Here is a 1082183-nt window from a genome sequence, read left to right as displayed (position 1 = left end):
TTTCCAAAAGCAGAACTCAATTCACCTGATTCATATTAGCCCGATTTAATGAATTGGAAGAAAGCATACGTCTTCATATGCACCTCAATTTGGCCCATTCACTTTTCACACTTCCTCCTTTTGTTTTTTATCTTTCACACTTTTGACTTTCTTTATTCATCCAAATAGCAAACTCATCACCACTCAACCTGACCAACTCGGCTATGTCCCCGTGCTGCAGTTCTCTGTCTTATCTAGATCATTTGCAATTGAATGGAATAGATCCCTTTTGGACAAAGTGGATTCACCTGCTGCTGCAGTGACCACAGGTGTGATAACATCTAGAATTGGCATCTGGTGCGATCTCTCCGCTTCCACTCCAAAGAAAGTTACCTGTTTATTCCTATCATGCATTGGTTTTTGGGGTTTTCTTTGAGTAATGATGATCTCTTTAGTAGTCTGTTGGCGCCCTCTCCTGGAGGAATAGTTTGCTTGCTCTTGGACATTCTAAAAGAGAGGTCATGATAGACATTGAGCTTCTGAGCTCAATTGGGGACAGTCATGGGTGATGAATGTTTGCAACCTACTGCGAAGCCTCATACCGCAATATAAGGAACGTCAAATACTAAGAAAGGGCGGCCTATGAAAGAATTACTACTTTCAATAAGTACACTTAAACGGCTAATTGGGAATAGAAAAACTGTAAAAAGCCCTCTGAGAAAGCCCCCCTCTAACCTTTGATAGTAAGCTTTTCTGTAGTCTGCCTGTTGATGTATTTTCCGTTTGAACAGTGCACAACATGAAGAGACGGAACACTGGCGGCTTGTCACAATGCCCCCCGCTGACATCACAATAGCGCTGCTGCCTAGAAAGCTAGCTGCACAGCAGAAGTTTCTCTTTGGGTGGGAGGTGGGCTAGTGGAAGGAGGGGGCAAGCTTTTTTTTTTTTTTTTTTTTTCCCGGGTGGTAGGGGGATGATAGGAGAAGGGATGCGGGTGGTGAGAAGGGTACAGAGGGCAGGGTTTGGGGGCTGGGAAGGAAAGGGAAAAGATTAGGGTTTGGGGATGATGAAAGGGCTTTCTACGGGTAAGGATGGCAAAGGGTGGCAGTGACGGGAAGTCAGGCGACCTGTCCTGTCCGTCTTTATGTATCATGAATTGGAAAGACTGCAAGGGGGAGGGGAGTTGCTTGCGCCCAAAAGGAGGAGTTATTCAGATTCATTGCAGTGGGCGGCGGCTGCAAAGCGCACCATTCTTCGTGTTTTTGCTGTGCAAAGCAGCCTTTTCAAGGGTTGGCTTGGGTGACAAAATGTCTTCTGTAGGCGTGGGTTTGTCTCCCTCTCACTCTCTCTCCCTAAGATGTGTCCGGCTGAGGCCAGGGTGCCACTCGAGGCCCAAACCAATTCTGGTTATCGCTTCTCGGCCTTTTGGCTAAGATCAAGTGTAGTATCTGTGAGGCTCGGCAGATGCAATGCACACTGGAAGGTTGCGCTTGCTAGTACTCTTAATGTATAGTATATTCATCTAGAGGAAAACATGGCCCTACCAGGATCGAGGCTATTAGACTGAGTAAGTGTGGGGGCTATGGTGCAATGTGCCCCAGGACTGACGACCCTGGAGTGAGTCTGAGCTTGCTGGCTTGGGACCCCGGCGAGCCTTGGGCTCTGTAGCACACCGTACCTTGCCCTTTCATACTTTCTGAGCATACTGCTCTATCCCGGCCTTCTGGCTAGGAAAGAAAATTTTTATAATCATGGTCGGAGGTCCGTTCAGCTTTGGGCTGAGAAACCAACACCCGGTTGGAGGTCCGGGTCAGCTTCGGCTGAGAAACCAACACCCGGTTGGAGGTCCGGGTCAGCTTCGGCTGAGAAACCAACACCCGGTTGGAGGTCCGGGTCAGGTTCGGCTTAATGAATTGGAAGAAAGCATACGTCTTCATATGCACCTCAATTTGGCCCATTCACTTTTCACACTTCCTCCTTTTGTTTTTTATCTTTCACACTTTTTACTTTCTTTATTCATCCAAATAGCAAACTCATCACCACTCAACCTGACCAACTCGGCTATGTCCCGTGCTGCAGTATCTTGTCCTCTGTCTTATCTAGATCATTTGCAATTGAATGGAATAGATCCCTTTTGGACAAAGTGGATTCACCTGCTGCTGCAGTGACCACAGGTGTGATAAGATCTAGAATTGGCATCTGGTGCGATCTCTCCGCTTCCACTCCAAATAAAGTTACCTGTTTATTCCTATCATGCATTGGTTTTTGGTGTTTTCTTTGAGCAATGATGATGGCTTCAGTGATCTGTTGGCTCCCCCTCCTGGAGGAAGAGCTCCGGGAACTCAAGCAGGAACCAGCCATGGCAAGCAAGCCAGAGAAGGCAGCCAGGAAGGCTCAGGACCCAGGGACCTCCAGGAAGGCTCATCCAGAGGCTTCTTCGGCCCAAGAGGCCCCTACCTCCGACGCCAGCCAGCCGGAGGGAGCCCGGACGCCGCCTGAAAAGGCTCCAACCCTGGAGCCTTGGATGCGGCAGACGGTCGCCCTGAAGCTAAAGGCGGTGGATGGTAGGTTGCCGGACATGTCCAGCGACGTGTTCTGCAAGAAGATGATTCTGGATCAGGGCTTCTCCAGGGCGGAAACCCTGAGTGTCCAGACCTTCATGACTGGCATTTTTCTGGTAACCTTTGCCACGGTGAATGCCTGCAGGAGATACTGGGAGGCGATGAACGCAGCGATGCCGGACTCCCCTTTTCATTCTTTTTTAGGATCCTGTCCTATACAGAGGGATGAGAAGAGGATCACGGTCTCCATGCGGAACCCGCACACCCCAGGAAGAGACATCTCCACGTTCCTGGGACGTCTCTGCACAGTGGTGAGGGAGCCATCCCACATCCTTAACGGCAACGGATTCTGGACGGGTAAGTGGTCAGTAACTGTTCGACTCTACAGGGAACCAGCATCCGAGGATGGTCTCCAGCACCTGCCCCCGACATTCTCTCTGGGAAACTCCTTTGGTCTCATCTACTACCCGGACATGCCACACAACTGCAGGAAATGTGGCGGGAAAGGGCATTCGATGAAGACCTGCAAGGAGGACGCCTGCAGGGTTTGCCGGGTGACGGGACACAGCTCCAAGGACTGCCCAAAGAAGAAGACTTGCAACCTATGTGGACAGGCGGACCACCTTTACAAGGACTGCCCACAGCGGGAGAAATCCTGGGCAAGGGTTGCCGCGGTGACCCAGTATCGGGTAGTCACAGCTTCGTCGACCAAGGCAGCTACGACCAAGGCCACAGAGGCCAAGGACAAGGCGGCCAAGAACCCGGCGACCGTGGCTCCAGCCGATGCCCCAGCAGCCACGGAGTCCAGGAAAAAGGGTAAGAAAACTGTTGCCCCCTCCCTGGTCCCCCCCCCTGTCACCCCTGTCCAAACCCCTCCCCCCCCCGGCCAACCCTACTGAGGATTCCACTACCTCCACCTCATTTCCCTACTCCTCAGTTGGTCTCCTCACCCCCCCCCCAAAGCCCACTCTCCCTCCCCAGACCATGAGAGCAGAGGACCTCAGCACTCTTGCACTTTTCACCGAGGAGGATTTTCCAGCTCTTGTCTCCTCAGGTACAGGCCAAAGGAAAAGGAAGGTGGAAGATAGTCCTGTCGCAGAACCTTCCAAGCTGTTCATTGTGGATCCCAATCCACCCCAGGAAGAGGAGGATGGCCTCCTCCCAGAACCGGACGTGTTGGAGCAGATGGTGGAGTCCCTTGTGGCCGAAGAAGAAATGGAGGAGTCGGAAGCCACGGAGGCACCATCCCTGCTCGATCAGCTAGAAGAAGAGGGTCTGCTGGAGATACCCTTACCAGCAGGTGCCAAAGAGGAAGAACCGCCCGACCGGAGTGGTAACTAAGGCACACCGCCTGCGCTAACTTTCTCTTTCCTCCAATGACTGCTAACATTAACACCTTTTCCATTAATGTTAGGAGCATCAGAGACAAGTTCCGACGCCAGACAATTTTTGCGTTCCTTAACACTCAGTCTAGTGATGTATTTTTCCTGCAGGAATGCTCCCTTCCCTCCTCTAGGTCCTTCAACCATCTGGCCAGGGAGTGGACCCATGGCCCATCCTACTGGTCCGGCGGAGGCGACTGTAGGTCCGCGGGGGTCGCCGTGCTGATCAGGGGAAGCGCCTTCACATTGGACTCTGTTCAGGAAATCGTCTGCGGCAGGTTACTGCTCGTGGATGGCACCTGGGCGGGAGAACCTGTCAGGTTCATCAATGTGTACGCTTCTCCTGTGAAGAGCGATCGACTGGAGCTCCTCCAAGCCCTGCGCCCTCAGCTCGCTACCGCCAGGACGGTAGTGATGGCCGGGGATTTCAACTGCCCGATTGAGGAGGATGGACGCAGTTCTGGAACGGCTGCCAAGTTGGACGTCACATCCAAACTGCTCATTGAGATGGTGACCGAAGCCTCTCTTGTGGACGTTGTTGGCTCCATCGGACACGGATCCGTGAACTATTCATGGTGCCGATCCGATGGCTCGCTGCGTTCCAGGATTGACTTTGTGTTTACCTCTCGGGCGGTTGGGCGGAGTGGGCACTCGATGGTCCCCTGCTTCTTCTCTGACCACAGAGCCATTCACTTTCAAGGTGTGCTGGGCCATGGCTTCCCCATTGGCCCGGGCTCCTGGAAGCTGAACTGCTCTCTGCTGGAAAAGGGTGAGATTCTGGAGGAGCTTAGAGCTGCCTACTCCACGTGGCGGGCCTACAAGGCGGGCTTCCAGTCTGTTTCTGACTGGTGGGAATACGTTAAACTCGAGTTCCGTTTCTTCTTTCAGGCAAAGAGTCAACAACAGGCGGGTCTGAAGAGGAGGGACTTCAGGAGACTCCAGCGTGAGCTGCGTTCCCTGCAGGACCTTCTTCGATGCGGCTGGGACGTGAGAGAGGAGCTGGAGGAGACTAAGAGGAGCCTGAAAAGGCACTTCGAGGAGGAGTCCGAGCGAATTGTCTTCCGTTCCAAAGTGGAGAACCTGGAGAAGGGTGAGAAATGTAACTCGTTCTTTTTCAGGAAACTCCACGCCGGTCACACGCCCATGAATGAACTACGAGACGAGAGTGGCAGCATGCGACGCGGGAAAGAGAACGTGATGAAGGTCGTCAGCGACTTCTACAGCGAACTCTACGCCCGCAAGACTACTGACCCCGAGGCCGCCGATAAGTTCCTGTCAGGTATCACTAACCATCTTGACCCTGCAGACGCGGCGGCCATGGATGTTCCTCTGACGGTGGACGAGCTGCTCTCGGCCGCCAAATCCTTTAGTTCTGGCAGGACACCGGGCAGTGACGGCCTCCCAGCAGAGCTCTATGTAGCGCTGGGAGACCTAATCTGTCCGGACCTGTTAGGGCTGTATGAGGAGATGGTGGTGGAGGGCAGAATGCCTCCATCTCTGAGGGAAGGAATGGTCACGATCCTGTACAAGCGTAAAGGAGAGAGGTGCGACCTGAAGAATTGGCGTCCCATCACCCTTCTGAACGTCGACTACAAGATCCTGGCCAAGACGATGGCAACGAGATTGAAGACTGTTATCGGACGGATCATCCACCCGGATCAGACCTGCGGCATCCCCGGACGTCGCATCGCAGACAGCCTGGCTCTCATGCGGGACACGGTCGAGTACATCAAAGCCCGCCGGGTGCACGCAGCCCTGATCTCGTTGGATCAGGAAAAGGCCTTCGACCGTGTTTCCCATGAGTTCCTGGGCAAAGCTCTGCACAGGTTAGGTTTGGGTAACATGTTTTGCTTGTATGTCCAACTAATGTATTTTGATATTCACAGCTCGGTGTTGGTAAACGGCTGGAAGACTGACCCCTTCCCGGTCCTCTCAGGGGTCAGACAAGGCTGTCCTCTGTCACCTCTTCTTTTTGTTTGTGTTATAGAACTCTTTGCAGAGGCTATCCGGCGGAATGGAGAGATCAGAGGGATCACCGCACCAGGACCAGAACGCTTCGAGGTCAAGTGCTCGCTCTACATGGACGACGTGACCGTCTTCTGCGCGGACCGGCGCTCAGTCGACACCCTCGTCCAGACCTGTGAGACCTTCGGACGGGCTTCGGGAGCCAAAGTCAACTGCGGGAAGTCGGAAGCCATGCTCTTCGGGGACTGGCAGCCGGCCTCTTCCGCCCCCTTCCCTTTCAGCATCCAGCCGGATTTCATCAAGGTTCTTGGAGTCTGGTTCGGGAAGGAAGGAGCAGCCCTCAAGTCCTGGGAGGAACGCTTGACCAAGATCACCCAACGGATCAGTCTGTGGAGCCTCAGACGCCTCACCTGTGAGGGCAAAGCACTGGTCCTGCGTAACGAGGTACTGCCCGTGCTGCAGTACACGGCCCAGGCCTGGCCCCCCCTTGCCACCGTGTGCAGGGCCATTACCAGGACGGTGTTTCGTTTTGTCTGGGGATCCAAGATGGACAGAGTAAAGCGGAGCATCATGTACAAGGATCCTCGCAAGGGTGGGAAGGGCGTACCCGATATCCCCACCCTCCTGCGATCCTCCTTCGTATGTGACTGCGTTCGCCGAACTCTGCGAGTCAAGAGAGGTTCCGCGGGTGGGTCCATGTCTCGCTTCTTCCTGCTCCCCCTTTGGAGACGGTTAGGCTGGGACAAGTGGGACAGCTCCTTCCCCTACAACTGGACGGCGCCATGGTTCTACGGAGACGTGGTTCGGTTTGTGAGGGAACACCAACTGGAGGGACTCAAGCCTGATTTGTGGAAGCCAAAGACTATCCACAAACTCATCAGAGCCAAGGACGAAATGGAGAACATTCCAGGACTTCATCACGACACACTGGAGACTGTTTGGACAAACGTGTCATCGGCTGGATTGACCAACGGGCACAAGGACTTGTCATGGATGGCGATACAGGGCGGACTGCCCGTCCGGTCATTCATGCACGCCCGGAACCTGTGCAAAACCCGGTACTGCCCAAGGTGCCCCTTCGTGGAGGAAACATCGCTGCACGCCTTTTGGGACTGCCGTTTCGCACAGCGCCTGTTGGTTGCCCTGGAGGATGACCTGAGGAACTCCGTCCCCAGAGGGAGCCTATCGTACCATTCCGTACTTTATGGACTCTTCCCTGGGACTCACACCGTTGGAGCCATCCAGGAGGCTTGGCGCCTTATGAACTGCTTTAAGGACGCTATTTGGGTCGCCAGGAACCGGCTCATCTTGAAGAGGGAGAGGATGTCTATCCAGGATTGCCGCAGGCTGATCCACAGCCTGCTCAGAGACTATTCCATCATGGACAGTCCGGATGACAGCGCCGAGGAGGAGGTTTAGACCTCTTCCATGCCCCCTCCCTCCTTTTCCCGTTATGTGCGTCTTTCAATAAAGCTTCGGGCCTGTGATTTCCCCACCCTATCCCCCTTTTCCCCTACCCCCATCCCCCAATCGCCGGTTCGTCGTTATTTATTGTCTAACTTTTTCTTTCAGCTTGAGTGTTATGGATAAGCATAGAAGCGTGATGTATAGTTTAGTGCGTCGTACTCTATGGCTATGTAAGAAGGATTGTATATTTCTGTGTGTACGGGGCTGCGGCACTGTACACGGTTTGTTACCTTTTTGTGAGTAGTGCATGATAATAAAGATGCTGTTAAATCAAAAAATCTGTTCTTATCAGTACCCGGTTGGAGGTCCGGTTAGCCTTGGGCTGAGAAACCAACACCGGTTGACGGTCCGGGCAGTTTCGGCTGCGAAACCAACAACTAGTAGCTCTCTACTCCACTTGGGTAAGATGCCTGGGTGGACGCTGGGAGCAACGACAAGGCTCAACCAGGCTTCGTCTTGGGGGAGCACCGAAGATCCCTGACCCTTGCTGTGGCCTTCTGGCTCGGAGGGACGGGGTTGATTTTTGGGGACCCTCTCCTCACGGAGGGGTCCACACGAATCCTAGCCTTTGCACTGTTTTTGGTGTGACTTCGGTCATGCATTTTTTGCGGTGCTTTGGAAAGCTTCATTAAATCAAAAATCTGTTCTTATCAGTTTAATATCTGATACGTCCCCTATCTGGGGACCATATATTAAATGGATTTTTAGAACAGGGAGATGGAAAAAGAGCTTGCTCTGTCCACTCCACGCATTGACCTGGTATTGCAGTACCTCCAGGAACGGTGCACCCCTTCTTAACCCAGTTTCCAAAAGCAGAACTCAATTCACCTGATTCATATTAGCACGATTAACGAATTGAAAGAAAGCAAGCAACTTCATATGCACCTCAATTTGGCCCATTCACTTTTCACTTTTTACTTGCTTTATTCATCCAAATAGCAAACTCATCACCACTCAACTTCACCAACTCTGCTATGTCCCGTGCAGTATCTTGTTCTCAGTCTAATCTAGATCATGTGCAATTGAATGGAATAGATCCCTTTTGGACAAAGTGGAGTCAGCTGCTGCAGTGACCACAGGTGTGTTGCAACCTGCTGCATAGCCTGATACCGCAATATAAGGAACGTCAAATACTAAGAATGGGCGACCTATGAAAGAATTAGTACTTTCATTAAGTATACTAAACCGGCTAATTGGGAATAGACAAACTGTAAAAAGCCCTCTGAGAAAGCCCCCCCTCTAACCTTTGTTAGTACGCTTTTCTGTGGTCTGCCTGTTGATGTATTTTCCGTTTGAACAGTGCACAACATGAAGAGACGGAACACTGGCGGCTTGTCACAATGCCCCCCGATGACATCACAATAGCGCTGCTGCCTAGAAAGACAGCTGCACAGCAGAAATTGCTCTTTGGGTAGGAGGGTGGGCTAGTGGAAGGAGGGGTCAAGCCGTTTTTTTCCCGGGTGGTAGGGGGATCACAGGACAAGGGATGCGGGGGGTGAGAAGGGTTCAGAGGGCAGGAATTAGGGGCTGGGAAGTGAAGGGAAAAGATTAGGGTTTGGGGATGATGAAAGGGCTTTCTACAGGTAAGGATGGCAAAGGGTGGCAGTGACGGAAAGTCAGGCGACCTGTCCTGTCCGTCTTTTTGTATCATGAATTGGAAAGACTGCAAGGGGCAGGGGAGGTGCTTGTGCCCAAAAGGAGGAGTTATTCAGATTCATTGCAGTGGGCGGCGGCTGCAAAGCGCACCATTCTTCGTGTTTTTGCTGTGCAAAGCAGCCTTTTCAAGGGTTGGCTTGGGTGACAAAATGTCTTCTGTAGGCGTGGGTTTGTCTCCCTCTCACTCTCTCTCCCTAAGATGTGTCCGGCTGAGGCCAGGGTGCCACTCGAGGCCCAAACCAATTCTGGTTATCGCTTCTCGGCCTTTTGGCTAAGATCAAGTGTAGTATCGTTCGAAAAGGTGGTTTAAGGCTCCGGCCACCTTAGTACAATGATGCAATGCACACTGGAAGGTTGCGCTTGTTAGTACTTTGGGAGGATAGTATATCCATCTAGAGGAAACCATGGCCCTACCAGGATCGAGGCTATTAGACTGAGTAAGTGTGGGGGCTATGGTGCAATGTGCCCCAGGATTGACGACCCTGGAGTGAGTCTGAGCTTGCTGGCTTGGGACCCCGGCGAGCCTTGGGCTCTGTAGCACACCGTACCTTGCCCTTTCATACTTTCTGAGCATATTGCTCTATCCCGGCCTTCTGGCTAGGAAGGGAAATTTTTATAATCATGGTCGGAGGTCCGTTCAGCTTTGGGCTGAGAAACCAACACCCGGTTGGAGGTCCGGGTCAGCTTTGGCTGAGAAACCAACACCCGGTTGGAGGTCCGGGTCAGCTTCGGCTGAGAAACCAACACCCGGTTGGAGGTCCGGGTCAGCTTCGGCTGAGAAACCAACACCCGGTTGGAGGTCCGGGTCAGGTTCGGCTGAGAAACCAACACCCGGTTGGAGGTCCGGTTAGCCTTGGGCTGAGAAACCAACACCGGTTGACGGTCCGGGCAGTTTCGGCTGCGAAACCAACAACTAGTAGCTCTCTACTCCACTTGGGTAAGATGCCTGGGTGGACGCTGGGAGCAACGACAAGGCTCAACCAGGCTTCGGCTTGGGGGAGCACCGAAGATCCCTGACCCTTGCTGTGGCCTTCTGGCTCGGAGGGACGGGGTTGATTTTTGGGGACCCTCTCCTCACGGAGGGGTCCACACGAATCCTAGCCTTTGCACTGTTTTTGGTGTGACTTCGGTCATGCATTTTTTGCGGTGCTTTGGAAAGCTTCATTAAATCAAAAATCTGTTCTTATCAGTTTAATATCTGATACGTCCCCTATCTGGGGACCATATATTAAATGGATTTTTAGAACAGGGAGATGGAAAAAGAGCTTGCTCTGTCCACTCCACGCATTGACCTGGTATTGCAGTACCTCCAGGAACGGTGCACCCCTTCTTAACCCAGTTTCCAAAAGCAGAACTCAATTCACCTGATTCATATTAGCACGATTAACGAATTGAAAGAAAGCAAGCAACTTCATATGCACCTCAATTTGGCCCATTCACTTTTCACTTTTTACTTGCTTTATTCATCCAAATAGCAAACTCATCACCACTCAACTTCACCAACTCTGCTATGTCCCGTGCAGTATCTTGTTCTCAGTCTAATCTAGATCATGTGCAATTGAATGGAATAGATCCCTTTTGGACAAAGTGGAGTCAGCTGCTGCAGTGACCACAGGTGTGTTGCAACCTGCTGCATAGCCTGATACCGCAATATAAGGAACGTCAAATACTAAGAATGGGCGACCTATGAAAGAATTAGTACTTTCATTAAGTATACTAAACCGGCTAATTGGGAATAGACAAACTGTAAAAAGCCCTCTGAGAAAGCCCCCCCTCTAACCTTTGTTAGTACGCTTTTCTGTGGTCTGCCTGTTGATGTATTTTCCGTTTGAACAGTGCACAACATGAAGAGACGGAACACTGGCGGCTTGTCACAATGCCCCCCGATGACATCACAATAGCGCTGCTGCCTAGAAAGACAGCTGCACAGCAGAAATTGCTCTTTGGGTAGGAGGGTGGGCTAGTGGAAGGAGGGGTCAAGCCGTTTTTTTCCCGGGTGGTAGGGGGATCACAGGACAAGGGATGCGGGGGGTGAGAAGGGTTCAGAGGGCAGGGTTTGGGGGCTGGGAAGTGAAGGGAAAAGATTAGGGTTTGGGGATGATGAAAGGGCTTTCTACAGGTAAGGATGGCAAAGGGTGGCAGTGACGGAAAGTCAGGCGACCTGTCCTGTCCGTCTTTTTGTATCATGAATTGGAAAGACTGCAAGGGGCAGGGGAGGTGCTTGTGCCCAAAAGGAGGAGTTATTCAGATTCATTGCAGTGGGCGGCGGCTGCAAAGCGCACCATTCTTCGTGTTTTTGCTGTGCAAAGCAGCCTTTTCAAGGGTTGGCTTGGGTGACAAAATGTCTTCTGTAGGCGTGGGTTTGTCTCCCTCTCACTCTCTCTCCCTAAGATGTGTCCGGCTGAGGCCAGGGTGCCACTCGAGGCCCAAACCAATTCTGGTTATCGCTTCTCGGCCTTTTGGCTAAGATCAAGTGTAGTATCTGTGAGGCTCGGCAGATGCAATGCACACTGGAAGGTTGCGCTTGCTAGTACTCTTAATGTATAGTATATTCATCTAGAGGAAAACATGGCCCTACCAGGATCGAGGCTATTAGACTGAGTAAGTGTGGGGGCTATGGTGCAATGTGCCCCAGGACTGACGACCCTGGAGTGAGTCTGAGCTTGCTGGCTTGGGACCCCGGCGAGCCTTGGGCTCTGTAGCACACCGTACCTTGCCCTTTCATACTTTCTGAGCATACTGCTCTATCCCGGCCTTCTGGCTAGGAAAGAAAATTTTTATAATCATGGTCGGAGGTCCGTTCAGCTTTGGGCTGAGAAACCAACACCCGGTTGGAGGTCCGGGTCAGCTTCGGCTGAGAAACCAACACCCGGTTGGAGGTCTGGGTCAGCTTCGGCTGAGAAACCAACACCCGGTTGGAGGTCCGGGTCAGCTTCGGCTGAGAAACCAACACCCGGTTGGAGGTCCGGTTAGCCTTGGGCTGAGAAACCAACACCGGTTGACGGTCCGGGCAGTTTCGGCTGCGAAACCAACAACTAGTAGCTCTCTACTCCACTTGGGTAAGATGCCTGGGTGGACGCTGGGAGCAACGACAAGGCTCAACCAGGCTTCGGCTTGGGGGAGCACCGAAGATCCCTGACCCTTGCTGTGGCCTTCTGGCTCGGAGGGATGGGGTTGATTTTTGGGGACCCTCTCCTCACGGAGGGGTCCACACGAATCCTAGCCTTTGCACTGTTTTTGGTGTGACTTCGGTCATGCATTTTTTGCGGTGCTTTGGAAAGCTTCATTAAATCAAAATCTGTGAGGCTCGGCAGATGCAATGCACACTGGAAGGTTGCGCTTGCTAGTACTCTTAATGTATAGTATATTCATCTAGAGGAAAACATGGCCCTACCAGGATCGAGGCTATTAGACTGAGTAAGTGTGGGGGCTATGGTGCAATGTGCCCCAGGACTGACGACCCTGGAGTGAGTCTGAGCTTGCTGGCTTGGGACCCCGGCGAGCCTTGGGCTCTGTAGCACACCGTACCTTGCCCTTTCATACTTTCTGAGCATATTGCTCTATCCCGGCCTTCTGGCTAGGAAGGAAAATTTTTATAATCATGGTCGGAGGTCCGTTCAGCTTTGGGCTGAGAAACCAACACCCGGTTGGAGGTCCGGGTCAGCTTCGGCTGAGAAACCAACACCCGGTTGGAGGTCTGGGTCAGCTTCGGCTGAGAAACCAACACCCGGTTGGAGGTCCGGGTCAGCTTCGGCTGAGAAACCAACACCCGGTTGGAGGTCCGGTTAGCCTTGGGCTGAGAAACCAACACCGGTTGACGGTCCGGGCAGTTTCGGCTGCGAAACCAACAACTAGTAGCTCTCTACTCCACTTGGGTAAGATGCCTGGGTGGACGCTGGGAGCAACGACAAGGCTCAACCAGGCTTCGGCTTGGGGGAGCACCGAAGATCCCTGACCCTTGCTGTGGCCTTCTGGCTCGGAGGGACGGGGTTGATTTTTGGGGACCCTCTCCTCACGGAGGGGTCCACACGAATCCTAGCCTTTGCACTGTTTTTGGTGTGACTTCGGTCATGCATTTTTTGCGGTGCTTTGGAAAGCTTCATTAAATCAAAAATCTGTTCTTATCAGTTTAATATCTGATACGTCCCCTATCTGGGGACCATATATTAAATGGATTTTTAGAACAGGGAGATGGAAAAAGAGCTTGCTCTGTCCACTCCACGCATTGACCTGGTATTGCAGTACCTCCAGGAACGGTGCACCCCTTCTTAACCCAGTTTCCAAAAGCAGAACTCAATTCACCTGATTCATATTAGCACGATTAACGAATTGAAAGAAAGCAAGCAACTTCATATGCACCTCAATTTGGCCCATTCACTTTTCACTTTTTACTTGCTTTATTCATCCAAATAGCAAACTCATCACCACTCAACTTCACCAACTCTGCTATGTCCCGTGCAGTATCTTGTTCTCAGTCTAATCTAGATCATGTGCAATTGAATGGAATAGATCCCTTTTGGACAAAGTGGAGTCAGCTGCTGCAGTGACCACAGGTGTGTTGCAACCTGCTGCATAGCCTGATACCGCAATATAAGGAACGTCAAATACTAAGAATGGGCGACCTATGAAAGAATTAGTACTTTCATTAAGTATACTAAACCGGCTAATTGGGAATAGACAAACTGTAAAAAGCCCTCTGAGAAAGCCCCCCCTCTAACCTTTGTTAGTACGCTTTTCTGTGGTCTGCCTGTTGATGTATTTTCCGTTTGAACAGTGCACAACATGAAGAGACGGAACACTGGCGGCTTGTCACAATGCCCCCCGATGACATCACAATAGCGCTGCTGCCTAGAAAGACAGCTGCACAGCAGAAATTGCTCTTTGGGTAGGAGGGTGGGCTAGTGGAAGGAGGGGTCAAGCCGTTTTTTTCCCGGGTGGTAGGGGGATCACAGGACAAGGGATGCGGGGGGTGAGAAGGGTTCAGAGGGCAGGGTTTGGGGGCTGGGAAGTGAAGGGAAAAGATTAGGGTTTGGGGATGATGAAAGGGCTTTCTACAGGTAAGGATGGCAAAGGGTGGCAGTGACGGAAAGTCAGGCGACCTGTCCTGTCCGTCTTTTTGTATCATGAATTGGAAAGACTGCAAGGGGCAGGGGAGGTGCTTGTGCCCAAAAGGAGGAGTTATTCAGATTCATTGCAGTGGGCGGCGGCTGCAAAGCGCACCATTCTTCGTGTTTTTGCTGTGCAAAGCAGCCTTTTCAAGGGTTGGCTTGGGTGACAAAATGTCTTCTGTAGGCGTGGGTTTGTCTCCCTCTCACTCTCTCTCCCTAAGATGTGTCCGGCTGAGGCCAGGGTGCCACTCGAGGCCCAAACCAATTCTGGTTATCGCTTCTCGGCCTTTTGGCTAAGATCAAGTGTAGTCCCTTCATTGGGTTTTCCTTGGTCTTGGCTGGGAGGGGCCCAGGCTTGCACAACCGCCGGCCTCGGGGATTGTTGCGCCTTCTGGTGCTTACGTCCCCTTGTGCTGGTTGGTTCCCGGGCTCGGGGGGCGATCACTCGCGGCACTGTCGCTTTTGTGCGGTGACCGGCGTGCCTTCGGGCAATTATGTAAATATTGGGTGACTTGTCATCCAAACTCGATGGACCGCTGTTGGTATGATCGGATTGTCCCTGATGGGATAGCCAACTTAAAAAAAAATCTGTTCTTATCAGTTTAATATCTGATACGTCCCCTATCTGGGGACCATATATTAAATGGATTTTTAGAACAGGGAGATGGAAAAAGAGCTTGCTCTGTCCACTCCACGCATTGACCTGGTATTGCAGTACCTCCAGGAACGGTGCACCCCTTCTTAACCCAGTTTCCAAAAGCAGAACTCAATTCACCTGATTCATATTAGCACGATTAACGAATTGAAAGAAAGCAAGCAACTTCATATGCACCTCAATTTGGCCCATTCACTTTTCACTTTTTACTTGCTTTATTCATCCAAATAGCAAACTCATCACCACTCAACTTCACCAACTCTGCTATGTCCCGTGCAGTATCTTGTTCTCAGTCTAATCTAGATCATGTGCAATTGAATGGAATAGATCCCTTTTGGACAAAGTGGAGTCAGCTGCTGCAGTGACCACAGGTGTGTTGCAACCTGCTGCATAGCCTGATACCGCAATATAAGGAACGTCAAATACTAAGAATGGGCGACCTATGAAAGAATTAGTACTTTCATTAAGTATACTAAACCGGCTAATTGGGAATAGACAAACTGTAAAAAGCCCTCTGAGAAAGCCCCCCCTCTAACCTTTGTTAGTACGCTTTTCTGTGGTCTGCCTGTTGATGTATTTTCCGTTTGAACAGTGCACAACATGAAGAGACGGAACACTGGCGGCTTGTCACAATGCCCCCCGATGACATCACAATAGCGCTGCTGCCTAGAAAGACAGCTGCACAGCAGAAATTGCTCTTTGGGTAGGAGGGTGGGCTAGTGGAAGGAGGGGTCAAGCCGTTTTTTTCCCGGGTGGTAGGGGGATCACAGGACAAGGGATGCGGGGGGTGAGAAGGGTTCAGAGGGCAGGGTTTGGGGGCTGGGAAGTGAAGGGAAAAGATTAGGGTTTGGGGATGATGAAAGGGCTTTCTACAGGTAAGGATGGCAAAGGGTGGCAGTGACGGAAAGTCAGGCGACCTGTCCTGTCCGTCTTTTTGTATCATGAATTGGAAAGACTGCAAGGGGCAGGGGAGGTGCTTGTGCCCAAAAGGAGGAGTTATTCAGATTCATTGCAGTGGGCGGCGGCTGCAAAGCGCACCATTCTTCGTGTTTTTGCTGTGCAAAACAGCCTTTTCAAGGGTTGGCTTGGGTGACAAAATGTCTTCTGTAGGCGTGGGTTTGTCTCCCTCTCACTCTCTCTCCCTAAGATGTGTCCGGCTGAGGCCAGGGTGCCACTCGAGGCCCAAACCAATTCTGGTTATCGCTTCTCGGCCTTTTGGCTAAGATCAAGTGTAGTATCTGTTCTTATCAGTTTAATATCTGATACGTCCCCTATCTGGGGACCATATATTAAATGGATTTTTAGAACAGGGAGATGGAAAAAGAGCTTGCTCTGTCCACTCCACGCATTGACCTGGTATTGCAGTACCTCCAGGAACGGTGCACCCCTTCTTAACCCAGTTTCCAAAAGCAGAACTCAATTCACCTGATTCATATTAGCACGATTAACGAATTGAAAGAAAGCAAGCAACTTCATATGCACCTCAATTTGGCCCATTCACTTTTCACTTTTTACTTGCTTTATTCATCCAAATAGCAAACTCATCACCACTCAACTTCACCAACTCTGCTATGTCCCGTGCAGTATCTTGTTCTCAGTCTAATCTAGATCATGTGCAATTGAATGGAATAGATCCCTTTTGGACAAAGTGGAGTCAGCTGCTGCAGTGACCACAGGTGTGTTGCAACCTGCTGCATAGCCTGATACCGCAATATAAGGAACGTCAAATACTAAGAATGGGCGACCTATGAAAGAATTAGTACTTTCATTAAGTATACTAAACCGGCTAATTGGGAATAGACAAACTGTAAAAAGCCCTCTGAGAAAGCCCCCCCTCTAACCTTTGTTAGTACGCTTTTCTGTGGTCTGCCTGTTGATGTATTTTCCGTTTGAACAGTGCACAACATGAAGAGACGGAACACTGGCGGCTTGTCACAATGCCCCCCGATGACATCACAATAGCGCTGCTGCCTAGAAAGACAGCTGCACAGCAGAAATTGCTCTTTGGGTAGGAGGGTGGGCTAGTGGAAGGAGGGGTCAAGCCGTTTTTTTCCCGGGTGGTAGGGGGATCACAGGACAAGGGATGCGGGGGGTGAGAAGGGTTCAGAGGGCAGGGTTTGGGGGCTGGGAAGTGAAGGGAAAAGATTAGGGTTTGGGGATGATGAAAGGGCTTTCTACAGGTAAGGATGGCAAAGGGTGGCAGTGACGGAAAGTCAGGCGACCTGTCCTGTCCGTCTTTTTGTATCATGAATTGGAAAGACTGCAAGGGGCAGGGGAGGTGCTTGTGCCCAAAAGGAGGAGTTATTCAGATTCATTGCAGTGGGCGGCGGCTGCAAAGCGCACCATTCTTCGTGTTTTTGCTGTGCAAAGCAGCCTTTTCAAGGGTTGGCTTGGGTGACAAAATGTCTTCTGTAGGCGTGGGTTTGTCTCCCTCTCACTCTCTCTCCCTAAGATGTGTCCGGCTGAGGCCAGGGTGCCACTCGAGGCCCAAACCAATTCTGGTTATCGCTTCTCGGCCTTTTGGCTAAGATCAAGTGTAGTATCTGTTCTTATCAGTTTAATATCTGATACGTCCCCTATCTGGGGACCATATATTAAATGGATTTTTAGAACAGGGAGATGGAAAAAGAGCTTGCTCTGTCCACTCCACGCATTGACCTGGTATTGCAGTACCTCCAGGAACGGTGCACCCCTTCTTAACCCAGTTTCCAAAAGCAGAACTCAATTCACCTGATTCATATTAGCACGATTAACGAATTGAAAGAAAGCAAGCAACTTCATATGCACCTCAATTTGGCCCATTCACTTTTCACTTTTTACTTGCTTTATTCATCCAAATAGCAAACTCATCACCACTCAACTTCACCAACTCTGCTATGTCCCGTGCAGTATCTTGTTCTCAGTCTAATCTAGATCATGTGCAATTGAATGGAATAGATCCCTTTTGGACAAAGTGGAGTCAGCTGCTGCAGTGACCACAGGTGTGTTGCAACCTGCTGCATAGCCTGATACCGCAATATAAGGAACGTCAAATACTAAGAATGGGCGACCTATGAAAGAATTAGTACTTTCATTAAGTATACTAAACCGGCTAATTGGGAATAGACAAACTGTAAAAAGCCCTCTGAGAAAGCCCCCCCTCTAACCTTTGTTAGTACGCTTTTCTGTGGTCTGCCTGTTGATGTATTTTCCGTTTGAACAGTGCACAACATGAAGAGACGGAACACTGGCGGCTTGTCACAATGCCCCCCGATGACATCACAATAGCGCTGCTGCCTAGAAAGACAGCTGCACAGCAGAAATTGCTCTTTGGGTAGGAGGGTGGGCTAGTGGAAGGAGGGGTCAAGCCGTTTTTTTCCCGGGTGGTAGGGGGATCACAGGACAAGGGATGCGGGGGGTGAGAAGGGTTCAGAGGGCAGGGTTTGGGGGCTGGGAAGTGAAGGGAAAAGATTAGGGTTTGGGGATGATGAAAGGGCTTTCTACAGGTAAGGATGGCAAAGGGTGGCAGTGACGGAAAGTCAGGCGACCTGTCCTGTCCGTCTTTTTGTATCATGAATTGGAAAGACTGCAAGGGGCAGGGGAGGTGCTTGTGCCCAAAAGGAGGAGTTATTCAGATTCATTGCAGTGGGCGGCGGCTGCAAAGCGCACCATTCTTCGTGTTTTTGCTGTGCAAAGCAGCCTTTTCAAGGGTTGGCTTGGGTGACAAAATGTCTTCTGTAGGCGTGGGTTTGTCTCCCTCTCACTCTCTCTCCCTAAGATGTGTCCGGCTGAGGCCAGGGTGCCACTCGAGGCCCAAACCAATTCTGGTTATCGCTTCTCGGCCTTTTGGCTAAGATCAAGTGTAGTCCCTTCATTGGGTTTTCCTTGGTCTTGGCTGGGAGGGGCCCAGGCTTGCACAACCGCCGGCCTCGGGGATTGTTGCGCCTTCTGGTGCTTACGTCCCCTTGTGCTGGTTGGTTCCCGGGCTCGGGGGGCGATCACTCGCGGCACTGTCGCTTTTGTGCGGTGACCGGCGTGCCTTCGGGCAATTATGTAAATATTGGGTGACTTGTCATCCAAACTCGATGGACCGATTTTGGTATGATCGGATTGTCCCTGATGGGATAGCCAACTTAAAAAAAATCTGTTCTTATCAGTTTAATATCTGATACGTCCCCTATCTGGGGACCATATATTAAATGGATTTTTAGAACAGGGAGATGGAAAAAGAGCTTGCTCTGTCCACTCCACGCATTGACCTGGTATTGCAGTACCTCCAGGAACGGTGCACCCCTTCTTAACCCAGTTTCCAAAAGCAGAACTCAATTCACCTGATTCATATTAGCACGATTAACGAATTGAAAGAAAGCAAGCAACTTCATATGCACCTCAATTTGGCCCATTCACTTTTCACTTTTTACTTGCTTTATTCATCCAAATAGCAAACTCATCACCACTCAACTTCACCAACTCTGCTATGTCCCGTGCAGTATCTTGTTCTCAGTCTAATCTAGTTCATGTGCAATTGAATGGAATAGATCCCTTTTGGACAAAGTGGAGTCAGCTGCTGCAGTGACCACAGGTGTGTTGCAACCTGCTGCATAGCCTGATACCGCAATATAAGGAACGTCAAATACTAAGAATGGGTGACCTATGAAAGAATTAGTACTTTCATTAAGTATACTAAACCGGCTAATTGGGAATAGACAAACTGTAAAAAGCCCTCTGAGAAAGCCCCCCCTCTAACCTTTGTTAGTACGCTTTTCTGTGGTCTGCCTGTTGATGTATTTTCCGTTTGAACAGTGCACAACATGAAGAGACGGAACACTGGCGGCTTGTCACAATGCCCCCCGATGACATCACAATAGCGCTGCTGCCTAGAAAGACAGCTGCACAGCAGAAATTGCTCTTTGGGTAGGAGGGTGGGCTAGTGGAAGGAGGGGTCAAGCCGTTTTTTTCCCGGGTGGTAGGGGGATCACAGGACAAGGGATGCGGGGGGTGAGAAGGGTTCAGAGGGCAGGGTTTGGGGGCTGGGAAGTGAAGGGAAAAGATTAGGGTTTGGGGATGATGAAAGGGCTTTCTACAGGTAAGGATGGCAAAGGGTGGCAGTGACGGAAAGTCAGGCGACCTGTCCTGTCCGTCTTTTTGTATCATGAATTGGAAAGACTGCAAGGGGCAGGGGAGGTGCTTGTGCCCAAAAGGAGGAGTTATTCAGATTCATTGCAGTGGGCGGCGGCTGCAAAGCGCACCATTCTTCGTGTTTTTGCTGTGCAAAGCAGCCTTTTCAAGGGTTGGCTTGGGTGACAAAATGTCTTCTGTAGGCGTGGGTTTGTCTCCCTCTCACTCTCTCTCCCTAAGATGTGTCCGGCTGAGGCCAGGGTGCCACTCGAGGCCCAAACCAATTCTGGTTATCGCTTCTCGGCCTTTTGGCTAAGATCAAGTGCTTTTCAGGCAGGAGATCCTAGTTGACGGGCACTCGGGTACCCCTCTCCTTGGCCTGGCAGGATCGTCCACTTCGGTGGGCTTCACCTGCCTGCTGCTTTTGGGGAGAGGGATTAGTCCCAGGGTAACGGGTTGCGATCCCCACCAGCGCTCAGGTGTTCTCTGTACAGAACTCTGGGTGCGCAGGTTGCAAGTGGCGGCAATTTGCATTTGTTGCGTTTTTCCATGGAGGTTGACCCCAACCTCGTGCCTCCCTTTGCGAGGCTGAAAAATACCGTCCGGGTCCACTTTACGGATGGTGGTTCCGATTCTAGGAATTTGGGGTATGTAGTCCAGGACGTGCTCGAGAAACTTCTCCATGTGAGGAAGGAAGAAATTTTGTCCATCCAGGACTACCCCAGACGTGGAGACTATGATGTTACGTTCACAGGAGAAGGGATTTTCAGAGATGTATTGAACAGGGTAAGACAGGTTGAAGATGATCCAGTGTTAAATGGGATCCAGGTTATCGAGCACGTCCTGGATGAGGTAAAAATGGTTGTTGTAAAAATATTCTCACCTTTTGTTACTGCTCCTGAAATCATGTCCTTTTTAGCTATTTATTTCAAGAGTGTTAAGTGTATTGGTAAGATTTTAAATGAATTTAATATATGGACATCTAAATGGAAATTTTTAGTCAAATGCGTAAGGAATCCTTACGTACCGGGTGGGGTGCAGCTCCCACCCGCCCGGTTCAAGATAGGACAAACAAATGGGGATTTTTATTTTTCTGGTATGCCCGCTTATTGTAGGATCTGTGGAAAATATGGCCATGCTAAAGACCATTGTAAGTCAACATGTAGGAATTGTGCTGCTCAGGATCATGAAACAAAAGATTGTAAAAAGGAAAAGAAATGCAGTTTTTGTCAGACCCCTGGTCATTTTTATTTTTCATGTCCTCACAGGTTCCGGGAGGAGGAGCAGAGGGGAAAGCCCAACACATCCGGACAGGAGCCATCAGATCGGACCACCCATCAGGAGGAGGAACAACAACCCGGAGCCTCAGGAGGTGGCGAGAGTGTGCCACCTGACGGTGGCTCCTCCGAGGCTGTGACGGGTAAAAAATCTGACCACAAGAGCTGGCTACATGACCACAGGGAAGGCAAAAGGAGGGCTGAGAAAGATCAAAAAGGTACCGTCGGTAAGACCAAGAGGGAGCGACAAAAGGTCGACACCGAGTCCCACACGCAGTCTGGGTCTCCTAATACCGAGGGTGGTGACTGGTCAGTGGTTTCCCGAAAAAAGAAGAAAGATAGTTCTGTGGGGGCAGTTTGTGGGGAACAGATGGACACGTCTCCGGAAGGGGTTGTGGACGCTGGGCCCCCTCCTGGGGTCCTGGACCCTGTCCCTTCGGGTGGGGTTCGGGACCTTGCTGCCTCCGGGGACTCAGAGGCTCTGCCATGTGCACAACCCCCCACTGTAAGACGACCTTCCTTAGGTCAGGGGGGTGTGGCGGAGCCTCAAGGGGACCCACCTGATACAGACCTAAACGATCAGCCAATGGAGACCCAGCGCGTGGTGCCTGTCAGCCCTCCGAGCTACGCCGATGTAGTGTCGGGTTCTTTTCCAAGTGGTAGTCTTTCCTCCTCCACGGAGTCGCTCATTACGGTCGGATCGATTGAGAGCGAGAGCGCAAATTCGGTGGTCTGATCGGGCTCCTCGGATAGGTAAACTTCTTGCTCTTACTAACCCACTAACCTTTTTTTATGATGGCAGAGCTGAAAGGTATTTCTCTTAATGTAAGAGGCATAAAAACTAAAATAAGAAGAACCGCCCTTTTAAATTTTTTAACATGCCTTACTGCATCAGTGTTCTTTTTACAGGAGTGTAACATCCCAAATAAGATGTCTTATCAAAAATATAAGGAAGAGTGGAAACATGGGCCATCCGTCTGGTCAGGGTCTAATGCCATAGGATCAGCAGGGGTCGCTATACTTTTTAAAGGGGATGTTTTAATTGATTTTATCCAGGAAATTTTACCAGGTCGCATTTTATTGGTTAAAGCTTTTATACATGGTAAAAGATGGCAGTTTTTAAATTTTTATGGGTCACCTGATAAAAATGAGAGAACTGAAATGTTAGAGCTTTTACCTTTATTTATTAATAATTCTGAACCTTTTATTTTGGCAGGCGATTTTAATTGTGTTTTAAAAGGTGAAAACCGGCGTTCCAGTTCTGTAAGTAGAAATTATGACAAAACCTCGGGAATACTAAGTAACATCATAAAAGACGCCAGATTAATTGATGTATATAAAGAGTGTAATAGAGGTAGCCCGGAGGACGCCGGTTTCACCTGGAGCAATGCTATTTGTAGCTCAAGGATAGATTTTATCTTTGGTTCAGACAAAATAATACCTACGAAATGTGAAGTTTTAACCAATATTTTTTCAGATCACAAACTTTTATCTTTTAGTGTCAAAACAAATGAAAACAAGAAGTGTGGTAAGAAAACTTGGAAAATGAATGTGTCCCTTTTAAATGACCCACAGATTTTATCAGATTTTATTACATTTTATCAAAAATGTAGGAGGGATAAAAGCCCTAATCTTTCTATAAGTGCATGGTGGGAGAGGATGAAGGTAAAAATAAGAGATTTTTTTATTAAAAAAAGTATACATAAAGCCAAAGAAAGATATGAGGTGTATAAAGCCCTAAATACCCGGTTACAGACATTGATTAAATTTAAAGATAATGGTTTGGAGGTGGATAATGATATTTTAAAATTAAAAGAGGAAATAGCAAAATGGATAGAGCAAAAAGGTAAAGAAATTATTTTCCGCTCCAGAGTCAAAAATATAGAAAAAGATGAAAAATGCTCCCGTTATTTCTTCATGAAAAATAAAAAGGAAAAGGTAATATTTGATAATATTGATGGGGAAAAGAATATAACAACTATGTTGGGAAAAGTGGAGGAATATTTTACTAATCTTTTTAATGAGAAAACAGTTGATCAAAATTTACTGAATGATTCATTAGAAGAACTAAACTGTGTTTTAGACCCGACCTCCCAAGAGTTTTTATCCCAAGTTTTAACCCATCAAGAGATTTTAGAAACTATTAAGAGTTTTAAAAGCGGTAAAGTTCCTGGTCCTGATGGCATCCCCATAGAGTTTTATGTGAGTTTTTATGACATTTTAAAAGATGATTTGTTTTCTCTTTTTACTGAGGTTTTTAACAATAAGATTTTACTTAATTCATGGAAGAAAGGAGAAGTCTCATTGTTATTCAAAAAAGGTGACAAATCAAAGCTGGAGAATTGGAGGCCCATTACCCTTCTAAACTGTGATTATAAAATAATGGCCAAAATCTGTGCAAATCGACTTAAAACGGTAATTAGCAAAATTGTGCATTCAAACCAAGTATGCAGAGTGCCAGGAAGGAGTATATGGGATAACCTGAATCTAGTAAAAGATTGTATGGAGGATGTCAAGAGCAGAAAAGGGAAAATGGCGATTTTATCAATTGATTTTGAAAAAGCATTTGATCGTGTCTCACATTTTTACCTTTTTAAAGTTTTAGAAAAGATGGGCATACCAGACGGGTTTTTATTATCTCTTAAGGCGTTTTATACTGATTGCACAAGTAAGATTTTAGTAAATGGTTTTAAGTCACAGGATGTGCTTTTAAAATCAGGGGTGAAGCAGGGGTGCCCCTTGTCCCCACTACTTTTTATCTGTGCACTTGAACCCTTACTGTGTGCTATACGGCGAGATGAGAGGATCCGTGGTGTACCTCTACCTGGGGGCAAAGGAGTGGAGGCCAAGGTAGTAGGTTACATGGATGACGTGGCATTCCTCTGTCGTGACGCCCCTTCGCTGACAAGAGCTATTGATCGTATTCAACCCTTTTGTTTGTCCTCAGGTTTTAAGATAAATTTTAATAAATGTAATATTTTAAATGTGGGGGGAATGCTTTTAACTGATGTTTCCATTGCTGTAACTGAGTCCCTTACTATTTTAGGTGTAACATTCAGTGAGCAAAATGATGGTGGTAGTAGTTGGGACTCAGTTGCTCAGAAAGTTAATATGAAAATATGCATGTGGAACATGAGAAAACTGACAATGGAGGGTAAAGTATTGATTTTAAAAATGGTGATTTTACCCCTTTTATTGTATCTCAGTCTTGTTTTCCCCCCACCTGTGAATGTTTTAAAGAAAATTACTAAAAATTGTTTTACCTTTTTCTGGGGCTCTAAAATGGAGAAGCTGAAAAGAGAGATTGTCATAAAACAAAAGACAAATGGTGGTAAAGATTTTCCTGATTTTAATAGGTTTCTTTTAATCCATTTTTTCTGTTACTGTTTTAATGCCATTTTTAAAGATCACTATTGGTCCTATTTTATGCGTTTTAACACAGGTTTTTTTATGAGAAAGTTTGGATGGTTTGAAATTGTTTTATCTCTCCCCCATGCTTTTAACCTGCCAGCGCATTATGAGATTTTAAGGAAAATAGTGTCTGATTTTAGCCTAAGTAAGAAAAAAGTAGAGGAATTAACTAATAGTAAGAAACTAATAAAGGAACTACGTAATGATGAGGCAATATGCAGTATTAACAGATTTGATGATGATAAAAGTAAATGTATTTGGAAATTAATTAGTGTCTTTTATCTTTTTAATGAACAGAGAGATCTGGCTTGGAGCTGTGCGCACCAGTGTCTTCCTTGCCGGGCATTCCAGTATAGAAGAGGATTTGTGAGGTCTGCCATCTGCCCAAGATCCGGATGCCAAGAACAAGAGACTGTAAAGCATATATTATGGACTTGTTGGTTTGCAAAACGGTTCTGGAGAAGACTTTGCCCCCTGTTGGAAAAGATGGCAGGCCTCAAGGACTTGGACTATCATGCCATATTGTACGGACTTGTGGAATGCCCAACACCGGACCAAAAAATAATGGCTTGGAAGACACTGAACTGTGCCAAGTCAGCTCTCTGGAAAGCACGGAACATTGCTATTTTTAAACAAGATATTTTATCAGTGAATGATGTTTTAAAATTATGTATTAGCGAAATGTATATTTATTTTTTAATTGACAAGAAAAAGGACGTAACTGTGTCCAAAAAATGGCTTGCCAGCCAATGGAATTCTTTCATTTAAATGTTTGTACATGTTTTATTGCTTTTACATATATGTTATTATAAATTTCATTCGCTGTAAATCTTGTTAAATTTTAAAATAAACTGGTTTTACCCCTAAGAGGGGGTAGCCAAATTAAAAAAAAAATCTGTTCTTATCAGTTTAATATCTGATACGTCCCCTATCTGGGGACCATATATTAAATGGATTTTTAGAACAGGGAGATGGAAAAAGAGCTTGCTCTGTCCACTCCACGCATTGACCTGGTATTGCAGTACCTCCAGGAACGGTGCACCCCTTCTTAACCCAGTTTCCAAAAGCAGAACTCAATTCACCTGATTCATATTAGCACGATTAACGAATTGAAAGAAAGCAAGCAACTTCATATGCACCTCAATTTGGCCCATTCACTTTTCACTTTTTACTTGCTTTATTCATCCAAATAGCAAACTCATCACCACTCAACTTCACCAACTCTGCTATGTCCCGTGCAGTATCTTGTTCTCAGTCTAATCTAGATCATGTGCAATTGAATGGAATAGATCCCTTTTGGACAAAGTGGAGTCAGCTGCTGCAGTGACCACAGGTGTGTTGCAACCTGCTGCATAGCCTGATACCGCAATATAAGGAACGTCAAATACTAAGAATGGGCGACCTATGAAAGAATTAGTACTTTCATTAAGTATACTAAACCGGCTAATTGGGAATAGACAAACTGTAAAAAGCCCTCTGAGAAAGCCCCCCCTCTAACCTTTGTTAGTACGCTTTTCTGTGGTCTGCCTGTTGATGTATTTTCCGTTTGAACAGTGCACAACATGAAGAGACGGAACACTGGCGGCTTGTCACAATGCCCCCCGATGACATCACAATAGCGCTGCTGCCTAGAAAGACAGCTGCACAGCAGAAATTGCTCTTTGGGTAGGAGGGTGGGCTAGTGGAAGGAGGGGTCAAGCCGTTTTTTTCCCGGGTGGTAGGGGGATCACAGGACAAGGGATGCGGGGGGTGAGAAGGGTTCAGAGGGCAGGGTTTGGGGGCTGGGAAGTGAAGGGAAAAGATTAGGGTTTGGGGATGATGAAAGGGCTTTCTACAGGTAAGGATGGCAAAGGGTGGCAGTGACGGAAAGTCAGGCGACCTGTCCTGTCCGTCTTTTTGTATCATGAATTGGAAAGACTGCAAGGGGCAGGGGAGGTGCTTGTGCCCAAAAGGAGGAGTTATTCAGATTCATTGCAGTGGGCGGCGGCTGCAAAGCGCACCATTCTTCGTGTTTTTGCTGTGCAAAGCAGCCTTTTCAAGGGTTGGCTTGGGTGACAAAATGTCTTCTGTAGGCGTGGGTTTGTCTCCCTCTCACTCTCTCTCCCTAAGATGTGTCCGGCTGAGGCCAGGGTGCCACTCGAGGCCCAAACCAATTCTGGTTATCGCTTCTCGGCCTTTTGGCTAAGATCAAGTGTAGTATCTGTTCTTATCAGTTTAATATCTGATACGTCCCCTATCTGGGGACCATATATTAAATGGATTTTTAGAACAGGGAGATGGAAAAAGAGCTTGCTCTGTCCACTCCACGCATTGACCTGGTATTGCAGTACCTCCAGGAACGGTGCACCCCTTCTTAACCCAGTTTCCAAAAGCAGAACTCAATTCACCTGATTCATATTAGCACGATTAACGAATTGAAAGAAAGCAAGCAACTTCATATGCACCTCAATTTGGCCCATTCACTTTTCACTTTTTACTTGCTTTATTCATCCAAATAGCAAACTCATCACCACTCAACTTCACCAACTCTGCTATGTCCCGTGCAGTATCTTGTTCTCAGTCTAATCTAGATCATGTGCAATTGAATGGAATAGATCCCTTTTGGACAAAGTGGAGTCAGCTGCTGCAGTGACCACAGGTGTGTTGCAACCTGCTGCATAGCCTGATACCGCAATATAAGGAACGTCAAATACTAAGAATGGGCGACCTATGAAAGAATTAGTACTTTCATTAAGTATACTAAACCGGCTAATTGGGAATAGACAAACTGTAAAAAGCCCTCTGAGAAAGCCCCCCCTCTAACCTTTGTTAGTACGCTTTTCTGTGGTCTGCCTGTTGATGTATTTTCCGTTTGAACAGTGCACAACATGAAGAGACGGAACACTGGCGGCTTGTCACAATGCCCCCCGATGACATCACAATAGCGCTGCTGCCTAGAAAGACAGCTGCACAGCAGAAATTGCTCTTTAGGTAGGAGGGTGGGCTAGTGGAAGGAGGGGTCAAGCCGTTTTTTTCCCGGGTGGTAGGGGGATCACAGGACAAGGGATGCGGGGGGTGAGAAGGGTTCAGAGGGCAGGGTTTGGGGGCTGGGAAGTGAAGGGAAAAGATTAGGGTTTGGGGATGATGAAAGGGCTTTCTACAGGTAAGGATGGCAAAGGGTGGCAGTGACGGAAAGTCAGGCGACCTGTCCTGTCCGTCTTTTTGTATCATGAATTGGAAAGACTGCAAGGGGCAGGGGAGGTGCTTGTGCCCAAAAGGAGGAGTTATTCAGATTCATTGCAGTGGGCGGCGGCTGCAAAGCGCACCATTCTTCGTGTTTTTGCTGTGCAAAGCAGCCTTTTCAAGGGTTGGCTTGGGTGACAAAATGTCTTCTGTAGGCGTGGGTTTGTCTCCCTCTCACTCTCTCTCCCTAAGATGTGTCCGGCTGAGGCCAGGGTGCCACTCGAGGCCCAAACCAATTCTGGTTATCGCTTCTCGGCCTTTTGGCTAAGATCAAGTGTAGTCCCTTCATTGGGTTTGCCTTGGTCTTGGCTGGGAGGGGCCCGGGCTTGCACAACCGCCGGCCTCGGGGATTGTTGCGCCTTTTGGTGCTTACGTCCCCTTATGGCTGGTGGTTCCTGGGCTCGGGAGGCGATCACCTGCGGCACTGCGCTTTTGTGTGGTGGCCGATGACCGTTTTCTGAAATTTGCGGATGAAATCTCATCTGTTCTTATCAGTTTAATATCTGATACGTCCCCTATCTGGGGACCATATATTAAATGGATTTTTAGAACAGGGAGATGGAAAAAGAGCTTGCTCTGTCCACTCCACGCATTGACCTGGTATTGCAGTACCTCCAGGAACGGTGCACCCCTTCTTAACCCAGTTTCCAAAAGCAGAACTCAATTCACCTGATTCATATTAGCACGATTAACGAATTGAAAGAAAGCAAGCAACTTCATATGCACCTCAATTTGGCCCATTCACTTTTCACTTTTTACTTGCTTTATTCATCCAAATAGCAAACTCATCACCACTCAACTTCACCAACTCTGCTATGTCCCGTGCAGTATCTTGTTCTCAGTCTAATCTAGATCATGTGCAATTGAATGGAATAGATCCCTTTTGGACAAAGTGGAGTCAGCTGCTGCAGTGACCACAGGTGTGTTGCAACCTGCTGCATAGCCTGATACCGCAATATAAGGAACGTCAAATACTAAGAATGGGCGACCTATGAAAGAATTAGTACTTTCATTAAGTATACTAAACCGGCTAATTGGGAATAGACAAACTGTAAAAAGCCCTCTGAGAAAGCCCCCCCTCTAACCTTTGTTAGTACGCTTTTCTGTGGTCTGCCTGTTGATGTATTTTCCGTTTGAACAGTGCACAACATGAAGAGACGGAACACTGGCGGCTTGTCACAATGCCCCCCGATGACATCACAATAGCGCTGCTGCCTAGAAAGACAGCTGCACAGCAGAAATTGCTCTTTGGGTAGGAGGGTGGGCTAGTGGAAGGAGGGGTCAAGCCGTTTTTTTCCCGGGTGGTAGGGGGATCACAGGACAAGGGATGCGGGGGGTGAGAAGGGTTCAGAGGGCAGGGTTTGGGGGCTGGGAAGTGAAGGGAAAAGATTAGGGTTTGGGGATGATGAAAGGGCTTTCTACAGGTAAGGATGGCAAAGGGTGGCAGTGACGGAAAGTCAGGCGACCTGTCCTGTCCGTCTTTTTGTATCATGAATTGGAAAGACTGCAAGGGGCAGGGGAGGTGCTTGTGCCCAAAAGGAGGAGTTATTCAGATTCATTGCAGTGGGCGGCGGCTGCAAAGCGCACCATTCTTCGTGTTTTTGCTGTGCAAAGCAGCCTTTTCAAGGGTTGGCTTGGGTGACAAAATGTCTTCTGTAGGCGTGGGTTTGTCTCCCTCTCACTCTCTCTCCCTAAGATGTGTCCGGCTGAGGCCAGGGTGCCACTCGAGGCCCAAACCAATTCTGGTTATCGCTTCTCGGCCTTTTGGCTAAGATCAAGTGTAGTATCTGTTCTTATCAGTTTAATATCTGATACGTCCCCTATCTGGGGACCATATATTAAATGGATTTTTAGAACAGGGAGATGGAAAAAGAGCTTGCTCTGTCCACTCCACGCATTGACCTGGTATTGCAGTACCTCCAGGAACGGTGCACCCCTTCTTAACCCAGTTTCCAAAAGCAGAACTCAATTCACCTGATTCATATTAGCACGATTAACGAATTGAAAGAAAGCAAGCAACTTCATATGCACCTCAATTTGGCCCATTCACTTTTCACTTTTTACTTGCTTTATTCATCCAAATAGCAAACTCATCACCACTCAACTTCACCAACTCTGCTATGTCCCGTGCAGTATCTTGTTCTCAGTCTAATCTAGATCATGTGCAATTGAATGGAATAGATCCCTTTTGGACAAAGTGGAGTCAGCTGCTGCAGTGACCACAGGTGTGTTGCAACCTGCTGCATAGCCTGATACCGCAATATAAGGAACGTCAAATACTAAGAATGGGCGACCTATGAAAGAATTAGTACTTTCATTAAGTATACTAAACCGGCTAATTGGGAATAGACAAACTGTAAAAAGCCCTCTGAGAAAGCCCCCCCTCTAACCTTTGTTAGTACGCTTTTCTGTGGTCTGCCTGTTGATGTATTTTCCGTTTGAACAGTGCACAACATGAAGAGACGGAACACTGGCGGCTTGTCACAATGCCCCCCGATGACATCACAATAGCGCTGCTGCCTAGAAAGACAGCTGCACAGCAGAAATTGCTCTTTGGGTAGGAGGGTGGGCTAGTGGAAGGAGGGGTCAAGCCGTTTTTTTCCCGGGTGGTAGGGGGATCACAGGACAAGGGATGCGGGGGGTGAGAAGGGTTCAGAGGGCAGGGTTTGGGGGCTGGGAAGTGAAGGGAAAAGATTAGGGTTTGGGGATGATGAAAGGGCTTTCTACAGGTAAGGATGGCAAAGGGTGGCAGTGACGGAAAGTCAGGCGACCTGTCCTGTCCGTCTTTTTGTATCATGAATTGGAAAGACTGCAAGGGGCAGGGGAGGTGCTTGTGCCCAAAAGGAGGAGTTATTCAGATTCATTGCAGTGGGCGGCGGCTGCAAAGCGCACCATTCTTCGTGTTTTTGCTGTGCAAAGCAGCCTTTTCAAGGGTTGGCTTGGGTGACAAAATGTCTTCTGTAGGCGTGGGTTTGTCTCCCTCTCACTCTCTCTCCCTAAGATGTGTCCGGCTGAGGCCAGGGTGCCACTCGAGGCCCAAACCAATTCTGGTTATCGCTTCTCGGCCTTTTGGCTAAGATCAAGTGTAGTATCTGTTCTTATCAGAACAAACTGAGCTAGCTACACTTGACGAGATACGATCAGGGAGACGAGCTCCGAAGCCCAGCCGAGACCGGAAGAGGGAGATCGGACGGAAGAAGAGCTTGGCAGAAAGAAGCAAGAAGACGAAGCCTCGGAGAAGACTTGGGGAGACCAGAGGAACTTCGAGGAGGAACACAGCGGGAGAAGACACCCGGAGAAGAATCCAAGATCCAGCTCCGGGAACTCAAGCAGGAACCAGCCATGGCAAGCAAGCCAGAGAAGGCAGCCAAGAAGGCTCAGGACCCAGGGACCTCCAGGAAGGCTCATCCAGAGGCTTCTTCGGCCCAAGAGGCCCCTACCTCCGACGCCAGCCAGCCGGAGGGAGCCCGGACGCTGCCTGAAAAGGCTCCAACCCTGGAGCCTTGGATGCGGCAGACGGTCGCCCTGAAGCTAAAGGCGGTGGATGGTAGGTTGCCGGACATGTCCAGCGACGTGTTCTGCAAGAAGATGATTCTGGATCAGGGCTTCTCCAGGGCGGAAACCCTGAGTGTCCAGACCTTCATGACTGGCATTTTTCTGGTAACCTTTGCCACGGTGAATGCCTGCAGGAGATACTGGGAGGCGATGAACGCAGCGATGCCGGACTCCCCTTTTCATTCTTTTTTAGGATCCTGTCCTATACAGAGGGATGAAAAGAGGATCACGGTCTCCATGCGGAACCCGCACACCCCAGGAAGAGACATCTCCACGTTCCTGGGACGTCTCTGCACAGTGGTGAGGGAGCCATCCCACATCCTTAACGGCAACGGATTCTGGACGGGTAAGTGGTCAGTAACCGTTCGACTCTACAGGGAACCAGCATCCGAGGATGGTCTCCAGCACCTGCCCCCGACATTCTCTCTGGGAAACTCCTTTGGTCTCATCTACTACCCGGACATGCCACACAACTGCAGGAAATGTGGCGGGAAAGGGCATTCGATGAAGACCTGCAAGGAGGACGCCTGCAGGGTTTGCCGGGTGACGGGACACAGCTCCAAGGACTGCCCAAAGAAGAAGACTTGCAACCTATGTGGACAGGTGGACCACCTTTACAAGGACTGCCCACAGCGGGAGAAATCCTGGGCAAGGGTTGCCGCGGCGACCCAGTATCGGGTAGTCACAGCTTCGTCGACCAAGGCAGCTACGACCAAGGCCACAGAGGCCAAGGACAAGGCGGCCAAGAACCCGGCGACCGTGGCTCCAGCCGATGCCCCAGCAGCCACGGAGTCCAGGAAAAAGAAGGGTAAGAAAACTGTTGCCCCCTCCCTGGTCCCCCCCCCTGTCACCCCTGTCCAAACCCCTCCCCCCCCGGCCAACCCTACTGAGGATTCCACTACCTCCACCTCATTCCCCTACTCCTCAGTTGGTCTCCTCACCCCCCCCCCAAAGCCCACTCTCCCTCCCCAGACCATGAGAGCAGAGGGCCTCAGCACTCTTGCACTTTTCACCGAGGAGGATTTTCCAGCTCTTGTCTCCTCAGGTACAGGCCAAAGGAAAAGGAAGGTGGAAGATAGTCCTGTCGCAGAACCTTCCAAGCTGTTCATTGTGGACCTCAATCCACCCCAGGAAGAGGAGGATGGCCTCCTCCCAGAACCGGACGTGTTGGAGCAGATGGTGGAGTCCCTTGTGGCCGAAGAAGAAATGGAGGAGTCGGAAGCCACTGAGGCACCATCCCTGCTCGATCAGCTAGAAGAAGAGGGTCTGCTGGAGATACCCTTACCAGCAGGTGCCAAAGAGGAAGAACCGCCCGACCGGAGTGGTAACTAAGGCACACCGCCTGCTCTAACTTTCTCTTTCCTCCAATGACTGCTAACATTAACATCTTTTCCATTAATGTTAGGAGCATCAGAGACAAGTTCCGACGTCAGACAATTTTTGCGTTCCTTAACACTCAGTCTAGTGATGTATTTTTCCTGCAGGAATGCTCCCTTCCCTCCTCTAGGTCCTTCAACCATCTGGCCAGGGAGTGGACCCATGGCCCATCCTACTGGTCTGGCGGGGGCGACTGTAGGTCCGCGGGGGTCGCCGTGCTGATCAGGGGAAGCGCCTTCACATTGGACTCTGTTCAGGAAATCGTCTGCGGCAGGTTACTGCTCGTGGATGGCACCTGGGCGGGAGAACCTGTCAGGTTCATCAATGTGTATGCTTCTCCTGTGAAGAGCGATCGACTGGAGCTCCTCCAAGCCCTGCGCCCTCAGCTCGCTACCGCCAGGACGGTAGTGATGGCCGGGGATTTCAACTGCCCGATTGAGGAGGATGGACGCAGTTCTGGAACGGCTGCCAAGTTGGACGTCACATCCAAACTGCTCATTGAGATGGTGACCGAAGCCTCTCTTGTGGACGTTGTTGGCTCCATCGGACACGGATCTGTGAACTATTCATGGTGCCGATCCGATGGCTCGCTGCGTTCCAGGATTGACTTTGTGTTTACCTCTCGGGCGGTTGGGCGGAGTGGGCACTCGATGGTCCCCTGCTTCTTCTCTGACCACAGAGCCATTCACTTTCAAGGTGTGCTGGGCCATGGCTTCCCCATTGGCCCGGGCTCCTGGAAGCTGAACTGCTCTCTGCTGGAAAAGGGTGAGATTCTGGAGGAGCTTAGAGCTGCCTACTCCACGTGGCGGGCCTACAAGGCGGGCTTCCAGTCTGTTTCTGACTGGTGGGAATACGTTAAACTCGAGTTCCGTTTCTTCTTTCAGGCAAAGAGTCAACAACAGGCGTGTCTGAAGAGGAGGGACTTCAGGAGACTCCAGCGTGAGCTGCGTTCCCTGCAGGACCTTCTTCGATGCGGCTGGGACGTGAGAGAGGAGCTGGAGGAGACTAAGAGGAGCCTGAAAAGGCACTTCGAGGAGGAGTCCGAGCGAATTGTCTTCCGTTCCAAAGTGGAGAACCTGGAGAAGGGTGAGAAATGTAACTCGTTCTTTTTCAGGAAACTCCACGCCGGTCACACGCCCATGAATGAACTACGAGACGAGAGTGGAAGCATGCGACGCGGGAAAGAGAATGTGATGAAGGTCGTCAGCGACTTCTACAGCGAACTCTACGCCCGCAAGACTACTGACCCCGAGGCCGCCGATAAGTTCCTGTCAGGTATCACTAACCATCTTGACCCTGCAGACGCGGCGGCCATGGACGTTCCTCTGACGGTGGACGAGCTGCTCTCGGCCGCCAAATCCTTTAGTTCTGGCAGGACACCGGGCAGTGACGGCCTCCCAGCAGAGCTCTATGTAGCGCTGGGAGACCTAATCTGTCCGGACCTGTTAGGGCTGTATGAGGAGATGGTGGTGGAGGGCAGAATGCCTCCATCTCTGAGGGAAGGAATGGTCACGATCCTGTACAAGCGTAAAGGAGAGAGGTGCGACCTGAAGAATTGGCGTCCCATCACCCTTCTGAATGTCGACTACAAGATCCTGGCCAAGACGATGGCAACGAGACTGAAGACGGTTATCGGACGGATCATCCACCCGGATCAGACCTGCGGCATCCCCGGACGTCGCATCGCAGACAGCCTGGCTCTCATGCGGGACACGGTCGAGTACATCAAAGCCTGCCGGGTGCACGCAGCCCTGATCTCGTTGGATCAGGAAAAGGCCTTCGACCGTGTTTCCCATGAGTTCCTGGGCAAAGCTCTGCACAGGTTAGGTTTGGGTAACATGTTTTGTTTGTATGTCCAACTAATGTATTTTGATATTCACAGCTCGGTGTTGGTAAACGGCTGGAAGACTGACCCCTTCCCGGTCCTCTCAGGGGTCAGACAAGGCTGTCCTCTGTCACCTCTTCTTTTTGTTTGTGTTATAGAACTCTTTGCAGAGGCTATCCGGCGGAATGGAGAGATCAGAGGGATCACCGCACCAGGACCAGAACGCTTCGAGGTCAAGTGCTCGCTCTACATGGACGACGTGACCGTCTTCTGCGCGGACCGGCGCTCAGTCGACACCCTCGTCCAGACCTGTGAGACCTTCGGACGGGCTTCGGGAGCCAAAGTCAACTGCGGGAAGTCGGAAGCCATGCTCTTCGGGGACTGGCAGCCGGCCTCTTCCGCCCCCTTCCCTTTCAGCATCCAGCCGGATTTCATCAAGGTTCTTGGAGTCTGGTTCGGGAAGGAAGGAGCAGCCCTCAAGTCCTGGGAGGAACGCTTGACCAAGATCACCCAACGGATCGGTCTGTGGAGCCTCAGACGCCTCACCTGCGAGGGCAAAGCACTGGTCCTGCGTAACGAGGTACTGCCCGTGCTGCAGTACACGGCCCAGGCCTGGCCCCCCCTTGCCACCGTGTGCAGGGCCATTACCAGGACGGTGTTTCGTTTTGTCTGGGGATCCAAGATGGACAGAGTAAAGCGGAGCATCATGTACAAGGATCCTCGCAAGGGTGGGAAGGGCGTACCCGATATCCCCACCCTCCTGCGATCCTCCTTCGTATGTGACTGCGTTCGCCGAACTCTGCGAGTCAAGAGAGGTTCCGCGGGTGGGTCCATGTCTCGCTTCTTCCTGCTCCCCCTTTGGAGACGGTTAGGCTGGGACAAGTGGGACAGCTCCTTCCCCTACAACTGGACGGCGCCATGGTTCTACGGAGACGTGGTTCGGTTTGTGAGGGAACACCAACTGGAGGGACTCAAGCCTGATTTGTGGAAGCCAAAGACTATCCACAAACTCATCAGAGCCAAGGACGAAATGGAGAACATTCCAGGACTTCATCACGACACACTGGAGACTGTTTGGACAAACGTGTCATCGGCTGGATTGACCAACGGGCACAAGGACTTGTCATGGATGGCGATACAGGGCGGACTGCCCGTCCGGTCATTCATGCATGCCCGGAACCTGTGCAAAACCCGGTACTGCCCAAGGTGCCCCTTCGTGGAGGAAACATCGCTGCATGCCTTTTGGGACTGCCGTTTCGCACAGCGCCTGTTGGTTGCCCTGGAGGATGACCTGAGGAACTCCGTCCCCAGAGGGAGCCTATCGTACCATTCCGTACTTTATGGACTCTTCCCTGGGACTCACACCGTTGGAGCCATCCAGGAGGCTTGGCGCCTTATGAACTGCTTTAAGGACGCTATTTGGGTCGCCAGGAACCGGCTCATCTTGAAGAGGGAGAGGATGTCTATCCAGGATTGCCGCAGGCTGATCCACAGCCTGCTCAGAGACTATTCCATCATGGACAGTCCGGACGACAGCGCCGAGGAGGAGGTTTAGACCTCTTCCATGCCCCCTCCCTCCTTTTCCCGTTATGTGCGTCTTTCAATAAAGCTTCGGGCCTGTGATTTCCCCACCCTATCCCCCTTTTCCCCTACCCCCATCCCCCAATCGCCGGTTCGTCGTTATTTATTGTCTAACTTTTTCTTTCAGCTTGAGTGTTATGGATAAGCATAGGAGCGTGATGTATAGTTTAGTGCGTCGTACTCTATGGCTATGTAAGAAGGATTGTATATTTCTGTGTGTACGGGGCTGCGGCACTGTACACGGTTTGTTACCTATTTGTGAGTAGTGCAGGATAATAAAGATGCTGTTAAATCAAAAAATCTGTTCTTATCAGAACAAACTGAGCTAGCTACACTTGACGAGATACGATCAGGGAGACAAGCTCCGAAGCCCAGCCGAGACCGAAAGAGGGAGATCGGACGGAAGAAGAGCTTGGCAGAAAGAAGCAAGAAGACGAAGGCTCGGAGAAGACTTGGGGAGACCAGAGGAACTTCGAGGAGGAACACAGCGGGAGAAGACACCCGGAGAAGAATCCAAGATCCAGCTCCGGGAACTCAAGCAGGAACCAGCCATGGCAAGCAAGCCAGAGAAGGCAGCCAAGAAGGCTCAGGACCCAGGGACCTCCAGGAAGGCTCATCCAGAGGCTTCTTCGGCCCAAGAGGCCCCTACCTCCGACGCCAGCCAGCCGGAGGGAGCCCGGACGCCGCCTGAAAAGGCTCCAACCCTGGAGCCTTGGATGCGGCAGACGGTCGCCCTGAAGCTGAAGGCGGTGGATGGTAGGTTGCCGGACATGTCCAGCGACGTGTTCTGCAAGAAGATGATTCTGGATCAGGGCTTCTCCAGGGCGGAAACCCTGAGTGTCCAGACCTTCATGACTGGCATTTTTCTGGTAACCTTTGCCACGGTGAATGCCTGCAGGAGATACTGGGAGGCGATGAACGCAGCGATGCCGGACTCCCCTTTTCATTCTTTTTTAGGATCCTGTCCTATTCAGAGGGATGAGAAGAGGATCACGGTCTCCATGCGGAACCCGCACACCCCAGGAAGAGACATCTCCACGTTCCTGGGACGTCTCTGCACAGTGGTGAGGGAGCCATCCCACATCCTTAACGGCAACGGATTCTGGACGGGTAAGTGGTCAGTAACCATTCGACTCCACAGGGAACCAGCATCCGAGGATGGTCTCCAGCACCTGCCCCCGACATTCTCTCTGGGAAACTCCTTTGGTCTCATCTACTACCCGGACATGCCACACAACTGCAGGAAGTGTGGCGGGAAAGGGCATTCGATGAAGACCTGCAAGGAGGACGCCTGCAGGGTTTGCCGGGTGACAGGACACAGCTCCAAGGACTGCCCAAAGAAGAAGACTTGCAACCTATGTGGACAGGCGGACCACCTTTACAAGGACTGCCCACAGCGGGAGAAATCCTGGGCAAGGGTTGCCGCGGCGACCCAGTATCGGGTAGTCACAGCTTCGTCGACCAAGGCAGCTACGACCAAGGCCACAGAGGCCAAGGACAAGGCGGCCAAGAACCCAGCGACCGTGGCTCCAGCCGATGCCCCAGCAGCCACGGAGTCCAGGGAAAAGAAGGGTAAGAAAACTGTTGCCCCCTCCCTGGCCCCCCCCCCTGTCACCCCTGTCCAAACCCCTCCCCCCCCGGCCAACCCTACTGAGGATTCCACTACCTCCACCTCATTTCCCTACTCCTCAGTTGGTCTCCTCACCCCCCCCCCAAAGCCCACTCTCCCTCCCCAGACCATGAGAGCAGAGGGCCTCAGCACTCTTGCACTTTTCACCGAGGAGGATTTTCCAGCTCTTGTCTCCTCAGGTACAGGCCAAAGGAAAAGGAAGGTGGAAGATAGTCCTGTCGCAGAACCTTCCAAGCTGTTCATTGTGGACCCCAATCCACCCCAGGAAGAGGAGGATGGCCTCCTCCCAGAACCGGACGTGTTGGAGCAGATGGTGGAGTCCCTTGTGGCCGAAGAAGAAATGGAGGAGTCGGAAGCCACTGAGGCACCATCCCTGCTCGATCAGCTAGAAGAAGAGGGTCTGCTGGAGATACCCTTACCAGCAGGTGCCAAAGAGGAAGAACCGCCCGACCGGAGTGGTAACTAAGGCACACCGCCTGCTCTAACTTTCTCTTTCCTCCAATGACTGCTAACATTAACATCTTTTCCATTAATGTTAGGAGCATCAGAGACAAGTTCCGACGTCAGACAATTTTTGCGTTCCTTAACACTCAGTCTAGTGATGTATTTTTCCTGCAGGAATGCTCCCTTCCCTCCTCTAGGTCCTTCAACCATCTGGCCAGGGAGTGGACCCATGGCCCATCCTACTGGTCTGGCGGGGGCGACTGTAGGTCCGCGGGGGTCGCCGTGCTGATCAGGGGAAGCGCCTTCACATTGGACTCTGTTCAGGAAATCGTCTGCGGCAGGTTACTGCTCGTGGATGGCACCTGGGCGGGAGAACCTGTCAGGTTCATCAATGTGTATGCTTCTCCTGTGAAGAGCGATCGACTGGAGCTCCTCCAAGCCCTGCGCCCTCAGCTCGCTACCGCCAGGACGGTAGTGATGGCCGGGGATTTCAACTGCCCGATTGAGGAGGATGGACGCAGTTCTGGAACGGCTGCCAAGTTGGACGTCACATCCAAACTGCTCATTGAGATGGTGACCGAAGCCTCTCTTGTGGACGTTGTTGGCTCCATCGGACACGGATCCGTGAACTATTCATGGTGCCGATCCGATGGCTCGCTGCGTTCCAGGATTGACTTTGTGTTTACCTCTCGGGCGGTTGGGCGGAGTGGGCACTCGATGGTCCCCTGCTTCTTCTCTGACCACAGAGCCATTCACTTTCAAGGTGTGCTGGGCCATGGCTTCCCCATTGGCCCGGGCTCCTGGAAGCTGAACTGCTCTCTGCTGGAAAAGGGTGAGATTCTGGAGGAGCTTAGAGCTGCCTACTCCACGTGGCGGGCCTACAAGGCGGGCTTCCAGTCTGTTTCTGACTGGTGGGAATACGTTAAACTCGAGTTCCGTTTCTTCTTTCAGGCAAAGAGTCAACAACAGGCGTGTCTGAAGAGGAGGGACTTCAGGAGACTCCAGCGTGAGCTGCGTTCCCTGCAGGACCTTCTTCGATGCGGCTGGGACGTGAGAGAGGAGCTGGAGGAGACTAAGAGGAGCCTGAAAAGGCACTTCGAGGAGGAGTCCGAGCGAATTGTCTTCCGTTCCAAAGTGGAGAACCTGGAGAAGGGTGAGAAATGTAACTCGTTCTTTTTCAGGAAACTCCACGCCGGTCACACGCCCATGAATGAACTACGAGACGAGAGTGGAAGCATACGACGCGGGAAAGAGAATGTGATGAAGGTCGTCAGCGACTTCTACAGCGAACTCTACGCCCGCAAGACTACTGACCCCGAGGCCGCCGATAAGTTCCTGTCAGGTATCACTAACCATCTTGACCCTGCAGACGCGGCGGCCATGGACGTTCCTCTGACGGTGGACGAGCTGCTCTCGGCCGCCAAATCCTTTAGTTCTGGCAGGACACCGGGCAGTGACGGCCTCCCAGCAGAGCTCTATGTAGCGCTGGGAGACCTAATCTGTCCGGACCTGTTGGGGCTGTATGAGGAGATGGTGGTGGAGGGCAGAATGCCTCCATCTCTGAGGGAAGGAATGGTCACGATCCTGTACAAGCGTAAAGGAGAGAGGTGCGACCTGAAGAATTGGCGTCCCATCACCCTTCTGAATGTCGACTACAAGATCCTGGCCAAGACGATGGCAACGAGACTGAAGACGGTTATCGGACGGATCATCCACCCGGATCAGACCTGCGGCATCCCCGGACGTCGCATCGCAGACAGCCTGGCTCTCATGCGGGACACGGTCGAGTACATCAAAGCCCGCCGGGTGCACGCAGCCCTGATCTCGTTGGATCAGGAAAAGGCCTTCGACCGTGTTTCCCATGAGTTCCTGGGCAAAGCTCTGCACAGGTTAGGTTTGGGTAACATGTTTTGTTTGTATGTCCAACTAATGTATTTTGATATTCACAGCTCGGTGTTGGTAAACGGCTGGAAGACTGACCCCTTCCCGGTCCTCTCAGGGGTCAGACAAGGCTGTCCTCTGTCACCTCTTCTTTTTGTTTGTGTTATAGAACTCTTTGCAGAGGCTATCCGGCGGAATGGAGAGATCAGAGGGATCACCGCACCAGGACCAGAACGCTTCGAGGTCAAGTGCTCGCTCTACATGGACGACGTGACCGTCTTCTGCGCGGACCGGCGCTCAGTCGACACCCTCGTCCAGACCTGTGAGACCTTCGGACGGGCTTCGGGAGCCAAAGTCAACTGCGGGAAGTCGGAAGCCATGCTCTTCGGGGACTGGCAGCCGGCCTCTTCCGCCCCCTTCCCTTTCAGCACCCAGCCGGATTTCATCAAGGTTCTTGGAGTCTGGTTCGGGAAGGAAGGAGCAGCCCTCAAGTCCTGGGAGGAACGCTTGACCAAGATCACCCAACGGATCGGTCTGTGGAGCCTCAGACGCCTCACCTGTGAGGGCAAAGCACTGGTCCTGCGTAACGAGGTACTGCCCGTGCTGCAGTACACGGCCCAGGCCTGGCCCCCCCTTGCCACCGTGTGCAGGGCCATTACCAGGACGGTGTTTCGTTTTGTCTGGGGATCCAAGATGGACAGAGTAAAGCGGAGCATCATGTACAAGGATCCTCGCAAGGGTGGGAAGGGCGTACCCGATATCCCCACCCTCCTGCGATCCTCCTTCGTATGTGACTGCGTTCGCCGAACTCTGCGAGTCAAGAGAGGTTCCGCGGGTGGGTCCATGTCTCGCTTCTTCCTGCTCCCCCTTTGGAGACGGTTAGGCTGGGACAAGTGGGACAGCTCCTTCCCCTACAACTGGACGGCGCCATGGTTCTACGGAGACGTGGTTCGGTTTGTGAGGGAACACCAACTGGAGGGACTCAAGCCTGATTTGTGGAAGCCAAAGACTATCCACAAACTCATCAGAGCCAAGGACGAAATGGAGAACATTCCAGGACTTCATCACGACACACTGGAGACTGTTTGGACAAACGTGTCATCGGCTGGATTGACCAACGGGCACAAGGACTTGTCATGGATGGCGATACAGGGCGGACTGCCCGTCCGGTCATTCATGCACGCCCGGAACCTGTGCAAAACCCGGTACTGCCCAAGGTGCCCCTTCGTGGAGGAAACATCGCTGCACGCCTTTTGGGACTGCCGTTTCGCACAGCGCCTGTTGGTTGCCCTGGAGGATGACCTGAGGAACTCCGTCCCCAGAGGGAGCCTATCGTACCATTCCGTACTTTATGGACTCTTCCCTGGGACTCACACCGTTGGAGCCATCCAGGAGGCTTGGCGCCTTATGAACTGCTTTAAGGACGCTATTTGGGTCGCCAGGAACCGGCTCATCTTGAAGAGGGAGAGGATGTCTATCCAGGATTGCCGCAGGCTGATCCACAGCCTGCTCAGAGACTATTCCATCATGGACAGTCCGGACGACAGCGCCGAGGAGGAGGTTTAGACCTCTTCCATGCCCCCTCCCTCCTTTTCCCGTTATGTGCGTCTTTCAATAAAGCTTCGGGCCTGTGACTTCCCCACCCTATCCCCCTTTTCCCCTACCCCCATCCCCCAATCGCCGGTTCGTCGTTATTTATTGTCTAACTTTTTCTTTCAGCTTGAGTGTTATGGATAAGCATAGGAGCGTGATGTATAGTTTAGTGCGTCGTACTCTATGGCTATGTAAGAAGGATTGTATATTTCTGTGTGTACGGGGCTGCGGCACTGTACACGGTTTGTTACCTTTTTGTGAGTAGTGCATGATAATAAAGATGCTGTTAAATCAAAAAAATCTGTTCTTATCAGTTTAATATCTGATACGTCCCCTATCTGGGGACCATATATTAAATGGATTTTTAGAACAGGGAGATGGAAAAAGAGCTTGCTCTGTCCACTCCACGCATTGACCTGGTATTGCAGTACCTCCAGGAACGGTGCACCCCTTCTTAACCCAGTTTCCAAAAGCAGAACTCAATTCACCTGATTCATATTAGCACGATTAACGAATTGAAAGAAAGCAAGCAACTTCATATGCACCTCAATTTGGCCCATTCACTTTTCACTTTTTACTTGCTTTATTCATCCAAATAGCAAACTCATCACCACTCAACTTCACCAACTCTGCTATGTCCCGTGCAGTATCTTGTTCTCAGTCTAATCTAGATCATGTGCAATTGAATGGAATAGATCCCTTTTGGACAAAGTGGAGTCAGCTGCTGCAGTGACCACAGGTGTGTTGCAACCTGCTGCATAGCCTGATACCGCAATATAAGGAACGTCAAATACTAAGAATGGGCGACCTATGAAAGAATTAGTACTTTCATTAAGTATACTAAACCGGCTAATTGGGAATAGACAAACTGTAAAAAGCCCTCTGAGAAAGCCCCCCCTCTAACCTTTGTTAGTACGCTTTTCTGTGGTCTGCCTGTTGATGTATTTTCCGTTTGAACAGTGCACAACATGAAGAGACGGAACACTGGCGGCTTGTCACAATGCCCCCCGATGACATCACAATAGCGCTGCTGCCTAGAAAGACAGCTGCACAGCAGAAATTGCTCTTTGGGTAGGAGGGTGGGCTAGTGGAAGGAGGGGTCAAGCCGTTTTTTTCCCGGGTGGTAGGGGGATCACAGGACAAGGGATGCGGGGGGTGAGAAGGGTTCAGAGGGCAGGGTTTGGGGGCTGGGAAGTGAAGGGAAAAGATTAGGGTTTGGGGATGATGAAAGGGCTTTCTACAGGTAAGGATGGCAAAGGGTGGCAGTGACGGAAAGTCAGGCGACCTGTCCTGTCCGTCTTTTTGTATCATGAATTGGAAAGACTGCAAGGGGCAGGGGAGGTGCTTGTGCCCAAAAGGAGGAGTTATTCAGATTCATTGCAGTGGGCGGCGGCTGCAAAGCGCACCATTCTTCGTGTTTTTGCTGTGCAAAGCAGCCTTTTCAAGGGTTGGCTTGGGTGACAAAATGTCTTCTGTAGGCGTGGGTTTGTCTCCCTCTCACTCTCTCTCCCTAAGATGTGTCCGGCTGAGGCCAGGGTGCCACTCGAGGCCCAAACCAATTCTGGTTATCGCTTCTCGGCCTTTTGGCTGAGATCAGGTGCAGAGCTTCACTGTTTTGTGCTTGGTTTTGGCTGGAAGGTGCTCGAGGTACCCGGCTCCTTGGCCTGGGGGGATCGTCTCACCTCAAGGTGGGACTTCACCCCCCTGCTGCTATTAGGGAGCCGGATTAGTCCTCGGGCAACGAGCGGTGATCCCCCGGCGAAAGGCCGAGCCCGTGAGAAACGGTAGGCTTTTTGTCAAGTTATTGCTGGTACAATGCCCTGCATTCAGCAATTTACTTCAGGCTCCGGCCAGCTTCAAAACTCGGTGAAAATCGAGGTTCCGAAAGACCACTTTGGTTGTGGAAATGGAGAGGCGTTCTACAACCGTCTGTTGCGAGACCTCTTGGGCGTAAGGAAAGAGGATGTGTACTGTCTGCAGGAGAGGGGGCAGTGCACGTACATCCTGACATTGAGGACCAAGACTGCCTGTAGCACTTTCCAAGGGCGAGTGAAGGGTGCGACCCATAACCAGCTATTGGAGGGGGTGGTTTTCACTTACCTGTATAGTGAAGGCGAGACCCCTGTGGTGGTGTACATGTACAACCCGTATGTCAGTGAGCACGACATTGAGTTGTATCTCAGGCGTTTCTGCACCTCCGTCCGTTTTGTGGGGAATGTGCACACCATTAATGAGATTTGGAATGGCAAACGCCGGTTTTTGGTGCGATTTAACCCAGACCCAGAGAGTTCAGAGGGCCATGTACACCCCCCCTCCACGGTAGTGCTGGGAAAAAACATTGGCTACCTATTCTACAATGGGCAACCTCGCAGATGTCGGAAGTGTGGCGGTCTTGGTCACTTGCAGCATGAGTGCAAGAACGAAAAAGTTAGTGAGTGCCATAACTGTGGTCAATGGGGTCATACCTCTAAAGATTGCACAAGTGATAAGATCTGCAGCGGATGCGGTCTGTGTACCCATCTATTTAACAGCTGTCCGTTACGGCCTAGGCGGTCCGGGGGTCCCCAGACACCTGCGGCAAGTTCCGCAGGAGTGCCTTCCCATGCGGGTATGGCCAAGACGGGGTCCCTAGTCGCCAGCTTTGCAGATGTGCTTATTGGACGAAGGAGACCCGACCCGGTTGTGGTAAGCGCTACTGACTCAGTTCCCCCCTGTAATGCTGAGTCATCACCCACTCCTGCAGGTTGCCAGGTTACACCTGGCGGGGAGTTGGGATCCCCCCGGAGCGGTTCTGGGGGAAGGCCGAGTCAGCCTGGCTGCTCGGTAGTTCCTGATTCCATGATGGAGGCCCAGTCCGGGACCGTGACGGAGAGGGATGACAGCGTTATTGCAGACCAACCAGGTGCCCAGACGGATGTCCCCCCTGATGACCACTCTGTTGACCACCATGAGGATAAGCCAGATGCTCCCTGTGATGTTATCCAAGACGTCCAGCCAGATGTCCACCCTGATGTGCAGGGACCACCTCCGGATGACCAGGACACTTTGGACATAGTACCCCCTGGGCAGGGGGACCAGATGGACCTGAGCACCTGCGCAAAAAGAGGCCGAAATGAGCGGGACCAGGAAATAAAAAAGAGGCGGATGGGTCCTCATGTCTCCATTCCAGCCAACAGCCCGATAGGGTCAAATGTGGACCCAGAATGTGTGGACTCTGATTCCGATGATACCGGTAGTATGAACACTGTTCCATCTATATTTGATTGTTCCCATCTCTCGGACTCTGAAAGTTCTGGTCTTAACATAAACATTTAATGGCGGACATCAAAATAGCCTCACTGAATGTGAGGAGCTTAAAAAGCCCGATCAGAAGAGTGGCCCTGTTTGCATGGCTAATGACCTTGAACTTTGACATTTTTTTCTTACAGGAATGCGCCATTGGCCATGACCTTACATACTCTGACATTAAAAAAGACTGGACCTTAGGGCCCTCTGTCTGGTCGGGGTCTAACATGAATAAGGCTGCTGGAGTGGGGATTTTATTTAAAAACAAGGATGTTAAGATTTTATCTGTCACAGAAATTTCTCCAGGCCGTGCTTTGTTAACACATGCAGTTTTTAATGGTTTTACTTGTCGTTTTATTAATATTTATGCTCCCCCTGAAAAAAATGAACGCTCCTCCCTTTTTAATGACATGCAGTTGTTTTTAACAGGTCCATCCCCTGTGGTGGTGGGAGGGGATTTTAACTGTGTGATGTTGGGAGAGGGGAGAGGAGGTGGTGACAATACCAGAAAACCAGACAAAACCTCATGTCAAGTCAAGCATATTTTATCTGATTTTAAATTGCAGGATGCCTGGAAAAAAATTCACCCGTCTGACCCAGGGTACACATGGAGTAATGGTACTGTCTCTTCCCGTATTGATTTTATTCTTCCCTCCTCAGATTCTTTTACCCCTAAATCAGCCGGACTCATGACAAATATTTTTTCTGACCACGCCCTCATATATGCAGATTTAGAATATGCAGATGAGGAGAAAGTGGGCAAACGCTCCTGGAAACTAAATACATTGTTATTACAGGATGAGGAAACCCGGGCTGCATTTATTGCTAAATATAAAATATGGAGGAGTAAGAAATGTCCAGAGCAATCCATGTCTAATTGGTGGGATGGTGTTAAGTGTCGCATACGGAATTTCTTTGTCACTGTGGGTAGGAGGCGGGCCCGGGAAAAGAGAAGGTGTTTCAGGGATCTCAATGTTAGATTGGAGACTCTCCATAAGTTAAAAGGGTGGGGAGTCCCTGGGGCGGAGGAGGACATTGCCGAGTTAAAAATTGAGATCCAGAACTTTCTTGACCAAAAAGGAAAAGAGATAATATTTAATTCCCGGGTAAAACATTTGGAAGAAGATGAGACATGCTCTAGATATTTTTTTAAAAAAGTGGGGGAGAGGAAGAATTTTATACGGGAATTGGGAGGTCAGACATCATCAAAGGGAATGCTAGAGGAGGCTTTTAATTTTTTTAGCAACCTTTTTAACCTCAAACACATTGATCAGTCTTGTTTTAATGATAATTTGAATTTTTTATCCCTCTTTTTATCCACCGAGGACCAGGACCTCCTGTCTGAGGAAATAAACATGGCGGAGGTGGAGGGAGCCCTAAAAGATTTTCAAAAAGGTAAAGCTCCAGGGTCAGACGGTCTCCCCATAGAGTTTTATCATGTTTTCTGGGATGTTATTAAAGATGATCTTATGGGAGTTTTTAATGAGGTTTTTAAAGACAATTTTATACCCTATTCTTGGAAGAAATGTGTGATTACCCTGATCTTTAAAAAAGGATGATAAGGCAAACTTAGAAAACTGGAGGCCTATCTCTCTTTTAAATACTGATTATAAGATATTGGCTAAAATTTTAAGCAGCCGTATTAAAAGTGTTATTAAAAGTGTGATTCATCCAGATCAGGTCTGCGGTATCCCCGGACGGTCCATCTGGGAGCATCTTAACCTTATATGGGACCTGATCTGGTACCAGAAGGATCGCAAGCAGCCTATAGCCATTTTATCCCTTGATTTTAAAAAAGCTTTTGACAGGGTATCACACTTTTATCTTTTTAGTGTTTTAAAAAAGATGGGGTTTCCTGTTGGTTTTATTGATAAAATTAAGCTTTTATACAATGACACGTATGCGCAGATTTTAATAAATGGTTTTGTAACAAAAGAGGTTGCCCTCCGATCCGGGGTAAAACAGGGTTGCCCCATGTCCCCCTTACTGTTTGTTTGTGCTATAGAACCACTCTTGTGCCGTTTACGTGAGGACAAGGTGGTTAGGGGGATCCCTGTTCCTGGAGGTGGGGGAGCCCAGGTAAAAGCGTTAGCATACATGGATGATGTGTCTATATATTGTACCAGCTCCGCTGCCATAAACAGAGCAGTGCTGGATACGGAGATTTTTAGTGCTGGATCCGGTTTTAAATTAAATAAAGAAAAATGTGATTGTTTTATTGTAGGTCAATGGGAGCCCGAGCCACCAAAGATACCGGTCCAAAATGATGGGATTAAAATTTTGGGGATCCACTTTGATGAGCAAAATGATGGGTGTAAGAACTGGGACCTGGTTCTCACAAGATTGAGTCAAAAAATATCATTATGGCAGCTAAGGAAACTTACTATGGAGGGGAAGATTCTAATCATAAAAATGATCCTGCTCCCCATCATTTTGTACGCAGCAATGGTGTTTCCTCCAAATTCCCTATACTTTAAAAGACTAATGAAACCCATCTTTTATTTTCTGTGGAACTCCAAAATGGAAAAATTAAAGAGAATAACTGTATGTAAGAGTAAAAGGAATGGTGGCAAGGGACTCCCTGACCTAAAGTTGTTTTTATTAATAAAGTTTTTTGTGTTTTGTTACAAAAGTTTGAATAATGCTGGGGCTTTTACTTGTTTTTTAAGGTACAGCACGGGGTATGTTTTTAAAAAACTGCATGTTGATATTTTACCTAATCGTCCTGTTCTTTTATCTCCTCCGAAACAATATAAGATTTTAGAGACTATTATATCTGAATATGATTTGATAAATGTGGACAAGGGAGTCTTGTCCAATCAGCGAAAGTTGACAGCCGCCTGTAAGGGTCATGAGATTATGGAGGATGTGGCTAATTTTTCCCCGTCTAGGTGCCGATTAATCTGGAACAACGTCTCATGCCCAGCTCTTAGTAATATGCAAAAGGATCTGGCCTGGCAAATAGTCCACCAATGTCTCCCCACCAGGGCCTTCCAACATCGTAGGGGACTTGTGGCCAGTGCCAGATGCCCAAGAGACAGGTGTGCCCAGGAGGAGACGGTGTTCCACCTGTTCTGGTATTGTGCTTACGCACAAGAGGTATGGCAGGCAGTGGGCACGCTCCTGAAATGGGTGTGTGGGTTGCACACCCTAAATTGTGATGTGGTGTTATACGGTATAATTGATTGTCCTACCATGTACCAGGCAAAAATCGCATGGCTCTTAATTAACAGTTTTAAAGAGGCCCTATGGAAAACCAGAAATATTTTACTGTTCAAGCATGATTGCATCCCTGTGAAAGACTGTATAGGTCTTGCATTATGTACCATGTACACGTATTATTTGAGAGACTGCAAAAAACAGGGAACATTGGAAGCAAAAAAGGCATGGTGTCTCCAGATATGGAACACTTTTATGTATTTATAATCATATTTTATTTGTGATTCTATGTCTTTTACTGTATTGCTTTTAATGTATTTTATCTCATGTTTTAAGTAAAATGCTGGTTTTATGTATGTTTATGTGATTTTATGTGATATTTTACTGTTCCTGTAAATACCTGATTTGGGTTTTATGATGCGTTTCATGTGCTCAAGTAACTATGTTTTGTATCTAAAGTGTGACTTTTTGTTTGTAATGACTGAGTTTAATAAAGCTTGTTTGAAACGTGATCTGTTCTTATCAGTTTAATATCTGATACGTCCCCTATCTGGGGACCATATATTAAATGGATTTTTAGAACAGGGAGATGGAAAAAGAGCTTGCTCTGTCCACTCCACGCATTGACCTGGTATTGCAGTACCTCCAGGAACGGTGCACCCCTTCTTAACCCAGTTTCCAAAAGCAGAACTCAATTCACCTGATTCATATTAGCACGATTAACGAATTGAAAGAAAGCAAGCAACTTCATATGCACCTCAATTTGGCCCATTCACTTTTCACTTTTTACTTGCTTTATTCATCCAAATAGCAAACTCATCACCACTCAACTTCACCAACTCTGCTATGTCCCGTGCAGTATCTTGTTCTCAGTCTAATCTAGATCATGTGCAATTGAATGGAATAGATCCCTTTTGGACAAAGTGGAGTCAGCTGCTGCAGTGACCACAGGTGTGTTGCAACCTGCTGCATAGCCTGATACCGCAATATAAGGAACGTCAAATACTAAGAATGGGCGACCTATGAAAGAATTAGTACTTTCATTAAGTATACTAAACCGGCTAATTGGGAATAGACAAACTGTAAAAAGCCCTCTGAGAAAGCCCCCCCTCTAACCTTTGTTAGTACGCTTTTCTGTGGTCTGCCTGTTGATGTATTTTCCGTTTGAACAGTGCACAACATGAAGAGACGGAACACTGGCGGCTTGTCACAATGCCCCCCGATGACATCACAATAGCGCTGCTGCCTAGAAAGACAGCTGCACAGCAGAAATTGCTCTTTGGGTAGGAGGGTGGGCTAGTGGAAGGAGGGGTCAAGCCGTTTTTTTCCCGGGTGGTAGGGGGATCACAGGACAAGGGATGCGGGGGGTGAGAAGGGTTCAGAGGGCAGGGTTTGGGGGCTGGGAAGTGAAGGGAAAAGATTAGGGTTTGGGGATGATGAAAGGGCTTTCTACAGGTAAGGATGGCAAAGGGTGGCAGTGACGGAAAGTCAGGCGACCTGTCCTGTCCGTCTTTTTGTATCATGAATTGGAAAGACTGCAAGGGGCAGGGGAGGTGCTTGTGCCCAAAAGGAGGAGTTATTCAGATTCATTGCAGTGGGCGGCGGCTGCAAAGCGCACCATTCTTCGTGTTTTTGCTGTGCAAAGCAGCCTTTTCAAGGGTTGGCTTGGGTGACAAAATGTCTTCTGTAGGCGTGGGTTTGTCTCCCTCTCACTCTCTCTCCCTAAGATGTGTCCGGCTGAGGCCAGGGTGCCACTCGAGGCCCAAACCAATTCTGGTTATCGCTTCTCGGCCTTTTGGCTAAGATCAAGTGTAGTATCTGTTCTTATCAGTTTAATATCTGATACGTCCCCTATCTGGGGACCATATATTAAATGGATTTTTAGAACAGGGAGATGGAAAAAGAGCTTGCTCTGTCCACTCCACGCATTGACCTGGTATTGCAGTACCTCCAGGAACGGTGCACCCCTTCTTAACCCAGTTTCCAAAAGCAGAACTCAATTCACCTGATTCATATTAGCACGATTAACGAATTGAAAGAAAGCAAGCAACTTCATATGCACCTCAATTTGGCCCATTCACTTTTCACTTTTTACTTGCTTTATTCATCCAAATAGCAAACTCATCACCACTCAACTTCACCAACTCTGCTATGTCCCGTGCAGTATCTTGTTCTCAGTCTAATCTAGATCATGTGCAATTGAATGGAATAGATCCCTTTTGGACAAAGTGGAGTCAGCTGCTGCAGTGACCACAGGTGTGTTGCAACCTGCTGCATAGCCTGATACCGCAATATAAGGAACGTCAAATACTAAGAATGGGCGACCTATGAAAGAATTAGTACTTTCATTAAGTATACTAAACCGGCTAATTGGGAATAGACAAACTATAAAAAGCCCTCTGAGAAAGCCCCCCCTCTAACCTTTGTTAGTACGCTTTTCTGTGGTCTGCCTGTTGATGTATTTTCCGTTTGAACAGTGCACAACATGAAGAGACGGAACACTGGCGGCTTGTCACAATGCCCCCCGATGACATCACAATAGCGCTGCTGCCTAGAAAGACAGCTGCACAGCAGAAATTGCTCTTTGGGTAGGAGGGTGGGCTAGTGGAAGGAGGGGTCAAGCCGTTTTTTTCCCGGGTGGTAGGGGGATCACAGGACAAGGGATGCGGGGGGTGAGAAGGGTTCAGAGGGCAGGGTTTGGGGGCTGGGAAGTGAAGGGAAAAGATTAGGGTTTGGGGATGATGAAAGGGCTTTCTACAGGTAAGGATGGCAAAGGGTGGCAGTGACGGAAAGTCAGGCGACCTGTCCTGTCCGTCTTTTTGTATCATGAATTGGAAAGACTGCAAGGGGCAGGGGAGGTGCTTGTGCCCAAAAGGAGGAGTTATTCAGATTCATTGCAGTGGGCGGCGGCTGCAAAGCGCACCATTCTTCGTGTTTTTGCTGTGCAAAGCAGCCTTTTCAAGGGTTGGCTTGGGTGACAAAATGTCTTCTGTAGGCGTGGGTTTGTCTCCCTCTCACTCTCTCTCCCTAAGATGTGTCCGGCTGAGGCCAGGGTGCCACTCGAGGCCCAAACCAATTCTGGTTATCGCTTCTCGGCCTTTTGGCTAAGATCAAGTGTAGTATCTGTTCTTATCAGTTTAATATCTGATACGTCCCCTATCTGGGGACCATATATTAAATGGATTTTTAGAACAGGGAGATGGAAAAAGAGCTTGCTCTGTCCACTCCACGCATTGACCTGGTATTGCAGTACCTCCAGGAACGGTGCACCCCTTCTTAACCCAGTTTCCAAAAGCAGAACTCAATTCACCTGATTCATATTAGCACGATTAACGAATTGAAAGAAAGCAAGCAACTTCATATGCACCTCAATTTGGCCCATTCACTTTTCACTTTTTACTTGCTTTATTCATCCAAATAGCAAACTCATCACCACTCAACTTCACCAACTCTGCTATGTCCCGTGCAGTATCTTGTTCTCAGTCTAATCTAGATCATGTGCAATTGAATGGAATAGATCCCTTTTGGACAAAGTGGAGTCAGCTGCTGCAGTGACCACAGGTGTGTTGCAACCTGCTGCATAGCCTGATACCGCAATATAAGGAACGTCAAATACTAAGAATGGGCGACCTATGAAAGAATTAGTACTTTCATTAAGTATACTAAACCGGCTAATTGGGAATAGACAAACTGTAAAAAGCCCTCTGAGAAAGCCCCCCCTCTAACCTTTGTTAGTACGCTTTTCTGTGGTCTGCCTGTTGATGTATTTTCCGTTTGAACAGTGCACAACATGAAGAGACGGAACACTGGCGGCTTGTCACAATGCCCCCCGATGACATCACAATAGCGCTGCTGCCTAGAAAGACAGCTGCACAGCAGAAATTGCTCTTTGGGTAGGAGGGTGGGCTAGTGGAAGGAGGGGTCAAGCCGTTTTTTTCCCGGGTGGTAAGGGGATCACAGGACAAGGGATGCGGGGGGTGAGAAGGGTTCAGAGGGCAGGGTTTGGGGGCTGGGAAGTGAAGGGAAAAGATTAGGGTTTGGGGATGATGAAAGGGCTTTCTACAGGTAAGGATGGCAAAGGGTGGCAGTGACGGAAAGTCAGGCGACCTGTCCTGTCCGTCTTTTTGTATCATGAATTGGAAAGACTGCAAGGGGCAGGGGAGGTGCTTGTGCCCAAAAGGAGGAGTTATTCAGATTCATTGCAGTGGGCGGCGGCTGCAAAGCGCACCATTCTTCGTGTTTTTGCTGTGCAAAGCAGCCTTTTCAAGGGTTGGCTTGGGTGACAAAATGTCTTCTGTAGGCGTGGGTTTGTCTCCCTCTCACTCTCTCTCCCTAAGATGTGTCCGGCTGAGGCCAGGGTGCCACTCGAGGCCCAAACCAATTCTGGTTATCGCTTCTCGGCCTTTTGGCTAAGATCAAGTGTAGTATCTGTTCTTATCAGTTTAATATCTGATACGTCCCCTATCTGGGGACCATATATTAAATGGATCATGTGCTTCGGCAGCACATATGCTCAGTGGCAGAGCCTACACACAAGATGATTAGCATATGATTGATTAGCCCCTGCACAGCAGCTGCAGCAGGCCATGGATGATGACATGAAAAATACAAAAAATCTGTTCTTATCAGAACAAACTGAGCTAGCTACACTTGACGAGATACGATCAGGGAGACGAGCTCCGAAGCCCAGCCGAGACCGGAAGAGGGAGATCGGACGGAAGAAGAGCTTGGCAGAAAGAAGCAAGAAGACGAAGCCTCGGAGAAGACTTGGGGAGACCAGAGGAACTTCGAGGAGGAACACAGCGGGAGAAGACACCCGGAGAAGAATCCAAGATCCAGCTCCGGGAACTCAAGCAGGAACCAGCCATGGCAAGCAAGCCAGAGAAGGCAGCCAAGAAGGCTCAGGACCCAGGGACCTCCAGGAAGGCTCATCCAGAGGCTTCTTCGGCCCAAGAGGCCCCTACCTCCGACGCCAGCCAGCCGGAGGGAGCCCGGACGCTGCCTGAAAAGGCTCCAACCCTGGAGCCTTGGATGCGGCAGACGGTCGCCCTGAAGCTAAAGGCGGTGGATGGTAGGTTGCCGGACATGTCCAGCGACGTGTTCTGCAAGAAGATGATTCTGGATCAGGGCTTCTCCAGGGCGGAAACCCTGAGTGTCCAGACCTTCATGACTGGCATTTTTCTGGTAACCTTTGCCACGGTGAATGCCTGCAGGAGATACTGGGAGGCGATGAACGCAGCGATGCCGGACTCCCCTTTTCATTCTTTTTTAGGATCCTGTCCTATACAGAGGGATGAGAAGAGGATCACGGTCTCCATGCGGAACCCGCACACCCCAGGAAGAGACATCTCCACGTTCCTGGGACGTCTCTGCACAGTGGTGAGGGAGCCATCCCACATCCTTAACGGCAACGGATTCTGGACGGGTAAGTGGTCAGTAACCGTTCGACTCTACAGGGAACCAGCATCCGAGGATGGTCTCCAGCACCTGCCCCCGACATTCTCTCTGGGAAACTCCTTTGGTCTCATCTACTACCCGGACATGCCACACAACTGCAGGAAATGTGGCGGGAAAGGGCATTCGATGAAGACCTGCAAGGAGGACGCCTGCAGGGTTTGCCGGGTGACAGGACACAGCTCCAAGGACTGCCCAAAGAAGAAGACTTGCAACCTATGTGGACAGGCGGACCACCTTTACAAGGACTGCCCACAGCGGGAGAAATCCTGGGCAAGGGTTGCCGCGGCGACCCAGTATCGGGTAGTCACAGCTTCGTCGACCAAGGCAGCTACGACCAAGGGCACAGAGGCCAAGGACAAGGCGGCCAAGAACCCGGCGACCGTGGCTCCAGCCGATGCCCCAGCAGCCACGGAGTCCAGGGAAAAGAAGGGTAAGAAAACTGTTGCCCCCTCCCTGGTCCCCCCCCCTGTCACCCCTGTCCAAACCCCTCCCCCCCCGGCCAACCCTACTGAGGATTCCACTACCTCCACCTCATTTCCCTACTCCTCAGTTGGTCTCCTCACCCCCCCCCCAAAGCCCACTCTCCCTCCCCAGACCATGAGAGCAGAGGGCCTCAGCACTCTTGCACTTTTCACCGAGGAGGATTTTCCAGCTCTTGTCTCCTCAGGTACAGGCCAAAGGAAAAGGAAGGTGGAAGATAGTCCTGTCGCAGAACCTTCCAAGCTGTTCATTGTGGACCCCAATCCACCCCAGGAAGAGGAGGATGGCCTCCTCCCAGAACCGGACGTGTTGGAGCAGATGGTGGAGTCCCTTGTGGCCGAAGAAGAAATGGAGGAGTCGGAAGCCACTGAGGCACCATCCCTGCTCGATCAGCTAGAAGAAGAGGGTCTGCTGGAGATACCCTTACCAGCAGGTGCCAAAGAGGAAGAACCGCCCGACCGGAGTGGTAACTAAGGCACACCGCCTGCTCTAACTTTCTCTTTCCTCCAATGACTGCTAACATTAACATCTTTTCCATTAATGTTAGGAGCATCAGAGACAAGTTCCGACGTCAGACAATTTTTGCGTTCCTTAACACTCAGTCTAGTGATGTATTTTTCCTGCAGGAATGCTCCCTTCCCTCCTCTAGGTCCTTCAACCATCTGGCCAGGGAGTGGACCCATGGCCCATCCTACTGGTCTGGCGGGGGCGACTGTAGGTCCGCGGGGGTCGCCGTGCTGATCAGGGGAAGCGCCTTCACATTGGACTCTGTTCAGGAAATCGTCTGCGGCAGGTTACTGCTCGTGGATGGCACCTGGGCGGGAGAACCTGTCAGGTTCATCAATGTGTATGCTTCTCCTGTGAAGAGCGATCGACTGGAGCTCCTCCAAGCCCTGCGCCCTCAGCTCGCTACCGCCAGGACGGTAGTGATGGCCGGGGATTTCAACTGCCCGATTGAGGAGGATGGACGCAGTTCTGGAACGGCTGCCAAGTTGGACGTCACATCCAAACTGCTCATTGAGATGGTGACCGAAGCCTCTCTTGTGGACGTTGTTGGCTCCATCGGACACGGATCCGTGAACTATTCATGGTGCCGATCCGATGGCTCGCTGCGTTCCAGGATTGACTTTGTGTTTACCTCTCGGGCGGTTGGGCGGAGTGGACACTCGATGGTCCCCTGCTTCTTCTCTGACCACAGAGCCATTCACTTTCAAGGTGTGCTGGGCCATGGCTTCCCCATTGGCCCGGGCTCCTGGAAGCTGAACTGCTCTCTGCTGGAAAAGGGTGAGATTCTGGAGGAGCTTAGAGCTGCCTACTCCACGTGGCGGGCCTACAAGGCGGGCTTCCAGTCTGTTTCTGACTGGTGGGAATACGTTAAACTCGAGTTCCGTTTCTTCTTTCAGGCAAAGAGTCAACAACAGGCGTGTCTGAAGAGGAGGGACTTCAGGAGACTCCAGCGTGAGCTGCGTTCCCTGCAGGACCTTCTTCGATGCGGCTGGGACGTGAGAGAGGAGCTGGAGGAGACTAAGAGGAGCCTGAAAAGGCACTTCGAGGAGGAGTCCGAGCGAATTGTCTTCCGTTCCAAAGTGGAGAACCTGGAGAAGGGTGAGAAATGTAACTCGTTCTTTTTCAGGAAACTCCACGCCGGTCACACGCCCATGAATGAACTACGAGACGAGAGTGGAAGCATACGACGCGGGAAAGAGAATGTGATGAAGGTCGTCAGCGACTTCTACAGCGAACTCTACGCCCGCAAGACTACTGACCCCGAGGCCGCCGATAAGTTCCTTTCAGGTATCACTAACCATCTTGACCCTGCAGACGCGGCGGCCATGGACGTTCCTCTGACGGTGGACGAGCTGCTCTCGGCCGCCAAATCCTTTAGTTCTGGCAGGACACCGGGCAGTGACGGCCTCCCAGCAGAGCTCTATGTAGCGCTGGGAGACCTAATCTGTCCGGACCTGTTAGGGCTGTATGAGGAGATGGTGGTGGAGGGCAGAATGCCTCCATCTCTGAGGGAAGGAATGGTCACGATCCTGTACAAGCGTAAAGGAGAGAGGTGCGACCTGAAGAATTGGCGTCCCATCACCCTTCTGAATGTCGACTACAAGATCCTGGCCAAGACGATGGCAACGAGACTGAAGACGGTTATCGGACGGATCATCCACCCGGATCAGACCCGCGGCATCCCCGGACGTCGCATCGCAGACAGCCTGGCTCTCATGCGGGACACGGTCGAGTACATCAAAGCCCGCCGGGTGCACGCAGCCCTGATCTCGTTGGATCAGGAAAAGGCCTTCGACCGTGTTTCCCATGAGTTCCTGGGCAAAGCTCTGCACAGGTTAGGTTTGGGTAACATGTTTTGTTTGTATGTCCAACTAATGTATTTTGATATTCACAGCTCGGTGTTGGTAAACGGCTGGAAGACTGACCCCTTCCCGGTCCTCTCAGGGGTCAGACAAGGCTGCCCTCTGTCACCTCTTCTTTTTGTTTGTGTTATAGAACTCTTTGCAGAGGCTATCCGGCGGAATGGAGAGATCAGAGGGATCACCGCACCAGGACCAGAACGCTTCGAGGTCAAGTGCTCGCTCTACATGGACGACGTGACCGTCTTCTGCGCGGACCGGCGCTCAGTCGACACCCTCGTCCAGACCTGTGAGACCTTCGGACGGGCTTCGGGAGCCAAAGTCAACTGCGGGAAGTCGGAAGCCATGCTCTTCGGGGACTGGCAGCCGGCCTCTTCCGCCCCCTTCCCTTTCAGCATCCAGCCGGATTTCATCAAGGTTCTTGGAGTCTGGTTCGGGAAGGAAGGAGCAGCCCTCAAGTCCTGGGAGGAACGCTTGACCAAGATCACCCAACGGATCGGTCTGTGGAGCCTCAGACGCCTCACCTGTGAGGGCAAAGCACTGGTCCTGCGTAACGAGGTACTGCCCGTGCTGCAGTACACGGCCCAGGCCTGGCCCCCCCTTGCCACCGTGTGCAGGGCCATTACCAGGACGGTGTTTCGTTTTGTCTGGGGATCCAAGATGGACAGAGTAAAGCGGAGCATCATGTACAAGGATCCTCGCAAGGGTGGGAAGGGCGTACCCGATATCCCCACCCTCCTGCGATCCTCCTTCGTATGTGACTGCGTTCGCCGAACTCTGCGAGTCAAGAGAGGTTCCGCGGGTGGGTCCATGTCTCGCTTCTTCCTGCTCCCCCTTTGGAGATGGTTAGGCTGGGACAAGTGGGACAGCTCCTTCCCCTACAACTGGACGGCGCCATGGTTCTACGGAGACGTGGTTCGGTTTGTGAGGGAACACCAACTGGAGGGACTCAAGCCTGATTTGTGGAAGCCAAAGACTATCCACAAACTCATCAGAGCCAAGGACGAAATGGAGAACATTCCAGGACTTCATCACGACACACTGGAGACTGTTTGGACAAACGTGTCATCGGCTGGATTGACCAACGGGCACAAGGACTTGTCATGGATGGCGATACAGGGCGGACTGCCCGTCCGGTCATTCATGCACGCCCGGAACCTGTGCAAAACCCGGTACTGCCCAAGGTGCCCCTTCGTGGAGGAAACATCGCTGCACGCCTTTTGGGACTGCCGTTTCGCACAGCGCCTGTTGGTTGCCCTGGAGGATGACCTGAGGAACTCCGTCCCCAGAGGGAGCCTATCGTACCATTCCGTACTTTATGGACTCTTCCCTGGGACTCACACCGTTGGAGCCATCCAGGAGGCTTGGCGCCTTATGAACTGCTTTAAGGACGCTATTTGGGTCGCCAGGAACCGGCTCATCTTGAAGAGGGAGAGGATGTCTATCCAGGATTGCCGCAGGCTGATCCACAGCCTGCTCAGAGACTATTCCATCATGGACAGTCCGGACGACAGCGCCGAGGAGGAGGTTTAGACCTCTTCCATGCCCCCTCCCTCCTTTTCCCGTTATGTGCGTCTTTCAATAAAGCTTCGGGCCTGTGATTTCCCCACCCTATCCCCCTTTTCCCCTACCCCCATCCCCCAATCGCCGGTTCGTCGTTATTTATTGTCTAACTTTTTCTTTCAGCTTGAGTGTTATGGATAAGCATAGGAGCGTGATGTATAGTTTAGTGCGTCGTACTCTATGGCTATGTAAGAAGGATTGTATATTTCTGTGTGTACGGGGCTGCGGCACTGTACACGGTTTGTTACCTTTTTGTGAGTAGTGCATGATAATAAAGATGCTGTTAAATCAAAAAAAATCTGTTCTTATCAGTTTAATATCTGATACGTCCCCTATCTGGGGACCATATATTAAATGGATTTTTAGAACAGGGAGATGGAAAAAGAGCTTGCTCTGTCCACTCCACGCATTGACCTGGTATTGCAGTACCTCCAGGAACGGTGCACCCCTTCTTAACCCAGTTTCCAAAAGCAGAACTCAATTCACCTGATTCATATTAGCACGATTAACGAATTGAAAGAAAGCAAGCAACTTCATATGCACCTCAATTTGGCCCATTCACTTTTCACTTTTTACTTGCTTTATTCATCCAAATAGCAAACTCATCACCACTCAACTTCACCAACTCTGCTATGTCCCGTGCAGTATCTTGTTCTCAGTCTAATCTAGATCATGTGCAATTGAATGGAATAGATCCCTTTTGGACAAAGTGGAGTCAGCTGCTGCAGTGACCACAGGTGTGTTGCAACCTGCTGCATAGCCTGATACCGCAATATAAGGAACGTCAAATACTAAGAATGGGCGACCTATGAAAGAATTAGTACTTTCATTAAGTATACTAAACCGGCTAATTGGGAATAGACAAACTGTAAAAAGCCCTCTGAGAAAGCCCCCCCTCTAACCTTTGTTAGTACGCTTTTCTGTGGTCTGCCTGTTGATGTATTTTCCGTTTGAACAGTGCACAACATGAAGAGACGGAACACTGGCGGCTTGTCACAATGCCCCCCGATGACATCACAATAGCGCTGCTGCCTAGAAAGACAGCTGCACAGCAGAAATTGCTCTTTGGGTAGGAGGGTGGGCTAGTGGAAGGAGGGGTCAAGCCGTTTTTTTCCCGGGTGGTAGGGGGATCACAGGACAAGGGATGCGGGGGGTGAGAAGGGTTCAGAGGGCAGGGTTTGGGGGCTGGGAAGTGAAGGGAAAAGATTAGGGTTTGGGGATGATGAAAGGGCTTTCTACAGGTAAGGATGGCAAAGGGTGGCAGTGACGGAAAGTCAGGCGACCTGTCCTGTCCGTCTTTTTGTATCATGAATTGGAAAGACTGCAAGGGGCAGGGGAGGTGCTTGTGCCCAAAAGGAGGAGTTATTCAGATTCATTGCAGTGGGCGGCGGCTGCAAAGCGCACCATTCTTCGTGTTTTTGCTGTGCAAAGCAGCCTTTTCAAGGGTTGGCTTGGGTGACAAAATGTCTTCTGTAGGCGTGGGTTTGTCTCCCTCTCACTCTCTCTCCCTAAGATGTGTCCGGCTGAGGCCAGGGTGCCACTCGAGGCCCAAACCAATTCTGGTTATCGCTTCTCGGCCTTTTGGCTAAGATCAAGTGTAGTGTTGTTCGAAGAGATGGTTTAAGCTCCAGGCCACCTTAGTACAATGATACAATGCACACTGGAAGGTTGCGCTTGCTAGTACTCTGGGTGGATAGTATATTCATCTAGAGGAAAACATGGCCCTACCAGGATCGAGGCTATTAGACTGAGTAAGGGTGGGGGGCTATGGTACAACGTGCCCCAGGACTGACGACCCTGGAGTGAGTCTGAGCTTGCTGGCTTGGGACCCCGGCAAGCCTTGGGCTCTGTAGCACACCGTACCTTGCCTTTTCATACTTTTTGAGCATATTACCCTATCCCGGCCTTCTGGCTAGGAAGGGAAATTTTTATAATCCCGGTCGGAGGTCTGGTCAGCTTTGGGCTGAGAAACTAACACCCGGTTGGAGGTCTGGGTCAGCTTCGGCTGAGAAACCAACACCCGGTTGGAGGTCTGGGTCAGCTTCGGCTGAGAAACCAACACCCGGTTGGAGGTCCGGTTAGCCTTGGGCTGAGAAACCAACACCGGTTGACGGTCCGGGCAGTTTCGGCTGCCAAACCAACAACTAGTAGCTCTCTACTCCACTTGGGTAAGATGCCTGGGTGGACGCTGGGAGCAACGACAAGGCTCAACCAGGCTTCGGCTTGGGGGAGCACCGAAGATCCCTGACCCTTGCTGTGGCCTTCTGGCTCGGAGGGACGGGGTTGATTTTTGGGGACCCTCTCCTCACAGTGGGGTCCACACGAATCCTAGCCTTTGCACTGTTTTTGGTGTGACTTCGGTCATGCATTTTTTGTGGTGGTTTGGAAAGCTTCATTAAATCAAAAATCTGTTCTTATCAGTTTAATATCTGATACGTCCCCTATCTGGGGACCATATATTAAATGGATTTTTAGAACAGGGAGATGGAAAAAGAGCTTGCTCTGTCCACTCCACGCATTGACCTGGTATTGCAGTACCTCCAGGAACGGTGCACCCCTTCTTAACCCAGTTTCCAAAAGCAGAACTCAATTCACCTGATTCATATTAGCACGATTAACGAATTGAAAGAAAGCAAGCAACTTCATATGCACCTCAATTTGGCCCATTCACTTTTCACTTTTTACTTGCTTTATTCATCCAAATAGCAAACTCATCACCACTCAACTTCACCAACTCTGCTATGTCCCGTGCAGTATCTTGTTCTCAGTCTAATCTAGATCATGTGCAATTGAATGGAATAGATCCCTTTTGGACAAAGTGGAGTCAGCTGCTGCAGTGACCACAGGTGTGTTGCAACCTGCTGCATAGCCTGATACCGCAATATAAGGAACGTCAAATACTAAGAATGGGCGACCTATGAAAGAATTAGTACTTTCATTAAGTATACTAAACCGGCTAATTGGGAATAGACAAACTGTAAAAAGCCCTCTGAGAAAGCCCCCCCTCTAACCTTTGTTAGTACGCTTTTCTGTGGTCTGCCTGTTGATGTATTTTCCGTTTGAACAGTGCACAACATGAAGAGACGGAACACTGGCGGCTTGTCACAATGCCCCCCGATGACATCACAATAGCGCTGCTGCCTAGAAAGACAGCTGCACAGCAGAAATTGCTCTTTGGGTAGGAGTGTGGGCTAGTGGAAGGAGGGGTCAAGCCGTTTTTTTCCCGGGTGGTAGGGGGATCACAGGACAAGGGATGCGGGGGGTGAGAAGGGTTCAGAGGGCAGGGTTTGGGGGCTGGGAAGTGAAGGGAAAAGATTAGGGTTTGGGGATGATGAAAGGGCTTTCTACAGGTAAGGATGGCAAAGGGTGGCAGTGACGGAAAGTCAGGCGACCTGTCCTGTCCGTCTTTTTGTATCATGAATTGGAAAGACTGCAAGGGGCAGGGGAGGTGCTTGTGCCCAAAAGGAGGAGTTATTCAGATTCATTGCAGTGGGCGGCGGCTGCAAAGCGCACCATTCTTCGTGTTTTTGCTGTGCAAAGCAGCCTTTTCAAGGGTTGGCTTGGGTGACAAAATGTCTTCTGTAGGCGTGGGTTTGTCTCCCTCTCACTCTCTCTCCCTAAGATGTGTCCGGCTGAGGCCAGGGTGCCACTCGAGGCCCAAACCAATTCTGGTTATCGCTTCTCGGCCTTTTGGCTAAGATCAAGTGTAGTATCGTTCGAAAAGGTGGTTTAAGGCTCCGGCCACCTTAGTACAATGATGCAATGCACACTGGAAGGTTGCGCTTGTTAGTACTTTGGGAGGATAGTATATCCATCTAGAGGAAACCATGGCCCTACCAGGATCGAGGCTATTAGACTGAGTAAGTGTGGGGGTTATGGTGCAATGTGCCCCAGGAATGGACACCCTGGAGGGAGTCTGAACTTGCTAGGTTGGGACCCTGGTAAGCCTCAGACTCTGTCGCACGCCGCGCCTTGCCTATTCATACTTTCCAAGCATATTGCCCTATCCCGGCCTTCTGGCTAAGAAGGGAAATTTTTATAATCCCGGTCGGAGGTCTGGTCAGCTTTGGGCTGAGAAACCAACACCCGGTTGGAGGTCCGGGTCAGCTTTGGCTGAGAAACCAACACCCGGTTGGAGGTCCGGTTAGCCTTGGGCTGAGAAACCAACACCCGGTTGGAGGTCCGGTCAGCCTTGGGCTGAGAAACCAACACCCGGTTGGAGGTCCGGTCAGCTTTGGGCTGAGAAACCAACACCGGTTGACGGTCCGGGCAGTCTCGGCTGCGAAACCAACGACTAGTAGCTCCCTACTCCACTTGGGTAAGATGCCTCGGTGGATGCTGGGAGCAACAACAAGGCTCAACCAGGCTTCGGCTTGGGGGAGCACCGAAGATCCCTGACCCTCGCTGTGGCCTTCTGGCTCGGAGGGACGGGGTTGATTTTTGGGGATCCTCTTCTCACGGAGGGGTCCACACGAATCCTAGCCTTTGCACTGTTTTTGGTGTGACTTCGGTCATGCATTTTTGCGGTGCTTTGGAAAGCTTCATTAAATCAAAATCTGTTCTTATCAGTTTAATATCTGATACGTCCCCTATCTGGGGACCATATATTAAATGGATTTTTAGAACAGGGAGATGGAAAAAGAGCTTGCTCTGTCCACTCCACGCATTGACCTGGTATTGCAGTACCTCCAGGAACGGTGCACCCCTTCTTAACCCAGTTTCCAAAAGCAGAACTCAATTCACCTGATTCATATTAGCACGATTAACGAATTGAAAGAAATCAAGCAACTTCATATGCACCTCAATTTGGCCCATTCACTTTTCACTTTTTACTTGCTTTATTCATCCAAATAGCAAACTCATCACCACTCAACTTCACCAACTCTGCTATGTCCCGTGCAGTATCTTGTTCTCAGTCTAATCTAGATCATGTGCAATTGAATGGAATAGATCCCTTTTGGACAAAGTGGAGTCAGCTGCTGCAGTGACCACAGGTGTGTTGCAACCTGCTGCATAGCCTGATACCGCAATATAAGGAACGTCAAATACTAAGAATGGGCGACCTATGAAAGAATTAGTACTTTCATTAAGTATACTAAACCGGCTAATTGGGAATAGACAAACTGTAAAAAGCCCTCTGAGAAAGCCCCCCCTCTAACCTTTGTTAGTACGCTTTTCTGTGGTCTGCCTGTTGATGTATTTTCCGTTTGAACAGTGCACAACATGAAGAGACGGAACACTGGCGGCTTGTCACAATGCCCCCCGATGACATCACAATAGCGCTGCTGCCTAGAAAGACAGCTGCACAGCAGAAATTGCTCTTTGGGTAGGAGGGTGGGCTAGTGGAAGGAGGGGTCAAGCCGTTTTTTTCCCGGGTGGTAGGGGGATCACAGGACAAGGGATGCGGGGGGTGAGAAGGGTTCAGAGGGCAGGGTTTGGGGGCTGGGAAGTGAAGGGAAAAGATTAGGGTTTGGGGATGATGAAAGGGCTTTCTACAGGTAAGGATGGCAAAGGGTGGCAGTGACGGAAAGTCAGGCGACCTGTCCTGTCCGTCTTTTTGTATCATGAATTGGAAAGACTGCAAGGGGCAGGGGAGGTGCTTGTGCCCAAAAGGAGGAGTTATTCAGATTCATTGCAGTGGGCGGCGGCTGCAAAGCGCACCATTCTTCGTGTTTTTGCTGTGCAAAGCAGCCTTTTCAAGGGTTGGCTTGGGTGAGAAAATGTCTTCTGTAGGCGTGGGTTTGTCTCCCTCTCACTCTCTCTCCCTAAGATGTGTCCGGCTGAGGCCAGGGTGCCACTCGAGGCCCAAACCAATTCTGGTTATCGCTTCTCGGCCTTTTGGCTAAGATCAAGTGTAGTATCTGTTCTTATCAGTTTAATATCTGATACGTCCCCTATCTGGGGACCATATATTAAATGGATTTTTAGAACAGGGAGATGGAAAAAGAGCTTGCTCTGTCCACTCCACGCATTGACCTGGTATTGCAGTACCTCCAGGAACGGTGCACCCCTTCTTAACCCAGTTTCCAAAAGCAGAACTCAATTCACCTGATTCATATTAGCACGATTAACGAATTGAAAGAAAGCAAGCAACTTCATATGCACCTCAATTTGGCCCATTCACTTTTCACTTTTTACTTGCTTTATTCATCCAAATAGCAAACTCATCACCACTCAACTTCACCAACTCTGCTATGTCCCGTGCAGTATCTTGTTCTCAGTCTAATCTAGATCATGTGCAATTGAATGGAATAGATCCCTTTTGGACAAAGTGGAGTCAGCTGCTGCAGTGACCACAGGTGTGTTGCAACCTGCTGCATAGCCTGATACCGCAATATAAGGAACGTCAAATACTAAGAATGGGCGACCTATGAAAGAATTAGTACTTTCATTAAGTATACTAAACCGGCTAATTGGGAATAGACAAACTGTAAAAAGCCCTCTGAGAAAGCCCCCCCTCTAACCTTTGTTAGTACGCTTTTCTGTGGTCTGCCTGTTGATGTATTTTCCGTTTGAACAGTGCACAACATGAAGAGACGGAACACTGGCGGCTTGTCACAATGCCCCCCGATGACATCACAATAGCGCTGCTGCCTAGAAAGACAGCTGCACAGCAGAAATTGCTCTTTGGGTAGGAGGGTGGGCTAGTGGAAGGAGGGGTCAAGCCGTTTTTTTCCCGGGTGGTAGGGGGATCACAGGACAAGGGATGCGGGGGGTGAGAAGGGTTCAGAGGGCAGGGTTTGGGGGCTGGGAAGTGAAGGGAAAAGATTAGGGTTTGGGGATGATGAAAGGGCTTTCTACAGGTAAGGATGGCAAAGGGTGGCAGTGACGGAAAGTCAGGCGACCTGTCCTGTCCGTCTTTTTGTATCATGAATTGGAAAGACTGCAAGGGGCAGGGGAGGTGCTTGTGCCCAAAAGGAGGAGTTATTCAGATTCATTGCAGTGGGCGGCGGCTGCAAAGCGCACCATTCTTCGTGTTTTTGCTGTGCAAAGCAGCCTTTTCAAGGGTTGGCTTGGGTGACAAAATGTCTTCTGTAGGCGTGGGTTTGTCTCCCTCTCACTCTCTCTCCCTAAGATGTGTCCGGCTGAGGCCAGGGTGCCACTCGAGGCCCAAACCAATTCTGGTTATCGCTTCTCGGCCTTTTGGCTAAGATCAAGTGTAGTCCCTTCATTGGGTTTGCCTTGGTCTTGGCTGGGAGGGGCCCGGGCTTGCACAACCGCCGGCCTTGGGGATTGTTGCGCCTTTTGGTGCTTACGTCCCCTTCTGGCTGGTGGTTCCTGGGCTCGGGAGGCGATCACCTGCGGCACTGCGCTATTGTGTGGTGGCCGATGACCGTTTTCTGAAATTTGCGGATGAAATCTCATCTGTTCTTATCAGTTTAATATCTGATACGTCCCCTATCTGGGGACCACATATTAAATGGATTTTTAGAACAGGGAGATGGAAAAAGAGCTTGCTCTGTCCACTCCACGCATTGACCTGGTATTGCAGTACCTCCAGGAACGGTGCACCCCTTCTTAACCCAGTTTCCAAAAGCAGAACTCAATTCACCTGATTCATATTAGCACGATTAACGAATTGAAAGAAAGCAAGCAACTTCATATGCACCTCAATTTGGCCCATTCACTTTTCACTTTTTACTTGCTTTATTCATCCAAATAGCAAACTCATCACCACTCAACTTCACCAACTCTGCTATGTCCCGTGCAGTATCTTGTTCTCAGTCTAATCTAGATCATGTGCAATTGAATGGAATAGATCCCTTTTGGACAAAGTGGAGTCAGCTGCTGCAGTGACCACAGGTGTGTTGCAACCTGCTGCATAGCCTGATACCGCAATATAAGGAACGTCAAATACTAAGAATGGGCGACCTATGAAAGAATTAGTACTTTCATTAAGTATACTAAACCGGCTAATTGGGAATAGACAAACTGTAAAAAGCCCTCTGAGAAAGCCCCCCCTCTAACCTTTGTTAGTACGCTTTTCTGTGGTCTGCCTGTTGATGTATTTTCCGTTTGAACAGTGCACAACATGAAGAGACGGAACACTGGCGGCTTGTCACAATGCCCCCCGATGACATCACAATAGCGCTGCTGCCTAGAAAGACAGCTGCACAGCAGAAATTGCTCTTTGGGTAGGAGGGTGGGCTAGTGGAAGGAGGGGTCAAGCCGTTTTTTTCCCGGGTGGTAGGGGGATCACAGGACAAGGGATGCGGGGGGTGAGAAGGGTTCAGAGGGCAGGGTTTGGGGGCTGGGAAGTGAAGGGAAAAGATTAGGGTTTGGGGATGATGAAAGGGCTTTCTACAGGTAAGGATGGCAAAGGGTGGCAGTGACGGAAAGTCAGGCGACCTGTCCTGTCCGTCTTTTTGTATCATGAATTGGAAAGACTGCAAGGGGCAGGGGAGGTGCTTGTGCCCAAAAGGAGGAGTTATTCAGATTCATTGCAGTGGGCGGCGGCTGCAAAGCGCACCATTCTTCGTGTTTTTGCTGTGCAAAGCAGCCTTTTCAAGGGTTGGCTTGGGTGACAAAATGTCTTCTGTAGGCGTGGGTTTGTCTCCCTCTCACTCTCTCTCCCTAAGATGTGTCCGGCTGAGGCCAGGGTGCCACTCGAGGCCCAAACCAATTCTGGTTATCGCTTCTCGGCCTTTTGGCTAAGATCAAGTGTAGTCCCTTCATTGGGTTTTCCTTGGTCTTGGCTGGGAGGGGCCCGGGCTTGCACAACCGCCGGCCTCGGGGATTGTTGCGCCTTTTGGTGCTTACGTCCCCTTATGGCTGGTGGTTCCTGGGCTCGGGAGGCGATCACCTGCGGCACTGCGCTTTTGTGTGGTGGCCGATGACCGTTTTCTGAAATTTGCGGATGAAATTTAAAAAAAAAAAAAAAAAAAAAATCTGTTCTTATCAGTTTAATATCTGATACGTCCCCTATCTGTGGACCATATATTAAATGGATTTTTAGAACAGGGAGATGGAAAAAGAGCTTGCTCTGTCCACTCCACGCATTGACCTGGTATTGCAGTACCTCCAGGAACGGTGCACCCTTTCTTAACCCAGTTTCCAAAAGCAGAACTCAATTCACCTGATTCATATTAGCACGATTAACGAATTGAAAGAAAGCAAGCAACTTCATATGCACCTCAATTTGGCCCATTCACTTTTCACTTTTTACTTGCTTTATTCATCCAAATATCAAACTCATCACCACTCAACTTCACCAACTCTGCTATGTCCCGTGCAGTATCTTGTTCTCAGTCTAATCTAGATCATGTGCAATTGAATGGAATAGATCCCTTTTGGACAAAGTGGAGTCAGCTGCTGCAGTGACCACAGGTGTGTTGCAACCTGCTGCATAGCCTGATACCGCAATATAAGGAACGTCAAATACTAAGAATGGGCAACCTATGAAAGAATTAGTACTTTCATTAAGTATACTAAACCGGCTAATTGGGAATAGACAAACTGTAAAAAGCCCTCTGAGAAAGCCCCCCCTCTAACCTTTGTTAGTACGCTTTTCTGTGGTCTGCCTGTTGATGTATTTTCCGTTTGAACAGTGCACAACATGAAGAGACGGAACACTGGCGGCTTGTCACAATGCCCCCCGATGACATCACAATAGCGCTGCTGCCTAGAAAGACAGCTGCACAGCAGAAATTGCTCTTTGGGTAGGAGGGTGGGCTAGTGGAAGGAGGGGTCAAGCCGTTTTTTTCCCGGGTGGTAAGGGGATCACAGGACAAGGGATGCGGGGGGTGAGAAGGGTTCAGAGGGCAGGGTTTGGGGGCTGGGAAGTGAAGGGAAAAGATTAGGGTTTGGGGATGATGAAAGGGCTTTCTACAGGTAAGGATGGCAAAGGGTGGCAGTGACGGAAAGTCAGGCGACCTGTCCTGTCCGTCTTTTTGTATCATGAATTGGAAAGACTGCAAGGGGCAGGGGAGGTGCTTGTGCCCAAAAGGAGGAGTTATTCAGATTCATTGCAGTGGGCGGCGGCTGCAAAGCGCACCATTCTTCGTGTTTTTGCTGTGCAAAGCAGCCTTTTCAAGGGTTGGCTTGGGTGACAAAATGTCTTCTGTAGGCGTGGGTTTGTCTCCCTCTCACTCTCTCTCCCTAAGATGTGTCCGGCTGAGGCCAGGGTGCCACTCGAGGCCCAAACCAATTCTGGTTATCGCTTCTCGGCCTTTTGGCTAAGATCAAGTGTAGTGTTGTTCGAAGAGGTGGTTTAAGCTCCAGGCCACCTTAGTACAATGATACAATGCACACTGGAAGGTTGCGCTTGCTAGTACTCTGGGTGGATAGTATATTCATCTAGAGGAAAACATGGCCCTACCAGGATCGAGGCTATTAGACTGAGTAAGGGTGGGGGGCTATGGTACAACGTGCCCCAGGACTGACGACCCTGGAGTGAGTCTGAGCTTGCTGGCTTGGGACCCCGGCAAGCCTTGGGCTCTGTAGCACACCGTACCTTGCCTTTTCATACTTTTTGAGCATATTACCCTATCCCGGCCTTCTGGCTAGGAAGGGAAATTTTTATAATCCCGGTCGGAGGTCTGGTCAGCTTTGGGCTGAGAAACTAACACCCGGTTGGAGGTCTGGGTCAGCTTCGGCTGAGAAACCAACACCCGGTTGGAGGTCTGGGTCAGCTTCGGCTGAGAAACCAACACCCGGTTGGAGGTCCGGTTAGCCTTGGGCTGAGAAACCAACACCGGTTGACGGTCCGGGCAGTTTCGGCTGCGAAACCAACAACTAGTAGCTCTCTACTCCACTTGGGTAAGATGCCTGGGTGGACGCTGGGAGCAACGACAAGGCTCAACCAGGCTTCGGCTTGGGGGAGCACCGAAGATCCCTGACCCTTGCTGTGGCCTTCTGGCTCGGAGGGACGGGGTTGATTTTTGGGGACCCTCTCCTCACGGTGGGGTCCACACGAATCCTAGCCTTTGCACTGTTTTTGGTGTGACTTCGGTCATGCATTTTTTGTGGTGCTTTGGAAAGCTTCATTAAATCAAAATCTGTTCTTATCAGTTTAATATCTGATACGTCCCCTATCTGGGGACCATATATTAAATGGATTTTTAGAACAGGGAGATGGAAAAAGAGCTTGCTCTGTCCACTCCACGCATTGACCTGGTATTGCAGTACCTCCAGGAACGGTGCACCCCTTCTTAACCCAGTTTCCAAAAGCAGAACTCAATTCACCTGATTCATATTAGCACGATTAACGAATTGAAAGAAAGCAAGCAACTTCATATGCACCTCAATTTGGCCCATTCACTTTTCACTTTTTACTTGCTTTATTCATCCAAATAGCAAACTCATCACCACTCAACTTCACCAACTCTGCTATGTCCCGTGCAGTATCTTGTTCTCAGTCTAATCTAGATCATGTGCAATTGAATGGAATAGATCCCTTTTGGACAAAGTGGAGTCAGCTGCTGCAGTGACCACAGGTGTGTTGCAACCTGCTGCATAGCCTGATACCGCAATATAAGGAACGTCAAATACTAAGAATGGGCGACCTATGAAAGAATTAGTACTTTCATTAAGTATACTAAACCGGCTAATTGGGAATAGACAAACTGTAAAAAGCCCTCTGAGAAAGCCCCCCCTCTAACCTTTGTTAGTACGCTTTTCTGTGGTCTGCCTGTTGATGTATTTTCCGTTTGAACAGTGCACAACATGAAGAGACGGAACACTGGCGGCTTGTCACAATGCCCCCCGATGACATCACAATAGCGCTGCTGCCTAGAAAGACAGCTGCACAGCAGAAATTGCTCTTTGGGTAGGAGGGTGGGCTAGTGGAAGGAGGGGTCAAGCCGTTTTTTTCCCGGGTGGTAGGGGGATCACAGGACAAGGGATGCGGGGGGTGAGAAGGGTTCAGAGGGCAGGGTTTGGGGGCTGGGAAGTGAAGGGAAAAGATTAGGGTTTGGGGATGATGAAAGGGCTTTCTACAGGTAAGGATGGCAAAGGGTGGCAGTGACGGAAAGTCAGGCGACCTGTCCTGTCCGTCTTTTTGTATCATGAATTGGAAAGACTGCAAGGGGCAGGGGAGGTGCTTGTGCCCAAAAGGAGGAGTTATTCAGATTCATTGCAGTGGGCGGCGGCTGCAAAGCGCACCATTCTTCGTGTTTTTGCTGTGCAAAGCAGCCTTTTCAAGGGTTGGCTTGGGTGACAAAATGTCTTCTGTAGGCGTGGGTTTGTCTCCCTCTCACTCTCTCTCCCTAAGATGTGTCCGGCTGAGGCCAGGGTGCCACTCGAGGCCCAAACCAATTCTGGTTATCGCTTCTCGGCCTTTTGGCTGCGATCTGGTGTTGGTAATCCTGCTAGCATCTGGTTGTAGCACATTAGGTGTCTGGGGTACCCCGCCTTTTGGCCTTAGGTGCGGGTCCCACTCTTGTAGTGGGATCCAATCCTCTGCTGCTTTTGGGAGTTGGGCTTAGTCCCCAGACAACGAGTTGCGATCGCTCAGCTGGATTATCTTTGGATTTTCCAGTGAGTATTTTGTTGCGGAAAATCCCCCGTTGCCATGGATGCGGATCCTGGCGATATTCCCACCTATGCTCGCCTAAAGCATACGGTACGGGTATACTTCGATAAAGGAGGGAGTGATGGTCGTGGCCTAAGATATGTCGTGGGAGAGGTGCTTGAACGCACCTTCTCAGTGCGTAAACAGGAAATCTTGGCCATCCAGGACTACCCTCGACGAGGTGTGTTCGATATTACCTTTACAGGAGAGGGTATCCACCGAGATTTCTGTACTAAAACTAAGGATCCGGATGTGATTTTCCAAAAGAAACCATCCCTTAAAGGTATAACTATTGTAGAACACAAAATTGACGATGTAAAGATTCTTATTGTTAAAATTTACTCTCCTTATGTGACTGAGACTGAGATTACTTCATTCCTTAATAATTTTTTTTCCAAGGTGGTGTGTCAAGGGAAGGTAATGAATGAATGTGGCATATGGAGTAGTAAATGGAGGTATGTTGTCACTTGTATTAAGGACCCTACGGTAGCAGGAGGTATACGTTTACCTCCAGCCCGTTTTAAAATAGGTAATACGAATGGCGACCTTTTTTTTAATGGTATGCCTCCCTTTTGTCGTAAATGTAAAAAATATGGACATTCTGATTGTGATGTGACTTGTGTTTCTTGTGGAGGTAAAGATCATAAGACTGATAAATGTCCAAAAGGAAGCATATGTACTAATTGTATGTCAAACACTCACTCTTTTTTCAAATGTCCCTACAGGAATGTCTGGGGAAAATCACGAGTGGAGAAGCCCTCGGCCCCTGACCAACCCTCGGCTGGTTCGGACAGGCCTGTGGGAAGGGAGGATGGAGAGAGAGACGGAGATGAGCCAAGCAAACAAACTCAGGCTGCAGAAGGCGTCCCCGTGTCGGATGAAATGGCGAAGGAAAGGAGGGAACGGCAGGGCAGAAGGCCGGAGGCGGCCTCCGTAGAGAGGCCAGAAGTATCTGCCAAAGGCCAATCCTCGTCTTCGTGTACTCCCGGGATGACTCCCAGATGCCAGACTTCTGGACCAAAGAGACGTAAGTTGCAGGGGTCTCAGAGGGAACCTGAGGTAGTACCCCCTCCGGACCCTCCGGATGATGGTGGGAACCCAATGGCGTGTCAGCAGGAGGGAGTTACCCTACCCTCTTCAGAAATGGAGATGGGGACTGGGGTGGCTGCCTCCGTGATCCCGGAGACCCCGGTCAATGTGCTGATTACACCCGAGGCGCGTGTGCTCGATGAGACTCTCCCTGACTATTCCCTTAAAGGAGATGGGATGGAGTGTCTGGAGCAGGGAGACGGGTCAGCTGACCAGATGCAAATTACTAGTATGAGAACTCAGTCTGTCCCGGGAGGTGTGCAGCCTGAGACGTTAACCAATGGGGAGTCCTCAGATACGGACTCCTTGCAAACGGTCATCTCCGACGATCTATCCTACTCTGAAGGAGACGTCTGAACCAGCTGAGGTAAGAGTTTAGAAATATTTAATTATCCTTCTTCTTTTCTCTTATGGCAGGGGTTAAGGGTGTGTCTCTAAATGTGAGAGGGCTTAAAACACAGGCAAAAAGAGTGGCGTTGTTTGATTTTCTTACTACTCTGACTGCAACTGTATTCTTTTTACAAGAGTGTTCTATATCACACAGTTTAAATTACCATGAGTATCAGAAAGATTGGACGTATGGACCCTCAGTGTGGTCGGGGTCAAATGGGTCCAAGTCAGCAGGGGTCGCCATTCTTTTTAGGGGGAATGCGTTTATTGATTCTGTTCAAGAGATTTTACCTGGCAGAATTTTATTAGTTCAAGCTATTATTGATGGTTACAAATGGCAATTTTTAAATTTTTATGGATCCGCAGACAAGCAAGAAAGAGCTGAAATGTTAGATATGTTACCCTTATTTCTTAATGACTCTACCCCGATGGTTTTAGCAGGTGATTTTAATTGCATTCTTGGTGGTGAGAAAAGAATTTCCAGCGCAACAAGCAGAAATTATGATAAAACTTCTTTTATGCTTAGAAACATTGTGCTGGATTTTAGATTAAACGATGTTTTTAAGGAATGTAATAGAGATTTACCATTGCAGGACTGGGTAACATGGAGTAATGTTAACTGTAGCTCCAGGATTGATTTTATTTTCTGCTCAAAGTCCGTGCTGCCTTTTAAATGTGAGCTTCTAACTAATGCATTTTCTGACCATAAATTATTATCCTTTCATGTAAAACATGATGATCTTTTTAAAAAAGGGAAAGGTTCTTGGAAGTTAAATATCTCCCTTTTAGAAGACCCTCAAATTTTAACTGATTTTACTAATTTCTATTTATATTTTAAGAGAATAAGAGACCCTCGTATTCCCATCAGCAGGTGGTGGGAAAAAATGAAAAAAAATATAAAAGATTTTTTTATTAAGGCAGGAGCACAGAAGGTAAAGGAAAAGAGAGAATTTTATACCCAACTTACTACCAGGTTACAAACCTTATATAAATTAAGAAATAATGATATGGATGTGGAGAAAGATATTAGTGACCTAAAAAATGAAATCCACCACACACTAGAACAAAAAGGGAAAGAGCTTATTTTTCATGCTAAGGTTAAACATATTGAAAATAATGAAACTTGTTCGAGGTATTTTTTTAAATGTATGGTGGAAAAGCGGGTTTTTATCAACTCTATGGAAGGTGAACAAAATATAGAGGGGATTTTAGCCAAAGTGTATGAGTATTATTCTGAGCTTTTTAACACAAAAAGTATTGATAATTGTTTTACAGAAAGTATTTTAGATGATATTTCCATCAGTCTTGACCCTGTTTCACAAGAATTTTTAATACAGGACCTGAGTGAGGAAGAGGTATCAGACGCGGTGGGGAGTTTTAAGGCTGGTAAAGTACCGGGACCCGATGGCATACCTATAGAGTTTTATTCCACCTTTTATGACATTTTACAAGAGGATTTGTTTTCTGTTTTTAGTGAGGTTTTTAGAACAAAAATTCTCCCCACCTCATGGAGGAGGGGTGAGGTTTCCCTCATACATAAAATAGGAGACAAATCTAGTCTAAAAAATTGGAGACCTATCACTCTTTTAAATTGTGATTACAAAATACTGGCAAAAATATGTGCAACTAGATTGAAAAAAGTGATAGAGAATATAATTCATATAAATCAAGTGTGCGGTATACCGGGAAGGAGTGTGTGGGAAAACTTAAATTTAATCAAAGATGTGATTGATGACACAAAGTCAAGGGGGAGTCAGTTGGCGGTCCTGTCCTTAGACTTCGAGAAAGCCTTTGACAGAGTGTCACATCAGTTCCTATTTAAGGTTTTATCACGCATGGGAATACCTGAAGGATTTTTATTGTCTCTTAAAGCATTTTATCACAATTGTACAAGTAAAATTTTAGTTAATGGTTTTAAAACGAAGGAGGTGGTTTTAAACTCTGGGGTTAAACAAGGTTGCCCATTGTCCCCTTTATTATTTGTGTGTGCCCTTGAACCGTTACTTTGTGCTTTAAGGAGAGATAAACAGATCCGTGGTATCCCGTTGCCGGGGGGAGGTGGTTTGGAAGCTAAGGTAACGGGTTACATGGATGATGTGGTGGTAATTTGTAAAGATGCTCTGTCTATTAGGAAAGCGTTGAAACAGGTAGAATATTTTTGTTGTGGGTCTGGTTTTAAGGTTAATTTAAACAAAAGTGGTATTCTAAATGTGGGGAATATGACACTAAATGATATTCCAGTACCTGAATGTGAGTCTGTGAAGATTTTAGGGGTGATTTTTAATGAGACAAATAAAGGGAAAGAAAGTTGGGAGGTCATTGCACAAAAGGTGAATCAAAAGCTGTGTATGTGGAGGCTACGAAAGCTGACGATGGAGGGGAAGGTTCTGATTATAAAAATGGTCATTCTTCCTCTGTTGTTGTATTTGAGCCTTGTCTTCCCTCCTCCCACACGAATTTTTAACCAGATCATCAAAGCGTGTTTTACTTTTTTTTGGAATTCTAAGATGGAGAAATTAAAAAGAGAAGTGGTAATTAAACCTAAAGAAAAAGGTGGCAAAGATTTTCCAGATTTTAGAGCTTTTGTTTATATAAGGTTTTTTGTTTTGTGTTTTAATGCCCTTTCAAAATCTAACTACTGGTCATATTTTATTCGTTTTAATACGGGTTATTTTATGAGACGTCTTGGTTGGTTTCAAACGGTTTTAAGTTCCCCGTACGCTTTTAATATGCCAGATAGTTATGTTATTTTGGAAACTATTGTTAATTCTTATGATTTGAAAGGGAAAATTGTAGAGGATATAAAAGACAGCAAGAAGATTTTAAAGTGTTTTAAGGATAAACAGCCAATAACACAGATTGGGAATTTTAATGAAATTAAGTGTGTTGAAATATTTCAAAATATTAATGCATCGTACCTTTTTAATTCCCAGAAGGACCTGGCCTGGAGCTGTGTGCATGATTGTCTTCCATGCAGAGCATTCCAACACAGAAGAGGACTTGTGACTACTGCCAGATGTCCAAGGGAAAGATGCTTCGGAGATGAGACGGTACTACATATTTTATGGACTTGTTCTTTTGCACGACAAATATGGACACGAATTTTTCCTTTATTGCAAAAAATGACGGACATCAGAGATCTGACTTTTGAGTCTGTTTTATTTGGGTATGTGGAATGTCCCACCGTCAATAAGAAGATCATCGCATGGAAGACAATCAGCACAGTCAAGGAAGCTCTGTGGAAGGCCAGGAACATCCTTCTTTTTAAGCATGATGTTATATCTGTGCAGGATGTTATAGATTTGGCTTTTAGTGATATGTATCTGTATTATATTCTGGACAAGAAGAAGAATGTCATTTTATCGAAACAGTGGTTTGTAAAGGAGTGGAACTCCGCAATTTAAAGGAACAATTTTTGTATATAATTTATAGGTTGAGTGTAAAGGAATTGTGGATAGTGTTCTTTATAGGAGTGAAGCCCTGTAGTGTAAAGGACTTGTAATATGTAGACTGCTTACTATATGCAATACAAATGTAAATGATGTTTTGATATTCTGTAATTGAGATACAGATGTAATCACAGAAAATGTTGTAAAATGGAATGTTTTTAATGTAATGTACTTTTATATCCAATAATAAACGGGTGTACCTTGTTTTAGGTACTTCCAAGTTAAAAAAAAAATCTGTTCTTATCAGTTTAATATCTGATACGTCCCCTATCTGGGGACCATATATTAAATGGATTTTTAGAACAGGGAGATGGAAAAAGAGCTTGCTCTGTCCACTCCACGCATTGACCTGGTATTGCAGTACCTCCAGGAACGGTGCACCCCTTCTTAACCCAGTTTCCAAAAGCAGAACTCAATTCACCTGATTCATATTAGCACGATTAACGAATTGAAAGAAAGCAAGCAACTTCATATGCACCTCAATTTGGCCCATTCACTTTTCACTTTTTACTTGCTTTATTCATCCAAATAGCAAACTCATCACCACTCAACTTCACCAACTCTGCTATGTCCCGTGCAGTATCTTGTTCTCAGTCTAATCTAGATCATGTGCAATTGAATGGAATAGATCCCTTTTGGACAAAGTGGAGTCAGCTGCTGCAGTGACCACAGGTGTGTTGCAACCTGCTGCATAGCCTGATACCGCAATATAAGGAACGTCAAATACTAAGAATGGGCGACCTATGAAAGAATTAGTACTTTCATTAAGTATACTAAACCGGCTAATTGGGAATAGACAAACTGTAAAAAGCCCTCTGAGAAAGCCCCCCCTCTAACCTTTGTTAGTACGCTTTTCTGTGGTCTGCCTGTTGATGTATTTTCCGTTTGAACAGTGCACAACATGAAGAGACGGAACACTGGCGGCTTGTCACAATGCCCCCCGATGACATCACAATAGCGCTGCTGCCTAGAAAGACAGCTGCACAGCAGAAATTGCTCTTTGGGTAGGAGGGTGGGCTAGTGGAAGGAGGGGTCAAGCCGTTTTTTTCCCGGGTGGTAGGGGGATCACAGGACAAGGGATGCGGGGGGTGAGAAGGGTTCAGAGGGCAGGGTTTGGGGGCTGGGAAGTGAAGGGAAAAGATTAGGGTTTGGGGATGATGAAAGGGCTTTCTACAGGTAAGGATGGCAAAGGGTGGCAGTGACGGAAAGTCAGGCGACCTGTCCTGTCCGTCTTTTTGTATCATGAATTGGAAAGACTGCAAGGGGCAGGGGAGGTGCTTGTGCCCAAAAGGAGGAGTTATTCAGATTCATTGCAGTGGGCGGCGGCTGCAAAGCGCACCATTCTTCGTGTTTTTGCTGTGCAAAGCAGCCTTTTCAAGGGTTGGCTTGGGTGACAAAATGTCTTCTGTAGGCGTGGGTTTGTCTCCCTCTCACTCTCTCTCCCTAAGATGTGTCCGGCTGAGGCCAGGGTGCCACTCGAGGCCCAAACCAATTCTGGTTATCGCTTCTCGGCCTTTTGGCTAAGATCAAGTGTAGTATCTGTTCTTATCAGTTTAATATCTGATACGTCCCCTATCTGGGGACCATATATTAAATGGATTTTTAGAACAGGGAGATGGAAAAAGAGCTTGCTCTGTCCACTCCACGCATTGACCTGGTATTGCAGTACCTCCAGGAACGGTGCACCCCTTCTTAACCCAGTTTCCAAAAGCAGAACTCAATTCACCTGATTCATATTAGCACGATTAACGAATTGAAAGAAAGCAAGCAACTTCATATGCACCTCAATTTGGCCCATTCACTTTTCACTTTTTACTTGCTTTATTCATCCAAATAGCAAACTCATCACCACTCAACTTCACCAACTCTGCTATGTCCCGTGCAGTATCTTGTTCTCAGTCTAATCTAGATCATGTGCAATTGAATGGAATAGATCCCTTTTGGACAAAGTGGAGTCAGCTGCTGCAGTGACCACAGGTGTGTTGCAACCTGCTGCATAGCCTGATACCGCAATATAAGGAACGTCAAATACTAAGAATGGGCGACCTATGAAAGAATTAGTACTTTCATTAAGTATACTAAACCGGCTAATTGGGAATAGACAAACTGTAAAAAGCCCTCTGAGAAAGCCCCCCCTCTAACCTTTGTTAGTACGCTTTTCTGTGGTCTGCCTGTTGATGTATTTTCCGTTTGAACAGTGCACAACATGAAGAGACGGAACACTGGCGGCTTGTCACAATGCCCCCCGATGACATCACAATAGCGCTGCTGCCTAGAAAGACAGCTGCACAGCAGAAATTGCTCTTTGGGTAGGAGGGTGGGCTAGTGGAAGGAGGGGTCAAGCCGTTTTTTTCCCGGGTGGTAGGGGGATCACAGGACAAGGGATGCGGGGGGTGAGAAGGGTTCAGAGGGCAGGGTTTGGGGGCTGGGAAGTGAAGGGAAAAGATTAGGGTTTGGGGATGATGAAAGGGCTTTCTACAGGTAAGGATGGCAAAGGGTGGCAGTGACGGAAAGTCAGGCGACCTGTCCTGTCCGTCTTTTTGTATCATGAATTGGAAAGACTGCAAGGGGCAGGGGAGGTGCTTGTGCCCAAAAGGAGGAGTTATTCAGATTCATTGCAGTGGGCGGCGGCTGCAAAGCGCACCATTCTTCGTGTTTTTGCTGTGCAAAGCAGCCTTTTCAAGGGTTGGCTTGGGTGACAAAATGTCTTCTGTAGGCGTGGGTTTGTCTCCCTCTCACTCTCTCTCCCTAAGATGTGTCCGGCTGAGGCCAGGGTGCCACTCGAGGCCCAAACCAATTCTGGTTATCGCTTCTCGGCCTTTTGGCTAAGATCAAGTGTAGTTTGGGAGGGTACTACCTTGGTTGGTGCTGAAAGGTGCCAGGGTATTGCACAACTGCTGGCCTTGAGGGAGTGTGCATCGTAGGATGTCATAGCCCTCTTGTGACGGACGGTTACCTGGGCAACGAGAGGCGGTCACTTTATTATTTTCAAACTCATCCTTCAAAAAAAAAAAAAAAAAAAAAATCTGTTCTTATCAGTTTAATATCTGATACGTCCCCTATCTGGGGACCATATATTAAATGGATTTTTAGAACAGGGAGATGGAAAAAGAGCTTGCTCTGTCCACTCCACGCATTGACCTGGTATTGCAGTACCTCCAGGAACGGTGCACCCCTTCTTAACCCAGTTTCCAAAAGCAGAACTCAATTCACCTGATTCATATTAGCACGATTAACGAATTGAAAGAAAGCAAGCAACTTCATATGCACCTCAATTTGGCCCATTCACTTTTCACTTTTTACTTGCTTTATTCATCCAAATAGCAAACTCATCACCACTCAACTTCACCAACTCTGCTATGTCCCGTGCAGTATCTTGTTCTCAGTCTAATCTAGATCATGTGCAATTGAATGGAATAGATCCCTTTTGGACAAAGTGGAGTCAGCTGCTGCAGTGACCACAGGTGTGTTGCAACCTGCTGCATAGCCTGATACCGCAATATAAGGAACGTCAAATACTAAGAATGGGCGACCTATGAAAGAATTAGTACTTTCATTAAGTATACTAAACCGGCTAATTGGGAATAGACAAACTGTAAAAAGCCCTCTGAGAAAGCCCCCCCTCTAACCTTTGTTAGTACGCTTTTCTGTGGTCTGCCTGTTGATGTATTTTCCGTTTGAACAGTGCACAACATGAAGAGACGGAACACTGGCGGCTTGTCACAATGCCCCCCGATGACATCACAATAGCGCTGCTGCCTAGAAAGACAGCTGCACAGCAGAAATTGCTCTTTGGGTAGGAGGGTGGGCTAGTGGAAGGAGGGGTCAAGCCGTTTTTTTCCCGGGTGGTAGGGGGATCACAGGACAAGGGATGCGGGGGGTGAGAAGGGTTCAGAGGGCAGGGTTTGGGGGCTGGGAAGTGAAGGGAAAAGATTAGGGTTTGGGGATGATGAAAGGGCTTTCTACAGGTAAGGATGGCAAAGGGTGGCAGTGACGGAAAGTCAGGCGACCTGTCCTGTCCGTCTTTTTGTATCATGAATTGGAAAGACTGCAAGGGGCAGGGGAGGTGCTTGTGCCCAAAAGGAGGAGTTATTCAGATTCATTGCAGTGGGCGGCGGCTGCAAAGCGCACCATTCTTCGTGTTTTTGCTGTGCAAAGCAGCCTTTTCAAGGGTTGGCTTGGGTGACAAAATGTCTTCTGTAGGCGTGGGTTTGTCTCCCTCTCACTCTCTCTCCCTAAGATGTGTCCGGCTGAGGCCAGGGTGCCACTCGAGGCCCAAACCAATTCTGGTTATCGCTTCTCGGCCTTTTGGCTAAGATCAAGTGTAGTATCGTTCGAAAAGGTGGTTTAAGGCTCCGGCCACCTTAGTACAATGATGCAATGCACACTGGAAGGTTGCGCTTGTTAGTACTTTGGGAGGATAGTATATCCATCTAGAGGAAACCATGGCCCTACCAGGATCGAGGCTATTAGACTGAGTAAGTGTGGGGGCTATGGTGCAATGTGCCCCAGGATTGACGACCCTGGAGTGAGTCTGAGCTTGCTGGCTTGGGACCCCGGCAAGCCTTGGGCTCTGTAGCACACCGTACCTTGCCCTTTCATACTTTCTGAGCATATTGCTCTATCCCGGCCTTCTGGCTAGGAAGGGAAATTTTTATAATCATGGTCGGAGGTCCGTTCAGCTTTGGGCTGAGAAACCAACACCCGGTTGGAGGTCCGGGTCAGCTTTGGCTGAGAAACCAACACCCGGTTGGAGGTCCGGGTCAGCTTCGGCTGAGAAACCAACACCCGGTAGGAGGTCCGGGTCAGCTTCGGCTGAGAAACCAACACCCGGTTGGAGGTCCGGGTCAGCTTCGGCTGAGAAACCAACACCCGGTTGGAGGTCCGGTTAGCCTTGGGCTGAGAAACCAACACCGGTTGACGGTCCGGGCAGTTTCGGCTGCGAAACCAACAACTAGTAGCTCTCTACTCCACTTGGGTAAGATGCCTGGGTGGACGCTGGGAGCAACGACAAGGCTCAACCAGGATTCGGCTTGGGGGAGCACCGAAGATCCCTGACCCTTGCTGTGGCCTTCTGGCTCGGAGGGACGGGGTTGATTTTTGGGGACTCTCTCCTCACGGTGGGGTCCACACGAATCCTAGCCTTTGCACTGTTTTTGATGTGACTTCGGTCATGCATTTTTTGTGGTGCTTTGGAAAGCTTCATTAAATCAAAAATCTGTTCTTATCAGTTTAATATCTGATACGTCCCCTATCTGGGGACCATATATTAAATGGATTTTTAGAACAGGGAGATGGAAAAAGAGCTTGCTCTGTCCACTCCACGCATTGACCTGGTATTGCAGTACCTCCAGGAACGGTGCACCCCTTCTTAACCCAGTTTCCAAAAGCAGAACTCAATTCACCTGATTCATATTAGCACGATTAACGAATTGAAAGAAAGCAAGCAACTTCATATGCACCTCAATTTGGCCCATTCACTTTTCACTTTTTACTTGCTTTATTCATCCAAATAGCAAACTCATCACCACTCAACTTCACCAACTCTGCTATGTCCCGTGCAGTATCTTGTTCTCAGTCTAATCTAGATCATGTGCAATTGAATGGAATAGATCCCTTTTGGACAAAGTGGAGTCAGCTGCTGCAGTGACCACAGGTGTGTTGCAACCTGCTGCATAGCCTGATACCGCAATATAAGGAACGTCAAATACTAAGAATGGGCGACCTATGAAAGAATTAGTACTTTCATTAAGTATACTAAACCGGCTAATTGGGAATAGACAAACTGTAAAAAGCCCTCTGAGAAAGCCCCCCCTCTAACCTTTGTTAGTACGCTTTTCTGTGGTCTGCCTGTTGATGTATTTTCCGTTTGAACAGTGCACAACATGAAGAGACGGAACACTGGCGGCTTGTCACAATGCCCCCCGATGACATCACAATAGCGCTGCTGCCTAGAAAGACAGCTGCACAGCAGAAATTGCTCTTTGGGTAGGAGGGTGGGCTAGTGGAAGGAGGGGTCAAGCCGTTTTTTTCCCGGGTGGTAGGGGGATCACAGGACAAGGGATGCGGGGGGTGAGAAGGGTTCAGAGGGCAGGGTTTGGGGGCTGGGAAGTGAAGGGAAAAGATTAGGGTTTGGGGATGATGAAAGGGCTTTCTACAGGTAAGGATGGCAAAGGGTGGCAGTGACGGAAAGTCAGGCGACCTGTCCTGTCCGTCTTTTTGTATCATGAATTGGAAAGACTGCAAGGGGCAGGGGAGGTGCTTGTGCCCAAAAGGAGGAGTTATTCAGATTCATTGCAGTGGGCGGCGGCTGCAAAGCGCACCATTCTTCGTGTTTTTGCTGTGCAAAGCAGCCTTTTCAAGGGTTGGCTTGGGTGACAAAATGTCTTCTGTAGGCGTGGGTTTGTCTCCCTCTCACTCTCTCTCCCTAAGATGTGTCCGGCTGAGGCCAGGGTGCCACTCGAGGCCCAAACCAATTCTGGTTATCGCTTCTCGGCCTTTTGGCTAAGATCAAGTGTAGTGTTGTTCGAAGAGGTGGTTTAAGCTCCAGGCCACCTTAGTACAATGATACAATGCACAATGGAAGGTTGCGCTTGCTAGTACTCTGGGTGGATAGTATATTCATCTAGAGGAAAACATGGCCCTACCAGGATCGAGGCTATTAGACTGAGTAAGGGTGGGGGGCTATGGTACAACGTGCCCCAGGACTGACGACCCTGGAGTGAGTCTGAGCTTGCTGGCTTGGGACCCTGGCAAGCCTTGGGCTCTGTAGCACACCGTACCTTGCCTTTTCATACTTTTTGAGCATATTACCCTATCCCGGCCTTCTGGCTAGGAAGGGAAATTTTTATAATCCCGGTCGGAGGTCTGGTCAGCTTTGGGCTGAGAAACTAACACCCGGTTGGAGGTCCGGGTCAGCTTCGGCTGAGAAACCAACACCCGGTTGGAGGTCTGGGTCAGCTTCGGCTGAGAAACCAACACCCGGTTGGAGGTCCGGTTAGCCTTGGGCTGAGAAACCAACACCGGTTGACGGTCCGGGCAGTTTCGGCTGCGAAACCAACAACTAGTAGCTCTCTACTCCACTTGGGTAAGATGCCTGGGTGGACGCTGGGAGCAACGACAAGGCTCAACCAGGCTTCGGCTTGGGGGAGCACCGAAGATCCCTGACCCTTGCTGTGGCCTTCTGGCTCGGAGGGACGGGGTTGATTTTTTGGGACCCTCTCCTCACAGTGGGGTCCACACGAATCCTAGCCTTTGCACTGTTTTTGGTGTGACTTCGGTCATGCATTTTTTGTGGTGCTTTGGAAAGCTTCATTAAATCAAAATCTGTGAGGCTCGGCAGATGCAATGCACACTGGAAGGTTGCGCTTGCTAGTACTCTTGATGTATAGTATATTCATCTAGAGGAAAACATGGCCCTACCAGGATCGAGGCTATTAGACTGAGTAAGTGTGGGGGCTATGGTGCAATGTGCCCCAGGACTGACGACCCTGGAGTGAGTCTGAGCTTGCTGGCTTGGGACCCCGGCGAGCCTTGGGCTCTGTAGCACACCGTACCTTGCCCTTTCATACTTTCTGAGCATATTGCTCTATCCCGGCCTTCTGGCTAGGAAGGGAAATTTTTATAATCATGGTCGGAGGTCCGTTCAGCTTTGGGCTGAGAAACCAACACCCGGTTGGAGGTCCGGGTCAGCTTCGGCTGAGAAACCAACACCCGGTTGGAGGTCTGGGTCAGCTTCGGCTGAGAAACCAACACCCGGTTGGAGGTCCGGGTCAGCTTCGGCTGAGAAACCAACACCCGGTTGGAGGTCCGGTTAGCCTTGGGCTGAGAAACCAACACCGGTTGACGGTCCGGGCAGTTTCGGCTGCGAAACCAACAACTAGTAGCTCTCTACTCCACTTGGGTAAGATGCCTGGGTGGACGCTGGGAGCAACGACAAGGCTCAACCAGGCTTCGGCTTGGGGGAGCACCGAAGATCCCTGACCCTTGCTGTGGCCTTCTGGCTCGGAGGGACGGGGTTGATTTTTGGGGACCCTCTCCTCACGGAGGGGTCCACACGAATCCTAGCCTTTGCACTGTTTTTGGTGTGACTTCGGTCATGCATTTTTTGCGGTGCTTTGGAAAGCTTCATTAAATCAAAAAATCTGTTCTTATCAGTTTAATATCTGATACGTCCCCTATCTGGGGACCATATATTAAATGGATTTTTAGAACAGGGAGATGGAAAAAGAGCTTGCTCTGTCCACTCCACGCATTGACCTGGTATTGCAGTACCTCCAGGAACGGTGCACCCCTTCTTAACCCAGTTTCCAAAAGCAGAACTCAATTCACCTGATTCATATTAGCACGATTAACAAATTGAAAGAAAGCAAGCAACTTCATATGCACCTCAATTTGGCCCATTCACTTTTCACTTTTTACTTGCTTTATTCATCCAAATAGCAAACTCATCACCACTCAACTTCACCAACTCTGCTATGTCCCGTGCAGTATCTTGTTCTCAGTCTAATCTAGATCATGTGCAATTGAATGGAATAGATCCCTTTTGGACAAAGTGGAGTCAGCTGCTGCAGTGACCACAGGTGTGTTGCAACCTGCTGCATAGCCTGATACCGCAATATAAGGAACGTCAAATACTAAGAATGGGCGACCTATGAAAGAATTAGTACTTTCATTAAGTATACTAAACCGGCTAATTGGGAATAGACAAACTGTAAAAAGCCCTCTGAGAAAGCCCCCCCTCTAACCTTTGTTAGTACGCTTTTCTGTGGTCTGCCTGTTGATGTATTTTCCGTTTGAACAGTGCACAACATGAAGAGACGGAACACTGGCGGCTTGTCACAATGCCCCCCGATGACATCACAATAGCGCTGCTGCCTAGAAAGACAGCTGCACAGCAGAAATTGCTCTTTGGGTAGGAGGGTGGGCTAGTGGAAGGAGGGGTCAAGCCGTTTTTTTCCCGGGTGGTAGGGGGATCACAGGACAAGGGATGCGGGGGGTGAGAAGGGTTCAGAGGGCAGGGTTTGGGGGCTGGGAAGTGAAGGGAAAAGATTAGGGTTTGGGGATGATGAAAGGGCTTTCTACAGGTAAGGATGGCAAAGGGTGGCAGTGACGGAAAGTCAGGCGACCTGTCCTGTCCGTCTTTTTGTATCATGAATTGGAAAGACTGCAAGGGGCAGGGGAGGTGCTTGTGCCCAAAAGGAGGAGTTATTCAGATTCATTGCAGTGGGCGGCGGCTGCAAAGCGCACCATTCTTCGTGTTTTTGCTGTGCAAAGCAGCCTTTTCAAGGGTTGGCTTGGGTGACAAAATGTCTTCTGTAGGCGTGGGTTTGTCTCCCTCTCACTCTCTCTCCCTAAGATGTGTCCGGCTGAGGCCAGGGTGCCACTCGAGGCCCAAACCAATTCTGGTTATCGCTTCTCGGCCTTTTGGCTAAGATCAAGTGTAGTATCTGTTCTCGCTTCTCGGCCTTTTGGCTAAGATCAAGTGTAGTGTTGTTCGAAGAGGTGGTTTAAGCTCCAGGCCACCTTAGTACAATGATACAATGCACACTGGAAGGTTGCGCTTGCTAGTACTCTGGGTGGATAGTATATTCATCTAGAGGAAAACATGGCCCTACCAGGATCGAGGCTATTAGACTGAGTAAGGGTGGGGGGCTATGGTACAACGTGCCCCAGGACTGACGACCCTGGAGTGAGTCTGAGCTTGCTGGCTTGGGACCCCGGCAAGCCTTGGGCTCTGTAGCACACCGTACCTTGCCTTTTCATACTTTTTGAGCATATTACCCTATCCCGGCCTTCTGGCTAGGAAGGGAAATTTTTATAATCCCGGTCGGAGGTCTGGTCAGCTTTGGGCTGAGAAACTAACACCCGGTTGGAGGTCCGGGTCAGCTTCGGCTGAGAAACCAACACCCGGTTGGAGGTCCGGTTAGCCTTGGGCTGAGAAACCAACACCGGTTGACGGTCCGGGCAGTTTCGGCTGCGAAACCAACAACTAGTAGCTCTCTACTCCACTTGGGTAAGATGCCTGGGTGGACGCTGGGAGCAACGACAAGGCTCAACCAGGCTTCGGCTTGGGGGAGCACCGAAGATCCCTGACCCTTGCTGTGGCCTTCTGGCTCGGAGGGACGGGGTTGATTTTTGGGGACCCTCTCCTCACGGTGGGGTCCACACGAATCCTAGCCTTTGCACTGTTTTTGGTGTGACTTCGGTCATGCATTTTTTGTGGTGCTTTGGAAAGCTTCATTAAATCAAAATCTGTTCTTATCAGTTTAATATCTGATACGTCCCCTATCTGGGGACCATATATTAAATGGATTTTTAGTAGTGATGAGCGAGTACTAAAAAGCTCGGGTGCTCGAAGCTCGGGCCGAGCCTCCCAAGATACTCGTGTACTCGGCCCGAGCAACGAGCCCAATGTTATCCTATGGGAGACCCGAGTATTTTTGTGAAATGACCCCCCGGCAGCATGGAGAAACCCTAAAAATGGCACAAAAGTCTCAGAAGAGTGCTCAAATGACATGGCAACAGCATGGGGAAGAACCCTTGAAGCATTTATCACTCAAAAGTCACAGCTGTGAACAATTTTGTCCGCGTTTTACGCCATTTTTACGGACTCACCAGAAAACCTTCCAAAATGACCCCAAAATGATTTTTCATGGCGGAAATGTTAAGGGCACATACCCAATAGTGAGATAGAGCTGGTGTATGTTACTTTTTGAGATTAATACATGAAAGATTTTACGTGAAAACATTGTGTGGCACTCCGATGTCCCTGAGAAGAGACGTACATGAAGGCCTCTTGAGTCTAATGTGCCCATTTAGAGGAAGTGAGTCTTTGTAGTATTTTCCTTTGCCAGGGCAGTCCAAAATTGTGAGGTTCACCAATGCCCCTGCATACAGACGTGCATGATGGCCTGTAAACCTGAAGTGCCCATTGTGAGGAAGTGGGTCTATTTCAGTATAGCCCTTTGCCAGGGCAGCCAAAAATTGGGAGGCTCCACATTGTCCCTGGGTAGAGACGTGCATGAGGGCCTCAAAACATTAAGTGTCCATTTTAAGGAAGTGGGTGTATTTCAGTATAGCCCTTTGCCAGGGCAGCCAAAAATTGGGAGGCTCCACATTGTCCCTGGATAGAGACGTGCATGATGGCCTGTAAACCTGAAGTGCCCATTGTAAGGAAGTGGGTGTATTTCAGTATAGCCCTTTGCCAGGGCAGCCAAAAATTGGGAGGCTCCACATTGTCCCTGGATAGAGACGTGCATGATGGCCTGTAAACCTGAAGTGCCCATTGTAAGGAAGTGGGTGTATTTCAGTATAGCCCTTTGCCAGGGCAGCCAAAAATTGGGAGGCTCCACATTGTCCCTGGATAGAGACGTGCATGATGGCCTGTAAACCTGAAGTGCCCATTGTAAGGAAGTGGGTCTATTTCAGTATAGCCCTTTGCCAGGGCAGCCAAAAATTGGGAGGCTCCACATTGTCCCTGGATAGAGACGTGCATGATGGCCTGTAAACCTGAAGTGCCCATTGTAAGGAAGTGGGTCTATTTCAGTATAGCCCTTTGCCAGGGCAGCCAAAAATTGGGAGGCTCCACATTGTCCCTGGATAGAGACGTGCATGATGGCCTGTAAACCTGAAGTGCCCATTGTAAGGAAGTGGGTCTATTTCAGTATAGCCCTTTGCCAGGGCAGCCAAAAATTGGGAGGCTCCACATTGTCCCTGGGTAGAGACGTGCATGAGGGCCTCAAAACATTAAGTGTCCATTGTCAGGAAGTGGGTGTATTATAGTATAGCCCTTAGGCAGGGCAGCCAAAAATTGGGAGGCTCCACGTTGTCCCTGGGTAGAGACGTGCATGAGGGCCTCAAAACATTAAGTGTCCATTTTAAGGAAGTGGGTGTATTTCAGTATAGCCCTTTGCCAGGGCAGCCAAAAATTGGGAGGCTCCACATTGTCCCTGGGTAGAGACGTGCATGAGGGCCTCAAAACATTAAGTGTCCATTTTAAGGAAGTGGGTGTATTTCAGTATAGCCCTTAGGCAGGGCAGCCAAAAATTGGGAGGCTCCACGTTGTCCCTGGGTAGAGACGTGCATGAGGGCCTCAAAACATTGTTCCCATTGCAAAGGAGCGGGTCTCCTGTCGTTGTAATGTCCATTCTGCAAAGAATGGGCGAAAAAATTTACCACTGGGGGTATACCTGAAACAAAGACCTAACTATTGTAACGGTCATCATGATGGCGCATGAGGAGAAGGAGGAGCAGTCCAGCGATTATCCAAAGTCAAGAAGTGTACCCATGGGTGAGTGGAGGTACATGGCAAACTTTAAATTCCGCTCTCATTTGCTGGTGGTGTGGTGAAGTCTGGCCCAATCCAACCCTTGTTCATCTTTATCAGAGTCAGCCTGTCAGCATTTTCAGTTGACAGGCGGGTGCGTTTATCTGTAATGATTCCACCTGCGGCACTAAAAACACGCTCTGACAAAACGCTAGCAGCAGGGCAGGCCAGGACTTCCAAGGCGTAGAGAGCCAATTCATGCCACGTGTCCAGCTTGGATACCCAATAATTGTAAGGCACAGAGGAATGTCGGAGTACAGTTGTTCGATCTGCAAGGTACTCCTTCAGCATCTGGGCAAACTTAGGATTTCTTGTGGCACTACCCCGCACCTCAGGGGCTGTGGTACGTGAGGGGCTGAGAAAACTGTCCCACATCTTAAAGACTGTTCCCCTACCTCTGGCGGATTGGACTTGTGCCTCTCTCGGCTGTACGCCTCGGTTGTCCACTGATTCCTGACCTATGCCGCTAGCGTTTTGTGAGGGGAATGCTTTGCCTACTTCCGTGAGTATGGCCTTCCGAAACTGCTGCATTTTGGTTGACCTCTCCTCCACGGGAATAAGAGACAAAAAGTTCTCCTTGTAGCGTGGGTCTAACAGTGTTACCAACCAGTAATGATTGTCGGCCAAGATGTTCTTAACGCGAGGGTCACGAGACAGGCAGCTTACCATAAAGTCAGCCATGTGCGCCAGACTCTTAACAGCCAGGACTTCAGTAGCCTGACCAACAAGATGACTGAACATGCTGTCCTCCTCCTCCTCCTCCTCCTCCTCCTCCTCATCTACCCTGTCCTCTGGCCAGCCACGCTGAACCGAGGATATGACTGGTGTGCATGTCATATCCTCAATTTGGCCGGAGAGTTGCTCCATGTCTTCATCCTCCTCCTCGTCATAGTCCTCCACTGCACGTTGTGATGAGACGAGGCTGGGCTGTGTGTTATCACCCACACCCACTACTGTTTCTTGCTGCAACTCATCGCGCTCCGCCTGCAATGCATCATGTTTGTTTTTCAGCAGAGACCGTTTTAGAAGGCAGAGTAGCGGTATGGTGACGCTAATAATGGCGTCATCACCACTCACCATCTTGGTGGAGTCCTCAAAGTTTTGGAGGATGGTACATAGGTCTGACATCCATCTCCACTCCTCAGGTGTTATGTGTGGAGTTTGACCCATTTCCCGACGGCTTAGGTGATGCAGGTACTCAACAACTGCCCTCTTCTGCTCACATATCCTGACCAACATGTGCAGAGTTGAATTCCAATGCGTGGGGACATCACACACCAGTCTGTGAGCCGGAAGATGCAAACGGCGCTGAAAGCCGGCAAGGCCGGCTGAAGCAGTAGGTGACTTTCGAAAATGTGCAGACAGGCGGCGAACTTTTACCAGCAGATCAGACAGCTCTGGGTATGACTTTATAAACCGCTGAACCACGAGGTTGAGCACATGGGCCACGCATGGAACATGTGTCAGCTGGCCTCGCCTCAAAGCCGCCACCAGGTTCCGGCCATTGTCACAAACGACCTTTCCTGGCTTTAGGTTCAGAGGTGTGAGCCAGTGATCTGCCTGCTGTTTCAGAGCTGTCCACAGCTCTTCTGCATTGTGGGGTTTGTCACCTATGCAGATTAGCTTCAGCACAGCCTGTTGCCGCTTCGCCGAGGCAGTGCTGCAGTGCTTCCAGCTTGTGACTGGTGTGGAGGGCACAGTGGATGAGGATGCGCAGGAGGAGGAGGAGGCTGAAGAGCATGACATTCCGGAGCTGTAGAGTGTGGGTGAAACACTGACTGAGGTAGGGCCTGCAAACCTTGGTGTGGGAAGGACGTGTTCCGTCCCTCGCTCAGACTGGGTCCCAGCTTCCACAATATTAACCCAGTGTGCCGTCAACGAGATGTAGCGGCCTTGCCCACAAGCACTTGTCCACGTGTCTGTGGTTAGGTGGACCTTGGGTGAAACAGCGTTGTTCAGGGCACGTGTGATGTTTTGTGACACGTGGTTATGCAACGCGGGGACGGCACACCGGGAGAAATAGTGGCGGCTGGGGACCGAGTAACGTGGGACAGCTGCCGCCATCAGGTCGCGGAATGCTTCTGTCTCCACCAGCCTAAAAGGCAACATTTCCAGCGCAAGCAGTCGCGAAATGTTAGCATTTAGAACTGTGGCATGTGGGGTGTTGGCAGTGTATTTGCGCCTGCGTTCAAAGGTTTGCTGAATGGATAACTGAACGCTGCGCTGGGACAAGGACGTGCTTGATGATGGTGTTCTTTCTGCGTAGGCAACTGCAGGTGCAGGAGTGGAGGAGGCTTGTTCGCAGGCAGCATGGACAGGGGATTGGCTCGCATGCACAACCAGCGAAGACGTAGCAGTGACATCAGCAAGCACTGCTCCTCGACTCTGTTGTACTTCCCACAAAGTCGGGTGCTTGGCTGACATGTGCCTGATCATGCTGGTGGTGGTCAGGCTGCTAGTTTTGGTACCCCTGCTGATGCTGGCACGGCAGGTGTTGCAAATGGCCTTTTTTGAATCATCTGGATCCAACTTAAAAAACTGCCAGACTCGGGAAGACCTAACATTTGTACAGGCACCTTGTGTCGTCGTGTTGTTCCGGGGAACGGTTGCCTGACTTCTGCCTGGGGCCACCACCCTGCTTCTTACTGCCTGTTGTGATGCTACGCCTCCCTCCCCCTGTGCACTGCTGTCCTCGCTCTGCATATCCTCCTGCCAGGTTGGGTCAGTTACTGGATCATCCACCACGTCGTCTTCCTCTTCCGCACCCTGCTCCTCCTCCTGACTTCCTGATAATTGTGTCTCATCATCGTCCACCACTTGTTGAGACACGTTGCCAACTTCGTGAGAACGTGGCTGCTCAAATATTTGGCCATCTGTACAGACGATCTCCTCATGACCCACTTCAATATGAGCTGGCGAGAGGCCAGAATGTGTGAATGGAAACGTGAACAGCTCTTCCGAGTGTCCAAGTGTGGGATCATTAATGTCCGAGGAGGACGTGTACTCAGCCTGGTGGTAGGAAGGAGGATCAGGTTCAGAAATGTGCGGTGCAGTATCACGGCTACTGACACTTGACCGTGTGGAAGACAGAGTGTTTGTGGTGGTGCCAATCTGACTGGAAGCATTATCCGCTATCCAACTAACAACCTGTTGACACTGGTCTTGGTTCAAGAGCGGTGTACTGCTGCGGTCCCCAAGAATTTGGGACAGGACGTGCGAGCGACTAGATGTGGCCCTTTGTTGTGGCGAAATTAGAGCTTGCCCACGACCTCGGCCTCTGCCTGCACCACCATCACGTCCACTTCCTTGTTCCTTGCCAATGCCCTTGCGCATTTTGCAATGCTGTGCACTGCTGACGTGTATATTCACTACTTGTGCGTTATATCAAAGTGTGTGGAAATTGCACACAAGTGCACCTGTACGCTGCCACCAACAGGCACACACGTGCGGTTTTAAAAACCAAGCACGGACGCAATAATAACCTAACAGGTTTTTTTGGGGAGCGACAATTACAGTACAGACAAGTCAGACACTATCTGGACTGTTTTACACTGTGTACACCAGCCCCAGATATGAAGGCTGGTATACGGTCACCACTACCCTGCCTGCCTGCCTGCCTGTATACTGGTACAATAGTCCTGACAAGGACTCTTTTGGTCACTAGCCTGTATTCAGACCTGGCTATACCCTGCCTGTATATAGCAACAATAGTCCTGAGAAGGACTCTGCTACTGTACGCCGACCTGGCTATACCCTGCCTGCCTGTATACAACTAGAATAGTCCTGAGAAGGACTTTTGGTCACACTGTTTGCAGCCCTGCAACTGAAAAAGCTATAAAGGGCCGCAAAGCTTTCCCTGAATCAGCGACACTCTCCCTACACTGACTGTCAGAATAGCTGTGAGCAGAGCACAGCGCGCCGGCCGATATAAAGGCTCGGTGACGCTGTGCAGGCCGGCCAATCACTGCAATTCCACAACTAACAGGGCTGTGGCATTGCAGTGGTCTGCCAGCCAATCCCTGCATGAGGGCTGGCTCTCAAAAGAGCGCCAACATGCAGAAATGAAGACCACGAGTAAAGCACGAGTATCGCGAGATTACTCGGTCCCCGCCGAGCAGCCCGAGTACCGCGATACTCGTGCGAGTACCGAGTAGTGACAAGCATGCTCGCTCATCACTAATTTTTAGAACAGGGAGATGGAAAAAGAGCTTGCTCTGTCCACTCCACGCATTGACCTGGTATTGCAGTACCTCCAGGAACGGTGCACCCCTTCTTAACCCAGTTTCCAAAAGCAGAACTCAATTCACCTGATTCATATTAGCACGATTAACGAATTGAAAGAAAGCAAGCAACTTCATATGCACCTCAATTTGGCCCATTCACTTTTCACTTTTTACTTGCTTTATTCATCCAAATAGCAAACTCATCACCACTCAACTTCACCAACTCTGCTATGTCCCGTGCAGTATCTTGTTCTCAGTCTAATCTAGATCATGTGCAATTGAATGGAATAGATCCCTTTTGGACAAAGTGGAGTCAGCTGCTGCAGTGACCACAGGTGTGTTGCAACCTGCTGCATAGCCTGATACCGCAATATAAGGAACGTCAAATACTAAGAATGGGCGACCTATGAAAGAATTAGTACTTTCATTAAGTATACTAAACCGGCTAATTGGGAATAGACAAACTGTAAAAAGCCCTCTGAGAAAGCCCCCCCTCTAACCTTTGTTAGTACGCTTTTCTGTGGTCTGCCTGTTGATGTATTTTCCGTTTGAACAGTGCACAACATGAAGAGACGGAACACTGGCGGCTTGTCACAATGCCCCCCGATGACATCACAATAGCGCTGCTGCCTAGAAAGACAGCTGCACAGCAGAAATTGCTCTTTGGGTAGGAGGGTGGGCTAGTGGAAGGAGGGGTCAAGCCGTTTTTTTCCCGGGTGGTAGGGGGATCACAGGACAAGGGATGCGGGGGGTGAGAAGGGTTCAGAGGGCAGGGTTTGGGGGCTGGGAAGTGAAGGGAAAAGATTAGGGTTTGGGGATGATGAAAGGGCTTTCTACAGGTAAGGATGGCAAAGGGTGGCAGTGACGGAAAGTCAGGCGACCTGTCCTGTCCGTCTTTTTGTATCATGAATTGGAAAGACTGCAAGGGGCAGGGGAGGTGCTTGTGCCCAAAAGGAGGAGTTATTCAGATTCATTGCAGTGGGCGGCGGCTGCAAAGCGCACCATTCTTCGTGTTTTTGCTGTGCAAAGCAGCCTTTTCAAGGGTTGGCTTGGGTGACAAAATGTCTTCTGTAGGCGTGGGTTTGTCTCCCTCTCACTCTCTCTCCCTAAGATGTGTCCGGCTGAGGCCAGGGTGCCACTCGAGGCCCAAACCAATTCTGGTTATCGCTTCTCGGCCTTTTGGCTAAGATCAAGTGTAGTGTTGTTCGAAGAGGTGGTTTAAGCTCCAGGCCACCTTAGTACAATGATACAATGCACACTGGAAGGTTGCGCTTGCTAGTACTCTGGGTGGATAGTATATTCATCTAGAGGAAAACATGGCCCTACCAGGATCGAGGCTATTAGACTGAGTAAGGGTGGGGGGCTATGGTACAACGTGCCCCAGGACTGACGACCCTGGAGTGAGTCTGAGCTTGCTGGCTTGGGACCCCGGCAAGCCTTGGGCTCTGTAGCACACCGTACCTTGCCTTTTCATACTTTTTGAGCATATTACCCTATCCCGGCCTTCTGGCTAGGAAGGGAAATTTTTACAATCCCGGTCGGAGGTCTGGTCAGCTTTGGGCTGAGAAACTAACACCCGGTTGGAGGTCTGGGTCAGCTTCGGCTGAGAAACCAACACCCGGTTGGAGGTCTGGGTCAGCTTCGGCGGAGAAACCAACACCCGGTTGGAGGTCCGGTTAGCCTTGGGCTGAGAAACCAACACCGGTTGACGGTCCGGGCAGTTTCGGCTGCGAAACCAACAACTAGTAGCTCTCTACTCCACTTGGGTAAGATGCCTGGGTGGACGCTGGGAGCAACGACAAGGCTCAACCAGGCTTCGGCTTGGGGGAGCACCGAAGATCCCTGACCCTTGCTGTGGCCTTCTGGCTCGGAGGGACGGGGTTGATTTTTGGGGACCCTCTCCTCACGGTGGGGTCCACACGAATCCTAGCCTTTGCACTGTTTTTGGTGTGACTTCGGTCATGCATTTTTTGTGGTGCTTTGGAAAGCTTCATTAAATCAAAAATCTGTTCTTATCAGTTTAATATCTGATACGTCCCCTATCTGGGGACCATATATTAAATGGATTTTTAGAACAGGGAGATGGAAAAAGAGCTTGCTCTGTCCACTCCACGCATTGACCTGGTATTGCAGTACCTCCAGGAACGGTGCACCCCTTCTTAACCCAGTTTCCAAAAGCAGAACTCAATTCACCTGATTCATATTAGCACGATTAACGAATTGAAAGAAAGCAAGCAACTTCATATGCACCTCAATTTGGCCCATTCACTTTTCACTTTTTACTTGCTTTATTCATCCAAATAGCAAACTCATCACCACTCAACTTCACCAACTCTGCTATGTCCCGTGCAGTATCTTGTTCTCAGTCTAATCTAGATCATGTGCAATTGAATGGAATAGATCCCTTTTGGACAAAGTGGAGTCAGCTGCTGCAGTGACCACAGGTGTGTTGCAACCTGCTGCATAGCCTGATACCGCAATATAAGGAACGTCAAATACTAAGAATGGGCGACCTATGAAAGAATTAGTACTTTCATTAAGTATACTAAACCGGCTAATTGGGAATAGACAAACTGTAAAAAGCCCTCTGAGAAAGCCCCCCCTCTAACCTTTGTTAGTACGCTTTTCTGTGGTCTGCCTGTTGATGTATTTTCCGTTTGAACAGTGCACAACATGAAGAGACGGAACACTGGCGGCTTGTCACAATGCCCCCCGATGACATCACAATAGCGCTGCTGCCTAGAAAGACAGCTGCACAGCAGAAATTGCTCTTTGGGTAGGAGGGTGGGCTAGTGGAAGGAGGGGTCAAGCCGTTTTTTTCCCGGGTGGTAGGGGGATCACAGGACAAGGGATGCGGGGGGTGAGAAGGGTTCAGAGGGCAGGGTTTGGGGGCTGGGAAGTGAAGGGAAAAGATTAGGGTTTGGGGATGATGAAAGGGCTTTCTACAGGTAAGGATGGCAAAGGGTGGCAGTGACGGAAAGTCAGGCGACCTGTCCTGTCCGTCTTTTTGTATCATGAATTGGAAAGACTGCAAGGGGCAGGGGAGGTGCTTGTGCCCAAAAGGAGGAGTTATTCAGATTCATTGCAGTGGGCGGCGGCTGCAAAGCGCACCATTCTTCGTGTTTTTGCTGTGCAAAGCAGCCTTTTCAAGGGTTGGCTTGGGTGACAAAATGTCTTCTGTAGGCGTGGGTTTGTCTCCCTCTCACTCTCTCTCCCTAAGATGTGTCCGGCTGAGGCCAGGGTGCCACTCGAGGCCCAAACCAATTCTGGTTATCGCTTCTCGGCCTTTTGGCTAAGATCAAGTGTAGTGTTGTTCGAAGAGGTGGTTTAAGCTCCAGGCCACCTTAGTACAATGATACAATGCACACTGGAAGGTTGCGCTTGCTAGTACTCTGGGTGGATAGTATATTCATCTAGAGGAAAACATGGCCCTACCAGGATCGAGGCTATTAGACTGAGTAAGGGTGGGGGGCTATGGTACAACGTGCCCCAGGACTGACGACCCTGGAGTGAGTCTGAGCTTGCTGGCTTGGGACCCCGGCAAGCCTTGGGCTCTGTAGCACACCGTACCTTGCCTTTTCATACTTTTTGAGCATATTACCCTATCCCGGCCTTCTGGCTAGGAAGGGAAATTTTTACAATCCCGGTCGGAGGTCTGGTCAGCTTTGGGCTGAGAAACTAACACCCGGTTGGAGGTCTGGGTCAGCTTCGGCTGAGAAACCAACACCCGGTTGGAGGTCTGGGTCAGCTTCGGCGGAGAAACCAACACCCGGTTGGAGGTCCGGTTAGCCTTGGGCTGAGAAACCAACACCGGTTGACGGTCCGGGCAGTTTCGGCTGCGAAACCAACAACTAGTAGCTCTCTACTCCACTTGGGTAAGATGCCTGGGTGGACGCTGGGAGCAACGACAAGGCTCAACCAGGCTTCGGCTTGGGGGAGCACCGAAGATCCCTGACCCTTGCTGTGGCCTTCTGGCTCGGAGGGACGGGGTTGATTTTTGGGGACCCTCTCCTCACGGTGGGGTCCACACGAATCCTAGCCTTTGCACTGTTTTTGGTGTGACTTCGGTCATGCATTTTTTGTGGTGCTTTGGAAAGCTTCATTAAATCAAAAATCTGTTCTTATCAGTTTAATATCTGATACGTCCCCTATCTGGGGACCATATATTAAATGGATTTTTAGAACAGGGAGATGGAAAAAGAGCTTGCTCTGTCCACTCCACGCATTGACCTGGTATTGCAGTACCTCCAGGAACGGTGCACCCCTTCTTAACCCAGTTTCCAAAAGCAGAACTCAATTCACCTGATTCATATTAGCACGATTAACGAATTGAAAGAAAGCAAGCAACTTCATATGCACCTCAATTTGGCCCATTCACTTTTCACTTTTTACTTGCTTTATTCATCCAAATAGCAAACTCATCACCACTCAACTTCACCAACTCTGCTATGTCCCGTGCAGTATCTTGTTCTCAGTCTAATCTAGATCATGTGCAATTGAATGGAATAGATCCCTTTTGGACAAAGTGGAGTCAGCTGCTGCAGTGACCACAGGTGTGTTGCAACCTGCTGCATAGCCTGATACCGCAATATAAGGAACGTCAAATACTAAGAATGGGCGACCTATGAAAGAATTAGTACTTTCATTAAGTATACTAAACCGGCTAATTGGGAATAGACAAACTGTAAAAAGCCCTCTGAGAAAGCCCCCCCTCTAACCTTTGTTAGTACGCTTTTCTGTGGTCTGCCTGTTGATGTATTTTCCGTTTGAACAGTGCACAACATGAAGAGACGGAACACTGGCGGCTTGTCACAATGCCCCCCGATGACATCACAATAGCGCTGCTGCCTAGAAAGACAGCTGCACAGCAGAAATTGCTCTTTGGGTAGGAGGGTGGGCTAGTGGAAGGAGGGGTCAAGCCGTTTTTTTCCCGGGTGGTAGGGGGATCACAGGACAAGGGATGCGGGGGGTGAGAAGGGTTCAGAGGGCAGGGTTTGGGGGCTGGGAAGTGAAGGGAAAAGATTAGGGTTTGGGGATGATGAAAGGGCTTTCTACAGGTAAGGATGGCAAAGGGTGGCAGTGACGGAAAGTCAGGCGACCTGTCCTGTCCGTCTTTTTGTATCATGAATTGGAAAGACTGCAAGGGGCAGGGGAGGTGCTTGTGCCCAAAAGGAGGAGTTATTCAGATTCATTGCAGTGGGCGGCGGCTGCAAAGCGCACCATTCTTCGTGTTTTTGCTGTGCAAAGCAGCCTTTTCAAGGGTTGGCTTGGGTGACAAAATGTCTTCTGTAGGCGTGGGTTTGTCTCCCTCTCACTCTCTCTCCCTAAGATGTGTCCGGCTGAGGCCAGGGTGCCACTCGAGGCCCAAACCAATTCTGGTTATCGCTTCTCGGCCTTTTGGCTAAGATCAAGTGTAGTACGGCCTTTTGGCTAAGATCAAGTGTAGTGTTGTTCGAAGAGGTGGTTTAAGCTCCAGGCCACCTTAGTACAATGATACAATGCACACTGGAAGATTGCGCTTGCTAGTACTCTGGGTGGATAGTATATTCATCTAGAGGAAAACATGGCCCTACCAGGATCGAGGCTATTAGACTGAGTAAGGGTGGGGGGCTATGGTACAACGTGCCCCAGGACTGACGACCCTGGAGTGAGTCTGAGCTTGCTGGCTTGGGACCCCGGCAAGCCTTGGGCTCTGTAGCACACCGTACCTTGCCTTTTCATACTTTTTGAGCATATTATCCTATCCCGGCCTTCTGGCTAGGAAGGGAAATTTTTATAATCCCGGTCGGAGGTCTGGTCAGCTTTGGGCTGAGAAACTAACACCCGGTTGGAGGTCTGGGTCAGCTTCGGCTGAGAAACCAACACCCGGTTGGAGGTCTGGGTCAGCTTCGGCTGAGAAACCAACACCCGGTTGGAGGTCCGGTTAGCCTTGGGCTGCGAAACCAACAACTAGTAGCTCTCTACTCCACTTGGGTAAGATGCCTGGGTGGACGCTGGGAGCAACGACAAGGCTCAACCAGGCTTCGGCTTGGGGGAGCACCGAAGATCCCTGACCCTTGCTGTGGCCTTCTGGCTCGGAGGGACGGGGTTGATTTTTGGGGACCCTCTCCTCACGGTGGGGTCCACACGAATCCTAGCCTTTGCACTGTTTTTGGTGTGACTTCGGTCATGCATTTTTTGTGGTGCTTTGGAAAGCTTCATTAAATCAAAAAATCTGTTCTTATCAGTTTAATATCTGATACGTCCCCTATCTGGGGACCATATATTAAATGGATTTTTAGAACAGGGAGATGGAAAAAGAGCTTGCTCTGTCCACTCCACGCATTGACCTGGTATTGCAGTACCTCCAGGACCGGTGCACCCCTTCTTAACCCAGTTTCCAAAAGCAGAACTCAATTCACCTGATTCATATTAGCCCGATTTAATGAATTGGAAGAAAGCATACGTCTTCATATGCACCTCAATTTGGCCCATTCACTTTTCACACTTCCTCCTTTTGTTTTTTATCTTTCACACTTTTTACTTTCTTTATTCATCCAAATAGCAAACTCATCACCACTCAACCTGACCAACTCGGCTATGTCCCGTGCTGCAGTATCTTGTCCTCTGTCTTATCTAGATCATTTGCAATTGAATGGAATAGATCCCTTTTGGACAAAGTGGATTCACCTGCTGCTGCAGTGACCACAGGTGTGATAAGATCTAGAATTGGCATCTGGTGCGATCTCTCCGCTTCCACTCCAAATAAAGTTACCTGTTTATTCCTATCATGCATTGGTTTTTGGTGTTTTCTTTGAGCAATGATGATGGCTTCAGTGATCTGTTGGCTCCCCCTCCTGGAGGAAGAGTTTGCTTGCTCTTGGACATTCTAAAAGAGAGGTCATGAGAGACATTTAGCTTCTGAGCACAATTGGGGACAGTCATGGGTGATGAATGATTTGCAACCTGCTGTGAAGCCTGATACCGCAATATAAGGAACGTCAAATACTAAGAATGGGCGGCCTATGAAAGAATTAGTACTTTCATTAAGTATACTTAAACGGCTAATTGGGAATAGACAAACTGTAAAAAGCCCTCTGAGAAAGCCCCTCTCTAACCTTTGTTAGTAAGCTTTTCTGTAGTCTGCCTGTTGATGTATTTTCCGTTTGAACAGTGCACAACATGAAGAGACGGAACACTGGCGGCTTGTCACAATGCCCCCCGCTGACATCACAATAGCGCTGCTGCCTAGAAAGCTAGCTGCGCAGCAGAAGTTTCTCTTTGGGTGGGAGGTGGGCTAGTGGAAGGAGGGGGCAAGCTTTTTTTTTTTTTTTTTTTTCCCGGGTGGTAGGGGGATGATAGGAGAAGGGATGCGGGTGGTGAGAAGGGTACAGAGGGCAGGGTTTGGGGGCTGGGAAGGAAAGGGAAAAGATTAGGGTTTGGGGATGATGAAAGGGCTTTCTACGGGTAAGGATGGCAAAGGGTGGCAGTGACGGGAAGTCAGGCGACCTGTCCTGTCCGTCTTTATGTATCATGAATTGGAAAGACTGCAAGGGGGAGGGGAGTTGCTTGCGCCCAAAAGGAGGAGTTATTCAGATTCATTGCAGTGGGCGGCGGCTGCAAAACGCACCATTCTTCTTGTTTTTGCTCTGCAAAGCAGCCTTTTCAAGGGTTGGCTTGGGTGACAAAATGTCTTCTGTAGGTGTGGGTTTGTCTCCCCTCACTCTCTCTCCCTAAGATGTGTCCGGCATAGGCCAGGGTGCCACTCGAGGCCCAAACCAATTCTGGTTATCGCTTCTCGGCCTTTTGGCTAAGATCAAGTGTAGTATCTGTTCTTATCAGTTTAATATCTGATACGTCCCCTATCTGGGGACCATATATTAAATGGATTTTTAGAACAGGGAGATGGAAAAAGAGCTTGCTCTGTCCACTCCACGCATTGACCTGGTATTGCAGTACCTCCAGGACCGGTGCACCCCTTCTTAACCCAGTTTCCAAAAGCAGAACTCAATTCACCTGATTCATATTAGCCCGATTTAATGAATTGGAAGAAAGCATACGTCTTCATATGCACCTCAATTTGGCCCATTCACTTTTCACACTTCCTCCTTTTGTTTTTTATCTTTCACACTTTTTACTTTCTTTATTCATCCAAATAGCAAACTCATCACCACTCAACCTGACCAACTCGGCTATGTCCCGTGCTGCAGTATCTTGTCCTCTGTCTTATCTAGATCATTTGCAATTGAATGGAATAGATCCCTTTTGGACAAAGTGGATTCACCTGCTGCTGCAGTGACCACAGGTGTGATAAGATCTAGAATTGGCATCTGGTGCGATCTCTCCGCTTCCACTCCAAATAAAGTTACCTGTTTATTCCTATCATGCATTGGTTTTTGGTGTTTTCTTTGAGCAATGATGATGGCTTCAGTGATCTGTTGGCTCCCCCTCCTGGAGGAAGAGTTTGCTTGCTCTTGGACATTCTAAAAGAGAGGTCATGAGAGACATTTAGCTTCTGAGCACAATTGGGGACAGTCATGGGTGATGAATGATTTGCAACCTGCTGTGAAGCCTGATACCGCAATATAAGGAACGTCAAATACTAAGAATGGGCGGCCTATGAAAGAATTAGTACTTTCATTAAGTATACTTAAACGGCTAATTGGGAATAGACAAACTGTAAAAAGCCCTCTGAGAAAGCCCCTCTCTAACCTTTGTTAGTAAGCTTTTCTGTAGTCTGCCTGTTGATGTATTTTCCGTTTGAACAGTGCACAACATGAAGAGACGGAACACTGGCGGCTTGTCACAATGCCCCCCGCTGACATCACAATAGCGCTGCTGCCTAGAAAGCTAGCTGCGCAGCAGAAGTTTCTCTTTGGGTGGGAGGTGGGCTAGTGGAAGGAGGGGGCAAGCTTTTTTTTTTTTTTTTTTTTCCCGGGTGGTAGGGGGATGATAGGAGAAGGGATGCGGGTGGTGAGAAGGGTACAGAGGGCAGGGTTTGGGGGCTGGGAAGGAAAGGGAAAAGATTAGGGTTTGGGGATGATGAAAGGGCTTTCTACGGGTAAGGATGGCAAAGGGTGGCAGTGACGGGAAGTCAGGCGACCTGTCCTGTCCGTCTTTATGTATCATGAATTGGAAAGACTGCAAGGGGGAGGGGAGTTGCTTGCGCCCAAAAGGAGGAGTTATTCAGATTCATTGCAGTGGGCGGCGGCTGCAAAACGCACCATTCTTCTTGTTTTTGCTCTGCAAAGCAGCCTTTTCAAGGGTTGGCTTGGGTGACAAAATGTCTTCTGTAGGTGTGGGTTTGTCTCCCCTCACTCTCTCTCCCTAAGATGTGTCCGGCATAGGCCAGGGTGCCACTCGAGGCCCAAACCAATTCTGGTTATCGCTTCTCGGCCTTTTGGCTAAGATCAAGTGTAGTATCTGTTCTTATCAGTTTAATATCTGATACGTCCCCTATCTGGGGACCATATATTAAATGGATTTTTAGAACAGGGAGATGGAAAAAGAGCTTGCTCTGTCCACTCCACGCATTGACCTGGTATTGCAGTACCTCCAGGACCGGTGCACCCCTTCTTAACCCAGTTTCCAAAAGCAGAACTCAATTCACCTGATTCATATTAGCCCGATTTAATGAATTGGAAGAAAGCATACGTCTTCATATGCACCTCAATTTGGCCCATTCACTTTTCACACTTCCTCCTTTTGTTTTTTATCTTTCACACTTTTTACTTTCTTTATTCATCCAAATAGCAAACTCATCACCACTCAACCTGACCAACTCGGCTATGTCCCGTGCTGCAGTATCTTGTCCTCTGTCTTATCTAGATCATTTGCAATTGAATGGAATAGATCCCTTTTGGACAAAGTGGATTCACCTGCTGCTGCAGTGACCACAGGTGTGATAAGATCTAGAATTGGCATCTGGTGCGATCTCTCCGCTTCCACTCCAAATAAAGTTACCTGTTTATTCCTATCATGCATTGGTTTTTGGTGTTTTCTTTGAGCAATGATGATGGCTTCAGTGATCTGTTGGCTCCCCCTCCTGGAGGAAGAGTTTGCTTGCTCTTGGACATTCTAAAAGAGAGGTCATGAGAGACATTTAGCTTCTGAGCACAATTGGGGACAGTCATGGGTGATGAATGATTTGCAACCTGCTGTGAAGCCTGATACCGCAATATAAGGAACGTCAAATACTAAGAATGGGCGGCCTATGAAAGAATTAGTACTTTCATTAAGTATACTTAAACGGCTAATTGGGAATAGACAAACTGTAAAAAGCCCTCTGAGAAAGCCCCTCTCTAACCTTTGTTAGTAAGCTTTTCTGTAGTCTGCCTGTTGATGTATTTTCCGTTTGAACAGTGCACAACATGAAGAGACGGAACACTGGCGGCTTGTCACAATGCCCCCCGCTGACATCACAATAGCGCTGCTGCCTAGAAAGCTAGCTGCGCAGCAGAGGTTTCTCTTTGGGTGGGAGGTGGGCTAGTGGAAGGAGGGGCAAGCTTTTTTTTTTTTTTTTTTTTCCCGGGTGGTAGGGGGATGATAGGAGAAGGGATGCGGGTGGTGAGAAGGGTACAGAGGGCAGGGTTTGGGGGCTGGGAAGGAAAGGGAAAAGATTAGGGTTTGGGGATGATGAAAGGGCTTTCTACGGGTAAGGATGGCAAAGGGTGGCAGTGACGGGAAGTCAGGCGACCTGTCCTGTCCGTCTTTATGTATCATGAATTGGAAAGACTGCAAGGGGGAGGGGAGTTGCTTGCGCCCAAAAGGAGGAGTTATTCAGATTCATTGCAGTGGGCGGCGGCTGCAAAACGCACCATTCTTCTTGTTTTTGCTCTGCAAAGCAGCCTTTTCAAGGGTTGGCTTGGGTGACAAAATGTCTTCTGTAGGTGTGGGTTTGTCTCCCCTCACTCTCTCTCCCTAAGATGTGTCCGGCATAGGCCAGGGTGCCACTCGAGGCCCAAACCAATTCTGGTTATCGCTTCTCGGCCTTTTGGCTAAGATCAAGTGTAGTATCTGTTCTTATGGACAGAGTAAAGCGGACGATCATGTACAAGGATCCTCGCAAGGGTGGGAAGGGCGTACCCGATATCCCCACCCTCCTGCGATCCTCCTTCGTATGTGACTGCGTTCGCCGATCTCTGCGAGTCAAGAGAGGTTCTGCGGGCAGGTCCATGTCTCGCTTCTTCCTGCTCCCCCTTTGGAGAAGGTTCGGCTGGGACAAGTGGGACAGCTCCTTCCCCTACAACTGGACGACGCCATGGTTCTACGGAGACGTTGTTCGGTTTGTGAGGGAACACCAACTGGAGGGACTCAAGCCTAATTTGTGGAAGCCAAAGACTATCCACAAACTCATCAGAGCCAAGGACGAAATGGAGAACATTCCAGGACTTCATCACGACACACTGGAGACTGTTTGGACCAACGTGTCATCGGCTGGATTGACCAACGGGCACAAGGACTTGTCATGGATGGCGATACAGGGCGGACTGCCCGTCCGGTCATTCATGCACGCCCGGAACCTGTGCAAAACCAGGTACTGCCCAAGGTGCCCCTTCGTGGAAGAAACATCGCTGCACGCCTTTTGGGACTGCCGTTTTGCACAGCGCCTGTTGGTTACCCTGGAGGATGACCTGAGGAACTCCGTCCCCAGAGGGAGCCTATCGTACCATTCCGTACTTTATGGACTCTTCCCTGGGACTCACACTGTCGGAGCCATCCAGGAGGCTTGGCGCCTTATGAACTGCTTTAAGGACGCTATTTGGGTCGCCAGGAACCGGCTCATCTTGAAGAGGGAGAGGATATCTATCCAGGACTGCCGCAGGCTGATCCACAGCCTGCTCAGAGACTATTCCATCATGGACAGTCCGGACGACAGCGCCGAGGAGGAGGTTTAACCCTCTTCCACGCCCCCTCCCTCCTTTTCCCGTTTATGTGCGTCCTTCAATAAAGCTTCGGGCCTGTGATTTCCCCACCCTATCCCCTTTTTCCCTACCCCCATCCCCCAATCGCCGGTTCGTCGTTATTTATTGTCTAACTTTTTCTTTCAGCTTGAGTGCTACGGATAGCATAGGAGCGTGATGTATAGTTTAGTGCGTCGTACTCTATTGCTATGTAAGAAAGATTGTATATTTCTGTGTGTACGGGGCTGCGGCACTGTACATGGTTTGTTACTTTTTTTGAGAAGTGCATGATAATAAAGATGCTGTTAAATCAAAAAATCTGTTCTTATCAGTTTAATATCTGATACGTCCCCTATCTGGGGACCATATATTAAATGGATTTTTAGAACAGGGAGATGGAAAAAGAGCTTGCTCTGTCCACTCCACGCATTGACCTGGTATTGCAGTACCTCCAGGACCGGTGCACCCCTTCTTAACCCAGTTTCCAAAAGCAGAACTCAATTCACCTGATTCATATTAGCCCGATTTAATGAATTGGAAGAAAGCATACGTCTTCATATGCACCTCAATTTGGCCCATTCACTTTTCACACTTCCTCCTTTTGTTTTTTATCTTTCACACTTTTTACTTTCTTTATTCATCCAAATAGCAAACTCATCACCACTCAACCTGACCAACTCGGCTATGTCCCGTGCTGCAGTATCTTGTCCTCTGTCTTATCTAGATCATTTGCAATTGAATGGAATAGATCCCTTTTGGACAAAGTGGATTCACCTGCTGCTGCAGTGACCACAGGTGTGATAAGATCTAGAATTGGCATCTGGTGCGATCTCTCCGCTTCCACTCCAAATAAAGTTACCTGTTTATTCCTATCATGCATTGGTTTTTGGTGTTTTCTTTGAGCAATGATGATGGCTTCAGTGATCTGTTGGCTCCCCCTCCTGGAGGAAGAGTTTGCTTGCTCTTGGACATTCTAAAAGAGAGGTCATGAGAGACATTTAGCTTCTGAGCACAATTGGGGACAGTCATGGGTGATGAATGATTTGCAACCTGCTGTGAAGCCTGATACCGCAATATAAGGAACGTCAAATACTAAGAATGGGCGGCCTATGAAAGAATTAGTACTTTCATTAAGTATACTTAAACGGCTAATTGGGAATAGACAAACTGTAAAAAGCCCTCTGAGAAAGCCCCTCTCTAACCTTTGTTAGTAAGCTTTTCTGTAGTCTGCCTGTTGATGTATTTTCGGTTTGAACAGTGCACAACATGAAGAGACGGAACACTGGCGGCTTGTCACAATGCCCCCCGCTGACATCACAATAGCGCTGCTGCCTAGAAAGCTAGCTGCGCAGCAGAAGTTTCTCTTTGGGTGGGAGGTGGGCTAGTGGAAGGAGGGGGCAAGCTTTTTTTTTTTTTTTTTTTTCCCGGGTGGTAGGGGGATGATAGGAGAAGGGATGCGGGTGGTGAGAAGGGTACAGAGGGCAGGGTTTGGGGGCTGGGAAGGAAAGGGAAAAGATTAGGGTTTGGGGATGATGAAAGGGCTTTCTACGGGTAAGGATGGCAAAGGGTGGCAGTGACGGGAAGTCAGGCGACCTGTCCTGTCCGTCTTTATGTATCATGAATTGGAAAGACTGCAAGGGGGAGGGGAGTTGCTTGCGCCCAAAAGGAGGAGTTATTCAGATTCATTGCAGTGGGCGGCGGCTGCAAAACGCACCAATCTTCTTGTTTTTGCTCTGCAAAGCAGCCTTTTCAAGGGTTGGCTTGGGTGACAAAATGTCTTCTGTAGGTGTGGGTTTGTCTCCCCTCACTCTCTCTCCCTAAGATGTGTCCGGCATAGGCCAGGGTGCCACTCGAGGCCCAAACCAATTCTGGTTATCGCTTCTCGGCCTTTTGGCTAAGATCAAGTGTAGTATCTGTTCTTATCAGTTTAATATCTGATACGTCCCCTATCTGGGGACCATATATTAAATGGATTTTTAGAACAGGGAGATGGAAAAAGAGCTTGCTCTGTCCACTCCACGCATTGACCTGGTATTGCAGTACCTCCAGGACCGGTGCACCCCTTCTTAACCCAGTTTCCAAAAGCAGAACTCAATTCACCTGATTCATATTAGCCCGATTTAATGAATTGGAAGAAAGCATACGTCTTCATATGCACCTCAATTTGGCCCATTCACTTTTCACACTTCCTCCTTTTGTTTTTTATCTTTCACACTTTTTACTTTCTTTATTCATCCAAATAGCAAACTCATCACCACTCAACCTGACCAACTCGGCTATGTCCCGTGCTGCAGTATCTTGTCCTCTGTCTTATCTAGATCATTTGCAATTGAATGGAATAGATCCCTTTTGGACAAAGTGGATTCACCTGCTGCTGCAGTGACCACAGGTGTGATAAGATCTAGAATTGGCATCTGGTGCGATCTCTCCGCTTCCACTCCAAATAAAGTTACCTGTTTATTCCTATCATGCATTGGTTTTTGGTGTTTTCTTTGAGCAATGATGATGGCTTCAGTGATCTGTTGGCTCCCCCTCCTGGAGGAAGAGTTTGCTTGCTCTTGGACATTCTAAAAGAGAGGTCATGAGAGACATTTAGCTTCTGAGCACAATTGGGGACAGTCATGGGTGATGAATGATTTGCAACCTGCTGTGAAGCCTGATACCGCAATATAAGGAACGTCAAATACTAAGAATGGGCGGCCTATGAAAGAATTAGTACTTTCATTAAGTATACTTAAACGGCTAATTGGGAATAGACAAACTGTAAAAAGCCCTCTGAGAAAGCCCCTCTCTAACCTTTGTTAGTAAGCTTTTCTGTAGTCTGCCTGTTGATGTATTTTCCGTTTGAACAGTGCACAACATGAAGAGACGGAACACTGGCGGCTTGTCACAATGCCCCCCGCTGACATCACAATAGCGCTGCTGCCTAGAAAGCTAGCTGCGCAGCAGAAGTTTCTCTTTGGGTGGGAGGTGGGCTAGTGGAAGGAGGGGGCAAGCTTTTTTTTTTTTTTTTTTTTCCCGGGTGGTAGGGGGATGATAGGAGAAGGGATGCGGGTGGTGAGAAGGGTACAGAGGGCAGGGTTTGGGGGCTGGGAAGGAAAGGGAAAAGATTAGGGTTTGGGGATGATGAAAGGGCTTTCTACGGGTAAGGATGGCAAAGGGTGGCAGTGACGGGAAGTCAGGCGACCTGTCCTGTCCGTCTTTATGTATCATGAATTGGAAAGACTGCAAGGGGGAGGGGAGTTGCTTGCGCCCAAAAGGAGGAGTTATTCAGATTCATTGCAGTGGGCGGCGGCTGCAAAACGCACCAATCTTCTTGTTTTTGCTCTGCAAAGCAGCCTTTTCAAGGGTTGGCTTGGGTGACAAAATGTCTTCTGTAGGTGTGGGTTTGTCTCCCCTCACTCTCTCTCCCTAAGATGTGTCCGGCATAGGCCAGGGTGCCACTCGAGGCCCAAACCAATTCTGGTTATCGCTTCTCGGCCTTTTGGCTAAGATCAAGTGTAGTATCTGTTCTTATCAGTTTAATATCTGATACGTCCCTTATCTGGGGACCATATATTAAATGGATTTTTAGAACAGGGAGATGGAAAAAGAGCTTGCTCTGTCCACTCCACGCATTGACCTGGTATTGCAGTACCTCCAGGACCGGTGCACCCCTTCTTAACCCAGTTTCCAAAAGCAGAACTCAATTCACCTGATTCATATTAGCCCGATTTAATGAATTGGAAGAAAGCATACGTCTTCATATGCACCTCAATTTGGCCCATTCACTTTTCACACTTCCTCCTTTTGTTTTTTATCTTTCACACTTTTTACTTTCTTTATTCATCCAAATAGCAAACTCATCACCACTCAACCTGACCAACTCGGCTATGTCCCGTGCTGCAGTATCTTGTCCTCTGTCTTATCTAGATCATTTGCAATTGAATGGAATAGATCCCTTTTGGACAAAGTGGATTCACCTGCTGCTGCAGTGACCACAGGTGTGATAAGATCTAGAATTGGCATCTGGTGCGATCTCTCCGCTTCCACTCCAAAGAAAGTTACCTGTTTATTCCTATCATGCATTGGTTTTTGGTGTTTTCTTTGAGCAATGATGATGGCTTCAGTGATCTGTTGGCTCCCCCTCCTGGAGGAAGAGTTTGCTTGCTCTTGGACATTCTAAAAGAGAGGTCATGAGAGACATTTAGCTTCTGAGCACAATTGGGGACAGTCATGGGTGATGAATGATTTGCAACCTGCTGTGAAGCCTGATACCGCAATATAAGGAACGTCAAATACTAAGAATGGGCGGCCTATGAAAGAATTAGTACTTTCATTAAGTATACTTAAACGGCTAATTGGGAATAGACAAACTGTAAAAAGCCCTCTGAGAAAGCCCCTCTCTAACCTTTGTTAGTAAGCTTTTCTGTAGTCTGCCTGTTGATGTATTTTCCGTTTGAACAGTGCACAACATGAAGAGACGGAACACTGGCGGCTTGTCACAATGCCCCCCGCTGACATCACAATAGCGCTGCTGCCTAGAAAGCTAGCTGCGCAGCAGAAGTTTCTCTTTGGGTGGGAGGTGGGCTAGTGGAAGGAGGGGGCAAGCTTTTTTTTTTTTTTTTTTTTCCCGGGTGGTAGGGGAATGATAGGAGAAGGGATGCGGGTGGTGAGAAGGGTACAGAGGGCAGGGTTTGGGGGCTGGGAAGGAAAGGGAAAAGATTAGGGTTTGGGGATGATGAAAGGGCTTTCTACGGGTAAGGATGGCAAAGGGTGGCAGTGACGGGAAGTCAGGTGACCTGTCCTGTCCGTCTTTATGTATCATGAATTGGAAAGACTGCAAGGGGGAGGGGAGTTGCTTGCGCCCAAAAGGAGGAGTTATTCAGATTCATTGCAGTGGGCGGCGGCTGCAAAACGCACCATTCTTCTTGTTTTTGCTCTGCAAAGCAGCCTTTTCAAGGGTTGGCTTGGGTGACAAAATGTCTTCTGTAGGTGTGGGTTTGTCTCCCCTCACTCTCTCTCCCTAAGATGTGTCCGGCATAGGCCAGGGTGCCACTCGAGGCCCAAACCAATTCTGGTTATCGCTTCTCGGCCTTTTGGCTAAGATCAAGTGTAGTATCTGTTCTTATCAGTTTAATATCTGATACGTCCCCTATCTGGGGACCATATATTAAATGGATTTTTAGAACAGGGAGATGGAAAAAGAGCTTGCTCTGTCCACTCCACGCATTGACCTGGTATTGCAGTACTCCAGGACCGGTGCACCCCTTCTTAACCCAGTTTCCAAAAGCAGAACTCAATTCACCTGATTCATATTAGCCCGATTTAATGAATTGGAAGAAAGCATACGTCTTCATATGCACCTCAATTTGGCCCATTCACTTTTCACACTTCCTCCTTTTGTTTTTTATCTTTCACACTTTTTACTTTCTTTATTCATCCAAATAGCAAACTCATCACCACTCAACCTGACCAACTCGGCTATGTCCCGTGCTGCAGTATCTTGTCCTCTGTCTTATCTAGATCATTTGCAATTGAATGGAATAGATCCCTTTTGGACAAAGTGGATTCACCTGCTGCTGCAGTGACCACAGGTGTGATAAGATCTAGAATTGGCATCTGGTGCGATCTCTCCGCTTCCACTCCAAAGAAAGTTACCTGTTTATTCCTATCATGCATTGGTTTTTGGTGTTTTCTTTGAGCAATGATGATGGCTTCAGTGATCTGTTGGCTCCCCCTCCTGGAGGAAGAGTTTGCTTGCTCTTGGACATTCTAAAAGAGAGGTCATGAGAGACATTTAGCTTCTGAGCACAATTGGGGACAGTCATGGGTGATGAATGATTTGCAACCTGCTGTGAAGCCTGATACCGCAATATAAGGAACGTCAAATACTAAGAATGGGCGGCCTATGAAAGAATTAGTACTTTCATTAAGTATACTTAAACGGCTAATTGGGAATAGACAAACTGTAAAAAGCCCTCTGAGAAAGCCCCCCTCTAACCTTTGATAGTAAGCTTTTCTGTAGTCTGCCTGTTGATGTATTTTCCGTTTGAACAGTGCACAACATGAAGAGACGGAACACTGGCGGCTTGTCACAATGCCCCCCGCTGACATCACAATAGCGCTGCTGCCTAGAAAGCTAGCTGCGCAGCAGAAGTTTCTCTTTGGGTGGGAGGTGGGCTAGTGGAAGGAGGGGGCAAGCTTTTTTTTTTTTTTTTTTCCCGGGTGGTAGGGGGATGATAGGAGAAGGGATGCGGGTGGTGAGAAGGGTACAGAGGGCAGGGTTTGGGGGCTGGGAAGGAAAGGGAAAAGATTAGGGTTTGGGGATGATGAAAGGGCTTTCTACGGGTAAGGATGGCAAAGGGTGGCAGTGACGGGAAGTCAGGCGACCTGTCCTGTCCGTCTTTATGTATCATGAATTGGAAAGACTGCAAGGGGGAGGGGAGTTGCTTGCGCCCAAAAGGAGGAGTTATTCAGATTCATTGCAGTGGGCGGCGGCTGCAAAACGCACCATTCTTCTTGTTTTTGCTCTGCAAAGCAGCCTTTTCAAGGGTTGGCTTGGGTGACAAAATGTCTTCTGTAGGTGTGGGTTTGTCTCCCCTCACTCTCTCTCCCTAAGATGTGTCCGGCATAGGCCAGGGTGCCACTCGAGGCCCAAACCAATTCTGGTTATCGCTTCTCGGCCTTTTGGCTAAGATCAAGTGTAGTATCTGTTCTTATCAGTTTAATATCTGATACGTCCCCTATCTGGGGACCATATATTAAATGGATTTTTAGAACAGGGAGATGGAAAAAGAGCTTGCTCTGTCCACTCCACGCATTGACCTGGTATTGCAGTACCTCCAGGACCGGTGCACCCCTTCTTAACCCAGTTTCCAAAAGCAGAACTCAATTCACCTGATTCATATTAGCCCGATTTAATGAATTGGAAGAAAGCATACGTCTTCATATGCACCTCAATTTGGCCCATTCACTTTTCACACTTCCTCCTTTTGTTTTTTATCTTTCACACTTTTTACTTTCTTTATTCATCCAAATAGCAAACTCATCACCACTCAACCTGACCAACTCGGCTATGTCCCGTGCTGCAGTATCTTGTCCTCTGTCTTATCTAGATCATTTGCAATTGAATGGAATAGATCCCTTTTGGACAAAGTGGATTCACCTGCTGCTGCAGTGACCACAGGTGTGATAAGATCTAGAATTGGCATCTGGTGCGATCTCTCCGCTTCCACTCCAAATAAAGTTACCTGTTTATTCCTATCATGCATTGGTTTTTGGTGTTTTCTTTGAGCAATGATGATGGCTTCAGTGATCTGTTGGCTCCCCCTCCTGGAGGAAGAGTTTGCTTGCTCTTGGACATTCTAAAAGAGAGGTCATGAGAGACATTTAGCTTCTGAGCACAATTGGGGACAGTCATGGGTGATGAATGATTTGCAACCTGCTGTGAAGCCTGATACCGCAATATAAGGAACGTCAAATACTAAGAATGGGCGGCCTATGAAAGAATTAGTACTTTCATTAAGTATACTTAAACGGCTAATTGGGAATAGACAAACTGTAAAAAGCCCTCTGAGAAAGCCCCTCTCTAACCTTTGTTAGTAAGCTTTTCTGTAGTCTGCCTGTTGATGTATTTTCCGTTTGAACAGTGCACAACATGAAGAGACGGAACACTGGCGGCTTGTCACAATGCCCCCCGCTGACATCACAATAGCGCTGCTGCCTAGAAAGCTAGCTGCGCAGCAGAAGTTTCTCTTTGGGTGGGAGGTGGGCTAGTGGAAGGAGGGGGCAAGCTTTTTTTTTTTTTTTTTTTTCCCGGGTGGTAGGGGGATGATAGGAGAAGGGATGCGGGTGGTGAGAAGGGTACAGAGGGCAGGGTTTGGGGGCTGGGAAGGAAAGGGAAAAGATTAGGGTTTGGGGATGATGAAAGGGCTTTCTACGGGTAAGGATGGCAAAGGGTGGCAGTGACGGGAAGGCAGGCGACCTGTCCTGTCCGTCTTTATGTATCATGAATTGGAAAGACTGCAAGGGGGAGGGGAGTTGCTTGCGCCCAAAAGGAGGAGTTATTCAGATTCATTGCAGTGGGCGGCGGCTGCAAAACGCACCATTCTTCTTGTTTTTGCTCTGCAAAGCAGCCTTTTCAAGGGTTGGCTTGGGTGACAAAATGTCTTCTGTAGGTGTGGGTTTGTCTCCCCTCACTCTCTCTCCCTAAGATGTGTCCGGCATAGGCCAGGGTGCCACTCGAGGCCCAAACCAATTCTGGTTATTGCTTCTCGGCCTTTTGGCTAAGATCAAGTGTAGTATCTGTTCTTATCAGTTTAATATCTGATACGTCCCCTATCTGGGGACCATATATTAAATGGATTTTTAGAACAGGGAGATGGAAAAAGAGCTTGCTCTGTCCACTCCACGCATTGACCTGGTATTGCAGTACCTCCAGGACCGGTGCACCCCTTCTTAACCCAGTTTCCAAAAGCAGAACTCAATTCACCTGATTCATATTAGCCCGATTTAATGAATTGGAAGAAAGCATACGTCTTCATATGCACCTCAATTTGGCCCATTCACTTTTCACACTTCCTCCTTTTGTTTTTTATCTTTCACACTTTTTACTTTCTTTATTCATCCAAATAGCAAACTCATCACCACTCAACCTGACCAACTCGGCTATGTCCCGTGCTGCAGTATCTTGTCCTCTGTCTTATCTAGATCATTTGCAATTGAATGGAATAGATCCCTTTTGGACAAAGTGGATTCACCTGCTGCTGCAGTGACCAGAGGTGTGATAAGATCTAGAATTGGCATCTGGTGCGATCTCTCCGCTTCCACTCCAAATAAAGTTACCTGTTTATTCCTATCATGCATTGGTTTTTGGTGTTTTCTTTGAGCAATGATGATGGCTTCAGTGATCTGTTGGCTCCCCCTCCTGGAGGAAGAGTTTGCTTGCTCTTGGACATTCTAAAAGAGAGGTCATGAGAGACATTTAGCTTCTGAGCACAATTGGGGACAGTCATGGGTGATGAATGATTTGCAACCTGCTGTGAAGCCTGATACCGCAATATAAGGAACGTCAAATACTAAGAATGGGCGGCCTATGAAAGAATTAGTACTTTCATTAAGTATACTTAAACGGCTAATTGGGAATAGACAAACTGTAAAAAGCCCTCTGAGAAAGCCCCTCTCTAACCTTTGTTAGTAAGCTTTTCTGTAGTCTGCCTGTTGATGTATTTTCCGTTTGAACAGTGCACAACATGAAGAGACGGAACACTGGCGGCTTGTCACAATGCCCCCCGCTGACATCACAATAGCGCTGCTGCCTAGAAAGCTAGCTGCGCAGCAGAAGTTTCTCTTTGGGGGGGAGGTGGGCTAGTGGAAGGAGGGGGCAAGCTTTTTTTTTTTTTTTTTTTTCCCGGGTGGTAGGGGGATGATAGGAGAAGGGATGCGGGTGGTGAGAAGGGTACAGAGGGCAGGGTTTGGGGGCTGGGAAGGAAAGGGAAAAGATTAGGGTTTGGGGATGATGAAAGGGCTTTCTACGGGTAAGGATGGCAAAGGGTGGCAGTGACGGGAAGTCAGGCGACCTGTCCTGTCCGTCTTTATGTATCATGAATTGGAAAGACTGCAAGGGGGAGGGGAGTTGCTTGCGCCCAAAAGGAGGAGTTATTCAGATTCATTGCAGTGGGCGGCGGCTGCAAAACGCACCATTCTTCTTGTTTTTGCTCTGCAAAGCAGCCTTTTCAAGGGTTGGCTTGGGTGACAAAATGTCTTCTGTAGGTGTGGGTTTGTCTCCCCTCACTCTCTCTCCCTAAGATGTGTCCGGCATAGGCCAGGGTGCCACTCGAGGCCCAAACCAATTCTGGTTATCGCTTCTCGGCCTTTTGGCTAAGATCAAGTGTAGTATCTGTGAGGCTCGGCAGATGCAATGCACACTGGAAGGTTGCGCTTGCTAGTACTCTTGATGTATAGTATATTCATCTAGAGGAAAACATGGCCCTACCAGGATCGAGGCTATTAGACTGAGTAAGTGTGGGGGCTATGGTGCAATGTGCCCCAGGACTGACGACCCTGGAGTGAGTCTGAGCTTGCTGGCTTGGGACCCCGGCGAGCCTTGGGCTCTGTAGCACACCGTACCTTGCCCTTTCATACTTTCTGAGCATATTGCTCTATCCCGGCCTTCTGGCTAGGAAGGGAAATTTTTATAATCATGGTCGGAGGTCCGTTCAGCTTTGGGCTGAGAAACCAACACCCGGTTGGAGGTCCGGGTCAGCTTCGGCTGAGAAACCAACACCCGGTTGGAGGTCTGGGTCAGCTTCGGCTGAGAAACCAACACCCGGTTGGAGGTCCGGGTCAGCTTCGGCTGAGAAACCAACACCCGGTTGGAGGTCCGGTTAGCCTTGGGCTGAGAAACCAACACCGGTTGACGGTCCGGGCAGTTTCGGCTGCGAAACCAACAACTAGTAGCTCTCTACTCCACTTGGGTAAGATGCCTGGGTGGACGCTGGGAGCAACGACAAGGCTCAACCAGGCTTCGGCTTGGGGGAGCACCGAAGATCCCTGACCCTTGCTGTGGCCTTCTGGCTCGGAGGGACGGGGTTGATTTTTGGGGACCCTCTCCTCACGGAGGGGTCCACACGAATCCTAGCCTTTGCACTGTTTTTGGTGTGACTTCGGTCATGCATTTTTTGCGGTGCTTTGGAAAGCTTCATTAAATCAAAAAATCTGTTCTTATCAGTTTAATATCTGATACGTCCCCTATCTGGGGACCATATATTAAATGGATTTTTAGAACAGGGAGATGGAAAAAGAGCTTGCTCTGTCCACTCCACGCATTGACCTGGTATTGCAGTACCTCCAGGACCGGTGCACCCCTTCTTAACCCAGTTTCCAAAAGCAGAACTCAATTCACCTGATTCATATTAGCCCGATTTAATGAATTGGAAGAAAGCATACGTCTTCATATGCACCTCAATTTGGCCCATTCACTTTTCACACTTCCTCCTTTTGTTTTTTATCTTTCACACTTTTTACTTTCTTTATTCATCCAAATAGCAAACTCATCACCACTCAACCTGACCAACTCGGCTATGTCCCGTGCTGCAGTATCTTGTCCTCTGTCTTATCTAGATCATTTGCAATTGAATGGAATAGATCCCTTTTGGACAAAGTGGATTCACCTGCTGCTGCAGTGACCAGAGGTGTGATAAGATCTAGAATTGGCATCTGGTGCGATCTCTCCGCTTCCACTCCAAATAAAGTTACCTGTTTATTCCTATCATGCATTGGTTTTTGGTGTTTTCTTTGAGCAATGATGATGGCTTCAGTGATCTGTTAGCTCCCCCTCCTGGAGGAAGAGTTTGCTTGCTCTTGGACATTCTAAAAGAGAGGTCATGAGAGACATTTAGCTTCTGAGCACAATTGGGGACAGTCATGGGTGATGAATGATTTGCAACCTGCTGTGAAGCCTGATACCGCAATATAAGGAACGTCAAATACTAAGAATGGGCGGCCTATGAAAGAATTAGTACTTTCATTAAGTATACTTAAACGGCTAATTGGGAATAGACAAACTGTAAAAAGCCCTCTGAGAAAGCCCCTCTCTAACCTTTGTTAGTAAGCTTTTCTGTAGTCTGCCTGTTGATGTATTTTCCGTTTGAACAGTGCACAACATGAAGAGACGGAACACTGGCGGCTTGTCACAATGCCCCCCGCTGACATCACAATAGCGCTGCTGCCTAGAAAGCTAGCTGCGCAGCAGAAGTTTCTCTTTGGGTGGGAGGTGGGCTAGTGGAAGGAGGGGGCAAGCTTTTTTTTTTTTTTTTCCCGGGTGGTAGGGGGATGATAGGAGAAGGGATGCGGGTGGTGAGAAGGGTACAGAGGGCAGGGTTTGGGGGCTGGGAAGGAAAGGGAAAAGATTAGGGTTTGGGGATGATGAAAGGGCTTTCTACGGGTAAGGATGGCAAAGGGTGGCAGTGACGGGAAGTCAGGCGACCTGTCCTGTCCGTCTTTATGTATCATGAATTGGAAAGACTGCAAGGGGGAGGGGAGTTGCTTGCGCCCAAAAGGAGGAGTTATTCAGATTCATTGCAGTGGGCGGCGGCTGCAAAACGCACCATTCTTCTTGTTTTTGCTCTGCAAAGCAGCCTTTTCAAGGGTTGGCTTGGGTGACAAAATGTCTTCTGTAGGTGTGGGTTTGTCTCCCCTCACTCTCTCTCCCTAAGATGTGTCCGGCATAGGCCAGGGTGCCACTCGAGGCCCAAACCAATTCTGGTTATCGCTTCTCGGCCTTTTGGCTAAGATCAAGTGTAGTATCTGTTCTTATCAGTTTAATATCTGATACGTCCCCTATCTGGGGACCATATATTAAATGGATTTTTAGAACAGGGAGATGGAAAAAGAGCTTGCTCTGTCCACTCCACGCATTGACCTGGTATTGCAGTATCTCCAGGACCGGTGCACCCCTTCTTAACCCAGTTTCCAAAAGCAGAACTCAATTCACCTGATTCATATTAGCCCGATTTAATGAATTGGAAGAAAGCATACGTCTTCATATGCACCTCAATTTGGCCCATTCACTTTTCACACTTCCTCCTTTTGTTTTTTATCTTTCACACTTTTTACTTTCTTTATTCATCCAAATAGCAAACTCATCACCACTCAACCTGACCAACTCGGCTATGTCCCGTACTGCAGTATCTTGTCCTCTGTCTTATCTAGATCATTTGCAATTGAATGGAATAGATCCCTTTTGGACAAAGTGGATTCACCTGCTGCTGCAGTGACCACAGGTGTGATAAGATCTAGAATTGGCATCTGGTGCGATCTCTCCGCTTCCACTCCAAATAAAGTTACCTGTTTATTCCTATCATGCATTGGTTTTTGGTGTTTTCTTTGAGCAATGATGATGGCTTCAGTGATCTGTTGGCTCCCCCTCCTGGAGGAAGAGTTTGCTTGCTCTTGGACATTCTAAAAGAGAGGTCATGAGAGACATTTAGCTTCTGAGCACAATTGGGGACAGTCATGGGTGATGAATGATTTGCAACCTGCTGTGAAGCCTGATACCGCAATATAAGGAACGTCAAATACTAAGAATGGGCGGCCTATGAAAGAATTAGTACTTTCATTAAGTATACTTAAACGGCTAATTGGGAATAGACAAACTGTAAAAAGCCCTCTGAGAAAGCCCCTCTCTAACCTTTGTTAGTAAGCTTTTCTGTAGTCTGCCTGTTGATGTATTTTCCGTTTGAACAGTGCACAACATGAAGAGACGGAACACTGGCGGCTTGTCACAATGCCCCCCGCTGACATCACAATAGCGCTGCTGCCTAGAAAGCTAGCTGCGCAGCAGAAGTTTCTCTTTGGGTGGGAGGTGGGCTAGTGGAAGGAGGGGGCAAGCTTTTTTTTTTTTTTTTTTTTCCCGGGTGGTAGGGGGATGATAGGAGAAGGGATGCGGGTGGTGAGAAGGGTACAGAGGGCAGGGTTTGGGGGCTGGGAAGGAAAGGGAAAAGATTAGGGTTTGGGGATGATGAAAGGGCTTTCTACGGGTAAGGATGGCAAAGGGTGGCAGTGACGGGAAGTCAGGCGACCTGTCCTGTCCGTCTTTATGTATCATGAATTGGAAAGACTGCAAGGGGGAGGGGAGTTGCTTGCGCCCAAAAGGAGGAGTTATTCAGATTCATTGCAGTGGGCGGCGGCTGCAAAACGCACCATTCTTCTTGTTTTTGCTCTGCAAAGCAGCCTTTTCAAGGGTTGGCTTGGGTGACAAAATGTCTTCTGTAGGTGTGGGTTTGTCTCCCCTCACTCTCTCTCCCTAAGATGTGTCCGGCATAGGCCAGGGTGCCACTCGAGGCCCAAACCAATTCTGGTTATCGCTTCTCGGCCTTTTGGCTAAGATCAAGTGTAGTATCTGTTCTTATCAGACGTCTCTGCACAGTGGTGAGGGAGCCATCCCACATCCTTAACGGCAACGGATTCTGGACGGGTAAGTGGTCAGTAACCGTTCGACTCTACAGGGAACCAGCATCCGAGGATGGTCTCCAGCACCTGCCCCCGACATTCTCTCTGGGAAACTCCTTTGGTCTCATCTACTACCCGGACATGCCACACAACTGCAGGAAATGTGGCGGGAAAGGGCATTCGATGAAGACCTGCAAGGAGGACGCCTGCAGGGTTTGCCGGGTGACAGGACACAGCTCCAAGGACTGCCCAAAGAAGAAGACTTGCAACCTATGTGGACAGGCGGACCACCTTTACAAGGACTGCCCACAGCGGGAGAAATCCTGGGCAAGGGTTGCCGCGGCGACCCAGTATCGGGTAGTCACAGCTTCGTCGACCAAGGCAGCTACGACCAAGGCCACAGAGGCCAAGGACAAGGCGGCCAAGAACCCAGCGACCGTGGCTCCAGCCGATGCCCCAGCAGCCACGGAGTCCAGGGAAAAGAAGGGTAAGAAAACTGTTGCCCCCTCCCTGGTCCCCCCCCCCTGTCACCCCTGTCCAAACCCCTCCCCCCCCGGCCAACCCTACTGAGGATTCCACCACCTCCACCTCATTTCCCTACTCCTCAGTTGGTCTCCTCACCCCCCCCCCAAAGCCCACTCTCCCTCCCCAGACCATGAGAGCAGAGGGCCTCAGCACTCTTGCACTTTTCACCGAGGAGGATTTTCCAGCTCTTGTCTCCTCAGGTACAGGCCAAAGGAAAAGGAAGGTGGAAGATAGTCCTGTCGCAGAACCTTCCAAGCTGTTCATTGTGGACCCCAATCCACCCCAGGAAGAGGAGGATGGCCTCCTCCCAGAACCGGACGTGTTGGAGCAGATGGTGGAGTCCCTTGTGGCCGAAGAAGAAATGGAGGAGTCGGAAGCCACTGAGGCACCATCCCTGCTTGATCAGCTAGCAGAAGAGGGTCTGCTGGAGATACCCTTACCAGCAGGTGCCAAAGAGGAAGAACCGCCCGACCGGAGTGGTAACTAAGGCACACCGCCTGCTCTAACTTTCTCTTTCCTCCAATGACTGCTAACATTAACATCTTTTCCATTAATGTTAGGAGCATCAGAGACAAGTTCCGACGACAGACAATTTTTGCGTTCCTTAACACTCAGTCTAGTGATGTATTTTTCCTGCAGGAATGCTCCCTTCCCTCCTCTAGGTCCTTCAACCATCTGGCCAGGGAGTGGACCCATGGCCCATCCTACTGGTCTGGCGGGGGCGACTGTAGGTCCGCGGGGGTCGCCGTGCTGATCAGGGGAAGCGCCTTCACATTGGACTCTGTTCAGGAAATCGTCTGCGGCAGGTTACTGCTCGTGGATGGCACCTGGGCGGGAGAACCTGTCAGGTTCATCAATGTGTATGCTTCTCCTGTGAAGAGCGATCGACTGGAGCTCCTCCAAGCCCTGCGCCCTCAGCTCGCTACCGCCAGGACGGTAGTGATGGCCGGGGATTTCAACTGCCCGATTGAGGAGGATGGACGCAGTTCTGGAACGGCTGCCAAGTTGGACGTCACATCCAAACTGCTCATTGAGATGGTGACCGAAGCCTCTCTTGTGGACGTGGTTGGCTCCATCGGACACGGATCCGTGAACTATTCATGGTGCCGATCCGATGGCTCGCTGCGTTCCAGGATTGACTTTGTGTTTACCTCTCGGGCGGTTGGGCGGAGTGGGCACTCGATGGTCCCCTGCTTCTTCTCTGACCACAGAGCCATTCACTTTCAAGGTGTGCTGGGCCATGGCTTCCCCATTGGCCCGGGCTCCTGGAAGCTGAACTGCTCTCTGCTGGAAAAGGGTGAGATTCTGGAGGAGCTTAGAGCTGCCTACTCCACGTGGCGGGCCTACAAGGCGGGCTTCCAGTCTGTTTCTGACTGGTGGGAATACGTTAAACTCGAGTTCCGTTTCTTCTTTCAGGCAAAGAGTCAACAACAGGCGTGTCTGAAGAGGAGGGACTTCAGGAGACTCCAGCGTGAGCTGCGTTCCCTGCAGGACCTTCTTCGATGCGGCTGGGACGTGAGAGAGGAGCTGGAGGAGACTAAGAGGAGCCTGAAAAGGCACTTCGAGGAGGAGTCCGAGCGAATTGTCTTCCGTTCCAAAGTGGAGAACCTGGAGAAGGGTGAGAAATGTAACTCATTCTTTTTCAGGAAACTCCACGCCGGTCACACGCCCATGAATGAACTACGAGACGAGAGTGGAAACATGCGACGCGGGAAAGAGAACGTGATGAAGGTCGTCAGCGACTTCTACAGCGAACTCTACGCCCGCAAGACTACTGACCCCGAGGCCGCCGATAAGTTCCTGTCAGGTATCACTAACCATCTTGACCCTGCAGACGCGGCGGCCATGGATGTTCCTCTGACGGTGGACGAGCTGCTCTCGGCCGCCAAATCCTTTAGTTCTGGCAGGACACCGGGCAGTGACGGCCTCCCAGCAGAGCTCTATGTAGCGCTGGGAGACCTAATCTGTCCGGACCTGTTAGGGCTGTATGAGGAGATGGTGGTGGAGGGCAGAATGCCTCCATCTCTGAGGGAAGGAATGGTCACGATCCTGTACAAGCGTAAAGGAGAGAGGTGCGACCTGAAGAATTGGCGTCCCATCACCCTTCTGAACGTCGACTACAAGATCCTGGCCAAGACGATGGCAACGAGATTGAAGACTGTTATCGGACGGATCATCCACCCGGATCAGACCTGCGGCATCCCCGGACGTCGCATCGCAGACAGCCTGGCTCTCATGCGGGACACGGTCGAGTACATCAAAGCCCGCCGGGTGCACGCAGCCCTGATCTCGTTGGATCAGGAAAAGGCCTTCGACCGTGTTTCCCATGAGTTCCTGGGCAAAGCTCTGCACAGGATAGGTTTGGGTAACATGTTTTGCTTGTATGTCCAACTAATGTATTTTGATATTCACAGCTCGGTGTTGGTGAACGGCTGGAAGACTGACCCCTTCCCGGTCCTCTCAGGGGTCAGACAAGGCTGTCCTCTGTCACCTCTTCTTTTTGTTTGTGTTATAGAACTCTTTGCAGAGGCTATCCGGCGGAATGGAGAGATCAGAGGGATCACCGCACCAGGACCAGAACGCTTCGAGGTCAAGTGCTCGCTCTACATGGACGACGTGACCGTCTTCTGCGCGGACCGGCGCTCAGTCGACACCCTCGTCCAGACCTGTGAGACCTTCGGACGGGCTTCGGGAGCCAAAGTCAACTGCGGGAAGTCGGAAGCCATGCTCTTCGGGGACTGGCAGCCGGCCTCTTCCGCCCCCTTCCCTTTCAGCATCCAGCCGGATTTCATCAAGGTTCTTGGAGTCTGGTTCGGGAAGGAAGGAGCAGCCCTCAAGTCCTGGGAGGAACGCTTGACCAAGATCACCCAACGGATCGGTCTGTGGAGCCTCAGACGCCTCACCTGTGAGGGCAAAGCACTGGTCCTGCGTAACGAGGTACTGCCCGTGCTGCAGTACACGGCCCAGGCCTGGCCCCCCCTTGCCACCGTGTGCAGGGCCATTACCAGGACGGTGTTTCGTTTTGTCTGGGGATCCAAGATGGACAGAGTAAAGCGGAGCATCATGTACAAGGATCCTCGCAAGGGTGGGAAGGGCGTACCCGATATCCCCACCCTCCTGCGATCCTCCTTCGTATGTGACTGCGTTCGCCGAACTCTGCGAGTCAAGAGAGGTTCCGCGGGTGGGTCCATGTCTCGCTTCTTCCTGCTGCCTCTTTGGAGACGGTTAGGCTGGGACAAGTGGGACAGCTCCTTCCCCTACAACTGGACGGCGCCATGGTTCTACGGAGACGTGGTTCGGTTTGTGAGGGAACACCAACTGGAGGGACTCAAGCTTGATTTGTGGAAGCCAAAGACTATCCACAAACTCATCAGAGCCAAGGACGAAATGGAGAACATTCCAGGACTTCATCACGACACACTGGAGACTGTTTGGACAAACGTGTCATCGGCTGGATTGACCAACGGGCACAAGGACTTGTCATGGATGGCGATACAGGGCGGACTACCCGTCCGGTCATTCATGCATGCCCGGAACCTGTGCAAAACCCGGTACTGCCCAAGGTGCCCCTTCGTGGAGGAAACATCGCTGCACGCCTTTTGGGACTGCCGTTTCGCACAGCGCCTGTTGGTTGCCCTGGAGGATGACCTGAGGAACTCCGTCCCCAGAGGGAGCCTATCGTACCATTCCGTACTTTATGGACTCTTCCCTGGGACTCACACCGTTGGAGCCATCCAGGAGGCTTGGCGCCTTATGAACTGCTTTAAGGACGCTATTTGGGTCGCCAGGAACCGGCTCATCTTGAAGAGGGAGAGGATGTCTATCCAGGATTGCCGCAGGCTGATCCACAGCCTGCTCAGAGACTATTCCATCATGGACAGTCCGGACGACAGCGCCGAGGAGGAGGTTTAGACCTCTTCCATGCCCCCTCCCTCCTTTTCCCGTTATGTGCGTCTTTCAATAAAGCTTCGGGCCTGTGATTTCCCCACCCTATCCCCCTTTTCCCCTACCCCCATCCCCCAATCACCGGTTCGTCGTTATTTATTGTCTAACTTTTTCTTTCAGCTTGAGTGTTATGGATAAGCATAGGAGTGTGATGTATAGTTTAGTGCGTCGTACTCTATGGCTATGTAAGAAGGATTGTATAGTTCTGTGTGTACGGGGCTGCGGCACTGTACACGGTTTGTTACCTTTTTGTGAGTAGTGCATGATAATAAAGATGCTGTTAAATCAAAAATCTGTTCTTATCAGTTTAATATCTGATACGTCCCCTATCTGGGGACCATATATTAAATGGATTTTTAGAACAGGGAGATGGAAAAAGAGCTTGCTCTGTCCACTCCACGCATTGACCTGGTATTGCAGTACCTCCAGGACCGGTGCACCCCTTCTTAACCCAGTTTCCAAAAGCAGAACTCAATTCACCTGATTCATATTAGCCCGATTTAATGAATTGGAAGAAAGCATACGTCTTCATATGCACCTCAATTTGGCCCATTCACTTTTCACACTTCCTCCTTTTGTTTTTTATCTTTCACACTTTTTACTTTCTTTATTCATCCAAATAGCAAACTCATCACCACTCAACCTGACCAACTCGGCTATGTCCCGTGCTGCAGTATCTTGTCCTCTGTCTTATCTAGATCATTTGCAATTGAATGGAATAGATCCCTTTTGGACAAAGTGGATTCACCTGCTGCTGCAGTGACCACAGGTGTGATAAGATCTAGAATTGGCATCTGGTGCGATCTCTCCGCTTCCACTCCAAATAAAGTTACCTGTTTATTCCTATCATGCATTGGTTTTTGGTGTTTTCTTTGAGCAATGATGATGGCTTCAGTGATCTGTTGGCTCCCCCTCCTGGAGGAAGAGTTTGCTTGCTCTTGGACATTCTAAAAGAGAGGTCATGAGAGACATTTAGCTTCTGAGCACAATTGGGGACAGTCATGGGTGATGAATGATTTGCAACCTGCTGTGAAGCCTGATACCGCAATATAAGGAACGTCAAATACTAAGAATGGGCGGCCTATGAAAGAATTAGTACTTTCATTAAGTATACTTAAACGGCTAATTGGGAATAGACAAACTGTAAAAAGCCCTCTGAGAAAGCCCCTCTCTAACCTTTGTTAGTAAGCTTTTCTGTAGTCTGCCTGTTGATGTATTTTCCGTTTGAACAGTGCACAACATGAAGAGACGGAACACTGGCGGCTTGTCACAATGCCCCCCGCTGACATCACAATAGCGCTGCTGCCTAGAAAGCTAGCTGCGCAGCAGAAGTTTCTCTTTGGGTGGGAGGTGGGCTAGTGGAAGGAGGGGGCAAGCTTTTTTTTTTTTTTTTTTTTTCCCGGGTGGTAGGGGGATGATAGGAGAAGGGATGCGGGTGGTGAGAAGGGTACAGAGGGCAGGGTTTGGGGGCTGGGAAGGAAAGGGAAAAGATTAGGGTTTGGGGATGATGAAAGGGCTTTCTACGGGTAAGGATGGCAAAGGGTGGCAGTGACGGGAAGTCAGGCGACCTGTCCTGTCCGTCTTTATGTATCATGAATTGGAAAGACTGCAAGGGGGAGGGGAGTTGCTTGCGCCCAAAAGGAGGAGTTATTCAGATTCATTGCAGTGGGCGGCGGCTGCAAAACGCACCATTCTTCTTGTTTTTGCTCTGCAAAGCAGCCTTTTCAAGGGTTGGCTTGGGTGACAAAATGTCTTCTGTAGGTGTGGGTTTGTCTCCCCTCACTCTCTCTCCCTAAGATGTGTCCGGCATAGGCCAGGGTGCCACTCGAGGCCCAAACCAATTCTGGTTATCGCTTCTCGGCCTTTTGGCTAAGATCAAGTGTAGTATCGTTCGAAAAGGTGGTTTAAGGCTCCGGCCACCTTAGTACAATGATGCAATGCACACTGGAAGGTTGCACTTGTTAGTACTTTGGGAGGATAGTATATCCATCTAGAGGAAACCATGGCCCTACCAGGATTGAGGCTATTAGACTGAGTAAGTGTGGGGGTTATGGTGCAATGTGCCCCAGGAATGGACACCCTGGAGGGAGTCTGAACTTGCTAGGTTGGGACCCTGGTAAGCCTCAGACTCTGTCGCACGCCGCGCCTTGCCTATTCATACTTTCCAAGCATATTGCCCTATCCTGGCCTTCTGGCTAAGAAGGGAAATTTTTATAATCCCGGTCGGAGGTCCGGTCAGCTTTGGGCTGAGAAACCAACACCCGGTTGGAGGTCCGGGTCAGCTTTGGCTGAGAAACCAACACCCGGTTGGAGGTCCGGTTAGCCTTGGGCTGAGAAACCAACACCCGGTTGGAGGTCCGGTCAGCCTTGGGCTGAGAAACCAACACCCGGTTGGAGGTCCGGTCAGCCTTGGGCTGAGAAACTAACACCGGTTGACGGTCCGGGCAGTCTCGGCTGCGAAACCAACGACTAGTAGCTCCCTACTCCACTTGGGTAAGATGCCTCGGTGGACGCTGGGAGCAACAACAAGGCTCAACCAGGCTTCGGCTTGGGGGAGCACCGAAGATCCCTGACCCTTGCTGTGGCCTTCTGGCTCGGAGGGACGGGGTTGATTTTTGGGGATCCTCTTCTCACGGAGGGGTCCACACGAATCCTAGCCTTTGCACTGTTTTTGGTGTGACTTCGGTCATGCATTTTTGCGGTGCTTTGGAAAGCTTCATTAAATCAAATCTGTTCTTATCAGTTTAATATCTGATACGTCCCCTATCTGGGGACCATATATTAAATGGATTTTTAGAACAGGGAGATGGAAAAAGAGCTTGCTCTGTCCACTCCACGCATTGACCTGGTATTGCAGTACCTCCAGGACCGGTGCACCCCTTCTTAACCCAGTTTCCAAAAGCAGAACTCAATTCACCTGATTCATATTAGCCCGATTTAATGAATTGGAAGAAAGCATACGTCTTCATATGCACCTCAATTTGGCCCATTCACTTTTCACACTTCCTCCTTTTGTTTTTTATCTTTCACACTTTTTACTTTCTTTATTCATCCAAATAGCAAACTCATCACCACTCAACCTGACCAACTCGGCTATGTCCCGTGCTGCAGTATCTTGTCCTCTGTCTTATCTAGATCATTTGCAATTGAATGGAATAGATCCCTTTTGGACAAAGTGGATTCACCTGCTGCTGCAGTGACCACAGGTGTGATAAGATCTAGAATTGGCATCTGGTGCGATCTCTCCGCTTCCACTCCAAATAAAGTTACCTGTTTATTCCTATCATGCATTGGTTTTTGGTGTTTTCTTTGAGCAATGATGATGGCTTCAGTGATCTGTTGGCTCCCCCTCCTGGAGGAAGAGTTTGCTTGCTCTTGGACATTCTAAAAGAGAGGTCATGAGAGACATTTAGCTTCTGAGCACAATTGGGGACAGTCATGGGTGATGAATGATTTGCAACCTGCTGTGAAGCCTGATACCGCAATATAAGGAACGTCAAATACTAAGAATGGGCGGCCTATGAAAGAATTAGTACTTTCATTAAGTATACTTAAACGGCTAATTGGGAATAGACAAACTGTAAAAAGCCCTCTGAGAAAGCCCCTCTCTAACCTTTGTTAGTAAGCTTTTCTGTAGTCTGCCTGTTGATGTATTTTCCGTTTGAACAGTGCACAACATGAAGAGACGGAACACTGGCGGCTTGTCACAATGCCCCCCGCTGACATCACAATAGCGCTGCTGCCTAGAAAGGCTAGCTGCGCAGCAGAAGTTTCTCTTTGGGTGGGAGGTGGGCTAGTGGAAGGAGGGGGCAAGCTTTTTTTTTTTTTTTTTTTTTTCCCGGGTGGTAGGGGGATGATAGGAGAAGGGATGCGGGTGGTGAGAAGGGTACAGAGGGCAGGGTTTGGGGGCTGGGAAGGAAAGGGAAAAGATTTGGGTTTGGGGATGATGAAAGGGCTTTCTACGGGTAAGGATGGCAAAGGGTGGCAGTGACGGGAAGTCAGGCGACCTGTCCTGTCCGTCTTTATGTATCATGAATTGGAAAGACTGCAAGGGGGAGGGGAGTTGCTTGCGCCCAAAAGGAGGAGTTATTCAGATTCATTGCAGTGGGCGGCGGCTGCAAAACGCACCATTCTTCTTGTTTTTGCTCTGCAAAGCAGCCTTTTCAAGGGTTGGCTTGGGTGACAAAATGTCTTCTGTAGGTGTGGGTTTGTCTCCCCTCACTCTCTCTCCCTAAGATGTGTCCGGCATAGGCCAGGGTGCCACTCGAGGCCCAAACCAATTCTGGTTATCGCTTCTCGGCCTTTTGGCTAAGATCAAGTATAGTATCGTTCGAAGAGGTGCTTTAAGGCTCCGGCCACCTTAGTACAATGCTGCAATGCACACTGGAAGGTTGCACTTGTTAGTACTTTGGGAGGATAGTATATCCATCTAGAGGAAACCATGGCCCTACCAGGATTGAGGCTATTAGACTGAGTAAGTGTGGGGGTTATGGTGCAATGTGCCCCAGGAATGGACACCCTGGAGGGAGTCTGAACTTGCTAGGTTGGGACCCTGGTAAGCCTCAGACTCTGTCGCACGCCGCGCCTTGCCTATTCATACTTTCCAAGCATATTGCCCTATCCTGGCCTTCTGGCTAAGAAGGGAAATTTTTATAATCCCGGTCGGAGGTCCGGTCAGCTTTGGGCTGAGAAACCAACACCCGGTTGGAGGTCCGGGGTCAGCTTTGGCTGAGAAACCAACACCCGGTTGGAGGTCCGGTTAGCCTTGGGCTGAGAAACCAACACCCGGTTGGAGGTCCGGTCAGCCTTGGGCTGAGAAACCAACACCCGGTTGGAGGTCCGGTCAGCCTTGGGCTGAGAAACCAACACCGGTTGACGGTCCGGGCAGTCTCGGCTGCGAAACCAATGACTAGTAGCTCCCTACTCCACTTGGGTAAGATGCCTCGGTGGACGCTGGGAGCAACAACAAGGCTCAACCAGGCTTCAGCTTGGGGGAGCACCGAAGATCCCTGACCCTCGCTGTGGCCTTCTGGCTCGGAGGGACGGGGTTGATTTTTGGGGATCCTCTTCTCACGGAGGGGTCCACACGAATCCTAGCCTTTGCACTGTTTTTGGTGTGACTTCGGTCATGCATTTTTGCGGTGCTTTGGAAAGCTTCATTAAATCAAAAATCTGTTCTTATCAGTTTAATATCTGATACGTCCCCTATCTGGGGACCATATATTAAATGGATTTTTAGAACAGGGAGATGGAAAAAGAGCTTGCTCTGTCCACTCCACGCATTGACCTGGTATTGCAGTACCTCCAGGACCGGTGCACCCCTTCTTAACCCAGTTTCCAAAAGCAGAACTCAATTCACCTGATTCATATTAGCCCGATTTAATGAATTGGAAGAAAGCATACGTCTTCATATGCACCTCAATTTGGCCCATTCACTTTTCACACTTCCTCCTTTTGTTTTTTATCTTTCACACTTTTTACTTTCTTTATTCATCCAAATAGCAAACTCATCACCACTCAACCTGACCAACTCGGCTATGTCCCGTGCTGCAGTATCTTGTCCTCTGTCTTATCTAGATCATTTGCAATTGAATGGAATAGATCCCTTTTGGACAAAGTGGATTCACCTGCTGCTGCAGTGACCACAGGTGTGATAAGATCTAGAATTGGCATCTGGTGCGATCTCTCCGCTTCCACTCCAAATAAAGTTACCTGTTTATTCCTATCATGCATTGGTTTTTGGTGTTTTCTTTGAGCAATGATGATGGCTTCAGTGATCTGTTGGCTCCCCCTCCTGGAGGAAGAGTTTGCTTGCTCTTGGACATTCTAAAAGAGAGGTCATGAGAGACATTTAGCTTCTGAGCACAATTGGGGACAGTCATGGGTGATGAATGATTTGCAACCTGCTGTGAAGCCTGATACCGCAATATAAGGAACGTCAAATACTAAGAATGGGCGGCCTATGAAAGAATTAGTACTTTCATTAAGTATACTTAAACGGCTAATTGGGAATAGACAAACTGTAAAAAGCCCTCTGAGAAAGCCCCTCTCTAACCTTTGTTAGTAAGCTTTTCTGTAGTCTGCCTGTTGATGAATTTTCCGTTTGAACAGTGCACAACATGAAGAGACGGAACACTGGCGGCTTGTCACAATGCCCCCCGCTGACATCACAATAGCGCTGCTGCCTAGAAAGCTAGCTGCGCAGCAGAAGTTTCTCTTTGGGTGGGAGGTGGGCTAGTGGAAGGAGGGGGCAAGCTTTTTTTTTTTTTTTTTTTTCCCGGGTGGTAGGGGGATGATAGGAGAAGGGATGCGGGTGGTGAGAAGGGTACAGAGGGCAGGGTTTGGGGGCTGGGAAGGAAAGGGAAAAGATTAGGGTTTGGGGATGATGAAAGGGCTTTCTACGGGTAAGGATGGCAAAGGGTGGCAGTGACGGGAAGTCAGGCGACCTGTCCTGTCCGTCTTTATGTATCATGAATTGGAAAGACTGCAAGGGGGAGGGGAGTTGCTTGCGCCCAAAAGGAGGAGTTATTCAGATTCATTGCAGTGGGCGGCGGCTGCAAAACGCACCATTCTTCTTGTTTTTGCTCTGCAAAGCAGCCTTTTCAAGGGTTGGCTTGGGTGACAAAATGTCTTCTGTAGGTGTGGGTTTGTCTCCCCTCACTCTCTCTCCCTAAGATGTGTCCGGCATAGGCCAGGGTGCCACTCGAGGCCCAAACCAATTCTGGTTATCGCTTCTCGGCCTTTTGGCTAGGATCAAGTGCTTTTCAGGCAGGAGATCCTAGTTGACGGGCACTCGGGTACCCCTCTCCTTGGCCTGGCAGGATCGTCCACTTCGGTGGGCTTCACCTGCCTGCTGCTTTTGGGGAGAGGGATTAGTCCCAGGGTAACGGGTTGCGATCCCCCCCAGCGCTCAGGTGTTCTCTGTACAGAACTCTGGGTGCGCAGGTTGCAAGTGGCGGCAATTTGCATTTGTTGCGTTTTTCCATGGAGGTTGACCCCAACCTCGTGCCTCCCTTTGCGAGGCTGAAAAATACCGTCCGGGTCCACTTTACGGATGGTGGTTCCGATTCTAGGAATTTGGGGTATGTAGTCCAGGACGTGCTCGAGAAACTTCTCCATGTGAGGAAGGAAGAAATTTTGTCCATCCAGGACTACCCCAGACGTGGAGACTATGATGTTACGTTCACAGGAGAAGGGATTTTCAGAGATGTATTGAACAGGGTAAGACAGGTTGAAGATGATCCAGTGTTAAATGGGATCCAGGTTATCGAGCACGTCCTGGATGAGGTAAAAATGGTTGTTGTAAAAATATTCTCACCTTTTGTTACTGCTCCTGAAATCATGTCTTTTTTAGCTATTTATTTCAAGAGTGTTAAGTGTATTGGTAAGATTTTAAATGAATTTAATATATGGACATCTAAATGGAAATTTTTAGTCAAATGTGTAAGGAATCCTTATGTACCGGGTGGGGTGCAGCTCCCACCCGCCCGGTTCAAGATAGGACAAACAAATGGGGATTTTTATTTTTCTGGTATGCCCGCTTATTGTAGGATCTGTGGAAAATATGGCCATGCTAAAGAGCATTGTAAGTCAACATGTAGGAATTGTGCTGCTCAGGATCATGAAACAAAAGATTGTAAAAAGGAAAAGAAATGCAGTTTTTGTCAGACCCCTGGTCATTTTTATTTTTCATGTCCTCACAGGTTCCGGGAGGAGGAGCAGAGGGGAAAGCCCAACACATCCGGACAGGAGCCATCAGATCGGACCACCCATCAGGAGGAGGAACAACAACCCGGAGCCTCAGGAGGTGGCGAGAGTGTGCCACCTGACGGTGGCTCCTCCGAGGCTGTGACGGGTAAAAAATCTGACCACAAGAGCTGGCTACATGACCACAGGGAAGGCAAAAGGAGGGCTGAGAAAGATCAAAAAGGTACCGTCGGTAAGACCAAGAGGGAGCGACAAAAGGTCGACACCGAGTCCCACACGCAGTCTGGGTCTCCTAATACCGAGGGTGGTGACTGGTCAGTGGTTTCCCGAAAAAAGAAGAAAGATAGTTCTGTGGGGGCAGTTTGTGGGGAACAGATGGACACGTCTCCGGAAGGGGTTGTGGACGCTGGGCCCCCTCCTGGGGTCCTGGACCCTGTCCCTTCGGGTGGGGTTCGGGACCTTGCTGCCTCCGGGGACTCAGAGGCTCTGCCATGTGCACAACCCCCCACTGTAAGACGACCTTCCTTAGGTCAGGGGGGTGTGGCGGAGCCTCAAGGGGACCCACCTGATACAGACCTAAACGATCAGCCAATGGAGACCCAGCGCGTGGTGCCTGTCAGCCCTCCGAGCTACGCCGATGTAGTGTCGGGTTCTTTTCCAAGTGGTAGTCTTTCCTCCTCCACGGAGTCGCTCATTACGGTCGGATCGATTGAGAGCGAGAGCGCAAATTCGGTGGTCTGATCGGGCTCCTCGGATAGGTAAACTTCTTGCTCTTACTAACCCACTAACCTTTTTTTTATGATGGCAGAGCTGAAAGGTATTTCTCTTAATGTAAGAGGCATAAAAACTAAAATAAGAAGAACCGCCCTTTTAAATTTTTTAACATGCCTTACTGCATCAGTGTTCTTTTTACAGGAGTGTAACATCCCAAATAAGATGTCTTATCAAAAATATAAGGAAGAGTGGAAACATGGGCCATCCGTCTGGTCAGGGTCTAATGCCATAGGATCAGCAGGGGTCGCTATACTTTTTAAAGGGGATGTTTTAATTGATTTTATCCAGGAAATTTTACCAGGTCGCATTTTATTGGTTAAAGCTTTTATACATGGTAAAAGATGGCAGTTTTTAAATTTTTATGGGTCACCTGATAAAAATGAGAGAACTGAAATGTTAGAGCTTTTACCTTTATTTATTAATAATTCTGAACCTTTTATTTTGGCAGGCGATTTTAATTGTGTTTTAAAAGGTGAAAACCGGCGTTCCAGTTCTGTAAGTAGAAATTATGACAAAACCTCGGGAATACTAAGTAACATCATAAAAGACGCCAGATTAATTGATGTATATAAAGAGTGTAATAGAGGTAGCCCGGAGGACGCCGGTTTCACCTGGAGCAATGCTATTTGTAGCTCAAGGATAGATTTTATCTTTGGTTCAGACAAAATAATACCTACGAAATGTGAAGTTTTAACCAATATTTTTTCAGATCACAAACTTTTATCTTTTAGTGTCAAAACAAATGAAAACAAGAAGTGTGGTAAGAAAACTTGGAAAATGAATGTGTCCCTTTTAAATGACCCACAGATTTTATCAGATTTTATTACATTTTATCAAAAATGTAGGAGGGATAAAAGCCCTAATCTTTCTATAAGTGCATGGTGGGAGAGGATGAAGGTAAAAATAAGAGATTTTTTTATTAAAAAAAGTATACATAAAGCCAAAGAAAGATATGAGGTGTATAAAGCCCTAAATACCCGGTTACAGACATTGATTAAATTTAAAGATAATGGTTTGGAGGTGGATAATGATATTTTAAAATTAAAAGAGGAAATAGCAAAATGGATAGAGCAAAAAGGTAAAGAAATTATTTTCCGCTCCAGAGTCAAAAATATAGAAAAAGATGAAAAATGCTCCCGTTATTTCTTCATGAAAAATAAAAAGGAAAAGGTAATATTTGATAATATTGATGGGGAAAAGAATATAACAACTATGTTGGGAAAAGTGGAGGAATATTTTACTAATCTTTTTAATGAGAAAACAGTTGATCAAAATTTACTGAATGATTCATTAGAAGAACTAAACTGTGTTTTAGACCCGACCTCCCAAGAGTTTTTATCCCAAGTTTTAACCCATCAAGAGATTTTAGAAACTATTAAGAGTTTTAAAAGCGGTAAAGTTCCTGGTCCTGATGGCATCCCCATAGAGTTTTATGTGAGTTTTTATGACATTTTAAAAGATGATTTGTTTTCTCTTTTTACTGAGGTTTTTAACAATAAGATTTTACTTAATTCATGGAAGAAAGGAGAAGTCTCATTGTTATTCAAAAAAGGTGACAAATCAAAGCTGGAGAATTGGAGGCCCATTACCCTTCTAAACTGTGATTATAAAATAATGGCCAAAATCTGTGCAAATCGACTTAAAACGGTAATTAGCAAAATTGTGCATTCAAACCAAGTATGCGGAGTGCCAGGAAGGAGTATATGGGATAACCTGAATCTAGTAAAAGATTGTATGGAGGATGTCAAGAGCAGAAAAGGGAAAATGGCGATTTTATCAATTGATTTTGAAAAAGCATTTGATCGTGTCTCACATTTTTACCTTTTTAAAGTTTTAGAAAAGATGGGCATACCAGACGGGTTTTTATTATCTCTTAAGGCGTTTTATACTGATTGCACAAGTAAGATTTTAGTAAATGGTTTTAAGTCACAGGATGTGCTTTTAAAATCAGGGGTGAAGCAGGGGTGCCCCTTGTCCCCACTACTTTTTATCTGTGCACTTGAACCCTTACTGTGTGCTATACGGCGAGATGAGAGGATCCGTGGTGTACCTCTACCTGGGGGCAAAGGAGTGGAGGCCAAGGTAGTAGGTTACATGGATGACGTGGCATTCCTCTGTCGTGACGCCCCTTCGCTGACAAGAGCTATTGATCGTATTCAACCCTTTTGTTTGTCCTCAGGTTTTAAGATAAATTTTAATAAATGTAATATTTTAAATGTGGGGGGAATGCTTTTAACTGATGTTTCCATTGCTGTAACTGAGTCCCTTACTATTTTAGGTGTAACATTCAGTGAGCAAAATGATGGTGGTAGTAGTTGGGACTCAGTTGCTCAGAAAGTTAATATGAAAATATGCATGTGGAACATGAGAAAACTGACAATGGAGGGTAAAGTATTGATTTTAAAAATGGTGATTTTACCCCTTTTATTGTATCTCAGTCTTGTTTTCCCCCCACCTGTGAATGTTTTAAAGAAAATTACTAAAAATTGTTTTACCTTTTTCTGGGGCTCTAAAATGGAGAAGCTGAAAAGAGAGATTGTCATAAAACAAAAGACAAATGGTGGTAAAGATTTTCCTGATTTTAATAGGTTTCTTTTAATCCATTTTTTCTGTTACTGTTTTAATGCCATTTTTAAAGATCACTATTGGTCCTATTTTATGCGTTTTAACACAGGTTTTTTTATGAGAAAGTTTGGATGGTTTGAAATTGTTTTATCTCTCCCCCATGCTTTTAACCTGCCAGCGCATTATGAGATTTTAAGGAAAATAGTGTCTGATTTTAGCCTAAGTAAGAAAAAAGTAGAGGAATTAACTAATAGTAAGAAACTAATAAAGGAACTACGTAATGATGAGGCAATATGCAGTATTAACAGATTTGATGATGATAAAAGTAAATGTATTTGGAAATTAATTAGTGTCTTTTATCTTTTTAATGAACAGAGAGATCTGGCTTGGAGCTGTGCGCACCAGTGTCTTCCTTGCCGGGCATTCCAGTATAGAAGAGGATTTGTGAGGTCTGCCATCTGCCCAAGATCCGGATGCCAAGAACAAGAGACTGTAAAGCATATATTATGGACTTGTTGGTTTGCAAAACGGTTCTGGAGAAGACTTTGCCCCCTGTTGGAAAAGATGGCAGGCCTCAAGGACTTGGACTATCATGCCATATTGTACGGACTTGTGGAATGCCCAACACCGGACCAAAAAATAATGGCTTGGAAGACACTGAACTGTGCCAAGTCAGCTCTCTGGAAAGCACGGAACATTGCTATTTTTAAACAAGATATTTTATCAGTGAATGATGTTTTAAAATTATGTATTAGCGAAATGTATATTTATTTTTTAATTGACAAGAAAAAGGACGTAACTGTGTCCAAAAAATGGCTTGCCAGCCAATGGAATTCTTTCATTTAAATGTTTGTACATGTTTTATTGCTTTTACATATATGTTATTATAAATTTCATTCGCTGTAAATCTTGTTAAATTTTAAAATAAACTGGTTTTACCCCTATGAGGGGGTAGCCAAATTAAAAAAAATCTGTTCTTATCAGTTTAATATCTGATACGTCCCCTATCTGGGGACCATATATTAAATGGATTTTTAGAACAGGGAGATGGAAAAAGAGCTTGCTCTGTCCACTCCACGCATTGACCTGGTATTGCAGTACCTCCAGGACCGGTGCACCCCTTCTTAACCCAGTTTCCAAAAGCAGAACTCAATTCACCTGATTCATATTAGCCCGATTTAATGAATTGGAAGAAAGCATACGTCTTCATATGCACCTCAATTTGGCCCATTCACTTTTCACACTTCCTCCTTTTGTTTTTTATCTTTCACACTTTTTACTTTCTTTATTCATCCAAATAGCAAACTCATCACCACTCAACCTGACCAACTCGGCTATGTCCCGTGCTGCAGTATCTTGTCCTCTGTCTTATCTAGATCATTTGCAATTGAATGGAATAGATCCCTTTTGGACAAAGTGGATTCACCTGCTGCTGCAGTGACCACAGGTGTGATAAGATCTAGAATTGGCATCTGGTGCGATCTCTCCGCTTCCACTCCAAATAAAGTTACCTGTTTATTCCTATCATGCATTGGTTTTTGGTGTTTTCTTTGAGCAATGATGATGGCTTCAGTGATCTGTTGGCTCCCCCTCCTGGAGGAAGAGTTTGCTTGCTCTTGGACATTCTAAAAGAGAGGTCATGAGAGACATTTAGCTTCTGAGCACAATTGGGGACAGTCATGGGTGATGAATGATTTGCAACCTGCTGTGAAGCCTGATACCGCAATATAAGGAACGTCAAATACTAAGAATGGGCGGCCTATGAAAGAATTAGTACTTTCATTAAGTATACTTAAACGGCTAATTGGGAATAGACAAACTGTAAAAAGCCCTCTGAGAAAGCCCCTCTCTAACCTTTGTTAGTAAGCTTTTCTGTAGTCTGCCTGTTGATGTATTTTCCGTTTGAACAGTGCACAACATGAAGAGACGGAACACTGGCGGCTTGTCACAATGCCCCCCGCTGACATCACAATAGCGCTGCTGCCTAGAAAGCTAGCTGCGCAGCAGAAGTTTCTCTTTGGGTGGGAGGTGGGCTAGTGGAAGGAGGGGGCAAGCTTTTTTTTTTTTTTTTTTTTCCCGGGTGGTAGGGGGATGATAGGAGAAGGGATGCGGGTGGTGAGAAGGGTACAGAGGGCAGGGTTTGGGGGCTGGGAAGGAAAGGGAAAAGATTAGGGTTTGGGGATGATGAAAGGGCTTTCTACGGGTAAGGATGGCAAAGGGTGGCAGTGACGGGAAGTCAGGCGACCTGTCCTGTCCGTCTTTATGTATCATGAATTGGAAAGACTGCAAGGGGGAGGGGAGTTGCTTGCGCCCAAAAGGAGGAGTTATTCAGATTCATTGCAGTGGGCGGCGGCTGCAAAACGCACCATTCTTCTTGTTTTTGCTCTGCAAAGCAGCCTTTTCAAGGGTTGGCTTGGGTGACAAAATGTCTTCTGTAGGTGTGGGTTTGTCTCCCCTCACTCTCTCTCCCTAAGATGTGTCCGGCATAGGCCAGGGTGCCACTCGAGGCCCAAACCAATTCTGGTTATCGCTTCTCGGCCTTTTGGCTAAGATCAAGTGTAGTATCTGTTCTTATCAGTTTAATATCTGATACGTCCCCTATCTGGGGACCATATATTAAATGGATTTTTAGAACAGGGAGATGGAAAAAGAGCTTGCTCTGTCCACTCCACGCATTGACCTGGTATTGCAGTACCTCCAGGACCGGTGCACCCCTTCTTAACCCAGTTTCCAAAAGCAGAACTCAATTCACCTGATTCATATTAGCCCGATTTAATGAATTGGAAGAAAGCATACGTCTTCATATGCACCTCAATTTGGCCCATTCACTTTTCACACTTCCTCCTTTTGTTTTTTATCTTTCACACTTTTTACTTTCTTTATTCATCCAAATAGCAAACTCATCACCACTCAACCTGACCAACTCGGCTATGTCCCGTGCTGCAGTATCTTGTCCTCTGTCTTATCTAGATCATTTGCAATTGAATGGAATAGATCCCTTTTGGACAAAGTGGATTCACCTGCTGCTGCAGTGACCACAGGTGTGATAAGATCTAGAATTGGCATCTGGTGCGATCTCTCCGCTTCCACTCCAAATAAAGTTACCTGTTTATTCCTATCATGCATTGGTTTTTGGTGTTTTCTTTGAGCAATGATGATGGCTTCAGTGATCTGTTGGCTCCCCCTCCTGGAGGAAGAGTTTGCTTGCTCTTGGACATTCTAAAAGAGAGGTCATGAGAGACATTTAGCTTCTGAGCACAATTGGGGACAGTCATGGGTGATGAATGATTTGCAACCTGCTGTGAAGCCTGATACCGCAATATAAGGAACGTCAAATACTAAGAATGGGCGGCCTATGAAAGAATTAGTACTTTCATTAAGTATACTTAAACGGCTAATTGGGAATAGACAAACTGTAAAAAGCCCTCTGAGAAAGCCCCTCTCTAACCTTTGTTAGTAAGCTTTTCTGTAGTCTGCCTGTTGATGTATTTTCCGTTTGAACAGTGCACAACATGAAGAGACGGAACACTGGCGGCTTGTCACAATGCCCCCCGCTGACATCACAATAGCGCTGCTGCCTAGAAAGCTAGCTGCGCAGCAGAAGTTTCTCTTTGGGTGGGAGGTGGGCTAGTGGAAGGAGGGGGCAAGCTTTTTTTTTTTTTTTTTTTTCCCGGGTGGTAGGGGGATGATAGGAGAAGGGATGCGGGTGGTGAGAAGGGTACAGAGGGCAGGGTTTGGGGGCTGGGAAGGAAAGGGAAAAGATTAGGGTTTGGGGATGATGAAAGGGCTTTCTACGGGTAAGGATGGCAAAGGGTGGCAGTGACGGGAAGTCAGGCGACCTGTCCTGTCCGTCTTTATGTATCATGAATTGGAAAGACTGCAAGGGGGAGGGGAGTTGCTTGCGCCCAAAAGGAGGAGTTATTCAGATTCATTGCAGTGGGCGGCGGCTGCAAAACGCACCATTCTTCTTGTTTTTGCTCTGCAAAGCAGCCTTTTCAAGGGTTGGCTTGGGTGACAAAATGTCTTCTGTAGGTGTGGGTTTGTCTCCCCTCACTCTCTCTCCCTAAGATGTGTCCGGCATAGGCCAGGGTGCCACTCAAGGCCCAAACCAATTCTGGTTATCGCTTCTCGGCCTTTTGGCTAAGATCAAGTGTAGTATCTGTTCTTATCAGTTTAATATCTGATACGTCCCCTATCTGGGGACCATATATTAAATGGATTTTTAGAACAGGGAGATGGAAAAAGAGCTTGCTCTGTCCACTCCACGCATTGACCTGGTATTGCAGTACCTCCAGGACCGGTGCACCCCTTCTTAACCCAGTTTCCAAAAGCAGAACTCAATTCACCTGATTCATATTAGCCCGATTTAATGAATTGGAAGAAAGCATACGTCTTCATATGCACCTCAATTTGGCCCATTCACTTTTCACACTTCCTCCTTTTGTTTTTTATCTTTCACACTTTTTACTTTCTTTATTCATCCAAATAGCAAACTCATCACCACTCAACCTGACCAACTCGGCTATGTCCCGTGCTGCAGTATCTTGTCCTCTGTCTTATCTAGATCATTTGCAATTGAATGGAATAGATCCCTTTTGGACAAAGTGGATTCACCTGCTGCTGCAGTGACCACAGGTGTGATAAGATCTAGAATTGGCATCTGGTGCGATCTCTCCGCTTCCACTCCAAATAAAGTTACCTGTTTATTCCTATCATGCATTGGTTTTTGGTGTTTTCTTTGAGCAATGATGATGGCTTCAGTGATCTGTTGGCTCCCCCTCCTGGAGGAAGAGTTTGCTTGCTCTTGGACATTCTAAAAGAGAGGTCATGAGAGACATTTAGCTTCTGAGCACAATTGGGGACAGTCATGGGTGATGAATGATTTGCAACCTGCTGTGAAGCCTGATACCGCAATATAAGGAACGTCAAATACTTAGAATGGGCGGCCTATGAAAGAATTAGTACTTTCATTAAGTATACTTAAACGGCTAATTGGGAATAGACAAACTGTAAAAAGCCCTCTGAGAAAGCCCCTCTCTAACCTTTGTTAGTAAGCTTTTCTGTAGTCTGCCTGTTGATGTATTTTCCGTTTGAACAGTGCACAACATGAAGAGACGGAACACTGGCGGCTTGTCACAATGCCCCCGCTGACATCACAATAGCGCTGCTGCCTAGAAAGCTAGCTGCGCAGCAGAAGTTTCTCTTTGGGTGGGAGGTGGGCTAGTGGAAGGAGGGGGCAAGCTTTTTTTTTTTTTTTTTTTTCCCGGGTGGTAGGGGGATGATAGGAGAAGGGATGCGGGTGGTGAGAAGGGTACAGAGGGCAGGGTTTGGGGGCTGGGAAGGAAAGGGAAAAGATTAGGGTTTGGGGATGATGAAAGGGCTTTCTACGGGTAAGGATGGCAAAGGGTGGCAGTGACGGGAAGTCAGGCGACCTGTCCTGTCCGTCTTTATGTATCATGAATTGGAAAGACTGCAAGGGGGAGGGGAGTTGCTTGCGCCCAAAAGGAGGAGTTATTCAGATTCATTGCAGTGGGCGGCGGCTGCAAAACGCACCATTCTTCTTGTTTTTGCTCTGCAAAGCAGCCTTTTCAAGGGTTGGCTTGGGTGACAAAATGTCTTCTGTAGGTGTGGGTTTGTCTCCCCTCACTCTCTCTCCCTAAGATGTGTCCGGCATAGGCCAGGGTGCCACTCGAGGCCCAAACCAATTCTGGTTATCGCTTCTCGGCCTTTTGGCTAAGATCAAGTGTAGTATCTGTTCTTATCAGTTTAATATCTGATACGTCCCCTATCTGGGGACCATATATTAAATGGATTTTTAGAACAGGGAGATGGAAAAAGAGCTTGCTCTGTCCACTCCACGCATTGACCTGGTATTGCAGTACCTCCAGGACCGGTGCACCCCTTCTTAACCCAGTTTCCAAAAGCAGAACTCAATTCACCTGATTCATATTAGCCCGATTTAATGAATTGGAAGAAAGCATACGTCTTCATATGCACCTCAATTTGGCCCATTCACTTTTCACACTTCCTCCTTTTGTTTTTTATCTTTCACACTTTTTACTTTCTTTATTCATCCAAATAGCAAACTCATCACCACTCAACCTGACCAACTCGGCTATGTCCCGTGCTGCAGTATCTTGTCCTCTGTCTTATCTAGATCATTTGCAATTGAATGGAATAGATCCCTTTTGGACAAAGTGGATTCACCTGCTGCTGCAGTGACCACAGGTGTGATAAGATCTAGAATTGGCATCTGGTGCGATCTCTCCGCTTCCACTCCAAATAAAGTTACCTGTTTATTCCTATCATGCATTGGTTTTTGGTGTTTTCTTTGAGCAATGATGATGGCTTCAGTGATCTGTTGGCTCCCCCTCCTGGAGGAAGAGTTTGCTTGCTTTTGGACATTCTAAAAGAGAGGTCATGAGAGACATTTAGCTTCTGAGCACAATTGGGGACAGTCATGGGTGATGAATGATTTGCAACCTGCTGTGAAGCCTGATACCGCAATATAAGGAACGTCAAATACTAAGAATGGGCGGCCTATGAAAGAATTAGTACTTTCATTAAGTATACTTAAACGGCTAATTGGGAATAGACAAACTGTAAAAAGCCCTCTGAGAAAGCCCCTCTCTAACCTTTGTTAGTAAGCTTTTCTGTAGTCTGCCTGTTGATGTATTTTCCGTTTGAACAGTGCACAACATGAAGAGACGGAACACTGGCGGCTTGTCACAATGCCCCCCGCTGACATCACAATAGCGCTGCTGCCTAGAAAGCTAGCTGCGCAGCAGAAGTTTCTCTTTGGGTGGGAGGTGGGCTAGTGGAAGGAGGGGGCAAGCTTTTTTTTTTTTTTTTTTTTCCCGGGTGGTAGGGGGATGATAGGAGAAGGGATGCGGGTGGTGAGAAGGGTACAGAGGGCAGGGTTTGGGGGCTGGGAAGGAAAGGGAAAAGATTAGGGTTTGGGGATGATGAAAGGGCTTTCTACGGGTAAGGATGGCAAAGGGTGGCAGTGACGGGAAGTCAGGCGACCTGTCCTGTCCGTCTTTATGTATCATGAATTGGAAAGACTGCAAGGGGGAGGGGAGTTGCTTGCGCCCAAAAGGAGGAGTTATTCAGATTCATTGCAGTGGGCGGCGGCTGCAAAACGCACCATTCTTCTTGTTTTTGCTCTGCAAAGCAGCCTTTTCAAGGGTTGGCTTGGGTGACAAAATGTCTTCTGTAGGTGTGGGTTTGTCTCCCCTCACTCTCTCTCCCTAAGATGTGTCCGGCATAGGCCAGGGTGCCACTCGAGGCCCAAACCAATTCTGGTTATCGCTTCTCGGCCTTTTGGCTAAGATCAAGTGTAGTATCTGTTCTTATCAGTTTAATATCTGATACGTCCCCTATCTGGGGACCATATATTAAATGGATTTTTAGAACAGGGAGATGGAAAAAGAGCTTGCTCTGTCCACTCCACGCATTGACCTGGTATTGCAGTACCTCCAGGACCGGTGCACCCCTTCTTAACCCAGTTTCCAAAAGCAGAACTCAATTCACCTGATTCATATTAGCCCGATTTAATGAATTGGAAGAAAGCATACGTCTTCATATGCACCTCAATTTGGCCCATTCACTTTTCACACTTCCTCCTTTTGTTTTTTATCTTTCACACTTTTTACTTTCTTTATTCATCCAAATAGCAAACTCATCACCACTCAACCTGACCAACTCGGCTATGTCCCGTGCTGCAGTATCTTGTCCTCTGTCTTATCTAGATCATTTGCAATTGAATGGAATAGATCCCTTTTGGACAAAGTGGATTCACCTGCTGCTGCAGTGACCACAGGTGTGATAAGATCTAGAATTGGCATCTGGTGCGATCTCTCCGCTTCCACTCCAAATAAAGTTACCTGTTTATTCCTATCATGCATTGGTTTTTGGTGTTTTCTTTGAGCAATGATGATGGCTTCAGTGATCTGTTGGCTCCCCCTCCTGGAGGAAGAGTTTGCTTGCTCTTGGACATTCTAAAAGAGAGGTCATGAGAGACATTTAGCTTCTGAGCACAATTGGGGACAGTCATGGGTGATGAATGATTTGCAACCTGCTGTGAAGCCTGATACCGCAATATAAGGAACGTCAAATACTAAGAATGGGCGGCCTATGAAAGAATTAGTACTTTCATTAAGTATACTTAAACGGCTAATTGGGAATAGACAAACTGTAAAAAGCCCTCTGAGAAAGCCCCTCTCTAACCTTTGTTAGTAAGCTTTTCTGTAGTCTGCCTGTTGATGTATTTTCCGTTTGAACAGTGCACAACATGAAGAGACGGAACACTGGCGGCTTGTCACAATGCCCCCCGCTGACATCACAATAGCGCTGCTGCCTAGAAAGCTAGCTGCGCAGCAGAAGTTTCTCTTTGGGTGGGAGGTGGGCTAGTGGAAGGAGGGGGCAAGCTTTTTTTTTTTTTTTTTTTTCCCGGGTGGTAGGGGGATGATAGGAGAAGGGATGCGGGTGGTGAGAAGGGTACAGAGGGCAGGGTTTGGGGGCTGGGAAGGAAAGGGAAAAGATTAGGGTTTGGGGATGATGAAAGGGCTTTCTACGGGTAAGGATGGCAAAGGGTGGCAGTGACGGGAAGTCAGGCGACCTGTCCTGTCCGTCTTTATGTATCATGAATTGGAAAGACTGCAAGGGGGAGGGGAGTTGCTTGCGCCCAAAAGGAGGAGTTATTCAGATTCATTGCAGTGGGCGGCGGCTGCAAAACGCACCATTCTTCTTGTTTTTGCTCTGCAAAGCAGCCTTTTCAAGGGTTGGCTTGGGTGACAAAATGTCTTCTGTAGGTGTGGGTTTGTCTCCCCTCACTCTCTCTCCCTAAGATGTGTCCGGCATAGGCCAGGGTGCCACTCGAGGCCCAAACCAATTCTGGTTATCGCTTCTCGGCCTTTTGGCTAAGATCAAGTGTAGTATCTGTTCTTATCAGTTTAATATCTGATACGTCCCCTATCTGGGGACCATATATTAAATGGATTTTTAGAACAGGGAGATGGAAAAAGAGCTTGCTCTGTCCACTCCACGCATTGACCTGGTATTGCAGTACCTCCAGGACCGGTGCACCCCTTCTTAACCCAGTTTCCAAAAGCAGAACTCAATTCACCTGATTCATATTAGCCCGATTTAATGAATTGGAAGAAAGCATACGTCTTCATATGCACCTCAATTTGGCCCATTCACTTTTCACACTTCCTCCTTTTGTTTTTTATCTTTCACACTTTTTACTTTCTTTATTCATCCAAATAGCAAACTCATCACCACTCAACCTGACCAACTCGGCTATGTCCCGTGCTGCAGTATCTTGTCCTCTGTCTTATCTAGATCATTTGCAATTGAATGGAATAGATCCCTTTTGGACAAAGTGGATTCACCTGCTGCTGCAGTGACCACAGGTGTGATAAGATCTAGAATTGGCATCTGGTGAGATCTCTCCGCTTCCACTCCAAATAAAGTTACCTGTTTATTCCTATCATGCATTGGTTTTTGGTGTTTTCTTTGAGCAATGATGATGGCTTCAGTGATCTGTTGGCTCCCCCTCCTGGAGGAAGAGTTTGCTTGCTCTTGGACATTCTAAAAGAGAGGTCATGAGAGACATTTAGCTTCTGAGCACAATTGGGGACAGTCATGGGTGATGAATGATTTGCAACCTGCTGTGAAGCCTGATACCGCAATATAAGGAACGTCAAATACTAAGAATGGGCGGCCTATGAAAGAATTAGTACTTTCATTAAGTATACTTAAACGGCTAATTGGGAATAGACAAACTGTAAAAAGCCCTCTGAGAAAGCCCCTCTCTAACCTTTGTTAGTAAGCTTTTCTGTAGTCTGCCTGTTGATGTATTTTCCGTTTGAACAGTGCACAACATGAAGAGACGGAACACTGGCGGCTTGTCACAATGCCCCCCGCTGACATCACAATAGCGCTGCTGCCTAGAAAGCTAGCTGCGCAGCAGAAGTTTCTCTTTGGGTGGGAGGTGGGCTAGTGGAAGGAGGGGGCAAGCTTTTTTTTTTTTTTTTTTTTCCCGGGTGGTAGGGGGATGATAGGAGAAGGGATGCGGGTGGTGAGAAGGGTACAGAGGGCAGGGTTTGGGGGCTGGGAAGGAAAGGGAAAAGATTAGGGTTTGGGGATGATGAAAGGGCTTTCTACGGGTAAGGATGGCAAAGGGTGGCAGTGACGGGAAGTCAGGCGACCTGTCCTGTCCGTCTTTATGTATCATGAATTGGAAAGACTGCAAGGGGGAGGGGAGTTGCTTGCGCCCAAAAGGAGGAGTTATTCAGATTCATTGCAGTGGGCGGCGGCTGCAAAACGCACCATTCTTCTTGTTTTTGCTCTGCAAAGCAGCCTTTTCAAGGGTTGGCTTGGGTGACAAAATGTCTTCTGTAGGTGTGGGTTTGTCTCCCCTCACTCTCTCTCCCTAAGATGTGTCCGGCATAGGCCAGGGTGCCACTCGAGGCCCAAACCAATTCTGGTTATCGCTTCTCGGCCTTTTGGCTAAGATCAAGTGTAGTATCTGTTCTTATCAGTTTAATATCTGATACGTCCCCTATCTGGGGACCATATATTAAATGGATTTTTAGAACAGGGAGATGGAAAAAGAGCTTGCTCTGTCCACTCCACGCATTGACCTGGTATTGCAGTACCTCCAGGACCGGTGCACCCCTTCTTAACCCAGTTTCCAAAAGCAGAACTCAATTCACCTGATTCATATTAGCCCGATTTAATGAATTGGAAGAAAGCATACGTCTTCATATGCACCTCAATTTGGCCCATTCACTTTTCACACTTCCTCCTTTTGTTTTTTATCTTTCACACTTTTTACTTTCTTTATTCATCCAAATAGCAAACTCATCACCACTCAACCTGACCAACTCGGCTATGTCCCGTGCTGCAGTATCTTGTCCTCTGTCTTATCTAGATCATTTGCAATTGAATGGAATAGATCCCTTTTGGACAAAGTGGATTCACCTGCTGCTGCAGTGACCACAGGTGTGATAAGATCTAGAATTGGCATCTGGTGCGATCTCTCCGCTTCCACTCCAAATAAAGTTACCTGTTTATTCCTATCATGCATTGGTTTTTGGTGTTTTCTTTGAGCAATGATGATGGCTTCAGTGATCTGTTGGCTCCCCCTCCTGGAGGAAGAGTTTGCTTGCTCTTGGACATTCTAAAAGAGAGGTCATGAGAGACATTTAGCTTCTGAGCACAATTGGGGACAGTCATGGGTGATGAATGATTTGCAACCTGCTGTGAAGCCTGATACCGCAATATAAGGAACGTCAAATACTAAGAATGGGCGGCCTATGAAAGAATTAGTACTTTCATTAAGTATACTTAAACGGCTAATTGGGAATAGACAAACTGTAAAAAGCCCTCTGAGAAAGCCCCTCTCTAACCTTTGTTAGTAAGCTTTTCTGTAGTCTGCCTGTTGATGTATTTTCCGTTTGAACAGTGCACAACATGAAGAGACGGAACACTGGCGGCTTGTCACAATGCCCCCCGCTGACATCACAATAGCGCTGCTGCCTAGAAAGCTAGCTGCGCAGCAGAAGTTTCTCTTTGGGTGGGAGGTGGGCTAGTGGAAGGAGGGGGCAAGCTTTTTTTTTTTTTTTTTTTCCCGGGTGGTAGGGGGATGATAGGAGAAGGGATGCGGGTGGTGAGAAGGGTACAGAGGGCAGGGTTTGGGGGCTGGGAAGGAAAGGGAAAAGATTAGGGTTTGGGGATGATGAAAGGGCTTTCTACGGGTAAGGATGGCAAAGGGTGGCAGTGACGGGAAGTCAGGCGACCTGTCCTGTCCGTCTTTATGTATCATGAATTGGAAAGACTGCAAGGGGGAGGGGAGTTGCTTGCGCCCAAAAGGAGGAGTTATTCAGATTCATTGCAGTGGGCGGAGGCTGCAAAACGCACCATTCTTCTTGTTTTTGCTCTGCAAAGCAGCCTTTTCAAGGGTTGGCTTGGGTGACAAAATGTCTTCTGTAGGTGTGGGTTTGTCTCCCCTCACTCTCTCTCCCTAAGATGTGTCCGGCATAGGCCAGGGTGCCACTCGAGGCCCAAACCAATTCTGGTTATCGCTTCTCGGCCTTTTGGCTTAGATCAAGTGTAGTATCTGTTCTTATCAGTTTAATATCTGATACGTCCCCTATCTGGGGACCATATATTAAATGGATTTTTAGAACAGGGAGATGGAAAAAGAGCTTGCTCTGTCCACTCCACGCATTGACCTGGTATTGCAGTACCTCCAGGACCGGTGCACCCCTTCTTAACCCAGTTTCCAAAAGCAGAACTCAATTCACCTGATTCATATTAGCCCGATTTAATGAATTGGAAGAAAGCATACGTCTTCATATGCACCTCAATTTGGCCCATTCACTTTTCACACTTCCTCCTTTTGTTTTTTATCTTTCACACTTTTTACTTTCTTTATTCATCCAAATAGCAAACTCATCACCACTCAACCTGACCAACTCGGCTATGTCCCGTGCTGCAGTATCTTGTCCTCTGTCTTATCTAGATCATTTGCAATTGAATGGAATAGATCCCTTTTGGACAAAGTGGATTCTCCTGCTGCTGCAGTGACCACAGGTGTGATAAGATCTAGAATTGGCATCTGGTGCGATCTCTCCGCTTCCACTCCAAATAAAGTTACCTGTTTATTCCTATCATGCATTGGTTTTTGGTGTTTTCTTTGAGCAATGATGATGGCTTCAGTGATCTGTTGGCTCCCCCTCCTGGAGGAAGAGTTTGCTTGCTCTTGGACATTCTAAAAGAGAGGTCATGAGAGACATTTAGCTTCTGAGCACAATTGGGGACAGTCATGGGTGATGAATGATTTGCAACCTGCTGTGAAGCCTGATACCGCAATATAAGGAACGTCAAATACTAAGAATGGGCGGCCTATGAAAGAATTAGTACTTTCATTAAGTATACTTAAACGGCTAATTGGGAATAGACAAACTGTAAAAAGCCCTCTGAGAAAGCCCCTCTCTAACCTTTGTTAGTAAGCTTTTCTGTAGTCTGCCTGTTGATGTATTTTCCGTTTGAACAGTGCACAACATGAAGAGACGGAACACTGGCGGCTTGTCACAATGCCCCCCGCTGACATCACAATAGCGCTGCTGCCTAGAAAGCTAGCTGCGCAGCAGAAGTTTCTCTTTGGGTGGGAGGTGGGCTAGTGGAAGGAGGGGGCAAGCTTTTTTTTTTTTTTTTTTTTCCCGGGTGGTAGGGGGATGATAGGAGAAGGGATGCGGGTGGTGAGAAGGGTACAGAGGGCAGGGTTTGGGGGCTGGGAAGGAAAGGGAAAAGATTAGGGTTTGGGGATGATGAAAGGGCTTTCTACGGGTAAGGATGGCAAAGGGTGGCAGTGACGGGAAGTCAGGCGACCTGTCCTGTCCGTCTTTATGTATCATGAATTGGAAAGACTGCAAGGGGGAGGGGAGTTGCTTGCGCCCAAAAGGAGGAGTTATTCAGATTCATTGCAGTGGGCGGCGGCTGCAAAACGCACCATTCTTCTTGTTTTTGCTCTGCAAAGCAGCCTTTTCAAGGGTTGGCTTGGGTGACAAAATGTCTTCTGTAGGTGTGGGTTTGTCTCCCCTCACTCTCTCTCCCTAAGATGTGTCCGGCATAGGCCAGGGTGCCACTCGAGGCCCAAACCAATTCTGGTTATCGCTTCTCGGCCTTTTGGCTAAGATCAAGTGTAGTATCTGTGAGGCTCGGCAGATGCAATGCACACTGGAAGGTTGCGCTTGCTAGTACTCTTGATGTATAGTATATTCATCTAGAGGAAAACATGGCCCTACCAGGATCGAGGCTATTAGACTGAGTAAGTGTGGGGGCTATGGTGCAATGTGCCCCAGGACTGACGACCCTGGAGTGAGTCTGAGCTTGCTGGCTTGGGACCCCGGCGAGCCTTGGGCTCTGTAGCACACCGTACCTTGCCCTTTCATACTTTCTGAGCATATTGCTCTATCCCGGCCTTCTGGCTAGGAAGGGAAATTTTTATAATCATGGTCGGAGGTCCGTTCAGCTTTGGGCTGAGAAACCAACACCCGGTTGGAGGTCCGGGTCAGCTTCGGCTGAGAAACCAACACCCGGTTGGAGGTCTGGGTCAGCTTCGGCTGAGAAACCAACACCCGGTTGGAGGTCCGGGTCAGCTTCGGCTGAGAAACCAACACCCGGTTGGAGGTCCGGTTAGCCTTGGGCTGAGAAACCAACACCGGTTGACGGTCCGGGCAGTTTCGGCTGCGAAACCAACAACTAGTAGCTCTCTACTCCACTTGGGTAAGATGCCTGGGTGGACGCTGGGAGCAACGACAAGGCTCAACCAGGCTTCGGCTTGGGGGAGCACCGAAGATCCCTGACCCTTGCTGTGGCCTTCTGGCTCGGAGGGACGGGGTTGATTTTTGGGGACCCTCTCCTCACGGAGGGGTCCACACGAATCCTAGCCTTTGCACTGTTTTTGGTGTGACTTCGGTCATGCATTTTTTGCGGTGCTTTGGAAAGCTTCATTAAATCAAAAATCTGTTCTTATCAGTTTAATATCTGATACGTCCCCTATCTGGGGACCATATATTAAATGGATTTTTAGAACAGGGAGATGGAAAAAGAGCTTGCTCTGTCCACTCCACGCATTGACCTGGTATTGCAGTACCTCCAGGACCGGTGCACCCCTTCTTAACCCAGTTTCCAAAAGCAGAACTCAATTCACCTGATTCATATTAGCCCGATTTAATGAATTGGAAGAAAGCATACGTCTTCATATGCACCTCAATTTGGCCCATTCACTTTTCACACTTCCTCCTTTTGTTTTTTATCTTTCACACTTTTTACTTTCTTTATTCATCCAAATAGCAAACTCATCACCACTCAACCTGACCAACTCGGCTATGTCCCGTGCTGCAGTATCTTGTCCTCTGTCTTATCTAGATCATTTGCAATTGAATGGAATAGATCCCTTTTGGACAAAGTGGATTCACCTGCTGCTGCAGTGACCACAGGTGTGATAAGATCTAGAATTGGCATCTGGTGCGATCTCTCCGCTTCCACTCCAAATAAAGTTACCTGTTTATTCCTATCATGCATTGGTTTTTGGTGTTTTCTTTGAGCAATGATGATGGCTTCAGTGATCTGTTGGCTCCCCCTCCTGGAGGAAGAGTTTGCTTGCTCTTGGACATTCTAAAAGAGAGGTCATGAGAGACATTTAGCTTCTGAGCACAATTGGGGACAGTCATGGGTGATGAATGATTTGCAACCTGCTGTGAAGCCTGATACCGCAATATAAGGAACGTCAAATACTAAGAATGGGCGGCCTATGAAAGAATTAGTACTTTCATTAAGTATACTTAAATGGCTAATTGGGAATAGACAAACTGTAAAAAGCCCTCTGAGAAAGCCCCTCTCTAACCTTTGTTAGTAAGCTTTTCTGTAGTCTGCCTGTTGATGTATTTTCCGTTTGAACAGTGCACAACATGAAGAGACGGAACACTGGCGGCTTGTCACAATGCCCCCCGCTGACATCACAATAGCGCTGCTGCCTAGAAAGCTAGCTGCGCAGCAGAAGTTTCTCTTTGGGTGGGAGGTGGGCTAGTGGAAGGAGGGGGCAAGCTTTTTTTTTTTTTTTTTTTTCCCGGGTGGTAGGGGGATGATAGGAGAAGGGATGCGGGTGGTGAGAAGGGTACAGAGGGCAGGGTTTGGGGGCTGGGAAGGAAAGGGAAAAGATTAGGGTTTGGGGATGATGAAAGGGCTTTCTACGGGTAAGGATGGCAAAGGGTGGCAGTGACGGGAAGTCAGGCGACCTGTCCTGTCCGTCTTTATGTATCATGAATTGGAAAGACTGCAAGGGGGAGGGGAGTTGCTTGCGCCCAAAAGGAGGAGTTATTCAGATTCATTGCAGTGGGCGGCGGCTGCAAAACGCACCATTCTTCTTGTTTTTGCTCTGCAAAGCAGCCTTTTCAAGGGTTGGCTTGGGTGACAAAATGTCTTCTGTAGGTGTGGGTTTGTCTCCCCTCACTCTCTCTCCCTAAGATGTGTCCGGCATAGGCCAGGGTGCCACTCGAGGCCCAAACCAATTCTGGTTATCGCTTCTCGGCCTTTTGGCTAAGATCAAGTGTAGTATCGTTCGAAAAGGTGGTTTAAGGCTCCGGCCACCTTAGTACAATGATGCAATGCACACTGGAAGGTTGCACTTGTTAGTACTTTGGGAGGATAGTATATCCATCTAGAGGAAACCATGGCCCTACCAGGATTGAGGCTATTAGACTGAGTAAGTGTGGGGGTTATGGTGCAATGTGCCCCAGGAATGGACACCCTGGAGGGAGTCTGAACTTGCTAGGTTGGGACCCTGGTAAGCCTCAGACTCTGTCGCACGCCGCGCCTTGCCTATTCATACTTTCCAAGCATATTGCCCTATCCTGGCCTTCTGGCTAAGAAGGGAAATTTTTATAATCCCAGTCGGAGGTCCGGTCAGCTTTGGGCTGAGAAACCATCACCCGGTTGGAGGTCCGGGTCAGCTTTGGCTGAGAAACCAACACCCGGTTGGAGGTCCGGTTAGCCTTGGGCTGAGAAACCAACACCCGGTTGGAGGTCCGGTCAGCCTTGGGCTGAGAAACCAACACCCGGTTGGAGGTCCGGTCAGCCTTGGGCTGAGAAACCAACACCGGTTGACGGTCCGGGCAGTCTCGGCTGCGAAACCAACGACTAGTAGCTCCCTACTCCACTTGGGTAAGATGCCTCGGTGGACGCTGGGAGCAACAACAAGGCTCAACCAGGCTTCGGCTTGGGGGAGCACCGAAGATCCCTGACCCTCGCTGTGGCCTTCTGGCTCGGAGGGACGGGGTTGATTTTTGGGGATCCTCTTCTCACGGAGGGGTCCACACGAATCCTAGCCTTTGCACTGTTTTTGGTGTGACTTCGGTCATGCATTTTTGTGGTGCTTTGGAAAGCTTCATTAAATCAAAAAATCTGTTCTTATCAGTTTAATATCTGATACGTCCCCTATCTGGGGACCATATATTAAATGGATTTTTAGAACAGGGAGATGGAAAAAGAGCTTGCTCTGTCCACTCCACGCATTGACCTGGTATTGCAGTACCTCCAGGACCGGTGCACCCCTTCTTAACCCAGTTTCCAAAAGCAGAACTCAATTCACCTGATTCATATTAGCCCGATTTAATGAATTGGAAGAAAGCATACGTCTTCATATGCACCTCAATTTGGCCCATTCACTTTTCACACTTCCTCCTTTTGTTTTTTATCTTTCACACTTTTTACTTTCTTTATTCATCCAAATAGCAAACTCATCACCACTCAACCTGACCAACTCGGCTATGTCCCGTGCTGCAGTATCTTGTCCTCTGTCTTATCTAGATCATTTGCAATTGAATGGAATAGATCCCTTTTGGACAAAGTGGATTCACCTGCTGCTGCAGTGACCACAGGTGTGATAAGATCTAGAATTGGCATCTGGTGCGATCTCTCCGCTTCCACTCCAAATAAAGTTACCTGTTTATTCCTATCATGCATTGGTTTTTGGTGTTTTCTTTGAGCAATGATGATGGCTTCAGTGATCTGTTGGCTCCCCCTCCTGGAGGAAGAGTTTGCTTGCTCTTGGACATTCTAAAAGAGAGGTCATGAGAGACATTTAGCTTCTGAGCACAATTGGGGACAGTCATGGGTGATGAATGATTTGCAACCTGCTGTGAAGCCTGATACCGCAATATAAGGAACGTCAAATACTAAGAATGGGCGGCCTATGAAAGAATTAGTACTTTTATTAAGTATACTTAAACGGCTAATTGGGAATAGACAAACTGTAAAAAGCCCTCTGAGAAAGCCCCTCTCTAACCTTTGTTAGTAAGCTTTTCTGTAGTCTGCCTGTTGATGTATTTTCCGTTTGAACAGTGCACAACATGAAGAGACGGAACACTGGCGGCTTGTCACAATGCCCCCCGCTGACATCACAATAGCGCTGCTGCCTAGAAAGCTAGCTGCACAGCAGAAGTTTCTCTTTGGGTGGGAGGTGGGCTAGTGGAAGGAGGGGGCAAGCTTTTTTTTTTTTTTTTTTTTTCCCGGGTGGTAGGGGGATGATAGGAGAAGGGATGCGGGTGGTGAGAAGGGTACAGAGGGCAGGGTTTGGGGGCTGGGAAGGAAAGGGAAAAGATTAGGGTTTGGGGATGATGAAAGGGCTTTCTACGGGTAAGGATGGCAAAGGGTGGCAGTGACGGGAAGTCAGGCGACCTGTCCTGTCCGTCTTTATGTATCATGAATTGGAAAGACTGCAAGGGGGAGGGGAGTTGCTTGCGCCCAAAAGGAGGAGTTATTCAGATTCATTGCAGTGGGCGGCGGCTGCAAAACGCACCATTCTTCTTGTTTTTGCTCTGCAAAGCAGCCTTTTCAAGGGTTGGCTTGGGTGACAAAATGTCTTCTGTAGGTGTGGGTTTGTCTCCCCTCACTCTCTCTCCCTAAGATGTGTCCGGCATAGGCCAGGGTGCCACTCGAGGCCCAAACCAATTCTGGTTATCGCTTCTCGGCCTTTTGGCTAAGATCAAGTGTAGTATCTGTTCTTATCAGTTTAATATCTGATACGTCCCCTATCTGGGGACCATATATTAAATGGATTTTTAGAACAGGGAGATGGAAAAAGAGCTTGCTCTGTCCACTCCACGCATTGACCTGGTATTGCAGTACCTCCAGGACCGGTGCACCCCTTCTTAACCCAGTTTCCAAAAGCAGAACTCAATTCACCTGATTCATATTAGCCCGATTTAATGAATTGGAAGAAAGCATACGTCTTCATATGCACCTCAATTTGGCCCATTCACTTTTCACACTTCCTCCTTTTGTTTTTTATCTTTCACACTTTTTACTTTCTTTATTCATCCAAATAGCAAACTCATCACCACTCAACCTGACCAACTCGGCTATGTCCCGTGCTGCAGTATCTTGTCCTCTGTCTTATCTAGATCATTTGCAATTGAATGGAATAGATCCCTTTTGGACAAAGTGGATTCACCTGCTGCTGCAGTGACCACAGGTGTGATAAGATCTAGAATTGGCATCTGGTGCGATCTCTCCGCTTCCACTCCAAATAAAGTTACCTGTTTATTCCTATCATGCATTGGTTTTTGGTGTTTTCTTTGAGCAATGATGATGGCTTCAGTGATCTGTTGGCTCCCCCTCCTGGAGGAAGAGTTTGCTTGCTCTTGGACATTCTAAAAGAGAGGTCATGAGAGACATTTAGCTTCTGAGCACAATTGGGGACAGTCATGGGTGATGAATGATTTGCAACCTGCTGTGAAGCCTGATACCGCAATATAAGGAACGTCAAATACTAAGAATGGGCGGCCTATGAAAGAATTAGTACTTTCATTAAGTATACTTAAACGGCTAATTGGGAATAGACAAACTGTAAAAAGCCCTCTGAGAAAGCCCCTCTCTAACCTTTGTTAGTAAGCTTTTCTGTAGTCTGCCTGTTGATGTATTTTCCGTTTGAACAGTGCACAACATGAAGAGACGGAACACTGGCGGCTTGTCACAATGCCCCCCGCTGACATCACAATAGCGCTGCTGCCTAGAAAGCTAGCTGCGCAGCAGAAGTTTCTCTTTGGGTGGGAGGTGGGCTAGTGGAAGGAGGGGGCAAGCTTTTTTTTTTTTTTTTTTTTCCCGGGTGGTAGGGGGATGATAGGAGAAGGGATGCGGGTGGTGAGAAGGGTACAGAGGGCAGGGTTTGGGGGCTGGGAAGGAAAGGGAAAAGATTAGGGTTTGGGGATGATGAAAGGGCTTTCTACGGGTAAGGATGGCAAAGGGTGGCAGTGACGGGAAGTCAGGCGACCTGTCCTGTCCGTCTTTATGTATTATGAATTGGAAAGACTGCAAGGGGGAGGGGAGTTGCTTGCGCCCAAAAGGAGGAGTTATTCAGATTCATTGCAGTGGGCGGCGGCTGCAAAACGCACCATTCTTCTTGTTTTTGCTCTGCAAAGCAGCCTTTTCAAGGGTTGGCTTGGGTGACAAAATGTCTTCTGTAGGTGTGGGTTTGTCTCCCCTCACTCTCTCTCCCTAAGATGTGTCCGGCATAGGCCAGGGTGCCACTCGAGGCCCAAACCAATTCTGGTTATCGCTTCTCGGCCTTTTGGCTAAGATCAAGTGTAGTATCTGTTCTTATCAGTTTAATATCTGATGCGTCCCCTATCTGGGGACCATATATTAAATGGATTTTTAGAACAGGGAGATGGAAAAAGAGCTTGCTCTGTCCACTCCACGCATTGACCTGGTATTGCAGTACCTCCAGGACCGGTGCACCCCTTCTTAACCCAGTTTCCAAAAGCAGAACTCAATTCACCTGATTCATATTAGCCCGATTTAATGAATTGGAAGAAAGCATACGTCTTCATATGCACCTCAATTTGGCCCATTCACTTTTCACACTTCCTCCTTTTGTTTTTTATCTTTCACACTTTTTACTTTCTTTATTCATCCAAATAGCAAACTCATCACCACTCAACCTGACCAACTCGGCTATGTCCCGTGCTGCAGTATCTTGTCCTCTGTCTTATCTAGATCATTTGCAATTGAATGGAATAGATCCCTTTTGGACAAAGTGGATTCACCTGCTGCTGCAGTGACCACAGGTGTGATAAGATCTAGAATTGGCATCTGGTGCGATCTCTCCGCTTCCACTCCAAATAAAGTTACCTGTTTATTCCTATCATGCATTGGTTTTTGGTGTTTTCTTTGAGCAATGATGATGGCTTCAGTGATCTGTTGGCTCCCCCTCCTGGAGGAAGAGTTTGCTTGCTCTTGGACATTCTAAAAGAGAGGTCATGAGAGACATTTAGCTTCTGAGCACAATTGGGGACAGTCATGGGTGATGAATGATTTGCAACCTGCTGTGAAGCCTGATACCGCAATATAAGGAACGTCAAATACTAAGAATGGGCGGCCTATGAAAGAATTAGTACTTTCATTAAGTATACTTAAACGGCTAATTGGGAATAGACAAACTGTAAAAAGCCCTCTGAGAAAGCCCCTCTCTAACCTTTGTTAGTAAGCTTTTCTGTAGTCTGCCTGTTGATGTATTTTCCGTTTGAACAGTGCACAACATGAAGAGACGGAACACTGGCGGCTTGTCACAATGCCCCCCGCTGACATCACAATAGCGCTGCTGCCTAGAAAGCTAGCTGCGCAGCAGAAGTTTCTCTTTGGGTGGGAGGTGGGCTAGTGGAAGGAGGGGGCAAGCTTTTTTTTTTTTTTTTTTTCCCGGGTGGTAGGGGGATGATAGGAGAAGGGATGCGGGTGGTGAGAAGGGTACAGAGGGCAGGGTTTGGGGGCTGGGAAGGAAAGGGAAAAGATTAGGGTTTGGGGATGATGAAAGGGCTTTCTACGGGTAAGGATGGCAAAGGGTGGCAGTGACGGGAAGTCAGGCGACCTGTCCTGTCCGTCTTTATGTATCATGAATTGGAAAGACTGCAAGGGGGAGGGGAGTTGCTTGCGCCCAAAAGGAGGAGTTATTCAGATTCATTGCAGTGGGCGGCGGCTGCAAAACGCACCATTCTTCTTGTTTTTGCTCTGCAAAGCAGCCTTTTCAAGGGTTGGCTTGGGTGACAAAATGTCTTCTGTAGGTGTGGGTTTGTCTCCCCTCACTCTCTCTCCCTAAGATGTGTCCGGCATAGGCCAGGGTGCCACTCGAGGCCCAAACCAATTCTGGTTATCGCTTCTCGGCCTTTTGGCTAAGATCAAGTGTAGTATCTGTTCTTATCAGTTTAATATCTGATACGTCCCCTATCTGGGGACCATATATTAAATGGATTTTTAGAACAGGGAGATGGAAAAAGAGCTTGCTCTGTCCACTCCACGCATTGACCTGGTATTGCAGTACCTCCAGGACCGGTGCACCCCTTCTTAACCCAGTTTCCAAAAGCAGAACTCAATTCACCTGATTCATATTAGCCCGATTTAATGAATTGGAAGAAAGCATACGTCTTCATATGCACCTCAATTTGGCCCATTCACTTTTCACACTTCCTCCTTTTGTTTTTTATCTTTCACACTTTTTACTTTCTTTATTCATCCAAATAGCAAACTCATCACCACTCAACCTGACCAACTCGGCTATGTCCCGTGCTGCAGTATCTTGTCCTCTGTCTTATCTAGATCATTTGCAATTGAATGGAATAGATCCCTTTTGGACAAAGTGGATTCACCTGCTGCTGCAGTGACCACAGGTGTGATAAGATCTAGAATTGGCATCTGGTGCGATCTCTCCGCTTCCACTCCAAATAAAGTTACCTGTTTATTCCTATCATGCATTGGTTTTTGGTGTTTTCTTTGAGCAATGATGATGGCTTCAGTGATCTGTTGGCTCCCCCTCCTGGAGGAAGAGTTTTCTTGCTCTTGGACATTCTAAAAGAGAGGTCATGAGAGACATTTAGCTTCTGAGCACAATTGGGGACAGTCATGGGTGATGAATGATTTGCAACCTGCTGTGAAGCCTGATACCGCAATATAAGGAACGTCAAATACTAAGAATGGGCGGCCTATGAAAGAATTAGTACTTTCATTAAGTATACTTAAACGGCTAATTGGGAATAGACAAACTGTAAAAAGCCCTCTGAGAAAGCCCCTCTCTAACCTTTGTTAGTAAGCTTTTCTGTAGTCTGCCTGTTGATGTATTTTCCGTTTGAACAGTGCACAACATGAAGAGACGGAACACTGGCGGCTTGTCACAATGCCCCCCGCTGACATCACAATAGCGCTGCTGCCTAGAAAGCTAGCTGCGCAGCAGAAGTTTCTCTTTGGGTGGGAGGTGGGCTAGTGGAAGGAGGGGGCAAGCTTTTTTTTTTTCCCGGGTGGTAGGGGGATGATAGGAGAAGGGATGCGGGTGGTGAGAAGGGTACAGAGGGCAGGGTTTGGGGGCTGGGAAGGAAAGGGAAAAGATTAGGGTTTGGGGATGATGAAAGGGCTTTCTACGGGTAAGGATGGCAAAGGGTGGCAGTGACGGGAAGTCAGGCGACCTGTCCTGTCCGTCTTTATGTATCATGAATTGGAAAGACTGCAAGGGGAAGGGGAGTTGCTTGCGCCCAAAAGGAGGAGTTATTCAGATTCATTGCAGTGGGCGGCGGCTGCAAAACGCACCATTCTTCTTGTTTTTGCTCTGCAAAGCAGCCTTTTCAAGGGTTGGCTTGGGTGACAAAATGTCTTCTGTAGGTGTGGGTTTGTCTCCCCTCACTCTCTCTCCCTAAGATGTGTCCGGCATAGGCCAGGGTGCCACTCGAGGCCCAAACCAATTCTGGTTATCGCTTCTCGGCCTTTTGGCTAAGATCAAGTGTAGTATCTGTTCTTATCAGTTTAATATCTGATACGTCCCCTATCTGGGGACCATATATTAAATGGATTTTTAGAACAGGGAGATGGAAAAAGAGCTTGCTCTGTCCACTCCACGCATTGACCTGGTATTGCAGTACCTCCAGGACCGGTGCACCCCTTCTTAACCCAGTTTCCAAAAGCAGAACTCAATTCACCTGATTCATATTAGCCCGATTTAATGAATTGGAAGAAAGCATACGTCTTCATATGCACCTCAATTTGGCCCATTCACTTTTCACACTTCCTCCTTTTGTTTTTTATCTTTCACACTTTTTACTTTCTTTATTCATCCAAATAGCAAACTCATCACCACTCAACCTGACCAACTCGGCTATGTCCCGTGCTGCAGTATCTTGTCCTCTGTCTTATCTAGATCATTTGCAATTGAATGGAATAGATCCCTTTTGGACAAAGTGGATTCACCTGCTGCTGCAGTGACCACAGGTGTGATAAGATCTAGAATTGGCATCTGGTGCGATCTCTCCGCTTCCACTCCAAATAAAGTTACCTGTTTATTCCTATCATGCATTGGTTTTTGGTGTTTTCTTTGAGCAATGATGATGGCTTCAGTGATCTGTTGGCTCCCCCTCCTGGAGGAAGAGTTTGCTTGCTCTTGGACATTCTAAAAGAGAGGTCATGAGAGACATTTAGCTTCTGAGCACAATTGGGGACAGTCATGGGTGATGAATGATTTACAACCTGCTGTGAAGCCTGATACCGCAATATAAGGAACGTCAAATACTAAGAATGGGCGGCCTATGAAAGAATTAGTACTTTCATTAAGTATACTTAAACGGCTAATTGGGAATAGACAAACTGTAAAAAGCCCTCTGAGAAAGCCCCTCTCTAACCTTTGTTAGTAAGCTTTTCTGTAGTCTGCCTGTTGATGTATTTTCCGTTTGAACAGTGCACAACATGAAGAGACGGAACACTGGCGGCTTGTCACAATGCCCCCCGCTGACATCACAATAGCGCTGCTGCCTAGAAAGCTAGCTGCGCAGCAGAAGTTTCTCTTTGGGTGGGAGGTGGGCTAGTGGAAGGAGGGGGCAAGCTTTTTTTTTTTTTTTTTTTTCCCGGGTGGTAGGGGGATGATAGGAGAAGGGATGCGGGTGGTGAGAAGGGTACAGAGGGCAGGGTTTGGGGGCTGGGAAGGAAAGGGAAAAGATTAGGGTTTGGGGATGATGAAAGGGCTTTCTACGGGTAAGGATGGCAAAGGGTGGCAGTGACGGGAAGTCAGGCGACCTGTCCTGTCCGTCTTTATGTATCATGAATTGGAAAGACTGCAAGGGGGAGGGGAGTTGCTTGCGCCCAAAAGGAGGAGTTATTCAGATTCATTGCAGTGGGCGGCGGCTGCAAAACGCACCATTCTTCTTGTTTTTGCTCTGCAAAGCAGCATTTTCAAGGGTTGGCTTGGGTGACAAAATGTCTTCTGTAGGTGTGGGTTTGTCTCCCCTCACTCTCTCTCCCTAAGATGTGTCCGGCATAGGCCAGGGTGCCACTCGAGGCCCAAACCAATTCTGGTTATCGCTTCTCGGCCTTTTGGCTAAGATCAAGTGTAGTATCTGTTCTTATCAGTTTAATATCTGATACGTCCCCTATCTGGGGACCATATATTAAATGGATTTTTAGAACAGGGAGATGGAAAAAGAGCTTGCTCTGTCCACTCCACGCATTGACCTGGTATTGCAGTACCTCCAGGACCGGTGCACCCCTTCTTAACCCAGTTTCCAAAAGCAGAACTCAATTCACCTGATTCATATTAGCCCGATTTAATGAATTGGAAGAAAGCATACGTCTTCATATGCACCTCAATTTGGCCCATTCACTTTTCACACTTCCTCCTTTTGTTTTTTATCTTTCACACTTTTTACTTTCTTTATTCATCCAAATAGCAAACTCATCACCACTCAACCTGACCAACTCGGCTATGTCCCGTGCTGCAGTATCTTGTCCTCTGTCTTATCTAGATCATTTGCAATTGAATGGAATAGATCCCTTTTGGACAAAGTGGATTCACCTGCTGCTGCAGTGACCACAGGTGTGATAAGATCTAGAATTGGCATCTGGTGCGATCTCTCCGCTTCCACTCCAAATAAAGTTACCTGTTTATTCCTATCATGCATTGGTTTTTGGTGTTTTCTTTGAGCAATGATGATGGCTTCAGTGATCTGTTGGCTCCCCCTCCTGGAGGAAGAGTTTGCTTGCTCTTGGACATTCTAAAAGAGAGGTCATGAGAGACATTTAGCTTCTGAGCACAATTGGGGACAGTCATGGGTGATGAATGATTTGCAACCTGCTGTGAAGCCTGATACCGCAATATAAGGAACGTCAAATACTAAGAATGGGCGGCCTATGAAAGAATTAGTACTTTCATTAAGTATACTTAAACGGCTAATTGGGAATAGACAAACTGTAAAAAGCCCTCTGAGAAAGCCCCTCTCTAACCTTTGTTAGTAAGCTTTTCTGTAGTCTGCCTGTTGATGTATTTTCCGTTTGAACAGTGCACAACATGAAGAGACGGAACACTGGCGGCTTGTCACAATGCCCCCCGCTGACATCACAATAGCGCTGCTGCCTAGAAAGCTAGCTGCGCAGCAGAAGTTTCTCTTTGGGTGGGAGGTGGGCTAGTGGAAGGAGGGGGCAAGCTTTTTTTTTTTTTTTTTTTCCCGGGTGGTAGGGGGATGATAGGAGAAGGGATGCGGGTGGTGAGAAGGGTACAGAGGGCAGGGTTTGGGGGCTGGGAAGGAAAGGGAAAAGATTAGGGTTTGGGGATGATGAAAGGGCTTTCTACGGGTAAGGATGGCAAAGGGTGGCAGTGACGGGAAGTCAGGCGACCTGTCCTGTCCGTCTTTATGTATCATGAATTGGAAAGACTGCAAGGGGGGGGGGAGTTGCTTGCGCCCAAAAGGAGGAGTTATTCAGATTCATTGCAGTGGGCGGCGGCTGCAAAACGCACCATTCTTCTTGTTTTTGCTCTGCAAAGCAGCCTTTTCAAGGGTTGGCTTGGGTGACAAAATGTCTTCTGTAGGTGTGGGTTTGTCTCCCCTCACTCTCTCTCCCTAAGATGTGTCCGGCATAGGCCAGGGTGCCACTCGAGGCCCAAACCAATTCTGGTTATCGCTTCTCGGCCTTTTGGCTAAGATCAAGTGTAGTATCTGTTCTTATCAGTTTAATATCTGATACGTCCCCTATCTGGGGACCATATATTAAATGGATTTTTAGAACAGGGAGATGGAAAAAGAGCTTGCTCTGTCCACTCCACGCATTGACCTGGTATTGCAGTACCTCCAGGACCGGTGCACCCCTTCTTAACCCAGTTTCCAAAAGCAGAACTCAATTCACCTGATTCATATTAGCCCGATTTAATGAATTGGAAGAAAGCATACGTCTTCATATGCACCTCAATTTGGCCCATTCACTTTTCACACTTCCTCCTTTTGTTTTTTATCTTTCACACTTTTTACTTTCTTTATTCATCCAAATAGCAAACTCATCACCACTCAACCTGACCAACTCGGCTATGTCCCGTGCTGCAGTATCTTGTCCTCTGTCTTATCTAGATCATTTGCAATTGAATGGAATAGATCCCTTTTGGACAAAGTGGATTCACCTGCTGCTGCAGTGACCACAGGTGTGATAAGATCTAGAATTGGCATCTGGTGCGATCTCTCCGCTTCCACTCCCAATAAAGTTACCTGTTTATTCCTATCATGCATTGGTTTTTGGTGTTTTCTTTGAGCAATGATGATGGCTTCAGTGATCTGTTGGCTCCCCCTCCTGGAGGAAGAGTTTGCTTGCTCTTGGACATTCTAAAAGAGAGGTCATGAGAGACATTTAGCTTCTGAGCACAATTGGGGACAGTCATGGGTGATGAATGATTTGCAACCTGCTGTGAAGCCTGATACCGCAATATAAGGAACGTCAAATACTAAGAATGGGCGGCCTATGAAAGAATTAGTACTTTCATTAAGTATACTTAAACGGCTAATTGGGAATAGACAAACTGTAAAAAGCCCTCTGAGAAAGCCCCTCTCTAACCTTTGTTAGTAAGCTTTTCTGTAGTCTGCCTGTTGATGTATTTTCCGTTTGAACAGTGCACAACATGAAGAGACGGAACACTGGCGGCTTGTCACAATGCCCCCCGCTGACATCACAATAGCGCTGCTGCCTAGAAAGCTAGCTGCGCAGCAGAAGTTTCTCTTTGGGTGGGAGGTGGGCTAGTGGAAGGAGGGGGCAAGCTTTTTTTTTTTTTTTTTTTTCCCGGGTGGTAGGGGGATGATAGGAGAAGGGATGCGGGTGGTGAGAAGGGTACAGAGGGCAGGGTTTGGGGGCTGGGAAGGAAAGGGAAAAGATTAGGGTTTGGGGATGAAGAAAGGGCTTTCTACGGGTAAGGATGGCAAAGGGTGGCAGTGACGGGAAGTCAGGCGACCTGTCCTGTCCGTCTTTATGTATCATGAATTGGAAAGACTGCAAGGGGGAGGGGAGTTGCTTGCGCCCAAAAGGAGGAGTTATTCAGATTCATTGCAGTGGGCGGCGGCTGCAAAACGCACCATTCTTCTTGTTTTTGCTCTGCAAAGCAGCCTTTTCAAGGGTTGGCTTCGGTGACAAAATGTCTTCTGTAGGTGTGGGTTTGTCTCCCCTCACTCTCTCTCCCTAAGATGTGTCCGGCATAGGCCAGGGTGCCACTCGAGGCCCAAACCAATTCTGGTTATCGCTTCTCGGCCTTTTGGCTAAGATCAAGTGTAGTATCTGTTCTTATCAGTTTAATATCTGATACGTCCCCTATCTGGGGACCATATATTAAATGGATTTTTAGAACAGGGAGATGGAAAAAGAGCTTGCTCTGTCCACTCCACGCATTGACCTGGTATTGCAGTACCTCCAGGACCGGTGCACCCCTTCTTAACCCAGTTTCCAAAAGCAGAACTCAATTCACCTGATTCATATTAGCCCGATTTAATGAATTGGAAGAAAGCATACGTCTTCATATGCACCTCAATTTGGCCCATTCACTTTTCACACTTCCTCCTTTTGTTTTTTATCTTTCACACTTTTTACTTTCTTTATTCATCCAAATAGCAAACTCATCACCACTCAACCTGACCAACTCGGCTATGTCCCGTGCTGCAGTATCTTGTCCTCTGTCTTATCTAGATCATTTGCAATTGAATGGAATAGATCCCTTTTGGACAAAGTGGATTCACCTGCTGCTGCAGTGACCACAGGTGTGATAAGATCTAGAATTGGCATCTGGTGCGATCTCTCCGCTTCCACTCCAAATAAAGTTACCTGTTTATTCCTATCATGCATTGGTTTTTGGTGTTTTCTTTGAGCAATGATGATGGCTTCAGTGATCTGTTGGCTCCCCCTCCTGGAGGAAGAGTTTGCTTGCTCTTGGACATTCTAAAAGAGAGGTCATGAGAGACATTTAGCTTCTGAGCACAATTGGGGACAGTCATGGGTGATGAATGATTTGCAACCTGCTGTGAAGCCTGATACCGCAATATAAGGAACGTCAAATACTAAGAATGGGCGGCCTATGAAAGAATTAGTACTGTCATTAAGTATACTTAAACGGCTAATTGGGAATAGACAAACTGTAAAAAGCCCTCTGAGAAAGCCCCTCTCTAACCTTTGTTAGTAAGCTTTTCTGTAGTCTGCCTGTTGATGTATTTTCCGTTTGAACAGTGCACAACATGAAGAGACGGAACACTGGCGGCTTGTCACAATGCCCCCCGCTGACATCACAATAGCGCTGCTGCCTAGAAAGCTAGCTGCGCAGCAGAAGTTTCTCTTTGGGTGGGAGGTGGGCTAGTGGAAGGAGGGGGCAAGCTTTTTTTTTTTTTTTTTTTTTCCCGGGTGGTAGGGGGATGATAGGAGAAGGGATGCGGGTGGTGAGAAGGGTACAGAGGGCAGGGTTTGGGGGCTGGGAAGGAAAGGGAAAAGATTAGGGTTTGGGGATGATGAAAGGGCTTTCTACGGGTAAGGATGGCAAAGGGTGGCAGTGACGGGAAGTCAGGCGACCTGTCCTGTCCGTCTTTATGTATCATGAATTGGAAAGACTGCAAGGGGGAGGGGAGTTGCTTGCGCCCAAAAGGAGGAGTTATTCAGATTCATTGCAGTGGGCGGCGGCTGCAAAACGCACCATTCTTCTTGTTTTTGCTCTGCAAAGCAGCCTTTTCAAGGGTTGGCTTGGGTGACAAAATGTCTTCTGTAGGTGTGGGTTTGTCTCCCCTCACTCTCTCTCCCTAAGATGTGTCCGGCATAGGCCAGGGTGCCACTCGAGGCCCAAACCAATTCTGGTTATCGCTTCTCGGCCTTTTGGCTAAGATCAAGTGTAGTATCTGTTCTTATCAGTTTAATATCTGATACGTCCCCTATCTGGGGACCATATATTAAATGGACTTTTAGAACAGGGAGATGGAAAAAGAGCTTGCTCTGTCCACTCCACGCATTGACCTGGTATTGCAGTACCTCCAGGACCGGTGCACCCCTTCTTAACCCAGTTTCCAAAAGCAGAACTCAATTCACCTGATTCATATTAGCCCAATTTAATGAATTGGAAGAAAGCATACGTCTTCATATGCACCTCAATTTGGCCCATTCACTTTTCACACTTCCTCCTTTTGTTTTTTATCTTTCACACTTTTTACTTTCTTTATTCATCCAAATAGCAAACTCATCACCACTCAACCTGACCAACTCGGCTATGTCCCGTGCTGCAGTATCTTGTCCTCTGTCTTATCTAGATCATTTGCAATTGAATGGAATAGATCCCTTTTGGACAAAGTGGATTCACCTGCTGCTGCAGTGACCACAGGTGTGATAAGATCTAGAATTGGCATCTGGTGCGATCTCTCCGCTTCCACTCCAAATAAAGTTACCTGTTTATTCCTATCATGCATTGGTTTTTGGTGTTTTCTTTGAGCAATGATGATGGCTTCAGTGATCTGTTGGCTCCCCCTCCTGGAGGAAGAGTTTGCTTGCTCTTGGACATTCTAAAAGAGAGGTCATGAGAGACATTTAGCTTCTGAGCACAATTGGGGACAGTCATGGGTGATGAATGATTTGCAACCTGCTGTGAAGCCTGATACCGCAATATAAGGAACGTCAAATACTAAGAATGGGCGGCCTATGAAAGAATTAGTACTTTCATTAAGTATACTTAAACGGCTAATTGGGAATAGACAAACTGTAAAAAGCCCTCTGAGAAAGCCCCTCTCTAACCTTTGTTAGTAAGCTTTTCTGTAGTCTGCCTGTTGATGTATTTTCCGTTTGAACAGTGCACAACATGAAGAGACGGAACACTGGCGGCTTGTCACAATGCCCCCCGCTGACATCACAATAGCGCTGCTGCCTAGAAAGCTAGCTGCGCAGCAGAAGTTTCTCTTTGGGTGGGAGGTGGGCTAGTGGAAGGAGGGGGCAAGCTTTTTTTTTTTTTTTTTTTCCCGGGTGGTAGGGGGATGATAGGAGAAGGGATGCGGGTGGTGAGAAGGGTACAGAGGGCAGGGTTTGGGGGCTGGGAAGGAAAGGGAAAAGATTAGGGTTTGGGGATGATGAAAGGGCTTTCTACGGGTAAGGATGGCAAAGGGTGGCAGTGACGGGAAGTCAGGCGACCTGTCCTGTCCGTCTTTATGTATCATGAATTGGAAAGACTGCAAGGGGGAGGGGAGTTGCTTGCGCCCAAAAGGAGGAGTTATTCAGATTCATTGCAGTGGGCGGCGGCTGCAAAACGCACCATTCTTCTTGTTTTTGCTCTGCAAAGCAGCCTTTTCAAGGGTTGGCTTGGGTGACAAAATGTCTTCTGTAGGTGTGGGTTTGTCTCCCCTCACTCTCTCTCCCTAAGATGTGTCTGGCATAGGCCAGGGTGCCACTCGAGGCCCAAACCAATTCTGGTTATCGCTTCTCGGCCTTTTGGCTAAGATCAAGTGTAGTATCTGTTCTTATCAGTTTAATATCTGATACGTCCCCTATCTGGGGACCATATATTAAATGGATTTTTAGAACAGGGAGATGGAAAAAGAGCTTGCTCTGTCCACTCCACGCATTGACCTGGTATTGCAGTACCTCCAGGACCGGTGCACCCCTTCTTAACCCAGTTTCCAAAAGCAGAACTCAATTCACCTGATTCATATTAGCCCGATTTAATGAATTGGAAGAAAGCATACGTCTTCATATGCACCTCAATTTGGCCCATTCACTTTTCACACTTCCTCCTTTTGTTTTTTATCTTTCACACTTTTTACTTTCTTTATTCATCCAAATAGCAAACTCATCACCACTCAACCTGACCAACTCGGCTATGTCCCGTGCTGCAGTATCTTGTCCTCTGTCTTATCTAGATCATTTGCAATTGAATGGAATAGATCCCTTTTGGACAAAGTGGATTCACCTGCTGCTGCAGTGACCACAGGTGTGATAAGATCTAGAATTGGCATCTGGTGCGATCTCTCCGCTTCCACTCCAAATAAAGTTACCTGTTTATTCCTATCATGCATTGGTTTTTGGTGTTTTCTTTGAGCAATGATGATGGCTTCAGTGATCTGTTGGCTCCCCCTCCTGGAGGAAGAGTTTGCTTGCTCTTGGACATTCTAAAAGAGAGGTCATGAGAGACATTTAGCTTCTGAGCACAATTGGGGACAGTCATGGGTGATGAATGATTTGCAACCTGCTGTGAAGCCTGATACCGCAATATAAGGAACGTCAAATACTAAGAATGGGCGGCCTATGAAAGAATTAGTACTTTCATTAAGTATACTTAAACGGCTAATTGGGAATAGACAAACTGTAAAAAGCCCTCTGAGAAAGCCCCTCTCTAACCTTTGTTAGTAAGCTTTTCTGTAGTCTGCCTGTTGATGTATTTTCCGTTTGAACAGTGCACAACATGAAGAGACGGAACACTGGCGGCTTGTCACAATGCCCCCCGCTGACATCACAATAGCGCTGCTGCCTAGAAAGCTAGCTGCGCAGCAGAAGTTTCTCTTTGGGTGGGAGGTGGGCTAGTGGAAGGAGGGGGCAAGCTTTTTTTTTTTTTTTTTTTTCCCGGGTGGTAGGGGGATGATAGGAGAAGGGATGCGGGTGGTGAGAAGGGTACAGAGGGCAGGGTTTGGGGGCTGGGAAGGAAAGGGAAAAGATTAGGGTTTGGGGATGATGAAAGGGCTTTCTACGGGTAAGGATGGCAAAGGGTGGCAGTGACGGGAAGTCAGGCGACCTGTCCTGTCCGTCTTTATGTATCATGAATTGGAAAGACTGTAAGGGGGAGGGGAGTTGCTTTCGCCCAAAAGGAGGAGTTATTCAGATTCATTGCAGTGGGCGGCGGCTGCAAAACGCACCATTCTTCTTGTTTTTGCTCTGCAAAGCAGCCTTTTCAAGGGTTGGCTTGGGTGACAAAATGTCTTCTGTAGGTGTGGGTTTGTCTCCCCTCACTCTCTCTCCCTAAGATGTGTCCGGCATAGGCCAGGGTGCCACTCGAGGCCCAAACCAATTCTGGTTATCGCTTCTCGGCCTTTTGGCTAAGATCAAGTGTAGTATCTGTTCTTATCAGAACAAACTGAGCTAGCTACACTTGACGAGATACGATCAGGGAGACAAGCTCCGAAGCCCAGCCGAGACCGAAAGAGGGAGATCGGACGGAAGAAGAGCTTGGCAGAAAGAAGCAAGAAGACGAAGGCTCGGAGAAGACTTGGGGAGACCAGAGGAACTTCGAGGAGGAACACAGCGGGAGAAGACACCCGGAGAAGAATCCAAGATCCAGCTCCGGGAACTCAAGCAGGAACCAGCCATGGCAAGCAAGCCAGAGAAGGCAGCCAGGAAGGCTCAGGACCCAGGGACCTCCAGGAAGGCTCATCCAGAGGCTTCTTCGGCCCAAGAGGCCCCTACCTCCGACGCCAGCCAGCCGGAGGGAGCCCGGACGCCGCCTGAAAAGGCTCCAACCCTGGAGCCTTGGATGCGGCAGACGGTCGCCCTGAAGCTAAAGGCGGTGGATGGTAGGTTGCCGGACATGTCCAGCGACGTGTTCTGCAAGAAGATGATTCTGGATCAGGGCTTCTCCAGGGCGGAAACCCTGAGTGTCCAGACCTTCATGACTGGCATTTTTCTGGTAACCTTTGCCACGGTGAATGCCTGCAGGAGATACTGGGAGGCGATGAACGCAGCGATGCCGGACTCCCCTTTTCATTCTTTTTTAGGATCCTGTCCTATACAGAGGGATGAGAAGAGGATCACGGTCTCCATGCGGAACCCGCACACCCCAGGAAGAGACATCTCCACGTTCCTGGGACGTCTCTGCACAGTGGTGAGGGAGCCATCCCACATCCTTAACGGCAACGGATTCTGGACGGGTAAGTGGTCAGTAACCGTTCGACTCTACAGGGAACCAGCATCCGAGGATGGTCTCCAGCACCTGCCCCCGACATTCTCTCTGGGAAACTCCTATGGTCTCATCTACTGCCCGGACATGCCACACAACTGCAGGAAATGTGGCGGGAAAGGGCATTCGATGAAGACCTGCAAGGAGGACGCCTGCAGGGTTTGCCGGGTGACAGGACACAGCTCCAAGGACTGCCCAAAGAAGAAGACTTGCAACCTATGTGGACAGGCGGACCACCTTTACAAGGACTGCCCACAGCGGGAGAAATCCTGGGCAAGGGTTGCCGCGGCGACCCAGTATCGGGTAGTCACAGCTTCGTCGACCAAGGCAGCTACGACCAAGGCCACAGAGGCCAAGGACAAGGCGGCCAAGAACCCGGCGACCGTGGCTCCAGCCGATGCCCCAGCAGCCACGGAGTCCAGGGAAAAGAAGGGTAAGAAAACTGCTGCCCCCTCCCTGGTCCCCCCCCCTGTCACCCCTGTCCAAACCCCTCCCCCCCCGGCCAACCCTACTGAGGATTCCACTACCTCCACCTCATTTCCCTACTCCTCAGCTGGTCTCCTCACCCCCCCCCCAAAGCCCACTCTCCGTCCCCAGACCATGAGAGCAGAGGGCCTCAGCACTCTTGCACTTTTCACCGAGGAGGATTTTCCAGCTCTTGTCTCCTCAGGTACAGGCCAAAGGAAAAGGAAGGTGGAAGATAGTCCTGTCGCAGAACCTTCCAAGCTGTTCATTGTGGACCTTAACCCACCCCAGGAAGAGGAGGATGGCCTCCTCCCAGAACCGGACGTGTTGGAGCAGATGGTGGAGTCCCTTGTGGCCGAAGAAGAAATGGAGGAGTCGGAAGCCACTGAGGCACCATCCCTGCTTGATCAGCTAGCAGAAGAGGGTCTGCTGGAGATACCCTTACCAGCAGGTGCCAAAGAGGAAGAACCGCCCGACCGGAGTGGTAACTAAGGCACACCGCCTGCTCTAACTTTCTCTTTCCTCCAATGACTGCTAACATTAACATCTTTTCCATTAATGTTAGGAGCATCAGAGACAAGTTCCGACGTCAGACAATTTTTGCGTTCCTTAACACTCAGTCTAGTGATGTATTTTTCCTGCAGGAATGCTCCCTTCCCTCCTCTAGGTCCTTCAACCATCTGGCCAGGGAGTGGACCCATGGCCCATCCTACTGGTCTGGCGGGGGCGACTGTAGGTCCGCGGGGGTCGCCGTGCTGATCAGGGGAAGCGCCTTCACATTGGACTCTGTTCAGGAAATCGTCTGCGGCAGGTTACTGCTCGTGGATGGCACCTGGGCGGGAGAACCTGTCAGGTTCATCAATGTGTATGCTTCTCCTGTGAAGAGCGATCGACTGGAGCTCCTCCAAGCCCTGCGCCCTCAGCTCGCTACCGCCAGGACGGTAGTGATGGCCGGGGATTTCAACTGCCCGATTGAGGAGGATGGACGCAGTTCTGGAACGGCTGCCAAGTTGGACGTCACATCCAAACTGCTCATTGAGATGGTGACCGAAGCCTCTCTTGTGGACGTTGTTGGCTCCATCGGACACGGATCCGTGAACTATTCATGGTGCCGATCCGATGGCTCGCTGCGTTCCAGGATTGACTTTGTGTTTACCTCTCGGGCGGTTGGGCGGAGTGGGCACTCGATGGTCCCCTGCTTCTTCTCTGACCACAGAGCCATTCACTTTCAAGGTGTGCTGGGCCATGGCTTCCCCATTGGCCCGGGCTCCTGGAAGCTGAACTGCTCTCTGCTGGAAAAGGGTGAGATTCTGGAGGAGCTTAGAGCTGCCTACTCCACGTGGCGGGCCTACAAGGCGGGCTTCCAGTCTGTTTCTGACTGGTGGGAATACGTTAAACTCGAGTTCCGTTTCTTCTTTCAGGCAAAGAGTCAACAACAGGCGTGTCTGAAGAGGAGGGACTTCAGGAGACTCCAGCGTGAGCTGCGTTCCCTGCAGGACCTTCTTCGATGCGGCTGGGACGTGAGAGAGGAGCTGGAGGAGACTAAGAGGAGCCTGAAAAGGCACTTCGAGGAGGAGTCCGAGCGAATTGTCTTCCGTTCCAAAGTGGAGAACCTGGAGAAGGGTGAGAAATGTAACTCGTTCTTTTTCAGGAAACTCCACGCCGGTCACACGCCCATGAATGAACTACGAGACGAGAGTGGAAACATGCGACGCGGGAAAGAGAACGTGATGAAGGTCGTCAGCGACTTCTACAGCGAACTCTACGCCCGCAAGACTACTGACCCCGAGGCCGCCGATAAGTTCCTGTCAGGTATCACTAACCATCTTGACCCTGCAGACGCGGCGGCCATGGATGTTCCTCTGACGGTGGACGAGCTGCTCTCGGCCGCCAAATCCTTTAGTTCTGGCAGGACACCGGGCAGTGACGGCCTCCCAGCAGAGCTCTATGTAGCGCTGGGAGACCTAATCTGTCCGGACCTGTTAGGGCTGTATGAGGAGATGGTGGTGGAGGGCAGAATCCCTCCATCTCTGAGGGAAGGAATGGTCACGATCCTGTACAAGCGTAAAGGAGAGAGGTGCGACCTGAAGAATTGGCGTCCCATCACCCTTCTGAACGTCGACTACAAGATCCTGGCCAAGACGATGGCAACGAGATTGAAGACTGTTATCGGACGGATCATCCACCCGGATCAGACCTGCGGCATCCCCGGACGTCGCATCGCAGACAGCCTGGCTCTCATGCGGGACACGGTCGAGTACATCAAAGCCCGCCGGGTGCACGCAGCCCTGATCTCGTTGGATCAGGAAAAGGCCTTCGACCGTGTTTCCCATGAGTTCCTGGGCAAAGCTCTGCACAGGTTAGGTTTGGGTAACATGTTTTGCTTGTATGTCCAACTAATGTATTTTGATATTCACAGCTCGGTGTTGGTGAACGGCTGGAAGACTGACCCCTTCCCGGTCCTCTCAGGGGTCAGACAAGGCTGTCCTCTGTCACCTCTTCTTTTTGTTTGTGTTATAGAACTCTTTGCAGAGGCTATCCGGCGGAATGGAGAGATCAGAGGGATCACCGCACCAGGACCAGAACGCTTCGAGGTCAAGTGCTCGCTCTACATGGACGACGTGACCGTCTTCTGCGCGGACCGGCGCTCAGTCGACACCCTCGTCCAGACCTGTGAGACCTTCGGACGGGCTTCGGGAGCCAAAGTCAACTGCGGGAAGTCGGAAGCCATGCTCTTCGGGGACTGGCAGCCGGCCTCTTCCGCCCCCTTCCCTTTCAGCATCCAGCCGGATTTCATCAAGGTTCTTGGAGTCTGGTTCGGGAAGGAAGGAGCAGCCCTCAAGTCCTGGGAGGAACGCTTGACCAAGATCACCCAACGGATCGGTCTGTGGAGCCTCAGACGCCTCACCTGTGAGGGCAAAGCACTGGTCCTGCGTAACGAGGTACTGCCCGTGCTGCAGTACACGGCCCAGGCCTGGCCCCCCCTTGCCACCGTGTGCAGGGCCATTACCAGGACGGTGTTTCGTTTTGTCTGGGGATCCAAGATGGACAGAGTAAAGCGGAGCATCATGTACAAGGATCCTCGCAAGGGTGGGAAGGGCGTACCCGATATCCCCACCCTCCTGCGATCCTCCTTCGTATGTGACTGCGTTCGCCGAACTCTGCGAGTCAAGAGAGGTTCCGCGGGTGGGTCCATGTCTCGCTTCTTCCTGCTCCCCCTTTGGAGACGGTTAGGCTGGGACAAGTGGGACAGCTCCTTCCCCTACAACTGGACGGCGCCATGGTTCTACGGAGACGTGGTTCGGTTTGTGAGGGAACACCAACTGGAGGGACTCAAGCCTGATTTGTGGAAGCCAAAGACTATCCACAAACTCATCAGAGCCAAGGACGAAATGGAGAACATTCCAGGACTTCATCACGACACACTGGAGACTGTTTGGACAAACGTGTCATCGGCTGGATTGACCAACGGGCACAAGGACTTGTCATGGATGGCGATACAGGGCGGACTGCCCGTCCGGTCATTCATGCACGCCCGGAACCTGTGCAAAACCCGGTACTGCCCAAGGTGCCCCTTCGTGGAGGAAACATCGCTGCACGCCTTTTGGGACTGCCGTTTCGCACAGCGCCTGTTGGTTGCCCTGGAGGATGACCTGAGGAACTCCGTCCCCAGAGGGAGCCTATCGTACCATTCCGTACTTTATGGACTCTTCCCTGGGACTCACACCGTTGGAGCCATCCAGGAGGCTTGGCGCCTTATGAACTGCTTTAAGGACGCTATATGGGTCGCCAGGAACCGGCTCATCTTGAAGAGGGAGAGGATGTCTATCCAGGATTGCCGCAGGCTGATCCACAGCCTGCTCAGAGACTATTCCATCATGGACAGTCCGGACGACAGCGCCGAGGAGGAGGTTTAGACCTCTTCCATGCCCCCTCCCTCCTTTTCCCGTTATGTGCGTCTTTCAATAAAGCTTCGGGCCTGTGATTTCCCCACCCTATCCCCCTTTTCCCCTACCCCCATCCCCCAATCGCCGGTTCGTCGTTATTTATTGTCTAACTTTTTCTTTCAGCTTGAGTGTTATCGATAAGCATAGGAGTGTGATGTATAGTTTAGTGCGTCGTACTCTATGGCTATGTAAGAAGGATTGTATAGTTCTGTGTGTACGGGGCTGCGGCACTGTGCACGGTTTGTTACCTTTTTGTGAGTAGTGCATGATAATAAAGATGCTGTTAAATCAAAAATCTGTTCTTATCAGTTTAATATCTGATACGTCCCCTATCTGGGGACCATATATTAAATGGATTTTTAGAACAGGGAGATGGAAAAAGAGCTTGCTCTGTCCACTCCACGCATTGACCTGGTATTGCAGTACCTCCAGGACCGGTGCACCCCTTCTTAACCCAGTTTCCAAAAGCAGAACTCAATTCACCTGATTCATATTAGCCCGATTTAATGAATTGGAAGAAAGCATACGTCTTCATATGCACCTCAATTTGGCCCATTCACTTTTCACACTTCCTCCTTTTGTTTTTTATCTTTCACACTTTTTACTTTCTTTATTCATCCAAATAGCAAACTCATCACCACTCAACCTGACCAACTCGGCTATGTCCCGTGCTGCAGTATCTTGTCCTCTGTCTTATCTAGATCATTTGCAATTGAATGGAATAGATCCCTTTTGGACAAAGTGGATTCACCTGCTGCTGCAGTGACCACAGGTGTGATAAGATCTAGAATTGGCATCTGGTGCGATCTCTCCGCTTCCACTCCAAATAAAGTTACCTGTTTATTCCTATCATGCATTGGTTTTTGGTGTTTTCTTTGAGCAATGATGATGGCTTCAGTGATCTGTTGGCTCCCCCTCCTGGAGGAAGAGTTTGCTTGCTCTTGGACATTCTAAAAGAGAGGTCATGAGAGACATTTAGCTTCTGAGCACAATTGGGGACAGTCATGGGTGATGAATGATTTGCAACCTGCTGTGAAGCCTGATACCGCAATATAAGGAACGTCAAATACTAAGAATGGGCGGCCTATGAAAGAATTAGTACTTTCATTAAGTATACTTAAACGGCTAATTGGGAATAGACAAACTGTAAAAAGCCCTCTGAGAAAGCCCCTCTCTAACCTTTGTTAGTAAGCTTTTCTGTAGTCTGCCTGTTGATGTATTTTCCGTTTGAACAGTGCACAACATGAAGAGACGGAACACTGGCGGCTTGTCACAATGCCCCCCGCTGACATCACAATAGCGCTGCTGCCTAGAAAGCTAGCTGCGCAGCAGAAGTTTCTCTTTGGGTGGGAGGTGGGCTAGTGGAAGGAGGGGGCAAGCTTTTTTTTTTTTTTTTTTTTCCCGGGTGGTAGGGGGATGATAGGAGAAGGGATGCGGGTGGTGAGAAGGGTACAGAGGGCAGGGTTTGGGGGCTGGGAAGGAAAGGGAAAAGATTAGGGTTTGGGGATGATGAAAGGGCTTTCTACGGGTAAGGATGGCAAAGGGTGGCAGTGACGGGAAGTCAGGCGACCTGTCCTGTCCGTCTTTATGTATCATGAATTGGAAAGACTGCAAGGGGGAGGGGAGTTGCTTGCGCCCAAAAGGAGGAGTTATTCAGATTCATTGCAGTGGGCGGCGGCTGCAAAACGCACCATTCTTCTTGTTTTTGCTCTGCAAAGCAGCCTTTTCAAGGGTTGGCTTGGGTGACAAAATGTCTTCTGTTGGTGTGGGTTTGTCTCCCCTCACTCTCTCTCCCTAAGATGTGTCCGGCATAGGCCAGGGTGCCACTCGAGGCCCAAACCAATTCTGGTTATCGCTTCTCGGCCTTTTGGCTAAGATCAAGTGTAGTATCTGTTCTTATCAGTTTAATATCTGATACGTCCCCTATCTGGGGACCATATATTAAATGGATTTTTAGAACAGGGAGATGGAAAAAGAGCTTGCTCTGTCCATTCCACGCATTGACCTGGTATTGCAGTACCTCCAGGACCGGTGCACCCCTTCTTAACCCAGTTTCCAAAAGCAGAACTCAATTCACCTGATTCATATTAGCCCGATTTAATGAATTGGAAGAAAGCATACGTCTTCATATGCACCTCAATTTGGCCCATTCACTTTTCACACTTCCTCCTTTTGTTTTTTATCTTTCACACTTTTTACTTTCTTTATTCATCCAAATAGCAAACTCATCACCACTCAACCTGACCAACTCGGCTATGTCCCGTGCTGCAGTATCTTGTCCTCTGTCTTATCTAGATCATTTGCAATTGAATGGAATAGATCCCTTTTGGACAAAGTGGATTCACCTGCTGCTGCAGTGACCACAGGTGTGATAAGATCTAGAATTGGCATCTGGTGCGATCTCTCCGCTTCCACTCCAAATAAAGTTACCTGTTTATTCCTATCATGCATTGGTTTTTGGTGTTTTCTTTGAGCAATGATGATGGCTTCAGTGATCTGTTGGCTCCCCCTCCTGGAGGAAGAGTTTGCTTGCTCTTGGACATTCTAAAAGAGAGGTCATGAGAGACATTTAGCTTCTGAGCACAATTGGGGACAGTCATGGGTGATGAATGATTTGCAACCTGCTGTGAAGCCTGATACCGCAATATAAGGAACGTCAAATACTAAGAATGGGCGGCCTATGAAAGAATTAGTACTTTCATTAAGTATACTTAAACGGCTAATTGGGAATAGACAAACTGTAAAAAGCCCTCTGAGAAAGCCCCTCTCTAACCTTTGTTAGTAAGCTTTTCTGTAGTCTGCCTGTTGATGTATTTTCCGTTTGAACAGTGCACAACATGAAGAGACGGAACACTGGCGGCTTGTCACAATGCCCCCCGCTGACATCACAATAGCGCTGCTGCCTAGAAAGCTAGCTGCGCAGCAGAAGTTTCTCTTTGGGTGGGAGGTGGGCTAGTGGAAGGAGGGGGCAAGCTTTTTTTTTTTTTTTTTTTTCCCGGGTGGTAGGGGGATGATAGGAGAAGGGATGCGGGTGGTGAGAAGGGTACAGAGGGCAGGGTTTGGGGGCTGGGAAGGAAAGGGAAAAGATTAGGGTTTGGGGATGATGAAAGGGCTTTCTACGGGTAAGGATGGCAAAGGGTGGCAGTGACGGGAAGTCAGGCGACCTGTCCTGTCCGTCTTTATGTATCATGAATTGGAAAGACTGCAAGGGGGAGGGGAGTTGCTTGCGCCCAAAAGGAGGAGTTATTCAGATTCATTGCAGTGGGCGGCGGCTACAAAACGCACCATTCTTCTTGTTTTTGCTCTGCAAAGCAGCCTTTTCAAGGGTTGGCTTGGGTGACAAAATGTCTTCTGTAGGTGTGGGTTTGTCTCCCCTCACTCTCTCTCCCTAAGATGTGTCCGGCATAGGCCAGGGTGCCACTCGAGGCCCAAACCAATTCTGGTTATCGCTTCTCGGCCTTTTGGCTAAGATCAAGTGTAGTATCTGTTCTTATCAGTTTAATATCTGATACGTCCCCTATCTGGGGACCATATATTAAATGGATTTTTAGAACAGGGAGATGGAAAAAGAGCTTGCTCTGTCCACTCCACGCATTGACCTGGTATTGCAGTACCTCCAGGACCGGTGCACCCCTTCTTAACCCAGTTTCCAAAAGCAGAACTCAATTCACCTGATTCATATTAGCCCGATTTAATGAATTGGAAGAAAGCATACGTCTTCATATGCACCTCAATTTGGCCCATTCACTTTTCACACTTCCTCCTTTTGTTTTTTATCTTTCACACTTTTTACTTTCTTTATTCATTCAAATAGCAAACTCATCACCACTCAACCTGACCAACTCGGCTATGTCCCGTGCTGCAGTATCTTGTCCTCTGTCTTATCTAGATCATTTGCAATTGAATGGAATAGATCCCTTTTGGACAAAGTGGATTCACCTGCTGCTGCAGTGACCACAGGTGTGATAAGATCTAGAATTGGCATCTGGTGCGATCTCTCCGCTTCCACTCCAAATAAAGTTACCTGTTTATTCCTATCATGCATTGGTTTTTGGTGTTTTCTTTGAGCAATGATGATGGCTTCAGTGATCTGTTGGCTCCCCCTCCTGGAGGAAGAGTTTGCTTGCTCTTGGACATTCTAAAAGAGAGGTCATGAGAGACATTTAGCTTCTGAGCACAATTGGGGACAGTCATGGGTGATGAATGATTTGCAACCTGCTGTGAAGCCTGATACCGCAATATAAGGAACGTCAAATACTAAGAATGGGCGGCCTATGAAAGAATTAGTACTTTCATTAAGTATACTTAAACGGCTAATTGGGAATAGACAAACTGTAAAAAGCCCTCTGAGAAAGCCCCTCTCTAACCTTTGTTAGTAAGCTTTTCTGTAGTCTGCCTGTTGATGTATTTTCCGTTTGAACAGTGCACAACATGAACAGACGGAACACTGGCGGCTTGTCACAATGCCCCCCGCTGACATCACAATAGCGCTGCTGCCTAGAAAGCTAGCTGCGCAGCAGAAGTTTCTCTTTGGGTGGGAGGTGGGCTAGTGGAAGGAGGGGGCAAGCTTTTTTTTTTTTTTTTTTTTCCCGGGTGGTAGGGGGATGATAGGAGAAGGGATGCGGGTGGTGAGAAGGGTACAGAGGGCAGGGTTTGGGGGCTGGGAAGGAAAGGGAAAAGATTAGGGTTTGGGGATGATGAAAGGGCTTTCTACGGGTAAGGATGGCAAAGGGTGGCAGTGACGGGAAGTCAGGCGACCTGTCCTGTCCGTCTTTATGTATCATGAATTGGAAAGACTGCAAGGGGGAGGGGAGTTGCTTGCGCCCAAAAGGAGGAGTTATTCAGATTCATTGCAGTGGGCGGCGGCTGCAAAACGCACCATTCTTCTTGTTTTTGCTCTGCAAAGCAGCCTTTTCAAGGGTTGGCTTGGGTGACAAAATGTCTTCTGTAGGTGTGGGTTTGTCTCCCCTCACTCTCTCTCCCTAAGATGTGTCCGGCATAGGCCAGGGTGCCACTCGAGGCCCAAACCAATTCTGGTTATCGCTTCTCGGCCTTTTGGCTAAGATCAAGTGTAGTATCTGTTCTTATCAGTTTAATATCTGATACGTCCCCTATCTGGGGACCATATATTAAATGGATTTTTAGAACAGGGAGATGGAAAAAGAGCTTGCTCTGTCCACTCCACGCATTGACCTGGTATTGCAGTACCTCCAGGACCGGTGCACCCCTTCTTAACCCAGTTTCCAAAAGCAGAACTCAATTCACCTGATTCATATTAGCCCGATTTAATGAATTGGAAGAAAGCATACGTCTTCATATGCACCTCAATTTGGCCCATTCACTTTTCACACTTCCTCCTTTTGTTTTTTATCTTTCACACTTTTTACTTTCTTTATTCATCCAAATAGCAAACTCATCACCACTCAACCTGACCAACTCGGCTATGTCCCGTGCTGCAGTATCTTGTCCTCTGTCTTATCTAGATCATTTGCAATTGAATGGAATAGATCCCTTTTGGACAAAGTGGATTCACCTGCTGCTGCAGTGACCACAGGTGTGATAAGATCTAGAATTGGCATCTGGTGCGATCTCTCCGCTTCCACTCCAAATAAAGTTACCTGTTTATTCCTATCATGCATTGGTTTTTGGTGTTTTCTTTGAGCAATGATGATGGCTTCAGTGATCTGTTGGCTCCCCCTCCTGGAGGAAGAGTTTGCTTGCTCTTGGACATTCTAAAAGAGAGGTCATGAGAGACATTTAGCTTCTGAGCACAATTGGGGACAGTCATGGGTGATGAATGATTTGCAACCTGCTGTGAAGCCTGATACCGCAATATAAGGAACGTCAAATACTAAGAATGGGCGGCCTATGAAAGAATTAGTACTTTCATTAAGTATACTTAAACGGCTAATTGGGAATAGACAAACTGTAAAAAGCCCTCTGAGAAAGCCCCTCTCTAACCTTTGTTAGTAAGCTTTTCTGTAGTCTGCCTGTTGATGTATTTTCCGTTTGAACAGTGCACAACATGAAGAGACGGAACACTGGCGGCTTGTCACAATGCCCCCCGCTGACATCACAATAGCGCTGCTGCCTAGAAAGCTAGCTGCGCAGCAGAAGTTTCTCTTTGGGTGGGAGGTGGGCTAGTGGAAGGAGGGGGCAAGCTTTTTTTTTTTTTTTTTTTTCCCGGGTGGTAGGGGGATGATAGGAGAAGGGATGCGGGTGGTGAGAAGGGTACAGAGGGCAGGGTTTGGGGGCTGGGAAGGAAAGGGAAAAGATTAGGGTTTGGGGATGATGAAAGGGCTTTCTACGGGTAAGGATGGCAAAGGGTGGCAGTGACGGGAAGTCAGGCGACCTGTCCTGTCCGTCTTTATGTATCATGAATTGGAAAGACTGCAAGGGGGAGGGGAGTTGCTTGCGCCCAAAAGGAGGAGTTATTCAGATTCATTGCAGTGGGCGGCGGCTGCAAAACGCACCATTCTTCTTGTTTTTGCTCTGCAAAGCAGCCTTTTCAAGGGTTGGCTTGGGTGACAAAATGTCTTCTGTAGGTGTGGGTTTGTCTCCCCTCACTCTCTCTCCCTAAGATGTGTCCGGCATAGGCCAGGGTGCCACTCGAGGCCCAAACCAATTCTGGTTATCGCTTCTCGGCCTTTTGGCTAAGATCAAGTGTAGTATCTGTTCTTATCAGTTTAATATCTGATACGTCCCCTATCTGGGGACCATATATTAAATGGATTTTTAGAACAGGGAGATGGAAAAAGAGCTTGCTCTGTCCACTCCACGCATTGACCTGGTATTGCAGTACCTCCAGGACCGGTGCACCCCTTCTTAACCCAGTTTCCAAAAGCAGAACTCAATTCACCTGATTCATATTAGCCCGATTTAATGAATTGGAAGAAAGCATACGTCTTCATATGCACCTCACTTTGGCCCATTCACTTTTCACACTTCCTCCTTTTGTTTTTTATCTTTCACACTTTTTACTTTCTTTATTCATCCAAATAGCAAACTCATCACCACTCAACCTGACCAACTCGGCTATGTCCCGTGCTGCAGTATCTTGTCCTCTGTCTTATCTAGATCATTTGCAATTGAATGGAATAGATCCCTTTTGGACAAAGTGGATTCACCTGCTGCTGCAGTGACCACAGGTGTGATAAGATCTAGAATTGGCATCTGGTGCGATCTCTCCGCTTCCACTCCAAATAAAGTTACCTGTTTATTCCTATCATGCATTGGTTTTTGGTGTTTTCTTTGAGCAATGATGATGGCTTCAGTGATCTGTTGGCTCCCCCTCCTGGAGGAAGAGTTTGCTTGCTCTTGGACATTCTAAAAGAGAGGTCATGAGAGACATTTAGCTTCTGAGCACAATTGGGGACAGTCATGGGTGATGAATGATTTGCAACCTGCTGTGAAGCCTGATACCGCAATATAAGGAACGTCAAATACTAAGAATGGGCGGCCTATGAAAGAATTAGTACTTTCATTAAGTATACTTAAACGGCTAATTGGGAATAGACAAACTGTAAAAAGCCCTCTGAGAAAGCCCCTCTCTAACCTTTGTTAGTAAGCTTTTCTGTAGTCTGCCTGTTGATGTATTTTCCGTTTGAACAGTGCACAACATGAAGAGACGGAACACTGGCGGCTTGTCACAATGCCCCCCGCTGACATCACAATAGCGCTGCTGCCTAGAAAGCTAGCTGCGCAGCAGAAGTTTCTCTTTGGGTGGGAGGTGGGCTAGTGGAAGGAGGGGGCAAGCTTTTTTTTTTTTTTTTTTTTTCCCGGGTGGTAGGGGGATGATAGGAGAAGGGATGCGGGTGGTGAGAAGGGTACAGAGGGCAGGGTTTGGGGGCTGGGAAGGAAAGGGAAAAGATTAGGGTTTGGGGATGATGAAAGGGCTTTCTACGGGTAAGGATGGCAAAGGGTGGCAGTGACGGGAAGTCAGGCGACCTGTCCTGTCCGTCTTTATGTATCATGAATTGGAAAGACTGCAAGGGGGAGGGGAGTTGCTTGCGCCCAAAAGGAGGAGTTATTCAGATTCATTGCAGTGGGCGGCGGCTGCAAAACGCACCATTCTTCTTGTTTTTGCTCTGCAAAGCAGCCTTTTCAAGGGTTGGCTTGGGTGACAAAATGTCTTCTGTAGGTGTGGGTTTGTCTCCCCTCACTCTCTCTCCCTAAGATGTGTCCGGCATAGGCCAGGGTGCCACTCGAGGCCCAAACCAATTCTGGTTATCGCTTCTCGGCCTTTTGGCTAAGATCAAGTGTAGTATCTGTTCTTATCAGTTTAATATCTGATACGTCCCCTATCTGGGGACCATATATTAAATGGATTTTTAGAACAGGGAGATGGAAAAAGAGCTTGCTCTGTCCACTCCACGCATTGACCTGGTATTGCAGTACCTCCAGGACCGGTGCACCCCTTCTTAACCCAGTTTCCAAAAGCAGAACTCAATTCACCTGATTCATATTAGCCCGATTTAATGAATTGGAAGAAAGCATACGTCTTCATATGCACCTCAATTTGGCCCATTCACTTTTCACACTTCCTCCTTTTGTTTTTTATCTTTCACACTTTTTACTTTCTTTATTCATCCAAATAGCAAACTCATCACCACTCAACCTGACCAACTCGGCTATGTCCCGTGCTGCAGTATCTTGTCCTCTGTCTTATCTAGATCATTTGCAATTGAATGGAATAGATCCCTTTTGGACAAAGTGGATTCACCTGCTGCTGCAGTGACCACAGGTGTGATAAGATCTAGAATTGGCATCTGGTGCGATCTCTCCGCTTCCACTCCAAATAAAGTTACCTGTTTATTCCTATCATGCATTGGTTTTTGGTGTTTTCTTTGAGCAATGATGATGGCTTCAGTGATCTGTTGGCTCCCCCTCCTGGAGGAAGAGTTTGCTTGCTCTTGGACATTCTAAAAGAGAGGTCATGAGAGACATTTAGCTTCTGAGCACAATTGGGGACAGTCATGGGTGATGAATGATTTGCAACCTGCTGTGAAGCCTGATACCGCAATATAAGGAACGTCAAATACTAAGAATGGGCGGCCTATGAAAGAATTAGTACTTTCATTAAGTATACTTAAACGGCTAATTGGGAATAGACAAACTGTAAAAAGCCCTCTGAGAAAGCCCCTCTCTAACCTTTGTTAGTAAGCTTTTCTGTAGTCTGCCTGTTGATGTATTTTCCGTTTGAACAGTGCACAACATGAAGAGACGGAACACTGGCGGCTTGTCACAATGCCCCCCGCTGACATCACAATAGCGCTGCTGCCTAGAAAGCTAGCTGCGCAGCAGAAGTTTCTCTTTGGGTGGGAGGTGGGCTAGTGGAAGGAGGGGGCAAGCTTTTTTTTTTTTTTTTTTTTCCCGGGTGGTAGGGGGATGATAGGAGAAGGGATGCGGGTGGTGAGAAGGGTACAGAGGGCAGGGTTTGGGGGCTGGGAAGGAAAGGGAAAAGATTAGGGTTTGGGGATGATGAAAGGGCTTTCTACGGGTAAGGATGGCAAAGGGTGGCAGTGACGGGAAGTCAGGCGACCTGTCCTGTCCGTCTTTATGTATCATGAATTGGAAAGACTGCAAGGGGGAGGGGAGTTGCTTGCGCCCAAAAGGAGGAGTTATTCAGATTCATTGCAGTGGGCGGCGGCTGCAAAACGCACCATTCTTCTTGTTTTTGCTCTGCAAAGCAGCCTTTTCAAGGGTTGGCTTGGGTGACAAAATGTCTTCTGTAGGTGTGGGTTTGTCTCCCCTCACTCTCTCTCCCTAAGATGTGTCCGGCATAGGCCAGGGTGCCACTCGAGGCCCAAACCAATTCTGGTTATCGCTTCTCGGCCTTTTGGCTAAGATCAAGTGTAGTATCTGTTCTTATCAGTTTAATATCTGATACGTCCCCTATCTGGGGACCATATATTAAATGGATTTTTAGAACAGGGAGATGGAAAAAGAGCTTGCTCTGTCCACTCCACGCATTGACCTGGTATTGCAGTACCTCCAGGACCGGTGCACCCCTTCTTAACCCAGTTTCCAAAAGCAGAACTCAATTCACCTGATTCATATTAGCCCGATTTAATGAATTGGAAGAAAGCATACGTCTTCATATGCACCTCAATTTGGCCCATTCACTTTTCACACTTCCTCCTTTTGTTTTTTATCTTTCACACTTTTTACTTTCTTTATTCATCCAAATAGCAAACTCATCACCACTCAACCTGACCAACTCGGCTATGTCCCGTGCTGCAGTATCTTGTCCTCTGTCTTATCTAGATCATTTGCAATTGAATGGAATAGATCCCTTTTGGACAAAGTGGATTCACCTGCTGCTGCAGTGACCACAGGTGTGATAAGATCTAGAATTGGCATCTGGTGCGATCTCTCCGCTTCCACTCCAAATAAAGTTACCTGTTTATTCCTATCATGCATTGGTTTTTGGTGTTTTCTTTGAGCAATGATGATGGCTTCAGTGATCTGTTGGCTCCCCCTCCTGGAGGAAGAGTTTGCTTGCTCTTGGACATTCTAAAAGAGAGGTCATGAGAGACATTTAGCTTCTGAGCACAATTGGGGACAGTCATGGGTGATGAATGATTTGCAACCTGCTGTGAAGCCTGATACCGCAATATAAGGAACGTCAAATACTAAGAATGGGCAGCCTATGAAAGAATTAGTACTTTCATTAAGTATACTTAAACGGCTAATTGGGAATAGACAAACTGTAAAAAGCCCTCTGAGAAAGCCCCTCTCTAACCTTTGTTAGTAAGCTTTTCTGTAGTCTGCCTGTTGATGTATTTTCCGTTTGAACAGTGCACAACATGAAGAGACGGAACACTGGCGGCTTGTCACAATGCCCCCCGCTGACATCACAATAGCGCTGCTGCCTAGAAAGCTAGCTGCGCAGCAGAAGTTTCTCTTTGGGTGGGAGGTGGGCTAGTGGAAGGAGGGGGCAAGCTTTTTTTTTTTTTTTTTTTTCCCGGGTGGTAGGGGGATGATAGGAGAAGGGATGCGGGTGGTGAGAAGGGTACAGAGGGCAGGGTTTGGGGGCTGGGAAGGAAAGGGAAAAGATTAGGGTTTGGGGATGATGAAAGGGCTTTCTACGGGTAAGGATGGCAAAGGGTGGCAGTGACGGGAAGTCAGGCGACCTGTCCTGTCCGTCTTTATGTATCATGAATTGGAAAGACTGCAAGGGGGAGGGGAGTTGCTTGCGCCCAAAAGGAGGAGTTATTCAGATTCATTGCAGTGGGCGGCGGCTGCAAAACGCACCATTCTTCTTGTTTTTGCTCTGCAAAGCAGCCTTTTCAAGGGTTGGCTTGGGTGACAAAATGTCTTCTGTAGGTGTGGGTTTGTCTCCCCTCACTCTCTCTCCCTAAGATGTGTCCGGCATAGGCCAGGGTGCCACTCGAGGCCCAAACCAATTCTGGTTATCGCTTCTCGGCCTTTTGGCTAAGATCAAGTGTAGTATCGTTCGAAAAGGTGGTTTAAGGCTCCGGCCACCTTAGTACAATGATGCAATGCACACTGGAAGGTTGCACTTGTTAGTACTTTGGGAGGATAGTATATCCATCTAGAGGAAACCATGGCCCTACCAGGATTGAGGCTATTAGACTGAGTAAGTGTGGGGGTTATGGTGCAATGTGCCCCAGGAATGGACACCCTGGAGGGAGTCTGAACTTGCTAGGTTGGGACCCTGGTAAGCCTCAGACTCTGTCGCACGCCGCGCCTTGCCTATTCATACTTTCCAAGCATATTGCCCTATCCTGGCCTTCTGGCTAAGAAGGGAAATTTTTATAATCCCGGTCGGAAGTCCGGTCAGCTTTGGGCTGAGAAACCAACACCCGGTTGGAGGTCCGGGTCAGCTTTGGCTGAGAAACCAACACCCGGTTGGAGGTCCGGTTAGCCTTGGGCTGAGAAACCAACACCCGGTTGGAGGTCCGGTCAGCCTTGGGCTGAGAAACCAACACCCGGTTGGAGGTCCGGTCAGCCTTGGGCTGAGAAACCAACACCGGTTGACGGTCCGGGCAGTCTCGGCTGCGAAACCAACGACTAGTAGCTCCCTACTCCACTTGGGTAAGATGCCTCGGTGGACGCTGGGAGCAACAACAAGGCTCAACCAGGCTTCGGCTTGGGGGAGCACCGAAGATCCCTGACCCTCGCTGTGGCCTTCTGGCTCGGAGGGACGGGGTTGATTTTTGGGGATCCTCTTCTCACAGAGGGGTCCACACGAATCCTAGCCTTTGCACTGTTTTTGGTGTGACTTCGGTCATGCATTTTTGCGGTGCTTTGGAAAGCTTCATTAAATCAAAAATCTGTTCTTATCAGTTTAATATCTGATACGTCCCCTATCTGGGGACCATATATTAAATGGATTTTTAGAACAGGGAGATGGAAAAAGAGCTTGCTCTGTCCACTCCACGCATTGACCTGGTATTGCAGTACCTCCAGGACCGGTGCACCCCTTCTTAACCCAGTTTCCAAAAGCAGAACTCAATTCACCTGATTCATATTAGCCCGATTTAATGAATTGGAAGAAAGCATACGTCTTCATATGCACCTCAATTTGGCCCATTCACTTTTCACACTTCCTCCTTTTGTTTTTTATCTTTCACACTTTTTACTTTCTTTATTCATCCAAATAGCAAACTCATCACCACTCAACCTGACCAACTCGGCTATGTCCCGTGCTGCAGTATCTTGTCCTCTGTCTTATCTAGATCATTTGCAATTGAATGGAATAGATCCCTTTTGGACAAAGTGGATTCACCTGCTGCTGCAGTGACCACAGGTGTGATAAGATCTAGAATTGGCATCTGGTGCGATCTCTCCGCTTCCACTCCAAATAAAGTTACCTGTTTATTCCTATCATGCATTGGTTTTTGGTGTTTTCTTTGAGCAATGATGATGGCTTCAGTGATCTGTTGGCTCCCCCTCCTGGAGGAAGAGTTTGCTTGCTCTTGGACATTCTAAAAGAGAGGTCATGAGAGACATTTAGCTTCTGAGCACAATTGGGGACAGTCATGGGTGATGAATGATTTGCAACCTGCTGTGAAGCCTGATACCGCAATATAAGGAACGTCAAATACTAAGAATGGGCAGCCTATGAAAGAATTAGTACTTTCATTAAGTATACTTAAACGGCTAATTGGGAATAGACAAACTGTAAAAAGCCCTCTGAGAAAGCCCCTCTCTAACCTTTGTTAGTAAGCTTTTCTGTAGTCTGCCTGTTGATGTATTTTCCGTTTGAACAGTGCACAACATGAAGAGACGGAACACTGGCGGCTTGTCACAATGCCCCCCGCTGACATCACAATAGCGCTGCTGCCTAGAAAGCTAGCTGCGCAGCAGAAGTTTCTCTTTGGGTGGGAGGTGGGCTAGTGGAAGGAGGGGGCAAGCTTTTTTTTTTTTTTTTTTTTCCCGGGTGGTAGGGGGATGATAGGAGAAGGGATGCGGGTGGTGAGAAGGGTACAGAGGGCAGGGTTTGGGGGCTGGGAAGGAAAGGGAAAAGATTAGGGTTTGGGGATGATGAAAGGGCTTTCTACGGGTAAGGATGGCAAAGGGTGGCAGTGACGGGAAGTCAGGCGACCTGTCCTGTCCGTCTTTATGTATCATGAATTGGAAAGACTGCAAGGGGGAGGGGAGTTGCTTGCGCCCAAAAGGAGGAGTTATTCAGATTCATTGCAGTGGGCGGCGGCTGCAAAACGCACCATTCTTCTTGTTTTTGCTCTGCAAAGCAGCCTTTTCAAGGGTTGGCTTGGGTGACAAAATGTCTTCTGTAGGTGTGGGTTTGTCTCCCCTCACTCTCTCTCCCTAAGATGTGTCCGGCATAGGCCAGGGTGCCACTCGAGGCCCAAACCAATTCTGGTTATCGCTTCTCGGCCTTTTGGCTAAGATCAAGTGTAGTATCTGTTCTTATCAGTTTAATATCTGATACGTCCCCTATCTGGGGACCATATATTAAATGGATTTTTAGAACAGGGAGATGGAAAAAGAGCTTGCTCTGTCCACTCCACGCATTGACCTGGTATTGCAGTACCTCCAGGACCGGTGCACCCCTTCTTAACCCAGTTTCCAAAAGCAGAACTCAATTCACCTGATTCATATTAGCCCGATTTAATGAATTGGAAGAAAGCATACGTCTTCATATGCACCTCAATTTGGCCCATTCACTTTTCACACTTCCTCCTTTTGTTTTTTATCTTTCACACTTTTTACTTTCTTTATTCATCCAAATAGCAAACTCATCACCACTCAACCTGACCAACTCGGCTATGTCCCGTGCTGCAGTATCTTGTCCTCTGTCTTATCTAGATCATTTGCAATTGAATGGAATAGATCCCTTTTGGACAAAGTGGATTCACCTGCTGCTGCAGTGACCACAGGTGTGATAAGATCTAGAATTGGCATCTGGTGCGATCTCTCCGCTTCCACTCCAAATAAAGTTACCTGTTTATTCCTATCATGCATTGGTTTTTGGTGTTTTCTTTGAGCAATGATGATGGCTTCAGTGATCTGTTGGCTCCCCCTCCTGGAGGAAGAGTTTGCTTGCTCTTGGACATTCTAAAAGAGAGGTCATGAGAGACATTTAGCTTCTGAGCACAATTGGGGACAGTCATGGGTGATGAATGATTTGCAACCTGCTGTGAAGCCTGATACCGCAATATAAGGAACGTCAAATACTAAGAATGGGCGGCCTATGAAAGAATTAGTACTTTCATTAAGTATACTTAAACGGCTAATTGGGAATAGACAAACTGTAAAAAGCCCTCTGAGAAAGCCCCTCTCTAACCTTTGTTAGTAAGCTTTTCTGTAGTCTGCCTGTTGATGTATTTTCCGTTTGAACAGTGCACAACATGAAGAGACGGAACACTGGCGGCTTGTCACAATGCCCCCCGCTGACATCACAATAGCGCTGCTGCCTAGAAAGCTAGCTGCGCAGCAGAAGTTTCTCTTTGGGTGGGAGGTGGGCTAGTGGAAGGAGGGGGCAAGCTTTTTTTTTTTTTTTTTTTTCCCGGGTGGTAGGGGGATGATAGGAGAAGGGATGCGGGTGGTGAGAAGGGTACAGAGGGCAGGGTTTGGGGGCTGGGAAGGAAAGGGAAAAGATTAGGGTTTGGGGATGATGAAAGGGCTTTCTACGGGTAAGGATGGCAAAGGGTGGCAGTGACGGGAAGTCAGGCGACCTGTCCTGTCCGTCTTTATGTATCATGAATTGGAAAGACTGCAAGGGGGAGGGGAGTTGCTTGCGCCCAAAAGGAGGAGTTATTCAGATTCATTGCAGTGGGCGGCGGCTGCAAAACGCACCATTCTTCTTGTTTTTGCTCTGCAAAGCAGCCTTTTCAAGGGTTGGCTTGGGTGACAAAATGTCTTCTGTAGGTGTGGGTTTGTCTCCCCTCACTCTCTCTCCCTAAGATGTGTCCGGCATAGGCCAGGGTGCCACTCGAGGCCCAAACCAATTCTGGTTATCGCTTCTCGGCCTTTTGGCTAAGATCAAGTGTAGTGTTGTTCGAAGAGGTGGTTTAAGCTCCAGGCCACCTTAGTACAATGATACAATGCACACTGGAAGGTTGCGCTTGCTAGTACTCTGGGTGGATAGTATATTCATCTAGTGGAAAACATGGCCCTACCAGGATCGAGGCTATTAGACTGAGTAAGGATGGGGGGCTATGGTACAACGTGCCCCAGGACTGACGACCCTGGAGTGAGTCTGAGCTTGCTGGCTTGGGACCCCGGCAAGCCTTGGGCCCTGTAGCACACCGTACCTTGCCTTTTCATACTTTTTGAGCATATTACCCTATCCCGGCCTTCTGGCTAGGAAGGGAAATTTTTATAATCCCGGTCGGAGGTCAGGTCAGCTTTGGGCTGAGAAACTAACACCCGGTTGGAGGTCCGGGTCAGCTTCGGCTGAGAAACCAACACCCGGTTGGAGGTCTGGGTCAGCTTCGGCTGAGAAACCAACACCCGGTTGGAGGTCCGGTTAGCCTTGGGCTGAGAAACCAACACCGGTTGACGGTCCGGGCAGTTTCGGCTGCGAAACCAACAACTAGTAGCTCTCTACTCCACTTGGGTAAGATGCCTGGGTGGACGCTGGGAGCAACGACAAGGCTCAACCAGGCTTCGGCTTGGGGGAGCACCGAAGATCCCTGACCCTTGCTGTGGCCTTCTGGCTCGGAGGGACGGGGTTGATTTTTGGGGACCCTCTCCTCACGGTGGGGTCCACACGAATCCTAGCCTTTGCACTGTTTTTGGTGTGACTTCGGTCATGCATTTTTTGTGGTGCTTTGGAAAGCTTCATTAAATCATTAAATCAAAAAATCTGTTCTTATCAGTTTAATATCTGATACGTCCCCTATCTGGGGACCATATATTAAATGGATTTTTAGAACAGGGAGATGGAAAAAGAGCTTGCTCTGTCCACTCCACGCATTGACCTGGTATTGCAGTACCTCCAGGACCGGTGCACCCCTTCTTAACCCAGTTTCCAAAAGCAGAACTCAATTCACCTGATTCATATTAGCCCGATTTAATGAATTGGAAGAAAGCATACGTCTTCATATGCACCTCAATTTGGCCCATTCACTTTTCACACTTCCTCCTTTTGTTTTTTATCTTTCACACTTTTTACTTTCTTTATTCATCCAAATAGCAAACTCATCACCACTCAACCTGACCAACTCGGCTATGTCCCGTGCTGCAGTATCTTGTCCTCTGTCTTATCTAGATCATTTGCAATTGAATGGAATAGATCCCTTTTGGACAAAGTGGATTCACCTGCTGCTGCAGTGACCACAGGTGTGATAAGATCTAGAATTGGCATCTGGTGCGATCTCTCCGCTTCCACTCCAAATAAAGTTACCTGTTTATTCCTATCATGCATTGGTTTTTGGTGTTTTCTTTGAGCAATGATGATGGCTTCAGTGATCTGTTGGCTCCCCCTCCTGGAGAAAGAGTTTGCTTGCTCTTGGACATTCTAAAAGAGAGGTCATGAGAGACATTTAGCTTCTGAGCACAATTGGGGACAGTCATGGGTGATGAATGATTTGCAACCTGCTGTGAAGCCTGATACCGCAATATAAGGAACGTCAAATACTAAGAATGGGCGGCCTATGAAAGAATTAGTACTTTCATTAAGTATACTTAAACGGCTAATTGGGAATAGACAAACTGTAAAAAGCCCTCTGAGAAAGCCCCTCTCTAACCTTTGTTAGTAAGCTTTTCTGTAGTCTGCCTGTTGATGTATTTTCCGTTTGAACAGTGCACAACATGAAGAGACGGAACACTGGCGGCTTGTCACAATGCCCCCCGCTGACATCACAATAGCGCTGCTGCCTAGAAAGCTAGCTGCGCAGCAGAAGTTTCTCATTGGGTGGGAGGTGGGCTAGTGGAAGGAGGGGGCAAGCTTTTTTTTTTTTTTTTCCCGGGTGGTAGGGGGATGATAGGAGAAGGGATGCGGGTGGTGAGAAGGGTACAGAGGGCAGGGTTTGGGGGCTGGGAAGGAAAGGGAAAAGATTAGGGTTTGGGGATGATGAAAGGGCTTTCTACGGGTAAGGATGGCAAAGGGTGGCAGTGACGGGAAGTCAGGCGACCTGTCCTGTCCGTCTTTATGTATCATGAATTGGAAAGACTGCAAGGGGGAGGGGAGTTGCTTGCGCCCAAAAGGAGGAGTTATTCAGATTCATTGCAGTGGGCGGCGGCTGCAAAACGCACCATTCTTCTTGTTTTTGCTCTGCAAAGCAGCCTTTTCAAGGGTTGGCTTGGGTGACAAAATGTCTTCTGTAGGTGTGGGTTTGTCTCCCCTCACTCTCTCTCCCTAAGATGTGTCCGGCATAGGCCAGGGTGCCACTCGAGGCCCAAACCAATTCTGGTTATCGCTTCTCGGCCTTTTGGCTAAGATCAAGTGTAGTATCTGTTCTTATCAGTTTAATATCTGATACGTCCCCTATCTGGGGACCATAAATTAAATGGATTTTTAGAACAGGGAGATGGAAAAAGAGCTTGCTCTGTCCACTCCACGCATTGACCTGGTATTGCAGTACCTCCAGGACCGGTGCACCCCTTCTTAACCCAGTTTCCAAAAGCAGAACTCAATTCACCTGATTCATATTAGCCCGATTTAATGAATTGGAAGAAAGCATACGTCTTCATATGCACCTCAATTTGGCCCATTCACTTTTCACACTTCCTCCTTTTGTTTTTTATCTTTCACACTTTTTACTTTCTTTATTCATCCAAATAGCAAACTCATCACCACTCAACCTGACCAACTCGCCTATGTCCCGTGCTGCAGTATCTTGTCCTCTGTCTTATCTAGATCATTTGCAATTGAATGGAATAGATCCCTTTTGGACAAAGTGGATTCACCTGCTGCTGCAGTGACCACAGGTGTGATAAGATCTAGAATTGGCATCTGGTGCGATCTCTCCGCTTCCACTCCAAATAAAGTTACCTGTTTATTCCTATCATGCATTGGTTTTTGGTGTTTTCTTTGAGCAATGATGATGGCTTCAGTGATCTGTTGGCTCCCCCTCCTGGAGGAAGAGTTTGCTTGCTCTTGGACATTCTAAAAGAGAGGTCATGAGAGACATTTAGCTTCTGAGCACAATTGGGGACAGTCATGGGTGATGAATGATTTGCAACCTGCTGTGAAGCCTGATACCGCAATATAAGGAACGTCAAATACTAAGAATGGGCGGCCTATGAAAGAATTAGTACTTTCATTAAGTATACTTAAACGGCTAATTGGGAATAGACAAACTGTAAAAAGCCCTCTGAGAAAGCCCCTCTCTAACCTTTGTTAGTAAGCTTTTCTGTAGTCTGCCTGTTGATGTATTTTCCGATTGAACAGTGCACAACATGAAGAGACGGAACACTGGCGGCTTGTCACAATGCCCCCCGCTGACATCACAATAGCGCTGCTGCCTAGAAAGCTAGCTGCGCAGCAGAAGTTTCTCTTTGGGTGGGAGGTGGGCTAGTGGAAGGAGGGGGCAAGCTTTTTTTTTTTTTTTTTTTTCCCGGGTGGTAGGGGGATGATAGGAGAAGGGATGCGGGTGGTGAGAAGGGTACAGAGGGCAGGGTTTGGGGGCTGGGAAGGAAAGGGAAAAGATTAGGGTTTGGGGATGATGAAAGGGCTTTCTACGGGTAAGGATGGCAAAGGGTGGCAGTGACGGGAAGTCAGGCGACCTGTCCTGTCCGTCTTTATGTATCATGAATTGGAAAGACTGCAAGGGGGAGGGGAGTTGCTTGCGCCCAAAAGGAGGAGTTATTCAGATTCATTGCAGTGGGCGGCGGCTGCAAAACGCACCATTCTTCTTGTTTTTGCTCTGCAAAGCAGCCTTTTCAAGGGTTGGCTTGGGTGACAAAATGTCTTCTGTAGGTGTGGGTTTGTCTCCCCTCACTCTCTCTCCCTAAGATGTGTCCGGCATAGGCCAGGGTGCCACTCGAGGCCCAAACCAATTCTGGTTATCGCTTCTCGGCCTTTTGGCTAAGATCAAGTGTAGTATCTGTTCTTATCAGTTTAATATCTGATACGTCCCCTATCTGGGGACCATATATTAAATGGATTTTTAGAACAGGGAGATGGAAAAAGAGCTTGCTCTGTCCACTCCACGCATTGACCTGGTATTGCAGTACCTCCAGGACCGGTGCACCCCTTCTTAACCCAGTTTCCAAAAGCAGAACTCAATTCACCTGATTCATATTAGCCCGATTTAATGAATTGGAAGAAAGCATACGTCTTCATATGCACCTCAATTTGGCCCATTCACTTTTCACACTTCCTCCTTTTGTTTTTTATCTTTCACACTTTTTACTTTCTTTATTCATCCAAATAGCAAACTCATCACCACTCAACCTGACCAACTCGGCTATGTCCCGTGCTGCAGTATCTTGTCCTCTGTCTTATCTAGATCATTTGCAATTGAATGGAATAGATCCCTTTTGGACAAAGTGGATTCACCTGCTGCTGCAGTGACCACAGGTGTGATAAGATCTAGAATTGGCATCTGGTGCGATCTCTCCGCTTCCACTCCAAATAAAGTTACCTGTTTATTCCTATCATGCATTGGTTTTTGGTGTTTTCTTTGAGCAATGATGATGGCTTCAGTGATCTGTTGGCTCCCCCTCCTGGAGGAAGAGTTTGCTTGCTCTTGGACATTCTAAAAGAGAGGTCATGAGAGACATTTAGCTTCTGAGCACAATTGGGGACAGTCATGGGTGATGAATGATTTGCAACCTGCTGTGAAGCCTGATACCGCAATATAAGGAACGTCAAATACTAAGAATGGGCGGCCTATGAAAGAATTAGTACTTTCATTAAGTATACTTAAACGGCTAATTGGGAATAGACAAACTGTAAAAAGCCCTCTGAGAAAGCCCCTCTCTAACCTTTGTTAGTAAGCTTTTCTGTAGTCTGCCTGTTGATGTATTTTCCGTTTGAACAGTGCACAACATGAAGAGACGGAACACTGGCGGCTTGTCACAATGCCCCCCGCTGACATCACAATAGCGCTGCTGCCTAGAAAGCTAGCTGCGCAGCAGAAGTTTCTCTTTGGGTGGGAGGTGGGCTAGTGGAAGGAGGGGGCAAGCTTTTTTTTTTTTTTTTTTTTCCCGGGTGGTAGGGGGATGATAGGAGAAGGGATGCGGGTGGTGAGAAAGGTACAGAGGGCAGGGTTTGGGGGCTGGGAAGGAAAAGGAAAAGATTAGGGTTTGGGGATGATGAAAGGGCTTTCTACGGGTAAGGATGGCAAAGGGTGGCAGTGACGGGAAGTCAGGCGACCTGTCCTGTCCGTCTTTATGTATCATGAATTGGAAAGACTGCAAGGGGGAGGGGAGTTGCTTGCGCCCAAAAGGAGGAGTTATTCAGATTCATTGCAGTGGGCGGCGGCTGCAAAACGCACCATTCTTCTTGTTTTTGCTCTGCAAAGCAGCCTTTTCAAGGGTTGGCTTGGGTGACAAAATGTCTTCTGTAGGTGTGGGTTTGTCTCCCCTCACTCTCTCTCCCTAAGATGTGTCCGGCATAGGCCAGGGTTCCACTCGAGGCCCAAACCAATTCTGGTTATCGCTTTTCGGCCTTTTGGCTAAGATCAAGTGTAGTATCTGTTCTTATCAGTTTAATATCTGATACGTCCCCTATCTGGGGACCATATATTAAATGGATTTTTAGAACAGGGAGATGGAAAAAGAGCTTGCTCTGTCCACTCCACGCATTGACCTGGTATTGCAGTACCTCCAGGACCGGTGCACCCCTTCTTAACCCAGTTTCCAAAAGCAGAACTCAATTCACCTGATTCATATTAGCCCGATTTAATGAATTGGAAGAAAGCATACGTCTTCCTATGCACCTCAATTTGGCCCATTCACTTTTCACACTTCCTCCTTTTGTTTTTTATCTTTCACACTTTTTACTTTCTTTATTCATCCAAATAGCAAACTCATCACCACTCAACCTGACCAACTCGGCTATGTCCCGTGCTGCAGTATCTTGTCCTCTGTCTTATCTAGATCATTTGCAATTGAATGGAATAGATCCCTTTTGGACAAAGTGGATTCACCTGCTGCTGCAGTGACCACAGGTGTGATAAGATCTAGAATTGGCATCTGGTGCGATCTCTCCGCTTCCACTCCAAATAAAGTTACCTGTTTATTCCTATCATGCATTGGTTTTTGGTGTTTTCTTTGAGCAATGATGATGGCTTCAGTGATCTGTTAGCTCCCCCTCCTGGAGGAAGAGTTTGCTTGCTCTTGGACATTCTAAAAGAGAGGTCATGAGAGACATTTAGCTTCTGAGCACAATTGGGGACAGTCATGGGTGATGAATGATTTGCAACCTGCTGTGAAGCCTGATACCGCAATATAAGGAACGTCAAATACTAAGAATGGGCGGCCTATGAAAGAATTAGTACTTTCATTAAGTATACTTAAACGGCTAATTGGGAATAGACAAACTGTAAAAAGCCCTCTGAGAAAGCCCCTCTCTAACCTTTGTTAGTAAGCTTTTCTGTAGTCTGCCTGTTGATGTATTTTCCGTTTGAACAGTGCACAACATGAAGAGACGGAACACTGGCGGCTTGTCACAATGCCCCCCGCTGACATCACAATAGCGCTGCTGCCTAGAAAGCTAGCTGCGCAGCAGAAGTTTCTCTTTGGGTGGGAGGTGGGCTAGTGGAAGGAGGGGGCAAGCTTTTTTTTTTTTTTTTTTTTCCCGGGTGGTAGGGGGATGATAGGAGAAGGGATGCGGGTGGTGAGAAGGGTACAGAGGGCAGGGTTTGGGGGCTGGGAAGGAAAGGGAAAAGATTAGGGTTTGGGGATGATGAAAGGGCTTTCTACGGGTAAGGATGGCAAAGGGTGGCAGTGACGGGAAGTCAGGCGACCTGTCCTGTCCGTCTTTATGTATCATGAATTGGAAAGACTGCAAGGGGGAGGGGAGTTGCTTGCGCCCAAAAGGAGGAGTTATTCAGATTCATTGCAGTGGGCGGCGGCTGCAAAACGCACCATTCTTCTTGTTTTTGCTCTGCAAAGCAGCCTTTTCAAGGGTTGGCTTGGGTGACAAAATGTCTTCTGTAGGTGTGGGTTTGTCTCCCCTCACTCTCTCTCCCTAAGATGTGTCCGGCATAGGCCAGGGTGCCACTCGAGGCCCAAACCAATTCTGGTTATCGCTTCTCGGCCTTTTGGCTAAGATCAAGTGTAGTATCTGTTCTTATCAGTTTAATATCTGATACGTCCCCTATCTGGGGACCATATATTAAATGGATTTTTAGAACAGGGAGATGGAAAAAGAGCTTGCTCTGTCCACTCCACGCATTGACCTGGTATTGCAGTACCTCCAGGACCGGTGCACCCCTTCTTAACCCAGTTTCCAAAAGCAGAACTCAATTCACCTGATTCATATTAGCCCGATTTAATGAATTGGAAGAAAGCATACGTCTTCATATGCACCTCAATTTGGCCCATTCACTTTTCACACTTCCTCCTTTTGTTTTTTATCTTTCACACTTTTTACTTTCTTTATTCATCCAAATAGCAAACTCATCACCACTCAACCTGACCAACTCGGCTATGTCCCGTGCTGCAGTATCTTGTCCTCTGTCTTATCTAGATCATTTGCAATTGAATGGAATAGATCCCTTTTGGACAAAGTGGATTCACCTGCTGCTGCAGTGACCACAGGTGTGATAAGATCTAGAATTGGCATCTGGTGCGATCTCTCCGCTTCCACTCCAAATAAAGTTACCTGTTTATTCCTATCATGCATTGGTTTTTGGTGTTTTCTTTGAGCAATGATGATGGCTTCAGTGATCTGTTGGCTCCCCCTCCTGGAGGAAGAGTTTGCTTGCTCTTGGACATTCTAAAAGAGAGGTCATGAGAGACATTTAGCTTCTGAGCACAATTGGGGACAGTCATGGGTGATGAATGATTTGCAACCTGCTGTGAAGCCTGATACCGCAATATAAGGAACGTCAAATACTAAGAATGGGCGGCCTATGAAAGAATTAGTACTTTCATTAAGTATACTTAAACGGCTAATTGGGAATAGACAAACTGTAAAAAGCCCTCTGAGAAAGCCCCTCTCTAACCTTTGTTAGTAAGCTTTTCTGTAGTCTGCCTGTTGATGTATTTTCCGTTTGAACAGTGCACAACATGAAGAGACGGAACACTGGCGGCTTGTCACAATGCCCCCCGCTGACATCACAATAGCGCTGCTGCCTAGAAAGCTAGCTGCGCAGCAGAAGTTTCTCTTTGGGTGGGAGGTGGGCTAGTGGAAGGAGGGGGCAAGCTTTTTTTTTTTTCCCGGGTGGTAGGGGGATGATAGGAGAAGGGATGCGGGTGGTGAGAAGGGTACAGAGGGCAGGGTTTGGGGGCTGGGAAGGAAAGGGAAAAGATTAGGGTTTGGGGATGATGAAAGGGCTTTCTACGGGTAAGGATGGCAAAGGGTGGCAGTGACGGGAAGTCAGGCGACCTGTCCTGTCCGTCTTTATGTATCATGAATTGGAAAGACTGCAAGGGGGAGGGGAGTTGCTTGCGCCCAAAAGGAGGAGTTATTCAGATTCATTGCAGTGGGCGGCGGCTGCAAAACGCACCATTCTTCTTGTTTTTGCTCTGCAAAGCAGCCTTTTCAAGGGTTGGCTTGGGTGACAAAATGTCTTCTGTAGGTGTGGGTTTGTCTCCCCTCACTCTCTCTCCCTAAGATGTGTCCGGCATAGGCCAGGGTGCCACTCGAGGCCCAAACCAATTCTGGTTATCGCTTCTCGGCCTTTTGGCTAAGATCAAGTGTAGTATCTGTTCTTATCAGTTTAATATCTGATACGTCCCCTATCTGGGGACCATATATTAAATGGATTTTTAGAACAGGGAGATGGAAAAAGAGCTTGCTCTGTCCACTCCACGCATTGACCTGGTATTGCAGTACCTCCAGGACCGGTGCACCCCTTCTTAACCCAGTTTCCAAAAGCAGAACTCAATTCACCTGATTCATATTAGCCCGATTTAATGAATTGGAAGAAAGCATACGTCTTCCTATGCACCTCAATTTGGCCCATTCACTTTTCACACTTCCTCCTTTTGTTTTTTATCTTTCACACTTTTTACTTTCTTTATTCATCCAAATAGCAAACTCATCACCACTCAACCTGACCAACTCGGCTATGTCCCGTGCTGCAGTATCTTGTCCTCTGTCTTATCTAGATCATTTGCAATTGAATGGAATAGATCCCTTTTGGACAAAGTGGATTCACCTGCTGCTGCAGTGACCACAGGTGTGATAAGATCTAGAATTGGCATCTGGTGCGATCTCTCCGCTTCCACTCCAAATAAAGTTACCTGTTTATTCCTATCATGCATTGGTTTTTGGTGTTTTCTTTGAGCAATGATGATGGCTTCAGTGATCTGTTAGCTCCCCCTCCTGGAGGAAGAGTTTGCTTGCTCTTGGACATTCTAAAAGAGAGGTCATGAGAGACATTTAGCTTCTGAGCACAATTGGGGACAGTCATGGGTGATGAATGATTTGCAACCTGCTGTGAAGCCTGATACCGCAATATAAGGAACGTCAAATACTAAGAATGGGCGGCCTATGAAAGAATTAGTACTTTCATTAAGTATACTTAAACGGCTAATTGGGAATAGACAAACTGTAAAAAGCCCTCTGAGAAAGCCCCTCTCTAACCTTTGTTAGTAAGCTTTTCTGTAGTCTGCCTGTTGATGTATTTTCCGTTTGAACAGTGCACAACATGAAGAGACGGAACACTGGCGGCTTGTCACAATGCCCCCCGCTGACATCACAATAGCGCTGCTGCCTAGAAAGCTAGCTGCGCAGCAGAAGTTTCTCTTTGGGTGGGAGGTGGGCTAGTGGAAGGAGGGGGCAAGCTTTTTTTTTTTTTTTTTTTTTCCCGGGTGGTAGGGGGATGATAGGAGAAGGGATGCGGGTGGTGAGAAGGGTACAGAGGGCAGGGTTTGGGGGCTGGGAAGGAAAGGGAAAAGATTAGGGTTTGGGGATGATGAAAGGGCTTTCTACGGGTAAGGATGGCAAAGGGTGGCAGTGACGGGAAGTCAGGCGACCTGTCCTGTCCGTCTTTATGTATCATGAATTGGAAAGACTGCAAGGGGGAGGGGAGTTGCTTGCGCCCAAAAGGAGGAGTTATTCAGATTCATTGCAGTGGGCGGCGGCTGCAAAACGCACCATTCTTCTTGTTTTTGCTCTGCAAAGCAGCCTTTTCAAGGGTTGGCTTGGGTGACAAAATGTCTTCTGTAGGTGTGGGTTTGTCTCCCCTCACTCTCTCTCCCTAAGATGTGTCCGGCATAGGCCAGGGTGCCACTCGAGGCCCAAACCAATTCTGGTTATCGCTTCTCGGCCTTTTGGCTAAGATCAAGTGTAGTATCTGTTCTTATCAGTTTAATATCTGATACGTCCCCTATCTGGGGACCATATATTAAATGGATTTTTAGAACAGGGAGATGGAAAAATAGCTTGCTCTGTCCACTCCACGCATTGACCTGGTATTGCAGTACCTCCAGGACCGGTGCACCCCTTCTTAACCCAGTTTCCAAAAGCAGAACTCAATTCACCTGATTCATATTAGCCCGATTTAATGAATTGGAAGAAAGCATACGTCTTCATATGCACCTCAATTTGGCCCATTCACTTTTCACACTTCCTCCTTTTGTTTTTTATCTTTCACACTTTTTACTTTCTTTATTCATCCAAATAGCAAACTCATCACCACTCAACCTGACCAACTCGGCTATGTCCCGTGCTGCAGTATCTTGTCCTCTGTCTTATCTAGATCATTTGCAATTGAATGGAATAGATCCCTTTTGGACAAAGTGGATTCACCTGCTGCTGCAGTGACCACAGGTGTGATAAGATCTAGAATTGGCATCTGGTGCGATCTCTCCGCTTCCACTCCAAATAAAGTTACCTGTTTATTCCTATCATGCATTGGTTTTTGGTGTTTTCTTTGAGCAATGATGATGGCTTCAGTGATCTGTTGGCTCCCCCTCCTGGAGGAAGAGTTTGCTTGCTCTTGGACATTCTAAAAGAGAGGTCATGAGAGACATTTAGCTTCTGAGCACAATTGGGGACAGTCATGGGTGATGAATGATTTGCAACCTGCTGTGAAGCCTGATACCGCCATATAAGGAACGTCAAATACTAAGAATGGGCGGCCTATGAAAGAATTAGTACTTTCATTAAGTATACTTAAACGGCTAATTGGGAATAGACAAACTGTAAAAAGCCCTCTGAGAAAGCCCCTCTCTAACCTTTGTTAGTAAGCTTTTCTGTAGTCTGCCTGTTGATGTATTTTCCGTTTGAACAGTGCACAACATGAAGAGACGGAACACTGGCGGCTTGTCACAATGCCCCCCGCTGACATCACAATAGCGCTGCTGCCTAGAAAGCTAGCTGCGCAGCAGAAGTTTCTCTTTGGGTGGGAGGTGGGCTTTTTTTTTTTTTTTTTCCCGGGTGGTAGGGGGATGATAGGAGAAGGGATGCGGGTGGTGAGAAGGGTACAGAGGGCAGGGTTTGGGGGCTGGGAAGGAAAGGGAAAAGATTAGGGTTTGGGGATGATGAAAGGGCTTTCTACGGGTAAGGATGGCAAAGGGTGGCAGTGACGGGAAGTCAGGCGACCTGTCCTGTCCGTCTTTATGTATCATGAATTGGAAAGACTGCAAGGGGGAGGGGAGTTGCTTGCGCCCAAAAGGAGGAGTTATTCAGATTCATTGCAGTGGGCGGCGGCTGCAAAACGCACCATTCTTCTTGTTTTTGCTCTGCAAAGCAGCCTTTTCAAGGGTTGGCTTGGGTGACAAAATGTCTTCTGTAGGTGTGGGTTTGTCTCCCCTCACTCTCTCTCCCTAAGATGTGTCCGGCATAGGCCAGGGTGCCACTCGAGGCCCAAACCAATTCTGGTTATCGCTTCTCGGCCTTTTGGCTAAGATCAAGTGTAGTATCTGTTCTTATCAGTTTAATATCTGATACGTCCCCTATCTGGGGACCATATATTAAATGGATTTTTAGAACAGGGAGATGGAAAAAGAGCTTGCTCTGTCCACTCCACGCATTGACCTGGTATTGCAGTACCTCCAGGACCGGTGCACCCCTTCTTAACCCAGTTTCCAAAAGCAGAACTCAATTCACCTGATTCATATTAGCCCGATTTAATGAATTGGAAGAAAGCATACGTCTTCATATGCACCTCAATTTGGCCCATTCACTTTTCACACTTCCTCCTTTTGTTTTTTATCTTTCACACTTTTTACTTTCTTTATTCATCCAAATAGCAAACTCATCACCACTCAACCTGACCAACTCGGCTATGTCCCGTGCTGCAGTATCTTGTCCTCTGTCTTATCTAGATCATTTGCAATTGAATGGAATAGATCCCTTTTGGACAAAGTGGATTCACCTGCTGCTGCAGTGACCACAGGTGTGATAAGATCTAGAATTGGCATCTGGTGCGATCTCTCCGCTTCCACTCCAAATAAAGTTACCTGTTTATTCCTATCATGCATTGGTTTTTGGTGTTTTCTTTGAGCAATGATGATGGCTTCAGTGATCTGTTGGCTCCCCCTCCTGGAGGAAGAGTTTGCTTGCTCTTGGACATTCTAAAAGAGAGGTCATGAGAGACATTTAGCTTCTGAGCACAATTGGGGACAGTCATGGGTGATGAATGATTTGCAACCTGCTGTGAAGCCTGATACCGCAATATAAGGAACGTCAAATACTAAGAATGGGCGGCCTATGAAAGAATTAGTACTTTCATTAAGTATACTTAAACGGCTAATTGGGAATAGACAAACTGTAAAAAGCCCTCTGAGAAAGCCCCTCTCTAACCTTTGTTAGTAAGCTTTTCTGTAGTCTGCCTGTTGATGTATTTTCCGTTTGAACAGTGCACAACATGAAGAGACGGAACACTGGCGGCTTGTCACAATGCCCCCCGCTGACATCACAATAGCGCTGCTGCCTAGAAAGCTAGCTGCGCAGCAGAAGTTTCTCTTTGGGTGGGAGGTGGGCTAGTGGAAGGAGGGGGCAAGCTTTTTTTTTTTTTTTTTTTCCCGGGTGGTAGGGGGATGATAGGAGAAGGGATGCGGGTGGTGAGAAGGGTACAGAGGGCAGGGTTTGGGGGCTGGGAAGGAAAGGGAAAAGATTAGGGTTTGGGGATGATGAAAGGGCTTTCTACGGGTAAGGATGGCAAAGGGTGGCAGTGGCGGGAAGTCAGGCGACCTGTCCTGTCCGTCTTTATGTATCATGAATTGGAAAGACTGCAAGGGGGAGGGGAGTTGCTTGCGCCCAAAAGGAGGAGTTATTCAGATTCATTGCAGTGGGCGGCGGCTGCAAAACGCACCATTCTTCTTGTTTTTGCTCTGCAAAGCAGCCTTTTCAAGGGTTGGCTTGGGTGACAAAATGTCTTCTGTAGGTGTGGGTTTGTCTCCCCTCACTCTCTCTCCCTAAGATGTGTCCGGCATAGGCCAGGGTGCCACTCGAGGCCCAAACCAATTCTGGTTATCGCTTCTCGGCCTTTTGGCTAAGATCAAGTGTAGTATCTGTTCTTATCAGTTTAATATCTGATACGTCCCCTATCTGGGGACCATATATTAAATGGATTTTTAGAACAGGGAGATGGAAAAAGAGCTTGCTCTGTCCACTCCACGCATTGACCTGGTATTGCAGTACCTCCAGGACCGGTGCACCCCTTCTTAACCCAGTTTCCAAAAGCAGAACTCAATTCACCTGATTCATATTAGCCCGATTTAATGAATTGGAAGAAAGCATACGTCTTCATATGCACCTCAATTTGGCCCATTCACTTTTCACACTTCCTCCTTTTGTTTTTTATCTTTCACACTTTTTACTTTCTTTATTCATCCAAATAGCAAACTCATCACCACTCAACCTGACCAACTCGGCTATGTCCCGTGCTGCAGTATCTTGTCCTCTGTCTTATCTAGATCATTTGCAATTGAATGGAATAGATCCCTTTTGGACAAAGTGGATTCACCTGCTGCTGCAGTGACCACAGGTGTGATAAGATCTAGAATTGGCATCTGGTGCGATCTCTCCGCTTCCACTCCAAATAAAGTTACCTGTTTATTCCTATCATGCATTGGTTTTTGGTGTTTTCTTTGAGCAATGATGATGGCTTCAGTGATCTGTTGGCTCCCCCTCCTGGAGGAAGAGTTTGCTTGCTCTTGGACATTCTAAAAGAGAGGTCATGAGAGACATTTAGCTTCTGAGCACAATTGGGGACAGTCATGGGTGATGAATGATTTGCAACCTGCTGTGAAGCCTGATACCGCAATATAAGGAACGTCAAATACTAAGAATGGGCGGCCTATGAAAGAATTAGTACTTTCATTAAGTATACTTAAACGGCTAATTGGGAATAGACAAACTGTAAAAAGCCCTCTGAGAAAGCCCCTCTCTAACCTTTGTTAGTAAGCTTTTCTGTAGTCTGCCTGTTGATGTATTTTCCGTTTGAACAGTGCACAACATGAAGAGACGGAACACTGGCGGCTTGTCACAATGCCCCCCGCTGACATCACAATAGCGCTGCTGCCTAGAAAGCTAGCTGCGCAGCAGAAGTTTCTCTTTGGGTGGGAGGTGGGCTAGTGGAAGGAGGGGGCAAGCTTTTTTTTTTTTTTTTTTTCCCGGGTGGTAGGGGGATGATAGGAGAAGGGATGCGGGTGGTGAGAAGGGTACAGAGGGCAGGGTTTGGGGGCTGGGAAGGAAAGGGAAAAGATTAGGGTTTGGGGATGATGAAAGGGCTTTCTACGGGTAAGGATGGCAAAGGGTGGCAGTGACGGGAAGTCAGGCGACCTGTCCTGTCCGTCTTTATGTATCATGAATTGGAAAGACTGCAAGGGGGAGGGGAGTTGCTTGCGCCCAAAAGGAGGAGTTATTCAGATTCATTGCAGTGGGCGGCGGCTGCAAAACGCACCATTCTTCTTGTTTTTGCTCTGCAAAGCAGCCTTTTCAAGGGTTGGCTTGGGTGACAAAATGTCTTCTGTAGGTGTGGGTTTGTCTCCCCTCACTCTCTCTCCCTAAGATGTGTCCGGCATAGGCCAGGGTGCCACTCGAGGCCCAAACCAATTCTGGTTATCGCTTCTCGGCCTTTTGGCTAAGATCAAGTGTAGTATCTGTTCTTATCAGTTTAATATCTGATACGTCCCCTATCTGGGGACCATATATTAAATGGATTTTTAGAACAGGGAGATGGAAAAAGAGCTTGCTCTGTCCACTCCACGCATTGACCTGGTATTGCAGTACCTCCAGGACCGGTGCACCCCTTCTTAACCCAGTTTCCAAAAGCAGAACTCAATTCACCTGATTCATATTAGCCCGATTTAATGAATTGGAAGAAAGCATACGTCTTCATATGCACCTCAATTTGGCCCATTCACTTTTCACACTTCCTCCTTTTGTTTTTTATCTTTCACACTTTTTACTTTCTTTATTCATCCAAATAGCAAACTCATCACCACTCAACCTGACCAACTCGGCTATGTCCCGTGCTGCAGTATCTTGTCCTCTGTCTTATCTAGATCATTTGCAATTGAATGGAATAGATCCCTTTTGGACAAAGTGGATTCACCTGCTGCTGCAGTGACCACAGGTGTGATAAGATCTAGAATTGGCATCTGGTGCGATCTCTCCGCTTCCACTCCAAATAAAGTTACCTGTTTATTCCTATCATGCATTGGTTTTTGGTGTTTTCTTTGAGCAATGATGATGGCTTCAGTGATCTGTTGGCTCCCCCTCCTGGAGGAAGAGTTTGCTTGCTCTTGGACATTCTAAAAGAGAGGTCATGAGAGACATTTAGCTTCTGAGCACAATTGGGGACAGTCATGGGTGATGAATGATTTGCAACCTGCTGTGAAGCCTGATACCGCAATATAAGGAACGTCAAATACTAAGAATGGGCGGCCTATGAAAGAATTAGTACTTTCATTAAGTATACTTAAACGGCTAATTGGGAATAGACAAACTGTAAAAAGCCCTCTGAGAAAGCCCCTCTCTAACCTTTGTTAGTAAGCTTTTCTGTAGTCTGCCTGTTGATGTATTTTCCGTTTGAACAGTGCACAACATGAAGAGACGGAACACTGGCGGCTTGTCACAATGCCCCCCGCTGACATCACAATAGCGCTGCTGCCTAGAAAGCTAGCTGCGCAGCAGAAGTTTCTCTTTGGGTGGGAGGTGGGCTAGTGGAAGGAGGGGGCAAGCTTTTTTTTTTTTTTTTTTTCCCGGGTGGTAGGGGGATGATAGGAGAAGGGATGCGGGTGGTGAGAAGGGTACAGAGGGCAGGGTTTGGGGGCTGGGAAGGAAAGGGAAAAGATTAGGGTTTGGGGATGATGAAAGGGCTTTCTACGGGTAAGGATGGCAAAGGGTGGCAGTGACGGGAAGTCAGGCGACCTGTCCTGTCCGTCTTTATGTATCATGAATTGGAAAGACTGCAAGGGGGAGGGGAGTTGCTTGCGCCCAAAAGGAGGAGTTATTCAGATTCATTGCAGTGGGCGGCGGCTGCAAAACGCACCATTCTTCTTGTTTTTGCTCTGCAAAGCAGCCTTTTCAAGGGTTGGCTTGGGTGACAAAATGTCTTCTGTAGGTGTGGGTTTGTCTCCCCTCACTCTCTCTCCCTAAGATGTGTCCGGCATAGGCCAGGGTGCCACTCGAGGCCCAAACCAATTCTGGTTATCGCTTCTCGGCCTTTTGGCTAAGATCAAGTGTAGTATCTGTTCTTATCAGTTTAATATCTGATACGTCCCCTATCTGGGGACCATATATTAAATGGATTTTTAGAACAGGGAGATGGAAAAAGAGCTTGCTCTGTCCACTCCACGCATTGACCTGGTATTGCAGTACCTCCAGGACCGGTGCACCCCTTCTTAACCCAGTTTCCAAAAGCAGAACTCAATTCACCTGATTCATATTAGCCCGATTTAATGAATTGGAAGAAAGCATACGTCTTCATATGCACCTCAATTTGGCCCATTCACTTTTCACACTTCCTCCTTTTGTTTTTTATCTTTCACACTTTTTACTTTCTTTATTCATCCAAATAGCAAACTCATCACCACTCAACCTGACCAACTCGGCTATGTCCCGTGCTGCAGTATCTTGTCCTCTGTCTTATCTAGATCATTTGCAATTGAATGGAATAGATCCCTTTTGGACAAAGTGGATTCACCTGCTGCTGCAGTGACCACAGGTGTGATAAGATCTAGAATTGGCATCTGGTGCGATCTCTCCGCTTCCACTCCAAATAAAGTTACCTGTTTATTCCTATCATGCATTGGTTTTTGGTGTTTTCTTTGAGCAATGATGATGGCTTCAGTGATCTGTTGGCTCCCCCTCCTGGAGGAAGAGTTTGCTTGCTCTTGGACATTCTAAAAGAGAGGTCATGAGAGACATTTAGCTTCTGAGCACAATTGGGGACAGTCATGGGTGATGAATGATTTGCAACCTGCTGTGAAGCCTGATACCGCAATATAAGGAACGTCAAATACTAAGAATGGGCGGCCTATGAAAGAATTAGTACTTTCATTAAGTATACTTAAACGGCTAATTGGGAATAGACAAACTGTAAAAAGCCCTCTGAGAAAGCCCCTCTCTAACCTTTGTTAGTAAGCTTTTCTGTAGTCTGCCTGTTGATGTATTTTCCGTTTGAACAGTGCACAACATGAAGAGACGGAACACTGGCGGCTTGTCACAATGCCCCCCGCTGACATCACAATAGCGCTGCTGCCTAGAAAGCTAGCTGCGCAGCAGAAGTTTCTCTTTGGGTGGGAGGTGGGCTAGTGGAAGGAGGGGGCAAGCTTTTTTTTTTTTTTTTTTCCCGGGTGGTAGGGGGATGATAGGAGAAGGGATGCGGGTGGTGAGAAGGGTACAGAGGGCAGGGTTTGGGGGCTGGGAAGGAAAGGGAAAAGATTAGGGTTTGGGGATGATGAAAGGGCTTTCTACGGGTAAGGATGGCAAAGGGTGGCAGTGACGGGAAGTCAGGCGACCTGTCCTGTCCGTCTTTATGTATCATGAATTGGAAAGACTGCAAGGGGGAGGGGAGTTGCTTGCGCCCAAAAGGAGGAGTTATTCAGATTCATTGCAGTGGGCGGCGGCTGCAAAACGCACCATTCTTCTTGTTTTTGCTCTGCAAAGCAGCCTTTTCAAGGGTTGGCTTGGGTGACAAAATGTCTTCTGTAGGTGTGGGTTTGTCTCCCCTCACTCTCTCTCCCTAAGATGTGTCCGGCATAGGCCAGGGTGCCACTCGAGGCCCAAACCAATTCTGGTTATCGCTTCTCGGCCTTTTGGCTAAGATCAAGTGTAGTATCTGTTCTTATCAGTTTAATATCTGATACGTCCCCTATCTGGGGACCATATATTAAATGGATTTTTAGAACAGGGAGATGGAAAAAGAGCTTGCTCTGTCCACTCCACGCATTGACCTGGTATTGCAGTACCTCCAGGACCGGTGCACCCCTTCTTAACCCAGTTTCCAAAAGCAGAACTCAATTCACCTGATTCATATGAGCCCGATTTAATGAATTGGAAGAAAGCATACGTCTTCATATGCACCTCAATTTGGCCCATTCACTTTTCACACTTCCTCCTTTTGTTTTTTATCTTTCACACTTTTTACTTTCTTTATTCATCCAAATAGCAAACTCATCACCACTCAACCTGACCAACTCGGCTATGTCCCGTGCTGCAGTATCTTGTCCTCTGTCTTATCTAGATCATTTGCAATTGAATGGAATAGATCCCTTTTGGACAAAGTGGATTCACCTGCTGCTGCAGTGACCACAGGTGTGATAAGATCTAGAATTGGCATCTGGTGCGATCTCTCCGCTTCCACTCCAAATAAAGTTACCTGTTTATTCCTATCATGCATTGGTTTTTGGTGTTTTCTTTGAGCAATGATGATGGCTTCAGTGATCTGTTGGCTCCCCCTCCTGGAGGAAGAGTTTGCTTGCTCTTGGACATTCTAAAAGAGAGGTCATGAGAGACATTTAGCTTCTGAGCACAATTGGGGACAGTCATGGGTGATGAATGATTTGCAACCTGCTGTGAAGCCTGATACCGCAATATAAGGAACGTCAAATACTAAGAATGGGCGGCCTATGAAAGAATTACTACTTTCATTAAGTATACTTAAACGGCTAATTGGGAATAGACAAACTGTAAAAAGCCCTCTGAGAAAGCCCCTCTCTAACCTTTGTTAGTAAGCTTTTCTGTAGTCTGCCTGTTGATGTATTTTCCGTTTGAACAGTGCACAACATGAAGAGACGGAACACTGGCGGCTTGTCACAATGCCCCCCGCTGACATCACAATAGCGCTGCTGCCTAGAAAGCTAGCTGCGCAGCAGAAGTTTCTCTTTGGGTGGGAGGTGGGCTAGTGGAAGGAGGGGGCAAGCTTTTTTTTTTTTTTTTTTTTCCCGGGTGGTAGGGGGATGATAGGAGAAGGGATGCGGGTGGTGAGAAGGGTACAGAGGGCAGGGTTTGGGGGCTGGGAAGGAAAGGGAAAAGATTAGGGTTTGGGGATGATGAAAGGGCTTTCTACGGGTAAGGATGGCAAAGGGTGGCAGTGACGGGAAGTCAGGCGACCTGTCCTGTCCGTCTTTATGTATCATGAATTGGAAAGACTGCAAGGGGGAGGGGAGTTGCTTGCGCCCAAAAGGAGGAGTTATTCAGATTCATTGCAGTGGGCGGCGGCTGCAAAACGCACCATTCTTCTTGTTTTTGCTCTGCAAAGCAGCCTTTTCAAGGGTTGGCTTGGGTGACAAAATGTCTTCTGTAGGTGTGGGTTTGTCTCCCCTCACTCTCTCTCCCTAAGATGTGTCCGGCATAGGCCAGGGTGCCACTCGAGGCCCAAACCAATTCTGGTTATCGCTTCTCGGCCTTTTGGCTAAGATCAAGTGTAGTATCTGTTCTTATCAGTTTAATATCTGATACGTCCCCTATCTGGGGACCATATATTAAATGGATTTTTAGAACAGGGAGATGGAAAAAGAGCTTGCTCTGTCCACTCCACGCATTGACCTGGTATTGCAGTACCTCCAGGACCGGTGCACCCCTTCTTAACCCAGTTTCCAAAAGCAGAACTCAATTCACCTGATTCATATTAGCCCGATTTAATGAATTGGAAGAAAGCATACGTCTTCATATGCACCTCAATTTGGCCCATTCACTTTTCACACTTCCTCCTTTTGCTTTTTATCTTTCACACTTTTTACTTTCTTTATTCATCCAAATAGCAAACTCATCACCACTCAACCTGACCAACTCGGCTATGTCCCGTGCTGCAGTATCTTGTCCTCTGTCTTATCTAGATCATTTGCAATTGAATGGAATAGATCCCTTTTGGACAAAGTGGATTCACCTGCTGCTGCAGTGACCACAGGTGTGATAAGATCTAGAATTGGCATCTGGTGCGATCTCTCCGCTTCCACTCCAAATAAAGTTACCTGTTTATTCCTATCATGCATTGGTTTTTGGTGTTTTCTTTGAGCAATGATGATGGCTTCAGTGATCTGTTGGCTCCCCCTCCTGGAGGAAGAGTTTGCTTGCTCTTGGACATTCTAAATGAGAGGTCATGAGAGACATTTAGCTTCTGAGCACAATTGGGGACAGTCATGGGTGATGAATGATTTGCAACCTGCTGTGAAGCCTGATACCGCAATATAAGGAACGTCAAATACTAAGAATGGGCGGCCTATGAAAGAATTAGTACTTTCATTAAGTATACTTAAACGGCTAATTGGGAATAGACAAACTGTAAAAAGCCCTCTGAGAAAGCCCCTCTCTAACCTTTGTTAGTAAGCTTTTCTGTAGTCTGCCTGTTGATGTATTTTCCGTTTGAACAGTGCACAACATGAAGAGACGGAACACTGGCGGCTTGTCACAATGCCCCCCGCTGACATCACAATAGCGCTGCTGCCTAGAAAGCTAGCTGCGCAGCAGAAGTTTCTCTTTGGGTGGGAGGTGGGCTAGTGGAAGGAGGGGGCAAGCTTTTTTTTTTTTTTTTTTTTCCCGGGTGGTAGGGGGATGATAGGAGAAGGGATGCGGGTGGTGAGAAGGGTACAGAGGGCAGGGTTTGGGGGCTGGGAAGGAAAGGGAAAAGATTAGGGTTTGGGGATGATGAAAGGGCTTTCTACGGGTAAGGATGGCAAAGGGTGGCAGTGACGGGAAGTCAGGCGACCTGTCCTGTCCGTCTTTATGTATCATGAATTGGAAAGACTGCAAGGGGGAGGGGAGTTGCTTGCGCCCAAAAGGAGGAGTTATTCAGATTCATTGCAGTGGGCGGCGGCTGCAAAACGCACCATTCTTCTTGTTTTTGCTCTGCAAAGCAGCCTTTTCAAGGGTTGGCTTGGGTGACAAAATGTCTTCTGTAGGTGTGGGTTTGTCTCCCCTCACTCTCTCTCCCTAAGATGTGTCCGGCATAGGCCAGGGTGCCACTCGAGGCCCAAACCAATTCTGGTTATCGCTTCTCGGCCTTTTGGCTAAGATCAAGTGTAGTATCTGTTCTTATCAGTTTAATATCTGATACGTCCCCTATCTGGGGACCATATATTAAATGGATTTTTAGAACAGGGAGATGGAAAAAGAGCTTGCTCTGTCCACTCCACGCATTGACCTGGTATTGCAGTACCTCCAGGACCGGTGCACCCCTTCTTAACCCAGTTTCCAAAAGCAGAACTCAATTCACCTGATTCATATTAGCCCGATTTAATGAATTGGAAGAAAGCATACGTCTTCATATGCACCTCAATTTGGCCCATTCACTTTTCACACTTCCTCCTTTTGTTTTTTATCTTTCACACTTTTTACTTTCTTTATTCATCCAAATAGCAAACTCATCACCACTCAACCTGACCAACTCGGCTATGTCCCGTGCTGCAGTATCTTGTCCTCTGTCTTATCTAGATCATTTGCAATTGAATGGAATAGATCCCTTTTGGACAAAGTGGATTCACCTGCTGCTGCAGTGACCACAGGTGTGATAAGATCTAGAATTGGCATCTGGTGCGATCTCTCCGCTTCCACTCCAAATAAAGTTACCTGTTTATTCCTATCATGCATTGGTTTTTGGTGTTTTCTTTGAGCAATGATGATGGCTTCAGTGATCTGTTGGCTCCCCCTCCTGGAGGAAGAGTTTGCTTGCTCTTGGACATTCTAAAAGAGAGGTCATGAGAGACATTTAGCTTCTGAGCACAATTGGGGACAGTCATGGGTGATGAATGATTTGCAACCTGCTGTGAAGCCTGATACCGCAATATAAGGAACGTCAAATACTAAGAATGGGCGGCCTATGAAAGAATTAGTACTTTCATTAAGTATACTTAAACGGCTAATTGGGAATAGACAAACTGTAAAAAGCCCTCTGAGAAAGCCCCTCTCTAACCTTTGTTAGTAAGCTTTTCTGTAGTCTGCCTGTTGATGTATTTTCCGTTTGAACAGTGCACAACATGAAGAGACGGAACACTGGCGGCTTGTCACAATGCCCCCCGCTGACATCACAATAGCGCTGCTGCCTAGAAAGCTAGCTGCGCAGCAGAAGTTTCTCTTTGGGTGGGAGGTGGGCTAGTGGAAGGAGGGGGCAAGCTTTTTTTTTTTTTTTTCCCGGGTGGTAGGGGGATGATAGGAGAAGGGATGCGGGTGGTGAGAAGGGTACAGAGGGCAGGGTTTGGGGGCTGGGAAGGAAAGGGAAAAGATTAGGGTTTGGGGATGATGAAAGGGCTTTCTACGGGTAAGGATGGCAAAGGGTGGCAGTGACGGGAAGTCAGGCGACCTGTCCTGTCCGTCTTTATGTATCATGAATTGGAAAGACTGCAAGGGGGAGGGGAGTTGCTTGCGCCCAAAAGGAGGAGTTATTCAGATTCATTGCAGTGGGCGGCGGCTGCAAAACGCACCATTCTTCTTGTTTTTGCTCTGCAAAGCAGCCTTTTCAAGGGTTGGCTTGGGTGACAAAATGTCTTCTGTAGGTGTGGGTTTGTCTCCCCTCACTCTCTCTCCCTAAGATGTGTCCGGCATAGGCCAGGGTGCCACTCGAGGCCCAAACCAATTCTGGTTATCGCTTCTCGGACTTTTGGCTAAGATCAAGTGTAGTATCTGTTCTTATCAGTTTAATATCTGATACGTCCCCTATCTGGGGACCATATATTAAATGGATTTTTAGAACAGGGAGATGGAAAAAGAGCTTGCTCTGTCCACTCCACGCATTGACCTGGTATTGCAGTACCTCCAGGACCGGTGCACCCCTTCTTAACCCAGTTTCCAAAAGCAGAACTCAATTCACCTGATTCATATTAGCCCGATTTAATGAATTGGAAGAAAGCATTCGTCTTCATATGCACCTCAATTTGGCCCATTCACTTTTCACACTTCCTCCTTTTGTTTTTTATCTTTCACACTTTTTACTTTCTTTATTCATCCAAATAGCAAACTCATCACCACTCAACCTGACCAACTCGGCTATGTCCCGTGCTGCAGTATCTTGTCCTCTGTCTTATCTAGATCATTTGCAATTGAATGGAATAGATCCCTTTTGGACAAAGTGGATTCACCTGCTGCTGCAGTGACCACAGGTGTGATAAGATCTAGAATTGGCATCTGGTGCGATCTCTCCGCTTCCACTCCAAATAAAGTTACCTGTTTATTCCTATCATGCATTGGTTTTTGGTGTTTTCTTTGAGCAATGATGATGGCTTCAGTGATCTGTTGGCTCCCCCTCCTGGAGGAAGAGTTTGCTTGCTCTTGGACATTCTAAAAGAGAGGTCATGAGAGACATTTAGCTTCTGAGCACAATTGGGGACAGTCATGGGTGATGAATGATTTGCAACCTGCTGTGAAGCCTGATACCGCAATATAAGGAACGTCAAATACTAAGAATGGGCGGCCTATGAAAGAATTAGTACTTTCATTAAGTATACTTAAACGGCTAATTGGGAATAGACAAACTGTAAAAAGCCCTCTGAGAAAGCCCCTCTCTAACCTTTGTTAGTAAGCTTTTCTGTAGTCTGCCTGTTGATGTATTTTCCGTTTGAACAGTGCACAACATGAAGAGACGGAACACTGGCGGCTTGTCACAATGCCCCCCGCTGACATCACAATAGCGCTGCTGCCTAGAAAGCTAGCTGCGCAGCAGAAGTTTCTCTTTGGGTGGGAGGTGGGCTAGTGGAAGGAGGGGGCAAGCTTTTTTTTTTTTTTTTTTTTCCCGGGTGGTAGGGGGATGATAGGAGAAGGGATGCGGGTGGTGAGAAGGGTACAGAGGGCAGGGTTTGGGGGCTGGGAAGGAAAGGGAAAAGATTAGGGTTTGGGGATGATGAAAGGGCTTTCTACGGGTAAGGATGGCAAAGGGTGGCAGTGACGGGAAGTCAGGCGACCTGTCCTGTCCGTCTTTATGTATCATGAATTGGAAAGACTGCAAGGGGGAGGGGAGTTGCTTGCGCCCAAAAGGAGGAGTTATTCAGATTCATTGCAGTGGGCGGCGGCTGCAAAACGCACCATTCTTCTTGTTTTTGCTCTGCAAAGCAGCCTTTTCAAGGGTTGGCTTGGGTGACAAAATGTCTTCTGTAGGTGTGGGTTTGTCTCCCCTCACTCTCTCTCCCTAAGATGTGTCCGGCATAGGCCAGGGTGCCACTCGAGGCCCAAACCAATTCTGGTTATCGCTTCTCTGCCTTTTGGCTAAGATCAAGTGTAGTCCCTTCATTGGGTTTGCCTTGGTCTTGGCTGGGAGGGGCCCGGGCTTGCACAACCGCCGGCCTTGGGGATTGTTGCGCCTTTTGGTGCTTACGTCCCCTTTTGGCTGGTGGTTCCTGGGCTCGGGAGGCGATCACCTGCGGCACTGCGCTTTTGTGTGGTGGCCGATGACCGTTTCTGAAATTTGCGGATGAAATCTCATCTGTTCTTATCAGTTTAATATCTGATACGTCCCCTATCTGGGGACCATATATTAAATGGATTTTTAGAACAGGGAGATGGAAAAAGAGCTTGCTCTGTCCACTCCACGCATTGACCTGGTATTGCAGTACCTCCAGGACCGGTGCACCCCTTCTTAACCCAGTTTCCAAAAGCAGAACTCAATTCACCTGATTCATATTAGCCCGATTTAATGAATTGGAAGAAAGCATACGTCTTCATATGCACCTCAATTTGGCCCATTCACTTTTCACACTTCCTCCTTTTGTTTTTTATCTTTCACACTTTTTACTTTCTTTATTCATCCAAATAGCAAACTCATCACCATTCAACCTGACCAACTCGGCTATGTCCCGTGCTGCAGTATCTTGTCCTCTGTCTTATCTAGATCATTTGCAATTGAATGGAATAGATCCCTTTTGGACAAAGTGGATTCACCTGCTGCTGCAGTGACCACAGGTGTGATAAGATCTAGAATTGGCATCTGGTGCGATCTCTCCGCTTCCACTCCAAATAAAGTTACCTGTTTATTCCTATCATGCATTGGTTTTTGGTGTTTTCTTTGAGCAATGATGATGGCTTCAGTGATCTGTTGGCTCCCCCTCCTGGAGGAAGAGTTTGCTTGCTCTTGGACATTCTAAAAGAGAGGTCATGAGAGACATTTAGCTTCTGAGCACAATTGGGGACAGTCATGGGTGATGAATGATTTGCAACCTGCTGTGAAGCCTGATACCGCAATATAAGGAACGTCAAATACTAAGAATGGGCGGCCTATGAAAGAATTAGTACTTTCATTAAGTATACTTAAACGGCTAATTGGGAATAGACAAACTGTAAAAAGCCCTCTGAGAAAGCCCCTCTCTAACCTTTGTTAGTAAGCTTTACTGTAGTCTGCCTGTTGATGTATTTTCCGTTTGAACAGTGCACAACATGAAGAGACGGAACACTGGCGGCTTGTCACAATGCCCCCCGCTGACATCACAATAGCGCTGCTGCCTAGAAAGCTAGCTGCGCAGCAGAAGTTTCTCTTTGGGTGGGAGGTGGGCTAGTGGAAGGAGGGGGCAAGCTTTTTTTTTTTTTTTTTTTCCCGGGTGGTAGGGGGATGATAGGAGAAGGGATGCGGGTGGTGAGAAGGGTACAGAGGGCAGGGTTTGGGGGCTGGGAAGGAAAGGGAAAAGATTAGGGTTTGGGGATGATGAAAGGGCTTTCTACGGGTAAGGATGGCAAAGGGTGGCAGTGACGGGAAGTCAGGCGACCTGTCCTGTCCGTCTTTATGTATCATGAATTGGAAAAACTGCAAGGGGGAGGGGAGTTGCTTGCGCCCAAAAGGAGGAGTTATTCAGATTCATTGCAGTGGGCGGCGGCTGCAAAACGCACCATTCTTCTTGTTTTTGCTCTGCAAAGCAGCCTTTTCAAGGGTTGGCTTGGGTGACAAAATGTCTTCTGTAGGTGTGGGTTTGTCTCCCCTCACTCTCTCTCCCTAAGATGTGTCCGGCATAGGCCAGGGTGCCACTCGAGGCCCAAACCAATTCTGGTTATCGCTTCTCGGCCTTTTGGCTAAGATCAAGTGTAGTATCTGTTCTTATCAGTTTAATATCTGATACGTCCCCTATCTGGGGACCATATATTAAATGGATTTTTAGAACAGGGAGATGGAAAAAGAGCTTGCTCTGTCCACTCCACGCATTGACCTGGTATTGCAGTACCTCCAGGACCGGTGCACCCCTTCTTAACCCAGTTTCCAAAAGCAGAACTCAATTCACCTGATTCATATTAGCCCGATTTAATGAATTGGAAGAAAGCATACGTCTTCATATGCACCTCAATTTGGCCCATTCACTTTTCACACTTCCTCCTTTTGTTTTTTATCTTTCACACTTTTGACTTTCTTTATTCATCCAAATAGCAAACTCATCACCACTCAACCTGACCAACTCGGCTATGTCCCGTGCTGCAGTATCTTGTCCTCTGTCTTATCTAGATCATTTGCAATTGAATGGAATAGATCCCTTTTGGACAAAGTGGATTCACCTGCTGCTGCAGTGACCACAGGTGTGATAAGATCTAGAATTGGCATCTGGTGCGATCTCTCCGCTTCCACTCCAAATAAAGTTACCTGTTTATTCCTATCATGCATTGGTTTTTGGTGTTTTCTTTGAGCAATGATGATGGCTTCAGTGATCTGTTGGCTCCCCCTCCTGGAGGAAGAGTTTGCTTGCTCTTGGACATTCTAAAAGAGAGGTCATGAGAGACATTTAGCTTCTGAGCACAATTGGGGACAGTCATGGGTGATGAATGATTTGCAACCTGCTGTGAAGCCTGATACCGCAATATAAGGAACGTCAAATACTAAGAATGGGCGGCCTATGAAAGAATTAGTACTTTCATTAAGTATACTTAAACGGCTAATTGGGAATAGACAAACTGTAAAAAGCCCTCTGAGAAAGCCCCTCTCTAACCTTTGTTAGTAAGCTTTACTGTAGTCTGCCTGTTGATGTATTTTCCGTTTGAACAGTGCACAACATGAAGAGACGGAACACTGGCGGCTTGTCACAATGCCCCCCGCTGACATCACAATAGCGCTGCTGCCTAGAAAGCTAGCTGCGCAGCAGAAGTTTCTCTTTGGGTGGGAGGTGGGCTAGTGGAAGGAGGGGGCAAGCTTTTTTTTTTTTTTTTTTTTTCCCGGGTGGTAGGGGGATGATAGGAGAAGGGATGCGGGTGGTGAGAAGGGTACAGAGGGCAGGGTTTGGGGGCTGGGAAGGAAAGGGAAAAGATTAGGGTTTGGGGATGATGAAAGGGCTTTCTACGGGTAAGGATGGCAAAGGGTGGCAGTGACGGGAAGTCAGGCGACCTGTCCTGTCCGTCTTTATGTATCATGAATTGGAAAGACTGCAAGGGGGAGGGGAGTTGCTTGCGCCCAAAAGGAGGAGTTATTCAGATTCATTGCAGTGGGCGGCGGCTGCAAAACGCACCATTCTTCTTGTTTTTGCTCTGCAAAGCAGCCTTTTCAAGGGTTGGCTTGGGTGACAAAATGTCTTCTGTAGGTGTGGGTTTGTCTCCCCTCACTCTCTCTCCCTAAGATGTGTCCGGCATAGGCCAGGGTGCCACTCGAGGCCCAAACCAATTCTGGTTATCGCTTCTCGGCCTTTTGGCTAAGATCAAGTGTAGTATCTGTTCTTATCAGTTTAATATCTGATACGTCCCCTATCTGGGGACCATATATTAAATGGATTTTTAGAACAGGGAGATGGAAAAAGAGCTTGCTCTGTCCACTCCACGCATTGACCTGGTATTGCAGTACCTCCAGGACCGGTGCACCCCTTCTTAACCCAGTTTCCAAAAGCAGAACTCAATTCACCTGATTCATATTAGCCCGATTTAATGAATTGGAAGAAAGCATACGTCTTCATATGCACCTCAATTTGGCCCATTCACTTTTCACACTTCCTCCTTTTGTTTTTTATCTTTCACACTTTTTACTTTCTTTATTCATCCAAATAGCAAACTCATCACCACTCAACCTGACCAACTCGGCTATGTCCCGTGCTGCAGTATCTTGTCCTCTGTCTTATCTAGATCATTTGCAATTGAATGGAATAGATCCCTTTTGGACAAAGTGGATTCACCTGCTGCTGCAGTGACCACAGGTGTGATAAGATCTAGAATTGGCATCTGGTGCGATCTCTCCGCTTCCACTCCAAATAAAGTTACCTGTTTATTCCTATCATGCATTGGTTTTTGGTGTTTTCTTTGAGCAATGATGATGGCTTCAGTGATCTGTTGGCTCCCCCTCCTGGAGGAAGAGTTTGCTTGCTCTTGGACATTCTAAAAGAGAGGTCATGAGAGACATTTAGCTTCTGAGCACAATTGGGGACAGTCATGGGTGATGAATGATTTGCAACCTGCTGTGAAGCCTGATACCGCAATATAAGGAACGTCAAATACTAAGAATGGGCGGCCTATGAAAGAATTAGTACTTTCATTAAGTATACTTAAACGGCTAATTGGGAATAGACAAACTGTAAAAAGCCCTCTGAGAAAGCCCCTCTCTAACCTTTGTTAGTAAGCTTTTCTGTAGTCTGCCTGTTGATGTATTTTCCGTTTGAACAGTGCACAACATGAAGAGACGGAACACTGGCGGCTTGTCACAATGCCCCCCGCTGACATCACAATAGCGCTGCTGCCTAGAAAGCTAGCTGCGCAGCAGAAGTTTCTCTTTGGGTGGGAGGTGGGCTAGTGGAAGGAGGGGGCAAGCTTTTTTTTTTTTTTTTTTTCCCGGGTGGTAGGGGGATGATAGGAGAAGGGATGCGGGTGGTGAGAAGGGTACAGAGGGCAGGGTTTGGGGGCTGGGAAGGAAAGGGAAAAGATTAGGGTTTGGGGATGATGAAAGGGCTTTCTACGGGTAAGGATGGCAAAGGGTGGCAGTGACGGGAAGTCAGGCGACCTGTCCTGTCCGTCTTTATGTATCATGAATTGGAAAGACTGCAAGGGGGAGGGGAGTTGCTTGCGCCCAAAAGGAGGAGTTATTCAGATTCATTGCAGTGGGCGGCGGCTGCAAAACGCACCATTCTTCTTGTTTTTGCTCTGCAAAGCAGCCTTTTCAAGGGTTGGCTTGGGTGACAAAATGTCTTCTGTAGGTGTGGGTTTGTCTCCCCTCACTCTCTCTCCCTAAGATGTGTCCGGCATAGGCCAGGGTGCCACTCGAGGCCCAAACCAATTCTGGTTATCGCTTCTCGGCCTTTTGGCTAAGATTAAGTGTAGTATCTGTTCTTATCAGTTTAATATCTGATACGTCCCCTATCTGGGGACCATATATTAAATGGATTTTTAGAACAGGGAGATGGAAAAAGAGCTTGCTCTGTCCACTCCACGCATTGACCTGGTATTGCAGTACCTCCAGGACCGGTGCACCCCTTCTTAACCCAGTTTCCAAAAGCAGAACTCAATTCACCTGATTCATATTAGCCCGATTTAATGAATTGGAAGAAAGCATACGTCTTCATATGCACCTCAATTTGGCCCATTCACTTTTCACACTTCCTCCTTTTGTTTTTTATCTTTCACACTTTTTACTTTCTTTATTCATCCAAATAGCAAACTCATCACCATCAACCTCACCAACTCGGCTATGTCCCGTGCTGCAGTATCTTGTCCTCTGTCTTATCTAGATCATTTGCAATTGAATGGAATAGATCCCTTTTGGACAAAGTGGATTCACCTGCTGCTGCAGTGACCACAGGTGTGATAAGATCTAGAATTGGCATCTGGTGCGATCTCTCCGCTTCCACTCCAAATAAAGTTACCTGATTATTCCTATCATGCATTGGTTTTTGGTGTTTTCTTTGAGCAATGATGATGGCTTCAGTGATCTGTTGGCTCCCCCTCCTGGAGGAAGAGTTTGCTTGCTCTTGGACATTCTAAAAGAGAGGTCAGGAGAGACATTTAGCTTCTGAGCACAATTGGGGACAGTCATGGGTGATGAATGATTTGCAACCTGCTGTGAAGCCTGATACCGCAATATAAGGAACGTCAAATACTAAGAATGGGCGGCCTATGAAAGAATTAGTACTTTCATTAAGTATACTTAAACGGCTAATTGGGAATAGACAAACTGTAAAAAGCCCTCTGAGAAAGCCCCTCTCTAACCTTTGTTAGTAAGCTTTTCTGTAGTCTGCCTGTTGATGTATTTTCCGTTTGAACAGTGCACAACATGAAGAGACGGAACACTGGCGGCTTGTCACAATGCCCCCCGCTGACATCACAATAGCGCTGCTGCCTAGAAAGCTAGCTGCGCAGCAGAAGTTTCTCTTTGGGTGGGAGGTGGGCTAGTGGAAGGAGGGGGCAAGCTTTTTTTTTTTTTTTTTTTTCCCGGGTGGTAGGGGGATGATAGGAGAAGGGATGCGGGTGGTGAGAAGGGTACAGAGGGCAGGGTTTGGGGGCTGGGAAGGAAAGGGAAAAGATTAGGGTTTGGGGATGATGAAAGGGCTTTCTACGGGTAAGGATGGCAAAGGGTGGCAGTGACGGGAAGTCAGGCGACCTGTCCTGTACGTCTTTATGTATCATGAATTGGAAAGACTGCAAGGGGGAGGGGAGTTGCTTGCGCCCAAAAGGAGGAGTTATTCAGATTCATTGCAGTGGGCGGCGGCTGCAAAACGCACCATTCTTCTTGTTTTTGCTCTGCAAAGCAGCCTTTTCAAGGGTTGGCTTGGGTGACAAAATGTCTTCTGTAGGTGTGGGTTTGTCTCCCCTCACTCTCTCTCCCTAAGATGTGTCCGGCATAGGCCAGGGTGCCACTCGAGGCCCAAACCAATTCTGGTTATCGCTTCTCGGCCTTTTGGCTAAGATCAAGTGTAGTATCTGTTCTTATCAGTTTAATATCTGATACGTCCCCTATCTGGGGACCATATATTAAATGGATTTTTAGAACAGGGAGATGGAAAAAGAGCTTGCTCTGTCCACTCCACGCATTGACCTGGTATTGCAGTACCTCCAGGACCGGTGCACCCCTTCTTAACCCAGTTTCCAAAAGCAGAACTCAATTCACCTGATTCATATTAGCCCGATTTAATGAATTGGAAGAAAGCATACGTCTTCATATGCACCTCAATTTGGCCCATTCACTTTTCACACTTCCTCCTTTTGTTTTTTATCTTTCACACTTTTTACTTTCTTTATTCATCCAAATAGCAAACTCATCACCACTCAACCTGACCAACTCGGCTATGTCCCGTGCTGCAGTATCTTGTCCTCTGTCTTATCTAGATCATTTGCAATTGAATGGAATAGATCCCTTTTGGACAAAGTGGATTCACCTGCTGCTGCAGTGACCACAGGTGTGATAAGATCTAGAATTGGCATCTGGTGCGATCTCTCCGCTTCCACTCCAAATAAAGTTACCTGTTTATTCCTATCATGCATTGGTTTTTGGTGTTTTCTTTGAGCAATGATGATGGCTTCAGTGATCTGTTGGCTCCCCCTCCTGGAGGAAGAGTTTGCTTGCTCTTGGACATTCTAAAAGAGAGGTCATGAGAGACATTTAGCTTCTGAGCACAATTGGGGACAGTCATGGGTGATGAATGATTTGCAACCTGCTGTGAAGCCTGATACCGCAATATAAGGAACGTCAAATACTAAGAATGGGCGGCCTATGAAAGAATTAGTACTTTCATTAAGTATACTTAAACGGCTAATTGGGAATAGACAAACTGTAAAAAGCCCTCTGAGAAAGCCCCTCTCTAACCTTTGTTAGTAAGCTTTTCTGTAGTCTGCCTGTTGATGTATTTTCCGTTTGAACAGTGCACAACATGAAGAGACGGAACACTGGCGGCTTGTCACAATGCCCCCCGCTGACATCACAATAGCGCTGCTGCCTAGAAAGCTAGCTGCGCAGCAGAAGTTTCTCTTTGGGTGGGAGGTGGGCTAGTGGAAGGAGGGGGCAAGCTTTTTTTTTTTTCCCGGGTGGTAGGGGGATGATAGGAGAAGGGATGCGGGTGGTGAGAAGGGTACAGAGGGCAGGGTTTGGGGGCTGGGAAGGAAAGGGAAAAGATTAGGGTTTGGGGATGATGAAAGGGCTTTCTACGGGTAAGGATGGCAAAGGGTGGCAGTGACGGGAAGTCAGGCGACCTGTCCTGTCCGTCTTTATGTATCATGAATTGGAAAGACTGCAAGGGGGAGGGGAGTTGCTTGCGCCCAAAAGGAGGAGTTATTCAGATTCATTGCAGTGGGCGGCGGCTGCAAAACGCACCATTCTTCTTGTTTTTGCTCTGCAAAGCAGCCTTTTCAAGGGTTGGCTTGGGTGACAAAATGTCTTCTGTAGGTGTGGGTTTGTCTCCCCTCACTCTCTCTCCCTAAGATGTGTCCGGCATAGGCCAGGGTGCCACTCGAGGCCCAAACCAATTCTGGTTATCGCTTCTCGGCCTTTTGGCTAAGATCAAGTGTAGTATCTGTTCTTATCAGTTTAATATCTGATACGTCCCCTATCTGGGGACCATATATTAAATGGATTTTTAGAACAGGGAGATGGAAAAAGAGCTTGCTCTGTCCACTCCACGCATTGACCTGGTATTGCAGTACCTCCAGGACCGGTGCACCCCTTCTTAACCCAGTTTCCAAAAGCAGAACTCAATTCACCTGATTCATATTAGCCCGATTTAATGAATTGGAAGAAAGCATACGTCTTCATATGCACCTCAATTTGGCCCATTCACTTTTCACACTTCCTCCTTTTGTTTTTTATCTTTCACACTTTTTACTTTCTTTATTCATCCAAATAGCAAACTCATCACCACTCAACCTGACCAACTCGGCTATGTCCCGTGCTGCAGTATCTTGTCCTCTGTCTTATCTAGATCATTTGCAATTGAATGGAATAGATCCCTTTTGGACAAAGTGGATTCACCTGCTGCTGCAGTGACCACAGGTGTGATAAGATCTAGAATTGGCATCTGGTGCGATCTCTCCGCTTCCACTCCAAATAAAGTTACCTGTTTATTCCTATCATGCATTGGTTTTTGGTGTTTTCTTTGAGCAATGATGATGGCTTCAGTGATCTGTTGGCTCCCCCTCCTGGAGGAAGAGTTTGCTTGCTCTTGGACATTCTAAAAGAGAGGTCATGAGAGACATTTAGCTTCTGAGCACAATTGGGGACAGTCATGGGTGATGAATGATTTGCAACCTGCTGTGAAGCCTGATACCGCAATATAAGGAACGTCAAATACTAAGAATGGGCGGCCTATGAAAGAATTAGTACTTTCATTAAGTATACTTAAACGGCTAATTGGGAATAGACAAACTGTAAAAAGCCCTCTGAGAAAGCCCCTCTCTAACCTTTGTTAGTAAGCTTTTCTGTAGTCTGCCTGTTGATGTATTTTCCGTTTGAACAGTGCACAACATGAAGAGACGGAACACTGGCGGCTTGTCACAATGCCCCCCGCTGACATCACAATAGCGCTGCTGCCTAGAAAGCTAGCTGCGCAGCAGAAGTTTCTCTTTGGGTGGGAGGTGGGCTAGTGGAAGGAGGGGGCAAGCTTTTTTTTTTTTCCCGGGTGGTAGGGGGATGATAGGAGAAGGGATGCGGGTGGTGAGAAGGGTACAGAGGGCAGGGTTTGGGGGCTGGGAAGGAAAGGGAAAAGATTAGGGTTTGGGGATGATGAAAGGGCTTTCTACGGGTAAGGATGGCAAAGGGTGGCAGTGACGGGAAGTCAGGCGACCTGTCCTGTCCGTCTTTATGTATCATGAATTGGAAAGACTGCAAGGGGGAGGGGAGTTGCTTGCGCCCAAAAGGAGGAGTTATTCAGATTCATTGCAGTGGGCGGCGGCTGCAAAACGCACCATTCTTCTTGTTTTTGCTCTGCAAAGCAGCCTTTTCAAGGGTTGGCTTGGGTGACAAAATGTCTTCTGTAGGTGTGGGTTTGTCTCCCCTCACTCTCTCTCCCTAAGATGTGTCCGGCATAGGCCAGGGTGCCACTCGAGGCCCAAACCAATTCTGGTTATCGCTTCTCGGCCTTTTGGCTAAGATCAAGTGTAGTATCTGTTCTTATCAGTTTAATATCTGATACGTCCCCTATCTGGGGACCATATATTAAATGGATTTTTAGAACAGGGAGATGGAAAAAGAGCTTGCTCTGTCCACTCCACGCATTGACCTGGTATTGCAGTACCTCCAGGACCGGTGCACCCCTTCTTAACCCAGTTTCCAAAAGCAGAACTCAATTCACCTGATTCATATTAGCCCGATTTAATGAATTGGAAGAAAGCATACGTCTTCATATGCACCTCAATTTGGCCCATTCACTTTTCACACTTCCTCCTTTTGTTTTTTATCTTTCACACTTTTTACTTTCTTTATTCATCCAAATAGCAAACTCATCACCACTCAACCTGACCAACTCGGCTATGTCCCGTGCTGCAGTATCTTGTCCTCTGTCTTATCTAGATCATTTGCAATTGAATGGAATAGATCCCTTTTGGACAAAGTGGATTCACCTGCTGCTGCAGTGACCACAGGTGTGATAAGATCTAGAATTGGCATCTGGTGCGATCTCTCCGCTTCCACTCCAAATAAAGTTACCTGTTTATTCCTATCATGCATTGGTTTTTGGTGTTTTCTTTGAGCAATGATGATGGCTTCAGTGATCTGTTGGCTCCCCCTCCTGGAGGAAGAGTTTGCTTGCTCTTGGACATTCTAAAAGAGAGGTCATGAGAGACATTTAGCTTCTGAGCACAATTGGGGACAGTCATGGGTGATGAATGATTTGCAACCTGCTGTGAAGCCTGATACCGCAATATAAGGAACGTCAAATACTAAGAATGGGCGGCCTATGAAAGAATTAGTACTTTCATTAAGTATACTTAAACGGCTAATTGGGAATAGACAAACTGTAAAAAGCCCTCTGAGAAAGCCCCTCTCTAACCTTTGTTAGTAAGCTTTTCTGTAGTCTGCCTGTTGATGTATTTTCCGTTTGAACAGTGCACAACATGAAGAGACGGAACACTGGCGGCTTGTCACAATGCCCCCCGCTGACATCACAATAGCGCTGCTGCCTAGAAAGCTAGCTGCGCAGCAGAAGTTTCTCTTTGGGTGGGAGGTGGGCTAGTGGAAGGAGGGGGCAAGCTTTTTTTTTTTTCCCGGGTGGTAGGGGGATGATAGGAGAAGGGATGCGGGTGGTGAGAAGGGTACAGAGGGCAGGGTTTGGGGGCTGGGAAGGAAAGGGAAAAGATTAGGGTTTGGGGATGATGAAAGGGCTTTCTACGGGTAAGGATGGCAAAGGGTGGCAGTGACGGGAAGTCAGGCGACCTGTCCTGTACGTCTTTATGTATCATGAATTGGAAAGACTGCAAGGGGGAGGGGAGTTGCTTGCGCCCAAAAGGAGGAGTTATTCAGATTCATTGCAGTGGGCGGCGGCTGCAAAACGCACCATTCTTCTTGTTTTTGCTCTGCAAAGCAGCCTTTTCAAGGGTTGGCTTGGGTGACAAAATGTCTTCTGTAGGTGTGGGTTTGTCTCCCCTCACTCTCTCTCCCTAAGATGTGTCCGGCATAGGCCAGGGTGCCACTCGAGGCCCAAACCAATTCTGGTTATCGCTTCTCGGCCTTTTGGCTAAGATCAAGTGTAGTATCTGTTCTTATCAGTTTAATATCTGATACGTCCCCTATCTGGGGACCATATATTAAATGGATTTTTAGAACAGGGAGATGGAAAAAGAGCTTGCTCTGTCCACTCCACGCATTGACCTGGTATTGCAGTACCTCCAGGACCGGTGCACCCCTTCTTAACCCAGTTTCCAAAAGCAGAACTCAATTCACCTGATTCATATTAGCCCGATTTAATGAATTAGAAGAAAGCATACGTCTTCATATGCACCTCAATTTGGCCCATTCACTTTTCACACTTCCTCCTTTTGTTTTTTATCTTTCACACTTTTTACTTTCTTTATTCATCCAAATAGCAAACTCATCACCACTCAACCTGACCAACTCGGCTATGTCCCGTGCTGCAGTATCTTGTCCTCTGTCTTATCTAGATCATTTGCAATTGAATGGAATAGATCCCTTTTGGACAAAGTGGATTCACCTGCTGCTGCAGTGACCACAGGTGTGATAAGATCTAGAATTGGCATCTGGTGCGATCTCTCCGCTTCCACTCCAAATAAAGTTACCTGTTTATTCCTATCATGCATTGGTTTTTGGTGTTTTCTTTGAGCAATGATGATGGCTTCAGTGATCTGTTGGCTCCCCCTCCTGGAGGAAAAGTTTGCTTGCTCTTGGACATTCTAAAAGAGAGGTCATGAGAGACATTTAGCTTCTGAGCACAATTGGGGACAGTCATGGGTGATGAATGATTTGCAACCTGCTGTGAAGCCTGATACCGCAATATAAGGAACGTCAAATACTAAGAATGGGCGGCCTATGAAAGAATTAGTACTTTCATAAAGTATACTTAAACGGCTAATTGGGAATAGACAAACTGTAAAAAGCCCTCTGAGAAAGCCCCTCTCTAACCTTTGTTAGTAAGCTTTTCTGTAGTCTGCCTGTTGATGTATTTTCCGTTTGAACAGTGCACAACATGAAGAGACGGAACACTGGCGGCTTGTCACAATGCCCCCCGCTGACATCACAATAGCGCTGCTGCCTAGAAAGCTAGCTGCGCAGCAGAAGTTTCTCTTTGGGTGGGAGGTGGGCTAGTGGAAGGAGGGGGCAAGCTTTTTTTTTTTTTTTTTTTTTCCCGGGTGGTAGGGGGATGATAGGAGAAGGGATGCGGGTGGTGAGAAGGGTACAGAGGGCAGGGTTTGGGGGCTGGGAAGGAAAGGGAAAAGATTAGGGTTTGGGGATGATGAAAGGGCTTTCTACGGGTAAGGATGGCAAAGGGTGGCAGTGACGGGAAGTCAGGCGACCTGTCCTGTCTGTCTTTATGTATCATGAATTGGAAAGACTGCAAGGGGGAGGGGAGTTGCTTGCGCCCAAAAGGAGGAGTTATTCAGATTCATTGCAGTGGGCGGCGGCTGCAAAACGCACCATTCTTCTTGTTTTTGCTCTGCAAAGCAGCCTTTTCAAGGGTTGGCTTGGGTGACAAAATGTCTTCTGTAGGTGTGGGTTTGTCTCCCCTCACTCTCTCTCCCTAAGATGTGTCCGGCATAGGCCAGGGTGCCACTCGAGGCCCAAACCAATTCTGGTTATCGCTTCTCGGCCTTTTGGCTAAGATCAAGTGTAGTATCTGTTCTTATCAGTTTAATATCTGATACGTCCCCTATCTGGGGACCATATATTAAATGGATTTTTAGAACAGGGAGATGGAAAAAGAGCTTGCTCTGTCCACTCCACGCATTGACCTGGTATTGCAGTACCTCCAGGACCGGTGCACCCCTTCTTAACCCAGTTTCCAAAAGCAGAACTCAATTCACCTGATTCATATTAGCCCGATTTAATGAATTGGAAGAAAGCATACGTCTTCATATGCACCTCAATTTGGCCCATTCACTTTTCACACTTCCTCCTTTTGTTTTTTATCTTTCACACTTTTTACTTTCTTTATTCATCCAAATAGCAAACTCATCACCACTCAACCTGACCAACTCGGCTATGTCCCGTGCTGCAGTATCTTGTCCTCTGTCTTATCTAGATCATTTGCAATTGAATGGAATAGATCCCTTTTGGACAAAGTGGATTCACCTGCTGCTGCAGTGACCACAGGTGTGATAAGATCTAGAATTGGCATCTGGTGCGATCTCTCCGCTTCCACTCCAAATAAAGTTACCTGTTTATTCCTATCATGCATTGGTTTTTGGTGTTTTCTTTGAGCAATGATGATGGCTTCAGTGATCTGTTGGCTCCCCCTCCTGGAGGAAGAGTTTGCTTGCTCTTGGACATTCTAAAAGAGAGGTCATGAGAGACATTTAGCTTCTGAGCACAATTGGGGACAGTCATGGGTGATGAATGATTTGCAACCTGCTGTGAAGCCTGATACCGCAATATAAGGAACGTCAAATACTAAGAATGGGCGGCCTATGAAAGAATTAGTACTTTCATTAAGTATACTTAAACGGCTAATTGGGAATAGACAAACTGTAAAAAGCCCTCTGAGAAAGCCCCTCTCTAACCTTTGTTAGTAAGCTTTTCTGTAGTCTGCCTGTTGATGTATTTTCCGTTTGAACAGTGCACAACATGAAGAGACGGAACACTGGCGGCTTGTCACAATGCCCCCCGCTGACATCACAATAGCGCTGCTGCCTAGAAAGCTAGCTGCGCAGCAGAAGTTTCTCTTTGGGTGGGAGGTGGGCTAGTGGAAGGAGGGGGCAAGCTTTTTTTTTTTTTTTTTTTTTTCCCGGGTGGTAGGGGGATGATAGGAGAAGGGATGCGGGTGGTGAGAAGGGTACAGAGGGCAGGGTTTGGGGGCTGGGAAGGAAAGGGAAAAGATTAGGGTTTGGGGATGATGAAAGGGCTTTCTACGGGTAAGGATGGCAAAGGGTGGCAGTGACGGGAAGTCAGGCGACCTGTCCTGTCCGTCTTTATGTATCATGAATTGGAAAGACTGCAAGGGGGAGGGGAGTTGCTTGCGCCCAAAAGGAGGAGTTATTCAGATTCATTGCAGTGGGCGGCGGCTGCAAAACGCACCATTCTTCTTGTTTTTGCTCTGCAAAGCAGCCTTTTCAAGGGTTGGCTTGGGTGACAAAATGTCTTCTGTAGGTGTGGGTTTGTCTCCCCTCACTCTCTCTCCCTAAGATGTGTCCGGCATAGGCCAGGGTGCCACTCGAGGCCCAAACCAATTCTGGTTATCGCTTCTCGGCCTTTTGGCTAAGATCAAGTGTAGTATCTGTTCTTATCAGTTTAATATCTGATACGTCCCCTATCTGGGGACCATATATTAAATGGATTTTTAGAACAGGGAGATGGAAAAAGAGCTTGCTCTGTCCACTCCACGCATTGACCTGGTATTGCAGTACCTCCAGGACCGGTGCACCCCTTCTTAACCCAGTTTCCAAAAGCAGAACTCAATTCACCTGATTCATATTAGCCCGATTTAATGAATTAGAAGAAAGCATACGTCTTAATATGCACCTCAATTTGGCCCATTCACTTTTCACACTTCCTCCTTTTGTTTTTTATCTTTCACACTTTTTACTTTCTTTATTCATCCAAATAGCAAACTCATCACCACTCAACCTGACCAACTCGGCTATGTCCCGTGCTGCAGTATCTTGTCCTCTGTCTTATCTAGATCATTTGCAATTGAATGGAATAGATCCCTTTTGGACAAAGTGGATTCACCTGCTGCTGCAGTGACCACAGGTGTGATAAGATCTAGAATTGGCATCTGGTGCGATCTCTCCGCTTCCACTCCAAATAAAGTTACCTGTTTATTCCTATCATGCATTGGTTTTTGGTGTTTTCTTTGAGCAATGATGATGGCTTCAGTGATCTGTTGGCTCCCCCTCCTGGAGGAAGAGTTTGCTTGCTCTTGGACATTCTAAAAGAGAGGTCATGAGAGACATTTAGCTTCTGAGCACAATTGGGGACAGTCATGGGTGATGAATGATTTGCAACCTGCTGTGAAGCCTGATACCGCAATATAAGGAACGTCAAATACTAAGAATGGGCGGCCTATGAAAGAATTAGTACTTTCATTAAGTATACTTAAACGGCTAATTGGGAATAGACAAACTGTAAAAAGCCCTCTGAGAAAGCCCCTCTCTAACCTTTGTTAGTAAGCTTTTCTGTAGTCTGCCTGTTGATGTATTTTCCGTTTGAACAGTGCACAACATGAAGAGACGGAACACTGGCGGCTTGTCACAATGCCCCCCGCTGACATCACAATAGCGCTGCTGCCTAGAAAGCTAGCTGCGCAGCAGAAGTTTCTCTTTGGGTGGGAGGTGGGCTAGTGGAAGGAGGGGGCAAGCTTTTTTTTTTTTTTTTTTTTCCCGGGTGGTAGGGGGATGATAGGAGAAGGGATGCGGGTGGTGAGAAGGGTACAGAGGGCAGGGTTTGGGGGCTGGGAAGGAAAGGGAAAAGATTAGGGTTTGGGGATGATGAAAGGGCTTTCTACGGGTAAGGATGGCAAAGGGTGGCAGTGACGGGAAGTCAGGCGACCTGTCCTGTCCGTCTTTATGTATCATGAATTGGAAAGACTGCAAGGGGGAGGGGAGTTGCTTGCGCCCAAAAGGAGGAGTTATTCAGATTCATTGCAGTGGGCAGCGGCTGCAAAACGCACCATTCTTCTTGTTTTTGCTCTGCAAAGCAGCCTTTTCAAGGGTTGGCTTGGGTGACAAAATGTCTTCTGTAGGTGTGGGTTTGTCTCCCCTCACTCTCTCTCCCTAAGATGTGTCCGGCATAGGCCAGGGTGCCACTCGAGGCCCAAACCAATTCTGGTTATCGCTTCTCGGCCTTTTGGCTAAGATCAAGTGTAGTATCTGTTCTTATCAGTTTAATATCTGATACGTCCCCTATCTGGGGACCATATATTAAATGGATTTTTAGAACAGGGAGATGGAAAAAGAGCTTGCTCTGTCCACTCCACGCATTGACCTGGTATTGCAGTACCTCCAGGACCGGTGCACCCCTTCTTAACCCAGTTTCCAAAAGCAGAACTCAATTCACCTGATTCATATTAGCCCGATTTAATGAATTGGAAGAAAGCATACGTCTTCATATGCACCTCAATTTGGCCCATTCACTTTTCACACTTCCTCCTTTTGTTTTTTATCTTTCACACTTTTTACTTTCTTTATTCATCCAAATAGCAAACTCATCACCACTCAACCTGACCAACTCGGCTATGTCCCGTGCTGCAGTATCTTGTCCTCTGTCTTATCTAGATCATTTGCAATTGAATGGAATAGATCCCTTTTGGACAAAGTGGATTCACCTGCTGCTGCAGTGACCACAGGTGTGATAAGATCTAGAATTGGCATCTGGTGCGATCTCTCCGCTTCCACTCCAAATAAAGTTACCTGTTTATTCCTATCATGCATTGGTTTTTGGTGTTTTCTTTGAGCAATGATGATGGCTTCAGTGATCTGTTGGCTCCCCCTCCTGGAGGAAGAGTTTGCTTGCTCTTGGACATTCTAAAAGAGAGGTCATGAGAGACATTTAGCTTCTGAGCACAATTGGGGACAGTCATGGGTGATGAATGATTTGCAACCTGCTGTGAAGCCTGATACCGCAATATAAGGAACGTCAAATACTAAGAATGGGCGGCCTATGAAAGAATTACTACTTTCATTAAGTATACTTAAACGGCTAATTGGGAATAGACAAACTGTAAAAAGCCCTCTGAGAAAGCCCCTCTCTAACCTTTGTTAGTAAGCTTTTCTGTAGTCTGCCTGTTGATGTATTTTCCGTTTGAACAGTGCACAACATGAAGAGACGGAACACTGGCGGCTTGTCACAATGCCCCCCGCTGACATCACAATAGCGCTGCTGCCTAGAAAGCTAGCTGCGCAGCAGAAGTTTCTCTTTGGGTGGGAGGTGGGCTAGTGGAAGGAGGGGGCAAGCTTTTTTTTTTTTTTTTTTTTTTCCCGGGTGGTAGGGGGATGATAGGAGAAGGGATGCGGGTGGTGAGAAGGGTACAGAGGGCAGGGTTTGGGGGCTGGGAAGGAAAGGGAAAAGATTAGGGTTTGGGGATGATGAAAGGGCTTTCTACGGGTAAGGATGGCAAAGGGTGGCAGTGACGGGAAGTCAGGCGACCTGTCCTGTCCGTCTTTATGTATCATGAATTGGAAAGACTGCAAGGGGGAGGGGAGTTGCTTGCGCCCAAAAGGAGGAGTTATTCAGATTCATTGCAGTGGGCGGCGGCTGCAAAACGCACCATTCTTCTTGTTTTTGCTCTGCAAAGCAGCCTTTTCAAGGGTTGGCTTGGGTGACAAAATGTCTTCTGTAGGTGTGGGTTTGTCTCCCCTCACTCTCTCTCCCTAAGATGTGTCCGGCATAGGCCAGGGTGCCACTCGAGGCCCAAACCAATTCTGGTTATCGCTTCTCGGCCTTTTGGCTAAGATCAAGTGTAGTATCTGTTCTTATCAGTTTAATATCTGATACGTCCCCTATCTGGGGACCATATATTAAATGGATTTTTAGAACAGGGAGATGGAAAAAGAGCTTGCTCTGTCCACTCCACGCATTGACCTGGTATTGCAGTACCTCCAGGACCGGTGCACCCCTTCTTAACCCAGTTTCCAAAAGCAGAACTCAATTCACCTGATTCATATTAGCCCGATTTAATGAATTGGAAGAAAGCATACGTCTTCATATGCACCTCAATTTGGCCCATTCACTTTTCACACTTCCTCCTTTTGTTTTTTATCTTTCACACTTTTTACTTTCTTTATTCATCCAAATAGCAAACTCATCACCACTCAACCTGACCAACTCGGCTATGTCCCGTGCTGCAGTATCTTGTCCTCTGTCTTATCTAGATCATTTGCAATTGAATGGAATAGATCCCTTTTGGACAAAGTGGATTCACCTGCTGCTGCAGTGACCACAGGTGTGATAAGATCTAGAATTGGCATCTGGTGCGATCTCTCCGCTTCCACTCCAAATAAAGTTACCTGTTTATTCCTATCATGCATTGGTTTTTGGTGTTTTCTTTGAGCAATGATGATGGCTTCAGTGATCTGTTGGCTCCCCCTCCTGGAGGAAGAGTTTGCTTGCTCTTGGACATTCTAAAAGAGAGGTCATGAGAGACATTTAGCTTCTGAGCACAATTGGGGACAGTCATGGGTGATGAATGATTTGCAACCTGCTGTGAAGCCTGATACCGCAATATAAGGAACATCAAATACTAAGAATGGGCGGCCTATGAAAGAATTAGTACTTTCATTAAGTATACTTAAACGGCTAATTGGGAATAGACAAACTGTAAAAAGCCCTCTGAGAAAGCCCCTCTCTAACCTTTGTTAGTAAGCTTTTCTGTAGTCTGCCTGTTGATGTATTTTCCGTTTGAACAGTGCACAACATGAAGAGACGGAACACTGGCGGCTTGTCACAATGCCCCCCGCTGACATCACAATAGCGCTGCTGCCTAGAAAGCTAGCTGCGCAGCAGAAGTTTCTCTTTGGGTGGGAGGTGGGCTAGTGGAAGGAGGGGGCAAGCTTTTTTTTTTTTTTTTTTTCCCGGGTGGTAGGGGGATGATAGGAGAAGGGATGCGGGTGGTGAGAAGGGTACAGAGGGCAGGGTTTGGGGGCTGGGAAGGAAAGGGAAAAGATTAGGGTTTGGGGATGATGAAAGGGCTTTCTACGGGTAAGGATGGCAAAGGGTGGCAGTGACGGGAAGTCAGGCGACCTGTCCTGTCCGTCTTTATGTATCATGAATTGGAAAGACTGCAAGGGGGAGGGGAGTTGCTTGCGCCCAAAAGGAGGAGTTATTCAGATTCATTGCAGTGGGCGGCGGCTGCAAAACGCACCATTCTTGTTTTTGCTCTGCAAAGCAGCCTTTTCAAGGGTTGGCTTGGGTGACAAAATGTCTTCTGTAGGTGTGGGTTTGTCTCCCCTCACTCTCTCTCCCTAAGATGTGTCCGGCATAGGCCAGGGTGCCACTCGAGGCCCAAACCAATTCTGGTTATCGCTTCTCGGCCTTTTGGCTAAGATCAAGTGTAGTATCTGTTCTTATCAGTTTAATATCTGATACGTCCCCTATCTGGGGACCATATATTAAATGGATTTTTAGAACAGGGAGATGGAAAAAGAGCTTGCTCTGTCCACTCCACGCATTGACCTGGTATTGCAGTACCTCCAGGACCGGTGCACCCCTTCTTAACCCAGTTTCCAAAAGCAGAACTCAATTCACCTGATTCATATTAGCCCGATTTAATGAATTGGAAGAAAGCATACGTCTTCATATGCACCTCAATTTGGCCCATTCACTTTTCACACTTCCTCCTTTTGTTTTTTATCTTTCACACTTTTTACTTTCTTTATTCATCCAAATAGCAAACTCATCACCACTCAACCTGACCAACTCGGCTATGTCCCGTGCTGCAGTATCTTGTCCTCTGTCTTATCTAGATCATTTGCAATTGAATGGAATAGATCCCTTTTGGACAAAGTGGATTCACCTGCTGCTGCAGTGACCACAGGTGTGATAAGATCTAGAATTGGCATCTGGTGCGATCTCTCCGCTTCCACTCCAAATAAAGTTACCTGTTTATTCCTATCATGCATTGGTTTTTGGTGTTTTCTTTGAGCAATGATGATGGCTTCAGTGATCTGTTGGCTCCCCCTCCTGGAGGAAGAGTTTGCTTGCTCTTGGACATTCTAAAAGAGAGGTCATGAGAGACATTTAGCTTCTGAGCACAATTGGGGACAGTCATGGGTGATGAATGATTTGCAACCTGCTGTGAAGCCTGATACCGCAATATAAGGAACGTCAAATACTAAGAATGGGCGGCCTATGAAAGAATTACTACTTTCATTAAGTATACTTAAACGGCTAATTGGGAATAGACAAACTGTAAAAAGCCCTCTGAGAAAGCCCCTCTCTAACCTTTGTTAGTAAGCTTTTCTGTAGTCTGCCTGTTGATGTATTTTCCGTTTGAACAGTGCACAACATGAAGAGACGGAACACTGGCGGCTTGTCACAATGCCCCCCGCTGACATCACAATAGCGCTGCTGCCTAGAAAGCTAGCTGCGCAGCAGAAGTTTCTCTTTGGGTGGGAGGTGGGCTAGTGGAAGGAGGGGGCAAGCTTTTTTTTTTTTTTTTTTTCCCCGGGTGGTAGGGGGATGATAGGAGAAGGGATGCGGGTGGTGAGAAGGGTACAGAGGGCAGGGTTTGGGGGCTGGGAAGGAAAGGGAAAAGATTAGGGTTTGGGGATGATGAAAGGGCTTTCTACGGGTAAGGATGGCAAAGGGTGGCAGTGACGGGAAGTCAGGCGACCTGTCCTGTCCGTCTTTATGTATCATGAATTGGAAAGACTGCAAGGGGGAGGGGAGTTGCTTGCGCCCAAAAGGAGGAGTTATTCAGATTCATTGCAGTGGGCGGCGGCTGCAAAACGCACCATTCTTCTTGTTTTTGCTCTGCAAAGCAGCCTTTTCAAGGGTTGGCTTGGGTGACAAAATGTCTTCTGTAGGTGTGGGTTTGTCTCCCCTCACTCTCTCTCCCTAAGATGTGTCCGGCATAGGCCAGGGTGCCACTCGAGGCCCAAACCAATTCTGGTTATCGCTTCTCGGCCTTTTGGCTAAGATCAAGTGTAGTATCTGTTCTTATCAGTTTAATATCTGATACGTCCCCTATCTGGGGACCATATATTAAATGGATTTTTAGAACAGGGAGATGGAAAAAGAGCTTGCTCTGTCCACTCCACGCATTGACCTGGTATTGCAGTACCTCCAGGACCGGTGCACCCCTTCTTAACCCAGTTTCCAAAAGCAGAACTCAATTCACCTGATTCATATTAGCCCGATTTAATGAATTGGAAGAAAGCATACGTCTTCATATGCACCTCAATTTGGCCCATTCACTTTTCACACTTCCTCCTTTTGTTTTTTATCTTTCACACTTTTTACTTTCTTTATTCATCCAAATAGCAAACTCATCACCACTCAACCTGACCAACTCGGCTATGTCCCGTGCTGCAGTATCTTGTCCTCTGTCTTATCTAGATCATTTGCAATTGAATGGAATAGATCCCTTTTGGACAAAGTGGATTCACCTGCTGCTGCAGTGACCACAGGTGTGATAAGATCTAGAATTGGCATCTGGTGCGATCTCTCCGCTTCCACTCCAAATAAAGTTACCTGTTTATTCCTATCATGCATTGGTTTTTGGTGTTTTCTTTGAGCAATGATGATGGCTTCAGTGATCTGTTGGCTCCCCCTCCTGGAGGAAGAGTTTGCTTGCTCTTGGACATTCTAAAAGAGAGGTCATGAAAGACATTTAGCTTCTGAGCACAATTGGGGACAGTCATGGGTGATGAATGATTTGCAACCTGCTGTGAAGCCTGATACCGCAATATAAGGAACGTCAAATACTAAGAATGGGCGGCCTATGAAAGAATTAGTACTTTCATTAAGTATACTTAAACGGCTAATTGGGAATAGACAAACTGTAAAAAGCCCTCTGAGAAAGCCCCTCTCTAACCTTTGTTAGTAAGCTTTTCTGTAGTCTGCCTGTTGATGTATTTTCCGTTTGAACAGTGCACAACATGAAGAGACGGAACACTGGCGGCTTGTCACAATGCCCCCCGCTGACCTCACAATAGCGCTGCTGCCTAGAAAGCTAGCTGCGCAGCAGAAGTTTCTCTTTGGGTGGGAGGTGGGCTAGTGGAAGGAGGGGGCAAGCTTTTTTTTTTTTTTTTTTTCCCCGGTGGTAGGGGGATGATAGGAGAAGGGATGCGGGTGGTGAGAAGGGTACAGAGGGCAGGGTTTGGGGGCTGGGAAGGAAAGGGAAAAGATTAGGGTTTGGGGATGATGAAAGGGCTTTCTACGGGTAAGGATGGCAAAGGGTGGCAGTGACGGGAAGTCAGGCGACCTGTCCTGTCCGTCTTTATGTATCATGAATTGGAAAGACTGCAAGGGGGAGGGGAGTTGCTTGCGCCCAAAAGGAGGAGTTATTCAGATTCATTGCAGTGGGCGGCGGCTGCAAAACGCACCATTCTTCTTGTTTTTGCTCTGCAAAGCAGCCTTTTCAAGGGTTGGCTTGGGTGACAAAATGTCTTCTGTAGGTGTGGGTTTGTCTCCCCTCACTCTCTCTCCCTAAGATGTGTCCGGCATAGGCCAGGGTGCCACTCGAGGCCCAAACCAATTCTGGTTATCGCTTCTCGGCCTTTTGGCTAAGATCAAGTGTAGTATCTGTTCTTATCAGTTTAATATCTGATACGTCCCCTATCTGGGGACCATATATTAAATGGATTTTTAGAACAGGGAGATGGAAAAAGAGCTTGCTCTGTCCACTCCACGCATTGACCTGGTATTGCAGTACCTCCAGGACCGGTGCACCCCTTCTTAACCCAGTTTCCAAAAGCAGAACTCAATTCACCTGATTCATATTAGCCCGATTTAATGAATTGGAAGAAAGCATACGTCTTCATATGCACCTCAATTTGGCCCATTCACTTTTCACACTTCCTCCTTTTGTTTTTTATCTTTCACACTTTTTACTTTCTTTATTCATCCAAATAGCAAACTCATCACCACTCAACCTGACCAACTCGGCTATGTCCCGTGCTGCAGTATCTTGTCCTCTGTCTTATCTAGATCATTTGCAATTGAATGGAATAGATCCCTTTTGGACAAAGTGGATTCACCTGCTGCTGCAGTGACCACAGGTGTGATAAGATCTAGAATTGGCATCTGGTGCGATCTCTCCGCTTCCACTCCAAATAAAGTTACCTGTTTATTCCTATCATGCATTGGTTTTTGGTGTTTTCTTTGAGCAATGATGATGGCTTCAGTGATCTGTTGGCTCCCCCTCCTGGAGGAAGAGTTTGCTTGCTCTTGGACATTCTAAAAGAGAGGTCATGAGAGACATTTAGCTTCTGAGCACAATTGGGGACAGTCATGGGTGATGAATGATTTGCAACCTGCTGTGAAGCCTGATACCGCAATATAAGGAACGTCAAATACTAAGAATGGGCGGCCTATGAAAGAATTAGTACTTTCATTAGGTATACTTAAACGGCTAATTGGGAATAGACAAACTGTAAAAAGCCCTCTGAGAAAGCCCCTCTCTAACCTTTGTTAGTAAGCTTTTCTGTAGTCGGCCTGTTGATGTATTTTCCGTTTGAACAGTGCACAACATGAAGAGACGGAACACTGGCGGCTTGTCACAATGCCCCCCGCTGACATCACAATAGCGCTGCTGCCTAGAAAGCTAGCTGCGCAGCAGAAGTTTCTCTTTGGGTGGGAGGTGGGCTAGTGGAAGGAGGGGGCAAGCTTTTTTTTTTTTTTTTTTTTCCCGGGTGGTAGGGGGATGATAGGAGAAGGGATGCGGGTGGTGAGAAGGGTACAGAGGGCAGGGTTTGGGGGCTGGGAAGGAAAGGGAAAAGATTAGGGTTTGGGGATGATGAAAGGGCTTTCTACGGGTAAGGATGGCAAAGGGTGGCAGTGACGGGAAGTCAGGCGACCTGTCCTGTCCGTCTTTATGTATCATGAATTGGAAAGACTGCAAGGGGGAGGGGAGTTGCTTGCGCCCAAAAGGAGGAGTTATTCAGATTCATTGCAGTGGGCGGCGGCTGCAAAACGCACCATTCTTCTTGTTTTTGCTCTGCAAAGCAGCCTTTTCAAGGGTTGGCTTGGGTGACAAAATGTCTTCTGTAGGTGTGGGTTTGTCTCCCCTCACTCTCTCTCCCTAAGATGTGTCCGGCATAGGCCAGGGTGCCACTCGAGGCCCAAACCAATTCTGGTTATCGCTTCTCGGCCTTTTGGCTAAGATCAAGTGTAGTATCTGTTCTTATCAGTTTAATATCTGATACGTCCCCTATCTGGGGACCATATATTAAATGGATTTTTAGAACAGGGAGATGGAAAAAGAGCTTGCTCTGTCCACTCCACGCATTGACCTGGTATTGCAGTACCTCCAGGACCGGTGCACCCCTTCTTAACCCAGTTTCCAAAAGCAGAACTCAATTCACCTGATTCATATTAGCCCGATTTAATGAATTGGAAGAAAGCATACGTCTTCATATGCACCTCAATTTGGCCCATTCACTTTTCACACTTCCTCCTTTTGTTTTTTATCTTTCACACTTTTTACTTTCTTTATTCATCCAAATAGCAAACTCATCACCACTCAACCTGACCAACTCGGCTATGTCCCGTGCTGCAGTATCTTGTCCTCTGTCTTATCTAGATCATTTGCAATTGAATGGAATAGATCCCTTTTGGACAAAGTGGATTCACCTGCTGCTGCAGTGACCACAGGTGTGATAAGATCTAGAATTGGCATCTGGTGCGATCTCTCCGCTTCCACTCCAAATAAAGTTACCTGTTTATTCCTATCATGCATTGGTTTTTGGTGTTTTCTTTGAGCAATGATGATGGCTTCAGTGATCTGTTGGCTCCCCCTCCTGGAGGAAGAGTTTGCTTGCTCTTGGACATTCTAAAAGAGAGGTCATGAGAGACATTTAGCTTCTGAGCACAATTGGGGACAGTCATGGGTGATGAATGATTTGCAACCTGCTGTGAAGCCTGATACCGCAATATAAGGAACGTCAAATACTAAGAATGGGCGGCCTATGAAAGAATTAGTACTTTCATTAAGTATACTTAAACGGCTAATTGGGAATAGACAAACTGTAAAAAGCCCTCTGAGAAAGCCCCTCTCTAACCTTTGTTAGTAAGCTTTTCTGTAGTCTGCCTGTTGATGTATTTTCCGTTTGAACAGTGCACAACATGAAGAGACGGAACACTGGCGGCTTGTCACAATGCCCCCCGCTGACCTCACAATAGCGCTGCTGCCTAGAAAGCTAGCTGCGCAGCAGAAGTTTCTCTTTGGGTGGGAGGTGGGCTAGTGGAAGGAGGGGGCAAGCTTTTTTTTTTTTTTTTTTTTCCCGGGTGGTAGGGGGATGATAGGAGAAGGGATGCGGGTGGTGAGAAGGGTACAGAGGGCAGGGTTTGGGGGCTGGGAAGGAAAGGGAAAAGATTAGGGTTTGGGGATGATGAAAGGGCTTTCTACGGGTAAGGATGGCAAAGGGTGGCAGTGACGGGAAGTCAGGCGACCTGTCCTGTCCGTCTTTATGTATCATGAATTGGAAAGACTGCAAGGGGGAGGGGAGTTGCTTGCGCCCAAAAGGAGGAGTTATTCAGATTCATTGCAGTGGGCGGCGGCTGCAAAACGCACCATTCTTCTTGTTTTTGCTCTGCAAAGCAGCCTTTTCAAGGGTTGGCTTGGGTGACAAAATGTCTTCTGTAGGTGTGGGTTTGTCTCCCCTCACTCTCTCTCCCTAAGATGTGTCCGGCATAGGCCAGGGTGCCACTCGAGGCCCAAACCAATTCTGGTTATCGCTTCTCGGCCTTTTGGCTAAGATCAAGTGTAGTATCTGTTCTTATCAGTTTAATATCTGATACGTCCCCTATCTGGGGACCATATATTAAATGGATTTTTAGAACAGGGAGATGGAAAAAGAGCTTGCTCTGTCCACTCCACGCATTGACCTGGTATTGCAGTACCTCCAGGACCGGTGCACCCCTTCTTAACCCAGTTTCCAAAAGCAGAACTCAATTCACCTGATTCATATTAGCCCGATTTAATGAATTGGAAGAAAGCATACGTCTTCATATGCACCTCAATTTGGCCCATTCACTTTTCACACTTCCTCCTTTTGTTTTTTATCTTTCACACTTTTTACTTTCTTTATTCATCCAAATAGCAAACTCATCACCACTCAACCTGACCAACTCGGCTATGTCCCGTGCTGCAGTATCTTGTCCTCTGTCTTATCTAGATCATTTGCAATTGAATGGAATAGATCCCTTTTGGACAAAGTGGATTCACCTGCTGCTGCAGTGACCACAGGTGTGATAAGATCTAGAATTGGCATCTGGTGCGATCTCTCCGCTTCCACTCCAAATAAAGTTACCTGTTTATTCCTATCATGCATTGGTTTTTGGTGTTTTCTTTGAGCAATGATGATGGCTTCAGTGATCTGTTGGCTCCCCCTCCTGGAGGAAGAGTTTGCTTGCTCTTGGACATTCTAAAAGAGAGGTCATGAGAGACATTTAGCTTCTGAGCACAATTGGGGACAGTCATGGGTGATGAATGATTTGCAACCTGCTGTGAAGCCTGATACCGCAATATAAGGAACGTCAAATACTAAGAATGGGCGGCCTATGAAAGAATTAGTACTTTCATTAGGTATACTTAAACGGCTAATTGGGAATAGACAAACTGTAAAAAGCCCTCTGAGAAAGCCCCTCTCTAACCTTTGTTAGTAAGCTTTTCTGTAGTCTGCCTGTTGATGTATTTTCCGTTTGAACAGTGCACAACATGAAGAGACGGAACACTGGCGGCTTGTCACAATGCCCCCCGCTGACATCACAATAGCGCTGCTGCCTAGAAAGCTAACTGCGCAGCAGAAGTTTCTCTTTGGGTGGGAGGTGGGCTAGTGGAAGGAGGGGGCAAGCTTTTTTTTTTTTTTTTTTTTCCCGGGTGGTAGGGGGATGATAGGAGAAGGGATGCGGGTGGTGAGAAGGGTACAGAGGGCAGGGTTTGGGGGCTGGGAAGGAAAGGGAAAAGATTAGGGTTTGGGGATGATGAAAGGGCTTTCTACGGGTAAGGATGGCAAAGGGTGGCAGTGACGGGAAGTCAGGCAACCTGTCCTGTCCGTCTTTATGTATCATGAATTGGAAAGACTGCAAGGGGGAGGGGAGTTGCTTGCGCCCAAAAGGAGGAGTTATTCAGATTCATTGCAGTGGGCGGCGGCTGCAAAATGCACCATTCTTCTTGTTTTTGCTCTGCAAAGCAGCCTTTTCAAGGGTTGGCTTGGGTGACAAAATGTCTTCTGTAGGTGTGGGTTTGTCTCCCCTCACTCTCTCTCCCTAAGATGTGTCCGGCATAGGCCAGGGTGCCACTCGAGGCCCAAACCAATTCTGGTTATCGCTTCTCGGCCTTTTGGCTAAGATCAAGTGTAGTATCTGTTCTTATCAGTTTAATATCTGATACGTCCCCTATCTGGGGACCATATATTAAATGGATTTTTAGAACAGGGAGATGGAAAAAGAGCTTGCTCTGTCCACTCCACGCATTGACCTGGTATTGCAGTACCTCCAGGACCGGTGCACCCCTTCTTAACCCAGTTTCCAAAAGCAGAACTCAATTCACCTGATTCATATTAGCCCGATTTAATGAATTGGAAGAAAGCATACGTCTTCATATGCACCTCAATTTGGCCCATTCACTTTTCACACTTCCTCCTTTTGTTTTTTATCTTTCACACTTTTTACTTTCTTTATTCATCCAAATAGCAAACTCATCACCACTCAACCTGACCAACTCGGCTATGTCCCGTGCTGCAGTATCTTGTCCTCTGTCTTATCTAGATCATTTGCAATTGAATGGAATAGATCCCTTTTGGACAAAGTGGATTCACCTGCTGCTGCAGTGACCACAGGTGTGATAAGATCTAGAATTGGCATCTGGTGCGATCTCTCCGCTTCCACTCCAAATAAAGTTACCTGTTTATTCCTATCATGCATTGGTTTTTGGTGTTTTCTTTGAGCAATGATGATGGCTTCAGTGATCTGTTGGCTCCCCCTCCTGGAGGAAGAGTTTGCTTGCTCTTGGACATTCTAAAAGAGAGGTCATGAGAGACATTTAGCTTCTGAGCACAATTGGGGACAGTCATGGGTGATGAATGATTTGCAACCTGCTGTGAAGCCTGATACCGCAATATAAGGAACGTCAAATACTAAGAATGGGCGGCCTATGAAAGAATTAGTACTTTCATTAAGTATACTTAAACGGCTAATTGGGAATAGACAAACTGTAAAAAGCCCTCTGAGAAAGCCCCTCTCTAACCTTTGTTAGTAAGCTTTTCTGTAGTCTGCCTGTTGATGTATTTTCCGTTTGAACAGTGCACAACATGAAGAGACGGAACACTGGCGGCTTGTCACAATGCCCCCCGCTGACATCACAATAGCGCTGCTGCCTAGAAAGCTAGCTGCGCAGCAGAAGTTTCTCTTTGGGTGGGAGGTGGGCTAGTGGAAGGAGGGGGCAAGCTTTTTTTTTTTTTTTTTTTTCCCGGGTGGTAGGGGGATGATAGGAGAAGGGATGCGGGTGGTGAGAAGGGTACAGAGGGCAGGGTTTGGGGGCTGGGAAGGAAAGGGAAAAGATTAGGGTTTGGGGATGATGAAAGGGCTTTCTACGGGTAAGGATGGCAAAGGGTGGCAGTGACGGGAAGTCAGGCGACCTGTCCTGTCCGTCTTTATGTATCATGAATTGGAAAGACTGCAAGGGGGAGGGGAGTTGCTTGCGCCCAAAAGGAGGAGTTATTCAGATTCATTGCAGTGGGCGGCGGCTGCAAAACGCACCATTCTTCTTGTTTTTGCTCTGCAAAGCAGCCTTTTCAAGGGTTGGCTTGGGTGACAAAATGTCTTCTGTAGGTGTGGGTTTGTCTCCCCTCACTCTCTCTCCCTAAGATGTGTCCGGCATAGGCCAGGGTGCCACTCGAGGCCCAAACCAATTCTGGTTATCGCTTCTCGGCCTTTTGGCTAAGATCAAGTGTAGTATCTGTTCTTATCAGTTTAATATCTGATACGTCCCCTATCTGGGGACCATATATTAAATGGATTTTTAGAACAGGGAGATGGAAAAAGAGCTTGCTCTGTCCACTCCACGCATTGACCTGGTATTGCAGTACCTCCAGGACCGGTGCACCCCTTCTTAACCCAGTTTCCAAAAGCAGAACTCAATTCACCTGATTCATATTAGCCCGATTTAATGAATTGGAAGAAAGCATACGTCTTCATATGCACCTCAATTTGGCCCATTCACTTTTCACACTTCCTCCTTTTGTTTTTTATCTTTCACACTTTTTACTTTCTTTATTCATCCAAATAGCAAACTCATCACCACTCAACCTGACCAACTCGGCTATGTCCCGTGCTGCAGTATCTTGTCCTCTGTCTTATCTAGATCATTTGCAATTGAATGGAATAGATCCCTTTTGGACAAAGTGGATTCACCTGCTGCTGCAGTGACCACAGGTGTGATAAGATCTAGAATTGGCATCTGGTGCGATCTCTCCGCTTCCACTCCAAATAAAGTTACCTGTTTATTCCTATCATGCATTGGTTTTTGGTGTTTTCTTTGAGCAATGATGATGGCTTCAGTGATCTGTTGGCTCCCCCTCCTGGAGGAAGAGTTTGCTTGCTCTTGGACATTCTAAAAGAGAGGTCATGAGAGACATTTAGCTTCTGAGCACAATTGGGGACAGTCATGGGTGATGAATGATTTGCAACCTGCTGTGAAGCCTGATACCGCAATATAAGGAACGTCAAATACTAAGAATGGGCGGCCTATGAAAGAATTAGTACTTTCATTAAGTATACTTAAACGGCTAATTGGGAATAGACAAACTGTAAAAAGCCCTCTGAGAAAGCCCCTCTCTAACCTTTGTTAGTAAGCTTTTCTGTAGTCTGCCTGTTGATGTATTTTCCGTTTGAACAGTGCACAACATGAAGAGACGGAACACTGGCGGCTTGTCACAATGCCCCCCGCTGACATCACAATAGCGCTGCTGCCTAGAAAGCTAGCTGCGCAGCAGAAGTTTCTCTTTGGGTGGGAGGTGGGCTAGTGGAAGGAGGGGGCAAGCTTTTTTTTTCCCGGGTGGTAGGGGGATGATAGGAGAAGGGATGCGGGTGGTGAGAAGGGTACAGAGGGCAGGGTTTGGGGGCTGGGAAGGAAAGGGAAAAGATTAGGGTTTGGGGATGATGAAAGGGCTTTCTACGGGTAAGGATGGCAAAGGGTGGCAGTGACGGGAAGTCAGGCGACCTGTCCTGTCCGTCTTTATGTATCATGAATTGGAAAGACTGCAAGGGGGAGGGGAGTTGCTTGCGCCCAAAAGGAGGAGTTATTCAGATTCATTGCAGTGGGCGGCGGCTGCAAAACGCACCATTCTTCTTGTTTTTGCTCTGCAAAGCAGCCTTTTCAAGGGTTGGCTTGGGTGACAAAATGTCTTCTGTAGGTGTGGGTTTGTCTCCCCTCACTCTCTCTCCCTAAGATGTGTCCGGCATAGGCCAGGGTGCCACTCGAGGCCCAAACCAATTCTGGTTATCGCTTCTCGGCCTTTTGGCTAAGATCAAGTGTAGTATCTGTTCTTATCAGTTTAATATCTGATACGTCCCCTATCTGGGGACCATATATTAAATGGATTTTTAGAACAGGGAGATGGAAAAAGAGCTTGCTCTGTCCACTCCACGCATTGACCTGGTATTGCAGTACCTCCAGGACCGGTGCACCCCTTCTTAACCCAGTTTCCAAAAGCAGAACTCAATTCACCTGATTCATATTAGCCCGATTTAATGAATTGGAAGAAAGCATACGTCTTCATATGCACCTCAATTTGGCCCATTCACTTTTCACACTTCCTCCTTTTGTTTTTTATCTTTCACACTTTTTACTTTCTTTATTCATCCAAATAGCAAACTCATCACCACTCAACCTGACCAACTCGGCTATGTCCCGTGCTGCAGTATCTTGTCCTCTGTCTTATCTAGATCATTTGCAATTGAATGGAATAGATCCCTTTTGGACAAAGTGGATTCACCTGCTGCTGCAGTGACCACAGGTGTGATAAGATCTAGAATTGGCATCTGGTGCGATCTCTCCGCTTCCACTCCAAATAAAGTTACCTGTTTATTCCTATCATGCATTGGTTTTTGGTGTTTTCTTTGAGCAATGATGATGGCTTCAGTGATCTGTTGGCTCCCCCTCCTGGAGGAAGAGTTTGCTTGCTCTTGGACATTCTAAAAGAGAGGTCATGAGAGACATTTAGCTTCTGAGCACAATTGGGGACAGTCATGGGTGATGAATGATTTGCAACCTGCTGTGAAGCCTGATACCGCAATATAAGGAACGTCAAATACTAAGAATGGGCGGCCTATGAAAGAATTAGTACTTTCATTAAGTATACTTAAACGGCTAATTGGGAATAGACAAACTGTAAAAAGCCCTCTGAGAAAGCCCCTCTCTAACCTTTGTTAGTAAGCTTTTCTGTAGTCTGCCTGTTGATGTATTTTCCGTTTGAACAGTGCACAACATGAAGAGACGGAACACTGGCGGCTTGTCACAATGCCCCCCGCTGACATCACAATAGCGCTGCTGCCTAGAAAGCTAGCTGCGCAGCAGAAGTTTCTCTTTGGGTGGGAGGTGGGCTAGTGGAAGGAGGGGGCAAGCTTTTTTTTTTTTTTTTTTTTCCCGGGTGGTAGGGGGATGATAGGAGAAGGGATGCGGGTGGTGAGAAGGGTACAGAGGGCAGGGTTTGGGGGCTGGGAAGGAAAGGGAAAAGATTAGGGTTTGGGGATGATGAAAGGGCTTTCTACGGGTAAGGATGGCAAAGGGTGGCAGTGACGGGAAGTCAGGCGACCTGTCCTGTCCGTCTTTATGTATCATGAATTGGAAAGACTGCAAGGGGGAGGGGAGTTGCTTGCGCCCAAAAGGAGGAGTTATTCAGATTCATTGCAGTGGGCGGCGGCTGCAAAACGCACCATTCTTCTTGTTTTTGCTCTGCAAAGCAGCCTTTTCAAGGGTTGGCTTGGGTGACAAAATGTCTTCTGTAGGTGTGGGTTTGTCTCCCCTCACTCTCTCTCCCTAAGATGTGTCCGGCATAGGCCAGGGTGCCACTCGAGGCCCAAACCAATTCTGGTTATCGCTTCTCGGCCTTTTGGCTAAGATCAAGTGTAGTATCTGTTCTTATCAGTTTAATATCTGATACGTCCCCTATCTGGGGACCATATATTAAATGGATTTTTAGAACAGGGAGATGGAAAAAGAGCTTGCTCTGTCCACTCCACGCATTGACCTGGTATTGCAGTACCTCCAGGACCGGTGCACCCCTTCTTAACCCAGTTTCCAAAAGCAGAACTCAATTCACCTGATTCATATTAGCCCGATTTAATGAATTGGAAGAAAGCATACGTCTTCATATGCACCTCAATTTGGCCCATTCACTTTTCACACTTCCTCCTTTTGTTTTTTATCTTTCACACTTTTTACTTTCTTTATTCATCCAAATAGCAAACTCATCACCACTCAACCTGACCAACTCGGCTATGTCCCGTGCTGCAGTATCTTGTCCTCTGTCTTATCTAGATCATTTGCAATTGAATGGAATAGATCCCTTTTGGACAAAGTGGATTCACCTGCTGCTGCAGTGACCACAGGTGTGATAAGATCTAGAATTGGCATCTGGTGCGATCTCTCCGCTTCCACTCCAAATAAAGTTACCTGTTTATTCCTATCATGCATTGGTTTTTGGTGTTTTCTTTGAGCAATGATGATGGCTTCAGTGATCTGTTGGCTCCCCCTCCTGGAGGAAGAGTTTGCTTGCTCTTGGACATTCTAAAAGAGAGGTCATGAGAGACATTTAGCTTCTGAGCACAATTGGGGACAGTCATGGGTGATGAATGATTTGCAACCTGCTGTGAAGCCTGATACCGCAATATAAGGAACGTCAAATACTAAGAATGGGCGGCCTATGAAAGAATTAGTACTTTCATTAAGTATACTTAAACGGCTAATTGGGAATAGACAAACTGTAAAAAGCCCTCTGAGAAAGCCCCTCTCTAACCTTTGTTAGTAAGCTTTTCTGTAGTCTGCCTGTTGATGTATTTTCCGTTTGAACAGTGCACAACATGAAGAGACGGAACACTGGCGGCTTGTCACAATGCCCCCCGCTGACATCACAATAGCGCTGCTGCCTAGAAAGCTAGCTGCGCAGCAGAAGTTTCTCTTTGGGTGGGAGGTGGGCTAGTGGAAGGAGGGGGCAAGCTTTTTTTTTTTTTTTTTTTTCCCGGGTGGTAGGGGGATGATAGGAGAAGGGATGCGGGTGGTGAGAAGGGTACAGAGGGCAGGGTTTGGGGGCTGGGAAGGAAAGGGAAAAGATTAGGGTTTGGGGATGATAAAAGGGCTTTCTACGGGTAAGGATGGCAAAGGGTGGCAGTGACGGGAAGTCAGGCGACCTGTCCTGTCCGTCTTTATGTATCATGAATTGGAAAGACTGCAAGGGGGAGGGGAGTTGCTTGCGCCCAAAAGGAGGAGTTATTCAGATTCATTGCAGTGGGCGGCGGCTGCAAAACGCACCATTCTTCTTGTTTTTGCTCTGCAAAGCAGCCTTTTCAAGGGTTGGCTTGGGTGACAAAATGTCTTCTGTAGGTGTGGGTTTGTCTCCCCTCACTCTCTCTCCCTAAGATGTGTCCGGCATAGGCCAGGGTGCCACTCGAGGCCCAAACCAATTCTGGTTATCGCTTCTCGGCCTTTTGGCTAAGATCAAGTGTAGTATCTGTTCTTATCAGTTTAATATCTGATACGTCCCCTATCTGGGGACCATATATTAAATGGATTTTTAGAACAGGGAGATGGAAAAAGAGCTTGCTCTGTCCACTCCACGCATTGACCTGGTATTGCAGTACCTCCAGGACCGGTGCACCCCTTCTTAACCCAGTTTCCAAAAGCAGAACTCAATTCACCTGATTCATATTAGCCCGATTTAATGAATTGGAAGAAAGCATACGTCTTCATATGCACCTCAATTTGGCCCATTCACTTTTCACACTTCCTCCTTTTGTTTTTTATCTTTCACACTTTTTACTTTCTTTATTCATCCAAATAGCAAACTCATCACCACTCAACCTGACCAACTCGGCTATGTCCCGTGCTGCAGTATCTTGTCCTCTGTCTTATCTAGATCATTTGCAATTGAATGGAATAGATCCCTTTTGGACAAAGTGGATTCACCTGCTGCTGCAGTGACCACAGGTGTGATAAGATCTAGAATTGGCATCTGGTGCGATCTCTCCGCTTCCACTCCAAATAAAGTTACCTGTTTATTCCTATCATGCATTGGTTTTTGGTGTTTTCTTTGAGCAATGATGATGGCTTCAGTGATCTGTTGGCTCCCCCTCCTGGAGGAAGAGTTTGCTTGCTCTTGGACATTCTAAAAGAGAGGTCATGAGAGACATTTAGCTTCTGAGCACAATTGGGGACAGTCATGGGTGATGAATGATTTGCAACCTGCTGTGAAGCCTGATACCGCAATATAAGGAACGTCAAATACTAAGAATGGGCGGCCTATGAAAGAATTAGTACTTTCATTAAGTATACTTAAACGGCTAATTGGGAATAGACAAACTGTAAAAAGCCCTCTGAGAAAGCCCCTCTCTAACCTTTGTTAGTAAGCTTTTCTGTAGTCTGCCTGTTGATGTATTTTCCGTTTGAACAGTGCACAACATGAAGAGACGGAACACTGGCGGCTTGTCACAATGCCCCCCGCTGACATCACAATAGCGCTGCTGCCTAGAAAGCTAGCTGCGCAGCAGAAGTTTCTCTTTGGGTGGGAGGTGGGCTAGTGGAAGGAGGGGGCAAGCTTTTTTTTTTTTTTTTTTTTCCCGGGTGGTAGGGGGATGATAGGAGAAGGGATGCGGGTGGTGAGAAGGGTACAGAGGGCAGGGTTTGGGGGCTGGGAAGGAAAGGGAAAAGATTAGGGTTTGGGGATGATGAAAGGGCTTTCTACGGGTAAGGATGGCAAAGGGTGGCAGTGACGGGAAGTCAGGCGACCTGTCCTGTCCGTCTTTATGTATCATGAATTGGAAAGACTGCAAGGGGGAGGGGAGTTGCTTGCGCCCAAAAGGAGGAGTTATTCAGATTCATTGCAGTGGGCGGCGGCTGCAAAACGCACCATTCTTCTTGTTTTTGCTCTGCAAAGCAGCCTTTTCAAGGGTTGGCTTGGGTGACAAAATGTCTTCTGTAGGTGTGGGTTTGTCTCCCCTCACTCTCTCTCCCTAAGATGTGTCCGGCATAGGCCAGGGTGCCACTCGAGGCCCAAACCAATTCTGGTTATCGCTTCTCGGCCTTTTGGCTAAGATCAAGTGTAGTATCTGTTCTTATCAGTTTAATATCTGATACGTCCCCTATCTGGGGACCATATATTAAATGGATTTTTAGAACAGGGAGATGGAAAAAGAGCTTGCTCTGTCCACTCCACGCATTGACCTGGTATTGCAGTACTTCCAGGACCGGTGCACCCCTTCTTAACCCAGTTTCCAAAAGCAGAACTCAATTCACCTGATTCATATTAGCCCGATTTAATGAATTGGAAGAAAGCATACGTCTTCATATGCACCTCAATTTGGCCCATTCACTTTTCACACTTCCTCCTTTTGTTTTTTATCTTTCACACTTTTTACTTTCTTTATTCATCCAAATAGCAAACTCATCACCACTCAACCTGACCAACTCGGCTATGTCCCGTGCTGCAGTATCTTGTCCTCTGTCTTATCTAGATCATTTGCAATTGAATGGAATAGATCCCTTTTGGACAAAGTGGATTCACCTGCTGCTGCAGTGACCACAGGTGTGATAAGATCTAGAATTGGCATCTGGTGCGATCTCTCCGCTTCCACTCCAAATAAAGTTACCTGTTTATTCCTATCATGCATTGGTTTTTGGTGTTTTCTTTGAGCAATGATGATGGCTTCAGTGATCTGTTGGCTCCCCCTCCTGGAGGAAGAGTTTGCTTGCTCTTGGACATTCTAAAAGAGAGGTCATGAGAGACATTTAGCTTCTGAGCACAATTGGGGACAGTCATGGGTGATGAATGATTTGCAACCTGCTGTGAAGCCTGATACCGCAATATAAGGAACGTCAAATACTAAGAATGGGCGGCCTATGAAAGAATTAGTACTTTCATTAAGTATACTTAAACGGCTAATTGGGAATAGACAAACTGTAAAAAGCCCTCTGAGAAAGCCCCTCTCTAACCTTTGTTAGTAAGCTTTTCTGTAGTCTGCCTGTTGATGTATTTTCCGTTTGAACAGTGCACAACATGAAGAGACGGAACACTGGCGGCTTGTCACAATGCCCCCCGCTGACATCACAATAGCGCTGCTGCCTAGAAAGCTAGCTGCGCAGCAGAAGTTTCTCTTTGGGTGGGAGGTGGGCTAGTGGAAGGAGGGGGCAAGCTTTTTTTTTTTTTTTTTTTTCCCGGGTGGTAGGGGGATGATAGGAGAAGGGATGCGGGTGGTGAGAAGGGTACAGAGGGCAGGGTTTGGGGGCTGGGAAGGAAAGGGAAAAGATTAGGGTTTGGGGATGATGAAAGGGCTTTCTACGGGTAAGGATGGCAAAGGGTGGCAGTGACGGGAAGTCAGGCGACCTGTCCTGTCCGTCTTTATGTATCATGAATTGGAAAGACTGCAAGGGGGAGGGGAGTTGCTTGCGCCCAAAAGGAGGAGTTATTCAGATTCATTGCAGTGGGCGGCGGCTGCAAAACGCACCATTCTTCTTGTTTTTGCTCTGCAAAGCAGCCTTTTCAAGGGTTGGCTTGGGTGACAAAATGTCTTCTGTAGGTGTGGGTTTGTCTCCCCTCACTCTCTCTCCCAAAGATGTGTCCGGCATAGGCCAGGGTGCCACTCGAGGCCCAAACCAATTCTGGTTATCGCTTCTCGGCCTTTTGGCTAAGATCAAGTGTAGTATCTGTTCTTATCAGTTTAATATCTGATACGTCCCCTATCTGGGGACCATATATTAAATGGATTTTTAGAACAGGGAGATGGAAAAAGAGCTTGCTCTGTCCACTCCACGCATTGACCTGGTATTGCAGTACCTCCAGGACCGGTGCACCCCTTCTTAACCCAGTTTCCAAAAGCAGAACTCAATTCACCTGATTCATATTAGCCCGATTTAATGAATTGGAAGAAAGCATACGTCTTCATATGCACCTCAATTTGGCCCATTCACTTTTCACACTTCCTCCTTTTGTTTTTTATCTTTCACACTTTTTACTTTCTTTATTCATCCAAATAGCAAACTCATCACCACTCAACCTGACCAACTCGGCTATGTCCCGTGCTGCAGTATCTTGTCCTCTGTCTTATCTAGATCATTTGCAATTGAATGGAATAGATCCCTTTTGGACAAAGTGGATTCACCTGCTGCTGCAGTGACCACAGGTGTGATAAGATCTAGAATTGGCATCTGGTGCGATCTCTCCGCTTCCACTCCAAATAAAGTTACCTGTTTATTCCTATCATGCATTGGTTTTTGGTGTTTTCTTTGAGCAATGATGATGGCTTCAGTGATCTGTTGGCTCCCCCTCCTGGAGGAAGAGTTTGCTTGCTCTTGGACATTCTAAAAGAGAGGTCATGAGAGACATTTAGCTTCTGAGCACAATTGGGGACAGTCATGGGTGATGAATGATTTGCAACCTGCTGTGAAGCCTGATACCGCAATATAAGGAACGTCAAATACTAAGAATGGGCGGCCTATGAAAGAATTAGTACTTTCATTAAGTATACTTAAACGGCTAATTGGGAATAGACAAACTGTAAAAAGCCCTCTGAGAAAGCCCCTCTCTAACCTTTGTTAGTAAGCTTTTCTGTAGTCTGCCTGTTGATGTATTTTCCGTTTGAACAGTGCACAACATGAAGAGACGGAACACTGGCGGCTTGTCACAATGCCCCCCGCTGACATCACAATAGCGCTGCTGCCTAGAAAGCTAGCTGCGCAGCAGAAGTTTCTCTTTGGGTGGGAGGTGGGCTAGTGGAAGGAGGGGGCAAGCTTTTTTTTTTTTTTTTTTTTCCCGGGTGGTAGGGGGATGATAGGAGAAGGGATGCGGGTGGTGAGAAGGGTACAGAGGGCAGGGTTTGGGGGCTGGGAAGGAAAGGGAAAAGATTAGGGTTTGGGGATGATGAAAGGGCTTTCTACGGGTAAGGATGGCAAAGGGTGGCAGTGACGGGAAGTCAGGCGACCTGTCCTGTCCGTCTTTATGTATCATGAATTGGAAAGACTGCAAGGGGGAGGGGAGTTGCTTGCGCCCAAAAGGAGGAGTTATTCAGATTCATTGCAGTGGGCGGCGGCTGCAAAACGCACCATTCTTCTTGTTTTTGCTCTGCAAAGCAGCCTTTTCAAGGGTTGGCTTGGGTGACAAAATGTCTTCTGTAGGTGTGGGTTTGTCTCCCCTCACTCTCTCTCCCTAAGATGTGTCCGGCATAGGCCAGGGTGCCACTCGAGGCCCAAACCAATTCTGGTTATCGCTTCTCGGCCTTTTGGCTAAGATCAAGTGTAGTTTGGGAGGGTACTACCTTGGTTGGTGCTGAAAGGTGCCAGGGTATTGCACAACTGCTGGCCTTGGGGGAGTGTGCATCGTAGGATGTCATAGCCCTCTTGTGACGGACGGTTACCTGGGCAACGAGAGGCGGTCACTTTATTATTTTCAAACTCATCCTTCAAAAAAAAAAAAAAAAAAAAAAAAAAAAAAAAAAAAAAAAAATCTGTTCTTATCAGTTTAATATCTGATACGTCCCCTATCTGGGGACCATATATTAAATGGATTTTTAGAACAGGGAGATGGAAAAAGAGCTTGCTCTGTCCACTCCACGCATTGACCTGGTATTGCAGTACCTCCAGGACCGGTGCACCCCTTCTTAACCCAGTTTCCAAAAGCAGAACTCAATTCACCTGATTCATATTAGCCCGATTTAATGAATTGGAAGAAAGCATACGTCTTCATATGCACCTCAATTTGGCCCATTCACTTTTCACACTTCCTCCTTTTGTTTTTTATCTTTCACACTTTTTACTTTCTTTATTCATCCAAATAGCAAACTCATCACCACTCAACCTGACCAACTCGGCTATGTCCCGTGCTGCAGTATCTTGTCCTCTGTCTTATCTAGATCATTTGCAATTGAATGGAATAGATCCCTTTTGGACAAAGTGGATTCACCTGCTGCTGCAGTGACCACAGGTGTGATAAGATCTAGAATTGGCATCTGGTGCGATCTCTCCGCTTCCACTCCAAATAAAGTTACCTGTTTATTCCTATCATGCATTGGTTTTTGGTGTTTTCTTTGAGCAATGATGATGGCTTCAGTGATCTGTTGGCTCCCCCTCCTGGAGGAAGAGTTTGCTTGCTCTTGGACATTCTAAAAGAGAGGTCATGAGAGACATTTAGCTTCTGAGCACAATTGGGGACAGTCATGGGTGATGAATGATTTGCAACCTGCTGTGAAGCCTGATACCGCAATATAAGGAACGTCAAATACTAAGAATGGGCGGCCTATGAAAGAATTAGTACTTTCATTAAGTATACTTAAACGGCTAATTGGGAATAGACAAACTGTAAAAAGCCCTCTGAGAAAGCCCCTCTCTAACCTTTGTTAGTAAGCTTTTCTGTAGTCTGCCTGTTGATGTATTTTCCGTTTGAACAGTGCACAACATGAAGAGACGGAACACTGGCGGCTTGTCACAATGCCCCCCGCTGACATCACAATAGCGCTGCTGCCTAGAAAGCTAGCTGCGCAGCAGAAGTTTCTCTTTGGGTGGGAGGTGGGCTAGTGGAAGGAGGGGGCAAGCTTTTTTTTTTTTTTTTTTTTTCCCGGGTGGTAGGGGGATGATAGGAGAAGGGATGCGGGTGGTGAGAAGGGTACAGAGGGCAGGGTTTGGGGGCTGGGAAGGAAAGGGAAAAGATTAGGGTTTGGGGATGATGAAAGGGCTTTCTACGGGTAAGGATGGCAAAGGGTGGCAGTGACGGGAAGTCAGGCGACCTGTCCTGTCCGTCTTTATGTATCATGAATTGGAAAGACTGCAAGGGGGAGGGGAGTTGCTTGCGCCCAAAAGGAGGAGTTATTCAGATTCATTGCAGTGGGCGGCGGCTGCAAAACGCACCATTCTTCTTGTTTTTGCTCTGCAAAGCAGCCTTTTCAAGGGTTGGCTTGGGTGACAAAATGTCTTCTGTAGGTGTGGGTTTGTCTCCCCTCACTCTCTCTCCCTAAGATGTGTCCGGCATAAGCCAGGGTGCCACTCGAGGCCCAAACCAATTCTGGTTATCGCTTCTCGGCCTTTTGGCTAAGATCAAGTGTAGTCCCTTCATTGGGTTTGCCTTGGTCTTGGCTGGGAGGGGCCCGGGCTTGCACAACCGCCGGCCTCGGGGATTGTTGCGCCTTTTGGTGCTTACGTCCCCTTATGGCTGGTGGTTCCTGGGCTCGGGAGGCGATCACCTGCGGCACTGCGCTTTTGTGTGGTGGCCGATGACCGTTTTCTGAAATTTGCGGATGAAATCTAAAAAAAAAAAATCTGTTCTTATCAGTTTAATATCTGATACGTCCCCTATCTGGGGACCATATATTAAATGGATTTTTAGAACAGGGAGATGGAAAAAGAGCTTGCTCTGTCCACTCCACGCATTGACCTGGTATTGCAGTACCTCCAGGACCGGTGCACCCCTTCTTAACCCAGTTTCCAAAAGCAGAACTCAATTCACCTGATTCATATTAGCCCGATTTAATGAATTGGAAGAAAGCATACGTCTTCATATGCACCTCAATTTGGCCCATTCACTTTTCACACTTCCTCCTTTTGTTTTTTATCTTTCACACTTTTTACTTTCTTTATTCATCCAAATAGCAAACTCATCACCACTCAACCTGACCAACTCGGCTATGTCCCGTGCTGCAGTATCTTGTCCTCTGTCTTATCTAGATCATTTGCAATTGAATGGAATAGATCCCTTTTGGACAAAGTGGATTCACCTGCTGCTGCAGTGACCACAGGTGTGATAAGATCTAGAATTGGCATCTGGTGCGATCTCTCCGCTTCCACTCCAAATAAAGTTACCTGTTTATTCCTATCATGCATTGGTTTTTGGTGTTTTCTTTGAGCAATGATGATGGCTTCAGTGATCTGTTGGCTCCCCCTCCTGGAGGAAGAGTTTGCTTGCTCTTGGACATTCTAAAAGAGAGGTCATGAGAGACATTTAGCTTCTGAGCACAATTGGGGACAGTCATGGGTGATGAATGATTTGCAACCTGCTGTGAAGCCTGATACCGCAATATAAGGAACGTCAAATACTAAGAATGGGCGGCCTATGAAAGAATTAGTACTTTCATTAAGTATACTTAAACGGCTAATTGGGAATAGACAAACTGTAAAAAGCCCTCTGAGAAAGCCCCTCTCTAACCTTTGTTAGTAAGCTTTTCTGTAGTCTGCCTGTTGATGTATTTTCCGTTTGAACAGTGCACAACATGAAGAGACGGAACACTGGCGGCTTGTCACAATGCCCCCCGCTGACATCACAATAGCGCTGCTGCCTAGAAAGCTAGCTGCGCAGCAGAAGTTTCTCTTTGGGTGGGAGGTGGGCTAGTGGAAGGAGGGGGCAAGCTTTTTTTTTTTTTTTTTTTTTCCCGGGTGGTAGGGGGATGATAGGAGAAGGGATGCGGGTGGTGAGAAGGGTACAGACGGCAGGGTTTGGGGGCTGGGAAGGAAAGGGAAAAGATTAGGGTTTGGGGATGATGAAAGGGCTTTCTACGGGTAAGGATGGCAAAGGGTGGCAGTGACGGGAAGTCAGGCGACCTGTCCTGTCCGTCTTTATGTATCATGAATTGGAAAGACTGCAAGGGGGAGGGGAGTTGCTTGCGCCCAAAAGGAGGAGTTATTCAGATTCATTGCAGTGGGCGGCGGCTGCAAAACGCACCATTCTTCTTGTTTTTGCTCTGCAAAGCAGCCTTTTCAAGGGTTGGCTTGGGTGACAAAATGTCTTCTGTAGGTGTGGGTTTGTCTCCCCTCACTCTCTCTCCCTAAGATGTGTCCGGCATAGGCCAGGGTGCCACTCGAGGCCCAAACCAATTCTGGTTATCGCTTCTCGGCCTTTTGGCTAAGATCAAGTGTAGTATCTGTTCTTATCAGTTTAATATCTGATACGTCCCCTATCTGGGGACCATATATTAAATGGATTTTTAGAACAGGGAGATGGAAAAAGAGCTTGCTCTGTCCACTCCACGCATTGACCTGGTATTGCAGTACCTCCAGGACCGGTGCACCCCTTCTTAACCCAGTTTCCAAAAGCAGAACTCAATTCACCTGATTCATATTAGCCCGATTTAATGAATTGGAAGAAAGCATACGTCTTCATATGCACCTCAATTTGGCCCATTCACTTTTCACACTTCCTCCTTTTGTTTTTTATCTTTCACACTTTTTACTTTCTTTATTCATCCAAATAGCAAACTCATCACCACTCAACCTGACCAACTCGGCTATGTCCCGTGCTGCAGTATCTTGTCCTCTGTCTTATCTAGATCATTTGCAATTGAATGGAATAGATCCCTTTTGGACAAAGTGGATTCACCTGCTGCTGCAGTGACCACAGGTGTGATAAGATCTAGAATTGGCATCTGGTGCGATCTCTCCGCTTCCACTCCAAATAAAGTTACCTGTTTATTCCTATCATGCATTGGTTTTTGGTGTTTTCTTTGAGCAATGATGATGGCTTCAGTGATCTGTTGGCTCCCCCTCCTGGAGGAAGAGTTTGCTTGCTCTTGGACATTCTAAAAGAGAGGTCATGAGAGACATTTAGCTTCTGAGCACAATTGGGGACAGTCATGGGTGATGAATGATTTGCAACCTGCTGTGAAGCCTGATACCGCAATATAAGGAACGTCAAATACTAAGAATGGGCGGCCTATGAAAGAATTAGTACTTTCATTAAGTATACTTAAACGGCTAATTGGGAATAGACAAACTGTAAAAAGCCCTCTGAGAAAGCCCCTCTCTAACCTTTGTTAGTAAGCTTTTCTGTAGTCTGCCTGTTGATGTATTTTCCATTTGAACAGTGCACAACATGAAGAGACGGAACACTGGCGGCTTGTCACAATGCCCCCCGCTGACATCACAATAGCGCTGCTGCCTAGAAAGCTAGCTGCGCAGCAGAAGTTTCTCTTTGGGTGGGAGGTGGGCTAGTGGAAGGAGGGGGCAAGCTTTTTTTTTTTTTTTTTTTTTCCCGGGTGGTAGGGGGATGATAGGAGAAGGGATGCGGGTGGTGAGAAGGGTACAGAGGGCAGGGTTTGGGGGCTGGGAAGGAAAGGGAAAAGATTAGGGTTTGGGGATGATGAAAGGGCTTTCTACGGGTAAGGATGGCAAAGGGTGGCAGTGACGGGAAGTCAGGCGACCTGTCCTGTCCGTCTTTATGTATCATGAATTGGAAAGACTGCAAGGGGGAGGGGAGTTGCTTGCGCCCAAAAGGAGGAGTTATTCAGATTCATTGCAGTGGGCGGCGGCTGCAAAACGCACCATTCTTCTTGTTTTTGCTCTGCAAAGCAGCCTTTTCAAGGGTTGGCTTGGGTGACAAAATGTCTTCTGTAGGTGTGGGTTTGTCTCCCCTCACTCTCTCTCCCTAAGATGTGTCCGGCATAGGCCAGGGTGCCACTCGAGGCCCAAACCAATTCTGGTTATCGCTTCTCGGCCTTTTGGCTAAGATCAAGTGTAGTCCCTTCATTGGGTTTGCCTTGGTCTTGGCTGGGAGGGGCCCGGGCTTGCACAACCGCCGGCCTCGGGGATTGTTGCGCCTTTTGGTGCTTACGTCCCCTTATGGCTGGTGGTTCCTGGGCTCGAGAGGCGATCACCTGCGGCACTGCGCTTTTGTGTGGTGGCCGATGACCGTTTTCTGAAATTTGCGGATGAAATCTAAAAAAAAAAAATCTGTTCTTATCAGTTTAATATCTGATACGTCCCCTATCTGGGGACCATATATTAAATGGATTTTTAGAACAGGGAGATGGAAAAAGAGCTTGCTCTGTCCACTCCACGCATTGACCTGGTATTGCAGTACCTCCAGGACCGGTGCACCCCTTCTTAACCCAGTTTCCAAAAGCAGAACTCAATTCACCTGATTCATATTAGCCCGATTTAATGAATTGGAAGAAAGCATACGTCTTCATATGCACCTCAATTTGGCCCATTCACTTTTCACACTTCCTCCTTTTGTTTTTTATCTTTCACACTTTTTACTTTCTTTATTCATCCAAATAGCAAACTCATCACCACTCAACCTGACCAACTCGGCTATGTCCCATGCTGCAGTATCTTGTCCTCTGTCTTATCTAGATCATTTGCAATTGAATGGAATAGATCCCTTTTGGACAAAGTGGATTCACCTGCTGCTGCAGTGACCACAGGTGTGATAAGATCTAGAATTGGCATCTGGTGCGATCTCTCCGCTTCCACTCCAAATAAAGTTACCTGTTTATTCCTATCATGCATTGGTTTTTGGTGTTTTCTTTGAGCAATGATGATGGCTTCAGTGATCTGTTGGCTCCCCCTCCTGGAGGAAGAGTTTGCTTGCTCTTGGACATTCTAAAAGAGAGGTCATGAGAGACATTTAGCTTCTGAGCACAATTGGGGACAGTCATGGGTGATGAATGATTTGCAACCTGCTGTGAAGCCTGATACCACAATATAAGGAACGTCAAATACTAAGAATGGGCGGCCTATGAAAGAATTAGTACTTTCATTAAGTATACTTAAACGGCTAATTGGGAATAGACAAACTGTAAAAAGCCCTCTGAGAAAGCCCCTCTCTAACCTTTGTTAGTAAGCTTTTCTGTAGTCTGCCTGTTGATGTATTTTCCGTTTGAACAGTGCACAACATGAAGAGACGGAACACTGGCGGCTTGTCACAATGCCCCCCGCTGACATCACAATAGCGCTGCTGCCTAGAAAGCTAGCTGCGCAGCAGAAGTTTCTCTTTGGGTGGGAGGTGGGCTAGTGGAAGGAGGGGGCAAGCTTTTTTTTTTTTTTTTTTTTCCCGGGTGGTAGGGGGATGATAGGAGAAGGGATGCGGGTGGTGAGAAGGGTACAGAGGGCAGGGTTTGGGGGCTGGGAAGGAAAGGGAAAAGATTAGGGTTTGGGGATGATGAAAGGGCTTTCTACGGGTAAGGATGGCAAAGGGTGGCAGTGACGGGAAGTCAGGCGACCTGTCCTGTCCGTCTTTATGTATCATGAATTGGAAAGACTGCAAGGGGGAGGGGAGTTGCTTGCGCCCAAAAGGAGGAGTTATTCAGATTCATTGCAGTGGGCGGCGGCTGCAAAACGCACCATTCTTCTTGTTTTTGCTCTGCAAAGCAGCCTTTTCAAGGGTTGGCTTGGGTGACAAAATGTCTTCTGTAGGTGTGGGTTTGTCTCCCCTCACTCTCTCTCCCTAAGATGTGTCCGGCATAGGCCAGGGTGCCACTCGAGGCCCAAACCAATTCTGGTTATCGCTTCTCGGCCTTTTGGCTAAGATCAAGTGTAGTATCTGTTCTTATCAGAACAAACTGAGCTAGCTACACTTGACGAGATACGATCAGGGAGACAAGCTCCGAAGCCCAGCCGAGACCGAAAGAGGGAGATCGGACGGAAGAAGAGCTTGGCAGAAAGAAGCAAGAAGACGAAGGCTCGGAGAAGACTTGGGGAGACCAGAGGAACTTCGAGGAGGAACACAGCGGGAGAAGACACCCGGAGAAGAATCCAAGATCCAGCTCCGGGAACTCAAGCAGGAACCAGCCATGGCAAGCAAGCCAGAGAAGGCAGCCAAGAAGGCTCAGGACCCAGGGACCTCCAGGAAGGCTCATCCAGAGGCTTCTTCGGCCCAAGAGGCCCCTACCTCCGACGCCAGCCAGCCGGAGGGAGCCCGGACGCCGCCTGAAAAGGCTCCAACCCTGGAGCCTTGGATGCGGCAGACGGTCGCCCTGAAGCTAAAGGCGGTGGATGGTAGGTTGCCGGACATGTCCAGCGACGTGTTCTGCAAGAAGATGATTCTGGATCAGGGCTTCTCCAGGGCGGAAACCCTGAGTGTCCAGACCTTCATGACTGGCATTTTTCTGGTAACCTTTGCCACGGTGAATGCCTGCAGGAGATACTGGGAGGCGATGAACGCAGCGATGCCGGACTCCCCTTTTCATTCTTTTTTAGGATCCTGTCCTATACAGAGGGATGAGAAGAGGATCACGGTCTCCATGCGGAACCCGCACACCCCAGGAAGAGACATCTCCACGTTCCTGGGACGTCTCTGCACAGTGGTGAGGGAGCCATCCCACATCCTTAACGGCAACGGATTCTGGACGGGTAAGTGGTCAGCAACCGTTCGACTCTACAGGGAACCAGCATCCGAGGATGGTCTCCAGCACCTGCCCCCGACATTCTCTCTGGGAAACTCCTTTGGTCTCATCTACTACCCGGACATGCCACACAACTGCAGGAAATGTGGCGGGAAAGGGCATTCGATGAAGACCTGCAAGGAGGACGCCTGCAGGGTTTGCCGGGTGACGGGACACAGCTCCAAGGACTGCCCAAAGAAGAAGACTTGCAACCTATGTGGACAGGCGGACCACCTTTACAAGGACTGCCCACAGCGGGAGAAATCCTGGGCAAGGGTTGCCGCGGTGACCCAGTATCGGGTAGTCACAGCTTCGTCGACCAAGGCAGCTACGACCAAGGCCACAGAGGCCAAGGACAAGGCGGCCAAGAACCCGGCGACCGTGGCTCCAGCCGATGCCCCAGCAGCCACGGAGTCCAGGAAAAAGGGTAAGAAAACTGTTGCCCCCTCCCTGGTCCCCCCCCCTGTCACCCCTGTCCAAACCCCTCCCCCCCCGGCCAACCCTACTGAGGATTCCACTACCTCCACCTCATTTCCCTACTCCTCAGTTGGTCTCCTCACCCCCCCCCCAAAGCCCACTCTCCCTCCCCAGACCATGAGAGCAGAGGACCTCAGCACTCTTGCACTTTTCACCGAGGAGGATTTTCCAGCTCTTGTCTCCTCAGGTACAGGCCAAAGGAAAAGGAAGGTGGAAGATAGTCCTGTCGCAGAACCTTCCAAGCTGTTCATTGTGGATCCCAATCCACCCCAGGAAGAGGAGGATGGCCTCCTCCCAGAACCGGACGTGTTGGAGCAGATAGTGGAGTCCCTTGTGGCCGAAGAAGAAATGGAGGAGTCGGAAGCCACTGAGGCACCATCCCTGCTCGATCAGCTAGAAGAAGAGGGTCTGCTGGAGATACCCTTACCAGCAGGTGCCAAAGAGGAAGAACCGCCCGACCGGAGTGGTAACTAAGGCACACCGCCTGCGCTAACTTTCTCTTTCCTCCAATGACTGCTAACATTAACATCTTTTCCATTAATGTTAGGAGCATCAGAGACAAGTTCCGACGTCAGACAATTTTTGCGTTCCTTAACACTCAGTCTAGTGATGTATTTTTCCTGCAGGAATGCTCCCTTCCCTCCTCTAGGTCCTTCAACCATCTGGCCAGGGAGTGGACCCATGGCCCATCCTACTGGTCCGGCGGAGGCGACTGTAGGTCCGCGGGGGTCGCCGTGCTGATCAGGGGAAGCGCCTTCACATTGGACTCTGTTCAGGAAATCGTCTGCGGCAGGTTACTGCTCGTGGATGGCACCTGGGCGGGAGAACCTGTCAGGTTCATCAATGTGTATGCTTCTCCTGTGAAGAGCGATCGACTGGAGCTCCTCCAAGCCCTGCGCCCTCAGCTCGCTACCGCCAGGACGGTAGTGATGGCCGGGGATTTCAACTGCCCGATTGAGGAGGATGGACGCAGTTCTGGAACGGCTGCCAAGTTGGACGTCACATCCAAACTGCTCATTGAGATGGTGACCGAAGCCTCTCTTGTGGACGTTGTTGGCTCCATCGGACACGGATCCGTGAACTATTCATGGTGCCGATCCGATGGCTCGCTGCGTTCCAGGATTGACTTTGTGTTTACCTCTCGGGCGGTTGGGCGGAGTGGGCACTCGATGGTCCCCTGCTTCTTCTCTGACCACAGAGCCATTCACTTTCAAGGTGTGCTGGGCCATGGCTTCCCCATTGGCCCGGGCTCCTGGAAGCTGAACTGCTCTCTGCTGGAAAAGGGTGAGATTCTGGAGGAGCTTAGAGCTGCCTACTCCACGTGGCGGGCCTACAAGGCGGGCTTCCAGTCTGTTTCTGACTGGTGGGAATACGTTAAACTCGAGTTCCGTTTCTTCTTTCAGGCAAAGAGTCAACAACAGGCGGGTCTGAAGAGGAGGAACTTCAGGAGACTCCAGCGTGAGCTGCGTTCCCTGCAGGACCTTCTTCGATGTGGCTGGGACGTGAGAGAGGAGCTGGAGGAGACTAAGAGGAGCCTGAAAAGGCACTTCGAGGAGGAGTCCGAGCGAATTGTCTTCCGTTCCAAAGTGGAGAACCTGGAGAAGGGTGAGAAATGTAACTCGTTCTTTTTCAGGAAACTCCACGCCGGTCACACGCCCATGAATGAACTACGAGACGAGAGTGGAAGCATGCGACGCGGGAAAGAGAACGTGATGAAGGTCGTCAGCGACTTCTACAGCGAACTCTACGCCCGCAAGGCTACTGACCCCGAGGCCGCCGATAAGTTCCTGTCAGGTATCACTAACCATCTTGACCCTGCAGACGCGGCGGCCATGGATGTTCCTCTGATGGTGGACGAGCTGCTCTCGGCCGCCAAATCCTTTAGTTCTGGCAGGACACCGGGCAGTGACGGCCTCCCAGCAGAGCTCTATGTAGCGCTGGGAGACCTAATCTGTCCGGACCTGTTAGGGCTGTATGAGGAGATGGTGGTGGAGGGCAGAATGCCTCCATCTCTGAGGGAAGGAATGGTCACGATCCTGTACAAGCGTAAAGGAGAGAGGTGCGACCTGAAGAATTGGCGTCCCATCACCCTTCTGAACGTCGACTACAAGATCCTGGCCAAGACGATGGCAACGAGATTGAAGACTGTTATCGGACGGATCATCCACCCGGATCAGACCTGCGGCATCCCCGGACGTCGCATCGCAGACAGCCTGGCTCTCATGCGGGACACGGTCGAGTACATCAAAGCCCGCCGGGTGCACGCAGCCCTGATCTCGTTGGATCAGGAAAAGGCCTTCGACCGTGTTTCCCATGAGTTCCTGGGCAAAGCTCTGCACAGGTTAGGTTTGGGTAACATGTTTTGCTTGTATGTCCAACTAATGTATTTTGATATTCACAGCTCGGTGTTGGTAAACGGCTGGAAGACTGACCCCTTCCCGGTCCTCTCAGGGGTCAGACAAGGCTGTCCTCTGTCACCTCTTCTTTTTGTTTGTGTTATAGAACTCTTTGCAGAGGCTATCCGGCGGAATGGAGAGATCAGAGGGATCACCGCACCAGGACCAGAACGCTTCGAGGTCAAGTGCTCGCTCTACATGGACGACGTGACCGTCTTCTGCGCGGACCGGCGCTCAGTCGACACCCTCGTCCAGACCTGTGAGACCTTCGGACGGGCTTCGGGAGCCAAAGTCAACTGCGGGAAGTCGGAAGCCATGCTCTTCGGGGACTGGCAGCCGGCCTCTTCCGCCCCCTTCCCTTTCAGCATCCAGCCGGATTTCATCAAGGTTCTTGGAGTCTGGTTCGGGAAGGAAGGAGCAGCCCTCAAGTCCTGGGAGGAACGCTTGACCAAGATCACCCAACGGATCGGTCTGTGGAGCCTCAGACGCCTCACCTGTGAGGGCAAAGCACTGGTCCTGCGTAACGAGGTACTGCCCGTGCTGCAGTACACGGCCCAGGCCTGGCCCCCCCTTGCCACCGTGTGCAGGGCCATTACCAGGACGGTGTTTCGTTTTGTCTGGGGATCCAAGATGGACAGAGTAAAGCGGAGCATCATGTACAAGGATCCTCGCAAGGGTGGGAAGGGCGTACCCGATATCCCCACCCTCCTGCGATCCTCCTTCGTATGTGACTGCGTTCGCCGAACTCTGCGAGTCAAGAGAGGTTCCGCGGGTGGGTCCATGTCTCGCTTCTTCCTGCTCCCCCTTTGGAGACGGTTAGGCTGGGACAAGTGGGACAGCTCCTTCCCCTACAACTGGACGGCGCCATGGTTCTACGGAGACGTGGTTCGGTTTGTGAGGGAACACCAACTGGAGGGACTCAAGCCTGATTTGTGGAAGCCAAAGACTATCCACAAACTCATCAGAGCCAAGGACGAAATGGAGAACATTCCAGGACTTCATCACGACACACTGGAGACTGTTTGGACAAACGTGTCATCGGCTGGATTGACCAACGGGCACAAGGACTTGTCATGGATGGCGATACAGGGCGGACTGCCCGTCCGGTCATTCATGCACGCCCGGAACCTGTGCAAAACCCGGTACTGCCCAAGGTGCCCCTTCGTGGAGGAAACATCGCTGCACGCCTTTTGGGACTGCCGTTTCGCACAGCGCCTGTTGGTTGCCCTGGAGGATGACCTGAGGAACTCCGTCCCCAGAGGGAGCCTATCGTACCATTCCGTACTTTATGGACTCTTCCCTGGGACTCACACCGTTGGAGCCATCCAGGAGGCTTGGCGCCTTATGAACTGCTTTAAGGACGCTATTTGGGTCGCCAGGAACCGGCTCATCTTGAAGAGGGAGAGGATGTCTATCCAGGATTGCCGCAGGCTGATCCACAGCCTGCTCAGAGACTATTCCATCATGGACAGTCCGGACGACAGCGCCGAGGAGGAGGTTTAGACCTCTTCCATGCCCCCTCCCTCCTTTTCCCGTTATGTGCGTCTTTCAATAAAGCTTCGGGCCTGTGATTTCCCCACCCTATCCCCATTTTCCCCTACCCCCATCCCCCAATCGCCGGTTCGTCGTTATTTATTGTCTAACTTTTTCTTTCAGCTTGAGTGTTATGGATAAGCATAGGAGCGTGATGTATAGTTTAGTGCGTCGTACTCTATGGCTATGTAAGAAGGATTGTATATTTCTGTGTGTACGGGGCTGCGGCACTGTACACGGTTTGTTACCTTTTTGTGAGTAGTGCATGATAATAAAGATGCTGTTAAATCAAAAAAATCTGTTCTTATCAGTTTAATATCTGATACGTCCCCTATCTGGGGACCATATATTAAATGGATTTTTAGAACAGGGAGATGGAAAAAGAGCTTGCTCTGTCCACTCCACGCATTGACCTGGTATTGCAGTACCTCCAGGACCGGTGCACCCCTTCTTAACCCAGTTTCCAAAAGCAGAACTCAATTCACCTGATTCATATTAGCCCGATTTAATGAATTGGAAGAAAGCATACGTCTTCATATGCACCTCAATTTGGCCCATTCACTTTTCACACTTCCTCCTTTTGTTTTTTATCTTTCACACTTTTTACTTTCTTTATTCATCCAAATAGCAAACTCATCACCACTCAACCTGACCAACTCGGCTATGTCCCGTGCTGCAGTATCTTGTCCTCTGTCTTATCTAGATCATTTGCAATTGAATGGAATAGATCCCTTTTGGACAAAGTGGATTCACCTGCTGCTGCAGTGACCACAGGTGTGATAAGATCTAGAATTGGCATCTGGTGCGATCTCTCCGCTTCCACTCCAAATAAAGTTACCTGTTTATTCCTATCATGCATTGGTTTTTGGTGTTTTCTTTGAGCAATGATGATGGCTTCAGTGATCTGTTGGCTCCCCCTCCTGGAGGAAGAGTTTGCTTGCTCTTGGACATTCTAAAAGAGAGGTCATGAGAGACATTTAGCTTCTGAGCACAATTGGGGACAGTCATGGGTGATGAATGATTTGCAACCTGCTGTGAAGCCTGATACCGCAATATAAGGAACGTCAAATACTAAGAATGGGCGGCCTATGAAAGAATTAGTACTTTCATTAAGTACACTTAAACGGCTAATTGGGAATAGACAAACTGTAAAAAGCCCTCTGAGAAAGCCCCTCTCTAACCTTTGTTAGTAAGCTTTTCTGTAGTCTGCCTGTTGATGTATTTTCCGTTTGAACAGTGCACAACATGAAGAGACGGAACACTGGCGGCTTGTCACAATGCCCCCCGCTGACATCACAATAGCGCTGCTGCCTAGAAAGCTAGCTGCGCAGCAGAAGTTTCTCTTTGGGTGGGAGGTGGGCTAGTGGAAGGAGGGGGCAAGCTTTTTTTTTTTTCCCGGGTGGTAGGGGGATGATAGGAGAAGGGATGCGGGTGGTGAGAAGGGTACAGAGGGCAGGGTTTGGGGGCTGGGAAGGAAAGGGAAAAGATTAGGGTTTGGGGATGATGAAAGGGCTTTCTACGGGTAAGGATGGCAAAGGGTGGCAGTGACGGGAAGTCAGGCGACCTGTCCTGTCCGTCTTTATGTATCATGAATTGGAAAGACTGCAAGGGGGAGGGGAGTTGCTTGCGCCCAAAAGGAGGAGTTATTCAGATTCATTGCAGTGGGCGGCGGCTGCAAAACGCACCATTCTTCTTGTTTTTGCTCTGCAAAGCAGCCTTTTCAAGGGTTGGCTTGGGTGACAAAATGTCTTCTGTAGGTGTGGGTTTGTCTCCCCTCACTCTCTCTCCCTAAGATGTGTCCGGCATAGGCCAGGGTGCCACTCGAGGCCCAAACCAATTCTGGTTATCGCTTCTCGGCCTTTTGGCTAAGATCAAGTGTAGTATCTGTTCTTATCAGTTTAATATCTGATACGTCCCCTATCTGGGGACCATATATTAAATGGATTTTTAGAACAGGGAGATGGAAAAAGAGCTTGCTCTGTCCACTCCACGCATTGACCTGGTATTGCAGTACCTCCAGGACCGGTGCACCCCTTCTTAACCCAGTTTCCAAAAGCAGAACTCAATTCACCTGATTCATATTAGCCCGATTTAATGAATTGGAAGAAAGCATACGTCTTCATATGCACCTCAATTTGGCCCATTCACTTTTCACACTTCCTCCTTTTGTTTTTTATCTTTCACACTTTTTACTTTCTTTATTCATCCAAATAGCAAACTCATCACCACTCAACCTGACCAACTCGGCTATGTCCCGTGCTGCAGTATCTTGTCCTCTGTCTTATCTAGATCATTTGCAATTGAATGGAATAGATCCCTTTTGGACAAAGTGGATTCACCTGCTGCTGCAGTGACCACAGGTGTGATAAGATCTAGAATTGGCATCTGGTGCGATCTCTCCGCTTCCACTCCAAATAAAGTTACCTGTTTATTCCTATCATGCATTGGTTTTTGGTGTTTTCTTTGAGCAATGATGATGGCTTCAGTGATCTGTTGGCTCCCCCTCCTGGAGGAAGAGTTTGCTTGCTCTTGGACATTCTAAAAGAGAGGTCATGAGAGACATTTAGCTTCTGAGCACAATTGGGGACAGTCATGGGTGATGAATGATTTGCAACCTGCTGTGAAGCCTGATACCGCAATATAAGGAACGTCAAATACTAAGAATGGGCGGCCTATGAAAGAATTAGTACTTTCATTAAGTATACTTAAACGGCTAATTGGGAATAGACAAACTGTAAAAAGCCCTCTGAGAAAGCCCCTCTCTAACCTTTGTTAGTAAGCTTTTCTGTAGTCTGCCTGTTGATGTATTTTCCGTTTGAACAGTGCACAACATGAAGAGACGGAACACTGGCGGCTTGTCACAATGCCCCCCGCTGACATCACAATAGCGCTGCTGCCTAGAAAGCTAGCTGCGCAGCAGAAGTTTCTCTTTGGGTGGGAGGTGGGCTAGTGGAAGGAGGGGGCAAGCTTTTTTTTTTTTTTTTTTTCCCGGGTGGTAGGGGGATGATAGGAGAAGGGATGCGGGTGGTGAGAAGGGTACAGAGGGCAGGGTTTGGGGGCTGGGAAGGAAAGGGAAAAGATTAGGGTTTGGGGATGATGAAAGGGCTTTCTACGGGTAAGGATGGCAAAGGGTGGCAGTGACGGGAAGTCAGGCGACCTGTCCTGTCCGTCTTTATGTATCATGAATTGGAAAGACTGCAAGGGGGAGGGGAGTTGCTTGCGCCCAAAAGGAGGAGTTATTCAGATTCATTGCAGTGGGCGGCGGCTGCAAAACGCACCATTCTTCTTGTTTTTGCTCTGCAAAGCAGCCTTTTCAAGGGTTGGCTTGGGTGACAAAATGTCTTCTGTAGGTGTGGGTTTGTCTCCCCTCACTCTCTCTCCCTAAGATGTGTCCGGCATAGGCCAGGGTGCCACTCGAGGCCCAAACCAATTCTGGTTATCGCTTCTCGGCCTTTTGGCTAAGATCAAGTGTAGTATCTGTTCTTATCAGTTTAATATCTGATACGTCCCCTATCTGGGGACCATATATTAAATGGATTTTTAGAACAGGGAGATGGAAAAAGAGCTTGCTCTGTCCACTCCACGCATTGACCTGGTATTGCAGTACCTCCAGGACCGGTGCACCCCTTCTTAACCCAGTTTCCAAAAGCAGAACTCAATTCACCTGATTCATATTAGCCCGATTTAATGAATTGGAAGAAAGCATACGTCTTCATATGCACCTCAATTTGGCCCATTCACTTTTCACACTTCCTCCTTTTGTTTTTTATCTTTCACACTTTTTACTTTCTTTATTCATCCAAATAGCAAACTCATCACCACTCAACCTGACCAACTCGGCTATGTCCCGTGCTGCAGTATCTTGTCCTCTGTCTTATCTAGATCATTTGCAATTGAATGGAATAGATCCCTTTTGGACAAAGTGGATTCACCTGCTGCTGCAGTGACCACAGGTGTGATAAGATCTAGAATTGGCATCTGGTGCGATCTCTCCGCTTCCACTCCAAATAAAGTTACCTGTTTATTCCTATCATGCATTGGTTTTTGGTGTTTTCTTTGAGCAATGATGATGGCTTCAGTGATCTGTTGGCTCCCCCTCCTGGAGGAAGAGTTTGCTTGCTCTTGGACATTCTAAAAGAGAGGTCATGAGAGACATTTAGCTTCTGAGCACAATTGGGGACAGTCATGGGTGATGAATGATTTGCAACCTGCTGTGAAGCCTGATACCGCAATATAAGGAACGTCAAATACTAAGAATGGGCGGCCTATGAAAGAATTAGTACTTTCATTAAGTATACTTAAACGGCTAATTGGGAATAGACAAACTGTAAAAAGCCCTCTGAGAAAGCCCCTCTCTAACCTTTGTTAGTAAGCTTTTCTGTAGTCTGCCTGTTGATGTATTTTCCGTTTGAACAGTGCACAACATGAAGAGACGGAACACTGGCGGCTTGTCACAATGCCCCCCGCTGACATCACAATAGCGCTGCTGCCTAGAAAGCTAGCTGCGCAGCAGAAGTTTCTCTTTGGGTGGGAGGTGGGCTAGTGGAAGGAGGGGGCAAGCTTTTTTTTTTTTTTTTTTTTCCCGGGTGGTAGGGGGATGATAGGAGAAGGGATGCGGGTGGTGAGAAGGGTACAGAGGGCAGGGTTTGGGGGCTGGGAAGGAAAGGGAAAAGATTAGGGTTTGGGGATGATGAAAGGGCTTTCTACGGGTAAGGATGGCAAAGGGTGGCAGTGACGGGAAGTCAGGCGACCTGTCCTGTCCGTCTTTATGTATCATGAATTGGAAAGACTGCAAGGGGGAGGGGAGTTGCTTGCGCCCAAAAGGAGGAGTTATTCAGATTCATTGCAGTGGGCGGCGGCTGCAAAACGCACCATTCTTCTTGTTTTTGCTCTGCAAAGCAGCCTTTTCAAGGGTTGGCTTGGGTGACAAAATGTCTTCTGTAGGTGTGGGTTTGTCTCCCCTCACTCTCTCTCCCTAAGATGTGTCCGGCATAGGCCAGGGTGCCACTCGAGGCCCAAACCAATTCTGGTTATCGCTTCTCGGCCTTTTGGCTAAGATCAAGTGTAGTATCTGTTCTTATCAGTTTAATATCTGATACGTCCCCTATCTGGGGACCATATATTAAATGGATTTTTAGAACAGGGAGATGGAAAAAGAGCTTGCTCTGTCCACTCCACGCATTGACCTGGTATTGCAGTACCTCCAGGACCGGTGCACCCCTTCTTAACCCAGTTTCCAAAAGCAGAACTCAATTCACCTGATTCATATTAGCCCGATTTAATGAATTGGAAGAAAGCATACGTCTTCATATGCACCTCAATTTGGCCCATTCACTTTTCACACTTCCTCCTTTTGTTTTTTATCTTTCACACTTTTTACTTTCTTTATTCATCCAAATAGCAAACTCATCACCACTCAACCTGACCAACTCGGCTATGTCCCGTGCTGCAGTATCTTGTCCTCTGTCTTATCTAGATCATTTGCAATTGAATGGAATAGATCCCTTTTGGACAAAGTGGATTCACCTGCTGCTGCAGTGACCACAGGTGTGATAAGATCTAGAATTGGCATCTGGTGCGATCTCTCCGCTTCCACTCCAAATAAAGTTACCTGTTTATTCCTATCATGCATTGGTTTTTGGTGTTTTCTTTGAGCAATGATGATGGCTTCAGTGATCTGTTGGCTCCCCCTCCTGGAGGAAGAGTTTGCTTGCTCTTGGACATTCTAAAAGAGAGGTCATGAGAGACATTTAGCTTCTGAGCACAATTGGGGACAGTCATGGGTGATGAATGATTTGCAACCTGCTGTGAAGCCTGATACCGCAATATAAGGAACGTCAAATACTAAGAATGGGCGGCCTATGAAAGAATTAGTACTTTCATTAAGTATACTTAAACGGCTAATTGGGAATAGACAAACTGTAAAAAGCCCTCTGAGAAAGCCCCTCTCTAACCTTTGTTAGTAAGCTTTTCTGTAGTCTGCCTGTTGATGTATTTTCCGTTTGAACAGTGCACAACATGAAGAGACGGAACACTGGCGGCTTGTCACAATGCCCCCTGCTGACATCACAATAGCGCTGCTGCCTAGAAAGCTAGCTGCGCAGCAGAAGTTTCTCTTTGGGTGGGAGGTGGGCTAGTGGAAGGAGGGGGCAAGCTTTTTTTTTTTTTTTTTTTTTCCCGGGTGGTAGGGGGATGATAGGAGAAGGGATGCGGGTGGTGAGAAGGGTACAGAGGGCAGGGTTTGGGGGCTGGGAAGGAAAGGGAAAAGATTAGGGTTTGGGGATGATGAAAGGGCTTTCTACGGGTAAGGATGGCAAAGGGTGGCAGTGACGGGAAGTCAGGCGACCTGTCCTGTCCGTCTTTATGTATCATGAATTGGAAAGACTGCAAGGGGGAGGGGAGTTGCTTGCGCCCAAAAGGAGGAGTTATTCAGATTCATTGCAGTGGGCGGCGGCTGCAAAACGCACCATTCTTCTTGTTTTTGCTCTGCAAAGCAGCCTTTTCAAGGGTTGGCTTGGGTGACAAAATGTCTTCTGTAGGTGTGGGTTTGTCTCCCCTCACTCTCTCTCCCTAAGATGTGTCCGGCATAGGCCAGGGTGCTACTCGAGGCCCAAACCAATTCTGGTTATCGCTTCTCGGCCTTTTGGCTAAGATCAAGTGTAGTATCTGTTCTTATCAGTTTAATATCTGATACGTCCCCTATCTGGGGACCATATATTAAATGGATTTTTAGAACAGGGAGATGGAAAAAGAGCTTGCTCTGTCCACTCCACGCATTGACCTGGTATTGCAGTACCTCCAGGACCGGTGCACCCCTTCTTAACCCAGTTTCCAAAAGCAGAACTCAATTCACCTGATTCATATTAGCCCGATTTAATGAATTGGAAGAAAGCATACGTCTTCATATGCACCTCAATTTGGCCCATTCACTTTTCACACTTCCTCCTTTTGTTTTTTATCTTTCACACTTTTTACTTTCTTTATTCATCCAAATAGCAAACTCATCACCACTCAACCTGACCAACTCGGCTATGTCCCGTGCTGCAGTATCTTGTCCTCTGTCTTATCTAGATCATTTGCAATTGAATGGAATAGATCCCTTTTGGACAAAGTGGATTCACCTGCTGCTGCAGTGACCACAGGTGTGATAAGATCTAGAATTGGCATCTGGTGCGATCTCTCCGCTTCCACTCCAAATAAAGTTACCTGTTTATTCCTATCATGCATTGGTTTTTGGTGTTTTCTTTGAGCAATGATGATGGCTTCAGTGATCTGTTGGCTCCCCCTCCTGGAGGAAGAGTTTGCTTGCTCTTGGACATTCTAAAAGAGAGGTCATGAGAGACATTTAGCTTCTGAGCACAATTGGGGACAGTCATGGGTGATGAATGATTTGCAACCTGCTGTGAAGCCTGATACCGCAATATAAGGAACGTCAAATACTAAGAATGGGCGGCCTATGAAAGAATTAGTACTTTCATTAAGTATACTTAAACGGCTAATTGGGAATAGACAAACTGTAAAAAGCCCTCTGAGAAAGCCCCTCTCTAACCTTTGTTAGTAAGCTTTTCTGTAGTCTGCCTGTTGATGTATTTTCCGTTTGAACAGTGCACAACATGAAGAGACGGAACACTGGCGGCTTGTCACAATGCCCCCCGCTGACATCACAATAGCGCTGCTGCCTAGAAAGCTAGCTGCGCAGCAGAAGTTTCTCTTTGGGTGGGAGGTGGGCTAGTGGAAGGAGGGGGCAAGCTTTTTTTTTTTTTTTTTTCCCGGGTGGTAGGGGGATGATAGGAGAAGGGATGCGGGTGGTGAGAAGGGTACAGAGGGCAGGGTTTGGGGGCTGGGAAGGAAAGGGAAAAGATTAGGGTTTGGGGATGATGAAAGGGCTTTCTACGGGTAAGGATGGCAAAGGGTGGCAGTGACGGGAAGTCAGGCGACCTGTCCTGTCCGTCTTTATGTATCATGAATTGGAAAGACTGCAAGGGGGAGGGGAGTTGCTTGCGCCCAAAAGGAGGAGTTATTCAGATTCATTGCAGTGGGCGGCGGCTGCAAAACGCACCATTCTTCTTGTTTTTGCTCTGCAAAGCAGCCTTTTCAAGGGTTGGCTTGGGTGACAAAATGTCTTCTGTAGGTGTGGGTTTGTCTCCCCTCACTCTCTCTCCCTAAGATGTGTCCGGCATAGGCCAGGGTGCCACTCGAGGCCCAAACCAATTCTGGTTATCGCTTCTCGGCCTTTTGGCTAAGATCAAGTGTAGTATCTGTTCTTATCAGTTTAATATCTGATACGTCCCCTATCTGGGGACCATATATTAAATGGATTTTTAGAACAGGGAGATGGAAAAAGAGCTTGCTCTGTCCACTCCACGCATTGACCTGGTATTGCAGTACCTCCAGGACCGGTGCACCCCTTCTTAACCCAGTTTCCAAAAGCAGAACTCAATTCACCTGATTCATATTAGCCCGATTTAATGAATTGGAAGAAAGCATACGTCTTCATATGCACCTCAATTTGGCCCATTCACTTTTCACACTTCCTCCTTTTGTTTTTTATCTTTCACACTTTTTACTTTCTTTATTCATCCAAATAGCAAACTCATCACCACTCAACCTGACCAACTCGGCTATGTCCCGTGCTGCAGTATCTTGTCCTCTGTCTTATCTAGATCATTTGCAATTGAATGGAATAGATCCCTTTTGGACAAAGTGGATTCACCTGCTGCTGCAGTGACCACAGGTGTGATAAGATCTAGAATTGGCATCTGGTGCGATCTCTCCGCTTCCACTCCAAATAAAGTTACCTGTTTATTCCTATCATGCATTGGTTTTTGGTGTTTTCTTTGAGCAATGATGATGGCTTCAGTGATCTGTTGGCTCCCCCTCCTGGAGGAAGAGTTTGCTTGCTCTTGGACATTCTAAAAGAGAGGTCATGAGAGACATTTAGCTTCTGAGCACAATTGGGGACAGTCATGGGTGATGAATGATTTGCAACCTGCTGTGAAGCCTGATACCGCAATATAAGGAACGTCAAATACTAAGAATGGGCGGCCTATGAAAGAATTAGTACTTTCATTAAGTATACTTAAACGGCTAATTGGGAATAGACAAACTGTAAAAAGCCCTCTGAGAAAGCCCCTCTCTAACCTTTGTTAGTAAGCTTTTCTGTAGTCTGCCTGTTGATGTATTTTCCGTTTGAACAGTGCACAACATGAAGAGACGGAACACTGGCGGCTTGTCACAATGCCCCCCGCTGACATCACAATAGCGCTGCTGCCTAGAAAGCTAGCTGCGCAGCAGAAGTTTCTCTTTGGGTGGGAGGTGGGCTAGTGGAAGGAGGGGGCAAGCTTTTTTTTTTTTTTTTTTTTCCCGGGTGGTAGGGGGATGATAGGAGAAGGGATGCGGGTGGTGAGAAGGGTACAGAGGGCAGGGTTTGGGGGCTGGGAAGGAAAGGGAAAAGATTAGGGTTTGGGGATGATGAAAGGGCTTTCTACGGGTAAGGATGGCAAAGGGTGGCAGTGACGGGAAGTCAGGCGACCTGTCCTGTCCGTCTTTATGTATCATGAATTGGAAAGACTGCAAGGGGGAGGGGAGTTGCTTGCGCCCAAAAGGAGGAGTTATTCAGATTCATTGCAGTGGGCGGCGGCTGCAAAACGCACCATTCTTCTTGTTTTTGCTCTGCAAAGCAGCCTTTTCAAGGGTTGGCTTGGGTGACAAAATGTCTTCTGTAGGTGTGGGTTTGTCTCCCCTCACTCTCTCTCCCTAAGATGTGTCCGGCATAGGCCAGGGTGCCACTCGAGGCCCAAACCAATTCTGGTTATCGCTTCTCGGCCTTTTGGCTAAGATCAAGTGTAGTATCTGTTCTTATCAGTTTAATATCTGATACGTCCCCTATCTGGGGACCATATATTAAATGGATTTTTAGAACAGGGAGATGGAAAAAGAGCTTGCTCTGTCCACTCCACGCATTGACCTGGTATTGCAGTACCTCCAGGACCGGTGCACCCCTTCTTAACCCAGTTTCCAAAAGCAGAACTCAATTCACCTGATTCATATTAGCCCGATTTAATGAATTGGAAGAAAGCATACGTCTTCATATGCACCTCAATTTGGCCCATTCACTTTTCACACTTCCTCCTTTTGTTTTTTATCTTTCACACTTTTTACTTTCTTTATTCATCCAAATAGCAAACTCATCACCACTCAACCTGACCAACTCGGCTATGTCCCGTGCTGCAGTATCTTGTCCTCTGTCTTATCTAGATCATTTGCAATTGAATGGAATAGATCCCTTTTGGACAAAGTGGATTCACCTGCTGCTGCAGTGACCACAGGTGTGATAAGATCTAGAATTGGCATCTGGTGCGATCTCTCCGCTTCCACTCCAAATAAAGTTACCTGTTTATTCCTATCATGCATTGGTTTTTGGTGTTTTCTTTGAGCAATGATGATGGCTTCAGTGATCTGTTGGCTCCCCCTCCTGGAGGAAGAGTTTGCTTGCTCTTGGACATTCTAAAAGAGAGGTCATGAGAGACATTTAGCTTCTGAGCACAATTGGGGACAGTCATGGGTGATGAATGATTTGCAACCTGCTGTGAAGCCTGATACCGCAATATAAGGAACGTCAAATACTAAGAATGGGCGGCCTATGAAAGAATTAGTACTTTCATTAAGTATACTTAAACGGCTAATTGGGAATAGACAAACTGTAAAAAGCCCTCTGAGAAAGCCCCTCTCTAACCTTTGTTAGTAAGCTTTTCTGTAGTCTGCCTGTTGATGTATTTTCCGTTTGAACAGTGCACAACATGAAGAGACGGAACACTGGCGGCTTGTCACAATGCCCCCCGCTGACATCACAATAGCGCTGCTGCCTAGAAAGCTAGCTGCGCAGCAGAAGTTTCTCTTTGGGTGGGAGGTGGGCTAGTGGAAGGAGGGGGCAAGCTTTTTTTTTTTTTTTTTTTTCCCGGGTGGTAGGGGGATGATAGGAGAAGGGATGCGGGTGGTGAGAAGGGTACAGAGGGCAGGGTTTGGGGGCTGGGAAGGAAAGGGAAAAGATTAGGGTTTGGGGATGATGAAAGGGCTTTCTACGGGTAAGGATGGCAAAGGGTGGCAGTGACGGGAAGTCAGGCGACCTGTCCTGTCCGTCTTTATGTATCATGAATTGGAAAGACTGCAAGGGGGAGGGGAGTTGCTTGCGCCCAAAAGGAGGAGTTATTCAGATTCATTGCAGTGGGCGGCGGCTGCAAAACGCACCATTCTTCTTGTTTTTGCTCTGCAAAGCAGCCTTTTCAAGGGTTGGCTTGGGTGACAAAATGTCTTCTGTAGGTGTGGGTTTGTCTCCCCTCACTCTCTCTCCCTAAGATGTGTCCGGCATAGGCCAGGGTGCCACTCGAGGCCCAAACCAATTCTGGTTATCGCTTCTCGGCCTTTTGGCTAAGATCAAGTGTAGTCCCTTCATTGGGTTTGCCTTGGTCATGGCTGGGAGGGGCCCGGGCTTGCACAACTGCCGGCCTCGGGGATTGTTGCGCCTTTTGGTGCTTACGTCCCCTTATGGCTGGTGGTTCCTGGGCTCGGGAGGCGATCACCTGCGGCACTGCGCTTTTGTGTGGTGGCCGATGACCGTTTTCTGAAATTGCGGATGAAATCTCATCTGTTCTTATCAGTTTAATATCTGATACGTCCCCTATCTGGGGACCATATATTAAATGGATTTTTAGAACAGGGAGATGGAAAAAGAGCTTGCTCTGTCCACTCCACGCATTGACCTGGTATTGCAGTACCTCCAGGACCGGTGCACCCCTTCTTAACCCAGTTTCCAAAAGCAGAACTCAATTCACCTGATTCATATTAGCCCGATTTAATGAATTGGAAGAAAGCATACGTTTTCATATGCACCTCAATTTGGCCCATTCACTTTTCACACTTCCTCCTTTTGTTTTTTATCTTTCACACTTTTTACTTTCTTTATTCATCCAAATAGCAAACTCATCACCACTCAACCTGACCAACTCGGCTATGTCCCGTGCTGCAGTATCTTGTCCTCTGTCTTATCTAGATCATTTGCAATTGAATGGAATAGATCCCTTTTGGACAAAGTGGATTCACCTGCTGCTGCAGTGACCACAGGTGTGATAAGATCTAGAATTGGCATCTGGTGCGATCTCTCCGCTTCCACTCCAAATAAAGTTACCTGTTTATTCCTATCATGCATTGGTTTTTGGTGTTTTCTTTGAGCAATGATGATGGCTTCAGTGATCTGTTGGCTCCCCCTCCTGGAGGAAGAGTTTGCTTGCTCTTGGACATTCTAAAAGAGAGGTCATGAGAGACATTTAGCTTCTGAGCACAATTGGGGACAGTCATGGGTGATGAATGATTTGCAACCTGCTGTGAAGCCTGATACCGCAATATAAGGAACGTCAAATACTAAGAATGGGCGGCCTATGAAAGAATTAGTACTTTCATTAAGTATACTTAAACGGCTAATTGGGAATAGACAAACTGTAAAAAGCCCTCTGAGAAAGCCCCTCTCTAACCTTTGTTAGTAAGCTTTTCTGTAGTCTGCCTGTTGATGTATTTTCCGTTTGAACAGTGCACAACATGAAGAGACGGAACACTGGCGGCTTGTCACAATGCCCCCCGCTGACATCACAATAGCGCTGCTGCCTAGAAAGCTAGCTGCGCAGCAGAAGTTTCTCTTTGGGTGGGAGGTGGGCTAGTGGAAGGAGGGGGCAAGCTTTTTTTTTTTTTTTTTTTTCCCGGGTGGTAGGGGGATGATAGGAGAAGGGATGCGGGTGGTGAGAAGGGTACAGAGGGCAGGGTTTGGGGGCTGGGAAGGAAAGGGAAAAGATTAGGGTTTGGGGATGATGAAAGGGCTTTCTACGGGTAAGGATGGCAAAGGGTGGCAGTGACGGGAAGTCAGGCGACCTGTCCTGTCCGTCTTTATGTATCATGAATTGGAAAGACTGCAAGGGGGAGGGGAGTTGCTTGCGCCCAAAAGGAGGAGTTATTCAGATTCATTGCAGTGGGCGGCGGCTGCAAAACGCACCATTCTTCTTGTTTTTGCTCTGCAAAGCAGCCTTTTCAAGGGTTGGCTTGGGTGACAAAATGTCTTCTGTAGGTGTGGGTTTGTCTCCCCTCACTCTCTCTCCCTAAGATGTGTCCGGCATAGGCCAGGGTGCCACTCGAGGCCCAAACCAATTCTGGTTATCGCTTCTCGGCCTTTTGGCTAAGATCAAGTGTAGTATCTGTTCTTATCAGTTTAATATCTGATACGTCCCCTATCTGGGGACCATATATTAAATGGATTTTTAGAACAGGGAGATGGAAAAAGAGCTTGCTCTGTCCACTCCACGCATTGACCTGGTATTGCAGTACCTCCAGGACCGGTGCACCCCTTCTTAACCCAGTTTCCAAAAGCAGAACTCAATTCACCTGATTCATATTAGCCCGATTTAATGAATTGGAAGAAAGCATACGTCTTCATATGCACCTCAATTTGGCCCATTCACTTTTCACACTTCCTCCTTTTGTTTTTTATCTTTCACACTTTTTACTTTCTTTATTCATCCAAATAGCAAACTCATCACCACTCAACCTGACCAACTCGGCTATGTCCCGTGCTGCAGTATCTTGTCCTCTGTCTTATCTAGATCATTTGCAATTGAATGGAATAGATCCCTTTTGGACAAAGTGGATTCACCTGCTGCTGCAGTGACCACAGGTGTGATAAGATCTAGAATTGGCATCTGGTGCGATCTCTCCGCTTCCACTCCAAATAAAGTTACCTGTTTATTCCTATCATGCATTGGTTTTTGGTGTTTTCTTTGAGCAATGATGATGGCTTCAGTGATCTGTTGGCTCCCCCTCCTGGAGGAAGAGTTTGCTTGCTCTTGGACATTCTAAAAGAGAGGTCATGAGAGACATTTAGCTTCTGAGCACAATTGGGGACAGTCATGGGTGATGAATGATTTGCAACCTGCTGTGAAGCCTGATACCGCAATATAAGGAACGTCAAATACTAAGAATGGGCGGCCTATGAAAGAATTAGTACTTTCATTAAGTAGACTTAAACGGCTAATTGGGAATAGACAAACTGTAAAAAGCCCTCTGAGAAAGCCCCTCTCTAACCTTTGTTAGTAAGCTTTTCTGTAGTCTGCCTGTTGATGTATTTTCCGTTTGAACAGTGCACAACATGAAGAGACGGAACACTGGCGGCTTGTCACAATGCCCCCCGCTGACATCACAATAGCGCTGCTGCCTAGAAAGCTAGCTGCGCAGCAGAAGTTTCTCTTTGGGTGGGAGGTGGGCTAGTGGAAGGAGGGGGCAAGCTTTTTTTTTTTTTTTTTTTCCCGGGTGGTAGGGGGATGATAGGAGAAGGGATGCGGGTGGTGAGAAGGGTACAGAGGGCAGGGTTTGGGGGCTGGGAAGGAAAGGGAAAAGATTAGGGTTTGGGGATGATGAAAGGGCTTTCTACGGGTAAGGATGGCAAAGGGTGGCAGTGACGGGAAGTCAGGCGACCTGTCCTGTCCGTCTTTATGTATCATGAATTGGAAAGACTGCAAGGGGGAGGGGAGTTGCTTGCGCCCAAAAGGAGGAGTTATTCAGATTCATTGCAGTGGGCGGTGGCTGCAAAACGCACCATTCTTCTTGTTTTTGCTCTGCAAAGCAGCCTTTTCAAGGGTTGGCTTGGGTGACAAAATGTCTTCTGTAGGTGTGGGTTTGTCTCCCCTCACTCTCTCTCCCTAAGATGTGTCCGGCATAGGCCAGGGTGCCACTCGAGGCCCAAACCAATTCTGGTTATCGCTTCTCGGCCTTTTGGCTAAGATCAAGTGTAGTATCTGTTCTTATCAGTTTAATATCTGATACGTCCCCTATCTGGGGACCATATATTAAATGGATTTTTAGAACAGGGAGATGGAAAAAGAGCTTGCTCTGTCCACTCCACGCATTGACCTGGTATTGCAGTACCTCCAGGACCGGTGCACCCCTTCTTAACCCAGTTTCCAAAAGCAGAACTCAATTCACCTGATTCATATTAGCCCGATTTAATGAATTGGAAGAAAGCATACGTCTTCATATGCACCTCAATTTGGCCCATTCACTTTTCACACTTCCTCCTTTTGTTTTTTATCTTTCACACTTTTTACTTTCTTTATTCATCCAAATAGCAAACTCATCACCACTCAACCTGACCAACTCGGCTATGTCCCGTGCTGCAGTATCTTGTCCTCTGTCTTATCTAGATCATTTGCAATTGAATGGAATAGATCCCTTTTGGACAAAGTGGATTCACCTGCTGCTGCAGTGACCACAGGTGTGATAAGATCTAGAATTGGCATCTGGTGCGATCTCTCCGCTTCCACTCCAAATAAAGTTACCTGTTTATTCCTATCATGCATTGGTTTTTGGTGTTTTCTTTGAGCAATGATGATGGCTTCAGTGATCTGTTGGCTCCCCCTCCTGGAGGAAGAGTTTGCTTGCTCTTGGACATTCTAAAAGAGAGGTCATGAGAGACATTTAGCTTCTGAGCACAATTGGGGACAGTCATGGGTGATGAATGATTTGCAACCTGCTGTGAAGCCTGATACCACAATATAAGGAACGTCAAATACTAAGAATGGGCGGCCTATGAAAGAATTAGTACTTTCATTAAGTATACTTAAACGGCTAATTGGGAATAGACAAACTGTAAAAAGCCCTCTGAGAAAGCCCCTCTCTAACCTTTGTTAGTAAGCTTTTCTGTAGTCTGCCTGTTGATGTATTTTCCGTTTGAACAGTGCACAACATGAAGAGACGGAACACTGGCGGCTTGTCACAATGCCCCCCGCTGACATCACAATAGCGCTGCTGCCTAGAAAGCTAGCTGCGCAGCAGAAGTTTCTCTTTGGGTGGGAGGTGGGCTAGTGGAAGGAGGGGGCAAGCTTTTTTTTTTTTTTTTTTTTTCCCGGGTGGTAGGGGGATGATAGGAGAAGGGATGCGGGTGGTGAGAAGGGTACAGAGGGCAGGGTTTGGGGGGTTTGGGGGCTGGGAAGGAAAGGGAAAAGATTAGGGTTTGGGGATGATGAAAGGGCTTTCTACGGGTAAGGATGGCAAAGGGTGGCAGTGACGGGAAGTCAGGCGACCTGTCCTGTCCGTCTTTATGTATCATGAATTGGAAAGACTGCAAGGGGGAGGGGAGTTGCTTGCGCCCAAAAGGAGGAGTTATTCAGATTCATTGCAGTGGGCGGCAGCTGCAAAACGCACCATTCTTCTTGTTTTTGCTCTGCAAAGCAGCCTTTTCAAGGGTTGGCTTGGGTGACAAAATGTCTTCTGTAGGTGTGGGTTTGTCTCCCCTCACTCTCTCTCCCTAAGATGGGTCCGGCATAGGCCAGGGTGCCACTCGAGGCCCAAACCAATTCTGGTTATCGCTTCTCGGCCTTTTGGCTAAGATCAAGTGTAGTATCTGTTCTTATCAGTTTAATATCTGATACGTCCCCTATCTGGGGACCATATATTAAATGGATTTTTAGAACAGGGAGATGGAAAAAGAGCTTGCTCTGTCCACTCCACGCATTGACCTGGTATTGCAGTACCTCCAGGACCGGTGCACCCCTTCTTAACCCAGTTTCCAAAAGCAGAACTCAATTCACCTGATTCATATTAGCCCGATTTAATGAATTGGAAGAAAGCATACGTCTTCATATGCACCTCAATTTGGCCCATTCACTTTTCACACTTCCTCCTTTTGTTTTTTATCTTTCACACTTTTTACTTTCTTTATTCATCCAAATAGCAAACTCATCACCACTCAACCTGACCAACTCGGCTATGTCCCGTGCTGCAGTATCTTGTCCTCTGTCTTATCTAGATCATTTGCAATTGAATGGAATAGATCCCTTTTGGACAAAGTGGATTCACCTGCTGCTGCAGTGACCACAGGTGTGATAAGATCTAGAATTGGCATCTGGTGCGATCTCTCCGCTTCCACTCCAAATAAAGTTACCTGTTTATTCCTATCATGCATTGGTTTTTGGTGTTTTCTTTGAGCAATGATGATGGCTTCAGTGATCTGTTGGCTCCCCCTCCTGGAGGAAGAGTTTGCTTGCTCTTGGACATTCTAAAAGAGAGGTCATGAGAGACATTTAGCTTCTGAGCACAATTGGGGACAGTCATGGGTGATGAATGATTTGCAACCTGCTGTGAAGCCTGATACCGCAATATAAGGAACGTCAAATACTAAGAATGGGCGGCCTATGAAAGAATTAGTACTTTCATTAAGTATACTTAAACGGCTAATTGGGAATAGACAAACTGTAAAAAGCCCTCTGAGAAAGCCCCTCTCTAACCTTTGTTAGTAAGCTTTTCTGTAGTCTGCCTGTTGATGTATTTTCCGTTTGAACAGTGCACAACATGAAGAGACGGAACACTGGCGGCTTGTCACAATGCCCCCCGCTGACATCACAATAGCGCTGCTGCCTAGAAAGCTAGCTGCGCAGCAGAAGTTTCTCTTTGGGTGGGAGGTGGGCTAGTGGAAGGAGGGGGCAAGCTTTTTTTTTTTTTTTTTTTTCCCGGGTGGTAGGGGGATGATAGGAGAAGGGATGCGGGTGGTGAGAAGGGTACAGAGGGCAGGGTTTGGGGGCTGGGAAGGAAAGGGAAAAGATTAGGGTTTGGGATGATGAAAGGGCTTTCTACGGGTAAGGATGGCAAAGGGTGGCAGTGACGGGAAGTCAGGCGACCTGTCCTGTCCGTCTTTATGTATCATGAATTGGAAAGACTGCAAGGGGGAGGGGAGTTGCTTGCGCCCAAAAGGAGGAGTTATTCAGATTCATTGCAGTGGGCGGCGGCTGCAAAACGCACCATTCTTCTTGTTTTTGCTCTGCAAAGCAGCCTTTTCAAGGGTTGGCTTGGGTGACAAAATGTCTTCTGTAGGTGTGGGTTTGTCTCCCCTCACTCTCTCTCCCTAAGATGTGTCCGGCATAGGCCAGGGTGCCACTCGAGGCCCAAACCAATTCTGGTTATCGCTTCTCGGCCTTTTGGCTAAGATCAAGTGTAGTATCTGTTCTTATCAGTTTAATATCTGATACGTCCCCTATCTGGGGACCATATATTAAATGGATTTTTAGAACAGGGAGATGGAAAAAGAGCTTGCTCTGTCCACTCCACGCATTGACCTGGTATTGCAGTACCTCCAGGACCGGTGCACCCCTTCTTAACCCAGTTTCCAAAAGCAGAACTCAATTCACCTGATTCATATTAGCCCGATTTAATGAATTGGAAGAAAGCATACGTCTTCATATGCACCTCAATTTGGCCCATTCACTTTTCACACTTCCTCCTTTTGTTTTTTATCTTTCACACTTTTTACTTTCTTTATTCATCCAAATAGCAAACTCATCACCACTCAACCTGACCAACTCGGCTATGTCCCGTGCTGCAGTATCTTGTCCTCTGTCTTATCTAGATCATTTGCAATTGAATGGAATAGATCCCTTTTGGACAAAGTGGATTCACCTGCTGCTGCAGTGACCACAGGTGTGATAAGATCTAGAATTGGCATCTGGTGCGATCTCTCCGCTTCCACTCCAAATAAAGTTACCTGTTTATTCCTATCATGCATTGGTTTTTGGTGTTTTCTTTGAGCAATGATGATGGCTTCAGTGATCTGTTGGCTCCCCCTCCTGGAGGAAGAGTTTGCTTGCTCTTGGACATTCTAAAAGAGAGGTCATGAGAGACATTTAGCTTCTGAGCACAATTGGGGACAGTCATGGGTGATGAATGATTTGCAACCTGCTGTGAAGCCTGATACCGCAATATAAGGAACGTCAAATACTAAGAATGGGCGGCCTATGAAAGAATTAGTACTTTCATTAAGTATACTTAAACGGCTAATTGGGAATAGACAAACTGTAAAAAGCCCTCTGAGAAAGCCCCTCTCTAACCTTTGTTAGTAAGCTTTTCTGTAGTCTGCCTGTTGATGTATTTTCCGTTTGAACAGTGCACAACATGAAGAGACGGAACACTGGCGGCTTGTCACAATGCCCCCCGCTGACATCACAATAGCGCTGCTGCCTAGAAAGCTAGCTGCGCAGCAGAAGTTTCTCTTTGGGTGGGAGGTGGGCTAGTGGAAGGAGGGGGCAAGCTTTTTTTTTTTTTTTTTTTTCCCGGGTGGTAGGGGGATGATAGGAGAAGGGATGCGGGTGGTGAGAAGGGTACAGAGGGCAGGGTTTGGGGGCTGGGAAGGAAAGGGAAAAGATTAGGGTTTGGGGATGATGAAAGGGCTTTCTACGGGTAAGGATGGCAAAGGGTGGCAGTGACGGGAAGTCAGGCGACCTGTCCTGTCCGTCTTTATGTATCATGAATTGGAAAGACTGCAAGGGGGAGGGGAGTTGCTTGCGCCCAAAAGGAGGAGTTATTCAGATTCATTGCAGTGGGCGGCGGCTGCAAAACGCACCATTCTTCTTGTTTTTGCTCTGCAAAGCAGCCTTTTCAAGGGTTGGCTTGGGTGACAAAATGTCTTCTGTAGGTGTGGGTTTGTCTCCCCTCACTCTCTCTCCCTAAGATGTGTCCGGCATAGGCCAGGGTGCCACTCGAGGCCCAAACCAATTCTGGTTATCGCTTCTCGGCCTTTTGGCTAAGATCAAGTGTAGTATCTGTTCTTATCAGTTTAATATCTGATACGTCCCCTATCTGGGGACCATATATTAAATGGATTTTTAGAACAGGGAGATGGAAAAAGAGCTTGCTCTGTCCACTCCACGCATTGACCTGGTATTGCAGTACCTCCAGGACCGGTGCACCCCTTCTTAACCCAGTTTCCAAAAGCAGAACTCAATTCACCTGATTCATATTAGCCCGATTTAATGAATTGGAAGAAAGCATACGTCTTCATATGCACCTCAATTTGGCCCATTCACTTTTCACACTTCCTCCTTTTGTTTTTTATCTTTCACACTTTTTACTTTCTTTATTCATCCAAATAGCAAACTCATCACCACTCAACCTGACCAACTCGGCTATGTCCCGTGCTGCAGTATCTTGTCCTCTGTCTTATCTAGATCATTTGCAATTGAATGGAATAGATCCCTTTTGGACAAAGTGGATTCACCTGCTGCTGCAGTGACCACAGGTGTGATAAGATCTAGAATTGGCATCTGGTGCGATCTCTCCGCTTCCACTCCAAATAAAGTTACCTGTTTATTCCTATCATGCATTGGTTTTTGGTGTTTTCTTTGAGCAATGATGATGGCTTCAGTGATCTGTTGGCTCCCCCTCCTGGAGGAAGAGTTTGCTTGCTCTTGGACATTCTAAAAGAGAGGTCATGAGAGACATTTAGCTTCTGAGCACAATTGGGGACAGTCATGGGTGATGAATGATTTGCAACCTGCTGTGAAGCCTGATACTGCAATATAAGGAACGTCAAATACTAAGAATGGGCGGCCTATGAAAGAATTAGTACTTTCATTAAGTATACTTAAACGGCTAATTGGGAATAGACAAACTGTAAAAAGCCCTCTGAGAAAGCCCCTCTCTAACCTTTGTTAGTAAGCTTTTCTGTAGTCTGCCTGTTGATGTATTTTCCGTTTGAACAGTGCACAACATGAAGAGACGGAACACTGGCGGCTTGTCACAATGCCCCCCGCTGACATCACAATAGCGCTGCTGCCTAGAAAGCTAGCTGCGCAGCAGAAGTTTCTCTTTGGGTGGGAGGTGGGCTAGTGGAAGGAGGGGGCAAGCTTTTTTTTTTTTTTTTTTTTCCCGGGTGGTAGGGGGATGATAGGAGAAGGGATGCGGGTGGTGAGAAGGGTACAGAGGGCAGGGTTTGGGGGCTGGGAAGGAAAGGGAAAAGATTAGGGTTTGGGGATGATGAAAGGGCTTTCTACGGGTAAGGATGGCAAAGGGTGGCAGTGACGGGAAGTCAGGCGACCTGTCCTGTCCGTCTTTATGTATCATGAATTGGAAAGACTGCAAGGGGGAGGGGAGTTGCTTGCGCCCAAAAGGAGGAGTTATTCAGATTCATTGCAGTGGGCGGCGGCTGCAAAACGCACCATTCTTCTTGTTTTTGCTCTGCAAAGCAGCCTTTTCAAGGGTTGGCTTGGGTGACAAAATGTCTTCTGTAGGTGTGGGTTTGTCTCCCCTCACTCTCTCTCCCTAAGATGTGTCCGGCATAGGCCAGGGTGCCACTCGAGGCCCAAACCAATTCTGGTTATCGCTTCTCGGCCTTTTGGCTAAGATCAAGTGTAGTATCTGTTCTTATCAGTTTAATATCTGATACGTCCCCTATCTGGGGACCATATATTAAATGGATTTTTAGAACAGGGAGATGGAAAAAGAGCTTGCTCTGTCCACTCCACGCATTGACCTGGTATTGCAGTACCTCCAGGACCGGTGCACCCCTTCTTAACCCAGTTTCCAAAAGCAGAACTCAATTCACCTGATTCATATTAGCCCGATTTAATGAATTGGAAGAAAGCATACGTCTTCATATGCACCTCAATTTGGCCCATTCACTTTTCACACTTCCTCCTTTTGTTTTTTATCTTTCACACTTTTTACTTTCTTTATTCATCCAAATAGCAAACTCATCACCACTCAACCTGACCAACTCGGCTATGTCCCGTGCTGCAGTATCTTGTCCTCTGTCTTATCTAGATCATTTGCAATTGAATGGAATAGATCCCTTTTGGACAAAGTGGATTCACCTGCTGCTGCAGTGACCACAGGTGTGATAAGATCTAGAATTGGCATCTGGTGCGATCTCTCCGCTTCCACTCCAAATAAAGTTACCTGTTTATTCCTATCATGCATTGGTTTTTGGTGTTTTCTTTGAGCAATGATGATGGCTTCAGTGATCTGTTGGCTCCCCCTCCTGGAGGAAGAGTTTGCTTGCTCTTGGACATTCTAAAAGAGAGGTCATGAGAGACATTTAGCTTCTGAGCACAATTGGGGACAGTCATGGGTGATGAATGATTTGCAACCTGCTGTGAAGCCTGATACCGCAATATAAGGAACGTCAAATACTAAGAATGGGCGGCCTATGAAAGAATTAGTACTTTCATTAAGTATACTTAAACGGCTAATTGGGAATAGACAAACTGTAAAAAGCCCTCTGAGAAAGCCCCTCTCTAACCTTTGTTAGTAAGCTTTTCTGTAGTCTGCCTGTTGATGTATTTTCCGTTTGAACAGTGCACAACATGAAGAGACGGAACACTGGCGGCTTGTCACAATGCCCCCCGCTGACATCACAATAGCGCTGCTGCCTAGAAAGCTAGCTGCGCAGCAGAAGTTTCTCTTTGGGTGGGAGGTGGGCTAGTGGAAGGAGGGGGCAAGCTTTTTTTTTTTTTTTTTTTTCCCGGGTGGTAGGGGGATGATAGGAGAAGGGATGCGGGTGGTGAGAAGGGTACAGAGGGCAGGGTTTGGGGGCTGGGAAGGAAAGGGAAAAGATTAGGGTTTGGGGATGATGAAAGGGCTTTCTACGGGTAAGGATGGCAAAGGGTGGCAGTGACGGGAAGTCAGGCGACCTGTCCTGTCCGTCTTTATGTATCATGAATTGGAAAGACTGCAAGGGGGAGGGGAGTTGCTTGCGCCCAAAAGGAGGAGTTATTCAGATTCATTGCAGTGGGCGGCGGCTGCAAAACGCACCATTCTTCTTGTTTTTGCTCTGCAAAGCAGCCTTTTCAAGGGTTGGCTTGGGTGACAAAATGTCTTCTGTAGGTGTGGGTTTGTCTCCCCTCACTCTCTCTCCCTAAGATGTGTCCGGCATAGGCCAGGGTGCCACTCGAGGCCCAAACCAATTCTGGTTATCGCTTCTCGGCCTTTTGGCTAAGATCAAGTGTAGTATCTGTTCTTATCAGTTTAATATCTGATACGTCCCCTATCTGGGGACCATATATTAAATGGATTTTTAGAACAGGGAGATGGAAAAAGAGCTTGCTCTGTCCACTCCACGCATTGACCTGGTATTGCAGTACCTCCAGGACCGGTGCACCCCTTCTTAACCCAGTTTCCAAAAGCAGAACTCAATTCACCTGATTCATATTAGCCCGATTTAATGAATTGGAAGAAAGCATACGTCTTCATATGCACCTCAATTTGGCCCATTCACTTTTCACACTTCCTCCTTTTGTTTTTTATCTTTCACACTTTTTACTTTCTTTATTCATCCAAATAGCAAACTCATCACCACTCAACCTGACCAACTCGGCTATGTCCCGTGCTGCAGTATCTTGTCCTCTGTCTTATCTAGATCATTTGCAATTGAATGGAATAGATCCCTTTTGGACAAAGTGGATTCACCTGCTGCTGCAGTGACCACAGGTGTGATAAGATCTAGAATTGGCATCTGGTGCGATCTCTCCGCTTCCACTCCAAATAAAGTTACCTGTTTATTCCTATCATGCATTGGTTTTTGGTGTTTTCTTTGAGCAATGATGATGGCTTCAGTGATCTGTTGGCTCCCCCTCCTGGAGGAAGAGTTTGCTTGCTCTTGGACATTCTAAAAGAGAGGTCATGAGAGACATTTAGCTTCTGAGCACAATTGGGGACAGTCATGGGTGATGAATGATTTGCAACCTGCTGTGAAGCCTGATACCGCAATATAAGGAACGTCAAATACTAAGAATGGGCGGCCTATGAAAGAATTAGTACTTTCATTAAGTATACTTAAACGGCTAATTGGGAATAGACAAACTGTAAAAAGCCCTCTGAGAAAGCCCCTCTCTAACCTTTGTTAGTAAGCTTTTCTGTAGTCTGCCTGTTGATGTATTTTCCGTTTGAACAGTGCACAACATGAAGAGACGGAACACTGGCGGCTTGTCACAATGCCCCCCGCTGACATCACAATAGCGCTGCTGCCTAGAAAGCTAGCTGCGCAGCAGAAGTTTCTCTTTGGGTGGGAGGTGGGCTAGTGGAAGGAGGGGGCAAGCTTTTTTTTTTTTTTTTTTTTCCCGGGTGGTAGGGGGATGATAGGAGAAGGGATGCGGGTGGTGAGAAGGGTACAGAGGGCAGGGTTTGGGGGCTGGGAAGGAAAGGGAAAAGATTAGGGTTTGGGGATGATGAAAGGGCTTTCTACGGGTAAGGATGGCAAAGGGTGGCAGTGACGGGAAGTCAGGCGACCTGTCCTGTCCGTCTTTATGTATCATGAATTGGAAAGACTGCAAGGGGGAGGGGAGTTGCTTGCGCCCAAAAGGAGGAGTTATTCAGATTCATTGCAGTGGGCGGCGGCTGCAAAACGCACCATTCTTCTTGTTTTTGCTCTGCAAAGCAGCCTTTTCAAGGGTTGGCTTGGGTGACAAAATGTCTTCTGTAGGTGTGGGTTTGTCTCCCCTCACTCTCTCTCCCTAAGATGTGTCCGGCATAGGCCAGGGTGCCACTCGAGGCCCAAACCAATTCTGGTTATCGCTTCTCGGCCTTTTGGCTAAGATCAAGTGTAGTATCTGTTCTTATCAGTTTAATATCTGATACGTCCCCTATCTGGGGACCATATATTAAATGGATTTTTAGAACAGGGAGATGGAAAAAGAGCTTGCTCTGTCCACTCCACGCATTGACCTGGTATTGCAGTACCTCCAGGACCGGTGCACCCCTTCTTAACCCAGTTTCCAAAAGCAGAACTCAATTCACCTGATTCATATTAGCCCGATTTAATGAATTGGAAGAAAGCATACGTCTTCATATGCACCTCAATTTGGCCCATTCACTTTTCACACTTCCTCCTTTTGTTTTTTATCTTTCACACTTTTTACTTTCTTTATTCATCCAAATAGCAAACTCATCACCACTCAACCTGACCAACTCGGCTATGTCCCGTGCTGCAGTATCTTGTCCTCTGTCTTATCTAGATCATTTGCAATTGAATGGAATAGATCCCTTTTGGACAAAGTGGATTCACCTGCTGCTGCAGTGACCACAGGTGTGATAAGATCTAGAATTGGCATCTGGTGCGATCTCTCCGCTTCCACTCCAAATAAAGTTACCTGTTTATTCCTATCATGCATTGGTTTTTGGTGTTTTCTTTGAGCAATGATGATGGCTTCAGTGATCTGTTGGCTCCCCCTCCTGGAGGAAGAGTTTGCTTGCTCTTGGACATTCTAAAAGAGAGGTCATGAGAGACATTTAGCTTCTGAGCACAATTGGGGACAGTCATGGGTGATGAATGATTTGCAACCTGCTGTGAAGCCTGATACCGCTATATAAGGAACGTCAAATACTAAGAATGGGCGGCCTATGAAAGAATTAGTACTTTCATTAAGTATACTTAAACGGCTAATTGGGAATAGACAAACTGTAAAAAGCCCTCTGAGAAAGCCCCTCTCTAACCTTTGTTAGTAAGCTTTTCTGTAGTCTGCCTGTTGATGTATTTTCCGTTTGAACAGTGCACAACATGAAGAGACGGAACACTGGCGGCTTGTCACAATGCCCCCCGCTGACATCACAATAGCGCTGCTGCCTAGAAAGCTAGCTGCGCAGCAGAAGTTTCTCTTTGGGTGGGAGGTGGGCTAGTGGAAGGAGGGGGCAAGCTTTTTTTTTTTTTTTTTTTTCCCGGGTGGTAGGGGGATGATAGGAGAAGGGATGCAGGTGGTGAGAAGGGTACAGAGGGCAGGGTTTGGGGGCTGGGAAGGAAAGGGAAAAGATTAGGGTTTGGGGATGATGAAAGGGCTTTCTACGGGTAAGGATGGCAAAGGGTGGCAGTGACGGGAAGTCAGGCGACCTGTCCTGTCCGTCTTTATGTATCATGAATTGGAAAGACTGCAAGGGGGAGGGGAGTTGCTTGCGCCCAAAAGGAGGAGTTATTCAGATTCATTGCAGTGGGCGGCGGCTGCAAAACGCACCATTCTTCTTGTTTTTGCTCTGCAAAGCAGCCTTTTCAAGGGTTGGCTTGGGTGACAAAATGTCTTCTGTAGGTGTGGGTTTGTCTCCCCTCACTCTCTCTCCCTAAGATGTGTCCGGCATAGGCCAGGGTGCCACTCGAGGCCCAAACCAATTCTGGTTATCGCTTCTCGGCCTTTTGGCTAAGATCAAGTGTAGTATCTGTTCTTATCAGTTTAATATCTGATACGTCCCCTATCTGGGGACCATATATTAAATGGATTTTTAGAACAGGGAGATGGAAAAAGAGCTTGCTCTGTCCACTCCACGCATTGACCTGGTATTGCAGTACCTCCAGGACCGGTGCACCCCTTCTTAACCCAGTTTCCAAAAGCAGAACTCAATTCACCTGATTCATATTAGCCCGATTTAATGAATTGGAAGAAAGCATACGTCTTCATATGCACCTCAATTTGGCCCATTCACTTTTCACACTTCCTCCTTTTGTTTTTTATCTTTCACACTTTTTACTTTCTTTATTCATCCAAATAGCAAACTCATCACCACTCAACCTGACCAACTCGGCTATGTCCCGTGCTGCAGTATCTTGTCCTCTGTCTTATCTAGATCATTTGCAATTGAATGGAATAGATCCCTTTTGGACAAAGTGGATTCACCTGCTGCTGCAGTGACCACAGGTGTGATAAGATCTAGAATTGGCATCTGGTGCGATCTCTCCGCTTCCACTCCAAATAAAGTTACCTGTTTATTCCTATCATGCATTGGTTTTTGGTGTTTTCTTTGAGCAATGATGATGGCTTCAGTGATCTGTTGGCTCCCCCTCCTGGAGGAAGAGTTTGCTTGCTCTTGGACATTCTAAAAGAGAGGTCATGAGAGACATTTAGCTTCTGAGCACAATTGGGGACAGTCATGGGTGATGAATGATTTGCAACCTGCTGTGAAGCCTGATACCGCAATATAAGGAACGTCAAATACTAAGAATGGGCGGCCTATGAAAGAATTAGTACTTTCATTAAGTATACTTAAACGGCTAATTGGGAATAGACAAACTGTAAAAAGCCCTCTGAGAAAGCCCCTCTCTAACCTTTGTTAGTAAGCTTTTCTGTAGTCTGCCTGTTGATGTATTTTCCGTTTGAACAGTGCACAACATGAAGAGACGGAACACTGGCGGCTTGTCACAATGCGTCCCGCTGACATCACAATAGCGCTGCTGCCTAGACAGCTAGCTGCGCAGCAGAAGTTTCTCTTTGGGTGGGAGGTGGGCTAGTGGAAGGAGGGGGCAAGCTTTTTTTTTTTTTTTTTTTTCCCGGGTGGTAGGGGGATGATAGGAGAAGGGATGCGGGTGGTGAGAAGGGTACAGAGGGCAGGGTTTGGGGGCTGGGAAGGAAAGGGAAAAGATTAGGGTTTGGGGATGATGAAAGGGCTTTCTACGGGTAAGGATGGCAAAGGGTGGCAGTGACGGGAAGTCAGGCGACCTGTCCTGTCCGTCTTTATGTATCATGAATAGGAAAGACTGCAAGGGGGAGGGGAGTTGCTTGCGCCCAAAAGGAGGAGTTATTCAGATTCATTGCAGTGGGCGGCGGCTGCAAAACGCACCATTCTTCTTGTTTTTGCTCTGCAAAGCAGCCTTTTCAAGGGTTGGCTTGGGTGACAAAATGTCTTCTGTAGGTGTGGGTTTGTCTCCCCTCACTCTCTCTCCCTAAGATGTGTCCGGCATAGGCCAGGGTGCCACTCGAGGCCCAAACCAATTCTGGTTATCGCTTCTCGGCCTTTTGGCTAAGATCAAGTGTAGTATCTGTTCTTATCAGTTTAATATCTGATACGTCCCCTATCTGGGGACCATATATTAAATGGATTTTTAGAACAGGGAGATGGAAAAAGAGCTTGCTCTGTCCACTCCACGCATTGACCTGGTATTGCAGTACCTCCAGGACCGGTGCACCCCTTCTTAACCCAGTTTCCAAAAGCAGAACTCAATTCACCTGATTCATATTAGCCCGATTTAATGAATTGGAAGAAAGCATACGTCTTCATATGCACCTCAATTTGGCCCATTCACTTTTCACACTTCCTCCTTTTGTTTTTTATCTTTCACACTTTTTACTTTCTTTATTCATCCAAATAGCAAACTCATCACCACTCAACCTGACCAACTCGGCTATGTCCCGTGCTGCAGTATCTTGTCCTCTGTCTTATCTAGATCATTTGCAATTGAATGGAATAGATCCCTTTTGGACAAAGTGGATTCACCTGCTGCTGCAGTGACCACAGGTGTGATAAGATCTAGAATTGGCATCTGGTGCGATCTCTCCGCTTCCACTCCAAATAAAGTTACCTGTTTATTCCTATCATGCATTGGTTTTTGGTGTTTTCTTTGAGCAATGATGATGGCTTCAGTGATCTGTTGGCTCCCCCTCCTGGAGGAAGAGTTTGCTTGCTCTTGGACATTCTAAAAGAGAGGTCATGAGAGACATTTAGCTTCTGAGCACAATTGGGGACAGTCATGGGTGATGAATGATTTGCAACCTGCTGTGAAGCCTGATACCGCAATATAAGGAACGTCAAATACTAAGAATGGGCGGCCTATGAAAGAATTAGTACTTTCATTAAGTATACTTAAACGGCTAATTGGGAATAGACAAACTGTAAAAAGCCCTCTGAGAAAGCCCCTCTCTAACCTTTGTTAGTAAGCTTTTCTGTAGTCTGCCTGTTGATGTATTTTCCGTTTGAACAGTGCACAACATGAAGAGACGGAACACTGGCGGCTTGTCACAATGCCCCCCGCTGACATCACAATAGCGCTGCTGCCTAGAAAGCTAGCTGCGCAGCAGAAGTTTCTCTTTGGGTGGGAGGTGGGCTAGTGGAAGGAGGGGGCAAGCTTTTTTTTTTTTTTTTTTTTCCCGGGTGGTAGGGGGATGATAGGAGAAGGGATGCGGGTGGTGAGAAGGGTACAGAGGGCAGGGTTTGGGGGCTGGGAAGGAAAGGGAAAAGATTAGGGTTTGGGGATGATGAAAGGGCTTTCTACGGGTAAGGATGGCAAAGGGTGGCAGTGACGGGAAGTCAGGCGACCTGTCCTGTCCGTCTTTATGTATCATGAATTGGAAAGACTGCAAGGGGGAGGGGAGTTGCTTGCGCCCAAAAGGAGGAGTTATTCAGATTCATTGCAGTGGGCGGCGGCTGCAAAACGCACCATTCTTCTTGTTTTTGCTCTGCAAAGCAGCCTTTTCAAGGGTTGGCTTGGGTGACAAAATGTCTTCTGTAGGTGTGGGTTTGTCTCCCCTCACTCTCTCTCCCTAAGATGTGTCCGGCATAGGCCAGGGTGCCACTCGAGGCCCAAACCAATTCTGGTTATCGCTTCTCGGCCTTTTGGCTAAGATCAAGTGTAGTATCTGTTCTTATCAGTTTAATATCTGATACGTCCCCTATCTGGGGACCATATATTAAATGGATTTTTAGAACAGGGAGATGGAAAAAGAGCTTGCTCTGTCCACTCCACGCATTGACCTGGTATTGCAGTACCTCCAGGACCGGTGCACCCCTTCTTAACCCAGTTTCCAAAAGCAGAACTCAATTCACCTGATTCATATTAGCCCGATTTAATGAATTGGAAGAAAGCATACGTCTTCATATGCACCTCAATTTGGCCCATTCACTTTTCACACTTCCTCCTTTTGTTTTTTATCTTTCACACTTTTTACTTTCTTTATTCATCCAAATAGCAAACTCATCACCACTCAACCTGACCAACTCGGCTATGTCCCGTGCTGCAGTATCTTGTCCTCTGTCTTATCTAGATCATTTGCAATTGAATGGAATAGATCCCTTTTGGACAAAGTGGATTCACCTGCTGCTGCAGTGACCACAGGTGTGATAAGATCTAGAATTGGCATCTGGTGCGATCTCTCCGCTTCCACTCCAAATAAAGTTACCTGTTTATTCCTATCATGCATTGGTTTTTGGTGTTTTCTTTGAGCAATGATGATGGCTTCAGTGATCTGTTGGCTCCCCCTCCTGGAGGAAGAGTTTGCTTGCTCTTGGACATTCTAAAAGAGAGGTCATGAGAGACATTTAGCTTCTGAGCACAATTGGGGACAGTCATGGGTGATGAATGATTTGCAACCTGCTGTGAAGCCTGATACCGCAATATAAGGAACGTCAAATACTAAGAATGGGCGGCCTATGAAAGAATTAGTACTTTCATTAAGTATACTTAAACGGCTAATTGGGAATAGACAAACTGTAAAAAGCCCTCTGAGAAAGCCCCTCTCTAACCTTTGTTAGTAAGCTTTTCTGTAGTCTGCCTGTTGATGTATTTTCCGTTTGAACAGTGCACAACATGAAGAGACGGAACACTGGCGGCTTGTCACAATGCCCCCCGCTGACATCACAATAGCGCTGCTGCCTAGAAAGCTAGCTGCGCAGCAGAAGTTTCTCTTTGGGTGGGAGGTGGGCTAGTGGAAGGAGGGGGCAAGCTTTTTTTTTTTTTTTTTTTTCCCGGGTGGTAGGGGGATGATAGGAGAAGGGATGCGGGTGGTGAGAAGGGTACAGAGGGCAGGGTTTGGGGGCTGGGAAGGAAAGGGAAAAGATTAGGGTTTGGGGATGATGAAAGGGCTTTCTACGGGTAAGGATGGCAAAGGGTGGCAGTGACGGGAAGTCAGGCGACCTGTCCTGTCCGTCTTTATGTATCATGAATTGGAAAGACTGCAAGGGGGAGGGGAGTTGCTTGCGCCCAAAAGGAGGAGTTATTCAGATTCATTGCAGTGGGCGGCGGCTGCAAAACGCACCATTCTTCTTGTTTTTGCTCTGCAAAGCAGCCTTTTCAAGGGTTGGCTTGGGTGACAAAATGTCTTCTGTAGGTGTGGGTTTGTCTCCCCTCACTCTCTCTCCCTAAGATGTGTCCGGCATAGGCCAGGGTGCCACTCGAGGCCCAAACCAATTCTGGTTATCGCTTCTCGGCCTTTTGGCTAAGATCAAGTGTAGTATCTGTTCTTATCAGTTTAATATCTGATACGTCCCCTATCTGGGGACCATATATTAAATGGATTTTTAGAACAGGGAGATGGAAAAAGAGCTTGCTCTGTCCACTCCACGCATTGACCTGGTATTGCAGTACCTCCAGGACCGGTGCACCCCTTCTTAACCCAGTTTCCAAAAGCAGAACTCAATTCACCTGATTCATATTAGCCCGATTTAATGAATTGGAAGAAAGCATACGTCTTCATATGCACCTCAATTTGGCCCATTCACTTTTCACACTTCCTCCTTTTGTTTTTTATCTTTCACACTTTTTACTTTCTTTATTCATCCAAATAGCAAACTCATCACCACTCAACCTGACCAACTCGGCTATGTCCCGTGCTGCAGTATCTTGTCCTCTGTCTTATCTAGATCATTTGCAATTGAATGGAATAGATCCCTTTTGGACAAAGTGGATTCACCTGCTGCTGCAGTGACCACAGGTGTGATAAGATCTAGAATTGGCATCTGGTGCGATCTCTCCGCTTCCACTCCAAATAAAGTTACCTGTTTATTCCTATCATGCATTGGTTTTTGGTGTTTTCTTTGAGCAATGATGATGGCTTCAGTGATCTGTTGGTTCCCCCTCCTGGAGGAAGAGTTTGCTTGCTCTTGGATATTCTAAAAGAGAGGTCATGAGAGACATTTAGCTTCTGAGCACAATTGGGGACAGTCATGGGTGATGAATGATTTGCAACCTGCTGTGAAGCCTGATACCGCAATATAAGGAACGTCAAATACTAAGAATGGGCGGCCTATGAAAGAATTAGTACTTTCATTAAGTATACTTAAACGGCTAATTGGGAATAGACAAACTGTAAAAAGCCCTCTGAGAAAGCCCCTCTCTAACCTTTGTTAGTAAGCTTTTCTGTAGTCTGCCTGTTGATGTATTTTCCGTTTGAACAGTGCACAACATGAAGAGACGGAACACTGGCGGCTTGTCACAATGCCCCCCGCTGACATCACAATAGCGCTGCTGCCTAGAAAGCTAGCTGCGCAGCAGAAGTTTCTCTTTGGGTGGGAGGTGGGCTAGTGGAAGGAGGGGGCAAGCTTTTTTTTTTTTTTTTTTTTCCCGGGTGGTAGGGGGATGATAGGAGAAGGGATGCGGGTGGTGAGAAGGGTACAGAGGGCAGGGTTTGGGGGCTGGGAAGGAAAGGGAAAAGATTAGGGTTTGGGGATGATGAAAGGGCTTTCTACGGGTAAGGATGGCAAAGGGTGGCAGTGACGGGAAGTCAGGCGACCTGTCCTGTCCGTCTTTATGTATCATGAATTGGAAAGACTGCAAGGGGGAGGGGAGTTGCTTGCGCCCAAAAGGAGGAGTTATTCAGATTCATTGCAGTGGGCGGCGGCTGCAAAACGCACCATTCTTCTTGTTTTTCCTCTGCAAAGCAGCCTTTTCAAGGGTTGGCTTGGGTGACAAAATGTCTTCTGTAGGTGTGGGTTTGTCTCCCCTCACTCTCTCTCCCTAAGATGTGTCCGGCATAGGCCAGGGTGCCACTCGAGGCCCAAACCAATTCTGGTTATCGCTTCTCGGCCTTTTGGCTAAGATCAAGTGTAGTATCTGTTCTTATCAGTTTAATATCTGATACGTCCCCTATCTGGGGACCATATATTAAATGGATTTTTAGAACAGGGAGATGGAAAAAGAGCTTGCTCTGTCCACTCCACGCATTGACCTGGTATTGCAGTACCTCCAGGACCGGTGCACCCCTTCTTAACCCAGTTTCCAAAAGCAGAACTCAATTCACCTGATTCATATTAGCCCGATTTAATGAATTGGAAGAAAGCATACGTCTTCATATGCACCTCAATTTGGCCCATTCACTTTTCACACTTCCTCCTTTTGTTTTTTATCTTTCACACTTTTTACTTTCTTTATTCATCCAAATAGCAAACTCATCACCACTCAACCTGACCAACTCGGCTATGTCCCGTGCTGCAGTATCTTGTCCTCTGTCTTATCTAGATCATTTGCAATTGAATGGAATAGATCCCTTTTGGACAAAGTGGATTCACCTGCTGCTGCAGTGACCACAGGTGTGATAAGATCTAGAATTGGCATCTGGTGCGATCTCTCCGCTTCCACTCCAAATAAAGTTACCTGTTTATTCCTATCATGCATTGGTTTTTGGTGTTTTCTTTGAGCAATGATGATGGCTTCAGTGATCTGTTGGCTCCCCCTCCTGGAGGAAGAGTTTGCTTGCTCTTGGACATTCTAAAAGAGAGGTCATGAGAGACATTTAGCTTCTGAGCACAATTGGGGACAGTCATGGGTGATGAATGATTTGCAACCTGCTGTGAAGCCTGATACCGCAATATAAGGAACGTCAAATACTAAGAATGGGCGGCCTATGAAAGAATTAGTACTTTCATTAAGTATACTTAAACGGCTAATTGGGAATAGACAAACTGTAAAAAGCCCTCTGAGAAAGCCCCTCTCTAACCTTTGTTAGTAAGCTTTTCTGTAGTCTGCCTGTTGATGTATTTTCCGTTTGAACAGTGCACAACATGAAGAGACGGAACACTGGCGGCTTGTCACAATGCCCCCCGCTGACATCACAATAGCGCTGCTGCCTAGAAAGCTAGCTGCGCAGCAGAAGTTTCTCTTTGGGTGGGAGGTGGGCTAGTGGAAGGAGGGGGCAAGCTTTTTTTTTTTTTTTTTTTCCCGGGTGGTAGGGGGATGATAGGAGAAGGGATGCGGGTGGTGAGAAGGGTACAGAGGGCAGGGTTTGGGGGCTGGGAAGGAAAGGGAAAAGATTAGGGTTTGGGGATGATGAAAGGGCTTTCTACGGGTAAGGATGGCAAAGGGTGGCAGTGACGGGAAGTCAGGCGACCTGTCCTGTCCGTCTTTATGTATCATGAATTGGAAAGACTGCAAGGGGGAGGGGAGTTGCTTGCGCCCAAAAGGAGGAGTTATTCAGATTCATTGCAGTGGGCGGCGGCTGCAAAACGCACCATTCTTCTTGTTTTTGCTCTGCAAAGCAGCCTTTTCAAGGGTTGGCTTGGGTGACAAAATGTCTTCTGTAGGTGTGGGTTTGTCTCCCCTCACTCTCTCTCCCTAAGATGTGTCCGGCATAGGCCAGGGTGCCACTCGAGGCCCAAACCAATTCTGGTTATCGCTTCTCGGCCTTTTGGCTAAGATCAAGTGTAGTATCTGTTCTTATCAGTTTAATATCTGATACGTCCCCTATCTGGGGACCATATATTAAATGGATTTTTAGAACAGGGAGATGGAAAAAGAGCTTGCTCTGTCCACTCCACGCATTGACCTGGTATTGCAGTACCTCCAGGACCGGTGCACCCCTTCTTAACCCAGTTTCCAAAAGCAGAACTCAATTCACCTGATTCATATTAGCCCGATTTAATGAATTGGAAGAAAGCATACGTCTTCATATGCACCTCAATTTGGCCCATTCACTTTTCACACTTCCTCCTTTTGTTTTTTATCTTTCACACTTTTTACTTTCTTTATTCATCCAAATAGCAAACTCATCACCACTCAACCTGACCAACTCGGCTATGTCCCGTGCTGCAGTATCTTGTCCTCTGTCTTATCTAGATCATTTGCAATTGAATGGAATAGATCCCTTTTGGACAAAGTGGATTCACCTGCTGCTGCAGTGACCACAGGTGTGATAAGATCTAGAATTGGCATCTGGTGCGATCTCTCCGCTTCCACTCCAAATAAAGTTACCTGTTTATTCCTATCATGCATTGGTTTTTGGTGTTTTCTTTGAGCAATGATGATGGCTTCAGTGATCTGTTGGCTCCCCCTCCTGGAGGAAGAGTTTGCTTGCTCTTGGACATTCTAAAAGAGAGGTCATGAGAGACATTTAGCTTCTGAGCACAATTGGGGACAGTCATGGGTGATGAATGATTTGCAACCTGCTGTGAAGCCTGATACCGCAATATAAGGAACGTCAAATACTAAGAATGGGCGGCCTATGAAAGAATTAGTACTTTCATTAAGTATACTTAAACGGCTAATTGGGAATAGACAAACTGTAAAAAGCCCTCTGAGAAAGCCCCTCTCTAACCTTTGTTAGTAAGCTTTTCTGTAGTCTGCCTGTTGATGTATTTTCCGTTTGAACAGTGCACAACATGAAGAGACGGAACACTGGCGGCTTGTCACAATGCCCCCCGCTGACATCACAATAGCGCTGCTGCCTAGAAAGCTAGCTGCGCAGCAGAAGTTTCTCTTTGGGTGGGAGGTGGGCTAGTGGAAGGAGGGGGCAAGCTTTTTTTTTTTTTTTTTTTTCCCGGGTGGTAGGGGGATGATAGGAGAAGGGATGCAGGTGGTGAGAAGGGTACAGAGGGCAGGGTTTGGGGGCTGGGAAGGAAAGGGAAAAGATTAGGGTTTGGGGATGATGAAAGGGCTTTCTACGGGTAAGGATGGCAAAGGGTGGCAGTGACGGGAAGTCAGGCGACCTGTCCTGTCCGTCTTTATGTATCATGAATTGGAAAGACTGCAAGGGGGAGGGGAGTTGCTTGCGCCCAAAAGGAGGAGTTATTCAGATTCATTGCAGTGGGCGGCGGCTGCAAAACGCACCATTCTTCTTGTTTTTGCTCTGCAAAGCAGCCTTTTCAAGGGTTGGCTTGGGTGACAAAATGTCTTCTGTAGGTGTGGGTTTGTCTCCCCTCACTCTCTCTCCCTAAGATGTGTCCGGCATAGGCCAGGGTGCCACTCGAGGCCCAAACCAATTCTGGTTATCGCTTCTCGGCCTTTTGGCTAAGATCAAGTGTAGTCCCTTCATTGGGTTTGCCTTGGTCTTGGCTGGGAGGGGCCCGGGCTTGCACAACCGCCGGCCTCGGGGATTGTTGCGCCTTTTGGTGCTTACGTCCCCTTGTGGCTGGTGGTTCCTGGGCTCGGGTGGCGATCACCCGGGCACTGCGCTTTTGTGTGGTGGCCTGCTGGCCTTCGGGGCTACCTTGATTCTGAAAATTGCGGATGAAATCTCATCTGTTCTTATCAGTTTAATATCTGATACGTCCCCTATCTGGGGACCATATATTAAATGGATTTTTAGAACAGGGAGATGGAAAAAGAGCTTGCTCTGTCCACTCCACGCATTGACCTGGTATTGCAGTACCTCCAGGACCGGTGCACCCCTTCTTAACCCAGTTTCCAAAAGCAGAACTCAATTCACCTGATTCATATTAGCCCGATTTAATGAATTGGAAGAAAGCATACGTCTTCATATGCACCTCAATTTGGCCCATTCACTTTTCACACTTCCTCCTTTTGTTTTTTATCTTTCACACTTTTTACTTTCTTTATTCATCCAAATAGCAAACTCATCACCACTCAACCTGACCAACTCGGCTATGTCCCGTGCTGCAGTATCTTGTCCTCTGTCTTATCTAGATCATTTGCAATTGAATGGAATAGATCCCTTTTGGACAAAGTGGATTCACCTGCTGCTGCAGTGACCACAGGTGTGATAAGATCTAGAATTGGCATCTGGTGCGATCTCTCCGCTTCCACTCCAAATAAAGTTACCTGTTTATTCCTATCATGCATTGGTTTTTGGTGTTTTCTTTGAGCAATGATGATGGCTTCAGTGATCTGTTGGCTCCCCCTCCTGGAGGAAGAGTTTGCTTGCTCTTGGACATTCTAAAAGAGAGGTCATGAGAGACATTTAGCTTCTGAGCACAATTGGGGACAGTCATGGGTGATGAATGATTTGCAACCTGCTGTGAAGCCTGATACCGCAATATAAGGAACGTCAAATACTAAGAATGGGCGGCCTATGAAAGAATTAGTACTTTCATTAAGTATACTTAAACGGCTAATTGGGAATAGACAAACTGTAAAAAGCCCTCTGAGAAAGCCCCTCTCTAACCTTTGTTAGTAAGCTTTTCTGTAGTCTGCCTGTTGATGTATTTTCCGTTTGAACAGTGCACAACATGAAGAGACGGAACACTGGCGGCTTGTCACAATGCCCCCCGCTGACATCACAATAGCGCTGCTGCCTAGAAAGCTAGCTGCGCAGCAGAAGTTTCTCTTTGGGTGGGAGGTGGGCTAGTGGAAGGAGGGGGCAAGCTTTTTTTTTTTTTTTTTTTTCCCGGGTGGTAGGGGGATGATAGGAGAAGGGATGCGGGTGGTGAGAAGGGTACAGAGGGCAGGGTTTGGGGGCTGGGAAGGAAAGGGAAAAGATTAGGGTTTGGGGATGATGAAAGGGCTTTCTACGGGTAAGGATGGCAAAGGGTGGCAGTGACGGGAAGTCAGGCGACCTGTCCTGTCCGTCTTTATGTATCATGAATTGGAAAGACTGCAAGGGGGAGGGGAGTTGCTTGCGCCCAAAAGGAGGAGTTATTCAGATTCATTGCAGTGGGCGGCGGCTGCAAAACGCACCATTCTTCTTGTTTTTGCTCTGCAAAGCAGCCTTTTCAAGGGTTGGCTTGGGTGACAAAATGTCTTCTGTAGGTGTGGGTTTGTCTCCCCTCACTCTCTCTCCCTAAGATGTGTCCGGCATAGGCCAGGGTGCCACTCGAGGCCCAAACCAATTCTGGTTATCGCTTCTCGGCCTTTTGGCTAAGATCAAGTGTAGTATCTGTTCTTATCAGTTTAATATCTGATACGTCCCCTATCTGGGGACCATATATTAAATGGATTTTTAGAACAGGGAGATGGAAAAAGAGCTTGCTCTGTCCACTCCACGCATTGACCTGGTATTGCAGTACCTCCAGGACCGGTGCACCCCTTCTTAACCCAGTTTCCAAAAGCAGAACTCAATTCACCTGATTCATATTAGCCCGATTTAATGAATTGGAAGAAAGCATACGTCTTCATATGCACCTCAATTTGGCCCATTCACTTTTCACACTTCCTCCTTTTGTTTTTTATCTTTCACACTTTTTACTTTCTTTATTCATCCAAATAGCAAACTCATCACCACTCAACCTGACCAACTCGGCTATGTCCCGTGCTGCAGTATCTTGTCCTCTGTCTTATCTAGATCATTTGCAATTGAATGGAATAGATCCCTTTTGGACAAAGTGGATTCACCTGCTGCTGCAGTGACCACAGGTGTGATAAGATCTAGAATTGGCATCTGGTGCGATCTCTCCGCTTCCACTCCAAATAAAGTTACCTGTTTATTCCTATCATGCATTGGTTTTTGGTGTTTTCTTTGAGCAATGATGATGGCTTCAGTGATCTGTTGACTCCCCCTCCTGGAGGAAGAGTTTGCTTGCTCTTGGACATTCTAAAAGAGAGGTCATGAGAGACATTTAGCTTCTGAGCACAATTGGGGACAGTCATGGGTGATGAATGATTTGCAACCTGCTGTGAAGCCTGATACCGCAATATAAGGAACGTCAAATACTAAGAATGGGCGGCCTATGAAAGAATTAGTACTTTCATTAAGTATACTTAAACGGCTAATTGGGAATAGACAAACTGTAAAAAGCCCTCTGAGAAAGCCCCTCTCTAACCTTTGTTAGTAAGCTTTTCTGTAGTCTGCCTGTTGATGTATTTTCCGTTTGAACAGTGCACAACATGAAGAGACGGAACACTGGCGGCTTGTCACAATGCCCCCCGCTGACATCACAATAGCGCTGCTGCCTAGAAAGCTAGCTGCGCAGCAGAAGTTTCTCTTTGGGTGGGAGGTGGGCTAGTGGAAGGAGGGGGCAAGCTTTTTTTTTTTTTTTTTTTTCCCGGGTGGTAGGGGGATGATAGGAGAAGGGATGCGGGTGGTGAGAAGGGTACAGAGGGCAGGGTTTGGGGGCTGGGAAGGAAAGGGAAAAGATTAGGGTTTGGGGATGATGAAAGGGCTTTCTACGGGTAAGGATGGCAAAGGGTGGCAGTGATGGGAAGTCAGGCGACCTGTCCTGTCCGTCTTTATGTATCATGAATTGGAAAGACTGCAAGGGGGAGGGGAGTTGCTTGCGCCCAAAAGGAGGAGTTATTCAGATTCATTGCAGTGGGCGGCGGCTGCAAAATGCACCATTCTTCTTGTTTTTGCTCTGCAAAGCAGCCTTTTCAAGGGTTGGCTTGGGTGACAAAATGTCTTCTGTAGGTGTGGGTTTGTCTCCCCTCACTCTCTCTCCCTAAGATGTGTCCGGCATAGGCCAGGGTGCCACTCGAGGCCCAAACCAATTCTGGTTATCGCTTCTCGGCCTTTTGGCTAAGATCAAGTGTAGTATCTGTTCTTATCAGTTTAATATCTGATACGTCCCCTATCTGGGGACCATATATTAAATGGATTTTTAGAACAGGGAGATGGAAAAAGAGCTTGCTCTGTCCACTCCACGCATTGACCTGGTATTGCAGTACCTCCAGGACCGGTGCACCCCTTCTTAACCCAGTTTCCAAAAGCAGAACTCAATTCACCTGATTCATATTAGCCCGATTTAATGAATTGGAAGAAAGCATACGTCTTCATATGCACCTCAATTTGGCCCATTCACTTTTCACACTTCCTCCTTTTGTTTTTTATCTTTCACACTTTTTACTTTCTTTATTCATCCAAATAGCAAACTCATCACCACTCAACCTGACCAACTCGGCTATGTCCCGTGCTGCAGTATCTTGTCCTCTGTCTTATCTAGATCATTTGCAATTGAATGGAATAGATCCCTTTTGGACAAAGTGGATTCACCTGCTGCTGCAGTGACCACAGGTGTGATAAGATCTAGAATTGGCATCTGGTGCGATCTCTCCGCTTCCACTCCAAATAAAGTTACCTGTTTATTCCTATCATGCATTGGTTTTTGGTGTTTTCTTTGAGCAATGATGATGGCTTCAGTGATCTGTTGGCTCCCCCTCCTGGAGGAAGAGTTTGCTTGCTCTTGGACATTCTAAAAGAGAGGTCATGAGAGACATTTAGCTTCTGAGCACAATTGGGGACAGTCATGGGTGATGAATGATTTGCAACCTGCTGTGAAGCCTGATACCGCAATATAAGGAACGTCAAATACTAAGAATGGGCGGCCTATGAAAGAATTAGTACTTTCATTAAGTATACTTAAACGGCTAATTGGGAATAGACAAACTGTAAAAAGCCCTCTGAGAAAGCCCCTCTCTAACCTTTGTTAGTAAGCTTTTCTGTAGTCTGCCTGTTGATGTATTTTCCGTTTGAACAGTGCACAACATGAAGAGACGGAACACTGGCGGCTTGTCACAATGCCCCCCGCTGACATCACAATAGCGCTGCTGCCTAGAAAGCTAGCTGCGCAGCAGAAGTTTCTCTTTGGGTGGGAGGTGGGCTAGTGGAAGGAGGGGGCAAGCTTTTTTTTTTTTTTTTTTTTCCCGGGTGGTAGGGGGATGATAGGAGAAGGGATGCGGGTGGTGAGAAGGGTACAGAGGGCAGGGTTTGGGGGCTGGGAAGGAAAGGGAAAAGATTAGGGTTTGGGGATGATGAAAGGGCTTTCTACGGGTAAGGATGGCAAAGGGTGGCAGTGACGGGAAGTCAGGCGACCTGTCCTGTCCGTCTTTATGTATCATGAATTGGAAAGACTGCAAGGGGGAGGGGAGTTGCTTGCGCCCAAAAGGAGGAGTTATTCAGATTCATTGCAGTGGGCGGCGGCTGCAAAACGCACCATTCTTCTTGTTTTTGCTCTGCAAAGCAGCCTTTTCAAGGGTTGGCTTGGGTGACAAAATGTCTTCTGTAGGTGTGGGTTTGTCTCCCCTCACTCTCTCTCCCTAAGATGTGTCCGGCATAGGCCAGGGTGCCACTCGAGGCCCAAACCAATTCTGGTTATCGCTTCTCGGCCTTTTGGCTAAGATCAAGTGTAGTATCTGTTCTTATCAGTTTAATATCTGATACGTCCCCTATCTGGGGACCATATATTAAATGGATTTTTAGAACAGGGAGATGGAAAAAGAGCTTGCTCTGTCCACTCCACGCATTGACCTGGTATTGCAGTACCTCCAGGACCGGTGCACCCCTTCTTAACCCAGTTTCCAAAAGCAGAACTCAATTCACCTGATTCATATTAGCCCGATTTAATGAATTGGAAGAAAGCATACGTCTTCATATGCACCTCAATTTGGCCCATTCACTTTTCACACTTCCTCCTTTTGTTTTTTATCTTTCACACTTTTTACTTTCTTTATTCATCCAAATAGCAAACTCATCACCACTCAACCTGACCAACTCGGCTATGTCCCGTGCTGCAGTATCTTGTCCTCTGTCTTATCTAGATCATTTGCAATTGAATGGAATAGATCCCTTTTGGACAAAGTGGATTCACCTGCTGCTGCAGTGACCACAGGTGTGATAAGATCTAGAATTGGCATCTGGTGCGATCTCTCCGCTTCCACTCCAAATAAAGTTACCTGTTTATTCCTATCATGCATTGGTTTTTGGTGTTTTCTTTGAGCAATGATGATGGCTTCAGTGATCTGTTGGCTCCCCCTCCTGGAGGAAGAGTTTGCTTGCTCTTGGACATTCTAAAAGAGAGGTCATGAGAGACATTTAGCTTCTGAGCACAATTGGGGACAGTCATGGGTGATGAATGATTTGCAACCTGCTGTGAAGCCTGATACCGCAATATAAGGAACGTCAAATACTAAGAATGGGCGGCCTATGAAAGAATTAGTACTTTCATTAAGTATACTTAAACGGCTAATTGGGAATAGACAAACTGTAAAAAGCCCTCTGAGAAAGCCCCTCTCTAACCTTTGTTAGTAAGCTTTTCTGTAGTCTGCCTGTTGATGTATTTTCCGTTTGAACAGTGCACAACATGAAGAGACGGAACACTGGCGGCTTGTCACAATGCCCCCCGCTGACATCACAATAGCGCTGCTGCCTAGAAAGCTAGCTGCGCAGCAGAAGTTTCTCTTTGGGTGGGAGGTGGGCTAGTGGAAGGAGGGGGCAAGCTTTTTTTTTTTTTTTTTTTTCCCGGGTGGTAGGGGGATGATAGGAGAAGGGATGCGGGTGGTGAGAAGGGTACAGAGGGCAGGGTTTGGGGGCTGGGAAGGAAAGGGAAAAGATTAGGGTTTGGGGATGATGAAAGGGCTTTCTACGGGTAAGGATGGCAAAGGGTGGCAGTGACGGGAAGTCAGGCGACCTGTCCTGTCCGTCTTTATGTATCATGAATTGGAAAGACTGCAAGGGGGAGGGGAGTTGCTTGCGCCCAAAAGGAGGAGTTATTCAGATTCATTGCAGTGGGCGGCGGCTGCAAAACGCACCATTCTTCTTGTTTTTGCTCTGCAAAGCAGCCTTTTCAAGGGTTGGCTTGGGTGACAAAATGTCTTCTGTAGGTGTGGGTTTGTCTCCCCTCACTCTCTCTCCCTAAGATGTGTCCGGCATAGGCCAGGGTGCCACTCGAGGCCCAAACCAATTCTGGTTATCGCTTCTCGGCCTTTTGGCTAAGATCAAGTGTAGTCCTTTCATTGGGTTTGCCTTGGTCTTGGCTGGGAGGGGCCCGGGCTTGCACAACCGCCGGCCTTGGGGATTGTTGCGCCTTTTGGTGCTTACGTCCCCTTTTGGCTGGTGGTTCCTGGGCTCGGGAGGCGATCACCTGCGGCACTGCGCTTTTGTGTGGTGGCCGATGACCGTTTTCTGAAATTTGCGGATGGAATCTCATCTGTTCTTATCAGTTTAATATCTGATACGTCCCCTATCTGGGGACCATATATTAAATGGATTTTTAGAACAGGGAGATGGAAAAAGAGCTTGCTCTGTCCACTCCACGCATTGACCTGGTATTGCAGTACCTCCAGGACCGGTGCACCCCTTCTTAACCCAGTTTCCAAAAGCAGAACTCAATTCACCTGATTCATATTAGCCCGATTTAATGAATTGGAAGAAAGCATACGTCTTCATATGCACCTCAATTTGGCCCATTCACTTTTCACACTTCCTCCTTTTGTTTTTTATCTTTCACACTTTTTACTTTCTTTATTCATCCAAATAGCAAACTCATCACCACTCAACCTGACCAACTCGGCTATGTCCCGTGCTGCAGTATCTTGTCCTCTGTCTTATCTAGATCATTTGCAATTGAATGGAATAGATCCCTTTTGGACAAAGTGGATTCACCTGCTGCTGCAGTGACCACAGGTGTGATAAGATCTAGAATTGGCATCTGGTGCGATCTCTCCGCTTCCACTCCAAATAAAGTTACCTGTTTATTCCTATCATGCATTGGTTTTTGGTGTTTTCTTTGAGCAATGATGATGGCTTCAGTGATCTGTTGGCTCCCCCTCCTGGAGGAAGAGTTTGCTTGCTCTTGGACATTCTAAAAGAGAGGTCATGAGAGACATTTAGCTTCTGAGCACAATTGGGGACAGTCATGGGTGATGAATGATTTGCAACCTGCTGTGAAGCCTGATACCGCAATATAAGGAACGTCAAATACTAAGAATAGGCGGCCTATGAAAGAATTAGTACTTTCATTAAGTATACTTAAACGGCTAATTGGGAATAGACAAACTGTAAAAAGCCCTCTGAGAAAGCCCCTCTCTAACCTTTGTTAGTAAGCTTTTCTGTAGTCTGCCTGTTGATGTATTTTCCGTTTGAACAGTGCACAACATGAAGAGACGGAACACTGGCGGCTTGTCACAATGCCCCCCGCTGACATCACAATAGCGCTGCTGCCTAGAAAGCTAGCTGCGCAGCAGAAGTTTCTCTTTGGGTGGGAGGTGGGCTGGTGGAAGGAGGGGGCAAGCTTTTTTTTTTTTTTTTTTTTCCCGGGTGGTAGGGGGATGATAGGAGAAGGGATGCGGGTGGTGAGAAGGGTACAGAGGGCAGGGTTTGGGGGCTGGGAAGGAAAGGGAAAAGATTAGGGTTTGGGGATGATGAAAGGGCTTTCTACGGGTAAGGATGGCAAAGGGTGGCAGTGACGGGAAGTCAGGCGACCTGTCCTGTCCGTCTTTATGTATCATGAATTGGAAAGACTGCAAGGGGGAGGGGAGTTGCTTGCGCCCAAAAGGAGGAGTTATTCAGATTCATTGCAGTGGGCGGCGGCTGCAAAACGCACCATTCTTCTTGTTTTTGCTCTGCAAAGCAGCCTTTTCAAGGGTTGGCTTGGGTGACAAAATGTCTTCTGTAGGTGTGGGTTTGTCTCCCCTCACTCTCTCTCCCTAAGATGTGTCCGGCATAGGCCAGGGTGCCACTCGAGGCCCAAACCAATTCTGGTTATCGCTTCTCGGCCTTTTGGCTAAGATCAAGTGTAGTATCTGTTCTTATCAGTTTAATATCTGATACGTCCCCTATCTGGGGACCATATATTAAATGGATTTTTAGAACAGGGAGATGGAAAAAGAGCTTGCTCTGTCCACTCCACGCATTGACCTGGTATTGCAGTACCTCCAGGACCGGTGCACCCCTTCTTAACCCAGTTTCCAAAAGCAGAACTCAATTCACCTGATTCATATTAGCCCGATTTAATGAATTGGAAGAAAGCATACGTCTTCATATGCACCTCAATTTGGCCCATTCACTTTTCACACTTCCTCCTTTTGTTTTTTATCTTTCACACTTTTTACTTTCTTTATTCATCCAAATAGCAAACTCATCACCACTCAACCTGACCAACTCGGCTATGTCCCGTGCTGCAGTATCTTGTCCTCTGTCTTATCTAGATCATTTGCAATTGAATGGAATAGATCCCTTTTGGACAAAGTGGATTCACCTGCTGCTGCAGTGACCACAGGTGTGATAAGATCTAGAATTGGCATCTGGTGCGATCTCTCCGCTTCCACTCCAAATAAAGTTACCTGTTTATTCCTATCATGCATTGGTTTTTGGTGTTTTCTTTGAGCAATGATGATGGCTTCAGTGATCTGTTGGCTCCCCCTCCTGGAGGAAGAGTTTGCTTGCTCTTGGACATTCTAAAAGAGAGGTCATGAGAGACATTTAGCTTCTGAGCACAATTGGGGACAGTCATGGGTGATGAATGATTTGCAACCTGCTGTGAAGCCTGATACCGCAATATAAGGAACGTCAAATACTAAGAATGGGCGGCCTACGAAAGAATTAGTACTTTCATTAAGTATACTTAAACGGCTAATTGGGAATAGACAAACTGTAAAAAGCCCTCTGAGAAAGCCCCTCTCTAACCTTTGTTAGTAAGCTTTTCTGTAGTCTGCCTGTTGATGTATTTTCCGTTTGAACAGTGCACAACATGAAGAGACGGAACATTGGCGGCTTGTCACAATGCCCCCCGCTGACATCACAATAGCGATGCTGCCTAGAAAGCTAGCTGCGCAGCAGAAGTTTCTCTTTGGGTGGGAGGTGGGCTAGTGGAAGGAGGGGGCAAGCTTTTTTTTTTTTTTTTTTTTCCCGGGTGGTAGGGGGATGATAGGAGAAGGGATGCGGGTGGTGAGAAGGGTACAGAGGGCAGGGTTTGGGGGCTGGGAAGGAAAGGGAAAAGATTAGGGTTTGGGGATGATGAAAGGGCTTTCTACGGGTAAGGATGGCAAAGGGTGGCAGTGACGGGAAGTCAGGCGACCTGTCCTGTCCGTCTTTATGTATCATGAATTGGAAAGACTGCAAGGGGGAGTGGAGTTGCTTGCGCCCAAAAGGAGGAGTTATTCAGATTCATTGCAGTGGGCGGCGGCTGCAAAACGCACCATTCTTCTTGTTTTTGCTCTGCAAAGCAGCCTTTTCAAGGGTTGGCTTGGGTGACAAAATGTCTTCTGTAGGTGTGGGTTTGTCTCCCCTCACTCTCTCTCCCTAAGATGTGTCCGGCATAGGCCAGGGTGCCACTCGAGGCCCAAACCAATTCTGGTTATCGCTTCTCGGCCTTTTGGCTAAGATCAAGTGTAGTATCTGTTCTTATCAGTTTAATATCTGATACGTCCCCTATCTGGGGACCATATATTAAATGGATTTTTAGAACAGGGAGATGGAAAAAGAGCTTGCTCTGTCCACTCCACGCATTGACCTGGTATTGCAGTACCTCCAGGACCGGTGCACCCCTTCTTAACCCAGTTTCCAAAAGCAGAACTCAATTCACCTGATTCATATTAGCCCGATTTAATGAATTGGAAGAAAGCATACGTCTTCATATGCACCTCAATTTGGCCCATTCACTTTTCACACTTCCTCCTTTTGTTTTTTATCTTTCACACTTTTTACTTTCTTTATTCATCCAAATAGCAAACTCATCACCACTCAACCTGACCAACTCGGCTATGTCCCGTGCTGCAGTATCTTGTCCTCTGTCTTATCTAGATCATTTGCAATTGAATGGAATAGATCCCTTTTGGACAAAGTGGATTCACCTGCTGCTGCAGTGACCACAGGTGTGATAAGATCTAGAATTGGCATCTGGTGCGATCTCTCCGCTTCCACTCCAAATAAAGTTACCTGTTTATTCCTATCATGCATTGGTTTTTGGTGTTTTCTTTGAGCAATGATGATGGCTTCAGTGATCTGTTGGCTCCCCCTCCTGGAGGAAGAGTTTGCTTGCTCTTGGACATTCTAAAAGAGAGGTCATGAGAGACATTTAGCTTCTGAGCACAATTGGGGACAGTCATGGGTGATGAATGATTTGCAACCTGCTGTGAAGCCTGATACCGCAATATAAGGAACGTCAAATACTAAGAATGGGCGGCCTATGAAAGAATTAGTACTTTCATTAAGTATACTTAAACGGCTAATTGGGAATAGACAAACTGTAAAAAGCCCTCTGAGAAAGCCCCTCTCTAACCTTTGTTAGTAAGCTTTTCTGTAGTCTGCCTGTTGATGTATTTTCCGTTTGAACAGTGCACAACATGAAGAGACGGAACACTGGCGGCTTGTAAGCTAGCTGCGCAGCAGAAGTTTCTCTTTGGGTGGGAGGTGGGCTAGTGGAAGGAGGGGGCAAGCTTTTTTTTTTTTTTTTTTTTCCCGGGTGGTAGGGGGATGATAGGAGAAGGGATGCGGGTGGTGAGAAGGGTACAGAGGGCAGGGTTTGGGGGCTGGGAAGGAAAGGGAAAAGATTAGGGTTTGGGGATGATGAAAGGGCTTTCTACGGGTAAGGATGGCAAAGGGTGGCAGTGACGGGAAGTCAGGCGACCTGTCCTGTCCGTCTTTATGTATCATGAATTGGAAAGACTGCAAGGGGGAGGGGAGTTGCTTGCGCCCAAAAGGAGGAGTTATTCAGATTCATTGCAGTGGGCGGCGGCTGCAAAACGCACCATTCTTCTTGTTTTTGCTCTGCAAAGCAGCCTTTTCAAGGGTTGGCTTGGGTGACAAAATGTCTTCTGTAGGTGTGGGTTTGTCTCCCCTCACTCTCTCTCCCTAAGATGTGTCCGGCATAGGCCAGGGTGCCACTCGAGGCCCAAACCAATTCTGGTTATCGCTTCTCGGCCTTTTGGCTAAGATCAAGTGTAGTATCTGTTCTTATCAGTTTAATATCTGATACGTCCCCTATCTGGGGACCATATATTAAATGGATTTTTAGAACAGGGAGATGGAAAAAGAGCTTGCTCTGTCCACTCCACGCATTGACCTGGTATTGCAGTACCTCCAGGACCGGTGCACCCCTTCTTAACCCAGTTTCCAAAAGCAGAACTCAATTCACCTGATTCATATTAGCCCGATTTAATGAATTGGAAGAAAGCATACGTCTTCATATGCACCTCAATTTGGCCCATTCACTTTTCACACTTCCTCCTTTTGTTTTTTATCTTTCACACTTTTTACTTTCTTTATTCATCCAAATAGCAAACTCATCACCACTCAACCTGACCAACTCGGCTATGTCCCGTGCTGCAGTATCTTGTCCTCTGTCTTATCTAGATCATTTGCAATTGAATGGAATAGATCCCTTTTGGACAAAGTGGATTCACCTGCTGCTGCAGTGACCACAGGTGTGATAAGATCTAGAATTGGCATCTGGTGCGATCTCTCCGCTTCCACTCCAAATAAAGTTACCTGTTTATTCCTATCATGCATTGGTTTTTGGTGTTTTCTTTGAGCAATGATGATGGCTTCAGTGATCTGTTGGCTCCCCCTCCTGGAGGAAGAGTTTGCTTGCTCTTGGACATTCTAAAAGAGAGGTCATGAGAGACATTTAGCTTCTGAGCACAATTGGGGACAGTCATGGGTGATGAATGATTTGCAACCTGCTGTGAAGCCTGATACCGCAATATAAGGAACGTCAAATACTAAGAATGGGCGGCCTATGAAAGAATTAGTACTTTCATTAAGTATACTTAAACGGCTAATTGGGAATAGACAAACTGTAAAAAGCCCTCTGAGAAAGCCCCTCTCTAACCTTTGTTAGTAAGCTTTTCTGTAGTCTGCCTGTTGATGTATTTTCCGTTTGAACAGTGCACAACATGAAGAGACGGAACACTGGCGGCTTGTCACAATGCCCCCCGCTGACATCACAATAGCGCTGCTGCCTAGAAAGCTAGCTGCGCAGCAGAAGTTTCTCTTTGGGTGGGAGGTGGGCTAGTGGAAGGAGGGGGCAAGCTTTTTTTTTTTCTTTTTTTTCCCGGGTGGTAGGGGGATGATAGGAGAAGGGATGCGGGTGGTGAGAAGGGTACAGAGGGCAGGGTTTGGGGGCTGGGAAGGAAAGGGAAAAGATTAGGGTTTGGGGATGATGAAAGGGCTTTCTACGGGTAAGGATGGCAAAGGGTGGCAGTGACGGGAAGTCAGGCGACCTGTCCTGTCCGTCTTTATGTATCATGAATTGGAAAGACTGCAAGGGGGAGGGGAGTTGCTTGCGCCCAAAAGGAGGAGTTATTCAGATTCATTGCAGTGGGCGGCGGCTGCAAAACGCACCATTCTTCTTGTTTTTGCTCTGCAAAGCAGCCTTTTCAAGGGTTGGCTTGGGTGACAAAATGTCTTCTGTAGGTGTGGGTTTGTCTCCCCTCACTCTCTCTCCCTAAGATGTGTCCGGCATAGGCCAGGGTGCCACTCGAGGCCCAAACCAATTCTGGTTATCGCTTCTCGGCCTTTTGGCTAAGATCAAGTGTAGTATCTGTTCTTATCAGTTTAATATCTGATACGTCCCCTATCTGGGGACCATATATTAAATGGATTTTTAGAACAGGGAGATGGAAAAAGAGCTTGCTCTGTCCACTCCACGCATTGACCTGGTATTGCAGTACCTCCAGGACCGGTGCACCCCTTCTTAACCCAGTTTCCAAAAGCAGAACTCAATTCACCTGATTCATATTAGCCCGATTTAATGAATTGGAAGAAAGCATACGTCTTCATATGCACCTCAATTTGGCCCATTCACTTTTCACACTTCCTCCTTTTGTTTTTTATCTTTCACACTTTTTACTTTCTTTATTCATCCAAATAGCAAACTCATCACCACTCAACCTGACCAACTCGACTATGTCCCGTGCTACTGTATCTTGTCCTCTGTCTTATCTAGATCATTTGTAATTGAATGGAATAGATCCCTTTTGGACAAAGTGGATTCACCTGCTGCTGCAGTGACCACAGGTGTGATAAGATCTAGAGTTGGCATCTGGTGCGATCTCTCCGCTTCCACTCCAAATAAAGTTACCTGTTTATTCCTATCATGCATTGGTTTTTGGTGTTTTCTTTGAGCAATGATGATGGCTTCAGTGATCTGTTGGCTCCCCCTCCTGGAGGAAGAGTTTGCTTGCTCTTGGACATTCTAAAAGAGAGGTCATGAGAGACATTTAGCTTCTGAGCACAATTGGGGACAGTCATGGGTGATGAATGATTTGCAACCTGCTGTGAAGCCTGATACCGCAATATAAGGAACGTCAAATACTAAGAATGGGCGGCCTATGAAAGAATTAGTACTTTCATTAAGTATACTTAAACGGCTAATTGGGAATAGACAAACTGTAAAAAGCCCTCTGAGAAAGCCCCTCTCTAACCTTTGTTAGTAAGCTTTTCTGTAGTCTGCCTGTTGATGTATTTTCCGTTTGAACAGTGCACAACATGAAGAGACGGAACACTGGCGGCTTGTCACAATGCCCCCCGCTGACATCACAATAGCGCTGCTGCCTAGAAAGCTAGCTGCGCAGCAGAAGTTTCTCTTTGGGTGGGAGGTGGGCTAGTGGAAGGAGGGGGCAAGCTTTTTTTTTTTTTTTTTTTTCCCGGGTGGTAGGGGGATGATAGGAGAAGGGATGCGGGTGGTGAGAAGGGTACAGAGGGCAGGGTTTGGGGGCTGGGAAGGAAAGGGAAAAGATTAGGGTTTGGGGATGATGAAAGGGCTTTCTACGGGTAAGGATGGCAAAGGGTGGCAGTGACGGGAAGTCAGGCGACCTGTCCTGTCCGTCTTTATGTATCATGAATTGGAAAGACTGCAAGGGGGAGGGGAGTTGCTTGCGCCCAAAAGGAGGAGTTATTCAGATTCATTGCAGTGGGCGGCGGCTGCAAAACGCACCATTCTTCTTGTTTTTGCTCTGCAAAGCAGCCTTTTCAAGGGTTGGCTTGGGTGACAAAATGTCTTCTGTAGGTGTGGGTTTGTCTCCCCTCACTCTCTCTCCCTAAGATGTGTCCGGCATAGGCCAGGGTGCCACTCGAGGCCCAAACCAATTCTGGTTATCGCTTCTCGGCCTTTTGGCTAAGATCAAGTGTAGTATCTGTTCTTATCAGTTTAATATCTGATACGTCCCCTATCTGGGGACCATATATTAAATGGATTTTTAGAACAGGGAGATGGAAAAAGAGCTTGCTCTGTCCACTCCACGCATTGACCTGGTATTGCAGTACCTCCAGGACCGGTGCACCCCTTCTTAACCCAGTTTCCAAAAGCAGAACTCAATTCACCTGATTCATATTAGCCCGATTTAATGAATTGGAAGAAAGCATACGTCTTCATATGCACCTCAATTTGGCCCATTCACTTTTCACACTTCCTCCTTTTGTTTTTTATCTTTCACACTTTTTACTTTCTTTATTCATCCAAATAGCAAACTCATCACCACTCAACCTGACCAACTCGGCTATGTCCCGTGCTGCAGTATCTTGTCCTCTGTCTTATCTAGATCATTTGCAATTGAATGGAATAGATCCCTTTTGGACAAAGTGGATTCACCTGCTGCTGCAGTGACCACAGGTGTGATAAGATCTAGAATTGGCATCTGGTGCGATCTCTCCGCTTCCACTCCAAATAAAGTTACCTGTTTATTCCTATCATGCATTGGTTTTTGGTGTTTTCTTTGAGCAATGATGATGGCTTCAGTGATCTGTTGGCTCCCCCTCCTGGAGGAAGAGTTTGCTTGCTCTTGGACATTCTAAAAGAGAGGTCATGAGAGACATTTAGCTTCTGAGCACAATTGGGGACAGTCATGGGTGATGAATGATTTGCAACCTGCTGTGAAGCCTGATACCGCAATATAAGGAACGTCAAATACTAAGAATGGGCGGCATACGAAAGAATTAGTACTTTCATTAAGTATACTTAAACGGCTAATTGGGAATAGACAAACTGTAAAAAGCCCTCTGAGAAAGCCCCTCTCTAACCTTTGTTAGTAAGCTTTTCTGTAGTCTGCCTGTTGATGTATTTTCCGTTTGAACAGTGCACAACATGAAGAGACGGAACACTGGCGGCTTGTCACAATGCCCCCCGCTGACATCACAATAGCGCTGCTGCCTAGAAAGCTAGCTGCGCAGCAGAAGTTTCTCTTTGGGTGGGAGGTGGGCTAGTGGAAGGAGGGGGCAAGCTTTTTTTTTTTTTTTTTTTTCCCGGGTGGTAGGGGGATGATAGGAGAAGGGATGCGGGTGGTGAGAAAGGTACGGAGGGCAGGGTTTGGGGGCTGGGAAGGAAAGGGAAAAGATTAGGGTTTGGGGATGATGAAAGGGCTTTCTACGGGTAAGGATGGCAAAGGGTGGCAGTGACGGGAAGTCAGGCGACCTGTCCTGTCCGTCTTTATGTATCATGAATTGGAAAGACTGCAAGGGGGAGGGGAGTTGCTTGCGCCCAAAAGGAGGAGTTATTCAGATTCATTGCAGTGGGCGGCGGCTGCAAAACGCACCATTCTTCTTGTTTTTGCTCTGCAAAGCAGCCTTTTCAAGGGTTGGCTTGGGTGACAAAATGTCTTCTGTAGGTGTGGGTTTGTCTCCCCTCACTCTCTCTCCCTAAGATGTGTCCGGCATAGGCCAGGGTGCCACTCGAGGCCCAAACCAATTCTGGTTATCGCTTCTCGGCCTTTTGGCTAAGATCAAGTGTAGTATCTGTTCTTATCAGTTTAATATCTGATACGTCCCCTATCTGGGGACCATATATTAAATGGATTTTTAGAACAGGGAGATGGAAAAAGAGCTTGCTCTGTCCACTCCACGCATTGACCTGGTATTGCAGTACCTCCAGGACCGGTGCACCCCTTCTTAACCCAGTTTCCAAAAGCAGAACTCAATTCACCTGATTCATATTAGCCCGATTTAATGAATTGGAAGAAAGCATACGTCTTCATATGCACCTCAATTTGGCCCATTCACTTTTCACACTTCCTCCTTTTGTTTTTTATCTTTCACACTTTTTACTTTCTTTATTCATCCAAATAGCAAACTCATCACCACTCAACCTGACCAACTCAGCTATGTCCCGTGCTGCAGTATCTTGTCCTCTGTCTTATCTAGATCATTTGCAATTGAATGGAATAGATCCCTTTTGGACAAAGTGGATTCACCTGCTGCTGCAGTGACCACAGGTGTGATAAGATCTAGAATTGGCATCTGGTGCGATCTCTCCGCTTCCACTCCAAATAAAGTTACCTGTTTATTCCTATCATGCATTGGTTTTTGGTGTTTTCTTTGAGCAATGATGATGGCTTCAGTGATCTGTTGGCTCCCCCTCCTGGAGGAAGAGTTTGCTTGCTCTTGGACATTCTAAAAGAGAGGTCATGAGAGACATTTAGCTTCTGAGCACAATTGGGGACAGTCATGGGTGATGAATGATTTGCAACCTGCTGTGAAGCCTGATACCGCAATATAAGGAACGTCAAATACTAAGAATGGGCGGCCTATGAAAGAATTAGTACTTTCATTAAGTATACTTAAACGGCTAATTGGGAATAGACAAACTGTAAAAAGCCCTCTGAGAAAGCCCCTCTCTAACCTTTGTTAGTAAGCTTTTCTGTAGTCTGCCTGTTGATGTATTTTCCGTTTGAACAGTGCACAACATGAAGAGACGGAACACTGGCGGCTTGTCACAATGCCCCCCGCTGACATCACAATAGCGCTGCTGCCTAGAAAGCTAGCTGCGCAGCAGAAGTTTCTCTTTGGGTGGGAGGTGGGCTAGTGGAAGGAGGGGGCAAGCTTTTTTTTTTTTTTTTTTTTCCCGGGTGGTAGGGGGATGATAGGAGAAGGGATGCGGGTGGTGAGAAGGGTACAGAGGGCAGGGTTTGGGGGCTGGGAAGGAAAGGGAAAAGATTAGGGTTTGGGGATGATGAAAGGGCTTTCTACGGGTAAGGATGGCAAAGGGTGGCAGTGACGGGAAGTCAGGCGACCTGTCCTGTCCGTCTTTATGTATCATGAATTGGAAAGACTGCAAGGGGGAGGGGAGTTGCTTGCGCCCAAAAGGAGGAGTTATTCAGATTCATTGCAGTGGGCGGCGGCTGCAAAACGCACCATTCTTCTTGTTTTTGCTCTGCAAAGCAGCCTTTTCAAGGGTTGGCTTGGGTGACAAAATGTCTTCTGTAGGTGTGGGTTTGTCTCCCCTCACTCTCTCTCCCTAAGATGTGTCCGGCATAGGCCAGGGTGCCACTCGAGGCCCAAACCAATTCTGGTTATCGCTTCTCGGCCTTTTGGCTAAGATCAAGTGTAGTCCCTTCATTGGGTTTGCCTTGGTCTTGGCTGGGAGGGGCCCGGGCTTGCACAACCGCCGGCCTCGGGGATTGTTGCGCCTTTTGGTGCTTACGTCCCCTTATGGCTGGTGGTTCCTGGGCTCGGGAGGCGATCACCTGCGGCACTGCGCTTTTGTGTGGTGGCCGATGACCGTTTTCTGAAATTTGCGGATGAAATCTCATCTGTTCTTATCAGTTTAATATCTGATACGTCCCCTATCTGGGGACCATATATTAAATGGATTTTTAGAACAGGGAGATGGAAAAAGAGCTTGCTCTGTCCACTCCACGCATTGACCTGGTATTGCAGTACCTCCAGGACCGGTGCACCCCTTCTTAACCCAGTTTCCAAAAGCAGAACTCAATTCACCTGATTCATATTAGCCCGATTTAATGAATTGGAAGAAAGCATACGTCTTAATATGCACCTCAATTTGGCCCATTCACTTTTCACACTTCCTCCTTTTGTTTTTTATCTTTCACACTTTTTACTTTCTTTATTCATCCAAATAGCAAACTCATCACCACTCAACCTGACCAACTCGGCTATGTCCCGTGCTGCAGTATCTTGTCCTCTGTCTTATCTAGATCATTTGCAATTGAATGGAATAGATCCCTTTTGGACAAAGTGGATTCACCTGCTGCTGCAGTGACCACAGGTGTGATAAGATCTAGAATTGGCATCTGGTGCGATCTCTCCGCTTCCACTCCAAATAAAGTTACCTGTTTATTCCTATCATGCATTGGTTTTTGGTGTTTTCTTTGAGCAATGATGATGGCTTCAGTGATCTGTTGGCTCCCCCTCCTGGAGGAAGAGTTTGCTTGCTCTTGGACATTCTAAAAGAGAGGTCATGAGAGACATTTAGCTTCTGAGCACAATTGGGGACAGTCATGGGTGATGAATGATTTGCAACCTGCTGTGAAGCCTGATACCGCAATATAAGGAACGTCAAATACTAAGAATGGGCGGCCTACGAAAGAATTAGTACTTTCATTAAGTATACTTAAACGGCTAATTGGGAATAGACAAACTGTAAAAAGCCCTCTGAGAAAGCCCCTCTCTAACCTTTGTTAGTAAGCTTTTCTGTAGTCTGCCTGTTGATGTATTTTCCGTTTGAACAGTGCACAACATGAAGAGACGGAACACTGGCGGCTTGTCACAATGCCCCCCGCTGACATCACAATAGCGCTGCTGCCTAGAAAGCTAGCTGCGCAGCAGAAGTTTCTCTTTGGGTGGGAGGTGGGCTAGTGGAAGGAGGGGGCAAGCTTTTTTTTTTTTTTTTTTTCCCGGGTGGTAGGGGGATGATAGGAGAAGGGATGCGGGTGGTGAGAAGGGTACAGAGGGCAGGGTTTGGGGGCTGGGAAGGAAAGGGAAAAGATTAGGGTTTGGGGATGATGAAAGGGCTTTCTACGGGTAAGGATGGCAAAGGGTGGCAGTGACGGGAAGTCAGGCGACCTGTCCTGTCCGTCTTTATGTATCATGAATTGGAAAGACTGCAAGGGGGAGGGGAGTTGCTTGTGTGTCGCCAGGGGTTAAGGGGATACCCAGAACCGGGCCAAGGGGTCGCTTCTGGAAAGGGGATCACGGTGTCGTGACCCGGTCTGTGCTCCCTGGTTCCACAATAAAAAGGGGGGTTATGTTCGTGACGCCACCCGTGGAATGTGATCAGAGATGACCACCGCTGCTGCAGAACCTCCGGGGTGATGGAAGGCAGCTTGAGATGGGACGGCTCCCCACGGGTAGAGCCTTTTCCCCGGGGCAGTGTGTTAGTTTATGGGGGGGAGTGCAGGACACGAGCACAATAAACAGGCAGACTCACGGTTTTGCAGTTTCTTTGTCTTTTACTGATGATGGTATTCAGCAGAGTACTGTCCACGGAGTCTGTGAGGGGTTCAGGGATTCTCCCACCCAGCCGGGCCGTTTTGGCTTCCTTGCCTGCACTGTGTCTGTGGCCCTGCTTCTGTGTGAACTATGCAGCCGGCTCTGCTTTGCTCTGCTCCTAGGTACCGACCTGACAGGCAACTCGAGTCCTTCCTTGTATGTTCCTGAACTCTGCGTTTGTTGCTTGTGTCTGTGGTACAGGTGAAAGATCTGGAATCTTCACTTATCTGGTGGTAACTGTGCAGTATGTAACCTGCAGTCTCGGATCCAGCATCCGTTCTGTGTGCTCCACTGGGGATGAGCTCTGCAATGCTCTGTCTCCCAGGAATGTTCCTTTGTGTAGTCTGTCTCCTTTCCTCAGACCCTCAGCTAGGCCTGGAATTGGTCAGTGGATCCTGAGGTGAGCTAAAGCCAGCTTCCAACCTGCAGATCCTGTCTCCTCAGTGCTCTGCACTGAACTTCCAAACCGAAACTACTCCTGACCATTTCCTCCCTCCACCAGAATATACAGGGAAGCAGCTTGGTCTCCCCCTTCTGGCCAGGAGGTCTTGGTGTTGTGTGTGGGGAGTTAACCCTTTCTGTTGTTACTGTGGCAACCCTGGGGTGCCACATTCCCCCTTAGTGAAGAACAGTACTCCGGGACTGTGAAACAAACAAGTTATCACAACAATTATATATATACAGAGTCTCAAAAGGAAAAAAATACAAAAACCTTAAAGCTCAAAAAGAGTCCAAAATGCTCAAAAATATATAAGTGTTCATACAGTATAGTCTCTGTAGGTACTGAGCTTTTGGTCTTAACGTTGCAATTAAATAAACATTTCAATCAACCAAACACTTCTTAAAGGTGTCTCTACTCTGGTCATAAGTGCAGTAGGCCTCACGGCCCTCGGGCCACCAACATGTGATCAAGTTGTAACTCTCCGTGCTGCCACCTTACACCACTCTTCTCTCACCTTTTCTGTACACTAAACTGTTACGGTTTTTCATATAAACATTATAACATATGTACATTTTATATGCAATTCCACATTAGTCTTTATATCTTGCTGGTATCTGACCCTGAGTACTACGCTGTGACCTGCCTGCTGCTGGTGTACTGGGTGTACTTAGCATAATGGTGTGAGTGGAAGTGTACCTATTTGGTGTTTCTAGTACTTGTGAGGATGGGGGGCTGACTGTAGGACTGGCAAGCTCACTGGGACCAGGAATCGGTTCTTCCTCTACGGTTTCAACTTCCAGTTCTTCATGTATTGGGACTTCTTGTGGTATGGATTCTGATGTTGGTTCTGCCACTTGAGGGAAGGCGATCATTGGGACTACTACTGCTCCATGGTAATTTGGCCATGTTTTTGGGAAATCTCCTAAGACTGTATGGAATACATCTTCTTCCTTCTTGACAGGTTGTACCTGTATGGGTAAGGTGACTTCTGGTGTCTTCAGGGTTTCAGGACACGGTTTGAGTTGATCTCTTGACACGACAGCTGATGTCCTTCCTTCATCCTTACTGATGAGACACACTTTGGGATTATCCATACTGGATGGTAAGACTGTATATGGGGTGGTTTCCCACTGATTATCCAATTTGTTTGTGCGCCGTTTCCTCTTGAGAACTTGGTCACCAGGTTGCAATGGGGTTGCTAGAGCATGCTGGTTGAAGGTTCTCTCCTGTCTTCCCCTAGCTTGTTGGAGACTTTTCTCTACGCACTCTTGTACTTGGCGATACTGCTGCTGACGTAGGGTATCCCAATTGGATTCTTGAATTTCTGCATCTGGCTTCAGAATTCCCATATCTAAATCAATTGGCAGTTTACCGGGCCTTGCACGCATGAGGTAAGCGGGGGTGCAGTTTGTAGAACTCACCGGGACATGATTGTACAAGTCCACCAAGTCTGGCAATTTCTCTGGCCATTGATTTCTTTCTGACTCTGGTAAGGTCTTCAACAGGTCAATCACAATATGGTTCATCTTCTCACATAAGCCATTTGTTTGGGGATGGTATGCTGTTGTGCGGATCTTTTTACAGCCATACATGTTGCAGAATTCTTGGAAGATCTGTGATTCGAAAGCTGGACCTTGATCTGCAAGGACTTGTTCTGGGTAACCATGGGGTCTGCAAAAGTACGTCTGGAATGCTTTAGCTGCTGTTCTAGCTGTAAGGTCTTTCACGGGTACCACCACTAAGAAGCGTGAGTAATGGTCCACGATGGTTAAGGCATAGACATAGCCGGACCGGCTTGGTGACAACTTGACGTGGTCTAATGCGACTAGCTCGAGTGGTTGCTTGGTTACTATGGGCTGGAGTGGGGCTCTCTGGTTCTGTTGATCCTTTCTTCTGAGGTTGCACGGTCCGCATTTTCTACACCAATCTTCAATTGATTTTCTCATGCCAACCCAGTAGAATCTTTCTCTTAAGAGCACTTCCAACTTTTTCCAACCAAAATGACCAGCACCGTCGTGGTAAGCTTCCAGAACCATCTTGACGTCTCTCTTGGGCACGATGATCTGCCAGACCAACTCATGTGTTTTTGGATTGGTGTGCCTTCTACAGAGCTTCCCTTGGTACAGGAACAATTTACCTCTCTCCTTCCAGAGATGTTGCGTCTCAGCTGGGGCATTCTGATTAGGGTAAGCACCTTGTTGTGTAAGCAGTTCTTTCACTAGCTTCACAGCTGGATCACTGTCTTGTGTGTCAGCCCATCCGTGGTGTGCTAATGGGTTGAGAGTTGCCTGCTGTTGTTTTTGGTAGACACTTGGTTGATACTGTCCCACCTTAGGACGGTGAAAGGCCGGCAGCTCAATTTCTTCCAGTCCCTCCGGTTCCTCTTCCACGTTCCCCGAGTGTGGCATCCGGGATAAGGCATCTGCATTCCCGTTCTTGTGGCCTGCCCTGTACTTGATGACAAAGTTGTAGTTTGACAGTCGGGCTATCCATCGCTGTTCCAGTGCACCTAGTTTTGCAGAGTCCAGGTGGGTCAACGGATTGTTGTCAGTAAAGATGGTAAATTCTGCAGCTGCCAGGTAGTGTTTGAAACGCTCTGTTACAGCCCAAACTACTGCCAGTAGTTCTAACTTGAAGGAGCTGTAATTCTCTGGGTTTCTTTCTGTAGGCCGGAGCTTCCTGCTTGCAAAGGCAATAACTTTCTCTTTGCCTTCCTGCTTTTGAGACAATACTGCTCCCAGTCCTACGTTGCTGGCATCCGTGTACAAAATGAAGGGTTGATGGTAATCTGGATATGCCAGGATCTCTTCTCCTGTCAGTGCCCACTTCAACTTCTTAAAGGACTCTTCTCTCTCATCACTCCACTGGAAAGGAGGATTTCGGGCTGCAGACTTCTTTGACTGTCCTACCAGGATGTCTTGTAGGGGAGCTGCTAGCTTCGTGAACCCTTTTATAAATCTTCTATAGTAGCCCACCAGTCCCAGGAATTGCCTCACCTCTTTCACGCTGGTGGGTCTTGGCCAATCTCTTATCACAGTAACTTTTTCAGGATCTGGTGCTACCCCTTCTGAGCTCACGACATGTCCCAGGTACTGTACCCTTGGCTTTAGAAGGTGACACTTGGATGGCTTGATTTTCATGCCGTATCCGGATAAGGCTTCAAACACTTCTGCCAGGTCTTGTAGATGCTGTTCATAGGTCTTGGAGTAGACTATGACGTCATCCAGGTACAGGAGGACAGTTTCAAAGTTCTTATGTCCTAGGCAGCACTCCATCATTCGCTGGAAGGTACCAGGTGCGTTGCAGAGTCCAAACGGCATACAATTGAACTCACAGAGGCCCATCGGCGTGGTGAATGCTGTCTTCTCCTTGTCAGCCTCTGCCACAGGAACTTGCCAATACCCACTAGTCAGATCTAGGGTGGAAAAGTAAGTAGCGGATTTTAATGCAGCCAATGACTCTTCTATCCTAGGTAATGGGTATGCATCCTTGTGTGTAATGCGGTTGATCCGTCTGTAGTCTACACACATCCTCATGGTCCCATCTTTTTTCTTAACTAGCACTAGTGGGGCTGCCCAGGGGCTACAACTGTCTCTTATTACCCCTGCTTCTTTCATTTCTTTGAGCATGTCTTTGGCGCATTGGTAGTGAGCTGGTGGTACTGGTCTATACCTCTCCTTTATTGGTGGATGGTTACCTGTGGGTATAGTGTGCTCTACCCCTTTGATCTGCCCAAAGTCTAATGGGTGTTTGCTGAATATTTGTTCATATTCTTTCACTACCCTGTATACTCCATGCTTTTGATGGGAGGGTGTAGAATCGGTGCCTACATGTAGCTTTTGGCACCAATCCTCCAGCTCTCCCTCTGAGCCATTGTCTTCTGCCTGACTTGACGGCTTCAAGGGCTCAACGGTGGTGATGGCGTTGTTATCAACCGTATATAGCTTAGCCATGGTAGCATACTTTGGTAGGGTGACCTCATCTTCCCCACAATTTAGAAGGCGTATTGGCACTCTCCCCCTGTGTACCTCAACTATTCCTCTGGCCGTCAATACAGTGGGCCTACTGTCTGAGTACACAGGTTCTACCAGGGCCTGATAGTCTCGCCCTCTGATGCCTATTGCGGCTCTACACCAGACCAGCATTTCAGTTTTGGGAGGAATTACAATAGGTATTGGGTCACTTACCCTTGCACTGCCAATTTCACCTCCTGACATTTCTACCTGCTGCTTCAGCATCAAGGCTTTAATTTCCTTCTGCAGGAGTCTCTGTTGCCCAGGTTTGGCAGTCTCGACGATCTGCTGCAAGACAGTAATTACCTCTGCAAAACAATTTTCAATTACATTCATTCCTAGCAGCATAGTTGGTTCACGTTCTCGTCGGTCAACATCAACAATGATAATACCCTGATTCTGCAATTCTACTCTCCCAATCTTAATGGTCATTTCTCTGAAACCAACCTGTGGTACTAATTCACCATTGCTAGCCCATATATTCAATGCAACATTAGATGGACCACTGCTAACGTCTGAATCAGCCCAGTACCTCTTATAAAGGACATGCGGAATTGATGATATTTGGGAACCAGTGTCCAGCAAGGCGTTGAGCGGAATGCCATCCAGCACGATGGGGATGACTGGACGTCCCCCCACATACTTGTCGTGCCAGGGTGAGGGACCTTGAGAGTTCATTCCTGAGGAGCGGCCCGCCTCCCCAGGGGATCCCCATTTAAAGCACATTCACGGGCAAAGTGACCTGGCTCATTGCAACGGCGGCAAATGGGCTGTCCATCCGGCTGGTAGCGGTCGCTGGGTCGTCCTCTCGTCGCTTGGTATCTCCTAGGCCTCATCCACGGGACATCCTCCTTGCTGGTCGCCAGCTCAATCTTGGGTGCAGACTTGGATCCACGCAGCTCCTGGACGATTCTAGCCATGGAAGCAACAGTGTCTGTAAGGGCTTCAAGCTTTTGATGTAGAGCCTCATTAGTGATCGGCTCCAGGTGGTTAGCAGCAGCCGCTGACATGGCCGATGTCACCGGCACTACTGGCTGCTGGGGTGCCACTGTAAGGTGTTGAACAGAGTCTATATCCTGCGGCTCCTCCACCTGCTGGAGGCGGATGGCTCTATCCTTTAGCTGGGCAAATGTTAGTCCTGGATCCTGGATCACCATCATGCTCAGTTGTCCCCGGTGGGAAGGGGATGAGAGTCCATCCAGGAATTGGTCTATCAGCAGCTTATCTGCTCCAGGGGCTAAGGCAGGTTCTGCTAATTTAAGTGCTCTGAGCGCCTCCTGCAAGTTTAAGGCAAAGTCTCTTGCGCTCTCTCTAGGTTTTTGCTTGCATCCAAAGAACCTCATTTTAGCCCGGCTGCCAGCAGTGGATTCAAAAGCTGCTTTTAGTCCAGCTATTATATGCTCTACAGTGTCCTTTGCATCGTCCGGCCAGGATGTAGCCTCCCGCTGGGCATTGCCAGTTAACTGTCCCATAAGCATACCAACACGCTGGGCTTCTGTCAGGGGGTACATGCTGTAGTAGATTTTTAGCTTTCCGATAAAGTCATTAAGTGTGTTGGGCTCACCTGAGTACTGCGGCAGCCACACTGCACCCGGGGTGTACGGCATCAGGAACGGCATGATAGGTGCCGCTGCACCGCCGGGTACAACAGCGTCTCCCTGCTGCGACATCTTTGCGCCCCCTTAGTTAATTTCACCAGTCTTCTTGACAGCAAGCCTGGGACACTTTTCTGCGTTTTCGTTCGGGTCGCAGCACCGAGCGCACCTCCTCTGCAAGCGGTGGGCGGAGTCTTAGTTTAAGCGCGATGTTTTCCCGCGCGTAGCAGGTAATGGCGTGATTAAAGATGGCGCCTGGAAAATTTTACCAATGATGTTTTTGGATTTTTCCAGGTATCTTTGCAAAGTTTAAAGTCCGTTCTTTGTTGCAACAATTCACAGTGCAAGTCTTTTATGCGATGCAATAAGTCTTTACAGGCGCACGTCACCCGGGTTGCAGCCGGGTCCAGTCCGCATCCTGTTCGTGACGCCAAAGTTGTGTCGCCAGGGGTTAAGGGGATACCCAGAACCGGGCCAAGGGGTCGCTTCTGGAAAGGGGATCACGGTGTCGTGACCCGGTCTGTGCTCCCTGGTTCCACAATAAAAAGGGGGGTTATGTTCGTGACGCCACCCGTGGAATGTGATCAGAGATGACCACCGCTGCTGCAGAACCTCCGGGGTGATGGAAGGCAGCTTGAGATGGGACGGCTCCCCACGGGTAGAGCCTTTTCCCCGGGGCAGTGTGTTAGTTTATGGGGGGGAGTGCAGGACACGAGCACAATAAACAGGCAGACTCACGGTTTTGCAGTTTCTTTGTCTTTTACTGATGATGGTATTCAGCAGAGTACTGTCCACGGAGTCTGTGAGGGGTTCAGGGATTCTCCCACCCAGCCGGGCCGTTTTGGCTTCCTTGCCTGCACTGTGTCTGTGGCCCTGCTTCTGTGTGAACTATGCAGCCGGCTCTGCTTTGCTCTGCTCCTAGGTACCGACCTGACAGGCAACTCGAGTCCTTCCTTGTATGTTCCTGAACTCTGCGTTTGTTGCTTGTGTCTGTGGTACAGGTGAAAGATCTGGAATCTTCACTTATCTGGTGGTAACTGTGCAGTATGTAACCTGCAGTCTCGGATCCAGCATCCGTTCTGTGTGCTCCACTGGGGATGAGCTCTGCAATGCTCTGTCTCCCAGGAATGTTCCTTTGTGTAGTCTGTCTCCTTTCCTCAGACCCTCAGCTAGGCCTGGAATTGGTCAGTGGATCCTGAGGTGAGCTAAAGCCAGCTTCCAACCTGCAGATCCTGTCTCCTCAGTGCTCTGCACTGAACTTCCAAACCGAAACTACTCCTGACCATTTCCTCCCTCCACCAGAATATACAGGGAAGCAGCTTGGTCTCCCCCTTCTGGCCAGGAGGTCTTGGTGTTGTGTGTGGGGAGTTAACCCTTTCTGTTGTTACTGTGGCAACCCTGGGGTGCCACACTTGCGCCCAAAAGGAGGAGTTATTCAGATTCATTGCAGTGGGCGGCGGCTGCAAAACGCACCATTCTTCTTGTTTTTGCTCTGCAAAGCAGCCTTTTCAAGGGTTGGCTTGGGTGACAAAATGTCTTCTGTAGGTGTGGGTTTGTCTCCCCTCACTCTCTCTCCCTAAGATGTGTCCGGCATAGGCCAGGGTGCCACTCGAGGCCCAAACCAATTCTGGTTATCGCTTCTCGGCCTTTTGGCTAAGATCAAGTGTAGTATCTGTTCTTATCAGTTTAATATCTGATACGTCCCCTATCTAGGGACCATATATTAAATGGATTTTTAGAACAGGGAGATGGAAAAAGAGCTTGCTCTGTCCACTCCACGCATTGACCTGGTATTGCAGTACCTCCAGGACCGGTGCACCCCTTCTTAACCCAGTTTCCAAAAGCAGAACTCAATTCACCTGATTCATATTAGCCCGATTTAATGAATTGGAAGAAAGCATACGTCTTCATATGCACCTCAATTTGGCCCATTCACTTTTCACACTTCCTCCTTTTGTTTTTTATCTTTCACACTTTTTACTTTCTTTATTCATCCAAATAGCAAACTCATCACCACTCAACCTGACCAACTCGGCTATGTCCCGTGCTGCAGTATCTTGTCCTCTGTCTTATCTAGATCATTTGCAATTGAATGGAATAGATCCCTTTTGGACAAAGTGGATTCACCTGCTGCTGCAGTGACCACAGGTGTGATAAGATCTAGAATTGGCATCTGGTGCGATCTCTCCGCTTCCACTCCAAATAAAGTTACCTGTTTATTCCTATCATGCATTGGTTTTTGGTGTTTTCTTTGAGCAATGATGATGGCTTCAGTGATCTGTTGGCTCCCCCTCCTGGAGGAAGAGTTTGCTTGCTCTTGGACATTCTAAAAGAGAGGTCATGAGAGACATTTAGCTTCTGAGCACAATTGGGGACAGTCATGGGTGATGAATGATTTGCAACCTGCTGTGAAGCCTGATACCGCAATATAAGGAACGTCAAATACTAAGAATGGGCGGCCTATGAAAGAATTAGTACTTTCATTAAGTATACTTAAACGGCTAATTGGGAATAGACAAACTGTAAAAAGCCCTCTGAGAAAGCCCCTCTCTAACCTTTGTTAGTAAGCTTTTCTGTAGTCTGCCTGTTGATGTATTTTCCGTTTGAACAGTGCACAACATGAAGAGACGGAACACTGGCGGCTTGTCACAATGCCCCCCGCTGACATCACAATAGCGCTGCTGCCTAGAAAGCTAGCTGCGCAGCAGAAGTTTCTCTTTGGGTGGGAGGTGGGCTAGTGGAAGGAGGGGGCAAGCTTTTTTTTTTTTTTTTTTTTCCCGGGTGGTAGGGGGATGATAGGAGAAGGGATGCGGGTGGTGAGAAGGGTACAGAGGGCAGGGTTTGGGGGCTGGGAAGGAAAGGGAAAAGATTAGGGTTTGGGGATGATGAAAGGGCTTTCTACGGGTAAGGATGGCAAAGGGTGGCAGTGACGGGAAGTCAGGCGACCTGTCCTGTCCGTCTTTATGTATCATGAATTGGAAAGACTGCAAGGGGGAGGGGAGTTGCTTGCGCCCAAAAGGAGGAGTTATTCAGATTCATTGCAGTGGGCGGCGGCTGCAAAACGCACCATTCTTCTTGTTTTTGCTCTGCAAAGCAGCCTTTTCAAGGGTTGGCTTGGGTGACAAAATGTCTTCTGTAGGTGTGGGTTTGTCTCCCCTCACTCTCTCTCCCTAAGATGTGTCCGGCATAGGCCAGGGTGCCACTCGAGGCCCAAACCAATTCTGGTTATCGCTTCTCAGCCTTTTGGCTAAGATCAAGTGTAGTATCTGTTCTTATCAGTTTAATATCTGATACGTCCCCTATCTGGGGACCATATATTAAATGGATTTTTAGAACAGGGAGATGGAAAAAGAGCTTGCTCTGTCCACTCCACGCATTGACCTGGTATTGCAGTACCTCCAGGACCGGTGCACCCCTTCTTAACCCAGTTTCCAAAAGCAGAACTCAATTCACCTGATTCATATTAGCCCGATTTAATGAATTGGAAGAAAGCATACGTCTTCATATGCACCTCAATTTGGCCCATTCACTTTTCACACTTCCTCCTTTTGTTTTTTATCTTTCACACTTTTTACTTTCTTTATTCATCCAAATAGCAAACTCATCACCACTCAACCTGACCAACTCGGCTATGTCCCGTGCTGCAGTATCTTGTCCTCTGTCTTATCTAGATCATTTGCAATTGAATGGAATAGATCCCTTTTGGACAAAGTGGATTCACCTGCTGCTGCAGTGACCACAGGTGTGATAAGATCTAGAATTGGCATCTGGTGCGATCTCTCCGCTTCCACTCCAAATAAAGTTACCTGTTTATTCCTATCATGCATTGGTTTTTGGTGTTTTCTTTGAGCAATGATGATGGCTTCAGTGATCTGTTGGCTCCCCCTCCTGGAGGAAGAGTTTGCTTGCTCTTGGACATTCTAAAAGAGAGGTCATGAGAGACATTTAGCTTCTGAGCACAATTGGGGACAGTCATGGGTGATGAATGATTTGCAACCTGCTGTGAAGCCTGATACCGCAATATAAGGAACGTCAAATACTAAGAATGGGCGGCCTATGAAAGAATTAGTACTTTCATTAAGTATACTTAAACGGCTAATTGGGAATAGACAAACTGTAAAAAGCCCTCTGAGAAAGCCCCTCTCTAACCTTTGTTAGTAAGCTTTTCTGTAGTCTGCCTGTTGATGTATTTTCCGTTTGAACAGTGCACAACATGAAGAGACGGAACACTGGCGGCTTGTCACAATGCCCCCCGCTGACATCACAATAGCGCTGCTGCCTAGAAAGCTAGCTGCGCAGCAGAAGTTTCTCTTTGGGTGGGAGGTGGGCTAGTGGAAGGAGGGGGCAAGCTTTTTTTTTTTTTTTTTTTTCCCGGGTGGTAGGGGGATGATAGCAGAAGGGATGCGGGTGGTGAGAAGGGTACAGAGGGCAGGGTTTGGGGGCTGGGAAGGAAAGGGAAAAGATTAGGGTTTGGGGATGATGAAAGGGCTTTCTACGGGTAAGGATGGCAAAGGGTGGCAGTGACGGGAAGTCAGGCGACCTGTCCTGTCCGTCTTTATGTATCATGAATTGGAAAGACTGCAAGGGGGAGGGGAGTTGCTTGCGCCCAAAAGGAGGAGTTATTCAGATTCATTGCAGTGGGCGGCGGCTGCAAAACGCACCATTCTTCTTGTTTTTGCTCTGCAAAGCAGCCTTTTCAAGGGTTGGCTTGGGTGACAAAATGTCTTCTGTAGGTGTGGGTTTGTCTCCCCTCACTCTCTCTCCCTAAGATGTGTCCGGCATAGGCCAGGGTGCCACTCGAGGCCCAAACCAATTCTGGTTATCGCTTCTCGGCCTTTTGGCTAAGATCAAGTGTAGTATCTGTTCTTATCAGTTTAATATCTGATACGTCCCCTATCTGGGGACCATATATTAAATGGATTTTTAGAACAGGGAGATGGAAAAAGAGCTTGCTCTGTCCACTCCACGCATTGACCTGGTATTGCAGTACCTCCAGGACCGGTGCACCCCTTCTTAACCCAGTTTCCAAAAGCAGAACTCAATTCACCTGATTCATATTAGCCCGATTTAATGAATTGGAAGAAAGCATACGTCTTCATATGCACCTCAATTTGGCCCATTCACTTTTCACACTTCCTCCTTTTGTTTTTTATCTTTCACACTTTTTACTTTCTTTATTCATCCAAATAGCAAACTCATCACCACTCAACCTGACCAACTCGGCTATGTCCCGTGCTGCAGTATCTTGTCCTCTGTCTTATCTAGATCATTTGCAATTGAATGGAATAGATCCCTTTTGGACAAAGTGGATTCACCTGCTGCTGCAGTGACCACAGGTGTGATAAGATCTAGAATTGGCATCTGGTGCGATCTCTCCGCTTCCACTCCAAATAAAGTTACCTGTTTATTCCTATCATGCATTGGTTTTTGGTGTTTTCTTTGAGCAATGATGATGGCTTCAGTGATCTGTTGGCTCCCCCTCCTGGAGGAAGAGTTTGCTTGCTCTTGGACATTCTAAAAGAGAGGTCATGAGAGACATTTAGCTTCTGAGCACAATTGGGGACAGTCATGGGTGATGAATGATTTGCAACCTGCTGTGAAGCCTGATACCGCAATATAAGGAACGTCAAATACTAAGAATGGGCGGCCTATGAAAGAATTAGTACTTTCATTAAGTATACTTAAACGGCTAATTGGGAATAGACAAACTGTAAAAAGCCCTCTGAGAAAGCCCCTCTCTAACCTTTGTTAGTAAGCTTTTCTGTAGTCTGCCTGTTGATGTATTTTCCGTTTGAACAGTGCACAACATGAAGAGACGGAACACTGGCGGCTTGTCACAATGCCCCCCGCTGACATCACAATAGCGCTGCTGCCTAGAAAGCTAGCTGCGCAGCAGAAGTTTCTCTTTGGGTGGGAGGTGGGCTAGTGGAAGGAGGGGGCAAGCTTTTTTTTTTTTTTTTTTTTCCCGGGTGGTAGGGGGATGATAGGAGAAGGGATGCGGGTGGTGAGAAGGGTACAGAGGGCAGGGTTTGGGGGCTGGGAAGGAAAGGGAAAAGATTAGGGTTTGGGGATGATGAAAGGGCTTTCTACGGGTAAGGATGGCAAAGGGTGGCAGTGACGGGAAGTCAGGCGACCTGTCCTGTCCGTCTTTATGTATCATGAATTGGAAAGACTGCAAGGGGGAGGGGAGTTGCTTGCGCCCAAAAGGAGGAGTTATTCAGATTCATTGCAGTGGGCGGCGGCTGCAAAACGCACCATTCTTCTTGTTTTTGCTCTGCAAAGCAGCCTTTTCAAGGGTTGGCTTGGGTGACAAAATGTCTTCTGTAGGTGTGGGTTTGTCTCCCCTCACTCTCTCTCCCTAAGATGTGTCCGGCATAGGCCAGGGTGCCACTCGAGGCCCAAACCAATTCTGGTTATCGCTTCTCGGCCTTTTGGCTAAGATCAAGTGTAGTATCTGTTCTTATCAGTTTAATATCTGATACGTCCCCTATCTGGGGACCATATATTAAATGGATTTTTAGAACAGGGAGATGGAAAAAGAGCTTGCTCTGTCCACTCCACGCATTGACCTGGTATTGCAGTACCTCCAGGACCGGTGCACCCCTTCTTAACCCAGTTTCCAAAAGCAGAACTCAATTCACCTGATTCATATTAGCCCGATTTAATGAATTGGAAGAAAGCATACGTCTTCATATGCACCTCAATTTGGCCCATTCACTTTTCACACTTCCTCCTTTTGTTTTTTATCTTTCACACTTTTTACTTTCTTTATTCATCCAAATAGCAAACTCATCACCACTCAACCTGACCAACTCGGCTATGTCCCGTGCTGCAGTATCTTGTCCTCTGTCTTATCTAGATCATTTGCAATTGAATGGAATAGATCCCTTTTGGACAAAGTGGATTCACCTGCTGCTGCAGTGACCACAGGTGTGATAAGATCTAGAATTGGCATCTGGTGCGATCTCTCCGCTTCCACTCCAAATAAAGTTACCTGTTTATTCCTATCATGCATTGGTTTTTGGTGTTTTCTTTGAGCAATGATGATGGCTTCAGTGATCTGTTGGCTCCCCCTCCTGGAGGAAGAGTTTGCTTGCTCTTGGACATTCTAAAAGAGAGGTCATGAGAGACATTTAGCTTCTGAGCACAATTGGGGACAGTCATGGGTGATGAATGATTTGCAACCTGCTGTGAAGCCTGATACCGCAATATAAGGAACGTCAAATACTAAGAATGGGCGGCCTATGAAAGAATTAGTACTTTCATTAAGTATACTTAAACGGCTAATTGGGAATAGACAAACTGTAAAAAGCCCTCTGAGAAAGCCCCTCTCTAACCTTTGTTAGTAAGCTTTTCTGTAGTCTGCCTGTTGATGTATTTTCCGTTTGAACAGTGCACAACATGAAGAGACGGAACACTGGCGGCTTGTCACAATGCCCCCCGCTGACATCACAATAGCGCTGCTGCCTAGAAAGCTAGCTGCGCAGCAGAAGTTTCTCTTTGGGTGGGAGGTGGGCTAGTGGAAGGAGGGGGCAAGCTTTTTTTTTTTTTTTTTTTTCCCGGGTGGTAGGGGGATGATAGGAGAAGGGATGCGGGTGGTGAGAAGGGTACAGAGGGCAGGGTTTGGGGGCTGGGAAGGAAAGGGAAAAGATTAGGGTTTGGGGATGATGAAAGGGCTTTCTACAGGTAAGGATGGCAAAGGGTGGCAGTGACGGGAAGTCAGGCGACCTGTCCTGTCCGTCTTTATGTATCATGAATTGGAAAGACTGCAAGGGGGAGGGGAGTTGCTTGCGCCCAAAAGGAGGAGTTATTCAGATTCATTGCAGTGGGCGGCGGCTGCAAAACGCACCATTCTTCTTGTTTTTGCTCTGCAAAGCAGCCTTTTCAAGGGTTGGCTTGGGTGACAAAATGTCTTCTGTAGGTGTGGGTTTGTCTCCCCTCACTCTCTCTCCCTAAGATGTGTCCGGCATAGGCCAGGGTGCCACTCGAGGCCCAAACCAATTCTGGTCATCGCTTCTCGGCCTTTTGGCTAAGATCAAGTGTAGTGTTGTTCGAAGAGGTGGTTTAAGCTCCAGGCCACCTTAGTACAATGATACAATGCACACTGGAAGGTTGCGCTTGCTAGTACTCTGGGTGGATAGTATATTCATCAAGAGGAAAACATGGCCCTACCAGGATCGAGGCTATTAGACTGAGTAAGGGTGGGGGGCTATGGTACAACGTGCCCCAGGACTGACGACCCTGGAGTGAGTCTGAGCTTGCTGGCTTGGGACCCCGGCAAGCCTTGGGCTCTGTAGCACACCGTACCTTGCCTTTTCATACTTTTTGAGCATATTACCCTATCCTGGCCTTCTGGCTAGGAAGGGAAATTTTTATAATCCCGGTCGGAGGTCTGGTCAGCTTTGGGCTGAGAAACTAACACCCGGTTGGAGGTCCGGGTCAGCTTTGGCTGAGAAACCAACACCTGGTTGGAGGTCTGGGTCAGCTTCGGCTGAGAAACCAACACCCGGTTGGAGGTCCGGTTAGCCTTGGGCTGAGAAACCAACACCGGTTGACGGTCCGGGCAGTTTCGGCTGCGAAACCAACAACTAGTAGCTCTCTACTCCACTTGGGTAAGATGCCTGGGTGGACGCTGGGAGCAACAACAAGGCTCAACCAGGCTTCGGCTTGGGGGAGCACCGAAGATCCCTGACCCTTGCTGTGGCCTTCTGGCTCGGAGGGACGGGGTTGATTTTTGGGGACCCTCTCCTCACGGTGGGGTCCACACGAATCCTAGCCTTTGCACTGTTTTTGGTGTGACTTCGGTCATGCATTTTTTGTGGTGCTTTGGAAAGCTTCATTAAATCAAAAATCTGTTCTTATCAGTTTAATATCTGATACGTCCCCTATCTGGGGACCATATATTAAATGGATTTTTAGAACAGGGAGATGGAAAAAGAGCTTGCTCTGTCCACTCCACGCATTGACCTGGTATTGCAGTACCTCCAGGACCGGTGCACCCCTTCTTAACCCAGTTTCCAAAAGCAGAACTCAATTCACCTGATTCATATTAGCCCGATTTAATGAATTGGAAGAAAGCATACGTCTTCATATGCACCTCAATTTGGCCCATTCACTTTTCACACTTCCTCCTTTTGTTTTTTATCTTTCACACTTTTTACTTTCTTTATTCATCCAAATAGCAAACTCATCACCACTCAACCTGACCAACTCGGCTATGTCCCGTGCTGCAGTATCTTGTCCTCTGTCTTATCTAGATCATTTGCAATTGAATGGAATAGATCCCTTTTGGACAAAGTGGATTCACCTGCTGCTGCAGTGACCACAGGTGTGATAAGATCTAGAATTGGCATCTGGTGCGATCTCTCCGCTTCCACTCCAAATAAAGTTACCTGTTTATTCCTATCATGCATTGGTTTTTGGTGTTTTCTTTGAGCAATGATGATGGCTTCAGTGATCTGTTGGCTCCCCCTCCTGGAGGAAGAGTTTGCTTGCTCTTGGACATTCTAAAAGAGAGGTCATGAGAGACATTTAGCTTCTGAGCACAATTGGGGACAGTCATGGGTGATGAATGATTTGCAACCTGCTGTGAAGCCTGATACCGCAATATAAGGAACGTCAAATACTAAGAATGGGCGGCCTATGAAAGAATTAGTACTTTCATTAAGTATACTTAAACGGCTAATTGGGAATAGACAAACTGTAAAAAGCCCTCTGAGAAAGCCCCTCTCTAACCTTTGTTAGTAAGCTTTTCTGTAGTCTGCCTGTTGATGTATTTTCCGTTTGAACAGTGCACAACATGAAGAGACGGAACACTGGCGGCTTGTCACAATGCCCCCCGCTGACATCACAATAGCGCTGCTGCCTAGAAAGCTAGCTGCGCAGCAGAAGTTTCTCTTTGGGTGGGAGGTGGGCTAGTGGAAGGAGGGGGCAAGCTTTTTTTTTTTTTTTTTTTTCCCGGGTGGTAGGGGGATGATAGGAGAAGGGATGCGGGTGGTGAGAAGGGTACAGAGGGCAGGGTTTGGGGGCTGGGAAGGAAAGGGAAAAGATTAGGGTTTGGGGATGATGAAAGGGCTTTCTACGGGTAAGGATGGCAAAGGGTGGCAGTGACGGGAAGTCAGGCGACCTGTCCTGTCCGTCTTTATGTATCATGAATTGGAAAGACTGCAAGGGGGAGGGGAGTTGCTTGCGCCCAAAAGGAGGAGTTATTCAGATTCATTGCAGTGGGCGGCGGCTGCAAAACGCACCATTCTTCTTGTTTTTGCTCTGCAAAGCAGCCTTTTCAAGGGTTGGCTTGGGTGACAAAATGTCTTCTGTAGGTGTGGGTTTGTCTCCCCTCACTCTCTCTCCCTAAGATGTGTCCGGCATAGGCCAGGGTGCCACTCGAGGCCCAAACCAATTCTGGTTATCGCTTCTCGGCCTTTTGGCTAAGATCAAGTGTAGTATCTGTTCTTATCAGTTTAATATCTGATACGTCCCCTATCTGGGGACCATATATTAAATGGATTTTTAGAACAGGGAGATGGAAAAAGAGCTTGCTCTGTCCACTCCACGCATTGACCTGGTATTGCAGTACCTCCAGGACCGGTGCACCCCTTCTTAACCCAGTTTCCAAAAGCAGAACTCAATTCACCTGATTCATATTAGCCCGATTTAATGAATTGGAAGAAAGCATACGTCTTCATATGCACCTCAATTTGGCCCATTCACTTTTCACACTTCCTCCTTTTGTTTTTTATCTTTCACACTTTTTACTTTCTTTATTCATCCAAATAGCAAACTCATCACCACTCAACCTGACCAACTCGGCTATGTCCCGTGCTGCAGTATCTTGTCCTCTGTCTTATCTAGATCATTTGCAATTGAATGGAATAGATCCCTTTTGGACAAAGTGGATTCACCTGCTGCTGCAGTGACCACAGGTGTGATAAGATCTAGAATTGGCATCTGGTGCGATCTCTCCGCTTCCACTCCAAATAAAGTTACCTGTTTATTCCTATCATGCATTGGTTTTTGGTGTTTTCTTTGAGCAATGATGATGGCTTCAGTGATCTGTTGGCTCCCCCTCCTGGAGGAAGAGTTTGCTTGCTCTTGGACATTCTAAAAGAGAGGTCATGAGAGACATTTAGCTTCTGAGCACAATTGGGGACAGTCATGGGTGATGAATGATTTGCAACCTGCTGTGAAGCCTGATACCGCAATATAAGGAACGTCAAATACTAAGAATGGGCGGCCTATGAAAGAATTAGTACTTTCATTAAGTATACTTAAACGGCTAATTGGGAATAGACAAACTGTAAAAAGCCCTCTGAGAAAGCCCCTCTCTAACCTTTGTTAGTAAGCTTTTCTGTAGTCTGCCTGTTGATGTATTTTCCGTTTGAACAGTGCACAACATGAAGAGACGGAACACTGGCGGCTTGTCACAATGCCCCCCGCTGACATCACAATAGCGCTGCTGCCTAGAAAGCTAGCTGCGCAGCAGAAGTTTCTCTTTGGGTGGGAGGTGGGCTAGTGGAAGGAGGGGGCAAGCTTTTTTTTTTTTTTTTTTTTCCCGGGTGGTAGGGGGATGATAGGAGAAGGGATGCGGGTGGTGAGAAGGGTACAGAGGGCAGGGTTTGGGGGCTGGGAAGGAAAGGGAAAAGATTAGGGTTTGGGGATGATGAAAGGGCTTTCTACGGGTAAGGATGGCAAAGGGTGGCAGTGACGGGAAGTCAGGCGACCTGTCCTGTCCGTCTTTATGTATCATGAATTGGAAAGACTGCAAGGGGGAGGGGAGTTGCTTGCGCCCAAAAGGAGGAGTTATTCAGATTCATTGCAGTGGGCGGCGGCTGCAAAACGCACCATTCTTCTTGTTTTTGCTCTGCAAAGCAGCCTTTTCAAGGGTTGGCTTGGGTGACAAAATGTCTTCTGTAGGTGTGGGTTTGTCTCCCCTCACTCTCTCTCCCTAAGATGTGTCCGGCATAGGCCAGGGTGCCACTCGAGGCCCAAACCAATTCTGGTTATCGCTTCTCGGCCTTTTGGCTAAGATCAAGTGTAGTATCTGTTCTTATCAGTTTAATATCTGATACGTCCCCTATCTGGGGACCATATATTAAATGGATTTTTAGAACAGGGAGATGGAAAAAGAGCTTGCTCTGTCCACTCCACGCATTGACCTGGTATTGCAGTACCTCCAGGACCGGTGCACCCCTTCTTAACCCAGTTTCCAAAAGCAGAACTCAATTCACCTGATTCATATTAGCCCGATTTAATGAATTGGAAGAAAGCATACGTCTTCATATGCACCTCAATTTGGCCCATTCACTTTTCACACTTCCTCCTTTTGTTTTTTATCTTTCACACTTTTTACTTTCTTTATTCATCCAAATAGCAAACTCATCACCACTCAACCTGACCAACTCGGCTATGTCCCGTGCTGCAGTATCTTGTCCTCTGTCTTATCTAGATCATTTGCAATTGAATGGAATAGATCCCTTTTGGACAAAGTGGATTCACCTGCTGCTGCAGTGACCACAGGTGTGATAAGATCTAGAATTGGCATCTGGTGCGATCTCTCCGCTTCCACTCCAAATAAAGTTACCTGTTTATTCCTATCATGCATTGGTTTTTGGTGTTTTCTTTGAGCAATGATGATGGCTTCAGTGATCTGTTGGCTCCCCCTCCTGGAGGAAGAGTTTGCTTGCTCTTGGACATTCTAAAAGAGAGGTCATGAGAGACATTTAGCTTCTGAGCACAATTGGGGACAGTCATGGGTGATGAATGATTTGCAACCTGCTGTGAAGCCTGATACCGCAATATAAGGAACGTCAAATACTAAGAATGGGCGGCCTATGAAAGAATTAGTACTTTCATTAAGTATACTTAAACGGCTAATTGGGAATAGACAAACTGTAAAAAGCCCTCTGAGAAAGCCCCTCTCTAACCTTTGTTAGTAAGCTTTTCTGTAGTCTGCCTGTTGATGTATTTTCCGTTTGAACAGTGCACAACATGAAGAGACGGAACACTGGCGGCTTGTCACAATGCCCCCCGCTGACATCACAATAGCGCTGCTGCCTAGAAAGCTAGCTGCGCAGCAGAAGTTTCTCTTTGGGTGGGAGGTGGGCTAGTGGAAGGAGGGGGCAAGCTTTTTTTTTTTTTTTTTTTTTCCCGGGTAATAGGGGGATGATAGGAGAAGGGATGCGGGTGGTGAGAAGGGTACAGAGGGCAGGGTTTGGGGGCTGGGAAGGAAAGGGAAAAGATTAGGGTTTGGGGATGATGAAAGGGCTTTCTACGGGTAAGGATGGCAAAGGGTGGCAGTGACGGGAAGTCAGGCGACCTGTCCTGTCCGTCTTTATGTATCATGAATTGGAAAGACTGCAAGGGGGAGGGGAGTTGCTTGCGCCCAAAAGGAGGAGTTATTCAGATTCATTGCAGTGGGCGGCGGCTGCAAAACGCACCATTCTTCTTGTTTTTGCTCTGCAAAGCAGCCTTTTCAAGGGTTGGCTTGGGTGACAAAATGTCTTCTGTAGGTGTGGGTTTGTCTCCCCTCACTCTCTCTCCCTAAGATGTGTCCGGCATAGGCCAGGGTGCCACTCGAGGCCCAAACCAATTCTGGTTATCGCTTCTCGGCCTTTTGGCTAAGATCAAGTGTAGTATCTGTTCTTATCAGTTTAATATCTGATACGTCCCCTATCTGGGGACCATATATTAAATGGATTTTTAGAACAGGGAGATGGAAAAAGAGCTTGCTCTGTCCACTCCACGCATTGACCTGGTATTGCAGTACCTCCAGGACCGGTGCACCCCTTCTTAACCCAGTTTCCAAAAGCAGAACTCAATTCACCTGATTCATATTAGCCCGATTTAATGAATTGGAAGAAAGCATACGTCTTCATATGCACCTCAATTTGGCCCATTCACTTTTCACACTTCCTCCTTTTGTTTTTTATCTTTCACACTTTTTACTTTCTTTATTCATCCAAATAGCAAACTCATCACCACTCAACCTGACCAACTCGGCTATGTCCCGTGCTGCAGTATCTTGTCCTCTGTCTTATCTAGATCATTTGCAATTGAATGGAATAGATCCCTTTTGGACAAAGTGGATTCACCTGCTGCTGCAGTGACCACAGGTGTGATAAGATCTAGAATTGGCATCTGGTGCGATCTCTCCGCTTCCACTCCAAATAAAGTTACCTGTTTATTCCTATCATGCATTGGTTTTTGGTGTTTTCTTTGAGCAATGATGATGGCTTCAGTGATCTGTTGGCTCCCCCTCCTGGAGGAAGAGTTTGCTTGCTCTTGGACATTCTAAAAGAGAGGTCATGAGAGACATTTAGCTTCTGAGCACAATTGGGGACAGTCATGGGTGATGAATGATTTGCAACCTGCTGTGAAGCCTGATACCGCAATATAAGGAACGTCAAATACTAAGAATGGGCGGCCTATGAAAGAATTAGTACTTTCATTAAGTATACTTAAACGGCTAATTGGGAATAGACAAACTGTAAAAAGCCCTCTGAGAAAGCCCCTCTCTAACCTTTGTTAGTAAGCTTTTCTGTAGTCTGCCTGTTGATGTATTTTCCGTTTGAACAGTGCACAACATGAAGAGACGGAACACTGGCGGCTTGTCACAATGCCCCCCCTGACATCACAATAGCGCTGCTGCCTAGAAAGCTAGCTGCGCAGCAGAAGTTTCTCTTTGGGTGGGAGGTGGGCTAGTGGAAGGAGGGGGCAAGCTTTTTTTTTTTTTTTTTTTTCCCGGGTGGTAGGGGGATGATAGGAGAAGGGATGCGGGTGGTGAGAAGGGTACAGAGGGCAGGGTTTGGGGGCTGGGAAGGAAAGGGAAAAGATTAGGGTTTGGGGATGATGAAAGGGCTTTCTACGGGTAAGGATGGCAAAGGGTGGCAGTGACGGGAAGTCAGGCGACCTGTCCTGTCCGTCTTTATGTATCATGAATTGGAAAGACTGCATGGGGGAGGGGAGTTGCTTGCGCCCAAAAGGAGGAGTTATTCAGATTCATTGCAGTGGGCGGCGGCTGCAAAACGCACCATTCTTCTTGTTTTTGCTCTGCAAAGCAGCCTTTTCAAGGGTTGGCTTGGGTGACAAAATGTCTTCTGTAGGTGTGGGTTTGTCTCCCCTCACTCTCTCTCCCTAAGATGTGTCCGGCATAGGCCAGGGTGCCACTCGAGGCCCAAACCAATTCTGGTTATCGCTTCTCGGCCTTTTGGCTAAGATCAAGTGTAGTATCTGTTCTTATCAGTTTAATATCTGATACGTCCCCTATCTGGGGACCATATATTAAATGGATTTTTAGAACAGGGAGATGGAAAAAGAGCTTGCTCTGTCCACTCCACGCATTGACCTGGTATTGCAGTACCTCCAGGACCGGTGCACCCCTTCTTAACCCAGTTTCCAAAAGCAGAACTCAATTCACCTGATTCATATTAGCCCGATTTAATGAATTGGAAGAAAGCATACGTCTTCATATGCACCTCAATTTGGCCCATTCACTTTTCACACTTCCTCCTTTTGTTTTTTATCTTTCACACTTTTTACTTTCTTTATTCATCCAAATAGCAAACTCATCACCACTCAACCTGACCAACTCGGCTATGTCCCGTGCTGCAGTATCTTGTCCTCTGTCTTATCTAGATCATTTGCAATTGAATGGAATAGATCCCTTTTGGACAAAGTGGATTCACCTGCTGCTGCAGTGACCACAGGTGTGATAAGATCTAGAATTGGCATCTGGTGTGATCTCTCCGCTTCCACTCCAAATAAAGTTACCTGTTTATTCCTATCATGCATTGGTTTTTGGTGTTTTCTTTGAGCAATGATGATGGCTTCAGTGATCTGTTGGCTCCCCCTCCTGGAGGAAGAGTTTGCTTGCTCTTGGACATTCTAAAAGAGAGGTCATGAGAGACATTTAGCTTCTGAGCACAATTGGGGACAGTCATGGGTGATGAATGATTTGCAACCTGCTGTGAAGCCTGATACCGCAATATAAGGAACGTCAAATACTAAGAATGGGCGGCCTATGAAAGAATTAGTACTTTCATTAAGTATACTTAAACGGCTAATTGGGAATAGACAAACTGTAAAAAGCCCTCTGAGAAAGCCCCTCTCTAACCTTTGTTAGTAAGCTTTTCTGTAGTCTGCCTGTTGATGTATTTTCCGTTTGAACAGTGCACAACATGAAGAGACGGAACACTGGCGCCTTGTCACAATGCCCCCCGCTGACATCACAATAGCGCTGCTGCCTAGAAAGCTAGCTGCGCAGCAGAAGTTTCTCTTTGGGTGGGAGGTGGGCTAGTGGAAGGAGGGGGCAAGCTTTTTTTTTTTTTTTTTTTTTCCCGGGTGGTAGGGGGATGATAGGAGAAGGGATGCGGGTGGTGAGAAGGGTACAGAGGGCAGGGTTTGGGGGCTGGGAAGGAAAGGGAAAAGATTAGGGTTTGGGGATGATGAAAGGGCTTTCTACGGGTAAGGATGGCAAAGGGTGGCAGTGACGGGAAGTCAGGCGACCTGTCCTGTCCGTCTTTATGTATCATGAATTGGAAAGACTGCAAGGGGGAGGGGAGTTGCTTGCGCCCAAAAGGAGGAGTTATTCAGATTCATTGCAGTGGGCGGCTGCTGCAAAACGCACCATTCTTCTTGTTTTTGCTCTGCAAAGCAGCCTTTTCAAGGGTTGGCTTGGGTGACAAAATGTCTTCTGTAGGTGTGGGTTTGTCTCCCCTCACTCTCTCTCCCTAAGATGTGTCCGGCATAGGCCAGGGTGCCACTCGAGGCCCAAACCAATTCTGGTTATCGCTTCTCGGCCTTTTGGCTAAGATCAAGTGTAGTATCTGTTCTTATCAGTTTAATATCTGATACGTCCCCTATCTGGGGACCATATATTAAATGGATTTTTAGAACAGGGAGATGGAAAAAGAGCTTGCTCTGTCCACTCCACGCATTGACCTGGTATTGCAGTACCTCCAGGACCGGTGCACCCCTTCTTAACCCAGTTTCCAAAAGCAGAACTCAATTCACCTGATTCATATTAGCCCGATTTAATGAATTGGAAGAAAGCATACGTCTTCATATGCACCTCAATTTGGCCCATTCACTTTTCACACTTCCTCCTTTTGTTTTTTATCTTTCACACTTTTTACTTTCTTTATTCATCCAAATAGCAAACTCATCACCACTCAACCTGACCAACTCGGCTATGTCCCGTGCTGCAGTATCTTGTCCTCTGTCTTATCTAGATCATTTGCAATTGAATGGAATAGATCCCTTTTGGACAAAGTGGATTCACCTGCTGCTGCAGTGACCACAGGTGTGATAAGATCTAGAATTGGCATCTGGTGCGATCTCTCCGCTTCCACTCCAAATAAAGTTACCTGTTTATTCCTATCATGCATTGGTTTTTGGTGTTTTCTTTGAGCAATGATGATGGCTTCAGTGATCTGTTGGCTCCCCCTCCTGGAGGAAGAGTTTGCTTGCTCTTGGACATTCTAAAAGAGAGGTCATGAGAGACATTTAGCTTCTGAGCACAATTGGGGACAGTCATGGGTGATGAATGATTTGCAACCTGCTGTGAAGCCTGATACCGCAATATAAGGAACATCAAATACTAAGAATGGGCGGCCTATGAAAGAATTAGTACTTTCATTAAGTATACTTAAACGGCTAATTGGGAATAGACAAACTGTAAAAAGCCCTCTGAGAAAGCCCCTCTCTAACCTTTGTTAGTAAGCTTTTCTGTAGTCTGCCTGTTGATGTATTTTCCGTTTGAACAGTGCACAACATGAAGAGACGGAACACTGGCGGCTTGTCACAATGCCCCCCGCTGACATCACAATAGCGCTGCTGCCTAGAAAGCTAGCTGCGCAGCAGAAGTTTCTCTTTGGGTGGGAGGTGGGCTAGTGGAAGGAGGGGGCAAGCTTTTTTTTTTTTTTTTCCCGGGTGGTAGGGGGATGATAGGAGAAGGGATGCGGGTGGTGAAAAGGGTACAGAGGGCAGGGTTTGGGGGCTGGGAAGGAAAGGGAAAAGATTAGGGTTTGGGGATGATGAAAGGGCTTTCTACGGGTAAGGATGGCAAAGGGTGGCAGTGACGGGAAGTCAGGCGACCTGTCCTGTCCGTCTTTATGTATCATGAATTGGAAAGACTGCAAGGGGGAGGGGAGTTGCTTGCGCCCAAAAGGAGGAGTTATTCAGATTCATTGCAGTGGGCGGCGGCTGCAAAACGCACCATTCTTCTTGTTTTTGCTCTGCAAAGCAGCCTTTTCAAGGGTTGGCTTGGGTGACAAAATGTCTTCTGTAGGTGTGGGTTTGTCTCCCCTCACTCTCTCTCCCTAAGATGTGTCCGGCATAGGCCAGGGTGCCACTCGAGGCCCAAACCAATTCTGGTTATCGCTTCTCGGCCTTTTGGCTAAGATCAAGTGTAGTATCTGTTCTTATCAGTTTAATATCTGATACGTCCCCTATCTGGGGACCATATATTAAATGGATTTTTAGAACAGGGAGATGGAAAAAGAGCTTGCTCTGTCCACTCCACGCATTGACCTGGTATTGCAGTACCTCCAGGACCGGTGCACCCCTTCTTAACCCAGTTTCCAAAAGCAGAACTCAATTCACCTGATTCATATTAGCCCGATTTAATGAATTGGAAGAAAGCATACGTCTTCATATGCACCTCAATTTGGCCCATTCACTTTTCACACTTCCTCCTTTTGTTTTTTATCTTTCACACTTTTTACTTTCTTTATTCATCCAAATAGCAAACTCATCACCACTCAACCTGACCAACTCGGCTATGTCCCGTGCTGCAGTATCTTGTCCTCTGTCTTATCTAGATCATTTGAAATTGAATGGAATAGATCCCTTTTGGACAAAGTGGATTCACCTGCTGCTGCAGTGACCACAGGTGTGATAAGATCTAGAATTGGCATCTGGTGCGATCTCTCCGCTTCCACTCCAAATAAAGTTACCTGTTTATTCCTATCATGCATTGGTTTTTGGTGTTTTCTTTGAGCAATGATGATGGCTTCAGTGATCTGTTGGCTCCCCCTCCTGGAGGAAGAGTTTGCTTGCTCTTGGACATTCTAAAAGAGAGGTCATGAGAGACATTTAGCTTCTGAGCACAATTGGGGACAGTCATGGGTGATGAATGATTTGCAACCTGCTGTGAAGCCTGATACCGCAATATAAGGAACGTCAAATACTAAGAATGGGCGGCCTATGAAAGAATTAGTACTTTCATTAAGTATACTTAAACGGCTAATTGGGAATAGACAAACTGTAAAAAGCCCTCTGAGAAAGCCCCTCTCTAACCTTTGTTAGTAAGCTTTTCTGTAGTCTGCCTGTTGATGTATTTTCCGTTTGAACAGTGCACAACATGAAGAGACGGAACACTGGCGGCTTGTCACAATGCCCCCCGCTGACATCACAATAGCGCTGCTGCCTAGAAAGCTAGCTGCGCAGCAGAAGTTTCTCTTTGGGTGGGAGGTGGGCTAGTGGAAGGAGGGGGCAAGCTTTTTTTTTTTCCCGGGTGGTAGGGGGATGATAGGAGAAGGGATGCGGGTGGTGAGAAGGGTACAGAGGGCAGGGTTTGGGGGCTGGGAAGGAAAGGGAAAAGATTAGGGTTTGGGGATGATGAAAGGGCTTTCTACGGGTAAGGATGGCAAAGGGTGGCAGTGACGAGAAGTCAGGCGACCTGTCCTGTCCGTCTTTATGTATCATGAATTGGAAAGACTGCAAGGGGGAGGGGAGTTGCTTGCGCCCAAAAGGAGGAGTTATTCAGATTCATTGCAGTGGGCGGCGGCTGCAAAACGCACCATTCTTCTTGTTTTTGCTCTGCAAAGCAGCCTTTTCAAGGGTTGGCTTGGGTGACAAAATGTCTTCTGTAGGTGTGGGTTTGTCTCCCCTCACTCTCTCTCCCTAAGATGTGTCCGGCATAGGCCAGGGTGCCACTCGAGGCCCAAACCAATTCTGGTTATCGCTTCTCGGCCTTTTGGCTAAGATCAAGTGTAGTATCTGTTCTTATCAGTTTAATATCTGATACGTCCCCTATCTGGGGACCATATATTAAATGGATTTTTAGAACAGGGAGATGGAAAAAGAGCTTGCTCTGTCCACTCCACGCATTGACCTGGTATTACAGTACCTCCAGGACCGGTGCACCCCTTCTTAACCCAGTTTCCAAAAGCAGAACTCAATTCACCTGATTCATATTAGCCCGATTTAATGAATTGGAAGAAAGCATACGTCTTCATATGCACCTCAATTTGGCCCATTCACTTTTCACACTTCCTCCTTTTGTTTTTTATCTTTCACACTTTTTACTTTCTTTATTCATCCAAATAGCAAACTCATCACCACTCAACCTGACCAACTCGGCTATGTCCCGTGCTGCAGTATCTTGTCCTCTGTCTTATCTAGATCATTTGCAATTGAATGGAATAGATCCCTTTTGGACAAAGTGGATTCACCTGCTGCTGCAGTGACCACAGGTGTGATAAGATCTAGAATTGGCATCTGGTGCGATCTCTCCGCTTCCACTCCAAATAAAGTTACCTGTTTATTCCTATCATGCATTGGTTTTTGGTGTTTTCTTTGAGCAATGATGATGGCTTCAGTGATCTGTTGGCTCCCCCTCCTGGAGGAAGAGTTTGCTTGCTCTTGGACATTCTAAAAGAGAGGTCATGAGAGACATTTAGCTTCTGAGCACAATTGGGGACAGTCATGGGTGATGAATGATTTGCAACCTGCTGTGAAGCCTGATACCGCAATATAAGGAACGTCAAATACTAAGAATGGGCGGCCTATGAAAGAATTAGTACTTTCATTAAGTATACTTAAACGGCTAATTGGGAATAGACAAACTGTAAAAAGCCCTCTGAGAAAGCCCCTCTCTAACCTTTGTTAGTAAGCTTTTCTGTAGTCTGCCTGTTGATGTATTTTCCGTTTGAACAGTGCACAACATGAAGAGACGGAACACTGGCGGCTTGTCACAATGCCCCCCGCTGACATCACAATAGCGCTGCTGCCTAGAAAGCTAGCTGTGCAGCAGAAGTTTCTCTTTGGGTGGGAGGTGGGCTAGTGGAAGGAGGGGGCAAGCTTTTTTTTTTTTTTTTTTTTTCCCGGGTGGTAGGGGGATGATAGGAGAAGGGATGCGGGTGGTGAGAAGGGTACAGAGGGCAGGGTTTGGGGGCTGGGAAGGAAAGGGAAAAGATTAGGGTTTGGGGATGATGAAAGGGCTTTCTACGGGTAAGGATGGCAAAGGGTGGCAGTGACGGGAAGTCAGGCGACCTGTCCTGTCCGTCTTTATGTATCATGAATTGGAAAGACTGCAAGGGGGAGGGGAGTTGCTTGCGCCCAAAAGGAGGAGTTATTCAGATTCATTGCAGTGGGCGGCGGCTGCAAAACGCACCATTCTTCTTGTTTTTGCTCTGCAAAGCAGCCTTTTCAAGGGTTGGCTTGGGTGACAAAATGTCTTCTGTAGGTGTGGGTTTGTCTCCCCTCACTCTCTCTCCCTAAGATGTGTCCGGCATAGGCCAGGGTGCCACTCGAGGCCCAAACCAATTCTGGTTATCGCTTCTCGGCCTTTTGGCTAAGATCAAGTGTAGTATCTGTTCTTATCAGTTTAATATCTGATACGTCCCCTATCTGGGGACCATATATTAAATGGATTTTTAGAACAGGGAGATGGAAAAAGAGCTTGCTCTGTCCACTCCACGCATTGACCTGGTATTGCAGTACCTCCAGGACCGGTGCACCCCTTCTTAACCCAGTTTCCAAAAGCAGAACTCAATTCACCTGATTCATATTAGCCCGATTTAATGAATTGGAAGAAAGCATACGTCTTCATATGCACCTCAATTTGGCCCATTCACTTTTCACACTTCCTCCTTTTGTTTTTTATCTTTCACACTTTTTACTTTCTTTATTCATCCAAATAGCAAACTCATCACCACTCAACCTGACCAACTCGGCTATGTCCCGTGCTGCAGTATCTTGTCCTCTGTCTTATCTAGATCATTTGCAATTGAATGGAATAGATCCCTTTTGGACAAAGTGGATTCACCTGCTGCTGCAGTGACCACAGGTGTGATAAGATCTAGAATTGGCATCTGGTGCGATCTCTCCGCTTCCACTCCAAATAAAGTTACCTGTTTATTCCTATCATGCATTGGTTTTTGGTGTTTTCTTTGAGCAATGATGATGGCTTCAGTGATCTGTTGGCTCCCCCTCCTGGAGGAAGAGTTTGCTTGCTCTTGGACATTCTAAAAGAGAGGTCATGAGAGACATTTAGCTTCTGAGCACAATTGGGGACAGTCATGGGTGATGAATGATTTGCAACCTGCTGTGAAGCCTGATACCGCAATATAAGGAACGTCAAATACTAAGAATGGGCGGCCTATGAAAGAATTAGTACTTTCATTAAGTATACTTAAACGGCTAATTGGGAATAGACAAACTGTAAAAAGCCCTCTGAGAAAGCCCCTCTCTAACCTTTGTTAGTAAGCTTTTCTGTAGTCTGCCTGTTGATGTATTTTCCGTTTGAACAGTGCACAACATGAAGAGACGGAACACTGGCGGCTTGTCACAATGCCCCCCGCTGACATCACAATAGCGCTGCTGCCTAGAAAGCTAGCTGCGCAGCAGAAGTTTCTCTTTGGGTGGGAGGTGGGCTAGTGGAAGGAGGGGGCAAGCTTTTTTTTTTTTTTTTTTTTCCCGGGTGGTAGGGGGATGATAGGAGAAGGGATGCGGGTGGTGAGAAGGGTACAGAGGGCAGGGTTTGGGGGCTGGGAAGGAAAGGGAAAAGATTAGGGTTTGGGGATGATGAAAGGGCTTTCTACGGGTAAGGATGGCAAAGGGTGGCAGTGACGGGAAGTCAGGCGACCTGTCCTGTCCGTCTTTATGTATCATGAATTGGAAAGACTGCAAGGGGGAGGGGAGTTGCTTGCGCCCAAAAGGAGGAGTTATTCAGATTCATTGCAGTGGGCGGCGGATGCAAAACGCACCATTCTTCTTGTTTTTGCTCTGCAAAGCAGCCTTTTCAAGGGTTGGCTTGGGTGACAAAATGTCTTCTGTAGGTGTGGGTTTGTCTCCCCTCACTCTCTCTCCCTAAGATGTGTCCGGCATAGGCCAGGGTGCCACTCGAGGCCCAAACCAATTCTGGTTATCGCTTCTCGGCCTTTTGGCTAAGATCAAGTGTAGTATCTGTTCTTATCAGTTTAATATCTGATACGTCCCCTATCTGGGGACCATATATTAAATGGATTTTTAGAACAGGGAGATGGAAAAAGAGCTTGCTCTGTCCACTCCACGCATTGACCTGGTATTGCAGTACCTCCAGGACCGGTGCACCCCTTCTTAACCCAGTTTCCAAAAGCAGAACTCAATTCACCTGATTCATATTAGCCCGATTTAATGAATTGGAAGAAAGCATACGTCTTCATATGCACCTCAATTTGGCCCATTCACTTTTCACACTTCCTCCTTTTGTTTTTTATCTTTCACACTTTTTACTTTCTTTATTCATCCAAATAGCAAACTCATCACCACTCAACCTGACCAACTCGGCTATGTCCCGTGCTGCAGTATCTTGTCCTCTGTCTTATCTAGATCATTTGCAATTGAATGGAATAGATCCCTTTTGGACAAAGTGGATTCACCTGCTGCTGCAGTGACCACAGGTGTGATAAGATCTAGAATTGGCATCTGGTGCGATCTCTCCGCTTCCACTCCAAATAAAGTTACCTGTTTATTCCTATCATGCATTGGTTTTTGGTGTTTTCTTTGAGCAATGATGATGGCTTCAGTGATCTGTTGGCTCCCCCTCCTGGAGGAAGAGTTTGCTTGCTCTTGGACATTCTAAAAGAGAGGTCATGAGAGACATTTAGCTTCTGAGCACAATTGGGGACAGTCATGGGTGATGAATGATTTGCAACCTGCTGTGAAGCCTGATACCGCAATATAAGGAACGTCAAATACTAAGAATGGGCGGCCTATGAAAGAATTAGTACTTTCATTAAGTATACTTAAACGGCTAATTGGGAATAGACAAACTGTAAAAAGCCCTCTGAGAAAGCCCCTCTCTAACCTTTGTTAGTAAGCTTTTCTGTAGTCTGCCTGTTGATGTATTTTCCGTTTGAACAGTGCACAACATGAAGAGACGGAACACTGGCGGCTTGTCACAATGCCCCCCGCTGACATCACAATAGCGCTGCTGCCTAGAAAGCTAGCTGCACAGCAGAAGTTTCTCTTTGGGTGGGAGGTGGGCTAGTGGAAGGAGGGGGCAAGCTTTTTTTTTTTTTTTTTTTTCCCGGGTGGTAGGGGGATGATAGGAGAAGGGATGCGGGTGGTGAGAAGGGTACAGAGGGCAGGGTTTGGGGGCTGGGAAGGAAAGGGAAAAGATTAGGGTTTGGGGATGATGAAAGGGCTTTCTACGGGTAAGGATGGCAAAGGGTGGCAGTGACGGGAAGTCAGGCGACCTGTCCTGTCCGTCTTTATGTATCATGAATTGGAAAGACTGCAAGGGGGAGGGGAGTTGCTTGCGCCCAAAAGGAGGAGTTATTCAGATTCATTGCAGTGGGCGGCGGCTGCAAAACGCACCATTCTTCTTGTTTTTGCTCTGCAAAGCAGCCTTTTCAAGGGTTGGCTTGGGTGACAAAATGTCTTCTGTAGGTGTGGGTTTGTCTCCCCTCACTCTCTCTCCCTAAGATGTGTCCGGCATAGGCCAGGGTGCCACTCGAGGCCCAAACCAATTCTGGTTATCGCTTCTCGGCCTTTTGGCTAAGATCAAGTGTAGTCCCTTCATTGGGTTTGCCTTGGTCTTGGCTGGGAGGGGCCCGGGCTTGCACATCCGCTGGCCTCGGGGATTGTTGCGCCTTTTGGTGCTTACGTCCCCTTATGGCTGGTGGTTCCTGGGCTCGGGAGGCGATCACCTGCGGCACTGCGCTTTTGTGTGGTGGCCGATGACCGTTTTCTGAAATTTGCGGATGAAATCTCATCTGTTCTTATCAGTTTAATATCTGATACGTCCCCTATCTGGGGACCATATATTAAATGGATTTTTAGAACAGGGAGATGGAAAAAGAGCTTGCTCTGTCCACTCCACGCATTGACCTGGTATTGCAGTACCTCCAGGACCGGTGCACCCCTTCTTAACCCAGTTTCCAAAAGCAGAACTCAATTCACCTGATTCATATTAGCCCGATTTAATGAATTGGAAGAAAGCATACGTCTTCATATGCACCTCAATTTGGCCCATTCACTTTTCACACTTCCTCCTTTTGTTTTTTATCTTTCACACTTTTTACTTTCTTTATTCATCCAAATAGCAAACTCATCACCACTCAACCTGACCAACTCGGCTATGTCCCGTGCTGCAGTATCTTGTCCTCTGTCTTATCTAGATCATTTGCAATTGAATGGAATAGATCCCTTTTGGACAAAGTGGATTCACCTGCTGCTGCAGTGACCACAGGTGTGATAAGATCTAGAATTGGCATCTGGTGCGATCTCTCCGCTTCCACTCCAAATAAAGTTACCTGTTTATTCCTATCATGCATTGGTTTTTGGTGTTTTCTTTGAGCAATGATGATGGCTTCAGTGATCTGTTGGCTCCCCCTCCTGGAGGAAGAGTTTGCTTGCTCTTGGACATTCTAAAAGAGAGGTCATGAGAGACATTTAGCTTCTGAGCACAATTGGGGACAGTCATGGGTGATGAATGATTTGCAACCTGCTGTGAAGCCTGATACCGCAATATAAGGAACGTCAAATACTAAGAATGGGCGGCCTATGAAAGAATTAGTACTTTCATTAAGTATACTTAAACGGCTAATTGGGAATAGACAAACTGTAAAAAGCCCTCTGAGAAAGCCCCTCTCTAACCTTTGTTAGTAAGCTTTTCTGTAGTCTGCCTGTTGATGTATTTTCCGTTTGAACAGTGCACAACATGAAGAGACGGAACACTGGCGGCTTGTCACAATGCCCCCCGCTGACATCACAATAGCGCTGCTGCCTAGAAAGCTAGCTGCGCAGCAGAAGTTTCTCTTTGGGTGGGAGGTGGGCTAGTGGAAGGAGGGGGCAAGCTTTTTTTTTTTTTTTTTTTTCCCGGGTGGTAGGGGGATGATAGGAGAAGGGATGCGGGTGGTGAGAAGGGTACAGAGGGCAGGGTTTGGGGGCTGGGAAGGAAAGGGAAAAGATTAGGGTTTGGGGATGATGAAAGGGCTTTCTACGGGTAAGGATGGCAAAGGGTGGCAGTGACGGGAAGTCAGGCGACCTGTCCTGTCCGTCTTTATGTATCATGAATTGGAAAGACTGCAAGGGGGAGGGGAGTTGCTTGCGCCCAAAAGGAGGAGTTATTCAGATTCATTGCAGTGGGCGGCGGCTGCAAAACGCACCATTCTTCTTGTTTTTGCTCTGCAAAGCAGCCTTTTCAAGGGTTGGCTTGGGTGACAAAATGTCTTCTGTAGGTGTGGGTTTGTCTCCCCTCACTCTCTCTCCCTAAGATGTGTCCGGCATAGGCCAGGGTGCCACTCGAGGCCCAAACCAATTCTGGTTATCGCTTCTCGGCCTTTTGGCTAAGATCAAGTGTAGTATCTGTTCTTATCAGAACAAACTGAGCTAGCTACACTTGACGAGATACGATCAGGGAGACAAGCTCCGAAGCCCAGCCGAGACCGAAAGAGGGAGATCGGACGGAAGAAGAGCTTGGCAGAAAGAAGCAAGAAGACGAAGGCTCGGAGAAGACTTGGGGAGACCAGAGGAACTTCGAGGAGGAACACAGCGGGAGAAGACACCCGGAGAAGAATCCAAGATCCAGCTCCGGGAACTCAAGCAGGAACCAGCCATGGCAAGCAAGCCAGAGAAGGCAGCCAGGAAGGCTCAGGACCCAGGGACCTCCAGGAAGGCTCATCCAGAGGCTTCTTCGGCCCAAGAGGCCCCCACCTCCGACGCCAGCCAGCCGGAGGGAGCCCGGACGCCGCCTGAAAAGGCTCCAACCCTGGAGCCTTGGATGCGGCAGACGGTCGCCCTGAAGCTAAAGGCGGTGGATGGTAGGTTGCCGGACATGTCCAGCGACGTGTTCTGCAAGAAGATGATTCTGGATCAGGGCTTCTCCAGGGCGGAAACCCTGAGTGTCCAGACCTTCATGACTGGCATTTTTCTGGTAACCTTTGCCACGGTGAATGCCTGCAGGAGATACTGGGAGGCGATGAACGCAGCGATGCCGGACTCCCCTTTTCATTCTTTTTTAGGATCCTGTCCTATACAGAGGGATGAGAAGAGGATCACGGTCTCCATGCGGAACCCGCACACCCCAGGAAGAGACATCTCCACGTTCCTGGGACGTCTCTGCACAGTGGTGAGGGAGCCATCCCACATCCTTAACGGCAACGGATTCTGAACGGGTAAGTGGTCAGTAACCGTTCGACTCCACAGGGAACCAGCATCCGAGGATGGTCTCCAGCACCTGCCCCCGACATTCTCTCTGGGAAACTCCTATGGTCTCATCTACTACCCGGACATGCCACACAACTGCAGGAAATGTGGCGGGAAAGGGCATTCGATGAAGACCTGCAAGGAGGACGCCTGCAGGGTTTGCCGGGTGACAGGACACAGCTCCAAGGACTGCCCAAAGAAGAAGACTTGCAACCTATGTGGACAGGCGGACCACCTTTACAAGGACTGCCCACAGCGGGAGAAATCCTGGGCAAGGGTTGCCGCGGCGACCCAGTATCGGGTAGTCACAGCTTCGTCGACCAAGGCAGCTACGACCAAGGCCACAGAGGCCAAGGACAAGGCGGCCAAGAACCCGGCGACCGTGGCTCCAGCCGATGCCCCAGCAGCCACGGAGTCCAGGGAAAAGAAGGGTAAGAAAACTGCTGCCCCCTCCCTGGTCCCCCCCCCTGTCACCCCTGTCCAAACCCCTCCCCCCCCGGCCAACCCTACTGAGGATTCCACTACCTCCACCTCATTTCCCTACTCCTCAGCTGGTCTCCTCACCCCCCCCCCAAAGCCCACTCTCCCTCCCCAGACCATGAGAGCAGAGGGCCTCAGCACTCTTGCACTTTTCACCGAGGAGGATTTTCCAGCTCTTGTCTCCTCAGGTACAGGCCAAAGGAAAAGGAAGGTGGAAGATAGTCCTGTCGCAGAACCTTCCAAGCTGTTCATTGTGGACCTTAACCCACCCCAGGAAGAGGAGGATGGCCTCCTCCCAGAACCGGACGTGTTGGAGCAGATGGTGGAGTCCCTTGTGGCCGAAGAAGAAATGGAGGAGTCGGAAGCCACTGAGGCACCATCCCTGCTTGATCAGCTAGCAGAAGAGGGTCTGCTGGAGATACCCTTACCAGCAGGTGCCAAAGAGGAAGAACCGCCCGACCGGAGTGGTAACTAAGGCACACCGCCTGCTCTAACTTTCTCTTTCCTCCAATGACTGCTAACATTAACATCTTTTCCATTAATGTTAGGAGCATCAGAGACAAGTTCCGACGTCAGACAATTTTTGCGTTCCTTAACACTCAGTCTAGTGATGTATTTTTCCTGCAGGAATGCTCCCTTCCCTCCTCTAGGTCCTTCAACCATCTGGCCAGGGAGTGGACCCATGGCCCATCCTACTGGTCTGGCGGGGGCGACTGTAGGTCCGCGGGGGTCGCCGTGCTGATCAGGGGAAGCGCCTTCACATTGGACTCTGTTCAGGAAATCGTCTGCGGCAGGTTACTGCTCGTGGATGGCACCTGGGCGGGAGAACCTGTCAGGTTCATCAATGTGTATGCTTCTCCTGTGAAGAGCGATCGACTGGAGCTCCTCCAAGCCCTGCGCCCTCAGCTCGCTACCGCCAGGACGGTAGTGATGGCCGGGGATTTCAACTGCCCGATTGAGGAGGATGGACGCAGTTCTGGAACGGCTGCCAAGTTGGACGTCACATCCAAACTGCTCATTGAGATGGTGACCGAAGCCTCTCTTGTGGACGTTGTTGGCTCCATCGGACACGGATCCGTGAACTATTCATGGTGCCGATCCGATGGCTCGCTGCGTTCCAGGATTGACTTTGTGTTTACCTCTCGGGCGGTTGGGCGGAGTGGGCACTCGATGGTCCCCTGCTTCTTCTCTGACCACAGAGCCATTCACTTTCAAGGTGTGCTGGGCCATGGCTTCCCCATTGGCCCGGGCTCCTGGAAGCTGAACTGCTCTCTGCTGGAAAAGGGTGAGATTCTGGAGGAGCTTAGAGCTGCCTACTCCACGTGGCGGGCCTACAAGGCGGGCTTCCAGTCTGTTTCTGACTGGTGGGAATACGTTAAACTCGAGTTCCGTTTCTTCTTTCAGGCAAAGAGTCAACAACAGGCGTGTCTGAAGAGGAGGGACTTCAGGAGACTCCAGCGTGAGCTGCGTTCCCTGCAGGACCTTCTTCGATGCGGCTGGGACGTGAGAGAGGAGCTGGAGGAGACTAAGAGGAGCCTGAAAAGGCACTTCGAGGAGGAGTCCGAGCGAATTGTCTTCCGTTCCAAAGTGGAGAACCTGGAGAAGGGTGAGAAATGTAACTCGTTCTTTTTCAGGAAACTCCACGCCGGTCACACGCCCATGAATGAACTACGAGACGAGAGTGGAAACATGCGACGCGGGAAAGAGAACGTGATGAAGGTCGTCAGCGACTTCTACAGCGAACTCTACGCCCGCAAGACTACTGACCCCGAGGCCGCCGATAAGTTCCTGTCAGGTATCACTAACCATCTTGACCCTGCAGACGCGGCGGCCATGGATGTTCCTCTGACGGTGGACGAGCTGCTCTCGGCCGCCAAATCCTTTAGTTCTGGCAGGACACCGGGCAGTGACGGCCTCCCAGCAGAGCTCTATGTAGCGCTGGGAGACCTAATCTGTCCGGACCTGTTAGGGCTGTATGAGGAGATGGTGGTGGAGGGCAGAATGCCTCCATCTCTGAGGGAAGGAATGGTCACGATCCTGTACAAGCGTAAAGGAGAGAGGTGCGACCTGAAGAATTGGCGTCCCATCACCCTTCTGAACGTCGACTACAAGATCCTGGCCAAGACGATGGCAACGAGATTGAAGACTGTTATCGGACGGATCATCCACCCGGACCAGACCTGCGGCATCCCCGGACGTCGCATCGCAGACAGCCTGGCTCTCATGCGGGACACGGTCGAGTACATCAAAGCCCGCCGGGTGCACGCAGCCCTGATCTCGTTGGATCAGGAAAAGGCCTTCGACCGTGTTTCCCATGAGTTCCTGGGCAAAGCTCTGCACAGGTTAGGTTTGGGTAACATGTTTTGCTTGTATGTCCAACTAATGTATTTTGATATTCACAGCTCGGTGTTGGTGAACGGCTGGAAGACTGACCCCTTCCCGGTCCTCTCAGGGGTCAGACAAGGCTGTCCTCTGTCACCTCTTCTTTTTGTTTGTGTTATAGAACTCTTTGCAGAGGCTATCCGGCGGAATGGAGAGATCAGAGGGATCACCGCACCAGGACCAGAACGCTTCGAGGTCAAGTGCTCGCTCTACATGGACGACGTGACCGTCTTCTGCGCGGACCGGCGCTCAGTCAACACCCTCGTCCAGACCTGTGAGACCTTCGGACGGGCTTCGGGAGCCAAAGTCAACTGCGGGAAGTCGGAAGCCATGCTCTTCGGGGACTGGCAGCCGGCCTCTTCCGCCCCCTTCCCTTTCAGCATCCAGCCGGATTTCATCAAGGTTCTTGGAGTCTGGTTCGGGAAGGAAGGAGCAGCCCTCAAGTCCTGGGAGGAACGCTTGACCAAGATCACCCAACGGATCGGTCTGTGGAGCCTCAGACGCCTCACCTGTGAGGGCAAAGCACTGGTCCTGCGTAACGAGGTACTGCCCGTGCTGCAGTACACGGCCCAGGCCTGGCCCCCCCTTGCCACCGTGTGCAGGGCCATTACCAGGACGGTGTTTCGTTTTGTCTGGGGATCCAAGATGGACAGAGTAAAGCGGAGCATCATGTACAAGGATCCTCGCAAGGGTGGGAAGGGCGTACCCGATATCCCCACCCTCCTGCGATCCTCCTTCGTATGTGACTGCGTTCGCCGAACTCTGCGAGTCAAGAGAGGTTCCGCGGGTGGGTCCATGTCTCGCTTCTTCCTGCTCCCCCTTTGGAGACGGTTAGGCTGGGACAAGTGGGACAGCTCCTTCCCCTACAACTGGACGGCGCCATGGTTCTACGGAGACGTGGTTCGGTTTGTGAGGGAACACCAACTGGAGGGACTCAAGCCCGATTTGTGGAAGCCAAAGACTATCCACAAACTCATCAGAGCCAAGGACGAAATGGAGAACATTCCAGGACTTCATCACGACACACTGGAGACTGTTTGGACAAACGTGTCATCGGCTGGATTGACCAACGGGCACAAGGACTTGTCATGGATGGCGATACAGGGCGGACTGCCCGTCCGGTCATTCATGCACGCCCGGAACCTGTGCAAAACCCGGTACTGCCCAAGGTGCCCCTTCGTGGAGGAAACATCGCTGCACGCCTTTTGGGACTGCCGTTTCGCACAGCGCCTGTTGGTTGCCCTGGAGGATGACCTGAGGAACTCCGTACCCAGAGGGAGCCTATCGTACCATTCCGTACTTTATGGACTCTTCCCTGGGACTCACACCGTTGGAGCCATCCAGGAGGCTTGGCGCCTTATGAACTGCTTTAAGGACGCTATTTGGGTCGCCAGGAACCGGCTCATCTTGAAGAGGGAGAGGATGTCTATCCAGGATTGCCGCAGGCTGATCCACAGCCTGCTCAGAGACTATTCCATCATGGACAGTCCGGACGACAGCGCCGAGGAGGAGGTTTAGACCTCTTCCATGCCCCCTCCCTCCTTTTCCCGTTATGTGCGTCTTTCAATAAAGCTTCGGGCCTGTGATTTCCCCACCCTATCCCCCTTTTCCCCTACCCCCACCCCCCAATCGCCGGTTCGTCGTTATTTATTGTCTAACTTTTTCTTTCAGCTTGAGTGTTATGGATAAGCATAGGAGTGTGATGTATAGTTTAGTGCGTCGTACTCTATGGCTATGTAAGAAGGATTGTATAGTTCTGTGTGTACGGGGCTGCGGCACTGTACACGGTTTGTTACCTTTTTGTGAGTAGTGCATGATAATAAAGATGCTGTTAAATCAAATCTGTTCTTATCAGTTTAATATCTGATACGTCCCCTATCTGGGGACCATATATTAAATGGATTTTTAGAACAGGGAGATGGAAAAAGAGCTTGCTCTGTCCACTCCACGCATTGACCTGGTATTGCAGTACCTCCAGGACCGGTGCACCCCTTCTTAACCCAGTTTCCAAAAGCAGAACTCAATTCACCTGATTCATATTAGCCCGATTTAATGAATTGGAAGAAAGCATACGTCTTCATATGCACCTCAATTTGGCCCATTCACTTTTCACACTTCCTCCTTTTGTTTTTTATCTTTCACACTTTTTACTTTCTTTATTCATCCAAATAGCAAACTCATCACCACTCAACCTGACCAACTCGGCTATGTCCCGTGCTGCAGTATCTTGTCCTCTGTCTTATCTAGATCATTTGCAATTGAATGGAATAGATCCCTTTTGGACAAAGTGGATTCACCTGTTGCTGCAGTGACCACAGGTGTGATAAGATCTAGAATTGGCATCTGGTGCGATCTCTCCGCTTCCACTCCAAATAAAGTTACCTGTTTATTCCTATCATGCATTGGTTTTTGGTGTTTTCTTTGAGCAATGATGATGGCTTCAGTGATCTGTTGGCTCCCCCTCCTGGAGGAAGAGTTTGCTTGCTCTTGGACATTCTAAAAGAGAGGTCATGAGAGACATTTAGCTTCTGAGCACAATTGGGGACAGTCATGGGTGATGAATGATTTGCAACCTGCTGTGAAGCCTGATACCGCAATATAAGGAACGTCAAATACTAAGAATGGGCGGCCTATGAAAGAATTAGTACTTTCATTAAGTATACTTAAACGGCTAATTGGGAATAGACAAACTGTAAAAAGCCCTCTGAGAAAGCCCCTCTCTAACCTTTGTTAGTAAGCTTTTCTGTAGTCTGCCTGTTGATGTATTTTCCGTTTGAACAGTGCACAACATGAAGAGACGGAACACTGGCGGCTTGTCACAATGCCCCCCGCTGACATCACAATAGCGCTGCTGCCTAGAAAGCTAGCTGCGCAGCAGAAGTTTCTCTTTGGGTGGGAGGTGGGCTAGTGGAAGGAGGGGGCAAGCTTTTTTTTTTTTTTTTTTTCCCGGGTGGTAGGGGGATGATAGGAGAAGGGATGCGGGTGGTGAGAAGGGTACAGAGGGCAGGGTTTGGGGGCTGGGAAGGAAAGGGAAAAGATTAGGGTTTGGGGATGATGAAAGGGCTTTCTACGGGTAAGGATGGCAAAGGGTGGCAGTGACGGGAAGTCAGGCGACCTGTCCTGTCCGTCTTTATGTATCATGAATTGGAAAGACTGCAAGGGGGAGGGGAGTTGCTTGCGCCCAAAAGGAGGAGTTATTCAGATTCATTGCAGTGGGCGGCGGCTGCAAAACGCACCATTCTTCTTGTTTTTGCTCTGCAAAGCAGCCTTTTCAAGGGTTGGCTTGGGTGACAAAATGTCTTCTGTAGGTGTGGGTTTGTCTCCCCTCACTCTCTCTCCCTAAGATGTGTCCGGCATAGGCCAGGGTGCCACTCGAGGCCCAAACCAATTCTGGTTATCGCTTCTCGGCCTTTTGGCTAAGATCAAGTGTAGTATCTGTTCTTATCAGTTTAATATCTGATACGTCCCCTATCTGGGGACCATATATTAAATAGATTTTTAGAACAGGGAGATGGAAAAAGAGCTTGCTCTGTCCACTCCACGCATTGACCTGGTATTGCAGTACCTCCAGGACCGGTGCACCCCTTCTTAACCCAGTTTCCAAAAGCAGAACTCAATTCACCTGATTCATATTAGCCCGATTTAATGAATTGGAAGAAAGCATTCGTCTTCATATGCACCTCAATTTGGCCCATTCACTTTTCACACTTCCTCCTTTTGTTTTTTATCTTTCACACTTTTTACTTTCTTTATTCATCCAAATAGCAAACTCATCACCACTCAACCTGACCAACTCGGCTATGTCCCGTGCTGCAGTATCTTGTCCTCTGTCTTATCTAGATCATTTGCAATTGAATGGAATAGATCCCTTTTGGACAAAGTGGATTCACCTGCTGCTGCAGTGACCACAGGTGTGATAAGATCTAGAATTGGCATCTGGTGCGATCTCTCCGCTTCCACTCCAAATAAAGTTACCTGTTTATTCCTATCATGCATTGGTTTTTGGTGTTTTCTTTGAGCAATGATGATGGCTTCAGTGATCTGTTGGCTCCCCCTCCTGGAGGAAGAGTTTGCTTGCTCTTGGACATTCTAAAAGAGAGGTCATGAGAGACATTTAGCTTCTGAGCACAATTGGGGACAGTCATGGGTGATGAATGATTTGCAACCTGCTGTGAAGCCTGATACCGCAATATAAGGAACGTCAAATACTAAGAATGGGCGGCCTATGAAAGAATTAGTACTTTCATTAAGTATACTTAAACGGCTAATTGGGAATAGACAAACTGTAAAAAGCCCTCTGAGAAAGCCCCTCTCTAACCTTTGTTAGTAAGCTTTTCTGTAGTCTGCCTGTTGATGTATTTTCCGTTTGAACAGTGCACAACATGAAGAGACGGAACACTGGCGGCTTGTCACAATGCCCCCCGCTGACATCACAATAGCGCTGCTGCCTAGAAAGCTAGCTGCGCAGCAGAAGTTTCTCTTTGGGTGGGAGGTGGGCTAGTGGAAGGAGGGGGCAAGCTTTTTTTTTTTTTTTTTTTCCCGGGTGGTAGGGGGATGATAGGAGAAGGGATGCGGGTGGTGAGAAGGGTACAGAGGGCAGGGTTTGGGGGCTGGGAAGGAAAGGGAAAAGATTAGGGTTTGGGGATGATGAAAGGGCTTTCTACGGGTAAGGATGGCAAAGGGTGGCAGTGACGGGAAGTCAGGCGACCTGTCCTGTCCGTCTTTATGTATCATGAATTGGAAAGACTGCAAGGGGGAGGGGAGTTGCTTGCGCCCAAAAGGAGGAGTTATTCAGATTCATTGCAGTGGGCGGAGGCTGCAAAACGCACCATTCTTCTTGTTTTTGCTCTGCAAAGCAGCCTTTTCAAGGGTTGGCTTGGGTGACAAAATGTCTTCTGTAGGTGTGGGTTTGTCTCCCCTCACTCTCTCTCCCTAAGATGTGTCCGGCATAGGCCAGGGTGCCACTCGAGGCCCAAACCAATTCTGGTTATCGCTTCTCGGCCTTTTGGCTAAGATCAAGTGTAGTATCTGTTCTTATCAGTTTAATATCTGATACGTCCCCTATCTGGGGACCATATATTAAATGGATTTTTAGAACAGGGAGATGGAAAAAGAGCTTGCTCTGTCCACTCCACGCATTGACCTGGTATTGCAGTACCTCCAGGACCGGTGCACCCCTTCTTAACCCAGTTTCCAAAAGCAGAACTCAATTCACCTGATTCATATTAGCCCGATTTAATGAATTGGAAGAAAGCATACGTCTTCATATGCACCTCAATTTGGCCCATTCACTTTTCACACTTCCTCCTTTTGTTTTTTATCTTTCACACTTTTTACTTTCTTTATTCATCCAAATAGCAAACTCATCACCACTCAACCTGACCAACTCGGCTATGTCCCGTGCTGCAGTATCTTGTCCTCTGTCTTATCTAGATCATTTGCAATTGAATGGAATAGATCCCTTTTGGACAAAGTGGATTCACCTGCTGCTGCAGTGACCACAGGTGTGATAAGATCTAGAATTGGCATCTGGTGCGATCTCTCCGCTTCCACTCCAAATAAAGTTACCTGTTTATTCCTATCATGCATTGGTTTTTGGTGTTTTCTTTGAGCAATGATGATGGCTTCAGTGATCTGTTGGCTCCCCCTCCTGGAGGAAGAGTTTGCTTGCTCTTGGACATTCTAAAAGAGAGGTCATGAGAGACATTTAGCGTCTGAGCACAATTGGGGACAGTCATGGGTGATGAATGATTTGCAACCTGCTGTGAAGCCTGATACCGCAATATAAGGAACGTCAAATACTAAGAATGGGCGGCCTATGAAAGAATTAGTACTTTCATTAAGTATACTTAAACGGCTAATTGGGAATAGACAAACTGTAAAAAGCCCTCTGAGAAAGCCCCTCTCTAACCTTTGTTAGTAAGCTTTTCTGTAGTCTGCCTGTTGATGTATTTTCCGTTTGAACAGTGCACAACATGAAGAGACGGAACACTGGCGGCTTGTCACAATGCCCCCCGCTGACATCACAATAGCGCTGCTGCCTAGAAAGCTAGCTGCGCAGCAGAAGTTTCTCTTTGGGTGGGAGGTGGGCTAGTGGAAGGAGGGGGCAAGCTTTTTTTTTTTTTTTTTTTTCCCGGGTGGTAGGGGGATGATAGGAGAAGGGATGCGGGTGGTGAGAAGGGTACAGAGGGCAGGGTTTGGGGGCTGGGAAGGAAAGGGAAAAGATTAGGGTTTGGGGATGATGAAAGGGCTTTCTACGGGTAAGGATGGCAAAGGGTGGCAGTGACGGGAAGTCAGGCGACCTGTCCTGTCCGTCTTTATGTATCATGAATTGGAAAGACTGCAAGGGGGAGGGGAGTTGCTTGCGCCCAAAAGGAGGAGTTATTCAGATTCATTGCAGTGGGCGGCGGCTGCAAAACGCACCATTCTTCTTGTTTTTGCTCTGCAAAGCAGCCTTTTCAAGGGTTGGCTTGGGTGACAAAATGTCTTCTGTAGGTGTGGGTTTGTCTCCCCTCACTCTCTCTCCCTAAGATGTGTCCGGCATAGGCCAGGGTGCCACTCGAGGCCCAAACCAATTCTGGTTATCGCTTCTCGGCCTTTTGGCTAAGATCAAGTGTAGTATCTGTTCTTATCAGTTTAATATCTGATACGTCCCCTATCTGGGGACCATATATTAAATGGATTTTTAGAACAGGGAGATGGAAAAAGAGCTTGCTCTGTCCACTCCACGCATTGACCTGGTATTGCAGTACCTCCAGGACCGGTGCACCCCTTCTTAACCCAGTTTCCAAAAGCAGAACTCAATTCACCTGATTCATATTAGCCCGATTTAATGAATTGGAAGAAAGCATACGTCTTCATATGCACCTCAATTTGGCCCATTCACTTTTCACACTTCCTCCTTTTGTTTTTTATCTTTCACACTTTTTACTTTCTTTATTCATCCAAATAGCAAACTCATCACCAATCAACCTGACCAACTCGGCTATGTCCCATGCTGCAGTATCTTGTCCTCTGTCTTATCTAGATCATTTGCAATTGAATGGAATAGATCCCTTTTGGACAAAGTGGATTCACCTGCTGCTGCAGTGACCACAGGTGTGATAAGATCTAGAATTGGCATCTGGTGCGATCTCTCCGCTTCCACTCCAAATAAAGTTACCTGTTTATTCCTATCATGCATTGGTTTTTGGTGTTTTCTTTGAGCAATGATGATGGCTTCAGTGATCTGTTGGCTCCCCCTCCTGGAGGAAGAGTTTGCTTGCTCTTGGACATTCTAAAAGAGAGGTCATGAGAGACATTTAGCTTCTGAGCACAATTGGGGACAGTCATGGGTGATGAATGATTTGCAACCTGCTGTGAAGCCTGATACCGCAATATAAGGAACGTCAAATACTAAGAATGGGCGGCCTATGAAAGAATTAGTACTTTCATTAAGTATACTTAAACGGCTAATTGGGAATAGACAAACTGTAAAAAGCCCTCTGAGAAAGCCCCTCTCTAACCTTTGTTAGTAAGCTTTTCTGTAGTCTGCCTGTTGATGTATTTTCCGTTTGAACAGTGCACAACATGAAGAGACGGAACACTGGCGGCTTGTCACAATGCCCCCCGCTGACATCACAATAGCGCTGCTGCCTAGAAAGCTAGCTGCGCAGCAGAAGTTTCTCTTTGGGTGGGAGGTGGGCTAGTGGAAGGAGGGGGCAAGCTTTTTTTTTTTTTTTTTTTTTCCCGGGTGGTAGGGGGATGATAGGAGAAGGGATGCGGGTGGTGAGAAGGGTACAGAGGGCAGGGTTTGGGGGCTGGGAAGGAAAGGGAAAAGATTAGGGTTTGGGGATGATGAAAGGGCTTTCTACGGGTAAGGATGGCAAAGGGTGGCAGTGACGGGAAGTCAGGCGACCTGTCCTGTCCGTCTTTATGTATCATGAATTGGAAAGACTGCAAGGGGGAGGGGAGTTGCTTGCGCCCAAAAGGAGGAGTTATTCAGATTCATTGCAGTGGGCGGCGGCTGCAAAACGCACCATTCTTCTTGTTTTTGCTCTGCAAAGCAGCCTTTTCAAGGGTTGGCTTGGGTGACAAAATGTCTTCTGTAGGTGTGGGTTTGTCTCCCCTCACTCTCTCTCCCTAAGATGTGTCCGGCATAGGCCAGGGTGCCACTCGAGGCCCAAACCAATTCTGGTTATCGCTTCTCGGCCTTTTGGCTAAGATCAAGTGTAGTATCTGTTCTTATCAGTTTAATATCTGATACGTCCCCTATCTGGGGACCATATATTAAATGGATTTTTAGAACAGGGAGATGGAAAAAGAGCTTGCTCTGTCCACTCCACGCATTGACCTGGTATTGCAGTACCTCCAGGACCGGTGCACCCCTTCTTAACCCAGTTTCCAAAAGCAGAACTCAATTCACCTGATTCATATTAGCCCGATTTAATGAATTGGAAGAAAGCATACGTCTTCATATGCACCTCAATTTGGCCCATTCACTTTTCACACTTCCTCCTTTTGTTTTTTATCTTTCACACTTTTTACTTTCTTTATTCATCCAAATAGCAAACTCATCACCACTCAACCTGACCAACTCGGCTATGTCCCGTGCTGCAGTATCTTGTCCTCTGTCTTATCTAGATCATTTGCAATTGAATGGAATAGATCCCTTTTGGACAAAGTGGATTCACCTGCTGCTGCAGTGACCACAGGTGTGATAAGATCTAGAATTGGCATCTGGTGCGATCTCTCCGCTTCCACTCCAAATAAAGTTACCTGTTTATTCCTATCATGCATTGGTTTTTGGTGTTTTCTTTGAGCAATGATGATGGCTTCAGTGATCTGTTGGCTCCCCCTCCTGGAGGAAGAGTTTGCTTGCTCTTGGACATTCTAAAAGAGAGGTCATGAGAGACATTTAGCTTCTGAGCACAATTGGGGACAGTCATGGGTGATGAATGATTTGCAACCTGCTGTGAAGCCTGATACCGCAATATAAGGAACGTCAAATACTAAGAATGGGCGGCCTATGAAAGAATTAGTACTTTCATTAAGTATACTTAAACGGCTAATTGGGAATAGACAAACTGTAAAAAGCCCTCTGAGAAAGCCCCTCTCTAACCTTTGTTAGTAAGCTTTTCTGTAGTCTGCCTGTTGATGTATTTTCCGTTTGAACAGTGCACAACATGAAGAGACGGAACACTGGCGGCTTGTCACAATGCCCCCCGCTGACATCACAATAGCGCTGCTGCCTAGAAAGCTAGCTGCGCAGCAGAAGTTTCTCTTTGGGTGGGAGGTGGGCTAGTGGAAGGAGGGGGCAAGCTTTTTTTTTTTTTTTTTTTTCCCGGGTGGTAGGGGGATGATAGGAGAAGGGATGCGGGTGGTGAGAAGGGTACAGAGGGCAGGGTTTGGGGGCTGGGAAGGAAAGGGAAAAGATTAGGGTTTGGGGATGATGAAAGGGCTTTCTACGGGTAAGGATGGCAAAGGGTGGCAGTGACGGGAAGTCAGGCAACCTGTCCTGTCCGTCTTTATGTATCATGAATTGGAAAGACTGCAAGGGGGAGGGGAGTTGCTTGCGCCCAAAAGGAGGAGTTATTCAGATTCATTGCAGTGGGCGGCGGCTGCAAAACGCACCATTCTTCTTGTTTTTGCTCTGCAAAGCAGCCTTTTCAAGGGTTGGCTTGGGTGACAAAATGTCTTCTGTAGGTGTGGGTTTGTCTCCCCTCACTCTCTCTCCCTAAGATGTGTCCGGCATAGGCCAGGGTGCCACTCGAGGCCCAAACCAATTCTGGTTATCGCTTCTCGGCCTTTTGGCTAAGATCAAGTGTAGTATCTGTTCTTATCAGTTTAATATCTGATACGTCCCCTATCTGGGGACCATATATTAAATGGATTTTTAGAACAGGGAGATGGAAAAAGAGCTTGCTCTGTCCACTCCACGCATTGACCTGGTATTGCAGTACCTCCAGGACCGGTGCACCCCTTCTTAACCCAGTTTCCAAAAGCAGAACTCAATTCACCTGATTCATATTAGCCCGATTTAATGAATTGGAAGAAAGCATACGTCTTCATATGCACCTCAATTTGGCCCATTCACTTTTCACACTTCCTCCTTTTGTTTTTTATCTTTCACACTTTTTACTTTCTTTATTCATCCAAATAGCAAACTCATCACCACTCAACCTGACCAACTCGGCTATGTCCCGTGCTGCAGTATCTTGTCCTCTGTCTTATCTAGATCATTTGCAATTGAATGGAATAGATCCCTTTTGGACAAAGTGGATTCACCTGCTGCTGCAGTGACCAGAGGTGTGATAAGATCTAGAATTGGCATCTGGTGCGATCTCTCCGCTTCCACTCCAAATAAAGTTACCTGTTTATTCCTATCATGCATTGGTTTTTGGTGTTTTCTTTGAGCAATGATGATGGCTTCAGTGATCTGTTGGCTCCCCCTCCTGGAGGAAGAGTTTGCTTGCTCTTGGACATTCTAAAAGAGAGGTCATGAGAGACATTTAGCTTCTGAGCACAATTGGGGACAGTCATGGGTGATGAATGATTTGCAACCTGCTGTGAAGCCTGATACCGCAATATAAGGAACGTCAAATACTAAGAATGGGCGGCCTATGAAAGAATTAGTACTTTCATTAAGTATACTTAAACGGCTAATTGGGAATAGACAAACTGTAAAAAGCCCTCTGAGAAAGCCCCTCTCTAACCTTTGTTAGTAAGCTTTTCTGTAGTCTGCCTGTTGATGTATTTTCCGTTTGAACAGTGCACAACATGAAGAGACGGAACACTGGCGGCTTGTCACAATGCCCCCCGCTGACATCACAATAGCGCTGCTGCCTAGAAAGCTAGCTGCGCAGCAGAAGTTTCTCTTTGGGTGGGAGGTGGGCTAGTGGAAGGAGGGGGCAAGCTTTTTTTTTTTTTTTTTTTTCCCGGGTGGTAGGGGGATGATAGGAGAAGGGATGCGGGTGGTGAGAAGGGTACAGAGGGCAGGGTTTGGGGGCTGGGAAGGAAAGGGAAAAGATTAGGGTTTGGGGATGATGAAAGGGCTTTCTACGGGTAAGGATGGCAAAGGGTGGCAGTGACGGGAAGTCAGGCGACCTGTCCTGTCCGTCTTTATGTATCATGAATTGGAAAGACTGCAAGGGGGAGGGGAGTTGCTTGCGCCCAAAAGGAGGAGTTATTCAGATTCATTGCAGTGGGCGGCGGCTGCAAAACGCACCATTCTTCTTGTTTTTGCTCTGCAAAGCAGCCTTTTCAAGGGTTGGCTTGGGTGACAAAATGTCTTCTGTAGGTGTGGGTTTGTCTCCCCTCACTCTCTCTCCCTAAGATGTGTCCGGCATAGGCCAGGGTGCCACTCGAGGCCCAAACCAATTCTGGTTATCGCTTCTCGGCCTTTTGGCTAAGATCAAGTGTAGTATCGTTCGAAAAGGTGGTTTAAGGCTCCGGCCACCTTAGTACAATGATGCAATGCACACTGGAAGGTTGCGCTTGTTAGTACTTTGGGAGGATAGTATATCCATCTAGAGGAAACCATGGCCCTACCAGGATCGAGGCTATTAGACTGAGTAAGTGTGGGGGCTATGGTGCAATGTGCCCCAGGATTGACGACCCTGGAGTGAGTCTGAGCTTGCTGGCTTGGGACCCCGGCGAGCCTTGGGCTCTGTAGCACACCGTACCTTGCCCTTTCATACTTTCTGAGCATATTGCTCTATCCCGGCCTTCTGGCTAGGAAGGGAAATTTTTATAATCATGGTCGGAGGTCCGTTCAGCTTTGGGCTGAGAAACCAACACCCGGTTGGAGGTCCGGGTCAGCTTTGGCTGAGAAACCAACACCCGGTTGGAGGTCCGGGTCAGCTTCGGCTGAGAAACCAACACCCGGTAGGAGGTCCGGGTCAGCTTCGGCTGAGAAACCAACACCCGGTTGGAGGTCCGGGTCAGCTTCGGCTGAGAAACCAACACCCGGTTGGAGGTCCGGTTAGCCTTGGGCTGAGAAACCAACACCGGTTGACGGTCCGGGCAGTTTCGGCTGCGAAACCAACAACTAGTAGCTCTCTACTCCACTTGGGTAAGATGCCTGGGTGGACGCTGGGAGCAACGACAAGGCTCAACCAGGCTTCGGCTTGGGGGAGCACCGAAGATCCCTGACCCTTGCTGTGGCCTTCTGGCTCGGAGGGACGGGGTTGATTTTTGGGGACTCTCTCCTCACGGTGGGGTCCACACGAATCCTAGCCTTTGCACTGTTTTTGGTGTGACTTCGGTCATGCATTTTTTGTGGTGCTTTGGAAAGCTTCATTAAATCAAAAATCTGTTCTTATCAGTTTAATATCTGATACGTCCCCTATCTGGGGACCATATATTAAATGGATTTTTAGAACAGGGAGATGGAAAAAGAGCTTGCTCTGTCCACTCCACGCATTGACCTGGTATTGCAGTACCTCCAGGACCGGTGCACCCCTTCTTAACCCAGTTTCCAAAAGCAGAACTCAATTCACCTGATTCATATTAGCCCGATTTAATGAATTGGAAGAAAGCATACGTCTTCATATGCACCTCAATTTGGCCCATTCACTTTTCACACTTCCTCCTTTTGTTTTTTATCTTTCACACTTTTTACTTTCTTTATTCATCCAAATAGCAAACTCATCACCACTCAACCTGACCAACTCGGCTATGTCCCGTGCTGCAGTATCTTGTCCTCTGTCTTATCTAGATCATTTGCAATTGAATGGAATAGATCCCTTTTGGACAAAGTGGATTCACCTGCTGCTGCAGTGACCACAGGTGTGATAAGATCTAGAATTGGCATCTGGTGCGATCTCTCCGCTTCCACTCCAAATAAAGTTACCTGTTTATTCCTATCATGCATTGGTTTTTGGTGTTTTCTTTGAGCAATGATGATGGCTTCAGTGATCTGTTGGCTCCCCCTCCTGGAGGAAGAGTTTGCTTGCTCTTGGACATTCTAAAAGAGAGGTCATGAGAGACATTTAGCTTCTGAGCACAATTGGGGACAGTCATGGGTGATGAATGATTTGCAACCTGCTGTGAAGCCTGATACCGCAATATAAGGAACGTCAAATACTAAGAATGGGCGGCCTATGAAAGAATTAGTACTTTCATTAAGTATACTTAAACGGCTAATTGGGAATAGACAAACTGTAAAAAGCCCTCTGAGAAAGCCCCTCTCTAACCTTTGTTAGTAAGCTTTTCTGTAGTCTGCCTGTTGATGTATTTTCCGTTTGAACAGTGCACAACATGAAGAGACGGAACACTGGCGGCTTGTCACAATGCCCCCCGCTGACATCACAATAGCGCTGCTGCCTAGAAAGCTAGCTGCGCAGCAGAAGTTTCTCTTTGGGTGGGAGGTGGGCTAGTGGAAGGAGGGGGCAAGCTTTTTTTTTTTTTTTTTTTTCCCGGGTGGTAGGGGGATGATAGGAGAAGGGATGCGGGTGGTGAGAAGGGTACAGAGGGCAGGGTTTGGGGGCTGGGAAGGAAAGGGAAAAGATTAGGGTTTGGGGATGATGAAAGGGCTTTCTACGGGTAAGGATGGCAAAGGGTGGCAGTGACGGGAAGTCAGGCGACCTGTCCTGTCCGTCTTTATGTATCATGAATTGGAAAGACTGCAAGGGGGAGGGGAGTTGCTTGCGCCCAAAAGGAGGAGTTATTCAGATTCATTGCAGTGGGCGGCGGCTGCAAAACGCACCATTCTTCTTGTTTTTGCTCTGCAAAGCAGCCTTTTCAAGGGTTGGCTTGGGTGACAAAATGTCTTCTGTAGGTGTGGGTTTGTCTCCCCTCACTCTCTCTCCCTAAGATGTGTCCGGCATAGGCCAGGGTGCCACTCGAGGCCCAAACCAATTCTGGTTATCGCTTCTCGGCCTTTTGGCTAAGATCAAGTGTAGTATCTGTTCTTATCAGTTTAATATCTGATACGTCCCCTATCTGGGGACCATATATTAAATGGATTTTTAGAACAGGGAGATGGAAAAAGAGCTTGCTCTGTCCACTCCACGCATTGACCTGGTATTGCAGTACCTCCAGGACCGGTGCACCCCTTCTTAACCCAGTTTCCAAAAGCAGAACTCAATTCACCTGATTCATATTAGCCCGATTTAATGAATTGGAAGAAAGCATACGTCTTCATATGCACCTCAATTTGGCCCATTCACTTTTCACACTTCCTCCTTTTGTTTTTTATCTTTCACACTTTTTACTTTCTTTATTCATCCAAATAGCAAACTCATCACCACTCAACCTGACCAACTCGGCTATGTCCCGTGCTGCAGTATCTTGTCCTCTGTCTTATCTAGATCATTTGCAATTGAATGGAATAGATCCCTTTTGGACAAAGTGGATTCACCTGCTGCTGCAGTGACCACAGGTGTGATAAGATCTAGAATTGGCATCTGGTGCGATCTCTCCGCTTCCACTCCAAATAAAGTTACCTGTTTATTCCTATCATGCATTGGTTTTTGGTGTTTTCTTTGAGCAATGATGATGGCTTCAGTGATCTGTTGGCTCCCCCTCCTGGAGGAAGAGTTTGCTTGCTCTTGGACATTCTAAAAGAGAGGTCATGAGAGACATTTAGCTTCTGAGCACAATTGGGGACAGTCATGGGTGATGAATGATTTGCAACCTGCTGTGAAGCCTGATACCGCAATATAAGGAACGTCAAATACTAAGAATGGGCGGCCTATGAAAGAATTAGTACTTTCATTAAGTATACTTAAACGGCTAATTGGGAATAGACAAACTGTAAAAAGCCCTCTGAGAAAGCCCCTCTCTAACCTTTGTTAGTAAGCTTTTCTGTAGTCTGCCTGTTGATGTATTTTCCGTTTGAACAGTGCACAACATGAAGAGACGGAACACTGGCGGCTTGTCACAATGCCCCCCGCTGACATCACAATAGCGCTGCTGCCTAGAAAGCTAGCTGCGCAGCAGAAGTTTCTCTTTGGGTGGGAGGTGGGCTAGTGGAAGGAGGGGGCAAGCTTTTTTTTTTTTTTTTTTTTTCCCGGGTGGTAGGGGCATGATAGGAGAAGGGATGCGGGTGGTGAGAAGGGTACAGAGGGCAGGGTTTGGGGGCTGGGAAGGAAAGGGAAAAGATTAGGGTTTGGGGATGATGAAAGGGCTTTCTACGGGTAAGGATGGCAAAGGGTGGCAGTGACGGGAAGTCAGGCGACCTGTCCTGTCCGTCTTTATGTATCATGAATTGGAAAGACTGCAAGGGGGAGGGGAGTTGCTTGCGCCCAAAAGGAGGAGTTATTCAGATTCATTGCAGTGGGCGGCGGCTGCAAAACGCACCATTCTTCTTGTTTTTGCTCTGCAAAGCAGCCTTTTCAAGGGTTGGCTTGGGTGACAAAATGTCTTCTGTAGGTGTGGGTTTGTCTCCCCTCACTCTCTCTCCCTAAGATGTGTCCGGCATAGGCCAGGGTGCCACTCGAGGCCCAAACCAATTCTGGTTATCGCTTCTCGGCCTTTTGGCTAAGATCAAGTGTAGTATCTGTTCTTATCAGAACAAACTGAGCTAGCTACACTTGACGAGATACGATCAGCGAGACAAGCTCCGAAGCCCAGCCGAGACCGAAAGAGGGAGATCGGACGGAAGAAGAGCTTGGCAGAAAGAAGCAAGAAGCCGAAGGCTCGGAGAAGACTTGGGGAGACCAGAGGAACTTCGAGGAGGAACACAGCGGGAGAAGACACCCGGAGAAGAATCCAAGATCCAGCTCCGGGAACTCAAGCAGGAACCAGCCATGGCAAGCAAGCCAGAGAAGGCAGCCAAGAAGGCTCAGGACCCAGGGACCTCCAGGAAGGCTCATCCAGAGGCTTCTTCGGCCCAAGAGGCCCCTACCTCCGACGCCGGCCAGCCGGAGGGAGCCCGGACGCCGCCTGAAAAGGCTCCAACCCTGGAGCCTTGGATGCGGCAGACGGTCGCCCTGAAGCTAAAGGCGGTGGATGGTAGGTTGCCGGACATGTCCAGCGACGTGTTCTGCAAGAAGATGATTCTGGATCAGGGCTTCTCCAGGGCGGAAACCCTGAGTGTCCAGACCTTCATGACTGGCATCTTTCTGGTAACCTTTGCCACGGTGAATGCCTGCAGGAGATACTGGGAGGCGATGAACGCGGCGATGCCGGACTCCCCTTTTCATTCTTTTTTAGGATCCTGTCCTATACAGAGGGATGAGAAGAGGATCACGGTCTCCATGCGGAACCCGCACACCCCAGGAAGAGACATATCCACGTTCCTGGGACGCTTCTGCACAGTGGTGAGGGAACCATCCCACATCCTTAACGGCAGCGGATTCTGGACGGGTAAGTGGTCAGTAACCGTTCGGCTCCACAGGGAACTAGCATCCGAGGACGGCCTTCAGCACCTGCCCCCGACATTCTCTCTGGGAAACTCCTTTGGTCTCATCTACTACCCGGACATGCCACACAACTGCAGGAAATGTGGTGGGAAAGGGCATTCGATGATTTCCTGCCAGGAGGACGCCTGCAGGGTTTGCCGGGTGACGGGACACAGCTCCAAGGATTGTCCGAAGAAGATGACCTGCAACTTATGTGGACTGGCGGCCCACCTTTACAAGGACTGCCCACAACGAGAGAAATCCTGGGCAAGGGTGGCTGCGGCGACCCAGGCTCGGGTAGTCGCAGCCTCGTCGACTAAGGCAGCTACGACCAAAGCCACAGAGGCCAAGGCGGCCAAGAACCCGGTGACCGCGGCTCCAGCCAAAGCCCCAGCGGCCACGGAGTCCAGGAAGAAGGGTAAGAAAACTGCTGCCCCCTCCCTGGTCCCCCCCCCCTGTCACCCCTGTCCAAACCCCTTTACCCCCGGCCAACCCCACTGAGGATTCCACCACCTCCACCTCTTTTCCCTACTCCTCAGTCGGTGCCCTTACCCCCCCTCCAAAGCCCACTCTCCCTCCCCAGACCATGAGAGCAGAGGGCCTCAGCACCCCTGCACCTTTCACCGAGAAGGATTTTCCAGCTCTTGTCTCCTCAGGTACAAGCCAAAGGAAGAGGCAGTTGGAAGATAGTCCTGTCGCAGAACATTCCAAGTTGTTCATTGTGGATCTCAATCCAACCCAGGAAGAGGAGGACGACCTCCTCCCGGAACCAGATGTGTTGGAGCAGATGGTGGAGTCCCTGGTGTCCGAAGAAGAAATGGAGGAGTCGGAAGCCACTGAGGCAACATCTCTACTCGACCGGCTAGAAGAAGAAGGTCTGCTGGTGATACCATCACCGACAGACACCAAAGAAGAAGAACCGCCCGACCGGAGTGGTAACTAAGGCACATCGCCTGCACTAACTCTCTCTTCCCTCCAATGACTGCTAACATTGACATCTTTTCCATTAATGTTAGGAGCATCAGAGACAAGTTCAGACGTCGGACGATTTTTGCTTTCCTTAACACTCAGTCTAGTAATGTATTTTTCCTGCAGGAATGCTCCCTTCCCTCCTCTAGGTCCTTCAACCATCTGGCCAGGGAATGGACCCATGGACCGTCCTACTGGTCCGGCGGGGGCGACTGTAGGTCCGCAGGGGTCGCCGTGCTAATCAGGGGAAGCGCCTTCACGTTGGACTCAGTTCAGGAACTCGTCTGCGGCAGGTTACTGCTCGTGGACGGTACCTGGGCTGGAGAACCTGTCAGGTTCATCAATGTGTACGCTTCTCCTGTGAAGAACGATCGACTGGAGCTCCTCCGAGCCCTGCGCCCTCAGCTCGCCACCACCAGGATGGTAGTGATGGCTGGGGACTTCAACTGCCCGATTGAGGCGGATGGACGCAGTTCTGGAACGGCTGCCAAGTTAGACGTCACATCCAAACTGCTCATTGAGATGGTGACCGAAGCCTCTCTCGTGGACGTTGTGGGCTCCATCGGACACGGATCTGTGAATTATTCATGGTGCCGACCTGATGGTTCGCTGCGTTCCAGGATTGACTTCGTGTTTACCTCTCGGACGGTTGGGCGGAGTGGGCACTCGATGGTCCCCTGCTTCTTCTCTGACCACAGAGCCATTCACTTTCAAGGTGCGCTGGGCCACGGCTTTCCTGTTGGCCCTGGCTCCTGGAAGCTGAACTGCTCTCTGCTGGAAAAGGGGGAAGTTCTGGAGGAGCTTAGAGCGGCCTACTCCACGTGGCGGGCCTACAAGGCAGGCTTCCAGTCTGTTTCTGACTGGTGGGAATACGTTAAACTCGAGTTCCGTTTCTTCTTTCAGGCAAAGAGTCAACAACAGGCGTGTGTGAAGAAGAGGGACTTCAGGAGACTCCAGCGTGAGCTGCGTTCCCTGCATGACCTTCTTCGATGTGGCTGGGACGTGAGAGAGGAGCTGGAGGAGACTAAGAAGAGCCTGAAAAGGCACTTTGAGGAGGAGTCCAAGCGAATTGTCTTCCGTTCCAAAGTGGAGAACCTGGAGAAGGGTGAGAAATGTAACTCGTTCTTTTTCAGGAAGCTCCACACCGGTCATACACCCCTGAATGAACTACGAGATGAGAGTGGAATCATGCGACGCGGGAAAGAGGACATGATGAAAGTCGTCAGCGACTTCTACAGCGAACTCTACGCCCGCAAGACTACCGACCCCGAGGCCGCCGATAAGTTCCTGTCAGGTATCACTAACCATCTTGACCCTGCAGATGCGGCGGCCATGGACGTCCCTCTGACGGTGGACGAGCTGCTCTTGGCCGCCAGATCCTTTAGGTCCGGCAGGACTCCGGGCAGTGATGGCCTCCCAGCAGAGCTCTATGTAGCACTGGGGGACCTCATCTGTCCGGACTTGTTAGATCTGTATGAGGAGATGGTGGTGGAGGGCAGAATGCCTCCGTCCCTGAGGGAAGGAATGGTCACGATCCTGTACAAGCGCAAAGGAGAGAGGTGCGACCTGAAGAATTGGCGTCCCATCACCCTTCTGAACGTCGACTACAAGATCCTGGCCAAGACGATGGCAACGAGACTGAAGACGGTTATTGGACGGATCATCCACCCGGATCAGACCTGCGGCATCCCCGGACGTCGCATCGCAGACAGCCTGGCTCTCATGCGGGACACGGTCGAGTACATCAAGGCCCGCCGGGTGCACGCTTCCCTGATCTCGTTGGATCAGGAAAAGGCCTTCGACCGTGTTTCCCATGAGTTCCTGGGCAAAGCTCTGCACAGGTTAGGTTTGGGTAACATGTTTTGTTTGTATGTCCAACTAATGTATTTTGATATTCACAGCTCGGTGTTGGTAAACGGCTGGAAGACTGACCCCTTCCCGGTCCTCTCAGGGGTCAGACAAGGCTGCCCTCTGTCACCTCTTCTTTTTGTTTGTGTTATAGAACTCTTTGCAGAGGCTATCCGGCGGAATGGAGAGATCAGAGGGATCACCGCACCAGGACCAGATCGCTTCGAGGTCAAGTGCTCGCTCTACATGGACGACGTGACCGTCTTCTGCGCGGACCGGCGCTCAGTTGACACCCTCGTCCAGACCTGTGAGACCTTCGGACGGGCTTCGGGAGCCAAAGTCAACTGCGGGAAGTCGGAAGCCATGCTCTTCGGGGACTGGCAGCCGGCCTCTTCCGCCCCCTTCCCTTTCAGCATCCAGCCGGATTTCATCAAGGTTCTTGGAGTCTGGTTCGGGAAGGAAGGAGCAGCCCTCAAGTCCTGGGAGGAACGCTTGATCAAGATCACCCAACGGATCGGTCTGTGGAGCCTCAGACGCCTCACCTGTGAGGGCAAAGCACTGGTCCTGCGTAACGAGGTACTGCCCGTGCTGCAGTACACGGCCCAGGCCTGGCCCCCCCTTGCCACCGTGTGCAGGGCCATTACCAGGACGGTGTTTCGTTTTGTCTGGGGATCCAAGATGGACAGAGTAAAGCGGACCATCATGTACAAGGATCCTCGCAAGGGTGGGAAGGGCGTACCCGATATCCCCACCCTCCTGCGATCCTCCTTCGTATGTGACTGCGTTCGCCGATCTCTGCGAGTCAAGAGAGGTTCTGCGGGTAGGTCCATGTCTCGCTTCTTCCTGCTCCCCCTTTGGAGAAGGTTCGGCTGGGACAAGTGGGACAGCTCCTTCCCCTACAACTGGACGACGCCATGGTTCTACGGAGACGTTGTCCGGTTTGTGAGGGAATACCAACTGGAGGGACTCAAGCCTGATTTGTGGAAGCCAAAGACTATCCACAAACTCATCAGAGCCAAGGACGAAATGGAGAACATTCCAGGACTTCACCACGACACACTGGAGACTGTTTGGACCAACGTGTCATCGGCTGGATTGACCAACGGGCACAAGGACTTGTCATGGATGGCGATACAGGGCGGACTGCCCGTCCGGTCATTCATGCACGCCCGGAACCTGTGCAAAACCCGGTACTGCCCAAGGTGCCCCTTCGTGGAGGAAACATCGCTGCACGCCTTTTGGGACTGCCGTTTTGCACAGCGCCTGTTGGTTGCCCTGGAGGATGACCTGAGGAACTCCGTCCCCAGAGGGAGCCTATCGTACCATTCCGTACTTTATGGACTCTTCCCTGGGACTCACACCGTTGGAGCCATCCAGGAGGCTTGGCGCCTTATGAACTGCTTTAAGGACGCTATATGGGTCGCCAGGAACCGGCTCATCTTGAAGAGGGAGAGGATGTCTATCCAGGACTGCCGCAGGCTGATCCACAGCCTGCTCAGAGACTATTCCATCATGGACAGTCCGGACGACAGCGCCGAGGAGGAGGTCTAAACCTCTTCCACGCCCCCTCCCTCCTTTTCCCGTTTATGTGCGTCCTTCAATAAAGCTTCGGGCCTGTGATTTCCCCACCCTATCCCCTTTTCCCCTACCCCCATCCCCCAATCGCCGGTTCGTCGTTATTTATTGTCTAACTTTTTCTTTCAGCTTGAGTGCTACGGATAGCATAGGAGCGTGATGTATAGTTTAGTGCGTCGTACTCTATTGCTATGTAAGAATGATTGTATATTTCTGTGTGTACGGGGCTGCGGCACCGTACATGGTTTGTTACTTTTTTTTGAGAAGTGCATGATAATAAAGATGCTGTTAAATCAAAAAATCTGTTCTTATCAGTTTAATATCTGATACGTCCCCTATCTGGGGACCATATATTAAATGGATTTTTAGAACAGGGAGATGGAAAAAGAGCTTGCTCTGTCCACTCCACGCATTGACCTGGTATTGCAGTACCTCCAGGACCGGTGCACCCCTTCTTAACCCAGTTTCCAAAAGCAGAACTCAATTCACCTGATTCATATTAGCCCGATTTAATGAATTGGAAGAAAGCATACGTCTTCATATGCACCTCAATTTGGCCCATTCACTTTTCACACTTCCTCCTTTTGTTTTTTATCTTTCACACTTTTTACTTTCTTTATTCATCCAAATAGCAAACTCATCACCACTCAACCTGACCAACTCGGCTATGTCCCGTGCTGCAGTATCTTGTCCTCTGTCTTATCTAGATCATTTGCAATTGAATGGAATAGATCCCTTTTGGACAAAGTGGATTCACCTGCTGCTGCAGTGACCACAGGTGTGATAAGATCTAGAATTGGCATCTGGTGCGATCTCTCCGCTTCCACTCCAAATAAAGTTACCTGTTTATTCCTATCATGCATTGGTTTTTGGTGTTTTCTTTGAGCAATGATGATGGCTTCAGTGATCTGTTGGCTCCCCCTCCTGGAGGAAGAGTTTGCTTGCTCTTGGACATTCTAAAAGAGAGGTCATGAGAGACATTTAGCTTCTGAGCACAATTGGGGACAGTCATGGGTGATGAATGATTTGCAACCTGCTGTGAAGCCTGATACCGCAATATAAGGAACGTCAAATACTAAGAATGGGCGGCCTATGAAAGAATTAGTACTTTCATTAAGTATACTTAAACGGCTAATTGGGAATAGACAAACTGTAAAAAGCCCTCTGAGAAAGCCCCTCTCTAACCTTTGTTAGTAAGCTTTTCTGTAGTCTGCCTGTTGATGTATTTTCCGTTTGAACAGTGCACAACATGAAGAGACGGAACACTGGCGGCTTGTCACAATGCCCCCCGCTGACATCACAATAGCGCTGCTGCCTAGAAAGCTAGCTGCGCAGCAGAAGTTTCTCTTTGGGTGGGAGGTGGGCTAGTGGAAGGAGGGGGCAAGCTTTTTTTTTTCCCGGGTGGTAGGGGGATGATAGGAGAAGGGATGCGGGTGGTGAGAAGGGTACAGAGGGCAGGGTTTGGGGGCTGGGAAGGAAAGGGAAAAGATTAGGGTTTGGGGATGATGAAAGGGCTTTCTACGGGTAAGGATGGCAAAGGGTGGCAGTGACGGGAAGTCAGGCGACCTGTCCTGTCCGTCTTTATGTATCATGAATTGGAAAGACTGCAAGGGGGAGGGGAGTTGCTTGCGCCCAAAAGGAGGAGTTATTCAGATTCATTGCAGTGGGCGGCGGCTGCAAAACGCACCATTCTTCTTGTTTTTGCTCTGCAAAGCAGCCTTTTCAAGGGTTGGCTTGGGTGACAAAATGTCTTCTGTAGGTGTGGGTTTGTCTCCCCTCACTCTCTCTCCCTAAGATGTGTCCGGCATAGGCCAGGGTGCCACTCGAGGCCCAAACCAATTCTGGTTATCGCTTCTCGGCCTTTTGGCTAAGATCAAGTGTAGTATCTGTTCTTATCAGTTTAATATCTGATACGTCCCCTATCTGGGGACCATATATTAAATGGATTTTTAGAACAGGGAGATGGAAAAAGAGCTTGCTCTGTCCACTCCACGCATTGACCTGGTATTGCAGTACCTCCAGGACCGGTGCACCCCTTCTTAACCCAGTTTCCAAAAGCAGAACTCAATTCACCTGATTCATATTAGCCCGATTTAATGAATTGGAAGAAAGCATACGTCTTCATATGCACCTCAATTTGGCCCATTCACTTTTCACACTTCCTCCTTTTGTTTTTTATCTTTCACACTTTTTACTTTCTTTATTCATCCAAATAGCAAACTCATCACCACTCAACCTGACCAACTCGGCTATGTCCCGTGCTGCAGTATCTTGTCCTCTGTCTTATCTAGATCATTTGCAATTGAATGGAATAGATCCCTTTTGGACAAAGTGGATTCACCTGCTGCTGCAGTGACCACAGGTGTGATAAGATCTAGAATTGGCATCTGGTGCGATCTCTCCGCTTCCACTCCAAATAAAGTTACCTGTTTATTCCTATCATGCATTGGTTTTTGGTGTTTTCTTTGAGCAATGATGATGGCTTCAGTGATCTGTTGGCTCCCCCTCCTGGAGGAAGAGTTTGCTTGCTCTTGGACATTCTAAAAGAGAGGTCATGAGAGACATTTAGCTTCTGAGCACAATTGGGGACAGTCATGGGTGATGAATGATTTGCAACCTGCTGTGAAGCCTGATACCGCAATATAAGGAACGTCAAATACTAAGAATGGGCGGCCTATGAAAGAATTAGTACTTTCATTAAGTATACTTAAACGGCTAATTGGGAATAGACAAACTGTAAAAAGCCCTCTGAGAAAGCCCCTCTCTAACCTTTGTTAGTAAGCTTTTCTGTAGTCTGCCTGTTGATGTATTTTCCGTTTGAACAGTGCACAACATGAAGAGACGGAACACTGGCGGCTTGTCACAATGCCCCCCGCTGACATCACAATAGCGCTGCTGCCTAGAAAGCTAGCTGCGCAGCAGAAGTTTCTCTTTGGGTGGGAGGTGGGCTAGTGGAAGGAGGGGGCAAGCTTTTTTTTTTTTTTTTTTTTCCCGGGTGGTAGGGGGATGATAGGAGAAGGGATGCGGGTGGTGAGAAGGGTACAGAGGGCAGGGTTTGGGGGCTGGGAAGGAAAGGGAAAAGATTAGGGTTTGGGGATGATGAAAGGGCTTTCTACGGGTAAGGATGGCAAAGGGTGGCAGTGACGGGAAGTCAGGCGACCTGTCCTGTCCGTCTTTATGTATCATGAATTGGAAAGACTGCAAGGGGGAGGGGAGTTGCTTGCGCCCAAAAGGAGGAGTTATTCAGATTCATTGCAGTGGGCGGCGGCTGCAAAACGCACCATTCTTCTTGTTTTTGCTCTGCAAAGCAGCCTTTTCAAGGGTTGGCTTGGGTGACAAAATGTCTTCTGTAGGTGTGGGTTTGTCTCCCCTCACTCTCTCTCCCTAAGATGTGTCCGGCATAGGCCAGGGTGCCACTCGAGGCCCAAACCAATTCTGGTTATCGCTTCTCGGCCTTTTGGCTGAGATCAAGTGTAGTATCTGTTCTTATCAGTTTAATATCTGATACGTCCCCTATCTGGGGACCATATATTAAATGGATTTTTAGAACAGGGAGATGGAAAAAGAGCTTGCTCTGTCCACTCCACGCATTGACCTGGTATTGCAGTACCTCCAGGACCGGTGCACCCCTTCTTAACCCAGTTTCCAAAAGCAGAACTCAATTCACCTGATTCATATTAGCCCGATTTAATGAATTGGAAGAAAGCATACGTCTTCATATGCACCTCAATTTGGCCCATTCACTTTTCACACTTCCTCCTTTTGTTTTTTATCTTTCACACTTTTTACTTTCTTTATTCATCCAAATAGCAAACTCATCACCACTCAACCTGACCAACTCGGCTATGTCCCGTGCTGCAGTATCTTGTCCTCTGTCTTATCTAGATCATTTGCAATTGAATGGAATAGATCCCTTTTGGACAAAGTGGATTCACCTGCTGCTGCAGTGACCACAGGTGTGATAAGATCTAGAATTGGCATCTGGTGCGATCTCTCCGCTTCCACTCCAAATAAAGTTACCTGTTTATTCCTATCATGCATTGGTTTTTGGTGTTTTCTTTGAGCAATGATGATGGCTTCAGTGATCTGTTGGCTCCCCCTCCTGGAGGAAGAGTTTGCTTGCTCTTGGACATTCTAAAAGAGAGGTCATGAGAGACATTTAGCTTCTGAGCACAATTGGGGACAGTCATGGGTGATGAATGATTTGCAACCTGCTGTGAAGCCTGATACCGCAATATAAGGAACGTCAAATACTAAGAATGGGCGGCCTATGAAAGAATTAGTACTTTCATTAAGTATACTTAAACGGCTAATTGGGAATAGACAAACTGTAAAAAGCCCTCTGAGAAAGCCCCTCTCTAACCTTTGTTAGTAAGCTTTTCTGTAGTCTGCCTGTTGATGTATTTTCCGTTTGAACAGTGCACAACATGAAGAGACGGAACACTGGCGGCTTGTCACAATGCCCCCCGCTGACATCACAATAGCGCTGCTGCCTAGAAAGCTAGCTGCGCAGCAGAAGTTTCTCTTTGGGTGGGAGGTGGGCTAGTGGAAGGAGGGGGCAAGCTTTTTTTTTTTTTTTTTTTCCCGGGTGGTAGGGGGATGATAGGAGAAGGGATGCGGGTGGTGAGAAGGGTACAGAGGGCAGGGTTTGGGGGCTGGGAAGGAAAGGGAAAAGATTAGGGTTTGGGGATGATGAAAGGGCTTTCTACGGGTAAGGATGGCAAAGGGTGGCAGTGACGGGAAGTCAGGCGACCTGTCCTGTCCGTCTTTATGTATCATGAATTGGAAAGACTGCAAGGGGGAGGGGAGTTGCTTGCGCCCAAAAGGAGGAGTTATTCAGATTCATTGCAGTGGGCGGCGGCTGCAAAACGCACCATTCTTCTTGTTTTTGCTCTGCAAAGCAGCCTTTTCAAGGGTTGGCTTGGGTGACAAAATGTCTTCTGTAGGTGTGGGTTTGTCTCCCCTCACTCTCTCTCCCTAAGATGTGTCCGGCATAGGCCAGGGTGCCACTCGAGGCCCAAACCAATTCTGGTTATCGCTTCTCGGCCTTTTGGCTAAGATCAAGTGTAGTATCTGTTCTTATCAGTTTAATATCTGATACGTCCCCTATCTGGGGACCATATATTAAATGGATTTTTAGAACAGGGAGATGGAAAAAGAGCTTGCTCTGTCCACTCCACGCATTGACCTGGTATTGCAGTACCTCCAGGACCGGTGCACCCCTTCTTAACCCAGTTTCCAAAAGCAGAACTCAATTCACCTGATTCATATTAGCCCGATTTAATGAATTGGAAGAAAGCATACGTCTTCATATGCACCTCAATTTGGCCCATTCACTTTTCACACTTCCTCCTTTTGTTTTTTATCTTTCACACTTTTTACTTTCTTTATTCATCCAAATAGCAAACTCATCACCACTCAACCTGACCAACTCGGCTATGTCCCGTGCTGCAGTATCTTGTCCTCTGTCTTATCTAGATCATTTGCAATTGAATGGAATAGATCCCTTTTGGACAAAGTGGATTCACCTGCTGCTGCAGTGACCACAGGTGTGATAAGATCTAGAATTGGCATCTGGTGCGATCTCTCCGCTTCCACTCCAAATAAAGTTACCTGTTTATTCCTATCATGCATTGGTTTTTGGTGTTTTCTTTGAGCAATGATGATGGCTTCAGTGATCTGTTGGCTCCCCCTCCTGGAGGAAGAGTTTGCTTGCTCTTGGACATTCTAAAAGAGAGGTCATGAGAGACATTTAGCTTCTGAGCACAATTGGGGACAGTCATGGGTGATGAATGATTTGCAACCTGCTGTGAAGCCTGATACCGCAATATAAGGAACGTCAAATACTAAGAATGGGCGGCCTATGAAAGAATTAGTACTTTCATTAAGTATACTTAAATGGCTAATTGGGAATAGACAAACTGTAAAAAGCCCTCTGAGAAAGCCCCTCTCTAACCTTTGTTAGTAAGCTTTTCTGTAGTCTGCCTGTTGATGTATTTTCCGTTTGAACAGTGCACAACATGAAGAGACGGAACACTGGCGGCTTGTCACAATGCCCCCCGCTGACATCACAATAGCGCTGCTGCCTAGAAAGCTAGCTGCGCAGCAGAAGTTTCTCTTTGGGTGGGAGGTGGGCTAGTGGAAGGAGGGGGCAAGCTTTTTTTTTTTTTTTTTTTTCCCGGGTGGTAGGGGGATGATAGGAGAAGGGATGCGGGTGGTGAGAAGGGTACAGAGGGCAGGGTTTGGGGGCTGGGAAGGAAAGGGAAAAGATTAGGGTTTGGGGATGATGAAAGGGCTTTCTACGGGTAAGGATGGCAAAGGGTGGCAGTGACGGGAAGTCAGGCGACCTGTCCTGTCCGTCTTTATGTATCATGAATTGGAAAGACTGCAAGGGGGAGGGGAGTTGCTTGCGCCCAAAAGGAGGAGTTATTCAGATTCATTGCAGTGGGCGGCGGCTGCAAAACGCACCATTCTTCTTGTTTTTGCTCTGCAAAGCAGCCTTTTCAAGGGTTGGCTTGGGTGACAAAATGTCTTCTGTAGGTGTGGGTTTGTCTCCCCTCACTCTCTCTCCCTAAGATGTGTCCGGCATAGGCCAGGGTGCCACTCGAGGCCCAAACCAATTCTGGTTATCGCTTCTCGGCCTTTTGGCTAAGATCAAGTGTAGTATCTGTTCTTATCAGTTTAATATCTGATACGTCCCCTATCTGGGGACCATATATTAAATGGATTTTTAGAACAGGGAGATGGAAAAAGAGCTTGCTCTGTCCACTCCACGCATTGACCTGGTATTGCAGTACCTCCAGGACCGGTGCACCCCTTCTTAACCCAGTTTCCAAAAGCAGAACTCAATTCACCTGATTCATATTAGCCCGATTTAATGAATTGGAAGAAAGCATACGTCTTCATATGCACCTCAATTTGGCCCATTCACTTTTCACACTTCCTCCTTTTGTTTTTTATCTTTCACACTTTTTACTTTCTTTATTCATCCAAATAGCAAACTCATCACCACTCAACCTGACCAACTCGGCTATGTCCCGTGCTGCAGTATCTTGTCCTCTGTCTTATCTAGATCATTTGCAATTGAATGGAATAGATCCCTTTTGGACAAAGTGGATTCACCTGCTGCTGCAGTGACCACAGGTGTGATAAGATCTAGAATTGGCATCTGGTGCGATCTCTCCGCTTCCACTCCAAATAAAGTTACCTGTTTATTCCTATCATGCATTGGTTTTTGGTGTTTTCTTTGAGCAATGATGATGGCTTCAGTGATCTGTTGGCTCCCCCTCCTGGAGGAAGAGTTTGCTTGCTCTTGGACATTCTAAAAGAGAGGTCATGAGAGACATTTAGCTTCTGAGCACAATTGGGGACAGTCATGGGTGATGAATGATTTGCAACCTGCTGTGAAGCCTGATACCGCAATATAAGGAACGTCAAATACTAAGAATGGGCGGCCTATGAAAGAATTAGTACTTTCATTAAGTATACTTAAACGGCTAATTGGGAATAGACAAACTGTAAAAAGCCCTCTGAGAAAGCCCCTCTCTAACCTTTGTTAGTAAGCTTTTCTGTAGTCTGCCTGTTGATGTATTTTCCGTTTGAACAGTGCACAACATGAAGAGACGGAACACTGGCGGCTTGTCACAATGCCCCCCGCTGACATCACAATAGCGCTGCTGCCTAGAAAGCTAGCTGCGCAGCAGAAGTTTCTCTTTGGGTGGGAGGTGGGCTAGTGGAAGGAGGGGGCAAGCTTTTTTTTTTTTTTTTTTTTCCCGGGTGGTAGGGGGATGATAGGAGAAGGGATGCGGGTGGTGAGAAGGGTACAGAGGGCAGGGTTTGGGGGCTGGGAAGGAAAGGGAAAAGATTAGGGTTTGGGGATGATGAAAGGGCTTTCTACGGGTAAGGATGGCAAAGGGTGGCAGTGACGGGAAGTCAGGCGACCTGTCCTGTCCGTCTTTATGTATCATGAATTGGAAAGACTGCAAGGGGGAGGGGAGTTGCTTGCGCCCAAAAGGAGGAGTTATTCAGATTCATTGCAGTGGGCGGCGGCTGCAAAACGCACCATTCTTCTTGTTTTTGCTCTGCAAAGCAGCCTTTTCAAGGGTTGGCTTGGGTGACAAAATGTCTTCTGTAGGTGTGGGTTTGTCTCCCCTCACTCTCTCTCCCTAAGATGTGTCCGGCATAGGCCAGGGTGCCACTCGAGGCCCAAACCAATTCTGGTTATCGCTTCTCGGCCTTTTGGCTAAGATCAAGTGTAGTATCTGTTCTTATCAGTTTAATATCTGATACGTCCCCTATCTGGGGACCATATATTAAATGGATTTTTAGAACAGGGAGATGGAAAAAGAGCTTGCTCTGTCCACTCCACGCATTGACCTGGTATTGCAGTACCTCCAGGACCGGTGCACCCCTTCTTAACCCAGTTTCCAAAAGCAGAACTCAATTCACCTGATTCATATTAGCCCGATTTAATGAATTGGAAGAAAGCATACGTCTTCATATGCACCTCAATTTGGCCCATTCACTTTTCACACTTCCTCCTTTTGTTTTTTATCTTTCACACTTTTTACTTTCTTTATTCATCCAAATAGCAAACTCATCACCACTCAACCTGACCAACTCGGCTATGTCCCGTGCTGCAGTATCTTGTCCTCTGTCTTATCTAGATCATTTGCAATTGAATGGAATAGATCCCTTTTGGACAAAGTGGATTCACCTGCTGCTGCAGTGACCACAGGTGTGATAAGATCTAGAATTGGCATCTGGTGCGATCTCTCCGCTTCCACTCCAAATAAAGTTACCTGTTTATTCCTATCATGCATTGGTTTTTGGTGTTTTCTTTGAGCAATGATGATGGCTTCAGTGATCTGTTGGCTCCCCCTCCTGGAGGAAGAGTTTGCTTGCTCTTGGACATTCTAAAAGAGAGGTCATGAGAGACATTTAGCTTCTGAGCACAATTGGGGACAGTCATGGGTGATGAATGATTTGCAACCTGCTGTGAAGCCTGATACCGCAATATAAGGAACGTCAAATACTAAGAATGGGCGGCCTATGAAAGAATTAGTACTTTCATTAAGTATACTTAAACGGCTAATTGGGAATAGACAAACTGTAAAAAGCCCTCTGAGAAAGCCCCTCTCTAACCTTTGTTAGTAAGCTTTTCTGTAGTCTGCCTGTTGATGTATTTTCCGTTTGAACAGTGCACAACATGAAGAGACGGAACACTGGCGGCTTGTCACAATGCCCCCCGCTGACATCACAATAGCGCTGCTGCCTAGAAAGCTAGCTGCGCAGCAGAAGTTTCTCTTTGGGTGGGAGGTGGGCTAGTGGAAGGAGGGGGCAAGCTTTTTTTTTTTTTTTTTTTTCCCGGGTGGTAGGGGGATGATAGGAGAAGGGATGCGGGTGGTGAGAAGGGTACAGAGGGCAGGGTTTGGGGGCTGGGAAGGAAAGGGAAAAGATTAGGGTTTGGGGATGATGAAAGGGCTTTCTACGGGTAAGGATGGCAAAGGGTGGCAGTGACGGGAAGTCAGGCGACCTGTCCTGTCCGTCTTTATGTATCATGAATTGGAAAGACTGCAAGGGGGAGGGGAGTTGCTTGCGCCCAAAAGGAGGAGTTATTCAGATTCATTGCAGTGGGCGGCGGCTGCAAAACGCACCATTCTTCTTGTTTTTGCTCTGCAAAGCAGCCTTTTCAAGGGTTGGCTTGGGTGACAAAATGTCTTCTGTAGGTGTGGGTTTGTCTCCCCTCACTCTCTCTCCCTAAGATGTGTCCGGCATAGGCCAGGGTGCCACTCGAGGCCCAAACCAATTCTGGTTATCGCTTCTCGGCCTTTTGGCTAAGATCAAGTGTAGTATCTGTTCTTATCAGTTTAATATCTGATACGTCCCCTATCTGGGGACCATATATTAAATGGATTTTTAGAACAGGGAGATGGAAAAAGAGCTTGCTCTGTCCACTCCACGCATTGACCTGGTATTGCAGTACCTCCAGGACCGGTGCACCCCTTCTTAACCCAGTTTCCAAAAGCAGAACTCAATTCACCTGATTCATATTAGCCCGATTTAATGAATTGGAAGAAAGCATACGTCTTCATATGCACCTCAATTTGGCCCATTCACTTTTCACACTTCCTCCTTTTGTTTTTTATCTTTCACACTTTTTACTTTCTTTATTCATCCAAATAGCAAACTCATCACCACTCAACCTGACCAACTCGGCTATGTCCCGTGCTGCAGTATCTTGTCCTCTGTCTTATCTAGATCATTTGCAATTGAATGGAATAGATCCCTTTTGGACAAAGTGGATTCACCTGCTGCTGCAGTGACCACAGGTGTGATAAGATCTAGAATTGGCATCTGGTGCGATCTCTCCGCTTCCACTCCAAATAAAGTTACCTGTTTATTCCTATCATGCATTGGTTTTTGGTGTTTTCTTTGAGCAATGATGATGGCTTCAGTGATCTGTTGGCTCCCCCTCCTGGAGGAAGAGTTTGCTTGCTCTTGGACATTCTAAAAGAGAGGTCATGAGAGACATTTAGCTTCTGAGCACAATTGGGGACAGTCATGGGTGATGAATGATTTGCAACCTGCTGTGAAGCCTGATACCGCAATATAAGGAACGTCAAATACTAAGAATGGGCGGCCTATGAAAGAATTAGTACTTTCATTAAGTATACTTAAACGGCTAATTGGGAATAGACAAACTGTAAAAAGCCCTCTGAGAAAGCCCCTCTCTAACCTTTGTTAGTAAGCTTTTCTGTAGTCTGCCTGTTGATGTATTTTCCGTTTGAACAGTGCACAACATGAAGAGACGGAACACTGGCGGCTTGTCACAATGCCCCCCGCTGACATCACAATAGCGCTGCTGCCTAGAAAGCTAGCTGCGCAGCAGAAGTTTCTCTTTGGGTGGGAGGTGGGCTAGTGGAAGGAGGGGGCAAGCTTTTTTTTTTTTTTTTTTTTCCCGGGTGGTAGGGGGATGATAGGAGAAGGGATGCGGGTGGTGAGAAGGGTACAGAGGGCAGGGTTTGGGGGCTGGGAAGGAAAGGGAAAAGATTAGGGTTTGGGGATGATGAAAGGGCTTTCTACGGGTAAGGATGGCAAAGGGTGGCAGTGACGGGAAGTCAGGCGACCTGTCCTGTCCGTCTTTATGTATCATGAATTGGAAAGACTGCAAGGGGGAGGGGAGTTGCTTGCGCCCAAAAGGAGGAGTTATTCAGATTCATTGCAGTGGGCGGCGGCTGCAAAACGCACCATTCTTCTTGTTTTTGCTCTGCAAAGCAGCCTTTTCAAGGGTTGGCTTGGGTGACAAAATGTCTTCTGTAGGTGTGGGTTTGTCTCCCCTCACTCTCTCTCCCTAAGATGTGTCCGGCATAGGCCAGGGTGCCACTCGAGGCCCAAACCAATTCTGGTTATCGCTTCTCGGCCTTTTGGCTAAGATCAAGTGTAGTATCTGTTCTTATCAGTTTAATATCTGATACGTCCCCTATCTGGGGACCATATATTAAATGGATTTTTAGAACAGGGAGATGGAAAAAGAGCTTGCTCTGTCCACTCCACGCATTGACCTGGTATTGCAGTACCTCCAGGACCGGTGCACCCCTTCTTAACCCAGTTTCCAAAAGCAGAACTCAATTCACCTGATTCATATTAGCCCGATTTAATGAATTGGAAGAAAGCATACGTCTTCATATGCACCTCAATTTGGCCCATTCACTTTTCACACTTCCTCCTTTTGTTTTTTATCTTTCACACTTTTTACTTTCTTTATTCATCCAAATAGCAAACTCATCACCACTCAACCTGACCAACTCGGCTATGTCCCGTGCTGCAGTATCTTGTCCTCTGTCTTATCTAGATCATTTGCAATTGAATGGAATAGATCCCTTTTGGACAAAGTGGATTCACCTGCTGCTGCAGTGACCACAGGTGTGATAAGATCTAGAATTGGCATCTGGTGCGATCTCTCCGCTTCCACTCCAAATAAAGTTACCTGTTTATTCCTATCATGCATTGGTTTTTGGTGTTTTCTTTGAGCAATGATGATGGCTTCAGTGATCTGTTGGCTCCCCCTCCTGGAGGAAGAGTTTGCTTGCTCTTGGACATTCTAAAAGAGAGGTCATGAGAGACATTTAGCTTCTGAGCACAATTGGGGACAGTCATGGGTGATGAATGATTTGCAACCTGCTGTGAAGCCTGATACCGCAATATAAGGAACGTCAAATACTAAGAATGGGCGGCCTATGAAAGAATTAGTACTTTCATTAAGTATACTTAAACGGCTAATTGGGAATAGACAAACTGTAAAAAGCCCTCTGAGAAAGCCCCTCTCTAACCTTTGTTAGTAAGCTTTTCTGTAGTCTGCCTGTTGATGTATTTTCCGTTTGAACAGTGCACAACATGAAGAGACGGAACACTGGCGGCTTGTCACAATGCCCCCCGCTGACATCACAATAGCGCTGCTGCCTAGAAAGCTAGCTGCGCAGCAGAAGTTTCTCTTTGGGTGGGAGGTGGGCTAGTGGAAGGAGGGGGCAAGCTTTTTTTTTTTTTTTTTTTTCCCGGGTGGTAGGGGGATGATAGGAGAAGGGATGCGGGTGGTGAGAAGGGTACAGAGGGCAGGGTTTGGGGGCTGGGAAGGAAAGGGAAAAGATTAGGGTTTGGGGATGATGAAAGGGCTTTCTACGGGTAAGGATGGCAAAGGGTGGCAGTGACGGGAAGTCAGGCGACCTGTCCTGTCCGTCTTTATGTATCATGAATTGGAAAGACTGCAAGGGGGAGGGGAGTTGCTTGCGCCCAAAAGGAGGAGTTATTCAGATTCATTGCAGTGGGCGGCGGCTGCAAAACGCACCATTCTTCTTGTTTTTGCTCTGCAAAGCAGCCTTTTCAAGGGTTGGCTTGGGTGACAAAATGTCTTCTGTAGGTGTGGGTTTGTCTCCCCTCACTCTCTCTCCCTAAGATGTGTCCGGCATAGGCCAGGGTGCCACTCGAGGCCCAAACCAATTCTGGTTATCGCTTCTCGGCCTTTTGGCTAAGATCAAGTGTAGTATCTGTTCTTATCAGTTTAATATCTGATACGTCCCCTATCTGGGGACCATATATTAAATGGATTTTTAGAACAGGGAGATGGAAAAAGAGCTTGCTCTGTCCACTCCACGCATTGACCTGGTATTGCAGTACCTCCAGGACCGGTGCACCCCTTCTTAACCCAGTTTCCAAAAGCAGAACTCAATTCACCTGATTCATGTTAGCCCGATTTAATGAATTGGAAGAAAGCATACGTCTTCATATGCACCTCAATTTGGCCCATTCACTTTTCACACTTCCTCCTTTTGTTTTTTATCTTTCACACTTTTTACTTTCTTTATTCATCCAAATAGCAAACTCATCACCACTCAACCTGACCAACTCGGCTATGTCCCGTGCTGCAGTATCTTGTCCTCTGTCTTATCTAGATCATTTGCAATTGAATGGAATAGATCCCTTTTGGACAAAGTGGATTCACCTGCTGCTGCAGTGACCACAGGTGTGATAAGATCTAGAATTGGCATCTGGTGCGATCTCTCCGCTTCCACTCCAAATAAAGTTACCTGTTTATTCCTATCATGCATTGGTTTTTGGTGTTTTCTTTGAGCAATGATGATGGCTTCAGTGATCTGTTGGCTCCCCCTCCTGGAGGAAGAGTTTGCTTGCTCTTGGACATTCTAAAAGAGAGGTCATGAGAGACATTTAGCTTCTGAGCACAATTGGGGACAGTCATGGGTGATGAATGATTTGCAACCTGCTGTGAAGCCTGATACCGCAATATAAGGAACGTCAAATACTAAGAATGGGCGGCCTATGAAAGAATTAGTACTTTCATTAAGTATACTTAAACGGCTAATTGGGAATAGACAAACTGTAAAAAGCCCTCTGAGAAAGCCCCTCTCTAACCTTTGTTAGTAAGCTTTTCTGTAGTCTGCCTGTTGATGTATTTTCCGTTTGAACAGTGCACAACATGAAGAGACGGAACACTGGCGGCTTGTCACAATGCCCCCCGCTGACATCACAATAGCGCTGCTGCCTAGAAAGCTAGCTGCGCAGCAGAAGTTTCTCTTTGGGTGGGAGGTGGGCTAGTGGAAGGAGGGGGCAAGCTTTTTTTTTTTTTTTTTTTTCCCGGGTGGTAGGGGGATGATAGGAGAAGGGATGCGGGTGGTGAGAAGGGTACAGAGGGCAGGGTTTGGGGGCTGGGAAGGAAAGGGAAAAGATTAGGGTTTGGGGATGATGAAAGGGCTTTCTACGGGTAAGGATGGCAAAGGGTGGCAGTGACGGGAAGTCAGGCAACCTGTCCTGTCCGTCTTTATGTATCATGAATTGGAAAGACTGCAAGGGGGAGGGGAGTTGCTTGCGCCCAAAAGGAGGAGTTATTCAGATTCATTGCAGTGGGCGGCGGCTGCAAAACGCACCATTCTTCTTGTTTTTGCTCTGCAAAGCAGCCTTTTCAAGGGTTGGCTTGGGTGACAAAATGTCTTCTGTAGGTGTGGGTTTGTCTCCCCTCACTCTCTCTCCCTAAGATGTGTCCGGCATAGGCCAGGGTGCCACTCGAGGCCCAAACCAATTCTGGTTATCGCTTCTCGGCCTTTTGGCTAAGATCAAGTGTAGTATCTGTTCTTATCAGTTTAATATCTGATACGTCCCCTATCTGGGGACCATATATTAAATGGATTTTTAGAACAGGGAGATGGAAAAAGAGCTTGCTCTGTCCACTCCACGCATTGACCTGGTATTGCAGTACCTCCAGGACCGGTGCACCCCTTCTTAACCCAGTTTCCAAAAGCAGAACTCAATTCACCTGATTCATATTAGCCCGATTTAATGAATTGGAAGAAAGCATACGTCTTCATATGCACCTCAATTTGGCCCATTCACTTTTCACACTTCCTCCTTTTGTTTTTTATCTTTCACACTTTTTACTTTCTTTATTCATCCAAATAGCAAACTCATCACCACTCAACCTGACCAACTCGGCTATGTCCCGTGCTGCAGTATCTTGTCCTCTGTCTTATCTAGATCATTTGCAATTGAATGGAATAGATCCCTTTTGGACAAAGTGGATTCACCTGCTGCTGCAGTGACCACAGGTGTGATAAGATCTAGAATTGGCATCTGGTGCGATCTCTCCGCTTCCACTCCAAATAAAGTTACCTGTTTATTCCTATCATGCATTGGTTTTTGGTGTTTTCTTTGAGCAATGATGATGGCTTCAGTGATCTGTTGGCTCCCCCTCCTGGAGGAAGAGTTTGCTTGCTCTTGGACATTCTAAAAGAGAGGTCATGAGAGACATTTAGCTTCTGAGCACAATTGGGGACAGTCATGGGTGATGAATGATTTGCAACCTGCTGTGAAGCCTGATACCGCAATATAAGGAACGTCAAATACTAAGAATGGGCGGCCTATGAAAGAATTAGTACTTTCATTAAGTATACTTAAACGGCTAATTGGGAATAGACAAACTGTAAAAAGCCCTCTGAGAAAGCCCCTCTCTAACCTTTGTTAGTAAGCTTTTCTGTAGTCTGCCTGTTGATGTATTTTCCGTTTGAACAGTGCACAACATGAAGAGACGGAACACTGGCGGCTTGTCACAATGCCCCCCGCTGACATCACAATAGCGCTGCTGCCTAGAAAGCTAGCTGCGCAGCAGAAGTTTCTCTTTGGGTGGGAGGTGGGCTAGTGGAAGGAGGGGGCAAGCTTTTTTTTTTTTTTTTTTTTCCCGGGTGGTAGGGGGATGATAGGAGAAGGGATGCGGGTGGTGAGAAGGGTACAGAGGGCAGGGTTTGGGGGCTGGGAAGGAAAGGGAAAAGATTAGGGTTTGGGGATGATGAAAGGGCTTTCTACGGGTAAGGATGGCAAAGGGTGGCAGTGACGGGAAGTCAGGCGACCTGTCCTGTCCGTCTTTATGTATCATGAATTGGAAAGACTGCAAGGGGGAGGGGAGTTGCTTGCGCCCAAAAGGAGGAGTTATTCAGATTCATTGCAGTGGGCGGCGGCTGCAAAACGCACCATTCTTCTTGTTTTTGCTCTGCAAAGCAGCCTTTTCAAGGGTTGGCTTGGGTGACAAAATGTCTTCTGTAGGTGTGGGTTTGTCTCCCCTCACTCTCTCTCCCTAAGATGTGTCCGGCATAGGCCAGGGTGCCACTCGAGGCCCAAACCAATTCTGGTTATCGCTTCTCGGCCTTTTGGCTAAGATCAAGTGTAGTATCTGTTCTTATCAGTTTAATATCTGATACGTCCCCTATCTGGGGACCATATATTAAATGGATTTTTAGAACAGGGAGATGGAAAAAGAGCTTGCTCTGTCCACTCCACGCATTGACCTGGTATTGCAGTACCTCCAGGACCGGTGCACCCCTTCTTAACCCAGTTTCCAAAAGCAGAACTCAATTCACCTGATTCATATTAGCCCGATTTAATGAATTGGAAGAAAGCATACGTCTTCATATGCACCTCAATTTGGCCCATTCACTTTTCACACTTCCTCCTTTTGTTTTTTATCTTTCACACTTTTTACTTTCTTTATTCATCCAAATAGCAAACTCATCACCACTCAACCTGACCAACTCGGCTATGTCCCGTGCTGCAGTATCTTGTCCTCTGTCTTATCTAGATCATTTGCAATTGAATGGAATAGATCCCTTTTGGACAAAGTGGATTCACCTGCTGCTGCAGTGACCACAGGTGTGATAAGATCTAGAATTGGCATCTGGTGCGATCTCTCCGCTTCCACTCCAAATAAAGTTACCTGTTTATTCCTATCATGCATTGGTTTTTGGTGTTTTCTTTGAGCAATGATGATGGCTTCAGTGATCTGTTGGCTCCCCCTCCTGGAGGAAGAGTTTGCTTGCTCTTGGACATTCTAAAAGAGAGGTCATGAGAGACATTTAGCTTCTGAGCACAATTGGGGACAGTCATGGGTGATGAATGATTTGCAACCTGCTGTGAAGCCTGATACCGCAATATAAGGAACGTCAAATACTAAGAATGGGCGGCCTATGAAAGAATTAGTACTTTCATTAAGTATACTTAAACGGCTAATTGGGAATAGACAAACTGTAAAAAGCCCTCTGAGAAAGCCCCTCTCTAACCTTTGTTAGTAAGCTTTTCTGTAGTCTGCCTGTTGATGTATTTTCCGTTTGAACAGTGCACAACATGAAGAGACGGAACACTGGCGGCTTGTCACAATGCCCCCCGCTGACATCACAATAGCGCTGCTGCCTAGAAAGCTAGCTGCGCAGCAGAAGTTTCTCTTTGGGTGGGAGGTGGGCTAGTGGAAGGAGGGGGCAAGCTTTTTTTTTTTTTTTTTTTTCCCGGGTGGTAGGGGGATGATAGGAGAAGGGATGCGGGTGGTGAGAAGGGTACAGAGGGCAGGGTTTGGGGGCTGGGAAGGAAAGGGAAAAGATTAGGGTTTGGGGATGATGAAAGGGCTTTCTACGGGTAAGGATGGCAAAGGGTGGCAGTGACGGGAAGTCAGGCGACCTGTCCTGTCCGTCTTTATGTATCATGAATTGGAAAGACTGCAAGGGGGAGGGGAGTTGCTTGCGCCCAAAAGGAGGAGTTATTCAGATTCATTGCAGTGGGCGGCGGCTGCAAAACGCACCATTCTTCTTGTTTTTGCTCTGCAAAGCAGCCTTTTCAAGGGTTGGCTTGGGTGACAAAATGTCTTCTGTAGGTGTGGGTTTGTCTCCCCTCACTCTCTCTCCCTAAGATGTGTCCGGCATAGGCCAGGGTGCCACTCGAGGCCCAAACCAATTCTGGTTATCGCTTCTCGGCCTTTTGGCTAAGATCAAGTGTAGTATCTGTTCTTATCAGTTTAATATCTGATACGTCCCCTATCTGGGGACCATATATTAAATGGATTTTTAGAACAGGGAGATGGAAAAAGAGCTTGCTCTGTCCACTCCACGCATTGACCTGGTATTGCAGTACCTCCAGGACCGGTGCACCCCTTCTTAACCCAGTTTCCAAAAGCAGAACGCAATTCACCTGATTCATATTAGCCCGATTTAATGAATTGGAAGAAAGCATACGTCTTCATATGCACCTCAATTTGGCCCATTCACTTTTCACACTTCCTCCTTTTGTTTTTTATCTTTCACACTTTTTACTTTCTTTATTCATCCAAATAGCAAACTCATCACCACTCAACCTGACCAACTCGGCTATGTCCCGTGCTGCAGTATCTTGTCCTCTGTCTTATCTAGATCATTTGCAATTGAATGGAATAGATCCCTTTTGGACAAAGTGGATTCACCTGCTGCTGCAGTGACCACAGGTGTGATAAGATCTAGAATTGGCATCTGGTGCGATCTCTCCGCTTCCACTCCAAATAAAGTTACCTGTTTATTCCTATCATGCATTGGTTTTTGGTGTTTTCTTTGAGCAATGATGATGGCTTCAGTGATCTGTTGGCTCCCCCTCCTGGAGGAAGAGTTTGCTTGCTCTTGGACATTCTAAAAGAGAGGTCATGAGAGACATTTAGCTTCTGAGCACAATTGGGGACAGTCATGGGTGATGAATGATTTGCAACCTGCTGTGAAGCCTGATACCGCAATATAAGGAACGTCAAATACTAAGAATGGGCGGCCTATGAAAGAATTAGTACTTTCATTAAGTATACTTAAACGGCTAATTGGGAATAGACAAACTGTAAAAAGCCCTCTGAGAAAGCCCCTCTCTAACCTTTGTTAGTAAGCTTTTCTGTAGTCTGCCTGTTGATGTATTTTCCGTTTGAACAGTGCACAACATGAAGAGACGGAACACTGGCGGCTTGTCACAATGCCCCCCGCTGACATCACAATAGCGCTGCTGCCTAGAAAGCTAGCTGCGCAGCAGAAGTTTCTCTTTGGGTGGGAGGTGGGCTAGTGGAAGGAGGGGGCAAGCTTTTTTTTTTTTTTTTTTTTCCCGGGTGGTAGGGGGATGATAGGAGAAGGGATGCGGGTGGTGAGAAGGGTACAGAGGGCAGGGTTTGGGGGCTGGGAAGGAAAGGGAAAAGATTAGGGTTTGGGGATGATGAAAGGGCTTTCTACGGGTAAGGATGGCAAAGGGTGGCAGTGACGGGAAGTCAGGCGACCTGTCCTGTCCGTCTTTATGTATCATGAATTGGAAAGACTGCAAGGGGGAGGGGAGTTGCTTGCGCCCAAAAGGAGGAGTTATTCAGATTCATTGCAGTGGGCGGCGGCTGCAAAACGCACCATTCTTCTTGTTTTTGCTCTGCAAAGCAGCCTTTTCAAGGGTTGGCTTGGGTGACAAAATGTCTTCTGTAGGTGTGGGTTTGTCTCCCCTCACTCTCTCTCCCTAAGATGTGTCCGGCATAGGCCAGGGTGCCACTCGAGGCCCAAACCAATTCTGGTTATCGCTTCTCGGCCTTTTGGCTAAGATCAAGTGTAGTATCTGTTCTTATCAGTTTAATATCTGATACGTCCCCTATCTGGGGACCATATATTAAATGGATTTTTAGAACAGGGAGATGGAAAAAGAGCTTGCTCTGTCCACTCCACGCATTGACCTGGTATTGCAGTACCTCCAGGACCGGTGCACCCCTTCTTAACCCAGTTTCCAAAAGCAGAACTCAATTCACCTGATTCATATTAGCCCGATTTAATGAATTGGAAGAAAGCATACGTCTTCATATGCACCTCAATTTGGCCCATTCACTTTTCACACTTCCTCCTTTTGTTTTTTATCTTTCACACTTTTTACTTTCTTTATTCATCCAAATAGCAAACTCATCACCACTCAACCTGACCAACTCGGCTATGTCCCGTGCTGCAGTATCTTGTCCTCTGTCTTATCTAGATCATTTGCAATTGAATGGAATAGATCCCTTTTGGACAAAGTGGATTCACCTGCTGCTGCAGTGACCACAGGTGTGATAAGATCTAGAATTGGCATCTGGTGCGATCTCTCCGCTTCCACTCCAAATAAAGTTACCTGTTTATTCCTATCATGCATTGGTTTTTGGTGTTTTCTTTGAGCAATGATGATGGCTTCAGTGATCTGTTGGCTCCCCCTCCTGGAGGAAGAGTTTGCTTGCTCTTGGACATTCTAAAAGAGAGGTCATGAGAGACATTTAGCTTCTGAGCACAATTGGGGACAGTCATGGGTGATGAATGATTTGCAACCTGCTGTGAAGCCTGATACCGCAATATAAGGAACGTCAAATACTAAGAATGGGCGGCCTATGAAAGAATTAGTACTTTCATTAAGTATACTTAAACGGCTAATTGGGAATAGACAAACTGTAAAAAGCCCTCTGAGAAAGCCCCTCTCTAACCTTTGTTAGTAAGCTTTTCTGTAGTCTGCCTGTTGATGTATTTTCCGTTTGAACAGTGCACAACATGAAGAGACGGAACACTGGCGGCTTGTCACAATGCCCCCCGCTGACATCACAATAGCGCTGCTGCCTAGAAAGCTAGCTGCGCAGCAGAAGTTTCTCTTTGGGTGGGAGGTGGGCTAGTGGAAGGAGGGGGCAAGCTTTTTTTTTTTTCCCGGGTGGTAGGGGGATGATAGGAGAAGGGATGCGGGTGGTGAGAAGGGTACAGAGGGCAGGGTTTGGGGGCTGGGAAGGAAAGGGAAAAGATTAGGGTTTGGGGATGATGAAAGGGCTTTCTACGGGTAAGGATGGCAAAGGGTGGCAGTGACGGGAAGTCAGGCGACCTGTCCTGTCCGTCTTTATGTATCATGAATTGGAAAGACTGCAAGGGGGAGGGGAGTTGCTTGCGCCCAAAAGGAGGAGTTATTCAGATTCATTGCAGTGGGCGGCGGCTGCAAAACGCACCATTCTTCTTGTTTTTGCTCTGCAAAGCAGCCTTTTCAAGGGTTGGCTTGGGTGACAAAATGTCTTCTGTAGGTGTGGGTTTGTCTCCCCTCACTCTCTCTCCCTAAGATGTGTCCGGCATAGGCCAGGGTGCCACTCGAGGCCCAAACCAATTCTGGTTATCGCTTCTCGGCCTTTTGGCTAAGATCAAGTGTAGTATCTGTTCTTATCAGTTTAATATCTGATACGTCCCCTATCTGGGGACCATATATTAAATGGATTTTTAGAACAGGGAGATGGAAAAAGAGCTTGCTCTGTCCACTCCACGCATTGACCTGGTATTGCAGTACCTCCAGGACCGGTGCACCCCTTCTTAACCCAGTTTCCAAAAGCAGAACTCAATTCACCTGATTCATATTAGCCCGATTTAATGAATTGGAAGAAAGCATACGTCTTCATATGCACCTCAATTTGGCCCATTCACTTTTCACACTTCCTCCTTTTGTTTTTTATCTTTCACACTTTTTACTTTCTTTATTCATCCAAATAGCAAACTCATCACCACTCAACCTGACCAACTCGGCTATGTCCCGTGCTGCAGTATCTTGTCCTCTGTCTTATCTAGATCATTTGCAATTGAATGGAATAGATCCCTTTTGGACAAAGTGGATTCACCTGCTGCTGCAGTGACCACAGGTGTGATAAGATCTAGAATTGGCATCTGGTGCGATCTCTCCGCTTCCACTCCAAATAAAGTTACCTGTTTATTCCTATCATGCATTGGTTTTTGGTGTTTTCTTTGAGCAATGATGATGGCTTCAGTGATCTGTTGGCTCCCCCTCCTGGAGGAAGAGTTTGCTTGCTCTTGGACATTCTAAAAGAGAGGTCATGAGAGACATTTAGCTTCTGAGCACAATTGGGGACAGTCATGGGTGATGAATGATTTGCAACCTGCTGTGAAGCCTGATACCGCAATATAAGGAACGTCAAATACTAAGAATGGGCGGCCTATGAAAGAATTAGTACTTTCATTAAGTATACTTAAACGGCTAATTGGGAATAGACAAACTGTAAAAAGCCCTCTGAGAAAGCCCCTCTCTAACCTTTGTTAGTAAGCTTTTCTGTAGTCTGCCTGTTGATGTATTTTCCGTTTGAACAGTGCACAACATGAAGAGACGGAACACTGGCGGCTTGTCACAATGCCCCCCGCTGACATCACAATAGCGCTGCTGCCTAGAAAGCTAGCTGCGCAGCAGAAGTTTCTCTTTGGGTGGGAGGTGGGCTAGTGGAAGGAGGGGGCAAGCTTTTTTTTTTTTTTTTTTTTTCCCGGGTGGTAGGGGGATGATAGGAGAAGGGATGCGGGTGGTGAGAAGGGTACAGAGGGCAGGGTTTGGGGGCTGGGAAGGAAAGGGAAAAGATTAGGGTTTGGGGATGATGAAAGGGCTTTCTACGGGTAAGGATGGCAAAGGGTGGCAGTGACGGGAAGTCAGGCGACCTGTCCTGTCCGTCTTTATGTATCATGAATTGGAAAGACTGCAAGGGGGAGGGGAGTTGCTTGCGCCCAAAAGGAGGAGTTATTCAGATTCATTGCAGTGGGCGGCGGCTGCAAAACGCACCATTCTTCTTGTTTTTGCTCTGCAAAGCAGCCTTTTCAAGGGTTGGCTTGGGTGACAAAATGTCTTCTGTAGGTGTGGGTTTGTCTCCCCTCACTCTCTCTCCCTAAGATGTGTCCGGCATAGGCCAGGGTGCCACTCGAGGCCCAAACCAATTCTGGTTATCGCTTCTCGGCCTTTTGGCTAAGATCAAGTGTAGTATCTGTTCTTATCAGTTTAATATCTGATACGTCCCCTATCTGGGGACCATATATTAAATGGATTTTTAGAACAGGGAGATGGAAAAAGAGCTTGCTCTGTCCACTCCACGCATTGACCTGGTATTGCAGTACCTCCAGGACCGGTGCACCCCTTCTTAACCCAGTTTCCAAAAGCAGAACTCAATTCACCTGATTCATATTAGCCCGATTTAATGAATTGGAAGAAAGCATACGTCTTCATATGCACCTCAATTTGGCCCATTCACTTTTCACACTTCCTCCTTTTGTTTTTTATCTTTCACACTTTTTACTTTCTTTATTCATCCAAATAGCAAACTCATCACCACTCAACCTGACCAACTCGGCTATGTCCCGTGCTGCAGTATCTTGTCCTCTGTCTTATCTAGATCATTTGCAATTGAATGGAATAGATCCCTTTTGGACAAAGTGGATTCACCTGCTGCTGCAGTGACCACAGGTGTGATAAGATCTAGAATTGGCATCTGGTGCGATCTCTCCGCTTCCACTCCAAATAAAGTTACCTGTTTATTCCTATCATGCATTGGTTTTTGGTGTTTTCTTTGAGCAATGATGATGGCTTCAGTGATCTGTTGGCTCCCCCTCCTGGAGGAAGAGTTTGCTTGCTCTTGGACATTCTAAAAGAGAGGTCATGAGAGACATTTAGCTTCTGAGCACAATTGGGGACAGTCATGGGTGATGAATGATTTGCAACCTGCTGTGAAGCCTGATACCGCAATATAAGGAACGTCAAATACTAAGAATGGGCGGCCTATGAAAGAATTAGTACTTTCATTAAGTATACTTAAACGGCTAATTGGGAATAGACAAACTGTAAAAAGCCCTCTGAGAAAGCCCCTCTCTAACCTTTGTTAGTAAGCTTTTCTGTAGTCTGCCTGTTGATGTATTTTCCGTTTGAACAGTGCACAACATGAAGAGACGGAACACTGGCGGCTTGTCACAATGCCCCCCGCTGACATCACAATAGCGCTGCTGCCTAGAAAGCTAGCTGCGCAGCAGAAGTTTCTCTTTGGGTGGGAGGTGGGCTAGTGGAAGGAGGGGGCAAGCTTTTTTTTTTTTTTTTTTTTCCCGGGTGGTAGGGGGATGATAGGAGAAGGGATGTGGGTGGTGAGAAGGGTACAGAGGGCAGGGTTTGGGGGCTGGGAAGGAAAGGGAAAAGATTAGGGTTTGGGGATGATGAAAGGGCTTTCTACGGGTAAGGATGGCAAAGGGTGGCAGTGACGGGAAGTCAGGCGACCTGTCCTGTCCGTCTTTATGTATCATGAATTGGAAAGACTGCAAGGGGGAGGGGAGTTGCTTGCGCCCAAAAGGAGGAGTTATTCAGATTCATTGCAGTGGGCGGCGGCTGCAAAACGCACCATTCTTCTTGTTTTTGCTCTGCAAAGCAGCCTTTTCAAGGGTTGGCTTGGGTGACAAAATGTCTTCTGTAGGTGTGGGTTTGTCTCCCCTCACTCTCTCTCCCTAAGATGTGTCCGGCATAGGCCAGGGTGCCACTCGAGGCCCAAACCAATTCTGGTTATCGCTTCTCGGCCTTTTGGCTAAGATCAAGTGTAGTATTTGTTCTTATCAGTTTAATATCTGATACGTCCCCTATCTGGGGACCATATATTAAATGGATTTTTAGAACAGGGAGATGGAAAAAGAGCTTGCTCTGTCCACTCCACGCATTGACCTGGTATTGCAGTACCTCCAGGACCGGTGCACCCCTTCTTAACCCAGTTTCCAAAAGCAGAACTCAATTCACCTGATTCATATTAGCCCGATTTAATGAATTGGAAGAAAGCATACGTCTTCATATGCACCTCAATTTGGCCCATTCACTTTTCACACTTCCTCCTTTTGTTTTTTATCTTTCACACTTTTTACTTTCTTTATTCATCCAAATAGCAAACTCATCACCACTCAACCTGACCAACTCGGCTATGTCCCGTGCTGCAGTATCTTGTCCTCTGTCTTATCTAGATCATTTGCAATTGAATGGAATAGATCCCTTTTGGACAAAGTGGATTCACCTGCTGCTGCAGTGACCACAGGTGTGATAAGATCTAGAATTGGCATCTGGTGCGATCTCTCCGCTTCCACTCCAAATAAAGTTACCTGTTTATTCCTATCATGCATTGGTTTTTGGTGTTTTCTTTGAGCAATGATGATGGCTTCAGTGATCTGTTGGCTCCCCCTCCTGGAGGAAGAGTTTGCTTTCTCTTGGACATTCTAAAAGAGAGGTCATGAGAGACATTTAGCTTCTGAGCACAATTGGGGACAGTCATGGGTGATGAATGATTTGCAACCTGCTGTGAAGCCTGATACCGCAATATAAGGAACGTCAAATACTAAGAATGGGCGGCCTATGAAAGAATTAGTACTTTCATTAAGTATACTTAAACGGCTAATTGGGAATAGACAAACTGTAAAAAGCCCTCTGAGAAAGCCCCTCTCTAACCTTTGTTAGTAAGCTTTTCTGTAGTCTGCCTGTTGATGTATTTTCCGTTTGAACAGTGCACAACATGAAGAGACGGAACACTGGCGGCTTGTCACAATGCCCCCCGCTGACATCACAATAGCGCTGCTGCCTAGAAAGCTAGCTGCGCAGCAGAAGTTTCTCTTTGGGTGGGAGGTGGGCTAGTGGAAGGAGGGGGCAAGCTTTTTTTTTTTTTTTTTTTTCCCGGGTGGTAGGGGGATGATAGGAGAAGGGATGCGGGTGGTGAGAAGGGTACAGAGGGCAGGGTTTGGGGGCTGGGAAGGAAAGGGAAAAGATTAGGGTTTGGGGATGATGAAAGGGCTTTCTACGGGTAAGGATGGCAAAGGGTGGCAGTGACGGGAAGTCAGGCGACCTGTCCTGTCCGTCTTTATGTATCATGAATTGGAAAGACTGCAAGGGGGAGGGGAGTTGCTTGCGCCCAAAAGGAGGAGTTATTCAGATTCATTGCAGTGGGCGGCGGCTGCAAAACGCACCATTCTTCTTGTTTTTGCTCTGCAAAGCAGCCTTTTCAAGGGTTGGCTTGGGTGACAAAATGTCTTCTGTAGGTGTGGGTTTGTCTCCCCTCACTCTCTCTCCCTAAGATGTGTCCGGCATAGGCCAGGGTGCCACTCGAGGCCCAAACCAATTCTGGTTATCGCTTCTCGGCCTTTTGGCTAAGATCAAGTGTAGTATCTGTTCTTATCAGTTTAATATCTGATACGTCCCCTATCTGGGGACCATATATTAAATGGATTTTTAGAACAGGGAGATGGAAAAAGAGCTTGCTCTGTCCACTCCACGCATTGACCTGGTATTGCAGTACCTCCAGGACCGGTGCACCCCTTCTTAACCCAGTTTCCAAAAGCAGAACTCAATTCACCTGATTCATATTAGCCCGATTTAATGAATTGGAAGAAAGCATACGTCTTCATATGCACCTCAATTTGGCCCATTCACTTTTCACACTTCCTCCTTTTGTTTTTTATCTTTCACACACAGGGGGCAAGCTTTTTTTTTTTTTTTTCCCGGGTGGTAGGGGGATGATAGGAGAAGGGATGCGGGTGGTGAGAAGGGTACAGAGGGCAGGGTTTGGGGGCTGGGAAGGAAAGGGAAAAGATTAGGGTTTGGGGATGATGACCTCCTTTCGATAAAGCCATAGGCGAAACAGCTGTCAAGGAGGCTCTCTGCCCCCACAGCCTGCCCCGCTACACCTCAGGTATTGTTCACGCTCCCTGTGTTATTTTGACAGCCGGGTCACTCATGCTGGGACATATCCATCAGTGCATACCTATACTGGGATAGCATTTCCCTTTTGTCCTTGCCTGAGTGCCCCTGTGACGCGGTGTTATTGTTTTTATGATGTGCCTATATGGAGACAATATAATTTAATATTAGTCTTGTATACTTAAGACTCTAAATATTTTGCACGCCACTTTATGCCTGCTATTGTTTTTCTCCATTAGGCTGTCACTCTATTGCTATATCACCACGCCATATAATTGTGGAATGTGACGCCTTTTTACTCCTGTACAGTATATGGGCAGGCTGTGTGGCATTGATTTGCCCACCTAATTTTTACCACTTTTTTCTATTGTTCCTCATCCTGGTACGACTTGTCTTACTATATGTCTTTTGTACTAGTTGTTTTTCACATGATTTTATCTAATAAAATTGAATTTTTTATGTGCACGTTGTTGCCCAATCTCCTTTGTCCTCCTATTATGCATGCTATTTGGAGTAGGCTCTTGCCATAGGGGGTCTCCATTTATGGCCTCCATGGTGTTATAAGTATGATGGCGAAATTGTTATACCTAATTGACCTGGTATTGCAGTACCTCCAGGACCGGTGCACCCCTTCTTAACCCAGTTTCCAAAAGCAGAACTCAATTCACCTGATTTATATTAGCCCGATTTAATGAATTGGAAGAAAGCATACGTCTTCATATGCACCTCAATTTGGCCCATTCACTTTTCACACTTCCTCCTTTTGTTTTTTATCTTTCACACTTTTTACTTTCTTTATTCATCCAAATAGCAAACTCATCACCACTCAACCTGACCAACTCGGCTATGTCCCGTGCTGCAGTATCTTGTCCTCTGTCTTATCTAGATCATTTGCAATTGAATGGAATAGATCCCTTTTGGACAAAGTGGATTCACCTGCTGCTGCAGTGACCACAGGTGTGATAAGATCTAGAATTGGCATCTGGTGCGATCTCTCCGCTTCCACTCCAAATAAAGTTACCTGTTTATTCCTATCATGCATTGGTTTTTGGTGTTTTCTTTGAGCAATGATGATGGCTTCAGTGATCTGTTGGCTCCCCCTCCTGGAGGAAGAGTTTGCTTGCTCTTGGACATTCTAAAAGAGAGGTCATGAGAGACATTTAGCTTCTGAGCACAATTGGGGACAGTCATGGGTGATGAATGATTTGCAACCTGCTGTGAAGCCTGATACCGCAATATAAGGAACGTCAAATACTAAGAATGGGCGGCCTATGAAAGAATTAGTACTTTCATTAAGTATACTTAAACGGCTAATTGGGAATAGACAAACTGTAAAAAGCCCTCTGAGAAAGCCCCTCTCTAACCTTTGTTAGTAAGCTTTTCTGTAGTCTGCCTGTTGATGTATTTTCCGTTTGAACAGTGCACAACATGAAGAGACGGAACACTGGCGGCTTGTCACAATGCCCCCCGCTGACATCACAATAGCGCTGCTGCCTAGAAAGCTAGCTGCGCAGCAGAAGTTTCTCTTTGGGTGGGAGGTGGGCTAGTGGAAGGAGGGGGCAAGCTTTTTTTTCCCGGGTGGTAGGGGGATGATAGGAGAAGGGATGCGGGTGGTGAGAAGGGTACAGAGGGCAGGGTTTGGGGGCTGGGAAGGAAAGGGAAAAGATTAGGGTTTGGGGATGATGAAAGGGCTTTCTACGGGTAAGGATGGCAAAGGGTGGCAGTGACGGGAAGTCAGGCGACCTGTCCTGTCCGTCTTTATGTATCATGAATTGGAAAGACTGCAAGGGGGAGGGGAGTTGCTTGCGCCCAAAAGGAGGAGTTATTCAGATTCATTGCAGTGGGCGGCGGCTGCAAAACGCACCATTCTTCTTGTTTTTGCTCTGCAAAGCAGCCTTTTCAAGGGTTGGCTTGGGTGACAAAATGTCTTCTGTAGGTGTGGGTTTGTCTCCCCTCACTCTCTCTCCCTAAGATGTGTCCGGCATAGGCCAGGGTGCCACTCGAGGCCCAAACCAATTCTGGTTATCGCTTCTCGGCCTTTTGGCTAAGATCAAGTGTAGTATCTGTTCTTATCAGTTTAATATCTGATACGTCCCCTATCTGGGGACCATATATTAAATGGATTTTTAGAACAGGGAGATGGAAAAAGAGCTTGCTCTGTCCACTCCACGCATTGACCTGGTATTGCAGTACCTCCAGGACCGGTGCACCCCTTCTTAACCCAGTTTCCAAAAGCAGAACTCAATTCACCTGATTCATATTAGCCCGATTTAATGAATTGGAAGAAAGCATACGTCTTCATATGCACCTCAATTTGGCCCATTCACTTTTCACACTTCCTCCTTTTGTTTTTTATCTTTCACACTTTTTACTTTCTTTATTCATCCAAATAGCAAACTCATCACCACTCAACCTGACCAACTCGGCTATGTCCCGTGCTGCAGTATCTTGTCCTCTGTCTTATCTAGATCATTTGCAATTGAATGGAATAGATCCCTTTTGGACAAAGTGGATTCACCTGCTGCTGCAGTGACCACAGGTGTGATAAGATCTAGAATTGGCATCTGGTGCGATCTCTCCGCTTCCACTCCAAATAAAGTTACCTGTTTATTCCTATCATGCATTGGTTTTTGGTGTTTTCTTTGAGCAATGATGATGGCTTCAGTGATCTGTTGGCTCCCCCTCCTGGAGGAAGAGTTTGCTTGCTCTTGGACATTCTAAAAGAGAGGTCATGAGAGACATTTAGCTTCTGAGCACAATTGGGGACAGTCATGGGTGATGAATGATTTGCAACCTGCTGTGAAGCCTGATACCGCAATATAAGGAACGTCAAATACTAAGAATGGGCGGCCTATGAAAGAATTAGTACTTTCATTAAGTATACTTAAACGGCTAATTGGGAATAGACAAACTGTAAAAAGCCCTCTGAGAAAGCCCCTCTCTAACCTTTGTTAGTAAGCTTTTCTGTAGTCTGCCTGTTGATGTATTTTCCGTTTGAACAGTGCACAACATGAAGAGACGGAACACTGGCGGCTTGTCACAATGCCCCCCGCTGACATCACAATAGCGCTGCTGCCTAGAAAGCTAGCTGCGCAGCAGAAGTTTCTCTTTGGGTGGGAGGTGGGCTAGTGGAAGGAGGGGGCAAGCTTTTTTTTTTTTTTTTTTTCCCGGGTGGTAGGGGGATGATAGGAGAAGGGATGCGGGTGGTGAGAAGGGTACAGAGGGCAGGGTTTGGGGGCTGGGAAGGAAAGGGAAAAGATTAGGGTTTGGGGATGATGAAAGGGCTTTCTACGGGTAAGGATGGCAAAGGGTGGCAGTGACGGGAAGTCAGGCGACCTGTCCTGTCCGTCTTTATGTATCATGAATTGGAAAGACTGCAAGGGGGAGGGGAGTTGCTTGCGCCCAAAAGGAGGAGTTATTCAGATTCATTGCAGTGGGCGGCGGCTGCAAAACGCACCATTCTTCTTGTTTTTGCTCTGCAAAGCAGCCTTTTCAAGGGTTGGCTTGGGTGACAAAATGTCTTCTGTAGGTGTGGGTTTGTCTCCCCTCACTCTCTCTCCCTAAGATGTGTCCGGCATAGGCCAGGGTGCCACTCGAGGCCCAAACCAATTCTGGTTATCGCTTCTCGGCCTTTTGGCTAAGATCAAGTGTAGTATCTGTTCTTATCAGTTTAATATCTGATACGTCCCCTATCTGGGGACCATATATTAAATGGATTTTTAGAACAGGGAGATGGAAAAAGAGCTTGCTCTGTCCACTCCACGCATTGACCTGGTATTGCAGTACCTCCAGGACCGGTGCACCCCTTCTTAACCCAGTTTCCAAAAGCAGAACTCAATTCACCTGATTCATATTAGCCCGATTTAATGAATTGGAAGAAAGCATACGTCTTCATATGCACCTCAATTTGGCCCATTCACTTTTCACACTTCCTCCTTTTGTTTTTTATCTTTCACACTTTTTACTTTCTTTATTCATCCAAATAGCAAACTCATCACCACTCAACCTGACCAACTCGGCTATGTCTTGTGCTGCAGTATCTTGTCCTCTGTCTTATCTAGATCATTTGCAATTGAATGGAATAGATCCCTTTTGGACAAAGTGGATTCACCTGCTGCTGCAGTGACCACAGGTGTGATAAGATCTAGAATTGGCATCTGGTGCGATCTCTCCGCTTCCACTCCAAATAAAGTTACCTGTTTATTCCTATCATGCATTGGTTTTTGGTGTTTTCTTTGAGCAATGATGATGGCTTCAGTGATCTGTTGGCTCCCCCTCCTGGAGGAAGAGTTTGCTTGCTCTTGGACATTCTAAAAGAGAGGTCATGAGAGACATTTAGCTTCTGAGCACAATTGGGGACAGTCATGGGTGATGAATGATTTGCAACCTGCTGTGAAGCCTGATACCGCAATATAAGGAACGTCAAATACTAAGAATGGGCGGCCTATGAAAGAATTAGTACTTTCATTAAGTATACTTAAACGGCTAATTGGGAATAGACAAACTGTAAAAAGCCCTCTGAGAAAGCCCCTCTCTAACCTTTGTTAGTAAGCTTTTCTGTAGTCTGCCTGTTGATGTATTTTCCGTTTGAACAGTGCACAACATGAAGAGACGGAACACTGGCGGCTTGTCACAATGCCCCCCGCTGACATCACAATAGCGCTGCTGCCTAGAAAGCTAGCTGCGCAGCAGAAGTTTCTCTTTGGGTGGGAGGTGGGCTAGTGGAAGGAGGGGGCAAGCTTTTTTTTTTTTTTTTTTTCCCGGGTGGTAGGGGGATGATAGGAGAAGGGATGCGGGTGGTGAGAAGGGTACAGAGGGCAGGGTTTGGGGGCTGGGAAGGAAAGGGAAAAGATTAGGGTTTGGGGATGATGAAAGGGCTTTCTACGGGTAAGGATGGCAAAGGGTGGCAGTGACGGGAAGTCAGGCGACCTGTCCTGTCCGTCTTTATGTATCATGAATTGGAAAGACTGCAAGGGGGAGGGGAGTTGCTTGCGCCCAAAAGGAGGAGTTATTCAGATTCATTGCAGTGGGCGGCGGCTGCAAAACGCACCATTCTTCTTGTTTTTGCTCTGCAAAGCAGCCTTTTCAAGGGTTGGCTTGGGTGACAAAATGTCTTCTGTAGGTGTGGGTTTGTCTCCCCTCACTCTCTCTCCCTAAGATGTGTCCGGCATAGGCCAGGGTGCCACTCGAGGCCCAAACCAATTCTGGTTATCGCTTCTCGGCCTTTTGGCTAAGATCAAGTGTAGTATCTGTTCTTATCAGTTTAATATCTGATACGTCCCCTATCTGGGGACCATATATTAAATGGATTTTTAGAACAGGGAGATGGAAAAAGAGCTTGCTCTGTCCACTCCACGCATTGACCTGGTATTGCAGTACCTCCAGGACCGGTGCACCCCTTCTTAACCCAGTTTCCAAAAGCAGAACTCAATTCACCTGATTCATATTAGCCCGATTTAATGAATTGGAAGAAAGCATACGTCTTCATATGCACCTCAATTTGGCCCATTCACTTTTCACACTTCCTCCTTTTGTTTTTTATCTTTCACACTTTTTACTTTCTTTATTCATCCAAATAGCAAACTCATCACCACTCAACCTGACCAACTCGGCTATGTCCCGTGCTGCAGTATCTTGTCCTCTGTCTTATCTAGATCATTTGCAATTGAATGGAATAGATCCCTTTTGGACAAAGTGGATTCACCTGCTGCTGCACTGACCACAGGTGTGATAAGATCTAGAATTGGCATCTGGTGCGATCTCTCCGCTTCCACTCCAAATAAAGTTACCTGTTTATTCCTATCATGCATTGGTTTTTGGTGTTTTCTTTGAGCAATGATGATGGCTTCAGTGATCTGTTGGCTCCCCCTCCTGGAGGAAGAGTTTGCTTGCTCTTGGACATTCTAAAAGAGAGGTCATGAGAGACATTTAGGTTCTGAGCACAATTGGGGACAGTCATGGGTGATGAATGATTTGCAACCTGCTGTGAAGCCTGATACCGCAATATAAGGAACGTCAAATACTAAGAATGGGCGGCCTATGAAAGAATTAGTACTTTCATTAAATATACTTAAACGGCTAATTGGGAATAGACAAACTGTAAAAAGCCCTCTGAGAAAGCCCCTCTCTAACCTTTGTTAGTAAGCTTTTCTGTAGTCTGCCTGTTGATGTATTTTCCGTTTGAACAGTGCACAACATGAAGAGACGGAACACTGGCGGCTTGTCACAATGCCCCCCGCTGACATCACAATAGCGCTGCTGCCTAGAAAGCTAGCTGCGCAGCAGAAGTTTCTCTTTGGGTGGGAGGTGGGCTAGTGGAAGGAGGGGGCAAGCTTTTTTTTTTTTTTTTTTTCCCGGGTGGTAGGGGGATGATAGGAGAAGGGATGCGGGTGGTGAGAAGGGTACAGAGGGCAGGGTTTGGGGGCTGGGAAGGAAAGGGAAAAGATTAGGGTTTGGGGATGATGAAAGGGCTTTCTACGGGTAAGGATGGCAAAGGGTGGCAGTGACGGGAAGTCAGGCGACCTGTCCTGTCCGTCTTTATGTATCATGAATTGGAAAGACTGCAAGGGGGAGGGGAGTTGCTTGCGCCCAAAAGGAGGAGTTATTCAGATTCATTGCAGTGGGCGGCGGCTGCAAAACGCACCATTCTTCTTGTTTTTGCTCTGCAAAGCAGCCTTTTCAAGGGTTGGCTTGGGTGACAAAATGTCTTCTGTAGGTGTGGGTTTGTCTCCCCTCACTCTCTCTCCCTAAGATGTGTCCGGCATAGGCCAGGGTGCCACTCGAGGCCCAAACCAATTCTGGTTATCGCTTCTCGGCCTTTTGGCTAAGATCAAGTGTAGTATCTGTTCTTATCAGTTTAATATCTGATACGTCCCCTATCTGGGGACCATATATTAAATGGATTTTTAGAACAGGGAGATGGAAAAAGAGCTTGCTCTGTCCACTCCACGCATTGACCTGGTATTGCAGTACCTCCAGGACCGGTGCACCCCTTCTTAACCCAGTTTCCAAAAGCAGAACTCAATTCACCTGATTCATATTAGCCCGATTTAATGAATTGGAAGAAAGCATACGTCTTCATATGCACCTCAATTTGGCCCATTCACTTTTCACACTTCCTCCTTTTGTTTTTTATCTTTCACACTTTTTACTTTCTTTATTCATCCAAATAGCAAACTCATCACCACTCAACCTGACCAACTCGGCTATGTCCCGTGCTGCAGTATCTTGTCCTCTGTCTTATCTAGATCATTTGCAATTGAATGGAATAGATCCCTTTTGGACAAAGTGGATTCACCTGCTGCTGCAGTGACCACAGGTGTGATAAGATCTAGAATTGGCATCTGGTGCGATCTCTCCGCTTCCACTCCAAATAAAGTTACCTGTTTATTCCTATCATGCATTGGTTTTTGGTGTTTTCTTTGAGCAATGATGATGGCTTCAGTGATCTGTTGGCTCCCCCTCCTGGAGGAAGAGTTTTGCTTGCTCTTGGACATTCTAAAAGAGAGGTCATGAGAGACATTTAGCTTCTGAGCACAATTGGGGACAGTCATGGGTGATGAATGATTTGCAACCTGCTGTGAAGCCTGATACCGCAATATAAGGAACGTCAAATACTAAGAATGGGCGGCCTATGAAAGAATTAGTACTTTCATTAAGTATACTTAAACGGCTAATTGGGAATAGACAAACTGTAAAAAGCCCTCTGAGAAAGCCCCTCTCTAACCTTTGTTAGTAAGCTTTTCTGTAGTCTGCCTGTTGATGTATTTTCCGTTTGAACAGTGCACAACATGAAGAGACGGAACACTGGCGGCTTGTCACAATGCCCCCCGCTGACATCACAATAGCGCTGCTGCCTAGAAAGCTAGCTGCGCAGCAGAAGTTTCTCTTTGGGTGGGAGGTGGGCTAGTGGAAGGAGGGGGCAAGCTTTTTTTTTTTTTTTTTTTTCCCGGGTGGTAGGGGGATGATAGGAGAAGGGATGCGGGTGGTGAGAAGGGTACAGAGGGCAGGGTTTGGGGGCTGGGAAGGAAAGGGAAAAGATTAGGGTTTGGGGATGATGAAAGGGCTTTCTACGGGTAAGGATGGCAAAGGGTGGCAGTGACGGGAAGTCAGGCGACCTGTCCTGTCCGTCTTTATGTATCATGAATTGGAAAGACTGCAAGGGGGAGGGGAGTTGCTTGCGCCCAAAAGGAGGAGTTATTCAGATTCATTGCAGTGGGCGGCGGCTGCAAAACGCACCATTCTTCTTGTTTTTGCTCTGCAAAGCAGCCTTTTCAAAGGTTGGCTTGGGTGACAAAATGTCTTCTGTAGGTGTGGGTTTGTCTCCCCTCACTCTCTCTCCCTAAGATGTGTCCGGCATAGGCCAGGGTGCCACTCGAGGCCCAAACCAATTCTGGTTATCGCTTCTCGGCCTTTTGGCTAAGATCAAGTGTAGTATCTGTTCTTATCAGTTTAATATCTGATACGTCCCCTATCTGGGGACCATATATTAAATGGATTTTTAGAACAGGGAGATGGAAAAAGAGCTTGCTCTGTCCACTCCACGCATTGACCTGGTATTGCAGTACCTCCAGGACCGGTGCACCCCTTCTTAACCCAGTTTCCAAAAGCAGAACTCAATTCACCTGATTCATATTAGCCCGATTTAATGAATTGGAAGAAAGCATACGTCTTCATATGCACCTCAATTTGGCCCATTCACTTTTCACACTTCCTCCTTTTGTTTTTTATCTTTCACACTTTTTACTTTCTTTATTCATCCAAATAGCAAACTCATCACCACTCAACCTGACCAACTCGGCTATGTCCCGTGCTGCAGTATCTTGTCCTCTGTCTTATCTAGATCATTTGCAATTGAATGGAATAGATCCCTTTTGGACAAAGTGGATTCACCTGCTGCTGCAGTGACCACAGGTGTGATAAGATCTAGAATTGGCATCTGGTGCGATCTCTCCGCTTCCACTCCAAATAAAGTTACCTGTTTATTCCTATCATGCATTGGTTTTTGGTGTTTTCTTTGAGCAATGATGATGGCTTCAGTGATCTGTTGGCTCCCCCTCCTGGAGGAAGAGTTTGCTTGCTCTTGGACATTCTAAAAGAGAGGTCATGAGAGACATTTAGCTTCTGAGCACAATTGGGGACAGTCATGGGTGATGAATGATTTGCAACCTGCTGTGAAGCCTGATACCGCAATATAAGGAACGTCAAATACTAAGAATGGGCGGCCTATGAAAGAATTAGTACTTTCATTAAGTATACTTAAACGGCTAATTGGGAATAGACAAACTGTAAAAAGCCCTCTGAGAAAGCCCCTCTCTAACCTTTGTTAGTAAGCTTTTCTGTAGTCTGCCTGTTGATGTATTTTCCGTTTGAACAGTGCACAACATGAAGAGACGGAACACTGGCGGCTTGTCACAATGCCCCCCGCTGACATCACAATAGCGCTGCTGCCTAGAAAGCTAGCTGCGCAGCAGAAGTTTCTCTTTGGGTGGGAGGTGGGCTAGTGGAAGGAGGGGGCAAGCTTTTTTTTTTTTTTTTTTTTCCCGGGTGGTAGGGGGATGATAGGAGAAGGGATGCGGGTGGTGAGAAGGGTACAGAGGGCAGGGTTTGGGGGCTGGGAAGGAAAGGGAAAAGATTAGGGTTTGGGGATGATGAAAGGGCTTTCTACGGGTAAGGATGGCAAAGGGTGGCAGTGACGGGAAGTCAGGCGACCTGTCCTGTCCGTCTTTATGTATCATGAATTGGAAAGACTGCAAGGGGGAGGGGAGTTGCTTGCGCCCAAAAGGAGGAGTTATTCAGATTCATTGCAGTGGGCGGCGGCTGCAAAACGCACCATTCTTCTTGTTTTTGCTCTGCAAAGCAGCCTTTTCAAGGGTTGGCTTGGGTGACAAAATGTCTTCTGTAGGTGTGGGTTTGTCTCACCTCACTCTCTCTCCCTAAGATGTGTCCGGCATAGGCCAGGGTGCCACTCGAGGCCCAAACCAATTCTGGTTATCGCTTCTCGGCCTTTTGGCTAAGATCAAGTGTAGTATCTGTTCTTATCAGTTTAATATCTGATACGTCCCCTATCTGGGGACCATATATTAAATGGATTTTTAGAACAGGGAGATGGAAAAAGAGCTTGCTCTGTCCACTCCACGCATTGACCTGGTATTGCAGTACCTCCAGGACCGGTGCACCCCTTCTTAACCCAGTTTCCAAAAGCAGAACTCAATTCACCTGATTCATATTAGCCCGATTTAATGAATTGGAAGAAAGCATACGTCTTCATATGCACCTCAATTTGGCCCATTCACTTTTCACACTTCCTCCTTTTGTTTTTTATCTTTCACACTTTTTACTTTCTTTATTCATCCAAATAGCAAACTCATCACCACTCAACCTGACCAACTCGGCTATGTCCCGTGCTGCAGTATCTTGTCCTCTGTCTTATCTAGATCATTTGCAATTGAATGGAATAGATCCCTTTTGGACAAAGTGGATTCACCTGCTGCTGCAGTGACCACAGGTGTGATAAGATCTAGAATTGGCATCTGGTGCGATTTCTCCGCTTCCACTCCAAATAAAGTTACCTGTTTATTCCTATCATGCATTGGTTTTTGGTGTTTTCTTTGAGCAATGATGATGGCTTCAGTGATCTGTTGGCTCCCCCTCCTGGAGGAAGAGTTTGCTTGCTCTTGGACATTCTAAAAGAGAGGTCATGAGAGACATTTAGCTTCTGAGCACAATTGGGGACAGTCATGGGTGATGAATGATTTGCAACCTGCTGTGAAGCCTGATACCGCAATATAAGGAACGTCAAATACTAAGAATGGGCGGCCTATGAAAGAATTAGTACTTTCATTAAGTATACTTAAACGGCTAATTGGGAATAGACAAACTGTAAAAAGCCCTCTGAGAAAGCCCCTCTCTAACCTTTGTTAGTAAGCTTTTCTGTAGTCTGCCTGTTGATGTATTTTCCGTTTGAACAGTGCACAACATGAAGAGACGGAACACTGGCGGCTTGTCACAATGCCCCCCGCTGACATCACAATAGCGCTGCTGCCTAGAAAGCTAGCTGCGCAGCAGAAGTTTCTCTTTGGGTGGGAGGTGGGCTAGTGGAAGGAGGGGGCAAGCTTTTTTTTTTTTTTTTTTTTCCCGGGTGGTAGGGGGATGATAGGAGAAGGGATGCGGGTGGTGAGAAGGGTACAGAGGGCAGGGTTTGGGGGCTGGGAAGGAAAGGGAAAAGATTAGGGTTTGGGGATGATGAAAGGGCTTTCTACGGGTAAGGATGGCAAAGGGTGGCAGTGACGGGAAGTCAGGCGACCTGTCCTGTCCGTCTTTATGTATCATGAATTGGAAAGACTGCAAGGGGGAGGGGAGTTGCTTGCGCCCAAAAGGAGGAGTTATTCAGATTCATTGCAGTGGGCGGCGGCTGCAAAACGCACCATTCTTCTTGTTTTTGCTCTGCAAAGCAGCCTTTTCAAGGGTTGGCTTGGGTGACAAAATGTCTTCTGTAGGTGTGGGTTTGTCTCCCCTCACTCTCTCTCCCTAAGATGTGTCCGGCATAGGCCAGGGTGCCACTCGAGGCCCAAACCAATTCTGGTTATCGCTTCTCGGCCTTTTGGCTAAGATCAAGTGTAGTATCTGTTCTTATCAGTTTAATATCTGATACGTCCCCTATCTGGGGACCATATATTAAATGGATTTTTAGAACAGGGAGATGGAAAAAGAGCTTGCTCTGTCCACTCCACGCATTGACCTGGTATTGCAGTACCTCCAGGACCGGTGCACCCCTTCTTAACCCAGTTTCCAAAAGCAGAACTCAATTCACCTGATTCATATTAGCCCGATTTAATGAATTGGAAGAAAGCATACGTCTTCATATGCACCTCAATTTGGCCCATTCACTTTTCACACTTCCTCCTTTTGTTTTTTATCTTTCACACTTTTTACTTTCTTTATTCATCCAAATAGCAAACTCATCACCACTCAACCTGACCAACTCGGCTATGTCCCGTGCTGCAGTATCTTGTCCTCTGTCTTATCTAGATCATTTGCAATTGAATGGAATAGATCCCTTTTGGACAAAGTGGATTCACCTGCTGCTGCAGTGACCACAGGTGTGATAAGATCTAGAATTGGCATCTGGTGCGATCTCTCCGCTTCCACTCCAAATAAAGTTACCTGTTTATTCCTATCATGCATTGGTTTTTGGTGTTTTCTTTGAGCAATGATGATGGCTTCAGTGATCTGTTGGCTCCCCCTCCTGGAGGAAGAGTTTGCTTGCTCTTGGACATTCTAAAAGAGAGGTCATGAGAGACATTTAGCTTCTGAGCACAATTGGGGACAGTCATGGGTGATGAATGATTTGCAACCTGCTGTGAAGCCTGATACCGCAATATAAGGAACGTCAAATACTAAGAATGGGCGGCCTATGAAAGAATTAGTACTTTCATTAAGTATACTTAAACGGCTAATTGGGAATAGACAAACTGTAAAAAGCCCTCTGAGAAAGCCCCTCTCTAACCTTTGTTAGTAAGCTTTTCTGTAGTCTGCCTGTTGATGTATTTTCCGTTTGAACAGTGCACAACATGAAGAGACGGAACACTGGCGGCTTGTCACAATGCCCCCCGCTGACATCACAATAGCGCTGCTGCCTAGAAAGCTAGCTGCGCAGCAGAAGTTTCTCTTTGGGTGGGAGGTGGGCTAGTGGAAGGAGGGGGCAAGCTTTTTTTTTTTTTTTTTTTCCCGGGTGGTAGGGGGATGATAGGAGAAGGGATGCGGGTGGTGAGAAGGGTACAGAGGGCAGGGTTTGGGGGCTGGGAAGGAAAGGGAAAAGATTAGGGTTTGGGGATGATGAAAGGGCTTTCTACGGGTAAGGATGGCAAAGGGTGGCAGTGACGGGAAGTCAGGCGACCTGTCCTGTCCGTCTTTATGTATCATGAATTGGAAAGACTGCAAGGGGGAGGGGAGTTGCTTGCGCCCAAAAGGAGGAGTTATTCAGATTCATTGCAGTGGGCGGCGGCTGCAAAACGCACCATTCTTCTTGTTTTTGCTCTGCAAAGCAGCCTTTTCAAGGGTTGGCTTGGGTGACAAAATGTCTTCTGTAGGTGTGGGTTTGTCTCCCCTCACTCTCTCTCCCTAAGATGTGTCCGGCATAGGCCAGGGTGCCACTCGAGGCCCAAACCAATTCTGGTTATCGCTTCTCGGCCTTTTGGCTAAGATCAAGTGTAGTATCTGTTCTTATCAGTTTAATATCTGATACGTCCCCTATCTGGGGACCATATATTAAATGGATTTTTAGAACAGGGAGATGGAAAAAGAGCTTGCTCTGTCCACTCCACGCATTGACCTGGTATTGCAGTACCTCCAGGACCGGTGCACCCCTTCTTAACCCAGTTTCCAAAAGCAGAACTCAATTCACCTGATTCATATTAGCCCGATTTAATGAATTGGAAGAAAGCATACGTCTTCATATGCACCTCAATTTGGCCCATTCACTTTTCACACTTCCTCCTTTTGTTTTTTATCTTTCACACTTTTTACTTTCTTTATTCATCCAAATAGCAAACTCATCACCACTCAACCTGACCAACTCGGCTATGTCCCGTGCTGCAGTATCTTGTCCTCTGTCTTATCTAGATCATTTGCAATTGAATGGAATAGATCCCTTTTGGACAAAGTGGATTCACCTGCTGCTGCAGTGACCACAGGTGTGATAAGATCTAGAATTGGCATCTGGTGCGATCTCTCCGCTTCCACTCCAAATAAAGTTACCTGTTTATTCCTATCATGCATTGGTTTTTGGTGTTTTCTTTGAGCAATGATGATGGCTTCAGTGATCTGTTGGCTCCCCCTCCTGGAGGAAGAGTTTGCTTGCTCTTGGACATTCTAAAAGAGAGGTCATGAGAGACATTTAGCTTCTGAGCACAATTGGGGACAGTCATGGGTGATGAATGATTTGCAACCTGCTGTGAAACCTGATACCGCAATATAAGGAACGTCAAATACTAAGAATGGGCGGCCTATGAAAGAATTAGTACTTTCATTAAGTATACTTAAACGGCTAATTGGGAATAGACAAACTGTAAAAAGCCCTCTGAGAAAGCCCCTCTCTAACCTTTGTTAGTAAGCTTTTCTGTAGTCTGCCTGTTGATGTATTTTCCGTTTGAACAGTGCACAACATGAAGAGACGGAACACTGGCGGCTTGTCACAATGCCCCCCGCTGACATCACAATAGCGCTGCTGCCTAGAAAGCTAGCTGCGCAGCAGAAGTTTCTCTTTGGGTGGGAGGTGGGCTAGTGGAAGGAGGGGGCAAGCTTTTTTTTTTTTTTTTTTTTCCCGGGTGGTAGGGGGATGATAGGAGAAGGGATGCGGGTGGTGAGAAGGGTACAGAGGGCAGGGTTTGGGGGCTGGGAAGGAAAGGGAAAAGATTAGGGTTTGGGGATGATGAAAGGGCTTTCTACGGGTAAGGATGGCAAAGGGTGGCAGTGACGGGAAGTCAGGCGACCTGTCCTGTCCGTCTTTATGTATCATGAATTGGAAAGACTGCAAGGGGGAGGGGAGTTGCTTGCGCCCAAAAGGAGGAGTTATTCAGATTCATTGCAGTGGGCGGCGGCTGCAAAACGCACCATTCTTCTTGTTTTTGCTCTGCAAAGCAGCCTTTTCAAGGGTTGGCTTGGGTGACAAAATGTCTTCTGTAGGTGTGGGTTTGTCTCCCCTCACTCTCTCTCCCTAAGATGTGTCCGGCATAGGCCAGGGTGCCACTCGAGGCCCAAACCAATTCTGGTTATCGCTTCTCGGCCTTTTGGCTAAGATCAAGTGTAGTATCTGTTCTTATCAGTTTAATATCTGATACGTCCCCTATCTGGGGACCATATATTAAATGGATTTTTAGAACAGGGAGATGGAAAAAGAGCTTGCTCTGTCCACTCCACGCATTGACCTGGTATTGCAGTACCTCCAGGACCGGTGCACCCCTTCTTAACCCAGTTTCCAAAAGCAGAACTCAATTCACCTGATTCATATTAGCCCGATTTAATGAATTGGAAGAAAGCATACGTCTTCATATGCACCTCAATTTGGCCCATTCACTTTTCACACTTCCTCCTTTTGTTTTTTATCTTTCACACTTTTTACTTTCTTTATTCATCCAAATAGCAAACTCATCACCACTCAACCTGACCAACTCGGCTATGTCTTGTGCTGCAGTATCTTGTCCTCTGTCTTATCTAGATCATTTGCAATTGAATGGAATAGATCCCTTTTGGACAAAGTGGATTCACCTGCTGCTGCAGTGACCACAGGTGTGATAAGATCTAGAATTGGCATCTGGTGCGATCTCTCCGCTTCCACTCCAAATAAAGTTACCTGTTTATTCCTATCATGCATTGGTTTTTGGTGTTTTCTTTGAGCAATGATGATGGCTTCAGTGATCTGTTGGCTCCCCCTCCTGGAGGAAGAGTTTGCTTGCTCTTGGACATTCTAAAAGAGAGGTCATGAGAGACATTTAGCTTCTGAGCACAATTGGGGACAGTCATGGGTGATGAATGATTTGCAACCTGCTGTGAAGCCTGATACCGCAATATAAGGAACGTCAAATACTAAGAATGGGCGGCCTATGAAAGAATTAGTACTTTCATTAAGTATACTTAAACGGCTAATTGGGAATAGACAAACTGTAAAAAGCCCTCTGAGAAAGCCCCTCTCTAACCTTTGTTAGTAAGCTTTTCTGTAGTCTGCCTGTTGATGTATTTTCCGTTTGAACAGTGCACAACATGAAGAGACGGAACACTGGCGGCTTGTCACAATGCCCCCCGCTGACATCACAATAGCGCTGCTGCCTAGAAAGCTAGCTGCGCAGCAGAAGTTTCTCTTTGGGTGGGAGGTGGGCTAGTGGAAGGAGGGGGCAAGCTTTTTTTTTTTTTTTTTTCCCGGGTGGTAGGGGGATGATAGGAGAAGGGATGCGGGTGGTGAGAAGGGTACAGAGGGCAGGGTTTGGGGGCTGGGAAGGAAAGGGAAAAGATTAGGGTTTGGGGATGATGAAAGGGCTTTCTACGGGTAAGGATGGCAAAGGGTGGCAGTGACGGGAAGTCAGGCGACCTGTCCTGTCCGTCTTTATGTATCATGAATTGGAAAGACTGCAAGGGGGAGGGGAGTTGCTTGCGCCCAAAAGGAGGAGTTATTCAGATTCATTGCAGTGGGCGGCGGCTGCAAAACGCACCATTCTTCTTGTTTTTGCTCTGCAAAGCAGCCTTTTCAAGGGTTGGCTTGGGTGACAAAATGTCTTCTGTAGGTGTGGGTTTGTCTCCCCTCACTCTCTCTCCCTAAGATGTGTCCGGCATAGGCCAGGGTGCCACTCGAGGCCCAAACCAATTCTGGTTATCGCTTCTCGGCCTTTTGGCTAAGATCAAGTGTAGTATCTGTTCTTATCAGTTTAATATCTGATACGTCCCCTATCTGGGGACCATATATTAAATGGATTTTTAGAACAGGGAGATGGAAAAAGAGCTTGCTCTGTCCACTCCACGCATTGACCTGGTATTGCAGTACCTCCAGGACCGGTGCACCCCTTCTTAACCCAGTTTCCAAAAGCAGAACTCAATTCACCTGATTCATATTAGCCCGATTTAATGAATTGGAAGAAAGCATACGTCTTCATATGCACCTCAATTTGGCCCATTCACTTTTCACACTTCCTCCTTTTGTTTTTTATCTTTCACACTTTTTACTTTCTTTATTCATCCAAATAGCAAACTCATCACCACTCAACCTGACCAACTCGGCTATGTCCCGTGCTGCAGTATCTTGTCCTCTGTCTTATCTAGATCATTTGCAATTGAATGGAATAGATCCCTTTTGGACAAAGTGGATTCACCTGCTGCTGCAGTGACCACAGGTGTGATAAGATCTAGAATTGGCATCTGGTGCGATCTCTCCGCTTCCACTCCAAATAAAGTTACCTGTTTATTCCTATCATGCATTGGTTTTTGGTGTTTTCTTTGAGCAATGATGATGGCTTCAGTGATCTGTTGGCTCCCCCTCCTGGAGGAAGAGTTTGCTTGCTCTTGGACATTCTAAAAGAGAGGTCATGAGAGACATTTAGCTTCTGAGCACAATTGGGGACAGTCATGGGTGATGAATGATTTGCAACCTGCTGTGAAGCCTGATACCGCAATATAAGGAACGTCAAATACTAAGAATGGGCGGCCTATGAAAGAATTAGTACTTTCATTAAGTATACTTAAACGGCTAATTGGGAATAGACAAACTGTAAAAAGCCCTCTGAGAAAGCCCCTCTCTAACCTTTGTTAGTAAGCTTTTCTGTAGTCTGCCTGTTGATGTATTTTCCGTTTGAACAGTGCACAACATGAAGAGACGGAACACTGGCGGCTTGTCACAATGCCCCCCGCTGACATCACAATAGCGCTGCTGCCTAGAAAGCTAGCTGCGCAGCAGAAGTTTCTCTTTGGGTGGGAGGTGGGCTAGTGGAAGGAGGGGGCAAGCTTTTTTTTTTTTTTTTTTTTTCCCGGGTGGTAGGGGGATGATAGGAGAAGGGATGCGGGTGGTGAGAAGGGTACAGAGGGCAGGGTTTGGGGGCTGGGAAGGAAAGGGAAAAGATTAGGGTTTGGGGATGATGAAAGGGCTTTCTACGGGTAAGGATGGCAAAGGGTGGCAGTGACGGGAAGTCAGGCGACCTGTCCTGTCCGTCTTTATGTATCATGAATTGGAAAGACTGCAAGGGGGAGGGGAGTTGCTTGCGCCCAAAAGGAGGAGTTATTCAGATTCATTGCAGTGGGCGGCGGCTGCAAAACGCACCATTCTTCTTGTTTTTGCTCTGCAAAGCAGCCTTTTCAAGGGTTGGCTTGGGTGACAAAATGTCTTCTGTAGGTGTGGGTTTGTCTCCCCTCACTCTCTCTCCCTAAGATGTGTCCGGCATAGGCCAGGGTGCCACTCGAGGCCCAAACCAATTCTGGTTATCGCTTCTCGGCCTTTTGGCTAAGATCAAGTGTAGTATCTGTTCTTATCAGTTTAATATCTGATACGTCCCCTATCTGGGGACCATATATTAAATGGATTTTTAGAACAGGGAGATGGAAAAAGAGCTTGCTCTGTCCACTCCACGCATTGACCTGGTATTGCAGTACCTCCAGGACCGGTGCACCCCTTCTTAACCCAGTTTCCAAAAGCAGAACTCAATTCACCTGATTCATATTAGCCCGATTTAATGAATTGGAAGAAAGCATACGTCTTCATATGCACCTCAATTTGGCCCATTCACTTTTCACACTTCCTCCTTTTGTTTTTTATCTTTCACACTTTTTACTTTCTTTATTCATCCAAATAGCAAACTCATCACCACTCAACCTGACCAACTCGGCTATGTCCCGTGCTGCAGTATCTTGTCCTCTGTCTTATCTAGATCATTTGCAATTGAATGGAATAGATCCCTTTTGGACAAAGTGGATTCACCTGCTGCTGCAGTGACCACAGGTGTGATAAGATCTAGAATTGGCATCTGGTGCGATCTCTCCGCTTCCACTCCAAATAAAGTTACCTGTTTATTCCTATCATGCATTGGTTTTTGGTGTTTTCTTTGAGCAATGATGATGGCTTCAGTGATCTGTTGGCTCCCCCTCCTGGAGGAAGAGTTTGCTTGCTCTTGGACATTCTAAAAGAGAGGTCATGAGAGACATTTAGTTTCTGAGCACAATTGGGGACAGTCATGGGTGATGAATGATTTGCAACCTGCTGTGAAGCCTGATACCGCAATATAAGGAACGTCAAATACTAAGAATGGGCGGCCTATGAAAGAATTAGTACTTTCATTAAGTATACTTAAACGGCTAATTGGGAATAGACAAACTGTAAAAAGCCCTCTGAGAAAGCCCCTCTCTAACCTTTGTTAGTAAGCTTTTCTGTAGTCTGCCTGTTGATGTATTTTCCGTTTGAACAGTGCACAACATGAAGAGACGGAACACTGGCGGCTTGTCACAATGCCCCCCGCTGACATCACAATAGCGCTGCTGCCTAGAAAGCTAGCTGCGCAGCAGAAGTTTCTCTTTGGGTGGGAGGTGGGCTAGTGGAAGGAGGGGGCAAGCTTTTTTTTTTTTTTTTTTTTCCCGGGTGGTAGGGGGATGATAGGAGAAGGGATGCGGGTGGTGAGAAGGGTACAGAGGGCAGGGTTTGGGGGCTGGGAAGGAAAGGGAAAAGATTAGGGTTTGGGGATGATGAAAGGGCTTTCTACGGGTAAGGATGGCAAAGGGTGGCAGTGACGGGAAGTCAGGCGACCTGTCCTGTCCGTCTTTATGTATCATGAATTGGAAAGACTGCAAGGGGGAGGGGAGTTGCTTGCGCCCAAAAGGAGGAGTTATTCAGATTCATTGCAGTGGGCGGCGGCTGCAAAACGCACCATTCTTCTTGTTTTTGCTCTGCAAAGCAGCCTTTTCAAGGGTTGGCTTGGGTGACAAAATGTCTTCTGTAGGTGTGGGTTTGTCTCCCCTCACTCTCTCTCCCTAAGATGTGTCCGGCATAGGCCAGGGTGCCACTCGAGGCCCAAACCAATTCTGGTTATCGCTTCTCGGCCTTTTGGCTAAGATCAAGTGTAGTATCTGTTCTTATCAGTTCTCGGCCTTTTGGCTAAGATCAAGTGTAGTATCGTTCGAAAAGGTGGTTTAAGGCTCCGGCCACCTTAGTACAATGATGCAATGCACACTGGAAGGTTGCGCTTGTTAGTACTTTGGGAGGATAGTATATCCATCTAGAGGAAACCATGGCCCTACCAGGATCGAGGCTATTAGACTGAGTAAGTGTGGGGGTTATGGTGCAATGTGCCCCAGGAATGGACACCCTGGAGGGAGTCTGAACTTGCTAGGTTGGGACCCTGGTAAGCCTCAGACTCTGTCGCACGCCGCGCCTTGCCTATTCATACTTTCCAAGCATATTGCCCTATCCCGGCCTTCTGGCTAAGAAGGGAAATTTTTATAATCCCGGTCGGAGGTCCGGTCAGCTTTGGGCTGAGAAACCAACACCCGGTTGGAGGTCCGGGTCAGCTTTGGCTGAGAAACCAACACCCGGTTGGAGGTCCGGTTAGCCTTGGGCTGAGAAACCAACACCCGGTTGGAGGTCCGGTCAGCCTTGGGCTGAGAAACCAACACCGGTTCACGGTCCGGGCAGTCTCGGCTGCGAAACCAACGACTAGTAGCTCCCTACTCCACTTGGGTAAGATGCCTCGGTGGACGCTGGGAGCAACAACAAGGCTCAACCAGGCTTCGGCTTGGGGGAGCACCGAAGATCCCTGACCCTCGCTGTGGCCTTCTGGCTCGGAGGGACGGGGTTGATTTTTGGGGATCCTCTTCTCACGGAGGGGTCCACACGAATCCTAGCCTTTGCACTGTTTTTGGTGTGACTTCGGTCATGCATTTTTGCGGTGCTTTGGAAAGCTTCATTAAATCAAAATCTGTTCTTATCAGTTTAATATCTGATACGTCCCCTATCTGGGGACCATATATTAAATGGATTTTTAGAACAGGGAGATGGAAAAAGAGCTTGCTCTGTCCACTCCACGCATTGACCTGGTATTGCAGTACCTCCAGGACCGGTGCACCCCTTCTTAACCCAGTTTCCAAAAGCAGAACTCAATTCACCTGATTCATATTAGCCCGATTTAATGAATTGGAAGAAAGCATACGTCTTCATATGCACCTCAATTTGGCCCATTCACTTTTCACACTTCCTCCTTTTGTTTTTTATCTTTCACACTTTTTACTTTCTTTATTCATCCAAATAGCAAACTCATCACCACTCAACCTGACCAACTCGGCTATGTCCCGTGCTGCAGTATCTTGTCCTCTGTCTTATCTAGATCATTTGCAATTGAATGGAATAGATCCCTTTTGGACAAAGTGGATTCACCTGCTGCTGCAGTGACCACAGGTGTGATAAGATCTAGAATTGGCATCTGGTGCGATCTCTCCGCTTCCACTCCAAATAAAGTTACCTGTTTATTCCTATCATGCATTGGTTTTTGGTGTTTTCTTTGAGCAATGATGATGGCTTCAGTGATCTGTTGGCTCCCCCTCCTGGAGGAAGAGTTTGCTTGCTCTTGGACATTCTAAAAGAGAGGTCATGAGAGACATTTAGCTTCTGAGCACAATTGGGGACAGTCATGGGTGATGAATGATTTGCAACCTGCTGTGAAGCCTGATACCGCAATATAAGGAACGTCAAATACTAAGAATGGGCGGCCTATGAAAGAATTAGTACTTTCATTAAGTATACTTAAACGGCTAATTGGGAATAGACAAACTGTAAAAAGCCCTCTGAGAAAGCCCCTCTCTAACCTTTGTTAGTAAGCTTTTCTGTAGTCTGCCTGTTGATGTATTTTCCGTTTGAACAGTGCACAACATGAAGAGACGGAACACTGGCGGCTTGTCACAATGCCCCCCGCTGACATCACAATAGCGCTGCTGCCTAGAAAGCTAGCTGCGCAGCAGAAGTTTCTCTTTGGGTGGGAGGTGGGCTAGTGGAAGGAGGGGGCAAGCTTTTTTTTTTTTTTTTTTTCCCGGGTGGTAGGGGGATGATAGGAGAAGGGATGCGGGTGGTGAGAAGGGTACAGAGGGCAGGGTTTGGGGGCTGGGAAGGAAAGGGAAAAGATTAGGGTTTGGGGATGATGAAAGGGCTTTCTACGGGTAAGGATGGCAAAGGGTGGCAGTGACGGGAAGTCAGGCGACCTGTCCTGTCCGTCTTTATGTATCATGAATTGGAAAGACTGCAAGGGGGAGGGGAGTTGCTTGCGCCCAAAAGGAGGAGTTATTCAGATTCATTGCAGTGGGCGGCGGCTGCAAAACGCACCATTCTTCTTGTTTTTGCTCTGCAAAGCAGCCTTTTCAAGGGTTGGCTTGGGTGACAAAATGTCTTCTGTAGGTGTGGGTTTGTCTCCCCTCACTCTCTCTCCCTAAGATGTGTCCGGCATAGGCCAGGGTGCCACTCGAGGCCCAAACCAATTCTGGTTATCGCTTCTCGGCCTTTTGGCTAAGATCAAGTGTAGTATCTGTTCTTAGTTTAATATCTGATATGTCCCCTATCTGGGGACCATATATTAAATGGATTTTAAGAACAGGGAGATGGAAAAAGAGCTTGCTCTGTCCACTCCACGCATTGACCTGGTATTGCAGTACCTCCAGGACCGGTGCACCCCTTCTTAACCCAGTTTCCAAAAGCAGAACTCAATTCACCTGATTCATATTAGCCCGATTTAATGAATTGGAAGAAAGCATACGTCTTCATATGCACCTCAATTTGGCCCATTCACTTTTCACACTTCCTCCTTTTGTTTTTTATCTTTCACACTTTTTACTTTCTTTATTCATCCAAATAGCAAACTCATCACCACTCAACCTGACCAACTCGGCTATGTCCCGTGCTGCAGTATCTTGTCCTCTGTCTTATCTAGATCATTTGCAATTGAATGGAATAGATCCCTTTTGGACAAAGTGGATTCACCTGCTGCTGCAGTGACCACAGGTGTGATAAGATCTAGAATTGGCATCTGGTGCGATCTCTCCGCTTCCACTCCAAATAAAGTTACCTGTTTATTCCTATCATGCATTGGTTTTTGGTGTTTTCTTTGAGCAATGATGATGGCTTCAGTGATCTGTTGGCTCCCCCTCCTGGAGGAAGAGTTTGCTTGCTCTTGGACATTCTAAAAGAGAGGTCATGAGAGACATTTAGCTTCTGAGCACAATTGGGGACAGTCATGGGTGATGAATGATTTGCAACCTGCTGTGAAGCCTGATACCGCAATATAAGGAACGTCAAATACTAAGAATGGGCGGCCTATGAAAGAATTAGTACTTTCATTAAGTATACTTAAACGGCTAATTGGGAATAGACAAACTGTAAAAAGCCCTCTGAGAAAGCCCCTCTCTAACCTTTGTTAGTAAGCTTTTCTGTAGTCTGCCTGTTGATGTATTTTCCGTTTGAACAGTGCACAACATGAAGAGACGGAACACTGGCGGCTTGTCACAATGCCCCCCGCTGACATCACAATAGCGCTGCTGCCTAGAAAGCTAGCTGCGCAGCAGAAGTTTCTCTTTGGGTGGGAGGTGGGCTAGTGGAAGGAGGGGGCAAGCTTTTTTTTTTTTTTTTTTTTCCCGGGTGGTAGGGGGATGATAGGAGAAGGGATGCAGGTGGTGAGAAGGGTACAGAGGGCAGGGTTTGGGGGCTGGGAAGGAAAGGGAAAAGATTAGGGTTTGGGGATGATGAAAGGGCTTTCTACGGGTAAGGATGGCAAAGGGTGGCAGTGACGGGAAGTCAGGCGACCTGTCCTGTCCGTCTTTATGTATCATGAATTGGAAAGACTGCAAGGGGGAGGGGAGTTGCTTGCGCCCAAAAGGAGGAGTTATTCAGATTCATTGCAGTGGGCGGCGGCTGCAAAACGCACCATTCTTCTTGTTTTTGCTCTGCAAAGCAGCCTTTTCAAGGGTTGGCTTGGGTGACAAAATGTCTTCTGTAGGTGTGGGTTTGTCTCCCCTCACTCTCTCTCCCTAAGATGTGTCCGGCATAGGCCAGGGTGCCACTCGAGGCCCAAACCAATTCTGGTTATCGCTTCTCGGCCTTTTGGCTAAGATCAAGTGTAGTATCGTTCGAAAAGGTGGTTTAAGGCTCCGGCCACCTTAGTACAATGATGCAATGCACACTGGAAGGTTGCGCTTGTTAGTACTTTGGGAGGATAGTATATCCATCTAGAGGAAACCATGGCCCTACCAGGATCAAGGCTATTAGACTGAGTAAGTGTGGGGGCTATGGTGCAATGTGCCCCAGGATTGACGACCCTGGAGTGAGTCTGAGCTTGCTGGCTTTGGACCCCGGCAAGCCTTGGGCCCTGTAGCACACCGTACCTTGCCCTTTCATACTTTCTGAGCATATTGCTCTATCCCGGCCTTCTGGCTAGGAAGGGAAATTTTTATAATTATGGTCGGAGGTCCGTTCAGCTTTGGGCTGAGAAACCAACACCCGGTTGGAGGTCCGGGTCAGCTTCGGCTGAGAAACCAACACCCGGTTGGAGGTCCGGGTCAGCTTCGGCTGAGAAACCAACACCCGGTTGGAGGTCCGGGTCAGCTTCGGCTGAGAAACCAACACCCGGTTGGAGGTCCGGTTAGCCTTGGGCTGAGAAACCAACACCGGTTGACGGTCCGGGCAGTTTCGGCTGCGAAACCAACAACTAGTAGCTCTCTACTCCACTTGGGTAAGATGCCTGGGTGGACGCTGGGAGCAACGACAAGGCTCAACCAGGCTTCGGCTTGGGGGAGCACCGAAGATCCCTGACCCTTGCTGTGGCCTTCTGGCTCGGAGGGACGGGGTTGATTTTTGGGGACCCTCTCCTCACGGAGGGGTCCACACGAATCCTAGCCTTTGCACTGTTTTTGGTGTGACTTCGGTCATGCATTTTTTGCGGTGCTTTGGAAAGCTTCATTAAATCAAAAATCTGTTCTTATCAGTTTAATATCTGATACGTCCCCTATCTGGGGACCATATATTAAATGGATTTTTAGAACAGGGAGATGGAAAAAGAGCTTGCTCTGTCCACTCCACGCATTGACCTGGTATTGCAGTACCTCCAGGACCGGTGCACCCCTTCTTAACCCAGTTTCCAAAAGCAGAACTCAATTCACCTGATTCATATTAGCCCGATTTAATGAATTGGAAGAAAGCATACGTCTTCATATGCACCTCAATTTGGCCCATTCACTTTTCACACTTCCTCCTTTTGTTTTTTATCTTTCACACTTTTTACTTTCTTTATTCATCCAAATAGCAAACTCATCACCACTCAACCTGACCAACTCGGCTATGTCCCGTGCTGCAGTATCTTGTCCTCTGTCTTATCTAGATCATTTGCAATTGAATGGAATAGATCCCTTTTGGACAAAGTGGATTCACCTGCTGCTGCAGTGACCACAGGTGTGATAAGATCTAGAATTGGCATCTGGTGCGATCTCTCCGCTTCCACTCCAAATAAAGTTACCTGTTTATTCCTATCATGCATTGGTTTTTGGTGTTTTCTTTGAGCAATGATGATGGCTTCAGTGATCTGTTGGCTCCCCCTCCTGGAGGAAGAGTTTGCTTGCTCTTGGACATTCTAAAAGAGAGGTCATGAGAGACATTTAGCTTCTGAGCACAATTGGGGACAGTCATGGGTGATGAATGATTTGCAACCTGCTGTGAAGCCTGATACCGCAATATAAGGAACGTCAAATACTAAGAATGGGCGGCCTATGAAAGAATTAGTACTTTCATTAAGTATACTTAAACGGCTAATTGGGAATAGACAAACTGTAAAAAGCCCTCTGAGAAAGCCCCTCTCTAACCTTTGTTAGTAAGCTTTTCTGTAGTCTGCCTGTTGATGTATTTTCCGTTTGAACAGTGCACAACATGAAGAGACGGAACACTGGCGGCTTGTCACAATGCCCCCCGCTGACATCACAATAGCGCTGCTGCCTAGAAAGCTAGCTGCGCAGCAGAAGTTTCTCTTTGGGTGGGAGGTGGGCTAGTGGAAGGAGGGGGCAAGCTTTTTTTTTTTTCCCGGGTGGTAGGGGGATGATAGGAGAAGGGATGCGGGTGGTGAGAAGGGTACAGAGGGCAGGGTTTGGGGGCTGGGAAGGAAAGGGAAAAGATTAGGGTTTGGGGATGATGAAAGGGCTTTCTACGGGTAAGGATGGCAAAGGGTGGCAGTGACGGGAAGTCAGGCGACCTGTCCTGTCCGTCTTTATGTATCATGAATTGGAAAGACTGCAAGGGGGAGGGGAGTTGCTTGCGCCCAAAAGGAGGAGTTATTCAGATTCATTGCAGTGGGCGGCGGCTGCAAAACGCACCATTCTTCTTGTTTTTGCTCTGCAAAGCAGCCTTTTCAAGGGTTGGCTTGGGTGACAAAATGTCTTCTGTAGGTGTGGGTTTGTCTCCCCTCACTCTCTCTCCCTAAGATGTGTCCGGCATAGGCCAGGGTGCCACTCGAGGCCCAAACCAATTCTGGTTATCGCTTCTCGGCCTTTTGGCTAAGATCAAGTGTAGTGTTGTTCGAAGAGGTGGTTTAAGCTCCAGGCCACCTTAGTACAATGATACAATGCACACTGGAAGGTTGCGCTTGCTAGTACTCTGGGTGGATAGTGTATTCATCTAGAGGAAAACATGGCCCTACCAGGATCGAGGCTATTAGACTGAGTAAGGGTGGGGGGCTATGGTACAACGTGCCCCAGGACTGACGACCCTGGAGTGAGTCTGAGCTTGCTGGCTTGGGACCCCGGCAAGCCTTGGGCTCTGTAGCACACCGTACCTTGTCTTTTCATACTTTTTGAGCATATTACCCTATCCCGGCCTTCTGGCTAGGAAGGGAAATTTTTACAATCCCGGTCGGAGGTCTGGTCAGCTTTGGGCTGAGAAACTAACACCCGGTTGGAGGTCTGGGTCAGCTTCGGCTGAGAAACCAACACCCGGTTGGAGGTCTGGGTCAGCTTCGGCTGAGAAACCAACACCCGGTTGGAGGTCCGGTTAGCCTTGGGCTGAGAAACCAACACCGGTTGACGGTCCGGGCAGTTTCGGCTGCGAAACCAACAACTAGTAGCTCTCTACTCCACTTGGGTAAGATGCCTGGGTGGACGCTGGGAGCAACGACAAGGCTCAACCAGGCTTCGGCTTGGGGGAGCACCGAAGATCCCTGACCCTTGCTGTGGCCTTCTGGCTCGGAGGGACGGGGTTGATTTTTGGGGACCCTCTCCTCACGGTGGGGTCCACACGAATCCTAGCCTTTGCACTGTTTTTGGTGTGACTTCGGTTATGCATTTTTTGTGGTGCTTTGGAAAGCTTCATTAAATCAAAAAATCTGTTCTTATCAGTTTAATATCTGATACGTCCCCTATCTGGGGACCATATATTAAATGGATTTTTAGAACAGGGAGATGGAAAAAGAGCTTGCTCTGTCCACTCCACGCATTGACCTGGTATTGCAGTACCTCCAGGACCGGTGCACCCCTTCTTAACCCAGTTTCCAAAAGCAGAACTCAATTCACCTGATTCATATTAGCCCGATTTAATGAATTGGAAGAAAGCATACGTCTTCATATGCACCTCAATTTGGCCCATTCACTTTTCACACTTCCTCCTTTTGTTTTTTATCTTTCACACTTTTTACTTTCTTTATTCATCCAAATAGCAAACTCATCACCACTCAACCTGACCAACTCGGCTATGTCCCGTGCTGCAGTATCTTGTCCTCTGTCTTATCTAGATCATTTGCAATTGAATGGAATAGATCCCTTTTGGACAAAGTGGATTCACCTGCTGCTGCAGTGACCACAGGTGTGATAAGATCTAGAATTGGCATCTGGTGCGATCTCTCCGCTTCCACTCCAAATAAAGTTACCTGTTTATTCCTATCATGCATTGGTTTTTGGTGTTTTCTTTGAGCAATGATGATGGCTTCAGTGATCTGTTGGCTCCCCCTCCTGGAGGAAGAGTTTGCTTGCTCTTGGACATTCTAAAAGAGAGGTCATGAGAGACATTTAGCTTCTGAGCACAATTGGGGACAGTCATGGGTGATGAATGATTTGCAACCTGCTGTGAAGCCTGATACCGCAATATAAGGAACGTCAAATACTAAGAATGGGCGGCCTATGAAAGAATTAGTACTTTCATTAAGTATACTTAAACGGCTAATTGGGAATAGACAAACTGTAAAAAGCCCTCTGAGAAAGCCCCTCTCTAACCTTTGTTAGTAAGCTTTTCTGTAGTCTGCCTGTTGATGTATTTTCCGTTTGAACAGTGCACAACATGAAGAGACGGAACACTGGCGGCTTGTCACAATGCCCCCCGCTGACATCACAATAGCGCTGCTGCCTAGAAAGCTAGCTGCGCAGCAGAAGTTTCTCTTTGGGTGGGAGGTGGGCTAGTGGAAGGAGGGGGCAAGCTTTTTTTTTTTTTTTTTTTTCCCGGGTGGTAGGGGGATGATAGGAGAAGGGATGCGGGTGGTGAGAAGGGTACAGAGGGCAGGGTTTGGGGGCTGGGAAGGAAAGGGAAAAGATTAGGGTTTGGGGATGATGAAAGGGCTTTCTACGGGTAAGGATGGCAAAGGGTGGCAGTGACGGGAAGTCAGGCGACCTGTCCTGTCCGTCTTTATGTATCATGAATTGGAAAGACTGCAAGGGGGAGGGGAGTTGCTTGCGCCCAAAAGGAGGAGTTATTCAGATTCATTGCAGTGGGCGGCGGCTGCAAAACGCACCATTCTTCTTGTTTTTGCTCTGCAAAGCAGCCTTTTCAAGGGTTGGCTTGGGTGACAAAATGTCTTCTGTAGGTGTGGGTTTGTCTCCCCTCACTCTCTCTCCCTAAGATGTGTCCGGCATAGGCCAGGGTGCCACTCGAGGCCCAAACCAATTCTGGTTATCGCTTCTCGGCCTTTTGGCTAAGATCAAGTGTAGTATCTGTTCTTAGTTTAATATCTGATATGTCCCCTATCTGGGGACCATATATTAAATGGATTTTAAGAACAGGGAGATGGAAAAAGAGCTTGCTCTGTCCACTCCACGCATTGACCTGGTATTGCAGTACCTCCAGGACCGGTGCACCCCTTCTTAACCCAGTTTCCAAAAGCAGAACTCAATTCACCTGATTCATATTAGCCCGATTTAATGAATTGGAAGAAAGCATACGTCTTCATATGCACCTCAATTTGGCCCATTCACTTTTCACACTTCCTCCTTTTGTTTTTTATCTTTCACACTTTTTACTTTCTTTATTCATCCAAATAGCAAACTCATCACCACTCAACCTGACCAACTCGGCTATGTCCCGTGCTGCAGTATCTTGTCCTCTGTCTTATCTAGATCATTTGCAATTGAATGGAATAGATCCCTTTTGGACAAAGTGGATTCACCTGCTGCTGCAGTGACCACAGGTGTGATAAGATCTAGAATTGGCATCTGGTGCGATCTCTCCGCTTCCACTCCAAATAAAGTTACCTGTTTATTCCTATCATGCATTGGTTTTTGGTGTTTTCTTTGAGCAATGATGATGGCTTCAGTGATCTGTTGGCTCCCCCTCCTGGAGGAAGAGTTTGCTTGCTCTTGGACATTCTAAAAGAGAGGTCATGAGAGACATTTAGCTTCTGAGCACAATTGGGGACAGTCATGGGTGATGAATGATTTGCAACCTGCTGTGAAGCCTGATACCGCAATATAAGGAACGTCAAATACTAAGAATGGGCGGCCTATGAAAGAATTAGTACTTTCATTAAGTATACTTAAACGGCTAATTGGGAATAGACAAACTGTAAAAAGCCCTCTGAGAAAGCCCCTCTCTAACCTTTGTTAGTAAGCTTTTCTGTAGTCTGCCTGTTGATGTATTTTCCGTTTGAACAGTGCACAACATGAAGAGACGGAACACTGGCGGCTTGTCACAATGCCCCCCGCTGACATCACAATAGCGCTGCTGCCTAGAAAGCTAGCTGCGCAGCAGAAGTTTCTCTTTGGGTGGGAGGTGGGCTAGTGGAAGGAGGGGGCAAGCTTTTTTTTTTTTTTTTTTTTCCCGGGTGGTAGGGGGATGATAGGAGAAGGGATGCAGGTGGTGAGAAGGGTACAGAGGGCAGGGTTTGGGGGCTGGGAAGGAAAGGGAAAAGATTAGGGTTTGGGGATGATGAAAGGGCTTTCTACGGGTAAGGATGGCAAAGGGTGGCAGTGACGGGAAGTCAGGCGACCTGTCCTGTCCGTCTTTATGTATCATGAATTGGAAAGACTGCAAGGGGGAGGGGAGTTGCTTGCGCCCAAAAGGAGGAGTTATTCAGATTCATTGCAGTGGGCGGCGGCTGCAAAACGCACCATTCTTCTTGTTTTTGCTCTGCAAAGCAGCCTTTTCAAGGGTTGGCTTGGGTGACAAAATGTCTTCTGTAGGTGTGGGTTTGTCTCCCCTCACTCTCTCTCCCTAAGATGTGTCCGGCATAGGCCAGGGTGCCACTCGAGGCCCAAACCAATTCTGGTTATCGCTTCTCGGCCTTTTGGCTAAGATCAAGTGTAGTATCGTTCGAAAAGGTGGTTTAAGGCTCCGGCCACCTTAGTACAATGATGCAATGCACACTGGAAGGTTGCGCTTGTTAGTACTTTGGGAGGATAGTATATCCATCTAGAGGAAACCATGGCCCTACCAGGATCAAGGCTATTAGACTGAGTAAGTGTGGGGGCTATGGTGCAATGTGCCCCAGGATTGACGACCCTGGAGTGAGTCTGAGCTTGCTGGCTTTGGACCCCGGCAAGCCTTGGGCCCTGTAGCACACCGTACCTTGCCCTTTCATACTTTCTGAGCATATTGCTCTATCCCGGCCTTCTGGCTAGGAAGGGAAATTTTTATAATTATGGTCGGAGGTCCGTTCAGCTTTGGGCTGAGAAACCAACACCCGGTTGGAGGTCCGGGTCAGCTTCGGCTGAGAAACCAACACCCGGTTGGAGGTCCGGGTCAGCTTCGGCTGAGAAACCAACACCCGGTTGGAGGTCCGGGTCAGCTTCGGCTGAGAAACCAACACCCGGTTGGAGGTCCGGTTAGCCTTGGGCTGAGAAACCAACACCGGTTGACGGTCCGGGCAGTTTCGGCTGCGAAACCAACAACTAGTAGCTCTCTACTCCACTTGGGTAAGATGCCTGGGTGGACGCTGGGAGCAACGACAAGGCTCAACCAGGCTTCGGCTTGGGGGAGCACCGAAGATCCCTGACCCTTGCTGTGGCCTTCTGGCTCGGAGGGACGGGGTTGATTTTTGGGGACCCTCTCCTCACGGAGGGGTCCACACGAATCCTAGCCTTTGCACTGTTTTTGGTGTGACTTCGGTCATGCATTTTTTGCGGTGCTTTGGAAAGCTTCATTAAATCAAAAATCTGTTCTTATCAGTTTAATATCTGATACGTCCCCTATCTGGGGACCATATATTAAATGGATTTTTAGAACAGGGAGATGGAAAAAGAGCTTGCTCTGTCCACTCCACGCATTGACCTGGTATTGCAGTACCTCCAGGACCGGTGCACCCCTTCTTAACCCAGTTTCCAAAAGCAGAACTCAATTCACCTGATTCATATTAGCCCGATTTAATGAATTGGAAGAAAGCATACGTCTTCATATGCACCTCAATTTGGCCCATTCACTTTTCACACTTCCTCCTTTTGTTTTTTATCTTTCACACTTTTTACTTTCTTTATTCATCCAAATAGCAAACTCATCACCACTCAACCTGACCAACTCGGCTATGTCCCGTGCTGCAGTATCTTGTCCTCTGTCTTATCTAGATCATTTGCAATTGAATGGAATAGATCCCTTTTGGACAAAGTGGATTCACCTGCTGCTGCAGTGACCACAGGTGTGATAAGATCTAGAATTGGCATCTGGTGCGATCTCTCCGCTTCCACTCCAAATAAAGTTACCTGTTTATTCCTATCATGCATTGGTTTTTGGTGTTTTCTTTGAGCAATGATGATGGCTTCAGTGATCTGTTGGCTCCCCCTCCTGGAGGAAGAGTTTGCTTGCTCTTGGACATTCTAAAAGAGAGGTCATGAGAGACATTTAGCTTCTGAGCACAATTGGGGACAGTCATGGGTGATGAATGATTTGCAACCTGCTGTGAAGCCTGATACCGCAATATAAGGAACGTCAAATACTAAGAATGGGCGGCCTATGAAAGAATTAGTACTTTCATTAAGTATACTTAAACGGCTAATTGGGAATAGACAAACTGTAAAAAGCCCTCTGAGAAAGCCCCTCTCTAACCTTTGTTAGTAAGCTTTTCTGTAGTCTGCCTGTTGATGTATTTTCCGTTTGAACAGTGCACAACATGAAGAGACGGAACACTGGCGGCTTGTCACAATGCCCCCCGCTGACATCACAATAGCGCTGCTGCCTAGAAAGCTAGCTGCGCAGCAGAAGTTTCTCTTTGGGTGGGAGGTGGGCTAGTGGAAGGAGGGGGCAAGCTTTTTTTTTTTTCCCGAGTGGTAGGGGGATGATAGGAGAAGGGATGCGGGTGGTGAGAAGGGTACAGAGGGCAGGGTTTGGGGGCTGGGAAGGAAAGGGAAAAGATTAGGGTTTGGGGATGATGAAAGGGCTTTCTACGGGTAAGGATGGCAAAGGGTGGCAGTGACGGGAAGTCAGGCGACCTGTCCTGTCCGTCTTTATGTATCATGAATTGGAAAGACTGCAAGGGGGAGGGGAGTTGCTTGCGCCCAAAAGGAGGAGTTATTCAGATTCATTGCAGTGGGCGGCGGCTGCAAAACGCACCATTCTTCTTGTTTTTGCTCTGCAAAGCAGCCTTTTCAAGGGTTGGCTTGGGTGACAAAATGTCTTCTGTAGGTGTGGGTTTGTCTCCCCTCACTCTCTCTCCCTAAGATGTGTCCGGCATAGGCCAGGGTGCCACTCGAGGCCCAAACCAATTCTGGTTATCGCTTCTCGGCCTTTTGGCTAAGATCAAGTGTAGTGTTGTTCGAAGAGGTGGTTTAAGCTCCAGGCCACCTTAGTACAATGATACAATGCACACTGGAAGGTTGCGCTTGCTAGTACTCTGGGTGGATAGTGTATTCATCTAGAGGAAAACATGGCCCTACCAGGATCGAGGCTATTAGACTGAGTAAGGGTGGGGGGCTATGGTACAACGTGCCCCAGGACTGACGACCCTGGAGTGAGTCTGAGCTTGCTGGCTTGGGACCCCGGCAAGCCTTGGGCTCTGTAGCACACCGTACCTTGTCTTTTCATACTTTTTGAGCATATTACCCTATCCCGGCCTTCTGGCTAGGAAGGGAAATTTTTACAATCCCGGTCGGAGGTCTGGTCAGCTTTGGGCTGAGAAACCAACACCCGGTTGGAGGTCTGGGTCAGCTTCGGCTGAGAAACCAACACCCGGTTGGAGGTCTGGGTCAGCTTCGGCTGAGAAACCAACACCCGGTTGGAGGTCCGGTTAGCCTTGGGCTGAGAAACCAACACCGGTTGACGGTCCGGGCAGTTTCGGCTGCGAAACCAACAACTAGTAGCTCTCTACTCCACTTGGGTAAGATGCCTGGGTGGACGCTGGGAGCAACGACAAGGCTCAACCAGGCTTCGGCTTGGGGGAGCACCGAAGATCCCTGACCCTTGCTGTGGCCTTCTGGCTCGGAGGGACGGGGTTGATTTTTGGGGACCCTCTCCTCACGGTGGGGTCCACACGAATCCTAGCCTTTGCACTGTTTTTGGTGTGACTTCGGTTATGCATTTTTTGTGGTGCTTTGGAAAGCTTCATTAAATCAAAAAATCTGTTCTTATCAGTTTAATATCTGATACGTCCCCTATCTGGGGACCATATATTAAATGGATTTTTAGAACAGGGAGATGGAAAAAGAGCTTGCTCTGTCCACTCCACGCATTGACCTGGTATTGCAGTACCTCCAGGACCGGTGCACCCCTTCTTAACCCAGTTTCCAAAAGCAGAACTCAATTCACCTGATTCATATTAGCCCGATTTAATGAATTGGAAGAAAGCATACGTCTTCATATGCACCTCAATTTGGCCCATTCACTTTTCACACTTCCTCCTTTTGTTTTTTATCTTTCACACTTTTTACTTTCTTTATTCATCCAAATAGCAAACTCATCACCACTCAACCTGACCAACTCGGCTATGTCCCGTGCTGCAGTATCTTGTCCTCTGTCTTATCTAGATCATTTGCAATTGAATGGAATAGATCCCTTTTGGACAAAGTGGATTCACCTGCTGCTGCAGTGACCACAGGTGTGATAAGATCTAGAATTGGCATCTGGTGCGATCTCTCCGCTTCCACTCCAAATAAAGTTACCTGTTTATTCCTATCATGCATTGGTTTTTGGTGTTTTCTTTGAGCAATGATGATGGCTTCAGTGATCTGTTGGCTCCCCCTCCTGGAGGAAGAGTTTGCTTGCTCTTGGACATTCTAAAAGAGAGGTCATGAGAGACATTTAGCTTCTGAGCACAATTGGGGACAGTCATGGGTGATGAATGATTTGCAACCTGCTGTGAAGCCTGATACCGCAATATAAGGAACGTCAAATACTAAGAATGGGCGGCCTATGAAAGAATTAGTACTTTCATTAAGTATACTTAAACGGCTAATTGGGAATAGACAAACTGTAAAAAGCCCTCTGAGAAAGCCCCTCTCTAACCTTTGTTAGTAAGCTTTTCTGTAGTCTGCCTGTTGATGTATTTTCCGTTTGAACAGTGCACAACATGAAGAGACGGAACACTGGCGGCTTGTCACAATGCCCCCCGCTGACATCACAATAGCGCTGCTGCCTAGAAAGCTAGCTGCGCAGCAGAAGTTTCTCTTTGGGTGGGAGGTGGGCTAGTGGAAGGAGGGGGCAAGCTTTTTTTTTTTTTTTTTTTTCCCGGGTGGTAGGGGGATGATAGGAGAAGGGATGCGGGTGGTGAGAAGGGTACAGAGGGCAGGGTTTGGGGGCTGGGAAGGAAAGGGAAAAGATTAGGGTTTGGGGATGATGAAAGGGCTTTCTACGGGTAAGGATGGCAAAGGGTGGCAGTGACGGGAAGTCAGGCGACCTGTCCTGTCCGTCTTTATGTATCATGAATTGGAAAGACTGCAAGGGGGAGGGGAGTTGCTTGCGCCCAAAAGGAGGAGTTATTCAGATTCATTGCAGTGGGCGGCGGCTGCAAAACGCACCATTCTTCTTGTTTTTGCTCTGCAAAGCAGCCTTTTCAAGGGTTGGCTTGGGTGACAAAATGTCTTCTGTAGGTGTGGGTTTGTCTCCCCTCACTCTCTCTCCCTAAGATGTGTCCGGCATAGGCCAGGGTGCCACTCGAGGCCCAAACCAATTCTGGTTATCGCTTCTCGGCCTTTTGGCTAAGATCAAGTGTAGTCCCTTCATTGGGTTTGCCTTGGTCTTGGCTGGGAGGGGCCCGGGCTTGCACAACCGCCGGCCTCGGGGATTGTTGCGCCTTTTGGTGCTTACGTCCCCTTATGGCTGGTGGTTCCTGGGCTCGGGAGGCGATCACCTGCGGCACTGCGCTTTTGTGTGGTGGCCGATGACTGTTTTCTGAAATTTGCGGATGAAATCTCATCTGTTCTTATCAGTTTAATATCTGATACGTCCCCTATCTGGGGACCATATATTAAATGGATTTTTAGAACAGGGAGATGGAAAAAGAGCTTGCTCTGTCCACTCCACGCATTGACCTGGTATTGCAGTACCTCCAGGACCGGTGTACCCCTTCTTAACCCAGTTTCCAAAAGCAGAACTCAATTCACCTGATTCATATTAGCCCGATTTAATGAATTGGAAGAAAGCATACGTCTTCATATGCACCTCAATTTGGCCCATTCACTTTTCACACTTCCTCCTTTTGTTTTTTATCTTTCACACTTTTTACTTTCTTTATTCATCCAAATAGCAAACTCATCACCACTCAACCTGACCAACTCGGCTATGTCCCGTGCTGCAGTATCTTGTCCTCTGTCTTATCTAGATCATTTGCAATTGAATGGAATAGATCCCTTTTGGACAAAGTGGATTCACCTGCTGCTGCAGTGACCACAGGTGTGATAAGATCTAGAATTGGCATCTGGTGCGATCTCTCCGCTTCCACTCCAAATAAAGTTACCTGTTTATTCCTATCATGCATTGGTTTTTGGTGTTTTCTTTGAGCAATGATGATGGCTTCAGTGATCTGTTGGCTCCCCCTCCTGGAGGAAGAGTTTGCTTGCTCTTGGACATTCTAAAAGAGAGGTCATGAGAGACATTTAGCTTCTGAGCACAATTGGGGACAGTCATGGGTGATGAATGATTTGCAACCTGCTGTGAAGCCTGATACCGCAATATAAGGAACGTCAAATACTAAGAATGGGCGGCCTATGAAAGAATTAGTACTTTCATTAAGTATACTTAAACGGCTAATTGGGAATAGACAAACTGTAAAAAGCCCTCTGAGAAAGCCCCTCTCTAACCTTTGTTAGTAAGCTTTTCTGTAGTCTGCCTGTTGATGTATTTTCCGTTTGAACAGTGCACAACATGAAGAGACGGAACACTGGCGGCTTGTCACAATGCCCCCCGCTGACATCACAATAGCGCTGCTGCCTAGAAAGCTAGCTGCGCAGCAGAAGTTTCTCTTTGGGTGGGAGGTGGGCTAGTGGAAGGAGGGGGCAAGCTTTTTTTTTTTTTTTTTTTTCCCGGGTGGTAGGGGGATGATAGGAGAAGGGATGCGGGTGGTGAGAAGGGTACAGAGGGCAGGGTTTGGGGGCTGGGAAGGAAAGGGAAAAGATTAGGGTTTGGGGATGATGAAAGGGCTTTCTACGGGTAAGGATGGCAAAGGGTGGCAGTGACGGGAAGTCAGGCGACCTGTCCTGTCCGTCTTTATGTATCATGAATTGGAAAGACTGCAAGGGGGAGGGGAGTTGCTTGCGCCCAAAAGGAGGAGTTATTCAGATTCATTGCAGTGGGCGGCGGCTGCAAAACGCACCATTCTTCTTGTTTTTGCTCTGCAAAGCAGCCTTTTCAAGGGTTGGCTTGGGTGACAAAATGTCTTCTGTAGGTGTGGGTTTGTCTCCCCTCACTCTCTCTCCCTAAGATGTGTCCGGCATAGGCCAGGGTGCCACTCGAGGCCCAAACCAATTCTGGTTATCGCTTCTCGGCCTTTTGGCTAAGATCAAGTGTAGTATCTGTTCTTATCAGTTTAATATCTGATACGTCCCCTATCTGGGGACCATATATTAAATGGATTTTTAGAACAGGGAGATGGAAAAAGAGCTTGCTCTGTCCACTCCACGCATTGACCTGGTATTGCAGTACCTCCAGGACCGGTGCACCCCTTCTTAACCCAGTTTCCAAAAGCAGAACTCAATTCACCTGATTCATATTAGCCCGATTTAATGAATTGGAAGAAAGCATACGTCTTCATATGCACCTCAATTTGGCCCATTCACTTTTCACACTTCCTCCTTTTGTTTTTTATCTTTCACACTTTTTACTTTCTTTATTCATCCAAATAGCAAACTCATCACCACTCAACCTGACCAACTCGGCTATGTCCCGTGCTGCAGTATCTTGTCCTCTGTCTTATCTAGATCATTTGCAATTGAATGGAATAGATCCCTTTTGGACAAAGTGGATTCACCTGCTGCTGCAGTGACCACAGGTGTGATAAGATCTAGAATTGGCATCTGGTGCGATCTCTCCGCTTCCACTCCAAATAAAGTTACCTGTTTATTCCTATCATGCATTGGTTTTTGGTGTTTTCTTTGAGCAATGATGATGGCTTCAGTGATCTGTTGGCTCCCCCTCCTGGAGGAAGAGTTTGCTTGCTCTTGGACATTCTAAAAGAGAGGTCATGAGAGACATTTAGCTTCTGAGCACAATTGGGGACAGTCATGGGTGATGAATGATTTGCAACCTGCTGTGAAGCCTGATACCGCAATATAAGGAACGTCAAATACTAAGAATGGGCGGCCTATGAAAGAATTAGTACTTTCATTAAGTATACTTAAACGGCTAATTGGGAATAGACAAACTGTAAAAAGCCCTCTGAGAAAGCCCCTCTCTAACCTTTGTTAGTAAGCTTTTCTGTAGTCTGCCTGTTGATGTATTTTCCGTTTGAACAGTGCACAACATGAAGAGACGGAACACTGGCGGCTTGTCACAATGCCCCCCGCTGACATCACAATAGCGCTGCTGCCTAGAAAGCTAGCTGCGCAGCAGAAGTTTCTCTTTGGGTGGGAGGTGGGCTAGTGGAAGGAGGGGGCAAGCTTTTTTTTTTTTTTTTTTTCCCGGGTGGTAGGGGGATGATAGGAGAAGGGATGCGGGTGGTGAGAAGGGTACAGAGGGCAGGGTTTGGGGGCTGGGAAGGAAAGGGAAAAGATTAGGGTTTGGGGATGATGAAAGGGCTTTCTACGGGTAAGGATGGCAAAGGGTGGCAGTGACGGGAAGTCAGGCGACCTGTCCTGTCCGTCTTTATGTATCATGAATTGGAAAGACTGCAAGGGGGAGGGGAGTTGCTTGCGCCCAAAAGGAGGAGTTATTCAGATTCATTGCAGTGGGCGGCGGCTGCAAAACGCACCATTCTTCTTGTTTTTGCTCTGCAAAGCAGCCTTTTCAAGGGTTGGCTTGGGTGACAAAATGTCTTCTGTAGGTGTGGGTTTGTCTCCCCTCACTCTCTCTCCCTAAGATGTGTCCGGCATAGGCCAGGGTGCCACTCGAGGCCCAAACCAATTCTGGTTATCGCTTCTCGGCCTTTTGGCTAAGATCAAGTGTAGTATCTGTTCTTATCAGTTTAATATCTGATACGTCCCCTATCTGGGGACCATATATTAAATGGATTTTTAGAACAGGGAGATGGAAAAAGAGCTTGCTCTGTCCACTCCACGCATTGACCTGGTATTGCAGTACCTCCAGGACCGGTGCACCCCTTCTTAACCCAGTTTCCAAAAGCAGAACTCAATTCACCTGATTCATATTAGCCCGATTTAATGAATTGGAAGAAAGCATACGTCTTCATATGCACCTCAATTTGGCCCATTCACTTTTCACACTTCCTCCTTTTGTTTTTTATCTTTCACACTTTTTACTTTCTTTATTCATCCAAATAGCAAACTCATCACCACTCAACCTGACCAACTCGGCTATGTCCCGTGCTGCAGTATCTTGTCCTCTGTCTTATCTAGATCATTTGCAATTGAATGGAATAGATCCCTTTTGGACAAAGTGGATTCACCTGCTGCTGCAGTGACCACAGGTGTGATAAGATCTAGAATTGGCATCTGGTGCGATCTCTCCGCTTCCACTCCAAATAAAGTTACCTGTTTATTCCTATCATGCATTGGTTTTTGGTGTTTTCTTTGAGCAATGATGATGGCTTCAGTGATCTGTTGGCTCCCCCTCCTGGAGGAAGAGTTTGCTTGCTCTTGGACATTCTAAAAGAGAGGTCATGAGAGACATTTAGCTTCTGAGCACAATTGGGGACAGTCATGGGTGATGAATGATTTGCAACCTGCTGTGAAGCCTGATACCGCAATATAAGGAACGTCAAATACTAAGAATGGGCGGCCTATGAAAGAATTAGTACTTTCATTAAGTATACTTAAACGGCTAATTGGGAATAGACAAACTGTAAAAAGCCCTCTGAGAAAGCCCCTCTCTAACCTTTGTTAGTAAGCTTTTCTGTAGTCTGCCTGTTGATGTATTTTCCGTTTGAACAGTGCACAACATGAAGAGACGGAACACTGGCGGCTTGTCACAATGCCCCCCGCTGACATCACAATAGCGCTGCTGCCTAGAAAGCTAGCTGCGCAGCAGAAGTTTCTCTTTGGGTGGGAGGTGGGCTAGTGGAAGGAGGGGGCAAGCTTTTTTTTTTTTTTTTTTTCCCGGGTGGTAGGGGGATGATAGGAGAAGGGATGCGGGTGGTGAGAAGGGTACAGAGGGCAGGGTTTGGGGGCTGGGAAGGAAAGGGAAAAGATTAGGGTTTGGGGATGATGAAAGGGCTTTCTACGGGTAAGGATGGCAAAGGGTGGCAGTGACGGGAAGTCAGGCGACCTGTCCTGTCCGTCTTTATGTATCATGAATTGGAAAGACTGCAAGGGGGAGGGGAGTTGCTTGCGCCCAAAAGGAGGAGTTATTCAGATTCATTGCAGTGGGCGGCGGCTGCAAAACGCACCATTCTTCTTGTTTTTGCTCTGCAAAGCAGCCTTTTCAAGGGTTGGCTTGGGTGACAAAATGTCTTCTGTAGGTGTGGGTTTGTCTCCCCTCACTCTCTCTCCCTAAGATGTGTCCGGCATAGGCCAGGGTGCCACTCGAGGCCCAAACCAATTCTGGTTATCGCTTCTCGGCCTTTTGGCTAAGATCAAGTGTAGTATCTGTTCTTATCAGTTTAATATCTGATACGTCCCCTATCTGGGGACCATATATTAAATGGATTTTTAGAACAGGGAGATGGAAAAAGAGCTTGCTCTGTCCACTCCACGCATTGACCTGGTATTGCAGTACCTCCAGGACCGGTGCACCCCTTCTTAACCCAGTTTCCAAAAGCAGAACTCAATTCACCTGATTCATATTAGCCCGATTTAATGAATTGGAAGAAAGCATACGTCTTCATATGCACCTCAATTTGGCCCATTCACTTTTCACACTTCCTCCTTTTGTTTTTTATCTTTCACACTTTTTACTTTCTTTATTCATCCAAATAGCAAACTCATCACCACTCAACCTGACCAACTCGGCTATGTCCCGTGCTGCAGTATCTTGTCCTCTGTCTTATCTAGATCATTTGCAATTGAATGGAATAGATCCCTTTTGGACAAAGTGGATTCACCTGCTGCTGCAGTGACCACAGGTGTGATAAGATCTAGAATTGGCATCTGGTGCGATCTCTCCGCTTCCACTCCAAATAAAGTTACCTGTTTATTCCTATCATGCATTGGTTTTTGGTGTTTTCTTTGAGCAATGATGATGGCTTCAGTGATCTGTTGGCTCCCCCTCCTGGAGGAAGAGTTTGCTTGCTCTTGGACATTCTAAAAGAGAGGTCATGAGAGACATTTAGCTTCTGAGCACAATTGGGGACAGTCATGGGTGATGAATGATTTGCAACCTGCTGTGAAGCCTGATACCGCAATATAAGGAACGTCAAATACTAAGAATGGGCGGCCTATGAAAGAATTAGTACTTTCATTAAGTATACTTAAACGGCTAATTGGGAATAGACAAACTGTAAAAAGCCCTCTGAGAAAGCCCCTCTCTAACCTTTGTTAGTAAGCTTTTCTGTAGTCTGCCTGTTGATGTATTTTCCGTTTGAACAGTGCACAACATGAAGAGACGGAACACTGGCGGCTTGTCACAATGCCCCCCGCTGACATCACAATAGCGCTGCTGCCTAGAAAGCTAGCTGCGCAGCAGAAGTTTCTCTTTGGGTGGGAGGTGGGCTAGTGGAAGGAGGGGGCAAGCTTTTTTTTTTTTTTTTTTTCCCGGGTGGTAGGGGGATGATAGGAGAAGGGATGCGGGTGGTGAGAAGGGTACAGAGGGCAGGGTTTGGGGGCTGGGAAGGAAAGGGAAAAGATTAGGGTTTGGGGATGATGAAAGGGCTTTCTACGGGTAAGGATGGCAAAGGGTGGCAGTGACGGGAAGTCAGGCGACCTGTCCTGTCCGTCTTTATGTATCATGAATTGGAAAGACTGCAAGGGGGAGGGGAGTTGCTTGCGCCCAAAAGGAGGAGTTATTCAGATTCATTGCAGTGGGCGGCGGCTGCAAAACGCACCATTCTTCTTGTTTTTGCTCTGCAAAGCAGCCTTTTCAAGGGTTGGCTTGGGTGACAAAATGTCTTCTGTAGGTGTGGGTTTGTCTCCCCTCACTCTCTCTCCCTAAGATGTGTCCGGCATAGGCCAGGGTGCCACTCGAGGCCCAAACCAATTCTGGTTATCGCTTCTCGGCCTTTTGGCTAAGATCAAGTGTAGTATCTGTTCTTATCAGTTTAATATCTGATACGTCCCCTATCTGGGGACCATATATTAAATGGATTTTTAGAACAGGGAGATGGAAAAAGAGCTTGCTCTGTCCACTCCACGCATTGACCTGGTATTGCAGTACCTCCAGGACCGGTGCACCCCTTCTTAACCCAGTTTCCAAAAGCAGAACTCAATTCACCTGATTCATATTAGCCCGATTTAATGAATTGGAAGAAAGCATACGTCTTCATATGCACCTCAATTTGGCCCATTCACTTTTCACACTTCCTCCTTTTGTTTTTTATCTTTCACACTTTTTACTTTCTTTATTCATCCAAATAGCAAACTCATCACCACTCAACCTGACCAACTCGGCTATGTCCCGTGCTGCAGTATCTTGTCCTCTGTCTTATCTAGATCATTTGCAATTGAATGGAATAGATCCCTTTTGGACAAAGTGGATTCACCTGCTGCTGCAGTGACCACAGGTGTGATAAGATCTAGAATTGGCATCTGGTGCGATCTCTCCGCTTCCACTCCAAATAAAGTTACCTGTTTATTCCTATCATGCATTGGTTTTTGGTGTTTTCTTTGAGCAATGATGATGGCTTCAGTGATCTGTTGGCTCCCCCTCCTGGAGGAAGAGTTTGCTTGCTCTTGGACATTCTAAAAGAGAGGTCATGAGAGACATTTAGCTTCTGAGCACAATTGGGGACAGTCATGGGTGATGAATGATTTGCAACCTGCTGTGAAGCCTGATACCGCAATATAAGGAACGTCAAATACTAAGAATGGGCGGCCTATGAAAGAATTAGTACTTTCATTAAGTATACTTAAACGGCTAATTGGGAATAGACAAACTGTAAAAAGCCCTCTGAGAAAGCCCCTCTCTAACCTTTGTTAGTAAGCTTTTCTGTAGTCTGCCTGTTGATGTATTTTCCGTTTGAACAGTGCACAACATGAAGAGACGGAACACTGGCGGCTTGTCACAATGCCCCCCGCTGACATCACAATAGCGCTGCTGCCTAGAAAGCTAGCTGCGCAGCAGAAGTTTCTCTTTGGGTGGGAGGTGGGCTAATGGAAGGAGGGGGCAAGCTTTTTTTTTTTTTTTTTTTTCCCGGGTGGTAGGGGGATGATAGGAGAAGGGATGCGGGTGGTGAGAAGGGTACAGAGGGCAGGGTTTGGGGGCTGGGAAGGAAAGGGAAAAGATTAGGGTTTGGGGATGATGAAAGGGCTTTCTACGGGTAAGGATGGCAAAGGGTGGCAGTGACGGGAAGTCAGGCGACCTGTCCTGTCCGTCTTTATGTATCATGAATTGGAAAGACTGCAAGGGGGAGGGGAGTTGCTTGCGCCCAAAAGGAGGAGTTATTCAGATTCATTGCAGTGGGCGGCGGCTGCAAAACGCACCATTCTTCTTGTTTTTGCTCTGCAAAGCAGCCTTTTCAAGGGTTGGCTTGGGTGACAAAATGTCTTCTGTAGGTGTGGGTTTGTCTCCCCTCACTCTCTCTCCCTAAGATGTGTCCGGCATAGGCCAGGGTGCCACTCGAGGCCCAAACCAATTCTGGTTATCGCTTCTCGGCCTTTTGGCTAAGATCAAGTGTAGTATCTGTTCTTATCAGTTTAATATCTGATACGTCCCCTATCTGGGGACCATATATTAAATGGATTTTTAGAACAGGGAGATGGAAAAAGAGCTTGCTCTGTCCACTCCACGCATTGACCTGGTATTGCAGTACCTCCAGGACCGGTGCACCCCTTCTTAACCCAGTTTCCAAAAGCAGAACTCAATTCACCTGATTCATGTTAGCCCGATTTAATGAATTGGAAGAAAGCATACGTCTTCATATGCACCTCAATTTGGCCCATTCACTTTTCACACTTCCTCCTTTTGTTTTTTATCTTTCACACTTTTTACTTTCTTTATTCATCCAAATAGCAAACTCATCACCACTCAACCTGACCAACTCGGCTATGTCCCGTGCTGCAGTATCTTGTCCTCTGTCTTATCTAGATCATTTGCAATTGAATGGAATAGATCCCTTTTGGACAAAGTGGATTCACCTGCTGCTGCAGTAACCACAGGTGTGATAAGATCTAGAATTGGCATCTGGTGCGATCTCTCCGCTTCCACTCCAAATAAAGTTACCTGTTTATTCCTATCATGCATTGGTTTTTGGTGTTTTCTTTGAGCAATGATGATGGCTTCAGTGATCTGTTGGCTCCCCCTCCTGGAGGAAGAGTTTGCTTGCTCTTGGACATTCTAAAAGAGAGGTCATGAGAGACATTTAGCTTCTGAGCACAATTGGGGACAGTCATGGGTGATGAATGATTTGCAACCTGCTGTGAAGCCTGATACCGCAATATAAGGAACGTCAAATACTAAGAATGGGCGGCCTATGAAAGAATTAGTACTTTCATTAAGTATACTTAAACGGCTAATTGGGAATAGACAAACTGTAAAAAGCCCTCTGAGAAAGCCCCTCTCTAACCTTTGTTAGTAAGCTTTTCTGTAGTCTGCCTGTTGATGTATTTTCCGTTTGAACAGTGCACAACATGAAGAGACGGAACACTGGCGGCTTGTCACAATGCCCCCCGCTGACATCACAATAGCGCTGCTGCCTAGAAAGCTAGCTGCGCAGCAGAAGTTTCTCTTTGGGTGGGAGGTGGGCTAGTGGAAGGAGGGGGCAAGCTTTTTTTTTTTCCCGGGTGGTAGGGGGATGATAGGAGAAGGGATGCGGGTGGTGAGAAGGGTACAGAGGGCAGGGTTTGGGGGCTGGGAAGGAAAGGGAAAAGATTAGGGTTTGGGGATGATGAAAGGGCTTTCTACGGGTAAGGATGGCAAAGGGTGGCAGTGACGGGAAGTCAGGCGACCTGTCCTGTCCGTCTTTATGTATCATGAATTGGAAAGACTGCAAGGGGGAGGGGAGTTGCTTGCGCCCAAAAGGAGGAGTTATTCAGATTCATTGCAGTGGGCGGCGGCTGCAAAACGCACCATTCTTCTTGTTTTTGCTCTGCAAAGCAGCCTTTTCAAGGGTTGGCTTGGGTGACAAAATGTCTTCTGTAGGTGTGGGTTTGTCTCCCCTCACTCTCTCTCCCTAAGATGTGTCCGGCATAGGCCAGGGTGCCACTCGAGGCCCAAACCAATTCTGGTTATCGCTTCTCGGCCTTTTGGCTAAGATCAAGTGTAGTATATGTTCTTATCAGAACAAACTGAGCTAGCTACACTTGACGAGATACGATCAGGGAGACGAGCTCCGAAGCCCAGCCGAGACCGGAAGAGGGAGATCGGACGGAAGAAGAGCTTGGCAGAAAGAAGCAAGAAGACGAAGGCTCGGAGAAGACTTGGGGAGACCAGAGGAACTTCGAGGAGGAACACAGCGGGAGAAGACACCCGGAGAAGAATCCAAGATCCAGCTCCGGGAACTCAAGCAGGAACCAGCCATGGCAAGCAAGCCAGAGAAGGCAGCCAAGAAGGCTCAGGACCCAGGGACCTCCAGGAAGGCTCATCCAGAGGCTTCTTCGGCCCAAGAGGCCCCTACCTCCGACGCCAGCCAGCCGGAGGGAGCCCGGACGCCGCCTGAAAAGGCTCCAACCCTGGAGCCTTGGATGCGGCAGACGGTCGCCCTGAAGCTAAAGGCGGTGGATGGTAGGTTGCCGGACATGTCCAGCGACATGTTCTGCAAGAAGATGATTCTGGATCAGGGCTTCTCCAGGGCGGAAACCCTGAGTGTCCAGACCTTCATGACTGGCATTTTTCTGGTAACCTTTGCCACGGTGAATGCCTGCAGGAGATACTGGGAGGCGATGAACGCAGCGATGCCGGACTCCCCTTTTCATTCTTTTTTAGGATCCTGTCCTATACAGAGGGATGAGAAGAGGATCACGGTCTCCATGCGGAACCCGCACACCCCAGGAAGAGACATCTCCACGTTCCTGGGACGTCTCTGCACAGTGGTGAGGGAGCCATCCCACATCCTTAACGGCAACGGATTCTGGACGGGTAAGTGGTCAGTAACCGTTCGACTCTACAGGGAACCAGCATCCGAGGATGGTCTCCAGCACCTGCCCCCGACATTCTCTCTGGGAAACTCCTTTGGTCTCATCTACTACCCGGACATGCCACACAACTGCAGGAAATGTGGCGGGAAAGGGCATTCGATGAAGACCTGCAAGGAGGACGCCTGCAGGGTTTGCCGGGTGACGGGACACAGCTCCAAGGACTGCCCAAAGAAGAAGACTTGCAACCTATGTGGACAGGCGGACCACCTTTACAAGGACTGCCCACAGCGGGAGAAATCCTGGGCAAGGGTTGCCGCGGTGACCCAGTATCGGGTAGCCACAGCTTCGTCGACCAAGGCAGCTACGACCAAGGCCACGGAGGCCAAGGACAAGGCGGCCAAGAACCCGGCGACCGTGGCTCCAGCCGATGCCCCAGCAGCCACGGAGTCCAGGAAAAAGGGTAAGAAAACTGTTGCCCCCTCCCTGGTCCCCCCCCCTGTCACCCCTGTCCAAACCCCTCCCCCCCCGGCCAACCCTACTGAGGATTCCACTACCTCCACCTCATTTCCCTACTCCTCAGTTGGTCTCCTCACCCCCCCCCCCAAAGCCCACTCTCCCTCCCCAGACCATGAGAGCAGAGGACCTCAGCACTCTTGCACTTTTCACCGAGGAGGATTTTCCAGCTCTTGTCTCCTCAGGTACAGGCCAAAGGAAAAGGAAGGTGGAAGATAGTCCTGTCGCAGAACCTTCCAAGCTGTTCATTGTGGATCCCAATCCACCCCAGGAAGAGGAGGATGGCCTCCTCCCAGAACCGGACGTGTTGGAGCAGATGGTGGAGTCCCTTGTGGCCGAAGAAGAAATGGAGGAGTCGGAAGCCACTGAGGCACCATCCCTGCTCGATCAGCTAGAAGAAGAGGGTCTGCTGGAGATACCCTTACCAGCAGGTGCCAAAGAGGAAGAACCGCCCGACCGGAGTGGTAACTAAGGCACACCGCCTGCGCTAACTTTCTCTTTCCTCCAATGACTGCTAACATTAACATCTTTTCCATTAATGTTAGGAGCATCAGAGACAAGTTCCGACGTCAGACAATTTTTGCGTTCCTTAACACTCAGTCTAGTGATGTATTTTTCCTGCAGGAATGCTCCCTTCCCTCCTCTAGGTCCTTCAACCATCTGGCCAGGGAGTGGACCCATGGCCCATCCTACTGGTCCGGCGGAGGCGACTGTAGGTCCGCGGGGGTCGCCGTGCTGATCAGGGGAAGCGCCTTCACATTGGACTCTGTTCAGGAAATCGTCTGCGGCAGGTTACTGCTCGTGGATGGCACCTGGGCGGGAGAACCTGTCAGGTTCATCAATGTGTATGCTTCTCCTGTGAAGAGCGATCGACTGGAGCTCCTCCAAGCCCTGCGCCCTCAGCTCGCTACCGCCAGGACGGTAGTGATGGCCGGGGATTTCAACTGCCCGATTGAGGAGGATGGACGCAGTTCTGGAACGGCTGCCAAGTTGGACGTCACATCCAAACTGCTCATTGAGATGGTGACCGAAGCCTCTCTTGTGGACGTTGTTGGCTCCATCGGACACGGATCCGTGAACTATTCATGGTGCCGATCCGATGGCTCGCTGCGTTCCAGGATTGACTTTGTGTTTACCTCTCGGGCGGTTGGGCGGAGTGGGCACTCGATGGTCCCCTGCTTCTTCTCTGACCACAGAGCCATTCACTTTCAAGGTGTGCTGGGCCATGGCTTCCCCATTGGCCCGGGCTCCTGGAAGCTGAACTGCTCTCTGCTGGAAAAGGGTGAGATTCTGGAGGAGCTTAGAGCTGCCTACTCCACGTGGCGGGCCTACAAGGCGGGCTTCCAGTCTGTTTCTGACTGGTGGGAATACGTTAAACTCGAGTTCCGTTTCTTCTTTCAGGCAAAGAGTCAACAACAGGCGTGTCTGAAGAGGAGGGACTTCAGGAGACTCCAGCGTGAGCTGCGTTCCCTGCAGGACCTTCTTCGATGCGGCTGGGACGTGAGAGAGGAGCTGGAGGAGACTAAGAGGAGCCTGAAAAGGCACTTCGAGGAGGAGTCCGAGCGAATTGTCTTCCGTTCCAAAGTGGAGAACCTGGAGAAGGGTGAGAAATGTAACTCGTTCTTTTTCAGGAAACTCCACGCCGGTCACACGCCCATGAATGAACTACGAGACGAGAGTGGAAGCATGCAACGCGGGAAAGAGAACGTGATGAAGGTCGTCAGCGACTTCTACAGCGAACTCTACGCCCGCAAGACTACTGACCCCGAGGCCGCCGATAAGTTCCTGTCAGGTATCACTAACCATCTTGACCCTGCAGACGCGGCGGCCATGGATGTTCCTCTGACGGTGGACGAGCTGCTCTCGGCCGCCAAATCCTTTAGTTCTGGCAGGACACCGGGCAGTGACGGCCTCCCAGCAGAGCTCTATGTAGCGCTGGGAGACCTAATCTGTCCGGACCTGTTAGGGCTGTATGAGGAGATGGTGGTGGAGGGCAGAATGCCTCCATCTCTGAGGGAAGGAATGGTCACGATCCTGTACAAGCGTAAAGGAGAGAGGTGCGACCTGAAGAATTGGCGTCCCATCACCCTTCTGAACGTCGACTACAAGATCCTGGCCAAGACGATGGCAACGAGATTGAAGACTGTTATCGGACGGATCATCCACCCGGATCAGACCTGCGGCATCCCCGGACGTCGCATCGCAGACAGCCTGGCTCTCATGCGGGACACGGTCGAGTACATCAAAGCCCGCCGGGTGCACGCAGCCCTGATCTCGTTGGATCAGGAAAAGGCCTTCGACCGTGTTTCCCATGAGTTCCTGGGCAAAGCTCTGCACAGGTTAGGTTTGGGTAACATGTTTTGCTTGTATGTCCAACTAATGTATTTTGATATTCACAGCTCGGTGTTGGTAAACGGCTGGAAGACTGACCCCTTCCCGGTCCTCTCAGGGGTCAGACAAGGCTGTCCTCTGTCACCTCTTCTTTTTGTTTGTGTTATAGAACTCTTTGCAGAGGCTATCCGGCGGAATGGAGAGATCAGAGGGATCACCGCACCAGGACCAGAACGCTTCGAGGTCAAGTGCTCGCTCTACATGGACGACGTGACCGTCTTCTGCGCGGACCGGCGCTCAGTCGACACCCTCGTCCAGACCTGTGAGACCTTCGGACGGGCTTCGGGAGCCAAAGTCAACTGCGGGAAGTCGGAAGCCATGCTCTTCGGGGACTGGCAGCCGGCCTCTTCCGCCCCCTTCCCTTTCAGCATCCAGCCGGATTTCATCAAGGTTCTTGGAGTCTGGTTCGGGAAGGAAGGAGCAGCCCTCAAGTCCTGGGAGGAACGCTTGACCAAGATCACCCAACGGATCGGTCTGTGGAGCCTCAGACGCCTCACCTGTGAGGGCAAAGCACTGGTCCTGCGTAACGAGGTACTGCCCGTGCTGCAGTACACGGCCCAGGCCTGGCCCCCCCTTGCCACCGTGTGCAGGGCCATTACCAGGACGGTGTTTCGTTTTGTCTGGGGATCCAAGATGGACAGAGTAAAGCGGAGCATCATGTACAAGGATCCTCGCAAGGGTGGGAAGGGCGTACCCGATATCCCCACCCTCCTGCGATCCTCCTTCGTATGTGACTGCGTTCGCCGAACTCTGCGAGTCAAGAGAGGTTCCGCGGGTGGGTCCATGTCTCGCTTCTTCCTGCTCCCCCTTTGGAGACGGTTAGGCTGGGACAAGTGGGACAGCTCCTTCCCCTACAACTGGACGACGCCATGGTTCTACGGAGACGTGGTTCGGTTTGTGAGGGAACACCAACTGGAGGGACTCAAGCCTGATTTGTGGAAGCCAAAGACTATCCACAAACTCATCAGAGCCAAGGACGAAATGGAGAACATTCCAGGACTTCATCACGACACACTGGAGACTGTTTGGACAAACGTGTCATCGGCTGGATTGACCAACGGGCACAAGGACTTGTCATGGATGGCGATACAGGGCGGACTGCCCGTCCGGTCATTCATGCACGCCCGGAACCTGTGCAAAACCCGGTACTGCCCAAGGTGCCCCTTCGTGGAGGAAACATCGCTGCACGCCTTTTGGGACTGCCGTTTCGCACAGCGCCTGTTGGTTGCCCTGGAGGATGACCTGAGGAACTCCGTCCCCAGAGGGAGCCTATCGTACCATTCCGTACTTTATGGACTCTTCCCTGGGACTCACACCGTTGGAGCCATCCAGGAGGCTTGGCGCCTTATGAACTGCTTTAAGGACGCTATTTGGGTCGCCAGGAACCGGCTCATCTTGAAGAGGGAGAGGATGTCTATCCAGGATTGCCGCAGGCTGATCCACAGCCTGCTCAGAGACTATTCCATCATGGACAGTCCGGACGACAGCGCCGAGGAGGAGGTTTAAACCTCTTCAATGCCCCCTCCCTCCTTTTCCCGTTATGTGCGTCTTTCAATAAAGCTTCGGGCCTGTGATTTCCCCACCCTATCCCCCTTTTCCCCTACCCCCACCCCCCAATCGCCGGTTCGTCGTTATTTATTGTCTAACTTTTTCTTTCAGCTTGAGTGTTATGGATAGCATAGGAGCGTGATGTATAGTTTAGTGCGTCGTACTCTATGGCTATGTAAGAATGATTGTATATTTCTGTGTGTACGGGGCTGCGGCACAGTACACGGTTTGTTAACTTTTTGTGAGTAGTGCATGATAATAAAGATGCTGTTAAATCAAAAATATGTTCTTATCAGTTTAATATCTGATACGTCCCCTATCTGGGGACCATATATTAAATGGATTTTTAGAACAGGGAGATGGAAAAAGAGCTTGCTCTGTCCACTCCACGCATTGACCTGGTATTGCAGTACCTCCAGGACCGGTGCACCCCTTCTTAACCCAGTTTCCAAAAGCAGAACTCAATTCACCTGATTCATATTAGCCCGATTTAATGAATTGGAAGAAAGCATACGTCTTCATATGCACCTCAATTTGGCCCATTCACTTTTCACACTTCCTCCTTTTGTTTTTTATCTTTCACACTTTTTACTTTCTTTATTCATCCAAATAGCAAACTCATCACCACTCAACCTGACCAACTCGGCTATGTCCCGTGCTGCAGTATCTTGTCCTCTGTCTTATCTAGATCATTTGCAATTGAATGGAATAGATCCCTTTTGGACAAAGTGGATTCACCTGCTGCTGCAGTGACCACAGGTGTGATAAGATCTAGAATTGGCATCTGGTGCGATCTCTCCGCTTCCACTCCAAATAAAGTTACCTGTTTATTCCTATCATGCATTGGTTTTTGGTGTTTTCTTTGAGCAATGATGATGGCTTCAGTGATCTGTTGGCTCCCCCTCCTGGAGGAAGAGTTTGCTTGCTCTTGGACATTCTAAAAGAGAGGTCATGAGAGACATTTAGCTTCTGAGCACAATTGGGGACAGTCATGGGTGATGAATGATTTGCAACCTGCTGTGAAGCCTGATACCGCAATATAAGGAACGTCAAATACTAAGAATGGGTGGCCTATGAAAGAATTAGTACTTTCATTAAGTATACTTAAACGGCTAATTGGGAATAGACAAACTGTAAAAAGCCCTCTGAGAAAGCCCCTCTCTAACCTTTGTTAGTAAGCTTTTCTGTAGTCTGCCTGTTGATGTATTTTCCGTTTGAACAGTGCACAACATGAAGAGACGGAACACTGGCGGCTTGTCACAATGCCCCCCGCTGACATCACAATAGCGCTGCTGCCTAGAAAGCTAGCTGCGCAGCAGAAGTTTCTCTTTGGGTGGGAGGTGGGCTAGTGGAAGGAGGGGGCAAGCTTTTTTTTTTTTTTTTTTTTCCCGGGTGGTAGGGGGATGATAGGAGAAGGGATGCGGGTGGTGAGAAGGGTACAGAGGGCAGGGTTTGGGGGCTGGGAAGGAAAGGGAAAAGATTAGGGTTTGGGGATGATGAAAGGGCTTTCTACGGGTAAGGATGGCAAAGGGTGGCAGTGACGGGAAGTCAGGCGACCTGTCCTGTCCGTCTTTATGTATCATGAATTGGAAAGACTGCAAGGGGGAGGGGAGTTGCTTGCGCCCAAAAGGAGGAGTTATTCAGATTCATTGCAGTGGGCGGCGGCTGCAAAACGCACCATTCTTCTTGTTTTTGCTCTGCAAAGCAGCCTTTTCAAGGGTTGGCTTGGGTGACAAAATGTCTTCTGTAGGTGTGGGTTTGTCTCCCCTCACTCTCTCTCCCTAAGATGTGTCCGGCATAGGCCAGGGTGCCACTCGAGGCCCAAACCAATTCTGGTTATCGCTTCTCGGCCTTTTGGCTAAGATCAAGTGTAGTATCATTCGAAAAGGTGGTTTATGGCTCCGGCCACCTTAGTACAATGATGCAATGCACACTGGAAGGTTGCGCTTGTTAGTACTTTGGGAGGATAGTATATCCATCTAGAGGAAACCATGGCCCTACCAGGATCGAGGCTATTAGACTGAGTAAGTGTGGGGGTTATGGTGCAATGTGCCCCAGGAATGGACACCCTGGAGGGAGTCTGAACTTGCTAGGTTGGGACCCTGGTAAGCCTCAGACTCTGTCGCACGCCGCGCCTTGCCTATTCATACTTTCCAAGCATATTGCCCTATCCCGGCCTTCTGGCTAAGAAGGGAAATTTTTATAATCCCGGTCGGAGGTCCGGTCAGCTTTGGGCTGAGAAACCAACACCCGGTTGGAGGTCCGGGTCAGCTTTGGCTGAGAAACCAACACCCGGTTGGAGGTCCGGTTAGCCTTGGGCTGAGAAACCAACACCCGGTTGGAGGTCCGGTCAGCCTTGGGCTGAGAAACCAACACCCGGTTGGAGGTCCGGTCAGCCTTGGGCTGAGAAACCAACACCGGTTGACGGTCCGGGCAGTCTCGGCTGCGAAACCAACGACTAGTAGCTCCCTACTCCACTTGGGTAAGATGCCTCGGTGGACGCTGGGAGCAACAACAAGGCTCAACCAGGCTTCGGCTTGGGGGAGCACCGAAGATCCCTGACCCTCGCTGTGGCCTTCTGGCTCGGAGGGACGGGGTTGATTTTTGGGGATCCTCTTCTCACGGAGGGGTCCACACGAATCCTAGCCTTTGCACTGTTTTTGGTGTGACTTCGGTCATGCATTTTTGCGGTGCTTTGGAAAGCTTCATTAAATAAAAAAAAAAAAAAAATCTGTTCTTATCAGTTTCATATCTGATACGTCCCCTATCTGGGGACCATATATTAAATGGATTTTTAGAACAGGGAGATGGAAAAAGAGCTTGCTCTGTCCACTCCACGCATTGACCTGGTATTGCAGTACCTCCAGGACCGGTGCACCCCTTCTTAACCCAGTTTCCAAAAGCAGAACTCAATTCACCTGATTCATGTTAGCCCGATTTAATGAATTGGAAGAAAGCATACGTCTTCATATGCACCTCAATTTGGCCCATTCACTTTTCACACTTCCTCCTTTTGTTTTTTATCTTTCACACTTTTTACTTTCTTTATTCATCCAAATAGCAAACTCATCACCACTCAACCTGACCAACTCGGCTATGTCCCGTGCTGCAGTATCTTGTCCTCTGTCTTATCTAGATCATTTGCAATTGAATGGAATAGATCCCTTTTGGACAAAGTGGATTCACCTGCTGCTGCAGTGACCACAGGTGTGATAAGATCTAGAATTGGCATCTGGTGCGATCTCTCCGCTTCCACTCCAAATAAAGTTACCTGTTTATTCCTATCATGCATTGGTTTTTGGTGTTTTCTTTGAGCAATGATGATGGCTTCAGTGATCTGTTGGCTCCCCCTCCTGGAGGAAGAGTTTGCTTGCTCTTGGACATTCTAAAAGAGAGGTCATGAGAGACATTTAGCTTCTGAGCACAATTGGGGACAGTCATGGGTGATGAATGATTTGCAACCTGCTGTGAAGCCTGATACCGCAATATAAGGAACGTCAAATACTAAGAATGGGCGGCCTATGAAAGAATTAGTACTTTCATTAAGTATACTTAAACGGCTAATTGGGAATAGACAAACTGTAAAAAGCCCTCTGAGAAAGCCCCTCTCTAACCTTTGTTAGTAAGCTTTTCTGTAGTCTGCCTGTTGATGTATTTTCCGTTTGAACAGTGCACAACATGAAGAGACGGAACACTGGCGGCTTGTCACAATGCCCCCCGCTGACATCACAATAGCGCTGCTGCCTAGAAAGCTAGCTGCGCAGCAGAAGTTTCTCTTTGGGTGGGAGGTGGGCTAGTGGAAGGAGGGGGCAAGCTTTTTTTTTTTTTTTTTTTCCCGGGTGGTAGGGGGATGATAGGAGAAGGGATGCGGGTGGTGAGAAGGGTACAGAGGGCAGGGTTTGGGGGCTGGGAAGGAAAGGGAAAAGATTAGGGTTTGGGGATGATGAAAGGGCTTTCTACGGGTAAGGATGGCAAAGGGTGGCAGTGACGGGAAGTCAGGCGACCTGTCCTGTCCGTCTTTATGTATCATGAATTGGAAAGACTGCAAGGGGGAGGGGAGTTGCTTGCGCCCAAAAGGAGGAGTTATTCAGATTCATTGCAGTGGGCGGCGGCTGCAAAACGCACCATTCTTCTTGTTTTTGCTCTGCAAAGCAGCCTTTTCAAGGGTTGGCTTGGGTGACAAAATGTCTTCTGTAGGTGTGGGTTTGTCTCCCCTCACTCTCTCTCCCTAAGATGTGTCCGGCATAGGCCAGGGTGCCACTCGAGGCCCAAACCAATTCTGGTTATCGCTTCTCGGCCTTTTGGCTAAGATCAAGTGTAGTATCTGTTCTTATCAGTTTAATATCTGATACGTCCCCTATCTGGGGACCATATATTAAATGGATTTTTAGAACAGGGAGATGGAAAAAGAGCTTGCTCTGTCCACTCCACGCATTGACCTGGTATTGCAGTACCTCCAGGACCGGTGCACCCCTTCTTAACCCAGTTTCCAAAAGCAGAACTCAATTCACCTGATTCATATTAGCCCGATTTAATGAATTGGAAGAAAGCATACGTCTTCATATGCACCTCAATTTGGCCCATTCACTTTTCACACTTCCTCCTTTTGTTTTTTATCTTTCACACTTTTTACTTTCTTTATTCATCCAAATAGCAAACTCATCACCACTCAACCTGACCAACTCGGCTATGTCCCGTGCTGCAGTATCTTGTCCTCTGTCTTATCTAGATCATTTGCAATTGAATGGAATAGATCCCTTTTGGACAAAGTGGATTCACCTGCTGCTGCAGTGACCACAGGTGTGATAAGATCTAGAATTGGCATCTGGTGCGATCTCTCCGCTTCCACTCCAAATAAAGTTACCTGTTTATTCCTATCATGCATTGGTTTTTGGTGTTTTCTTTGAGCAATGATGATGGCTTCAGTGATCTGTTGGCTCCCCCTCCTGGAGGAAGAGTTTGCTTGCTCTTGGACATTCTAAAAGAGAGGTCATGAGAGACATTTAGCTTCTGAGCACAATTGGGGACAGTCATGGGTGATGAATGATTTGCAACCTGCTGTGAAGCCTGATACCGCAATATAAGGAACGTCAAATACTAAGAATGGGTGGCCTATGAAAGAATTAGTACTTTCATTAAGTATACTTAAACGGCTAATTGGGAATAGACAAACTGTAAAAAGCCCTCTGAGAAAGCCCCTCTCTAACCTTTGTTAGTAAGCTTTTCTGTAGTCTGCCTGTTGATGTATTTTCCGTTTGAACAGTGCACAACATGAAGAGACGGAACACTGGCGGCTTGTCACAATGCCCCCCGCTGACATCACAATAGCGCTGCTGCCTAGAAAGCTAGCTGCGCAGCAGAAGTTTCTCTTTGGGTGGGAGGTGGGCTAGTGGAAGGAGGGGGCAAGCTTTTTTTTTTTTTTTTTTTTCCCGGGTGGTAGGGGGATGATAGGAGAAGGGATGCGGGTGGTGAGAAGGGTACAGAGGGCAGGGTTTGGGGGCTGGGAAGGAAAGGGAAAAGATTAGGGTTTGGGGATGATGAAAGGGCTTTCTACGGGTAAGGATGGCAAAGGGTGGCAGTGACGGGAAGTCAGGCGACCTGTCCTGTCCGTCTTTATGTATCATGAATTGGAAAGACTGCAAGGGGGAGGGGAGTTGCTTGCGCCCAAAAGGAGGAGTTATTCAGATTCATTGCAGTGGGCGGCGGCTGCAAAACGCACCATTCTTCTTGTTTTTGCTCTGCAAAGCAGCCTTTTCAAGGGTTGGCTTGGGTGACAAAATGTCTTCTGTAGGTGTGGGTTTGTCTCCCCTCACTCTCTCTCCCTAAGATGTGTCCGGCATAGGCCAGGGTGCCACTCGAGGCCCAAACCAATTCTGGTTATCGCTTCTCGGCCTTTTGGCTAAGATCAAGTGTAGTATCTGTTCTTATCAGAACAAACTGAGCTAGCTACACTTGACGAGATACGATCAGGGAGACGAGCTCCGAAGCCCAGCCGAGACCGGAAGAGGGAGATCGGACGGAAGAAGAGCTTGGCAGAAAGAAGCAAGAAGACGAAGCCTCGGAGAAGACTTGGGGAGACCAGAGGAACTTCGAGGAGGAACACAGCGGGAGAAGACACCCGGAGAAGAATCCAAGATCCAGCTCCGGGAACTCAAGCAGGAACCAGCCATGGCAAGCAAGCCAGAGAAGGCAGCCAAGAAGGCTCAGGACCCAGGGACCTCCAGGAAGGCTCATCCAGAGGCTTCTTCGGCCCAAGAGGCCCCTACCTCCGACGCCAGCCAGCCGGAGGGAGCCCGGACGCTGCCTGAAAAGGCTCCAACCCTGGAGCCTTGGATGCGGCAGACGGTCGCCCTGAAGCTAAAGGCGGTGGATGGTAGGTTGCCGGACATGTCCAGCGACGTGTTCTGCAAGAAGATGATTCTGGATCAGGGCTTCTCCAGGGCGGAAACCCTGAGTGTCCAGACCTTCATGACTGGCATTTTTCTGGTAACCTTTGCCACGGTGAATGCCTGCAGGAGATACTGGGAGGCGATGAACGCAGCGATGCCGGACTCCCCTTTTCATTCTTTTTTAGGATCCTGTCCTATACAGAGGGATGAAAAGAGGATCACGGTCTCCATGCGGAACCCGCACACCCCAGGAAGAGACATCTCCACGTTCCTGGGACGTCTCTGCACAGTGGTGAGGGAGCCATCCCACATCCTTAACGGCAACGGATTCTGGACGGGTAAGTGGTCAGTAACCGTTCGACTCTACAGGGAACCAGCATCCGAGGATGGTCTCCAGCACCTGCCCCCGACATTCTCTCTGGGAAACTCCTTTGGTCTCATCTACTACCCGGACATGCCACACAACTGCAGGAAATGTGGCGGGAAAGGGCATTCGATGAAGACCTGCAAGGAGGACGCCTGCAGGGTTTGCCGGGTGACGGGACACAGCTCCAAGGACTGCCCAAAGAAGAAGACTTGCAACCTATGTGGACAGGTGGACCACCTTTACAAGGACTGCCCACAGCGGGAGAAATCCTGGGCAAGGGTTGCCGCGGCGACCCAGTATCGGGTAGTCACAGCTTCGTCGACCAAGGCAGCTACGACCAAGGCCACAGAGGCCAAGGACAAGGCGGCCAAGAACCCGGCGACCGTGGCTCCAGCCGATGCCCCAGCAGCCACGGAGTCCAGGAAAAAGAAGGGTAAGAAAACTGTTGCCCCCTCCCTGGTCCCCCCCCCTGTCACCCCTGTCCAAACCCCTCCCCCCCCGGCCAACCCTACTGAGGATTCCACTACCTCCACCTCATTTCCCTACTCCTCAGTTGGTCTCCTCACCCCCCCCCCAAAGCCCACTCTCCCTCCCCAGACCATGAGAGCAGAGGGCCTCAGCACTCTTGCACTTTTCACCGAGGAGGATTTTCCAGCTCTTGTCTCCTCAGGTACAGGCCAAAGGAAAAGGAAGGTGGAAGATAGTCCTGTCGCAGAACCTTCCAAGCTGTTCATTGTGGACCTCAATCCACCCCAGGAAGAGGAGGATGGCCTCCTCCCAGAACCGGACGTGTTGGAGCAGATGGTGGAGTCCCTTGTGGCCGAAGAAGAAATGGAGGAGTCGGAAGCCACTGAGGCACCATCCCTGCTCGATCAGCTAGAAGAAGAGGGTCTGCTGGAGATACCCTTACCAGCAGGTGCCAAAGAGGAAGAACCGCCCGACCGGAGTGGTAACTAAGGCACACCGCCTGCTCTAACTTTCTCTTTCCTCCAATGACTGCTAACATTAACATCTTTTCCATTAATGTTAGGAGCATCAGAGACAAGTTCCGACGTCAGACAATTTTTGCGTTCCTTAACACTCAGTCTAGTGATGTATTTTTCCTGCAGGAATGCTCCCTTCCCTCCTCTAGGTCCTTCAACCATCTGGCCAGGGAGTGGACCCATGGCCCATCCTACTGGTCTGGCGGGGGCGACTGTAGGTCCGCGGGGGTCGCCGTGCTGATCAGGGGAAGCGCCTTCACATTGGACTCTGTTCAGGAAATCGTCTGCGGCAGGTTACTGCTCGTGGATGGCACCTGGGCGGGAGAACCTGTCAGGTTCATCAATGTGTATGCTTCTCCTGTGAAGAGCGATCGACTGGAGCTCCTCCAAGCCCTGCGCCCTCAGCTCGCTACCGCCAGGACGGTAGTGATGGCCGGGGATTTCAACTGCCCGATTGAGGAGGATGGACGCAGTTCTGGAACGGCTGCCAAGTTGGACGTCACATCCAAACTGCTCATTGAGATGGTGACCGAAGCCTCTCTTGTGGACGTTGTTGGCTCCATCGGACACGGATCTGTGAACTATTCATGGTGCCGATCCGATGGCTCGCTGCGTTCCAGGATTGACTTTGTGTTTACCTCTCGGGCGGTTGGGCGGAGTGGGCACTCGATGGTCCCCTGCTTCTTCTCTGACCACAGAGCCATTCACTTTCAAGGTGTGCTGGGCCATGGCTTCCCCATTGGCCCGGGCTCCTGGAAGCTGAACTGCTCTCTGCTGGAAAAGGGTGAGATTCTGGAGGAGCTTAGAGCTGCCTACTCCACGTGGCGGGCCTACAAGGCGGGCTTCCAGTCTGTTTCTGACTGGTGGGAATACGTTAAACTCGAGTTCCGTTTCTTCTTTCAGGCAAAGAGTCAACAACAGGCGTGTCTGAAGAGGAGGGACTTCAGGAGACTCCAGCGTGAGCTGCGTTCCCTGCAGGACCTTCTTCGATGCGGCTGGGACGTGAGAGAGGAGCTGGAGGAGACTAAGAGGAGCCTGAAAAGGCACTTCGAGGAGGAGTCCGAGCGAATTGTCTTCCGTTCCAAAGTGGAGAACCTGGAGAAGGGTGAGAAATGTAACTCGTTCTTTTTCAGGAAACTCCACGCCGGTCACACGCCCATGAATGAACTACGAGACGAGAGTGGAAGCATGCGACGCGGGAAAGAGAATGTGATGAAGGTCGTCAGCGACTTCTACAGCGAACTCTACGCCCGCAAGACTACTGACCCCGAGGCCGCCGATAAGTTCCTGTCAGGTATCACTAACCATCTTGACCCTGCAGACGCGGCGGCCATGGACGTTCCTCTGACGGTGGACGAGCTGCTCTCGGCCGCCAAATCCTTTAGTTCTGGCAGGACACCGGGCAGTGACGGCCTCCCAGCAGAGCTCTATGTAGCGCTGGGAGACCTAATCTGTCCGGACCTGTTAGGGCTGTATGAGGAGATGGTGGTGGAGGGCAGAATGCCTCCATCTCTGAGGGAAGGAATGGTCACGATCCTGTACAAGCGGAAAGGAGAGAGGTGCGACCTGAAGAATTGGCGTCCCATCACCCTTCTGAATGTCGACTACAAGATCCTGGCCAAGACGATGGCAACGAGACTGAAGACGGTTATCGGACGGATCATCCACCCGGATCAGACCTGCGGCATCCCCGGACGTCGCATCGCAGACAGCCTGGCTCTCATGCGGGACACGGTCGAGTACATCAAAGCCCGCCGGGTGCACGCAGCCCTGATCTCGTTGGATCAGGAAAAGGCCTTCGACCGTGTTTCCCATGAGTTCCTGGGCAAAGCTCTGCACAGGTTAGGTTTGGGTAACATGTTTTGTTTGTATGTCCAACTAATGTATTTTGATATTCACAGCTCGGTGTTGGTAAACGGCTGGAAGACTGACCCCTTCCCGGTCCTCTCAGGGGTCAGACAAGGCTGTCCTCTGTCACCTCTTCTTTTTGTTTGTGTTATAGAACTCTTTGCAGAGGCTATCCGGCGGAATGGAGAGATCAGAGGGATCACCGCACCAGGACCAGAACGCTTCGAGGTCAAGTGCTCGCTCTACATGGACGACGTGACCGTCTTCTGCGCGGACCGGCGCTCAGTCGACACCCTCGTCCAGACCTGTGAGACCTTCGGACGGGCTTCGGGAGCCAAAGTCAACTGCGGGAAGTCAACTGCGGGAAGTCGGAAGCCATGCTCTTCGGGGACTGGCAGCCGGCCTCTTCCGCCCCCTTCCCTTTCAGCATCCAGCCGGATTTCATCAAGGTTCTTGGAGTCTGGTTCGGGAAGGAAGGAGCAGCCCTCAAGTCCTGGGAGGAACGCTTGACCAAGATCACCCAACGGATCGGTCTGTGGAGCCTCAGACGCCTCACCTGTGAGGGCAAAGCACTGGTCCTGCGTAACGAGGTACTGCCCGTGCTGCAGTACACGGCCCAGGCCTGGCCCCCCCTTGCCACCGTGTGCAGGGCCATTACCAGGACGGTGTTTCGTTTTGTCTGGGGATCCAAGATGGACAGAGTAAAGCGGAGCATCATGTACAAGGATCCTCGCAAGGGTGGGAAGGGCGTACCCGATATCCCCACCCTCCTGCGATCCTCCTTCGTATGTGACTGCGTTCGCCGAACTCTGCGAGTCAAGAGAGGTTCCGCGGGTGGGTCCATGTCTCGCTTCTTCCTGCTCCCCCTTTGGAGACGGTTAGGCTGGGACAAGTGGGACAGCTCCTTCCCCTACAACTGGACGACGCCATGGTTCTACGGAGACGTGGTTCGGTTTGTGAGGGAACACCAACTGGAGGGACTCAAGCCTGATTTGTGGAAGCCAAAGACTATCCACAAACTCATCAGAGCCAAGGACGAAATGGAGAACATTCCAGGACTTCATCACGACACACTGGAGACTGTTTGGACAAACGTGTCATCGGCTGGATTGACCAACGGGCACAAGGACTTGTCATGGATGGCGATACAGGGCGGACTGCCCGTCCGGTCATTCATGCATGCCCGGAACCTGTGCAAAACCCGGTACTGCCCAAGGTGCCCCTTCGTGGAGGAAACATCGCTGCACGCCTTTTGGGACTGCCGTTTCGCACAGCGCCTGTTGGTTGCCCTGGAGGATGACCTGAGGAACTCCGTCCCCAGAGGGAGCCTATCGTACCATTCCGTACTTTATGGACTCTTCCCTGGGACTCACACCGTTGGAGCCATCCAGGAGGCTTGGCGCCTTATGAACTGCTTTAAGGACGCTATTTGGGTCGCCAGGAACCGGCTCATCTTGAAGAGGGAGAGGATGTCTATCCAGGATTGCCGCAGGCTGATCCACAGCCTGCTCAGAGACTATTCCATCATGGACAGTCCGGACGACAGCGCCAAAGAGGAGGTTTAGACCTCTTCCATGCCCCCTCCCTCCTTTTCCCGTTATGTGCGTCTTTCAATAAAGCTTCGGGCCTGTGATTTCCCCACCCTATCCCCCTTTTCCCCTACCCCCATCCCCCAATCGCCGGTTCGTCGTTATTTATTGTCTAACTTTTTCTTTCAGCTTGAGTGTTATGGATAAGCATAGGAGCGTGATGTATAGTTTAGTGTGTCGTACTCTATGGCTATGTAAGAAGGATTGTATATTTCTGTGTGTACGGGGCTGCGGCACTGTACACGGTTTGTTACCTATTTGTGAGTAGTGCAGGATAATAAAGATGCTGTTAAATCAAAAAAATCTATTCTTATCAGTTTAATATCTGATACGTCCCCTATCTGGGGACCATATATTAAATGGATTTTTAGAACAGGGAGATGGAAAAAGAGCTTGCTCTGTCCACTCCACGCATTGACCTGGTATTGCAGTACCTCCAGGACCGGTGCACCCCTTCTTAACCCAGTTTCCAAAAGCAGAACTCAATTCACCTGATTCATATTAGCCCGATTTAATGAATTGGAAGAAAGCATACGTCTTCATATGCACCTCAATTTGGCCCATTCACTTTTCACACTTCCTCCTTTTGTTTTTTATCTTTCACACTTTTTACTTTCTTTATTCATCCAAATAGCAAACTCATCACCACTCAACCTGACCAACTCGGCTATGTCCCGTGCTGCAGTATCTTGTCCTCTGTCTTATCTAGATCATTTGCAATTGAATGGAATAGATCCCTTTTGGACAAAGTGGATTCACCTGCTGCTGCAGTGACCACAGGTGTGATAAGATCTAGAATTGGCATCTGGTGCGATCTCTCCGCTTCCACTCCAAATAAAGTTACCTGTTTATTCCTATCATACATTGGTTTTTGGTGTTTTCTTTGAGCAATGATGATGGCTTCAGTGATCTGTTGGCTCCCCCTCCTGGAGGAAGAGTTTGCTTGCTCTTGGACATTCTAAAAGAGAGGTCATGAGAGACATTTAGCTTCTGAGCACAATTGGGGACAGTCATGGGTGATGAATGATTTGCAACCTGCTGTGAAGCCTGATACCGCAATATAAGGAACGTCAAATACTAAGAATGGGCGGCCTATGAAAGAGTTAGTACTTTCATTAAGTATACTTAAACGGCTAATTGGGAATAGACAAACTGTAAAAAGCCCTCTGAGAAAGCCCCTCTCTAACCTTTGTTAGTAAGCTTTTCTGTAGTCTGCCTGTTGATGTATTTTCCGTTTGAACAGTGCACAACATGAAGAGACGGAACACTGGCGGCTTGTCACAATGCCCCCCGCTGACATCACAATAGCGCTGCTGCCTAGAAAGCTAGCTGCGCAGCAGAAGTTTCTCTTTGGGTGGGAGGTGGGCTAGTGGAAGGAGGGGGCAAGCTTTTTTTTTTTTTTTTTTTTCCCGGGTGGTAGGGGGATGATAGGAGAAGGGATGCGGGTGGTGAGAAGGGTACAGAGGGCAGGGTTTGGGGGCTGGGAAGGAAAGGGAAAAGATTAGGGTTTGGGGATGATGAAAGGGCTTTCTACGGGTAAGGATGGCAAAGGGTGGCAGTGACGGGAAGTCAGGCGACCTGTCCTGTCCGTCTTTATGTATCATGAATTGGAAAGACTGCAAGGGGGAGGGGAGTTGCTTGCGCCCAAAAGGAGGAGTTATTCAGATTCATTGCAGTGGGCGGCGGCTGCAAAACGCACCATTCTTCTTGTTTTTGCTCTGCAAAGCAGCCTTTTCAAGGGTTGGCTTGGGTGACAAAATGTCTTCTGTAGGTGTGGGTTTGTCTCCCCTCACTCTCTCTCCCTAAGATGTGTCCGGCATAGGCCAGGGTGCCACTCGAGGCCCAAACCAATTCTGGTTATCGCTTCTCGGCCTTTTGGCTAAGATCAAGTGTAGTATCTGTTCTTATCAGTTTAATATCTGATACGTCCCCTATCTGGGGACCATATATTAAATGGATTTTTAGAACAGGGAGATGGAAAAAGAGCTTGCTCTGTCCACTCCACGCATTGACCTGGTATTGCAGTACCTCCAGGACCGGTGCACCCCTTCTTAACCCAGTTTCCAAAAGCAGAACTCAATTCACCTGATTCATATTAGCCCGATTTAATGAATTGGAAGAAAGCATACGTCTTCATATGCACCTCAATTTGGCCCATTCACTTTTCACACTTCCTCCTTTTGTTTTTTATCTTTCACACTTTTTACTTTCTTTATTCATCCAAATAGCAAACTCATCACCACTCAACCTGACCAACTCGGCTATGTCCCGTGCTGCAGTATCTTGTCCTCTGTCTTATCTAGATCATTTGCAATTGAATGGAATAGATCCCTTTTGGACAAAGTGGATTCACCTGCTGCTGCAGTGACCACAGGTGTGATAAGATCTAGAATTGGCATCTGGTGCGATCTCTCCGCTTCCACTCCAAATAAAGTTACCTGTTTATTCCTATCATGCATTGGTTTTTGGTGTTTTCTTTGAGCAATGATGATGGCTTCAGTGATCTGTTGGCTCCCCCTCCTGGAGGAAGAGTTTGCTTGCTCTTGGACATTCTAAAAGAGAGGTCATGAGAGACATTTAGCTTCTGAGCACAATTGGGGACAGTCATGGGTGATGAATGATTTGCAACCTGCTGTGAAGCCTGATACCGCAATATAAGGAACGTCAAATACTAAGAATGGGCGGCCTATGAAAGAATTAGTACTTTCATTAAGTATACTTAAACGGCTAATTGGGAATAGACAAACTGTAAAAAGCCCTCTGAGAAAGCCCCTCTCTAACCTTTGTTAGTAAGCTTTTCTGTAGTCTGCCTGTTGATGTATTTTCCGTTTGAACAGTGCACAACATGAAGAGACGGAACACTGGCGGCTTGTCACAATGCCCCCCGCTGACATCACAATAGCGCTGCTGCCTAGAAAGCTAGCTGCGCAGCAGAAGTTTCTCTTTGGGTGGGAGGTGGGCTAGTGGAAGGAGGGGGCAAGCTTTTTTTTTTTTTTTTTTTTCCCGGGTGGTAGGGGGATGATAGGAGAAGGGATGCGGGTGGTGAGAAGGGTACAGAGGGCAGGGTTTGGGGGCTGGGAAGGAAAGGGAAAAGATTAGGGTTTGGGGATGATGAAAGGGCTTTCTACGGGTAAGGATGGCAAAGGGTGGCAGTGACGGGAAGTCAGGCGACCTGTCCTGTCCGTCTTTATGTATCATGAATTGGAAAGACTGCAAGGGGGAGGGGAGTTGCTTGCGCCCAAAAGGAGGAGTTATTCAGATTCATTGCAGTGGGCGGCGGCTGCAAAACGCACCATTCTTCTTGTTTTTGCTCTGCAAAGCAGCCTTTTCAAGGGTTGGCTTGGGTGACAAAATGTCTTCTGTAGGTGTGGGTTTGTCTCCCCTCACTCTCTCTCCCTAAGATGTGTCCGGCATAGGCCAGGGTGCCACTCGAGGCCCAAACCAATTCTGGTTATCGCTTCTCGGCCTTTTGGCTAAGATCAAGTGTAGTCCCTTCATTGGGTTTGCCTTGGTCTTGGCTGGGAGGGGCCCGGGCTTGCACAACCGCCGGCCTTGGGGATTGTTGCGCCTTTTGGTGCTTACGTCCCCTTTTGGCTGGTGGTTCCTGGGCTCGGGAGGCGATCACCTGCGGCACTGCGCTTTTGTGTGGTGGCCGATGACCGTTTCTGAAATTTGCGGATGAAATCTCATCTGTTCTTATCAGTTTAATATCTGATACGTCCCCTATCTGGGGACCATATATTAAATGGATTTTTAGAACAGGGAGATGGAAAAAGAGCTTGCTCTGTCCACTCCACGCATTGACCTGGTATTGCAGTACCTCCAGGACCGGTGCACCCCTTCTTAACCCAGTTTCCAAAAGCAGAACTCAATTCACCTGATTCATATTAGCCCGATTTAATGAATTGGAAGAAAGCATACGTCTTCATATGCACCTCAATTTGGCCCATTCACTTTTCACACTTCCTCCTTTTGTTTTTTATCTTTCACACTTTTTACTTTCTTTATTCATCCAAATAGCAAACTCATCACCACTCAACCTGACCAACTCGGCTATGTCCCGTGCTGCAGTATCTTGTCCTCTGTCTTATCTAGATCATTTGCAATTGAATGGAATAGATCCCTTTTGGACAAAGTGGATTCACCTGCTGCTGCAGTGACCACAGGTGTGATAAGATCTAGAATTGGCATCTGGTGCGATCTCTCCGCTTCCACTCCAAATAAAGTTACCTGTTTATTCCTATCATGCATTGGTTTTTGGTGTTTTCTTTGAGCAATGATGATGGCTTCAGTGATCTGTTGGCTCCCCCTCCTGGAGGAAGAGTTTGCTTGCTCTTGGACATTCTAAAAGAGAGGTCATGAGAGACATTTAGCTTCTGAGCACAATTGGGGACAGTCATGGGTGATGAATGATTTGCAACCTGCTGTGAAGCCTGATACCGCAATATAAGGAACGTCAAATACTAAGAATGGGCGGCCTATGAAAGAATTAGTACTTTCATTAAGTATACTTAAACGGCTAATTGGGAATAGACAAACTGTAAAAAGCCCTCTGAGAAAGCCCCTCTCTAACCTTTGTTAGTAAGCTTTTCTGTAGTCTGCCTGTTGATGTATTTTCCGTTTGAACAGTGCACAACATGAAGAGACGGAACACTGGCGGCTTGTCACAATGCCCCCCGCTGACATCACAATAGCGCTGCTGCCTAGAAAGCTAGCTGCGCAGCAGAAGTTTCTCTTTGGGTGGGAGGTGGGCTAGTGGAAGGAGGGGGCAAGCTTTTTTTTTTTTTTTTTCCCGGGTGGTAGGGGGATGATAGGAGAAGGGATGCGGGTGGTGAGAAGGGTACAGAGGGCAGGGTTTGGGGGCTGGGAAGGAAAGGGAAAAGATTAGGGTTTGGGGATGATGAAAGGGCTTTCTACGGGTAAGGATGGCAAAGGGTGGCAGTGACGGGAAGTCAGGCGACCTGTCCTGTCCGTCTTTATGTATCATGAATTGGAAAGACTGCAAGGGGGAGGGGAGTTGCTTGCGCCCAAAAGGAGGAGTTATTCAGATTCATTGCAGTGGGCGGCGGCTGCAAAACGCACCATTCTTCTTGTTTTTGCTCTGCAAAGCAGCCTTTTCAAGGGTTGGCTTGGGTGACAAAATGTCTTCTGTAGGTGTGGGTTTGTCTCCCCTCACTCTCTCTCCCTAAGATGTGTCCGGCATAGGCCAGGGTGCCACTCGAGGCCCAAACCAATTCTGGTTATCGCTTCTCGGCCTTTTGGCTAAGATCAAGTGTAGTATCTGTTCTTATCAGTTTAATATCTGATACGTCCCCTATCTGGGGACCATATATTAAATGGATTTTTAGAACAGGGAGATGGAAAAAGAGCTTGCTCTGTCCACTCCACGCATTGACCTGGTATTGCAGTACCTCCAGGACCGGTGCACCCCTTCTTAACCCAGTTTCCAAAAGCAGAACTCAATTCACCTGATTCATATTAGCCCGATTTAATGAATTGGAAGAAAGCATACGTCTTCATATGCACCTCAATTTGGCCCATTCACTTTTCACACTTCCTCCTTTTGTTTTTTATCTTTCACACTTTTTACTTTCTTTATTCATCCAAATAGCAAACTCATCACCACTCAACCTGACCAACTCGGCTATGTCCCGTGCTGCAGTATCTTGTCCTCTGTCTTATCTAGATCATTTGCAATTGAATGGAATAGATCCCTTTTGGACAAAGTGGATTCACCTGCTGCTGCAGTGACCACAGGTGTGATAAGATCTAGAATTGGCATCTGGTGCGATCTCTCCGCTTCCACTCCAAATAAAGTTACCTGTTTATTCCTATCATGCATTGGTTTTTGGTGTTTTCTTTGAGCAATGATGATGGCTTCAGTGATCTGTTGGCTCCCCCTCCTGGAGGAAGAGTTTGCTTGCTCTTGGACATTCTAAAAGAGAGGTCATGAGAGACATTTAGCTTCTGAGCACAATTGGGGACAGTCATGGGTGATGAATGATTTGCAACCTGCTGTGAAGCCTGATACCGCAATATAAGGAACGTCAAATACTAAGAATGGGCGGCCTATGAAAGAATTAGTACTTTCATTAAGTATACTTAAACGGCTAATTGGGAATAGACAAACTGTAAAAAGCCCTCTGAGAAAGCCCCTCTCTAACCTTTGTTAGTAAGCTTTTCTGTAGTCTGCCTGTTGATGTATTTTCCGTTTGAACAGTGCACAACATGAAGAGACGGAACACTGGCGGCTTGTCACAATGCCCCCCGCTGACATCACAATAGCGCTGCTGCCTAGAAAGCTAGCTGCGCAGCAGAAGTTTCTCTTTGGGTGGGAGGTGGGCTAGTGGAAGGAGGGGGCAAGCTTTTTTTTTTTTTTTTTCCCGGGTGGTAGGGGGATGATAGGAGAAGGGATGCGGGTGGTGAGAAGGGTACAGAGGGCAGGGTTTGGGGGCTGGGAAGGAAAGGGAAAAGATTAGGGTTTGGGGATGATGAAAGGGCTTTCTACGGGTAAGGATGGCAAAGGGTGGCAGTGACGGGAAGTCAGGCGACCTGTCCTGTCCGTCTTTATGTATCATGAATTGGAAAGACTGCAAGGGGGAGGGGAGTTGCTTGCGCCCAAAAGGAGGAGTTATTCAGATTCATTGCAGTGGGCGGCGGCTGCAAAACGCACCATTCTTCTTGTTTTTGCTCTGCAAAGCAGCCTTTTCAAGGGTTGGCTTGGGTGACAAAATGTCTTCTGTAGGTGTGGGTTTGTCTCCCCTCACTCTCTCTCCCTAAGATGTGTCCGGCATAGGCCAGGGTGCCACTCGAGGCCCAAACCAATTCTGGTTATCGCTTCTCGGCCTTTTGGCTAAGATCAAGTGTAGTATCTGTTCTTATCAGTTTAATATCTGATACGTCCCCTATCTGGGGACCATATATTAAATGGATTTTTAGAACAGGGAGATGGAAAAAGAGCTTGCTCTGTCCACTCCACGCATTGACCTGGTATTGCAGTACCTCCAGGACCGGTGCACCCCTTCTTAACCCAGTTTCCAAAAGCAGAACTCAATTCACCTGATTCATATTAGCCCGATTTAATGAATTGGAAGAAAGCATACGTCTTCATATGCACCTCAATTTGGCCCATTCACTTTTCACACTTCCTCCTTTTGTTTTTTATCTTTCACACTTTTTACTTTCTTTATTCATCCAAATAGCAAACTCATCACCACTCAACCTGACCAACTCGGCTATGTCCCGTGCTGCAGTATCTTGTCCTCTGTCTTATCTAGATCATTTGCAATTGAATGGAATAGATCCCTTTTGGACAAAGTGGATTCACCTGCTGCTGCAGTGACCACAGGTGTGATAAGATCTAGAATTGGCATCTGGTGCGATCTCTCCGCTTCCACTCCAAATAAAGTTACCTGTTTATTCCTATCATGCATTGGTTTTTGGTGTTTTCTTTGAGCAATGATGATGGCTTCAGTGATCTGTTGGCTCCCCCTCCTGGAGGAAGAGTTTGCTTGCTCTTGGACATTCTAAAAGAGAGGTCATGAGAGACATTTAGCTTCTGAGCACAATTGGGGACAGTCATGGGTGATGAATGATTTGCAACCTGCTGTGAAGCCTGATACCGCAATATAAGGAACGTCAAATACTAAGAATGGGCGGCCTATGAAAGAATTAGTACTTTCATTAAGTATACTTAAACGGCTAATTGGGAATAGACAAACTGTAAAAAGCCCTCTGAGAAAGCCCCTCTCTAACCTTTGTTAGTAAGCTTTTCTGTAGTCTGCCTGTTGATGTATTTTCCGTTTGAACAGTGCACAACATGAAGAGACGGAACACTGGCGGCTTGTCACAATGCCCCCCGCTGACATCACAATAGCGCTGCTGCCTAGAAAGCTAGCTGCGCAGCAGAAGTTTCTCTTTGGGTGGGAGGTGGGCTAGTGGAAGGAGGGGGCAAGCTTTTTTTTTTTTTTTTTTTTCCCGGGTGGTAGGGGGATGATAGGAGAAGGGATGCGGGTGGTGAGAAGGGTACAGAGGGCAGGGTTTGGGGGCTGGGAAGGAAAGGGAAAAGATTAGGGTTTGGGGATGATGAAAGGGCTTTCTACGGGTAAGGATGGCAAAGGGTGGCAGTGACGGGAAGTCAGGCGACCTGTCCTGTCCGTCTTTATGTATCATGAATTGGAAAGACTGCAAGGGGGAGGGGAGTTGCTTGCGCCCAAAAGGAGGAGTTATTCAGATTCATTGCAGTGGGCGGCTGCAAAACGCACCATTCTTCTTGTTTTTGCTCTGCAAAGCAGCCTTTTCAAGGGTTGGCTTGGGTGACAAAATGTCTTCTGTAGGTGTGGGTTTGTCTCCCCTCACTCTCTCTCCCTAAGATGTGTCCGGCATAGGCCAGGGTGCCACTCGAGGCCCAAACCAATTCTGGTTATCGCTTCTCGGCCTTTTGGCTAAGATCAAGTGTAGTATCGTTCGAAAAGGTGGTTTAAGGCTCCGGCCACCTTAGTACAATGATGCAATGCACACTGGAAGGTTGCGCTTGTTAGTACTTTGGGAGGATAGTATATCCATCTAGAGGAAACCATGGCCCTACCAGGATCGAGGCTATTAGACTGAGTAAGTGTGGGGGCTATGGTGCAATGTGCCCCAGGATTGACGACCCTGGAGTGAGTCTGAGCTTGCTGGCTTGGGACCCCGGCGAGCCTTGGGCTCTGTAGCACACCGTACCTTGCCCTTTCATACTTTCTGAGCATATTGCTCTATCCCGGCCTTCTGGCTAGGAAGGGAAATTTTTATAATCATGGTCGGAGGTACGTTCAGCTTTGGGCTGAGAAACCAACACCCGGTTGGAGGTCCGGGTCAGCTTTGGCTGAGAAACCAACACCCGGTTGGAGGTCCGGGTCAGCTTCGGCTGAGAAACCAACACCCGGTTGGAGGTCCGGGTCAGCTTCGGCTGAGAAACCAACACCCGGTTGGAGGTCCGGGTCAGCTTCGGCTGAGAAACCAACACCCGGTTGGAGGTCCGGTTAGCCTTGGGCTGAGAAACCAACACCGGTTGACGGTCCGGGCAGTTTCGGCTGCGAAACCAACAACTAGTAGCTCTCTACTCCACTTGGGTAAGATGCCTGGGTGGACGCTGGGAGCAACGACAAGGCTCAACCAGGCTTCGGCTTGGGGGAGCACCGAAGATCCCTGACCCTTGCTGTGGCCTTCTGGCTCGGAGGGACGGGGTTGATTTTTGGGGACCCTCTCCTCACGGAGGGGTCCACACGAATCCTAGCCTTTGCACTGTTTTTGGTGTGACTTCGGTCATGCATTTTTTGCGGTGCTTTGGAAAGCTTCATTAAATCAAAAATCTGTTCTTATCAGTTTAATATCTGATACGTCCCCTATCTGGGGACCATATATTAAATGGATTTTTAGAACAGGGAGATGGAAAAAGAGCTTGCTCTGTCCACTCCACGCATTGACCTGGTATTGCAGTACCTCCAGGACCGGTGCACCCCTTCTTAACCCAGTTTCCAAAAGCAGAACTCAATTCACCTGATTCATATTAGCCCGATTTAATGAATTGGAAGAAAGCATACGTCTTCATATGCACCTCAATTTGGCCCATTCACTTTTCACACTTCCTCCTTTTGTTTTTTATCTTTCACACTTTTTACTTTCTTTATTCATCCAAATAGCAAACTCATCACCACTCAACCTGACCAACTCGGCTATGTCCCGTGCTGCAGTATCTTGTCCTCTGTCTTATCTAGATCATTTGCAATTGAATGGAATAGATCCCTTTTGGACAAAGTGGATTCACCTGCTGCTGCAGTGACCACAGGTGTGATAAGATCTAGAATTGGCATCTGGTGCGATCTCTCCGCTTCCACTCCAAATAAAGTTACCTGTTTATTCCTATCATGCATTGGTTTTTGGTGTTTTCTTTGAGCAATGATGATGGCTTCAGTGATCTGTTGGCTCCCCCTCCTGGAGGAAGAGTTTGCTTGCTCTTGGACATTCTAAAAGAGAGGTCATGAGAGACATTTAGCTTCTGAGCACAATTGGGGACAGTCATGGGTGATGAATGATTTGCAACCTGCTGTGAAGCCTGATACCGCAATATAAGGAACGTCAAATACTAAGAATGGGCGGCCTATGAAAGAATTAGTACTTTCATTAAGTATACTTAAACGGCTAATTGGGAATAGACAAACTGTAAAAAGCCCTCTGAGAAAGCCCCTCTCTAACCTTTGTTAGTAAGCTTTTCTGTAGTCTGCCTGTTGATGTATTTTCCGTTTGAACAGTGCACAACATGAAGAGACGGAACACTGGCGGCTTGTCACAATGCCCCCCGCTGACATCACAATAGCGCTGCTGCCTAGAAAGCTAGCTGCGCAGCAGAAGTTTCTCTTTGGGTGGGAGGTGGGCTAGTGGAAGGAGGGGGCAAGCTTTTTTTTTTTTCCCGGGTGGTAGGGGGATGATAGGAGAAGGGATGCGGGTGGTGAGAAGGGTACAGAGGGCAGGGTTTGGGGGCTGGGAAGGAAAGGGAAAAGATTAGGGTTTGGGGATGATGAAAGGGCTTTCTACGGGTAAGGATGGCAAAGGGTGGCAGTGACGGGAAGTCAGGCGACCTGTCCTGTCCGTCTTTATGTATCATGAATTGGAAAGACTGCAAGGGGGAGGGGAGTTGCTTGCGCCCAAAAGGAGGAGTTATTCAGATTCATTGCAGTGGGCGGCGGCTGCAAAACGCACCATTCTTCTTGTTTTTGCTCTGCAAAGCAGCCTTTTCAAGGGTTGGCTTGGGTGACAAAATGTCTTCTGTAGGTGTGGGTTTGTCTCCCCTCACTCTCTCTCCCTAAGATGTGTCCGGCATAGGCCAGGGTGCCACTCGAGGCCCAAACCAATTCTGGTTATCGCTTCTCGGCCTTTTGGCTAAGATCAAGTGTAGTATCTGTTCTTATCAGTTTAATATCTGATACGTCCCCTATCTGGGGACCATATATTAAATGGATTTTTAGAACAGGGAGATGGAAAAAGAGCTTGCTCTGTCCACTCCACGCATTGACCTGGTATTGCAGTACCTCCAGGACCGGTGCACCCCTTCTTAACCCAGTTTCCAAAAGCAGAACTCAATTCACCTGATTCATATTAGCCCGATTTAATGAATTGGAAGAAAGCATACGTCTTCATATGCACCTCAATTTGGCCCATTCACTTTTCACACTTCCTCCTTTTGTTTTTTATCTTTCACACTTTTTACTTTCTTTATTCATCCAAATAGCAAACTCATCACCACTCAACCTGACCAACTCGGCTATGTCCCGTGCTGCAGTATCTTGTCCTCTGTCTTATCTAGATCATTTGCAATTGAATGGAATAGATCCCTTTTGGACAAAGTGGATTCACCTGCTGCTGCAGTGACCACAGGTGTGATAAGATCTAGAATTGGCATCTGGTGCGATCTCTCCGCTTCCACTCCAAATAAAGTTACCTGTTTATTCCTATCATGCATTGGTTTTTGGTGTTTTCTTTGAGCAATGATGATGGCTTCAGTGATCTGTTGGCTCCCCCTCCTGGAGGAAGAGTTTGCTTGCTCTTGGACATTCTAAAAGAGAGGTCATGAGAGACATTTAGCTTCTGAGCACAATTGGGGACAGTCATGGGTGATGAATGATTTGCAACCTGCTGTGAAGCCTGATACCGCAATATAAGGAACGTCAAATACTAAGAATGGGCGGCCTATGAAAGAATTAGTACTTTCATTAAGTATACTTAAACGGCTAATTGGGAATAGACAAACTGTAAAAAGCCCTCTGAGAAAGCCCCTCTCTAACCTTTGTTAGTAAGCTTTTCTGTAGTCTGCCTGTTGATGTATTTTCCGTTTGAACAGTGCACAACATGAAGAGACGGAACACTGGCGGCTTGTCACAATGCCCCCCGCTGACATCACAATAGCGCTGCTGCCTAGAAAGCTAGCTGCGCAGCAGAAGTTTCTGTTAGGGTGGGAGGTGGGCTAGTGGAAGGAGGGGGCAAGCTTTTTTTTTTTTTTTTTTTTTCCCGGGTGGTAGGGGGATGATAGGAGAAGGGATGCGGGTGGTGAGAAGGGTACAGAGGGCAGGGTTTGGGGGCTGGGAAGGAAAGGGAAAAGATTAGGGTTTGGGGATGATGAAAGGGCTTTCTACGGGTAAGGATGGCAAAGGGTGGCAGTGACGGGAAGTCAGGCGACCTGTCCTGTCCGTCTTTATGTATCATGAATTGGAAAGACTGCAAGGGGGAGGGGAGTTGCTTGCGCCCAAAAGGAGGAGTTATTCAGATTCATTGCAGTGGGCGGCGGCTGCAAAACGCACCATTCTTCTTGTTTTTGCTCTGCAAAGCAGCCTTTTCAAGGGTTGGCTTGGGTGACAAAATGTCTTCTGTAGGTGTGGGTTTGTCTCCCCTCACTCTCTCTCCCTAAGATGTGTCCGGCATAGGCCAGGGTGCCACTCGAGGCCCAAACCAATTCTGGTTATCGCTTCTCGGCCTTTTGGCTAAGATCAAGTGTAGTATCTGTTCTTATCAGTTTAATATCTGATACGTCCCCTATCTGGGGACCATATATTAAATGGATTTTTAGAACAGGGAGATGGAAAAAGAGCTTGCTCTGTCCACTCCACGCATTGACCTGGTATTGCAGTACCTCCAGGACCGGTGCACCCCTTCTTAACCCAGTTTCCAAAAGCAGAACTCAATTCACCTGATTCATATTAGCCCGATTTAATGAATTGGAAGAAAGCATACGTCTTCATATGCACCTCAATTTGGCCCATTCACTTTTCACACTTCCTCCTTTTGTTTTTTATCTTTCACACTTTTTACTTTCTTTATTCATCCAAATAGCAAACTCATCACCACTCAACCTGACCAACTCGGCTATGTCCCGTGCTGCAGTATCTTGTCCTCTGTCTTATCTAGATCATTTGCAATTGAATGGAATAGATCCCTTTTGGACAAAGTGGATTCACCTGCTGCTGCAGTGACCACAGGTGTGATAAGATCTAGAATTGGCATCTGGTGCGATCTCTCCGCTTCCACTCCAAATAAAGTTACCTGTTTATTCCTATCATGCATTGGTTTTTGGTGTTTTCTTTGAGCAATGATGATGGCTTCAGTGATCTGTTGGCTCCCCCTCCTGGAGGAAGAGTTTGCTTGCTCTTGGACATTCTAAAAGAGAGGTCATGAGAGACATTTAGCTTCTGAGCACAATTGGGGACAGTCATGGGTGATGAATGATTTGCAACCTGCTGTGAAGCCTGATACCGCAATATAAGGAACGTCAAATACTAAGAATGGGCGGCCTATGAAAGAATTAGTACTTTCATTAAGTATACTTAAACGGCTAATTGGGAATAGACAAACTGTAAAAAGCCCTCTGAGAAAGCCCCTCTCTAACCTTTGTTAGTAAGCTTTTCTGTAGTCTGCCTGTTGATGTATTTTCCGTTTGAACAGTGCACAACATGAAGAGACGGAACACTGGCGGCTTGTCACAATGCCCCCCGCTGACATCACAATAGCGCTGCTGCCTAGAAAGCTAGCTGCGCAGCAGAAGTTTCTCTTTGGGTGGGAGGTGGGCTAGTGGAAGGAGGGGGCAAGCTTTTTTTTTTTTTTTTTTTTCCCGGGTGGTAGGGGGATGATAGGAGAAGGGATGCGGGTGGTGAGAAGGGTACAGAGGGCAGGGTTTGGGGGCTGGGAAGGAAAGGGAAAAGATTAGGGTTTGGGGATGATGAAAGGGCTTTCTACGGGTAAGGATGGCAAAGGGTGGCAGTGACGGGAAGTCAGGCGACCTGTCCTGTCCGTCTTTATGTATCATGAATTGGAAAGACTGCAAGGGGGAGGGGAGTTGCTTGCGCCCAAAAGGAGGAGTTATTCAGATTCATTGCAGTGGGCGGCGGCTGCAAAACGCACCATTCTTCTTGTTTTTGCTCTGCAAAGCAGCCTTTTCAAGGGTTGGCTTGGGTGACAAAATGTCTTCTGTAGGTGTGGGTTTGTCTCCCCTCACTCTCTCTCCCTAAGATGTGTCCGGCATAGGCCAGGGTGCCACTCGAGGCCCAAACCAATTCTGGTTATCGCTTCTCGGCCTTTTGGCTAAGATCAAGTGTAGTATCTGTTCTTATCAGTTTAATATCTGATACGTCCCCTATCTGGGGACCATATATTAAATGGATTTTTAGAACAGGGAGATGGAAAAAGAGCTTGCTCTGTCCACTCCACGCATTGACCTGGTATTGCAGTACCTCCAGGACCGGTGCACCCCTTCTTAACCCAGTTTCCAAAAGCAGAACTCAATTCACCTGATTCATATTAGCCCGATTTAATGAATTGGAAGAAAGCATACGTCTTCATATGCACCTCAATTTGGCCCATTCACTTTTCACACTTCCTCCTTTTGTTTTTTATCTTTCACACTTTTTACTTTCTTTATTCATCCAAATAGCAAACTCATCACCACTCAACCTGACCAACTCGGCTATGTCCCGTGCTGCAGTATCTTGTCCTCTGTCTTATCTAGATCATTTGCAATTGAATGGAATAGATCCCTTTTGGACAAAGTGGATTCACCTGCTGCTGCAGTGACCACAGGTGTGATAAGATCTAGAATTGGCATCTGGTGCGATCTCTCCGCTTCCACTCCAAATAAAGTTACCTGTTTATTCCTATCATGCATTGGTTTTTGGTGTTTTCTTTGAGCAATGATGATGGCTTCAGTGATCTGTTGGCTCCCCCTCCTGGAGGAAGAGTTTGCTTGCTCTTGGACATTCTAAAAGAGAGGTCATGAGAGACATTTAGCTTCTGAGCACAATTGGGGACAGTCATGGGTGATGAATGATTTGCAACCTGCTGTGAAGCCTGATACCGCAATATAAGGAACGTCAAATACTAAGAATGGGCGGCCTATGAAAGAATTAGTACTTTCATTAAGTATACTTAAACGGCTAATTGGGAATAGACAAACTGTAAAAAGCCCTCTGAGAAAGCCCCTCTCTAACCTTTGTTAGTAAGCTTTTCTGTAGTCTGCCTGTTGATGTATTTTCCGTTTGAACAGTGCACAACATGAAGAGACGGAACACTGGCGGCTTGTCACAATGCCCCCCGCTGACATCACAATAGCGCTGCTGCCTAGAAAGCTAGCTGCGCAGCAGAAGTTTCTCTTTGGGTGGGAGGTGGGCTAGTGGAAGGAGGGGGCAAGCTTTTTTTTTTTTTTTTTTTTCCCGGGTGGTAGGGGGATGATAGGAGAAGGGATGCGGGTGGTGAGAAGGGTACAGAGGGCAGGGTTTGGGGGCTGGGAAGGAAAGGGAAAAGATTAGGGTTTGGGGATGATGAAAGGGCTTTCTACGGGTAAGGATGGCAAAGGGTGGCAGTGACGGGAAGTCAGGCGACCTGTCCTGTCCGTCTTTATGTATCATGAATTGGAAAGACTGCAAGGGGGAGGGGAGTTGCTTGCGCCCAAAAGGAGGAGTTATTCAGATTCATTGCAGTGGGCGGCGGCTGCAAAACGCACCATTCTTCTTGTTTTTGCTCTGCAAAGCAGCCTTTTCAAGGGTTGGCTTGGGTGACAAAATGTCTTCTGTAGGTGTGGGTTTGTCTCCCCTCACTCTCTCTCCCTAAGATGTGTCCGGCATAGGCCAGGGTGCCACTCGAGGCCCAAACCAATTCTGGTTATCGCTTCTCGGCCTTTTGGCTAAGATCAAGTGTAGTATCTGTTCTTATCAGTTTAATATCTGATACGTCCCCTATCTGGGGACCATATATTAAATGGATTTTTAGAACAGGGAGATGGAAAAAGAGCTTGCTCTGTCCACTCCACGCATTGACCTGGTATTGCAGTACCTCCAGGACCGGTGCACCCCTTCTTAACCCAGTTTCCAAAAGCAGAACTCAATTCACCTGATTCATATTAGCCCGATTTAATGAATTGGAAGAAAGCATACGTCTTCATATGCACCTCAATTTGGCCCATTCACTTTTCACACTTCCTCCTTTTGTTTTTTATCTTTCACACTTTTTACTTTCTTTATTCATCCAAATAGCAAACTCATCACCACTCAACCTGACCAACTCGGCTATGTCCCGTGCTGCAGTATCTTGTCCTCTGTCTTATCTAGATCATTTGCAATTGAATGGAATAGATCCCTTTTGGACAAAGTGGATTCACCTGCTGCTGCAGTGACCACAGGTGTGATAAGATCTAGAATTGGCATCTGGTGCGATTTCTCCGCTTCCACTCCAAATAAAGTTACCTGTTTATTCCTATCATGCATTGGTTTTTGGTGTTTTCTTTGAGCAATGATGATGGCTTCAGTGATCTGTTGGCTCCCCCTCCTGGAGGAAGAGTTTGCTTGCTCTTGGACATTCTAAAAGAGAGGTCATGAGAGACATTTAGCTTCTGAGCACAATTGGGGACAGTCATGGGTGATGAATGATTTGCAACCTGCTGTGAAGCCTGATACCGCAATATAAGGAACGTCAAATACTAAGAATGGGCGGCCTATGAAAGAATTAGTACTTTCATTAAGTATACTTAAACGGCTAATTGGGAATAGACAAACTGTAAAAAGCCCTCTGAGAAAGCCCCTCTCTAACCTTTGTTAGTAAGCTTTTCTGTAGTCTGCCTGTTGATGTATTTTCCGTTTGAACAGTGCACAACATGAAGAGACGGAACACTGGCGGCTTGTCACAATGCCCCCCGCTGACATCACAATAGCGCTGCTGCCTAGAAAGCTAGCTGCGCAGCAGAAGTTTCTCTTTGGGTGGGAGGTGGGCTAGTGGAAGGAGGGGGCAAGCTTTTTTTTTTTTTTCCCGGGTGGTAGGGGGATGATAGGAGAAGGGATGCGGGTGGTGAGAAGGGTACAGAGGGCAGGGTTTGGGGGCTGGGAAGGAAAGGGAAAAGATTAGGGTTTGGGGATGATGAAAGGGCTTTCTACGGGTAAGGATGGCAAAGGGTGGCAGTGACGGGAAGTCAGGCGACCTGTCCTGTCCGTCTTTATGTATCATGAATTGGAAAGACTGCAAGGGGGAGGGGAGTTGCTTGCGCCCAAAAGGAGGAGTTATTCAGATTCATTGCAGTGGGCGGCGGCTGCAAAACGCACCATTCTTCTTGTTTTTGCTCTGCAAAGCAGCCTTTTCAAGGGTTGGCTTGGGTGACAAAATGTCTTCTGTAGGTGTGGGTTTGTCTCCCCTCACTCTCTCTCCCTAAGATGTGTCCGGCATAGGCCAGGGTGCCACTCGAGGCCCAAACCAATTCTGGTTATCGCTTCTCGGCCTTTTGGCTAAGATCAAGTGTAGTATCTGTTCTTATCAGTTTAATATCTGATACGTCCCCTATCTGGGGACCATATATTAAATGGATTTTTAGAACAGGGAGATGGAAAAAGAGCTTGCTCTGTCCACTCCACGCATTGACCTGGTATTGCAGTACCTCCAGGACCGGTGCACCCCTTCTTAACCCAGTTTCCAAAAGCAGAACTCAATTCACCTGATTCATATTAGCCCGATTTAATGAATTGGAAGAAAGCATACGTCTTCATATGCACCTCAATTTGGCCCATTCACTTTTCACACTTCCTCCTTTTGTTTTTTATCTTTCACACTTTTTACTTTCTTTATTCATCCAAATAGCAAACTCATCACCACTCAACCTGACCAACTCGGCTATGTCCCGTGCTGCAGTATCTTGTCCTCTGTCTTATCTAGATCATTTGCAATTGAATGGAATAGATCCCTTTTGGACAAAGTGGATTCACCTGCTGCTGCAGTGACCACAGGTGTGATAAGATCTAGAATTGGCATCTGGTGCGATCTCTCCGCTTCCACTCCAAATAAAGTTACCTGTTTATTCCTATCATGCATTGGTTTTTGGTGTTTTCTTTGAGCAATGATGATGGCTTCAGTGATCTGTTGGCTCCCCCTCCTGGAGGAAGAGTTTGCTTGCTCTTGGACATTCTAAAAGAGAGGTCATGAGAGACATTTAGCTTCTGAGCACAATTGGGGACAGTCATGGGTGATGAATGATTTGCAACCTGCTGTGAAGCCTGATACCGCAATATAAGGAACGTCAAATACTAAGAATGGGCGGCCTATGAAAGAATTAGTACTTTCATTAAGTATACTTAAACGGCTAATTGGGAATAGACAAACTGTAAAAAGCCCTCTGAGAAAGCCCCTCTCTAACCTTTGTTAGTAAGCTTTTCTGTAGTCTGCCTGTTGATGTATTTTCCGTTTGAACAGTGCACAACATGAAGAGACGGAACACTGGCGGCTTGTCACAATGCCCCCCGCTGACATCACAATAGCGCTGCTGCCTAGAAAGCTAGCTGCGCAGCAGAAGTTTCTCTTTGGGTGGGAGGTGGGCTAGTGGAAGGAGGGGGCAAGTTTTTTTTTTTTTTTTTTTTTCCCGGGTGGTAGGGGGATGATAGGAGAAGGGATGCGGGTGGTGAGAAGGGTACAGAGGGCAGGGTTTGGGGGCTGGGAAGGAAAGGGAAAAGATTAGGGTTTGGGGATGATGAAAGGGCTTTCTACGGGTAAGGATGGCAAAGGGTGGCAGTGACGGGAAGTCAGGCGACCTGTCCTGTCCGTCTTTATGTATCATGAATTGGAAAGACTGCAAGGGGGAGGGGAGTTGCTTGCGCCCAAAAGGAGGAGTTATTCAGATTCATTGCAGTGGGCGGCGGCTGCAAAACGCACCATTCTTCTTGTTTTTGCTCTGCAAAGCAGCCTTTTCAAGGGTTGGCTTGGGTGACAAAATGTCTTCTGTAGGTGTGGGTTTGTCTCCCCTCACTCTCTCTCCCTAAGATGTGTCCGGCATAGGCCAGGGTGCCACTCGAGGCCCAAACCAATTCTGGTTATCGCTTCTCGGCCTTTTGGCTAAGATCAAGTGTAGTATCTGTTCTTATCAGTTTAATATCTGATACGTCCCCTATCTGGGGACCATATATTAAATGGATTTTTAGAACAGGGAGATGGAAAAAGAGCTTGCTCTGTCCACTCCACGCATTGACCTGGTATTGCAGTACCTCCAGGACCGGTGCACCCCTTCTTAACCCAGTTTCCAAAAGCAGAACTCAATTCACCTGATTCATATTAGCCCGATTTAATGAATTGGAAGAAAGCATACGTCTTCATATGCACCTCAATTTGGCCCATTCACTTTTCACACTTCCTCCTTTTGTTTTTTATCTTTCACACTTTTTGCTTTCTTTATTCATCCAAATAGCAAACTCATCACCACTCAACCTGACCAACTCGGCTATGTCCCGTGCTGCAGTATCTTGTCCTCTGTCTTATCTAGATCATTTGCAATTGAATGGAATAGATCCCTTTTGGACAAAGTGGATTCACCTGCTGCTGCAGTGACCACAGGTGTGATAAGATCTAGAATTGGCATCTGGTGCGATCTCTCCGCTTCCACTCCAAATAAAGTTACCTGTTTATTCCTATCATGCATTGGTTTTTGGTGTTTTCTTTGAGCAATGATGATGGCTTCAGTGATCTGTTGGCTCCCCCTCCTGGAGGAAGAGTTTGCTTGCTCTTGGACATTCTAAAAGAGAGGTCATGAGAGACATTTAGCTTCTGAGCACAATTGGGGACAGTCATGGGTGATGAATGATTTGCAACCTGCTGTGAAGCCTGATACCGCAATATAAGGAACGTCAAATACTAAGAATGGGCGGCCTATGAAAGAATTAGTACTTTCATTAAGTATACTTAAACGGCTAATTGGGAATAGACAAACTGTAAAAAGCCCTCTGAGAAAGCCCCTCTCTAACCTTTGTTAGTAAGCTTTTCTGTAGTCTGCCTGTTGATGTATTTTCCGTTTGAACAGTGCACAACATGAAGAGACGGAACACTGGCGGCTTGTCACAATGCCCCCCGCTGACATCACAATAGCGCTGCTGCCTAGAAAGCTAGCTGCGCAGCAGAAGTTTCTCTTTGGGTGGGAGGTGGGCTAGTGGAAGGAGGGGGCAAGTTTTTTTTTTTTTTTTTTTTTCCCGGGTGGTAGGGGGATGATAGGAGAAGGGATGCGGGTGGTGAGAAGGGTACAGAGGGCAGGGTTTGGGGGCTGGGAAGGAAAGGGAAAAGATTAGGGTTTGGGGATGATGAAAGGGCTTTCTACGGGTAAGGATGGCAAAGGGTGGCAGTGACGGGAAGTCAGGCGACCTGTCCTGTCCGTCTTTATGTATCATGAATTGGAAAGACTGCAAGGGGGAGGGGAGTTGCTTGCGCCCAAAAGGAGGAGTTATTCAGATTCATTGCAGTGGGCGGCGGCTGCAAAACGCACCATTCTTCTTGTTTTTGCTCTGCAAAGCAGCCTTTTCAAGGGTTGGCTTGGGTGACAAAATGTCTTCTGTAGGTGTGGGTTTGTCTCCCCTCACTCTCTCTCCCTAAGATGTGTCCGGCATAGGCCAGGGTGCCACTCGAGGCCCAAACCAATTCTGGTTATCGCTTCTCGGCCTTTTGGCTAAGATCAAGTGTAGTATCTGTTCTTATCAGTTTAATATCTGATACGTCCCCTATCTGGGGACCATATATTAAATGGATTTTTAGAACAGGGAGATGGAAAAAGAGCTTGCTCTGTCCACTCCACGCATTGACCTGGTATTGCAGTACCTCCAGGACCGGTGCACCCCTTCTTAACCCAGTTTCCAAAAGCAGAACTCAATTCACCTGATTCATATTAGCCCGATTTAATGAATTGGAAGAAAGCATACGTCTTCATATGCACCTCAATTTGGCCCATTCACTTTTCACACTTCCTCCTTTTGTTTTTTATCTTTCACACTTTTTGCTTTCTTTATTCATCCAAATAGCAAACTCATCACCACTCAACCTGACCAACTCGGCTATGTCCCGTGCTGCAGTATCTTGTCCTCTGTCTTATCTAGATCATTTGCAATTGAATGGAATAGATCCCTTTTGGACAAAGTGGATTCACCTGCTGCTGCAGTGACCACAGGTGTGATAAGATCTAGAATTGGCATCTGGTGCGATCTCTCCGCTTCCACTCCAAATAAAGTTACCTGTTTATTCCTATCATGCATTGGTTTTTGGTGTTTTCTTTGAGCAATGATGATGGCTTCAGTGATCTGTTGGCTCCCCCTCCTGGAGGAAGAGTTTGCTTGCTCTTGGACATTCTAAAAGAGAGGTCATGAGAGACATTTAGCTTCTGAGCACAATTGGGGACAGTCATGGGTGATGAATGATTTGCAACCTGCTGTGAAGCCTGATACCGCAATATAAGGAACGTCAAATACTAAGAATGGGCGGCCTATGAAAGAATTAGTACTTTCATTAAGTATACTTAAACGGCTAATTGGGAATAGACAAACTGTAAAAAGCCCTCTGAGAAAGCCCCTCTCTAACCTTTGTTAGTAAGCTTTTCTGTAGTCTGCCTGTTGATGTATTTTCCGTTTGAACAGTGCACAACATGAAGAGACGGAACACTGGCGGCTTGTCACAATGCCCCCCGCTGACATCACAATAGCGCTGCTGCCTAGAAAGCTAGCTGCGCAGCAGAAGTTTCTCTTTGGGTGGGAGGTGGGCTAGTGGAAGGAGGGGGCAAGCTTTTTTTTTTTTTTTTTTTTCCCGGGTGGTAGGGGGATGATAGGAGAAGGGATGCGGGTGGTGAGAAGGGTACAGAGGGCAGGGTTTGGGGGCTGGGAAGGAAAGGGAAAAGATTAGGGTTTGGGGATGATGAAAGGGCTTTCTACGGGTAAGGATGGCAAAGGGTGGCAGTGACGGGAAGTCAGGCGACCTGTCCTGTCCGTCTTTATGTATCATGAATTGGAAAGACTGCAAGGGGGAGGGAAGTTGCTTGCGCCCAAAAGGAGGAGTTATTCAGATTCATTGCAGTGGGCGGCGGCTGCAAAACGCACCATTCTTCTTGTTTTTGCTCTGCAAAGCAGCCTTTTCAAGGGTTGGCTTGGGTGACAAAATGTCTTCTGTAAGTGTGGGTTTGTCTCCCCTCACTCTCTCTCCCTAAGATGTGTCCGGCATAGGCCAGGGTGCCACTCGAGGCCCAAACCAATTCTGGTTATCGCTTCTCGGCCTTTTGGCTAAGATCAAGTGTAGTATCTTTCGAAAAGGTGGTTTAAGGCTCCGGCCACCTTAGTACAATGATGCAATGCACACTGGAAGGTTGCACTTGTTAGTACTTTGGGAGGATAGTATATCCATCTAGAGGAAACCATGGCCCTACCAGGATCGAGGCTATTAGACTGAGTAAGTGTGAGGGTTATGGTTCAATGTGCCCCAGGAATGGACACCCTGGAGGGAGTCTGAACTTGCTAGGTTGGGACCCTGGTAAGCCTCAGACTCTGTCGCACGCCGCGCCTTGCCTATTCATACTTTCCAAGCATATTGCCCTATCCCGGCCTTCTGGCTAAGAAGGGAAATTTTTATAATCCCGGTCGGAGGTCCGGTCAGCTTTGGGCTGAGAAACCAACACCCGGTTGGAGGTCCGGGTCAGCTTTGGCTGAGAAACCAACACCCGGTTGGAGGTCCGGTTAGCCTTGGGCTGAGAAACCAACACCCGGTTGGAGGTCCGGTCAGCCTTGGGCTGAGAAACCAACACCCGGTTGGAGGTCCGGTCAGCCTTGGGCTGAGAAACCAACACCGGTTGACGGTCCGGGCAGTCTCGGCTGCGAAACCAACGACTAGTAGCTCCCTACTCCACTTGGGTAAGATGCCTCGGTGGACGCTGGGAGCAACAACAAGGCTCAACCAGGCTTTGGCTTGGGGGAGCACCGAAGATCCCTGACCCTTGCTGTGGCCTTCTGGCTCGGAGGGACGGGGTTGATTTTTGGGGATCCTCTTCTCACGGAGGGGTCCACACGAATCCTAGCCTTTGCACTGTTTTTGGTGTGACTTCGGTCATGCATTTTTGCGGTGCTTTGGAAAGCTTCATTAAATCAAAAATCTGTTCTTATCAGTTTAATATCTGATACGTCCCCTATCTGGGGACCATATATTAAATGGATTTTTAGAACAGGGAGATGGAAAAAGAGCTTGCTCTGTCCACTCCACGCATTGACCTGGTATTGCAGTACCTCCAGGACCGGTGCACCCCTTCTTAACCCAGTTTCCAAAAGCAGAACTCAATTCACCTGATTCATATTAGCCCGATTTAATGAATTGGAAGAAAGCATACGTCTTCATATGCACCTCAATTTGGCCCATTCACTTTTCACACTTCCTCCTTTTGTTTTTTATCTTTCACACTTTTTACTTTCTTTATTCATCCAAATAGCAAACTCATCACCACTCAACCTGACCAACTCGGCTATGTCCCGTGCTGCAGTATCTTGTCCTCTGTCTTATCTAGATCATTTGCAATTGAATGGAATAGATCCCTTTTGGACAAAGTGGATTCACCTGCTGCTGCAGTGACCACAGGTGTGATAAGATCTAGAATTGGCATCTGGTGCGATCTCTCCGCTTCCACTCCAAATAAAGTTACCTGTTTATTCCTATCATGCATTGGTTTTTGGTGTTTTCTTTGAGCAATGATGATGGCTTCAGTGATCTGTTGGCTCCCCCTCCTGGAGGAAGAGTTTGCTTGCTCTTGGACATTCTAAAAGAGAGGTCATGAGAGACATTTAGCTTCTGAGCACAATTGGGGACAGTCATGGGTGATGAATGATTTGCAACCTGCTGTGAAGCCTGATACCGCAATATAAGGAACGTCAAATACTAAGAATGGGCGGCCTATGAAAGAATTAGTACTTTCATTAAGTATACTTAAACGGCTAATTGGGAATAGACAAACTGTAAAAAGCCCTCTGAGAAAGCCCCTCTCTAACCTTTGTTAGTAAGCTTTTCTGTAGTCTGCCTGTTGATGTATTTTCCGTTTGAACAGTGCACAACATGAAGAGACGGAACACTGGCGGCTTGTCACAATGCCCCCCGCTGACATCACAATAGCGCTGCTGCCTAGAAAGCTAGCTGCGCAGCAGAAGTTTCTCTTTGGGTGGGAGGTGGGCTAGTGGAAGGAGGGGGCAAGCTTTTTTTTTTTTTTTTTTTTCCCGGGTGGTAGGGGGATGATAGGAGAAGGGATGCGGGTGGTGAGAAGGGTACAGAGGGCAGGGTTTGGGGGCTGGGAAGGAAAGGGAAAAGATTAGGGTTTGGGGATGATGAAAGGGCTTTCTACGGGTAAGGATGGCAAAGGGTGGCAGTGACGGGAAGTCAGGCGACCTGTCCTGTCCGTCTTTATGTATCATGAATTGGAAAGACTGCAAGGGGGAGGGGAGTTGCTTGCGCCCAAAAGGAGGAGTTATTCAGATTCATTGCAGTGGGCGGCGGCTGCAAAACGCACCATTCTTCTTGTTTTTGCTCTGCAAAGCAGCCTTTTCAAGGGTTGGCTTGGGTGACAAAATGTCTTCTGTAGGTGTGGGTTTGTCTCCCCTCACTCTCTCTCCCTAAGATGTGTCCGGCATAGGCCAGGGTGCCACTCGAGGCCCAAACCAATTCTGGTTATCGCTTCTCGGCCTTTTGGCTAAGATCAAGTGTAGTATCTGTTCTTATCAGTTTAATATCTGATACGTCCCCTATCTGGGGACCATATATTAAATGGATTTTTAGAACAGGGAGATGGAAAAAGAGCTTGCTCTGTCCACTCCACGCATTGACCTGGTATTGCAGTACCTCCAGGACCGGTGCACCCCTTCTTAACCCAGTTTCCAAAAGCAGAACTCAATTCACCTGATTCATATTAGCCCGATTTAATGAATTGGAAGAAAGCATACGTCTTCATATGCACCTCAATTTGGCCCATTCACTTTTCACACTTCCTCCTTTTGTTTTTTATCTTTCACACTTTTTACTTTCTTTATTCATCCAAATAGCAAACTCATCACCACTCAACCTGACCAACTCGGCTATGTCCCGTGCTGCAGTATCTTGTCCTCTGTCTTATCTAGATCATTTGCAATTGAATGGAATAGATCCCTTTTGGACAAAGTGGATTCACCTGCTGCTGCAGTGACCACAGGTGTGATAAGATCTAGAATTGGCATCTGGTGCGATCTCTCCGCTTCCACTCCAAATAAAGTTACCTGTTTATTCCTATCATGCATTGGTTTTTGGTGTTTTCTTTGAGCAATGATGATGGCTTCAGTGATCTGTTGGCTCCCCCTCCTGGAGGAAGAGTTTGCTTGCTCTTGGACATTCTAAAAGAGAGGTCATGAGAGACATTTAGCTTCTGAGCACAATTGGGGACAGTCATGGGTGATGAATGATTTGCAACCTGCTGTGAAGCCTGATACCGCAATATAAGGAACGTCAAATACTAAGAATGGGCGGCCTATGAAAGAATTAGTACTTTCATTAAGTATACTTAAACGGCTAATTGGGAATAGACAAACTGTAAAAAGCCCTCTGAGAAAGCCCCTCTCTAACCTTTGTTAGTAAGCTTTTCTGTAGTCTGCCTGTTGATGTATTTTCCGTTTGAACAGTGCACAACATGAAGAGACGGAACACTGGCGGCTTGTCACAATGCCCCCCGCTGACATCACAATAGCGCTGCTGCCTAGAAAGCTAGCTGCGCAGCAGAAGTTTCTCTTTGGGTGGGAGGTGGGCTAGTGGAAGGAGGGGGCAAGCTTTTTTTTTTTTTTTTTTTTCCCGGGTGGTAGGGGGATGATAGGAGAAGGGATGCGGGTGGTGAGAAGGGTACAGAGGGCAGGGTTTGGGGGCTGGGAAGGAAAGGGAAAAGATTAGGGTTTGGGGATGATGAAAGGGCTTTCTACGGGTAAGGATGGCAAAGGGTGGCAGTGACGGGAAGTCAGGCGACCTGTCCTGTCCGTCTTTATGTATCATGAATTGGAAAGACTGCAAGGGGGAGGGGAGTTGCTTGCGCCCAAAAGGAGGAGTTATTCAGATTCATTGCAGTGGGCGGCGGCTGCAAAACGCACCATTCTTCTTGTTTTTGCTCTGCAAAGCAGCCTTTTCAAGGGTTGGCTTGGGTGACAAAATGTCTTCTGTAGGTGTGGGTTTGTCTCCCCTCACTCTCTCTCCCTAAGATGTGTCCGGCATAGGCCAGGGTGCCACTCGAGGCCCAAACCAATTCTGGTTATCGCTTCTCGGCCTTTTGGCTAAGATCAAGTGTAGTATCTGTTCTTATCAGTTTAATATCTGATACGTCCCCTATCTGGGGACCATATATTAAATGGATTTTTAGAACAGGGAGATGGAAAAAGAGCTTGCTCTGTCCACTCCACGCATTGACCTGGTATTGCAGTACCTCCAGGACCGGTGCACCCCTTCTTAACCCAGTTTCCAAAAGCAGAACTCAATTCACCTGATTCATATTAGCCCGATTTAATGAATTGGAAGAAAGCATACGTCTTCATATGCACCTCAATTTGGCCCATTCACTTTTCACACTTCCTCCTTTTGTTTTTTATCTTTCACACTTTTTACTTTCTTTATTCATCCAAATAGCAAACTCATCACCACTCAACCTGACCAACTCGGCTATGTCCCGTGCTGCAGTATCTTGTCCTCTGTCTTATCTAGATCATTTGCAATTGAATGGAATAGATCCCTTTTGGACAAAGTGGATTCACCTGCTGCTGCAGTGACCACAGGTGTGATAAGATCTAGAATTGGCATCTGGTGCGATCTCTCCGCTTCCACTCCAAATAAAGTTACCTGTTTATTCCTATCATGCATTGGTTTTTGGTGTTTTCTTTGAGCAATGATGATGGCTTCAGTGATCTGTTGGCTCCCCCTCCTGGAGGAAGAGTTTGCTTGCTCTTGGACATTCTAAAAGAGAGGTCATGAGAGACATTTAGCTTCTGAGCACAATTGGGGACAGTCATGGGTGATGAATGATTTGCAACCTGCTGTGAAGCCTGATACCGCAATATAAGGAACGTCAAATACTAAGAATGGGCGGCCTATGAAAGAATTAGTACTTTCATTAAGTATACTTAAACGGCTAATTGGGAATAGACAAACTGTAAAAAGCCCTCTGAGAAAGCCCCTCTCTAACCTTTGTTAGTAAGCTTTTCTGTAGTCTGCCTGTTGATGTATTTTCCGTTTGAACAGTGCACAACATGAAGAGACGGAACACTGGCGGCTTGTCACAATGCCCCCCGCTGACATCACAATAGCGCTGCTGCCTAGAAAGCTAGCTGCGCAGCAGAAGTTTCTCTTTGGGTGGGAGGTGGGCTAGTGAAAGGAGGGGGCAAGCTTTTTTTTTTTTTTTTTTTTCCCGGGTGGTAGGGGGATGATAGGAGAAGGGATGCGGGTGGTGAGAAGGGTACAGAGGGCAGGGTTTGGGGGCTGGGAAGGAAAGGGAAAAGATTAGGGTTTGGGGATGATGAAAGGGCTTTCTACGGGTAAGGATGGCAAAGGGTGGCAGTGACGGGAAGTCAGGCGACCTGTCCTGTCCGTCTTTATGTATCATGAATTGGAAAGACTGCAAGGGGGAGGGGAGTTGCTTGCGCCCAAAAGGAGGAGTTATTCAGATTCATTGCAGTGGGCGGCGGCTGCAAAACGCACCATTCTTCTTGTTTTTGCTCTGCAAAGCAGCCTTTTCAAGGGTTGGCTTGGGTGACAAAATGTCTTCTGTAGGTGTGGGTTTGTCTCCCCTCACTCTCTCTCCCTAAGATGTGTCCGGCATAGGCCAGGGTGCCACTCGAGGCCCAAACCAATTCTGGTTATCGCTTCTCGGCCTTTTGGCTAAGATCAAGTGTAGTATCTGTTCTTATCAGTTTAATATCTGATACGTCCCCTATCTGGGGACCATATATTAAATGGATTTTTAGAACAGGGAGATGGAAAAAGAGCTTGCTCTGTCCACTCCACGCATTGACCTGGTATTGCAGTACCTCCAGGACCGGTGCACCCCTTCTTAACCCAGTTTCCAAAAGCAGAACTCAATTCACCTGATTCATATTAGCCCGATTTAATGAATTGGAAGAAAGCATACGTCTTCATATGCACCTCAATTTGGCCCATTCACTTTTCACACTTCCTCCTTTTGTTTTTTATCTTTCACACTTTTTACTTTCTTTATTCATCCAAATAGCAAACTCATCACCACTCAACCTGACCAACTCGGCTATGTCCCGTGCTGCAGTATCTTGTCCTCTGTCTTATCTAGATCATTTGCAATTGAATGGAATAGATCCCTTTTGGACAAAGTGGATTCACCTGCTGCTGCAGTGACCACAGGTGTGATAAGATCTAGAATTGGCATCTGGTGCGATCTCTCCGCTTCCACTCCAAATAAAGTTACCTGTTTATTCCTATCATGCATTGGTTTTTGGTGTTTTCTTTGAGCAATGATGATGGCTTCAGTGATCTGTTGGCTCCCCCTCCTGGAGGAAGAGTTTGCTTGCTCTTGGACATTCTAAAAGAGAGGTCATGAGAGACATTTAGCTTCTGAGCACAATTGGGGACAGTCATGGGTGATGAATGATTTGCAACCTGCTGTGAAGCCTGATACCGCAATATAAGGAACGTCAAATACTAAGAATGGGCGGCCTATGAAAGAATTAGTACTTTCATTAAGTATACTTAAACGGCTAATTGGGAATAGACAAACTGTAAAAAGCCCTCTGAGAAAGCCCCTCTCTAACCTTTGTTAGTAAGCTTTTCTGTAGTCTGCCTGTTGATGTATTTTCCGTTTGAACAGTGCACAACATGAAGAGACGGAACACTGGCGGCTTGTCACAATGCCCCCCGCTGACATCACAATAGCGCTGCTGCCTAGAAAGCTAGCTGCGCAGCAGAAGTTTCTCTTTGGGTGGGAGGTGGGCTAGTGGAAGGAGGGGGCAAGCTTTTTTTTTTTTTTTTTTTTCCCGGGTGGTAGGGGGATGATAGGAGAAGGGATGCGGGTGGTGAGAAGGGTACAGAGGGCAGGGTTTGGGGGCTGGGAAGGAAAGGGAAAAGATTAGGGTTTGGGGATGATGAAAGGGCTTTCTACGGGTAAGGATGGCAAAGGGTGGCAGTGACGGGAAGTCAGGCGACCTGTCCTGTCCGTCTTTATGTATCATGAATTGGAAAGACTGCAAGGGGGAGGGAAGTTGCTTGCGCCCAAAAGGAGGAGTTATTCAGATTCATTGCAGTGGGCGGCGGCTGCAAAACGCACCATTCTTCTTGTTTTTGCTCTGCAAAGCAGCCTTTTCAAGGGTTGGCTTGGGTGACAAAATGTCTTCTGTAGGTGTGGGTTTGTCTCCCCTCACTCTCTCTCCCTAAGATGTGTCCGGCATAGGCCAGGGTGCCACTCGAGGCCCAAACCAATTCTGGTTATCGCTTCTCGGCCTTTTGGCTAAGATCAAGTGTAGTATCTGTTCTTATCAGTTTAATATCTGATACGTCCCCTATCTGGGGACCATATATTAAATGGATTTTTAGAACAGGGAGATGGAAAAAGAGCTTGCTCTGTCCACTCCACGCATTGACCTGGTATTGCAGTACCTCCAGGACCGGTGCACCCCTTCTTAACCCAGTTTCCAAAAGCAGAACTCAATTCACCTGATTCATATTAGCCCGATTTAATGAATTGGAAGAAAGCATACGTCTTCATATGCACCTCAATTTGGCCCATTCACTTTTCACACTTCCTCCTTTTGTTTTTTATCTTTCACACTTTTTACTTTCTTTATTCATCCAAATAGCAAACTCATCACCACTCAACCTGACCAACTCGGCTATGTCCCGTGCTGCAGTATCTTGTCCTCTGTCTTATCTAGATCATTTGCAATTGAATGGAATAGATCCCTTTTGGACAAAGTGGATTCACCTGCTGCTGCAGTGACCACAGGTGTGATAAGATCTAGAATTGGCATCTGGTGCGATCTCTCCGCTTCCACTCCAAATAAAGTTACCTGTTTATTCCTATCATGCATTGGTTTTTGGTGTTTTCTTTGAGCAATGATGATGGCTTCAGTGATCTGTTGGCTCCCCCTCCTGGAGGAAGAGTTTGCTTGCTCTTGGACATTCTAAAAGAGAGGTCATGAGAGACATTTAGCTTCTGAGCACAATTGGGGACAGTCATGGGTGATGAATGATTTGCAACCTGCTGTGAAGCCTGATACCGCAATATAAGGAACGTCAAATACTAAGAATGGGCGGCCTATGAAAGAATTAGTACTTTCATTAAGTATACTTAAACGGCTAATTGGGAATAGACAAACTGTAAAAAGCCCTCTGAGAAAGCCCCTCTCTAACCTTTGTTAGTAAGCTTTTCTGTAGTCTGCCTGTTGATGTATTTTCCGTTTGAACAGTGCACAACATGAAGAGACGGAACACTGGCGGCTTGTCACAATGCCCCCCGCTGACATCACAATAGCGCTGCTGCCTAGAAAGCTAGCTGCGCAGCAGAAGTTTCTCTTTGGGTGGGAGGTGGGCTAGTGGAAGGAGGGGGCAAGCTTTTTTTTTTTTTTTTTTTTCCCGGGTGGTAGGGGGATGATAGGAGAAGGGATGCGGGTGGTGAGAAGGGTACAGAGGGCAGGGTTTGGGGGCTGGGAAGGAAAGGGAAAAGATTAGGGTTTGGGGATGATGAAAGGGCTTTCTACGGGTAAGGATGGCAAAGGGTGGCAGTGACGGGAAGTCAGGCGACCTGTCCTGTCCGTCTTTATGTATCATGAATTGGAAAGACTGCAAGGGGGAGGGGAGTTGCTTGCGCCCAAAAGGAGGAGTTATTCAGATTCATTGCAGTGGGCGGCGGCTGCAAAACGCACCATTCTTCTTGTTTTTGCTCTGCAAAGCAGCCTTTTCAAGGGTTGGCTTGGGTGACAAAATGTCTTCTGTAGGTGTGGGTTTGTCTCCCCTCACTCTCTCTCCCTAAGATGTGTCCGGCATAGGCCAGGGTGCCACTCGAGGCCCAAACCAATTCTGGTTATCGCTTCTCGGCCTTTTGGCTAAGATCAAGTGTAGTATCTGTTCTTATCAGTTTAATATCTGATACGTCCCCTATCTGGGGACCATATATTAAATGGATTTTTAGAACAGGGAGATGGAAAAAGAGCTTGCTCTGTCCACTCCACGCATTGACCTGGTATTGCAGTACCTCCAGGACCGGTGCACCCCTTCTTAACCCAGTTTCCAAAAGCAGAACTCAATTCACCTGATTCATATTAGCCCGATTTAATGAATTGGAAGAAAGCATACGTCTTCATATGCACCTCAATTTGGCCCATTCACTTTTCACACTTCCTCCTTTTGTTTTTTATCTTTCACACTTTTTACTTTCTTTATTCATCCAAATAGCAAACTCATCACCACTCAACCTGACCAACTCGGCTATGTCCCGTGCTGCAGTATCTTGTCCTCTGTCTTATCTAGATCATTTGCAATTGAATGGAATAGATCCCTTTTGGACAAAGTGGATTCACCTGCTGCTGCAGTGACCACAGGTGTGATAAGATCTAGAATTGGCATCTGGTGCGATCTCTCCGCTTCCACTCCAAATAAAGTTACCTGTTTATTCCTATCATGCATTGGTTTTTGGTGTTTTCTTTGAGCAATGATGATGGCTTCAGTGATCTGTTGGCTCCCCCTCCTGGAGGAAGAGTTTGCTTGCTCTTGGACATTCTAAAAGAGAGGTCATGAGAGACATTTAGCTTCTGAGCACAATTGGGGACAGTCATGGGTGATGAATGATTTGCAACCTGCTGTGAAGCCTGATACCGCAATATAAGGAACGTCAAATACTAAGAATGGGCGGCCTATGAAAGAATTAGTACTTTCATTAAGTATACTTAAACGGCTAATTGGGAATAGACAAACTGTAAAAAGCCCTCTGAGAAAGCCCCTCTCTAACCTTTGTTAGTAAGCTTTTCTGTAGTCTGCCTGTTGATGTATTTTCCGTTTGAACAGTGCACAACATGAAGAGACGGAACACTGGCGGCTTGTCACAATGCCCCCCGCTGACATCACAATAGCGCTGCTGCCTAGAAAGCTAGCTGCGCAGCAGAAGTTTCTCTTTGGGTGGGAGGTGGGCTAGTGGAAGGAGGGGGCAAGCTTTTTTTTTTTTTTTTTTTTCCCGGGTGGTAGGGGGATGATAGGAGAAGGGATGCGGGTGGTGAGAAGGGTACAGAGGGCAGGGTTTGGGGGCTGGGAAGGAAAGGGAAAAGATTAGGGTTTGGGGATGATGAAAGGGCTTTCTACGGGTAAGGATGGCAAAGGGTGGCAGTGACGGGAAGTCAGGCGACCTGTCCTGTCCGTCTTTATGTATCATGAATTGGAAAGACTGCAAGGGGGAGGGGAGTTGCTTGCGCCCAAAAGGAGGAGTTATTCAGATTCATTGCAGTGGGCGGCGGCTGCAAAACGCACCATTCTTCTTGTTTTTGCTCTGCAAAGCAGCCTTTTCAAGGGTTGGCTTGGGTGACAAAATGTCTTCTGTAGGTGTGGGTTTGTCTCCCCTCACTCTCTCTCCCTAAGATGTGTCCGGCATAGGCCAGGGTGCCACTCGAGGCCCAAACCAATTCTGGTTATCGCTTCTCGGCCTTTTGGCTAAGATCAAGTGTAGTATCGTTCGAAAAGGTGGTTTAAGGCTCCGGCCACCTTAGTACAATGATGCAATGCACACTGGAAGGTTGCGCTTGTTAGTACTTTGGGAGGATAGTATATCCATCTAGAGGAAACCATGGCCCTACCAGGATCGAGGCTATTAGACTGAGTAAGTGTGGGGGCTATGGTGCAATATGCCCCAGGATTGACGACCCTGGAGTGAGTCTGAGCTTGCTGGCTTGGGACCCCGGCGAGCCTTGGGCTCTGTAGCACACCGTACCTTGCCCTTTCATACTTTCTGAGCATAATGCTCTATCCCGGCCTTCTGGCTAGGAAGGGAAATTTTTATAATCATGGTCGGAGGTCCGTTCAGCTTTGGGCTGAGAAACCAACACCCGGTTGGAGGTCCGGGTCAGCTTTGGCTGAGAAACCAACACCCGGTTGGAGGTCCGGGTCAGCTTCGGCTGAGAAACCAACACCCGGTTGGAGGTCCGGGTCAGCTTCGGCTGAGAAACCAACACCCGGTTGGAGGTCCGGTTAGCCTTGGGCTGAGAAACCAACACCGGTTGACGGTCCGGGCAGTTTCGGCTGCGAAACCAACAACTAGTAGCTCTCTACTCCACTTGGGTAAGATGCCTGGGTGGACGCTGGGAGCAACGACAAGGCTCAACCAGGCTTCGGCTTGGGTGAGCACCGAAGATCCCTGACCCTTGCTGTGGCCTTCTGGCTCGGAGGGACGGGGTTGATTTTTGGGGACCCTCTCCTCACGGAGGGGTTCACACGAATCCTAGCCTTTGCACTGTTTTTGGTGGGACTTCGGTCATGCATTTTTTGCGGTGCTTTGGAAAGCTTCATTAAATCAAAATCTGTTCTTATCAGTTTAATATCTGATACGTCCCCTATCTGGGGACCATATATTAAATGGATTTTTAGAACAGGGAGATGGAAAAAGAGCTTGCTCTGTCCACTCCACGCATTGACCTGGTATTGCAGTACCTCCAGGACCGGTGCACCCCTTCTTAACCCAGTTTCCAAAAGCAGAACTCAATTCACCTGATTCATATTAGCCCGATTTAATGAATTGGAAGAAAGCATACGTCTTCATATGCACCTCAATTTGGCCCATTCACTTTTCACACTTCCTCCTTTTGTTTTTTATCTTTCACACTTTTTACTTTCTTTATTCATCCAAATAGCAAACTCATCACCACTCAACCTGACCAACTCGGCTATGTCCCGTGCTGCAGTATCTTGTCCTCTGTCTTATCTAGATCATTTGCAATTGAATGGAATAGATCCCTTTTGGACAAAGTGGATTCACCTGCTGCTGCAGTGACCACAGGTGTGATAAGATCTAGAATTGGCATCTGGTGCGATCTCTCCGCTTCCACTCCAAATAAAGTTACCTGTTTATTCCTATCATGCATTGGTTTTTGGTGTTTTCTTTGAGCAATGATGATGGCTTCAGTGATCTGTTGGCTCCCCCTCCTGGAGGAAGAGTTTGCTTGCTCTTGGACATTCTAAAAGAGAGGTCATGAGAGACATTTAGCTTCTGAGCACAATTGGGGACAGTCATGGGTGATGAATGATTTGCAACCTGCTGTGAAGCCTGATACCGCAATATAAGGAACGTCAAATACTAAGAATGGGCGGCCTATGAAAGAATTAGTACTTTCATTAAGTATACTTAAACGGCTAATTGGGAATAGACAAACTGTAAAAAGCCCTCTGAGAAAGCCCCTCTCTAACCTTTGTTAGTAAGCTTTTCTGTAGTCTGCCTGTTGATGTATTTTCCGTTTGAACAGTGCACAACATGAAGAGACGGAACACTGGCGGCTTGTCACAATGCCCCCCGCTGACATCACAATAGCGCTGCTGCCTAGAAAGCTAGCTGCGCAGCAGAAGTTTCTCTTTGGGTGGGAGGTGGGCTAGTGGAAGGAGGGGGCAAGCTTTTTTTTTTTTTTTTTTTTCCCGGGTGGTAGGGGGATGATAGGAGAAGGGATGCGGGTGGTGAGAAGGGTACAGAGGGCAGGGTTTGGGGGCTGGGAAGGAAAGGGAAAAGATTAGGGTTTGGGGATGATGAAAGGGCTTTCTACGGGTAAGGATGGCAAAGGGTGGCAGTGACGGGAAGTCAGGCGACCTGTCCTGTCCGTCTTTATGTATCATGAATTGGAAAGACTGCAAGGGGGAGGGGAGTTGCTTGCGCCCAAAAGGAGGAGTTATTCAGATTCATTGCAGTGGGCGGCGGCTGCAAAACGCACCATTCTTCTTGTTTTTGCTCTGCAAAGCAGCCTTTTCAAGGGTTGGCTTGGGTGACAAAATGTCTTCTGTAGGTGTGGGTTTGTCTCCCCTCACTCTCTCTCCCTAAGATGTGTCCGGCATAGGCCAGGGTGCCACTCGAGGCCCAAACCAATTCTGGTTATCGCTTCTCGGCCTTTTGGCTAAGATCAAGTGTAGTATCTGTTCTTATCAGTTTAATATCTGATACGTCCCCTATCTGGGGACCATATATTAAATGGATTTTTAGAACAGGGAGATGGAAAAAGAGCTTGCTCTGTCCACTCCACGCATTGACCTGGTATTGCAGTACCTCCAGGACCGGTGCACCCCTTCTTAACCCAGTTTCCAAAAGCAGAACTCAATTCACCTGATTCATATTAGCCCGATTTAATGAATTGGAAGAAAGCATACGTCTTCATATGCACCTCAATTTGGCCCATTCACTTTTCACACTTCCTCCTTTTGTTTTTTATCTTTCACACTTTTTACTTTCTTTATTCATCCAAATAGCAAACTCATCACCACTCAACCTGACCAACTCGGCTATGTCCCGTGCTGCAGTATCTTGTCCTCTGTCTTATCTAGATCATTTGCAATTGAATGGAATAGATCCCTTTTGGACAAAGTGGATTCACCTGCTGCTGCAGTGACCACAGGTGTGATAAGATCTAGAATTGGCATCTGGTGCGATCTCTCCGCTTCCACTCCAAATAAAGTTACCTGTTTATTCCTATCATGCATTGGTTTTTGGTGTTTTCTTTGAGCAATGATGATGGCTTCAGTGATCTGTTGGCTCCCCCTCCTGGAGGAAGAGTTTGCTTGCTCTTGGACATTCTAAAAGAGAGGTCATGAGAGACATTTAGCTTCTGAGCACAATTGGGGACAGTCATGGGTGATGAATGATTTGCAACCTGCTGTGAAGCCTGATACCGCAATATAAGGAACGTCAAATACTAAGAATGGGCGGCCTATGAAAGAATTAGTACTTTCATTAAGTATACTTAAACGGCTAATTGGGAATAGACAAACTGTAAAAAGCCCTCTGAGAAAGCCCCTCTCTAACCTTTGTTAGTAAGCTTTTCTGTAGTCTGCCTGTTGATGTATTTTCCGTTTGAACAGTGCACAACATGAAGAGACGGAACACTGGCGGCTTGTCACAATGCCCCCCGCTGACATCACAATAGCGCTGCTGCCTAGAAAGCTAGCTGCGCAGCAGAAGTTTCTCTTTGGGTGGGAGGTGGGCTAGTGGAAGGAGGGGGCAAGCTTTTTTTTTTTTCCCGGGTGGTAGGGGGATGATAGGAGAAGGGATGCGGGTGGTGAGAAGGGTACAGAGGGCAGGGTTTGGGGGCTGGGAAGGAAAGGGAAAAGATTAGGGTTTGGGGATGATGAAAGGGCTTTCTACGGGTAAGGATGGCAAAGGGTGGCAGTGACGGGAAGTCAGGCGACCTGTCCTGTCCGTCTTTATGTATCATGAATTGGAAAGACTGCAAGGGGGAGGGGAGTTGCTTGCGCCCAAAAGGAGGAGTTATTCAGATTCATTGCAGTGGGCGGCGGCTGCAAAACGCACCATTCTTCTTGTTTTTGCTCTGCAAAGCAGCCTTTTCAAGGGTTGGCTTGGGTGACAAAATGTCTTCTGTAGGTGTGGGTTTGTCTCCCCTCACTCTCTCTCCCTAAGATGTGTCCGGCATAGGCCAGGGTGCCACTCGAGGCCCAAACCAATTCTGGTTATCGCTTCTCGGCCTTTTGGCTAAGATCAAGTGTAGTCCCTTCATTGGGTTTGCCTTGGTCATGGCTGGGAGGGGCCCGGGCTTGCACAACTGCCGGCCTCGGGGATTGTTGCGCCTTTTGGTGCTTACGTCCCCTTATGGCTGGTGGTTCCTGGGCTCGGGAGGCGATCACCTGCGGCACTGCGCTTTTGTGTGGTGGCCGATGACCGTTTTCTGAAATTGCGGATGAAATCTCATCTGTTCTTATCAGTTTAATATCTGATACGTCCCCTATCTGGGGACCATATATTAAATGGATTTTTAGAACAGGGAGATGGAAAAAGAGCTTGCTCTGTCCACTCCACGCATTGACCTGGTATTGCAGTACCTCCAGGACTGGTGCACCCCTTCTTAACCCAGTTTCCAAAAGCAGAACTCAATTCACCTGATTCATATTAGCCCGATTTAATGAATTGGAAGAAAGCATACGTCTTCATATGCACCTCAATTTGGCCCATTCACTTTTCACACTTCCTCCTTTTGTTTTTTATCTTTCACACTTTTTACTTTCTTTATTCATCCAAATAGCAAACTCATCACCACTCAACCTGACCAACTCGGCTATGTCCCGTGCTGCAGTATCTTGTCCTCTGTCTTATCTAGATCATTTGCAATTGAATGGAATAGATCCCTTTTGGACAAAGTGGATTCACCTGCTGCTGCAGTGACCACAGGTGTGATAAGATCTAGAATTGGCATCTGGTGCGATCTCTCCGCTTCCACTCCAAATAAAGTTACCTGTTTATTCCTATCATGCATTGGTTTTTGGTGTTTTCTTTGAGCAATGATGATGGCTTCAGTGATCTGTTGGCTCCCCCTCCTGGAGGAAGAGTTTGCTTGCTCTTGGACATTCTAAAAGAGAGGTCATGAGAGACATTTAGCTTCTGAGCACAATTGGGGACAGTCATGGGTGATGAATGATTTGCAACCTGCTGTGAAGCCTGATACCGCAATATAAGGAACGTCAAATACTAAGAATGGGCGGCCTATGAAAGAATTAGTACTTTCATTAAGTATACTTAAACGGCTAATTGGGAATAGACAAACTGTAAAAAGCCCTCTGAGAAAGCCCCTCTCTAACCTTTGTTAGTAAGCTTTTCTGTAGTCTGCCTGTTGATGTATTTTCCGTTTGAACAGTGCACAACATGAAGAGACGGAACACTGGCGGCTTGTCACAATGCCCCCCGCTGACATCACAATAGCGCTGCTGCCTAGAAAGCTAGCTGCGCAGCAGAAGTTTCTCTTTGGGTGGGAGGTGGGCTAGTGGAAGGAGGGGGCAAGCTTTTTTTTTTTTTTTTTTTTCCCGGGTGGTAGGGGGATGATAGGAGAAGGGATGCGGGTGGTGAGAAGGGTACAGAGGGCAGGGTTTGGGGGCTGGGAAGGAAAGGGAAAAGATTAGGGTTTGGGGATGATGAAAGGGCTTTCTACGGGTAAGGATGGCAAAGGGTGGCAGTGACGGGAAGTCAGGCGACCTGTCCTGTCCGTCTTTATGTATCATGAATTGGAAAGACTGCAAGGGGGAGGGGAGTTGCTTGCGCCCAAAAGGAGGAGTTATTCAGATTCATTGCAGTGGGCGGCGGCTGCAAAACGCACCATTCTTCTTGTTTTTGCTCTGCAAAGCAGCCTTTTCAAGGGTTGGCTTGGGTGACAAAATGTCTTCTGTAGGTGTGGGTTTGTCTCCCCTCACTCTCTCTCCCTAAGATGTGTCCGGCATAGGCCAGGGTGCCACTCGAGGCCCAAACCAATTCTGGTTATCGCTTCTCGGCCTTTTGGCTAAGATCAAGTGTAGTATCTGTTCTTATCAGTTTAATATCTGATACGTCCCCTATCTGGGGACCATATATTAAATGGATTTTTAGAACAGGGAGATGGAAAAAGAGCTTGCTCTGTCCACTCCACGCATTGACCTGGTATTGCAGTACCTCCAGGACTGGTGCACCCCTTCTTAACCCAGTTTCCAAAAGCAGAACTCAATTCACCTGATTCATATTAGCCCGATTTAATGAATTGGAAGAAAGCATACGTCTTCATATGCACCTCAATTTGGCCCATTCACTTTTCACACTTCCTCCTTTTGTTTTTTATCTTTCACACTTTTTACTTTCTTTATTCATCCAAATAGCAAACTCATCACCACTCAACCTGACCAACTCGGCTATGTCCCGTGCTGCAGTATCTTGTCCTCTGTCTTATCTAGATCATTTGCAATTGAATGGAATAGATCCCTTTTGGACAAAGTGGATTCACCTGCTGCTGCAGTGACCACAGGTGTGATAAGATCTAGAATTGGCATCTGGTGCGATCTCTCCGCTTCCACTCCAAATAAAGTTACCTGTTTATTCCTATCATGCATTGGTTTTTGGTGTTTTCTTTGAGCAATGATGATGGCTTCAGTGATCTGTTGGCTCCCCCTCCTGGAGGAAGAGTTTGCTTGCTCTTGGACATTCTAAAAGAGAGGTCATGAGAGACATTTAGCTTCTGAGCACAATTGGGGACAGTCATGGGTGATGAATGATTTGCAACCTGCTGTGAAGCCTGATACCGCAATATAAGGAACGTCAAATACTAAGAATGGGCGGCCTATGAAAGAATTAGTACTTTCATTAAGTATACTTAAACGGCTAATTGGGAATAGACAAACTGTAAAAAGCCCTCTGAGAAAGCCCCTCTCTAACCTTTGTTAGTAAGCTTTTCTGTAGTCTGCCTGTTGATGTATTTTCCGTTTGAACAGTGCACAACATGAAGAGACGGAACACTGGCGGCTTGTCACAATGCCCCCCGCTGACATCACAATAGCGCTGCTGCCTAGAAAGCTAGCTGCGCAGCAGAAGTTTCTCTTTGGGTGGGAGGTGGGCTAGTGGAAGGAGGGGGCAAGCTTTTTTTTTTTTTTTTTTTTCCCGGGTGGTAGGGGGATGATAGGAGAAGGGATGCGGGTGGTGAGAAGGGTACAGAGGGCAGGGTTTGGGGGCTGGGAAGGAAAGGGAAAAGATTAGGGTTTGGGGATGATGAAAGGGCTTTCTACGGGTAAGGATGGCAAAGGGTGGCAGTGACGGGAAGTCAGGCGACCTGTCCTGTCCGTCTTTATGTATCATGAATTGGAAAGACTGCAAGGGGGAGGGGAGTTGCTTGCGCCCAAAAGGAGGAGTTATTCAGATTCATTGCAGTGGGCGGCGGCTGCAAAACGCACCATTCTTCTTGTTTTTGCTCTGCAAAGCAGCCTTTTCAAGGGTTGGCTTGGGTGACAAAATGTCTTCTGTAGGTGTGGGTTTGTCTCCCCTCACTCTCTCTCCCTAAGATGTGTCCGGCATAGGCCAGGGTGCCACTCGAGGCCCAAACCAATTCTGGTTATCGCTTCTCGGCCTTTTGGCTAAGATCAAGTGTAGTATCTGTTCTTATCAGTTTAATATCTGATACGTCCCCTATCTGGGGACCATATATTAAATGGATTTTTAGAACAGGGAGATGGAAAAAGAGCTTGCTCTGTCCACTCCACGCATTGACCTGGTATTGCAGTACCTCCAGGACCGGTGCACCCCTTCTTAACCCAGTTTCCAAAAGCAGAACTCAATTCACCTGATTCATATTAGCCCGATTTAATGAATTGGAAGAAAGCATACGTCTTCATATGCACCTCAATTTGGCCCATTCACTTTTCACACTTCCTCCTTTTGTTTTTTATCTTTCACACTTTTTACTTTCTTTATTCATCCAAATAGCAAACTCATCACCACTCAACCTGACCAACTCGGCTATGTCCCGTGCTGCAGTATCTTGTCCTCTGTCTTATCTAGATCATTTGCAATTGAATGGAATAGATCCCTTTTGGACAAAGTGGATTCACCTGCTGCTGCAGTGACCACAGGTGTGATAAGATCTAGAATTGGCATCTGGTGCGATCTCTCCGCTTCCACTCCAAATAAAGTTACCTGTTTATTCCTATCATGCATTGGTTTTTGGTGTTTTCTTTGAGCAATGATGATGGCTTCAGTGATCTGTTGGCTCCCCCTCCTGGAGGAAGAGTTTGCTTGCTCTTGGACATTCTAAAAGAGAGGTCATGAGAGACATTTAGCTTCTGAGCACAATTGGGGACAGTCATGGGTGATGAATGATTTGCAACCTGCTGTGAAGCCTGATACCGCAATATAAGGAACGTCAAATACTAAGAATGGGCGGCCTATGAAAGAATTAGTACTTTCATTAAGTATACTTAAACGGCTAATTGGGAATAGACAAACTGTAAAAAGCCCTCTGAGAAAGCCCCTCTCTAACCTTTGTTAGTAAGCTTTTCTGTAGTCTGCCTGTTGATGTATTTTCCGTTTGAACAGTGCACAACATGAAGAGACGGAACACTGGCGGCTTGTCACAATGCCCCCCGCTGACATCACAATAGCGCTGCTGCCTAGAAAGCTAGCTGCGCAGCAGAAGTTTCTCTTTGGGTGGGAGGTGGGCTAGTGGAAGGAGGGGGCAAGCTTTTTTTTTTTTTTTTTTTTCCCGGGTGGTAGGGGGATGATAGGAGAAGGGATGCGGGTGGTGAGAAGGGTACAGAGGGCAGGGTTTGGGGGCTGGGAAGGAAAGGGAAAAGATTAGGGTTTGGGGATGATGAAAGGGCTTTCTACGGGTAAGGATGGCAAAGGGTGGCAGTGACGGGAAGTCAGGCGACCTGTCCTGTCCGTCTTTATGTATCATGAATTGGAAAGACTGCAAGGGGGAGGGGAGTTGCTTGCGCCCAAAAGGAGGAGTTATTCAGATTCATTGCAGTGGGCGGCGGCTGCAAAACGCACCATTCTTCTTGTTTTTGCTCTGCAAAGCAGCCTTTTCAAGGGTTGGCTTGGGTGACAAAATGTCTTCTGTAGGTGTGGGTTTGTCTCCCCTCACTCTCTCTCCCTAAGATGTGTCCGGCATAGGCCAGGGTGCCACTCGAGGCCCAAACCAATTCTGGTTATCGCTTCTCGGCCTTTTGGCTAAGATCAAGTGTAGTATCTGTTCTTATCAGTTTAATATCTGATACGTCCCCTATCTGGGGACCATATATTAAATGGATTTTTAGAACAGGGAGATGGAAAAAGAGCTTGCTCTGTCCACTCCACGCATTGACCTGGTATTGCAGTACCTCCAGGACCGGTGCACCCCTTCTTAACCCAGTTTCCAAAAGCAGAACTCAATTCACCTGATTCATATTAGCCCGATTTAATGAATTGGAAGAAAGCATACGTCTTCATATGCACCTCAATTTGGCCCATTCACTTTTCACACTTCCTCCTTTTGTTTTTTATCTTTCACACTTTTTACTTTCTTTATTCATCCAAATAGCAAACTCATCACCACTCAACCTGACCAACTCGGCTATGTCCCGTGCTGCAGTATCTTGTCCTCTGTCTTATCTAGATCATTTGCAATTGAATGGAATAGATCCCTTTTGGACAAAGTGGATTCACCTGCTGCTGCAGTGACCACAGGTGTGATAAGATCTAGAATTGGCATCTGGTGCGATCTCTCCGCTTCCACTCCAAATAAAGTTACCTGTTTATTCCTATCATGCATTGGTTTTTGGTGTTTTCTTTGAGCAATGATGATGGCTTCAGTGATCTGTTGGCTCCCCCTCCTGGAGGAAGAGTTTGCTTGCTCTTGGACATTCTAAAAGAGAGGTCATGAGAGACATTTAGCTTCTGAGCACAATTGGGGACAGTCATGGGTGATGAATGATTTGCAACCTGCTGTGAAGCCTGATACCGCAATATAAGGAACGTCAAATACTAAGAATGGGCGGCCTATGAAAGAATTAGTACTTTCATTAAGTATACTTAAACGGCTAATTGGGAATAGACAAACTGTAAAAAGCCCTCTGAGAAAGCCCCTCTCTAACCTTTGTTAGTAAGCTTTTCTGTAGTCTGCCTGTTGATGTATTTTCCGTTTGAACAGTGCACAACATGAAGAGACGGAACACTGGCGGCTTGTCACAATGCCCCCCGCTGACATCACAATAGCGCTGCTGCCTAGAAAGCTAGCTGCGCAGCAGAAGTTTCTCTTTGGGTGGGAGGTGGGCTAGTGGAAGGAGGGGGCAAGCTTTTTTTTTTTTTTTTTTTCCCGGGTGGTAGGGGGATGATAGGAGAAGGGATGCGGGTGGTGAGAAGGGTACAGAGGGCAGGGTTTGGGGGCTGGGAAGGAAAGGGAAAAGATTAGGGTTTGGGGATGATGAAAGGGCTTTCTACGGGTAAGGATGGCAAAGGGTGGCAGTGACGGGAAGTCAGGCGACCTGTCCTGTCCGTCTTTATGTATCATGAATTGGAAAGACTGCAAGGGGGAGGGGAGTTGCTTGCGCCCAAAAGGAGGAGTTATTCAGATTCATTGCAGTGGGCGGCGGCTGCAAAACGCACCATTCTTCTTGTTTTTGCTCTGCAAAGCAGCCTTTTCAAGGGTTGGCTTGGGTGACAAAATGTCTTCTGTAGGTGTGGGTTTGTCTCCCCTCACTCTCTCTCCCTAAGATGTGTCCGGCATAGGCCAGGGTGCCACTCGAGGCCCAAACCAATTCTGGTTATCGCTTCTCGGCCTTTTGGCTAAGATCAAGTGTAGTATCTGTTCTTATCAGTTTAATATCTGATACGTCCCCTATCTGGGGACCATATATTAAATGGATTTTTAGAACAGGGAGATGGAAAAAGAGCTTGCTCTGTCCACTCCACGCATTGACCTGGTATTGCAGTACCTCCAGGACCGGTGCACCCCTTCTTAACCCAGTTTCCAAAAGCAGAACTCAATTCACCTGATTCATATTAGCCCGATTTAATGAATTGGAAGAAAGCATACGTCTTCATATGCACCTCAATTTGGCCCATTCACTTTTCACACTTCCTCCTTTTGTTTTTTATCTTTCACACTTTTTACTTTCTTTATTCATCCAAATAGCAAACTCATCACCACTCAACCTGACCAACTCGGCTATGTCCCGTGCTGCAGTATCTTGTCCTCTGTCTTATCTAGATCATTTGCAATTGAATGGAATAGATCCCTTTTGGACAAAGTGGATTCACCTGCTGCTGCAGTGACCACAGGTGTGATAAGATCTAGAATTGGCATCTGGTGCGATCTCTCCGCTTCCACTCCAAATAAAGTTACCTGTTTATTCCTATCATGCATTGGTTTTTGGTGTTTTCTTTGAGCAATGATGATGGCTTCAGTGATCTGTTGGCTCCCCCTCCTGGAGGAAGAGTTTGCTTGCTCTTGGACATTCTAAAAGAGAGGTCATGAGAGACATTTAGCTTCTGAGCACAATTGGGGACAGTCATGGGTGATGAATGATTTGCAACCTGCTGTGAAGCCTGATACCGCAATATAAGGAACGTCAAATACTAAGAATGGGCGGCCTATGAAAGAATTAGTACTTTCATTAAGTATACTTAAACGGCTAATTGGGAATAGACAAACTGTAAAAAGCCCTCTGAGAAAGCCCCTCTCTAACCTTTGTTAGTAAGCTTTTCTGTAGTCTGCCTGTTGATGTATTTTCCGTTTGAACAGTGCACAACATGAAGAGACGGAACACTGGCGGCTTGTCACAATGCCCCCCGCTGACATCACAATAGCGCTGCTGCCTAGAAAGCTAGCTGCGCAGCAGAAGTTTCTCTTTGGGTGGGAGGTGGGCTAGTGGAAGGAGGGGGCAAGCTTTTTTTTTTTTTTTTTTTTTCCCGGGTGGTAGGGGGATGATAGGAGAAGGGATGCGGGTGGTGAGAAGGGTACAGAGGGCAGGGTTTGGGGGCTGGGAAGGAAAGGGAAAAGATTAGGGTTTGGGGATGATGAAAGGGCTTTCTACGGGTAAGGATGGCAAAGGGTGGCAGTGACGGGAAGTCAGGCGACCTGTCCTGTCCGTCTTTATGTATCATGAATTGGAAAGACTGCAAGGGGGAGGGGAGTTGCTTGCGCCCAAAAGGAGGAGTTATTCAGATTCATTGCAGTGGGCGGCGGCTGCAAAACGCACCATTCTTCTTGTTTTTGCTCTGCAAAGCAGCCTTTTCAAGGGTTGGCTTGGGTGACAAAATGTCTTCTGTAGGTGTGGGTTTGTCTCCCCTCACTCTCTCTCCCTAAGATGTGTCCGGCATAGGCCAGGGTGCCACTCGAGGCCCAAACCAATTCTGGTTATCGCTTCTCGGCCTTTTGGCTAAGATCAAGTGTAGTATCTGTTCTTATCAGTTTAATATCTGATACGTCCCCTATCTGGGGACCATATATTAAATGGATTTTTAGAACAGGGAGATGGAAAAAGAGCTTGCTCTGTCCACTCCACGCATTGACCTGGTATTGCAGTACCTCCAGGACCGGTGCACCCCTTCTTAACCCAGTTTCCAAAAGCAGAACTCAATTCACCTGATTCATATTAGCCCGATTTAATGAATTGGAAGAAAGCATACGTCTTCATATGCACCTCAATTTGGCCCATTCACTTTTCACACTTCCTCCTTTTGTTTTTTATCTTTCACACTTTTTACTTTCTTTATTCATCCAAATAGCAAACTCATCACCACTCAACCTGACCAACTCGGCTATGTCCCGTGCTGCAGTATCTTGTCCTCTGTCTTATCTAGATCATTTGCAATTGAATGGAATAGATCCCTTTTGGACAAAGTGGATTCACCTGCTGCTGCAGTGACCACAGGTGTGATAAGATCTAGAATTGGCATCTGGTGCGATCTCTCCGCTTCCACTCCAAATAAAGTTACCTGTTTATTCCTATCATGCATTGGTTTTTGGTGTTTTCTTTGAGCAATGATGATGGCTTCAGTGATCTGTTGGCTCCCCCTCCTGGAGGAAGAGTTTGCTTGCTCTTGGACATTCTAAAAGAGAGGTCATGAGAGACATTTAGCTTCTGAGCACAATTGGGGACAGTCATGGGTGATGAATGATTTGCAACCTGCTGTGAAGCCTGATACCGCAATATAAGGAACGTCAAATACTAAGAATGGGCGGCCTATGAAAGAATTAGTACTTTCATTAAGTATACTTAAACGGCTAATTGGGAATAGACAAACTGTAAAAAGCCCTCTGAGAAAGCCCCTCTCTAACCTTTGTTAGTAAGCTTTTCTGTAGTCTGCCTGTTGATGTATTTTCCGTTTGAACAGTGCACAACATGAAGAGACGGAACACTGGCGGCTTGTCACAATGCCCCCCGCTGACATCACAATAGCGCTGCTGCCTAGAAAGCTAGCTGCGCAGCAGAAGTTTCTCTTTGGGTGGGAGGTGGGCTAGTGGAAGGAGGGGGCAAGCTTTTTTTTTTTTTTTTTTTTTCCCGGGTGGTAGGGGGATGATAGGAGAAGGGATGCGGGTGGTGAGAAGGGTACAGAGGGCAGGGTTTGGGGGCTGGGAAGGAAAGGGAAAAGATTAGGGTTTGGGGATGATGAAAGGGCTTTCTACGGGTAAGGATGGCAAAGGGTGGCAGTGACGGGAAGTCAGGCGACCTGTCCTGTCCGTCTTTATGTATCATGAATTGGAAAGACTGCAAGGGGGAGGGGAGTTGCTTGCGCCCAAAAGGAGGAGTTATTCAGATTCATTGCAGTGGGCGGCGGCTGCAAAACGCACCATTCTTCTTGTTTTTGCTCTGCAAAGCAGCCTTTTCAAGGGTTGGCTTGGGTGACAAAATGTCTTCTGTAGGTGTGGGTTTGTCTCCCCTCACTCTCTCTCCCTAAGATGTGTCCGGCATAGGCCAGGGTGCCACTCGAGGCCCAAACCAATTCTGGTTATCGCTTCTCGGCCTTTTGGCTAAGATCAAGTGTAGTCCCTTCATTGGGTTTGCCTTGGTCTTGGCTGGGAGGGGCCCGGGCTTGCACAACCGCCGGCCTCGGGGATTGTTGCGCCTTTTGGTGCTTACGTCCCCTTATGGCTGGTGGTTCCTGGGTTCGGGAGGCGATCACCTGCGGCACTGCGCTTTTGTGTGGTGGCCGATGACCGTTTTCTGAAAATTGCGGATGTAATCTCATCTGTTCTTATCAGTTTAATATCTGATACGTCCCCTATCTGGGGACCATATATTAAATGGATTTTTAGAACAGGGAGATGGAAAAAGAGCTTGCTCTGTCCACTCCACGCATTGACCTGGTATTGCAGTACCTCCAGGACCGGTGCACCCCTTCTTAACCCAGTTTCCAAAAGCAGAACTCAATTCACCTGATTCATATTAGCCCGATTTAATGAATTGGAAGAAAGCATACGTCTTCATATGCACCTCAATTTGGCCCATTCACTTTTCACACTTCCTCCTTTTGTTTTTTATCTTTCACACTTTTTACTTTCTTTATTCATCCAAATAGCAAACTCATCACCACTCAACCTGACCAACTCGGCTATGTCCCGTGCTGCAGTATCTTGTCCTCTGTCTTATCTAGATCATTTGCAATTGAATGGAATAGATCCCTTTTGGACAAAGTGGATTCACCTGCTGCTGCAGTGACCACAGGTGTGATAAGATCTAGAATTGGCATCTGGTGCGATCTCTCCGCTTCCACTCCAAATAAAGTTACCTGTTTATTCCTATCATGCATTGGTTTTTGGTGTTTTCTTTGAGCAATGATGATGGCTTCAGTGATCTGTTGGCTCCCCCTCCTGGAGGAAGAGTTTGCTTGCTCTTGGACATTCTAAAAGAGAGGTCATGAGAGACATTTAGCTTCTGAGCACAATTGGGGACAGTCATGGGTGATGAATGATTTGCAACCTGCTGTGAAGCCTGATACCGCAATATAAAGAACGTCAAATACTAAGAATGGGCGGCCTATGAAAGAATTAGTACTTTCATTAAGTATACTTAAACGGCTAATTGGGAATAGACAAACTGTAAAAAGCCCTCTGAGAAAGCCCCTCTCTAACCTTTGTTAGTAAGCTTTTCTGTAGTCTGCCTGTTGATGTATTTTCCGTTTGAACAGTGCACAACATGAAGAGACGGAACACTGGCGGCTTGTCACAATGCCCCCCGCTGACATCACAATAGCGCTGCTGCCTAGAAAGCTAGCTGCGCAGCAGAAGTTTCTCTTTGGGTGGGAGGTGGGCTAGTGGAAGGAGGGGGCAAGCTTTTTTTTTTTTTTTTTTTTTCCCGGGTGGTAGGGGGATGATAGGAGAAGGGATGCGGGTGGTGAGAAGGGTACAGAGGGCAGGGTTTGGGGGCTGGGAAGGAAAGGGAAAAGATTAGGGTTTGGGGATGATGAAAGGGCTTTCTACGGGTAAGGATGGCAAAGGGTGGCAGTGACGGGAAGTCAGGCGACCTGTCCTGTCCGTCTTTATGTATCATGAATTGGAAAGACTGCAAGGGGGAGGGGAGTTGCTTGCGCCCAAAAGGAGGAGTTATTCAGATTCATTGCAGTGGGCGGCGGCTGCAAAACGCACCATTCTTCTTGTTTTTGCTCTGCAAAGCAGCCTTTTCAAGGGTTGGCTTGGGTGACAAAATGTCTTCTGTAGGTGTGGGTTTGTCTCCCCTCACTCTCTCTCCCTAAGATGTGTCCGGCATAGGCCAGGGTGCCACTCGAGGCCCAAACCAATTCTGGTTATCGCTTCTCGGCCTTTTGGCTAAGATCAAGTGTAGTATCTGTTCTTATCAGTTTAATATCTGATACGTCCCCTATCTGGGGACCATATATTAAATGGATTTTTAGAACAGGGAGATGGAAAAAGAGCTTGCTCTGTCCACTCCACGCATTGACCTGGTATTGCAGTACCTCCAGGACCGGTGCACCCCTTCTTAACCCAGTTTCCAAAAGCAGAACTCAATTCACCTGATTCATATTAGCCCGATTTAATGAATTGGAAGAAAGCATACGTCTTCATATGCACCTCAATTTGGCCCATTCACTTTTCACACTTCCTCCTTTTGTTTTTTATCTTTCACACTTTTTACTTTCTTTATTCATCCAAATAGCAAACTCATCACCACTCAACCTGACCAACTCGGCTATGTCCCGTGCTGCAGTATCTTGTCCTCTGTCTTATCTAGATCATTTGCAATTGAATGGAATAGATCCCTTTTGGACAAAGTGGATTCACCTGCTGCTGCAGTGACCACAGGTGTGATAAGATCTAGAATTGGCATCTGGTGCGATCTCTCCGCTTCCACTCCAAATAAAGTTACCTGTTTATTCCTATCATGCATTGGTTTTTGGTGTTTTCTTTGAGCAATGATGATGGCTTCAGTGATCTGTTGGCTCCCCCTCCTGGAGGAAGAGTTTGCTTGCTCTTGGACATTCTAAAAGAGAGGTCATGAGAGACATTTAGCTTCTGAGCACAATTGGGGACAGTCATGGGTGATGAATGATTTGCAACCTGCTGTGAAGCCTGATACCGCAATATAAGGAACGTCAAATACTAAGAATGGGCGGCCTATGAAAGAATTAGTACTTTCATTAAGTATACTTAAACGGCTAATTGGGAATAGACAAACTGTAAAAAGCCCTCTGAGAAAGCCCCTCTCTAACCTTTGTTAGTAAGCTTTTCTGTAGTCTGCCTGTTGATGTATTTTCCGTTTGAACAGTGCACAACATGAAGAGACGGAACACTGGCGGCTTGTCACAATGCCCCCCGCTGACATCACAATAGCGCTGCTGCCTAGAAAGCTAGCTGCGCAGCAGAAGTTTCTCTTTGGGTGGGAGGTGGGCTAGTGGAAGGAGGGGGCAAGCTTTTTTTTTTTTTTTTTTTTCCCGGGTGGTAGGGGGATGATAGGAGAAGGGATGCGGGTGGTGAGAAGGGTACAGAGGGCAGGGTTTGGGGGCTGGGAAGGAAAGGGAAAAGATTAGGGTTTGGGGATGATGAAAGGGCTTTCTACGGGTAAGGATGGCAAAGGGTGGCAGTGACGGGAAGTCAGGCGACCTGTCCTGTCCGTCTTTATGTATCATGAATTGGAAAGACTGCAAGGGGGAGGGGAGTTGCTTGCGCCCAAAAGGAGGAGTTATTCAGATTCATTGCAGTGGGCGGCGGCTGCAAAACGCACCATTCTTCTTGTTTTTGCTCTGCAAAGCAGCCTTTTCAAGGGTTGGCTTGGGTGACAAAATGTCTTCTGTAGGTGTGGGTTTGTCTCCCCTCACTCTCTCTCCCTAAGATGTGTCCGGCATAGGCCAGGGTGCCACTCGAGGCCCAAACCAATTCTGGTTATCGCTTCTCGGCCTTTTGGCTAAGATCAAGTGTAGTATCTGTTCTTATCAGTTTAATATCTGATACGTCCCCTATCTGGGGACCATATATTAAATGGATTTTTAGAACAGGGAGATGGAAAAAGAGCTTGCTCTGTCCACTCCACGCATTGACCTGGTATTGCAGTACCTCCAGGACCGGTGCACCCCTTCTTAACCCAGTTTCCAAAAGCAGAACTCAATTCACCTGATTCATATTAGCCCGATTTAATGAATTGGAAGAAAGCATACGTCTTCATATGCACCTCAATTTGGCCCATTCACTTTTCACACTTCCTCATTTTGTTTTTTATCTTTCACACTTTTTACTTTCTTTATTCATCCAAATAGCAAACTCATCACCACTCAACCTGACCAACTCGGCTATGTCCCGTGCTGCAGTATCTTGTCCTCTGTCTTATCTAGATCATTTGCAATTGAATGGAATAGATCCCTTTTGGACAAAGTGGATTCACCTGCTGCTGCAGTGACCACAGGTGTGATAAGATCTAGAATTGGCATCTGGTGCGATCTCTCCGCTTCCACTCCAAATAAAGTTACCTGTTTATTCCTATCATGCATTGGTTTTTGGTGTTTTCTTTGAGCAATGATGATGGCTTCAGTGATCTGTTGGCTCCCCCTCCTGGAGGAAGAGTTTGCTTGCTCTTGGACATTCTAAAAGAGAGGTCATGAGAGACATTTAGCTTCTGAGCACAATTGGGGACAGTCATGGGTGATGAATGATTTGCAACCTGCTGTGAAGCCTGATACCGCAATATAAGGAACGTCAAATACTAAGAATGGGCGGCCTATGAAAGAATTAGTACTTTCATTAAGTATACTTAAACGGCTAATTGGGAATAGACAAACTGTAAAAAGCCCTCTGAGAAAGCCCCTCTCTAACCTTTGTTAGTAAGCTTTTCTGTAGTCTGCCTGTTGATGTATTTTCCGTTTGAACAGTGCACAACATGAAGAGACGGAACACTGGCGGCTTGTCACAATGCCCCCCGCTGACATCACAATAGCGCTGCTGCCTAGAAAGCTAGCTGCGCAGCAGAAGTTTCTCTTTGGGTGGGAGGTGGGCTAGTGGAAGGAGGGGGCAAGCTTTTTTTTTTTTTTTTTTTCCCGGGTGGTAGGGGGATGATAGGAGAAGGGATGCGGGTGGTGAGAAGGGTACAGAGGGCAGGGTTTGGGGGCTGGGAAGGAAAGGGAAAAGATTAGGGTTTGGGGATGATGAAAGGGCTTTCTACGGGTAAGGATGGCAAAGGGTGGCAGTGACGGGAAGTCAGGCGACCTGTCCTGTCCGTCTTTATGTATCATGAATTGGAAAGACTGCAAGGGGGAGGGGAGTTGCTTGCGCCCAAAAGGAGGAGTTATTCAGATTCATTGCAGTGGGCGGCGGCTGCAAAACGCACCATTCTTCTTGTTTTTGCTCTGCAAAGCAGCCTTTTCAAGGGTTGGCTTGGGTGACAAAATGTCTTCTGTAGGTGTGGGTTTGTCTCCCCTCACTCTCTCTCCCTAAGATGTGTCCGGCATAGGCCAGGGTGCCACTCGAGGCCCAAACCAATTCTGGTTATCGCTTCTCGGCCTTTTGGCTAAGATCAAGTGTAGTATCTGTTCTTATCAGTTTAATATCTGATACGTCCCCTATCTGGGGACCATATATTAAATGGATTTTTAGAACAGGGAGATGGAAAAAGAGCTTGCTCTGTCCACTCCACGCATTGACCTGGTATTGCAGTACCTCCAGGACCGGTGCACCCCTTCTTAACCCAGTTTCCAAAAGCAGAACTCAATTCACCTGATTCATATTAGCCCGATTTAATGAATTGGAAGAAAGCATACGTCTTCATATGCACCTCAATTTGGCCCATTCACTTTTCACACTTCCTCCTTTTGTTTTTTATCTTTCACACTTTTTACTTTCTTTATTCATCCAAATAGCAAACTCATCACCACTCAACCTGACCAACTCGGCTATGTCCCGTGCTGCAGTATCTTGTCCTCTGTCTTATCTAGATCATTTGCAATTGAATGGAATAGATCCCTTTTGGACAAAGTGGATTCACCTGCTGCTGCAGTGACCACAGGTGTGATAAGATCTAGAATTGGCATCTGGTGCGATCTCTCCGCTTCAACTCCAAATAAAGTTACCTGTTTATTCCTATCATGCATTGGTTTTTGGTGTTTTCTTTGAGCAATGATGATGGCTTCAGTGATCTGTTGGCTCCCCCTCCTGGAGGAAGAGTTTGCTTGCTCTTGACATTCTAAAAGAGAGGTCATGAGAGACATTTAGCTTCTGAGCACAATTGGGGACAGTCATGGGTGATGAATGATTTGCAACCTGCTGTGAAGCCTGATACCGCAATATAAGGAACGTCAAATACTAAGAATGGGCGGCCTATGAAAGAATTAGTACTTTCATTAAGTATACTTAAACGGCTAATTGGGAATAGACAAACTGTAAAAAGCCCTCTGAGAAAGCCCCTCTCTAACCTTTGTTAGTAAGCTTTTCTGTAGTCTGCCTGTTGATGTATTTTCCGTTTGAACAGTGCACAACATGAAGAGACGGAACACTGGCGGCTTGTCACAATGCCCCCCGCTGACATCACAATAGCGCTGCTGCCTAGAAAGCTAGCTGCGCAGCAGAAGTTTCTCTTTGGGTGGGAGGTGGGCTAGTGGAAGGAGGGGGCAAGCTTTTTTTTTTTTTTTTTTTTCCCGGGTGGTAGGGGGATGATAGGAGAAGGGATGCGGGTGGTGAGAAGGGTACAGAGGGCAGGGTTTGGGGGCTGGGAAGGAAAGGGAAAATATTAGGGTTTGGGGATGATGAAAGGGCTTTCTACGGGTAAGGATGGCAAAGGGTGGCAGTGACGGGAAGTCAGGCGACCTGTCCTGTCCGTCTTTATGTATCATGAATTGGAAAGACTGCAAGGGGGAGGGGAGTTGCTTGCGCCCAAAAGGAGGAGTTATTCAGATTCATTGCAGTGGGCGGCGGCTGCAAAACGCACCATTCTTCTTGTTTTTGCTCTGCAAAGCAGCCTTTTCAAGGGTTGGCTTGGGTGACAAAATGTCTTCTGTAGGTGTGGGTTTGTCTCCCCTCACTCTCTCTCCCTAAGATGTGTCCGGCATAGGCCAGGGTGCCACTCGAGGCCCAAACCAATTCTGGTTATCGCTTCTCGGCCTTTTGGCTAAGATCAAGTGTAGTATCTGTTCTTATCAGTTTAATATCTGATACGTCCCCTATCTGGGGACCATATATTAAATGGATTTTTAGAACAGGGAGATGGAAAAAGAGCTTGCTCTGTCCACTCCACGCATTGACCTGGTATTGCAGTACCTCCAGGACCGGTGCACCCCTTCTTAACCCAGTTTCCAAAAGCAGAACTCAATTCACCTGATTCATATTAGCCCGATTTAATGAATTGGAAGAAAGCATACGTCTTCATATGCACCTCAATTTGGCCCATTCACTTTTCACACTTCCTCCTTTTGTTTTTTATCTTTCACACTTTTTACTTTCTTTATTCATCCAAATAGCAAACTCATCACCACTCAACCTGACCAACTCGGCTATGTCCCGTGCTGCAGTATCTTGTCCTCTGTCTTATCTAGATCATTTGCAATTGAATGGAATAGATCCCTTTTGGACAAAGTGGATTCACCTGCTGCTGCAGTGACCACAGGTGTGATAAGATCTAGAATTGGCATCTGGTGCGATCTCTCCGCTTCCACTCCAAATAAAGTTACCTGTTTATTCCTATCATGCATTGGTTTTTGGTGTTTTCTTTGAGCAATGATGATGGCTTCAGTGATCTGTTGGCTCCCCCTCCTGGAGGAAGAGTTTGCTTGCTCTTGGACATTCTAAAAGAGAGGTCATGAGAGACATTTAGCTTCTGAGCACAATTGGGGACAGTCATGGGTGATGAATGATTTGCAACCTGCTGTGAAGCCTGATACCGCAATATAAGGAACGTCAAATACTAAGAATGGGCGGCCTATGAAAGAATTAGTACTTTCATTAAGTATACTTAAACGGCTAATTGGGAATAGACAAACTGTAAAAAGCCCTCTGAGAAAGCCCCTCTCTAACCTTTGTTAGTAAGCTTTTCTGTAGTCTGCCTGTTGATGTATTTTCCGTTTGAACAGTGCACAACATGAAGAGACGGAACACTGGCGGCTTGTCACAATGCCCCCCGCTGACATCACAATAGCGCTGCTGCCTAGAAAGCTAGCTGCGCAGCAGAAGTTTCTCTTTGGGTGGGAGGTGGGCTAGTGGAAGGAGGGGGCAAGCTTTTTTTTTTTTTTTTTTTTCCCGGGTGGTAGGGGGATGATAGGAGAAGGGATGCGGGTGGTGAGAAGGGTACAGAGGGCAGGGTTTGGGGGCTGGGAAGGAAAGGGAAAAGATTAGGGTTTGGGGATGATGAAAGGGCTTTCTACGGGTAAGGATGGCAAAGGGTGGCAGTGACGGGAAGTCAGGCGACCTGTCCTGTCCGTCTTTATGTATCATGAATTGGAAAGACTGCAAGGGGGAGGGGAGTTGCTTGCGCCCAAAAGGAGGAGTTATTCAGATTCATTGCAGTGGGCGGCGGCTGCAAAACGCACCATTCTTCTTGTTTTTGCTCTGCAAAGCAGCCTTTTCAAGGGTTGGCTTGGGTGACAAAATGTCTTCTGTAGGTGTGGGTTTGTCTCCCCTCACTCTCTCTCCCTAAGATGTGTCCGGCATAGGCCAGGGTGCCACTCGAGGCCCAAACCAATTCTGGTTATCGCTTCTCGGCCTTTTGGCTAAGATCAAGTGTAGTATCTGTTCTTATCAGTTTAATATCTGATACGTCCCCTATCTGGGGACCATATATTAAATGGATTTTTAGAACAGGGAGATGGAAAAAGAGCTTGCTCTGTCCACTCCACGCATTGACCTGGTATTGCAGTACCTCCAGGACCGGTGCACCCCTTCTTAACCCAGTTTCCAAAAGCAGAACTCAATTCACCTGATTCATATTAGCCCGATTTAATGAATTGGAAGAAAGCATACGTCTTCATATGCACCTCAATTTGGCCCATTCACTTTTCACACTTCCTCCTTTTGTTTTTTATCTTTCACACTTTTTACTTTCTTTATTCATCCAAATAGCAAACTCATCACCACTCAACCTGACCAACTCGGCTATGTCCCGTGCTGCAGTATCTTGTCCTCTGTCTTATCTAGATCATTTGCAATTGAATGGAATAGATCCCTTTTGGACAAAGTGGATTCACCTGCTGCTGCAGTGACCACAGGTGTGATAAGATCTAGAATTGGCATCTGGTGCGATCTCTCCGCTTCCACTCCAAATAAAGTTACCTGTTTATTCCTATCATGCATTGGTTTTTGGTGTTTTCTTTGAGCAATGATGATGGCTTCAGTGATCTGTTGGCTCCCCCTCCTGGAGGAAGAGTTTGCTTGCTCTTGGACATTCTAAAAGAGAGGTCATGAGAGACATTTAGCTTCTGAGCACAATTGGGGACAGTCATGGGTGATGAATGATTTGCAACCTGCTGTGAAGCCTGATACCGCAATATAAGGAACGTCAAATACTAAGAATGGGCGGCCTATGAAAGAATTAGTACTTTCATTAAGTATACTTAAACGGCTAATTGGGAATAGACAAACTGTAAAAAGCCCTCTGAGAAAGCCCCTCTCTAACCTTTGTTAGTAAGCTTTTCTGTAGTCTGCCTGTTGATGTATTTTCCGTTTGAACAGTGCACAACATGAAGAGACGGAACACTGGCGGCTTGTCACAATGCCCCCCGCTGACATCACAATAGCGCTGCTGCCTAGAAAGCTAGCTGCGCAGCAGAAGTTTCTCTTTGGGTGGGAGGTGGGCTAGTGGAAGGAGGGGGCAAGCTTTTTTTTTTTTTTTTTTTTTCCCGGGTGGTAGGGGGATGATAGGAGAAGGGATGCGGGTGGTGAGAAGGGTACAGAGGGCAGGGTTTGGGGGCTGGGAAGGAAAGGGAAAAGATTAGGGTTTGGGGATGATGAAAGGGCTTTCTACGGGTAAGGATGGCAAAGGGTGGCAGTGACGGGAAGTCAGGCGACCTGTCCTGTCCGTCTTTATGTATCATGAATTGGAAAGACTGCAAGGGGGAGGGGAGTTGCTTGCGCCCAAAAGGAGGAGTTATTCAGATTCATTGCAGTGGGCGGCGGCTGCAAAACGCACCATTCTTCTTGTTTTTGCTCTGCAAAGCAGCCTTTTCAAGGGTTGGCTTGGGTGACAAAATGTCTTCTGTAGGTGTGGGTTTGTCTCCCCTCACTCTCTCTCCCTAAGATGTGTCCGGCATAGGCCAGGGTGCCACTCGAGGCCCAAACCAATTCTGGTTATCGCTTCTCGGCCTTTTGGCTAAGATCAAGTGTAGTATCTGTTCTTATCAGTTTAATATCTGATACGTCCCCTATCTGGGGACCATATATTAAATGGATTTTTAGAACAGGGAGATGGAAAAAGAGCTTGCTCTGTCCACTCCACGCATTGACCTGGTATTGCAGTACCTCCAGGACCGGTGCACCCCTTCTTAACCCAGTTTCCAAAAGCAGAACTCAATTCACCTGATTCATATTAGCCCGATTTAATGAATTGGAAGAAAGCATACGTCTTCATATGCACCTCAATTTGGCCCATTCACTTTTCACACTTCCTCCTTTTGTTTTTTATCTTTCACACTTTTTACTTTCTTTATTCATCCAAATAGCAAACTCATCACCACTCAACCTGACCAACTCGGCTATGTCCCGTGCTGCAGTATCTTGTCCTCTGTCTTATCTAGATCATTTGCAATTGAATGGAATAGATCCCTTTTGGACAAAGTGGATTCACCTGCTGCTGCAGTGACCACAGGTGTGATAAGATCTAGAATTGGCATCTGGTGCGATCTCTCCGCTTCCACTCCAAATAAAGTTACCTGTTTATTCCTATCATGCATTGGTTTTTGGTGTTTTCTTTGAGCAATGATGATGGCTTCAGTGATCTGTTGGCTCCCCCTCCTGGAGGAAGAGTTTGCTTGCTCTTGGACATTCTAAAAGAGAGGTCATGAGAGACATTTAGCTTCTGAGCACAATTGGGGACAGTCATGGGTGATGAATGATTTGCAACCTGCTGTGAAGCCTGATACCGCAATATAAGGAACGTCAAATACTAAGAATGGGCGGCCTATGAAAGAATTAGTACTTTCATTAAGTATACTTAAACGGCTAATTGGGAATAGACAAACTGTAAAAAGCCCTCTGAGAAAGCCCCTCTCTAACCTTTGTTAGTAAGCTTTTCTGTAGTCTGCCTGTTGATGTATTTTCCGTTTGAACAGTGCACAACATGAAGAGACGGAACACTGGCGGCTTGTCACAATGCCCCCCGCTGACATCACAATAGCGCTGCTGCCTAGAAAGCTAGCTGCGCAGCAGAAGTTTCTCTTTGGGTGGGAGGTGGGCTAGTGGAAGGAGGGGGCAAGCTTTTTTTTTTTTTTTTTTTTCCCGGGTGGTAGGGGGATGATAGGAGAAGGGATGCGGGTGGTGAGAAGGGTACAGAGGGCAGGGTTTGGGGGCTGGGAAGGAAAGGGAAAAGATTAGGGTTTGGGGATGATGAAAGGGCTTTCTACGGGTAAGGATGGCAAAGGGTGGCAGTGACGGGAAGTCAGGCGACCTGTCCTGTCCGTCTTTATGTATCATGAATTGGAAAGACTGCAAGGGGGAGGGGAGTTGCTTGCGCCCAAAAGGAGGAGTTATTCAGATTCATTGCAGTGGGCGGCGGCTGCAAAACGCACCATTCTTCTTGTTTTTGCTCTGCAAAGCAGCCTTTTCAAGGGTTGGCTTGGGTGACAAAATGTCTTCTGTAGGTGTGGGTTTGTCTCCCCTCACTCTCTCTCCCTAAGATGTGTCCGGCATAGGCCAGGGTGCCACTCGAGGCCCAAACCAATTCTGGTTATCGCTTCTCGGCCTTTTGGCTAAGATCAAGTGTAGTATCTGTTCTTATCAGTTTAATATCTGATACGTCCCCTATCTGGGGACCATATATTAAATGGATTTTTAGAACAGGGAGATGGAAAAAGAGCTTGCTCTGTCCACTCCACGCATTGACCTGGTATTGCAGTACCTCCAGGACCGGTGCACCCCTTCTTAACCCAGTTTCCAAAAGCAGAACTCAATTCACCTGATTCATATTAGCCCGATTTAATGAATTGGAAGAAAGCATACGTCTTCATATGCACCTCAATTTGGCCCATTCACTTTTCACACTTCCTCCTTTTGTTTTTTATCTTTCACACTTTTTACTTTCTTTATTCATCCAAATAGCAAACTCATCACCACTCAACCTGACCAACTCGACTATGTCCCGTGCTGCAGTATCTTGTCCTCTGTCTTATCTAGATCATTTGCAATTGAATGGAATAGATCCCTTTTGGACAAAGTGGATTCACCTGCTGCTGCAGTGACCACAGGTGTGATAAGATCTAGAATTGGCATCTGGTGCGATCTCTCCGCTTCCACTCCAAATAAAGTTACCTGTTTATTCCTATCATGCATTGGTTTTTGGTGTTTTCTTTGAGCAATGATGATGGCTTCAGTGATCTGTTGGCTCCCCCTCCTGGAGGAAGAGTTTGCTTGCTCTTGGACATTCTAAAAGAGAGGTCATGAGAGACATTTAGCTTCTGAGCACAATTGGGGACAGTCATGGGTGATGAATGATTTGCAACCTGCTGTGAAGCCTGATACCGCAATATAAGGAACGTCAAATACTAAGAATGGGCGGCCTATGAAAGAATTAGTACTTTCATTAAGTATACTTAAACGGCTAATTGGGAATAGACAAACTGTAAAAAGCCCTCTGAGAAAGCCCCTCTCTAACCTTTGTTAGTAAGCTTTTCTGTAGTCTGCCTGTTGATGTATTTTCCGTTTGAACAGTGCACAACATGAAGAGACGGAACACTGGCGGCTTGTCACAATGCCCCCCGCTGACATCACAATAGCGCTGCTGCCTAGAAAGCTAGCTGCGCAGCAGAAGTTTCTCTTTGGGTGGGAGGTGGGCTAGTGGAAGGAGGGGGCAAGCTTTTTTTTTTTTTTTTTTTCCCGGGTGGTAGGGGGATGATAGGAGAAGGGATGCGGGTGGTGAGAAGGGTACAGAGGGCAGGGTTTGGGGGCTGGGAAGGAAAGGGAAAAGATTAGGGTTTGGGGATGATGAAAGGGCTTTCTACGGGTAAGGATGGCAAAGGGTGGCAGTGACGGGAAGTCAGGCGACCTGTCCTGTCCGTCTTTATGTATCATGAATTGGAAAGACTGCAAGGGGGAGGGGAGTTGCTTGCGCCCAAAAGGAGGAGTTATTCAGATTCATTGCAGTGGGCGGCGGCTGCAAAACGCACCATTCTTCTTGTTTTTGCTCTGCAAAGCAGCCTTTTCAAGGGTTGACTTGGGTGACAAAATGTCTTCTGTAGGTGTGGGTTTGTCTCCCCTCACTCTCTCTCCCTAAGATGTGTCCGGCATAGGCCAGGGTGCCACTCGAGGCCCAAACCAATTCTGGTTATCGCTTCTCGGCCTTTTGGCTAAGATCAAGTGTAGTATCTGTTCTTATCAGTTTAATATCTGATACGTCCCCTATCTGGGGACCATATATTAAATGGATTTTTAGAACAGGGAGATGGAAAAAGAGCTTGCTCTGTCCACTCCACGCATTGACCTGGTATTGCAGTACCTCCAGGACCGGTGCACCCCTTCTTAACCCAGTTTCCAAAAGCAGAACTCAATTCACCTGATTCATATTAGCCCGATTTAATGAATTGGAAGAAAGCATACGTCTTCATATGCACCTCAATTTGGCCCATTCACTTTTCACACTTCCTCCTTTTGTTTTTTATCTTTCACACTTTTTACTTTCTTTATTCATCCAAATAGCAAACTCATCACCACTCAACCTGACCAACTCGGCTATGTCCCGTGCTGCAGTATCTTGTCCTCTGTCTTATCTAGATCATTTGCAATTGAATGGAATAGATCCCTTTTGGACAAAGTGGATTCACCTGCTGCTGCAGTGACCACAGGTGTGATAAGATCTAGAATTGGCATCTGGTGCGATCTCTCCGCTTCCACTCCAAATAAAGTTACCTGTTTATTCCTATCATGCATTGGTTTTTGGTGTTTTCTTTGAGCAATGATGATGGCTTCAGTGATCTGTTGGCTCCCCCTCCTGGAGGAAGAGTTTGCTTGCTCTTGGACATTCTAAAAGAGAGGTCATGAGAGACATTTAGCTTCTGAGCACAATTGGGGACAGTCATGGGTGATGAATGATTTGCAACCTGCTGTGAAGCCTGATACCGCAATATAAGGAACGTCAAATACTAAGAATGGGCGGCCTATGAAAGAATTAGTACTTTCATTAAGTATACTTAAACGGCTAATTGGGAATAGACAAACTGTAAAAAGCCCTCTGAGAAAGCCCCTCTCTAACCTTTGTTAGTAAGCTTTTCTGTAGTCTGCCTGTTGATGTATTTTCCGTTTGAACAGTGCACAACATGAAGAGACGGAACACTGGCGGCTTGTCACAATGCCCCCCGCTGACATCACAATAGCGCTGCTGCCTAGAAAGCTAGCTGCGCAGCAGAAGTTTCTCTTTGGGTGGGAGGTGGGCTAGTGGAAGGAGGGGGCAAGCTTTTTTTTTTTTTTTTTTTTCCCGGGTGGTAGGGGGATGATAGGAGAAGGGATGCGGGTGGTGAGAAGGGTACAGAGGGCAGGGTTTGGGGGCTGGGAAGGAAAGGGAAAAGATTAGGGTTTGGGGATGATGAAAGGGCTTTCTACGGGTAAGGATGGCAAAGGGTGGCAGTGACGGGAAGTCAGGCGACCTGTCCTGTCCGTCTTTATGTATCATGAATTGGAAAGACTGCAAGGGGGAGGGGAGTTGCTTGCGCCCAAAAGGAGGAGTTATTCAGATTCATTGCAGTGGGCGGCGGCTGCAAAACGCACCATTCTTCTTGTTTTTGCTCTGCAAAGCAGCCTTTTCAAGGGTTGGCTTGGGTGACAAAATGTCTTCTGTAGGTGTGGGTTTGTCTCCCCTCACTCTCTCTCCCTAAGATGTGTCCGGCATAGGCCAGGGTGCCACTCGAGGCCCAAACCAATTCTGGTTATCGCTTCTCGGCCTTTTGGCTAAGATCAAGTGTAGTATCTGTGCTTATCAGTTTAATATCTGATACGTCCCCTATCTGGGGACCATATATTAAATGGATTTTTAGAACAGGGAGATGGAAAAAGAGCTTGCTCTGTCCACTCCACGCATTGACCTGGTATTGCAGTACCTCCAGGACCGGTGCACCCCTTCTTAACCCAGTTTCCAAAAGCAGAACTCAATTCACCTGATTCATATTAGCCCGATTTAATGAATTGGAAGAAAGCATACGTCTTCATATGCACCTCAATTTGGCCCATTCACTTTTCACACTTCCTCCTTTTGTTTTTTATCTTTCACACTTTTTACTTTCTTTATTCATCCAAATAGCAAACTCATCACCACTCAACCTGACCAACTCGGCTATGTCCCGTGCTGCAGTATCTTGTCCTCTGTCTTATCTAGATCATTTGCAATTGAATGGAATAGATCCCTTTTGGACAAAGTGGATTCACCTGCTGCTGCAGTGACCACAGGTGTGATAAGATCTAGAATTGGCATCTGGTGCGATCTCTCCGCTTCCACTCCAAATAAAGTTACCTGTTTATTCCTATCATGCATTGGTTTTTGGTGTTTTCTTTGAGCAATGATGATGGCTTCAGTGATCTGTTGGCTCCCCCTCCTGGAGGAAGAGTTTGCTTGCTCTTGGACATTCTAAAAGAGAGGTCATGAGAGACATTTAGCTTCTGAGCACAATTGGGGACAGTCATGGGTGATGAATGATTTGCAACCTGCTGTGAAGCCTGATACCGCAATATAAGGAACGTCAAATACTAAGAATGGGCGGCCTATGAAAGAATTAGTACTTTCATTAAGTATACTTAAACGGCTAATTGGGAATAGACAAACTGTAAAAAGCCCTCTGAGAAAGCCCCTCTCTAACCTTTGTTAGTAAGCTTTTCTGTAGTCTGCCTGTTGATGTATTTTCCGTTTGAACAGTGCACAACATGAAGAGACGGAACACTGGCGGCTTGTCACAATGCCCCCCGCTGACATCACAATAGCGCTGCTGCCTAGAAAGCTAGCTGCGCAGCAGAAGTTTCTCTTTGGGTGGGAGGTGGGCTAGTGGAAGGAGGGGGCAAGCTTTTTTTTTTTTTTTTTTTTCCCGGGTGGTAGGGGGATGATAGGAGAAGGGATGCGGGTGGTGAGAAGGGTACAGAGGGCAGGGTTTGGGGGCTGGGAAGGAAAGGGAAAAGATTAGGGTTTGGGGATGATGAAAGGGCTTTCTACGGGTAAGGATGGCAAAGGGTGGCAGTGACGGGAAGTCAGGCGACCTGTCCTGTCCGTCTTTATGTATCATGAATTGGAAAGACTGCAAGGGGGAGGGGAGTTGCTTGCGCCCAAAAGGAGGAGTTATTCAGATTCATTGCAGTGGGCGGCGGCTGCAAAACGCACCATTCTTCTTGTTTTTGCTCTGCAAAGCAGCCTTTTCAAGGGTTGGCTTGGGTGACAAAATGTCTTCTGTAGGTGTGGGTTTGTCTCCCCTCACTCTCTCTCCCTAAGATGTGTCCGGCATAGGCCAGGGTGCCACTCGAGGCCCAAACCAATTCTGGTTATCGCTTCTCGGCCTTTTGGCTAAGATCAAGTGTAGTATCTGTTCTTATCAGTTTAATATCTGATACGTCCCCTATCTGGGGACCATATATTAAATGGATTTTTAGAACAGGGAGATGGAAAAAGAGCTTGCTCTGTCCACTCCACGCATTGACCTGGTATTGCAGTACCTCCAGGACCGGTGCACCCCTTCTTAACCCAGTTTCCAAAAGCAGAACTCAATTCACCTGATTCATATTAGCCCGATTTAATGAATTGGAAGAAAGCATACGTCTTCATATGCACCTCAATTTGGCCCATTCACTTTTCACACTTCCTCCTTTTGTTTTTTATCTTTCACACTTTTTACTTTCTTTATTCATCCAAATAGCAAACTCATCACCACTCAACCTGACCAACTCGGCTATGTCCCGTGCTGCAGTATCTTGTCCTCTGTCTTATCTAGATCATTTGCAATTGAATGGAATAGATCCCTTTTGGACAAAGTGGATTCACCTGCTGCTGCAGTGACCACAGGTGTGATAAGATCTAGAATTGGCATCTGGTGCGATCTCTCCGCTTCCACTCCAAATAAAGTTACCTGTTTATTCCTATCATGCATTGGTTTTTGGTGTTTTCTTTGAGCAATGATGATGGCTTCAGTGATCTGTTGGCTCCCCCTCCTGGAGGAAGAGTTTGCTTGCTCTTGGACATTCTAAAAGAGAGGTCATGAGAGACATTTAGCTTCTGAGCACAATTGGGGACAGTCATGGGTGATGAATGATTTGCAACCTGCTGTGAAGCCTGATACCGCAATATAAGGAACGTCAAATACTAAGAATGGGCGGCCTATGAAAGAATTAGTACTTTCATTAAGTATACTTAAACGGCTAATTGGGAATAGACAAACTGTAAAAAGCCCTCTGAGAAAGCCCCTCTCTAACCTTTGTTAGTAAGCTTTTCTGTAGTCTGCCTGTTGATGTATTTTCCGTTTGAACAGTGCACAACATGAAGAGACGGAACACTGGCGGCTTGTCACAATGCCCCCCGCTGACATCACAATAGCGCTGCTGCCTAGAAAGCTAGCTGCGCAGCAGAAGTTTCTCTTTGGGTGGGAGGTGGGCTAGTGGAAGGAGGGGGCAAGCTTTTTTTTTTTTTTTTTTTTTCCCGGGTGGTAGGGGGATGATAGGAGAAGGGATGCGGGTGGTGAGAAGGGTACAGAGGGCAGGGTTTGGGGGCTGGGAAGGAAAGGGAAAAGATTAGGGTTTGGGGATGATGAAAGGGCTTTCTACGGGTAAGGATGGCAAAGGGTGGCAGTGACGGGAAGTCAGGCGACCTGTCCTGTCCGTCTTTATGTATCATGAATTGGAAAGACTGCAAGGGGGAGGGGAGTTGCTTGCGCCCAAAAGGAGGAGTTATTCAGATTCATTGCAGTGGGCGGCGGCTGCAAAACGCACCATTCTTCTTGTTTTTGCTCTGCAAAGCAGCCTTTTCAAGGGTTGGCTTGGGTGACAAAATGTCTTCTGTAGGTGTGGGTTTGTCTCCCCTCACTCTCTCTCCCTAAGATGTGTCCGGCATAGGCCAGGGTGCCACTCGAGGCCCAAACCAATTCTGGTTATCGCTTCTCGGCCTTTTGGCTAAGATCAAGTGTAGTATCTGTTCTTATCAGTTTAATATCTGATACGTCCCCTATCTGGGGACCATATATTAAATGGATTTTTAGAACAGGGAGATGGAAAAAGAGCTTGCTCTGTCCACTCCACGCATTGACCTGGTATTGCAGTACCTCCAGGACCGGTGCACCCCTTCTTAACCCAGTTTCCAAAAGCAGAACTCAATTCACCTGATTCATATTAGCCCGATTTAATGAATTGGAAGAAAGCATACGTCTTCATATGCACCTCAATTTGGCCCATTCACTTTTCACACTTCCTCCTTTTGTTTTTTATCTTTCACACTTTTTACTTTCTTTATTCATCCAAATAGCAAACTCATCACCACTCAACCTGACCAACTCGGCTATGTCCCATGCTGCAGTATCTTGTCCTCTGTCTTATCTAGATCATTTGCAATTGAATGGAATAGATCCCTTTTGGACAAAGTGGATTCACCTGCTGCTGCAGTGACCACAGGTGTGATAAGATCTAGAATTGGCATCTGGTGCGATCTCTCCGCTTCCACTCCAAATAAAGTTACCTGTTTATTCCTATCATGCATTGGTTTTTGGTGTTTTCTTTGAGCAATGATGATGGCTTCAGTGATCTGTTGGCTCCCCCTCCTGGAGGAAGAGTTTGCTTGCTCTTGGACATTCTAAAAGAGAGGTCATGAGAGACATTTAGCTTCTGAGCACAATTGGGGACAGTCATGGGTGATGAATGATTTGCAACCTGCTGTGAAGCCTGATACCGCAATATAAGGAACGTCAAATACTAAGAATGGGCGGCCTATGAAAGAATTAGTACTTTCATTAAGTATACTTAAACGGCTAATTGGGAATAGACAAACTGTAAAAAGCCCTCTGAGAAAGCCCCTCTCTAACCTTTGTTAGTAAGCTTTTCTGTAGTCTGCCTGTTGATGTATTTTCCGTTTGAACAGTGCACAACATGAAGAGACGGAACACTGGCGGCTTGTCACAATGCCCCCCGCTGACATCACAATAGCGCTGCTGCCTAGAAAGCTAGCTGCGCAGCAGAAGTTTCTCTTTGGGTGGGAGGTGGGCTAGTGGAAGGAGGGGGCAAGCTTTTTTTTTTTTCCCGGGTGGTAGGGGGATGATAGGAGAAGGGATGCGGGTGGTGAGAAGGGTACAGAGGGCAGGGTTTGGGGGCTGGGAAGGAAAGGGAAAAGATTAGGGTTTGGGGATGATGAAAGGGCTTTCTACGGGTAAGGATGGCAAAGGGTGGCAGTGACGGGAAGTCAGGCGACCTGTCCTGTCCGTCTTTATGTATCATGAATTGGAAAGACTGCAAGGGGGAGGGGAGTTGCTTGCGCCCAAAAGGAGGAGTTATTCAGATTCATTGCAGTGGGCGGCGGCTGCAAAACGCACCATTCTTCTTGTTTTTGCTCTGCAAAGCAGCCTTTTCAAGGGTTGGCTTGGGTGACAAAATGTCTTCTGTAGGTGTGGGTTTGTCTCCCCTCACTCTCTCTCCCTAAGATGTGTCCGGCATAGGCCAGGGTGCCACTCGAGGCCCAAACCAATTCTGGTTATCGCTTCTCGGCCTTTTGGCTAAGATCAAGTGTAGTCCCTTCATTGGGTTTGCCTTGGTCTTGGCTGGGAGGGGCCCGGGCTTGCACAACCGCCGGCCTCGGGGATTGTTGCGCCTTTTGGTGCTTACGTCCCCTTATGGCTGGTGGTTCCTGGGCTCGGGAGGCGATCACCTGCGGCACTGCGCTTTTGTGTGGTGGCCGATGACCGTTTTCTGAAATTTGCGGATGTAATCTCATCTGTTCTTATCAGTTTAATATCTGATACGTCCCCTATCTGGGGACCATATATTAAATGGATTTTTAGAACAGGGAGATGGAAAAAGAGCTTGCTCTGTCCACTCCACGCATTGACCTGGTATTGCAGTACCTCCAGGACCGGTGCACCCCTTCTTAACCCAGTTTCCAAAAGCAGAACTCAATTCACCTGATTCATATTAGCCCGATTTAATGAATTGGAAGAAAGCATACGTCTTCATATGCACCTCAATTTGGCCCATTCACTTTTCACACTTCCTCCTTTTGTTTTTTATCTTTCACACTTTTTACTTTCTTTATTCATCCAAATAGCAAACTCATCACCACTCAACCTGACCAACTCGGCTATGTCCCGTGCTGCAGTATCTTGTCCTCTGTCTTATCTAGATCATTTGCAATTGAATGGAATAGATCCCTTTTGGACAAAGTGGATTCACCTGCTGCTGCAGTGACCACAGGTGTGATAAGATCTAGAATTGGCATCTGGTGCGATCTCTCCGCTTCCACTCCAAATAAAGTTACCTGTTTATTCCTATCATGCATTGGTTTTTGGTGTTTTCTTTGAGCAATGATGATGGCTTCAGTGATCTGTTGGCTCCCCCTCCTGGAGGAAGAGTTTGCTTGCTCTTGGACATTCTAAAAGAGAGGTCATGAGAGACATTTAGCTTCTGAGCACAATTGGGGACAGTCATGGGTGATGAATGATTTGCAACCTGCTGTGAAGCCTGATACCGCAATATAAGGAACGTCAAATACTAAGAATGGGCGGCCTATGAAAGAATTAGTACTTTCATTAAGTATACTTAAACGGCTAATTGGGAATAGACAAACTGTAAAAAGCCCTCTGAGAAAGCCCCTCTCTAACCTTTGTTAGTAAGCTTTTCTGTAGTCTGCCTGTTGATGTATTTTCCGTTTGAACAGTGCACAACATGAAGAGACGGAACACTGGCGGCTTGTCACAATGCCCCCCGCTGACATCACAATAGCGCTGCGGCCTAGAAAGCTAGCTGCGCAGCAGAAGTTTCTCTTTGGGTGGGAGGTGGGCTAGTGGAAGGAGGGGGCAAGCTTTTTTTTTTTTTTTTTTTTCCCGGGTGGTAGGGGGATGATAGGAGAAGGGATGCGGGTGGTGAGAAGGGTACAGAGGGCAGGGTTTGGGGGCTGGGAAGGAAAGGGAAAAGATTAGGGTTTGGGGATGATGAAAGGGCTTTCTACGGGTAAGGATGGCAAAGGGTGGCAGTGACGGGAAGTCAGGCGACCTGTCCTGTCCGTCTTTATGTATCATGAATTGGAAAGACTGCAAGGGGGAGGGGAGTTGCTTGCGCCCAAAAGGAGGAGTTATTCAGATTCATTGCAGTGGGCGGCGGCTGCAAAACGCACCATTCTTCTTGTTTTTGCTCTGCAAAGCAGCCTTTTCAAGGGTTGGCTTGGGTGACAAAATGTCTTCTGTAGGTGTGGGTTTGTCTCCCCTCACTCTCTCTCCCTAAGATGTGTCCGGCATAGGCCAGGGTGCCACTCGAGGCCCAAACCAATTCTGGTTATCGCTTCTCGGCCTTTTGGCTAAGATCAAGTGTAGTTTGGGAGGGTACTACCTTGGTTGGTGCTGAAAGGTGCCAGGGTATTGCACACCTGCTGGCCTTGGGGAAGTGTGCATCGTAGGATGTCGTAGCCCTCTTGTGACGGACAGTTACCTGGGCAACGAGAGGCGGTCACTTTTTTGTTTTCAAACTCATCCTTCAAAAAAAAAAAAAAAAAAAAAAAAAATCTGTTCTTATCAGTTTAATATCTGATACGTCCCCTATCTGGGGACCATATATTAAATGGATTTTTAGAACAGGGAGATGGAAAAAGAGCTTGCTCTGTCCACTCCACGCATTGACCTGGTATTGCAGTACCTCCAGGACCGGTGCACCCCTTCTTAACCCAGTTTCCAAAAGCAGAACTCAATTCACCTGATTCATATTAGCCCGATTTAATGAATTGGAAGAAAGCATACGTCTTCATATGCACCTCAATTTGGCCCATTCACTTTTCACACTTCCTCCTTTTGTTTTTTATCTTTCACACTTTTTACTTTCTTTATTCATCCAAATAGCAAACTCATCACCACTCAACCTGACCAACTCGGCTATGTCCCGTGCTGCAGTATCTTGTCCTCTGTCTTATCTAGATCATTTGCAATTGAATGGAATAGATCCCTTTTGGACAAAGTGGATTCACCTGCTGCTGCAGTGACCACAGGTGTGATAAGATCTAGAATTGGCATCTGGTGCGATCTCTCCGCTTCCACTCCAAATAAAGTTACCTGTTTATTCCTATCATGCATTGGTTTTTGGTGTTTTCTTTGAGCAATGATGATGGCTTCAGTGATCTGTTGGCTCCCCCTCCTGGAGGAAGAGTTTGCTTGCTCTTGGACATTCTAAAAGAGAGGTCATGAGAGACATTTAGCTTCTGAGCACAATTGGGGACAGTCATGGGTGATGAATGATTTGCAACCTGCTGTGAAGCCTGATACCGCAATATAAGGAACGTCAAATACTAAGAATGGGCGGCCTATGAAAGAATTAGTACTTTCATTAAGTATACTTAAACGGCTAATTGGGAATAGACAAACTGTAAAAAGCCCTCTGAGAAAGCCCCTCTCTAACCTTTGTTAGTAAGCTTTTCTGTAGTCTGCCTGTTGATGTATTTTCCGTTTGAACAGTGCACAACATGAAGAGACGGAACACTGGCGGCTTGTCACAATGCCCCCCGCTGACATCACAATAGCGCTGCTGCCTAGAAAGCTAGCTGCGCAGCAGAAGTTTCTCTTTGGGTGGGAGGTGGGCTAGTGGAAGGAGGGGGCAAGCTTTTTTTTTTTTTTTTTTTTCCCGGGTGGTAGGGGGATGATAGGAGAAGGGATGCGGGTGGTGAGAAGGGTACAGAGGGCAGGGTTTGGGGGCTGGGAAGGAAAGGGAAAAGATTAGGGTTTGGGGATGATGAAAGGGCTTTCTACGGGTAAGGATGGCAAAGGGTGGCAGTGACGGGAAGTCAGGCGACCTGTCCTGTCCGTCTTTATGTATCATGAATTGGAAAGACTGCAAGGGGGAGGGGAGTTGCTTGCGCCCAAAAGGAGGAGTTATTCAGATTCATTGCAGTGGGCGGCGGCTGCAAAACGCACCATTCTTCTTGTTTTTGCTCTGCAAAGCAGCCTTTTCAAGGGTTGGCTTGGGTGACAAAATGTCTTCTGTAGGTGTGGGTTTGTCTCCCCTCACTCTCTCTCCCTAAGATGTGTCCGGCATAGGCCAGGGTGCCACTCGAGGCCCAAACCAATTCTGGTTATCGCTTCTCGGCCTTTTGGCTAAGATCAAGTGTAGTATCTGTTCTTATCGCTTCTCGGCCTTTTGGCTAAGATCAAGTGTAGTGTTGTTCGAAGAGGTGGTTTAAGCTCCAGGCCACCTTAGTACAATGATACAATGCACACTGGAAGGTTGCGCTTGCTAGTACTCTGGGTGGATAGTATATTCATCTAGAGGAAAACATGGCCCTACCAGGATCGAGGCTATTAGACTGAGTAAGGGTGGGTGGCTATGGTACAACGTGCCCCAGGACTGACGACCCTGGAGTGAGTCTGAGCTTGCTGGCTTGGGACCCCGGCAAGCCTTGGGCTCTGTAGCACACCGTACCTTGCCTTTTCATACTTTTTGAGCATATTACCCTATCCCGGCCTTCTGGCTAGGAAGGGAAATTTTTATAATCCCGGTCGGAGGTCTGGTCAGCTTTGGGCTGAGAAACTAACACCCGGTTGGAGGTCCGGGTCAGCTTCGGCTGAGAAACCAACACCCGGTTGGAGGTCTGGGTCAGCTTCGGCTGAGAAACCAACACCCGGTTGGAGGTCCGGTTAGCCTTGGGCTGAGAAACCAACACCGGTTGACGGTCCGGGCAGTTTCGGCTGCGAAACCAACAACTAGTAGCTCTCTACTCCACTTGGGTAAGATGCCTGGGTGGACGCTGGGAGCAACGACAAGGCTCAACCAGGCTTCGGCTTGGGGGAGCACCGAAGATCCCTGACCCTTGCTGTGGCCTTCTGGCTCGGAGGGACGGGGTTGATTTTTGGGGACCCTCTCCTCACGGTGGGGTCCACACGAATCCTAGCCTTTGCACTGTTTTTGGTGTGACTTCGGTCATGCATTTTTTGTGGTGCTTTGGAAAGCTTCATTAAATCAAAAAATCTGTTCTTATCAGTTTAATATCTGATACGTCCCCTATCTGGGGACCATATATTAAATGGATTTTTAGAACAGGGAGATGGAAAAAGAGCTTGCTCTGTCCACTCCACGCATTGACCTGGTATTGCAGTACCTCCAGGACCGGTGCACCCCTTCTTAACCCAGTTTCCAAAAGCAGAACTCAATTCACCTGATTCATATTAGCCCGATTTAATGAATTGGAAGAAAGCATACGTCTTCATATGCACCTCAATTTGGCCCATTCACTTTTCACACTTCCTCCTTTTGTTTTTTATCTTTCACACTTTTTACTTTCTTTATTCATCCAAATAGCAAACTCATCACCACTCAACCTGACCAACTCGGCTATGTCCCGTGCTGCAGTATCTTGTCCTCTGTCTTATCTAGATCATTTGCAATTGAATGGAATAGATCCCTTTTGGACAAAGTGGATTCACCTGCTGCTGCAGTGACCACAGGTGTGATAAGATCTAGAATTGGCATCTGGTGCGATCTCTCCGCTTCCACTCCAAATAAAGTTACCTGTTTATTCCTATCATGCATTGGTTTTTGGTGTTTTCTTTGAGCAATGATGATGGCTTCAGTGATCTGTTGGCTCCCCCTCCTGGAGGAAGAGTTTGCTTGCTCTTGGACATTCTAAAAGAGAGGTCATGAGAGACATTTAGCTTCTGAGCACAATTGGGGACAGTCATGGGTGATGAATGATTTGCAACCTGCTGTGAAGCCTGATACCGCAATATAAGGAACGTCAAATACTAAGAATGGGCGGCCTATGAAAGAATTAGTACTTTCATTAAGTATACTTAAACGGCTAATTGGGAATAGACAAACTGTAAAAAGCCCTCTGAGAAAGCCCCTCTCTAACCTTTGTTAGTAAGCTTTTCTGTAGTCTGCCTGTTGATGTATTTTCCGTTTGAACAGTGCACAACATGAAGAGACGGAACACTGGCGGCTTGTCACAATGCCCCCCGCTGACATCACAATAGCGCTGCTGCCTAGAAAGCTAGCTGCGCAGCAGGAGTTTCTCTTTGGGTGGGAGGTGGGCTAGTGGAAGGAGGGGGCAAGCTTTTTTTTTTTTTTTTTTTTTCCGGGTGGTAGGGGGATGATAGGAGAAGGGATGCGGGTGGTGAGAAGGGTACAGAGGGCAGGGTTTGGGGGCTGGGAAGGAAAGGGAAAAGATTAGGGTTTGGGGATGATGAAAGGGCTTTCTACGGGTAAGGATGGCAAAGGGTGGCAGTGACGGGAAGTCAGGCGACCTGTCCTGTCCGTCTTTATGTATCATGAATTGGAAAGACTGCAAGGGGGAGGGGAGTTGCTTGCGCCCAAAAGGAGGAGTTATTCAGATTCATTGCAGTGGGCGGCGGCTGCAAAACGCACCATTCTTCTTGTTTTTGCAAAGCAGCCTTTTCAAGGGTTGGCTTGGGTGACAAAATGTCTTCTGTAGGTGTGGGTTTGTCTCCCCTCACTCTCTCTCCCTAAGATGTGTCCGGCATAGGCCAGGGTGCCACTCGAGGCCCAAACCAATTCTGGTTATCGCTTCTCGGCCTTTTGGCTAAGATCAAGTGTAGTCCCTTCATTGGGTTTTCCTTGGTCTTGGCTGGGAGGGGCCCAGGCTTGCACAACCGCCGGCCTCGGGGATTATTGCGCCTTCTGGTGCTTACGTCCCCTTGTGCTGGTTGGTTCCCGGGCTCGGGAGGCGATCACCCGCGGCACTGTTGCTTTTGTGCGGTGACCGGCGTGCCTTACGGGCAATTATGTAAATATTGGGTGACTTGTCATCCAAACTCGATGGACCGATTTTGGTATGATCGGATTGTCCCTGATGGGATAGCCAACTTAAAAAAAAAAAAAAAAAATCTGTTCTTATCAGTTTAATATCTGATACGTCCCCTATCTGGGGACCATATATTAAATGGATTTTTAGAACAGGGAGATGGAAAAAGAGCTTGCTCTGTCCACTCCACGCATTGACCTGGTATTGCAGTACCTCCAGGAGCGGTGCACCCCTTCTTAACCCAGTTTCCAAAAGCAGAACTCGATTCACCTGATTCATATTAGCCCGATTAATGAATTGAAAGAAAGCATACAACTTCATATGCACCTCAATTTGGCCCATTCACTTTTCACACTTCAAACTCCTTTTGCTTTTTATCTTTCACACTTTTTACTTGCTTTATTCATCCAAATGGCAAACTCATCACCACTCAACTTCACCAACTCTGCTATGTCCCATGCAGTATCTTGTTCTCAGGCTAATCTAGATCATGTGCAATTGAATGGAATAGATCCCTTTTGGACAAAGTGGATTCTATTGCTGCTGCTGCTGCTGCTGCAGTGACCACAGGTGTGTTGCAACCTGCTGCGCAGCCTAATACCACAATATAAGGAACGTCAAATACTAAGAATGGGCGGCCTATGAAAGAATTAGTACTTTCATTAAGTATACTAAACCGGCTAATTGGGAATAGACAAACTGTAAAAAGCCCTCTGAGAAAGCCCCTCTCTAACCTTTGTTAGTAAGCTTTTCTGTAGCCTGCCTGTTGATGTATTTTCCGTTTGAACAGTGCACAACATGAAGAGACGGAACACTGGCGGCTTGTCACAATGCCCCCCCGATGACATCACAATAGCGCTGCTGCCTAGAAAGCTAGCTGCGCAGCAGAAATTGCTCTTTGGGTGGGAGGTGGGCTAGTGGAAGGAGGGGTCAAGCCGTTTTTTTCCCGGATGGTAGGGGGATGACAGGACAAGGGATGCGGGGGGTGAGAAGGGTTCAGAGGGCAGGGTTTGGGGGCTGGGAAGTGAAGGGAAAAGATTAGGGTTTGGGGATGATGAAAGGGCTTTCTACAGGTAAGGATGGCAAAGGGTGGCAGTGACGGAAAGTCAGGCGACCTGTCCTGTCCGTCTTTTTGTATCATGAATTGGAAAGACTGCAAGGGGCAGGGGAGGTGCTTGTGCCCAAAAGGAGGAGTTATTCAGATTCATTGCAATGGGCGGCGGCTGCAAAACGCACCATTCTTCGTGTTTTTGCTGTGCAAAGCAGCCTTTTCAAGGGTTGGCTTGGGTGACAAAATGTCTTCTGTAGGCGTGGGTTTGTCTCCCTCTCACTCTCTCTCCCTAACATGTGTCCGGCATAGGCCAGGGTGCCACTCGAGGCCCAAACCAATTCTGGTTATCGCTTCTCGGCCTTTTGGCTAAGATCAAGTGTAGTGTTGTTCGAAGAGGTGGTTTAAGCTCCAGGCCACCTTAGTACAATGATACAATGCACACTGGAAGGTTGCGCTTGCTAGTACTCTGGGTGGATAGTATATTCATCTAGAGGAAAACATGGCCCTACCAGGATCGAGGCTATTAGACTGAGTAAGGGTGGGGGGCTATGGTACAACGTGCCCCAGGACTGACGACCCTGGAGTGAGTCTGAGCTTGCTGGCTTGGGACCCCGGCAAGCCTTGGGCTCTGTAGCACACCGTACCTTGCCTTTTCATACTTTTTGAGCATATTACCCTATCCCGGCCTTCTGGCTAGGAAGGGAAATTTTTACAATCCCGGTCGGAGGTCTGGTCAGCTTTGGGCTGAGAAACTAACACCCGGTTGGAGGTCTGGGTCAGCTTCGGCTGAGAAACCAACACCCGGTTGGAGGTCTGGGTCAGCTTCGGCTGAGAAACCAACACCCGGTTGGAGGTCCGGTTAGCCTTGGGCTGAGAAACCAACACCGGTTGACGGTCCGGGCAGTTTCGACTGCGAAACCAACAACTAGTAGCTCTCTACTCCACTTGGGTAAGATGCCTGGGTGGACGCTGGGAGCAACGACAAGGCTCAACCAGGCTTCGGCTTGGGGGAGCACCGAAGATCCCTGACCCTTGCTGTGGCCTTCTGGCTCGGAGGGACGGGGTTGATTTTTGGGGACCCTCTCCTCACGGTGGGGTCCACACGAATCCTAGCCTTTGCACTGTTTTTGGTGTGACTTCGGTCATGCATTTTTTGTGGTGCTTTGGAAAGCTTCATTAAATCAAAAATCTGTTCTTATCAGAACAAACTGAGCTAGCTACACTTGACGAGATACGATCAGGGAGACAAGCTCCGAAGCCCAGCCGAGACCGAAAGAGGGAGATCGGACGGAAGAAGAGCTTGGCAGAAAGAAGCAAGAAGACGAAGGCTCGGAGAAGACTTGGGGAGACCAGAGGAACTTCGAGGAGGAACACAGCGGGAGAAGACACCCGGAGAAGAATCCAAGATCCAGCTCCGGGAACTCAAGCAGGAACCAGCCATGGCAAGCAAGCCAGAGAAGGCAGCCAGGAAGGCTCAGGACCCAGGGACCTCCAGGAAGGCTCATCCAGAGGCTTCTTCGGCCCAAGAGGCCCCTACCTCCGACGCCAGCCAGCCGGAGGGAGCCCGGACGCCGCCTGAAAAGGCTCCAACCCTGGAGCCTTGGATGCGGCAGACGGTCGCCCTGAAGCTAAAGGCGGTGGATGGTAGGTTGCCGGACATGTCCAGCGACATGTTCTGCAAGAAGATGATTCTGGATCAGGGCTTCTCCAGGGCGGAAACCCTGAGTGTCCAGACCTTCATGACTGGCATTTTTCTGGTAACCTTTGCCACGGTGAATGCCTGCAGGAGATACTGGGAGGCGATGAACGCAGCGATGCCGGACTCCCCTTTTCATTCTTTTTTAGGATCCTGTCCTATACAGAGGGATGAGAAGAGGATCACGGTCTCCATGCGGAACCCGCACACCCCAGGAAGAGACATCTCCACGTTCCTGGGACGTCTCTGCACAGTGGTGAGGGAGCCATCCCACATCCTTAACGGCAACGGATTCTGGACGGGTAAGTGGTCAGTAACCGTTCGACTCTACAGGGAACCAGCATCCGAGGATGGTCTCCAGCACCTGCCCCCGACATTCTCTCTGGGAAACTCCTATGGTCTCATCTACTACCCGGACATGCCACACAACTGCAGGAAATGTGGTGGGAAAGGGCATTCGATGAAGACCTGCAAGGAGGACGCCTGCAGGGTTTGCCGGGTGACAGGACACAGCTCCAAGGACTGCCCAAAGAAGAAGACTTGCAACCTATGTGGACAGGCGGACCACCTTTACAAGGACTGCCCACAGCGGGAGAAATCCTGGGCAAGGGTTGCCGCGGCGACCCAGTATCGGGTAGTCACAGCTTCGTCGACCAAGGCAGCTACGACCAAGGCCACAGAGGCCAAGGACAAGGCGGCCAAGAACCCGGCGACCGTGGCTCCAGCCGATGCCCCAGCAGCCACGGAGTCCAGGGAAAAGAAGGGTAAGAAAACTGCTGCCCCCTCCCTGGTCCCCCCCCCTGTCACCCCTGTCCAAACCCCTCCCCCCCCGGCCAACCCTACTGAGGATTCCACTACCTCCACCTCATTTCCCTACTCCTCAGCTGGTCTCCTCACCCCCCCCCCAAAGCCCACTCTCCCTCCCCAGACCATGAGAGCAGAGGGCCTCAGCACTCTTGCACTTTTCACCGAGGAGGATTTTCCAGCTCTTGTCTCCTCAGGTACAGGCCAAAGGAAAAGGAAGGTGGAAGATAGTCCTGTCGCAGAACCTTCCAAGCTGTTCATTGTGGACCTTAACCCACCCCAGGAAGAGGAGGATGGCCTCCTCCCAGAACCGGACGTGTTGGAGCAGATGGTGGAGTCCCTTGTGGCCGAAGAAGAAATGGAGGAGTCGGAAGCCACTGAGGCACCATCCCTGCTTGATCAGCTAGCAGAAGAGGGTCTGCTGGAGATACCCTTACCAGCAGGTGCCAAAGAGGAAGAACCGCCCGACCGGAGTGGTAACTAAGGCACACCGCCTGCTCTAACTTTCTCTTTCCTCCAATGACTGCTAACATTAACATCTTTTCCATTAATGTTAGGAGCATCAGAGACAAGTTCCGACGTCAGACAATTTTTGCGTTCCTTAACACTCAGTCTAGTGATGTATTTTTCCTGCAGGAATGCTCCCTTCCCTCCTCTAGGTCCTTCAACCATCTGGCCAGGGAGTGGACCCATGGCCCATCCTACTGGTCTGGCGGGGGCGACTGTAGGTCCGCGGGGGTCGCCGTGCTGATCAGGGGAAGCGCCTTCACATTGGACTCTGTTCAGGAAATCGTCTGCGGCAGGTTACTGCTCGTGGATGGCACCTGGGCGGGAGAACCTGTCAGGTTCATCAATGTGTATGCTTCTCCTGTGAAGAGCGATCGACTGGAGCTCCTCCAAGCCCTGCGCCCTCAGCTCGCTACCGCCAGGACGGTAGTGATGGCCGGGGATTTCAACTGCCCGATTGAGGAGGATGGACGCAGTTCTGGAACGGCTGCCAAGTTGGACGTCACATCCAAACTGCTCATTGAGATGGTGACCGAAGCCTCTCTTGTGGACGTTGTTGGCTCCATCGGACACGGATCCGTGAACTATTCATGGTGCCGATCCGATGGCTCGCTGCGTTCCAGGATTGACTTTGTGTTTACCTCTCGGGCGGTTGGGCGGAGTGGGCACTCGATGGTCCCCTGCTTCTTCTCTGACCACAGAGCCATTCACTTTCAAGGTGTGCTGGGCCAGGGCTTCCCCATTGGCCCGGGCTCCTGGAAGCTGAACTGCTCTCTGCTGGAAAAGGGTGAGATTCTGGAGGAGCTTAGAGCTGCCTACTCCACGTGGCGGGCCTACAAGGCGGGCTTCCAGTCTGTTTCTGACTGGTGGGAATACGTTAAACTCGAGTTCCGTTTCTTCTTTCAGGCAAAGAGTCAACAACAGGCGTGCCTGAAGAGGAGGGACTTCAGGAGACTCCAGCGTGAGCTGCGTTCCCTGCAGGACCTTCTTCGATGCGGCTGGGACGTGAGAGAGGAGCTGGAGGAGACTAAGAGGAGCCTGAAAAGGCACTTCGAGGAGGAGTCCGAGCGAATTGTCTTCCGTTCCAAAGTGGAGAACCTGGAGAAGGGTGAGAAATGTAACTCGTTCTTTTTCAGGAAACTCCACGCCGGTCACACGCCCATGAATGAACTACGAGACGAGAGTGGAAACATGCGACGCGGGAAAGAGAACGTGATGAAGGTCGTCAGCGACTTCTACAGCGAACTCTACGCCCGCAAGACTACTGACCCCGAGGCCGCCGATAAGTTCCTGTCAGGTATCACTAACCATCTTGACCCTGCAGACGCGGCGGCCATGGATGTTCCTCTGACGGTGGACGAGCTGCTCTCGGCCGCCAAATCCTTTAGTTCTGGCAGGACACCGGGCAGTGACGGCCTCCCAGCAGAGCTCTATGTAGCGCTGGGAGACCTAATCTGTCCGGACCTGTTAGGGCTGTATGAGGAGATGGTGGTGGAGGGCAGAATGCCTCCATCTCTGAGGGAAGGAATGGTCACGATCCTGTACAAGCGTAAAGGAGAGAGGTGCGACCTGAAGAATTGGCGTCCCATCACCCTTCTGAACGTCGACTACAAGATCCTGGCCAAGACGATGGCAACGAGATTGAAGACTGTTATCGGACGGATCATCCACCCGGATCAGACCTGCAGCATCCCCGGACGTCGCATCGCAGACAGCCTGGCTCTCATGCGGGACACGGTCGAGTACATCAAAGCCCGCCGGGTGCACGCAGCCCTGATCTCGTTGGATCAGGAAAAGGCCTTCGACCGTGTTTCCCATGAGTTCCTGGGCAAAGCTCTGCACAGGTTAGGTTTGGGTAACATGTTTTGCTTGTATGTCCAACTAATGTATTTTGATATTCACAGCTCGGTGTTGGTGAACGGCTGGAAGACTGACCCCTTCCCGGTCCTCTCAGGGGTCAGACAAGGCTGTCCTCTGTCACCTCTTCTTTTTGTTTGTGTTATAGAACTCTTTGCAGAGGCTATCCGGCGGAATGGAGAGATCAGAGGGATCACCGCACCAGGACCAGAACGCTTCGAGGTCAAGTGCTCGCTCTACATGGACGACGTGACCGTCTTCTGCGCGGACCGGCGCTCAGTCGACACCCTCGTCCAGACCTGTGAGACCTTCGGACGGGCTTCGGGAGCCAAAGTCAACTGCGGGAAGTCGGAAGCCATGCTCTTCGGGGACTGGCAGCCGGCCTCTTCCGCCCCCTTCCCTTTCAGCATCCAGCCGGATTTCATCAAGGTTCTTGGAGTCTGGTTCGGGAAGGAAGGAGCAGCCCTCAAGTCCTGGGAGGAACGCTTGACCAAGATCACCCAACGGATCGGTCTGTGGAGCCTCAGACGCCTCACCTGTGAGGGCAAAGCACTGGTCCTGCGTAACGAGGTACTGCCCGTGCTGCAGTACACGGCCCAGGCCTGGCCCCCCCTTGCCACCGTGTGCAGGGCCATTACCAGGACGGTGTTTCGTTTTGTCTGGGGATCCAAGATGGACAGAGTAAAGCGGAGCATCATGTACAAGGATCCTCGCAAGGGTGGGAAGGGCGTACCCGATATCCCCACCCTCCTGCGATCCTCCTTCGTATGTGACTGCGTTCGCCGAACTCTGCGAGTCAAGAGAGGTTCCGCGGGTGGGTCCATGTCTCGCTTCTTCCTGCTCCCCCTTTGGAGACGGTTAGGCTGGGACAAGTGGGACAGCTCCTTCCCCTACAACTGGACGGCGCCATGGTTCTACGGAGACGTGGTTCGGTTTGTGAGGGAACACCAACTGGAGGGACTCAAGCCTGATTTGTGGAAGCCAAAGACTATCCACAAACTCATCAGAGCCAAGGACGAAATGGAGAACATTCCAGGACTTCATCACGACACACTGGAGACTGTTTGGACAAACGTGTCATCGGCTGGATTGACCAACGGGCACAAGGACTTGTCATGGATGGCGATACAGGGCGGACTGCCCGTCCGGTCATTCATGCACGCCCGGAACCTGTGCAAAACCCGGTACTGCCCAAGGTGCCCCTTCGTGGAGGAAACATCGCTGCACGCCTTTTGGGACTGCCGTTTCGCACAGCGCCTGTTGGTTGCCCTGGAGGATGACCTGAGGAACTCCGTCCCCAGAGGGAGCCTATCGTACCATTCCGTACTTTATGGACTCTTCCCTGGGACTCACACCGTTGGAGCCATCCAGGAGGCTTGGCGCCTTATGAACTGCTTTAAGGACGCTATTTGGGTCGCCAGGAACCGGCTCATCTTGAAGAGGGAGAGGATGTCTATCCAGGATTGCCGCAGGCTGATCCACAGCCTGCTCAGAGACTATTCCATCATGGACAGTCCGGACGACAGCGCCGAGGAGGAGGTTTAGACCTCTTCCATGCCCCCTCCCTCCTTTTCCCGTTATGTGCGTCTTTCAATAAAGCTTCGGGCCTGTGATTTCCCCACCCTATCCCCCTTTTCCCCTACCCCCATCCCCCAATCGCCGGTTCGTCGTTATTTATTGTCTAACTTTTTCTTTCAGCTTGAGTGTTATGGATAAGCATAGGAGTGTGATGTATAGTTTAGTGCGTCGTACTCTATGGCTATGTAAGAAGGATTGTATAGTTCTGTGTGTACGGGGCTGCGGCACTGTACACGGTTTGTTACCTTTTTGTGAGTAGTGCATGATAATAAAGATGCTGTTAAATCAAAAAAAAAATCTGTTCTTATCAGTTTAATATCTGATACGTCCCCTATCTGGGGACCATATATTAAATGGATTTTTAGAACAGGGAGATGGAAAAAGAGCTTGCTCTGTCCACTCCACGCATTGACCTGGTATTGCAGTACCTCCAGGAGCGGTGCACCCCTTCTTAACCCAGTTTCCAAAAGCAGAACTCGATTCACCTGATTCATATTAGCCCGATTAATGAATTGAAAGAAAGCATACAACTTCATATGCACCTCAATTTGGCCCATTCACTTTTCACACTTCAAACTCCTTTTGCTTTTTATCTTTCACACTTTTTACTTGCTTTATTCATCCAAATGGCAAACTCATCACCACTCAACTTCACCAACTCTGCTATGTCCCATGCAGTATCTTGTTCTCAGGCTAATCTAGATCATGTGCAATTGAATGGAATAGATCCCTTTTGGACAAAGTGGATTCTATTGCTGCTGCTGCTGCTGCTGCAGTGACCACAGGTGTGTTGCAACCTGCTGCGCAGCCTAATACCACAATATAAGGAACGTCAAATACTAAGAATGGGCGGCCTATGAAAGAATTAGTACTTTCATTAAGTATACTAAACCGGCTAATTGGGAATAGACAAACTGTAAAAAGCCCTCTGAGAAAGCCCCTCTCTAACCTTTGTTAGTAAGCTTTTCTGTAGCCTGCCTGTTGATGTATTTTCCGTTTGAACAGTGCACAACATGAAGAGACGGAACACTGGCGGCTTGTCACAATGCCCCCCCGATGACATCACAATAGCGCTGCTGCCTAGAAAGCTAGCTGCGCAGCAGAAATTGCTCTTTGGGTGGGAGGTGGGCTAGTGGAAGGAGGGGTCAAGCCGTTTTTTTCCCGGATGGTAGGGGGATGACAGGACAAGGGATGCGGGGGGTGAGAAGGGTTCAGAGGGCAGGGTTTGGGGGCTGGGAAGTGAAGGGAAAAGATTAGGGTTTGGGGATGATGAAAGGGCTTTCTACAGGTAAGGATGGCAAAGGGTGGCAGTGACGGAAAGTCAGGCGACCTGTCCTGTCCGTCTTTTTGTATCATGAATTGGAAAGACTGCAAGGGGCAGGGGAGGTGCTTGTGCCCAAAAGGAGGAGTTATTCAGATTCATTGCAGTGGGCGGCGGCTGCAAAACGCACCATTCTTCGTGTTTTTGCTGTGCAAAGCAGCCTTTTCAAGGGTTGGCTTGGGTGACAAAATGTCTTCTGTAGGCGTGGGTTTGTCTCCCGCTCACTCTCTCTCCCTAACATGTGTCCGGCATAGGCCAGGGTGCCACTCGAGGCCCAAAACAATTCTGGTTATCGCTTCTCGGCCTTTTGGCTAAGATCAAGTGTAGTCCCTTCATTGGGTTTGCCTTGGTCTTGGCTGGGAGGGGCCCGGGCTTGCACAACCGCCGGCCTCGGGGATTGTTGCGCCTTTTGGTGCTTACGTCCCCTTATGGCTGGTGGTTCCTGGGCTCGGGAGGCGATCACCTGCGGCACTGCGCTTTTGTGTGGTGGCCGATGACCGTTTTCTGAAATTTGCGGATGAAATCTCATCTGTTCTTATCAGTTTAATATCTGATACGTCCCCTATCTGGGGACCATATATTAAATGGATTTTTAGAACAGGGAGATGGAAAAAGAGCTTGCTCTGTCCACTCCACGCATTGACCTGGTATTGCAGTACCTCCAGGACCAGTGCACCCCTTCTTAACCCAGTTTCCAAAAGCAGAACTCGATTCACCTGATTCATATTAGCCCGATTAATGAATTGAAAGAAAGCATACAACTTCATATGCACCTCAATTTGGCCCATTCACTTTTCACACTTCAAACTCCTTTTGCTTTTTATCTTTCACACTTTTTACTTGCTTTATTCATCCAAATGGCAAACTCATCACCACTCAACTTCACCAACTCTGCTATGTCCCATGCAGTATCTTGTTCTCAGGCTAATCTAGATCATGTGCAATTGAATGGAATAGATCCCTTTTGGACAAAGTGGATTCTATTGCTGCTGCTGCTGCTGCTGCTGCAGTGACCACAGGTGTGTTGCAACCTGCTGCAAAGCCTGATACCACAATATAAGGAACGTCAAATACTAAGAATGGGCGGCCTATGAAAGAATTAGTACTTTCATTAAGTATACTAAACCGGCTAATTGGGAATAGACAAACTGTAAAAAGCCCTCTGAGAAAGCCCCTCTCTAACCTTTGTTAGTAAGCTTTTCTGTAGCCTGCCTGTTGATGTATTTTCCGTTTGAACAGTGCACAACATGAAGAGACGGAACACTGGCGGCTTGTCACAATGCCCCCCGATGACATCACAATAGCGCTGCTGCCTAGAAAGCTAGCTGCGCAGCAGAAATTGCTCTTTGGGTGGGAGGTGGGCTAGTGGAAGGAGGGGTCAAGCCGTTTTTTTCCCGGATGGTAGGGGGATGACAGGACAAGGGATGCGGGGGGTGAGAAGGGTTCAGAGGGCAGGGTTTGGGGGCTGGGAAGTGAAGGGAAAAGATTAGGGTTTGGGGATGATGAAAGGGCTTTCTACAGGTAAGGATGGCAAAGGGTGGCAGTGACGGAAAGTCAGGCGACCTGTCCTGTCCGTCTTTTTGTATCATGAATTGGAAAGACTGCAAGGGGCAGGGGAGGTGCTTGTGCCCAAAAGGAGGAGTTATTCAGATTCATTGCAGTGGGCGGCGGCTGCAAAACGCACCATTCTTCGTGTTTTTGCTGTGCAAAGCAGCCTTTTCAAGGGTTGGCTTGGGTGACAAAATGTCTTCTGTAGGCGTGGGTTTGTCTCCCTCTCACTCTCTCTCCCTAACATGTGTCCGGCATAGGCCAGGGTGCCACTCGAGGCCCAAACCAATTCTGGTTATCGCTTCTCGGCCTTTTGGCTAAGATCAAGTGTAGTGTTGTTCGAAGAGGTGGTTTAAGCTCCAGGCCACCTTAGTACAATGATACAATGCACACTGGAAGGTTGCGCTTGCTAGTACTCTGGGTGGATAGTATATTCATCTAGTGGAAAACATGGCCCTACCAGGATCGAGGCTATTAGACTGAGTAAGGATGGGGGGCTATGGTACAACGTGCCCCAGGACTGACGACCCTGGAGTGAGTCTGAGCTTGCTGGCTTGGGACCCCGGCAAGCCTTGGGCTCTGTAGCACACCGTACCTTGCCTTTTCATACTTTTTGAGCATATTACCCTATCCCGGCCTTCTGGCTAGGAAGGGAAATTTTTATAATCCCGGTCGGAGGTCTGGTCAGCTTTGGGCTGAGAAACTAACACCCGGTTGGAGGTCCGGGTCAGCTTCGGCTGAGAAACCAACACCCGGTTGGAGGTCTGGGTCAGCTTCGGCTGAGAAACCAACACCCGGTTGGAGGTCCGGTTAGCCTTGGGCTGAGAAACCAACACCGGTTGACGGTCCGGGCAGTTTCGGCTGCGAAACCAACAACTAGTAGCTCTCTACTCCACTTGGGTAAGATGCCTGGGTGGACGCTGGGAGCAACGACAAGGCTCAACCAGGCTTCGGCTTGGGGGAGCACCGAAGATCCCTGACCCTTGCTGTGGCCTTCTGGCTCGGAGGGACGGGGTTGATTTTTGGGGACCCTCTCCTCACGGTGGGGTCCACACGAATCCTAGCCTTTGCACTGTTTTTGGTGTGACTTCGGTCATGCATTTTTTGTGGTGCTTTGGAAAGCTTCATTAAATCAAAAATCTGTTCTTATCAGTTTAATATCTGATACGTCCCCTATCTGGGGACCATATATTAAATGGATTTTTAGAACAGGGAGATGGAAAAAGAGCTTGCTCTGTCCACTCCACGCATTGACCTGGTATTGCAGTACCTCCAGGAGCGGTGCACCCCTTCTTAACCCAGTTTCCAAAAGCAGAACTCGATTCACCTGATTCATATTAGCCCGATTAATGAATTGAAAGAAAGCATACAACTTCATATGCACCTCAATTTGGCCCATTCACTTTTCACACTTCAAACTCCTTTTGCTTTTTATCTTTCACACTTTTTACTTGCTTTATTCATCCAAATGGCAAACTCATCACCACTCAACTTCACCAACTCTGCTATGTCCCATGCAGTATCTTGTTCTCAGGCTAATCTAGATCATGTGCAATTGAATGGAATAGATCCCTTTTGGACAAAGTGGATTCTATTGCTGCTGCTGCTGCTGCTGCAGTGACCACAGGTGTGTTGCAACCTGCTGCGCAGCCTAATACCACAATATAAGGAACGTCAAATACTAAGAATGGGCGGCCTATGAAAGAATTAGTACTTTCATTAAGTATACTAAACCGGCTAATTGGGAATAGACAAACTGTAAAAAGCCCTCTGAGAAAGCCCCTCTCTAACCTTTGTTAGTAAGCTTTTCTGTAGCCTGCCTGTTGATGTATTTTCCGTTTGAACAGTGCACAACATGAAGAGACGGAACACTGGCGGCTTGTCACAATGCCCCCCCGATGACATCACAATAGCGCTGCTGCCTAGAAAGCTAGCTGCGCAGCAGAAATTGCTCTTTGGGTGGGAGGTGGGCTAGTGGAAGGAGGGGTCAAGCCGTTTTTTTCCCGGATGGTAGGGGGATGACAGGACAAGGGATGCGGGGGGTGAGAAGGGTTCAGAGGGCAGGGTTTGGGGGCTGGGAAGTGAAGGGAAAAGATTAGGGTTTGGGGATGATGAAAGGGCTTTCTACAGGTAAGGATGGCAAAGGGTGGCAGTGACGGAAAGTCAGGCGACCTGTCCTGTCCGTCTTTTTGTATCATGAATTGGAAAGACTGCAAGGGGCAGGGGAGGTGCTTGTGCCCAAAAGGAGGAGTTATTCAGATTCATTGCAGTGGGCGGCGGCTGCAAAACGCACCATTCTTCGTGTTTTTGCTGTGCAAAGCAGCCTTTTCAAGGGTTGGCTTGGGTGACAAAATGTCTTCTGTAGGCGTGGGTTTGTCTCCCTCTCACTCTCTCTCCCTAACATGTGTCCGGCATAGGCCAGGGTGCCACTCGAGGCCCAAACCAATTCTGGTTATCGCTTCTCGGCCTTTTGGCTAAGATCAAGTGTAGTAGTATCGTTCGAAAAGGTGGTTTAAGGCTCCGGCCACCTTAGTACAATGATGCAATGCACACTGGAAGGTTACGCTTGTTAGTACTTTAGGAGGATAGTATATCCAACTAGAGGAAACCATGGCCCTACCAGGATCGAGGCTATTAGACTGAGTAAGTGTGGGGGTTATGGTGCAATGTGCCCCAGGAATGGACACCCTGGAGGGAGTCTGAACTTGCTAGGTTGGGACCCTGGTAAGCCTCAGACTCTGTCGCACGCCGCGCCTTGCCTATTCATACTTTCCAAGCATATTGCCCTATCCCGGCCTTCTGGCTAAGAAGGGAAATTTTTATAATCCCGGTCGGAGGTCCGGTCAGCTTTGGGCTGAGAAACCAACACTCGGTTGGAGGTCCGGGTCAGCTTTGGCTGAGAAACCAACACCCGGTTGGAGGTCCGGTCAGCCTTGGGCTGAGAAACCAACACCCGGTTGGAGGTCCGGTCAGCCTTGGGCTGAAAAACCAACACCCGGTTGGAGGTCCGGTCAGCCTTGGGCTGAGAAACCAACACCGGTTGACGGTCCGGGCAGTCTCGGCTGCGAAACCAACGACTAGTAGCTCCCTACTCCACTTGGGTAAGATGCCTCGGTGGACGCTGGGAGCAACAACAAGGCTCAACCAGGCTTCGGCTTGGGGGAGCACCGAAGATCCCTGACCCTCGCTGTGGCCTTCTGGCTCGGAGGGACGGGGTTGATTTTTGGGGATCCTCTTCTCACGGAGGGGTCCACACGAATCCTAGCCTTTGCACTGTTTTTGGTGTGACTTCGGTCATGCATTTTTGCGGTGCTTTGGAAAGCTTCATTAAATCAAAATCTGTTCTTATCAGTTTAATATCTGATACGTCCCCTATCTGGGGACCATATATTAAATGGATTTTTAGAACAGGGAGATGGAAAAAGAGCTTGCTCTGTCCACTCCACGCATTGACCTGGTATTGCAGTACCTCCAGGAGCGGTGCACCCCTTCTTAACCCAGTTTCCAAAAGCAGAACTCGATTCACCTGATTCATATTAGCCCGATTAATGAATTGAAAGAAAGCATACAACTTCATATGCACCTCAATTTGGCCCATTCACTTTTCACACTTCAAACTCCTTTTGCTTTTTATCTTTCACACTTTTTACTTGCTTTATTCATCCAAATGGCAAACTCATCACCACTCAACTTCACCAACTCTGCTATGTCCCATGCAGTATCTTGTTCTCAGGCTAATCTAGATCATGTGCAATTGAATGGAATAGATCCCTTTTGGACAAAGTGGATTCTATTGCTGCTGCTGCTGCTGCTGCAGTGACCACAGGTGTGTTGCAACCTGCTGCGCAGCCTAATACCACAATATAAGGAACGTCAAATACTAAGAATGGGCGGCCTATGAAAGAATTAGTACTTTCATTAAGTATACTAAACCGGCTAATTGGGAATAGACAAACTGTAAAAAGCCCTCTGAGAAAGCCCCTCTCTAACCTTTGTTAGTAAGCTTTTCTGTAGCCTGCCTGTTGATGTATTTTCCGTTTGAACAGTGCACAACATGAAGAGACGGAACACTGGCGGCTTGTCACAATGCCCCCCCGATGACATCACAATAGCGCTGCTGCCTAGAAAGCTAGCTGCGCAGCAGAAATTGCTCTTTGGGTGGGAGGTGGGCTAGTGGAAGGAGGGGTCAAGCCGTTTTTTTCCCGGATGGTAGGGGGATGACAGGACAAGGGATGCGGGGGGTGAGAAGGGTTCAGAGGGCAGGGTTTGGGGGCTGGGAAGTGAAGGGAAAAGATTAGGGTTTGGGGATGATGAAAGGGCTTTCTACAGGTAAGGATGGCAAAGGGTGGCAGTGACGGAAAGTCAGGCGACCTGTCCTGTCCGTCTTTTTGTATCATGAATTGGAAAGACTGCAAGGGGCAGGGGAGGTGCTTGTGCCCAAAAGGAGGAGTTATTCAGATTCATTGCAGTGGGCGGCGGCTGCAAAACGCACCATTCTTCGTGTTTTTGCTGTGCAAAGCAGCCTTTTCAAGGGTTGGCTTGGGTGACAAAATGTCTTCTGTAGGCGTGGGTTTGTCTCCCTCTCACTCTCTCTCCCTAACATGTGTCCGGCATAGGCCAGGGTGCCACTCGAGGCCCAAACCAATTCTGGTTATCGCTTCTCGGCCTTTTGGCTAAGATCAAGTGTAGTCCCTTCATTGGGTTTGCCTTGGTCTTGGCTGGGAGGGGCCCGGGCTTGCACAACCGCCGGCCTCGGGGATTGTTGCGCCTTTTGGTGCTTACGTCCCCTTATGGCTGGTGGTTCCTGGGCTCGGGAGGCGATCACCTGCGGCACTGCGCTTTTGTGTGGTGGCCGATGACCGTTTTCTGAAATTTGCGGATGAAATCTAAAAAAAAAAAAAATCTGTTCTTATCAGTTTAATATCTGATACGTCCCCTATCTGGGGACCATATATTAAATGGATTTTTAGAACAGGGAGATGGAAAAAGAGCTTGCTCTGTCCACTCCACGCATTGACCTGGTATTGCAGTACCTCCAGGACCAGTGCACCCCTTCTTAACCCAGTTTCCAAAAGCAGAACTCGATTCACCTGATTCATATTAGCCCGATTAATGAATTGAAAGAAAGCATACAACTTCATATGCACCTCAATTTGGCCCATTCACTTTTCACACTTCAAACTCCTTTTGCTTTTTATCTTTCACACTTTTTACTTGCTTTATTCATCCAAATGGCAAACTCATCACCACTCAACTTCACCAACTCTGCTATGTCCCATGCAGTATCTTGTTCTCAGGCTAATCTAGATCATGTGCAATTGAATGGAATAGATCCCTTTTGGACAAAGTGGATTCTATTGCTGCTGCTGCTGCTGCTGCTGCAGTGACCACAGGTGTGTTGCAACCTGCTGCAAAGCCTGATACCACAATATAAGGAACGTCAAATACTAAGAATGGGCGGCCTATGAAAGAATTAGTACTTTCATTAAGTATACTAAACCGGCTAATTGGGAATAGACAAACTGTAAAAAGCCCTCTGAGAAAGCCCCTCTCTAACCTTTGTTAGTAAGCTTTTCTGTAGCCTGCCTGTTGATGTATTTTCCGTTTGAACAGTGCACAACATGAAGAGACGGAACACTGGCGGCTTGTCACAATGCCCCCCGATGACATCACAATAGCGCTGCTGCCTAGAAAGCTAGCTGCGCAGCAGAAATTGCTCTTTGGGTGGGAGGTGGGCTAGTGGAAGGAGGGGTCAAGCCGTTTTTTTCCCGGATGGTAGGGGGATGACAGGACAAGGGATGCGGGGGGTGAGAAGGGTTCAGAGGGCAGGGTTTGGGGGCTGGGAAGTGAAGGGAAAAGATTAGGGTTTGGGGATGATGAAAGGGCTTTCTACAGGTAAGGATGGCAAAGGGTGGCAGTGACGGAAAGTCAGGCGACCTGTCCTGTCCGTCTTTTTGTATCATGAATTGGAAAGACTGCAAGGGGCAGGGGAGGTGCTTGTGCCCAAAAGGAGGAGTTATTCAGATTCATTGCAGTGGGCGGCGGCTGCAAAACGCACCATTCTTCGTGTTTTTGCTGTGCAAAGCAGCCTTTTCAAGGGTTGGCTTGGGTGACAAAATGTCTTCTGTAGGCGTGGGTTTGTCTCCCTCTCACTCTCTCTCCCTAACATGTGTCCGGCATAGGCCAGGGTGCCACTCGAGGCCCAAACCAATTCTAGTTATCGCTTCTCGGCCTTTTGGCTAAGATCAAGTGTAGTCCCTTCATTGGGTTTGTCTTGGTCTTGGCTGGGAGGGGCCCGGGCTTGCACAACCGCCGGCCTTGGGGATTGTTGCGCCTTTTGGTGCTTACGTCCCCTTTTGGCTGGTGGTTCCTGGGCTCGGGAGGCGATCACCTGCGGCACTGCGCTTTTGTGTGGTGGCCGATGACCGTTTCTGAAATTTGCGGATGAAATCTCATCTGTTCTTATCAGTTTAATATCTGATACGTCCCCTATCTGGGGACCATATATTAAATGGTTTTTTAGAACAGGGAGATGGAAAAAGAGCTTGCTCTGTCCACTCCACGCATTGACCTGGTATTGCAGTACCTCCAGGACCAGTGCACCCCTTCTTAACCCAGTTTCCAAAAGCAGAACTTGATTCACCTGATTCATATTAGCCCGATTAATGAATTGAAAGAAAGCATACAACTTCATATGCACCTCAATTTGGCCCATTCACTTTTCACACTTCAAACTCCTTTTGCTTTTTATCTTTCACACTTTTTACTTGCTTTATTCATCCAAATGGCAAACTCATCACCACTCAACTTCACCAACTCTGCTATGTCCCATGCAGTATCTTGTTCTCAGGATAATCTAGATCATGTGCAATTGAATGGAATAGATCCCTTTTGGACAAAGTGGATTCTATTGCTGCTGCTGCTGCTGCTGCTGCAGTGACCACAGGTGTGTTGCAACCTGCTGCAAAGCCTGATACCACAATATAAGGAACGTCAAATACTAAGAATGGGCGGCCTATGAAAGAATTAGTACTTTCATTAAGTATACTAAACCGGCTAATTGGGAATAGACAAACTGTAAAAAGCCCTCTGAGAAAGCCCCTCTCTAACCTTTGTTAGTAAGCTTTTCTGTAGCCTGCCTGTTGATGTATTTTCCGTTTGAACAGTGCACAACATGAAGAGACGGAACACTGGCGGCTTGTCACAATGCCCCCCGATGACATCACAATAGCGCTGCTGCCTAGAAAGCTAGCTGCGCAGCAGAAATTGCTCTTTGGGTGGGAGGTGGGCTAGTGGAAGGAGGGGTCAAGCCGTTTTTTTCCCGGATGGTAGGGGGATGACAGGACAAGGGATGCGGGGGGTGAGAAGGGTTCAGAGGGCAGGGTTTGGGGGCTGGGAAGTGAAGGGAAAAGATTAGGGTTTGGGGATGATGAAAGGGCTTTCTACAGGTAAGGATGGCAAAGGGGGGCAGTGACGGAAAGTCAGGCGACCTGTCCTGTCCGTCTTTTTGTATCATGAATTGGAAAGACTGCAAGGGGCAGGGGAGGTGCTTGTGCCCAAAAGGAGGAGTTATTCAGATTCATTGCAGTGGGCGGCGGCTGCAAAACGCACCATTCTTCGTGTTTTTGCTGTGCAAAGCAGCCTTTTCAAGGGTTGGCTTGGGTGACAAAATGTCTTCTGTAGGCGTGGGTTTGTCTCCCTCTCACTCTCTCTCCCTAACATGTGTCCGGCATAGGCCAGGGTGCCACTCGAGGCCCAAACCAATTCTGGTTATCGCTTCTCGGCCTTTTGGCTAAGATCAAGTGTAGTCCCTTCATTGGGTTTGCCTTGGTCTTGGCTGGGAGGGGCCCGGGCTTGCACAACCGCCGGCCTCGGGGATTGTTGCGCCTTTTGGTGCTTACGTCCCCTTATGGCTGGTGGTTCCTGGGCTCGGGAGGCGATCACCTGCGGCACTGCGCTTTTGTGTGGTGGCCGATGACCGTTTTCTGAAATTTGCGGATGAAATCTCATCTGTTCTTATCAGTTTAATATCTGATACGTCCCCTATCTGGGGACCATATATTAAATGGATTTTTAGAACAGGGAGATGGAAAAAGAGCTTGCTCTGTCCACTCCACGCATTGACCTGGTATTGCAGTACCTCCAGGACCAGTGCACCCCTTCTTAACCCAGTTTCCAAAAGCAGAACTCGATTCACCTGATTCATATTAGCCCGATTAATGAATTGAAAGAAAGCATACAACTTCATATGCACCTCAATTTGGCCCATTCACTTTTCACACTTCAAACTCCTTTTGCTTTTTATCTTTCACACTTTTTACTTGCTTTATTCATCCAAATGGCAAACTCATCACCACTCAACTTCACCAACTCTGCTATGTCCCATGCAGTATCTTGTTCTCAGGCTAATCTAGATCATGTGCAATTGAATGGAATAGATCCCTTTTGGACAAAGTGGATTCTATTGCTGCTGCTGCTGCTGCTGCTGCTGCAGTGACCACAGGTGTGTTGCAACCTGCTGCAAAGCCTGATACCACAATATAAGGAACGTCAAATACTAAGAATGGGCGGCCTATGAAAGAATTAGTACTTTCATTAAGTATACTAAACCGGCTAATTGGGAATAGACAAACTGTAAAAAGCCCTCTGAGAAAGCCCCTCTCTAACCTTTGTTAGTAAGCTTTTCTGTAGCCTGCCTGTTGATGTATTTTCTGTTTGAACAGTGCACAACATGAAGAGACGGAACACTCGCGGCTTGTCACAATGCCCCCCGATGACATCACAATAGCGCTGCTGCCTAGAAAGCTAGCTGCGCAGCAGAAATTGCTCTTTGGGTGGGAGGTGGGCTAGTGGAAGGAGGGGTCAAGCCGTTTTTTTCCCGGATGGTAGGGGGATGACAGGACAAGGGATGCGGGGGGTGAGAAGGGTTCAGAGGGCAGGGTTTGGGGGCTGGGAAGTGAAGGGAAAAGATTAGGGTTTGGGGATGATGAAAGGGCTTTCTACAGGTAAGGATGGCAAAGGGTGGCAGTGACGGAAAGTCAGGCGACCTGTCCTGTCCGTCTTTTTGTATCATGAATTGGAAAGACTGCAAGGGGCAGGGGAGGTGCTTGTGCCCAAAAGGAGGAGTTATTCAGATTCATTGCAGTGGGCGGCGGCTGCAAAACGCACCATTCTTCGTGTTTTTGCTGTGCAAAGCAGCCTTTTCAAGGGTTGGCTTGGGTGACAAAATGTCTTCTGTAGGCGTGGGTTTGTCTCCCTCTCACTCTCTCTCCCTAACATGTGTCCGGCATAGGCCAGGGTGCCACTCGAGGCCCAAACCATTTTGGTTATCGCTTCTCGGCCTTTTGGCTAAGATCAAGTGTAGTCCCTTCATTGGGTTTGCCTTGGTCTTGGCTGGGAGGGGCCCGGGCTTGCACAACCGCAGGCCTCGGGGATTGTTGCGCCTTTTGGTGCTTACGTCCCCTTATGGCTGGTGGTTCCTGGGCTCGGGAGGCGATCACCTGCGGGACTGCGCTTTTGTGTGGTGGCCGATGACCGTTCTCTGAAATTTGCGGATGAAATCTCATCTGTTCTTATCTGTTTAATATCTGATACGTCCCCTATCTGGGGACCATATATTAAATGGATTTTTAGAACAGGGAGATGGAAAAAGAGCTTGCTCTGTCCACTCCACGCATTGACCTGGTATTGCAGTACCTCCAGGACCAGTGCACCCCTTCTTAACCCAGTTTCCAAAAGCAGAACTCGATTCACCTGATTCATATTAGCCCGATTAATGAATTGAAAGAAAGCATACAACTTCATATGCACCTCAATTTGGCCCATTCACTTTTCACACTTCAAACTCCTTTTGCTTTTTATCTTTCACACTTTTTACTTGCTTTATTCATCCAAATGGCAAACTCATCACCACTCAACTTCACCAACTCTGCTATGTCCCATGCAGTATCTTGTTCTCAGGCTAATCTAGATCATGTGCAATTGAATGGAATAGATCCCTTTTGGACAAAGTGGATTCTATTGCTGCTGCTGCTGCTGCTGCTGCAGTGACCACAGGTGTGTTGCAACCTGCTGCAAAGCCTGATACCACAATATAAGGAACGTCAAATACTAAGAATGGGCGGCCTATGAAAGAATTAGTACTTTCATTAAGTATACTAAACCGGCTAATTGGGAATAGACAAACTGTAAAAAGCCCTCTGAGAAAGCCCCTCTCTAACCTTTGTTAGTAAGCTTTTCTGTAGCCTGCCTGTTGATGTATTTTCCGTTTGAACAGTGCACAACATGAAGAGACGGAACACTGGCGGCTTGTCACAATGCCCCCCGATGACATCACAATAGCGCTGCTGCCTAGAAAGCTAGCTGCGCAGCAGAAATTGCTCTTTGGGTGGGAGGTGGGCTAGTGGAAGGAGGGGTCAAGCCGTTTTTTTCCCGGATGGTAGGGGGATGACAGGACAAGGGATGCGGGGGGTGAGAAGGGTTCAGAGGGCAGGGTTTGGGGGCTGGGAAGTGAAGGGAAAAGATTAGGGTTTGGGGATGATGAAAGGGCTTTCTACAGGTAAGGATGGCAAAGGGTGGCAGTGACGGAAAGTCAGGCGACCTGTCCTGTCCGTCTTTTTGTATCATGAATTGGAAAGACTGCAAGGGGCAGGGGAGGTGCTTGTGCCCAAAAGGAGGAGTTATTCAGATTCATTGCAGTGGGCGGCGGCTGCAAAACGCACCATTCTTCGTGTTTTTGCTGTGCAAAGCAGCCTTTTCAAGGGTTGGCTTGGGTGACAAAATGTCTTCTGTAGGCGTGGGTTTGTCTCCCTCTCACTCTCTCTCCCTAACATGTGTCCGGCATAGGCCAGGGTGCCACACGAGGCCCAAACCAATTCTGGTTATCGCTTCTCGGCCTTTTGGCTAAGATCAAGTGTAGTCCCTTCATTGGGTTTGCCTTGGTCTTGGCTGGGAGGGGCCCGGGCTTGCACAACCGCCGGCCTCGGGGATTGTTGTGCCTTTTGGTGCTTACGTCCCCTTATGGCTGGTGGTTCCTGGGCTCGGGAGGCGATCACCTGCGGCACTGCGCTTTTGTGTGGTGGCCGATGACCGTTTTCTGAAATTTGCGGATGAAATCTCATCTGTTCTTATCAGTTTAATATCTGATACGTCCCCTATCTGGGGACCATATATTAAATGGATTTTTAGAACAGGGAGATGGAAAAAGAGCTTGCTCTGTCCACTCCACGCATTGACCTGGTATTGCAGTACCTCCAGGACCAGTGCACCCCTTCTTAACCCAGTTTCCAAAAGCAGAACTCGATTCACCTGATTCATATTAGCCCGATTAATGAATTGAAAGAAAGCATACAACTTCATATGCACCTCAATTTGGCCCATTCACTTTTCACACTTCAAACTCCTTTTGCTTTTTATCTTTCACACTTTTTACTTGCTTTATTCATCCAAATGGCAAACTCATCACCACTCAACTTCACCAACTCTGCTATGTCCCATGCAGTATCTTGTTCTCAGGCTAATCTAGATCATGTGCAATTGAATGGAATAGATCCCTTTTGGACAAAGTGGATTCTATTGCTGCTGCTGCTGCTGCTGCTGCAGTGACCACAGGTGTGTTGCAACCTGCTGCAAAGCCTGATACCACAATATAAGGAACGTCAAATACTAAGAATGGGCGGCCTATGAAAGAATTAGTACTTTCATTAAGTATACTAAACCGGCTAATTGGGAATAGACAAACTGTAAAAAGCCCTCTGAGAAAGCCCCTCTCTAACCTTTGTTAGTAAGCTTTTCTGTAGCCTGCCTGTTGATGTATTTTCCGTTTGAACAGTGCACAACATGAAGAGACGGAACACTGGCGGCTTGTCACAATGCCCCCCGATGACATCACAATAGCGCTGCTGCCTAGAAAGCTAGCTGCGCAGCAGAAATTGCTCTTTGGGTGGGAGGTGGGCTAGTGGAAGGAGGGGTCAAGCCGTTTTTTTCCCGGATGGTAGGGGGATGACAGGACAAGGGATGCGGGGGGTGAGAAGGGTTCAGAGGGCAGGGTTTGGGGGCTGGGAAGTGAAGGGAAAAGATTAGGGTTTGGGGATGATGAAAGGGCTTTCTACAGGTAAGGATGGCAAAGGGTGGCAGTGACGGAAAGTCAGGCGACCTGTCCTGTCCGTCTTTTTGTATCATGAATTGGAAAGACTGCAAGGGGCAGGGGAGGTGCTTGTGCCCAAAAGGAGGAGTTATTCAGATTCATTGCAGTGGGCGGCGGCTGCAAAACGCACCATTCTTCGTGTTTTTGCTGTGCAAAGCAGCCTTTTCAAGGGTTGGCTTGGGTGACAAAATGTCTTCTGTAGGCGTGGGTTTGTCTCCCTCTCACTCTCTCTCCCTAACATGTGTCCGGCATAGGCCAGGGTGCCACTCGAGGCCCAAACCAATTCTGGTTATCGCTTCTCGGCCTTTTGGCTAAGATCAAGTGTAGGCCCTTCATTGGGTTTGCCTTGGTCTTGGCTGGGAGGGGCCCGGGCTTGCACAACCGCCGGCCTCGGGGATTGTTGTGCCTTTTGGTGCTTACGTCCCCTTGTGGCTGGTGGTTCCTGGGCTCGGGAGGCGATCACCTGCAGCACTGCGCTTTTGTGTGGTGGCCGATGACCGTTTTCTGAAAATTGCGGATGAAATCTCATCTGTTCTTATCAGTTTAATATCTGATACGTCCCCTATCTGGGGACCATATATTAAATGGATTTTTAGAACAGGGAGATGGAAAAAGAGCTTGCTCTGTCCACTCCACGCATTGACCTGGTATTGCAGTACCTCCAGGACCAGTGCACCCCTTCTTAACCCAGTTTCCAAAAGCAGAACTCGATTCACCTGATTCATATTAGCCCGATTAATGAATTGAAAGAAAGCATACAACTTCATATGCACCTCAATTTGGCCCATTCACTTTTCACACTTCAAACTCCTTTTGCTTTTTATCTTTCACACTTTTTACTTGCTTTATTCATCCAAATGGCAAACTCATCACCACTCAACTTCACCAACTCTGCTATGTCCCATGCAGTATCTTGTTCTCAGGCTAATCTAGATCATGTGCAATTGAATGGAATAGATCCCTTTTGGACAAAGTGGATTCTATTGCTGCTGCTGCTGCTGCTGCTGCTGCTGCAGTGACCACAGGTGTGTTGCAACCTGCTGCAAAGCCTGATACCACAATATAAGGAACGTCAAATACTAAGAATGGGCGGCCTATGAAAGAATTAGTACTTTCATTAAGTATACTAAACCGGCTAATTGGGAATAGACAAACTGTAAAAAGCCCTCTGAGAAAGCCCCTCTCTAACCTTTGTTAGTAAGCTTTTCTGTAGCCTGCCTGTTGATGTATTTTCCGTTTGAACAGTGCACAACATGAAGAGACGGAACACTGGCGGCTTGTCACAATGCCCCCCGATGACATCACAATAGCGCTGCTGCCTAGAAAGCTAGCTGCGCAGCAGAAATTGCTCTTTGGGTGGGAGGTGGGCTAGTGGAAGGAGGGGTCAAGCCGTTTTTTTCCCGGATGGTAGGGGGATGACAGGACAAGGGATGCGGGGGGTGAGAAGGGTTCAGAGGGCAGGGTTTGGGGGCTGGGAAGTGAAGGGAAAAGATTAGGGTTTGGGGATGATGAAAGGGCTTTCTACAGGTAAGGATGGCAAAGGGTGGCAGTGACGGAAAGTCAGGCGACCTGTCCTGTCCGTCTTTTTGTATCATGAATTGGAAAGACTGCAAGGGGCAGGGGAGGTGCTTGTGCCCAAAAGGAGGAGTTATTCAGATTCATTGCAGTGGGCGGCAGCTGCAAAACGCACCATTCTTCGTGTTTTTGCTGTGCAAAGCAGCCTTTTCAAGGGTTGGCTTGGGTGACAAAATGTCTTCTGTAGGCGTGGGTTTGTCTCCCTCTCACTCTCTCTCCCTAACATGTGTCCGGCATAGGCCAGGGTGCCACTCGAGGCCCAAACCAATTCTGGTTATCGCTTCTCGGCCTTTTGGCTAAGATCAAGTGTAGTGTTGTTCGAAGAGGTGGTTTAAGCTCCAGGCCATCTTAGTACAATGATACAATGCACACTGGAAGGTTGCGCTTGCTAGTACTCTGGGTGGATAGTATATTCATCAAGAGGAAAACATGGCCCTACCAGGATCGAGGCTATTAGACTGAGTAAGGGTGGGGGGCTATGGTACAACGTGCCCCAGGACTGACGACCCTGGAGTGAGTCTGAGCTTGCTGGCTTGGGACCCCGGCAAGCCTTGGGCTCTGTAGCACACCGTACCTTGCCTTTTCATACTTTTTGAGCATATTACCTTATCCTGGCCTTCTGGCTAGGAAGGGAAATTTTTATAATCCCGGTCGGAGGTCTGGTCAGCTTTGGGCTGAGAAACTAACACCCGGTTGGAGGTCCGGGTCAGCTTCGGCTGAGAAACCAACACCCGGTTGGAGGTCTGGGTCAGCTTCGGCTGAGAAACCAACACCCGGTTGGAGGTCCGGTTAGCCTTGGGCTGAGAAACCAACACCGGTTGACGGTCCGGGCAGTTTCGGCTGCGAAACCAACAACTAGTAGCTCTCTACTCCACTTGGGTAAGATGCCTGGGTGGACGCTGGGAGCAACGACAAGGCTCAACCAGGCTTCGGCTTGGGGGAGCACCGAAGATCCCTGACCCTTGCTGTGGCCTTCTGGCTCGGAGGGACGGGGTTGATTTTTGGGGACCCTCTCCTCACGGTGGGGTCCACACGAATCCTAGCCTTTGCACTGTTTTTGGTGTGACTTCGGTCATGCATTTTTTGTGGTGCTTTGGAAAGCTTCATTAAATCAAAAATCTGTTCTTATCAGTTTAATATCTGATAAGTCCCCTATCTGGGGACCATATATTAAATGGATTTTTAGAACAGGGAGATGGAAAAAGAGCTTGCTCTGTCCACTCCACGCATTGACCTGGTATTGCAGTACCTCCAGGACCAGTGCACCCCTTCTTAACCCAGTTTCCAAAAGCAGAACTCGATTCACCTGATTCATATTAGCCCGATTAATGAATTGAAAGAAAGCATACAACTTCATATGCACCTCAATTTGGCCCATTCACTTTTCACACTTCAAACTCCTTTTGCTTTTTATCTTTCACACTTTTTACTTGCTTTATTCATCCAAATGGCAAACTCATCACCACTCAACTTCACCAACTCTGCTATGTCCCATGCAGTATCTTGTTCTCAGGCTAATCTAGATCATGTGCAATTGAATGGAATAGATCCCTTTTGGACAAAGTGGATTCTATTGCTGCTGCTGCTGCTGCTGCTGCAGTGACCACAGGTGTGTTGCAACCTGCTGCAAAGCCTGATACCACAATATAAGGAACGTCAAATACTAAGAATGGGCGGCCTATGAAAGAATTAGTACTTTCATTAAGTATACTAAACCGGCTAATTGGGAATAGACAAACTGTAAAAAGCCCTCTGAGAAAGCCCCTCTCTAACCTTTGTTAGTAAGCTTTTCTGTAGCCTGCCTGTTGATGTATTTTCCGTTTGAACAGTGCACAACATGAAGAGACGGAACACTGGCGGCTTGTCACAATGCCCCCCGATGACATCACAATAGCGCTGCTGCCTAGAAAGCTAGCTGCGCAGCAGAAATTGCTCTTTGGGTGGGAGGTGGGCTAGTGGAAGGAGGGGTCAAGCCGTTTTTTTCCCGGATGGTAGGGGGATGACAGGACAAGGGATGCGGGGGGTGAGAAGGGTTCAGAGGGCAGGGTTTGGGGGCTGGGAAGTGAAGGGAAAAGATTAGGGTTTGGGGATGATGAAAGGGCTTTCTACAGGTAAGGATGGCAAAGGGTGGCAGTGACGGAAAGTCAGGCGACCTGTCCTGTCCGTCTTTTTGTATCATGAATTGGAAAGACTGCAAGGGGCAGGGGAGGTGCTTGTGCCCAAAAGGAGGAGTTATTCAGATTCATTGCAGTGGGCGGCGGCTGCAAAACGCACCATTCTTCGTGTTTTTGCTGTGCAAAGCAGCCTTTTCAAGGGTTGGCTTGGGTGACAAAATGTCTTCTGTAGGCGTGGGTTTGTCTCCCTCTCACTCTCTCTCCCTAACATGTGTCCGGCATAGGCCAGGGTGCCACTCGAGGCCCAAACCAATTCTGGTTATCGCTTCTCGGCCTTTTGGCTAAGATCAAGTGTAGTCCCTTCATTGGATTTGCCTTGGTCTTGGCTGGGAGGGGCCCGGGCTTGCACAACCGCTGGCCTTGGGGATTGTTGCGCCTTTTGGTGCTTACGTCCCCTGTTGGCTGGTGGATCCTGGGCTCGGGAGGCGATCACCTGCGGCACTGCACTTTTGTGTGGTGGCCGATGACTGTTTCTGAAATTTGCGGATGAAATAAAAAAAAAAAAAAAAAATCTGTTCTTATCAGTTTAATATCTGATACGTCCCCTATCCGGGGACCATATATTAAATGGATTTTTAGAACAGGGAGATGGAAAAAGAGCTTGCTCTGTCCACTCCACGCATTGACCTGGTATTGCAGTACCTCCAGGACCAGTGCACCCCTTCTTAACCCAGTTTCCAAAAGCAGAACTCGATTCACCTGATTCATATTAGCCCGATTAATGAATTGAAAGAAAGCATACAACTTCATATGCACCTCAATTTGGCCCATTCACTTTTCACACTTCAAACTCCTTTTGCTTTTTATCTTTCACACTTTTTACTTGCTTTATTCATCCAAATGGCAAACTCATCACCACTCAACTTCACCAACTCTGCTATGTCCCATGCAGTATCTTGTTCTCAGGCTAATCTAGATCATGTGCAATTGAATGGAATAGATCCCTTTTGGACAAAGTGGATTCTATTGCTGCTGCTGCTGCTGCTGCAGTGACCACAGGTGTGTTGCAACCTGCTGCAAAGCCTGATACCACAATATAAGGAACGTCAAATACTAAGAATGGGCGGCCTATGAAAGAATTAGTACTTTCATTAAGTATACTAAACCGGCTAATTGGGAATAGACAAACTGTAAAAAGCCCTCTGAGAAAGCCCCTCTCTAACCTTTGTTAGTAAGCTTTTCTGTAGCCTGCCTGTTGATGTATTTTCCGTTTGAACAGTGCACAACATGAAGAGACGGAACACTGGCGGCTTGTCACAATGCCCCCCGATGACATCACAATAGCGCTGCTGCCTAGAAAGCTAGCTGCGCAGCAGAAATTGCTCTTTGGGTGGGAGGTGGGCTAGTGGAAGGAGGGGTCAAGCCGTTTTTTTCCCGGATGGTAGGGGGATGACAGGACAAGGGATGCGGGGGGTGAGAAGGGTTCAGAGGGCAGGGTTTGGGGGCTGGGAAGTGAAGGGAAAAGATTAGGGTTTGGGGATGATGAAAGGGCTTTCTACAGGTAAGGATGGCAAAGGGTGGCAGTGACGGAAAGTCAGGCGACCTGTCCTGTCCGTCTTTTTGTATCATGAATTGGAAAGACTGCAAGGGGCAGGGGAGGTGCTTGTGCCCAAAAGGAGGAGTTATTCAGATTCATTGCAGTGGGCGGCGGCTGCAAAACGCACCATTCTTCGTGTTTTTGCTGTGCAAAGCAGCCTTTTCAAGGGTTGGCTTGGGTGACAAAATGTCTTCTGTAGGCGTGGGTTTGTCTCCCTCTCACTCTCTCTCCCTAACATGTGTCCGGCATAGGCCAGGGTGCCACTCGAGGCCCAAACCAATTCCGGTTATCGCTTCTCGGCCTTTTGGCTAAGATCAAGTGTAGTCCCTTCATTGGGTTTGCCTTGGTCTTGGCTGGGAGGGGCCCGGGCTTGCACAACCGCCGGCCTCGGGGATTGTTGCGCCTTTTGGTGCTTACGTCCCCTTATGGCTGGTGGTTCCTGGGCTCGGGAGGCGATCACCTGCGGCACTGCGCTTTTGTGTGGTGGCCGATGACCGTTTTCTGAAATTTGCGGATGAAATCTCATCTGTTCTTATCAGTTTAATATCTGATACGTCCCCTATCTGGGGACCATATATTAAATGGATTTTTAGAACAGGGAGATGGAAAAAGAGCTTGCTCTGTCCACTCCACGCATTGACCTGGTATTGCAGTACCTCCAGGACCAGTGCACCCCTTCTTAACCCAGTTTCCAAAAGCAGAACTCGATTCACCTGATTCATATTAGTCCGATTAATGAATTGAAAGAAAGCATACAACTTCATATGCACCTCAATTTGGCCCATTTACTTTTCACACTTCAAACTCCTTTTGCTTTTTATCTTTCACACTTTTTACTTGCTTTATTCATCCAAATGGCAAACTCATCTCCACTCAACTTCACCAACTCTGCTATGTCCCATGCAGTATCTTGTTCTCAGGCTAATCTAGATCATGTGCAATTGAATGGAATAGATCCCTTTTGGACAAAGTGGATTCTATTGCTGCTGCTGCTGCTGCTGCAGTGACCACAGGTGTGTTGCAACCTGCTGCAAAGCCTGATACCACAATATAAGGAACGTCAAATACTAAGAATGGGCGGCCTATGAAAGAATTAGTACTTTCATTAAGTATACTAAACCGGCTAATTGGGAATAGACAAACTGTAAAAAGCCCTCTGAGAAAGCCCCTCTCTAACCTTTGTTAGTAAGCTTTTCTGTAGCCTGCCTGTTGATGTATTTTCCGTTTGAACAGTGCACAACATGAAGAGACGGAACACTGGCGGCTTGTCACAATGCCCCCCGATGACATCACAATAGCGCTGCTGCCTAGAAAGCTAGCTGCGCAGCAGAAATTGCTCTTTGGGTGGGAGGTGGGCTAGTGGAAGGAGGGGTCAAGCCGTTTTTTTCCCGGATGGTAGGGGGATGACAGGACAAGGGATGCGGGGGGTGAGAAGGGTTCAGAGGGCAGGGTTTGGGGGCTGGGAAGTGAAGGGAAAAGATTAGGGTTTGGGGATGATGAAAGGGCTTTCTACAGGTAAGGATGGCAAAGGGTGGCAGTGACGGAAAGTCAGGCGACCTGTCCTGTCCGTCTTTTTGTATCATGAATTGGAAAGACTGCAAGGGGCAGGGGAGGTGCTTGTGCCCAAAAGGAGGAGTTATTCAGATTCATTGCAGTGGGCGGCGGCTGCAAAACGCACCATTCTTCGTGTTTTTGCTGTGCAAAGCAGCCTTTTCAAGGGTTGGCTTGGGTGACAAAATGTCTTCTGTAGGCGTGGGTTTGTCTCCCTCTCACTCTCTCTCCCTAACATGTGTCCGGCATAGGCCAGGGTGCCACTCGAGGCCCAAACCAATTCTGGTTATCGCTTCTCGGCCTTTTGGCTAAGATCAAGTGTAGTCCCTTCATTGTGTTTGCCTTGGTTTTGGCTGGGAGGGGCCCGGGCTTGCACAACCGCCGGCCTCGGGGATTGTTGCGCCTTTTGGTGCTTACGTCCCCTTATGGCTGGTGGTTCCTGGGCTCGGGAGGCGATCACCTGCGGCACTGCGCTTTTGTGTGGTGGCCGATGACCGTTTTCTGAAATTTGCGGATGAAATCTCATCTGTTCTTATCAGTTTAATATCTGATACGTCCCCTATCTGGGGACCATATATTAAATGGATTTTTAGAACAGGGAGATGGAAAAAGAGCTTGCTCTGTCCACTCCACGCATTGACCTGGTATTGCAGTACCTCCAGGACCAGTGCACCCCTTCTTAACCCAGTTTCCAAAAGCAGAACTCGATTCACCTGATTCATATTAGCCCGATTAATGAATTGAAAGAAAGCATACAACTTCATATGCACCTCAATTTGGCCCATTCACTTTTCACACTTCAAACTCCTTTTGCTTTTTATCTTTCACACTTTTTACTTGCTTTATTCATCCAAATGGCAAACTCATCACCACTCAACTTCACCAACTCTGCTATGTCCCATGCAGTATCTTGTTCTCAGGCTAATCTAGATCATGTGCAATTGAATGGAATAGATCCCTTTTGGACAAAGTGGATTCTATTGCTGCTGCTGCTGCTGCTGCTGCAGTGACCACAGGTGTGTTGCAACCTGCTGCAAAGCCTGATGCCACAATATAAGGAACGTCAAATACTAAGAATGGGCGGCCTATGAAAGAATTAGTACTTTCATTAAGTATACTAAACCGGCTAATTGGGAATAGACAAACTGTAAAAAGCCCTCTGAGAAAGCCCCTCTCTAACCTTTGTTAGTAAGCTTTTCTGTAGCCTGCCTGTTGATGTATTTTCCGTTTGAACAGTGCACAACATGAAGAGACGGAACACTGGCGGCTTGTCACAATGCCCCCCGATGACATCACAATAGCGCTGCTGCCTAGAAAGCTAGCTGCGCAGCAGAAATTGCTCTTTGGGTGGGAGGTGGGCTAGTGGAAGGAGGGGTCAAGCCGTTTTTTTCCCGGATGGTAGGGGGATGACAGGACAAGGGATGCGGGGGGTGAGAAGGGTTCAGAGGGCAGGGTTTGGGGGCTGGGAAGTGAAGGGAAAAGATTAGGGTTTGGGGATGATGAAAGGGCTTTCTACAGGTAAGGATGGCAAAGGGTGGCAGTGACGGAAAGTCAGGCGACCTGTCCTGTCCGTCTTTTTGTATCATGAATTGGAAAGACTGCAAGGGGCAGGGGAGGTGCTTGTGCCCAAAAGGAGGAGTTATTCAGATTCATTGCAGTGGGCGGCGGCTGCAAAACGCACCATTCTTCGTGTTTTTGCTGTGCAAAGCAGCCTTTTCAAGGGTTGGCTTGGGTGACAAAATGTCTTCTGTAGGCGTGGGTTTGTCTCCCTCTCACTCTCTCTCCCTAACATGTGTCCGGCATAGGCCAGGGTGCCACTCGAGGCCCAAACCAATTCTGGTTATCGCTTCTCGGCCTTTTGGCTAAGATCAAGTGTAGTCCCTTCATTGGGTTTGCCTTGGTCTTGGCTGGGAGGGGCCCGGGCTTGCACAACCGCCGGCCTCGGGGATTGTTGTGCCTTTTGGTGCTTACGTCCCCTTATGGCTGGTGGTTCCTGGGCTTGGGAGGCGATCACCTGCGGCACTGCGCTTTTGTGTGGTGGCCGATGACCGTTTTCTGAAATTTGCGGATGAAATCTCATCTGTTCTTATCAGTTTAATATCTGATACGTCCCCTATCTGGGGACCATATATTAAATGGATTTTTAGAACAGGGAGATGGAAAAAGAGCTTGCTCTGTCCACTCCACGCATTGACCTGGTATTGCAGTACCTCCAGGACCAGTGCACCCCTTCTTAACCCAGTTTCCAAAAGCAGAACTCGATTCACCTGATTCATATTAGCCCGATTAATGAATTGAAAGAAAGCATACAACTTCATATGCACCTCAATTTGGCCCATTCACTTTTCACACTTCAAACTCCTTTTGCTTTTTATCTTTCACACTTTTTACTTGCTTTATTCATCCAAATGGCAAACTCATCACCACTCAACTTCACCAACTCTGCTATGTCCCATGCAGTATCTTGTTCTCAGGCTAATCTAGATCATGTGCAATTGAATGGAATAGATCCCTTTTGGACAAAGTGGATTCTATTGCTGCTGCTGCTGCTGCTGCTGCAGTGACCACAGGTGTGTTGCAACCTGCTGCAAAGCCTGATACCACAATATAAGGAACGTCAAATACTAAGAATGGGCGGCCTATGAAAGAATTAGTACTTTCATTAAGTATACTAAACCGGCTAATTGGGAATAGACAAACTGTAAAAAGCCCTCTGAGAAAGCCCCTCTCTAACCTTTGTTAGTAAGCTTTTCTGTAGCCTGCCTGTTGATGTATTTTCCGTTTGAACAGTGCACAACATGAAGAGACGGAACACTGGCGGCTTGTCACAATGCCCCCCGATGACATCACAATAGCGCTGCTGCCTAGAAAGCTAGCTGCGCAGCAGAAATTGCTCTTTGGGTGGGAGGTGGGCTAGTGGAAGGAGGGGTCAAGCCGTTTTTTTCCCGGATGGTAGGGGGATGACAGGACAAGGGATGCGGGGGGTGAGAAGGGTTCAGAGGGCAGGGTTTGGGGGCTGGGAAGTGAAGGGAAAAGATTAGGGTTTGGGGATGATGAAAGGGCTTTCTACAGGTAAGGATGGCAAAGGGTGGCAGTGACGGAAAGTCAGGCGACCTGTCCTGTCCGTCTTTTTGTATCATGAATTGGAAAGACTGCAAGGGGCAGGGGAGGTGCTTGTGCCCAAAAGGAGGAGTTATTCAGATTCATTGCAGTGGGCGGCGGCTGCAAAACGCACCATTCTTCGTGTTTTTGCTGTGCAAAGCAGCCTTTTCAAGGGTTGGCTTGGGTGACAAAATGTCTTCTGTAGGCGTGGGTTTGTCTCCCTCTCACTCTCTCTCCCTAACATGTGTCCGGCATAGGCCAGGGTGCCACTCGAGGCCCAAACCAATTCTGGTTATCGCTTCTCGGCCTTTTGGCTAAGATCAAGTGTAGTGTTGTTCGAAGAGGTGGTTTAAGCTCCAGGCCACCTTAGTACAATGATACAATGCACACTGGAAGGTTGCGCTTGCTAGTACTCTGGGTGGATAGTATATTCATCTAGAGGAAAACATGGCCCTACCAGGATCGAGGCTATTAGACTGAGTAAGGGTGGGGGGCTATGGTACAACGTGCCCCAGGACTGACGACCCTGGAGTGAGTCTGAGCTTGCTGGCTTGGGACCCCGGCAAGCCTTGGGCTCTGTAGCACACCGTACCTTGCCTTTTCATACTTTTTGAGCATATTACCCTATCCCGGCCTTCTGGCTAGGAAGGGAAATTTTTACAATCCCGGTCGGAGGTCTGGTCAGCTTTGGGCTGAGAAACTAACACCCGGTTGGAGGTCTGGGTCAGCTTCGGCTGAGAAACCAACACCCGGTTGGAGGTCTGGGTCAGCTTCGGCTGAGAAACCAACACCCGGTTGGAGGTCCGGTTAGCCTTGGGCTGAGAAACCAACACCGGTTGACGGTCCGGGCAGTTTCGGCTGCGAAACCAACAACTAGTAGCTCTCTACTCCACTTGGGTAAGATGCCTGGGTGGACGCTGGGAGCAACGACAAGGCTCAACCAGGCTTCGGCTTGGGGGAGCACCGAAGATCCCTGACCCTTGCTGTGGCCTTCTGGCTCGGAGGGACGGGGTTGATTTTTGGGGACCCTCTCCTCACGGTGGGGTCCACACGAATCCTAGCCTTTGCACTGTTTTTGGTGTGACTTCGGTCATGCATTTTTTGTGGTGCTTTGGAAAGCTTCATTAAATCAAAAATCTGTTCTTATCAGTTTAATATCTGATACGTCCCCTATCTGGGGACCATATATTAAATGGATTTTTAGAACAGGGAGATGGAAAAAGAGCTTGCTCTGTCCACTCCACGCATTGACCTGGTATTGCAGTACCTCCAGGACCAGTGCACCCCTTCTTAACCCAGTTTCCAAAAGCAGAACTCGATTCACCTGATTCATATTAGCCCGATTAATGAATTGAAAGAAAGCATACAACTTCATATGCACCTCAATTTGGCCCATTCACTTTTCACACTTCAAACTCCTTTTGCTTTTTATTTTTCACACTTTTTACTTGCTTTATTCATCCAAATGGCAAACTCATCACCACTCAACTTCACCAACTCTGCTATGTCCCATGCAGTATCTTGTTCTCAGGCTAATCTAGATCATGTGCAATTGAATGGAATAGATCCCTTTTGGACAAAGTGGATTCTATTGCTGCTGCTGCTGCTGCTGCTGCAGTGACCACAGGTGTGTTGCAACCTGCTGCAAAGCCTGATACCACAATATAAGAAACGTCAAATACTAAGAATGGGCGGCCTATGAAAGAATTAGTACTTTCATTAAGTATACTAAACCGGCTAATTGGGAATAGACAAACTGTAAAAAGCCCTCTGAGAAAGCCCCTCTCTAACCTTTGTTAGTAAGCTTTTCTGTAGCCTGCCTGTTGATGTATTTTCCGTTTGAACAGTGCACAACATGAAGAGACGGAACACTGGCGGCTTGTCACAATGCCCCCCGATGACATCACAATAGCGCTGCTGCCTAGAAAGCTAGCTGCGCAGCAGAAATTGCTCTTTGGGTGGGAGGTGGGCTAGTGGAAGGAGGGGTCAAGCCGTTTTTTTCCCGGATGGTAGGGGGATGACAGGACAAGGGATGCGGGGGGTGAGAAGGGTTCAGAGGGCAGGGTTTGGGGGCTGGGAAGTGAAGGGAAAAGATTAGGGTTTGGGGATGATGAAAGGGCTTTCTACAGGTAAGGATGGCAAAGGGTGGCAGTGACGGAAAGTCAGGCGACCTGTCCTGTCCGTCTTTTTGTATCATGAATTGGAAAGACTGCAAGGGGCAGGGGAGGTGCTTGTGCCCAAAAGGAGGAGTTATTCAGATTCATTGCAGTGGGCGGCGGCTGCAAAACGCACCATTCTTCGTGTTTTTGCTGTGCAAAGCAGCCTTTTCAAGGGTTGGCTTGGGTGACAAAATGTCTTCTGTAGGCGTGGGTTTGTCTCCCTCTCACTCTCTCTCCCTAACATGTGTCCGGCATAGGCCAGGGTGCCACTCGAGGCCCAAACCAATTCTGGTTATCGCTTCTCGGCCTTTTGGCTAAGATCAAGTGTAGTATCTGTTCTTATCAGAACAAACTGAGCTAGCTACACTTGACGAGATCCGATCAGGGAGACGAGCTCCAAAGCCCAGCCGAGACCGGAAGAGGGAGATCGGACGGAAGAAGAGCTTGGCAGAAAGAAGCAAGAAGACGAAGGCTCGGAGAAGACTTGGGGAGACCAGAGGAACTTCGAGGAGGAACACAGCGGGAGAAGACACCCGGAGAAGAATCCAAGATCCAGCTCCGGGAACTCAAGCAGGAACCAGCCATGGCAAGCAAGCCAGAGAAGGCAGCCAAGAAGGCTCAGGACCCAGGGACCTCCAGGAAGGCTCATCCAGAGGCTTCTTCGGCCCAAGAGGCCCCTACCTCCGACGCCAGCCAGCCGGAGGGAGCCCGGACGCCGCCTGAAAAGGCTCCAACCCTGGAGCCTTGGATGCGGCAGACGGTCGCCCTGAAGCTAAAGGCGGTGGATGGTAGGTTGCCGGACATGTCCAGCGACGTGTTCTGCAAGAAGATGATTCTGGATCAGGGCTTCTCCAGGGCGGAAACCCTGAGTGTCCAGACCTTCATGACTGGCATTTTTCTGGTAACCTTTGCCACGGTGAATGCCTGCAGGAGATACTGGGAGGCGATGAACGCAGCGATGCCGGACTCCCCTTTTCATTCTTTCTTAGGATCCTGTCCTATACAGAGGGATGAGAAGAGGATCACGGTCTCCATGCGGAACCCGCACACCCCAGGAAGAGACATCTCCACGTTCCTGGGACGTCTCTGCACAGTGGTGAGGGAGCCATCCCACATCCTTAACGGCAACGGATTCTGGACGGGTAAGTGGTCAGTAACCGTTCGACTCTACAGGGAACCAGCATCCGAGGATGGTCTCCAGCACCTGCCCCCGACATTCTCTCTGGGAAACTCCTTTGGTCTCATCTACTACCCGGACATGCCACACAACTGCAGGAAATGTGGCGGGAAAGGGCATTCGATGAAGACCTGCAAGGAGGACGCCTGCAGGGTTTGCCGGGTGACAGGACACAGCTCCAAGGACTGCCCAAAGAAGAAGACTTGCAACCTATGTGGACAGGCGGACCACCTTTACAAGGACTGCCCACAGCGGGAGAAATCCTGGGCAAGGGTTGCCGCGGCGACCCAGTATCGGGTAGTCACAGCTTCGTCGACCAAGGCAGCTACGACCAAGGCCACAGAGGCCAAGGACAAGGCGGCCAAGAACCCGGCGACCGTGGCTCCAGCCGATGCCCCAGCAGCCACGGAGTCCAGGGAAAAGAAGGGTAAGAAAACTGTTGCCCCCTCCCTGGTCCCCCCCCCCCTGTCACCCCTGTCCAAACCCCTCCCCCCCCGGCCAACCCTACTGAGGATTCCACTACCTCCACCTCATTTCCCTACTCCTCAGTTGGTCTCCTCACCCCCCCCCCCAAAGCCCACTCTCCCTCCCCAGACCATGAGAGCAGAGGGCCTCAGCACTCTTGCACTTTTCACCGAGGAGGATTTTCCAGCTCTTGTCTCCTCAGGTACAGGCCAAAGGAAAAGGAAGGTGGAAGATAGTCCTGTCGCAGAACCTTCCAAGCTGTTCATTGTGGACCCCAATCCACCCCAGGAAGAGGAGGATGGCCTCCTCCCAGAACCGGACGTGTTGGAGCAGATGGTGGAGTCCCTTGTGGCCGAAGAAGAAATGGAGGAGTCGGAAGCCACCGAGGCACCATCCCTGCTCGAGCAGCTAGAAGAAGAGGGTCTGCTGGAGATACCCTTACCAGCAGGTGCCAAAGAGGAAGAACCGCCCGACCGGAGTGGTAACTAAGGCACACCGCCTGCTCTAACTTTCTCTTTCCTCCAATGACTGCTAACATTAACATCTTTTCCATTAATGTTAGGAGCATCAGAGACAAGTTCCGACGTCAGACAATTTTTGCGTTCCTTAACACTCAGTCTAGTGATGTATTTTTCCTGCAGGAATGCTCCCTTCCCTCCTCTAGGTCCTTCAACCATCTGGCCAGGGAGTGGACCCATGGCCCATCCTACTGGTCTGGCGGGGGCGACTGTAGGTCCGCGGGGGTCGCCGTGCTGATCAGGGGAAGCGCCTTCACATTGGACTCTGTTCAGGAAATCGTCTGCGGCAGGTTACTGCTCGTGGATGGCACCTGGGCGGGAGAACCTGTCAGGTTCATCAATGTGTATGCTTCTCCTGTGAAGAGCGATCGACTGGAGCTCCTCCAAGCCCTGCGCCCTCAGCTCGCTACCGCCAGGACGGTAGTGATGGCCGGGGATTTCAACTGCCCAATTGAGGAGGATGGACGCAGTTCTGGAACGGCTGCCAAGTTGGACGTCACATCCAAACTGCTCATTGAGATGGTGACCGAAGCCTCTCTTGTGGACGTTGTTGGCTCCATCGGACACGGATCCGTGAACTATTCATGGTGCCGATCCGATGGCTCGCTGCGTTCCAGGATTGACTTTGTGTTTACCTCTCGGGCGGTTGGGCGGAGTGGGCACTCGATGGTCCCCTGCTTCTTCTCTGACCACAGAGCCATTCACTTTCAAGGTGTGCTGGGCCATGGCTTCCCCATTGGCCCGGGCTCCTGGAAGCTGAACTGCTCTCTGCTGGAAAAGGGTGAGATTCTGGAGGAGCTTAGAGCTGCCTACTCCACGTGGCGGGCCTACAAGGCGGGCTTCCAGTCTGTTTCTGACTGGTGGGAATACGTTAAACTCGAGTTCCGTTTCTTCTTTCAGGCAAAGAGTCAACAACAGGCGTGTCTGAAGAGGAGGGACTTCAGGAGACTCCAGCGTGAGCTGCGTTCCCTGCAGGACCTTCTTCGATGCGGCTGGGACGTGAGAGAGGAGCTGGAGGAGACTAAGAGGAGCCTGAAAAGGCACTTCGAGGAGGAGTCCGAGCGAATTGTCTTCCGTTCCAAAGTGGAGAATCTGGAGAAGGGTGAGAAATGTAACTCGTTCTTTTTCAGGAAACTCCACGCCGGTCACACGCCCATGAATGAACTACGAGACGAGAGTGGAAGCATACGACGCGGGAAAGAGAATGTGATGAAGGTCGTCAGCGACTTCTACAGCGAACTCTACGCCCGCAAGACTACTGACCCCGAGGCCGCCGATAAGTTCCTGTCAGGTATCACTAACCATCTTGACCCTGCAGACGCGGCAGCCATGGACGTTCCTCTGACGGTGGACGAGCTGCTCTCGGCCGCCAAATCCTTTAGTTCTGGCAGGACACCGGGCAGTGACGGCCTCCCAGCAGAGCTCTATGTAGCGCTGGGAGACCTAATCTGTCCGGACCTGTTAGGGCTGTATGAGGAGATGGTGGTGGAGGGCAGAATGCCTCCATCTCTGAGGGAAGGAATGGTCACGATCCTGTACAAGCGTAAAGGAGAGAGGTGCGACCTGAAGAATTGGCGTCCCATCACCCTTCTGAATGTCGACTACAAGATCCTGGCCAAGACGATGGCAACGAGACTGAAGACGGTTATCGGACGGATCATCCACCCGGATCAGACCTGCGGCATCCCCGGACGTCGCATCGCAGACAGCCTGGCTCTCATGCGGGACACGGTCGAGTACATCAAAGCCCGCCGGGTGCACGCAGCCCTGATCTCGTTGGATCAGGAAAAGGCCTTCGACCGTGTTTCCCATGAGTTCCTGGGCAAAGCTCTGCACAGGTTAGGTTTGGGTAACATGTTTTGTTTGTATGTCCAACTAATGTATTTTGATATTCACAGCTCGGTGTTGGTAAACGGCTGGAAGACTGACCCCTTCCCGGTCCTCTCAGGGGTCAGACAAGGCTGTCCTCTGTCACCTCTTCTTTTTGTTTGTGTTATAGAACTCTTTGCAGAGGCTATCCGGCGGAATGGAGAGATCAGAGGGATCACCGCACCAGGACCAGAACGCTTCGAGGTCAAGTGCTCGCTCTACATGGACGACGTGACCGTCTTCTGCGCGGACCGGCGCTCAGTCGACACCCTCGTCCAGACCTGTGAGACCTTCGGACGGGCTTCGGGAGCCAAAGTCAACTGCGGGAAGTCGGAAGCCATGCTCTTCGGGGACTGGCAGCCGGCCTCTTCCGCCCCCTTCCCTTTCAGCATCCAGCCGGATTTCATCAAGGTTCTTGGAGTCTGGTTCGGGAAGGAAGGAGCAGCCCTCAAGTCCTGGGAGGAACGCTTGACCAAGATCACCCAACGGATCGGTCTGTGGAGCCTCAGACGCCTCACCTGTGAGGGAAAAGCACTGGTCCTGCGTAACGAGGTACTGCCCGTGCTGCAGTACACGGCCCAGGCCTGGCCCCCCCTTGCCACCGTGTGCAGGGCCATTACCAGGACGGTGTTTCGTTTTGTCTGGGGATCCAAGATGGACAGAGTAAAGCGGAGCATCATGTACAAGGATCCTCGCAAGGGTGGGAAGGGCGTACCCGATATCCCCACCCTCCTGCGATCCTCCTTCGTATGTGACTGCGTTCGCCGAACTCTGCGAGTCAAGAGAGGTTCCGCGGGTGGGTCCATGTCTCGCTTCTTCCTGCTCCCCCTTTGGAGACGGTTAGGCTGGGACAAGTGGGACAGCTCCTTCCCCTACAACTGGACGGCGCCATGGTTCTACGGAGACGTGGTTCGGTTTGTGAGGGAACACCAACTGGAGGGACTCAAGCCTGATTTGTGGAAGCCAAAGACTATCCACAAACTCATCAGAGCCAAGGACGAAATGGAGAACATTCCAGGACTTCATCACGACACACTGGAGACTGTTTGGACAAACGTGTCATCGGCAGGATTGACCAACGGGCACAAGGACTTGTCATGGATGGCGATACAGGGCGGACTGCCCGTCCGGTCATTCATGCACGCCCGGAACCTGTGCAAAACCCGGTACTGCCCAAGGTGCCCCTTCGTGGAGGAAACATCGCTGCACGCCTTTTGGGACTGCCGTTTCGCACAGCGCCTGTTGGTTGCCCTGGAGGATGACCTGAGGAACTCCGTCCCCAGAGGGAGCCTATCGTACCATTCCGTACTTTATGGACTCTTCCCTGGGACTCACACCGTTGGAGCCATCCAGGAGGCTTGGCGCCTTATGAACTGCTTTAAGGACGCTATTTGGGTCGCCAGGAACCGGCTCATCTTGAAGAGGGAGAGGATGTCTATCCAGGATTGCCGCAGGCTGATCCACAGCCTGCTCAGAGACTATTCCATCATGGACAGTCCGGACGACAGCGCCGAGGAGGAGGGTTAGACCTCTTCCATGCCCCCTCCCTCCTTTTCCCGTTATGTGCGTCTTTCAATAAAGCTTCGGGCCTGTGATTTCCCCACCCTATCCCCCTTTTCCCCTACCCCCATCCCCCAATCGCCGGTTCGTCGTTATTTATTGTCTAACTTTTTCTTTCAGCTTGAGTGTTATGGATAAGCATAGGAGCGTGATGTATAGTTTAGTGCGTCGTACTCTATGGCTATGTAAGAAGGATTGTATATTTCTGTGTGTACGGGGCTGCGGCACTGTACACGGTTTGTTACCTTTTTGTGAGTAGTGCATGATAATAAAGATGCTGTTAAATCAAAAATCTGTTCTTATCAGTTTAATATCTGATACGTCCCCTATCTGGGGACCATATATTAAATGGATTTTTAGAACAGGGAGATGGAAAAAGAGCTTGCTCTGTCCACTCCACGCATTGACCTGGTATTGCAGTACCTCCAGGACCAGTGCACCCCTTCTTAACCCAGTTTCCAAAAGCAGAACTCGATTCACCTGATTCATATTAGCCCGATTAATGAATTGAAAGAAAGCATACAACTTCATATGCACCTCAATTTGGCCCATTCACTTTTCACACTTCAAACTCCTTTTGCTTTTTATCTTTCACACTTTTTACTTGCTTTATTCATCCAAATGGCAAACTCATCACCACTCAACTTCACCAACTCTGCTATGTCCCATGCAGTATCTTGTTCTCAGGCTAATCTAGATCATGTGCAATTGAATGGAATAGATCCCTTTTGGACAAAGTGGATTCTATTGCTGCTGCTGCTGCTGCTGCAGTGACCACAGGTGTGTTGCAACCTGCTGCGCAGCCGAATACCACAATATAAGGAACGTCAAATACTAAGAATGGGCGGCCTATGAAAGAATTAGTACTTTCATTAAGTATACTAAACCGGCTAATTGGGAATAGACAAACTGTAAAAAGCCCTCTGAGAAAGCCCCTCTCTAACCTTTGTTAGTAAGCTTTTCTGTAGCCTGCCTGTTGATGTATTTTCCGTTTGAACAGTGCACAACATGAAGAGACGGAACACTGGCGGCTTGTCACAATGCCCCCCCGATGACATCACAATAGCGCTGCTGCCTAGAAAGCTAGCTGCGCAGCAGAAATTGCTCTTTGGGTGGGAGGTGGGCTAGTGGAAGGAGGGGTCAAGCCGTTTTTTTCCCGGATGGTAGGGGGATGACAGGACAAGGGATGCGGGGGGTGAGAAGGGTTCAGAGGGCAGGGTTTGGGGGCTGGGAAGTGAAGGGAAAAGATTAGGGTTTGGGGATGATGAAAGGGCTTTCTACAGGTAAGGATGGCAAAGGGTGGCAGTGACGGAAAGTCAGGCGACCTGTCCTGTCCGTCTTTTTGTATCATGAATTGGAAAGACTGCAAGGGGCAGGGGAGGTGCTTGTGCCCAAAAGGAGGAGTTATTCAGATTCATTGCAGTGGGCGGCGGCTGCAAAACGCACCATTCTTCGTGTTTTTGCTGTGCAAAGCAGCCTTTTCAAGGGTTGGCTTGGGTGACAAAATGTCTTCTGTAGGCGTGGGTTTGTCTCCCGCTCACTCTCTCTCCCTAACATGTGTCCGGCATAGGCCAGGGTGCCACTCGAGGCCCAAACCAATTCTGGTTATCGCTTCTTGGCCTTTTGGCTAAGATCAAGTGTAGGCCCTTCATTGGGTTTGCCTTGGTCTTGGCTGGGAGGGGCCCGGGCTTGCACAACCGCCGGCCTCGGGGATTGTTGCGCCTTTTGGTGCTTACGTCCCCTTGTGGCTGGTGGTTCCTGGGCTTGGGAGGCGATCACCCAGGCACTGCGCTTTTGTGTGGTGGCCTGCTGGCCTTCGGGGCTACCTTGATTCTGAAAATTGCGGATGAAATCTCATCTGTTCTTATCAGTTTAATATCTGATACGTCCCCTATCTGGGGACCATATATTAAATGGATTTTTAGAACAGGGAGATGGAAAAAGAGCTTGCTCTGTCCACTCCACGCATTGACCTGGTATTGCAGTACCTCCAGGAGCGGTGCACCCCTTCTTAACCCAGTTTCCAAAAGCAGAACTCGATTCACCTGATTCATATTAGCCCGATTAATGAATTGAAAGAAAGCATACAACTTCATATGCACCTCAATTTGGCCCATTCACTTTTCACACTTCAAACTCCTTTTGCTTTTTATCTTTCACACTTTTTACTTGCTTTATTCATCCAAATGGCAAACTCATCACCACTCAACTTCACCAACTCTGCTATGTCCCATGCAGTATCTTGTTCTCAGGCTAATCTAGATCATGTGCAATTGAATGGAATAGATCCCTTTTGGACAAAGTGGATTCTATTGCTGCTGCTGCTGCTGCTGCAGTGACCACAGGTGTGTTGCAACCTGCTGCGCAGCCTAATACCACAATATAAGGAACGTCAAATACTAAGAATGGGCGGCCTATGAAAGAATTAGTACTTTCATTAAGTATACTAAACCGGCTAATTGGGAATAGACAAACTGTAAAAAGCCCTCTGAGAAAGCCCCTCTCTAACCTTTGTTAGTAAGCTTTTCTGTAGCCTGCCTGTTGATGTATTTTCCGTTTGAACAGTGCACAACATGAAGAGACGGAGCACTGGCGGTTTGTCACAATGCCCCCCCGATGACATCACAATAGCGCTGCTGCCTAGAAAGCTAGCTGCGCAGCAGAAATTGCTCTTTGGGTGGGAGGTGGGCTAGTGGAAGGAGGGGTCAAGCCGTTTTTTTCCCGGATGGTAGGGGGATGACAGGACAAGGGATGCGGGGGGTGAGAAGGGTTCAGAGGGCAGGGTTTGGGGGCTGGGAAGTGAAGGGAAAAGATTAGGGTTTGGGGATGATGAAAGGGCTTTCTACAGGTAAGGATGGCAAAGGGTGGCAGTGACGGAAAGTCAGGCGACCTGTCCTGTCCGTCTTTTTGTATCATGAATTGGAAAGACTGCAAGGGGCAGGGGAGGTGCTTGTGCCCAAAAGGAGGAGTTATTCAGATTCATTGCAGTGGGCGGCGGCTGCAAAACGCACCATTCTTCGTGTTTTTGCTGTGCAAAGCAGCCTTTTCAAGGGTTGGCTTGGGTGACAAAATGTCTTCTGTAGGCGTGGGTTTGTCTCCCGCTCACTCTCTCTCCCTAACATGTGTCCGGCATAGGCCAGGGTGCCACTCGAGGCCCAAACCAATTCTGGTTATCGCTTCTCGGCCTTTTGGCTAAGATCAAGTGTAGTCCCTTCATTGGGTTTGCCTTGGTCTTGGCTGGGAGGGGCCCGGGCTTGCACGACCGCCGGCCTCGGGGATTGTTGCGCCTTTTGGTGCTTACGTCCCTTTGTGGCTGGTGGTTCCTGGGCTCGGGAGGCGATCACCCAGGCACTGCGCTTTTGTGTGGTGGCCTTCGGGGCTACCTTGATTCTGAAAATTGCGGATGAAATCTCATCTGTTCTTATCAGTTTAATATCTGATACGTCCCCTATCTGGGGACCATATATTAAATGGATTTTTAGAACAGGGAGATGGAAAAAGAGCTTGCTCTGTCCACTCCACGCATTGACCTGGTATTGCAGTACCTCCAGGAGCGGTGCACCCCTTCTTAACCCAGTTTCCAAAAGCAGAACTCGATTCACCTGATTCATATTAGCCCGATTAATGAATTGAAAGAAAGCATACAACTTCATATGCACCTCAATTTGGCCCATTCACTTTTCACACTTCAAACTCCTTTTGCTTTTTATCTTTCACACTTTTTACTTGCTTTATTCATCCAAATGGCAAACTCATCACCACTCAACTTCACCAACTCTGCTATGTCCCATGCAGTATCTTGTTCTCAGGCTAATCTAGATCATGTGCAATTGAATGGAATAGATCCCTTTTGGACAAAGTGGATTCTATTGCTGCTGCTGCTGCTGCTGCTGCAGTGACCACAGGTGTGTTGCAACCTGCTGCGCAGCCTAATACCACAATATAAGGAACGTCAAATACTAAGAATGGGCGGCCTATGAAAGAATTAGTACTTTCATTAAGTATACTAAACCGGCTAATTGGGAATAGACAAACTGTAAAAAGCCCTCTGAGAAAGCCCCTCTCTAACCTTTGTTAGTAAGCTTTTCTGTAGCCTGCCTGTTGATGTATTTTCCGTTTGAACAGTGCACAACATGAAGAGACGGAACACTGGCGGCTTGTCACAATGCCCCCCCGATGACATCACAATAGCGCTGCTGCCTAGAAAGCTAGCTGCGCAGCAGAAATTGCTCTTTGGGTGGGAGGTGGGCTAGTGGAAGGAGGGGTCAAGCCGTTTTTTTCCTGGATGGTAGGGGGATGACAGGACAAGGGATGCGGGGGGTGAGAAGGGTTCAGAGGGCAGGGTTTGGGGGCTGGGAAGTGAAGGGAAAAGATTAGGGTTTGGGGATGATGAAAGGGCTTTCTACAGGTAAGGATGGCAAAGGGTGGCAGTGACGGAAAGTCAGGCGACCTGTCCTGTCCGTCTTTTTGTATCATGAATTGGAAAGACTGCAAGGGGCAGGGGAGGTGCTTGTGCCCAAAAGGAGGAGTTATTCAGATTCATTGCAGTGGGCGGCGGCTGCAAAACGCACCATTCTTCGTGTTTTTGCTGTGCAAAGCAGCCTTTTCAAGGGTTGGCTTGGGTGACAAAATGTCTTCTGTAGGCGTGGGTTTGTCTCCCGCTCACTCTCTCTCCCTAACATGTGTCCGGCATAGGCCAGGGTGCCACTCGAGGCCCAAACCAATTCTGGTTATCGCTTCTCGGCCTTTTGGCTAAGATCAAGTGTAGTCCCTTCATTGGGTTTGCCTTGGTCTTGGCTGGGAGGGGCCAGGGCTTGCACAACCGCCGGCCTCGGGGATTGTTGCGCCTTTTGGTGCTTACGTCCCCTTATGGCTGGTGGTTCCTGGGCTCGGGAGGTGATCACCTGCGGCACTGCGCTTTTGTGTGGTGGCCGATGACCGTTTTCTGAAAATTGCGGATGTAATCTCATCTGTTCTTATCAGTTTAATATCTGATACGTCCCCTATCTGGGGACCATATATTAAATGGATTTTTAGAACAGGGAGATGGAAAAAGAGCTTGCTCTGTCCACTCCACGCATTGACCTGGTATTGCAGTACCTCCAGGACCAGTGCACCCCTTCTTAACCCAGTTTCCAAAAGCAGAACTCGATTCACCTGATTCATATTAGCCCGATTAATGAATTGAAAGAAAGCATACAACTTCATATGCACCTCAATTTGGCCCATTCACTTTTCACACTTCAAACTCCTTTTGCTTTTTATCTTTCACACTTTTTACTTGCTTTATTCATCCAAATGGCAAACTCATCACCACTCAACTTCACCAACTCTGCTATGTCCCATGCAGTATCTTGTTCTCAGGCTAATCTAGATCATGTGCAATTGAATGGAATAGATCCCTTTTGGACAAAGTGGATTCTATTGCTGCTGCTGCTGCTGCAGTGACCACAGGTGTGTTGCAACCTGCTGCGCAGCCTAATACCACAATATAAGGAACGTCAAATACTAAGAATGGGCGGCCTATGAAAGAATTAGTACTTTCATTAAGTATACTAAACCGGCTAATTGGGAATAGACAAACTGTAAAAAGCCCTCTGAGAAAGCCCCTCTCTAACCTTTGTTAGTAAGCTTTTCTGTAGCCTGCCTGTTGATGTATTTTCCGTTTGAACAGTGCACAACATGAAGAGACGGAACACTGGCGGCTTGTCACAATGCCCCCCCGATGACATCACAATAGCGCTGCTGCCTAGAAAGCTAGCTGCGCAGCAGAAATTGCTCTTTGGGTGGGAGGTGGGCTAGTGGAAGGAGGGGTCAAGCCGTTTTTTTCCCGGATGGTAGGGGGATGACAGGACAAGGGATGCGGGGGGTGAGAAGGGTTCAGAGGGCAGGGTTTGGGGGCTGGGAAGTGAAGGGAAAAGATTAGGGTTTGGGGATGATGAAAGGGCTTTCTACAGGTAAGGATGGCAAAGGGTGGCAGTGACGGAAAGTCAGGCGACCTGTCCTGTCCGTCTTTTTGTATCATGAATTGGAAAGACTGCAAGGGGCAGGGGAGGTGCTTGTGCCCAAAAGGAGGAGTTATTCAGATTCATTGCAGTGGGCGGCGGCTGCAAAACGCACCATTCTTCGTGTTTTTGCTGTGCAAAGCAGCCTTTTCAAGGGTTGGCTTGGGTGACAAAATGTCTTCTGTAGGCGTGGGTTTGTCTCCCGCTCACTCTCTCTCCCTAACATGTGTCCGGCATAGGCCAGGGTGCCACTCGAGGCCCAAACCAATTCTGGTTATCGCTTCTCGGCCTTTTGGCTGAGATCAGGTGCAGAGCTTCACTGTTTTGTGCTTGGTTTTGGCTGGAAGGTGCTCGAGGTACCCGGCTCCTTGGCCTGGGGGGATCGTCTCACCTCAAGGTGGGACTTCACCCCCCTGCTGCTATTAGGGAGCCGGATTAGTCCTCGGGCAACGAGCGGTGATCCCCCGGCGAAAGGCCGAGCCCGTGAGAAACGGTAGGCTTTTTGTCAAGTTATTGCTGGTACAATGCCGTGCATTCAGCAATTTACTTCTGGCTCCGGCCAGCTTCAAAACTCGGTGAAAATCGAGGTTCCGAAAGACCACTTTGGTTGTGGAAATGGAGAGGCGTTCTACAACCGTCTGTTGCGAGACCTCTTGGGCGTAAGGAAAGAGGATGTGTACTGTCTGCAGGAGAGGGGGCAGTGCACGTACATCCTGACATTGAGGACCAAGACTGCCTGTAGCACTTTCCAAGGGCGAGTGAAGGGTGCGACCCATAACCAGCTATTGGAGGGGGTGGTTTTCACTTACCTGTATAGTGAAGGCGAGACCCCTGTGGTGGTGTACATGTACAACCCGTATGTCAGTGAGCACGACATTGAGTTGTATCTCAGGCGTTTCTGCACCTCTGTCCGTTTTGTGGGGAATGTGCACACCATTAATGAGATTTGGAATGGCAAACGCCGGTTTTTGGTGCGATTTAACCCAGACCCAGAGAGTTCAGAGGGCCATGTACACCCCCCCTCCACGGTAGTGCTGGGAAAAAACATTGGCTACCTATTCTACAATGGGCAACCTCGCAGATGTCGGAAGTGTGGCGGTCTTGGTCACTTGCAGCATGAGTGCAAGAACGAAAAAGTTAGTGAGTGCCATAACTGTGGTCAATGGGGTCATACCTCTAAAGATTGCACAAGTGATAAGATCTGCAGCGGATGCGGTCTGTGTACCCATCTATTTAACAGCTGTCCGTTACGGCCTAGGCGGTCCGGGGGTCCCCAGACACCTGCGGCAAGTTCCGCAGGAGTGCCTTCCCATGCGGGTATGGCCAAGACGGGGTCCCTAGTCGCCAGCTTTGCAGATGTGCTTATTGGACGAAGGAGACCCGACCCGGTTGTGGTAAGCGCTACTGACTCAGTTCCCCCCTGTAATGCTGAGTCATCACCCACTCCTGCAGGTTGCCAGGTTACACCTGGCGGGGAGTTGGGATCCCCCCGGAGCGGTTCTGGGGGAAGGCCGAGTCAGCCTGGCTGCTCGGTAGTTCCTGATTCCATGATGGAGGCCCAGTCCGGGACCGTGACGGAGAGGGATGACAGCGTTATTGCAGACCAACCAGGTGCCCAGACGGATGTCCCCCCTGATGACCACTCTGTTGACCACCATGAGGATAAGCCAGATGCTCCCTGTGATGTTATCCAAGACGTCCAGCCAGATGTCCACCCTGATGTGCAGGGACCACCTCCGGATGACCAGGACACTTTGGACATAGTACCCCCTGGGCAGGGGGACCAGATGGACCTGAGCACCTGCGCAAAAAGAGGCCGAAATGAGCGGGACCAGGAAATAAAAAAGAGGCGGATGGGTCCTCATGTCTCCATTCCAGCCAACAGCCCGATAGGGTCAAATGTGGACCCAGAATGTGTGGACTCTGATTCCGATGATACCGGTAGTATGAACACTGTTCCATCTATATTTGATTGTTCCCATCTCTCGGACTCTGAAAGTTCTGGTCTTAACATAAACATTTAATGGCGGACATCAAAATAGCCTCACTGAATGTGAGGAGCTTAAAAAGCCCGATCAGAAGAGTGGCCCTGTTTGCATGGCTAATGACCTTGAACTTTGACATTTTTTTCTTACAGGAATGCGCCATTGGCCATGACCTTACATACTCTGACATTAAAAAAGACTGGACCTTAGGGCCCTCTGTCTGGTCGGGGTCTAACATGAATAAGGCTGCTGGAGTGGGCATTTTATTTAAAAACAAGGATGTTAAGATTTTATCTGTCACAGAAATTTCTCCAGGCCATGCTTTGTTAACACATGCAGTTTTTAATGGTTTTACTTGTCGTTTTATTAATATTTATGCTCCCCCTGAAAAAAATGAACACTCCTCCCTTTTTAATGACATGCAGTTGTTTTTAACAGGTCCATCCCCTGTGGTGGTGGGAGGGGATTTTAACTGTGTGATGTTGGGAGAGGGGAGAGGAGGTGGTGACAATACCAGAAAACCAGACAAAACCTCATGTCAAGTCAAGCATATTTTATCTGATTTTAAATTGCAGGATGCCTGGAAAAAAATTCACCCGTCTGACCCAGGGTACACATGGAGTAATGGTACTGTCTCTTCCCGTATTGATTTTATTCTTCCCTCCTCAGATTCTTTTACCCCTAAATCAGCCGGACTCATGACAAATATTTTTTCTGACCACGCCCTCATATATGCAGATTTAGAATATGCAGATGAGGAGAAAGTGGGCAAACGCTCCTGGAAACTAAATACATTGTTATTAAAGGATGAGGAAACCCGGGCTGCATTTATTGCTAAATATAAAATATGGAGGAGTAAGAAATGTCCAGAGCAATCCATGTCTAATTGGTGGGATGGAGTTAAGTGTCGCATACGGAATTTCTTTGTCACTGTGGGTAGGAGGCGGGCCCGGGAAAAGAGAAGGTGTTTCAGGGATCTCAATGTTAGATTGGAGACTCTCCATAAGTTAAAAGGGTGGGGAGTCCCTGGGGCAGAGGAGGACATTACCGAGTTAAAAATTGAGATCCAGAACTTTCTTGACCAAAAAGGAAAAGAGATAATATTTAATTCCCGGGTAAAACATTTGGAAGAAGATGAGACATGCTCTAGATATTTTTTTAAAAAAGTGGGGGAGAGGAAGAATTTTATATGGGAATTGGGAGGTCAGACATCATCAAAGGGAATGCTAGAGGAGGCTTTTAATTTTTTTAGCAACCTTTTTAACCTCAAACACATTGATCAGTCTTGTTTTAATGATAATTTGAATTTTTTATCCCTCTTTTTATCCACCGAGGACCAGGACCTCCTGTCTGAGGAAATAAACATGGCGGAGGTGGAGGGAGCCCTAAAAGATTTTCAAAAAGGTAAAGCTCCAGGGTCAGACGGTCTCCCCATAGAGTTTTATCATGTTTTCTGGGATGTTATTAAAGATGATCTTATGGGAGTTTTTAATGAGGTTTTTAAAGACAATTTTATACCCTATTCTTGGAAGAAATGTGTGATTACCCTGATCTTTAAAAAAGGTGATAAGGCAAACTTAGAAAACTGGAGGCCTATCTCTCTTTTAAATACTGATTATAAGATATTGGCTAAAATTTTAAGCAGCCGTATTAAAAGTGTTATTAAAAGTGTGATTCATCCAGATCAGGTCTGCGGTATCCCCGGACGGTCCATCTGGGAGCATCTTAATCTTATACGGGACCTGATCTGGTACCAGAAGGATCGCAAGCAGCCTATAGCCATTTTATCCCTTGATTTTAAAAAAGCTTTTGACAGGGTATCACACTTTTATCTTTTTAGTGTTTTAAAAAAGATGGGGTTTCCTGTTGGTTTTATTGATAAAATTAAGCTTTTATACAATGACACGTATGCGCAGATTTTAATAAATGGTTTTGTAACAAAAGAGGTTGCCCTCCGATCCGGGGTAAAACAGGGTTGCCCCATGTCCCCCTTACTGTTTGTTTGTGCTATAGAACCACTCTTGTGCCGTTTACGTGAGGACAAGGTGGTTAGGGGGATCCCTGTTCCTGGAGGTGGGGGTGCCCAGGTAAAAGCGTTAGCATACATGGATGATGTGTCTATATATTGTACCAGCTCCGCTGCCATAAACAGAGCAGTGCTGGATACGGAGATTTTTAGTGCTGGATCCGGTTTTAAATTAAATAAAGAAAAATGTGATTGTTTTATTGTAGGTCAATGGGAGCCCGAGCCACCAAAGATACAGGTCCAAAATGATGGGATAAAAATTTTGGGGATCCACTTTGATGAGCAAAATGATGGGTGTAAGAACTGGGACCTGGTTCTCACAAGATTGAGTCAAAAAATATCATTATGGCAGCTAAGGAAACTTACTATGGAGGGGAAGATTCTAATCATAAAAATGATCCTGCTCCCCATCATTTTGTACGCAGCAATGGTGTTTCCTCCAAATTCCCTATACTTTAAAAGACTAATGAAACCCATCTTTTATTTTCTGTGGAACTCCAAAATGGAAAAATTAAAGAGAATAACTGTATGTAAGAGTAAAAGGAATGGTGGCAAGGGACTCCCTGACCTAAAGTTGTTTTTATTAATAAAGTTTTTTGTGTTTTGTTACAAAAGTTTGAATAATGCTGGGGCTTTTACTTGTTTTTTAAGGTACAGCACGGGGTATGTTTTTAAAAAACTGCATGTTGATATTTTACCTAATCGTCCTGTTCTTTTATCTCCTCCGAAACAATATAAGATTTTAGAGACTATTATATCTGAATATGATTTGATAAATGTGGACAAGGGAGTCTTGTCCAATCAGCGAAAGTTGACAGCCGCCTGTAAGGGTCATGAGATTATGGAGGATGTGGCTAATTTTTCCCCGTCTAGGTGCCGATTAATCTGGAACAACGTCTCATGCCCAGCTCTTAGTAATATGCAAAAGGATCTGGCCTGGCAAATAGTCCACCAATGTCTCCCCACCAGGGCCTTCCAACATCGTAGGGGACTTGTGGCCAGTGCCAGATGCCCAAGAGACAGGTGTGCCCAGGAGGAGACGGTGTTCCACCTGTTCTGGTATTGTGCTTACGCACAAGAGGTATGGCAGGCAGTGGGCACGCTCCTGAAATGGGTGTGTGGGTTGCACACCCTAAATTGTGATGTGGTGTTATACGGTATAATTGATTGTCCTACCATGTACCAGGCAAAAATCGCATGGCTCATAATTAACAGTTTTAAAGAGGCCCTATGGAAAACCAGAAATATTTTACTGTTCAAGCATGATTGCATCCCTGTGAAAGACTGTATAGGTCTTGCATTATGTACCATGTACACGTATTATTTGAGAGACTGCAAAAAACAGGGAACATTGGAAGCAAAAAAGGCATGGTGTCTCCAGATATGGAACACTTTTATGTATTTATAATCATATTTTATTTGTGATTCTATGTCTTTTACTGTATTGCTTTTAATGTATTTTATCTCATGTTTTAAGTAAAATGCTGGTTTTATGTATGTTTATGTGATTTTATGTGATATTTTACTGTTCCTGTAAATACCTGATTTGGGTTTTATGATGCGTTTCATGTGCTCAAGTAACTATGTTTTGTATCTAAAGTGTGACTTTTTGTTTGTAATGACTGAGTTTAATAAAGCTTGTTTGAAACGTGATCTGTTCTTATCAGTTTAATATCTGATACGTCCCCTATCTGGGGACCATATATTAAATGGATTTTTAGAACAGGGAGATGGAAAAAGAGCTTGCTCTGTCCACTCCACGCATTGACCTGGTATTGCAGTACCTCCAGGAGCGGTGCACCCCTTCTTAACCCAGTTTCCAAAAGCAGAACTCGATTCACCTGATTCATATTAGCCCGATTAATGAATTGAAAGAAAGCATACAACTTCATATGCACCTCAATTTGGCCCATTCACTTTTCACACTTCAAACTCCTTTTGCTTTTTATCTTTCACACTTTTTACTTGCTTTATTCATCCAAATAGCAAACTCATCACCACTCAACTTCACCAACTCTGCTATGTCCCATGCAGTATCTTGTTCTCAGGCTAATCTAGATCATGTGCAATTGAATGGAATAGATCCCTTTTGGACAAAGTGGATTCTATTGCTGCTGCTGCTGCTGCTGCAGTGACCACAGGTGTGTTGCAACCTGCTGCGCAGCCTAATACCACAATATAAGGAACGTCAAATACTAAGAATGGGCGGCCTATGAAAGAATTAGTACTTTCATTAAGTATACTAAACCGGCTAATTGGGAATAGACAAACTGTAAAAAGCCCTCTGAGAAAGCCCCTCTCTAACCTTTGTTAGTAAGCTTTTCTGTAGCCTGCCTGTTGATGTATTTTCCGTTTGAACAGTGCACAACATGAAGAGACGGAACACTGGCGGCTTGTCACAATGCCCCCCCGATGACATCACAATAGCGCTGCTGCCTAGAAAGCTAGCTGCGCAGCAGAAATTGCTCTTTGGGTGGGAGGTGGGCTAGTGGAAGGAGGGGTCAAGCCGTTTTTTTCCCGGATGGTAGGGGGATGACAGGACAAGGGATGCGGGGGGTGAGAAGGGTTCAGAGGGCAGGGTTTGGGGGCTGGGAAGTGAAGGGAAAAGATTAGGGTTTGGGGATGATGAAAGGGCTTTCTACAGGTAAGGATGGCAAAGGGTGGCAGTGACGGAAAGTCAGGCGACCTGTCCTGTCCGTCTTTTTGTATCATGAATTGGAAAGACTGCAAGGGGCAGGGGAGGTGCTTGTGCCCAAAAGGAGGAGTTATTCAGATTCATTGCAGTGGGCGGCGGCTGCAAAACGCACCATTCTTCGTGTTTTTGCTGTGCAAAGCAGCCTTTTCAAGGGTTGGCTTGGGTGACAAAATGTCTTCTGTAGGCGTGGGTTTGTCTCCCGCTCACTCTCTCTCCCTAACATGTGTCCGGCATAGGCCAGGGTGCCACTCGAGGCCCAAACCAATTCTGGTTATCGCTTCTCGGCCTTTTGGCTAAGATCAAGTGTAGTCCCTTCATTGGGTTTGCCTTGGTCTTGGCTGGGAGGGGCCCGGGCTTGCACAACCGCCGGCCTCGGGGATTGTTGCGCCTTTTGGTGCTTACGTCCCCTTTTGGCTGGTGGTTCCTGGGCTCGGGAGGCGATCACCCACGCACTGCGCTTTTGTGTGGTGGCCTGCTGGCCTTCGGGGCTACCTTGATTCAGAAAATTGCGGATGAAATCTCATCTGTTCTTATCAGTTTAATATCTGATACGTCCCCTATCTGGGGACCATATATTAAATGGATTTTTAGAACAGGGAGATGGAAAAAGAGCTTGCTCTGTCCACTCCACGCATTGACCTGGTATTGCAGTACCTCCAGGAGCGGTGCACCCCTTCTTAACCCAGTTTCCAAAAGCAGAACTCGATTCACCTGATTCATATTAGCCCGATTAATGAATTGAAAGAAAGCATACAACTTCATATGCACCTCAATTTGGCCCATTCACTTTTCACACTTCAAACTCCTTTTGCTTTTTATCTTTCACACTTTTTACTTGCTTTATTCATCCAAATGGCAAACTCATCACCACTCAACTTCACCAACTCTGCTATGTCCCATGCAGTATCTTGTTCTCAGGCTAATCTAGATCATGTGCAATTGAATGGAATAGATCCCTTTTGGACAAAGTGGATTCTATTGCTGCTGCTGCTGCTGCTGCAGTGACCACAGGTGTGTTGCAACCTGCTGCGCAGCCTAATACCACAATATAAGGAACGTCAAATACTAAGAATGGGCGGCCTATGAAAGAATTAGTACTTTCATTAAGTATACTAAACCGGCTAATTGGGAATAGACAAACTGTAAAAAGCCCTCTGAGAAAGCCCCTCTCTAACCTTTGTTAGTAAGCTTTTCTGTAGCCTGCCTGTTGATGTATTTTCCGTTTGAACAGTGCACAACATGAAGAGACGGAACACTGGCGGCTTGTCACAATGCCCCCCCGATGACATCACAATAGCGCTGCTGCCTAGAAAGCTAGCTGCGCAGCAGAAATTGCTCTTTGGGTGGGAGGTGGGCTAGTGGAAGGAGGGGTCAAGCCGTTTTTTTCCCGGATGGTAGGGGGATGACAGGACAAGGGATGCGGGGGGTGAGAAGGGTTCAGAGGGCAGGGTTTGGGGGCTGGGAAGTGAAGGGAAAAGATTAGGGTTTGGGGATGATGAAAGGGCTTTCTACAGGTAAGGATGGCAAAGGGTGGCAGTGACGGAAAGTCAGGCGACCTGTCCTGTCCGTCTTTTTGTATCATGAATTGGAAAGACTGCAAGGGGCAGGGGAGGTGCTTGTGCCCAAAAGGAGGAGTTATTCAGATTCATTGCAGTGGGCGGCGGCTGCAAAACGCACCATTCTTCGTGTTTTTGCTGTGCAAAGCAGCCTTTTCAAGGGTTGGCTTGGGTGACAAAATGTCTTCTGTAGGCGTGGGTTTGTCTCCCGCTCACTCTCTCTCCCTAACATGTGTCCGGCATAGGCCAGGGTGCCACTCGAGGCCCAAACCAATTCTGGTTATCGCTTCTCGGCCTTTTGGCTGAGATCAGGTGCAGAGCTTCACTGTTTTGTGCTTGGTTTTGGCTGGAAGGTGCTCGAGGTACCCGGCTCCTTGGCCTGGGGGGATCGTCTCACCTCACGGTGGGACTTCACCCCCCTGCTGCTATTGGGGAGCCGGATTAGTCCTTGGGCAACGAGAGGTGATCCCCCGGCGAAAGGCCGTGCCCGTGGAGACGGAAAGCCTTTTGCCAATTGCTAAATGCCTTGCATTCAGCGCTTTACCACTGGCTCCGGCCAGATACCGAACTCTGTTAAGTTCGAGGTTCCCGAGGGCCACGTAGGTTATGGGCATCCACTTGAGTTCGTTAACCAAGTAATGCGTAACCTGTTGGGCGTGAGAAATGAGGATATATATTGCCTGCAGGAGAGGGGGCAAACCATCTATATCCTCACATTGACGACCAAGGCCGCCTGTGGAAGACTCCAGGAGCGAGTTAAGGCAGAGACGTGCAGTAGACTGTTGGAGGGAGTGACTGTGACGTACCTATATGGAGATGGCGAAGTCCCACTCGTAGTATACATGTACAACCCCCATGTATCTGAGGAAGACATCATGCTCTTCCTGAGCAGGTACTGCTCCTCGGTGCGTTCATCAGGGAGAGTCATGGGCTACAGTGGGTTCTGGAACGGAAAGCGAAAGTTCCTGGTACGGTTAAGACCCGACTCGGGGAGTATTGATGGTCTAATGCATCCTCCATCCACAGTTGTGCTGGGTAGGAACCATGGGTCTTTGTTTTACAATGGACAGCCAGTCTATTGTAGGAAATGTGGCGGCCTTGGTCATGTGCAAAGCAATTGCACAAATGAACGGAGAAGTCTGTGTCACAACTGCGGCAGGTGGGGGCACGCCTCCAATGAGTGCCAGAGTGAAAAAACTTGCAGTGGATGTGGCTCAGGTACCCATCTTTTCACTAATTGCCCGTTGCGGACAAGGCGACAAGGAGGTCCTCAGGCACCTGCGGCTGGTTCCGCAGGAGTGCCAGTCAAAGGCGGCTTGGCCAAAATGGGGACTTCCGGGATGAGTTTTGCAGATGTGACTGCAGGGCGTAAAAAGACTGGTACAGCAGTTCTTCCTTCAGGAAACCAGTCAAATGTTCCAGCTACTTCCAGCACAGTTGGATCATTACCCTCTCTTGCAGAAGTCCAGGTTACGCCTGGTGGAGAGATGGGATCCCCTCAGAGCGGTTCTGGGGGAGGGCAGAAGCAACAGGAATGTTCTGCGGTTCCTGAGACCCCTGACTTGTCAGCGGTGTCTCAGGTGGATTCCGGTGGAAGTGGCGTTCGCCACCCAGATGTCCGCCCGGATGTCCGCCCGGATGTCCGCCCGGAGGTACGCCCGGAGGTCCACCCGGAGGTCCGTCCAGATGTCCGTCCAGATGTCCATCCAGATGTCCATCCAGATGTCCACCCAAAGGCTCACCATGATGACCACATTGATGTTCCCTGTGATGCCCGCCCCGATGCTTCCACAGCTGTTTCCGGTGAGGTCTACTCAGATGTCCAGGATGATGCTGGCCTTGTTGTTCGCCCAGATGTTAGTTTAACCATGGAGAAGGTTGGTCCAAAGGTCCCAAGCGTCCAACTGGAGGCGGACCAGATGGACCTAAGTGCCAGTTCTAAAAGAGCTGGTGAGGACTTGGAAACAGAGGGTAAGAAGCGTAAAACCCTCATTGAACAATCTGTTCCCAGTCCATCAGGCACAAATATGGACCCGAACTATCAGGTCTCGGACTCTGATGAGACGTGTAGTCTAAAAACGGTCTCATCTCTTTGTGTGGAATCTGATGGGTCAGAATTTGAGATTTCGGACTAAACAACGAACCAATAAATGGCTGCAATTCGTGTTGCCTCACTCAACGTGAGAAGCCTGAAAAGCCCAATTAGAAGGGCGGCTTTGTTGGCCTGGTTATTGACATTGAACTTTGAAGTTTTTTTCTCCAGGAATGTGGTATAAGCCACGATTTAACCTACGATGACCTTAAAAAGGACTGGTCTATGGGTCCCTCAGTGTGGTCTGGGACTAACACAAACAAAGCCGCCGGCGTGGGTATTTTATTCAAAAACAAAAATGTTAATGTTTTATCTGTTACTGAGATTTTACCTGGTCGTAGTTCATGTTGTTTTTAATGGGTTTTTATGTCGTTTTTTAAATGTTTACGCCCCCCCAGATAAGAATGAGCGAGCCTCCCTTCTTAATGACATTTCTCTGTTTTTAACAGGTCCCTCTCCTTTGGTGGTGGGAGGGGATTTTAACTGTTTAATGTTGGGAGAGGGGAGAGGGGGGGGCGACCTGGCTAGACGGCCTGACAAAACCTCTAGTCAGGTCAAACATATGTTAACTGATTTTAACTTGCAAGATGTATGGAGAAAAACTCACTCAGCTGATCCGGGTTATACGTGGAAGGGTGGTTCTGTGAATTCCCGTATAGATTTCCTATTTTCCTCCACAGACACCTTTGTACCAAAAGCTGCTGGATTGATTGAAAATATTTTTTCAGATCACGCCCTCTTACATGCGGTGTTGGAACACGAGGGAGAGCCAAAAATAGGTAAGAGTGCATGGAAGTTGAATGTGACTTTATTAGAGGACGAGAAAACTAAGGCTGACTTTATTGCAAAATATAAGATCTGGAGAAGTAAAAAGCACCCAAATCAAACTATGTTAAACTGGTGGGAGGGCGTAAAATGGCGCATTAAGGATTTTTTTATTAAAGTGGGGAAACGGAAAGCCAGAGAAAAAAGAAGTAGGTTTAAAGATTTTAATGTTCGGTTGGAAACCCTCCATAAACTAAAGGCATGGGGGGTACCTGGTGTAGATGAGGACATTTCCAAGCTTAAAATAGAAATACAGAGGTTTTTGGAACAAAAGGGAAAAGAGATAGTGTTTAATTCCCATGTCAAATATCTAGAGGAAGGAGAGACATGTTCCAGATATTTTTTTAAAAAAGTGGGGGAGAGGAAACATTTTATCCAAGAATTAGAAGGACAATCTTCTGTTCAAGGCATGCTGGATGAAGCTTTTAATTTTTATAGTACTCTTTTTAGTCTTAAAACTACTGATGAATCTGCTTTTAAAGATAATCTTAATGTTTTATCCCAGTTTTTAAGCAAAGAGGATCAACAATTAATTTCAGTGGACATAAATCATGGGGAGATTGAGGAGGCTGTGAAAGACTTTAAAAAAGGTAAAGCCCCGGGGTCGGACGGTCTCCCCATGGAGTTTTATCTTTGTTTTTGGGATTTTATTAAGAATGATCTTTTAGCAGTTTTTAGTGAAGTTTTTAAGACTGATGTTTTACCCTCATCATGGAGAAAATGTGTGATTACCTTAATTTTTAAGAAAGGTGATAGGTCCAGGTTGGAAAACTGGAGGCCTATCTCCCTTTTAAATACAGAATACAAAATTTTAGCTAAAGTGATTGCAAGTAGAATGAAAAAAGTCATTAAACATGTCATCCACCCAGATCAGGTCTGCGGCATCCCTGGAAGAACCATTTGGGAGCATCTGAATCTTATCCGGGACCTGATCTGGTATCAGAGTGACTGTAAGCAACCTATGGCTATTTTATCACTTGATTTTATGAAGGCATTCGACAGGGTATCACATTTTTATCTTTTTAATGTTCTGAGAAGAATGGGTTTCCCTACAGTTTTTATTGACAAAATTAAGCTTCTATATAAGGATTCATATGCACAGGTACTAGTCAATGGTTTTGTCACTAAGGAAGTTGCCCTCCTGTCTGGGGTAAAACAAGGCTGCCCCATGTCCCCACTGTTGTTTGTATGCGCAATTGAACCACTTCTGTGCCGCCTTCGGCAGGATAGGGTGGTCAGGGGGGTCCCTATTCCAGGGGGTGGTGGAAACCAGGTAAAATCATTGGCCTATATGGATGATGTCTCTGTGTACTGTGCAAGCTCTGCAGCTGTGAACAGGGGCCTCCTGAACACTGAGATATTCAGCGCAGGGTCTGGCTTTCGTCTGAATGTTGACAAGTGTGACTGCTTGATTATTGGCCCCTGGGAGCCCGAGCCGCCTAAAATCCCAGTCCAAACTGATGGTATTAAGATTTTGGGTGTACAATTTGATGCAAGAAATGATGGATGTACAAATTGGGATTTAGTATTAGATAAAATCAATAAAAAGATTTCTTTTTGGCAGCTAAGGAAAATGTCCATGGAGGGGAAGATACTTGTGATAAAAATGGTTTTATTCCCTATTATCCTGTTTGCGGCAATGGTGTTCCCCCCCAACTCCCTCTACCTGAAGAGGCTTCTCAAACCCATTTTTTATTTCTTGTGGGGCTCTAAAATGGAGAAGCTGAGGAGGGTGATTGTCAGCAAGAGTAAGGGTAACGGAGGTAAGGGGCTGCCTGATCTTAAACTGTTTTTATTAATCAAGTTCTTTGTATTCTGCTTTAATTGTCTGAAAAATGACGGGGCTTTTGCATGTTTTTTAAGGTACAGCACGGGGTATGTTTTTAAAAAACTACATGTTGATATTTTACCTAATCGTCCTGTCCTTTTATCCCCTCCGAAACAATATAAGATCTTAGAGACTATTATATCTGAATATGATCTGATAAATGTGGACAAGGGAGTTTTGTCCAATCAGCGTAAGTTGACAGTTGCCTGTAAGGGTCATGAGATTATGGAGGATGTGGCTAATTTTTCCCCGTCTAGGTGCCGATTAATTTGGAACAACGTCTCATGCCCTGCTCTTAGTAATATGCAAAAGGATCTGGCCTGGCAAATAGTCCACCAATGTCTCCCCACCAGGGCCTTCCAACATCGTAGGGGACTTGTGGCCAGTGCCAGATGTCCAAGAGACAGGTGTGCACAGGAGGAGACGGTGTTCCACCTGTTCTGGTATTGTGCTTACGCACAAGAGGTATGGCAGGCAGTGGGCACGCTCCTGAAATGGGTGTGCGGGTTGCGTACCCTAAATTGTGATGTGGTGTTATACGGTATAATTGATTGTCCTACCATGTACCAGGCAAAAATCGCATGGCTCATAATTAACAGTTTTAAAGAGGCCCTAAGGAAAACCAGAAATATTTTACTGTTCAAGCATGATTGCATCCCTGTAAAAGACTGTATAGGTCTTGCATTATGTACCATGTACACGTATTATTTGAGAGATTGCAAAAATCAGGGAACAATAGAAGCAAAAAAGGCATGGTGTCTCCAGATATGGAACACTTTTATGTATTTATAATCATATTTAATTTGTGATTTTATATGTCTTTTTACTATATTGCTTTTAATGTATTTTATGTCATGTTTTAAGTAAAATGCTGGTTTTATGTATGTTTATGTGATTTTATGTGATATTTTACTGTACCTGTAAAAACCTGATTTGGGGTTTTATGATGCGTTTCATGTGCACAAGTAACCGTGTTTTGTATTTAATGCGTGACTTTTTGTTTGTGATGACTAATGAGTTTAATAAAGCTTGTTTGAAACGTGATCTGTTCTTATCAGTTTAATATCTGATACGTCCCCTATCTGGGGACCATATATTAAATGGATTTTTAGAACAGGGAGATGGAAAAAGAGCTTGCTCTGTCCACTCCACGCATTGACCTGGTATTGCAGTACCTCCAGGAACGGTGCACCCCTTCTTAACCCTGTTTCCAAAAGCAGAACTCGATTCACCTGATTCATATTAGCCCGATTAATGAATTGAAAGAAAGCATACAACTTCATATGCACCTCAATTTGGCCCATTCACTTTTCACACTTCAAACTCCTTTTGCTTTTTATCTTTCACACTTTTTACTTGCTTTATTCATCCAAATGGCAAACTCATCACCACTCAACTTCACCAACTCTGCTATGTCCCATGCAGTATCTTGTTCTCAGGCTAATCTAGATCATGTGCAATTGAATGGAATAGATCCCTTTTGGACAAAGTGGATTCTATTGCTGCTGCTGCTGCTGCTGCAGTGACCACAGGTGTGTTGCAACCTGCTGCGCAGCCTAATACCACAATATAAGGAACGTCAAATACTAAGAATGGGCGGCCTATGAAAGAATTAGTACTTTCATTAAGTATACTAAACCGGCTAATTGGGAATAGACAAACTGTAAAAAGCCCTCTGAGAAAGCCCCTCTCTAACCTTTGTTAGTAAGCTTTTCTGTAGCCTGCCTGTTGATGTATTTTCCGTTTGAACAGTGCACAACATGAAGAGACGGAACACTGGCGGCTTGTCACAATGCCCCCCCGATGACATCACAATAGCGCTGCTGCCTAGAAAGCTAGCTGCGCAGCAGAAATTGCTCTTTGGGTGGGAGGTGGGCTAGTGGAAGGAGGGGTCAAGCCGTTTTTTTCCCGGATGGTAGGGGGATGACAGGACAAGGGATGCGGGGGGTGAGAAGGGTTCAGAGGGCAGGGTTTGGGGGCTGGGAAGTGAAGGGAAAAGATTAGGGTTTGGGGATGATGAAAGGGCTTTCTACAGGTAAGGATGGCAAAGGGTGGCAGTGACGGAAAGTCAGGCGACCTGTCCTGTCCGTCTTTTTGTATCATGAATTGGAAAGACTGCAAGGGGCAGGGGAGGTGCTTGTGCCCAAAAGGAGGAGTTATTCAGATTCATTGCAGTGGGCGGCGGCTGCAAAACGCACCATTCTTCGTGTTTTTGCTGTGCAAAGCAGCCTTTTCAAGGGTTGGCTTGGGTGACAAAATGTCTTCTGTAGGCGTGGGTTTGTCTCCCGCTCACTCTCTCTCCCTAACATGTGTCCGGCATAGGCCAGGGTGCCACTCGAGGCCCAAACCAATTCTGGTTATCGCTTCTCGGCCTTTTGGCTAAGATCAAGTGTAGTCCCTTCATTGGGTTTGCCTTGGTCTTTGCTGGGAGGGGCCCGGGCTTGCACAGCCGCCGGCCTCGGGGATTGTTGCGCCTTTTGGTGCTTACGTCCCTTTGTGGCTGGTGGTTCCTGGGCTCGGGAGGCGATCACCCGGGCACTGCGCTTTTGTGTGGTGGCCTGCTGGCCTTCGGGGCTACCTTGATTCTGAAAATTGCGGATGAAATCTCATCTGTTCTTATCAGTTTAATATCTGATACGTCCCCTATCTGGGGACCATATATTAAATGGATTTTTAGAACAGGGAGATGGAAAAAGAGCTTGCTCTGTCCACTCCACGCATTGACCTGGTATTGCAGTACCTCCAGGAGCGGTGCACCCCTTCTTAACCCAGTTTCCAAAAGCAGAACTCGATTCACCTGATTCATATTAGCCCGATTAATGAATTGAAAGAAAGCATACAACTTCATATGCACCTCAATTTGGCCCATTCACTTTTCACACTTCAAACTCCTTTTGCTTTTTACCTTTCACACTTTTTACTTGCTTTATTCATCCAAATGGCAAACTCATCACCACTCAACTTCACCAACTCTGCTATGTCCCATGCAGTATCTTGTTCTCAGGCTAATCTAGATCATGTGCAATTGAATGGAATAGATCCCTTTTGGACAAAGTGGATTCTATTGCTGCTGCTGCTGCTGCTGCAGTGACCACAGGTGTGTTGCAACCTGCTGCGCAGCCTAATACCACAATATAAGGAACGTCAAATACTAAGAATGGGCGGCCTATGAAAGAATTAGTACTTTCATTAAGTAGACTAAACCGGCTAATTGGGAATAGACAAACTGTAAAAAGCCCTCTGAGAAAGCCCCTCTCTAACCTTTGTTAGTAAGCTTTTCTGTAGCCTGCCTGTTGATGTATTTTCCGTTTGAACAGTGCACAACATGAAGAGACGGAACACTGGCGGCTTGTCACAATGCCCCCCCGATGACATCACAATAGCGCTGCTGCCTAGAAAGCTAGCTGCGCAGCAGAAATTGCTCTTTGGGTGGGAGGTGGGCTAGTGGAAGGAGGGGTCAAGCCGTTTTTTTCCCGGATGGTAGGGGGATGACAGGACAAGGGATGCGGGGGGTGAGAAGGGTTCAGAGGGCAGGGTTTGGGGGCTGGGAAGTGAAGGGAAAAGATTAGGGTTTGGGGATGATGAAAGGGCTTTCTACAGGTAAGGATGGCAAAGGGTGGCAGTGACGGAAAGTCAGGCGACCTGTCCTGTCCGTCTTTTTGTATCATGAATTGGAAAGACTGCAAGGGGCAGGGGAGGTGCTTGTGCCCAAAAGGAGGAGTTATTCAGATTCATTGCAGTGGGCGGCGGCTGCAAAACGCACCATTCTTCGTGTTTTTGCTGTGCAAAGCAGCCTTTTCAAGGGTTGGCTTGGGTGACAAAATGTCTTCTGTAGGCGTGGGTTTGTCTCCCGCTCACTCTCTCTCCCTAACATGTGTCCGGCATAGGCCAGGGTGCCACTCGAGGCCCAAACCAATTCTGGTTATCGCTTCTCGGCCTTTTGGCTAAGATCAAGTGTAGTCCCTTCATTGGGTTTTCCTTGGTCTTGGCTGGGAGGGGCCCAGGCTTGCACAACCGCCGGCCTCGGGGATTGTTGCGCCTTCTGGTGCTTACGTCCCCTTGTGCTGGTTGGTTCCCGGGCTCGGGGGGCGATCACTCGCGGCACTGTCGCTTTTGTGCGGTGACCGGCGTGCCTTCGGGCAATTATGTAAATATTGGGTGACTTGTCATCCAAACTCGATGGACCGATTTTGGTATGATCGGATTGTCCCTGATGGGATAGCCAACTTAAAAAAAAAAAAAAAAATCTGTTCTTATCAGTTTAATATCTGATACGTCCCCTATCTGGGGACCATATATTAAATGGATTTTTAGAACAGGGAGATGGAAAAAGAGCTTGCTCTGTCCACTCCACGCATTGACCTGGTATTGCAGTACCTCCAGGAGCGGTGCACCCCTTCTTAACCCAGTTTCCAAAAGCAGAACTCGATTCACCTGATTCATATTAGCCCGATTAATGAATTGAAAGAAAGCATACAACTTCATATGCACCTCAATTTGGCCCATTCACTTTTCACACTTCAAACTCCTTTTGCTTTTTATCTTTCACACTTTTTACTTGCTTTATTCATCCAAATGGCAAACTCATCACCACTCAACTTCACCAACTCTGCTATGTCCCATGCAGTATCTTGTTCTCAGGCTAATCTAGATCATGTGCAATTGAATGGAATAGATCCCTTTTGGACAAAGTGGATTCTTTTGCTGCTGCTGCTGCTGCTGCAGTGACCACAGGTGTGTTGCAACCTGCTGCGCAGCCTAATACCACAATATAAGGAACGTCAAATACTAAGAATGGGCGGCCTATGAAAGAATTAGTACTTTCATTAAGTATACTAAACCGGCTAATTGGGAATAGACAAACTGTAAAAAGCCCTCTGAGAAAGCCCCTCTCTAACCTTTGTTAGTAAGCTTTTCTGTAGCCTGCCTGTTGATGTATTTTCCGTTTGAACAGTGCACAACATGAAGAGACGGAACACTGGCGGCTTGTCACAATGCCCCCCCGATGACATCACAATAGCGCTGCTGCCTAGAAAGCTAGCTGCGCAGCAGAAATTGCTCTTTGGGTGGGAGGTGGGCTAGTGGAAGGAGGGGTCAAGCCGTTTTTTTCCCGGATGGTAGGGGGATGACAGGACAAGGGATGCGGGGGGTGAGAAGGGTTCAGAGGGCAGGGTTTGGGGGCTGGGAAGTGAAGGGAAAAGATTAGGGTTTGGGGATGATGAAAGGGCTTTCTACAGGTAAGGATGGCAAAGGGTGGCAGTGACGGAAAGTCAGGCGACCTGTCCTGTCCGTCTTTTTGTATCATGAATTGGAAAGACTGCAAGGGGCAGGGGAGGTGCTTGTGCCCAAAAGGAGGAGTTATTCAGATTCATTGCAGTGGGCGGCGGCTGCAAAACGCACCATTCTTCGTGTTTTTGCTGTGCAAAGCAGCCTTTTCAAGGGTTGGCTTGGGTGACAAAATGTCTTCTGTAGGCGTGGGTTTGTCTCCCGCTCACTCTCTCTCCCTAACATGTGTCCGGCATAGGCCAGGGTGCCACTCGAGGCCCAAACCAATTCTGGTTATCGCTTCTCGGCCTTTTGGCTAAGATCAAGTGTAGTGTTGTTCGAAGAGGTGGTTTAAGCTCCAGGCCACCTTAGTACAATGATACAATGCACACTGGAAGGTTGCGCTTGCTAGTACTCTGGGTGGATAGTATATTCATCTAGAGGAAAACATGGCCCTACCAGGATCGAGGCTATTAGACTGAGTAAGGGTGGGGGGCTATGGTACAACGTGCCCCAGGACTGACGACCCTGGAGTGAGTCTGAGCTTGCTGGCTTGGGACCCCGGCAAGCCTTGGGCTCTGTAGCACACCGTACCTTGCCTTTTCATACTTTTTGAGCATATTACCCTATCCCGGCCTTCTGGCTAGGAAGGGAAATTTTTATAATCCCGGTCGGAGGTCTGGTCAGCTTTGGGCTGAGAAACTAACACCCGGTTGGAGGTATGGGTCAGCTTCGGCTGAGAAACCAACACCCGGTTGGAGGTCTGGGTCAGCTTCGGCTGAGAAACCAACACCCGGTTGGAGGTCCGGGTCAGCTTCGGCTGAGAAACCAACACCCGGTTGGAGGTCCGGTTAGCCTTGGGCTGAGAAACCAACACCGGTTGACGGTCCGGGCAGTTTCGGCTGCGAAACCAACAACTAGTAGCTCTCTACTCCACTTGGGTAAGATGCCTGGGTGAACGCTGGGAGCAACGACAAGGCTCAACCAGGCTTCGGCTTGGGGGAGCATCGAAGATCCCTGACCCTTGCTGTGGCCTTCTGGCTCGGAGGGACGGGGTTGATTTTTGGGGACCCTCTCCTCACGGAGGGGTCCACACGAATCCTAGCCTTTGCACTGTTTTTGGTGTGACTTCGGTCATGCATTTTTTGCGGTGCTTTGGAAAGCTTCATTAAATCAAAATCTGTTCTTATCAGTTTAATATCTGATACGTCCCCTATCTGGGGACCATATATTAAATGGATTTTTAGAACAGGGAGATGGAAAAAGAGCTTGCTCTGTCCACTCCACGCATTGACCTGGTATTGCAGTACCTCCAGGAGCGGTGCACCCCTTCTTAACCCAGTTTCCAAAAGCAGAACTCGATTCACCTGATTCATATTAGCCCGATTAATGAATTGAAAGAAAGCATACAACTTCATATGCACCTCAATTTGGCCCATTCACTTTTCACACTTCAAACTCCTTTTGCTTTTTATCTTTCACACTTTTTACTTGCTTTATTCATCCAAATGGCAAACTCATCACCACTCAACTTCACCAACTCTGCTATGTCCCATGCAGTATCTTGTTCTCAGGCTAATCTAGATCATGTGCAATTGAATGGAATAGATCCCTTTTGGACAAAGTGGATTCTATTGCTGCTGCTGCTGCTGCTGCAGTGACCACAGGTGTGTTGCAACCTGCTGCGCAGCCTAATACCACAATATAAGGAACGTCAAATACTAAGAATGGGCGGCCTATGAAAGAATTAGTACTTTCATTAAGTATACTAAACCGGCTAATTGGGAATAGACAAACTGTAAAAAGCCCTCTGAGAAAGCCCCTCTCTAACCTTTGTTAGTAAGCTTTTCTGTAGCCTGCCTGTTGATGTATTTTCCGTTTGAACAGTGCACAACATGAAGAGACGGAACACTGGCGGCTTGTCACAATGCCCCCCCGATGACATCACAATAGCGCTGCTGCCTAGAAAGCTAGCTGCGCAGCAGAAATTGCTCTTTGGGTGGGAGGTGGGCTAGTGGAAGGAGGGGTCAAGCCGTTTTTTTCCCGGATGGTAGGGGGATGACAGGACAAGGGATGCGGGGGGTGAGAAGGGTTCAGAGGGCAGGGTTTGGGGGCTGGGAAGTGAAGGGAAAAGATTAGGGTTTGGGGATGATGAAAGGGCTTTCTACAGGTAAGGATGGCAAAGGGTGGCAGTGACGGAAAGTCAGGCGACCTGTCCTGTCCGTCTTTTTGTATCATGAATTGGAAAGACTGCAAGGGGCAGGGGAGGTGCTTGTGCCCAAAAGGAGGAGTTATTCAGATTCATTGCAGTGGGCGGCGGCTGCAAAACGCACCATTCTTCGTGTTTTTGCTGTGCAAAGCAGCCTTTTCAAGGGTTGGCTTGGGTGACAAAATGTCTTCTGTAGGCGTGGGTTTGTCTCCCGCTCACTCTCTCTCCCTAACATGTGTCCGGCATAGGCCAGGGTGCCACTCGAGGCCCAAACCAATTCTGGTTATCGCTTCTCGGCCTTTTGGCTAAGATCAAGTGTAGTGTTGTTCGAAGAGGTGGTTTAAGCTCCAGGCCACCTTAGTACAATGATACAATGCACACTGGAAGGTTGCGCTTGCTAGTACTCTGGGTGGATAGTATATTCATCTAGAGGAAAACATGGCCCTACCAGGATCGAGGCTATTAGACTGAGTAAGGGTGGGGGGCTATGGTACAACGTGCCCCAGGACTGATGACCCTGGAGTGAGTCTGAGCTTGCTGGCTTGGGACCCCGGCAAGCCTTGGGCTCTGTAGCACACCGTACCTTGCCTTTTCATACTTTTTGAGCATATTACCCTATCCCGGCCTTCTGGCTAGGAAGGGAAATTTTTACAATCCTGGTCGGAGGTCTGGTCAGCTTTGGGCTGAGAAACTAACACCCGGTTGGAGGTCTGGGTCAGCTTCGGCTGAGAAACCAACACCCGGTTGGAGGTCTGGGTCAGCTTCGGCTGAGAAACCAACACCCGGTTGGAGGTCCGGTTAGCCTTGGGCTGAGAAACCAACACCGGTTGACGGTCCGGGCAGTTTCGGCTGCGAAACCAACAACTAGTAGCTCTCTACTCCACTTGGGTAAGATGCCTGGGTGGACGCTGGGAGCAACGACAAGGCTCAACCAGGCTTCGGCTTGGGGGAGCACCGAAGATCCCTGACCCTTGCTGTGGCCTTCTGGCTCGGAGGGACGGGGTTGATTTTTGGGGACCCTCTCCTCACGGTGGGGTCCACACGAATCCTAGCCTTTGCACTGTTTTTGGTGTGACTTCGGTCATGCATTTTTTGTGGTGCTTTGGAAAGCTTCATTAAATCAAAATCTGTTCTTATCAGTTTAATATCTGATACGTCCCCTATCTGGGGACCATATATTAAATGGATTTTTAGAACAGGGAGATGGAAAAAGAGCTTGCTCTGTCCACTCCACGCATTGACCTGGTATTGCAGTACCTCCAGGAGCGGTGCACCCCTTCTTAACCCAGTTTCCAAAAGCAGAACTCGATTCACCTGATTCATATTAGCCCGATTAATGAATTGAAAGAAAGCATACAACTTCATATGCACCTCAATTTGGCCCATTCACTTTTCACACTTCAAACTCCTTTTGCTTTTTATCTTTCACACTTTTTACTTGCTTTATTCATCCAAATGGCAAACTCATCACCACTCAACTTCACCAACTCTGCTATGTCCCATGCAGTATCTTGTTCTCAGGCTAATCTAGATCATGTGCAATTGAATGGAATAGATCCCTTTTGGACAAAGTGGATTCTATTGCTGCTGCTGCTGCTGCTGCAGTGACCACAGGTGTGTTGCAACCTGCTGCGCAGCCTAATACCACAATATAAGGAACGTCAAATACTAAGAATGGGCGGCCTATGAAAGAATTAGTACTTTCATTAAGTATACTAAACCGGCTAATTGGGAATAGACAAACTGTAAAAAGCCCTCTGAGAAAGCCCCTCTCTAACCTTTGTTAGTAAGCTTTTCTGTAGCCTGCCTGTTGATGTATTTTCCGTTTGAACAGTGCACAACATGAAGAGACGGAACACTGGCGGCTTGTCACAATGCCCCCCCGATGACATCACAATAGCGCTGCTGCCTAGAAAGCTAGCTGCGCAGCAGAAATTGCTCTTTGGGTGGGAGGTGGGCTAGTGGAAGGAGGGGTCAAGCCGTTTTTTTCCCGGATGGTAGGGGGATGACAGGACAAGGGATGCGGGGGGTGAGAAGGGTTCAGAGGGCAGGGTTTGGGGGCTGGGAAGTGAAGGGAAAAGATTAGGGTTTGGGGATGATGAAAGGGCTTTCTACAGGTAAGGATGGCAAAGGGTGGCAGTGACGGAAAGTCAGGCGACCTGTCCTGTCCGTCTTTTTGTATCATGAATTGGAAAGACTGCAAGGGGCAGGGGAGGTGCTTGTGCCCAAAAGGAGGAGTTATTCAGATTCATTGCAGTGGGCGGCGGCTGCAAAACGCACCATTCTTCGTGTTTTTGCTGTGCAAAGCAGCCTTTTCAAGGGTTGGCTTGGGTGACAAAATGTCTTCTGTAGGCGTGGGTTTGTCTCCCGCTCACTCTCTCTCCCTAACATGTGTCCGGCATAGGCCAGGGTGCCACTCGAGGCCCAAACCAATTCTGGTTATCGCTTCTCGGCCTTTTGGCTAAGATCAAGTGTAGTCCCTTCATTGGGTTTGCCTTGGTCTTGGCTGGGAGGGGCCCGGGCTTGCACAACCGCCGGCCTCGGGGATTGTTGCGCCTTTTGGTGCTTACGTCCCCTTTTGGCTGGTGGTTCCTGGGCTCGGGAGGCGATCACCCAGGCACTGCGCTTTTGTGTGGTGGCCTGCTGGCCTTCGGGGCTACCTTGATTCTGAAAATTGCGGATGAAATCTCATCTGTTCTTATCAGTTTAATATCTGATACGTCCCCTATCTGGGGACCATATATTACATGGATTTTTAGAACAGGGAGATGGAAAAAGAGCTTGCTCTGTCCACTCCACGCATTGACCTGGTATTGCAGTACCTCCAGGAGCGGTGCACCCCTTCTTAACCCAGTTTCCAAAAGCAGAACTCGATTCACCTGATTCATATTAGCCCGATTAATGAATTGAAAGAAAGCATACAACTTCATATGCACCTCAATTTGGCCCATTCACTTTTCACACTTCAAACTCCTTTTGCTTTTTATCTTTCACACTTTTTACTTGCTTTATTCATCCAAATGGCAAACTCATCACCACTCAACTTCATCAACTCTGCTATGTCCCATGCAGTATCTTGTTCTCAGGCTAATCTAGATCATGTGCAATTGAATGGAATAGATCCCTTTTGGACAAAGTGGATTCTATTGCTGCTGCTGCTGCTGCTGCAGTGACCACAGGTGTGTTGCAACCTGCTGCGCAGCCTAATACCACAATATAAGGAACGTCAAATACTAAGAATGGGCGGCCTATGAAAGAATTAGTACTTTCATTAAGTATACTAAACCGGCTAATTGGGAATAGACAAACTGTAAAAAGCCCTCTGAGAAAGCCCCTCTCTAACCTTTGTTAGTAAGCTTTTCTGTAGCCTGCCTGTTGATGTATTTTCCGTTTGAACAGTGCACAACATGAAGAGACGGAACACTGGCGGCTTGTCACAATGCCCCCCCGATGACATCACAATAGCGCTGCTGCCTAGAAAGCTAGCTGCGCAGCAGAAATTGCTCTTTGGGTGGGAGGTGGGCTAGTGGAAGGAGGGGTCAAGCCGTTTTTTTCCCGGATGGTAGGGGGATGACAGGACAAGGGATGCGGGGGGTGAGAAGGGTTCAGAGGGCAGGGTTTGGGGGCTGGGAAGTGAAGGGAAAAGATTAGGGTTTGGGGATGATGAAAGGGCTTTCTACAGGTAAGGATGGCAAAGGGTGGCAGTGACGGAAAGTCAGGCGACCTGTCCTGTCCGTCTTTTTGTATCATGAATTGGAAAGACTGCAAGGGGCAGGGGAGGTGCTTGTGCCCAAAAGGAGGAGTTATTCAGATTCATTGCAGTGGGCGGCGGCTGCAAAACGCACCATTCTTCGTGTTTTTGCTGTGCAAAGCAGCCTTTTCAAGGGTTGGCTTGGGTGACACAATGTCTTCTGTAGGCGTGGGTTTGTCTCCCGCTCACTCTCTCTCCCTAACATGTGTCCGGCATAGGCCAGGGTGCCACTCGAGGCCCAAACCAATTCTGGTTATCGCTTCTCGGCCTTTTGGCTAAGATCAAGTGTAGTCCCTTCACTGGGTTTGCCTTGGTCTTGGCTGGGAGGGGCCCGGGCTTGCACAACCGCCGGCCTCGGGGATTGTTGCGCCTTTTGGTGCTTACGTCCCCTTATGGCTGGTGGTTCCTGGGCTCGGGAGGCGATCACCTGCGGCACTGCGCTTTTGTGTGGTGGCCGATGACCGTTTTCTGAAATTTGCGGATGAAATCTCATCTGTTCTTATCAGTTTAATATCTGATACGTCCCCTATCTGGGGACCATATATTAAATGGATTTTTAGAACAGGGAGATGGAAAAAGAGCTTGCTCTGTCCACTCCACGCATTGACCTGGTATTGCAGTACCTCCAGGAGCGGTGCACCCCTTCTTAACCCAGTCTCCAAAAGCAGAACTCGATTCACCTGATTCATATTAGCCCGATTAATGAATTGAAAGAAAGCATACAACTTCATATGCACCTCAATTTGGCCCATTCACTTTTCACACTTCAAACTCCTTTTGCTTTTTATCTTTCACACTTTTTACTTGCTTTATTCATCCAAATGGCAAACTCATCACCACTCAACTTCACCAACTCTGCTATGTCCCATGCAGTATCTTGTTCTCAGGCTAATCTAGATCATGTGCAATTGAATGGAATAGATCCCTTTTGGACAAAGTGGATTCTATTGCTGCTGCTGCTGCTGCTGCAGTGACCACAGGTGTGTTGCAACCTGCTGCGCAGCCTAATACCACAATATAAGGAACGTCAAATACTAAGAATGGGCGGCCTATGAAAGAATTAGTACTTTCATTAAGTATACTAAACCGGCTAATTGGGAATAGACAAACTGTAAAAAGCCCTCTGAGAAAGCCCCTCTCTAACCTTTGTTAGTAAGCTTTTCTGTAGCCTGCCTGTTGATGTATTTTCCGTTTGAACAGTGCACAACATGAAGAGACGGAACACTGGCGGCTTGTCACAATGCCCCCCCGATGACATCACAATAGCGCTGCTGCCTAGAAAGCTAGCTGCGCAGCAGAAATTGCTCTTTGGGTGGGAGGTGGGCTAGTGGAAGGAGGGGTCAAGCCGTTTTTTTCCCGGATGGTAGGGGGATGACAGGACAAGGGATGCGGGGGGTGAGAAGGGTTCAGAGGGCAGGGTTTGGGGGCTGGGAAGTGAAGGGAAAAGATTAGGGTTTGGGGATGATGAAAGGGCTTTCTACAGGTAAGGATGGCAAAGGGTGGCAGTGACGGAAAGTCAGGCGACCTGTCCTGTCCGTCTTTTTGTATCATGAATTGGAAAGACTGCAAGGGGCAGGGGAGGTGCTTGTGCCCAAAAGGAGGAGTTATTCAGATTCATTGCAGTGGGCGGCGGCTGCAAAACGCACCATTCTTTGTGTTTTTGCTGTGCAAAGCAGCCTTTTCAAGGGTTGGCTTGGGTGACAAAATGTCTTCTGTAGGCGTGGGTTTGTCTCCCGCTCACTCTCTCTCCCTAACATGTGTCCGGCATAGGCCAGGGTGCCACTCGAGGCCCAAACCAATTCTGGTTATCGCTTCTCGGCCTTTTGGCTAAGATCAAGTGTAGTCCCTTCATTGGGTTTGCCTTGGTCTTGGCTGGGAGGAGCCCGGGCTTGCACAACCGCCGGCCTCGGGGATTGTTGCGCCTTTTGGTGCTTACGTCCCCTTTTGGCTGGTGGTTCCTGGGCTCGGGAGGCGATCACCCAGGCACTGCGCTTTTGTGTGGTGGCCTGCTGGCCTTCGGGGCTACCTTGATTCTGAAAATTGCGGATGAAATCTCATCTGTTCTTATCAGTTTAATATCTGATACGTCCCCTATCTGGGGACCATATATTAAATGGATTTTTAGAACAGGGAGATGGAAAAAGAGCTTGCTCTGTCCACTCCACGCATTGACCTGGTATTGCAGTACCTCCAGGAGCGGTGCACCCCTTCTTAACCCAGTTTCCAAAAGCAGAACTCGATTCACCTGATTCATATTAGCCCGATTAATGAATTGAAAGAAAGCATACAACTTCATATGCACCTCAATTTGGCCCATTCACTTTTCACACTTCAAACTCCTTTTGCTTTTTATCTTTCACACTTTTTACTTGCTTTATTCATCCAAATGGCAAACTCATCACCACTCAACTTCACCAACTCTGCTATGTCCCATGCAGTATCTTGTTCTCAGGCTAATCTAGATCATGTGCAATTGAATGGAATAGATCCCTTTTGGACAAAGTGGATTCTATTGCTGCTGCTGCTGCTGCTGCAGTGACCACAGGTGTGTTGCAACCTGCTGCGCAGCCTAATACCACAATATAAGGAACGTCAAATACTAAGAATGGGCGGCCTATGAAAGAATTAGTACTTTCATTAAGTATACTAAACCGGCTAATTGGGAATAGACAAACTGTAAAAAGCCCTCTGAGAAAGCCCCTCTCTAACCTTTGTTAGTAAGCTTTTCTGTAGCCTGCCTGTTGATGTATTTTCCGTTTGAACAGTGCACAACATGAAGAGATGGAACACTGGCGGCTTGTCACAATGCCCCCCCGATGACATCACAATAGCGCTGCTGCCTAGAAAGCTAGCTGCGCAGCAGAAATTGCTCTTTGGGTGGGAGGTGGGCTAGTGGAAGGAGGGGTCAAGCCGTTTTTTTCCCGGATGGTAGGGGGATGACAGGACAAAGGATGCGGGGGGTGAGAAGGGTTCAGAGGGCAGGGTTTGGGGGCTGGGAAGTGAAGGGAAAAGATTAGGGTTTGGGGATGATGAAAGGGCTTTCTACAGGTAAGGATGACAAAGGGTGGCAGTGACGGAAAGTCAGGCGACCTGTCCTGTACGTCTTTTTGTATCATGAATTGGAAAGACTGCAAGGGGCAGGGGAGGTGCTTGTGCCCAAAAGGAGGAGTTATTCAGATTCATTGCAGTGGGCGGCGGCTGCAAAACGCACCATTCTTCGTGTTTTTGCTGTGCAAAGCAGCCTTTTCAAGGGTTGGCTTGGGTGACACAATGTCTTCTGTAGGCGTGGGTTTGTCTCCCGCTCACTCTCTCTCCCTAACATGTGTCCGGCATAGGCCAGGGTGCCACTCGAGGCCCAAACCAATTCTGGTTATCGCTTCTCGGCCTTTTGGCTAAGATCAAGTGTAGTCCCTTCACTGGGTTTGCCTTGGTCTTGGCTGGGAGGGGCCCGGGCTTGCACAACCGCCGGCCTCGGGGATTGTTGCGCCTTTTGGTGCTTACGTCCCCTTATGGCTGGTGGTTCCTGGGCTCGGGAGGCGATCACCTGCGGCACTGCGCTTTTGTGTGGTGGACGATGACCGTTTTCTGAAATTTGCGGATGAAATCTCATCTGTTCTTATCAGTTTAATATCTGATACGTCCCCTATCTGGGGACCATATATTAAATGGATTTTTAGAACAGGGAGATGGAAAAAGAGCTTGCTCTGTCCACTCCACGCATTGACCTGGTATTGCAGTACCTCCAGGAGCGGTGCACCCCTTCTTAACCCAGTTTCCAAAAGCAGAACTCGATTCACCTGATTCATATTAGCCCGATTAATGAATTGAAAGAAAGCATACAACTTCATATGCACCTCAATTTGGCCCATTCACTTTTCACACTTCAAACTCCTTTTGCTTTTTATCTTTCACACTTTTTACTTGCTTTATTCATCCAAATGGCAAACTCATCACCACTCAACTTCACCAACTCTGCTATGTCCCATGCAGTATCTTGTTCTCAGGCTAATCTAGATCATGTGCAATTGAATGGAATAGATCCCTTTTGGACAAAGTGGATTCTATTGCTGCTGCTGCTGCTGCAGTGACCACAGGTGTGTTGCAACCTGCTGCGCAGCCTAATACCACAATATAAGGAACGTCAAATACTAAGAATGGGCGGCCTATGAAAGAATTAGTACTTTCATTAAGTATACTAAACCGGCTAATTGGGAATAGACAAACTGTAAAAAGCCCTCTGAGAAAGCCCCTCTCTAACCTTTGTTAGTAAGCTTTTCTGTAGCCTGCCTGTTGATGTATTTTCCGTTTGAACAGTGCACAACATGAAGAGACGGAACACTGGCGGCTTGTCACAATGCCCCCCCGATGACATCACAATAGCGCTGCTGCCTAGAAAGCTAGCTGCGCAGCAGAAATTGCTCTTTGGGTGGGAGGTGGGCTAGTGGAAGGAGGGGTCAAGCCGTTTTTTTCCCGGATGGTAGGGGGATGACAGGACAAGGGATGCGGGGGGTGAGAAGGGTTCAGAGGGCAGGGTTTGGGGGCTGGGAAGTGAAGGGAAAAGATTAGGGTTTGGGGATGATGAAAGGGCTTTCTACAGGTAAGGATGGCAAAGGGTGGCAGTGACGGAAAGTCAGGCGACCTGTCCTGTCCGTCTTTTTGTATCATGAATTGGAAAGACTGCAAGGGGCAGGGGAGGTGCTTGTGCCCAAAAGGAGGAGTTATTCAGATTCATTGCAGTGGGCGGCGGCTGCAAAACGCACCATTCTTCGTGTTTTTGCTGTGCAAAGCAGCCTTTTCAAGGGTTGGCTTGGGTGACAAAATGTCTTCTGTAGGCGTGGGTTTGTCTCCCGCTCACTCTCTCTCCCTAACATGTGTCCGGCATAGGCCAGGGTGCCACTCGAGGCCCAAACCAATTCTGGTTATCGCTTTTCGGCCTTTTGGCTAAGATCAAGTGTAGTCCCTTCATTGGGTTTGCCTTAGTCTTGGCTGGGAGGGGCCCGGGCTTGCACAACCGCCGGCCTCGGGGATTGTTGCGCCTTTTGGTGCTTACGTCCCCTTTTGGCTGGTGGTTCCTGGGCTCGGGAGGCGATCACCCAGGCACTGCGCTTTTGTGTGGTGGCCTGCTGGCCTTCGGGGCTACCTTGATTCTGAAAATTGCGGATGAAATCTCATCTGTTCTTATCAGTTTAATATCTGATACGTCCCCTATCTGGGGACCATATATTAAATGGATTTTTAGAACAGGGAGATGGAAAAAGAGCTTGCTCTGTCCACTCCACGCATTGACCTGGTATTGCAGTACCTCCAGGAGCGGTGCACCCCTTCTTAACCCAGTTTCCAAAAGCAGAACTCGATTCACCTGATTCATATTAGCCCGATTAATGAATTGAAAGAAAGCATACAACTTCATATGCACCTCAATTTGGCCCATTCACTTTTCACACTTCAAACTCCTTTTGCTTTTTATCTTTCACACTTTTTACTTGCTTTATTCATCCAAATGGCAAACTCATCACCACTCAACTTCACCAACTCTGCTATGTCCCATGCAGTATCTTGTTCTCAGGCTAATCTAGATCATGTGCAATTGAATGGAATAGATCCCTTTTGGACAAAGTGGATTCTATTGCTGCTGCTGCTGCTGCTGCAGTGACCACAGGTGTGTTGCAACCTGCTGCGCAGCCTAATACCACAATATAAGGAACGTCAAATACTAAGAATGGGCGGCCTATGAAAGAATTAGTACTTTCATTAAGTATACTAAACCGGCTAATTGGGAATAGACAAACTGTAAAAAGCCCTCTGAGAAAGCCCCTCTCTAACCTTTGTTAGTAAGCTTTTCTGTAGCCTGCCTGTTGATGTATTTTCCGTTTGAACAGTGCACAACATGAAGAGACGGAACACTGGCGGCTTGTCACAATGCCCCCCCGATGACATCACAATAGCGCTGCTGCCTAGAAAGCTAGCTGCGCAGCAGAAATTGCTCTTTGGGTGGGAGGTGGGCTAGTGGAAGGAGGGGTCAAGCCGTTTTTTTCCCGGATGGTAGGGGGATGACAGGACAAGGGATGCGGGGGGTGAGAAGGGTTCAGAGGGCAGGGTTTGGGGGCTGGGAAGTGAAGGGAAAAGATTAGGGTTTGGGGATGATGAAAGGGCTTTCTACAGGTAAGGATGGCAAAGGGTGGCAGTGACGGAAAGTCAGGCGACCTGTCCTGTCCGTCTTTTTGTATCATGAATTGGAAAGACTGCAAGGGGCAGGGGAGGTGCTTGTGCCCAAAAGGAGGAGTTATTCAGATTCATTGCAGTGGGCGGCGGCTGCAAAACGCACCATTCTTCGTGTTTTTGCTGTGCAAAGCAGCCTTTTCAAGGGTTGGCTTGGGTGACAAAATGTCTTCTGTAGGCGTGGGTTTGTCTCCCGCTCACTCTCTCTCCCTAACATGTGTCCGGCATAGGCCAGGGTGCCACTCGAGGCCCAAACCAATTCTGGTTATCGCTTCTCGGCCTTTTGGCTAAGATCAAGTGTAGTGTTGTTCGAAGAGGTGGTTTAAGCTCCAGGCCACCTTAGTACAATGATACAATGCACACTGGAAGGTTGCGCTTGCTAGTACTCTGGGTGGATAGTATATTCATCAAGAGGAAAACATGGCCCTACCAGGATCGAGGCTATTAGACTGAGTAAGGGTGGGGGGCTATGGTACAACGTGCCCCAGGACTGACGACCCTGGAGTGAGTCTGAGCTTGCTGGCTTGGGACCCCGGCAAGCCTTGGGCTCTGTAGCACACCGTACCTTGCCTTTTCATACTTTTTGAGCATATTACCCTATCCTGGCCTTCTGGCTAGGAAGGGAAATTTTTATAATCCCGGTCGGAGGTCTGGTCAGCTTTGGGCTGAGAAACTAACACCCGGTTGGAGGTCCGGGTCAGCTTCGGCTGAGAAACCAACACCCGGTTGGAGGTCTGGGTCAGCTTCGGCTGAGAAACCAACACCCGGTTGGAGGTCCGGTTAGCCTTGGGCTGAGAAACCAACACCGGTTGACGGTCCGGGCAGTTTCGGCTGCGAAACCAACAACTAGTAGCTCTCTACTCCACTTGGGTAAGATGCCTGGGTGGACGCTGGGAGCAACAACAAGGCTCAACCAGGCTTCGGCTTGGTGGAGCACCGAAGATCCCTGACCCTTGCTGTGGCCTTCTGGCTCGGAGGGACGGGGTTGATTTTTGGGGACCCTCTCCTCACGGTGGGGTCCACACGAATCCTAGCCTTTGCACTGTTTTTGGTGTGACTTCGGTCATGCATTTTTTGTGGTGCTTTGGAAAGCTTCATTAAATCAAAAATCTGTTCTTATCAGTTTAATATCTGATACGTCCCCTATCTGGGGACCATATATTAAATGGATTTTTAGAACAGGGAGATGGAAAAAGAGCTTGCTCTGTCCACTCCACGCATTGACCTGGTATTGCAGTACCTCCAGGAGCGGTGCACCCCTTCTTAACCCAGTTTCCAAAAGCAGAACTCGATTCACCTGATTCATATTAGCCCGATTAATGAATTGAAAGAAAGCATACAACTTCATATGCACCTCAATTTGGCCCATTCACTTTTCACACTTCAAACTCCTTTTGCTTTTTATCTTTCACACTTTTTACTTGCTTTATTCATCCAAATGGCAAACTCATCACCACTCAACTTCACCAACTCTGCTATGTCCCATGCAGTATCTTGTTCTCAGGCTAATCTAGATCATGTGCAATTGAATGGAATAGATCCCTTTTGGACAAAGTGGACTCTATTGCTGCTGCTGCTGCTGCTGCAGTGACCACAGGTGTGTTGCAACCTGCTGCGCAGCCTAATACCACAATATAAGGAACGTCAAATACTAAGAATGGGCGGCCTATGAAAGAATTAGTACTTTCATTAAGTATACTAAACCGGCTAATTGGGAATAGACAAACTGTAAAAAGCCCTCTGAGAAAGCCCCTCTCTAACCTTTGTTAGTAAGCTTTTCTGTAGCCTGCCTGTTGATGTATTTTCCGTTTGAACAGTGCACAACATGAAGAGACGGAACACTGGCGGCTTGTCACAATGCCCCCCCGATGACATCACAATAGCGCTGCTGCCTAGAAAGCTAGCTGCGCAGCAGAAATTGCTCTTTGGGTGGGAGGTGGGCTAGTGGAAGGAGGGGTCAAGCCGTTTTTTTCCCGGATGGTAGGGGGATGACAGGACAAGGGATGCGGGGGGTGAGAAGGGTTCAGAGGGCAGGGTTTGGGGGCTGGGAAGTGAAGGGAAAAGATTAGGGTTTGGGGATGATGAAAGGGCTTTCTACAGGTAAGGATGGCAAAGGGTGGCAGTGATGGAAAGTCAGGCGACCTGTCCTGTCCGTCTTTTTGTATCATGAATTGGAAAGACTGCAAGGGGCAGGGGAGGTGCTTGTGCCCAAAAGGAGGAGTTATTCAGATTCATTGCAGTGGGCGGCGGCTGCAAAACGCACCATTCTTCGTGTTTTTGCTGTGCAAAGCAGCCTTTTCAAGGGTTGGCTTGGGTGACAAAATGTCTTCTGTAGGCGTGGGTTTGTCTCCCGCTCACTCTCTCTCCCTAACATGTGTCCGGCATAGGCCAGGGTGCCACTCGAGGCCCAAACCAATTCTGGTTATCGCTTCTCGGCCTTTTGGCTAAGATCAAGTGTAGTCCCTTCATTGGGTTTGCCTTGGTCTTGGCTGGGAGGGGCCCGGGCTTGCACAACCGCCGGCCTCGGGGATTGTTGCGCCTTTTGGTGCTTACGTCCCCTTTTGGCTGGTGGTTCCTGGGCTCGGGAGGCGATCACCCAGGCACTGCGCTTTTGTGTGGTGGCCTGCTGGCCTTCGGGGCTACCTTGATTCTGAAAATTGCGGATGAAATCTCATCTGTTCTTATCAGTTTAATATCTGATACGTCCCCTATCTGGGGACCATATATTAAATGGATTTTTAGAACAGGGAGATGGAAAAAGAGCTTGCTCTGTCCACTCCACGCATTGACCTGGTATTGCAGTACCTCCAGGAGCGGTGCACCCCTTCTTAACCCAGTTTCCAAAAGCAGAACTCGATTCACCTGATTCATATTAGCCCGATTAATGAATTGAAAGAAAGCATACAACTTCATATGCACCTCAATTTGGCCCATTCACTTTTCACACTTCAAACTCCTTTTGCTTTTTATCTTTCACACTTTTTACTTGCTTTATTCATCCAAATGGCAAACTCATCACCACTCAACTTCACCAACTCTGCTATGTCCCATGCAGTATCTTGTTCTCAGGCTAATCTAGATCATGTGCAATTGAATGGAATAGATCCCTTTTGGACAAAGTGGATTCTATTGCTGCTGCTGCTGCTGCTGCAGTGACCACAGGTGTGTTGCAACCTGCTGCGCAGCCTAATACCACAATATAAGGAACGTCAAATACTAAGAATGGGCGGCCTATGAAAGAATTAGTACTTTCATTAAGTATACTAAACCGGCTAATTGGGAATAGACAAACTGTAAAAAGCCCTCTGAGAAAGCCCCTCTCTAACCTTTGTTAGTAAGCTTTTCTGTAGCCTGCCTGTTGATGTATTTTCCGTTTGAACAGTGCACAACATGAAGAGACGGAACACTGGCGGCTTGTCACAATGCCCCCCCGATGACATCACAATAGCGCTGCTGCCTAGAAAGCTAGCTGCGCAGCAGAAATTGCTCTTTGGGTGGGAGGTGGGCTAGTGGAAGGAGGGGTCAAGCCGTTTTTTTCCCGGATGGTAGGGGGATGACAGGACAAAGGATGCGGGGGGTGAGAAGGGTTCAGAGGGCAGGGTTTGGGGGCTGGGAAGTGAAGGGAAAAGATTAGGGTTTGGGGATGATGAAAGGGCTTTCTACAGGTAAGGATGGCAAAGGGTGGCAGTGACGGAAAGTCAGGCGACCTGTCCTGTCCGTCTTTTTGTATCATGAATTGGAAAGACTGCAAGGGGCAGGGGAGGTGCTTGTGCCCAAAAGGAGGAGTTATTCAGATTCATTGCAGTGGGCGGCGGCTGCAAAACGCACCATTCTTCGTGTTTTTGCTGTGCAAAGCAGCCTTTTCAAGGGTTGGCTTGGGTGACACAATGTCTTCTGTAGGCGTGGGTTTGTCTCCCGCTCACTTTCTCTCCCTAACATGTGTCCGGCATAGGCCAGGGTGCCACTCGAGGCCCAAACCAATTCTGGTTATCGCTTCTCGGCCTTTTGGCTAAGATCAAGTGTAGTGTTGTTCGAAGAGGTGGTTTAAGCTCCAGGCCACCTTAGTACAATGATACAATGCACACTGGAAGGTTGCGCTTGCTAGTACTCTGGGTGGATAGTATATTCATCAAGAGGAAAACATGGCCCTACCAGGATCGAGGCTATTAGACTGAGTAAGGGTGGGGGGCTATGGTACAACGTGCCCCAGGACTGACGACCCTGGAGTGAGTCTGAGCTTGCTGGCTTGGGACCCCGGCAAGCCTTGGGCTCTGTAGCACACCGTACCTTGCCTTTTCATACTTTTTGAGCATATTACCCTATCCTGGCCTTCTGGCTAGGAAGGGAAATTTTTATAATCCCGGTCGGAGGTCTGGTCAGCTTTGGGCTGAGAAACTAACACCCGGTTGGAGGTCCGGGTCAGCTTCGGCTGAGAAACCAACACCCGGTTGGAGGTCTGGGTCAGCTTCGGCTGAGAAACCAACACCCGGTTGGAGGTCCGGTTAGCCTTGGGCTGAGAAACCAACACCGGTTGACGGTCCGGGCAGTTTCGGCTGCGAAACCAACAACTAGTAGCTCTCTACTCCACTTGGGTAAGATGCCTGGGTGGACGCTGGGAGCAACAACAAGGCTCAACCAGGCTTCGGCTTGGTGGAGCACCGAAGATCCCTGACCCTTGCTGTGGCCTTCTGGCTCGGAGGGACGGGGTTGATTTTTGGGGACCCTCTCCTCACGGTGGGGTCCACACGAATCCTAGCCTTTGCAATGTTTTTGGTGTGACTTCGGTCATGCATTTTTTGTGGTGCTTTGGAAAGCTTCATTAAATCAAAAATCTGTTCTTATCAGTTTAATATCTGATACGTCCCCTATCTGGGGACCATATATTAAATGGATTTTTAGAACAGGGAGATGGAAAAAGAGCTTGCTCTGTCCACTCCACGCATTGACCTGGTATTGCAGTACCTCCAGGAGCGGTGCACCCCTTCTTAACCCAGTTTCCAAAAGCAGAACTCGATTCACCTGATTCATATTAGCCCGATTAATGAATTGAAAGAAAGCATACAACTTCATATGCACCTCAATTTGGCCCATTCACTTTTCACACTTCAAACTCCTTTTGCTTTTTATCTTTCACACTTTTTACTTGCTTTATTCATCCAAATGGCAAACTCATCACCACTCAACTTCACCAACTCTGCTATGTCCCATGCAGTATCTTGTTCTCAGGCTAATCTAGATCATGTGCAATTGAATGGAATAGATCCCTTTTGGACAAAGTGGACTCTATTGCTGCTGCTGCTGCTGCTGCAGTGACCACAGGTGTGTTGCAACCTGCTGCGCAGCCTAATACCACAATATAAGGAACGTCAAATACTAAGAATGGGCGGCCTATGAAAGAATTAGTACTTTCATTAAGTATACTAAACCGGCTAATTGGGAATAGACAAACTGTAAAAAGCCCTCTGAGAAAGCCCCTCTCTAACCTTTGTTAGTAAGCTTTTCTGTAGCCTGCCTGTTGATGTATTTTCCGTTTGAACAGTGCACAACATGAAGAGACGGAACACTGGCGGCTTGTCACAATGCCCCCCCGATGACATCACAATAGCGCTGCTGCCTAGAAAGCTAGCTGCGCAGCAGAAATTGCTCTTTGGGTGGGAGGTGGGCTAGTGGAAGGAGGGGTCAAGCCGTTTTTTTCCCGGATGGTAGGGGGATGACAGGACAAGGGATGCGGGGGGTGAGAAGGGTTCAGAGGGCAGGGTTTGGGGGCTGGGAAGTGAAGGGAAAAGATTAGGGTTTGGGGATGATGAAAGGGCTTTCTACAGGTAAGGATGGCAAAGGGTGGCAGTGATGGAAAGTCAGGCGACCTGTCCTGTCCGTCTTTTTGTATCATGAATTGGAAAGACTGCAAGGGGCAGGGGAGGTGCTTGTGCCCAAAAGGAGGAGTTATTCAGATTCATTGCAGTGGGCGGCGGCTGCAAAACGCACCATTCTTCGTGTTTTTGCTGTGCAAAGCAGCCTTTTCAAGGGTTGGCTTGGGTGACAAAATGTCTTCTGTAGGCGTGGGTTTGTCTCCCGCTCACTCTCTCTCCCTAACATGTGTCCGGCATAGGCCAGGGTGCCACTCGAGGCCCAAACCAATTCTGGTTATCGCTTCTCGGCCTTTTGGCTAAGATCAAGTGTAGTCCCTTCATTGGGTTTGCCTTGGTCTTGGCTGAGAGGGGCCCGGGCTTGCACAACCGCCGGCCTCGGGGATTGTTGCGCCTTTTGGTGCTTACGTCCCCTTTTGGCTGGTGGTTCCTGGGCTCGGGAGGCGATCACCCAGGCACTGCGCTTTTGTGTGGTGGCCTGCTGGCCTTCGGGGCTACCTTGATTCTGAAAATTGCGGATGAAATCTCATCTGTTCTTATCAGTTTAATATCTGATACGTCCCCTATCTGGGGACCATATATTAAATGGATTTTTAGAACAGGGAGATGGAAAAAGAGCTTGCTCTGTCCACTCCACGCATTGACCTGGTATTGCAGTACCTCCAGGAGCGGTGCACCCCTTCTTAACCCAGTTTCCAAAAGCAGAACTCGATTCACCTGATTCATATTAGCCCGATTAATGAATTGAAAGAAAGCATACAACTTCATATGCACCTCAATTTGGCCCATTCACTTTTCACACTTCAAACTCCTTTTGCTTTTTATCTTTCACACTTTTTACTTGCTTTATTCATCCAAATGGCAAACTCATCACCACTCAACTTCACCAACTCTGCTATGTCCCATGCAGTATCTTGTTCTCAGGCTAATCTAGATCATGTGCAATTGAATGGAATAGATCCCTTTTGGACAAAGTGGATTCTATTGCTGCTGCTGCTGCTGCTGCAGTGACCACAGGTGTGTTGCAACCTGCTGCGCAGCCTAATACCACAATATAAGGAACGTCAAATACTAAGAATGGGCGGCCTATGAAAGAATTAGTACTTTCATTAAGTATACTAAACCGGCTAATTGGGAATAGACAAACTGTAAAAAGCCCTCTGAGAAAGCCCCTCTCTAACCTTTGTTAGTAAGCTTTTCTGTAGCCTGCCTGTTGATGTATTTTCCGTTTGAACAGTGCACAACATGAAGAGACGGAACACTGGCGGCTTGTCACAATGCCCCCCCGATGACATCACAATAGCGCTGCTGCCTAGAAAGCTAGCTGCGCAGCAGAAATTGCTCTTTGGGTGGGAGGTGGGCTAGTGGAAGGAGGGGTCAAGCCGTTTTTTTCCCGGATGGTAGGGGGATGACAGGACAAAGGATGCGGGGGGTGAGAAGGGTTCAGAGGGCAGGGTTTGGGGGCTGGGAAGTGAAGGGAAAAGATTAGGGTTTGGGGATGATGAAAGGGCTTTCTACAGGTAAGGATGGCAAAGGGTGGCAGTGACGGAAAGTCAGGCGACCTGTCCTGTCCGTCTTTTTGTATCATGAATTGGAAAGACTGCAAGGGGCAGGGGAGGTGCTTGTGCCCAAAAGGAGGAGTTATTCAGATTCATTGCAGTGGGCGGCGGCTGCAAAACGCACCATTCTTCGTGTTTTTGCTGTGCAAAGCAGCCTTTTCAAGGGTTGGCTTGGGTGACACAATGTCTTCTGTAGGCGTGGGTTTGTCTCCCGCTCACTCTCTCTCCCTAACATGTGTCCGGCATAGGCCAGGGTGCCACTCGAGGCCCAAACCAATTCTGGTTATCGCTTCTCGGCCTTTTGGCTAAGATCAAGTGTAGTCCCTTCACTGGGTTTGCCTTGGTCTTGGCTGGGAGGGGCCCGGGCTTGCACAACCGCCGGCCTCGGGGATTGTTGCGCCTTTTGGTGCTTACGTCCCCTTATGGCTGGTGGTTCCTGGGCTCGGGAGGCGATCACCTGCGGCACTGCGCTTTTGTGTGGTGGCCGATGACCGTTTTCTGAAATTTGCGGATGAAATCTCATCTGTTCTTATCAGTTTAATATCTGATACGTCCCCTATCTGGGGACCATATATTAAATGGATTTTTAGAACAGGGAGATGGAAAAAGAGCTTGCTCTGTCCACTCCACGCATTGACCTGGTATTGCAGTACCTCCAGGAGCGGTGCACCCCTTCTTAACCCAGTTTCCAAAAGCAGAACTCGATTCACCTGATTCATATTAGCCCGATTAATGAATTGAAAGAAAGCATACAACTTCATATGCACCTCAATTTGGCCCATTCACTTTTCACACTTCAAACTCCTTTTGCTTTTTATCTTTCACACTTTTTACTTGCTTTATTCATCCAAATGGCAAACTCATCACCACTCAACTTCACCAACTCTGCTATGTCCCATGCAGTATCTTGTTCTCAGGCTAATCTAGATCATGTGCAATTGAATGGAATAGATCCCTTTTGGACAAAGTGGATTCTATTGCTGCTGCTGCTGCTGCTGCAGTGACCACAGGTGTGTTGCAACCTGCTGCGCAGCCTAATACCACAATATAAGGAACGTCAAATACTAAGAATGGGCGGCCTATGAAAGAATTAGTACTTTCATTAAGTATACTAAACCGGCTAATTGGGAATAGACAAACTGTAAAAAGCCCTCTGAGAAAGCCCCTCTCTAACCTTTGTTAGTAAGCTTTTCTGTAGCCTGCCTGTTGATGTATTTTCCGTTTGAACAGTGCACAACATGAAGAGACGGAACACTGGCGGCTTGTCACAATGCCCCCCCGATGACATCACAATAGCGCTGCTGCCTAGAAAGCTAGCTGCGCAGCAGAAATTGCTCTTTGGGTGGGAGGTGGGCTAGTGGAAGGAGGGGTCAAGCCGTTTTTTTCCCGGATGGTAGGGGGATGACAGGACAAGGGATGCGGGGGGTGAGAAGGGTTCAGAGGGCAGGGTTTGGGGGCTGGGAAGTGAAGGGAAAAGATTAGGGTTTGGGGATGATGAAAGGGCTTTCTACAGGTAAGGATGGCAAAGGGTGGCAGTGACGGAAAGTCAGGCGACCTGTCCTGTCCGTCTTTTTGTATCATGAATTGGAAAGACTGCAAGGGGCAGGGGAGGTGCTTGTGCCCAAAAGGAGGAGTTATTCAGATTCATTGCAGTGGGCGGCGGCTGCAAAACGCACCATTCTTCGTGTTTTTGCTGTGCAAAGCAGCCTTTTCAAGGGTTGGCTTGGGTGACAAAATGTCTTCTGTAGGCGTGGGTTTGTCTCCCGCTCACTCTCTCTCCCTAACATGTGTCCGGCATAGGCCAGGGTGCCACTCGAGGCCCAAACCAATTCTGGTTATCGCTTCTCGGCCTTTTGGCTAAGATCAAGTGTAGTGTTGTTCGAAGAGGTGGTTTAAGCTCCAGGCCACCTTAGTACAATGATACAATGCACACTGGAAGGTTGCGCTTGCTAGTACTCTGGGTGGATAGTATATTCATCAAGAGGAAAACATGGCCCTACCAGGATCGAGGCTATTAGACTGAGTAAGGGTGGGGGGCTATGGTACAACGTGCCCCAGGACTGACGACCCTGGAGTGAGTCTGAGCTTGCTGGCTTGGGACCCCGGCAAGCCTTGGGCTCTGTAGCACACCGTACCTTGCCTTTTCATACTTTTTGAGCATATTACCCTATCCTGGCCTTCTGGCTAGGAAGGGAAATTTTTATAATCCCGGTCGGAGGTCTGGTCAGCTTTGGGCTGAGAAACTAACACCCGGTTGGAGGTCCGGGTCAGCTTCGGCTGAGAAACCAACACCCGGTTGGAGGTCTGGGTCAGCTTCGGCTGAGAAACCAACACCCGGTTGGAGGTCCGGTTAGCCTTGGGCTGAGAAACCAACACCGGTTGACGGTCCGGGCAGTTTCGGCTGCGAAACCAACAACTAGTAGCTCTCTACTCCACTTGGGTAAGATGCCTGGGTGGACGCTGGGAGCAACAACAAGGCTCAACCAGGCTTCGGCTTGGTGGAGCACCGAAGATCCCTGACCCTTGCTGTGGCCTTCTGGCTCGGAGGGACGGGGTTGATTTTTGGGGACCCTCTCCTCACGGTGGGGTCCACACGAATCCTAGCCTTTGCACTGTTTTTGGTGTGACTTCGGTCATGCATTTTTTGTGGTGCTTTGGAAAGCTTCATTAAATCAAAAATCTGTTCTTATCAGTTTAATATCTGATACGTCCCCTATCTGGGGACCATATATTAAATGGATTTTTAGAACAGGGAGATGGAAAAAGAGCTTGCTCTGTCCACTCCACGCATTGACCTGGTATTGCAGTACCTCCAGGAGCGGTGCACCCCTTCTTAACCCAGTTTCCAAAAGCAGAACTCGATTCACCTGATTCATATTAGCCCGATTAATGAATTGAAAGAAAGCATACAACTTCATATGCACCTCAATTTGGCCCATTCACTTTTCACACTTCAAACTCCTTTTGCTTTTTATCTTTCACACTTTTTACTTGCTTTATTCATCCAAATGGCAAACTCATCACCACTCAACTTCACCAACTCTGCTATGTCCCATGCAGTATCTTGTTCTCAGGCTAATCTAGATCATGTGCAATTGAATGGAATAGATCCCTTTTGGACAAAGTGGACTCTATTGCTGCTGCTGCTGCTGCTGCAGTGACCACAGGTGTGTTGCAACCTGCTGCGCAGCCTAATACCACAATATAAGGAACGTCAAATACTAAGAATGGGCGGCCTATGAAAGAATTAGTACTTTCATTAAGTATACTAAACCGGCTAATTGGGAATAGACAAACTGTAAAAAGCCCTCTGAGAAAGCCCCTCTCTAACCTTTGTTAGTAAGCTTTTCTGTAGCCTGCCTGTTGATGTATTTTCCGTTTGAACAGTGCACAACATGAAGAGACGGAACACTGGCGGCTTGTCACAATGCCCCCCCGATGACATCACAATAGCGCTGCTGCCTAGAAAGCTAGCTGCGCAGCAGAAATTGCTCTTTGGGTGGGAGGTGGGCTAGTGGAAGGAGGGGTCAAGCCGTTTTTTTCCCGGATGGTAGGGGGATGACAGGACAAGGGATGCGGGGGGTGAGAAGGGTTCAGAGGGCAGGGTTTGGGGGCTGGGAAGTGAAGGGAAAAGATTAGGGTTTGGGGATGATGAAAGGGCTTTCTACAGGTAAGGATGGCAAAGGGTGGCAGTGATGGAAAGTCAGGCGACCTGTCCTGTCCGTCTTTTTGTATCATGAATTGGAAAGACTGCAAGGGGCAGGGGAGGTGCTTGTGCCCAAAAGGAGGAGTTATTCAGATTCATTGCAGTGGGCGGCGGCTGCAAAACGCACCATTCTTCGTGTTTTTGCTGTGCAAAGCAGCCTTTTCAAGGGTTGGCTTGGGTGACAAAATGTCTTCTGTAGGCGTGGGTTTGTCTCCCGCTCACTCTCTCTCCCTAACATGTGTCCGGCATAGGCCAGGGTGCCACTCGAGGCCCAAACCAATTCTGGTTATCGCTTCTCGGCCTTTTGGCTAAGATCAAGTGTAGTCCCTTCATTGGGTTTGCCTTGGTCTTGGCTGGGAGGGGCCCGGGCTTGCACAACCGCCGGCCTCGGGGATTGTTGCGCCTTTTGGTGCTTACGTCCCCTTTTGGCTGGTGGTTCCTGGGCTCGGGAGGCGATCACCCAGGCACTGCGCTTTTGTGTGGTGGCCTGCTGGCCTTCGGGGCTACCTTGATTCTGAAAATTGCGGATGAAATCTCATCTGTTCTTATCAGTTTAATATCTGATACGTCCCCTATCTGGGGACCATATATTAAATGGATTTTTAGAACAGGGAGATGGAAAAAGAGCTTGCTCTGTCCACTCCACGCATTGACCTGGTATTGCAGTACCTCCAGGAGCGGTGCACCCCTTCTTAACCCAGTTTCCAAAAGCAGAACTCGATTCACCTGATTCATATTAGCCCGATTAATGAATTGAAAGAAAGCATACAACTTCATATGCACCTCAATTTGGCCCATTCACTTTTCACACTTCAAACTCCTTTTGCTTTTTATCTTTCACACTTTTTACTTGCTTTATTCATCCAAATGGCAAACTCATCACCACTCAACTTCACCAACTCTGCTATGTCCCATGCAGTATCTTGTTCTCAGGCTAATCTAGATCATGTGCAATTGAATGGAATAGATCCCTTTTGGACAAAGTGGATTCTATTGCTGCTGCTGCTGCTGCTGCAGTGACCACAGGTGTGTTGCAACCTGCTGCGCAGCCTAATACCACAATATAAGGAACGTCAAATACTAAGAATGGGCGGCCTATGAAAGAATTAGTACTTTCATTAAGTATACTAAACCGGCTAATTGGGAATAGACAAACTGTAAAAAGCCCTCTGAGAAAGCCCCTCTCTAACCTTTGTTAGTAAGCTTTTCTGTAGCCTGCCTGTTGATGTATTTTCCGTTTGAACAGTGCACAACATGAAGAGACGGAACACTGGCGGCTTGTCACAATGCCCCCCCGATGACATCACAATAGCGCTGCTGCCTAGAAAGCTAGCTGCGCAGCAGAAATTGCTCTTTGGGTGGGAGGTGGGCTAGTGGAAGGAGGGGTCAAGCCGTTTTTTTCCCGGATGGTAGGGGGATGACAGGACAAGGGATGCGGGGGGTGAGAAGGGTTCAGAGGGCAGGGTTTGGGAGCTGGGAAGTGAAGGGAAAAGATTAGGGTTTGGGGATGATGAAAGGGCTTTCTACAGGTAAGGATGGCAAAGGGTGGCAGTGACGGAAAGTCAGGCGACCTGTCCTGTCCGTCTTTTTGTATCATGAATTGGAAAGACTGCAAGGGGCAGGGGAGGTGCTTGTGCCCAAAAGGAGGAGTTATTCAGATTCATTGCAGTGGGCGGCGGCTGCAAAACGCACCATTCTTCGTGTTTTTGCTGTGCAAAGCAGCCTTTTCAAGGGTTGGCTTGGGTGACAAAATGTCTTCTGTAGGCGTGGGTTTGTCTCCCGCTCACTCTCTCTCCCTAACATGTGTCCGGCATAGGCCAGGGTGCCACTCGAGGCCCAAACCAATTCTGGTTATCGCTTCTCGGCCTTTTGGCTAAGATCAAGTGTAGTCCCTTCATTGGGTTTGCCTTGGTCTTGGCTGGGAGGGGCCCGGGCTTGCACAACCGCCGGCCTCGGGGATTGTTGCGCCTTTTGGTGCTTACGTCCCCTTATGGCTGGTGGTTCCTGGGCTCGGGAGGCGATCACCTGCGGCACTGCGCTTTTGTGTGGTGGCCGATGACCGTTTTCTGAAATTTGCGGATGTAATCTCATCTGTTCTTATCAGTTTAATATCTGATACGTCCCCTATCTGGGGACCATATATTAAATGGATTTTTAGAACAGGGAGATGAAAAAAGAGCTTGCTCTGTCCACTCCACGCATTGACCTGGTATTGCAGTACCTCCAGGAGCGGTGCACCCCTTCTTAACCCAGTTTCCAAAAGCAGAACTCGATTCACCTGATTCATATTAGCCCGATTAATGAATTGAAAGAAAGCATACAACTTCATATGCACCTCAATTTGGCCCATTCACTTTTCACACTTCAAACTCCTTTTGCTTTTTATCTTTCACACTTTTTACTTGCTTTATTCATCCAAATGGCAAACTCATCACCACTCAACTTCACCAACTCTGCTATGTCCCATGCAGTATCTTGTTCTCAGGCTAATCTAGATCATGTGCAATTGAATGGAATAGATCCCTTTTGGACAAAGTGGATTCTATTGCTGCTGCTGCTGCTGCTGCAGTGACCACAGGTGTGTTGCAACCTGCTGCGCAGCCTAATACCACAATATAAGGAACGTCAAATACTAAGAATGGGCGGCCTATGAAAGAATTAGTACTTTCATTAAGTATACTAAACCGGCTAATTGGGAATAGACAAACTGTAAAAAGCCCTCTGAGAAAGCCCCTCTCTAACCTTTGTTAGTAAGCTTTTCTGTAGCCTGCCTGTTGATGTATTTTCCGTTTGAACAGTGCACAACATGAAGAGACGGAACACTGGCGGCTTGTCACAATGCCCCCCCGATGACATCACAATAGCGCTGCTGCCTAGAAAGCTAGCTGCGCAGCAGAAATTGCTCTTTGGGTGGGAGGTGGGCTAGTGGAAGGAGGGGTCAAGCCGTTTTTTTCCCGGATGGTAGGGGGATGACAGGACAAGGGATGCGGGGGGTGAGAAGGGTTCAGAGGGCAGGCTTTGGGGGCTGGGAAGTGAAGGGAAAAGATTAGGGTTTGGGGATGATGAAAGGGCTTTCTACAGGTAAGGATGGCAAAGGGTGGCAGTGACGGAAAGTCAGGCGACCTGTCCTGTCCGTCTTTTTGTATCATGAATTGGAAAGACTGCAAGGGGCAGGGGAGGTGCTGTGCCCAAAAGGAGGAGTTATTCAGATTCATTGCAGTGGGCGGCGGCTGCAAAGTGCACCATTCTTCGTGTTTTTGCTGTGCAAAGCAGCCTTTTCAAGGGTTGGCTTGGGTGACAAAATGTCTTCTGTAGGCGTGGGTTTGTCTCCCGCTCACTCTCTCTCCCTAACATGTGTCCGGCATAGGCCAGGGTGCCACTCGAGGCCCAAACCAATTCTGGTTATCGCTTCTCGGCCTTTTGGCTAAGATCAAGTGTAGTATCGTTCGAAAAGGTGGTTTAAGGCTCCGGCCACCTTAGTACAATGATGCAATGCACACTGGAAGGTTGCACTTGTTAGTACTTTGGGAGGATAGTATATCCATCTAGAGGAAACCATGGCCCTACCAGGATTGAGGCTATTAGACTGAGTAAGTGTGGGGGTTATGGTGCAATGTGCCCCAGGAATGGACACCCTGGAGGGAGTCTGAACTTGCTAGGTTGGGACCCTGGTAAGCCTCAGACTCTGTCGCACGCCGCGCCTTGCCTATTCATACTTTCCAAGCACATTGCCCTATCCTGGCCTTCTGGCTAAGAAGGGAAATTTTTATAATCCCGGTCGGAGGGCCGGTCAGCTTTGGGCTGAGAAACCAACACCCGGTTGGAGGTCCGGGTCAGCTTTGGCTGAGAAACCAACACCCGGTTGGAGGTCCGGTTAGCCTTGGGCTGAGAAACCAACACCCGGTTGGAGGTCCGGTCAGCCTTGGGCTGAGAAACCAACACCCGGTTGGAGGTCCGGTCAGCCTTGGGCTGAGAAACTAACACCGGTTGACGGTCCGGGCAGTCTCGGCTGCGAAACCAACGACTAGTAGCTCCCTACTCCACTTGGGTAAGATGCCTCGGTGGACGCTGGGAGCAACAACAAGGCTCAACCAGGCTTCGGCTTGGGGGAGCACCGAAGATCCCTGACCCTCGCTGTGGCCTTCTGGCTCGGAGGGACGGGGTTGATTTTTGGGGATCCTCTTCTCACGGAGGGGTCCACACGAATCCTAGCCTTTGCACTGTTTTTGGTGTGACTTCGGTCATGCATTTTTGCGGTGCTTTGGAAAGCTTCATTAAATCAAAATCTGTTCTTATCAGTTTAATATCTGATACGTCCCCTATCTGGGGACCATATATTAAATGGATTTTTAGAACAGGGAGATGGAAAAAGAGCTTGCTCTGTCCACTCCACGCATTGACCTGGTATTGCAGTACCTCCAGGAGCGGTGCACCCCTTCTTAACCCAGTTTCCAAAAGCAGAACTCGATTCACCTGATTCATATTAGCCCGATTAATGAATTGAAAGAAAGCATACAACTTCATATGCACCTCAATTTGGCCCATTCACTTTTCACACTTCAAACTCCTTTTGCTTTTTATCTTTCACACTTTTTACTTGCTTTATTCATCCAAATGGCAAACTCATCACCACTCAACTTCACCAACTCTGCTATGTCCCATGCAGTATCTTGTTCTCAGGCTAATCTAGATCATGTGCAATTGAATGGAATAGATCCCTTTTGGACAAAGTGGATTCTATTGCTGCTGCTGCTGCTGCTGCAGTGACCACAGGTGTGTTGCAAACTGCTGCGCAGCCTAATACCACAATATAAGGAACGTCAAATACTAAGAATGGGCGGCCTATGAAAGAATTAGTACTTTCATTAAGTATACTAAACCGGCTAATTGGGAATAGACAAACTGTAAAAAGCCCTCTGAGAAAGCCCCTCTCTAACCTTTGTTAGTAAGCTTTTCTGTAGCCTGCCTGTTGATGTATTTTCCGTTTGAACAGTGCACAACATGAAGAGACGGAACACTGGCGGCTTGTCACAATGCCCCCCCGATGACATCACAATAGCGCTGCTGCCTAGAAAGCTAGCTGCGCAGCAGAAATTGCTCTTTGGGTGGGAGGTGGGCTAGTGGAAGGAGGGGTCAAGCCGTTTTTTTCCCGGATGGTAGGGGGATGACAGGACAAGGGATGCGGGGGGTGAGAAGGGTTCAGAGGGCAGGGTTTGGGGGCTGGGAAGTGAAGGGAAAAGATTAGGGTTTGGGGATGATGAAAGGGCTTTCTACAGGTAAGGATGGCAAAGGGTGGCAGTGACGGAAAGTCAGGCGACCTGTCCTGTCCGTCTTTTTGTATCATGAATTGGAAAGACTGCAAGGGGCAGGGGAGGTGCTTGTGCCCAAAAGGAGGAGTTATTCAGATTCATTGCAGTGGGCGGCGGCTGCAAAACGCACCATTCTTCGTGTTTTTGCTGTGCAAAGCAGCCTTTTCAAGGGTTGGCTTGGGTGACAAAATGTCTTCTGTAGGCGTGGGTTTGTCTCCCGCTCACTCTCTCTCCCTAACATGTGTCCGGCATAGGCCAGGGTGCCACTCGAGGCCCAAACCAATTCTGGTTATCGCTTCTCGGCCTTTTGGCTAAGATCAAGTGTAGTCCCTTCATTGGGTTTGCCTTGGTCTTGGCTGGGAGGGGCCCGGGCTTGCACATCCGCTGGCCTCGGGGATTGTTGCGCCTTTTGGTGCTTACGTCCCCTTATGGCTGGTGGTTCCTGTGCTCGGGAGGCGATCACCTGCGGCACTGCGCTTTTGTGTGGTGGCCGATGACCGTTTTCTGAAATTTGCGGATGAAATCTCATCTGTTCTTATCAGTTTAATATCTGATACGTCCCCTATCTGGGGACCATATATTAAATGGATTTTTAGAACAGGGAGATGGAAAAAGAGCTTGCTCTGTCCACTCCACGCATTGACCTGGTATTGCAGTACCTCCAGGAGCGGTGCACCCCTTCTTAACCCAGTTTCCAAAAGCAGAACTCGATTCACCTGATTCATATTAGCCCGATTAATGAATTGAAAGAAAGCATACAACTTCATATGCACCTCAATTTGGCCCATTCACTTTTCACACTTCAAACTCCTTTTGCTTTTTATCTTTCACACTTTTTACTTGCTTTATTCATCCAAATGGCAAACTCATCACCACTCAACTTCACCAACTCTGCTATGTCCCATGCAGTATCTTGTTCTCAGGCTAATCTAGATCATGTGCAATTGAATGGAATAGATCCCTTTTGGACAAAGTGGATTCTATTGCTGCTGCTGCTGCTGCTGCAGTGACCACAGGTGTGTTGCAACCTGCTGCGCAGCCTAATACCACAATATAAGGAACGTCAAATACTAAGAATGGGCGGCCTATGAAAGAATTAGTACTTTCATTAAGTATACTAAACCGGCTAATTGGGAATAGACAAACTGTAAAAAGCCCTCTGAGAAAGCCCCTCTCTAACCTTTGTTAGTAAGCTTTTCTGTAGCCTGCCTGTTGATGTATTTTCCGTTTGAACAGTGCACAACATGAAGAGACGGAACACTGGCGGCTTGTCACAATGCCCCCCCGATGACATCACAATAGCGCTGCTGCCTAGAAAGCTAGCTGCGCAGCAGAAATTGCTCTTTGGGTGGGAGGTGGGCTAGTGGAAGGAGGGGTCAAGCCGTTTTTTTCCCGGATGGTAGGGGGATGACAGGACAAGGGATGCGGGGGGTGAGAAGGGTTCAGAGGGCAGGGTTTGGGGGCTGGGAAGTGAAGGGAAAAGATTAGGGTTTGGGGATGATGAAAGGGCTTTCTACAGGTAAGGATGGCAAAGGGTGGCAGTGACGGAAAGTCAGGCGACCTGTCCTGTCCGTCTTTTTGTATCATGAATTGGAAAGACTGCAAGGGGCAGGGGAGGTGCTTGTGCCCAAAAGGAGGAGTTATTCAGATTCATTGCAGTGGGCGGCGGCTGCAAAACGCACCATTCTTCGTGTTTTTGCTGTGCAAAGCAGCCTTTTCAAGGGTTGGCTTGGGTGACAAAATGTCTTCTGTAGGCGTGGGTTTGTCTCCCGCTCACTCTCTCTCCCTAACATGTGTCCGGCATAGGCCAGGGTGCCACTCGAGGCCCAAACCAATTCTGGTTATCGCTTCTCGGCCTTTTGGCTAAGATCAAGTGTAGTCCCTTCATTGGTTATGCCTTGGTCTTGGCTGGGAGGGGCCCGGGCTTGCACAACCGCCGGCCTCGGGGATTGTTGCGCCTTTTGGTGCTTACGTCCCCTTTTGGCTGGTGGTTCCTGGGCTCGGGAGGCGATCACCCAGGCACTGCGCTTTTGTGTGGTGGCCTGCTGGCCTTCGGGGCTACCTTGATTCTGAAAATTGCGGATGAAATCTCATCTGTTCTTATCAGTTTAATATCTGATACGTCCCCTATCTGGGGACCATATATTAAATGGATTTTTAGAACAGGGAGATGGAAAAAGAGCTTGCTCTGTCCACTCCACGCATTGACCTGGTATTGCAGTACCTCCAGGAGCGGTGCACCCCTTCTTAACCCAGTTTCCAAAAGCAGAACTCGATTCACCTGATTCATATTAGCCCGATTAATGAATTGAAAGAAAGCATACAACTTCATATGCACCTCAATTTGGCCCATTCACTTTTCACACTTCAAACTCCTTTTGCTTTTTATCTTTCACACTTTTTACTTGCTTTATTCATCCAAATGGCAAACTCATCACCACTCAACTTCACCAACTCTGCTATGTCCCATGCAGTATCTTGTTCTCAGGCTAATCTAGATCATGTGCAATTGAATGGAATAGATCCCTTTTGGACAAAGTGGATTCTATTGCTGCTGCTGCTGCTGCTGCAGTGACCACAGGTGTGTTGCAACCTGCTGCGCAGCCTAATACCACAATATAAGGAACGTCAAATACTAAGAATGGGCGGCCTATGAAAGAATTAGTACTTTCATTAAGTATACTAAACCGGCTAATTGGGAATAGACAAACTGTAAAAAGCCCTCTGAGAAAGCCCCTCTCTAACCTTTGTTAGTAAGCTTTTCTGTAGCCTGCCTGTTGATGTATTTTCCGTTTGAACAGTGCACAACATGAAGAGACGGAACACTGGCGGCTTGTCACAATGCCCCCCCGATGACATCACAATAGCGCTGCTGCCTAGAAAGCTAGCTGCGCAGCAGAAATTGCTCTTTGGGTGGGAGGTGGGCTAGTGGAAGGAGGGGTCAAGCCGTTTTTTTCCCGGATGGTAGGGGGATGACAGGACAAGGGATGCGGGGGGTGAGAAGGGTTCAGAGGGCAGGGTTTGGGAGCTGGGAAGTGAAGGGAAAAGATTAGGGTTTGGGGATGATGAAAGGGCTTTCTACAGGTAAGGATGGCAAAGGGTGGCAGTGACGGAAAGTCAGGCGACCTGTCCTGTCCGTCTTTTTGTATCATGAATTGGAAAGACTGCAAGGGGCAGGGGAGGTGCTTGTGCCCAAAAGGAGGAGTTATTCAGATTCATTGCAGTGGGCGGCGGCTGCAAAACGCACCATTCTTCGTGTTTTTGCTGTGCAAAGCAGCCTTTTCAAGAGTTGGCTTGGGTGACAAAATGTCTTCTGTAGGCGTGGGTTTGTCTCCCGCTCACTCTCTCTCCCTAACATGTGTCCGGCATAGGCCAGGGTGCCACTCGAGGCCCAAACCAATTCTGGTTATCGCTTCTCGGCCTTTTGGCTAAGATCAAGTGTAGTCCCTTCATTGGGTTTGCCTTGGTCTTGGCTGGGAGGGGCCCGGGCTTGCACAACCGCCGGCCTCGGGGATTGTTGCGCCTTTTGGTGCTTACGTCCCCTTATGGCTGGTGGTTCCTGGGCTCGGGAGGCGATCACCTGCGGCACTGCGCTTTTGTGTGGTGGCCGATGACCGTTTTCTGAAATTTGCGGATGTAATCTCATCTGTTCTTATCAGTTTAATATCTGATACGTCCCCTATCTGGGGACCATATATTAAATGGATTTTTAGAACAGGGAGATGAAAAAAGAGCTTGCTCTGTCCACTCCACGCATTGACCTGGTATTGCAGTACCTCCAGGAGCGGTGCACCCCTTCTTAACCCAGTTTCCAAAAGCAGAACTCGATTCACCTGATTCATATTAGCCCGATTAATGAATTGAAAGAAAGCATACAACTTCATATGCACCTCAATTTGGCCCATTCACTTTTCACACTTCAAACTCCTTTTGCTTTTTATCTTTCACACTTTTTACTTGCTTTATTCATCCAAATGGCAAACTCATCACCACTCAACTTCACCAACTCTGCTATGTCCCATGCAGTATCTTGTTCTCAGGCTAATCTAGATCATGTGCAATTGAATGGAATAGATCCCTTTTGGACAAAGTGGATTCTATTGCTGCTGCTGCTGCTGCTGCAGTGACCACAGGTGTGTTGCAACCTGCTGCGCAGCCTAATACCACAATATAAGGAACGTCAAATACTAAGAATGGGCGGCCTATGAAAGAATTAGTACTTTCATTAAGTATACTAAACCGGCTAATTGGGAATAGACAAACTGTAAAAAGCCCTCTGAGAAAGCCCCTCTCTAACCTTTGTTAGTAAGCTTTTCTGTAGCCTGCCTGTTGATGTATTTTCCGTTTGAACAGTGCACAACATGAAGAGACGGAACACTGGCGGCTTGTCACAATGCCCCCCCGATGACATCACAATAGCGCTGCTGCCTAGAAAGCTAGCTGCGCAGCAGAAATTGCTCTTTGGGTGGGAGGTGGGCTAGTGGAAGGAGGGGTCAAGCCGTTTTTTTCCCGGATGGTAGGGGGATGACAAGACAAGGGATGCGGGGGGTGAGAAGGGTTCAGAGGGCAGGGTTTGGGGGCTGGGAAGTGAAGGGAAAAGATTAGGGTTTGGGGATGATGAAAGGGCTTTCTACAGGTAAGGATGGCAAAGGGTGGCAGTGACGGAAAGTCAGGCGACCTGTCCTGTCCGTCTTTTTGTATCATGAATTGGAAAGACTGCAAGGGGCAGGGGAGGTGCTTGTGCCCAAAAGGAGGAGTTATTCAGATTCATTGCAGTGGGCGGCGGCTGCAAAACGCACCATTCTTCGTGTTTTTGCTGTGCAAAGCAGCCTTTTCAAGGGTTGGCTTGGGTGACAAAATGTCTTCTGTAGGCGTGGGTTTGTCTCCCGCTCACTCTCTCTCCCTAACATGTGTCCGGCATAGGCCAGGGTGCCACTCGAGGCCCAAACCAATTCTGGTTATCGCTTCTCGGCCTTTTGGCTAAGATCAAGTGTAGTGTTGTTCGAAGAGATGGTTTAAGCTCCAGGCCACCTTATACAATGATACAATGCACACTGGAAGGTTGCGCTTGCTAGTACTCTGGGTGGATAGTATATTCATCTAGAGGAAAACATGGCCCTACCAGGATCGAGGCTATTAGACTGAGTAAGTGTGGGGGCTATGGTACAACGTGCCCCAGGACTGACGACCCTGGAGTGAGTCTGAGCTTGCTGGCTTGGGACCCCGGCAAGCCTTGGGCTCTGTAGCACACCGTACCTTGCCTTTTCATACTTTTTGAGCATATTACCCTATCCCGGCCTTCTGGCTAGGAAGGGAAATTTTTATAATCCCGGTCGGAGGTCTGGTCAGCTTTGGGCTGAGAAACTAACACCCGGTTGGAGGTCTGGGTCAGCTTCGGCTGAGAAACCAACACCCGGTTGGAGGTCTGGGTCAGCTTCGGCTGAGAAACCAACACCCGGTTGGAGGTCCGGTTAGCCTTGGGCTGAGAAACCAACACCGGTTGACGGTCCGGGCAGTTTCGGCTGCCAAACCAACAACTAGTAGCTCTCTACTCCACTTGGGTAAGATGCCTGGGTGGACGCTGGGAGCAACGACAAGGCTCAACCAGGCTTCGGCTTGGGGGAGCACCGAAGATCCCTGACCCTTGCTGTGGCCTTCTGGCTCGGAGGGACGGGGTTGATTTTTGGGGACCCTCTCCTCACGGTGGGGTCCACACGAATCCTAGCCTTTGCACTGTTTTTGGTGTGACTTTGGTCATGCATTTTTTGTGGTGCTTTGGAAAGCTTCATTAAATCAAAAATCTGTGAGGCTCGGCAGATGCAATGCACACTGGAAGGTTGCGCTTGCTAGTACTCTTGATGTATAGTATATTCATCTAGAGGAAAACATGGCCCTACCAGGATCGAGGCTATTAGACTGAGTAAGTGTGGGGGCTATGGTGCAATGTGCCCCAGGACTGACGACCCTGGAGTGAGTCTGAGCTTGCTGGCTTGGGATCCCGGCGAGCCTTGGGCTCTGTAGCACACCGTACCTTGCCCTTTCATACTTTCTGAGCATATTGCTCTATCCCGGCCTTCTGGCTAGGAAGGGAAATTTTTATAATCATGGTCGGAGGTCCGTTCAGCTTTGGGCTGAGAAACCAACACCCGGTTGGAGGTCCGGGTCAGCTTCGGCTGAGAAACCAACACCCGGTTGGAGGTCTGGGTCAGCTTCGGCTGAGAAACCAACACCCAGTTGGAGGTCCGGGTCAGCTTCGGCTGAGAAACCAACACCCGGTTGGAGGTCCGGTTAGCCTTGGGCTGAGAAACCAACACCGGTTGACGGTCCGGGCAGTTTCGGCTGCGAAACCAACAACTAGTAGCTCTCTACTCCACTTGGGTAAGATGCCTGGGTGGACGCTGGGAGCAACGACAAGGCTCAACCAGGCTTCGGCTTGGGGGAGCACCGAAGATCCCTGACCCTTGCTGTGGCCTTCTGGCTCGGAGGGACGGGGTTGATTTTTGGGGACCCTCTCCTCACGGAGGGGTCCACACGAATCCTAGCCTTTGCACTGCTTTTGGTGTGACTTCGGTCATGCATTTTTTGCGGTGCTTTGGAAAGCTTCATTAAATCAAAAATCTGTTCTTATCAGTTTAATATCTGATACGTCCCCTATCTGGGGACCATATATTAAATGGATTTTTAGAACAGGGAGATGGAAAAAGAGCTTGCTCTGTCCACTCCACGCATTGACCTGGTATTGCAGTACCTCCAGGAGCGGTGCACCCCTTCTTAACCCAGTTTCCAAAAGCAGAACTCGATTCACCTGATTCATATTAGCCCGATTAATGAATTGAAAGAAAGCATACAACTTCATATGCACCTCAATTTGGCCCATTCACTTTTCACACTTCAAACTCCTTTTGCTTTTTATCTTTCACACTTTTTACTTGCTTTATTCATCCAAATGGCAAACTCATCACCACTCAACTTCACCAACTCTGCTATGTCCCATGCAGTATCTTGTTCTCAGGCTAATCTAGATCATGTGCAATTGAATGGAATAGATCCCTTTTGGACAAAGTGGATTCTATTGCTGCTGCTGCTGCTGCAGTGACCACAGGTGTGTTGCAACCTGCTGCGCAGCCTAATACCACAATATAAGGAACGTCAAATACTAAGAATGGGCGGCCTATGAAAGAATTAGTACTTTCATTAAGTATACTAAACCGGCTAATTGGGAATAGACAAACTGTAAAAAGCCCTCTGAGAAAGCCCCTCTCTAACCTTTGTTAGTAAGCTTTTCTGTAGCCTGCCTGTTGATGTATTTTCCGTTTGAACAGTGCACAACATGAAGAGACGGAACACTGGCGGCTTGTCACAATGCCCCCCCGATGACATCACAATAGCGCTGCTGCCTAGAAAGCTAGCTGCGCAGCAGAAATTGCTCTTTGGGTGGGAGGTGGGCTAGTGGAAGGAGGGGTCAAGCCGTTTTTTTCCCGGATGGTAGGGGGATGACAGGACAAGGGATGCGGGGGGTGAGAAGGGTTCAGAGGGCAGGGTTTGGGGGCTGGGAAGTGAAGGGAAAAGATTAGGGTTTGGGGATGATGAAAGGGCTTTCTACAGGTAAGGATGGCAAAGGGTGGCAGTGACGGAAAGTCAGGCGACCTGTCCTGTCCGTCTTTTTGTATCATGAATTGGAAAGACTGCAAGGGGCAGGGGAGGTGCTTGTGCCCAAAAGGAGGAGTTATTCAGATTCATTGCAGTGGGCGGCGGCTGCAAAACGCACCATTCTTCGTGTTTTTGCTGTGCAAAGCAGCCTTTTCAAGGGTTGGCTTGGGTGACAAAATGTCTTCTGTAGGCGTGGGTTTGTCTCCCGCTCACTCTCTCTCCCTAACATGTGTCCGGCATAGGCCAGGGTGCCACTCGAGGCCCAAACCAATTCTGGTTATCGCTTCTCGGCCTTTTGGCTAAGATCAAGTGTAGTCCCTTCATTGGGTTTGCCTTTGTCTTGGCTGAGAGGGGCCCGGGCTTGCACAACCGCCGGCCTCGGGGATTGTTGCGCCTTTTGGTGCTTACGTCCCCTTATGGCTGGTGGTTCCTGGGCTCGGGAGGCGGTCACCTGCGGCACTGCGCTTTTGTGTGGTGGCCGATGACCGTTTTCTGAAATTTGCGGTTGAAATCTCATCTGTTCTTATCAGTTTAATATCTGATACGTCCCCTATCTGGGGACCATATATTAAATGGATTTTTAGAACAGGGAGATAGAAAAAGAGCTTGCTCTGTCCACTCCACGCATTGACCTGGTATTGCAGTACCTCCAGGAGCGGTGCACCCCTTCTTAACCCAGTTTCCAAAAGCAGAACTCAATTCACCTGATTCATATTAGCCCGATTAATGAATTGAAAGAAAGCATACAACTTCATATGCACCTCAATTTGGCCCATTCACTTTTCACACTTCAAACTCCTTTTGCTTTTTATCTTTCACACTTTTTACTTGCTTTATTCATCCAAATGGCAAACTCATCACCACTCAACTTCACCAACTCTGCTATGTCCCATGCAGTATCTTGTTCTCAGGCTAATCTAGATCATGTGCAATTGAATGGAATAGATCCCTTTTGGTCAAAGTGGATTCTATTGCTGCTGCTGCTGCTGCTGCAGTGACCACAGGTGTGTTGCAACCTGCTGCGCAGCCTAATACCACAATATAAGGAACGTCAAATACTAAGAATGGGCGGCCTATGAAAGAATTAGTACTTTCATTAAGTATACTAAACCGGCTAATTGGGAATAGACAAACTGTAAAAAGCCCTCTGAGAAAGCCCCTCTCTAACCTTTGTTAGTAAGCTTTTCTGTAGCCTGCCTGTTGATGTATTTTCCGTTTGAACAGTGCACAACATGAAGAGACGGAACACTGGCGGCTTGTCACAATGCCCCCCCGATGACATCACAATAGCGCTGCTGCCTAGAAAGCTAGCTGCGCAGCAGAAATTGCTCTTTGGGTGGGAGGTGGGCTAGTGGAAGGAGGGGTCAAGCCGTTTTTTTCCCGGATGGTAGGGGGATGACAGGACAAGGGATGCGGGGGGTGAGAAGGGTTCAGAGGGCAGGGTTTGGGGGCTGGGAAGTGAAGGGAAAAGATTAGGGTTTGGGGATGATGAAAGGGCTTTCTACAGGTAAGGATGGCAAAGGGTGGCAGTGACGGAAAGTCAGGCGACCTGTCCTGTCCGTCTTTTTGTATCATGAATTGGAAAGACTGCAAGGGGCAGGGGAGGTGCTTGTGCCCAAAAGGAGGAGTTATTCAGATTCATTGCAGTGGGCGGCGGCTGCAAAACGCACCATTCTTCGTGTTTTTGCTGTGCAAAGCAGCCTTTTCAAGGGTTGGCTTGGGTGACAAAATGTCTTCTGTAGGCGTGGGTTTGTCTCCCGCTCACTCTCTCTCCCTAACATGTGTCCGGCATAGGCCAGGGTGCCACTCGAGGCCCAAACCAATTCTGGTTATCGCTTCTCGGCCTTTTGGCTAAGATCAAGTGTAGTGTTGTTCGAAGAGGTGGTTTAAGCTCCAGGCCACCTTAGTACAATGATACAATGCACACTGGAAGGTTGCGCTTGCTAGTACTCTGGGTGGATAGTATATTCATCTAGAGGAAGACATGGCCCTACCAGGATCAAGGCTATTAGACTGAGTAAGGGTGGGGGGCTATGGTACAACGTGCCCCAGGACTGATGACCCTGGAGTGAGTCTGAGCTTGCTGGCTTGGGACCCCAGCAAGCCTTGGGCTCTGTAGCACACCGTACCTTGCCTTTTCATACTTTTTGAGCATATTACCCTATCCCGGCCTTCTGGCTAGGAAGGGAAATTTTTATAATCCCGGTCGGAGGTCTGGTCAGCTTTGGGCTGAGAAACTAACACCCGGTTGGAGGTCCGGGTCAGCTTCGGCTGAGAAACCAACACCCGGTTGGAGGTCTGGGTCAGCTTCGGCTGAGAAACCAACACCCGGTTGGAGGTCCGGTTAGCCTTGGGCTGAGAAACCAACACCGGTTGAAGGTCCGGGCAGTTTCGGCTGCGAAACCAACAACTAGTAGCTCTCTACTCCACTTGGGTAAGATGCCTGGGTGGACGCTGGGAGCAACGACAAGGCTCAACCAGGCTTCGGCTTGGGGGAGCACCGAAGATCCCTGACCCTTGCTGTGGCCTTCTGGCTCGGAGGGACGGGGTTGACTTTTGGGGACCCTCTCCTCACGGTGGGGTCCACACGAATCCTAGCCTTTGCACTGTTTTTGGTGTGACTTCGGTCATGCATTTTTTGTGGTGCTTTGGAAAGCTTCATTAAATCAAAATCAAAAAATCTGTTCTTATCAGTTTAATATCTGATACGTCCCCTATCTGGGGACCATATATTAAATGGATTTTTAGAACAGGGAGATGGAAAAAGAGCTTGCTCTGTCCACTCCACGCATTGACCTGGTATTGCAGTACCTCCAGGAGCGGTGCACCCCTTCTTAACCCAGTTTCCAAAAGCAGAACTCGATTCACCTGATTCATATTAGCCCGATTAATGAATTGAAAGAAAGCATACAACTTCATACGCACCTCAATTTGGCCCATTCACTTTTCACACTTCAAACTCCTTTTGCTTTTTATCTTTCACACTTTTTACTTGCTTTATTCATCCAAATGGCAAACTCATCACCACTCAACTTCACCAACTCTGCTATGTCCCATGCAGTATCTTGTTCTCAGGCTAATCTAGATCATGTGCAATTGAATGGAATAGATCCCTTTTGGACAAAGTGGATTCTATTGCTGCTGCTGCTGCTGCTGCAGTGACCACAGGTGTGTTGCAACCTGCTGCGCAGCCTAATACCACAATATAAGGAACGTCAAATACTAAGAATGGGCGGCCTATGAAAGAATTAGTACTTTCATTAAGTATACTAAACCGGCTAATTGGGAATAGACAAACTGTAAAAAGCCCTCTGAGAAAGCCCCTCTCTAACCTTTGTTAGTAAGCTTTTCTGTAGCCTGCCTGTTGATGTATTTTCCGTTTGAACAGTGCACAACATGAAGAGACGGAACACTGGCGGCTTGTCACAATGCCCCCCCGATGACATCACAATAGCGCTGCTGCCTAGAAAGCTAGCTGCGCAGCAGAAATTGCTCTTTGGGTGGGAGGTGGGCTAGTGGAAGGAGGGGTCAAGCCGTTTTTTTCCCGGATGGTAGGGGGATGACAGGACAAGGGATGCGGGGGGTGAGAAGGGTTCAGAGGGCAGGGTTTGGGGGCTGGGAAGTGAAGGGAAAAGATTAGGGTTTGGGGATGATGAAAGGGCTTTCTACAGGTAAGGATGGCAAAGGGTGGCAGTGACGGAAAGTCAGGCGACCTGTCCTGTCCGTCTTTTTGTATCATGAATTGGAAAGACTGCAAGGGGCAGGGGAGGTGCTTGTGCCCAAAAGGAGGAGTTATTCAGATTCATTGCAGTGGGCGGCGGCTGCAAAACGCACCATTCTTCGTGTTTTTGCTGTGCAAAGCAGCCTTTTCAAGGGTTGGCTTGGGTGACAAAATGTCTTCTGTAGGCGTGGGTTTGTCTCCCGCTCACTCTCTCTCCCTAACATGTGTCCGGCATAGGCCAGGGTGCCACTCGAGGCCCAAACCAATTCTGGTTATCGCTTCTCGGCCTTTTGGCTAAGATCAAGTGTAGTGTTGTTCGAAGAGGTGGTTTAAGCTCCAGGCCACCTTAGTACAATGATACAATGCACACTGGAAGGTTGCGCTTGCTAGTACTCTGGGTGGATAGTATATTCATCTAGAGGAAGACATGGCCCTACCAGGATCAAGGCTATTAGACTGAGTAAGGGTGGGGGGCTATGGTACAACGTGCCCCAGGACTGATGACCCTGGAGTGAGTCTGAGCTTGCTGGCTTGGGACCCCGGCAAACCTTGGGCTCTGTAGCACACCGTACCTTGCCTTTTCATACTTTTTGAGCATATTACCCTATCCCGGCCTTCTGGCTAGGAAGGGAAATTTTTATAATCCCGGTCGGAGGTCTGGTCAGCTTTGGGCTGAGAAACTAACACCCGGTTGGAGGTCCGGGTCAGCTTCGGCTGAGAAACCAACACCCGGTTGGAGGTCTGGGTCAGCTTCGGCTGAGAAACCAACACCCGGTTGGAGGTCCGGTTAGCCTTGGGCTGAGAAACCAACACCGGTTGAAGGTCCGGGCAGTTTCGGCTGCGAAACCAACAACTAGTAGCTCTCTACTCCACTTGGGTAAGATGCCTGGGTGGACGCTGGGAGCAACGACAAGGCTCAACCAGGCTTCGGCTTGGGGGAGCACCGAAGATCCCTGACCCTTGCTGTGGCCTTCTGGCTCGGAGGGACGGGGTTGATTTTTGGGGACCCTCTCCTCACGGTGGGGTCCACACGAATCCTAGCCTTTGCACTGTTTTTGGTGTGACTTCGGTCATGCATTTTTTGTGGTGCTTTGGAAAGCTTCATTAAATCAAAATCAAAAAATCTGTTCTTATCAGTTTAATATCTGATACGTCCCCTATCTGGGGACCATATATTAAATGGATTTTTAGAACAGGGAGATGGAAAAAGAGCTTGCTCTGTCCACTCCACGCATTGACCTGGTATTGCAGTACCTCCAGGAGCGGTGCACCCCTTCTTAACCCAGTTTCCAAAAGCAGAACTCGATTCACCTGATTCATATTAGCCCGATTAATGAATTGAAAGAAAGCATACAACTTCATACGCACCTCAATTTGGCCCATTCACTTTTCACACTTCAAACTCCTTTTGCTTTTTATCTTTCACACTTTTTACTTGCTTTATTCATCCAAATGGCAAACTCATCACCACTCAACTTCACCAACTCTGCTATGTCCCATGCAGTATCTTGTTCTCAGGCTAATCTAGATCATGTGCAATTGAATGGAATAGATCCCTTTTGGACAAAGTGGATTCTATTGCTGCTGCTGCTGCTGCTGCAGTGACCACAGGTGTGTTGCAACCTGCTGCGCAGCCTAATACCACAATATAAGGAACGTCAAATACTAAGAATGGGCGGCCTATGAAAGAATTAGTACTTTCATTAAGTATACTAAACCGGCTAATTGGGAATAGACAAACTGTAAAAAGCCCTCTGAGAAAGCCCCTCTCTAACCTTTGTTAGTAAGCTTTTCTGTAGCCTGCCTGTTGATGTATTTTCCGTTTGAACAGTGCACAACATGAAGAGACGGAACACTGGCGGCTTGTCACAATGCCCCCCCGATGACATCACAATAGCGCTGCTGCCTAGAAAGCTAGCTGCGCAGCAGAAATTGCTCTTTGGGTGGGAGGTGGGCTAGTGGAAGGAGGGGTCAAGCCGTTTTTTTCCCGGATGGTAGGGGGATGACAGGACAAGGGATGCGGGGGGTGAGAAGGGTTCAGAGGGCAGGGTTTGGGGGCTGGTAAGTGAAGGGAAAAGATTAGGGTTTGGGGATGATGAAAGGGCTTTCTACAGGTAAGGATGGCAAAGGGTGGCAGTGACGGAAAGTCAGGCGACCTGTCCTGTCCGTCTTTTTGTATCATGAATTGGAAAGACTGCAAGGGGCAGGGGAGGTGCTTGTGCCCAAAAGGAGGAGTTATTCAGATTCATTGCAGTGGGCGGCGGCTGCAAAACGCACCATTCTTCGTGTTTTTGCTGTGCAAAGCAGCCTTTTCAAGGGTTGGCTTGGGTGACAAAATGTCTTCTGTAGGCGTGGGTTTGTCTCCCGCTCACTCTCTCTCCCTAACATGTGTCCGGCATAGGCCAGGGTGCCACTCGAGGCCCAAACCAATTCTGGTTATCGCTTCTCGGCCTTTTGGCTAAGATCAAGTGTAGTATCTGTTCTTATCAGAACAAACTGAGCTAGCTACACTTGACGAGATACGATCAGGGAGACGAGCTCCGAAGCCCAGCCGAGACCGGAAGAGGGAGATCGGACGGAAGAAGAGCTTGGCAGAAAGAAGCAAGAAGACGAAGGCTCGGAGAAGACTTGGGGAGACCAGAGGAACTTCGAGGAGGAACACAGCGGGAGAAGACACCCGGAGAAGAATCCAAGATCCAGCTCCGGGAACTCAAGCAGGAACCAGTAATGGCAAGCAAGCCAGAGAAGGCAGCCAAGAAGGCTCAGGACCCAGGGACCTCCAGGAAGGCTCATCCAGAGGCTTCTTCGGCCCAAGAGGCCCCTACCTCCGACGCCAGCCAGCCGGAGGGAGCCCGGACGCCGCCTGAAAAGGCTCCAACCCTGGAGCCTTGGATGCGGCAGACGGTCGCCCTGAAGCTAAAGGCGGTGGATGGTAGGTTGCCGGACATGTCCAGCGACGTGTTCTGCAAGAAGATGATTCTGGATCAGGGCTTCTCCAGGGCGGAAACCCTGAGTGTCCAGACCTTCATGACTGGTATTTTTCTGGTAACCTTTGCCACGGTGAATGCCTGCAGGAGATACTGGGAGGCGATGAACGCAGCGATGCCGGACTCCCCTTTTCATTCTTTTTTAGGATCCTGTCCTATACAGAGGGATGAGAAGAGGATCACGGTCTCCATGCGGAACCCGCACACCCCAGGAAGAGACATCTCCACGTTCCTGGGACGTCTCTGCACAGTGGTGAGGGAGCCATCCCACATCCTTAACGGCAACGGATTCTGGACGGGTAAGTGGTCAGTAACCGTTCGACTCCACAGGGAACCAGCATCCGAGGATGGTCTCCAGCACCTGCCCCCGACATTCTCTCTGGGAAACTCCTTTGGTCTCATCTACTACCCGGACATGCCACACAACTGCAGGAAATGTGGCGGGAAAGGGCATTCGATGAAGACCTGCAAGGAGGACGCCTGCAGGGTTTGCCGGGTGACAGGACACAGCTCCAAGGACTGCCCAAAGAAGAAGACTTGCAACCTATGTGGACAGGCGGACCACCTTTACAAGGACTGCCCACAGCGGGAGAAATCCTGGGCAAGGGTTGCCGCGGCGACCCAGTATCGGGTAGTCACAGCTTCGTCGACCAAGGCAGCTACGACCAAGGCCACAGAGGCCAAGGACAAGGCGGCCAAGAACCCAGCGACCGTGGCTCCAGCCGATGCCCCAGCAGCCACGGAGTCCAGGGAAAAGAAGGGTAAGAAAACTGTTGCCCCCTCCCTGGCCCCCCCCCCTGTCACCCCTGTCCAAACCCCCCCCCCCCCCGGCCAACCCTACTGAGGATTCCACTACCTCCACCTCATTTCCCTACTCCTCAGTTGGTCTCCTCACCCCACCCCCAAAGCCCACTCTCCCTCCCCAGACCATGAGAGCAGAGGGCCTCAGCACTCTTGCACTTTTCACCGAGGAGGATTTTCCAGCTCTTGTCTCCTCAGGTACAGGCCAAAGGAAAAGGAAGGTGGAAGATAGTCCTGTCGCAGAACCTTCCAAGCTGTTCATTGTGGACCCCAATCCACCCCAGGAAGAGGAGGATGGCCTCCTCCCAGAACCGGACGTGTTGGAGCAGATGGTGGAGTCCCTTGTGGCCGAAGAAGAAATGGAGGAGTCGGAAGCCACTGAGGCACCATCCCTGCTCGATCAGCTAGAAGAAGAGGGTCTGCTGGAGATACCCTTACCAGCAGGTGCCAAAGAGGAAGAACCGCCCGACCGGAGTGGTAACTAAGGCACACCGCCTGCTCTAACTTTCTCTTTCCTCCAATGACTGCTAACATTAACATCTTTTCCATTAATGTTAGGAGCATCAGAGACAAGTTCCGACGTCAGACAATTTTTGCGTTCCTTAACACTCAGTCTAGTGATGTATTTTTCCTGCAGGAATGCTCCCTTCCCTCCTCTAGGTCCTTCAACCATCTGGCCAGGGAGTGGACCCATGGCCCATCCTACTGGTCTGGCGGGGGCGACTGTAGGTCCGCGGGGGTCGCCGTGCTGATCAGGGGAAGCGCCTTCACATTGGACTCTGTTCAGGAAATCGTCTGCGGCAGGTTACTGCTCGTGGATGGCACCTGGGCGGGAGAACCTGTCAGGTTCATCAATGTGTATGCTTCTCCTGTGAAGAGCGATCGACTGGAGCTCCTCCAAGCCCTGCGCCCTCAGCTCGCTACCGCCAGGACGGTAGTGATGGCCGGGGATTTCAACTGCCCGATTGAGGAGGATGGACGCAGTTCTGGAACGGCTGCCAAGTTGGACGTCACATCCAAACTGCTCATTGAGATGGTGACCGAAGCCTCTCTTGTGGACGTTGTTGGCTCCATCGGACACGGATCCGTGAACTATTCATGGTGCCGATCCGATGGCTCGCTGCGTTCCAGGATTGACTTTGTGTTTACCTCTCGGGCGGTTAGGCGGAGTGGGCACTCGATGGTCCCCTGCTTCTTCTCTGACCACAGAGCCATTCACTTTCAAGGTGTGCTGGGCCATGGCTTCCCCATTGGCCCGGGCTCCTGGAAGCTGAACTGCTCTCTGCTGGAAAAGGGTGAGATTCTGGAGGAGCTTAGAGCTGCCTACTCCACGTGGCGGGCCTACAAGGCGGGCTTCCAGTCTGTTTCTGACTGGTGGGAATACGTTAAACTCGAGTTCCGTTTCTTCTTTCAGGCAAAGAGTCAACAACAGGCGTGTCTGAAGAGGAGGGACTTCAGGAGACTCCAGCGTGAGCTGCGTTCCCTGCAGGACCTTCTTCGATGCGGCTGGGACGTGAGAGAGGAGCTGGAGGAGACTAAGAGGAGCCTGAAAAGGCACTTCGAGGAGGAGTCCGAGCGAATTGTCTTCCGTTCCAAAGTGGAGAACCTGGAGAAGGGTGAGAAATGTAACTCGTTCTTTTTCAGGAAACTCCACGCCGGTCACACGCCCATGAATGAACTACGAGACGAGAGTGGAAGCATACGACGCGGGAAAGAGAATGTGATGAAGGTCGTCAGCGACTTCTACAGCGAACTCTACGCCCGCAAGACTACTGACCCCGAGGCCGCCGATAAGTTCCTGTCAGGTATCACTAACCATCTTGACCCTGCAGACGCGGCGGCCATGGACGTTCCTCTGACGGTGGACGAGCTGCTCTCGGCCGCCAAATCCTTTAGTTCTGGCAGGACACCGGGCAGTGACGGCCTCCCAGCAGAGCTCTATGTAGCGCTGGGAGACCTAATCTGTCCGGACCTGTTAGGGCTGTATGAGGAGATGGTGGTGGAGGGCAGAATGCCTCCATCTCTGAGGGAAGGAATGGTCACGATCCTGTACAAGCGTAAAGGAGAGAGGTGCGACCTGAAGAATTGGCGTCCCATCACCCTTCTGAATGTCGACTACAAGATCCTGGCCAAGACGATGGCAACGAGACTGAAGACGGTTATCGGACGGATCATCCACCCGGATCAGACCTGCGGCATCCCCGGACGTCGCATCGCAGACAGCCTGGCTCTCATGCGGGACACGGTCGAGTACATCAAAGCCCGCCGGGTGCACGCAGCCCTGATCTCGTTGGATCAGGAAAAGGCCTTCGACCGTGTTTCCCATGAGTTCCTGGGCAAAGCTCTGCACAGGTTAGGTTTGGGTAACATGTTTTGTTTGTATGTCCAACTAATGTATTTTGATATTCACAGCTCGGTGTTGGTAAACGGCTGGAAGACTGACCCCTTCCCGGTCCTCTCAGGGGTCAGACAAGGCTGTCCTCTGTCACCTCTTCTTTTTGTTTGTGTTATAGAACTCTTTGCAGAGGCTATCCGGCGGAATGGAGAGATCAGAGGGATCACCGCACCAGGACCAGAACGCTTCGAGGTCAAGTGCTCGCTCTACATGGACGACGTGACCGTCTTCTGCGCGGACCGGCGCTCAGTCGACACCCTCGTCCAGACCTGTGAGACCTTCGGACGGGCTTCGGGAGCCAAAGTCAACTGCGGGAAGTCGGAAGCCATGCTCTTCGGGGACTGGCAGCCGGCCTCTTCCGCCCCCTTCCCTTTCAGCATCCAGCCGGATTTCATCAAGGTTCTTGGAGTCTGGTTCGGGAAGGAAGGAGCAGCCCTCAAGTCCTGGGAGGAACGCTTGACCAAGATCACCCAACGGATCGGTCTGTGGAGCCTCAGACGCCTCACCTGTGAGGGCAAAGCACTGGTCCTGCGTAACGAGGTACTGCCCGTGCTGCAGTACACGGCCCAGGCCTGGCCCCCCCTTGCCACCGTGTGCAGGGCCATTACCAGGACGGTGTTTCGTTTTGTCTGGGGATCCAAGATGGACAGAGTAAAGCGGAGCATCATGTACAAGGATCCTCGCAAGGGTGGGAAGGGCGTACCCGATATCCCCACCCTCCTGCGATCCTCCTTCGTATGTGACTGCGTTCGCCGAACTCTGCGAGTCAAGAGAGGTTCCGCGGGTGGGTCCATGTCTCGCTTCTTCCTGCTCCCCCTTTGGAGACGGTTAGGCTGGGACAAGTGGGACAGCTCCTTCCCCTACAACTGGACGGCGCCATGGTTCTACGGAGACGTGGTTCGGTTTGTGAGGGAACACCAACTGGAGGGACTCAAGCCTGATTTGTGGAAGCCAAAGACTATCCACAAACTCATCAGAGCCAAGGACGAAATGGAGAACATTCCAGGACTTCATCACGACACACTGGAGACTGTTTGGACAAACGTGTCATCGGCTGGATTGACCAACGGGCACAAGGACTTGTCATGGATGGCGATACAGGGCGGACTGCCCGTCCGGTCATTCATGCACGCCCGGAACCTGTGCAAAACCCGGTACTGCCCAAGGTGCCCCTTCGTGGAGGAAACATCGCTGCACGCCTTTTGGGACTGCCGTTTCGCACAGCGCCTGTTGGTTGCCCTGGAGGATGACCTGAGGAACTCCGTCCCCAGAGGGAGCCTATCGTACCATTCCGTACTTTATGGACTCTTCCCTGGGACTCACACCGTTGGAGCCATCCAGGAGGCTTGGCGCCTTATGAACTGCTTTAAGGACGCTATTTGGGTCGCCAGGAACCGGCTCATCTTGAAGAGGGAGAGGATGTCTATCCAGGATTGCCGCAGGCTGATCCACAGCCTGCTCAGAGACTATTCCATCATGGACAGTCCGGACGACAGCGCCGAGGAGGAGGTTTAGACCTCTTCCATGCCCCCTCCCTCCTTTTCCCGTTATGTGCGTCTTTCAATAAAGCTTCGGGCCTGTGATTTCCCCACCCTATCCCCCTTTTCGCCTACCCCCATCCCCCAATCGCCGGTTCGTCGTTATTTATTGTCTAACTTTTTCTTTCAGCTTGAGTGTTATGGATAAGCATAGGAGCGTGATGTATAGTTTAGTGCGTCGTACTCTATGGCTATGTAAGAAGGATTGTATATTTCTGTGTGTACGGGGCTGCGGCACTGTACACGGTTTGTTACCTTTTTGTGAGTAGTGCATGATAATAAAGATGCTGTTAAATCAAAAAATCTGTTCTTATCAGTTTAATATCTGATACGTTCCCTATCTGGGGACCATATATTAAATGGATTTTTAGAACAGGGAGATGGAAAAAGAGCTTGCTCTGTCCACTCCACGCATTGACCTGGTATTGCAGTACCTCCAGGAGCGGTGCACCCCTTCTTAACCCAGTTTCCAAAAGCAGAACTCGATTCACCTGATTCATATTAGCCCGATTAATGAATTGAAAGAAAGCATACAACTTCATATGCACCTCAATTTGGCCCATTCACTTTTCACACTTCAAACTCCTTTTGCTTTTTATCTTTCACACTTTTTACTTGCTTTATTCATCCAAATGGCAAACTCATCACCACTCAACTTCACCAACTCTGCTATGTCCCATGCAGTATCTTGTTCTCAGGCTAATCTAGATCATGTGCAATTGAATGGAATAGATCCCTTTTGGACAAAGTGGATTCTATTGCTGCTGCTGCTGCTGCTGCAGTGACCACAGGTGTGTTGCAACCTGCTGCGCAGCCTAATACCACAATATAAGGAACGTCAAATACTAAGAATGGGCGGCCTATGAAAGAATTAGTACTTTCATTAAGTATACTAAACCGGCTAATTGGGAATAGACAAACTGTAAAAAGCCCTCTGAGAAAGCCCCTCTCTAACCTTTGTTAGTAAGCTTTTCTGTAGCCTGCCTGTTGATGTATTTTCCGTTTGAACAGTGCACAACATGAAGAGACGGAACACTGGCGGCTTGTCACAATGCCCCCCCGATGACATCACAATAGCGCTGCTGCCTAGAAAGCTAGCTGCGCAGCAGAAATTGCTCTTTGGGTGGGAGGTGGGCTAGTGGAAGGAGGGGTCAAGCCGTTTTTTTCCCGGATGGTAGGGGGATGACAGGACAAGGGATGCGGGGGGTGAGAAGGGTTCAGAGGGCAGGGTTTGGGGGCTGGGAAGTGAAGGGAAAAGATTAGGGTTTGGGGATGATGAAAGGGCTTTCTACAGGTAAGGATGGCAAAGGGTGGCAGTGACGGAAAGTCAGGCGACCTGTCCTGTCCGTCTTTTTGTATCATGAATTGGAAAGACTGCAAGGGGCAGGGGAGGTGCTTGTGCCCAAAAGGAGGAGTTATTCAGATTCATTGCAGTGGGCGGCGGCTGCAAAACGCACCATTCTTCGTGTTTTTGCTGTGCAAAGCAGCCTTTTCAAGGGTTGGCTTGGGTGACAAAATGTCTTCTGTAGGCGTGGGTTTGTCTCCCGCTCACTCTCTCTCCCTAACATGTGTCCGGCATAGGCCAGGGTGCCACTCGAGGCCCAAACCAATTCTGGTTATCGCTTCTCGGCCTTTTGGCTAAGATCAAGTGTAGTCCCTTCATTGGGTTTGCCTTGGTCTTGGCTGGGAGGGGCCCGGGCTTGCACAACTGCCGGCCTCGGGGATTGTTGCGCCTTTTGGTGCTTACGTCCCCTTTTGGCTGGTGGTTCCTGGGCTCGGGAGGTGATCACCCAGGCACTGCGCTTTTGTGTGGTGGCCTGCTGGCCTTCGGGGCTACCTTGATTCTGAAAATTGCGGATGAAATCTCATCTGTTCTTATCAGTTTAATATCTGATACGTCCCCTATCTGGGGACCATATATTAAATGGATTTTTAGAACAGGGAGATGGAAAAAGAGCTTGCTCTGTCCACTCCACGCATTGACCTGGTATTGCAGTACCTCCAGGAGCGGTGCACCCCTTCTTAACCCAGTTTCCAAAAGCAGAACTCGATTCACCTGATTCATATTAGCCCGATTAATGAATTGAAAGAAAGCATACAACTTCATATGCACCTCAATTTGGCCCATTCACTTTTCACACTTCAAACTCCTTTTGCTTTTTATCTTTCACACTTTTTACTTGCTTTATTCATCCAAATGGCAAACTCATCACCACTCAACTTCACCAACTCTGCTATGTCCCATGCAGTATCTTGTTCTCAGGCTAATCTAGATCATGTGCAATTGAATGGAATAGATCCCTTTTGGACAAAGTGGATTCTATTGCTGCTGCTGCTGCTGCTGCAGTGACCACAGGTGTGTTGCAACCTGCTGCGCAGCCTAATACCACAATATAAGGAACGTCAAATACTAAGAATGGGCGGCCTATGAAAGAATTAGTACTTTCATTAAGTATACTAAACCGGCTAATTGGGAATAGACAAACTGTAAAAAGCCCTCTGAGAAAGCCCCTCTCTAACCTTTGTTAGTAAGCTTTTCTGTAGCCTGCCTGTTGATGTATTTTCCGTTTGAACAGTGCACAACATGAAGAGACGGAACACTGGCGGCTTGTCACAATGCCCCCCCGATGACATCACAATAGCGCTGCTGCCTAGAAAGCTAGCTGCGCAGCAGAAATTGCTCTTTGGGTGGTAGGTGGGCTAGTGGAAGGAGGGGTCAAGCCGTTTTTTTCCCGGATGGTAGGGGGATGACAGGACAAGGGATGCGGGGGGTGAGAAGGGTTCAGAGGGCAGGGTTTGGGGGCTGGGAAGTGAAGGGAAAAGATTAGGGTTTGGGGATGATGAAAGGGCTTTCTACAGGTAAGGATGGCAAAGGGTGGCAGTGACGGAAAGTCAGGCGACCTGTCCTGTCCGTCTTTTTGTATCATGAATTGGAAAGACTGCAAGGGGCAGCGGAGGTGCTTGTGCCCAAAAGGAGGAGTTATTCAGATTCATTGCAGTGGGCGGCGGCTGCAAAACGCACCATTCTTCGTGTTTTTGCTGTGCAAAGCAGCCTTTTCAAGGGTTGGCTTGGGTGACAAAATGTCTTCTGTAGGCGTGGGTTTGTCTCCCGCTCACTCTCTCTCCCTAACATGTGTCCGGCATAGGCCAGGGTGCCACTCGAGGCCCAAACCAATTCTGGTTATCGCTTTTCGGCCTTTTGGCTAAGATCAAGTGTAGTATCTGTTCTTATCAGTTTAATATCTGATACGTCCCCTATCTGGGGACCATATATTAAATGGATTTTTAGAACAGGGAGATGGAAAAAGAGCTTTCTCTGTCCACTCCACGCATTGACCTGGTATTGCAGTACCTCCAGGAGCGGTGCACCCCTTCTTAACCCAGTTTCCAAAAGCAGAACTCGATTCACCTGATTCATATTAGCCCGATTAATGAATTGAAAGAAAGCATACAACTTCATATGCACCTCAATTTGGCCCATTCACTTTTCACACTTCAAACTCCTTTTGCTTTTTATCTTTCACACTTTTTACTTGCTTTATTCATCCAAATGGCAAACTCATCACCACTCAACTTCACCAACTCTGCTATGTCCCATGCAGTATCTTGTTCTCAGGCTAATCTAGATCATGTGCAATTGAATGGAATAGATCCCTTTTGGACAAAGTGGATTCTATTGCTGCTGCTGCTGCTGCTGCAGTGACCACAGGTGTGTTGCAACCTGCTGCGCAGCCTAATACCACAATATAAGGAACGTCAAATACTAAGAATGGGCGACCTATGAAAGAATTAGTACTTTCATTAAGTATACTAAACCGGCTAATTGGGAATAGACAAACTGTAAAAAGCCCTCTGAGAAAGCCCCTCTCTAACCTTTGTTAGTAAGCTTTTCTGTAGCCTGCCTGTTGATGTATTTTCCGTTTGAACAGTGCACAACATGAAGAGACGGAACACTGGCGGCTTGTCACAATGCCCCCCCGATGACATCACAATAGCGCTGCTGCCTAGAAAGCTAGCTGCGCAGCAGAAATTGCTCTTTGGGTGGTAGGTGGGCTAGTGGAAGGAGGGGTCAAGCCGTTTTTTTCCCGGATGGTAGGGGGATGACAGGACAAGGGATGCGGGGGGTGAGAAGGGTTCAGAGGGCAGGGTTTGGGGGCTGGGAAGTGAAGGGAAAAGATTAGGGTTTGGGGATGATGAAAGGGCTTTCTACAGGTAAGGATGGCAAAGGGTGGCAGTGACGGAAAGTCAGGCGACCTGTCCTGTCCGTCTTTTTGTATCATGAATTGGAAAGACTGCAAGGGGCAGGGGAGGTGCTTGTGCCCAAAAGGAGGAGTTATTCAGATTCATTGCAGTGGGCGGCGGCTGCAAAACGCACCATTCTTCGTGTTTTTGCTGTGCAAAGCAGCCTTTTCAAGGGTTGGCTTGGGTGACAAAATGTCTTCTGTAGGCGTGGGTTTGTCTCCCGCTCACTCTCTCTCCCTAACATGTGTCCGGCATAGGCCAGGGTGCCACTCGAGGCCCAAACCAATTCTGGTTATCGCTTCTCGGCCTTTTGGCTAAGATCAAGTGTAGTCCCTTCACTGGGTTTGCCTTGGTCTTGGCTGGGAGGGGCCCGGGCTTGCACAACCTCCGGCCTCGGGGATTGTTGCGCCTTTTGGTGCTTACGTCCCCTTATGGCTGGTGGTTCCTGGGCTCGGGAGGCGATCACCTGCGGCACTGCGCTTTTGTGTGGTGGCCGATGACCGTTTTCTGAAATTTGCGGATGAAATCTCATCTGTTCTTATCAGTTTAATATCTGATACGTCCCCTATCTGGGGACCATATATTAAATGGATTTTTAGAACAGGGAGATGGAAAAAGAGCTTGCTCTGTCCACTCCACGCATTGACCTGGTATTGCAGTACCTCCAGGAGCGGTGCACCCCTTCTTAACCCAGTTTCCAAAGGCAGAACTCGATTCACCTGATTCATATTAGCCCGATTAATGAATTGAAAGAAAGCATACAACTTCATATGCACCTCAATTTGGCCCATTCACTTTTCACACTTCAAACTCCTTTTGCTTTTTATCTTTCACACTTTTTACTTGCTTTATTCATCCAAATGGCAAACTCATCACCACTCAACTTCACCAACTCTAATATGTCCCATGCAGTATCTTGTTCTCAGGCTAATCTAGATCATGTGCAATTGAATGGAATAGATCCCTTTTGGACAAAGTGGATTCTATTGCTGCTGCTGCTGCTGCTGCAGTGACCACAGGTGTGTTGCAACCTGCTGCGCAGCCTAATACCACAATATAAGGAACGTCAAATACTAAGAATGGGCGGCCTATGAAAGAATTAGTACTTTCATTAAGTATACTAAACCGGCTAATTGGGAATAGACAAACTGTAAAAAGCCCTCTGAGAAAGCCCCTCTCTAACCTTTGTTAGTAAGCTTTTCTGTAGCCTGCCTGTTGATGTATTTTCCGTTTGAACAGTGCACAACATGAAGAGACGGAACACTGGCGGCTTGTCACAATGCCCCCCCGATGACATCACAATAGCGCTGCTGCCTAGAAAGCTAGCTGCGCAGCAGAAATTGCTCTTTGGGTGGGAGGTGGGCTAGTGGAAGGAGGGGTCAAGCCGTTTTTTTCCCGGATGGTAGGGGGATGACAGGACAAGGGATGCGGGGGGTGAGAAGGGTTCAGAGGGCAGGGTTTGGGGGCTGGGAAGTGAAGGGAAAAGATTAGGGTTTGGGGATGATGAAAGGGCTTTCTACAGGTAAGGATGGCAAAGGGTGGCAGTGACGGAAAGTCAGGCGACCTGTCCTGTCCGTCTTTTTGTATCATGAATTGGAAAGACTGCAAGGGGCAGGGGAGGTGCTTGTGCCCAAAAGGAGGAGTTATTCAGATTCATTGCAGTGGGCGGCGGCTGCAAAACGCACCATTCTTCGTGTTTTTGCTGTGCAAAGCAGCCTTTTCAAGGGTTGGCTTGGGTGACAAAATGTCTTCTGTAGGCGTGGGTTTGTCTCCCGCTCACTCTCTCTCCCTAACATGTGTCCGGCATAGGCCAGGGTGCCACTCGAGGCCCAAACCAATTCTGGTTATCGCTTCTCTGCCTTTTGGCTAAGATCAAGTGTAGTCCCTTCATTGGGTTTGCCTTGGTCTTGGCTGGGAGGGGCCCGGGCTTGCACAACCGCCGGCCTCGGGGATTGTTGCGCCTTTTGGTGCTTACGTCCCCTTATGGCTGGTGGTTCCTGGGCTCGGGAGGCGATCACCTGCGGCACTGCGCTTTTGTGTGGTGGCCGATGACCGTTTTCTGAAATTTGCGGATGAAATCTCATCTGTTCTTATCAGTTTAATATCTGATACGTCCCCTATCTGGGGACCATATATTAAATGGATTTTTAGAACAGGGAGATGGAAAAAGAGCTTGCTCTGTCCACTCCACGCATTGACCTGGTATTGCAGTACCTCCAGGAGCGGTGCACCCCTTCTTAACCCAGTTTCCAAAAGCAGAACTCGATTCACCTGATTCATATTAGCCCGATTAATGAATTGAAAGAAAGCATACAACTTCATATGCACCTCAATTTGGCCCATTCACTTTTCACACTTCAAACTCCTTTTGCTTTTTATCTTTCACACTTTTTACTTGCTTTATTCATCCAAATGGCAAACTCATCACCACTCAACTTCACCAACTCTGCTATGTCCCATGCAGTATCTTGTTCTCAGGCTAATCTAGATCATGTGCAATTGAATGGAATAGATCCCTTTTGGACAAAGTGGATTCTATTGCTGCTGCTGCTGCTGCTGCAGTGACCACAGGTGTGTTGCAACCTGCTGCGCAGCCTAATACCACAATATAAGGAACGTCAAATACTAAGAATGGGCGGCCTATGAAAGAATTAGTACTTTCATTAAGTATACTAAACCGGCTAATTGGGAATAGACAAACTGTAAAAAGCCCTCTGAGAAAGCCCCTCTCTAACCTTTGTTAGTAAGCTTTTCTGTAGCCTGCCTGTTGATGTATTTTACGTTTGAACAGTGCACAACATGAAGAGACGGAACACTGGCGGCTTGTCACAATGCCCCCCCGATGACATCACAATAGCGCTGCTGCCTAGAAAGCTAGCTGCGCAGCAGAAATTGCTCTTTGGGTGGGAGGTGGGCTAGTGGAAGGAGGGGTCAAGCCGTTTTTTTCCCGGATGGTAGGGGGATGACAGGACAAGGGATGCGGGGGGTGAGAAGGGTTCAGAGGGCAGGGTTTGGGGGCTGGGAAGTGAAGGGAAAAGATTAGGGTTTGGGGATGATGAAAGGGCTTTCTACAGGTAAGGATGGCAAAGGGTGGCAGTGACGGAAAGTCAGGCGACCTGTCCTGTCCGTCTTTTTGTATCATGAATTGGAAAGACTGCAAGGGGCAGGGGAGGTGCTTGTGCCCAAAAGGAGGAGTTATTCAGATTCATTGCAGTGGGCGGCGGCTGCAAAACGCACCATTCTTCGTGTTTTTGCTGTGCAAAGCAGCCTTTTCAAGGGTTGGCTTGGGTGACAAAATGTCTTCTGTAGGCGTGGGTTTGTCTCCCGCTCACTCTCTCTCCCTAACATGTGTCCGGCATAGGCCAGGGTGCCACTCGAGGCCCAAACCAATTCTGGTTATCGCTTCTCGGCCTTTTGGCTAAGATCAAGTGTAGTCCCTTCATTGGGTTTGCCTTGGTCTTGGCTGGGAGGGGCCCGGGCTTGCACAACCGCCGGCCTCGGGGATTGTTGCGCCTTTTGGTGCTTACGTCCCCTTGTGGCTGGTGGTTCCTGGGCTCGGGAGGCGATCACCCAGGCACTGCGCTTTTGTGTGGTGGCCTGCTGGCCTTCGGGGCTACCTTGATTCTGAAAATTACGGATGAAATCTCATCTGTTCTTATCAGTTTAATATCTGATACGTCCCCTATCTGGGGACCATATATTAAATGGATTTTTAGAACAGGGAGATGGAAAAAGAGCTTGCTCTGTCCACTCCACGCATTGACCTGGTATTGCAGTACCTCCAGGAGCGGTGCACCCCTTCTTAACCCAGTTTCCAAAAGCAGAACTCGATTCACCTGATTCATATTAGCCCGATTAATGAATTGAAAGAAAGCATACAACTTCATATGCACCTCAATTTGGCCCATTCACTTTTCACACTTCAAACTCCTTTTGCTTTTTATCTTTCACACTTTTTACTTGCTTTATTCATCCAAATGGCAAACTCATCACCACTCAACTTCACCAACTCTGCTATGTCCCATGCAGTATCTTGTTCTCAGGCTAATCTAGATCATGTGCAATTGAATGGAATAGATCCCTTTTGGACAAAGTGGATTCTATTGCTGCTGCTGCTGCTGCTGCAGTGACCACAGGTGTGTTGCAACCTGCTGCGCAGCCTAATACCACAATATAAGGAACGTCAAATACTAAGAATGGGCGGCCTATGAAAGAATTAGTACTTTCATTAAGTATACTAAACCGGCTAATTGGGAATAGACAAACTGTAAAAAGCCCTCTGAGAAAGCCCCTCTCTAACCTTTGTTAGTAAGCTTTTCTGTAGCCTGCCTGTTGATGTATTTTCCGTTTGAACAGTGCACAACATGAAGAGACGGAACACTGGCGGCTTGTCACAATGCCCCCCCGATGACATCACAATAGCGCTGCTGCCTAGAAAGCTAGCTGCGCAGCAGAAATTGCTCTTTGGGTGGGAGGTGGGCTAGTGGAAGGAGGGGTCAAGCCGTTTTTTTCCCGGATGGTAGGGGGATGACAGGACAAGGGATGCGGGGGGTGAGAAGGGTTCAGAGGGCAGGGTTTGGGGGCTGGGAAGTGAAGGGAAAAGATTAGGGTTTGGGGATGATGAAAGGGCTTTCTACAGGTAAGGATGGCAAAGGGTGGCAGTGACGGAAAGTCAGGCGACCTGTCCTGTCCGTCTTTTTGTATCATGAATTGGAAAGACTGCAAGGGGCAGGGGAGGTGCTTGTGCCCAAAAGGAGGAGTTATTCAGATTCATTGCAGTGGGCGGCGGCTGCAAAACGCACCATTCTTCGTGTTTTTGCTGTGCAAAGCAGCCTTTTCAAGGGTTGGCTTGGGTGACAAAATGTCTTCTGTAGGCGTGGGTTTGTCTCCCGCTCACTCTCTCTCCCTAACATGTGTCCGGCATAGGCCAGGGTGCCACTCGAGGCCCAAACCAATTCTGGTTATCGCTTCTCGGCCTTTTGGCTAAGATCAAGTGTAGTCCCTTCATTGGGTTTGCCTTGGTCTTGGCTGGGAGGGGCCCGGGCTTGCACAACCGCCGGCCTCGGGGATTGTTGCGCCTTTTGGTGCTTACGTCCCCTTATGGCTGGTGGTTCCTGGGCTCGGGAGGCGATCACCTGCGGCACTGCGCTTTTGTGTGGTGGCCGATGACCGTTTTCTGAAATTTGCGGATGAAATCTCATCTGTTCTTATCAGTTTAATATCTGATACGTCCCCTATCTGGGGACCATATATTAAATGGATTTTTAGAACAGGGAGATGGAAAAAGAGCTTGCTCTGTCCACTCCACGCATTGACCTGGTATTGCAGTACCTCCAGGAGCGGTGCACCCCTTCTTAACCCAGTTTCCAAAAGCAGAACTCGATTCACCTGATTCATATTAGCCCGATTAATGAATTGAAAGAAAGCATACAACTTCATATGCACCTCAATTTGGCCCATTCACTTTTCACACTTCAAACTCCTTTTGCTTTTTATCTTTCACACTTTTTACTTGCTTTATTCATCCAAATGGCAAACTCATCACCACTCAACTTCACCAACTCTGCTATGTCCCATGCAGTATCTTGTTCTCAGGCTAATCTAGATCATGTGCAATTGAATGGAATAGATCCCTTTTGGACAAAGTGGATTCTATTGCTGCTGCTGCTGCTGCTGCAGTGACCACAGGTGTGTTGCAACCTGCTGCGCAGCCTAATACCACAATATAAGGAACGTCAAATACTAAGAATGGGCGGCCTATGAAAGAATTAGTACTTTCATTAAGTATACTAAACCGGCTAATTGGGAATAGACAAACTGTAAAAAGCCCTCTGAGAAAGCCCCTCTCTAACCTTTGTTAGTAAGCTTTTCTGTAGCCTGCCTGTTGATGTATTTTCCGTTTGAACAGTGCACAACATGAAGAGACGGAACACTGGCGGCTTGTCACAATGCCCCCCCGATGACATCACAATAGCGCTGCTGCCTAGAAAGCTAGCTGCGCAGCAGAAATTGCTCTTTGGGTGGGAGGTGGGCTAGTGGAAGGAGGGGTCAAGCCGTTTTTTTCCCGGATGGTAGGGGGATGACAGGACAAGGGATGCGGGGGGTGAGAAGGGTTCAGAGGGCAGGGTTTGGGGGCTGGGAAGTGAAGGGAAAAGATTAGGGTTTGGGGATGATGAAAGGGCTTTCTACAGGTAAGGATGGCAAAGGGTGGCAGTGACGGAAAGTCAGGCGACCTGTCCTGTCCGTCTTTTTGTATCATGAATTGGAAAGACTGCAAGGGGCAGGGGAGGTGCTTGTGCCCAAAAGGAGGAGTTATTCAGATTCATTGCAGTGGGCGGCGGCTGCAAAACGCACCATTCTTCGTGTTTTTGCTGTGCAAAGCAGCCTTTTCAAGGGTTGGCTTGGGTGACAAAATGTCTTCTGTAGGCGTGGGTTTGTCTCCCGCTCACTCTCTCTCCCTAACATGTGTCCGGCATAGGCCAGGGTGCCACTCGAGGCCCAAACCAATTCTGGTTATCGCTTCTCGGCCTTTTGGCTAAGATCAAGTGTAGTCCCTTCATTGGGTTTGCCTTGGTCTTGGCTGGGAGGGGCCCGGGCTTGCACAACCGCCGGCCTTGGGGATTGTTGCGCCTTTTGGTGCTTACGTCCCCTTTTGGCTGGTGGTTCCTGGGCTCGGGAGGCGATCACCTGCGGCACTGCGCTTTTGTGTGGTGGCCGATGACCGTTTCTGAAATTTGCGGATGAAATCTCATCTGTTCTTATCAGTTTAATATCTGATACATCCCCTATCTGGGGACCATATATTAAATGGATTTTTAGAACAGGGAGATGGAAAAAGAGCTTGCTCTGTCCACTCCACGCATTGACCTGGTATTGCAGTACCTCCAGGAGCGGTGCACCCCTTCTTAACCCAGTTTCCAAAAGCAGAACTTGATTCACCTGATTCATATTAGCCCGATTAATGAATTGAAAGAAAGCATACAACTTCATATGCACCTCAATTTGGCCCATTCACTTTTCACACTTCAAACTCCTTTTGCTTTTTATCTTTCACACTTTTTACTTGCTTTATTCATCCAAATGGCAAACTCATCACCACTCAACTTCACCAACTCTGCTATGTCCCATGCAGTATCTTGTTCTCAGGCTAATCTAGATCATGTGCAATTGAATGGAATAGATCCCTTTTGGACAAAGTGGATTCTATTGCTGCTGCTGCTGCTGCTGCAGTGACCACAGGTGTGTTGCAACCTGCTGCGCAGCCTAATACCACAATATAAGGAACGTCAAATACTAAGAATGGGCGGCCTATGAAAGAATTAGTACTTTCATTAAGTATACTAAACCGGCTAATTGGGAATAGACAAACTGTAAAAAGCCCTCTGAGAAAGCCCCTCTCTAACCTTTGTTAGTAAGCTTTTCTGTAGCCTGCCTGTTGATGTATTTTCCGTTTGAACAGTGCACAACATGAAGAGACGGAACACTGGCGGCTTGTCACAATGCCCCCCCGATGACATCACAATAGCGCTGCTGCCTAGAAAGCTAGCTGCGCAGCAGAAATTGCTCTTTGGGTGGGAGGTGGGCTAGTGGAAGGAGGGGTCAAGCCGTTTTTTTCCCGGATGGTAGGGGGATGACAGGACAAGGGATGCGGGGGGTGAGAAGGGTTCAGAGGGCAGGGTTTGGGGGCTGGGAAGTGAAGGGAAAAGATTAGGGTTTGGGGATGATGAAAGGGCTTTCTACAGGTAAGGATGGCAAAGGGTGGCAGTGACGGAAAGTCAGGCGACCTGTCCTGTCCGTCTTTTTGTATCATGAATTGGAAAGACTGCAAGGGGCAGGGGAGGTGCTTGTGCCCAAAAGGAGGAGTTATTCAGATTCATTGCAGTGGGCGGCGGCTGCAAAACGCACCATTCTTCGTGTTTTTGCTGTGCAAAGCAGCCTTTTCAAGGGTTGGCTTGGGTGACAAAATGTCTTCTGTAGGCGTGGGTTTGTCTCCCGCTCACTCTCTCTCCCTAACATGTGTCCGGCATAGGCCAGGGTGCCACTCGAGGCCCAAACCAATTCTGGTTATCGCTTCTCGGCCTTTTGGCTAAGATCAAGTGTAGTCCCTTCATTGGGTTTGCCTTGGTCTTGGCTGGGAGGGGCCCGGGCTTGCACAACCGCCGGCCTCGGGGATTGTTGCGCCTTTTGGTGCTTACGTCCCCTTATGGCTGGTGGTTCCCGGGCTCGGGAGGCGATCACCTGCGGCACTGCGCTTTTGTGTGGTGGCCGATGACCGTTTTCTGAAAATTGCGGATGAAATCTCATCTGTTCTTATCAGTTTAATATCTGATACATCCCCTATCTGGGGACCATATATTAAATGGATTTTTAGAACAGGGAGATGGAAAAAGAGCTTGCTCTGTCCACTCCACGCATTGACCTGGTATTGCAGTACCTCCAGGAGCGGTGCACCCCTTCTTAACCCAGTTTCCAAAAGCAGAACTCGATTCACCTGATTCATATTAGCCCGATTAATGAATTGAAAGAAAGCATACAACTTCATATGCACCTCAATTTGGCCCATTCACTTTTCACACTTCAAACTCCTTTTGCTTTTTATCTTTCACACTTTTTACTTGCTTTATTCATCCAAATGGCAAACTCATCACCACTCAACTTCACCAACTCTGCTATGTCCCATGCAGTATCTTGTTCTCAGGCTAATCTAGATCATGTGCAATTGAATGGAATAGATCCCTTTTGGACAAAGTGGATTCTATTGCTGCTGCTGCTGCTGCTGCAGTGACCACAGGTGTGTTGCAACCTGCTGCGCAGCCTAATACCACAATATAAGGAACGTCAAATACTAAGAATGGGCGGCCTATGAAAGAATTAGTACTTTCATTAAGTATACTAAACCGGCTAATTGGGAATAGACAAACTGTAAAAAGCCCTCTGAGAAAGCCCCTCTCTAACCTTTGTTAGTAAGCTTTTCTGTAGCCTGCCTGTTGATGTATTTTCCGTTTGAACAGTGCACAACATGAAGAGACGGAACACTGGCGGCTTGTCACAATGCCCCCCCGATGACATCACAATAGCGCTGCTGCCTAGAAAGCTAGCTGCGCAGCAGAAATTGCTCTTTGGGTGGGAGGTGGGCTAGTGGAAGGAGGGGTCAAGCCGTTTTTTTCCCGGATGGTAGGGGGATGACAGGACAAGGGATGCGGGGGGTGAGAAGGGTTCAGAGGGCAGGGTTTGGGGGCTGGGAAGTGAAGGGAAAAGATTAGGGTTTGGGGATGATGAAAGGGCTTTCTACAGGTAAGGATGGCAAAGGGTGGCAGTGACGGAAAGTCAGGCGACCTGTCCTGTCCGTCTTTTTGTATCATGAATTGGAAAGACTGCAAGGGGCAGGGGAGGTGCTTGTGCCCAAAAGGAGGAGTTATTCAGATTCATTGCAGTGGGCGGCGGCTGCAAAACGCACCATTCTTCGTGTTTTTGCTGTGCAAAGCAGCCTTTTCAAGGGTTGGCTTGGGTGACAAAATGTCTTCTGTAGGCGTGGGTTTGTCTCCCGCTCACTCTCTCTCCCTAACATGTGTCCGGCATAGGCCAGGGTGCCACTCGAGGCCCAAACCAATTCTGGTTATCGCTTCTCGGCCTTTTGGCTAAGATCAAGTGTAGTCCCTTCATTGGGTTTGCCTTGGTCTTGGCTGGGAGGGGCCCGGGCTTGCACAACCGCCGGCCTCGGGGATTGTTGCGCCTTTTGGTGCTTACGTCCCCTTATGGCTGGTGGTTCCCGGGCTCGGGAGGCGATCACCTGCGGCACTGCGCTTTTGTGTGGTGGCCGATGACCGTTTTCTGAAAATTGCGGATGAAATCTCATCTGTTCTTATCAGTTTAATATCTGATACATCCCCTATCTGGGGACCATATATTAAATGGATTTTTAGAACAGGGAGATGGAAAAAGAGCTTGCTCTGTCCACTCCACGCATTGACCTGGTATTGCAGTACCTCCAGGAGCGGTGCACCCCTTCTTAACCCAGTTTCCAAAAGCAGAACTCGATTCACCTGATTCATATTAGCCCGATTAATGAATTGAAAGAAAGCATACAACTTCATATGCACCTCAATTTGGCCCATTCACTTTTCACACTTCAAACTCCTTTTGCTTTTTATCTTTCACACTTTTTACTTGCTTTATTCATCCAAATGGCAAACTCATCACCACTCAACTTCACCAACTCTGCTATGTCCCATGCAGTATCTTGTTCTCAGGCTAATCTAGATCATGTGCAATTGAATGGAATAGATCCCTTTTGGACAAAGTGGATTCTATTGCTGCTGCTGCTGCTGCTGCAGTGACCACAGGTGTGTTGCAACCTGCTGCGCAGCCTAATACCACAATATAAGGAACGTCAAATACTAAGAATGGGCGGCCTATGAAAGAATTAGTACTTTCATTAAGTATACTAAACCGGCTAATTGGGAATAGACAAACTGTAAAAAGCCCTCTGAGAAAGCCCCTCTCTAACCTTTGTTAGTAAGCTTTTCTGTAGCCTGCCTGTTGATGTATTTTCCGTTTGAACAGTGCACAACATGAAGAGACGGAACACTGGCGGCTTGTCACAATGCCCCCCCGATGACATCACAATAGCGCTGCTGCCTAGAAAGCTAGCTGCGCAGCAGAAATTGCTCTTTGGGTGGGAGGTGGGCTAGTGGAAGGAGGGGTCAAGCCGTTTTTTTCCCGGATGGTAGGGGGATGACAGGACAAGGGATGCGGGGGGTGAGAAGGGTTCAGAGGGCAGGGTTTGGGGGCTGGGAAGTGAAGGGAAAAGATTAGGGTTTGGGGATGATGAAAGGGCTTTCTACAGGTAAGGATGGCAAAGGGTGGCAGTGACGGAAAGTCAGGCGACCTGTCCTGTCCGTCTTTTTGTATCATGAATTGGAAAGACTGCAAGGGGCAGGGGAGGTGCTTGTGCCCAAAAGGAGGAGTTATTCAGATTCATTGCAGTGGGCGGCGGCTGCAAAACGCACCATTCTTCGTGTTTTTGCTGTGCAAAGCAGCCTTTTCAAGGGTTGGCTTGGGTGACAAAATGTCTTCTGTAGGCGTGGGTTTGTCTCCCGCTCACTCTCTCTCCCTAACATGTGTCCGGCATAGGCCAGGGTGCCACTCGAGGCCCAAACCAATTCTGGTTATCGCTTCTCGGCCTTTTGGCTAAGATCAAGTGTAGTCCCTTCATTGGGTTTGCCTTTGCCTTGGTCTTGGCTGGGAGGGGCCCGGGCTTGCACAACCGCCGGCCTCGGGGATTGTTGCGCCTTTTGGTGCTTACGTCCCCTTTTGGCTGGTGGTTCCTGGGCTCGGGAGGCGATCACCCAGGCACTGCGCTTTTGTGTGGTGGCCTGCTGGCCTTCGGGGCTACCTTGATTCTGAAAATTGCGGATGAAATCTCATCTGTTCTTATCAGTTTAATATCTGATACGTCCCCTATCTGGGGACCATATATTAAATGGATTTTTAGAACTGGGAGATGGAAAAAGAGCTTGCTCTGTCCACTCCACGCATTGACCTGGTATTGCAGTACCTCCAGGAGCGGTGCACCCCTTCTTAACCCAGTTTCCAAAAGCAGAACTCGATTCACCTGATTCATATTAGCCCGATTAATGAATTGAAAGAAAGCATACAACTTCATATGCACCTCAATTTGGCCCATTCACTTTTCACACTTCAAACTCCTTTTGCTTTTTATCTTTCACACTTTTTACTTGCTTTATTCATCCAAATGGCAAACTCATCACCACTCAACTTCACCAACTCTGCTATGTCCCATGCAGTATCTTGTTCTCAGGCTAATCTAGATCATGTGCAATTGAATGGAATAGATCCCTTTTGGACAAAGTGGATTCTATTGCTGCTGCTGCTGCTGCTGCAGTGACCACAGGTGTGTTGCAACCTGCTGCGCAGCCTAATACCACAATATAAGGAACGTCAAATACTAAGAATGGGCGGCCTATGAAAGAATTAGTACTTTCATTAAGTATACTAAACCGGCTAATTGGGAATAGACAAACTGTAAAAAGCCCTCTGAGAAAGCCCCTCTCTAACCTTTGTTAGTAAGCTTTTCTGTAGCCTGCCTGTTGATGTATTTTCCGTTTGAACAGTGCACAACATGAAGAGACGGAACACTGGCGGCTTGTCACAATGCCCCCCCGATGACATCACAATAGCGCTGCTGCCTAGAAAGCTAGCTGCGCAGCAGAAATTGCTCTTTGGGTGGGAGGTGGGCTAGTGGAAGGAGGGGTCAAGCCGTTTTTTTCCCGGATGGTAGGGGGATGACAGGACAAGGGATGCGGGGGGTGAGATGGGTTCAGAGGGCAGGGTTTGGGGGCTGGGAAGTGAAGGGAAAAGATTAGGGTTTGGGGATGATGAAAGGGCTTTCTACAGGTAAGGATGGCAAAGGGTGGCAGTGACGGAAAGTCAGGCGACCTGTCCTGTCCGTCTTTTTGTATCATGAATTGGAAAGACTGCAAGGGGCAGGGGAGGTGCTTGTGCCCAAAAGGAGGAGTTATTCAGATTCATTGCAGTGGGCGGCGGCTGCAAAACGCACCATTCTTCGTGTTTTTGCTGTGCAAAGCAGCCTTTTCAAGGGTTGGCTTGGGTGACAAAATGTCTTCTGTAGGCGTGGGTTTGTCTCCCGCTCACTCTCTCTCCCTAACATGTGTCCGGCATAGGCCAGGGTGCCACTCGAGGCCCAAACCAATTCTGGTTATCGCTTCTCGGCCTTTTGGCTAAGATCAAGTGTAGTCCCTTCATTGGGTTTGCCTTGGTCTTGGCTGGGAGGGGCCCGGGCTTGCACAACCGCCGGCCTCGGGGATTGTTGCGCCTTTTGGTGCTTACGTCCCCCTTATGGCTGGTGGTTCCTGGGCTCGGGAGGCGATCACCTGCGGCACTGCGCTTTTGTGTGGTGGCCGATGACCGTTTTCTGAAATTTGCGGATGAAATCTCATCTGTTCTTATCAGTTTAATATCTGATACGTCCCCTATCTGGGGACCATATATTAAATGGATTTTTAGAACAGGGAGATGGAAAAAGAGCTTGCTCTGTCCACTCCACGCATTGACCTGGTATTGCAGTACCTCCAGGAACGGTGCACCCCTTCTTAACCCAGTTTCCAAAAGCATAACTCGATTCACCTGATTCATATTAGCCCGATTAATGAATTGAAAGAAAGCATACAACTTCATATGCACCTCAATTTGGCCCATTCACTTTTCACACTTCAAACTCCTTTTGCTTTTTATCTTTCACACTTTTTACTTGCTTTATTCATCCAAATGGCAAACTCATCACCACTCAACTTCACCAACTCTGCTATGTCCCATGCAGTATCTTGTTCTCAGGCTAATCTAGATCATGTGCAATTGAATGGAATAGATCCCTTTTGGACAAAGTGGATTCTATTGCTGCTGCTGCTGCTGCTGCAGTGACCACAGGTGTGTTGCAACCTGCTGCAAAGCCTGAAACCACAATATAAGGAACGTCAAATACTAAGAATGGGCGGCCTATGAAAGAATTAGTACTTTCATTAAGTATACTAAACCGGCTAATTGGGAATAGACAAACTGTAAAAAGCCCTCTGAGAAAGCCCCTCTCTAACCTTTGTTAGTAAGCTTTTCTGTAGCCTGCCTGTTGATGTATTTTCCGTTTGAACAGTGCACAACATGAAGAGACGGAACACTGGCGGCTTGTCACAATGCCCCCCGATGACATCACAATAGCGCTGCTGCCTAGAAAGCTAGCTGCGCAGCAGAAATTGCTCTTTGGGTGGGAGGTGGGCTAGTGGAAGGAGGGGTCAAGCCGTTTTTTTCCCGGATGGTAGGGGGATGACAGGACAAGGGATGCGGGGGGTGAGAAGGGTTCAGAGGGCAGGGTTTGGGGGCTGGGAAGTGAAGGGAAAAGATTAGGGTTTGGGGATGATGAAAGGGCTTTCTACAGGTAAGGATGGCAAAGGGTGGCAGTGACGGAAAGTCAGGCGACCTGTCCTGTCCGTCTTTTTGTATCATGAATTGGAAAGACTGCAAGGGGCAGGGGAGGTGCTTGTGCCCAAAAGGAGGAGTTATTCAGATTCATTGCAGTGGGCGGCGGCTGCAAAACGCACCATTCTTCGTGTTTTTGCTGTGCAAAGCAGCCTTTTCAAGGGTTGGCTTGGGTGACAAAATGTCTTCTGTAGGCGTGGGTTTGTCTCCCGCTCACTCTCTCTCCCTAACATGTGTCCGGCATAGGCCAGGGTGCCACTCGAGGCCCAAACCAATTCTGGTTATCGCTTCTCGGCCTTTTGGCTGAGATCAGGTGCAGAGCTTCACTGTTTTGTGCTTGGTTTTGGCTGGAAGGTGCTCGAGGTACCCGGCTCCTTGGCCTGGGGGGATCGTCTCACCTCACGGTGGGACTTCACCCCCCTGCTGCTATTAGGGAGCCGGATTAGTCCTCGGGCAACGAGCGGTGATCCCCCGGCGAAAGGCCGAGCCCGTGAGAAACGGTAGGCTTTTTGTCAAGTTATTGCTGGTACAATGCCGTGCATTCAGCAATTTACTTCTGGCTCCGGCCAGCTTCAAAACTCGGTGAAAATCGAGGTTCCGAAAGACCACTTTGGTTGTGGAAATGGAGAGGCGTTCTACAACCGTCTGTTGCGAGACCTCTTGGGCGTAAGGAAAGAGGATGTGTACTGTCTGCAGGAGAGGGGGCAGTGCACGTACATCCTGACGTTGAGGACCAAGACTGCCTGTAGCACTTTCCAAGGGCGAGTGAAGGGTGCGATCCATAACCAGCTATTGGAGGGGGTGGTTTTCACTTACCTGTATAGTGAAGGCGAGACCCCTGTGGTGGTGTACATGTACAACCCGTATGTCAGTGAGCACGACATTGAGTTGTACCTTAGGCGTTTCTGCACCTCTGTTCGCTTTGTGGGGAATGTGCACACCATTAACGAGATTTGGAATGGCAAACGCCGGTTTTTGGTGCGATTTAACCCAGACCCAGAGAGTTCAGAGGGCCATGTACACCCCCCCTCCACGGTAGTGCTGGGAAAAAACATTGGATACCTATTCTACAATGGGCAACCTCGCAGATGTCGGAAGTGTGGCGGTCTTGGTCACTTGCAGCATGAGTGCAAGAACGAAAAAGTCAGTGAGTGCCATAACTGTGGTCAATGGGGTCATACCTCTAAAGATTGCACAAGTGATAAGATCTGCAGCGGATGCGGTCTGTGTACCCATCTATTTAACAGCTGTCCGTTACGGCCTAGGCGGTCCGGGGGTCCCCAGACACCTGCGGCAAGTTCCGCAGGAGTGCCTTCCCATGCGGGTATGGCCAAGACGGGGTCCCTAGTCGCCAGCTTTGCAGATGTGCTTATTGGACGAAGGAGACCCGACCCGGTTGTGGTAAGCGCTACTGACTCAGCTCCCCCCTGTAATGCTGAGTCATCACCCACTCCTGCAGGTTGCCAGGTTACACCTGGCGGGGAGTTGGGATCCCCCCGGAGCGGTTCTGGGGGAAGGCCGAGTCAGCCAGGCTGCTCGGTAGTTCCTGAATCCACGATGGAGGCCCAGTCCGGGACCGTGTCGGAGAGGGATGACAGCGTTATTGCAGACCAACCAGGTGCCCAGACGGATGTCCCCCCTGATGACCACTCTGTTGACCACCATGAGGACAAGCCAGATGCTCCCTGTGATGTTATCCAAGATGTCCAGCCAGATGTCCACCCTGATGTGCAGGGACCACCTCCGGATGACCAGGACACTTTGGACATAGTACCCCTTGGGCAGGGGGACCAGATGGACCTGAGCACCTGCGCAAAAAGAGGCCGAAATGAGAGGGACCAGGAAATGAAAAAGAGGCGGATGGGTCCTCATGTGTCCCTTCCAGACAACAGCCCAATAGGGTCAAATGTGGACCCAGAATGTGTGGACTCTGACTCCGATGATACCGGTAGTATGAACACTGTTCCATCTATATTTGATTGTTCCCATCTCTCGGACTCTGAAAGTTCTGGTCTTAACATAAACATTTAATGGCGGACATCAAAATAGCCTCACTGAATGTGAGGAGCTTAAAAAGCCCGATCAGAAGAGTGGCCCTGTTTGCATGGCTAATGACCTTGAACTTTGACATTTTTTTCTTACAGGAATGCGCCATTGGCCATGACCTTACATACTCTGACATTAAAAAAGACTGGACCTTAGGGCCCTCTGTCTGGTCGGGGTCTAACATGAATAAGGCTGCTGGAGTGGGGATTTTATTTAAAAACAAAGATGTTAAGATTTTATCTGTCACAGAAATTTCTCCAGGCCGTGCTTTGTTAACACATGCAGTTTTTAATGGTTTTACTTGTCGTTTTATTAATATTTATGCTCCACCTGAAAAAAATGAACGCTCCTCCCTTTTTAATGACATGCAGTTGTTTTTAACAGGTCCATCCCCTGTGGTGGTGGGAGGGGATTTTAACTGTGTGATGTTGGGAGAGGGGAGAGGAGGTGGTGACAATACCAGAAAACCAGACAAAACCTCATGTCAAGTCAAGCATATTTTATCTGATTTTAAATTGCAGGATGCCTGGAAAAAAATTCACCCGTCTGACCCAGGGTACACATGGAGTAATGGTACTGTCTCTTCCCGTATTGATTTTATTCTTCCCTCCTCAGATTCTTTTACCCCTAAATCAGCCGGACTCATGACAAATATTTTTTCAGACCACGCCCTCATATATGCAGATTTAGAATATGCAGATGAGGAGAAAGTGGGCAAATGCTCCTGGAAACTAAATACATTGTTATTACAGGATGAGGAAACCCGGGCTGCATTTATTGCTAAATATAAAATATGGAGGAGTAAGAAATGTCCAGAGCAATCCATGTCTAATTGGTGGGATGGAGTTAAGTGTCGCATACGGAATTTCTTTGTCACTGTGGGTAGGAGGCGGGCCCGGGAAAAGAGAAGGTGTTTCAGGGATCTCAATGTTAGATTAGAGACTCTCCATAAGTTAAAAGGGTGGGGAGTCCCTGGGGCGGAGGAGGACATTACCGAGTTAAAAATTGAGATCCAGAACTTTCTTGACCAAAAAGGAAAAGAGATAATATTTAATTCTCGGGTAAAACATTTGGAAGAAGATGAGACATGCTCTAGATATTTTTTTAAAAAAGTGGGGGAGAGGAAGAATTTTATACGGGAGTTGGGAGGTCAGACATCATCAAAGGGAATGCTAGAGGAGGCTTTTAACTTTTTTAGCAACCTTTTTAACCTCAAACACATTGATCAGTCTTGTTTTAATGATAATTTGAATTTTTTATCCCTCTTTTTATCCACGGAGGACCAGGACCTCCTGTCTGAGGAAATAAACATGGCGGAGGTGGAGGGAGCCCTAAAAGATTTTCAAAAAGGTAAAGCTCCAGGGTCAGACGGTCTCCCCATAGAGTTTTATCATGTTTTCTGGGATGTTATTAAAGATGATCTTATGGGAGTTTTTAATGAGGTTTTTAAAGACAATTTTATACCCTATTCTTGGAAGAAATGTGTGATTACCCTGATCTTTAAAAAAGGTGATAAGGCAAACTTAGAAAACTGGAGGCCTATCTCTCTTTTAAATACTGATTATAAGATATTGGCTAAAATTTTAAGCAGCCGTATTAAAAGTGTTATTAAAAGTGTGATTCATCCAGATCAGGTCTGCGGTATCCCCGGACGGTCCATCTGGGAGCATCTTAATCTTATACGGGACCTGATCTGGTACCAGAAGGATCGCAAGCAGCCTATAGCCATTTTATCCCTTGATTTTAAAAAAGCTTTTGACAGGGTATCACACTTTTATCTTTTTAGTGTTTTAAAAAAGATGGGGTTTCCTGTTGGTTTTATTGATAAAATTAAGCTTTTATACAATGACACGTATGCGCAGATTTTAATAAATGGTTTTTTAACAAAAGAGGTCGCCCTCCGATCCGGGGTAAAACAGGGTTGCCCCATGTCCCCCTTACTGTTTGTTTGTGCTATAGAACCACTCTTGTGCCGTTTACGTGAGGACAAGGTGGTTAGGGGGATCCCTGTTCCTGGAGGTGTGGGAGCCCAGGTAAAAGCGTTAGCATACATGGATGATGTGTCTGTATATTGTACCAGCTCCGCTGCCATAAACAGAGCAGTGCTGGATACGGAGATTTTTAGTGCTGGATCCGGTTTTAAATTAAATAAAGAAAAATGTGATTGTTTTATTGTAGGTCAATGGGAGCCCGAGCCACCAAAGATACCGGTCCAAAATGATGGGATAAAAATTTTGGGGATCCACTTTGATGAGCAAAATGATGGGTGTAAGAACTGGGACCTGGTTCTCACAAGATTGAGTCAAAAAATATCATTATGGCAGCTAAGAAAACTTACTATGGAGGGGAAGATTCTAATCATAAAAATGATCCTGCTCCCAATCATTTTGTACGCAGCGATGGTGTTTCCTCCAAATTCCCTATACTTTAAAAGACTAATGAAACCCATCTTTTATTTTCTGTGGAACTCCAAAATGGAAAAATTAAAGAGAATAACTGTATGTAAGAGTAAAAGGAATGGTGGCAAGGGACTCCCTGACCTAAAGTTGTTTTTATTAATAAAGTTTTTTGTGTTTTGTTACAAAAGTTTGAATAATGCTGGGGCTTTTACTTGTTTTTTAAGGTACAGCACGGGGTATGTTTTTAAAAAACTGCATATTGATATTTTACCTAATCGTCCTGTCCTTTTATCCCCTCCGAAACAATATAAGATTTTAGAGACTATTATATCTGAATATGATTTGATAAATGTGGACAAGGGAGTCTTGTCAAATCAGCGAAAGTTGACAGCCGCCTGTAAGGGTCATGAGATTATGGAGGATGTGGCTAATTTTTCCCCGTCTAGGTGCCGATTAATTTGGAACAACGTCTCATGCCCTGCTCTTAGTAATACGCAAAAGGATCTGGCCTGGCAAATAGTCCACCAATGTCTCCCCACCAGGGCCTTCCAACATCGTAGGGGACTTGTGGCCAGTGCCAGATGCCCAAGAGACAGGTGTGCCCAGGAGGAGACGGTGTTCCACCTGTTCTGGTATTGTACTTACGCACAAGAGGTATGGCAGGCAGTGGGCACGCTCCTGAAATGGGTGTGTGGGTTACGCACCCTAAATTGTGATGTGGTGTTATACGGTATAATTGATTGTCCTACCATGTACCAGGCAAAAATCGCATGGCTCATAATTAACAGTTTTAAAGAGGCCCTATGGAAAACCAGAAATATTTTACTGTTCAAGCATGATTGCATCCCTGTGAAAGACTGTATAGGTCTTGCATTATGTACCATGTACACGTACTATTTGAGAGACTGCAAAAAACAGTGAACATTGGAAGCAAAAAAGGCATGGTGTCTCCAGATATGGAACACTTTTATGTATTTATAATCATATTTTATTTGTGATTCTATGTCTTTTACTGTATTGCTTTTAATGTATTTTATCTCATGTTTTAAGTAAAATGCTGGTTTTATGTATGTTTATGTGATTTTATGTGATATTTTACTGTACCTGTAAATACCTGATTTGGGTTTTATGATGCGTTTCATGTGCACAAGTAACTGTGTTTTGTATCTAAAGTGTGACTTTTTGTTTGTAATGCGTGAGTTTAATAAAGCTTGTTTGAAACGTGATCTGTTCTTATCAGTTTAATATCTGATACGTCCCCTATCTGGGGACCATATATTAAATGGATTTTTAGAACAGGGAGATGGAAAAAGAGCTTGCTCTGTCCACTCCACGCATTGACCTGGTATTGCAGTACCTCCAGGAACGGTGCACCCCTTCTTAACCCAGTTTCCAAAAGCAGAACTCGATTCACCTGATTCATATTAGCCCGATTAATGAATTGAAAGAAAGCATACAACTTCATATGCACCTCAATTTGGCCCATTCACTTTTCACACTTCAAACTCCTTTTGCTTTTTATCTTTCACACTTTTTACTTGCTTTATTCATCCAAATGGCAAACTCATCACCACTCAACTTCACCAACTCTGCTATGTCCCATGCAGTATCTTGTTCTCAGGCTAATCTAGATCATGTGCAATTGAATGGAATAGATCCCTTTTGGACAAAGTGGATTCTATTGCTGCTGCTGCTGCTGCTGCAGTGACCACAGGTGTGTTGCAACCTGCTGCAAAGCCTGATACCACAATATAAGGAACGTCAAATACTAAGAACGGGCGGCCTATGAAAGAATTAGTACTTTCATTAAGTATACTAAACCGGTTAATTGGGAATAGACAAACTGTAAAAAGCCCTCTGAGAAAGCCCCTCTCTAACCTTTGTTAGTAAGCTTTTCTGTAGCCTGCCTGTTGATGTATTTTCCGTTTGAACAGTGCACAACATGAAGAGACGGAACACTGGCGGCTTGTCACAATGCCCCCCGATGACATCACAATAGCGCTGCTGCCTAGAAAGCTAGCTGCGCAGCAGAAATTGCTCTTTGGGTGGGAGGTGGGCTAGTGGAAGGAGGGGTCAAGCCGTTTTTTTCCCGGATGGTAGGGGGATGACAGGACAAGGGATGCGGGGGGTGAGAAGGGTTCAGAGGGCAGGGTTTGGGGGCTGGGAAGTGAAGGGAAAAGATTAGGGTTTGGGGATGATGAAAGGGCTTTCTACAGGTAAGGATGGCAAAGGGTGGCAGTGACGGAAAGTCAGGCGACCTGTCCTGTCCGTCTTTTTGTATCATGAATTGGAAAGACTGCAAGGGGCAGGGGAGGTGCTTGTGCCCAAAAGGAGGAGTTATTCAGATTCATTGCAGTGGGCGGCGGCTGCAAAACGCACCATTCTTCGTGTTTTTGCTGTGCAAAGCAGCCTTTTCAAGGGTTGGCTTGGGTGACAAAATGTCTTCTGTAGGCGTGGGTTTGTCTCCCTCTCACTCTCTCTCCCTAACATGTGTCCGGCATAGGCCAGGGTGCCACTCGAGGCCCAAACCAATTCTGGTTATCGCTTCTCGGCCTTTTGGCTAAGATCAAGTGTAGTCCCTTCATTGGGTTTGCCTTGGTCTTGGCTGGGAGGGGCCCGGGCTTGCACAACCGCCGGCCTCGGGGATTGTTGCGCCTTTTGGTGCTTACGTCCCCTTATGGCTGGTGGTTCCTGGGCTCGGGAGGCGATCACCTGCGGCACTGCGCTTTTGTGTGGTGGCCGATGACCGTTTTCTGAAATTTGCGGATGTAATCTCATCTGTTCTTATCAGTTTAATATCTGATACGTCCCCTATCTGGGGACCATATATTAAATGGATTTTTAGAACAGGGAGATGGAAAAAGAGCTTGCTCTGTCCACTCCACGCATTGACCTGGTATTGCAGTACCTCCAGGAACGGTGCACCCCTTCTTAACCCAGTTTCCAAAAGCAGAACTCGATTCACCTGATTCATATTAGCCCGATTAATGAATTGAAAGAAAGCATACAACTTCATATGCACCTCAATTTGGCCCATTCACTTTTCACACTTCAAACTCCTTTTGCTTTTTATCTTTCACACTTTTTAATTGCTTTATTCATCCAAATGGCAAACTCATCACCACTCAACTTCACCAACTCTGCTATGTCCCATGCAGTATCTTGTTCTCAGGCTAATCTAGATCATGTGCAATTGAATGGAATAGATCCCTTTTGGACAAAGTTGATTCTATTGCTGCTGCTGCTGCTGCAGTGACCACAGGTGTGTTGCAACCTGCTGCAAAGCCTGATACCACAATATAAGGAACGTCAAATACTAAGAATGGGCGGCCTATGAAAGAATTAGTACTTTCATTAAGTATACTAAACCGGCTAATTGGGAATAGACAAACTGTAAAAAGCCCTCTGAGAAAGCCCCTCTCTAACCTTTGTTAGTAAGCTTTTCTGTAGCCTGCCTGTTGATGTATTTTCCGTTTGAACAGTGCACAACATGAAGAGACGGAACACTGGCGGCTTGTCACAATGCCCCCCGATGACATCACAATAGCGCTGCTGCCTAGAAAGCTAGCTGCGCAGCAGAAATTGCTCTTTGGGTGGGAGGTGGGCTAGTGGAAGGAGGGGTCAAGCCGTTTTTTTCCCGGATGGTAGGGGGATGACAGGACAAGGGATGCGGGGGGTGAGAAGGGTTCAGAGGGCAGGGTTTGGGGGCTGGGAAGTGAAGGGAAAAGATTAGGGTTTGGGGATGATGAAAGGGCTTTCTACAGGTAAGGATGGCAAAGGGTGGCAGTGACGGAAAGTCAGGCGACCTGTCCTGTCCGTCTTTTTGTATCATGAATTGGAAAGACTGCAAGGGGCAGGGGAGGTGCTTGTGCCCAAAAGGAGGAGTTATTCAGATTCATTGCAGTGGGCGGCGGCTGCAAAACGCACCATTCTTCGTGTTTTTGCTGTGCAAAGCAGCCTTTTCAAGGGTTGGCTTGGGTGACAAAATGTCTTCTGTAGGCGTGGGTTTGTCTCCCTCTCACTCTCTCTCCCTAACATGTGTCCGGCATAGGCCAGGGTGCCACTCGAGGCCCAAACCAATTCTGGTTATCGCTTCTCGGCCTTTTGGCTAAGATCAAGTGTAGTCCCTTCATTGGGTTTGCCTTGGTCTTGGCTGGGAGGGGCCCGGGCTTGCACAACCGCCAGCCTCGGGGATTGTTGCGCCTTTTGGTGCTTACGTCCCCTTATGGCTGGTGGTTCCTGGGCTCGGGAGGCGATCACCTGCGGCACTGCGCTTTTGTGTGGTGGCCGATGACCGTTTTCTGACAATTGCGGATGAAATCTCAAAAAAAAAAAAAAAAAAAAAAAAAAAAAAATCTGTTCTTATCAGTTTAATATCTGATACGTCCCCTATCTGGGGACCATATATTAAATGGATTTTTAGAACAGGGAGATGGAAAAAGAGCTTGCTCTGTCCACTCCACGCATTGACCTGGTATTGCAGTACCTCCAGGAACGGTGCACCCCTTCTTAACCCAGTTTCCAAAAGCAGAACTCGATTCACCTGATTCATATTAGCCCGATTAATGAATTGAAAGAAAGCATACAACTTCATATGCACCTCAATTTGGCCCATTCACTTTTCACACTTCAAACTCCTTTTGCTTTTTATCTTTCACACTTTTTACTTGCTTTATTCATCCAAATGGCAAACTCATCACCACTCAACTTCACCAACTCTGCTATGTCCCATGCAGTATCTTGTTCTCAGGCTAATCTAGATCATGTGCAATTGAATGGAATAGATCCCTTTTGGACAAAGTGGATTCTATTGCTGCTGCTGCTGCTGCTGCAGTGACCACAGGTGTGTTGCAACCTGCTGCAAAGCCTGATACCACAATATAAGGAACGTCAAATACTAAGAATGGGCGGCCTATGAAAGAATTAGTACTTTCATTAAGTATACTAAACCGGCTAATTGGGAATAGACAAACTGTAAAAAGCCCTCTGAGAAAGCCCCTCTCTAACCTTTGTTAGTAAGCTTTTCTGTAGCCTGCCTGTTGATGTATTTTCCGTTTGAACAGTGCACAACATGAAGAGACGGAACACTGGCGGCTTGTCACAATGCCCCCCGATGACATCACAATAGCGCTGCTGCCTAGAAAGCTAGCTGCGCAGCAGAAATTGCTCTTTGGGTGGGAGGTGGGCTAGTGGAAGGAGGGGTCAAGCCGTTTTTTTCCCGGATGGTAGGGGGATGACAGGACAAGGGATGCGGGGGGTGAGAAGGGTTCAGAGGGCAGGGTTTGGGGGCTGGGAAGTGAAGGGAAAAGATTAGGGTTTGGGGATGATGAAAGGGCTTTCTACAGGTAAGGATGGCAAAGGGTGGCAGTGACGGAAAGTCAGGCGACCTGTCCTGTCCGTCTTTTTGTATCATGAATTGGAAAGACTGCAAGGGGCAGGGGAGGTGCTTGTGCCCAAAAGGAGGAGTTATTCAGATTCATTGCAGTGGGCGGCGGCTGCAAAACGCACCATTCTTCGTGTTTTTGCTGTGCAAAGCAGCCTTTTCAAGGGTTGGCTTGGGTGACAAAATGTCTTCTGTAGGCGTGGGTTTGTCTCCCTCTCACTCTCTCTCCCTAACATGTGTCCGGCATAGGCCAGGGTGCCACTCGAGGCCCAAACCAATTCTGGTTATCGCTTCTCGGCCTTTTGGCTGAGATCAGGTGCAGAGCTTCACTGTTTTGTGCTTGGTTTTGGCTGGAAGGTGCTCGAGGTACCCGGCTCCTTGGCCTGGGGGGATCGTCTCACCTCACGGTGGGACTTCACCCCCCTGCTGCTATTGGGGAGCCGGATTAGTCCTTGGGCAACGAGAGGTGATCCCCCGGCGAAAGGCCGTGCCCGTGGAGACGGAAAGCCTTTTGCCAATTGCTAAATGCCTTGCATTCAGCGCTTTACCACTGGCTCCGGCCAGATACCGAACTCTGTTAAGTTCGAGGTTCCCGAGGGCCACGTAGGTTATGGGCATCCACTTGAGTTCGTTAACCAAGTAATGCGTAACCTGTTGGGCGTGAGAAATGAGGATATATATTGCCTGCAGGAGAGGGGGCAAACCATCTATATCCTCACATTGACGACCAAGGCCGCCTGTGGAAGACTCCAGGAGCGAGTTAAGGCAGAGACGTGCAGTAGACTGTTGGAGGGAGTGACTGTGACGTACCTATATGGAGATGGCGAAGTCCCACTCGTAGTATACATGTACAACCCCCATGTATCTGAGGAAGACATCATGCTCTTCCTGAGCAGGTACTGCTCCTCGGTGCGTTCATCAGGGAGAGTCATGGGCTACAGTGGGTTCTGGAACGGAAAGCGAAAGTTCCTGGTACGGTTCAGACCCGACTCGGGGAGTATTGATGGTCTAATGCATCCTCCATCCACAGTTGTGCTGGGTAGGAACCATGGGTCTTTGTTTTACAATGGACAGCCAGTCTATTGTAGGAAATGTGGCGGCCTTGGTCATGTGCAAAGCAATTGCACAAATGAACGGAGAAGTCTGTGTCACAACTGCGGCAGGTGGGGGCACGCCTCCAATGAGTGCCAGAGTGAAAAAACTTGCAGTGGATGTGGCTCAGGTACCCATCTTTTCACTAATTGCCCGTTGCGGACAAGGCGACAAGGAGGTCCTCAGGCACCTGCGGCTGGTTCCGCAGGAGTGCCAGTCAAAGGCGGCTTGGCCAAAATGGGGACTTCCGGGATGAGTTTTGCAGATGTGACTGCAGGGCGTAAAAAGACTGGTACAGCAGTTCTTCCTTCAGGAAACCAGTCAAATGTTCCAGCTACTTCCAGCACAGTTGGATCATTACCCTCTCTTGCAGAAGTCCAGGTTACGCCTGGTGGAGAGATGGGATCCCCTCAGAGCGGTTCTGGGGGAGGGCAGAAGCAACAGGAATGTTCTGCGGTTCCTGAGACCCCTGACTTGTCAGCGGTGTCTCAGGTGGATTCCGGTGGAAGTGGCGTTCACCACCCAGATGTCCGCCCGGATGTCCGCCCGGATGTCCGCCCGGAGGTACGCCCGGAGGTCCACCCGGAGGTCCGTCCAGATGTCCGTCCAGATGTCCGTCCAGATGTCCATCCAGATGTCCATCCAGATGTCCACCCAAAGGCTCACCATGATGACCACATTGATGTTCCCTGTGATGCCCGCCCCGATGCTTCCACAGCTGTTTCCGGTGAGGTCTACTCAGATGTCCAGGATGATGCTGGCCTTGTTGTTCGCCCAGATGTTAGTTTAACCATGGAGAAGGTTGGTCCAAAGGTCCCAAGCGTCCAACTGGAGGCGGACCAGATGGACCTAAGTGCCAGTTCTAAAAGAGCTGGTGAGGACTTGGAAACAGAGGGTAAGAAGCGTAAAACCCTCATTGAACAATCTGTTCCCAGTCCATCAGGCACAAATATGGACCCGAACTATCAGGTCTCGGACTCTGATGAGACGTGTAGTCTAAAAACGGTCTCATCTCTTTGTGTGGAATCTGATGGGTCAGAATTTGAGATTTCGGACTAAACAACGAACAAATAAATGGCTGCAATTCGTGTTGCCTCACTCAACGTGAGAAGCCTGAAAAGCCCAATTAGAAGGGCGGCTTTGTTGGCCTGGTTATTGACATTGAACTTTGAAGTTTTTTTTCTCCAGGAATGTGGTATAAGCCACGATTTAACCTACGATGACCTTAAAAAGGACTGGTCTATGGGTCCATCAGTGTGGTCTGGGACTAACACAAACAAAGCCGCCGGCGTGGGTATTTTATTCAAAAACAAAAATGTTAATGTTTTATCTGTTACTGAGATTTTACCTGGTCGTGCATTATTAGTTCATGTTGTTTTTAATGGGTTTTTATGTCGTTTTTTAAATGTTTACGCCCCCCCAGATAAGAATGAGCGAGCCTCCCTTCTTAATGACATTTCTCTGTTTTTAACAGGTCCCTCTCCTTTGGTGGTGGGAGGGGATTTTAACTGTTTAATGTTGGGAGAGGGGAGAGGGGGGGGCGACCTGGCTAGACGGCCTGACAAAACCTCTAGTCAGGTCAAACATATGTTAACTGATTTTAACTTGCAAGATGTATGGAGAAAAACTCACTCAGCTGATCCGGGTTATACGTGGAAGGGTGGCTCTGTGAATTCCCGTATAGATTTCCTATTTTCCTCCACAGACACCTTTGTACCAAAAGCTGCTGGATTGATTGAAAATATTTTTTCAGATCACGCCCTCTTACATGCGGTGTTGGAACACGAGGGAGAGCCAAAAATAGGTAAGAGTGCATGGAAGTTGAATGTGACTTTATTAGAGGACGAGAAAACTAAGGCTGACTTTATTGCAAAATATAAGATCTGGAGAAGTAAAAAGCACCCAAATCAAACTATGTTAAACTGGTGGGAGGGCGTAAAATGGCGCATTAAGGATTTTTTTATTAAAGTGGGGAAACGGAAAGCCAGAGAAAAAAGAAGTAGGTTTAAAGATTTTAATGTTCGGTTGGAAACCCTCCATAAACTAAAGGCATGGGGGGTACCTGGTGTAGATGAGGACATTTCCAAGCTTAAAATAGAAATACAGAGGTTTTTGGAACAAAAGGGAAAAGAGATAGTGTTTAATTCCCATGTCAAATATCTAGAGGAAGGAGAGACATGTTCCAGATATTTTTTTAAAAAAGTGGGGGAGAGGAAACATTTTATCCAAGAATTAGAAGGACAGTCTTCTGTTCAAGGCATGCTGGATGAAGCTTTTAATTTTTATAGTACTCTTTTTAGTCTTAAAACTACTGATGAATCTGCTTTTAAAGATAATCTTAATGTTTTATCCCAGTTTTTAAGCAAAGAGGATCAACAATTAATTTCAGTGGACATAAATCATGGGGAGATTGAGGAGGCTGTGAAAGACTTTAAAAAAGGTAAAGCCCCGGGGTCGGACGGTCTCCCCATGGAGTTTTATCTTTGTTTTTGGGATTTTATTAAGAATGATCTTTTAGCAGTTTTTAGTGAAGTTTTTAAGACTGATGTTTTACCCTCATCATGGAGAAAATGTGTGATTACCTTAATTTTTAAGAAAGGTGATAGGTCCAGGTTGGAAAACTGGAGGCCTATCTCCCTTTTAAATACAGAATACAAAATTTTAGCTAAAGTGATTGCAAGTAGAATGAAAAAAGTCATTAAACATGTCATCCACCCAGATCAGGTCTGCGGCATCCCTGGAAGAACCATTTGGGAGCATCTGAATCTTATCCGGGACCTGATCTGGTATCAGAGTGACTGTAAGCAACCTATGGCTATTTTATCACTTGATTTTATGAAGGCATTCGACAGGGTATCACATTTTTATCTTTTTAATGTTCTGAGAAGAATGGGTTTCCCTACAGTTTTTATTGACAAAATCAAGCTTCTATATAAGGATTCATATGCACAGGTACTAGTCAATGGTTTTGTCACTAAGGAAGTTGCCCTCCTGTCTGGGGTAAAACAAGGCTGCCCCATGTCCCCACTGTTGTTTGTATGCGCAATTGAACCACTTCTGTGCCGCCTTCGGCAGGATAGGGTGGTCAGGGGGGTCCCTATTCCAGGGGGTGGTGGAAACCAGGTAAAATCATTGGCCTATATGGATGATGTCTCTGTGTACTGTGCAAGCTCTGCAGCTGTGAACAGGGCCCTCCTGAACACTGAGATATTCAGCGCAGGGTCTGGCTTTCGTCTGAATGTTGACAAGTGTGACTGCTTGATTATTGGCCCCTGGGAGCCCGAGCCGCCTAAAATCCCAGTCCAAACTGATGGTATTAAGATTTTGGGTGTACAATTTGATGCAAGAAATGATGGATGTACAAATTGGGATTTAGTATTAGATAAAATCAATAAAAAGATTTCTTTTTGGCAGCTAAGGAAAATGTCCATGGAGGGGAAGATACTTGTGATAAAAATGGTTTTATTCCCTATTATCCTGTTTGCGGCAATGGTGTTCCCCCCCAACTCCCTCTACCTGAAGAGGCTTCTCAAACCCATTTTTTATTTCTTGTGGGGCTCTAAAATGGAGAAGCTGAGGAGGGTGATTGTCAGCAAGAGTAAGGGTAACGGAGGTAAGGGGCTGCCTGATCTTAAACTGTTTTTATTAATCAAGTTCTTTGTATTCTGCTTTAATTGTCTGAAAAATGACGGGGCTTTTGCATGTTTTTTAAGGTACAGCACGGGGTATGTTTTTAAAAAACTACATGTTGATATTTTACCTAATCGTCCTGTCCTTTTATCCCCTCCGAAACAATATAAGATCTTAGAGACTATTATATCTGAATATGATCTGATAAATGTGGACAAGGGAGTTTTGTCCAATCAGCGTAAGTTGACAGTTGCCTGTAAGGGTCATGAGATTATGGAGGATGTGGCTAATTTTTCCCCGTCTAGGTGCCGATTAATTTGGAACAACGTCTCATGCCCTGCTCTTAGTAATATGCAAAAGGATCTGGCCTGGCAAATAGTCCACCAATGTCTCCCCACCAGGGCCTTCCAACATCGTAGGGGACTTGTGGCCAGTGCCAGATGTCCAAGAGACAGGTGTGCACAGGAGGAGACGGTGTTCCACCTGTTCTGGTATTGTGCTTACGCACAAGAGGTATGGCAGGCAGTGGGCACGCTCCTGAAATGGGTGTGCGGGTTGCGTACCCTAAATTGTGATGTGGTGTTATACGGTATAATTGATTGTCCTACCATGTACCAGGCAAAAATCGCATGGCTCATAATTAACAGTTTTAAAGAGGCCCTATGGAAAACCAGAAATATTTTACTGTTCAAGCATGATTGCATCCCTGTAAAAGACTGTATAGGTCTTGCATTATGTACCATGTACACGTATTATTTGAGAGATTGCAAAAATCAGGGAACAATAGAAGCAAAAAAGGCATGGTTTCTCCAGATATGGAACACTTTTATGTATTTATAATCATATTTAATTTGTGATTTTATATGTCTTTTTACTATATTGCTTTTAATGTATTTTATGTCATGTTTTAAGTAAAATGCTGGTTTTATGTATGTTTATGTGATTTTATGTGATATTTTACTGTACCTGTAAAAACCTGATTTGGGGTTTTATGATGCGTTTCATGTGCACAAGTAACCGTGTTTTGTATTTAATGCGTGACTTTTTGTTTGTGATGACTAATGAGTTTAATAAAGCTTGTTTGAAACGTGATCTGTTCTTATCAGTTTAATATCTGATACGTCCCCTATCTGGGGACCATATATTAAATGGATTTTTAGAACAGGGAGATGGAAAAAGAGCTTGCTCTGTCCACTCCACGCATTGACCTGGTATTGCAGTACCTCCAGGAGCGGTGCACCCCTTCTTAACCCAGTTTCCAAAAGCAGAACTCGATTCACCTGATTCATATTAGCCCGATTAATGAATTGAAAGAAAGCATACAACTTCATATGCACCTCAATTTGGCCCATTCACTTTTCACACTTCAAACTCCTTTTGCTTTTTATCTTTCACACTTTTTACTTGCTTTATTCATCCAAATGGCAAACTCATCACCACTCAACTTCACCAACTCTGCTATGTCCCATGCAGTATCTTGTTCTCAGGCTAATCTAGATCATGTGCAATTGAATGGAATAGATCCCTTTTGGACAAAGTGGATTCTATTGCTGCTGCTGCTGCAGTGACCACAGGTGTGTTGCAACCTGCTGCGCAGCCTAATACCACAATATAAGGAACGTCAAATACTAAGAATGGGCGGCCTATGAAAGAATTAGTACTTTCATTAAGTATACTAAACCGGCTAATTGGGAATAGACAAACTGTAAAAAGCCCTCTGAGAAAGCCCCTCTCTAACCTTTGTTAGTAAGCTTTTCTGTAGCCTGCCTGTTGATGTATTTTCCGTTTGAACAGTGCACAACATGAAGAGATGGAACACTGGCGGCTTGTCACAATGCCCCCCCGATGACATCACAATAGCGCTGCTGCCTAGAAAGCTAGCTGCGCAGCAGAAATTGCTCTTTGGGTGGGAGGTGGGCTAGTGGAAGGAGGGGTCAAGCCGTTTTTTTCCCGGATGGTAGGGGGATGACAGGACAAGGGATGCGGGGGGTGAGAAGGGTTCAGAGGGCAGGGTTTGGGGGCTGGGAAGTGAAGGGAAAAGATTAGGGTTTGGGGATGATGAAAGGGCTTTCTACAGGTAAGGATGGCAAAGGGTGGCAGTGACGGAAAGTCAGGCGACCTGTCCTGTCCGTCTTTTTGTATCATGAATTGGAAAGACTGCAAGGGGCAGGGGAGGTGCTTGTGCCCAAAAGGAGGAGTTATTCAGATTCATTGCAGTGGGCGGCGGCTGCAAAACGCACCATTCTTCGTGTTTTTGCTGTGCAAAGCAGCCTTTTCAAGGGTTGGCTTGGGTGACAAAATGTCTTCTGTAGGCGTGGGTTTGTCTCCCGCTCACTCTCTCTCCCTAACATGTGTCCGGCATAGGCCAGGGTGCCACTCGAGGCCCAAACCAATTCTGGTTATCGCTTCTCGGCCTTTTGGCTAAGATCAAGTGTAGTCCCTTCATTGGGTTTGCCTTGGTCTTGGCTGGGAGCGGCCCGGGCTTGCACGACCGCCGGCCTCGGGGATTGTTGCGCCTTTTGGTGCTTACGTCCCTTTGTGGCTGGTGGTTCCTGGGCTCGGGAGGCGATCAACCAGGCACTGCGCTTTTGTGTGGTGGCCTGCTGGCCTTCGGGGCTACCTTGATTCTGAAAATTGCGGATGAAATCTCATCTGTTCTTATCAGTTTAATATCTGATACGTCCCCTATCTGGGGACCATATATTAAATGGATTTTTAGAACAGGGAGATGGAAAAAGAGCTTGCTCTGTCCACTCCACGCATTGACCTGGTATTGCAGTACCTCCAGGACCAGTGCACCCCTTCTTAACCCAGTTTCCAAAAGCAGAACTCAATTCACCTGATTCATATTAGCCCGATTAGCGAATTGAAATGAATTTTTATCTTTCACACTTTTTACTTGCTTTATTCATCCAAATGGCAAACTCATCACCACTCAACTTCACCAACTCTGCTATGTCCCGTGCAGTATCTTGTTGTCAGTCTAATCTAGATCATGTGCAATTGAATGGAATAGATCCCTTTTGGACAAAGTGGAGTCAGCTGCTGCAGTGACCACAGGTGTGTTGCAACCTACTGCGAAGCCTGATACCGCAATATAAGGAACGTCAAATACTAAGAATGGGCGACCTATGAAAGAATTAGTACTTTCATTAAGTATACTAAACCGGCTAATTGGGAATAGACAAACTGTAAAAAGCCCTCTGAGAAAGCCCCTCTCTAACCTTTGTTAGTAAGCTTTTCTGTAGCCTGCCTGTTGATGTATTTTCCGTTTGAACAGTGCACAGCATGAAGAGACGGAACACTGGCGGCTTGTCACAATGCCCCCCGCTGACCTCACAATAGCGCTGCTGCCTAGAAAGCTAGCTGCGCAGCAGAAGTTTCTCTTTGGGTGGGAGGTGGGCTAGTGGAAGGAGGGGTCAAGCCGTTTTTTTCCCGGGTGGTAGGGGGATGACAGGACAAGGAATGTGGGGGGTGAGAAGGGTTCAGAGGGCAGGGTTTGGGGGCTGGGAAGTGAAGGGAAAAGATTAGGGTTTGGGGATGATTAAAGGGCTTTCTACAGGTAAGGATGGCAAAGGGTGGCAGTGACGGAAAGTCAGGCGACCTGTCCTGTCCGTCTTTTTGTATCATGAATTGGAAAGACTGCAAGGGGCAGGGGAGGTGCTTGTGCCCAAAAGGAGGAGTTATTCAGATTCATTGCAGTGGGCGGCGGCTGCAAAACGCACCATTCTTCGTGTTTTTGCTGTGCAAAGCAGCCTTTTCAAGGGTTGGCTTGGGTGACAAAATGTCTTCTGTAGGCGTGGGTTTGTCTCCCTCTCACTCTCTCTCCCTAACATGTGTCCGGCATAGGCCAGGGTGCCACTCGAGGCCCAAACCAATTCTGGTTATCGCTTCTCGGCCTTTTGGCTAAGATCAAGTGTAGTTTGGGAGGGTACTACCTTGGTTGGTGCTGAAAGGTGCCAGGGTATTGCACAACTGCTGGCCTTGGGGGAGTGTGCATCGTAGGATGTCATAGCCCTCTTGTGACGGACAGTTACCTGGGCAACGAGAGGCGGTCACTTTATTATTTTCAAACTCATCCTTCAAAAAAAAAAAAAAAAAAAAAAATCTGTTCTTATCAGTTTAATATCTGATACGTCCCCTATCTGGGGACCATATATTAAATGGATTTTTAGAACAGGGAGATGGAAAAAGAGCTTGCTCTGTCCACTCCACGCATTGACCTGGTATTGCAGTACCTCCAGGACCAGTGCACCCCTTCTTAACCCAGTTTCCAAAAGCAGAACTCAATTCACCTGATTCATATTAGCCCGATTAGCGAATTGAAATGAATTTTTATCTTTCACACTTTTTACTTGCTTTATTCATCCAAATGGCAAACTCATCACCACTCAACTTCACCAACTCTGCTATGTCCCGTGCAGTATCTTGTTGTCAGTCTAATCTAGATCATGTGCAATTGAATGGAATAGATCCCTTTTGGACAAAGTGGAGTCAGCTGCTGCAGTGACCACAGGTGTGTTGCAACCTACTGCGAAGCCTGATACCGCAATATAAGGAACGTCAAATACTAAGAATGGGCGACCTATGAAAGAATTAGTACTTTCATTAAGTATACTAAACCGGCTAATTGGGAATAGACAAACTGTAAAAAGCCCTCTGAGAAAGCCCCCCTCTAACCTTTGTTAGTACGCTTTTCTGTAGTCTGCCTGTTGATGTATTTTCCGTTTGAACAGTGCACAGCATGAAGAGACGGAACACTGGCGGCTTGTCACAATGCCCCCCGCTGACCTCACAATAGCGCTGCTGCCTAGAAAGCTAGCTGCGCAGCAGAAGTTTCTCTTTGGGTGGGAGGTGGGCTAGTGGAAGGAAGGGTCAAGCCGTTTTTTTCCCGGGTGGTAGGGGGATGACAGGACAAGGAATGTGGGGGGTGAGAAGGGTTCAGAGGGCAGGGTTTGGGGGCTGGGAAGTGAAGGGAAAAGATTAGGGTTTGGGGATGATGAAAGGGCTTTCTACAGGTAAGGATGGCAAAGGGTGGCAGTGACGGAAAGTCAGGCGACCTGTCCTGTCCGTCTTTTTGTATCATGAATTGGAAAGACTGCAAGGGGCAGGGGAGGTGCTTGTGCCCAAAAGGAGGAGTTATTCAGATTCATTGCAGTGGGCGGCGGCTGCAAAACGCACCATTCTTCGTGTTTTTGCTGTGCAAAGCAGCCTTTTCAAGGCTTGGCTTGGGTGACAAAATGTCTTCTGTAGGCGTGGGTTTGTCTCCCTCTCACTCTCTCTCCCTAACATGTGTCCGGCATAGGCCAGGGTGCCACTCGAGGCCCAAACCAATTCTGGTTATCGCTTCTCGGCCTTTTGGCTAAGATCAAGTGTAGTGTTGTTCGAAGAGGTGGTTTAAGCTCCAGGCCACCTTAGTACAATGATACAATGCACACTGGAAGGTTGCGCTTGCTAGTACTCTGGGTGGATAGTATATTCATCTAGAGGAAAACATGGCCCTACCAGGATCGAGGCTATTAGACTGAGTAAGGGTGGGGGGCTATGGTACAACGTGCCCCAGGACTGACGACCCTGGAGTGAGTTTGAGCTTGCTGGCTTGGGACCCCGGCAAGCCTTGGGCTCTGTAGCACACCGTACCTTGCCTTTTCATACTTTTTGAGCATATTACCCTATCTTGGCCTTCTGGCTAGGAAGGGAAATTTTTACAATCCCGGTCGGAGGTCTGGTCAGCTTTGGGCTGAGAAACTAACACCCGGTTGGAGGTCTGGGTCAGCTTCGGCTGAGAAACCAACACCCGGTTGGAGGTCTGGGTCAGCTTCGGCTGAGAAACCAACACCCGGTTGGAGGTCCGGTTAGCCTTGGGCTGAGAAACCAACACCGGTTGACGGTCCGGGCAGTTTCGGCTGCGAAACCAACAACTAGTAGCTCTCTACTCCACTTGGGTAAGATGCCTGGGTGGACGCTGGGAGCAACGACAAGGCTCAACCAGGCTTCGGCTTGGGGGAGCACCGAAGATCCCTGACCCTTGCTGTGGCCTTCTGGCTCGGAGGGACGGGGTTGATTTTTGGGGACCCTCTCCTCACGGTGGGGTCCACACGAATCCTAGCCTTTGCACTGTTTTTGGTGTGACTTCGGTCATGCATTTTTTGTGGTGCTTTGGAAAGCTTCATTAAATCAAAAAATCTGTTCTTATCAGTTTAATATCTGATACGTCCCCTATCTGGGGACCATATATTAAATGGATTTTTAGAACAGGGAGATGGAAAAAGAGCTTGCTCTGTCCACTCCACGCATTGACCTGGTATTGCAGTACCTCCAGGACCAGTGCACCCCTTCTTAACCCAGTTTCCAAAAGCAGAACTCAATTCACCTGATTCATATTAGCCCGATTAGCGAATTGAAATGAATTTTTATCTTTCACACTTTTTACTTGCTTTATTCATCCAAATGGCAAACTCATCACCACTCAACTTCACCAACTCTGCTATGTCCCGTGCAGTATCTTGTTGTCAGTCTAATCTAGATCATGTGCAATTGAATGGAATAGATCCCTTTTGGACAAAGTGGAGTCAGCTGCTGCAGTGACCACAGGTGTGTTGCAACCTACTGCGAAGCCTGATACCGCAATATAAGGAACGTCAAATACTAAGAATGGGCGACCTATGAAAGAATTAGTACTTTCATTAAGTATACTAAACCGGCTAATTGGGAATAGACAAACTGTAAAAAGCCCTCTGAGAAAGCCCCCCTCTAACCTTTGTTAGTACGCTTTTCTGTAGTCTGCCTGTTGATGTATTTTCCGTTTGAACAGTGCACAGCATGAAGAGACGGAACACTGGCGGCTTGTCACAATGCCCCCCGCTGACCTCACAATAGCGCTGCTGCCTAGAAAGCTAGCTGCGCAGCAGAAGTTTCTCTTTGGGTGGGAGGTGGGCTAGTGGAAGGAGGGGTCAAGCCGTTTTTTTCCCGGGTGGTAGGGGGATGACAGAACAAGGAATGTGGGGGGTGAGAAGGGTTCAGAGGGCAGGGTTTGGGGGCTGGGAAGTGAAGGGAAAAGATTAGGGTTTGGGGATGATGAAAGGGCTTTCTACAGGTAAGGATGGCAAAGGGTGGCAGTGACGGAAAGTCAGGCGACCTGTCCTGTCCGTCTTTTTGTATCATGAATTGGAAAGACTGCAAGGGGCAGGGGAGGTGCTTGTGCCCAAAAGGAGGAGTTATTCAGATTCATTGCAGTGGGCGGCGGCTGCAAAACGCACCATTCTTCGTGTTTTTGCTGTGCAAAGCAGCCTTTTCAAGGGTTGGCTTGGGTGACAAAATGTCTTCTGTAGGCGTGGGTTTGTCTCCCTCTCACTCTCTCTCCCTAACATGTGTCCGGCATAGGCCAGGGTGCCACTCGAGGCCCAAACCAATTCTGGTTATCGTTTCTCGGCCTTTTGGCTGAGATCAGGTGCAGAGCTTCATTGTTTTGTGCCTGGTTTTGGCTGGAAGGTGCTCGGGGTACCTGGCTCTTTGGCCTGGGGGGATCGTTTCATCTCACGGTGGGACTTCACCCCCCTGCTGCTATTAGGGAGCCAGATTAGTCCCTGAGCAACGAGGAGTGATCCCCGGTGAAAGGCCGAACCCGTCTTGGACGGTAAGTCTTTATACCCGAGTGCTATGCCTTGCACTTATGTGAGCTTCACTGGCTCCGGCCAGCTGAAGAATTCCTTTAAAATTGTGGTCCCTGCGACCAATGTGGGTTTTGACAACCCTGGGGCCTTCTTCACACAGATCCTACAGGGTCTGTTGGGCGTGACAAGGAGTGAAGTGTACTGCCTGCAGGAGAGGGGGCAGAACACATACATCCTGACGTTGGATTCCCGAGCGGCTTGTCGGTCATTCCATGACCTTGTCAGAATCCACAGCAACCATCCGCTGCTGGATGACATGGTCTGTACATGTTTGTACGGTGGCGATGAGGTGACCCTGGTGGTGTACATGCACAGTCCGTTTGTCCCTGAGGATGACATCATGTTATTCTTGAGGCGATACTGTGTATCGGTACGATCCACAGGGAAAGTTATGGGCAAGAGTGGTCTCTGGTGCGGAAAGAGACGCTTTATGGTCCGTTTCAACCCTGATCCGGATGGGGTGGAGGGTTTCATGCACCCTCCATCCTTGGTGGTGATTGGAAAAGAGCACGGTTACCTGTTCTTCAACGGGCAGGTTAACCGATGTAGGAACTGTGGCGACACAGGACATATGCAGAGGGAGTGTGGCAAAGAAAAGATGGTTCGGTGCCACAATTGTGGCGATTGGGGACACACGTCCAGAGACTGTAAAAAAGAGAAGACCTGCAGTGGCTGTGGTGGAAGTACCCATCTTTTCAGCAACTGTCCGATGCGACCAAAACCAGAGAGAGGCTCCCGTATGACTGCGGCTAGTTCCGCAGGAGTGCCTACTGCTGCCGGTACGGCCAAATCGGGGGCTTCTGTTCGCTCCTACTCGGACGTAACTGCGGGTCGGAAACAGTCTCTTCCATCTGTTGCACTCCCTGTAAACCTGTTGCGTGACCCTGCGATTGTCTATGCGGCCGACTGTGAACCCACTTCTGCAGAAGCCCAGGTTTTGACTGGTGAGGAGTCGGGTGAACCTCAGCTTAGGACTGAGGAAGGGCCCAAGGGCCAGAGAAAAAAGAACAAACAAAAATCTGGAGCACTTGACCCAGCTGATGGGGGCAATGCTCGCAGTGTGGCGGAGGTTTCTTTTCCAGTTGTTCCAGAGACCCCGATGTCTTCCTTGGAGCCGAGGGACCAATTGGATGACCAGCCAGATGACTTCCATGGTGCCCGTCCTGATGACTGCCTCTCGGAGGGTCCTGAGGCCTCCCGTGATGACCATCCTGGTGATGTACATGATGACAACCATGATGCCACGCGTTCTGATGACCATCCTGATGAGGATTGCCCTGCCGTTCTTTCCAGTCAAGTGGTGGCATCCCCTGATGACCTGGTTGGCCAAGTTGGAGTTCTACCCCCGGAGGTACGGGAGGAGGAGTCCCAGATGGATGTCAGTGCCTGCAAGAAACGAGGTCGGGAAAGTGACTCTGAGGATCGCTTATCGAAGCTCTATTTTTGTGAGGTATTATCCCCACCCAGTGACCCTGAGGGTGATGTGTTGTATGAAGCGTCCGATAGTGACACTAGTAGCTTGGACACTGTTTCTTCTGCTACATCGGCTGCCCGTCTCATTGAGATTGAGATGGAAAGTGAGGAGTTAAAAAAGAAACATTAATATGGCGGACATTCGTATTGCTTCTTTAAATGTGAGAAGCCTGAAGAGCCCAGTGAGGAGAGCGGCTCTTTTTGCTTGGCTACTGACATTAAGCTTTGACGTTTTCTTTCTACAAGAATGTGGAATAGAGCATGAACTCTCTTACCCCGAGCTGAAAAAGGACTGGTCTGCAGGTCCATCTGTGTGGTCGGGGTCCTGTGACAATAAGTCAGCTGGGGTGGGAATCCTGTTCAAGGGACATAATGTGGATATACTGTCAATAACTGAAATTGTTCCAGGTCGTGCTCTTTTAACGCACACAGTTTTTAATGGTTTTAAATGTGATTTTATGAATATTTATGCTTCCCCTGAAAAAAATGACCGTTCCTCCCTTTTCAGCAATCTTCCCCTGTTTTTAACAGGTTCTTCTGCTATGGTCTTAGGGGGAGATTTTAACTGTGTTATGATGGGGGAGGGGAGGAGTGGGGGAGGTATTTCTTGCAATATTGACAAAACTTCTAGTCAAATTCAACACATTTTAACTGATTTTAAACTGTTTGATGCTTGGAGGAGGAGCCACCCGACTGACCCTGGTTTCACGTGGAGTGGGGGGGTGGTATCCTCTCGTATAGATTTTATTTTCCCTTCCACAGGAGTTTTTAAGTTGAAAGCAGCCGGCCTGATGGACAACATATTTTCTGACCACAAGCTCTTACACACCACCCTGATGTACCCAGGTGAGGAAAGAACTGGGAAAAGTGTATGGAGATTAAATGTAACGCTTTTGCAGGATGAAAAAATCAGGGCTGATTTTATTGATAAGTATAAAACTTGGAGGAAGTGCAAACACCCTGACCAAACCATGCTGGGGTGGTGGGAGTGTGTTAAAATCAGAGTAAAGGATTTCTTTATAAAAATGGGGAAAAAGAAAGCCCAGGAAAAAAGGAAATGTTTTAAGGATTTTAATATTCGTCTGCAAACTCTCCATAGGTTAAAAGGATGGGGTGTACCTGAGGTAGAGAACGATATAGCCAAACTTAAGATGGAGATTCAGAAATACCTTGAACAGAAAGGAAAGGAGATTATTTTTAGTGCCCGGGTAAAACATTTGGAGGAGGGGGAGACTTGTTCAAGGTATTTTTTTAAAAAAGTGGGGGAGCGTAAACACATAATTGAGGAATTAGAGGGCCAATCCTCCACAAGTGCTATTTTAAATGAGGCTTTTAACTTTTATTCTGATCTTTTTAACCTTAAAAATATTGATGATTTTACTCTTGCTGATAATCTTAATTTTTTATCCCAGGTTTTAAGTAAAAATGACCAGGATTTTTTATGTGATGAAATTAACCAGGAGGAGATCGAGGAGGTCCTGAAGGGCTTTCAGAAAGGTAAAGCCCCGGGGTCGGATGGTCTCCCCATTGAGTTTTATTTAACTTTCTGGGATTTTATCAAAGCCGATATTTTACAAGTTTTTAGTGAAGTTTTTAAGGTTAATTTATTGCCTCATTCTTGGAGACATAGCATTATCACTTTAATTTATAAAAAGGGTGATAAAACTAAACTGGAGAACTGGAGACCAATATCCCTGTTAAATACCGATTATAAAATCATAGCCAGGGTGATTGCCATACGGATGAAAACAGTCATTAAAAGTATAGTTCACCCAAATCAGGTATGCGGCATCCCAGGGAGGTCCATATGGGAACATCTAAACTTAATACGGGATATCATATGGTACCAGAAGGAACGCAAACAGCCGCTGGCAATCTTATCTTTAGATTTCCAAAAGGCTTTTGACAGGGTCTCGCATTTTTATCTTTTTAAAGTAATGGAGAGAATGGGCTTCCCCATGGTTTTTATAGAAAAAATAGGACTTTTATACAAAGAATCTTTTTCCCAGGTTTTAATTAATGGTTTTTTTACGCAGGAAGTGGCTTTGCTGTCTGGGGTGAAACAGGGGTGCCCCATGTCCCCCCTTCTTTTTATATGCGCCATTGAGCCCCTCTTGTGTCGGTTACGGGATGATAATGTTATTAGAGGGGTCCCCATCCCAGGGGGGGGGAGGACAGCAGGTCAAGGCCCTAGCTTATATGGACGATGTTTCATTGTATTGTACGAACACAGCTGCTGTTAACAGAGCAATTCTGGACACCGAAATTTTTAGCTTAGGCTCTGGTTTTAAACTCAATGTGAGTAAATGTGATTGCATGACGGTGGGACAATGGGAGCCAGACCCCCCCAAAATCCCAGTACAAACAGAAGGCATTAAAATATTGGGGGTCCTATTTAATGCAGAAAATGACGGTCAAAAAAACTGGGACTCAGTACTGGGTAAAATAGACCAGAAAATTTCTTTGTGGCAACTAAGGAAACTGTCAATGGAGGGGAAGATCCTGGTAATTAAAATGGTTTTGCTTCCAATTATTTTATATGCTGCCATGGTTTTCCCTCCAAATTCCCTGTATATGAAAAGACTGCAAAAGCCCCTATTTTACTTTTTATGGGGGTCAAAAATGGAGAAGCTGAGGAGGGTGGTGGTCTGTAAAAGTAAAAGAAATGGTGGTAAGGGCCTCCCAGACCTACGACTGTTTATTTTTATTAAGTTTTTTGTCTTCTGTTACAAGTGTATTAAGATGGAAGGGGCTTTCTCATGTTTTCTCCATTATTGCACAGGGTTCCTCTTTAGGAAGTTGCAGATTGAAATGCAATCTAACTGTCCTTTTCTGTTGTCTCCCCCGAAACATTATGAAGTTTTAACTAAAGTAATTGATGACTATGATTTAACTAATGTTGACCTGCAGGTCCTCTCAGACCAAAAAAAGCTCACGTTTGTCTGCAAGGGACAGGAGGTAATGGAAGATGTGGCTAATTTCTCTGTCTCCAGGTGCCAGTTAATTTGGAATAATGTAGCATGTCCTGCCCTGGGGAACACACAAAAGGACCTCGCTTGGCAGATAGTCCATCAGTGTCTGCCCACCAGGGCCTTTCAACATCATAGAGGGTTGGTGGCGAGCGCCCGGTGCCCCAGGGACAGGTGTGCACAGGAGGAGACCGTATTTCACCTGTTTTGGTACTGTCCCTTTGCACAAGGCCTATGGCAAACAGTGGGCACTCTGTTGAAATGGGTGTGTGGTCTGAGAGTTTTAAATTGTGATGTAATTTTATACGGTTTTCTTGAATGTCCCACCATGTCACAAGCAAGAGTAGCATGGCTCATAATAAACAGTTTCAAAGAGGCATTATGGAAAACACGTAATATTTTATTGTTTAAACATGACTGTATTCCTATTAAAGATTGTATTGGCCTGGCGCTATGTGAAATGTACACCTATTACCTGAGAGATTGTAAAGCGCTAGGCACACAAGAAGCAAAAAAGGCGTGGTGTCTCCAAATCTGGAACACTTATATGTATTTATAACTATTTTTTAATGGTTTTATTTGCCTTTTAATATATGCTTTTATGTCATGTTTTATATGACGCCTTGTTTAGTCGGTTTTATATATTGCTTTTTATTGATTTTATGCCATATTTTACTGCTATTTGAAAGAGTTGAATATTAATTGTCATTTTACTGTGTTTTTATCATTCTGTGAAAATAGATGATTTTTGTTCTCTCTTTGTTATGTGCTATGAATCAATAAAGCTTGTTTGAAACGTGATCTGTTCTTATCAGTTTAATATCTGATACGTCCCCTATCTGGGGACCATATATTAAATGGATTTTTAGAACAGGGAGATGGAAAAAGAGCTTGCTCTGTCCACTCCACGCATTGACCTGGTATTGCAGTACCTCCAGGACCAGTGCACCCCTTCTTAACCCAGTTTCCAAAAGCAGAACTCAATTCACCTGATTCATATTAGCCCGATTAGCGAATTGAAATGAATTTTTATCTTTCACACTTTTTACTTGCTTTATTCATCCAAATGGCAAACTCATCACCACTCAACTTCACCAACTCTGCTATGTCCCGTGCAGTATCTTGTTGTCAGTCTAATCTAGATCATGTGCAATTGAATGGAATAGATCCCTTTTGGACAAAGTGGAGTCAGCTGCTGCAGTGACCACAGGTGTGTTGCAACCTACTGCGAAGCCTGATACCGCAATATAAGGAACGTCAAATACTAAGAATGGGCGACCTATGAAAGAATTAGTACTTTCATTAAGTATACTAAACCGGCTAATTGGGAATAGACAAACTGTAAAAAGCCCTCTGAGAAAGCCCCCCTCTAACCTTTGTTAGTACGCTTTTCTGTAGTCTGCCTGTTGATGTATTTTCCGTTTGAACAGTGCACAGCATGAAGAGACGGAACACTGGCGGCTTGTCACAATGCCCCCCGCTGACCTCACAATAGCGCTGCTGCCTAGAAAGCTAGCTGCGCAGCAGAAGTTTCTCTTTGGGTGGGAGGTGGGCTAGTGGAAGGAGGGGTCAAGCCGTTTTTTTCCCGGGTGGTAGGGGGATGACAGGACAAGGAATGTGGGGGGTGAGAAGGGTTCAGAGGGCAGGGTTTGGGGGCTGGGAAGTGAAGGGAAAAGATTAGGGTTTGGGGATGATGAAAGGGCTTTCTACAGGTAAGGATGGCAAAGGGTGGCAGTGACGGAAAGTCAGGCGACCTGTCCTGTCCGTCTTTTTGTATCATGAATTGGAAAGACTGCAAGGGGCAGGGGAGGTGCTTGTGCCCAAAAGGAGGAGTTATTCAGATTCATTGCAGTGGGCGGCGGCTGCAAAACGCACCATTCTTCGTGTTTTTGCTGTGCAAAGCAGCCTTTTCAAGGGTTGGCTTGGGTGACAAAATGTCTTCTGTAGGCGTGGGTTTGTCTCCCTCTCACTCTCTCTCCCTAACATGTGTCCGGCATAGGCCAGGGTGCCACTCGAGGCCCAAACCAATTCTGGTTATCGCTTCTCGGCCTTTTGGCTAAGATCAAGTGTAGTGTTGTTCGAAGAGGTGGTTTAAGCTCCAGGCCACCTTAGTACAATGATACAATGCACACTGGAAGGTTGCGCTTGCTAGTACTCTGGGTGGATAGTATATTCATCTAAAGGAAAACATGGCCCTACCAGGATCGAGGCTATTAGACTGAGTAAGGGTGGGGGGCTATGGTACAACGTGCCCCAGGACTGACGACCCTGGAGTGAGTCTGAGCTTGCTGGCTTGGGACCCCGGCAAGCCTTGGGCTCTGTAGCACACCGTACCTTGCCTTTTCATACTTTTTGAGCATATTACCCTATCCCGGCCTTCTGGCTAGGAAGGGAAATTTTTATAATCCCGGTCGGAGGTCTGGTCAGCTTTGGGCTGAGAAACCAACACCCGGTTGGAGGTCTGGGTCAGCTTCGGCTGAGAAACCAACACCCGGTTGGAGGTCTGGGTCAGCTTCGGCTGAGAAACCAACACCCGGTTGGAGGTCCGGTTAGCCTTGGGCTGAGAAACCAACACCGGTTGACGGTCCGGGCAGTTTCGGCTGCGAAACCAACAACTAGTAGCTCTCTACTCCACTTGGGTAAGATGCCTGGGTGGACGCTGGGAGCAACGACAAGGCTCAACCAGGCTTCGGCTTGGGGGAGCACCGAAGATCCCTGACCCTTGCTGTGGCCTTCTGGCTCGGAGGGACGGGGTTGATTTTTGGGGACCCTCTCCTCACGGTGGGGTCCACACGAATCCTAGCCTTTGCACTGTTTTTGGTGTGACTTCGGTCATGCATTTTTTGTGGTGCTTTGGAAAGCTTCATTAAATCAAAAATCTGTTCTTATCAGTTTAATATCTGATACGTCCCCTATCTGGGGACCATATATTAAATGGATTTTTAGAACAGGGAGATGGAAAAAGAGCTTGCTCTGTCCACTCCACGCATTGACCTGGTATTGCAGTACCTCCAGGACCAGTGCACCCCTTCTTAACCCAGTTTCCAAAAGCAGAACTCAATTCACCTGATTCATATTAGCCCGATTAGCGAATTGAAATGAATTTTTATCTTTCACACTTTTTACTTGCTTTATTCATCCAAATGGCAAACTCATCACCACTCAACTTCACCAACTCTGCTATGTCCCGTGCAGTATCTTGTTGCCAGTCTAATCTAGATCATGTGCAATTGAATGGAATAGATCCCTTTTGGACAAAGTGGAGTCAGCTGCTGCAGTGACCACAGGTGTGTTGCAACCTACTGCGAAGCCTGATACCGCAATATAAGGAACGTCAAATACTAAGAATGGGCGACCTATGAAAGAATTAGTACTTTCATTAAGTATACTAAACCGGCTAATTGGGAATAGACAAACTGTAAAAAGCCCTCTGAGAAAGCCCCCCTCTAACCTTTGTTAGTACGCTTTTCTGTAGTCTGCCTGTTGATGTATTTTCTGTTTGAACAGTGCACAGCATGAAGAGACGGAACACTGGCGGCTTGTCACAATGCCCCCCGCTGACCTCACAATAGCGCTGCTGCCTAGAAAGCTAGCTGCGCAGCAGAAGTTTCTCTTTGGGTGGGAGGTGGGCTAGTGGAAGGAGGGGTCAAGCCGTTTTTTTCCCGGGTGGTAGGGGGATGACAGGACAAGGAATGCGGGGGGGTGAGAAGGGTTCAGAGGGCAGGGTTTGGGGGCTGGGAAGTGAAGGGAAAAGATTAGGGTTTGGGGATGATGAAAGGGCTTTCTACAGGTAAGGATGTCAAAGGGTGGCAGTGACGGAAAGTCAGGCGACCTGTCCTGTCCGTCTTTTTGTATCATGAATTGGAAAGACTGCAAGGGGCAGGGGAGGTGCTTGTGCCCAAAAGGAGGAGTTATTCAGATTCATTGCAGTGGGCGGCGGCTGCAAAACGCACCATTCTTCGTGTTTTTGCTGTGCAAAGCAGCCTTTTCAAGGGTTGGCTTGGGTGACAAAATGTCTTCTGTAGGCGTGGGTTTGTCTCCCTCTCACTCTCTCTCCCTAACATGTGTCCGGCATAGGCCAGGGTGCCACTCGAGGCCCAAACCAATTCTGGTTATCGCTTCTCGGCCTTTTGGCTAAGATCAAGTGTAGTCCCTTCATTGGGTTTGCCTTGGTCTTGGCTGGGAGGGGCCCGGGCTTGCACAACCGCCGGCCTCGGGGATTGTTGCGCCTTTTGGTGCTTACGTCCCCTTGTGGCTGGTGGTTCCTGGGCTCGGGAGGCGATCTCCCAGGCACTGCGCTTTTGTGTGGTGGCCTGCTGGCCTTCGGGGCTACCTTGATTCTGAAAATTGCGGATGAAATCTCATCTGTTCTTATCAGTTTAATATCTGATACGTCCCCTATCTGGGGACCATATATTAAATGGATTTTTAGAACAGGGAGATGGAAAAAGAGCTTGCTCTGTCCACTCCATGCATTGACCTGGTATTGCAGTACCTCCAGGACCAGTGCACCCCTTCTTAACCCAGTTTCCAAAAGCAGAACTCAATTCACCTGATTCATATTAGCCCGATTAGCGAATTGAAATGAATTTTTATCTTTCACACTTTTTACTTGCTTTATTCATCCAAATGGCAAACTCATCACCACTCAACTTCACCAACTCTGCTATGTCCCGTGCAGTATCTTGTTGTCAGTCTAATCTAGATCATGTGCAATTGAATGGAATAGATCCCTTTTGGACAAAGTGGAGTCAGCTGCTGCAGTGACCACAGGTGTGTTGCAACCTACTGCGAAGCCTGATACCGCAATATAAGGAACGTCAAATACTAAGAATGGGCGACCTATGAAAGAATTAGTACTTTCATTAAGTATACTAAACCGGCTAATTGGGAATAGACAAACTGTAAAAAGCCCTCTGAGAAAGCCCCCCTCTAACCTTTGTTAGTACGCTTTTCTGTAGTCTGCCTGTTGATGTATTTTCCGTTTGAACAGTGCACAGCATGAAGAGACGGAACACTGGCGGCTTGTCACAATGCCCCCCGCTGACCTCACAATAGCGCTGCTGCCTAGAAAGCTAGCTGCGCAGCAGAAGTTTCTCTTTGGGTGGGAGGTGGGCTAGTGGAAGGAGGGGTCAAGCCGTTTTTTTCCCGGGTGGTAGGGGGATGACAGGACAAGGAATGCGGGGGGTGAGAAGGGTTCAGAGGGCAGGGTTTGGGGGCTGGGAAGTGAAGGGAAAAGATTAGGGTTTGGGGATGATGAAAGGGCTTTCTACAGGTAAGGATGGCAAAGGGTGGCAGTGACGGAAAGTCAGGCGACCTGTCCTGTCCGTCTTTTTGTATCATGAATTGGAAAGACTGCAAGGGGCAGGGGAGGTGCTTGTGCCCAAAAGGAGGAGTTATTCAGATTCATTGCAGTGGGCGGCGGCTGCAAAACGCACCATTCTTCGTGTTTTTGCTGTGCAAAGCAGCCTTTTCAAGGGTTGGCTTGGGTGACAAAATGTCTTCTGTAGGCGTGGGTTTGTCTCCCTCTCACTCTCTCTCCCTAACATGTGTCCGGCATAGGCCAGGGTGCCACTCGAGGCCCAAACCAATTCTGGTTATCGCTTCTCGGCCTTTTGGCTAAGATCAAGTGTAGTCCCTTCATTGGGTTTGCCTTGGTCTTGGCTGGGAGGGGCCCGGGCTTGCACAACCGCCGGCCTCGGGGATTGTTGCGCCTTTTGGTGCTTACGTCCCCTTATGGCTGGTGGTTCCTGGGCTCGGGAGGCGATCACCTGCGGCACTGCGCTTTTGTGTGGTGGCCGATGACCGTTTTCTGAAATTTGCGGATGAAATCTCATCTGTTCTTATCAGTTTAATATCTGATACGTCCCCTATCTGGGGACCATATATTAAATGGATTTTTAGAACAGGGAGATGGAAAAAGAGCTTGCTCTGTCCACTCCACGCATTGACCTGGTATTGCAGTACCTCCAGGACCAGTGCACCCCTTCTTAACCCAGTTTCCAAAAGCAGAACTCAATTCACCTGATTCATATTAGCCCGATTAGCGAATTGAAATGAATTTTTATCTTTCACACTTTTTACTTGCTTTATTCATCCAAATGGCAAACTCATCACCACTCAACTTCACCAACTCTGCTATGTCCCGTGCAGTATCTTGTTGTCAGTCTAATCTAGATCATGTGCAATTGAATGGAATAGATCCCTTTTGGACAAAGTGGAGTCAGCTGCTGCAGTGACCACAGGTGTGTTGCAACCTACTGCGAAGCCTGATACCGCAATATAAGGAACGTCAAATACTAAGAATGGGCGGCCTATGAAAGAATTAGTACTTTCATTAAGTATACTAAACCGGCTAATTGGGAATAGACAAACTGTAAAAAGCCCTCTGAGAAAGCCCCCCTCTAACCTTTGTTAGTACGCTTTTCTGTAGTCTGCCTGTTGATGTATTTTCCGTTTGAACAGTGCACAGCATGAAAAGACGGAACACTGGCGGCTTGTCACAATGCCCCCCGCTGACCTCACAATAGCGCTGCTGCCTAGAAAGCTAGCTGCGCAGCAGAAGTTTCTCTTTGGGTGGGAGGTGGGCTAGTGGAAGGAGGGGTCAAGCCGTTTTTTTCCCGGGTGGTAGGGGGATGACAGGACAAGGAATGTGGGGGGTGAGAAGGGTTCAGAGGGCAGGGTTTGGGGGCTGGGAAGTGAAGGGAAAAGATTAGGGTTTGGGGATGATGAAAGGGCTTTCTACAGGTAAGGATGGCAAAGGGTGGCAGTGACGGAAAGTCAGGCGACCTGTCCTGTCCGTCTTTTTGTATCATGAATTGGAAAGACTGCAAGGGGCAGGGGAGGTGCTTGTGCCCAAAAGGAGGAGTTATTCAGATTCATTGCAGTGGGCGGCGGCTGCAAAACGCACCATTCTTCGTGTTTTTGCTGTGCAAAGCAGCCTTTTCAAGGGTTGGCTTGGGTGACAAAATGTCTTCTGTAGGCGTGGGTTTGTCTCCCTCTCACTCTCTCTCCCTAACATGTGTCCGGCATAGGCCAGGGTGCCACTCGAGGCCCAAACCAATTCTGGTTATCGCTTCTCGGCCTTTTTGCTAAGATCAAGTGTAGTCCCTTCATTGGGTTTGCCTTGGTCTTGGCTGGGAGGGGCCCGGGCTTGCACAACCGCCGACCTTGGGGATTGTTGCGCCTTTTGGTGCTTACGTCCCCTTTTGGCTGGTGGTTCCTGGGCTCGGGAGGCGATCACCTGCGGCACTGCGCTTTTGTGTGGTGGCCGCTGTCCGTTTCTGAAATTTGCGGATGAAATCTCATCTGTTCTTATCAGTTTAATATCTGATACGTCCCCTATCTGGGGACCATATATTAAATGGATTTTTAGAACAGGGAGATGGAAAAAGAGCTTGCTCTGTCCACTCCACGCATTGACCTGGTATTGCAGTACCTCCAGGACCAGTGCACCCCTTCTTAACCCAGTTTCCAAAAGCAGAACTCAATTCACCTGATTCATATTAGCCCGATTAGCGAATTGAAATGAATTTTTATCTTTCACACTTTTTACTTGCTTTATTCATCCAAATGGCAAACTCATCACCACTCAACTTCACCAACTCTGCTATGTCCCGTGCAGTATCTTGTTGTCAGTCTAATCTAGATCATGTGCAATTGAATGGAATAGATCCCTTTTGGACAAAGTGGAGTCAGCTGCTGCAGTGACCACAGGTGTGTTGCAACCTACTGCGAAGCCTGATACCGCAATATAAGGAACGTCAAATACTAAGAATGGGCGACCTATGAAAGAATTAGTACTTTCATTAAGTATACTAAACCGGCTAATTGGGAATAGACAAACTGTAAAAAGCCCTCTGAGAAAGCCCCCCTCTAACCTTTGTTAGTACGCTTTTCTGTAGTCTGCCTGTTGATGTATTTTCCGTTTGAACAGTGCACAGCATGAAGAGACGGAACACTGGCGGCTTGTCACAATGCCCCCCGCTGACCTCACAATAGCGCTGCTGCCTAGAAAGCTAGCTGCGCAGCAGAAGTTTCTCTTTGGGTGGGAGGTGGGCTAGTGGAAGGAGGGGTCAAGCCGTTTTTTTCCCGGGTGGTAGGGGGATGACAGGACAAGGAATGCGGGGGGTGAGAAGGGTTCAGAGGGCAGGGTTTGGGGGCTGGGAAGTGAAGGGAAAAGATTAGGGTTTGGGGATGATGAAAGGGCTTTCTACAGGTAAGGATGGCAAAGGGTGGCAGTGACGGAAAGTCAGGCGACCTGTCCTGTCCGTCTTTTTGTATCATGAATTGGAAAGACTGCAAGGGGCAGGGGAGGTGCTTGTGCCCAAAAGGAGGAGTTATTCAGATTCATTGCAGTGGGCGGCGGCTGCAAAACGCACCATTCTTCGTGTTTTTGCTGTGCAAAGCAGCCTTTTCAAGGGTTGGCTTGGGTGACAAAATGTCTTCTGTAGGCGTGGGTTTGTCTCCCTCTCACTCTCTCTCCCTAACATGTGTCCGGCATAGGCCAGGGTGCCACTCGAGGCCCAAACCAATTCTGGTTATCGCTTCTCGGCCTTTTGGCTGAGATCAGATGCAGAGCTTAATTGTTTTGTGTATGGTTTTGGCTGGAAGGTGCCCAGGGTACCCGGCTCCTTGGCCTGGGGGGATCGTTTCACCTCACGGTGGGACTTCACCCCCCTGCTGCTATTGGGGAGCCGGATTAGTCCTTGGGCAACGAGAGGTGATCCCCCGGCGAAAGGCCGTGCCCGTGGAGACGGAAAGCCTTTTGCCAATTGCTAAATGCCTTGCATTCAGCGCTTTACCACTGGCTCCGGCCAGATACCGAACTCTGTTAAGTTCGAGGTTCCCGAGGGCCACGTAGGTTATGGGCATCCACTTGAGTTCGTTAACCAAGTAATGCGTAACCTGTTGGGCGTGAGAAATGAGGATATATATTGCCTGCAGGAGAGGGGGCAAACCATCTATATCCTCACATTAACGACCAAGGCCGCCTGTGGAAGACTCCAGGAGCGAGTTAAGGCAGAGACGTGCAGTAGACTGTTGGAGGGAGTGACTGTGACGTACCTATATGGAGATGGCGAAGTCCCACTCGTAGTATACATGTACAACCCCCATGTATCTGAGGAAGACATCATGCTCTTCCTGAGCAGGTACTGCTTCTCGGTGCGTTCATCAGGGAGAGTCATGGGCTACAGTGGGTTCTGGAACGGAAAGCGAAAGTTCCTGGTACGGTTCAGACCCGACTCGGGGAGTATTGATGGTCTAATGCATCCTCCATCCACAGTTGTGCTGGGTAGGAACCATGGGTCTTTGTTTTACAATGGACAGCCAGTCTATTGTAGGAAATGTGGCGGCCTTGGTCATGTGCAAAGCAATTGCACAAATGAACGGAGAAGTCTGTGTCACAACTGCGGCAGGTGGGGGCACGCCTCCAATGAGTGCCAGAGTGAAAAAACTTGCAGTGGATGTGGCTCAGGTACCCATCTTTTCACTAATTGCCCGTTGCGGACAAGGCGACAAGGAGGTCCTCAGGCACCTGCGGCTGGTTCCGCAGGAGTGCCAGTCAAAGGCGGCTTGGCCAAAATGGGGACTTCCGGGATGAGTTTTGCAGATGTGACTGCAGGGCGTAAAAAGACTGGTACAGCAGTTCTTCCTTCAGGAAACCAGTCAAATGTTCCAGCTACTTCCAGCACAGTTGGATCATTACCCTCTCTTGCAGAAGTCCAGGTTACGCCTGGTGGAGAGATGGGATCCCCTCAGAGCGGTTCTGGGGGAGGGCAGAAGCAACAGGAATGTTCTGCGGTTCCTGAGACCCCTGACTTGTCAGCGGTGTCTCAGGTGGATTCCGGTGGAAGTGGCGTTCGCCACCCAGATGTCCGCCCGGATGTCCGCCCGGATGTCCGCCCGGAGGTCCGCCCGGAGGTCCACCCGGAGGTCCGTCCAGATGTCCGTCCAGATGTCCGTCCAGATGTCCATCCAGATGTCCATCCAGATGTCCACCCAAAGGCTCACCATGATGACCACATTGATGTTCCCTGTGATGCCCGCCCCGATGCTTCCACAGCTGTTTCCGGTGAGGTCTACTCAGATGTCCAGGATGATGCTGGCCTTGTTGTTCGCCCAGATGTTAGTTTAACTATGGAGAAGGTTGGTCCAAAGGTCCCAAGCGTCCAACTGGAGGCGGACCAGATGGACCTAAGTGCCAGTTCTAAAAGAGCTGGTGAGGACTTGGAAACAGAGGGTAAGAAGCGTAAAACCCTCATTGAACAATCTGTTCCCAGTCCATCAGGCACAAATATGGACCCGAACTATCAGGTCTCGGACTCTGATGAGACGTGTAGTCTAAAAACGGTCTCATCTCTTTGTGTGGAATCTGATGGGTCAGAATTTGAGATTTCGGACTAAACAACGAACAAATAAATGGCTGCAATTCGTGTTGCCTCACTCAACGTGAGAAGCCTGAAAAGCCCAATTAGAAGGGCGGCTTTGTTGGCCTGGCTATTGACATTGAACTTTGAAGTTTTTTTTCTCCAGGAATGTGGTATAAGCCACGATTTAACCTACGATGACCTTAAAAAGGACTGGTCTATGGGTCCCTCAGTGTGGTCTGGGACTAACACAAACAAAGCCGCCGGCGTGGGTATTTTATTCAAAAACAAAAATGTTAATGTTTTATCTGTTACTGAGATTTTACCTGGTCGTGCATTATTAGTTCATGTTGTTTTTAATGGGTTTTTATGTCGTTTTTTAAATGTTTACGCCCCCCCAGATAAGAATGAGCGAGCCTCCCTTCTTAATGACATTTCTCTGTTTTTAACAGGTCCCTCTCCTTTGGTGGTGGGAGGGGATTTTAACTGTTTAATGTTGGGAGAGGGGAGAGGGGGGGGCGACCTGGCTAGACGGCCTGACAAAACCTCTAGTCAGGTCAAACATATGTTAACTGATTTTAACTTGCAAGATGTATGGAGAAAAACTCACTCAGCTGATCCGGGTTATACGTGGAAGGGTGGCTCTGTGAATTCCCGTATAGATTTCCTATTTTCCTCCACAGACACCTTTGTACCAAAAGCTGCTGGATTGATTGAAAATATTTTTTCAGATCACGCCCTCTTACATGCGGTGTTGGAACACGAGGGAGAGCCAAAAATAGGTAAGAGTGCATGGAAGTTGAATGTGACTTTATTAGAGGACGAGAAAACTAAGGCTGACTTTATTGCAAAATATAAGATCTGGAGAAGTAAAAAGCACCCAAATCAAACTATGTTGAACTGGTGGGAGGGCGTAAAATGGCGCATTAAGGATTTTTTTATTAAAGTGGGGAAACGGAAAGCCAGAGAAAAAAGAAGTAGGTTTAAAGATTTTAATGTTCGGTTGGAAACCCTCCATAAACTAAAGGCATGGGGGGTACCTGGTGTAGATGAGGACATTTCCAAGCTTAAAATAGAAATACAGAGGTTTTTGGAACAAAAGGGAAAAGAGATAGTGTTTAATTCCCATGTCAAATATCTAGAGGAAGGAGAGACATGTTCCAGATATTTTTTTAAAAAAGTGGGGGAGAGGAAACATTTTATCCAAGAATTAGAAGGACAATCTTCTGTTCAAGGCATGCTGGATGAAGCTTTTAATTTTTATAGTACTCTTTTTAGTCTTAAAACTACTGATGAATCTGCTTTTAAAGATAATCTTAATGTTTTATCCCAGTTTTTAAGCAAAGAGGATCAACAATTAATTTCAGTGGACATAAATCATGGGGAGATTGAGGAGGCTGTGAAAGACTTTAAAAAAGGTAAAGCCCCGGGGTCGGACGGTCTCCCCATGGAGTTTTATCTTTGTTTTTGGGATTTTATTAAGAATGATCTTTTAGCAGTTTTTAGTGAAGTTTTTAAGACTGATGTTTTACCCTCATCATGGAGAAAATGTGTGATTACCTTAATTTTTAAGAAAGGTGATAGGCCTCCAGTTTTCCAACCTGGACCTATCTCCCTTTTAAATACAGAATACAAAATTTTAGCTAAAGTGATTGCAAGTAGAATGAAAAAAGTCATTAAACATGTCATCCACCCAGATCAGGTCTGCGGCATCCCTGGAAGAACCATTTGGGAGCATCTGAATCTTATCCGGGACCTGATCTGGTATCAGAGTGACTGTAAGCAACCTATGGCTATTTTATCACTTGATTTTATGAAGGCATTCGACAGGGTATCACATTTTTATCTTTTTAATGTTCTGAGAAGAATGGGTTTCCCTACAGTTTTTATTGACAAAATCAAGCTTCTATATAAGGATTCATATGCACAGGTACTAGTCAATGGTTTTGTCACTAAGGAAGTTGCCCTCCTGTCTGGGGTAAAACAAGGCTGCCCCATGTCCCCACTGTTGTTTGTATGCGCAATTGAACCACTTCTGTGCCGCCTTCGGCAGGATAGGGTGGTCAGGGGGGTCCCTATTCCAGGGGGTGGTGGAAACCAGGTAAAATCATTGGCCTATATGGATGATGTCTCTGTGTACTGTGCAAGCTCTGCAGCTGTGAACAGGGCCCTCCTGAACACTGAGATATTCAGCGCAGGGTCTGGCTTTCGTCTGAATGTTGACAAGTGTGACTGCTTGATTATTGGCCCCTGGGAGTCCGAGCCACCTAAAATCCCAGTCCAAACTGATGGTATTAAGATTTTGGGTGTACAATTTGATGCAAGAAATGATGGATGTACAAATTGGGATTTAGTATTAGATAAAATCAATAAAAAGATTTCTTTTTGGCAGCTAAGGAAAATGTCCATGGAGGGGAAGATACTTGTGATAAAAATGGTTTTATTCCCTATTATCCTGTTTGCGGCAATGGTGTTCCCCCCCAACTCCCTCTACCTGAAGAGGCTTCTCAAACCCATTTTTTATTTCTTGTGGGGCTCTAAAATGGAGAAGCTGAGGAGGGTGATTGTCAGCAAGAGTAAGGGTAACGGAGGTAAGGGGCTGCCTGATCTTAAACTGTTTTTATTAATCAAGTTCTTTGTATTCTGCTTTAATTGTCTGAAAAATGACGGGGCTTTTGCATGTTTTTTAAGGTACAGCACGGGGTATGTTTTTAAAAAACTACATGTTGATATTTTACCTAATCGTCCTGTCCTTTTATCCCCTCCGAAACAATATAAGATCTTAGAGACTATTATATCTGAATATGATCTGATAAATGTGGACAAGGGAGTTTTGTCCAATCAGCGTAAGTTGACAGCCGCCTGTAAGGGTCATGAGATTATGGAGGATGTGGCTAATTTTTCCCCGTCTAGGTGCCGATTAATTTGGAACAACGTCTCATGCCCTGCTCTTAGTAATATGCAAAAGGATCTGGCCTGGCAAATAGTCCACCAATGTCTCCCCACCAGGGCCTTCCAACATCGTAGGGGACTTGTGACCAGTGCCAGATGTCCAAGAGACAGGTGTGCACAGGAGGAGACGGTGTTCCACCTGTTCTGGTATTGTGCTTACGCACAAGAGGTATGGCAGGCAGTGGGCACGCTCCTGAAATGGGTGTGTGGGTTGCGTACCCTAAATTGTGATGTGGTGTTATACGGTATAATTGATTGTCCTACCATGTACCAGGCAAAAATCGCATGGCTCATCATTAACAGTTTTAAAGAGGCCCTATGGAAAACCAGAAATATTTTACTGTTCAAGCATGATTGCATCCCTGTAAAAGACTGTATAGGTCTTGCATTATGTACCATGTACACGTATTATTTGAGAGATTGCAAAAATCAGGGAACAATAGAAGCAAAAAAGGCATGGTGTCTCCAGATATGGAACACTTTTATGTATTCATAATCATATTTAATTTGTGATTTTATATGTCTTTTTACTATATTGCTTTTAATGTATTTTATGTCATGTTTTAAGTAAAATGCTGGTTTTATGTATGTTTATGTGATTTTATGTGATATTTTACTGTACCTGTAAAAACCTGATTTGGGGTTTTATGATGCGTTTCATGTGCACAAGTAACCGTGTTTTGTATTTAATGCGTGACTTTTTGTTTGTGACGACTAATGAGTTTAATAAAGCTTGTTTGAAACGTGATCTGTTCTTATCAGTTTAATATCTGATACGTCCCCTATCTGGGGACCATATATTAAATGGATTTTTAGAACAGGGAGATGGAAAAAGAGCTTGCTCTGTCCACTCCACGCATTGACCTGGTATTGCAGTACCTCCAGGAGCGGTGCACCCCTTCTTAACCCAGTTTCCAAAAGCAGAACTCGATTCACCTGATTCATATTAGCCCGATTAATGAATTGAAAGAAAGCATACAACTTCATATGCACCTCAATTTGGCCCATTCACTTTTCCCACTTCAAACTCCTTTTGCTTTTTATCTTTCACACTTTTTACTTGCTTTATTCATCCAAATGGCAAACTCATCACCACTCAACTTCACCAACTCTGCTATGTCCCATGCAGTATCTTGTTCTCAGGCTAATCTAGATCATGTGCAATTGAATGGAATAGATCCCTTTTGGACAAAGTGGATTCTATTGCTGCTGCTGCTGCTGCTGCAGTGACCACAGGTGTGTTGCAACCTGCTGCGCAGCCTAATACCACAATATAAGGAACGTCAAATACTAAGAATGGGCGGCCTATGAAAGAATTAGTACTTTCATTAAGTATACTAAACCGGCTAATTGGGAATAGACAAACTGTAAAAAGCCCTCTGAGAAAGCCCCTCTCTAACCTTTGTTAGTAAGCTTTTCTGTAGCCTGCCTGTTGATGTATTTTCCGTTTGAACAGTGCACAACATGAAGAGACGGAACACTGGCGGCTTGTCACAATGCCCCCCCGATGACATCACAATAGCGCTGCTGCCTAGAAAGCTAGCTGCGCAGCAGAAATTGCTCTTTGGGTGGGAGGTGGGCTAGTGGAAGGAGGGGTCAAGCCGTTTTTTTCCCGGATGGTAGGGGGATGACAGGACAAGGGATGCGGGGGGTGAGAAGGGTTCAGAGGGCAGGGTTTGGGGGCTGGGAAGTGAAGGGAAAAGATTAGGGTTTGGGGATGATGAAAGGGCTTTCTACAGGTAAGGATGGCAAAGGGTGGCAGTGACGGAAAGTCAGGCGACCTGTCCTGTCCGTCTTTTTGTATCATGAATTGGAAAGACTGCAAGGGGCAGGGGAGGTGCTTGTGCCCAAAAGGAGGAGTTATTCAGATTCATTGCAGTGGGCGGCGGCTGCAAAACGCACCATTCTTCGTGTTTTTGCTGTGCAAAGCAGCCTTTTCAAGGGTTGGCTTGGGTGACAAAATGTCTTCTGTAGGCGTGGGTTTGTCTCCCGCTCACTCTCTCTCCCTAACATGTGTCTGGCATAGGCCAGGGTGCCACTCGAGGCCCAAACCAATTCTGGTTATCGCTTCTCGGCCTTTTGGCTAAGATCAAGTGTAGTCCCTTCATTGGGTTTGCCTTGGTCTTGGCTGGGAGGGGCCCGGGCTTGCACAACCGCCGGCCTCGGGGATTGTTGCGCCTTTTGGTGCTTACGTCCCCTTATGGCTGGTGGTTCCTGGGCTCGGGAGGCGATCACCTGCGGCACTGCGCTTTTGTGTGGTGGCCGATGACCGTTTTCTGTAATTTGCGGATGAAATCTCATCTGTTCTTATCAGTTTAATATCTGATACGTCCCCTATCTGGGGACCATATATTAAATGGATTTTTAGAACAGGGAGATGGAAAAAGAGCTTGCTCTGTCCACTCCACGCATTGACCTGGTATTGCAGTACCTCCAGGAGCGGTGCACCCCTTCTTAACCCAGTTTCCAAAAGCAGAACTCGATTCACCTGATTCATATTAGCCCGATTAATGAATTGAAAGAAAGCATACAACTTCATATGCACCTCAATTTGGCCCATTCACTTTTCACACTTCAAACTCCTTTTGCTTTTTATCTTTCACACTTTTTACTTGCTTTATTCATCCAAATGGCAAACTCATCACCACTCAACTTCACCAACTCTGCTATGTCCCATGCAGTATCTTGTTCTCAGGTTAATCTAGATCATGTGCAATTGAATGGAATAGATCCCTTTTGGACAAAGTGGATTCTATTGCTGCTGCTGCTGCTGCAGTGACCACAGGTGTGTTGCAACCTGCTGCGCAGCCTAATACCACAATATAAGGAACGTCAAATACTAAGAATGGGCGGCCTATGAAAGAATTAGTACTTTCATTAAGTATACTAAACCGGCTAATTGGGAATAGACAAACTGTAAAAAGCCCTCTGAGAAAGCCCCTCTCTAACCTTTGTTAGTAAGCTTTTCTGTAGCCTGCCTGTTGATGTATTTTCCGTTTGAACAGTGCACAACATGAAGAGACGGAACACTGGCGGCTTGTCACAATGCCCCCCCGATGACATCACAATAGCGCTGCTGCCTAGAAAGCTAGCTGCGCAGCAGAAATTGCTCTTTGGGTGGGAGGTGGGCTAGTGGAAGGAGGGGTCAAGCCGTTTTTTTCCCGGATGGTAGGGGGATGACAGGACAAGGGATGCGGGGGGTGAGAAGGGTTCAGAGGGCAGGGTTTGGGGGCTGGGAAGTGAAGGGAAAAGATTAGGGTTTGGGGATGATGAAAGGGCTTTCTACAGGTAAGGATGGCAAAGGGTGGCAGTGACGGAAAGTCAGGCGACCTGTCCTGTCCGTCTTTTTGTATCATGAATTGGAAAGACTGCAAGGGGCAGGGGAGGTGCTTGTGCCCAAAAGGAGGAGTTATTCAGATTCATTGCAGTGGGCGGCGGCTGCAAAACGCACCATTCTTCGTGTTTTTGCTGTGCAAAGCAGCCTTTTCAAGGGTTGGCTTGGGTGACAAAATGTCTTCTGTAGGCGTGGGTTTGTCTCCCGCTCACTCTCTCTCCCTAACATGTGTCCGGCATAGGACAGGGTGCCACTCGAGGCCCAAACCAATTCTGGTTATCGCTTCTCGGCCTTTTGGCTAAGATCAAGTGTAGTCCCTTCACTGGGTTTGCCTTGGTCTTGGCTGGGAGGGGCCCGGGCTTGCACAACCGCCGGCCTCGGGGATTGTTGCGCCTTTTGGTGCTTACGTCCCCTTATGGCTGGTGGTTCCTGGGCTCGGGAGGCGATCACCTGCGGCACTGCGCTTTTGTGTGGTGGCCGATGACCGTTTTCTGAAAATTGCGGATGTAATCTCATCTGTTCTTATCAGTTTAATATCTGATACGTCCCCTATCTGGGGACCATATATTAAATGGATTTTTAGAACAGGGAGATGGAAAAAGAGCTTGCTCTGTCCACTCCACGCATTGACCTGGTATTGCAGTACCTCCAGGAGCGGTGCACCCTTTCTTAACCCAGTTTCCAAAAGCAGAACTTGATTCACCTGATTCATATTAGCCCGATTAATGAATTGAAAGAAAGCATACAACTTCATATGCACCTCAATTTGGCCCATTCACTTTTCACACTTCAAACTCCTTTTGCTTTTTATCTTTCACACTTTTTACTTGCTTTATTCATCCAAATGGCAAACTCATCACCACTCAACTTCACCAACTCTGCTATGTCCCATGCAGTATCTTGTTCTCAGGCTAATCTAGATCATGTGCAATTGAATGGAATAGATCCCTTTTGGACAAAGTGGATTCTATTGCTGCTGCTGCTGCTGCTGCAGTGACCACAGGTGTGTTGCAACCTGCTGCGCAGCCTAATACCACAATATAAGGAACGTCAAATACTAAGAATGGGCGGCCTATGAAAGAATTAGTACTTTCATTAAGTATACTAAACCGGCTAATTGGGAATAGACAAACTGTAAAAAGCCCTCTGAGAAAGCCCCTCTCTAACCTTTGTTAGTAAGCTTTTCTGTAGCCTGCCTGTTGATGTATTTTCCGTTTGAACAGTGCACAACATGAAGAGACGGAACACTGGCGGCTTGTCACAATGCCCCCCCGATGACATCACAATAGCGCTGCTGCCTAGAAAGCTAGCTGCGCAGCAGAAATTGCTCTTTGGGTGGGAGGTGGGCTAGTGGAAGGAGGGGTCAAGCCGTTTTTTTCCCGGATGGTAGGGGGATGACAGGACAAGGGATGCGGGGGGTGAGAAGGGTTCAGAGGGCAGGGTTTGGGGGCTGGGAAGTGAAGGGAAAAGATTAGGGTTTGGGGATGATGAAAGGGCTTTCTACAGGTAAGGATGGCAAAGGGTGGCAGTGACGGAAAGTCAGGCGACCTGTCCTGTCCGTCTTTTTGTATCATGAATTGGAAAGACTGCAAGGGGCAGGGGAGGTGCTTGTGCCCAAAAGGAGGAGTTATTCAGATTCATTGCAGTGGGCGGCGGCTGCAAAACGCACCATTCTTCGTGTTTTTGCTGTGCAAAGCAGCCTTTTCAAGGGTTGGCTTGGGTGACAAAATGTCTTCTGTAGGCGTGGGTTTGTCTCCCGCTCACTCTCTCTCCCTAACATGTGTCCGGCATAGGCCAGGGTGCCACTCGAGGCCCAAACCAATTCTGGTTATCGCTTCTCGGCCTTTTGGCTAAGATCAAGTGTAGTCCCTTCATTGGGTTTGCCTTGGTCTTGGCTGGGAGGGGCCCGGGCTTGCACAACCGCCGGCCTCGGGGATTGTTGCGCCTTTTGGTGCTTACGTCCCCTTATGGCTGGTGGTTCCTGGGCTCGGGAGGCGATCACCTGCGGCACTGCGCTTTTGTGTGGTGGCCGATGACCGTTTTCTGAAATTTGCGGATGAAATTTCATCTGTTCTTATCAGTTTAATATCTGATACGTCCCCTATCTGGGGACCATATATTAAATGGATTTTTAGAACAGGGAGATGGAAAAATCTTGCTCTGTCCACTCCACGCATTGACCTGGTATTGCAGTACCTCCAGGAGCGGTGCACCCCTTCTTAACCCAGTTTCCAAAAGCAGAACTCGATTCACCTGATTCATATTAGCCCGATTAATGAATTGAAAGAAAGCATACAACTTCATATGCACCTCAATTTGGCCCATTCACTTTTCACACTTCAAACTCCTTTTGCTTTTTATCTTTCACACTTTTTACTTGCTTTATTCATCCAAATGGCAAACTCATCACCACTCAACTTCACCAACTCTGCTATGTCCCATGCAGTATCTTGTTCTCAGGCTAATCTAGATCATGTGCAATTGAATGGAATAGATCCCTTTTGGACAAAGTGGATTCTATTGCTGCTGCTGCTGCTGCAGTGACCACAGGTGTGTTGCAACCTGCTGCGCAGCCTAATACCACAATATAAGGAACGTCAAATACTAAGAATGGGCGGCCTATGAAAGAATTAGTACTTTCATTAAGTATACTAAACCGGCTAATTGGGAATAGACAAACTGTAAAAAGCCCTCTGAGAAAGCCCCTCTCTAACCTTTGTTAGTAAGCTTTTCTGTAGCCTGCCTGTTGATGTATTTTCCGTTTGAACAGTGCACAACATGAAGAGACGGAACACTGGCGGCTTGTCACAATGCCCCCCCGATGACATCACAATAGCGCTGCTGCCTAGAAAGCTAGCTGCGCAGCAGAAATTGCTCTTTGGGTGGGAGGTGGGCTAGTGGAAGGAGGGGTCAAGCCGTTTTTTTCCCGGATGGTAGGGGGATGACAGGACAAGGGATGCGGGGGGTGAGAAGGGTTCAGAGGGCAGGGTTTGGGGGCTGGGAAGTGAAGGGAAAAGATTAGGGTTTGGGGATGATGAAAGGGCTTTCTACAGGTAAGGATGGCAAAGGGTGGCAGTGACGGAAAGTCAGGCGACCTGTCCTGTCCGTCTTTTTGTATCATGAATTGGAAAGACTGCAAGGGGCAGGGGAGGTGCTTGTGCCCAAAAGGAGGAGTTATTCAGATTCATTGCAGTGGGCGGCGGCTGCAAAACGCACCATTCTTCGTGTTTTTGCTGTGCAAAGCAGCCTTTTCAAGGGTTGGCTTGGGTGACAAAATGTCTTCTGTAGGCGTGGGTTTGTCTCCCGCTCACTCTCTCTCCCTAACATGTGTCCGGCATAGGCCAGGGTGCCACTCGAGGCCCAAACCAATTCTGGTTATCGCTTCTCGGCCTTTTGGCTAAGATCAAGTGTAGTCCCTTCATTGGGTTTGCCTTGGTCTTGGCTGGGAGGGGCCCGGGCTTGCACAACCGCCGGCCTCGGGGATTGTTGCGCCTTTTGGTGCTTACGTCCCCTTTTGGCTGGTGGTTCCTGGGCTCGGGAGGCGATCACCCAGGCACTGCGCTTTTGTATGGTGGCCTGCTGACCTTGGGGGCTACCTTGATTCTGAAAATTGCGGATGAAAGATCATCTGTTCTTATCAGTTTAATATCTGATACGTCCCCTATCTGGGGACCATATATTAAATGGATTTTTAGAACAGGGAGATGGAAAAAGAGCTTGCTCTGTCCACTCCACGCATTGACCTGGTATTGCAGTACCTCCAGGAGCGGTGCACCCCTTCTTAACCCAGTTTCCAAAAGCAGAACTCGATTCACCTGATTCATATTAGCCCGATTAATGAATTGAAAGAAAGCATACAACTTCATATGCACCTCAATTTGGCCCATTCACTTTTCACACTTCAAACTCCTTTTGCTTTTTATCTTTCACACTTTTTACTTGCTTTATTCATCCAAATGGCAAACTCATCACCACTCAACTTCACCAACTCTGCTATGTCCCATGCAGTATCTTGTTCTCAGGCTAATCTAGATCATGTGCAATTGAATGGAATAGATCCCTTTTGGACAAAGTGGATTCTATTGCTGCTGCTGCTGCTGCTGCAGTGACCACAGGTGTGTTGCAACCTGCTGCGCAGCCTAATACCACAATATAAGGAACGTCAAATACTAAGAATGGGCGGCCTATGAAAGAATTAGTACTTTCATTAAGTATACTAAACCGGCTAATTGGGAATAGACAAACTGTAAAAAGCCCTCTGAGAAAGCCCCTCTCTAACCTTTGTTAGTAAGCTTTTCTGTAGCCTGCCTGTTGATGTATTTTCCGTTTGAACAGTGCACAACATGAAGAGACGGAACACTGGCGGCTTGTCACAATGCCCCCCCGATGACATCACAATAGCGCTGCTGCCTAGAAAGCTAGCTGCGCAGCAGAAATTGCTCTTTGGGTGGGAGGTGGGCTAGTGGAAGGAGGGGTCAAGCCGTTTTTTTCCCGGATGGTAGGGGGATGACAGGACAAGGGATGCGGGGGGTGAGAAGGGTTCAGAGGGCAGGGTTTGGGGGCTGGGAAGTGAAGGGAAAAGATTAGGGTTTGGGGATGATGAAAGGGCTTTCTACAGGTAAGGATGGCAAAGGGTGGCAGTGACGGAAAGTCAGGCGACCTGTCCTGTCCGTCTTTTTGTATCATGAATTGGAAAGACTGCAAGGGGCAGGGGAGGTGCTTGTGCCCAAAAGGAGGAGTTATTCAGATTCATTGCAGTGGGCGGCGGCTGCAAAACGCACCATTCTTCGTGTTTTTGCTGTGCAAAGCAGCCTTTTCAAGGGTTGGCTTGGGTGACAAAATGTCTTCTGTAGGCGTGGGTTTGTCTCCCGCTCACTCTCTCTCCCTAACATGTGTCCGGCATAAGCCAGGGTGCCACTCGAGGCCCAAACCAATTCTGGTTATCGCTTCTCGGCCTTTTGGCTAAGATCAAGTGTAGTCCCTTCATTGGGTTTGCCTTGGTCTTGGCTGGGAGGGGCCCGGGCTTGCACAACCGCCGACCTCGGGGATTGTTGCGCCTTTTGGTGCTTACGTCCCCTTGTGGCTGGTGGTTCCTGGGCTCGGGAGGCGATCACCCAGGCACTGCGCTTTTGTGTGGTGGCCTGCTGGCCTTTGGGGCTACCTTGATTCTGAAAATTGCGGATGAAATCTCATCTGTTCTTATCAGTTTAATATCTGATACGTCCCCTATCTGGGGACCATATATTAAATGGATTTTTAGAACAGGGAGATGGAAAAAGAGCTTGCTCTGTCCACTCCACGCATTGACCTGGTATTGCAGTACCTCCAGGAGCGGTGCACCCCTTCTTAACCCAGTTTCCAAAAGCAGAACTCGATTCACCTGATTCATATTAGCCCGATTAATGAATTGAAAGAAAGCATACAACTTCATATGCACCTCAATTTGGCCCATTCACTTTTCACACTTCAAACTCCTTTTGCTTTTTATCTTTCACACTTTTTACTTGCTTTATTCATCCAAATGGCAAACTCACCACCACTCAACTTCACCAACTCTGCTATGTCCCATGCAGTATCTTGTTCTCAGGCTAATCTAGATCATGTGCAATTGAATGGAATAGATCCCTTTTGGACAAAGTGGATTCTATTGCTGCTGCTGCTGCTGCTGCAGTGACCACAGGTGTGTTGCAACCTGCTGCGCAGCCTAATACCACAATATAAGGAACGTCAAATACTAAGAATGGGCGGCCTATGAAAGAATTAGTACTTTCATTAAGTATACTAAACCGGCTAATTGGGAATAGACAAACTGTAAAAAGCCCTCTGAGAAAGCCCCTCTCTAACCTTTGTTAGTAAGCTTTTCTGTAGCCTGCCTGTTGATGTATTTTCCGTTTGAACAGTGCACAACATGAAGAGACGGAACACTGGCGGCTTGTCACAATGCCCCCCCGATGACATCACAATAGCGCTGCTGCCTAGAAAGCTAGCTGCGCAGCAGAAATTGCTCTTTGGGTGGGAGGTAGGCTAGTGGAAGGAGGGGTCAAGCCGTTTTTTTCCCGGATGGTAGGGGGATGACAGGACAAGGGATGCGGGGGGTGAGAAGGGTTCAGAGGGCAGGGTTTGGGGGCTGGGAAGTGAAGGGAAAAGATTAGGGTTTGGGGATGATGAAAGGGCTTTCTACAGGTAAGGATGGCAAAGGGTGGCAGTGACGGAAAGTCAGGCGACCTGTCCTGTCCGTCTTTTTGTATCATGAATTGGAAAGACTGCAAGGGGCAGGGGAGGTGCTTGTGCCCAAAAGGAGGAGTTATTCAGATTCATTGCAGTGGGCGGCGGCTGCAAAACGCACCATTCTTCGTGTTTTTGCTGTGCAAAGCAGCCTTTTCAAGGGTTGGCTTGGGTGACAAAATGTCTTCTGTAGGCGTGGGTTTGTCTCCCGCTCACTCTCTCTCCCTAACATGTGTCCGGCATAGGCCAGGGTGCCACTCGAGGCCCAAACCAATTCTGGTTATCGCTTCTCGGCCTTTTGGCTAAGATCAAGTGTAGTCCCTTCATTGGGTTTGCCTTGGTCTTGGCTGAGAGGGGCCCGGACTTGCACAACCGCCGGCCTCGGGGATTGTTGCGCCTTTTGGTGCTTACGTCCCCTTATGGCTGGTGGTTCCTGGGCTCGGGAGGCGATCACCTGCGGCACTGCGCTTTTGTGTGGTGGCCGATGACCGTTTTCTGAAAATTGCGGATGTAATCTCATCTGTTCTTATCAGTTTAATATCTGATACGTCCCCTATCTGGGGACCATATATTAAATGGATTTTTAGAACAGGGAGATGGAAAAAGAGCTTGCTCTGTCCACTCCACGCATTGACCTGGTATTGCAGTACCTCCAGGAGCGGTGCACCCCTTCTTAACCCAGTTTCCAAAAGCAGAACTCGATTCACCTGATTCATATTAGCCCGATTAATGAATTGAAAGAAAGCATACAACTTCATATGCACCTCAATTTGGCCCATTCACTTTTCACACTTCAAACTCCTTTTGCTTTTTATCTTTCACACTTTTTACTTGCTTTATTCATCCAAATGGCAAACTCATCACCACTCAACTTCACCAACTCTGCTATGTCCCATGCAGTATCTTGTTCTCAGGCTAATCTAGATCATGTGCAATTGAATGGAATAGATCCCTTTTGGACAAAGTGGATTCTATTGCTGCTGCTGCTGCTGCTGCAGTGACCACAGGTGTGTTGCAACCTGCTGCGCAGCCTAATACCACAATATAAGGAACGTCAAATACTAAGAATGGGCGGCCTATGAAAGAATTAGTACTTTCATTAAGTATACTAAACCGGCTAATTGGGAATAGACAAACTGTAAAAAGCCCTCTGAGAAAGCCCCTCTCTAACCTTTGTTAGTAAGCTTTTCTGTAGCCTGCCTGTTAATGTATTTTCCGTTTGAACAGTGCACAACATGAAGAGACGGAACACTGGCGGCTTGTCACAATGCCCCCCCGATGACATCACAATAGCGCTGCTGCCTAGAAAGCTAGCTGCGCAGCAGAAATTGCTCTTTGGGTGGGAGGTGGGCTAGTGGAAGGAGGGGTCAAGCCGTTTTTTTCCCGGATGGTAGGGGGATGACAGGACAAGGGATGCGGGGGGTGAGAAGGGTTCAGAGGGCAGGGTTTGGGGGCTGGGAAGTGAAGGGAAAAGATTAGGGTTTGGGGATGATGAAAGGGCTTTCTACAGGTAAGGATGGCAAAGGGTGGCAGTGACGGAAAGTCAGGCGACCTGTCCTGTCCGTCTTTTTGTATCATGAATTGGAAAGACTGCAAGGGGCAGGGGAGGTGCTTGTGCCCAAAAGGAGGAGTTATTCAGATTCATTGCAGTGGGCGGCGGCTGCAAAACGCACCATTCTTCGTGTTTTTGCTGTGCAAAGCAGCCTTTTCAAGGGTTGGCTTGGGTGACAAAATGTCTTCTGTAGGCGTGGGTTTGTCTCCCGCTCACTCTCTCTCCCTAACATGTGTCCGGCAGAGGCCAGGGTGCCACTCGAGGCCCAAACCAATTCTGGTTATCGCTTCTCGGCCTTTTGGCTAAGATCAAGTGCAGTCCCTTCATTGGGTTTGCCTTGGTCTTGGCTGGGAGGGGCCCGGGCTTGCACAACCGCCGGCCTCGGGGATTGTTGCGCCTTTTGGTGCTTACCTCCCCTTATGGCTGGTGGTTCCTGGGCTCGGGAGGCGATCACCTGCGGCACTGCGCTTTTGTGTGGTGGCCGATGACCGTTTTCTGAAATTTGCGGATGAAATCTCATCTGTTCTTATCAGTTTAATATCTGATACGTCCCCTATCTGGGGACCATATATTAAATGGATTTTTAGAACAGGGAGATGGAAAAAGAGCTTGCTCTGTCCACTCCACGCATTGACCTGGTATTGCAGTACCTCCAGGAGCGGTGCACCCCTTCTTAACCCAGTTTCCAAAAGCAGAACTCGATTCACCTGATTCATATTAGCCCGATTAATGAATTGAAAGAAAGCATACAACTTCATATGCACCTCAATTTGGCCCATTCACTTTTCACACTTCAAACTCCTTTTGCTTTTTATCTTTCACACTTTTTACTTGCTTTATTCATCCAAATGGCAAACTCATCACCACTCAACTTCACCAACTCTGCTATGTCCCATGCAGTATCTTGTTCTCAGGCTAATCTAGATCATGTGCAATTGAATGGAATAGATCCCTTTTGGACAAAGTGGATTCTATTGCTGCTGCTGCTGCTGCTGCAGTGACCACAGGTGTGTTGCAACCTGCTGCGCAGCCTAATACCACAATATAAGGAACGTCAAATACTAAGAATGGGCGGCCTATGAAAGAATTAGTACTTTCATTAAGTATACTAAACCGGCTAATTGGGAATAGACAAACTGTAAAAAGCCCTCTGAGAAAGCCCCTCTCTAACCTTTGTTAGTAAGCTTTTCTGTAGCCTGCCTGTTGATGTATTTTCCGTTTGAACAGTGCACAACATGAAGAGACGGAACACTGGCGGCTTGTCACAATGCCCCCCCGATGACATCACAATAGCGCTGCTGCCTAGAAAGCTAGCTGCGCAGCAGAAATTGCTCTTTGGGTGGGAGGTGGGCTAGTGGAAGGAGGGGTCAAGCCGTTTTTTTCCCGGATGGTAGGGGGATGACAGGACAAGGGATGCGGGGGGTGAGAAGGGTTCAGAGGGCAGGGTTTGGGGGCTGGGAAGTGAAGGGAAAAGATTAGGGTTTGGGGATGATGAAAGGGCTTTCTACAGGTAAGGATGGCAAAGGGTGGCAGTGACGGAAAGTCAGGCGACCTGTCCTGTCCGTCTTTTTGTATCATGAATTGGAAAGACTGCAAGGGGCAGGGGAGGTGCTTGTGCCCAAAAGGAGGAGTTATTCAGATTCATTGCAGTGGGCGGCGGCTGCAAAACGCACCATTCTTCGTGTTTTTGCTGTGCAAAGCAGCCTTTTCAAGGGTTGGCTTGGGTGACAAAATGTCTTCTGTAGGCGTGGGTTTGTCTCCCGCTCACTCTCTCTCCCTAACATGTGTCCGGCATAGGCCAGGGTGCCACTCGAGGCCCAAACCAATTCTGGTTATCGCTTCTCGGCCTTTTGGCTAAGATCAAGTGTAGTCCCTTCATTGGGTTTGCCTTGGTCTTGGCTGGGAGGGGCCCGGGCTTGCACAACCGCCGGCCTCGGGGATTGTTGCGCCTTTTGGTGCTTACGTCCCCTTATGGCTGGTGGTTCCTGGGCTCGGGAGGCGATCACCTGCGGCACTGCGCTTTTGTGTGGTGGCCGATGACCGTTTTCTGAAATTTGCGGATGAAATCTCATCTGTTCTTATCAGTTTAATATCTGATACGTCCCCTATCTGGGGACCATATATTAAATGGATTTTTAGAACAGGGAGATGGAAAAAGAGCTTGCTCTGTCCACTCCACGCATTGACCTGGTATTGCAGTACCTCCAGGAGCGGTGCACCCCTTCTTAACCCAGTTTCCAAAAGCAGAACTCGATTCACCTGATTCATATTAGCCCGATTAATGAATTGAAAGAAAGCATACAACTTCATATGCACCTCAATTTGGCCCATTCACTTTTCACACTTCAAACTCCTTTTGCTTTTTATCTTTCACACTTTTTACTTGCTTTATTCATCCAAATGGCAAGCTCATCACCACTCAACTTCACCAACTCTGCTATGTCCCATGCAGTATCTTGTTCTCAGGCTAATCTAGATCATGTGCAATTGAATGGAATAGATCCCTTTTGGACAAAGTGGATTCTATTGCTGCTGCTGCTGCTGCTGCAGTGACCACAGGTGTGTTGCAACCTGCTGCGCAGCCTAATACCACAATATAAGGAACGTCAAATACTAAGAATGGGCGGCCTATGAAAGAATTAGTACTTTCATTAAGTATACTAAACCGGCTAATTGGGAATAGACAAACTGTAAAAAGCCCTCTGAGAAAGCCCCTCTCTAACCTTTGTTAGTAAGCTTTTCTGTAGCCTGCCTGTTGATGTATTTTCCGTTTGAACAGTGCACAACATGAAGAGACGGAACACTGGCGGCTTGTCACAATGCCCCCCCGATGACATCACAATAGCGCTGCTGCCTAGAAAGCTAGCTGCGCAGCAGAAATTGCTCTTTGGGTGGGAGGTGGGCTAGTGGAAGGAGGGGTCAAGCCGTTTTTTTCCCGGATGGTAGGGGGATGACAGGACAAGGGATGCGGGGGGTGAGAAGGGTTCAGAGGGCAGGGTTTGGGGGCTGGGAAGTGAAGGGAAAAGATTAGGGTTTGGGGATGATGAAAGGGCTTTCTACAGGTAAGGATGGCAAAGGGTGGCAGTGACGGAAAGTCAGGCGACCTGTCCTGTCCGTCTTTTTGTATCATGAATTGGAAAGACTGCAAGGGGCAGGGGAGGTGCTTGTGCCCAAAAGGAGGAGTTATTCAGATTCATTGCAGTGGGCGGCGGCTGCAAAACGCACCATTCTTCGTGTTTTTGCTGTGCAAAGCAGCCTTTTCAAGGGTTGGCTTGGGTGACAAAATGTCTTCTGTAGGCGTGGGTTTGTCTCCCGCTCACTCTCTCTCCCTAACATGTGTCCGGCATAGGCCAGGGTGCCACTCGAGGCCCAAACCAATTCTGGTTATCGCTTCTCGGCCTTTTGGCTAAGATCAAGTGTAGTCCCTTCATTGGGTTTGCCTTGGTCTTGGCTGGGAGGGGCCCGGGCTTGCACAACCGCCGGCCTCGGGGATTGTTGCGCCTTTTGGTGCTTACGTCCCCTTGTGGCTGGTGGTTCCTGGGCTCGGGAGGCGATCACCCAGGCACTGCGCTTTTGTGTGGTGGCCTGCTGGCCTTCGGGGCTACCTTGATTCTGAAAATTGCGGATGAAATCTCATCTGTTCTTATCAGTTTAATATCTGATACGTCCCCTATCTGGGGACCATATATTAAATGGATTTTTAGAACAGGGAGATGGAAAAAGAGCTTGCTCTATCCACTCCACGCATTGACCTGGTATTGCAGTACCTCCAGGAGCGGTGCACCCCTTCTTAACCCAGTTTCCAAAAGCAGAACTCGATTCACCTGATTCATATTAGCCCGATTAATGAATTGAAAGAAAGCATACAACTTCATATGCACCTCAATTTGGCCCATTCACTTTTCACACTTCAAACTCCTTTTGCTTTTTATCTTTCACACTTTTTACTTGCTTTATTCATCCAAATGGCAAACTTATCACCACTCAACTTCACCAACTCTGCTATGTCCCATGCAGTATCTTGTTCTCAGGCTAATCTAGATCATGTGCAATTGAATGGAATAGATCCCTTTTGGACAAAGTGGATTCTATTGCTGCTGCTGCTGCTGCTGCAGTGACCACAGGTGTGTTGCAACCTGCTGCGCAGCCTAATACCACAATATAAGGAACGTCAAATACTAAGAATGGGCGGCCTATGAAAGAATTAGTACTTTCATTAAGTATACTAAACCAGCTAATTGGGAATAGACAAACTGTAAAAAGCCCTCTGAGAAAGCCCCTCTCTAACCTTTGTTAGTAAGCTTTTCTGTAGCCTGCCTGTTGATGTATTTTCCGTTTGAACAGTGCACAACATGAAGAGACGGAACACTGGCGGCTTGTCACAATGCCCCCCCGATGACATCACAATAGCGCTGCTGCCTAGAAAGCTAGCTGCGCAGCAGAAATTGCTCTTTGGGTGGGAGGTGGGCTAGTGGAAGGAGGGGTCAAGCCGTTTTTTTCCCGGATGGTAGGGGGATGACAGGACAAGGGATGCGGGGGGTGAGAAGGGTTCAGAGGGCAGGGTTTGGGGGCTGGGAAGTGAAGGGAAAAGATTAGGGTTTGGGGATGATGAAAGGGCTTTCTACAGGTAAGGATGGCAAAGGGTGGCAGTGACGGAAAGTCAGGCGACCTGTCCTGTCCGTCTTTTTGTATCATGAATTGGAAAGACTGCAAGGGGCAGGGGAGGTGCTTGTGCCCAAAAGGAGGAGTTATTCAGATTCATTGCAGTGGGCGGCGGCTGCAAAACGCACCATTCTTCGTGTTTTTGCTGTGCAAAGCAGCCTTTTCAAGGGTTGGCTTGGGTGACAAAATGTCTTCTGTAGGCGTGGGTTTGTCTCCCGCTCACTCTCTCTCCCTAACATGTGTCCGGCATAGGCCAGGGTGCCACTCGAGGCCCAAACCAATTCTGGTTATCGCTTCTCGGCCTTTTGGCTAAGATCAAGTGTAGTCCCTTCATTGGGTTTGCCTTGGTATTGGCTGGGAGGGGCCCGGGCTTGCACAACCGCCGGCCTCGGGGATTGTTGCGCCTTTTGGTGCTTACGTCCCCTTATGGCTGGTGGTTCCTGGGCTCGGGAGGCGATCACCTGCGGCACTGCGCTTTTGTGTGGTGGCCGATGACCGTTTTCTGAAATTTACGGATGTAATCTCATCTGTTCTTATCAGTTTAATATCTGATACGTCCCCTATCTGGGGACCATATATTAAATGGATTTTTAGAACAGGGAGATGGAAAAAGAGCTTGCTCTGTCCACTCCACGCATTGACCTGGTATTGCAGTACCTCCAGGAGCGGTGCACCCCTTCTTAACCCAGTTTCCAAAAGCAGAACTCGATTCACCTGATTCATATTAGCCCGATTAATGAATTGAAAGAAAGCATACAACTTCATATGCACCTCAATTTGGCCCATTCACTTTTCACACTTCAAACTCCTTTTGCTTTTTATCTTTCACACTTTTTACTTGCTTTATTCATCCAAATGGCAAACTCATCACCACTCAACTTCACCAACTCTGCTATGTCCCATGCAGTATCTTGTTCTCAGGCTAATCTAGATCATGTGCAATTGAATGGAATAGATCCCTTTTGGACAAAGTGGATTCTATTGCTGCTGCTGCTGCTGCTGCAGTGACCACAGGTGTGTTGCAACCTGCTGCGCAGCCTAATACCACAATATAAGGAACGTCAAATACTAAGAATGGGCGGCCTATGAAAGAATTAGTACTTTCATTAAGTATACTAAACCGGCTAATTGGGAATAGACAAACTGTAAAAAGCCCTCTGAGAAAGCCCCTCTCTAACCTTTGTTAGTAAGCTTTTCTGTAGCCTGCCTGTTGATGTATTTTCCGTTTGAACAGTGCACAACATGAAGAGACGGAACACTGGCGGCTTGTCACAATGCCCCCCCGATGACATCACAATAGCGCTGCTGCCTAGAAAGCTAGCTGCGCAGCAGAAATTGCTCTTTGGGTGGGAGGTGGGCTAGTGGAAGGAGGGGTCAAGCCGTTTTTTTCCCGGATGGTAGGGGGATGACAGGACAAGGGATGCGGGGGGTGAGAAGGGTTCAGAGGGCAGGGTTTGGGGGCTGGGAAGTGAAGGGAAAAGATTAGGGTTTGGGGATGATGAAAGGGCTTTCTACAGGTAAGGATGGCAAAGGGTGGCAGTGACGGAAAGTCAGGCGACCTGTCCTGTCCGTCTTTTTGTATCATGAATTGGAAAGACTGCAAGGGGCAGGGGAGGTGCTTGTGCCCAAAAGGAGGAGTTATTCAGATTCATTGCAGTGGGCGGCGGCTGCAAAACGCACCATTCTTCGTGTTTTTGCTGTGCAAAGCAGCCTTTTCAAGGGTTGGCTTGGGTGACAAAATGTCTTCTGTAGGCGTGGGTTTGTCTCCCGCTCACTCTCTCTCCCTAACATGTGTCCGGCAGAGGCCAGGGTGCCACTCGAGGCCCAAACCAATTCTGGTTATCGCTTCTCGGCCTTTTGGCTAAGATCAAGTGCAGTCCCTTCATTGGGTTTGCCTTGGTCTTGGCTGGGAGGGGCCCGGGCTTGCACAACCGCCGGCCTCGGGGATTGTTGCGCCTTTTGGTGCTTACCTCCCCTTATGGCTGGTGGTTCCTGGGCTCGGGAGGCGATCACCTGCGGCACTGCGCTTTTGTGTGGTGGCCGATGACCGTTTTCTGAAATTTGTGGATGAAATCTCATCTGTTCTTATCAGTTTAATATCTGATACGTCCCCTATCTGGGGACCATATATTAAATGGATTTTTAGAACAGGGAGATGGAAAAAGAGCTTGCTCTGTCCACTCCACGCATTGACCTGGTATTGCAGTACCTCCAGGAGCGGTGCACCCCTTCTTAACCCAGTTTCCAAAAGCAGAACTCGATTCACCTGATTCATATTAGCCCGATTAATGAATTGAAAGAAAGCATACAACTTCATATGCACCTCAATTTGGCCCATTCACTTTTCACACTTCAAACTCCTTTTGCTTTTTATCTTTCACACTTTTTACTTGCTTTATTCATCCAAATGGCAAACTCATCACCACTCAACTTCACCAACTCTGCTATGTCCCATGCAGTATCTTGTTCTCAGGCTAATCTAGATCATGTGCAATTGAATGGAATAGATCCCTTTTGGACAAAGTGGATTCTATTGCTGCTGCTGCTGCTGCTGCAGTGACCACAGGTGTGTTGCAACCTGCTGCGCAGCCTAATACCACAATATAAGGAACGTCAAATACTAAGAATGGGCGGCCTATGAAAGAATTAGTACTTTCATTAAGTATACTAAACCGGCTAATTGGGAATAGACAAACTGTAAAAAGCCCTCTGAGAAAGCCCCTCTCTAACCTTTGTTAGTAAGCTTTTCTGTAGCCTGCCTGTTGATGTATTTTCCGTTTGAACAGTGCACAACATGAAGAGACGGAACACTGGCGGCTTGTCACAATGCCCCCCCGATGACATCACAATAGCGCTGCTGCCTAGAAAGCTAGCTGCGCAGCAGAAATTGCTCTTTGGGTGGGAGGTGGGCTAGTGGAAGGAGGGGTCAAGCCGTTTTTTTCCCGGATGGTAGGGGGATGACAGGACAAGGGATGCGGGGGGTGAGAAGGGTTCAGAGGGCAGGGTTTGGGGGCTGGGAAGTGAAGGGAAAAGATTAGGGTTTGGGGATGATGAAAGGGCTTTCTACAGGTAAGGATGGCAAAGGGTGGCAGTGACGGAAAGTCAGGCGACCTGTCCTGTCCGTCTTTTTGTATCATGAATTGGAAAGACTGCAAGGGGCAGGGGAGGTGCTTGTGCCCAAAAGGAGGAGTTATTCAGATTCATTGCAGTGGGCGGCGGCTGCAAAACGCACCATTCTTCGTGTTTTTGCTGTGCAAAGCAGCCTTTTCAAGGGTTGGCTTGGGTGACAAAATGTCTTCTGTAGGCGTGGGTTTGTCTCCCGCTCACTCTCTCTCCCTAACATGTGTCCGGCATAGGCCAGGGTGCCACTCGAGGCCCAAACCAATTCTGGTTATCGCTTCTCGGCCTTTTGGCTAAGATCAAGTGTAGTCCCTTCATTGGGTTTGCCTTGGTCTTGGCTGGGAGGGGCCCGGGCTTGCACAACCGCCGGCCTCGGGGATTGTTGCGCCTTTTGGTGCTTACGTCCCCTTATGGCTGGTGGTTCCTGGGCTCGGGAGGCGATCACCTGCGGCACTGCGCTTTTGTGTGGTGGCCGATGACCGTTTTCTGAAATTTGCGGATGAAATCTCATCTGTTCTTATCAGTTTAATATCTGATACGTCCCCTATCTGGGGACCATATATTAAATGGATTTTTAGAACAGGGAGATGGAAAAAGAGCTTGCTCTGTCCACTCCACGCATTGACCTGGTATTGCAGTACCTCCAGGAGCGGTGCACCCCTTCTTAACCCAGTTTCCAAAAGCAGAACTCGATTCACCTGATTCATATTAGCCCGATTAATGAATTGAAAGAAAGCATACAACTTCATATGCACCTCAATTTGGCCCATTCACTTTTCACACTTCAAACTCCTTTTGCTTTTTATCTTTCACACTTTTTACTTGCTTTATTCATCCAAATGGCAAACTCATCACCACTCAACTTCACCAACTCTGCTATGTCCCATGCAGTATCTTGTTCTCAGGCTAATCTAGATCATGTGCAATTGAATGGAATAGATCCCTTTTGGACAAAGTGGATTCTATTGCTGCTGCTGCTGCTGCTGCAGTGACCACAGGTGTGTTGCAACCTGCTGCGCAGCCTAATACCACAATATAAGGAACGTCAAATACTAAGAATGGGCGGCCTATGAAAGAATTAGTACTTTCATTAAGTATACTAAACCGGCTAATTGGGAATAGACAAACTGTAAAAAGCCCTCTGAGAAAGCCCCTCTCTAACCTTTGTTAGTAAGCTTTTCTGTAGCCTGCCTGTTGATGTATTTTCCGTTTGAACAGTGCACAACATGAAGAGACGGAACACTGGCGGCTTGTCACAATGCCCCCCCGATGACATCACAATAGCGCTGCTGCCTAGAAAGCTAGCTGCGCAGCAGAAATTGCTCTTTGGGTGGGAGGTGGGCTAGTGGAAGGAGGGGTCAAGCCGTTTTTTTCCCGGATGGTAGGGGGATGACAGGACAAGGGATGCGGGGGGTGAGAAGGGTTCAGAGGGCAGGGTTTGGGGGCTGGGAAGTGAAGGGAAAAGATTAGGGTTTGGGGATGATGAAAGGGCTTTCTACAGGTAAGGATGGCAAAGGGTGGCAGTGACGGAAAGTCAGGCGACCTGTCCTGTCCGTCTTTTTGTATCATGAATTGGAAAGACTGCAAGGGGCAGGGGAGGTGCTTGTGCCCAAAAGGAGGAGTTATTCAGATTCATTGCAGTGGGCGGCGGCTGCAAAACGCACCATTCTTCGTGTTTTTGCTGTGCAAAGCAGCCTTTTCAAGGGTTGGCTTGGGTGACAAAATGTCTTCTGTAGGCGTGGGTTTGTCTCCCGCTCACTCTCTCTCCCTAACATGTGTCCGGCATAGGCCAGGGTGCCACTCGAGGCCCAAACCAATTCTGGTTATCGCTTCTCGGCCTTTTGGCTAAGATCAAGTGTAGTCCCTTCATTGGGTTTGCCTTGGTCTTGGCTGGGAGGGGCCCGGGCTTGCACAACCGCCGGCCTCGGGGATTGTTGCGCCTTTTGGTGCTTACGTCCCCTTGTGGCTGGTGGTTCCTGGGCTCGGGAGGCGATCACCCAGGCACTGCGCTTTTGTGTGGTGGCCTGCTGGCCTTCGGGGCTACCTTGATTCTGAAAATTGCGGATGAAATCTCATCTGTTCTTATCAGTTTAATATCTGATACGTCCCCTATCTGGGGACCATATATTAAATGGATTTTTAGAACAGGGAGATGGAAAAAGAGCTTGCTCTATCCACTCCACGCATTGACCTGGTATTGCAGTACCTCCAGGAGCGGTGCACCCCTTCTTAACCCAGTTTCCAAAAGCAGAACTCGATTCACCTGATTCATATTAGCCCGATTAATGAATTGAAAGAAAGCATACAACTTCATATGCACCTCAATTTGGCCCATTCACTTTTCACACTTCAAACTCCTTTTGCTTTTTATCTTTCACACTTTTTACTTGCTTTATTCATCCAAATGGCAAACTCATCACCACTCAACTTCACCAACTCTGCTATGTCCCATGCAGTATCTTGTTCTCAGGCTAATCTAGATCATGTGCAATTGAATGGAATAGATCCCTTTTGGACAAAGTGGATTCTATTGCTGCTGCTGCTGCTGCAGTGACCACAGGTGTGTTGCAACCTGCTGCGCAGCCTAATACCACAATATAAGGAACGTCAAATACTAAGAATGGGCGGCCTATGAAAGAATTAGTACTTTCATTAAGTATACTAAACCAGCTAATTGGGAATAGACAAACTGTAAAAAGCCCTCTGAGAAAGCCCCTCTCTAACCTTTGTTAGTAAGCTTTTCTGTAGCCTGCCTGTTGATGTATTTTCCGTTTGAACAGTGCACAACATGAAGAGACGGAACACTGGCGGCTTGTCACAATGCCCCCCCGATGACATCACAATAGCGCTGCTGCCTAGAAAGCTAGCTGCGCAGCAGAAATTGCTCTTTGGGTGGGAGGTGGGCTAGTGGAAGGAGGGGTCAAGCCGTTTTTTTCCCGGATGGTAGGGGGATGACAGGACAAGGGATGCGGGGGGTGAGAAGGGTTCAGAGGGCAGGGTTTGGGGGCTGGGAAGTGAAGGGAAAAGATTAGGGTTTGGGGATGATGAAAGGGCTTTCTACAGGTAAGGATGGCAAAGGGTGGCAGTGACGGAAAGTCAGGCGACCTGTCCTGTCCGTCTTTTTGTATCATGAATTGGAAAGACTGCAAGGGGCAGGGGAGGTGCTTGTGCCCAAAAGGAGGAGTTATTCAGATTCATTGCAGTGGGCGGCGGCTGCAAAACGCACCATTCTTCGTGTTTTTGCTGTGCAAAGCAGCCTTTTCAAGGGTTGGCTTGGGTGACAAAATGTCTTCTGTAGGCGTGGGTTTGTCTCCCGCTCACTCTCTCTCCCTAACATGTGTCCGGCATAGGCCAGGGTGCCACTCGAGGCCCAAACCAATTCTGGTTATCGCTTCTCGGCCTTTTGGCTAAGATCAAGTGTAGTCCCTTCATTGGGTTTGCCTTGGTCTTGGCTGGGAGGGGCCCGGGCTTGCACAACCGCCGGCCTCGGGGATTGTTGCGCCTTTTGGTGCTTACGTCCCCTTATGGCTGGTGGTTCCTGGGCTCGGGAGGCGATCACCTGCGGCACTGCGCTTTTGTGTGGTGGCCGATGACCGTTTTCTGAAATTTACGGATGTAATCTCATCTGTTCTTATCAGTTTAATATCTGATACGTCCCCTATCTGGGGACCATATATTAAATGGATTTTTAGAACAGGGAGATGGAAAAAGAGCTTGCTCTGTCCACTCCACGCATTGACCTGGTATTGCAGTACCTCCAGGAGCGGTGCACCCCTTCTTAACCCAGTTTCCAAAAGCAGAACTCGATTCACCTGATTCATATTAGCCCGATTAATGAATTGAAAGAAAGCATACAACTTCATATGCACCTCAATTTGGCCCATTCACTTTTCACACTTCAAACTCCTTTTGCTTTTTATCTTTCACACTTTTTACTTGCTTTATTCATCCAAATGGCAAACTCATCACCACTCAACTTCACCAACTCTGCTATGTCCCATGCAGTATCTTGTTCTCAGGCTAATCTAGATCATGTGCAATTGAATGGAATAGATCCCTTTTGGACAAAGTGGATTCTATTGCTGCTGCTGCTGCTGCTGCAGTGACCACAGGTGTGTTGCAACCTGCTGCGCAGCCTAATACCACAATATAAGGAACGTCAAATACTAAGAATGGGCGGCCTATGAAAGAATTAGTACTTTCATTAAGTATACTAAACCGGCTAATTGGGAATAGACAAACTGTAAAAAGCCCTCTGAGAAAGCCCCTCTCTAACCTTTGTTAGTAAGCTTTTCTGTAGCCTGCCTGTTGATGTATTTTCCGTTTGAACAGTGCACAACATGAAGAGACGGAACACTGGCGGCTTGTCACAATGCCCCCCCGATGACATCACAATAGCGCTGCTGCCTAGAAAGCTAGCTGCGCAGCAGAAATTGCTCTTTGGGTGGGAGGTGGGCTAGTGGAAGGAGGGGTCAAGCCGTTTTTTTCCCGGATGGTAGGGGGACGACAGGACAAGGGATGCGGGGGGTGAGAAGGGTTCAGAGGGCAGGGTTTGGGGGCTGGGAAGTGAAGGGAAAAGATTAGGGTTTGGGGATGATGAAAGGGCTTTCTACAGGTAAGGATGGCAAAGGGTGGCAGTGACGGAAAGTCAGGCGACCTGTCCTGTCCGTCTTTTTGTATCATGAATTGGAAAGACTGCAAGGGGCAGGGGAGGTGCTTGTGCCCAAAAGGAGGAGTTATTCAGATTCATTGCAGTGGGCGGCGGCTGCAAAACGCACCATTCTTCGTGTTTTTGCTGTGCAAAGCAGCCTTTTCAAGGGTTGGCTTGGGTGACAAAATGTCTTCTGTAGGCGTGGGTTTGTCTCCCGCTCACTCTCTCTCCCTAACATGTGTCCGGCATAGGCCAGGGTGCCACTCGAGGCCCAAACCAATTCTGGTTATCGCTTCTCGGCCTTTTGGCTAAGATCAAGTGTAGTCCCTTCATTGGGTTTGCCTTGGTCTTGGCTGGGAGGGGCCCGGGCTTGCACAACCGCCGGCCTTGGGGATTGTTGCGCCTTTTGGTGCTTACGTCCCCTTATGGCTGGTGGTTCCTGGGCTCGGGAGGCGATCACCTGCGGCACTGCGCTTTTGTGTGATGGCCGATGACCGTTTTCTGAAATTTGCGGATGTAATCTCATCTGTTCTTATCAGTTTAATATCTGATACGTCCCCTATCTGGGGACCATATATTAAATGGATTTTTAGAACAGGGAGATGGAAAAAGAGCTTGCTCTGTCCACTCCACGCATTGACCTGGTATTGCAGTACCTCCAGGAGCGGTGCACCCCTTCTTAACCCAGTTTCCAAAAGCAGAACTCGATTCACCTGATTCATATTAGCCCGATTAATGAATTGAAAGAAAGCATACAACTTCATATGCACCTCAATTTGGCCCATTCACTTTTCACACTTCAAACTCCTTTTGCTTTTTATCTTTCACACTTTTTACTTGCTTTATTCATCCAAATGGCAAACTCATCACCACTCAACTTCACCAACTCTGCTATGTCCCATGCAGTATCTTGTTCTCAGGCTAATCTAGATCATGTGCAATTGAATGGAATAGATCCCTTTTGGACAAAGTGGATTCTATTGCTGCTGCTGCTGCTGCTGCAGTGACCACAGGTGTGTTGCAACCTGCTGCGCAGCCTAATACCACAATATAAGGAACGTCAAATACTAAGAATGGGCGGCCTATGAAAGAATTAGTACTTTCATTAAGTATACTAAACCGGCTAATTGGGAATAGACAAACTGTAAAAAGCCCTCTGAGAAAGCCCCTCTCTAACCTTTGTTAGTAAGCTTTTCTGTAGCCTGCCTGTTGATGTATTTTCCGTTTGAACAGTGCACAACATGAAGAGACGGAACACTGGCGGCTTGTCACAATGCCCCCCCGATGACATCACAATAGCGCTGCTGCCTAGAAAGCTAGCTGCGCAGCAGAAATTGCTCTTTGGGTGGGAGGTGGGCTAGTGGAAGGAGGGGGTCAAGCCGTTTTTTTCCCGGATGGTAGGGGGATGACAGGACAAGGGATGCGGGGGGTGAGAAGGGTTCAGAGGGCAGGGTTTGGGGGCTGGGAAGTGAAGGGAAAAGATTAGGGTTTGGGGATGATGAAAGGGCTTTCTACAGGTAAGGATGGCAAAGGGTGGCAGTGACGGAAAGTCAGGCGACCTGTCCTGTCCGTCTTTTTGTATCATGAATTGGAAAGACTGCAAGGGGCAGGGGAGGTGCTTGTGCCCAAAAGGAGGAGTTATTCAGATTCATTGCAGTGGGCGGCGGCTGCAAAACGCACCATTCTTCGTGTTTTTGCTGTGCAAAGCAGCCTTTTCAAGGGTTGGCTTGGGTGACAAAATGTCTTCTGTAGGCGTGGGTTTGTCTCCCGCTCACTCTCTCTCCCTAACATGTGTCCGGCATAGGCCAGGGTGCCACTCGAGGCCCAAACCAATTCTGGTTATCGCTTCTCGGCCTTTTGGCTAAGATCAAGTGTAGTGTTGTTCGAAGAGGTGGTTTAAGCTCCAGGCCACCTTAGTACAATGATACAATGCACACTGGAAGGTTGCGCTTGCTAGTACTCTGGGTGGATAGTATATTCATCTAGAGGAAAACATGGCCCTACCAGGATCGAGGCTATTAGACTGAGTAAGGGTGGGGGGCTATGGTACAACGTGCCCCAGGACTGACGACCCTGGAGTGAGTTTGAGCTTGCTGGCTTGGGACCCCGGCAAGCCTTGGGCTCTGTAGCACACCGTACCTTGCCTTTTCATACTTTTTGAGCATATTACCCTATCCCGGCCTTCTGGCTAGGAAGGGAAATTTTTACAATCCCGGTCGGAGGTCTGGTCAGCTTTGGGCTGAGAAACTAACACCCGGTTGGAGGTCTGGGTCAGCTTCGGCTGAGAAACCAACACCCGGTTGGAGGTCTGGGTCAGCTTCGGCTGAGAAACCAACACCCGGTTGGAGGTCCGGTTAATCTTGGGCTGAGAAACCAACACCGGTTGACGGTCCGGGCAGTTTCGGCTGCGAAACCAACAACTAGTAGCTCTCTACTCCACTTGGGTAAGATGCCTGGGTGGACGCTGGGAGCAACGACAAGGCTCAACCAGGCTTCGGCTTGGGGGAGCACCGAAGATCCCTGACCCTTGCTGTGGCCTTCTGGCTCGGAGGGACGGGGTTGATTTTTGGGGACCCTCTCCTCACGGTGGGGTCCACACGAATCCTAGCCTTTGCACTGTTTTTGGTGTGACTTCGGTCATGCATTTTTTGTGGTGCTTTGGAAAGCTTCATTAAATCAAAATCTGTTCTTATCAGTTTAATATCTGATACGTCCCCTATCTGGGGACCATATATTAAATGGATTTTTAGAACAGGGAGATGGAAAAAGAGCTTGCTCTGTCCACTCCACGCATTGACCTGGTATTGCAGTACCTCCAGGAGCGGTGCACCCCTTCTTAACCCAGTTTCCAAAAGCAGAACTCGATTCACCTGATTCATATTAGCCCGATTAATGAATTGAAAGAAAGCATACAACTTCATATGCACCTCAATTTGGCCCATTCACTTTTCACACTTCAAACTCCTTTTGCTTTTTATCTTTCACACTTTTTACTTGCTTTATTCATCCAAATGGCAAACTCATCACCACTCAACTTCACCAACTCTGCTATGTCCCATGCAGTATCTTGTTCTCAGGCTAATCTAGATCATGTGCAATTGAATGGAATAGATCCCTTTTGGACAAAGTGGATTCTATTGCTGCTGCTGCTGCTGCTGCAGTGACCACAGGTGTGTTGCAACCTGCTGCGCAGCCTAATACCACAATATAAGGAACGTCAAATACTAAGAATGGGCGGCCTATGAAAGAATTAGTACTTTCATTAAGTATACTAAACCGGCTAATTGGGAATAGACAAACTGTAAAAAGCCCTCTGAGAAAGCCCCTCTCTAACCTTTGTTAGTAAGCTTTTCTGTAGCCTGCCTGTTGATGTATTTTCCGTTTGAACAGTGCACAACATGAAGAGACGGAACACTGGCGGCTTGTCACAATGCCCCCCCGATGACATCACAATAGCGCTGCTGCCTAGAAAGCTAGCTGCGCAGCAGAAATTGCTCTTTGGGTGGGAGGTGGGCTAGTGGAAGGAGGGGTCAAGCCGTTTTTTTCCCGGATGGTAGGGGGATGACAGGACAAGGGATGCGGGGGGTGAGAAGGGTTCAGAGGGCAGGGTTTGGGGGCTGGGAAGTGAAGGGAAAAGATTAGGGTTTGGGGATGATGAAAGGGCTTTCTACAGGTAAGGATGGCAAAGGGTGGCAGTGACGGAAAGTCAGGCGACCTGTCCTGTCCGTCTTTTTGTATCATGAATTGGAAAGACTGCAAGGGGCAGGGGAGGTGCTTGTGCCCAAAAGGAGGAGTTATTCAGATTCATTGCAGTGGGCGGCGGCTGCAAAACGCACCATTCTTCGTGTTTTTGCTGTGCAAAGCAGCCTTTTCAAGGGTTGGCTTGGGTGACAAAATGTCTTCTGTAGGCGTGGGTTTGTCTCCCGCTCACTCTCTCTCCCTAACATGTGTCCGGCATAGGCCAGGGTGCCACTCGAGGCCCAAACCAATTCTGGTTATCGCTTCTCGGCCTTTTGGCTAAGATCAAGTGTAGTCCCTTCATTGGGTTTGCCTTGGTCTTGGCTGGGAGGGGCCCGGGCTTGCACAACCGCCGGCCTCGGGGATTGTTGCGCCTTTTGGTGCTTACGTCCCCTTGTGGCTGGTGGTTCCTGGGCTCGGGAGGCGATCACCCAGGCACTGCGCTTTTGTGTGGTGGCCTGCTGGCCTTCGGGGCTACCTTGATTCTGAAAATTGCGGATGAAATCTAAAAAAAAAAAAAAAAAAAAAAAAAAAATCTGTTCTTATCAGTTTAATATCTGATACGTCCCCTATCTGGGGACCATATATTAAATGGATTTTTAGAACAGGGAGATGGAAAAAGAGCTTGCTCTGTCCACTCCACGCATTGACCTGGTATTGCAGTACCTCCAGGAGCGGTGCACCCCTTCTTAACCCAGTTTCCAAAAGCAGAACTCGATTCACCTGATTCATATTAGCCCGATTAATGAATTGAAAGAAAGCATACAACTTCATATGCACCTCAATTTGGCCCATTCACTTTTCACACTTCAAACTCCTTTTGCTTTTTATCTTTCACACTTTTTACTTGCTTTATTCATCCAAATGGCAAACTCATCACCACTCAACTTCACCAACTCTGCTATGTCCCATGCAGTATCTTGTTCTCAGGCTAATCTAGATCATGTGCAATTGAATGGAATAGATCCCTTTTGGACAAAGTGGATTCTATTGCTGCTGCTGCTGCTGCTGCAGTGACCACAGGTGTGTTGCAACCTGCTGCGCAGCCTAATACCACAATATAAGGAACGTCAAATACTAAGAATGGGCGGCCTATGAAAGAATTAGTACTTTCATTAAGTATACTAAACCGGCTAATTGGGAATAGACAAACTGTAAAAAGTCCTCTGAGAAAGCCCCTCTCTAACCTTTGTTAGTAAGCTTTTCTGTAGCCTGCCTGTTGATGTATTTTCCGTTTGAACAGTGCACAACATGAAGAGACGGAACACTGGCGGCTTGTCACAATGCCCCCCCGATGACATCACAATAGCGCTGCTGCCTAGAAAGCTAGCTGCGCAGCAGAAATTGCTCTTTGGGTGGGAGGTGGGCTAGTGGAAGGAGGGGTCAAGCCGTTTTTTTCCCGGATGGTAGGGGGATGACAGGACAAGGGATGCGGGGGGTGAGAAGGGTTCAGAGGGCAGGGTTTGGGGGCTGGGAAGTGAAGGGAAAAGATTAGGGTTTGGGGATGATGAAAGGGCTTTCTACAGGTAAGGATGGCAAAGGGTGGCAGTGACGGAAAGTCAGGCGACCTGTCCTGTCCGTCTTTTTGTATCATGAATTGGAAAGACTGCAAGGGGCAGGGGAGGTGCTTGTGCCCAAAAGGAGGAGTTATTCAGATTCATTGCAGTGGGCGGCGGCTGCAAAACGCACCATTCTTCGTGTTTTTGCTGTGCAAAGCAGCCTTTTCAAGGGTTGGCTTGGGTGACAAAATGTCTTCTGTAGGCGTGGGTTTGTCTCCCGCTCACTCTCTCTCCCTAACATGTGTCCGGCATAGGCCAGGGTGCCACTCGAGGCCCAAACCAATTCTGGTTATCGCTTCTCGGCCTTTTGGCTAAGATCAAGTGTAGTTTGGGAGGGTACTACCTTGGTTGGTGCTGAAAGGTGCCAGGGTATTGCACAACTGCTGGCCTTGGGGGAGTGTGCATCGTAGGATGTCATAGCCCTCTTGTGACGGACGGTTACCTGGGCAACGAGAGGCGGTCACTTTATTATTTTCAAACTCATCCTTCAAAAAAAAAAAAAAAAAAAAAAAAAATCTGTTCTTATCAGTTTAATATCTGATACGTCCCCTATCTGGGGACCATATATTAAATGGATTTTTAGAACAGGGAGATGGAAAAAGAGCTTGCTCTGTCCACTCCACGCATTGACCTGGTATTGCAGTACCTCCAGGAGCGGTGCACCCCTTCTTAACCCAGTTTCCAAAAGCAGAACTCGATTCACCTGATTCATATTAGCCCGATTAATGAATTGAAAGAAAGCATACAACTTCATATGCACCTCAATTTGGCCCATTCACTTTTCACACTTCAAACTCCTTTTGCTTTTTATCTTTCACACTTTTTACTTGCTTTATTCATCCAAATGGCAAACTCATCACCACTCAACTTCACCAACTCTGCTATGTCCCATGCAGTATCTTGTTCTCAGGCTAATCTAGATCATGTGCAATTGAATGGAATAGATCCCTTTTGGACAAAGTGGATTCTATTGCTGCTGCTGCTGCTGCTGCAGTGACCACAGGTGTGTTGCAACCTGCTGCGCAGCCTAATACCACAATATAAGGAACGTCAAATACTAAGAATGGGCGGCCTATGAAAGAATTAGTACTTTCATTAAGTATACTAAACCGGCTAATTGGGAATAGACAAACTGTAAAAAGCCCTCTGACAAAGCCCCTCTCTAACCTTTGTTAGTAAGCTTTTCTGTAGCCTGCCTGTTGATGTATTTTCCGTTTGAACAGTGCACAACATGAAGAGACGGAACACTGGCGGCTTGTCACAATGCCCCCCTGATGACATCACAATAGCGCTGCTGCCTAGAAAGCTAGCTGCGCAGCAGAAATTGCTCTTTGGGTGGGAGGTGGGCTAGTGGAAGGAGGGGTCAAGCCGTTTTTTCCCGGATGGTAGGGGGATGACAGGACAAGGGATGCGGGGGGTGAGAAGGGTTCAGAGGGCAGGGTTTGGGGGCTGGGAAGTGAAGGGAAAAGATTAGGGTTTGGGGATGATGAAAGGGCTTTCTACAGGTAAGGATGGCAAAGGGTGGCAGTGACGGAAAGTCAGGCGACCTGTCCTGTCCGTCTTTTTGTATCATGAATTGGAAAGACTGCAAGGGGCAGGGGAGGTGCTTGTGCCCAAAAGGAGGAGTTATTCAGATTCATTGCAGTGGGCGGCGGCTGCAAAACGCACCATTCTTCGTGTTTTTGCTGTGCAAAGCAGCCTTTTCAAGGGTTGGCTTGGGTGACAAAATGTCTTCTGTAGGCGTGGGTTTGTCTCCCGCTCACTCTCTCTCCCTAACATGTGTCCGGCATAGGCCAGGGTGCCACTCGAGGCCCAAACCAATTCTGGTTATCGCTTCTCGGCCTTTTGGCTAAGATCAAGTGTAGTATCTGGTCGGAGGTCTGGTCAGCTTTGGGCTGAGAAACTAACACCCGATTGGAGGTCTGGGTCAGCTTCGGCTGAGAAACCAACACCCGGTTGGAGGTCTGGGTCAGCTTCGGCTGAGAAACCAACACCCGGTTGGAGGTCCGGTTAGCCTTGGGCTGAGAAACCAACACCGGTTGACGGTCCGGGCAGTTTCGGCTGCGAAACCAACAACTAGTAGCTCTCTACTCCACTTGGGTAAGATGCCTGGGTGGACGCTGGGAGCAACGACAAGGCTCAACCAGGCTTCGGCTTGGGGGAGCACCGAAGATCCCTGACCCTTGCTGTGGCCTTCTGGCTCGGAGGGACGGGGTTGATTTTTGGGGACCCTCTCCTCACGGTGGGGTCCACACGAATCCTAGCCTTTGCACTGTTTTTGGTGTGACTTCGGTCATGCATTTTTTGTGGTGCTTTGGAAAGCTTCAATAAATCAAAAATCTGTTCTTATCAGTTTAATATCTGATACGTCCCCTATCTGGGGACCATATATTAAATGGATTTTTAGAACAGGGAGATGGAAAAAGAGCTTGCTCTGTCCACTCCACGCATTGACCTGGTATTGCAGTACCTCCAGGAGCGGTGCACCCCTTCTTAACCCAGTTTCCAAAAGCAGAACTCGATTCACCTGATTCATATTAGCCCGATTAATGAATTGAAAGAAAGCATACAACTTCATATGCACCTCAATTTGGCCCATTCACTTTTCACACTTCAAACTCCTTTTGCTTTTTATCTTTCACACTTTTTACTTGCTTTATTCATCCAAATGGCAAACTCATCACCACTCAACTTCACCAACTCTGCTATGTCCCATGCAGTATCTTGTTCTCAGGCTAATCTAGATCATGTGCAATTGAATGGAATAGATCCCTTTTGGACAAAGTGGATTCTATTGCTGCTGCTGCTGCTGCTGCAGTGACCACAGGTGTGTTGCAACCTGCTGCGCAGCCTAATACCACAATATAAGGAACGTCAAATACTAAGAATGGGCGGCCTATGAAAGAATTAGTACTTTCATTAAGTATACTAAACCGGCTAATTGGGAATAGACAAACTGTAAAAAGCCCTCTGAGAAAGCCCCTCTCTAACCTTTGTTAGTAAGCTTTTCTGTAGCCTGCCTGTTGATGTATTTTCCGTTTGAACAGTGCACAACATGAAGAGACGGAACACTGGCGGCTTGTCACAATGCCCCCCCGATGACATCACAATAGCGCTGCTGCCTAGAAAGCTAGCTGCGCAGCAGAAATTGCTCTTTGGGTGGGAGGTGGGCTAGTGGAAGGAGGGGTCAAGCCGTTTTTTTCCCGGATGGTAGGGGGATGACAGGACAAGGGATGCGGGGGGTGAGAAGGGTTCAGAGGGCAGGGTTTGGGGGCTGGGAAGTGAAGGGAAAAGATTAGGGTTTGGGGATGATGAAAGGGCTTTCTACAGGTAAGGATGGCAAAGGGTGGCAGTGACGGAAAGTCAGGCGACCTGTCCTGTCCGTCTTTTTGTATCATGAATTGGAAAGACTGCAAGGGGCAGGGGAGGTGCTTGTGCCCAAAAGGAGGAGTTATTCAGATTCATTGCAGTGGGCGGCGGCTGCAAAACGCACCATTCTTCGTGTTTTTGCTGTGCAAAGCAGCCTTTTCAAGGGTTGGCTTGGGTGACAAAATGTCTTCTGTAGGCGTGGGTTTGTCTCCCGCTCACTCTCTCTCCCTAACATGTGTCCGGCATAGGCCAGGGTGCCACTCGAGGCCCAAACCAATTCTGGTTATCGCTTCTCGGCCTTTTGGCTAAGATCAAGTGTAGTCCCTTCATTGGGTTTGCCTTGGTCTTGGCTGGGAGGGGCCCGGGCTTGCACAATCGCCGGCCTCGGGGATTGTTGCGCCTTTTAGTGCTTACGTCCCCTTATGGCTGGTGGTTCCTGGGCTCGGGAGGCGATCACCTGCGGCACTGCGCTTTTGTGTGGTGGCCGATGACCGTTTTCTGAAATTTGCGGATGAAATCTCATCTGTTCTTATCAGTTTAATATCTGATACGTCCCCTATCTGGGGACCATATATTAAATGGATTTTTAGAACAGGGAGATGGAAAAAGAGCTTGCTCTGTCCACTCCACGCATTGACCTGGTATTGCAGTACCTCCAGGAGCGGTGCACCCCTTCTTAACCCAGTTTCCAAAAGCAGAACTCGATTCACCTGATTCATATTAGCCCGATTAATGAATTGAAAGAAAGCATACAACTTCATATGCACCTCAATTTGGCCCATTCACTTTTCACACTTCAAACTCCTTTTGCTTTTTATCTTTCACACTTTTTACTTGCTTTATTCATCCAAATGGCAAACTCATCACCACTCAACTTCACCAACTCTGCTATGTCCCATGCAGTATCTTGTTCTCAGGCTAATCTAGATCATGTGCAATTGAATGGAATAGATCCCTTTTGGACAAAGTGGATTCTATTGCTGCTGCTGCTGCTGCTGCAGTGACCACAGGTGTGTTGCAACCTGCTGCGCAGCCTAATACCACAATATAAGGAACGTCAAATACTAAGAATGGGCGGCCTATGAAAGAATTAGTACTTTCATTAAGTATACTAAACCGGCTAATTGGGAATAGACAAACTGTAAAAAGCCCTCTGAGAAAGCCCCTCTCTAACCTTTGTTAGTAAGCTTTTCTGTAGCCTGCCTGTTGATGTATTTTCCGTTTGAACAGTGCACAACATGAAGAGACGGAACACTGGCGGCTTGTCACAATGCCCCCCCGATGACATCACAATAGCGCTGCTGCCTAGAAAGCTAGCTGCGCAGCAGAAATTGCTCTTTGGGTGGGAGGTGGGCTAGTGGAAGGAGGGGTCAAGCCGTTTTTTTCCCGGATGGTAGGGGGATGACAGGACAAGGGATGCGGGGGGTGAGAAGGGTTCAGAGGGCAGGGTTTGGGGGCTGGGAAGTGAAGGGAAAAGATTAGGGTTTGGGGATGATGAAAGGGCTTTCTACAGGTAAGGATGGCAAAGGGTGGCAGTGACGGAAAGTCAGGCGACCTGTCCTGTCCGTCTTTTTGTATCATGAATTGGAAAGACTGCAAGGGGCAGGGGAGGTGCTTGTGCCCAAAAGGAGGAGTTATTCAGATTCATTGCAGTGGGCGGCGGCTGCAAAACGCACCATTCTTCGTGTTTTTGCTGTGCAAAGCAGCCTTTTCAAGGGTTGGCTTGGGTGACAAAATGTCTTCTGTAGGCGTGGGTTTGTCTCCCGCTCACTCTCTCTCCCTAACATGTGTCCGGCATAGGCCAGGGTGCCACTCGAGGCCCAAACCAATTCTGGTTATCGCTTCTCGGCCTTTTGGCTAAGATCAAGTGTAGTTCCTTCATTGGGTTTGCCTTGGTCTTGGCTGGGAGGGGCCCGGGCTTGCACAACCGCCGGCCTCGGGGATTGTTGCGCCTTTTGGTGCTTACGTCCCTTTGTGGCTGGTGGTTCCTGGGCTCGGGAGGCGATCACCCAGGCACTGCGCTTTTGTGTGGTGGCCTGCTGGCCTTCGGGGCTACCTTGATTCTGAAAATTGCGGATGAAATCTCATCTGTTCTTATCAGTTTAATATCTGATACGTCCCCTATCTGGGGACCATATATTAAATGGATTTTTAGAACAGGGAGATGGAAAAAGAGCTTGCTCTGTCCACTCCACGCATTGACCTGGTATTGCAGTACCTCCAGGAGCGGTGCACCCCTTCTTAACCCAGTTTCCAAAAGCAGAACTCGATTCACCTGATTCATATTAGCCCGATTAATGAATTGAAAGAAAGCATACAACTTCATATGCACCTCAATTTGGCCCATTCACTTTTCACACTTCAAACTCCTTTTGCTTTTTATCTTTCACACTTTTTACTTGCTTTATTCATCCAAATGGCAAACTCATCACCACTCAACTTCACCAACTCTGCTATGTCCCATGCAGTATCTTGTTCTCAGGCTAATCTAGATCATGTGCAATTGAATGGAATAGATCCCTTTTGGACAAAGTGGATTCTATTGCTGCTGCTGCTGCTGCTGCAGTGACCACAGGTGTGTTGCAACCTGCTGCGCAGCCTAATACCACAATATAAGGAACGTCAAATACTAAGAATGGGCGGCCTATGAAAGAATTAGTACTTTCATTAAGTATACTAAACCGGCTAATTGGGAATAGACAAACTGTAAAAAGCCCTCTGAGAAAGCCCCTCTCTAACCTTTGTTAGTAAGCTTTTCTGTAGCCTGCCTGTTGATGTATTTTCCGTTTGAACAGTGCACAACATGAAGAGACGGAACACTGGCGGCTTGTCACAATGCCCCCCCGATGACATCACAATAGCGCTGCTGCCTAGAAAGCTAGCTGCGCAGCAGAAATTGCTCTTTGGGTGGGAGGTGGGCTAGTGGAAGGAGGGGTCAAGCCGTTTTTTTCCCGGATGGTAGGGGGATGACAGGACAAGGGATGCGGGGGGTGAGAAGGGTTCAGAGGGCAGGGTTTGGGGGCTGGGAAGGGAAGGGAAAAGATTAGGGTTTGGGGATGATGAAAGGGCTTTCTACAGGTAAGGATGGCAAAGGGTGGCAGTGACGGAAAGTCAGGCGACCTGTCCTGTCCGTCTTTTTGTATCATGAATTGGAAAGACTGCAAGGGGCAGGGGAGGTGCTTGTGCCCAAAAGGAGGAGTTATTCAGATTCATTGCAGTGGGCGGCGGCTGCAAAACGCACCATTCTTCGTGTTTTTGCTGTGCAAAGCAGCCTTTTCAAGGGTTGGCTTGGGTGACAAAATGTCTTCTGTAGGCGTGGGTTTGTCTCCCGCTCACTCTCTCTCCCTAACATGTGTCCGGCATAGGCCAGGGTGCCACTCGAGGCCCAAACCAATTCTTGTTATCGCTTCTCGGCCTTTTGGCTAAGATCAAGTGTAGTCCCTTCATTGGGTTTGCCATGGTCTTGGCTGGGAGGGGCCCGGGCTTGCACAACCGCCGGCCTTGGGGATTGTTGCGCCTTTTGGTGCTTACGTCCCCTTTTGGCTGGCGGTTCCTGGGCTCGGGAGGCGGTCACCTGCGGCACTGCGCTTTTGTGTGGTGGCCGATGACCGTTTCTGAAATTTGCGGATGAAATCTCATCTGTTCTTATCAGTTTAATATCTGATACGTCCCCTATCTGGGGACCATATATTAAATGGATTTTTAGAACAGGGAGATGGAAAAAGAGCTTGCTCTGTCCACTCCACGCATTGACCTGGTATTGCAGTACCTCCAGGAGCGGTGCACCCCTTCTTAACCCAGTTTCCAAAAGCAGAACTCGATTCACCTGATTCATATTAGCCCGATTAATGAATTGAAAGAAAGCATACAACTTCATATGCACCTCAATTTGGCCCATTCACTTTTCACACTTCAAACTCCTTTTGCTTTTTATCTTTCACACTTTTTACTTGCTTTATTCATCCAAATGGCAAACTCATCACCACTCAACTTCACCAACTCTGCTATGTCCCATGCAGTATCTTGTTCTCAGGCTAATCTAGATCATGTGCAATTGAATGGAATAGATCCCTTTTGGACAAAGTGGATTCTATTGCTGCTGCTGCTGCTGCTGCAGTGACCACAGGTGTGTTGCAACCTGCTGCGCAGCCTAATACCACAATATAAGGAACGTCAAATACTAAGAATGGGCGGCCTATGAAAGAATTAGTACTTTCATTAAGTATACTAAACCGGCTAATTGGGAATAGACAAACTGTAAAAAGCCCTCTGAGAAAGCCCCTCTCTAACCTTTGTTAGTAAGCTTTTCTGTAGCCTGCCTGTTGATGTATTTTCCGTTTGAACAGTGCACAACATGAAGAGACGGAACACTGGCGGCTTGTCACAATGCCCCCCCGATGACATCACAATAGCGCTGCTGCCTAGAAAGCTAGCTGCGCAGCAGAAATTGCTCTTTGGGTGGGAGGTGGGCTAGTGGAAGGAGGGGTCAAGCCGTTTTTTTCCCGGATGGTAGGGGGATGACAGGACAAGGGATGCGGGGGGTGAGAAGGGTTCAGAGGGCAGGGTTTGGGGGCTGGGAAGGGAAGGGAAAAGATTAGGGTTTGGGGATGATGAAAGGGCTTTCTACAGGTAAGGATGGCAAAGGGTGGCAGTGACGGAAAGTCAGGCGACCTGTCCTGTCCGTCTTTTTGTATCATGAATTGGAAAGACTGCAAGGGGCAGGGGAGGTGCTTGTGCCCAAAAGGAGGAGTTATTCAGATTCATTGCAGTGGGCGGCGGCTGCAAAACGCACCATTCTTCGTGTTTTTGCTGTGCAAAGCAGCCTTTTCAAGGGTTGGCTTGGGTGACAAAATGTCTTCTGTAGGCGTGGGTTTGTCTCCCGCTCACTCTCTCTCCCTAACATGTGTCCGGCATAGGCCAGGGTGCCACTCGAGGCCCAAACCAATTCTTGTTATCGCTTCTCGGCCTTTTGGCTAAGATCAAGTGTAGTCCCTTCATTGGGTTTGCCATGGTCTTGGCTGGGAGGGGCCCGGGCTTGCACAACCGCCGGCCTTGGGGATTGTTGCGCCTTTTGGTGCTTACGTCCCCTTTTGGCTGGCGGTTCCTGGGCTCGGGAGGCGGTCACCTGCGGCACTGCGCTTTTGTGTGGTGGCCGATGACCGTTTCTGAAATTTGCGGATGAAATCTCATCTGTTCTTATCAGTTTAATATCTGATACGTCCCCTATCTGGGGACCATATATTAAATGGATTTTTAGAACAGGGAGATGGAAAAAGAGCTTGCTCTGTCCACTCCACGCATTGACCTGGTATTGCAGTACCTCCAGGAGCGGTGCACCCCTTCTTAACCCAGTTTCCAAAAGCAGAACTCGATTCACCTGATTCATATTAGCCCGATTAATGAATTGAAAGAAAGCATACAACTTCATATGCACCTCAATTTGGCCCATTCACTTTTCACACTTCAAACTCCTTTTGCTTTTTATCTTTCACACTTTTTACTTGCTTTATTCATCCAAATGGCAAACTCATCACCACTCAACTTCACCAACTCTGCTATGTCCCATGCAGTATCTTGTTCTCAGGCTAATCTAGATCATGTGCAATTGAATGGAATAGATCCCTTTTGGACAAAGTGGATTCTATTGCTGCTGCTGCTGCTGCTGCAGTGACCACAGGTGTGTTGCAACCTGCTGCGCAGCCTAATACCACAATATAAGGAACGTCAAATACTAAGAATGGGCGGCCTATGAAAGAATTAGTACTTTCATTAAGTATACTAAACCGGCTAATTGGGAATAGACAAACTGTAAAAAGCCCTCTGAGAAAGCCCCTCTCTAACCTTTGTTAGTAAGCTTTTCTGTAGCCTGCCTGTTGATGTATTTTCCGTTTGAACAGTGCACAACATGAAGAGACGGAACACTGGCGGCTTGTCACAATGCCCCCCCGATGACATCACAATAGCGCTGCTGCCTAGAAAGCTAGCTGCGCAGCAGAAATTGCTCTTTGGGTGGGAGGTGGGCTAGTGGAAGGAGGGGTCAAGCCGTTTTTTTCCCGGATGGTAGGGGGATGACAGGACAAGGGATGCGGGGGGTGAGAAGGGTTCAGAGGGCAGGGTTTGGGGGCTGGGAAGTGAAGGGAAAAGATTAGGGTTTGGGGATGATGAAAGGGCTTTCTACAGGTAAGGATGGCAAAGGGTGGCAGTGACGGAAAGTCAGGCGACCTGTCCTGTCCGTCTTTTTGTATCATGAATTGGAAAGACTGCAAGGGGCAGGGGAGGTGCTTGTGCCCAAAAGGAGGAGTTATTCAGATTCATTGCAGTGGGCGGCGGCTGCAAAACGCACCATTCTTCGTGTTTTTGCTGTGCAAAGCAGCCTTTTCAAGGGTTGGCTTGGGTGACAAAATGTCTTCTGTAGGCGTGGGTTTGTCTCCCGCTCACTCTCTCTCCCTAACATGTGTCCGGCATAGGCCAGGGTGCCACTCGAGGCCCAAACCAATTCTGGTTATCGCTTCTCGGCCTTTTGGCTAAGATCAAGTGTAGTATCTGTTCTTATCAGAACAAACTGAGCTAGCTACACTTGACGAGATACGATCAGGGAGACGAGCTCCAAAGCCCAGCCGAGACCGGAAGAGGGAGATCGGACGGAAGAAGAGCTTGGCAGAAAGAAGCAAGAAGACGAAGGCTCGGAGAAGACTTGGGGAGACCAGAGGAACTTCGAGGAGGAACACAGCGGGAGAAGACACCCGGAGAAGAATCCAAGATCCAGCTCCGGGAACTCAAGCAGGAACCAGCCATGGCAAGCAAGCCAGAGAAGGCAGCCAAGAAGGCTCAGGACCCAGGGACCTCCAGGAAGGCTCATCCAGAGGCTTCTTCGGCCCAAGAGGCCCCTACCTCCGACGCCAGCCAGCCGGAGGGAGCCCGGACGCCGCCTGAAAAGGCTCCAACCCTGGAGCCTTGGATGCGGCAGACGGTCGCCCTGAAGCTAAAGGCGGTGGATGGTAGGTTGCCGGACATGTCCAGCGACGTGTTCTGCAAGAAGATGATTCTGGATCAGGGCTTCTCCAGGGCGGAAACCCTGAGTGTCCAGACCTTCATGACTGGCATTTTTCTGGTAACCTTTGCCACGGTGAATGCCTGCAGGAGATACTGGGAGGCGATGAACGCAGCGATGCCGGACTCCCCTTTTCATTCTTTTTTAGGATCCTGTCCTATACAGAGGGATGAGAAGAGGATCACGGTCTCCATGCGGAACCCGCACACCCCAGGAAGAGACATCTCCACGTTCCTGGGACGTCTCTGCACAGTGGTGAGGGAGCCATCCCACATCCTTAACGGCAACGGATTCTGGACGGGTAAGTGGTCAGTAACCGTTCGACTCTACAGGGAACCAGCATCCGAGGATGGTCTCCAGCACCTGCCCCCGACATTCTCTCTGGGAAACTCCTTTGGTCTCATCTACTACCCGGACATGCCACACAACTGCAGGAAATGTGGCGGGAAAGGGCATTCGATGAAGACCTGCAAGGAGGACGCCTGCAGGGTTTGCCGGGTGACAGGACACAGCTCCAAGGACTGCCCAAAGAAGAAGACTTGTAACCTATGTGGACAGGCGGACCACCTTTACAAGGACTGCCCACAGCGGGAGAAATCCTGGGCAAGGGTTGCCGCGGCGACCCAGTATCGGGTAGTCACAGCTTCGTCGACCAAGGCAGCTACGACCAAGGCCACAGAGGCCAAGGACAAGGCGGCCAAGAACCCGGCGACCGTGGCTCCAGCCGATGCCCCAGCAGCCACGGAGTCCAGGGAAAAGAAGGGTAAGAAAACTGTTGCCCCCTCCCTGGTCCCCCCCCCTGTCACCCCTGTCCAAACCCCTCCCCCCCCGGCCAACCCTACTGAGGATTCCACTACCTCCACCTCATTTCCCTACTCCTCAGTTGGTCTCCTCACCCCCCCCCCAAAGCCCACTCTCCCTCCCCAGACCATGAGAGCAGAGGGCCTCAGCACTCTTGCACTTTTCACCGAGGAGGATTTTCCAGCTCTTGTCTCCTCAGGTACAGGCCAAAGGAAAAGGAAGGTGGAAGATAGTCCTGTCGCAGAACCTTCCAAGCTGTTCATTGTGGACCCCAATCCACCCCAGGAAGAGGAGGATGGCCTCCTCCCAGAACCGGACGTGTTGGAGCAGATGGTGGAGTCCCTTGTGGCCGAAGAAGAAATGGAGGAGTCGGAAGCCACTGAGGCACCATCCCTGCTCGAGCAGCTAGAAGAAGAGGGTCTGCTGGAGATACCCTTACCAGCAGGTGCCAAAGAGGAAGAACCGCCCGACCGGAGTGGTAACTAAGGCACACCGCCTGCTCTAACTTTCTCTTTCCTCCAATGACTGCTAACATTAACATCTTTTCCATTAATGTTAGGAGCATCAGAGACAAGTTCCGACGTCAGACAATTTTTGCGTTCCTTAACACTCAGTCTAGTGATGTATTTTTCCTGCAGGAATGCTCCCTTCCCTCCTCTAGGTCCTTCAACCATCTGGCCAGGGAGTGGACCCATGGCCCATCCTACTGGTCTGGCGGGGGCGACTGTAGGTCCGCGGGGGTCGCCGTGCTGATCAGGGGAAGCGCCTTCACATTGGACTCTGTTCAGGAAATCGTCTGCGGCAGGTTACTGCTCGTGGATGGCACCTGGGCGGGAGAACCTGTCAGGTTCATCAATGTGTATGCTTCTCCTGTGAAGAGCGATCGACTGGAGCTCCTCCAAGCCCTGCGCCCTCAGCTCGCTACCGCCAGGACGGTAGTGATGGCCGGGGATTTCAACTGCCCAATTGAGGAGGATGGACGCAGTTCTGGAACGGCTGCCAAGTTGGACGTCACATCCAAACTGCTCATTGAGATGGTGACCGAAGCCTCTCTTGTGGACGTTGTTGGCTCCATCGGACACGGATCCGTGAACTATTCATGGTGCCGATCCGATGGCTCGCTGCGTTCCAGGATTGACTTTGTGTTTACCTCTCGGGCGGTTGGGCGGAGTGGGCACTCGATGGTCCCCTGCTTCTTCTCTGACCACAGAGCCATTCACTTTCAAGGTGTGCTGGGCCATGGCTTCCCCATTGGCCCGGGCTCCTGGAAGCTGAACTGCTCTCTGCTGGAAAAGGGTGAGATTCTGGAGGAGCTTAGAGCTGCCTACTCCACGTGGCGGGCCTACAAGGCGGGCTTCCAGTCTGTTTCTGACTGGTGGGAATACGTTAAACTCGAGTTCCGTTTCTTCTTTCAGGCAAAGAGTCAACAACAGGCGTGTCTGAAGAGGAGGGACTTCAGGAGACTCCAGCGTGAGCTGCGTTCCCTGCAGGACCTTCTTCGATGCGGCTGGGACGTGAGAGAGGAGCTGGAGGAGACTAAGAGGAGCCTGAAAAGGCACTTCGAGGAGGAGTCCGAGCGAATTGTCTTCCGTTCCAAAGTGGAGAACCTGGAGAAGGGTGAGAAATGTAACTCGTTCTTTTTCAGGAAACTCCACGCCGGTCACACGCCCATGAATGAACTACGAGACGAGAGTGGAAGCATACGACGCGGGAAAGAGAATGTGATGAAGGTCGTCAGCGACTTCTACAGCGAACTCTACGCCCGCAAGACTACTGACCCCGAGGCCGCCGATAAGTTCCTGTCAGGTATCACTAACCATCTTGACCCTGCAGACGCGGCGGCCATGGACGTTCCTCTGACGGTGGACGAGCTGCTCTCGGCCGCCAAATCCTTTAGTTCTGGCAGGACACCGGGCAGTGACGGCCTCCCAGCAGAGCTCTATGTAGCGCTGGGAGACCTAATCTGTCCGGACCTGTTAGGGCTGTATGAGGAGATGGTGGTGGAGGGCAGAATGCCTCCATCTCTGAGGGAAGGAATGGTCACGATCCTGTACAAGCGTAAAGGAGAGAGGTGCGACCTGAAGAATTGGCGTCCCATCACCCTTCTGAATGTCGACTACAAGATCCTGGCCAAGACGATGGCAACAAGACTGAAGACGGTTATCGGACGGATCATCCACCCGGATCAGACCTGCGGCATCCCCGGACGTCGCATCGCAGACAGCCTGGCTCTCATGCGGGACACGGTCGAGTACATCAAAGCCCGCCGGGTGCACGCAGCCCTGATCTCGTTGGATCAGGAAAAGGCCTTCGACCGTGTTTCCCATGAGTTCCTGGGCAAAGCTCTGCACAGGTTAGGTTTGGGTAACATGTTTTGTTTGTATGTCCAACTAATGTATTTTGATATTCACAGCTCGGTGTTGGTGAACGGCTGGAAGACTGACCCCTTCCCGGTCCTCTCAGGGGTCAGACAAGGCTGTCCTCTGTCACCTCTTCTTTTTGTTTGTGTTATAGAACTCTTTGCAGAGGCTATCCGGCGGAATGGAGAGATCAGAGGGATCACCGCACCAGGACCAGAACGCTTCGAGGTCAAGTGCTCGCTCTACATGGACGACGTGACTGTCTTCTGCGCGGACCGGCGCTCAGTCGACACCCTCGTCCAGACCTGTGAGACCTTCGGACGGGCTTCGGGAGCCAAAGTCAACTGCGGGAAGTCGGAAGCCATGCTCTTCGGGGACTGGCAGCCGGCCTCTTCCGCCCCCTTCCCTTTCAGCATCCAGCCGGATTTCATCAAGGTTCTTGGAGTCTGGTTCGGGAAGGAAGGAGCAGCCCTCAAGTCCTGGGAGGAACGCTTGACCAAGATCACCCAACGGATCGGTCTGTGGAGCCTCAGACGCCTCACCTGTGAGGGCAAAGCACTGGTCCTGCGTAACGAGGTACTGCCCGTGCTGCAGTACACGGCCCAGGCCTGGCCCCCCCTTGCCACCGTGTGCAGGGCCATTACCAGGACGGTGTTTCGTTTTGTCTGGGGATCCAAGATGGACAGAGTAAAGCGGAGCATCATGTACAAGGATCCTCGCAAGGGTGGGAAGGGCGTACCCGATATCCCCACCCTCCTGCGATCCTCCTTCGTATGTGACTGCGTTCGCCGAACTCTGCGAGTCAAGAGAGGTTCCGCGGGTGGGTCCATGTCTCACTTCTTCCTGCTCCCCCTTTGGAGACGGTTAGGCTGGGACAAGTGGGACAGCTCCTTCCCATACAACTGGACGGCGCCATGGTTCTACGGAGACGTGGTTCGGTTTGTGAGGGAACACCAACTGGAGGGACTCAAGCCTGATTTGTGGAAGCCAAAGACTATCCACAAACTCATCAGAGCCAAGGACGAAATGGAGAACATTCCAGGACTTCATCACGACACACTGGAGACTGTTTGGACAAACGTGTCATCGGCTGGATTGACCAACGGGCACAAGGACTTGTCATGGATGGCGATACAGGGCGGACTGCCCGTCCGGTCATTCATGCACGCCCGGAACCTGTGCAAAACCCGGTACTGCCCAAGGTGCCCCTTCGTGGAGGAAACATCGCTGCACGCCTTTTGGGACTGCCGTTTCGCACAGCGCCTGTTGGTTGCCCTGGAGGATGACCTGAGGAACTCCGTCCCCAGAGGGAGCCTATCGTACCATTCCGTACTTTATGGACTCTTCCCTGGGACTCACACCGTTGGAGCCATCCAGGAGGCTTGGCGCCTTATGAACTGCTTTAAGGACGCTATTTGGGTCGCCAGGAACCGGCTCATCTTGAAGAGGGAGAGGATGTCTATCCAGGATTGCCGCAGGCTGATCCACAGCCTGCTCAGAGACTATTCCATCATGGACAGTCCGGACGACAGCGCCGAGGAGGAGGTTTAGACCTCTTCCATGCCCCCTCCCTCCTTTTCCCGTTATGTGCGTCTTTCAATAAAGCTTCGGGCCTGTGATTTCCCCACCCTATCCCCCTTTTCCCCTACCCCCATCCCCCAATCGCCGGTTCGTCGTTATTTATTGTCTAACTTTTTCTTTCAGCTTGAGTGTTATGGATAAGCATAGGAGCGTGATGTATAGTTTAGTGCGTCGTACTCTATGGCTATGTAAGAAGGATTGTATATTTCTGTGTGTACGGGGCTGCGGCACTGTACACGGTTTGTTACCTTTTTGTGAGTAGTGCATGATAATAAAGATGCTGTTAAATCAAAAAAATCTGTTCTTATCAGTTTAATATCTGATACGTCCCCTATCTGGGGACCATATATTAAATGGATTTTTAGAACAGGGAGATGGAAAAAGAGCTTGCTCTGTCCACTCCACGCATTGACCTGGTATTGCAGTACCTCCAGGAGCGGTGCACCCCTTCTTAACCCAGTTTCCAAAAGCAGAACTCGATTCACCTGATTCATATTAGCCCGATTAATGAATTGAAAGAAAGCATACAACTTCATATGCACCTCAATTTGGCCCATTCACTTTTCACACTTCAAACTCCTTTTGCTTTTTATCTTTCACACTTTTTACTTGCTTTATTCATCCAAATGGCAAACTCATCACCACTCAACTTCACCAACTCTGCTATGTCCCATGCAGTATCTTGTTCTCAGGCTAATCTAGATCATGTGCAATTGAATGGAATAGATCCCTTTTGGACAAAGTGGATTCTATTGCTGCTGCTGCTGCTGCAGTGACCACAGGTGTGTTGCAACCTGCTGCGCAGCCTAATACCACAATATAAGGAACGTCAAATACTAAGAATGGGCGGCCTATGAAAGAATTAGTACTTTCATTAAGTATACTAAACCGGCTAATTGGGAATAGACAAACTGTAAAAAGCCCTCTGACAAAGCCCCTCTCTAACCTTTGTTAGTAAGCTTTTCTGTAGCCTGCCTGTTGATGTATTTTCCGTTTGAACAGTGCACAACATGAAGAGACGGAACACTGGCGGCTTGTCACAATGCCCCCCCGATGACATCACAATAGCGCTGCTGCCTAGAAAGCTAGCTGCGCAGCAGAAATTGCTCTTTGGGTGGGAGGTGGGCTAGTGGAAGGAGGGGTCAAGCCGTTTTTTTCCCGGATGGTAGGGGGATGACAGGACAAGGGATGCGGGGGGTGAGAAGGGTTCAGAGGGCAGGGTTTGGGGGCTGGGAAGTGAAGGGAAAAGATTAGGGTTTGGGGATGATGAAAGGGCTTTCTACAGGTAAGGATGGCAAAGGGTGGCAGTGACGGAAAGTCAGGCGACCTGTCCTGTCCGTCTTTTTGTATCATGAATTGGAAAGACTGCAAGGGGCAGGGGAGGTGCTTGTGCCCAAAAGGAGGAGTTATTCAGATTCATTGCAGTGGGCGGCGGCTGCAAAACGCACCATTCTTCGTGTTTTTGCTGTGCAAAGCAGCCTTTTCAAGGGTTGGCTTGGGTGACAAAATGTCTTCTGTAGGCGTGGGTTTGTCTCCCTCTCACTCTCTCTCCCTAACATGTGTCCGGCTGAGGCCAGGGTGCCACTCGAGGCCCAAACCAATTCTGGTTATCGCTTCTCGGCCTTTTGGCTAAGATCAAGTGTAGTATCTGTTCTTATCAGAACAAACTGAGCTAGCTACACTTGACGAGATACGATCAGGGAGACAAGCTCCGAAGCCCAGCCGAGACCGAAAGAGGGAGATCGGACGGAAGAAGAGCTTGGCAGAAAGAAGCAAGAAGACGAAGGCTCGGAGAAGGCTTGGGGAGACCAGAGGAACTTCGAGGAGGAACACAGCGGGAGAAGACACCCGGAGAAGAATCCAAGATCCAGCTCCGGGAACTCAAGCAGGAACCAGCCATGGCAAGCAAGCCAGAGAAGGCAGCCAAGAAGGCTCAGGACCCAGGGACCTCCAGGAAGGCTCATCCAGAGGCTTCTTCGGCCCAAGAGGCCCCTACCTCCGACGCCGGCCAGCCGGAGGGAGCCCGGACGCCGCCTGAAAAGGCTCCAACCCTGGAGCCTTGGATGCGGCAGACGGTCGCCCTGAAGCTAAAGGCGGTGGATGGTAGGTTGCCGGACATGTCCAGCGACGTGTTCTGCAAGAAGATGATTCTGGATCAGGGCTTCTCCAGGGCGGAAACCCTGAGTGTCCAGACCTTCATGACTGGCATCTTTCTGGTAACCTTTACCACGGTGAATGCCTGCAGGAGATACTGGGAGGCGATGAACGCAGCGATGCCGGACTCCCCTTTTCATTCTTTTTTAGGATCCTGTCCTATACAGAGGGATGAGAAGAGGATCACGGTCTCCATGCGGAACCCGCACACCCCAGGAAGAGACATATCCACGTTCCTGGGACGCTTCTGCACAGTGGTGAGGGAACCATCCCACATCCTTAACGGCAGCAGATTCTGGACGGGTAAGTGGTCAGTAACCGTTCGACTCCACAGGGAACTAGCATCCGAGGACGGCCTTCAGCACCTGCCCCCGACATTCTCTCTGGGAAACTCCTTTGGTCTCATCTACTACCCGGACATGCCACACAACTGCAGGAAATGTGGTGGGAAAGGGCATTCGATGAAGACCTGCCAGGAGGACGCCTGCAGGGTTTGCCGGGTGACGGGACACAGCTCCAAGGATTGTCCGAAGAAGATAACCTGCAACTTATGTGGACTGGCGGCCCACCTTTACAAGGACTGCCCACAACGAGAGAAATCCTGGGCAAGGGTGGCTGCGGCGACCCAGGCTCGGGTAGTCGCAGCCTCGTCGACTAAGGCAGCTACGACCAAAGCCACAGAGGCCAAGGCGGCCAAGAACCCGGTGACCGCGGCTCCAGCCGAAGCCCCAGCGGCCACGGAGTCCAGGAAGAAGGGTAAGAAAACTGCTGCCCCCTCCCTGGTCCCCCCCCCTGTCACCCCTGTCCAAACCCCTTTACCCCCGGCCAACCCCACTGAGGATTCCACCACCTCCACCTCTTTTCCCTACTCCTCAGTCGGTGCCCTTACCCCCCCTCCAAAGCCCACTCTCCCTCCCCAGACCCTGAGAGCAGAGGGCCTCAGCACTCCTGCACCTTTCACCGAGAAGGATTTTCCAGCTCTTGTCTCCTCAGGTACAAGCCAAAGGAAGAGGCAGTTGGAAGATAGTCCTGTCGCAGAACATTCCAAGTTGTTCATTGTGGATCTCAATCCAACCCAGGAAGAGGAGGACGACCTCCTCCCGGAACCAGATGTGTTGGAGCAGATGGTGGAGTCCCTGGTGTCCGAAGAAGAAATGGAGGAGTCGGAAGCCACTGAGGCAACATCTCTACTCGACCGGCTAGAAGAAGAAGGTCTGCTGGTGATACCATCACCGACAGACACCAAAGAAGAAGAACCGCCCGACCGGAGTGGTAACTAAGGCACATCGCCTGCACTAACTCTCTCTTCCCTCCAATGACTGCTAACATTGACATCTTTTCCATTAATGTTAGGAGCATCAGAGACAAGTTCAGACGTCAGACGATTTTTGCTTTTCTTAACACTCAGTCTAGTAATGTATTTTTCCTGCAGGAATGCTCCCTTCCCTCCTCTAGGTCCTTCAACCATCTGGCCAGGGAATGGACCCATGGACCGTCCTACTGGTCCGGCGGGGGCGACTGTAGGTCTGCAGGGGTCGCCGTGCTAATCAGGGGAAGCGCCTTCACGTTGGACTCAGTTCAGGAACTCGTCTGCGGCAGGTTACTGCTCGTGGACGGTACCTGGGCTGGAGAACCTGTCAGGTTCATCAATGTGTACGCTTCTCCTGTGAAGAACGATCGACTGGAGCTCCTCCGAGCCCTGCGCCCTCAGCTCGCCACCACCAGGATGGTAGTGATGGCCGGGGACTTCAACTGCCCGATTGAGGCGGATGGACGCAGTTCTGGAACGGCTGCCAAGTTAGACGTCACATCCAAACTGCTCATTGAGATGGTGACCGAAGCCTCTCTCGTGGACGTTGTGGGCTCCATCGGACACGGATCTGTGAATTATTCATGGTGCCGACCTGATGGTTCGCTGCGTTCCAGGATTGACTTCGTGTTTACCTCTCGGACGGTTGGGCGGAGTGGGCACTCGATGGTCCCCTGCTTCTTCTCTGACCACAGAGCCATTCACTTTCAAGGTGCGCTGGGCCACGGCTTTCCTGTTGGCCCTGGCTCCTGGAAGCTGAACTGCTCTCTGCTGGAAAAGGGGGAAGTTCTGGAGGAGCTTAGAGCGGCCTACTCCACGTGGCGGGCCTACAAGGCAGGCTTCCAGTCTGTTTCTGACTGGTGGGAATACGTTAAACTCGAGTTCCGTTTCTTCTTTCAGGCAAAGAGTCAACAACAGGCGTGTGTGAAGAAGAGGGACTTCAGGAGACTCCAGCGTGAGCTGCGTTCCCTGCATGACCTTCTTCGATGTGGCTGGGACGTGAGAGAGGAGCTGGAGGAGACTAAGAAGAGCCTGAAAAGGCACTTTGAGGAGGAGTCCAAGCGAATTGTCTTCCGTTCCAAAGTGGAGAACCTGGAGAAGGGTGAGAAATGTAACTCGTTCTTTTTCAGGAAGCTCCACACCGGTCATACACCCCTGAATGAACTATGAGATGAGAGTGGAATCATGCGACGCGGGAAAGAGGACGTGATGAAAGTCGTCAGCGACTTCTACAGCGAACTCTACGCCCGCAAGACTACCGACCCCGAGGCCGCCGATAAGTTCCTGTCAGGTATCACTAACCATCTTGACCCTGCAGATGCGGCGGCCATGGACGTCCCTCTGACGGTGGACGAGCTGCTCTCGGCCGCCAGATCCTTTAGGTCCGGCAGGACTCCGGGCAGTGATGGCCTCCCAGCAGAGCTCTATGTAGCACTGGGGGACCTCATCTGTCCGGACTTGTTAGATCTGTATGAGGAGATGGTGGTGGAGGGCAGAATGCCTCCGTCCCTGAGGGAAGGAATGGTCACGATCCTGTACAAGCGCAAAGGAGAGAGGTGCGACCTGAAGAATTGGCGTCCCATCACCCTTCTGAACGTCGACTACAAGATCCTGGCCAAGACGATGGCAACGAGACTGAAGACGGTTATTGGACGGATCATCCACCCGGATCAGATCTGCGGCATCCCCGGACGTCGCATCGCAGACAGCCTGGCTCTCATGCGGGACACGGTCGAGTACATCAAGGCCTTCCGGGTGCACGCTTCCCTGATCTCGTTGGATCAGGAAAAGGCCTTCGACCGTGTTTCCCATGAGTTCCTGGGCAAAGCTCTGCACAGGTTAGGTTTGGGTAACATGTTTTGTTTGTATGTCCAACTAATGTATTTTGATATTCACAGCTCGGTGTTGGTAAACGGCTGGAAGACTGACCCCTTCCCGGTCCTCTCAGGGGTCAGACAAGGCTGCCCTCTGTCACCTCTTCTTTTTGTTTGTGTTATAGAACTCTTTGCAGAGGCTATCCGGCGGAATGGAGAGATCAGAGGGATCACCGCACCAGGACCAGATCGCTTCGAGGTCAAGTGCTCGCTCTACATGGACGACGTGACCGTCTTCTGCGCGGACCGGCGCTCAGTTGACACCCTCGTCCAGACCTGTGAGACCTTCGGACGGGCTTCGGGAGCCAAAGTCAACTGCGGGAAGTCGGAAGCCATGCTCTTCGGGGACTGGCAGCCGGCCTCTTCCGCCCCCTTCCCTTTCAGCATCCAGCCGGATTTCATCAAGGTTCTTGGAGTCTGGTTCGGGAAGGAAGGAGCAGCCCTCAAGTCCTGGGAGGAACGCTTGATCAAGATCACCCAACGGATCGGTCTGTGGAGCCTCAGACGCCTCACCTGTGAGGGCAAAGCACTGGTCCTGCGTAACGAGGTACTGCCCGTGCTGCAGTACACGGCCCAGGCCTGGCCCCCCCTTGCCACCGTGTGCAGGGCCATTACCAGGACGGTGTTTCGTTTTGTCTGGGGATCCAAGATGGACAGAGTAAAGCGGACCATCATGTACAAGGATCCTCGCAAGGGTGGGAAGGGCGTACCCGATATCCCCACCCTCCTGCGATCCTCCTTCGTATGTGACTGCGTCCGCCGATCTCTGCGAGTCAAGAGAGGTTCTGCGGGTAGGTCCATGTCTCGCTTCTTCCTGCTCCCCCTTTGGAGAAGGTTCGGCTGGGACAAGTGGGACAGCTCCTTCCCCTACAACTGGACGACGCCATGGTTCTACGGAGACGTTGTCCGGTTTGTGAGGGAATACCAACTGGAGGGACTCAAGCCTGATTTGTGGAAGCCAAAGACTATCCACAAACTCATCAGAGCCAAGGACGAAATGGAGAACATTCCAGGACTTCACCACGACACACTGGAGACTGTTTGGACCAACGTGTCATCGGCTGGATTGACCAACGGGCACAAGGACTTGTCATGGATGGCGATACAGGGCGGACTGCCCGTCCGGTCATTCATGCACGCCCGGAACCTGTGCAAAACCCGGTACTGCCCAAGGTGCCCCTTCGTGGAGGAAACATCGCTGCACGCCTTTTGGGACTGCCGTTTTGCACAGCGCCTGTTGGTTGCCCTGGAGGATGACCTGAGGAACTCCATCCCCAGAGGGAGCCTATCGTACCATTCCGTACTTTATGGACTCTTCCCTGGGACTCACACCGTTGGAGCCATCCAGGAGGCTTGGCGCCTTATGAACTGCTTTAAGGACGCTATATGGGTCGCCAGGAACCGGCTCATCTTGAAGAGGGAGAGGATGTCTATCCAGGACTGCCGCAGGCTGATCCACAGCCTGCTCAGAGACTATTCCATCATGGACAGTCCGGACGACAGCGCCGAGGAGGAGGTCTAAACCTCTTCCACGCCCCCTCCCTCCTTTTCCCGTTTATGTGCGTCCTTCAATAAAGCTTCGGGCCTGTGATTTCCCCACCCTATCCCCTTTTCCCCTACCCCCATCCCCCAATCGCCGGTTCGTCGTTATTTATTGTCTAACTTTTTCTTTCAGCTTGAGTGCTACGGATAGCATAGGAGCGTGATGTATAGTTTAGTGCGTCGTACTCTATTGCTATGTAAGAATGATTGTATATTTCTGTGTGTACGGGGCTGCGGCACCGTACATGGTTTGTTACTTTTTTTTGAGAAGTGCATGATAATAAAGATGCTGTTAAATCAAAAAAAAAAAATCTGTTCTTATCAGTTTAATATCTGATACGTCCCCTATCTGGGGACCATATATTAAATGGATTTTTAGAACAGGGAGATGGAAAAAGAGCTTGCTCTGTCCACTCCACGCATTGACCTGGTATTGCAGTACCTCCAGGACCGGTGCACCCCTTCTTAACCCAGTTTCCAAAAGCAGAACTCAATTCACCTGATTCATATTAGCCCGATTTAATGAATTGGAAGAAAGCATACGTCTTCATATGCACCTCAATTTGGCCCATTCACTTTTCACACTTCCTCCTTTTGTTTTTTATCGTTCACACTTTTTACTTTCTTTATTCATCCAAATAGCAAACTCATCACCACTCAACCTGACCAACTCGACTATGTCCCTTGCTGCAGTATCTTGTTCTCCGTCTTATCTAGATCATTTGCAATTGAATGGAATAGATCCCTTTTGGACAAAGTGGATTCACCTGCTGCTGCTGCAGTGACCACAGGTGTGATAAGATCTAGAATTGGCATCCGCAATATAAGGAACGTCAAATACTAAGAAAGGGCGGCCTATGAAAGAATTACTACTTTCAATAAGTACACTTAAACGGCTAATTGGGAATAGAAAAACTGTAAAAAGCCCTCTGAGAAAGCCCCCCTCTAACCTTTGTTAGTAAGCTTTTCTGTAGTCGCCTGTTGATGTATTTTCCGTTTGAACTGTGCACAACATGAAGAGACGGAACACTGGCGGCTTGTCACAATGCCCCCGCTGACATCACAATAGCGCTGCTGCCTAGAAGACAAGCTGCGCAGCAGAAGTTGTTCTTTGGGTGGGAGGGTGGGCTAGTGGAAGGAGGGGGCAAGTTCTTTTTTTCCCGGGTGGTAGGGGGATGACAGGAGAAGAAATGCGGGTGGTGAGAAGGGTACAGAGGGCAGGGTTTGGGGGCTGGGAAGGAAAGGGAAAAGATTAGGGTTTGGGGATGATGAAAGGGCTTTCTACGGGTAAGGATGGCAAAGGGTGGCAGTGACGGAAAGTCAGGCAACCTGTCCTGTCCGTCTTTTTGTATCGTGAATTGGAAAGACTGCAAGGGGGAGGGGAGTTGCTTGCGCCCTAAAGAAGGAGTTATTCAGATTCCTTGCAGTGGGCGGCGACTGCAAAACGCACCATTCTTCTTGTTTTTGCTCTGCAAAGCAGCCTTTTCAAGGGTTGGCTTGGGTGACAAAATGTCTTCTGTAGGTGTGGGTTTGTCTCCCTCTCGCTCTCTCTCCCTAAGATGTGTCTGGCATAGGCCAGGGTGCCACTCGAGGCCCAAACCAATTCTGGTTATCGCTTCTCGGCCTTTTGGCTAAGATCAAGTGTAGTCCCTTCATTGGGTTTGCCTTGGTCTTGGCTGGGAGGGGCCCGGGCTTGCACAACCGCCGGCCTCGGGGATTGTTGCGCCTTTTGATGCTTACGTCCCCTTATGGCTGGTGGTTCCTGGGCTCGGGAGGCGATCACCTGCGGCACTGCGCTTTTGTGTGGTGGCCGATGACCGTTTTCTGTAATTTGCGGATGTAATCTCATCTGTTCTTATCAGTTTAATATCTGATACGTCCCCTATCTGGGGACCATATATTAAATGGATTTTTAGAACAGGGAGATGGAAAAAGAGCTTGCTCTGTCCACTCCACGCATTGACCTGGTATTGCAGTACCTCCAGGACCGGTGCACCCCTTCTTAACCCAGTTTCCAAAAGCAGAACTCAATTCACCTGATTCATATTAGCCCGATTTAATGAATTGGAAGAAAGCATACGTCTTCATATGCACCTCAATTTGGCCCATTCACTTTTCACACTTCCTCCTTTTGTTTTTTATCGTTCACACTTTTTACTTTCTTTATTCATCCAAATAGCAAACTCATCACCACTCAACCTGACCAACTCGACTATGTCCCTTGCTGCAGTATCTTGTTCTCCGTCTTATCTAGATCATTTGCAATTGAATGGAATAGATCCCTTTTGGACAAAGTGGATTCACCTGCTGCTGCTGCAGTGACCACAGGTGTGATAAGATCTAGAATTGGCATCCGCAATATAAGGAACGTCAAATACTAAGAAAGGGCGGCCTATGAAAGAATTACTACTTTCAATAAGTACACTTAAACGGCTAATTGAAAATAGAAAAACTGTAAAAAGCCCTCTGAGAAAGCCCCCCTCTAACCTTTGTTAGTAAGCTTTTCTGTAGTCGCCTGTTGATGTATTTTCCGTTTGAACTGTGCACAACATGAAGAGACGGAACACTGGCGGCTTGTCACAATGCCCCCGCTGACATCACAATAGCGCTGCTGCCTAGAAAACAAGCTGCGCAGCAGAAGTTGTTCTTTGGGTGGGAGGGTGGGCTAGTGGAAGGAGGGGGCAAGTTCTTTTTTTCCCGGGTGGTAGGAGGATGACAGGAGAAGAAATGCGGGTGGTGAGAAGGGTACAGAGGGCAGGGTTTGGGGGCTGGGAAGGAAAGGGAAAAGATTAGGGTTTGGGGATGATGAAAGGGCTTTCTACGGGTAAGGATGGCAAAGGGTGGCAGTGACGGAAAGTCAGGCAACCTGTCCTGTCCGTCTTTTTGTATCGTGAATTGATAACAGAGAGAATAGCGGAAATGGGTTTTAAAAACCGCGCCAGAGATCCAGATGTAAACTTGATCAATGTATACTTTATTTCGGCATAGGTCTACGCGTTTCTGGGGTCTCAGCCCCCTTCTTCAGGACCAGCAAGCACAAGATACAAAGAATCTGCAGAGTACCATGTATGCAGACAATATATACCCAGTGGAAAATCAAAAGAACCGCCCTCAAAAGAAAAAAATCGGCGGGAAAAAAACACATCCACCCCTGCAAGGAGTGACGTGGTCCGATGAAAAAAACAAGAAAATGAACTGTATAAATAGCGACATTCTCTTTGTTGATAAAATGACCGATGTCAAACAAAATTAATTAAAATAATTAACAAGAAAAAATACGTCATTGTTGAATAAAAAAATATATATAACCATACATATATATGTGTTTATTTGTGTCCCAGAATATATTGGCAATTATACTGCGGTGAGAGGGTAAAGAACCCACACCTAATTTTGGCCATCACTCTTCTTGAAGACCAGAAATTGTGAAGCGGTGAGTCCACACAGCCAGAACGGTGTGCGGTAGAAAGTTCATGATTTAATGAAAAGTGAACCACCATAAAAAAGAGGTTAATAATGAAAAAAAATATATATATAAAAGTAAGAAAAATAGGAGAAAAAAAGGAAAAAACCATTCCAATATTAAATTAAATACGGAATGGATATTGGTGTAAAAAAACATATCTCATAGACAGATTAAATAATGAGCGCAAATGCACCCAATGCAAATAACCCCGCATATACATAAAAATTGTATCCTACAAAATATCTCTATGTGTAGTGATCCATATATAGAGGGGTTAGTTTAATGAAAAATTAATTAAAACGGCCAATGTATCAAGCCGAAAAAACAGGTGTATATATTTATGTGAAGAACTAATCAAAATACTATTAAAAAGTGTAGTGGATATGAAAAAAACCCGTAAATAAAAGAAACAGAAGAAGAGATTTAAGAGTGAATAGATTACAGGAGCGTGGGAAAAAAAACCACTACGCGTGCGTATAATAACATGAGAGATAGGGGTGAAGAGAGTTCAGAAGCGTGGGAAAAACCACAGTACGCATGTGTTAGATCAAAGGCAAGGAGCCGGTGCATTGAATAGACCAATAATTAGAACTAGGGTGAACAGAGTTCATAGTATAAAGAGAACTTAGGAGAAGGAGGAAATGAACAGACAGGAACCCAGATAATGGATTATAGATACCGTGCAGAGAAAACACATATATATCTATATATGATGGACCTAAACAATGATCCCGTTTACTAAATTTATAGACTAACCGGCAAGGAGTTTATCAGAAGGAATAATTATCCATCTAGAAAAATTACTAAATTAAGATCACAATGCAGGAACCCTTTGAAACTATGAATAGAATATTGTAAAATATTGTGAATGATGTTTTGGAACTATGAATAAAAATATTGTAAAAATATTGTAAAAATATATATAGACAATAAATATGAATTATAATATATAAATAGTAGTTATCCTTCTGGGCAACAACTGGCCTCTAATGTTATAGGACGTTAAATAGATAACATAAAATATGTCATATATAGTATGACCAGTAAAATGTGAAGGACTTATCCATAAAAAATATAAAAATAGAAACTAACATAACATGGATGATGATCAAGTATAAATAGCTAAAATTACAACATTATTCAAACACAATAAAAACAGTAAAAACATAAAACACTATTATAAAAACAGTAATATAAATAAATTATTCATGAAAGATGTCCGTTATTTCGTTAAGACCCCTTGGTTTAAGAGTATCAAGCTTGTATATCCAGAAAGTTTCTTTCCTATTCAGCACCTCCATACGGTTATGGACATATGGAGGAATATGTTCTATAGGGGTCACTTTAATCCTAGTAGCCTTTTTATGTTGCAAATTAATATGCCTAGACAGACCATGCAACATAAATCCAACCTTAATGTTGTGTCTATGTGAGTTGATACGGTTATGAAGCGGCTGTATCGTCCTGCCAATATACTTCTTGTCACATTCGCATTCTATAAGATAAATAACATGATCTGTCTGGCAAGTGAGATGACTTTTAATGTTAAATTCCACCCCTCCTGAATTGAGGCCGAATTGTAACCTCCCATGTTGTATATCATTGCAGCATAAACACTTCTTCATGCCACATTTATAGACCCCTATCGGTCTATCAGACATAGTGATAGGAAGAATCTCTTTTAGCCTGCTTGGGGCTAATATGTTTTTTAACGTGGGCGCTCTCCGATAAATGATCCCAGGAGTAGCCGGCAAGGCTCCCCTTAGGTAGGGATCATTCCGAAGAACACTCCAATGTCTTCGGATGATATTTTTAATAAACTCACCGTCCTTACTATAAGTAGTAAGGAAGTGTGAGGAAAAATCATTCCCGGGATCAGGACCATTTTCCACCACAGGATTAACACTCCGTATAGTCAATTCACTTTGGCTCAGATCCTTGTTCACCTGATATGCCCTCTTGATTAGCGATGGGGGGTACTTTTTATCTAGAAACCTATTTTTAAGAACCATAGCCTGTTCCTTGTAGTCACTATCGAGGGTGCAATTCCTCCTCACCCTCTGAAATTGATTCCTGGGCACATTGATAAGCCACTTGTTGTAGTGGCTGCTCGTAAAATCAATGTACCCATTGCTGTCGACCTTTTTGAAAAAGGTTTTAGTATAAATCGTTCCTCCGTCATGTGTAATGGTGAGATCCAAGAAATCAATAGATCCCCTTTCTATCGTGGGTGTAAATGTTAGACCCCAATCATTATTTGTAATACATTTCAGAAAGTCGTGTAGGTTTCTACCTGAATCATCCCATATAATGAACAAGTCATCGATGTACCTTTTGTACACGACGACATGTCTAAAAAGATCGGAGGAATAAATCTGTGACAACTCAAACAGACCCATGAATAGATTTGCGAAAATAGGTGCAGCCCTCGAGCCCATCGCTGTGCCACAGCATTGATGGTACAATATATCTTGAAAAGTAAAGAAGTTATTCTTCAGAATGAACTTCATACCCTCCAGCAAAAACTTTTTCTGTGGAATAGGCAGTCTTTCATCGACTTCTAGGAATTGTCGGAAGCATTCCAGCCCCAATTCATGTCGGATATTAGTATAAAGAGCGGCAATATCAAGTGTGATAAAAACATATGAGTCCAACCAACTCACATCTTTAATAGTATTAATAAGATGCGTGGAATCCCTCAGGTAACTCCTGAGATTAATAACATGTGGTCTCATTACCTGATCCACGTATGCAGCAAGATTCTCAGTTAAAGACCCAATCCCTGTGTCAGGTTTCCAGGTTTTCCAGTTCTCTTTTGACTACCCTTGCCCTCGGTTAACATGGAGGTTACCGTTCTGTTGCCCTACTTCCTGTCCAGCAGCTTAAAAGGCCGCCTCCCAGCCCAGTCCAGTGCCTGAGTATACTGCCTGCTGTGTGCTCCTGCTGTGTTTGCTGCTTATTCCGGATTGCCTCGGGATTTCCCTAAAGGACTACCTACCGATTGTCTCAGGACTGTACCCGGCTCTTAAGGCTGTGCCCGGATTCCGTTTACCATCTTCGGTCAGCACTCCGCCTGGTTCTCTTTTGGTTCGTAACCATCCTGGATAAACATTTCCGTACGGACACTCATTGACTTTACCGCTTGCTCCTTATCCCGGCCGCTGCGCATTTAGGCCTTCCGGGGTAGATTGCCGGACAGTCCCTGTATAGGGGTTCGCTCCGGTGGTCTCCCTGGGGGAGTCCGGTGCGTGGTCCCGGGAATCCCCTGCGCGTCTATTCCGGAAAGTATTGTATGTGTTATTGTATTGTTGTGTTTGTTCTGTTTCTACCGTGGTGACATACTATAAAACATCTTGTACCCGGAACTCGTCTCTGATTGTCATTGCCCTACGCTATCGAAATCCTCAGAATATAGAATAAGTATTACACCCTGATATGATGGGTCTGCCTGGGGGATTATGGAGGCATTTATGTATTTTGGGTAGATGATAATAAAACGCTACCCTCGGATTCTTTACTTCTAGGAATTTGCTCTCGTGTTTATTTAAAACCCCCAGAGCAATAGCCCTCTGTATCAGGGCACGGTATTCCTGTACAGACTGATTATAAGTAGTCATATCCGTCACCTCATAATGGAGGGGGTTGGACAAATTCCTTAGAGCCTCTTGGATATATGCACTTCTGTCCTGTATTACAATCCCCCCTCCTTTGTCAGCATTTTTAATTATAAGAGAAGTGTTATTTTTTAGTGTCATCAGAGCGCATCTCTCTTCTCTGGTAAGATTAATTCCTGAGGGAGAATTATTATTCTGCAATTCCTTGAAATCTTCCAGTACAAGATCATTGAAGGTCTTAATATGGTGTCCCTTACTCTGGAGTGGATAAAATGCTGATTTTAATCTCAGATCAGTATGTTGGAAATTGTCCTGTACTGTATTCTCATTCTGGGGACTGTATTTATTAATCTGGAAATGACGAGTCAATGTCAATTTCCTAATGAACCTTTGAAAGTCAAGATATAGATCAAAGTCATTGGCAGATTTAGTAGGACAAAAGGATAGTCCTTTTCTAAGTACGCTGGTTTCTATTTTAGATAAGGTATAGCTGGAGAGGTTAAAAATGCCCGTCATATTGTCTTTCATTATTTTTTCTTTTCTTTTTTGCTGGATCCTGGTGCCAGCCCTGGTTCCTCTGTAGGATTTTTTCTTTTTTCCCCCCTTGGTGTGAGAAAACAAGAAATGCTGGGCTGAGTGCCCCTGACCCTGGGTAAAAAAGGCACGCAGGAATCATTCTTGGAGGTATTGTCCACTAAAATAGTGGTCTCCTTTGAACGATCAGTCACACCTTCTCCTGGAATAGTAGAGGTGGAAATCGTTAAGGCCTCCTGTGAGAAAGGTAAAGGAATGTAGTCCTCATGTGTGGACAGGTCTAAAAGATCAGTAAAGGCTTTATCAGATGATACATCACCTGGAGGAGGGGAATCCACTGGCATATGATCAGAAATAAACTCTCTATTGTTTCTAATTTTTTCTATTTGGACCCTGAGTGACTCTAGTTGTCTCCTAGTGTCCTCAAAATCCCTGGGTTTAACAGTGGACCTAGCAGGATTAGTGGCCAAAATGATAGGGGGAGGTGTAACCACAGTGTTCTCAGTAACCACCACATTTTCTGAGAACACCTCATTAGGAGCTGAAATGGTAACCTGATCTTTGGGAGGGGGTACCTGTGCTGTCTTGGAGGACAGAGGTATTAAGGGGCCCTCCCTAGAAAGATCAACAGTAACCCTTTTAGGAAAAGAGTCTGATTTCTTTCTATGGAATTTACTGTTAACGAAATTCCTAGAATTGTTGGTAGAACTAGGCCTCCGACCGACCGTTCTTCTAGGTCCCTCTGATGTATCAGGACCCTTACCATTATTAGGAATCATATCTAATCTATCCCGTTGCAACTTCCTTGATTTCCTATAGATACAATCTTGCTCAATCTGAGTCAATTTAGTATTGATATCAGAATTGAGTATTTTAAATTCCGGGTGCATATCATATTTAGTCATTTCTATATACAGTTCATTAATACGGGCTGTAGTTTCACTCGCAATAGTGCTCCTTTTCTTATAGAGGCATTGTAACATGCCATGCATACATTTCCATAAAATGTCATTCCATTCTAATGTAAAGTCAGTATCCAAAGGAAAAGGAGAGTCCTGTTTAATTCTCAAGCCCCTCGGGCACAGTTTTTCTTCTATATAAATCGTGAGAAAACGGGCATCAAGCCCAAATCGTAATTCCTCCTTTAGTAAGTCCTCTAAACGCAGAAACATACTTTTCATAGTTTTAGTGTCCTCATCCGAATAAACATCCGGCAAAACGAGGTCCAAGTCAGGATAATGAACTTTAGGTGCACCTACTGTTTGTAGAATCAGTTTCTCTCTATTCGATATTCGGTTGTTGAAATATTCCATTTCCTTAGACCGGAGGAGGGACCCTCTGCTGCTGTACCACAGGAAAAAGTGAACCGGTATCCCAGATTCAAAGGTAATTTATAAGCAAGAAACCTGTGGACAAAAAAGCGCATAGGGTCTTACCCTGATAACAGGGGGTGTAATGAGAGTAATCCTACTCACCTATTGGAGTTGTGAAAGGCACAACTCCTGTAACCGCATATGTTGATCAAAGGCAGCAGCACCCCGAATGGCAGATAACAGAGAGAATAGCGGAAATGGGTTTTAAAAACCGCGCCAGAGATCCAGATGTAAACTTGATCAATGTATACTTTATTTCGGCATAGGTCTACGCGTTTCTGGGGTCTCAGCCCCCTTCTTCAGGACCAGCAAGCACAAGATACAAAGAATCTGCAGAGTACCATGTATGCAGACAATATATACCCAGTGGAAAATCAAAAGAACCGCCCTCAAAAGAAAAAAATCGGCGGGAAAAAAAACACATCCACCCCTGCAAGGAGTGACGTGGTCCGATGAAAAAAACAAGAAAATGAACTGTATAAATAGCGACATTCTCTTTGTTGATAAAATGACCGATGTCAAACAAAATTATGTTTTTACTGTTTTTATTGTGTTTGAATAATGTTGTAATTTTAGCTATTTATACTTGATCATCATCCATGTTATGTTAGTTTCTATTTTTATATTTTTTATGGATAAGTCCTTCACATTTTACTGGTCATACTATATATGACATATTTTATGTTATCTATTTAACGTCCTATAACATTAGAGGCCAGTTGTTGCCCAGAAGGATAACTACTATTTATATATTATAATTCATATTTATTGTCTATATATATTTTTACAATATTTTTACAATATTTTTATTCATAGTTCCAAAACATCATTCACAATATTTTACAATATTCTATTCATAGTTTCAAAGGGTTCCTGCATTGTGATCTTAATTTAGTAATTTTTCTAGATGGATAATTATTCCTTCTGATAAACTCCTTGCCGGTTAGTCTAAAAATTTAGTAAACGGGATCATTGTTTAGGTCCATCATATATAGATATATATGTGTTTTCTCTGCACGGTATCTATAATCCATTATCTGGGTTCCTGTCTGTTCATTTCCTCCTTCTCCTAAGTTCTCTTTATACTATGAACTCTGTTCACCCTAGTTCTAATTATTGGTCTATTCAATGCACCGGCTCCTTGCCTTTGATCTAACACATGCGTACTGTGGTTTTTCCCACGCTTCTGAACTCTCTTCACCCCTATCTCTCATGTTATTATACGCACGCGTAGTGGTTTTTTTTCCCACGCTCCTGTAATCTATTCACTCTTAAATCTCTTCTTCTGTTTCTTTTATTTACGGGTTTTTTTCATATCCACTACACTTTTTAATAGTATTTTGATTAGTTCTTCACATAAATATATACACCTGTTTTTTCGGCTTGATACATTGGCCGTTTTAATTAATTTTTCATTAAACTAACCCCTCTATATATGGATCACTACACATAGAGATATTTTGTAGGATACAATTTTTATGTATATGCGGGGTTATTTGCATTGGGTGCATTTGCGCTCATTATTTAATCTGTCTATGAGATATGTTTTTTTACACCAATATCCATTCCGTATTTAATTTAATATTGGAATGGTTTTTTCCTTTTTTTCTCCTATTTTTCTTACTTTTATATATATATTTTTTTTCATTATTAACCTCTTTTTTATGGTGGTTCACTTTTCATTAAATCATGAACTTTCTACCGCACACCGTTCTGGCTGTGTGGACTCACCGCTTCACAATTTCTTGTCTTCAAGAAGAGTGATGGCCAAAATTAGGTGTGGGTTCTTTACCCTCTCACCGCAGTATAATTGCCAATATATTCTGGGACACAAATAAACACATATATATGTATGGTTATATATATTTTTTTATTCAACAATGACGTATTTTTTCTTGTTAATTATTTTAATTAATTTTGTTTGACATCGGTCATTTTATCAACAAAGAGAATGTCGCTATTTATACAGTTCATTTTCTTGTTTTTTTCATCGGACCACGTCACTCCTTGCAGGGGTGGATGTGTTTTTTTCCCGCCGATTTTTTTCTTTTGAGGGCGGTTCTTTTGATTTTCCACTGGGTATATATTGTCTGCATACATGGTACTCTGCAGATTCTTTGTATCTTGTGCTTGCTGGTCCTGAAGAAGGGGGCTGAGACCCCAGAAACGCGTAGACCTATGCCGAAATAAAGTATACATTGATCAAGTTTACATCTGGATCTCTGGCGCGGTTTTTAAAACCCATTTCCGCTATTCTCTCTGTTATCTGCCATTCGGGGTGCTGCTGCCTTTGATCAACATATGCGGTTACAGGAGTTGTGCCTTTCACAACTCCAATAGGTGAGTAGGATTACTCTCATTACACCCCCTGTTATCAGGGTAAGACCCTATGCGCTTTTTTGTCCACAGGTTTCTTGCTTATAAATTACCTTTGAATCTGGGATACCGGTTCACTTTTTCCTGTGGTACAGCAGCAGAGGGTCCCTCCTCCGGTCTAAGGAAATGGAATATTTCAACAACCGAATATCGAATAGAGAGAAACTGATTCTACAAACAGTAGGTGCACCTAAAGTTCATTATCCTGACTTGGACCTCGTTTTGCCGGATGTTTATTCGGATGAGGACACTAAAACTATGAAAAGTATGTTTCTGCGTTTAGAGGACTTACTAAAGGAGGAATTACGATTTGGGCTTGATGCCCGTTTTCTCACGATTTATATAGAAGAAAAACTGTGCCCGAGGGGCTTGAGAATTAAACAGGACTCTCCTTTTCCTTTGGATACTGACTTTACATTAGAATGGAATGACATTTTATGGAAATGTATGCATGGCATGTTACAATGCCTCTATAAGAAAAGGAGCACTATTGCGAGTGAAACTACAGCCCGTATTAATGAACTGTATATAGAAATGACTAAATATGATATGCACCCGGAATTTAAAATACTCAATTCTGATATCAATACTAAATTGACTCAGATTGAGCAAGATTGTATCTATAGGAAATCAAGGAAGTTGCAACGGGATAGATTAGATATGATTCCTAATAATGGTAAGGGTCCTGATACATCAGAGGGACCTAGAAGAACGGTCGGTCGGAGGCCTAGTTCTACCAACAATTCTAGGAATTTCGTTAACAGTAAATTCCATAGAAAGAAATCAGACTCTTTTCCTAAAAGGGTTACTGCTGATCTTTCTAGGGAGGGCCCCTTAATACCTCTGTCCTCCAAGACAGCACAGGTACCCCCTCCCAAAGATCAGGTTACCATTTCAGCTCCTAATGAGGTGTTCTCAGAAAATGTGGTGGTTACTGAGAACACTGTGGTTACACCTCCCCCTATCATTTTGGCCACTAATCCTGCTAGGTCCACTGTTAAACCCAGGGATTTTGAGGACACTAGGAGACAACTAGAGTCACTCAGGGTCCAAATAGAAAAAATTAGAAACAATAGAGAGTTTATTTCTGATCATATGCCAGTGGATTCCCCTCCTCCAGGTGATGTATCATCTGATAAAGCCTTTACTGATCTTTTAGACCTGTCCACACATGAGGACTACATTCCTTTACCTTTCTCACAGGAGGCCTTAACGATTTCCACCTCTACTATTCCAGGAGAAGGTGTGACTGATCGTTCAAAGGAGACCACTATTTTAGTGGACAATACCTCCAAGAATGATTCCTGCGTGCCTTTTTTACCCAGGGTCAGGGGCACTCAGCCCAGCATTTCTTGTTTTCTCACACCAAGGGGGGAAAAAAGAAAAAATCCTACAGAGGAACCAGGGCTGGCACCAGGATCCAGCAAAAAAGAAAAGAAAAAATAATGAAAGACAATATGACGGGCATTTTTAACCTCTCCAGCTATACCTTATCTAAAATAGAAACCAGCGTACTTAGAAAAGGACTATCCTTTTGTCCTACTAAATCTGCCAATGACTTTGATCTATATCTTGACTTTCAAAGGTTCATTAGGAAATTGACATTGACTCGTCATTTCCAGATTAATAAATACAGTCCCCAGAATGAGAATACAGTACAGGACAATTTCCAACATACTGATCTGAGATTAAAATCAGCATTTTATCCACTCCAGAGTAAGGGACACCATATTAAGACCTTCAATGATCTTGTACTGGAAGATTTCAAGGAATTGCAGAATAATAATTCTCCCTCAGGAATTAATCTTACCAGAGAAGAGAGATGCGCTCTGATGACACTAAAAAATAACACTTCTCTTATAATTAAAAATGCTGACAAAGGAGGGGGGATTGTAATACAGGACAGAAGTGCATATATCCAAGAGGCTCTAAGGAATTTGTCCAACCCCCTCCATTATGAGGTGACGGATATGACTACTTATAATCAGTCTGTACAGGAATACCGTGCCCTGATACAGAGGGCTATTGCTCTGGGGGTTTTAAATAAACACGAGAGCAAATTCCTAGAAGTAAAGAATCCGAGGGTAGCGTTTTATTATCATCTACCCAAAATACATAAATGCCTCCATAATCCCCCAGGCAGACCCATCATATCAGGGATTGGGTCTTTAACTGAGAATCTTGCTGCATACATGGATCAGGTAATGAGACCACATGTTATTAATCTCAGGAGTTACCTGAGGGATTCCACGCATCTTATTAATACTATTAAAGATGTGAGTTGGTTGGACTCATATGTTTTTATCACACTTGATATTGCCGCTCTTTATACTAATATCCGACATGAATTGGGGCTGGAATGCTTCCGACAATTCCTAGAAGTCGATGAAAGACTGCCTATTCCACAGAAAAAGTTTTTGCTGGAGGGTATGAAGTTCATTCTGAAGAATAACTTCTTTACTTTTCAAGATATATTGTACCATCAACGCTGTGGCACAGCGATGGGCTCGAGGGCTGCACCTATTTTCGCAAATCTATTCATGGGTCTGTTTGAGTTGTCACACATTTATTCCTCCGATCTTTTTAGACATGTCGTCGTGTACAAAAGGTACATCGATGACTTGTTCATTATATGGGATGATTCAGGTAGAAACCTACACGACTTTCTGAAATGTATTACAAATAATGATTGGGGTCTAACATTTACACCCACGATAGAAAGGGGATCTATTGATTTCTTGGATCTCACCATTACACATGACGGAGGAACGATTTATACTAAAACCTTTTTCAAAAAGGTCGACAGCAATGGGTACATTGATTTTACGAGCAGCCACTACAACAAGTGGCTTATCAATGTGCCCAGGAATCAATTTCAGAGGGTGAGGAGGAATTGCACCCTCGATAGTGACTACAAGGAACAGGCTATGGTTCTTAAAAATAGGTTTCTAGATAAAAAGTACCCCCCATCGCTAATCAAGAGGGCATATCAGGTGAACAAGGATCTGAGCCAAAGTGAATTGACTATACGGAGTGTTAATCCTGTGGTGGAAAATGGTCCTGATCCCGGGAATGATTTTTCCTCACACTTCCTTACTACTTATAGTAAGGACGGTGAGTTTATTAAAAATATCATCCGAAGACATTGGAGTGTTCTTCGGAATGATCCCTACCTAAGGGGAGCCTTGCCGGCTACTCCTGGGATCATTTATCGGAGAGCGCCCACGTTAAAAAACATATTAGCCCCAAGCAGGCTAAAAGAGATTCTTCCTATCACTATGTCTGATAGACCGATAGGGGTCTATAAATGTGGCATGAAGAAGTGTTTATGCTGCAATGATATACAACATGGGAGGTTACAATTCGGCCTCAATTCAGGAGGGGTGGAATTTAACATTAAAAGTCATCTCACTTGCCAGACAGATCATGTTATTTATCTTATAGAATGCGAATGTGACAAGAAGTATATTGGCAGGACGATACAGCCGCTTCATAACCGTATCAACTCACATAGACACAACATTAAGGTTGGATTTATGTTGCATGGTCTGTCTAGGCATATTAATTTGCAACATAAAAAGGCTACTAGGATTAAAGTGACCCCTATAGAACATATTCCTCCATATGTCCATAACCGTATGGAGGTGCTGAATAGGAAAGAAACTTTCTGGATATACAAGCTTGATACTCTTAAACCAAGGGGTCTTAACGAAATAACGGACATCTTTCATGAATAATTTATTTATATTACTGTTTTTATAATAGTGTTTTATGTTTTTACTGTTTTTATTGTGTTTGAATAATGTTGTAATTTTAGCTATTTATACTTGATCATCATCCATGTTATGTTAGTTTCTATTTTTATATTTTTTATGGATAAGTCCTTCACATTTTACTGGTCATACTATATATGACATATTTTATGTTATCTATTTAACGTCCTATAACATTAGAGGCCAGTTGTTGCCCAGAAGGATAACTACTATTTATATATTATAATTCATATTTATTGTCTATATATATTTTTACAATATTTTTACAATATTTTTATTCATAGTTCCAAAACATCATTCACAATATTTTACAATATTCTATTCATAGTTTCAAAGGGTTCCTGCATTGTGATCTTAATTTAGTAATTTTTCTAGATGGATAATTATTCCTTCTGATAAACTCCTTGCCGGTTAGTCTATAAATTTAGTAAACGGGATCATTGTTTAGGTCCATCATATATAGATATATATGTGTTTTCTCTGCACGGTATCTATAATCCATTATCTGGGTTCCTGTCTGTTCATTTCCTCCTTCTCCTAAGTTCTCTTTATACTATGAACTCTGTTCACCCTAGTTCTAATTATTGGTCTATTCAATGCACCGGCTCCTTGCCTTTGATCTAACACATGCGTACTGTGGTTTTTCCCACGCTTCTGAACTCTCTTCACCCCTATCTCTCATGTTATTATACGCACGCGTAGTGGTTTTTTTTCCCACGCTCCTGTAATCTATTCACTCTTAAATCTCTTCTTCTGTTTCTTTTATTTACGGGTTTTTTTCATATCCACTACACTTTTTAATAGTATTTTGATTAGTTCTTCACATAAATATATACACCTGTTTTTTCGGCTTGATACATTGGCCGTTTTAATTAATTTTTCATTAAACTAACCCCTCTATATATGGATCACTACACATAGAGATATTTTGTAGGATACAATTTTTATGTATATGCGGGGTTATTTGCATTGGGTGCATTTGCGCTCATTATTTAATCTGTCTATGAGATATGTTTTTTTACACCAATATCCATTCCGTATTTAATTTAATATTGGAATGGTTTTTTCCTTTTTTTCTCCTATTTTTCTTACTTTTATATATATATTTTTTTTCATTATTAACCTCTTTTTTATGGTGGTTCACTTTTCATTAAATCATGAACTTTCTACCGCACACCGTTCTGGCTGTGTGGACTCACCGCTTCACAATTTCTGGTCTTCAAGAAGAGTGATGGCCAAAATTAGGTGTGGGTTCTTTACCCTCTCACCGCAGTATAATTGCCAATATATTCTGGGACACAAATAAACACATATATATGTATGGTTATATATATCTTTTTATTCAACAATGACGTATTTTTTCTTGTTAATTATTTTAATTAATTTTGTTTGACATCGGTCATTTTATCAACAAAGAGAATGTCGCTATTTATACAGTTCATTTTCTTGTTTTTTTCATCGGACCACGTCACTCCTTGCAGGGGTGGATGTGTTTTTTTCCCGCCGATTTTTTTCTTTTGAGGGCGGTTCTTTTGATTTTCCACTGGGTATATATTGTCTGCATACATGGTACTCTGCAGATTCTTTGTATCTTGTGCTTGCTGGTCCTGAAGAAGGGGGCTGAGACCCCAGAAACGCGTAGACCTATGCCGAAATAAAGTATACATTGATCAAGTTTACATCTGGATCTCTGGCGCGGTTTTTAAAACCCATTTCCGCTATTCTCTCTGTTATCTGCCATTCGGGGTGCTGCTGCCTTTGATCAACATATGCGGTTACAGGAGTTGTGCCTTTCACAACTCCAATAGGTGAGTAGGATTACTCTCATTACACCCCCTGTTATCAGGGTAAGACCCTATGCGCTTTTTTGTCCACAGGTTTCTTGCTTATGTATCGTGAATTGGAAAGACTGCAAGGGGGAGGGGAGTTGCTTGCGCCCTAAAGGAGGAGTTATTCAGATTCCTTGCAGTGGGCGGCGACTGCAAAATGCACCATTCTTCTTGTTTATGCTCTGCAAAGCAGCCTTTTCAAGGGTTGGCTTGGGTGACAAAATGTCTTCTGTAGGCGTGGGTTTGTCTCCCTCTCGCTCTCTCTCCCTAAGATGTGTCCGGCATAGGCCAGGGTGCCACTCGAGGCCCAAACCAATTCTGGTTATCGCTTCTCGGCCTTTTGGCTAAGATCAAGTGTAGTCCCTTCATTGGGTTTGCCTTGGTCTTGGCTGGGAGGGGCCCGGGCTTGCACAACCGCCGGCCTCGGGGATTGTTGCGCCTTTTGGTGCTTACGTCCCCTTATGGCTGGTGGTTCCTGGGCTCGGGAGGCGATCACCTGCGGCACTGCGCTTTTGTGTGGTGGCCGATGACCGTTTTCTGAAATTTGCGGATGTAATCTCATCTGTTCTTATCAGTTTAATATCTGATACGTCCCCTATCTGGGGATCATATATTAAATGGATTTTTAGAACAGGGAGATGGAAAAAGAGCTTGCTCTGTCCACTCCACGCATTGACCTGGTATTGCAGTACCTCCAGGACCGGTGCACCCCTTCTTAACCCAGTTTCCAAAAGCAGAACTCAATTCACCTGATTCATATTAGCCCGATTTAATGAATTGGAAGAAAGCATACGTCTTCATATGCACCTCAATTTGGCCCATTCACTTTTCACACTTCCTCCTTTTGTTTTTTATCGTTCACACTTTTTACTTTCTTTATTCATCCAAATAGCAAACTCATCACCACTCAACCTGACCAACTCGACTATGTCCCTTGCTGCAGTATCTTGTTCTCCGTCTTATCTAGATCATTTGCAATTGAATGGAATAGATCCCTTTTGGACAAAGTGGATTCACCTGCTGCTGCTGCAGTGACCACAGGTGTGATAAGATCTAGAATTGGCATCCGCAATATAAGGAACGTCAAATACTAAGAAAGGGCGGCCTATGAAAGAATTACTACTTTCAATAAGTACACTTAAACGGCTAATTGGGAATAGAAAAACTGTAAAAAGCCCTCTGAGAAAGCCCCCCTCTAACCTTTGTTAGTAAGCTTTTCTGTAGTCGCTTGTTGATGTATTTTCCGTTTGAACTGTGCACAACATGAAGAGACGGAACACTGGCGGCTTGTCACAATGCCCCCGCTGACATCACAATAGCGCTGCTGCCTAGAAAACAAGCTGCGCAGCAGAAGTTGTTCTTTGGGTGGGAGGGTGGGCTAGTGGAAGGAGGGGGCAAGTTCTTTTTTTCCCGGGTGGTAGGGGGATGACAGGAGAAGAAATGCGGGTGGTGAGAAGGGTACAGAGGGCAGGGTTTGGGGGCTGGGAAGGAAAGGGAAAAGATTAGGGTTTGGGGATGATGAAAGGGCTTTCTACGGGTAAGGATGGCAAAGGGTGGCAGTGACGGAAAGTCAGGCAACCTGTCCTGTCCGTCTTTTTGTATCGTGAATTGGAAAGACTGCAAGGGGGAGGGGAGTTGCTTGCGCCCTAAAGGAGGAGTTATTCAGATTCCTTGCAGTGGGCGGCGACTGCAAAACGCACCATTCTTCTTGTTTTTGCTCTGCAAAGCAGCCTTTTCAAGGGTTGGCTTGGGTGACAAAATGTCTTCTGTAGGCGTGGGTTTGTCTCCCTCTCGCTCTCTCTCCCTAAGTTGTGAACGGCATAGGCCAGGGTGCCACTCGAGGCCCAAACCAATTCTGGTTATCGCTTCTCGGCCTTTTGGCTAAGATCAAGTGTAGTTTGGGAGGGTACTACCTTGGTTGGTGCTGAAAGGTGCCAGGGTATTGCACAACTGCTGGCCTTGGGGGAGTGTGCATCGTAGGATGTCATAGCCCTCTTGTGACGGACGGTTACCTGGGCAACGAGAGGCGGTCACTTTTTTATTTTCAAACTCATCCTTCAAAAAAAAAAAAAAAAAAAAAATCTGTTCTTATCAGTTTAATATCTGATACGTCCCCTATCTGGGGACCATATATTAAATGGATTTTTAGAACAGGGAGATGGAAAAAGAGCTTGCTCTGTCCACTCCACGCATTGACCTGGTATTGCAGTACCTCCAGGACCGGTGCACCCCTTCTTAACCCAGTTTCCAAAAGCAGAACTCAATTCACCTGATTCATATTAGCCCGATTTAATGAATTGGAAGAAAGCATACGTCTTCATATGCACCTCAATTTGGCCCATTCACTTTTCACACTTCCTCCTTTTGTTTTTTATCGTTCACACTTTTTACTTTCTTTATTCATCCAAATAGCAAACTCATCACCACTCAACCTGACCAACTCGACTATGTCCCTTGCTGCAGTATCTTGTTCTCCGTCTTATCTAGATCATTTGCAATTGAATGGAATAGATCCCTTTTGGACAAAGTGGATTCACCTGCTGCTGCTGCAGTGACCACAGGTGTGATAAGATCTAGAATTGGCATCCGCAATATAAGGAACGTCAAATACTAAGAAAGGGCGGCCTATGAAAGAATTACTACTTTCAATAAGTACACTTAAACGGCTAATTGGGAATAGAAAAACTGTAAAAAGCCCTCTGAGAAAGCCCCCCTCTAACCTTTGTTAGTAAGCTTTTCTGTAGTCGCCTGTTGATGTATTTTCCGTTTGAACTGTGCACAACATGAAGAGACGGAACACTGGAGGCTTGTCACAATGCCCCCGCTGACATCACAATAGCGCTGCTGCCTAGAAAACAAGCTGCGCAGCAGAAGTTGTTCTTTGGGTGGGAGGGTGGGCTAGTGGAAGGAGGGGGCAAGTTCTTTTTTTCCCGGGTGGTAGGGGGATGACAGGAGAAGAAATGCGGGTGGTGAGAAGGGTACAGAGGGCAGGGTTTGGGGGCTGGGAAGGAAAGGGAAAAGATTAGGGTTTGGGGATGATGAAAGGGCTTTCTACGGGTAAGGATGGCAAAGGGTGGCAGTGACGGAAAGTCAGGCAGCCTGTCCTGTCCGTCTTTTTGTATCGTGAATTGGAAAGACTGCAAGGGGGAGGGGAGTTGCTTGCGCCCTAAAGGAGGAGTTATTCAGATTCCTTGCAGTGGGCGGCGACTGCAAAACGCACCATTCTTCTTGTTTTTGCTCTGCAAAGCAGCCTTTTCAAGGGTTGGCTTGGGTGACAAAATGTCTTCTGTAGGCGTGGGTTTGTCTCCCTCTCGCTCTCTCTCCCTAAGATGTGTCCGGCATAGGCCAGGGTGCCACTCGAGGCCCAAACCAATTCTGGTTATCGCTTCTCGGCCTTTTGGCTAAGATCAAGTGTAGTTTGGGAGGGTCCTACCTTGGTTGGTGCTGTAAGGTGCCAGGGTATTGCACAACTGCTGGCCTTGGGGGAGTGTGCATCGTAGGATGTCATAGCCCTCTTGTGACGGACGGTTACCTGGGCAACGAGAGACGGTCACTTTATTATTTTCAAACTCATCCTTCAAAAAAAAAAAAAAAATCTGTTCTTATCAGTTTAATATCTGATACGTCCCCTATCTGGGGACCATATATTAAATGGATTTTTAGAACAGGGAGATGGAAAAAGAGCTTGCTCTGTCCACTCCACGCATTGACCTGGTATTGCAGTACCTCCAGGACCGGTGCACCCCTTCTTAACCCTGTTTCCAAAAGCAGAACTCAATTCACCTGATTCATCTTAGCCCGATTTAATGAATTGGAAGAAAGCATACGTCTTCATATGCACCTCAATTTGGCCCATTCACTTTTCACACTTCCTCCTTTTGTTTTTTATCGTTCACACTTTTTACTTTCTTTATTCATCCAAATAGCAAACTCATCACCACTCAACCTGACCAACTCGACTATGTCCCTTGCTGCAGTATCTTGTTCTCCGTCTTATCTAGATCATTTGCAATTGAATGGAATAGATCCCTTTTGGACAAAGTGGATTCACCTGCTGCTGCTGCAGTGACCACAGGTGTGATAAGATCTAGAATTGGCATCCGCAATATAAGGAACGTCAAATACTAAGAAAGGGCGGCCTATGAAAGAATTACTACTTTCAATAAGTACACTTAAACGGCTAATTGGGAATAGAAAAACTGTAAAAAGCCCTCTGAGAAAGCCCCCCTCTAACCTTTGTTAGTAAGCTTTTCTGTAGTCGCCTGTTGATGTATTTTCCGTTTGAACTGTGCACAACATGAAGAGACGGAACACTGGCGGCTTGTCACAATGCCCCCGCTGACATCACAATAGCGCTGCTGCCTAGAAAACAAGCTGCGCAGCAGAAGTTGTTCTTTGGGTGGGAGGGTGGGCTAGTGGAAGGAGGGGGCAAGTTCTTTTTTTCCCGGGTGGTAGGGGGATGACAGGAGAAGAAATGCGGGTGGTGAGAAGGGTACAGAGGGCAGGGTTTGGGGGCTGGGAAGGAAAGGGAAAAGATTAGGGTTTGGGGATGATGAAAGGGCTTTCTACGGGTAAGGATGGCAAAGGGTGGCAGTGACGGAAAGTCAGGCAACCTGTCCTGTCCGTCTTTTTGTATCGTGAATTGGAAAGACTGCAAGGGGGAGGGGAGTTGCTTGCGCCCTAAAGGAGGAGTTATTCAGATTCCTTGCAGTGGGCGGCGACTGCAAAACGCACCATTCTTCTTGTTTTTGCTCTGCAAAGCAGCCTTTTCAAGGGTTGGCTTGGGTGACAAAATGTCTTCTGTAGGCGTGGGTTTGTCTCCCTCTCGCTCTCTCTCCCTAAGATGTGTCCGGCATAGGCCAGGGTGCCACTCGAGGCCCAAACCAATTCTGGTTATCGCTTCTCGGCCTTTTGGCTAAGATCAAGTGTAGTTTGGGAGGGTACTACCTTGGTTGGTGCTGTAAGGTGCCAAGGTATTGCACAACTGCTGGCCTTGGGGGAGTGTGCATCGTAGGATGTCATAGCCCTCTTGTGACGGATGGTTACCTGGGCAACGAGAGGCGGTCACTTTATTATTTTCAAACTCATCCTTCAAAAAAAAAAAAAAAAAAAAAATCTGTTCTTATCAGTTTAATATCTGATACGTCCCCTATCTGGGGACCATATATTAAATGGATTTTTAGAACAGGGAGATGGAAAAAGAGCTTGCTCTGTCCACTCCACGCATTGACCTGGTATTGCAGTACCTCCAGGACCGGTGCACCCCTTCTTAACCCAGTTTCCAAAAGCAGAACTCAATTCACCTGATTCATATTAGCCCGATTTAATGAATTGGAAGAAAGCATACGTCTTCATATGCACCTCAATTTGGCCCATTCACTTTTCACACTTCCTCCTTTTGTTTTTTATCGTTCACACTTTTTACTTTCTTTATTCATCCAATTAGCAAACTCATCACCACTCAACCTGACCAACTCGACTATGTCCCTTGCTGCAGTATCTTGTTCTCCGTCTTATCTAGATCATTTGCAATTGAATGGAATAGATCCCTTTTGGACAAAGTGGATTCACCTGCTGCTGCTGCAGTGACCACAGGTGTGATAAGATCTAGAATTGGCATCCGCAATATAAGGAACGTCAAATACTAAGAAAGGGCGGCCTATGAAAGAATTACTACTTTCAATAAGTACACTTAAACGGCTAATTGGGAATAGAAAAACTGTAAAAAGCCCTCTGAGAAAGCCCCCCTCTAACCTTTGTTAGTAAGCTTTTCTGTAGTCGCCTGTTGATGTATTTTCCGTTTGAACTGTGCACAACATGAAGAGACGGAACACTGGCGGCTTGTCACAATGCCCCCGCTGACATCACAATAGCGCTGCTGCCTAGAAAACAAGCTGCGCAGCAGAAGTTGTTCTTTGGGTGGGAGGGTGGGCTAGTGGAAGGAGGGGGCAAGTTCTTTTTTTCCCGGGTGGTAGGGGGATGACAGGAGAAGAAATGCGGTTGGTGAGAAGGGTACAGAGGGCAGGGTTTGGGGGCTGGGAAGGAAAGGGAAAAGATTAGGGTTTGGGGATGATGAAAGGGCTTTCTACGGGTAAGGATGGCAAAGGGTGGCAGTGACGGAAAGTCAGGCAACCTGTCCTGTCCGTCTTTTTGTATCGTGAATTGGAAAGACTGCAAGGGGGAGGGGAGTTGCTTGCGCCCTAAAGGAGGAGTTATTCAGATTCCTTGCAGTGGGCGGCGACTGCAAAACGCACTATTCTTCTTGTTTTTGCTCTGCAAAGCAGCCTTTTCAAGGGTTGGCTTGAGTGACAAAATGTCTTCTGTAGGCGTGGGTTTGTCTCCCTCTCGCTCTCTCTCCCTAAGATGTGTCCGGCATAGGCCAGGGTGCCACTCGAGGCCCAAACCAATTCTGGTTATCGCTTCTCGGCCTTTTGGCTAGGATCAAGTGCTTTTCAGGCAGGAGATCCTAGTTTTTGGGCACTCGGGTACCCCTCTCCTTGGCCTGGCAGGATCGTCCACTTCGGTGGGCTTCAACTGCCTGTTGCTTTTGGGGAGAGGGATTAGTCCCAGGGTAACGGGTTGCGATCCCCCCCAGTGCTCAGGTGTTCTTTGTACAGAACTCTGGGTGCGCAGGTTGCAAGTGGCGGCAATTTGCATTTGTTGCGTTTTTCCATGGAGGTTGACCCCAACCTCGTGCCTCCCTTTGCGAGGCTGAAAAATACCATCCGGGTCCACTTTACGGATGGTGGTTCCGATTCTAGGAATTTGGGGTATGTAGTCCAGGACGTGCTCGAGAAACTTCTCCATGTGAGGAAGGAAGAAATTTTGTCCATCCAGGACTACCCCAGACGTGGAGACTATGATGTTACGTTCACAGGAGAAGGGATTTTCAGAGATGTATTGAACAGGGTAAGACAGGTTGAAGATGATCCAGTGTTAAATGGGATCCAGGTTATCGAGCACGTCCTGGATGAGGTAAAAATGGTTGTTGTAAAAATATTCTCACCTTTTGTTACTGCTCCTGAAATCATGTCCTTTTTAGCTATTTATTTCAAGAGTGTTAAGTGTGTTGGTAAGATTTTAAATGAATTTAATATATGGACATCTAAATGGAAATTTTTAGTTAAATGTGTAAGGAATCCTTACGTACCGGGTGGGGTGCAGCTCCCACCCGCCCGGTTCAAGATAGGACAAACAAATGGGGATTTTTATTTTTCTGGTATGCCCGCTTATTGTAGGATCTGTGGAAAGTATGGCCATGCTAAAGAGCATTGTAAGTCAACATGTAGGAATTGTGCTGCTCAGGATCATGAAACAAAAGATTGTAAAAAGGAAAAAAAATGCAGTTTTTGTCAGACCCCTGGTCATTTTTATTTTTCATGTCCTCACAGGTTCCGGGAGGAGGAGCAGAGGGGAAAGCCCAACACATCCGGACAGGAGCCATCAGATCGGACCACCCATCAGGAGGAGGAACGACAACCCGGAGCCTCAGGAGGTGGCGAGAGTGTGCCACCTGACGGTGGCTCCTCCGAGGCTGTGACGGGTAAAAAATCTGACCACAAGAGCTGGCTACATGACCACAGGGAAGGCAAAAGGAGGGCTGAGAAAGATCAAAAAGGTACCGTCGGTAAGACCAAGAGGGAGCGACAAAAGGTCGACACCGAGTCCCACACGCAGTCTGGGTCTCCTAATACCGAGGGTGGTGACTGGTCAGTGGTTTCCCGAAAAAAGAAGAAAGATAGTTCTGTGGGGGCAGTTTGTGGGGAACAGATGGACACGTCTCCGGAAGGGGTTGTGGACGCTGGGCCCCCTCCTGGGGTCCTGGACCCTGTCCCTTCGGGTGGGGTTCGGGACCTTGCTGCCTCCGGGGACTCAGAGGCTCTGCCATGTGCACAACCCCCCACTGTAAGACGACCTTCCTTAGGTCAGGGGGGTGTGGCGGAGCCTCAAGGGGACCCACCTGATACAGACCTAAACGATCAGCCAATGGAGACCCAGCGCGTGGTGCCTGTCAGCCCTCCGAGCTACGCCGATGTAGTGTCGGGTTCTTTTCCAAGTGGTAGTCTTTCCTCCTCCACGGAGTCGCTCATTACGGTCGGATCGATTGAGAGCGAGAGCGCAAATTCGGTGGTCTGATCGGGCTCCTCGGATAGGTAAACTTCTTGCTCTTACTAACCCACTAACCTTTTTTTATGATGGCAGAGCTGAAAGGTATTTCTCTTAATGTAAGAGGCATAAAAACTAAAATAAGAAGAACCGCCCTTTTAAATTTTTTAACATGCCTTACTGCATCAGTGTTCTTTTTACAGGAGTGTAACATCCCAAATAAGATGTCTTATCAAAAATATAAGGAAGAGTGGAAACATGGGCCATCCGTCTGGTCAGGGTCTAATGCCATAGGATCAGCAGGGGTCGCTATACTTTTTAAAGGGGATGTTTTAATTGATTTTATCCAGGAAATTTTACCAGGTCGCATTTTATTGGTTAAAGCTTTTATACATGGTAAAAGATGGCAGTTTTTAAATTTTTATGGGTCACCTGATAAAAATGAGAGAACTGAAATGTTAGAGCTTTTACCTTTATTTATTAATAATTCTGAACCTTTTATTTTGGCAGGCGATTTTAATTGTGTTTTAAAAGGTGAAAACCGGCGTTCCAGTTCTGTAAGTAGAAATTATGACAAAACCTCGGGAATACTAAGTAACATCATAAAAGACGCCAGATTAATTGATGTATATAAAGAGTGTAATAGAGGTAGCCCGGAGGACGCCGGTTTCACCTGGAGCAATGCTATTTGTAGCTCCAGGATAGATTTTATCTTTGGTTCAGACAAAATAATACCTACGAAATGTGAAGTTTTAACCAATATTTTTTCAGATCACAAACTTTTATCTTTTAGTGTCAAAACAAATGAAAACAAGAAGTGTGGTAAGAAAACTTGGAAAATGAATGTGTCCCTTTTAAATGACCCACAGATTTTATCAGATTTTATTACATTTTATCAAAAATGTAGGAAGGATAAAAGCCCTAATCTTTCTATAAGTGCATGGTGGGAGAGGATGAAGGTAAAAATAAGAGATTTTTTTATTAAAAAAAGTATACATAAAGCCAAAGAAAGATATGAGGTGTATAAAGCCCTAAATACCCGGTTACAGACATTGATTAAATTTAAAGATAATGGTTTGGAGGTGGATAATGATATTTTAAAATTAAAAGAGGAAATAGCAAAATGGATAGAGCAAAAAGGTAAAGAAATTATTTTCCGCTCCAGAGTCAAAAATATAGAAAAAGATGAAAAATGCTCCCGTTATTTCTTCATGAAAAATAAAAAGGAAAAGGTAATATTTGATAATATTGATGGGGAAAAGAATATAACAACTATGTTGGGAAAAGTGGAGGAATATTTTACTAATCTTTTTAATGAGAAAACAGTTGATCAAAATTTACTGAATGATTCATTAGAAGAACTAAACTGTGTTTTAGACCCGACCTCCCAAGAGTTTTTATCCCAAGTTTTAACCCATCAAGAGATTTTAGAAACTATTAAGAGTTTTAAAAGCGGTAAAGTTCCTGGTCCTGATGGCATCCCCATAGAGTTTTATGTGAGTTTTTATGACATTTTAAAAGATGATTTGTTTTCTCTTTTTACTGAGGTTTTTAACAATAAGATTTTACTTAATTCATGGAAGAAAGGAGAAGTCTCATTGTTATTCAAAAAAGGTGACAAATCAAAGCTGGAGAATTGGAGGCCCATTACCCTTCTAAACTGTGATTATAAAATAATGGCCAAAATCTGTGCAAATCGACTTAAAACGGTAATTAGCAAAATTGTGCATTCAAACCAAGTATGCGGAGTGCCAGGAAGGAGTATATGGGATAACCTGAATCTAGTAAAAGATTGTATGGAGGATGTCAAGAGCAGAAAAGGGAAAATGGCGATTTTATCAATTGATTTTGAAAAAGCATTTGATCGTGTCTCACATTTTTACCTTTTTAAAGTTTTAGAAAAGATGGGCATACCAGACGGGTTTTTATTATCTCTTAAGGCGTTTTATACTGATTGCACAAGTAAGATTTTAGTAAATGGTTTTAAGTCACAGGATGTGCTTTTAAAATCAGGGGTGAAGCAGGGGTGCCCCTTGTCCCCACTACTTTTTATCTGTGCACTTGAACCCTTACTGTGTGCTATACGGCGAAATGAGAGGATCCGTGGTGTACCTCTACCTGGGGGCAAAGGAGTGGAGGCCAAGGTAGTAGGTTACATGGATGACGTGGCATTCCTCTGTCGTGACGCCCCTTCGCTGACAAGAGCTATTGATCGTATTCAACCCTTTTGTTTGTCCTCAGGTTTTAAGATAAATTTTAATAAATGTAATATTTTAAATGTGGGGGGAATGCTTTTAACTGATGTTTCCATTGCTGTAACTGAGTCCCTTACTATTTTAGGTGTAACATTCAGTGAGCAAAATGATGGTGGTAGTAGTTGGGACTCAGTTGCTCAGAAAGTTAATATGAAAATATGCATGTGGAACATGAGAAAACTGACAATGGAGGGTAAAGTATTGATTTTAAAAATGGTGATTGTACCCCTTTTATTGTATCTCAGTCTTGTTTTCCCCCCACCTGTGAATGTTTTAAAGAAAATTACTAAAAATTGTTTTACCTTTTTCTGGGGCTCTAAAATGGAGAAGCTGAAAAGAGAGATTGTCATAAAACAAAAGACAAATGGTGGTAAAGATTTTCCTGATTTTAATAGGTTTCTTTTAATCCATTTTTTCTGTTACTGTTTTAATGCCATTTTTAAAGATCACTATTGGTCCTATTTTATGCGTTTTAACACAGGTTTCTTTATGAGAAAGTTTGGATGGTTTGAAATTGTTTTATCTCTCCCCCATGCTTTTAACCTGCCAGCGCATTATGAGATTTTAAGGAAAATAGTGTCTGATTTTAGCCTAAGTAAGAAAAAAGTAGAGGAATTAACTAATAGTAAGAAACTAATAAAGGAACTACGTAATGATGAGGCAATATGCAGTATTAACAGATTTGATGATGATAAAAGTAAATGTATTTGGAAATTAATTAGTGTCTTTTATCTTTTTAATGAACAGAGAGATCTGGCTTGGAGCTGTGCGCACCAGTGTCTTCCTTGCCGGGCATTCCAGTATAGAAAAGGATTTGTGAGGTCTGCCATCTGCCCAAGATCCGGATGCCAAGAACAAGAGACTGTAAAGCATATATTATGGACTTGTTGGTTTGCAAAACGGTTCTGGAGAAGACTTTGCCCCCTGTTGGAAAAGATGGCAGGCCTCAAGGACTTGGACTATCATGCCATATTGTACGGACTTGTGGAATGCCCAACACCGGACCAAAAAATAATGGCTTGGAAGACACTGAACTGTGCCAAGTCAGCTCTCTGGAAAGCACGGAACATTGCTATTTTTAAACAAGATATTTTATCAGTGAATGATGTTTTAAAATTATGTATTAGCGAAATGTATATTTATTTTTTAATTGACAAGAAAAAGGACGTAACTGTGTCCAAAAAATGGCTTGCCAGCCAATGGAATTCTTTCATTTAAATGTTTGTACATGTTTTATTGCTTTTACATATATGTTATTATAAATTTCATTCGCTGTAAATCTTGTTAAATTTTAAAATAAACTGGTTTTACCCCTAAGAGGGGGTAGCCAAATTAAAAAAAAAAAATCTGTTCTTATCAGTTTAATATCTGATACGTCCCCTATCTGGGGACCATATATTAAATGGATTTTTAGAACAGGGAGATGGAAAAAGAGCTTGCTCTGTCCACTCCACGCATTGACCTGGTATTGCAGTACCTCCAGGACCAGTGCACCCCTTCTTAACCCAGTTTCCAAAAGCAGAACTCAATTCACCTGATTCATATTAGCCCGATTTAATGAATTGGAAGAAAGCATACGTCTTCATATGCACCTCAATTTGGCCCATTCACTTTTCACACTTCCTCCTTTTGTTTTTTATCGTTCACACTTTTTACTTTCTTTATTCATCCAAATAGCAAACTCATCACCACTCAACCTGACCAACTCGACTATGTCCCTTGCGCAGTATCTTGTTCTCCGTCTTATCTAGATCATTTGCAATTGAATGGAATAGATCCCTTTTGGACAAAGTGGATTCACCTGCTGCTGCTGCAGTGACCACAGGTGTGATAAGATCTAGAATTGGCATCCGCAATATAAGGAACGTCAAATACTAAGAAAGGGCGGCCTATGAAAGAATTACTACTTTCAATAAGTACACTTAAACGGCTAATTGGGAATAGAAAAACTGTAAAAAGCCCTCTGAGAAAGCCCCCCTCTAACCTTTGTTAGTAAGCTTTTCTGTAGTCGCCTGTTGATGTATTTTCCGTTTGAACTGTGCACAACATGAAGAGACGGAACACTGGCGGCTTGTCACAATGCCCCCGCTGACATCACAATAGCGCTGCTGCCTAGAAAACAAGCTGCGCAGCAGAAGTTGTTCTTTGGGTGGGAGGGTGGGCTAGTGGAAGGAGGGGGCAAGTTCTTTTTTTCCCGGGTGGTAGGGGGATGACAGGAGAAGAAATGCGGGTGGTGAGAAGGGTACAGAGGGCAGGGTTTGGGGGCTGGGAAGGAAAGGGAAAAGATTAGGGTTTGGGGATGATGAAAGGGCTTTCTACGGGTAAGGATGGCAAAGGGTGGCAGTGACGGAAAGTCAGGCAACCTGTCCTGTCCGTCTTTTTGTATCGTGAATTGGAAAGACTGCAAGGGGGAGGGGAGTTGCTTGCGCCCTAAAGGAGGAGTTATTCAGATTCCTTGCAGTGGGCGGCGACTGCAAAACGCACCATTCTTCTTGTTTTTGCTCTGCAAAGCAGCCTTTTCAAGGGTTGGCTTGGGTGACAAAATGTCTTCTGTAGGCGTGGGTTTGTCTCCCTCTCGCTCTCTCTCCCTAAGATGTGTCCGGCATAGGCCAGGGTGCCACTCGAGGCCCAAACCAATTCTGGTTATCCCTTCTCGGCCTTTTGGTTAAGATCAAGTGTAGTTTGGGAGGGTACTACCTTGGTTGGTGCTGAAAGGTGCCAGGGTATTGCACAACTGCTGGCCTTGGGGGAGTGTGCATCGTAGGATGTCATAGCCCTCTTGTGACGGACAGTTACCTGGGCAACGAGAGGCGGTCACTTTATTATTTTCAAACTCATCCTTCAAAAAAAAAAAAAAAAAATCTGGTCTTATCAGTTTAATATCTGATACGTCCCCTATCTGGGGACCATATATTAAATGGATTTTTAGAACAGGGAGATGGAAAAAGAGCTTGCTCTGTCCACTCCACGCATTGACCTGGTATTGCAGTACCTCCAGGACCGGTGCACCCCTTCTTAACCCAGTTTCCAAAAGCAGAACTCAATTCACCTGATTCATATTAGCCCGATTTAATGAATTGGAAGAAAGCATACGTCTTCATATGCACCTCAATTTGGCCCATTCACTTTTCACACTTCCTCCTTTTGTTTTTTATCGTTCACACTTTTTACTTTCTTTATTCATCCAAATAGCAAACTCATCACCACTCAACCTGACCAACTCGACTATGTCCCTTGCTGCAGTATCTTGTTCTCCGTCTTATCTAGATCATTTGCAATTGAATGGAATAGATCCCTTTTGGACAAAGTGGATTCACCTGCTGCTGCTGCAGTGACCACAGGTGTGATAAGATCTAGAATTGGCATCCGCAATATAAGGAACGTCAAATACTAAGAAAGGGCGGCCTATGAAAGAATTACTACTTTCAATAAGTACACTTAAACGGCTAATTGGGAATAGAAAAACTGTAAAAAGCCCTCTGAGAAAGCCCCCCTCTAACCTTTGTTAGTAAGCTTTTCTGTAGTCGCCTGTTGATGTATTTTCCGTTTGAACTGTGCACAACATGAAGAGACGGAACACTGGCGGCTTGTCACAATGCCCCCGCTGACATCACAATAGCGCTGCTGCCTAGAAAACAAGCTGCGCAGCAGAAGTTGTTCTTTGGGTGGGAGGGTGGGCTAGTGGAAGGAGGGGGCAAGTTCTTTTTTTCCCGGGTGGTAGGGTGATGACAGGAGAAGAAATGCGGGTGGTGAGAAGGGTACAGAGGGCAGGGTTTGGGGGCTGGGAAGGAAAGGGAAAAGATTAGGGTTTGGGGATGATGAAAGGGCTTTCTACGGGTAAGGATGGCAAAGGGTGGCAGTGACGGAAAGTCAGGCAACCTGTCCTGTCCGTCTTTTTGTATCGTGAATTGGAAAGACTGCAAGGGGGAGGGGAGTTGCTTGCGCCCTAAAGGAGGAGTTATTCAGATTCCTTGCAGTGGGCGGCGACTGCAAAACGCACCATTCTTCTTGTTTTTGCTCTGCAAAGCAGCCTTTTCAAGGGTTGGCTTGGGTGACAAAATGTCTTCTGTAGGCGTGGGTTTGTCTCCCTCTCGCTCTCTCTCCCTAAGATGTGTCCGGCATAGGCCAGGGTGCCACTCGAGGCCCTAACCAATTCTGGTTATCGCTTCTCGGCCTTTTGCCTAAGATCAAGTGTAGTGTTGTTCGAAGAGATGGTTTAAGCTCCAGGCCACCTTAGTACAATGATACAATGCACACTGGAAGGTTGCGCTTGCTAGTACTCTGGGTGGATAGTATATTCATCTAGAGGAAAACATGGCCCTACCAGGATCGAGGCTATTAGACTGAGTAAGGGTGGGGGGCTATGGTACAACGTGCCCCAGGACTGACGACCCTGGAGTGAGTCTGAGCTTGCTGGCTTGGGACCCCGGCAAGCCTTGGGCTCTGTAGCACACCGTACCTTGCCTTTTCATACTTTTTGAGCATATTACCCTATCCCGGCCTTCTGGCTAGGAAGGGAAATTTTTATAATCCCGGTCGGAGATCTGGTCAGCTTTGGGCTGAGAAACTAACACCCGGTTGGAGGTCTGGGTCAGCTTCGGCTGAGAAACCAACACCCGGTTGGAGGTCTGGGTCAGCTTCGGCTGAGAAACCAACACCCGGTTGGAGGTCCGGTTAGCCTTGGGCTGAGAAACCAACACCGGTTGACGGTCCGGGCAGTTTCGGCTGCGAAACCAACAACTAGTAGCTCTCTACTCCACTTGGGTAAGATGCCTGGGTGGACGCTGGGAGCAACGACAAGGCTCAACCAGGCTTCGGCTTGGGGGAGCACCGAAGATCCCTGACCCTTGCTGTGGCCTTCTGGCTCGGAGGGACGGGGTTGATTTTTGGGGACCTTCTCCTCACGGTGGGGTCCACACGAATCCTAGCCTTTGCACAGTTTTTGGTGTGACTTCGGTCATGCATTTTTTGTGGTGCTTTGGAAAGCTTCATTAAATCAAAAATCTGTTCTTATCAGTTTAATATCTGATACGTCCCCTATCTGGGGACCATATATTAAATGGATTTTTAGAACAGGGAGATGGAAAAAGAGCTTGCTCTGTCCACTCCACGCATTGACCTGGTATTGCAGTACCTCCAGGACCGGTGCACCCCTTCTTAACCCAGTTTCCAAAAGCAGAACTCAATTCACCTGATTCATATTAGCCCGATTTAATGAATTGGAAGAAAGCATACGTCTTCATATGCACCTCAATTTGGCCCATTCACTTTTCACACTTCCTCCTTTTGTTTTTTATCGTTCACACTTTTTACTTTCTTTATTCATCCAAATAGCAAACTCATCACCACTCAACCTGACCAACTCGACTATGTCCCTTGCTGCAGTATCTTGTTCTCCGTCTTATCTAGATCATTTGCAATTGAATGGAATAGATCCCTTTTGGACAAAGTGGATTCACCTGCTGCTGCTGCAGTGACCACAGGTGTGATAAGATCTAGAATTGGCATCCGCAATATAAGGAACGTCAAATACTAAGAAAGGGCGGCCTATGAAAGAATTACTACTTTCAATAAGTACACTTAAACGGCTAATTGGGAATAGAAAAACTGTAAAAAGCCCTCTGAGAAAGCCCCCCTCTAACCTTTGTTAGTAAGCTTTTCTGTAGTCGCCTGTTGATGTATTTTCCGTTTGAACTGTGCACAACATGAAGAGACGGAACACTGGCGGCTTGTCACAATGCCCCCGCTGACATCACAAGAGCGCTGCTGCCTAGAAAACAAGCTGCGCAGCAGAAGTTGTTCTTTGGGTGGGAGGGTGGGCTAGTGGAAGGAGGGGGCAAGTTCTTTTTTTCCCGGGTGGTAGGGGGATGACAGGAGAAGAAATGCGGGTGGTGAGAAGGGTACAGAGGGCAGGGTTTGGGGGCTGGGAAGGAAAGGGAAAAGATTAGGGTTTGGGGATGATGAAAGGGCTTTCTACGGGTAAGGATGGCAAAGGGTGGCAGTGACGGAAAGTCAGGCAACCTGTCCTGTCCGTCTTTTTGTATCGTGAATTGGAAAGACTGCAAGGGGGAGGGGAGTTGCTTGCGCCCTAAAGGAGGAGTTATTCAGATTCCTTGCAGTGGGCGGCGACTGCAAAACGCACCATTCTTCTTGTTTTTGCTCTGCAAAGCAGCCTTTTCAAGGGTTGGCTTGGGTGACAAAATGTCTTCTGTAGGCGTGGGTTTGTCTCCCTCTCGCTCTCTCTCCCTAAGATGTGTCCGGCATAGGCCAGAGTGCCACTCGAGGCCCAAACCAATTCTGGTTATCGCTTCTCGGCCTTTTGGCTAAGATCAAGTGTAGTTTGGGAGGGTACTACCTTGGTTGGTGCTGAAAGGTGCCAGGGTATTACACAACTGCTGGCCTTGGGGGAGTGTGCATCGTAGGAGGTCATAGCCCTCTTGTGCCGGACAGTTACCTGGGCAACGTGAGGCGATCACTTTATTATTTTCAAACTCATCCTTCAAAAAAAAAAAAAATCTGTTCTTATCAGTTTAATATCTGATACGTCCCCTATCTGGGGACCATATATTAAATGGATTTTTAGAACAGGGAGATGGAAAAAGAGCTTGCTCTGTCCACTCCACGCATTGACCTGGTATTGCAGTACCTCCAGGACCGGTGCACCCCTTCTTAACCCAGTTTCCAAAAGCAGAACTCAATTCACCTGATTCATATTAGCCCGATTTAATGAATTGGAAGAAAGCATACGTCTTCATATGCACCTCAATTTGGCCCATTCACTTTTCACACTTCCTCCTTTTGTTTTTTATCGTTCACACTTTTTACTTTCTTTATTCATCCAAATAGCAAACTCATCACCACTCAACCTGACCAACTCGACTATGTCCCTTGCTGCAGTATCTTGTTCTCCGTCTTATCTAGATCATTTGCAATTGAATGGAATAGATCCCTTTTGGACAAAGTGGATTCACCTGCTGCTGCTGCAGTGACCACAGGTGTGATAAGATCTAGAATTGGCATCCGCAATATAAGGAACGTCAAATACTAAGAAAGGGCGGCCTATGAAAGAATTACTACTTTCAATAAGTACACTTAAACGGCTAATTGGGAATAGAAAAACTGTAAAAAGCCCTCTGAGAAAGCCCCCCTCTAACCTTTGTTAGTAAGCTTTTCTGTAGTCGCCTGTTGATGTATTTTCCGTTTGAACTGTGCACAACATGAAGAGACGGAATACTGGCGGCTTGTCACAATGCCCCCGCTGACATCACAATAGCGCTGCTGCCTAGAAAACAAGCTGCGCAGCAGAAGTTGTTCTTTGGGTGGGAGGGTGGGCTAGTGGAAGGAGGGGGCAAGTTCTTTTTTTCCCGGGTGGTAGGGGGATGACAGGAGAAGAAATGCGGGTGGTGAGAAGGGTACAGAGGGCAGGGTTTGGGGGCTGGGAAGGAAAGGGAAAAGATTAGGGTTTGGGGATGATGAAAGGGCTTTCTACGGGTAAGGATGGCAAAGGGTGGCAGTGACGGAAAGTCAGGCAACCTGTCCTGTCCGTCTTTTTGTATCGTGAATTGGAAAGACTGCAAGGGGGAGGGGAGTTGCTTGCGCCCTAAAGGAGGAGTTATTCAGATTCCTTGCAGTGGGCGGCGACTGCAAAACGCACCATTCTTCTTGTTTTTGCTCTGCAAAGCAGCCTTTTCAAGGGTTGGCTTGGGTGACAAAATGTCTTCTGTAGGCGTGGGTTTGTCTCCCTCTCGCTCTCTCTCCCTAAGATGTGTCCGGCATAGGCCAGGGTGCCACTCGAGGCCCAAACCAATTCTGGTTATCCCTTCTCGGCCTTTTGGCTAAGATCAAGTGTAGTTTGGGAGGGTACTACCTTGGTTGGTGCTGAAAGGTGCCAGGGTATTGCACAACTGCTGGCCTTGGGGGAGTGTGCATCGTAGGATGTCATAGCCCTCTTGTGACGGACAGTTACCTGGGCAACGAGAGGCGGTCACTTTATTATTTTCAAACTCATCCTTCAAAAAAAAAAAAAAAAAAATCTGTTCTTATCAGTTTAATATCTGATACGTCCCCTATCTGGGGACCATATATTAAATGGATTTTTAGAACAGGGAGATGGAAAAAGAGCTTGCTCTGTCCACTCCACGCATTGACCTGGTATTGCAGTACCTCCAGGACCGGTGCACCCCTTCTTAACCCAGTTTCCAAAAGCAGAACTCAATTCACCTGATTCATATTAGCCCGATTTAATGAATTGGAAGAAAGCATACGTCTTCATATGCACCTCAATTTGGCCCATTCACTTTTCACACTTCCTCCTTTTGTTTTTTATCGTTCACACTTTTTACTTTCTTTATTCATCCAAATAGCAAACTCATCACCACTCAACCTGACCAACTCGACTATGTCCCTTGCTGCAGTATCTTGTTCTCCGTCTTATCTAGATCATTTGCAATTGAATGGAATAGATCCCTTTTGGACAAAGTGGATTCACCTGCTGCTGCTGCAGTGACCACAGGTGTGATAAGATCTAGAATTGGCATCCGCAATATAAGGAACGTCAAATACTAAGAAAGGGCGGCCTATGAAAGAATTACTACTTTCAATAAGTACACTTAAACGGCTAATTGGGAATAGAAAAACTGTAAAAAGCCCTCTGAGAAAGCCCCCCTCTAACCTTTGTTAGTAAGCTTTTCTGTAGTCGCCTGTTGATGTATTTTCCGTTTGAACTGTGCACAACATGAAGAGACGGAACACTGGCGGCTTGTCACAATGCCCCCGCTGACATCACAATAGCGCTGCTGCCTAGAAAACAAGCTGCGCAGCAGAAGTTGTTCTTTGGGTGGGAGGGTGGGCTAGTGGAAGGAGGGGGCAAGTTCTTTTTTTCCCGGGTGGTAGGGGGATGACAGGAGAAGAAATGCGGGTGGTGAGAAGGGTACAGAGGGCAGGGTTTGGGGGCTGGGAAGGAAAGGGAAAAGATTAGGGTTTGGGGATGATGAAAGGGCTTTCTACGGGTAAGGATGGCAAAGGGTGGCAGTGACGGAAAGTCAGGCAACCTGTCCTGTCCGTCTTTTTGTATCGTGAATTGGAAAGACTGCAAGGGGGAGGGGAGTTGCTTGCGCCCTAAAGGAGGAGTTATTCAGATTCCTTGCAGTGGGCGGCGACTGCAAAACGCACCATTCTTCTTGTTTTTGCTCTGCAAAGCAGCCTTTTCAAGGGTTGGCTTGGGTGACAAAATGTCTTCTGTAGGCGTGGGTTTGTCTCCCTCTCGCTCTCTCTCCCTAAGATGTGTCCGGCATAGGCCAGGGTGCCACTCGAGGCCCTAACCAATTCTGGTTATCGCTTCTCGGCCTTTTGGCTAAGATCAAGTGTAGTGTTGTTCGAAGAGGTGGTTTAAGCTCCAGGCCACCTTAGTACAATGATACAATGCACACTGGAAGGTTGCGCTTGCTAGTACTCTGGGTGGATAGTATATTCATCTAGAGGAAAACATGGCCCTACCAGGATCGAGGCTATTAGACTGAGTAAGGGTGGGGGGCTATGGTACAACGTGCCCCAGGACTGACGACCCTGGAGTGAGTCTGAGCTTGCTGGCTTGGGACCCCGGCAAGCCTTGGGCTCTGTAGCACACCGTACCTTGCCTTTTCATACTTTTTGAGCATATTACCCTATCCCGGCCTTCTGGCTAGGAAGGGAAATTTTTATAATCCCGGTCGGAGGTCTGGTCAGCTTTGGGCTGAGAAACTAACACCCGGTTGGAGGTCTGGGTCAGCTTCGGCTGAGAAACCAACACCCGGTTGGAGGTCTGGGTCAGCTTCGGCTGAGAAACCAACACCCGGTTGGAGGTCCGGTTAGCCTTGGGCTGAGAAACCAACACCGGTTGACGGTCCGGGCAGTTTCGGCTGCGAAACCAACAACTAGTAGCTCTCTACTCCACTTGGGTAAGATGCCTGGGTGGACGCTGGGAGCAACGACAAGGCTCAACCAGGCTTCGGCTTGGGGGAGCACCGAAGATCCCTGACCCTTGCTGTGGCCTTCTGGCTCGGAGGGACGGGGTTGATTTTTGGGGACCTTCTCCTCACGGTGGGGTCCACACGAATCCTAGCCTTTGCACTGTTTTTGGTGTGACTTCGGTCATGCATTTTTTGTGGTGCTTTGGAAAGCTTCATTAAATCAAAAATCTGTTCTTATCAGTTTAATATCTGATACGTCCCCTATCTGGGGACCATATATTAAATGGATTTTTAGAACAGGGAGATGGAAAAAGAGCTTGCTCTGTCCACTCCACGCATTGACCTGGTATTGCAGTACCTCCAGGACCGGTGCACCCCTTCTTAACCCAGTTTCCAAAAGCAGAACTCAATTCACCTGATTCATATTAGCCCGATTTAATGAATTGGAAGAAAGCATACGTCTTCATATGCACCTCAATTTGGCCCATTCACTTTTCACACTTCCTCCTTTTGTTTTTTATCGTTCACACTTTTTACTTTCTTTATTCATCCAAATAGCAAACTCATCACCACTCAACCTGACCAACTCGACTATGTCCCTTGCTGCAGTATCTTGTTCTCCGTCTTATCTAGATCATTTGCAATTGAATGGAATAGATCCCTTTTGGACAAAGTGGATTCACCTGCTGCTGCTGCAGTGACCACAGGTGTGATAAGATCTAGAATTGGCATCCGCAATATAAGGAACGTCAAATACTAAGAAAGGGCGGCCTATGAAAGAATTACTACTTTCAATAAGTACACTTAAACGGCTAATTGGGAATAGAAAAACTGTAAAAAGCCCTCTGAGAAAGCCCCCCTCTAACCTTTGTTAGTAAGCTTTTCTGTAGTCGCCTGTTGATGTATTTTCCGTTTGAACTGTGCACAACATGAAGAGACGGAACACTGGCGGCTTGTCACAATGCCCCCGCTGACATCACAATAGCGCTGCTGCCTAGAAAACAAGCTGCGCAGCAGAAGTTGTTCTTTGGGTGGGAGGGTGGGCTAGTGGAAGGAGGGGGCAAGTTCTTTTTTTCCCGGGTGGTAGGGGGATGACAGGAGAAGAAATGCGGGTGGTGAGAAGGGTACAGAGGGCAGGGTTTGGGGGCTGGGAAGGAAAGGGAAAAGATTAGGGTTTGGGGATGATGAAAGGGCTTTCTACGGGTAAGGATGGCAAAGGGTGGCAGTGACGGAAAGTCAGGCAACCTGTCCTGTCCGTCTTTTTGTATCGTGAATTGGAAAGACTGCAAGGGGGAGGGGAGTTGCTTGCGCCCTAAAGGAGGAGTTATTCAGATTCCTTGCAGTGGGCGGCGACTGCAAAACGCACCATTCTTCTTGTTTTTGCTCTGCAAAGCAGCCTTTTCAAGGGTTGGCTTGGGTGACAAAATGTCTTCTGTAGGCGTGGGTTTGTCTCCCTCTCGCTCTCTCTCCCTAAGATGTGTCCGGCATAGGCCAGGGTGCCACTCGAGGCCCTAACCAATTCTGGTTATCGCTTCTCGGCCTTTTGGCTAAGATCAAGTGTAGTGTTGTTCGAAGAGGTGGTTTAAGCTCCAGGCCACCTTAGTACAATGATACAATGCACACTGGAAGGTTGCGCTTGTTAGTACTCTGGGTGGATAGTATATTCATCTAGAGGAAAACATGGCCCTACCAGGATCGAGGCTATTAGACTGAGTAAGGGTGGGGGGCTATGGTACAACGTGCCCCAGGACTGACGACCCTGGAGTGAGTCTGAGCTTGCTGGCTTGGGACCCCGGCAAGCCTTGGGCTCTGTAGCACACCGTACCTTGCCTTTTCATACTTTTTGAGCATATTACCCTATCCCGGCCTTCTGGCTAGGAAGGGAAATTTTTATAATCCCGGTCGGAGGTCTGGTCAGCTTTGGGCTGAGAAACTAACACCCGGTTGGAGGTCTGGGTCAGCTTCGGCTGAGAAACCAACACCCGGTTGGAGGTCTGGGTCAGCTTCGGCTGAGAAACCAACACCCGGTTGGAGGTCCGGTTAGCCTTGGGCTGAGAAACCAACACCGGTTGACGGTCCGGGCAGTTTCGGCTGCGAAATCAACAACTAGTAGCTCTCTACTCCACTTGGGTAAGATGCCTGGGTGGACGCTGGGAGCAACGACAAGGCTCAACCAGGCTTCGGCTTGGGGGAGCACCGAAGATCCCTGACCCTTGCTGTGGCCTTCTGGCTCGGAGGGACGGGGTTGATTTTTGGGGACCTTCTCCTCACGGTGGGGTCCACACGAATCCTAGCCTTTGCACTGTTTTTGGTGTGACTTCGGTCATGCATTTTTTGTGGTGCTTTGGAAAGCTTCATTAAATCAAAAATCTGTTCTTATCAGTTTAATATCTGATACGTCCCCTATCTGGGGACCATATATTAAATGGATTTTTAGAACAGGGAGATGGAAAAAGAGCTTGCTCTGTCCACTCCACGCATTGACCTGGTATTGCAGTACCTCCAGGACCGGTGCACCCCTTCTTAACCCAGTTTCCAAAAGCAGAACTCAATTCACCTGATTCATATTAGCCCGATTTAATGAATTGGAAGAAAGCATACGTCTTCATATGCACCTCAATTTGGCCCATTCACTTTTCACACTTCCTCCTTTTGTTTTTTATCGTTCACACTTTTTACTTTCTTTATTCATCCAAATAGCAAACTCATCACCACTCAACCTGACCAACTCGACTATGTCCCTTGCTGCAGTATCTTGTTCTCCGTCTTATCTAGATCATTTGCAATTGAATGGAATAGATCCCTTTTGGACAAAGTGGATTCACCTGCTGCTGCTGCAGTGACCACAGGTGTGATAAGATCTAGAATTGGCATCCGCAATATAAGGAACGTCAAATACTAAGAAAGGGCGGCCTATGAAAGAATTACTACTTTCAATAAGTACACTTAAACGGCTAATTGGGAATAGAAAAACTGTAAAAAGCCCTCTGAGAAAGCCCCCCTCTAACCTTTGTTAGTAAGCTTTTCTGTAGTCGCCTGTTGATGTATTTTCCGTTTGAACTGTGCACAACATGAAGAGACGGAACACTGGCGGCTTGTCACAATGCCCCCGCTGACATCACAATAGCGCTGCTGCCTAGAAAACAAGCTGCGCAGCAGAAGTTGTTCTTTGGGTGGGAGGGTGGGCTAGTGGAAGGAGGGGGCAAGTTCTTTTTTTCCCGGGTGGTAGGGGGATGACAGGAGAAGAAATGCGGGTGGTGAGAAGGGTACAGAGGGCAGGGTTTGGGGGCTGGGAAGGAAAGGGAAAAGATTAGGGTTTGGGGATGATGAAAGGGCTTTCTACGGGTAAGGATGGCAAAGGGTGGCAGTGACGGAAAGTCAGGCAACCTGTCCTGTCCGTCTTTTTGTATCGTGAATTGGAAAGACTGCAAGGGGGAGGGGAGTTGCTTGCGCCCTAAAGGAGGAGTTATTCAGATTCCTTGCAGTGGGCGGCGACTGCAAAACGCACCATTCTTCTTGTTTTTGCTCTGCAAAGCAGCCTTTTCAAGGGTTGGCTTGGGTGACAAAATGTCTTCTGTAGGCGTGGGTTTGTCTCCCTCTCGCTCTCTCTCCCTAAGATGTGTCCGGCATAGGCCAGAGTGCCACTCGAGGCCCAAACCAATTCTGGTTATCGCTTCTCGGCCTATTGGCTAAGATCAAGTGTAGTTTGGGAGGGTACTACCTTGGTTGGTGCTGAAAGGTGCCAGGGTATTGCACAACTGCTGGCCTTGGGGGAGTGTGCATCGTAGGATGTCATAGCCCTCTTGTGCCGGACAGTTACCTGGGCAACGTGAGGCGATCACTTTATTATTTTCAAACTCATCCTTCAAAAAAAAAAAAAATCTGTTCTTATCAGTTTAATATCTGATACGTCCCCTATCTGGGGACCATATATTAAATGGATTTTTAGAACAGGGAGATGGAAAAAGAGCTTGCTCTGTCCACTCCACGCATTGACCTGGTATTGCAGTACCTCCAGGACCGGTGCACCCCTTCTTAACCCAGTTTCCAAAAGCAGAACTCAATTCACCTGATTCATATTAGCCCGATTTAATGAATTGGAAGAAAGCATACGTCTTCATATGCACCTCAATTTGGCCCATTCACTTTTCACACTTCCTCCTTTTGTTTTTTATCGTTCACACTTTTTACTTTCTTTATTCATCCAAATAGCAAACTCATCACCACTCAACCTGACCAACTCGACTATGTCCCTTGCTGCAGTATCTTGTTCTCCGTCTTATCTAGATCATTTGCAATTGAATGGAATAGATCCCTTTTGGACAAAGTGGATTCACCTGCTGCTGCTGCAGTGACCACAGGTGTGATAAGATCTAGAATTGGCATCCGCAATATAAGGAACGTCAAATACTAAGAAAGGGCGGCCTATGAAAGAATTACTACTTTCAATAAGTACACTTAAACGGCTAATTGGGAATAGAAAAACTGTAAAAAGCCCTCTGAGAAAGCCCCCCTCTAACCTTTGTTAGTAAGCTTTTCTGTAGTCGCCTGTTGATGTATTTTCCGTTTGAACTGTGCACAACATGAAGAGACGGAACACTGGCGGCTTGTCACAATGCCCCCGCTGACATCACAATAGCGCTGCTGCCTAGAAAACAAGCTGCGCAGCAGAAGTTGTTCTTTGGGTGGGAGGGTGGGCTAGTGGAAGGAGGGGGCAAGTTCTTTTTTTCCCGGGTGGTAGGGGGATGACAGGAGAAGAAATGCGGGTGGTGAGAAGGGTACAGAGGGCAGGGTTTGGGGGCTGGGAAGGAAAGGGAAAAGATTAGGGTTTGGGGATGATGAAAGGGCTTTCTACGGGTAAGGATGGCAAAGGGTGGCAGTGACGGAAAGTCAGGCAACCTGTCCTGTCCGTCTTTTTGTATCGTGAATTGGAAAGACTGCAAGGGGGAGGGGAGTTGCTTGCGCCCTAAAGGAGGAGTTATTCAGATTCCTTGCAGTGGGCGGCGACTGCAAAACGCACCATTCTTCTTGTTTTTGCTCTGCAAAGCAGCCTTTTCAAGGGTTGGCTTGGGTGACAAAATGTCTTCTGTAGGCGTGGGTTTGTCTCCCTCTCGCTCTCTCTCCCTAAGATGTGTCCGGCATAGGCCAGGGTGCCACTCGAGGCCCAAACCAATTCTGGTTATCGCTTCTCGGCCTTTTGGCTAAGATCAAGTGTAGTTTGGGAGGGTACTACCTTGGTTGGTGCTGAAAGGTGCCAGGGTATTGCACAACTGCTGGCCTTGGGGGAGTGTGCATCGTAGGATGTCATAGCCCTCTTGTGACGGACAGTTACCTGGGCAACGAGAGGCGGTCACTTTATTATTTTCAAACTCATCCTTCAAACAAAAATAAAAAAAAAAAAAATCTGTTCTTATCAGTTTAATATCTGATACGTCCCCTATCTGGGGACCATATATTAAATGGATTTTTAGAACAGGGAGATGGAAAAAGAGCTTGCTCTGTCCACTCCACGCATTGACCTGGTATTGCAGTACCTCCAGGACCGGTGCACCCCTTCTTAACCCAGTTTCCAAAACCAGAACTCAATTCACCTGATTCATATTAGCCCGATTTAATGAATTGGAAGAAAGCATACGTCTTCATATGCACCTCAATTTGGCCCATTCACTTTTCACACTTCCTCCTTTTGTTTTTTATCGTTCACACTTTTTACTTTCTTTATTCATCCAAATAGCAAACTCATCACCACTCAACCTGACCAACTCGACTATGTCCCTTGCTGCAGTATCTTGTTCTCCGTCTTATCTAGATCATTTGCAATTGAATGGAATAGATCCCTTTTGGACAAAGTGGATTCACCTGCTGCTGCTGCAGTGACCACAGGTGTGATAAGATCTAGAATTGGCATCCGCAATATAAGGAACGTCAAATACTAAGAAAGGGCGGCCTATGAAAGAATTACTACTTTCAATAAGTACACTTAAACGGCTAATTGGGAATAGAAAAACTGTAAAAAGCCCTCTGAGAAAGCCCCCCTCTAACCTTTGTTAGTAAGCTTTTCTGTAGTCGCCTGTTGATGTATTTTCCGTTTGAACTGTGCACAACATGAAGAGACGAAACACTGGCGGCTTGTCACAATGCCCCCGCTGACATCACAATAGCGCTGCTGCCTAGAAAACAAGCTGCGCAGCAGAAGTTGTTCTTTGGGTGGGAGGGTGGGCTAGTGGAAGGAGGGGGCAAGTTCTTTTTTTCCCGGGTGGTAGGGGGATGACAGGAGAAGAAATGCGGGTGGTGAGAAGGGTACAGAGGGCAGGGTTTGGGGGCTGGGAAGGAAAGGGAAAAGATTAGGGTTTGGGGATGATGAAAGGGCTTTCTACGGGTAAGGATGGCAAAGGGTGGCAGTGACGGAAAGTCAGGCAACCTGTCCTGTCCGTCTTTTTGTATCGTGAATTGGAAAGACTGCAAGGGGGAGGGGAGTTGCTTGCGCCCTAAAGGAGGAGTTATTCAGATTCCTTGCAGTGGGCGGCGACTGCAAAATGCACCATTCTTCTTGTTTTTGCTCTGCAAAGCAGCCTTTTCAAGGGTTGGCTTGGGTGACAAAATGTCTTCTGTAGGCGTGGGTTTGTCTCCCTCTCGCTCTCTCTCCCTAAGATGTGTCCGGCATAGGCCAGGGTGCCACTCGAGGCCCAAACCAATTCTGGTTATCGCTTCTCGGCCTTTTGGCTAAGATCAAGTGTAGTTTGGGAGGGTACTACCTTGGTTGGTGCTGAAAGATGCCAGGGTATTGCACAACTGCTGGCCTTGGGGGAGTGTGCATCGTAGGATGTCATAGCCCTCTTGTGACGGACAGTTACCTGGGCAACGAGAGGCGGTCACTTTATTATTTTCAAACTCATCCTTCAAAAAAAAAAAAAAAAAAAAAAATCTGTTCTTATCAGTTTAATATCTGATACGTCCCCTATCTGGGGACCATATATTAAATGGATTTTTAGAACAGGGAGATGGAAAAAGAGCTTGCTCTGTCCACTCCACGCATTGACCTGGTATTGCAGTACCTCCAGGACCGGTGCACCCCTTCTTAACCCAGTTTCCAAAAGCAGAACTCAATTCACCTGATTCATATTAGCCCGATTTAATGAATTGGAAGAAAGCATACGTCTTCATATGCACCTCAATTTGGCCCATTCACTTTTCACACTTCCTCCTTTTGTTTTTTATCGTTCACACTTTTTACTTTCTTTATTCATCCAAATAGCAAACTCATCACCACTCAACCTGACCAACTCGACTATTTCCCTTGCTGCAGTATCTTGTTCTCCATCTTATCTAGATCATTTGCAATTGAATGGAATAGATCCCTTTTGGACAAAGTGGATTCACCTGCTGCTGCTGCAGTGACCACAGGTGTGAAAAGATCTAGAATTGGCATCCGCAATATAAGGAACGTCAAATACTAAGAAAGGGCGGCCTATGAAAGAATTACTACTTTCAATAAGTACACTTAAACGGCTAATTGGGAATAGAAAAACTGTAAAAAGCCCTCTGAGAAAGCCCCCCTCTAACCTTTGTTAGTAAGCTTTTCTGTAGTCGCCTGTTGATGTATTTTCCGTTTGAACTGTGCACAACATGAAGAGACGGAACACTGGCGGCTTGTCACAATGCCCCCGCTGACATCACAATAGCGCTGCTGCCTAGAAAACAAGCTGCGCAGCAGAAGTTGTTCTTTGGGTGGGAGGGTGGGCTAGTGGAAGGAGGGGGCAAGTTCTTTTTTTCCCGGGTGGTAGGGGGATGACAGGAGAAGAAATGCGGGTGGTGAGAAGGGTACAGAGGGCAGGGTTTGGGGGCTGGGAAGGAAAGGGAAAAGATTAGGGTTTGGGGATGATGAAAGGGCTTTCTACGGGTAAGGATGGCAAAGGGTGGCAGTGACGGAAAGTCAGGCAACCTGTCCTGTCCGTCTTTTTGTATCGTGAATTGGAAAGACTGCAAGGGGGAGGGGAGTTGCTTGCGCCCTAAAGGAGGAGTTATTCAGATTCCTTGCAGTGGGCGGCGACTGCAAAACGCACCATTCTTCTTGTTTTTGCTCTGCAAAGCAGCCTTTTCAAGGGTTGGCTTGGGTGACAAAATGTCTTCTGTAGGCGTGGGTTTGTCTCCCTCTCGCTCTCTCTCCCTAAGATGTGTCCGGCATAGGCCAGGGTGCCACTCGAGGCCCAAACCAATTCTGGTTATCGCTTCTCGGCCTTTTGGCTAAGATCAAGTGTAGTCCCTTCATTGGGTTTGCCTTGGTTTTGGCTGGGAGGGGCCCGGGCTTGCACAACCGCCGGCCTTGGGGATTGTTGCGCCTTTTGGTGCTTACGTCCCCTTTTGGCTGGTGGTTCCTGGGCTCGGGAGGCAATCACCTGCGGCACTGCGCTTTTGAGTGGTGGCCGATGACCGTTTCTGAAATTTGCGGATGAAATCTTATCTGTTCTTATCAGTTTAATATCTGATACGTCCCCTATCTGGGGACCATATATTAAATGGATTTTTAGAACAGGGAGATGGAAAAAGAGCTTGCTCTGTCCACTCCACGCATTGACCTGGTATTGCAGTACCTCCAGGACCGGTGCACCCCTTCTTAACCCAGTTTCCAAAAGCAGAACTCAATTCACCTGATTCATATTAGCCCGATTTAATGAATTGGAAGAAAGCATACGTCTTCATATGCACCTCAATTTGGCCCATTCACTTTTCACACTTCCTCCTTTTGTTTTTTATCGTTCACACTTTTTACTTTCTTTATTCATCCAAATAGCAAACTCATCACCACTCAACCTGACCAACTCGGCTATGTCCCGTGCTGCAGTATCTTGTTCTCCGTCTTATCTAGATCATTTGCAATTGAATGGAATAGATCCCTTTTGGACAAAGTGGATTCACCTGCTGCTGCTGCAGTGACCACAGGTGTGATAAGATCTAGAATTGGCATCCGCAATATAAGGAACGTCAAATACTAAGAAAGGGCGGCCTATGAAAGAATTACTACTTTCAATAAGTACACTTAAACGGCTAATTGGGAATAGAAAAACTGTAAAAAGCCCTCTGAGAAAGCCCCCCTCTAACCTTTGTTAGTAAGCTTTTCTGTAGTCACCTGTTGATGTATTTTCCGTTTGAACTGTGCACAACATGAAGAGACGGAACACTGGCGGCTTGTCACAATGCCCCCGCTGACATCACAATAGCGCTGCTGCCTAGAAAACAAGCTGCGCAGCAGAAGTTGTTCTTTGGGTGGGAGGGTGGGCTAGTGGAAGGAGGGGGCAAGTTCTTTTTTTCCCGGGTGGTAGGGGGATGACAGGAGAAGAAATGCGGGTGGTGAGAAGGGTACAGAGGGCAGGGTTTGGGGGCTGGGAAGGAAAGGGAAAAGATTAGGGTTTGGGGATGATGAAAGGGCTTTCTACGGGTAAGGATGGCAAAGGGTGGCAGTGACGGAAAGTCAGGCAACCTGTCCTGTCCGTCTTTTTGTATCGTGAATTGGAAAGACTGCAAGGGGGAGGGGAGTTGCTTGCGCCCTAAAGGAGGAGTTATTCAGATTCCTTGCAGTGGGCGGCGACTGCAAAACGCACCATTCTTCTTGTTTTTGCTCTGCAAAGCAGCCTTTTCAAGGGTTGGCTTGGGTGACAAAATGTCTTCTGTAGGCGTGGGTTTGTCTCCCTCTCGCTCTCTCTCCCTAAGATGTGTCCGGCATAGGCCAGGGTGCCACTCGAGGCCCAAACCAATTCTGGTTATCGCTTCTCGGCCTTTTGGCTAAGATCAAGTGTAGTTTGGGAGGGTACTATCTTGGTTGGTGCTGGAAGGTGCCAGGGTATTGCACAACTGCTGGCTTTGTGGGAGTGTGCATCGTAGGATGTCATAGCCCTCTTGTGACGGACAGTTACCTGGGCAATGAGAGGCGGTCACTTTTTTATTTTCAAACTCATCCTTCAAAAAAAAAAAAAAAATCTGTTCTTATCAGTTTAATATCTGATACGTCCCCTATCTGGGGACCATATATTAAATGGATTTTTAGAACAGGGAGATGGAAAAAGAGCTTGCTCTGTCCACTCCACGCATTGACCTGGTATTGCAGTACCTCCAGGACCGGTGCACCCCTTCTTAACCCAGTTTCCAAAAGCAGAACTCAATTCACCTGATTCATATTAGCCCGATTTAATGAATTGGAAGAAAGCATACGTCTTCATATGCACCTCAATTTGGCCCATTCACTTTTCACACTTCCTCCTTTTGTTTTTTATCGTTCACACTTTTTACTTTCTTTATTCATCCAAATAGCAAACTCATCACCACTCAACCTGACCAACTCGACTATGTCCCTTGCTGCAGTATCTTGTTCTCCGTCTTATCTAGATCATTTGCAATTGAATGGAATAGATCCCTTTTGGACAAAGTGGATTCACCTGCTGCTGCTGCAGTGACCACAGGTGTGATAAGATCTAGAATTGGCATCCGCAATATAAGGAACGTCAAATACTAAGAAAGGGCGGCCTATGAAAGAATTACTACTTTCAATAAGTACACTTAAACGGCTAATTGGGAATAGAAAAACTGTAAAAAGCCCTCTGAGAAAGCCCCCCTCTAACCTTTGTTAGTAAGCTTTTCTGTAGTCGCCTGTTGATGTATTTTCCGTTTGAACTGTGCACAACATGAAGAGACGGAACACTGGCGGCTTGTCACAATGCCCCCGCTGACATCACAATAGCGCTGCTGCCTAGAAAACAAGCTGCGCAGCAGAAGTTGTTCTTTGGGTGGGAGGGTGGGCTAGTGGAAGGAGGGGGCAAGTTCTTTTTTTCCCGGGTGGTAGGGGGAGGACAGGAGAAGAAATGCGGGTGGTGAGAAGGGTACAGAGGGCAGGGTTTGGGGGCTGGGAAGGAAAGGGAAAAGATTAGGGTTTGGGGATGATGAAAGGGCTTTCTACGGGTAAGGATGGCAAAGGGTGGCAGTGACGGAAAGTCAGGCAACCTGTCCTGTCCGTCTTTTTGTATCGTGAATTGGAAAGACTGCAAGGGGGAGGGGAGTTGCTTGCGCCCTAAAGGAGGAGTTATTCAGATTCCTTGCAGTGGGCGGCGACTGCAAAACGCACCATTCTTGTTGTTTTTGCTCTGCAAAGCAGCCTTTTCAAGGGTTGGCTTGGGTGACAAAATGTCTTCTGTAGGCGTGGGTTTGTCTCCCTCTCGCTCTCTCTCCCTAAGATGTGTCCGGCATAGGCCAGGGTGCCACTCGAGGCCCAAACCAATTCTGGTTATCGCTTCTCGGCCTTTTGGCTAAGATCAAGTGTAGGCCCTTCATTGGGTTTGCCTTGGTCTTGGCTGGGAGGGGCCCGGGCTTGCACAACCGCCGGCCTTGGGGATTGTTGTGCCTTTTGGTGCTTACGTCCCCCTTGTGGCTGGTGGTTCCTGGGCTCGGGAGGCGATCACCTGCGGCACTGCGCTTTTGTGTGGTGGCCGATGACCGATTCTGAAAATTGCGGATGAAATCTCATCTGTTCTTATCAGTTTAATATCTGATATGTCCCCTATCTGGGGACCATATATTAAATGGATTTTTAGAACAGGGAGATGGAAAAAGAGCTTGCTCTGTCCACTCCACGCATTGACCTGGTATTGCAGTACCTCCAGGACCGGTGCACCCCTTCTTAACCCAGTTTCCAAAAGCAGAACTCAATTCACCTGATTCATATTAGCCCGATTTAATGAATTGGAAGAAAGCATACGTCTTCATATGCACCTCAATTTGGCCCATTCACTTTTCACACTTCCTCCTTTTGTTTTTTATCGTTCACACTTTTTACTTTCTTTATTCATCCAAATAGCAAACTCATCACCACTCAACCTGACCAACTCGACTATGTCCCTTGCTGCAGTATCTTGTTCTCCGTCTTATCTAGATCATTTGCAATTGAATGGAATAGATCCCTTTTGGACAAAGTGGATTCACCTGCTGCTGCTGCAGTGACCACAGGTGTGATAAGATCTAGAATTGGCATCCGCAATATAAGGAACGTCAAATACTAAGAAAGGGCGGCCTATGAAAGAATTACTACTTTCAATAAGTACACTTAAACGGCTAATTGGGAATAGAAAAGCTGTAAAAAGCCCTCTGAGAAAGCCCCCCTCTAACCTTTGTTAGTAAGCTTTTCTGTAGTCGCCTGTTGATGTATTTTCCGTTTGAACTGTGCACAACATGAAGAGACGGAACACTGGCGGCTTGTCACAATGCCCCCGCTGACATCACAATAGCGCTGCTGCCTAGAAAACAAGCTGCGCAGCAGAAGTTGTTCTTTGGGTGGGAGGGTGGGCTAGTGGAAGGAGGGGGCAAGTTCTTTTTTTCCCGGGTGGTAGGGGGATGACAGGAGAAGAAATGCGGGTGGTGAGAAGGGTACAGAGGGCAGGGTTTGGGGGCTGGGAAGGAAAGGGAAAAGATTAGGGTTTGGGGATGATGAAAGGGCTTTCTACGGGTAAGGATGGCAAAGGGTGGCAGTGACGGAAAGTCAGGCAACCTGTCCTGTCCGTCTTTTTGTATCGTGAATTGGAAAGACTGCAAGGGGGAGGGGAGTTGCTTGCGCCCTAAAGGAGGAGTTATTCAGATTCCTTGCAGTGGGCGGCGACTGCAAAACGCACCATTCTTCTTGTTTTTGCTCTGCAAAGCAGCCTTTTCAAGGGTTGGCTTGGGTGACAAAATGTCTTCTGTAGGCGTGGGTTTGTCTCCCTCTCGCTCTCTCTCCCTAAGATGTGTCCGGCATAGGCCAGGGTGCCACTCGAGGCCCAAACCAATTCTGGTTATCGCTTCTCGGCCTTTTGGCTAAGATCAAGTGTAGTTTGGGAGGGTACTACCTTGGTTGGTGCTGAAAGGTGCCAGGGTATTGCACAACTGCTGGCCTTGGGGGAGTGTGCATCGTAGGATGTCATAGCCCTCTTGTGACGGACAGTTACCTGGGCAACGAGAGGCGGTCACTTTATTATTTTCAAACTCATCCTTCAAAAAAAAAAAATCTGTTCTTATCAGTTTAATATCTGATACGTCCCCTATCTGGGGACCATATATTAAATGGATTTTTAGAACAGGGAGATGGAAAAAGAGCTTGCTCTGTCCACTCCACGCATTGACCTGGTATTGCAGTACCTCCAGGACCGGTGCACCCCTTCTTAACCCAGTTTCCAAAAGCAGAACTCAATTCACCTGATTCATATTAGCCCGATTTAATGAATTGGAAGAAAGCATACGTCTTCATATGCACCTCAATTTGGCCCATTCACTTTTCACACTTCCTCCTTTTGTTTTTTATCGTTCACACTTTTTACTTTCTTTATTCATCCAAATAGCAAACTCATCACCACTCAACCTGACCAACTCGACTATGTCCCTTGCTGCAGTATCTTGTTCTCCGTCTTATCTAGATCATTTGCAATTGAATGGAATAGATCCCTTTTGGACAAAGTGGATTCACCTGCTGCTGCTGCAGTGACCACAGGTGTGATAAGATCTAGAATTGGCATCCGCAATATAAGGAACGTCAAATACTAAGAAAGGGCGGCCTATGAAAGAATTACTACTTTCAATAAGTACACTTAAACGGCTAATTGGGAATAGAAAAACTGTAAAAAGCCCTCTGAGAAAGCCCCCCTCTAACCTTTGTTAGTAAGCTTTTCTGTAGTCGCCTGTTGATGTATTTTCCGTTTGAACTGTGCACAACATGAAGAGACGGAACACTGGCGGCTTGTCACAATGCCCCCGCTGACATCACAATAGCGCTGCTGCCTAGAAAACAAGCTGCGCAGCAGAAGTTGTTCTTTGGGTGGGAGGGTGGGCTAGTGGAAGGAGGGGGCAAGTTCTTTTTTTCCCGGGTGGTAGGGGGATGACAGGAGAAGAAATGCGGGTGGTGAGAAGGGTACAGAGGGCAGGGTTTGGGGGCTGGGAAGGAAAGGGAAAAGATTAGGGTTTGGGGATGATGAAAGGGCTTTCTACGGGTAAGGATGGCAAAGGGTGGCAGTGACGGAAAGTCAGGCAACCTGTCCTGTCCGTCTTTTTGTATCGTGAATTGGAAAGACTGCAAGGGGGAGGGGAGTTGCTTGCGCCCTAAAGGAGGAGTTATTCAGATTCCTTGCAGTGGGCGGCGACTGCAAAACGCACCATTCTTCTTGTTTTTGCTCTGCAAAGCAGCCTTTTCAAGGGTTGGCTTGGGTGACAAAATGTCTTCTGTAGGCGTGGGTTTGTCTCCCTCTCGCTCTCTCTCCCTAAGATGTGTCCGGCATAGGCCAGGGTGCCACTCGAGGCCCAAACCAATTCTGGTTATCGCTTCTCGGCCTTTTGGCTAAGATCAAGTGTAGTCCCTTCATTGGGTTTGCCTTGGTCTTGGCTGGGAGGGGCCCGGGCTTGCACAATCGCCGGCCTCGGGGATTGTTGCGCCTTTTGGTGCTTACGTCCCCTTATGGCTGGTGGTTCCTGGGCTCGGGAGGCGATCACCTGCGGCACTGCGCTTTTGTGTGGTGGCCGATGACCGTTTTCTGAAATTTGCGGATGAAATCTCATCTGTTCTTATCAGTTTAATATCTGATACGTCCCCTATCTGGGGACCATATATTAAATGGATTTTTAGAACAGGGAGATGGAAAAAGAGCTTGCTATGTCCACTCCACGCATTGACCTGGTATTGCAGTACCTCCAGGACCGGTGCACCCCTTCTTAACCCAGTTTCCAAAAGCAGAACTCAATTCACCTGATTCATATTAGCCCGATTTAATGAATTGGAAGAAAGCATACGTCTTCATATGCACCTCAATTTGGCCCATTCACTTTTCACACTTCCTCCTTTTGTTTTTTATCGTTCACACTTTTTACTTTCTTTATTCATCCAAATAGCAAACTCATCACCACTCAACCTGACCAACTCGACTATGTCCCTTGCTGCAGTATCTTGTTCTCCGTCTTATCTAGATCATTTGCAATTGAATGGAATAGATCCCTTTTGGACAAAGTGGATTCACCTGCTGCTGCTGCAGTGACCACAGGTGTGATAAGATCTAGAATTGGCATCCGCAATATAAGGAACGTCAAATACTAAGAAAGGGCGGCCTATGAAAGAATTACTACTTTCAATAAGTACACTTAAACGGCTAATTGGGAATAGAAAAACTGTAAAAAGCCCTCTGAGAAAGCCCCCCTCTAACCTTTGTTAGTAAGCTTTTCTGTAGTCGCCTGTTGATGTATTTTTCGTTTGAACTGTGCACAACATGAAGAGACGGAACACTGGCGGCTTGTCACAATGCCCCCGCTGACATCACAATAGCGCTGCTGCCTAGAAAACAAGCTGCGCAGCAGAAGTTGTTCTTTGGGTGGGAGGGTGGGCTAGTGGAAGGAGGGGGCAAGTTCTTTTTTTCCCGGGTGGTAGGGGGATGACAGGAGAAGAAATGCGGGTGGTGAGAAGGGTACAGAGGGCAGGGTTTGGGGGCTGGGAAGGAAAGGGAAAAGATTAGGGTTTGGGGATGATGAAAGGGCTTTCTACGGGTAAGGATGGCAAAGGGTGGCAGTGACGGAAAGTCAGGCAACCTGTCCTGTCCGTCTTTTTGTATCGTGAATTGGAAAGACTGCAAGGGGGAGGGGAGTTGCTTGCGCCCTAAAGGAGGAGTTATTCAGATTCCTTGCAGTGGGCGGCGACTGCAAAACGCACCATTCTTCTTGTTTTTGCTCTGCAAAGCAGCCTTTTCAAGGGTTGGCTTGGGTGACAAAATGTCTTCTGTAGGCGTGGGTTTGTCTCCCTCTCGCTCTCTCTCCCTAAGATGTGTCCGGCATAGGCCAGGGTGCCACTCGAGGCCCAAACCAATTCTGGTTATCGCTTCTCGGCCTTTTGGCTAAGATCCAGTGAGGGAAACCTTGCTGGGTCTGGCCTGTGGGCTTTTACGTGGAAGGCGACTTCCGACGCTGTGAAGACTGCGATCGTGTGCCTTGGGCATATTTCTTGTAATGGCAGCTATAAAGAACACGGTTCGTCTGACTGTCTCGGTGGAGAAGAAGAATTCCCTACAGTTAGGACATATAGTGGAGAGCGTGATCATGGAGCTGGGCGGCATTGAGCTGGATAAAGTGTTTTGTATGCAGGAGTTTCCATCTACTGGTCAGTATGACATTTCATTTTACCATGAGGAAGACTGTCTGAATTTTTACCAAGACCTGCAGAGGCACCATAAGCATGAGTATATGAGGTACATTTCTGTTACTCCTTTATTTTCTGCAGTGGAGAGACCCCTGACTGTTCATATGTATAATCCATTTACTGAGACCACCATGGTAAAGGCCTTTTTGGCAAGATACTGCTCCTCTGTGAAAGGTGGCATTCCCCAGAGAAATGTCTTTAATGTATTCAATGGAAATATTAAATTTTGGGTACGTTTTAGACCTGACCCAGAGGGTGTTGGAGGTATCATGCACCCCCCGGCCAATTTTTCAATTGGTGGGAATAGGGGGTTTCTCCATTACCCTGGGCAACCATCCTTTTGCCGGAGTTGTTTCCGATATGGACACATTAAAGAAAATTGCCAGCAGGGACTTACCTGCAGAAACTGCAAGAAAGCAGGGCATGAGGCTGCCAACTGCCCCTCCCCCCCTGTATGTGACCTGTGTGGGGATGGGGATCATACATGTAAGTCCTGCCCGACCCTTGGGGATCAGTACGTTCTGGAGAGGAGAAATTTTGACAGGAAACAGGCTAGATTTAATGTCCGTGCAAACATTCAACCTGCAAAAATTGTTGAAAAACCTGCAGGCATTGGAATGGAGCCTGTAATGCCTGCTGCAGTGGGGGATTCCCATCCTCCGCCTGCTCCTGCTATTGCTGAGCCTGTGTCTGTTGGGGAGTGTAGTGCTCTGCAGGAGGTCACTGGTGACTTGCAGGTGCTGCAGGCCTCCGCTGATTCTGCACCTGTGCTATGTGAGGTGGCTGAGACTCCAGAGGCTGCTCAGGGGAATGCTGCAATCAGCACTGACTTCCCCCAGCTGAGCAGCCCTGAGATGGACACCAGTACTGCTGACCTGTCTGCCCCTGGGGAAATCGCCATGTCATCATCCGACGAGGACGCTGCAGGCAACAGCAAGTATTCCCCTGCTGAGCTAGTAGCCTGCTTCCACAAGGTGGTCTCTAAGAGAAAAGACAAGATTGCCGGGGCGACGTCAAGGAGGTGACATGTAGAAAAATCACCAGCAATGTCTTACTCCAAAGCAACTTTTTTTTATTAAACTTCTTGGTGGATTTATGGAAAAAAAGTAGCCAGGAAGGCAGAGTAGGTCATCTGGAGAATTTCAAGACCATATCCATCAAAATCGGTGAAGGCTCTTAGAAGATATAGTCAAAAATCTTCGACGGTGTCAGTTCTGTTGGCTCTGCGCAAAGCCATTAATAAGGCTATGAAGAATTAATCTCTGTGGACCCTGTACTGCGACAGCATTTTCACATCCCACATTCAGGATTTCCGGACTCAGATGAAGGTGCAGAAAATTTTGATACCACCCCCATGAAAATCGGAGGTGGCACACCAAAGATATAAGGAAAAAACTGCGGCAGATTTTAGTGAGTACAAGCGATCAGCGCTATCCCCAAACCATTTACACTGATCACACTGAACCCTGTACCCTGTAAAATTTTATGTGCCCCCCTCTCCTAAATATTACTGTAGACCTTGGGGAGATGTGGAAAAACCCACAGAAATCTTAAAATCCCCCTTCTGTGACACATATATTAACCAACTAGATCCCGAGTTGGGGTCCGAACAGCGGCCATCTTCTGACCACAAAGTGAAAGTGACAGTTGGAGTCAGTGAGGTGCGGCCATTTTATAAGTCCTGGCCATAATATTCCCTAATAGCCACCTATAATCACCCTAAATAGTGGTTATAAACCTTACTGGAAAAGTCCTATTGCTCTGTACTCTTCCCTGGAGGCTGCACTGTCACAATAAAGCAGCATAGCAGAAGTACCAGCAAAATTGATTTAATTAAAAACGTCAAATTTCGGATTTAAAGGGATAGCTCTGATTTCAAAAATTTTTTTTGCAATGGATAAAGGAGCAAGGCAGAAGATAAACCCAACCATAAAAAATGACCAAAAAATCTCCTTGAAGGCGGCACATAAAACCACTCTGGATAAGGAAAATCTTGCCTATAACCTAAAATCCATCACCCCCAAAATAGAAGCTTCAGCAGCCACAGTCCAACATGTAGGAGGAGGTATAGAGACTAAACATCAATCAAGATTAATCCATAGAGATTGTGTGGAGCAGGGGATGAAAAGCACTCAAGCACCACTCCTCAATCTCGCCTCTCATAATAAGGTAGAACAATCCAACATCTCAGACATGGAAACATCATCTTCCAGTTCTAATAAAAGAAAAGGCCAGACTATAAGCAATGATGCGCTAATAGGAGACTTTAACAACTCCTCTCCATCCACTAGTGAAGAATTTGACTCGCTAAGTCCCGATAAACAGAGGCCTAGACTCGATTACAATTCACCTTCACTACCTTCTGCTGAATCAAAGATCCTAAACAGCAGTGAAACTCATCCAAATCTTGTGAAAAATGACTCTGACTCCTATTTAGTAAACCTTATTAAAGCTTTCAATAAAGATATGGTCTTAGCATTCGAAAATCAAACAAAGATCCTACGCGAAGATATTTTACAAGTCAAAAACAGATTGGATGCTAATGAAGCCAGAATATCCCAAGTAGAGGAAAAAGCGGACATACTCTCAAAGGACCAGTGTGAACTACAACTTCAGGTTCAATTTTTAAAGGGCAAAGTGGCTGACTTGGAGGATCGTGGTCGTAGAAATAACATCAAACTTAGAGGCGTTCCGGAGTCGGTAACAAATAATAACCTGGCAACCTACACTAAGGGACTTCTTAAATCTGTTATACCATCTTTATCGGAGTTAGAGATTATGATTGACCGGATACATCGCCTGCCCAAACCCAAATCTCTTCCTTCAGACATCCCCAGGGATGTTATCCTACGTCTCCATTTCTTTACCACAAAAGGGATTTTACTAAAATTTATACGAGAGAACAGGACACTACCGGATCCTTATCATCATATCAAGGTCTTTGCCGACTTCTCCAAGGAGACAATGGAATCAAGAAGAAGATTTAATGACATCACCAAACAACTGCGAGAATGGGGTATTCTTTACAGGTGGGGGTTCCCCACTAAACTTCTTGTCTGGTTAAATGGTAAAACAACCCTCATTAAAACCCCAGAGGATGGCTTAAAACTTATATCTTCATTAAATAATGAAGGGGACCCAAGAACTCAACGCTAATGACCTCTCTGTTCAAATACTATTTTTCATATGAAGTACCTAATATGTATATAATTTCAGGAGAACTGAAAAAGGGTGACCATCCCACCTACTTGGATTACACCATCTTTTCTTAAATCTAGATTTTGAAATAGTCTATTCCCTGGGAGCTTTTCCACCTGGAATTGAACTCAGAGAATCTACAAGAGGACACGTTGCTGTTATTACTCGGATTAAACTACTTTTTTTAATTTTTTCTCTGTCCACGTTTTACTTCAGTATTAATAGAGACAACACTTCTTTCTTGACGGGGAAAGGAGACAAGTATTATTTAGTCTCCTTTCTCTTCCACAAACTTTGACCTCTATTTGAAGGTTTTATCTTACCCGTTTAGTGGAGATACCTTCAGGGAGAACTTTTTTGCATTTGTCATTAAAAGTTTGCTTGCCACTCATATTGGACTCCCTCTTGATCCAACCTAGAAGTTTTTCGTTCAGTTAAAATATATTAGAAATTATTTCCTTACATCCTTAGTAATTTTATCTAGTTGAGGGAAAGTTATATTGTTCATTGGAAGCACTGTAGTTATTTACAGATCTTATAATAACATATTATAATGGTAGTTTTGAAGTAAGTTTCCTTTAGTGCATATTTATATTATTTTTTTATTTTTTTTTTTTTTCTCTACTCTCTTCTCTTTTCCTTTCTCTCCTTTCTTTCCTTTCCCTCCCCTTCCTTACTTCCATCCCTAAACATGACTGTTAAATTCATTTCTTATAACGTCCATGGTCTAAACTCCCCTAGAAAACGATATCTGACCTGGAAAGAACTAAGAAACTCTAAAGCAGATATAGCATGCCTACAAGAGGTGAAATTCACTAGAGACGATCATCCAAAATTCGTTAATAAAAACTTTCCACACATTCTCTCCTCACTAAGTGTTGGAAAAAGAGCAGGAGTAATGATATTGGTTAAAGATACAGTGTCCTTTAAGCTTCTTACTGAGAACAAAGACAAGGAAGGTAGGTATATTGTCATTACCTGTTTAGTAAATAATCATCCCTGTACTATAGTTAATGTGTATGCTCCTAACCACGCCCAAATTGGCTTTCTGGATAAACTATTTGAGTTGGTCCAGGAGGTCAAACAAGGCGATCTTATACTCTTGGGTGATTTCAATCTTGTCCCAGACAATGAACTTGATTCAACAGCTCAGGCAAGACACAAGAAGCACTGTCTGAAACATTGGTTACAAAGACAGGAACTTCTTGATGCCTTTAGATGTATAAACTCTACATCAAAAGAATTCACGTATTATTCTGACATCTATAACACATTTTCCCGGATTGACCTAATACTAACGGACTCATTCACAATCTCTAAAATAAAAAAAATTGAAATTTTACCCAAAACTTTTTCGGATCATTCGCCAATAATATGCGTTGTATGCCTTAATACTTCCTCTTCAAACAATTTTTTATGGAAATGTAACTCTTTCCTCTTAAACTCCCCAACATATAAAAAAGACATTGAAAAGTCAATTAAATTATATTTTGATGAAAATTCAACTGAAAATATGTGCCCTTTTGTAATATGGAATGCTCATAAAGCGGTAATTCGCGGGAGCCTCATCCAATTATCCTCGCAGCATAAAAAACGTCAAAGGGAAAAAGTTACAGCAATACAAAATATGATCAGACAGAAGGAAGAAGCTCAACAAAAACTTGTCTCTCCATCCACAACAATCCACAGGGAAATCTTAACTCTTAGAGCTGAATTAAAATCTGAACTATTGAAAGATTTTGAACAATATTCCCACAATATGCATTTCAATTTTTACACCTCTATCAATAAACCCAGTAGACTGATGGCGCAAAGAGTCAAACAAGCCAGAATCAAAAAAAGGATTCATAAAGTTGCAAAACCCGACAGCTCCTTTGCATATCATCCAAAGGAAATTGCTGAAACTTTCGCCAACTATTACATCAAACTATATAACCTAAAAAATGACCCATCAATTTCCCAACCAGATGACACGACCATTAATAGTTTCCTAGATAGAATTCAACTTCCCAAAATTTCCAAACAACAACTAGACACTCTTAACTCCCCATTTACGGATACAGAAATTATTAGAACAATATCAAACTTAAAATCCAAAAAATCCCCGGGGCCAGATGGGTTTACCAATGACTACTATAAAGCTTTTCCACATGTTCTCTCCCCCTATCTGGTCAATATTTTTAATAAAGCCGCTGACACAGGAACATTTCCTAAAGAAATGCTAGAAGCTACAATTATTATAATTCCAAAATCAAAGGGAAATGAAGACCTCGTAAGCAACTACAGGCCTATATCCTTGATAAATACTGATGTAAAAATCTATGCCAAGTTGATCGCGGACAGGTTAAAAAAAATACTACCTGATATTGTCAATAATGACCAGATGGGATTCGTGGAAAGCCGACAAACTTCTGATGGTACAAGGAGAGTAATAAATCTAGTCTCTCATATCAACAATAGAAAAATCCCTTCTATGCTGTTGGCATTGGATGCAGAGAAGGCTTTTGATCGAATCAATTGGAAATATTTGGAATTGGCTTTATATAAATTTGGATTCGACAAAAAAATTGTTAAAACCATTTTGGCCCTCTATTCTAATCCCACTGCAAAAATATACACCAATAATCACTTATCAAAGCCTTTCCCAATTACAAATGGTACTAGACAAGGATGCCCCCTTTCTCCCCTCCTTTTCGTTCTGGCTATAGAACCCCTTGCAGAGTTAATCAGAAACAATTCCAACATTTTAGGTATAAAAACAAGTAACCGCCATCATAAAATTGGACTTTTTGCGGATGACATTATTCTTTCCCTCTCAGACCCCCTAAACTCTATCATAGAAGCCCAAAAAATCCTGAATGACTATTCAAAGGCTTCCTATTATAAATTAAACAACAATAAATCTAAACTTCTTCCCTTTTTCCTTAAAACTAGTACTATTAGTCTCATTAAAAAAGTTTCCTCTTTTACTTGGGAAGAAAACTCATTTGCCTATTTAGGGATCAAAATTACCAATAACCTGGATTCTTTAGTGGAAACAAATATGGAGGACCTTGTTAAGATTACTCAAAGAAAGATTACAGAAATGCCCAAGAACAATATAAGTTGGTTGGGAAAAATTATGGCATACAAAATGATTATATTACCTAAAATTTTATACTACTTTAGAACGATACCCCTCTTAATCCCATTAAATTATCTATACAAATTACAAAGTCTCTTGAATGAGTTCATCTGGGACAAGAAAAAGCCAAGAATTGCCAAGAATACACTGACGAAACACAAAAGAAGAGGTGGGTTCAGCTTACCCAACATATTATGTTACTATAAGACTAATATCATCAAACAGAGTATAAATTGGATTCTAAACAATCACACCCTCCCATGGCTCGATTTGGAATTATCCCTCAATAACTACTCTTCCCTGCGATCCCTTATCCTACTTCATATCCTGAACCCTAAGCTACCTCTCCCAAACTCCCCTACAATTGCATCCACTATATCAATCTGGAAAAACTTTACCAAGCAAAAATCCAAATTAACCAAATTTGAACAAATCAGTAATTTCCCCCTAAAATTCCTTGCCATAATGACAAATGAGATCATTCCTGAAACATGGAATACTTTGGGCCTAAAATTAATAAAAGACATACACAATGGCAGAGATTTCATCTCATTCTTAGACATTAAAATAAGATATGATATACCTGACTCTGACTTTAAGTTCCTAATTTCTCTGAGGACCTCCCTCCGGAAAATCCTAAGCACTAACTACCCTCTCCCGGACTTTATTAGTATCCTATTCTGCAACTTAGAGAAACAAAGCGTCTGGAGTACTAGTAACATATATAGATTCTTAAATGATGACTATATATTTTGTAAGCAAACCTACATGGAAAGTTGGGAGAAGGATTTAAAGATGTGTTTCTCTGATGAGAAATGGCAAAACTGCCTAAAAGCTACGTACTCCTCCACCATCTCCTCTATCTTACAAGAAACCTTTTATAAAACTTTATCAAGATGGTATCTTACTCCGGTACGTTTAAACAAATTTGATAAATCAAACTCTCCTGATTGTTGGAGAGGATGTGGACATAAGGGTAGCCTATTGCATATCCTATGGGAATGTCCTAAAATTGGAAACATGTGGTCAGAGATCAACAACCTCTTGAATCGTATATCTACTTCAAAGGTTTCAGTCTCCCCACAAATGGCCCTTCTGTCCCTAGATTTGGAGGACACTGACCCTGCCTTGGTTCCCATATTTATACATATATTTCTGATTATTAAGCAACTGTTAACAGTAAACTGGAGAAGTAATGTTATTCCTACCACCTCGGAAATAATTAAGCTAATGAATAAACACCAAGAATATGAGAGAAAGCATGCAATATACAATAATCTTTTCAGTTCATACTACAAAAGATGGAGTCTATGGCCTACAAACATCAGTAATGCCTCAACGTAAATGGAATGAACCCTTCCCCCCCTTTTTTTTTCTTTTGTATCTTTATTTTTCTCTCTCTTCTCTTTTTCATTCTTAGCTTCTTATTGCATTTAAATATGTCTTCACAGAGTCAAATAATAATGTAAATAATAGCAAATGTTATGGGTGTCAACATCTGCAAGTCTACAATATTCGCTAGTCTGATATGATTTTTGTAAATAGTTTAATCCTGTATGTTTTCCCATTTCCCTCCCCCTGTGGTTTTCCCTATATATTTCCAAAATTCCCCCAATAAAAGCCTTGTCCCTTATTTTTCCTCCCTCCCTTCCAATATCCTCCTCCCCCTTAAATTTCAATGGTTAAACATCTTTATGATTACTTATCTAGTTTTGGATATATTTACATAAGAGTGTTTGAAATTCTATGACTGTTATGTTATGTTTTGTTATGTAATAAAAATATTGAAACACTAAGAGAAAAGACAAGAGACCAGTGAAGAGGCTGAAGACGGGGCCACGGGAGAAAGTTGATTTCTACTCCCAAAACCCCTTTGAGGTTCTAAGTCCAGACTCCAATGCCAGCACTACTTCTCTTTCAGGGGTCATTGAAGACCCTATATCTCCAGGCCAATGCTTCCTATCTAATGAAGATGTGGGAGGGTTAGCAGATGTTATCCACTTTGCCAGTGGGACTTGAATGGTTTCTGTTTTGATGCTTTTTTCCTTTGTTTAATTTTTCAGCATGGCTTTGCAACTGAATATTGCCTCTCAGAATGTGCGAGTGTTTCAGTCGTCATATAAGCGTGCGTGTGTGCTTGATTTCTTATCTTCCAAAAATTGTGATGTGGTGTGTGTGCAGGAATGTGGGCTGAATAGGGAACCTAAGAAGAGTGAGTGGGGTTTTGGGGAGGTGGTGTGGTCATTTTCTGCTATAAATAAGAATGATGGGGTGGGGGTTTTGATTCAAAATAAGGACATTAGGATAAAACAAACTGTAATTGTAGAAGAGGGTAGATGTGTGTGTGTTATTTTATGTTATAGGGGGTGGGAATTTAAGCTTATTAATATCTATGCCCCTGCTGATAAAAATCAGAGACTCGCCCTTTTTGAGAAATTGCGTTTTTTTCTGCATGGTAAAATTCCTATTTTTGTTGTTGGTGATTTAAACTGCATCCTGGACAAAAGGGGCAGAGCCGGTTCATACGAGTCCAAGGTGGACGTGACCGGAAATTTATGGAATCGTTTAATTTCAGAGTTTTCGTTAAAGGACGCTGTGGATTCCAAGCCAGGACCCTTTACCTACCATGCAGATGATGGTCAGACCGAGTCCCGTTTGGACTATTTTTTCCTTTCTTCCACTGGGGTAAAATGTGTTAATTATTCGCAAGAAAGGGTTGTTTTCTCTGATCATGAGTGTCTGGTGGGGAGTTTTGAAATTGCTAATTTGTTTTATGGACGTGGTGTGTGGAAAATGAATGTCAGTCTGTTGCAGGATGAAAGGGTGAAGAAGGATTTTGTAAGGCAGTATGCATGGTGGGCTGCAAGGAAAAAAGGGTTTCCAAATTTATTGTTATGGTGGGATTGGGTGAAAGTGAGAATCAGTGTGTTTTTCAGGAAAGCTGGGTACAAGAAAGCCAGAAAGAGGAGGAATCTGTACAAGTGGCAGAATAGGAGGATTTCCTACCTGCATAAATGCAAATCTCTGGGTCTGGATGTAAAGTATGAGCTGGAGAAAGCTAAACGTGAGATGAAAGAGTGGTTTGGGGAGGAGGGCAGGAAAATTATTCTGAGATCTAAAATTGAGGTGAGAGAGAAGAATGAGAAGTGTACCAGTTTCTTCTTTAAGAAGATGTGTGGGGGTGGGCGAGAGATGAATGCAATGTTGGATGAGAATGGTAGTGAGGTGCATGGGAAGGATGTGATCGGTGTAGTGGCTGACTATTATAAGTCCCTGTATGGAGTGAAGGACTGCGATCTGGGGGAGGATGAGGAGGTTCTGAATGTGATTGACAACTTTGTACCTGAATCTGAGTTTCCTTTTTTGCTGAGTGACATTATAGAGGATGAAGTGAAGGAGGTGATTTTTAAGTCTGCTAAAAACAAGTCTCCAGGGGGTGATGGGATCCCTTGGGAGTTCTATAGTAAGTATTGGGATATTGTTGGGAAGGATGTGGTGTCTATTATGAAGTGTTTGTTTTCTGGTTGCAGGATGACGGACAGTATGAAGCAAGGAGTGGTGGTATTGCTGTTTAAGAAAGGTGACAGGCGAGTGGTGGGTAATTGGCGTCCGATCACGCTACTGAATGTGGATTATAAAATATTTGCCAAGCTTTTAGCCAATCGCATGAGGGAGGTAATCTCACATGTTATTATGGAGGATCAGGGGTGTGCGGTTCCTAAGAGGAGGATTCATGAAAATGTGATGTTAGTGAGAGATATGATTGGGGATTGTATGGCAAGGAAGAAGGGGGTGATTGTATGTGTGCTTGATTTTGAGAAGGCATTTGATAGGGTGGCGCATGTGTATTTGTTTTGTGTGTTGAGGAAAATGGGCTTTCCGGAGCATTTGGTTAGTTTATTGTATGGGCTCTATGAAGGGGCTAGAAGTAAGATTCAGGTGAATGGCTTTTTTACTGATAGCTTTGAGATACTTTCTGGGGTTCGGCAGGGGTGCCCTCTGTCACCCATTTTGTTTATTTGTGCTATAGAGCCGTTGTTACAATCTATTAGGAAGGATAAAGTGGTTAAAGGTCTATTGGTTCCGGGTAGTGGAGGAAAACATGTTAAAGCTTTAGGCTATATGGATGACATTTGTATTCTCTGTGAGAATGTCTGTGACGTGTCGAGAGTCAAGCTTCTGGTTAATTTGTTTTGTGTGGCTTCTGCCTTTAAAATTAATTGGGCCAAAAGTAAGATGAAAGGTTTTGGTCTGCCACGTGTTTTACATGATGATCAGATGGAGTGTGTCAGTTCCAGTGTTAGGATCTTAGGTATGGATTTTGATGAAGAGCTGAAAGGTAAGGAAAGTTGGGAGGAGTTAGGGGGTAAAATAGCTAAAAAATTGGAGTTCTGGAGGTTGAGGGATTTGTCCTTTACAGGAAAGGTCTTGATTGTGAAGAGTATCATTTTGCCTATGATACTTTATATTGCTTTGGTTTTTCCTCCATCAACTGTGGCTTTGAAAAAGATAAATCGGGTGCTTTTCTTGTTTTTGTGGGGATGTGGCATGGAAAGGGCGAAACGGGAGATATTGATGAAAAAGAAAAAGCATGGTGGTTTGGATTTTCCAAACTTGGAGGTTTTTATTGGTATAAACTATGTGGCTTTTTTCTGTGAGGTTTTTTTCTAAAGATACTAAAGCCTCTTGTATGTTGAAGTATCAAGCAGGTTCTATGCTAGGAAGGCTGAAGTGGACTGTGCAGGATCTGAGGAAACCTTTTGCCTTCATTTGTCCTGAGTGGTACCTGTTTGTTGAGCTGTTTGTGAAGAAGTTCAGACTTGAGAAGTTTACTGTGAGTCAGTTCATGAAGGAGAAAAAGGAGATAAAAAGGTTGTGTGTGGACGGTTTTGCATGTGGTATCAGTGGTTTGAAATCTGCTGAGTATGAGGAAGTATGGGAAAAACTGAAAAAGTATGAAATCTCTAACAAACAGAAAGATCTGTTATGGATGTCTTGGCATGGTGTGCTGCCGGTAAGATCTGTGCAGAAGAGGAGGGGATTGGTACCCTCAGAGAGGTGCCCGAGGACTGGATGTGGTGATACTGAGGATGTGGAACATGTTTTCTGGTCTTGTGGACATGCAAAGGACGTATGGAGTAATTTGGGTAAGTTGTGTTGGGAGTTGACGGGTGTAAGAGCTTTAACAGCTAAAATGGTTATGTTTGGTCTGTGTAGCTTGAGCACGAGGAAAGAACGAGTGTTTTGGTTGTTTCTGGCATGTGTGAAGGAAGTTCTGTGGAATACCAGGAATTTGTATGTATATAGGAATGAGAATCTTGAAGTGAATGATTGTGTCAGGATGGTTTTGGACAAACTGTATTTCTGCTATAAATGGGATGGTGAAAGAGGTATGGATGCTGAGGGTGAATGGAAATTTCTGAAATGGAAACACTGGGTGTAATGGTTTATACTTTTCTGCTTTTGGTTACTGATTTACGGCTATGGGTGTGTTATACACATTTTTATCACTCTTTTGAAATAAAATTGCCATGAGGATGAGTTTACGTTGCATCCGGTTAAGTTGTGAAACCTCTCTGAGGTGACACTTCTGATTCTGGATGATTACGCAACCTGAATGGTTTTAAAAAAAAAAAAAAAAAATCTGTTCTTATCAGTTTAATATCTGATACGTCCCCTATCTGGGGACCATATATTAAATGGATTTTTAGAACAGGGAGATGGAAAAAGAGCTTGCTCTGTCCACTCCACGCATTGACCTGGTATTGCAGTACCTCCAGGACCGGTGCACCCCTTCTTAACCCAGTTTCCAAAAGCAGAACTCAATTCACCTGATTCATATTAGCCCGATTTGATGAATTGGAAGAAAGCATACGTCTTCATATGCACCTCAATTTGGCCCATTCACTTTTCACACTTCCTCCTTTTGTTTTTTATCGTTCACACTTTTTACTTTCTTTATTCATCCAAATAGCAAACTCATCACCACTCAACCTGACCAACTCGACTATGTCCCTTGCTGCAGTATCTTGTTCTCCGTCTTATCTAGATCATTTGCAATTGAATGGAATAGATCCCTTTTGGACAAAGTGGATTCACCTGCTGCTGCTGCAGTGACCACAGGTGTGATAAGATCTAGAATTGGCATCCGCAATATAAGGAACGTCAAATACTAAGAAAGGGCGGCCTATGAAAGAATTACTACTTTCAATAAGTACACTTAAACGGCTAATTGGGAATAGAAAAACTGTAAAAAGCCCTCTGAGAAAGCCCCCCTCTAACCTTTGTTAGTAAGCTTTTCTGTAGTCGCCTGTTGATGTATTTTCCGTTTGAACTGTGCACAACATGAAGAGACGGAACACTGGCGGCTTGTCACAATGCCCCCGCTGACATCACAATAGCGCTGCTGCCTAGAAAACAAGCTGCGCAGCAGAAGTTGTTCTTTGGGTGGGAGGGTGGGCTAGTGGAAGGAGGGGGCAAGTTCTTTTTTTCCCGGGTGGTAGGGGGATGACAGGAGAAGAAATGCGGGTGGTGAGAAGGGTACAGAGGGCAGGGTTTGGGGGCTGGGAAGGAAAGGGAAAAGATTAGGGTTTGGGGATGATGAAAGGGCTTTCTACGGGTAAGGATGGCAAAGGGTGGCAGTGACGGAAAGTCAGGCAACCTGTCCTGTCCGTCTTTTTGTATCGTGAATTGGAAAGACTGCAAGGGGGAGGGGAGTTGCTTGCGCCCTAAAGGAGGAGTTATTCAGATTCCTTGCAGTGGGCGGCGACTGCAAAACGCACCATTCTTCTTGTTTTTGCTCTGCAAAGCAGCCTTTTCAAGGGTTGGCTTGGGTGACAAAATGTCTTCTGTAGGCGTGGGTTTGTCTCCCTCTCGCTCTCTCTCCCTAAGATGTGTCCGGCATAGGCCAGGGTGCCACTCGAGGCCCAAACCAATTCTGGTTATCGCTTCTCGGCCTTTTGGCTAAGATCAAGTGTAGTTTGGGAGGGTACTACCTTGGTTGGTGCTGAAAGGTGCCAGGGTATTGCACAACTGCTGGCCTTGGGGGAGTGTGCATCGTAGGATGTCATAGCCCTCTTGTGACGGACAGTTACCTGGGCAACGAGAGGCGGTCACTTTATTATTTTCAAACTCATCCTTCAAAAAAAAAAAAAAATCTGTTCTTATCAGTTTAATATCTGATACGTCCCCTATCTGGGGACCATATATTAAATGGATTTTTAGAACAGGGAGATGGAAAAAGAGCTTGCTCTGTCCACTCCACGCATTGACCTGGTATTGCAGTACCTCCAGGACCGGTGCACCCCTTCTTAACCCAGTTTCCAAAAGCAGAACTCAATTCACCTGATTCATATTAGCCCGATTTAATGAATTGGAAGAAAGCATACGTCTTCATATGCACCTCAATTTGGCCCATTCACTTTTCACACTTCCTCCTTTTGTTTTTTATCGTTCACACTTTTTACTTTCTTTATTCATCCAAATAGCAAACTCATCACCACTCAACCTGACCAACTCGACTATGTCCCTTGCTGCAGTATCTTGTTCTCCGTCTTATCTAGATCATTTGCAATTGAATGGAATAGATCCCTTTTGGACAAAGTGGATTCACCTGCTGCTGCTGCAGTGACCACAGGTGTGATAAGATCTAGAATTGGCATCCGCAATATAAGGAACGTCAAATACTAAGAAAGGGCGGCCTATGAAAGAATTACTACTTTCAATAAGTACACTTAAACGGCTAATTGGGAATAGAAAAACTGTAAAAAGCCCTCTGAGAAAGCCCCCCTCTAACCTTTGTTAGTAAGCTTTTCTGTAGTCGCCTGTTGATGTATTTTCCGTTTGAACTGTGCACAACATGAAGAGACGGAACACTGGCGGCTTGTCACAATGCCCCCGCTGACATCACAATAGCGCTGCTGCCTAGAAAACAAGCTGCGCAGCAGAAGTTGTTCTTTGGGTGGGAGGGTGGGCTAGTGGAAGGAGGGGGCAAGTTCTTTTTTTCCCGGGTGGTAGGGGGATGACAGGAGAAGAAATGCGGGTGGTGAGAAGGGTACAGAGGGCAGGGTTTGGGGGCTGGGAAGGAAAGGGAAAAGATTAGGGTTTGGGGATGATGAAAGGGCTTTCTACGGGTAAGGATGGCAAAGGGTGGCAGTGACGGAAAGTCAGGCAACCTGTCCTGTCCGTCTTTTTGTATCGTGAATTGGAAAGACTGCAAGGGGGAGGGGAGTTGCTTGCGCCCTAAAGGAGGAGTTATTCAGATTCCTTGCAGTGGGCGGCGACTGCAAAACGCACCATTCTTCTTGTTTTTGCTCTGCAAAGCAGCCTTTTCAAGGGTTGGCTTGGGTGACAAAATGTCTTCTGTAGGCGTGGGTTTGTCTCCCTCTCGCTCTCTCTCCCTAAGATGTGTCCGGCATAGGCCAGGGTGCCACTCGAGGCCCAAACCAATTCTGGTTATCGCTTCTCGGCCTTTTGGCTAAGATCAAGTGTAGTTTGGGAGGGTACTACCTTGGTTGGTGCTGAAAGGTGCCAGGGTATTGCACAACTGCTGGCCTTGGGGGAGTGTGCATCGTAGGATGTCATAGCCCTCTTGTGACGGACAGTTACCTGGGCAACGAGAGGCGGTCACTTTATTATTTTCAAACTCATCCTTCAAAAAAAAAAAAAAAAAAAAAAATCTGTTCTTATCAGTTTAATATCTGATACGTCCCCTATCTGGGGACCATATATTAAATGGATTTTTAGAACAGGGAGATGGAAAAAGAGCTTGCTCTGTCCACTCCACGCATTGACCTGGTATTGCAGTACCTCCAGGACCGGTGCACCCCTTCTTAACCCAGTTTCCAAAAGCAGAACTCAATTCACCTGATTCATATTAGCCCGATTTAATGAATTGGAAGAAAGCATACGTCTTCATATGCACCTCAATTTGGCCCATTCACTTTTCACACTTCCTCCTTTTGTTTTTTATCGTTCACACTTTTTACTTTCTTTATTCATCCAAATAGCAAACTCATCACCACTCAACCTGACCAACTCGACTATGTCCCTTGCTGCAGTATCTTGTTCTCCGTCTTATCTAGATCATTTGCAATTGAATGGAATAGATCCCTTTTGGACAAAGTGGATTCACCTGCTGCTGCTGCAGTGACCACAGGTGTGATAAGATCTAGAATTGGCATCCGCAATATAAGGAACGTCAAATACTAAGAAAGGGCGGCCTATGAAAGAATTACTACTTTCAATAAGTACACTTAAACGGCTAATTGGGAATAGAAAAACTGTAAAAAGCCCTCTGAGAAAGCCCCCCTCTAACCTTTGTTAGTAAGCTTTTCTGTAGTCGCCTGTTGATGTATTTTCCGTTTGAACTGTGCACAACATGAAGAGACGGAACACTGGCGGCTTGTCACAATGCCCCCGCTGACATCACAATAGCGCTGCTGCCTAGAAAACAAGCTGCGCAGCAGAAGTTGTTCTTTGGGTGGGAGGGTGGGCTAGTGGAAGGAGGGGGCAAGTTCTTTTTTTCCCGGGTGGTAGGGGGATGACAGGAGAAGAAATGCGGGTGGTGAGAAGGGTACAGAGGGCAGGGTTTGGGGGCTGGGAAGGAAAGGGAAAAGATTAGGGTTTGGGGATGATGAAAGGGCTTTCTACGGGTAAGGATGGCAAAGGGTGGCAGTGACGGAAAGTCAGGCAACCTGTCCTGTCCGTCTTTTTGTATCGTGAATTGGAAAGACTGCAAGGGGGAGGGGAGTTGCTTGCGCCCTAAAGGAGGAGTTATTCAGATTCCTTGCAGTGGGCGACGACTGCAAAACGCACCATTCTTCTTGTTTTTGCTCTGCAAAGCAGCCTTTTCAAGGGTTGGCTTGGGTGACAAAATGTCTTCTGTAGGCGTGGGTTTGTCTCCCTCTCGCTCTCTCTCCCTAAGATGTGTCCGGCATAGGCCAGGGTGCCACTCGAGGCCCAAACCAATTCTGGTTATCGCTTCTCGGCCTTTTGGCTAAGATCAAGTGTAGTTTGGGAGGGTACTACCTTGGTTGGTGCTGAAAGGTGCCAGGGTATTGCACAACTGCTGGCCTTGGGGGAGTGTGCATCGTAGGATGTCATAGCCCTCTTGTGCCGGACAGTTACCTGGGCAACGTGAGGCGATCACTTTATTATTTTCAAACTCATCCTTCAAAAAAAAAAAAATCTGTTCTTATCAGTTTAATATCTGATACGTCCCCTATCTGGGGACCATATATTAAATGGATTTTTAGAACAGGGAGATGGAAAAAGAGCTTGCTCTGTCCACTCCACGCATTGACCTGGTATTGCAGTACCTCCAGGACCGGTGCACCCCTTCTTAACCCAGTTTCCAAAAGCAGAACTCAATTCACCTGATTCATATTAGCCCGATTTAATGAATTGGAAGAAAGCATACGTCTTCATATGCACCTCAATTTGGCCCATTCACTTTTCACACTTCCTCCTTTTGTTTTTTATCGTTCACACTTTTTACTTTCTTTATTCATCCAAATAGCAAACTCATCACCACTCAACCTGACCAACTCGACTATGTCCCTTGCTGCAGTATCTTGTTCTCCGTCTTATCTAGATCATTTGCAATTGAATGGAATAGATCCCTTTTGGACAAAGTGGATTCACCTGCTGCTGCTGCAGTGACCACAGGTGTGATAAGATCTAGAATTGGCATCCGCAATATAAGGAACGTCAAATACTAAGAAAGGGCGGCCTATGAAAGAATTACTACTTTCAATAAGTACACTTAAACGGCTAATTGGGAATAGAAAAACTGTAAAAAGCCCTCTGAGAAAGCCCCCCTCTAACCTTTGTTAGTAAGCTTTTCTGTAGTCGCCTGTTGATGTATTTTCCGTTTGAACTGTGCACAACATGAAGAGACGGAACACTGGCGGCTTGTCACAATGCCCCCGCTGACATCACAATAGCGCTGCTGCCTAGAAAACAAGCTGCGCAGCAGAAGTTGTTCTTTGGGTGGGAGGGTGGGCTAGTGGAAGGAGGGGGCAAGTTCTTTTTTTCCCGGGTGGTAGGGGATGACAGGAGAAGAAATGCGGGTGGTGAGAAGGGTACAGAGGGCAGGGTTTGGGGGCTGGGAAGGAAAGGGAAAAGATTAGGGTTTGGGGATGATGAAAGGGCTTTCTACGGGTAAGGATGGCAAAGGGTGGCAGTGACGGAAAGTCAGGCAACCTGTCCTGTCCGTCTTTTTGTATCGTGAATTGGAAAGACTGCAAGGGGGAGGGGAGTTGCTTGCGCCCTAAAGGAGGAGTTATTCAGATTCCTTGCAGTGGGCGGCGACTGCAAAACGCACCATTCTTCTTGTTTTTGCTCTGCAAAGCAGCCTTTTCAAGGGTTGGCTTGGGTGACAAAATGTCTTCTGTAGGCGTGGGTTTGTCTCCCTCTCGCTCTCTCTCCCTAAGATGTGTCCGGCATAGGCCAGAGTGCCACTCGAGGCCCAAACCAATTCTGGTTATCGCTTCTCGGCCTTTTGGCTAAGATCAAGTGTAGTTTGGGAGGGTACTACCTTGGTTGGTGCTGAAAGGTGCCAGGGTATTGCACAACTGCTGGCCTTGGGGGAGTGTGCATCGTAGGATGTCATAGCCCTCTTGTGCCGGACAGTTACCTGGGCAACGTGAGGCGATCACTTTATTATTTTCAAACTCATCCTTCAAAAAAAAAAAAAATCTGTTCTTATCAGTTTAATATCTGATACGTCCCCTATCTGGGGACCATATATTAAATGGATTTTTAGAACAGGGAGATGGAAAAAGAGCTTGCTCTGTCCACTCCACGCATTGACCTGGTATTGCAGTACCTCCAGGACCGGTGCACCCCTTCTTAACCCAGTTTCCAAAAGCAGAACTCAATTCACCTGATTCATATTAGCCCGATTTAATGAATTGGAAGAAAGCATACGTCTTCATATGCACCTCAATTTGGCCCATTCACTTTTCACACTTCCTCCTTTTGTTTTTTATCGTTCACACTTTTTACTTTCTTTATTCATCCAAATAGCAAACTCATCACCACTCAACCTGACCAACTCGACTATGTCCCTTGCTGCAGTATCTTGTTCTCCGTCTTATCTAGATCATTTGCAATTGAATGGAATAGATCCCTTTTGGACAAAGTGGATTCACCTGCTGCTGCTGCAGTGACCACAGGTGTGATAAGATCTAGAATTGGTATCCGCAATATAAGGAACGTCAAATACTAAGAAAGGGCGGCCTATGAAAGAATTACTACTTTCAATAAGTACACTTAAACGGCTAATTGGGAATAGAAAAACTGTAAAAAGCCCTCTGAGAAAGCCCCCCTCTAACCTTTGTTAGTAAGCTTTTCTGTAGTCGCCTGTTGATGTATTTTCCGTTTGAACTGTGCACAACATGAAGAGACGGAACACTGGCGGCTTGTCACAATGCCCCCGCTGACATCACAATAGCGCTGCTGCCTAGAAAACAAGCTGCGCAGCAGAAGTTGTTCTTTGGGTGGGAGGGTGGGCTAGTGGAAGGAGGGGGCAAGTTCTTTTTTTCCCGGGTGGTAGGGGGATGACAGGAGAAGAAATGCGGGTGGTGAGAAGGGTACAGAGGGCAGGGTTTGGGGGCTGGGAAGGAAAGGGAAAAGATTAGGGTTTGGGGATGATGAAAGGGCTTTCTACGGGTAAGGATGGCAAAGGGTGGCAGTGACGGAAAGTCAGGCAACCTGTCCTGTCCGTCTTTTTGTATCGTGAATTGGAAAGACTGCAAGGGGGAGGGGAGTTGCTTGCGCCCTAAAGGAGGAGTTATTCAGATTCCTTGCAGTGGGCGGCGACTGCAAAACGCACCATTCTTCTTGTTTTTGCTCTGCAAAGCAGCCTTTTCAAGGGTTGGCTTGGGTGACAAAATGTCTTCTGTAGGCGTGGGTTTGTCTCCCTCTCGCTCTCTCTCCCTAAGATGTGTCCGGCATAGGCCAGGGTGCCACTCGAGGCCCAAACCAATTCTGGTTATCGCTTCTCGGCCTTTTGGCTAAGATCAAGTGTAGTTTGGGAGGGTACTACCTTGGTTGGTGCTGAAAGGTGCCAGGGTATTGCACAACTGCTGGCTTTGGGGGAGTGTGCATCGTAGGATGTCATAGCCCTCTTGTGACGGACAGTCACCTGGGCAACGAGAGGCGGTCACTTTATTATTTTCAAACTCATCCTTCAAAAAAAAAAAAAAAAAATCTGTTCTTATCAGTTTAATATCTGATACGTCCCCTATCTGGGGACCATATATTAAATGGATTTTTAGAACAGGGAGATGGAAAAAGAGCTTGCTCTGTCCACTCCACGCATTGACCTGGTATTGCAGTACCTCCAGGACCGGTGCACCCCTTCTTAACCCAGTTTCCAAAAGCAGAACTCAATTCACCTGATTCATATTAGCCCGATTTAATGAATTGGAAGAAAGCATACGTCTTCATATGCACCTCAATTTGGCCCATTCACTTTTTACACTTCCTCCTTTTGTTTTTTATCGTTCACACTTTTTACTTTCTTTATTCATCCAAATAGCAAACTCATCACCACTCAACCTGACCAACTCGACTATGTCCCTTGCTGCAGTATCTTGTTCTCCGTCTTATCTAGATCATTTGCAATTGAATGGAATAGATCCCTTTTGGACAAAGTGGATTCACCTGCTGCTGCTGCAGTGACCACAGGTGTGATAAGATCTAGAATTGGCATCCGCAATATAAGGAACGTCAAATACTAAGAAAGGGCGGCCTATGAAAGAATTACTACTTTCAATAAGTACACTTAAACGGCTAATTGGGAATAGAAAAACTGTAAAAAGCCCTCTGAGAAAGCCCCCCTCTAACCTTTGTTAGTAAGCTTTTCTGTAGTCGCCTGTTGATGTATTTTCCGTTTGAACTGTGCACAACATGAAGAGACGGAACACTGGCGGCTTGTCACAATGCCCCCGCTGACATCACAATAGCGCTGCTGCCTAGAAAACAAGCTGCGCAGCAGAAGTTGTTCTTTGGGTGGGAGGGTGGGCTAGTGGAAGGAGGGGGCAAGTTCTTTTTTTCCCGGGTGGTAGGGGGATGACAGGAGAAGAAATGCGGGTGGTGAGAAGGGTACAGAGGGCAGGGTTTGGGGGCTGGGAAGGAAAGGGAAAAGATTAGGGTTTGGGGATGATGAAAGGGCTTGTTACGGGTAAGGATGGCAAAGGGTGGCAGTGACGGAAAGTCAGGCAACCTGTCCTGTCCGTCTTTTTGTATCGTGAATTGGAAAGACTGCAAGGGGGAGGGGAGTTGCTTGCGCCCTAAAGGAGGAGTTATTCAGATTCCTTGCAGTGGGCGGTGACTGCAAAACGCACCATTCTTCTTGTTTTTGCTCTGCAAAGCAGCCTTTTCAAGGGTTGGCTTGGGTGACAAAATGTCTTCTGTAGGCGTGGGTTTGTCTCCCTCTCGCTCTCTCTCCCTAAGATGTGTCCGGCATAGGCCAGGGTGCCACTCGAGGCCCAAACCAATTCTGGTTATCGCTTCTCGGCCTTTTGGCTAAGATCAAGTGTAGTCCCTTCATTGGGTTTGCCTTGGTCTTGGCTGGGAGGGGCCCGGGCTTGCACAACCGCCGGCCTTGGGGATTGTTGCGCCTTTTGGTGCTTACGTCCCCCTTGTGGCTGGTGGTTCCTGGGCTTGGGAGGCGATCACCTGCGGCACTGCGCTTTTGTGTGGTGTCCGATGCCCGTTTCTGAAAATTGCGGATGAAATCTCATCTGTTCTTATCAGTTTAATATCTGATACGTCCCCTATCTGGGGACCATATATTAAATGGATTTTTAGAACAGGGAGATGGAAAAAGAGCTTGCTCTGTCCACTCCACGCATTGACCTGGTATTGCAGTACCTCCAGGACCGGTGCACCCCTTCTTAACCCAGTTTCCAAAAGCAGAACTCAATTCACCTGATTCATATTAGCCCGATTTAATGAATTGGAAGAAAGCATACGTCTTCATATGCACCTCAATTTGGCCCATTCACTTTTCACACTTCCTCCTTTTGTTTTTTATCGTTCACACTTTTTACTTTCTTTATTCATCCAAATAGCAAACTCATCACCACTCAACCTGACCAACTCGACTATGTCCCTTGCTGCAGTATCTTGTTCTCCGTCTTATCTAGATCATTTGCAATTGAATGGAATAGATCCCTTTTGGACAAAGTGGATTCACCTGCTGCTGCTGCAGTGACCACAGGTGTGATAAGATCTAGAATTGGCATCCGCAATATAAGGAACGTCAAATACTAAGAAAGGGCGGCCTATGAAAGAATTACTACTTTCAATAAGTACACTTAAACGGCTAATTGGGAATAGAAAAACTGTAAAAAGCCCTCTGAGAAAGCCCCCCTCTAACCTTTGTTAGTAAGCTTTTCTGTAGTCGCCTGTTGATGTATTTTCCGTTTGAACTGTGCACAACATGAAGAGACGGAACACTGGCGGCTTGTCACAATGCCCCCGCTGACATCACAATAGCGCTGCTGCCTAGAAAACAAGCTGCACAGCACAACTTGTTCTTTGGGTGGGAGGGTGGGCTAGTGGCAGGAGGGGGCAAGCCGTTTTTTTTCCGGGTGGTAGGGGGATGACAGGAGAAGGGATGCGGGTGGTGAGAAGGGTACAGAGGGCAGGGTTTGGGGGCTGGGAAGGAAAGGGAAAAGATTAGGGTTTGGGGATGATGAAAGGGCTTTCTACGGGTAAGGATGGCAAAGGGTGGCAGTGACGGGAAGTCAGGCGACCTGTCCTGTCCTGTCTGTCCTTTTTGTATCATGAATTGGAAAGACTGCAAGGGGGAGGGGAGTTGCTTGTGCCCAAAAGGAGTAGTTATTCAGATTCATTGCAGTGGGCGGCGGCTGCAAAACGCACCATTCTTCTTGTTTTTGCTCTGCAAAGCAGCCTTTTCAAGGGTTGGCTTGGGTGACAAAATGTCTTCTGTAGGCGTGGGTTTGTCTCCCCTCACTCTCTCTCCCTAAGATGTGTCCGGCATAGGCCAGGGTGCCACTCGAGGCCCAAACCAATTCTGGTTATCGCTTCTCGGCCTTTTGGCTAAGATCAAGTGTCTTGCCAGAAGGTTCCCAATTGCTACCCTTGGCCTTGTAGCTTAAATGGCTACATGCTGCTATTGGGGGTAGTGAGCAGAAAACGAGAAGGCGACGCCTTTTGGCTAGGATCGTGTGTCTTAGCAGGAGGTCCTCAATTGCTACCCTTGGCCTTGTAGCTTAAATGGCTACATGCTGCTATTGGGGGTAGTGAGCGAGGCTGTTAACCCTTGGTGATCCAGGAGGTGTTTTGAAGATGGGCGCCACCGTCCGTTTTGCTGGGACCGGGGATACCCGGGTCCGTTTTGGTTTCCGTATTGATGTCGCAGAGGAAAAGTTGCAGCATTTCCATCTGGAATACTTGGTGAACAAAGTTCTATATGACATCCTGGATGTGAAGAAGAATGAGATCGTTTGTCTTCAGGAGTTCAGACGAAGTGGACGGTATGTGCTTGTCCTTTCCCATATTGGCGCTTGCCAGAATCTTTATCGGTCCTTGTTAATGAATACTACTAACTCTTTGCTGAGTGGACTTGACTTTACCCTGCTTTATTCTAAGGGCGATGTTCCTTTAGTGGTGTTTATGCACAACCCTTTTGTTAATGTGGCAGAAATCACAGACTTCCTGATGAAGCATTGCAGCTATGTTCATTACTCACACAAAATTACCAACAAGGAGGGACTCTGGACAGGCAAGCATAAATATTTTGTGCGTTTTGGGGTGGACCCTCAGGGCCCTGGGGGTTTCCGCCACCCTCCCTCTACTTTTCATATTGGGAAAGATTCTGGTTACCTGTTCTATCCAGATGCCCCTTATGTTTGCCGGAAATGTAATGTTTTTGGTCACACTCAGGATAAGTGTCCTTATGAAGCAACCTGTAGGAAATGTAACCAGGTGGGGCACATGGCTAGGCATTGCAGCAACCCCATTGTTTGCAATGCTTGTGGAGAAGTCGGGCATGCCTATCGGGACTGCAGGAACCGCACTAAGACCAGGCTATACGCTCAGGTGGTCGCAGCGGCACCTGTAGCTCCTGTTAAGGCTGCTCCAGCTGCTAGTCACCCTGTTGCTGTTTCTGCTAATGACCCTGTTCTTCTCCCTGTTACTACTGCTCAGGATTTGGATAAAGCTCCTGCAGTCTCTCCATGTCCACCTGATCAAGGAATGGAGGTCTCCGAGCTGGAAGCTGATCTCCCTTGTCACTCTGCTGCCTGTGGCGAGGGGGAAATCGAGGAGGATTTGAGCAAGTCCCCTGCGCTGTCATGGGGTACAACAAAGTCTCTGGTGAGCATAGATGGTAGTCCAGCTGGGCAGGGGGATTTTTCTGCTTCAGCTGCAGTCAGGTCATCGGAGGAGGGGGAGTTTATGGCTGCTAAGAAATTAAAGCTTGCAGACAAGGGGTGGAGCACTGTCAGTACTGCAAGTGCAAGCCCTTTGAGTGATCGGGTCTACCCTGACATTAGCTTTTCACCTGGAGTTGATGATTTTTTTGGGGAGGTTGCAGACACTCACTGCTTTGTGTCTCCCTGCCAGCCTCCAGAAGGAGAAGGTTGAGGCGAAGATGGCCAGCTTACGGTTACCTGGTTAAACTAGTAAGAACATGGCTCCCAAAACTACATGTAATGTCCTATCCTTGAATGTGAGACAAATTAAATCCAGAGGAAGAAGAGCTACTATCCTCAAATATGTTTCTAAAATAGGTGCAGATATCTTTTGTTTGCAGGAGTGCGGACTGTTTGATGCTCCTACGGATCAAGATTGGCCTCATGGACAACACATTTGGTCTGGTTCGTCTGTAAATAAAAATGATGGTGTGGGGATTCTGTTGGGTAACAAGGACTTTTCTTTTGATAGTTATACAGTAGTGGAGGTGGGGAGATGTATCATTGCAATTATTAACTATAGAGGGTGGCGGGTTAGGATTGTTAATGTATATTGTCCTACGAGAAAAGAAGATCGTTTAGCTCTGTTAGAGAAAGTTGGTTTATTTTTGCCAGGAAAAATGCCTACTATTTTTGTTGGGGATTTTAATTGTACGACGGAAGGTAATATGGATGTAACCGGGAAAAAGCTGTTACATATCATTTCTGATTTTTCTTTCTCAGATGCCGCTGTTGTAAAGCTGGGCAATCCACCACCACCTACGTACAAGGCGGACAGAGGAGGTATAGAATCACGGATTGACCGTATGTTTTTTTCTAAAAATATTGAGTGTGTAAGGTTTGAACAGTGTGCGGTTCCTTTTTCGGACCACGAATGTTTGAAGGGTGTGTTCAGAGGGGATGGTGGACCTGTAAAGAGGGGTGCTGTATGGAAGTTAAATGTGAGATTGCTAGAGGATGCAAAAGTGATGAAAGAGTTTAAAGAAGAGTACCGAAGATGGGGGTACTACAAAAACAGGTTTGCAAGTGTGTTAGAGTGGTGGGATTGGGTTAAAGGGGAGATTAAAACTTTTTTCAGGAAATGGGGCTACAAAAAAGCTACCATGTATCGTAATAAATTTAAAGATGTGAATACTCGGATTGATTGGTTACAAAAGTGTAGTAGGTCTGGGATTGATGTAAGTGATTCGTTGGTGGAGGCAAAAAATGAGTTGAAATGTCTGATTGAGAAAAAGGGTAAGGAAATTATCTATAGGACGAAAGTTGAACATTTGGATAAGAATGAGAAATGTACCAGATATTTCTTTAAAAAAATGAATGGGAAGAAAGTAGATATGGATGTGATTGTGGATGAGAATGATGTTCCTGTGACTGGTGAAAGTGTGATTGACGAGGTGAAAGCCTTTTACAGCAGACTGTATGGAGAGAAGTGGATTGATTCTGGTCTAATGACTGAAGTGTTGGCTAGCATGGAGTGTAGACTAGGCAAAGATGAGTGTGAGGATTTGTGTGATGAGGTGGTTCTGGATGAAGTGAGAAAGGTTGTGTTTAGTGCACAAAAGAATAAAACTCCTGGAAAGGATGGCTTGCCAATTGAACTATATGTGAAAGCATGGGAGTGTATGGGCACGGATCTGACGGAGATATGTAAGTATATGTGGGAAACTGGTATGCTGTGTGACTCTATGAAAGAAGGGGTAGTGGTACTTATCCATAAGAAGGGGGAAAAGAGTAAATTGGGGAATTGGAGGCCTATTACGCTTCTGAATTCTGATTATAAGGTTTTCAGTAAACTATTAGCTAATCGTATGCGTGAAGTGCTTGGGAAGGTTGTAAAGGATGATCAAGTGTGTGCTGTGCCTGGAAGGAGCATCAGTGATAACTTGTTGTTGTTGAGGGATGTTATTGGTGACTGTAAGACTAGAAAGCAGAAGTGCATGTTGTTGGCTCTTGATTTTGAGAAAGCGTTTGATAGGGTGTCGCATGTTTTTATGTTTGAGGTCTTGAATAGTATGGGTTTTCCTAAGAAGTTCTTGGATGGTGTGAGATGTCTGTATGGTGGTGTGACAAGTGAATTCTTAGTGAATGGATGTTTGAGTGGGAAAGTACAGATCAAGTCAGGTGTCCGTCAGGGGTGTCCAATGTCCCCTGTTTTATTTGTCAGTGTGATTGAGCCTTTGTTATGTATCATCAGGCGTGAGAAACTGATAAGAGGGATGTTAATACCTGGTAGTGGCGGTAAGAATGTGAAGGTGCTTGGCTATATGGATGATGTAGTGATAGTGAGTGAGAGTATTGCGTCTATGACTAGAGTAAAGCTGTTGTTGGATTTCTTCTGTGGCGCGTCTGCCTTTAAAGTCAACTGGAATAAATGTTGTTTTAAGTGTTTTGGTGATAGTAGTGTTAAGATGGACGGAGTGACAAGTGTGGATGGTCCAATCAAAGTGCTGGGTGTGTTGTTTAATGATGATCTGAGAGGTACGGAGAGTTGGGAAGAATGTGGATTGCGGATTGAGAGGAAACTGAATTTCTGGAGAATGCGTGATCTGACATTGAATGGTAAAGTTTTGATTATTAAGGCCGTGCTGCCGATTCTCCTTTATATCTCTGGGGTCTTCCCATCCCCATATAAAAAGATAAAAAGAGTAGAGAAACTGATTTTTACCTTTTTTTGGGGGAGCAAAATGGAAAAATTAAAAAGGGAGCATTTATACAAGGCCTGTCATTATGGGGGTTTAAACTTTCCAAATATTGAAATCTTTCTTAGTCTTCATTATATTAAGACGGTAGTAATCCTAATGGGAAAGAACAATAAAGGGGCCTACATGGTGAGGTATATGGCGGGCTGGATGCTGTATGGCTTGTGTTGGGTACAAAGGGATGCGCGTGTGCCTGTGTCGTTCAAGTGTCCAGTCTGGTACGACATAATTGAGAGGTTTATTAGAAAAAATGATTTGCTGGCTGTACCTATGAGTGAGTTCAGAGCAGCGAAGAGAGTGATGAAAAGGATGAGAGCGAATGAGGTAGAATGTAATATTAATGATTTGAGAGGGAATGATGTGTCAGATGCATGGAAGAAACTGAGTACACCGGGTATGTCTAATAAGCAGAGGGATGTTGTGTGGTTGGCATTGCATGATATCTTACCTGTGAGAGAAGTGCAGAAGAGAAGGGACCTGATTAGAACGGATGTGTGCCCACGGGAGGGATGTGGTGCCCGTGAGACCGTGAGACATGTCATGTGGGACTGTGATTACGCCTATAGTGTGTGGAAATGTGTAGGAGGCCTGTGTAAGGGGCTGGCTGGTGTGAACCATATTAATTGGAGGGTGGCTATGTTTGGCATTGGCGCATGTGGGAGTGTTAAAGAGAGGATTTTGTGGCTTATCATGGCTTGTGTGATGGAAAGCTTATGGGATGTCAGAAATTTGGGACTTTTTAAAAGGAAGGTGGTTCCTATTAACGACTGTGTAAGATTAATTCTTTCCAGACTTTATGTTATTTACCAATGGGATAAGAGTAGAGGTGGTGGTGGATTGGACGCTGAAGGCATATGGAAGGTTTTAAAGTGGCATTATTTGGTGAAGTATCAATAAGAGGTAAATTCTCTGTTTTTCAGTATTTTCGGTTTTTTTGTGATACTTTCTTTGGATATGTACTGCAATACTTTTTGGAGAATTAAAAAAAAAGAATATAACCATTGTGATGAGTTTGGATAAACAGCAAAGTTGTAAACTTGATATTGTTGTTTTTAACTAACCTGAATGGTTATAAAAAAAAAAAAAATCTGTTCTTATCAGTTTAATATCTGATACGTCCCCTATCTGGGGACCATATATTAAATGGATTTTTAGAACAGGGAGATGGAAAAAGAGCTTGCTCTGTCCACTCCACGCATTGACCTGGTATTGCAGTACCTCCAGGACCGGTGCACCCCTTCTTAACCCAGTTTCCAAAAGCAGAACTCGATTCACCTGATTCATATTAGCCCGATTAATGAATTGGAAGAAAGCATACAACTTCATAGGCACCTCAATTTGGCCCATTCACTTTTCACACTTCCTCCTTTTGCTGTTTATCTTTCACACTTTTCACTTGCTTTATTCATCCAAATAGCAAACTCATCACCACTCAACTTGACCAACTCTGCTATGTCCCGTGCAGTATCTTGTTCTCCGTCTTATCTAGATCATTTGCAATTGAATGGAATAGATCCCTTTTGGACAAAGTGGATTCAGCTGATGCTGCTGCTGCAGTGACCACAGGTGTGAGAAGATCTAGAATTGGCATCTGGTGCGATCTCTCCGCTTCCACTCCAAATAAAGTTACCTGTTTATTCCTATCATGCATTGGTTTTTGGTGTTTTCTTTGAGCAATGATGATGGCTTCAGTGGTCTGTTGGCTCCCCCTCCTGGAGGAAGAGTTTGCTTGCTCTTGGACATTCTAAAAGAGAGGTCATGATAGACATTTAGCTTCTGAGCACAATTGGGGACAGTCATGGGTGATGAATGATTTGCAACCTGCTGCGAAGCCTGATACCGCAATATAAGGAACGTCAAATACTAAGAAAGGGCGGCCTATGAAAGAATTACTACTTTCATTAAGTATACTTAAACGGCTAATTGGGAATAGATAAACTGTAAAAAGCCCTCTGAGAAAGCCCCCCTCTAACCTTTGTTAGTAAGCTTTTCTGTAGTCTGCCTGTTGATGTATTTTCCGTTTGAACTGTGCACAACATGAAGAGACGGAACACTGGCGGCTTGTCACAATGCCCCCGCTGACATCACAATAGCGCTGCTGCCTAGAAAACAAGCTGCACAGCACAACTTGTTCTTTGGGTGGGAGGGTGGGCTAGTGGCAGGAGGGGGCAAGCCGTTTTTTTTCCGGGTGGTAGGGGGATGACAGGAGAAGGGATGCGGGTGGTGAGAAGGGTACAGAGGGCAGGGTTTGGGGGCTGGGAAGGAAAGGGAAAAGATTAGGGTTTGGGGATGATGAAAGGGCTTTCTACGGGTAAGGATGGCAAAGGGTGGCAGTGACGGGAAGTCAGGCGACCTGTCCTGTCCTGTCTGTCCTTTTTGTATCATGAATTGGAAAGACTGCAAGGGGGAGGGGAGTTGCTTGTGCCCAAAAGGAGGAGTTATTCAGATTCATTGCAGTGGGCGGCGGCTGCAAAACGCACCAATCTTCTTGTTTTTGCTCTGCAAAGCAGCCTTTTCAAGGGTTGGCTTGGGTGACAAAATGTCTTCTGTAGGCGTGGGTTTGTCTCCCCTCACTCTCTCTCCCTAAGATGTGTCCGGCATAGGCCAGGGTGCCACTCGAGGCCCAAACCAATTCTGGTTATCGCTTCTTGGCCTTTTGGCTAAGATCAAGTGTAGTTTGGGAGGGTACTACCTTGGTTGGTGCTGTAAGGTGCCAGGGTATTGCACAACTGCTGGCCTTGGGGGAGTGTGCATCGTAGGATGTCATAGCCCTCTTGTGACGGACGGTTACCTGGGCAACGAGAGGCGGTCACTTTATTATTTTCAAACTCATCCTTCAAAAAAAAAAAAAAAAATCTGTTCTTATCAGTTTAATATCTGATACGTCCCCTATCTGGGGACCATATATTAAATGGATTTTTAGAACAGGGAGATGGAAAAAGAGCTTGCTCTGTCCACTCCACGCATTGACCTGGTATTGCAGTACCTCCAGGACCGGTGCACCCCTTCTTAACCCAGTTTCCAAAAGCAGAACTCGATTCACCTGATTCATATTAGCCCGATTAATGAATTGGAAGAAAGCATACAACTTCATAGGCACATCAATTTGGCCCATTCACTTTTCACACTTCCTCCTTTTGCTGTTTATCTTTCACACTTTTCACTTGCTTTATTCATCCAAATAGCAAACTCATCACCACTCAACTTGACCAACTCTGCTATGTCCCGTGCAGTATCTTGTTCTCCGTCTTATCTAGATCATTTGCAATTGAATGGAATAGATCCCTTTTGGACAAAGTGGATTCAGCTGATGCTGCTGCTGCAGTGACCACAGGTGTGAGAAGATCTAGAATTGGCATCTGGTGCGATCTCTCCGCTTCCACTCCAAATAAAGTTACCTGTTTATTCCTATCATGCATTGGTTTTTGGTGTTTTCTTTGAGCAATGATGATGGCTTCAGTGGTCTGTTGGCTCCCCCTCCTGGAGGAAGAGTTTGCTTGCTCTTGGACATTCTAAAAGAGAGGTCATGATAGACATTTAGCTTCTGAGAACAATTGGGGACAGTCATGGGTGATGAATGATTTGCAACCTGCTGCGAAGCCTGATACCGCAATATAAGGAACGTCAAATACTAAGAAAGGGCGGCCTATGAAAGAATTACTACTTTCATTAAGTATACTTAAACAGCTAATTGGGAATAGACAAACTGTAAAAAGCCCTCTGAGAAAGCCCCCCTCTAACCTTTGTAAGTAAGCTTTTCTGTAGTCTGCCTGTTGATGTATTTTCCGTTTGAACTGTGCACAACATGAAGAGACGGAACACTGGCGGCTTGTCACAATGCCCCCGCTGACATCACAATAGCGCTGCTGCCTAGAAAACAAGCTGCACAGCACAACTTGTTCTTTGGGTGGGAGGGTGGGCTAGTGGCAGGAGGGGGCCAGCCGTTTTTTTTCCGGGTGGTAGGGGGATGACAGGAGAAGGGATGCGGGTGGTGAGAAGGGTACAGAGGGCAGGGTTTGGGGGCTGGGAAGGAAAGGGAAAAGATTAGGGTTTGGGGATGATGAAAGGGCTTTCTACGGGTAAGGATGGCAAAGGGTGGCAGTGACGGGAAGTCAGGCGACCTGTCCTGTCCTGTCTGTCCTTTTTGTATCATGAATTGGAAAGACTGCAAGGGGGAGGGGAGTTGCTTGTGCCCAAAAGGAGGAGTTATTCAGATTCATTGCAGTGGGCGGCGGCTGCAAAACGCACCATTCTTCTTGTTTTTGCTCTGCAAAGCAGCCTTTTCAAGGGTTGGCTTGGGTGACAAAATGTCTTCTGTAGGCGTGGGTTTGTCTCCCCTCACTCTCTCTCCCTAAGATGTGTCCGGCATAGGCCAGGGTGCCACTCGAGGCCCAAACCAATTCTGGTTATCGCTTCTCTGCCTTTTGGCTAAGATCAAGTGTAGTCCCTTCATTGGGTTTGCCTTGGTCTTGGCTGGGAGGGGCCCGGGCTTGCACGACCGCCGGCCTCGGGGATTGTTGCGCCTTTTGGTGCTTACGTCCCCTTGTGGCTGGTGGTTCCTGGGCTCGGGAGGCGATCATCCAGGCACTGCGCTTTTGTGTGGTGGCCTGCTGGCCTTCGGGGCTACCTTGATTCTGAAAATTGCAGGTGAAATCTCATCTGTTCTTATCAGTTTAATATCTGATACGTCCCCTATCTGGGGACCATATATTAAATGGATTTTTAGAACAGGGAGATGGAAAAAGAGCTTGCTCTGTCCACTCCACGCATTGACCTGGTATTGCAGTACCTCCAGGACCGGTGCACCCCTTCTTAACCCAGTTTCCAAAAGCAGAACTCGATTCACCTGATTCATATTAGCCCGATTAATGAATTGGAAGAAAGCATACAACTTCATAGGCACCTCAATTTGGCCCATTCACTTTTCACACTTCCTCCTTTTGCTGTTTATCTTTCACACTTTTCACTTGCTTTATTCATCCAAATAGCAAACTCATCACCACTCAACTTGACCAACTCTGCTATGTCCCGTGCAGTATCTTGTTCTACGTCTTATTCAGATCATTTGCAATTGAATGGAATAGATCCCTTTTGGACAAAGTGGATTCAGCTGATGCTGCTGCTGCAGTGACCACAGGTGTGAGAAGATCTAGAATTGGCATCTGGTGCGATCTCTCCGCTTCCACTCCAAATAAAGTTACCTGTTTATTCCTATCATGCATTGGTTTTTGGTGTTTTCTTTGAGCAATGATGATGGCTTCAGTGGTCTGTTGGCTCCCCCTCCTGGAGGAAGAGTTTGCTTGCTCTTGGACATTCTAAAAGAGAGGTCATGATAGACATTTAGCTTCTGAGCACAATTGGGGACAGTCATGGGTGATGAATGATTTGCAACCTGCTGCGAAGCCTGATACCGCAATATAAGGAACGTCAAATACTAAGAAAGGGCGGCCTATGAAAGAATTACTACTTTCATTAAGTATACTTAAACGGCTAATTGGGAATAGACAAACTGTAAAAAGCCCTCTGAGAAAGCCCCCCTCTAACCTTTGTTAGTAAGCTTTTCTGTAGTCTGCCTGTTGATGTATTTTCCGTTTGAACTGTGCACAACATGAAGAGACGGAACACTGGCGGCTTGTCACAATGCCCCCGCTGACATCACAATAGCGCTGCTGCCTAGAAAACAAGCTGCACAGCACAACTTGTTCTTTGGGTGGGAGGGTGGGCTAGTGGCAGGAGGGGGCAAGCCGTTTTTTTTCCGGGTGGTAGGGGGATGACAGGAGAAGGGATGCGGGTGGTGAGAAGGGTACAGAGGGCAGGGTTTGGGGGCTGGGAAGGAAAGGGAAAAGATTAGGGTTTGGGGATGATGAAAGGGCTTTCTACGGGTAAGGATGGCAAAGGGTGGCAGTGACGGGAAGTCAGGCGACCTGTCCTGTCCTGTCTGTCCTTTTTGTATCATGAATTGGAAAGACTGCAAGGGGGAGGGGAGTTGCTTGTGCCCAAAAGGAGGAGTTATTCAGATTCATTGCAGTGGGCGGCGGCTGCAAAACGCACCATTCTTCTTGTTTATGCTCTGCAAAGCAGCCTTTTCAAGGGTTGGCTTGGGTGACAAAATGTCTTCTGTAGGCGTGGGTTTGTCTCCCCTCACTCTCTCTCCCTAAGATGTGTCCGGCATAGGCCAGGGTGCCACTCGAGGCCCAAACCAATTCTGGTTATCGCTTCTCGGCCTTTTGGCTAAGATCAAGTGTAGTATCTTTCGAAAAGGTGGTTTAAGGCTCCGGCCACCTTAGTACAATGATGCAATGCACACTGGAAGGTTGCGCTTGTTAGTACTTTGGGAGGATAGTATATCCATCTAGAGGAAACCATGGCCCTACCAGGATCGAGGCTATTAGACTGAGTAAGTGTGGGGGTTATGGTGCAATGTGCCCCAGGAATGGACACCCTGGAGGGAGTCTGAACTTGCTAGGTTGGGACCCTGGTAAGCCTCAGACTCTGTCGCATGCCGCGCCTTGCCTATTCATACTTTCCAAGCATATTGCCCTATCCCGGCCTTCTGGCTAAGAAGGGAAATTTTTATAATCCCGGTCGGAGGTCCGGTCAGCTTTGGGCTGAGAAACCAACACCCGGTTGGAGGTCCGGGTCAGCTTTGGCTGAGAAACCAACACCCGGTTGGAGGTCCGGTTAGCCTTGGGCTGAGAAACCAACACCCGGTTGGAGGTCCGGTCAGCCTTGGGCTGAGAAACCAACACCCGGTTGGAGGTCCGGTCAGCCTTGGGCTGAGAAACCAACACCGGTTGACGGTCCGGGCAGTCTCAGCTGCGAAACCAACGACTAGTAGCTCCCTACTCCACTTGGGTAAGATGCCTCGGTGGACGCTGGGAGCAACAACAAGGCTCAACCAGGCTTCGGCTTGGGGGAGCACCGAAGATCCCTGACCCTCGCTGTGGCCTTCTGGCTCGGAGGGACGGGGTTGATTTTTGGGGATCCTCTTCTCACGGAGGGGTCCACACGAATCCTAGCCTTTGCACTGTTTTTGGTGTGACTTCGGTCATGCATTTTTGCGGTGCTTTGGAAAGCTTCATTAAATCAAATCTGTTCTTATCAGTTTAATATCTGATACGTCCCCTATCTGGGGACCATATATTAAATGGATTTTTAGAACAGGGAGATGGAAAAAGAGCTTGCTCTGTCCACTCCACGCATTGACCTGGTATTGCAGTACCTCCAGGACCGGTGCACCCCTTCTTAACCCAGTTTCCAAAAGCAGAACTCGATTCACCTGATTCATATTAGCCCGATTAATGAATTGGAAGAAAGCATACAACTTCATAGGCACCTCAATTTGGCCCATTCACTTTTCACACTTCCTCCTTTTGCTGTTTATCTTTCACACTTTTCACTTGCTTTATTCATCCAAATAGCAAACTCATCACCACTCAACTTGACCAACTCTGCTATGTCCCGTGCAGTATCTTGTTCTCCGTCTTATCTAGATCATTTGCAATTGAATGGAATAGATCCCTTTTGGACAAAGTGGATTCAGCTGATGCTGCTGCTGCAGTGACCACAGGTGTGAGAAGATCTAGAATTGGCATCTGGTGCGATCTCTCCGCTTCCACTCCAAATAAAGTTACCTGTTTATTCCTATCATGCATTGGTTTTTGGTGTTTTCTTTGAGCAATGATGATGGCTTCAGTGGTCTGTTGGCTCCCCCTCCTGGAGGAAGAGTTTGCTTGCTCTTGGACATTCTAAAAGAGAGGTCATGATAGACATTTAGCTTCTGAGCACAATTGGGGACAGTCATGGGTGATGAATGTTTGCAACCTGCTGCGAAGCCTGATACCGCAATATAAGGAACGTCAAATACTAAGAAAGGGCGGCCTATGAAAGAATTACTACTTTCATTAAGTATACTTAAACGGCTAATTGGGAATAGACAAACTGTAAAAAGCCCTCTGAGAAAGCCCCCCTCTAACCTTTGTTAGTAAGCTTTTCTGTAGTCTGCCTGTTGATGTATTTTCCGTTTGAACTGTGCACAACATGAAGAGACGGAACACTGGCGGCTTGTCACAATGCCCCCGCTGACATCACAATAGCGCTGCTGCCTAGAAAACAAGCTGCACAGCACAACTTGTTCTTTGGGTGGGAGGGTGGGCTAGTGGCAGGAGGGGGCAAGCCGTTTTTTTTCCGGGTGGTAGGGGGATGACAGGAGAAGGGATGCGGGTGGTGAGAAGGGTACAGAGGGCAGGGTTTGGGGGCTGGGAAGGAAAGGGAAAAGATTAGGGTTTGGGGATGATGAAAGGGCTTTCTACGGGTAAGGATGGCAAAGGGTGGCAGTGACGGGAAGTCAGGCGACCTGTCCTGTCCTGTCTGTCCTTTTTGTATCATGAATTGGAAAGACTGCAAGGGGGAGGGGAGTTGCTTGTGCCCAAAAGGAGGAGTTATTCAGATTCATTGCAGTGGGCGGCGGCTGCAAAACGCACCATTCTTCTTGTTTTTGCTCTGCAAAGCAGCCTTTTCAAGGGTTGGCTTGGGTGACAAAATGTCTTCTGTAGGCGTGGGTTTGTCTCCCCTCACTCTCTCTCCCTAAGATGTGTCCGGCATAGGCCAGGGTGCCACTCGAGGCGCAAACCAATTCTGGTTATCGCTTCTCGGCCTTTTGGCTAAGATCAAGTGTAGTGTTGTTCGAAGAGGTGGTTTAAGCTCCAGGCCACCTTAGTACAATGATACAATGCACACTGGAAGGTTGCGCTTGCTAGTACTCTGGGTAGATAGTATATTCATCTAGAGGAAAACATGGCCCTACCAGGATTGAGGCTATTAGACTGAGTAAGGGTGGGGGGCTATGGTACAAAGTGCCCCAGGACTGACGACCCTGGAGTGAGTCTGAGCTTGCTGGCTTGGGACCCCGGCAAGCCTTGGGCTCTGTAGCACACCGTACCTTGCCTTTTCATACTTTTTGAGCATATTACCCTATCCCGGCCTTCTGGCTAGGAAGGGAAATTTTTATAATCCCGGTCGGAGGTCTGGTCAGCTTTGGGCTGAGAAACTAACACCCGGTTGGAGGTCTGGGTCAGCTTCGGCTGAGAAATCAACACCCGGTTGGAGGTCTGGGTCAGCTTCGGCTGAGAAACCAACACCCGGTTGGAGGTCCGGTTAGCCTTGGGCTGAGAAACCAACACCGGTTGACGGTCCGGGCAGTTTCGGCTGCGAAACCAACAACTAGTAGCTCTCTACTCCACTTGGGTAAGATGCCTGGGTGGACGCTGGGAGCAACGACAAGGCTCAACCAGGCTTCGGCTTGGGGGAGCACCGAAGATCCCTGACCCTTGCTGTGGCCTTCTGGCTCGGAGGGACGGGGTTGATTTTTGGGGACCCTCTCCTCACGGTGGGGTCCACACGAATCCTAGCCTTTGCACTGTTTTTGGTGTGACTTCGGTCATGCATTTTTTGTGGTGCTTTGGAAAGCTTCATTAAATCAAAAATCTGTTCTTATCAGTTTAATATCTGATACGTCCCCTATCTGGGGACCATATATTAAATGGATTTTTAGAACAGGGAGATGGAAAAAGAGCTTGCTCTGTCCACTCCACGCATTGACCTGGTATTGCAGTACCTCCAGGACCGGTGCACCCCTTCTTAACCCAGTTTCCAAAAGCAGAACTCGATTCACCTGATTCATATTAGCCCGATTAATGAATTGGAAGAAAGCATACAACTTCATAGGCACCTCAATTTGGCCCATTCACTTTTCACACTTCCTCCTTTTGCTTTTTATCTTTCACACTTTTCACTTGCTTTATTCATCCAAATAGCAAACTCATCACCACTCAACTTGACCAACTCTGCTATGTCCCGTGCAGTATCTTGTTCTCCGTCTTATCTAGATCATTTGCAATTGAATGGAATAGATCCCTTTTGGACAAAGTGGATTCAGCTGATGCTGCTGCTGCAGTGACCACAGGTGTGAGAAGATCTAGAATTGGCATCTGGTGCGATCTCTCCGCTTCCACTCCAAATAAAGTTACCTGTTTATTCCTATCATGCATTGGTTTTTGGTGTTTTCTTTGAGCAATGATGATGGCTTCAGTGGTCTGTTGGCTCCCCCTCCTGGAGGAAGAGTTTGCTTGCTCTTGGACATTCTAAAAGAGAGGTCATGATAGACATTTAGCTTCTGAGCACAATTGGGGACAGTCATGGGTGATGAATGATTTGCAACCTGCTGCGAAGCCTGATACCGCAATATAAGGAACGTCAAATACTAAGAAAGGGCGGCCTATGAAAGAATTACTACTTTCATTAAGTATACTTAAACGGCTAATTGGGAATAGACAAACTGTATAAAGCCCTCTGAGAAAGCCCCCCTCTAACCTTTGTTAGTAAGCTTTTCTGTAGTCTGCCTGTTGATGTATTTTCCGTTTGAACTGTGCACAACATGAAGAGACGGAACACTGGCGGCTTGTCACAATGCCCCCGCTGACATCACAATAGCGCTGCTGCCTAGAAAACAAGCTGCACAGCACAACTTGTTCTTTGGGTGGGAGGGTGGGCTAGTGGCAGGAGGGGGCAAGCCGTTTTTTTTCCGGGTGGTAGGGGGATGACAGGAGAAGGGATGCGGGTGGTGAGAAGGGTACAGAGGGCAGGGTTTGGGGGCTGGGAAGGAAAGGGAAAAGATTAGGGTTTGGGGATGATGAAAGGGCTTTCTACGGGTAAGGATGGCAAAGGGTGGCAGTGACGGGAAGTCAGGCGACCTGTCCTGTCCTGTCTGTCCTTTTTGTATCATGAATTGGAAAGACTGCAAGGGGGAGGGGAGTTGCTTGTGCCCAAAAGGAGGAGTTATTCAGATTCATTGCAGTGGGCGGCGGCTGCAAAACGCACCATTCTTCTTGTTTTTGCTCTGCAAAGCAGCCTTTTCAAGGGTTGGCTTGGGTGACAAAATGTCTTCTGTAGGCGTGGGTTTGTCTCCCCTCACTCTCTCTCCCTAAGATGTGTCCGGCATAGGCCAGGGTGCCACTCGAGGCCCAAACCAATTCTGGTTATCGCTTCTCGGCCTTTTGGCTAAGATCAAGTGTAGTTTGGAAGGGTACTACCTTGGTTGGTGCTGGAAGGTGCCAGGGTATTGCACAACTGCTGGCCTTGGGGGAGTGTGCATCGTAGGATGTCATAGCCCTCTTGTGACGGACAGTTACCTGGGCAACGAGAGGCGGTCACTTTTTTATTTTCAAACTCATCCTTCAAAAAAAAAAAAAAAAAAGAAAAAAAAAAATCTGTTCTTATCAGTTTAATATCTGATACGTCCCCTATCTGGGGACCATATATTAAATGGATTTTTAGAACAGGGAGATGGAAAAAGAGCTTGCTCTGTCCACTCCACGCATTGACCTGGTATTGCAGTACCTCCAGGACCGGTGCACCCCTTCTTAACCCAGTTTCCAAAAGCAGAACTCGATTCACCTGATTCATATTAGCCCGATTAATGAATTGGAAGAAAGCATACAACTTCATAGGCACCTCAATTTGGCCCATTCACTTTTCACACTTCCTCCTTTTGCTGTTTATCTTTCACACTTTTCACTTGCTTTATTCATCCAAATAGCAAACTCATCACCACTCAACTTGACCAACTCTGCTATGTCCCGTGCAGTATCTTGTTCTCCGTCTTATCTAGATCATTTGCAATTGAATGGAATAGATCCCTTTTGGACAAAGTGGATTCACCTGCTGCTGCAGTGACCACAGGTGTGAGAAGATCTAGAATTGGCATCTGGTGCGATCTCTCCGCTTCCACTCCAAATAAAGTTACCTGTTTATTCCTATCATGCATTGGTTTTTGGTGTTTTCTTTGAGCAATGATGATGGCTTCAGTGGTCTGTTGGCTCCCCCTCCTGGAGGAAGAGTTTGCTTGCTCTTGGACATTCTAAAAGAGAGGTCATGATAGACATTTAGCTTCTGAGCACAATTGGGGACAGTCATGGGTGATGAATGATTTGCAACCTGCTGCGAAGCCTGATACCGCAATATAAGGAACGTCAAATACTAAGAAAGGGCGGCCTATGAAAGAATTACTACTTTCATTAAGTATACTTAAACGGCTAATTGGGAATAGACAAACTGTAAAAAGCCCTCTGAGAAAGCCCCCCTCTAACCTTTGTTAGTAAGCTTTTCTGTAGTCTGCCTGTTGATGTATTTTCCGTTTGAACTGTGCACAACATGAAGAGACGGAACACTGGCGGCTTGTCACAATGCCCCCGCTGACATCACAATAGCGCTGCTGCCTAGAAAACAAGCTGCACAGCACAACTTGTTCTTTGGGTGGGAGGGTGGGCTAGTGGCAGGAGGGGGCAAGCCGTTTTTTTTCCGGGTGGTAGGGGGATGACAGGAGAAGGGATGCGGGTGGTGAGAAGGGTACAGAGGGCAGGGTTTGGGGGCTGGGAAGGAAAGGGAAAAGATTAGGGTTTGGGGATAATGAAAGGGCTTTCTACGGGTAAGGATGGCAAAGGGTGGCAGTGACGGGAAGTCAGGCGACCTGTCCTGTCCTGTCTGTCCTTTTTGTATCATGAATTGGAAAGACTGCAAGGGGGAGGGGAGTTGCTTGTGCCCAAAAGGAGGAGTTATTCAGATTCATTGCAGTGGGCGGCGGCTGCAAAACGCACCATTCTTCTTGTTTTTGCTCTGCAAAGCAGCCTTTTCAAGGGTTGGCTTGGGTGACAAAATGTCTTCTGTAGGCGTGGGTTTGTCTCCCCTCACTCTCTCTCCCTAAGATGTGTCCGGCATAGGCCAGGGTGCCACTCGAGGCCCAAACCAATTCTGGTTATCGCTTCTCGGCCTTTTGGCTAAGATCAAGTGTCTTGCCAGAAGGTTCCCAATTGCTACCCTTGGCCTTGTAGCTTAAATGGCTACATGCTGCTATTGGGGGTAGTGAGCAGGAAACGAGAAGGCGACGCCTTTTGGCTAGGATCGTGTGTCTTAGCAGGAGGTCCTCAATTGCTACCCTTGGCCTTGTAGCTTAAATGGCTACATGCTGCTATTGGGGGTAGTGAGCGAGGCTGTTAACCCTTGGTGATCCAGGAGGTGTTTTGAAGATGGGCAACACCGTCCGTTTTGCTGGGACCGGGGATACCCGGGTCCGTTTTGGTTTCCGTATTGATGTCGCAGAGGAAAAGTTGCAGCATTTCCATCTGGAATACTTGGTGAACAAAGTTCTATATGACATCCTGGATGTGAAGAAGAATGAGATCGTTTGTCTTCAGGAGTTCAGACGAAGTGAACAGTATGTGCTTGTCCTTTCCCATATTGGCGCTTGCCAGAATCTTTATCGGTCCTTGTTAATGAATACTACTAACTCTTTGCTGAGTGGACTTGACTTTACCCTGCTTTATTCTAAGGGCGATGTTCCTTTAGTGGTGTTTATGCACAACCCTTTTGTTAATGTGGCAGAAATCACAGACTTCCTGATGAAGCATTGCAGCTATGTTCAGTACTCACACAAAATTACCAACAAGGAGGGACTCTGGACAGGCAAGCATAAATATTTTGTGCGTTTTGGGGTGGACCCTCAGGGCCCTGGGGGTTTCCGCCACCCTCCCTCTACTTTTCATATTGGGAAAGATTCTGGTTACCTGTTCTATCCAGATGCCCCTTATTTTTGCCGGAAATGTAATGTTTTTGGTCACACTCAGGATAAGTGTCCTTATGAAGCAACCTGTAGGAAATGTAACCAGGTGGGGCACATGGCTAGGGATTGCAGCAACCCCATTGTTTGTAATGCTTGTGGAGAAGTTGGGCATGCCTATCGGGACTGCAGGAACCGCACTAATACCAGGCTATACGCTCAGGTGGTCGCAGCGGCCCCTGTAGCTCCTGTTAAGGCTGCACCAGCTGCTAGTCATCCTGTTGCTGTTTCTGCTAATGACCCTGTTCTTCTCCCTGTTACTACTGCTCAGGATTTGGATAAAGCTCCTGCAGTCTCTCCATGTCCACCTGATCAAGGAATGGAGGTCTCCGAGCTGAAAGCTGATCTCCCTTGTCACTCTGCTGCCTGTGGCGAGGGGGAAATCGAGGAGGATTTGAGCAAGTCCCCTGCGCTGTCATGGGGTACAACAAAGTCTCTGGTGAGCAAAGATGATAGTCCAGCTGGGCAGGGGCATTTTTCTGCTTCAGCTGCAGTCAGGTCATCGGAGGAGGGGGAGTTTATGGCTGCTAAGAAATTAAAGCTTGCAGACAAGGGGTGGAGCACTGTCAGTACTGCAAGTGCAAGCCCTTTGAGTGATCGGGTCTACCCTGACATTAGCTTTTCCCCTGGAGTTGATGATTTTTTTGGGGAGGTTGCAGACACTCACTGCTTTGTGTCTCCCTGCCAGCCTCCAGAAGGAGAAGGTTGAGGCGAAGATGGCCAGCTTACGGTTACCTGGTTAAACTAGTAAGAACATGGCTCCCAAAACTACATGTAATGTCCTATCCTTGAATGTGAGACAAATTAAATCCAGAGGAAGAAGAGCTACTATCCTCAAATATGTTTCTAAAATAGGTGCAGATATCTTTTGTTTGCAGGAGTGCGGACTGTTTGATGCTCCTACAGATCAAGATTGGCCTCATGGACAACACATTTGGTCTGGTTCGTCTGTAAATAAAAATGATGGTGTGGGGATTCTGTTGGGTAACAAGGACTTTTCTTTTGATAGTTATACAGTAGTGGAGGTGGGGAGATGTATCATTGCAATTATTAACTATAGAGGGTGGCGGGTTAGGATTGTTAATGTATATTGTCCTACGAGAAAAGAAGATCGTTTAGCTCTGTTAGAGAAAGTTGGTTTATTTTTGCCAGGAAAAATGCCTACTATTTTTGTTGGGGATTTTAATTGTACGACGGAAAGTAATATGGATGTAACCGGGAAAAAGCTGTTACATATCATTTCTGATTTTTCTTTCTCAGATGCAGCTGTTGTAAAGCTGGGCAATCCACCACCACCTACGTACAAGGCGGACAGAGGAGGTATAGAATCACGGATTGACCGTATGTTTTTTTCGAAAAATATTGAGTGTGTAAGGTTTGAACAGTGTGCGGTTCCTTTTTCGGACCACGAATGTTTGAAGGGTGTGTTCAGAGGGGATGGTGGACCTGTAAAGAGGGGTGCTGTATGGAAGTTAAATGTGAGATTGCTAGAGGATGCAAAAGTGATGAAAGAGTTTAAAGAAGAGTACCGAAGATGGGGGTACTACAAAAACAGGTTTGCAAGTGTGTTAGAGTGGTGGGATTGGGTTAAAGGGGAGATTAAAACTTTTTTCAGGAAATGGGGCTACAAAAAAGCTACCATGTATCGTAATAAATTTAAAGATGTGAATACTCGGATTGATTGGTTACAAAAGTGTAGTAGGTCTGGGATTGATGTACGTGATTCGTTGGTGGAGGCAAAAAATGAGTTGAAATGTCTGATTGAGAAAAAGGGTAAGGAAATTATCTATAGGACGAAAGTTGAACATTTGGATAAGAATGAGAAATGTACCAGATATTTCTTTAAAAAAATGAATGGGAAGAAAGTAGATATGGATGTGATTGTGGATGAGAATGATGTTCCTGTGACTGGTGAAAGTGTGATTGACGAGGTGAAAGCCTTTTACAGCAGACTGTATGGAGAGAAGTGGATTGATTCTGGTCTAATGACTGAAGTGTTGGCTAGCATGGAGTGTAGACTAGGCAAAGATGAGGGTGAGGATTTGTGTGATGAGGTGGTTCTGGATGAAGTGAGAAAGGTTGTGTTTAGTGCACAAAAGAATAAAACTCCTGGAAAGGATGGCTTGCCAATTGAACTATATGTGAAAGCATGGGAGTGTATGGGCACGGATCTGACGGAGATATGTAAGTATATGTGGGAAACTGGTATGCTGTGTGACTCTATGAAAGAAGGGGTAGTGGTACTTATCCATAAGAAGGGGGAAAAGAGTAAATTGGGGAATTGGAGGCCTATTACGCTTCTGAATTCTGATTATAAGGTTTTCAGTAAACTATTAGCTAATCGTATGCGTGAAGTGCTTGGGAAGGTTGTAAAGGATGATCAAGTGTGTGCTGTGCCTGGAAGGAGCATCAGTGATAACTTGTTGTTGTTGAGGGATGTTATTGGTGACTGTAAGACTAGAAAGCAGAAGTGCATGTTGTTGGCTCTTGATTTTGAGAAAGCGTTTGATAGGGTGTCGCATGTTTTTATGTTTGAGGTCTTGAATAGTATGGGTTTTCCTAAGAAGTTCTTGGATGGTGTGAGATGTCTGTATGGTGGTGTGACAAGTGAATTCTTAGTGAATGGATGTTTGAGTGGGAAAGTACAGATCAAGTCAGGTGTCCGTCAGGGGTGTCCTATGTCCCCTGTTTTATTTGTCAGTGTGATTGAGCCTTTGTTATGTATGATCAGGCGTGAGAAACTGATAAGAGGGATGTTAATACCTGGTAGTGGCGGTAAGAATCTGAAGGTGCTTGGCTATATGGATGATGTAGTGATAGTGAGTGAGAGTATTGCGTCTATGACTAGAGTAAAGCTGTTGTTGGATTTCTTCTGTGGCGCGTCTGCTTTTAAAGTCAACTGGAATAAATGTTGTTTTAAGTGTTTTGGTGATAGTAGTGTTAAGATGGACGGAGTGATAAGTGTGGATGGTCCAATCAAAGTGCTGGGTGTGTTGTTTAATGATGATCTGAGAGGTACGGAGAGTTGGGAAGAATGTGGATTGCGGATTGAGAGGAAACTGAATTTCTGGAGAATGCGTGATCTGACATTGAATGGTAAAGTTTTGATTATTAAGGCCGTGGTGCTGCCGATTCTCCTTTATATCTCTGGGGTCTTCCCGTCCCCATATAAAAAGATAAAAAGAGTAGAGAAACTGATTTTTACCTTTTTTTGGGGGAGCAAAATGGAAAAATTAAAAAGAGAGCATTTATACAAGGCCTGTCATTATGGGGGTTTAAACTTTCCAAATATTGAAATCTTTCTTAGTCTTCATTATATTAAGACGGTAGTAATCCTAATGGGAAAGAACAATAAAGGGGCCTACATGGTGAGGTATATGGCGGGCTGGATGCTGTATGGCTTGTGTTGGGTAAAAAGGGATTCGCGTGTGCCTGTGTCGTTCAAGTGTCCAGTCTGGTACGACATAATTGAGAGGTTTATTAGAAAAAATGATTTGCTGGCTGTACCTATGAGTGAGTTCAGAGCAGCGAAGAGAGTGATGAAAAGTCTGAGAGCGAATGAGGTAGAATGTAATATTAATGATTTGAGAGGGAATGATGTGTCAGATGCATGGAAGAAACTGAGTACACCGGGTATGTCTAATAAGCAGAGGGATGTTGTGTGGTTGGCATTGCATGATATCTTACCTGTGAGAGATGTGCAGAAGAGAAGGGACCTGATTAGAACGGATGTGTGCCCACGGGAGGGATGTGGTGCCCGTGAGACCGTGAGACATGTCATGTGGGACTGTGATTACGCCTATAGTGTGTGGAAATGTGTAGGAGGCCTGTGTAAGGGGCTGGCTGGTGTGAACCATATTAATTGGAGGGTGGCTATGTTTGGCATTGGCGCATGTGGGAGTGTTAAAGAGAGGATTTTGTGGCTTATCATGGCTTGTGTGATGGAAAGCTTATGGGATGTCAGAAATTTGGGACTTTTTAAAAGGAAGGTGGTTCCTATTAACGACTGTGTAAGATTAATTCTTTCCAGACTTTATATTATTTACCAATGGGATAAGAGTAGAGGTGGTGGTGGATTGGACGCTGAAGGCATATGGAAGGTTTTAAAGTGGCATTATTTGGTGAAGTATCAATGAGAGGTAAATTCTCTGTTTTTCAGTATTTTCTGTTTTTTTGTGATACTTTCTTTGGATATGTACTGCAATACTTTTTGGAAAATTAAAAAAAAGAATATAACCATTGTGATGAGTTTGGATAAACAGCAAAGTTGTAAACTTGATATTGTTGTTTTTAACTAACCTGAATGGTTTTAAAAAAAAAAAAAAAAAAAAAAATCTGTTCTTATCAGTTTAATATCTGATACGTCCCCTATCTGGGGACCATATATTAAATGGATTTTTAGAACAGGGAGATGGAAAAAGAGCTTGCTCTGTCCACTCCACGCATTGACCTGGTATTGCAGTACTTCCAGGACCGGTGCACCCCTTCTTAACCCAGTTTCCAAAAGCAGAACTCGATTCACCTGATTCATATTAGCCCGATTAATGAATTGGAAGAAAGCATACAACTTCATAGGCACCTCAATTTGGCCCATTCACTTTTCACACTTCCTCCTTTTGCTGTTTATCTTTCACACTTTTCACTTGCTTTATTCATCCAAATAGCAAACTCATCACCACTCAACTTGACCAACTCTGCTATGTCCCGTGCAGTATCTTGTTCTCCGTCTTATCTAGATCATTTGCAATTGAATGGAATAGATCCCTTTTGGACAAAGTGGATTCAGCTGATGCTGCTGCTGCAGTGACCACAGGTGTGAGAAGATCTAGAATTGGCATCTGGTGCGATCTCTCCGCTTCCACTCCAAATAAAGTTACCTGTTTATTCCTATCATGCATTGGTTTTTGGTGTTTTCTTTGAGCAATGATGATGGCTTCAGTGGTCTGTTGGCTCCCTCTCCTGGAGGAAGAGTTTGCTTGCTCTTGGACATTCTAAAAGAGAGGTCATGATAGACATTTAGCTTCTGAGCACAATTGGGGACAGTCATGGGTGATGAATGATTTGCAACCTGCTGTGAAGCCTGATACCGCAATATAAGGAACGTCAAATACTAAGAAAGGGCGGCCTATGAAAGAATTACTACTTTCATTAAGTATACTTAAACGGCTAATTGGGAATAGACAAACTGTAAAAAGCCCTCTGAGAAAGCCCCCCTCTAACCTTTGTTAGTAAGCTTTTCTGTAGTCTGCCTGTTGATGTATTTTCCGTTTGAACTGTGCACAACATGAAGAGACGGAACACTGGCGGCTTGTCACAATGCCCCCGCTGACATCACAATAGCGCTGCTGCCTAGAAAACAAGCTGCACAGCACAACTTGTTCTTTGGGTGGGAGGGTGGGCTAGTGGCAGGAGGGGGCAAGCCGTTTTTTTTCCGGGTGGTAGGGGGATGACAGGAGAAGGGATGCGGGTGGTGAGAAGGGTACAGAGGGCAGGGTTTGGGGGCTGGGAAGGAAAGGGAAAAGATTAGGGTTTGGGGATGATGAAAGGGCTTTCTACGGGTAAGGATGGCAAAGGGTGGCAGTGACGGGAAGTCAGGCGACCTGTCCTGTCCTGTCTGTCCTTTTTGTATCATGAATTGGAAAGACTGCAAGGGGGAGGGGAGTTGCTTGTGCCCAAAAGGAGGAGTTATTCAGATTCATTGCAGTGGGCGGCGGCTGCAAAACGCACCATTCTTCTTGTTTTTGCTCTGCAAAGCAGCCTTTTCAAGGGTTGGCTTGGGTGACAAAATGTCTTCTGTAGGCGTGGGTTTGTCTCCCCTCACTCTCTCTCCCTAAGATGTGTCCGGCATAGGCCAGGGTGCCACTCGAGGCCCAAACCAATTCTGGTTATCGCTTCTCGGCCTTTTGGCTAAGATCAAGTGTAGTGTTGTTCGAAGAGGTGGTTTAAGCTCCAGGCCACCTTAGTACAATGATACAATGCACACTGGAAGGTTGCGCTTGCTAGTACTCTGGGTGGATAGTATATTCATCTAGAGGAAAACATGGTCCTACCAGGATCGAGGCTATTAGACTGAGTAAGGGTGGGGGGCTATGGTACAACGTGCCCCAGGACTGACGACCCTGGAGTGAGTCTGAGCTTGCTGGCTTGGGACCCCGGCAAGCCTTGGGCTCTGTAGCACACCGTACCTTGCCTTTTCATACTTTTTGAGCATAATACCCTATCCCGGCCTTCTGGCTAGGAAGGGAAATTTTTATAATCCCGGTCGGAGATCTGGTCAGCTTTGGGCTGAGAAACTAACACCCGGTTGGAGGTCTGGGTCAGCTTCGGCTGAGAAACCAACACCCGGTTGGAGGTCTGGGTCAGCTTCGGCTGAGAAACCAACACCCGGTTGGAGGTCCGGTTAGCCTTGGGCTGAGAAACCAACACCGGTTGACGGTCCGGGCAGTTTCGGCTGCGAAACCAACAACTAGTAGCTCTCTACTCCACTTGGGTAAGATGCCTGGGTGGACGCTGGGAGCAACGACAAGGCTCAACCAGGCTTCGGCTTGGGGGAGCACCGAAGATCCCTGACCCTTGCTGTGGCCTTCTGGCTCGGAGGGACGGGGTTGATTTTTGGGGACCCTCTCCTCACGGTGGGGTCCACACGAATCCTAGCCTTTGCACTGTTTTTGGTGTGACTTCGGTCATGCATTTTTTGTGGTGCTTTGGAAAGCTTCATTAAATCAAAAATCTGTTCTTATCAGTTTAATATCTGATACGTCCCCTATCTGGGGACCATATATTAAATGGATTTTTAGAACAGGGAGATGGAAAAAGAGCTTACTCTGTCCACTCCACGCATTGACCTGGTATTGCAGTACCTCCAGGACCGGTGCACCCCTTCTTAACCCAGTTTCCAAAAGCAGAACTCGATTCACCTGATTCATATTAGCCCGATTAATGAATTGGAAGAAAGCATACAACTTCATAGGCACCTCAATTTGGCCCATTCACTTTTCACACTTCCTCCTTTTGCTGTTTATCTTTCACACTTTTCACTTGCTTTATTCATCCAAATAGCAAACTCATCACCACTCAACCTGACCAACTCGGCTATGTCCCGTGCTGCAGTATCTTGTCCTCTGTCTTATCTAGATCATTTGCAATTGAATGGAATAGATCCCTTTTGGACAAAGTGGATTCACCTGCTGCTGCAGTAACCACAGGTGTGAGAAGATCTAGAATTGGCATCTGGTGCGATCTCTCCGCTTCCACTCCAAATAAAGTTACCTGTTTATTCCTATCATGCATTGGTTTTTGGTGTTTTCTTTGAGCAATGATGATGGCTTCAGTGGTCTGTTGGCTCCCCCTCCTGGAGGAAGAGTTTGCTTGCTCTTGGACATTCTAAAAGAGAGGTCATGATAGACATTTAGCTTCTGAGCACAATTGGGGACAGTCATGGGTGATGAATGATTTGCAACCTGCTGCGAAGCCTGATACCGCAATATAAGGAACGTCAAATACTAAGAAAGGGCGGCCTATGAAAGAATTACTACTTTCATTAAGTATACTTAAACGGCTAATTGGGAATAGACAAACTGTAAAAAGCCCTCTGAGAAAGCCCCCCTCTAACCTTTGTTAGTAAGCTTTTCTGTAGTCTGCCTGTTGATGTATTTTCCGTTTGAACTGTGCACAACATGAAGAGACGGAACACTGGCGGCTTGTCACAATGCCCCCGCTGACATCACAATAGCGCTGATGCCTAGAAAACAAGCTGCACAGCACAACTTGTTCTTTGGGTGGGAGGGTGGGCTAGTGGCAGGAGGGGGCAAGCCGTTTTTTTTCCGGGTGGTAGGGGGATGACAGGAGAAGGGATGCGGGTGGTGAGAAGGGTACAGAGGGCAGGGTTTGGGGGCTGGGAAGGAAAGGGAAAAGATTAGGGTTTGGGGATGATGAAAGGGCTTTCTACGGGTAAGGATGGCAAAGGGTGGCAGTGACGGGAAGTCAGGCGACCTGTCCTGTCCTGTCTGTCCTTTTTGTATCATGAATTGGAAAGACTGCAAGGGGGAGGGGAGTTGCTTGTGCCCAAAAGGAGGAGTTATTCAGATTCATTGCAGTGGGCGGCGGCTGCAAAACACACCATTCTTCTTGTTTTTGCTCTGCAAAGCAGCCTTTTCAAGGGTTGGCTTGGGTGACAAAATGTCTTCTGTAGGCGTGGGTTTGTCTCCCCTCACTCTCTCTCCCTAAGATGTGTCCGGCATAGGCCAGGGTGCCACTCGAGGCCCAAACCAATTCTGGTTATCGCTTCTCGGCCTTTTGGCTAAGATCAAGTGTAGTCCCTTCATTGGGTTTGCCTTGGTCTTGGCTGGGAGGGGCCCGGGCTTGCACAACCGCCGGCCTTGGGGATTGTTGCGCCTTTTGGTGCTTACGTCCCCCTTGTGGCTGGTGGTTCCTGGGCTCGGGAGGCGATCACCTGCGGCACTGCGCTTTTGTGTGGTGGCCGATGACTGTTTTCTGAGATTTGCGGATGAAATCTCATCTGTTCTTATCAGTTTAATATCTGATACGTCCCCTATCTGGGGACCATATATTAAATGGATTTTTAGAACAGGGAGATGGAAAAAGAGCTTGCTCTCTCCACTCCACGCATTGACCTGGTATTGCAGTACCTCCAGGACCGGTGCACCCCTTCTTAACCCAGTTTCCAAAAGCAGAACTCGATTCACCTGATTCATATTAGCCCGATTAATGAATTGGAAGAAAGCATACAACTTCATAGGCACCTCAATTTGGCCCATTCACTTTTCACACTTCCTCCTTTTGCTGTTTATCTTTCACACTTTTCACTTGCTTTATTCATCCAAATAGCAAACTCATCACCACTCAACTTGACCAACTCTGCTATGTCCCGTGCAGTATCTTGTTCTCCGTCTTATCTAGATCATTTGCAATTGAATGGAATAGATCCCTTTTGGACAAAGTGGATTCAGCTGATGCTGCTGCTGCTGCAGTGACCACAGGTGTGAGAAGATCTAGAATTGGCATCTGGTGCGATCTCTCCGCTTCCACTCCAAATAAAGTTACCTGTTTATTCCTATCATGCATTGGTTTTTGGTGTTTTCTTTGAGCAATGATGATGGCTTCAGTGGTCTGTTGGCTCCCCCTCCTGGAGGAAGAGTTTGCTTGCTCTTGGACATTCTAAAAGAGAGGTCATGATAGACATTTAGCTTCTGAGCACAATTGGGGACAGGCATGGGTGATGAATGATTTGCAACCTGCTGCGAAGCCTGATACCGCAATATAAGGAACGTCAAATACTAAGAAAGGGCGGCCTATGAAAGAATTACTACTTTCATTAAGTATACTTAAATGGCTAATTGGGAATAGACAAACTGTAAAAAGCCCTCTGAGAATGCCCCCCTCTAACCTTTGTTAGTAAGAAAACAGGGGAACACTGGCGGCTTGTCACAATGCCCCCGCTGACATCACAATAGCGCTGCTGCCTAGAAAACAAGCTGCGCAGCAGAAGTTGTTCTTTGGGTGGGAGGGTGGGCTAGTGGCAGGAGGGGGCAAGCCGTTTTTTTTCCGGGTGGTAGGGGGATGACAGGAGAAGGGATGCGGGTGGTGAGAAGGGTACAGAGGGCAGGGTTTGGGGGCTGGTAGGAAAGGGAAAAGATTAGGGTTTGGGGATGATGAAAGGGCTTTCTACGGGTAAGGATGGCAAAGGGTGGCAGTGACGGGAAGTCAGGCGACATGTCCTGTCCTGTCTGTCCTTTTTGTATCATGAATTGGAAAGACTGCAAGGGGGAGGGGAGTTGCTTGTGCCCAAAAGGAGGAGTTATTCAGATTCATTGCAGTGGGCGGCGGCTGCAAAACGCACCATTCTTCTTGTTTTTGCTCTGCAAAGCAGCCTTTTCAAGGGTTGGCTTGGGTGACAAAATGTCTTCTGTAGGCGTGGGTTTGTCTCCCCTCACTCTCTCTCCCTAAGATGTGTCCGGCATAGGCCAGGGTGCCACTCGAGGCCCAAACCAATTCTGGTTATCGCTTCTCGGCCTTTTGGCTAAGATCAAGTGTAGTTTGGGAGGGTACTACCTTGGTTGGTGCTGAAAGGTGCCTGGGTATTGCACAACTGCTGGCCTTGGGGGAGTGTGCATCGTAGGATGTCATAGCCCTCTTGTGATGGACGGTTACCTGGGCAACGAGAGGCGGTCACTTTATTGTTTTCAAACTCATCCTTCAAAAAAAAAAAAAAAAATCTGTTCTTATCAGTTTAATATCTGATACGTCCCCTATCTGGGGACCATATATTAAATGGATTTTTAGAACAGGGAGATGGAAAAATAGCTTGCTCTGTCCACTCCACGCATTGACCTGGTATTGCAGTACCTCCAGGACCGGTGCACCCCTTCTTAACCCAGTTTCCAAAAGCAGAACTCGATTCACCTGATTCATATTAGCCCGATTAATGAATTGGAAGAAAGCATACAACTTCATAGGCACCTCAATTTGGCCCATTCACTTTTCACACTTCCTCCTTTTGCTGTTTATCTTTCACACTTTTCACTTGCTTTATTCATCCAAATAGCAAACTCATCACCACTCAACTTGACCAACTCTGCTATGTCCCGTGCAGTATCTTGTTCTCCGTCTTATCTAGATCATTTGCAATTGAATGGAATAGATCCCTTTTGGACAAAGTGGATTCAGCTGATGCTGCTGCTGCAGTGACCACAGGTGTGAGAAGATCTAGAATTGGCATCTGGTGCGATCTCTCCGCTTCCACTCCAAATAAAGTTACCTGTTTATTCCTATCATGCATTGGTTTTTGGTGTTTTCTTTGAGCAATGATGATGGCTTTCGTGGTCTGTTGGCTCCCCCTCCTGGAGGAAGAGTTTGCTTGCTCTTGGACTTTCTAAAAGAGAGGTCATGATAGACATTTAGCTTCTGAGCACAATTGGGGACAGTCATGGGTGATGAATGATTTGCAACCTGCTGCGAAGCCTGATACCGCAATATAAGGAACGTCAAATACTAAGAAAGGGCGGCCTATGAAAGAATTACTACTTTCAATAAGTACACTTAAACGGCTAATTGGGAATAGAAAAACTGTAAAAAGCCCTCTGAGAAAGCCCCCCTCTAACCTTTGTTAGTAAGCTTTTCTGTAGTCTGCCTGTTGATGTATTTTCCGTTTGAACTGTGCACAACATGAAGAGACGGAACACTGGCGGCTTGTCACAATGCCCCCGCTGACATCACAATAGCGCTGCTGCCTAGAAAACAAGCTGCGCAGCAGAAGTTGTTCTTTGGGTGGGAGGGAGGGCTAGTGGAAGGAGCGGGCAAGCTCTTTTTTTCCCGGGTGGTAGGGGGATGACAGGAGAAGGGATGCGGGTGGTGAGAAGGGTACAGAGGGCAGGGTTTGGGGGCTGGGAAGGAAAGGGAAAAGATTAGGGTTTGGGGATGATGAAAGGGCTTTCTACGGGTAAGGATGGCAAAGGGTGGCAGTGACAGAAAGTCAGGCAACCTGTCCTGTCCGTCTTTTTGTATCGTGAATTGGAAAGACTGCAAGGGGGAGGGGAGTTGCTTGCGCCCTAAAGGAGGAGTTATTCAGATTCATTGCAGTGGGCGGCGGCTGCAAAACGCACCATTCTTCTTGTTTTTGCTCTGCAAAGCAGCCTTTTCAAGGGTTGGCTTGGGTGACAAAATGTCTTGTGTAGGCGTGGGTTTGTCTCCCTCTCGCTCTCTCTCCCTAAGATGTGTCCGGCATAGGCCAGGGTGCCACTCGAGGCCCAAACCAATTCTGGTTATCGCTTCTCGGCCTTTTGGCTAAGATCAAGTGTAGTCCCTTCATTGGGTTTGCCTTGGTCTTGGCTGGGAGGGGCCCGGGCTTGCACGACCGCCGGCCTCAGGGATTGTTGCGCCTTTTGGTGCTTACGTCCCCTTGTGGCTGGTGGTTCCTGGGCTCGGGAGGCGATCATCCAGGCACTGCGCTTTTGTGTGGTGGCCTGCTGGCCTTCGGGGCTACCTTGATTCTGAAAATTGCGGATGAAATCTCATCTGTTCTTATCAGTTTAATATCTGATACGTCCCCTATCTGGGGACCATATATTAAATGGATTTTTAGAACAGGGAGATGGAAAAAGAGCTTGCTCTGTCCACTCCACGCATTGACCTGGTATTGCAGTACCTCCAGGACTGGTGCACCCCTTCTTAACCCAGTTTCCAAAAGCAGAACTCCATTCACCTGATTCATATTAGCCCGATTAATGAATTGGAAGAAAGCATACAACTTCATAGGCACCTCAATTTGGCCCATTCACTTTTCACACTTCCTCCTTTTGCTTTTTATCTTTCACACTTTTCACTTGCTTTATTCATCCAAATAGCAAACTCATCACCACTCAACTTGACCAACTCTGCTAGGTCCAGTGCAGTATCTTGTTCTCTGTCTTATCTAGATCATTTGCAATTGAATGGAATAGATCCCTTTTGGACAAAGTGGATTCAGCTGATGCTGCTGCTGCAGTGACCACAGGTGTGAGAAGATCTAGAATTGGCATCTGGTGCGATCTCTCCGCTTCCACTCCAAATAAAGTTACCTGTTTATTCCTATCATGCATTGGTTTTTGGTGTTTTCTTTGAGCAATGATGATGGCTTTCGTGGTCTGTTGGCTCCCCCTCCTGGAGGAAGAGTTTGCTTGCTCTTGGACATTCTAAAAGAGAGGTCATGATAGACATTTAGCTTCTGAGCACAATTGGGGACAGTCATGGGTGATGAATGATTTGCAACCTGCTGCGAAGCCTGATACCGCAATATAAGGAACGTCAAATACTAAGAAAGGGCGGCCTATGAAAGAATTACTACTTTCAATAAGTACACTTAAACGGCTAATTGGGAATAGAAAAACTGTAAAAAGCCCTCTGAGAAAGCCCCCCTCTAACCTTTGTTAGTAAGCTTTTCTGTAGTCTGCCTGTTGATGTATTTTCCGTTTGAACTGTGCACAACATGAAGAGACGGAACACTGGCAGCTTGTCACAATGCCCCCGCTGACATCACAATAGCACTGCTGCCTAGAAAACAAGCTGCGCAGCAGAAGTTGTTCTTTGGGTGGGAGGGTGGGCTAGTGGAAGGAGGGGGCAAGCTCTTTTTTTCCCGGGTGGTAGGGGGATGACAGGAGAAGGGATGCGGGTGGTGAGAAGGGTACAGAGGGCAGGGTTTGGGGGCTGGGAAGGAAAGGGAAAAGATTAGGGTTTGGGGATGATGAAAGGGCTTTCTACGGGTAAGGATGGCAAAGGGTGGCAGTGACAGAAAGTCAGGCAACCTGTCCTGTCCGTCTTTTTGTATCGTGAATTGGAAAGACTGCAAGGGGGAGGGGAGTTGCTTGCGCCCTAAAGGAGGAGTTATTCAGATTCATTGCAGTGGGCGGCGGCTGCAAAACGCACCATTCTTCTTGTTTTTGCTCTGCAAAGCAGCCTTTTCAAGGGTTGGCTTGGGTGACAAAATGTCTTGTGTAGGCGTGGGTTTGTCTCCCTCTCGCTCTCTCTCCCTAAGATGTGTCCGGCATAGGCCAGGGTGCCACTCGAGGCCCAAACCAATTCTGGTTATCGCTTCTCGGCCTTTTGGCTAAGATCAAGTGTAGTTTGGGAGGGTACTACTTTGGTTGGTGCTGAAAGGTGCCAGGGTATTGCACAACTGCAGGCCTTGGGGGAGTGTGCATCGTAAGATGTCATAGCCCTCTTGTGACAGACAGTTACCTGGGCAACGAGAGGCGGTCACTTTATTATTTTCAAGCTCATCTTTCAAAAAAAAAAAAAATCTGTTCTTATCAGTTTAATATCTGATACGTCCCCTATCTGGGGACCATATATTAAATGGATTTTTAGAACAGGGAGATGGAAAAAGAGCTTGCTCTGTCCACTCCACGCATTGACCTGGTATTGCAGTACCTCCAGGACCGGTGCACCCCTTCTTAACCCAGTTTCCAAAAGCAGAACTCGATTCACCTGATTCATATTAGCCCGATTAATGAATTGGAAGAAAGCATACAACTTCATAGGCACCTCAATTTGGCCCATTCACTTTTCACACTTCCTCCTTTTGCTTTTTATCTTTCACACTTTTCACTTGCTTTATTCATCCAAATAGCAAACTCATCACCACTCAACTTGACCAACTCTGCTATGTCCCGTGCAGTATCTTGTTCTCTGTCTTATCTAGATCATTTGCAATTGAATGGAATAGATCCCTTTTGGACAAAGTGGATTCAGCTGATGCTGCTGCTGCAGTGACCACAGGTGTGAGAAGATCTAGAATTGGCATCTGGTGCGATCTCTCCGCTTCCACTCCAAATAAAGTTACCTGTTTATTCCTATCATGCATTGGTTTTTGGTGTTTTCTTTGAGCAATGATGATGGCTTTCGTGGTCTGTTGGCTCCCCCTCCTGGAGGAAGAGTTTGCTTGCTCTTGGACATTCTAAAAGAGAGGTCATGATAGACATTTAGCTTCTGAGCACAATTGGGGACAGTCATGGGTGATGAATGATTTGCAACCTGCTGCGAAGCCTGATACCGCAATATAAGGAACGTCAAATACTAAGAAAGGGCGGCCTATGAAAGAATTACTACTTTCAATAAGTACACTTAAACGGCTAATTGGGAATAGAAAAACTGTAAAAAGCCCTCTGAGAAAGCCCCTCTAACCTTTGTTAGTAAGCTTTTCTGTAGTCTGCCTGTTGATGTATTTTCCGTTTGAACTGTGCACAACATGAAGAGACGGAACACTGGCGGCTTGTCACAATGCCCCCGCTGATATCACAATAGCGCTGCTGCCTAGAAAACAAGCTGCGCAGCAGAAGTTGTTCTTTGGGTGGGAGGGTGGGCTAGTGGAAGGAGGGGGCAAGCTCTTTTTTTCCCGGGTGGTAGGGGGATGACAGGAGAAGGGATGCGGGTGGTGAGAAGGGTACAGAGGGCAGGGTTTGGGGGCTGGAAAGGAAAGGGAAAAGATTAGGGTTTGGGGATGATGAAAGGGCTTTCTACGGGTAAGGATGGCAAAGGGTGGCAGTGACAGAAAGTCAGGCAACCTGTCCTGTCCGTCTTTTTGTATCGTGAATTGGAAAGACTGCAAGGGGGAGGGGAGTTGCTTGCGCCCTAAAGGAGGAGTTATTCAGATTCATTGCAGTGGGCGGCGGCTGCAAAACGCACCATTCTTCTTGTTTTTGCTCTGCAAAGCAGCCTTTTCAAGGGTTGGCTTGGGTGACAAAATGTCTTGTGTAGGCGTGGGTTTGTCTCCCTCTCGCTCTCTCTCCCTAAGATGTGTCCGGCATAGGCCAGGGTGCCACTCGAGGCCCAAACCAATTCTGGTTATCGCTTCTCGGCCTTTTGGCTAAGATCAAGTGTAGTTTGGGAGGGTACTACCTTGGTTGGTGCTGAAAGGTGCCAGGGTATTGCACAACTGCTGGCCTTGGGGAAGTGTGCATCGTAGGATGTCGTAGCCCTCTTGTGACGGACAGTTACCTGGGCAACGAGAGGCGGTCACTTTTTTGTTTTCAAACTCATCCTTCAAAAAAAAAAAAAAAAAAAAAAAAAATCTGTTCTTATCAGTTTAATATCTGATACGTCCCCTATCTGGGGACCATATATTAAATGGATTTTTAGAACAGGGAGATGGAAAAAGAGCTTGCTCTGTCCACTCCACGCATTGACCTGGTATTGCAGTACCTCCAGGACCGGTGCACCCCTTCTTAACCCAGTTTCCAAAAGCAGAACTCGATTCACCTGATTCATATTAGCCCGATTAATGAATTGGAAGAAAGCATACAACTTCATAGGCACCTCAATTTGGCCCATTCACTTTTCACACTTCCTCCTTTTGCTTTTTATCTTTCACACTTTTCAATTGCTTTATTCATCCAAATAGCAAACTCATCACCACTCAACTTGACCAACTCTGCTATGTCCCGTGCAGTATCTTGTTCTCTGTCTTATCTAGATCATTTGCAATTGAATGGAATAGATCCCTTTTGGACAAAGTGGATTCAGCTGATGCTGCTGCTGCAGTGACCACAGGTGTGAGAAGATCTAGAATTGGCATCTGGTGCGATCTCTCCGCTTCCACTCCAAATAAAGTTACCTGTTTATTCCTATCATGCATTGGTTTTTGGTGTTTTCTTTGAGCAATGATGATGGCTTTCGTGGTCTGTTGGCTCCCCCTCCTGGAGGAAGAGTTTGCTTGCTCTTGGACATTCTAAAAGAGAGGTCATGATAGACATTTAGCTTCTGAGCACAATTGGGGACAGTCATGGGTGATGAATGATTTGCAACCTGCTGCGAAGCCTGATACCGCAATATAAGGAACGTCAAATACTAAGAAAGGGCGGCCTATGAAAGAATTACTACTTTCAATAAGTACACTTAAACGGCTAATTGGGAATAGAAAAACTGTAAAAAGCCCTCTGAGAAAGCCCCCCTCTAACCTTTGTTAGTAAGCTTTTCTGTAGTCTGCCTGTTGATGTATTTTCCGTTTGAACTGTGCACAACATGAAGAGACGGAACACTGGCGGCTTGTCACAATGCCCCCACTGACATCACAATAGCGCTGCTGCCTAGAAAACAAGCTGCGCAGCAGAAGTTGTTCTTTGGGTGGGAGGGTGGGCTAGTGGAAGGAGGGGGCAAGCTCTTTTTTTCCCGGGTGGTAGGGGGATGACAGGAGAAGGGATGCGGGTGGTGAGAAGGGTACAGAGGGCAGGGTTTGGGGGCTGGAAAGGAAAGGGAAAAGATTAGGGTTTGGGGATGATGAAAGGGCTTTCTACGGGTAAGGATGGCAAAGGGTGGCAGTGACAGAAAGTCAGGCAACCTGTCCTGTCCGTCTTTTTGTATCGTGAATTGGAAAGACTGCAAGGGGGAGGGGAGTTGCTTGCGCCCTAAAGGAGGAGTTATTCAGATTCATTGCAGTGGGCGGCGGCTGCAAAACGCACCATTCTTCTTGTTTTTGCTCTGCAAAGCAGCCTTTTCAAGGGTTGGCTTGGGTGACAAAATGTCTTGTGTAGGCGTGGGTTTGTCTCCCTCTCGCTCTCTCTCCCTAAGATGTGTCCGGCATAGGCCAGGGTGCCACTCGAGGCCCAAACCAATTCTGGTTATCGCTTCTCGGCCTTTTGGCTAAGATCAAGTGTAGTTTGGGAGGGTACTACCTTGGTTGGTGCTGAAAGGTGCCAGGGTATTGCACAACTGCTGGCCTTGGGGAAGTGTGCATCGTAGGATGTCGTAGCCCTCTTGTGACGGACAGTTACCTGGGCAACGAGAGGCGGTCACTTTTTTGTTTTCAAACTCATCCTTCAAAAAAAAAAAAATCTGTTCTTATCAGTTTAATATCTGATACGTCCCCTATCTGGGGACCATATATTAAATGGATTTTTAGAACAGGGAGATGGAAAAAGAGCTTGCTCTGTCCACTCCACGCATTGACCTGGTATTGCAGTACCTCCAGGACCGGTGCACCCCTTCTTAACCCAGTTTCCAAAAGCAGAACTCGATTCACCTGATTCATATTAGCCCGATTAATGAATTGGAAGAAAGCATACAACTTCATAGGCACCTCAATTTGGCCCATTCACTTTTCACACTTCCTCCTTTTGCTTTTTATCTTTCACACTTTTCAATTGCTTTATTCATCCAAATAGCAAACTCATCACCACTCAACTTGACCAACTCTGCTATGTCCCGTGCAGTATCTTGTTCTCTGTCTTATCTAGATCATTTGCAATTGAATGGAATAGATCCCTTTTGGACAAAGTGGATTCAGCTGATGCTGCTGCTGCAGTGACCACAGGTGTGAGAAGATCTAGAATTGGCATCTGGTGCGATCTCTCCGCTTCCACTCCAAATAAAGTTACCTGTTTATTCCTATCATGCATTGGTTTTTGGTGTTTTCTTTGAGCAATGATGATGGCTTTCGTGGTCTGTTGGCTCCCCCTCCTGGAGGAAGAGTTTGCTTGCTCTTGGACATTCTAAAAGAGAGGTCATGATAGACATTTAGCTTCTGAGCACAATTGGGGACAGTCATGGGTGATGAATGATTTGCAACCTGCTGCGAAGCCTGATACCGCAATATAAGGAACGTCAAATACTAAGAAAGGGCGGCCTATGAAAGAATTACTACTTTCAATAAGTACACTTAAACGGCTAATTGGGAATAGAAAAACTGTAAAAAGCCCTCTGAGAAAGCCCCCCTCTAACCTTTGTTAGTAAGCTTTTCTGTAGTCTGCCTGTTGATGTATTTTCCGTTTGAACTGTGCACAACATGAAGAGACGGAACACTGGCGGCTTGTCACAATGCCCTCGCTGACATCACAATAGCGCTGCTGCCTAGAAAACAAGCTGCGCAGCAGAAGTTGTTCTTTGGGTGGGAGGGTGGGCTAGTGGAAGGAGGGGGCAAGCTCTTTTTTTCCCGGGTGGTAGGGGGATGACAGGAGAAGGGATGCGGGTGGTGAGAAGGGTACAGAGGGCAGGGTTTGGGGGCTGAAAAGGAAAGGGAAAAGATTAGGGTTTGGGGATGATGAAAGGGCTTTCTACGGGTAAGGATGGCAAAGGGTGGCAGTGACAGAAAGTCAGGCAACCTGTCCTGTCCGTCTTTTTGTATCGTGAATTGGAAAGACTGCAAGGGGGAGGGGAGTTGCTTGCGCCCTAAAGGAGGAGTTATTCAGATTCATTGCAGTGGGGGGCGGCGGCTGCAAAACGCACCATTCTTCTTGTTTTTGCTCTGCAAAGCAGCCTTTTCAAGGGTTGGCTTGGGTGACAAAATGTCTTGTGTAGGCGTGGGTTTGTCTCCCTCTCGCTCTCTCTCCCTAAGATGTGTCCGGCATAGGCCAGGGTGCCACTCGAGGCCCAAACCAATTCTGGTTATCGCTTATCGGCCTTTTGGCTAAGATCAAGTGTAGTTTGGGAGGGTACTACCTTGGTTGGTGCTGAAAGGTGCCAGGGTATTGCACAACTGCTGGCCTTGGGGGAGTGTGCATCGTAGGATGTCGTAGCCCTCTTGTGATGGACAGTTACCTGGGCAACGAGAGGCGGTCACTTTTTTGTTTTCAAACTCATCCTTCAAAAAAAAAAAAAAAAAAATCTGTTCTTATCAGTTTAATATCTGATACGTCCCCTATCTGGGGACCATATATTAAATGGATTTTTAGAACAGGGAGATGGAAAAAGAGCTTGCTCTGTCCACTCCACGCATTGACCTGGTATTGCAGTACCTCCAGGACCGGTGCACCCCTTCTTAACCCAGTTTCCAAAAGCAGAACTCGATTCACCTGATTCATATTAGCCCGATTAATGAATTGGAAGAAAGCATACAACTTCATAGGCACCTCAATTTGGCCCATTCACTTTTCACACTTCCTCCTTTTGCTTTTTATCTTTCACACTTTTCACTTGCTTTATTCATCCAAATAGCAAACTCATCACCACTCAACTTGACCAACTCTGCTATGTCCCGTGCAGTATCTTGTTCTCTGTCTTATCTAGATCATTTGCAATTGAATGGAATAGATCCCTTTTGGACAAAGTGGATTCAGCTGATGCTGCTGCTGCAGTGACCACAGGTGTGAGAAGATCTAGAATTGGCATCTGGTGCGATCTCTCCGCTTCCACTCCAAATAAAGTTACCTGTTTATTCCTATCATGCATTGGTTTTTGGTGTTTTCTTTGAGCAATGATGATGGCTTTCGTGGTCTGTTGGCTCCCCCTCCTGGAGGAAGAGTTTGCTTGCTCTTGGACATTCTAAAAGAGAGGTCATGATAGACATTTAGCTTCTGAGCACAATTGGGGACAGTCATGGGTGATGAATGATTTGCAACCTGCTGCGAAGCCTGATACCGCAATATAAGGAACGTCAAATACTAAGAAAGGGCGGCCTATGAAAGAATTACTACTTTCAATAAGTACACTTAAACGGCTAATTGGGAATAGAAAAACTGTAAAAAGCCCTCTGAGAAAGCCCCCCTCTAACCTTTGTTAGTAAGCTTTTCTGTAGTCTGCCTGTTGATGTATTTTCCGTTTGAACTGTGCACAACATGAAGAGACGGAACACTGGCGGCTTGTCACAATGCCCCCGCTGACATCACAATAGCGCTGCTGCCTAGAAAACAAGCTGCGCAGCAGAAGTTGTTCTTTGGGTGGGAGGGTGGGCTAGTGGAAGGAGGGGGCAAGCTCTTTTTTTCCCGGGTGGTAGGGGGATGACAGGAGAAGGGATGCGGGTGGTGAGAAGGGTACAGAGGGCAGGGTTTGGGGGCTGGGAAGGAAAGGGAAAAGATTAGGGTTTGGGGATGATGAAAGGGCTTTCTACGGGTAAGGATGGCAAAGGGTGGCAGTGACAGAAAGTCAGGCAACCTGTCCTGTCCGTCTTTTTGTATCGTGAATTGGAAAGACTGCAAGGGGGAGGGGAGTTGCTTGCGCCCTAAAGGAGGAGTTATTCAGATTCATTGCAGTGGGCGGCGGCTGCAAAACGCACCATTCTTCTTGTTTTTGCTCTGCAAAGCAGCCTTTTCAAGGGCTGGCTTGGGTGACAAAATGTCTTGTGTAGGCGTGGGTTTGTCTCCCTCTCGCTCTCTCTCCCTAAGATGTGTCCGGCATAGGCCAGGGTGCCACTCGAGGCCCAAACCAATTCTGGTTATCGCTTCTCGGCCTTTTGGCTAAGATCAAGTGTAGTTTGGGAGGGTACTACCTTGGTTGGTGCTGGAAGGTGCCAGGGTATTGCACAACTGCTGGCCTTGGGGGAGTGTGCATCGTAGGATGTCATAGCCCTCTTGTGACGGACAGTTACCTGGGCAACGAGAGGCGGTCACTTTTTTGTTTTCAAACTCATCCTTCAAAAAAAAAAAAAAAAATCTGTTCTTATCAGTTTAATATCTGATACGTCCCCTATCTGGGGACCATATATTAAATGGATTTTTAGAACAGGGAGATGGAAAAAGAGCTTGCTCTGTCCACTCCACGCATTGACCTGGTATTGCAGTACCTCCAGGACCGGTGCACCCCTTCTTAACCCAGTTTCCAAAAGCAGAACTCGATTCACCTGATTCATATTAGCCCGATTAATGAATTGGAAGAAAGCATACAACTTCATAGGCACCTCAATTTGGCCCATTCACTTTTCACACTTCCTCCTTTTGCTGTTTATCTTTCACACTTTTCACTTGCTTTATTCATCCAAATAGCAAACTCATCACCACTCAACTTGACCAACTCTGCTATGTCCCGTGCAGTATCTTGTTCTCTGTCTTATCTAGATCATTTGCAATTGAATGGAATAGATCCCTTTTGGACAAAGTGGATTCACCTGCTGCTGCAGTGACCACAGGTGTGAGAAGATCTAGAATTGGCATCTGGTGCGATCTCTCCGCTTCCACTCCAAATAAAGTTACCTGTTTATTCCTATCATGCATTGGTTTTTGGTGTTTTCTTTGAGCAATGATGATGGCTTCAGTGGTCTGTTGGCTCCCCCTCCTGGAGGAAGAGTTTGCTTGCTCTTGGACATTCTAAAAGAGAGGTCATGATAGACATTTAGCTTCTGAGCACAATTGGGGACAGTCATGGGTGATGAATGATTTGCAACCTGCTGCGAAGCCTGATACCGCAATATAAGGAACGTCAAATACTAAGAAAGGGCAGCCTATGAAAGAATTACTACTTTCAATAAGTACACTTAAACGGCTAATTGGGAATAGAAAAACTGTAAAAAGCCCTCTGAGAAAGCCCCCCTCTAACCTTTGATAGTAAGCTTTTCTGTAGTCTGCCTGTTGATGTATTTTCCGTTTGAACTGTGCACAACATGAAGAGACGGAACACTGGCGGCTTGTCACAATGCCCCCGCTGACATCACAATAGCGCTGCTGCCTAGAAAACAAGCTGTGCAGCAGAAGTTGTTCTTTGGGTGGGAGGGTGGGCTAGTGGAAGGAGGGGGCAAGCTCTTTTTTTCCCGGGTGGTAGGGGGATGACAGGAGAAGGGATGCGGGTGGTGAGAAGGGTACAGAGGGCAGGGTTTGGGGGCTGGGAAGGAAAGGGAAAAGATTAGGGTTTGGGGATGATGAAAGGGCTTTCTACGGGTAAGGATGGCAAAGGGTGGCAGTGACGGAAAGTCAGGCAACCTGTCCTGTCCGTCTTTTTGTATCGTGAATTGGAAAGACTGCAAGGGGGAGGGGAGTTGCTTGCGCCCTAAAGGAGGAGTTATTCAGATTCATTGCAGTGGGCGGCGGCTGCAAAACGCACCATTCTTCTTGTTTTTGCTCTGCAAAGCAGCCTTTTCAAGGGTTGGCTTGGGTGACAAAATGTCTTCTGTAGGCGTGGGTTTGTCTCCCTCTCGCTCTCTCTCCCTAAGATGTGTCCGGCATAGGCCAGGGTGCCACTCGAGGCCCAAACCAATTCTGGTTATCGCTTCTCGGCCTTTTGGCTAAGATCAAGTGTAGTTTGGGAGGGTACTACCTTGGTTGGTGCTGAAAGGTGCCAGGGTATTGCACAACTGTTGGCCTTGGGGGAGTGTGCATCGTAGGATGTCATAGCCCTCTTGTGACGGACAGTTACCTGGGCAACGAGAGGCGGTCACTTTATTATTTTCAAACTCATCCTTCAAAAAAAAAAATTAAAAAAAAAATCTGTTCTTATCAGTTTAATATCTGATACGTCCCCTATCTGGGGACCATATATTAAATGGATTTTTAGAACAGGGAGATGGAAAAAGAGCTTGCTCTGTCCACTCCACGCATTGACCTGGTATTGCAGTACCTCCAGGACCGGTGCACCCCTTCTTAACCCAGTTTCCAAAAGCAGAACTCGATTCACCTGATTCATATTAGCCCGATTAATGAATTGGAAGAAAGCATACAACTTCATAGGCACCTCAATTTGGCCCATTCACTTTTCACACTTCCTCCTTTTGCTTTTTATCTTTCACACTTTTCACTTGCTTTATTCATCCAAATAGCAAACTCATCACCACTCAACTTGACCAACTCTGCTATGTCCCGTGCAGTATCTTGTTCTCCGTCTTATCTAGATCATTTGCAATTGAATGGAATAGATCCCTTTTGGACAAAGTGGATTCAGCTGATGCTGCTGCTGCAGTGACCACAGGTGTGAGAAGATCTAGAATTGGCATCTGGTGCGATCTCTCCGCTTCCACTCCAAATAAAGTTACCTGTTTATTCCTATCATGCATTGGTTTTTGGTGTTTTCTTTGAGCAATGATGATGGCTTCAGTGGTCTGTTGGCTCCCCCTCCTGGAGGAAGAGTTTGCTTGCTCTTGGACATTCTAAAAGAGAGGTCATGATAGACATTTAGCTTCTGAGCACAATTGGGGACAGTCATGGGTGATGAATGATTTGCAACCTGCTGCGAAGCCTGATACCGCAATATAAGGAACGTCAAATACTAAGAAAGGGCAGCCTATGAAAGAATTACTACTTTCAATAAGTACACTTAAACGGCTAATTGGGAATAGAAAAACTGTAAAAAGCCCTCTGAGAAAGCCCCCCTCTAACCTTTGATAGTAAGCTTTTCTGTAGTCTGCCTGTTGATGTATTTTCCGTTTGAACTGTGCACAACATGAAGAGACGGAACACTGGCGGCTTGTCACAATGCCCCCGCTGACATCACAATAGCGCTGCTGCCTAGAAAACAAGCTGTGCAGCAGAAGTTGTTCTTTGGGTGGGAGGGTGGGCTAGTGGAAGGAGGGGGCAAGCTCTTTTTTTCCCGGGTGGTAGGGGGATGACAGGAGAAGGGATGCGGGTGGTGAGAAGGGTACAGAGGGCAGGGTTTGGGGGCTGGGAAGGAAAGGGAAAAGATTAGGGTTTGGGGATGATGAAAGGGCTTTCTACGGGTAAGGATGGCAAAGGGTGGCAGTGACGGAAAGTCAGGCAACCTGTCCTGTCCGTCTTTTTGTATCGTGAATTGGAAAGACTGCAAGGGGGAGGGGAGTTGCTTGCGCCCTAAAGGAGGAGTTATTCAGATTCATTGCAGTGGGCGGCGGCTGCAAAACGCACCATTCTTCTTGTTTTTGCTCTGCAAAGCAGCCTTTTCAAGGGTTGGCTTGGGTGACAAAATGTCTTCTGTAGGCGTGGGTTTGTCTCCCTCTCGCTCTCTCTCCCTAAGATGTGTCCGGCATAGGCCAGGGTGCCACTCGAGGCCCAAACCAATTCTGGTTATCGCTTCTCGGCCTTTTGGCTAAGATCAAGTGTAGTTTGGGAGGGTACTACCTTGGTTGGTGCTGAAAGGTGCCAGGGTATTGCACAACTGTTGGCCTTGGGGGAGTGTGCATCGTAGGATGTCATAGCCCTCTTGTGACGGACAGTTACCTGGGCAACGAGAGGCGGTCACTTTATTATTTTCAAACTCATCCTTCAAAAAAAAAAATAAAAAAAAAAATCTGTTCTTATCAGTTTAATATCTGATACGTCCCCTATCTGGGGACCATATATTAAATGGATTTTTAGAACAGGGAGATGGAAAAAGAGCTTGCTCTGTCCACTCCACGCATTGACCTGGTATTGCAGTACCTCCAGGACCGGTGCACCCCTTCTTAACCCAGTTTCCAAAAGCAGAACTCGATTCACCTGATTCATATTAGCCCGATTAATGAATTGGAAGAAAGCATACAACTTCATAGGCACCTCAATTTGGCCCATTCACTTTTCACACTTCCTCCTTTTGCTTTTTATCTTTCACACTTTTCACTTGCTTTATTCATCCAAATAGCAAACTCATCACCACTCAACTTGACCAACTCTGCTATGTCCCGTGCAGTATCTTGTTCTCCGTCTTATCTAGATCATTTGCAATTGAATGGAATAGATCCCTTTTGGACAAAGTGGATTCACCTGCTGCTGCAGTGACCACAGGTGTGATAAGATCTAGAATTGGCATCTGGTGCGATCTCTCCGCTTCCACTCCAAATAAAGTTACCTGTTTATTCCTATCATGCATTGGTTTTTGGTGTTTTCTTTGAGCAATGATGATGGCTTCAGTGGTCTGTTGGCTCCCCCTCCTGGAGGAAGAGTTTGCTTGCTCTTGGACATTCTAAAAGAGAGGTCATGATAGACATTTAGCTTCTGAGCACAATTGGGGACAGTCATGGGTGATGAATGATTTGCAACCTGCTGCGAAGCCTGATACCGCAATATAAGGAACGTCAAATACTAAGAAAGGGCGGCCTATGAAAGAATTACTACTTTCAATAAGTACACTTAAACGGCTAATTGGGAATAGAAAAACTGTAAAAAGCCCTCTGAGAAAGCCCCCCTCTAACCTTTGATAGTAAGCTTTTCTGTAGTCTGCCTGTTGATGTATTTTCCGTTTGAACTGTGCACAACATGAAGAGACGGAACACTGGCGGATTGTCACAATGCCCCCGCTGACATCACAATAGCGCTGCTGCCTAGAAAACAAGCTGCGCAGCAGAAGTTGTTCTTTGGGTGGGAGGGTGGGCTAGTGGAAGGAGGGGGCAAGCTCTTTTTTTCCCGGGTGGTAGGGGGATGACAGGAGAAGGGATGCGGGTGGTGAGAAGGGTACAGAGGGCAGGGTTTGGGGGCTGGGAAGGAAAGGGAAAAGATTAGGGTTTGGGGATGATGAAAGGGCTTTCTACGGGTAAGGATGGCAAAGGGTGGCAGTGACGGAAAGTCAGGCAACCTGTCCTGTCCGTCTTTTTGTATCGTGAATTGGAAAGACTGCAAGGGGGAGGGGAGTTGCTTGCGCCCTAAAGGAGGAGTTATTCAGATTCATTGCAGTGGGCGGCGGCTGCAAAACGCACCATTCTTCTTGTTTTTGCTCTGCAAAGCAGCCTTTTCAAGGGTTGGCTTGGGTGACAAAATGTCTTCTGTAGGCGTGGGTTTGTCTCCCTCTCGCTCTCTCTCCCTAAGATGTGTCTGGCATAGGCCAGGGTGCCACTCGAGGCCCAAACCAATTCTGGTTATCGCTTCTCTGCCTTTTGGCTAAGATCAAGTGTAGTTTGGGAGGGTACTACCTTGGTTGGTGCTGAAAGGTGCCAGGGTATTGCACAACTGCTGGCCTTGGGGGAGTGTGCATCGTAGGATGTCATAGCCCTCTTGTGACGGACAGTTACCTGGGCAACGAGAGGCGGTCACTTTATTATTTTCAAACTCATCCTTCAAAAAAAAAAAAAAAAATCTGTTCTTATCAGTTTAATATCTGATACGTCCCCTATCTGGGGACCATATATTAAATGGATTTTTAGAACAGGGAGATGGAAAAAGAGCTTGCTCTGTCCACTCCACGCATTGACCTGGTATTGCAGTACCTCCAGGACCGGTGCACCCCTTCTTAACCCAGTTTCCAAAAGCAGAACTCGATTCACCTGATTCATATTAGCCCGATTAATGAATTGGAAGAAAGCATACAACTTCATAGGCACCTCAATTTGGCCCATTCACTTTTCACACTTCCTCCTTTTGCTGTTTATCTTTCACACTTTTCACTTGCTTTATTCATCCAAATAGCAAACTCATCACCACTCAACTTGACCAACTCTGCTATGTCCCGTGCAGTATCTTGTTCTCTGTCTTATCTAGATCATTTGCAATAGAATGGAATAGATCCCTTTTGGACAAAGTGGATTCACCTGCTGCTGCAGTGACCACAGGTGTGAGAAGATCTAGAATTGGCATCTGGTGCGATCTCTCCGCTTCCACTCCAAATAAAGTTACCTGTTTATTCCTATCATGCATTGGTTTTTGGTGTTTTCTTTGAGCAATGATGATGGCTTCAGTGGTCTGTTGGCTCCCCCTCCTGGAGGAAGAGTTTGCTTGCTCTTGGACATTCTAAAAGAGAGGTCATGATAGACATTTAGCTTCTGAGCACAATTGGGGACAGTCATGGGTGATGAATGATTTGCAACCTGCTGCGAAGCCTGATACCGCAATATAAGGAACGTCAAATACTAAGAAAGGGCGGCCTATGAAAGAATTACTACTTTCAATAAGTACACTTAAACGGCTAATTGGGAATAGAAAAACTGTAAAAAGCCCTCTGAGAAAGCCCCCCTCTAACCTTTGTTAGTAAGCTTTTCTGTAGTCTGCCTGTTGATGTATTTTCCGTTTGAACTGTGCACAACATGAAGAGACGGAACACTGGCGGCTTGTCACAATGCCCCCGCTGACATCACAATAGCGCTGCTGCCTAGAAAACAAGCTGCACAGCAGAAGTTGTTCTTTGGGTGGGAGGGTGGGCTAGTGGAAGGAGGGGGCAAGCTCTTTTTTTCCCGGGTGGTAGGGGGATGACAGGAGAAGGGATGCGGGTGGTGAGAAGGGTACAGAGGGCAGGGTTTGGGGGCTGGGAAGGAAAGGGAAAAGATTAGGGTTTGGGGATGATGAAAGGGCTTTCTACGGGTAAGGATGGCAAAGGGTGGCAGTGACAGAAAGTCAGGCAACCTGTCCTGTCCGTCTTTTTGTATCGTGAATTGGAAAGACTGCAAGGGGGAGGGGAGTTGCTTGCGCCCTAAAGGAGGAGTTATTCAGATTCATTGCAGTGGGCGGCGGCTGCAAAACGCACCATTCTTCTTGTTTTTGCTCTGCAAAGCAGCCTTTTCAAGGGCTGGCTTGGGTGACAAAATGTCTTGTGTAGGCGTGGGTTTGTCTCCCTCTCGCTCTCTCCCTAAGATGTGTCCGGCATAGGCCAGGGTGCCACTCGAGGCCCAAACCAATTCTGGTTATCGCTTCTCGGCCTTTTGGCTAAGATCATGTGTAGTGTTGTTCGAAGAGGTGGTTTAAGCTCCAGGCCACCTTAGTACAATGATACAATGCACACTGGAAAGTTGCGCTTGCTAGTTCTCTGGGTGGATAATATATTCATCTAGAGGAAAACATGGCCCTACCAGGATCGAGGCTATTAGACTGAGTAAGGGTGGGGGGCTATGGTACAACGTGCCCCAGGACTGACGACCCTGGAGTGAGTCTGAGCTTGCTGGCTTGGGACCCCGGCAAGCCTTGGGCTCTGTAGCACACCGTACCTTGCCTTTTCATACTTTTTGAGCATATTACCCTATCCCGGCCTTCTGGCTAGGAAGGGAAATTTTTATAATCCCGGTCGGAGGTCTGGTCAGCTTTGGGCTGAGAAACTAACACCCGGTTGGAGGTCCGGGTCAGCTTCGGCTGAGAAACCAACACCCGGTTGGAGGTCTGGGTCAGCTTCGGCTGAGAAACCAACACCCGGTTGGAGGTCCGGTTAGCCTTGGGCTGAGAAACCAACACCGGTTGACGGTCCGGGCAGTTTCGGCTGCGAAACCAACAACTAGTAGCTCTCTACTCCACTTGGGTAAGATGCCTGGGTGGACGCTGGGAGCAACAACAAGGCTCAACCAGGCTTCGGCTTGGGGGAGCACCGAAGATCCCTGACCCTTGCTGTGGCCTTCTGGCTCGGAGGGACGGGGTTGATTTTTGGGGACCCTCTCCTCACGGTGGGGTCCACACGAATCCTAGCCTTTGCACTGTTTTTAGTGTGACTTCGGTCATGCATTTTTGTGGTGCTTTGGAAAGCTTCATTAAATCTGTTCTTATCAGTTTAATATCTGATACGTCCCCTATCTGGGGACCATATATTAAATGGATTTTTAGAACAGGGAGATGGAAAAAGAGCTTGCTCTGTCCACTCCACGCATTGACCTGGTATTGCAGTACCTCCAGGACCGGTGCACCCCTTCTTAACCCAGTTTCCAAAAGCAGAACTCGATTCACCTGATTCATATTAGCCCGATTAATGAATTGGAAGAAAGCATACAACTTCATAGGCACCTCAATTTGGCCCATTCACTTTTCACACTTCCTCCTTTTGCTTTTTATCTTTCACACTTTTCACTTGCTTTATTCATCCAAATAGCAAACTCATCACCACTCAACTTGACCAACTCTGCTATGTCCCGTGCAGTATCTTGTTCTTCGTCTTATCTAGATCATTTGCAATTGAATGGAATAGATCCCTTTTGGACAAAGTGGATTCAGCTGATGCTGCTGCTGCAGTGACCACAGGTGTGAGAAGATCTAGAATTGGCATCTGGTGCGATCTCTCCGCTTCCACTCCAAATAAAGTTACCTGTTTATTCCTATCATGCATTGGTTTTTGGTGTTTTCTTTGAGCAATGATGATGGCTTCAGTGGTCTGTTGGCTCCCCCTCCTGGAGGAAGAGTTTGCTTGCTCTTGGACATTCTAAAAGAGAGGTCATGATAGACATTTAGCTTCTGAGCACAATTGGGGACAGTCATGGGTGATGAATGATTTGCAACCTGCTGCGAAGCCTGATACCGCAATATAAGGAACGTCAAATACTAAGAAAGGGCAGCCTATGAAAGAATTACTACTTTCAATAAGTACACTTAAACGGCTAATTGGGAATAGAAAAACTGTAAAAAGCCCTCTGAGAAAGCCCCCCTCTAACCTTTGATAGTAAGCTTTTCTGTAGTCTGCCTGTTGATGTATTTTCCGTTTGAACTGTGCACAACATGAAGAGACGGAACACTGGCGGCTTGTCACAATGCCCCCGCTGACATCACAATAGCGCTGCTGCCTAGAAAACAAGCTGTGCAGCAGAAGTTGTTCTTTGGGTGGGAGGGTGGGCTAGTGGAAGGAGGGGGCAAGCTCTTTTTTTCCCGGGTGGTAGGGGGATGACAGGAGAAGGGATGCGGGTGGTGAGAAGGGTACAGAGGGCAGGGTTTGGGGGCTGGGAAGGAAAGGGAAAAGATTAGGGTTTGGGGATGATGAAAGGGCTTTCTACGGGTAAGGATGGCAAAGGGTGGCAGTGACGGAAAGTCAGGCAACCTGTCCTGTCCGTCTTTTTGTATCGTGAATTGGAAAGACTGCAAGGGGGAGGGGAGTTGCTTGCGCCCTAAAGGAGGAGTTATTCAGATTCATTGCAGTGGGCGGCGGCTGCAAAACGCACCATTCTTCTTGTTTTTGCTCTGCAAAGCAGCCTTTTCAAGGGTTGGCTTGGGTGACAAAATGTCTTCTGTAGGCGTGGGTTTGTCTCCCTCTCGCTCTCTCTCCCTAAGATGTGTCCGGCATAGGCCAGGGTGCCACTCGAGGCCCAAACCAATTCTGGTTATCGCTTCTCGGCCTTTTGGCTAAGATCAAGTGTAGTTTGGGAGGGTACTACCTTGGTTGGTGCTGAAAGGTGCCAGGGTATTGCACAACTGTTGGCCTTGGGGGAGTGTGCATCGTAGGATGTCATAGCCCTCTTGTGACGGACAGTTACCTGGGCAACGAGAGGCGGTCACTTTATTATTTTCAAACTCATCCTTCAAAAAAAAAAATAAAAAAAAAAATCTGTTCTTATCAGTTTAATATCTGATACGTCCCCTATCTGGGGACCATATATTAAATGGATTTTTAGAACAGGGAGATGGAAAAAGAGCTTGCTCTGTCCACTCCACGCATTGACCTGGTATTGCAGTACCTCCAGGACCGGTGCACCCCTTCTTAACCCAGTTTCCAAAAGCAGAACTCGATTCACCTGATTCATATTAGCCCGATTAATGAATTGGAAGAAAGCATACAACTTCATAGGCACCTCAATTTGGCCCATTCACTTTTCACACTTCCTCCTTTTGCTTTTTATCTTTCACACTTTTCACTTGCTTTATTCATCCAAATAGCAAACTCATCACCACTCAACTTGACCAACTCTGCTATGTCCCGTGCAGTATCTTGTTCTCCGTCTTATCTAGATCATTTGCAATTGAATGGAATAGATCCCTTTTGGACAAAGTGGATTCACCTGCTGCTGCAGTGACCACAGGTGTGATAAGATCTAGAATTGGCATCTGGTGCGATCTCTCCGCTTCCACTCCAAAGAAAGTTACCTGTTTATTCCTATCATGCATTGGTTTTTGGTGTTTTCTTTGAGCAATGATGATGGCTTCAGTGGTCTGTTGGCTCCCCCTCCTGGAGGAAGAGTTTGCTTGCTCTTGGACATTCTAAAAGAGAGGTCATGATAGACATTTAGCTTCTGAGCACAATTGGGGACAGTCATGGGTGATGAATGATTTGCAACCTGCTGCGAAGCCTGATACCGCAATATAAGGAACGTCAAATACTAAGAAAGGGCGGCCTATGAAAGAATTACTACTTTCAATAAGTACACTTAAACGGCTAATTGGGAATAGAAAAACTGTAAAAAGCCCTCTGAGAAAGCCCCCCTCTAACCTTTGATAGTAAGCTTTTCTGTAGTCTGCCTGTTGATGTATTTTCCGTTTGAACTGTGCACAACATGAAGAGACGGAACACTGGCGGCTTGTCACAATGCCCCCGCTGACATCACAATAGCGCTGCTGCCTTGAAAACAAGCTGCGCAGCAGAAGTTGTTCTTTGGGTGGGAGGGTGGGCTAGTGGAAGGAGGGGGCAAGCTCTTTTTTTCCCGGGTGGTAGGGGGATGACAGGAGAAGGGATGCGGGTGGTGAGAAGGGTACAGAGGGCAGGGTTTGGGGGCTGGGAAGGAAAGGGAAAAGATTAGGGTTTGGGGATGATGAAAGGGCTTTCTACGGGTAAGGATGGCAAAGGGTGGCAGTGATGGAAAGTCAGGCAACCTGTCCTGTCCGTCTTTTTGTATCGTGAATTGGAAAGACTGCAAGGGGGGAGGGAGTTTCTTGCGCCCTAAAGGAGGAGTTATTCAGATTCATTGCAGTGGGCGGCGGCTGCAAAACGCACCATTCTTCTTGTTTTTGCTCTGCAAAGCAGCCTTTTCAAGGGTTGGCTTGGGTGACAAAATGTCTTCTGTAGGCGTGGGTTTGTCTCCCTCTCGCTCTCTCTCCCTAAGATGTGTCCGGCATAGGCCAGGGTGCCACTCGAGGCCCAAACCAATTCTGGTTATCGCTTCTCGGCCTCTTGGCTAAGATCAAGTGTAGTTTGGGAGGGTACTACCTTGGTTGGTGCTGAAAGGTGCCAGGGTATTGCACAACTGCTGGCCTTGGGGGAGTGTGCATCGTAGGATGTTATAGCCCTCTTGTGACGGACAGTTACCTGGGCAACGAGAGGTGGTCACTTTATTATTTTCAAACTCATCCTTCAAAAAAAAAAAAAAAAAAATCTGTTCTTATCAGTTTAATATCTGATACGTCCCCTATCTGGGGACCATATATTAAATGGATTTTTAGAACAGGGAGATGGAAAAAGAGCTTGCTCTGTCCACTCCACGCATTGACCTGGTATTGCAGTACCTCCAGGACCGGTGCACCCCTTCTTAACCCAGTTTCCAAAAGCAGAACTCGATTCACCTGATTCATATTAGCCCGATTAATGAATTGGAAGAAAGCATACAACTTCATAGGCACCTCAATTTGGCCCATTCACTTTTCACACTTCTTCCTTTTGCTTTTTATCTTTCACACTTTTCACTTGCTTTATTCATCCAAATAGCAAACTCATCACCACTCAACTTGACCAACTCTGCTATGTCCCGTGCAGTAACTTGTTCTCCGTCTTATCTAGATCATTTGCAATTGAATGGAATAGATCCCTTTTGGACAAAGTGGATTCAGCTGATGCTGCTGCTGCAGTGACCACAGGTGTGAGAAGATCTAGAATTGGCATCTGGTGCGATCTCTCCGCTTCCACTCCAAATAAAGTTACCTGTTTATTCCTATCATGCATTGGTTTTTGGTGTTTTCTTTGAGCAATGATGATGGCTTCAGTGGTCTGTTGGCTCCCCCTCCTGGAGGAAGGGTTTGCTTGCTCTTGGACATTCTAAAAGAGAGGTCATGATAGACATTTAGCTTCTGAGCACAATTGGGGACAGTCATGGGTGATGAATGATTTGCAACCTGCTGCGAAGCCTGATACCGCAATATAAGGAACGTCAAATACTAAGAAAGGGCAGCCTATGAAAGAATTACTACTTTCAATAAGTACACTTAAACGGCTAATTGGGAATAGAAAAACTGTAAAAAGCCCTCTGAGAAAGCCCCCCTCTAACCTTTGATAGTAAGCTTTTCTGTAGTCTGCCTGTTGATGTATTTTCCGTTTGAACTGTGCACAACATGAAGAGACGGAACACTGGCGGCTTGTCACAATGCCCCCGCTGACATCACAATAGCGCTGCTGCCTAGAAAACAAGCTGCGCAGCAGAAGTTGTTCTTTGGGTGGGAGGGTGGGCTAGTGGAAGGAGGGGGCAAGCTCTTTTTTCCCGGGTGGTAGGGGGATGACAGGAGAAGGGATGCGGGTGGTGAGAAGGGTACAGAGGGCAGGGTTTGGGGGCTGGGAAGGAAAGGGAAAAGATTAGGGTTTGGGGATGATGAAAGGGCTTTCTACGGGTAAGGATGGCAAAGGGTGGCAGTGACGGAAAGTCAGGCAACCTGTCCTGTCCGTCTTTTTGTATCGTGAATTGGAAAGACTGCAAGGGGGAGGGGAGTTGCTTGCGCCCTAAAGGAGGAGTTATTCAGATTCATTGCAGTGGGCGGCGGCTGCAAAACGCACCATTCTTCTGGTTTTTGCTCTGCAAAGCAGCCTTTTCAAGGGTTGGCTTGGGTGACAAAATGTCTTCTGTAGACGTGGGTTTGTCTCCCTCTCGCTCTCTCTCCCTAAGATGTGTCCGGCATAGGCCAGGGTGCCACTCGAGGCCCAAACCAATTCTGGTTATCGCTTCTCGGCCTTTTGGCTAAGATCAAGTGTAGTTTGGGAGGGTACTACCTTGGTTGGTGCTGAAAGGTGCCAGGGTATTGCACAACTGCTGGCCTTGGGGGAGTGTGCATCGTAGGATGTCATAGCCCTCTTGTGACGGACAGTTACCTGGGCAACGAGAGGCGGTCATTTTATTATTTTCAAACTCATCCTTCAAAAAAAAAAAAAAAAAATCTGTTCTTATCAGTTTAATATCTGATACGTCCCCTATCTGGGGACCATATATTAAATGGATTTTTAGAACAGGGAGATGGAAAAAGAGCTTGCTCTGTCCACTCCACGCATTGACCTGGTATTGCAGTACCTCCAGGACCGGTGCACCCCTTCTTAATCCAGTTTCCAAAAGCAGAACTCGATTCACCTGATTCATATTAGCCCGATTAATGAATTGGAAGAAAGCATACAACTTCATAGGCACCTCAATTTGGCCCATTCACTTTTCACACTTCCTCCTTTTGCTTTTTATCTTTCACACTTTTCACTTGCTTTATTCATCCAAATAGAAAACTCATCACCACTCAACTTGACCAACTCTGCTATGTCCCGTGCAGTATCTTGTTCTCCGTCTTATCTAGATCATTTGCAATTGAATGGAATAGATCCCTTTTGGACAAAGTGGATTCAGCTGATGCTGCTGCTGCAGTGACCACAGGTGTGAGAAGATCTAGAATTGGCATCTGGTGCGATCTCTCCGCTTCCACTCCAAATAAAGTTACCTGTTTATTCCTATCATGCATTGGCTTTTGGTGTTTTCTTTGAGCAATGATGATGGCTTCAGTGGTCTGTTGGCTCCCCCTCCTGGAGGAAGAGTTTGCTTGCTCTTGGACATTCTAAAAGAGAGGTCATGATAGACATTTAGCTTCTGAGCACAATTGGGGACAGTCATGGGTGATGAAGCAACCTGCTGCGAAGCCTGATACCGCAATATAAGGAACGTCAAATACTAAGAAAGGGCGGCCTATGAAAGAATTACTACTTTCAATAAGTACACTTAAACGGCTAATTGGGAATAGAAAAACTGTAAAAAGCCCTCTGAGAAAGCCCCCCTCTAACCTTTGATAGTAAGCTTTTCTGTAGTCTGCCTGTTGATGTATTTTCCGTTTGAACTGTGCACAACATGAAGAGACGGAACACTGGCGGCTTGTCACAATGCCCCTGCTGACATCACAATAGCGCTGCTGCCTAGAAAACAAGCTGCGCAGCAGAAGTTGTTCTTTGGGTGGGAGGGTGGGCTAGTGGAAGGAGGGGGCAAGCTCTTTTTTTCCCGGGTGGTAGGGGGATGACAAGAGAAGGGATGCGGGTGGTGAGAAGGGTACAGAGGGCAGGGTTTGGGGGCTGGGAAGGAAAGGGAAAAGATTAGGGTTTGGGGATGATGAAAGGGCTTTCTACGGGTAAGGATGGCAAAGGGTGGCAGTGACGGAAAGTCAGGCAACCTGTCCTGTCCGTCTTTTTGTATCGTGAATTGGAAAGACTGCAAGGGGGAGGGGAGTTGCTTGCGCCCTAAAGGAGGAGTTCTTCAGATTCATTGCAGTGGGCGGCGGCTGCAAAACGCACCATTCTTCTTGTTTTTGCTCTGCAAAGCAGCCTTTTCAAGGGTTGGCTTGGGTGACAAAATGTCTTCTGTAGACGTGGGTTTGTCTCCCTCTCGCTCTCTCTCCCTAAGATGTGTCCGGCATAGGCCAGGGTGCCACTCGAGGCCCAAACCAATTCTGGTTATCGCTTCTCGGCCTTTTGGCTAAAATTAAGTGTAGTCCCTTCATTGGGTTTGCCTTGGTCTTGGCTGGGAGGGGCCCGGGCTTGCACAACCGCTGGCTTCGGGGATTGTTGCGCCTTTTGGTGCTTACGTCCCCTTATGGCTGGTGGTTCCTGGGCTCGGGAGGCGATCACCTGCGGCACTGCGCTTTTGTGTGGTGGCCGATGACCGTTTTCTGAAAATTGCGGATGAAAAAAAAAAATCTGTTCTTATCAGTTTAATATCTGATACGTCCCCTATCTGGGGACCATATATTAAATGGATTTTTAGAATAGGGAGATGGAAAAAGAGCTTGCTCTGTCCACTCCACGCATTGACCTGGTATTGCAGTACCTCCAGGACCGGTGCACCCCTTCTTAACCCAGTTTCCAAAAGCAGAACTCGATTCACCTGATTCATATTAGCCCGATTAATGAATTGGAAGAAAGCATACAACTTCATAGGCACCTCAATTTGGCCCATTCACTTTTCACACTTCCTCCTTTTGCTTTTTATCTTTCACACTTTTCACTTGCTTTATTCATCCAAATAGCAAACTCATCACCACTCAACTTGACCAACTCTGCTATGTCCCGTGCAGTATCTTGTTCTCCGTCTTATCTAGATCATTTGCAATTGAATGGAATAGATTCCTTTTGGACAAAGTGGATTCAGCTGATGCTGCTGCTGCAGTGACCACAGGTGTGAGAAGATCTAGAATTGGCATCTGGTGCGATCTCTCCGCTTCCACTCCAAATAAAGTTACCTGTTTATTCCTATCATGCATTGGTTTTTGGTGTTTTCTTTGAGCAATGATGATGGCTTCAGTGGTCTGTTGGCTCCCCCTCCTGGAGGAAGAGTTTGCTTGCTCTTGGACATTCTAAAAGAGAGGTCATGATAGACATTTAGCTTCTGAGCACAATTGGGGACAGTCATGGGTGATGAATGATTTGCAACCTGCTGCGAAGCCTGATACCGCAATATAAGGAACGTCAAATACTAAGAAAGGGCGGCCTATGAAAGAATTACTACTTTCAATAAGTAGACTTAAACGGCTAATTGGGAATAGAAAAACTGTAAAAAGCCCTCTGAGAAAGCCCCCCTCTAACCTTTGATAGTAAGCTTTTCTGTAGTCTGCCTGTTGATGTATTTTCCGTTTGAACTGTGCACAACATGAAGAGACGGAACACTGGCGGCTTGTCACAATGCCCCCGCTGACATCACAATAGCGCTGCTGCCTAGAAAACAAGCTGCGCAGCAGAAGTTGTTCTTTGGGTGGGAGGGTGGGCTAGTGGAAGGAGGGGGCAAGCTCTTTTTTTCCCGGGTGGTAGGGGGATGACAGGAGAAGGGATGCGGGTGGTGAGAAGGGTACAGAGGGCAGGGTTTGGGGGCTGGGAAGGAAAGGGAAAAGATTAGGGTTTGGGGATGATGAAAGGGCTTTCTACGGGTAAGGATGGCAAAGGGTGGCAGTGACGGAAAGTCAGGCAACCTGTCCTGTCCGTCTTTTTGTATCGTGAATTGGAAAGACTGCAAGGGGGAGGGGAGTTGCTTGCGCCCTAAAGGAGGAGTTATTCAGATTCATTGCAGTGGGCGGCGGCTGCAAAACGCACCATTCTTCTTGTTTTTGCTCTGCAAAGCAGCCTTTTCAAGGGTTGGCTTGGGTGACAAAATGTCTTCTGTAGGCGTGGGTTTGTCTCCCTCTCGCTCTCTCTCCCTAAGATGTGTCCGGCATAGGCCAGGGTGCCACTCGAGGCCCAAACCAATTCTGGTTATCGCTTCTCGGCCTTTTGGCTAAGATCAAGTGTCTTGCCAGAAGGTTCCCAATTGCTACCCTTGGCCTTGTAGCTTAAATGGCTACATGCTGCTATTGGGGGTAGTGAGCAGGAAACGAGAAGGCGACGCCTTTTGGCTAGGATCGTGTGTCTTAGCAGGCGGTCCTCAATTGCTACCCTTGGCCTTGTAGCTTAAATGGCTACATGCTGCTATTGGGGGTAGTGAGCGAGGCTGTTAACCCTTGGTGATCCAGGAGGTGTTTTGAAGATGGGCGCCACCGTCCGTTTTGCTGGGACCGGGGATACCCGGGTCCGTTTTGGTTTCCGTATTGATGTCGCAGAGGAAAAGTTGCAGCATTTCCATCTGGAATACTTGGTGAACAAAGTTCTATATGACATCCTGGATGTGAAGAAGAATGAGATCGTTTGTCTTCAGGAGTTCAGACGAAGTGGACGGTATGTGCTTGTCCTTTCCCATATTGGCGCTTGCCAGAATCTTTATCGGTCCTTGTTAATGAATACTACTAACTCTTTGCTGAGTGGACTTGACTTTACCCTGCTTTATTCTAAGGGCGATGTTCCTTTAGTGGTGTTTATGCACAACCCTTTTGTTAATGTGGCAGAAATCACAGACTTCCTGATGAAGCATTGCAGCTATGTTCAGTACTCACACAAAATTACCAACAAGGAGGGACTCTGGACGGCAAGCATAAATATTTTGTGCGTTTTGGGGTGGACCCTCAGGGCCCTGGGGGTTTCCGCCACCCTCCCTCTACTTTTCATATTGGGAAAGATTCTGGTTACCTGTTCTATCCAGATGCCCCTTATTTTTGCCGGAAATGTAATGTTTTTGGTCACACTCAGGATAAGTGTCCTTATGAAGCAACCTGTAGGAAATGTAACCAGGTGGGGCACATGGCTAGGGATTGCAGCAACCCCATTGTTTGCAATGCTTGTGGAGAAGTCGGGCATGCCTATCGGGACTGCAGGAACCGCACTAAGACCAGGCTATACGCTCAGGTGGTCGCAGCGGCCCCTGTAGCTCCTGTTAAGGCTGCACCAGCTGCTAGTCACCCTGTTGCTGTTTCTGCTAATGACCCTGTTCTTCTCCCTGTTACTACTGCTCAGGATTTGGATAAAGCTCCTGCAGTCTCTCCATGTCCACCTGATCAAGGAATGGAGGTCTCCGAGCTGGAAGCTGATCTCCCTTATCACTCTGCTGCCTGTGGCGAGGGGGAAATCGAGGAGGATTTGAGCAAGTCCCCTGCGCTGTCATGGGGTACAACAAAGTCTCTGGTGAGCAAAGATGGTAGTCCAGCTGGGCAGGGGGATTTTTCTGCTTCAGCTGCAGTCAGGTCATCGGAGGAGGGGGAGTTTATGGCTGCTAAGAAATTAAAGCTTGCAGACAAGGGGTGGAGCACTGTCAGTACTGCAAGTGCAAGCCCTTTGAGTGATCGGGTCTACCCTGACATTAGCTTTTCACCTGGAGTTGATGATTTTTTTGGGGAGGTTGCAGACACTCACTGCTTTGTGTCTCCCTGCCAGCCTCCAGAAGGAGAAGGTTGAGGCGAAGATGGCCAGCTTACGGTTACCTGGTTAAACTAGTAAGAACATGGCTCCCAAAACTACATGTAATGTCCTATCCTTGAATGTGAGACAAATTAAATCCAGAGGAAGAAGAGCTACTATCCTCAAATATGTTTCTAAAATAGGTGCAGATATCTTTTGTTTGCAGGAGTGCAGACTGTTTGATGCTCCTACGGATCAAGATTGGCCTCATGGACAACACATTTGGTCTAGTTCGTCTGTAAATAAAAATGATGGTGTGGGGATTCTGTTGGGTAACAAGGACTTTTCTTTTGATAGTTATACAGTAGTGGAGGTGGGGAGATGTATCATTGCAATTATTAACTATAGAGGGTGGCGGGTTAGGATTGTTAATGTATATTGTCCTACGAGAAAAGAAGATCGTTTAGCTCTGTTAGAGAAAGTTGGTTTATTTTTGCCAGGAAAAATGCCTACTATTTTTGTTGGGGATTTTAATTGTACGACGGAAGGTAATATGGATGTAACCGGGAAAAAGCTGTTACATATCATTTCTGATTTTTCTTTCTCAGATGCCGCTGTTGTAAAGTTGGGCAATCCACCACCACCTACGTACAAGGCGGACAGAGGAGGTATAGAATCACGGATTGACCGTATGTTTTTTTCTAAAAATATTGAGTGTGTAAGGTTTGAAAAGTGTGCGGTTCCTTTTTCGGACCACGAATGTTTGAAGGGTGTGTTCAGAGGGGATGGTGGACCTGTAAAGAGGGGTGCTGTATGGAAGTTAAATGTGAGATTGCTAGAGGATGCAAAAGTGATGAAAGAGTTTAAAGAAGAGTACCGAAGATGGGGGTACTACAAAAACAGGTTTGCAAGTGTGTTAGAGTGGTGGGATTGGGTTAAAGGGGAGATTAAAACTTTTTTCAGGAAATGGGGCTACAAAAAAGCTACCATGTATCGTAATAAATTTAAAGATGTGAATACTCGGATTGATTGGTTACAAAAGTGTAGTAGGTCTGGGATTGATGTAAGTGATTCGTTGGTGGAGGCAAAAAATGAGTTGAAATGTCTGATTGAGAAAAAGGGTAAGGAAATTATCTATAGGACAAAAGTTGAACATTTGGATAAGAATGAGAAATGTACCAGATATTTCTTTAAAAAAATGAATGGGAAGAAAGTAGATATGGATGTGATTGTGGATGAGAATGATGTTCCTGTGACTGGTGAAAGTGTGATTGACGAGGTGAAAGCCTTTTACAGCAGACTGTATGGAGAGAAGTGGATTGATTCTGGTCTAATGACAGAAGTGTTGGCTAGCATGGAGTGTAGACTAGGCAAAGATGAGTGTGAGGATTTGTGTGATGAGGTGGTTCTGGATGAAGTGAGAAAGGTTGTGTTTAGTGCACAAAAGAATAAAACTCCTGGAAAGGATGGCTTGCCAATTGAACTATATGTGAAAGCATGGGAGTGTATGGGCACGGATCTGACGGAGATATGCAAGTATATGTGGGAAACTGGTATGCTGTGTGACTCTATGAAAGAAGGGGTAGTGGTACTTATCCATAAGAAGGGGGAAAAGAGTAAATTGGGGAATTGGAGGCCTATTACGCTTCTGAATTCTGATTATAAGGTTTTCAGTAAACTATTAGCTAATCGTATGCGTGAAGTACTTGGGAAGGTTGTAAAGGATGATCAAGTGTGTGCTGTGCCTGGAAGGAGCATCAGTGATAACTTGTTGTTGTTGAGGGATGTTATTGGTGACTGTAAGACTAGAAAGCAGAAGTGCATGTTGTTGGCTCTTGATTTTGAGAAAGCGTTTGATAGGGTGTCACATGTTTTTATGTTTGAGGTCTTGAATAGTATGGGTTTTCCTAAGAAGTTCTTGGATGGTGTGAGATGTCTGTATGGCGGTGTGACAAGTGAATTCTTAGTGAATGGATGTTTGAGTGGGAAAGTACAGATCAAGTCAGGTGTCCGTCAGGGGTGTCCAATGTCCCCTGTTTTATTTGTCAGTGTGATTGAGCCTTTGTTATGTATGATCAGGCGTGAGAAACTGATAAGAGGGATGTTAATACCTGGTAGTGGCGGTAAGAATGTGAAGGTGCTTGGTATATGGATGATGTAGTGATAGTGAGTGAGAGTATTGCGTCTATGACTAGAATAAAGCTGTTGTTGGATTTCTTCTGTGGCGCGTCTGCTTTTAAAGTCAACTGGAATAAATGTTGTTTTAAGTGTTTTGGTGATAGTAGTGTTAAGATGGACGGAGTGACAAGTGTGGATGGTCCAATCAAAGTGCTGGGTGTGTTGTTTAATGATGATCTGAGAGGTACGGAGAGTTGGGAAGAATGTGGATTGCGGATTGAGAGGAAACTGAATTTCTGGAGAATGCGTGATCTGACATTGAATGGTAAAGTTTTGATTATTAAGGCCGTGGTGCTGCCGATTCTCCTTTATATCTCTGGGGTCTTCCCATCCCCATATAAAAAGATAAAAAGAGTAGAGAAACTGATTTTTACCTTTTTTTGGGGGAGCAAAATGGAAAAATTAAAAAGAGAGCATTTATACAAGGCCTGTCATTATGGGGGTTTAAACTTTCCAAATATTGAAATCTTTCTTAGTCTTCATTATATTAAGACGGTAGTAATCCTAATGGGAAAGAACAATAAAGGGGCCTACATGGTGAGGTATATGGCGGGCTGGATGCTGTATGGCTTGTGTTGGGTACAAAGGGATGCGCGTGTGCCTGTGTCGTTCAAGTGTCCAGTCTGGTACGACATAATTGAGAGGTTTATTAGAAAAAATGATTTGCTGGCTGTACCTATGAGTGAGTTCAGAGCAGCGAAGAGAGTGATGAAAAGGATGAGAGCGAATGAGGTAGAATGTAATATTAATGATTTGAGAGGGAATGATGTGTCAGATGCATGGAAGAAACTGAGTACACCGGGTATGTCTAATAAGCAGAGGGATGTTGTGTGGTTGGCATTGCATGATATATTGCCTGTGAGAGAAGTGCAGAAGAGAAGGGACCTGATTAGAACGGATGTGTGCCCACGGGAGAGATGTGGTGCACGTGAGAACCGTGAGACATGTCATGTGGGACTGTGATTACGCCTATAGTGTGTGGAAATGTGTAGGAGGCCTGTGTAAGGGGCTGGCTGGTGTGAACCATATTAATTGGAGAGTGGCTATGTTTGGCATTGGCGCATGTGGGAGTGTTAAAGAGAGGATTTTGTGGCTTATCATGGCTTGTGTGATGGAAAGCTTATGGGATGTCAGAAATTTGGGACTTTTTAAAAGGAAGGTGGTTCCTATTAACGACTGTGTAAGATTAATTCTTTCCAGACTTTATGTTATTTACCAATGGGATAAGAGTAGAGGTGGTGGTGGATTGGACGCTGAAGGCATATGGAAGGTTTTAAAGTGGTATTATTTGGTGAAGTATCAATAAGAGGTAAATTCTCTGTTTTTCAGTATTTTCTGTTTTTTTGTGATACTTTCTTTGGATATGTACTGCAATACTTTTTGGAAAATTAAAAAAAAAGAATATAACCATTGTGATGAGTTTGGATAAACAGTAAAGTCGTAAACTTGATATTGTTGTTTTTAACTAACCTGAATGGTTTTAAAAAAAAAAAAAAAAAAAAAATCTGTTCTTATCAGTTTAATATCTGATACGTCCCCTATCTGGGGACCATATATTAAATGGATTTTTAGAACAGGGAGATGGAAAAAGAGCTTGCTCTGTCCACTCCACGCATTGACCTGGTATTGCAGTACCTCCAGGAACGGTGCACCCCTTCTTAACCCAGTTTCCAAAAGCAGAACTCGATTCACCTGATTCATATTAGCCCGATTAATGAATTGGAAGAAAGCATACAACTTCATAGGCACCTCAATTTGGCCCATTCACTTTTCACACTTCCTCCTTTTGCTGTTTATCTTTCACACTTTTCACTTGCTTTATTCATCCAAATAGCAAACTCATCACCACTCAACTTGACCAACTCTGCTATGTCCCGTGCAGTATCTTGTTCTCCGTCTTATCTAGATCATTTGCAATTGAATGGAATAGATCCCTTTTGGACAAAGTGGATTCAGCTGATGCTGCTGCTGCAGTGACCACAGGTGTGAGAAGATCTAGAATTGGCATCTGGTGCGATCTCTCCGCTTCCACTCCAAATAAAGTTACCTGTTTATTCCTATCATGCATTGGTTTTTGGTGTTTTCTTTGAGCAATGATGATGGCTTCAGTGGTCTGTTGGCTCCCCCTCCTGGAGGAAGAGTTTGCTTGCTCTTGGACATTCTAAAAGAGAGGTCATGATAGACATTTAGCTTCTGAGCACAATTGGGGACAGTCATGGGTGATGAATGATTTGCAACCTGCTGCGAAGCCTGATACCGCAATATAAGGAACGTCAAATACTAAGAAAGGGCAGCCTATGAAAGAATTACTACTTTCATTAAGTATACTTAAACGGCTAATTGGGAATAGACAAACTGTAAAAAGCCCTCTGAGAAAGCCCCCCTCTAACCTTTGATAGTAAGCTTTTCTGTAGTCTGCCTGTTGATGTATTTTCCGTTTGAACTGTGCACAACATGAAGAGATGGAACACTGGCGGCTTGTCACAATGCCCCCGCTGACATCACAATAGCGCTGCTGCCTAGAAAACAAGCTGCACAGCACAACTTGTTCTTTGGGTGGGAGGGTGGGCTAGTGGCAGGAGGGGGCAAGCCGTTTTTTTTCCGGGTGGTAGGGGGATGACAGGAGAAGGGATGCGGGTGGTGAGAAGGGTACAGAGGGCAGGGTTTGGGGGCTGGGAAGGAAAGGGAAAAGATTAGGGTTTGGGGATGATGAAAGGGCTTTCTACGGGTAAGGATGGCAAAGGGTGGCAGTGACGGGAAGTCAGGCGACCTGTCCTGTCCTGTCTGTCCTTTTTGTATCATGAATTGGAAAGACTGCAAGGGGGAGGGGAGTTGCTTGTGCCCAAAAGGAGGAGTTATTCAGATTCATTGCAGTGGGCGGCGGCTGCAAAACGCACCATTCTTCTTGTTTTTGCTCTGCAAAGCAGCCTTTTCAAGGGTTGGCTTGGGTGACAAAATGTCTTCTGTAGGCGTGGGTTTGTCTCCCCTCACTCTCTCTCCCTAAGATGTGTCCGGCATAGGCCAGGGTGCCACTCGAGGCCCAAACCAATTCTGGTTATCGCTTCTCGGCCTTTTGGCTAAGATCAAGTGTAGTTTGGAAGGGTACTACCTTGGTTGGTGCTGGAAGGTGCCAGGGTATTGCACAACTGCTGGCCTTGGGGGAGTGTGCATCGTAGGATGTCATAGCCCTCTTGTGACGGACAGTTACCTGGGCAACGAGAGGCAGTCACTTTTTTATTTTCAAACTCATCCTTCAAAAAAAAAAAAAAAAGAAAAAAAAAAATCTGTTCTTATCAGTTTAATATCTGATACGTCCCCTATCTGGGGACCATATATTAAATGGATTTTTAGAACAGGGAGATGGAAAAAGAGCTTGCTCTGTCCACTCCACGCATTGACCTGGTATTGCAGTACCTCCAGGACCGGTGCACCCCTTCTTAACCCAGTTTCCAAAAGCAGAACTCGATTCACCTGATTCATATTAGCCCGATTAATGAATTGGAAGAAAGCATACAACTTCATAGGCACCTCAATTTGGCCCATTCACTTTTCACACTTCCTCCTTTTGCTGTTTATCTTTCACACTTTTCACTTGCTTTATTCATCCAAATAGCAAACTCATCACCACTCAACTTGACCAACTCTGCTATGTCCCGTGCAGTATCTTGTTCTCCGTCTTATCTAGATCATTTGCAATTGAATGGAATAGATCCCTTTTGGACAAAGTGGATTCAGCTGATGCTGCTGCTGCAGTGACCACAGGTGTGAGAAGATCTAGAATTGGCATCTGGTGCGATCTCTCCGCTTCCACTCCAAATAAAGTTACCTGTTTATTCCTATCATGCATTGGTTTTTGGTGTTTTCTTTGAGCAATGATGATGGCTTCAGTGGTCTGTTGGCTCCCCCTCCTGGAGGAAGAGTTTGCTTGCTCTTGGACATTCTAAAAGAGAGGTCATGATAGACATTTAGCTTCTGAGCACAATTGGGGACAGTCATGGGTGATGAATGATTTGCAACCTGCTGCGAAGCCTGATACCGCAATATAAGGAACGTCAAATACTAAGAAAGGGCGGCCTATGAAAGAATTACTACTTTCATTAAGTATACTTAAACGGCTAATTGGGAATAGACAAACTGTAAAAAGCCCTCTGAGAAAGCCCCCCTCTAACCTTTGTTAGTAAGCTTTTCTGTAGTCTGCCTGTTGATGTATTTTCCGTTTGAACTGTGCACAACATGAAGAGATGGAACACTGGCGGCTTGTCACAATGCCCCCGCTGACATCACAATAGCGCTGCTGCCTAGAAAACAAGCTGCACAGCACAACTTGTTCTTTGGGTGGGAGGGTGGGCTAGTGGCAGGAGGGGGCAAGCCGTTTTTTTTCCGGGTGGTAGGGGGATGACAGGAGAAGGGATGCGGGTGGTGAGAAGGGTACAGAGGGCAGGGTTTGGGGGCTGGGAAGGAAAGGGAAAAGATTAGGGTTTGGGGATGATGAAAGGGCTTTCTACGGGTAAGGATGGCAAAGGGTGGCAGTGACGGGAAGTCAGGCGACCTGTCCTGTCCTGTCTGTCCTTTTTGTATCATGAATTGGAAAGACTGCAAGGGGGAGGGGAGTTGCTTGTGCCCAAAAGGAGGAGTTATTCAGATTCATTGCAGTGGGCGGCGGCTGCAAAACGCACCATTCTTCTTGTTTTTGCTCTGCAAAGCAGCCTTTTCAAGGGTTGGCTTGGGTGACAAAATGTCTTCTGTAGGCGTGGGTTTGTCTCCCCTCACTCTCTCTCCCTAAGATGTGTCCGGCATAGGCCAGGGTGCCACTCGAGGCCCAAACCAATTCTGGTTATCGCTTCTCGGCCTTTTGGCTAAGATCAAGTGTAGTTTGGAAGGGTACTACCTTGGTTGGTGCTGGAAGGTGCCAGGGTATTGCACAACTGCTGGCCTTGGGGGAGTGTGCATCGTAGGATGTCATAGCCCTCTTGTGACGGACAGTTACCTGGGCAACGAGAGGCAGTCACTTTTTTATTTTCAAACTCATCCTTCAAAAAAAAAAAAAAAAGAAAAAAAAAAATCTGTTCTTATCAGTTTAATATCTGATACGTCCCCTATCTGGGGACCATATATTAAATGGATTTTTAGAACAGGGAGATGGAAAAAGAGCTTGCTCTGTCCACTCCACGCATTGACCTGGTATTGCAGTACCTCCAGGACCGGTGCACCCCTTCTTAACCCAGTTTCCAAAAGCAGAACTCGATTCACCTGATTCATATTAGCCCGATTAATGAATTGGAAGAAAGCATACAACTTCATAGGCACCTCAATTTGGCCCATTCACTTTTCACACTTCCTCCTTTTGCTGTTTATCTTTCACACTTTTCACTTGCTTTATTCATCCAAATAGCAAACTCATCACCACTCAACTTGACCAACTCTGCTATGTCCCGTGCAGTATCTTGTTCTCCGTCTTATCTAGATCATTTGCAATTGAATGGAATAGATCCCTTTTGGACAAAGTGGATTCAGCTGATGCTGCTGCTGCAGTGACCACAGGTGTGAGAAGATCTAGAATTGGCATCTGGTGCGATCTCTCCGCTTCCACTCCAAATAAAGTTACCTGTTTATTCCTATCATGCATTGGTTTTTGGTGTTTTCTTTGAGCAATGATGATGGCTTCAGTGGTCTGTTGGCTCCCCCTCCTGGAGGAAGAGTTTGCTTGCTCTTGGACATTCTAAAAGAGAGGTCATGATAGACATTTAGCTTCTGAGCACAATTGGGGACAGTCATGGGTGATGAATGATTTGCAACCTGCTGCGAAGCCTGATACCGCAATATAAGGAACGTCAAATACTAAGAAAGGGCGGCCTATGAAAGAATTACTACTTTCATTAAGTATACTTAAACGGCTAATTGGGAATAGACAAACTGTAAAAAGCCCTCTGAGAAAGCCCCCCTCTAACCTTTGTTAGTAAGCTTTTCTGTAGTCTGCCTATTGATGTATTTTCCGTTTGAACTGTGCACAACATGAAGAGACGGAACACTGGCGGCTTGTCACAATGCCCCCGCTGACATCACAATAGCGCTGCTGCCTAGAAAACAAGCTGCACAGCACAACTTGTTCTTTGGGTGGGAGGGTGGGCTAGTGGCAGGAGGGGGCAAGCCGTTTTTTTTCCGGGTGGTAGGGGGATGACAGGAGAAGGGATGCGGGTGGTGAGAAGGGTACAGAGGGCAGGGTTTGGGGGCTGGGAAGGAAAGGGAAAAGTTTAGGGTTTGGGGATGATGAAAGGGCTTTCTACGGGTAAGGATGGCAAAGGGTGGCAGTGACGGGAAGTCAGGCGACCTGTCCTGTCCTGTCTGTCCTTTTTGTATCATGAATTGGAAAGACTGCAAGGGGGAGGGGAGTTGCTTGTGCCCAAAAGGAGGAGTTATTCAGATTCATTGCAGTGGGCGGCGGCTGCAAAACGCACCATTCTTCTTGTTTTTGCTCTGCAAAGCAGCCTTTTCAAGGGTTGGCTTGGGTGACAAAATGTCTTCTGTAGGCGTGGGTTTGTCTCCCCTCACTCTCTCTCCCTAAGATGTGTCCGGCATAGGCCAGGGTGCCACTCGAGGCCCAAACAAATTCTGGTTATTGCTTCTCGGCCTTTTGGCTAAGATCAAGTGTAGTGTTGTTCGAAGAGGTGGTTTAAGCTCCAGGCCACCTTAGTACAATGATACAAGGCACACTGGAAGGTTGCGCTTGCTGGTACTCTGGGTGGATAGTATATTCATCTAGAGGAAAACATGGCCCTACCAGGATCGAGGCTATTAGACTGAGTAAGGGTGGGGGGCTATGGTACAACGTGCCCCAGGACTGACGACCCTGGAGTGAGTCTGAGCTTGCTGGCTTGGGACCCCGGCAAGCCTTGGGCTCTGTAGCACACCGTACCTTGCCTTTTCATACTTTTTGAGCATATTACCCTATCCTGGCCTTCTGGCTAGGAAGGGAAATTTTTATAATCCCGGTCGGAGGTCTGGTCAGCTTTGGGCTGAGAAACTAACACCCGGTTGGAGGTCTGGGTCAGCTTCGGCTGAGAAACCAACACCCGGTTGGAGGTCTGGGTCAGCTTCGGCTGAGAAACCAACACCCGGTTGGAGGTCCGGTTAGCCTTGGGCTGAGAAACCAACACCGGTTGACGGTCCGGGCAGTTTCGGCTGCGAAACCAACAACTAGTAGCTCTCTACTCCACTTGGGTAAGATGCCTGGGTGGACGCTGGGAGCAACGACAAGGCTCAACCAGGCTTCGGCTTGGGGGAGCACCGAAGATCCCTGACCCTTGCTGTGGCCTTCTGGCTCGGAGGGACGGGGTTGATTTTTGGGGACCCTCTCCTCACGGTGGGGTCCACACGAATCCTAGCCTTTGCACTGTTTTTGGTGTGACTTGGGTCATGCATTTTTTGTGGTGCTTTGGAAAGCTTCATTAAATCAAAAATCTGTTCTTATCAGTTTAATATCTGATACGTCCCCTATCTGGGGACCATATATTAAATGGATTTTTAGAACAGGGAGATGGAAAAAGAGCTTGCTCTGTCCACTCCACGCATTGACCTGGTATTGCAGTACCTCCAGGACCGGTGCACCCCTTCTTAACCCAGTTTCCAAAAGCAGAACTCGATTCACCTGATTCATATTAGCCCGATTAATGAATTGGAAGAAAGCATACAACTTCATAGGCACCTCAATTTGGCCCATTCACTTTTCACACTTCCTCCTTTTGCTGTTTATCTTTCACACTTTTCACTTGCTTTATTCATCCAAATAGCAAACTCATCACCACTCAACTTGACCAACTCTGCTATGTCCCGTGCAGTATCTTGTTCTCCGTCTTATCTAGATCATTTGCAATTGAATGGAATAGATCCCTTTTGGACAAAGTGGATTCAGCTGATGCTGCTGCTGCAGTGACCACAGGTGTGAGAAGATCTAGAATTGGCATCTGGTGCGATCTCTCCGCTTCCACTCCAAATAAAGTTACCTGTTTATTCCTATCATGCATTGGTTTTTGGTGTTTTCTTTGAGCAATGATGATGGCTTCAGTGGTCTGTTGGCTCCCCCTCCTGGAGGAAGAGTTTGCTTGCTCTTGGACATTCTAAAAGAGAGGTCATGATAGACATTTAGCTTCTGAGCACAATTGGGGACAGTCATGGGTGATGAATGATTTGCAACCTGCTGCGAAGCCTGATACCGCAATATAAGGAACGTCAAATACTAAGAAAGGGCGGCCTATGAAAGAATTACTACTTTCATTAAGTATACTTAAACGGCTAATTGGGAATAGAAAAACTGTAAAAAGCCCTCTGAGAAAGCCCCCCTCTAACCTTTGTTAGTAAGCTTTTCTGTAGTCTGCCTGTTGATGTATTTTCCGTTTGAACTGTGCACAACATGAAGAGACGGAACACTGGCGGCTTGTCACAATGCCCCCGCTGACATCACAATAGCGCTGCTGCCTAGAAAACAAGCTGCACAGCACAACTTGTTCTTTGGGTGGGAGGGTGGGCTAGTGGCAGGAGGAAGCAAGCCGTTTTTTTTCCGGGTGGTAGGGGGATGACAGGAGAAGGGATGCGGGTGGTGAGAAGGGTACAGAGGGCAGGGTTTGGGGGCTGGGAAGGAAAGGGAAAAGATTAGAGTTTGGGGATGATGAAAGGGCTTTCTACGGGTAAGGATGGCAAAGGGTGGCAGTGACGGGAAGTCAGGCGACCTGTCCTGTCCTGTCTGTCCTTTTTGTATCATGAATTGGAAAGACTGCAAGGGGGAGGGGAGTTGCTTGTGCCCAAAAGGAGGAGTTATTCAGATTCATTGCAGTGGGCGGTGGCTGCAAAACGCACCATTCTTCTTGTTTTTGCTCTGCAAAGCAGCCTTTTCAAGGGTTGGCTTGGGTGACAAAATGTCTTCTGTAGGCGTGGGTTTGTCTCACCTCACTCTCTCTCCCTAAGATGTGTCCGGCATAGGCCAGGGTGCCACTCGAGGCCCAAACCAATTCTGGTTATCGCTTCTCGGCCTTTTGGCTAAGATCAAGTGTAGTCCCTTCATTGGGTTTGCCTTGGTCTTGGCTGGGAGGGGCCCGGGCTTGCACAACCGCCGGCCTCGGGGATTGTTGCGCCTTTTGGTGCTTACGTCCCCTTATGGCTGGTGGTTCCTGGGCTCGGGAGGCGATCACCTGCGGCACTGCGCTTTTGTGTGGTGGCCGATGACCGTTTTCTCAAATTTGCGGATGAAATCTCATCTGTTCTTATCAGTTTAATATCTGATACGTCCCCTATCTGGGGACCATATATTAAATGGATTTTTAGAACAGGGAGATGGAAAAAGAGCTTGCTCTGTCCACTCCACGCATTGACCTGGTATTGCAGTACCTCCAGGACCGGTGCACCCCTTCTTAACCCAGTTTCCAAAAGCAGAACTCGATTCACCTGATTCATATTAGCCCGATTAATGAATTGGAAGAAAGCATACAACTTCATAGGCACCTCAATTTGGCCCATTCACTTTTCACACTTCCTCCTTTTGCTGTTTATCTTTCACACTTTTCACTTGCTTTATTCATCCAAATAGCAAACTCATCACCACTCAACTTGACCAACTCTGCTATGTCCCGTGCAGTATCTTGTTCTCCGTCTTATCTAGATCATTTGCAATTGAATGGAATAGATCCCTTTTGGACAAAGTGGATTCAGCTGATGCTGCTGCTGCAGTGACCACAGGTGTGAGAAGATCTAGAATTGGCATCTGGTGCGATCTCTCCGCTTCCACTCCAAATAAAGTTACCTGTTTATTCCTATCATGCATTGGCTTTTGGTGTTTTCTTTGAGCAATGATGATGTCTTTACTGGGCTGTAGGCTCCCCCTCCGGAGGAAGAGTTTGCTTGCTCTTGGACAGTCTAAAAGAGAGGTCATGATAGACATTTAGCTTCTGAACCCAATTGGGGACAGTCATGGGTGATGAATGTTTGCAACCTGCTGCGAAGCCTGATACCGCAATATAAGGAACGTCAAATACTAAGAATGGGGCGGCCTATGAAAGAATTACTACTTTCATTAAGTATACTTAAACGGCTAATTGGGAATAGACAAACTGTAAAAAGCCCTCTGAGAAAGCCCCCCTCTAACCTTTGTTAGTAAGCTTTTCTGTAGTCTGCCTGTTGATGTATTTTCCGTTTGAACTGTGCACAACATGAAGAGACGGAACACTGGCGGCTTGTCACAATGCCCCCGCTGACATCACAATAGCGCTGCTGCCTAGAAAACAAGCTGCACAGCACAACTTGTTCTTTGGGTGGGAGGGTGGGCTAGTGGCAGGAGGGGGCAAGCCGTTTTTTTTCCGGGTAGTAGGGGGATGACAGGAGAAGGGATGCGGGTGGTGGGAAGGGTACAGAGGGCAGGGTTTGGGGGCTGGGAAGGAAAGGGAAAAGATTAGGGTTTGGGGATGATGAAAGGGCTTTCTACGGGTAAGGATGGCAAAGGGTGGCAGTGACGGGAAGTCAGGCGACCTGTCCTGTCCTGTCTGTCCTTTTTGTATCATGAATTGGAAAGACTGCAAGGGGGAGGGGAGTTGCTTGTGCCCAAAAGGAGGAGTTATTCAGATTCATTGCAGTGGGCGGCGGCTGCAAAACGCACCATTCTTCTTGTTTTTGCTCTGCAAAGCAGCCTTTTCAAGGGTTGGCTTGGGTGACAAAATGTCTTCTGTAGGCGTGGGTTTGTCTCCCCTCACTCTCTCTCCCTAAGATGTGTCCGGCATAGGCCAGGGTGCCACTCGAGACCCAAACCAATTCTGGTTATCGCTTCTCGGCCTTTTGGCTAAGATCAAGTGTAGTTTGGGAGGGTACTACCTTGGTTGGTGCTGAAAGGTGCCAGGGTATTGCACAACTGCTGGCCTTGGGGGAGTGTGCATCGTAGGATGTCATAGCCCTCCTGTGACGGACAGTTACCTGGGCAACGAGAGGCGGTCACTTTATTATTTTCAAACTCATCCTTCAAAAAAAAAAAAAAAAAAATCTGTTCTTATCAGTTTAATATCTGATACGTCCCCTATCTGGGGACCATATATTAAATGGATTTTTAGAACAGGGAGATGGAAAAAGAGCTTGCTCTGTCCACTCCACGCATTGACCTGGTATTGCAGTACCTCCAGGACCGGTGCACCCCTTCTTAACCCAGTTTCCAAAAGCAGAACTCAATTCACCTGATTCATATTAGCCCGATTTAATGAATTGGAAGAAAGCATACGTCTTCATATGCACCTCAATTTGGCCCATTCACTTTTCACACTTCCTCCTTTTGTTTTTTATCGTTCACACTTTTTACTTTCTTTATTCATCCAAATAGCAAACTCATCACCACTCAACCTGACCAACTCGACTATGTCCCTTGCTGCAGTATCTTGTTCTCCGTCTTATCTAGATCATTTGCAATTGAATGGAATAGATCCCTTTTGGACAAAGTGGATTCACCTGCTGCTGCAGTGACCACAGGTGTGATAAGATCTAGAATTGGCATCTGGTGCGATCTCTCCGCTTCCACTCCAAAGAAAGTTACCTGTTTATTCCTATCATGCATTGGTTTTTGGGGTTTTCTTTGAGCAATGATGATGTCTTTAGTAGTCTGTTGGCTCCCTCTCCTGGAGGAAGAGTTTGCTTGCTCTTGGACAGTCTAAAAGAGAGGTCATGATAGACATTTAGCTTCTGAGCACAATTGGGGACAGTCATGGGTGATGAATGATTTGCAACCTGCTGCGAAGCCTGATACCGCAATATAAGGAACGTCAAATACTAAGAAAGGGCGGCCTATGAAAGAATTACTACTTTCAATAAGTACACTTAAACGGCTAATTGGGAATAGACAAACTGTAAAAAGCCCTCTGAGAAAGCCCCCCTCTAACCTTTGTTAGTAAGCTTTTCTGTAGTCGCCTGTTGATGTATTTTCCGTTTGAACTGTGCACAACATGAAGAGACGGAACACTGGCGGCTTGTCACAATGCCCCCGCTGACATCACAATAGCGCTGCTGCCTAGAAAACAAGCTGCGCAGCAGAAGTTGTTCTTTGGGTGGGAGGGTGGGCTAGTGGAAGGAGGGGGCAAGTTCTTTTTTTCCCGGGTGGTAGGGGGATGACAGGAGAAGGGATGCGGGTGGTGAGAAGGGTACAGAGGGCAGGGTTTGGGGGCTGGGAAGGAAAGGGAAAAGATTAGGGTTTGGGGATGATGAAAGGGCTTTCTACGGGTAAGGATGGCAAAGGGTGGCAGTGACGGAAAGTCAGGCAACCTGTCCTGTCCGTCTTTTTGTATCGTGAATTGGAAAGACTGCAAGGGGGAGGGGAGTTGCTTGCGCCCTAAAGGAGGAGTTATTCAGATTCATTGCAGTGGGCGGCGGCTGCAAAACGCACCATTCTTCTTGTTTTTGCTCTGCAAAGCAGCCTTTTCAAGGGTTGGCTTGGGTGACAAAATGTCTTCTGTAGGCGTGGGTTTGTCTCCCTCTCGCTCTCTCTCCCTAAGATGTGTCCGGCATAGGCCAGGGTGCCACTCGAGGCCCAAACCAATTCTGGTTATCGCTTCTCGGCCTTTTGGCTAAGATCAAGTGTAGTTTGGGAGGGTACTACCTTGGTTGGTGCTGAAAGGTGCCAGGGTATTGCACAACTGCTGGCCTTGGGGGAGTGTGCATCGTAGGATGTCATAGCCCTCTTGTGACGGACAGTTACCTGGGCAACGAGAGGCGGTCACTTTATTATTTTCAAACTCATCCTTCAAAAAAAAAAAAAAAAAATCTGTTCTTATCAGTTTAATATCTGATACGTCCCCTATCTGGGGACCATATATTAAATGGATTTTTAGAACAGGGAGATGGAAAAAGAGCTTGCTCTGTCCACTCCACGCATTGACCTGGTATTGCAGTACCTCCAGGACCGGTGCACCCCTTCTTAACCCAGTTTCCAAAAGCAGAACTCAATTCACCTGATTCATATTAGCCCGATTTAATGAATTGGAAGAAAGCATACGTCTTCATATGCACCTCAATTTGGCCCATTCACTTTTCACACTTCCTCCTTTTGTTTTTTATCGTTCACACTTTTTACTTTCTTTATTCATCCAAATAGCAAACTCATCACCACTCAACCTGACCAACTCGACTATGTCCCTTGCTGCAGTATCTTGTTCTCCGTCTTATCTAGATCATTTGCAATTGAATGGAATAGATCCCTTTTGGACAAAGTGGATTCACCTGCTGCTGCAGTGACCACAGGTGTGATAAGATCTAGAATTGGCATCTGGTGCGATCTCTCCGCTTCCACTCCAAAGAAAGTTACCTGTTTATTCCTATCATGCATTGGTTTTTGGGGTTTTCTTTGAGCAATGATGATGTCTTTAGTAGTCTGTTGGCTCCCTCTCCTGGAGGAAGAGTTTGCTTGCTCTTGGACAGTCTAAAAGAGAGGTCATGATAGACATTTAGCTTCTGAGCACAATTGGGGACAGTCATGGGTGATGAATGATTTGCAACCTGCTGCGAAGCCTGATACCGCAATATAAGGAACGTCAAATACTAAGAAAGGGCGGCCTATGAAAGAATTACTACTTTCAATAAGTACACTTAAACGGCTAATTGGGAATAGAAAAACTGTAAAAAGCCCTCTGAGAAAGCCCCCCTCTAACCTTTGTTAGTAAGCTTTTCTGTAGTCGCCTGTTGATGTATTTTCCGTTTGAACTGTGCACAACATGAAGAGACGGAACACTGGCGGCTTGTCACAATGCCCCCGCTGACATCACAATAGCGCTGCTGCCTAGAAAACAAGCTGCGCAGCAGAAGTTGTTCTTTGGGTGGGAGGGTGGGCTAGTGGAAGGAGGGGGCAAGTTCTTTTTTTCCCGGGTGGTAGGGGGATGACAGGAGAAGGGATGCAGGTGGTGAGAAGGGTACAGAGGGCAGGGTTTGGGGGCTGGGAAGGAAAGGGAAAAGATTAGGGTTTGGGGATGATGAAAGGGCTTTCTACGGGTAAGGATGGCAAAGGGTGGCAGTGACGGAAAGTCAGGCAACCTGTCCTGTCCGTCTTTTTGTATCGTGAATTGGAAAGACTGCAAGGGGGAGGGGAGTTGCTTGCGCCCTAAAGGAGGAGTTATTCAGATTCATTGCAGTGGGCGGCGTCTGCAAAACGCACCATTCTTCTTGTTTTTGCTCTGCAAAGCAGCCTTTTCAAGGGTTGGCTTGGGTGACAAAATGTCTTCTGTAGGCGTGGGTTTGTCTCCCTCTCGCTCTCTCTCCCTAAGATGTGTCCGGCATAGGCCAGGGTGCCACTCGAGGCCCAAACCAATTCTGGTTATCGCTTCTCGGCCTTTTGGCTAAGATCAAGTGTAGGCCCTTCATTGGGTTTGCCTTGGTCTTGGCTGGGAGGGGCCCGGGCTTGCACAACTACCGGCCTTGGGGATTGTTGCGCCTTTTGGTGCTTACGTCCCCCTTGTTGCTGGTGGTTCCTGGGCTCGGGAGGCGATCACCCAGGCACTGCGCTTTTGTGTGGTGGCCTGCTGGCCTTCGGGGCTACCTAGATTCTGAAATTTGCGGATGGAATCTCATCTGTTCTTATCAGTTTAATATCTGATACGTCCCCTATCTGGGGACCATATATTAAATGGATTTTTAGAACAGGGAGATGGAAAAAGAGCTTGCTCTGTCCACTCCACGCATTGACCTGGTATTGCAGTACCTCCAGGACCGGTGCACCCCTTCTTAACCCAGTTTCCAAAAGCAGAACTCAATTCACCTGATTCATATTAGCCCGATTTAATGAATTGGAAGAAAGCATACGTCTTCATATGCACCTCAATTTAGCCCATTCACTTTTCACACTTCCTCCTTTTGTTTTTTATCGTTCACACTTTTTACTTTCTTTATTCATCCAAATAGCAAACTCATCACCACTCAACCTGACCAACTCGACTATGTCCCTTGCTGCAGTATCTTGTTCTCCGTCTTATCTAGATCATTTGCAATTGAATGGAATAGATCCCTTTTGGACAAAGTGGATTCACCTGCTGCTGCAGTGACCACAGGTGTGATAAGATCTAGAATTGGCATCTGGTGCGATCTCTCTGCTTCCACTCCAAAGAAAGTTACCTGTTTATTCCTATCATGCATTGGTTTTTGGGGTTTTCTTTGAGCAATGATGATGGCTTCAGTGGTCTGTTGGCTCCCTCTCCTGGAGGAAGAGTTTGCTTGCTCTTGGACAGTCTAAAAGAGAGGTCATGATAGACAATTTGCTTCTGAGCACAATTGGGGACAGTCATGGGTGATGAATGATTTGCAACCTGCTGCGAAGCCTGATACCGCAATATAAGGAACGTCAAATACTAAGAAAGGGCGGCCTATGAAAGAATTACTACTTTCAATAAGTACACTTAAACGGCTAATTGGGAATAGAAAAACTGTAAAAAGCCCTCTGAGAAAGCCCCCCTCTAACCTTTGATAGTAAGCTTTTCTGTAGTCGCCTGTTGATGTATTTTCCGTTTGAACTGTGCACAACATGAAGAGACGGAACACTGGCGGCTTGTCACAATGCCCCCGCTGACATCACAATAGCGCTGCTGCCTAGAAAACAAGCTGCGCAGCAGAAGTTGTTCTTTGGGTGGGAGGGTGGGCTAGTGGAAGGAGGGGGCAAGTTCTTTTTTTCCCGGGTGGTAGGGGGATGACAGGAGAAGGGATGCGGGTGGTGAGAAGGGTACAGAGGGCAGGGTTTGGGGGCTGGGAAGGAAAGGGAAAAGATTAGGGTTTGGGGATGATGAAAGGGCTTTCTACGGGTAAGGATGGCAAAGGGTGGCAGTGACGGAAAGTCAGGCAACCTGTCCTCTCCATCTTTTTGTATCGTGAATTGGAAAGACTGCAAGGGGGAGGGGAGTGTCTTGCGCCCTAAAGGAGGAGTTATTCAGATTCATTGCAGTGGGCGGCGGCTGCAAAACGCACCATTCTTCTTGTTTTTGCTCTGCAAAGCAGCCTTTTCAAGGGTTGGCTTGGGTGACAAAATGTCTTCTGTAGGCGTGGGTTTGTCTCCCTCTCGCTCTCTCTCCCTAAGATGTGTCCGGCATAGGCCAGGGTGCCACTCGAGGCCCAAACCAATTCTGGTTATCGCTTCTCGGCCTTTTGGCTAAGATCAAGTGTAGTATCGTTCGAAAAGGTGGTTTAAGGCTCCGGCCACCTTAGTACAATGATGCAATGCACACTGGAAGGTTGCGCTTGTTAGTACTTTGGGAGGATAGTATATCCATCTAGAGAAAACCATGGCCCTATCAGGATCGAGGCTATTAGACTGAGTAAGTGTGGGGGTTATGGTGCAATGTGCCCCAGGAATGGACACCCTGGAGGGAGTCTGAACTTGCTAGGTTGGGACCCTGGTAAGCCTCAGACTCTGTCGCACGCCGCGCCTTGCCTATTCATACTTTCCAAGCATATTGCCCTATCCCGGCCTTCTGGCTAAGAAGGGAAATTTTTATAATCCCGGTCGGAGGTCCGGTCAGCTTTGGGCTGAGAAACCAACACCCGGTTGGAGGTCCGGGTCAGCTTTGGCTGAGAAACCAACACCGGTTGGAGGTCCGGTTAGCCTTGGGCTGAGAAACCAACACCCGGTTGGAGGTCCGGTCAGCCTTGGGCTGAGAAACCAACACCCGGTTGGAGGTCCGGTCAGCCTTGGGCTGAGAAACCAACACCGGTTGACGGTCCGGGCAGTCTCGGCTGCGAAACCAACGACTAGTAGCTCCCTACTCCACTTGGGTAAGATGCCTCGGTGGACGCTGGGAGCAACAACAAGGCTCAACCAGGCTTCGGCTTGGGGGAGCACCGAAGATCCCTGACCCTCGCTGTGGCCTTCTGGCTCGGAGGAACGGGTTGATTTTTGGGGATCCTCTTCTCACGGAGGGGTCCACACGAATCCTAGCCTTTGCACTGTTTTTGGTGTGACTTCGGTCATGCATTTTTGCGGTGCTTTGGAAAGCTTCATTAAATCAAAAAATCTGTTCTTATCAGTTTAATATCTGATACGTCCCCTATCTGGGGACCATATATTAAATGGATTTTTAGAACAGGGAGATGGAAAAAGAGCTTGCTCTGTCCACTCCACGCATTGACCTGGTATTGCAGTACCTCCAGGACCGGTGCACCCCTTCTTAACCCAGTTTCCAAAAGCAGAACTCAATTCACCTGATTCATATTAGCCCGATTTAATGAATTGGAAGAAAGCATACGTCTTCATATGCACCTCAATTTGGCCCATTCACTTTTCACACTTCCTCCTTTTGTTTTTTATCGTTCACACTTTTTACTTTCTTTATTCATCCAAATAGCAAACTCATCACCACTCAACCTGACCAACTCGACTATGGCCCTTGCTGCAGTATCTTGTTCTCCGTCTTATCTAGATCATTTGCAATTGAATGGAATAGATCCCTTTTGGACAAAGTGGATTCACCTGCTGCTGCAGTGACCACATGTGTGATAAGATCTAGAATTGGCATCTGGTGCGATCTCTCCGCTTCCACTCCAAAGAAAGTTACCTGTTTATTCCTATCATGCATTGGTTTTTGGGGTTTTCTTTGAGCAATGATGATGTCTTTAGTAGTCTGTTGGCTCCCTCTCCTGGAGGAAGAGTTTGCTTGCTCTTGGACAGTCTAAAAGAGAGGTCATGATAGACATTTAGCTTCTGAGCACAATTGGGGACAGTCATGGGTGATGAATGATTTGCAACCTGCTGCGAAGCCTGATACCGCAATATAAGGAACGTCAAATACTAAGAAAGGGCGGCCTATGAAAGAATTACTACTTTCAATAAGTACACTTAAACGGCTAATTGGGAATAGAAAAACTGTAAAAAGCCCTCTGAAAAAGCCCCCCTCTAACCTTTGTTAGTAAGCTTTTCTGTAGTCGCCTGTTGATGTATTTTCCGTTTGAACTGTGCACAACATGAAGAGACGGAACACTGGCGGCTTGTCACAATGCCCCCGCTGACATCACAATAGCGCTGCTGCCTAGAAAACAAGCTGCGCAGCAGAAGTTGTTCTTTGGGTGGGAGGGTGGGCTAGTGGAAGGAGGGGCCAAGTTCTTTTTTTCCCGGGTGGTAGGGGGATGACAGGAGAAGGGATGCGGGTGGTGAGAAGGGTACAGAGGGCAGGGTTTGGGGGCTGGGAAGGAAAGGGAAAAGATTAGGGTTTGGGGATGATGAAAGGGCTTTCTACGGGTAAGGATGGCAAAGGGTGGCAGTGACGGAAAGTCAGGCAACCTGTCATGTCCGTCTTTTTGTATCGTGAATTGGAAAGACTGCAAGGGGGAGGGGAGTTGCTTGCGCCCTAAAGGAGGAGTTATTCAGATTCATTGCAGTGGGCGGCGGCTGCAAAACGCACCATTCTTCTTGTTTTTGCTCTGCAAAGCAGCCTTTTCAAGGGTTGGCTTGGGTGACAAAATGTCTTCTGTAGGCGTGGGTTTGTCTCCCTCTCGCTCTCTCTCCCTAAGATGTGTCCGGCATAGGCCAGGGTGCCACTCGAGGCCCAAACCAATTCTGGTTATCGCTTCTCGGCCTTTTGGCTAAGATCAAGTGTAGTCCCTTCATTGGGTTTGCCTTGGTCTTGGCTGGGAGGGGCCCGGGCTTGCACGACCGCCGGCCTCGGGGATTGTTGTGCCTTTTGGTGCTTACGTCCCCTTGTGGCTGGTGGTTCCTGGGCTCGGGAGGCGATCATCCAGGCACTGCGCTTTTGTGTGGTGGCCTGCTGGCCTTCGGGGCTACCTTGATTCTGAAAATTGCGGATGAAATCTCATCTGTTCTTATCAGTTTAATATCTGATACGTCCCCTATCTGGGGACCATATATTAAATGGATTTTTAGAACAGGGAGATGGAAAAAGAGCTTGCTCTGTCCACTCCACGCATTGACCTGGTATTGCAGTACCTCCAGGACCGGTGCACCCCTTCTTAACCCAGTTTCCAAAAGCAGAACTCAATTCACCTGATTCATATTAGCCCGATTTAATGAATTGGAAGAAAGCATACGTCTTCATATGCACCTCAATTTGGCCCATTCACTTTTCACACTTCCTCCTTTTGTTTTTTATCGTTCACACTTTTTACTTTCTTTATTCATCCAAATAGCAAACTCATCACCACTCAACCTGACCAACTCGACTATGTCCCTTGCTGCAGTATTTTGTTCTCCGTCTTATCTAGATCATTTGCAATTGAATGGAATAGATCCCTTTTGGACAAAATGGATTCACCTGCTGCTGCAGTGACCACAGGTGTGATAAGATCTAGAATTGGCATCTGGTGCGATCTCTCCGCTTCCACTCCAAAGAAAGTTACCTGTTTATTCCTATCATGCATTGGTTTTTGGGGTTTTCTTTGAGCAATGATGATGTCTTTAGTAGTCTGTTGGCTCCCTCTCCTGGAGGAAGAGTTTGCTTGCTCTTGGACAGTCTAAAAGAGAGGTCATGATAGACATTTAGCTTCTGAGCACAATTGGGGACAGTCATGGGTGATGAATGATTTGCAACCTGCTGCGAAGCCTGATACCGCAATATAAGGAACGTCAAATACTAAGAAAGGGCGGCCTATGAAAGAATTACTACTTTCAATAAGTACACTTAAACGGCTAATTGGGAATAGAAAAACTGTAAAAAGCCCTCTGAGAAAGCCCCCCTCTAACCTTTGTTAGTAAGCTTTTCTGTAGTCGCCTGTTGATGTATTTTCCGTTTGAACTGTGCACAACATGAAGAGACGGAACACTGGCGGCTTGTCACAATGCCCCCGCTGACATCACAATAGCGCTGCTGCCTAGAAAACAAGCTGCGCAGCAGAAGTTGTTCTTTGGGTGGGAGGGTGGGCTAGTGGAAGGAGGGGGCAAGTTCTTTTTTTCCCGGGTGGTAGGGGGATGACAGGAGAAGGGATGCGGGTGGTGAGAAGGGTACAGAGGGCAGGGTTTGGGGGCTGGGAAGGAAAGGGAAAAGATTAGGGTTTGGGGATGATGAAAGGGCTTTCTACGGGTAAGGATGGCAAAGGGTGGCAGTGACGGAAAGTCAGGCAACCTGTCCTGTCCGTCTTTTTGTATCGTGAATTGGAAAGACTGCAAGGGGGAGGGGAGTTGCTTGCGCCCTAAAGGAGGAGTTATTCAGATTCATTGCAGTGGGCGGCGGCTGCAAAACGCACCATTCTTCTTGTTTTTGCTCTGCAAAGCAGCCTTTTCAAGGGTTGGCTTGGGTGACAAAATGTCTTCTGTAGGCGTGGGTTTGTCTCCCTCTCGCTCTCTCTCCCTAAGATGTGTCCGGCATAGGCCAGGGTGCCACTCGAGGCCCAAACCAATTCTGGTTATCGCTTCTCGGCCTTTTGGCTAAGATCAAGTGTAGTCCCTTCATTGGGTTTGCCTTGGTCTTGGCTGGGAGGGGCCCGGGCTTGCACAACCGCCGGCCTCGGGGATTGTTGCGTTTTTTGGTACTTACGTCCCCTTGTGGCTGGTGGTTCCTGGGCTCGGGAGGCGATCACCCAGGCACTGCGCTTTTGTGTGGTGGCCTGCTGGCCTTCGGGGCTACCTTGATTCTGAAACTTGCGGATGAAATCTCATCTGTTCTTATCAGTTTAATATCTGATACGTCCCCTATCTGGGGACCATATATTAAATGGATTTTTAGAACAGGGAGATGGAAAAAGAGCTTGCTCTGTCCACTCCACGCATTGACCTGGTATTGCAGTACCTCCAGGACCGGTGCACCCCTTCTTAACCCAGTTTCCAAAAGCAGAACTCAATTCACCTGATTCATATTAGCCCGATTTAATGAATTGGAAGAAAGCATACGTCTTCATATGCACCTCAATTTGGCCCATTCACTTTTCACACTTCCTCCTTTTGTTTTTTATCGTTCACACTTTTTACTTTATTCATCCAAATAGCAAACTCATCACCACTCAACCTGACCAACTCGACTATGTCCCTTGCTGCAGTATCTTGTTCTCCGTCTTATCTAGATCATTTGCAATTGAATGGAATAGATCCCTTTTGGACAAAGTGGATTCACCTGCTGCTGCAGTGACCACAGGTGTGATAAGATCTAGAATTGGCATCTGGTGCGATCTCTCCGCTTCCACTCCAAAGAAAGTTACCTGTTTATTCCTATCATGCATTGGTTTTTGGGGTTTTCTTTGAGCAATGATGATGTCTTTAGTAGTCTGTTGGCTCCCTCTCCTGGAGGAAGAGTTTGCTTGCTCTTGGACAGTCTAAAAGAGAGGTCATGATAGACATTTAGCTTCTGAGCACAATTGGGGACAGTCATGGGTGATGAATGATTTGCAACCTGCTGCGAAGCCTGATACCGCAATATAAGGAACGTCAAATACTAAGAAAGGGCGGCCTATGAAAGAATTACTACTTTCAATAAGTACACTTAAACGGCTAATTGGGAATAGAAAAACTGTAAAAAGCCCTCTGAGAAAGCCCCCCTCTAACCTTTGTTAGTAAGCTTTTCTGTAGTCGCCTGTTGATGTATTTTCCGTTTGAACTGTGCACAACATGAAGAGACGGAACACTGGCGGCTTGTCACAATGCCCCCGCTGACATCACAATAGCGCTGCTGCCTAGAAAACAAGCTGCGCAGCAGAAGTTGTTCTTTGGGTGGGAGGGTGGGCTAGTGGAAGGAGGGGGTGGCAAGTTCTTTTTTTCCCGGGTGGTAGGGGGATGACAGGAGAAGGGATGCGGGTGGTGAGAAGGGTACAGAGGGCAGGGTTTGGGGGCTGGGAAGGAAAGGGAAAAGATTAGGGTTTGGGGATGATGAAAGGGCTTTCTACGGGTAAGGATGGCAAAGGGTGGCAGTGACGGAAAGTCAGGCAACCTGTCCTGTCCGTCTTTTTGTATCGTGAATTGGAAAGACTGCAAGGGGGAGGGGAGTTGCTTGCGCCCTAAAGGAGGAGTTATTCAGATTCATTGCAGTGGGCGGCGGCTGCAAAACGCACCATTCTTCTTGTTTTTGCTCTGCAAAGCAGCCTTTTCAAGGGTTGGCTTGGGTGACAAAATGTCTTCTGTAGGCGTGGGTTTGTCTCCCTCTCGCTCTCTCTCCCTAAGATGTGTCCGGCATAGGCCAGGGTGCCACTCGAGGCCCAAACCAATTCTGATTATTGCTTCTCGGCCTTTTGGCTAAGATCAAGTGTAGTCCCTTCATTGGGTTTGCCTTGGTCTTGGCTGGGAGGGGCCCGGGCTTGCGCAACCGCCGGCCTCGGGGATTGTTGCGCCTTTTGGTGCTTACGTCCCCTTGTGGCTGGTGGTTCCTGGGCTCGGGAGGTGATCACCCAGGCACTGCGCTTTTGTGTGGTGGCCTGCTGGCCTTCGGGGCTACCTTGATTCTGAAAATTGCGGATGAAATCTCATCTGTTCTTATCAGTTTAATATCTGATACGTCCCCTATCTGGGGACCATATATTAAATGGATTTTTAGAACAGGGAGATGGAAAAAGAGCTTGCTCTGTCCACTCCACGCATTGACCTGGTATTGCAGTACCTCCAGGACCGGTGCACCCCTTCTTAACCCAGTTTCCAAAAGCAGAACTCAATTCACCTGATTCATATTAGCCCGATTTAATGAATTGGAAAAAAGCATACGTCTTCATATGCACCTCAATTTGGCCCATTCACTTTTCACACTTCCTCCTTTTGTTTTTTATCTTTCACACTTTTTACTTTCTTTATTCATCCAAATAGCAAACTCATCACCACTCAACCTGACCAACTCGGCTATGTCCCGTGCTGCAGTATCTTGTTCTCTGTCTTATCTAGATCATTTGCAATTGAATGGAATAGATCCCTTTTGGACAAAGTGGATTCACCTGCTGCTGCAGTGACCACAGGTGTGATAAGATCTAGAATTGGCATCTGGTGCGATCTCTCCGCTTCCACTCCAAAGAAAGTTACCTGTTTATTCCTATCATGCATTGGTTTTTGGGGTTTTCTTTGAGCAATGATGATCTCTTTAGTGGTCTGTTGGCTCCCTCTCCTGGAGGAAGAGTTTGCTTGCTCTTGGACATTCTAAAAGAGAGGTCATGATAGACATTGAGCTTCTGAGCCCAATTGGGGACAGTCATGGGTGATGAATGTTTGCAACCTGCTGCGAAGCCTCATACCGCAATATAAGGAACGTCAAATACTAAGAAAGGGCGGCCTATGAAAGAATTACTACTTTCAATAAGTACACTTAAACGGCTAATTGGGAATAGAAAAACTGTAAAAAGCCCTCTGAGAAAGCCCCCCTCTAACCTTTGATAGTAAGCTTTTCTGTAGTCTGCCTGTTGATGTATTTTCCGTTTGAACTGTGCACAACATGAAGAGACGGAACACTGGCAGCTTGTCACAATGCCCCCGCTGACATCACAATAGCGCTGCTGCCTAGAAAACAAGCTGCGCAGCAGAAGTTGTTCTTTGGGTGGGAGGGTGGGCTAGTGGAAGGAGGGGGCAAGTTCTTTTTTTCCCGGGTGGTAGGGGGATGACAGGAGAAGGGATGCGGGTGGTGAGAAGGGTACAGAGGGCAGGGTTTGGGGGCTGGGAAGGAAAGGGAAAAGATTAGGGTTTGGGGATGATGAAAGGGCTTTCTACGGGTAAGGATGGCAAAGGGTGGCAGTGACGGAAAGTCAGGCAACCTGTCCTGTCCGTCTTTTTGTATCGTGAATTGGAAAGACTGCAAGGGGGAGGGGAGTTGCTTGCGCCCTAAAGGAGGAGTTATTCAGATTCATTGCAGTGGGGGGCGGCGGCTGCAAAACGCACCATTCTTCTTGTTTTTGCTCTGCAAAGCAGCCTTTTCAAGGGTTGGCTTGGGTGACAAAATGTCTTCTGTAGGCGTGGGTTTGTCTCCCTCTCGCTCTCTCTCCCTAAGATGTGTCCGGCATAGGCCAGGGTGCCACTCGAGGCCCAAACCAATTCTGGTTATCGCTTCTCGGCCTTTTGGCTAAGATCAAGTGTAGTGTTGTTCGAAGAGATGGTTTAAGCTCCAGGCCACCTTATACAATGATACAATGCACACTGGAAGGTTGCGCTTGCTAGTACTCTGGGTGGATAGTATATTCATCTAGAGGAAAACATGGCCCTACCAGGATCGAGGCTATTAGACTGAGTAAGGGTGGGGGGCTATGGTACAACGTGCCCCAGGACTGACGACCCTGGAGTGAGTCTGAGCTTGCTGGCTTGGGACCCCGGCAAGCCTTGGGCTCTGTAGCACACCGTACCTTGCCTTTTCATACTTTTTGAGCATATTACCCTATCCCGGCCTTCTGGCTAGGAAGGGAAATTTTTATAATCCCGGTCGGAGGTCTGGTCAGCTTTGGGCTGAGAAACTAACACCCGGTTGGAGGTCTGGGTCAGCTTCGGCTGAGAAACCAACACCCGGTTGGAGGTCTGGGTCAGCTTCGGCTGAGAAACCAACACCCGGTTGGAGGTCCGGTTAGCCTTGGGCTGAGAAACCAACACCGGTTGACGGTCCGGGCAGTTTCGGCTGCCAAACCAACAACTAGTAGCTCTCTACTCCACTTGGGTAAGATGCCTGGGTGGACGCTGGGAGCAACGACAAGGCTCAACCAGGCTTCGGCTTGGGGGAGCACCGAAGATCCCTGACCCTTGCTGTGGCCTTCTGGCTCGGAGGGACGGGGTTGATTTTTGGGGACCCTCTCCTCACGGTGGGGTCCACACGAATCCTAGCCTTTGCACTGTTTTTGGTGTGACTTCGGTCATGCATTTTTTGTGGTGCTTTGGAAAGCTTCATTAAATCAAAAATCTGTTCTTATCAGTTTAATATCTGATACGTCCCCTATCTGGGGACCATATATTAAATGGATTTTTAGAACAGGGAGATGGAAAAAGAGCTTGCTCTGTCCACTCCACGCATTGACCTGGTATTGCAGTACCTCCAGGACCGGTGCACCCCTTCTTAACCCAGTTTCCAAAAGCAGAACTCAATTCACCTGATTCATATTAGCCCGATTTAATGAATTGGAAGAAAGCATACTGTCACAAACCACCGGGGGGGGTCACTCAGAAATCCCCCGCGCTGGCTACCAGTACGTCACGATCGGGGGGTAACAAGCAGGAGTCACCCCTCCTTTATACCTCCCGACCGACAGACAGAGCACGTGACGCGCTCTCTAGCGCCCCTCTTATAGTCAGGCCAATTATGGAATTGCCCGACAATAAGCAAGGAGGCCGCTATACTACTTATGCCGATTATTGAAGGGTCCCCGGTGAGAGTAGGGTATATATTCCCCCGACCTCCGCGGGCGGAATATATAATATCTTCCCGAATCTCACTGGCCTCCCCACAATAATCCTTGGCACAACTCGCTGCCACCAACCGCTTCACGGTAACTATTAGCCGAACACACAGACGTGGGATTCAAGATCGAGATAACAGAACAGCCCAAGATTAATTATATAATTTAATCGCCTAAAGCACACTAGAAACTACAATATATACAATAGGGAATCTACAGAATATACATATGTCAGAGTACAGTTACAAGCAAAGCATGGTTTACAAACAGGTATGCAATTCAATCAGTTACCTTGTGCGTCTGGCCACAGGGGGGCGCTGTAGACCAGGTTTCCAGGAACTCCCACAGATGTTTCCTACACGTGACCCCCAGCGAAAGAACCCTGGAAAATGGCCGAAGTAGGGTTATCAACCTGGGCAAATCCAGGTCCCCTCCTACCTTAGTGACCTCAGAGGGAGCACTGCTCCACCCCTGGCTGGAGTTATGGACAAAATCCACAACATGGAATATGGCCATAACTTGGCCTGGGAGCGTCGTAGGCGGACGCCAATGCTCTCATTGTGACAGTTATGAATTTAGCTACAGAATGAGAGGTTTCATGACTCGTCTACTAGTTCCACATTGGCTGATATCACGCCTGGGGTATTTCCCAAGCTCCCGCTCCCATAAAAAGGGTGTGCCAGCATCGTCCGCATGCGGAGACACCATTTTTATGGTTGCCATATTTATCGGAAATATGGCTTGCGAGATATGAACCATTTTTTACTGGAGTCGTTCTGTCTGGATACTTCCAAGCTTGCTAATGAGATAGCAGCTCCTACCACAGGGTCACGGCAGGGAGTCATCCTGTGTCCATTGTTCCCACATCATCTCATCTCCATATCACAGGAGATGGCCATGGAGGTGTAACACCTTCACAGATGCTGGACATTGAGAACAAGAAGGGAGGGGGCACTGCCAGGGAGTGATGAGAGCGATTATGACTTCCAGTCATAATTCCTCTTCATATCCCAGGATTTGCCTCACACATACGTCTTCATATGCACCTCAATTTGGCCCATTCACTTTTCACACTTCCTCCTTTTGTTTTTTATCTTTCACACTTTTTACTTTCTTTATTCATCCAAATAGCAAACTCATCACCACTCAACCTGACCAACTCGGCTATGTCCCGTGCTGCAGTATCTTGTTCTCTGTCTTATCTAGATCATTTGCAATTGAATGGAATAGATCCCTTTTAGACAAAGTGGATTCACCTGCTGCTGCAGTGACCACAGGTGTGATAAGATCTAGAATTGGCATCTGGTGCGATCTCTCCGCTTCCACTCCAAAGAAAGTTACCTGTTTATTCCTATCATGCATTGGTTTTTGGGGTTTTCTTTGAGCAATGATGATCTCTTTAGTGGTCTGTTGGCTCCCTCTCCTGGAGGAATAGTTTGCTTGCTCTTGGACATTCTAAAAGAGAGGTCATGATAGACATTGAGCTTCTGAGCCCAATTGGGGACAGTCATGGGTGATGAATGTTTGCAACCTGCTGCGAAGCCTCATACCGCAATATAAGGAACGTCAAATACTAAGAAAGGGCGGCCTATGAAAGAATTACTACTTTCAATAAGTACACTTAAACGGCTAATTGGGAATAGAAAAACTGTAAAAAGCCCTCTAAGAAAGCCCCCCTCTAACCTTTGATAGTAAGCTTTTCTGTAGTCTGCCTGTTGATGTATTTTCCGTTTGAACTGTGCACAACATGAAGAGACGGAACACTGGCAGCTTGTCACAATGCCCCCGCTGACATCACAATAGCGCTGCTGCCTAGAAAACAAGCTGCGCAGCAGAAGTTGTTCTTTGGGTGGGAGGGTGGGCTAGTGGAAGGAGGGGGCAAGTTCTTTTTTTCCCGGGTGGTAGGGGGATGACAGGAGAAGGGATGCGGGTGGTGAGAAGGGTACAGAGGGCAGGGTTTGGGGGCTGGGAAGGAAAGGGAAAAGATTAGGGTTTGGGGATGATGAAAGGGCTTTCTACGGGTAAGGATGGCAAAGGGTGGCAGTGACGGAAAGTCAGGCAACCTGTCCTGTCCGTCTTTTTGTATCGTGAATTGGAAAGACTGCAAGGGGGAGGGGAGTTGCTTGCGCCCTAAAGGAGGAGTTATTCAGATTCATTGCAGTGGGGGGCGGCGGCTGCAAAACGCACCATTCTTCTTGTTTTTGCTCTGCAAAGCAGCCTTTTCAAGGGTTGGCTTGGGTGACAAAATGTCTTCTGTAGGCGTGGGTTTGTCTCCCTCTCGCTCTCTCTCCCTAAGATGTGTCCGGCATAGGCCAGGGTGCCACTCGAGGCCCAAACCAATTCTGGTTATCGCTTCTCGGCCTTTTGGCTAAGATCAAGTGTAGTCCCTTCACTGGGTTTGCCTTGGTCTTGGCTGGGAGGGGCCCGGGCTTGCACAACCGCCGGCCTCGGGGATTGTTGCGCCTTTTGGTGCTTACGTCCCCTTATGGCTGGTGGTTCCTGGGCTCGGGAGGCGATCACCTGCGGCACTGCGCTTTTGTGTGGTGGCCGATGACCGTTTTCTGAAATTTGCGGATGAAATCTCATCTGTTCTTATCAGAACAAACTGAGCTAGCTACACTTGACGAGATACGATCAGGGAGACAAGCTCCGAAGCCCAGCCGAGACCGAAAGAGGGAGATCGGACGGAAGAAGAGCTTGGCAGAAAGAAGCAAGAAGACGAAGGCTCGGAGAAGACTTGGGGAGACCAGAGGAATTTCGAGGAGGAACACAGCGGGAGAAGACACCCGGAGAAGAATCCAAGATCCAGCTCCGGGAACTCAAGCAGGAACCAGCCATGGCAAGCAAGCCAGAGAGGGCAGCCAAGAAGGCTCAGGACCCAGGGACCTCCAGGAAGGCTCATCCAGAGGCTTCTTCGGCCCAAGAGGCCCCTACCTCCGACGCCGGCCAGCCGGAGGGAGCCCGGACGCCGCCTGAAAAGGCTCCAACCCTGGAGCCTTGGATGCGGCAGACGGTCGCCCTGAAGCTAAAGGCGGTGGATGGTAGGTTGCCGGACATGTCCAGCGACGTGTTCTGCAAGAAGATGATTCTGGATCAGGGCTTCTCCAGGGCGGAAACCCTGAGTGTCCAGACCTTCATGACTGGCATCTTTCTGGTAACCTTTGCCACGGTGAATGCCTGCAGGAGATACTGGGAGGCGATGAACGCGGCGATGCCGGACTCCCCTTTTCATTCTTTTTTAGGATCCTGTCCTATACAGAGGGATGAGAAGAGGATCACGGTCTCCATGCGGAACCCGCACACCCCAGGAAGAGACATATCCACGTTCCTGGGACGCTTCTGCACAGTGGTGAGGGAACCATCCCACATCCTTAACGGCAGCGGATTCTGGACGGGTAAGTGGTCAGTAACCGTTCGGCTCCACAGGGAACTAGCATCCGAGGACGGCCTTCAGCACCTGCCCCCGACATTCTCTCTGGGAAACTCCTTTGGTCTCATCTACTACCCGGACATGCCACACAACTGCAGGAAATGTGGTGGGAAAGGGCATTCGATGAAGACCTGCCAGGAGGACGCCTGCAGGGTTTGCCGGGTGACGGGACACAGCTCCAAGGATTGTCCGAAGAAGATGACCTGCAACTTATGTGGACTGGCGGCCCACCTTTACAAGGACTGCCCACAACGAGAGAAATCCTGGGCAAGGGTGGCTGCGGCGACCCAGGCTCGGGTAGTCGCAGCCTCGTCGACTAAGGCAGCTACGACCAAAGCCACAGAGGCCAAGGCGGCCAAGAACCCGGTGACCGCGGCTCCAGCCAAAGCCCCAGCGGCCACGGAGTCCAGGAAGAAGGGTAAGAAAACTGCTGCCCCCTCCCTGGTCCCCCCCCCTGTCACCCCTGTCCAAACCCCTTTTCCCCCGGCCAACCCCACTGAGGATTCCACCACCTCCACCTCTTTTCCCTACTCCTCAGTCGGTGCCCTTACCCCCCCTCCAAAGCCCACTCTCCCTCCCCAGACCATGAGAGCAGAGGGCCTCAGCACCCCTGCACCTTTCACCGAGAAGGATTTTCCAGCTCTTGTCTCCTCAGGTACAAGCCAAAGGAAGAGGCAGTTGGAAGATAGTCCTGTCGCAGAACATTCCAAGTTGTTCATTGTGGATCTCAATCCAACCCAGGAAGAGGAGGACGACCTCCTCCCGGAACCAGATGTGTTGGAGCAGATGGTGGAGTCCCTGGTGTCCGAAGAAGAAATGGAGGAGTCGGAAGCCACTGAGGCAACATCTCTACTCGACCGGCTAGAAGAAGAAGGTCTGCTGGTGATACCATCACCGACAGACACCAAAGAAGAAGAACCGCCCGACCGGAGTGGTAACTAAGGCACATCGCCTGCACTAACTCTCTCTTCCCTCCAATGACTGCTAACATTGACATCTTTTCCATTAATGTTAGGAGCATCAGAGACAAGTTCAGACGTCAGACGATTTTTGCTTTCCTTAACACTCAGTCTAGTAATGTATTTTTCCTGCAGGAATGCTCCCTTCCCTCCTCTAGGTCCTTCAACCATCTGGCCAGGGAATGGACCCATGGACCATCCTACTGGTCCGGCGGGGGCGACTGTAGGTCCGCAGGGGTCGCCGTGCTAATCAGGGGAAGCGCCTTCACGTTGGACTCAGTTCAGGAACTCGTCTGCGGCAGGTTACTGCTCGTGGACGGTACCTGGGCTGGAGAACCTGTCAGGTTCATCAATGTGTACGCTTCTCCTGTGAAGAACGATCGACTGGAGCTCCTCCGAGCCCTGCGCCCTCAGCTCGCCACCACCAGGATGGTAGTGATGGCCGGGGACTTCAACTGCCCGATTGAGGCGGATGGACGCAGTTCTGGAACGGCTGCCAAGTTAGACGTCACATCCAAACTGCTCATTGAGATGGTGACCGAAGCCTCTCTCGTGGACGTTGTGGGCTCCATCGGACACGGATCTGTGAATTATTCATGGTGCCGACCTGATGGTTCGCTGCGTTCCAGGATTGACTTCGTGTTTACCTCTCGGACGGTTGGGCGGAGTGGGCACTCGATGGTCCCCTGCTTCTTCTCTGACCACAGAGCCATTCACTTTCAAGGTGCGCTGGGCCACGGCTTTCCTGTTGGCCCTGGCTCCTGGAAGCTGAACTGCTCTCTGCTGGAAAAGGGGGAAGTTCTGGAGGATCTTAGAGCGGCTTACTCCACGTGGCGGGCCTACAAGGCAGGCTTCCAGTCTGTTTCTGACTGGTGGGAATACGTTAAACTCGAGTTCCGTTTCTTCTTTCAGGCAAAGAGTCAACAACAGGCGTGTGTGAAGAAGAGGGACTTCAGGAGACTCCAGCGTGAGCTGCGTTCCCTGCATGACCTTCTTTGATGTGGCTGGGACGTGAGAGAGGAGCTGGAGGAGACTAAGAAGAGCCTGAAAAGGCACTTTGAGGAGGAGTCCAAGCGAATTGTCTTCCGTTCCAAAGTGGAGAACCTGGAGAAGGGTGAGAAATGTAACTCGTTCTTTTTCAGGAAGCTCCACACCGGTCATACACCCCTGAATGAACTACGAGATGAGAGTGGAATCATGCGACGCGGGAAAGAGGACGTGATGAAAGTCGTCAGCGACTTCTACAGCGAACTCTACGCCCGCAAGACTACCGACCCCGAGGCCGCCGATAAGTTCCTGTCAGGTATCACTAACCATCTTGACCCTGCAGATGCGGCGGCCATGGACGTCCCTCTGACGGTGGACGAGCTGCTCTCGGCCGCCAGATCCTTTAGGTCCGGCAGGACTCCGGGCAGTGATGGCCTCCCAGCAGAGCTCTATGTAGCACTGGGGGACCTCATCTGTCCGGACTTGTTAGATCTGTATGAGGAGATGGTGGTGGAGGGCAGAATGCCTCCGTCCCTGAGGGAAGGAATGGTCACGATCCTGTACAAGCGCAAAGGAGAGAGGTGCGACCTGAAGAATTGGCGTCCCATCACCCTTCTGAACGTCGACTACAAGATCCTGGCCAAGACGATGGCAACGAGACTGAAGACGGTTATTGGACGGATCATCCACCCGGATCAGACCTGCGGCATCCCCGGACGTCGCATCGCAGACAGCCTGGCTCTCATGCGGGACACGGTCGAGTACATCAAGGCCCGCCGGGTGCACGCTTCCCTGATCTCGTTGGATCAGGAAAAGGCCTTCGACCGTGTTTCCCATGAGTTCCTGGGCAAAGCTCTGCACAGGTTAGGTTTGGGTAACATGTTTTGTTTGTATGTCCAACTAATGTATTTTGATATTCACAGCTCGGTGTTGGTAAACGGCTGGAAGACTGACCCCTTCCCGGTCCTCTCAGGGGTCAGACAAGGCTGCCCTCTGTCACCTCTTCTTTTTGTTTGTGTTATAGAACTCTTTGCAGAGGCTATCCGGTGGAATGGAGAGATCAGAGGGATCACCGCACCAGGACCAGATCGCTTCGAGGTCAAGTGCTCGCTCTACATGGACGACGTGACCGTCTTCTGCGCGGACCGGCGCTCAGTTGACACCCTCGTCCAGACCTGTGAGACCTTCGGACGGGCTTCGGGAGCCAAAGTCAACTGCGGGAAGTCGGAAGCCATGCTCTTCGGGGACTGGCAGCCGGCCTCTTCCGCCCCCTTCCCTTTCAGCATCCAGCCGGATTTCATCAAGGTTCTTGGAGTCTGGTTCGGGAAGGAAGGAGCAGCCCTCAAGTCCTGGGAGGAACGCTTGACCAAGATCACCCAACGGATCGGTCTGTGGAGCCTCAGACGCCTCACCTGTGAGGGCAAAGCACTGGTCCTGCGTAACGAGGTACTGCCCGTGCTGCAGTACACGGCCCAGGCCTGGCCCCCCCTTGCCACCGTGTGCAGGGCCATTACCAGGACGGTGTTTCGTTTTGTCTGGGGATCCAAGATGGACAGAGTAAAGCGGACCATCATGTACAAGGATCCTCGCAAGGGTGGGAAGGGCGTACCCGATATCCCCACCCTCCTGCGATCCTCCTTCGTATGTGACTGCGTTCGCCGATCTCTGTGAGTCAAGAGAGGTTCTGCGGGTAGGTCCATGTCTCGCTTCTTCCTGCTCCCCCTTTGGAGAAGGTTCGGCTGGGACAAGTGGGACAGCTCCTTCCCCTACAACTGGACGACGCCATGGTTCTACGGAGACGTTGTCCGGTTTGTGAGGGAATACCAACTGGAGGGACTCAAGCCTGATTTGTGGAAGCCAAAGACTATCCACAAACTCATCAGAGCCAAGGACGAAATGGAGAACATTCCAGGATTTCACCACGACACACTGGAGACTGTTTGGACCAACGTGTCATCGGCTGGATTGACCAACGGGCACAAGGACTTGTCATGGATGGCGATACAGGGCGGACTGCCCGTCCGGTCATTCATGCACGCCCGGAACCTGTGCAAAACCCGGTACTGCCCAAGGTGCCCCTTCGTGGAGGAAACATCGCTGCACGCCTTTTGGGACTGCCGTTTTGCACAGCGCCTGTTGGTTGCCCTGGAGGATGACCTGAGGAACTCCGTCCCCAGAGGGAGCCTATCGTACCATTCCGTACTTTATGGACTCTTCCCTGGGACTCACACCGTTGGAGCCATCCAGGAGGCTTGGCGCCTTATGAACTGCTTTAAGGACGCTATATGGGTCGCCAGGAACCGGCTCATCTTGAAGAGGGAGAGGATGTCTATCCAGGACTGCCGCAGGCTGATCCACAGCCTGCTCAGAGACTATTCCATCATGGACAGTCCGGACGACAGCGCCGAGGAGGAGGTCTAAACCTCTTCCACGCCCCCTCCCTCCTTTTCCCGTTTATGTGCGTCCTTCAATAAAGCTTCGGGCCTGTGATTTCCCCACCCTATCCCCTTTTCCCCTACCCCCATCCCCCAATCGCCGGTTCGTCGTTATTTATTGTCTAACTTTTTCTTTCAGCTTGAGTGCTACGGATAGCATAGTAGCGTGATGTATAGTTTAGTGCGTCGTACTCTATTGCTATGTAAGAATGATTGTATATTTCTGTGTGTACGGGGCTGCGGCACCGTACATGGTTTGTTACTTTTTTTTGAGAAGTGCATGATAATAAAGATGCTGTTAAATCAAAAAATCTGTGAGGCTCGGCAGATGCAATGCACACTGGAAGGTTGCGCTTGCTAGTACTCTTGATGTATAGTATATTCATAAAAAAAAAAAAAAAAAAAAAAAAAAAAATCTGTTCTTATCAGTTTAATATCTGATACGTCCCCTATCTGGGGACCATATATTAAATGGATTTTTAGAACAGGGAGATGGAAAAAGAGCTTGCTCTGTCCACTCCACGCATTGACCTGGTATTGCAGTACCTCCAGGACCGGTGCACCCCTTCTTAACCCAGTTTCCAAAAGCAGAACTCAATTCACCTGATTCATATTAGCCCGATTTAATGAATTGGAAGAAAGCATACGTCTTCATATGCACCTCAATTTGGCCCATTCACTTTTCACACTTCCTCCTTTTGTTTTTTATCTTTCACACTTTTGACTTTCTTTATTCATCCAAATAGCAAACTCATCACCACTCAACCTGACCAACTCGGCTATGTCCCGTGCTGCAGTATCTTGTTCTCTGTCTTATCTAGATCATTTGCAATTGAATGGAATAGATCCCTTTTGGACAAAGTGGATTCACCTGCTGCTGCAGTGACCACAGGTGTGATAAGATCTAGAATTGGCATCTGGTGCGATCTCTCCGCTTCCACTCCAAAGAAAGTTACCTGTTTATTCCTATCATGCATTGGTTTTTGGGGTTTTCTTTGAGCAATGATGATCTCTTTAGTGGTCTGTTGGCTCCCTCTCCTGGAGGAATAGTTTGCTTGCTCTTGGACATTCTAAAAGAGAGGTCATGATAGACATTGAGCTTCTGAGCCCAATTGGGGACAGTCATGGGTGATGAATGTTTGCAACCTGCTGCGAAGCCTCATACCGCAATATAAGGAACGTCAAATACTAAGAAAGGGCGGCCTATGAAAGAATTACTACTTTCAATAAGTACACTTAAATGGCTAATTGGGAATAGAAAAACAGTAAAAAGCCCTCTGAGAAAGCCCCCCTCTAACCTTTGATAGTAAGCTTTTCTGTAGTCTGCCTGTTGATGTATTTTCCGTTTGAACTGTGCACAACATGAAGAGACAGAACACTGGCAGCTTGTCACAATGCCCCCGCTGACATCACAATAGCGCTGCTGCCTAGAAAACAAGCTGCGCAGCAGAAGTTGTTCTTTGGGTGGGAGGGTGGGCTAGTGGAAGGAGGGGGCAAGTTCTTTTTTTCCCGGGTGGTAGGGGGATGACAGGAGAAGGGATGCGGGTGGGGAGAAGGGTACAGAGGGCAGGGTTTGGGGGCTGGGAAGGAAAGGGAAAAGATTAGGGTTTGGGGATGATGAAAGGGCTTTCTACGGGTAAGGATGGCAAAGGGTGGCAGTGACGGAAAGTCAGGCAACCTGTCCTGTCCGTCTTTTTGTATCGTGAATTGGAAAGACTGCAAGGGGGAGGGGAGTTGCTTGCGCCCTAAAGGAGGAGTTATTCAGATTCATTGCAGTGGGGGGCGGCGGCTGCAAAACGCACCATTCTTCTTGTTTTTGCTCTGCAAAGCAGCCTTTTCAAGGGTTGGCTTGGGTGACAAAATGTCTTCTGTAGGCGTGGGTTTGTCTCCCTCTCGCTCTCTCTCCCTAAGATGTGTCCGGCATAGGCCAGGGTGCCACTCGAGGCCCAAACCAATTCTGGTTATCGCTTCTCGGCCTTTTGGCTAAGATCAAGTGTAGTCCCTTCATTGGGTTTGCCTTGGTCTTGGCTGGGAGGGGCCCGGGCTTGCACAACCGCCGGCCTCGGGGATTGTTGCGCCTTTTGGTGCTTACGTCCCCTTATGGCTGGTGGTTCCTGGGCTCGGGAGGCGATCACCTGCGGCACTGCGCTTTTGTGTGGTGGCCGATGACCGTTTTCTGAAATTTGCGGATGAAATCTCATCTGTTCTTAAGTGCATGATAATAAAGATGCTGTTAAATCAAAAAAAAAAAAATCTGTTTTTATCAGTTTAATATCTGATACGTCCCCTATCTGGGGACCATATATTAAATGGATTTTTAGAACAGGGAGATGGAAAAAGAGCTTGCTCTGTCCACTCCACGCATTGACCTGGTATTGCAGTACCTCCAGGACCGGTGCACCCCTTCTTAACCCAGTTTCCAAAAGCAGAACTCAATTCACCTGATTCATATTAGCCCGATTTAATGAATTGGAAGAAAGCATACGTCTTCATATGCACCTCAATTTGGCCCATTCACTTTTCACACTTCCTCCTTTTGTTTTTTATCTTTCACACTTTTTACTTTCTTTATTCATCCAAATAGCAAACTCATCACCACTCAACCTGACCAACTCGGCTATGTCCCGTGCTGCAGTATCTTGTTCTCTGTCTTATCTAGATCATTTGCAATTGAATGGAATAGATCCCTTTTGGACAAAGTGGATTCACCTGCTGCTGCAGTGACCACAGGTGTGATAAGATCTAGAATTGGCATCTGGTGCGATCTCTCCGCTTCCACTCCAAAGAAAGTTACCTGTTTATTCCTATCATGCATTGGTTTTTGGGGTTTTCTTTGAGCAATGATGATCTCTTTAGTGGTCTGTTGGCTCCCTCTCCTGGAGGAATAGTTTGCTTGCTCTTGGACATTCTAAAAGAGAGGTCATGATAGACATTGAGCTTCTGAGCCCAATTGGGGACAGTCATGGGTGATGAATGTTTGCAACCTGCTGCGAAGCCTCATACCGCAATATAAGGAACGTCAAATACTAAGAAAGGGCGGCCTATGAAAGAATTACTACTTTCAATAAGTACACTTAAACGGCTAATTGGGAATAGAAAAACTGTAAAAAGCCCTCTGAGAAAGCCCCCTCTAACCTTTGATAGTAAGCTTTTCTGTAGTCTGCCTGTTGATGTATTTTCCGTTTGAACTGTGCACAACATGAAGAGACGGAACACTGGCAGCTTGTCACAATGCCCCCGCTGACATCACAATAGCGCTGCTGCCTAGAAAACAAGCTGCGCAGCAGAAGTTGTTCTTTGGGTGGGAGGGTGGGCTAGTGGAAGGAGGGGGCAAGTTCTTTTTTTCCCGGGTGGTAGGGGGATGACAGGAGAAGGGATGCGGGTGGTGAGAAGGGTACAGAGGGCAGGGTTTGGGGGCTGGGAAGGAAAGGGAAAAGATTAGGGTTTGGGGATGATGAAAGGGCTTTCTACGGGTAAGGATGGCAAAGGGTGGCAGTGACGGAAAGTCAGGCAACCTGTCCTGTCCGTCTTTTTGTATCGTGAATTGGAAAGACTGCAAGGGAGAGGGGAGTTGCTTGCGCCCTAAAGGAGGAGTTATTCAGATTCATTGCAGTGAGGGGCGGCGGCTGCAAAACGCACCATTCTTCTTGTTTTTGCTCTGCAAAGCAGCCTTTTCAAGGGTTGGCTTGGGTGACAAAATGTCTTCTGTAGGCGTGGGTTTGTCTCCCTCTCGCTCTCTCTCCCTAAGATGTGTCCGGCATAGGCCAGGGTGCCACTCGAGGCCCAAACCAATTCTGGTTATCGCTTCTCGGCCTTTTGGCTAAGATCAAGTGTAGTTTGGGAGGGTACTACCTTGGTTGGTGCTAAAAGGTGCCAGGGTATTGCACAACTGCTGACCTTGGGGGAGTGTGCATCGTAGGATGTCATAGCCCTCTTGTGACGGACAGTTACCTGGGCAACGAGAGGCGGTCACTTTATTATTTTCAAACTCATCCTTCAAAAAAAAAAAAAAAAAATCTGTTCTTATCAGTTTAATATCTGATACGTCCCCTATCTGGGGACCATATATTAAATGGATTTTTAGAACAGGGAGATGGAAAAAGAGCTTGCTCTGTCCACTCCACGCATTGACCTGGTATTGCAGTACCTCCAGGACCGGTGCACCCCTTCTTAACCCAGTTTCCAAAAGCAGAACTCAATTCACCTGATTCATATTAGCCCGATTTAATGAATTGGAAGAAAGCATACGTCTTCATATGCACCTCAATTTGGCCCATTCACTTTTCACACTTCCTCCTTTTGTTTTTTATCTTTCACACTTTTTACTTTCTTTATTCATCCAAATAGCAAACTCATCACCACTCAACCTGACCAACTCGGCTATGTCCCGTGCTGCAGTATCTTGTTCTCTGTCTTATCTAGATCATTTGCAATTGAATGGAATAGATCCCTTTTGGACAAAGTGGATTCACCTGCTGCTGCAGTGACCACAGGTGTGATAAGATCTAGAATTGGCATCTGGTGCGATCTCTCCGCTTCCACTCCAAAGAAAGTTACCTGTTTATTCCTATCATGCATTGGTTTTTGGGGTTTTCTTTGAGCAATGATGATCTCTTTAGTGGTCTGTTGGCTCCCTCTCCTTGAGGAATAGTTTGCTTGCTCTTGGACATTCTAAAAGAGAGGTCATGATAGACATTGAGCTTCTGAGCCCAATTGGGGACAGTCATGGGTGATGAATGTTTGCAACCTGCTGCGAAGCCTCATACCGCAATATAAGGAACGTCAAATACTAAGAAAGGGCGGCCTATGAAAGAATTACTACTTTCAATAAGTACACTTAAACGGCTAATTGGGAATAGAAAAACTGTAAAAAGCCCTCTGAGAAAGCCCCCCTCTAACCTTTGATAGTAAGCTTTTCTGTAGTCTGCCTGTTGATGTATTTTCCGTTTGAACTGTGCACAACATGAAGAGACGGAACACTGGCAGCTTGTCACAATGCCCCCGCTGACATCACAATAGCGCTGCTGCCTAGAAAACAAGCTGCGCAGCAGAAGTTGTTCTTTGGGTGGGAGGGTGGGCTAGTGGAAGGAGGGGGCAAGTTCTTTTTTTCCCGGGTGGTAGGGGGATGACAGGAGAAGGGATGCGGGTGGTGAGAAGGGTACAGAGGGCAGGGTTTGGGGGCTGGGAAGGAAAGGGAAAAGATTAGGGTTTGGGGATGATGAAAGGGCTTTCTACGGGTAAGGATGGCAAAGGGTGGCAGTGACGGAAAGTCAGGCAACCTGTCCTGTCCGTCTTTTTGTATCGTGAATTGGAAAGACTGCAAGGGGGAGGGGAGTTGCTTGCGCCCTAAAGGAGGAGTTATTCAGATTCATTGCAGTGGGGGGCGGCGGCTGCAAAACGCACCATTCTTCTTGTTTTTGCTCTGCAAAGCAGCCTTTTCAAGGGTTGGCTTGGGTGACAAAATGTCTTCTGTAGGCGTGGGTTTGTCTCCCTCTCGCTCTCTCTCCCTAAGATGTGTCCGGCATAGGCCAGGGTGCCACTCGAGGCCCAAACCAATTCTGGTTATCGCTTCTCGGCCTTTTGGCTAGGATCAAGTGCTTTTCAGGCAGGAGATCCTAGTTTTTGGGCACTCGGGTACCCCTCTCCTTGGCCTGGCAGGATCGTCCACTTCGGTGGGCTTCACCTGCCTGTTGCTTTTGGGGAGAGGGATTAGTCCCAGGGTAACGGGTTGCGATCCCCCCCAGTGCTCAGGTGTTCTTTGTACAGAACTCTGTGTGCGCAGGTTGCAAGTGGCGGCAATTTGCATTTGTTGCGTTTTTCCATGGAGGTTGACCCCAACCTCGTGCCTCCCTTTGCGAGGCTGAAAAATACCGTCCGGGTCCACTTTACGGATGGTGGTTCCGATTCTAGGAATTTGGGGTATGTAGTCCAGGACGTGCTCGAGAAACTTCTCCATGTGAGGAAGGAAGAAATTTTGTCCATCCAGGACTACCCCAGACGTGGAGACTATGATGTTACGTTCACAGGAGAAGGGATTTTCAGAGATGTATTGAACAGGGTAAGACAGGTTGAAGATGATCCAGTGTTAAATGGGATCCAGGTTATCGAGCACGTCCTGGATGAGGTAAAAATGGTTGTTGTAAAAATATTCTCACCTTTTGTTACTGCTCCTGAAATCATGTCATTTTTAGCTATTTATTTCAAGAGTGTTAAGTGTATTGGTAAGATTTTAAATGAATTTAATATATGGACATCTAAATGGAAATTTTTAGTTAAATGTGTAAGGAATCCTTACGTACCGGGTGGGGTGCAGCTCCCACCCGCCCGGTTCAAGATAGGACAAACAAATGGGGATTTTTATTTTTCTGGTATGCCCGCTTATTGTAGGATCTGTGGGAAATATGGCCATGCTAAAGAGCATTGCAAGTCAACATGTAGGAATTGTGCTGCTCAGGATCATGAAACAAAAGATTGTAAAAAGGAAAAGAAATGCAGTTTTTGTCAGACCCCTGGTCATTTTTATTTTTCATGTCCTCACAGGTTCCGGGAGGAAGAGCAGAGGGGAAAGCCCAACACATCCGGACAGGAGCCATCAGATCGGACCACCCATCAGGAGGAGGAACGACAACCCGGAGCCTCAGGAGGTGGCGAGAGTGTGCCACCTGACGGTGGCTCCTCCGAGGCTGTGACGGGTAAAAAATCTGACCACAAGAGCTGGCTACATGACCACAGGGAAGGCAAAAGGAGGGCTGAGAAAGATCAAAAAGGTACCGTCGGTAAGACCAAGAGGGAGCGACAAAAGGTCGACACCGAGTCCCACACGCAGTCTGGGTCTCCTAATACCGAGGGTGGTGACTGGTCAGTGGTTTCCCGAAAAAAGAAGAAAGATAGTTCGGTGGGGGCAGTTTGTGGGGAACAGATGGACACGTCTCCGGAAGGGGTTGTGGACGCTGGGCCCCCTCCTGGGGTCCTGGACCCTGTCCCTTCGGGTGGGGTTCGGGACCTTGCTGCCTCCGGGGACTCAGAGGCTCTGCCATGTGCACAACCCCCCACTGTAAGACGACCTTCCTTAGGTCAGGGGGGTGTGGCGGAGCCTCAAGGGGACCCACCTGATACAGACCTAAACGATCAGCCAATGGAGACCCAGCGCGTGGTGCCTGTCAGCCCTCCGAGCTACGCCGATGTAGTGTCGGGTTCTTTTCCAAGTGGTAGTCTTTCCTCCTCCACGGAGTCGCTCGTTACGGTCGGATCGATTGAGAGCGAGAGCGCAAATTCGGTGGTCTGATCGGGCTCCTCGGATAGGTAAACTTCTTGCTCTTACTAACCCACTAACCTTTTTTTTATGATGGCAGAGCTGAAAGGTATTTCTCTTAATGTAAGAGGCATAAAAACTAAAATAAGAAGAACCGCCCTTTTAAATTTTTTAACATGCCTTACTGCATCAGTGTTCTTTTTACAGGAGTGTAACATCCCAAATAAGATGTCTTATCAAAAATATAAGGAAGAGTGGAAACATGGGCCATCCGTCTGGTCAGGGTCTAATGCCATAGGATCAGCAGGGGTCGCTATACTTTTTAAAGGGGATGTTTTAATTGATTTTATCCAGGAAATTTTACCAGGTCGCATTTTATTGGTTAAAGCTTTTATACATGGTAAAAGATGGCAGTTTTTAAATTTTTATGGGTCACCTGATAAAAATGAGAGAACTGAAATGTTAGAGCTTTTACCTTTATTTATTAATAATTCTGAACCTTTTATTTTGGCAGGCGATTTTAATTGTGTTTTAAAAGGTGAAAACCGGCGTTCCAGTTCTGTAAGTAGAAATTATGACAAAACCTCGGGAATACTAAGTAACATCATAAAAGACGCCAGATTAATTGATGTATATAAAGAGTGTAATAGAGGTAGCCCGGAGGACGCCGGTTTCACCTGGAGCAATGCTATTTGTAGCTCCAGGATAGATTTTATCTTTGGTTCAGACAAAATAATACCTACGAAATGTGAAGTTTTAACCAATATTTTTTCAGATCACAAACTTTTATCTTTTAGTGTCAAAACAAATGAAAACAAGAAGTGTGGTAAGAAAACTTGGAAAATGAATGTGTCCCTTTTAAATGACCCACAGATTTTATCAGATTTTATTACATTTTATCAAAAATGTAGGAAGGATAAAAGCCCTAATCTTTCTATAAGTGCATGGTGGGAGAGGATGAAGGTAAAAATAAGAGATTTTTTTATTAAAAAAAGTATACATAAAGCCAAAGAAAGATATGAGGTGTATAAAGCCCTAAATACCCGGTTACAGACATTGATTAAATTTAAAGATAATGGTTTGGAGGTGGATAATGATATTTTAAAATTAAAAGAGGAAATAGCAAAATGGATAGAGCAAAAAGGTAAAGAAATTATTTTCCGCTCCAGAGTCAAAAATATAGAAAAAGATGAAAAATGCTCCCGTTATTTCTTCATGAAAAATAAAAAGGAAAAGGTAATATTTGATAATATTGATGGGGAAAAGAATATAACAACTATGTTGGGAAAAGTGGAGGAATATTTTACTAATCTTTTTAATGAGAAAACAGTTGATCAAAATTTACTGAATGATTCATTAGAAGAACTAAACTGTGTTTTAGACCCGACCTCCCAAGAGTTTTTATCCCAAGTTTTAACCCATCAAGAGATTTTAGAAACTATTAAGAGTTTTAAAAGCGGTAAAGTTCCTGGTCCTGATGGCATCCCCATAGAGTTTTATGTGAGTTTTTATGACATTTTAAAAGATGATTTGTTTTCTCTTTTTACTGAGGTTTTTAACAATAAGATTTTACTTAATTCATGGAAGAAAGGAGAAGTCTCATTGTTATTCAAAAAAGGTGACAAATCAAAGCTGGAGAATTGGAGGCCCATTACCCTTCTAAACTGTGATTATAAAATAATGGCCAAAATCTGTGCAAATCGACTTAAAACGGTAATTAGCAAAATTGTGCATTCAAACCAAGTATGCGGAGTGCCAGGAAGGAGTATATGGGATAACCTGAATCTAGTAAAAGATTGTATGGAGGATGTCAAGAGCAGAAAAGGGAAAATGGCGATTTTATCAATTGATTTTGAAAAAGCATTTGATCGTGTCTCACATTTTTACCTTTTTAAAGTTTTAGAAAAGATGGGCATACCAGACGGGTTTTTATTATCTCTTAAGGCGTTTTATACTGATTGCACAAGTAAGATTTTAGTAAATGGTTTTAAGTCACAGGATGTGCTTTTAAAATCAGGGGTGAAGCAGGGGTGCCCCTTGTCCCCACTACTTTTTATCTGTGCACTTGAACCCTTACTGTGTGCTATACAGCGAGATGAGAGGATCCGTGGTGTACCTCTACCTGGGGGCAAAGGAGTGGAGGCCAAGGTAGTAGGTTACATGGATGACGTGGCATTCCTCTGTCGTGACGCCCCTTCGCTGACAAGAGCTATTGATCGTATTCAACCCTTTTGTTTGTCCTCAGGTTTTAAGATAAATTTTAATAAATGTAATATTTTTAATGTGGGGGGAATGCTTTTAACTGATGTTTCCATTGCTGTAACTGAGTCCCTTACTATTTTAGGTGTAACATTCAGTGAGCAAAATGATGGTGGTAGTAGTTGGGACTCAGTTGCTCAGAAAGTTAATATGAAAATATGCATGTGGAACATGAGAAAACTGACAATGGAGGGTAAAGTATTGATTTTAAAAATGGTGATTTTACCCCTTTTATTGTATCTCAGTCTTGTTTTCCCCCCACCTGTGAATGTTTTAAAGAAAATTACTAAAAATTGTTTTACCTTTTTCTGGGGCTCTAAAATGGAGAAGCTGAAAAGAGAGATTGTCATAAAACAAAAGACAAATGGTGGTAAAGATTTTCCTGATTTTAATAGGTTTCTTTTAATCCATTTTTTCTGTTACTGTTTTAATGCCATTTTTAAAGATCACTATTGGTCCTATTTTATGCGTTTTAACACAGGTTTCTTTATGAGAAAGTTTGGATGGTTTGAAATTGTTTTATCTCTCCCCCATGCTTTTAACCTGCCAGCGCATTATGAGATTTTAAGGAAAATAGTGTCTGATTTTAGCCTAAGTAAGAAAAAAGTAGAGGAATTAACTAATAGTAAGAAACTAATAAAGGAACTACGTAATGATGAGGCAATATGCAGTATTAACAGATTTGATGATGATAAAAGTAAATGTATTTGGAAATTAATTAGTGTCTTTTATCTTTTTAATGAACAGAGAGATCTGGCTTGGAGCTGTGCGCACCAGTGTCTTCCTTGCCGGGCATTCCAGTATAGAAGAGGATTTGTGATGTCTGCCATCTGCCCAAGATCCGGATGCCAAGAACAAGAGACTGTAAAGCATATATTATGGACTTGTTGGTTTGCAAAACGGTTCTGGAGAAGACTTTGCCCCCTGTTGGAAAAGATGGCAGGCCTCAAGGACTTGGACTATCATGCCATATTGTACGGACTTGTGGAATGCCCAACACCGGACCAAAAAATAATGGCTTGGAAGACACTGAACTGTGCCAAGTCAGCTCTCTGGAAAGCACGGAACATTGCTATTTTTAAACAAGATATTTTATCAGTGAATGATGTTTTAAAATTATGTATTAGCGAAATGTATACTTATTTTTTAATTGACAAGGAAAAGAACGTAACTGTGTCCAAAAAATGGCTTGCCAGCCAATGGAATTCTTTCATTTAAATGTTTGTACATGTTTTATTGCTTTTACATATATGTTATTATAATTTCATTCGCTGTAAATCTTGTTAAATTTTAAAATAAACTGGTTTTACCCCTATGAGGGGGTAGCCAAATTAAAAAAAAATCTGTTCTTATCAGTTTAATATCTGATACGTCCCCTATCTGGGGACCATATATTAAATGGATTTTTAGAACAGGGAGATGGAAAAAGAGCTTGCTCTGTCCACTCCACGCATTGACCTGGTATTGCAGTACCTCCAGGACCGGTGCACCCCTTCTTAACCCAGTTTCCAAAAGCAGAACTCAATTCACCTGATTCATATTAGCCCTATTTAATGAATTGGAAGAAAGCATACGTCTTCATATGCACCTCAATTTGGCCCATTCACTTTTCACACTTCCTCCTTTTGTTTTTTATCTTTCACACTTTTTACTTTCTTTATTCATCCAAATAGCAAACTCATCACCACTCAACCTGACCAACTCGGCTATGTCCCGTGCTGCAGTATCTTGTTCTCTGTCTTATCTAGATCATTTGCAATTGAATGGAATAGATCCCTTTTGGACAAAGTGGATTCACCTGCTGCTGCAGTGACCACAGGTGTGATAAGATCTAGAATTGGCATCTGGTGCGATCTCTCCGCTTCCACTCCAAAGAAAGTTACCTGTTTATTCCTATCATGCATTGGTTTTTGGGGTTTTCTTTGAGCAATGATGATCTCTTTAGTGGTCTGTTGGCTCCCTCTCCTGGAGGAATAGTTTGCTTGCTCTTGGACATTCTAAAAGAGAGGTCATGATAGACATTGAGCTTCTGAGCCCAATTGGGGACAGTCATGGGTGATGAATGTTTGCAACCTGCTGCGAAGCCTCATACCGCAATATAAGGAACGTCAAATACTAAGAAAGGGCGGCCTATGAAAGAATTACTACTTTCAATAAGTACACTTAAACGGCTAATTGGGAATAGAAAAACTGTAAAAAGCCCTCTGAGAAAGCCCCCTCTAACCTTTGATAGTAAGCTTTTCTGTAGTCTGCCTGTTGATGTATTTTCCGTTTGAACTGTGCACAACATGAAGAGACGGAACACTGGCAGCTTGTCACAATGCCCCCGCTGACATCACAATAGCGCTGCTGCCTAGAAAACAAGCTGCGCAGCAGAAGTTGTTCTTTGGGTGGGAGGGTGGGCTAGTGGAAGGAGGGGGCAAGTTCTTTTTTTCCCGGGTGGTAGGGGGATGACAGGAGAAGGGATGCGGGTGGTGAGAAGGGTACAGAGGGCAGGGTTTGGGGGCTGGGAAGGAAAGGGAAAAGATTAGGGTTTGGGGATGATGAAAGGGCTTTCTACGGGTAAGGATGGCAAAGGGTGGCAGTGACGGAAAGTCAGGCAACCTGTCCTGTCCGTCTTTTTGTATCGTGAATTGGAAAGACTGCAAGGGGGAGGGGAGTTGCTTGCGCCCTAAAGGAGGAGTTATTCAGATTCATTGCAGTGGGGGGCGGCGGCTGCAAAACGCACCATTCTTCTTGTTTTTGCTCTGCAAAGCAGCCTTTTCAAGGGTTGGCTTGGGTGACAAAATGTCTTCTGTAGGCGTGGGTTTGTCTCCCTCTCGCTCTCTCTCCCTAAGATGTGTCCGGCATAGGCCAGGGTGCCACTCGAGGCCCAAACCAATTCTGGTTATCGCTTCTCGGCCTTTTGGCTAAGATCAAGTGTAGTTTGGGAGGGTACTACCTTGGTTGGTGCTGAAAGGTGCCAGGGTATTGCACAACTGCTGGCCTTGGGGGAGTGTGCATCGTAGGATGTCATAGCCCTCTTGTGACGGACAGTTACCTGGGCAACGGGAGGCGGTCACTTTATTATTTTCAAACTCATCCTTCAAAAAAAAAAAAAAAAAATCTGTTCTTATCAGTTTAATATCTGATACGTCCCCTATCTGGGGACCATATATTAAATGGATTTTTAGAACAGGGAGATGGAAAAAGAGCTTGCTCTGTCCACTCCACGCATTGACCTGGTATTGCAGTATCTCCAGGACCGGTGCACCCCTTCTTAACCCAGTTTCCAAAAGCAGAACTCAATTCACCTGATTCATATTAGCCCGATTTAATGAATTGGAAGAAAGCATACGTCTTCATATGCACCTCAATTTGGCCCATTCACTTTTCACACTTCCTCCTTTTGTTTTTTATCTTTCACACTTTTTACTTTCTTTATTCATCCAAATAGCAAACTCATCACCACTCAACCTGACCAACTCGGCTATGTCCCGTGCTGCAGTATCTTGTTCTCTGTCTTATCTAGATCATTTGCAATTGAATGGAATAGATCCCTTTTGGACAAAGTGGATTCACCTGCTGCTGCAGTGACCACAGGTGTGATAAGATCTAGAATTGGCATCTGGTGCGATCTCTCCGCTTCCACTCCAAAGAAAGTTACCTGTTTATTCCTATCATGCATTGGTTTTTGGGGTTTTCTTTGAGCAATGATGATCTCTTTAGTGGTCTGTTGGCTCCCTCTCCTGGAGGAATAGTTTGCTTGCTCTTGGACATTCTAAAAGAGAGGTCATGATAGACATTGAGATTCTGAGCCCAATTGGGGACAGTCATGGGTGATGAATGTTTGCAACCTGCTGCGAAGCCTCATACCGCAATATAAGGAACGTCAAATACTAAGAAAGGGCGGCCTATGAAAGAATTACTACTTTCAATAAGTACACTTAAATGGCTAATTGGGAATAGAAAAACTGTAAAAAGCCCTCTGAGAAAGCCCCCCTCTAACCTTTGATAGTAAGCTTTTCTGTAGTCTGCCTGTTGATGTATTTTCCGTTTGAACTGTGCACAACATGAAGAGACGGAACACTGGCAGCTTGTCACAATGCCCCCGCTGACATCACAATAGCGCTGCTGCCTAGAAAACAAGCTGCGCAGCAGAAGTTGTTCTTTGGGTGGGAGGGTGGGCTAGTGGAAGGAGGGGGCAAGTTCTTTTTTTCCCGGGTGGTAGGGGGATGACAGGAGAAGGGATGCGGGTGGTGAGAAGGGTACAGAGGGTAGGGTTTGGGGGCTGGGAAGGAAAGGGAAAAGATTAGGGTTTGGGGATGATGAAAGGGCTTTCTACGGGTAAGGATGGCAAAGGGTGGCAGTGACGGAAAGTCAGGCAACCTGTCCTGTCGGTCTTTTTGTATCGTGAATTGGAAAGACTGCAAGGGGGAGGGGAGTTGCTTGCGCCCTAAAGGAGGAGTTATTCAGATTCATTGCAGTGGGGGGCGGCGGCTGCAAAACGCACCATTCTTCTTGTTTTTGCTCTGCAAAGCAGCCTTTTCAAGGGTTGGCTTGGGTGACAAAATGTCTTCTGTAGGCGTGGGTTTGTCTCCCTCTCGCTCTCTCTCCCTAAGATGTGTCCGGCATAGGCCAGGGTGCCACTCGAGGCCCAAACCAATTCTGGTTATCGCTTCTCGGCCTTTTGGCTAAGATCAAGTGTAGTCCCTTCATTGGGTTTGCCTTGGTCTTGACTGGGAGGGGCCCGGGCTTGCACAACCGCCGGCCTCGGGGATTGTTGCGCCTTTTGGTGCTTACGTCCCCTTATGGCTGGTGGTTCCTGGGCTCGGGAGGCGATCACTTGCGGCACTGCGCTTTTGTGTGGTGGCCGATGACTGTTTTCTGAAAATTGCGGATGTAATCTCATCTGTTCTTATCAGTTTAATATCTGATACGTCCCCTATCTGGGGACCATATATTAAATGGATTTTTAGAACAGGGAGATGGAAAAAGAGCTTGCTCTGTCCACTCCACGCATTGACCTGGTATTGCAGTACCTCCAGGACCGGTGCACCCCTTCTTAACCCAGTTTCCAAAAGCAGAACTCAATTCACCTGATTCATATTAGCTCGATTTAATGAATTGGAAGAAAGCATACGTCTTCATATGCACCTCAATTTGGCCCATTCACTTTTCACACTTCCTCCTTTTGTTTTTTATCTTTCACACTTTTTACTTTCTTTATTCATCCAAATAGCAAACTCATCACCACTCAACCTGACCAACTCGGCTATGTCCCGTGCTGCAGTATCTTGTTCTCTGTCTTATCTAGATCATTTGCAATTGAATGGAATAGATCCCTTTTGGACAAAGTGGATTCACCTGCTGCTGCAGTGACCACAGGTGTGATAAGATCTAGAATTGGCATCTGGTGCGATCTCTCCGCTTCCACTCCAAAGAAAGTTACCTGTTTATTCCTATCATGCATTGGTTTTTGGGGTTTTCTTTGAGCAATGATGATCTCTTTAGTGGTCTGTTGGCTCCCTCTCCTGGAGGAATAGTTTGCTTGCTCTTGGACAGTCTAAAAGAGAGGTCATGATAGACATTGAGCTTCTGAGCCCAATTGGGGACAGTCATGGGTGATGAATGTTTGCAACCTGCTGCGAAGCCTCATACCGCAATATAAGGAACGTCAAATACTAAGAAAGGGCGGCCTATGAAAGAATTACTACTTTCAATAAGTACACTTAAACGGCTAATTGGGAATAGAAAAACTGTAAAAAGCCCTCTGAGAAAGCCCCCCTCTAACCTTTGATAGTAAGCTTTTCTGTAGTCTGCCTGTTGATGTATTTTCCGTTTGAACTGTGCACAACATGAAGAGACGGAACACTGGCAGCTTGTCACAATGCCCCCGCTGACATCACAATAGCGCTGCTGCCTAGAAAACAAGCTGCGCAGCAGAAGTTGTTCTTTGGGTGGGAGGGTGGGCTAGTGGAAGGAGGGGGCAAGTTCTTTTTTTCCCGGGTGGTAGGGGGATGACAGGAGAAGGGATGCGGGTGGTGAGAAGGGTACAGAGGGCAGGGTTTGGGGGCTGGGAAGGAAAGGGAAAAGATTAGGGTTTGGGGATGATGAAAGGGCTTTCTACGGGTAAGGATGGCAAAGGGTGGCAGTGACGGAAAGTCAGGCAACCTGTCCTGTCCGTCTTTTTGTATCGTGAATTGGAAAGACTGCAAGGGGGAGGGGAGTTGCTTGCGCCCTAAAGGAGAAGTTATTCAGATTCATTGCAGTGGGGGGCGGCGGCTGCAAAACGCACCATTCTTCTTGTTTTTGCTCTGCAAAGCAGCCTTTTCAAGGGTTGGCTTGGGTGACAAAATGTCTTCTGTAGGCGTGGGTTTGTCTCCCTCTCGCTCTCTCTCCCTAAGATGTGTCCGGCATAGGCCAGGGTGCCACTCGAGGCCCAAACCAATTCTGGTTATCGCTTCTCGGCCTTTTGGCTAAGATCAAGTGTAGTTTGGGAGGGTACTACCTTGGTTGGTGCTGAAAGGTGCCAGGGTATTGCACAACTGCTGGCCTTGGGGGAGTGTGCATCGTAGGATGTCATAGCCCTCTTGTGATGGACAGTTACCTGGGCAACGAGAGGCGGTCACTTTATTATTTTCAAACTCATCCTTCAAAAAAAAAAAAAAAAAAAATCTGTTCTTATCAGTTTAATATCTGATACGTCCCCTATCTGGGGACCATATATTAAATGGATTTTTAGAACAGGGAGATGGAAAAAGAGCTTGCTCTGTCCACTCCACGCATTGACCTGGTATTGCAGTACCTCCAGGACCGGTACACCCCTTCTTAACCCAGTTTCCAAAAGCAGAACTCAATTCACCTGATTCATATTAGCCCGATTTAATGAATTGGAAGAAAGCATACGTCTTCATATGCACCTCAATTTGGCCCATTCACTTTTCACACTTCCTCCTTTTGTTTTTTATCTTTCACACTTTTTACTTTCTTTATTCATCCAAATAGCAAACTCATCACCACTCAACCTGACCAACTCGACTATGTCCCGTGCTGCAGTATCTTGTTCTCTGTCTTATCTAGATCATTTGCAATTGAATGGAATAGATCCCTTTTGGACAAAGTGGATTCACCTGCTGCTGCAGTGACCACAGGTGTGATAAGATCTAGAATTGGCATCTGGTGCGATCTCTCCGCTTCCACTCCAAAGAAAGTTACCTGTTTATTCCTATCATGCATTGGTTTTTGGGGTTTTCTTTGAGCAATGATGATCTCTTTAGTGGTCTGTTGGCTCCCTCTCCTGGAGGAATAGTTTGCTTGCTCTTGGACATTCTAAAAGAGAGGTCATGATAGACATTGAGCTTCTGAGCCCAATTGGGGACAGTCATGGGTGATGAATGTTTGCAACCTGCTGCGAAGCCTCATACCGCAATATAAGGAACGTCAAATACTAAGAAAGGGCGGCCTATGAAAGAATTACTACTTTCAATAAGTACACTTAAACGGCTAATTGGGAATAGAAAAACTGTAAAAAGCCCTCTGAGAAAGCCCCCCTCTAACCTTTGATAGTAAGCTTTTCTGTAGTCTGCCTGTTGATGTATTTTCCGTTTGAACTGTGCACAACATGAAGAGACGGAACACTGGCAGCTTGTCACAATGCCCCCGCTGACATCACAATAGCGCTGCTGCCTAGAAAACAAGCTGCGCAGCAGAAGTTGTTCTTTGGGTGGGAGGGTGGGCTAGTGGAAGGAGGGGGCAAGTTCTTTTTTTCCCGGGTGGTAGGGGGATGACAGGAGAAGGGATGCGGGTGGTGAGAAGGGTACAGAGGGCAGGGTTTGGGGGCTGGGAAGGAAAGGGAAAAGATTAGGGTTTGGGGATGATGAAAGGGCTTTCTACGGGTAAGGATGGCAAAGGGTGGCAGTGACGGAAAGTCAGGCAACCTGTCCTGTCCGTCTTTTTGTATCGTGAATTGGAAAGACTGCAAGGCGGAGGGGAGTTGCTTGCGCCCTAAAGGAGGAGTTATTCAGATTCATTGCAGTGGGGGGCGGCGGCTGCAAAACGCACCATTCTTCTTGTTTTTGCTCTGCAAAGCAGCCTTTTCAAGGGTTGGCTTGGGTGACAAAATGTCTTCTGTAGGCGTGGGTTTGTCTCCCTCTCGCTCTCTCTCCCTAAGATGTGTCCGGCATAGGCCAGGGTGCCACTCGAGGCCCAAACCAATTCTGGTTATCGCTTCTCGGCCTTTTGGCTAAGATCAAGTGTAGTTTGGGAGGGTACTACCTTGGTTGGTGCTGAAAGGTGCCAGGGTATTGCACAACTGCTGGCCTTGGGGGAGTGTGCATCGTAGGATGTCATAGCCCTCTTGTGATGGACAGTTACCTGGGCAACGAGAGGCGGTCACTTTATTATTTTCAAACTCATCCTTCAAAAAAAAAAAAAAAAAAAAAAAATCTGTTCTTATCAGTTTAATATCTGATACGTCCCCTATCTGGGGACCATATATTAAATGGATTTTTAGAACAGGGAGATGGAAAAAGAGCTTGCTCTGTCCACTCCACGCATTGACCTGGTATTGCAGTACCTCCAGGACCGGTACACCCCTTCTTAACCCAGTTTCCAAAAGCAGAACTCAATTCACCTGATTCATATTAGCCCGATTTAATGAATTGGAAGAAAGCATACGTCTTCATATGCACCTCAATTTGGCCCATTCACTTTTCACACTTCCTCCTTTTGTTTTTTATCTTTCACACTTTTTACTTTCTTTATTCATCCAAATAGCAAACTCATCACCACTCAACCTGACCAACTCGGCTATGTCCCGTGCTGCAGTATCTTGTTCTCTGTCTTATCTAGATCATTTGCAATTGAATGGAATAGATCCCTTTTGGACAAAGTGGATTCACCTGCTGCTGCAGTGACCACAGGTGTGATAAGATCTAGAATTGGCATCTGGTGCGATCTCTCCGCTTCCACTCCAAAGAAAGTTACCTGTTTATTCCTATCATGCATTGGTTTTTGGGGTTTTCTTTGAGCAATGATGATCTCTTTAGTGGTCTGTTGGCTCCCTCTCCTGGAGGAATAGTTTGCTTGCTCTTGGACATTCTAAAAGAGAGGTCATGATAGACATTGAGCTTCTGAGCCCAATTGGGGACAGTCATGGGTGATGAATGTTTGCAACCTGCTGCGAAGCCTCATACCGCAATATAAGGAACGTCAAATACTAAGAAAGGGCGGCCTATGAAAGAATTACTACTTTCAATAAGTACACTTAAACGGCTAATTGGGAATAGAAAAACTGTAAAAAGCCCTCTGAGAAAGCCCCCCTCTAACCTTTGATAGTAAGCTTTTCTGTAGTCTGCCTGTTGATGTATTTTCCGTTTGAACTGTGCACAACATGAAGAGACGGAACACTGGCAGCTTGTCACAATGCCCCCGCTGACATCACAATAGCGCTGCTGCCTAGAAAACAAGCTGCGCAGCAGAAGTTGTTCTTTGGGTGGGAGGGTGGGCTAGTGGAAGGAGGGGGCAAGTTCTTTTTTTCCCGGGTGGTAGGGGGATGACAGGAGAAGGGATGCGGGTGGTGAGAAGGGTACAGAGGGCAGGGTTTGGGGGCTGGGAAGGAAAGGGAAAAGATTAGGGTTTGGGGATGATGAAAGGGCTTTCTACGGGTAAGGATGGCAAAGGGTGGCAGTGACGGAAAGTCAGGCAACCTGTCCTGTCCGTCTTTTTGTATCGTGAATTGGAAAGACTGCAAGGGGGAGGGGAGTTGCTTGCGCCCTAAAGGAGGAGTTATTCAGATTCATTGCAGTGGGGGGCGGCGGCTGCAAAACGCACCATTCTTCTTGTTTTTGCTCTGCAAAGCAGCCTTTTCAAGGGTTGGCTTGGGTGACAAAATGTCTTCTGTAGGCGTGGGTTTGTCTCCCTCTCGCTCTCTCTCCCTAAGATGTGTCCGGCATAGGCCAGGGTGCCACTCGAGGCCCAAACCAATTCTGGTTATCGCTTCTCGGCCTTTTGGCTAAGATCAAGTGTAGTCCCTTCATTGGGTTTGCCTTGGTCTTGGCTGGGAGGGGCCTGGGCTTGCACAACCGCCGGCCTTGGGGATTGTTGCGCCTTATGGTGCTTACGTCCCCTTATGGCTGGTGGTTCCTGGGCTCGGGAGGCGATCACCTGCGGCACTGCGCTTTTGTGTGGTGGCCGATGACCGTTTTCTGAAATTTGCGGATGAAATCTCATCTGTTCTTATCAGTTTAATATCTGATACGTCCCCTATCTGGGGACCATATATTAAATGGATTTTTAGAACAGGGAGATGGAAAAAGAGCTTGCTCTGTCCACTCCACGCATTGACCTGGTATTGCAGTACCTCCAGGACCGGTGCACCCCTTCTTAACCCAGTTTCCAAAAGCAGAACTCAATTCACCTGATTCATATTAGCCCGATTTAATGAATTGGAAGAAAGCATACGTCTTCATATGCACCTCAATTTGGCCCATTCACTTTTCACACTTCCTCCTTTTGTTTTTTATCTTTCACACTTTTTACTTTCTTTATTCATCCAAATAGCAAACTCATCACCACTCAACCTGACCAACTCGGCTATGTCCCGTGCTGCAGTATCTTGTTCTCTGTCTTATCTAGATCATTTGCAATTGAATGGAATAGATCCCTTTTGGACAAAGTGGATTCACCTGCTGCTGCAGTGACCACAGGTGTGATAAGATCTAGAATTGGCATCTGGTGCGATCTCTCCACTTCCACTCCAAAGAAAGTTACCTGTTTATTCCTATCATGCATTGGTTTTTGGGGTTTTCTTTGAGCAATGATGATCTCTTTAGTGGTCTGTTGGCTCCCTCTCCTGGAGGAATAGTTTGCTTGCTCTTGGACATTCTAAAAGAGAGGTCATGATAGACATTGAGCTTCTGAGCCCAATTGGGGACAGTCATGGGTGATGAATGTTTGCAACCTGCTGCGAAGCCTCATACCGCAATATAAGGAACGTCAAATACTAAGAAAGGGCGGCCTATGAAAGAATTACTACTTTCAATAAGTACACTTAAACGGCTAATTGGGAATAGAAAAACTGTAAAAAGCCCTCTGAGAAAGCCCCCCTCTAACCTTTGATAGTAAGCTTTTCTGTAGTCTGCCTGTTGATGTATTTTCCGTTTGAACTGTGCACAACATGAAGAGACGGAACACTGGCAGCTTGTCACAATGCCCCCGCTGACATCACAATAGCGCTGCTGCCTAGAAAACAAGCTGCGCAGCAGAAGTTGTTCTTTGGGTGGGAGGGCTTTTACTAGTGGAAGGAGGGGGCAAGTTCTTTTTTTCCCGGGTGGTAGGGGGATGACAGGAGAAGGGATGCGGGTGGTGAGAAGGGTACAGAGGGCAGGGTTTGGGGGCTGGGAAGGAAAGGGAAAAGATTAGGGTTTGGGGATGATGAAAGGGCTTTCTACGGGTAAGGATGGCAAAGGGTGGCAGTGACGGAAAGTCAGGCAACCTGTCCTGTCCGTCTTTTTGTATCGTGAATTGGAAAGACTGCAAGGGGGAGGGGAGTTGCTTGCGCCCTAAAGGAGGAGTTATTCAGATTCATTGCAGTGGGGGGTGGCGGCTGCAAAACGCACCATTCTTCTTGTTTTTGCTCTGCAAAGCAGCCTTTTCAAGGGTTGGCTTGGGTGACAAAATGTCTTCTGTAGGCGTGGGTTTGTCTCCCTCTCGCTCTCTCTCCCTAAGATGTGTCCGGCATAGGCCAGGGTGCCACTCGAGGCCCAAACCAATTCTGGTTATCGCTTCTCGGCCTTTTGGCTAAGATCAAGTGTAGTATCATTCGAAAAGGTGGTTTAAGGCTCCGGCCACCTTAGTACAATGATGCAATGCACACTGGAAGGTTGCGCTTGTTAGTACTTTGGGAGGATAGTATATCCATCTAGAGGAAACCATGGCCCTACCAGGATCGAGGCTATTAGACTCAGTAAGTGTGGGGGCTACGGTGCAATGTGCCCCAGGACTGGACACCCTGGAGGGAGTCTGAACTTGCTAGGTTGGGACCCTGGTAAGCCTCAGACTCTGTCGCACGCCGCGCCTTGCCTATTCATACTTTCCAAGCAAATTGCCCTATCCCGGCCTTCTGGCTAAGAAGGGAAATTTTTATAATCCTGGTTGGAGGTCCGGCCAGCTTTGGGCTGAGAAACCAACACCCGGTTGGAGGTCCGGGTCAGCTTTGGCTGAGAAACCAACACCCGGTTGGATGTCCGGTTAGCCTTGGGCTGAGAAACCAACACCCGGTTGGAGGTCCGGTCAGCCTTGGGCTGAGAAACCAACACCCGGTTGGAGGTCCGGTCAGCCTTGGGCTGAGAAACCAACACCGGCTGACGGTCCGGGCAGTTTCGGCTGCGAAACCAACGACTAGTAGCCCCCTACTCCACTTGGGTAAGATGCCTCGGTGGACGCTGGGAGCAACAACAAGGCTCAACCAGGCTTCGGCTTGGGAGAGCACCGAAGATCCCTGACCCTCGCTGTGGCCTTCTGGCTCAGAGGGACAGGGTTGATTTTTGGGGATCCTCTTCTCACGGAGGGGTCCACACGAATCCTAGCCTTTGCACTGTTTTTGGTGTGACTTCGGTCATGCATTTTTTGTGGTGCTTTGGAAAGCTTCATTAAATCAAAATCTGTTCTTATCAGTTTAATATCTGATACGTCCCCTATCTGGGGACCATATATTAAATGGATTTTTAGAACAGGGAGATGGAAAAAGAGCTTGCTCTGTCCACTCCACGCATTGACCTGGTATTGCAGTACCTCCAGGACCGGTACACCCCTTCTTAACCCAGTTTCCAAAAGCAGAACTCAATTCACCTGATTCATATTAGCCCGATTTAATGAATTGGAAGAAAGCATACGTCTTCATATGCACCTCAATTTGGCCCATTCACTTTTCACACTTCCTCCTTTTGTTTTTTATCTTTCACACTTTTTACTTTCTTTATTCATCCAAATAGCAAACTCATCACCACTCAACCTGACCAACTCGGCTATGTCCCGTGCTGCAGTATCTTGTTCTCTGTCTTATCTAGATCATTTGCAATTGAATGGAATAGATCCCTTTTGGACAAAGTGGATTCACCTGCTGCTGCAGTGACCACAGGTGTGATAAGATCTAGAATTGGCATCTGGTGCGATCTCTCCGCTTCCACTCCAAAGAAAGTTACCTGTTTATTCCTATCATGCATTGGTTTTTGGGGTTTTCTTTGAGCAATGATGATCTCTTTAGTGGTCTGTTGGCTCCCTCTCCTGGAGGAATAGTTTGCTTGCTCTTGGACATTCTAAAAGAGAGGTCATGATAGACATTGAGCTTCTGAGCCCAATTGGGGACAGTCATGGGTGATGAATGTTTGCAACCTGCTGCGAAGCCTCATACCGCAATATAAGGAACGTCAAATACTAAGAAAGGGCGGCCTATGAAAGAATTACTACTTTCAATAAGTACACTTAAACGGCTAATTGGGAATAGAAAAACTGTAAAAAGCCCTCTGAGAAAGCCCCCCTCTAACCTTTGATAGTAAGCTTTTCTGTAGTCTGCCTGTTGATGTATTTTCCGTTTGAACTGTGCACAACATGAAGAGACGGAACACTGGCAGCTTGTCACAATGCCCCCGCTGACATCACAATAGCGCTGCTGACTAGAAAACAAGCTGCGCAGCAGAAGTTGTTCTTTGGGTGGGAGGGTGGGCTAGTGGAAGGAGGGGGCAAGTTCTTTTTTTCCCGGGTGGTAGGGGGATGACAGGAGAAGGGATGCGGGTGGTGAGAAGGGTACAGAGGGCAGGGTTTGGGGGCTGGGAAGGAAAGGGAAAAGATTAGGGTTTGGGGATGATGAAAGGGCTTTCTACGGGTAAGGATGGCAAAGGGTGGCAGTGACGGAAAGTCAGGCAACCTGTCCTGTCCGTCTTTTTGTATCGTGAATTGGAAAGACTGCAAGGGGGAGGGGAGTTGCTTGCGCCCTAAAGGAGGAGTTATTCAGATTCATTGCAGTGGGGGGCGGCGGCTGCAAAACGCACCATTCTTCTTGTTTTTGCTCTGCAAAGCAGCCTTTTCAAGGGTTGGCTTGGGTGACAAAATGTCTTCTGTAGGCGTGGGTTTGTCTCCCTCTCGCTCTCTCTCCCTAAGATGTGTCCGGCATAGGCCAGGGTGCCACTCGAGGCCCAAACCAATTCTGGTTATCGCTTCTCGGCCTTTTGGCTAAGATCAAGTGTAGTATCGCTTCTCGGCCTTTTGGCTAAGATCAAGTGTAGTATCGTTCGAAAAGGTGGTTTAAGGCTCCGGCCACCTTAGTACAATGATGCAATGCACACTGGAAGGTTGCGCTTGTTAGTACTTTGGGAGGATAGTATATCCATCTAGAGGAAACCATAGCCCTACCAGGATCGAGGCTATTAGACTGAGTAAGTGTGGGGGTTATGGTGCAATGTGCCCCAGGAATGGACACCCTGGAGGGAGTCTGAACTTGCTAGGTTGGGACCCTGGTAAGCCTCAGACTCTGTCGCACGCCGCGCCTTGCCTATTCATACTTTCCAAGCATATTGCCCTATCCCGGCCTTCTGGCTAAGAAGGGAAATTTTTATAATCCCGGTCGGAGGTCCGGTCAGCTTTGGGCTGAGAAACCAACACCCGGTTGGAGGTCCGGTCAGCCTTGGGCTGAGAAACCAACACCGGTTGACGGTCCGGGCAGTCTCGGCTGCGAAACCAACGACTAGTAGCTCCCTACTCCACTTGGGTAAGATGCGTCGGTGGACGCTGGGAGCAACAACAAGGCTCAACCAGGCTTCGGCTTGGGGGAGCACCGAAGATCCCTGACCCTCGCTGTGGCCTTCTGGCTCGGAGGGACGGGGTTGATTTTTGGGGATCCTCTTCTCACGGAGGGGTCCACACGAATCCTAGCCTTTGCACTGTTTTTGGTGTGACTTCGGTCATGCATTTTTGCGGTGCTTTGGAAAGCTTCATTAAATCAAAAATCTGTTCTTATCAGTTTAATATCTGATACGTCCCCTATCTGGGGACCATATATTAAATGGATTTTTAGAACAGGGAGATGGAAAAAGAGCTTGCTCTGTCCACTCCACGCATTGACCTGGTATTGCAGTACCTCCAGGACCGGTGCACCCCTTCTTAACCCAGTTTCCAAAAGCAGAACTCAATTCACCTGATTCATATTAGCCCGATTTAATGAATTGGAAGAAAGCATACGTCTTCATATGCACCTCAATTTGGCCCATTCACTTTTCACACTTCCTCCTTTTGTTTTTTATCTTTCACACTTTTTACTTTCTTTATTCATCCAAATAGCAAACTCATCACCACTCAACCTGACCAACTCGGCTATGTCCCGTGCTGCAGTATCTTGTTCTCTGTCTTATCTAGATCATTTGCAATTGAATGGAATAGATCCCTTTTGGACAAAGTGGATTCACCTGCTGCTGCAGTGACCACAGGTGTGATAAGATCTAGAATTGGCATCTGGTGCGATCTCTCCGCTTCCACTCCAAAGAAAGTTACCTGTTTATTCCTATCATGCATTGGTTTTTGGGGTTTTCTTTGAGCAATGATGATCTCTTTAGTGGTCTGTTGGCTCCCTCTCCTGGAGGAATAGTTTGCTTGCTCTTGGACATTCTAAAAGAGAGGTCATGATAGACATTGAGCTTCTGAGCCCAATTGGGGACAGTCATGGGTGATGAATGTTTGCAACCTGCTGCGAAGCCTGATACCGCAATATAAGGAACGTCAAATACTAAGAAAGGGCGGCCTATGAAAGAATTACTACTTTCAATAAGTACACTTAAACGGCTAATTGGGAATAGAAAAACTGTAAAAAGCCCTCTGAGAAAGCCCCCCTCTAACCTTTGATAGTAAGCTTTTCTGTAGTCTGCCTGTTGATGTATTTTCCGTTTGAACTGTGCACAACATGAAGAGACGGAACACTGGCAGCTTGTCACAATGCCCCCGCTGACATCACAATAGCGCTGCTGCCTAGAAAACAAGCTGCGCAGCAGAAGTTGTTCTTTGGGTGGGAGGGTGGGCTAGTGGAAGGAGGGGGCAAGTTCTTTTTTTCCCGGGTGGTAGGGGGATGACAGGAGAAGGGATGCGGGTGGTGAGAAGGGTACAGAGGGCAGGGTTTGGGGGCTGGGAAGGAAAGGGAAAAGATTAGGGTTTGGGGATGATGAAAGGGCTTTCTACGGGTAAGGATGGCAAAGGGTGGCAGTGACGGAAAGTCAGGCAACCTGTCCTGTCCGTCTTTTTGTATCGTGAATTGGAAAGACTGCAAGGGGGAGGGGAGTTGCTTGCGCCCTAAAGGAGGAGTTATTCAGATTCATTGCAGTGGGGGGCGGCGGCTGCAAAACGCACCATTCTTCTTGTTTTTGCTCTGCAAAGCAGCCTTTTCAAGGGTTGGCTTGGGTGACAAAATGTCTTCTGTAGGCGTGGGTTTGTCTCCCTCTCACTCTCTCTCCCTAAGATGTGTCCGGCATAGGCCAGGGTGCCACTCGAGGCCCAAACCAATTCTGGTTATCGCTTCTCGGCCTTTTGGCTAAGATCAAGTGTCTTGCCAGAAGGTTCCCAATTGCTACCCTTGGCCTTGTAGCTTAAATGGCTACATGCTGCTATTGGGGGTAGTGAGCAGGAAACGAGAAGGCGACGCCTTTTGGCTAGGATCGTGTGTCTTAGCAGGAGGTCCTCAATTGCTACCCTTGGCCTTGTAGCTTAAATGGCTACATGCTGCTATTGGGGGTAGTGAGCGAGGCTGTTAACCCTTGGTGATCCAGGAGGTGTTTTGAAGATGGGCGCCACCGTCCGTTTTGCTGGGACCGGGGATACCCGGGTCCGTTTTGGTTTCCGTATTGATGTCGCAGAGGAAAAGTTGCAGCATTTCCATCTGCAATACTTGGTGAACAAAGTTCTATATGACATCCTGGATGTGAAGAAGAATGAGATCGTTTGTCTTCAGGAGTTCAGACGAAGTGGACGGTATGTGCTTGTCCTTTCCCATATTGGCGCTTGCCAGAATCTTTATCGGTCCTTGTTAATGAATACTACTAACTCTTTGCTGAGTGGACTTGACTTTACCCTGCTTTATTCTAAGGGCGATGTTCCTTTAGTGGTGTTTATGCACAACCCTTTTGTTAATGTGGCAGAAATCACAGACTTCCTGATGAAGCATTGCAGCTATGTTCAGTACTCACACAAAATTACCAACAAGGAGGGACTCTGGACAGGCAGGCATAAATATTTTGTGCGTTTTGGGGTGGACCCTCAGGACCCTGGGGGTTTCCGCCACCCTCCCTCTACTTTTCATATTGGGAAAGATTCTGGTTACCTGTTCTATCCAGATGCCCCTTATTTTTGCCGGAAATGTAATGTTTTTGGTCACACTCAGGATAAGTGTCCTTATGAAGCAACCTGTAGGAAATGTAACCAGGTGGGGCACATGGCTAGGGATTGCAGCAACCCCATTGTTTGTAATGCTTGTGGAGAAGTTGGGCATGCCTATCGGGACTGCAGGAACCGCACTAAGACCAGGCTATACGCTCAGGTGGTCGCAGCGGCCCCTGTAGCTCCTGTTAAGGCTGCACCAGCTGCTAGTCATCCTGTTGCTGTTTCTGCTAATGACCCTGTTCTTCTCCCTGTTACTACTGCTCAGGATTTGGATAAAGCTCCTGCAGTCTCTCCATGTCCACCTGATCAAGGAATGGAGGTCTCCGAGCTGGAAGCTGATCTCCCTTGTCACTCTGCTGCCTGTGGCGAGGGGGAAATCGAGGAGGATTTGAGCAAGTCCCCTGCGCTGTCATGGGGTACAACAAAGTCTCTGGTGAGCAAAGATGATAGTCCAGCTGGGCAGGGGGATTTTTCTGCTTCAGCTGCAGTCAGGTCATCGGAGGAGGGGGAGTTTATGGCTGCTAAGAAATTAAAGCTTGCAGACAAGGGGTGGAGCACTGTCAGTATTGCAAGTGCAAGCCCTTTGAGTGATCGGGTCTACCCTGACATTAGCTTTTCCCCTGGAGTTGATGATTTTTTTGGGGAGGTTGCAGACACTCACTGCTTTGTGTCTCCCTGCCAGCCTCCAGAAGGAGAAGGTTGAGGCGAAGATGGCCAGCTTACGGTTACCTGGTTAAACTAGTAAGAACATGGCTCCCAAAACTACATGTAATGTCCTATCCTTGAATGTGAGACAAATTAAATCCAGAGGAAGAAGAGCTACTATCCTCAAATATGTTTCTAAAATAGGTGCAGATATCTTTTGTTTGCAGGAGTGCGGACTGTTTGATGCTCCTACGGATCAAGATTGGCCTCATGGACAACACATTTGGTCTGGTTCGTCTGTAAATAAAAATGATGGTGTGGGGATTCTGTTGGGTAACAAGGACTTTTCTTTTGATAGTTATACAGTAGTGGAGGTGGGGAGATGTATCATTGCAATTATTAACTATAGAGGGTGGCGGGTTAGGATTGTTAATGTATATTGTCCTACGAGAAAGGAAGATCGTTTAGCTCTGTTAGAGAAAGTTGGTTTATTTTTGCCAGGAAAAATGCCTACTATTTTTGTTGGGGATTTTAATTGTACGACGGAAGGTAATACGGATGTAACCGGGAAAAAGCTGTTACATATCATTTCTGATTTTTCTTTCTCAGATGCCGCTGTTGTAAAGCTGGGCAATCCACCACCACCTACGTACAAGGCGGACAGAGGAGGTATAGAATCACGGATTGACCGTATGTTTTTTTCTAAAAATATTGAGTGTGTAAGGTTTGAACAGTGTGTGGTTCCTTTTTCGGACCACGAATGTTTGAAGGGTGTGTTCAGAGGGGATGGTGGACTTGTACAGAGGGGTGCTGTATGGAAGTTAAATGTGAGATTGCTAGAGGATGCAAAAGTGATGAAAGAGTTTAAAGAAGAGTACCGAAGATGGGGGTACTACAAAAACAGGTTTGCAAGTGTGTTAGAGTGGTGGGATTGGGTTAAAGGGGAGATTGAAACTTTTTTCAGGAAATGGGGCTACAAAAAAGCTACCATGTATCGTAATAAATTTAAAGATGTGAATACTCGGATTGATTGGTTACAAAAGTGTAGTAGGTCTGGGATTGATGTAAGTGATTCGTTGGTGGAGGCAAAAAATGAGTTGAAATGTCTGATTGAGAAAAAGGGTAAGGAAATTATCTATAGGACGAAAGTTGAACATTTGGATAAGAATGAGAAATGTACCAGATATTTCTTTAAAAAAATGAATGGGAAGAAAGTAGATATGGATGTGATTGTGGATGAGCATGATGTTCCTGTGACTGGTGAAAGTGTGATTGACGAGGTGAAAGCCTTTTACAGCAGACTGTATGGAGAGAAGTGGATTGATTCTGGTCTAATGACTGAAGTGTTGGCTAGCATGGAGTGTAGACTAGGCAAAGATGAGTGTGAGGATTTGTGTGATGAGGTGGTTCTGGATGAAGTGAGAAAGGTTGTGTTTAGTGCACAAAAGAATAAAACTCCTGGAAAGGATGGCTTGCCAATTGAACTATATGTGAAAGCATGGGAGTGTATGGGCACGGATCTGACGGAGATATGTCAGTATATGTGGGAAACTGGTATGCTGTGTGACTCTATGAAAGAAGGGGTAGTGGTACTTATCCATAAGAAGGGGGAAAAGAGTAACTTGGAGAATTGGAGGCCTATTACGCTTCTGAATTCTGATTATAAGGTTTTCAGTAAACTATTAGCTAATCGTATGCGTGAAGTGCTTGGGAAGGTTGTAAAGGATGATCAAGTGTGTGCTGTGCCTGGAAGGAGCATCAGTGATAACTTGTTGTTGTTGAGGGATGTTATTGGTGACTGTAAGACTAGAAAGCAGAAGTGCATGTTGTTGGCTCTTGATTTTGAGAAAGCGTTTGATAGGGTGTCGCATGTTTTTATGTTTGAGGTCTTGAATAGTATGGGTTTTCCTAAGAAGTTCTTGGATGGTGTGAGATGTCTGTATGGTGGTGTGACAAGTGAATTCTTAGTGAATGGATGTTTGAGTGGGAAAGTACAGATCAAGTCAGGTGTCCGTCAGGGGTGTCCAATGTCCCCTGTTTTATTTGTCAGTGTGATTGAGCCTTTGTTATGTATGATCAGGCGTGAGAAACTGATAAGAGGGATGTTAATACCTGGTAGTGGCGGTAAGAATGTGAAGGTGCTTGGCTATATGGATGATGTAGTGATAGTGAGTGAGAGTATTGCGTCTATGACTAGAGTAAAGCTGTTGTTGGATTTCTTCTGTGGCGCGTCTGCTTTTAAAGTCAACTGGAATAAATGTTGTTTTAAGTGTTTTGGTGATAGTAGTGTTAAGATGGACGGAGTGACAAGTGTGGATGGTCCAATCAAAGTGCTGGGTGTGTTGTTTAATGATGATCTGAGAGGTACGGAGAGTTGGGAAGAATGTGGATTGCGGATTGAGAGGAAACTGAATTTCTGGAGAATGCGTGATCTGACATTGAATGGTAAAGTTTTGATTATTAAGGCCGTGGTGCTGCCGATTCTCCTTTATATCTCTGGGGTCTTCCCGTCCCCATATAAAAAGATAAAAAGAGTAGAGAAACTGATTTTTACCTTTTTTTGGGGGAGCAAAATGGAAAAATTAAAAAGAGAGCATTTATACAAGGCCTGTCATTATGGGGGTTTAAACTTTCCAAATATTGAAATCTTTCTTAGTCTTCATTATATTAAGACGGTAGTAATCCTAATGGGAAAGAACAATAAAGGGGCCTACATGGTGAGGTATATGGCGGGCTGGATGCTGTATGGCTTGTGTTGGGTGAAAAGGGATGCGCGTGTGCCTGTGTCGTTCAAGTGTCCAGTCTGGTACGACATAATTGAGAGGTTTATTAGAAAAAATGATTTGCTGGCTGTACCTATGAGTGAGTTCAGAGCAGCGAAGAGAGAGATGAAAAGGATGAGAGCGAATGAGGTAGAATGTAATATTAATGATTTGAGAGGGAATGATGTGTCAGATGCATGGAAGAAACTGAGTACGCCGGGTATGTCTAATAAGCAGAGGGATGTTGTGTGGTTGGCATTGCATGATATATTACCTGTGAGAGATGTGCAGAAGAGAAGGGACCTGATTAGAACGGATGTGTGCCCACGGGAGGGATGTGGTGCCCGTGAGACCGTGAGACATGTCATGTGGGACTGTGATTACGCCTATAGTGTGTGGAAATGTGTAGGAGGCCTGTGTAAGGGGCTGGCTGGTGTGAACCATATTAATTGGAGGGTGGCTATGTTTGGCATTGGTGCATGTGGGAGTGTTAAAGAGAGGATTTTGTGGCTTATCATGGCTTGTGTGATGGAAAGCTTATGGGATGTCAGAAATTTGGGACTTTTTAAAAGGAAGGTGGTTCCTATTAACGACTGTGTAAGATTAATTCTTTCCAGACTTTATGTTATTTACCAATGGGATAAGAGTAGAGGTGGTGGTGGATTGGACGCTGAAGGCATATGGAAGGTTTTAAAGTGGCATTATTTGGTGAAGTATCAATAAGAGGTAAATTCTCTGTTTTTCAGTATTTTCTGTTTTTTTGTGATACTTTCTTTGGATATGTACTGCAATACTTTTTGGAAAATTAAAAAAATGAATATAACCATTGTGATGAGTTTGGATAAACAGCAAAGTTGTAAACTTGATATTGTTGTTTTTAACTAACCTGAATGGTTTTAAAAAAAAAAAAATCTGTTCTTATCAGTTTAATATCTGATACGTCCCCTATCTGGGGACCATATATTAAATGGATTTTTAGAACAGGGAGATGGAAAAAGAGCTTGCTCTGTCCACTCCACGCATTGACCTGGTATTGCAGTACCTCCAGGACCGGTGCACCCCTTCTTAACCCAGTTTCCAAAAGCAGAACTCAATTCACCTGATTCATATTAGCCCGATTTAATGAATTGGAAGAAAGCATACGTCTTCATATGCACCTCAATTTGGCCCATTCACTTTTCACACTTCCTCCTTTTGTTTTTTATCTTTCACACTTTTTACTTTCTTTATTCATCCAAATAGCAAACTCATCACCACTCAACCTGACCAACTCGGCTATGTCCCGTGCTGCAGTATCTTGTTCTCTGTCTTATCTAGATCATTTGCAATTGAATGGAATAGATCCCTTTTGGACAAAGTGGATTCACCTGCTGCTGCAGTGACCACAGGTGTGATAAGATCTAGAATTGGCATCTGGTGCGATCTCTCCGCTTCCACTCCAAAGAAAGTTACCTGTTTATTCCTATCATGCATTGGTTTTTGGGGTTTTCTTTGAGCAATGATGATCTCTTTAGTGGTCTGTTGGCTCCCTCTCCTGGAGGAATAGTTTGCTTGCTCTTGGACATTCTAAAAGAGAGGTCATGATAGACATTGAGCTTCTGAGCCCAATTGGGGACAGTCATGGGTGATGAATGTTTGCAACCTGCTGCGAAGCCTCATACCGCAATATAAGGAACGTCAAATACTAAGAAAGGGCGGCCTATGAAAGAATTACTACTTTCAATAAGTACACTTAAACGGCTAATTGGGAATAGAAAAACTGTAAAAAGCCCTCTGAGAAAGCCCCCCTCTAACCTTTGATAGTAAGCTTTTCTGTAGTCTGCCTGTTGATGTATTTTCCGTTTGAACTGTGCACAACATGAAGAGACGGAACACTGGCAGCTTGTCACAATGCCCCCGCTGACATCACAATAGCGCTGCTGCCTAGAAAACAAGCTGCGCAGCAGAAGTTGTTCTTTGGGTGGGAGGGTGGGCTAGTGGAAGGAGGGGGCAAGTTCTTTTTTTCCCGGGTGGTAGGGGGATGACAGGAGAAGGGATGCGGGTGGTGAGAAGGGTACAGAGGGCAGGGTTTGGGGGCTGGGAAGGAAAGGGAAAAGATTAGGGTTTGGGGATGATGAAAGGGCTTTCTACGGGTAAGGATGGCAAAGGGTGGCAGTGACGGAAAGTCAGGCAACCTGTCCTGTCCGTCTTTTTGTATCGTGAATTGGAAAGACTGCAAGGGGGAGGGGAGTTGCTTGCGCCCTAAAGGAGGAGTTATTCAGATTCATTGCAGTGGGGGGCGGCGGCTGCAAAACGCACCATTCTTCTTGTTTTTGCTCTGCAAAGCAGCCTTTTCAAGGGTTGGCTTGGGTGACAAAATGTCTTCTGTAGGCGTGGGTTTGTCTCCCTCTCGCTCTCTCTCCCTAAGATGTGTCCGGCATAGGCCAGGGTGCCACTCGAGGCCCAAACCAATTCTGGTTATCGCTTCTCGGCCTTTTGGCTAAGATCAAGTGTAGTTTGGGAGGGTACTACCTTGGTTGGTGCTGAAAGGTGCCAGGGTATTGCACAACTGCTGGCCTTGGGGGAGTATGCATCGTAGGATGTCATAGCCCTCTTGTGACGGACAGTTACCTGGCCAACGAGAGGCGGTCACTTTATTATTTTCAAACTCATCCTTCAAAAAAAAAAAAAAAAAATCTGTTCTTATCAGTTTAATATCTGATACGTCCCCTATCTGGGGACCATATATTAAATGGATTTTTAGAACAGGGAGATGGAAAAAGAGCTTGCTCTGTCCACTCCACGCATTGACCTGGTATTGCAGTACCTCCAGGACCGGTGCACCCCTTCTTAACCCAGTTTCCAAAAGCAGAACTCAATTCACCTGATTCATATTAGCCCGATTTAATGAATTGGAAGAAAGCATACGTCTTCATATGCACCTCAATTTGGCCCATTCACTTTTCACACTTCCTCCTTTTGTTTTTTATCTTTCACACTTTTTACTTTCTTTATTCATCCAAATAGCAAACTCATCACCACTCAACCTGACCAACTCGGCTATGTCCCGTGCTGCAGTATCTTGTTCTCTGTCTTATCTAGATCATTTGCAATTGAATGGAATAGATCCCTTTTGGACAAAGTGGATTCACCTGCTGCTGCAGTGACCACAGGTGTGATAAGATCTAGAATTGGCATCTGGTGCGATCTCTCCGCTTCCACTCCAAAGAAAGTTACCTGTTTATTCCTATCATGCATTGGTTTTTGGGGTTTTCTTTGAGCAATGATGATCTCTTTAGTGGTCTGTTGGCTCCCTCTCCTGGAGGAATAGTTTGCTTGCTCTTGGACATTCTAAAAGAGAGGTCATGATAGACATTGAGCTTCTGAGCCCAATTGGGGACAGTCATGGGTGATGAATGTTTGCAACCTGCTGCGAAGCCTCATACCGCAATATAAGGAACGTCAAATACTAAGAAAGGGCGGCCTATGAAAGAATTACTACTTTCAATAAGTACACTTAAACGGCTAATTGGGAATAGAAAAACTGTAAAAAGCCCTCTGAGAAAGCCCCCCTCTAACCTTTGATAGTAAGCTTTTCTGTAGTCTGCCTGTTGATGTATTTTCCGTTTGAACTGTGCACAACATGAAGAGACGGAACACCGGCAGCTTGTCACAATGCCCCCGCTGACATCACAATAGCGCTGCTGCCTAGAAAACAAGCTGCGCAGCAGAAGTTGTTCTTTGGGTGGGAGGGTGGGCTAGTGGAAGGAGGGGGCAAGTTCTTTTTTTCCCGGGTGGTAGGGGGATGACAGGAGAAGGGATGCGGGTGGTGAGAAGGGTACAGAGGGCAGGGTTTGGGGGCTGGGAAGGAAAGGGAAAAGATTAGGGTTTGGGGATGATGAAAGGGCTTTCTACGGGTAAGGATGGCAAAGGGTGGCAGTGACGGAAAGTCAGGCAACCTGTCCTGTCCGTCTTTTTGTATCGTGAATTGGAAAGACTGCAAGGGGGAGGGGAGTTGCTTGCGCCCTAAAGGAGGAGTTATTCAGATTCATTGCAGTGGGGGGCGGCGGCTGCAAAACGCACCATTCTTCTTGTTTTTGCTCTGCAAAGCAGCCTTTTCAAGGGTTGGCTTGGGTGACAAAATGTCTTCTGTAGGCGTGGGTTTGTCTCCCTCTCGCTCTCTCTCCCTAAGATGTGTCCGGCATAGGCCAGGGTGCCACTCGAGGCCCAAACCAATTCTGGTTATCGCTTCTCGGCCTTTTGGCTAAGATCAAGTGTAGTTTGGGAGGGTACTACCTTGGTTGGTGCTGAAAGGTGCCAGGGTATTGCACAACTGCTGGCCTTGGGGGAGTATGCATCGTAGGATGTCATAGCCCTCTTGTGACGGACAGTTACCTGGGCAACGAGAGGCGGTCACTTTATTATTTTCAAACTCATCCTTCAAAAAAAAAAAAAAAAAATCTGTTCTTATCAGTTTAATATCTGATACGTCCCCTATCTGGGGACCATATATTAAATGGATTTTTAGAACAGGGAGATGGAAAAAGAGCTTGCTCTGTCCACTCCACGCATTGACCTGGTATTGCAGTACCTCCAGGACCGGTGCACCCCTTCTTAACCCAGTTTCCAAAAGCAGAACTCAATTCACCTGATTCATATTAGCCCGATTTAATGAATTGGAAGAAAGCATACGTCTTCATATGCACCTCAATTTGGCCCATTCACTTTTCACACTTCCTCCTTTTGTTTTTTATCTTTCACACTTTTTACTTTCTTTATTCATCCAAATAGCAAACTCATCACCACTCAACCTGACCAACTCGGCTATGTCCCGTGCTGCAGTATCTTGTTCTCTGTCTTATCTAGATCATTTGCAATTGAATGGAATAGATCCCTTTTGGACAAAGTGGATTCACCTGCTGCTGCAGTGACCACAGGTGTGATAAGATCTAGAATTGGCATCTGGTGCGATCTCTCCGCTTCCACTCCAAAGAAAGTTACCTGTTTATTCCTATCATGCATTGGTTTTTGGGGTTTTCTTTGAGCAATGATGATCTCTTTAGTGGTCTGTTGGCTCCCTCTCCTGGAGGAATAGTTTGCTTGCTCTTGGACATTCTAAAAGAGAGGTCATGATAGACATTGAGCTTCTGAGCCCAATTGGGGACAGTCATGGGTGATGAATGTTTGCAACCTGCTGCGAAGCCTCATACCGCAATATAAGGAACGTCAAATACTAAGAAAGGGCGGCCTATGAAAGAATTACTACTTTCAATAAGTACACTTAAACGGCTAATTGGGAATAGAAAAACTGTAAAAAGCCCTCTGAGAAAGCCCCCCTCTAACCTTTGATAGTAAGCTTTTCTGTAGTCTGCCTGTTGATGTATTTTCCGTTTGAACTGTGCACAACATGAAGAGACGGAACACTGGCAGCTTGTCACAATGCCCCCGCTGACATCACAATAGCGCTGCTGCCTAGAAAACAAGCTGCGCAGCAGAAGTTGTTCTTTGGGTGGGAGGGTGGGCTAGTGGAAGGAGGGGGCAAGTTCTTTTTTTCCCGGGTGGTAGGGGGATGACAGGAGAAGGGATGCGGGTGGTGAGAAGGGTACAGAGGGCAGGGTTTGGGGGCTGGGAAGGAAAGGGAAAAGATTAGGGTTTGGGGATGATGAAAGGGCTTTCTACGGGTAAGGATGGCAAAGGGTGGCAGTGACGGAAAGTCAGGCAACCTGTCCTGTCCGTCTTTTTGTATCGTGAATTGGAAAGACTGCAAGGGGGAGGGGAGTTGCTTGCGCCCTAAAGGAGGAGTTATTCAGATTCATTGCAGTGGGGGGCGGCGGCTGCAAAACGCACCATTCTTCTTGTTTTTGCTCTGCAAAGCAGCCTTTTCAAGGGTTGGCTTGGGTGACAAAATGTCTTCTGTAGGCGTGGGTTTGTCTCCCTCTCGCTCTCTCTCCCTAAGATGTGTCCGGCATAGGCCAGGGTGCCACTCGAGGCCCAAACCAATTCTGGTTATCGCTTCTCGGCCTTTTGGCTAAGATCAAGTGTAGTTTGGGAGGGTACTACCTTGGTTGGTGCTGAAAGGTGCCAGGGTATTGCACAACTGCTGGCCTTGGGGGAGTGTGCATCGTAGGATGTCATAGCCCTCTTGTGACGGACAGTTACCTGGGCAACGAAAGGCGGTCACTTTATTATTTTCTAACTCATCCTTCAAAAAAAAAAAAAAAATCTGTTCTTATCAGTTTATAATCTGATACGTCCCCTATCTGGGGACCATATATTAAATGGATTTTTAGAACAGGGAGATGGAAAAAGAGCTTGCTCTGTCCACTCCACGCATTGACCTGGTATTGCAGTACCTCCAGGACCGGTGCACCCCTTCTTAACCCAGTTTCCAAAAGCAGAACTCAATTCACCTGATTCATATTAGCCCGATTTAATGAATTGGAAGAAAGCATACGTCTTCATATGCACCTCAATTTGGCCCATTCACTTTTCACACTTCCTCCTTTTGTTTTTTATCTTTCACACTTTTTACTTTCTTTATTCATCCAAATAGCAAACTCATCACCACTCAACCTGACCAACTCGGCTATGTCCCGTGCTGCAGTATCTTGTTCTCTGTCTTATCTAGATCATTTGCAATTGAATGGAATAGATCCCTTTTGGACAAAGTGGATTCACCTGCTGCTGCAGTGACCACAGGTGTGATAAGATCTAGAATTGGCATCTGGTGCGATCTCTCCGCTTCCACTCCAAAGAAAGTTACCTGTTTATTCCTATCATGCATTGGTTTTTGGGGTTTTCTTTGAGCAATGATGATCTCTTTAGTGGTCTGTTGGCTCCCTCTCCTGGAGGAATAGTTTGCTTGCTCTTGGACATTCTAAAAGAGAGGTCATGATAGACATTGAGCTTCTGAGCCCAATTGGGGACAGTCATGGGTGATGAATGTTTGCAACCTGCTGCGAAGCCTCATACCGCAATATAAGGAACGTCAAATACTAAGAAAGGGCGGCCTATGAAAGAATTACTACTTTCAATAAGTACACTTAAACGGCTAATTGGGAATAGAAAAACTGTAAAAAGCCCTCTGAGAAAGCCCCCCTCTAACCTTTGATAGTAAGCTTTTCTGTAGTCTGCCTGTTGATGTATTTTCCGTTTGAACTGTGCACAACATGAAGAGACGGAACACTGGCAGCTTGTCACAATGCCCCCGCTGACATCACAATAGCGCTGCTGCCTAGAAAACAAGCTGCGCAGCAGAAGTTGTTCTTTGGGTGGGAGGGTGGGCTAGTGGAAGGAGGGGGCAAGTTCTTTTTTTCCCGGGTGGTAGGGGGATGACAGGAGAAGGGATGCGGGTGGTGAGAAGGGTACAGAGGGCAGGGTTTGGGGGCTGGGAAGGAAAGGGAAAAGATTAGGGTTTGGGGATGATGAAAGGGCTTTCTACGGGTAAGGATGGCAAAGGGTGGCAGTGACGGAAAGTCAGGCAACCTGTCCTGTCCGTCTTTTTGTATCGTGAATTGGGAAGACTGCAAGGGGGAGGGGAGTTGCTTGCGCCCTAAAGGAGGAGTTATTCAGATTCATTGCAGTGGGGGGCGGCGACTGCAAAACGCACCATTCTTCTTGTTTTTGCTCTGCAAAGCAGCCTTTTCAAGGGTTGGCTTGGGTGACAAAATGTCTTCTGTAGGCGTGGGTTTGTCTCCCTCTCGCTCTCTCTCCCTAAGATGTGTCCGGCATAGGCCAGGGTGCCACTCGAGGCCCAAACCAATTCTGGTTATCGCTTCTCGGCCTTTTGGCTAAGATCAAGTGTAGTTTGGGAGGGTACTACCTTGGTTGGTGCTGAAAGGTGCCAGGGTATTGCACAACTGCTGGCCTTGGGGGAGTGTGCATCGTAGGATGTCATAGCCCTCTTGTGACGGACAGTTACCTGGGCAACGAGAGGCGGTCACTTTATTATTTTCAAACTCATCCTTCAAAAAAAAAAAAAAAAAAAAAATCTGTTCTTATCAGTTTAATATCTGATACGTCCCCTATCTGGGGACCATATATTAAATGGATTTTTAGAACAGGGAGATGGAAAAAGAGCTTGCTCTATCCACTCCACGCATTGACCTGGTATTGCAGTACCTCCAGGACCGGTGCACCCCTTCTTAACCCAGTTTCCAAAAGCAGAACTCAATTCACCTGATTCATATTAGCCCGATTTAATGAATTGGAAGAAAGCATACGTCTTCATATGCACCTCAATTTGGCCCATTCACTTTTCACACTTCCTCCTTTTGTTTTTTATCTTTCACACTTTTTACTTTCTTTATTCATCCAAATAGCAAACTCATCACCACTCAACCTGACCAACTCGGCTATGTCCCGTGCTGCAGTGTCTTGTTCTCTGTCTTATCTAGATCATTTGCAATTGAATGGAATAGATCCCTTTTGGACAAAGTGGATTCACCTGCTGCTGCAGTGACCACAGGTGTGATAAGATCTAGAATTGGCATCTGGTGCGATCTCTCCACTTCCACTCCAAAGAAAGTTACCTGTTTATTCCTATCATGCATTGGTTTTTGGGGTTTTCTTTGAGCAATGATGATCTCTTTAGTGGTCTGTTGGCTCCCTCTCCTGGAGGAATAGTTTGCTTGCTCTTGGACATTCTAAAAGAGAGGTCATGATAGATATTGAGCTTCTGAGCCCAATTGGGGACAGTCATGGGTGATGAATGTTTGCAACCTGCTGCGAAGCCTCATATCGCAATATAAGGAACGTCAAATACTAAGAAAGGGCGGCCTATGAAAGAATTACTACTTTCAATAAGTACACTTAAACGGCTAATTGGAAATAGAAAAACTGTAAAAAGCCCTCTGAGAAAGCCCCCCTCTAACCTTTGATAGTAAGCTTTTCTGTAGTCTGCCTGTTGATGTATTTTCCGTTTGAACTGTGCACAACATGAAGAGACGGAACACTGGCAGCTTGTCACAATGCCCCCGCTGACATCACAATAGCGCTGCTGCCTAGAAAACAAGCTGCGCAGCAGAAGTTGTTCTTTGGGTGGGAGGGTGGGCTAGTGGAAGGAGGGGGCAAGTTCTTTTTTTCCCGGGTGGTAGGGGGATGACAGGAGAAGGGATGCGGGTGGTGAGAAGGGTACAGAGGGCAGGGTTTGGGGGCTGGGAAGGAAAGGGAAAAGATTAGGGTTTGGGGATGATGAAAGGGCTTTCTACGGGTAAGGATGGCAAAGGGTGGCAGTGACGGAAAGTCAGGCAACCTGTCCTGTCCGTCTTTTTGTATCGTGAATTGGAAAGACTGCAAGGGGGAGGGGAGTTGCTTGCGCCCTAAAGGAGGAGTTATTCAGATTCATTGCAGTGGGGGGCGGCGGCTGCAAAACGCACCATTCTTCTTGTTTTTGCTCTGCAAAGCAGCCTTTTCAAGGGTTGGCTTGGGTGACAAAATGTCTTCTGTAGGCGTGGGTTTGTCTCCCTCTCGCTCTCTCTCCCTAAGATGTGTCCGGCATAGGCCAGGGTGCCACTCGAGGCCCAAACCAATTCTGGTTATCGCTTCTCGGCCTTTTGGCTAAGATCAAGTGTCTTGCCAGAAGGTTCCCAATTGCTACCCTTGGCCTTGTAGCTTAAATGGCTACATGCTGCTATTGGGGGTAGTGAGCAGGAAACGAGAAGGCGACGCCTTTTGGCTAGGATCGTGTGTCTTAGCAGGAGGTCCTCAATTGCTACCCTTGGCCTTGTAGCTTAAATGGCTACATGCTGCTATTGGGGGTAGTGAGCGAGGCTGTTAACCCTTGGTGATCCAGGAGGTGTTTTGAAGATGGGCGTCACCGTCCGTTTTGCTGGGACCGGGGATACCCGGGTCCGTTTTGGTTTCCGTATTGATTTCGCAGAGGAAAAGTTGCAGCATTTCCATCTGGAATACTTGGTGAACAAAGTTCTATATGACATCCTGGATGTGAAGAAGAATGAGATCGTTTGTCTTCAGGAGTTCAGACGAAGTGGACGGTATGTGCTTGTCCTTTCCCATATTGGCGCTTGCCAGAATCTTTATCGGTCCTTGTTAATGAATACTACTAACTCTTTGCTGAGTGGACTTGACTTTACCCTGCTTTATTCTAAGGGCGATGTTCCTTTAGTGGTGTTTATGCACAACCCTTTTGTTAATGTGGCAGAAATCACAGACTTCCTGATGAAGCATTGCAGCTATGTTCAGTACTCACACAAAATTACCAACAAGGAGGGACTCTGGACAGGCAAGCATAAATATTTTGTGCGTTTTGGGGTGGACCCTCAGGGCCCTGGGGGTTTCCGCCACCCTCCCTCTACTTTTCATATTGGGAAAGATTCTGGTTACCTGTTCTATCCAGATGCCCCTTATTTTTGCCGGAAATGTAATGTTTTTGGTCACACTCAGGATGTGTCCTTATGAAGCAACCTGTAGGAAATGTAACCAGGTGGGGCACATGGCTAGGGATTGCAGCAACCCCATTGTTTGCAATGCTTGTGGAGAAGTCGGGCATGCTTATCGGGACTGCAGGAACCGCACTAAGACCAGGCTATACGCTCAGGTGGTCGCAGCGGCCCCTGTAGCTCCTGTTAAGGCTGCACCAGCTGCTAGTCACCCTGTTGCTGTTTCTGCTAATGACCCTGTTCTTCTCCCTGTTACTACTGCTCAGGATTTGGATAAAGCTCCTGCAGTCTCTCCATGTCCACCTGATCAAGGAATGGAGGTCTCCGAGCTGGAAGCTGATCTCCCTTGTCACTCTGCTGCCTGTGGCGAGGGGGAAATCGAGGAGGATTTGAGCAAGTCCCCTGCGCTGTCATGGGGTACAACAAAGTCTCTGGTGAGCAAAGATGGTAGTCCAGCTGGGCAGGGGGATTTTTCTGCTTCAGCTGCAGTCAGGTCATCGGAGGAGGGGGAGTTTATGGCTGCTAAGAAATTAAAGCTTGCAGACAAGGGGTGGAGCACTGTCAGTACTGCAAGTGCAAGCCCTTTGAGTGATCGGGTCTACCCTGACATTAGCTTTTCCCCTGGAGTTGATGATTTTTTTGGGGAGGTTGCAGACACTCACTGCTTTGTGTCTCCCTGCCAGCCTCCAGAAGGAGAAGGTTGAGGCGAAGATGGCCAGCTTACGGTTACCTGGTTAAACTAATAAGAACATGGCTCCCAAAACTACATGTAATGTCCTATCCTTGAATGTGAGACAAATTAAATCCAGAGGAAGAAGAGCTACTATCCTCAAATATGTTTCTAAAATAGGTGCAGATATCTTTTGTTTGCAGGAGTGCGGACTGTTTGATGCTCCTACGGATCAAGATTGGCCTCATGGACAACACATTTGGTCTGGTTCGTCTGTAAATAAAAATGATGGTGTGGGGATTCTGTTGGGTAACAAGGACTTTTCTTTTGATAGTTATACAGTAGTGGAGGTGGGGAGATGTATCATTGCAATTATTAACTATAGAGGGTGGCGGGTTAGGATTGTTAATGTATATTGTCCTACGAGAAAAGAAGATCGTTTAGCTCTGTTAGAGAAAGTTGGTTTATTTTTGCCAGGAAAAATGCCTACTATTTTTGTTGGGGATTTTAATTGTACGACGGAAGGTAATATGGATGTAACCGGGAAAAAGCTGTTGCATATCATTTCTGATTTTTCTTTCTCAGATGCCGCTGTTGTAAAGCTGGGCAATCCACCACCAGCTACGTACAAGGCGGACAGAGGAGGTATAGAATCACGGATTGACCGTATGTTTTTTTCTAAAAATATTGAGTGTGTAAGGTTTGAACAGTGTGCGGTTCCTTTTTCGGACCACGAATGTTTGAAGGGTGTGTTCAGAGGGGATGGTGGACCTGTAAAGAGGGGTGCTGTATGGAAGTTAAATGTGAGATTGCTAGAGGATGCAAAAGTGATGAAAGAGTTTAAAGAAGAGTACCGAAGATGGGGGTACTACAAAAACAGGTTTGCAAGTGTGTTAGAGTGGTGGGATTGGGTTAAAGGGGAGATTAAAACTTTTTTCAGGAAATGGGGCTACAAAAAAGCTACCATGTATCGTAATAAATTTAAAGATGTGAATACTCGGATTGATTGGTTACAAAAGTGTAGTAGGTCTGGGATTGGAGTAAGTGATTCGTTGGTGGAGGCAAAAAATGAGTTGAAATGTCTGATTGAGAAAAAGGGTAAGGAAATTATCTATAGGACGAAAGTTGAACATTTGGATAAGAATGAGAAATGTACCAGATATTTCTTTAAAAAAATGAATGGGAAGAAAGTAGATATGGATGTGATTGTGGATGAGAATGATGTTCCTGTGACTGGTGAAAGTGTGATTGACGAGGTGAAAGCCTTTTACAGCAGACTGTATGGAGAGAAGTGGATTGATTCTGGTCTAATGACTGAAGTGTTGGCTAGCATGGAGTGTAGACTAGGCAAAGATGAGTGTGAGGATTTGTGTGATGAGGTGGTTCTGGATGAAGTGAGAAAGGTTGTGTTTAGTGCACAAAAGAATAAAACTCCTGGAAAGGATGGCTTGCCAATTGAACTATATGTGAAAGCATGGGAGTGTATGGGCACGGATCTGACGGAGATATGTAAGTATATGTGGGAAACTGGTATGCTGTGTGACTCTATGAAAGAAGGGGTAGTGGTACTTATCCATAAGAAGGGGGAAAAGAGTAAATTGGGGAATTGGAGGCCTATTACGCTTCTGAATTCTGATTATAAGGTTTTCAGTAAACTATTAGCTAATCGTATGCGTGAAGTGCTTGGGAAGGTTGTAAAGGATGATCAAGTGTGTGCTGTGCCTGGAAGGAGCATCAGTGATAACTTGTTGTTGTTGAGGGATGTTATTGGTGACTGTAAGACTAGAAAGCAGAAGTGCATGTTGTTGGCTCTTGATTTTGAGAAAGCGTTTGATAGGGTGTCACATGTTTTTATGTTTGAGGTCTTGAATAGTATGGGTTTTCCTAAGAAGTTCTTGGATGGTGGGAGATGTCTGTATGGTGGTGTGACAAGTGAATTCTTAGTGAATGGATGTTTGAGTGGGAAAGTACAGATCAAGTCAGGTGTCCGTCAGGGGTGTCCAATGTCCCCTGTTTTATTTGTCAGTGTGATTGAGCCTTTGTTATGTATGATCAGGCGTGAGAAACTGATAAGAGGGATGTTAATACCTGGTAGTGGCGGTAAGAATGTGAAGGTGCTTGGCTATATGGATGATGTAGTGATAGTGAGTGAGAGTATTGCGTCTATGACTAGAGTAAAGCTGTTGTTGGATTTCTTCTGTGGCGCGTCTGCTTTTAAAGTCAACTGGAATAAATGTTGTTTTAAGTGTTTTGGTGATAGTAGTGTTAAGATGGACGGAGTGACAAGTGTGGATGGTCCAATCAAAGTGCTGGGTGTGTTGTTTAATGATGATCTGAGAGGTACGGAGAGTTGGGAAGAATGTGGATTGCGGATTGAGAGGAAACTGAATTTCTGGAGAATGCGTGATCTGACATTGAATGGTAAAGTTTTGATTATTAAGGCCGTGGTGCTGCCGATTCTCCTTTATATCTCTGGGGTCTTCCCGTCCCCATATAAAAAGATAAAAAGAGTAGAGAAACTGATTTTTACCTTTTTTTGGGGGAGCAAAATGGAAAAATTAAAAAGAGAGCATTTATACAAGGCCTGTCATTATGGGGGTTTAAACTTTCCAAATATTGAAATCTTCCTTAGTCTTCATTATATTAAGACGGTAGTAATCCTAATGGGAAAGAACAATAAAGGGGCCTACATGGTGAGGTATATGGCGGGCTGGATGCTGTATGGCTTGTGTTGGGTACAAAGGGATGCGCGTGTGCCTGTGTCGTTCAAGTGTCCAGTCTGGTACGACATAATTGAGAGGTTTATTAGAAAAAATGATTTGCTGGCTGTACCTATGAGTGAGTTCAGAGCAGCGAAGAGAGTGATGAAAAGGATGAGAGCGAATGAGGTAGAATGTAATATTAATGATTTGAGAGGGAATGATGTGTCAGATGCATGGAAGAAACTGAGTACACCGGGTATGTCTAATAAGCAGAGGGATGTTGTGTGGTTGGCATTGCATGATATATTACCTGTGAGAGATGTGCAGAAGAGAAGGGACCTGATTAGAACGGATGTGTGTCCACGGGAGGGATGTGGTGCCCGTGAGACCGTGAGACATGTCATGTGGGACTGTGATTACGCCTATAGTGTGTGGAAATGTGTAGGAGGCCTGTGTAAGGGGCTGGCTGGTGTGAACCATATTAATTGGAGGGTGGCTATGTTTGGCATTGGTGCATGTGGGAGTGTTAAAGAGAGGATTTTGTGGCTTATCATGGCTTGTGTGATGGAAAGCTTATGGGATGTCAGAAATTTGGGACTTTTTAAAAGGAAGGTGGTTCCTATTAACGACTGTGTAAGATTAATTCTTTCCAGACTTTATGTTATTTACCAATGGGATAAGAGTAGAGGTGGTGGTGGATTGGACGCTGAAGGCATATGGAAGGTTTTAAAGTGGCATTATTTGGTGAAGTATCAATAAGAGGTAAATTCTCTGTTTTTCAGTATTTTCTGTTTTTTTGTGATACTTTCTTTGGATATGTACTGCAATACTTTTTGGAAAATTAAAAAAAGAATATAACCATTGTGATGAGTTTGGATAAACAGCAAAGTTGTAAACTTGATATTGTTGTTTTTAACTAACCTGAATGGTTTTAAAAAAAAAAAAAAAAATCTGTTCTTATCAGTTTAATATCTGATACGTCCCCTATCTGGGGACCATATATTAAATGGATTTTTAGAACAGGGAGATGGAAAAAGAGCTTGCTCTGTCCACTCCACGCATTGACCTGGTATTGCAGTACCTCCAGGACCGGTGCACCCCTTCTTAACCCAGTTTCCAAAAGCAGAACTCAATTCACCTGATTCATATTAGCCCGATTTAATGAATTGGAAGAAAGCATACGTCTTCATATGCACCTCAATTTGGCCCATTCACTTTTCACACTTCCTCCTTTTGTTTTTTATCTTTCACACTTTTTACTTTCTTTATTCATCCAAATAGCAAACTCATCACCACTCAACCTGACCAACTCGACTATGTCCCGTGCTGCAGTATCTTTTTCTCCGTCTTATCTAGATCATTTGCAATTGAATGGAATAGATCCCTTTTGGACAAAGTGGATTCACCTGCTGCTGCAGTGACCACAGGTGTGATAAGATCTAGAATTGGCATCTGGTGCGATCTCTCCGCTTCCACTCCAAAGAAAGTTACCTGTTTATTCCTATCATGCATTGGTTTTTGGGGTTTTCTTTGAGCAATGATGATCTCTTTAGTGGTCTGTTGGCTCCCTCTCCTGGAGGAATAGTTTGCTTGCTCTTGGACATTCTAAAAGAGAGGTCATGATAGACATTGAGCTTCTGAGCCCAATTGGGGACAGTCATGGGTGATGAATGTTTGCAACCTGCTGCGAAGCCTCATACCGCAATATAAGGAACGTCAAATACTAAGAAAGGGCGGCCTATGAAAGAATTACTACTTTCAATAAGTACACTTAAACGGCTAATTGGGAATAGAAAAACTGTAAAAAGCCCTCTGAGAAAGCCCCCCTCTAACCTTTGATAGTAAGCTTTTCTGTAGTCTGCCTGTTGATGTATTTTCCGTTTGAACTGTGCACAACATGAAGAGACGGAACACTGGCAGCTTGTCACAATGCCCCCGCTGACATCACAATAGCGCTGCTGCCTAGAAAACAAGCTGCGCAGCAGAAGTTGTTCTTTGGGTGGGAGGGTGGGCTAGTGGAAGGAGGGGGCAAGTTCTTTTTTTCCCGGGTGGTAGGGGGATGACAGGAGAAGGGATGCGGGTGGTGAGAAGGGTACAGAGGGCAGGGTTTGGGGGCTGGGAAGGAAAGGGAAAAGATTAGGGTTTGGGGATGATGAAAGGGCTTTCTACGGGTAAGGATGGCAAAGGGTGGCAGTGACGGAAAGTCAGGAAACCTGTCCTGTCCGTCTTTTTGTATCGTGAATTGGAAAGACTGCAAGGGGGAGGGGAGTTGCTTGCGCCCTAAAGGAGGAGTTATTCAGATTCATTGCAGTGGGGGGCGGCGGCTGCAAAACGCACCATTCTTCTTGTTTTTGCTCTGCAAAGCAGCCTTTTCAAGGGTTGGCTTGGGTGACAAAATGTCTTCTGTAGGCGTGGGTTTGTCTCCCTCTCTCTCCCTAAGATGTGTCCGGCATAGGCCAGGGTGCCACTCGAGGCCCAAACCAATTCTGGTTATCGCTTCTCGGCCTTTTGGCTAAGATCAAGTGTAGTTTGGGAGGGTACTACCTTGGTTGGTGCTGAAAGGTGCCAGGGTATTGCACAACTGCTGGCCTTGGGGGAGTGTGCATCGTAGGATGTCATAGCCCTCTTGTGATGGACAGTTACCTGGGCAACGAGAGGCGGTCACTTTATTATTTTCAAACTCATCCTTCAAAAAAAAAAAAAATCTGTTCTTATCAGTTTAATATCTGATACGTCCCCTATCTGGGGACCATATATTAAATGGATTTTTAGAACAGGGAGATGGAAAAAGAGCTTGCTCTGTCCACTCCACGCATTGACCTGGTATTGCAGTACCTCCAGGACCGGTGCACCCCTTCTTAACCCAGTTTCCAAAAGCAGAACTCAATTCACCTGATTCATATTAGCCCGATTTAATGAATTGGAAGAAAGCATACGTCTTCATATGCACCTCAATTTGGCCCATTCACTTTTCACACTTCCTCCTTTTGTTTTTTATCTTTCACACTTTTTACTTTCTTTATTCATCCAAATAGCAAACTCATCACCACTCAACCTGACCAACCCGACTATGTCCCGTGCTGCAGTATCTTGTTCTCTGTCTTATCTAGATCATTTGCAATTGAATGGAATAGATCCCTTTTGGACAAAGTGGATTCACCTGCTGCTGCAGTGACCACAGGTGTGATAAGATCTAGAATTGGCATCTGGTGCGATCTCTCCGCTTCCACTCCAAAGAAAGTTACCTGTTTATTCCTATCATGCATTGGTTTTTGGGGTTTTCTTTGAGCAATGATGATCTCTTTAGTGGTCTGTTGGCTCCCTCTCCTGGAGGAATAGTTTGCTTGCTGTTGGACATTCTAAAAGAGAGGTCATGATAGACATTGAGCTTCTGAGCCCAATTGGGGACAGTCATGGGTGATGAATGTTTGCAACCTGCTGCGAAGCCTCATACCGCAATATAAGGAACGTCAAATACTAAGAAAGGGCGGCCTATGAAAGAATTACTACTTTCAATAAGTACACTTAAACGGCTAATTGGGAATAGAAAAACTGTAAAAAGCCCTCTGAGAAAGCCCCCCTCTAACCTTTGATAGTAAGCTTTTCTGTAGTCTGCCTGTTGATGTATTTTCCGTTTGAACTGTGCACAACATGAAGAGACGGAACACTGGCAGCTTGTCACAATGCCCCCGCTGACATCACAATAGCGCTGCTGCCTAGAAAACAAGCTGCGCAGCAGAAGTTGTTCTTTGGGTGGGAGGGTGGGCTAGTGGAAGGAGGGGGCAAGTTCTTTTTTTCCCGGGTGGTAGGGGGATGACAGGAGAAGGGATGCGGGTGGTGAGAAGGGTACAGAGGGCAGGGTTTGGGGGCTGGGAAGGAAAGGGAAAAGATTAGGGTTTGGGGATGATGAAAGGGCTTTCTACGGGTAAGGATGGCAAAGGGTGGCAGTGACGGAAAGTCAGGCAACCTGTCCTGTCCGTCTTTTTGTATCGTGAATTGGAAAGACTGCAAGGGGGAGGGGAGTTGCTTGCGCCCTAAAGGAGGAGTTATTCAGATTCATTGCAGTGGGGGGCGGCGGCTGCAAAACGCACCATTCTTCTTGTTTTTGCTCTGCAAAGCAGCCTTTTCAAGGGTTGGCTTGGGTGACAAAATGTCTTCTGTAGGCGTGGGTTTGTCTCCCTCTCGCTCTCTCTCCCTAAGATGTGTCCGGCATAGGCCAGGGTGCCACTCGAGGCCCAAACCAATTCTGGTTATCGCTTCTCGGCCTTTTGGCTAAGATCAAGTGTAGTCCCTTCATTGGGTTTGCCTTGGTCTTGGCTGGGAGGGGCCCGGGCTTGCACAACCGCCGGCCTCGGGGATTGTTGCGCCTTTTGGTGCTTACGTCCCCTTGTGGCTGGTGGTTCCTGGGCTCGGGAGGCGATCACCCAGGCACTGCGCTTTTGTGTGGTGGCCTGCTGGCCTTCGGGGCTACCTTGATTCTGAAAATTGCGGATGAAATCTCATCTGTTCTTATCAGTTTAATATCTGATACGTCCCCTATCTGGGGACCATATATTAAATGGATTTTTAGAACAGGGAGATGGAAAAAGAGCTTGCTCTGTCCACTCCACGCATTGACCTGGTATTGCAGTACCTCCAGGACCGGTGCACCCCTTCTTAACCCAGTTTCCAAAAGCAGAACTCAATTCACCTGATTTATATTAGCCCGATTTAATGAATTGGAAGAAAGCATACGTCTTCATATGCACCTCAATTTGGCCCATTCACTTTTCACACTTCCTCCTTTTGTTTTTTATCTTTCACACTTTTTACTTTCTTTATTCATCCAAATAGCAAACTCATCACCACTCAACCTGACCAACTCGGCTATGTCCCGTGCTGCAGTATCTTGTTCTCTGTCTTATCTAGATCATTTGCAATTGAATGGAATAGATCCCTTTTGGACAAAGTGGATTCACCTGCTGCTGCAGTGACCACAGGTGTGATAAGATCTAGAATTGGCATCTGGTGCGATCTCTCCGCTTCCACTCCAAAGAAAGTTACCTGTTTATTCCTATCATGCATTGGTTTTTGGGGTTTTCTTTGAGCAATGATGATCTCTTTAGTGGTCTGTTGGCTCCCTCTCCTGGAGGAATAGTTTGCTTGCTCTTGGACATTCTAAAAGAGAGGTCATGATAGACATTGAGCTTCTGAGCCCAATTGGGGACAGTCATGGGTGATGAATGTTTGCAACCTGCTGCGAAGCCTCATACCGCAATATAAGGAACGTCAAATACTAAGAAAGGGCGGCCTATGAAAGAATTACTACTTTCAATAAGTACACTTAAACGGCTAATTGGGAATAGAAAAACTGTAAAAAGCCCTCTGAGAAAGCCCCCCTCTAACCTTTGATAGTAAGCTTTTCTGTAGTCTGCCTGTTGATGTATTTTCCGTTTGAACTGTGCACAACATGAAGAGACGGAACACTGGCAGCTTGTCACAATGCCCCCGCTGACATCACAATAGCGCTGCTGCCTAGAAAACAAGCTGCGCAGCAGAAGTTGTTCTTTGGGTGGGAGGGTGGGCTAGTGGAAGGAGGGGGCAAGTTCTTTTTTTCCCGGGTGGTAGGGGGATGACAGGAGAAGGGATGCGGGTGGTGAGAAGGGTACAGAGGGCAGGGTTTGGGGGCTGGGAAGGAAAGGGAAAAGATTAGGGTTTGGGGATGATGAAAGGGCTTTCTACGGGTAAGGATGGCAAAGGGTGGCAGTGACGGAAAGTCAGGCAACCTGTCCTGTCCGTCTTTTTGTATCGTGAATTGGAAAGACTGCAAGGGGGAGGGGAGTTGCTTGCGCCCTAAAGGAGGAGTTATTCAGATTCATTGCAGTGGGGGGCGGCGGCTGCAAAACGCACCATTCTTCTTGTTTTTGCTCTGCAAAGCAGCCTTTTCAAGGGTTGGCTTGGGTGACAAAATGTCTTCTGTAGGCGTGGGTTTGTCTCCCTCTCGCTCTCTCTCCCTAAGATGTGTCCGGCATAGGCCAGGGTGCCACTCGAGGCCCAAACCAATTCTGGTTATCGCTTCTCGGCCTTTTGGCTAAGATCAAGTGTAGTTTGGGAGGGTACTACCTTGGTTGGTGCTGAAAGGTGCCAGGGTATTGCACAACTGCTGGCCTTAGGGGAGTGTGCATCGTAGGATGTCATAGCCCTCTTGTGACGGACAGTTACCTGGGCAACGAGAGGCGGTCACTTTATTATTTTCAAACTCATCCTTCAAAAAAAAAATCTGTTCTTATCAGTTTAATATCTGATACGTCCCCTATCTGGGGACCATATATTAAATGGATTTTTAGAACAGGGAGATGGAAAAAGAGCTTGCTCTGTCCACTCCATGCATTGACCTGGTATTGCAGTACCTCCAGGACCGGTGCACCCCTTCTTAACCCAGTTTCCAAAAGCAGAACTCAATTCACCTGATTCATATTAGCCCGATTTAATGAATTGGAAGAAAGCATACGTCTTCATATGCACCTCAATTTGGCCCATTCACTTTTCACACTTCCTCCTTTTGTTTTTTATCTTTCACACTTTTTACTTTCTTTATTCATCCAAATAGCAAACTCATCACCACTCAACCTGACCAACTCGGCTATGTCCCGTGCTGCAGTATCTTGTTCTCTGTCTTATCTAGATCATTTGCAATTGAATGGAATAGATCCCTTTTGGACAAAGTGGATTCACCTGCTGCTGCAGTGACCACAGGTGTGATAAGATCTAGAATTGGTATCTGGTGCGATCTCTCCGCTTCCACTCCAAAGAAAGTTACCTGTTCATTCCTATCATGCATTGGTTTTTGGGGTTTTCTTTGAGCAATGATGATCTCTTTAGTGGTCTGTTGGCTCCCTCTCCTGGAGGAATAGTTTGCTTGCTCTTGGACATTCTAAAAGAGAGGTCATGAGAGACATTTAGCTTCTGAGCACAATTGGGGACAGTCATGGGTGATGAATGTTTGCAACCTGCTGCGAAGCCTCATACCGCAATATAAGGAACGTCAAATACTAAGAAAGGGCGGCCTATGAAAGAATTACTACTTTCAATAAGTACACTTAAACGGCTAATTGGGAATAGAAAAACTGTAAAAAGCCCTCTGAGAAAGCCCCCCTCTAACCTTTGATAGTAAGCTTTTCTGTAGTCTGCCTGTTGATGTATTTTCCGTTTGAACTGTGCACAACATGAAGAGACGGAACACTGGCGGCTTGTCACAATGCCCCCGCTGACATCACAATAGCGCTGCTGCCTAGAAAACAAGCTGCGCAGCAGAAGTTGTTCTTTGGGTGGGAGGGTGGGCTAGTGGAAGGAGGGGGCAAGTTCTTTTTTTCCCGGGTGGTAGGGGGATGACAGGAGAAGGGATGCGGGTGGTGAGAAGGGTACAGAGGGCAGGGTTTGGGGGCTGGGAAGGAAAGGGAAAAGATTAGGGTTTGGGGATGATGAAAGGGCTTTCTACGGGTAAGGATGGCAAAGGGTGGCAGTGACGGAAAGTCAGGCAACCTGTCCTGTCCGTCTTTTTGTATCGTGAATTGGAAAGACTGAAAGGGGGAGGGGAGTTGCTTGCGCCCTAAAGGAGGAGTTATTCAGATTCATTGCAGTGGGGGGCGGCGGCTGCAAAACGCACCATTCTTCTTGTTTTTGCTCTGCAAAGCAGCCTTTTCAAGGGTTGGCTTGGGTGACAAAATGTCTTCTGTAGGCGTGGGTTTGTCTCCCTCTCGCTCTCTCTCCCTAAGATGTGTCCGGCATAGGCCAGGGTGCCACTCGAGGCCCAAACCAATTCTGGTTATCGCTTCTCGGCCTTTTGGCTAAGATCTTGTGTAGTTTGGGAGGGTACTACCTTGGTTGGTGCTGAAAGGTGCCAGGGTATTGCACAACTGCTGACCTTGGGGGAGTGTGCATCGTAGGATGTCATAGCCCTCTTGTGACGGACAGTTACCTGGGCAACGAGAGGCGGTCACTTTATTATTTTCAAACTCATCCTTCAAAAAAAAAAAAAAAATCTGTTCTTATCAGTTTAATATCTGATACGTCCCCTATCTGGGGACCATATATTAAATGGATTTTTAGAACAGGGAGATGGAAAAAGAGCTTGCTCTGTCCACTCCACGCATTGACCTGGTATTGCAGTTCCTCCAGGACCGGTGCACCCCTTCTTAACCCAGTTTCCAAAAGCAGAACTCAATTCACCTGATTCATATTAGCCCGATTTAATGAATTGGAAGAAAGCATACGTCTTCATATGCACCTCAATTTGGCCCATTCACTTTTCACACTTCCTCCTTTTGTTTTTTATCTTTCACACTTTTTACTTTCTTTATTCATCCAAATAGCAAACTCATCACCACTCAACCTGACCAACTCGGCTATGTCCCGTGCTGCAGTATCTTGTTCTCTGTCTTATCTAGATCATTTGCAATTGAATGGAATAGATCCCTTTTGGACAAAGTGGATTCACCTGCTGCTGCAGTGACCACAGGTGTGAGAAGATCTAGAATTGGCATCTGATGCTATCTCTCTGCAGCTTCCACTCCAAATAAAGTTACCTGTTTATTCCTATCATGCATTGGTTTTTGGTGTTTTCTTTGAGCAATGATGATGTCTTTAGTGGTCTGTTGGCTCCCCCTCCTGGAAGAAGAGTTTGCTTGCTCTTGGACAGTCTAAAAGAGAGGTCATGATAGACATTTGGCTTCTGAGCCAAATTGGGGACAGTCATGGGTGATGAATGTTTAGCAACCTGCTGCGAAGCCTGATACCGCAATATAAGGAACGTCAAATACTAAGAATGGGCGGCCTATGAAAGAATTACTACTTTCATTAAGTATACTTAAATGGCTAATTGGGAATAGACAAACTGTAAAAAGCCCTCTGAGAAAGTCCCCCTCTAACCTTTGTTAGTAAGCTTTTCTGTAGTCTGCCTGTTGATGTATTTTCCGTTTGAACTGGGCACAACATGAAGAGACGGAACACTGGCGGCTTGTCACAATGCCCCCGCTGACATCACAATAGCGCTGCTGCCTAGAAAACAAGCTGCGCAGCAGAACTTACTCTTTGGGTGGGAGGGTGGGCTAGTGGAAGGAGGGGGCAAGCCGTTTTTTTCCCGGGTGGTAGGGGGATGACAGGAGAAGGGATGCGGGTGGTGAGAAGGGTACAGAGGGCAGGGTTTGGGGGCTGGGAAGGAAAGGGAAAAGATTAGGGTTTGGGGATGATGAAAGGGCTTTCTACGGGTAAGGATGGCAAAGGGTGGCAGTGACGGAAAGTCAGGCAACCTGTCCTGTCCGTCTTTTTGTATCATGAATTGGAAAGACTGCAAGGGGGAGGGGAGTTGCTTGCGCCCTAAAGGAGGAGTTATTCAGATTCATTGCAGTGGGGGGGGCGGCGGCTGCAAAACGCACCATTCTTCTTGTTTTTGCTCTGCAAAGCAGCCTTTTCAAGGGTTGGCTTGGGTGACAAAATGTCTTCTGTAGGCGTGGGTTTGTCTCCCTCTCACTCTCTCTCCCTAAGATGTGTCCGGCATAGGCCAGGGTGCCACTCGAGGCCCAAACCAATTCTGGTTATCGCTTCTCGGCCTTTTGGCTAAGATCAAGTGTAGTTTGGGAGGGTACTACCTTGGTTGGTGCTGAAAGGTGCCAGGGTATTGCACAACTGCAGGCCTTGGGGGAGTGTGCATCGTAGGATGTCATAGCCCTCTTGTGCCGGACAGTTACCTGGGCAACGAGAGGCGGTCACTTTATTATTTTCAAACTCATCCTTCAAAAAAAAAAAAAAAAAAAATCTGTTCTTATCAGTTTAATATCTGATACGTCCCCTATCTGGGGACCATATATTAAATGGATTTTTAGAACAGGGAGATGGAAAAAGAGCTTGCTCTGTCCACTCCACGCATTGACCTGGTATTGCAGTACCTCCAGGACCGGTGCACCCCTTCTTAACCCAGTTTCCAAAAGCAGAACTCAATTCACCTGATTCATATTAGCCCGATTTAATGAATTGGAAGAAAGCATACGTCTTCATATGCACCTCAATTTGGCCCATTCACTTTTCACACTTCCTCCTTTTGTTTTTTATCTTTCACACTTTTTACTTTCTTTATTCATCCAAATAGCAAACTCATCACCACTCAACCTGACCAACTCGACTATGTCCCGTGCTGCAGTATCTTGTTCTCCGTCTTATCTAGATCATTTGCAATTGAATGGAATAGATCCCTTTTGGACAAAGTGGATTCAGCTGATGCTGCTGCAGTGACTACAGGTGTGAGAAGATCTAGAATTGGCATCTGATGCTATCTCTCTGCAGCTTCCACTCCAAATAAAGTTACCTGTTTATTCCTATCATGCATTGGTTTTTGGTGTTTTCTTTGAGCAATGATGATGTCTTTAGTGGTCTGTTGGCTCCCCCTCCTGGAGTAAGAGTTTGCTTGCTCTTGGACAGTCTAAAAGAGAGGTCATGATAGACATTTGGCTTCTGAGCCCAATTGGGGACAGTCATGGGTGATGAATGTTTAGCAACCTGCTGCGAAGCCTGATACCGCAATATAAGGAACGTCAAATACTAAGAATGGGCGGCCTATGAAAGAATTACTACTTTCATTAAGTATACTTAAACGGCTAATTGGGAATAGACAAACTGTAAAAAGCCCTCTGAGAAAGCCCCCCTCTAACCTTTGTTAGTAAGCTTTTCTGTAGTCTGCCTGTTGATGTATTTTCCGTTTGAACTGTGCACAACATGAAGAGACGGAACACTGGCGGCTTGTCACAATGCCCCCGCTGACATCACAATAGCGCTGCTGCCTAGAAAACCAGCTGCGCAGCAGAACTTACTCTTTGGGTGGGAGGGTGGGCTAGTGGAAGGAGGGGGCAAGCCGTTTTTTTCCCGGGTGGTAGGGGGATGACAGGAGAAGGGATGCGGGTGGTGAGAAGGGTACAGAGGGCAGGGTTTGGGGGCTGGGAAGGAAAGGGAAAAGATTAGGGTTTGGGGATGATGAAAGGGCTTTCTACGGGTAAGGATGGCAAAGGGTGGCAGTGACGGAAAGTCAGGCAACCTGTCCTGTCCGTCTTTTTGTATCGTGAATTGGAAAGACTGCAAGGGGGAGGGGAGTTGCTTGCGCCCTAAAGGAGGAGTTATTCAGATTCATTGCAGTGGGCGGCGGCTGCAAAACGCACCATTCTTCTTGTTTTTGCTCTGCAAAGCAGCCTTTTCAAGGGTTGGCTTGGGTGACAAAATGTCTTCTGTAGGCGTGGGTTTGTCTCCCTCTCGCTCTCTCTCCCTAAGATGTGTCCGGCATAGGCCAGGGTGCCACTCGAGGCCCAAACCAATTCTGGTTATCGCTTCTCGGCCTTTTGGCTAAGATCAAGTGTAGTTTGGGAGGGTACTACCTTGGTTGGTGCTGAAAGGTGCCAGGGTATTGCACAACTGCTGGCCTTGGGGAGTGTGCATCGTAGGATGTCATAGCCCTCTTGTGACGGACGGTTACCTGGGCTACGAGAGGCGGTCACTTTATTATTTTCAAACTCATCCTTCAAAAAAAAAAAAAAAAAAAAAAAATCTGTTCTTATCAGTTTAATATCTGATACGTCCCCTATCTGGGGACCATATATTAAATGGATTTTTAGAACAGGGAGATGGAAAAAGAGCTTGCTCTGTCCACTCCACGCATTGACCTGGTATTGCAGTACCTCCAGGACCGGTGCACCCCTTCTTAACCCAGTTTCCAAAAGCAGAACTCAATTCACCTGATTCATATTAGCCCGATTAATGAATTGGAAGAAAGCATACAACTTCATAGGCACCTCAATTTGGCCCATTCACTTTTCACACTTCCTCCTTTTGCTTTTTACCTTTCACACTTTTCACTTGCTTTATTCATCCAAATAGCAAACTCATCACCACTCAACTTGACCAACTCTGCTATGTCCCGTGCAGTATCTTGTTCTCCGTCTTATCTAGATCATTTGCAATTGAATGGAATAGATCCCTTTTGGACAAAGTGGATTCAGCTGATGCTGCTGCTGCTGCTGCAGTGACCACAGGTGTGAGAAGATCTAGAATTGGCATCTGGTGCGATCTCTCCGCTTCCACTCCAAAGAAAGTTACCTGTTTATTACTATCATGCATTGGTTTTTGGTGTTTTCTTTGAGCAATGATGATGGCTTCAGTGGTCTGTTGGCTCCCCCTCCTGGAGGAAGAGTTTGCTTGCTCTTGGACATTCTAAAAGAGAGGTCATGATAGACATTTAGCTTCTGAGCACAATTGGGGACAGTCATGGGTGATGAATGATTTGCAACCTGCTGCGAAGCCTGATACCGCAATATAAGGAACGTCAAATACTAAGAAAGGGCGGCCTATGAAAGAATTACTACTTTCAATAAGTACACTTAAACGGCTAATTGGGAATAGAAAAACTGTAAAAAGCCCTCTGAGAAAGCCCCCCTCTAACCTTTGATAGTAAGCTTTTCTGTAGTCTGCCTGTTGATGTATTTTCCGTTTGAACTGTGCACAACATGAAGAGACAGAACACTGGCAGCTTGTCACAATGCCCCCGCTGACATCACAATAGCGCTGCTGCCTAGAAAACAAGCTGCGCAGCAGAAGTTGTTCTTTGGGTGGGAGGGTGGGCTAGTGGAAGGAGGGGGCAAATTCTTTTTTTCCCGGGTGGTAGGGGGATGACAGGAGAAGGGATGCGGGTGGTGAGAAGGGTACAGAGGGCAGGGTTTGGAGGCTGGGAAGGAAAGGGAAAAGATTAGGGTTTGGGGATGATGAAAGGGCTTTCTACGGGTAAGGATGGCAAAGGGTGGCAGTGACGGAAAGTCAGGCAACCTGTCCTGTCCGTCTTTTTGTATCGTGAATTGGAAAGACTGCAAGGGGGAGGGGAGTTGCTTGCGCCCTAAAGGAGGAGTTATTCAGATTCATTGCAGTGGGGGGCGGCGGCTGCAAAACGCACCATTCTTCTTGTTTTTGCTCTGCAAAGCAGCCTTTTCAAGGGTTGGCTTGGGTGACAAAATGTCTTCTGTAGGCGTGGGTTTGTCTCCCTCTCGCTCTCTCTCCCTAAGATGTGTCCGGCATAGGCCAGGGTGCCACTCGAGGCCCAAACCAATTCTGGTTATCGCTTCTCGGCCTTTTGGCTAAGATCAAGTGTAGTTTGGGAGGGTACTACCTTGGTTGGTGCTGAAAGGTGCCAGGGTATTGCACAACTGCTGGCCTTGGGGGAGTGTGCATCGTAGGATGTCATAGCCCTCTTGTGACGGACAGTTACCTGGGCAACGAGAGGCGGTCACTTTATTATTTTCAAACTCATCCTTCAAAAAAAAAAAAAAAAAAAATCTGTTCTTATCAGTTTAATATCTGATACGTCCCCTATCTGGGGACCATATATTAAATGGATTTTTAGAACAGGGAGATGGAAAAAGAGCTTGCTCTGTCCACTCCACGCATTGACCTGGTATTGCAGTACCTCCAGGACCAGTGCACCCCTTCTTAACCCAGTTTCCAAAAGCAGAACTCAATTCACCTGATTCATATTAGCCAGATTTAATGAATTGGAAGAAAGCATACGTCTTCATATGCACCTCAATTTGGCCCATTCACTTTTCACACTTCCTCCTTTTGTTTTTTATCTTTCACACTTTTTACTTTCTTTATTCATCCAAATAGCAAACTCATCACCACTCAACCTGACCAACTCGGCTATGTCCCGTGCTGCAGTATCTTGTTCTCTGTCTTATCTAGATCATTTGCAATTGAATGGAATAGATCCCTTTTGGACAAAGTGGATTCACCTGCTGCTGCAGTGACCACAGGTGTGATAAGATCTAGAATTGGTATCTGGTGCGATCTCTCCGCTTCCACTCCAAAGAAAGTTACCTGTTTATTCCTATCATGCATTGGTTTTTGGGGTTTTCTTTGAGCAATGATGATCTCTTTAGTGGTCTGTTGGCTCCCTCTCCTGGAGGAATAGTTTGCTTGCTCTTGGACATTCTAAAAGAGAGGTCATGAGAGACATTTAGCTTCTGAGCACAATTGGGGACAGTCATGGGTGATGAATGTTTGCAACCTGCTGCGAAGCCTGATACCGCAATATAAGGAACGTCAAATACTAAGAAAGGGCGGCCTATGAAAGAATTACTACTTTCAATAAGTACACTTAAACGGCTAATTGGGAATAGAAAAACTGTAAAAAGCCCTCTGAGAAAGCCCCCCTCTAACCTTTGATAGTAAGCTTTTCTGTAGTCTGCCTGTTGATGTATTTTCCGTTTGAACTGTGCACAACATGAAGAGACGGAACACTGGCAGCTTGTCACAATGCCCCCGCTGACATCACAATAGCGCTGCTGCCTAGAAAACAAGCTGCGCAGCAGAAGTTGTTCTTTGGGTGGGAGGGTGGGCTAGTGGAAGGAGGGGGCAAGTTCTTTTTTTCCCGGGTGGTAGGGGGATGACAGGAGAAGGGATGCGGGTGGTGAGAAGGGTACAGAGGGCAGGGTTTGGGGGCTGGGAAGGAAAGGGAAAAGATTAGGGTTTGGGGATGATGAAAGGGCTTTCTACGGGTAAGGATGGCAAAGGGTGGCAGTGACGGAAAGTCAGGCAACCTGTCCTGTCCGTCTTTTTGTATCGTGAATTGGAAAGACTGAAAGGGGGAGGGGAGTTGCTTGCGCCCTAAAGGAGGAGTTATTCAGATTCATTGCAGTGGGGGGCGGCGGCTGCAAAACGCACCATTCTTCTTGTTTTTGCTCTGCAAAGCAGCCTTTTCAAGGGTTGGCTTGGGTGACAAAATGTCTTCTGTAGGCGTGGGTTTGTCTCCCTCTCGCTCTCTCTCCCTAAGATGTGTCCGGCATAGGCCAGGGTGCCACTCGAGGCCCAAACCAATTCTGGTTATCGCTTCTCGGCCTTTTGGCTAAGATCTTGTGTAGTTTGGGAGGGTACTACCTTGGTTGGTGCTGAAAGGTGCCAGGGTATTGCACAACTGCTGACCTTGGGGGAGTGTGCATCGTAGGATGTCATAGCCCTCTTGTGACGGACAGTTACCTGGGCAACGAGAGGCGGTCACTTTATTATTTTCAAACTCATCCTTCAAAAAAAAAAAAAAAATCTGTTCTTATCAGTTTAATATCTGATACGTCCCCTATCTGGGGACCATATATTAAATGGATTTTTAGAACAGGGAGATGGAAAAAGAGCTTGCTCTGTCCACTCCACGCATTGACCTGGTATTGCAGTACCTCCAGGACCGGTGCACCCCTTCTTAACCCAGTTTCCAAAAGCAGAACTCAATTCACCTGATTCATATTAGCCCGATTTAATGAATTGGAAGAAAGCATACGTCTTCATATGCACCTCAATTTGGCCCATTCACTTTTCACACTTCCTCCTTTTGTTTTTTATCTTTCACACTTTTTACTTTCTTTATTCATCCAAATAGCAAACTCATCACCACTCAACCTGACCAACTCGGCTATGTCCCGTGCTGCAGTATCTTGTTCTCTGTCTTATCTAGATCATTTGCAATTGAATGGAATAGATCCCTTTTGGACAAAGTGGATTCACCTGCTGCTGCAGTGACCACAGGTGTGATAAGATCTAGAATTGGCATCTGGTGCGATCTCTCCGCTTCCACTCCAAAGAAAGTTACCTGTTTATTCCTATCATGCATTGGTTTTTGGGGTTTTCTTTGAGCAATGATGATCTCTTTAGTGGTCTGTTGACTCCCTCTCCTGGAGGAATAGTTTGCTTGCTCTTGGACAGTCTAAAAGAGAGGTCATGATAGACATTTGGCTTCTGAGCCCAATTGGGGACAGTCATGGGTGATGAATGTTTAGCAACCTGCTGCGAAGCCTGATACCGCAATATAAGGAACGTCAAATACTAAGAATGGGCGACCTATGAAAGAATTACTACTTTCATTAAGTATACTTAAACGGCTAATTGGGAATAGACAAACTGTAAAAAGCCCTCTGAGAAAGCCCCCCTCTAACCTTTGTTAGTAAGCTTTTCTGTAGTCTGCCTGTTGATGTATTTTCCGTTTGAACTGTGCACAACATGAAGAGACGGAACACTGGCGGCTTGTCACAATGCCCCCGCTGACATCACAATAGCGCTGCTGCCTAGAAAACCAGCTGTGCAGCAGAACTTACTCTTTGGGTGGGAGGGTGGGCTAGTGGAAGGAGGGGGCAAGCCGTTTTTTTCCCGGATGGTAGGGGGATGACAGGAGAAGGGATGCGGGTGGTGAGAAGGGTACAGAGGGCAGGGTTTGGGGGCTGGGAAGGAAAGGGAAAAGATTAGGGTTTGGGGATGATGAAAGGGCTTTCTACGGGTAAGGATGGCAAAGGGTGGCAGTGACGGAAAGTCAGGCAACCTGTCCTGTCCGTCTTTTTGTATCATGAATTGGAAAGACTGCAAGGGGGAGGGGAGTTGCTTGCGCCTTAAAGGAGGAGTTATTCAGATTCATTGCAGTGGGGGGCGGCGGCTGCAAAACGCACCATTCTTCTTGTTTTGCTCTGCAAAGCAGCCTTTTCAAGGGTTGGCTTGGGTGACAAAATGTCTTCTGTAGGCGTGGGTTTGTCTCCCTCTCACTCTCTCTCCCTAAGATATGTCCGGCATAGGCCAGGGTGCCACTCGAGGCCCAAACCAATTCTGGTTATCGTTTCTCGGCCTTTTGGCTAAGATCAAGTGTAGTTTGGGAGGGTACTACCTTGGTTGGTGCTGAAAGGTGCCAGGGTATTGCACAACTGCTGGCCTTGGGGGAGTGTGCATCGTAGGATGTCATAGCCCTCTTGTGACGGACAGTTACCTGGGCAACGAGAGGCGGTCACTTTATTATTTTCAAACTCATCCTTCAAAAAACAAAAAAAAAAAATCTGTTCTTATCAGTTTAATATCTGATACGTCCCCTATCTGGGGACCATATATTAAATGGATTTTTAGAACAGGGAGATGGAAAAAGAGCTTGCTCTGTCCACTCCACGCATTGACCTGGTATTGCAGTACCTCCAGGACCGGTGCACCCCTTCTTAACCCAGTTTCCAAAAGCAGAACTCAATTCACCTGATTCATATTAGCCCGATTTAATGAATTGGAAGAAAGCATACGTCTTCATATGCACCTCAATTTGGCCCATTCACTTTTCACACTTCCTCCTTTTGTTTTTTATCTTTCACACTTTTTACTTTCTTTATTCATCCAAATAGCAAACTCATCACCACTCAACCTGACCAACTCGACTATGTCCCGTGCTGCAGTATCTTGTTCTCCGTCTTATCTAGATCATTTGCAATTGAATGGAATAGATCCCTTTTGGACAAAGTGGATTCAGCTGATGCTGCTGCAGTGACTACAGGTGTGAGAAGATCTAGAATTGGCATCTGATGCTATCTCTCTGCAGCTTCCACTCCAAATAAAGTTACCTGTTTATTCCTATCATGCATTGGTTTTTGGTGTTTTCTTTGAGCAATGATGATGTCTTTAGTGGTCTGTTGGCTCCCCCTCCTGGAAGAAGAGTTTGCTTGCTCTTGGACAGTCTAAAAGAGAGGTCATGATAGACATTTGGCTTCTGAGCCAAATTGGGGACAGTCATGGGTGATGAATGTTTAGCAACCTGCTGCGAAGCCTGATACCGCAATATAAGGAACGTCAAATACTAAGAATGGGCGGCCTATGAAAGAATTACTACTTTCATTAAGTATACTTAAATGGCTAATTGGGAATAGACAAACTGTAAAAAGCCCTCTGAGAAAGCCCCCCTCTAACCTTTGTTAGTAAGCTTTTCTGTAGTCTGCCTGTTGATGTATTTTCCGTTTGAACTGTGCACAACATGAAGAGACGGAACACTGGCGGCTTGTCACAATGCCCCCGCTGACATCACAATAGCGCTGCTGCCTAGAAAACCAGCTGCGCAGCAGAACTTACTCTTTGGGTGGGAGGGTGGGCTAGTGGAAGGAGGGGGCAAGCCGTTTTTTTCCCGGGTGGTAGGGGGATGACAGGAGAAGGGATGCGGGTGGTGAGAAGGGTACAGAGGGCAGGGTTTGGGGGCTGGGAAGGAAAGGGAAAAGATTAGGGTTTGGGGATGATGAAAGGGCTTTCTACGGGTAAGGATGGCAAAGGGTGGCAGTGACGGAAAGTCAGGCAACCTGTCCTGTCCGTCTTTTTGTATCGTGAATTGGAAAGACTGCAAGGGGGAGGGGAGTTGCTTGCGCCCTAAAGGAGGAGTTATTCAGATTCATTGCAGTGGGCGGCGGCTGCAAAACGCACCATTCTTCTTGTTTTTGCTCTGCAAAGCAGCCTTTTCAAGGGTTGGCTTGGGTGACAAAATGTCTTCTGTAGGCGTGGGTTTGTCTCCCTCTCGCTCTCTCTCCCTAAGATGTGTCCGGCATAGGCCAGGGTGCCACTCGAGGCCCAAACCAATTCTGGTTATCGCTTCTCGGCCTTTTGGCTAAGATCAAGTGTAGTTTGGGAGGGTACTACCTTGGTTGGTGCTGAAAGGTGCCAGGGTATTGCACAACTGCTGGCCTTGGGGAGTGTGCATCGTAGGATGTCATAGCCCTCTTGTGACGGACGGTTACCTGGGCTACGAGAGGCGGTCACTTTATTATTTTCAAACTCATCCTTCAAAAAAAAAAAAAATCTGTTCTTATCAGTTTAATATCTGATACGTCCCCTATCTGGGGACCATATATTAAATGGATTTTTAGAACAGGGAGATGGAAAAAGAGCTTGCTCTGTCCACTCCACGCATTGACCTGGTATTGCAGTACCTCCAGGACCGGTGCACCCCTTCTTAACCCAGTTTCCAAAAGCAGAACTCAATTCACCTGATTCATATTAGCCCGATTAATGAATTGGAAGAAAGCATACAACTTCATAGGCACCTCAATTTGGCCCATTCACTTTTCACACTTCCTCCTTTTGCTTTTTATCTTTCACACTTTTCACTTGCTTTATTCATCCAAATAGCAAACTCATCACCACTCAACTTGACCAACTCTGCTATGTCCCGTGCAGTATCTTGTTCTCCGTCTTATCTAGATCATTTGCAATTGAATGGAATAGATCCCTTTTGGACAAAGTGGATTCAGCTGATGCTGCTGCTGCTGCTGCAGTGACCACAGGTGTGAGAAGATCTAGAATTGGCATCTGGTGCGATCTCTCCGCTTCCACTCCAAAGAAAGTTACCTGTTTATTCCTATCATGCATTGGTTTTTGGTTTTGGTGTTTTCTTTGAGCAATGATGATGGCTTCAGTGGTCTGTTGGCTCCACCTCCTGGAGGAAGAGTTTGCTTGCTCTTGGACATTCTAAAAGAGAGGTCATGATAGACATTTAGCTTCTGAGCACAATTGGGGACAGTCATGGGTGATGAATGATTTGCAACCTGCTGCGAAGCCTGATACCGCAATATAAGGAACGTCAAATACTAAGAAAGGGCGGCCTATGAAAGAATTACTACTTTCAATAAGTACACTTAAACGGCTAATTGGGAATAGAAAAACTGTAAAAAGCCCTCTGAGAAAGCCCCCCTCTAACCTTTGATAGTAAGCTTTTCTGTAGTCTGCCTGTTGATGTATTTTCCGTTTGAACTGTGCACAACATGAAGAGACGGAACACTGGCGGCTTGTCACAATGCCCCCGCTGACATCACAATAGCGCTGCTGCCTAGAAAACAAGCTGCGCAGCAGAAGTTGTTCTTTGGGTGGGAGGGTGGGCTAGTGGAAGGAGGGGGCAAGCTCTTTTTTTCCCGGGTGGTAGGGGGATGACAGGAGAAGGGATGCGGGTGGTGAGAAGGGTACAGAGGGCAGGGTTTGGGGGCTGGGAAGGAAAGGGAAAAGATTAGGGTTTGGGGATGATGAAAGGGCTTTCTACGGGTAAGGATGGCAAAGGGTGGCAGTGACGGAAAGTCAGGCAACCTGTCCTGTCCGTCTTTTTGTATCGTGAATTGGAAAGACTGCAAGGGGGAGGGGAGTTGCTTGCGCCCTAAAGGAGGAGATATTCAGATTCATTGCAGTGGGGGGGGGGCGGCGGCTGCAAAATGCACCATTCTTCTTGTTTTTGCTCTGCAAAGCAGCCTTTTCAAGGGTTGGCTTGGGTGACAAAATGTCTTCTGTAGGCGTGGGTTTGTCTCCCTCTCACTCTCTCTCCCTAAGATGTGTCCGGCATAGGCCAGGGTGCCACTCGAGGCCCAAACCAATTCTGGTTATCGCTTCTCGGCCTTTTGGCTAAGATCAAGTGTAGGCCCTTCATTGGGTTTGCCTTGGTCTTGGCTGGGAGGGGCCCGGGCTTGCACAATCGCCGGCCTCGGGGATTGTTGCGCCTTTTGGTGCTTACGTCCCCTTGTGGCTGGTGGTTCCTGGGCTCGGGAGGCGATCACCTGCGGCACTGCGCTTTTGTGAGGTGGCTGATGACCATTTTCTGAGAATTGCGGATGAAATCTCAAAAAAAAAAAAATCTGTTCTTATCAGTTTAATATCTGATACGTCCCCTATCTGGGGACCATATATTAAATGGATTTTTAGAACAGGGAGATGGAAAAAGAGCTTGCTCTGTCCACTCCACGCATTGACCTGGTATTGCAGTACCTCCAGGACCGGTGCACCCCTTCTTAACCCAGTTTCCAAAAGCAGAACTCAATTCACCTGATTCCTATTAGCCCGATTAATGAATTGAAAGAAAGCATACAACTTCATATGCACCTCAATTTGGCCCATTCACTTTTCACACTTCCGAATCCTTTTGTTTTTTATCTTTCACACTTTTTACTTGCTTTATTCATCCAAATAGCAAACTCATCACCACTCAACTTGACCAACTCTGCTATGTTCCGTGCTGCAGTATCTTGTTCTCCGTCTTATCTAGATCATTTGCAATTGAATGGAATAGATCCCTTTTGGACAAAGTGGATTCAGCTGATGCTGCTGCAGTGACTACAGGTGTGAGAAGATCTAGAATTGGCATCTGGTGCGATCTCTCCGCTTCCACTCCAAATAAAGTTACCTGTTTATTCCTATCATGCATTGGTTTTTGGTGCTTTCTTTGAGCAATGATGATGTCTTTAGTGGTCTGTTGGCTCCCCCTCCTGGAGGAAAAGTTTGCTTGCTCTTGGACATTCTAAAAGAGAGGTCATGATAGACATTTAGCTTCTGAGCACAATTGGGGACAGTCATGGGTGATGAATGTTTGCAACCTGCTGCGAAGCCTGATACCGCAATATAAGGAACGTCAAATACTAAGAATGGGCGGCCTATGAAAGAATTACTACTTTCATTAAGTATACTTAAACGGCTAATTGGGAATAGACAAACTGTAAAAAGCCCTCTGAGAAAGCCCCCCTCTAACCTTTGTTAGTAAGCTTTCCTGTAGTCTACCTGTTGATGTATTTTCCGTTTGAACAGTGCACAACATGAAGAGACGGAACACTGGCGGCTTGTCACAATGCCCCCGCTGACATCACAATAGCGCTGCTGCCTAGAAAGCCAGCTGCACAGCACAACTTGTTCTTTGGGTGGGAGGGTGGGCTAGTGGAAGGAGGGGGCAAGCCGTTTTTTTCCCGGGTGGTAGGGGGATGACAGGAGAAGGAATGCGGGTGGTGAGAAGGGTACAGAGGGCAGGGTTTGGGGGCTGGGAAGGAAAGGGAAAAGATTAGGGTTTGGGGATGATGAAAGGGCTTTCTACGGGTAAGGATGGCAAAGGGTGGCAGTGACGGAAAGTCAGGCAACCTGTCCTGTCCGTCTTTTTGTATCATGAATTGGAAAGACTGCAAGGGGGAGGGGAGTTGCTTGCGCCTCTAAAGGAGGAGTTATTCAGATTCATTGCAGTGGGGGGGGGGGGGCGGCGGCTGCAAAACGCACCATTCTTCTTGTTTTTGCTCTGCAAAGCAGCCTTTTCAAGGGTTGGCTTGGGTGACAAAATGTCTTCTGTAGGCGTGGGTTTGTCTCCCTCTCACTCTCTCTCCCTAAGATGTGTCCGGCATAGGCCAGGGTGCCACTCGAGGCCCAAACCAATTCTGGTTATCGCTTCTCGGCCTTTTGGCTAAGATAAAGTGTAGTTTGGGAGGGTACTACCTTGGTTGGTGCTGAAAGGTGCCAGGGTATTGCACAACTGCTGGCCTTGGGGGAGTGTGCATCGTAGGATGTCATAGCCCTCTTGTGACGGACAGTTACCTGGGCAACGAGAGGCGGTCACTTTATTATTTTCAAACTCATCCTTCAAAAAAAAAAAAAAAAAATCTGTTCTTATCAGTTTAATATCTGATACGTCCCCTATCTGGGGACCATATATTAAATGGATTTTTAGAACAGGGAGATGGAAAAAGAGCTTGCTCTGTCCACTCCACGCATTGACCTGGTATTGCAGTACCTCCAGGACCGGTGCACCCCTTCTTAACCCAGTTTCCAAAAGCAGAACTCAATTCACCTGATTCCTATTAGCCCGATTAATGAATTGAAAGAAAGCATACAACTTCATATGCACCTCAATTTGGCCCATTCACTTTTCACACTTCCGAATCCTTTTGTTTTTTATCTTTCACACTTTTTACTTGCTTTATTCATCCAAATAGCAAACTCATCACCACTCAACCTGACCAACTCGACTATGTCCCGTGCTGCAGTATCTTGTTCTCCGTCTTATCTAGATCATTTGCAATTGAATGGAATAGATCCCTTTTGGACAAAGTGGATTCAGCTGATGCTGCTGCAGTGACTACAGGTGTGAGAAGATCTAGAATTGGCATCTGGTGCGATCTCTCCGCTTCCACTCCAAATAAAGTTACCTGTTTATTCCTATCATGCATTGGTTTTTGGTGCTTTCTTTAAGCAATGATGATGTCTTTAGTGGTCTGTTGGCTCCCCCTCCTGGAGGAAAAGTTTGCTTGCTCTTGGACATTCTAAAAGAGAGGTCATGATAGACATTTAGCTTCTGAGCACAATTGGGGACAGTCATGGGGGATGAATGTTTAGCAACCTGCTGCGAAGCCTGATACCGCAATATAAGGAACGTCAAATACTAAGAATGGGCGGCCTATGAAAGAATTACTACTTTCATTAAGTATACTTAAACGGCTAATTGGGAATAGACAAACTGTAAAAAGCCCTCTGAGAAAGCCCCCCTCTAACCTTTGTTAGTAAGCTTTCCTGTAGTCTACCTGTTGATGTATTTTCCGTTTGAACAGTGCACAACATGAAGAGACGGAACACTGGCGGCTTGTCACAATGCCCCCGCTGACATCACAATAGCGCTGCTGCCTAGAAAGCCAGCTGCACAGCACAACTTGTTCTTTGGGTGGGAGGGTGGTCTAGTGGAAGGAGGGGGCAAGCCGTTTTTTTCCCGGGTGGTAGGGGGATGACAGGAGAAGGAATGCGGGTGGTGAGAAGGATACAGAGGGCAGGGTTTGGGGGCTGGGAAGGAAAGGGAAAAGATTAGGGTTTGGGGATGATGAAAGGGCTTTCTACGGGCAAGGATGGCAAAGGGTGGCAGTGACGGAAAGTCAGGCAACCTGTCCTGTCCGTCTTTTTGTATCATGAATTGGAAAGACTGCAAGGGGGAGGGGAGTTGCTTGCGCCCTAAAGGAGGAGTTATTCAGATTCATTGCAGTGGGGGGGGGGGCGGCGGCTGCAAAACGCACCATTCTTCTTGTTTTTGCTCTGCAAAGCAGCCTTTTCAAGGGTTGGCTTGGGTGACAAAATGTCTTCTGTAGGCGTGGGTTTGTCTCCCTCTCACTCTCTCTCCCTAAGATGTGTCCGGCATAGGCCAGGGTGCCACTCGAGGCCCAAACCAATTCTGGTTATCGCTTCTTGGCCTTTTGGCTAAGATCAAGTATCTTACCAGAAGGTTCCCAATTGCTACCCTTGGCCTTGTAGCTTAAATGGCTACATGCTGCTATTGGGGGTAGTGAGCAGGAAACGAGAAGGCGACGCCTTTTGGCTAGGATCGTGTGTCTTAGCAGGAGGTCCTCAATTGCTACCCTTGGCCTTGTAGCTTAAATGGCTACATGCTGCTATTGGGGGTAGTGAGCGAGGCTGTTAACCCTTGGTGATCCAGGAGGTGTTTTGAAGATGGGCGTCACCGTCCGTTTTGCTGGGACCGGGGATACCCGGGTCCGTTTTGGTTTCCGTATTGATGTCACAGAGGAAAAGTTGCAGCATTTCCATCTGGAATACTTGGTGAACAAAGTTCTATATGACATCCTGGATGTGAAGAAGAATGAGATCGTTTGTCTTCAGGAGTTCAGACGAAGTGGACGGTATGTGCTTGTCCTTTCCCATATTGGCGCTTGCCAGAATCTTTATCGGTCCTTGTTAATGAATACTACTAACTCTTTGCTGAGTGGACTTAACTTTACCCTGCTTTATTCTAAGGGCGATGTTCCTTTAGTGGTGTTTATGCACAACCCTTTTGTTAATGTGGCAGAAATCACAGACTTCCTGATGAAGCATTGCAGCTATGTTCAGTACTCACACAAAATTACCAACAAGGAGGGACTCTGGACAGGCAAGCATAAATATTTTGTGCGTTTTGGGGTGGACCCTCAGGGCCCTGGGGGTTTCCGCCACCCTCCCTCTACTTTTCATATTGGGAAAGATTCTGGTTACCTGTTCTATCCAGATGCCCCTTATTTTTGCCGGAAATGTAATGTTTTTGGTCACACTCAGGATAAGTGTCCTTATGAAGCAACCTGTAGGAAATGTAACCAGGTGGGGCACATGGCTAGGGATTGCAGCAACCCCATTGTTTGTAATGCTTGTGGAGAAGTCGGGCATGCCTATCGGGACTGCAGGAACCGCACTAAGACCAGGCTATATGCTCAGGTGGTCGCAGAGGTCCCTGTAGCTCCTGTTAAGGCTGCACCAGCTGCTAGTCACCCTGTTACAGTTTCTGCTAATGACCCTGTTCTTCTCCCTGTTACTACTGCTCAGGATTTGGATAAAGCTCCTGCAGTCTCTCCATGTCCACCTGATCAAGGAATGGAGGTCTCCGAGCTGGAAGCTGATCTCCCTTGTCACTCTGCTGCCTGTGGCGAGGGGGAAATCGAGGAGGATTTGAGCAAGTCCCCTGCGCTGTCATGGGGTACAACAAAGTCTCTGGTGAGCAAAGATGGTAGTCCAGCTGAGCAGGGGGATTTTTCTGCTTCAGCTGCAGTCAGGTCATCGGAGGAGGGGGAGTTTATGGCTGCTAAGAAATTAAAGCTTGCAGACAAGGGGTGGAGCACTGTCAGTACTGCAAGTGCAAGCCCTTTGAGTGATCGGGTCTACCCTGACATTAGCTTTTCACCTGGAGTTGATGATTTTTTTGGGGAGGTTGCAGACACTCACTGCTTTGTGTCTCCCTGCCAGCCTCCAGAAGGAGAAGGTTGAGGCGAAGATGGCCAGCTTACGGTTACCTGGTTAAACTAGTAAGAACATGGCTCCCAAAACTACATGTAATGTCCTATCCTTGAATGTGAGACAAATTAAATCCAGAGGAAGAAGAGCTACTATCCTCAAATATGTTTCTACAATAGGTGCAGATATCTTTTGTTTGCAGGAGTGCGGACTGTTTGATGCTCCTACGGATCAAGATTGGCCTCATGGACAACACATTTGGTCTGGTTCGTCTGTAAATAAAAATGATGGTGTGGGGATTCTGTTGGGTAACAAGGACTTTTCTTTTGATAGTTATACAGTAGTGGAGGTGGGGAGATGTATCATTGCAATTATTAACTATAGAGGGTGGCGGGTTAGGATTGTTAATGTATATTGTCCTACGAGAAAAGAAGATCGTTTAGCTCTGTTAGAGAAAGAAAACAGAAGACCATATTCTCAGTTCCAGTATGCTTTACCATATATAAGACCTATAAAAGAGCACTGAAACTCATGTTCAAAACAATAATTTTTATTATTGATAATTATAAAATATTACAAAGGGTATCAATGGGGGGAAGGGAGGTTTGGAAAAGAAAAGAGAGCAGCGTGTAATTAATCCTGATTTGTTCACCCAGTAATTGTACAAGAATTATATGTAATACAGTACATGGATTGGAAGATGAAATTCATGACATGGGCAACAATACAATGTATTGAATCAATTGTCAGTATACATTATTTGCCTATTACATATCAAAAAATTTGATTAGTTCCTCATAAAGCTTGGAACAAAATACCTATGTAGCTACAATACCATTGTCCTCACCACCGGGAATATGGTAAGCAAAATATAAATATAAAGTGCCTAGTGCTCTCTATTAGACCTCAAATGCCTATGGGACAAAAACAGCTCATCACTGGATATTTAATCACTGTATTTCCAAAAGGGTGAGCTACGGTTAGTTGCAACTACTCATATGGATTACACAAAATTCCAAATTCCATGTGACTATGAAATAGAAAATTCCTCTCCACATAAGTTCACCACGTAAGTTGACAGGCAAGACACTTATATATTTTGTATAATTGACCGTGCTGATGGTTGTAGATGAAAGGTAATGCTGGTATAAACAAAACATGCACATGCCCCACCAGGGGCTAAGGCATGCAGTGATGTATCCTTAAGGTATAGGACATTCAGCAAAAGACCGCTCATCCCCAGAGCATCAGCATTGATCATGAAACAACATGTACAATGTCCTAGCTGTCAAAGATGTACGGACTTTTCAATAATTCATATCAGCCCATAATGGGTAATCATGCCTGCCTGAACACGTTTCCATATAATACACTCAATAGATAGAAATACTTAGTGGTATAATATGTAACTTGCAGAAGGAAATTACTTACATATCAATCACTGGGGACCACTGGAAGGCTTCCCGACGCGCGTTTCGCCGTTCTTTGTCAAGGGAAACATGATTATGTATGTGATATGGTGCTCTTATAAAGGATAAATGGTGCCGGGAGTTCCCACGTGCACGGCCGTGCAGCGTCTGTCGTCACTTCCGGCCGCGGGGCCGCGCCGTGCATGTGCGCGATCCCGCAGCGGCAAGCGACGACAGATGGGATTAGTCATTCAATGTGGGGAGGGGACGCCTGCGCACTGAATTTGCAAGTGCGCGGTCCCGTCCAAGTAAGTGACGACAGAAGAAGTAAGCCGTGCAGGGTGGGCGCATGCGCATAGGGTTTGTCTGCTATACCGCCAGTATGTAGTCCTAGGGCCGCAGTGTATCACCATCCTGTCAGTATGGGCAATTATGTAGCACCAAACTAATGGGCACGGCATTACCACTTATTGCATATATTTAGAATTTGTTAGTATAACCAAGTTGGGAAACACATAAATCGTGCATTGCCCCTACAGAGTGCAATGTTAATCACACCCAGTACAGTTGCCCAGTAAGCCCCCCAATGGTCGCCCACTGTATGACAAGGCAGTGTCAATGTATACATGTATAGTTGCCATAAAATTGTGAAATAGTATTCATAAAGAAAATGAAAGTGATAACTCAAATCACAGTAATGTGAGTGTTAAGCTGCCCATAAACAATATGGGAAATAAAGATAGTGTAAGGTAAATGACAAAAGAAATTGTATGTGGAGTGAGATGAAGTGAAAAGGTGAAATGTGTACGTTAAGTGTACAAAAATTGTGTAAAATACTGATGTGCATTGAGATGAGTGGACCAGATACGGTTATACTGGTCATGTGAAAATGTGTGAAAAAATAACTAGAGTGTGAATGTGACGTGGAGTGATTATGTATAAAATAATTGTGAATATTACGTGAAGTGATTATGTATAGAATAAAATAATACATGAATTATATACAGAATATATATATAAGGACATATGTGGGGGGGGGGAGGGGGAAGGGGGGGGGGGAAAGGGGGAGGAGGGAAGGGGAGGGGGGGGGAAGGGGAAAGAGGGGAGGGGAAACTGGGGAGTATTTCCATAATATATGCACGAGAAAGGGTTCCTCCTGTAGAAATGATTGCACAGAACCGCGCACGTCGTTGTTTCCACTCCCAGCACAAAAACGGAGCACCCTGGTAGGATGAAAAGATGAGATTCTTGAAGGCGAAATAACTAGGAATAATCAGAGAACAATAAAGTGAGAAGACACATTAAAATAAACCAAATTAAAAACAGGTTAAAAATTCAAGATGAGTCTAGTCAAGGAATGACACAGATTAATTCACCCTAGACCCAGACGTAGGCCTTGTAAGGGTTATAGAAATGGGGAAAAGCTCATGGTTTCATTTAAACCTGATGGTACAAGGGTATTTAGTGTGGAAATCCATCTAACTTCTTTTTGGGCCAGGATTCTTTTCCAGTTGCCCCCTCTTTCTGTTATGATCACTCTGATTATTCCACTTACCTTAAGTAGAGTATCATCACACTGGTGAAATTGTTTAAAATGTCTAGGTATGGTTTTCATACCCCAATCATCTTCTATTTCTTTGGCTGCCCGGATGTCCAAGACATGTTCCCTCGTTCTACGTCGTAGTTCCCTAGTTGTCATCCCAATATAGATTTTATTGCAAGGGCACTTGGCGCTATAGATTACTCCAATCGTACCACAATTGATTTGATGTGTAATTTTATAGGTTTTAGTGCCTGTGGCATCAGTGAACTCATCTGTGGTTGTGATGTTAGTACAAGCTACACATTTACCACAAGATCTGCAACCCCATTTCGGTCCCCTACTGTTGAAAATACCTTTAGGTTTTGCTTGTACAAAATGGCTATTCACTAGTAGGTCTGCCAAATTTTTGGCTCGTCGATAAGTGATTGCTGGATTTTGAGGTATGTGTCTAGATAATGTTGAGTCCAATAGTAGGACGTTCCAGTGTTTTTTGAGAGCCTGCCACAATTCTTTGTTTCTAGAATGATAAGTAGAGATAAATCTCACCACATCAGAGTTGCTAGATTTTCTATTATAATTATAGAGTAATTCCGTTCTACTGGCAAATTTGGCCTTTCTGTAGCCTCTCTGTATGGAAAAGAAAAGAGAGCAGCGTGTAATTAATCCTGATTTGTTCACCCAGTAATTGTACAAGAATTATATGTAATACAGTACATGGATTGGAAGATGAAATTCATGACATGGGCAACAATACAATGTATTGAATCAATTGTCAGTATACATTATTTGCCTATTACATATCAAAAAGTGATTAGTGCAAAAATTTGATTAGTTCCTCATAAAGCTTGGAACAAAATACCTATGTAGCTACAATACCATTGTCAATATAACAGCTGGGTAACCCACCAATAGATAAATACGCCTAAAATATACCTTTTATTATAATATTTAAAATAGTAGAAGAGACCATACAAACATATATAGCGCAAATGCGCCTAAAAATTGTCACCAGCTGTGATATCCTATATCATTAACATTAGGAATATACTGTCACAGACAACAATAAGTAATCGGCAAAAAATAACCCTCATCAAATGTTGTGTGATAGGGAATAAAAGGCAACAATCTCACCCGTCTTCAGTTCATTAGGGGTGAATGTTCCTCAGCCGCAATAAGTGTAGGCAAACGGAGTTGCCACAATACATTAAGATCCTATGGCTTCAACGTGTATTCCACGGATCCCCTCATAGACAACTCCGATGTCATATCAAAGAAACTTTTTTTCCTCTTTCTCAACGCGTTTCAATTGATCATCAGGAGAATTAGGGAAGGATTATGGTGTCTTTTAATGAAACCGGCATATCCGCCGCTGGGTTCAGACACACATCCAATGCCACATTAATATGTCCTTCATAGGACCGGCACATCAGCCACTATATGGGTCCAAAAAAAAATAGAATAAGTCTCCAAAATAAAACAGCCGGCCTCATATAAATCAAACAGCCTCATTTCAGAAGACCAGATATAAGTTGTGTACTCACCAAGGTCCCGACACGTGGCAATTACTGGTACTGCGCCACCATGCCGAGCACCGGCATTATGTTTAAATAACAGAGCATTGCCGCTCTGAAAACAGGCGTGTGACGTCACATCCGCCCCACGGGTGCCCGCCCACTTCCTGCGGGTCACTCCGTGTTGAGACGCATGCGACCCAGGACAGAGTCCTGGAACGCAGGACACTCCGCGCATGCGCAGATGAACGGCCGCTGCATCTTACAGTGCAGCAGGCACACCAGCCTGCGGTCATCATGTACGAGAATATTGACAAAGCAAACATTCCAAAGAGTCCTGCCCTGGGACATAACTGTCCCAGAAGCAGTCAATCCAGGTTAGACATGGCTGTGCCATTATGGTAAAACGGACAATTTCAAACACAATTCATATGTTATGGTACAGAAGAACTGGAGGAGGAGGGGTGGGGGGCGCGGGGGGGGGCATGGTGGGGGAAGGGGGCGGGGAGAGGGAGCCTGAAGAAATATTTTGAACAACTAGCCGGGAAATCTGGTCAGGGACAATCAGAGCAACAGCTGGACCCAAACGGATGAGAAAGAAAAGACCCATCACCATATATACTGGCCCTAATTTATGGTCTTGCAACTGCCTATCATGTGGGGGTCGGCACCCTAAAGAAACGGTGGATGGTGCCCCCACTCGGCCGTCGTATAGCCCTACCAGAAGCTCACCCTGTTGCTAGGTTACACAAAGGGTGCAAAGGATAGCATCTCATTTAGGCCCAGGGGTCTCACTGTCCTGAGCCAGAAAATCCATCTCGTCTCCTGTTTTAGGATCAGATTGTCCCAATCCCCCCCTCTTGTAGGTTGTGGTACCAGATCAATTCCCTGAAAAAGGACGGAGTTGGGGTCACCATTGTCTTTTTCGGAGATATGCCTTGCCAATGGAGTGTCAATTTTATTACGGATATCTCTTAGGTGTTCACCCACTCTACGTCTAAATTCTCTTTTGTTTTTTCCCACATATTCTTTCGGGCATGTGCATGTAGCTTTATAAATAACACCTTTTGATCTACAGTTGATAAAATGTTTGATGGTGTAGTCCCTGCCGGTCACAGCAGAATGGAATTTTTTCCCTACTTTTATGGAACCACATGCTACGCAGCCACTGCATTTGTAGCAGCCTTTTATGTCACTTCGAATCCAGGAGGTATTTTTGGGGGTAAAATGGCTGTGCACCAACCTGTCACCTAATGAGCGCGCCTTTTTAAAGGTAATGGTGGGAAGCGGTGTTAAAGCGGGGGCAATGTCATTATCCATCCCAAGGATTGACCAATGTTTGTTAAGGATTTTACGGAAATCCTCAGCCCCATTATTGTAGGTAGTTATAAAGCGTACCACATCTTCCGTTGGACTATTTCGTGGGGCCGGATTTAACAGGGACGTCCTGTTTCAGGTTTAGTCAGATTAAACTTCTTTCTATGCTTGCTTACGAGGGATTCAAGATCCCTAGTTACTAGGTTGCAAAAAATGTCAATAGAATTGACATCACTGGTGATAGGTGGCATCTTTTTGCTTTTTAATTTAAGGTCAGTAAACGGACCTTTTCCTACCGAATTTGGGTCCAAATCGGCCAAATTAAATAAGAATCTCACATCCTCAAGCATATCCTCAGGTATCCCCATTTCTCTAGAGGTTTTTTTATTTTCAAGTGAAAAATGTTTTTTCCATTTTAGCTTTCTAATAAATAGGTTCAGGTCTTTGACCGCCTCAAACAAATTAAAGTCCGTAGTAGGAACGAACGAGAGTCCTTTGCTGAGGACCACCATAGCTGGGGCGGACAAAGTTTTACTAGACAAGTTAATTATCTGATTTGATCTGTTTGTGGGATCAGATTCGGGGGGGTCTTTTTGCTCCGCAGGTAGTGGCCCTGATCTAAAAAATGTCCTGAGTTGTGGCCACCTCTGTTCTGGTATCTCCCTCTACCTCTGTTTTTGTTTTTACGGTTACGTCTACCACCCTCTGTATCTGAGGCTTCAGTATCTGTAGAGGTCCCTTCTGTATCACTCGGTTTGTTAAATCTATTTATTGGGAAAAAATATGCTTTATTGTCACGGAAGTCTTGTTTATCTCTAACATAAAATTTATGCTTTTTTTCTTTTAAATGGTATTGGTGTTTCTCAATAGTGTTTTGTAAAGCCGTTTCCTTGGCCACAAATTCACTCTCGTTTACAAATTTTCTAGTCACTTCCGTTTGCTCTTTTAGTTGGGTATCTAGAATCGCTAAGTTCTTTTTTTCTTCATCCAATAATAATAACATCAATTTTAGAGAACATTCAGTTACTTCCTTTTGCCACTTGGTAGTCAGTTCTGAATTTTTATAGCGAAAATTGGGGGTTAAAGATATTCTGAGGTTGCGAGGTACAATTCTATCCTTTAAGTAACTTTCAAGAGATTGAATCTCCCACCATGAAGTAATTCTGTTTTTATATACTTTAGTCAGCTCCCTGAAGGCACCGTTTAAGGATGGCGTATATTTCTTCTGTGTAAAGGTTCCCTCTGAGAAACCTCCCTAGCCTCTGAGGCCCATACACTTGTGTAGAGGACTCACCCATCCCAACAGATAAGATACTCCTTTGGTGTCGTTTTATAGACGATGTGTTCTTACTGTGGAGGGGTAATGAGTCTGAACTCATGGATATGGTTGAAATGCTTAACATCAATGCACTTGGCCTAAAGTTCACATTCGAATGGAACAAAGACAGACTCCCGTTCCTTGACGTGCTGATTGAAAGAGGTGTAGATGGTCAGATTAGGACTAGTACATACCGAAAACCTACAGCAACAAACTCTCTCTTGAGGTGGGAGAGTGGCCATCCTAAGAGCCAAAAGAAGGGGATTCCTAAGGGTCAGTTTCTGAGACTCAGAAGGAACTGCTCGGAGACCCCCCCTTTTTTTGGAACAGGCGGCAGACCTGAACACGAGACTAAAACAGAGAGGGTACCCAGAGGGGGTCATTGACCAAGCTTTCTGTGAGGCAAATGAAAGAAACAGGACGTCCCTGTTAAATCCGGCCCCACGAAATAGTCCAAAGGAAGATGTGGTACGCTTTATAACTACCTACAATAATGGGGCTGAGGATTTCCGTAAAATCCTTAACAAACATTGGTCAATCCTTGGGATGGATAATGACATTGCCCCCGCTTTAACACCGCTTCCCACCATTACCTTTAAAAAGGCGCGCTCATTAGGTGACAGGTTGGTGCACAGCCATTTTACCCCCAAAAATACCTCCTGGATTCGAAGTGACATAAAAGGCTGCTACAAATGCAGTGGCTGCGTAGCATGTGGTTCCATAAAAGTAGGGAAAAAATTCCATTCTGCTGTGACCGGCAGGGACTACACCATCAAACATTTTATCAACTGTAGATCAAAAGGTGTTATTTATAAAGCTACATGCACATGCCCGAAAGAATATGTGGGAAAAACCAAAAGAGAATTTAGACGTAGAGTGGGTGAACACCTAAGAGATATCCGTAATAAAATTGACACTCCATTGGCAAGGCATATCTCCGAAAAACACAATGGTGACCCCAACTCCGTCCTTTTTCAGGGAATTGATCTGGTACCACAACCTACAAGAGGGGGGGATTGGGACAATCTGATCCTAAAACAGGAGACGAGGTGGATTTTCTGGCTCAGGACAGTGAGACCCCTGGGCCTAAATGAGATGCTATCCTTTGCACCCTTTGTGTAACCTAGCAACAGGGTGAGCTTCTGGTAGGGCTATACGACGGCCGAGTGGGGGCACCATCCACCGTTTCTTTAGGGTGCCGACCCCCACATGATAGGCAGTTGCAAGACCATAAATTAGGGCCAGTATATATGGTGATGGGTCTTTTCTTTCTCATCCGTTTGGGTCCAGCTGTTGCTCTGATTGTCCCTGACCAGATTTCCCGGCTAGTTGTTCAAAATATTTCTTCAGGCTCCCTCTCCCCGCCCCCTTCCCCCACCATGCCCCCCCCCCGCGCGCCCCCCCCCCCCCCCTTCAAGTTCTTCTGTACCATAACATATGAATTGTGTTTGAAATTGTCCGTTTTACCATAATGGCACAGCCATGTCTAACCTGGATTGACTGCTTCTGGGACAGTTATGTCCCAGGGCAGGACTCTTTGGAATGTTTGCTTTGTCAATATTCTCGTACATGATGACCGCAGGCTGGTGCGCCTGCTGCACTGTAAGATGCAGCGGCCGTTCATCTGCGCATGCGCGGAGTGTCCTGCGTTCCAGGACTCTGTCCTGGGTCGCATGCGTCTCAACACGGAGTGACCCGCAGGAAGTGGGCGGGCACCCGTGGGGCGGATGTGACGTCACACGCCTGTTTTCAGAGCGGCAATGCTCTGTTATTTAAACATAATGCCGGTGCTCGGCATGGTGGCGCAGTACCAGTAATTGCCACGTGTCGGGACCTTGGTGAGTACACAACTTATATCTGGTCTTCTGAAATGAGGCTGTTTGATTTATATGAGGCCGGCTGTTTTATTTTGGAGACTTATTCTATTTTTTTTTTGGACCCATATAGTGGCTGATGTGCCGGTCCTATGAAGGACATATTAATGTGGCATTGGATGTGTGTCTGAACCCAGCGGCGGATATGCCGGTTTCATTAAAAGACACCATAATCCTTCCCTAATTCTCCTGATGATCAATTGAAACGCGTTGAGAAAGAGGAAAAAAAGTTTCTTTGATATGACATCGGAGTTGTCTATGAGGGGATCCGTGGAATACACGTTGAAGCCATAGGATCTTAATGTATTGTGGCAACTCCGTTTGCCTACACTTATTGCGGCTGAGGAACATTCACCCCTAATGAACTGAAGACGGGTGAGATTGTTGCCTTTTATTCCCTATCACACAACATTTGATGAGGGTTATTTTTTGCCGATTACTTATTGTTGTCTGTGACAGTATATTCCTAATGTTAATGATATAGGATATCACAGCTGGTGACAATTTTTAGGCGCATTTGCGCTATATATGTTTGTATGGTCTCTTCTACTATTTTAAATATTATAATAAAAGGTATATTTTAGGCGTATTTATCTATTGGTGGGTTACCCAGCTGTTATATTAATTGTCCATACGGTATATCCATATCCAGTTGCTTTATTCTACAATACCATTGTCCTCACCACCGGGAATATGGTATATTTACATATAAGGCCGGCAGGTCTGACATGGAATTCTTGGATATACTACTCAATATAGATGAAAGTGGCCACATAGTGACAGATGTGTACAGAAAACCAACGGCAGTTAACAGTTTGATTCATGCTAAATCGTCTCATCCAAAGAATCTCATTAACAGCATACCGAGAGGCCAATTTCTTCGAATAAGAAGAATATGTTCAACAGATCAAAACTTCGAACAACAATCAAGAGGTCTATGGGAGAGGTTTCAAATGAGAGGATACAATGAGAAAGCCATACAGAGAGGCTACAGAAAGGCCAAATTTGCCAGTAGAACGGAATTACTCTATAATTATAATAGAAAATCTAGCAACTCTGATGTGGTGAGATTTATCTCTACTTATCATTCTAGAAACAAAGAATTGTGGCAGGCTCTCAAAAAACACTGGAACGTCCTACTATTGGACTCAACATTATCTAGACACATACCTCAAAATCCAGCAATCACTTATCGACGAGCCAAAAATTTGGCAGACCTACTAGTGAATAGCCATTTTGTACAAGCAAAACCTAAAGGTATTTTCAACAGTAGGGGACTGAAATGGGGTTGCAGATCTTGTGGTAAATGTGTAGCTTGTACTAACATCACAACCACAGATGAGTTCACTGATGCCACAGGTACTAAAACCTATAAAATTACACATCAAATCAATTGTGGTACGATTGGAGTAATCTATAGCGCCAAGTGCCCTTGCAATAAAATCTATATTGGGATGACAACTAGGGAACTACGACGTAGAACGAGGGAACATGTCTTGGACATCCGGGCAGCCAAAGAAATAGAAGATGATTGGGGTATGAAAACCATACCTAGACATTTTAAACAATTTCACCAGTGTGATGATACTCTACTTAAGGTAAGTGGAATAGACAGAGTGATCATAACAGAAAGAGGGGGCAACTGGAAAAGAATCCTGGCCCAAAAAGAAGTTAGATGGATTTCCACACTAAATACCCTTGTACCATCAGGTTTAAATGAAACCATGAGCTTTTCCCCATTTCTATAACCCTTACAAGGCCTACGTCTGGGTCTAGGGTGAATTAATCTGTGTCATTCCTTGACTAGACTCATCTTGAATTTTTAACCTGTTTTTAATTTGGTTTATTTTAATGTGTCTTCTCACTTTATTGTTCTCTGATTATTCCTAGTTATTTCGCCTTCAAGAATCTCATCTTTTCATCCTACCAGGGTGCTCCGTTTTTGTGCTGGGAGTGGAAACAACGACGTGCGCGGTTCTGTGCAATCATTTCTACAGGAGGAACCCTTTCTCGTGCATATATTATGGAAATACTCCCCAGTTTCCCCTCCCCTCTTTCCCCTTCCCCCCCCTCCCCTTCCCTCCTCCCCCTTTTTCCCCCCCCCCTCCCCCCTCCCCCCCCCCACATATGTCCTTATATATATATTCTGTATATAATTCATGTATTATTTTATTCTATACATAATCACTTCACGTAATATTCACAATTATTTTATACATAATCACTCCACGTCACATTCACACTCTAGTTATTTTTTCACACATTTTCACATGACCAGTATAACCGTATCTGGTCCACTCATCTCAATGCACATCAGTATTTTACACAATTTTTGTACACTTAACGTACACATTTCACCTTTTCACTTCATCTCACTCCACATACAATTTCTTTTGTCATTTACCTTACACTATCTTTATTTCCCATATTGTTTATGGGCAGCTTAACACTCACATTACTGTGATTTGAGTTATCACTTTCATTTTCTTTATGAATACTATTTCACAATTTTATGGCAACTATACATGTATACATTGACACTGCCTTGTCATACAGTGGGTGACCATTGGGGGGCTTACTGGGCAACTGTACTGGGTGTGATTAACATTGCACTCTGTAGGGGCAATGCACGATTTATGTGTTTCCCAACTTGGTTATACTAACAAATTCTAAATATATGCAATAAGTGGTAATGCCGTGCCCATGCACGCACATGCACGGCGCGGCATGCCGCGGCCGGAAGTGACGACAGACGCTGCACGGCCGTGCACGTGGGAACTCCCGGCACCATTTATCCTTTATAAGAGCACCATATCACATACATAATCATGTTTCCCTTGACAAAGAACGGCGAAACGCGCGTCGGGAAGCCTTCCAGTGGTCCCCAGTGATTGATATGTAAGTAATTTCCTTCTGCAAGTTACATATTATACCACTAAGTATTTCTATCTATTGAGTGTATTATATGAAAACGTTTTCAGGCAGGCATGATTACCCATTATGGGCTGATATGAATTATTGAAAAGTCCGTACATCTTTGACAGCTAGGACATTGTACATGTTGTTTCATGATCAATGCTGATGCTTTGGGGATGAGCGGTCTTTTGCTGAATGTCCTATACCTTAAGGATACATCACTGCATGCCTTAGCCCCTGGTGGGGCATGTGCATGTTTTGTTTATACCAGCATTACCTCTCATCTACAACCATCAGCACGGTCAATTATACAAAATATATAAGTGTCTTGCCTGTCAACTTACGTGGTGAACTTATGTGGAGAGGAATTTTCTATTTCATAGTCACATGGAATTTGGAATTTTGTGTAATCCATATGAGTAGTTGCAACTAACCGTAGCTCACCCTTTTGGAAATACAGTGATTAAATATCCAGTGATGAGCTGTTTTTGTCCCATAGGCATTTGAGGTCTAATAGAGAGCACTAGGCACTTTATATTTATATTTTGCTTACCATATTCCCGGTGGTGAGGACAATGGTATTGTAGCTACATAGGTATTTTGTTCCAAGCTTTATGAGGAACTAATCAAATTTTTGCACTAATCACTTTTTGATATGTAATAGGCAAATAATGTATACTGACAATTGATTCAATACATTGTATTGTTGCCCATGTCATGAATTTCATCTTCCAATCCATGTACTGTATTACATATAATTCTTGTACAATTACTGGGTGAACAAATCAGGATTAATTACACGCTGCTCTCTTTTCTTTTCCAAACCTCCCTTCCCCCCATTGATACCCTTTGTAATATTTTATAATTATCAATAATAAAAATTATTGTTTTGAACATGAGTTTCAGTGCTCTGTTAGAGAAAGTTGGTTTATTTTTGCCAGGAAAAATGCCTACTATTTTTGTTGGGGATTTTAATTGTACGACGGAAGGTAATATGGATGTAACCGGGAAAAAGCTGTTACATATCATTTCTGATTTTTCTTTCTCAGATGCCGCTGTTGTAAAGCTGGGCAATCCACAACCACCTACGTACAAGGCGGACAGAGGAGGTATAGAATCACGGATTGACCGTATGTTTTTTTCTAAAAATATTGAGTGTGTAAGGTTTGAACAGTGTGCGGTTCCTTTTTCGGACCACGAATGTTTGAAGGGTGTGTTCAGAGGGGATGGTGGACCTGTAAAGAGGGGTGCTGTATGGAAGTTAAATGTGAGATTGCTAGAGGATGCAAAAGTGATGAAAGAGTTTAAAGAAGAGTACCAAAGATGGGGGTACTACAAAAACAGGTTTGCAAGTGTGTTAGAGTGGTGGGATTGGGTTAAAGGGGAGATTAAAACTTTTTTCAGGAAATGGGGCTACAAAAAAGCTACCATGTATCGTAATAAATTTAAAGATGTGAATACTCGGATTGATTGGTTACAAAAGTGTAGTAGGTCTGGGATTGATGTAAGTGATTCGTTGGTGGAGGCAAAAAATGAGTTGAAATGTCTGATTGAGAAAAAGGGTAAGGAAATTATCTATAGGACGAAAGTTGAACATTTGGATAAGAATGAGAAATGTACCAGATATTTCTTTAAAAAAATGAATGGGAAGAAAGTAGATATGGATGTGATTGTGGATGAGAATGATGTTCCTGTGACTGGTGAAAGTGTGATTGACGAGGTGAAAGCCTTTTACAGCAGACTGTATGGAGAGAAGTGGATTGATTCTGGTCTAATGACTGAAGTGTTGGCTAGCATGGAGTGTAGACTAGGCAAAGATGAGTGTGAGGATTTGTGTGATGAGGTGGTTCTGGATGAAGTGAGAAAGGTTGTGTTTAGTGCACAAAAGAATAAAACTCCTGGAAAGGATGGCTTGCCAATTGAACTATATGTGAAAGCATGGGAGTGTATGGGCACGGATCTGACGGAGATATGTAAGTATATGTGGGAATCTGGTATGCTGTGTGACTCTATGAAAGAAGGGGTAGTGGTACTTATCCATAAGAAGGGGGAAAAGAGTAAATTGGGGAATTGGAGGCCTATTACGCTTCTGAATTCTGATTATAAGGTTTTCAGTAAACTATTAGCTAATCGTATGCGTGAAGTGCTTGGGAAGGTTGTAAAGGATGATCAAGTGTGTGCTGTGCCTGGAAGGAGCATCAGTGATAACTTGTTGTTGTTGAGGGATGTTATTGGTGACTGTAAGACTAGAAAGCAGAAGTGCATGTTGTTGGCTCTTGATTTTGAGAAAGCGTTTGATAGGGTGTCACATGTTTTTATGTTTGAGGTCTTGAATAGTATGGGTTTTCCTAAGAAGTTCTTGGATGGTGTGAGATGTCTGTATGGTGGTGTGACAAGTGAATTCTTAGTGAATGGATGTTTGAGTGGGAAAGTACAGATCAAGTCAGGTGTCCGTCAGGGGTGTCCAATATCCCCTGTTTTATTTGTCAGTGTGATTGAGCCTTTGTTATGTATGATCAGGCGTGAGAAACTGATAAGAGGGATGTTAATACCTGGTAGTGGCGGTAAGAATGTGAAGGTGCTTGGCTATATGGATGATGTAGTGATAGTGAGTGAGAGTATTGCGTCTATGACTAGAGTAAAGCTGTTGTTGGATTTCTTCTGTGGCGCGTCTGCTTTTAAAGTCAACTGGAATAAATGTTGTTTTAAGTGTTTTGGTGATAGTAGTGTTAAGATGGACGGAGTGACAAGTGTGGATGGTCCAATCAAAGTGCTGGGTGTGTTGTTTAATGATGATCTGAGAGGTACGGAGAGTTGGGAAGAATGTGGATTGCGGATTGAGAGGAAACTGAATTTCTGGAGAATGCGTGATCTGACATTGAATGGTAAAGTTTGATTATTAAGGCCGTGGTGCTGCCGATTCTCCTTTATATCTCTGGGGTCTTCCCGTCCCCATATAAAAAGATAAAAAGAGTAGAGAAACTGATTTTTACCTTTTTTTGGGGGAGCAAAATGGAAAAATTAAAAAGAGAGCATTTATACAAGGCCTGTCATTATGGGGGTTTAAACTTTCCAAATATTGAAATCTTTCTTAGCCTTCATTATATTAAGACGGTAGTAATCCTAATGGGAAAGAACAATAAAGGGGCCTACATGGTGAGGTATATGGCGGGCTGGATGCTGTATGGCTTGTGTTGGGTACAAAGGGATGCGCGTGTGCCTGTGTCGTTCAAGTGTCCAGTCTGTTACGACATAATTGAGAGGTTTATTAGAAAAAATGATTTGCTGGCTGTACCTATGAGTGAGTTCAGAGCAGCGAAGAGAGTGATGAAAAGGATGAGAGCGAATGAGGTAGAATGTAATATTAATGATTTGAGAGGGAATGATGTGTCAGATGCATGGAAGAAACTGAGTACACCGGGTATGTCTAATAAGCAGAGGGATGTTGTGTGGTTGGCATTGCATGATATATTACCTGTGAGAGATGTGCAGAAGAGAAGGGACCTGATTAGAACGGATGTGTGCCCACGGAAGGGATGTGGTGCACGTGAGACCGTGAGACACGTCATGTGGGACTGTGATTACGCCTATAGTGTGTGGAAATGTGTAGGAGGCCTGTGTAAGGATCTGGCTGGTGTGAACCATATTAATTGGAGGGTGGCTATGTTTGGCATTGGTGCATGTGGGAGTGTTAAAGAGAGGATTTTGTGGCTTATCATGATGAGATGGAAAGCTTATGGGATGTCAGAAATTTGGGACTTTTTAAAAGGAAGGTGGTTCCTATTAACGACTGTGTAAGATTAATTATTTCCAGACTTTATGTTATTTACCAATGGGATAAGAGTAGAGGTGGTGGTGGATTGGACGCTGAAGGCATATGGAAGGTTTTAAAGTGGCATTATTTGGTGAAGTATCAATAAGAGGTAAATTCTCTGTTTTTCAGTATTTTCTGGTTTTTTGTGATACTTTCTTTGGATATGTACTGCAATACTTTTTGGAAAATTAAAAAAAGAATATAACCATTGTGATGAGTTTGGATAAACAGCAAAGTTGTAAACTTGATATTGTTGTTTTTAACTAACCTGAATGGTTTTAAAAAAAAAAAAAAAAAAAAAATCTGTTCTTATCAGTTTAATATCTGATACGTCCCCTATCTTGGGACCATATATTAAATGGATTTTTAGAACAGGGAGATGGAAAAAGAGCTTGCTCTGTCCACTCCACGCATTGACCTGGTATTGCAGTACCTCCAGGACCGGTGCACCCCTTCTTAACCCAGTTTCCAAAAGCAGAACTCAATTCACCTGATTCCTATTAGCCCGATTAATGAATTGAAAGAAAGCATACAACTTCATATGCACCTCAATTTGGCCCATTCACTTTTCACACTTCCGAATCCTTTTGTTTTTTATCTTTCACACTTTTTACTTGCTTTATTCATCCAAATAGCAAACTCATCACCACTCAACTTGACCAACTCTGCTATGTCCCGTGCTGCAGTATCTTGTTCTCCGTCTTATCTAGATCATTTGCAATTGAATGGAATAGATCCCTTTTGGACAAAGTGGATTCAGCTGATGCTGCTGCAGTGACTACAGGTGTGAGAAGATCTAGAATTGGCATCTGGTGCGATCTCTCCGCTTCCACTCCAAATAAAGTTACCTGTTTATTCCTATCATGCATTGGTTTTTGGTGCTTTCTTTGAGCAATGATGATGTCTTTAGTGGTCTGTTGGCTCCCCCTCCTGGAGGAAATGTTTGCTTGCTCTTGGACATTCTAAAAGAGAGGTCATGATAGACATTTAGCTTCTGAGCACAATTGGGGACAGTCATGGGGGATGAATGTTTAGCAACCTGCTGCGAAGCCTGATACCGCAATATAAGGAACGTCAAATACTAAGAATGGGCGGCCTATGAAAGAATTACTACTTTCATTAAGTATACTTAAACGGCTAATTGGGAATAGACAAACTGTAAAAAGCCCTCTGAGAAAGCCCCCCTCTAACCTTTGTTAGTAAGCTTTCCTGTAGTCTACCTGTTGATGTATTTTCCGTTTGAACAGTGCACAACATGAAGAGACGGAACACTGGCGGCTTGTCACAATGCCCCCGCTGACATCACAATAGCGCTGCTGCCTAGAAAGCCAGCTGCACAGCACAACTTGTTCTTTGGGTGGGAGGGTGGGCTAGTGGAAGGAGGGGGCAAGCCGTTTTTTTCCCGGGTGGTAGGGGGATGACAGGAGAAGGAATGCGGGTGGTGAGAAGGGTACAGAGGGCAGGGTTTGGGGGCTGGGAAGGAAAGGGAAAAGATTAGGGTTTGAGGATGATGGAAGGGCTTTCTACGGGTAAGGATGGCAAAGGGTGGCAGTGACGGAAAGTCAGGCAACCTGTCCTGTCCGTCTTTTTGTATCATGAATTGGAAAGACTGCAAGGGGGAGGGGAGTTGCTTGCGCCCTAAAGGAGGAGTTATTCAGATTCATTGCAGTGGGGGGGGAGCGGTGGCTGCAAAACGCACCATTCTTCTTGTTTTTGCTCTGCAAAGCAGCCTTTTCAAGGGTTGGCTTGGGTGACAAAATGTCTTCTGTAGGCGTGGGTTTGTCTCCCTCTCACTCTCTCTCCCTAAGATGTGTCCGGCATAGGCCAGGGTGCCACTCGAGGCCCAAACCAATTCTGGTTATTTCTTCGCGGCCTTTTGGCTAAGATCAAGTGTAGTCCCTTTATTGGGTTTGCCTTGGTCTTGGCTGGGAGGGGCCCAGGCTTGCACAACCGCCGGCCTCGGGGATTGTTGCGCCTTTTGGTGCTTACGTCCCCTTGTGGCTGGTGGTTCCTGGGCTCGGGAGGTGATCACCCAGGCACTGCGCTTTTGTGTGGTGGCTTACTGGCCTTCGGGTCTACCTTGATTCTGAAACTTGCGGATGAAATCTCATCTGTTCTTATCAGTTTAATATCTGATACGTCCCCTATCTGGGGACCATATATTAAATGGATTTTTAGAACAGGGAGATGGAAAAAGAGCTTGCTCTGTCCACTCCACGCATTGACCTGGTATTGCAGTACCTCCAGGACCGGTGCACCCCTTCTTAACCCAGTTTCCAAAAGCAGAATTCAATTCACCTGATTCCTATTAGCCCGATTAATGAATTGAAAGAAAGCATACAACTTCATATGCACCTCAATTTGGCCCATTCACTTTTCACACTTCCGAATCCTTTTGTTTTTTATCTTTCACACTTTTTACTTGCTTTATTCATCCAAATAGCAAACTCATCACCACTCAACTTGACCAACTCTGCTATGTCCCGTGCTGCAGTATCTTGTTCTCCGTCTTATCTAGATCATTTGCAATTGAATGGAATAGATCCCTTTTGGACAAAGTGGATTCAGCTGATGCTGCTGCAGTGACTACAGGTGTGAGAAGATCTAGAATTGGCATCTGGTGCGATCTCTCCGCTTCCACTCCAAATAAAGTTACCTGTTTATTCCTATCATGCATTGGTTTTTGGTGCTTTCTTTGAGCAATGATGATGTCTTTAGTGGTCTGTTGGCTCCCCCTCCTGGAGGAAAAGTTTGCTTGCTCTTGGACATTCTAAAAGAGAGGTCATGATAGACATTTAGCTTCTGAGCACATTTGGGGACAGTCATGGGGGATGAATGTTTAGCAACCTGCTGCGAAGCCTGATACCGCAATATAAGGAACGTCAAATACTAAGAATGGGCGGCCTATGAAAGAATTACTACTTTCATTAAGTATACTTAAACGGCTAATTGGGAATAGACAAACTGTAAAAAGCCCTCTGAGAAAGCCCCCCTCTAACCTTTGTTAGTAAGCTTTCCTGTAGTCTACCTGTTGATGTATTTTCCGTTTGAACAGTGCACAACATGAAGAGACGGAACACTGGCGGCTTGTCACAATGCCCCCGCTGACATCACAATAGCGCTGCTGCCTAGAAAGCCAGCTGCACAGCACAACTTGTTCTTTGGGTGGGAGGGTGGGCTAGTGGAAGGAGGGGGCAAGCCGTTTTTTTTCCCGGGTGGTAGGGGGATGACAGGAGAAGGAATGCGGGTGGTGAGAAGGGTACAGAGGGCAGGGTTTGGGGGCTGGGAAGGAAAGGGAAAAGATTAGGGTTTGGGGATGATGAAAGGGCTTTCTACGGGTAAGGATGGCAAAGGGTGGCAGTGACGGAAAGTCAGGCAACCTGTCCTGTCCGTCTTTTTGTATCATGAATTGGAAAGACTGCAAGGGGGAGGGGAGTTGCTTGCGCCCTAAAGGAGGAGTTATTCAGATTCATTGCAATGGAGGGCGGCGGCTGCAAAACGCACCATTCTTCTTGTTTTTGCTCTGCAAAGCAGCCTTTTCAAGGGTTGGCTTGGGTGACAAAATGTCTTCTGTAGGCGTGGGTTTGTCTCCCTCTCACTCTCTCTCCCTAAGATGTGTCCGGCATAGGCCAGGGTGCCACTCGAGGCCCAAACCAATTCTGGTTATCGCTTCTCGGCCTTTTGGCTAAGATCAAGTGTAGTATCTGTTCTTATCAGAACAAACTGAGCTAGCTACACTTGACGAGAGACGATCAGGGAGACGAGCTCCGAAGCCCAGCCGAGACCGGAAGAGGAAGATCGGACGGAAGAAGAGCTCGGCAGAAAGAAGCAAGAAGACAAAGGCTCGGAGAAGACTTGGGGAGACCAGAGGAACTTCGAGGAGGAACACAGCGGGAGAAGACACCCGGAGAAGAATCCAAGATCCAGCTCCGGGAACTCAAGCAGGAACCAGCCATGGCAAGCAAGCCAGAGAGGGCAGCCAAGAAGGCCCAGGACCCAGGGACCTCCAGGAAGGCTCATCCAGAGGCTTCTTCGGCCCAAGAGGCCCCTACCTCCGACGCCGGCCAGCTGGAGGGAGCCCGGACGCCGCCAGAAAAGGCTCCAAACCTGGAGCCTTGGATGCGGCAGACGGTCGCCCTGAAGCTAAAGGCGGTGGATGGTAGGTTGCCGGACATGTCCAGCGACGTGTTCTGCAAGAAGATGATTCTGGATCAGGGCTTCTCCAGGGCGGAAACCCTGAGTGTCCAGACCTTCATGACTGGCATTTTTCTGGCAACCTTTGCCACGGTGAATGCCTGCAGGAGATACTGGGAGGCGATGAACGCAGCGATGCCGGACTCTCCTTTTCATTCTTTTTTAGGATCCTGTCCTATACAGAGGGATGAGAAGAGGATCACGGTTTCCATGCGGAACCCGCACACCCCAGGAAGAGACATATCCACGTTCCTGGGACGCTTCTGCAAAGTGGTGAGGGAACCATCCCACATCCTTAACGGCAGCGGATTCTGGACGGGTAAGTGGTCAGTAACCGTTCGACTCCACAGGGAACTAGCATCCGAGGACGGCCTTCAGCACCTGCCCCCGACATTCTCTCTGGGAAACTCCTTTGGTCTCATCTACTACCCGGACATGCCACACAACTGCAGGAAATGTGGTGGGAAAGGGCATTCGATGAATACCTGCCAGGAGAACGCCTGCAGGGTTTGCCGGGTGACGGGACACAGCTCCAAGGATTGTCCGAAGAAGATGACCTGCAACTTATGTGGACTGGCGGACCACCTTTACAAGGACTGCCCACAACGAGAGAAATCCTGGGCAAGGGTGGCTGCGGCGACCCAGGCTCGGGTAGTCGCAGCCTCGTCGACTAAGGCAGCTACGACCAAAGCCACAGAGGCCAAGGCCAAGGCGGCCAAGAACCCGGTGACCGCGGCTCCAGCCAAAGCCCCAGCGGCCACGGAGTCCAGGAAGAAGAAGGGTAAGAAAACTGCTGCCCCCTCCCTGGTCCCCCCCCCTGTCACCCCCGTCCAAACCCCTTTTCCCCCGGCCAACCCCACTGAGGATTCCACCACCTCCACCTCTTTTCCCTACTCCTCAGTCGGTGCCCTTACCCCCCCTCCAAAGCCCACCCTCCCCCCCAGACCATGAGAGCAGAGGGCCTCAGCACTCCTGCACCTTTCACCGAGAAGGATTTTCCAGCTCTTGTCTCCTCAGGTACAAGCCAAAGGAAGAGGCAGTTGGAAGATAGTCCTGTCGCAGAACATTCCAAGTTGTTCATTGTGGATCCCAATCCAACCCAGGAAGAGGAGGACGACCTCCTCCCGGAACCAGATGTGTTGGAGCAGATGGTGGAGTCCCTGGTGTCCGAAGAAGAAATGGAGGAGTCGGAAGCCACTGAGGCAACATCTCTACTCGATCGGCTAGAAGAAGAAGGCCTGCTGGTGATACCATCACCAACAGACACCAAAGAAGAAGAACCGCCCGACCGGAGTGGTAACTAAGGCACATCGCCTGCACTAACTTTCTCTTCCCTCCAATGACTGCTAACATTGACATCTTTTCCATTAATGTTAGGAGCATCAGAGACAAGTTCAGACGTCAGACGATTTTTGCTTTCCTTAACACTCAGTCTAGTAATGTATTTTTCCTGCAGGAATGCTCCCTTCCCTCCTCTAGGTCCTTCAACCATCTGGCCAGGGAATGGACCCATGGACCGTCCTACTGGTCCGGCGGGGGCGACTGTAGGTCCGCAGGGGTCGCCGTGCTAATCAGGGGAAGCGCCTTCACGTTGGACTCAGTTCAGGAACTCGTCTGCGGCAGGTTACTGCTCGTGGACGGTACCTGGGCTGGAGAACCTGTCAGGTTCATCAATGTGTACGCTTCTCCTGTGAAGAGCGATCGACTGGAGCTCCTCCAAGCCCTGCGCCCTCAGCTCGCCACCACCAGGATGGTAGTGATGGCCGGGGACTTCAACTGCCCGATTGAGGCGGATGGACGCAGTTCTGGAACGGCTGCCAAGTTAGACGTCACATCCAAACTGCTCATTGAGATGGTGACCGAAGCCTCTCTCGTGGACGTTGTGGGCTCCATCGGACACGGATCCGTGAACTATTCATGGTGCCGACCTGATGGTTCGCTGCATTCCAGGATTGACTTCGTGTTTACCTCTCGGACGGTTGGGCGGAGTGGGCACTCGATGGTTCCCTGCTTCTTCTCTGACCACAGAGCCATTCACTTTCAAGGTGCGCTGGGCCACGGCTTTCCTGTTGGCCCTGGCTCCTGGAAGCTGAACTGCTCTCTGCTGGAAAAGGGGGAAGTTCTGGAGGAGCTTAGAGCGGCCTACTCCACGTGGCGGGCCTACAAGGCAGGCTTCCAGTCTGTTTCTGACTGGTGGGAATACGTTAAACTCGAGTTCCGTTTCTTCTTTCAGGCAAAGAGTCAACAACAGGCGTGTGTGAAGAAGAGGGACTTCAGGAGACTCCAGCGTGAGCTGCGTTCCCTGCATGACCTTCTTCGATGTGGCTGGGACGTGAGAGAGGAGCTGGAGGAGACTAAGAAGAGCCTGAAAAGGCACTTTGAGGAGGAGTCCAAGCGAATTGTCTTCCGTTCCAAAGTGGAGAACCTGGAGAAGGGTGAGAAATGTAACTCGTTCTTTTTCAGGAAGCTCCACACCGGTCATACACCCCTGAATGAACTACGAGATGAGAGTGGAATCATGCGACGCGGGAAAGAGGACGTGATGAAAGTCGTCAGCGACTTCTACAGCGAACTCTACGCCCGCAAGACTACCGACCCTGAGGCCGCCGATAAGTTCCTGTCAGGTATCACTAACCATCTTGACCCTGCAGATGCGGCGGCCATGGACGTCCCTCTGACGGTGGACGAGCTGCTCTCGGCCGCCAGATCCTTTAGGTCCGGCAGGACTCCGGGCAGTGATGGCCTCCCAGCAGAGCTCTATGTAGCACTGGGGGACCTCATCTGTCCGGACTTGTTAGATCTGTATGAGGAGATGGTGGTGGAGGGCAGAATGCCTCCGTCCCTGAGGGAAGGAATGGTCACGATCCTGTACAAGCGCAAAGGAGAGAGGTGCGACCTGAAGAATTGGCGTCCCATCACCCTTCTGAACGTCGACTACAAGATCCTGGCCAAGACGATGGCAACGAGACTGAAGACGGTTATTGGATGGATCATTCACCCGGATCAGACCTGTGGCATCCCCGGACATCACATCGCAGACAGCCTGGCTCTCATGCGGGACACGGTCGAGTACATCAAGGCCCGCCGGGTGCACGCATCCCTGATCTCGTTGGATCAGGAAAAGGCCTTCGACCGTGTTTCCCATGAGTTCCTGGGCAAAGTTCTGCACAGGTTAGGTTTGGGTAACATGTTTTGTTTGTATGTCCAACTAATGTATTTTGATATTCACAGCTCGGTGTTGGTAAACGGCTGGAAGACTGACCCCTTCCCGGTCCTCTCAGGGGTCAGACAAGGCTGTCCTCTGTCACCTCTTCTTTTTGTTTGTGTTATAGAACTCTTTGCAGAGGCTATCCGGCGGAATGGAGAGATCAGAGGGATCACCGCACCAGGACCAGAACGCTTCGAGGTCAAGTGCTCGCTCTACATGGACGACGTGACCGTCTTCTGCGCGGACCGTCGCTCAGTTGACACCCTCGTCCAGACCTGTGAGACCTTCGGACGGGCTTCGGGAGCCAAAGTCAACTGCGGGAAGTCGGAAGCCATGCCCTTCGGGGACTGGCAGCCGGCCTCTTCCGCCCCATTCCCTTTCAGCATCCAGCCGGATTTCATCAAGGTTCTTGGAGTCTGGTTCGGGAAGGAAGGAGCAGCCCTCAAGTCCTGGGAGGAACGCTTGACCAAGATCACCCAACGGATCGGTCTGTGGAGCCTCAGACGCCTCACCTGTGAGGGCAAAGCACTGGTCCTGCGTAACGAGGTACTGCCCATGCTGCAGTACACGGCCCAGGCCTGGCCCCCCCTTGCCACCGTGTGCAGGGCCATTACCAGGACGGTGTTTCGTTTTGTCTGGGGATCCAAGATGGACAGAGTAAAGCGGACCATCATGTACAAGGATCCTCGCAAGGGTGGGAAGGGCGTACCCGATATCCCCACCCTCCTGCGATCCTCCTTCGTATGTGACTGCGTTCGCCGATCTCTGCGAGTCAAGAGAGGTTCTGCGGGTAGGTCCATGTCTTGCTTCTTCCTGCTCCCCCTTTGGAGAAGGTTCGGCTGGGACAAGTGGGACAGCTCCTTCCCCTACAACTGGACGACGCCATGGTTCTATGGAGACGTTGTTCGGTTTGTGAGGGAACACCAACTGGAGGGACTCAAGCCTGATTTGTGGAATCCACAAACTCATCAGAGCCAAGGACGAAATGGAGAACATTCCAGGACTTCATCACGACACACTGGAGACTGTTTGGACCAACGTGTCATCGACTGGATTGACCAACGGGCACAAGGACTTGTCATGGATGGCGATACAGGGCGGACTGCCCGTCCGGTCATTCATGCACGCCCGGAACCTGTGCAAAACCCGGTACTGCCCAAGGTGCCCCTTCGTGGAGGAAACATCGCTGCACGCCTTTTGGGACTGCCGTTTTGCACAGCGCCTGTTGGTTGCCCTGGAGGATGACCTGAGGAACTCCGTCCCCAGAGGGAGCCTATCGTACCATTCCGTACTTTATGGACTCTTCCCTGGGACTCACACTGTTGGAGCCATCCAGGAGGCTTGGCGCCTTATGAACTGCTTTAAGGACGCTATTTGGGTCGCCAGGAACCGGCTCATCTTGAAGAGGGAGAGGATGTCTATCCAGGACTGCCGCAGGCTGATCCACAGCCTGCTCAGAGACTATTCCATCATGGACAGTCCAGACGACAGCGCCGAGGAGGAGGTTTAAACCTCTTCCACGCCCCCTCCCTCCTTTTCCCGTTTATGTGCGTCCTTCAATAAAGCTTCGGGCCTGTGATTTCCCCACCCTATCCCCTTTTTCCCTACCCCCACCCCCCAATCGCCGGTTCGTCGTTATTTATTGTCTAACTTTTTCTTTCAGCTTGAGGGCTACGGATAGCATAGGAGCGTGATGTATAGTTTAGTGCGTCGTACTCTATTGCTATGTAAGAATGATTGTATATTTCTGTGTGTACGGGGCTGCGGCACTGTACACGGTTTGTTACTTTTTTTGAGAAGTGCATGATAATAAAGATGCTAAAAAAAAAAAAAAATCTGTTCTTATCAGTTTAATATCTGATACGTCCCCTATCTGGGGACCATATATTAAATGGATTTTTAGAACAGGGAGATGGAAAAAGAGCTTGCTCTGTCCACTCCACGCATTGACCTGGTATTGCAGTACCTCCAGGACCGGTGCACCCCTTCTTAACCCAGTTTCCAAAAGCAGAACTCAATTCACCTGATTCCTATTAGCCCGATTAATGAATTGAAAGAAAGCATACAACTTCATATGCACCTCAATTTGGCCCATTCACTTTTCACACTTCCGAATCCTTTTGTTTTTTATCTTTCACACTTTTTACTTGCTTTATTCATCCAAATAGCAAACTCATCACCACTCAACTTGACCAACTCTGCTATGTCCCGTGCTGCAGTATCTTGTTCTCCGTCTTATCTAGATCATTTGCAATTGAATGGAATAGATCCCTTTTGGACAAAGTGGATTCAGCTGATGCTGCTGCAGTGACTACAGGTGTGAGAAGATCTAGAATTGGCATCTGGTGCGATCTCTCCGCTTCCACTCCAAATAAAGTTACCTGTTTATTCCTATCATGCATTGGTTTTTGGTGCTTTCTTTGAGCAATGATGATGTCTTTAGTGGTCTGTTGGCTCCCCCTCCTGGAGGAAAAGTTTGCTTGCTCTTGGACATTCTAAAAGAGAGGTCATGATAGACATTTAGCTTCTGAGCACAATTGGGGACAGTCATGGGGGATGAATGTTTAGCAACCTGCTGCGAAGCCTGATACCGCAATATAAGGAACGTCAAATACTAAGAATGGGCGGCCTATGAAAGAATTACTACTTTCATTAAGTATACTTAAACGGCTAATTGGGAATAGACAAACTGTAAAAAGCCCTCTGAGAAAGCCCCCCTCTAACCTTTGTTAGTAAGCTTTCCTGTAGTCTACCTGTTGATGTATTTTCCGTTTGAACAGTGCACAACATGAAGAGACGGAACACTGGCGGCTTGTCACAATGCCCCCGCTGACATCACAATAGCGCTGCTGCCTAGAAAGCCAGCTGCACAGCACAACTTGTTCTTTGGGTGGGAGGGTGGGCTAGTGGAAGGAGGGGGCAAGCCGTTTTTTTCCCGGGTGGTAGGGGGATGACAGGAGAAGGAATGCGGGTGGTGAGAAGGGTACAGAGGGCAGGGTTTGGGGGCTGGGAAGGAAAGGGAAAAGATTAGGGTTTGGGGATGATGAAAGGGCTTTCTACGGGTAAGGATGGCAAAGGGTGGCAGTGACGGAAAGTCAGGCAACCTGTCCTGTCCGTCTTTTTGTATCATGAATTGGAAAGACTGCAAGGGGGAGGGGAGTTGCTTGCGCCCTAAAGGAGGAGTTATTCAGATTCATTGCAATGGAGGGCGGCGGCTGCAAAACGCACCATTCTTCTTGTTTTTGCTCTGCAAAGCAGCCTTTTCAAGGGTTGGCTTGGGTGACAAAATGTCTTCTGTAGGCGTGGGTTTGTCTCCCTCTCACTCTCTCTCCCTAAGATGTGTCCGGCATAGGCCAGGGTGCCACTCGAGGCCCAAACCAATTCTGGTTATCGCTTCTCGGCCTTTTGGCTAAGATCAAGTGTAGGCCCTTCATTGGGTTTGCCTTGGTCTTGGCTGGGAGGGGCCCGGGCTTGCACAACTGCCGGCCTTGGGGATTGTTGCGCCTTTTGGTGCTTACGTCCCCCTTGTTGCTGGTGGTTCCTGGGCTCGGGAGGCGATCGCCCAGGCACTGCGCTTTTGTGTGGTGGCCTGCTGGCCTTCGGGGCTACCTAGATTCTGAAATTTGCGGATGAAATCTCATCTGTTCTTATCAGTTTAATATCTGATACGTCCCCTATCTGGGGACCATATATTAAATGGATTTTTAGAACAGGGAGATGGAAAAAGAGCTTGCTCTGTCCACTCCACGCATTGACCTGGTATTGCAGTACCTCCAGGACCGGTGCACCCCTTCTTAACCCAGTTTCCAAAAGCAGAACTCAATTCACCTGATTCCTATTAGCCCGATTAATGAATTGAAAGAAAGCATACGTCTTCATATGCACCTCAATTTGGCCCATTCACTTTTCACACTTCCTCCTTTTGTTTTTTATCTTTCACACTTTTCACTTGCTTTATTCATCCAAATAGCAAACTCATCACCACTCAACTTGACCAACTCTGCTATGTCCCGTGCTGCAGTATCTTGTTCTCCGTCTTATCTAGATCATTTGCAATTGAATGGAATAGATCCCTTTTGGACAAAGTGGATTCAGCTGATGCTGCTGCAGTGACTACAGGTGTGAGAAGATCTAGAATTGGCATCTGGTGCGATCTCTCCGCTTCCACTCCAAATAAAGTTACCTGTTTATTCCTATCATGCATTGGTTTTTGGTGCTTTCTTTGAGCAATGATGATGTCTTTAGTGGTCTGTTGGCTCCCCCTCCTGGAGGAAAAGTTTGCTTGCTCTTGGACATTCTAAAAGAGAGGTCATGATAGACATTTAGCTTCTGAGCACAATTGGGGACAGTCATGGGGGATGAATGTTTAGCAACCTGCTGCGAAGCCTGATACCGCAATATAAGGAACGTCAAATACTAAGAATGGGCGGCCTATGAAAGAATTACTACTTTCATTAAGTATACTTAAACGGCTAATTGGGAATAGACAAACTGTAAAAAGCCCTCTGAGAAAGCCCCCCTCTAACCTTTGTTAGTAAGCTTTCCTGTAGTCTACCTGTTGATGTATTTTCCGTTTGAACAGTGCACAACATGAAGAGACGGAACACTGGCGGCTTGTCACAATGCCCCCGCTGACATCACAATAGCGCTGCTGCCTAGAAAGCCAGCTGCACAGCACAACTTGTTCTTTGGGTGGGAGGGTGGGCTAGTGGAAGGAGGGGGCAAGCCGTTTTTTTCCCGGGTGGTAGGGGGATGACAGGAGAAGGAATGCGGGTGGTGAGAAGGGTACAGAGGGCAGGGTTTGGGGGCTGGGAAGGAAAGGGAAAAGATTAGGGTTTGGGGATGATGAAAGGGCTTTCTACGGGTAAGGATGGCAAAGGGTGGCAGTGACGGAAAGTCAGGCAACCTGTCCTGTCCGTCTTTTTGTATCATGAATTGGAAAGACTGCAAGGGGGAGGGGAGTTGCTTGCGCCCTAAAGGAGGAGTTATTCAGATTCATTGCAATGGAGGGCGGCGGCTGCAAAACGCACCATTCTTCTTGTTTTTGCTCTGCAAAGCAGCCTTTTCAAGGGTTGGCTTGGGTGACAAAATGTCTTCTGTAGGCGTGGGTTTGTCTCCCTCTCACTCTCTCTCCCTAAGATGTGTCCGGCATAGGCCAGGGTGCCACTCGAGGCCCAAACCAATTCTGGTTATCGCTTCTCGGCCTTTTGGCTAAGATCAAGTGTAGGCCCTTCATTGGGTTTGCCTTGGTCTTGGCTGGGAGGGGCCCGGGCTTGCACAACTGCCGGCCTTGGGGATTGTTGCGCCTTTTGGTGCTTACGTCCCCCTTGTTGCTGGTGGTTCCTGGGCTCGGGAGGCGATCGCCCAGGCACTGCGCTTTTGTGTGGTGGCCTGCTGGCCTTCGGGGCTACCTAGATTCTGAAATTTGCGGATGAAATCTCATCTGTTCTTATCAGTTTAATATCTGATACGTCCCCTATCTGGGGACCATATATTAAATGGATTTTTAGAACAGGGAGATGGAAAAAGAGCTTGCTCTGTCCACTCCACGCATTGACCTGGTATTGCAGTACCTCCAGGACCGGTGCACCCCTTCTTAACCCAGTTTCCAAAAGCAGAACTCAATTCACCTGATTCCTATTAGCCCGATTAATGAATTGAAAGAAAGCATACGTCTTCATATGCACCTCAATTTGGCCCATTCACTTTTCACACTTCCTCCTTTTGTTTTTTATCTTTCACACTTTTCACTTGCTTTATTCATCCAAATAGCAAACTCATCACCACTCAACTTGACCAACTCTGCTATGTCCCGTGCTGCAGTATCTTGTTCTCCGTCTTATCTAGATCATTTGCAATTGAATGGAATAGATCCCTTTTGGACAAAGTGGATTCAGCTGATGCTGCTGCAGTGACTACAGGTGTGAGAAGATCTAGAATTGGCATCTGGTGCGATCTCTCCGCTTCCACTCCAAATAAAGTTACCTGTTTATTCCTATCATGCATTGGTTTTTGGTGCTTTCTTTGAGCAATGATGATGTCTTTAGTGGTCTGTTGGCTCCCCCTCCTGGAGGAAAAGTTTGCTTGCTCTTGGACATTCTAAAAGAGAGGTCATGATAGACATTTAGCTTCTGAGCACAATTGGGGACAGTCATGGGGGATGAATGTTTAGCAACCTGCTGCGAAGCCTGATACCGCAATATAAGGAACGTCAAATACTAAGAATGGGCGGCCTATGAAAGAATTACTACTTTCATTAAGTATACTTAAACGGCTAATTGGGAATAGACAAACTGTAAAAAGCCCTCTGAGAAAGCCCCCCTACAACCTTTGTTAGTAAGCTTTCCTGTAGTCTACCTGTTGATGTATTTTCCGTTTGAACAGTGCACAACATGAAGAGACGGAACACTGGCGGCTTGTCACAATGCCCCCGCTGACATCACAATAGCGCTGCTGCCTAGAAAGCCAGCTGCACAGCACAACTTGTTCTTTGGGTGGGAGGGTGGGCTAGTGGAAGGAGGGGGCAAGCCGTTTTTTTCCCGGGTGGTAGGGGGATGACAGGAGAAGGAATGCGGGTGGTGAGAAGGGTACAGAGGGCAGGGTTTGGGGGCTGGGAAGGAAAGGGAAAAGATTAGGGTTTGGGGATGATGAAAGGGCTTTCTACGGGTAAGGATGGCAGTGACGGAAAGTCAGGCAACCTGTCCTGTCCGTCTTTTTGTATCATGAATTGGAAAGACTGCAAGGGGGAGGGGAGTTGCTTGCGCCCTAAAGGAGGAGTTATTCAGATTCATTGCAGTGGGGGGGGGGGGGGGGCGGCGGCTGCAAAACGCACCATTCTTCTTGTTTTTGCTCTGCAAAGCAGCCTTTTCAAGGGTTGGCTTGGGTGACAAAATGTCTTCTGTAGGCGTGGGTTTGTCTCCCTCTCACTCTCTCTCCCTAAGATGTGTCCGGCATAGGCCAGGGTGCCACTCGAGGCCCAAACTAATTAGATCAAGTGTAGTTTGGGAGGGTACTACCTTGGTTGGTGCTGAAAGGTGCCAGGGTATTGCACAACTGCTGACCTTGGGGGAGTGTGCATCGTAGGATGTCATAGCCCTCTTGTGACGGACGGTTACCTGGGCAACGAGAGGCGGTCACTTTATTATTTTCAAACTCATCCTTCAAAAAAAAAAAAAAAAAAATCTGTTCTTATCAGTTTAATATCTGATACGTCCCCTATCTGGGGACCATATATTAAATGGATTTTTAGAACAGGGAGATGGAAAAAGAGCTTGCTCTGTCCACTCCACGCATTGACCTGGTATTGCAGTACCTCCAGGACCGGTGCACCCCTTCTTAACCCAGTTTCCAAAAGCAGAACTCAATTCACCTGATTCCTATTAGCCCGATTAATGAATTGAAAGAAAGCATACAACTTCATATGCACCTCAATTTGGCCCATTCACTTTTCACACTTCCGAATCCTTTTGTTTTTTATCTTTCACACTTTTTACTTGCTTTATTCATCCAAATAGCAAACTCATCACCACTCAACTTGACCAACTCTGCTATGTCCCGTGCTGCAGTATCTTGTTCTCCGTCTTATCTAGATCATTTGCAATTGAATGGAATAGATCCCTTTTGGACAAAGTGGATTCAGCTGATGCTGCTGCAGTGACTACAGGTGTGAGAAGATCTAGAATTGGCATCTGGTGCAATCTCTCCGCTTCCACTCCAAATAAAGTTACCTGTTTATTCCTATCATGCATTGGTTTTTGGTGCTTTCTTTGAGCAATGATGATGTCTTTAGTGGTCTGTTGGCTCCCCCTCCTGGAGGAAAAGTTTGCTTGCTCTTGGACATTCTAAAAGAGAGGTCATGATAGACATTTAGCTTCTGAGCACAATTGGGGACAGTCATGGGGGATGAATGTTTAGCAACCTGCTGCGAAGCCTGATACCGCAATATAAGGAACGTCAAATACTAAGAATGGGCGGCCTATGAAAGAATTACTACTTTCATTAAGTATACTTAAACGGCTAATTGGGAATAGACAAACTGTAAAAAGCCCTCTGAGAAAGCCCCCCTCTAACCTTTGTTAGTAAGCTTTCCTGTAGTCTACCTGTTGATGTATTTTCCGTTTGAACAGTGCACAACATGAAGAGACGGAACACTGGCGGCTTGTCACAATGCCCCCGCTGACATCACAATAGCGCTGCTGCCTAGAAAGCCAGCTGCACAGCACAACTTGTTCTTTGGGTGGGAGGGTGGGCTAGTGGAAGGAGGGGGCAAGCCGTTTTTTTCCCGGGTGGTAGGGGGATGACAGGAGAAGGAATGCGGGTGGTGAGAAGGGTACAGAGGGCAGGGTTTGGGGGCTGGGAAGGAAAGGGAAAAGATTAGGGTTTGGGGATGATGAAAGGGCTTTCTACGGGTAAGGATGGCAAAGGGTGGCAGTGACGGAAAGTCAGGCAACCTGTCCTGTCCGTCTTTTTGTATCATGAATTGGAAAGACTGCAAGGGGGAGGGGAGTTGCTTGCGCCCTAAAGGAGGAGTTATTCAGATTCATTGCAGTGGGGGGGGGGGGGGCGGCGGCTGCAAAACGCACCATTCTTCTTGTTTTTGCTCTGCAAAGCAGCCTTTTCAAGGGTTGGCTTGGGTGACAAAATGTCTTCTGTAGGCGTGGGTTTGTCTCCCTCTCACTCTCTCTCCCTAAGATGTGTCCGGCATAGGCCAGGGTGCCACTCAAGGCCCAAACCAATTCTGGTTATCGCTTCTCGGCCTTTTGGCTAAGATCAAGTGTAGTTTGGGAGGGTACTACCTTGGTTGGTGCTGGAAGGTGCCAGGGTATTGCACAACTGCTGGCCTTGGGGGAGTGTGCATCGTAGGATGTCATAGCCCTCTTGTGACGGTCAGTTACCTGGGCAACGAGAGGCGGTCACTTTATTATTTTCAAACTCATCCTTCAAAAAAAAAAAATCTGTTCTTATCAGTTTAATATCTGATACGTCCCCTATCTGGGGACCATATATTAAATGGATTTTTAGAACAGGGAGATGGAAAAAGAGCTTGCTCTGTCCACTCCACGCATTGACCTGGTATTGCAGTACCTCCAGGACCGGTGCACCCCTTCTTAACCCAGTTTCCAAAAGCAGAACTCAATTCACCTGATTCCTATTAGCCCGATTAATGAATTGAAAGAAAGCATACAACTTCATATGCACCTCAATTTGGCCCATTCACTTTTCACACTTCCGAATCCTTTTGTTTTTTATCTTTCACACTTTTTACTTGCTTTATTCATCCAAATAGCAAACTCATCACCACTCAACTTGACCAACTCTGCTATGTCCCGTGCTGCAGTATCTTGTTCTCCGTCTTATCTAGATCATTTGCAATTGAATGGAATAGATCCCTTTTGGACAAAGTGGATTCAGCTGATGCTGCTGCAGTGACTACAGGTGTGAGAAGATCTAGAATTGGCATCTGGTGCGATCTCTCCGCTTCCACTCCAAATAAAGTTACCTGTTTATTCCTATCATGCATTGGTTTTTGGTGCTTTCTTTGAGCAATGATGATGTCTTTAGTGGTCTGTTGGCTCCCCCTCCTGGAGGAAAAGTTTGCTTGCTCTTGGACATTCTAAAAGAGAGGTCATGATAGACATTTAGCTTCTGAGCACAATTGGGGACAGTCATGGGGGATGAATGTTTAGCAACCTGCTGCGAAGCCTGATACCGCAATATAAGGAACGTCAAATACTAAGAAAGGGCGGCCTATGAAAGAATTACTACTTTCATTAAGTATACTTAAACGGCTAACTGGGAATAGACAAACTGTAAAAAGCCCTCTGAGAAAGCCCCCCTCTAACCTTTGTTAGTAAGCTTTCCTGTAGTCTACCTGTTGATGTATTTTCCGTTTGAACAGTGCACAACATGAAGAGACGGAACACTGGCGGCTTGTCACAATGCCCCCGCTGACATCACAATAGCGCTGCTGCCTAGAAAGCCAGCTGCACAGCACAACTTGTTCTTTGGGTGGGAGGGTGGGCTAGTGGAAGGAGGGGGCAAGCCGTTTTTTTCCCGGGTGGTAGGGGGATGACAGGAGAAGGAATGCGGGTGGTGAGAAGGGTACAGAGGGCAGGGTTTGGGGGCTGGGAAGGAAAGGGAAAAGATTAGGGTTTGGGGATGATGAAAGGGCTTTCTACGGGTAAGGATGGCAAAGGGTGGCAGTGACGGAAAGTCAGGCAACCTGTCCTGTCCGTCTTTTTGTATCATGAATTGGAAAGACTGCAAGGGGGAGGGGAGTTGCTTGCGCCCTAAAGGAGGAGTTATTCAGATTCATTGCAGTGGGGGGGGGGGCGGCGACTGCAAAACGCACCATTCTTCTTGTTTTTGCTCTGCAAAGCAGCCTTTTCAAGGGTTGGCTTGGGTGACAAAATGTCTTCTGTAGGCGTGGGTTTGTCTCCCTCTCACTCTCTCTCCCTAAGATGTGTCCGGCATAGGCCAGGGTGCCACTCGAGGCCCAAACCAATTCTGGTTATCGCTTCTCGGCCTTTTGGCTAAGATCAAGTGTAGGCCCTTCATTGGGTTTGCCTTGGTCTTGGCTGGGAGGGGCCCGGGCTTGCACAACCGCCGGCCTCGGGGATTGTTGTGCCTTTTGGTGCTTACGTCCCCTTGTGGCTGGTGGTTCCTGGGCTCGGGAGGCGATCACCTGCGGCACTGCGCTTTTGTGTGGTGGCCGATGACCGTTTTCTGAAAATTGCGGATGAAATCTCATCTGTTCTTATCAGTTTAATATCTGATACGTCCCCTATCTGGGGACCATATATTAAATGGATTTTTAGAACAGGTTGATGGAAAAAGAGCTTGCTCTGTCCACTCCACGCATTGACCTGGTATTGCAGTACCTCCAGGACCGGTGCACCCCTTCTTAACCCAGTTTCCAAAAGCAGAACTCAATTCACCTGATTCCTATTAGCCCGATTAATGAATTGAAAGAAAGCATACAACTTCATATGCACCTCAATTTGGCCCATTCACTTTTCACACTTCCGAATCCTTTTGTTTTTTATCTTTCACACTTTTTACTTGCTTTATTCATCCAAATAGCAAACTCATCACCACTCAACTTGACCAACTCTGCTATGTCCCGTGCTGCAGTATCTTGTTCTCCGTCTTATCTAGATCATTTGCAATTGAATGGAATAGATCCCTTTTGGACAAAGTGGATTCAGCTGATGCTGCTGCAGTGACTACAGGTGTGAGAAGATCTAGAATTGGCATCTGGTGCGATCTCTCCGCTTCCACTCCAAATAAAGTTACCTGTTTATTCCTATCATGCATTGGTTTTTGGTGCTTTCTTTGAGCAATGATGATGTCTTTAGTGGTCTGTTGGCTCCCCCTCCTGGAGGAAAAGTTTGCTTGCTCTTGGACATTCTAAAAGAGAGGTCATGATAGACATTTAGCTTCTGAGCACAATTGGGGACAGTCATGGGGGATGAATGTTTAGCAACCTGCTGCGAAGCCTGATACCGCAATATAAGGAACGTCAAATACTAAGAATGGGCGGCCTATGAAAGAATTACTACTTTCATTAAGTATACTTAAACGGCTAATTGGGAATAGACAAACTGTAAAAAGCCCTCTGAGAAAGCCCCCCTCTAACCTTTGTTAGTAAGCTTTCCTGTAGTCTACCTGTTGATGTATTTTCCGTTTGAACAGTGCACAACATGAAGAGACGGAACACTGGCGGCTTGTCACAATGCCCCCGCTGACATCACAATAGCGCTGCTGCCTAGAAAGCCAGCTGCACAGCACAACTTGTTCTTTGGATGGGAGGGTGGGCTAGTGGAAGGAGGGGGCAAGCCGTTTTTTTCCCGGGTGGTAGGGGGATGACAGGAGAAGGAATGTGGGTGGTGAGAAGGGTACAGAGGGCAGGGTTTGGGGGCTGGGAAGGAAAGGGAAAAGATTAGGGTTTGGGGATGATGAAAGGGCTTTCTACGGGTAAGGATGGCAAAGGGTGGCAGTGACGGAAAGTCAGGCAACCTGTCCTGTCCGTCTTTTTGTATCATGAATTGAAAAGACTGCAAGGGGGGAGGGGAGTTGCTTGCGCCCTAAAGGAGGAGTTATTCAGATTCATTGCAGTGGGGGGGGGGCGGCGGCTGCAAAACGCACCATTCTTCTTGTTTTTGCTCTGCAAAGCAGCCTTTTCAAGGGTTGGCTTGGGTGACAAAATGTCTTCTGTAGGCGTGGGTTTGTCTCCCTCTCACTCTCTCTCCCTAAGATGTGTCCGGCATAGGCCAGGGTGCCACTCGAGGCCCAAACCAATTCTGGTTATCGCTTCTCGGCCTTTTGGCTAAGATCAAGTGTAGGCCCTTCATTGGGTTTGCCTTGGTCTTGGCTGGGAGGGGCCCGGGCTTGCACAACTGCCGGCCTTGGGGATTGTTGCATAGCATAGGAGCGTGATGTATAGTTTAGTGCGTCGTACTCTATTGCTATGTAAGAATGATTGTATATTTCTGTGTGTACGGGGCTGCGGCACTGTACACGGTTTGTTACTTTTTTTTGAGAAGTGCATGATAATAAAGATGCTAAAAAAAAAAAAAAATCTGTTCTTATCAGTTTAATATCTGATACGTCCCCTATCTGGGGACCATATATTAAATGGATTTTTAGAACAGGGAGATGGAAAAAGAGCTTGCTCTGTCCACTCCACGCATTGACCTGGTATTGCAGTACCTCCAGGACCGGTGCACCCCTTCTTAACCCAGTTTCCAAAAGCAGAACTCAATTCACCTGATTCCTATTAGCCCGATTAATGAATTGAAAGAAAGCATACAACTTCATATGCACCTCAATTTGGCCCATTCACTTTTCACACTTCCGAATCCTTTTGTTTTTTATCTTTCACACTTTTTACTTGCTTTATTCATCCAAATAGCAAACTCATCACCACTCAACTTGACCAACTCTGCTATGTCCCGTGCTGCAGTATCTTGTTCTCCGTCTTATCTAGATCATTTGCAATTGAATGGAATAGATCCCTTTTGGACAAAGTGGATTCAGCTGATGCTGCTGCAGTGACTACAGGTGTGAGAAGATCTAGAATTGGCATCTGGTGCGATCTCTCCGCTTCCACTCCAAATAAAGTTACCTGTTTATTCCTATCATGCATTGGTTTTTGGTGCTTTCTTTGAGCAATGATGATGTCTTTAGTGGTCTGTTGGCTCCCCCTCCTGGAGGAAAAGTTTGCTTGCTCTTGGACATTCTAAAAGAGAGGTCATGATAGACATTTAGCTTCTGAGCACAATTGGGGACAGTCATGGGGGATGAATGTTTAGCAACCTGCTGCGAAGCCTGATACCGCAATATAAGGAACGTCAAATACTAAGAATGGGCGGCCTATGAAAGAATTACTACTTTCATTAAGTATACTTAAACGGCTAATTGGGAATAGACAAACTGTAAAAAGCCCTCTGAGAAAGCCCCCCTCTAACCTTTGTTAGTAAGCTTTCCTGTAGTCTACCTGTTGATGTATTTTCCGTTTGAACAGTGCACAACATGAAGAGACGGAACACTGGCGGCTTGTCACAATGCCCCCGCTGACATCACAATAGCGCTGCTGCCTAGAAAGCCAGCTGCACAGCACAACTTGTTCTTTGGGTGGGAGGGTGGGCTAGTGGAAGGAGGGGGCAAGCCGTTTTTTTCCCGGGTGGTAGGGGGATGACAGGAGAAGGAATGCGGGTGGTGAGAAGGGTACAGAGGGCAGGGTTTGGGGGCTGGGAAGGAAAGGGAAAAGATTAGGGTTTGGGGATGATGAAAGGGCTTTCTACGGGTAAGGATGGCAAAGGGTGGCAGTGACGGAAAGTCAGGCAACCTGTCCTGTCCGTCTTTTTGTATCATGAATTGGAAAGACTGCAAGGGGGAGGGGAGTTGCTTGCGCCCTAAAGGAGGAGTTATTCAGATTCATTGCAATGGAGGGCGGCGGCTGCAAAACGCACCATTCTTCTTGTTTTTGCTCTGCAAAGCAGCCTTTTCAAGGGTTGGCTTGGGTGACAAAATGTCTTCTGTAGGCGTGGGTTTGTCTCCCTCTCACTCTCTCTCCCTAAGATGTGTCCGGCATAGGCCAGGGTGCCACTCGAGGCCCAAACCAATTCTGGTTATCGCTTCTCGGCCTTTTGGCTAAGATCAAGTGTAGGCCCTTCATTGGGTTTGCCTTGGTCTTGGCTGGGAGGGGCCCGGGCTTGCACAACTGCCGGCCTTGGGGATTGTTGCGCCTTTTGGTGCTTACGTCCCCCTTGTTGCTGGTGGTTCCTGGGCTCGGGAGGCGATCGCCCAGGCACTGCGCTTTTGTGTGGTGGCCTGCTGGCCTTCGGGGCTACCTAGATTCTGAAATTTGCGGATGAAATCTCATCTGTTCTTATCAGTTTAATATCTGATACGTCCCCTATCTGGGGACCATATATTAAATGGATTTTTAGAACAGGGAGATGGAAAAAGAGCTTGCTCTGTCCACTCCACGCATTGACCTGGTATTGCAGTACCTCCAGGACCGGTGCACCCCTTCTTAACCCAGTTTCCAAAAGCAGAACTCAATTCACCTGATTCCTATTAGCCCGATTAATGAATTGAAAGAAAGCATACGTCTTCATATGCACCTCAATTTGGCCCATTCACTTTTCACACTTCCTCCTTTTGTTTTTTATCTTTCACACTTTTCACTTGCTTTATTCATCCAAATAGCAAACTCATCACCACTCAACTTGACCAACTCTGCTATGTCCCGTGCTGCAGTATCTTGTTCTCCGTCTTATCTAGATCATTTGCAATTGAATGGAATAGATCCCTTTTGGACAAAGTGGATTCAGCTGATGCTGCTGCAGTGACTACAGGTGTGAGAAGATCTAGAATTGGCATCTGGTGCGATCTCTCCGCTTCCACTCCAAATAAAGTTACCTGTTTATTCCTATCATGCATTGGTTTTTGGTGCTTTCTTTGAGCAATGATGATGTCTTTAGTGGTCTGTTGGCTCCCCCTCCTGGAGGAAAAGTTTGCTTGCTCTTGGACATTCTAAAAGAGAGGTCATGATAGACATTTAGCTTCTGAGCACAATTGGGGACAGTCATGGGGGATGAATGTTTAGCAACCTGCTGCGAAGCCTGATACCGCAATATAAGGAACGTCAAATACTAAGAATGGGCGGCCTATGAAAGAATTACTACTTTCATTAAGTATACTTAAACGGCTAATTGGGAATAGACAAACTGTAAAAAGCCCTCTGAGAAAGCCCCCCTCTAACCTTTGTTAGTAAGCTTTCCTGTAGTCTACCTGTTGATGTATTTTCCGTTTGAACAGTGCACAACATGAAGAGACGGAACACTGGCGGCTTGTCACAATGCCCCCGCTGACATCACAATAGCGCTGCTGCCTAGAAAGCCAGCTGCACAGCACAACTTGTTCTTTGGGTGGGAGGGTGGGCTAGTGGAAGGAGGGGGCAAGCCGTTTTTTTCCCGGGTGGTAGGGGGATGACAGGAGAAGGAATGCGGGTGGTGAGAAGGGTACAGAGGGCAGGGTTTGGGGGCTGGGAAGGAAAGGGAAAAGATTAGGGTTTGGGGATGATGAAAGGGCTTTCTACGGGTAAGGATGGCAAAGGGTGGCAGTGACGGAAAGTCAGGCAACCTGTCCTGTCCGTCTTTTTGTATCATGAATTGGAAAGACTGCAAGGGGGAGGGGAGTTGCTTGCGCCCTAAAGGAGGAGTTATTCAGATTCATTGCAATGGAGGGCGGCGGCTGCAAAACGCACCATTCTTCTTGTTTTTGCTCTGCAAAGCAGCCTTTTCAAGGGTTGGCTTGGGTGACAAAATGTCTTCTGTAGGCGTGGGTTTGTCTCCCTCTCACTCTCTCTCCCTAAGATGTGTCCGGCATAGGCCAGGGTGCCACTCGAGGCCCAAACCAATTCTGGTTATCGCTTCTCGGCCTTTTGGCTAAGATCAAGTGTAGGCCCTTCATTGGGTTTGCCTTGGTCTTGGCTGGGAGGGGCCCGGGCTTGCACAACTGCCGGCCTTGGGGATTGTTGCGCCTTTTGGTGCTTACGTCCCCCTTGTTGCTGGTGGTTCCTGGGCTCGGGAGGCGATCGCCCAGGCACTGCGCTTTTGTGTGGTGGCCTGCTGGCCTTCGGGGCTACCTAGATTCTGAAATTTGCGGATGAAATCTCATCTGTTCTTATCAGTTTAATATCTGATACGTCCCCTATCTGGGGACCATATATTAAATGGATTTTTAGAACAGGGAGATGGAAAAAGAGCTTGCTCTGTCCACTCCACGCATTGACCTGGTATTGCAGTACCTCCAGGACCGGTGCACCCCTTCTTAACCCAGTTTCCAAAAGCAGAACTCAATTCACCTGATTCCTATTAGCCCGATTAATGAATTGAAAGAAAGCATACGTCTTCATATGCACCTCAATTTGGCCCATTCACTTTTCACACTTCCTCCTTTTGTTTTTTATCTTTCACACTTTTCACTTGCTTTATTCATCCAAATAGCAAACTCATCACCACTCAACTTGACCAACTCTGCTATGTCCCGTGCTGCAGTATCTTGTTCTCCGTCTTATCTAGATCATTTGCAATTGAATGGAATAGATCCCTTTTGGACAAAGTGGATTCAGCTGATGCTGCTGCAGTGACTACAGGTGTGAGAAGATCTAGAATTGGCATCTGGTGCGATCTCTCCGCTTCCACTCCAAATAAAGTTACCTGTTTATTCCTATCATGCATTGGTTTTTGGTGCTTTCTTTGAGCAATGATGATGTCTTTAGTGGTCTGTTGGCTCCCCCTCCTGGAGGAAAAGTTTGCTTGCTCTTGGACATTCTAAAAGAGAGGTCATGATAGACATTTAGCTTCTGAGCACAATTGGGGACAGTCATGGGGGATGAATGTTTAGCAACCTGCTGCGAAGCCTGATACCGCAATATAAGGAACGTCAAATACTAAGAATGGGCGGCCTATGAAAGAATTACTACTTTCATTAAGTATACTTAAACGGCTAATTGGGAATAGACAAACTGTAAAAAGCCCTCTGAGAAAGCCCCCCTCTAACCTTTGTTAGTAAGCTTTCCTGTAGTCTACCTGTTGATGTATTTTCCGTTTGAACAGTGCACAACATGAAGAGACGGAACACTGGCGGCTTGTCACAATGCCCCCGCTGACATCACAATAGCGCTGCTGCCTAGAAAGCCAGCTGCACAGCACAACTTGTTCTTTGGGTGGGAGGGTGGGCTAGTGGAAGGAGGGGGCAAGCCGTTTTTTTCCCGGGTGGTAGGGGGATGACAGGAGAAGGAATGCGGGTGGTGAGAAGGGTACAGAGGGCAGGGTTTGGGGGCTGGGAAGGAAAGGGAAAAGATTAGGGTTTGGGGATGATGAAAGGGCTTTCTACGGGTAAGGATGGCAGTGACGGAAAGTCAGGCAACCTGTCCTGTCCGTCTTTTTGTATCATGAATTGGAAAGACTGCAAGGGGGAGGGGAGTTGCTTGCGCCCTAAAGGAGGAGTTATTCAGATTCATTGCAGTGGGGGGGGGGGGGGGGCGGCGGCTGCAAAACGCACCATTCTTCTTGTTTTTGCTCTGCAAAGCAGCCTTTTCAAGGGTTGGCTTGGGTGACAAAATGTCTTCTGTAGGCGTGGGTTTGTCTCCCTCTCACTCTCTCTCCCTAAGATGTGTCCGGCATAGGCCAGGGTGCCACTCGAGGCCCAAACTAATTAGATCAAGTGTAGTTTGGGAGGGTACTACCTTGGTTGGTGCTGAAAGGTGCCAGGGTATTGCACAACTGCTGACCTTGGGGGAGTGTGCATCGTAGGATGTCATAGCCCTCTTGTGACGGACGGTTACCTGGGCAACGAGAGGCGGTCACTTTATTATTTTCAAACTCATCCTTCAAAAAAAAAAAAAAAAAAATCTGTTCTTATCAGTTTAATATCTGATACGTCCCCTATCTGGGGACCATATATTAAATGGATTTTTAGAACAGGGAGATGGAAAAAGAGCTTGCTCTGTCCACTCCACGCATTGACCTGGTATTGCAGTACCTCCAGGACCGGTGCACCCCTTCTTAACCCAGTTTCCAAAAGCAGAACTCAATTTACCTGATTCCTATTAGCCCGATTAATGAATTGAAAGAAAGCATACAACTTCATATGCACCTCAATTTGGCCCATTCACTTTTCACACTTCCGAATCCTTTTGTTTTTTATCTTTCACACTTTTTACTTGCTTTATTCATCCAAATAGCAAACTCATCACCACTCAACTTGACCAACTCTGCTATGTCCCGTGCTGCAGTATCTTGTTCTCCGTCTTATCTAGATCATTTGCAATTGAATGGAATAGATCCCTTTTGGACAAAGTGGATTCAGCTGATGCTGCTGCAGTGACTACAGGTGTGAGAAGATCTAGAATTGGCATCTGGTGCGATCTCTCCGCTTCCACTCCAAATAAAGTTACCTGTTTATTCCTATCATGCATTGGTTTTTGGTGCTTTCTTTGAGCAATGATGATGTCTTTAGTGGTCTGTTGGCTCCCCCTCCTGGAGGAAAAGTTTGCTTGCTCTTGGACATTCTAAAAGAGAGGTCATGATAGACATTTAGCTTCTGAGCACAATTGGGGACAGTCATGGGGGATGAATGTTTAGCAACCTGCTGCGAAGCCTGATACCGCAATATAAGGAACGTCAAATACTAAGAATGGGCGGCCTATGAAAGAATTACTACTTTCATTAAGTATACTTAAACGGCTAATTGGGAATAGACAAACTGTAAAAAGCCCTCTGAGAAAGCCCCCCTCTAACCTTTGTTAGTAAGCTTTCCTGTAGTCTACCTGTTGATGTATTTTCCGTTTGAACAGTGCACAACATGAAGAGACGGAACACTGGCGGCTTGTCACAATGCCCCCGCTGACATCACAATAGCGCTGCTGCCTAGAAAGCCAGCTGCACAGCACAACTTGTTCTTTGGGTGGGAGGGTGGGCTAGTGGAAGGAGGGGGCAAGCCGTTTTTTTCCCGGGTGGTAGGGGGATGACAGGAGAAGGAATGCGGGTGGTGAGAAGGGTACAGAGGGCAGGGTTTGGGGGCTGGGAAGGAAAGGGAAAAGATTAGGGTTTGGGGATGATGAAAGGGCTTTCTACGGGTAAGGATGGCAAAGGGTGGCAGTGACGGAAAGTCAGGCAACCTGTCCTGTCCGTCTTTTTGTATCATGAATTGGAAAGACTGCAAGGGGGAGGGGAGTTGCTTGCGCCCTAAAGGAGGAGTTATTCAGATTCATTGCAGTGGGGGGGGGGGGGCGGCGGCTGCAAAACGCACCATTCTTCTTGTTTTTGCTCTGCAAAGCAGCCTTTTCAAGGGTTGGCTTGGGTGACAAAATGTCTTCTGTAGGCGTGGGTTTGTCTCCCTCTCACTCTCTCTCCCTAAGATGTGTCCGGCATAGGCCAGGGTGCCACTCAAGGCCCAAACCAATTCTGGTTATCGCTTCTCGGCCTTTTGGCTAAGATCAAGTGTAGTTTGGGAGGGTACTACCTTGGTTGGTGCTGGAAGGTGCCAGGGTATTGCACAACTGCTGGCCTTGGGGGAGTGTGCATCGTAGGATGTCATAGCCCTCTTGTGACGGTCAGTTACCTGGGCAACGAGAGGCGGTCACTTTATTATTTTCAAACTCATCCTTCAAAAAAAAAAAATCTGTTCTTATCAGTTTAATATCTGATACGTCCCCTATCTGGGGACCATATATTAAATGGATTTTTAGAACAGGGAGATGGAAAAAGAGCTTGCTCTGTCCACTCCACGCATTGACCTGGTATTGCAGTACCTCCAGGACCGGTGCACCCCTTCTTAACCCAGTTTCCAAAAGCAGAACTCAATTCACCTGATTCCTATTAGCCCGATTAATGAATTGAAAGAAAGCATACAACTTCATATGCACCTCAATTTGGCCCATTCACTTTTCACACTTCCGAATCCTTTTGTTTTTTATCTTTCACACTTTTTACTTGCTTTATTCATCCAAATAGCAAACTCATCACCACTCAACTTGACCAACTCTGCTATGTCCCGTGCTGCAGTATCTTGTTCTCCGTCTTATCTAGATCATTTGCAATTGAATGGAATAGATCCCTTTTGGACAAAGTGGATTCAGCTGATGCTGCTGCAGTGACTACAGGTGTGAGAAGATCTAGAATTGGCATCTGGTGCGATCTCTCCGCTTCCACTCCAAATAAAGTTACCTGTTTATTCCTATCATGCATTGGTTTTTGGTGCTTTCTTTGAGCAATGATGATGTCTTTAGTGGTCTGTTGGCTCCCCCTCCTGGAGGAAAAGTTTGCTTGCTCTTGGACATTCTAAAAGAGAGGTCATGATAGACATTTAGCTTCTGAGCACAATTGGGGACAGTCATGGGGGATGAATGTTTAGCAACCTGCTGCGAAGCCTGATACCGCAATATAAGGAACGTCAAATACTAAGAAAGGGCGGCCTATGAAAGAATTACTACTTTCATTAAGTATACTTAAACGGCTAACTGGGAATAGACAAACTGTAAAAAGCCCTCTGAGAAAGCCCCCCTCTAACCTTTGTTAGTAAGCTTTCCTGTAGTCTACCTGTTGATGTATTTTCCGTTTGAACAGTGCACAACATGAAGAGACGGAACACTGGCGGCTTGTCACAATGCCCCCGCTGACATCACAATAGCGCTGCTGCCTAGAAAGCCAGCTGCACAGCACAACTTGTTCTTTGGGTGGGAGGGTGGGCTAGTGGAAGGAGGGGGCAAGCCGTTTTTTTCCCGGGTGGTAGGGGGATGACAGGAGAAGGAATGCGGGTGGTGAGAAGGGTACAGAGGGCAGGGTTTGGGGGCTGGGAAGGAAAGGGAAAAGATTAGGGTTTGGGGATGATGAAAGGGCTTTCTACGGGTAAGGATAGCAAAGGGTGGCAGTGACGGAAAGTCAGGCAACCTGTCCTGTCCGTCTTTTTGTATCATGAATTGGAAAGACTGCAAGGGGGAGGGGAGTTGCTTGCGCCCTAAAGGAGGAGTTATTCAGATTCATTGCAGTGGGGGGGGGGGGCGGCGACTGCAAAACGCACCATTCTTCTTGTTTTTGCTCTGCAAAGCAGCCTTTTCAAGGGTTGGCTTGGGTGACAAAATGTCTTCTGTAGGCGTGGGTTTGTCTCCCTCTCACTCTCTCTCCCTAAGATGTGTCCGGCATAGGCCAGGGTGCCACTCGAGGCCCAAACCAATTCTGGTTATCGCTTCTCGGCCTTTTGGCTAAGATCAAGTGTAGGCCCTTCATTGGGTTTGCCTTGGTCTTGGCTGGGAGGGGCCCGGGCTTGCACAACCGCCGGCCTCGGGGATTGTTGTGCCTTTTGGTGCTTACGTCCCCTTGTGGCTGGTGGTTCCTGGGCTCGGGAGGCGATCACCTGCGGCACTGCGCTTTTGTGTGGTGGCCGATGACCGTTTTCTGAAAATTGCGGATGAAATCTCATCTGTTCTTATCAGTTTAATATCTGATACGTCCCCTATCTGGGGACCATATATTAAATGGATTTTTAGAACAGGTTGATGGAAAAAGAGCTTGCTCTGTCCACTCCACGCATTGACCTGGTATTGCAGTACCTCCAGGACCGGTGCACCCCTTCTTAACCCAGTTTCCAAAAGCAGAACTCAATTCACCTGATTCCTATTAGCCCGATTAATGAATTGAAAGAAAGCATACAACTTCATATGCACCTCAATTTGGCCCATTCACTTTTCACACTTCCGAATCCTTTTGTTTTTTATCTTTCACACTTTTTACTTGCTTTATTCATCCAAATAGCAAACTCATCACCACTCAACTTGACCAACTCTGCTATGTCCCGTGCTGCAGTATCTTGTTCTCCGTCTTATCTAGATCATTTGCAATTGAATGGAATAGATCCCTTTTGGACAAAGTGGATTCAGCTGATGCTGCTGCAGTGACTACAGGTGTGAGAAGATCTAGAATTGGCATCTGGTGCGATCTCTCCGCTTCCACTCCAAATAAAGTTACCTGTTTATTCCTATCATGCATTGGTTTTTGGTGCTTTCTTTGAGCAATGATGATGTCTTTAGTGGTCTGTTGGCTCCCCCTCCTGGAGGAAAAATTTGCTTGCTCTTGGACATTCTAAAAGAGAGGTCATGATAGACATTTAGCTTCTGAGCACAATTGGGGACAGTCATGGGGGATGAATGTTTAGCAACCTGCTGCGAAGCCTGATACCGCAATATAAGGAACGTCAAATACTAAGAATGGGCGGCCTATGAAAGAATTACTACTTTCATTAAGTATACTTAAACGGCTAATTGGGAATAGACAAACTGTAAAAAGCCCTCTGAGAAAGCCCCCCTCTAACCTTTGTTAGTAAGCTTTCCTGTAGTCTACCTGTTGATGCATTTTCCGTTTGAACAGTGCACAACATGAAGAGACGGAACACTGGCGGCTTGTCACAATGCCCCCGCTGAAATCACAATAGCGCTGCTGCCTAGAAAGCCAGCTGCACAGCACAACTTGTTCTTTGGGTGGGAGGGTGGGCTAGTGGAAGGAGGGGGCAAGCCGTTTTTTTCCCGGGTGGTAGGGGGATGACAGGAGAAGGAATGCGGGTGGTGAGAAGGGTACAGAGGGCAGGGTTTGGGGGCTGGGAAGGAAAGGGAAAATATTAGGGTTTGGGGATGATGAAAGGGCTTTCTACGGGTAAGGATGGCAAAGGGTGGCAGTGACGGAAAGTCAGGCAACCTGTCCTGTCCGTCTTTTTGTATCATGAATTGGAAAGACTGCAAGCGGGAGGGGAGTTGCTTGCGCCCTAAAGGAGGAGTTATTCAGATTGATTGCAGTGGGGGGGGGGCGGCGGCTGCAAAACGCACCATTCTTCTTGTTTTTGCTCTGCAAAGCAGCCTTTTCAAGGGTTGGCTTGGGTGACAAAATGTCTTCTGTAGGCGTGGGTTTGTCTCCCTCTCACTCTCTCTCCCTAAGATGTGTCCGGCATAGGCCAGGGTGCCACTCGAGGCCCAAACCAATTCTGGTTATCGCTTCTCGGCCTTTTGGCTAAGATCAAGTGTAGTCCCTTCTTTGGGTTTGCCTTGGTCTTGGCTGGGAGGGGCCTGGGCTTGCACAACCGCCGGCCTTGAGGATTGTTGCGCCTTTTGGTGCTTACGTCCCCCTTGTGGCTGGTGGTTCCTGGGCTCGGGAGGCGATCACCTGCGGCTTTCCGTTTTTGTGTGGTGGCCGATGACCGTCTCTGAAAATTGCGGATGAAATCTCATCTGTTCTTATCAGTTTAATATCTGATACGTCCCCTATCTGGGGACCATATATTAAATGGATTTTTAGAACAGGGAGATGGAAAAAGAGCTTGCTCTGTCCACTCCACGCATTGACCTGGTATTGCAGTACCTCCAGGACCGGTGCACCCCTTCTTAACCCAGTTTCCAAAAGCAGAACTCAATTCACCTGATTCCTATTAGCCCGATTAATGAATTGAAAGAAAGCATACAACTTCATATGCACCTCAATTTGGCCCATTCACTTTTCACACTTCCGAATCCTTTTGTTTTTTATCTTTCACACTTTTTACTTGCTTTATTCATCCAAATAGCAAACTCATCACCACTCAACTTGACCAACTCTGCTATGTCCCGTGCTGCAGTATCTTGTTCTCCGTCTTATCTAGATCATTTGCAATTGAATGGAATAGATCCCTTTTGGACAAAGTGGATTCAGCTGATGATGCTGCAGTGACTACAGGTGTGAGAAGATCTAGAATTGGCATCTGGTGCGATCTCTCCGCTTCCACTCCAAATAAAGTTACCTGTTTATTCCTATCATGCATTGGTTTTTGGTGTTTTCTTTGAGCAATGATGATGTCTTTAGTGGTCTGTTGGCTCCCCCTCCTGGAGGAAAAGTTTGCTTGCTCTTGGACATTCTAAAAGAGAGGTCATGATAGACATTTAGTTTCTGAGCACAATTGGGGACAGTCATGGGGGATGAATGTTTAGAAACCTGCTGCGAAGCCTGATACCGCAATATAAGGAACGTCAAATACTAAGAATGGGCGGCCTATGAAAGAATTACTACTTTCATTAAGTATACTTAAACGGCTAATTGGGAATAGACAAACTGTAAAAAGCCCTCTGAGAAAGCCCCCCTCTAACCTTTGTTAGTAAGCTTTCCTGTAGTCTACCTGTTGATGTATTTTCCGTTTGAACAGTGCACAACATGAAGAGACGGAACACTGGCGGCTTGTCACAATGCCCCCGCTGACATCACAATAGCGCTGCTGCCTAGAAAGCCAGCTGCACAGCAAAACTTGTTCTTTGGGTGGGAGGGTGGGCTAGTGGAAGGAGGGGGCAAGCCGTTTTTTTCCCGGGTGGTAGGGGGATGACAGGAGAAGGAATGCGGGTGGTGAGAAGGGTACAGAGGGCAGGGTTTGGGGGCTGGGAAGGAAAGGGAAAAGATTAGGGTTTGGGGATGATGAAAGGGCTTTCTACGGGTAAGGATGGCAAAGGGTGGCAGTGACGGAAAGTGAGGCAACCTGTCCTGTCCGTCTTTTTGTATCATGAATTGGAAAGACTGCAAGGGGGAGGGGAGTTGCTTGCGCCCTAAAGGAGGAGTTATTCAGATTCATTGCAGTGGGGGGGGGGCGGCGGCTGAAAAACGCACCATTCTTCTTGTTTTTGCTCTGCAAAGCAGCCTTTTCAAGGGTTGGCTTGGGTGACAAAATGTCTTCTGTAGGCGTGGGTTTGTCTCCCTCTCACTCTCTCTCCCTAAGATGTGTCCGGCATAGGCCAGGGTGCCACTCGAGGCCCAAACCAATTCTGGTTATCGCTTCTCGGCCTTTTGGCTAAGATCAAGTGTAGTCCCTTCATTGGGTTTGCCTTGGTCTTGGCTGGGAGGGGCCCGGGCTTGCACAACCGCCGGCCTCGGGGATTGTTGCGCCTTTTGGTGCTTACGCCCCCTTGTGGCTGGTGGTTCCTGGGCTCGGGAGGCGATCATCCAGGCACTGCGCTTTTGTGTGGTGGCCTGCTGGCCTTCGGGGCTACCTTGATTCTGAAAATTGCGGATGAAATCTCATCTGTTCTTATCAGTTTAATATCTGATACGTCCCCTATCTGGGGACCATATATTAAATGGATTTTTAGAACAGGGAGATGGAAAAAGAGCTTGCTCTGTCCACTCCACGCATTGACCTGGTATTGCAGTACCTCCAGGACCGGTGCACCCCTTCTTAACCCAGTTTCCAAAAGCAGAACTCAATTCACCTGATTCCTATTAGCCCGATTAATGAATTGAAAGAAAGCATACAACTTCATATGCACCTCAATTTGGCCCATTCACTTTTCACACTTCCGAATCCTTTTGTTTTTTATCTTTCACACTTTTTACTTGCTTTATTCATCCAAATAGCAAACTCATCACCACTCAACTTGACCAACTCTGCTATGTCCCGTGCCGCAGTATCTTGTTCTCCGTCTTATCTAGATCATTTGCAATTGAATGGAATAGATCCCTTTTGGACAAAGTGGATTCAGCTGATGCTGCTGCAGTGACTACAGGTGTGAGAAGATCTAGAATTGGCATCTGGTGCGATCTCTCCGCTTCCACTCCAAATAAAGTTACCTGTTTATTCCTATCATGCATTGGTTTTTGGTGCTTTCTTTGAGCAATGATGATGTCTTTAGTGGTCTGTTGGCTCCCCCTCCTGGAGGAAAAGTTTGCTTGCTCTTGGACATTCTAAAAGAGAGGTCATGATAGACATTTAGCTTCTGAGCACAATTGGGGACAGTCATGGGGGATGAATGTTTAGCAACCTGCTGCGAAGCCTGATACCGCAATATAAGGAACGTCAAATACTAAGAATGGGCGGCCTATGAAAGAATTACTACTTTCATTAAGTATACTTAAATGGCTAATTGGGAATAGACAAACTGTAAAAAGCCCTCTGAGAAAGCCCCCCTCTAACCTTTGTTAGTAAGCTTTCCTGTAGTCTACCTGTTGATGTATTTTCCGTTTGAACAGTGCACAACATGAAGAGACGGAACACTGGCGGCTTGTCACAGTGCCCCCGCTGACATCACAATAGCGCTGCTGCCTAGAAAGCCAGCTGCACAGCACAACTTGTTCTTTGGGTGGGAGGGTGGGCTAGTGGAAGGAGGGGGCAAGCCGTTTTTTTCCCGGGTGGTAGGGGGATGACAGGAGAAGGAATGCGGGTGGTGAGAAGGGTACAGAGGGCAGGGTTTGGGGGCTGGGAAGGAAAGGGAAAAGATTAGGGTTTGGGGATGACGAAAGGGCTTTCTACGGGTAAGGATGGCAAAGGGTGGCAGTGACGGAAAGTCAGGCAACCTGTCCTGTCCGTCTTTTTGTATCATGAATTGGAAAGACTGCAAGGGGGAGGGGAGTTGCTTGCGCCCTAAAGGAGGAGTTATTCAGATTCATTGCAGTGGGGGGGGGCGGCGGCTGCAAAACGCACCATTCTTCTTGTTTTTGCTCTGCAAAGCAGCCTTTTCAAGGGTTGGCTTGGGTGACAAAATGTCTTCTGTAGGCGTGGGTTTGTCTCCCTCTCACTCTCTCTCCCTAAGATGTGTCCGGCATAGGCCAGGGTGCCACTCGAGGCCCAAACCAATTCTGGTTATCGCTTCTCGGCCTTTTGGCTAAGATCAAGTGTAGTTTGGGAGGGTACTACCTTGGTTGGTGCTGAAAGGTGCCAGGGTATTGCACAACTGCTGGCCTTGGGGGAGTGTGCATCGTAGGATGTCATAGCCCTCTTGTGACGGACAGTTTCCTGGGCAACGAGAATCGGTCACTTTATTATTTTCAAACTCATCCTTCAAGAAAAAAAAAAAAAAATCTGTTCTTATCAGTTTAATATCTGATACGTCCCCTATCTGGGGACCATATATTAAATGGATTTTTAGAACAGGGAGATGGAAAAAGACCTTGCTCTGTCCACTCCACGCATTGACCTGGTATTGCAGTACCTCCAGGACCGGTGCACCCCTTCTTAACCCAGTTTCCAAAAGCAGAACTCAATTCACCTGATTCCTATTAGCCCGATTAATGAATTGAAAGAAAGCATACAACTTCATATGCACCTCAATTTGGCCCATTCACTTTTCACACTTCCGAATCCTTTTGTTTTTTATCTTTCACACTTTTTACTTGCTTTATTCATCCAAATAGCAAACTCATCACCACTCAACTTGACCAACTCTGCTATGTCCCGTGCTGCAGTATCTTGTTCTCCGTCTTATCTAGATCATTTGCAATTAAATGGAATAGATCCCTTTTGGACAAAGTGGATTCAGCTGATGCTGCTGCAGTGACTACAGGTGTGAGAAGATCTAGAATTGGCATCTGGTGCGATCTCTCCGCTTCCACTCCAAATAAAGTTACCTGTTTATTCCTATCATGCATTGGTTTTTGGTGCTTTCTTTGAGCAATGATGATGTCTTTAGTGGTCTGTTGGCTCCCCCTCCTGGAGGAAAAGTTTGCTTGCTCTTGGACATTCTAAAAGAGAGGTCATGATAGACATTTAGTTTCTGAGCACAATTGGGGACAGTCATGGGGGATGAATGTTTAGAAACCTGCTGCGAAGCCTGATACCGCAATATAAGGAACGTCAAATACTAAGAATGGGCGGCCTATGAAAGAATTACTACTTTCATTAAGTATACTTAAACGGCTAATTGGGAATAGACAAACTGTAAAAAGCCCTCTGAGAAAGCCCCCCTCTAACCTTTGTTAGTAAGCTTTCCTGTAGTCTACCTGTTGATGTATTTTCCGTTTGAACAGTGCACAACATGAAGAGACGGAACACTGGCGGCTTGTCACAATGCCCCCGCTGACATCACAATAGCGCTGCTGCCTAGAAAGCCAGCTGCACAGCAAAACTTGTTCTTTGGGTGGGAGGGTGGGCTAGTGGAAGGAGGGGGCAAGCCGTTTTTTTCCCGGGTGGTAGGGGGATGACAGGAGAAGGAATGCGGGTGGTGAGAAGGGTACAGAGGGCAGGGTTTGGGGGCTGGGAAGGAAAGGGAAAAGATTAGGGTTTGGGGATGATGAAAGGGCTTTCTACGGGTAAGGATGGCAAAGGGTGGCAGTGACGGAAAGTGAGGCAACCTGTCCTGTCCGTCTTTTTGTATCATGAATTGGAAAGACTGCAAGGGGGAGGGGAGTTGCTTGCGCCCTAAAGGAGGAGTTATTCAGATTCATTGCAGTGGGGGGGGGGCGGCGGCTGAAAAACGCACCATTCTTCTTGTTTTTGCTCTGCAAAGCAGCCTTTTCAAGGGTTGGCTTGGGTGACAAAATGTCTTCTGTAGGCGTGGGTTTGTCTCCCTCTCACTCTCTCTCCCTAAGATGTGTCCGGCATAGGCCAGGGTGCCACTCGAGGCCCAAACCAATTCTGGTTATCGCTTCTCGGCCTTTTGGCTAAGATCAAGTGTAGTCCCTTCATTGGGTTTGCCTTGGTCTTGGCTGGGAGGGGCCCGGGCTTGCACAACCGCCGGCCTCGGGGATTGTTGCGCCTTTTGGTGCTTACGCCCCCTTGTGGCTGGTGGTTCCTGGGCTCGGGAGGCGATCATCCAGGCACTGCGCTTTTGTGTGGTGGCCTGCTGGCCTTCGGGGCTACCTTGATTCTGAAAATTGCGGATGAAATCTCATCTGTTCTTATCAGTTTAATATCTGATACGTCCCCTATCTGGGGACCATATATTAAATGGATTTTTAGAACAGGGAGATGGAAAAAGAGCTTGCTCTGTCCACTCCACGCATTGACCTGGTATTGCAGTACCTCCAGGACCGGTGCACCCCTTCTTAACCCAGTTTCCAAAAGCAGAACTCAATTCACCTGATTCCTATTAGCCCGATTAATGAATTGAAAGAAAGCATACAACTTCATATGCACCTCAATTTGGCCCATTCACTTTTCACACTTCCGAATCCTTTTGTTTTTTATCTTTCACACTTTTTACTTGCTTTATTCATCCAAATAGCAAACTCATCACCACTCAACTTGACCAACTCTGCTATGTCCCGTGCCGCAGTATCTTGTTCTCCGTCTTATCTAGATCATTTGCAATTGAATGGAATAGATCCCTTTTGGACAAAGTGGATTCAGCTGATGCTGCTGCAGTGACTACAGGTGTGAGAAGATCTAGAATTGGCATCTGGTGCGATCTCTCCGCTTCCACTCCAAATAAAGTTACCTGTTTATTCCTATCATGCATTGGTTTTTGGTGCTTTCTTTGAGCAATGATGATGTCTTTAGTGGTCTGTTGGCTCCCCCTCCTGGAGGAAAAGTTTGCTTGCTCTTGGACATTCTAAAAGAGAGGTCATGATAGACATTTAGCTTCTGAGCACAATTGGGGACAGTCATGGGGGATGAATGTTTAGCAACCTGCTGCGAAGCCTGATACCGCAATATAAGGAACGTCAAATACTAAGAATGGGCGGCCTATGAAAGAATTACTACTTTCATTAAGTATACTTAAATGGCTAATTGGGAATAGACAAACTGTAAAAAGCCCTCTGAGAAAGCCCCCCTCTAACCTTTGTTAGTAAGCTTTCCTGTAGTCTACCTGTTGATGTATTTTCCGTTTGAACAGTGCACAACATGAAGAGACGGAACACTGGCGGCTTGTCACAGTGCCCCCGCTGACATCACAATAGCGCTGCTGCCTAGAAAGCCAGCTGCACAGCACAACTTGTTCTTTGGGTGGGAGGGTGGGCTAGTGGAAGGAGGGGGCAAGCCGTTTTTTTCCCGGGTGGTAGGGGGATGACAGGAGAAGGAATGCGGGTGGTGAGAAGGGTACAGAGGGCAGGGTTTGGGGGCTGGGAAGGAAAGGGAAAAGATTATGGTTTGGGGATGACGAAAGGGCTTTCTACGGGTAAGGATGGCAAAGGGTGGCAGTGACGGAAAGTCAGGCAACCTGTCCTGTCCGTCTTTTTGTATCATGAATTGGAAAGACTGCAAGGGGGAGGGGAGTTGCTTGCGCCCTAAAGGAGGAGTTATTCAGATTCATTGCAGTGGGGGGGGGGCGGCGGCTGCAAAACGCACCATTCTTCTTGTTTTTGCTCTGCAAAGCAGCCTTTTCAAGGGTTGGCTTGGGTGACAAAATGTCTTCTGTAGGCGTGGGTTTGTCTCCCTCTCACTCTCTCTCCCTAAGATGTGTCCGGCATAGGCCAGGGTGCCACTCGAGGCCCAAACCAATTCTGGTTATCGCTTCTCGGCCTTTTGGCTAAGATCAAGTGTAGTTTGGGAGGGTACTACCTTGGTTGGTGCTGAAAGGTGCCAGGGTATTGCACAACTGCTGGCCTTGGGGGAGTGTGCATCGTAGGATGTCATAGCCCTCTTGTGACGGACAGTTTCCTGGGCAACGAGAATCGGTCACTTTATTATTTTCAAACTCATCCTTCAAGAAAAAAAAAAAAAAATCTGTTCTTATCAGTTTAATATCTGATACGTCCCCTATCTGGGGACCATATATTAAATGGATTTTTAGAACAGGGAGATGGAAAAAGACCTTGCTCTGTCCACTCCACGCATTGACCTGGTATTGCAGTACCTCCAGGACCGGTGCACCCCTTCTTAACCCAGTTTCCAAAAGCAGAACTCAATTCACCTGATTCCTATTAGCCGGATTAATGAATTGAAAGAAAGCATACAACTTCATATGCACCTCAATTTGGCCCATTCACTTTTCACACTTCCGAATCCTTTTGTTTTTTATCTTTCACACTTTTTACTTGCTTTATTCATCCAAATAGCAAACTCATCACCACTCAACTTGACCAACTCTGCTATGTCCCGTGCTGCAGTATCTTGTTCTCCGTCTTATCTAGATCATTTGCAATTAAATGGAATAGATCCCTTTTGGACAAAGTGGATTCAGCTGATGCTGCTGCAGTGACTACAGGTGTGAGAAGATCTAGAATTGGCATCTGGTGCGATCTCTCCGCTTCCACTCCAAATAAAGTTACCTGTTTATTCCTATCATGCATTGGTTTTTGGTGCTTTCTTTGAGCAATGATGATGTCTTTAGTGGTCTGTTGGCTCCCCCTCCTGGAGGAAAAGTTTGCTTGCTCTTGGACATTCTAAAAGAGAGGTCATGATAGACATTTAGCTTCTGAGCACAATTGGGGACAGTCATGGGGGATGAATGTTTAGCAACCTGCTGCGAAGCCTGATACCGCAATATAAGGAACGTCAAATACTAAGAATGGGCGGCCTATGAAAGAATTACTACTTTCATTAAGTATACTTAAACGGCTAATTGGGAATAGACAAACTGTAAAAAGCCCTCTGAGAAAGCCCCCCTCTAACCTTTGTTAGTAAGCTTTCCGGTAGTCAACATGTTGATGTATTTTCCGTTGGAACAGTGCACAACATGAAGAGACGGAACACTGGCGGCTTGTCACAATGCCCCCGCTGACATCACAATAGCGCTGCTGCCTAGAAAGCCAGCTGCACAGCACAACTTGTTCTTTGGGTGGGAGGGTGGGCTAGTGGAAGGAGGGGGCAAGCCGTTTTTTTCCCGGGTGGTAGGGGGATGACAGGAGAAGGAATGCGGGTGGTGAGAAGGGTACAGAGGGCAGGGTTTGGGGGCTGGGAAGGAAAGGGAAAAGATTAGGGTTTGGGGATGATGAAAGGGCTTTCTACGGGTAAGGATGGCAAAGGGTGGCAGTGACGGAAAGTCAGGCAACCTGTCCTGTCCGTCTTTTTGTATCATGAATTGGAAAGACTGCAAGGGGGAGGGGAGTTGCTTGCGCCCTAAAGGAGGAGTTATTCAGATTCATTGCAGTGGGGGGGGGCGGCGGCTGCAAAACGCACCATTCTTCTTGTTTTTGCTCTGCAAAGCAGCCTTTTCAAGGGTTGGCTTGGGTGACAAAATGTCTTCTGTAGGCGTGGGTTTGTCTCCCTCTCACTCTCTCTCCCTAAGATGTGTCCGGCATAGGCCAGGGTGCCACTCAAGGCCCAAACCAATTCTGGTTATCGCTTGTCGGCCTTTTGGCTAAGATCAAGTGTAGTCCCTTCTTTGGGTTTGCCTTGGTCTTGGCTGGGAGGGGCCCGGGCTTGCACAACCGCCGGCCTTGAGGATTGTTGCGCCTTTTGGTGCTTACGTCCCCCTTGTGGCTGGTGGTTCCTGGGCTCGGGAGGCGATCACCTGCGGCACTGTGCTTTTGTGTGGTGGCCGATGACCGTTTCTGAAAATTGCGGATGAAATCTCATCTGTTCTTATCAGTTTAATATCTGATACGTCCCCTATCTGGGGACCATATATTAAATGGATTTTTAGAACAGGGAGATGGAAAAAGAGCTTGCTCTGTCCACTCCACGCATTGACCTGGTGTTGCAGTACCTCCAGGACCGGTGCACCCCTTCTTAACCCAGTTTCCAAAAGCAGAACTCAATTCACCTGATTCCTATTAGCCCGATTAATGAATTGAAAGAAAGCATACAACTTCATATGCACCTCAATTTGGCCCATTCACTTTTCACACTTCCGAATCCTTTTGTTTTTTATCTTTCACACTTTTTACTTGCTTTATTCATCCAAATAGCAAACTCATCACCACTCAACCTGACCAACTCGGCTATGTCCCGTGCTGCAGTATCTTGTTCTCCGTCTTATCTAGATCATTTGCAATTGAATGGAATAGATCCCTTTTGGACAAAGTGGATTCAGCTGATGCTGCTGCAGTGACTACAGGTGTGAGAAAATCTAGAATTGGCATCTGGTGCGATCTCTCCGCTTCCACTCCAAATAAAGTTACCTGTTTATTCCTATCATGCATTGGTTTTTGGTGCTTTCTTTGAGCAATGATGATGTCTTTAGTGGTCTGTTGGCTCCCCCTCCTGGAGGAAGAGTTTGCTTGCTCTTGGACATTCTAAAAGAGAGGTCATGATAGACATTTAGCTTCTGAGCACAATTGGGGACAGTCATGGGGGATGAATGTTTAGCAACCTGCTGCGAAGCCTGATACCGCAATATAAGGAACGTCAAATACTAAGAATGGGCGGCCTATGAAAGAATTACTACTTTCATTAAGTATACTTAAACGGCTAATTGGGAATAGACAAACTGTAAAAAGCCCTCTGAGAAAGCCCCCCTCTAACCTTTGTTAGTAAGCTTTTCTGTAGTCTACCTGTTGATGTATTTTCCGTTTGAACAGTGCACAACATGAAGAGACGGAACACTGGCGGCTTGTCACAATGCCCCCGCTGACATCACAATAGCGCTGCTGCCTAGAAAGCCAGCTGCACAGCACAACTTGTTCTTTGGGTGGGAGGGTGGGCTAGTGGAAGGAGGGGGCAAGCCGTTTTTTTCCCGGGTGGTAGGGGGATGACAGGAGAAGGAATGCGGGTGGTGAGAAGGGTACAGAGGGCAGGGTTTGGGGGCTGGGAAGGAAAGGGAAAAGATTAGGGTTTGGGGATGATGAAAGGGCTTTCTACGGGTAAGGATGGCAAAGGGTGGCAGTGACGGAAAGTCAGGCAACCTGTCCTGTCCGTCTTTTTGTATCATGAATTGGAAAGACTGCAAGGGGGAGGGGAGTTGCTTGCGCCCTAAAGGAGGAGTTATTCAGATTCATTGCAGTGGGGGGGGGGCGGCGGCTGCAAAACGCACCATTCTTCTTGTTTTTGCTCTGCAAAGCAGCCTTTTCAAGGGTTGGCTTGGGTGACAAAATGTCTTCTGTAGGCGTGGGTTTGTCTCCCTCTCACTCTCTCTCCCTAAGATGTGTCCGGCATAGGCCAGGGTGCCACTCGAGGCCCAAACCAATTCTGGTTATCGCTTCTCGGCCTTTTGGCTAAGATCAAGTGTAGTATCTGTCGGAGGTCCGGTCAGCTTTGGGCTGAGAAACCAACACCCGGTTGAAGGTCCGGTCAGCCTTGGGCTGAGAAACCAACACCCGGTTGAAGGTCCGGTCAGCCTTGGGCTGAGAAACCAACACCCGGTTGGAGGTCCGGTCAGCCTTGGGCTGAGAAACCAACACCCGGTTGGAGGTCCGGTCAGCCTTGGGCTGAAAAACCAACACCGGTTGACGGTCCGGGCAGTCTCGGCTGCGAAACCAACGACTAGTAGCTCCCTACTCCACTTGGGTAAGATGCCTCGGTGGACGCTGGGAGCAACAACAAGGCTCAACCAGGCTTCGGCTTGGGGGAGCACCGAAGATCCCTGACCCTCGCTGTGGCCTTCTGGCTCGGAGGGACGGGGTTGATTTTTGGGGATCCTCTTCTCACGGAGGGGTCCACACGAATCCTAGCCTTTGCACTGTTTTTGGTGTGACTTCGGTCATGCATTTTTGCGGTGCTTTGGAAAGCTTCATTAAATCAAAAATCTGTTCTTATCAGTTTAATATCTGATACGTCCCCTATCTTGGGACCATATATTAAATGGATTTTTAGAACAGGGAGATGGAAAAAGAGCTTGCTCTGTCCACTCCACGCATTGACCTGGTATTGCAGTACCTCCAGGACCGGTGCACCCCTTTTTAACCCAGTTTCCAAAAGCAGAACTCAATTCACCTGATTCCTATTAGCCCGATTAATGAATTGAAAGAAAGCATACAACTTCATATGCACCTCAATTTGGCCCATTCACTTTTCACACTTCCGAATCCTTTTGTTTTTTATCTTTCACAGTTTTTACTTGCTTTATTCATCCAAATAGCAAACTCATCACCACTCAACTTGACCAACTCTGCTATGTCCCGTGCTGCAGTATCTTGTTCTCCGTCTTATCTAGATCATTTGCAATTGAATGGAATAGATCCCTTTTGGACAAAGTGGATTCAGCTGATGCTGCTGCAGTGACTACATGTGTGAGAAGATCTAGAATTGGCATCTGGTGCGATCTCTCCGCTTCCACTCCAAATAAAGTTACCTGTTTATTCCTATCATGCATTGGTTTTTGGTGCTTTCTTTGAGCAATGATGATGTCTTTAGTGGTCTGTTGGCTCCCCCTCCTGGAGGAAAAGTTTGCTTGCTCTTGGACATTCTAAAAGAGAGGTCATGATAGACATTTAGCTTCTGAGCCCAATTGGGGACAGTCATGGGGGATGAATGTTTAGCAACCTGCTGCGAAGCCTGATACCGCAATATAAGGAACGTCAAATACTAAGAATGGGCGGCCTATGAAAGAATTACTACTTTCATTAAGTATACTTAAACGGCTAATTGGGAATAGACAAACTGTAAAAAGCCCTCTGAGAAAGCCCCCCTCTAACCTTTGTTAGTAAGCTTTCCTGTAGTCTACCTGTTGATGTATTTTCCGTTTGAACAGTGCACAACATGAAGAGACGGAACACTGGCGGCTTGTCACAATGCCCCTGCTGACATCACAATAGCGCTGCTGCCTAGAAAGCCAGCTGCACAGCACAACTTGTTCTTTGGGTGGGAGGGTGGGCTAGTGGAAGGAGGGGGCAAGCCGTTTTTTTCCCGGGTGGTAGGGGGATGACAGGAGAAGGAATGCGGGTGGTGAGAAGGGTACAGAGGGCAGGGTTTGGGGGCTGGGAAGGAAAGGGAAAAGATTAGGGTTTGGGGATGATGAAAGGGCTTTCTACGGGTAAGGATGGCAAAGGGTGGCAGTGACGGAAAGTCAGGCAACCTGTCCTGTCCGTCTTTTTGTATCCTGAATTGGAAAGACTGCAAGGGGGAGGGGAGTTGCTTGTGCCCAAAAGGAGGAGTTATTCAGATTCATTGCAGTGGGCGGCGGCTGCAAAACGCACCATTCTTCTTGTTTTTGCTCTGCAAAGCAGCCTTTTCAAGGGTTGGCTTGGGTGACAAAATGTCTTCTGTAGGCGTGGGTTTGTCTCCCTCTCGCTCTCTCTCCCTAAGATGTGTCCGGCATAGGCCAGGGTGCCACTCGAGGCCCAAACCAATTCTGGTTATCGCTTCTCGGCCTTTTGGCTAAAATCAAGTGTAGTACGGGCGGATTCGAATCGCTGCTGCCGCCTTGCGGTTGGGTCCGCCGGCGCTGCCTCTGCCCGCGCGGCAGCGTCAAAATTTAGCCCCCAGCTTCGGCCTGGTCCTCGGCGTCCCAGGCCCGCCTCCTGCGCAGCGCTGTTGGCCGCCAGCCTCTCCTTCTCCGCCCTCCGCTCTGCCCCAGGCATCACTAGGGGGGTGGGGGATATTTTTTCCCACTCCCTCAGCGTTCTTTTTATTTAAAGAAAAAAAAAAAAAGATTATGGCAGACTCCCGGTCTGCGGATTGCTGAGGCTGCAGCAACTTTTTTCAGGGAAAAATAGAACACACTCTTATTTTTAGTGTATATTTTTTATATTGGGTCGACTTTTTATTAAAATTACGTGCATGAGTTTTTATATATTGACTCTTACATTGCTTATGCGGGCACTTGTTTTTTCTATCACGTTTTGTTTAGTACATAGTGTTCCAGCTCGACATTTTAGTTATTTTGGGCCGGTAAGCACAAGACTCGGTCCCCCCTTTTGTGAATTATTTTCAAGAAGATGTCAGATTGCTGTTGACCCCTGCCGGCCGGTTAGCGCCCTGTCTCAGGCCATAAATCCCCTCGCTGCGTCCCTCGGGTTCGTGCGCATGCGCTGCGTCCCCGGCCGATGCTCGGTCATGCCATCCATAGGACTGGCGCGATCCCTTCGGGGAGGTGAGTCCCGTACCAGGGACCTTTTTCCTATGCTGGAAGCGGACCCGCCAGGTCTCATCTTTTGTGGCCCTCCAGTTTCCACTTATCCCCCAGGTCCAGACTGTCCTTCCTCCGGCAGTCTTCCGACCTCTCGGGTGATGGCCCAGGCTTCCACCTCTGCTGGACTCCGAGCAGGACCTGGATGTCTTGGCGCATGACGAATAGCCTGCTACAAATGGTGAGTCAAGCCGTAAGGCTACGGACAGCCCTCTTCTCTCCGTGCACGCAGGTCTCCCTTAAGAAATTTGGAGCGGACCCCTGATGTGCTCAGAGGACATCCAGAGATCGCCGAGTTACCGCGTGCTCACAGACAACTACCAGACACGAAGTTGACCAGCAGTAAGTCTTGTCATTGTCTTTTTTCCCTTCTCCAAGGCGATTTCGGAGAGAAGGGGCATACTAAACTGGAGTCGCTGATGATCACAGACGACAACCAGACACGGCGTTTACCAGCGGTAAGTCGTGTTATTGTCATTATCTTCCCCAAAAGGGCTCTGGTGAGAGGGGGCATGCCACCTTGCAGAGACCAAGGTGGGGCCCACTGCGGTTTTCAGTAGACATCCAGTCCGCCGGTGACTGCGTGATCACGGATAATCCCCGGACGCGATTTTTCCCAGTGGTAAGTCCGTTTATTTGTCTTACCCCTTCTCGAAGGGGGCTCCGAAAGGAAGCGGCACGCTACCCTTTATGCGACCCGCCTGGGTTCCTCCGGGCTTCTCGTCCCTATCGTGCCGCTCCGCAGGGACTCCGCGGACACCCTACGCAGCGGTCCACGTCCCACCTATGCCGACCCAGGGCTGGATATCTTCTTCAGTGAGTACCCTCTCTTCACAAACCTGATGTCTGCCCGCTACTCGGCCTGAGCCTCTAGCATCAGTGTGCCCACCATCGAGACCTCTGACTCGGGATCAGGAACGCAGATTCGACATCTAGGAAGTCGCTGACTTCCTTTCCGACTTTCGGGAACGCCTTTTCGGAGATAGACGAGTCTAGTTTATCCCCTAGGCTACGTCAGGGTAGACTACTCTCTCCCCTAGGCTACGTAAGGGAAGGGTACATCCTTTTTCCGGCATCGGCCCTGATGCACCAGGATCGTTCCCTCACGCTAGGTTCCAGCCCCGTCCACGCCGCAACCCGTCAGGGAGCCTTTATCCCTACAACAGCCATCTCCGCCTTGCGTGACTGCGGACCGTTCCAGCCTTCTAAGAGCGCTTGCAGGGATCACTGTCCCTACGCACCCTACTCTACAGAGCTGCTAGGCTCTCTCGGCCCAGAAACGACCGGGAGACCCAGAGTATCCCTTCAAGGACCCTCGCCTGGAGGTTTAGACCATCATCACCACTTTTCGCTACTAGGGTAGCTGAGCTACCGGAAGGAGTCCTCCCAGACCCGGCCCGGTCCATCATCCCTCAGGCACGGTATTCGAGCCGTTCAAGGGTGGCTACTCCTCACGCAGGAGTAGTTTCCCTCCTGGCACAGAGTCCCGCGTGCTCTTTGTCTCCCGCTCCCATTTTTTCCCTTCGGTTTTTTGCTATGCGAGTCCTCGACAGCCTGTGGCGGTGATAGCGACGGTGCGCATACCAGATTTCATCCCGGACTCGCCAACGGAACACACTGAAGAACGGAGACAGGAAGGTTCCGTCTTCGCGGGTGACCCGCCAATCTCCTCCTAGCGGACCAGTCTTCGCAACCATCCCTGGGAAGCTTCCCTTTCCTCCTCTGGAGCTTATTATCAACCGTCACCAGCCTCCCGTGCTAGGGTATGCTACCCCACCATTCCTCGGCACGGTCCCGAGGGACACCCCTAGAGCGTCGTCTCCCCTTCAACATTCCGGACTTCAGAGCCATTCGGTTAGCCCGGTTACAAATTCTTCTCTGGGTCGTGGTTGCCCAGTCAGGTTCCAGTCGGACCATGCCACAGCGGTGATGTGCATCATCCACCAGGAAGACGCAGAGAGTGTCATGGCAAGGGAAGAGGCCAAGAAGATCTTGCTCTGGGACGGGTCCCTTCACTCGCTAATCTCGGCAGCACATCCCTAGCGTGGACGTTTGGACGGCCGATTTCCGCGGTAGGATAGACCTCGCGTAGGTAAAAAGCTCCAACAGGGAAATCACCAGCCAGATCTGTGGCGAAGGAAGACCTCCAGTCGTGGACCTTTTGGCCTTCCGATCCAACTCTCAAGTCAATGGTGCTTCGAGTATGCCACCTGCTCTGGACTAGATGACGACGCCCTAGACCGGTCGTGTAGCCTGTTCAGGCTCTCGTGCGTCTTCCCGCGGCTTCCCATGATCTCGAGGGTTCTCAAGATGGACCAAGGCAGGCGATAGCTCGGGAGTGGCCCAGGGCGAGCATAGTTCGCATAACTTACTCATCTCCTCGCAGATGCCCCGTGGCTCCTTCCAGACCGCCAAATTCTTCCGTGTCGGGGCCCCTCTATTCTACCAGGACTCAGAGGTCCCAAGTTACATGGCCTCACCAGTGGATCCCGGGTGCTGGCTCGGTCAGGTCTGTGGACAAGATGATGGCAGACATTGAGGAGGGCCGGGAATCCAGTTTCCTCGAAGATTTATTTCCACTCGGAAAGAGCTCCCCCGGTGGTGTGAGGACCGCATCTTCAGAGACCTTTCTCTTCCCGTCCTTCAATCAGGGCCTTCGCTCAGAGAAAGGTCCATCTAGCTCGGCGGTTTCATCGTTCACTAGAAATGTGGGACCTTAATCCAGTGATGGGTTTGCTCAAGGTAACCACTTTTTTCCCTGCTCCCACCTGTTTTGATAGGTGGGCTCCTCGTGGCCATCTGGTTGTTACAGACGGCATCAGGGCGGACAGCCCTCTTGTCATTTTTTCCCCACCTTTTCCGGCTCCGCCAGCAGGTCAAGGGGGGGCTCCAGCCAGAACCTTTCGTTTCTGTCCAAGACACCTCGCTGTTCCTTCCAGAAGAGGACTTTAGGTTTCGGTTTTTCGGTTCTAGGCTCCTCTCTCAGCCTGAAAGGGGCATAGTTCGTTCCAGGGCTGGTACGAGCCCTCAGTCTTTCGTGTCTGCAGGACACCATTTTTCGGTTACACCGACTGTCAGTCTATCCTTCCATCCTTTCCCAAGAAGCGTATGCCGGCGCCAAGGGCCAGAATATCACATGGGTCCTTTCCTCCATATGTGAAGACTATCGCATGAAGGACGGACTTCCGCCGCGGTCTACCGAGCAAGGGGCACCCTTGAACGATTGGACTCCAGACGTCGATCGACCAGGTCCCCTGGTCCGCCACCCGATCTAGTCGGCATACCTTTACTAGTTTCTACCAGGTTCACACCCAAGCTTCGGCAGAGGCCAGTCTTGGCGTAGGGTTTGCGGGTGGCAGTGGCACACCTGTAACAACGTAGGCGCTTGTAGGTCTGGGTCAAGCCCGGCAAGGGGAAGCGGCTTCCTTCCTATCTCCGGTGATGGTTTTCTTCCCACCCAGGGACTGCTTTTGGACGTCCCATGGTCCTGTGTCCCCCAATGAAATGATAGAGAAAGAAGGATTTTTGTGTACTCACCGTAAAATCTCTTTCTCTGAGTCTTCATTGGGGGACACAGCACCCACCCTGCTTGTGTTTTTTGTTATATATGACATGCCTGTTACCCCAGTGCTCATATTCCCAGGTCACTGGTCACATGACTGTTCGTCATAGTTTCTTACCTTGTTTTATCCAGGATTGTTTGGTTCTCCTCCTACTGCTTGTGCACTAAACTGATTGAGCCCGCCTCCGGCTCAAGGGTTATACTGCTGGGGAGGAGCTAACTTTTTCTGTTTACTTAGTGTCAGCCTCCTAGTGACAGCAGCATAACCCATGGTCCTGTGTCCCCCAATGAAGACTCAGAGAAAGAGATTTTATGGTGAGTACACAAAAATCCTTCTTTATTCACTGCCCTGAGGGGAGGAGCCGGGACATCAACTGTGAGCCGCGGGACTGCGGGAGGGAGCCCTCAAATCGGGGCAGTCCCGCAGAATCTGGGATGGTTGGGAGGTATGAGAGAGTGCTGGGTACGGTGTCTGTCCCGGTGGAGTGCAATGATAATGCCGGCGTCACACGAAACTATCTATAGTGCGATATATCGTCGGGGTCACGGTTTTCGTGACGCACATCCGGCATCATTTGCGACGTCGTCCCGTGTGACACCTACGAGCGTCTCTGAACGTTCGCAAATTGGTTACAATCGTGTATCGTTGACACCTCGTTTATTTTTAAAAAATCGTTTATTATTCTTTTCGCTGGTTGTTCATCGTACCCGGGGTAGCACACATCGCTCCGTGTGACACCCCGGGAACGATGAACACAGCTTACCTGCGTCCCGCCGGCTATGCGGAAGGAAGGAGGTGGGCGGGATATTTACATCTCGCTCATCTACGCCCCTCCGCTTCTATTAGCTGGCCGCTGTTTGACGTCGCTGTGACGCCGAACGTCTCACCCCCTTCAGGAAGTGGATGTTTGCCGCCCACAGCGACGTCGCTCAGCAGGTAAGTGCGTGTGACGGGGGTTTAACGGCTTTGTGCGCCACGGGCAACTAACTGATGCACAAACGACGGGGGCGGGTACGATCACTCGTGTGATCGCACGATAGATCGTACCGTGTGACACTAGCATAAGAGTGCTAGCTAGGGTGACTGTCCCGGTGGAGTGCAATGATAGAGTGCTGGGTAGTCCATTTGATCTAATAGTAGGGGCTTCAGTAATAGGCTGTAAGCCAGGTGCACTGTGCACTAAATTACCCACCCCGTATACAAGCATAATGCCTTTGCAATTTTAATACTCAGCAATCATCCTTTCCATGAATTGGTAGGTTGTTAGTGGTTGTCTCATCAGTTTTTTGCCCCTGTGCTGCCTTCATCTACCGTATTTTTTGGACCATAAGACGCACTTTTTTCCCCCCAAATGTTGGGGGAAAGTGGGGGTGCGTCTTATGGTCTGAATGTGGCTGCGGGGAATGAGGGTGCTCTGGTGGAACAAGTCATCGGGGGCACGAGCAGGCTGTAGCAGCCTGCCATGACCACGTGGGCCCGCTCATTTAATATGCACGCCCATCATCCCGCCCATCATCTCTCAGCGCTGAAGCCATGATGATGGGCAGGGGGTGCACGCATAATTAACAGCCGGCCCGCATGATCACCCCTGGCAATTACAGCCTGGAGTGATCATGTGCGGCTGTATTCACTGCCCCCCGTGCATCATTATCAACGCGGGGTGCAGTGAATCAGTGTACTCACCCGTCACCGTGTGTGGAGCCCCCTGCAGCATCGCGATGTGTTCCTGTCTGTGCCGGTCAGCTGATCTGTGTAGAGAGCGGTGAGCATAGCGATGACGTCATCGCTGTGCGCCCCGCTAGTGTCCACACAGATCAGCTGACCGGCACAGACAGGAAGACATCGCAAAGCTGCAGACAACGGTGACGGCTCCACTCAGCAGCGCTGCAGCTGAGACAGAGAGGAAGATGATCGGTGCTGCAGGGAGTGAGGAAAGGTGAGTATAAAGGTTTTTTTTTTCTGTGCCATAGGATAGAGGCCATATACCAGGATGGGGGTATTTTATGTGTAGGATGGAGGTATATTATGAGCAGGATGGGGGGTATATAAGCAGGATGGGGGGTCTATGAGCAGGATGGGGGTATATAGCAGAATGGGGGTATATGAGCAGGATAGGGGTATATGTCACGTCCCCATCGGAGTCCGCTAATGCGACCTCTGCTCAGATTGCCAGATGGCGCCATGTTCCAACCATGGATAGTGCTAGTGATGGGAGAGGAGTCGGTGCCCGTGGCTCTGCGGAGCACAGGCTCCGCTCATCCACTAGGCTGGGTTTCCCTGGAACCTGCAGTACCACTGGCTGACTGTAGGTGGCGTGTGTCTCCCGGCTGAAGTGGCCAACATTCACCTGCAGCCTATGGGAAGACACCACACCCTTCTTATTCCCCCTCCTGTCACATGACCGCTGCCAGTGATAGTTCTGTTCTCCTGGCTCATGTGCTGTTTGTATTGTGATTCCTGTGCGCTGACCTTTGCTTTTTGTTTGACTACCCTCCTGCCTGTCGTTTTTGTACCTTGCTGCCAGTTCCGGATTTGACCCCTGCTTTGTCTCCTCACTACGCCCTTGCCTGCCGATTCTGTTCCTGTTTTGCATCTCCTGGCTTTTGACCCTGCCTGACGATCACGGACTACAGTCTACCACAGGTAGCGATCTCTGAGGCTCTGTGTAATTCCAAATCCCTGTAAAGGGGTTAAAGGGTTACATAGTTCTTGGGGTCCTGCTTTGTGAGTTGCTTTTTTCTAGATTCCCCTTACAGCCAGTCTGAGTCTGTGGCTCCTATCAGGCATTACAGTATATGACGGAGCACTAGAATCCAAGTATATAATAATAATCTTTATTACAAAATTTAGACATACAATTAAAAAGATGTGCACAGTAAACAAACAAGCTGTGGCGGCATAATGACGCACATAATGAAGTCAATCCAGAAAAAAGGGGATGACATAAATCAAAGCAGTCCAAGGACGTACAAGTATAATCTGCTGCAATGAATAAAATTATACTCTGATTGGCAGGAATATCATGTCCAGAATAAAGGACTTGAATATTTAAATAAAGTTCCACCATGGAATCTCCACTCTCAAGTCCTAATCCCACATATAGTCAGACATCGAAATCACCTGATCACTAACATGAGAAAAAACTGTGTATAAACAGCAGACAAAACATCCAGCACTGCTCAATTACTTACTGCATGGATAATAGTGGGTGACGGATCAGTCCTATGTTATAACCCCACCAGCTGCTATTGGCTCGGAGTAATCACACAACGGGGATATCTCCGCTAAGCCATAAATAATTTATACTGGTCAATGTTCACACTCATATAACTGATCGGTCAGCCACAACACCCATCCTATACTCATAAAATGTCACTACATTTCATCCGGACTAAATACAGCCTGTGCATAATAACCCAGTGATTAGTGGGTGATGGATCCGTCCGTAATTTCAATAGGACCTTATTCCCACTAAATGGGATATTTGTCCATATAAAATCAGCGAACCGGTTGCTCACAGCACAGACTACCTCACCCTGGAGGAATATCCGCACAACCGTATATGTGCAAAGCCGGTCAACGTCCTGACAAAAGACGATCCATCAAACACTTATCCACAATTCACCTGGGTATTACAGATCTCCGTGCCGCCAGCTACTTACCCCGACGTACGTTTCGCGCCCAGCTTCAACGGGGGGCGTGCTGGGTTGTCGGGAATGCTGGGTATAAATATACTTGATCTGCCAATCAGATGATGTCAACGGCGCTTACGTACGCCTTCTTCCTCCCTCCTTAAACGTCACCTCCTGCCGGGCACTCGTGGAACGCAGTCTGCGTGTCAGACACATGGAAGTGTCCGACATCACAGAGTGCCCCACGCTATTTGTGCTCAGCATTTTGGTTCCGGGAGGCGTCAGACACCGTAAGCGCTCTATCTCGACAAGCAGATCTGTATTTATCTATAACTAATCAATCATTTACATACATATATCCTCCCCAGTGACCTGACTATATTATATACAAACAAATTCATGACTCATGTCCCATATCAAAATCTATATATTACCTATTATGAAAAGTCATATTTACAATAATATTTAATAAATAACAGTTAAAATCCCCAATTCAAACATACAAAAATAGATATAAATTTTATTAATCACAAACTCCACCTTAATTATTATTATTAGACAAAAAATCACATGATTTTTCAGGATGTTGCTAGTAGATCTCCACATCAAAGTCACAATCAAAAAAAGGAATATAGGACAATCTATAAAGAAAAACATAGAAATTACACAACAATAAATAACCCATCATACCCCTTAAAACTCCAAACACAATAAAAACACCTAAAAGCCGAATTGACAAAAAGACACAAATATTGCTATCAATGGGCATTATTTGAGTTTACAAAAAAGCCCCGAACCCTAAATTTTCATTTAGCCCCTGGGGGCTTAGAGTGCCAAGCCTGAATATCCATCTACTCTCGATTCTCGCCAAGATTTTGCCTAAATCCCCTCCTCTAATTCCCAGCTCAACCTGGTCAATGGCTTTAACTTTAAGAAGAAAAGAATTGCAGTTATGGAATTCTTTAAAGTGTCGCGGCAGCGTTTTCAGTTGCGTCTTATCCTCTATCGTTTTAGCATTAATAATGTCTCTGCAGTGTTCACGTATCCTAATTTTAAGTTCACGTGTCGTTAAACCAACATATAATTTCTTGCAAGGACACTCCCCCAGATAAATTACTCCTTTTGAAGCACAAGTGAGCTGTTTTCTTATTGAAAATTTTTTAGAACCATCATGGTTAGAGAAGGTTTTGGATTTTATAAGATTAGCACAGGCTTTACACAGCCCACAGGGAAAAAATCCCTGGTCTGCTGAGGTCAATGCCCTTTTCTGTTTTGTTTCTCTCTCAAAATGGCTATGGACTAGCGTGTCCTTCAAGGTCTTAGACCTTCTCGCTGTAACAAGTGGAGTAGGAGGCAAGATGTCCCTCAAAATTTTATCAGAGCGTAAGATGTCCCAATGTTTATTCAAAATATTCCTCATCTCCGCCCAGCGATTATGAAAAGTGGTAATAAACCGTATTTGTCCCTTATTTTCTTCCTTAGTCTTGCTACTTCCACCTTGTTTAGACTCATTAGGAAACAATAACGAATCCCTAGAACAGTGTGTAGCCCGCCAATAACCTCTACGTATTACCTTCTTCTTATAACCTCTGTCTAAAAACCTATTTGCCAGTTCCTTGGACTGTTTTTCGAACATGTCTTGATCAGAACAAATTCTTTTTGTTCGTAGGAACTGTCCTACAGGGATACCTGAAATTACTGCCTTCGGATGGGACGATGTAGCATGGAGAAGGCTGTTCGTTGCTGTACTTTTTCTAAATATGGACGTTGATAAGCAACCATCTATTCCCGCTTTAATAAAAATGTCAAGAAACTCAAGTTCTCTGCCTTGTTTGAATGTTAGCCTAATATTCTGTTGGTTGTTATTCAAGGCTTGCATCACCTCATTAAGTTCGAGGGCGGAGCCATCCCAGATAAAAAGAATGTCATCAATGTAGCGCATCCAATTAAGGATGCGACTACAACCTGGGATGGCTTCACTTAAAAATATATCCCTCTCCCAAGCTCCTAGAAATAAATTGGCATAGGAGGGGGCACACGCCGCCCCCATTGCCGTGCCTTGCGTCTGTAGAAATATTTTTCCATCAAAGGTGAACACGTTATGAGTTAGAATAAATTCAAGCAACATCAGAAGTAGTTCAACCATTGATCCTTCCAATGTACAATTTTTTAAAAAGAAAGAAACTGCTCGCAGCCCATCCACATGTCTAATTGACGTATACAGGGACTCGACGTCGGCCGTAACCAGAACCATACTGGAACTGAGTTGGATACCATCCAGTCTGCCTAACGCCGACGTCGTGTCCCTAATATACGAAGGCAATTCAGCCACTAGTGGCTTCAGGTAGTGGTCAATGATATTGCAAATCATTTCACATAAACTTCCATTACCTGCCACTATCGGTCTTCCTGGAGGGTCATTGATGTTCTTATGTACTTTTGGAATTAAATAAAACGTGGCTAACCGAGGGTGCAGATTTTTCACAAAGTCCACCAATTTCTTGGGTATTATCCCTTGATCGAACGCCTGTGACACAATAGACAGAAGATCAGCCTGAAAATTTGGAAGAGGGTTAGATGATAATTTCTTATAACATTGCCTCATATTCAACAATTTGTATGCCTGTCGTTCGTACATAACAACAGGCCATACAACAATGTTGCCGCCTTTATCGGCGGACTTAAAAACCACATCCGTCCATGATTGTAGATCTTTCAACGCTTCCCTTTCCTTTTTGGACAAATTAGATGAACCCCGATATGTGGAAAAACAATGCTCAAAATCCTGTGAGACCATTTTTGTAAAAATTTCAATAGCTGGACAGATATTGAAAGCAGGGAACTTATTGGATTTTTTCAAAAGATCATGTGGAAACGTACTTACAGGCTGAGGAAGACTTTCATCCTCCAGTGATTGAAGTACAGCCACAGCCTCCCTCTCCTCCTTTGTAAAAGTATCATCCTGTTGATGTGATTTATTATATAGTCTCTTGAAGAATAGTTTCCTCAAAAAGAGATGTAAATCCTTTACGGATGTGAACGTGTCTGCAGAACACGAGGGAGAAAACGATAAGCCCTTCCCCAACAAAGAAATATGAAATTCAGTTAACACATGATCGGATAAATTGATTACCTTCAGCTGCTGATGTTCGTTGCTGCTCTCCTTATTGAAAATATCATAAGGTCGTTTATTAAATTTTTGTTTATTTTTGGAACGCGTATTAAACGTGTGTCCATGATCTAAGGGTGCACTCGCTACACTAGAAGTCCCAGACTGTATAGATGAACTCCTAGATCGATTTTGAGCCACTTCAAATTTCCTATTCTGCCAGCGGAAGATTTTATTATTTTCATAGTCTCCTACATCCCGAATAAACTTCTTCTGTTTGTCCGAGCTTATTTCCTTCTCCCACCTCTCCACATCATTCTCCAAGAGGGTAATTAAATTTTGGAAGGATTCCTTGCTTAACTCCTTTTGCAACGCTAACTGTGTGGATTCTATCTCCTTCTCAATTTTATTCATGGTCATAGAGTTTTTTTCCATAATTATCCGTATGAATTCTAGGGAACAGGTATTACAGATCTCCGTGCCGCCAGCTACTTACCCCGACGTACGTTTCGCACCCAGCTTCAACGGGGGGCGTGCTGGGTTGTCGGGAATGCTGGGTATAAATATACTTGATCTGCCAATCAGTCTGGGACTTCTAGTGTAGCGAGTGCACCCTTAGATCATGGACACACGTTTAATACGCGTTCCAAAAATAAACAAAAATTTAATAAACGACCTTATGATATTTTCAATAAGGAGAGCAGCAACGAACATCAGCAGCTGAAGGTAATCAATTTATCCGATCATGTGTTAACTGAATTTCATATTTCTTTGTTGGGGAAGGGCTTATCGTTTTCTCCCTCGTGTTCTGCAGACACGTTCACATCCGTAAAGGATTTACATCTCTTTTCGAGGAAACTATTCTTCAAGAGACTATATAATAAATCACATCAACAGGATGATACTTTTACAAAGGAGGAGAGGGAGGCTGTGGCTGTACTTCAATCACTGGAGGATGAAAGTCTTCCTCAGCCTGTAAGTACGTTTCCACATGATCTTTTGAAAAAATCCAATAAGTTCCCTGCTTTCAATATCTGTCCAGCTATTGAAATTTTTACAAAAATGGTCTCACAGGATTTTGAGCATTGTTTTTCCACATATCGGGGTTCATCTAATTTGTCCAAAAAGGAAAGGGAAGCGTTGAAAGATCTACAATCATGGACGGATGTGGTTTTTAAGTCCGCCGATAAAGGCGGCAACATTGTTGTATGGCCTGTTGTTATGTACGAACGACAGGCATACAAATTGTTGAATATGAGGCAATGTTATAAGAAATTATCATCTAACCCTCTTCCAAATTTTCAGGCTGATCTTCTGTCTATTGTGTCACAGGCGTTCGATCAAGGGATAATACCCAAGAAATTGGTGGACTTTGTGAAAAATCTGCACCCTCGGTTAGCCACGTTTTATTTAATTCCAAAAGTACATAAGAACATCAATGACCCTCCAGGAAGACCGATAGTGGCAGGTAATGGAAGTTTATGTGAAATGATTTGCAATATCATTGACCACTACCTGAAGCCACTAGTGGCTGAATTGCCTTCGTATATTAGGGACACGACGTCGGCGTTAGGCAGACTGGATGGTATCCAACTCAGTTCCAGTATGGTTCTGGTTACGGCCGACGTCGAGTCCCTGTATACGTCAATTAGACATGTGGATGGGCTGCGAGCAGTTTCTTTCTTTTTAAAAAACAGTACATTGGAAGGATCAATGGTTGAACTACTTCTGATGTTGCTTGAATTTATTCTAACTCATAACGTGTTCACCTTTGATGGAAAAATATTTCTACAGACGCAAGGCACGGCAATGGGGGCGGCGTGTGCCCCCTCCTATGCCAATTTATTTCTAGGAGCTTGGGAGAGGGATATATTTTTAAGTGAAGCCATCCCAGGTTGTAGTCGCATCCTTAATTGGATGCGCTACATTGATGACATTCTTTTTATCTGGGATGGCTCCGCCCTCGAACTTAATGAGGTGATGCAAGCCTTGAATAACAACCAACAGAATATTAGGCTAACATTCAAACAAGGCAGAGAACTTGAGTTTCTTGACATTTTTATTAAAGCGGGAATAGATGGTTGCTTATCAACGTCCATATTTAGAAAAAGTACAGCAACGAACAGCCTTCTCCATGCTACATCGTCCCATCCGAAGGCAGTAATTTCAGGTATCCCTGTAGGACAGTTCCTACGAACAAAAAGAATTTGTTCTGATCAAGACATGTTCGAAAAACAGTCCAAGGAACTGGCAAATAGGTTTTTAGACAGAGGTTATAAGAAGAAGGTAATACGTAGAGGTTATTGGCGGGCTGCACACTGTTCTAGGGATTCGTTATTGTTTCCTAATGAGTCTAAACAAGGTGGAAGTAGCAAGACTAAGGAAGAAAATAAGGGACAAATACGGTTTATTACCACTTTTCATAATCGCTGGGCGGAGATGAGGAATATTTTGAATAAACATTGGGACATCTTACGCTCTGATAAAATTTTGAGGGACATCTTGCCTCCTACTCCACTTGTTACAGCGAGAAGGTCTAAGACCTTGAAGGACACGCTAGTCCATAGCCATTTTGAGAGAGAAACAAAACAGAAAAGGGCATTGACCTCAGCAGACCAGGGATTTTTTCCCTGTGGGCTGTGTAAAGCCTGTGCTAATCTTATAAAATCCAAAACCTTCTCTAACCATGATGGTTCTAAAAAATTTTCAATAAGAAAACAGCTCACTTGTGCTTCAAAAGGAGTAATTTATCTGGGGGAGTGTCCTTGCAAGAAATTATATGTTGGTTTAACGACACGTGAACTTAAAATTAGGATACGTGAACACTGCAGAGACATTATTAATGCTAAAACGATAGAGGATAAGACGCAACTGAAAACGCTGCCGCGACACTTTAAAGAATTCCATAACTGCAATTCTTTTCTTCTTAAAGTTAAAGCCATTGACCAGGTTGAGCTGGGAATTAGAGGAGGGGATTTAGGCAAAATCTTGGCGAGAATCGAGAGTAGATGGATATTCAGGCTTGGCACTCTAAGCCCCCAGGGGCTAAATGAAAATTTAGGGTTCGGGGCTTTTTTGTAAACTCAAATAATGCCCATTGATAGCAATATTTGTGTCTTTTTGTCAATTCGGCTTTTAGGTGTTTTTATTGTGTTTGGAGTTTTAAGGGGTATGATGGGTTATTTATTGTTGTGTAATTTCTATGTTTTTCTTTATAGATTGTCCTATATTCCTTTTTTTGATTGTGACTTTGATGTGGAGATCTACTAGCAACATCCTGAAAAATCATGTGATTTTTTGTCTAATAATAATAATTAAGGTGGAGTTTGTGATTAATAAAATTTATATCTATTTTTGTATGTTTGAATTGGGGATTTTAACTGTTATTTATTAAATATTATTGTAAATATGACTTTTCATAATAGGTAATATATAGATTTTGATATGGGACATGAGTCATGAATTTGTTTGTATATAATATAGTCAGGTCACTGGGGAGGATATATGTATGTAAATGATTGATTAGTTATAGATAAATACAGATCTGCTTGTCGAGATAGAGCGCTTACGGTGTCTGACGCCTCCCGGAACCAAAATGCTGAGCACAAATAGCGTGGGGCACTCTGTGATGTCGGACACTTCCATGTGTCTGACACGCAGACTGCGTTCCACGAGTGCCCGGCAGGAGGTGACGTTTAAGGAGGGAGGAAGAAGGCGTACGTAAGCGCCGTTGACATCATCTGATTGGCAGATCAAGTATATTTATACCCAGCATTCCCGACAACCCAGCACGCCCCCCGTTGAAGCTGGGCGCGAAACGTACGTCGGGGTAAGTAGCTGGCGGCACGGAGATCTGTAATACCCAGGTGAATTGTGGATAAGTGTTTGATGGATCGTCTTTTGTCAGGACGTTGACCGGCTTTGCACATATACGGTTGTGCGGATATTCCTCCAGGGTGAGGTAGTCTGTGCTGTGAGCAACCGGTTCGCTGATTTTATATGGACAAATATCCCATTTAGTGGGAATAAGGTCCTATTGAAATTACGGACGGATCCATCACCCACTAATCACTGGGTTATTATGCACAGGCTGTATTTAGTCCGGATGAAATGTAGTGACATTTTATGAGTATAGGATGGGTGTTGTGGCTGACCGATCAGTTATATGAGTGTGAACATTGACCAGTATAATTATTTATGGCTTAGCGGAGATATCCCCGTTGTGTGATTACTCCGAGCCAATAGCAGCTGGTGGGGTTATAACATAGGACTGATCCGTCACCCACTATTATCCATGCAGTAAGTAATTGAGCAGTGCTGGATGTTTTGTCTGCTGTTTATACACAGTTTTTTCTCATGTTAGTGATCAGGTGATTTCGATGTCTGACTATATGTGGGATTAGGACTTGAGAGTGGAGATTCCATGGTGGAACTTTATTTAAATATTCAAGTCCTTTATTCTGGACATGATATTCCTGCCAATCAGAGTATAATTTTATTCATTGCAGCAGATTATACTTGTACGTCCTTGGACTGCTTTGATTTATGTCATCCCCTTTTTTCTGGATTGACTTCATTATGTGCGTCATTATGCCGCCACAGCTTGTTTGTTTACTGTGCACATCTTTTTAATTGTATGTCTAAATTTTGTAATAAAGATTATTATTATATACTTGGATTCTAGTGCTCCGTTTTTGAAAAAATATTATGACAAATCTTTTTTCATAGATCTGTTATAAACGTATCATGGGAGTGTCCGACAATGTAAAGACCTTTTGTGTGTTAATTACAGTATATGAGCAGGATGGATGGGGGTATATGAGTGTGCCGCCCCGCGCTCGGCAGGAGCCGAGCCGCTCGGATCCGGACCTTCAGTGGGTGGCTCGAGGGTCTCCAGACCCGGGGGCCCTGCGGGCACTCCGATCCCCGAAAAGGTTTTTTTTTGCAATTTGGGGACGTAGTTGTACGGCCGGAGTCGTGTCAAGTTCGTGACGCCACCCACGGGATGTGGTGAAGGTGTATACCACCGCTGCTGTGATGGGGCACCCGGGGGAGATGGTATGCAGCAAGTTGTTAACCCCTCCGTGGGCAGAGATGGTGGCCCCGGGACCCCTTGATGGGCTGTTTGGCGGTGCAGGAAGATGGGCGGCCGGAGGGCACTGGTGTACTCACTATTGGAATGAAACACTTGAGTTTCTGGTAAACCAAGATGATGGTGGTCGGTGCCCGCAGCTGGCTGCAGTCTGGTCCCCCACCCGGCTGGTGGTCTTTGCCTTTCTCCTGCAACTTGTAGAATGGTGGACTGCCTGTGCTTGCAACCTCAGGAGTCCGCTCCCCGGCTGGTTGTGGCCAAAGGAGTCCGTTTGCCCGCAGATGCTGGCCCGTGGGATCTCTAAACCTTGGCGGTGGCTACTTATGCCCCTCGTTGGGCTGTTGTCTTCAATCGGGACTTTGAGGTCTGGACTTTAGGTCCTTTCCCACCAATCAGTTGATTAACTCAGTCCAGTGGCTTCTGGACCTCGTTTCAGGGTCTGAGTACACCCCTGGTGCTCCGGTTTCCGATTCGGTTCCCCGGGTCGGTACCGGCGGGCCACTACCCTGTCCCGGTCCACCACAGTTCCACCGAGCCGGCTCCCACAGACAGAGGCCTCCGTATGCCTCCTAGCCAGAGGTCCCAGGGCTCCTACCCTGGCACCTGTCAGTTAGCTGCAGACCTGACACACAGGCCTGCTTCACACACTTGACCTTCACTCCACTCCTCCCTAACTGATCTCTACTTTATCCCGCCCTTGGCCTTCTAGACCCCTAGGTGGGCGTTCCCAACCACCTGGTCCGACCCACTGGTGTGTCCTCAGGTCCTAAGGGGGGGGTAACTAGGGTTTTATGTGTTTGGCTGATGTTGCCTAATGTGGGACTGGTGTTATGCGGGGCCCTATCTGTGACTACCTGGCTGGCCAGGGCGTTACACAAGCAGGATGGATGGTGGTATATGAGCAGGATGGATGGGGGTATATGAGCAGGATGGATGGTGGTATATGAGCAGGATGCTGGTATATGAGCAGGATGGATGGGGGTATATGAGCAGGATGCTGGTATATGAGCAGGATGGGGGTATATGAGCAGGATCATATACAAGGCAGGAGGATCGTTACCAGAATGGGGTACCTTAGTAGAGAATTTGGGGTCATTACCCCCATAACAGTGTCAGCAGCAGATCCTTGCCCCATAACAGTGTGTCATGACCACATTTTTTGGTTAAAATTTTATTTTCCTATTTTCCTCCTCTAAAACCAGGATGCGTCTTATGGTCCGGTGCGTCTTATAGTCCGAAAAATACGGTGTATCAAGGAGAACTACTGTATCCTGTTAACTGTGCATCAGTTTCTGTGACCTGGGCAGATAAATACTGTTGCCTTTTCAAAACCAAGAAAGATCCCAGTGATCACTTGTACCAATAAATAGAGTAAAAGGAAGATCGCTGGTATAAAAGAGACCAAAAAGCAAATTATATGGTGAAATACACAGAATTTTTAATAATAAAGTGTGCGTGACATAATGACAGACAGTACAGGCGGACAGAGTGTTAAAATCGCCAGACACAGAAAATGCACAAACAGCACCAGCAGATGGAAGACCAGCCACTAAACACGTGGGTCAGATTATAAACAGGCCAAATGGCCAGAAAAAAGAAGGAAAAGCAAATGAGTCAAAGGGTAGATTACCCATATAAAGCTTTCCCTAGCAACAATGCCAATAATATGTCATATCATGAAGTTATGGTAGATTTACCTTGAGACATGTTAAAGCTGTTTAGCAGGCAGGCTGGTGGTGGTGGGCGGGGCCTCGACGCGCGTTTCACCGGGCGTGGCTTCGTCAGCATAACTTCATAACTTTCTTTTACTCTATTTATTGGTACAAGTGATCACTGGGATCTTTCTTGGTTTTGCATTCTTAATGGGACCCTCCCTTTTAGGGAAGTTGTAGGTTTACAACTGTTGCCTTTTCGTTTGCTATATTTAAGTTATTGTTGAAGGAACCACTAGCCTCAAGCTTGCTCCTCCGGCAAGCAGCTACTCTGTAGATGCAACCACTCCCTATGGTAAGTCTCTATCTCTGTACAGGGGTGTTAAAGTGAAGGCCAGGGTTCCTTTGGAACCTGTATTATAGAGTGGCTAGTGTTAAGTCTGTCCTAGGAAGCCTTTTTGAGCCGATGGCCTCAGACAGGTCCTAACAAACGAGTCGGAGTAGACAGTTTTTTCATTTAGGGTTGATTCAGCCACTCTAGTCTCAAGCTTGCTCTTCCAGCCAGCAGTTAGTCTGTAGATGCAGCTCTGGACCTGTAGTACGTCGCAGTAGCAGAGGGGTGTTGGCAGCGGTGGACACAGACTACAAGGGGCCCCTGTGCAAGAAATCTTTTTGCCCCCCCACCCCCTTCCTCCTTCATACCACAACAAAATGATGTAAACATATAGGTTCTACTGTTTTTTCCTAGTTTTCGACACAGCTATCAAATCTAAACAATAAATAAGCTCAATATTTACCATCTGAATATAACACAGCACAGTCCTGCCACCATTCTATCTGATGCAGCTTCAGCGCTGTCTCCAATGCTTCTATTTACATTAGATAGAAATGGCACAAACTGGATACCCTGTGTGTTTTGCAGCTTGTCAGTGGTATACGGCACAAGAGTCTGAAACCAGTGATTGTCTACAGCGGTCACATGAGGTACCTGGGCTGTGATGTCTGCAGCCACTGTAAACAGAAGCATCAGGGAATGCACCACTAGAGCTGTCAGGTGCAAGAAAGATGAGGATTATAGTTTATTAAAGGACTTGTCCAGACAAAAGGTCATTACCTGGAGGCCAGATTCTGTAAAAATAACAAAATAAATTGTACTCGCCTGCTGTCACCCTCTTGGATCCACCACCGGCCGTCCTGTGCTCTGTGCCAGCATTAATGTCACCGTTCTATGGGACACAGGATCGCTGCAGCTTGTGATACCTGCAGTTTAAGTCTCCTGACCGCTGAAGCTGATCACAAACTGCATCCGTCCTGTGTCTGGTAGAGCGGGGACATAATGCTGCACAGACCACAGGACAGCCGGTGCTGGATCCTTGAGGTGACAGCAGGGGTGAATAATTTATTTTGTTAGTTTTACAAAATGTAACCCCCATTAGATCTTTTTTCCAGACAGTTTCTTTACAGTGCATGTATTATTTCACACAACTCCTTTAAAGGGAATCTGACAGCTGATACCCATGAGCCGTGCGCAGCCTGTACCAGGCAGTGGCTGTATGATCACAGCCAGGCATGTCTAACCCTGATAGCTGATACCCATGAGCCGTGGGCAGCGTATGCCAGGGAGTGGCTGTATGATCACAGCCAGGCATATGTGATCCTGACAGCTGATACCCATGAGCCGTGGGCAGCCTGTACCAGGCAGTGGCTGTATGATCACAGCCAGGCATGTCTAACCCTGATAGCTGATACCCATGAGCCGTGGGCAGCGTATGCCAGGGAGTGGCTGTATGATCACAGCCAGGCATATGTGATCCTGGCAGCTGATACCCATGAGCCGTGGGCAGCCTGTACCAGGCAGTGGCTGTATGATCATAGCCAGGTGTGTGTCACCCTAAAACGCTGCGGAGATTCAGAGAAAAACATTAATAGTTGTCAGGGACTGAGCCACATGAAATACCAGTTGGACAGATGTGATGTCTGATACAGGCTGCTCGATCAATGGGTGACATGCATCCGCTGTCAGGTTCCTTGTAAGCAGTGCTCTATACCACCGGATGGTATAGAAGAGAAACAGAGGAAATACAACAAAAAACAGCTGCACCATAAACACCATTAAAGAAGGTCTCGCTAATTTGTTTACTGATGGAATATGTGTATATGCATGTCGAGTCATAATATACTCACCTACCGCCACTCTCTCTGGTGACCAGCGCTGTTGTGCTCCTTTTCTCAGTGATGTCACTGTGCCGCCCCGTGCTCGGCGGCAGCCAAGCTGCTCGGATTCGGACCTTCAGTGTGTGGCTCGAGGGTCTCCGAACCCGGGGCCCTGCAGGCACTCCAATCCCAAAAAGGGGGTTTTGTGGTTTGGGGACGTACTTGTACGTCCGGAGCCGTGTAAAGTTCGTGATGCCACCCACAGGATGTGGTGAAGGTGTACACCGCTGTTGTGACGGGGCACCCGGGGGAGATGGTATGCAGCAAGTTGTTAACCCCTCCGTGGGCAGGGATGGTGGCCCGGGACCCGTTGAGGGTAGTTTGGCGGTGCAGGGAGATGGCTGGAGGGCACTGGTGTACTCACTATTGGAATGAAACACTCGAGTCTCTGGTAAACCAAGATGATGGTGGTCGGTGCCCACAGCCGGCTGCAGTCTGGTCCCCCACCCGGCTGGTGGTCTCTGCCTTTCTCCTGCACCTCTTTGTGATGTTGGACTACCTGCGCTTGCATCTTCAGGAGTCCGCTCCCCGACTTGATGTGGGCAAAGGAGTCCTTTTGCCCGCAGATGCTGGTCCGTGGGATCTCTGAGCCATGGCGGTGGCTACTTATTCCCCTCGTTGGGCTGTTGTCTTCTATGAGGAACTTTGGGTGGGAAAGGACCTCAAGTCCAGACCGCAATCAGTTTATTAACTCAGTCCAGTAGCTTTTGGACCTTGTTTCAGGGTCTGAGTACCTCCCCTTGTGCTCCGGTTTCCGTTTCAGTTCCCCGGGTCAGTACCGGCGGGCCACTACCCTATCCCGGTCCACCGCGGTTCCACAGAGCCGTCTTCCCAGCTCCTGCAGACAGAGACCTCCGTATGCCTCCTAGCCAGAGGTACCAGGGCTCCTACCCTGGCACCTGTCAGTTTGCTGCAGACCTGTCTCACAGGCCTTCTTCACAAACTTGACCTTCACTTCACTCCTCCCTAACTGAACCTGAACTCCAACTGAAAAACTGACGTTTCTCCCGCCTTTGGCCTTCTAGAGCCCCTGGTGGGCGTGCAGCAACCGCCTGGTCATGCCCACTGGTGTGTCTTCCGGTCCTAAGGGGTGGTGACTAGGGTTTAAATGTGTTTGGCTGATGTTGCCTAATGTGGGACTGGTGTTGTGCGGGGCCCTATCTGTGACTACCTGACTGGCCAGGGCGTCACATTACCGCTCTCCAGTATTTCCAGTGTCCAGCGCTGTTCTGCTCCTCTTCTCAGTGATGTCCCCGCCCATCAGTATCTCCTGTGTCCAGCGCTGTTCTGCTCCTCTTCTCACTGATGTCACCACTCTCTAGTATCTCCAGTGTCCAGCGCTGTTCTGCTCCTTTTCTCAGTGACATCAACGCCCTTTAGTATCTGCTGGTTACACTGCTCTGCAGGACCTGAAATACAATATAAGTCTGGAGAATCAGAAAGAGGCTCTATAGGCTTTTATTGTAAAAGACTTCTGGCTCAGAGTGTAGTGTGACCCGAGATACCAGAGAGTGGTGACTGGACTCAGGAACGTAGAAGAGGGGCATTAGGTGAGTATATAAATACACTTACACTACATTACATGCACAGACACACTCCATCAATAAAAAAGTGAGTAGGAGACTTCTATATATGAATGTATTCACCTATATGGTCACATCACCATATCCGGCCTTTCTCACACTTGTAATCGAGCTACAGATAAATACATGTACAACATATACACGTATGTGCAGAAATACATAGACATGACACTTATACAAACATATTAGACAGATAGATGAATGGCTAGATAGATAGATAATAGATAGATAGAGGATAGATAGACATATAGAGGGATAGATAGAGGGATAGATAGAGAATATATAGATAGATAGATACATAGACAGATAGATACATGATAGATAGAGGATGGATAGATGGATAGAAACATGGATAGATAGATAATAGAGGGATGGATAGATAGATAATGGATAGATAGATAGATAGAAGTTCACACATTACATATGGACTCACCCTCTCTACACTTGGGGCCCAGTTCTTCTTTGGAGCCGGCTCTTCCATCTTCTCTGTGGTGCAGCCTCTTCTCCTCCTCTTGAGGCCTGACTGCTGTTCTTGAAATATTTCTAGTGCAGGAGGGGGAGAGCATCTCAGGGATGAGGGGGGGCAGGGAGCTTTGTTTGTATACAGAGGCCCCTGCTGTGCTGGAGACGGAGCTGGTGGGCGGAGCCTCATTTCTGTCTTTGAGAAATTACATCATCCTCTGCGCGGCTGGCAGCTTCTGCAGAGGTGATGAATCATCGCTCCTCCAGGCCCTAACAGGTGAGGGGAGGGGCCCATGTCAGCTCAGCATAATGATATGCATTCAGCTGATCGGGCCCCTGCTTCTCCTGTTAGGACTGAAGCTGCCGCCGGCAAAGTAAAGCAGCAGTACATGTTTTCATGCCTTGGGGCCCCCTACCGCTCGGGGCCCCTGTGCGACTGCACGTGCTGCACATGCGGTATGTCCGCCACTGTATTGATGAGAGGAGCCATGTACTGCAGGATGAGGAGGTATATAGATGAGAGGAGCCATGTACTGTGGGATGAGGCTGTATATAGATGAGAGGAGCCATGTACTGCAGGATGAGGCTGTATATAGATGAGAGGAGCCATGTACTGCAGGATGAGGCTGTATATATGTAAGGGCCAGGAGGACGGGTAGGTCCAGGAGGTGGATCCACAGGACTGAGCACCCCACCGGAGGGCAGGGTACCCGGTAGCTGGAGCACTACGGGTAGCAGGACAGTCCGTTCAGAGAACCGGAATGAAGAAGTCCCTGGGACCACAGAGTCTCTGAAGGTAGTCCGGGTGGCGAGGCTCAGGTTCGGAGGCCGGGATGATGTCAGGCAGAATCCGGAACCAGCTGAGCGAGGGGGTAGGTCACCACACGGATCCAGGGATCGGAGACTGGAGGAACTGAAGGGGTGGCGGACAGTCACCGACCAGAGATCTGGAACCGTCGTGGTCAGGACCGGTTGGCGTGGCAGAAGCGGCTCTACGACACAGATAGAGTCAATACTGGACAAGGCACAGGAGGACCTGACTCCTAGCTTACTAAACACGAAGAACAGGCCCCGCCTACTTGGAAAAGAAACCCCTTTATACCCTGTACCTGTGTAGTCAATATCCTGTCAGTGGACGCTGGCCCTTTTAAGAGAGGGTCAATGACTGCGCGCGTACGCGCCCTAACGCGAATGCACGTGGCCCGGGTGCCAGAAGCCAGGGCAGGAAGCGGTGCACAGGAGGCAGGAGTGCCCGGCAGAAGGCTCAGCGTCGCAGAAGGGTGCCGGGAGCGGGGATCAGGACGCCGGGAGGACGTAGGTGAGGGAGAGGGAGCAAGGAGGCTGTGGAGCGGAGGACCGGGGACCATGGCACGGGAGCCGGAGACCTTGGCACAGGAGCCGGGGAGCGTGGCACGGGAGCTGGGGAGCGTGGCACCGGAGCCGGGGAGCGTGACAATATAGATGAGAGAAGCCATGTACTGCAGGATGGGGCTATAGATGAGAGGAGCCATGTACTGCAAGATGGGGCTGTATATAGATGAGAGGAGCCATGTACTACAGGAGGAGGCTGTATATAGATAAGAGGATCCATGTACACTGTGCAGACTTATTAGGCTAATGAGTATTTTGATCACATGATCATTTTTATACATGTCCTACTCCAAGCTGTATAGGCTTGAGAGCCAACCACAAATTAAGTAAATCAGGTGATGTGCATCTCTGTAATGAGGAGGAGTGTGGTGTAATGACATCAACACCCTATATAAGAGGTGAATACGTATTAGGCAACTTCCTTTCCTTCGGCAAAATGGGTCAGAAGAGAGATTTGACGGGCTCTGAAAAGTCCAAAATTGTGAGATGTCTTGCAGAGGGATGCAGCAGTCTTGAAATTGCCAAACTTTTGAAGCGTGATCACCGAACAATCAAGTGTTTCATGGCAAATAGCCAACAGGGTCGCAAGAAGCGTGTTGGGCAAAAAAGGCGCAAAATAACTGCCCATGAATTGAGGAAAATCAAGTGTGAAGCTGCCAAGATGCCATTTGCCACCAGTTTGGCCATATTTCAGAGCTGGAAGACAACTTCTTCAACCAGTGGTACAGGATTTTCAAGCAGGACAATGCTCCATCACATGCATCCAACTACTCCACAGAGTGGCTGGCCAGTAAAGATCTAAAAGATGAAAACTTAATGATTTGGCTCCCTTCTTCACCTGATCTTAACCCCATAGAGAACTTGTGGTCCCTCATAAAATGTAAGATCTACAGGGAGGAAAAACAGTACACCTCTCGGAACAGTGTCTGGGAGGCTGTGGTGGCTGCTGCACACATTGTTGATTGCAAACAGATTAAGCACCTGACAGAGTCTATGGATTGTAGGCTGTTGAGTGTCATCACATGAAAGGTGGCTATAACGGTCACTAATTTTTTGGGAGTTTGATTTTGCATGTCAGAAATGTTTATTTCTAAATTTTGTGCAGTTATATTGGTTTACCTGGTGAAAATAAACAAGTGAGATGGAAATATATTTGGTTTTTATTAAGTTGCCTAATAAGTCTGCACAGTAATAGTTAGCTGCACAAACAGATATCCTCCTAAGATAGCCAAATCTAAAAAAAAACACTCCAACTTCCAAAAATATTATGCTTTGATATTTATGAGTCTTTTGGGTTGATTGAGAACATAGTTGTTGATCAATAATAAAAAAAATCCTCTAAAGTACAACTTGCCTAATAAGTCTGCACCCAATGTACTACAGGATGCGGCTGTATATAGATGAGAGGAGCCATGTATTGCAGGATGAGGTTGTATATAGATGAGAGGAGCCATGTACTAGAGTAAGAGGCTATCTAGAGATGAGGAGCCATGTACTGCAGGATGGGGCTGAGAGGCGTGATGTATTGTAGTAGGTGGCGGCTGTATATAATGGGATAAGAGAAGAGATGTACTGTGCAAAGCATGACCGCAGGACCAAAATCACCAAAAGGAGACTTGTTGTGAGACTCTACACCCATAATATAGTTTATTGGTGAGTGCCATTTATATATATACTAGCTGTACTACCCGGCTTCGCCCGGGTTAATAACTGCTGTTAACAAAATAGAATGTATTAACAAAAATGTATTCTGCATACAAAAACCACAAAACAAATAGATAGAAATGTAATTATTAAAAGGCAAAAACTAAGCTAATAGAAGCATTTCACAACATATATTTAACTAAATTGGCCAAGTAATGTGATCGGTCTGTCTCTTTCCAGGTCTGTCTCTATCCAGGTCTGTCTCTATCCAGGTCTGTCTCTATCCAGGTCTGTCTCTTTCCAGGTCTGTCTCTTTCCAGGTCTGTCTCTTTCCAGGTCTGTCTCTATCCAGGTCTGTCTCTATCCAGGTCTGTCTCTATCCAGGTCTGTCTCTATCCAGGTCTGTCTCTTTACAGGTCTGTCTCTTTACAGGTCTGTCTCTTTACAGGTCTCTGTCTGTCTATTTCACCGTTTGTCTCTGTCTGTCTCTTTCCCTGTCTGTCTCTTTCCCTGTCTGTCTCTCTGTCTCTATCCGTCTCCCCACCGACATCTTATTACCTCACATATAAGCTTCTTAAACTATGAATGTTTTTTGTTCCTATAGCAACCAATCACAGCTCCTATTAATAACCTGTAGTTCCAGGCTGCATTTACTTTAATGGAGGCATGTTTTTTGGAGAGTAACTGTAAAGCGCGGGGTTAAATTTTCCTGTCAAAACATAGTCTAAGACGTTCCCTGTGTCACATGAGATGTCTGTGCAAAATTTCGTGATTGTAAAAGCGACGGTGCGGATACACTTTTCCCCATTATGTAGATAGGGACAAAATTCATTGGTAATTTGGAACGCGCGTGGTTAAAATTTCGCCTCACAACATAGCCTATGATGCTCTCGGGGTCCAGACGTGTGAGTATGCAAAATTTTATGGCTGTAGCTGCAACGGTGCAGATGCCAATCCCGGACATACATACATGCATACATACACACATTCAGCTTTACATATTAGATATAGCTGTAGTACCCAGGCATTGCCCGGGATAGTAACCGTCTCTCTGTCTCTCTCCCAGTCTCTGTCTGTGTGTCGCTGTCTGTCTGTCTCTCTGTCTGTGTCTATGTCTCTGTCTGAGTATTTCTATTTCTGTCTGTATTTGTATCAGTCTGTCTGTCTCCATCTGTGTGTGTGTGTGTGTCTGTCTCTTTGCCCGGCGTGTCTCTTTGCCCGGCGTGTCTCTTTGCCTGTGTCTGTGTCTCTGTCTGTGTCTCTGTCTGTGTCTCTGTCTGTGTCTCTGTCTGTCTGTCTTTTCTGTCTCTCTATCCATCTCTCCACCGACATCATATAACCTCACACTTACGCTTCAACTAACAGTTTATTTCGTTCCTATAGCAACCACTGACACTTGCTATTAATACCTATAGCTCTCACCTCCATTCAGTTTAATGGCGGCAGGATTTTAGAGACTAACTCTGTAAAGTATGGGGTTACATTTTTCTGTGAAAACATAGTCTACGAGGTTCCCTGGCTCACATGGGGCGTCTGTGCAAAAGTTTGCGATTGTAAATGCTACGGTGCGGATTCCTTTAGCGGACATACATACATACATACATACACACACCCACACATACATACATACATACACTGAGCTTTATATAATATATATATATATATATATATAATATCTATGTTTTATTGTACAAGGCTGTATAACACAATACTCGGCCGCCATTACATCTCCAGGGTCTCTCTCGGATTTCTAAAAATTTCTCAGTTTTTATTTAGTTCAACCTCTGTCACTGAATTTTCCCAGAATCCTTAGTGGCTGATCCTCCGGCTCTAGGGCTGTGATTTCAGGGGAACCATTGATCGCACATTTGCTTTTTATTTCAAATCTGTTTTATTGATGAAACTGTTGTCAACATACAAACATATCATTTGTGCAATTACAATACATAAACATCATTTTCTTAATGCCGGGATAACATCCAGAAATTGTTACATTACTAAATTTCTTGGAATTCTTCAAATTATCTTTGTGCTATTACCATACAACCACTTATAAATTATAGGTCAGAATTCGCACTTCTTTTGACTTCCCGTATCCTAATATACTCATTCTCATTGTATGTCTATTGTCTTATGAGCTATTGATAAATCTTTTCATATAAAAAATGAAACTAGAAAAATGCAGATTAATGTTCAGAAAAGAAAGAAAGAAGAGGAAAGATACAAGCATAAAGAAGAGGAAAGATACAAGCATAAAGAAGAGGAAATTAGAGAGAAGGGGGGAGGGGGGGAAGCAAGAAAAGAAAAGAAAAAAGGGGGGGAAGGAATGAGACTCCCCACCGTTTCTCAGTTCAAAAAGCTCGCCAAACTCTCCACAAACTCTGGGGACTCCATGAACATAATCCATGGTCCCCAAACTGTAGTAAATTTTTCTGTGTTCCCATTTAGTTCTGCTGTCAGCTCCTCCATTCTCTGGAGGTTTGTCATCTTTTCCAACCAATCCAGCACCGTAGGGCATCTAGTCTGTTTCCAAAATCGTGGGATAATTATACAGGCAGCCGCCAGGCAAAATCGCAACATGTCCCTTTTTTGTGTTTTAATAGCTCCTGGGAGCATAGAAAGAAGGGCAACCTGGGGGGACTTTTCTATTTCACCTCCGCTCATCTTTTTGTACAGGTAGAACACTGAGTCCCAAAAGAGTTGCAGCTTAGTACAGCTCCACCATATGTGTAGCATTGTACCTGTATCTGTGCCACACCTCCAGCACACATCACACACAGAGGGAAATATAGCATGTAATTTAGTCGGGTAATGGTACCACCTTGTGAGAATTTTATAACTTTTCTCTTGAGCGGCGCACGCCAAGGAAAGCTTGTGGGTCCACAGGTACGCTCTGCTCCAATCGTCCTCTGGAATATCTTCTCCCAGTTCCTCTTCCCACCTACAGACAACGTGAGGTTTATCCACCCTATTTCTCTGGTTCAGCATTTTATAAATGAGTGAGATGCCATGTCCAGGTGATGACCCCTGTAAAAATACTTTCTCAAAAGGAGTAGGGGGTGTCCTCATCTTTCTCTCCCTGTCCTGGTACGAGAGGAAAGATTTCAACTGCATATATTCCATCCAGGAAATCTCTCTCCCTGTGGCCTGCATGGAAGTATAAGTTGGTAGGGTGTGTCCCTGGAGCACGTGACAAAAACTACTATCATCCGCCCGAGTAAATCCCCCGAATCTATGGGAGTGGAGTCCTGGGGGGAACTTCTTATTACCGAATACGGGGGTAAGTGGGCCCTGCTCCTGAGAGAGAGATCCCTTTTTTTATCTCTCCATCCCACATCCCCATCGCTGTCCGCGTGAACTCCATTCCCTTCGCTATCTGGATCCTACTTTCTCTAACCATGGGAGTAAATGTAAGGGAGTTCCCAGCATATCCTGTTCAATCACCACCCATTGTTTGAAATTACCATGAAAATGCCAGTCCAGTAATCTCGTTAGGATAGCTGCCTTGTAATATAACTGAAAATTTAGGAGTCCCCCCCCCCCCCGTCACTTTTGTGTCTGGTCAGAGTTTTAATTCCTGTTCGGGGTCTCCTGTTCCCCCAGACAAACCCAGACAAGGCTGTCCAGATCTTGGAGAAGTAACTAAACCGTAGCTGTATGGGTATTGTCTGAAACAGGAACAAGAACCTCGGTAACACATCCATTTTTATCGCGTTTATACGCCCAAACCACGTCAATCTCTTTTTGTCATATTTCTTTAAGTCCCTGATTGTCCTTTCTAATAAGGGGAAAAAATTGTGATGTACAATTTTTGCTGGATCCCTAGGTACCATAACTCCCAGATATTTTAAAACTGACGGTTGCCACTTAAAAGGGAAGTTTTGTGATACTCTCGCAAGGTCTTCTGCCGATAAAGTCACGTTCATGGCCTCTGATTTGGAAAAATTTACTTTGAAGTTGCTTAAGTTGCCAAACTCTTCGAACTCCTTGAGCAAGGACGGGAAGGATATGTGTGGTTGGGAAATGAACATGAGAAGGTCATCCGCGAATAGAGCCAGCTTACGGTTCTCCCCCCCCGCCTCTATCCCATGGATGCTTGTGTTGTTTCTCAGGGCGACCGCAAGGTGCTCCATGACTATGACGTATAAGATTGGTGACAGTGGACATCCCTGTCTCGTTCCATTGTGGACCAGAAAGGATGATGATAGAAACCCATTTGTCCTGACTTTTGCTGAGGGTCTCGAATACAGGGACGCAATTCTACCCAAAAATTTCTGACCCAAACCCACCTGTCTCAAGGCTGCCATCATAAAGCTCCAACTGACCCGGTCGAAGGCCGTTTCCGTGTCCACTGAAAGTAAACACATGGGGAGAGACTGAGCTTTCGACCGAGCCATCAGGAGGAACAATTTGTTGGCGTTGTCCCGTGCCTCCCGGCCTTTTACAAATACCACCTGGTCCGTATGTATTATCCCAGGCAGGGACTGGGCAAGTCTGTTGGCAAGTGCTTTAGAGAAAAATTTCAAATCTAAATTAATCAGTGAGATGGGTCTGTACTTGTAACCAGCAAGTGGTCCTTTCCCGGTTTGGGGATAACACATATGTGTGCTTCAAGAGACTGTGCTACCCACTGGGAGTTTTCAGATATGGAGTTAAATACTTTGGTCATGAACTGGGATAACTGAGTCTGAAAAATGTTATAGAACTTAGGGGTAAACCCGTCCGGACCTGGGCTTTTGCCTGAGGGAGAATTCCTGATAATAGATGCCACTTCTGTCTCTGTAAAGTCTGCTTCTAGGTTTTCAACCTCAGTATTGGGTATAGTCGGCAGGGCTGATTTAAGTATGTAATCATTTATTTTAGTCTCCAACGCTTCTTGTAGCATATCCCCAAATTTGCCCCTTATGTCGCAAAGGTCACTATAATATTTTTGAAACTGCTCCGCTATGTGGATTGGGTTCTGAGTCAAAAGGACGTCCGATTTTTTGATCGTAGGGATGTGACTGGGGTCCCCTCTCGGATGTAATAACCTAGCTAGTGGTCTGCCACATTTGTCCGCATATTCATACATAAATCTTTTTAGTCTATTCCTGTAGCGCTCGTATTGTCGGTCCAGAATGGATTTAAGGTCCTCTCTGTTTTTAACTAGCTCTGTCAGTGTCACCGGGGATAATGTCTGCTTATGGATCTTCTCTAGGTCTGAAATATTCTGAAGTAGAGACAGAATGATTTGGGCTCTCTCCTCTTAATCCTAGCCCCATGTTTGATCAGAATCCCTCTCAACACACACTTGAGTGTCTCCCATTGAACAGGTAGGGTAGTAGTGTCTCCTGAGTGTATCTCCAAGAATTCATCTATTGTGTTCTGCAGGTCTTTCAAGCATCTCTGGTCCCTCAGCAGACTATCATTCAATCGCCAAGGCCACGGCCTCCCAGGCCCATTCGGGATAGTGAAGCTCAAAAATATGGGGGCATGATCTGACCAAGAGATACTGCCTATAGAGGCCTGTATTTGCCATGTCAGGGCCTTCTGACTTACAAGGAATAGGTTTATGCGGCTGTACGAAGAGTGAGCCGGGGAAAAATATGTGTAGTCACGGTCTACTGGGTGTAGTGTTCTCCATGCATCCACTAATCTGAGTTCCTGTATACAACGTTTAACCTTCGTTAGTTTCCTTATTGAGAGAAAGTTATGTCCCGACGTTGTGTCTACCTTAGGGTCCAAAGTGAAGTTTAAATTACCGCCCACGATCACGGTCCCTTCTGCGAATTCATCCAGTGATGACAGGAGAGAGGAGCAGGTCGTCGCCGGATCTCTATTCGGTAGATACCAATTGACAATGGTAAAAATGGATGAGTTAACATTAATTTTCAGGAATATAAAACTTCCCTCCGTGTCCACCCGTGTATCTAGAACTGTGTGCATTAGGGACTTATGAATGCCTATGGACACTCCCTTGGATTTTGACTCTGGGTTGGAACTGTGGACCCAGTTAGTGTAATATCT

At 47.5% G+C, this 1082183-nt stretch overlaps 1 protein-coding gene, 424 non-coding genes and 96 pseudogenes across 425 annotated transcripts; all 521 read left to right on the top strand.

The window, feature by feature from the left end:
* Positions 1 to 1388: 1388 nt before the first annotated feature.
* Positions 1389 to 1515, top strand: LOC142292715 (U2 spliceosomal RNA; annotated as a pseudogene).
* Positions 1516 to 7954: 6439 nt separating this feature from the next.
* Positions 7955 to 8147, top strand: LOC142293168 (U2 spliceosomal RNA). The gene has a single exon (XR_012751158.1). It is a non-coding gene; the product is annotated as a U2 spliceosomal RNA (small nuclear RNA).
* A 1114-nt stretch (positions 8148 to 9261) lies between these two features.
* Positions 9262 to 9403, top strand: LOC142292747 (U2 spliceosomal RNA; annotated as a pseudogene).
* Positions 9404 to 10146: 743 nt separating this feature from the next.
* On the top strand, positions 10147 to 10339 carry LOC142293167 (U2 spliceosomal RNA). Its single transcript, XR_012751157.1, has one exon. It is a non-coding gene; the product is annotated as a U2 spliceosomal RNA (small nuclear RNA).
* Positions 10340 to 11453: 1114 nt separating this feature from the next.
* On the top strand, positions 11454 to 11580 carry LOC142292714 (U2 spliceosomal RNA; annotated as a pseudogene).
* Positions 11581 to 13084: 1504 nt separating this feature from the next.
* On the top strand, positions 13085 to 13277 carry LOC142293166 (U2 spliceosomal RNA). Its single transcript, XR_012751156.1, has one exon. It is a non-coding gene; the product is annotated as a U2 spliceosomal RNA (small nuclear RNA).
* A 1408-nt stretch (positions 13278 to 14685) lies between these two features.
* LOC142292616 (U2 spliceosomal RNA) lies at positions 14686 to 14858 on the top strand (annotated as a pseudogene).
* Positions 14859 to 15972: 1114 nt separating this feature from the next.
* On the top strand, positions 15973 to 16163 carry LOC142293292 (U2 spliceosomal RNA). The gene has a single exon (XR_012751264.1). It is a non-coding gene; the product is annotated as a U2 spliceosomal RNA (small nuclear RNA).
* A 1114-nt stretch (positions 16164 to 17277) lies between these two features.
* Positions 17278 to 17468, top strand: LOC142293278 (U2 spliceosomal RNA). Its single transcript, XR_012751253.1, has one exon. It is a non-coding gene; the product is annotated as a U2 spliceosomal RNA (small nuclear RNA).
* A 1373-nt stretch (positions 17469 to 18841) lies between these two features.
* On the top strand, positions 18842 to 19048 carry LOC142292555 (U2 spliceosomal RNA; annotated as a pseudogene).
* Positions 19049 to 25408: 6360 nt separating this feature from the next.
* LOC142292444 (U2 spliceosomal RNA) lies at positions 25409 to 25605 on the top strand. Its single transcript, XR_012750606.1, has one exon. It is a non-coding gene; the product is annotated as a U2 spliceosomal RNA (small nuclear RNA).
* A 1114-nt stretch (positions 25606 to 26719) lies between these two features.
* LOC142293267 (U2 spliceosomal RNA) lies at positions 26720 to 26910 on the top strand. The gene has a single exon (XR_012751242.1). It is a non-coding gene; the product is annotated as a U2 spliceosomal RNA (small nuclear RNA).
* Positions 26911 to 28229: 1319 nt separating this feature from the next.
* LOC142293260 (U2 spliceosomal RNA) lies at positions 28230 to 28414 on the top strand. Its single transcript, XR_012751236.1, has one exon. It is a non-coding gene; the product is annotated as a U2 spliceosomal RNA (small nuclear RNA).
* Positions 28415 to 29528: 1114 nt separating this feature from the next.
* Positions 29529 to 29719, top strand: LOC142293255 (U2 spliceosomal RNA). The gene has a single exon (XR_012751231.1). It is a non-coding gene; the product is annotated as a U2 spliceosomal RNA (small nuclear RNA).
* Positions 29720 to 30833: 1114 nt separating this feature from the next.
* LOC142292696 (U2 spliceosomal RNA) lies at positions 30834 to 30923 on the top strand (annotated as a pseudogene).
* A 10990-nt stretch (positions 30924 to 41913) lies between these two features.
* Positions 41914 to 42119, top strand: LOC142293121 (U2 spliceosomal RNA; annotated as a pseudogene).
* A 6483-nt stretch (positions 42120 to 48602) lies between these two features.
* On the top strand, positions 48603 to 48775 carry LOC142292561 (U2 spliceosomal RNA; annotated as a pseudogene).
* Positions 48776 to 49889: 1114 nt separating this feature from the next.
* LOC142293244 (U2 spliceosomal RNA) lies at positions 49890 to 50080 on the top strand. The gene has a single exon (XR_012751221.1). It is a non-coding gene; the product is annotated as a U2 spliceosomal RNA (small nuclear RNA).
* Positions 50081 to 51194: 1114 nt separating this feature from the next.
* On the top strand, positions 51195 to 51385 carry LOC142293232 (U2 spliceosomal RNA). The gene has a single exon (XR_012751215.1). It is a non-coding gene; the product is annotated as a U2 spliceosomal RNA (small nuclear RNA).
* Positions 51386 to 52499: 1114 nt separating this feature from the next.
* On the top strand, positions 52500 to 52619 carry LOC142292638 (U2 spliceosomal RNA; annotated as a pseudogene).
* A 5601-nt stretch (positions 52620 to 58220) lies between these two features.
* LOC142293147 (U2 spliceosomal RNA) lies at positions 58221 to 58427 on the top strand (annotated as a pseudogene).
* A 1916-nt stretch (positions 58428 to 60343) lies between these two features.
* On the top strand, positions 60344 to 60536 carry LOC142293178 (U2 spliceosomal RNA). The gene has a single exon (XR_012751168.1). It is a non-coding gene; the product is annotated as a U2 spliceosomal RNA (small nuclear RNA).
* Positions 60537 to 61650: 1114 nt separating this feature from the next.
* LOC142292746 (U2 spliceosomal RNA) lies at positions 61651 to 61792 on the top strand (annotated as a pseudogene).
* Positions 61793 to 62489: 697 nt separating this feature from the next.
* Positions 62490 to 62684, top strand: LOC142293179 (U2 spliceosomal RNA). The gene has a single exon (XR_012751169.1). It is a non-coding gene; the product is annotated as a U2 spliceosomal RNA (small nuclear RNA).
* A 1114-nt stretch (positions 62685 to 63798) lies between these two features.
* On the top strand, positions 63799 to 63989 carry LOC142293221 (U2 spliceosomal RNA). Its single transcript, XR_012751205.1, has one exon. It is a non-coding gene; the product is annotated as a U2 spliceosomal RNA (small nuclear RNA).
* Positions 63990 to 65308: 1319 nt separating this feature from the next.
* On the top strand, positions 65309 to 65493 carry LOC142293294 (U2 spliceosomal RNA). The gene has a single exon (XR_012751266.1). It is a non-coding gene; the product is annotated as a U2 spliceosomal RNA (small nuclear RNA).
* Positions 65494 to 66833: 1340 nt separating this feature from the next.
* On the top strand, positions 66834 to 67017 carry LOC142292651 (U2 spliceosomal RNA). Its single transcript, XR_012750771.1, has one exon. It is a non-coding gene; the product is annotated as a U2 spliceosomal RNA (small nuclear RNA).
* A 1912-nt stretch (positions 67018 to 68929) lies between these two features.
* On the top strand, positions 68930 to 69125 carry LOC142293181 (U2 spliceosomal RNA). Its single transcript, XR_012751171.1, has one exon. It is a non-coding gene; the product is annotated as a U2 spliceosomal RNA (small nuclear RNA).
* A 6490-nt stretch (positions 69126 to 75615) lies between these two features.
* Positions 75616 to 75801, top strand: LOC142293305 (U2 spliceosomal RNA). Its single transcript, XR_012751276.1, has one exon. It is a non-coding gene; the product is annotated as a U2 spliceosomal RNA (small nuclear RNA).
* A 1114-nt stretch (positions 75802 to 76915) lies between these two features.
* On the top strand, positions 76916 to 77106 carry LOC142293209 (U2 spliceosomal RNA). Its single transcript, XR_012751193.1, has one exon. It is a non-coding gene; the product is annotated as a U2 spliceosomal RNA (small nuclear RNA).
* Positions 77107 to 78396: 1290 nt separating this feature from the next.
* LOC142292566 (U2 spliceosomal RNA) lies at positions 78397 to 78593 on the top strand. The gene has a single exon (XR_012750705.1). It is a non-coding gene; the product is annotated as a U2 spliceosomal RNA (small nuclear RNA).
* Positions 78594 to 79707: 1114 nt separating this feature from the next.
* On the top strand, positions 79708 to 79849 carry LOC142292745 (U2 spliceosomal RNA; annotated as a pseudogene).
* A 743-nt stretch (positions 79850 to 80592) lies between these two features.
* LOC142293126 (U2 spliceosomal RNA) lies at positions 80593 to 80785 on the top strand. The gene has a single exon (XR_012751127.1). It is a non-coding gene; the product is annotated as a U2 spliceosomal RNA (small nuclear RNA).
* Positions 80786 to 83513: 2728 nt separating this feature from the next.
* On the top strand, positions 83514 to 83711 carry LOC142293192 (U2 spliceosomal RNA). The gene has a single exon (XR_012751180.1). It is a non-coding gene; the product is annotated as a U2 spliceosomal RNA (small nuclear RNA).
* Positions 83712 to 84825: 1114 nt separating this feature from the next.
* On the top strand, positions 84826 to 84986 carry LOC142292677 (U2 spliceosomal RNA; annotated as a pseudogene).
* A 639-nt stretch (positions 84987 to 85625) lies between these two features.
* On the top strand, positions 85626 to 85825 carry LOC142292670 (U2 spliceosomal RNA). Its single transcript, XR_012750781.1, has one exon. It is a non-coding gene; the product is annotated as a U2 spliceosomal RNA (small nuclear RNA).
* A 6083-nt stretch (positions 85826 to 91908) lies between these two features.
* LOC142292705 (U2 spliceosomal RNA) lies at positions 91909 to 92015 on the top strand (annotated as a pseudogene).
* Positions 92016 to 93931: 1916 nt separating this feature from the next.
* On the top strand, positions 93932 to 94124 carry LOC142293125 (U2 spliceosomal RNA). Its single transcript, XR_012751126.1, has one exon. It is a non-coding gene; the product is annotated as a U2 spliceosomal RNA (small nuclear RNA).
* A 1916-nt stretch (positions 94125 to 96040) lies between these two features.
* On the top strand, positions 96041 to 96233 carry LOC142293123 (U2 spliceosomal RNA). Its single transcript, XR_012751125.1, has one exon. It is a non-coding gene; the product is annotated as a U2 spliceosomal RNA (small nuclear RNA).
* Positions 96234 to 97347: 1114 nt separating this feature from the next.
* LOC142292728 (U2 spliceosomal RNA) lies at positions 97348 to 97493 on the top strand (annotated as a pseudogene).
* Positions 97494 to 98138: 645 nt separating this feature from the next.
* Positions 98139 to 98332, top strand: LOC142293212 (U2 spliceosomal RNA). The gene has a single exon (XR_012751196.1). It is a non-coding gene; the product is annotated as a U2 spliceosomal RNA (small nuclear RNA).
* Positions 98333 to 99735: 1403 nt separating this feature from the next.
* LOC142293065 (U2 spliceosomal RNA) lies at positions 99736 to 99926 on the top strand. Its single transcript, XR_012751075.1, has one exon. It is a non-coding gene; the product is annotated as a U2 spliceosomal RNA (small nuclear RNA).
* A 1403-nt stretch (positions 99927 to 101329) lies between these two features.
* On the top strand, positions 101330 to 101520 carry LOC142293064 (U2 spliceosomal RNA). The gene has a single exon (XR_012751074.1). It is a non-coding gene; the product is annotated as a U2 spliceosomal RNA (small nuclear RNA).
* Positions 101521 to 102922: 1402 nt separating this feature from the next.
* Positions 102923 to 103035, top strand: LOC142292704 (U2 spliceosomal RNA; annotated as a pseudogene).
* Positions 103036 to 104115: 1080 nt separating this feature from the next.
* Positions 104116 to 104319, top strand: LOC142293186 (U2 spliceosomal RNA; annotated as a pseudogene).
* Positions 104320 to 105722: 1403 nt separating this feature from the next.
* Positions 105723 to 105913, top strand: LOC142293063 (U2 spliceosomal RNA). The gene has a single exon (XR_012751073.1). It is a non-coding gene; the product is annotated as a U2 spliceosomal RNA (small nuclear RNA).
* A 1403-nt stretch (positions 105914 to 107316) lies between these two features.
* On the top strand, positions 107317 to 107507 carry LOC142293088 (U2 spliceosomal RNA). Its single transcript, XR_012751097.1, has one exon. It is a non-coding gene; the product is annotated as a U2 spliceosomal RNA (small nuclear RNA).
* Positions 107508 to 108910: 1403 nt separating this feature from the next.
* Positions 108911 to 109100, top strand: LOC142293090 (U2 spliceosomal RNA). Its single transcript, XR_012751099.1, has one exon. It is a non-coding gene; the product is annotated as a U2 spliceosomal RNA (small nuclear RNA).
* Positions 109101 to 110501: 1401 nt separating this feature from the next.
* Positions 110502 to 110692, top strand: LOC142293062 (U2 spliceosomal RNA). The gene has a single exon (XR_012751072.1). It is a non-coding gene; the product is annotated as a U2 spliceosomal RNA (small nuclear RNA).
* Positions 110693 to 112095: 1403 nt separating this feature from the next.
* On the top strand, positions 112096 to 112286 carry LOC142293078 (U2 spliceosomal RNA). The gene has a single exon (XR_012751088.1). It is a non-coding gene; the product is annotated as a U2 spliceosomal RNA (small nuclear RNA).
* A 1403-nt stretch (positions 112287 to 113689) lies between these two features.
* Positions 113690 to 113816, top strand: LOC142292719 (U2 spliceosomal RNA; annotated as a pseudogene).
* Positions 113817 to 114500: 684 nt separating this feature from the next.
* Positions 114501 to 114698, top strand: LOC142293218 (U2 spliceosomal RNA). Its single transcript, XR_012751203.1, has one exon. It is a non-coding gene; the product is annotated as a U2 spliceosomal RNA (small nuclear RNA).
* Positions 114699 to 116097: 1399 nt separating this feature from the next.
* Positions 116098 to 116288, top strand: LOC142293076 (U2 spliceosomal RNA). Its single transcript, XR_012751086.1, has one exon. It is a non-coding gene; the product is annotated as a U2 spliceosomal RNA (small nuclear RNA).
* A 1403-nt stretch (positions 116289 to 117691) lies between these two features.
* On the top strand, positions 117692 to 117784 carry LOC142292680 (U2 spliceosomal RNA; annotated as a pseudogene).
* Positions 117785 to 122491: 4707 nt separating this feature from the next.
* Positions 122492 to 122695, top strand: LOC142293162 (U2 spliceosomal RNA; annotated as a pseudogene).
* Positions 122696 to 124099: 1404 nt separating this feature from the next.
* On the top strand, positions 124100 to 124241 carry LOC142292735 (U2 spliceosomal RNA; annotated as a pseudogene).
* Positions 124242 to 124938: 697 nt separating this feature from the next.
* On the top strand, positions 124939 to 125132 carry LOC142293229 (U2 spliceosomal RNA). Its single transcript, XR_012751213.1, has one exon. It is a non-coding gene; the product is annotated as a U2 spliceosomal RNA (small nuclear RNA).
* A 2246-nt stretch (positions 125133 to 127378) lies between these two features.
* Positions 127379 to 127574, top strand: LOC142293225 (U2 spliceosomal RNA). Its single transcript, XR_012751209.1, has one exon. It is a non-coding gene; the product is annotated as a U2 spliceosomal RNA (small nuclear RNA).
* A 6650-nt stretch (positions 127575 to 134224) lies between these two features.
* Positions 134225 to 134419, top strand: LOC142292534 (U2 spliceosomal RNA). The gene has a single exon (XR_012750683.1). It is a non-coding gene; the product is annotated as a U2 spliceosomal RNA (small nuclear RNA).
* Positions 134420 to 135822: 1403 nt separating this feature from the next.
* LOC142293061 (U2 spliceosomal RNA) lies at positions 135823 to 136013 on the top strand. The gene has a single exon (XR_012751071.1). It is a non-coding gene; the product is annotated as a U2 spliceosomal RNA (small nuclear RNA).
* A 1403-nt stretch (positions 136014 to 137416) lies between these two features.
* Positions 137417 to 137607, top strand: LOC142293059 (U2 spliceosomal RNA). The gene has a single exon (XR_012751070.1). It is a non-coding gene; the product is annotated as a U2 spliceosomal RNA (small nuclear RNA).
* Positions 137608 to 139009: 1402 nt separating this feature from the next.
* LOC142293058 (U2 spliceosomal RNA) lies at positions 139010 to 139200 on the top strand. The gene has a single exon (XR_012751069.1). It is a non-coding gene; the product is annotated as a U2 spliceosomal RNA (small nuclear RNA).
* A 1403-nt stretch (positions 139201 to 140603) lies between these two features.
* LOC142293057 (U2 spliceosomal RNA) lies at positions 140604 to 140794 on the top strand. The gene has a single exon (XR_012751068.1). It is a non-coding gene; the product is annotated as a U2 spliceosomal RNA (small nuclear RNA).
* A 1403-nt stretch (positions 140795 to 142197) lies between these two features.
* Positions 142198 to 142388, top strand: LOC142293056 (U2 spliceosomal RNA). Its single transcript, XR_012751067.1, has one exon. It is a non-coding gene; the product is annotated as a U2 spliceosomal RNA (small nuclear RNA).
* A 1403-nt stretch (positions 142389 to 143791) lies between these two features.
* Positions 143792 to 143982, top strand: LOC142293055 (U2 spliceosomal RNA). Its single transcript, XR_012751066.1, has one exon. It is a non-coding gene; the product is annotated as a U2 spliceosomal RNA (small nuclear RNA).
* Positions 143983 to 145384: 1402 nt separating this feature from the next.
* LOC142293073 (U2 spliceosomal RNA) lies at positions 145385 to 145575 on the top strand. The gene has a single exon (XR_012751083.1). It is a non-coding gene; the product is annotated as a U2 spliceosomal RNA (small nuclear RNA).
* A 1403-nt stretch (positions 145576 to 146978) lies between these two features.
* On the top strand, positions 146979 to 147105 carry LOC142292718 (U2 spliceosomal RNA; annotated as a pseudogene).
* A 688-nt stretch (positions 147106 to 147793) lies between these two features.
* On the top strand, positions 147794 to 147986 carry LOC142293191 (U2 spliceosomal RNA). The gene has a single exon (XR_012751179.1). It is a non-coding gene; the product is annotated as a U2 spliceosomal RNA (small nuclear RNA).
* Positions 147987 to 149389: 1403 nt separating this feature from the next.
* LOC142292734 (U2 spliceosomal RNA) lies at positions 149390 to 149531 on the top strand (annotated as a pseudogene).
* Positions 149532 to 150232: 701 nt separating this feature from the next.
* Positions 150233 to 150425, top strand: LOC142293172 (U2 spliceosomal RNA). Its single transcript, XR_012751162.1, has one exon. It is a non-coding gene; the product is annotated as a U2 spliceosomal RNA (small nuclear RNA).
* Positions 150426 to 151829: 1404 nt separating this feature from the next.
* On the top strand, positions 151830 to 152020 carry LOC142293054 (U2 spliceosomal RNA). Its single transcript, XR_012751064.1, has one exon. It is a non-coding gene; the product is annotated as a U2 spliceosomal RNA (small nuclear RNA).
* Positions 152021 to 153423: 1403 nt separating this feature from the next.
* On the top strand, positions 153424 to 153614 carry LOC142293091 (U2 spliceosomal RNA). The gene has a single exon (XR_012751100.1). It is a non-coding gene; the product is annotated as a U2 spliceosomal RNA (small nuclear RNA).
* A 1402-nt stretch (positions 153615 to 155016) lies between these two features.
* LOC142293053 (U2 spliceosomal RNA) lies at positions 155017 to 155207 on the top strand. The gene has a single exon (XR_012751063.1). It is a non-coding gene; the product is annotated as a U2 spliceosomal RNA (small nuclear RNA).
* A 1394-nt stretch (positions 155208 to 156601) lies between these two features.
* Positions 156602 to 156792, top strand: LOC142293052 (U2 spliceosomal RNA). Its single transcript, XR_012751062.1, has one exon. It is a non-coding gene; the product is annotated as a U2 spliceosomal RNA (small nuclear RNA).
* A 1403-nt stretch (positions 156793 to 158195) lies between these two features.
* Positions 158196 to 158386, top strand: LOC142293051 (U2 spliceosomal RNA). The gene has a single exon (XR_012751061.1). It is a non-coding gene; the product is annotated as a U2 spliceosomal RNA (small nuclear RNA).
* A 1402-nt stretch (positions 158387 to 159788) lies between these two features.
* On the top strand, positions 159789 to 159979 carry LOC142293050 (U2 spliceosomal RNA). Its single transcript, XR_012751060.1, has one exon. It is a non-coding gene; the product is annotated as a U2 spliceosomal RNA (small nuclear RNA).
* A 1403-nt stretch (positions 159980 to 161382) lies between these two features.
* LOC142293048 (U2 spliceosomal RNA) lies at positions 161383 to 161573 on the top strand. Its single transcript, XR_012751059.1, has one exon. It is a non-coding gene; the product is annotated as a U2 spliceosomal RNA (small nuclear RNA).
* A 1404-nt stretch (positions 161574 to 162977) lies between these two features.
* LOC142293089 (U2 spliceosomal RNA) lies at positions 162978 to 163168 on the top strand. The gene has a single exon (XR_012751098.1). It is a non-coding gene; the product is annotated as a U2 spliceosomal RNA (small nuclear RNA).
* Positions 163169 to 164570: 1402 nt separating this feature from the next.
* Positions 164571 to 164761, top strand: LOC142293047 (U2 spliceosomal RNA). Its single transcript, XR_012751058.1, has one exon. It is a non-coding gene; the product is annotated as a U2 spliceosomal RNA (small nuclear RNA).
* A 1403-nt stretch (positions 164762 to 166164) lies between these two features.
* On the top strand, positions 166165 to 166268 carry LOC142292689 (U2 spliceosomal RNA; annotated as a pseudogene).
* Positions 166269 to 171697: 5429 nt separating this feature from the next.
* Positions 171698 to 171901, top strand: LOC142293161 (U2 spliceosomal RNA; annotated as a pseudogene).
* A 1403-nt stretch (positions 171902 to 173304) lies between these two features.
* LOC142293084 (U2 spliceosomal RNA) lies at positions 173305 to 173495 on the top strand. The gene has a single exon (XR_012751094.1). It is a non-coding gene; the product is annotated as a U2 spliceosomal RNA (small nuclear RNA).
* A 1403-nt stretch (positions 173496 to 174898) lies between these two features.
* LOC142293046 (U2 spliceosomal RNA) lies at positions 174899 to 175089 on the top strand. The gene has a single exon (XR_012751057.1). It is a non-coding gene; the product is annotated as a U2 spliceosomal RNA (small nuclear RNA).
* A 1403-nt stretch (positions 175090 to 176492) lies between these two features.
* LOC142293045 (U2 spliceosomal RNA) lies at positions 176493 to 176683 on the top strand. The gene has a single exon (XR_012751056.1). It is a non-coding gene; the product is annotated as a U2 spliceosomal RNA (small nuclear RNA).
* Positions 176684 to 178086: 1403 nt separating this feature from the next.
* LOC142293044 (U2 spliceosomal RNA) lies at positions 178087 to 178277 on the top strand. The gene has a single exon (XR_012751055.1). It is a non-coding gene; the product is annotated as a U2 spliceosomal RNA (small nuclear RNA).
* A 1404-nt stretch (positions 178278 to 179681) lies between these two features.
* On the top strand, positions 179682 to 179872 carry LOC142293043 (U2 spliceosomal RNA). Its single transcript, XR_012751054.1, has one exon. It is a non-coding gene; the product is annotated as a U2 spliceosomal RNA (small nuclear RNA).
* Positions 179873 to 181275: 1403 nt separating this feature from the next.
* LOC142293042 (U2 spliceosomal RNA) lies at positions 181276 to 181466 on the top strand. Its single transcript, XR_012751053.1, has one exon. It is a non-coding gene; the product is annotated as a U2 spliceosomal RNA (small nuclear RNA).
* A 1403-nt stretch (positions 181467 to 182869) lies between these two features.
* On the top strand, positions 182870 to 183011 carry LOC142292733 (U2 spliceosomal RNA; annotated as a pseudogene).
* A 697-nt stretch (positions 183012 to 183708) lies between these two features.
* Positions 183709 to 183904, top strand: LOC142293224 (U2 spliceosomal RNA). Its single transcript, XR_012751208.1, has one exon. It is a non-coding gene; the product is annotated as a U2 spliceosomal RNA (small nuclear RNA).
* Positions 183905 to 185307: 1403 nt separating this feature from the next.
* On the top strand, positions 185308 to 185498 carry LOC142293041 (U2 spliceosomal RNA). The gene has a single exon (XR_012751052.1). It is a non-coding gene; the product is annotated as a U2 spliceosomal RNA (small nuclear RNA).
* A 2205-nt stretch (positions 185499 to 187703) lies between these two features.
* LOC142293237 (U2 spliceosomal RNA) lies at positions 187704 to 187905 on the top strand (annotated as a pseudogene).
* Positions 187906 to 189304: 1399 nt separating this feature from the next.
* LOC142293079 (U2 spliceosomal RNA) lies at positions 189305 to 189495 on the top strand. The gene has a single exon (XR_012751089.1). It is a non-coding gene; the product is annotated as a U2 spliceosomal RNA (small nuclear RNA).
* A 1403-nt stretch (positions 189496 to 190898) lies between these two features.
* Positions 190899 to 191089, top strand: LOC142293040 (U2 spliceosomal RNA). Its single transcript, XR_012751051.1, has one exon. It is a non-coding gene; the product is annotated as a U2 spliceosomal RNA (small nuclear RNA).
* Positions 191090 to 192492: 1403 nt separating this feature from the next.
* On the top strand, positions 192493 to 192683 carry LOC142293100 (U2 spliceosomal RNA). The gene has a single exon (XR_012751109.1). It is a non-coding gene; the product is annotated as a U2 spliceosomal RNA (small nuclear RNA).
* A 1403-nt stretch (positions 192684 to 194086) lies between these two features.
* LOC142293039 (U2 spliceosomal RNA) lies at positions 194087 to 194277 on the top strand. Its single transcript, XR_012751050.1, has one exon. It is a non-coding gene; the product is annotated as a U2 spliceosomal RNA (small nuclear RNA).
* Positions 194278 to 195672: 1395 nt separating this feature from the next.
* On the top strand, positions 195673 to 195863 carry LOC142293038 (U2 spliceosomal RNA). The gene has a single exon (XR_012751049.1). It is a non-coding gene; the product is annotated as a U2 spliceosomal RNA (small nuclear RNA).
* Positions 195864 to 197267: 1404 nt separating this feature from the next.
* Positions 197268 to 197458, top strand: LOC142293094 (U2 spliceosomal RNA). The gene has a single exon (XR_012751103.1). It is a non-coding gene; the product is annotated as a U2 spliceosomal RNA (small nuclear RNA).
* A 1379-nt stretch (positions 197459 to 198837) lies between these two features.
* Positions 198838 to 199028, top strand: LOC142293037 (U2 spliceosomal RNA). Its single transcript, XR_012751048.1, has one exon. It is a non-coding gene; the product is annotated as a U2 spliceosomal RNA (small nuclear RNA).
* A 1402-nt stretch (positions 199029 to 200430) lies between these two features.
* Positions 200431 to 200621, top strand: LOC142293036 (U2 spliceosomal RNA). Its single transcript, XR_012751047.1, has one exon. It is a non-coding gene; the product is annotated as a U2 spliceosomal RNA (small nuclear RNA).
* Positions 200622 to 202023: 1402 nt separating this feature from the next.
* LOC142293035 (U2 spliceosomal RNA) lies at positions 202024 to 202214 on the top strand. Its single transcript, XR_012751046.1, has one exon. It is a non-coding gene; the product is annotated as a U2 spliceosomal RNA (small nuclear RNA).
* Positions 202215 to 203616: 1402 nt separating this feature from the next.
* Positions 203617 to 203807, top strand: LOC142293034 (U2 spliceosomal RNA). Its single transcript, XR_012751045.1, has one exon. It is a non-coding gene; the product is annotated as a U2 spliceosomal RNA (small nuclear RNA).
* Positions 203808 to 205208: 1401 nt separating this feature from the next.
* Positions 205209 to 205399, top strand: LOC142293033 (U2 spliceosomal RNA). The gene has a single exon (XR_012751044.1). It is a non-coding gene; the product is annotated as a U2 spliceosomal RNA (small nuclear RNA).
* A 1403-nt stretch (positions 205400 to 206802) lies between these two features.
* Positions 206803 to 206993, top strand: LOC142293032 (U2 spliceosomal RNA). The gene has a single exon (XR_012751043.1). It is a non-coding gene; the product is annotated as a U2 spliceosomal RNA (small nuclear RNA).
* Positions 206994 to 208396: 1403 nt separating this feature from the next.
* LOC142293031 (U2 spliceosomal RNA) lies at positions 208397 to 208587 on the top strand. The gene has a single exon (XR_012751042.1). It is a non-coding gene; the product is annotated as a U2 spliceosomal RNA (small nuclear RNA).
* A 1399-nt stretch (positions 208588 to 209986) lies between these two features.
* LOC142293108 (U2 spliceosomal RNA) lies at positions 209987 to 210177 on the top strand. The gene has a single exon (XR_012751117.1). It is a non-coding gene; the product is annotated as a U2 spliceosomal RNA (small nuclear RNA).
* A 1608-nt stretch (positions 210178 to 211785) lies between these two features.
* LOC142293257 (U2 spliceosomal RNA) lies at positions 211786 to 211969 on the top strand. Its single transcript, XR_012751233.1, has one exon. It is a non-coding gene; the product is annotated as a U2 spliceosomal RNA (small nuclear RNA).
* Positions 211970 to 213371: 1402 nt separating this feature from the next.
* On the top strand, positions 213372 to 213562 carry LOC142293030 (U2 spliceosomal RNA). Its single transcript, XR_012751041.1, has one exon. It is a non-coding gene; the product is annotated as a U2 spliceosomal RNA (small nuclear RNA).
* Positions 213563 to 214966: 1404 nt separating this feature from the next.
* On the top strand, positions 214967 to 215157 carry LOC142293029 (U2 spliceosomal RNA). The gene has a single exon (XR_012751040.1). It is a non-coding gene; the product is annotated as a U2 spliceosomal RNA (small nuclear RNA).
* A 1402-nt stretch (positions 215158 to 216559) lies between these two features.
* On the top strand, positions 216560 to 216750 carry LOC142293097 (U2 spliceosomal RNA). Its single transcript, XR_012751106.1, has one exon. It is a non-coding gene; the product is annotated as a U2 spliceosomal RNA (small nuclear RNA).
* Positions 216751 to 218152: 1402 nt separating this feature from the next.
* On the top strand, positions 218153 to 218343 carry LOC142293028 (U2 spliceosomal RNA). The gene has a single exon (XR_012751039.1). It is a non-coding gene; the product is annotated as a U2 spliceosomal RNA (small nuclear RNA).
* A 1395-nt stretch (positions 218344 to 219738) lies between these two features.
* On the top strand, positions 219739 to 219929 carry LOC142293027 (U2 spliceosomal RNA). The gene has a single exon (XR_012751038.1). It is a non-coding gene; the product is annotated as a U2 spliceosomal RNA (small nuclear RNA).
* A 1395-nt stretch (positions 219930 to 221324) lies between these two features.
* LOC142293026 (U2 spliceosomal RNA) lies at positions 221325 to 221515 on the top strand. The gene has a single exon (XR_012751037.1). It is a non-coding gene; the product is annotated as a U2 spliceosomal RNA (small nuclear RNA).
* Positions 221516 to 222910: 1395 nt separating this feature from the next.
* On the top strand, positions 222911 to 223101 carry LOC142293025 (U2 spliceosomal RNA). The gene has a single exon (XR_012751036.1). It is a non-coding gene; the product is annotated as a U2 spliceosomal RNA (small nuclear RNA).
* A 1404-nt stretch (positions 223102 to 224505) lies between these two features.
* Positions 224506 to 224696, top strand: LOC142293024 (U2 spliceosomal RNA). Its single transcript, XR_012751035.1, has one exon. It is a non-coding gene; the product is annotated as a U2 spliceosomal RNA (small nuclear RNA).
* A 1405-nt stretch (positions 224697 to 226101) lies between these two features.
* On the top strand, positions 226102 to 226292 carry LOC142293023 (U2 spliceosomal RNA). The gene has a single exon (XR_012751034.1). It is a non-coding gene; the product is annotated as a U2 spliceosomal RNA (small nuclear RNA).
* A 1403-nt stretch (positions 226293 to 227695) lies between these two features.
* LOC142293022 (U2 spliceosomal RNA) lies at positions 227696 to 227886 on the top strand. The gene has a single exon (XR_012751033.1). It is a non-coding gene; the product is annotated as a U2 spliceosomal RNA (small nuclear RNA).
* A 1405-nt stretch (positions 227887 to 229291) lies between these two features.
* LOC142293021 (U2 spliceosomal RNA) lies at positions 229292 to 229482 on the top strand. Its single transcript, XR_012751032.1, has one exon. It is a non-coding gene; the product is annotated as a U2 spliceosomal RNA (small nuclear RNA).
* Positions 229483 to 230881: 1399 nt separating this feature from the next.
* LOC142293020 (U2 spliceosomal RNA) lies at positions 230882 to 231072 on the top strand. The gene has a single exon (XR_012751031.1). It is a non-coding gene; the product is annotated as a U2 spliceosomal RNA (small nuclear RNA).
* Positions 231073 to 232475: 1403 nt separating this feature from the next.
* LOC142293019 (U2 spliceosomal RNA) lies at positions 232476 to 232666 on the top strand. Its single transcript, XR_012751030.1, has one exon. It is a non-coding gene; the product is annotated as a U2 spliceosomal RNA (small nuclear RNA).
* Positions 232667 to 234068: 1402 nt separating this feature from the next.
* LOC142293017 (U2 spliceosomal RNA) lies at positions 234069 to 234259 on the top strand. Its single transcript, XR_012751029.1, has one exon. It is a non-coding gene; the product is annotated as a U2 spliceosomal RNA (small nuclear RNA).
* Positions 234260 to 235662: 1403 nt separating this feature from the next.
* LOC142293016 (U2 spliceosomal RNA) lies at positions 235663 to 235853 on the top strand. The gene has a single exon (XR_012751028.1). It is a non-coding gene; the product is annotated as a U2 spliceosomal RNA (small nuclear RNA).
* A 1403-nt stretch (positions 235854 to 237256) lies between these two features.
* On the top strand, positions 237257 to 237447 carry LOC142293015 (U2 spliceosomal RNA). The gene has a single exon (XR_012751027.1). It is a non-coding gene; the product is annotated as a U2 spliceosomal RNA (small nuclear RNA).
* Positions 237448 to 238850: 1403 nt separating this feature from the next.
* LOC142293014 (U2 spliceosomal RNA) lies at positions 238851 to 239041 on the top strand. Its single transcript, XR_012751026.1, has one exon. It is a non-coding gene; the product is annotated as a U2 spliceosomal RNA (small nuclear RNA).
* A 1403-nt stretch (positions 239042 to 240444) lies between these two features.
* On the top strand, positions 240445 to 240635 carry LOC142293013 (U2 spliceosomal RNA). The gene has a single exon (XR_012751025.1). It is a non-coding gene; the product is annotated as a U2 spliceosomal RNA (small nuclear RNA).
* Positions 240636 to 242027: 1392 nt separating this feature from the next.
* On the top strand, positions 242028 to 242218 carry LOC142293012 (U2 spliceosomal RNA). The gene has a single exon (XR_012751024.1). It is a non-coding gene; the product is annotated as a U2 spliceosomal RNA (small nuclear RNA).
* A 1403-nt stretch (positions 242219 to 243621) lies between these two features.
* On the top strand, positions 243622 to 243812 carry LOC142293011 (U2 spliceosomal RNA). Its single transcript, XR_012751023.1, has one exon. It is a non-coding gene; the product is annotated as a U2 spliceosomal RNA (small nuclear RNA).
* Positions 243813 to 245215: 1403 nt separating this feature from the next.
* Positions 245216 to 245406, top strand: LOC142293010 (U2 spliceosomal RNA). Its single transcript, XR_012751022.1, has one exon. It is a non-coding gene; the product is annotated as a U2 spliceosomal RNA (small nuclear RNA).
* Positions 245407 to 246809: 1403 nt separating this feature from the next.
* Positions 246810 to 247000, top strand: LOC142293074 (U2 spliceosomal RNA). The gene has a single exon (XR_012751084.1). It is a non-coding gene; the product is annotated as a U2 spliceosomal RNA (small nuclear RNA).
* A 1403-nt stretch (positions 247001 to 248403) lies between these two features.
* On the top strand, positions 248404 to 248594 carry LOC142293009 (U2 spliceosomal RNA). Its single transcript, XR_012751021.1, has one exon. It is a non-coding gene; the product is annotated as a U2 spliceosomal RNA (small nuclear RNA).
* A 1594-nt stretch (positions 248595 to 250188) lies between these two features.
* On the top strand, positions 250189 to 250390 carry LOC142292657 (U2 spliceosomal RNA; annotated as a pseudogene).
* A 1620-nt stretch (positions 250391 to 252010) lies between these two features.
* LOC142292539 (U2 spliceosomal RNA) lies at positions 252011 to 252194 on the top strand. Its single transcript, XR_012750686.1, has one exon. It is a non-coding gene; the product is annotated as a U2 spliceosomal RNA (small nuclear RNA).
* A 1404-nt stretch (positions 252195 to 253598) lies between these two features.
* On the top strand, positions 253599 to 253789 carry LOC142293008 (U2 spliceosomal RNA). The gene has a single exon (XR_012751020.1). It is a non-coding gene; the product is annotated as a U2 spliceosomal RNA (small nuclear RNA).
* A 1620-nt stretch (positions 253790 to 255409) lies between these two features.
* On the top strand, positions 255410 to 255593 carry LOC142292538 (U2 spliceosomal RNA). Its single transcript, XR_012750685.1, has one exon. It is a non-coding gene; the product is annotated as a U2 spliceosomal RNA (small nuclear RNA).
* A 1403-nt stretch (positions 255594 to 256996) lies between these two features.
* On the top strand, positions 256997 to 257100 carry LOC142292687 (U2 spliceosomal RNA; annotated as a pseudogene).
* A 5426-nt stretch (positions 257101 to 262526) lies between these two features.
* On the top strand, positions 262527 to 262732 carry LOC142293149 (U2 spliceosomal RNA; annotated as a pseudogene).
* Positions 262733 to 264127: 1395 nt separating this feature from the next.
* LOC142293007 (U2 spliceosomal RNA) lies at positions 264128 to 264318 on the top strand. Its single transcript, XR_012751019.1, has one exon. It is a non-coding gene; the product is annotated as a U2 spliceosomal RNA (small nuclear RNA).
* A 1402-nt stretch (positions 264319 to 265720) lies between these two features.
* LOC142293006 (U2 spliceosomal RNA) lies at positions 265721 to 265911 on the top strand. The gene has a single exon (XR_012751018.1). It is a non-coding gene; the product is annotated as a U2 spliceosomal RNA (small nuclear RNA).
* A 1403-nt stretch (positions 265912 to 267314) lies between these two features.
* On the top strand, positions 267315 to 267505 carry LOC142293005 (U2 spliceosomal RNA). Its single transcript, XR_012751017.1, has one exon. It is a non-coding gene; the product is annotated as a U2 spliceosomal RNA (small nuclear RNA).
* Positions 267506 to 268909: 1404 nt separating this feature from the next.
* LOC142293004 (U2 spliceosomal RNA) lies at positions 268910 to 269100 on the top strand. The gene has a single exon (XR_012751016.1). It is a non-coding gene; the product is annotated as a U2 spliceosomal RNA (small nuclear RNA).
* Positions 269101 to 270501: 1401 nt separating this feature from the next.
* Positions 270502 to 270692, top strand: LOC142293003 (U2 spliceosomal RNA). Its single transcript, XR_012751015.1, has one exon. It is a non-coding gene; the product is annotated as a U2 spliceosomal RNA (small nuclear RNA).
* A 1403-nt stretch (positions 270693 to 272095) lies between these two features.
* Positions 272096 to 272286, top strand: LOC142293001 (U2 spliceosomal RNA). The gene has a single exon (XR_012751014.1). It is a non-coding gene; the product is annotated as a U2 spliceosomal RNA (small nuclear RNA).
* A 1608-nt stretch (positions 272287 to 273894) lies between these two features.
* LOC142293318 (U2 spliceosomal RNA) lies at positions 273895 to 274078 on the top strand. The gene has a single exon (XR_012751285.1). It is a non-coding gene; the product is annotated as a U2 spliceosomal RNA (small nuclear RNA).
* Positions 274079 to 275481: 1403 nt separating this feature from the next.
* On the top strand, positions 275482 to 275672 carry LOC142293000 (U2 spliceosomal RNA). The gene has a single exon (XR_012751013.1). It is a non-coding gene; the product is annotated as a U2 spliceosomal RNA (small nuclear RNA).
* A 1402-nt stretch (positions 275673 to 277074) lies between these two features.
* LOC142292999 (U2 spliceosomal RNA) lies at positions 277075 to 277265 on the top strand. Its single transcript, XR_012751012.1, has one exon. It is a non-coding gene; the product is annotated as a U2 spliceosomal RNA (small nuclear RNA).
* A 1413-nt stretch (positions 277266 to 278678) lies between these two features.
* Positions 278679 to 278869, top strand: LOC142292998 (U2 spliceosomal RNA). Its single transcript, XR_012751011.1, has one exon. It is a non-coding gene; the product is annotated as a U2 spliceosomal RNA (small nuclear RNA).
* Positions 278870 to 280271: 1402 nt separating this feature from the next.
* Positions 280272 to 280462, top strand: LOC142292997 (U2 spliceosomal RNA). Its single transcript, XR_012751010.1, has one exon. It is a non-coding gene; the product is annotated as a U2 spliceosomal RNA (small nuclear RNA).
* A 1403-nt stretch (positions 280463 to 281865) lies between these two features.
* Positions 281866 to 282056, top strand: LOC142292996 (U2 spliceosomal RNA). Its single transcript, XR_012751008.1, has one exon. It is a non-coding gene; the product is annotated as a U2 spliceosomal RNA (small nuclear RNA).
* A 1403-nt stretch (positions 282057 to 283459) lies between these two features.
* On the top strand, positions 283460 to 283650 carry LOC142292995 (U2 spliceosomal RNA). Its single transcript, XR_012751007.1, has one exon. It is a non-coding gene; the product is annotated as a U2 spliceosomal RNA (small nuclear RNA).
* A 1403-nt stretch (positions 283651 to 285053) lies between these two features.
* LOC142292994 (U2 spliceosomal RNA) lies at positions 285054 to 285244 on the top strand. Its single transcript, XR_012751006.1, has one exon. It is a non-coding gene; the product is annotated as a U2 spliceosomal RNA (small nuclear RNA).
* A 1403-nt stretch (positions 285245 to 286647) lies between these two features.
* LOC142292993 (U2 spliceosomal RNA) lies at positions 286648 to 286838 on the top strand. Its single transcript, XR_012751005.1, has one exon. It is a non-coding gene; the product is annotated as a U2 spliceosomal RNA (small nuclear RNA).
* Positions 286839 to 288241: 1403 nt separating this feature from the next.
* On the top strand, positions 288242 to 288432 carry LOC142292992 (U2 spliceosomal RNA). Its single transcript, XR_012751004.1, has one exon. It is a non-coding gene; the product is annotated as a U2 spliceosomal RNA (small nuclear RNA).
* A 1403-nt stretch (positions 288433 to 289835) lies between these two features.
* LOC142292990 (U2 spliceosomal RNA) lies at positions 289836 to 290026 on the top strand. Its single transcript, XR_012751003.1, has one exon. It is a non-coding gene; the product is annotated as a U2 spliceosomal RNA (small nuclear RNA).
* A 1403-nt stretch (positions 290027 to 291429) lies between these two features.
* Positions 291430 to 291620, top strand: LOC142292989 (U2 spliceosomal RNA). The gene has a single exon (XR_012751002.1). It is a non-coding gene; the product is annotated as a U2 spliceosomal RNA (small nuclear RNA).
* Positions 291621 to 293023: 1403 nt separating this feature from the next.
* LOC142292988 (U2 spliceosomal RNA) lies at positions 293024 to 293214 on the top strand. Its single transcript, XR_012751001.1, has one exon. It is a non-coding gene; the product is annotated as a U2 spliceosomal RNA (small nuclear RNA).
* Positions 293215 to 294617: 1403 nt separating this feature from the next.
* Positions 294618 to 294808, top strand: LOC142292987 (U2 spliceosomal RNA). Its single transcript, XR_012751000.1, has one exon. It is a non-coding gene; the product is annotated as a U2 spliceosomal RNA (small nuclear RNA).
* A 1402-nt stretch (positions 294809 to 296210) lies between these two features.
* LOC142292986 (U2 spliceosomal RNA) lies at positions 296211 to 296401 on the top strand. The gene has a single exon (XR_012750999.1). It is a non-coding gene; the product is annotated as a U2 spliceosomal RNA (small nuclear RNA).
* Positions 296402 to 298023: 1622 nt separating this feature from the next.
* On the top strand, positions 298024 to 298207 carry LOC142292491 (U2 spliceosomal RNA). Its single transcript, XR_012750648.1, has one exon. It is a non-coding gene; the product is annotated as a U2 spliceosomal RNA (small nuclear RNA).
* Positions 298208 to 299610: 1403 nt separating this feature from the next.
* LOC142292985 (U2 spliceosomal RNA) lies at positions 299611 to 299801 on the top strand. Its single transcript, XR_012750998.1, has one exon. It is a non-coding gene; the product is annotated as a U2 spliceosomal RNA (small nuclear RNA).
* A 1403-nt stretch (positions 299802 to 301204) lies between these two features.
* LOC142292984 (U2 spliceosomal RNA) lies at positions 301205 to 301395 on the top strand. The gene has a single exon (XR_012750997.1). It is a non-coding gene; the product is annotated as a U2 spliceosomal RNA (small nuclear RNA).
* A 1403-nt stretch (positions 301396 to 302798) lies between these two features.
* LOC142292983 (U2 spliceosomal RNA) lies at positions 302799 to 302989 on the top strand. Its single transcript, XR_012750996.1, has one exon. It is a non-coding gene; the product is annotated as a U2 spliceosomal RNA (small nuclear RNA).
* A 1608-nt stretch (positions 302990 to 304597) lies between these two features.
* Positions 304598 to 304782, top strand: LOC142292455 (U2 spliceosomal RNA). The gene has a single exon (XR_012750617.1). It is a non-coding gene; the product is annotated as a U2 spliceosomal RNA (small nuclear RNA).
* A 1403-nt stretch (positions 304783 to 306185) lies between these two features.
* LOC142292982 (U2 spliceosomal RNA) lies at positions 306186 to 306376 on the top strand. Its single transcript, XR_012750995.1, has one exon. It is a non-coding gene; the product is annotated as a U2 spliceosomal RNA (small nuclear RNA).
* A 1403-nt stretch (positions 306377 to 307779) lies between these two features.
* On the top strand, positions 307780 to 307970 carry LOC142292981 (U2 spliceosomal RNA). The gene has a single exon (XR_012750994.1). It is a non-coding gene; the product is annotated as a U2 spliceosomal RNA (small nuclear RNA).
* A 1360-nt stretch (positions 307971 to 309330) lies between these two features.
* LOC142292980 (U2 spliceosomal RNA) lies at positions 309331 to 309521 on the top strand. Its single transcript, XR_012750993.1, has one exon. It is a non-coding gene; the product is annotated as a U2 spliceosomal RNA (small nuclear RNA).
* Positions 309522 to 310924: 1403 nt separating this feature from the next.
* Positions 310925 to 311115, top strand: LOC142292979 (U2 spliceosomal RNA). The gene has a single exon (XR_012750992.1). It is a non-coding gene; the product is annotated as a U2 spliceosomal RNA (small nuclear RNA).
* Positions 311116 to 312518: 1403 nt separating this feature from the next.
* Positions 312519 to 312709, top strand: LOC142292978 (U2 spliceosomal RNA). The gene has a single exon (XR_012750991.1). It is a non-coding gene; the product is annotated as a U2 spliceosomal RNA (small nuclear RNA).
* Positions 312710 to 314112: 1403 nt separating this feature from the next.
* LOC142292977 (U2 spliceosomal RNA) lies at positions 314113 to 314303 on the top strand. The gene has a single exon (XR_012750990.1). It is a non-coding gene; the product is annotated as a U2 spliceosomal RNA (small nuclear RNA).
* Positions 314304 to 315911: 1608 nt separating this feature from the next.
* LOC142293285 (U2 spliceosomal RNA) lies at positions 315912 to 316096 on the top strand. The gene has a single exon (XR_012751257.1). It is a non-coding gene; the product is annotated as a U2 spliceosomal RNA (small nuclear RNA).
* Positions 316097 to 325326: 9230 nt separating this feature from the next.
* On the top strand, positions 325327 to 325517 carry LOC142293098 (U2 spliceosomal RNA). Its single transcript, XR_012751107.1, has one exon. It is a non-coding gene; the product is annotated as a U2 spliceosomal RNA (small nuclear RNA).
* A 1403-nt stretch (positions 325518 to 326920) lies between these two features.
* LOC142293082 (U2 spliceosomal RNA) lies at positions 326921 to 327111 on the top strand. The gene has a single exon (XR_012751092.1). It is a non-coding gene; the product is annotated as a U2 spliceosomal RNA (small nuclear RNA).
* A 1403-nt stretch (positions 327112 to 328514) lies between these two features.
* Positions 328515 to 328705, top strand: LOC142292976 (U2 spliceosomal RNA). Its single transcript, XR_012750989.1, has one exon. It is a non-coding gene; the product is annotated as a U2 spliceosomal RNA (small nuclear RNA).
* Positions 328706 to 330108: 1403 nt separating this feature from the next.
* On the top strand, positions 330109 to 330299 carry LOC142292975 (U2 spliceosomal RNA). Its single transcript, XR_012750988.1, has one exon. It is a non-coding gene; the product is annotated as a U2 spliceosomal RNA (small nuclear RNA).
* Positions 330300 to 332504: 2205 nt separating this feature from the next.
* Positions 332505 to 332697, top strand: LOC142293159 (U2 spliceosomal RNA). The gene has a single exon (XR_012751152.1). It is a non-coding gene; the product is annotated as a U2 spliceosomal RNA (small nuclear RNA).
* Positions 332698 to 334100: 1403 nt separating this feature from the next.
* On the top strand, positions 334101 to 334291 carry LOC142292974 (U2 spliceosomal RNA). The gene has a single exon (XR_012750987.1). It is a non-coding gene; the product is annotated as a U2 spliceosomal RNA (small nuclear RNA).
* A 1403-nt stretch (positions 334292 to 335694) lies between these two features.
* LOC142292973 (U2 spliceosomal RNA) lies at positions 335695 to 335885 on the top strand. The gene has a single exon (XR_012750986.1). It is a non-coding gene; the product is annotated as a U2 spliceosomal RNA (small nuclear RNA).
* Positions 335886 to 337289: 1404 nt separating this feature from the next.
* On the top strand, positions 337290 to 337480 carry LOC142292972 (U2 spliceosomal RNA). The gene has a single exon (XR_012750985.1). It is a non-coding gene; the product is annotated as a U2 spliceosomal RNA (small nuclear RNA).
* A 1402-nt stretch (positions 337481 to 338882) lies between these two features.
* LOC142292971 (U2 spliceosomal RNA) lies at positions 338883 to 339073 on the top strand. The gene has a single exon (XR_012750984.1). It is a non-coding gene; the product is annotated as a U2 spliceosomal RNA (small nuclear RNA).
* A 1404-nt stretch (positions 339074 to 340477) lies between these two features.
* Positions 340478 to 340668, top strand: LOC142292970 (U2 spliceosomal RNA). The gene has a single exon (XR_012750983.1). It is a non-coding gene; the product is annotated as a U2 spliceosomal RNA (small nuclear RNA).
* A 1399-nt stretch (positions 340669 to 342067) lies between these two features.
* LOC142292969 (U2 spliceosomal RNA) lies at positions 342068 to 342258 on the top strand. Its single transcript, XR_012750982.1, has one exon. It is a non-coding gene; the product is annotated as a U2 spliceosomal RNA (small nuclear RNA).
* Positions 342259 to 343652: 1394 nt separating this feature from the next.
* On the top strand, positions 343653 to 343843 carry LOC142293080 (U2 spliceosomal RNA). The gene has a single exon (XR_012751090.1). It is a non-coding gene; the product is annotated as a U2 spliceosomal RNA (small nuclear RNA).
* A 1404-nt stretch (positions 343844 to 345247) lies between these two features.
* Positions 345248 to 345438, top strand: LOC142292968 (U2 spliceosomal RNA). Its single transcript, XR_012750981.1, has one exon. It is a non-coding gene; the product is annotated as a U2 spliceosomal RNA (small nuclear RNA).
* A 1403-nt stretch (positions 345439 to 346841) lies between these two features.
* Positions 346842 to 347032, top strand: LOC142292967 (U2 spliceosomal RNA). The gene has a single exon (XR_012750980.1). It is a non-coding gene; the product is annotated as a U2 spliceosomal RNA (small nuclear RNA).
* Positions 347033 to 348640: 1608 nt separating this feature from the next.
* Positions 348641 to 348825, top strand: LOC142293281 (U2 spliceosomal RNA). The gene has a single exon (XR_012751256.1). It is a non-coding gene; the product is annotated as a U2 spliceosomal RNA (small nuclear RNA).
* A 1403-nt stretch (positions 348826 to 350228) lies between these two features.
* LOC142292686 (U2 spliceosomal RNA) lies at positions 350229 to 350332 on the top strand (annotated as a pseudogene).
* A 5429-nt stretch (positions 350333 to 355761) lies between these two features.
* Positions 355762 to 355963, top strand: LOC142293164 (U2 spliceosomal RNA; annotated as a pseudogene).
* A 1402-nt stretch (positions 355964 to 357365) lies between these two features.
* Positions 357366 to 357556, top strand: LOC142292895 (U2 spliceosomal RNA). The gene has a single exon (XR_012750912.1). It is a non-coding gene; the product is annotated as a U2 spliceosomal RNA (small nuclear RNA).
* Positions 357557 to 358958: 1402 nt separating this feature from the next.
* LOC142292966 (U2 spliceosomal RNA) lies at positions 358959 to 359149 on the top strand. The gene has a single exon (XR_012750979.1). It is a non-coding gene; the product is annotated as a U2 spliceosomal RNA (small nuclear RNA).
* A 1403-nt stretch (positions 359150 to 360552) lies between these two features.
* Positions 360553 to 360743, top strand: LOC142292964 (U2 spliceosomal RNA). Its single transcript, XR_012750978.1, has one exon. It is a non-coding gene; the product is annotated as a U2 spliceosomal RNA (small nuclear RNA).
* Positions 360744 to 362147: 1404 nt separating this feature from the next.
* LOC142292963 (U2 spliceosomal RNA) lies at positions 362148 to 362338 on the top strand. Its single transcript, XR_012750977.1, has one exon. It is a non-coding gene; the product is annotated as a U2 spliceosomal RNA (small nuclear RNA).
* Positions 362339 to 363741: 1403 nt separating this feature from the next.
* LOC142292962 (U2 spliceosomal RNA) lies at positions 363742 to 363932 on the top strand. Its single transcript, XR_012750976.1, has one exon. It is a non-coding gene; the product is annotated as a U2 spliceosomal RNA (small nuclear RNA).
* A 1403-nt stretch (positions 363933 to 365335) lies between these two features.
* Positions 365336 to 365477, top strand: LOC142292744 (U2 spliceosomal RNA; annotated as a pseudogene).
* Positions 365478 to 366220: 743 nt separating this feature from the next.
* Positions 366221 to 366413, top strand: LOC142293158 (U2 spliceosomal RNA). Its single transcript, XR_012751151.1, has one exon. It is a non-coding gene; the product is annotated as a U2 spliceosomal RNA (small nuclear RNA).
* Positions 366414 to 367816: 1403 nt separating this feature from the next.
* On the top strand, positions 367817 to 368007 carry LOC142292961 (U2 spliceosomal RNA). Its single transcript, XR_012750975.1, has one exon. It is a non-coding gene; the product is annotated as a U2 spliceosomal RNA (small nuclear RNA).
* Positions 368008 to 369411: 1404 nt separating this feature from the next.
* Positions 369412 to 369515, top strand: LOC142292682 (U2 spliceosomal RNA; annotated as a pseudogene).
* Positions 369516 to 369799: 284 nt separating this feature from the next.
* LOC142289811 (uncharacterized) lies at positions 369800 to 371358 on the top strand (the record flags this gene model as incomplete). The annotated part of the gene is made up of 3 exons (XM_075333740.1): positions 369800 to 370712; positions 370951 to 371084; positions 371311 to 371358. Coding segments are annotated over 3 exons (1095 nt in total), but the record flags the coding sequence as incomplete, so codon positions are not given.
* A 3577-nt stretch (positions 371359 to 374935) lies between these two features.
* Positions 374936 to 375140, top strand: LOC142293198 (U2 spliceosomal RNA; annotated as a pseudogene).
* Positions 375141 to 376533: 1393 nt separating this feature from the next.
* Positions 376534 to 376724, top strand: LOC142292960 (U2 spliceosomal RNA). Its single transcript, XR_012750974.1, has one exon. It is a non-coding gene; the product is annotated as a U2 spliceosomal RNA (small nuclear RNA).
* Positions 376725 to 378127: 1403 nt separating this feature from the next.
* Positions 378128 to 378318, top strand: LOC142293085 (U2 spliceosomal RNA). Its single transcript, XR_012751095.1, has one exon. It is a non-coding gene; the product is annotated as a U2 spliceosomal RNA (small nuclear RNA).
* A 1402-nt stretch (positions 378319 to 379720) lies between these two features.
* LOC142292959 (U2 spliceosomal RNA) lies at positions 379721 to 379911 on the top strand. Its single transcript, XR_012750973.1, has one exon. It is a non-coding gene; the product is annotated as a U2 spliceosomal RNA (small nuclear RNA).
* Positions 379912 to 381314: 1403 nt separating this feature from the next.
* Positions 381315 to 381505, top strand: LOC142292958 (U2 spliceosomal RNA). The gene has a single exon (XR_012750972.1). It is a non-coding gene; the product is annotated as a U2 spliceosomal RNA (small nuclear RNA).
* Positions 381506 to 382908: 1403 nt separating this feature from the next.
* LOC142292957 (U2 spliceosomal RNA) lies at positions 382909 to 383099 on the top strand. Its single transcript, XR_012750971.1, has one exon. It is a non-coding gene; the product is annotated as a U2 spliceosomal RNA (small nuclear RNA).
* A 1403-nt stretch (positions 383100 to 384502) lies between these two features.
* Positions 384503 to 384693, top strand: LOC142292956 (U2 spliceosomal RNA). The gene has a single exon (XR_012750970.1). It is a non-coding gene; the product is annotated as a U2 spliceosomal RNA (small nuclear RNA).
* Positions 384694 to 386096: 1403 nt separating this feature from the next.
* On the top strand, positions 386097 to 386287 carry LOC142292955 (U2 spliceosomal RNA). The gene has a single exon (XR_012750969.1). It is a non-coding gene; the product is annotated as a U2 spliceosomal RNA (small nuclear RNA).
* A 1403-nt stretch (positions 386288 to 387690) lies between these two features.
* LOC142292954 (U2 spliceosomal RNA) lies at positions 387691 to 387881 on the top strand. The gene has a single exon (XR_012750968.1). It is a non-coding gene; the product is annotated as a U2 spliceosomal RNA (small nuclear RNA).
* A 1403-nt stretch (positions 387882 to 389284) lies between these two features.
* Positions 389285 to 389475, top strand: LOC142292953 (U2 spliceosomal RNA). Its single transcript, XR_012750967.1, has one exon. It is a non-coding gene; the product is annotated as a U2 spliceosomal RNA (small nuclear RNA).
* A 1403-nt stretch (positions 389476 to 390878) lies between these two features.
* On the top strand, positions 390879 to 391069 carry LOC142292952 (U2 spliceosomal RNA). Its single transcript, XR_012750966.1, has one exon. It is a non-coding gene; the product is annotated as a U2 spliceosomal RNA (small nuclear RNA).
* Positions 391070 to 392472: 1403 nt separating this feature from the next.
* On the top strand, positions 392473 to 392663 carry LOC142292951 (U2 spliceosomal RNA). Its single transcript, XR_012750965.1, has one exon. It is a non-coding gene; the product is annotated as a U2 spliceosomal RNA (small nuclear RNA).
* Positions 392664 to 394066: 1403 nt separating this feature from the next.
* LOC142292950 (U2 spliceosomal RNA) lies at positions 394067 to 394257 on the top strand. The gene has a single exon (XR_012750964.1). It is a non-coding gene; the product is annotated as a U2 spliceosomal RNA (small nuclear RNA).
* A 1395-nt stretch (positions 394258 to 395652) lies between these two features.
* LOC142292948 (U2 spliceosomal RNA) lies at positions 395653 to 395843 on the top strand. Its single transcript, XR_012750963.1, has one exon. It is a non-coding gene; the product is annotated as a U2 spliceosomal RNA (small nuclear RNA).
* A 1404-nt stretch (positions 395844 to 397247) lies between these two features.
* On the top strand, positions 397248 to 397438 carry LOC142292947 (U2 spliceosomal RNA). Its single transcript, XR_012750962.1, has one exon. It is a non-coding gene; the product is annotated as a U2 spliceosomal RNA (small nuclear RNA).
* A 1403-nt stretch (positions 397439 to 398841) lies between these two features.
* Positions 398842 to 399032, top strand: LOC142293095 (U2 spliceosomal RNA). Its single transcript, XR_012751104.1, has one exon. It is a non-coding gene; the product is annotated as a U2 spliceosomal RNA (small nuclear RNA).
* A 1403-nt stretch (positions 399033 to 400435) lies between these two features.
* On the top strand, positions 400436 to 400626 carry LOC142292946 (U2 spliceosomal RNA). Its single transcript, XR_012750961.1, has one exon. It is a non-coding gene; the product is annotated as a U2 spliceosomal RNA (small nuclear RNA).
* A 2403-nt stretch (positions 400627 to 403029) lies between these two features.
* LOC142292945 (U2 spliceosomal RNA) lies at positions 403030 to 403220 on the top strand. The gene has a single exon (XR_012750960.1). It is a non-coding gene; the product is annotated as a U2 spliceosomal RNA (small nuclear RNA).
* Positions 403221 to 404622: 1402 nt separating this feature from the next.
* On the top strand, positions 404623 to 404813 carry LOC142292944 (U2 spliceosomal RNA). Its single transcript, XR_012750959.1, has one exon. It is a non-coding gene; the product is annotated as a U2 spliceosomal RNA (small nuclear RNA).
* A 1402-nt stretch (positions 404814 to 406215) lies between these two features.
* On the top strand, positions 406216 to 406406 carry LOC142292943 (U2 spliceosomal RNA). Its single transcript, XR_012750958.1, has one exon. It is a non-coding gene; the product is annotated as a U2 spliceosomal RNA (small nuclear RNA).
* Positions 406407 to 407808: 1402 nt separating this feature from the next.
* Positions 407809 to 407999, top strand: LOC142292942 (U2 spliceosomal RNA). The gene has a single exon (XR_012750957.1). It is a non-coding gene; the product is annotated as a U2 spliceosomal RNA (small nuclear RNA).
* Positions 408000 to 409403: 1404 nt separating this feature from the next.
* On the top strand, positions 409404 to 409594 carry LOC142292941 (U2 spliceosomal RNA). Its single transcript, XR_012750956.1, has one exon. It is a non-coding gene; the product is annotated as a U2 spliceosomal RNA (small nuclear RNA).
* Positions 409595 to 410997: 1403 nt separating this feature from the next.
* On the top strand, positions 410998 to 411188 carry LOC142292940 (U2 spliceosomal RNA). Its single transcript, XR_012750955.1, has one exon. It is a non-coding gene; the product is annotated as a U2 spliceosomal RNA (small nuclear RNA).
* Positions 411189 to 412591: 1403 nt separating this feature from the next.
* Positions 412592 to 412782, top strand: LOC142292939 (U2 spliceosomal RNA). Its single transcript, XR_012750954.1, has one exon. It is a non-coding gene; the product is annotated as a U2 spliceosomal RNA (small nuclear RNA).
* Positions 412783 to 414184: 1402 nt separating this feature from the next.
* LOC142292938 (U2 spliceosomal RNA) lies at positions 414185 to 414375 on the top strand. The gene has a single exon (XR_012750953.1). It is a non-coding gene; the product is annotated as a U2 spliceosomal RNA (small nuclear RNA).
* A 1403-nt stretch (positions 414376 to 415778) lies between these two features.
* On the top strand, positions 415779 to 415969 carry LOC142292937 (U2 spliceosomal RNA). Its single transcript, XR_012750952.1, has one exon. It is a non-coding gene; the product is annotated as a U2 spliceosomal RNA (small nuclear RNA).
* Positions 415970 to 417370: 1401 nt separating this feature from the next.
* On the top strand, positions 417371 to 417561 carry LOC142292936 (U2 spliceosomal RNA). The gene has a single exon (XR_012750951.1). It is a non-coding gene; the product is annotated as a U2 spliceosomal RNA (small nuclear RNA).
* Positions 417562 to 418965: 1404 nt separating this feature from the next.
* LOC142292935 (U2 spliceosomal RNA) lies at positions 418966 to 419156 on the top strand. The gene has a single exon (XR_012750950.1). It is a non-coding gene; the product is annotated as a U2 spliceosomal RNA (small nuclear RNA).
* A 1403-nt stretch (positions 419157 to 420559) lies between these two features.
* Positions 420560 to 420727, top strand: LOC142292673 (U2 spliceosomal RNA; annotated as a pseudogene).
* A 676-nt stretch (positions 420728 to 421403) lies between these two features.
* On the top strand, positions 421404 to 421598 carry LOC142293217 (U2 spliceosomal RNA). Its single transcript, XR_012751202.1, has one exon. It is a non-coding gene; the product is annotated as a U2 spliceosomal RNA (small nuclear RNA).
* Positions 421599 to 423000: 1402 nt separating this feature from the next.
* Positions 423001 to 423188, top strand: LOC142293111 (U2 spliceosomal RNA). Its single transcript, XR_012751120.1, has one exon. It is a non-coding gene; the product is annotated as a U2 spliceosomal RNA (small nuclear RNA).
* A 1403-nt stretch (positions 423189 to 424591) lies between these two features.
* Positions 424592 to 424733, top strand: LOC142292742 (U2 spliceosomal RNA; annotated as a pseudogene).
* Positions 424734 to 425434: 701 nt separating this feature from the next.
* On the top strand, positions 425435 to 425627 carry LOC142293190 (U2 spliceosomal RNA). Its single transcript, XR_012751178.1, has one exon. It is a non-coding gene; the product is annotated as a U2 spliceosomal RNA (small nuclear RNA).
* Positions 425628 to 427824: 2197 nt separating this feature from the next.
* On the top strand, positions 427825 to 428018 carry LOC142293211 (U2 spliceosomal RNA). Its single transcript, XR_012751195.1, has one exon. It is a non-coding gene; the product is annotated as a U2 spliceosomal RNA (small nuclear RNA).
* Positions 428019 to 429421: 1403 nt separating this feature from the next.
* LOC142293110 (U2 spliceosomal RNA) lies at positions 429422 to 429609 on the top strand. Its single transcript, XR_012751119.1, has one exon. It is a non-coding gene; the product is annotated as a U2 spliceosomal RNA (small nuclear RNA).
* A 1403-nt stretch (positions 429610 to 431012) lies between these two features.
* On the top strand, positions 431013 to 431154 carry LOC142292741 (U2 spliceosomal RNA; annotated as a pseudogene).
* A 701-nt stretch (positions 431155 to 431855) lies between these two features.
* Positions 431856 to 432048, top strand: LOC142293189 (U2 spliceosomal RNA). Its single transcript, XR_012751177.1, has one exon. It is a non-coding gene; the product is annotated as a U2 spliceosomal RNA (small nuclear RNA).
* A 2197-nt stretch (positions 432049 to 434245) lies between these two features.
* On the top strand, positions 434246 to 434439 carry LOC142293210 (U2 spliceosomal RNA). The gene has a single exon (XR_012751194.1). It is a non-coding gene; the product is annotated as a U2 spliceosomal RNA (small nuclear RNA).
* A 1608-nt stretch (positions 434440 to 436047) lies between these two features.
* Positions 436048 to 436232, top strand: LOC142292510 (U2 spliceosomal RNA). Its single transcript, XR_012750664.1, has one exon. It is a non-coding gene; the product is annotated as a U2 spliceosomal RNA (small nuclear RNA).
* Positions 436233 to 437635: 1403 nt separating this feature from the next.
* On the top strand, positions 437636 to 437826 carry LOC142292934 (U2 spliceosomal RNA). Its single transcript, XR_012750949.1, has one exon. It is a non-coding gene; the product is annotated as a U2 spliceosomal RNA (small nuclear RNA).
* Positions 437827 to 439228: 1402 nt separating this feature from the next.
* Positions 439229 to 439419, top strand: LOC142292932 (U2 spliceosomal RNA). The gene has a single exon (XR_012750948.1). It is a non-coding gene; the product is annotated as a U2 spliceosomal RNA (small nuclear RNA).
* Positions 439420 to 440821: 1402 nt separating this feature from the next.
* Positions 440822 to 441012, top strand: LOC142292931 (U2 spliceosomal RNA). The gene has a single exon (XR_012750947.1). It is a non-coding gene; the product is annotated as a U2 spliceosomal RNA (small nuclear RNA).
* Positions 441013 to 442414: 1402 nt separating this feature from the next.
* Positions 442415 to 442605, top strand: LOC142292930 (U2 spliceosomal RNA). Its single transcript, XR_012750946.1, has one exon. It is a non-coding gene; the product is annotated as a U2 spliceosomal RNA (small nuclear RNA).
* Positions 442606 to 444008: 1403 nt separating this feature from the next.
* Positions 444009 to 444199, top strand: LOC142292929 (U2 spliceosomal RNA). Its single transcript, XR_012750945.1, has one exon. It is a non-coding gene; the product is annotated as a U2 spliceosomal RNA (small nuclear RNA).
* Positions 444200 to 445593: 1394 nt separating this feature from the next.
* Positions 445594 to 445683, top strand: LOC142292709 (U2 spliceosomal RNA; annotated as a pseudogene).
* A 5440-nt stretch (positions 445684 to 451123) lies between these two features.
* Positions 451124 to 451327, top strand: LOC142293240 (U2 spliceosomal RNA; annotated as a pseudogene).
* A 1403-nt stretch (positions 451328 to 452730) lies between these two features.
* LOC142292727 (U2 spliceosomal RNA) lies at positions 452731 to 452872 on the top strand (annotated as a pseudogene).
* Positions 452873 to 453569: 697 nt separating this feature from the next.
* LOC142292632 (U2 spliceosomal RNA) lies at positions 453570 to 453775 on the top strand (annotated as a pseudogene).
* A 1402-nt stretch (positions 453776 to 455177) lies between these two features.
* LOC142292928 (U2 spliceosomal RNA) lies at positions 455178 to 455368 on the top strand. The gene has a single exon (XR_012750944.1). It is a non-coding gene; the product is annotated as a U2 spliceosomal RNA (small nuclear RNA).
* A 1403-nt stretch (positions 455369 to 456771) lies between these two features.
* LOC142292695 (U2 spliceosomal RNA) lies at positions 456772 to 456861 on the top strand (annotated as a pseudogene).
* Positions 456862 to 462318: 5457 nt separating this feature from the next.
* Positions 462319 to 462524, top strand: LOC142292498 (U2 spliceosomal RNA; annotated as a pseudogene).
* Positions 462525 to 463927: 1403 nt separating this feature from the next.
* LOC142292927 (U2 spliceosomal RNA) lies at positions 463928 to 464118 on the top strand. The gene has a single exon (XR_012750943.1). It is a non-coding gene; the product is annotated as a U2 spliceosomal RNA (small nuclear RNA).
* A 1608-nt stretch (positions 464119 to 465726) lies between these two features.
* On the top strand, positions 465727 to 465910 carry LOC142293256 (U2 spliceosomal RNA). The gene has a single exon (XR_012751232.1). It is a non-coding gene; the product is annotated as a U2 spliceosomal RNA (small nuclear RNA).
* A 1400-nt stretch (positions 465911 to 467310) lies between these two features.
* On the top strand, positions 467311 to 467501 carry LOC142292926 (U2 spliceosomal RNA). Its single transcript, XR_012750942.1, has one exon. It is a non-coding gene; the product is annotated as a U2 spliceosomal RNA (small nuclear RNA).
* A 1400-nt stretch (positions 467502 to 468901) lies between these two features.
* Positions 468902 to 469092, top strand: LOC142292925 (U2 spliceosomal RNA). Its single transcript, XR_012750941.1, has one exon. It is a non-coding gene; the product is annotated as a U2 spliceosomal RNA (small nuclear RNA).
* Positions 469093 to 470492: 1400 nt separating this feature from the next.
* LOC142292740 (U2 spliceosomal RNA) lies at positions 470493 to 470634 on the top strand (annotated as a pseudogene).
* Positions 470635 to 471377: 743 nt separating this feature from the next.
* On the top strand, positions 471378 to 471570 carry LOC142293188 (U2 spliceosomal RNA). The gene has a single exon (XR_012751176.1). It is a non-coding gene; the product is annotated as a U2 spliceosomal RNA (small nuclear RNA).
* A 1395-nt stretch (positions 471571 to 472965) lies between these two features.
* LOC142292924 (U2 spliceosomal RNA) lies at positions 472966 to 473156 on the top strand. Its single transcript, XR_012750940.1, has one exon. It is a non-coding gene; the product is annotated as a U2 spliceosomal RNA (small nuclear RNA).
* Positions 473157 to 474560: 1404 nt separating this feature from the next.
* Positions 474561 to 474751, top strand: LOC142292923 (U2 spliceosomal RNA). The gene has a single exon (XR_012750939.1). It is a non-coding gene; the product is annotated as a U2 spliceosomal RNA (small nuclear RNA).
* Positions 474752 to 476154: 1403 nt separating this feature from the next.
* On the top strand, positions 476155 to 476345 carry LOC142292922 (U2 spliceosomal RNA). The gene has a single exon (XR_012750938.1). It is a non-coding gene; the product is annotated as a U2 spliceosomal RNA (small nuclear RNA).
* Positions 476346 to 477748: 1403 nt separating this feature from the next.
* On the top strand, positions 477749 to 477939 carry LOC142292921 (U2 spliceosomal RNA). Its single transcript, XR_012750937.1, has one exon. It is a non-coding gene; the product is annotated as a U2 spliceosomal RNA (small nuclear RNA).
* Positions 477940 to 479336: 1397 nt separating this feature from the next.
* Positions 479337 to 479527, top strand: LOC142292920 (U2 spliceosomal RNA). The gene has a single exon (XR_012750936.1). It is a non-coding gene; the product is annotated as a U2 spliceosomal RNA (small nuclear RNA).
* Positions 479528 to 480930: 1403 nt separating this feature from the next.
* LOC142292919 (U2 spliceosomal RNA) lies at positions 480931 to 481121 on the top strand. Its single transcript, XR_012750935.1, has one exon. It is a non-coding gene; the product is annotated as a U2 spliceosomal RNA (small nuclear RNA).
* Positions 481122 to 482524: 1403 nt separating this feature from the next.
* On the top strand, positions 482525 to 482715 carry LOC142292918 (U2 spliceosomal RNA). The gene has a single exon (XR_012750934.1). It is a non-coding gene; the product is annotated as a U2 spliceosomal RNA (small nuclear RNA).
* A 1403-nt stretch (positions 482716 to 484118) lies between these two features.
* On the top strand, positions 484119 to 484260 carry LOC142292726 (U2 spliceosomal RNA; annotated as a pseudogene).
* Positions 484261 to 484957: 697 nt separating this feature from the next.
* Positions 484958 to 485153, top strand: LOC142293223 (U2 spliceosomal RNA). The gene has a single exon (XR_012751207.1). It is a non-coding gene; the product is annotated as a U2 spliceosomal RNA (small nuclear RNA).
* Positions 485154 to 486556: 1403 nt separating this feature from the next.
* Positions 486557 to 486747, top strand: LOC142292916 (U2 spliceosomal RNA). The gene has a single exon (XR_012750933.1). It is a non-coding gene; the product is annotated as a U2 spliceosomal RNA (small nuclear RNA).
* Positions 486748 to 488150: 1403 nt separating this feature from the next.
* LOC142292915 (U2 spliceosomal RNA) lies at positions 488151 to 488341 on the top strand. The gene has a single exon (XR_012750932.1). It is a non-coding gene; the product is annotated as a U2 spliceosomal RNA (small nuclear RNA).
* A 1403-nt stretch (positions 488342 to 489744) lies between these two features.
* LOC142292914 (U2 spliceosomal RNA) lies at positions 489745 to 489935 on the top strand. The gene has a single exon (XR_012750931.1). It is a non-coding gene; the product is annotated as a U2 spliceosomal RNA (small nuclear RNA).
* Positions 489936 to 491338: 1403 nt separating this feature from the next.
* On the top strand, positions 491339 to 491529 carry LOC142292913 (U2 spliceosomal RNA). The gene has a single exon (XR_012750930.1). It is a non-coding gene; the product is annotated as a U2 spliceosomal RNA (small nuclear RNA).
* A 1403-nt stretch (positions 491530 to 492932) lies between these two features.
* On the top strand, positions 492933 to 493123 carry LOC142292912 (U2 spliceosomal RNA). Its single transcript, XR_012750929.1, has one exon. It is a non-coding gene; the product is annotated as a U2 spliceosomal RNA (small nuclear RNA).
* Positions 493124 to 494526: 1403 nt separating this feature from the next.
* LOC142292739 (U2 spliceosomal RNA) lies at positions 494527 to 494668 on the top strand (annotated as a pseudogene).
* Positions 494669 to 495365: 697 nt separating this feature from the next.
* Positions 495366 to 495561, top strand: LOC142293227 (U2 spliceosomal RNA). Its single transcript, XR_012751211.1, has one exon. It is a non-coding gene; the product is annotated as a U2 spliceosomal RNA (small nuclear RNA).
* A 1403-nt stretch (positions 495562 to 496964) lies between these two features.
* Positions 496965 to 497155, top strand: LOC142292911 (U2 spliceosomal RNA). Its single transcript, XR_012750928.1, has one exon. It is a non-coding gene; the product is annotated as a U2 spliceosomal RNA (small nuclear RNA).
* Positions 497156 to 498755: 1600 nt separating this feature from the next.
* LOC142292521 (U2 spliceosomal RNA) lies at positions 498756 to 498939 on the top strand. Its single transcript, XR_012750672.1, has one exon. It is a non-coding gene; the product is annotated as a U2 spliceosomal RNA (small nuclear RNA).
* A 1403-nt stretch (positions 498940 to 500342) lies between these two features.
* On the top strand, positions 500343 to 500533 carry LOC142293083 (U2 spliceosomal RNA). Its single transcript, XR_012751093.1, has one exon. It is a non-coding gene; the product is annotated as a U2 spliceosomal RNA (small nuclear RNA).
* Positions 500534 to 501936: 1403 nt separating this feature from the next.
* LOC142292910 (U2 spliceosomal RNA) lies at positions 501937 to 502127 on the top strand. Its single transcript, XR_012750927.1, has one exon. It is a non-coding gene; the product is annotated as a U2 spliceosomal RNA (small nuclear RNA).
* A 1403-nt stretch (positions 502128 to 503530) lies between these two features.
* LOC142292909 (U2 spliceosomal RNA) lies at positions 503531 to 503721 on the top strand. Its single transcript, XR_012750926.1, has one exon. It is a non-coding gene; the product is annotated as a U2 spliceosomal RNA (small nuclear RNA).
* Positions 503722 to 505123: 1402 nt separating this feature from the next.
* LOC142292908 (U2 spliceosomal RNA) lies at positions 505124 to 505314 on the top strand. Its single transcript, XR_012750925.1, has one exon. It is a non-coding gene; the product is annotated as a U2 spliceosomal RNA (small nuclear RNA).
* Positions 505315 to 506718: 1404 nt separating this feature from the next.
* Positions 506719 to 506909, top strand: LOC142292907 (U2 spliceosomal RNA). The gene has a single exon (XR_012750924.1). It is a non-coding gene; the product is annotated as a U2 spliceosomal RNA (small nuclear RNA).
* Positions 506910 to 508518: 1609 nt separating this feature from the next.
* Positions 508519 to 508703, top strand: LOC142292543 (U2 spliceosomal RNA). The gene has a single exon (XR_012750690.1). It is a non-coding gene; the product is annotated as a U2 spliceosomal RNA (small nuclear RNA).
* Positions 508704 to 510107: 1404 nt separating this feature from the next.
* Positions 510108 to 510298, top strand: LOC142292906 (U2 spliceosomal RNA). Its single transcript, XR_012750923.1, has one exon. It is a non-coding gene; the product is annotated as a U2 spliceosomal RNA (small nuclear RNA).
* Positions 510299 to 511701: 1403 nt separating this feature from the next.
* On the top strand, positions 511702 to 511892 carry LOC142292905 (U2 spliceosomal RNA). Its single transcript, XR_012750922.1, has one exon. It is a non-coding gene; the product is annotated as a U2 spliceosomal RNA (small nuclear RNA).
* A 1402-nt stretch (positions 511893 to 513294) lies between these two features.
* On the top strand, positions 513295 to 513485 carry LOC142292904 (U2 spliceosomal RNA). Its single transcript, XR_012750921.1, has one exon. It is a non-coding gene; the product is annotated as a U2 spliceosomal RNA (small nuclear RNA).
* A 1402-nt stretch (positions 513486 to 514887) lies between these two features.
* Positions 514888 to 515078, top strand: LOC142292903 (U2 spliceosomal RNA). The gene has a single exon (XR_012750920.1). It is a non-coding gene; the product is annotated as a U2 spliceosomal RNA (small nuclear RNA).
* Positions 515079 to 516481: 1403 nt separating this feature from the next.
* Positions 516482 to 516672, top strand: LOC142292902 (U2 spliceosomal RNA). Its single transcript, XR_012750919.1, has one exon. It is a non-coding gene; the product is annotated as a U2 spliceosomal RNA (small nuclear RNA).
* Positions 516673 to 518076: 1404 nt separating this feature from the next.
* Positions 518077 to 518267, top strand: LOC142292901 (U2 spliceosomal RNA). The gene has a single exon (XR_012750918.1). It is a non-coding gene; the product is annotated as a U2 spliceosomal RNA (small nuclear RNA).
* Positions 518268 to 519670: 1403 nt separating this feature from the next.
* Positions 519671 to 519861, top strand: LOC142292900 (U2 spliceosomal RNA). Its single transcript, XR_012750917.1, has one exon. It is a non-coding gene; the product is annotated as a U2 spliceosomal RNA (small nuclear RNA).
* A 1402-nt stretch (positions 519862 to 521263) lies between these two features.
* Positions 521264 to 521454, top strand: LOC142292899 (U2 spliceosomal RNA). The gene has a single exon (XR_012750916.1). It is a non-coding gene; the product is annotated as a U2 spliceosomal RNA (small nuclear RNA).
* A 1403-nt stretch (positions 521455 to 522857) lies between these two features.
* Positions 522858 to 523048, top strand: LOC142293103 (U2 spliceosomal RNA). Its single transcript, XR_012751112.1, has one exon. It is a non-coding gene; the product is annotated as a U2 spliceosomal RNA (small nuclear RNA).
* Positions 523049 to 524451: 1403 nt separating this feature from the next.
* Positions 524452 to 524642, top strand: LOC142292898 (U2 spliceosomal RNA). Its single transcript, XR_012750915.1, has one exon. It is a non-coding gene; the product is annotated as a U2 spliceosomal RNA (small nuclear RNA).
* A 1404-nt stretch (positions 524643 to 526046) lies between these two features.
* On the top strand, positions 526047 to 526237 carry LOC142292897 (U2 spliceosomal RNA). Its single transcript, XR_012750914.1, has one exon. It is a non-coding gene; the product is annotated as a U2 spliceosomal RNA (small nuclear RNA).
* A 1600-nt stretch (positions 526238 to 527837) lies between these two features.
* Positions 527838 to 528022, top strand: LOC142292509 (U2 spliceosomal RNA). Its single transcript, XR_012750663.1, has one exon. It is a non-coding gene; the product is annotated as a U2 spliceosomal RNA (small nuclear RNA).
* Positions 528023 to 529593: 1571 nt separating this feature from the next.
* On the top strand, positions 529594 to 529802 carry LOC142292462 (U2 spliceosomal RNA; annotated as a pseudogene).
* A 1403-nt stretch (positions 529803 to 531205) lies between these two features.
* LOC142292679 (U2 spliceosomal RNA) lies at positions 531206 to 531369 on the top strand (annotated as a pseudogene).
* A 685-nt stretch (positions 531370 to 532054) lies between these two features.
* Positions 532055 to 532248, top strand: LOC142293207 (U2 spliceosomal RNA). Its single transcript, XR_012751192.1, has one exon. It is a non-coding gene; the product is annotated as a U2 spliceosomal RNA (small nuclear RNA).
* A 1658-nt stretch (positions 532249 to 533906) lies between these two features.
* LOC142292619 (U2 spliceosomal RNA) lies at positions 533907 to 534123 on the top strand (annotated as a pseudogene).
* Positions 534124 to 541622: 7499 nt separating this feature from the next.
* Positions 541623 to 541831, top strand: LOC142293114 (U2 spliceosomal RNA; annotated as a pseudogene).
* A 1367-nt stretch (positions 541832 to 543198) lies between these two features.
* Positions 543199 to 543383, top strand: LOC142293250 (U2 spliceosomal RNA). The gene has a single exon (XR_012751227.1). It is a non-coding gene; the product is annotated as a U2 spliceosomal RNA (small nuclear RNA).
* Positions 543384 to 545349: 1966 nt separating this feature from the next.
* Positions 545350 to 545542, top strand: LOC142293146 (U2 spliceosomal RNA). The gene has a single exon (XR_012751143.1). It is a non-coding gene; the product is annotated as a U2 spliceosomal RNA (small nuclear RNA).
* Positions 545543 to 547546: 2004 nt separating this feature from the next.
* On the top strand, positions 547547 to 547741 carry LOC142293203 (U2 spliceosomal RNA). Its single transcript, XR_012751189.1, has one exon. It is a non-coding gene; the product is annotated as a U2 spliceosomal RNA (small nuclear RNA).
* A 1378-nt stretch (positions 547742 to 549119) lies between these two features.
* Positions 549120 to 549305, top strand: LOC142292507 (U2 spliceosomal RNA). The gene has a single exon (XR_012750661.1). It is a non-coding gene; the product is annotated as a U2 spliceosomal RNA (small nuclear RNA).
* Positions 549306 to 550674: 1369 nt separating this feature from the next.
* LOC142293277 (U2 spliceosomal RNA) lies at positions 550675 to 550858 on the top strand. The gene has a single exon (XR_012751252.1). It is a non-coding gene; the product is annotated as a U2 spliceosomal RNA (small nuclear RNA).
* A 1369-nt stretch (positions 550859 to 552227) lies between these two features.
* LOC142293249 (U2 spliceosomal RNA) lies at positions 552228 to 552412 on the top strand. The gene has a single exon (XR_012751226.1). It is a non-coding gene; the product is annotated as a U2 spliceosomal RNA (small nuclear RNA).
* Positions 552413 to 553783: 1371 nt separating this feature from the next.
* On the top strand, positions 553784 to 553968 carry LOC142292625 (U2 spliceosomal RNA). The gene has a single exon (XR_012750754.1). It is a non-coding gene; the product is annotated as a U2 spliceosomal RNA (small nuclear RNA).
* A 1369-nt stretch (positions 553969 to 555337) lies between these two features.
* On the top strand, positions 555338 to 555522 carry LOC142293248 (U2 spliceosomal RNA). The gene has a single exon (XR_012751225.1). It is a non-coding gene; the product is annotated as a U2 spliceosomal RNA (small nuclear RNA).
* Positions 555523 to 556891: 1369 nt separating this feature from the next.
* On the top strand, positions 556892 to 557076 carry LOC142293279 (U2 spliceosomal RNA). Its single transcript, XR_012751254.1, has one exon. It is a non-coding gene; the product is annotated as a U2 spliceosomal RNA (small nuclear RNA).
* Positions 557077 to 559048: 1972 nt separating this feature from the next.
* On the top strand, positions 559049 to 559241 carry LOC142293134 (U2 spliceosomal RNA). The gene has a single exon (XR_012751136.1). It is a non-coding gene; the product is annotated as a U2 spliceosomal RNA (small nuclear RNA).
* A 1366-nt stretch (positions 559242 to 560607) lies between these two features.
* LOC142292495 (U2 spliceosomal RNA) lies at positions 560608 to 560808 on the top strand (annotated as a pseudogene).
* A 1366-nt stretch (positions 560809 to 562174) lies between these two features.
* LOC142293247 (U2 spliceosomal RNA) lies at positions 562175 to 562359 on the top strand. Its single transcript, XR_012751224.1, has one exon. It is a non-coding gene; the product is annotated as a U2 spliceosomal RNA (small nuclear RNA).
* Positions 562360 to 563520: 1161 nt separating this feature from the next.
* On the top strand, positions 563521 to 563660 carry LOC142292730 (U2 spliceosomal RNA; annotated as a pseudogene).
* Positions 563661 to 563725: 65 nt separating this feature from the next.
* Positions 563726 to 563910, top strand: LOC142293246 (U2 spliceosomal RNA). Its single transcript, XR_012751223.1, has one exon. It is a non-coding gene; the product is annotated as a U2 spliceosomal RNA (small nuclear RNA).
* Positions 563911 to 565279: 1369 nt separating this feature from the next.
* LOC142293245 (U2 spliceosomal RNA) lies at positions 565280 to 565464 on the top strand. Its single transcript, XR_012751222.1, has one exon. It is a non-coding gene; the product is annotated as a U2 spliceosomal RNA (small nuclear RNA).
* A 1966-nt stretch (positions 565465 to 567430) lies between these two features.
* Positions 567431 to 567623, top strand: LOC142293117 (U2 spliceosomal RNA). Its single transcript, XR_012751123.1, has one exon. It is a non-coding gene; the product is annotated as a U2 spliceosomal RNA (small nuclear RNA).
* A 1164-nt stretch (positions 567624 to 568787) lies between these two features.
* LOC142292681 (U2 spliceosomal RNA) lies at positions 568788 to 568875 on the top strand (annotated as a pseudogene).
* Positions 568876 to 574323: 5448 nt separating this feature from the next.
* On the top strand, positions 574324 to 574527 carry LOC142293118 (U2 spliceosomal RNA; annotated as a pseudogene).
* Positions 574528 to 575908: 1381 nt separating this feature from the next.
* Positions 575909 to 576092, top strand: LOC142292472 (U2 spliceosomal RNA). The gene has a single exon (XR_012750630.1). It is a non-coding gene; the product is annotated as a U2 spliceosomal RNA (small nuclear RNA).
* Positions 576093 to 577465: 1373 nt separating this feature from the next.
* On the top strand, positions 577466 to 577649 carry LOC142292475 (U2 spliceosomal RNA). Its single transcript, XR_012750633.1, has one exon. It is a non-coding gene; the product is annotated as a U2 spliceosomal RNA (small nuclear RNA).
* A 1370-nt stretch (positions 577650 to 579019) lies between these two features.
* Positions 579020 to 579204, top strand: LOC142292483 (U2 spliceosomal RNA). The gene has a single exon (XR_012750641.1). It is a non-coding gene; the product is annotated as a U2 spliceosomal RNA (small nuclear RNA).
* Positions 579205 to 585731: 6527 nt separating this feature from the next.
* LOC142292584 (U2 spliceosomal RNA) lies at positions 585732 to 585904 on the top strand (annotated as a pseudogene).
* Positions 585905 to 587285: 1381 nt separating this feature from the next.
* Positions 587286 to 587469, top strand: LOC142292531 (U2 spliceosomal RNA). Its single transcript, XR_012750680.1, has one exon. It is a non-coding gene; the product is annotated as a U2 spliceosomal RNA (small nuclear RNA).
* Positions 587470 to 594100: 6631 nt separating this feature from the next.
* LOC142293291 (U2 spliceosomal RNA) lies at positions 594101 to 594291 on the top strand. Its single transcript, XR_012751263.1, has one exon. It is a non-coding gene; the product is annotated as a U2 spliceosomal RNA (small nuclear RNA).
* Positions 594292 to 595672: 1381 nt separating this feature from the next.
* On the top strand, positions 595673 to 595856 carry LOC142292471 (U2 spliceosomal RNA). The gene has a single exon (XR_012750629.1). It is a non-coding gene; the product is annotated as a U2 spliceosomal RNA (small nuclear RNA).
* A 1421-nt stretch (positions 595857 to 597277) lies between these two features.
* LOC142292615 (U2 spliceosomal RNA) lies at positions 597278 to 597493 on the top strand (annotated as a pseudogene).
* A 2002-nt stretch (positions 597494 to 599495) lies between these two features.
* On the top strand, positions 599496 to 599691 carry LOC142293215 (U2 spliceosomal RNA). Its single transcript, XR_012751200.1, has one exon. It is a non-coding gene; the product is annotated as a U2 spliceosomal RNA (small nuclear RNA).
* A 1960-nt stretch (positions 599692 to 601651) lies between these two features.
* On the top strand, positions 601652 to 601847 carry LOC142293205 (U2 spliceosomal RNA). The gene has a single exon (XR_012751191.1). It is a non-coding gene; the product is annotated as a U2 spliceosomal RNA (small nuclear RNA).
* Positions 601848 to 603228: 1381 nt separating this feature from the next.
* Positions 603229 to 603412, top strand: LOC142292515 (U2 spliceosomal RNA). The gene has a single exon (XR_012750669.1). It is a non-coding gene; the product is annotated as a U2 spliceosomal RNA (small nuclear RNA).
* Positions 603413 to 604779: 1367 nt separating this feature from the next.
* LOC142293276 (U2 spliceosomal RNA) lies at positions 604780 to 604964 on the top strand. The gene has a single exon (XR_012751251.1). It is a non-coding gene; the product is annotated as a U2 spliceosomal RNA (small nuclear RNA).
* Positions 604965 to 606345: 1381 nt separating this feature from the next.
* On the top strand, positions 606346 to 606529 carry LOC142292474 (U2 spliceosomal RNA). The gene has a single exon (XR_012750632.1). It is a non-coding gene; the product is annotated as a U2 spliceosomal RNA (small nuclear RNA).
* A 1367-nt stretch (positions 606530 to 607896) lies between these two features.
* On the top strand, positions 607897 to 608081 carry LOC142293275 (U2 spliceosomal RNA). The gene has a single exon (XR_012751250.1). It is a non-coding gene; the product is annotated as a U2 spliceosomal RNA (small nuclear RNA).
* Positions 608082 to 609459: 1378 nt separating this feature from the next.
* Positions 609460 to 609643, top strand: LOC142292470 (U2 spliceosomal RNA). The gene has a single exon (XR_012750628.1). It is a non-coding gene; the product is annotated as a U2 spliceosomal RNA (small nuclear RNA).
* A 1964-nt stretch (positions 609644 to 611607) lies between these two features.
* LOC142293145 (U2 spliceosomal RNA) lies at positions 611608 to 611800 on the top strand. Its single transcript, XR_012751141.1, has one exon. It is a non-coding gene; the product is annotated as a U2 spliceosomal RNA (small nuclear RNA).
* Positions 611801 to 613181: 1381 nt separating this feature from the next.
* Positions 613182 to 613365, top strand: LOC142292469 (U2 spliceosomal RNA). Its single transcript, XR_012750627.1, has one exon. It is a non-coding gene; the product is annotated as a U2 spliceosomal RNA (small nuclear RNA).
* A 1964-nt stretch (positions 613366 to 615329) lies between these two features.
* Positions 615330 to 615522, top strand: LOC142293144 (U2 spliceosomal RNA). The gene has a single exon (XR_012751140.1). It is a non-coding gene; the product is annotated as a U2 spliceosomal RNA (small nuclear RNA).
* A 1381-nt stretch (positions 615523 to 616903) lies between these two features.
* LOC142292473 (U2 spliceosomal RNA) lies at positions 616904 to 617087 on the top strand. The gene has a single exon (XR_012750631.1). It is a non-coding gene; the product is annotated as a U2 spliceosomal RNA (small nuclear RNA).
* A 1367-nt stretch (positions 617088 to 618454) lies between these two features.
* Positions 618455 to 618639, top strand: LOC142293274 (U2 spliceosomal RNA). The gene has a single exon (XR_012751249.1). It is a non-coding gene; the product is annotated as a U2 spliceosomal RNA (small nuclear RNA).
* A 1964-nt stretch (positions 618640 to 620603) lies between these two features.
* On the top strand, positions 620604 to 620796 carry LOC142293143 (U2 spliceosomal RNA). The gene has a single exon (XR_012751139.1). It is a non-coding gene; the product is annotated as a U2 spliceosomal RNA (small nuclear RNA).
* Positions 620797 to 622177: 1381 nt separating this feature from the next.
* LOC142292467 (U2 spliceosomal RNA) lies at positions 622178 to 622361 on the top strand. Its single transcript, XR_012750625.1, has one exon. It is a non-coding gene; the product is annotated as a U2 spliceosomal RNA (small nuclear RNA).
* A 1367-nt stretch (positions 622362 to 623728) lies between these two features.
* Positions 623729 to 623913, top strand: LOC142292449 (U2 spliceosomal RNA). Its single transcript, XR_012750610.1, has one exon. It is a non-coding gene; the product is annotated as a U2 spliceosomal RNA (small nuclear RNA).
* A 1161-nt stretch (positions 623914 to 625074) lies between these two features.
* LOC142292731 (U2 spliceosomal RNA) lies at positions 625075 to 625216 on the top strand (annotated as a pseudogene).
* A 697-nt stretch (positions 625217 to 625913) lies between these two features.
* Positions 625914 to 626108, top strand: LOC142293202 (U2 spliceosomal RNA). The gene has a single exon (XR_012751187.1). It is a non-coding gene; the product is annotated as a U2 spliceosomal RNA (small nuclear RNA).
* A 1367-nt stretch (positions 626109 to 627475) lies between these two features.
* On the top strand, positions 627476 to 627660 carry LOC142293273 (U2 spliceosomal RNA). Its single transcript, XR_012751248.1, has one exon. It is a non-coding gene; the product is annotated as a U2 spliceosomal RNA (small nuclear RNA).
* A 1381-nt stretch (positions 627661 to 629041) lies between these two features.
* Positions 629042 to 629225, top strand: LOC142292466 (U2 spliceosomal RNA). The gene has a single exon (XR_012750624.1). It is a non-coding gene; the product is annotated as a U2 spliceosomal RNA (small nuclear RNA).
* A 1367-nt stretch (positions 629226 to 630592) lies between these two features.
* On the top strand, positions 630593 to 630777 carry LOC142292448 (U2 spliceosomal RNA). Its single transcript, XR_012750609.1, has one exon. It is a non-coding gene; the product is annotated as a U2 spliceosomal RNA (small nuclear RNA).
* Positions 630778 to 633556: 2779 nt separating this feature from the next.
* LOC142293173 (U2 spliceosomal RNA) lies at positions 633557 to 633749 on the top strand. The gene has a single exon (XR_012751163.1). It is a non-coding gene; the product is annotated as a U2 spliceosomal RNA (small nuclear RNA).
* Positions 633750 to 635113: 1364 nt separating this feature from the next.
* On the top strand, positions 635114 to 635298 carry LOC142292621 (U2 spliceosomal RNA). The gene has a single exon (XR_012750750.1). It is a non-coding gene; the product is annotated as a U2 spliceosomal RNA (small nuclear RNA).
* A 1960-nt stretch (positions 635299 to 637258) lies between these two features.
* LOC142293236 (U2 spliceosomal RNA) lies at positions 637259 to 637462 on the top strand (annotated as a pseudogene).
* A 1960-nt stretch (positions 637463 to 639422) lies between these two features.
* On the top strand, positions 639423 to 639626 carry LOC142293234 (U2 spliceosomal RNA; annotated as a pseudogene).
* A 1162-nt stretch (positions 639627 to 640788) lies between these two features.
* On the top strand, positions 640789 to 640878 carry LOC142292697 (U2 spliceosomal RNA; annotated as a pseudogene).
* Positions 640879 to 646322: 5444 nt separating this feature from the next.
* On the top strand, positions 646323 to 646527 carry LOC142293187 (U2 spliceosomal RNA; annotated as a pseudogene).
* Positions 646528 to 647908: 1381 nt separating this feature from the next.
* On the top strand, positions 647909 to 648092 carry LOC142292476 (U2 spliceosomal RNA). The gene has a single exon (XR_012750634.1). It is a non-coding gene; the product is annotated as a U2 spliceosomal RNA (small nuclear RNA).
* A 1162-nt stretch (positions 648093 to 649254) lies between these two features.
* Positions 649255 to 649445, top strand: LOC142293109 (U2 spliceosomal RNA). Its single transcript, XR_012751118.1, has one exon. It is a non-coding gene; the product is annotated as a U2 spliceosomal RNA (small nuclear RNA).
* Positions 649446 to 650812: 1367 nt separating this feature from the next.
* Positions 650813 to 650997, top strand: LOC142293272 (U2 spliceosomal RNA). The gene has a single exon (XR_012751247.1). It is a non-coding gene; the product is annotated as a U2 spliceosomal RNA (small nuclear RNA).
* A 1367-nt stretch (positions 650998 to 652364) lies between these two features.
* On the top strand, positions 652365 to 652549 carry LOC142293271 (U2 spliceosomal RNA). The gene has a single exon (XR_012751246.1). It is a non-coding gene; the product is annotated as a U2 spliceosomal RNA (small nuclear RNA).
* Positions 652550 to 653930: 1381 nt separating this feature from the next.
* On the top strand, positions 653931 to 654114 carry LOC142293320 (U2 spliceosomal RNA). Its single transcript, XR_012751287.1, has one exon. It is a non-coding gene; the product is annotated as a U2 spliceosomal RNA (small nuclear RNA).
* A 1367-nt stretch (positions 654115 to 655481) lies between these two features.
* LOC142293270 (U2 spliceosomal RNA) lies at positions 655482 to 655666 on the top strand. The gene has a single exon (XR_012751245.1). It is a non-coding gene; the product is annotated as a U2 spliceosomal RNA (small nuclear RNA).
* Positions 655667 to 657033: 1367 nt separating this feature from the next.
* LOC142292482 (U2 spliceosomal RNA) lies at positions 657034 to 657217 on the top strand. Its single transcript, XR_012750640.1, has one exon. It is a non-coding gene; the product is annotated as a U2 spliceosomal RNA (small nuclear RNA).
* A 1367-nt stretch (positions 657218 to 658584) lies between these two features.
* On the top strand, positions 658585 to 658769 carry LOC142292583 (U2 spliceosomal RNA). The gene has a single exon (XR_012750722.1). It is a non-coding gene; the product is annotated as a U2 spliceosomal RNA (small nuclear RNA).
* A 1367-nt stretch (positions 658770 to 660136) lies between these two features.
* LOC142292581 (U2 spliceosomal RNA) lies at positions 660137 to 660321 on the top strand. Its single transcript, XR_012750720.1, has one exon. It is a non-coding gene; the product is annotated as a U2 spliceosomal RNA (small nuclear RNA).
* A 1387-nt stretch (positions 660322 to 661708) lies between these two features.
* On the top strand, positions 661709 to 661892 carry LOC142292453 (U2 spliceosomal RNA). The gene has a single exon (XR_012750615.1). It is a non-coding gene; the product is annotated as a U2 spliceosomal RNA (small nuclear RNA).
* A 1162-nt stretch (positions 661893 to 663054) lies between these two features.
* On the top strand, positions 663055 to 663194 carry LOC142292756 (U2 spliceosomal RNA; annotated as a pseudogene).
* Positions 663195 to 663260: 66 nt separating this feature from the next.
* Positions 663261 to 663445, top strand: LOC142293259 (U2 spliceosomal RNA). The gene has a single exon (XR_012751235.1). It is a non-coding gene; the product is annotated as a U2 spliceosomal RNA (small nuclear RNA).
* A 6529-nt stretch (positions 663446 to 669974) lies between these two features.
* Positions 669975 to 670147, top strand: LOC142292563 (U2 spliceosomal RNA; annotated as a pseudogene).
* A 1366-nt stretch (positions 670148 to 671513) lies between these two features.
* LOC142292480 (U2 spliceosomal RNA) lies at positions 671514 to 671698 on the top strand. Its single transcript, XR_012750638.1, has one exon. It is a non-coding gene; the product is annotated as a U2 spliceosomal RNA (small nuclear RNA).
* A 1363-nt stretch (positions 671699 to 673061) lies between these two features.
* Positions 673062 to 673276, top strand: LOC142292630 (U2 spliceosomal RNA; annotated as a pseudogene).
* A 6651-nt stretch (positions 673277 to 679927) lies between these two features.
* LOC142293295 (U2 spliceosomal RNA) lies at positions 679928 to 680118 on the top strand. The gene has a single exon (XR_012751267.1). It is a non-coding gene; the product is annotated as a U2 spliceosomal RNA (small nuclear RNA).
* Positions 680119 to 681493: 1375 nt separating this feature from the next.
* Positions 681494 to 681677, top strand: LOC142293303 (U2 spliceosomal RNA). The gene has a single exon (XR_012751274.1). It is a non-coding gene; the product is annotated as a U2 spliceosomal RNA (small nuclear RNA).
* A 1258-nt stretch (positions 681678 to 682935) lies between these two features.
* LOC142292528 (U2 spliceosomal RNA) lies at positions 682936 to 683133 on the top strand. Its single transcript, XR_012750676.1, has one exon. It is a non-coding gene; the product is annotated as a U2 spliceosomal RNA (small nuclear RNA).
* A 1884-nt stretch (positions 683134 to 685017) lies between these two features.
* On the top strand, positions 685018 to 685211 carry LOC142293165 (U2 spliceosomal RNA). The gene has a single exon (XR_012751155.1). It is a non-coding gene; the product is annotated as a U2 spliceosomal RNA (small nuclear RNA).
* Positions 685212 to 691769: 6558 nt separating this feature from the next.
* Positions 691770 to 691942, top strand: LOC142292523 (U2 spliceosomal RNA; annotated as a pseudogene).
* Positions 691943 to 693826: 1884 nt separating this feature from the next.
* Positions 693827 to 694019, top strand: LOC142293115 (U2 spliceosomal RNA). Its single transcript, XR_012751121.1, has one exon. It is a non-coding gene; the product is annotated as a U2 spliceosomal RNA (small nuclear RNA).
* Positions 694020 to 695321: 1302 nt separating this feature from the next.
* LOC142293317 (U2 spliceosomal RNA) lies at positions 695322 to 695505 on the top strand. The gene has a single exon (XR_012751284.1). It is a non-coding gene; the product is annotated as a U2 spliceosomal RNA (small nuclear RNA).
* A 1287-nt stretch (positions 695506 to 696792) lies between these two features.
* Positions 696793 to 696977, top strand: LOC142293243 (U2 spliceosomal RNA). Its single transcript, XR_012751220.1, has one exon. It is a non-coding gene; the product is annotated as a U2 spliceosomal RNA (small nuclear RNA).
* A 1287-nt stretch (positions 696978 to 698264) lies between these two features.
* Positions 698265 to 698448, top strand: LOC142293263 (U2 spliceosomal RNA). Its single transcript, XR_012751239.1, has one exon. It is a non-coding gene; the product is annotated as a U2 spliceosomal RNA (small nuclear RNA).
* Positions 698449 to 705020: 6572 nt separating this feature from the next.
* On the top strand, positions 705021 to 705211 carry LOC142292499 (U2 spliceosomal RNA). Its single transcript, XR_012750654.1, has one exon. It is a non-coding gene; the product is annotated as a U2 spliceosomal RNA (small nuclear RNA).
* A 1367-nt stretch (positions 705212 to 706578) lies between these two features.
* Positions 706579 to 706763, top strand: LOC142293258 (U2 spliceosomal RNA). The gene has a single exon (XR_012751234.1). It is a non-coding gene; the product is annotated as a U2 spliceosomal RNA (small nuclear RNA).
* A 1364-nt stretch (positions 706764 to 708127) lies between these two features.
* LOC142292520 (U2 spliceosomal RNA) lies at positions 708128 to 708312 on the top strand. Its single transcript, XR_012750671.1, has one exon. It is a non-coding gene; the product is annotated as a U2 spliceosomal RNA (small nuclear RNA).
* A 1367-nt stretch (positions 708313 to 709679) lies between these two features.
* On the top strand, positions 709680 to 709862 carry LOC142292663 (U2 spliceosomal RNA). Its single transcript, XR_012750777.1, has one exon. It is a non-coding gene; the product is annotated as a U2 spliceosomal RNA (small nuclear RNA).
* A 1378-nt stretch (positions 709863 to 711240) lies between these two features.
* LOC142293252 (U2 spliceosomal RNA) lies at positions 711241 to 711424 on the top strand. Its single transcript, XR_012751228.1, has one exon. It is a non-coding gene; the product is annotated as a U2 spliceosomal RNA (small nuclear RNA).
* Positions 711425 to 712805: 1381 nt separating this feature from the next.
* LOC142292477 (U2 spliceosomal RNA) lies at positions 712806 to 712989 on the top strand. Its single transcript, XR_012750635.1, has one exon. It is a non-coding gene; the product is annotated as a U2 spliceosomal RNA (small nuclear RNA).
* Positions 712990 to 714356: 1367 nt separating this feature from the next.
* Positions 714357 to 714541, top strand: LOC142292532 (U2 spliceosomal RNA). The gene has a single exon (XR_012750681.1). It is a non-coding gene; the product is annotated as a U2 spliceosomal RNA (small nuclear RNA).
* Positions 714542 to 715908: 1367 nt separating this feature from the next.
* On the top strand, positions 715909 to 716093 carry LOC142293269 (U2 spliceosomal RNA). Its single transcript, XR_012751244.1, has one exon. It is a non-coding gene; the product is annotated as a U2 spliceosomal RNA (small nuclear RNA).
* A 1367-nt stretch (positions 716094 to 717460) lies between these two features.
* On the top strand, positions 717461 to 717645 carry LOC142293268 (U2 spliceosomal RNA). The gene has a single exon (XR_012751243.1). It is a non-coding gene; the product is annotated as a U2 spliceosomal RNA (small nuclear RNA).
* Positions 717646 to 719026: 1381 nt separating this feature from the next.
* On the top strand, positions 719027 to 719210 carry LOC142292452 (U2 spliceosomal RNA). Its single transcript, XR_012750613.1, has one exon. It is a non-coding gene; the product is annotated as a U2 spliceosomal RNA (small nuclear RNA).
* Positions 719211 to 720577: 1367 nt separating this feature from the next.
* On the top strand, positions 720578 to 720762 carry LOC142292464 (U2 spliceosomal RNA). Its single transcript, XR_012750622.1, has one exon. It is a non-coding gene; the product is annotated as a U2 spliceosomal RNA (small nuclear RNA).
* A 1367-nt stretch (positions 720763 to 722129) lies between these two features.
* LOC142293239 (U2 spliceosomal RNA) lies at positions 722130 to 722314 on the top strand. The gene has a single exon (XR_012751217.1). It is a non-coding gene; the product is annotated as a U2 spliceosomal RNA (small nuclear RNA).
* A 1367-nt stretch (positions 722315 to 723681) lies between these two features.
* On the top strand, positions 723682 to 723866 carry LOC142293265 (U2 spliceosomal RNA). Its single transcript, XR_012751241.1, has one exon. It is a non-coding gene; the product is annotated as a U2 spliceosomal RNA (small nuclear RNA).
* Positions 723867 to 725247: 1381 nt separating this feature from the next.
* Positions 725248 to 725431, top strand: LOC142292451 (U2 spliceosomal RNA). Its single transcript, XR_012750612.1, has one exon. It is a non-coding gene; the product is annotated as a U2 spliceosomal RNA (small nuclear RNA).
* A 1364-nt stretch (positions 725432 to 726795) lies between these two features.
* On the top strand, positions 726796 to 726980 carry LOC142292463 (U2 spliceosomal RNA). The gene has a single exon (XR_012750621.1). It is a non-coding gene; the product is annotated as a U2 spliceosomal RNA (small nuclear RNA).
* A 1367-nt stretch (positions 726981 to 728347) lies between these two features.
* LOC142292502 (U2 spliceosomal RNA) lies at positions 728348 to 728532 on the top strand. Its single transcript, XR_012750657.1, has one exon. It is a non-coding gene; the product is annotated as a U2 spliceosomal RNA (small nuclear RNA).
* Positions 728533 to 730493: 1961 nt separating this feature from the next.
* On the top strand, positions 730494 to 730689 carry LOC142293204 (U2 spliceosomal RNA). Its single transcript, XR_012751190.1, has one exon. It is a non-coding gene; the product is annotated as a U2 spliceosomal RNA (small nuclear RNA).
* A 1377-nt stretch (positions 730690 to 732066) lies between these two features.
* Positions 732067 to 732280, top strand: LOC142292633 (U2 spliceosomal RNA; annotated as a pseudogene).
* A 1338-nt stretch (positions 732281 to 733618) lies between these two features.
* On the top strand, positions 733619 to 733819 carry LOC142292602 (U2 spliceosomal RNA; annotated as a pseudogene).
* A 1161-nt stretch (positions 733820 to 734980) lies between these two features.
* On the top strand, positions 734981 to 735066 carry LOC142292725 (U2 spliceosomal RNA; annotated as a pseudogene).
* Positions 735067 to 735450: 384 nt separating this feature from the next.
* LOC142293220 (U2 spliceosomal RNA) lies at positions 735451 to 735643 on the top strand. Its single transcript, XR_012751204.1, has one exon. It is a non-coding gene; the product is annotated as a U2 spliceosomal RNA (small nuclear RNA).
* Positions 735644 to 737010: 1367 nt separating this feature from the next.
* LOC142293264 (U2 spliceosomal RNA) lies at positions 737011 to 737195 on the top strand. The gene has a single exon (XR_012751240.1). It is a non-coding gene; the product is annotated as a U2 spliceosomal RNA (small nuclear RNA).
* Positions 737196 to 738576: 1381 nt separating this feature from the next.
* LOC142292465 (U2 spliceosomal RNA) lies at positions 738577 to 738760 on the top strand. The gene has a single exon (XR_012750623.1). It is a non-coding gene; the product is annotated as a U2 spliceosomal RNA (small nuclear RNA).
* Positions 738761 to 740127: 1367 nt separating this feature from the next.
* LOC142293254 (U2 spliceosomal RNA) lies at positions 740128 to 740311 on the top strand. Its single transcript, XR_012751230.1, has one exon. It is a non-coding gene; the product is annotated as a U2 spliceosomal RNA (small nuclear RNA).
* A 1367-nt stretch (positions 740312 to 741678) lies between these two features.
* Positions 741679 to 741862, top strand: LOC142293253 (U2 spliceosomal RNA). Its single transcript, XR_012751229.1, has one exon. It is a non-coding gene; the product is annotated as a U2 spliceosomal RNA (small nuclear RNA).
* A 1162-nt stretch (positions 741863 to 743024) lies between these two features.
* Positions 743025 to 743129, top strand: LOC142292683 (U2 spliceosomal RNA; annotated as a pseudogene).
* Positions 743130 to 748557: 5428 nt separating this feature from the next.
* Positions 748558 to 748763, top strand: LOC142293135 (U2 spliceosomal RNA; annotated as a pseudogene).
* A 1159-nt stretch (positions 748764 to 749922) lies between these two features.
* LOC142292685 (U2 spliceosomal RNA) lies at positions 749923 to 750026 on the top strand (annotated as a pseudogene).
* Positions 750027 to 755445: 5419 nt separating this feature from the next.
* Positions 755446 to 755656, top strand: LOC142293251 (U2 spliceosomal RNA; annotated as a pseudogene).
* Positions 755657 to 757008: 1352 nt separating this feature from the next.
* Positions 757009 to 757193, top strand: LOC142292500 (U2 spliceosomal RNA). Its single transcript, XR_012750655.1, has one exon. It is a non-coding gene; the product is annotated as a U2 spliceosomal RNA (small nuclear RNA).
* A 15493-nt stretch (positions 757194 to 772686) lies between these two features.
* On the top strand, positions 772687 to 772871 carry LOC142292612 (U2 spliceosomal RNA). The gene has a single exon (XR_012750747.1). It is a non-coding gene; the product is annotated as a U2 spliceosomal RNA (small nuclear RNA).
* Positions 772872 to 774195: 1324 nt separating this feature from the next.
* Positions 774196 to 774391, top strand: LOC142292620 (U2 spliceosomal RNA). The gene has a single exon (XR_012750749.1). It is a non-coding gene; the product is annotated as a U2 spliceosomal RNA (small nuclear RNA).
* Positions 774392 to 775714: 1323 nt separating this feature from the next.
* Positions 775715 to 775905, top strand: LOC142292559 (U2 spliceosomal RNA). Its single transcript, XR_012750702.1, has one exon. It is a non-coding gene; the product is annotated as a U2 spliceosomal RNA (small nuclear RNA).
* Positions 775906 to 777228: 1323 nt separating this feature from the next.
* LOC142292601 (U2 spliceosomal RNA) lies at positions 777229 to 777425 on the top strand. Its single transcript, XR_012750737.1, has one exon. It is a non-coding gene; the product is annotated as a U2 spliceosomal RNA (small nuclear RNA).
* Positions 777426 to 783818: 6393 nt separating this feature from the next.
* LOC142292572 (U2 spliceosomal RNA) lies at positions 783819 to 784017 on the top strand. The gene has a single exon (XR_012750711.1). It is a non-coding gene; the product is annotated as a U2 spliceosomal RNA (small nuclear RNA).
* A 1322-nt stretch (positions 784018 to 785339) lies between these two features.
* Positions 785340 to 785532, top strand: LOC142292650 (U2 spliceosomal RNA). Its single transcript, XR_012750770.1, has one exon. It is a non-coding gene; the product is annotated as a U2 spliceosomal RNA (small nuclear RNA).
* Positions 785533 to 787481: 1949 nt separating this feature from the next.
* On the top strand, positions 787482 to 787674 carry LOC142293157 (U2 spliceosomal RNA). The gene has a single exon (XR_012751150.1). It is a non-coding gene; the product is annotated as a U2 spliceosomal RNA (small nuclear RNA).
* A 1315-nt stretch (positions 787675 to 788989) lies between these two features.
* LOC142292460 (U2 spliceosomal RNA) lies at positions 788990 to 789186 on the top strand. Its single transcript, XR_012750620.1, has one exon. It is a non-coding gene; the product is annotated as a U2 spliceosomal RNA (small nuclear RNA).
* Positions 789187 to 790509: 1323 nt separating this feature from the next.
* On the top strand, positions 790510 to 790703 carry LOC142292591 (U2 spliceosomal RNA). The gene has a single exon (XR_012750729.1). It is a non-coding gene; the product is annotated as a U2 spliceosomal RNA (small nuclear RNA).
* A 1949-nt stretch (positions 790704 to 792652) lies between these two features.
* On the top strand, positions 792653 to 792845 carry LOC142293156 (U2 spliceosomal RNA). Its single transcript, XR_012751149.1, has one exon. It is a non-coding gene; the product is annotated as a U2 spliceosomal RNA (small nuclear RNA).
* Positions 792846 to 794794: 1949 nt separating this feature from the next.
* Positions 794795 to 794987, top strand: LOC142293155 (U2 spliceosomal RNA). Its single transcript, XR_012751148.1, has one exon. It is a non-coding gene; the product is annotated as a U2 spliceosomal RNA (small nuclear RNA).
* A 1323-nt stretch (positions 794988 to 796310) lies between these two features.
* LOC142292549 (U2 spliceosomal RNA) lies at positions 796311 to 796499 on the top strand. Its single transcript, XR_012750695.1, has one exon. It is a non-coding gene; the product is annotated as a U2 spliceosomal RNA (small nuclear RNA).
* A 1323-nt stretch (positions 796500 to 797822) lies between these two features.
* Positions 797823 to 798021, top strand: LOC142292606 (U2 spliceosomal RNA). The gene has a single exon (XR_012750741.1). It is a non-coding gene; the product is annotated as a U2 spliceosomal RNA (small nuclear RNA).
* A 1323-nt stretch (positions 798022 to 799344) lies between these two features.
* Positions 799345 to 799542, top strand: LOC142292603 (U2 spliceosomal RNA). Its single transcript, XR_012750738.1, has one exon. It is a non-coding gene; the product is annotated as a U2 spliceosomal RNA (small nuclear RNA).
* Positions 799543 to 800894: 1352 nt separating this feature from the next.
* LOC142293233 (U2 spliceosomal RNA) lies at positions 800895 to 801078 on the top strand. The gene has a single exon (XR_012751216.1). It is a non-coding gene; the product is annotated as a U2 spliceosomal RNA (small nuclear RNA).
* A 1324-nt stretch (positions 801079 to 802402) lies between these two features.
* LOC142292610 (U2 spliceosomal RNA) lies at positions 802403 to 802592 on the top strand. The gene has a single exon (XR_012750745.1). It is a non-coding gene; the product is annotated as a U2 spliceosomal RNA (small nuclear RNA).
* Positions 802593 to 803945: 1353 nt separating this feature from the next.
* LOC142293307 (U2 spliceosomal RNA) lies at positions 803946 to 804129 on the top strand. The gene has a single exon (XR_012751277.1). It is a non-coding gene; the product is annotated as a U2 spliceosomal RNA (small nuclear RNA).
* Positions 804130 to 805452: 1323 nt separating this feature from the next.
* LOC142292554 (U2 spliceosomal RNA) lies at positions 805453 to 805639 on the top strand. Its single transcript, XR_012750699.1, has one exon. It is a non-coding gene; the product is annotated as a U2 spliceosomal RNA (small nuclear RNA).
* Positions 805640 to 806991: 1352 nt separating this feature from the next.
* Positions 806992 to 807176, top strand: LOC142292568 (U2 spliceosomal RNA). Its single transcript, XR_012750707.1, has one exon. It is a non-coding gene; the product is annotated as a U2 spliceosomal RNA (small nuclear RNA).
* A 13408-nt stretch (positions 807177 to 820584) lies between these two features.
* Positions 820585 to 820763, top strand: LOC142292544 (U2 spliceosomal RNA; annotated as a pseudogene).
* Positions 820764 to 822086: 1323 nt separating this feature from the next.
* Positions 822087 to 822276, top strand: LOC142292542 (U2 spliceosomal RNA). The gene has a single exon (XR_012750689.1). It is a non-coding gene; the product is annotated as a U2 spliceosomal RNA (small nuclear RNA).
* A 1323-nt stretch (positions 822277 to 823599) lies between these two features.
* Positions 823600 to 823797, top strand: LOC142292604 (U2 spliceosomal RNA). Its single transcript, XR_012750739.1, has one exon. It is a non-coding gene; the product is annotated as a U2 spliceosomal RNA (small nuclear RNA).
* A 1315-nt stretch (positions 823798 to 825112) lies between these two features.
* Positions 825113 to 825308, top strand: LOC142292484 (U2 spliceosomal RNA). The gene has a single exon (XR_012750642.1). It is a non-coding gene; the product is annotated as a U2 spliceosomal RNA (small nuclear RNA).
* Positions 825309 to 826630: 1322 nt separating this feature from the next.
* Positions 826631 to 826819, top strand: LOC142292547 (U2 spliceosomal RNA). Its single transcript, XR_012750693.1, has one exon. It is a non-coding gene; the product is annotated as a U2 spliceosomal RNA (small nuclear RNA).
* A 1323-nt stretch (positions 826820 to 828142) lies between these two features.
* LOC142292579 (U2 spliceosomal RNA) lies at positions 828143 to 828335 on the top strand. Its single transcript, XR_012750718.1, has one exon. It is a non-coding gene; the product is annotated as a U2 spliceosomal RNA (small nuclear RNA).
* A 1353-nt stretch (positions 828336 to 829688) lies between these two features.
* Positions 829689 to 829872, top strand: LOC142292506 (U2 spliceosomal RNA). Its single transcript, XR_012750660.1, has one exon. It is a non-coding gene; the product is annotated as a U2 spliceosomal RNA (small nuclear RNA).
* Positions 829873 to 836165: 6293 nt separating this feature from the next.
* On the top strand, positions 836166 to 836359 carry LOC142293289 (U2 spliceosomal RNA). The gene has a single exon (XR_012751261.1). It is a non-coding gene; the product is annotated as a U2 spliceosomal RNA (small nuclear RNA).
* Positions 836360 to 837935: 1576 nt separating this feature from the next.
* Positions 837936 to 838127, top strand: LOC142292570 (U2 spliceosomal RNA). The gene has a single exon (XR_012750709.1). It is a non-coding gene; the product is annotated as a U2 spliceosomal RNA (small nuclear RNA).
* Positions 838128 to 839742: 1615 nt separating this feature from the next.
* Positions 839743 to 839930, top strand: LOC142292565 (U2 spliceosomal RNA). Its single transcript, XR_012750704.1, has one exon. It is a non-coding gene; the product is annotated as a U2 spliceosomal RNA (small nuclear RNA).
* Positions 839931 to 841330: 1400 nt separating this feature from the next.
* Positions 841331 to 841472, top strand: LOC142292729 (U2 spliceosomal RNA; annotated as a pseudogene).
* A 697-nt stretch (positions 841473 to 842169) lies between these two features.
* On the top strand, positions 842170 to 842363 carry LOC142293228 (U2 spliceosomal RNA). The gene has a single exon (XR_012751212.1). It is a non-coding gene; the product is annotated as a U2 spliceosomal RNA (small nuclear RNA).
* A 2201-nt stretch (positions 842364 to 844564) lies between these two features.
* LOC142293154 (U2 spliceosomal RNA) lies at positions 844565 to 844757 on the top strand. Its single transcript, XR_012751147.1, has one exon. It is a non-coding gene; the product is annotated as a U2 spliceosomal RNA (small nuclear RNA).
* Positions 844758 to 846325: 1568 nt separating this feature from the next.
* LOC142292527 (U2 spliceosomal RNA) lies at positions 846326 to 846538 on the top strand (annotated as a pseudogene).
* Positions 846539 to 853071: 6533 nt separating this feature from the next.
* Positions 853072 to 853278, top strand: LOC142292524 (U2 spliceosomal RNA; annotated as a pseudogene).
* A 2202-nt stretch (positions 853279 to 855480) lies between these two features.
* On the top strand, positions 855481 to 855673 carry LOC142293288 (U2 spliceosomal RNA). The gene has a single exon (XR_012751260.1). It is a non-coding gene; the product is annotated as a U2 spliceosomal RNA (small nuclear RNA).
* Positions 855674 to 857276: 1603 nt separating this feature from the next.
* Positions 857277 to 857461, top strand: LOC142293311 (U2 spliceosomal RNA). Its single transcript, XR_012751279.1, has one exon. It is a non-coding gene; the product is annotated as a U2 spliceosomal RNA (small nuclear RNA).
* Positions 857462 to 858986: 1525 nt separating this feature from the next.
* On the top strand, positions 858987 to 859178 carry LOC142292635 (U2 spliceosomal RNA). Its single transcript, XR_012750760.1, has one exon. It is a non-coding gene; the product is annotated as a U2 spliceosomal RNA (small nuclear RNA).
* A 1395-nt stretch (positions 859179 to 860573) lies between these two features.
* Positions 860574 to 860713, top strand: LOC142292754 (U2 spliceosomal RNA; annotated as a pseudogene).
* A 79-nt stretch (positions 860714 to 860792) lies between these two features.
* On the top strand, positions 860793 to 860976 carry LOC142292557 (U2 spliceosomal RNA). The gene has a single exon (XR_012750700.1). It is a non-coding gene; the product is annotated as a U2 spliceosomal RNA (small nuclear RNA).
* Positions 860977 to 862562: 1586 nt separating this feature from the next.
* On the top strand, positions 862563 to 862736 carry LOC142292459 (U2 spliceosomal RNA; annotated as a pseudogene).
* A 1561-nt stretch (positions 862737 to 864297) lies between these two features.
* Positions 864298 to 864506, top strand: LOC142292461 (U2 spliceosomal RNA; annotated as a pseudogene).
* A 1563-nt stretch (positions 864507 to 866069) lies between these two features.
* On the top strand, positions 866070 to 866265 carry LOC142293302 (U2 spliceosomal RNA). The gene has a single exon (XR_012751273.1). It is a non-coding gene; the product is annotated as a U2 spliceosomal RNA (small nuclear RNA).
* Positions 866266 to 867831: 1566 nt separating this feature from the next.
* On the top strand, positions 867832 to 868033 carry LOC142293312 (U2 spliceosomal RNA; annotated as a pseudogene).
* Positions 868034 to 869596: 1563 nt separating this feature from the next.
* Positions 869597 to 869796, top strand: LOC142293293 (U2 spliceosomal RNA). Its single transcript, XR_012751265.1, has one exon. It is a non-coding gene; the product is annotated as a U2 spliceosomal RNA (small nuclear RNA).
* A 1565-nt stretch (positions 869797 to 871361) lies between these two features.
* On the top strand, positions 871362 to 871559 carry LOC142293314 (U2 spliceosomal RNA). Its single transcript, XR_012751281.1, has one exon. It is a non-coding gene; the product is annotated as a U2 spliceosomal RNA (small nuclear RNA).
* A 1571-nt stretch (positions 871560 to 873130) lies between these two features.
* On the top strand, positions 873131 to 873328 carry LOC142292505 (U2 spliceosomal RNA). Its single transcript, XR_012750659.1, has one exon. It is a non-coding gene; the product is annotated as a U2 spliceosomal RNA (small nuclear RNA).
* Positions 873329 to 874893: 1565 nt separating this feature from the next.
* Positions 874894 to 875085, top strand: LOC142292569 (U2 spliceosomal RNA). Its single transcript, XR_012750708.1, has one exon. It is a non-coding gene; the product is annotated as a U2 spliceosomal RNA (small nuclear RNA).
* A 2189-nt stretch (positions 875086 to 877274) lies between these two features.
* On the top strand, positions 877275 to 877459 carry LOC142293230 (U2 spliceosomal RNA). Its single transcript, XR_012751214.1, has one exon. It is a non-coding gene; the product is annotated as a U2 spliceosomal RNA (small nuclear RNA).
* A 1571-nt stretch (positions 877460 to 879030) lies between these two features.
* LOC142292504 (U2 spliceosomal RNA) lies at positions 879031 to 879228 on the top strand. The gene has a single exon (XR_012750658.1). It is a non-coding gene; the product is annotated as a U2 spliceosomal RNA (small nuclear RNA).
* A 1565-nt stretch (positions 879229 to 880793) lies between these two features.
* Positions 880794 to 880987, top strand: LOC142292590 (U2 spliceosomal RNA). Its single transcript, XR_012750728.1, has one exon. It is a non-coding gene; the product is annotated as a U2 spliceosomal RNA (small nuclear RNA).
* A 1570-nt stretch (positions 880988 to 882557) lies between these two features.
* Positions 882558 to 882750, top strand: LOC142292578 (U2 spliceosomal RNA). The gene has a single exon (XR_012750717.1). It is a non-coding gene; the product is annotated as a U2 spliceosomal RNA (small nuclear RNA).
* A 1594-nt stretch (positions 882751 to 884344) lies between these two features.
* Positions 884345 to 884532, top strand: LOC142292511 (U2 spliceosomal RNA). Its single transcript, XR_012750665.1, has one exon. It is a non-coding gene; the product is annotated as a U2 spliceosomal RNA (small nuclear RNA).
* Positions 884533 to 891066: 6534 nt separating this feature from the next.
* LOC142292485 (U2 spliceosomal RNA) lies at positions 891067 to 891272 on the top strand (annotated as a pseudogene).
* A 1568-nt stretch (positions 891273 to 892840) lies between these two features.
* Positions 892841 to 893051, top strand: LOC142292517 (U2 spliceosomal RNA; annotated as a pseudogene).
* Positions 893052 to 894619: 1568 nt separating this feature from the next.
* LOC142292516 (U2 spliceosomal RNA) lies at positions 894620 to 894830 on the top strand (annotated as a pseudogene).
* A 2202-nt stretch (positions 894831 to 897032) lies between these two features.
* LOC142293153 (U2 spliceosomal RNA) lies at positions 897033 to 897225 on the top strand. The gene has a single exon (XR_012751146.1). It is a non-coding gene; the product is annotated as a U2 spliceosomal RNA (small nuclear RNA).
* A 1605-nt stretch (positions 897226 to 898830) lies between these two features.
* Positions 898831 to 899015, top strand: LOC142293241 (U2 spliceosomal RNA). Its single transcript, XR_012751218.1, has one exon. It is a non-coding gene; the product is annotated as a U2 spliceosomal RNA (small nuclear RNA).
* Positions 899016 to 900590: 1575 nt separating this feature from the next.
* LOC142292589 (U2 spliceosomal RNA) lies at positions 900591 to 900784 on the top strand. Its single transcript, XR_012750727.1, has one exon. It is a non-coding gene; the product is annotated as a U2 spliceosomal RNA (small nuclear RNA).
* A 1568-nt stretch (positions 900785 to 902352) lies between these two features.
* LOC142292577 (U2 spliceosomal RNA) lies at positions 902353 to 902545 on the top strand. Its single transcript, XR_012750716.1, has one exon. It is a non-coding gene; the product is annotated as a U2 spliceosomal RNA (small nuclear RNA).
* A 1612-nt stretch (positions 902546 to 904157) lies between these two features.
* LOC142292585 (U2 spliceosomal RNA) lies at positions 904158 to 904341 on the top strand. The gene has a single exon (XR_012750723.1). It is a non-coding gene; the product is annotated as a U2 spliceosomal RNA (small nuclear RNA).
* Positions 904342 to 905733: 1392 nt separating this feature from the next.
* LOC142292738 (U2 spliceosomal RNA) lies at positions 905734 to 905875 on the top strand (annotated as a pseudogene).
* A 695-nt stretch (positions 905876 to 906570) lies between these two features.
* On the top strand, positions 906571 to 906767 carry LOC142293214 (U2 spliceosomal RNA). The gene has a single exon (XR_012751199.1). It is a non-coding gene; the product is annotated as a U2 spliceosomal RNA (small nuclear RNA).
* Positions 906768 to 908378: 1611 nt separating this feature from the next.
* On the top strand, positions 908379 to 908562 carry LOC142292494 (U2 spliceosomal RNA). The gene has a single exon (XR_012750651.1). It is a non-coding gene; the product is annotated as a U2 spliceosomal RNA (small nuclear RNA).
* A 1611-nt stretch (positions 908563 to 910173) lies between these two features.
* On the top strand, positions 910174 to 910357 carry LOC142292497 (U2 spliceosomal RNA). Its single transcript, XR_012750653.1, has one exon. It is a non-coding gene; the product is annotated as a U2 spliceosomal RNA (small nuclear RNA).
* A 1610-nt stretch (positions 910358 to 911967) lies between these two features.
* On the top strand, positions 911968 to 912151 carry LOC142292489 (U2 spliceosomal RNA). Its single transcript, XR_012750646.1, has one exon. It is a non-coding gene; the product is annotated as a U2 spliceosomal RNA (small nuclear RNA).
* Positions 912152 to 914347: 2196 nt separating this feature from the next.
* Positions 914348 to 914540, top strand: LOC142293150 (U2 spliceosomal RNA). Its single transcript, XR_012751144.1, has one exon. It is a non-coding gene; the product is annotated as a U2 spliceosomal RNA (small nuclear RNA).
* Positions 914541 to 923065: 8525 nt separating this feature from the next.
* LOC142292631 (U2 spliceosomal RNA) lies at positions 923066 to 923260 on the top strand. The gene has a single exon (XR_012750758.1). It is a non-coding gene; the product is annotated as a U2 spliceosomal RNA (small nuclear RNA).
* Positions 923261 to 924891: 1631 nt separating this feature from the next.
* Positions 924892 to 925098, top strand: LOC142292643 (U2 spliceosomal RNA; annotated as a pseudogene).
* A 1570-nt stretch (positions 925099 to 926668) lies between these two features.
* LOC142292576 (U2 spliceosomal RNA) lies at positions 926669 to 926861 on the top strand. The gene has a single exon (XR_012750715.1). It is a non-coding gene; the product is annotated as a U2 spliceosomal RNA (small nuclear RNA).
* A 6641-nt stretch (positions 926862 to 933502) lies between these two features.
* Positions 933503 to 933698, top strand: LOC142292594 (U2 spliceosomal RNA). The gene has a single exon (XR_012750732.1). It is a non-coding gene; the product is annotated as a U2 spliceosomal RNA (small nuclear RNA).
* Positions 933699 to 935268: 1570 nt separating this feature from the next.
* Positions 935269 to 935461, top strand: LOC142292608 (U2 spliceosomal RNA). Its single transcript, XR_012750743.1, has one exon. It is a non-coding gene; the product is annotated as a U2 spliceosomal RNA (small nuclear RNA).
* Positions 935462 to 937061: 1600 nt separating this feature from the next.
* LOC142292586 (U2 spliceosomal RNA) lies at positions 937062 to 937246 on the top strand. Its single transcript, XR_012750724.1, has one exon. It is a non-coding gene; the product is annotated as a U2 spliceosomal RNA (small nuclear RNA).
* Positions 937247 to 938817: 1571 nt separating this feature from the next.
* Positions 938818 to 939012, top strand: LOC142292644 (U2 spliceosomal RNA). Its single transcript, XR_012750766.1, has one exon. It is a non-coding gene; the product is annotated as a U2 spliceosomal RNA (small nuclear RNA).
* A 1571-nt stretch (positions 939013 to 940583) lies between these two features.
* LOC142292649 (U2 spliceosomal RNA) lies at positions 940584 to 940782 on the top strand. The gene has a single exon (XR_012750769.1). It is a non-coding gene; the product is annotated as a U2 spliceosomal RNA (small nuclear RNA).
* A 1395-nt stretch (positions 940783 to 942177) lies between these two features.
* On the top strand, positions 942178 to 942320 carry LOC142292757 (U2 spliceosomal RNA; annotated as a pseudogene).
* A 62-nt stretch (positions 942321 to 942382) lies between these two features.
* LOC142293280 (U2 spliceosomal RNA) lies at positions 942383 to 942567 on the top strand. The gene has a single exon (XR_012751255.1). It is a non-coding gene; the product is annotated as a U2 spliceosomal RNA (small nuclear RNA).
* A 1397-nt stretch (positions 942568 to 943964) lies between these two features.
* LOC142292753 (U2 spliceosomal RNA) lies at positions 943965 to 944106 on the top strand (annotated as a pseudogene).
* Positions 944107 to 944803: 697 nt separating this feature from the next.
* Positions 944804 to 944999, top strand: LOC142293290 (U2 spliceosomal RNA). The gene has a single exon (XR_012751262.1). It is a non-coding gene; the product is annotated as a U2 spliceosomal RNA (small nuclear RNA).
* Positions 945000 to 946394: 1395 nt separating this feature from the next.
* LOC142292711 (U2 spliceosomal RNA) lies at positions 946395 to 946552 on the top strand (annotated as a pseudogene).
* Positions 946553 to 947144: 592 nt separating this feature from the next.
* Positions 947145 to 947340, top strand: LOC142293222 (U2 spliceosomal RNA). Its single transcript, XR_012751206.1, has one exon. It is a non-coding gene; the product is annotated as a U2 spliceosomal RNA (small nuclear RNA).
* Positions 947341 to 953874: 6534 nt separating this feature from the next.
* LOC142293301 (U2 spliceosomal RNA) lies at positions 953875 to 954071 on the top strand. The gene has a single exon (XR_012751272.1). It is a non-coding gene; the product is annotated as a U2 spliceosomal RNA (small nuclear RNA).
* Positions 954072 to 955642: 1571 nt separating this feature from the next.
* On the top strand, positions 955643 to 955835 carry LOC142292575 (U2 spliceosomal RNA). The gene has a single exon (XR_012750714.1). It is a non-coding gene; the product is annotated as a U2 spliceosomal RNA (small nuclear RNA).
* Positions 955836 to 957406: 1571 nt separating this feature from the next.
* Positions 957407 to 957599, top strand: LOC142292574 (U2 spliceosomal RNA). The gene has a single exon (XR_012750713.1). It is a non-coding gene; the product is annotated as a U2 spliceosomal RNA (small nuclear RNA).
* Positions 957600 to 959170: 1571 nt separating this feature from the next.
* On the top strand, positions 959171 to 959361 carry LOC142292655 (U2 spliceosomal RNA). The gene has a single exon (XR_012750773.1). It is a non-coding gene; the product is annotated as a U2 spliceosomal RNA (small nuclear RNA).
* A 1571-nt stretch (positions 959362 to 960932) lies between these two features.
* Positions 960933 to 961129, top strand: LOC142292592 (U2 spliceosomal RNA). The gene has a single exon (XR_012750730.1). It is a non-coding gene; the product is annotated as a U2 spliceosomal RNA (small nuclear RNA).
* A 6531-nt stretch (positions 961130 to 967660) lies between these two features.
* On the top strand, positions 967661 to 967861 carry LOC142292458 (U2 spliceosomal RNA; annotated as a pseudogene).
* Positions 967862 to 969426: 1565 nt separating this feature from the next.
* On the top strand, positions 969427 to 969615 carry LOC142292546 (U2 spliceosomal RNA). Its single transcript, XR_012750692.1, has one exon. It is a non-coding gene; the product is annotated as a U2 spliceosomal RNA (small nuclear RNA).
* Positions 969616 to 971229: 1614 nt separating this feature from the next.
* Positions 971230 to 971413, top strand: LOC142292488 (U2 spliceosomal RNA). The gene has a single exon (XR_012750645.1). It is a non-coding gene; the product is annotated as a U2 spliceosomal RNA (small nuclear RNA).
* A 1571-nt stretch (positions 971414 to 972984) lies between these two features.
* Positions 972985 to 973169, top strand: LOC142292478 (U2 spliceosomal RNA). Its single transcript, XR_012750636.1, has one exon. It is a non-coding gene; the product is annotated as a U2 spliceosomal RNA (small nuclear RNA).
* Positions 973170 to 974740: 1571 nt separating this feature from the next.
* On the top strand, positions 974741 to 974931 carry LOC142292607 (U2 spliceosomal RNA). Its single transcript, XR_012750742.1, has one exon. It is a non-coding gene; the product is annotated as a U2 spliceosomal RNA (small nuclear RNA).
* Positions 974932 to 976508: 1577 nt separating this feature from the next.
* Positions 976509 to 976703, top strand: LOC142292596 (U2 spliceosomal RNA). Its single transcript, XR_012750734.1, has one exon. It is a non-coding gene; the product is annotated as a U2 spliceosomal RNA (small nuclear RNA).
* A 1574-nt stretch (positions 976704 to 978277) lies between these two features.
* On the top strand, positions 978278 to 978476 carry LOC142292609 (U2 spliceosomal RNA). The gene has a single exon (XR_012750744.1). It is a non-coding gene; the product is annotated as a U2 spliceosomal RNA (small nuclear RNA).
* A 1580-nt stretch (positions 978477 to 980056) lies between these two features.
* Positions 980057 to 980251, top strand: LOC142292518 (U2 spliceosomal RNA). Its single transcript, XR_012750670.1, has one exon. It is a non-coding gene; the product is annotated as a U2 spliceosomal RNA (small nuclear RNA).
* Positions 980252 to 981822: 1571 nt separating this feature from the next.
* On the top strand, positions 981823 to 982013 carry LOC142292558 (U2 spliceosomal RNA). Its single transcript, XR_012750701.1, has one exon. It is a non-coding gene; the product is annotated as a U2 spliceosomal RNA (small nuclear RNA).
* Positions 982014 to 983584: 1571 nt separating this feature from the next.
* Positions 983585 to 983778, top strand: LOC142292580 (U2 spliceosomal RNA). The gene has a single exon (XR_012750719.1). It is a non-coding gene; the product is annotated as a U2 spliceosomal RNA (small nuclear RNA).
* Positions 983779 to 985352: 1574 nt separating this feature from the next.
* On the top strand, positions 985353 to 985541 carry LOC142292545 (U2 spliceosomal RNA). Its single transcript, XR_012750691.1, has one exon. It is a non-coding gene; the product is annotated as a U2 spliceosomal RNA (small nuclear RNA).
* Positions 985542 to 987160: 1619 nt separating this feature from the next.
* LOC142292611 (U2 spliceosomal RNA) lies at positions 987161 to 987357 on the top strand. Its single transcript, XR_012750746.1, has one exon. It is a non-coding gene; the product is annotated as a U2 spliceosomal RNA (small nuclear RNA).
* Positions 987358 to 988941: 1584 nt separating this feature from the next.
* Positions 988942 to 989134, top strand: LOC142292573 (U2 spliceosomal RNA). Its single transcript, XR_012750712.1, has one exon. It is a non-coding gene; the product is annotated as a U2 spliceosomal RNA (small nuclear RNA).
* An 18892-nt stretch (positions 989135 to 1008026) lies between these two features.
* LOC142292639 (U2 spliceosomal RNA) lies at positions 1008027 to 1008232 on the top strand (annotated as a pseudogene).
* Positions 1008233 to 1009856: 1624 nt separating this feature from the next.
* LOC142292496 (U2 spliceosomal RNA) lies at positions 1009857 to 1010040 on the top strand. The gene has a single exon (XR_012750652.1). It is a non-coding gene; the product is annotated as a U2 spliceosomal RNA (small nuclear RNA).
* Positions 1010041 to 1011442: 1402 nt separating this feature from the next.
* Positions 1011443 to 1011532, top strand: LOC142292702 (U2 spliceosomal RNA; annotated as a pseudogene).
* Positions 1011533 to 1016962: 5430 nt separating this feature from the next.
* Positions 1016963 to 1017167, top strand: LOC142293310 (U2 spliceosomal RNA; annotated as a pseudogene).
* A 1621-nt stretch (positions 1017168 to 1018788) lies between these two features.
* Positions 1018789 to 1018972, top strand: LOC142293299 (U2 spliceosomal RNA). Its single transcript, XR_012751271.1, has one exon. It is a non-coding gene; the product is annotated as a U2 spliceosomal RNA (small nuclear RNA).
* Positions 1018973 to 1020590: 1618 nt separating this feature from the next.
* Positions 1020591 to 1020774, top strand: LOC142293298 (U2 spliceosomal RNA). Its single transcript, XR_012751270.1, has one exon. It is a non-coding gene; the product is annotated as a U2 spliceosomal RNA (small nuclear RNA).
* A 1545-nt stretch (positions 1020775 to 1022319) lies between these two features.
* Positions 1022320 to 1022513, top strand: LOC142292588 (U2 spliceosomal RNA). The gene has a single exon (XR_012750726.1). It is a non-coding gene; the product is annotated as a U2 spliceosomal RNA (small nuclear RNA).
* A 1585-nt stretch (positions 1022514 to 1024098) lies between these two features.
* On the top strand, positions 1024099 to 1024285 carry LOC142292553 (U2 spliceosomal RNA). Its single transcript, XR_012750698.1, has one exon. It is a non-coding gene; the product is annotated as a U2 spliceosomal RNA (small nuclear RNA).
* A 1611-nt stretch (positions 1024286 to 1025896) lies between these two features.
* Positions 1025897 to 1026081, top strand: LOC142292648 (U2 spliceosomal RNA). The gene has a single exon (XR_012750768.1). It is a non-coding gene; the product is annotated as a U2 spliceosomal RNA (small nuclear RNA).
* Positions 1026082 to 1027706: 1625 nt separating this feature from the next.
* LOC142292443 (U2 spliceosomal RNA) lies at positions 1027707 to 1027912 on the top strand (annotated as a pseudogene).
* Positions 1027913 to 1029533: 1621 nt separating this feature from the next.
* LOC142293297 (U2 spliceosomal RNA) lies at positions 1029534 to 1029717 on the top strand. The gene has a single exon (XR_012751269.1). It is a non-coding gene; the product is annotated as a U2 spliceosomal RNA (small nuclear RNA).
* A 1618-nt stretch (positions 1029718 to 1031335) lies between these two features.
* LOC142293296 (U2 spliceosomal RNA) lies at positions 1031336 to 1031519 on the top strand. The gene has a single exon (XR_012751268.1). It is a non-coding gene; the product is annotated as a U2 spliceosomal RNA (small nuclear RNA).
* Positions 1031520 to 1033064: 1545 nt separating this feature from the next.
* Positions 1033065 to 1033258, top strand: LOC142292587 (U2 spliceosomal RNA). Its single transcript, XR_012750725.1, has one exon. It is a non-coding gene; the product is annotated as a U2 spliceosomal RNA (small nuclear RNA).
* A 1584-nt stretch (positions 1033259 to 1034842) lies between these two features.
* Positions 1034843 to 1035029, top strand: LOC142292552 (U2 spliceosomal RNA). The gene has a single exon (XR_012750697.1). It is a non-coding gene; the product is annotated as a U2 spliceosomal RNA (small nuclear RNA).
* A 1612-nt stretch (positions 1035030 to 1036641) lies between these two features.
* Positions 1036642 to 1036826, top strand: LOC142292647 (U2 spliceosomal RNA). The gene has a single exon (XR_012750767.1). It is a non-coding gene; the product is annotated as a U2 spliceosomal RNA (small nuclear RNA).
* A 1405-nt stretch (positions 1036827 to 1038231) lies between these two features.
* Positions 1038232 to 1038371, top strand: LOC142292755 (U2 spliceosomal RNA; annotated as a pseudogene).
* Positions 1038372 to 1038437: 66 nt separating this feature from the next.
* LOC142292512 (U2 spliceosomal RNA) lies at positions 1038438 to 1038621 on the top strand. Its single transcript, XR_012750666.1, has one exon. It is a non-coding gene; the product is annotated as a U2 spliceosomal RNA (small nuclear RNA).
* A 1624-nt stretch (positions 1038622 to 1040245) lies between these two features.
* On the top strand, positions 1040246 to 1040429 carry LOC142292487 (U2 spliceosomal RNA). The gene has a single exon (XR_012750644.1). It is a non-coding gene; the product is annotated as a U2 spliceosomal RNA (small nuclear RNA).
* A 1580-nt stretch (positions 1040430 to 1042009) lies between these two features.
* On the top strand, positions 1042010 to 1042202 carry LOC142292661 (U2 spliceosomal RNA). The gene has a single exon (XR_012750776.1). It is a non-coding gene; the product is annotated as a U2 spliceosomal RNA (small nuclear RNA).
* Positions 1042203 to 1043826: 1624 nt separating this feature from the next.
* On the top strand, positions 1043827 to 1044010 carry LOC142292486 (U2 spliceosomal RNA). The gene has a single exon (XR_012750643.1). It is a non-coding gene; the product is annotated as a U2 spliceosomal RNA (small nuclear RNA).
* A 1581-nt stretch (positions 1044011 to 1045591) lies between these two features.
* Positions 1045592 to 1045784, top strand: LOC142292660 (U2 spliceosomal RNA). Its single transcript, XR_012750775.1, has one exon. It is a non-coding gene; the product is annotated as a U2 spliceosomal RNA (small nuclear RNA).
* A 1610-nt stretch (positions 1045785 to 1047394) lies between these two features.
* On the top strand, positions 1047395 to 1047578 carry LOC142293319 (U2 spliceosomal RNA). The gene has a single exon (XR_012751286.1). It is a non-coding gene; the product is annotated as a U2 spliceosomal RNA (small nuclear RNA).
* Positions 1047579 to 1048983: 1405 nt separating this feature from the next.
* LOC142292717 (U2 spliceosomal RNA) lies at positions 1048984 to 1049061 on the top strand (annotated as a pseudogene).
* Positions 1049062 to 1049490: 429 nt separating this feature from the next.
* Positions 1049491 to 1049686, top strand: LOC142293316 (U2 spliceosomal RNA). The gene has a single exon (XR_012751283.1). It is a non-coding gene; the product is annotated as a U2 spliceosomal RNA (small nuclear RNA).
* The last annotated feature ends 32497 nt before the right edge of the window (positions 1049687 to 1082183 follow it).

The sequence above is a fragment of the Anomaloglossus baeobatrachus genome, chromosome 2 (genome assembly GCF_048569485.1).
Source record: "Anomaloglossus baeobatrachus isolate aAnoBae1 chromosome 2, aAnoBae1.hap1, whole genome shotgun sequence".
Lineage (NCBI taxonomy): Eukaryota > Metazoa > Chordata > Amphibia > Anura > Aromobatidae > Anomaloglossus > Anomaloglossus baeobatrachus.
Note: the sequence above shows the minus strand (reverse complement) of the source record. Positions and strands in the feature narration are given on the sequence as shown.